This window comes from Pleurodeles waltl, chromosome 4_2, assembly GCF_031143425.1.
Source record: "Pleurodeles waltl isolate 20211129_DDA chromosome 4_2, aPleWal1.hap1.20221129, whole genome shotgun sequence".
Taxonomy (NCBI): domain Eukaryota; kingdom Metazoa; phylum Chordata; class Amphibia; order Caudata; family Salamandridae; genus Pleurodeles; species Pleurodeles waltl.
This window is the reverse complement of record NC_090443.1, coordinates 695,340,859-696,377,109: the sequence shown is the minus strand read 5'-3', so window position 1 is coordinate 696,377,109 and position 1,036,251 is coordinate 695,340,859. Positions and strand designations below refer to the sequence as shown.

At 45.4% G+C, this 1,036,251-nt stretch overlaps 2 protein-coding genes across 2 annotated transcripts; one reads left to right on the top strand and one right to left on the bottom strand.

Moving 5' to 3' along the window:
- The first annotated feature begins 206,248 nt into the window (after window positions 1–206,248).
- LOC138293213 (fibrillin-2-like) lies at window positions 206,249–217,178 on the top strand. Its single transcript, XM_069232300.1, is given in 8 exon segments — window positions 206,249–207,316; window positions 207,319–207,423; window positions 207,426–207,593; window positions 207,596–208,078; window positions 208,081–208,794; window positions 208,797–211,460; window positions 211,463–213,208; window positions 215,336–217,178. Coding segments are annotated over 8 exon segments (8,595 nt in total). The 5' UTR covers window positions 206,249–206,439; the 3' UTR covers window positions 217,174–217,178.
- Window positions 217,179–243,405: 26,227 nt separating this feature from the next.
- On the bottom strand, window positions 243,406–947,571 carry LOC138293211 (calcium-activated chloride channel regulator 1-like). The gene is made up of 14 exons (XM_069232299.1): window positions 947,386–947,571; window positions 839,673–839,813; window positions 839,414–839,564; window positions 818,034–818,142; window positions 783,905–784,082; window positions 757,149–757,376; window positions 659,063–659,287; window positions 555,057–555,234; window positions 460,114–460,220; window positions 436,463–436,684; window positions 353,906–354,176; window positions 267,967–268,137; window positions 247,927–248,163; window positions 243,406–244,451 (listed from the first exon to the last, which is right to left on the bottom strand). The coding sequence occupies exons 1-14, from the start codon at window positions 947,545–947,547 to the stop codon at window positions 243,919–243,921; spliced, it is 2,913 nt and encodes a 970-aa protein (XP_069088400.1). The 5' UTR covers window positions 947,548–947,571; the 3' UTR covers window positions 243,406–243,918.
- Between the last annotated feature and the right edge of the window lie 88,680 nt (window positions 947,572–1,036,251).

The following is a 1,036,251-nucleotide window of genomic DNA, read 5'->3' as shown; positions in this document are numbered from 1 at the left end:
CCTTTGTCTCCAGAATTGGCACAGCCGTGGCACACGGATAAGTCCCTTGTAAATGGTACTCCTGGTAGCAAGGTCCCTGTGGCCAGGGAAGGACTCTAAGGGCTGCAGCATGTATTATGCCACCCTAGGGACCCCTCACTCAGCACATGCACACTGCCTCACAGCTTGTGTGTGCTGGTGAGGAGAAAAAGACTAAGTCGACATGGCACTCCCCTCAGGGTGCCATGCCCACAACCCACTGCCTGTGGCATAGGTAAGTCACCCCTCTAGCAGACCTTACAGCCCTGAGGCAGGGTGCATTATACCACAGGTGAAGGCATAGCTGCATGAGCACTATCCCCTACAGTGTCTAAGCCAATTCTTAGACATTGTAAGTACAGAGTAGCCATAAAGAGTATACGGTCTGGGAGTTTGTCAAACACAACCCCCACACTTCCATAATGGCTACACTGAATACTAGGAAGTTTGGTATCAAATGTCTCAGCACAATAAATCCACACTGATGCCAGTGTGAAATTTATTGAGAAATGCACTCAGAGGGCATCTTAGAGATGCCCCCCTGCATGCCAGCCCAACTGCTGGTGCTAGGCTGACCCATTCCTACCAGCCTGCCACTTCCAGACTAGTTTCTGGCAACATGGGGTAAGTGCCTTTGTGACCAGGAACAAAGCCTGTCTTGGGTGGAGGTGCCTCAAACCTTCCCCTGCAGAATCTGTAACACCTGTCGGTGAGCCTCAAAGACTCAAGCCTGGTGTTACAATGCCCCAGGGCACTCCAGCTAATGGAGATGCTCGCCCCCCGGACACAGCCCCCACTTTTGGCGTCAAGTCCATAGGAGATAATGAGAAAAACAAGGAGGAGTCACCCTCCAGCAAGGACAGCCCCTAAGGTGTCCTGAGCTGAGGTGACCCCTTCCTTAGAAAATCTTCCATCTTGCTTTGGAGGATTTAGCCCAATAGGATTAGGGATGTGCCCCCCCTCCCTAAAGAGACAGTAGCCATTGGCTACTGCCCTCCAGCCCTAAACACACACCCTAAATTTAGTATTCGGGGGCGACCTTGAACCCAGGAAAACAGATTCCTGATGACCTAACAAGAAGAAGGACTGCTGACCTGAAAACCCCGCAGAGAAGACGGAGACGACAACTGCTTTGGCCCCAGCCCTACCGGCCTGTCTCCAGATTCAGAGAACCTGCAACAGTGACGCATCCAGCAGGACCACCGACCTCTGCTGACTCAGAGGACTGCCCTGCAACACAAAGGGCCAAGAAACTCCTGTGGACAGCAGCTCTGTCCAAAGCAACAAGAAGAAACCATCTTCAAAGCGACTCTCACCTCCCTCCTGAAGCATGAGTCCCCAACACTCTGCACCCGACGCCCCCGGCCAGTGTCCAGAGAAACAAACACTGCAGTGAGGACCCCAGGCGACTCCCACAATGTGGCCACCCTGAGACGACTTCCTTGCACCCCCACGGCAACGCCTGCAGAGAGAATCCAGAGGTGCCCCCTGACCGCGACTGTCCGGTAACAAAGAACGTGATGCCTGGAAGAAGCACTGCACCCGCAGCCCCCAGGCCCGAGAGGAACCAACTACTGGTGCAGGAGTGACCAGCAGGCGGACCTCATCTCAGCCCCTCTGTGCCCTGCCTGCCTCGCCAGAGTGACCCCAGGGTCCCTCCATTGAAACCAATACAAAACCTAACACCTACTTTGCACATGCGCCCAGCCGCCCCGGTGCCACTGTGAGTGTATTTTGTGTGCCTGTTTGGGACCCCCCCCCCCAGTGCTCTACAAACCCCCCCTCCCCCGGACTGCTCCCCGAGGACACAGGTACTTACCTGCTAGCAGACTGGAACCGTATCACCCCTAGTCTCCATAGGTGCCTATGCTATTTGGCCCCCACTTTGACCTCTGCACCTGACACAGCCCTGTGTTGCTGGGTGTTTGGGGTTGACTTGAACCCCCAACGGTGGGTTGCCTATGCCCCAGAGACTGAACTTGTAAGTGTACTAATAATAATATTGGGGTGGTTTGAAGGAGAATTGGCGCTAACCTTTATGTAGTATGTCATAATATCCTTACAAGTCACGTCTCATTGCCAACCAACGGTGCTAGTTCAAGGTACCTCTCTAGAAAAAACCTTGTGAAATGACAATCCAAAGATTTTTATCCTCAAATACATTCACACTAAGCACACGTCTCGTTATATATATTAATACAATCAAATTCAGTCCCAGTAGATTCCAAGTATTCTTCTTTATTTCCCCTTATTAATTTCACTGCAGCCAAGCCAACACGTGTTTCATCTGGGGTGTGTCGCCCCAGACTTCCTCAGGGCTTTCTAGTTCTGTAAACAACACACAAATATGTTCTCTAATTGAATGTCCAATCTAAAAATCTATATGTACCAACAACCAACCGCATGCAGCATATTCAATTAATTAGTGTTCAATAGGTGGAAACCAAGCATTAAGAAATAATTATATGTGTGTTAACCTTTGCCCATGGATTTATAGTTTTGAATATCCTTCATGTCTTCTAACTATATAAATAATTATATTTCTAATAGCATGCCCCCTCACCCTGGTCTTTAAAGCATGCACACACAAGTGAACTTCCAACCCCCTAAGTGGGGATCTTCTTAGTCATATGCGTATAGAATCCATATTTTATACATAAACGCTCTACCTATCTTTAAATGTTAAATCTCCCAATAAGCTCTTCTGGAGTATTCCTCTTTAGTATGAATTCCTCCGTTTATATCCAAATAGGTATATAGGTATTGCCAATTTAATCCTCTATATAATGAAATGATATTAAATATCAAGTGATTCCAATTATATTTGGTCATCTTTCTATCGAGTAACTTTTCTATATACAATCTCCCTTTCTCATCTCGCTTACCTGCTATTCATTTATTCATTGAAGTATCTCTCTTTCTTTGGATGTTTCCTGCCCAGAACCTGAAGCGTATCCTCCAAATGAGTATAAAGCAGCTTAATATGAGTACAACCCCCACCGGGTAACTATTTTCCCTTAATTTCTTCTCCCTGTAGTTCAAAGCCCTCTAACCTACCTTTGTCATCTGTCGTGTTCTCGTTTGGAACGCGAGTACGCTAATAGACTCCCAAACGGAGTCCGTTTTCCTTCTTCCTACTTATATACCCACCCCTTCTAGAGATAGAAAGAGGACTACATTATATTGTGAATTCTACACTAAACCTTTTCTTTATTATTATTTACATATTTCCATTGCAATCTTCTTCCTTACTCGCTAATAAACAAAACTTCAACTATTCCGAGTACATATGCAGTTCTATTAAATTCAATATCTATGGTATGTATCTATCTTGTATTTTCTTAAATTATAAAAACTATAAATCCCTATCTTCACAAAGTTTATTTTTTATGGATTACCCTGGCCACACCTAATTATAAAAATATGAATTATAAATTGCTCGTTCCAATCTGCCTTCTGATACCACATAGAGGGATCAGTTCTCTTCCTCTTTATAGTGTATATTCCATTAGAGTAAATATAATCTCAATATTTATTCCTTATCCAAAATAGTGTCTACTACACTATATTAGATATACTAATACAAATTCTATACAGAGAACAACTATTCATACCTAATTCCTATTCCCATAATAGTTTGTTATGTTAGAAATTTGACTTGTGCGTGCATTGCTTAATTATTTAGATTTTTCTAAATCTTGAGAAGAGCTTATTGGGAGATTTAACAATTAAAGATAGGTAAAGCGTTTATGTATAAAATACGGATTCTATACGGATATGACTAAGAAGATCCACACCTAGGGGGTTGGAAGCTCACTTGTGTGTGCATGCTTTAAACACTAGGGTGAGAGTGCATGTTATAAGGAATAGAATTATTTATATAGTTAGAAGACATGAAGAATATTCAAAACTATAACTCCATGGGCAAAGGTTAACACGCATATAATTATTTTTTTATGCTTGGTTTCCACCTATTGAACACTAATTAATTGAATATGCTGCACGCTGTTGGTACATATAGCTATTTAGATTGGACATTCAATTAAAGAACATATATTGTGTATTGTTTACAGCCGTAGAAAGCCGACTCACCCCAGATGAAACACATGTTGGCTTGTCTGGAGTGAAACTAATAAGAAGAAATAAAGAAGAATACTTGGACTCTATTGGGACTGAATTTGATTGTATTAATATATATATAGCAAGACGTGTGCTTAGTGTGAATGTATTTGAACTTGTAAGTGCTTTACTTACCTGCTAAACTAACTTGTACTTACCTCCCACAGGTACTGTTGAATTTTGCAGGGTCCACTTTTAAAAAGGTTATTGCCATTTTCTGCTAAACTGTGTACATTACTGTTTTGATTCAAAGTTCTATATTTACCTATGCCAAGTATCTTACAATTTATGTATTTACTTGAATTCTGAATCTTGTGGTTCTAAAATAAATTAAGAGAATAATATTTTTCTACATAAAAACCTATTGGCCTGGAGTTAAATCTTTGAGTGTGTGTTCTCATTTATTGCCTGTGTGTGCACAACAAATGCTTAACACTACCATCTCATAAGCCTAACTGCTCGACCACACTACCACAAATAGAGCATTAGTATTATCTATTATTGCCACTATCAACCTGTAAGGGGAACTCTTGGTCTCTGTGCACACTATCTCTCACTTTGAGATAGTATATACAGAGCCAACTTCCTACCGGCAGCTTTTAAGTGTTCCAACACAACACTAGTTAGCAACTGTAATCAGAAAACAATTTAATGACTAGAGAAGATGCTAGGCTTAAAGAAATGCGTTTTATTTTCATAGTGCCTTGTTGTGTGTGTTATTATGTGAGTGAGCGCTGTCATTCTGTGCCCCTGGGGTGACACAACATTGTGGTCCTTCTTCTATTTTTGTGAAATGTCCCTTTAAATTAAAAAAAAAAAAAATCTGGTCACCGTACACCAGGGACCAAGCTCTGGGGAAGGGGGGAGTTTGGGAGAGGGTTTTATATTTTGAAATATTTTCAATAGACTTGAGCGTCTATGTAGCATTGCGCAGTGTCTAAGTAGAACAGTGGGATAATGTACCTCCTGCAAAGAAAAAGGTGTGACATGCAGGTGAAACAAATGTTTTTTTAATGTAGATAGCTCAGTGGGTTACTGCCGTTGTCACATAGTTCAAAATCCTGGTGGAAACAAAGCACAGAAGTGAAAGGACTCACCATTGGAGGCACAGGGAACAACCACGCCGCCACGGAGCCCGAGCTGCATGTCTTCCCCACGGTCTTCTACGTGCTGCTCCACCACGAACACCAACGACGGCGAAGACGACGATGGTGAGTGCAGCCGCCTAGCACACAAGGGAGAGGGAGGAAAAAGAGAGTGACACACACACGCACAACACCCGCCAGCTGCATTACTAAAACATTTTTACCCCCTACCTTGGATGAATAATGCAAGGACAAAACATTTTAGAAAAAGTGAATGTAATGAGAACAACACATCAAGATAAATAAGTGAGGCAAGATAATAGATATATACATATGTACATAAAAAGGGACACAGCCCAGTCCACAATGTACGTTGTCCACATGGGCACAGGCCAAATTCCAAGGCCACACATGGCACCTGCCTTAACACGGTCAGAACACTGCAGGGGCATCTGTTTGGAAATAGGCAGGCACCTCAGGCTTAGTCCTGGGGAGTGCAAGGCCACAGTCTCTCAAGTGGGTGACTTGCCCACATGCTCTGGAGGGTGCAACATGCCCTGTGCTTGGTCCTGGGGAGTGCAAGGCCACAGTCTCTCAAGTGGTTGGCTTCCCCACATGCTCTGGAGGGGGCAACATGCCCTGTGCTTGGTCCTGGGGAGTGCAAGGCCACCGTCTCTCAAGTGGGTGTCTCCCACCCTGGTTCTGGAGGGGCAGCATGCCATGTGCTATGTCCTGGGGAGTGCAAGGCCACATTCTCTCAAGTGGGTGAATACCCCACATGCTCTGGAAGGGGCAACATGCCCTGTGCTTGGTCCTGGGGAGTGCAAGGCCAGTTCTGGAGGGGGCATCGTGCCCTGTGCTCTTGATCCTGGGGAGGCTGGGGAAGGTGGGTGTCTTACCCACTGGTTCTGAAGGGGGCATAGTGCCCTGTGCTCTTGATCCTGGGGAGGCTAGGGTGGGTGGGTGTCTTACCCACTGGTTCTGGATGGGGCATTGTGCCCTGTGCTCCTGATCCTGGGGAGTGGAAGGTCACAGTCTCTCAGGTGGGTGTCATACCCACTGGATTTGCAGGGGGCAGGCCGCCCACTAGCCCATGGAGGCAGGATTACATACCGTCCACCGGCGGTGACGGCTGCTCAGTGGTGGTGGTGCTGCTGCTGGGGGGGAGGGCTCCTGCCCATCCCCTGCAGCCTCAGACGGCTGCTCAATAGTGTTGGTGGTGCTGCTGGGGGGGACTCCTGCCCATCCACTACAGCCTCGTACGGCTGCCCAATGGTGGTGGTGCTGGGGGGGGGGAGGGCTCCTACCCATCCCCTGCAGCTGCGGACGGCTGCACAATCATGGTTGGTGGTATGGGCTCTGTCACAGTTCCTGAACCAGGCCCCTTGCCCTTCCTGTCTGCTGGTGCTGGCTCCTTGCTCTTCCCAGCAGCTGGGGCAGGCTCCTTAGTGTTCCTAGCAGCAGCTGGGGCAGGCTCCTTTAACTTCTTACCAGCAGCTTGGGCAGACTCCTTTCCATTCTTGGCAGCATCTTGGGCTGGCTCCTTTCCCTTCTTGGCAGCAGCTTGGGCAGGCTCCTTTCCCTTCTTGGCAGCAGCTTGGGCCGGCTCCTTCACCCTCAGGACACGTGCCCTGGATCCTTTTCCACCACGAGTGGGTGTGGTGACTGGTTGGCTGAGGTGCTTGGCTGGGGTCTTCCCACCCTGGCCAGATGTGCAGGACTGGGGTAGGGGTGGGGAAGAGGTCAATAGTGGATAGGAACAGTTTTTTAGGGACACTGGGGCGGAAAGAGGGAGAAGGTTTGGGAGTGGAGGAAGAGAGGGTGGTTGTTGGAGGTGTCTGCCTGCTGATTTTGGGTGCAGGTGCATGGGCTGGATGCTGTTGTGAGGTGGATGGCTGTTGGGTGTCTGAGTGCTTGCGTTTGTGTACCTTAGGGGTGGGGGACAGACACAGTGGGAGAGGACCCAGGGGACGTGTGCATGGCTGTTGTGGATGTGTCTGCCAGTGAGGTGTGTGTTCTGCTAGGTGTGGTGGTGATGCTGGTAGTGGATGATGGTGTAGTGCATGCAAGTGTGAGTGTAGACGAAACTAACTGGGATGGAGGTGGAGGAGGAGGAGGAGGAGGGGGAGACAGTGGGAATTGTGGATGTTGGTGTGTTTGCATCTGGATGGTGTTTGTGGGAGTGCCTGTGGGATGAAGTGTGGTGCTTGTGTTTGCCTGTGCCACTCTTGTGTGCATGCACGTCTGCCTCTGTGCTTGGGATAGGTTGGGGTTGAGGAGAATGGGATTGTGAAGAGGAAGTTGGAGGGGGGAGGGAGGAGGGTAAAAACAGGGACAATGGCTGCCATCAGAGAGGATGCCAGAGCCTGAACCGATCTCTGTTGGGCTGCCAAGCCACTGTGAATGCCCTCCAGGAATGCATTAGTCTGTTGCATCTGGGCTGCCAGTCCCTGGATGGCATTCACAATGGTTGACTGCTCTGCAGAGATGGGTCTCAGGTCAATAGCCTCTTCACTTAGGGCAGCAGGGCTCACTGGGACGGGGCCTGAGGTGCCTGGGGCGAAGGAGATGCCCACCCTCCTGGGTGAGCGGGCACGGGCAACTCGCTGAGGGGCTGCTGGGGGGGCGGCTGTATCTGAAGCTAGGGTGGTCACAGAGGTGTCCGCCACCACCAGGGAGCTCCCATCGGAGGAGGTATCTGTGTCAGAACTGTTCCCTCCAGTCTCCGCCGTGGTGCTCCCCTCGTCCTCCAGCCCACTGGTGCCCTCACCGTCGGTGGACTCTGCCTCCTGGGTGCTGTGGGATTCAGCTCCCTCCGTCGCCAGTGCCTCTGCTCCTCCGCCAGATGATGATAATGCACATAAGGACAGGGTGACACAACAAGAAGTGGGGGGGGGAGAGACGAAGGATACACTTGGTCAGTGGCTGCACCAAAACCACCGTTGGCGTACACAGCACCGCCACACACAGGGAACAGCCCTACCCACTATGCATTGCACTACCAGTGATATTGCTAGCCACCAAGGCATGGGGAGGGGCACACACCAGCAAATGCAGCACACCTGGGACCCACGCAGCCCTGACCAGTAGTGGATGTCTTAGAACTAGGTAGCAGGACTATCGCTTCAGAACCCTAGCCACCAGGGTACCTATGCTGCAGTGTCAGGCCTGGCCTGGGGCACCCACTGACACACATCCACCACCCGGATACCATCCCACCAGGCATTAGTAGTAATGATGGGCACTGTAGTCTCCCCCTTGTGGCTGCTGTGACGCCCTCAAGCACCCATCCGGCTCTGGATAGGCCACCGCCAGTATGCGGGCCATCAGGGGGGGTCAGAGTTCGACAGACACCCCTTCCTCGTTGGGAGGCCATCCCCAGCTGGGCCTCCGCGGTCTGCCGTGCACAGCGTCTCAGGTCCTCCCACCGTTTCCGACAGTGGGTGCTCCACCTGCCATAGACCCAAAGGGTCTGCACGTCCTTGGCGATGGCACGCCATATACCCTTCTTTTGATGGGTGCTGACCTGCAGAGGAAATACACACAGGAAAATAGTATTAGTTAGACAGTACTGCCTGTTACACTTATGGCCCACCATATCCCTTCACATCACCATTTGCACACACATGGCCCAGCACATAACCAATACGCCGCCCAGAGGACATCCACCCACCTCCTTACACGAGGCCTTCACACACCACTCCATGCATTCATGCCACATGCATCGTGCCCACAGTGTACTCACCTGTTGGTCTGGAGGCCTGTACAGCAGTCCTTACTGGGGTAGGACCTTATCCACCAGTCTCTCCAACTCCGTAGAAGTGAAGGCAGAGCCCTTTCCCCACGCACACGGGCCATGGTAGGTTCTAGACACAGGTCACAGCAGCACATTCATTGTAGGTCCTCTCTTGTTGAAGATCAGGTAGCAAGTGAGGAATCTGATATAAAATGGCAGTCACGTCCACGGTGGTGCATACCGTCACCGCCGGCATACATCACTATTGGCCACTGTAACCCATATGGCACAATTATACCCAATGAGGAGTTGCACGGTGGTTCCCGATCGCCTCACGCAACGGCGCACAACATCAGCGGAATTACCTCACTTCCACCTGTCCCTCCACACAGGACAGGCGGATGCCATTTCAGGGGTGGGGGGCAAGCCCTGGATAATTGCTGAGTCGCTGTTTAAGTTTGGACATACTGGACAATTCACACTGACCCATTTCAAGCTAACAGTATGCAATGTTCTGTTGTAGCCCCATTGTTCAGTTTGTGACCGGCTCCTCACTCATTTGCCCCATAGATTGCTACCGCTCCTCCATTGTTGCCAAGTCCACCAGGGGTCTGTGTACAGACCCCTGGTGGACTTGGCAACAATGGAGGACAGGCACATAATACTCACCTATAGACTTGACAGGGCCACAGTCACTGAGCTGTGTGCCCAATTGGAGCCTGACCTGATATCTGCTATCGGTCACCCCACTGGGATCCCCCCTCTTGTGCAAGATCTATCTGTGCTCCATTTCCTGGCAACTGGTTCTTTCCAAGTGACAGTGGGCTTGGCAGCAGGAATGTCACAGCCAATGTTCTCAATAGTGCTGACAAGAGTGTTGTCTGCCTCAGATTAAACACATGTGCAGCTACATTGTATTTCCTCAGGTGGAAGATTTGGCCACAGTGAAGGCCGGGTTCTATGCAATGGGACATATACCCAACATAATAAGGGTGATTTATGGAACACATATTGCATTTGTCCCCCCGTCAAAATGAACAGGTGTTCAGAAATCGGAAGAGTTTCCACTGTATGAATGTACAGATGTATGCTTGGCGGACCAGTACATCTCCCACGTCAATGCTAAGTATCCTGGCTCGGTGCATGATGCCTTTGTCCTGAGGAATAGCAGCATTCCAAATGTGATGGGCCAACTACAGAAGCACAGCGTGTGGCTAATAGGCGAGCCCACCCATTATATGTTGGTGTATGGGTATGGTGTGGGCCATATGGGATAGTGTGTGGCTAAATGTTGTCCCTCAATATGTGCAGGTTAATTTGGTTACCCCGACCTATCTTGGCTGCTGACCCCTGTGAGGAATGCCAGGACAAGGGTAGAAGAACGTTACAGTGAGACACATGGGCAAACCAGAAGGATTATAGAACAGACCTTTGGCCTCCTGAAGGCCAGGTTCAGGTTCCTCCATCTAACAGGTGGATCCCTGTGATACTCACCCAAGAAGGTCTGCCAGATAATAGTGGCATGCTGCATGTTGCACAACCTTGCCCTGAGACGCCATGTGCCTTTTCTGCAGGAGGAGGAGGCTGGAGATGCCCGTGTGGAAACAGTGGACCCTGTGGACAGTGAGGATGAGGAGGCAGAGGATGAGGACAACAGAACAGCAGTCATCAGACAATACTTCCAATGACACACAGGTAAGACAGTGTTACTTCACATTTCATTGTAATTATTTTTAATTTCTGTGGCACTGGCATGCTGTTATTTCCCACTTCTATGTCCACTTACTGTGGCCTATGGCAATCTATTTTACAGAAGTTAGTGCCTCACAATAGTTCCTGGTGTGATCGCTTCAGCCAGCTACAGGTCATTAACATATGCTCATTTACTGTACAGTTGAATCGCAATGTTTGAACCTGGTTAAATGAATACATATTTGAAAAATGTGACATACTCCATACATCTATTTTTTCCAAGGGTGTTTATTGAAGTGCTAAGAAAAAGAGGGGCAAGTGCAATGGGATGGGGAGATGATGGAGGAAAGTCCAGGGTATTGTTCCAGTCTATTTGTAGCACAGATGCATTGTCCAAGGGGACATAGGAAGGGGAGCACTAGCAGTTCAAGGTGGGCAGGGTGACTGTGTGGGACACAAGGGTAACAATGAAGAGAGTCTCATTTCCTGGCGGGGGTCTTGGCAAGTGTCTCTGGCTTCTGTCTGGATCGCAGGGAACGTTTGCAGGGTGGTTCTCCTTCTACAGGGGGAGGGGTGCTGGTGGCCTGTTGGTCCTGTGGCGGGGCCTCCTGTCCACTAGCGGCAGCAGAGGTGGAAGGCAGTTCAGATGTCTGGCTAGTGGCAGGGGCCCTCTGTTGTGAGACTGCCTCCTTCATAATATTGGCCATGTCTGCCAGCACCCCTGCTATGGAGATCAGGGTATTGATGACGGCCTGCAAGTCCTCCCTGACCCCCTGGTACTGTCCCTCTTGCAGGCACCTGTTCTCTTGCACATTGTCCAGGATCTGGACCATTGTGTCCTGGGAATGTTGATATGCTCCCAGGATCTCTGCAAGTGCCTCCTGGAGAGTCGGTTCCCTGGGCCTGTCCTCCCCCGGCGCACAGCACTCTTCCCAGTTTTCCTCTTGTCCTGTGCCTCTGTCCCCTGAACTGTGTGCCCACTGCAACTGACCCCTTGTCCATGATTGTCTTGGGAATGAGGTGTGCCCTGGGATCCCTGTAGAGGTGGACACACTGCTGATTGACGTGTCCTGGGGACAGAGGTATGGGTACGCTGGGTGGGTGCTGTGGTGGTGTTTCCTGATGGGGGAGGCTCTGTGGTGGTGTGTGACTGGGCCTGGGTAACCGGCAGTCTAGAGGTCCCTGATGGGCCAGGTTGGTCATCCAGATCCTTAAGACCAGAGTTACTGTCATCACTGTGGGCGTCTTCTGTGGGGGGACTGGATATTGCTGGCACCTCCTCTTTGCTGACATTGGCTTGGGTACCTGTGGGAATGTAAATGATGTTTTATGGTTTCTGTGTCTGACATTTTGTGCATCTGTGGCTTGCCTTCTTTGATTGTATTTTCCCTGGCAGCTTTCACTTGTGTACGTTTGTATGTGGTGGTATAGATGATTCTCTCTAGTGTGCATATTTTAGTGATAGGTGTCTGCAGGGCTGTGAGTGGTGTCCATGCATTGGTATGGCATGTAGGGCTTGGCATTGGAATGAGTGAGATGTAATGGTGGGGGCTGTGGGATGTGGTGATGTGATGGGAGTGAGGGTATGTGATGGCATGCAGGTAGGGTTAGTAGTGTAGAGTTGACTTACAAGAGTCCAGTCCTCCTCCTACTCTGGCTAGGCCCTCAGGATGCATGATTGCCAAGACTTGCTCCTCCCATGTTGTTAGTTGTGGGGTAGGAGGTTGGGGTCCACCGCCAGTCCTCTGTACAGTGAGTTGATGTCTTGCTGCTCTGGAACGTACCTTCCCCCGTAGGTTGTTCCACCTCTTCCTGATGTCATCCCTAGTTCTTGGGTGCTGTCCCACGGCGTTGACCCTGTCCACCATTATCCGCCATAGCTCCATCTTCCTAGCTACCGATATCTGCTGCACCTGTGCTCCAAATAGCTGTGGCTCTACCCTGATGATTTCCTCCACCATGGTCCTTAGCTCCTCCTCTGAGAATCGGGGGTGTCTTTGTGGTGCCATGGATGTTTTATGAGGTGTGTAGGTGAGGGTGTGTAGGGTGATGTGTTGGGGTGTGTGATGTGGGGTGCGTGGGTGGTGTATATGTGTAGGTAGTGTGTGGCTCCGGTTTTGTCTGTGGTCTTGGTGCGTCTCGTGCCAATGGTTTGTAGTCATAAAGGTATGTGGGTGGGTGTTTTATAGTGCTGTGGTGTGTGTATGGGTGTCAGGTGTGTGTTGTTTAAATTGTCCAATGTGGTGTTGTTTTGTTTTAGTATGTGTATTTTGAGCACAGTGGTATTTACCGCTAATGGTTTACTGCCATTGAATGTCCGTCGTGGTGATTCGTGGGTCATAATATGATGGGCATTGTTCTGTTGGCGTAAAGGTGTGGGTTTTGATACCGCCACTTTATCACTGGCCTTTGGTGTGGCAGAATTGTGTCTGTGGCTGAATAGTGACGGATTGGTGAGTGTGTGTCATAATATGGTGGACTGGTCCGCCGCGTTAAGTTGGTGGCAGTCAGCATGGCAGTAAATGGGATTTATCACCATTGTCATAATGAGGGCCATCATGTCTATTAGTATGGATGACCAATGACTCCTATTCCTTGTAGCCATCATTATCTTAAGTAACATTTCCTACGCATTGACTTACACACTCATGAGTCATTGTCTACATGTATAATATGTGTGCAATGTTATGCACATCAACACCCTGCCCTATATACCTGCAATGAGTAGTGTTATAAAATAAATTAAATACACATGAGAGGGTCTATGTAGAGATGAGGAACACCATTGGAGGGTGGTGTTAAGGGAATCTCTGGGTAAGCTAGTCTTTGGGTTTGGCACCATCAAAGATTGTAATATCGGCTGCCACGAACAGTAAAGCTTGCCCCGGTAGGGATGAAGTTAGAGGTGGGAGAGTTGATGGGGGTAGAATTGGGAAAACCACCCTTTATCTCGGCTGTCAGATTCAGCGTGGTGTTTATGTCTTAGCTAGTTTTTTCATCTTTCAATAGGTCTAGTTATGTGTGAATGTTTGCTCAATAGTCAATTGTGAAATATAAACTAATGAACATAAACTTATTTTAGCTTATGCTTCTTCCAGCTGTCTATTTTATAATTGTGACATTCTCAGATATGCCTGTAACAATGACCTTTTGTCCTGAATTTTGTCCCTTTGACCTAAATTTTTCCTGTCACTGTCGAGGATTTGCCTTCCTGCCAGGTGGTCACCCTAATTAGCACATCTGTCACAAGTTTGTTTAAAAGCCTTACAGAATTTAACGAATGAAAGCTGATCAGCACTTAAGCCTGTGACTTGAGTTGCCTGTCTGAAGAAATTAACACCCCAAATGTGGATGAAATTTGGTATGTGACTAACTACGGTACACAAATCACTAAGGACCAGATGTATTACGCATTTTATCAGTCGCAAACAGCCTACTGGTAAAATGCATTTTGCCATGTGCCAACCCTATTTTGCGAGTCAGTATCCTATTACCTACTCGCAAAATAGGGTTTCTGGGTCGCTATTAGGAAGGGGCGTGTTAAGGGCGTCTCTTCCTAATAGCAAGGCGCAATGGTATGTATGAATGTTTTGTGACTGGGAATGCGGTCGCAAAACATTCACAGATTACCACCAATTTCACATTGGTGGTAAGCCATTCACAAATGGGAAGAGATCCTGAAGTAACTCCTTCCCCTTTGTGAAAGGGATGCCAACATTTTTTCAGATCCACTGCCTTCTCTCAAAAAAATGAAAATGCAAGTTTTCACTTTTTTGGTTTGAAATGCATCCTGTTTTCCTTGAAGGAAAACGGGCTGGCTTTAAAAAAACAAAAAAAACAGCTTTATTTAAAAAGCAGTCATAGACGTAGTGGTCTGCTGACTCCAGTAGGCCACCATTCATGACAGTGCTAGCTGTTCCCAATAGGTGGCAAATTGCCACCTGCCTCATGAATATTAATGAGGCAGGTCACTTGCAACCCATTTGGGAATCACAAACAATGTCTCAGTTTGCCATTCACAATTTTAAGTTACTAAAAATCACAAATACTGAGGGTCGTACATTTGGTCCTACATTTTACCAGCTAAGCATACCAAACGTGGCATCAAGAACAAAGCACAGTTCATGCACTACATTAAAAATGATAGAAGCTACAATTGTGAATCTCAAAACTATAACATTTATTAACTTACCAAACGTACCATCTTTATATACACTGACTATTGTAGCGCACTTTGACCATTACAGAAAAAATACGCACTGCGTTTGGTATTCTCAGCATGGCAAATTATATTTCTTATGAAAGATACAGCTTTAACCAGATATTTGGCTGATATATTAATTCAGACATTATGGATTATGCTCTGTTGCCACAGGTTGTCTAACCATAAGAAATTAGTAGGTAGAGAGACCTTTTACACCATTGAAACCCTACAGTGGGTAAGAAAATCACTTAAAAGCAGGTGTTTGATATCTTTGTTTATGATGGGCAGTAGGATCTGTCTTCCTAGGCAGGTGGTGGTGAGTAGTCAGCCATCTGTTACAATATGCCAATGGATTTCAAAGGGGTAGAGAAAGAGCCCATAAGATCAATGAACATTAGTGAAGAAAGATGTGACAAAAGGCCTCTATTGATATGGTTAGCCCCCACCTTTTGCCTGGTAAGTGATGTAGCCTCAAAATTGTTAGTGCCCAGGGCCTCTGCTAACCAGGTTCCCTGGGCCAGATCTCTTTTAGCACAATTGGAGACACCTTTAGCTGCCACTAAATGTCCCTAGTAAGTAGGGACCCAGGGCATGGGGTACTAAGGTTAGGCCCCTGAGGACAGCAGCGCTGATTATGCCACCCTCTAGAGGCATGCACTCAGATGCATCCAGCACTGCCATTGCAGGCTGAGTGTCCCTGATGCAAATGCAAAAGACAAACTTGACATGACACACTGCCTGTGTGTTCTGTCCACTACATACTGCATGCATTATAGCTAAAACACCCCTCTGTCAGGCCGGAAGAGGGGTTGGGAGCACACTGCCTCACATCCCAGCACAGTTCGCCCCTTTGCATCCCGGTAAATGCAGTTTACAGTTAGTGCTTGCTGCACCTACTAAGGTGAAAGCCTTTAGTTTACTTTATGGATAAAAAACTAACTTGTACTGCATTTACCATGATGCACTGGGACTGACTGCATGCTGGAGTGTGAGGCAGGGTGCTCCCTTTTTTGTTCTTCTGTTTAAGAAGGCTCCCTTGAGCCAACGAGCTGACGAACTCTGGTTGAAGCACTGTGTGCCAGTTAAGAGAACTTTTGGCAGCATTTCCAGCAACCCCAGAGACAAAGCTACTCTCTGCTGATGAAGGGCTTTCCCAGAAACACGTGTCCAGAGATTTACAGCACTTGCTGCACCTACTAAGGTGAAAGACTTTAGTTTACTTTATGGATAAAAAACAAACTTCTACTGCATTTACCATGATGCACTGGAGCTGACTGCCTGCTGGAGTGTGAGGCAGGGTGCTCCCTTTTTGTTTTTTCTGGTTAAGAAGGCTCCCTTGAGCCAACGAGCTGACGAGCTCTGGTTGAAGCACCTGTGTGCCAGTGAGTGGTACACAAACCTGAGAGAACTTTTGGCAGCATTTCCAGCAACCCCGCAGACAAAGCTGCTCTCTGCTGATGAAGGGCTTACCCAGAAACACGGGTCCAGATTTTTACAGCACTTGCTGCACCTACTAAGGTGAAAGACTTCAGTTTACTTTATGGATAAAAAACAAACTTATACTGCATTTACCATGATGCACTGGGGCTGACTGCATGCTGGAGTGTGAGGCAGGGTGCTCCCTTTTTGGTTTTTCTGGTTAAGAAGGCTCCCTTGAGCCAATGAGCTGACGAGCTCTGGTTGAAGCACCTGTGTGCCAGTGAGTGGTACACAAACCTGAGAGAACTTTTGGCAGCATTTCCAGCAACCCCACAGACAAAGCTGCTCTCTGCTGATGAAGGGCTTACCCAGAAACACGGGTCCAGAGATTTACAGCACTTGCTGCACCTACTAAGGTGAAAGACTTCAGTTTACTTTATGGATAAAAAACAAACTTATACTGCATTTACCATGATGCACTGGGGCTGACTGCATGTTGGAGTGTGAGGCAGGGTGCTCCCTTTTTGGTTTTACACCTCTGTCAGGCCTTCTAGCCCCAAGGCAGGGTGCACTACACTGTATGTGAAGGCCTAGCTGCATGAGTGCCCCTGCTGACCTGCAAGTGACTCTCCAAGGTACCTACCTCCTGCTTCCAAGGGCACCTTTGCGCACAGCTCTTAGCTCACCGATTTGCTCTTCACCCAGCCACCTTGTGCCCTGCACCGAAGACCCAGCTGTGTCCCAAGGGTACCCCCCCCTTGCGACTTTGACACTCCAAGGGGACCTAATGGACTTCCTCTAAGTCCACCAGTACAGCGATTTTCCAAGTGGCCCCCCGCAGTGGCCTGGCATCAGCTCCATTGACTTTCTGCAGCTGATCCCACCGGAACCTTGGGTCACCCGAACGCTTCTAGCTGGGTCAGAGTACCTATTGATGGCCTTGATATACCTGCAAAAAGAGACACCGGCAAACGAACTGCCTGATTTACTGTGACTTTTTAAAGTATTTTGCCATTGATTTCCATGGTGCATGATTACGCATAGAAATACAATTTTTATTAAACTTCAGAAATCCTTAACTTAAAATGTACTTCCCCGATCTTGATGATCTTGCTCCTAAAATGTATTAAAAAATCTGAAGTATTTTTATAAATTGGTCTCAAGTTATTCTTTTGAATTTGTGGTCTTATTTATTGATGCTGTGTGTACAACAAATGCTTTGCACTTCTCCAAGATTAGCCTAACTGCCCGACCAAGCTACCATAAAAATGAGAGCATTAGCTAGTTGAGTTTGTATCTCGGTAAACCAACGTGTGGTTGCCTGGACCCCCTGCACAATATAACTAGCTTTGCACACTACGTAGCGGGCCAGTCCCCTACAGAAGACACACAATACCAAGACAGTTTCGTATGGTGACATTATCATGTTCATGGTGCTGAAACTCCTTTTGCAGTTGCTTGAAGTCACAGGTCGTGTGTTTATTTGACATTCTGGAAAACCGAACCACAGAGTTGAATTAGGAACATCTAAAGTTATGAGATAGGTACATTTAATGGAGTGAGACTCTAGTAACTGCAAAAAACAGTTCTGAAAATTGTCAGACAGATCACAAGCCAAAGCATGGGACACAAAGTGAGTGCCATCCTTGCCATGTTCGGAAACCCTCCAGGATACTTGCAGAGTCTGTGAAGTGGCTAATGAAGTGTAGGAAAGTACCATCTTGCCTGGCATGTTACCCCCATTTTTCACTGTATATATGTTGTTTTAGTTGTATGTGTCACTGGGACCCTGGTAACCCAGGGCCCCAGTGCTCATAAGTGTGCCTGAATGTGTTACCTGTGTAGTGACTAACTGTCTCACTGAGGCTCTGCTAATCAGAACCTCAGTGGTTATGCTCTCTCATTTCTTTCCAAATTGTCACTGACAGGCTAGTGACCATTTTTACCAATTTACATTGGCTTACTGGAACACCCTTATAATTCCCTAGTATATGGTACTAAAGTACCCAGGGTATTGGGGTTCCAGGAGATCCCTATGGGCTGCAGCATTTCTTTTGCCACCCATAGGGAGCTCTGACAATTCTTACACAGGCCTGCCACTGCAGCCTGAGTGAAATAACGTCCACGTTATTTCACAGCCATTTTACACTGCACTTAAGTAACTTATAAGTCACCAAATGTCTAACCTTTACCTGGTAAAGGTTAGGTGCAAAGTTACTTAGTGTGAGGGCACCCTGGCACTAGCCAAGGTGCCCCCACATTGTTCAGAGCCAATTCACTGAACTTTGTGAGTGCGGGGACACCATTACACGCGTGCACTACATATAGGTCACTACCTATATGTAGCTTCACCATGGTAACTCCGAATATGGCCATGTAACATGTCTATGATCATGGAATTGCCCCCTCTATGCCATCCTGGCATTGTTGGTACAATTCCATGATCCCAGTGATCTGTAGCACAGACCCTGGTACTGCCAGACTGCCCTTCCTGGGGTTTCACTGCAGCTGCTGCTGCTGCCAACCCCTCAGACAGGCAGCTGCCCTCCTGGGGTCCAGCCAGGCCTGGCCCAGGATGGCAGAACAAAGAACTTCCTCTGAGAGAGGGTGTGACACCCTCTCCCTTTGGAAAATGGTGTGAAGGCAGGGGAGGAGTAGCCTCCCCCAGCCTCTGGAAATGCTTTGTTGGGCACAGATGTGCCCAATTCTGCATAAGCCAGTCTACACCGGTTCAGGGACCCCTTAGCCCCTGCTCTGGCGCGAAACTGGACAAAGGAAAGGGGAGTGACCACTCCCCTGACCTGCACCTCCCCTGGGAGGTGTCCAGAGCTCCTCCAGTGTGCTCCAGACCTCTGCCATCTTGGAAACAGAGGTGCTGCTGGCACACTGGACTGTTCTGAGTGGCCAGTGCCACCAGGTGACGTCAGAGACTCCTGCTGATAGGCTCCTTCAGGTGTTAGTAGCCTTTCCTCTCTCCTAGGTAGCCAAACCCTCTTTTCTGGCTATTTAGGGTCTCTGTCTCTGGGGAAATTTTAGATAACGAATGCATGAGCTCAGCCGAGTTCCTCTGCATCTCCCTCTTCACCTTCTGATAAGGAATCGACCGCTGACCGCGCTGGAAGCCTGCAAACCTGCAACATAGTAGCAAAGACGACTACTGCAACTCTGTAACGCTGATCCTGCCGCCTTCTCGACTGTTTTCCTGCTTGTGCATGCTGTGGGGGTAGTCTGCCTCCTCTCTGCACCAGAAGCTCCGAAGAAATCTCCCGTGGGTCGACGGAATCTTCCCCCTGCAACCGCAGGCACCAAAAAGCTGCATTACCGGTCCCTTGGGTCTCCTCTCAGCACGACGAGCGAGGTCCCTCGAATCCAGCGACGCTGTCCAAGTGACCCCCACAGTCCAGTGACTCTTCAGCCCAAGTTTGGTGGAGGTAAGTCCTTGCCTCACCTCGCTGGGCTGCATTGCTGGGAACCGCGACTTTGCAGCTACTCCGGCCCCTGTGCACTTCCGGCGGAAATCCTTTGTGCACAGCCAAGCCTGGGACCACGGCACTCTAACCTGCATTGCACGACTTTCTAAGTTGGTCTCCGGCGACGTGGGACTCCTTTGTGCAACTTCGGCGAGCACCGTTTCACGCATCCTCGTAGTGCCTGTTTCTGGCACTTCTCCGGGTGCTACCTGCTTCACTGAGGGCTCTTTGTTTTGCTCGACGTCCCCTCTCTCTTCAGGTCCAATTTGCGACCTCCTGGTCCCTCCTGGGCCCCAGCAGCGTCCAAAAACGCCAAACGCACGATTTGCGTGTAGCAAGGCTTGTTGGCGTCCTTCCGGCGGGAAAACACTTCTGCACGACTCTCCAAGGCGAGAGGGATCCGTCCACCAAAGGGGAAGTCTCTAGCCCTTTTCGTTCCTGCAGAAACCTCAGCTTCTTCTGTCCAGTCGAAGCTTCTTTGCACCCGCAGCTGGCATTTCCTGGGCATCTGCCCATCTCCGACTTGCTTGTGACTTTTGGACTTGGTCCCCTTGTTCCACAGGTACCCTAGATTGGAAATCCACAGTTGTTGCATTGCTGGTTTGTGTCTTTCCTGCATTATTCCTCTAACACGACTCTTTTGTCCTTAGGGGAACCTTAGTGCACTTTGCACTCACTTTTCAGGGTCTTGGGGAGGGTTATTTTTCTAACTCTCACTATTTTCTAATAGCCCCAGCGACCCTCTACAAGGTCACATAGGTTTGGGGTCCATTCGTGGTTCGCATTCCACTTTTGGAGTATATGGTTTGTGTTGCCCCTATCCCTATGTTTCCCCATTGCATCCTATTGTAACTATACATTGTTTGCACTGTTTTCTAAGACTGTACTGCATATTTTTGCTATTGTGTATATTTATCTTGTGTATATTTCCTATCCTCTCACTGAGGGTACACTCTAAGATACTTTGGCATATTGTCATAAAAATAAAGTACCTTTATTTTTAGTATAACTGTGTATTGTGTTTTCTTATGATATTGTGCATATGACACTAAGTGGTACTGTAGTAGCTTCACACGTCTCCTAGTTCAGCCTAAGCTGCTCTGCTAAGCTACCATTATCTATCAGCCTAAGCTGCTAGACACCCTATACACTAATAAGGGATAACTGGGCCTGGTGCAAGGTGCAAGTACCCCTTGGTACTCACTACAAACCAGTCCAGCCTCCTACATTGGTTGTGCAGTGGTGGGATAAGTGCTTGAGACTACTTACCACTCTTGTCATTGTACTTTTCATAAGAGAAAAATATACAAAACAAGGTCAGTGTATATACACATAGCCAAAAAGTTTTGCATTTCCTCTTTTCACTCTTTTCTAAGTGCTGAAAAGTACTCCTAAACTTTCAAAAAGTTCTTAAAAGTTTAAAAAGTTTTTTTCTGTCTTTCCAAAAAGTTCTGAAAACTTTTTTCTCTTTTTCTATCACTTTAACTCTCTCTAAAAAATGTCTGGCACAGGAAAAAATGTTGAACTGTCCAAACTTGCATATGATCACCTTAGCTGGAAAGGAGCAAGGAGTCTCTGCATAGAGAGAGGTTTGAGTGTAGGGAAGAATCCTTCCTTAGAACTGTTAATTAATATGCTTAGAGTACAGGATAAGGCCATAAGTGCCCAATCTGTAGAAAAAGTAGCTAATGGTTCTCAATCTGATCCAGGGACTCCCCCAGGAAAAGGTTCAGGAAAGAAACTTCTCAGCCTGCCCATTACTAGACAGTCTAGCATAGTTGGTACAGAGGTTGAATCACACCATACTAATGGTGTGCTCTCACATTATACTGGTAGCCAAGCTGTTAGGGTGCCCTCTGTAAGGGACAGGTCTCCTTCTGTTCATTCCCATCATACCTCTGTATCTAGAAATGTCCCTCCCACCCACCCTGATGACAGATTGTTAGAAAGGGAGCTCAATAGATTGAGAGTGGAACAAACCAGACTGAAGCTCAAGAAGCAACAGCTGGATTTGGATAGACAGTCTTTAGAAGTAGAGAGGGAAAGACAGAAGTTGGGTTTAGAAACCCATGGTGGCAGCAGCAGTATTCCCCATAGTCATCCTGCAAAAGAGCATGATTCCAGGAATCTGCACAAGATAGTTCCCCCTTTCAAGGAGGGGGATGACATTAACAAGTGGTTTGCTGCACTTGAGAGGGCCTGTGCTGTACAGGATGTCCCTCAAAAGCAGTGGGCTGCTATCCTATGGCTATCATTTAGTGGAAAAGGTAGGGATAGGCTCCTTACAGTGAAAGAAAATGATGCCAATAATTTCCAAGTTCTTAAGAATGCACTCCTGGATGGTTATGGCTTAACCACTGAACAGTACAGGATAAAGTTCAGAGAGACCAAAAAGGAGTCTTCACAAGACTGGGTTGATTTCATTGACCAGGCAGTGAAGGCCTTGGAGGGGTGGTTACATGGCAGTAAAGTTACTGATTATGACAGCCTGTATAACTTGATCCTGAGAGAGCATATTCTTAATAATTGTGTGTCTGATTTGTTGCACCAGTACTTGGTGGACTCTGATCTGACCTCTCCCCAAGAATTGGGAAAGAAGGCAGACAAATGGGTCAGAACAAGAGTGAACAGAAAAGTTCATACAGGGGGTGACAAAGATGGCAACAAAAAGAAGGATGGTAAGTCTTCTGACAAGGGTGGGGACAAATCTAAAAATGAGTCTTCATCAGGCCCACAAAAACACTCTGGTGGGGGTGGTGGGCCCAAATCCTCCTTTAATCAGAACAAGGAAAAGAAACCATGGTGCTATTTATGTAAGATAAAAGGCCATTGGACAACAGATCCCAGTTGTCCAAAGAAAGGCACCACAGCTCCTACCACTACAACCCCTACTGCTACACCTAGTGTCCCTACTAATAGCAGTGGTGGTGGGAGCAAACCTACTAATAGCCAATCCAAGGGAGTAGCTGGGCTCACTTTTGGTAATTTAGTTGGGGTTGGTCTGATTAGGGAGACCACAGAGGCTACTTTAGTCTCTGAAGGGGCTATTGATTTAGCCACTTTGGTTGCTTGCCCCCATAACTTGGAGAAGTACAAGCAACTAACCCTAATAAATGGTGTTGAGGTCCAGGCCTACAGGGACACAGGTGCCAGTGTCACAATGGTGATTGAGAAACTGGTGCACCCTGAACAACACATACTTGGACACCAGTACCAAGTAACCGATGCTCACAACATAACACAAAGCCACCCCATGGCTGTTGTAAATCTCAACTGGGGGGGGGGGTAACTGGTCCAAAGAAAGTTGTGGTAGCTTCAGATTTACCTGTAGACTGTCTATTAGGGAATGATTTGGAGACATCAGCTTGGTCAGATATGGAGTTGGAGGCCCATGCAGCAATGCTGGGCATTCCAGGGCATATTTTTGCTTTGACAAGGGCTCAGGCCAAAAAGCAAAAAGGACAGGGAAGCTTGGATCCTGGAACAATGGACCAAGTGCTCCCTAAAGCTAGGGTTAGTAGAAGCAAACCACTTCCTACTATCCCTCCCTCTACAGTGGATTCAACTTCTGAGGAAGAAGAATTCCCTCCCTGTGCAGAACCTACACCAGAGGAGCTGGAAGCAGACACTGCTGAGCTTTTGGGTGAAGGGGGGCCTGCCAGAGAGGAGCTGAGTGTGGCACAGCAAACCTGTCCCACATTAGAGGGTCTCAGACAGCAAGCTGTCAAACAGGCTAATGGGGATGTCAGTGACTCTCACAGAGTTTACTGGGAGGACAACCTCTTGTACACTGAGCATAGGGATCCTAAACCTGGAGCTGCCAGGAGATTAGTGATTCCTCAGGAGTACAGAAAGTTCCTCCTAACACTGGCACATGACATTCCCTTAGCTGGGCACCTGGGTCAAATGAAAACTTGGGACAGATTGGTACCATTGTTTCATTGGCCTAGGATGTCTGAGGACACAAAGGAATTTTGTAAGTCCTGTGAAACCTGTCAAGCCAGTGGCAAAACAGGTGGCACTCCAAAGGCACCCCTTATCCCACTGCCTGTGGTTGGGGTTCCCTTTGAAAGGGTAGGGGTTGACATAGTTGGCCCCCTTGACCCTCCTACTGCTTCAGGCAATAGGTTTATCTTGGTGGTAGTGGACCATGCCACAAGATATCCTGAAGCTATTCCTTTAAGGACCACTACAGCTCCTGCAGTGGCAAAGGCCCTCCTGGGAATATTTTCCAGAGTGGGCTTCCCAAAGGAAGTGGTATCAGACAGAGGAAGCAATTTCATGTCTGCATACTTAAAGGCCATGTGGAAGGAGTGTGGTGTAACTTACAAGTTCACAACACCCTATCATCCACAAACAAATGGACTGGTGGAGAGATTTAATAAAACTCTCAAAGGCATGATTATGGGACTCCCTGAAAAACTCCGCAGGAGATGGGATATCCTTCTACCATGCCTCCTTTTTGCCTACAGGGAGGTACCCCAGAAAGGAGTGGGCTTCAGCCCCTTTGAACTTCTTTTTGGACACCCTGTTAGGGGTCCACTCACACTTGTAAAGGAGGGTTGGGAACAACCTTTAAAAGCTCCTAAGCAGGATATTGTGGATTATGTACTTGGCCTCAGATCAAGGATGGCTGAGTACATGAAAAAGGCCAGTAAAAACCTTCAGGCCAGCCAAGAGCTCCAAAAGCAATGGCATGATCAGAAGGCTGTTTTGGTTCAGTACCAACCAGGGCAGAAAGTGTGGGTCTTGGAGCCTGTGGCCCCAAGAGCACTCCAAGATAAATGGAGTGGACCCCACACAATTGTTGAAAAGAAGGGTGAAGTCACCTACTTGGTTGACTTAGGCACTGCCAGGAGTCCCCTTAGGGTGCTCCATGTCAACCGCCTGAAACCCTACTATGACAGGGCTGATCTCACCCTGCTCATGGCAACAGATGAGGGACAGGAAGAAGACAGTGATCCTCTACCTGATCTCTTCTCTTCCACAGAACAAGATGCTCTTGTGGAAGGTGTAGTTTTGGCTGATTGTCTTACTGCTGAGCAGAAAGATAATTGCATAAATCTCCTAGGACAATTTTCAGAACTCTTCTCCATTGTGCCAGGCACCCCTTCTTGGTGTGAGCACACTATAGATACTGGAGACAGTTTACCTGTCAAAAGTAAGATCTATAGGCAGCCTGACCATGTCAGGGACTGCATAAAGCAAGAAGTTCAGAAAATGTTGGAACTAGGAGTGGTTGAGCACTCTGACAGTCCATGGGCTTCTCCTGTGGTACTGGTACCAAAACCCAATTCTAAAGATGGGAAGAAGGAAATGAGGTTTTGTGTAGACTATAGAGGTCTCAACTTGGTAACCAAAACTGATGCTCACCCTATACCCAGGGCAGATGAGCCCATAGATACACTGGCATCTGCCAAGTATCTAAGCACTTTTGATTTGACTGCAGGGTATTGGCAGATCAAATTGTCAGAAGATGCTAAACCTAAGACTGCATTTTCTACCATTGGAGGACATTACCAGTTTACTGTAATGCCTTTTGGTTTGAAAAATGCACCTGCCACTTTTCAGAGGTTGGTGAACACAGTCCTGCAAGGGCTGGAAGCTTTCAGTGCAGCATATTTGGATGATATAGCTGTCTTTAGCTCCAGCTGGGATGATCACCTGGTCCACCTATGGAAAGTTTTGGAGGCTCTGCAAAAGGCAGGCCTCACTATCAAGGCTTCAAAGTGCCAGATAGGGCAGGGTAAGGTGGTTTATCTGGGACACCTTGTTGGTGGGGAACAGATTGCACCACTTCAGGGGAAAATCCAAACTATTATTGATTGGGTTCCCCCTACCACTCAGACTCAGGTGAGAGCCTTCCTAGGCCTCACTGGGTATTACAGGAGGTTCATTAAGAACTATGGCTCCATTGCAGCCCCTCTTAATGACCTCACATCCAAGAAAATGCCTAAAAAGGTATTACGGACAGCAAGCTGTCAGAAAGCTTTTGAGGAGCTGAAGCAGGCCATGTGCTCTGCACCTGTCCTGAAAAGCCCTTGTTACTCTAAAAAATTCTATGTCCAAACTGATGCATCTGAATTAGGAGTAGGGGCAGTCCTATCACAACTTAATTCTGAGGGCCAGGATCAACCTGTTGCTTTTATTAGTAGAAGGTTGACCCCTAGAGAAAAGCGTTGGTCTGCCATTGAGAGGGAGGCCTTTGCTGTGGTCTGGGCTCTGAAGAAGTTGAGGCCATACCTGTTTGGCACTCACTTCATTGTTCAGACAGACCACAAACCTCTACTTTGGCTAAAACAAATGAAAGGTGAAAATCCTAAATTGTTGAGGTGGTCCATATCCCTACAGGGAATGGATTATACAGTGGAACATAGACCTGGGAGTAGCCACTCCAATGCAGATGGACTCTCCAGATATTTCCACTTAGACAATGAAGACTCATCAGGTAATGGCTAGTCTTCTTGTCCTTCGTTTGGGGGGGGGTTGTGTAGGAAAGTACCATCTTGCCTGGCATGTTACCCCCATTTTTCACTGTATATATGTTGTTTTAGTTGTATGTGTCACTGGGACCCTGGTAACCCAGGGCCCCAGTGCTCATAAGTGTGCCTGAATGTGTTACCTGTGTAGTGACTAACTGTCTCACTGAGGCTCTGCTAATCAGAACCTCAGTGGTTATGCTCTCTCATTTCTTTCCAAATTGTCACTGACAGGCTAGTGACCATTTTTACCAATTTACATTGGCTTACTGGAACACCCTTATAATTCCCTAGTATATGGTACTAAAGTACCCAGGGTATTGGGGTTCCAGGAGATCCCTATGGGCTGCAGCATTTCTTTTGCCACCCATAGGGAGCTCTGACAATTCTTACACAGGCCTGCCACTGCAGCCTGAGTGAAATAACGTCCACGTTATTTCACAGCCATTTTACACTGCACTTGAGTAACTTATAAGTCACCTATATGTCTAACCTTTACCTGGTAAAGGTTAGGTGCAAAGTTACTTAGTGTGAGGGCACCCTGGCACTAGCCAAGGTGCCCCCACATTGTTCAGAGCCAATTCACTGAACTTTGTGAGTGCGGGGACACCATTACACGCGTGCACTACATATAGGTCACTACCTATATGTAGCTTCACCATGGTAACTCCGAATATGGCCATGTAACATGTCTATGATCATGGAATTGCCCCCTCTATGCCATCCTGGCATTGTTGGTACAATTCCATGATCCCAGTGGTCTGTAGCACAGACCCTGGTACTGCCAGACTGCCCTTCCTGGGGTTTCACTGCAGCTGCTGCTGCTGCCAACCCCTCAGACAGGCAGCTGCCCTCCTGGGGTCCAGCCAGGCCTGGCCCAGGATGGCAGAACAAAGAACTTCCTCTGAGAGAGGGTGTGACACCCTCTCCCTTTGGAAAATGGTGTGAAGGCAGGGGAGGAGTAGCCTCCCCCAGCCTCTGGAAATGCTTTGTTGGGCACAGATGTGCCCAATTCTGCATAAGCCAGTCTACACCGGTTCAGGGACCCCTTAGCCCCTGCTCTGGCGCGAAACTGGACAAAGGAAAGGGGAGTGACCACTCCCCTGACCTGCACCTCCCCTGGGAGGTGTCCAGAGCTCCTCCAGTGTGCTCCAGACCTCTGCCATCTTGGAAACAGAGGTGCTGCTGGCACACTGGACTGTTCTGAGTGGCCAGTGCCACCAGGTGACGTCAGAGACTCCTGCTGATAGGCTCCTTCAGGTGTTAGTAGCCTTTCCTCTCTCCTAGGTAGCCAAACCCTCTTTTCTGGCTATTTAGGGTCTCTGTCTCTGGGGAAATTTTAGATAACGAATGCATGAGCTCAGCCGAGTTCGTCTGCATCTCCCTCTTCACCTTCTGATAAGGAATCGACCGCTGACCGCGCTGGAAACCTGCAACATAGTAGCAAAGACGACTACTGCAACTCTGTAACGCTGATCCTGCCGCCTTCTCGACTGTTTTCCTGCTTGTGCATGCTGTGGGGGTAGTCTGCCTCCTCTCTGCACCAGAAGCTCCGAAGAAATCTCCCGTGGGTCGACGGAATCTTCCTCCTGCAACCGCAGGCACCAAAAAGCTGCATTACCGGTCCCTTGGGTCTCCTCTCAGCACGACGAGCGAGGTCCCTCGAATCCAGCGACGCTGTCCAAGTGACCCCCACAGTCCAGTGACTCTTCAGCCCAAGTTTGGTGGAGGTAAGTCCTTGCCTCACCTCGCTGGGCTGCATTGCTGGGAACCGCGACTTTGCAGCTACTCCGGCCCCTGTGCACTTCCGGCGGAAATCCTTTGTGCACAGCCAAGCCTGGGTCCACGGCACTCTAACCTGCATTGCACGACTTTCTAAGTTGGTCTCCGGCGACGTGGGACTCCTTTGTGCAACTTCGGCGAGCACTGTTTCACGCATCCTCGTAGTGCCTGTTTCTGGCACTTCTCCGGGTGCTACCTGCTTCAGTGAGGGCTCTTTGTTTTGCTCGACGTCCCCTCTCTCTTCAGGTCCAATTTGCGACCTCCTGGTCCCTCCTGGGCCCCAGCAGCGTCCAAAAACGCCAAACGCACGATTTGCGTGTAGCAAGGCTTGTTGGCGTCCTTCCGGCGGGTAAACACTTCTGCACTACTCTCCAAGGCGAGAGGGATCCGTCCACCAAAGGGGAAGTCTCTAGCCCTTTTCGTTCCTGCAGAAACCTCAGCTTCTTCTGTCCAGTCGAAGCTTCTTTGCACCCGCAGCTGGCATTTCCTGGGCATCTGCCCATCTCCGACTTGCTTGTGACTTTTGGACTTGGTCCCCTTGTTCCACAGGTACCCTAGATTGGAAATCCACAGTTGTTGCATTGCTGGTTTGTGTCTTTCCTGCATTATTCCTCTAACACGACTCTTTTGTCCTTAGGGGAACCTTAGTGCACTTTGCACTCACTTTTCAGGGTCTTGGGGAGGGTTATTTTTCTAACTCTCACTATTTTCTAATAGCCCCAGCGACCCTCTACAAGGTCACATAGGTTTGGGGTCCATTCGTGGTTCGCATTCCACTTTTGGAGTATATGGTTTGTGTTGCCCCTATCCCTATGTTTCCCCATTGCATCCTATTGTAACTATACATTGTTTGCACTGTTTTCTAAGACTATACTGCATATTTTTGCTATTGTGTATATATATCTTGTGTATATTTCCTATCCTCTCACTGAGGGTACACTCTAAGATACTTTGGCATATTGTCATAAAAATAAAGTACCTTTATTTTTAGTATAACTGTGTATTGTGTTTTCTTATGATATTGTGCATATGACACTAAGTGGTACTGTAGTAGCTTCACACGTCTCCTAGTTCAGCCTAAGCTGCTCTGCTAAGCTACCATTATCTATCAGCCTAAGCTGCTAGACACCCTATACACTAATAAGGGATAACTGGGCCTGGTGCAAGGTGCAAGTACCCCTTGGTACTCACTACAAACCAGTCCAGCCTCCTACATGAAGCCATTGCCAAGAAGCATATCTGCCAATGATTTACACTTTTGCACGCTGCACATAAAACAATGTGCCTTTTGTCAGTGTGAAACATCCTTTTTCTTAAAATTGAACAAACGAACTCCCCCGCAAGTCCACATGACCATGAGTATTCTTGCATGTGCATCTTATTTTCCAGGTAGATGTGTTTGCTTTAGCTGCAGATGCTTTATAGATGAGACTTATCCTTACCCAGCCATACCCACCACTTAATGTGTCTGTGATGGACACCTGCACCAATCTTAGATGGGGGCTTATATTTCACTAAAAAGCCATGACCCAGAGCAAGTGAGAAAGACGAAAAGTAAAGCAAGAAGGAGAGAAATGGGAAAGCAATGATAAAGGCATAAACATGGATGAAAAAACATGTAAGAATAAGATAAAGTCAAAGCGAGTGTAGGGCAGTGGACTAGAAAGGTAAAGGCACCCATGGAATTCAGCTATGGGACCCTAAGTAAACATGTGAGGCTCTGCATTGATGTTTTACCAATTACACACTACCCTCAAAAGGTTGTCACTACCACATTTAGCAGCAGACATCTCTGTTCTAATTGTTGGTATAATTATATCCAAGCCACCCACATATTCACCAGTGCAGCCAAAGGACAGCTTATCCTGGAATCAGTACCACCAGATACCCACTGTAAGAAATTGACTTATTGGTTGAGGGGGGTGAAAAACCTACTGAGGCAACAACCAAAATCCTTGTCAGAGCGAACAACAAAAGTCACTAAATTAACCTTGGCTTAACCCTCTGGCAGTCAGGCTTATATTAAAAGGCAGTGTGTAAGGCATTTATGCAGCACACAAACAGTAATAAAGTGAAAACAACACAGGAAAAACCCTAAACCAATTTAGAAAAATAGAGTCAAGTTTAATAAAATAAAATGATAACAAAACAGAAAAAATCAGTAGTATCAGGGATATTCAGTTTTAGAGTTTTCAGTGAAAATAGTACCTAGAAACACAAAGTGACTCTCAAAGTTATCTGGTCATGCTAGACCGGGGGAAGTTCAGGCCGACTGTGATGGAGCACAGGTGAAATACAGGCAACAGGATTGCCAGGCTGAAAAAGTTACCCTTTCAAAGTCTATCGCAAAGAGTTCCATTCGCAGTGAATGAGGCTCCAGTGTGAGTGTTGCAGATAATAGTCACTGTAACGCGAAGAGGGGGCTTGGCGTCCCAGACAGTCTTTACTGTAGCACAAAGAGCCAGTTTGGCATTGAGACGGTCGATGCTGGAGCTTCGCGTTGGCAGTTTCGTGTTGCCAGTCACTGGCTGTTGCTGTAGCATGAAGAGCAGGAGCTCACCAGAGCTTCACATTGGTGGTCGTCGAAGGCAGCAGAGACTCGGCGCGCATGGGTGTGTTCACAAACATCCAAAACTTCAGAATTTCATATTTTCTTCTTGAGAGGAGCTACGACTGATGGCAACCAAGGGTCCAGAACCGTAAGGGCACCTCTTGGGAATCAGAACTTACTCCCGCAGAGGCTGGCAGGGCTCAAGCAGATCTCTACATGTCCTGTTGCAGCCAGGTTAGCTGGGCAGTTGCAGGGAGGCCTCTGGAGCGTGTTATGTTCCTGTAGCTCAAACAGGAGGTCAGCCAACAACTCTTGGAATCACTCAGGTTAGCCTGGTATGAAAGTAAGTGGATCAAGTCTTCCTTCTCAGACGGCAAGGCAGTCTTCTGGTAGCAGGGCAGTCCTTCTTCTGTAATGTCCACAAGTCCATCAGTGGTCTGATAACTGATTCTCTAGGTCCAATATTTATGCCTGGAGCCAGCCTTTGTGTGTGGTTTGACACCTTGGCATTGGAGAAACCTCCCTTGTTGAGGGCTGAAGACTGTTTCAATTTTAGGTAGGAAGAGTGGTGCCTGTTTGAGAGGTACACACACTTCTTGTAGTGAGGAATGTGAGTAGAAAGTGGATGAGGTGTTAATTGCTATGGGAATTGATAAGGTTATGCCTTAACATTGCCTTGTTATTTAGCGTTCAGTGGGAATGATCTCAAGAGTAACTTGTAGATTGTTACCACTTGTTATTTAAAAAAAACAAAAAACTTTTTATTGACATTTTCAGACCAACAACGGGGTGTGAGCAACTCTACTCCCCCCCCCAACATGCAGGCACATGACCTAACTTTCCAGGTATTATAATAACCAGATAAGGATGTTACAATGTTAAAGTGCATTGAGAAATGGCATGTAAATAACAGAGTACAAACCCCTGATCCCATTTGCATGTGCCCTTCATCCAGCCTATGAACATATGTGTCTCGAGAAATCCTCCAAGGTTTGTCTGGACAAGGGTCCAAGTGTATACCTCTCGATTACACCCCTCCTTCCATATTTTGCCATGTTTCTGCAGGCTTCCCCGTGCAATATAGACAGGTCGCACTAGTCCCATGCAGTAATCCATACCCTTGACCTATGTTCCCACATGAGGTGCCGCCTCATGTTTCCACGCCTTTGCAGTATCACGCTTCAGTGCTAGCAAACCCAGCCATAGTAGTGCCTTTTGGTATCTGTTGCTCCCCAGATCATTTGTAATGAGTAACAGAATAAGCTTAGGGTATCTGTGAATGGGCCAGCCTTATCCTGGTGAGATAAATGCGGTGGAGCAATTTCAACTGTATCATACTAAATTGGGAGGCTATTACCGCCTCTCTCAGTGCCTCCAGTGCCTTCTGCCAGGCCTCATCCTCCAACTGGCCCAGCTGATTCTCCCAAGTCTGCCTCACCTGCCCCATGGGGTCAGGCAGATTACGTAATAGCATTTTACATGACTCAGACAATTTTTGTGTCTTTATATTCGTGAGTAGGCGCTTTGCCTTCATAGGGGAGAGCGCAGGAGCGTCCTCCTCCATCTGAATGCTAGGTAGGGAGGCATGTTGGAGCTGTGAATATTGGAAGAATTGTGTGTGATGCAGATCAAATTCTTCCTGCAGGTCCTGAAAGGATTTCAGCGTTCCAGTGTGTAACACATCTCTCAATATGGATACCGCTGCGAGATCACAGGCAGCAAATCCACATAAGGCATGCACTTGCGGGAGTCGGAACTCCTCCATAGTGGAGTTTTTAATGTCAGCCTATTTTCCCACCCGATGGCCCTCAGAGCGGCCGACCACACCCCATTCACGACTTGCGTGGCCGGTGGAAGAGTCTCCTCCACAGTCCCACCATATATTATGTGTGGGAGATTCTGGCGCACCATCAGCCAACCCTCCACCACATATGCCAGGTCTCCAAACCCCTCGCACCACCAATCGTTTCTTGCTAGCAGATGTGCCTCCTAATAGTACAGGAGCACATCTGGGGTGGCTATCCCACCCCCATGAATTGGCGGGCACCATTTTCCTTGAGCAGTGCGAGGCACAACACCTCCCTGTAGCAGCAGTCTGAGTTGTTGTTAGAATGGAGTCTCTGGTTGGCAGTCAGTTTGCACTCTGTCCAAGCAGGGCCCCTCACTCTAGTCAGGGTAAAGGAGATACACAGCTCAGATAACCCCTGCTCACTCCATTGATAACTTGGCAAGAGCAGTCAAGCTTATCTCAGAGGCAATGTGTAAAGTATTTGTACCGACACACACAGTAACACAGTGCAAACACCACAAATGCACTCAACACCAGTTTAGACAAATAGCCAATATGTATCTGAGTAAAACAAGACCCAAATGACAAAAATCCAACATACACAAGCAAAGTTATGAATTTTCAAAGATTAAACCTGAGTATAGCTCTTAGAAACACAAATGCTTCAATTTGGTGTTATCACAGCGATGTGACGGAGTCATTCCCAACAATATGACGCCAATGGCGCCGGTCACAGAGTCACACGGACCCCACGTACAGTACCTTTTGTGAGGAAACAATCCAGTGCACGGAGTCGGGGAAGCGCGGTGTTGCTGGATCTGGTGCAACGTCGGTTTTGGTGATGTGGAGCAGAAGCATTGGTGTGAAGCGTCAGATCCTTGCTGTGGAGATCAGGCAGCATCAGTGTGAAGCTTTGGTTCCTTACGCCCTGGCAGGGTCGATGTCCGGTGGGTCAAGATGCAGTGGGGCGACCTCACAGAGTTGCGGTCACGCCACAGGGCTGCATGCGCCACGGCGGAGTCGGGTGTCACGGACGTTAGTGACCTGGCACTCGGGACTCACTAAGTCACAGGACATCCGCGAGGCTGCGGCCCGTCAGGCCTACGATGTCAGTCGGGGTCATCGCACTCCAGTGGGGACCACAGCTTTGGTTCCTGGCGGCATTGTGGGGTCAGGCAGAGGCGTCAGCCCAGGTGCCGTCCGTTATCAATGCACTTGGTTTTTCTTGATTTTCAACCCACTTTCATTCCCAAGGGCCCAAAAACTGGATTAGGCACCACCTGGCGAGTTAGGGTCCACAGCAAGTAAACACAGAGGCTGGTAGGTGAAGTCTTTGCCTTCCCTGAGACTTCTTAACAGGAGGCAAGCTCAGTCCAAGCCCTCGTAGAAACTTCACAAGCAGGATACACAGCAAAGTCCAGTATTTGTTCTCTCTAAGCAGAAGCAGAAACTGCAGGCCAACCCAGCAAAGCCCACACAGCAAAGGGGTAGTACTCCTCCTTCAGCTCTTCTCCTTGGCAGAGGTTCCTCTTGATCCAGAAGTGTTCTAAAAGTCTTCGGTTTTGGTTCCACTACTTATAACCATTCCCGCCTTTGAACGAGGCAAACTTCAAAGGAATTTTTTTAATGTTTACAAGATCCTGCCTTGCCCAGGCCTAGCCCTGACACACACCAGGGGGTCCAAGAGTGCATTGTGTGAGGACAGGCACAGCCCTTTCAGGCGCAGGTGTCAGCTCCTCCCTCCCCACTGTAGCCTAGAAGACTCATCAGGATATGTAGGATACTCCCCACCTCCCTTTGTGTCACTGTCCAGATGGAATTCACAAACAGCCCAACTGTCAGTCTGACCCAGACGTGGATTCCACAAACAGGCAGAGGCACAGAATGGTTAAGCAAGAAAATGCCCACTTTCTAAAAGTGGCATTTTCAAACTGACAATCTAAAAACCAACTTTACCAAAAAGTGTATTGGCCTGGCAAGGGGGCACACTTATCAGGTCTAATTGGCAGTTTAAAACTGCACACACACACACACACACACACACACACACACTGCAGTGGCAGGTCTGAGACATGTTTACAGGGCTACTCATGGGGGTGGCACATTCAGAGCTACTAGCCCACTAGAAACATTTGATTTACAGACCCTGGGCACCTGAAGTGCACTTTACTAGGGACTTACTAGTAAATCAAATATGCCTATCATGGAAACGTCAATCACCAATACAATTTGCACAGAGAGCACCTGCACCTTTGCACTAGTCAGCAGTGGTAAAGTACCCAGATTACCAAAACCAGCAAAAATGAAGTTCAGCACACAGTCAAAAATAGAGCAAGCAGAGACAGAAAGACAGTGAAAACCACACCATGCATGCCAGGTGTAACAGTTCATTAACTTTTTTAAAGAATACCTCATCTCCTGGAAATGGAGGATTCTGCAGTTGATTAGAGAAGACGCAGCAGTGAGACCGTTTTAAAAATGGCTAAGTATCCTACGAAGGAAAGTGGGAGAGAGGACCAAAAGTTGACCTGACGTGCAAGACCTTCCAGCCGAGGTAGTAAGTTTCGTTCATAGGCCCTGTGCCATAATACTTGAATCCCGAGGGCAACACAGGTGTCCCCGTCGCTCATGGCATAGAAGTGGGATAAGAGGATATAGGGTAAATGGAAGACTTGTTGGTATTCATTTGGAGGCCCAAGTATGTTTTGAAGATCCATATAATCTGAAGAGCTTTAGGCCCTGTCGACTCCTGATGTCCCAAGAACAGCAGGACGTCATCTGCATAAAGGGAGATCCTGTCACTCACATCGGGGGGACTATTGAAAGCCCTGAAACAAGGCATCTATGCGTATCTACATTGCCAAGGGTTCAGTCGCCAGGGCTAAGCGCATGGGTGACAAGGGGCAACCCTGTTATGTGCCCCTCCTCACTGGGAACCAATCAGAGGTCTCCCCCCCCCCCCCAACTCACACTCTACCTAGAAGATTAGTGTGTATTAGGCATCCCCTACCTATGAAATTTGGGTCTGAACCCCATCCGATTCAGGAGTGCAAACAAGTACTCCCAATCTATGCAGTCAAAAGCCTTCCTGAAATCAACAGACATGAGGGCCCTGTGGCCTTGAAAGTTTCCACTCAACACTATTGCATTGTGTACTCGATGCAGGTTGTGACAAGTGGCCTGGTGAGGCATAAACCCGGACTGATCTGGGTGAATAAGCCGAGCAATGACTTGTATCGGTTTAGAAACCAACATCTTAGCCCATATTTTTACTTCCACTTTCAGCAGGGAGATTGGACGAAAGTCTCCACAATGCGTTCCCTCCGTGCCTGGCTTGGGATTCACCACTATTGTGGCAGTTCTAAAGTCTGCTAAGGTCCTGCGCTTCTGCAAACGACCTAATAAGAAGGAGCCATCTGAGGCCACACCACCTTCCAGAATGCTGCTGGAACCTGTTAAGGCCTGGCGCCTTGTTTGCCTTTAGTTGTGCCAAAGCCGCCTCCAACTCCTCACAAGTGACCTCTGCCTCCAGGGAGTTGCGGTCTTCTAGAGACAGTCTAGCCACCAGCAGATCATTTAGAAAGGACTATAAGTTCTCCTGTGGGCTCGCAGGGTCTGCTCTGTAGTACTTCGCAAAGGCCTGTGCTATGGGCACTGTTCCTGTTATTGTAGTACCGTCTTAAGCCACCGGGGCTCCCACCTCCCTAGGGGTGCATAGCCAGCCAGTGCTAGGTCTTGCTGGCTTTGTCCCCTCACTGAGAAATCCTACTGCACATAGCCATCCACAGGTCCTTCCCCTCTTGTGTGAGTTCTTGTTTAAGTAGTGTCTACGTATGCAGCTAGTCTCGCAGCATGGACTCCTGTAGTGGTGTCCCATAATGGCTCTTAAGATCAAGAATACATTCCTCCAGGTCCACAACTTTCCAATGGGTCTTTTCTCTTTATTCTTTGGAGTAACTAGTGATATTGACCTGTATGGTAGCCTTTTGGGCCTCCCACAAAGTGCCAGTGGAACCCACCAAACTTTTATTTTCATTAAGGAATAGTTGGCACGCCAGTTGGCACATATCTTCAAAGTCTTCATGCTGGAGGTGCGAGCGGTCCAGGTGTCAGCTCACCCTAGCCCTCTTTGGGCCTCGGGTTAAGCTTACAGACAAGAGTGAGTGATCAGAAAGGCCTGAGCCAATACCTTAGCGTCCATGCAAGCATAGGAGTGCTAGGAGCAGAACAACCGGGCTGCCACTTCAAGAAGGATCAATGTTTCAAGGTTCATTCAAGGCTCCCTTCAGGACAGTGGTGGAGCAGTCCCCACTGGAGGGGATATTGTATGTGTGCTTTGACAGACTACCGGGGTCGGATGTGCCTGGGGAGTAGTGGTTTCGTGCGTATTGCCTGCGTGATTGAGCAGAGCTCGATCACAGAGAAACCGCCATGTTTACCGGCGAAGCCACGCCCCTGTTACCACCTGTTTTTCTATTTTTGGGTATATCACATGTACACATGTTTTCACTGATGGAAATCATTTGCAGTATTTATGTGGCATCATAGCATCATCCATTCCTGCTAAATGTACAGTTGACAAAAAAGTATTGTAATCTACTGCACATTTTCAACTGGAAATCACATTACCGGTGTATTTTCAATTAGTCTGTTAGAGGTGATGATATATTGTTATATCATTGGTAACGTTTTCAATTGTTGAAAGTTTGAGTGTCAGAAAAACGTAGCGCTGCTTCAAATATATGCATATGCGATGTCCATTCACTGGATCTGCAATCAATACGAGACATGTGCTGTGGACAAACAGGTTCAAATGCCTCCACGTGCAACAGCGCCAGTTTGGGTTCGTGCTTTGTGTGAACTAAAGCTCGACTTGACTGTTTACAGCAGCACCTAAAGCTCGAATACAGGGGTGGCAGAAATCCTGTATTCGGTACAGCAGCTGGAACAAAGAGCACGGGGGATAAATCAGAGTGCTAGGCTAAATAACTGGATCCCAAGGGAAAGCGAGACTTGTAATTGTGCGAGGACATGCTCCCTCCTTAGAGATGGCACAAAAAATGGCCTTGTGTAAAATAACGTGCTCGTATAAAGAGCTCCAATACCTTTGGGTTGTGCTATTTAGAACTGCAAAAAACATAAATAAATGGGGGTCCAGTCCCAGCGTGGGTCATGTTACCAGGGGAGGGCCTTCCGCAACATACTCGCATGCTGTCACCGGGCTTTTCTCTAGTGCAGAAGAAAAGATTCACATTCACTGAGATTGTTTGGCAGAGACAGCAGAGAGCACAAAGAGGGGGGAACATGTTAAGGCAACAGCTCTCCTGCCCTGTTAGGTAAAGCACAGTGACACAAACAGCCGCAGAGGGGCCATTTTCCAACCCAGATCATGCATAACGTAAGGCCCCGCGCTCCCTGGTGGGATTCTTTGAAGACAAGCAAAGGGAAGGAGAATGATGCTTACAGGACTTGTAGATCTTAGAAAGGGCAGTAACACGTTGTAGTGATGAACAGAGACTTCCTCGTGGTGTGGAACGACCGGAAGTGAGCAAGAGCTCTCCCTCACCCGCAACCCCACCACCGCCAAAACCAACCTACACGCTGCTCTCCTCGACACCGCCAACTGGATGACATCTAACCACCTCAAGCTTAACTCCAACAAAACCGAGATCATTATCTTCGGCCCCAACAAAACCATATGGGACGACTCCTGGTGGCCCACTGCCCTAGGCCCCGCACCCCCCCCCCGCAAACCACGCACGCAACCTCGGCATCATCCTGGACCCCTCCCTCTCCATGACACAGCAAATCAGTGCACTAACCTCCTCCTGCTTCCACACACTCCGCACTCTAAAAAAATCCTTCAAATGGACTTCCCCAGAGACCAGGCAGCATGCACTCATCAGCAGCAGACTAGACTACGGTAACGCCCTCTACGCCGGCACCACACTCAAACTCAAACGCAAACTCCAGAGAATCCAGAACACAGCCGCATGCCTCGTCCTTGGCCTCCCCCACCATGAACGAATCTCACTACACCTCAAATCCCTTCACTGGCTCCCCATAGACAAGAGAATCACTTTCAAGATCCTCATCCATGCACACAAATCCCCCCACAACACCGGCCCGACCTACCTCAACGAAAGAGTGAACTTCACACTCCCACCCACAACCTCCGATCAGCCGACCTCGCACTAGCTATAGTCCCCTGCATCCAACGAACCATCACAGGAGGCAGGGCCTTCTCTTACCTCGCCCCCACAACCTGGAACTCCCTCCCCACCAACCTCTGCAAAACCAAAGATCTCCTACTCTTCAGAAAAAACCTCAAGACATGGTTGTTCGAACAGTAACCCCCCCACCAAGCACCTTGAGACCCTCACGGGTGAGTAGCGCGCTCGATAATTTTTTTTGATTGATTGATTGAAGAGCTGAGAAAGGAAAAAAGAGAGCCCTTGTGCATGCTCAGAGAGCAGAAATTGACTCAGGTTTTTGGAACATGTTTAAGAGTGCCAGAGGTAGGCTAAAAAAAAAAAATTAAGTGCTCTTATTCCCTTGGGAAAAGTTTGCACTGTGTAATACTATAAAAATCAAAGACACTGGCAACAGCTGGAAGCAGCAGTTCTTTCTAAGGAAGTACACAACGTCTATCCAACAAATCGTGTAAGCATGGCTCCCAATATGTTGACAGAGCTAAAACTCTCTTCTCGGGTTCTCAGATAATTGTCTGGCGACAGCTGCGCTGTCAAGCCAGACCATAAAAAGGAAGGTTTAGGCATGGCAAACGGTTTATTTTTGACAATCAATAAATTAAATAAAGTACACACGGTTCCAAAAATGCAAGAAGGTTTCTTTAAAAGAAACCTTCTTGCATTTTTGGAACCGTGTGTACTTTATTTGATTTATTGATTGTCAGGAACTTTACACACGGGACTAGGAGTCTTTCGTCCGAATCTCCCACGTATGCCTCTCCCTGTTGTTGTTTTTTGATGAAACGGTTTATTTTGCCAGGGCTAAATGACAGTTTACAACTGCATTAGAGACTGCTGTGGCAGGCCGGAGATGTGTTAAAGTGCCGCTTTATTGGGTAGCACAATGAAAAACAGAAGAACTAAAGTGATGAATAACTAGTGGCAGAATTACACAGTGTGAAAGCAGAAAACCTAGGATCAATCCCAGCTTCCCCACTTGACCAAATTGTGTGATACTACTCAAACCTTTCTCTTGTGTTTGATTTATTAGACTATAATGTTGCTCCATATGCAGTAAGAGTCTAGATCAGCTATAGGGTGCTCATGACAATTTACTTGCCTTTAAGTTCATTATTAGTATTGTCACGAGGGAGAGGGTGGACATGATCATTACTAAATTCACCCTAAATTCAAGCTATTGCTTTTCGTAAATGCCTATCAGTGCAGTGATACCATCTGAAATACTATGGTGAAACATTCTCAACATGACTCAGGGCTGCCATTGCAGCCTGTAATGCAGTATAATTAAAAAATCTCAAGAGTGACAGTGTAGGAACAGTGAGAGACACCGCAAATCACAGCCAGTAATCAGAATCTTCATTAGACTACGTTCACTATTAGGAACTTTGCACATCCTAGAAGATTTTTTATAATTTCTCTTTTTTTTCATTGAAATACATAAACAATCTTAGGTGCACAAGTTAGTCAGCAAAGAGATATCTACATGGAGTCCCATCAAGCAAGTCCCATCACATCACAGAAGGCATAGCACAATACAATGAAGAATCATAGGCAGTTGTTTCAAAACAACATGACATTGGAATTATTTGAAGGTACAGTTAACGAGCAAATCAAGTTGTATGTTAATTCAGATACAAACATATACAGCGTTAATCATCTGTGTCTGCATCTTGATCACTTGATACACTCACATGAGCCAGTAAACGATCACACAACCGCACGGACACCACTATATCCTGCTGTAGCTTCTCATCGGTTCTGTTACTCTTTCTCTGAATCCCTTCTACCAGAGACCACTCTGTAACATTCCTTTTCTAGTGGGACAACAGGGGCACCCTCTGCCCCATCCATGTAATAGCCAATACTAAATCCAGTTGTGGGTATTTGTGGGACATCTTTCTCCCCTTGGGTCTTGCGATATTATCCAGCACGCAAAATTGAGACATGAGGGTTCCCTGCAGTGCCATGATGTGTGTAATTCTATTCACTGCCTGGATCCAGTAATCATGCCATAATAGACAGCTCCAGGCCAAATGCAGAAAACCCGCCCCATCAATGTTACAACGAGGGCAGGAATAGGCTCAGTCAGAATATAAGCGGCTTAGTTTCAAGGGGGTCAATTATGTGCGATGGAGAAAATGGAAGTGGACCATCTTAAGCTGTGCATTGCTAGAGACCTTATGGGTCAACACACACACTGTCGCCCAGTCCAGGTCTGTCAGTGGGACTCCTACGTCAGCATCCCAGGCATCCCCACCAGCAGTGTCCTGTGAACAACTGCCCCCATGGATTTATATCATAGTTGCACAAAATGTCTCCCTGTCCCACAAGTCAGCATCATCCCTGGTGTGCCAGATACAGGAGGGGCTGACGGGAAAGTCCTCCTAAGCTCCCTGGCAAATTCGATCAGCCCTGTGTACTGCAAAAAATGGCCAGATCCCACACCGAACTCCAGCTGGGCGTCCTCAAAGGAAATAAAGATATCTTTCGGGTACAAGTCGCCTCAGGTACCACAGTCACCACGTCATGTTGGCCTCCGTGCGACAAAGTGGGGCAACTGTCCACACAGGTAACTCCCTATGAAAGGGTGCCCTGCAGAGCACACCATGCACCAACTATTGTCACACCCTGGCCATTTGCTGGATCACATAAGGTCAGTCTGTTGAGACCCTGGTGCCCTCCATTAATAGCATCAGTAGGTCCTCTGTGCCCAGACACCCCGCCATTAGGCCTTTCTCCCAATTCTCTACCTCGGCAAACTATTGCTCCACATGCTGCAACATTGCAGCAAAGTAATAGAATTCCAATCACGGTGCTTCCAATCTGCCATCCTCATAGCTCCTCATCAGTGTAGTTCTGGTTCCTACTGCACCCTCCTATCTATACCAAGCATGTGAGTAGGGCATCCAACTTTTTAAACACCCAGGCAGGGAGCGGGCAAAGGAAGTGTTGTAAAGTGTAGAGACAGCATGGGAGTAGTGCCATCTGTGAAATGGCAATCCTCCCCAGAAGCAACAGGGTGTTCCAAAAAGCAACAGACAATTTCAGAGAGCCCAAGACTTTGCCCATGTTGTACTGAATCTGGGTGTTTCTCGTGTGAGCGACCATAATCCCCTGTTAACAGAATCTATCCAGCTTCCAGCGAAGGCCCAGATCAGGGAGGCATTCCACCAGGATCCCAGCCAGTGCTGCAAGAGGAAACAGCGACAACTTCCTCTGATTTAAATGCAGACCGGAGAGTGCTCCTAAGTCATCAAGGATACGCAGCAGCCCACCCAGGAATTCCCGCAGGCCCTTAAGATAAACCAACGTGTCATCCTCCTGTAGCGAAACCAGATGTATTGCCTCCCCCACAGGTATGCCCCTCCGAGCCATGCCTCAGTGAATTTTGATCACCAGGGGTCCAGTGCCAAAGCAAACAGCATGGGGGGCAATGGACAACACTGCCGTGTTCCCCTTCCTATCTCCCAGCCCTCAGATCAGAATGAGCCCAACCTAATCCGTGCCTTTTGGCTTGTGTAGAGCAGTCAAATCCAATCATGAAATTTTGGTCTGAAGCCAAAACCCTTTAGCACTTCTGAGAAGTAGCCCCCGTCTACTGTGTCGAATGCCTTTTCAATATCAGCAGTGACCAACTCCTCACTCTTTCCCTTGACCTCATGCAGTATATGCATAAGCCGTCTCAGGTTCATACCCATTTTGCGTCCCAGGATGAACCTGCATTGGTCTTCATGGACCAGGTCACCCACCACTGGGCCCAAATGGAGGGCTGTCATCTTACAGAGAATCTTCACGTCAGTAGTTAACATGGTGAGTGGCCGGTAGGCAACAGAGCCTGTCACGCCCTCTCTTGCCCCCGAGGCTTAGGTACTCAGTCTATCTCTCTCTCCCACATGGATGGGGGAAGGATCCCCTTGTCGTGAATATCAAGAAACTTTAGATGGCCAAGGGCTCCTCCCAGGCCCACAACAACAGGAAGATGCAGATCTCAGTTGCTGCAACTGGCCCAATCACGATCATTCTAGGACGACTCCTTGATGTCTAGTCAACCTCCGGCAACCGTGCACAAGGTCCTAGCAGTGGCTGTGGCCAAGGAATCGAAAGTGGGCCCCCGCAACCCTTTATCAGAACATCATTGCCACAGTGAGGCTCAATGCTTTTTTTCTGCATCCAAAGTTGCTAACCCTCTTGTCCACCGCAATCAGGGTCCATCAGGGGCCGTGCCCAAACAAACAACAATGGCCCCCTACAGCAAGACTCAACTGTGGCGCAGCTGCGGCGAGGTTCCAATTGTCTTCTTACGCCCAATGGCACTGGGTCTCCTGGCCACTGCCAAATCCCAGCAGAGGCCACGCCCCAACAAGTAACAGCTGGGCCTCGGCAATAGTCAGCAAATGCGGGGGATGTCGCTTGAAGACCTTGTTTCCTTGCTGTGTGCGCCAGTGTCGACAGCATCGTCTTCTTCTGCCACAGGTCCGGCTCAAGCGGTCACTTCCCGGACGGGACGGCCCAAACCAGGAGCTCTGCAGAAACTCACTGGAGCTGAGCAGAACCGGCTCCCCTCTGCTGCAAGCCTGCCATTCTGTTATCAAGGAGAGACGAGGTGTCCCAGACCCCCACCTCCACTTACAAAGCCACCGCACAGCACTGTGTGGCTCCAGGGCTCTTCTCACCACGAGGGACGTACTAGGCTCTGCCACAGAGCCGATCGACAGGCAGCTATTGCCCCCAGGAGGCTCCTGTTTACTTCTCTCCATCAACAATAGGTTAATGTACAGGATACAACCGTTTGCTATCTAAAAGCAGCAGAGCAGGATGTCGCAGGGTTAGGACGGGGAGTACGGGAGCTGATCTTGGCTACATCCTGTTGGCCATCTTGCCAGGCCATGACCCCATCCTAGACATGTTAGCCTGCCATCCAGGTGCACTAGAGAAGGCCTACTTGTTTACAGTAACACTGACATATGGGCTGACCTATTCACTGAAGGACCCAGCCCTACGCAAGCACATATGATCTTTCATCTCATACATATCATAATGCTGAATTTTATCATCCTGTCATACCTAAGAGCATTGTAATAGCAAAGCTACCCTGTATTATTGTGTAATGATGCCGTACATTGCAATCTCTGCACCACCACTGCAGTAGGAAGGGGTGGGAAGAGCAAGGAACAAGATCAGCCATACTCAGGCAGGGGGACAACTTGAGAAACGTTAATAGTGCCGTATACAACACTCTTGTACTTCTAGAGCTATAAGATCAAGTTTTTAAGTAGTTTTTAGGACAGGGTGGGGAAGGTTTTAGGCTTCAGGTCGTTTTTAGGACAGGGTAGCTTTTAGGTTTTAGGGCGCGGTCAGGATAGTTTGTAGGACAGGCTGGGGTACGTTTTAGGACAGGGAAGTTTTAGGGTTTAGGGCAGGGTAGTTTTAGGACAGGGCAGGGTAAGTATAAGGATTTAGGGTGGGGCAGGGTAGTTTTTAGGACAGGGCTGGGTGGGTTTTAGGACAGGGCAGGGTAGCTTTTAGGGTTTAGGGTGAAGGGGGGTCTGGGTAGTTTTTAGGACAGGGTGGGAGAGGTTTTAGGGTACAGGGTGGGGCGGGGGTCAGCGTAGTTTTCAGGACAAGGGTGAGTTAGTTTTTAGGACAAGGTAAGTTTTAGGGTTTAGGGCAAGGGGTTGGGGTAGTTTTTAGGACAGGGCTGGGTAGGTTTTGGTAGCATTTAGGATGGGGCGGGGGTAGGGGTAGTTTTTATGGCAGGACAGGGTAGGGTTTAGGGTGGGGGATCGGGGTAGTTTTTAGGACAGGGTGGGGTAGTTTTTAGGACAGAGTAGGTTTTAGGGTTTAGGGTGGGGTAGTTTATAGGACAGGCAGGGTAGGTTTTAGGACAGGGCAGGGTAGGTTTTAGGGTTTAGGGCGGGGAGGGGTAGGTTTTAGGACAAAGCAGGGTAGCTTTTAGGGCTTAGGGAGAAGACGGGGGTCATGGTAGTCTTTGGGACAGAGTGGGTATGTTTTAGGGTTTAGGGTGGGGGTTGGAGGCGGGGTAGCTTTTAGGGTTTGGGCGGGTCATCGGGGTAGTTTTTAGGACAGGGTGGGGTACTTTTTAGGCAGGGTAGAGGTTAGGGTGGGGCGGGGTAGTTTTTAGGACAGGGTGGGTAGGGTTTAGGAACGGCAAGGGTAGCTTTTAGGGTTTGGGGGTATATTATTAGGACAGGGCAGGGTAGGTTTTATGGTTTAGGGAGAAGCTCAAGGTAGTTTTTAGGACAGGGAGGGGTTATTTTTAGTACAGAGTAAGTTTTAGGGTTGAGGGCAGGGGTCAAGTTAGTTTTTAGGACAGGGGAGGTAGGTTTTAGGTTGGGGTAGTTTTCGGGACCGGGAGAGGTCTTTTATGGTTGGGGGGGGTCGGAGTAGTTTTTGGGACAGGGCAGGGTAGGTTTTAGGACAGGGTAAATTTTAGAGTTTAGGGTGGGGTAGTTTTTAGGACAAGGCAGGGTAGGTTTTAGGGCAGGGCAGGGTAGCTTTTAAGGTTTAGGGCAGGTCGGGGTAGATTTAGGACGGTGCAGGGTAGATTTTAAGGGTTAGGGCGGGGTAGTTTTTAGGACAGAGTGGGGTAGGTTTTAGAACAGGGTAGGTTGAAGGGTATATAGTGGGGGTCAGGGTAGGTTTTAGGACAGGTCAGGCTAGATTTTAGGGTTTAGGGAGAAGGCGGGGTTGGGGTAGTTTTTAGGACAGGGCGGGGTAGGTTTCCAGACAGGGCAGGGTAGGTTTTTGGACAGGGCAGGGTAGCTTTTAGGGTTTAGGGAGTAGGTGGGGGTCGGGTAGTTTTTAGGACAGGGTGGGGTAGCTTTTAGGGTTTGGGGAGAAGGTGGGGGTCGGGTAGTTTTTAGCACAGGGTGGGGTAGGTTTTAGGGTTCAGGATGGGGTGGGGTCGTTTTTAGGACAGGGTGAGGTAGGTTTTAGGGTTCCGGGTGGGGGCAGGGTAGTTTTTAGGATAGGGTGGGGTAATTTTTAGGACAGGGTAAATTTTTGGGTTTAGTGTGTGGGATCAGGGTAATTTTAGGATAGAGCAGGATAGGTTTTAGAACAGGGTAGGGTTTAGGGTTTATGGCGTGGGCAGGGGTGTGGGGTCGTTTTTAGGTCAGGGTGGGGTAGTTTTTAGGACAGGGCAGGGTAGCTTTTAGGTCAGGGGGTCGGGGTAGTTTTTAGGGGGTAGGTTTTAGGTTTCAGGGCGGGGGTCGGGGTAGTTTTTAGGACTGGGAAGTGTAGTTATTAGGACAAGTAGGTTTTACAGTTTAGGGCGGAGAGGTCGGGGTACTTTTTAGGACAGGGTGGGGTAAATTTTAGGACAGGGCAGGGTAGCTTTTAGGGTGGGAGCGGGGTGGTTGGGATAGTTTTTAGGACAGTGCAGGGTAGGTTTTAGAGTTTAGGGTGGGGGGGTTGGGTAGTTTTTAGGACAGGGTGGGGTAGGTTTTAGGACAGGGAAGGGTAGTACGGGGTTAGAGCTCAAGGCAGGGGTTGGAATGGGCAATTTTAAGGGCTTGGACAGGTGGAGTATGGTGTAGGGTGCTGGGCTGGGGAGAATGTACCATACATGTTCCTTTACCAAACATGTTTTTACAATGATTTTCGTTGTAAATACATGCGTGGTAAAGGCGTAGTCGTTGTAGAGACCACGTTGTAATGCCATGCGTGATATACGCACGCGTTGTTCCATTATACATCCACTATAAAGTTGTTTCATGCATAATAAGAATCTAGACTGTATATCGGGTGCATAACATTTGACTTGCATTTGGCTTCTACCTGCCAAACACTCTCCAGCCACGTGTGCTAAAAATCAAAGACAAAGCATGAATCTTTTATGTAAAACAGGAGAATTAAAGATATTTCCTTCAAGTGGCTGAAATAAAAAATGAGAAAGGAGAAAACCGTGAATCAGTCCAATCTTCCACACTTGACCAAATTATGTGATCCTTTGTAAATCAATCGATTATGTTTAATTTAGTGGGCTATAATGTTGCTCCCTGTATAAAAAGAATCTAGGCCACAAATAATGTGCACATGGCAAATTATTTGTATGTGGCTTTTGCCTGCCACCCTCGATCTAACCTCATGCACCATGAGTTAAAGGAAAAGTGTTAACTTTTGATGAAAACAGGAGTACCAAAGTGATGACCATCTAGTGGCAAAATTACACAGTGCAAAAGTAGAAAACCTAGACTCAATCTCGGCTTCTCCACTTGACCAAATTGCAAACCTCTTGTATTTGATTTAATAGACTATAATATTGCTCCATATACAAGAAGAATCTAGGTCACATATGGGGTGCTCTGGCAATTGACTTGCCTCTTGGTTTATTAATAGAATTGTTCTGAGGACAAAGGTGAACATTAATATTACTAAGTTCGCACGAAATTCAAGCAATCGCTTTTAGTAAATGCAGTGATATTATCTGAAATACTATGGTGAAATATTTCTGCATTTGAATGGAGCACACTTTTTTAATTGTGAAACAAGTTTGCACATTTTGTTGCATGAATTACTTGCCAGTTTCAAGGCTCAGCTCCTGCATGGGCTCTCCCTGGTAATTTGTTAGCTTTCCCATTTCTAAAGAAACTAGCATTTGAAAGCAAGGCTGGGGCCTGGGTGAATATAACTGTACCCTTGGGCACAGACTATGGTGTCAGACGCATTTCCTTGTAAAACAGACCACGTGCCAATAAGATGCTGCATCACAAGGGCAGCATTTTTTCTAAAGGTAAGACACAGTATTTCTTTAGCAGTGGGACGAGATAAATTCTGTCTAGGGTTATGGTATTTACTAAGAGCTGGAATGAGGCCTGGATACAGCTGACACCTTTCTGCCAGCGATCTCCGTGTCGCTTCTTTCTTCGTCTTTTGGTCCATGTGCTCCAACGCCAATGGAAGGCAAGGCACACTGAGACTAAGGCAGGTGTCGGGGCTCAAGAGCAAAAAGGCTGCTCATCTATGAAAGTGTGTGCATTGAATGTTGACCTTCTGGCTTCCTGAAGCACTGCATTCTGGGAGAATCACAGAGTAGACATTTTTCTGTGGCCTTCTTACCGATTTATTCCGATCCTCGGCACTGAGCATTCTGGCAAAAAACAGGGCGGACGCAAGGCAAGCTCAAAATGGTTTTCTTTACAGCAGTGCTTATAAAACCTTCACTGTGAGAACTTAAAAATTGGGGTTCTAGGTCTGGCAAAGAAAAGGGGTGGAGTCATGGGAAGCAGTCGGACATTCAACTTATATATATTTTTTTTTAAATCTGCTAACAAAAAGAAGTGTGACAATAAATCTGTTGTGGCTTAATTGGCTGCAAAGGCTGCATTTTAAAATATGAGTTAAAGGCGTGTAATTCAGAGATATTTGTGTGGCCACTGAATCTTAGGGAATAATAATGATAACTGGTGGTTAAGGCATTTACTGGAGAGATCTGTGTTTTGAATAGTGACAGTATTGACTCATAAAGTAGCATAGAGTTAATATGTAGTCTGCAGAGCACATCTTGTAACATACAGATGAGAGATTTTTATTTTATATAGATCTGTAAGTAAGTTACTGTTTATTTTTTAGCTGGAAATCTTTTTATTGAGGTATTTTCAAGACAAGATACCAAATAATACAGCGTGCAAATGGATAGAGGAGCATCCAATGTCAATCTTCTAGTACAGCATTTGAATAGGTAAGTCCAAAAGGGGCAAGTTCAAGTGTGCATATAGTCTAGACTGAAAGAGGGGCTCAGCATCGGGCGCTCACAGCATTGAGTCAGCATAGTATAACACAGGCAACTTAAACAATAAAACAATACAAGAAAGGCTGAAGAAGTCTGTACCTAATAAGAAAAATAAGATAAACAGTAAAACAATAGAGGTTGTCGGCAAGTCTGAAACGAGCAATGTCGGTCCAGAGAGGGTCATGGTCTAAAACAGACCAAAGGAGTGAGCCAAGAAGTCTGAATGTTGGGAGGTGGATTGTGAAGTCTTATGTAGAGCATTCCTTTCTTGCAGGTGCAAACACCACAGCAGTGGGATGCATTAATTGAATAATTGAAGAGCCTTTAGTCTGGATGGAATAAAGCATTGGCATTCTAATCGTGTGAAATAATCTATGAGGGTTTGCCATATATACAGTACATGAATTTGTTGTCTGTGTGCTACTCTGTGGGATAGGAGTTCCTTGTCCATTATATGCCAGAGAGGTGTGATCCACTGGGCAGTCGGCGGGCTGCTGGCTTCTTCCAGTGAAGTGTGATAAGTTTAGTGGTGCCTCGCATGTGGGCTATTAATCGCCTATCCCTTTGTGTCATTGCCTCCAGTGCCAGGGGCCGTGTGCCTAGAATCATGGTATTATAGGAGTTTGGGAGCGGGAAGCCCACAACCCCTTTAATGTGGTTCAGGCTTTCCTTTCAGAATGTAGCTATAAGGGGGCAGGACCACAAGATAAGGAGGAAGTCACCGGGTGCTGTGATGCTATTTTGATTTAAACTTCACTTGACCATCAACTTCATTTTGTTTGAGTGATTCCATTTTGTGTCCTGCGGCAGTTGCAGGGCAGCACAGGTGTTTTTCCTCACAGAGGTTGTTTTTCTCTTACGTGCACGAAATCCGACTGTGCTTGTACATACTATGTGGGAGGCAGACTTGATAAGAGTTGGGAGCCTGGCCACCTTCTATGGGTGTTTTTGACACTCAAAAGTACAGCCAGCATTTAGTTTCATAACAGAGGGGAGGTTTTTTTTTAGAACGTTCTTCTTGAGGTGTTTTAAGGTATACAAGATGAGGAGACTTGATGCTCAGACAGGAGCTCGTCTGTGGAATGGACGCATTGCCCAGATTTAAGTGTGATCCCGTTCGTGTCACTTGCCTGAATGAGTTGAGGGCTCCCTCAGTTGCGCCGGGGAGAATGTGACTTCAACTGTGAGGAATTTTAAATCTTGGTTATTTAGCTCATGTATATGTGCTCTGTTGATGCGTTGCACATTTCTTTTTAAGTCTTGACAATTTGATATATACATTTATCTTTGTATATAAACATGTTCTGCTGCACTTGAGTTATATGGTTATTCTCATATATTTGTATGACTTTTATTTGATATTTGGGAAGTGCTTTAATAGATTCATTATTTAGACTAAGAGAGCTGAATTCTTTTGCCATTGTGTCCTCTTAGATCAACTTAAAGCAAACCAGGTGCTGAGTTGCATCACCAGCAGAGTGGGGAGGTAGATGGGTAAATAGTTTGAAGCGTGTCGGGGTATAGTACCACCTTGTCTTCAGTTTATATGCAGTTTCCCGCTGGGATATGCTTCTATATAGTTTAGGTATGTTGTGCCACAATTGCTCCCATTGTTTCTGGGATATCCCCCTGGTCGTGTCAGTTTCTCACTGGGATTGGTATGTATGTGGTCGTGCAGGCTTTGAGTGCTGATGACCTGGTAGGTGCGTGAGATCAACCCCTTCGTCCCATTAAAAGATCGAACTAGTGCCTCAAAGGGCGTGAGCTGTCCATCACCTCCCCCCCACCCCCGGGGAGAACAAGCGCCCAGTGTCTCAGCTGGTAATATTGCAGCCTGCCCGATTCTAGGATCCGGAAATCCTGTATGTAATGGGCGAAAGTCTTGATCGTTTCTTCCTCAAAGAGGTCTTGGAGAGTGTGACAATCTCCCTTCCTCTATATTGGGAATGAGTGGGGCTGTAAGGCTGGTGTGAGCTCCGGTTTGCGGGCAAGCAGGGTATTTAGAGAGGGGAAATTAGGCAATCCACTTTTGAGGGCTATATTGTCCCAGATGTCATAGACCATTTTGGTAGGATTAGCTATATATGTGATCCGTGGTCGAGTATGCTTAGGAAGCCATGCCAAGCCCCAGAGGGGCATGAAACCAGTGCTTTTTAATTTTGTGGATGACCAATTCTGAAATATAACGCAAACAGGCCTCTCGATAGTATTCAAGGAGGTTGGGGCAAACTGCTTGCTGCATGGGTCCTCAGTCCAACTTCAGCCCAGAGAGATTGCTCAAAATCATTTCCAAACAGATAGTCTACGCGGATGGATGGTGACACAGTCACTTCTTTTTTTGTAACTACTGCTAGCAGGAGAGGCAGAGGTCAGATTTGAAAGGTGGTAAACCGGTGACACCTCTGCCCAGGAAAGGATTTGTGTTCTGGTTCCTGAGAGCACAGGCTCTCACCCCAGGAGTCCAGAATCTTGTCTGGTGGTAGCAGGCTGGTTAAGACCAGTCAACAACTATGCCAGGGCTGTTAGGTTTTGTAGGGGGGCACCTCTAAGGTGCCCTCTGGTACACTTAATAATAATTCCAACGCCTGCATCAGTGTGGGTTTATTAATCTGAATTGTTTGATACCTAGCAGCCTACGATCCAGAGAGGCATCATGTAGATGGGGAACTCGTAATGACCAGTGTCCGGCACATGGATTTGCTATGGCTTCCTGTACACTTACTATGCCTAAGAATTAGAAAGGCATAGAAGGGGCATATTTGCTCATGCACACATATGCCCTCAGATGGATAACAGTGCACCCTGCCTTAGGGCTGTAAGGCCTGCCAGAGGGGTGACTTACCTATATTGCATGTAGTGTAAGTGGACATGGCACTTTTGGTCGAGTTTACAACTTTGGATACACCTGTCTGCATGAGACTGGTGTGGGGCCTCTCAGAGTGGCACAATTGGTGCTGCAGCTCTGAGGGGCCCTCATCAGTACCCATGCCCTTGGTACTGGGGGTACCATTTACTAGGGACCTACAAAGGTGGCTGAAGTGCCAAACATAGTACAGCCTTGGGGAAAGAGATCTGGCCATAGAAACCTGGTTAGCAGGGCCCTAGGGCACTTACAGTTTGAAACCACATCATTTTCCATGCAAAAGGTTGGGCCTACCACGTCAAAAGAGGCCCTTTCTCCCCCCTCCAAACAAAAGAGGATGAAACTACTCTTCCCCTGGGGAGTCTTCATATTCTAAGTGGAAGAATCTGGAAAGGCCATCTGCATTGGCATGGGCAGTTCCAGGTCTGTGTTCCACTTTAAAGTCCATTCCCTGTAGAGATATGGACCACCCAAGCAGTTTGGGATTTTCATCTTTCATTTGTTGAAGCCACTTGAGAAGCCTGTGGTCGGTCTGAACTATGAAGTAAGAGCCAAACAAGTATGGCCTCAGCTTCTCCAAGGCCCAGAACACAGCAAAGGCTTCTCTCTGTATGGCACTCCATTTTTGTTCCCTGGGGAGTAGTCTTCTGATTACAAAAGCAACAGGCTGTTCATGCCCCTCATAACTTGTATGGGTTAAGACCGCTCATATCCCAAGCCCAGATGCATCTATTCGGACAATAAACTGCCTGGAGTAATCTGAAGCTTTCAGGGCTTGAGCAGAGCATATTGCATCCTTCATAGTGTCAACAGCCTTTTGACAACTCCCTGCCCATTTAAACTTTTTGGGCATTTTCTTAGAGGTACGTTCTGTGAGAAGACCACTATGGTGCCATAACCCTTCACAAATCTTCTATTATACCCAGTCAAGCCAAGGAATACCCTGACTTAGGTCTGGGTGGTTGGAGCATCCCAAGCCAGAGTTTTCTGGATGTCGGGTGTAGGGGCTGAATCTGGCCACCACCTACCAGGTGGCCCAAGTATACAACCTTTCCCTGTCCTATCTAGCACCCAATGGCCTTGATAGTAAGGCCTGTCTTTTGCAGAGCCCCAAGGACCTTTCCAAGGTGGATCAGGTGATTCTGCCATGTTGAAATGTAGACAGCAATATCATCTAGTTAAGCTTCAATAAAGGATTCCAACCCAGCTAGGACGTGGTTCACCAACCGCTGGAAGGTGGCAGGGGTCTTCCTTAATCCAAAGGGCATTACAGTGAACTGATAATGCCCACTTGGGGTGGAGAGTCTACAGTCCACACAGAACCCCATTTCATTTTGTTTGCCCTTGGAGTGAGCTTTGGGGACTGAAACTACTGGGCTACCCCAGGGGCTATCAGAGAGTTCTTTGACACCCACATCCAGCATCTTGTTTACTTAATCTTGGATGCTTTCTCTGACAAGCTGTCTCCAGTGCACACATCATGGGTACACCAGTTAGTCCTACCAGTGGTCAGAGAGAATAGCTCAGCATACTTGTTGAAGACTTGCCTGCAATCATCCTACTTTTGTTCTGTGAGGGTGTCAGACAAGACCACTCCATCAACAGAACCATCCTTTGGATTGCTGCAGAGGAGATCAGGTCGTGGTTCACTCTGTTCTTCCTGCCCCTCATCTGTAACCATGATCATGGCCACACCATCTCTGTCTGAATAGGGCTTCAGGTAGTTGACATGTATGATCCATTTGGGATTCTTGCAGCTGCCAAGTTCAGCTGAGTAGGTGACCTCCACTTTTCTGTCAAGCGTGGGATAGGGCCCGGGCCACTTATCTTGGAGAACCCTGGGAACTACAGGCTCCAACATCATTGCAGCCTATTGGTCCTATCAGAGCTTCCGGAGCTCCTGGCTGGCTTGAAGGTTTTTGATGGCTTTTTCCATATACTCAGCCATCCTGGAATGAAGGTCAAGTACATAATAAACAATCTCCTGTTTGGGCTCTTTGAGGGGTCTCTCCTGCCTTCCTTCACAAGACTCAGTGAACCCCTAAGAGGACGCCCAAACAAAAGATAAAAGAGGGAAACCTCACTCCCTTCTGTGGCACTTCCCTGTAGGCAAAAGGCAGACATGGATGTAAGGCATCCTATCTCCTTCTGAGTTTTTCAGAGAGTTTTCAAATCATGCTATTTAATGTTTGGATCAATCTTTCAACCAATCCATTGGTGTGTGGATGGTATGGGGTAGTGAAATTATGAGTCATACCACATTCCTGCCACATGTGTTTAAAGTATGCAGACATCAAGTTTGAACTCCTGTCTTATACTTCCTCTTTAGGAAAGCCAACCCTTCTAAAAATACCCAGGATGTCCTTTTGCCTCTGCAGGGGCAGTGATGATCCTAAGAGGAATAGCTTCAGGATATCTAGTGCCATTACACACTACCACTAGGTTATATCTATTTCCTAAGGCTGTGTGCGGGCCAAGGGGCCAACAATATCACCCCTTACCCTTTTGATAGGCACCCCAATCACAGGTAGTGGAATTAAGAAGGCCTTCAGGTGGCTTCCTGCGTTACGACTGGCTTGACAGGAGACACAGGACTGGCGAACGCCTTTTGGGACATCGCAGGCCAGTAAAAGTTGTTTACTAACCTACTACAGTGTTCCCAGCCACAGGGATGTCATTGGCTAGAGAGAGAGGAAACTCTTTTTACTACTGGGGAACTGCCACCCTCCTGGTTGTACCAGGTTTAAGGTCTCTGGGCTCAGTATACAGGAGTCCATCTTCCCAATAGGCCCTCTGGGTACCACTGACATTACCCTTTTCTTTCTGTGCAGCTTGCTGCCTCAGGCTTTCAAGAGTTAGCCATGTTCTTCGTCCCTTGCGCAGATTCTCCAGAGAGGGTCCCCCTGGGCCCAAGAGCTCTGGGTGGTAAGTCCCAAGCTCTTCAGACTCAATTCCCCCTGGGCCTTACAAGTCCTCTTCCTGGGAAGAAGGGTTCTGACTCATGATCTGCATAGAAGCTAGTCCCCCAGTCCTCTTGCCTTTTCTCTTGGAGGGCTGGTTGATTCTTCCAAGATCCAACTCCTCTTGTTCACTCTGAAACTTGCTCTGTGCCCTTGTTTTGACACAGCCCCATTCTGGGATCCCAAGCATGGCTGCATGGGTCCTCAGTTCTCCTTCGGCGTGGGGAGAATTCTCAAGGTCATTAACAAGCAGACAGTCCACAGGGGTGGATGGGGACAAAGCCACTTCTTTCTGTCCAACTCTCCCCCAGTTGTAAAGATACCAGAGCCATGGGATGGATCTTTGTGAAATTGTCAGCCTTGGTGACAGGATATGTTTTCCCTATCAGGTACTGATCTGAGTGGACCATGTGCTGGGTCACCATGGTGACACTAGCTCCCGTCTCCCTCAAGGCTTCTACCTCAGTCCCATTAATTAGTGGTTGCTGCCTGTATTTTTGTATGTTAGTAGGCCACTCAACACATGATAACTATACCCCTCCCTCTGTGACTAATGCAGCCTCTGGGTTCACTGACATGGTCAGGCCACAACTGTGATCCCATCTGGATTTTTGCAGCTGCATTTACTACAGGTGGACTAGAGGCATTCTTTTTGGTTTTACAGCGAGGGTCTCCAGTTTGGTGTCCTTTGTGTTTCCAATCATGGCACCAAGCCTTGTTGGGATCAAAGTGTTTTCTGATGTACCTACCCTTAAACTGTGAGGAGTCCCAGGGCCCACCATCCTTAGTAGGTTTTTTGGGGGCTGATTGTTTTGGTTCCCATCTTTCTTTTTTTTTTGGGGAGGGGGTGCTTTTTGGCCTCTTTGTTTTGGTTCCCCCACCAGTGGTAGTTTTGGTTACCCTTGTGTTGCCCCAGTGGTCTGCCTTCTTCCCCAACTCTTGAGGAGAAAGTGGACCTAGGCCTACCAGGAACTGATGTAGTGTCTCATTGTAACAAATATTCAAATTTTTTTCTTTGACAATCAAATTGTAAAGCCCATCATAATGTTGTACCTTGTTACGTTCTAACCAGCCACCCAGCATTTTTACAAAAAAATCCACAAATTCTACCCAGGACTGACTCTGGGGTTTTCATGTCTCCCTGGATTTTATTCAGTATTCATCAGTGGTAAGTCCAATGCCCTCAATCAGGATAACCTCCATGAGGTCATAGGACTTAGCATATGCCTCATTCATTGTCAGGATTCTGTCCCTGCACTTACCTGAGAACATTTCTGTTAGACCGGACAGCCTTAGGATGGTCATCCCCAACTTTTTTGCCTGCCTCTCTCCACTTTTCTGACACTCTTTTTGCTGGTTTTAGGACTCTACGCACTTTACCACTGCTAACCAATGCTAAAGTGCATATGCTCTCTCCCCTAAATATTGTAACATTGGTTCATCCCCAATTGACATATTTGATTTACTTATCGGTCCCTAGTAAAGTGCACTACATTTGATCAATGCTTGTAAATTAAATGCTACTGGTGGGCCTGCAGCACTGATTGTGCTACCCACATACGTAGCCCTTTAACCATGTCTCAGGCCTGCCATTGCAAGGCCTGTGTGTGCAGTTTCACTGCCACTTCGAGGTGGCATTTAAGAGTTCTTGCGAAGCCCTCACACAATGGACTGCCAAACCCCCTATTGGGACCCAGGCAGACAAGACTGCACTGAAAGGGGAACATGTGCACTTCAAAACCACTTTTTGAAGTCTCCTCTACTTCAAAGGCATTTTTGAGTATTTAAACTGGATCTCTGACTCAACCAACTCAGACACCTCTAGACTTACACCTGCACCCTGTCAAAAGGAACTGCCTGGCTGCCCAAAGGACTCATCTGGACTGCTTTGCTGAGAAGGTCTGCTGCCCTGCTGTTGCCATGCTGCCCTGATGGCCTCTGACTGTGCTGAAAAGGACTCTGCCTTCCCCAAAAGCGCTCTCTAAGGGCTTGGATTGAGCTTGCCTCCTGTTTTTTGAAGTCTCATGGCCAAAAAAGACTTCGGCCCTCATTCTAACCCTGGCGGTGTAACACCGCCAGGGCAGAGGGCAGAGGAAGCACCGCCAACAGGCTGGCGGTGCTTCCTGGGCCATTACCGTCGCGGTCAGAAAAGGGGAACCAGCGGTTTCCCGCCGGTTTTCCCCTGGCCCAGGGAGCAGCGCCGCCATGGGGATTCCGACCCCCTTACCGCCAGCCTGTTCCTGGCGGTTTTCACCGCCAGGAATAGGCTGGCGGTAACGGGTGTCGTGGGGCCCCTGGGGGCCCCTGCACTGCCCATGCCAGAGGCATGGGCAGTGCAGGGGCCCCCTAACAGGGCCCCACCATGATTTTCACGGTCTGCTGAGCAGACAGTGAAAATCACGACAGGTGCCACTGCACCCGTCGCACCCCTGCAACTCCGCCGGCTCCATTCGGAGCCGGCATCCTCGTTGCAGGGGCATTTCCGCTGGGCCGGCGGGCGCTCTTTTGGAGAGCGCCCGCCGGCCCAGCGGAAATGTGAGAATGGCCGGCGCGGTCTTTTGACCGCGGTGCGGTCATTTGTCGGCGGGACTTTGGCCCTTCATCTCTTCAGGAAACTCCTTGTGTGTCGAAAATTGACGCACTGCCTACAGGAATCGCTGCACAGCCGACTGGAACGACGCAGCTCTGGCTTCCCTACCGGAAATTCGACGTAGCGCCTGCCTTGCGATGGAAAATTAAATGCATCGCCTACCTGATCGATGCAGCACCTGTGTCTACTTATACTGCTCCAAGGATTTTCCCTGCATCGTCCCTGGGTGCAGAAACAACCCCTGCTCAGAGAGGAACCAAGACTGCGTGCCGAAAAATGATGCAAACCCCTTGCAGCATGGAAAGAAAACCACACCGTCTGTGCCACACTTGAAAATCTGACACACACCTTATTTTTCCACGCATCTCCTCTTCTGAGGTCTCCGGTCATCTTTATTTTTAGCGCAAACCAGGTACTGTGTGTAACAAGGAGACAACTGTTTATTTTCAGGGGTTAAGACTATTTCACATCTTGCATGAAGGAATATTTCAATTTGTGCTTATTGGATCTTTGTCATTTTTACCTGATTTTATTCAGATAAATATTATCTATTTTTTTTAACCTGTGTGGTGTATTTTTGTGGTGTTACTGTATGATTTATTGCACAAATACTTTACACACTGCCTTCTAAGTTAAGCCTGACTGCTCAGTGCCAAGCTACCAGAGGGTGGGCACAGGATAATTTGGATTGTGTACGACTTACCCTGACTAGGATTGTGGTCCCTACTTGTACAAGGGTGTATACCTCTGCCAACTAGAGACCCAATTTCTAACATTGGTGATCAGCGGTGAGGATAGGACTTGTGTTTGTGCAGTGCCATACAATAGCTAGGTGAACACTACCCACCTACGGTCAAAAATAATTTTTCAATTTGTTTCTTTTTGTTGCATTTTCCCAGCTTGACATTTTCTGATCTAATTCCTATACAAGATGTCTCTGGCTGGGTTCGCAGGTGGAGTAGGGGAAGTTTGTCCTAGCCAAACTGGAGACATATACTGTCAACCAGCTGAAGGGTTTCTGCAAAGAGAGGGGGTACATACCCGTGGAGTCTCCAGGAAGGAGGAGTACCAAAAGGCACTGAGGGCCTGGGCAGAAGCCCGCTCACAAGAACATGCTGAGGTAGGAGAGCAAGAGGATGGCTCTCCAGAGGATTCACTGGCAGTAGTGGGGGGTGACACCCCTGATTTTGTTCCTCCTGTGAGACCTGAAAGCAGTATCCCCTTCATGGCCCAACCGCAGAGGAAAGGAGGGAGTAAAGAAAATTTAAACTACAGTTGGCACGGTTAAAAATAGAGGCAGAGGGGAGGAGAGGTGAAGCTGAGAGAGCCTTGGCAGTGAAGAAACTTATCTTGGCTCACAAACTGAGTCTGAAAGAGCTGGAGCTCAAGTATAGGCAATCTGAGTCCAGCAGTGATGGCAGCCTACATACAGGACCTGCTGGAGACAAAAAGATTTGTATGCCCTGTGAGAAAGTAGCCTCTTTCTAACATGGTTACCCCCATTTTTGGCCCGTTTGTCAGTGTGTTTTTACTGTCTCGCTGGGATCCTGCTGGCCAGGACCTCAATGCTCATAGTTTGTGGCCTATGTGTGTTGTCAGTATGCTTGACTGTGTCACTGAAGTTCTGCTAACCAGAACTCCAGTGCTTATGCTCTCTCTACTTACCAAATTTCTCACTACAGTTTAGTGTCTCCATATTCCAATTCTGATTGGCACACTGTACCCCCCCTTATAAGTCCCTAGTATATGGTACCTAGGTACCCAGGGCATTGGGGTTCCAGGAGATCCTTATGGGCTGCAGCATTTCTTTTGCCACCCATAAGGAGCTCATACAAACCTTTCATCAGGACTACCACAGAGCACTATTTCACAGCCATTTTACACTGCACTAAGTAATTTATAAGTCACCTATATGGCTAACCTTCTTTTTCTGAAGGCTAGGTGAAAAGTTACTTTGTGTGAGGGCACCCTTGCACTAGCAAAGGTGCCCCCATGTCATCCAGGGCCAATTCCCCGGACTTCGTGAGTGCGGGGATACCATTATAAGCATGCACTACATATATGTCAATACATATATGTAGCTTCACAATGGTAACTCCGAATATGGCCATGTGAAGTGTCTAAGATCCTTGAATTGTCCCCCCTATCCAATCCGGTATTAGGGGGGCAATCCCATGCACCCTGGGGGCTCCACCATGGACCCCCAGTAATGCCAAACCAGCTCTCTGAGGTTTCCAGTGCAGCCCCAGCTGCTGCCACCTCACAGACAGGTTTCTGCCCTCCTAGGGATTGAGCAGCTCAATCCCAGGAAGGCAGAACAATGCATTTCCTTTAGAAAAGGGGTGTTACACACTCTCCCATTGGAAATAGATGTTACAGGCATAGAAGGGGTAGCCTCCCAGAGCTTCTGGAAATGCTTTGAAGGGCACAACTGTACCCTCCTTGCATAATCCAGTCTACACCGGTTCAGGGCCCCCCCAGTCCCTGCTCTGGCGCGAAACTGGACAAAAGAAAGGGGAGTGACCACTCCCCTGTCCATCACTACCCCAGGAGTGGTGCCAAGAGCTCCTCCAGAGTGTCCCTGGCGTTAGCCAAGTTGGATTCCAAGGTGTGGGGACCCTCTGGAGACCTCTGAGTGGCCAGAGCCAGCAGGTGACGTCAAAGACCTGTCCTGATAGGTGCATACCTGGGTAGGTAGCCAATCCCCCTCTTAGGGCTATTTAGGGTCTCTCCTCTGGGTGTTAAAGCAGATTTGGTTTGCAAGATTCCTCCAGGACTCCTCTGCATCTTCTGCTTCAGCTTCTGACCGTTGAATCAATGGCAGACTGCTCCAGGAACCGCTGTAACTGCAACAACGTATCCAGGATGCACTCCTGTGACCTGCAACTTCAACTCCAGCCAGCATTTGCAACAGTTTCCAAGGTGTGCACTCTCTGGGGACTGCCTGTCTTCACCCTGCACCAGAAGAACCAAAGGAATTTCCCATGGAGTGACAGAGTCAATTCCTTGCTTCTGCAAGCACCCTTCTGAAACTACAACCGGTACTCTGGGACTCCTCTCCTGATGGCGAGCATGCTCCCTGGAACACAGATGGTGGACTGAAGTGACCCAGACTGTCCAAAGGTCCAGCTGTCGAAATTTGGTGGAAGTAAGAGCTTTCCTCCTTGTGATGCAACAATACCCCTGCGCACCAAGCCTTCTGCACCTCCTTGGGCTTCTGTGCATTTCTTCCAAAAAATCTTCATGCACAGTGTAGCCCAGGTCCCAAGCACTACATCCTGCGACGCACAGCTCCCTGAGTTATTCTCTGGCGGCATGGGACCTTCCAGTGCAGTGCTGCGACGACCACACTTTGCATCTTCTTTGTCCCCATTTTCTGGGACTCCCGGGGGTGCTTCCTGGTCTTCTGAGGGGCTCTCTGAAGTGCTGAGAGCCCCCTCTGTCTCCTCAGTCCGAGTTGAGACCCCCGGGTATCTCCTGGGTCCAGGCTTCTCCTTTTTTACCACACCGCATACTTGCTTGAACCAAGGCTTGTTGGCAGAATCCTGCGACGCAAACAGCCTGAATCCAACAACTCGACGTGGGACATCTCCTGCACTACGCAGGAACCCGCAGCCATCTTCTTTGGTGCACTTCTGTACTTTTTCTTATGACCGGAGAATCCACTTCTGCACCTTCTTCCAGGTTGGCAGGGGCTCCTGTCCTTCCTGGATTCTTTTTCGACTTCTGGACTTGGTCTCCTCTCTCCACAGGTCTTCAGGTCCAGGAATCCATTGTTTGTTGCTTGCAGTCTCGCTTGGTTCTTGCAAAATCCTTTATCACAACTTGTAGTGTGTCCTGAGGAAACTTGCTGTAATTTACGCCTGATTTCCTGGTCTCTGGGGTGGGGTATTTTACTTACCTTTGGTGTTCTCTTACACTCCCAGCGCCCCTCTAAGCACTACACTTGCCTAGGAGGAAATTTGACATTTGCATTCCACTCTTTTAGTATATGGTTTGTGTTGTCCCTAGGCCCATTGCAATCTATTGTATTTTCTACTGGTTGCACTATTCTATGACTGTTTACTTACCTGATTTTGGTTACTAGTGTATATATTGTGTATATTACTTACCTCCAGAAGAAGTATTGCCTCTAAGATATTTTTGGCCTTGTGTCACTAAAATAAAGTGCCTTTATTTTTGGTAACACTGAGTATTGTCTTTTATTGTGTATAAGTACTTTGTAACTATAGTGATATTGCAGGAGTTTTGCATATCTCCTAATTCAGCCTAAGCTGCGCTGCTACAGCTACCTCTAGACAGCCTAAGCTGCTAGAACACTGCCTATATTTCACTAATAAGGGATAACTGGACCTGGTATAAGGTGTGAGTACTTCAGGTACCTACTACAAACCAGGCCAGCCTCCTACATACCCAAGGACGTGGTGCGAAGTTATGTGGTGGGAGATGACATTATAAGTGGTTTACTGCATATGAAGTTGCACTAAGGGCTCATGGGGTTACTGAAAAGAAATGAGGGGCAGGTTGTGGAAACACATGCTAATACTTCGAAGGGACACACTTTTTATATTAGAGATTGGGGATCTGGACAAGTATGCCCCTATGAAAGCCATTTTCACTGCCAAATTTGGACTAATCCCTGAAAAGTATCACCAAACGTTCAGGGACAGTACCAAGCTCCCCAACCAAACCTGGGTAGAATTTGTTGACTTTTCCAGTAAGGCTCTGAATGGTCGGGTGTGGGGCCGTAAAGTAAATGATTACATGGGTTTGTAGAGTTTGATCCTGAGAGAGCATATGCTCTGTATTTGCTTTACAGAGTTGCGGCAGCACCTGACTGACAGTAAGCTGATTGACCCTAGGAAGCTTGCTGAGGAGGTGGACCTCTGGGCTAGCACCAGAGTGTCCAAAAAGGTATCTGGGGGAGGTGGGGGTGCCCACAAAGGTGGTCAGGGTCCTCAACAGAAGAAAGAGGGGTGAGAAAAAATTAAAAATAAGGATTTCTCAAAAGGGCCCCAAAATAATTCTCAAGGGAATAGTGGTAACCAGTCCCAGTCTGAGACTAAAAAGAAAGGGTTATTTGACCACAAGACAGGGAGGTTGGTACCCCAATGCATAGAGTGCACTAAGTATGGTCACTCTAGAGGTGACTCCAAAAGTCCCAGAGGGCACAGCCCCCCACTGGAGGACAAACAACCGGGCTGGTAGTGTAGCGCTTGATGAGGAGTTAGTCCCAGTTAGTTTTGGGGAACAGACAGAGGTAACCCTAGTGTCTCTGGGGGATGTAGAAGTGGTGCCAAAAGCCCACATGCCTGCTAATACTTCCAAGTATAGGTAGTTAGTCACCATTAATGGGCAACGGGTAGAGGCTCTGAGTGACACAGGAGCCAGCATGACTACTGTCAAGGGTCAGCTGGTGTCAGCAGAGTAGGTCCTACCAAACACATTCCACCAAGTCATAGTCACTGACAATCGTGAGAGCCACCTACCTGTAGCTCTGGCTCCCTTTGAGTGTGGGGGGGTCTATGTTACCCTGAAAGTAGCTGTGAGTCCTGCCATGTCTGTAGATTGTCTGTTAGGAAATGACCTTGAGCACACAACCTGGAGGGAGGTAGAGCTAAGGTCTCACTTGGAGATGTTGGGATTGCCTGAGTGGGTCTGCATGACCAAAAGTTCCATGGGTACCCGGGAGGGGAGTCAAGGGCGTCTGGAGCCTGGAGGAATGGCCCAGACAGCTGCCAAGAAGAGGGACAAGGATCCCTGAAAACCGGTCCCAGAAGTTCCCGCGGTGGTTGATGTGATCCCTGAGGATGAGGTCCCTGAGCCAACCGGGGAGGACATTGCTGCCCTAGGTGACCTACTTGAGCTTGCTGGCTAGCAAGTTGAGGGTGGGCCAACCAGGGAAGAATTCTGCAAGGTGCAGAAAGGGTGTCCACTCTTGAGGGCTGAGGCAACAGGTCTCAGCCCAAGCAGCATGTGAAGTCTCTAGTGATCACCTTCTCTATTGGGAGAATGATCTCCTTTACAGTGAGCCTAAGGAACCAGAGGCTGGCACAGCACGTGTGCTGGTGGTCCCCCAGTGTTCCCGGCCTTCCTACTGGGCCTGGCTCATGACATTCCCCTGGCAGGACATGTAGGGCAAGACAAGACCTTTGGTAGGCTTGTCACCCACTTCTGTTGGCCCGAAATGCAGACGGCCTCAGATGTATTCTGTAGGTCCTGGCCTACCTGCCAGGCCAGCGGGAAGACAGGAAAAAGTCTCAAGGCCCCCCTGATTCCACTCCCCATCATTGGCACCCCCTTTGAAAAGGTGGGCATTGATGTCATTGGTCCATTGGACCCTAAAACTGCCCTAGGCAACAGGTTTATCATGGTTATGGTGCACCATGCCACTCGCTACCCAGAGGAAATCCCTCTGAGGACGGTGACTGCACCGGTGGTGACCAGAACTCTTATGGGGATCATTACCTCTGTGGGATTCCCAAAGGAGATTGTGTCTAACAGAGGCACAAACTTAATGTCTGCATGTGGGATGCATATGGGGTGACCTACAAGTTCACCATACCCTGTCATCTTCAACCCAATGGTCTTGTGGAGAGATTCAACAAGACTTTGAAAGGCATGATCACAGGCCTCCCTGAACCCTTGAGGCATAAGTGGGACATCCTCTTGCCATGTCTTCTCTTTGCTTATATAGAGGTACCCAAGAAGGCTGTAGAGTTCAGTCCCTTTGAGCTTTTCTATGGGTACCCTGTCAGGGGACCCCTGGTCATTGTAGAGGAGGGGTGGGAGAAAGCTCCCAAAAAACACCCCCCTGGATTTGGTCAGCTACATGTTGGCCCTCCTCACCCAGATGCGCCGCTTCTGGAAGAAGGCCAAGAGCAACCTTGAGGCCAGTCAAGAGGTTTCGAAATGCTGGTACAACCAGAAGACCACCCTGCTGGGGTTCCAGCCTGGAGACAAACTTTGGGTAATGGTTCCAGTAGAGCCTAGAGCTCTCCAGGACTGATGGACTGGCCCATTTAAGATCAAGGGGGTGTAAAGGGGAGGCCACTTACTTAGTGGACCGCTAGTCCCCTAGGGACCCTCTAAGGGTGCTCAATCTGAAAAGACTGAAACCTCATTTTGAGAGGACTGAGGTCAACATGATTCTGGTGACAGATGAGGGTGTGGAGGAGGATAGTGAACCTCTCCCCGACCTCCTCTCTGCCCAAGAAGGTGACGAGTCAGTGGAGGGTGTAAATCTCACCAACTCTCTGATCCTGGACCAGCGAGGGGACTGCTACCAGCTACTGGAGCAGTACTTCTCCCTGTTTTTCCTCACCCCTGGACTCACACACTTGTGTGTTCATGACATTAACATGGGAGACAGTCCCTCTGTAAAGAATAACATTTACAGATTGTCAGACAGGATGAAGGCCAGCATTATTAAGGATCACGTTGCCAAGATGTTGGCTCTGGGGGTAATTGAGAAATCCAGCAATCCCTGGTCCAGCCCTGTGGTGCAGGTACCCAAGGCTGTCACACCCAGTGCCAAGCCAGAACTTAAGTTCTGCGTGGACTACTGGGGTCTCAATTCTGCCACTAAAACTGACTTTCATCCCATCCCCCGAGCCTATGTGTTTCCACTACTGTGAGGCCTGCTCATTTCATAGTCTAGCATTAGGACTGCCCTCATCTACTTTTTGAGTGGTAGATTCTGATCTGAAAGGGGTAACCAGGTCATTTTTAGTATGGCCAGAATGGTAATGGAAAATTCTGCTTATTAGTGAGGTTGGATGTTATATTGCTATTTTAGAAATGCCACTTTCAGAAAATGAGCATTTCTCTGCACTTAAAAACTATCTGTGCCTTGCAGCCTGTCTCCAATCAACGTCTGGGCTGGGCTGGTTGACAGATCCCTTGTGCATTTCATCCAGTCAACCACAAACACAGGGCACTCAGTCATACCTGCACTCATCTGCATATTGAATGGATCTTCCTAGGCTGGAAGGGTTGAGGGCCTGACACGGACATTACAAAGGCCAGTGGCCTGCCCTCACAGAATAGGCTGCCAAACCCCTTACTGGGAACCTGGCAGACAGGATTGCACTGAAAGGGGAACTTGTGCATTTCGAAACCACTCTTTGAAGTCTCCTCCACTTCAAAAGCATTTTTGGGTATATAAATTGGGTCTCTGACCCCACCGACCCAGACACTTCTGGACCTACACCTGCACCCTGTCAAGAGGAGCTGCCTGGCTGCCCAAAGGACTCGTCTGGACTGCTTTGCTGAGAAGGACTGCTGCCCTGCTGTTGCCCTGCTGGCCTCTGACTGTGCTGAGAAGGACTCTGTCTTCCTCAAAAGTGCTCTCCAAGGGCTTGGATTGAGCTTGCCTACTGTTTTGTCTGATGTCTCAGGGCCAAAAAGACTTCATCTCTTCAGGAAATTCCTTGTGTGTTGAAAATCGACGCACCACGTGCCAGAATCAAGGCATTGCAACCGAAAAATCGCAGCACAGCGCAGCCATGACATCCCAAACGGAACAACGCAGCCATGACTTCCCAAACGGAAATTAGACACAGCACCTGCCTTGCAATGGAAAATTAGATGCATTGCCTAAAAGATTGACACAACGCCCGTGTCTACTTGCAGCGCATCAAGGATTTCCCCTCATCATCCCTAGACATCAAAAGATCCCGGCATCGCAGTGAGGAGTCGAGACTGCGTGCCGAAAAAAATGATGCAAACCCCTTGTAGCGTGGAAAGAAACAATGCGTCTGTGCCGCGCCAGGAAATCTGAGGTACACTTTTTTTTTCCACGCATCTCCTCTGTGGTCTCTGGGCATCGTTATTTTCAATGCAAACCAAGTACTGTGTGTAACAAAGCGACAGCTGTTTATTTTCAATGATTAAGGGCCTCATTACGACCCTGGCGGTCATAGACCGCCAGGGTGGAGGCCGGAGGTAGCACCGCCAACAGGCTGGCGGTGCTACATCAGGTATTCCGACCGCGGCTGTGAAGCCGCGGTCGCCCAGCCGGGTCCGGCGGTTTCCCGCCGGATTTCCCCCGGCTGGGGGAATCCTCCGTGGCGGCGCTGCATGCAGCGCCGCCATGGGGATTCCGACCCCCTTCCCGCCAGCCTGTTCCGCTGGCGGAAACGGGTGTCGTGGGGCCCCTGGGGGCTGCTGCACTGCCCATGCCACTGGCATGGGCAGTGCAGGGGCCCCCTAACAGGGCCCCATTAAGATTTTCAGTGTCTGCTTGGCAGACACTGAAAATCGCGACGGGTGCAACTGCACCCGTCGCACCCCAGCAAATCCGCCGGCTCCATTCAGTGGCGGCTTCATCTTTGCTGGGGCTTTCCCGCTGGGCCGGCGGGCGATCTTTTGAAGATCGCCTGCCGGCCCAGCGGGAAAGTTAGAATGGTCCCCGCGGTCATTTGACCGCGGGGCCGTGTTTGGGCGGTTTCCGGAATGACCCCCTAAGACTATTTCACATCTTGTAAAAGTGATATTTCAACTTGTGCTTATTGGATCTTTGTCGTTTTGAACTGATTTTATTCAGATAAATATCATCTATTCTTCTAAACCTGTGTGGTGTATTGTTGTGGTGTTTTCACTGTGTTACTGTATGATTTATTGCACAAATACTTTACACATTGCCTTCTAAGTCATGACTGCTCCGTGCCAAGCTACCAGATGATGGGCACAGGATGATTTGGATTGTGTGTGACTTACCCTGACTAGGGTTCTGGTCCCTTCGTAGACAAGGGTGTATACCTCTGCCAACTAGAGACCCCGTTTCTAAAACTTTCCCACAGTAGAGATCCCCAATGTTTCCTTTTTACTTATTTGGCTAAGCAGGCTCTCTCTCATAGGCAGAAAACCATTCCACCCCGCCCGCGTTCTTGTGAAATGGTTTGGGCTCCGGGTGGGCAGAGGGAACCTCTGATGAGGCTTTCTTCCTTCCCCCCGCCCGTGCTCCACACAGCAGAGGCTCAGGTGGGGCGGGGAGCCTTGGACAAGGCTTCTTTCCCCGCCTGACATCTCCTTCCTTTGGATTGACCCACCCGGGCTGCGACGATGTGCAGGCACCAAAGCAGGTGCCTGCTTGTGCCTCGGGTGTGCTCTTAGGAGCGTGCTCGCCCCGGGGGCATGGTAGAAGCACGCTCGCTCGCTCGCTCCCTTCCTTTCTTCTTTTGTGGGGCCCCGGGGGCACCATGGACAGCGCAACTCTGGCGTGCTTTCTAAAATAAGCTGGGTTGCAGCGGTGAATTCTTTCATCGGCAGAGCGCTAGCACAACAAAGCGCCCTCCCGGCGCTACATAATGAGATGAAGCACGGCTTGTGCTTAATGCAGTTGCAGGGGTCAGAGGTCACGGCTCCCTCCCCTGGGGGACAGCAGGACAAAGGAAGCACAGGTGGCAGGGCCCAGCAGCAGGCCAACACAAGGGGAATGCAGGCAGATGGCAGTCCCTCCTAGGGGCCCAGCAGGTCACAGGTCAGCACCACAGCAGCAGTCTGTGTCCAGTTCCAGATAAGTTCAAAAATGTCTCCAAATTGTGGGGAAAATTCCCCTGTACCTATACTCAGTTTTACAGTGTGTAACAAAGGAAGAAGAGAGGTGGTTCCAACCAGTTACAACTGGGAATGCCCCCTCTCTCCTCCAGCACAGGCTCCAAACATCAGTTGGGGGTAAACAACCTTATTGTGTGTGGCCAGAGAACAGCCTTTACAAATGCAGGTGTGCCCCGCCTCTCCCTTCTCTCAGCCCACGAAGACTATTCAGCATGCAGATGCACCTCTGTGACACCTCCACCCTCCCTGTGTACATGCTGTCTGAAAAGCATGCACAAAGCCCAACTATCACTCTGCCCAGACGTGGATTGGAGTCAAGCTGCAAAACACCAGGGTCAAAAGCACAGAGAAATACTCACTTTCTAGAAGTGGCATTTCTGTAATAGTAATAAAAAATCCACTTATACCAGTAAGCAGCATGTCTTACCACCATTACAACCATACCAAACATGCCTAAGCTACCCCTCATAAATCAGACAATACCCCTACATATAAGACAGGGGATTTCTAATGCAATCCTATGAGAAGGCAGCACTCCTAGCAGTGAGACACCAAGTTAGGCTGTTTGTCACTACCAGGACAGGCCACGCAACCTGGCACATGTCCTGCCTTCTACATACATAGTACCCTGCCCATAGGGCTAGCTAGGGCCTACCTTAGGGGCGACTTACATGTAGTAAAAGGGGAGTGCTGGACCTGGCATGTAAATTTAGATGCCAGGTCCCTGTGGTAGAAAACTGCGCACACAGACCCTGCACTAGCAGGCATGAGACAGGTATGAAAGGCTACTTCAGTGGGTGGCGCAAGCAGATCTGCAGGCCCACCTGTAGCATTTAATTTACAGGCACTGGGTACAGATATACCACTGTACAAGGGACTTACAGATACATTAAATATGCCAAATAGATATAAGCCAATCATACCAACTTTAGAAGGGAGAGCACCTGCACCTTTGCACTGATCAGCAGTGATAAAGTGCTCAGAGTCCTAGAGCCAACAGCGAGAGGTCAAATAAAATAGGAGGAAGGAGGTAAAAAGACGGGATGACCCTGCTACAAGAACAAGGGCCCGGTCCAACAATCTCTTAGTGACGAAGTGGTATCAGCAAATTCAAAGTCTTGTATCCCACTGCTGATCCACCAAATGTAGGAAGCTGGCTTTCTGTATAGTGTACCTAAATGGTATGCATTGTGCAGATTCCAAGCAACCCTACTTTGATATCCTGAGGTGAAAAGCAGGTCACGTAAGGCTCTGTTTTTGTGGTAGTCTGTGCAAGCAGTTAGGCTAATCAAGGAGATGTGCTAGGCATTTGTTGTACTGACAGTATCAATAAATGTGGACCAGTCACTAACCCAAACAGCCATTCACATTTGTCAGTCACTAATGTAGGAAGTTACGTACCGAGTCACTCACCCATACATCCACTCACACTCCACTCACTCACTCATAGAGCCACTCCCACCCAGTCACACAGCCGGACACACATTGATTTACTCACTCATACAACTACTCACACACCCAGTGACTCACAGATACAGCACTCACACTCCCATCTACTAACCACTCTCTCACTCATCCACTTGTTTACCCATACAGCTACAAAGAAACCTACTCACTCAGTAAAACAGCGACTCACACAGCCAATCAATTAACTGTACAGCCACTCACACAACTCACATACAAATGTAAAACCACACATATTTACTCAGATGACATATATTACAAATACTTTCACTTATCAGTAACTCTGGAAGAGTACTAATTTAACTTATGCAATACCTTGGTACGTATCTTTAACTCAGTAAATGTTTTTTTTACACACTGACACAGACTGGATGATATTATCAGTGATGTCGTTAGTGATGTTGTTTGAGATGTCGTCAGTGATGTCACTGACCGTATCATGAGTGATGTAATATATGAGGTCATAAGCAGTGCATTGTGGGGGCGTAAGTTATAATTAGGGCTGGTAACTATAACTGCTGAATTTCTGTAGTTTTGTGCAAGTAAGTTCAGTACCTAACTATAAAGTCCCTGTAACCTTTGTTTTTCTCAGTGAATTTCATATATATATATGTATATATATATATAGGTATTTATATAGATATTTATATATATATATACTATATGCTTAAAAAAAACAAAGGTTACAAGGGTGCTATAGTTAAGTTCTGAATTTACTCACACAAAACCAGAGAAATTCAGCAGTTCGAGTTATTTCAAGTAACTATATTGCGCGGCCTAAGGTGAAGCCAAGTCCCGAGATGGCTGCCAACACTTCCTTGTTGAAGTGCTGACAGCCAATCAGATATCAGCACGGGGACAATTGGATCCGCGGAAGATCCACGTCCCTAGATATATATATTTTTGCCATTTAATATCCTAAAACCACTGAATGGATTTGCACTAAATCATAAAAGGCATGCTTGCCGGACCAAAAGGTGCCAAATTTAGTGTAATTCCATCCAGCGGTTCGGGCTGTAGTCATGTTCAAAATTCCTATGTGAAATTGCATGGAAAAACTTGTTTTGGGACCCCCCCCTCACTCCCCCTTTTTCTCTGCCCCTGCTTGACGGATCACCCTCAAACTTTCAAGACAGCCGCTGAACTGACAAAAGTATGTTTTGACAATTTTGTGAAGATTCGTCAAACATCGCCAACGTTATTGCCAAAACAAAAAACTCTCTTCTTATGGAAACTAGGTCCTAACTATAACTACCTACTGGCAACCACCAGTGGTAATATTACATACAGTGTTACAGCAGCCATTCTGCAGTTATAGTTTGGATTCCCAGGTATAAGAATTCCCCGGAATTGTGGTCTCTAACAACTTTTCATTCTTTTGACAAAGCTCCACAAAATTTAGCAGACATATTCTTCCTTCTACCTTGGCGAATGATGCAAAGTTTTGCAGTGATTGGTCAAGGGGGTGCAAAGGTTAAAGGTGGGTCCCAAAACGTGTTTTTCAACTAGTGCATTTTCCATAGACTTTTGTATCATTTGTAGTGCAAAAACAGATGAATGGATTTACATGGATTAGACATTATGGTGCTTAGATGATCTTTTAGGGCACTTATAGTAAGTAGGGTAAGGTTATTTTAAAAAATGTAAGCCATTTTAATATACTAATATCCATGGTTGTGGTTTTTTTTGGAGAAAGTTTGCTGTATGTCGCTGTATTTTCCAGATGTACAGCTGTACATAGCAATAAGGCAATATGTGATTTGCTAATCACTGCCTTTCCAAAAGTTAAAGGCATCCGCGTTGTTTTTTGGTACACTTTGCATGTGTAGCTCATATTGCCCTTAGATGTAGATATTAGGTTTGATATTTTTCTTTACCTACTTCTACTTCATTAATGTGTTAATACACAGGGAAAATATTAATACATTTCTATATATTTTTTTACAGCATGAGTACCAAGTTGCCAAAAATAATTAAAAATATGGTGTACTGCAGTCTGTTTTCTATTTTAACATATTTAAATCTTTAGTAAAATATCCACAGAGTACTGCAGTAATGCCTACAAATTACTGCACTACTTAAACAATTTTTAAAAAATGCACAGGCCTCCCTAAACTTCTGTAAATATATGTAGTAAATTATACATTCATTCTCTACCTACCCATTAATACTTTAATAAAGTGGTAATAGTTAGGGAACAACAATAAAACTGATTATTTCCCTTGATTGTAGACCCTAATCCAGAACGCAACGAAATTTGGAACCCAAACAAAATGCCATAAAAACAGTATGCCTGTCAAAACTCTTTCTTGTGCCGTATGTGTGGTGGGTTTTACTCCCTGGGCTCATGTCATCGTTCCCTTATGGCACCTCCCTTTCCTGGGTAATCCCAGTCATGATTACTTCACTAGTGGTGCCTCTCAGGCCTAGGCTCTCACTTTGGTATCCTCCCTCCCAAGAAGTCTGAACCATTGACCCTCCTGTTGTGTTGCTTTGCAAGTTTCATCCAGTTTGCACCTGCGTATATTATGTGTCTAGTTAAGAGAGTGACAATTCCTCTGTGGAACACAGGGCTGTACCATCAGGCACTTGGGTTCCATTGTAGTAATTGTATGACAATTACTGTTTGCACCTGCTACATGCTAGGCCCATGTCCCACGTCATGTAACATGTGCATTTCACCCCAGGTTCATTGGACTATTCCATGCTTCCATGTGAGTCCTGTGTCCTTCTGGAACACTCTTGACTTCCTATAAATACCCACTTGAACTTGCATCGGAGCTTGGCCTCAAATCTGTTCCCGACAGCCACTGTCATAGTTTCTGCACTCCCCTTCATGTGTTCCAGTCCTGCGCACGTTTCTTCCCTGCGATTGTCTCCTGGTTTGCCCGAGGTTCCAGCGTTCTAGTCTTCCAAGACTTCCTGATGACTCCGTGATTCTGGTGTCTACGACTCTTCAAGTGTCTTTCTTCTTGAGTCGCGATCCCACCTCTTCTTGAGCATCTTGTAAAAATTTTCGTGTCACCTTGGATTCCAGTTCCAATATAGTTAATGCTAAGTACTTAACTCTCCCAACTCTGCCCACTAAACCACAGACTTGCAACATTTTCAAGACTTAAATTCCCTGAAGACGTGAGGCCGTTTTGGAATTTTAATTTTGTTGGAGTATCGAACCCTCCCCTTGAGGCCCAGCATTCTGAATTCTTTTGTTAGTGCCCTGAAGTCTTTGTACATAAACTGAAAGTTTATCATTGTGTTTCTGCCAAGTTATATCAAGTAACTTGGAATAAATGTATTAGTTGTATTAGCTCAGAATCAGAAATCCTGTATGTTTTGGAGTTCTGGAAGTTCAACATTTATTTTTTATTAATTTGTTGCTGAACTCTTTCTTGTAATGGTTATGATGATGCCTGTACCAGAGGTGTAAACTATTGCTTGAGATTGTAAGTAGGGCATCTGTTGATAAAGTCTATTGCTGTTTTATAGTGTATCATATCGAGTCCCACCTTCTAGACAGTGCACGAGGCAGTCAAGCAGCTCCTGCATTGGGTTAATCCTTTCTAATTTAATCCCATACCCCATTCCCCCCCTGGAGGTTGTCAGTAGGACTAGACGTTTGTTACTTGTTACACTGTCCAGCCCCAGCTAGGATTGGAGGGCAAGCATTGCCCCTGCAGTTGGAACCAGGTTGGTGTGTGACAATACCTTTTACCTTTGTCAAACATAGCTATTAGCCTATCATAATACAACCTTATACTTCACAATGGGGGGCGTGGCTGGGAACATGGCGGCCGACTAAGGAGCCGGTCGCAGAGGGCGCCGCTCCTGAAACAATTTGTGGAGATAATGCAAGCCTTCCCGGGGCATCGTGGGGCTTGATAAGTTGACGGAAGGGGTCAGTTTTCCCCGTTTTTTTTTATCCAGAGGCGGTGTAATGGACGAGGGAGCTGGCAGGAATACAGCACTCTTTGGAGCGCGGAGCTGCTCTGTTGCTGAGTGCTTCACCGAAGCTCATTCGGGTCAGGGAGGTGGCGGCTCGTGTTTCCCTCTGGGGAAATCAAGGCAGAGTCAGCACAAGAGCAGAATCCGGTGGAAGGAAGAGCAAGTGCTTCAGGATTTTCCAGCGTGCCAAGCACCTGGTAACTTTTGAGACTGGTAGGAAAGTATCAAGATTGGAAGGTTTTTGGTTTCAGGGTTATGTTATCTCTGGTATAAATGTTGTAGAAACTTATTTAGACCTTATGGTGGACAGGGTAAAGGGGCATGTGGGGTTCGGGAAAGAAGGGGGGAAGGTGGCCATTAAAAATAGTTTTGGTCAAGTAGCGTATTCCCTCCGTAGCGCTAAGAAAAGTAAGAAAAGAGTTGAAATTGAAAGTCTGATCCCCCTTTCCCCCCCAGAAATCTTCTACAGTAAGGCGGAACAAGATAGTAGTTCTGTTATAAAGAAACTGGATGCGAAGAGTTTTGGTGGATTGAGTTACAGGAGAGCCCGTGTTACCCCTTCAGTTAGGACTTATTTTCAATTATTGCCAGGCTCTACCAGAATGTTAGCCAGGGTACGAATATGCAAGAGCTGGACAACATGGACAGATTAGAGTCTGCCGCTAGTTCAGAAGGTAGCGGCTTAGACCTCCGGGTGGATGGGGGAAATGTGTTACAGTACTCTCTTCCTGTGAGCTCCATAGAGAGGCAAGCAGAAGTGTATGCAGTGCAGGTTTCCCAACCTGTTGGAGAGGATCATGGGCAATCAATTGCGAATATGTTAAAAGCATTATCTGTGGAACTGAAGAGTGGCTTTGAGAATTCTACTGCCAATCAGGTGGAGATTAGGGGTCTCTGTGAAGATTTAGGGAAGAAAAATTATGATTTGGCAGGTCGTACCGCTGCTTTGGAGGAGGAGGTGGGGGAGTTAAGAGTGGCTGTGGAAGAAAATAAGGAGCAGATAAGATATTTAAAAGAAGAGGAAACTGGGGTGATGGCTAAAATGGAATCCCTGTAAAATAGTTTGAGGAGGAATAACTTGAGGTTTCTCAGGGTCCTGGAAGGGCTGGAAGAAGGTGACTTAAAAGGTTTTATGGCTCGACTGATAAAGCAAGAGGTGAATGTGGAAATATCAGAGGAAGACATTGTTAAAGATATTCAAAGGGTGCACCGGGTTCCGGCAAAAATGCCTTCCAACAGGGACAGACGAAGGAAAATCTTAGTTTATTTTCAGACATACTCTCTGAAGGAACATATTCTCGCCCTGGCGCTAAAAAATAAATCATTGATGGTGAACGGATCCCCTTTTGAAATTAGGTCGGACCTTGCGTCTGTGACTTTGAATAAACAGTGGGAGCTGGGTAAAAGAATAGATATTTTGAAAAAACTTGGGGCATCAGCTCAGTTGATATTTTCTGCTTCTCTAAAAGTTATGGTAAATAACAAGATGTATAATTTTACGGACTGGAAGGAGGTGGATGAGTTGATTATGAAACTTGAGAAAGAGGGCAGGAATGAGGCAGGTTTAACCTAAGATTGGATGGTTCCCCCGGTGAGGAGGTTTTGTGGGCAATGCCCTAACTTAGGAGTGGTGGCTCTCCTCTGACCTTGGTCAGGTCAATGTTTGGGTAGGTTCCCAGGGGAGGAGGGGGATTGGGTGTGGTGCAGGATGAGGGTGGAGGGGAGCACTGGATGGGGAGTATAATAGGGGGGAAAAAAATTGTCTTTGGTGTAAGTAGTTTGGGGGGAGCGGGAGTGAGGGGTGGTGATGGTGAGTCCTGGGTGGCGCACATTTTAGGGGAAAAAAAGATCCTCATTGTGGTAGGTGGACCTGGGGGGTGGGGGAGGGATGGATGAGGGGGGTTAGAAAAAGGCAGGTGGTTTGGATGTCGGAAAATGACAATAAAGAACTTGAGACTCCTGTCTTGGAATGTAAATGGTCTCAGAGTAAAGAGTAGGCAGAAAATGTTGGTGCAATATTTGAGGGATGCCCTGTTTGATGTTTTGATCTTAAAAGAGAATCATCTTTCCAGGGAGGAATGTTTTGAAGTTTTTAAGGCATGCAGTGGGTTCAGCAAATAGCTAGCTCAAATTGTTTGAGTGGTAGTAAAAGAGTGGCTGTTCTAATCAAGAAACATGCCAGTATTAATTTTCTGGAAGGCCCCAGAGATAACTTAGGGAGGTCGGTGGTGGGGAAGCTGTCTGCTTTTGAATATGCCTTTACTTTGGTAGGATACTGTGGTCCTAGTAGGGATGATGTAGGTCCATTAAGGGAACTCTCAGATTGTCTTTTACAATATTTAGATCTTGTAATATGGGCAGGTGATTTTAATGTTGTACTGAACAACAAATTAGATAGATCAGCGGGTGGTAGGTCCAAAGTAAACGAGAAAATGCAGGGTCAGATCCAGGTAATGATGTCCCAATGGGGGTTATATGATGTTTGGAGGGATAAAAGGGGGTCAGAGAGAGGTTACTCTTATAATAATAAGAAGTATCGGCATCCGTCCAGAATTGACTATTTCCTGTTGAATACGGGTTTGACGGACTTTGTTGAGTCAGTAGTACATATTGGGGCCCATTTATCAGATCACTCGGCGGTTAGTTTAGTTCTTAGGTTGCCAACGAAAAGGAGGGAAAAAAGGTGGACTCTAGACAGAACTTTGCTACTGGAATATGAGGTGGTTGTGGAATTGCGGGCGGATTCAGAGGAATTTTTGTATGATAAATTTGGGTTCAGCTCCCTTAGCGATAGTTTGGGACACATTTAAGGCCTTTTTGAGGGGATGTTTGATTAGGATAGCTGCATATAGGAGGAAATTATATAATGAAGAAATAAGTAGGCTGGAGAGTCAAATACGACAGTGTGAGCAGAGAACGTTAAGTAAGGAGCAGGGTGAGGAATTGGACAGCTTATATAAGCAACTTCAGACAGCCAGTCTGGAGTTGGCAGCTGTTTTGGATCGCAGGGTTAGATTGAGATGTGAAGCTAATAGGGTGATGCATTTCGAGTATAGTGAGAACAGCAGTAAATTGTTGGCTTGGAAGATAAAATCAGACAGGGTCAGGAATCGGGTGACAGAAATTCGAGATGTGGACTCGGGCGAGATTAGTAAAGGTGCTGAGCAGGTGGAAGAAGGCTTTTTCAACTTCTTTAAGGACTTATACACTGAAGATTTGAAGCCGCCTTACAAGGATATTGAAAGAGTGGCTTGGGGAATTAGAGTTACCGACTCTGAATGAAGAGGAGAGAAGGGCGTTTAACGAACTGTTGCAGCTGAGTGAGGTAGAAAGGGTCATTTCAGCAGGTAAACTGGGAAAGGCATCAGGACCAGATGGGTTACGGATGGAGGTTTATCGAGCTCTGGGTAGTAGCATTCTAAATGTTCTGAAGCAATTATGTGACAATATCATGGGGGGGGTGAGAACTTCCTCCTTCTTGGAAGGAGGAGATTATTACGTTAATTCTAAAACCCGGTAAAGACCCTAGGAAGTGTGATTCATACCGCCCAATATCACTGTTAAATTGTGATTATAAAATCTTTGCCAAACTCCTGGCTGATAGATTAGCAATGGTAATGGGGAAACTCAGAAAGGGTTTCTGAAAGGGAGGCATATGCATGAATTGACACAGGGATTGGTAGGGTCCATTGATTTAGCTACGTCATTGCATATGCCTCTGGCGGTGGTAATGGTGGACGCAACAAAAGCATTTGACAGGGTTAATTGGAGTTATTTGAGGACAGTATGTGAATCATATAAAATTGGAGACCAATTTATTAGAATATTGAAAAAAATCTATCAGGACCCAAGTGCAAGAATCTTGGTTAATGGTATGCTCACTCCTCTGGTAAAAATAGAAAGAGGGACGAGACAGGGGTGCCCATTATCCCCTCTATTATTTTATCTTTATATTGAACCTTTAGCTTGTAGAATTAGGAGAGATAAGAGAATACCTCCTTTCCGGTGTGGAGACCTGGTTAGGAAGGTCTCTCTATATGCGGATGATCTAATGAATTATACAGCAAACCTAAGCCAGGCTAAACCAGTTCTAGAAGAGTTAACGCAGGATTTTGGGGGGATTTCTGGTTATGCAGTTAACAATCAAAAGACCGAAATTATGGCATGGAATATGGAACTAAATGATGATGTAGTGAATGCAAAAAAATAAGTTAAATATTTGGGGATCACGGTGATACATGATATAAGTAAAATGGCGGAAACAAATCTTGCTCAGGTTATGAGGGAGGTGGATCTTTTACTGAGAAAATGGCTTAATCTTCCACTAACTATAATAGGTCGGATTAACGTGGTAAAAATGGTGATTGTCCCTAAATTAACTTTTATTTTCAATGCATTGGCATTAATGTTTAACAAGGCTGCTTTAAAGAAATTGCAGGGGAAAATTAGCAGTTTTATTTGGGCATCAAAAGGTGTTCATATATCATGGAAAAAGTTCAGGAGAAAGAAAGAAAATGATGGTCTGGCAGCCCCTGATATACAGTACTACGCATGGGCATATCTGTTAAAAAATGTAAGACAGAGTTTTTATTCATTACACTGTTCTGAGTTGGGGCAGGTGTTAACTGCTACGATGGAAGGCCAGGAGGTCCAGAGAAGTTTCTTGTATAAGTTTGGGGATCCGAAGTTCTTAAAAAAAAATTATTTAAGATATTATATGATTGGGCAGTTCTGTGTTATGAGGTGAGGAAGATCACAAAGTTGTCATATTATAATGAGTATGTGCCGATTTGGGACTCTCCTGGCTCCCCGGAGTGGACTAAAAATGTCCTGGGTATTCCCCTGAAAGAGGCAGGTTTTTTTGCAATGGAAACATCTTTGTTATAATGGTGAACTTAGGGACTTTGATAACCTTAATATCGAGGTAGGAGGAGGGCTGTCTAAGTTTAAATACCTTCAGATGAAGTCCTGGGTTGGGAATGTGACAGAGGAAGTGGGAAGTACTAATGGACTGGTCGACCAGATGCAGCTCGACATTCCGATGAAGAAAGAAGTGGCAAGATGATATTGGCTGATGATGGACATTGTGGATGGGGAATTTAACCTCCCAGAAGAAATCTGGCGGGAGTGGTTGCCGGAGCCGCAGCTTAAAGACCTTTGGCAAGTATCTACTACACTTCTGTATAACACTGTTAAACCCGCTGCGTTAAGGAGAAATCATCTATTTTCTATCCACAGAGCCTTCTGGACTCCCACAAAATTGTCCAGGCTGAGACAAGATAACGTGGTGAGGTGTAAGAAGAGTGGTTTTGCATCAGCTGACAATTTACATATGGTTACTGACTGTCCTTTACTTCGTAAGTTTTGGCAAGAGGTGGGTGATGCAATTAATGAGATTCTTCCCTCAAGCCCAAAGGTAAGACCTTTGATATTGATGTTTGGCTCTTCATATGAGACGCAGAAGATGGGTAGAGATGGAGCTAAACTGTTGTTTTACATGATGCTTGTGGCAAGAAGGGAGATTTGTAGGAAATGGATCAGCCCTGTTCCCCCTACTTTTGTTGAATGGCAAAAATTCTCTAATTTACTACCATAAGTTTGAAAGTCATAATGTTTGTAAGAGGATAAGATTTTGGAATCCGCGGAAGTAATGGTTGGGATGCGGGAAGGTATAAATATATAAGATGTGATCCTATGATTATATCCTTTCCTCTACTTTCCGCATTAGAGTTTGGGTGGAAAGTCTGTCCTGGACAGGGGTGTTGAGGTCAGGGATGGGTGGTGAGCAGTTGGGTGAGAACCTTTGCTGCCTCCCCCCCCCCATCAGTCATATGAGGAACATTTAGAAGATATATGAGGATCCCAAAAAAATAAATAACCTTATACTTCACAAATACAGTGGTATACCACCAACTTACCGCAGTATACTGCTGCACAATATCTAACTGAATATTTTAAAATTATAACTTTAAAACTCCTTAGGCGAGTCACACATACTACCAAAAATTACTATGTACACCAAATTATCTATTGTCCTACCACATTACATCTACATCAGTCAACACATGATACGTCTGTTTCAATTTCCACACTCAACTCTATGCCACTATATTCTATGCCACTCCACTCAATGCTATTACACTCTACGCTGCTACACTCTGTCAATCCACTAGATGCCACTTCACTGTACGCCATTCCACTCAAACCTCCTATCATCTACGCCACTCCACTTGAACCCCCTATCTACGCCACTCTACACCAATGCCTGTATTTGATTACAATCTACGCTACCCCATCTTATGACGCTCCAGCGTATGCCAATACACTATACGCCTTCCACTCCAAGCTGTTCCCCTATACGGTATTGCACTGTACACAGCTGCACTCTGACGCTACACTGTACACCACTTCAACGTATACCACAACAGTGTACACTATTCCTCTGTATGTCAGTGTACATTACGCGACTCCACTGTATGCCACTCCACTATGCACCACTCCACTCCAGTCCACCGTACACTATTACAAAATATATCACTCAGTTCAACGGTACTACATTCCATGCCACTCTATACTGTGCCAATCCACTCTACCTTACTACAGTCTACCCTATTTCACTGTATGACACTCCACTCTGTGCCACTCTGCTCTACACTGTTCCACTATATGCTACTCCTCTTTGTGTCACTACACTGTACGTCAGTAACATTCACTGTTATTCCACTCTACTGTACGCTGCTCCATTGTACACCACTGAACTCTATGCCACTCCACTCTATGCTATTCCACTCTACACCACTCAGATCCACAACACTCCAATCTATGCCACTACACAGTACGCTATTGCATTATGTCACTTTATTCTGCCCCACTACAAGGTACCACACTCAACTTTACAACACTCCACTCTACAGTTTTCCACTCTACAACACTCCAGTCTACACATTAGAATGATTCCACTCAAGTCTGTGCTATCCGAATGTACGCCACTACACTGTGCCGCACTCGACTGTATGACATTCTGCTCTATACTACACTGTACGCCATTCCACTTTACACCATTACACTCTATGCCTCTCTACTCTACGCCACTCCGATTTACCTCACTCCATTGTATGCTATTCCATTGGATGCACTCCACTGTACGCCAGCCCACTATGCTATTCCAATGTATGCCGCTACACTTTACCTCCCTCCACTATACACCAGTTCACTCTACAAATCTCCACTCTATGCCACTCCACTGTACGCCACTCTAATCCATGCTATCCCACTCTATGCCACGCTACTGTAGCAAACTGCACTGTACACCACTCCACTGTATGGTATCCCACTGTATGCTGCTCAATATATACCACACTCCAGTCTACGCCCCTCCACTGTATGCTACTACATTTTGAGAAAGGGCCTCTTTTGATATGATAGCTCCCATTTTGTGCCTGGAAAATTGTGTACTTTAAAACTGTAAGTGACCCCTGGACTCCTGCTAAACAGGTTACCAGGGCAAGATCTCTTTCCACGAAACTGTACTATGTTTGGCACTTCAGCCACCATTGTAAGTACCTAGTCAGAGATACCCCTGGCACCTAGGTCATGGGTATTGAAGAGGGCCCCCCCAGAGCTGCAACACCAGTAGTGCCACTCTGAGAGGCTGCACACCAGCGTCATGCAGACTGCCATTGCAAGTGCATGACAAGGAGAATTTATTAGTTGCCATGTCTACTAACAGTGCATTCACAGTCAGGCCTCGAAAAATCATTAAAATGTTACTAGACTTGCAGGCCAAGTAGCTTGAATAGTCTTCTCAACCTAACTGTAATTTAGTTGACCCGGAAACGGGTCTCAAATTGTGTGATCCTAGACAAATATTGTATTTTACATTCGCCTTTTTCTTCATTCTCGCATATGAGTGCACCTTCAAATATGTGAATTCAGCATTTTAGCTGTAAAAAAAATCCTCTTTTGGTTTTGTTTAAATACACGAAAGATTTGCTCCATGTATAATAAATCGAGCCCACATATAGGGTACACATGGTCCATGCATGACTTGCCTCTTAGTTCACGAATTGCTTTGCATCAGGGCAGGAGTGTTTCTCGGTTTATGTTTAAACACTCACTTTAAATAATTATATTACTAAAGCATGATGTAGTAGTGCACTGTCATTTACAGACTGTAAATTTCCAAGAAATGCCCATAAACCTTCCCACTAACTTACAGCTTTACAGATAAAACTATATAGTTTTTTAACAATAATCTGTGAAAATTGGGTTTCAGAAAATATTCATCATTTTCCCATCACCAAGTAAAGTGTTCTGACTTTTTTGTCATCCTATTAAAATATTTTCTCCATTACACAGAAGTACAACAAATTGTCTTTCACAGCTAGTGAAATATATTTCAAAATGTTTGTAAAGTTGACTTAGTTATATAAATGTTGTGTTAGGAACAACTTGATACCAAAAGCCTTTCATTTCACATAGGTCAGACAGTTGACCTTACAAAATCCTGGAACTGTGCAGTCACAAGCAAAAGTATTTGCATTGGAAGAAGACAAACTGAATTTTGACCACTGTCCCTGAACATAGAGCAAATGTGACAAGAATAAGATTTAAAGGCATCTTAATTGCTAATTCATTTTCTAACTGAACAGTACACCTCCTCTTTCCCCACTCACCAGAAGGGTCGAGTGAAATCTTAAAATAGCTCGACCTCATAAAATAAAACTCGCCATAGCGAGTGGTCAAGTAGATTTTTTGAGCCCTGACAGTCGGTAAGTCACTCCTCTAGCAGGCCATACAACCCTAAGGCAGGTTGCACTATAGTGCATGTTAGGGCGTATGTGTGCATGAGCAAATATGCCCCTACTAAGACTTTGCAAAACCTTAAGACATAGTAAGGGTACAGGGAAGCCATAGCAAATACATGTGCTGGACAATTGTCATGAGTTCCCCGGCCTCCCTGAATACTGTGTTGTTTGGTATCGAATAACTCAGAATAATAAACCCACACTGATGCCATTGTTGGAGTTATTATAAAAATGTACCCAGAGGGCACCTTAGAGGTGCCTCCTGCAAAACATAACAGCCCTGACATGTTTGTTGACAGAATTCTAGACTCCTAGGGAGAAAGCCTCTGCTCTCAGGAGCCAGAATGCAAAGCCTTTCCTCCCCCAAGCAGGCATTCTGCACTAGCAGTCAGCTTCAAAGGCCTTACTGCCTTTGAAATTGGGCCCTTGCTTCTCCTGCTAACGACAGCTTTGAGCAGGGAAACCTGTGAGAAAACGTAGCCAGAGTAGGAAAAGCACCCCTCACCCCCCTCAGCTTGCACCACCACTCATGTGTGGCAGACAAGGTCACCACTCCATTTCATTTTCCACCATCTTGGATGGCAGGAAAATAGCAAGTCAGGGTTAGGGATGTGACCCCTTCTCACAGGAAGTGGTCACATAGTGGGTGTGGGTGCACTGTAACTCATTCCACTCTACTCTACTCTACTACACTACACTCAGACAGTACACTTTACAACACTCTCCTTTATTGTACTGTATTAAAATCCACTTAACAATATTACACTCAACAGTAAACACTATCATTTTCAAAAAATGTTTTTTAAAAGAAATAAAACATTGAAATTCATTGAAAAACAGCAAAGATTAATCCTTTGTTATGGTTAGTAAAACTTTATTTATTCCTTCTATACAAACCAAACATACAAATCACAAACATTCGAAATTCTTCAGTTGTAGTTATAGCTTGAATTTATAATTTACGCATGTCTTTACATTTATACACATTTATTTCTTCTTTAGCTACAAACAAGACTTACATTACACAAAAATTAAAATTTCTAAACATTCACCTTTAATTCATAATTATGCAACACTTTCAAATTATAAATCGTGCACCTCCATACACAATGTATTCAACTCGGTAGCCACACTACACTAACAAATGAATATAACTGTGCATATTGTTTTATATTGCATCAACTATATCATCTAAACAAATATTATTTATAGTGATAGTTATGACATTGCAAATCATATCTTTTGTGTGAACAGAGTGCATGGTAGAGTGGTGAGTTATAGTTAATGTTCTGTGGCTACCGAATTGAATACACTCTGCATGAAGGTGCACACTGGAAAATAATGTGAAAATGACGCCAGATGCCATAGGAATTCAGGGACTTCTAAGAGATCAGGTTCCCTCCGACTACTTTCTTTAGTGAGATGGACAGATCATGTAGCATGCTTCTAAAGTGAGCTATGAAATAGAATGGAGAGATAGGACCATCTATTTGGAATGGGGAGATCGGACTGGTTGTTTGGTTCGTTAACATGACTGGATGTGTGTAAGATGTGATTTGCAGGGTTGTTCAGAATACTGTTAGTGAAATTTGCAGATACCTTATAGTTGAGTTGATGTTTGTGATTTTTTGACTACTTGTAAAAGAATAGTGACTGAGTAGTAGATCAATTTTTTGGGGAACTGTGAACTGAGTTTATTTATGAGAGAGTCCAGAGAAATAGAGAGAGACTTTTTATATTTATTAATATTTAGACAGATCAATTACTAAGGATTGTTATTGAATTGTTTATAGCTTATCTCTGTATGATTATTGTTCTTGGAAGAAGGTTATGGTGAAGAACTTGTTCATCTGATTTAACCTGTCCTGTGCCACGGACGTAACGGTTACGTCCTGCGGCACAGCGCTCCCTCTGTGATCTTCCCCCCACCACCCAAAGGCAGGGATGGAAGGGGAAACCTTCCCCGACAGACCCCCCGCCCTCCCCATCCCCCCTCACGCGATCGCATGCTGACCATCACAGAGGCCTCCTCCCATCGCGCTGGAAGCTCAGCTTCCAGCGCAATCGGAAGAGAAATGCTCAGCATTTCTCTTCCGATCCCGTGGAGGAGGCCTGAGAGGCTTCAAAGGGAAGGAAAGGAATTTCCTTCCCTTTGAAGTCTCTCTGAGCAAAAATGCCCACTAGACACCAGGGATTAATTGTTTTGCTGAAATTGGCATAAGGTGAGCTACCCCTTGGGCAAGGGTCACTCCCCAGGGGGGCATCTTTTTTGAAGGACTTTTCTGCCCCCCCTGGGGGCAGATCGGCCTATTATTAGGCCAATCTGCCCCCAGGGGGGCAGAAACCTCTAGGCACCAGGGATCTATTTTTTTTTCTTTTTTTTGTTAGAGGTGGGGAGCGACCCCTTAGGCAAGAGTCGCTCCCCTGGGGGGCAGATCAGCCTATTTTAATTAGGCCGATGGGGGCAGAAACCAATAGGCACCGGGGATTATTTTTTTTTGCGCCAATGTCACGCAAGGGTGGCAAGTTAGGCAAGGGTCGCACCCGAGGAGGGTGGGGGGTCAGGGGGGCAAATTTATTTTAGGCCATTTCTGTCCCCCTGGGGGCAGATACGCCTATTGTTATTAGGCCGATCTGCCCCCAGGGGGGGCAGAAACCTCTAGGCACCAGGGCAATTTTGTTTTTTGTGTTTTATTTTTGTTTGTTTGTTTTTTTAGAGATGGGGAGCGACCCATTAGGCAAGGGTCGCTCCCCTGGGGGGCAAATTGTATTTAGGCCATTTCTGCCCCCCTTTGGGGCAGATCGGCCGATTTTAGGTCAATCTGCCCCCAAGGGGGGCAGAAACCACTAGGCACTGGGGATCTTTTTTTTTGCGCCAATGTCACGCAAGGGGAGCGACCCCGTAGGCAAGGCTCGCTCCCCAGGGGGGTGGGGTGGGCAAATTTATTTTAGGCCATTTCTGCCCCCCCGGGGGTAGATCGGCCTATTGTTATTAGGCTGATCTGCGCAGAAACCTCTAGGCGCCAGGGCTAAAAATAAATTGTGTGGTTTTTTTTTGGTTTGTTTTTTTAGAGATGGGGAGCGACCCTTTAGGCAAGGGTCGCTCCCCTGGGGGTAAATTGTAGTTAGACCATTTCTCGGCTGATTTTTGTTAGGTCCATCTGCCCCAAGTGGGGTAGAAACCACTAGGAACCGGGGATTTTTTTTTGTGCCCAATGTCATGCAAGGGGAGCGACCCCTTAGGTAAGGGTCGCTCCCCGGACGGGTGGGGGGGCCAGGGTGGCAAATATATTTTGGACCTTTTCTGCCTCCCGAGGGCAGATCGGCCTATTGTTATTAGGCCGATCTGCCCCCGGGGAGACAGAAACCACTAGGCGCCAGGGCTAATTGTTTTTTTAATTTTTCTTTTTTGTTTGTTTGTTTTTTTAGAATTGGGCGCGACCCATTAGGCAAGGGTCGCTCCCCTGGGGGGCAAATTGTATTTAGGCCATTTCTGCCCCCCTTGGGGGCAGATCGGCCGATTTTAGGTCAAGCTGCCCCCAAGGGGGGCTGAAACCACTAGGCACCAAGGATCTTTTTTTTTGCGCCAATGTCACTCAAGGGGAGCGACCCCCTAGGCAAGGGTCGCTCCCCGGGGGGGGTGGGGGAGGCAAATTTATTTAAGCCCATTTCTGCCCCCCCCCGGGGGCAGATAGGCGCCAGGGATACATTTTTGGGGGATTTTTGTTTGTTTTGTTTTGTTTTTTAGAGGTGGGGAGCAACCCCTTAGACAAAGGTCGCTGCCCGGGGGGGGGGGGCAAATTTATTTTAGCCCTTTTCTGCCACCCCCGGGGCAGATCGGCCTATTGCTATTAGGCTGAACTGCCCCCAGGGGGGGCAGAAGCCTCTAGGCGCCAGGGATAAAAAAAATTGCTTTTTGTTTTTGTTTTGTTTTTTTAGAGGTGGGGAGCGACCCCTTAGACAAGGGTCGCTACCCGGGGGGAAGGGAATTTATTTTAGCCCTTTTCTGCCCCTGGGGGCAGATCGGCCTATTGTTATTAGGCCGATCTGCTCCCAGGTGTGGCAGAAACCTCTAGGCATCAGGGATAAAAAAAAAATGTTGTTTTTTTTTTTTTTTTTTTTTTTAGAGGTGGGGAGCGACACCCTTAGTCAAGGGTCGCTCCCCTTGGGGGGAAATTGTATTTAGACCATTTCTGCCCCCCTTGGGGCCAGATCAGCCGATTTTTGATAGGCCAATCTGCCCCCATGGGGGCAGAAACCACTTAGGCACCAGGGATTGGTGTGTGTGTATGCATGTGTTTTCTTTATGGGGGAGCCCCTTGGTTGAGGGTCGCTCCCCAGGGGGGCACATTACTGTTGGCCATATCTGCCCCCCATTGGGGGCATATAGGCCTATTTTTCGAAGGCCCATCTGCCCTCCAGGGGGGCAGAAAGCCCACCAGAGGCCAGGAAAGATTTGTTTTTTAAAAATAAGAGAGTGTGGGTATGGCCATACCCCCACCCCAGATAAATGGGGCCAAAGTTGTTCTGCCCACCAGTGGGAAGATGGGGCAATTATCTCTGATCCACACCCTGGGGGGCAGAAAGTCTACTAGATACCAGGGAATTAAAAAAAAAAAAAAAACACTTGGGGTGGTGGCTACCAACCTGTATGGGCCTGGTTACGCTCCCACCTCAACTGAAGGGGATAACAGTCTTTCAGCTCTCCCCCGCACTCTAAAATATTTTATCCCACAGCAAGCAAGAATATATTTGATTATTTTGGGTTTTAGTTTTACATTTGGGCCATGAGAGCTTGGCTTACTCTCAAAATCGTCCCACTTGGAATGGTGAGGGCTGCACTTTATGGACTTTGGGACGCTGCCATGTAGAAAACTCCACAAGACCTAGACACATCTGAAAACTAAACATCTGGGTGATTCCAGAGTGATGTGTTTCAAATGCACCCGCACCATATTTGTACCCACATTCCCCTGCAAACCTCCAACTTTGCTGCAAATCACACATTTTTCCCACGTTTTTGTGATGGAACCTTCCGGAATCTGCAGGAATCCACAAAATTCCTACCACCCAGCATTGTCTCATCTATGCCGCTAAAAATTCTGCTGCATTTGTCAGCCTAAAAATGTTTTTTTTGCAAACCGCCCTTTTGGACCCCCTTTGGTTCCCCCTCAATATCGACATGTTTTTGGCTCTTCCCTTTCACAAGCACTTGGCCCACCTACACAAATGAGGTATCATTTTTAATGGGAGACTGAGGGGAACATTGGGTGGTATGAAATGTGTCCCAGTGTGGTGATCCCACACAGAAATGTGGGAAAATTTGATTTATTTTGCTAAATTTGAGGTTTGCTGAGGATTCTGGGTAAGAAAACATTGGGGGATCCACGCAAGTCACACCTCACTGGACTCCCTCTGGTGTCTATTTTTCAGAAATGTCTGGGTTTGGTAGATTTCCCTAGAAGGCTGCTGAGCCTAGGACCAAAAACGCAGGTCCCCCCGCAGAAACAGGTAGTTTTGTGTTTGATCATTTTGATGTGTCCACGTTGTGTTTTGGGGCATTTCCTTTCGTGGGCGCTAGGCCTACCCACACAAGTGAGGTACCATTTTTATTGAGAGACTTGGGGGAACGATGGGTGGAAGGACATTTGTTACTCCTCTCAGATTCCAGAACTTTCTGTCACCGGAATGAGAGGAAAAAGTATTTTTTTGGCCATATTTTGAGGTTTGCAAAGGATTCTGGGTAACAGAACCTGGTCAGAGCCCCCCAAGTCACCCCATCTTGTATTCCCCTAGGTGTCTAGTTTTCAAAACTGCTCAGGTTTGCTAGGTTTCCCTAGGTGCTGGCTGAGCTAGAGGCCAAAATCCACAGCTAGGCACTTTGCATAAAATAGCTCTGTTTTCTTTATGAAAATGTGATGTGCCCACGTTGTGTTTTGGGGCATTTCCTGTCGCGGGTGCTAGGCCTAACTATGCAAGTGAGGTACCATTTTTATCGGGAGACGTGGGGGAACACAGAATAGCAAAATAAGTGTTATTGCCCCTTGTCTTTTTCTAAATGTTTTCCTTCCAAATGTAAGACAGTGTGTAAAAAAGATGTCTATTTGAGAAATGCCCTGTAATTCACATGCTATTATGGGCACACCGGAATTCAGAGATGTGCAAATAACCACTGCTTCTCAACACCTTATCTTGTGGCCATTTTGGAAATACAAAGGTTTTCTTGATACCTATTTTTCACTTTTTTTATTTCAGCAAATGAATTGCTGTATACCCGGTATAGAATAAAAACTCATTGCAAGGTGCAGCTCATTTATTGGCTCTGGGTACCTAGGGTTCTTAATGAACCTACAAGCCCTATATATCTCCGCAACCAGAGGAGTCTAGCTGACGTAACGGTATATTGCTTTAAAAAATCTGACATCACAGGAAAAAGTTACAGAGTAAAACGTAGAGACAAATTGCTATGTTTTTCACCTCAATTTCAATATTGTTTTATTTCAGCTGTTATTTTCTGTAGGAAACACTTGTAGGATCTACAAAAATGACCCCTTGCTGAATTCAGATTTTTGTCTACCTTCCAGAAATGTTTAGCTTTCTGGGATCCAGTATTGGTTTCTCACCCATTTCGGTCACTAACTGGAAGGAGGCTGAAAGCACAAAAAATAGTAAAAATGGGGTATGTCCCGGTAAAATGTCAAAATTGTATTGAAAAATGGGGTTTTCTAATTCACGTCTGCCTGTTCCTGAAAGTTGGGAAGATGGTTATCTTGCCACCACAAACCTTTTTGTTGATGCCATTTTCAGGGAAAAAACCACGAGCCGCCTTCTACAGCCCTTTTTTCCCATTTAAAAAAAATATATATATATTTTCACTGTATTTTGGCTAATTTCTTGGTCTCCTTCATGGTAACCCACAAAGTCTGTGTACCTCTAGAATCCCTAGGATGTTGGAAAAAAAGGACGCAAATTTGGCGTGGGTAGCTTATGTGAACAAAAAGTTATGAGGGCCTAAGCGCGAACTGCCCCAAATAGCCAAAAAAAGGCTCGGCACAGGAGGGGAAAAGGCCTGGCAGCGAAGGGGTTAAAGAGAGGTAATTGGAAGCTATAGTACATGAGTCTCTATTAAAATGGGATGGTTAAAGTTAAATTGCGAAAGCCTAGTAGGTTTTGTAATGAATAATTTTACCTTGAGTGATGAGAATAAAAATGTTTCCCTCCCTAGATATTCCTTTTGAGCCAGTTAATTATAAGGACTGTAAAGTGGGGTCTGACTGCTGTCCTTGAATTTTGAAGTTGAGGAACGTGTCAAGGTATTTTCGGAAATGTGTATACATAATTGAGAATGTATGTTTCTCAGGTTAGGAAATGTATGACTTTGTAGCAAATATTGATTCTTTAAATGAAAGATCACTTTAAGGATCCTTGAATAATACAGTATATGATTGTTCTATTATTGTTTTGCAATGGTCGATCTTGATTAAAATATGTGCAATGATGATGTAGTATGCTAATTATTGTATTTAGTCTGTGATTATCTAATTTTTGCCCTCCTCTCACACTGAGTGATATTGAAACATGTCTGTTTGTATTGTATGAATATACACATTCTGTAATGTGTTTTTTTTATTATTAATTGCAGAAATATATGAGAGAAACGTCCTTGAAAGATCCCACAAGAAGCACACAATACCATGAAACTTGTGTTGGCTTGGCTCTGCTCATGCTACAAATAGACTCTGGCTCACCTCATTTTATAAACATATTGAATTCTTTTGCATAGAATCTGAGTCTGCACTCAAAACAATGTGTTTCTGTCTGTTAATAGATTTGATGTTGATTTGGCTCATGTACACAACAATATAATGAGATGTTATTTACACAGGAATTGGTGAACTTTTTATTGTAAATATCAATACTTTTCAGAAATGAATTACTGAATCCTGTTTATATAGCTGGATAATAAATATTTATATATTTTTAGCAACTGTGATTATTTGGTGGTTATTGCATCATAAAAGGTGGGACTATGATTAGATTTTGAAGTAACTTATCACTCCCCTCTTGTTGACTGTATTATTATTGTGTGGGTCGGAGGGAGTTTGACTTCTAAGGGTGAGAAAAGCACAGTACATTCTCACCCCAGTAACCCTTGTTGTTGAAATCTCATAGTGACATCTGCTTGGCTGCCACCACATCAACACCAATCTAGCAGCAGTCTCGAGTAATAAGAAAAATGTAGAAAACAACATAAGGGGGCAGATTAGGCCTTTGGGGTCAAAAGTTTTTTTATTTTGACATGAATTTGGGGAGCATCTGTAAATCCGCTGTACATTTTTTAAAAGAGCGTATTTTCAAAAAACACCCCCGGTAGTACATGGCCAGGCGGCAGAGCATATGGTATTTAGCAGGAGTGGGTACATGGCCCCCTTCCCCGAGCCTGACGAGGCCCCAGGGAACCCCATGCTTCTGAGTCATAAATAAAGGAAAGGAGCACGTGCCCCCCAGCCCAAACCCTAAAAAGACCCTGGGACCACATCCCCAGTGACTGTCTTTTTAAAAGGGGGGAGAGGGGCTGCATGGCCCCCTCCCGAGCCTTTGAATGGTTCATGAAGACCCCATTCCCCAGGGCTGCAAATCAGAACATGGGGAGGGGGCACACAGCCCTCCCGGAGCCAATCAGTGTCCCTGGGGGCCACTTCCACTAAGGCCATATAAGGTACAGTGCCATAGGGCCCTCAGCGCCCCTGGACGCCATCTATTTCCATTCCCAAGAGCAAGGAGGAGGAAGTGAAATGTTCCCCCAGCAGGCGGCAGCACAAAGCAGCTCTTAAATAAAAATAAAATTACAGCTCCTGCACAGCCCCAAGAAAGGGGGCTGCTTGCAAGAGTCACTGGTACCCCCACAGCCCCTTTTTAAAAAAACTGTGATTGCCCGTTAAGAAAAACAAAGAGTGAATAATTAACAAGCGGCCACAGCTGCCCATTTATTGTTCACCTCTCCTTCAAGGAGAGGCCCATAATGCCTTGTGAGAGCTGTTTAAATATTTATTGATTTTGGTGTAGTCCCTAGAAGGGCCAGGGGCACCACCCAAATGTTGTGACAAGCTGCAGGGAATTCTGTAGCTCCCCAGCAACATTTGAGTAAGAACAAGTAAGTCTCCTGGGTCATTAAAAACACAACCCCAGGGGAATTTACCATATTTATTTAAAACACGTCCCAACCTGGAGCTTTTGCTCTACAGCTGAGAGTGCAGCACCCTCTAGGGACTCATACTATGGCTACATTTTCAGTGACATGGACCGCATAGCCCCCTCCCTTTTTTATTAGGGTCGAGCGCAAAGCGCTCCGATCCTGATGTAATCTCTCTTTGGGCTTCTAACCACACCCATGTTATGTCAGCCGCTTTCATTGGTTTGTGGTCTTGCCTTTTAAAATCTGCTTGCTTTCATTAGTGAAAGGCATGCATACATCATCACTTTCCCGGTGTTTAGCCCTCCTCGAGCGCACCAACCAACTACTGGAAACATACGTGGCTCTGTGTATTCCGTATGGTTTCTGGACTACTTTTCCTCTTTATTTTGCAGCGCGATCGGGCTAGGTTTTACACAGCACGATCGCGCTAGTTTTATTTACAATTAATGTGGCAAGAAAAGTCAGGTTAGGAGTTTACAACGCTATTAGCTCTAACTCGACGAAATGCGAGACCCGTTGCATGGTAAATGCTTGTTGTATTTGGTCCCGAGGGATGGGGATGAGAATGGGGTCCCTGGAGCCTATTAATGCTTAGGGAGGGGGCTGAAGGTCGTTCCTTAGAATTTGGCTCCTTGGGATAGGGGCCCTGGGGCTGAAGAAGGCTCAGGGTGGGGGCCACCTGGGCCAGTCCCCTTTTTTTATTGTATTAAACCTCGAAGGGTGTGGTACATGAGGCCTATTAAGACTGGGGGAGAAGGGATGCACACCCTTCTCTCCTCTTTAATTGTATTTGGCCGTGGGGATGGGATCTCTGGGGCCCATTAAAGATCAAGAGGGTCTGCATGCATTTCCCCTTAATATATATCTTTTGACTCCAGGGGATGGTGTCCCCCAAAGGCTGGGCGCACTGTTGGTTGACAGGGTCTGTTGTCAATGCTCTACTGTGCACAGCTGGAGGCTTTGCACAGCGTGGGGTTGGCTGTCTGTGGAAGATTGACTGCCACTGGGTGGATTATTGTTAACCCCCCTGCTGTGCACAGCTGAAGGCTGTCTGCAGAATGGGGTTGTCTGTCTGTGGGTGGTCAGCGCATGGGCTGGCCTCAGGTCAGGCCCAGCGGGAGTTTGGCTTTTCGCATGGTAACAAAACATTACTTTATGTTTAGAAAACCATAGAAACTTGCTGCAAAAAACACAAAGGTTAAAGTAACATTATAGTTAAGTGTGATAAAAAGATCTGTTTTTGTTTTAGACCCCCCTCCCCAAGAAATTCACTGAAAAAAAAACAAAGGATAAAGTGACGTTATAGTTAGGTGAATATGGTAGTGACAACATTAACGTTTTGAACTAAAAAAACATAGAATTCCCAATTATAATTAGCAGATCTAACTATAACCTGCACCCCCATCATGCGCTGTCTATAACCTCTCCTATTACATCAATCATGACATGTTCTGTGACATCATTTATGACATCACTGATAACATTTCAAATTACATGGGCAACAAGGTCCTAACTAATGTGGGCAAAAGATAGGTAAAAAGGGAAAGTGTCAGCATGTCAGAATCTCAATCAAGCCTCTACTGAAAGGGTTTAGGATGGATTCCCTAAGTCTCAGTGGGGCATTTCAAAGGGGCAAGCAGAGAAGAAGATACCTCTCCAGGGGGCTCAGCATTCATGCATTCCTCATCAGCAAGATTCTGGTACGCAGAAGATCAGATATTTGACCAAAGTCCAACTGGTCAACAATATATTAAAGTTCATATTGCAATTAATTTCTCTCCAAAAAGCTGTCCATATTACGTTGAAGGGGCATCAGCAAATAATAATCTATCACAGGACTCCAGGTTGTAACATCATCTTCCATTCCCAGGTCTGGACATGGGAACCATATCCATACATGTCATGTAGCTCCGCATCAGATTAAAAAAAAATTGTATAACTTATTTGTCCATCGATTCAGGATGTTCTGATTTCAAGGTAGTTACACTTTCTCTCTGTCTAATCAGTAGGGCCTATTACTAAAGCTAGTACTCTAACAGGAATGAATTCTGAAAGAAAACTCACGTTATGAAAGAAAATGAATCAGCATTTCCTGCACAGTCACAAAGTACAAGACTAACAAGCCTCACTTAGGCTAACGCAGATGAGTTAAAGCAATAAATTTAATATGTTTTATTAAACACCCTTTTAGTATGAAACTTAGACATTCAACATTAATAATATTTCTTTAATATGGGTTACATTCACTTTAAATGGAGAAAGGACTTTGTTAATACATTACATCAAGTATAATGGGGAAGGACATTTCTTTCTTTTTTGCATGCATATTTAAATCATTAAGCATTAGAAATTCAATATTGTTTCGATACATTCTGTTAACCTAGTGTCTAAATTACATCATAATATTTATTTTATCTGTCTAACATTTAAATTAATTCAAATACTACCTATGTTGAATTCTACAATGTAAATGAATACACATTAATAAGACGTGTCAGTGAAATTTCTACATTTCCAACCATTAGTGCTTTGATTAATATAAGGGATAAACTGTCATATTGATGACTTTTGTGACATGAGGGACACCACTATATTTTCGACCACATCAGTCCCCCCTTTGATGGTGAATTAAGCCATCTCAAAATACTTCAATTCACATTTTAATGAGACGACTCAAACTTTTGGAGGTTTATTTCACGCAAGGCTTCCTGTAATCCTCTAATCGCATAAGTTTAAAGTAATATATACTTCCCCTAGTCTCCATTTCAATTTCTTCCCTCCTTTGTCTGTTCTTTGCTCTCTTCTCTTCTCTTTCAGACTTTTGATCAGTTTGTACAGACCAAATCAACTAAGGCACATAAAGCTATTATCAACAAAGGTCTTAAAATGGTTCCCATAATTCCTCTTCCTAAGTTTCCAAACCACCGTCCAATAGCTGAAAAACACTACTAATAGCCTCCCAGGCACCTGTTGCTGTTAACTCTTTTAGGTCTTTTTTCAGATCAGTCATGTTTGCAATGTATTTTCTTATCTCTTTACAATTATCAGGTATGTAATTGCAACATTATTGCACATGTAACGTTTTGCAAACTCCGCCTTTTTTTTGCAAGAAGAATGTCTAACGCAAGGCAATTTTGCAAGACCATTGATCTCAGCTAACATTTCTGTGTCCATTAACAATATGGCACCTGCAATGTCTGCAGATAATTAATCTACTAATATTGACAGTCATCAAATCTTGATATCATTCAAGATAACACCCATTAATGTAATTATAGCACCAAACATATCTCCTACAGTCTCTGAAGCACTAGCTCCTCTTTTGACTCTGGAGTTTGATTTCTCATCCCAGACTGGATCATTAAAATGGTCCACATAATATATATTTGGAAAAACTACTCCCACGTAACATGTACCATAACAGCCTTTCAGCAGCTTGTAATAGGTGTTTTTACCATGTGAGAAAAGGCCTCTTTTGTCTGATTAGACCCCACTTTTTGTCTGGTAAATTGTTTGTGCCCAGGGCCCCTGCTAATTATGTTCCCTGGGCCAGATCTCTTTTCCTAAAACTGTTGTGATGCATAGGCACAATATGCAACCTCTTTAGCTGCCACTATAAGTTCCCAGTAAATAGTACTCAGATAGCCAGGGCATGGGGTACTAAGGGTAGGCCCCTGAGGACAGCAACACAGATTGTGCCACCCTCTAAGGCCATGCATCCAGAAGCACCCAGCGCTGCCATTGTAGGCTGATTGTTCTGGGGCAATCCTAAAAGACAAACTTGACATGGCACACAGCCTGTGTGCCCTGCCCACTACACACTGCATGCATTATAGACAGGTCACCCCTCTGGCAGGCCTTCTAGTCCTAAGGAAGGGTGCACTATATGGTTTGTGAAGGCATAACTGCATGGGCAATATGCCCCGAATGTGTCCTTGCCAAACCTGGGACATAGTAAGTGAACAGAGCAGTCATTTTAATATATGTGTTGGACACTGGTCAGTAGAGTTTCACAGCTATATGGTGGCTACTCCAAACCCTTGGTTGTTTGGTATCAAACAACTCAGAATGATGAATCCAAACTTATACCAGTATTGGATTTATTACAAAATGTAGCCAGGGGTCACATTAGAGGTGCCCCCTGAAAAAGCAAACTATACTGGCATGGTTTCTGCTGGTCACAACCAGCCTGCCACCAACAGACAAGAGTCTGAATCCCTGGGATGAGAGATCCTGTCCTCTGTAATTCAGAACAAAGCCCTTCCTGGGTGAATGTACTAACACCCCCTCCCTCAGGAATGTGCACTGCCCTGTTGGCTAGCTTCAAAGGGCATTCTGACCTTGAAACTCGGCCCCCAGGCCTGCTGCTAGCAGCAGATGGCCGTTGTTAGAAATGGGGTCTTTGGTTGGCAGTCAGGTTACCCCCTGTCCAAGCAAGGACCCTCACTCTAGTCAGGGTAAAAGAATCACCCTCAACTAACCCCTGCTTTCCTCCTTGGTAGCTTGCCACAAGCAGTAGGCTTAACTTCAGAGTGCTTGGTGTAAAGTATTTGTACCAACACACACAGTAACTTAATGAAAACACTACAAAATGACACAACACAGATTTAGAAAAATAGGAAATATTTATCTAAACAAAACAAGACCAAAACGACAAAAAAACACAATACACAATTCAAGTTATCAATTAAAAAGCAAAAAGAGTCTTCATGTAGTTTTCAACACACACTAACACTGTTAGTGCGAAAATGTACCTTTAGTGTGCCAAAAATAACCCAGCACGGGCGAGTGTGCATCAAAAAGGGCTTGTGATGCGTCAATTTCACTCACAAGCAAGACCTTGCATAGTTTCTCCTTTCGTCGGGTCAGGGCGCGTCTGTTACGACTCTGTCGTCCCATTTCTAGGGTGCGCAGTAAGGGGACTGTCGGAAGCCTGGGAATCACCTTGAACACTTATCTAGAGTCCCTTGCTGACTCCCGTTTGTTTCTCTTTTCGCCATGGTATGCTTTTGTAGTATTACATTTGCTTCCTGGGACTGCAAATCCCATAATGCACAGCCTGGTAGTCAGGAAAGTCTGGATTCTGTTTCCTATTGTTTTCTATGGGAAAAGTCCAGTTGCTCCTTTTCACTGGATCCTATCCCCCAGGACTTGTGAGTGTCTGAAACTACACACACCTGAGACCTCTCCTGTGCAGCACAGTCATGTGATTCCACCTGGGGTTTTCTGCAGCTTGGAACTGCTTACAAGCAGCCATTTCCTCAAGATCCCCATTGTGCATTGGAGTTTGATTCCTTTGTTACAGACCCCTTATCAGATGGTGTTCCAGTCTTGTTCCTGTTCCTGTTCTGTTCCAGCTTGAACCTGTTTCCTGTTTCTCTGCCCTGCTCCTGATCTGATTGTTCCAGCCAGAGTCTGCTCTCTATCGCTTAGCCTTGTACCTGTTTGTTTCTTCCAGAGTCTGCTCCCTGTTTCTCTGTCCTGCTCCTGCCTTGTTTCAGCCTGAACCATCTCTCTGTTTCCCAGTCCTGTTTACTGCTTATTCCTACTCCCTGTATTCCAGCCCTGTCCTTGCTTGTTCCAGCCAGAGCCTGCTCTCTGTTTCCCAGTCCTGTCTCTGTTTGTTCCAGCCAGAAGTTTGCACCCTGTTTTCCAGTCCTAGTCCTGCCTTTGCTTCAGCCTGAGCCTGTTCCCAGTTCCTGTCTCTGCCTCTTAGTTAGTTCCCTCTGTTTCTGTTTCCTCTCGGTATTTGGTCTGGTAAGTGTTCTATCAGTCTTTATCAATGTATAAGTGTCCTCCTTTGTACTGGGGTTGGCATCTGGTTTCCAGGAGGCAATTCCAGCCCCCATCCTTGTCTAGTGTTATATGTTGTCTTTCGTGCCTAACAGTGACATTGTGCTATTGCAGTTTTTCCAGGAATGGCGACTATGGCGGTCATTATGAACATGGCGGGAAAGACCGCCGACCGCCATGTCAGCGGTGAACTGAATCCTGCCGGCGGCGGCGAATGGAAACCCGCCATATAATGATAGAAAAACCCAACCCCGCCAAAAATTCCCAGACCACCACTCCCTGCCAGGACCCTGTCGGCGGAAATGCCTGCCCACCCCACACTGCCACCGCCAATCACACCCACATCCCACCCTCCAAATAATGATGCACAAATCATCTCAGCAGACAGTGGAGGCCGGACGACCACTGGCGGATGCGACCGCCACAGGCGGCAAGTGGGCCCAACAGCAACAAGTGCACACATTGGCTAGGCCTATCATCCACACACCTGACACACATCCAGAACACCATAAAACACAACCAGACACACCCCACAATCCCTTGCAATGAAACCAGGACCAGAAGAAGGAGAGCACCAGAGCCAGGCAGAGAACGCCAGCAGACAGGACACACATATCGACCCACACAGGAGCACACATACCCCATCCCCAGTCCGGACGCAATCCACCACCCTCCACGCTTCACTGAAAGGGAGCTAAGGACCATCGTGGACGAGATCCTGAAGGTGGAGCCACAAATAATCGGGTCCGAGGTGCAGCACACACCCATTGCGCGGAAATTGGAGCTGTGGCAGACCATTGTCAACAGAGTGAATGCAGTGGGACACCATCTACGCACCAGGGACGACATACGCAAGAGATGGAATGACCTGCGGGGGAAGGTCAGGGCCATGGCATCCAGGCACCACATCACAGTACAGAAGACTAGGGGAGGACCGCCACCAACACCACCGACTACACTCACTGGGAGGAGAAGGTACTCGCCATCCTGCACCCAGAGGGACTCACTAGAGGAATGGACTTGGGTAAGTCATCTACAACTACCCCATATACAACACATCTGCAATGCATGCACCACCCCACCCCACCCACACCCCACCCAGCCATTACCTACCACATCCACCACCCTGCATTACCCATAACTCACTACCAAGCCCACATCACTCCCGCTGTGCACAGCCACCCACCCCTGCAAGTAACCACAATGGAATAATAACCCCCACCACAATGTAACCCCACCACTGCCACTAAATGCAATGTCCACCTCACAAAGGCACCCTGGGAGGCCACTGAAAGTCACACCAGCACAAAATTGCACAGTTCTGTACACCTCAAACCCTCATGCATATGAAACAGACATGTCTATGTCCCCCAACAGGCACCACCACCCATGCAACCCTAATGGAGGGGACAAGTAGTGCCACACCACTCCAGGGAGACAGAGGCACATCACAAGACCTTGGTGAAGGACCCCTGGACACTGATGAGCAGGCAGGCCCCCCACACAGCCATGGATGCTCACCATGCAGCAGCCCCACCAGGAAAACAATTTCACCCCTAACACCCAGTCAAGATCAGCAGGCCAGGGAAGGCGTACCCACACCAGTGGACCCAGGGCACAAACAGGTGGAACACAGCTACAGAGGCCACAGTCTCCCACTCCCAACATGCAGGAAGGTGAGGGCCCCAGTACAAGTGGCACGTCAAGACCTGCGCAGGGGACACAGGCACAGGGGGCCAGGACAAGGTCAAGTGCCCCAGTGGGTCAGGGGGTAGGGCACTAGATGGATGCAGCAGCCCAGGACATCATTGCAGAGGTATTGGGAGCCTACCAACATACCCAAGACAGGTTGGCACAGATTGTGTCCACCCTGGAGCAAAGTCAGAGGATGGAGCTGGAACAACGCCAACAGGCCATGGAGCAGTGGAAAGAACACAATGCCACAATGGCCACCATTGCTGGAGCACTGCTGCAGTTGGTCAACAAACAGTCACACACCCACACCGGACAAGAAGCCCCCACAACAGCCCTGGACAACTAGCAACAGATGACCCAAGCAGCAGAAACAGCACAGGAAATACCCTCCCAGGAATCACAAGGACCAACAATGCCACCCTAAGAAGCTACACAGCAGGCGCCCAGACGTAATCTCAGGCCACAATATGACACTGAAAACCCAGCTAAGAACAAGCCCCACTCCAACAATTGACACTGCTACTACTGCAAAGCAACCATCCCACCCATTCACCAACTACACTTAGCTGAGGGCTAAATAAAGTACTATACTACAAATAGGACCCACCTATGACATCCAACAGGGCTGCCACCAAGTCGGTTTAGAGGACACCCAACCCTTACGACTTCCATCACTGTACATAGCACATTTCACTGTATTCAACCAGTAAACAACATTTCTCACCTGTAACACTGTCCCCTGTCTTCCATGTTGAACAAAGTGGAGTATGGATGCAACTGGCAGGGAACAAATTTATTGTCAATTTGTGCTTGGTGGTGGTAACGTGTGTTTCAAATTATGCAAGAAGGGAATGCACATATAGTCTGTCAGTACCATGCTGAAGAGGTCCATGTCTCACCTATCATGACCAATCCCCCCATATGACATGGCACACTTACAGTATCAGTCACTAACCACAATTACAGGCTTAAGTCCCACACAGCTATTGGAAGTAGAGTTGTATCAGTTGGTTCCTGGAATTGACATCTTCCTCTTCCTCATCCTCACCATCACTCTCCTCGCCTCTCTGAGGTAACTGATCAGGACGTATAGCACCCTCCACCTCCAAAAGGGGGATAGAATGTCTCACAGCCTCGTTGTGCAGCATGCAGCAGGCCACAACTATTTTACACACCTTATCAGGCCCATAGGCCAGGGAACCCCCAGAGATATGTAGACACCGGAATCTAGCCTTCAGGAGACCCATAGTACGCTCTATCACCCTCCTAGTACGTGGGCCTTATTGTATTTCCTCTCTGCATCCGTCCTCGGATTCCTCACTGGTGTCAGGAGCCAACGCAAGTTTGGATAGCCAGAATCACCTAGAGAAATGGTCACTACAGAGTCGTCATTGTAATGTCCCTTAGTCAGACAGGCTGGTTTTCTGCAATGTGTCCGTTTAGGGACAGGTCAACTTACCTATGATCCCCCCTCTGTCCTCTTGTAGTTGTTCCATCTTCTGTGGCACACTACTGTTCCTCAAAACAAATGAATCATGGACTGAACCCAGAAACATGGCATTCACATGGGAAATGTACTGGTCTGCAGTACATACCAATTGGATGTTCATGGAGTGAAAGTTCTTCCTGTTTCTGTACACCTGTTCACTCACTCTTGGGGGGATGATAGCTATGTCGGTGCCATCGATGGCACCTATGACATGGAGAATGTTTGCAAAGGCATAGAAGTCAGACTTGATGGCAGGGAGGTCAGCACTTTGGGGGAGTCGCACATAGGACTGCAGATGTTGTACAAATGCATTCAGAAATCTTGTCAGTACCTGGCTGAACATTGGCTGTGATAAACCAGCACCCATGCCCACTGTCACTTGAAATGAGCCTATGGCCAGGAAATGGAGTGTGGAGAGCACCTGCACCTCAGTTGGAATGGCATGCTGATTACAATTTCCCAGAGTCAGTGCAGGATCCAGTAATGCACATAGGTCCTGAATAGTTGCACGTGTGAGTCTGTAAGTGATAATGATCTGACGCTCTACCATGGATCCCATACCCACAAGTGTTCTGTACACCGATGGTGCCCTTCCTCGCCACAAGGGTCGGTACCTATGAGGGGTAAGAAAAAGGAGTGATGTGCACACATACATTGGCATATTTGCTAAATACATGAAGTGCAGTGTTCATAATATTGTCTGTACAATAACTGCAACCTGACATATGTACATGTACATCACTAGGAGGGAACAGAGTAAATCATGTGTGATTATATACTCAATGGATAGAGGCCTAGGTGCTTAATATGGCTAGTAGGCCCACCATTGTGAGTATAATGAATTTAAAGATGCGTAGGTGATGGCAAAATGTCTACCCTCTGTAGTTCTGCCCCTTCGTTGTGGAAGTGACCTAATACTGCTAGCGTTTGATATCACAGCGTACGGTGGTGTTGTCCGCTGTTCACACCCTCGTTAGCTAACATGGATGCCAATGGGGAATCCTGTTGTATCATGATCACCGCCGGCGGTGTCGGTGCATACCACCGCAGAACGTACGCACGTTTGTCACCATTTGATCACTTGACTCCCTGATCTTGTACGACAGGTACTGCACTCTGTGTACTGCTATGGCCTGCCTCTGGCTATAGTTGTTCCACGTGGCACGGGAAAGGGCCCCGGTCTTCACCCAGGAAGAACTGGAGAAACTAGTGGAAGGGGTCCTGCCCCTGTACGACAGACTCTACGGCCGGCCAGAGGTACAGGTGAGTCCAGGTTTGGGGGGCACTGTGTGAGTAATGGATGGAGTGGATTGCACAGATATGTGCTCCTGTGAGCCAGGATGGGCCATGGTGCATGGAATGCTGCGTGCCACTGTCCTGCATGTCTGGGAGTACTGTCTGTCCTATTTTTGACAATCTGCCAGCTGTTGTCATCGTGCAGGTGCCTGACCTCTGTGTTCCATTTCTGTGTCACCCTACTAGGTCAGCGCCCACCAGAAGAGGGCACATTGGCATGCCATTGCCAAGGAGGTACGGACCCTGGGGGTCTACAACCGGCAGAGCACCCACTGTCGAAAGAGGTGGGAGGACCTGCAGAGCTGGGCACAAAAGATCACTGAGGCCCAGCTGGGGAAGTCCTCCCAACGTGGAAGGGGTGCCCGTCAGGCACTGGCCCCCCTCATGCGAAGGGTCCTGGCAGTGGCGTACCCAAACCTGGATGGGAGCTTGAAGGCTGCACAGCAGTCACAAGGGGGTGAGTACTCACAGACCATACTTCAGCCTGGAAGGATGAGTGTGTGTGTGCGATAGGGCTCATGGTGCTTAGGACAGGGAATTTGACTGGTGTCCATCTACTGTCTGTTCCCCAAAGGGTGTAGGGGTGTCCCTGTCAGGTTTCACCTACCTCAGCTCCAGTACTATTTCAGGGGATGTGTGTAGGTCAGTATACTGCTCAGTAGTCAGGGGCATGGCCATGGGCATAGTGCACGGTGCTGCCTGTTGGGTGTGTCTGCTGGGTAGGTGTATGTCTGGCCATTGTGTATCAGCATTCAGCTATTTACAAGTGTCTCTCCTGTTTTGTCTCCCCATCCCTGTTCTCTTGTGTTTGTTTGGTACAGCATCAACATCAGGCGAGGGAGCTGAGGCACCGGCAAGTGGGGAGGCAGCGGCCCACGGATCCTCCGAGGCAGAGACAACGGACGCCCAGGGGACCAGTGGGTGGGAGGATGAGGGAACTTCCACGGGGGAGGCTACTACCACAGGAGGGAGTGACTCTGAGACCTCCTCCGATGGGGGTCCTCCAGCGGTGCCGGACCCCATTGGACACACCACTACTGTGAGATCTTCCGCCACCACCCATACCTTCAGCGCCCTCCCTTCTGCTCTCCACCCGTGCCCACCCACCAAGAAAGGTGGGTGTCTCCTTCGCCCCAGGCACCTCCTCCCCTGCCCCAGTCCGCCCTGCTGCCCTCACAGAGGAGGCTATTGACCTCCTGAGAACCATCTTCAATGCCGTCCAGGGACTGGCTTCTGAGGTGCAGCAGACCAATGCCTATCTGGATGGCATTCACGGTGCTGTGTCTGCCCTACAGAGATCTTTTCAGGCTCTGGCCACCTCTTGGACAGCAGCCAGTTTCCCTGTCCATTCCATCCCCCCTCCAACCTCTTCTACCCCTTCCAGCACCCCACTCCCTTCACCTGTCCAAAGCACACAATCAGACCCGCTTACAGGCACATCAACACACAAGAAGCACACTTCCAAACACTAGCACCACACCTCCCACCACAAGCATTCAAACAGCCAACATACACCTGCACACACAACAACGTCCACTTCCCCCAGTGTTCCCGCCTCTTCCGCCTCCCTGTCTGTCCCCTCTACATCCACACCCTCATGCACTGCACCTTCACTCACTGTTACTGCTTCTCTTTCCGCACTCACCACAATAGCAGACAGCCGTACATGCACCCCATGCACCACACCTGCACTCACCACTTCTACTGTAGTTGACACATGCAGCACACTCACCAGACTTGCAGACACCCACCCAACATACATCCACACTAGCTGTCTGTCTTCTCCCACTGTGTCCACCCCCACCCCTCAAAACACACAAACGCACCAAGACACCCACCCATCAGACATCCACCACACCACAGCATACTGAGCAGTCGCCTGCACCCACTACACGCACACCTACACCGCATACATCCACTCCCTCTGCCTCCACTCCTGCGCACTCATCCACGTCCACCCCAGTTGCTCCCAAGAAACGTTTCCCCTCTCGTGCATACCTGTTCCAACCCACCGGCCCACCCCGCCTCGTCCCAAAACGTGCCCACCTCCTTGCCCTTTCCACTTCTTCCACATCACAGCCCACCCCGGTCCAGCCTTCCCATTCCCGTGCCCCTTCTCCGGTGAAGAAGAAGGCCCGCTCAGAGCCTAAGGCATCCAGCTCCACCCGAGCCGAACAGCCTCCACCACCTTCAAAGGAGAACCCACCCACCCTCCAACCTCCTCACGCAAGTCTAAGTCCCACCCCATCGGTCTTTCCTTCTATTTGTTTCTTTTACGCCTGGCTTTGTGTGGCGGTGGTTCCCGCCCCGGAACTGGCGGCGGAATAGTGGTTCATAATTTGATGGGCGGGTTGGGCCTTTCCGACGGCCTGTGGGAGGACTCTGCCGTTGTCAGCGGGACTCCTTTCCTGGTGGTGGGTGGTGTGCGGGATGCGTGTGTTTAGTTTGGTTCATTATTTGGCGGTCCGGCCCGCTCCTCTGTTGTCGGTTTCTACTGCCACCGCCGGCGGAGTGGAATGGACCGCCATGTTCATAATGAGGGCCTATGTTTCCAGCTGGACCCACAAGAGCTTGTCTTGTGTATGTAAGTACTATCCTTGTTTGTGCTGTAGGTACAGAGACAGAATCACTTCTGCTGCCTCCTTTCTATGGGGCTGGTAGGGTGACTATCTGTAAGAGCACACTGCACAGAGACATTGACATTCCCTGTCACTGTGGGAGTTCTGCGCCCTACTCTGTGTACAACCCCAGCGTGTTTGTCCATTAGTAATTCGTTTCCTGTTTGTTCACACAAGGGTTGCGCTGCTTTTACTTTCCTGTTTCCTGTGCCTGTCCATATCTGTCCTTTCCGTGTATGCCTTTAGCTGCTCTTCTGCCCCAGTACACTACCTCTTTGGGATATTCCGTGACCTCAAAGGATGTTCCAACCAGAGTCCTGATCAGATCTGCCCAAATCTGTGACAGCGTTGTTTCTTCTCTCGAGGGGGCGATGCGTCGATCCGGTCAGCACTCTCGGGTCCAGATGTTTTTTTTTACATGCCCAGCGGTGTTTGCGTCGGAAATCCAGCCGCACGATGATCCGAAAACCACGCAGCACGGGTTGCGATCTCACCATCCTCCATCAGCGATGCTGCACGTCGTTTCTCCCGCTCTGTGCGTCGATTCTTCGGTCGCGTAGAAGGTGAACGGTGATTTTCAGCTGTGAAGCCGGCGGCGCGTCGATTTTCCAGCTGCAGATCAGAGTTGCGTCGATCTTTTCCCCGCATGGCGTTCTGTGCGTGGATTTCTTGCTCTTAGGTTGCCAACTTCTCCTTTCAGGGTCCCAGGAACTGGATGGGCACCACAGGGCAGAGCAGGAGTCTCTCCAGAGACTCCAGGTGCTGGCAGAGAGAAGTCTTTGCTGTCCCTGAAACTTCAAAGAACAGGAGGCAAGCTCTAAATCAAGCCCTTGGAGATCTTCACAAGATGGAAGGCACACAAAGTCCAGTTTTTGCCCTCTTACCCTGGCAGAAGCAGCAACTGCAGGATAGCTCCACAAAGCACAGTCACAGACAGGGCAGCTCTTCTTTCTCAGCTCTTCAGCTCTTCTCCAGGCAGAGGTTCCTCTTGGTTTCCAGAGGTGTTCTAAAGTCTGTGGTTTTGGGTGCCCTTCTTATACCCATTTTCTCCTTTGATGTAGGCCTACTTCAAAGCAAAGTCTCTCTTGAATGTGAAATCCTGCCTTGTCCAGGCCAGGCCCCAGACGCTCACCAGGGGGTTGGAGACTGCATTGTGTGAGAGCAGGCACAGCCCTTTCAGGTGTGAGTGACCACTCCTCCCCTCCCTCCTAGCACAGATGGCTCATCAGGAAATGCAGACTACACCCCAGCTCCCTTTGTGTCACTGTCTAGTATGAGGTCCAACCAGCCCAACTGTCAAACTGACCCAGACAGGAAATCCACAAACAGGCAGAGTCACAGAAATGGTATAAGCAAGAAAATGCTCACTTTCTAAAAGTGGCATTTTCAAACACACAATCTTAAAATCAACTTTACTAAAAGGTGTATTTTTAAATTGTTAGCTCATAGATACCAAACTCCCCATGTACATCCACTCCCAAAGGGAATCAAAGATTTAAAGGTAGCACCCATGCTAACCTATGAGACGGACAGACCTTGAAACAATGAAAAACTAATTTAGCAATATTTCACTGTCAGGACATATAAAACACCTTACTATGGCCCTCATTACAACTTCGGTGGTATTCTCAGAAGACCGCTGAGGCAGCGGGCGCCAGAATACCGCCAGTGCTGGCGGTATTTCTGGCTCCACATTTCGTATTTTCCACTGGGACAGCGGATGGTAACAGTGGTACCGTGCTCTGGCCCAGCAGAAAAGTCACATCAACATTGCTGCCGGCTCGTAATGGAGCCGGCTGCAATGCTGATGTGCAGTGGGTGCAGTAGCACCCATCGCGCATTTCACTGCCCAAAATTCGGGCAGTGAAATGCGCGATGGGGCTATGCCTGGGGGCCCCTGCACTGCCAATGCCAAGTGCATGGGCTGTGCAGGGCCCCCCAGGGGCACGCCAAGTCCCCCTTACCACCAGCCTTTCCATGGCGGTGTTTACCGCCGTGGCCAGGCTGGCGGTTGAGGACTCATAATCTCCAGGGCAGCGGTGCTTGCATGCGAGGTGACCTCTCCATTTCATTTTCCTCTGACTTGGATGGAAGGAAAATAGCTAGTCAAGTGTAGGGAAGTGACCTCTGCCCACGGGAAGTGGCCACTTAGTTGGTGTAGCCACCCTACGGTAGGTGACCCATTGGTCACTACCTGGTACCCCCTAAAATACCCCCTAAATACACAATTTAGTGGGCCTCCCTAGACCAAGAAATCAGATTCCATGGTCAAAAGAAGACCAGCAACAAAGAAGACCCAAGGCTTGAGAACTGAAGACCTACTGCACCAAGAAAAGGCACACACAGGAGCCAACAATCATTTCTGAGGTGTTGCTTGGACATTGGACACACTCTACAAACCCCCAGAGGACCTTCACTCTACAAATAATCAACAAAGATCTCCCTCGAAAGTGAAAGCATCAGTCTGCAACTTCAAGAAACCAAAGACCCAGTGAAGGTCACTTCACTGGCCAGCTGCTGACCAAGGAACCGGACACCGCAGCCAAACCAAACTTCACCCGTCGGACCATGAGGACAAACCCTGCCAGTGTGCCAATTTTGGTGACATTGCACCCTCCAGTGGCAGGATCGTGCAGTAGCCCCAGATACTGGTCACCTCATGTCAGACACCTAGAAGAACCATCCACACCGGACCGAAAAAGGACCAGGAGGAAGCCCTAGTCGAGAGACATCAGGAACCACCCATATGTCCCACCAGAGTGTCCCTGCTGACCTGCAACCGACTCTTCAATGTGCCTACCTGCTGCTTCCAAGGGCTCCTTTACGCACAGCTCCTGGCTCACCAATTCACTCTGTGCCCAGCCGCAATCTGCCCTGCATCGTAGAACCAGGTCTGCCCTGAGGGTTCCCCACCCCTTGCTACCTCGACACTTCAAGGGGACTGACCGTACTTACCTCTAAGTGCAGTTCTTTTCCAAGAGGTCCGGGGGTCACCCTAACGTCTCCATCTGGTCCAGGGTACCCACTGACACCCTCGATGTACCTACAAAAGGAGACACTGGTAAACGCAATGCCTGCTATACTACATTTCCAAAGTATTTTTCCATTGATTTCTATTGTGTGTAGTTACACACAGAAAGATTATGTTTAATAAAACTTCAAAAAGTCATAACTTGCAAAGTACTTACCCAATCTTGATGATCTTGGTCTTAAAATGTATATAAAAATCTGAACTGTTTTTATAAATTGGCCTCAAGTTATTCTTTTGAGTGTGTGGTCTCATTTATTGATACAGTGTGTACAACAAATGCTTAGCACTTCTCTAAGTTTAGCCTAACTGCTCAACCAAGCTACCATAAAAATTAGAGCATTAAGTGGTCTAGTTTTTACCTATGTAATCCAACGTGTGGCTATCTGGACCCTCTGCACAGTCTATGTAGTTTTGCACACTACATAGCGGGCCAGTCTCCTATATGAATCCCCTATATGAAGTAAACACCTGCCCTGGCCGGGACCTTGTCCATTTAGCATGAAAGTCCAACCACTTTTTAATCAATAACATGTCTACATTCACTATTTTCTACAAAAAGTGTGTCTGTCTTTGATCTAGGTATATATACACACAGAATTTCCCTACATGTTGCCAGTCTAAGGCCAGGAATCCTTGACTTCTAGCCACTGAATGTGTTGCATCCTTTTCCCAATTTTGTATAATGATTCCCTTTTCTAATTAGGATTTGTAGGAAGTTGGCTCTGTATGCACCATTTCAAAGTAAGGAATAGTATGCACAGAGTCCAAGGGTTCCCCTTAGAGGTAAGATAGTGGCAAAAAGAGATAATACTAATGCTCTATTTTGTGGTAGTGTGGTCGAGCAGTAGGCTTATCAAAGGAGTAGTGTTAAGCATTTGTTGTACATACACACAGGCAATAAATGAGGAACACACACTCAGAGACAATTCCAGGCCAATAGGTTTTGTTATAGAAAAATATCTTTTCTTAGTTTATTTTAAGAACCACAGGTTCAAATTCTACATGTAATATCTCATTTGAAAGATATTGCAGGTAAGTACTTTAGGAACTTTGAATAATCACAATAGCATATATACTTTTTACATAAAACACATATAGCTATTTTAAAAGTGGACACAGTGCAATTTTCACAGTTCCTAGGGGAGGTAAGTTATTGTTAGTTCTTGCAGGTAAGTAAACCACCTACGGGGTTCAAATTGAGGTCCAAGGTAGCCCACCGGTGGGGGTTCAGAGCAACCCCAAAGTCACCACACCAGCAGCTCAGGGCCGGTCAGGTGCAGAGTTCAAAGTGGTGCCCAAAACGCATAGGCTTCAATGGAGAAGGGGGTGCCCCGGTTCCAGTCTGCCAGCAGGTAAGTACCCACGTCTTCGGAGGGCAGACCAGGGGGGTTTTGTAGGGCACCGGGGGGGACACAAGTCCACACAGAAAGTACACCCTCAGCATCGCGGGGCGGCCGGGTGCAGTGTGCAAACAAGCGTCGGGTTTGTAATAGGAATCAATGGGAGACCAAGGGGTCTCTTCAGCGGTGCAGACAGGCAAGGGGGGGGCTCCTCGGGGTAGCCACCACCTGGGCAAGGGAGAGGGCCTCCTGGGGGTCACTCCTGCACTGGAGTTACGATCCTTCAGGTGCTGGAGGCTGCGGGTGCAGGGTCTTTTCCAGCCATCGGGATTGTGGATTCAGACAGTCGCGGTCAGGGGGGGCCTCGGGATTCCCTCTGCAGGCGTCGCTGTGGGGGCTCAGGGGGGACAACTTTGGTTACTCACAGTCTTGGAGTCGCCTGGGGGTCCTCCCTGTAGCGTTCTTTCTCCACCAGTCGAGTCGGGGTCGCCGGGTGCAGTGTTGCAAGTCTCACGCTTCTTGCGGGGATTGCAGGGGTCTTTAAATCTGCTCCTCTGGAAATAAAGTTGCAGTCTTTGTTGAACAGGGCCGCTGTTCTCAGGAGTTTCTTGGTCTTTTGGAAGCAGGGCGGTCCTCTGAGGATTCAGAGGTCGCTGGTCCTGGGGAAAGCATCGCTGGAGCAGTTTTCTTCTGAAGGAGGGAGACAGGCCGGTAGGGCTGGGGCCAAAGCAGTTGGTGTCTCCGTCTTCTCTGCAGGGGTTTTTCCGCTCAGCAGTCCTCTTCTTCGTAACTTGCAGGAATCTAAATTCTTAGGTTCAGGGAAGCCCTTAAATACTAAATTTAAGGGCGTGTTTAGGTCTGGGGGGTTAGTAGCCAATGGCTACTAGCCCTGAGGGTGGGTACACCATCTTTGTGCCTCCTCCCAAGGGGAGGGGGTCACATTCCTATCCCTATTGGGGGAATCCTCCATCTGCAAGATGGAGGATTTCTAAAAGTTAGAGTCACTTCAGCTCAGGACACCTTAGGGGCTGTCCTGACTGGCCAGTGACTCCTCCTTGTTATTCTCATTATTTCCTCCGGCCTTGCCGCCAAAAGTGGGGCTGTGGCCGGAGGGGGCGGGCAACTCCACTAGCTGGAGTGCCCTGTGGTGCCGGAACAAAGGGGGTGAGCCTTTGAGGCTCACCACCAGGTGTTACAGCTCCTGCCTGGGGGAGGTGATAGCATCTCCACCCAGTGCAGGCTTTGTTACTGGCCACAGAGTGACAAAGGCACTCTCCCCATGTGGCCAGCAACATGTCTCGAGTGTGGCAGGCTGCTAAAACCAGTCAGCCTACACGGGTAGTTGGTTAAGGTTTCAGGGGGCACCTCTAAGGTGCCCTCTGGGGTGTATTTTACAATAAAATGTACACTGGCATCAGTTTGCATTTATTGTGCTGAGAAGTTTGATACCAAACTTCCCAGTTTTCAGTGCAGCCATTATGGTGCTGTGGAGTTCGTGTTTGACAGACTCCCAGACCATATACTCTTATGGCTACCCTGCACTTACAATGTCTAAGGTTTGGCTTAGACACTGTAGGGGCACAGTGCTCATGCACTGGTGCCCTCACCTATGGTATAGTGCACCCTGTCTTAGGGCTGTAAGGCCTGCTAGAGGGGTGACTTATCTATACTGCACAGGCAGTGTGAGGTTGTAATGGCACTCTGAGGGGAGTGCCATGTCGACTTACTCGTTTTGTCCTCACCAGCACACACAAGCTGGCAAGCAGTGTGTCTGTGCTGAGTGAGGGGTCCCCAGGGTGGCATAAGATATGCTGCAGCCCTTAGAGACCTTCCCTGGAATCAGGGCCCTTGGTACCAGGGGTACCAGTTACAAGGGACTTACCTAGATGCCAGGGTGTGCCAATTGTGTAAAACAAACGTACAGGTTAGGGAATGAACACTGGTGCTGGGGCCTGGTTAGCAGGCCTCAGCACACTTTCAATTCAAAACATAGCATCAGCAAAGGCAAAAAGTCAGGGGGTAACCATGCCAAGGAGGCATTTCCTTACAGGATTTCATAGCTCATCTCCTCTCCTCAACTTGTCCAATAAACTCCTTCGCTACTGATGCATGCAGGTCAAATAATTCTTATGGGCATAAACTGTTCTAAATGTTAATGTCGGCTTAAAGAAACCTGCCACTGTATCAATGTTTTTTGTCGTTGCAGCACTGCTCAAATGTTTCATGATGGGGACAATTGAAAGCACCAGGTCATGATTTGAATAGAAATATTTATAATACTCCTGTTGATACAACAGTGTTAATAACAGGCTACAGGAAATTCCATAGGTTAGGGATAAACTGTGGTATGTGATTCCCTCACATACTAATGAAGGCATCTGTGTACCTAAATAGCAGTCTCTAACCTCCATGGTATCTACATATTCATACAAGAGTTTATAATATTATAATACACATTTGCTGACAAATCATCTCTAGACTCATGAGTGTGTAAGAGTTTCTCATCTTTGTACAAGGGATCTTGATCTGCATTGAAATTGCTAAATTTGGAGCACTTGTGGATGTAACTCTCCGAATCACCTTCTAGCGGCAGATTCAATCCAATGAACAATAATACAATCATGATTACTGCCCCTCCAAAACTTATGCATATGTAATTGCATTTACTACCTCTATTGTGATTTGACTCCGAGTCATCTAATTTCAGATCAAATTGAAAATCAAAAATGCAAACAGCTTTAATGTATCACTGTCTCTATTCAGTACTCTTAATTGTGAGCAAAGCAAAAATAGTGCTCTTCTAGATCTTCTAGAAAGTTCATCAAGAGTTTTCTCTACTTGCAAATGTTCAAAAAGCTTCTAGCAAAAGTTCAAATATCTCTAATAAAGGCACAGCTCGTAATGACTAATAATCACTTGCAGAGTGTAATCACTGTGCATCAAGCAGCAATGAAATTTCAAAGTTCAACTCCACCCCAATTTCAAACTCAAGATTGTTAAACTGGATTTGAATTTTTAAAGTAAAAGGTTGCAAACTTCTTCTCCCAAACATTAGTGACAAAGTAAGTCTTTCGGGTGCTGAGTATCTTCGACTTGATACTCTCTTTCTCTTTGATCTTCTGTTTACTTGATCCTCAGTACCATTGTCACTCTGACTCGACTATTCAGTCTCCTCAGCAATAGTTGGAGGCACTGAATGCTTCTTAGACCAATTGTCTTCCGGTACAACTGTTTCATTTAGTACGACTGACCCTTTAACAGCATTTGAGCTAGCATGAGTCAACTGATTCTGTCTCCACCCTCTGTACCATCCACTGTTGTTGACTTGCTCAGAACCCCATGAGACCGAGTCTGTGCTGTAGCAGCAACTTGTCTAGTGCCAACAGGTTGGCTAACCTGATTCCTCTCACTCACTGTAACTGAGTGTTCTAGAACAGATGCTGTATCATCAAAGGGACCTGGAACTTTGCAAGTGTGGCTAGCATGAACTCACTTCGTTGGATCAACTCACTTTACTTCTTTAGTGGATACTAGAACCACCTGGTGAGAGACCTTCCAATGGAGTCCCAAGCATGTTTTTTTCACATACTTCTTGATCATGACCTAGTCGCTGGGACATAGGATATGACATAGCTCCTGCTGCTGTGCTGTGTCTTCTCCAACCTGATGAACCATGTCAGCCAGTCCTTTGCAATAATCCAGTACCAAGTCACCTGTAATGTTCACAAGCACATTTGCAAGCACTGCTGGCAATCTCATGGCTCACCCCATTATCATCTCATGAGGGGAACCCACTTTTTATGTCGGATGCATATTCATCAAGACAAGAGGCAATTCATCTGGCCATCTCAAAGTAGTGGATGCACATAATTTCGCTAGTATGGACTTCAGGGTTCCATTACGCTGTTTGACGAGTCTTGAAGCCTCACGTCTATAGCTGCAGTGCAATTTTGCTGAACTTGTTATACCATGCACATCATTTAAAGGTCTCACAGTTGAAATGAGTTCCTCAGTCTGACTCTAGAGAAGGCGGAAAGCCGAAACGCTGTGTAAACTATCTAAATAACAGCTTTGCTACTGTGTGTCTGGTCAGGTAAGCTTCAACCCAGTGTAAAATAAAATGCAAACAACAACCTAGGTGTATCTCAGTACATTACACACAGGTAGGTCTATAAAGTCAAGCTGCATTCTGTTGAACAGTCCTCCTGATCTGCCTAAATGACAATGCCACAGCAACGCACTTCCCTACAGTCATCTGCTGGCATGTGACACATCTGTGGGACATGGCTCTGCAATCAGTTTGAACCTGGGTTAAACCATGTTTGTCCAAATATTCTGATCATTTTATCTCTACCTATATGTGCCAGTCCGTGATAATGTCTAGCCATAGGGAGCAACAAGCTATTTGACAACACTGTTCATCCATCACTTGGGACCCAACCCAACCCAAACATCATTCTCATTTCTTTTGATACATCCTGCTCTGACCCAGCTGTGCTGTTATTCCTCTGTCACTTCTTCCTGTAATCTCTTAACTTCTTCCCAAGTATCAATAGCTGTAATAAAATATTTTAACTTGTCTCATCACTGTTTTCATTGCTTCACTCCCCAACAAAGGATGTGCAGCTGAGGGGCAATTTCTCGCCACCCCATCGGCATAAGTGTTCCCTAAAGTTACATAGTCAGTACACTTTCTATGTGCAACACATTTCACAACAGCAATTTTGCAGGCACTTGTAATGCATTCAACAAATTGTAAATCTTCTAGAGGAGGTCATAAAACCTTTCTGTGACACAACTGTCCGAAACCATGAACAACACCCAAATCATACTGATTGTCAGTGAAGATGGTCACTTTAGGCTGTTCAGAAACACAGCAGGTGCTGGTAATAGAGCAACCAATTCAGCTACTTGGGCAGAAAAGACTCCTTGAAGCCAGGAAGCTTCTATCACTTGAATGTCAGGTCTTGGTTTGGTGCACAATTCATTCACATTGAGACAGTCATGCTCAACCTCATCCTCATGGTCATCAACATTTTCAATGGGATTTGGTTAAAGGGTAGCGGGATTCAAACCAGTGCATTATTTGGGATTAACATTTTGGCAGGCAAGTATGGCTTGCTTGTAGCAGGTCAAACGTGCAGTTATCAGCTACTGAGTCTTTGTACGGGCTAATATGATTTCCACTGCATGGGGAATAAAAACATTCAGGGGATGGCCCATAACTATGCTTTCCCACTGTTTAGTGCTGATGCTGAGGACAGCCACAGCCTTTAAACAACCAGGCAGGGTTGATGCTACAGGATAGAGTGTAGCAGAAAAACAAGGTACAGACTTATTTGCATTTCCATGCAGTTATGTCAAAACTGAGAGAGCACATTCATCCCTCTCACAGCACAATAAAGAAAAACATTTGTTATAATCAGACATTCCCAGAGCTGGTGCTCAACAAAGGCTTTCTCTCAGCTCTGTGAAGGCACGCATGCAGTTGTGATCCAATGATACCGGGTCAGACACATCCTTGTGTGTCAGCCTCTGCGAAGGCTTAGTCAAAAGGGAAAAGTTTAGAATTCACTGGTGATAGTAGCCAACCATTCCCAAAAACATTCAAACCTCTTTCTGTGTGACTGGAGGATTCTTTTGCATAATTGCTGAGATTCTTTCTTGCAACACCTTCCTCACGCCTTTCTCAATATCGAGACCTAGGTACAGGTCTTCCTTCTTGAAATACTGTAATTTTGCTGGGGAAACCTTATGTACATTTTCTCCTGAATTATTCAAGAGAGTTATTGTATCTCTTCTTTATGCTCAGGTGTTAGAGGGAACTACCAGATCATCTATGTACTGCACTAAAACTGAATGATTGGGCATTTTAAGGGACTTCAGATTCTTCGTCAAGATCTAGTTAAAAGTGGATGGTGACTCAGTATAACCCTGAGGAGTTCTGCACCATGCAAAAAACACGATAGCCAAATTTGAATGCAAAGAGGAGTTGGCTTTCCTCATGACGGGGAATAGAGGCAAAGGCATGCCAAAAATCAATTACATTACACCATACAGCTCCATAAGGAATCTGGAATAAATCACCGCAGGATTCGGTACCACCGGACAACGTGAAACGGCAATCTCAGGTCTTGAACTATGCTGTACTTCCCATTGGGCTTCTGCAATCCTAGAATGGAAGCGTTGCATGGATGTCCCAAAATCTCTTTCAGAATACCTTGTTCAGTTAGACTGCTAATTAGGGGCGTAATTCTTGCAATTGTCTCTGGTGTCATACTATACGGTGGTGTCTATAAATACACTGCATTTTGCCTCACTGTTATTTTAATATGCTTAACTCATTTAATGAGTTCTATATCTTTGCCTGAAAAATCCCAAACCTCAGGCATCACTGTGTCTTGTAAATATTTGGGCAAATCATTACATGTCAGCATTGGGTACATCTTCTTCATTTATTTGAATCTCAATTCCTTGGGCTGTGCAGCTAATACAGCAGCAGAGTTAACTCAATAGGTCACATCCAAGTAAGCTTACAGGACTTGAATCGCAAACCACAAATTGATGCTCATCTTCGAATGAGCCTATTTTTCCAGGTACATACTCTACTACACGGGTTGGTCAACTGCTTATTTGCAACTCCTACAACTTGAATTATTTTTCCTGAAAGGGCCAAATTTGGTGTTTCTGCTGTTCTGACAGGGGAACGTGTAGATCCAGTATCAATCAAAAATTACACATCATGTCCCATAACATTGGCATTTACTTCTGGACCACGTTGATCTACTTTTAAGGATGCAGCCAACATGCAATTCTCATCATCTGACCTATCAGCTTGAAGGATTTCTGAAAGATCCTCCTCACTCAGTTCTATCAGTGGAAATTGTGATGCTATCTGATTCACATTTGCAATTGCAATCTGGTTCATACTCTGTTGGGGTACAACCATTTGCTGGTCACCCATGAGGGCTTGTTGCACTTGTATCTGTTGTCCTGGGGACACATTCATATTTTGTGCTCAGGACTTTGAACTCTCTGGATTTTAACCTGATTATTGCCTTGTGCATGAATACCTCCAGCATTCTGCACTTGATTATTCACATTGTTATAGGAACACTCCCTCGGGCAATGTCTAAACTTTACGCAAGCATGATAAGGATTAGTTCTCTTCAATGTCTGAATATCAACAGTATTTCTGCCCTCATCTACATGAACACCACATCCTTTGCCTCTGGGCTGAACAATATTTGTCACTTGCTGCGGCACACCTTGCATTCCACTAGTATTCACCATCATCTACAGGCTCTTATGAACTTTCTGTGCAGCTTTTAATTGCATCACCATTACCTTTTCCTTCAATATCATCTGTTTAAATTCCAATTCAGCTCTGTAAGTATTTTGCATTCTGCAGGATCTCATCAATCAGTTTGTTTGCCCAACAAATCAGATGCTGCTAAATCATCTCACTAATGTCTGGCTTCAATCCTTGCACAAACCTGAACACAAAATGACCCATATCTTTAGTTTCTTCAGTTTCTGTACCACTATGCAGTTTGAAAGCCAGCAACAAACTTTCATAATAAGAATGAATCGACTCTTTCGATGCCTGAGCTGTCCTGTCAATTTTCTGCCAATCAATATCTTTCTGGGACAATTTATCTTTCAGGAACTCAATTACCTTGTAATACTTTTTCATCACCTCTTCAGCTGGCACACCTATCACTGGATCTCTCTGAGGTTCACAATCAGGCCACAAATCAGTTGGAACAACATCAAACAACATATTCAAATCTCTCTGTCTGCTTGTACCACTCCACTGATTTCTCCGTTAATTTTGGGTAATCATTTGAGAATGACAAAGTATCACTTCTACTCCAGGGTACATGAACATATCCTCCCCCTGGTAGTTCTCTCATGGGCATCATTTTCACATTGCTCTCAGCTTGATTTGCTCCTGCCGGAGACACATTTGCCTTTGTTTTATTCCTGATCTCATTTCTTTGCCCATCTGCCTTCCCACTTGGTTACAGCTCCCCATTTCTGAATGTATGTGATCAATTCATTAATAAGCAGTTTCATTCCAGGAGGCCTCAAATTAACTATGTCTTTTGTGCTAAATTCCACTTCTAAATCCACATCATACTTCTCTGTTACTTCCACTAATCTCTCATATGCCTGTCCTGCACATTATGTCATGTCTTTGCACATAAACCACATTTCATCCCCTGTGTAGGTTTCCAATTGGGCTGTGTCCAACGTACATAAAATCATTTCATTCAATTCTAATTTTAATCTGGATTCGTACACTGCTCTGTCTTCCAGGGGTCTCTTCTGCTCTCGTGGTGCTATTCGTTACACCTGTTGCAGATTGTGGACTGAAATTATTTAACCAATCTGTTAGCTGTTGTGCAGCAAAACCTTGCTAACTGATATTATTTCTCTATGGTACTTCGGCTCTTGGTTGTTCTGTATTTTGCTGAATTGTGGCTTTAAAATGTGACCTGCTATCTGGCATGCTAAAAGGTACTCCTCTTTGCAGAGTGCTACAGTGTACATTTTGAATCTGATCACATGTGGCCATAAAAGGAACTGGATTTCCCTGAGGAAACCTCGCATCAGGAGTAAATCGTGTCTGACTTGTCGCTAGATTCGGATCTCCAATTCGTGTTGGGGTGAACGATCTGATCAGAGATGCATTTCTCTCCATTTCTTAATTATTAGAAAATATTGATCTCTGTTCTAATGGTGATAGCCCAGTCAAATTAACTGGTGTCTCTGGAACTGTTGGAGCATTAATTGAGTGGGTATTGCTTCCAGGCGTGTCTGAAGCATATAAAGGTACAACGGGATTAAAGGTCACAGGAACTGTTAATTCATCTGGACCCACATTACTTGTCTGGTTCAGCGTAATTGTCATTCCTACACTCTGTCCTGTCAGTACTGTGCCGTAGCTTAGTCATGTTTGGCTCGGGGTAACCTTTGGCATTATCTGAACTGGACTAAACATTGACACAGGATGATCTGAGATACAATTTTGCACAGGTGGATTCATACAAGTTGACCCAGAGTAGAATTTGGCGCAATTTGGTTTATCACTGGACTCGGGCAGGCTGAACAGTGTCGACAGTCAGAATTATAGGATATAACATGGGAACTTCAGTCACTGAATTTGCATGTGTACCTGGTACTCTCTGAATCGGGCTCTTTGTAACCGGGGCAGTTGGCACACTCAGGGTTACATTCTGTGCTGCTCCACTTGTGCTTCCTGTCTCAAATGAATGATAAGGAGGCGGACAATTGCTGATTTATAAATTTGTCATCTGAACCACTGTCATATCTTACTGTCTTTTATCGTTAGCTTCTGTTGTCTATTCTGCCTCTCCTGTCTCTTTCTTAGTCTTAGGTTTTGTGCTTTCACCTTCTTCAGTGGAAATAGCTGGAAACGTTCTGACTCCTTCAAGTATGTCTGATCTCTACATTTTCACCTCTAGCCTCCGCAAGCAGCTTAATAACTTTCTGCATCCTGTTCTCATATTTAGTTGCCATTTTCTCTCTTGCTATGAATTCTCAAATGCTAAGGGCTTCAAACTGTAGGGTACTTGGAGGCGGTTTCAATGCATACATTATTTACCTCAAATTGTCTAAAATTCTCAAATTAAAGGTTCCATAACAGGGAAATTATAATATACCTTCATTTTCAGAAATTTTGCTCCACGGTTCAAGCCACAAACATGCAGAGAATCCTTTTGCAGATGACACATAATATCCTGGAGTTCCTTCGGGTAGGGCATCTATACCCTCTCTAACTGGAATAAACACATCTCCTCTTAACACACGTTTCAAAGCTTTGAATAACTTCATTTTATTCAAATTCAATTAATCACAATAGCATTTGATTGAATCAGAAAATAATTTAAATCCCACAATTCTTTTCTCACGGTGTGTTCAACAAGTAGCAACGCGATATTGTCCACCAATACCAGCGCGGCTTTACACCAACCGACCTGTACAAGGATGGCACAAAATGATGTCACACACACTTCTTTCAACAACTGCAGTCGCTCCCCAATTGTCTCTCATGCAGTCGCTCAAACACACCTAATACAAAATATTTCAACCAAAAAACAACAACCTGTTTGCGCACTACAGGGTAGAAACTCAAATCAATTCAAAGCTGTACAGAGATACACTTTCTGGCTGTACCTTTCACAATTACACAACGAATGAACCTTGACCAACAATTCTCACTCCGGTTGATACATATTTTCCATGTGCACTCAGGATTCACTGAATACAATCTACAACTCACACTCACTGAAGGAAAACTATTGGCACTGTCTCATGACACATACCCCACTGCAGACAATAAATTAACCAAGTGTCTTCTACACTTGTGCGTTATCCCGGGATCCAAGCCATAACGGACCTATCAACAGCAACTGTGGATATTTTTTTAGTAATATGCTCCACAATCAAATAAGTATGACAACGCCGCAAAACACTTCACAATATCTCACTTCACCACAACCTTCAAGCCAAAAGCAATGCAAGCGCAAAATTCTATTAATACTCACACATCTGTCACTTGTAGGCACAACACTGGAACCATATCAGTCTTTAGAATAGACCATAGGGCAAAATTTGGGGTGGGCAGTTTTTGGATTTGGCAATTGCATAGATCAATCCTATCTCCCTAACGGTACACAGGAATGGTTCTCCCCCATTGTAGGACCAACCATCACTCTGCTACCAGATCTGCCGGACCATTTTTATCCTTTGCAGGAATCAGTGCTTATTAAGGCTGACAGACCTTTGGCCCCATGCAACAGGATGTGATAGAACCATTCAACTCAGTTTCCACACAGACCAATTAAATTAAACAGTCTGACCCATTTGGCCATACAAAGAAAGTTATGTAAATTACTATCAAAACAAAGTTATAAAAATGCAAAATCGCCAAAGGTTGCCCAAGGCGACAAAATAAATTCAGGCAAAGTAACATCTATAAGAATAAGGGGGTCATTACAACCCTGGCGGTCGGTGTTAAAGCGGCGGTAAGACCGCCAACAGGCCGGCGGAAATAAAATTGGAATCACGACCGTGGCGGAAACCGCCAACAAAGACAGCCACTTTAACACTCCGACCGCCACAGCGGTACATACAAACAGCTTGGCGGTCACCGCCAACAGACAAGTGTAGGACAATGTACAGCCCACAGTATCACAACCTACCAATCTGCCACCTTTTCCGGGGCGGATTCACCGCGAACAAAAACACGGCGGAAACAGGACTTCGAAGGGAAAACGCTCACCTCTACACACCCCACGAGGAACCAGGACGCCATGGAACCAGAGCTGCACATCCTGCCAACCCTCATCTTCTTGCTCCTCTACCAGGAGCACGAACGCCGGCGGCGAAGACAACAGTGAATACTGCACCTACGACACAGGGGAGGGTGGAGTGAAAAAACAGTGACACACACACGCAACACCACCACCCCTGCCCTCACCCACTACAACACACACACTAATGCAGCATGATACATTAGAGTTACACCCCCCCAACCTCCTCCGGAAGAATGCAAGGACAAAAGGAAATGAGTGTAACCATTGTAATATATTAAAATACAGTACGCAAAAAAAAAAAATATATATATATATACACTATACACAAATATATACACCAAGATTAGTAGTCCAGGTAGTGCTCCATTGAAGTCCGTGGAACACTGGGCCCACACGGTATGGGTGAGGCCCACACCCAATCCCCAAAATGACAGAGAGAACACTGCAGGGGCATCAGATAGCAATAAAACAGGCACCTCAGGGGGAAGGGAAAGGGGGGGGCACCTCAGCCGGTTGACTGCATGACGCCAAATCCACGAGGGGGCCACATGCCCACTGTTCCATCCTGGGGAGTGCAAAGCCACAGTCTCTCAAGTCTCTACAGTGGGTGGTTTGCCCACTAGGCAATCCTGGGGAGTGTAAAGCCACAGTCTCTCAAGTCTCTACAGTGGGTGGTTTGCCCACTGTTCCATCCTGGGGAGTGCAAAGCCACAGTCTCTCAAGTCTCACAAGTGGGTGGTTTGCCCACTGTTCCATCCTGGGGAGTGCAAAGCCACAGTCTCTCAAGTCTCTACAGTGGGTGGTTTGCCCACTGTTCCATCCTGGGGAGTGCAAAGCCACAGTCTCTCAAGTCTCTACAGTGGGTGGTTTGCCCACTGTTCCATCCTGGGGAGTGGAAAGCCACAGTCTCTCAAGTCTCTCCAGTGGGTGGTTTGCCCACTGTTCCATCCTGGGGAGTGCAAAGCCACAGTCTCTCAAGTGGATAACAGTCTCCACTGGTTCTGGAGGGGGCTTTGTGCCCAGAGTGCTTCATCCTGCCAAGGACAGAGGTAGTGGATGTTTGTCTACACTTGTTCTGGAGGGGGCTTTGTGCCCAGAGTGCTTCATCCTGCTAAGGACTGAGGTAGTGGATGTTTGTCTCCACTGGTTCTGGAGGGGGCTTTGTGCCCAGAGTGCTTCATCCTGCTTGTGACGGAATGAGTAGCGTCAGTGCCCTTGGCGCTCATGGGCCAGCGGTGCTTGTTGCGGCGATGTCATTGGCAGCGGTGCTTGTGGCGGCGGTGCCCTGTTCAGCGGTGCTTGTGGCGGCGGTGCCCTATTCAGCGGTCTTGTGGCGGAGGGGTCCTTTGCAGTGACTCAGCTTCTGGCGGTCATGTCTGGCCAAGCGGGGCTGGTGCTGGCGGTCCTTCATGGCCCAGCGGGGCTGGTGCTGGCTGTCCTGTCCTGGGCAGCAGGGCTGGTGCTGGCGGTCCTGTCCTGGGCAGCAGGGCTGGTGCTGACCTCCTGGGCAGCAGGGTTGGTGCTGGCAGTGGCCTCCTGGGCAGCGGGGATGATGGCGGTGGCCTCCTGGGCAGCGGGGATGATGGCGGTGGCCTCCTGGGCAGCAGGGCTGGTGCTGGCGGTGGCCTCCTTGGCAGCAGGGATGATGGTGGTCTTCTCCGCTGTGCTGCTCTTCCCAGACTTGCTGACTTTTTTGTGGGCCTTCCCCACCTTGGAAGGTGTCGCAGCTGACTCCACAGTCCCACCTGTACCCCTGGGAGCGGCTTTGGTGGCTGGAGTCTTCCCCCTGTCCCGCCGGGCACTGGCCAACTTTTGATGCTTGACAGGTTGGGGACTGTCTGTGCTGTGGCTCCGTGCCACACTGGCTGCCCTGGTGGCCGGTGCACTCCAGATTCCGGTGACTACAGGCACCACTGGTCCCGGAGATGTTGTGGCTGAGGTGCTAGGTTGGGACCTGGAGAGTCGGGCCCTAGGAGACGGACATGGTGGGGGAAGTGAGGGAAAGAGGTCAAGGTTGACCAGGAAAGGTTTCTTGGGAACACTGGGACGGGTAGCTGTAGGGGGTTTGGGAGTGGAGGAAGAGGTTGTGGTTGTAGGAGGTGTTCCTTGGTGACTTTGGGTGTAGGTGCATGCGCTGGAGGCTTTCGTGAGGTGGATGACTGTTGGGTGGGTGTGTGCCTGCATTTGTGTATCTTGGGAGGGGGCATCACAAACACACTGGGAGAGGACACAGGAATGGTAGTGAGGGTGGTGACTGCACGTTAGCGGGTGTGGTGGTGGGTGTGCTGGTGATGGAAGTAGTGGCTGTAGATGTAGTGCATGCAGGTGTGAGTGGAGACAAGACAGGGAGGGAGGAGGGAGACGAGGAGGAGGGGGACACAGTGGAGGCAGTGGATGTTGGTGTGTCTGCATGTGTGTGATGCTTGCGTGAGTGCCTGTGGGATGTGTGGTGCTTATGTTTGCCAGAGCTTCCCTTGTGTGTTGAGGTGTGTGCATGCTGGTGTGAAGGTGTGCTTGGGATATGGGATTGGGTCTGGGTCTGGGTGGAGGAAGTGGGAGGGGGAGGCTAGAGACAGGGACAATGGCTGCCATCAGTGCTGAGGCCAGAGTCTGAAACACTCGCTGAAGGGCTGCCTAACCAGAATGAATGCCCTCCAGGAATGCATTTGTTTGTTGCAACTGCCTTTCTACACCCTGGATGGCATTCAAAATGGTAGACTGCCCAACAGTGAGGGACCTGAGGAGGTCAATGGCCTCCTCACTGAGGGCAGCAGGGGTGACTGGGGCAGGGCCTGAGGTGCCTGGGGTGAAGGTGATGCCCACCCTCCTGGGTGAGCGGGCACGGGGTAAAGGCTGAGGGGCTGCTGGGAGGGCGGTGCTGGTAGGGGGGTCCCATCAGAGGACGAGTCCGTGTCACTGGTGTCAGCTCCTGTCCCCGCTGTGGAGCTCCCCTCGCCCTCCGTCCCACTGGTGAACTCTGAGTCCGTTGTCTCGCCCTCCAGGGCCATGTGGGATGCAGCTCCCTCCTGCTCCAGTGCCACTGCTCCTCTGCCTGATGATGCTAATGCACACAAGAACAGGGAGACCACAAAAAGGGGGGGACGACAGAAGAAAGACATGTTGAGTGCAGGCATTACCACTACTGTTGGCGGACATGACAGACACAGAAGCCCCCTGCACTACGTTTCTGCATGTTGGGGGAATCTGATGTAGCTTTCCAGGTGTTTCAGGAAAGCACACAGTACATCCCTCAACACAAGACTGGACATAGGCTGTGACATCCCTGCTGCCAAGCCCACTGTATTCTGAAAGGAGCCTGTGGCAAGAACGTGTAGCACTGGCAGGACTTGCACTGTGGGAGGGATGGCATAAGGATTATGTATGGGAGGCATTAGATCCGGCTCCAGCTGGGTACATAGATTCATGATGGTCAGACAGTAGGTAATGATGATATGCTTGTCTTCCTGGGTAGCAAGGTAGATTAGCGGACTGTACCACGGGGCATGTCTCAATCTCCTCATGACAACGTATCTAGGATAGAGAGGAGAGAAACTACAATGTGACAAGCATTCCACACATGTTAGCTGAACATGTCCTTATTGCACACACCTAACACTGTAGACATGCCTCACACTGCAGACACATACAAGATTGGGCATGTTGAAGCAGCATGGACACCATCCTTGCTGCACATTGCTGGCCCTGATCAATAGTTTGCGACAAACATCACAAATGTAATGTTACATATGTGGTACACAGACCTGTCTTGCACTGACTATGTATGCAGTCATGCTATATACCTATATGGTTACACCGCCTATGAGGCTCCGAGGATCTGGACATGCACTTCATCAGGCAACTGGCCATGTAACGTCACTGTGTCATGCATGTCACATGTGTAAGCCTAACCATGATGGAACAACATAGGCCTACTCTGGACAAAAAACGTGTATGGCACACTTATTTTGCTGCAGCAAGGAATATGTGCATAAATTGACAGCTACCTGTCATGCATGTACTAGACAGATGGAAGTGACCTAAGCCCACCGGCATAGGTCTTCATGGGGCTAGGCAGTCGCAACTGCTGTGCAGCTTTCCATTGGTTAACATTGCTGCCTGTGGGGGTCTGAGGCCAATGGAGATCACTACCAGCGGTGACGGTCCTGTCCGTGGTGCCCGTGATCGTCATTTTCTGCAGCCTTGATCACTTGAGTCCTGACGCTCTTGCAAGCAAGACCTCCACGAAGTGAGCTGCTGTGTACTGTCTCTGGGAGCCATCATGCCACGTCCTGCAAGTGATAGGGCCCCGGCCTTCACCCAAGAAGGGCTGGAGAAACTGGTGGAAGGGGTCCTACTGCTGTATTGACAGCTGTATGGGGCACCAGAGGAGCAGGTGAGCCCAATGCCATTGTCATGTAAGATAGGGGTGTGTGTGAGGGTGAATGGCGTAAGTTTACTGGTCAGGGAGTACATGCATGCAGGGGTCATGGAGTTAAGACGTGTGAACCATGACGATGGGCATGTGTGGGCATTTGGTGAGTCTCATGTTTATACTCCATTATTATTGGTATGGTGCCAGTCTACATGGCTCTTCTGTCTGTGTCACCCATGCACGTAAATGCCCATCAGAAGAAAGGGATAAGGCGTGCCATCGCCAAGCAAGTGCGGACCTTGGGGGTCCATAGCCGGCGGAGCACCCATTGTTGCAAGCAGTGGGAGGACCTGAGACGCTGGGCTCCGAAGACCGCGGAGGCCCAGCTGGGGATGTCTTCTCAACTAGGGAGGGGTGCCCATCGGACCCTGACCCTCCCTAATGGCCTGCATTTTGGGGATGGTCTACTCTGAGGTGGATAGGTGTTTGAGGGCAGCACAGCAGCCACAATGGGGTGAGTACTGACTGTATCCAGGGACTTGGAAGGCCATAAATGGGATTGGGTGCCTCACTGCAGGCAAAGTGACATTGTTGTTTATGCTACATGTGTCTCTACAATTGGAAATGGGTATTAGGCACCCTGGAAGAGTATCTGTTGTAGATGTGTGTCCATGCTTTATTGTCAATGGATGTACATCTCCCATTTCCATACCTCTCCATGTCTATAATGTGGAGATGCACTAATGACATAGGCACATGTGTGACTCCATCCTGGCCATACAACGGATGTGAGTGTTTGGATCACCAGAAGCATTGTGTATTACCAGCTCCATCCATCTGCATTAGTGGCTCTCCGGTGTCAGTCCGTTCTCATCTGTGTAGCCTACCTGTATATGCTACTGTGTGATTTGCTTTTTATTACTGGGATTACATACATCATGTACTGTAGCTGGTATTTACAGATTGTAGGGCTGGCATTACAGTTCCACCACATGAATGGCCTTCCTGGAACTGGAGTATTGGCCTGATAGCTTGCTAGGCATAGTAAGGTGATCTGCTGACTGAAGTGAATGTGTAGGTAGCCAGCCTGTGATACTGATACAAGTGGATGTTATGAGGCCTGTTTTTACAGATAATGTATTCCTAGAAGCTGTACTTATGGTGATGTGGCCTTTACACATATGGGATGGTACTAGAGGTGGCAAGTGCCCTGGGAGATCCCTATTTTGACACATGGTGTGTATATGGCATGTATGGCAAAGCCTTAGCAATTCCTATGCTACAATGTTATCTGCCTGCATAATGTCATAATGGCAATTTGTGGGCACATCTGAAGGCCTATGACTATTACAGCTTGACTTGGATAATAGGTAGTGGCAGTTTAGGAGTGGTTTTGGCACAGCATGACACATGGTGTGTAGACGTGATTCACATTTTGTATTCAATCTACTCAGGCTGCCTTATGTGGTAGCGGGATGTGTAATTGGTGTACAGCCAGTGGTGTCTGTCCTTGTGTGCCTCATGTGCCTCATGGATGCAAATATTTCCCCTCTGAGATGTGTGTGTTTTGCCATAATTGGAATGGTGTGTGTATGTGTGAGGGTGGGGTTGTCATGGTCCGTAGTACAACTGGTGGTCCTGCATGTGTGGTGGCATTGGTAGTGGTCCATGATGTGATATGTGTGTTCCAGAGGTAAATCTGTTGTGACACTGCACTCAGTGGATGTGTGATATGTGGTACTTGGCCCATTGTAGATGCACTTAGCAGTACGCTGAGTAGTGATATATGTGTTGGGGGTCGGCTGCTCTGGCTATGTGATAGGGTCTGACTGATCACATGGCTGTACCAGAGACTCACATAGTACACATCAGATGTGAAATGTTTAGGTGTCTGACTTGTATTGGCTAATTCTGAGTTGTTCCCCAGAATGACTTCACTGTACTGAGTGGCCAGCCATGTAATATGGCAGATAGGTGCTGTGTGCTCTATGAGTGGAGTTGTCTTCACTGTAACATACATATTGCAGGGGACATGGACTAATCAGGTGTTGTTACTGTAGAGGCTTGAAGTGTTGTGTTCAGTCAGCTGCACATCCAATGAGTGAAAGGAATATGGAGAGGTAAGGTGTGCATTCAGGCAGGTACTATTGATACTGCACACAGGGCATGCTTTGCCAGCTAAAATGGCTTTGGCAGGCATCATGGGGATGACTCTAGTAGTGCAGTCCTACTTAGGTGCTGGTGTAGGTGTGAGGGTTGGCATACAGGTGTGGGTAGTAGTGATATGTAATGACATGATGTAGGTAAAGTTTATTGGCAAATGCAATTGCCTAGCCATTATATGTATTGTCACAGATGAACATGTTTAACTGTGTCTGTGGGAGGTATATGTTAAAAATTTTCTTCCCGATCTGTCTCTCTCTACCATCTCTCTCTTTGTGTGCACCAGCATCACCTGACGAAGGAGAAGAGACACAGGCGAGTGCGGAAGCAGCAACCCACGGGACCCAGGATGCTGGAACCAGCGAGGCAGAGGGACCAGAGGGATGGAGAGCGAGGGGAGTACAATGGGGGATACCGGATCTACCACCTCTTCTTTGGAATCCTCCTCCGGTGGACACTCCCTGGAAGTGGCGCACCCATCTGGGACCTCCCTGTAGCTCCCCACCCAGTTGCCCGTGCCCGCTCCCCCAGGAGGGTGGGCATCTCCTTTGCCGCAGGCACCTCTGCCCCTGCCCCAGTCAGTCCTGCTGCCCTCAGTGAGGAGGCTATTGACCTCCTGAGGTCCACCTCTGTGGGACAGTCCACCATTGTGAATGCCACCCAGGGACTGGCAACTCAAGTACAACAGAGCAATGCATTCCTATAGGGCATTCTAGGTACTATCTCTGGCCTACAGAGATCCTTTCAGGCTCTGGCCTCCACTCTGACGGCAGCCAGTGTCTTTTTGTTTCCCGTCCCCCCTCCACCTAACTCTTCCCAGTCCCAAACCCCTCTCCTCAAACCCATCCAAAACACACCTATGCACGCATGCAACAGACAAGGATAGCTCAGACAAACACAAGCACCACAAGACCCACTACTGGCATGCACACAAGCAACATCCATCTGCAGACACACCAACATCCACTCCCTGTGCTGACTCCCCCACCCCACCTCCTTCACAGACACTACACCACACACACCTGCAACCACCACACCATCAATCACGGATCCAGCCACCAGCCCTATCTTACCCACAGTCAGCATAATGGCAGAACTGCAGGCATCCACCCCAGGCACCACTTCCGCAACCACCACAACGACTGACACACCCACATGCAGCACATGTATCTCACCTGCAGATACCACCCCAACAGACGGTCACCCCTCCACCACAGCATCTCCCAGCACCTCCTGTCCCCTCTCAAAACACCTAAATTTATCCACTCACCCACCCAACAGACACCCAGAACCCCCAAGCATTCCCCGCACGCACTTGCACCCAAGACGTCCACGAAGACACATCTTACAACCACTCCTGTTCCCTCCACTCTCAAACCCTTTTGCCATGACTGCCCCCGTGTTTCTAAGAAGCATTTCCTCTATGAGTTTTCCCTGGTCCTTACCCCTCTCCCACCCCATGATACCCCCAAGCGTTCTGAGTCCCTCCCCAAGTCCAGCCCTTCCACCTCTAACTCCTCCCCTGTCCCCCCAGTAGTGCCCATGCCCCTCCCCCTGCTAAGAAGTCTACCCGTCCCAAGGCCCAAGGACTCCCCTTCCATACCCAGGCCCAAGGACTCCCCTCCCAAGCCCAAACTCTCCTTCCGTCCCCCCCCACCCCTGAGGTGCCTGCTTGCTCCTTTGATGCCTCTACCCTGTGGAGGTCATTTTGCATTCCGGAGTCAAGTAGGGGCACCCTAAAGTGCCATTTGTGCCTTTGGCAGGATGTACATTAGACTGGCCAATGGCCTTGTGAATATAAATAGTTATTTATTTCTTTACTAATTTACTTTCTGAGCCAACCTGGTGTTGGATTTGATGGTAACATACTTGTCGTGCCTTTCTTTCTACATGGCTGTTTAGTGTTTGTGGGCTTTGGTTTATGTGTGACATGTGTGTATGTTGGTTGTGCTAGCTGTTGTCCCTGGGCTGCATGTGTGTGTCCCTACCATTAGTCCCGCTGTCATTACTGTGTATTGTGCGGAGGATCTGTTTGTGTTTGGTACATGCATGCATGTAGCCTGCCTGTGTATTGTTTGTGTTGCCATGTGTTATGGTGGTGTTGTGTGCCCTTGTGTGATTGTTGTTGTGTGAGTCCGTGTGTGTGGTGGTGGCTATGTCATATGCATTGTGTGTTGTGTGGGCATGGTTTGGCATAAGGAACGTTGTGTGGCAGTGTGGTAGTGTTGATTGGTTGTGTGGTGGTGTTACGTGTTGTCAGCATGTGTTGTCATGTGTCGAGTTCAGTGACATTGTTTGCTGAAGCGTTTGTGTAGTTGTGCTTGTGATGTTGTTGTGTGACTCTGTGGTGTTGTGTATGATTGTGTTAGACAGTGGCGGTGATGTGTGTATGCATGTTGGTGTGTGTATTGCACGTGTGTGTTGGCCGTGGTGCGTGTAGTTTGGGTGTGCGTGTATGTAGTATATGTGTGCATGTGTATATGTAGGTGTGTGTTCTATGGGTTTGTTGTTACCTGTGTGTGTGGCGTCACAAGCCGTCCTGGCTGTGTGTGTTGTGTGTACTAATGCCTTTCTCTCCAGTGTGTGTACTTACAGTTGTTGTCTTTGTCATCGTCGCTGGTTTGGGAGTCATTGTGCAAGCAGGTGCAGTGGGAGGACTTCAAGTTCAGGTTCCATGGCGGCTCTGGACGAATATGGCTTCCTGAAGGTGAGTGTCTCCTTTTATTCTGTTGGTTTCAGCCAGGGTTTTGGTGATGGTGTGACTGCGACAAAAACCTTGGTAGTGTACAGCCCCATATTGTGCCCGGTGGAAACAGGGTCCCTGCTGGTATGAAGGTGCCTACCGCCGTCCGCAGCGGCCTGACCGCACTGGCAGTACTGGCGGTTGTTTGGCTGTGTTCTATTGGGAACACCGCCATGGTCATAATTTGGAGGTCTTCACTGCCGGGCTGTCAGCGGTACGGCGGCCGCCGCCAACATGGCGGTCCTGAGAACACCAAAGTTGTAAAAAAAAAACAAAGTGTTGATGGTTCGGAAAAGCAGGATAGTCCACACTAAAGAGCAAACTTTTTGTTTGTCTTTTGATATCTAATAGAAAGCTGGTATAAGTAATTTGCCTTTCCAAAGATCCAAAGCTCTAACTTCTGACACTCTTTTGCAAGAAACTAAACATATCAGTATTGTTACTTTAGCTGACAAAGCTTTTAACGATAATCCTGGATTGTGAGACCTTTTTTTTAATATAGCACCCCATAAAACACTGTATTTAGTGGTAGGATAAATACATATCATAATTCATGTAGTAGTTTTCTTATTAAAAGGTTTTCTTCGGTTGATTAGCCATCAATAAAATAGCCAACCTGTGACCACTGACTATCTTGTCTGATTTACCTGAAAATGCTAAATGGCCTAGGCAATTATAGACTTTGCCGAAAAGGGAGCATACCCTGATGCCAAACACCAGCAAGACCATTGCAACCAGTCTAATTTGTAAACCTTAAAGGTTCGAGGAGCTCAAGCTTTTTTGGTAGTCTCTCATGAATGATCTGCGAGAAACCAGGCACTCTTCATCCCCTCCAAGCCAACAGTTGAAGATTGCCAGAAAAAAATATATGATGGTACTGCTCATGATACAAAAGATTGGTCATGTGAGCCATGAAAATGCAGTTTTCTAGAACGCCTTTCTACTGCATGATTTGAGGGTCTTTTTAGAGGAGGATTGCCACTATCATTGGAAGAGTTGACTACCTCAGTCAAATTACTGAGCCGAATAATCTGTCACATCTGAAGGCCCAGTGTTGACTCATGTGCGTTTAACCTTGCTATTATATTTAGTAGGAAACTGACCCTTCCACAAATTTGGACTTATGGTAAAAACGTGATTAGACCTGCTACTAAGAGCAGGTAAGTTATGGGCTGCAATTATATCTTTGACATTTAGGTGGTCATTACGACCCTGGCGGATTACTTCCGCCAGGGCCGCGGGACGCGGTGGCACTGCCGACAGGCCGGCGGTGCCCCGCGGGGCATTCTGACCGCGGCGGCTTAGCCGCGGTCAGAGAAGGGAAACCGGCGGTCTCCCACCGGTTTCCCGCTGCCCCCAAGGAATCCTCCAAGCCGGCGCAGCTTGCTGCGCCGGCTTGGGGATTCCGACTCCCCCTCCCGCCATCCAGTTCCTGGCGGTTCTCCCGCCGGGAACCGGATGGCGGGAGGGGGAGTCGCGGGGCCCCTGGGGGCCCCTGCAGTGCCCATGCCAACAGCATGGGCACTGCAGGGGCCCCCGTAAGAGGGCCCCAAAATTTATTTCACTGTCTGCCTTGCAGACAGTGAAATACGCGACGGGTGCAACAGCACCCGTCGCACCTTCCCACTCCGCCGGCTCTATTACGAGCCGGCATCCTCGTGGGAAGGGAGTTTTTCCCTGGGCTGGCGGGTGGTCTTTTGGAGACCGCCCGCCAGCCCAGGGAAAAACTCATAATACCCTCCGCGGTCTTCTGACCGCGGAGCGGTATTATGGAGGGCGGAATTCTGGCGGGCGGCCTCCGCCGCCCGCCGGAATCGTAATCAGGCCCTTAGACTCCAAAGTCTTGTTCACCATATCTTTTTACTGAATTATTAATAAAACTTTTTAAAATGTTGTCTCTTCATTATCCTCTATTATCTCCATTTGAGAGTGGTTAGCCATTGTATAAATGTAGTTGTAGCAATAACAAGAAGTATTCAGTTTGTATGCAAAATACTGAGAAATAATAAACAAAAACAATTCCAATAATAATAAAAACAATTATAGCTGTTTGGGCTTGTTTTTGGCCTGAAAAGTGGCGTGTGCAAAGGGAGAAATGGGAAGCATGGATAAAGGAAGGCCTCGGGGAAAATGCATGCAATCTTTACTTGTGGATTGCTAGAGGCAGTACTTTGAGCCGGGAGGGAACAGCAAATTTTCAAATTGTGGCTGACGCAAACTTGTTATCCACACATAGAAACAGAGCAATACCATGAAGTGGAGAATATGGCAGTAAGGTGCTGTGAGTGAGTTTGAGAGGAAACACACAGCTCCCTAACGCAGCCTCAGTGAATCAGCCGCATTGACATGCTGACCATGGTAAAAAAGCTACTTACTGGAAAATAAAACCAGCTATTTCTCAACAACAGTAGCAAGTTAAATACAAATGACAGTGAAGACAAATAAATGTATCTGATGCAGTAGCAAGAAAGATGATAATTGGACTAAGGCAGGCCTATTTAGAATGTACTAATAGGAAACCTGTGTTTGCCTGCATTGATAGTCCAGTACCAGGGTATGCTGAGTAGTGTAGTTCATTCTGTTTTCGTTACTAGTTGATCTTTGCTGGCTGCTCTTCATTGAAATGTGAAAAAAGAAGATTTAAAAGAGCTCAATTTCTTGAAATAAATTAATCGTTCTGTTTCCCTTTATTTAATTGCTTCAAACACTGGACCCAGTCCCTTTTAAATGTCAGACCTTGGGATAGTCAATCTGCTAAGATGCTAGCCTTCTCTGAAAGCAAGCACTCCAAGAGAGCAAAGCATTGTGCTGGGTATGGCGGCAGGCCTTGGAGAAATCTGAACATTTTAATTGTAGTCTTAGAACTGTAAGCGCTAGGATCCCGTGACTAGGGGCGGACTCTTGAAGGACATTAGGTAATAGACCTGGGAGGTGTTAGGGTATGGTCTTTAACGATTATTGGGATATTGAGAGTTTAGTTGAATGTTGTATGCTGATGGGTAAAGACGTTAACTACAAGCTCCATGTGTGGTGTGTTCTTGTGCATGCTACTGCTACCAGGCAGGTGAGAACGCAGCAGCTGGTGACAAGTAGGGGATACCTGTCATAAAGAAACAGAAGTGCTCTCTCTCAGAGTTTGCAAGAAATATCAAACTGCTCATGCGTGCCACATGTGCCTAAGCCAAAACGAAGAAGCCTACAGTTGGCCTATGTGGAGTGCAAATGCCACTCTAGGCCATACAAGGTCTTTTGGAGAAGTTGAAGGTCTAGCAAGTTAGCACCAGTGGAGAACCCCGTCAAGACTGTCCGGCCAGGCTTTGGGAAAAAGAGGTGTTGCGCACAAACCGAGCCGTCAGTCATACAAAGAAAACACTAAAGACAGTGACAAACAGGTACAACACAGCCAGCTACACTAGAAGGCAGCAACAGCCAGGTATGAGAAATAAATATGTATTCACCAGTTAGACCAACTATCACAACTGAAGCATTAGACACACGGGTTGAGACATGTCAAAGAGGCCGACCTGTTGCAAGTAGCATCCACTTCATTCTGAATCTTGCCTCGAGCAACGTGGCTCGAATACACGCCTCACTGCAATCAAAGTCACGACTTGGGCTTGAAAGATAACGTGGCCAAAATAGCACAAAGAAATTACACAAGCGAAACAAAAAGACAAAAGCAAAGGCAGGAGCATGCTAGAAACAGAAAAATGCACTCACCATTAAGAGTGAAGAATGTGCAGCACAGCTAATGTGCCGTTCTGGTGACCCAAGCTCAGTTACGGAGTCCATACTTCAAGAAGGTGTGGATTCAGCTACTCAACAAATGCTGCCTGAAAAGGACATACTCTCAATGTCAGAAGAAAGAAGGATGAAGTACGCATCAGCTATTTTCTTAAATCCTCTGCAACCATTCGATGCCCCCCAAAAAAAGAATACTCACACAATATGGACCACGTGGATCAAGACTTTTGATGATTTCATAGATGATCTGGAAGAAGTAAGTGATGAGAATATCATGGAGTACTTAAAAGAATCTTGCTTGCGACGGAGTGAAATAAATGATAAAGAAACTCTCACAGACTGAGACAATGTTTTACCATCAAATCAAAGAAGCATCCGGAGTCAAGTTCAATCTGATGCCAAATGTCAACTATGGAATGTACATTTTCAATCAAGCAAGAAAACAAGTTGGTGAAACAATGAATGATTTTATTGAAAGACCTGATGTGCTTGTCAAGCATTGCAAATTCAGTGAATTTAATGATGAAGCCATGCGCCTCACAGTCATTGATGGTTGTTTGTCGGACTCATTGAGAAGACGCATGTTGTGAGAGTCGGTCTAGAAAAGGTGTTATTGGCTGCTAGAACTGAGGAACAAGCAACAAAAAAGACTGTTTCCGATGTGGATTTTCATTTCCATATGAAAATAAATGCCAAGCCATGGGACAAACGTTCAAAGTGTGCGAACTTCACTATATAACTGTTTGTAAAGTAAAGAAAAAAACAAGTGCGTCACAGCAGGAGGAGAAAATGGATGCATAAAGTTCTAGAAGCAGTCTTGCCACACACACAAAACACAAAAAACAACTTCAACTGCAACAGGTGATAACTAAACAAAGTCGATCACCATTAGCTTCATCTTGCAAGAGTTCCTTGACGTCACCATCGAGCGGCAGTGAAAAAGATGAATTTGCAGTGATCATTGATAAAGGGGAACAGCATGCATAAATGGACCTTGCCCCTTGCATGGATGACAAAAAAAAGGGCAGAAAAAAGCTAGTTAGTTAAGAAAGCAGAAGAGCTCATATGGACGTGCCCCAAAATCAAACTGAAAGTCAAAGGTGGTCCAGTAACTTTTGTAATCAGTAGTGGTACATTGATCAACATCATGCCAGTTGAACAATTTCAGTCTATCACCGGTACCACGACTCAAAGCATCAGGTATGAAGGTGTGCACATAGGCTGCTTCCAAACCTTTGCAGAGTCAAGGATCATTCAAAGCAACCCCACAGCATAAAAAGACATCTGCGCGGGCCCCAATTCACGTTCTTCAAGGCACCACACCTAGTGCATGCCTACTTAGCTTCACAGCTGCTTTTGATATGGGGCTGATATCCACCAACTACAACTTAAATACACAACTTGAAATTGTGAGTCAGTTTCCATCACTGTTTCATGGTCCAGGAAGGCTCAAAACGATGAAGGAGCAACTTCACATTAATGAAGCCAACAGTGCTGTTACTCAGCGACACCGCAGGATAGCGGTCGAGAAGGAGCTAGAAGCTTTGCTAAAAAATTACATTATTGAGCACTCTACTGGTCTCACAACTTGGGTGTCGCCCTTCGAGGGGTTGCCAAAAAAAGACAGTGGAGGTGCGATGTGCGTCTGCGTAGATATGCGCAAAGCTAACCAAACAAGAGAGAGAGAGAGACATCCTGGTCTGCACATTGCAGCTATGATCATACAATTAAATGGAGCCAAAATTTTCCACCGTCTTGACCTAAACAAGATCCACCTTCTCCTTTAACTGGAAGAGAACTGCAGGTACACTACCTCTTTTTGACTCATGTTGGTTTAGAATCAAAAGAGTAAGATTTGGAGTGTCCTCTGCTGTAGAAATATTCAGAGGTATTATACGTAAGATTATTGAGCCTGTGATACATACCTTTTATTACAGGGACAATATTGTGGTATTTTGTGCAACACTGAAGGAGCATGATAAAGCCCTCAGAGAAGTATGTCAATTACTTACAGACACAGGCCTTACCTTAAATGCCGAAAAGTGGGAATTTCACAAGAGAAAGCTCAAGTTCTTTGGACAGTAATTTCTGATGGAGGTATGACTCCTGATCCTGACTGAGTACGAGCCCTGTCAGCCAGCTGCCCTCCACAAGATGTCACCATGGTACAGACCTTCTTGGGCCTGGCCAGCTATTTTTTTAGGTACATTTTTTACTTTGCCACAGCGAGTGCCCCTTTGCGAGGCCTGACTAAACGAAATGTCCCATTCCGATGGTCAGCTGAATGTGACTGCAGTTTCAAAAACATAAAACATACAATTATAAATGCGAAGGAGATGGCTTACTTTAATCCTAAATTTCACACATAGAGATCACTGTTGTTGTGAGCCCATTGGGGGTTGGAAGCAATCCTTGCTCAGCACAATGGACATCCAAATGCTTGGAGACACATTGTAGCATACACCAGCTGAAGTTTGTCTGACTACAGGGGCACAGTTCAATGTTGAAAACTGCAGAGGAGTACATCAATCTCATTGTGAACCCCAGCACGCATGCAGCTCTGTCCATTGATCAGATCATTTGCCATTACCAATGCTGATAAGGACATGTGTCCCCTTAAAGACATTATTGCAGCCCAGTCCTAGAGACAGAGGGGGTCATTCTGACCTCGGCGGTAAAAGGCACTTACCGCCGGTCAGAAGACCGCCATAACACCGCCGCGGTCACGGTAAACCGCCACAGTCATTCTGACCCGCAACTGGCAAACCGCCAAAAACCCGACATCAACAAAAGTCCGCCACACCAACGGCCAGCGAAAAACTGGCGATGACCAAACCTCCACCGTCACGCCAACAGAAATACGCCCATGCCATTCCGACCCACAAATCCCCGCAGCGGTCTTTCAACCGCGGTATTCCATTGGCGGTACACACCGCCGCGGTCAAAATACACACACCTTTACAAAACACTACCACATTGGACAATTCAAAATACACACACCTGAGACACATACACACACCACTCCCACACACCCAATACAATATAAAACACACACCCACATCACCCACAAACCCTTACCACCACAATTGCGACTGAAGGACAGAGAGAGACAGCACAGAATAGAGTAGACCATCACACAGAGGCAAATCACAACATCACCCCTCACCTCATCCACACCACCCCATGGCACCCCAAAGACACCCCAGGTTCTCTGACGCAGAACTCAGGGTCATGGTGGAGGAAATAGTTCGGGTAGAGCCCCAGCTCTTCGGGACACAGGTGCAGCACACCACCATTGCCAGGAAGATGGAGCTATGGAGCAGAATAGTGGACAGGGTCAATGCTGTGGGACAGCATCCACGAAATCGGGACGACATCAGGAAGCGGTGGAACGACCTATGGGGGAAGGTGCGTTCCATGGTATCAAGGCACAACATCGCGGTGCAGAAGACTGGCGGCAGACCGCCACCTACTCCCCCAGAATTCACAGCATGGGAGGAGCAAGTCTTGCACATCCTGCATCCTGAGGGTCTCGCAGGAGTAGGCGGAGGAATGGACTCTGGTAAGTCAAATCTTCACTACTTCATTCCCCCCACCCCACCTGCATGCCAAATCATACCCCCACCCTCACCCCCACCCCCATCACACCAACTCCTTGCAAATGGCTCACCATCTCAACCCACCCATCCCAAAACCTAGCCCTGCATGCGTCCCCAAAGCATGGACACCCATCACCAAAGCATGCCCACTGCACATCCCCATCTCCCCCACAAGCCACCATCACAACAGCCCCCACAAGGGAATGCCAGCACTGGGGTACACGGCCACCCACCCATTACACGAAATGGCACACACAGAAGCAATAACCATACTCTTATACCCCTGCAGGACCCGAACGCCACCACACTGCCACGGAGGGTCCAGAGATGTCCATCCCACCCCCAGAAGAGGCCCCCAGTGATGACAGCAGCTCTGTCTCCCTGGACCCAGATGACCAGCCCGGCCCATCGGGGACCTCGGGACAGTCGGTTCCCCACAGACAGCCACAGGCTACAGCAGACCTAACCCCCTCTGGGAACACCAGCACAGCTCCCACCCAGCGGGCCCATGCCTCTGTCTCCAGGACACGTCAATCAGCGGTGTGTCCACCACTACAGGGCACCCAGGTTGACCCACCACCCCAACAACAACAGGGACCTGGGGGCAGTGGTAGTGGGCACACGGTCCAGGGGACAGAGGCCCAGGGAAACAGGGGAACTGGGAGGGCTGCTGTGCGACAGGGGGGGGACAGGCCCAGGGAACCCACTCTCCAAGAGGCCCTCTCCTCCATCATGGGAGCATACCACCGCTCCCAGGAGACAATGGCTACGGTACTGGCCAGGTTCCAGGAGATCCAGGTACTGCAGGAGGAACAGTACATGAGGTTCAGAGAGGAACTGAGAAACATTAGTTCCGCAATGGGGACCATCGTCGTGGCTCTTAACCAGATAGTCACCACATTGCGGGACCATGTGGCACCACAAAGGGCCCCTGTCACTAGCATGGACCAAGACCAGGCTACCACCTCCGCCTGCGTTAGTGGACAGGAGGCCCCCACACAACGACAGGCCACCAGAACGCCACCTCCAGCAGAAGAAGAACCACACCGCAAGAGGTACCGGAGATCTCAGAAGAAGACAGAGTAGGATGCCAAGACCCCCGCCAGCAAAGGATACCCCCTGATGTCATCCCACTGTCCCACATTCTCACCCTGTCCAACCTTAAACTGCCCCTGCTCCATCCTTCTACAAGCATATGGGCAATGCACCTGTGAGACTGAAAACTGGACTCTGCCATGGACATTACTCCACCATCACCCATCACCGTTTTTCAACCATGTCCCTAAATTTAGCACTTTAATAAAATCAGTTATTGCACTTAAAAAATCTGGAGTCTGCTTGTATCTTGAACAAATGTATTAGACATAACGGTGCCAAAATGTTCAGTTACATTGTGATGACAACATACCACTGTCACACATCTGTAGTCCATGGGCAAACAAAGCAGAGGTCACGCAGTGGGGCCCACAGCTCTGAAAACGGAAGGGAAAGTCACAACTCAGTTAACAGGAACTGGGGGGAAACACAGACAGTAGAGAGGCAGGAGACTTTAAGTAAATGTAAAATGGCGGGGTTGATTCGTACCTGTGTGCTACTGAAAATACTGTTGTATCACTGTGTACCTGTTGTCAGTGTCGTCCCCGTCGTCTTCCTCCTCTTCACTCTCCACAGGCTCCACAGCTGCTACAACACCACCATCTGGACCATCCTCCTGCAGGAAAGGCACCTGGCGTCGCAAAGCCAGGTTGTGAAGCATACAGCAGGCCACGATGATCTGGCACACCTTCTTTGGTGAGTACATTAGGGATCCACCTGTCATATGCAGGCACCTAAACCTGGCCTTCAGGAGGCCGAAGGTCCGCTCGATCACCCTCCTAGTCCGCCCATGGGCCTCATTGTACCGTTCCTCTGCCCTGGTCCGGGGATTCCTCACTGGGGTCAGTAGCCATGACAGGTTGGGGTAACCAGAGTCACCAATTAGCCACACACGGTGTCTCTGTAGCTGTTCCATCACATAAGGGATGCTGCTATTTCGCATGATGTACGCGTCATGCACTGACCCAGGGAACTTGGCATTTACATGGGAGATGTACTGGTCAGCCAAACAGACCACCTGGACATTCATCGAATGATAACTTTTTCTGTTCCTGTACACCTGCTCACTTTCACTGGGGGGAACCAAAGCCACATGGGTCCCATCAATGGCACCAATGATGTTGGGGATATGTCCAAGGACATAGACATCACCCTACACTGTAGCCAAATCGGCCACCTCAGGGAAAACAATGTAGCTCCGCATGTATTTCATCAGGGCAGACAACACTCTGGACAAAACCTTAGAAAACATAGGCTGAGACATCCCTGATGATATGGCCACTGTTGTTTGGAATGATCCACTTGCCAAAAAATGGAGTACTGACAGCACCTGCACCAGAGGGGGAATCCCTGTGGGTTGGCGAATGGGGGACATCAGGTCTGGCTCCAGCTGGGCACACAGTTCCTGTATAGTGGCTCGGTCAAGTCTGTATGTCAGTATGACATGTCTTTCTTCCATTGTCGACAGGTCCACCAGCGGTCTGTACACGGGAAGATTCCTCCATCTCCTCGCAAGTCCCAGCGGACAGTGCCTAGGAAGGACAACATGGAGCACACAGTCAAGCAACCCACAGGTACGTAACCACAGCTTGCACAGAACACGATTCGCTATGCATTGAATGGCTTGTATGAGTGGCAATGCAACGCCTAGGCCTGTGTGACGCAGTAGAAATTAAGCCATGTGGGCCCTTGAAATGGCGGCTGCCTGACCTGTGAAGTGTGACAATGGGATGTGAGGTCAATGCGCTCGCGTGGCACACCGTGGCGGTAGGCGGTCGAAGACCGCGGCGCAAAGCAGCATTGGTTAACATTGAACCCTATGGGTCTCAGGAGCCAATGACGATGTGCGCCGGCGGTCGCGGTACGCACCGCCGCGGTACGCACCGCCGCGGGCGTGACCGCCATTTTCTATCTGCTTAATCACTCGAGACCTGATCATCCACAGGAGAGGACCTATACTGCAAGTGCTGCTGTGACCTCGGTCTGGAAGAGACAATGGCTGCTGCGACTGGGGAAAGGGCCCCTGCCTTCACATCTGAGGAATTGGAGAAACTTGTTGATGGGGTCCTCCCCCAGTATGCGCTACTCTACAGTCCTCCAGACCAACAGGTAAGTACACTGGGACCATGCTTTGTGGGAATGCCTGGGTTGAGTGGGGTGAATGAACGATGGTGCGGAGAGGAGCGTATGAGGCATGCATCAAACGACAGATGAGAGCATGTGCCACATGGCAAGTGTGAGGATGGGGGGACACTCACATCGAGCATGCAGAAATTTCTGAAATTGTATTTTCTCACCCTGTACGTGTCACATAGGTCAGCGCCCATCAGAAAGTCGACATTTGACGTGCCATCGCCAAGGACGTCCGGACCCTGGGGGTCCACAACAGACGGGGCACCCACTGCCGCAAGAGGTGGGAGGACATCCGCCGTGGGAGCAGAAAGACCGCGGAGGCTCTGCTGGGGATGGCCTCCCAACGTAGGAGGGGTGCCACGCGTCAATTGACCCCCCCTGATGTCTCGGATCCTGGCGGTGGCCTACCCAGATTTGGATGGGTGCGTGAGGACATCACAGCAGACACAAGGGGGTGAGTACACTTTCATTCTGCTGACTATGCGCGCAGTGGAGGTGTCTGGGTGGGGGAGGAGGGCTGTGGGTATCGCTAGGCCAGGGCGATTTCTGTAGGCTAGGCCCCTCCGTAAGGCATGGCCCTGTGCCCCCGCCCCCCACCTCTGTAGGGTGTCAAGTACAGCTATCCATGGCCCTGTGTCACCTATGTGTGCAGTTGTCGTCCATAGGCTTGTAGGCCATGTCCCACTGATTGAGTAGTGTACCCCAAGTGCGCCGCGTAGTGCAGGGGGCTTCTGTGTCTGTCCTCTCCGCCAACTGTGTTGCCAATGCATGCACTCAACATGTCTTTATTCCCCCCCCCCTTTTTTGGTCTGCTCTTCCTGTTCATGTGTGCATTAGCATCATCTGGCGGAGGAGAAGTGGCATTGGAGCACGAGGGAGCTGCATCTCAAATGGCCCCGGAGTGCCATGCAACGGACTCTGATTTGACCAGTGAGACGGAGGGTGAGGGGGGCTCCACAATGGGGACACGTGGATACATCAGCGACACCGACACGTCCTCGGAAGGGAGCTCCCTTGTGGTGGCGGCAACATCCGTGCCCACCGCAACAACAGGTACAGCCGCCACCCAGCGCACCAGCTCCGCCCTCCCAGCAGCCCCTCAGCGTTCGCCCCGTGCCCGCTCGCACACCAAGGCGGGCATCTCCTTCGCCCAGGCACCTCAGGCCCTGTCCCAGTTACCCCTGCTGCCCTCAGTGAGGAGGTCATCGACCTCCTCCGGACGCTCATTGTTGGGCAGTCTACCCTTTTGAATGCCATCCAGGGGGTGGAAAGGGAGGTGCATCGGAGCAATGCATACCTGGAGGGCATTCATTCGGGTCAGGCTGCCCATCAGCGATCGTTCAACGCTCTGGCCTCAGCACTGACGGCAGCCATTGTCCCTGTCTCCTGCCTCCCTCCTCCAACTCGCTCCACCCAGTCCCACTCCCCTGTTCCTTTGCCTATCCCAGACACACCTACAGACCAGCCTGCACACACCTCAACACCCAAGGTCAGCTCATCCAAACATAAGCACCACACATCACAGAAGCATTCACACAAGCAACATCCACATGCAGACATGCCAACAGCCACTGCCTCCTCTGTGTCCCCCTCATCCTCGTCTCCCTCCTCCCCCCCTGTGACGTCCCAACTCACACTTGCATGCACCACTTCATCACCCACTACGTCCATCACCAGCACACCCACCAGAACACTCCGCACATGTGCAGTCACCACCCCCACTGCCATTTACACGTCCCCTGTGTCCTCTCCCAGTGTGTCTGTCACCCCCTCTTCCAAACCACACAAACGCAGGCAGCCACCCACCCAACAGCCATCCACCTCACAACATCCTCCGTCACAAGCACCTGCACCCATAGACAGCACACTTGACTCTCCTACAACCACATCCTCTTCCTCCACTCCCATACCCACTGCACCTACCCTTCCCATTGCTCCTAAAAAGTTTTTCCTCTCCAAAATTAACCTCTTTCCATCACCTGACCCACCCCCTCCATCTTGTAAAAGTCCAATCTGCACCTCAGCCACCACAACCCCTGGACCTACAAGGACCATAGTCCAGGGCTATTGGAGTCCCCCACCTTCAAGGGCAGCCACATCGGCCAGCAGCAAAGGGACAGCCAGCCCAACCCTGGGAAAAAAACAAAAAAAGCCAAGGGCCGGCGTGAGAAAACAGAGATGGCAGCCTCCACAGGCACCACCCTTGCACCGTCAGGGAGTGGGGTGCCACCTGGCACATCTCCAAAGGGAGGCAAGGGCCACAGAGGATCAGGCAAGGATGGCAAGGGCAGCACAGCCGACAAGTCCGGCAGCAGGCGAGCTGCCCAGGAGGGCCCCACCAGCCCCATTCCGGGGGTGAAGGGGGACACCCACGGGCACGGGACACCAGCACAGGAGGGCCCAGCAAGCGAGAAGTCGGATGGCGAGTGAACACCATCTATTGCCCGGATCTGGTGCCCTGGAGACACATGTGAAGCACCGCTGAACAGGGCACCGCCGTCTCAAGAACCGCTGAACAGGGCCCTTCAAGACAAGCACCGCTGAACAGGGCACCGCCGTCTCAAGAACCGCTGAACAGGGCCCTTCAAGACAAGCACTGCTGAACAGGGCACCGCCGTCTCAAGAACCGCTGAACAGGGCCCTTCAAGACAAGCACCGCTGAACACAGCACCGCCGTCTCAAGAACCGCTGAACAGGGCCCTTCAAGACAAGCACCGCTGAACAGGGCACCGCCGTCTCAAGAACCGCTGAACAGGGCCCTTCAAGACAAGCACCGCTGAACAGGGCACCGCCGTCTCAAGAACCGCTGAGCAGGGCCCTTCAAGACAAGCACCGCTGAACAGGGCACCGCCGTCTCAAGAACCGCTACACAGGGCCCTTCAAGACAAGCACCGCTGAACAGGGCACCACCGTCTCAAGAACCGCTGAACAGGGCCCTTCAAGACAAGCACCGCTGAACAGGGCACCGCCGTCTCTGCACCGCTCCGCTTGGCCCTTCATCTCAAGCACCGCTCCGCTGGGCACCGCCGTCTCTGCACCGCTCCGCTTGGCCCTTCATCTCAAGCACTGTTCCGCTGGGCACCGCCGTCTCTGCACCGCTCCGCTTGGCCCTTCAACTCAAGCACCGCTCCGCTTGGCCCTTCATCTCAAGCACCGCTCCGCTGGGCACCGCCGTCTCTGCACCGCTCTGCTTGGCCCTTCAACTCAAGCACCGCTCCGCTGGGCCCTTCATCTCAAGCACCGCTCCGCTGGGCACCGCCGTCTCTGCACCGCTCCGCTTGGCCCTTCATCTCAAGCACCGCTCCGCTGGGCACTGCCGTCTCTGCACCGCTCCGCTTGGCCCTTCATCTCAAGCACCGCTCCGCTGGGCACCGCCGTCTAAGCACCGCTCCGCTGGGCCCTTCATCTCAAGCACCGCTGACACATTGGCAGAAGGGGCAGGCCCGGATCAGTGTCGGACAGGGCTGCACGATACACTCTGGGCACCAAGAGTCCTCCAGTACCGCTGGAGTCTGTCATCCACTTGTGAGACTGTGGCTTTGCACTCCCCAGGATGGCACAGTGGGCAAGCCACCCACTGTAGAGACTTAAGAGACTGTGGCTTTGCACTCCCCAGGATGGCACAGTGGGCAAGCCACCCACTGTAGAGACTTGCGAGACTGTGGCTTTGCACTCCCCAGGATGGCACAGTTGTGCAACCCACCCACTGTAGAGACTTGAGAGACTGTGGCTTTGCACTCCCCAGGATGGCACAGTGGGCAAGCCACCCACTGTAGAGACTTGAGAGACTGTGGCTTTGCACTCCCCAGGATGGCACAGTGGGCAAGCCACCCACTGTAGAGACTTGCGAGACTGTGGCTTTGCACTCCCCAGGATGGCACAGTGGGCAACCCACCCACTGTAGAGACTTGAGAGACTGTGGCTTTGCACTCCCCAGGATGGCACAGTGGGCAAGCCACCCACTGTAGAGTCTTGAGAGACTGTGGCTTTGCACTCCCCAGGATGGCACAGTGGGCAACCCACCCACTGTAGAGACTTGAGAGACTGTGGCTTTGCACTCCCCAGGATTGAACATTGGCCGTGGAGGCCCCTCGTGGATCTGGCGTCGTGGACTCATGTGGCTGAGGTGGCCCCCCTTCCATTCCCCCTGAGGTGCCTGTAGTTTTCCTATCTGATGCCCCTGCAGTGTTCTCTCCAATGGATTCGGGTCTCATGTGTGGGCTTTGCCCATGTGTTGAGGACCATTGGCCCACGTACAATGACAGAAAGCCAATTCTGACGGGACAATATACATATGTGTATATAGTTATGGGATGTTCGTCTTACTTATTTACTTTGCCTTACAATATATTTGTATTACAATTACTTATTATTTTGTCTTTGCATTCTTCCGGGGGGTTTGGGGGGTGTCACTCTGAGTTGTTGCTCTGCATTGGTGTGTAGGTAGTTGGGAGGGGGGGGTCGCGTATGTGTGTGCCCGTAATCTTTTCTCCTCCCCCCTCCCGTGTGTCGTAGGTGCAGTACTCACCGTTGTCTTCTGCGCCTGCGTTCGTGCTCCTGGTAGAGGAGCAGGTAGACAATAGCTGGTAGGATGTGTAGTTATGGTTCCATGCTGTCCAGATTCCTCGTGGAGTGTGTAGAGGTGAGCGTTTTCCCGTTCGTAGTCTGTTTCCGCCGTGTTTTTATCGGCGGGGCTCCCGCCCCGGAAAAGGTGGCGGATTGGTGAGTTGTGATAGGGTGGGTGGTACATTGTCTGCCGCCTGTCTGTTGGCGGTGACCGCCGCGCTGCTTGTCTGTACCGCCGTGGCGGTCGGAGTGTTAAAGTGGCGGGCTGTGTTGGCGGTTCCCGCCAGGGTCGGAATTCCATTTTTTTGGCCGCCTGCCTGTTTGCGGGTTGGCCGCCGCTTTAACACCGACTGCCAGGGTTGGAATGACCCCCAGAGTGTTTGATCTTTAAGTGACGATGTCAAGTTTCAGAAATATTACTGTGTCCAAGATAAACTGTCTGTCACCATATAAGGGATTGTGCTAAGAGGATCCCGGAAAGTCAGTTTGAGACAACAAGTTATTGAACTCACACATGAAGGCCATCATGGCATTGTGACCACCAACAGGGCTTTGGGGCATGTGGATCCCTCGCTTAGACGAGAAAGTGGAGAGGAAACTAAAGGAGTGTTATTAACGCAACTGCCTGTTGCCCAAGATGACCCAGCATCCACTGACAATGTCTAATCTCCCTGTGCAATGGAAATAGTCACTGTTGTTTCCTTTGGGCCTCTGGCCAATGGACATCACTTCATTGTAATCACTGACAAGCATTCTCAATTTTCTCTGGTAGAGGACATGTCATTCACAACCCACAACAAAGTAATTGAGCCTCTAGATAACATCTTTGCAGTGAGGTGCATACTGGACATTCTCAAGTCCGACAATGGTCCACCATTCACCAGCAATGAGTTTCTAGCTGGTCTTACCATCAAACATCACAAAAGCACACCTTTGTGGCCTCAAGCCAACAGTGTCGTGGAATGATTTATGAGGAGACTGAAATGGGTGATTCAACGTGGATCGATAGAGGGACTTGATCTGAGGCAGCCATTATGCCAAGCCCTCATTCCTTATCATCAGCTCCCCCTTCCACTAGAGGTGAGAGTCCTGCTACTCTAATGTTCGGGAGATCCATGATAAACAAACTACCACAGTGCACCCCTGAGCAAACTGTACATGATGATGTGGTTCATGCTACTGACGCTGGTGGAAAGTATCAGATGAAGACATATGCTGATCGACGTTATCAGACTCAAGAGATCGTGTTCAATGAAGGTGATTTGGTTCTTTACAAACAAAAGTGTAAGCAAAAGATAGATCCACCATTTAATCTTGAACCTTTAAAAGTTGTGACACGAAAGGGACATATGATTACAGCGCCTTGTCCAGCAAATCCATCACAAAGGACTCATCCCACTTCAGGCATCTGTCTCATTAATTAGCAGTTCCTACAAGTCCAGTGGAAACTGCCCCACATGAAGACTCTGATCAAACATAAGATCCTGTACCCCTGGGGTTCACCCTGGGTTCAGCTCAAATACCTGATACCATGCAGTCTGGCCAAACTCTACAAGCACCTAAATGGTTGATCAAAGAAATGCAATGCTGCTATTGGTTCATATCTTTTGGTTTTGAATATTTTTTTTAACAAGAGGAAGATGTAGTGTCTTGGAACTGTAAGCTTTAGGACTCCTTTACTAGGGGTGGACTTATGAAGGCTATTATGTAGTTGATCTGAGAGGTGTTAAATTGTGGCCTTTGTAATTTATTGGGATAATGAGAGTTAAGTTGAATGTTGTACGCTGATGAGTAAAGATATTAATTATGAGCCCCATATGTGTGTTGTGTTCTTGTACATGGAACCAGGATGGGGAGGATGCAACAGTGATTATCAAGAACAGATGTGCGCTTGTTGAAAAAATGAATGCACACAACAGTGTACTCTTTTTTTTCCATATGCTGCTACTGGAACTTAAATAGACAACGGAGCACGTATTTACACTTAACATTGAAAAAAACCTTGTTTGACTTAGCGCTCATGCTCCATACAGAATATAATGATGTTCCAACAAGTGGCAATGATCACACTGATATGCTGACATGCCCCACACCTAGCAGTGCACAAATAGCTCCTCTTTCTATAGGCCATAGCTTCTTAACCATCTGACTTCTGTGGACCCACACTTCATCATTACTTGGATCAGGGTATCCCCCTGAATCATTATTAGAATCCAAGAATCTGCCCCAATGAGTCATTACTGGTGGCTGGGGCCCTTGGTCTAAGCATGTTCGAAGAACTGCCAAGAAATAGACTGCAAAACACAGAAACAAACAATCATCAAAAAAAAAAAAATGAAATATTTCCAAACAATTATAAACAAAAAACAATTGAATTTTAATGAGAAGATTGGAGCTTTTCCAAATTCAGTTATGGCCTCTCAACATCCATACTATATTCTCTTTGACGGACTTGCAGTGCTCCCACAAATCAATCAGATGATACTAACGTAATTTTTGGCCTCCAATTTCAAATTCCTTCACATTTACAGAAAAGTTCAAAATTGCCATTTTTACATTTTACTTCTATATTTCTGTACACTTTTTAAATCTGTTGATATTCCATTTTCTAAGCAGTTGTGAACCATCCGAGTGGAGTTTGCTGACTATCAAGAGTTTCCAGACCACAGGTTAAAATCCAGTGCTATAGGCAATACTGCTGTCTAATTTAAATAAAGGTTTCGGTGTCATCTTTTAAAATCCTGGAAACAGCATATCCAAATACCTCAATAATGTAATCCAAAAATAGTAGGAAACCTCTCTCAGTACCTTTGCCACATAAAACATTTTACCACAGTACTTTACACTTGGCCAACCTGGGAACATCCCCATCGCAAAGATTCAAATGTTCAACAAGCCCCTTAACATATAGAAAAACAAGTGTGAGGGCCACAACACAGCCCTGTCTAATCGAAAAAGTGTCTGCTCTCCAGACGAGTGGTGCTGCACTTGCGCATAATAGTTACTATGCAGCCTGACAATATTAGCCAACAAGTTTGGAGGAACTCCTGTTTTCTCAAGGACATGCCCAGGAGGAAGGACTGGGGAGTGGGTCTACCTGCAAAGATGTTATTAAAAACAACCAGGTAATATGGGGCCCAAACAACCGGCTTACTTAGATTTAAATCTCCTGGGACTTTATCCAGCCCTGGTGCTTTATTGGGTGTTACTTTAGCAATTGCAGCTCTAACTTCACCCTCAGTGATAGGGGAGTCAAAAATAATCTCTCATTTACCAAACTTACCACTCTTCAAACTTACTTCCCACCATTTGGGCTTCTCTGGTGGAACAACACCTTCCCTATCAGCATATAGTGCAGAGAAATTAGCTACTCGGTCTGTTACCAGTACGTTAGTTCCCAAATAAGAGACACTATCCCTATTTCCAGTTGAAACCAGATTCCAAAACACACAAGCATCCCCTGCCCTAGTGGCTATAAGCATCCTCTCCCATCTGGCCAGATCCTATTTTCTTTTGTGACTAAAATTAATTTCTTACAGTTGGCCCGCCAAACGTGAATTTCACCTCGATTCTGTGCTTTTATTGCAGTAGTTAAGGCAGTCCTGGCATCCCTACATGCTCTGTTATACCATGATGCTGGAGCCCTCCTACCCAAAGATCCACGAATAGCCATAAATAAAATATCCTTCAATCCGCTAAATAAATGATTGTGAATAGAGCTAATCCATTCCCCACCGATGCTCCAATCGCAGTCCCCCTCGGCTCTTAGGAGGGCATCAAGGCTTACAAGTGATCTTACCATAAATACCTGCCAATATCTTTGGCGAATCTAGCACAGTATGCCATTTTACTATGCACTTATCACTAGATAAACATAGAGTGGATGCTGTAGGATCACTCACACTACTTTCTCGCTCCATGATAAAAAAAAACACCTCAAGCCTCAGAGCGTTGGGATCACTGTCCAGTCGAGTGATCACAGCCATGTCAACCTCTGATGACCAGACCCAGATTCACTAGAATATAATTAATTAGGCTGGTACCCGGAACTCAATTAAAAGTATGGTTCCCATCTTTGTTCTTCCAGTGCATGCACGAAACCCTTGCTTAGTTGTAAAAACATTCATTTCCAGGGCCAGTGTGGACCGTTTCTTAATTGGCGCCAAGGCAAATGGGGTATGGGCCGAACAGTGTCAATTTCAAAAGTTAGAAATGCCACATTATCATCTAGCAATTAAAATCCCCACCCACAAACTTCAATGCACCCCCAGGAGCATTTGTGAGTGTTCACTACTTCTATTGTAGTAGATTCTTTTCCAGCCCCCCCTGGGCCTTAAGTACACATTATAAAGATATATCTTGTCGGGCCCTGTACTCAAGCAAACACACAAAATATCTGGGAAGGGAACCAAAAGCTCACTGACTTGACATGGAAGGGTTGTGTTGTCCCATATAGTTATCCCCCAGAGGAACAACCCCTACCACTTGAAACCGCCTCCTTGATTAAGTTGACAAACCTGAGAAGATGCTGTGGTTAAACAGCTCAAGTTTCCTGGAATAGACATATTGCATAAGAATCTATGAGCCTAGTCTATTCAGGGATATTAAGTTGGCAACAAGACCCACAATATTCCATGACAACAGCGTACCAGCAGTTTACATGCCAGTCAGTTGTTGCCAATTCTGTTTTTGGAGACCACCTCCGGTCTCATTATTATAGATAGAAGTTAATACTCGTTGGGCCTACATCGGAGGGATTTGGACTTCAATCTAAATGAAAACCAAGCCAGTTAATACATGTCAGTAGATATGTCAGAGTACTAGATTTTTCTATATTTTGCATGCATTTGTAAATCAATATCACTTAAAATTCAATATTGTTTAAATATATTCTTAGTCTAGAATCTACATGCCATTTTTATACCACTTTAATCCTGTCAGAATTCAATTTAGTTCAAATACCACCTATGTCGAACTCTGAAATACAAGCAAGTGCACTTTTAAACTGCGTGTCAGTGCAGCTGCTACATTTAGCCTTTAATACTGTGATTTCCATAAACATAAAGGAACATAATCTGACGGCTTTTGTAAGAGGGACATCACAAAACTCTAAGCTCTATCACAAACACTCTATCTCCATTCATCTAAAAAATCACACACATACACATTCATACACATTTACACATCACAATTCCGGCACACCATTCACTACACAGATTCAAGTCAAGCTTACTTCATCAATGTTTCACTGACCACCATGCACAGCAAACACACTGAAAACACTTTCTAATTCACGCTAACCAATATTAATTCCACAGCCATTTATGCTGCAAATATAACCCATTTTATCAACACAAGTAGTCTAGATGCAAACCTTCATAGAGACTCCTTGTTGACACTGACTAAATACATGTATCCTTGATGGTTTGGCTGGATGCTATAGGCTTGTGTTACCACAAGCCTATAGCATCCAGCCATCCCACCAGCCAAACTAAACAAGAGAGGGACATTAGAGTTGTCATTAGACAATTGTGACCACCCCTACTTGAGCAGGAATAAGCCTGCTCTCCTTTGAGTTTTGTTAGATCACCAGGGCAGCACACCATTTTGAGAGGACCAAGATTCAACTCACTTGTCCTTCTCTCCTGACACTTTACTTGCCTTCACAGACCATCACTTTCTTTCTTATCTGCCATTGACACAACATACCTCGGTTTCAACAGTGATATATCCATCCTTGTCACAACAATCTACATTAACAACAACTTCTATGGTTTTTTGAACCTCCCAGCTGATGCATCCACTACGAAGAAAATGTATGCGTTCTTCAGTCTGCTAGCAATCTCTAACATCCTTCTACTTATCCTGCTTCCTACCACACAAAGCGAAACAGCCTGGATCTCAAATTCACCACCAACAGCACGTCACTTGTCACTCACTGCAACACATATACTTGACTGATCATTCGAAAATGTTGTATGTCAAAATATTGTCATTGGAAATATTGTTTGACATAAACATTGTGGTCTCCATATTCCTCACAACAATATTACCCCATTTAGTGTAATTTTTCTGTTATTAACTCCATTGTGGTGTTTTGTAAATGATGTGTAAGACACAATATTTATACGATATTCTGACTTGCACATTGCCATCTGAAACCCCTTCTGCCATTCCTTGGGAGGAACATCGAGAAGGCCGTTAACAACCAACTCCATAAAAATATTAAGAGCTGTGCCTGCCACAAACGAGAGTGGATGCCTTTACAGGTCTATGACATAGGTGATCCTTTTTTAGCTCTTCCTACTAGACACCTGTATAGCTTTATGAAGCATCGACCATCAGCCCATCCTTAGAGCCCTCACATCCCACAACGATAGCATCGCGCCGGCTGTTGACTGATGGGGGCTTAATATAATCTAGTGGTGGAACCTTCCGAGGGAGTAACATTTGTGAGGAGAAAATAACCTAGAACTGTTCCGATATGAAGACAGCACCTTCAGAGCACACCGGGGTGAAACCCGAATATATATATGTTAGGCGTTAATTAAAAGTTGAGTGCTTTTTCTACAGACATTTTTTGTCTTCAGTAAGGACACTGCTCTGGAGCAGTGCCAGGTATTAGTTGAACACAGTGCTTTCTCCTTAACGGTACCAAAAGACCAGAAATAGCTCTGGCCTTTGAAGTTTAATTCCATAGTAGCTTTACCTTCTAAAAAAAAGCATTGTGCGCATTATTTGTTATATTTCTCCGTATCTATTAACAATGCGTGCACCCTCAAGAAGCACTCCCCTCTCAGTATTCTAAGCAGGAAGTAGTTCAAGGCAGATTCTAAGATCTATTCCATCAAGAACGAATCTTTCCACTCTTCAAAATAGCAATCGAAGAGGAAGTGCCACTTACGAAGATTCAAGCTAAATGCCACCTATGTGAGAAAACGAGTAAGTTAACAAAGGGATCAAATTACCCACAAATATCCTAGTTTACTCTATTTTGGCTGTGTTGTACACTCGCCAAAGTATAAGAATGGTTCCCAGAGATCGGTTCTAAATACTCCTGATGCAAGACAAAAGGTGAGCTCTTATTTGTGGAATTTCATCAGATGAAAGGAATATAGTTGAAAGTGCCAAACTACCTAGACACTTAAAGTAGAGATAGAGAAGAAAACTGCAGTAACTGGTCTTTTAAGTTTGAAGGAAAGCAGAGCCAGTGAGACATTATAATTTATGTGGCAACGTTAATTTATTTGCTAAAAGATGGGATGACAAAAATCCACCCCCCTTCCAGGAATGACGTGAAGAATTGAACGAAATTCTGAGTGTGGAAAAAACCTAATATAGGCTCGCCAAACTTTCAGTGCAAAGTAAAATCTTGGAGACAGTACCAATGAAATATGCCTGAAGAGATCGGTCAATTACATCTGGTACACCTGCTGTAAGAAGTCCCAATCAATACAGAAACTAAGAACTAAAATAATCTGAAAGTGCAGGAATAAGAGAAATTATCATATCTTTTTTTTACTTAAGGTAATTTAATACCTGTGTGGGTTGTTTCTCTTGTGACAATGAAAGATAATGAGAAATATAATTTGAGTTACTTGAATACTAATCATGTAGGTATGGGCTGCTATGGAAGGTAGCTGCAAACCCCCCACCATATTTGAATCCAGAATGAACAAGCTTCACTTTCTGTTTTATGACTAATTGAATGCTTACTTGGCATTCTGAGGCCTGTCATGACGTGGACATCTGCTTTCTAATGTCGGCAAAGTCTCCGGGTCACTCATTTCACTTTAAACATAAGCTCTTAAATGGAGGACCACAGAAAACCCACAAATCATTTGTATACTATTAAACTCAAAGGAGCCTGTACTATCACTAAAGGTTGACAACGGAATAAGAATTATAAGAATCACATAAATATTATATTTGTGCAAGGGGAACAAGTGTTGCCTGGAGGCTGAGACTGCAGAGCGGTGCAGCTGAGTGCTGTATAGTGTACACTTTGATACCGCAGTGCAGGATGCTTGCGGGGTAGGGTGGGCCTGTCTGAGCCCATCAGATCCTGGAAGAGCCACAAAGGGAACCTCCATTGAGAAATTCTTGTAACATGCAATGGGAGTTATTAACAAAGAAACTTAGCTTGCAGAGTATGGTTGGAAGGTGGAAGGAGACATGGTTTTGCTCAACCCTACAAACCATGTATGCCATGCTCAGCAGGGAAGGCTCCTCCGCTATGGTGGAGGAGTGTCGCCCACTCACCAGCAGCAGCTGCAAAACGTTTATTATAAAAGTGGGCAGAGCCATGGGCGTGACGAAGATAGAGGGGGAGTGCACAGCCTTCCCCCTCAGAATGCATGTATGTTTGGCCAGCAGTCTCAGGCCGGTCAAACATACATGCACAGTAGGCTCTGTCCAACCTGGCAGCGCAGTGCCGGATTGGAGAGAGCAGGCAGAGGCTCCCACTCTGCCTCTGAGCGCCCTGGGTGGGCGCTCGGTCCAAACCTACTGCTGCTTTCATGCTGCCAGCAGCATGAAAGCGGCAGTATGATTGGATGCAGGGCAGGCTGGGAGCCTGGACTGCAATGACAGAGCAGATCAGAGCAGATGGAGGGGTGCAGAAAACAGGTTTTTTGGGTCCCCACCACACACCACTTTTCCCTTCTGCGAGCCGCATCTGATGCTCAGTAGCAATGATTGCTTTGCTGTGTGTCAAGATGATTTTGATAATGCTGCTGCTGATTTAATTTGTAGCACTGCAGTGCATGGGGAGTGGGTGGCCAAAAGCAAAAAATGGAGGTGGCAGATGGCCTCTTCAATGCTTAACTCAAAATCCTCTGATAAATATACTATCACTGTGCATAAGATGCTTATAGATGTGGATATATTGTCAAATTAGTGGTAAAATTTGTGAATCAAAAAATGAAGTTATTGAACCTCTAGTAGGTCACTTGGCACATCTGGAATCCATGCTAGAAGAGGTTATAAACTTGCCATATGTGCGTAAGAGTGCTCCTTTATTCCTGTTGCCTCAACCAATGCCACAAGGTGGTCTGTGTTTCTGCCCCACTCTATATTACAACTGCCCCTCCTCCCTCTGTGTCACTGCCATCACTTAACTGCTTAAGCATTATATTATCCAATGTGCCACATAGTGCAAATTCATAGGTCATTCAAACCCACTCCTGAGACTCTGCCTCGGGCCCATTTCTAAGTTTACCACCAGCAGCTTGTCCTTATGTAATGTTGCTTGTGAATGTGCCCTGGCTCTTCCTAGATACACATGAGGAACATCATCAACTTAAAAACAAGGTCATACACTGATTGTAGAGGAATTTAGTTTTTAACGCCTCAAAAGCAAGTAACATTGTTAGAAAAGTTTCCTTGATAGATCCATTGCCTAAGTTGATTAATGGTGACTGTATTGTCAGTTTTCGAAATCCACAATTATTTACCTAACTTTTTTTTTGTAAAGTGAAAGATCTCACCAACCACACCACTATTGCTGTTCTACCTCTAAGTATCTTTTACCAACTGCCAACCCTTACCTCACTACCTATGTTGCTCTGAACATATGAACACTGTGACCTGAGCATGATCAGATTTTAATATACCATTACTGACAGATGTCAACCCTCTAGAGGGTCTGGAAACAGCTGATTGACTCCCAACTGTCTTGCAAAATCTTTCACCAACAAACCTTTATTCTGCAAGTTCCGCCACTGTAAATTGGCAACGCCCTGAATTGAGAGTCTCTAATGCTTGAAAGGTACTAATTTGAACACTGAGAGAGAGAACTCTAAATGGAGCTACTAGACTCTGTGAATTTTATTAATATGTTTGATATAATATTGCTACAAGAAACCTTAATTTCAAGGCCCTCCTTTTTGAGGAATAGTAGTGTTTTACGAGCCCCACAACTCTCCCAACCTCTGGAAGAGCAAAAGAGGCGGTTAGCTACATAGATTAATTGATCTCTTAGATGCTGCCTCACCCTTATTGCCTTGATACACAGGTATTCAAGCATTTCAAGTAAACTGGCATGATGACTATTGATTTTAGGGGTTCAATCTTTACAGTGATGATTTTACTTATCACAAGGCTGCTAATTTTGATATTCAATTTAATTGATGATCTTAGCATTTCAGCCAGGCAGTTCCATAAGGTAGAAGATCCCCTTCTTTGTGACGATTGTAATGCAAATATGTCAGAAATAACCCCTTTTTACAATACCTATTCTTTTTTCATGAATGTATGCTAGGTTCTGCCCCGTCAGATTTTAGATGATCCATGCTCCAAAATGTTATTGTCAAGAGAGATCTTACCAGTGCGGTGGAGTTGCGGGATAAAGCCCCAAATTTACATGTTATAGCCAAGTTCCGCGGGGACCATAACCCACCTGTGTTGGAAAATATACTCCTAAGGTTAGTATGGAGGATTTACGTTCCTGATGTACTTTTATGCATATTCACATAAGCCCATAAAGCTTTATTTGGTATTTACCTTGAAGAAAACACCAAGAGTTCAGACAAAGCCTGCAGTTTCTTTGAACTCAATTACATAATTAAGTGCTCCCTTCAAAAACCTATTCTTAGACAAGTTGTTACTCATCCACGATGGTTCACTGGAGCTAGCCCTCTTTCAAATAGACCGCTATAGGAAGTACAGGCTAAGCAATTTAGGGACAAGGAACTAGTAGCCTGCAGAGCTCTTTATAAGCAGCCTTCAAAGAAAAGAAAGGAACTCAAAGGAGAACTGGGACTTACGTATGAAGGCTTCAACAAGAAGGAACCCTACAATATTTTGGCAGACCGCTCATTCCGTAATAGTTTATGTTCACATCTTGGGACCTACATTACTGCTGATCAGTAGTTAAGACATTTCAAAAGTATGTATCAATATGATCACAAAAATAAGTTTGATGGTACTGCTGTAGTAGGTGAAAAGTGTTGTACTGTGAAAGAGTTAACATTTAATATAGAGGAAGTTGTTCAGGAAAGGATCAAGGCCCAGATGGAGTACCGGTGGACCTATGTTAGACCTGTCAGCTTTAGGGTGGTCATTCCCCCAACTTGTTGCCGTCACCTGTCCTATTTTGCTGATCTAGTTTTTGTTGGCCTTGGAACTCTGAGTACCTTACCACTGCTAACCAGTGGATATCTATATGTGTTGGATGGCAAATCACCCTGCATAGAATGCACACATGCTACAGAGTAGATCAAGGCAGCCTATTTACGTGCCTTGATTTACTTAATAGCAATGAGGCCAGGATGAACCAAACAGGATGACTTGGCTTGTCCTCATGGATATGGTTGAGATGCTTGTGCCGCCTGAAGTCCATGTTGAAATGTACATACCAACAGGTACCAAAGAGTCATGTCTAATAACCACCATATCATGTCACAGTACACACACATCTGCTGTATAAACCTGGGTCTGGGAGAATATGTGTTGCATTGGCACAGTGCCATTATACTTTAGTTTTCGACTCATATCTTTCTCAACATTTTGGTGTTCATGAGGCCAGCCTGGCTAGCCAAAAAGAGTATGATATATTCCAAGGAGGGATCTGTTTGCTATTGGCATGCATCACAATATGTTTTAATATTGAGGGGTTACTTATACTTAGGATGTGGGCATGCATTCACACAAAATGTTCAGCTGGGCATTTATTATCACATTCTGCCACTCTGACCTGGAATGCATCAGTGCATGGGAGACGTAGATAGATTCAGCTTGCATTTAGTCTTTACTTCTGTGTAAAGATTACATAAACACATTCTTTGTGTTGTTTTTTAACATTCACACATGAAATGTTGTTATAGGAGTTAAGCTTTTGTTTGTATCTGAGTGCAGCACAGAAACATAGTATGAGACGTCCCTGCTCGGTCCATTTGCATGTTAGCCTAGTGGGGCAAGCTTGGCAGCATTGGTAATAGGTAGTCAATCTTGTAATGCCATATTTGTGTATTTTACAGTTATATGTGTGTTGTGATATCTCACAATATATTATATATATGTCTGCACACATTGATGGAGCATATGTAGACTTTATGGGGTTAGTTGGTTTCCCATGCGCATACTATGCACCACATTAGTGCTATTTTTTACGCTAATGTGGCCTAACGAGGCAAACATCCTACAGCCCTATTTACAAAGTGGCATAATGCATGCATTGCGCCACTTTGTAACCCTTTGCGCTACATTATGCCTGAGCCAGGCATAATGTAGGCAAAGGGGGCGTTCCCCTGTTGGGGGTGGGGGGGAATGGCACAAGGAAGTCTAGAAGATTTCCTTGCGTCATTTTGTACGGCACTTTTAAGGCTTGCTTGAGCAGGCATTAAAAAGAAAGGGGGCTTCCATTATTTATAATGGGCTCCTATGTACTCTGCAAGAGTTGTGCTAATATTTTGGCTCTACTCCTGCAGAGTACATCAATAGCGTCATGAAAAATGACGCTACTACCCCCTGCCCTGTGCCATGGTGTATTGTATTTTAAATACGGTGCACACATGGTGGCGGTAGGAGGGCGCTAAAGGGCCCAGGGAATGTGGCCACTTTCCATAAATCCGCCTCTATGTGCCTCAGGCATCAGACTATAAGTTAACTTTACTATCCTTCACAAGTATGGGGCCGTACAAATGGGTAGCTGAGAAACACACACATAGTACTTGGACAATATTTACTTTTACTCAGATTTTTTTTAAGTGTTTTGATGTCTGATGTTCATTACACTGCAACAGAACACATTATCATGTGCTGTGCAATCTTTGCCATATTGCAGACCAGCATTTGCCATAGGTCATTGGCATGGACACAATTTTTGGATTACAAGTTGTTGTCTAGCCCTGTTTGTTACATATTGCTACATACCTTTGTTGTGTGCCAGTGACGTGCAAATTGATTTGATGCTTCTGTTGTTTACAGTAACAGGGAATTAAGATTGCATACACATTGTTAGTGTAGCAAAATGTTTGAGATTGTATTACCCTTTTGTCAGGTAGTCCATACATTTGTTATTGGCTTGAGTAGTCCTATGCATCTGAGAAGAAATTGCTAACAATTTTGTCTCTCCGCTGTGTCCCAGCAATTCTTGCAACATTTAGATGTTGGTCCTCATAGTCCACTTCATCCTCAACAGGGCCTTCATGGCCACATTTTACTCATCCAAGGGGACATTGGTGTGCACACAGATGTTATGCAAAATGCAGTAGACAAGGATTATTTTACAAACCATAGGATGTGGGGATGTAGAGCATTCTCCCCCTGGATAAATCAAACAGCGAAAGCTTTAATTGAATAGTCCAAAACTTTACTCAACAATGGACCGGGTCCTGCTGAGGGCATGACTGTAGCTGTGCTGGTCCTGCACCTGGGGATGTGTATATGGGGTCATGACCAATAGCTGCAGACCATATTCTTGGTCAGCTGTAAAGACAGGAGGGGAACAATCAGACAATGTTCATAATGGTTGCTGTACCTGCATTCATTGATATGCTCTTTTATGTCTGTAATGACTCAATCACTTTACAAACAGTTTGGGAGTGGTACTGACATTGTTTGACCTACACACACTTTCATTTTTTATATGACTGACTGTACTACACATACAAGTGTGCTGGCCTGTGTGTTACACTTACTATTTGTCAAACTTGCAAGTGCCAATGCAATGACCGTGGTGAGTCATTGATAGTATGAATAGTCATTTAACCATTGAGCAGACCCTTTTTTTACACTTCTAAATTATTATTTTTTTGGGACTATTGTTGGTATTTCTGACCTCAAACATGGTTTTTATTTTTGATGTAGCCAGTATAGATGATGCTGGCTCAATCATTCATACATATTTGGATGTGGAGTACTAGTCACTGTTTTTCATAAGCTTCTGCCATGGAATGTTTATGAGTGGATGCCATTGTGGGCAGTGCACTGTGTCCACTGTGTTGACAGTACGAAAGGGTAGGGATTAATTGGAGTTTTTGTACTGTACAGTGCAACTGTGAAACTCTCAGAACTGCGTGCCTTACTGATTGAGGAAAGTGTAGAAAGCATTTTTCTACATGATGCATTGTCCTGGGTTGCCACCTGCACTTGCAGACAAATGGCAGCATTGCACCAAGACAGACACATTATGGGAAGAGGGAATAAGTGGCTGCCTGGTCTATGAGCTACACTTTTGTGCATTTGGGCATACCTTGCAGCACATTATGAACCCTTGCATGACTGTTTGAATAGGTTTTCGTATTACAAAATGGAGCAGACACAGGATGGCAGGTGTGTTTAAATGATGAGTAAGGTAATTTCCCATGGTGCACATGAGCTGGGTATGGTCAAATAATTGGACCTATTTATTTTTCACATTTATTAGATACATGACGTGCCTCATGGCCATGGGAGTTACCCATAGACCCACAGACATCAACAATGGGAGCCCTTCCTTCAACCAGTATTGTAACACAGCATTTTGTTGCATTGCTGAGGATCTTGCCACCATTTTGAACCACACACAGGGCCTCATTTTCAGGTTGTTGAACTAAGGACAGCACATGGAGTCACTTGACTGCACTGCCCCTCATTAAATGAAAAGGGCATGCATGTTTCCTAATAATGAAATACAGCACATCTGTGTTTCTTCTGCATGCACAATATCACAGAATGATGAATGATGAGAAAACATACCCCCTTACACCATGAAGCAGGTGTGTCTGCATTGTTGGCTCAATTATTTTTATGAAGTAAGGGAAACCTTCCTACACATGTACAAAGAAGGTAGGCTTTTGATGCTTTGCATGTGTGCTGCACAATACAGCACACATAAGAAGACCTCACATCGCCTCGTCTGCATGACACATCCTCAATCTCACAATTCTCTACAACCAGGATTTAAGATACTCTTGTTTTGTAGGCCTAACGTGGTTTTCCAATTATTTTTCTATTTAACAGAGAGGTTGCACTGTGATTGGTTAGATGTTGAGCCATGCTGAAATTGGTGAGACCCCTTCACAAAGCTGCATTGTCATTGGTCAGTTGCTGACAGAACCAAACTGTGATAGGTTGACCTTTGGGAGAGATACACTAGGATTGGTTGTTCTTCGCTAATTCATTTATTGTCATTTAGAGATTGTTTTTAAGTGAAAATAATGAGGACTGTACTGAAAAAGACTAGGAGTTCTGTTGTACCTTCCATCGAAGGGCAGAAAATACCAGCTGTGCCAACATATCCATATGAAATAATGACAGATTTTTGGTTACAAACTTGTACCTGGATTTCTGAATGGCATGAATGTACTACATCTACATTTTACAATTTAATTTAGAAGATACCTTTAACATTAGGAAGCTGGGTTTTATCAGACAAACCATGAATGACATGAAGCCAATGTCCAGACTTAAACAGTTTTAGGCACTAAATAAAAGGGATCAAGTTGCTACAGAAAAGAAGAGAAAGAAAATGTCAGAGCAAGTAAAAGGATCCTTCAAATCGTGGTTGGAGAGTAAATGGGATTGAAAATAAAAATGCTGAAGGGAGAATATGATAGGGGCAAGAGCTTATCCTGCTATGGTTAAATAAATAAATGATGAGAAAAAGACAAACAAGGAAAAGAAGCAGGGAAATGATTCTGATGAGGATAATTTCCTTAATGATCTTTTGAATTCCAGACCTCTGTAAACAGCTAGTGTAGTAGGAACAAATGATTCTAATTCTAATACTGAACCTGACCTGGGAGCAGGAGGAGCTGGCACTACAATGGAAGCTCCTATGGCTTTGGTACCAAGTTAACCATCCTACATAGGCCAATGACCACATTACCCAGTACCAAGAGAGCTATTTAATCTTTAGCTCCGGTTGAAGTTGATGATTACTCAGACGTAGCAGTTTGAGAGAGGATCCTGGAATGAAATGAGTTTGCATATGAATTATGTTCAGCCTGGAATGAATGGAATTAATAGGATGAATCAAATGCAGGACACACAAGTGGGAAATGGAGCAATGTAAATGCAAGGTGGTGGAAGAAACACTGCTTGTCATTTTTGTGGGAAGATTGGACACTCGAAATACAAGTGCTGCTAGAAACCAAATCGAATTCAGAGTGAAACTGTTCTCTAGATGCAGAGAAATGTAACAATCCCAATTGTCCCAAATTCTTAGCAGGGTGTACAGAATCAGAAATCAATTCTAGTGTGAATGCCCTCAGCTCCAGTGATGTGGCAAAATAGAGGAAATAAAATGCCATACAGTGGAGGGTGCCAACAGAATCCATTAATTCTGAATGATGATTCAGCAAGAAGCAGTTCACAATGATGGTGCAGATGGAGGGCTGCATGCTTGGAGCAGTCCTGGAGGTAGACCAAAGTGACTTATATGTTGTTGAAGATGTCAATGGCCATTCCTTTTTTATTTTTAATGGACATGGGCTTCAGGTTATACAGGTCCTTCTGTGAAAGTCCCAAACCTACCCCTCTCAGCAACAGATGTCCAAATTGTAGGCATTACTAATAAACAATTGTTAACCAAATTACAACAGATGTCCTAGTTAAAATAGCTCAGACAAACACCCATTCATCTTGTGTGAGTCATGTCCTGTGAATCTATTGGGCAAAGACTTGCTGTGTAAAATGAATGGTGTGATTCATGGCACCCCACGCGGCGCTGTGATAGAAAAAACATGATGAGGAGTCAGTGTTTAAAATAAAATCAAGGAGAATAGAGTTCAGTTGTTTCGGGCTTTTACAAAAGAAGCCCTGCCTCCGGATTCAAGATATGCTGTCAAGAATGAGATATTGGATACTTCTGGAAAGAAAATGGTATTGATTAAAACTGCTGAGCCAGTTAAGATAAAAGTGAGATGAGATGCAATTTTCCCTAGAACTAAACAATATAGCCTTTTGAAGGAAGCAGAGGATGGAGTGAAGCTGGTGAGTGAGGATAAAGAAACCTAGTGGAAAATGGAGAATTGTTGAAGACCTAAGGAAAATAGACAGAATTATAATCTCACGTTGTTCTGTGGTTCTGACTCCAGTCGTAATTTTGTTCCAAATTCCTTCAGATGCAGAATAATACGCAGTCATCAACTTATTCCAAACATTATTTTCTATTTCACTTCATGAAAAGATTCAGTTTCTCTTCACATATCAATTTCAAAATAAAGTTCTCATGTGGTGTAGGAACTCACAAGGGTATGCAGTAATTGTTTTTAGTCAAATCCTGAAGAAAGATCTAGAAAATGTTAGGGTTCTCGTAACTCAGTCTTAGTACAGTATGAAGAGGATTTGTTAGTTGCATCCAAAATGAAAGAGGACTGTAAATGTTTTACAATTGCCCTGTTAAATCATCTAGTTGACTGTGGATATAAGGTCTCCCCCCCAAAAAGGCAATACCATAAAAGGGAAGTAATCTATTGAAACAGGTACAAGGAAATTCTCAAAAGAACGCATTTTTGCAATTCTGAGTATGAGCCCACCAATTACCTGACAGATGTCTGGAAGTTTCTTGGATTTGTTGGCTACTGTTGTCAATGGATTCCAACCTATTTCTTGATTGCGAGTCTTTAGTTTGGCTGACCCACAGTGACATGCAAGATCCAGTACCATGTTCTGAAACATTTAAACATTTAAAGAATTAAGGAAGAGTCTGTGTCATGCACCGGCACTGGGAATGGCAGACTATAACTTAAGTTTCTTTTTTTTTTTGTCATTAGAAAAATTTATGTGCATTACCAGTTCTACAGAGACATGGTGGATTGATGAAGCCAGTTCCATATCTTTCACCCGTATTGGATGAAGTAGCTGTAAGTCTTCCAGTATGTTTGAAATTAGTTGCAGCTGTTTGTATTGCCACTGAGCAAACCGAAGGAATAGCGATGGGTCATACTTTAATTGAGATTTTGTTGACATGAACAAGAACTCAGCACATGACAAACAGTAGGTTGACTCAGTATGAGCAAGTCATCCTTGCAGCTAAAAACATTTGAAATAAAAGGCGTATTTCTCTGAATTCAGCTGTGAAGATAAGGAGGGTGCTGACAATGATGATACTGTTGATAAACAAGAACACAACTGCATTGCAATCATTTACCAAACCAAGACCAGATATAAAATAAACTCCTTTAGAAATGACTGATCAAACATTATTTATTGATCTCTCTTGTTAAAGAAATCAAGATGGAGCTTTAAAAACTGCCTTTGCAGTATGTTTCATTTCTTAGACCGTGGGAGCATCTTTCCTGCCCAATGTAACCTAAGCACAAGTGGCAAAATAAGTAGCATTAACAAGAGCCTGTTGTCTATCAGAAGGTTTGAATGTGACGATTGCTAAAGATAGCTAGTAAGGTTTTGGAGCTGCTCATGACTTTGTTCAACTATGGTCACATAGAGGCTTTATGACATTGTATGGCAGATTCTGGATGTTCTGGAGCTCCTACAACAAATAGTGCATATACACTAGATTTATTTAAAGCAATTAGACATCCAAAAGAAATTTCAGTAGTCCAGTGTGTTGCTCATAAGGCTGGTGAAGGCTTAGTTATAATTGACAACAAATATGCAGAGCAGATGGCAATGTACTGTGCATTACAGGATGAGGCAGTGGTGCAGGAAAATGAAAATAATTAATCAAGAATAAATACCATACAAAATGCAGAAAATATAAATCATTTCTGTGTGAGTTTAATCCAGAATTCTTTGAGAGGTGAGGGACCTGCAGGAAGATGATGACAAAAAGAAATGGGTGAGAGTAGGTTTAATGAAAAAAAGTCAAGATCTGTTTGCTACTGTTGAAAATAAACACATCCTCCCAACAGGTCAATACCTACATGAAACACAAACAAGGTGATGGAAGGACATTTGCAACAAGTCTAGCCACTGGCAATCGCTTGGGGTAGCACTATATCTCCTTGTTGTTTTGCCCACCATTCCACCTCAGATTAGACCCAGCTATATGCAAATCAATTTTGACCCAACTTCAGTAGGAGCAGTCCATCTCAAAATTCCAAACCAGGCCCTCTCTGAACTGAAGCACAAACAAACCAAGACAAGTTTTGCCCTGATTGGGGCTCTTCAGTTGAGTGTCACTTGGTTCCAGTGGCACAGTGATCAAGGGACACATGTCTGGACATAACCTTAGGTTGATACATCAAACACACAAAAGGTGATGGGAGGATGCTTGCCATATGTTTAACCACTTGCAATCACTTGGGGTAGCCTTCCATCCCATTCTTCTTTTCCCCACCATGCCACCTAAGAATAGACCCAGCTATATGGATATCATTCTCGGCCATGCCATGTTTTGCGTACCATGTTAAAGAGGGGCTTTTGTGATATCTTAGTTCCTATGCCACACCATTGTATATAAGCGCTTGGGGTATAATGGTGAGGATGAAAAAGTGCTCTCAAATCTTTTGAAGCCTGGGTTTTATTTTCTAATATGTGTAAGTAAATGTTGTGGCAGGATGTACATGGGTTTTAAAATATATTGATTTTACAATTTAGGTAGACACTACTCACACACAAAGAATACAATGACTGATAAAATGATGTAATGTTAGTTTTTAAAGAGAATAATAATGATGATGTTATAAAGAATAATTATTCTGTCTGAGCTATTGCCCACAGAACATTGAACAAGTAAGTTGCCAGGGGTTTTTCTTTAATTGTTGTTTATGTTCCCCAGCCCCAGGAACCACTATCCCGTTCAGGGGGTCCCTTGTAATGTAAAATTAGAAACTTTCATAACCAGAAATATGCAGCAAGGGTCAGCATGAAAGTGTAGGGAGGAAATATTGGGAAAGCACAGGATTTAAGTGAGGATATTTGTGTCAGTTGTCCGGTAAGTCAAAGAAATAATCAAGGAAAGAAAACATTAACAGTGATGAATCATATTGGCAAATTACAAGGCCCGTTTACAAAACTCAAGGTTTTGCCAATAATCTGCACAGCATTCCAGATAAATCAAAAGTTCCATTGTAGTTATCGTCCTCAATCTTTAGGTGTGGTGGAGGCAGCTAACTGCACTCTCAAAAACAAAATGGCTTCAGAGTGTGCTTTAACAGGTTTAAAGTAGCCTGATGCACTTCTTGTCTTAATGAGCATGAGAAGTACCCCTGACAGAAAGACTGGTTTAGCGCCCCATAAAGTGATCATGGGAAGAGCAGTCAGACTTGCATATATTCTCTCCGTTGCATTAGTTACAATAAATGATGACACAATGCTAGATCATATCTTTTTCTGTGAATGTGGCAACAGAAACGACAAAGGACACTACATGTCACAATCCGTATCTGGGAGTCTGGATAGTGACCTGGAAGCATGTCAGGAAGAACTGCATCGAAGAATGGTGGCTCGGACCCTATCAGGTAATACTGACAACCTACACTGTGACAAAGGGTACTGGTGTGAGGCAGTGGATCCATGGTGGACATGTGAAGAGTAAGAGTCACAGAATTTTGAAACTGGTGTAGAAAGAAATGAACTCATATAGTTTCAGGTCAGTGAAAGCCTAAGAACCTGAAAAGTCTACTATCCCGTTTTAAAGTAAGGATCAAAGTGAAGAGTTGTTACTGTGCAAGAGTCAAAAGCATGAGTGATAGCAAGAAAAAATTGTCTCTGATCTAATCAACAAGAAACTGCAGTTTATAGTCTTAGTTATTTGGACCCCTGAGGGACAAAAATAGTTTGCAGTACATCGTGCAGACAAGCCTGATCAAAGCACAAGTTCAAGCTCAAGTTCAGGTTCTTCAGAGAGTAAAGAAACCCTGACAAATACAGTGGGTTAACAAAGAAAAGCTGAAGAAGATAGTCCAATGAAAATAACTTGTAAAAGAAAGCATTTAAAACTAGAAATGCTTGAGAGGGAATTCGATGTTGAAACCAGTGGGAGTGACTCACCTGTCGCAAAAAGGTCAATGAGGAGAAGAGGTCCAAATAGTAAATATGCTTTGCCTGAATGGGTATAGCCAGAGTATCAGCAGAAGCAGAATGAGAGTCAGAATTGTAACTTTTCAATCCAGTGAATCAATGTCAGTACAAATGTGAGAGTGAATCTGAGAGTGCAGCAGAGACACACAAAGAACCACCTTGAAATTACAAAGCAACCATCAAGACAGAATTAGATCAAGCAGCACATGTAGAACAAAATAGATGGCCTAAAAACACAAATTTGAAATGAATATGTAACAAAAGTAACAAAAAAGGAGATTAATTTGAATTTGTGTTTTGTTTTTGTTAAGAAGTAAGACGAAAAGAAGAAATCTTTAATTATTTTAAAGAAAATATTTGTTGCCTTTGAATTTTTTAGGTTATCATGATCATTTTCATGTCTCAATTGGAAGATAGAAAAAGTAAATGCTGTAAAATGTAGGGTTAGAGATAATACTAAAAATAATATTAATCTTAGTGGGGCTGTTTTGCTTACTGGCTCCAGTAGACATGCCTCTATCAACGTCAAACAAATTGCTATTAAGGATGAATTGAAACATGATGGGTTCATGTATAAAAATATCTTGGTTAGTGGACTTCATGATACTTAAATGGTACATTAATACATAAGTGTTATGAAAGTAAAAAGGATGCTTTGTTTGTGCTTTCTGTCTTACTTTTGCTGGTGAGGGATCAATTTATGTTCAACTCCTGATTTCAAATGCTTTATCGTGTAAAGTGTATGTTAGTACATTTAATAGTGATTAATTTATTTCTTCTTATCTAATGGATTTCAATGTGCCTATAACGGATTTACCTAGAAAGAAAGGTAACACATCTATTAAATATGATACATTCTTAAGGATAATTGCACAAAACAATCATTAAACTAGCATTAATAGTCAGGGCTTTATATTTGATTTTAGTAGTGAAGAACACACTTTTATTAGAGAATATAGTGAGAGAGAAGTAAAGATAGTGGGAGATTGGGAAGAAGGAAGGGCTATAAGGAAAGAAGTAAAAGAAGAGGAAGAATTTAGATTGTCAGATTGGCATCCTAGGTTGAGGATAAAGCAAGAAACAAGGGGTGAATTGTGTATGGTACAATATGGTCCTTTGAGAGGTGGTAAGGTGGAATATGTAGGACACAGTGAGTGTAAAGGAAGTTGTGAAGTGAGTCAGAAATATTTTTGGGTAGCGAGCCAATCATGAGATGAATTTACTATGTTTACTTTTTACCTTAATCTGCTGTGCAATTGGGTTGGGCCGTGTTACCTGGCTTTAGTTTTCCATGTGAGTGAAATGGATAGTGAATTTGGCATACTAGGAATGAAACAAACTTTTATACAGGTTGTTTTAGATATTTTAGGTAGTCTAATTCCTTCTGTGGGTGTGGCAATGAACCATGTGAAAATTAGATGTCCAACTACTATAGTAGATAAGCTTGCAGTAGATACAGCAGACTCATTGAAACAGGTAAATCCAGAGATGGTGGCTGTTAGGACAATGGTTATGTTATGCAGAATTGCTTAGCTTTGGATATTCTCCTGACAATGGAAGTTTGAGTTTGCAAGGTAATACAGGCCAAGAGGTGCTGCAAATACATACCCGATAGGAGCAGGTTTATTCACTCCTACATTACCAATATTACCAACATTTTCCATGAATTTCAGTCTTTCAAAATGCATGTTTTAAGGCATGTTCTTAGTTTAGTGAGCTAGGAAAAGGTTCTAGCAAGGTTGGTGAATGGGTAGATAATTTGTGTGGAAGTATTTAAAACTAATACTAATGGCTGTAATAATTATAAGGATTTGTTCAACTGTCCTTTTTCTTTTTCTAAAATGTCCTGGGTGTGTGCTTAAAAGCTGTGGGAGGAAAAAGAGAAGCCTAAAAAGGGAAAGATCTGAGGAGTATAGAATGGAAAGCATCAAGGGTTGTTCCTACAAGCAGTTGAAGATGGAAGAGGAGAATTCCAGAAAGAACCAAAAAGTGATGTTGACTGAATGGTTTCCTGTTTGACAAAGTTATTAATGCATTTGAGCAATTATAAAATAATTGGGGGCTGTGGAAGAACTTAAAAATCTATATTTTTGTGCAATAAATAATTATGAATAATAATACTGTTTATATTGGATCCCATACACAAATCATAAGTTAACATGATTACAGTTGCAACAAGTTTCGTGTGAGATATAGAACAAGTTTGATATGAGACAAAGCAGGTATGGAGGAAAATTAGTATTGAAACTAAGTTTTATTCACATAATTTAGTTGTGCCACATTTCTATGAAAACTCTATCTTGGATACAATTGATGATGTTTCTGTCATTCACCCCTTCTCATCATGTCTCTCAGCTCATCTTCTCTTCTCACAAGCTTTGCAAAGAAAATACACCTGATGTAATGGCTTTTCCATTGTTATGAATACAAGGCTTTCAACAGATTTTCTAGTGTTTCTGAAATGTTGCAACATCCAAGGTCTTTCCGCTGTAGTTCTGCTGGGTTGTCAGGCCACATTCATTGGTTTGAAATTATATTTTTGAAATGTTCCATATTTTGTTTGAACATCTCTATATGGCAGCTGCACGGAATACGGTAGGTGCTTTCTTAAAATGGGATAATGTTTATGTATTATGATATTGATATTTTCCCTTCTGATTTGTTACAGAGTTGTTACTGACAATCAAGCTATGATTAATCTGCAGTTTTAACTATTTTTTTCTGCAAAATGTGTGTGCATGAAGACCTCTTGATTTTGGGGGTGAGGCAGAAGATTTCTGAAGACTTGCCTGTTCTAATGGAAATGCTGTCTGAACTTTTTCTGATTTTACTGCTCATTGGGAACTTCGAGTGAATTCTGATTTGTTTACCTTCTTCCCATAACTCAGCATTTTAACCTTTATGGCACTTATTCTGTAATACTTGATTTTGACATTTTTAAAATAAAAAACATAACTTTTTCTCTGATCTAGAACTCAGTTATTAAGTGGTCCTGTTGCACGTAGCCCTTTCAAGGAGGGTCATCCTCAAATGTTTTCCCTTCACACTCCTGTTTTCTGAACCTGATTTTGTTGGCTTTTAGAACGCTGATTACGTTACCACTACTTATCAGTGCTAAAGGGCTTCTGCTCTGTCCCTAAAGAATGGTAAATTGGCGTGCACCTAATTGGCACATTTATTTTACTTGCAAGTCCCTAGTAAGATGGCATTACATGTACCCAGGGCCTGTAAATTAAATGCTACTCATGGGCCTGGCAGCACTTATTGTGCAGCCCACTTAAGTAGCCCTTTAAACATGTCTCTGGCCTGCCATTGCAACCTGTGTGTGCAGTTTTAAATGAGCATTTCGACCTGGCAAAACAAACCTTTTGTCCAACCTGAACCTTCCTTTTAATGCAAATAAGCCACCCCTATGCTAGGCCCTAAATACCTCATAGGGCAAGGTGGATTGTATTTCAAAAGTTGGACATGTACTTTTAACTTTTACATGTCCTAGTAGTGCAAAAATCGTACACTTGTTATTCATTACCCCAAGGCCTACCTCTCCCGTAGGATAACATTGGGTTGCTTTATTACATTTAGTGAGGACTAGGTGTAGCTGGCAGTTGGTCATTATGTACTGCTCTCAGACAGTCAGACAAAGGGGGAATATGTGTTGGTAGGGAGGTTCATCTCTGACTTGATGAAGGGGAGGAGCTGTTACCTAACACCCTTGCACATTGCAAAGCCTCTGCCTGGCACACTCACAAAGGGTTTCACACTACTCTTTTCTGTCCCCAGGTTTGGGCCAGGGCAGGGAGGTAGTACATTCCAAACACCTCTTGGGGGTGGAAACCTCCTGAACCTTCTCCTATTTCAGAGTGGGCACCAGGGATGAATAATGGAACCTTGAACCCAACTCTTTAGTACAAATCTGGAGCTGTGGAAGACTCAAGAGGGCTGCTCTGCTGCCATTCAAGATAGACTGCTACTCTACTGCCTTGCTGCATAAGTGGAAAGGACTGGGCCTGCATCTTGAACGGCGGACCACCAGAATGACTCCCAAGGCTATCTGGCTCGTATCCTGATCACAGACTGGGACAGAAAAGGCTCTAAACACCTTGAACCCATCACCTGGACTCTGGCTTCCGTGAGCCCTACCCCCCAAGTGATGCTGCCTGACACATCCTCCATGCAGGATCTTACAACGCTCCACAAACCAGAATTTACTTTGTTCAGTGGGTCTAATATGCTCTCTGTATCCAGCCTACACTCTATCAGGGCCTGGCTGAACTTGTAACTTTGTCCTGGTCTGGCATGACCAGATAAATACAGTTGCTGTTTGTTGTTTTGATCACAAATAAATCATTACATTTTACTCTAGTTTTCACGTTATTACTGTTTGAAGAGTTGCAGAAATGCCTTACACATTGGCTGACTGATTTTGTGCCAAGCTCCCTGAGGGTTAAGCACAGGTTAATTTGGGGTTTTCCTGTGTGTCACCCTGACAGAGATTGTGGTTGATGGTTGAGTAGGCTTTCACCCCTTCAACTAATAACCCAATTTCCTGCAGGTCCCAGTTACTTATTTTGATACTCTGCTAAGATGGTGTCAGGGATGGTGCCTTTTTGCATGATTATTTTTGGTTGGATAACCGTACGAGATAAAATGTGAAGTTTCTTAAATGTTGGGGTGCCATAAAATATTGGGATGCATTTTTGTCTCATACACAGTTTTGTTACTAGGGGACAATAGCCAGGCAGTTAACAAACAACAGATGAGGATGATGCATGTGAGGAGTTACTACTATGTACATTACCTCTCTCGTTGGACACTGATATAGATTTCAGCTTCCCTACCCCACTACTACGGTCTGTTTGCAGGTTAGTTTAACCCCAAATCAGTGTAGTACAAGCAAATGTGACAGCAGTAACATCATGCATCAATTTATCTCTGAGGACATCAGAAAGTTGGCCATGTGTCTTTCCTTTGGCCCCGGTCTTTTGTTGATGAATTAGTATTAGTTAGTGCTTTAGTGTTTCGGATGTGCAATGAATGGGAAGTGCAAAAAGTAAACCAAGCTTTTCTAGGACTTTTTATGTTCTATTTCTGCTGTGTGTTTTTGACCTCTTCAGGATCAAGTGTTGGGGTCAGAGGAGAATACGGTGCCAGATATACAACCCCCCTTGGCAATGATCATATGACGTCCACGAGTCTTCTACGCAAATCACACCTCAGCTAATTCTACATTCATAAAAGGCTGCTCCTGCGTATTTCCAACAAGTGGATCATTATGGGCAGGATTCCCCAAAGACCACACCACTGAAAATAGAGCTATTCTTTCCCTGAAGGGACATGATCTCAGATACTCAAGTACTTTTGCAAAGCTTATAAGGAATATCAGCCAACACATGAGACACCAGCCTCAGTTTTAGATTCAAATGATTATAACCCAACTTTCTGTGTTGACACCAAATTGTATTTATGCACAGCATTGCCTGAAAGGTTGGACCTTTCTTCCGATTAATGTTGCGCCCTTCAAATAAGTGAATGGTAATAATTTTCATATTCCAAAAACATGGTAATGGAAGAGGAGAAGGGTTTCCATAATAATTATATTTATTGACTTTCTCTCTTTCAGTTATGTAATCTCTCTAACTGTCAGTTTAGAACCACCTATTATGCCTCATTGATTGCCATTTCTGAATCGCATGTCATAACTAAGATTTCACCCTGCTGAACAGTGCACACATTTTAGTGGGTAAGGTTTCTGATTCTCAGTCTGAAGTGTAAGGGCTCAGATCCTGCTGTCAGCAGGGGCTTCTGCCTTCTATAAAGCCTTTTGAATCAAAAGGTGCATTTAATTCCATTTAGGGATCATATTTTATAGCCATGTTTTCAACTTGCTTACTACAGTGTTAGCACTGGACAAGCATTACGCCTTAGCCTCTCCGTCTAAAGGTTAAATGGTCAAGTCCAAATGAAGCCATGGTCTTGTGTCAGCATGAAGATCTAATCTAAAGGTGTTTCCTTTCCAGGATCTATAAAAATCAAGAGTTTTGACATTCCAAATTGTTTATATTCGGAGTAGATTTAAACGACAAAAAACACATACTTGTTCTTGATATGCATTTTTTATTTCAATAAATACTTATTTGAAATATGCTGTGTCCAAATAATATTTATTTTCTCTTTCTCCCGTTTCATCTCTCTCTATCTCGTCCTTTCATTGTCAGAGGACAGATTAAGGGAACATGTCCCAATTTTGGCATTATGCTGGGTATTCTTTAAAGGACTATTTTTCACAAGTGTTTCAGATACCTCTAAAATAAGTGAGCCACGAATAGTTTTCGTACTGCAAAAATATATTCACATTTTTGCTAATGAGAAGAACAGAGATAAGGAAAAATGTTTATTGACTCACTAACCCACAGTTAATCCCTCTGTACACCATATTATCTAGGTAGTTGTCAGGGACATGTGGAATGCCTTTGAGTTCCAAATTAAGATCATATAATGATATTTTCACACAACATATTATATTGTCACACATGGCCTAGTGGTTAAGACCTCTGACTGGGTCTGAAGATCAAGGCTGTTTGTCTACTGTCACCATGGGCCTGAGCCTTCTTGAAAGTCAGTTTAATCTCTCAACAAGTAAAAATCTTAATATTGCAAATATATGCCCAAATATTTTATTAATTAGATGAAAGTAGGACAGAGAACAAATAATCAATTTTATTGATATGTTTGTTGTGCATTCTCTCAGAAATCTTCTATTTGTAATAAGCCATGCCACAGAAAATATTTTCTCTCTCTCTCTCTTTTTCCTCTCCTTTTTACCCCGTATTGTGTAAAGGATGTAGTGGTCAGATTACGCGCACAAAGCGATCTTCACTGAATTTCAGACTGTATGTAATAACTATGGGCCTGATTTAGAACTTGGCGGATGGGTTACTCTGTCACAGTGGGATTTAGATTTAGAAGGTCGGGACATTCGTCACTGTTGTGGCAGGAGCAACCAATCTGCCAAGTTCTAAATCAGGCCCTATGTTTTCACCTAGTTCAGTGGTTCCAAACCAGTGGTCCAGGGACCCCTGGGGGTCCGCGAAGCCTCCCCATGGAGTCCGCAACTGCTTAGAAAATTAAATATTAACATATTAGGTCCCCAACTTTCAGTAATGACTCAGTGGAGGGTCCCCGGATTCCAATAATGACTCAGTGGGGGTCCTCGGGTTCCAGTAATCATAAAGTGAGGGTCCACAGAAGTCAAAAGGTTGGGAACCACTGACCTAGTTCAATAGTGTTCCAATTGTGGCCTACCTTTAAAATCTCATATAAATATGCATGTTAAGGATTTATGAATTCTATTGCTATGGTCAACATTTGGCTAAAAATCGAATCGTTCGGAAAGTGTTTCAACGATCTCTCGATAATGACATGTTGATAACTTTTGTGCTGCAGGCATATGTCCACATTGTTTTATACCGGAAAAGAGGAGTATTAGGAAAAAAGTGTATATTTTTCTTGACGCTCTGTCTCAATTCTTTTGTTCTATCTCTCTACCTCATTCTCTGCCCTGTTTACCTGCCAGTCTTTAAATAATGTCGCTGTCAGATTACGGCCAACCAGGTTGTTCTGTTCAATTACATGTTTGGATCATTTGTCATAATTATGCTTTTATTAAACTCCACAGAGCTCACTTGTGACTAGGGGCCAGATGTAGGTAGGTTGGGTTTTGCGACTCTCAAAACCCAACCTACCTACTCGCAAGGGGGTCGCAAATGCCCACCTCCTGAATATTCATGAGGTGGGTTGCAATTTGCGACCCCCTTGAGACTCGCGGCACTCACAGGGATGGTGGCCTGCTGGAGACAGCAGACCACTGTGTCTGTGACTGCTATTAAATAAAGCAGTTTTTTTTTTGTAATACAGCCCGTTTTCCTTAAAGGAAAATGAGATGCATTACAAAACTAAAAAATGAAACGTTTTCGTTTAATTTTTTCAGAGCAAGCAGTGGTCCAGAGGACCACTGCCTGCTCTGCAAAAATGTTTTTAATGCCATTCACAAAGGGGAAGGGGTCCCATGGGGACCCCTCCCCTTTTGCGAATGGGTTAGCACCCATTGAAATGGGTGCTAACTGCGATTGGTTTGCGTCCGCATTCGAGGTCACAAAGCAATCTGGCATTGCACTGCAACTCGCAATTAGGAAGGAGACTCCCCTTCCTAATTGCGACTTGCATATTCGTTTTGCGAATTGGTAACCAGGTTACTGAATCGCAAAACGGGTTTGGTGCATTGGAAAGTGCAGTTTGCACGTCGCAAACAGCAAAATTCGCAGTTTGCAACGTGCAAACTGTTTTCTACATCTGGCCTTAAGACTCTCAGGGGGTCATTCTGACCCCGGCGGGCGGCAGTCGCTGCCTGCCTGGCGGGAACCGCTATTTGGCTGCTCCGCGGTCAAAAGACCGCTGGCGGCATTCCGACCTTCCCGCTGGGCCGGCGGGCGCTACCCAAGGTAGCGGCCGCCGGCCCAGCGGGAAGGAGGCCTGCAACACTGAAGCCGGCTCCGAATGGAGCCAGCGGTGTTGCAGGCGCGTGTTGGGTGCAGTTGCACCCGTCGCGCTTTTCACTGTCTGCTAGGCAGACAGTGAAAAGCATGCTGGGGCCCTGTTAGGGGGCCCCTAGACACCCGTTACCGCCAGCCTCTTCCTGGCGGTGACAACTGCCAGAAACAGGCTGGCGGTAAGGGGGTCAGAATCCCCATGGCGGCGCTGCTTGCAGCGTCGCCATGGCGGATTCGCCCAGCCGGGGTAAATCTGGCGGGAAACTGCCGGACCCGGTTTTCTGACCGCGGCTTTACAGCCGCGGTCAGAATGGGCAGGGAAGCACCGCCAGACGGTTGGCGGTGCTTCCATCATTCGCGACAGACCGCCAGGGTCGGAATGACCCCCTCAGTCTGTAGATTAAAAAGTCAAGTTCTGCTTTTGCTGTGATCCACTTTCTGCTTAGAGGTGTGTTCAATCACAAGACGTTTCAATGATATTTCAAAGAAGTGAAATATGAAGATTGTCATGCTTACAGTATGCCACATGTAGTATTAACAGAGTAATAGAAATGAGAATGAAGAAATACATTGACATTAATGTTGCCTCTTTTGTCTTTACCTGAATTTTTATAAAATAGAGCGACTGCTAAAAAAATGCCCACTGGGTGTCAGTGTAGAATAAGAAATGATATCATTGAAACGTTTTCAACGCACCCATGCAAAAATATCTCAACATCCACATAAGAGCTCACATCGTAAATACTTTGACACATTGCGAAGGGCAAATAATTTAAGGAAACATAATGACTGTGAAATTTACAGCAAAGTGACAGGTGTTAAAACTACATAAATAACGAGGAAACAATCAGAGGTAAACATTATTGCTAAAATAGATTGTGTGCTTAGCAACAACGTCGCTATGAAAACTGAAGAATGTTTCCAACAATACCAGCATTTTTATTATCTTCCGAAAAAAACTAGTTTCATAAAGAGATACTGCTCTGTCTGAATTTCTAAGCCACTTCTAAATCAACAAGAAATACATTCACAGTGATTTTTCTCTAAAAAAAGTATCTGCCAAATCCATGATACCTAATAGCCAAAACAATAAATTATATAGGGCACTTACCTTCCTTAATCAGGTACAAATTTGTATAAAATCTGCAAATATATAGTCATCTCTACAATTATGTAATTTAGGAAAACCAGGGCCACAGAAACACCCAGCGCGCAGGAACATATGCACATACATATCATACACACAGTGAGGCACAGAACAACACACCCTCAAACAAAGTGCTAGCACATACAAACACACGTATACAGGCATGCACCTGTAGAACAACATATCTAATATGGCAATGCTATGGAAATGTTTGGTGAATATTCGTGTATAATTAGTGCAATTAGAAAGGACTGTGCCCTCTGCACTGTTACAAATAGGGAGCTGAAATGTTAGGGGCCCAATACCCAAAGGCATGCAATAATACTCGGCCAACTAGTTTAATTTTAACTTGCTTGCTTTTTTGTATTGCATTTCATATCGTAAATCTACCATACCTGAGCAATTCAATCGAGGATAGTTAAGTAAAAAATAATCAGGTTGGCTGGGTGTAGGGCTGTGAGAAATTTAAATTACCTAGGTGAAATTAATGAATTTCCTGAACTTTGTATTGCAGAAAATTTGTGAAATTTACCATTACATGATTTTGTGTAATATTCATGCACCGGAAACTGGCTTACATAAACAGTCTGAGAAATGCATTTCTGTGAAAAAAATGCAAGTTACCAGCAAGTCCACTTTTTGCACAAAATGAAATTTTACATAAAAAAAGTTTCCCACACATCTAGATAGAGGCATCACTCAGATCCTCTTCTGATGTTTCAGTGCCATCCGGCACAGTGGAAGGTCCACTGCTCTTTGTACTACTAAGGTATGGCATGCACTGGTGAGAATAGTCATTAGAAGAAAAAGGTTTATCGTGCTATCTGGCACTACAGTCCCAGAACTGTCATTGTTTAAGTAGTGAATCAGATTTAGGTTCACCTTCTATATCTGCTAGGTCTATTATTACACTGGCTTTGCCTTTATCTCTTCTAAACTGCCACGTGTACTAGCTATAGAGACACATTGAAGGTAATACCCCTGTCTGGCGGGGCTGGGGAGGCCGAAAATATGGCATTGACCACACCCCATCCCAAATGAGACAAACAAGTTTCCCCCCCCCACTCCAGGTCCAGACAGGAAGCTTGCCTTCAATTTGCCCCTGAGGGAGGCAGAAAGTCCACTACGCAACAGGAAATTCTTAATGGTTCCAAAACAAAGAAAAGGAGGGTGTGGCCTACCTCTGATATTGAGGTACACCCCTGTTCCAGAAGGGGTATAAGTGTCTTCTCTCCCCACCCCCCCCCAGGGGCAAATAGGAGATTTGTCCAAATTGGGGAGCTTGCCCCAAAATGACAATGGGGGGTCGAAAGTTCTCCTGACACCAGGGATTCTGTTTTTGGAGTAAAAGAAATTGGTGCATGTGTTGTACTCTGGCACTGGCCACATCCCAAATGGGACAAACCAGAATGTAACACCTGCACCTCTTTTTTTGGGCCCAAATGCAAAATCCCTGCTGTCAGGTGTACTTCCTACCCTGCCTGGGGGAACTCATTTAGAGGAACTTCTCCAGTTGCTACAAACCTCCTACCTGCCCCCTTGGGGGTAGAAAGACACTATTTCCCATTCTGGGGCAGGGTATGGCTCGATGCCAGGGTAGGCCATCCCCTCCTTTTTTTTTTAGCTTTGTTTTTAAATCCCTGGTGCTTAGTGATTTTCTGCCCCCCAGATTGAATACCCCTATCTACCTCCCCAGGGGGGCAGAAAGTCTATTGGGCCATAGCGTGGGTGAGAGCGTGGCCCATGTTCTCTCTCAAAAACACTGCATAAATGCAGTCCTTGGTGTGTAGTGGGTTTCTGTCCTGGGGACAAATTGAGGATAATTGCCCCATCCACCCCTGTGGGGGGGGGGGGGTGAAAGACAAAGACATTTTTGGATGGTGGCATGGCCATGCCCATGGTGGGCACCCTTATCACTGTACATTTAAAAAAAAAGTTTCCCTAGTGTCCGGAGGGGGCATATTGGAGATAATCACCCCCATCCACCCTCTGGGGGAGCAGAAAGACTGTTGCTGCTTTTATGGGGGTGGGTGCACGGCTGTACCCATGGTGGGAAGTCCCCAACACTGTAGATTGTTTTTCCTAAATTTCCCATGTGTAATCAGCCCCATCTGCCCCACTGGTGGGGGGGCAGAGGGCGGAAAGACCAAATTATTTGGGAGTGATGGGAGAGCAAAAGCCCTTTCCTAAAGGGCCACTCTCCCATGTCCCTGGGGCCTAGTGGGTGGATCCCTGCTAGGGGATCGCTCTACTGTGGCAAACCCATAAGCAGGAATCCACTGGACAGATTTTCCCCTTTTCCACGATACCTCTCATGAAGAAATCAGCGCTCCCGGGGGGCTGAGGAATGCCCCCTCAGCACTGATACAGTCAAAGTAAAATGAGCCCTTCAGCTTGTCTTACTTTTACTTTGCTGTAATGATGTCAGCACCTGCTGATATTCATTGCAGCAAGGAAAAAACACACAGCCCAAGTTTGAAATAAAGAAAAGAACTACCTCTGATTCAGAGCACCTTTATATGCCTTGCCAGTGTCGGCCAATGGCCAACAGATGCACTCAGGAGGTTGTACGAGTGTTGGCCTTTGGCCAACACCCAGACTTAAGGGATAGAGAGTGGATTGTTATTACTTTAAATTAAAGCCTACAGGTAGATTTTTTATTACATGGAATCTCACAGGCTACTTTAGTATGCAAGGGGTATAGTGTTGCATATCCCATCTAACAAACTATGGTTATAGAATATTTGAACTGGGAGAATCCTTGTTAGTCCCAGAGATAGTATGTTTCCCTACCATCTGTAATTGTGTGTACATTGACAATTTTATGACTGTATGCCTATTAGTTGTCTTGTGGGAAAACGTATTCTCAGTACTGAAGGCCTGAGTCGGTTGAGGTGACAAGCCATTGATAACAGCTATAGGCGTCATTTGTATGCCACGGATTGTTTAGCCAGATTCCACAGGTCTGGCCTGTTTTAATGGAAAGTTATTGCATAGACATTAGGCCTGGCTTATGTATTGTGAAAAGCATATAGTAAATCCAGTAGGACTCTAACAGTTAATTATTGTGACATTCTGCTACAGGTTGTAGAAAGGTATTTGATTGCATGTGATCTCACAGATTACCTTAGCAGGCAAGGGTTTTAGTGTTGGTGACCCACTGGAGAAAACCATAAGGATAGACTATTTGCACTCTGGTAATTCCCATCAGGCTCTATTAGTTGGGATTTTATATTCCTTTGACAACTGCATAGTGTAATTTTATTATGATATACCTGATGGTTGCCTTATGGGAAGACTTTTAACCAACATAGTAGGTCTGAGTTGGTAATGGTGACAAGCCAATGATAAAAGCTGAGGCCTGATTGTTGAACTATGATCAATATTTCTGATGCTATAGATCTGATCTGTTTATTAAGGAAATTTATAATAAGCACCGTGGGCCTGATATATTGATTGTAAAAAACATATTTTAACTCTTTGGGAGCCACGGAGCAGGTGGTCTCGTCCTCGGCACCGATTGCGAAGTGCCAAGGACGAGACCACCTCATCCGGCTATGGGCCACTGGGGGGAGACCTACGGCGCCCCCCGATGGCCGAGCACTACCCTCCCCTGGGCAGAGATGGAAGGGGAATCGCTTCCCCTTCCACCCCCGCCCCGTGACCCTCCCGTGGCGTCTGATGACATCAGAGCGTGATCAGAGGCCTTCCCCCCCCGGCGCTGGAAGCCCAGCTTCCAGCGCCGATCAAAGGAGAAATGGACGATCATGTGGAGGGGGCAGAGAGGCATGAATGGAGAGGAATGGCCTTTCCTCTCCTTTGATGTCTCTCTGAGTATTTCTGCTGCCCGATCGCAGAAATGCCACTAGACACCAGGGAATTTTTTAATTTTTACATTTAATGATAAGGGGAGTGGCCCCTTAGGCAAAGGCTGCTCCCCAGGGGAGGCAATTTATTTCTAGGCTATTTCTGCCCCCCTGGGGGTAGAGCAGACTCAAATTATTAGGCCGATCTGCCCCCCGGGGGGGGGGGCGAAATCCACTAGAGACCAGGGATCATTTTATTTATTGTTTTTTTTTTAATGTTTGGGGAGTGAATCCTTGGGCAAGGGTCGCTCCTGGGGGGGACAAATTATTGAAACCACTAGACACCATGGATTTGTTTTTTGTACTTGCACATAAGGGGAGTGGCCCTTGGGCAAGGGCCACTCCCCAGCGGGGCAAATGACTTTTAGGCCATTTCTTCCCCCCCCGGGGTCAGATCGGCCTAAAATTACTGGGCTAATCTGCCCACGGGGTGTGGGGGGGCCAAAATCCACTAGACACGAGGGATAAAACATTTTTTTGCGATCTGCTCCCGGGGGGGGGGGGGACCTCTAGACACCATGGATTGGTGTGTGTGTGTTTTGCTTTAGGGGGTTAGCCCCTTGGGCAAGGGTCGCTCCCCATGGGGGCAAATTACTGTTGGCCATAACTGCCGCCCTTGGGGCAGATTGGCCTATTTTTGGAAGGCCCATCTGCCCCCAATGGGGGCAGAAAGCCCACCAGGGAAGATTTGTTTTTCAAAATAAGAGGTTGGGGGTATGGCCATACCCCCACCCCAAATAAATGGGCCAAGGTTGTTCTGCTCACCAGTGGGCAGATTGGGCAATTACCTCTGATCCACACCCCGGGGGTCAGAAAGTCTACTAGATGCCAGGGAATAAACACTATGAAAATAGTGGGGTGGTGGTTACCAACCAGTATGGGCCTGGTTATGCCCCCACCCAAACTGAAGGGGCTAACAGTCATTCAGCTCTCCCCCGCACACTAAAACATCTTATCCCATGGAAAGCAAGAGGACATTTGATTATTTTTGTTTTTTGTTTTACATTTGGGCCATGAGAGCTTGGTAGCTCTCAAAATCATCCCACTTGGAATGGTGAGGGCTGCACTTTTTTTTACTTTGGGAAGCTGCCTTGTAGAAAAATCCACAAGACCTAGACACATCTGAAAATTAAACATCTAGTTGATTCCAGGGTGGTGTGCTTCAAATGCACCCCACACCATTTCCTTACCCACAGCCTTGCAAACCTGTAACTTTGCTGGAAAGCACACATTTTCCCCATATTTCTGTGATGGAACCATCCGGAATCTGCAGGAATCCACAAAATTCCTACCACCCAGCATTGTCTCATCTATACCGATAACATTTCTGCTGCACTTGTCAACCTAAAAAGTATTTTTTTCAAACTGCCCTTTTGGACCCACTTTGGTTCCCCCTCAATTTTGACTTGTTTTTGGGTCTTCCCTGTCAAAACACTTGGCCCACCCACACAAGTGAGGTACCATTTTTATCGGGAGACTTTGGGGAACACTGGGTGAAGGAAATTTGTGGCTCCTCTAATATTCCAGAACTTTCTGTCACCGAAATGTGAGGAAAAAGTGTTTTTTTAGCTGAATTTTGAGGATTGCAAAGGATTCTGGGTAACAGAACCTGGTGAGAGCCCCACAAGTCATCTCATCTTGGATTCCCCTAGGTCTCTAGTTTAAAAAAATGCACAGGTTTGGTAGGTTTCCCTAGGTGGCGGGTGACCTAGAGGCCAAAATCCAAGGGTAGGCACTTTGCAAAAAACACCTCTGTTTTCTTTGAGAAGATGTGATGTGTCCACTTTGTGTTTTGGGGCATTTCCTGTCACGGGCACTAGGCCTACCCACACAAGTGAGGTGGCATTTTTATCGGGAGTCTTCGGGGAACGCTGGGTGGAAGGAAATTTGTGGCTCCTCTCACATTCCATAACTTTCTGTCACTGAAATGTGAGGAAAAAGTGTTTTCTTAGCCACATTTTGAGGTTTGCAAAGGATTCTGGGCAACAGAACCTGGTGAAAGCCCCACAAGTCACCCCGTCTTGGATTCCCCTAGGTCTCTAGTTTAAAAAAATGCACAGGTTTGGTAGGTTTCCCTAGGTGGCAGCTAAGCTAAAGGCCAAAATCCACAGGTAGGCACTTTGCAAAAAACACCTCTGTTTTCTTTGTGAAAATGTAATGTGTCCACGTTGTGTTTTGGGGCTTTTCCTGTCGCGGGCGCTAGGCCTACCCCCACAAGTGAGGTACCATTTTTATCAGGAGACTTGGGGGAACGCTGGATGGAAGGAAATTTGTGGCTCCTCTCAGATTTCAAAACTTTCTGTCACCGAATTGTGAGGAAAAAGTGCTTTTTTTAGCCACATTTTGAGGTTTGCAAAGGATTCTGGGTAACAGGACCTGGTGAGAGCCTGACAAGTCACCCCGTCTTGGATTCCCCTAGGTCTATAGTTTTCAAAAATGCACAGGTTTGGTAGGTTTCCCTAGGTGGCAGCTAAGCTAAAGGCCAAAATCCACAGGTAGGCACGTGGCAAAAAACACCTCTGTTTTCTTTGAGAAAATGCGATGTGTCCACTTTGTGTTTTGGGGCATTTCCTGTCCTGGGCACTAGGCCTACCCACACAAGTTAGGTACCATTTTTATTGGGAGACTTGGGGAAACGCTGGGTGGAAGTAAATTTGTGGCTCCTCTCAGATTCCATAACTTTCTGTCACCGAAATGAGAGGAAAAAGTGTTTTTTGGCCAAAGTTTGAGGTTTGCAAAGGATTCTGGGTAACAGAACCTGGTCAGAGCCCCACAAGTCACCCCATCTTGGATTCCCTAGGTCTCTAGCTTTTAAAAATGCACAGGTTTGGTAGGTTTCCCTAGATGGCGGCTGAGTTATAGGCCAAAATCAACAGGTAGACACTTTGCAAAAAACACCTCTGTTTTCTTGGAGAAAATGTGATGTGTCCACTTTGTGTTTTGGAGCATTTCCTGTCGCGGGCACTAGGTCTACCGACACAAGTGAGGTACCATTTTTATCGGGAGTCTTGGGGGAACATAGAATACCAAAACAAGTGTTATTGCCCCTTGTCTTTTTTTACATTTTTTCCTTCCAAAGATAAGACAGTGAGTAAAAAAAGACATCTATTTGAGAAATGCCCTGTAGTTCACATGCTAGTATGGGCACCCCAGACTTCAGAGATGTGCAAATAACTACTGCTGCTCAACACCTTATCTTGTGCCCATTTTGGAAATACAAAGGTTTTCTTGATACCTATTTTTGACTCTTTATATTTCAGCAAATTAATTGCTGTATACCCGGTATAGAATGAAAACCCACTGCAAGGTGCAGCTCATTTATTGTGTCTGGGTACGTAGGGTTCTTGATTAACCTACAAGCCCGATATATCCCCGCAACCAGAAGAGTTCAGCAGGCGTAACGGTATATTGCTTTAAAAAATCTGACACTGCAGGAAAAAGTTACAGAGTACAACGTGGAGAAAAATGGCAGTTTTTTTCACCTCAATTTCTATATTTTTTTATTCAGTTGTTATTTTCTGTAGGAAACCCTTGTAGGATCTACACAAATTACCCATTGCTGAATTCAGAATTTTGTCTACTTTCCAGAAATGTTTAGGTGTCTGGGATCCAGCATTGGTTTCACACCCATTTCTGCACTGACTGGAAGGAGGCTAAAAGCACAACAAATTGTAAAATTGGGGTATGTCCCAGTAAAATGTTCCTGAAAGCTGGGAAGCTGGTGATTTTAGCACTGTAAACCCTTTGTTGATGCCAATTTCAGGGGAGAAAACACAATGTTTTCCAATGTTTGTTAAAAAACAAACACATTTTCACTGTATTTTGGCTAATTTCTTGGTCTCCCTCAGGGGAACCCACAAAGTCTGGGTACCTCTAGAATTCCTAGGATGTTGGAAAAAGGGACACAGATTTGGCATGGCTAGCTTATGTGGACAAAAAGTTATGAGGCCCTACGCCAAATAGAAAAAAAAAAGTCCTGGCACCTGAGGGGGAAAATGCCTGGCAAAGAAGGGGTTAAAGTCAATAGGTATTTAAGAGTGGTTTGTTATTTCTCTGTATGAAAGTCGACAGAATAGGTATTTTGTTTCATTAAATGGCACAGCTTGCCTAGGTAGGGAAGGATTTCGATGTTGGATACAGCCTCTGAAGAACCATTGAGGCAGAATAATTGCACTCTGATAATTCTTGCTAGAATCTCTTCTTAGCTGTCTACCAGGATCTTGTAAGAAAGAAAATCATTTATACTTAAATAAATCTATATATCTATCTATCTGTCTATCTATGGATCTATGTATATTTAAAGCTATACAAACTATCCTTTCAATTAAAGCTTAACACCAAGCAAAACAATTTACAAAATGCACTGCAAAAAGGCACAAAATACAGGGCCAAATATAGGTAATATCTTTTTATGAACATTTAGGGGCACATTACGACCCCGGCTGTAAAAACCGCCTACCGCCGCAGCGGCGGCTGCCAAAAGACCATCCCCGCGGCTACCAGCCGTCAGCCAGACTATGACCATGGACGGATTTCCGTCAGAAGGATGGCAGAAATCCAGCTGTGGCCATGCCGGTGGTTGGCGGTAAGGTGGCGCTGCTGCCAGCAGCAGCGCCATGCCAGTAGACCACCGCAGACCATATCATGACCCATGATACGGCCTGGCGGTGTTCTGCTGGCGGACGCTGCTGCTGGCAGCAGCTTCCCGTCCTGTATCCTGCGGGTGGACCCCCTGACATCAGGTAAGCCGAATGCTCCATAGGGGGGGGGTGGGGGTGGGGGGTGTTGTGTGTGTGGGGGGGTGTGTGTCTGTCTGTCTGTGCGTGCGTGTATGCGGGTGTCTGATGAGTGTTGTATGAGTGTGCATAACTGGATGAGTGAGTGTGGGTATGAGTGTGTGTATGCGTGTGTTCGCGTGTGCATGGCGGTGCATGTATGTAGTAGGGGTCTGGGAGGAGGGGGGTGGGTGGTATCTGAGGAGGGGAAGGGGGGCATGGAAGACCCCTATCAGTGACAGGTAAGGGATTCCCTGTCACTGATAGTGCCTACCACCATGGTTTTCATGGCGGTAAGGATGCTACTAAAACCATGGCGGTAGGCGGGGTCATAATCCTGCAGGCGGGCAAGTGACGGCCGCTGGGCTTGAGGCTGAAGTCTCCAGCCTGGCGGTCATTACCGCTGTGGCGGTCGGTGTGGTACATTGGCGGTTTGGCTTTAGCCAAACTGCCAATGTCTTAATATGGAGCAAAGTACCGCCAGCCTGTTGGCAGTACTTTCCTCCATATTAACGCCATCCACCGGGGTCATAATGACCCCCATATTCTTTAAATTCATTATTTAGATACTTTTGTCTGGTCCATTCTATTAGGGTTTCCAAGATTCATCCCCCAGTTGCACACTCCTGATATATACTGATATAAAGCATATGCTATATGACAGACAGCAAGAAAGCGGGCTCTCCAGTGGTAGAATGTTGGTGGTTTGGGTTCTACCCATCTCTATGTAATACTCATCCATGCAATTTCATCACGGACAATTCTTATACTACCCACATTATAAAAATCAAGCATTATCAATTTCAGAAGATCCAATAACATTTCTCCAGTCTATGGTGCTTAACAAAATGAAAAATTCATCTCAGTATCCCTTTAAATTAGGACAGCTAGCTAACACACGTAGTAAATCCAATCCTGAACCTGAGCACCATGGATAATAATTTCCAAGACACCGGGGACACCGGTCAATTCCATGACAATTCTATAACATTCCTTCATCTTCAGAATTTCAGTAGAAGTTACATATTTCATTATAGGGCTAAGGATTATAGTAAAATGATTGCTACTTTTTTTCCCTCCAAAATCTCTAAATTGAAGAAATTTGTGGAAGAAGATTCTTTGGGTAATCCATATTTATCTTGGTAGGAGAATTAAAGAATTGTGTCTTTATTTGAAGATTTCTCTGAGCCTGGTAATCCCTGCTTTTTGCCATTTTTATTGCGGATTTCACTGAGCCAGGTAACCCTGCACTTTGTGAGATATTAGCGTGTCCATCCTAAAAGAGTAAGGGGAGGCTCAACGAGTGCCACAAAAGTGTAAAATAGTGATAACAAGTGATTTTTTAATATTTTAGTATGGAGTTTTCTGAAATAGCTTTGTTCAGAATAATTGAGTAGGCCATTTGATGCTGGCTATACCTAACTCAATAAAAAAAACTAAGGTTGTTTGCATGTTTGGGTTGTCACACAATTTTTGCAATGCATCAAAAAAAGAATATGTTTTAACAAATCAGAAAAATAATAATATCTGAAATAGGGGGCAACAGAGACCGCTCTTCAAGAGACATTTTAGAACGATGTGAGGATATCTGTATTCCTAAATAAAACATGAGGTAATAAAGTCTACTCTGCTAAACCATTTATCATGGAAATCCAATGCTATAGTCCAAAACAAATACAGTATCCTAAGTAATATTCCTAGTCTAATTATATTACATAGCTCTATTAAAGTAAGATGACATTTATTTGTCAAAGGATCACAAATTATATTAATAATGCGTTCTGATCCGTGGTCAGTGTAATATACAGATATATTGCCTCCATAGTAACCTTGGGGGTCAAGAAAAGGTACCTGACGGTTGATTAGGATCTGGGTTTTACTTTTATTCATTAGATACCAAGATATTACTCTGAAATTCTTTCCCTCTTGTGAGAAATTGGGTGGTTGGTTGACAGGGGTAAAAACCTTGGTCAAGGAACAGCCACAATCCCATGTAGGGTGAACTACAAAAAGTCACTAATTTAATCTGTGCTTAACCTTGGGTAGCTTGGCACAAAAAGCAGTCAGGCTAAACTTAGAGGCAATGTATTAAGTATTTGTGCAGCACACAAACAGTTATGCAATGACAACACAACACAATAACAACCCCAAACCAATTTATAAAAAATAGAGTAGATGTTAATACATAATTCAACACCAAAACAAGCAAAAAACAATTTGTGGGACCGGAGTTATGAATGTTTAAATTTTAAGGTTCAAATAGCAAGTTCTCTTTTTTGAAAAATGCCCACATAAGCACCTTTAGCACCACAGTCAATGGTCCAGGAGTGGATAGAGACCACTTGGTTGTTCAGGAATCACTCAGGCTGGGCCCAGGTGTGGTTTCAAGATGGTGGGATCCTGTTATGTGTCTATGGCTCTGATCGGAAGGCCAGCTAAACTAGCCCTTGGAGTCACTTCTGAAGTTTTGGGTGAAAATGACGATGCAGGGCTCACAGCAGGGCTAGCCTCTGAAGGTTCAAGGCAGGCTCGAGGCAACAATCCTTCCAGGTGCAGCAGGAGTCTGTTAGAATGCACAGCAGTTCAAGGCAGCAGGCAGTCCTCTGAGAGTCTTTCTGCAGGTCCGTAGTGAACTGAAGAGTGGGCTTGAGAGCCCTATTTTTAATACCATGATGCCCTGCTTCTAGAAGTTAGGGGGATGTTTCCAGAAGGGTTCTTTGAAGTTCCAGGAATTTCCGGCCTTCCCAAGATCCCGGCTGGCTGCACTGACAATACAGGGTCATTAAACCTATTGTGTGGTGGTAGAGCCCAGCCTATTCAGATGCAAGTGGGGCTATGCTTGTCTCTGCCACCCCTCCCAATAAGTCAGTTAATGGCCCATTCAGGTTCTGCTAATCCCAATATTGTGTGTCTGGGGTGAATTCACAAAGTCTCAACTGACAGTTAAACCCGGCCATGTGACCTAAGGCAGGCTGCAGGCGTACAGGGAGAAGGGCAGGACAATGCCAGCTTTATGAAATTGACATTTTCAGACTTGTAATGATAAATCCAGCTTTACCATTAAAACGGTTATCATTACAAGCCTTTAGATACCAAACAATATACATGGATCACCTATGGTTTAGGATTTACAACTTATTAAAGCTAATAAGGAATCAACTATGTTATTCTGTGGAAGGGGTAGGGCTAACAGTATTGAAAAAACAAATTTGGGGGGTTTTCACTACAAGGACATGTAAAACAAAAAAATACATTTCCTACCTTTTAATTGCACAGAACTCTGCCCTATGGGCTACCTAGGGCCTATCTTAGGAGTGACGTATATGTAATAAAAGGAAGGTTTAAGCTTGGCAAGATCTTTTAAAGGCCAAGTCGACCTGTCAGTGGAACACTGCCTTCATGCTGCAATGGCAGGCCTGGGGCAAGTTTTAAGGTGTTACATAAGTGGGTGGCACAAGTGCTGCAGGCCCAGAGGTAGCATTTAATTTACAGGCACTGGGTGTTTTGTATACCAGTCTACAAGGGACTTACATTTAAATTAAATATGCCAATCAGGTATATGTCAATCAAAACATGTTTTCGGGAGAGAGCACAAGCACTTTAGTATTTGTTAGCAGTAGTAAAGTGATCAGAATCCTAAGGCCAACAAGCAAAAATCCAGCAACAAGTAGGAGGAGGGAGGCAAAAAGTTGGGGGGGTGACCCTGTTGAGAGGGCCATTTCTAACACCTCTCTTTTTATTTTTCTGTAGCTGTTTTGGGAGAGGTTGTGACTATAGCAATATAATCGAGAACTAGGACAAGCCTGTTTAGTCCCGCAAGTTACTACAATATTAAATGAAGAACCTCCCATTAATTGTATTATGGCTTTTGGGTGTCTGTATAATGCTTTAATAGAGTTAATAATATGTTGACTGAAACCCCAAACCACCACAATATTCTACAGATCAACCCAATTAACCTCATTGAAGGCCTTTTCGATGTCCATCTGTGTATGGTAAATTTTCACATTCTGCAATGGCATTTAATGCAGTAACCCTATTAATGTGGTCAGTTGTGGTCTTACCAGGGATACAACCATCCTGCTATAGTGTCACAAACATTTCAATAATCCTGCTGAGTTATGGGGCTAATATTTTGGCATCTATTTTTGAATCAGTGTTTGTTAAAGATATCACCCAGGTTTGGTCAGACCCTTATCTTTTTTAGGAAAAATTACAATATGTATCTTGCTTCATAAAGAGGGTGCTAGATGTCTGTTCTGTAATTCTTTCATTAGGGAAAGCTTTGGGTTACATATTTTTAGAAAGAAGCTCCTATAATATAGTAAAGGAATACCATCAATTCTCACACCTTTACCCACTGAGAGGTTATTGACAGCAACTTTTCACTCTTTTAATGTTATTTATGTTCAAGTCCTTCTTGTTCCTCTAATGTTGTACTACCCGGTCATGGACTGGCTAAGTAATAGATCTTCACTATAGAATGCTTGATAGAAAGGTTTAATTATTTTGAATATATCGGTATGATCAATTAATTTTTTATTATAAAGGCTTCTATTGCTTTTATTTAGGGTTGACTTAATTTAGATGCACATACTTTTCCAGCTGAGTCGCTATATTCATAAATGTTATTGAGCATTTCTTCTCTTGTTTGCTGCTATAAAATTCTAGTATTTCAGCTTTTTATGGTGATCTCTTCTTTTATATCATGATCCCTGTTAAAAGTTGGGTTTCTGGTTGGCAGAGGTATGCATCTTGTCTAAGCAGGAACCACAATCCTCGCCTTGGTAGGTCACAAACACACCCTTAATTAATATGTGCTCACACCTTGGTAGCTTGGCACAGACCTGTGAGGCTTAACTTAAGAGGCAATATGTAAAGTATTTGTGCAAAACTTCAAAGAGTAAAACTGTGAAAACATAACACAAAAAGATGCCACACCTAGTTAGAAACATAGAGCGTAATTTAATTAATAAAACAAGACTAAAAGGACATAAATTCAATAAATAGAATTTGAGTTAATATTTATTAAATAATAAACTGAAATGTTGTGCTTAAAAGCACAAAGTGCCAAACAGAGCTATCTGCTTGTGCTAGACCGGGTCATATCTGAAAAGTCAGGCCGACTGAGTTGGATAATGGGTCGGATACAGGGACCAGCCTTGGTCCGCTGCAAAAGTACTCGGTTTCTGTTGAGTGAGTTGCGATGAGCTGGGGAGACAATGTGTCATCGTTGATCCTTCCGAGGTATAGGTGATGCATAGGTTAGAGCCGCACAAAGTCAGAGATGTGTCGGAAATGGAGGTGATGTGCAGTGCCATTGGCCTTGCAATGTCTTTGGTCCTTGCAGCAGTGGCGATGCATCGGCGCTGATGGAGATGCGCAGGTTCTGTGTGGCACAACAGCGTTGATGTGTTGATTCTTGAATGGAGCAGTACAATATAACAACTTCCAAGGGTCCCAGGCTGGTTTGGCACCACTTGGCAAGGCAAGACTCACAGTTAGCAGAGTCCCGGTGCTGTAGGTGATGAGTTGGAAGCCTTTTGTGTCCCTGAGACTTCAGAAAACAGGAGGCAAGCCAGCAAGCCATTGGATTTACTCTAGCTCTGGGTTCAAGTGATGTGGGTCCAGTCCTTCTCACCCAGGCAAGGAGGGCAGCAAGCAGCAGGTCAGCACAGCAAGAAAGCAGTTCTTCCAGGGCAGCAATCCATCAGAGTAGCAGTCTTTGTTGCAGCACAGAGGTCCTTCTTCCTGCCAGAGTATCCACCGGTCCAGAAGTGTACTGAAGTAGTGGTGTTTGAGGTCCAGTATTTATGATTGGGTGCCCTGGCTCTGGAAGGTGGGAGAAGCTTCTAGAAAGTGGCTTTGAAGTACAGCTATCCCCTTCCTCCCCTGCCCTGGCTCTAAGCTGGCTGGAGTGACAATACAGGGTCATTAGGCTTATTGTGTTGAGACAGGGTTCACCCTATTCGGTTGCAAGTAGGGTTGTGCTTAGGTCCATCCCACCATCAAGCCAGTTTATAGCCCATCAGGGCCCATCAAGTCACACCTAAGTTCCCCTTGTGTGTGGCTGACTAGAGGGAATGCACAAAGACTAGCTATCACCGAACCCCAGACATGTATTGGAGACAAGCTCCAGGCACACACAGTAATAGTGGAAAAGACCGATTTTCAGAAAGTGGCATTTTCAAAATTGTAACAATAAATCTTACTTTACGACTAAAGAGGATTTATCATTGGAATTCCATATGCATTAAACATGACAGATCTGCCCTTTCCCAAAAAGGAACTACAGATTTTATTTAAATGTCATAGGGATTCCCCAATGTTATCCTATGAGACTAGTAGGGCTCACAATAGGGAAAAAGGAATTTGGGAGATTTTCTGTACTAGGACATGTAAAACTTAAAAGTACTTATCCTTACTTTTAATTACACAGCTTCCTGCCCTGAGGGCTCCCTAGGGCCTACCTTAGGGGTGACATATATCATAAGAGGGGAGATTAAGGCTTAGCACAGGAGTTTTAGATGGCAAGTTGAAATGGCACCGTAACACTGACTTCAGGCTCCAATTGCAGCCCTGGGACATTTTTTAAAGTGCTACTTAAGAAGGAGGCACAAGCAGTGCTGCAGACCCACTAGTAGCATTTATTTCACAGACCCTTGGCACACATAGTACTTTTTATTGGGGACTTATAAATAAATTAAATATGCCAATTGGGTATACGTTTATCAAACCATGTTTTAGGAAGCGAGAACAAGCACTTTAGCACTGGTTATCGTGTTAAAGTGCATGGAGTCCTTCGGCCAACTAAAGCATACCCTGCAAAAAAGTGGAGGGAAAAAAGGCATCTTATTTGCTGTGCTGTGCCGTGCCACAGGGAAAGGGCAGGAATGCAAAGTATTTATAGCAATAGGGTGCATTCCTGCCTGTTCCTCTGCGCTGGTGCAGTTTAGGCAGCCTAGTGTTCGCACGGGCACCCTTCCACCATGGTGCAAGGGTGTCTGTTTTGTCTGCAGCATTGCTTTTGTGCAGGAAGGGTAGAAAGAGGAAGTAACAAGGAGAAATCAAGGAATTTCTCCTTGTTATGCCTCCCCTGGGAAGGATAAAGATTTTGGCACATTCCCAGGTTTACAGGTTCTCTGAGAATGCATCAAAATCCATGGGAGTTGCGTGGGAACACAATGCCCATGGAAAGCCTACCGGGACAGAGCAGCACAGCACAGCCATTTGTGCTTCATTGCACTACTCAAAATTTATGAAGCAACTCAGAGCCACCCAAAGTGGCTTTGAGTGGCTTTATAAATCTGTCTTAGAGGTTTGTGTAGTGCATGTACCACAGTGTCTAGTGCAAACATGATGCAAGCCTCTTATAAATATGCCCTTTAGTCTGCTAATTGTTGCTATATTTTATCCACCCAAGTTATATGTTTCTAGTGCTTCTTTATTGTCAGTTAGGGTTATCCCCCTGACGTAGGCTCTAGAGGCATTCCATAATAAGCCAATATTGATAGCAAAATAGTAAGCAATCTCTAGTTCTAGAAACTGGATAAATTCTGTACCCTTGAGTAAAGCCCTTTCAAAGACGTTTGCTATCAAATACTTCTAGGTTAATTGGATTGTTATCCAACATCATTTTGGATGTTTACAGATTTGAGTATTTTGTAATAAATTTGTTGATACTAAGAAATAGTCAATTCTTGGGTATATTTTATGAGTATAAGAATAATAGGTATATTCCAAATCTGCAGGGTGAAGATTTGCCCAGATTCTCATGCGTTAGTTTTAAATGATGTATTGTTTTGTGTACTTTTTGTTTTTTCCCTTATATTTCTGAGATATATTTCTTTCTATTACTGCATATGAAACCGCCACAGACCAGTGATGGCTGGTGGAATTTGAAGGTGGTGGGGCATAGGTGCAATTAATGTATTTTTGTGTGCAAGCAAATCACGTGAGCCTAACATTTATGAGGGGGGACCGGTCTCCCCAAGACAATTTTTAAAAAATAGGTGTATTTTGGTGCAATTTTCAGCACTATTTTTCTGATAAATAGACCAAAGTATAGTTCTTATAGACATTTATAAGGGATTTATTTCCAAAGCTGGGTCTGTATGTTCGACCTGATCCTTCTGGTTTGAGAGATTCAAGCAATCACTGAATTATTACAATGTGTAGGATGGCAATTTTGGCATATTTTTCTTACCATATTTGTCATGAAAAGTAAAGTGTTGCATACATGCCTCAAATCAGCATTGTTCGAACAATGCAAGGTCACAGCTTGAGAGGATTGTGCCTAACCAGTTACACTGCACACATTCATTTTTCGGCATGGCAATATTAAGTGATTTCCCCAGAAATACAGGATGTTGAAATGACGCTAAGACTTGTTCCTGGTTCCCCAGTTCCAAAGTTGGCCTTCACTTCTATATATTTAAGACTAGTGTTTTTAAATGGTAGCTCAGTCATGACTCTATGGATGCTGATTTTCATGGACCACTCCCATTCCTCTCATCACAGATCATCAGCTAGGTGCCACAAATAACTGCAGAACTATCTAAAATACAGACAGTGCACCTGCACATTGAAAATATACCAAACGTGCATGCAAGAATAGCAGGAAACTTTGTAAACTATAGGTGGCTGATATTCAAGATTCATAATTCGTAATAAATAGTTGCAAACCCTTCTTATGAGAAAGTGAAACTACATATTCCATCACTACTACATCTTTAGCTGAAAAAGTAGGACTGGTTAACAGGTGCACTTTTGATGTTGGGCCTGTTGAAAGTAGTATGTGAAAATGACCTTTGGGACTGGATATCTCTGGTTTGGGTGGGTAGTAGTAATATGGAAATTCTTGGACATTTTGAGAGGCTGGTAGTGTGGTGGCAGGTTGTCACAGGTGGGAAGTCTAATGGTGGTTTTGATGTGAACGCCAGACTTCTTATGAGTATTAATACTAAGAAAATGCCAGTCAAAAACAAGAAGACTATTTACAATTGTATTTGCTTAAACAACCTACGATATGGGTATTAAACATGTTCCTAGCCAATTTTTGATTCTGTACATTATGAGCAATAGTGACTGTATCATGTGATACTGAAAACACCAACTGTTAGTCACAAATCAAATCAGACATTCGAAAATTATCAAATTGCTCAACACTTCCAGACATTGGCAAACATAGAGATAGAAGCTAGTTTACAGATATTAAGGCAGCAATGAACCTTGTTGGATCTAGAACACAAATTACCTGACACTACTTTTGAAAATATTCATAACCATGTTGTCATTGTTTCATGATGTATCTCATGGCACAAAATGCACGCACTACCAGTGTTATGTTAATGTCTTTATTCCAACACTTTGTTTTCACCTGGTGGTTGTCATTCTGCAGGTTTTACATGGCCGGGTGCGTCTGGGTCTGAGGCCCACGAGTAATTAAAAATATACATTAATATGGATCCCCAATGGGCTCTATTTTTATGTGCTTAAGTTTACAGACAGAAAACTCTAATCTTATCAAATCAAAGAATGACAAAAATGTAAAGGCAATCCAAGTCAGTGATTTAGTTCATGTTTCTAATTCAAGTTTTACTTAATCTCCATTCACTAACAGTGGACAATAGATAGAAAGATCAGTGGGGTGGCTTCACCGGGAATAGAGTAGGGCACAGACTGTCTGAGCTCTGATCCTGTGGGCCCTATCACAACCATAGGGCACGATCATCAGCTAGTGATTGCTCACAGTGGAGGGGAGCAGTCCTGACCTAGAGCAACTTCACTCCAGACTCAACAGACAACCTCCCACAGCAGTCTAGAGGCTGACAAACAGCCGCAGCCTTCGACATATCACGGGCGCCCTACACCATATTGCGGGGCTGATCAGAAGCTGTTCCTGGGACAGACCCCCATCCCCGTTGGGGCTCCCATTTAGAACCAGGCCGACACAATGGTGATCCCCTCTCTCTCGGGGGATGGATCAGAAGGTGCGCTGAATCGGGGCTTGCGACCTCCCCTCAACAACTCTTCACCACGGCATCGGCCGCACCCTGGGGACAATGCAAGGCATATGACAAACCTGAGACCTATGAGGGCTGTGGCTCTGACCCACAGCTGTTGGCCCCAGCCCAGATGTACAATCAGCAGCATCTTGAGCCTGTGCTGCCCGGAGGAGCCCCAATGCCTGAGGAGGCAAATGGACATTTTGAAAGTGCCAGTGAAGCCTAGGGACACAGTAGTCCTCTCCCCTGCCTTCCGATCTGGAGATCGCAGGTGGGGGCACAGCGTACTGGAATTTGCAATCCCCCTGCAATGACACATAAAGGCATCAGCCGCAACCCGGTGACCGCCTGAGGCCTGCAACACATTTGGGACTTGTGGGTCCTGTAACTACAGCTCTAGCAGTTGCGGCCTACATCCTGGAGGCCTCCTTCCCTGCACCCTGGGCCTGGGGCACACGCTGGGAGACACTGATCAGGACCCAGTCGCCCCCTCTCCACATTGGGGGTTGGAAGAATCATCACCCTCCTGCTACCACCCCAGTTCGCCTTGCCGGCCATCGGGACACTTCACGTACCTGCCAGGTCTCCTCTGGGGCCGCACCTACAACATACATAAAGCCACTCACAGCTGAGGTGCAGCAGGTAAGGGGCCTGCCACTCCCACTCAGACAAGGTTGAGCTGGGCTCTCGTGGCTTCTCAAGATAGAACTAGAACCTCCCCATTGGAGAGAGGTGGCCTGCCAGGGGACACCCACCACACTCCTTATAACTCTGACAGCTGACCAGGAAGTGCTGCATATACTGGTGATTTGCTGGTGAGCCACTGGAGCCTCCTCGTGGGAGACACAAACCCCCTTCTGCAAACCCCATGCGCCCATGCTGATCGCTCCTACTGCTTACTTTGGATGTGTGGCAGCTCCCCCGTGGCCTGCCTCCTTGGGACTAAAGCCTCTGGGACTCATCAGACTACTACCTAGCTTACTCTGCTCAGGGGCAAAACTGCTAGAGACAGCTCAGTGATCTCCATCTGGGCCAAAGCTCTCCTGGCCGACATGAGTGGTAAGGGAGACCACACTGGACAGATAGCATTGACCCCTCCTTCTTTCTCTGTCACCCAAGACTACATGGAAAAGTTCCTGGTGGACATACGTCAGGAGATTTGTTCCTTAAAAACGGACTTCAAAAGTTGCCTTAATGACCTACGCAAGGATGTGACAGCAGTGAGAGAAAGCAAGGATGCTCTGAAACGCATTGTGGGCTCCCGATCAGAGGACCAGGAAGAATTCTGGCGGCGACTCAACGCATTGGAGGAACAACATATCAAACTCCAAACTAAACAAAAAGACCTGGAGAATGGGGGCTGCCGCAACAATTTAGGCATCAGAGGCATCCCATGTGGTGCGGAGGAAGAGGATATCATGTCTTTCACCAGGGTCCTCTTGGGGGCTAGCAGAGATTCAATGGAGAGGGAACCCCAGGTTCTGGATAGGGCGTATAGGGTAACATCAACACATGCAAGGCCTAACACAACCCTGACATCAATACCAGGGTCCACTACTTTCAGGACAAGGAGGCAATACTTTAGGCCGCAAGGGGGAAAGCTGAACTGGTATTCCGAGGGCACACAGTTCAGATTTATCAAGACCTCTCCCCACTGACTGAAGAAAAGAAGAGACTTCAAGCCCATGACTGAGCACTTTCAAATCAAAACACCCCTTCGGCCTACTATTCACATGCAATCAAAAGCAACACGTTGCACGCTCCCTTGAGAAGCTAGGGCAATCCTGGTGTAATCTACCCAGCAGAGATGGTTTTCGTCTCTCTTCCATGTGCTTTGATGCCTGGCAACCCCAATGGCGCACAGTTCATAGATACAGCCACAATCGCCAATGCACAGCCGCCCAGTCCTCTCTCATGGCGAGAGCAGACATTATCACACACTTCCTCGACTGAGGAGAATTGATTGGCGACGCATGTGCTTTGTCCCCTACCTGGCACTGTGCCCGGCTTTTGCTGACTTACATATCACCTGTATCCTTTGCAAGACCCTCAGCCCAGACTTTCATGATTTGCATGATGTCATTTGTACTTTCACCAACTATTACTCCAGGGTGTGCACACTCCATAGTGAGTGAAGCGGGGCTACCCATGTCCTCCAACCTCCCCCCTTTTTCACTGACCTTTAACTCCATTGAGGACAATTCCTATACTGGATCAGATTATTTCCCCTGACCCTTCATGGATCTGTTCAATTGGTTGGGCCCTGTTGGCTCCTCTTACTCTCTCTCCACTTGTTCCAATCCAAGGTCTTTCCTACTAGGTCTCCAGCCTGCTTTTACATTCCCCACGGGTACCCACCAGAATGACCTTGACCACTTTTCACAAACATCCACCGCTGATGGGTCAGCAGCTTCTTACTACACGGACAGTACCTCACAATACCCTCATGAGCAGCACACATGATCTGAAGCTACGATCTCTTAATGTTCGAGGGCTAAGCTTCCCCTGTAAACAGCAACAGGTTTGGCGCTATCTTCTACAGCAGAACCCAGATGTAATATTCTTGCAGGAAACACACCTGCTCAAATCAGATTGTCACTGCATGGCACACCCCAAACACCTGCACTGGGCCTATACAGACAATAAGACCTTGAGAGTCCTCATCCTCTGTAAAAGGGTTTTTTACATTAAGGCCATTAATATGACTAAAGATCCTGGTGGGCGCTTCCTTACATTGACTGTAGAAAGGGTCAAGGCACACTGACACTTTTCAACCTGTACTCCCCAAACCAAGTACCAGATATGTCCATACAGCAGACCTTTGCAGGACAACCGCGCTCGGTCGCGGGTGAAATTACACTACACTATGCATGCACAGGTCACAGGAGCCATCTCCAAACAGCTTGAGAAGGATCTGTCTGATGCAGGCTTAGTCGATGTCTGGCACTATTTACACTGAGACATAAAGGATTATTCCTTCTACTCGCATGTGCACCTTTCCTAATCTCGCATTAACTACCTCTTTGTCACCCCATCCCTCCTACAAACCTCAACCTCTGCGCAAATTTACGATATCTCTGTATCAGACCACGCACATGTAGAAATTTCCTGGATCCCACACGCAGACAGAGCCCATGGCCCCCCATGCTGGCGTCTCTCCCCCCAGCTTCTACAAGACCCAGTAGACAGATTGGCAAAACAGGACACTATCACTGAATATTTCAGACTCAACTTCCTCCATGATACTTCCCCTCACACTCTTTGGGATAGATTTAAGGCCACCATACGAGGTGTCATCTCCTCCATCACCGTAGTCAGAACTCAGTAGGCTCACCTGTTTGAGAAGACATTCTCACTCTACAATGCTCTGATAAACAGCACCCTACGAGAAGTGTGAAGTGACAGCTCGTCATGCTGCGGGGGCAGCTGCGGGCACACAGAGGTAACAAAGTGGAGCATTCCTCCTAGCACTTAAACAGAGGTACTATGAGGGGGGAGACAAGGTGGGCACTCTCCTAGCACACACGCTACGTAATCAACATGGAAGGTCCCATGTCGCTAAACTCAGAACAGAGAATCCCAGGTGGGCCATCAGAAAATCAGATAAACAAGACGCTTTTCTGGCCTATTACCAATGCCTCTATACCTCGGGGGAAGACCAAACTGCAATAGATTCTTATCTCCAGACCAGTCAATGTCAGGCACTGCCCCCCAGTTTAATTGAGAACCTGGAAGAGCCCTTTTCTATGGCAGAACTTCACAAAGCCCTTAAAGAGCTTCCCACAGGCCCTACACCGACCATGTACAATGCCTAGATCACACTCCTTCCCAAGCCAGGTAAAGACCCCCGCTCTTCTCCTCCAATTGCCTGATAGCCTTGTTAAACAAGGATGCCCGACTCTATACCAAAATGCTGCCTAACCGTTTGGAGTCCATTTTGGCTGGCTAAATAGACACAGAACAAGTTGGCTTTTGTACAACATAGGCAGGATTCAGACACTATCTGTCTGCTAGCCCACCTAGTTGAAAAGGCTCATAGACATGCCATCCCCCCTTCCTTCACTCCCTCAATGCCAAAAAGGCTTTCAACAGGGTGAGTTGGACCTACCTAAAGTCAATCCTGCAGAAAGTGGGATTGGGGCCCCTCATGATCAGTAGGATCATGGCCTCATATATTGCACCCACTGCTTCCATTCGAGTCAACAGGCAGACAACCTGATCATTCCCGCTCTCCTGAGGCACACAGCAGGAATGCCCCATGTCCCCTTTGCTATTTGCCCTCACAGTCTAACACTTGCAATCTCTCTTTGGCAATCCTCTGATATTAAGAGAATCTCCTTTGGAGGACAAGAATACAAAGCTCTCCTTTATGCGATGATCTCCTCCTAGTACTGAAAGAAGCGGACACTTCACTCCCTGCAGTGTGTCCATACCCTCAAACAGTATGAGAAGATATATGGATAGAAAATTAACTTGGCCAAATCCCAAGCACTTAGTCTCACGCTGACTCCACAACACCTTCACTGCCAACAGGCACTTACTCCCTTCCAATGGTCCTCCCACTGCATAAAATACTTAGACCTCACCATCACCAACTCCCTGACCACATGGACTAGAGTTAACCGTGGGCGATACCGTAGGGCAATACTCCAGCGCTGGTGGCCACTCCAAATCTCATGGCTAGGATGCATTAACGTTGTAAAGATGAATTTTCTTCCACGATTACTTTATCTCTTTCACTCATTGCCCACCCCTATTCCCGCCGATGATATCAAGCTGATGCAGGGTGATCTACGCACATTCATCTGAAAGGGAAGGAACACTTGTGTATACACTGAATTGCTCATTCTCCCCAAAAATCGTGGTGGTATTGCCTGTCCCAATCTACAGAATTACTACTGGGTGGCCCACCTGCGCTATCTCTACGAATGGGTGGTACGCAAGAGTGAAAAACACTGGGTACACATGGATAGAGCAGTTGCCTGCCACCCATGCTGGGATTTTGTGTGGCTCCCACTACAGCTCCGCCCTCATAGTGCCGATATAGCCACCCATATGCCACAGTGTTGGAGATATCGGACAAACTGGCCACAGCGCAGGACCTAACTACATTTCCATCCCCAAACACTCCCATTGCATGTAACCCTGTCTTCACACCAGCCCTCCCTTGGTATTCTTTCCTGGACTGGATACAGGGCGAATGTAGGATCCTTTAAGACCTATTCCAAGGCAAGACTATTAAATTGTTCAACCAGTGCAAAGCTAAATTTCACCTCCCCGCCACCAGTACTTCCAGCTGCAGCACTTGGCTCTCCAACCCCCCAATCCACTGGCCGCCACCCGCTTTCTCAACCTTTTTGAAACACTTGTCTTGTGGATTCGAAGGCAGGCGTGGCGTGGTGTCAAAGACATACAAAGTCCTCCAGCGGTCACACCTTGTACGTTATCAGTAAAAGTGACTCACCAGATATCATGCAGCAACAGTGGGAACAGTTATGGAGGGACATCCTGCGCATTCACAGGAGTTGCCCCAAATAAGATATAGCATACAAGATCATACTCCAATGGTACAACACTACGAACCGCTAATACGCTATCTACCCCACAGCCTCCACCTTGTGCTGTCGCTGGGGTACACAAAAGGGTGGCTTTCATCATTTCTGGTGGGCATGGCCCTGTCTTACCATTTTCTGGAAGGAGATCCTGAGCCATTTCAAGGTCACTTTAGGCTACCCCTGTACCGGCAGCCTATCACACAATCATACTGGGGATACACCTCGCCTCACTGGTATAAATGACACACGCAGACTAGTACCTTGTAAGTCACATTACTGGAGCGGCCAAACAGCTCATAGCCCGATCTGGGAAGACTCCAACCGCCCCTCTGATAGCCTCCTGGCTCACACAGCTGTGGAACACCATAGCCATTGAACAGATGACACACAAATTTACATTCACTGACCAGACGTTCCTGTGCTGGTGGTCACCTCATATTAACTACATGTCCTGTCTAGAATACTTATACTTTCATCTATGCAGGCTCTGAGCCCTACATCTGTTTGATTCATTAGACCATGGATAATTGTCCACCTCTCTGTAGCGCCCCCTGGTATTTCTTGTGCTACATTATTTCGGATCCTGACTTTACCCCACAATCTCTGCTGAATCAAACACCAACTGGAGACTTTGATTGTTTTCGCAGTTCTTACTTTCCCCCTGTTTTTTCTCCAACTTTCCAATTAAACATACAAAAATACCATAGCAGAGTAGGGAGTCTTATTCACAGGCCTTTACTGTCTTTTCATTAACATGTTGATGTATCAAGAAACTTCCTTCTTCCTTATCTGCTTGAGGCAGCTTTAATCTTTTCATATGTATTGAAAGCACTGTTTTACTGATTGCACTTACAATAACATATATATGGAAAGCAACGCTCAGTTCTTAATGATGCAAAGCTGATTTAAGAATTTCAAATGTTAGTAGATTGTGAGCAAAAAACGAGCTAGCCCTTTCTTTTTTTCGTGTAGCACATGACTCTTGTTTAGTGCATAGTTTGTACTGAGTCACCTCTATGTTTTTATAATGGGCCATGATAGAGAGCTCTGGAGTTCAGGCTGCATTCAGTGCACATTCTCATAGTGCCTGTCAGTGACTTAAAAAAGGTGTTATGTGTAAAGACTACAAAGACAGCCAAACCTTGGCCTCTCAGCATAGTGCACAGAGCAGTGGTCATGCTAGCAGGCAGCATTTTAAGTTCTGCCAGGAGGAGAAGAAACAAATCTGATGTTTCTAAAAAGTGGTCATTTACCCAGGGGGTACCTCTAATTAGGCAAGATGTAAAACATGTGCTTGTGATAAACGAGTACATTTCAGCAACATGGATAACAGAATTACATTCTATCTCTAGAAATAATTTAATTAGGCAACTTGCTTTATAGACACATAACCTGCTGAATAAATCAGCTGTCTTTTCATAGCCATTCCGAATTGACAATGCTGTCAAATGCCAAGTTCCCAATTTATTGTCTGCTGCTGGAGAATGGAGAGAGCAAAGGATGGAACGAGGTGGTAAGAGAGGGGTGAACCGCAGCATAAAGCATTTAACATAACAAAAAGAGAGACAAAGAAAAGCGAGAGGAAAGGTAAAGAGATAGACTTTTAAGTTACTCAGCAGTCGTGCCTTGAAACGTCATTCGCTCCGTCTGGTTTGTGTTGATATATAGCATGGAGAAATCCTAGCTATTACCTCAGACCAAATAGTGGATCTTGCGCCTTAGGCTAATGGACCGACACAACATTGATTAGAGGGGATGTCAATAGTATATGTCATAATCTTTCATAATAAGCATCAATAAACAAGAAATCAATAATCTAATTACACTGCAATGTCCACACCAGTTTATTAAGAAGGTTTATGAATGTATTTCCCTATATTAACAATGCTAAAGTCACAAAAATAATTCTCAAACACAAATGATACACATAAAGAATCATCAATGGCTGATTAGAATGCCTTACATATCTGAGTTTAATCAAAGCAAGTAAACAAATCAACTTGAGTGTTATGACATAGCTTAATAACACCAAAATCTGCACCAGTGAAATAATATACATTGAAGCAATAGATCAAAGAATGTCAATATGAATCATGAACATGTAAAGACAAAATCCCTCACTAACCTCACTAACCTCTGATTAGCATTAACATGTTGGGCTTCATGTAAAAAGTTTGTAAACACAAATTTAGAAAAACATAAGACACATATGACAATTCGCAATTTATACATTACCCATAAAATAACAACAGGAAGATAACTTCAGTGAGGGGACACCATCAGTAGGAAAGATCTATAAATCCACCAAGTCTACATGACTGCAAAACTCCCCATCAATCTAACTCTGGAAATATTTCGTAAGGTCCGACTCAAACTCCTCTTCTTTCTCTCTCTAACTCTATCCAAGAATAAGTGACAGAACATTATATTAATTTTCGCAAAGCTCATGATTGGTCAGGACATGGGGTATTGTACATTTAGCCAATAAAACTAATATTAGATAACTAAAAGTTACACATTCATAGTACATTAAATTCTCATTCAACAATTTCTTATTGACGAAATAATTAACTAAACACAATATATAACAATTTCTTCTTCTTTTCCGTCTCGTCTGTGGATCCATTGTTCCATCTCGTCAAAATCTCATTTTCAGGAAGAAACATCTAACAATGTTGCATCTACTTCCATCCTCGAGGGAAAACCACATGTTAGTGAAATTTTCTAAACAATAGGACAGTCAAACTCTAGCAATGACCTAATAAATCTGACCTTGTAAGACATAACACAAAATTCCACTAGAGGTAGCTGTTTACACATCTATAAACTTTTAAACACACTCTTTTGAATAAGCATTGAGAAAATGAAAAGCCACTCTATTACCACTAAAGTTAGCCTAAGTAGAAACTAAATGGATTATGGTAGCTATTTACAAAAGTCACCCGTTTTGTCAGCATTCGTTAGAAAAATCACACATTAGTTCATCAATGAACAGTACATTACCAATTATAAATTTCATCAGTAAAATCTCTGCTCCTTCAGTGTCCATGGAGGTCAGATTCCTTTCCAGAAGGAAGCAGCTTTTGAACTGCCCTGGCATCACAGGTCTCTTACGGCCGGCAAGGCCTCTTGCAAAAGCTGTAACCCCTTCCTTTTCAAACTCGTCACATTTGGGAAAGGAAGGCGTGAGAGGCAGCTCGAAATGACTAACAAGCAGCCCTGGACGTACAGGGTTGACACTGTACATGCCCGGGGCTGCTTAAAAATGTGACGCTTTATTGTGTCTTGACTGGGTGGTCCCCGAGGACCCTAAAGTATTGCAGATCCGGGTTGGCAGCATCTGCCTGGCTGCCTGATGCCCAGCTTACCGGATATCTTCCAAATACGCTTGAACAGACCATGTTACATCAGCACTGCTACTCCTCAATTTGGGAACATTTATATGGTATTCACTACTACTAGATACCCCATATCTACCAAAACAATTTCCTATTCTGATATACAGTATAGGTTTCTTGGAGACATATTGGCCCTCATTACAACCGTGGTGGTAAATGCCACCTACCGCCGTGCTAACGGCCGCCAACTTACTGTGGCAACGGCGGTATTCCGCTACGAGTATTATGACCCACACAGAGACATCCGCCACTATCCAGACACCCACAAAAGCCCGCCTGACCAAAGGTCAGTGATAAACTGGTGATAGCAAAACCCACACCATTACGCCAACATGAATACGCCCACAGCATCACGACCCACGAATCACCGTGGCGGTCTTTAAACCGCGGTAAACTATTGGCTGTACACGCCGCCACGTTAAAATACACTCACATTTACAAAACACCACCACATTGGACAATTCAATCAACACACACATGACACACAAACACACACCACACCCACACACTCACACCACTAAAAAACACACACCCACATTACCCACAACTCTTCCAACAAAAAAAAAGATTGCCAACCGAGAGAGACACAAGCCAGGAGCACCCACTCAATCTGAGCCACAGAACACCATCACCCATACAATTAGTCACTGAAATGGGGTGTGATTGTGAGGGAAGAGAAAAGGCGCTCAAGGACAATAAAGGGCACAATGTGTATATAAGGTGCCTTCACAAGGGACAGCACCCAATCCCTCTAAATGTTTAACAGGTAAACAAAAACCAAACAGAAACCTACGTGAGGCACTCAGACAAATATAAACAAGAGTAAAATTGTGTTGAACATAAGAAACAATCAAAATATCCCAATGAAATATTTCACAGTCAAAACAATTAACCACGGATCAGTCATCAATGTATGGTCCAGCCCTTGTAATTTATTGAAGAAATTTTCTCTGGATACTTCGTAGTTCAAACTCTTAAGTTCTCTGCCAAGTTCTGGACATAGAATCCCATCAGTTCATTCCTCAGAGATTCAGCTAATTCTTGAACCCAAAGCCAACACTTGTTTTGTCACAGGGAAATAACCCCTTCGACTTCTTCAGGGCAGAAAATTCACCAGATAAATCACTTGAGTTGAGAAACAAAATGCTAAAGTAATAAAGTGGGTACTAACACCCATATTCAAAATATAAATAAAACAAGAGAAAGAAATAGGAAGAAAAAAAGAAAAAATGAATAGTAAAAACAATATAAATACCTAGATGCCACAAAAGGGAAAAGCAACACTCCAAGGTGAAAGGGACAGCAAAGTGAAATACTACTCAATCCCATATTATAATTACTATCCAACGAACGCGGTGTGAAGCGTGATACCACATCAAACTAGAAAATATATAGTCACATGTAAAGAATAATAACTATGAAAAAACGTCATGTACCCCACGTGATAAAAACGTGACTAACCCCATTTGAGTGTAACCAAAACAAATCACAATTACCTTATTCAAGAATGAAAGTAAATAGCAATCGTTGACCAACAAACATGCAAACAATCTTCTGGTAACATCTGTCACTGAACCAACAAAGCCCTACTGTATCTAAATGTTAAACACACACATAGAATATGACTTAATTAATCACCAAAGAAATAACATTGTACGACCTCTCACAGTAAGTAAATCCTCCACCATTAAAAAGAAAAGTAATCTACAATATCTAGCTCAAGTTTCATGTAAACAAATCCAAGCGTCACCCATAAGTAATTCCCTGTGTCCTCCGAAATAGACAAAGCGATGACCATAAGTAACTGCAGAAAAAAGACCCAAGTCAATCGGACATTATGAAACAGAAATCCATTACCGTAAATCACGAACTCAAACAGGCCAAAGCCGCCCTTTACGTAATTGACATCGCAAATCACTGACTCACCCTTATCTGATGTATCTCTTCTAAAGACGTCAAATATCAAACCCTGTCCGAGCCGCGAGTTGTTGGAAGCGGAAGTCCTTATGTGAATTACGAACGTCATAAAAATAAAGAATGGACCAATACAATAAACACAAAAATAGGACCACAACAATGTTCCTTATCCTGCAAACCAAAAGCCTCTGTTTCACCCCATAATTAACTGAACAACTATGCATGAAAGGGACACCTAGTCATGACACACCACTCGAAAGAGAAGTGGATCAAGATTATATAAAAAAGGATTACCACCATCAAGAACCAACTCACAAACAAAACCACAAGTGTCAACAATAACAAAAAGTGAATTGTTAAGTGAGACATCCCCTAAACCACCTGATCCATTCCTAGATATAATGCAAAAAAGGGGGCGGGAGAAAGTATAAAGTCCACAGAGAACAATAAAAATAAAAAAATAAAATGTCATGATATAGAAATTATAACATAATGTATGTATCTAGTGGAGCATTGTATTTGTCATCTCAAGTGTTACAGGGTAAAAGAAGCCATTATTGGTAGTACAAAACAAATCATCAAATACAAAAATAAACATGTATTATTTCATAAACAACATAAGTTCATCCATTGTATAACAAGTTAACATCACCATTCAATCCACCAGGAAGTATTCCAACTCTCTATCCAAATTTAGGCCAAACTCCACTGCCCTTAGTCTCATTATCCACAATGCTTCCTTTCTGCATGAGGAAAGTTCCCTATTACCACCGTTAAGACATGTTCAAAACCAAAGAATTCAAAGCTTTTTCGGGTATCTTGTGAATCACAGTTAAAATATGTGCCACAACAGGATATCTTATATCACCATTTTTAAGTGCTCACACATGTTCACCAATTCTAATTTTGAGTGGGCGTATAGTACTCCCAACATAGATCCGAGTAAATTTACAACGTATCAGGTAAATGACAAAGGAGGTATTACAATCAATTGCTGACTTAATTTTATACACTTGTTGTCCAGTCGTAGAAAATTCTTTAAAAACATGACAGGCCCAGCTAAATATTCCACACGGTCCATATTTGAAAAAAAACATCCCTCGTGTGGATAACCATGTACTAGTAGGTATAGTGGTAGTGAAACTAGGACTGAGAATATTCTTAAAAGTTCTACTTCTACGGTAAGCTGTAACCACTCTTTCAGCTACAACATTCTTCAGTGCCTCATCTTGAAGTAGTATGCCCCAATGCTTGACCACAAATTTCCTCAAAATCAACAATGAATTGTTATAATCTGTTACAAATTGAACCTTGTTGGATTCAATATCAAATTTGTCTCGATTCCTTACTTTCAAAGTGTCACTCCTCACTAATTGTTTTGCCCGATATTGTGTTTTCTTAATCACACGGTTAGGATAACCCTGTGATCTAAATCTCTTGCTCATCTCGTCAACATGACACAAAAATTAATTATCCAAACTGCAATTACGTCGGGCTCTCACCAATTCTCCGTAAGGAATTGATATAATTTGATGTTTGGGGTGTGCACTCTTAGCGTGTAAAATAGAGTTACACGCTGTGGCTTTACAAAATAGCCTACTCTGGATCTGATTATTGTCGATAAAGAGTTCAACATCCAAAAACTCGATGATCTCAGAACTAAACTGGTAAGCAAATTTAACGCTCATAGAATTCGAGTTCAGGAATTTATAAAATTAGTCTATCTGTACTCCCTGTCCAAATCATTAGACAATCGTCAATGTAGCGCCCCCAATATAATATATATGTCTGCCATTGGGTAGACTCTGGGCCCAAATCCATTTATCCTCATACCACCCCATAAAAAGATTTGCATACGAGGGGGAGAATCTGGAGCCCATTGTCACACCCTGCTTCTGTCGAAACCAGTTCTTATCGAACAGAAAAAAATTGTTCGTAAGTATTAAATTCATCATTTTAACCAGCATATCCGTGTGCTCCCACAGGCTTGCCGATCTCCTATTAAGAAAGTATTGTGCAGCCATTGTCCTAAGTCATGGGTAATACAAGTATACAATGTGACCACATCCAATGTAACCAATAGCATATTGCTCTCCCATTCAATATCATTTAAAATGCTAAGAATATGCGTAGTGTTCTTAATGAAAGATGGAAGGTTACATACCAGCGGTTGTAAAAATGAATCCACCTAATCAGAAAGTTTTTCAGTTGGGCCTAATATACCAGAAACAATTGGTCTACCCAGTGGAAAAGGTAGTTTGTTGTGTACCTTAGGTAATGTATAGAGACAAGGAAACCTTGGATGATCTACCTTAAGGTATAAATATTCATCTTTATTTAGTAATCCATATTGTTGCCAGGTGAGTAACCTACTGTTGATCTTATTCATAAGGTTAGGAATGGGCCTTTCTGCCCAGCTTCCCACTAAACAAAGGAGCTCTGGACAACGCAACCTCAGGACCTGAAGCCTCACACGGAACCCATCAGGACTGGCACGCGTTCCAGGCTCAGGGTTGCCTTCCGTCCCTTGACGGCACCATTCCCGTTTCCCACTGAGAGTGGATGTCCAGGGCCTAGTGGGAGCCCCACATTGTTTCCGTCATGGGGGTTCTATGGCTGGCCAAGTTCATGCTAGGATGGACTGCACTTTACCATTTGGAGCAAGTCCAAGGACAGCCAGAGCAAGGAGATGTGCAGGCTGACAGATTTGCAGGCTACGAAGACAGACAAATAGCGACCAGAGTACGGAGGCGTGGACAGGACCTGCTAAGAGGGCCAAACGTCTGTGGGTCTCGATTCCACTCCTACTGCTGCCCTGTATGGAAAACGTTACCTGGGGGAAATCAATGTATTGTTCCAATATGTTGAAACTCCTGTGGCGATGGATTCTGTTCCCGGCCAAACATGTGCACATGCTCAAATGGACAGCTATCTCCAACCTGTGGATCTGGCGGAGTCTTGAACTGCAACATACGATGTATGAATGGAGGAAGCTGCAATGAGGACTCCTGCCAGAAGGGATACACTGGAACCCACTGCGGACAGCCTGTCTGTGAAAGTGGGTGTCAGAATGGTGGCCGTTGCATTGGACCCAACCGATGTGCTTGTGTTTACGGGTTTACCGGTCCTCAGTGTGAAAGAGATTACAGGACAGGACCTTGCTTCACCCAAGTCAGCAACCAGATGTGCCAGGGGCAGCTCAGCGGTATTGTGTGCACCAAGATTCTGTGCTGTGCTACCATTGGACGAGCATGGGGTCATCCCTGCGAGATGTGTCCAGCTCAGCCCCACCCCTTCCGTCGTGGGTTCATTCCTAATATACGCACTGGGGCTTGTCAAGACGTGGATGAATGCCAAGCAATTCCTGGACTCTGCCAGGGAGGCAATTGCATCAGTACCATTGGCTCCTACGAGTGCAAGTGCCCTGCCGGCCACAAGCAAAGCGAGACTTCACAAAAATGTGAAGATGTGGATGAATGCACACCATCCCCAATGTGTGTGATGGAGGAGAGTGCACCAATACTGCAGGAAGATATGTGTGCACCTGCCCCCGGGGGTTCAGCACGAGCCAAGATGGATCACGCTGTTCGATCAACGCATTGGCACTTGTTTCTCTGCTTTGATTGGTGGACGACGCGCCGGAGAGCTACCTGTCCAGTTTACCAAAACGCACTGCTGTTGTGACTCTGGGCGCTGTTGGGCTATCGGATAAATTCCTGCAATGTGTCCAGTTCGTGGATCTGATGAGTATCGCAGACTTGCATTGAGGGGCTCCCTCTAGGACCTGGTTTGCCTGGGACCTATCCAGGCTTTGGCCCTGGGGGTGCTGGACCCAGTGGCTTTGGACCTGGAGGTACCGGACCCAATGGTTTTGGACCTGGAGTCTTTGGGCCCAGAGGATTCGGACCCAATGGGAATGGACAAGGAGGGATTTCGGGACTCCCCGGGATGGGACCTGGAAGCTCCAGCATTGGTACCGCTACACTCAATCAAACTGGGGATATCTGCAAGTTGTTCACAAATCTTTGTCAGAACGGGCGCTGCATCCCTACTCCCTCCAGCTACAGATGTGAGTGTAACATGGGATACCAACAGGATAACCGTTTGGAGTGCATTGATGTGGATGAATGCTCCAGCAGCCCCTGTGTGAATGGTGACTGTGTCAACACTCAAGGCTCATACCACTGCCGCTGCCATGATGGTTATCAGAGCAACCCAACGAGGCAGTCCTGTATCAATATCGAAGGAATGGTTGATGCGTTAACACAGATGGCAGCTTTCAGTGTAGTTGCAATGCTGGTTTTGAGACCACCCCTGATGGCAAGAACTGTGTTGATCATGATGAATGTGCCACTACCAACATGTGCTTGAACGGGATGTGCATCAATGAGGATGGAAGCTTCAAATGCATCTGCAAAACTGGCTTTGTACTGGCTCCTAATGGACGCTATTGTGTGGATGTTGATGAATGCCAAACACCCGGCATTTGCATGAATGGGCGCTGCATAAACTCTGAGTGACTTGGAGGACTGACAATTGGTATTGATGGCCGGGTCTGTGTAGACACGCACATGCGCAGCACCTGCTATGGAGCCATCAAAAAGGGCACCTGCGCTCGCCCATTCCCTAGTGCCGTCAAGAAGTCTGAGTGCTGCTGTGCAAACCCTGACCATGGCTTTGGAGAGCCCTGCCAACCATGCCCTGCCAAAAACGCAGCTGAATTCCAGGCCCTCTGCAGTAGCGGCATCGGGATCACAGCTGATGGCCGAGACATCAACGAATGTGCTTTGAATTCAGAGATTTGCCCGAATGGCATCTGTGAGAACCTGCATGGCAGTTACTGCTGCATCTGCAACCTGGGCTACGAGTCTGACACGACTGGCAAGAACTGTGTTGATGTGGATGAGTGTGCGGTGAACCGGTTGCTGTGCGACAACGGCTTGTGTCGCAATACACCCGAAGTTACACATGCACCTGCCCCAAGAGCTACGTCTTCAGGACAGAAACAGACACCTGTGAAGATATCAATGAGTGCGCATCTAATCCATGTGTGAACGGGGTCTGTAGAAACAATGCTGGCTCCTTTGTCTGTGAATGCTCCCTGGGAAGCAAAGTTGACTCCACAGGAACCATCTGTGTAGACAGCATGAAGGGAACGTGCTGGCTGAACAGTCAAGATGGCCGCTGTGAAGTGAACATCAATGGAGCTACCTTGAAGTCTGAATGTTGTGCAACCCTGGGAGCTGCCTGGGGCAGTCCCTGTGAACGCTGTGAAATTGACCCAGCCTGTCCTAGAGGCTACGCCAGGATGAAGGGGGTGACATGTGAAGATGTGAAAGAGTGCGACGTCTTCCCTGGCGTTTGCCCCAATGGACGCTGTGTGAACACTGCCGGATCCTTCAAATGCGAGTGCCCAGAAGGTCTGACTCTGGATGGGACTGGAAGAACATGTGTAGATGTGCGGGTCGAGCAGTGCTTCTTGAAGTGGGACGAGGATGAGTGCACAGGGCAGCTACCTGGGAAGTACAGGATGGACATGTGCTGCTGCTCTGTTGGTGCCGCCTGGGGTATCGACTCTGAGGAGTGCCCCAAGCCTGAAAGTGACGAGTATAGGACTATCTGCCCCAGAGGTCCAGGATTTGCAAACAGGGGTGATATACTGTCTGGCAGACCATTTTACAAAGATGTGAATGAGTGCAAGGTGTTCCCGGGCCTCTGTTCTCATGGCACTTGCCGAAACACCATCGGCAGCTTCAGGTGTAACTGTGAAAGCGGGTTTGCCCTTGATTCAGAGGAAAGGAACTGTACTGACATTGATGAATGTCGGATATCTCCTGACCTGTGTGGGTTTGGAACCTGCGTGAACACACCTGGAAGTTTTGAGTGCGAGTGCTTTGATGGCTATGAAAGCGGATTCATGATGATGAAGAACTGCATGGATATTGACGAGTGTGAAAGGGATCCTCTGCTATGTCGAAGGGGTAGCTGCATCAACACCGAGGGAAGCTTTGAATGTATCTGCCCTCCTGGTCATGAACTGACTGCTGAGGGGAACGCCTGTATTGATGTGAATGAGTGCTCCTTGAGTGACAACCTCTGCTGAAATGGCCGCTGTGTCAACATGATCAGAACTTACCAGTGCGCCTGTGACTCTGGGTTCCAAGCAACACCTGATAGGCTGGGCTGTGTCGACATTGACGAGTGCACCATCATGAACGGCGGCTGTGATTCTCACTGTACCAACTCTGAGGGCAGCTACGAGTGCAGCTGCATTGAGGGCTATGCACTGATGCCAGACAAGAGATCATGCACAGATATCGACGAACGCGAGGACAACCCAGACATCTGTGATGGCGGTCAGTGCACAGACATCCCTGGAGAATACTGCTTCATGTGCTACGATGGGTTTATGGCTTCCCTGGACATGAGAACTTGCATCGACGTGAACGAGTGTGACCTCAACCCCAACATCTGCCTCCATGGAGAATGTGAGAATACAAAGGGCTCCTTAATCTGCCACTGCCAGCTGGGCTACTTCGTGAAGAAGGGGACAACCGGCTGCACAGAAGTGGATGAGTGTGAAATTGGAGCACACAACTGTGACATGCACGCATCCTGTATCAACGTTCCTGGTAGCTTCAAGTGCAAGTGTCGTAGCGGCTGGGTTGGAGATGGCTTGAAATGTGTCGATCTGGATGAATGTTCCACGGAGGAGCACAGCTGTAACATCAATGCCGACTGCGTGAATACTCCAGGCTCGTACCGATGCACATGCCAGGAGGGATTAAATGGTGATGGCTTCTCTTGCTCTGATGTTGACGAATGTGCAGACAACATCAACCTTTGCGAGAATGGCCAGTGTCTGAATACACCCGGGGGATACCGGTGCGAGTGCGAGATGGGTTTTACACCAACTGAGGACAGCAAGGCCTGCCAGGACATTGACGAGTGCACATTCCAGAACATTTGCGTCTTTGGGAGCTGCCAGAACCTGCCTGGGATGTTCCGCTGTGTCTGCGATGATGGGTATGAGCTGGACAGAAGTGGGGGAAATTGTATAGACGTAAATGAGTGTGCTGATCCAGTGAACTGCATCAACGGCCTGTGTGTGAACAGACCCGGTAGCTACTTGTGCAACTGCCCACAGGACTTTGAACTGGACCCTACGGGAGTAGGGTGCGTGGATACTCGTGTTGGAAATTGCTTCCTGTACACCCAGCCCAGGGGAGATGGTGGGATCTCTTGCAGCGCTGAGATTGGTGTTGGTGTCACCCGAGCTTCCTGCTGCTGCTCCCTGGGCCGCACCTGGGGCAATCCTTGTGAATCCTGTCCATCTGGAAACTCCACTGAGTACAAGACCCTGTGTCCCGGAGGAGAAGGTTTCCGTCCCAATCCAATCACCGTTATTCTAGAGGACATTGATGAGTGCCAAGAACTCCCAGGCCTCTGTCAAGGAGGAAACTGTGTCAACACCTTTGGCAGCTTCCAGTGTGAATGTCCGCTGGGGTACTACCTGAATGAAGACACCCGGATCTGTGAAGATATTGATGAGTGCAGTGCTCACATCCGAATCTGCGGTCCTGGCACTTGCTACAACACGCTCGGAAACTACACTTGTGTCTGTCCCCAGAGTACATGCAAGTCAACGGAGGAAACAACTGCATGGACATGAGGAAGAGCGTGTGCTATCATCATTATAATGACACCTTTGAGAACGAACTGTCTTTTAACATGACCAAGAAAATGTGTTGCTGCTCTTACAACACTGGCAAAGCGTGGAATAAGCCCTGCGAGCCGTGTCCAGTCCCAGCCAGTACTGAATATCAGTTCTTGTGTGGGAATCAGGCCCCTGGGTTTATCATCTACATCCATACAGGAAAACCCATTGATATTGACGAATGCAGTGAGATCCCAGCAATCTGCACCAATGGTGTCTGCATTTACCAGATTGGCAGCTTCCGGTGCGAATGCCCAATGGGATTCAGCTACAACAACATCCTACTCATCTGTGAAGACATCGATGAGTGCAGTGGTGCAGAGAACCTATGTCAGTGCAATGCCGATTGCATTAACATCCCTGGAAGCTACTGGTGCGAGTGCTCAACAGGTTACAAGCTGTCTCCCAGTGGAGCCTGCGTGGGCCGTAACGAATGCCAGGAGATTCCAAATGTCTGCAGCCATGGCGAGTGCATTGACACAGAGGGAAGCTATGTCTGCGTCTGCCACAATGGATTCAAAGTCACCAGTGACCAAACCATGTGCATAGATATTGATGAGTGTGGCCGACAACCCTGCGGCAATGGAACTTGCAAGAACACAGTGGGGTCCTACAACTGCCTCTGCTTCCCTGGGTTTGAGCTCACTCACAACAATGACTGCATGGATATTGATGAGTGCTCATCCCTGATTGGGCAAGTTTGTTGCAATGGCCAGTGCATAAACGATGTCGGTGGCTTCCAGTGCTTGTGTTATGAGGGATACAAGATCACTCCTGATGGGAAGAACTGCGTTGACATAAACAAATGTGTAAGCCTCCCTGGCACCTGCTCACCAGGGACGTGTCAGAATCTGGAGGATGCCTTCCGTTGCATCTGCCCTCCGGGATATGAAGTGCAGAATGACAACTGCATTGATACCAACGAGTGTGATGAAGAACCCAACATCTGTCTGTTTGGTACCTGTTCCAACACTCCAGGAAGTTTCCAGTGTATATGTCCCCCAGGATACGTTCTCTCTGACAACGGACGGAGGTGTTTCGACACCAGGCAGAGCTTCTGCTTCACTCGCTTTGACAATGGAAAGTGCTCTGTTCCCAAGGCCTTCAACACCACCAAAGCCTGCTGCTGCTGCTGTAGCAAGATGCCCAGAGAGGGCTGGGGAGATCCATGTGAACTCTGCCCCCAGGAAGGACATGTGGCCTTTCAAGAGTTGTGCCCATATGGACACGGAGCAATTCCTGGTCTCGGGGAGACTTGTGAAGATGTGAATGAATGTGCAGAGAATCCCGGTATCTGTGTGAATGGAGCTTGTATCAACACGGATGGTTCTTTCCGATGTGAATGTCCCTTTGGATACAACCTGGACTTCACTGGTGTTAACTGTGTTGATACGGATGAATGCTCCATTGGTAACCCATGTGGAAATGGAACCTGTACCAACGTGGTTGGTGGATTCGAATGTGCATGTGATGAAGTATTTGAGCCTGGCCCCATGATGACTTGTGAAGATATCAACGAGTGCTCCCTGAACCCACTTCTCTGTGCCTTCCGCTGCATCAACACTTTTGGCAGCTATGAATGTACCTGTCCTTCCGGATAAACCCTCAGAGATGACAGGAGGATGTGCAAAGATTTGGATGAGTGCTCTGAAGGTCTCCACGACTGTGAGTCACGTGGGATGGTATGCAAGAACCTGATTGGCACCTTCATGTGCATCTGCCCACTAGGGATGCAGCGCCGGCCTGATGGGAAAGGCTGCATTGATGAAAATGAGTGCCGTACCAAACCTGGCATTTGCCAAAATGGCAGCTGCGTGAATGCTGTGGGAAGCTACAGATGTGACTGCAATGAAGGATTCCAAGTCAGCCCCACTGGCACAGAGTGCATTGATACCCGCCAGGGATATTGTTATATTGAAGTTCTGCAGACAATGTGTCAGCTATCCTCCACAAGCCGGAACCTTGTCACGAAGTCGGAGTGTTGCTGTAATAGTGCTCGTGGATGGGGCAACCTATGTGAGCTCTGTCCCCTCCCTGGAACTGCCCTCTACAAGAAGATGTGCCCACACGGACCTGGCTACTCAACTGATGGACGAGATATTGACGAATGGAAAGTTTTTCCAAATCTGTGCAAGAATGATCAGTGCATAAATAGCATTGGCTCCTTCCGCTGTCACTGCAAACCGGGCTACACCACTGACATTACAGGGACGTCTTGCGTCGACATGGATGAGTGTGCTCAGTCTTCTAAGCCATGTAACTTCATCTGCAAGAATACAGAAGGAAGCTATCAGTGTTCTTGTCCACGGGGATACTTCCTTCAGGAAGATGGAAAGACCTGCAAAGATTTGGATGAATGTTCAACCAGACAACACAACTGCCAGTTCCTGTGTAAAAATACTATTGGAAGCTTCAACTGCAAGTGCCCCCCTGGTTTCACGCAGCACCAGACCACCTGTATAGATAATAATGAGTGCACTGCCCAACCTAGTTTGTGTGGTGCCAAAGGAGTGTGCCAGAACAGCCCAGGTATTTACAACTGTGAATGCCAGAAAGGATTCTCCCTGGACACTGCCGGCAGCAGCTGTGAAGATGTGGATGAATGTGACGGAAACCACCGCTGCCAGCATGGCTGCCAAAATGGATTCAAAGTCGCCAGTGACCAAACCATGTGCATGGATATTGATGAGTGTGACCGACAACCCTGCGGCAATGGAACTTGCAAGAACACAGTGGGGTCCTACAACTGCCTCTGCTTCCCTTGGTTTGAGCTCACTCACAACAACGACTGCATGGATATTGATGAATGCTCATCCCTGATTGGGCAAGTTTGTTGCAATGGTCAGTGCATAAACGATGTCAGTGGCTTCCAGTGCTTGTGTTATGAGGGATACGAGATCACTCCTGATGGGAAGAACTGCGTTGACATAAACGAATGTGTAAGCCTCCCTGGCACCTGCTCACCAGGGAAGTGTCAGAATCTGGAGGGTGCCTTCTGTTGCATCTGCCCTCCGGCATATGAAGTGCAGAATGACAACTGCATTGATATCAACGAGTGTGATGAAGAACCCAACATCTGTCTGTTTGGTACCTGTTCCAACACTCCAGGAAGTTTCCAGTGTATATGTCCCCCAGGATACGTTCTCTCTGACAACGGACGGAGGTGTTTCGACACCAGGCAGAGCTTCTGCTTCACTCGCTTTGACAATGGAAAGTGCTCTGTTCCCAAGGCCTTCAACACCACCAAAGCCTGCTGCTGCTGTAGCAAGATGCCCAGAGAGGGCTGGGGAGATCCATGTGAACTCTGCCCCCAGGAAGGACATGTGGCCTTTCAAGAGTTGTGCCCATATGGACACGGAGCTATTCCTGGTCTCGGGGACACTCGTCAAGATGTGAATGAATGTGCAGAGAATCCTGGTATCTGTGTGAATGGAGCTTATATCAACACGGATGGTTCTTTCCGATGTGAATGTCCCTTTGGATACAACCTGGACTTCACTGGTGTTAACTGTGTTGATACAGATGAATGCTCCATTGGTAACCCATGTGGAAATGGAACCTGTACCAACGTGGTTGGTGGATTCGAATGTGCATGTGATGAAGTATTTGAGCCTGGCCCCATGATGACTTGTGAAGATACCAACAAGTGCTCCCTGAACCCACTTCTCTGTCCCTACCGTTGCATCAACACTTTTGGCAGCTATGAATGTACTTGTCCTTCCGGATACATCCTCAGAGATTTCAGGAGGATGTGCAAAGATTTGGATGAGTGCTCTGAAGGTCTCCACGACTGTGAGTCACGTGGGATGGTATGCAAGAACCTGATTGGCACCTTCATGTGCATCTGCCCACTAGGGATGCAGCGCCGGCCTGATGGGGAAGGCTGCATTGATGAAAATGAGTGCCGTACCAAACCTGGCATTTGCCAAAATGGCAGCTGCGTGAATGCTGTGGGAAGCTACAGATGTGACTGCAATGAAGGATTCCAAGTCAGCCCCACTGGCACAGAGTGCATTGATACCCGCCAGGGATATTGTTATATTGAAGTTCTGCAGACAATGTGTCAGCTATCCTCCACAAGCCAGAACCTTGTCACGAAGTCGGAGTGTTGCTGTAATAGTGCTCGTGGATGGGGCAAACTATGTGAGCTCTGTCCCCTCCCTGGAACTGCCCTCTACAAGAAGATGTGCCCACACGGACCTGGCTACTCAACTGATGGACGAGATATTGACGAATGGAAAGTTTTTCCAAATCTGTGCAAGAATGATCAGTGCATAAATAGCATTGGCTCCTTCCGCTGTCACTGCAAACCGGGCTACACCACTGACATTACAGGGACGTCTTGCGTCGACATGGATGAGTGTGCTCAGTCTCCTAAGCCATGTAACTTCATCTGCAAGAATACAGAAGGAAGCTATCAGTGTTCTTGTCCACGGGGATACATCCTTCAGGAAGATGGAAAGACCTGCAAAGATTTAGATGAATGTTCAACCAGACAACACAACTGCCAGTTCCTGTGTATAAATACTATTGGAAGCTTCAACTGCAAGTGCCCCCCTGGTTTCACGCAGCACCAGACCTCCTGTATAGATAATAATGAGTGCACTGCCCAACCTAGCTTGTGTGGTGCCAAAGGAGTGTGCCAGAACAGCCCAGGTAGTTACAACTGTGAATGCCAGAAAGGATTCTCCCTGGACACTGCCGGCAGCAGCTGTGAAGATGTGGATGAATGTGACGGAAACCACCGCTGCCAGCATGGCTGCCAAAATGTGCTCGGGGGATACCGCTGTGGCTGTCCTCAAGGCTATATGCAGCACTACCAATGGAACTAGTGTGTTGATGAAAATGAGTGTGCCAGCGGGTCTTCATGTGGCTCCACCTCCTGTTACAACACCCTCGGCAGCTTCAAGTGTGTCTGCCCCTCAGGATTTGACATTGATCAGGAATATGGCGGGTGCCAGGATGTGGACGAGTGCTCCGGTGGCACGGGGAACACTTGTAGCTATGGCTGCTCCAACACCGATGGTGGCTACCTCTGCGGCTGCCCTGGCGGGTACTTCAGAGCGGGGCAAGGTCACTGTGTTTCCGGGCTTGGCTTCAGCAAGAACTCATATCTGGCATCCCCTGCAGAAGAGAATGAGGAGGACATCCTGTATCATGAGGCCTGCTACGAATGTAAGATGAATGGATCCCTGAAGAAAGGAAGGCAGCGGCGTAGTGCTAATGGAACAGAGCCTCTTGAGTGTCAACACATCAGCTTGGCCAGCCTGGACATTGATGCCCCACTCACCATGTCGCTAAACATCTCAGATTTGGCCAACAAGCAGCATATCCTGGAATTGATCCCCACCATTGAGACTTTGGAGAACCACGTGCGCTATATCATTGCCCATGGCAATGAGGAGGGCTACTTCCGCATCCACCAGAAGGATGGGCTCAGCTACCTGCACCTGGGCCGCAAGAAGATCATTCCTGGCACTTACAGGCTGGAGATCGCCAGCATGCCACTGTACCGCAAGAAGGAACTGCTGAAACTGGAGGACGAAAATTACCTGAACTACCTCACAGGCGAGATTGGCCAGGCACTCAGGATGAAGCTGCAAATCAAACTTTACTAAGAACATTTAAAACACACTTCTTAAAGTTGCCATCCAAGAAGAGAAATTGGAATCGAAAACTAATTTTTTATTTATCCAATTTTCTATGTCAGCACCTCATCCCTGAAATGTAGGATTGATGGGAAACGTGTAATATGGGCTCGCCAAAACTGTGTCTGTCATTTTGTGTATTTTTTACCTGATGTTTTTGTTAAAAAAAGGAAATTTGAAAAAAAAGCATTTTGTGGCCAACTATTCAAAAACTGATTGCAAGCGAGAGTTCAAAAACTGTGGCAGAGGAGTATTATTTCAAAGAGCTACATTGTTAAACACAATGGCTGTTCTATGCCTGATTTCTAAAGGAAGGGGCTTGAAAGGGCTTGAACCTCTGCCCCGGAAAATGTATTTTCAAAACGATGAGCCTCGGTGTGGTAGTGGCTACAGAAAATGACAGTAGAATAACAGCGCTAAAACCAAAATCACCTAAGACAAAACACACATTTGCACGCACACACACACGCAAGCACACTGTGAGTCATGCGGGAAGCAGTAAAGCTGTCATGTGGGAGACTGTTCTGCTCTTTAGGATGAAGTATAATATTATGCTCATTTTTCCAAACAAAGTAAACAAAAACAGGAATTAATATTTTGTGTTGGAAATGGAATGGAAGAATGCCACGTTCCTACTGGTTTCGTTTTATCTATACCTTTTCTTTAACTTTTGGAAGCCTACAGATAGAATTGAATTCTTACTTTTAATTTAAGAACTGTGAACTCCAAGTCCTCAGTCTCAAAAGGATCTTTGCAATGTGAAGTGGCCTACCAGAAGGTCATGATCTTCCTACATTCATTGCCATACGTTCAGATATTCTGAATTATCATCTGCCCTTGTCTGCCAAGGCATCTTTTTAACCCGTGTAGTTCTGCTATCACTTCTCTTAGTTACTATTGCCTTCCCTGTCAATTTATTTTAGTTTTGGTATAGCATTGACATTTTGAAATACTTGAAATCATTCCCATTCCATGGAGAGCTCTCATTCCTCTGTGAGAGAGACGACAGCTGCCCAGAGGGTTGTTGAGGTAAGGAGTCTCCACCCAAACGGAGATATTAGTCTGTGAGACTGCACTCGAATTGCATGTATTCTTGACGATGGAGAACAGACTTTCTAGCATGGTGAATGTGTCTTTCAAGTGAGAAATCTTCTGTGGCAAAATATGGGATGGTCTCGCTGACTTGTTAGCCTTCACAGAGCTGTGCAGGTGTAGACAAGACACATTGGCATTGTTCTGAGGTCAGTTCGATTGTAAGGGATAGTTAACGGTATGAGTCTGGCCTACGTGTATTCTTTGGAATGATGGACTTTTGAAAAGAGTCATGGGAACATTGGCAAGATGTGATGGCCTTATTGTTAAAGATGTCAGCAAACCTCTTCTTTCAGAGCATCCTGGACCTTGAATTCTGGTGAAAGACATAGTTGTTTTGAAGTATTTGTTCAAGAATTTATCCTTGTGCCTGTTTCCTAGACTACAAAGAATGTGTCTTTCCAAATACCCAGGGTGAAACTGCTAATTTCTTAAATGTATTTCTTTGTACTCTAGATTATTCACTACACGCTCTCAAATCAAGTATACTGGTTCGAAATATTGCACATTTGCATTACATTTCTGGAGTTGGTGTTTGCTGTAATCTAAATATATGTGCAATACTAATTGCTTGTGCTATCCGTCGCATCTCTACCCAACTGTTCAGATCTGACATTAGGTTAGATGTTAATGGTTAACAGCGCTCTTGGATGTGCTTGTCTAAGTTTATTGACTGCTATTCCTGCAAAGGATTAGTCGATGAAATAGGTTGCTATAGAAATAGGCACAAATGCAGATGTTGGTTAACACCTCATGTGTATCTATCTTGGGAACTGTCTATTTAATTAAACATTCCAGTCTTCTTTTCAATGCAGGGGAGTTTGCATGAATCATCAACTTCAGTTATAAAAGCATCAGATGACCTGACTAAATGTTTGTCTCTTTACTGCTTTTCATAAATGATTGTTTGAAAGCCACATGACCTCGATGCAAACCGCCGATGAAAAGAAGACAGAGACTCCCATTTTAGCAAAATGAAAAAAAAATCGAAAAAGCTTGTAACAATATGTGTATATCCTAAAAATCTTTTCTATATTCCTGAAAGCATGGATGAGAAAAATAATGTATGCTAATGAAACATTCAGGAAATAGGCAGTTGCTTAACCTCACCATAAATTACCTTTAGTGGCTACAATAAATCCATCTGCATTTTCAGCCAGTGCATACTGCACATTGGTATGAGATGCATGTAGATGTTAACTTGGTTTGTTCACTTTCTGCATCTTTGATGTTATTGCCTCAATTTCTACTACATGCATGTTGATATATTCACTGCATTGAATAGCCTCCTGTTTGCAGCATGTTTTTTGGTAAATCTCACACTGTGCACTAACCCGCCATCTAGAATTTTACAGATGTTATAGAATATAATGCACTTGTAATAAGGCGGACAGGATATTCGCCATGTACCCCGTCATCCAAACTCTAAATCAGGCCTTTTGTCGGATACTGTAGTACAACACAAGTATTTTAGTACTCATCTAAAGTGGTTCACTGGCCAATGTATGCTAGAGACTGAGATGTGTATTTTGCTAATTTCTGAAAAATAACAATATAGTTAGTGCCTGTCTTGCATGGCTATCAGGAGTTATGCAGTATTTGCCACAATTTGCTAGAAGCATGGTGCTTTTGAAAAATGGAGATGGTTGGAGCAGACAGTTTACGACTGGCTTTGCTCTGTTTCTTCAGACAGACTTTCAATCCTCTAGCAAGTCTGATAGTTGAGTTCCAGCCCCTAAAATCCTAATGTTTTGAAATTATAAGTGCAGAAAGGAGCTCTGTGTATAAATAAAACCTCTTAATATGTCACTGAGAATAGTTTTTGGAGCTGGAACGACTTGAAAAGATTTTCCGGCAGGGAGAGAAATGTAGAGTTACGCTATCCCTGGAAGAACACAAGATAGAAATGTACTTGAGTGCACAAGACATACGTGATAAAAGCAGGTAGACCCTGAAAAAGAGATACTTGCAAAGACAGAAAGAATGAAAGGTTTCTGAAATAATGAATTCCTACAAAACAGCAGGCCTTCCTGCCATGGTGCCTTCCTCTGTCCAGTGCCTACACAGTTTAATAGTGTTCAGTGATATTTTACTTAAACCCACGAATGAAGAAAAAAGGTGCAGGTTCAAACTACAGCTACACACAAGACTAACTGAACCCTTCCTGGACCCTTACCTCACCTCTCCTTACCGGATTCTGAAACTGGTGCTGGTATTTTAACTTCATGTTTACTGCACTGTACGCAACCCATTAATATTTATATCTAATCAACCATTTTACTGTTTCTGTTTTTTTGTGAATGCATATTCCTGTAGATTTTTTTAAGTATGTTGTGGGGAGGTCTTTTTTTGTTTTTTGGTAGCAGCCACTTCATGTCAGTCAAGGTAATGTGTGAATACTGGATTTTTGGCTAATGTCACACTTGAATACTTTTGTGTTCAGCTGCCCCAACACACCACAGCTAAGTTAGGCAGGAGCCCAAGAACTCTCAATATGAACATTTGCCATCTTCGTATTTTTGTTTAACCAAATGGTGCTTTTTTTAAGGAAAAAATGAAAATACTGTCTTTTTGTTTCTTGCGTTGAGCCAAAAGTGTTAAAAACAACTATGTGTTCATTCATTCCAGTGTCTTCTGATGCATTTTTGTGTTTGTGTGCAGTTTTATGGAAGCAAACCATGCCAGTAGGATTTTGTTCTCTGAGTTTTGGGCACATACAGTATGAAAACTGCACAGCATTACATCTTCATATCTTTGTGGATTTTTATATCAAAAGCAACTGCAACAATAAAACTATTTTGGGTTAAAAAAAAAAAAGGTTAGGAATGGGATTACCCGTCACATATTCATAACATGCCAAATCATTCAGTTGCATCAAGATCTCATTATCATAATCCAGTTTATTCATGATAACCACATTCCCACCCTTATCCGCTTGTCTAATGCTAATATCCTTCTCCTGCCGGAGTGAATCTAATGCAACTAGTTCATCAGAACTCAAATTTTTGGGAAATTTACGAAATCTATTTTTTTATAATTAATTATCAAAATCTTTGCAAACTAAATCATAAAGCAGATCCAAAGGATTCATCCCAAACATCCTTGGTGTCCAACGTGATTTTCTCTTTAAACCACTTGAAATACTAGTGTTGGGCACAATATCCAAATCCTGTAATACTTGTGAGAGAATATTGGGATCCTCATCCCGCTCAGCAATGGACAGTAACAGTGCTGTATCATGAATATCCTTAATGGATAGTGTACTCAACTGTAACCTCTGTGTAGGTGGATCTGGAGTTGATGAATTAATCGGATTCAACTGAAAATGCTTTTTCAATTTAAGTTTGCGAACAAATTTATATATGTCAAACTTAGATCTGCAGGGATCACCAAAACTACTTGGACAGAAATTAAGACCTTTTGCCAAAGACTTCTGGCTTCTGGTGAGTGCTCTATTCTAGAAAAATTGATCACATTAATGGATGATGACACATTGGTCTCTACACCTTCTTTTCTCGAGACATCGTTTTTATTCCACCCTGTTCTTTTGTTCCTGCTGCCAGATCCTCTCCCACCCCTTCTGGTCTTCCTGTATGTGGTATCCTTCTGTTTTGGTTGTATTTGCCTTGTTTGATCCTCATACGTTCCTGTAAAAAGCTGTTGTTTTTAGTTGCAATGCCCATCTGGGCAGTGGTGCCCAGTCCCCCCTCGACATCGCTATCTCTAGTGATCGAGGTGCTAATGGAAGTAGAATCGGATATGTTTGACATGCTAGATCCCCTAAGATCCGGGTTTGTGTGCACCAAATGATCATATTTGCTCGCAAAAGTGAATACTCTACCGGTCAAGTAATCCCTTTCATCACGCTTCAGTTTCCTAGCTTTTCTCTGTGTAACTTCTTCTTGGAATTTAAGTAACACCTCATCTAAAATTTTGTAGTTTTTAGCAGTAGCCTCCTTTAAATTAAACTCCTCAATCTCTTTATTAAGGACACTAATATCATACTGAAGTCTATCAACCTTCCTTTCTGCATTAGTGACCAAAATATCCATTAGTCTAATTGAACTAGCAGTTAACTAATTGTCCCATAAAGTCAAAAGGTCGGCGTCCAGGCCATCGTAAGTAGAAAAAAATTGAGATATGAAACCACGTGGGATGCGGTTAAGTTTCTTGTATTGTTTTAATGTTGCCCCATTCCACCATTTCAATAGTTCACTCTTTTTTAACTTCTCAAGTCTAATAAATTTGCTTCTTAAGCCTTCCTTCTGTGAACAAAAATTATGTAATGTATTATGAAATGTACCTCCCTTGTCGAAACTATCAAATAATTCCTCAACTAGTTTCGTTCTATCCATTTTCAATATTCAGAGCCAGTCCCAAGCAGCCACCCTCAGACCCTAAATATAGTCACTGAAATGGGGTGTGATTGTGAGGGAAGAGAAAAGGCGCTCAAGGACAATAAAGGGCACAATGTGTATATAAAGTGCTTTCACAAGGGACAACACCCAGTCCCTCTAAATGTTTAACAGGTAAACAAAAACCAAACAGAAACCTACGTGAGGCACTCAGACAAATATAAACAAGAGTAAAATTGTGTTGAACATAAGAAACAATCAAAATATCCCAATGAAATATTTCACAGAACCAAACAATTAACCACGGATCAGTCATCAATGTATGGTCCAGCCCTTGTAATTTATTGAAGACATTTTCTCCGGATAATTCGTAGTTCAAACCGAGGAATGAACTGATGGGGCTCTATGTTCTAAAATTGGCAGAGTACTTCAGAGTTTGAACTATGAATTATCCGGAGAAAATGTGGCTGGACCATACCTTGATGAATGATCCGTGGTTAATTATTTGGACTGTGAAATATTTCATTGGGATATTTTGATTGTTTCTTATGTTCAACACAATTTTACTCTTGTTTATATTTGTCTGAGTGCCTCACGTAGGTTTCTGTTTGGTTTTTGTTTATCTGTTAAATATTTAGAGGATTGTATGTTGTCCCTTGTGAAGGCACCTTATATACACATTGTGCCCTTTATTGTCCTTGAGCGACTTTTCTCTTCCCTCACAATCACACCCCATTTCAGTGACTAATTTTAGGGTCTGAGGATGGCTGCTCGGTACTGGCTCTGATTATTGAAAATGGATAGAACGAAACTAGCTGAGGAATTATTTGATAGTTTGGCCAAGGGAAGTACATTTCATAATCCATTACAGAACAATTTTCTTTCACAGAAGGAAGGCTTAAGAAGCAAATTTATTAGACATGAGAAGTTAAAAAAGAGTGAACTATCGAAATGGTGGGATGGGGCAACATTAAAACAATACAAGAAACTTAACTGCATCCCACGTGATCTCAGATCTCAAATTTTTCCTACTTAAGATGACCTGGACGCCGACCTTTTGACTTCATGGGACAATGAGTTAACTGCTAGTTCAATGAGACTTGTGGATATTTTGATCACTAATGCAAAAAGGAAGGTGGATAGACTTCAGTCTGAAATTAGTGTCCTTGAGAAAGAGATTGAGTAGTTAAATTTAAAGGAGGCTACTGCTAAAAACTACAAAATTTTAGATGAGGTGTTACTTAAATTCCAAGAAGAAGTTACACAGAGAAAAGCCAGGAAACTGAAGCGTGATGAAAGGGATTACTTGACCGGTAGAATATTCACTTTTGCGAGCAAATATGATCATTTGGTGCACACAAACCCAGATCTTAGGGGATCTAGCATGTCAAACATATCCGATTCTTCTTCCATTAGCACCTCGGTCACTAGCGATAGTGATGCCGAGGGTGGACTGGGGACCACTGCCCAGATGGGCATTGCAACTAAAAACATTGGCTTTTTACAGGAACTTATGAGGATCAAACAAGGCAAATACAACCAAAACAGAAGGATACCACATACAGGAAGACCAGAAGGGGTGGTAGAGGATCTGGCAGCAGGAACAAAAGAACAGGGTGGAATAAAAACGAGGTCTCGAGACAAGAAGGTGTAGAGACCAATGTGTCATCATCCATTAATGTGATAAATTTTTCTAGAATAGAGCTCTCACCAGGAGCCAGAAGTCTTTGGCAAAAGGTCTTAATTTCTGTCCGAGTAGTTTTGGTGATCCCTGCATATCTAAGGTTGAGTTATATAAAGTTGTTCACAAACTTAAATTGAAAAAGCATTTTCATTTGAATCCGGTTAATTCATCAACTCCAGATCCACCTACACACAGGTTACAGTTGAGTACACTATCCATTAAGGATATTCATGATACAGCACTGTTACTGTCCATTGCTGAGCGGGATGAGGATCTCAATATTCTCTCACAAGTATTACAGGATTGGATATTGTGCCCAACACTAGTATTTCAAGTGGTTTAAAGAGAAAATCGCGTTGGACACCAAGGATGTTTGGGATGAATCCTTTGGATATGTTTTATGATTTAGTTTGCAAAGATTTTGATAATTATTTATCAAAAAATAGATTTCATAATTTTCCCAAAAATTTGAGTTCTGATGAACTAGTTGCATTAGAGTCACTCCGGCAGGAGAAGGATATTACCATTAGACAAGCGGATAAGGGTGGGAATGTGGTTATCATGAATAAACTAGATTATGATAATGAGATCTTGATGCAACTGAATGATTTGGCATGTTATGAATATGTGACGGGTAATCCCATTCCTAACCTTATGAATAGGATCAACAGTAGGTTACTCACCTGGCAACAACAGGGATTACTAAATAAAGATGAATATCTATACCTTAAGGTAGATCATCCAAGGTTTCCTTGTCTCTATACATTACCTAAGGTACACAAGAAACTACCTTTTCCACCGGGTAGATCAATTGTTTCTGGTATATTAGGCCCAACGGAAAAACTTTCTGAATAGGTGGATTCCTTTTTACAACCGCTGGTATATAACCTTCCATCTTTCATTAAGAACACTACGCATATTCTTAGCATTTTGAATGATATTGAATGGGAGAGCAATATGCTATTGGTTACATTGGATGTGGTCTCATTGTATACTTGTATTAACCATGACTTAGGACAAATGGCTGTACAATACTTTCTTAATAGGAGATCGGCAAGCCTGTGGGAGCAGACGGATATGCTGGTTGAAATGATGAATTTAATACTTACGAACAATTTGCTTCTGTTCAATAAGAACTGGTTTCAACAGAAGCAGGGTGTGGCAATGGGCTCCAGATTCTCTCCCTCGTATGCAAATCTTTTGATGGGGTGGTTTGAGGATAAATGGATTTGGGGTCCAGAGTCTACCCAATGGCAGACATATATATTATATTGGGAGCGCTACGATTGTCTAATGATTTGGACAGGGAGTACAGATAGACTGATTGAATTTTGTGAATTCCTGAACTCGAATTCTATGAACGTTAAATTCACTTTCCAGTTTAGTTCTGAGATCATCGAGTTTTTGGATGTTGAACTCATTATTCGTCAATAATCAGATCCAGAGTAGGCTATTTTGTAAAGCCACAGCGTGTAACTCTATGTTACACACTAAGAGTACTAAGAGTGCACACCCCAAACATCAAATTATATCAATTCCTTTTCGGAGAATTGGTGAGAGCCCAACGTAATTGCAGTTTGGATAATGAATTGTTGTGTCCTGTTGACGAGATGGGCAAGAGATTTAGATCACAGGGTTATCCTAAACGTGTGATTAAGAAAGCACAATATCGGGGAAAACAATTAGTGAGGAGTGACACTTTGAAAGTAAGGAATCAAGACAAATTTGATATTGAATCCAACAAGGTTTGATTTGTAACAGATTATAACAGTTCATTGTTGATTTTAAGGAAATTTATGATCAAGCTTTGGGGTATACTACTTCAAGATGAGGCACTGAAGAATGTTGTAGCTGAAAGAATGGTTACAACTTACCGTAGAGATAGAACTCTTAAGAATATTCTCATTCCTAGTTTCACCACCACTATACCTACTAGTACATGGTTATCTACACGAGGGATGTTTTTTTTCAAATATGGACAGTGTGGAATATTTTGCTGGGCCTTTCATGATATTAAAGAATTTTCTGCGACTGGACAACAAGTGTATAAAATCAAGTCAACAATTGATTGTAATACCTCATTTGTCATTTACCTGATACGGTGTAAATGTAGTCGGATCTATGTTCGGAGTACTATACGCCCACTCAAAATTAGAATTGGTGAACATGTTAGAGCACTTAAAAATGGTGATATAAGATATCCTGTTGTGGCACATATTTTAACTTGTGATTCACAAGATACTCAAAAAAGCTTTGCATTTTTTGGTTTTGAACATGTCTCAAGGGATCCCAGAGGTGGTAATAGGGAACTTTCCTTATGCAGAAAGGAAGCATTGTGGATAATGAGACTAAGGGCAGTGGAGTTGGGCCTAAATTTGGATAGAGAGTTGGAGTACTTCCTGGGGGATTGAATGGTGATGTTAACTTGTTATACAATGGATGAACTTATGTTGTTTATGAAATAATACATGTTTATTTTTGTATTTGATGATTTGTTTTGTACTACCAATAAGGGCTTCTTTTACCCTGTAACACTTGAGATGGCAAATACAATGCTTCACTGGATACATATATTATGTTATAATTTCTATATCATGACATTTTATTTATTTATTTTTATTGTTCTCTGCTGACTTTATACTTTCTCCCCCCTCCCCATTTTGCATTATATCTAGGAATGGATTGGGTGGTTTAGGGGATGTCTTACTTAACGATTCACTTTTTGTTATTGTTTACACTTGTGGTTTTGTTTGTGAGTTTGTTCTTGATGGTGGTAATCCTTTTTTTATATAGACTTGATCCACTTCTCTTTTGAGAGGTGTGTCATGACTAGTTGTCCCTCTCATGCATAGCTGTTCAGTTAACTATGGGGTGAAACAGATGCTTTTGGTTTGCAGAATAAGGAAAATTGTTGTGGTCCTATTTTTGTGTTCATTGTATTGGTCAGTTTTTTTTTTTATGACGTTTGTAATTCACATAAGGACTTCCGCTTCCAACAACCGCGGTTAGCGTACTCATGGCTCGGACGGCGTTTGACATTTGATGTCTTTGAGGAGATTCATCAGATAAGGGTGAGTCAGTGATTTGCAATGTCGATTACGTAATGGGCGGCTTTGCCCTGTTTGAGTTTGTGATTTAAGGTAATGGATTTCTGTTTCATAATGTCCGATTCACTTGGGTCTTTTTTCTGCAGTTACTTATAGTCATCGCTTTGCCTATTTTGGAGGATACAGGGAATAACTTACGGATGATGCTTGGATTTGTTTACATGAAACTTGAGCTAGGTATTGTAGATTAGTTTTCTTTTTAATGGTGGAGGATTTACTTACTGTGAGAGGACGTACGATTTTATTTCTTTGGTGATTAATTGAGTCATATTCCATGTGTGTGTTTAACATTTAGCCACAATAGGGCTTCGTTGGTTCAGTGACAGACATTACCGGAAGATTTTTTCCATGTTTGTTGGTCAACAATTGCTATTTACTTTCATTCTTGAATAAGATAATTGTGATTTGTTTTGGTTACACTCACATGGGGTTAGTCACGTTTTTATCACGTGGTGTACATGACGTTTTTTCATAGGTATTATTCTTTGCATGTGACTATATATTTTCTAGTTTGATGTCGTATCACGCTTCACACCGCGTTCGTTGGATAGTAATTATAATATGGGATTGAGGAGTATTTCACTTTGCTGTCCCTTTCACCTTGGAGTGTTGGTTTTTCCTATTGTGGTGTCTAGGTATTTATTTTGGTCTTACTATTTCTTTTTTCTTTTTTCTTCCTATTCCTTTCTCTTGTTTCATTTATTTATTGAATATGGGTGTTAGTACCCACTTTATTACCTTAGCATTTTCTTCTCAACTCAAGTGATTTATCTGGTGAATTTTCAGCCCTGAAGAAGTCGAAGGGGTTATTTCCCCATGATGAAACATGTGTTGGCTTTGGGTTCAAGAATTGGCTGAATCTCCGAGGAATGAACTGATGGGATTCTATGTTCTAAAACTGGCAGAGTACTTAAGAGTTTGAACTATGAAGTATCCGGAGAAAATGTCTTCAATAAATTACAAGGTTTGGACCATACATTGATGACTAATCCGTGGTTAATTGTTTGGAATGTGAAATATTTCATTAGGATATTTTGATTGTTTCTTATGTTCAACACAATTTCACCATCACCCATACACCACCCACACACCACACACCACACACTACAACACATCACCCCACACATCACCCCACACATCACCCCACACATCGTCACACATATCACTCACCCCACATCCATGGCACCCCAAAGACACCCCAGGTTTTCTGAGGAGGAGCTAAGGTTCATGGTGGAGGAAATCATCCGGGTAGAGCCACAGCTATTCAGATCACAGGTGCAGCAGACGTCCATTGCAAGGAAAATGGAGCTTTGACGGAGGATCGTGGACAGGGTCAATGTTGTGGGACAGCACCCAAGACCTAGGGATGACATCAGGAAGAGGTAGAATGACCTACGGGGGAAGGTGCGTTCCGTGGTTGCAAGACACCAGGTAGCCGTACAGAGGACTGGTGGTGGATCCCCACCTCCTCCTCCACAACTAACAACATGGGAGGAGTAAGTCTTGGCAATAATGCATCCTGAGGGCCTTGCAGCAGTAGCAGACGGACTGGACTCTGGTAAATCAAATCTTTACTACTTTATCCCCCCCACCTGCATGCCATCACAAACTCCTACCCCTACCCTCACCCCATCAATCAACCACCTCATACATACCCCACCATCACAACCCACCCATCCCAATACCAATCCCTGCATGTAACACCAATGCATGGACACCCATCACAGACCTGCATGGACACCCATCACCACAGCATGCCCAGTAGAGAGACTCACCCAGCCCACAAAATCACCACGAACACAAGGCAAAGCTGACAGGGAAATCACAATCATACAGGGAAACACACCCATGCACAAGATGGCACACGCATCTACACTAACACTGCATGTGCATCCCCACAGGACCCCTACTCAGCGTCACCGGAGAGGAGGTGCCAGCTACATCCAGTCCCCCCCCCAAGGAGAGGCCCACAGTGACGACAGAAGCTCTGCATGCCTGGATCAGGATGACCAACCTAGCCCATCAGGGACCTCCGGTCAGTCGGTTCTCCTGCCACAGGCGCAACCCACCACAGAGCCTCCCCCCTCAGGAAACACCAGCACAGCACCCACCCAGCGGGCCCATGCCACTGTCCCCAGGACACGTCAGTCAGCAGTGTGTCCACCACTAGAGGGACCCCAGGCAACCCCACAAACACAGGGCAATCATGGACCTGGGGTCAGTGGCAGTGGGCACACGGTTCAGGGGACAGAGGCACAGGACAACAGGGAAGCTGGGAGGACTGCTGTGCGACAGGGGGAGGACAGGCCCAGAGAGCCCACTCTCCAGGAGGCACTCACCAACATCCTGGGAGCACACCACCATTCCCAGGAGACCATGGGCCAGATACTGGCCAAGTTGCAGGAGACCCAGCGGCTGCAGGAGAGACAGTACCTGGGGATCAGGGACGACCTCAAACACTTCTACACCATCCTGGTCACCATTGCAGGGGTGCTGGCTGACATGGTCGAGACCATGGGAGAGGCAGTGGCACAACAACTGGCCCCTCAAACTAGCCAAAACGATGAACAGCCTTCCACCTCCACCGGCGCTAGTGGACAGGAGGCCCCGCCACAGGAACAACAGGCCACCAGCACCCCACCCCCTGCAGAAGGAGAACCACCATGCAAAAGGTCCCTGCAATCCAGGCAGAAGCCAGAGAACATTGCCAAGCCCCGCCAGGAAATAAGACTCTCCTGATTGTCACCCTTCTGTCCCACTCTGTCACCCTGTCCACCTTAAACTGCCATTACTCCCCTTCCTATGCCCCATTGGACAATGCACCTCTGATACCAAGAGACTGGACTCTACCATGGACTTTCCTCCACCATCAGCCCAGCCCATTGCACATCCCCCTCTACTGTGCACATAAATAAACACCCTTGGAACAAATACTAAGCTGGAGTCTGTCAAATGATTCAAATATGTATTAGTTCAACATTATCAAAGCATTGTAAGACAAATGTATAGTTAAATATACTTTGGAATGTCCTTTGGTGGGCAAGAGTACACATAGCAGGAGCCAGAGTGGGGCACAGAGATCTGAAAATAGAGATGCCAAAGGGCACAGTCAGTGGCCATAGACAGAGAGAAACAGGCTGCCATGTACAATGTTCAACAGAAAAGTGAAAAGTTAAGTGATGTAACAGTTCTTACCTGTGTGTCAGTGGAAGTACTGCTGTATTATATTGCTTCTGTTGTCAACATCTTCTTCCTCTGCCTCCTCTTCCTCACTGTCCACATGCTTCACTGCTGCCACAAGACCATCTCCAGGCACATCCGCCTGCAGAAAAGGCACCTGGCTTCTCAAGGCCAGGTTGTGCAACATGCAACATGCAACAATGATCTGGCCCACCTTCTTGGGTGAGTAGTACAGGGATCCACCTGTCATATGGAGGCACCGGAACCTGGCCTTCAGGAGGTTGAAGGCCCTTTCAATAATCCTCCTGGTACGCCCATGTGACTCATTGTAACTTTCCTCTTCCCTGGTCCTGGCATTCCTCACTGGGGTCAGTCGCTATGAGAGGTTGGGGTAACCAGAGTCACCTGCAAATATCGAGGGACACTGTTAGACACACACTAACCCTTAGGGACAACCCCATACCCAGACACTTACTTATACTGTGTGGGGACCTTGGGCTCACCTATTAGCCACACCCGGTGCCTCTGGAGTTGGCCCATCACATATAGGATGGTGCTATTCCTCAAGATAAAGGTGTCATGCACTGTCCCAGGATACTTGGCATTCACATGGGAGATGTACTGGTCCGCCAAACACACCAGATGCACATTCATTGAGTGATAGCTATTTCAATTCCTGAAAACTTGTTCATTTCTCCAGGGGGCGGGGGGACAAATGCCACATGTGTACCATCAGTACCATCAATGGCACCAATGATGTTGGGGATATGTCTCAGGGCATAAAAGTCTGCTTTCACTGTGGCCAAATCCTCCACCTGGGGGAATGTGATGTATCTGCACATGTGTTTCAGCAGGGCTGACAACACTCTGGTCAACACATTGGAGAACATTGGCTGAGACATCCCTGATGCCATGGCCACTGTTGTTTGGAAGGAACCACTTGCCAGGAAATGGAGCACTGACAGGACCTGCACTAGAGGGGGGATACCTGTGGGCTGGCGGATAGCTAAAATCAGGTCTGGCTCCAATTGGGCACACAGCTCTTGGATTCTGGCATGATCAAGTCTGTAGGTTATGATAATGTATATGTCCTCCATTGTTGCAAAGGTACACCAGAGGTCTGTACACTAGAGGATGCCGCCATCTTATATTCAGCCTCAGCGGTTGAAGCCTATGGAAGAAAACGTTGAGCAGAGGGTCATATTCACACATCTATTGCACTAATGATAATGTTTTTCCTTTACAGAACCAAGATGTGAATCTGACAATCAGTTGCTGTGCGAATGTCTGCTGTGACGCAGTTAGGTGCCATGGCCTGTGCCCCTCGGAAATGGCGGCTGCATGACTTGTGAGGAGGGACAAGTGGAAATGAGGTAATTCCGCTGGCGTTGTGCCCCGTCGCTGTAGGCAGTCGAAAACCGCCATGCAACTTTGCATTGGTTATCATTGGGCTCTATGGGTTCCATGAGCCAATGGCGATGTACGCCGGCGGTGACAGTACGCACCGCCGCGGACGTGACCGCCATTTTCTATCTGTTCACACACTTGCTACCTGACCTTCAACAGGAGAGGACGTATACTGCAAGTGCTGCTGTGACCTGTGTCTGGAAGCGACAATGGCTCATTTGTCTGGGAAAAGGGCCCCTGCCTTCACTGCGGAGGAGTTGGAGAAACTGGTGGATGGGGTCCTACCCCAGTACACGTTACTCTACGTTCTCCAGACAAACAGGTGAGTACACTGTGAGCATGATGCGTGGGCCATGAATGTATGGAGTGCTGTGTGTGTAAGCCACATGTGGGGGGGAGCAGAGGCGTCCTGGCCAGAGTGCTGCATGTAAGGTGATCAATGTATGTGCATCAGGGGATGGGAGGGATCTGGTGGGCCATGAGAGTGACGGTTCAGACGGATGACTAATTCACTTTTCTGCTGTCTTTTCCATGCAGGTCAGCGCCCACCAGAAAAAGGGTATTTGGCATGCCATCGCGAAGGATGCGTGGACCCTGGGGGTCTTTGACAGGTGGAGCACCCACTGCCGCAAATGGTGGGAGGACCAGCGCCAACTGGGGCTGGCCTCCCAATGAGGAAGGGGTGCCCGTCGCACCATGACTCCCCTGATGTTCCGCATCCTGGCGGTGGCCTATCCCGAGTTGGATGGGTGCTTGAAGGCATCACAGCAGCCACAAGGGGGCGAGTACAGATTCTGCATCCTGACTTTGCGCACGTTAAGAGTTACCTGGGTGGGGGATGTGGGCCATGGGTCCCCCTAGGCCAGGACGAAGATGGCAGGGTAGGTCCCTTGGTGGGCAGGCTCTGAAGCACTCCTACCCCAATAGTGTTAGTGGGTATCTACTACTGGGCAGGGTCCTGAGGGTTACAGGTGTGCAACTAATGGCGGGAGGCATTGTACCCCATGGGCTGGTGACTATCTTAGTAATTGGTAGTGCATGGTCTAGTGCATAGGGCTGCTCCCTGTGTGTTATGTACGCCCCCTCAAGGCCCCCTCCAGAACTAGTGGAGATATGCATCCAGCTCACCCTATCCTTGGCAGGATGAAGCACACTGGGCACAAGGCCCCTTCCAGAACCAGTGGAGAAGCCATCCACTAGAGAGACTGTGGATTTGGATTTGCACTCCCCAGGAGCAAGCAGTGGGCATACCACCCACTAGAGAGACTTGAGAGACTGTGTCTTTGCACTCCCCAGGAGCGAGCAGTGGGCAAACAACCCACTAGAGAGACTTGAGAGACTGTGGCTTTGCACTCCCCAGGAGCAAGCAGTGGGCAGAGCACACACTAGAGAGACGTAAGAGACTGTGACTTTGCACTCCCCAGGACCAAGCAGTGGGCAAACCACCAACCTGAGAGACTTGAGAGACTGTGGCTTTGCACTCCCCAGGACCAAGCAGTGGGCAGAGCACCCACTTGAGAGACTTGAGAGACTGTGGCTTTGCACTCCCCAGGACCAAGCAGTGGGCATGGAGCCCCCTCGAGGAGCAGTGGTGTTATTCCATCGTCTGGCTGAGGTGTCCCCCCTTCCCCGTCCCCCTGAGGTGCCTGCGTGTTTGCTACCTGATACCCCTGCAGTGTTCTCTCCGTATTGAGGCAGGAGTCAAGTATGGGCTTCGCCCATGATTTTTGGCACAGAGGCCCACAGATATTTAGAATGGACAATGTACGGCTTATGTACATATTGTATATTTTTGTAAATACTGTTTCTCAAATTGTTACGTATATCTGCCTATTTCTCAAATATCACTGATTTAACTCAATTCCTTTTGTCCTTGTGTTCTTCCAGGGGTTACGGGGTGTGAATGTAATGTTGATGCATGTGTTTGTGTCAATGGTTTTTTGGGTGAGGGTGTTGCGTGTTTCGTGTGTGTCACTCTCTTTTTCCTCCCCCTCTCCCCTGTGTACTAGGTGCAGTACTCACCGTGGTCATCGCTGCCACCTTTCCTTATTCCTGGTAGATGAGGAGGTAGACCAGCATGGGCAGGACCTGCATCTCGGGCTCCATTGCGTCCTTGTTCTTCATTGAGTGTCGAGAGGTGAGTGGTCTCCCTTCTGTGTACTGTTTCCGCTGTGCTTTTGATGGCATTGGTACTGCCCCGGAAAAGCTGGCGGATAGGCAGGTTGTGATGGGGTGGGCGGTACAGTGTCTTCCGCCTGTCTGTTGGCGGTGACCGCCGCGGTGTTTGTTGCTACCACTGTGGCGGTCGAAGTGTTAAAGTGGCTGTCTGTGTTGCGGTTTCTGCCGAGGTCGTGATCCCATTTTTTTTACCACCGGCCTGTTGGCGGTATTACCGCCGCTTTAACAACGTCCGCCAGGGTTGTAATGAGGGCCATTATGTCTAATTTATACCAACTAAGCTACAATACCTATTCCATCCTTTTTTCTTGTCATTGTGACCCGTAATATTAAACAAAATTATCCAAATCTCCTCCATGTTGTAGCAAGGCTTATCTCTGGCCAGTATTTATTCTCATAAGTATGTTTTTTTAACTTTGCTTGTTACCATCACCATTTCACCCCCACTGCCCACCAGTGAGTGTTCCTCCCTCCCTGCACGCCCGGCCCCACCTTTCCCATTCCTTAGAGAGCCCACCCCAAAGTGAATATGTTCCCTGCATGTGAGCAAAGCTGAATGGATTCTATGTGCCTGCTGTACTTCAAGCAGACTAGTTAACAACCTGATTCATCTCATCCTAATAATATTCCCTAGTGGTTCAAAAATTGTTTCCCCCCCTCCCCTTTCCTTGCATAATTATTCTTTGCATTTTTTTACTTTTTACTTCAATTTGTCTAGGAAGGCCCAAGCCTTCATTCTAGAACTGAATGTAACATTTTTGCATCCTAAATCATGAATGGATCATTGCCCACTCTTAAAAAAATGAAGGTTGCACATTTCATGTTTTTTTTAACCTAATTCTGCTTTCCTTCAAGGAAAAGGCTTTCCATTTAAAAAAATGTTTTATTTAAAAGCAGTCACAGACATGGTGCTCTGCTAACCTCAGCAGACCCCCATGCCTGTGATGGCTGTGATTACTAGTGAGTCTCAAATTATGACCTACATTATTAATATTCATTAGCTAGGTTTAATTATGATCCACTACAAACCAGTAATTTGCAAAGTGGCCTTTTAGTACATAGGTTAGTTCACAAATCGCGTCCAGTATTTTGCAACCAGGTCTTAGTACATCTGTCCAATGGTTATTTAGCTTGCCTTTAGGCCTGTGATTTTCAAGCAAAAATTGATTTATTTGCAAGCGTAACCTATTCAAATAATTTAGGAAGGCAATTATTTACATATATTAACTACTGAGCGTAGACCCTTGACTTGCTGTTCTGTTCACTTTATGAATCTGCTTACACCACACAACACCTCAACAACAAACACTGCATGATCTGCACTAAACACAATGGACAGATGTTTCCTCTCATGTAAAGTTACGCCTTTCCCCTAGATGTCTCTGCATAAGTGCAATTAACTTATTTTGGCTGAAGATTTACACCTTCTATTAGAAATAGATGTCCCCACACACTTATATGAGGAGATTGGGAAGATGAACAAATCAAAATGCTACAAAGAAGTTACTAAAAGTAAGTTTATGGGTATAGGTATATGACCTATATCTGCCAAATGTAGTCTAGGTGGATATCTTGCCTAAGCTTTGTAAAGCTTCTAATGGAAAAGAGTATAGAAATACCTGAAAAAAATAATACTAATCTAATAAAAGAATTTACACTGTGATCTCATAAACAGCGCCTAAACCCTAGCTCTGTTCTGTTCTGCCTGTGCTGCAAGATATTTTGGACATTATCCAGGCACCAGCTACAGTTATGTTGTGTGTCATTGTGTGTATGTATGTTTGGGACGTGAACATTGTTATGATATGTCCTTGAGTGTATGTACAGTAGTGTTGGATATAAGATAAGGTACTTTTCTTTTTACATTTCATGAACAATTTATATTTATGTAATGATATAGGTATATGCATCTCATAATATTTATATTTTATTAACATAATTTGTATAGGTTTTGCAATGCATAAGGTTATGTGACTATATTGTAAATTAATTTTAGCTCTTTTACTTTCAATATTTTTTATGGTGCTTATGGGTGTATGCAATGACTAAAGTTATACACCCCTTTTTACCTTAATTTGTTTTTATTATTTTTTACCTTTTTACATTTCAATATTCTGATTTGTAAGGGTGTCTGTATTGTATGGAGGTATATGCCTATTTGCCTATTTTTATTAGTTGTATCTGTTTTTTTTTCATTTATTTGGAATCATTTGTTTGTATTTGTACAATGTAATATATAAGGTTATATGCAAAGTATAAAGTTGTATGGCTTTGTTTTTCTTTCATTTATTTGTGTATTTTTTAAATGTTAGGTTTTGTGCTGGTAGTGTTACCACTGCCTCAATTGATTTCTAAGTGGTCTTTTGCAGTGCCTGTGAGTGACCATGTGTGGTCTGTGACTCACTTCAAGGCTTGGCTAGAGTAGGCTGAAGCATATTTGGGCTTTAGTTATGCTGGAGTAGATGTGGTTAAGACTTACCCTTTTGTAGATGTGCTTTTCTATGTTCCTCCACTAGCCCCTCCTTAACCTTCCATTTCCACCTCCCAGTTTGTAGCAGATATTCTCCATTTTCCAGCCACCAATTAGCCACTCCCACATTTACACTAAAAAGATAAACCTATTTATGTGTGTAGTTTTCACAATTGTGGCAGAGAACTATGCACATATAATATGGTACAGCCATAAAACTATGTTGTACCTTTGTGAATTGCCATTATGGATTTGTCGTGTAGTACTTCTGGGATGTTACTTCACATACTCATAAATTCCTTTTGAATTTTTGTCCCAATAAAATTATATTTTCTTGTTTTATCAAATTATATTTTGAGTACTGTCCTATTTGTATGTTTGCATCTTGATGAACAGACACTTAAATATGTGAGAATTAGTAGATTATGGTGATAATGGGTGGACAGAAGAAAGATACTTATATCTGAGTACATTTCTGTATGGCTCAGTGTATTTGGACATTGGCGGTTAGATGAATGAGTACATGGGTCTGGATGGATGGAAAGATGAATGTGACAACATGGGTGGATGGCTGATGCATGTATTTTTGTGCTTTGATGAAAGGATGGGTAGTGAGAGTGTGAGTGGGCATCCTGTTTTCTGTTTTGTTTATAAAACCTCTCTCAACAGTTCCTACACCTCCCGTTCTGTGAGAGGTGTGAGTGGATTGAGGAATGCTTGGGTGTGAGTCGATGTATGGATGACGAATAACAGCATGTTTTTAAAAGAAAAGCAGCTAGCAGACACATACAGTACCATAAATACTGCAGCCAGTGTTTAATTTGAGTCAGTGGTTTCCAGTGCAGGACACGTATTTGTGAGGGCCAGCACTTATTTTTCCGCCTCAAGCATTTATTGTGAGCAAAAGACACATATGGAAAAGACGGAGGAAGAGAAACACGGAAAAACTTCACAAATGGAGAAAGCAGAAATCTGCAGGAGTGTGCTGAATGGCAGGGAGTGGCTGTAAACTGATTAAAGAGGCCTGAGATGGCTTCAGGATTATCCTGCCTCAGTATTCTGTGCTCGCACAGCTTCAGAGGAGAGCTTTCGGTACAGACATGTTTTTATTCACAAATTAAGCACTGACTGCAGCCAAATAAATTTTAATGACTAACAAAAATTGGCCGGCCAAGGAGATCACAACCAGATACCAGGATTTACTATTCCTCATGACTCCTCATTACTAGGGATGGATAAACTGTCGTACCCCAAAAATATTAATAAAAATATCAGTGACTATTTTTAGGCATTTTTCATTTTGATACCATCAGTCTTGCAGATTCGTGGCTCTGTAAAGTGCAAATGTTGCTATAACACATCTAAAAATGAGTACTGGAGGCAGGTGAAACCTGTGACCAGCCTAGTGCACATGAATTTCTGGAACAGGTAGATAAATTCACCCAGCTACCATTACTGCTGTTATTTAAATAAAACATTTTACAATAAAAGTTACCTGAATTCACATCTCCACTACGTTAAAGAAACATGGGTGTTTGAAGATGTATGTGTGTGGCTGTCACTAGTCTTGGGCATGATTGACATAAAATACATAGTCCCAGTGGTGGCTGGTGACATTTGAAAGTGGTGGGGCGAAAAGGTTAGGTATGACCTTTATGTAACGCGTGAAGTAAGCACGCTTAATGGACAAAGGTGGGTTCCAGGGTGGGCACTCCTTCACGGAAAAAAATGAAAAAAGATAGATAAATGGTGCATTTGAAAACAAATTAATTTAGTGAGAAAACATGGTTTATAAAGCAGTGCAAATGTATAGCCTTGAAGCCTTGAAATACTAAACACATTAAAAACTGTCCGTATCTTACTGCAATAATAAGTTCAACTGTTATTTTAATGTGCAACTTGTACAGCGTGACAATTTCAGGCCTTTTAAAGTGTGTGCTTGCCCATTATCTTGCACTGCATGCGCCATCAACTTTGGAAGAAAATTTTCTAACCAGGCATCAGGAAGCACTCACAGTTGCTGGCTTCAATCAGTCATACAGAAATATGTGCAGACAGGTCTTTAAGTGGGATGAAAAAAGTACGGAATCTCTAAAAGGGACACGTAAAATAAATTTCTGTGATTCCCTTAGTGTGCCACCCGACCTCTATTTCGGTTTCTCTCTGAGATGTTATTGCATCCAGAAATATAACACAACAACTGACATATATCTAAAACTTGTCAGTTCTATTGACGCTGTCAGTGGTTGTTATCTGATTAAGAAAAATGAGTAACAACAATGATTTCTTATAAATAATTAACTTTGGAAATGTTTCAATTCTGAAATTATGAGACTATGAATTAAATATTATTGAGGCCTGTGCAAGGAATATTACATTTATGTGGGCTTTATGATAGATATGTATACCCTTTTTCTCTGTCCATTTCATCCATCTGCATGTTTTCAATCTCCTCTCTTTCCTCTTCAGCACCCTCTTTTTACTCTTGCCTGAATGAACTTCCTCACATCTCCCTCATTTTACCATCTCAAACATACACTACACTCATTCACATTTAAGCACTTTATTTCCTTTTGCTTTTGCCATCTAAATATTTGACCACTTTGCACAACGTTCACACACATTTACAATGAATTTCAAATGTAGCTGGAATACATGACATAGTTCTGTCTGTTCTGCAGAGGTACTAACACACTGACAGGCACTTTGCATTGCCTTCAGCCTCAGCACCAATGCTCTCAATAAAAGCCCTTCATAAATACCTGGCGTGAGTCAAAGTACGCACAATACAAATGTAATAAGATGCAGAACAAAATACAGAAACAGCATGATGAAACAGCTGACTCTCTTGGAGAATGCAACATTAAGTAAAAGTGTAAAAGAGAGGAACAAAATCACTGACATACATTACTAGTTCGCAAATCAATCCATGTTTTTGGCATTAATATTAAGGGCATGAGGATAGGGGCAGTTTTAACACTATACAGCAAATAACTGCTTCTCCTGTAAGCACATATTTCTTGCTTTGACTCAGATATGTGGATAAACTTTGCAAGGGAAATCAGAACCCTGCTCTTTTTTTGGAACAATTTAGTGGAGGAACAAGTATAGCAGCTCCACTTTTAAAGGGACCAGTGATCTACAGCCAGGGCCTGGGGTGTCAAAGTGGGGGAGGTTAAGGTGACAAGGGATCTCAGCACAATATAAATAGTCCAAGATTAGCCTTATAACACTTAGTATTACTGAGGACAAGGCACTAAACCACACATGCTTGCATTCACTCCTACTCCGTGATGAATGGGAAAGGGTGGGATCTATGCCTATGAATGACGGATGGCTGCCCTCACGTCCTCCAACGCCCGAAACCATGACTCTAAAAGCGTCACTGGCCTACAGTGGATACCACCATAGACCACAATGGAAACGAAGGGCTTTAGAAAGCCCTGCTGGTGCCTCACAGTGCAAAAACGTTGATTTACTGCCTTGCTTCAGTCTCCTACTTCAAAGTGAGGCGGGGCAGGCAACATAGGAATGACAGTTAAATACATTGATTTGTTTAGAGATAGAATTGTATCTTTAAACAAATTGATCTATTAAATATTTTTTATGTAGATGTGCATTGTGCAGTAATTTCAGAGGGGCACAGCCCCTTAGCCCTAAATGAGAAACCACCCCTGTATAGTCCTACAACTGTGGCACAGGATAGACCTATGAAACGATAGGCAACGCAACGTATAATCTTGGCAACTAATAACGTAGGAGAGGCTTCTACTCTCCAGAGCTGAAGTTTTGCACGCTGGAGACTCTCCTGTTGCGTTTCTAGTCTGGTTCACATTACACTACAAGAACATCAAAACAACGACTGTGCAAAATATTTATTTTGACATCATGTATTTTGGGGAATCATACAATTATTCTACACATACCACAGAAGAGCTAAGCCAGTGCATTTATTATGACATCTAACTGAGCTGCTTGTCACAAATAATAGTTATTTTATGACAGTGCATTAAATTGTATGAATGTCATACCTGACCAGTGCAATAACACGGTGTGTCAATTCGACATTTAGCCCTGTTTCTAAACGCAACTTGCGTCATTCAAGATGCAATCGGGTAGTAAAAATGTCTTACAGTTTTTCATTATGTGCGGATACAAGGAGTTGAAGAGACGACAAGTATTTGTATGAAGTACCTAAACACTATTGCAATTTAGACATCACAATGAACAGGCCCAATATGTGTGTGTAGAATAAATATTCTCAAGACAAAGCAGCAAAACGTAAAATCAAACGTAACACTATCTAAAAGCATATCTTTGTGATTTTCGGTATATTAAAAATATGTTATTTTAAATGGGTGAATCTCTGTTTAGATATTGCTGGATGAACTACGTCTCCCAGAATAAACTGCTTTGCAATTAGTCATACTGGGGCGTACAATATATAACAAAATACTTTTTCGCACATATTAGTGATCAGATGGCTGAGTAGAAAATCATGAGTAGTAGAAAGTGATGCACAGGTTAAGAAATACATTAGATGTGCTAAAAAGGAAAACTCTTAGCTGAATTTGTTCTGCAGAAAATACTGAAAATTACGATTTCCAAAACCCCTGACAAACCAATGACACGTATGTTAAAGGCTAGAGTATATAAACCAGTAAAAGAAGTCTAGTGGTGATCGTGAACAGACCTGTTGGATAAAATATGTTGGTCGCTAATATTTGTGTGTCAATAAACGATTTCTGATATCTCCATGGTGTTAATCCTTTACAGAATTTCCGTAGCAGGTATTACTATATATTACTATCACTACATACATTATTATATGTATTCCCCCTTAAAATACATCTTTGGATTTACTGCAGAAGTGGTTATGCAAGAAGGTCCTCCAGTCCAGTGGCAGTCACCCATGCATCAAAAGTGGGTAACCATTATCATAGGTAGTTCACAGTCATAAGATAGACAAAGACCTCATCATTAAAGAGGGGCTTGTATCCTGTGAGTATTAATGTGCCCCTAAGATTTCCTCCAGTCATAGATGTCACTCATTGATCTAATATTACTCCTAATGAGGTTTATTATCACTTTTTTAGAGATAGACCATTCTTCTACATCTCTTAGCCGGACACTTACCATTCATCCTACAGCACTCATCCACTTGATGGCTATACAGGGAGTGCAGAATTATTAGGCGAATGAGTATTTTGACCACATCATCCTCTTTATGCATGTTGTCTTACTCCAAGCTGTATAGGCTCGAAAGCCTACTACCAATTAAGCATATTAGGTGATGTGCATCTCTGTAATGAGAAGGGGTGTGGTCTAATGACATCAACACCCTATATCAGGTGTGCATAATTATTAGGCAACTTAACAAAAAACAAATATATACCCATTTCAATTATTTATTATTACCAGTGAAACCAATATAACATCTCAACATTCACAAATATACATTTCTGACATTCAAAAACAAAACAAAAACAAATCAGTGACCAATATAGCCACCTTTCTTTGCAAGGACACTCAAAAGCCTGCCATCCATGGATTCTGTCAGTGTTTTGATCTGTTCACCATCAACATTGCGTGCAGCAGCAACCACAGCCTCCCAGACACTGTTCAGAGAGGTGTACTGTTTTCCCTCCTTGTACATCTCACATTTGATGATGGACCACAGGTTCTCAATGGGGTTCAGATCAGGTGAACAAGGAGGCCATGTCATTAGATTTCCTTCTTTTATACCCTTTCTTGCCAGCCACGCTGTGGAGTACTTGGACGCGTGTGATAGAGCATTGTCCTGCATGAAAATCATGTTTTTCTTGAAGGATGCAGACTTCTTCCTGTACCACTGCTTGAAGAAGGTGTCTTCCAGGAACTGGCAGTAGGACTGGGAGTTGAGCTTGACTCCATCCTCAACCCGAAAAGGCCCCACAAGCTCATCTTTGATGATACCAGCCCAAACCAGTACTCCACCTCCACCTTGCTGGCGTCTGAGTCGGACTGGAGCTCTCTGCCCTTTACCAATCCAGCCACGGGCCCATCCATCTGGCCCATCAAGACTCACTCTCATTTCATCAGTCCATAAAACCTTAGAAAAATCAGTCTTGAGATATTTCTTGGCCCAGTCTTGACGTTTCAGCTTGTGTGTCTTGTTCAGTGGTGGTCGTCTTTCAGCCTTTCTTACCTTGGCCATGTCTCTGAGTATTGCACACCTTGTGCTTTTGGGCACTCCAGTGATGTTGCAGCTCTGAAATATGGCCAAACTGGTGGCAAGTGGCATCGTGGCAGCTGCACGCTTGACTTTTCTCAGTTCATGGGCAGTTATTTTGCGCCTTGGTTTTTCCACACGCTTCTTGCGACCCTGTTGACTATTTTGAATGAAACGCTTGATTGTTCGATGATCACGCTTCAGAAGCTTTGCAATTTTAAGAGTGCTGCATCCCTCTGCAAGATATCTCACTATTTTTGACTTTTCTGAGCCTGTCAAGTCCTTCTTTTGACCCATTTTGCAAAAGGAAAGGAAGTTGCCTAATAATTATGCACACCTGATATAGGGTGTTGATGTCATTAGACCACACCCCTTCTCATTACAGAGATGCACATCACCTAATATGCTTAATTGGTAGTAGGCTTTCGAGCCTATACAGCTTGGAGTAAGACAACATGCATAAAGAGGATGATGTGGTCAAAATACTCATTTGCCTAATAATTCAGCACTCCCTGTACATGATCTGATCAAAACAAGGGCCTGCCTAGTGCCTTCTTCATTTTGCTTTTAGTACAGAATGTAGAGACCCCCTGTAAATGTGGTTTAGGTTTTTTTCGGCATCCGTAGTTTGGCATTTCCTATAAATGTGTCCGTTACTTTGTCCAGGAATTGGCTAATCAATGGGTAACTCAATCCTATGCGAATGAAGGTGGCGCTAACACAATGAACTTCTGGCATCTGTAGCTGTAGGTGCCATCCATTGTATGTAATTTCACAGACGTAACATATTTACGCAGCAGAACAAGGTAGTTTGCACACCTTGACTTGTATCCATACAGAGTAACAGTTCATGTTCTTCTCCGCAATCCACCATATCCAAAGGAACATCTGCCTACAGTAAAACAGAATTAGTGGATAGACCTTTTTCTAATCTTTAAAATCTAATTTCTTCTAAAAAATGTTTTAAAACAATTACAGATGTGGTTGTGATTAATTCAATTCGGAATACACATTTTCATTGGTCATCATCCTTACAGTCCTGTTTCAGGTCTGCTTTTCCTTCTGTTGCAACTTAAAATACACAAGGTAATGCTTGCGATTAGGGAAATAATCACTACGGCCGAACATACTATTATTACCAGAAAAATAACATTGTAGGAGCCAGAGCTCGAGTCATTTGATGAAGCTGATGAGGTAGTGGTGGGGATGGGCGTAGTGGTAGTAGTGGTAGTAGCGGTAGTAATGGTAGTAGTGGCAGTAGTGGTAGGAGGATGGAGAGTGATCGTGGGTGGAGTTGTGGATGGCAGTACAGATGAAGGAACAAACAGAGCTGCTTGGGCAGTGTTGGATACATCAGACTTGAGGGGAACTCTGTCAAAGGTGCGCATGCCGAAATAGATGATGGTACCATTTGCCAGGGTTAGATTCTCTGGAACAAAAGAGAATGTTTCCGCAGATCCAGCAGGCAGAGGTATCAGAGTGGAGACATTCACAGCAGTTGCCTTCTCAAAGTTGTCTCTTAGTTCCTGAGGATTAGTGCTCATTCTAACTTCATAAGAAGCAGCTAAAATGAGAAAAAAAGAAATACTATTTACATTCTTTAGATTTATGTCATGTTTCATAAATGAGTTTCTATACTCTGCACTTACAAGGATGTTTTTTCACATGCTGGATACAAATAAGCATTTGACCGTCATGATTGCTTTTATATTTATACCTGCAATGTTCAGTTGTACTGTATATCATGTCATGACAACTTTTTATGGTGCTATAAACACCTTGAATGTATGTTTCAGTATGCTATGCTGCCCACTACAATGCCAAACACATCATCCATGAGGACACTAAGAACTCATCAGGCAACTGTATAAGCAAGTGAACCACAAAGAAAGATGTTTAACAATTGTCTTGACTTTTCCCCAGTGTACAAGGCATTGAGTGGCATAGGTCTCTTGAAATATCTCGCCAGTTGCATATGGACTAGGAACAAACAATTGATCATGGGATGTTCTCACTCTTGTTATGATCAGAGTCAACAAGCTTGCTTCTTAGTGGGAGGAGGATGTTTTCTTAATCCATGCATCCAAACACTCTTCTTTTTCATATGGTCAGAATAGAAATTAGAGGTTTGGACCCTGATTTTGAGGTGGGCGGTAAAGGCACCGACTCTAAAAATTGGTGGCTGTCCTGTATGCCCACTTACTGCCGCTTCAGTTAGTTGCTGGTTTCTTGCTGTCTCTGCCTTTAGGAAATTTACCGGGCAGATCCAATTCTGATAAGACTATCATTGGAAGGATCAATGTATTTAGCAGGCCTGTCTGACACCACTCCAGCAAGTTTTATTTCTGTCTAGGTCTGCTGTACCAACCATCATGGCCTTGGACAAGATAACTGGAAAATTTCTCAGATGCACTGGGAGACAGCTCCTGATGCATCAGGGACATTGCTCCATTGTTTTCTGATGAAAGACTACCAACCTGTCCAACCAGTTGGCTCACATGGGCACCTTTGGGTCACAAAAGATCCCTGTCAAATGTGGAGTCCCCTAGGCTTCTACAATGTCTCCTGCTAACTTCAATCTTTACACAGAGCCACTTGGTGCTCTATAACATCATCAAGAACTTCAACCTAATCAAGAAAGAAATTCTAATGTTTCCTAACAGCAACAAATATGTTGCAGTACAAACCTGGCTCAATGACATAAACATTGAAGACTTGGTACACCAACTTTCACCAAATGCGAAGTCAGTCAGATTCAACTTGAATACCAATCTCACACTCAAGGAACACATCATTAAAAAATAAAGACAGCCTGGCTAGTGTTCTCTTTTCTAAAGAAAGTCAAATAATTTCTTCCAGAAAGCGACTTCATATCAAATCAAATCAAATCAAATCATTAGCATTTATAAAGCGCGCTACTCACCCATGCGGGTCTCAAGGCGCTAGGGACAAAGGGGGTGGTTATCGCTGCTCGAACAGCCAGGTCTTTAGGAGTCTCCGGAAAGCGGAGTGGTCCTCGGTGGTCCTGAGGCTGGTGGGGAGGGAGTTCCAGGTCTTGGCCGCCAGGAAGGAGAAAGATCTCCCACCCGCCGTGGAGCGTTGGATGCGAGGGACGGCGGCGAGTGCGAGGCCAGAGAAGCGGAGGGGGCGGGTGGGGACGTAGAAGTTGAGCCGTCTGTTGAGGTATTCCGGTCCCTTGTCGTGGAGGGCTTTGTGTGCGTGGGTGAGAAGTCGGAAGGTGATCCTTTTGCTGACTGGGAGCCAATGCAGGTGTCTCAGGTGTGCGGAGATGTGGCTGTTGCGGGGTACGTCGAGGATGAGGCGGGCTGAGGCGTTTTGAATGCGTTGCAGGCGATTTTGGAGTTTGGCGGTAGTCCCAGCGTAGAGGGTGTTGCCGTAGTCCAGACGGCTCGTGACGAGGGCGTGGGTCACGGTTTTTCTGGTGTCGGCGGGGATCCAGCGGAAGATCTTGCGGAGCATGCGGAGGGTGAGGAAGCAGGCGGAGGACACGGCGTTGACTTGCTTGGTCATGGTGAGAAGGGGGTCCAAGATGAAGCCGAGGTTGCGGGCGTGGTCTGCGGGGGTCGGTGCGGTGCCGAGGGCCGTGGGCCACCAGGAGTCGTCCCAGGCGGACGGGGTGTTGCCGAGGATGAGGACTTCAGTTTTTTCAGAGTTCAGCTTTAGGCGGCTGAGCCTCATCCAATCTGCGACGTCCTTCATACCCTCTTGTAGGTTGGTCTTGGCGCTGGCGGGGTCCTTGGTGAGGGAGAGTATAAGTTGGGTGTCGTCGGCGTAGGAGGTGATGATGATGTCGTGCTTGCGTACGATGTTAGCGAGGGGGCTCATGTAGACATTGAAGAGTGTCGGGCTGAGTGATGAGCCTTGAGGTACGCCGCAGATGATCTCAGTGGGTTCTGAGCGAAACGGAGGGAGGTAGACTCTTTGGGAGCGGTTTACGAGGAAGGAGGCGACTAGATAACTTAGATAACTACTATCTAAGCCACAGTACCCTCACATCTGGGTGGTAGTAATACCTACGCCATGAACTCGCAGTCTGCACTCTGGCACCCCTTACGGGCATCCTACACACTGCAGCATGTCTCATCCAGGGCCTGAAAAAATTATCACACCACCCCCATCCTGATGAAACTCCATTGGCTCCTCTTGCCGTCCCACACCATCTTCACATCCAGCTGCATCATTTACAAATCCATCACCACCAGCACTCCCGATTTCTAGCAGACAAGCTAGCCATCTCTTCTGGTTCTTACCACACCTACACCCAGGACACCATCAGACTAAAGACTAAGAAGTGTAAAAAAAGAATAAAACAGACAGCAGGTTGTTTTCTATGGATGCAGTGAGTACTTGGAACAAAATTTCTGTATCCGTCAGGATCGACCCAGTTCTGCTTCAATTTAGAAATAGTTGAAGACTCACCTCTTTAAAGGACACTATATCTCAATGCATTAACTGCCTTCAACCCAGCTTCCTCTCCTATTACTCATTGACTTTATGAATGTCTTTGACCATGTAAAGTGCTTTGCTGCATTTTGGCTAGATGTATCTTTAGGAATACAATATACATAAGAACATGCATACATACAATATACATACACACATATATACAAAGCAGGATTGTATCTTCTGAAAATAAAAAAAATGCAGAGGTTTACATGACTACTCATGCATGTTGTTATGTTTTTTTTGCCAAATTGGCTCCCAGCGTCGAAACAGCAACTGCTCTTGGGACCAAAGGCTGCCCCTACCACACCAAACGGTTGGTCCTACATTTATCAAACAACTCTGTTAGTGGAGGGTGATCTTACACTGCTTTTAGACAGCTAAAATTATAATAGGATTGCAGGTTATCCAGATAAGATAATTGTACATTCAATTGATCTAATTGTGAATAATTTCAGTATAGTCAATAGTTATCCTGAAAACCTGGAGTCATTGTGGCCCTTAACATAATGCTTAGTATGTGAGGCTTTGTTTTCAAACAGGACGCTCATAATGAAAGGAAACAGCAAACACACCTTGTCCCTCATCCAAATCACCCCCAGGTGCCGTCCATGACAAATCTATTTTCTGGTCTGCTATTCGGGCCTCAAGGTCAGTAATTTTAGATGGAGGATATATATCAGGTAGAGGTGTTGATGGAACAGAATTCACAACGAAAGAGCCCCCAGAGGTGGTTCTGCTGAAGCTTTCCAAATTCGCCTGAATGTCGTCATCAGGGACTGCAGGCCTTGGCGGATTTGTATGGACAACACCTAGAAAACAAAGATCTTTTTCTTCACATTTGAGCAACCAATACTATTTTTTTGTTTTGAAATTTTGCAATCTACTTACAATACATGGCATCAATGAGAAAAAGATCAAGATTTACCAAGCTAAGTAAGGTTTCCATATCCAACACAGGATTCTGAGATCAAGGTTCAGCATAAAGATGTCACTATAGGGCATCACTGTATGAAAACATTTTTCAACAGCTATGATGTGCCTAAGCAAGTCCCGTTTACAGAAGTAGCACACTCCTAATAAATAGGAATTAAATGAATATCTATTATTAGAACCCACACATTAGTCCTACATCAACCTAGCTGACCAATAATTCTAAAACATTACAATGATGAGTTATTTTGATTATTGTACAGGTACATTAAAATGAAATAATGAAGTTTGCAATTTGGTAAGCACGCAGAGACAATGATAAGCTTGTGCCAGAAAAAGCTTGATATGATTGTTGTCCTTCACTGATGGGATGGGCATTTTGCTGTGTTCAGTCCCTGTGGCAGAAAGTAGTACACACAAGCCATAAGTGAATGAAACCAATTAATTAATGTATTTATTTATTGGTATTAATGGTTAACAAACTAGGCTGATGATGAGTGTTAATAAATTGGCACTGGCAGTGTTTTGACAGAGGTTTAAATATAAATTGCATTCTGTAAGACAAGCACACACTCAAATTCTCTTTGTATAAATGTTAAAAGTATTTGTGATCAAAATCCTGACGTACTAATATTCTATTTGCAAAAAGGGGTTTCAAAATGTGCACCAACTTTTTGGAAATGAAAACTGATTTTGTGAACTGACCTATGTAATATTAGTACATAATTCATATTTCTCTGAAAGAAAATATATCAAAGAAGTCCATCATCTTACTGTTTCAGATAAAAAGTATTGTATTTAACTGTCCAATTTTTGATTCAATTCCACTTTCTGATAGTATTCTTTTCACAAATAATACAGGACGCAAAAAGGTAGATAAACAGACACACCTAGGAATGGTGTCCTGCAGACAACCATAGACCTAATTGTATCTCCACGAAGGTAACTTCTTTTTTTAAACAGCCCAAGCCCTCAATGGAACCTGTTCTCCATTTGGGAACTCTTAAAAAGAAACAGGCAGTGGTCACCTTCCTTTTTGCAAATCAGTTACTTTCTGCTTTTGGAAATCTGTAACTGGTCAATGGATTCCAATGGAAATTATTATCTACCTCCTCATCTTTACTTATAATTAAAGCAGATACATTCTGCTTTTGCTTTGAAAAACTCAAGAAAGAGACCCACATTACCACAATATTTACACAAATCATTCTTTGTGGGACGTATGGACCTTATCAACACCTGAAACAGATAACACTCTTCTTAAAAAATACAACTTTTGTTGAGTTTGAGCTGTTGCTCTTTTAGTATTTGAGTTTTTGTATGTGTTCTCTTGAACTACACGAATGTTTGTCTTGGTGTTCACCTTCTTTAATAAACTCTTGGGCAGTTAGAAAACCTTTGAGTGCTGTCGGGTTGACAAAAGGGTGAACATTTGGAACCCAGTACAATACCCTGATATCACTGTGTTTATGTCAGAAATGTAAGCTGATCCTTTTTAACCCCTCCCAATGTTTTTGCTTTTGGAAAACCTGATTTTTGGATCCCGGAACTGAGTGAGTCTCACTTTCTAACTCTCACTCACTCCAAGCTATAGTAAGTGGACTTCAGTGCTAACCTTTTAAAATAATGGGCTAAGAAGCTCAGAACCGATTACACTTAATTACATGCAACTACAGCAAACGCAGCCTAGTATCTCCCCATGTGCAGTCTATCACTGATGGGATGGTTAATAAATTAATTAAGGTATGTACAGCCCTTTTGCATTTAAAAGGAAATATCCTTATTTCATTATGACAATACTGTACGTCTGTAGTGCTTTACTGTATTCAAACTAGGCAAAAGCGAAACTAAAAAACAACTTCACATCAGCTTAACCTAACATTTCTTCTATCATTAATAGCTATGGATAAGCAATGGTCCAGAGTGCCTAAAGAAATTAGAGCTCTGAACTACCATACTTGCCCAGGTTAATGACCCTGCTGTCCAGAAAGTAGATTAAAGCCTCTCCTGCTCATTTCAATCATTTTTAGGGGATTACGTCTGTTCCTGGGAGATGAATAAGGTAGTGTAGAATTATGAATGGGCTTATTAACACCCACAAAATTGACAGGCCTTTGCATGCCCTGCCATATAGAAACAAAGGGAGTCAGCCAGCCCTCTGGCACCACTCGTAAGAGGGGATCTCCATCAAAGCTTTAGAGAGAAGAAGCCAGTTTGCTGTGTCAGTTAGAGGGGAAGTTAAATGTTATAGAGGCGCTGCAGCTTACCAAGTGTTCGATTCTGTTATATTGAAAAATCTTATCATGAAGTGCAGGAAGAATGGATCAGGGGTGGATGGAAGATGTGGCATACCTTCGAGAATTCCTCACTTTTTAAACACCTGCACAAAGGGAGTGGTGTGAAAATCTTCTGGGATCTATGGGAAAAAACACCAGAAGAAAAAAGCCGATCTAGAAGTAAGACTCCTAACTCCTACTGAAGAAAAGAGCTCAGGGCCATTTGTCTCCTGCTGAAGAGAGGGACCCAATGACGTTTGACTTCAGCTTAGCCAGGGACTGGAACCTGTATGTCCTTTAGCCGGCCTTCCCACTCTCACTGGGAGACAGTAGACGTTGCACTTGCTGACTTTGGAGGAGAGGGTTCCCCTGGAACTTTTGTTGACTAATCCTGTGGAGGGTACCTCTGGAGAGGGATCTCAGGGCTTGTGCTGGGAACACAGCTAACCTGTAAGTGGCTAGGAGGCCGTGGGGGCTATGGAATGCAGGCAGGGAGTGTAGGCTGCTTTGAGGGCCAGATGGCTCTACTTAGGAAGGCCCCAGGCCACGAGAGAACTGCATGTCTTGGGCTCTGTGTGATTCACCACCACTAGAAGGAGGCAGATGGATGCTGGAGCAGCAACACAAGGCTATGAAAGTACACAGTCAGCGGGCAGGACAGGTCCTTAGTTCTCTGTCATCAGAGGCAGAGAGTTTAAAATCGGATCCAGAAATGCAAAAACATTGTTAAGACTGAATTCAGGAACCCATCACCATGTGCAAAATGCAACTTTCTTTAAATCCTGGGTCAAAGAAATCAGCCCTACTTTGACCTGCTTATTTTGAGGAAGCCCAGTGGGTCCATAGGACTGCTAGCATGGGAAATTCTTAAGTATGTCCAGTGATTTCTCCCGGGGACCTTCAGGGAACTTGTGGTGGGATGGGTCCCCCTTTGTTAGCAGAAAGCGGCTCACAAAGCTCAGATTTTTTGTAATAGTCTTTAGGGAGGACCAGTGCAGAGGGAGTAGATTGCTAAGGGGTGGCATGCATGTCATTCCTCCCTTTTTAGGATCCTACATCCTCCAGGAAGGGAAAGTGTGCCAGAGAGGAAAAAGTACCAAGCACCACCCAAGTCTTCTCAGGAAAGCTCCAGCAGAGAGAAAGAGCCTTTGGAGCACGGCAGTGTGATTTGCTCCCTGACTCATTCTGGCCATGGCTGTGGGGAACTTGGAGCACAGCCATCATTTTCTCGAGTGTAATTAGTTAATCTGTGATTGCTAACAGCAACTAAATCCATGACTGTGTAGCATGAAAGGACAATGCACTGCAGCCTGCTCTTACATGGCATATCCTGGGCACCTTCAATCGGGAAGCCAAGGATGACTGTAGTGACTGTATCTGATCATATTTATCGAACCACTGTTGTGAAGAAGTGAGGTCCCTGGTGCTGAACTACCGGGTGTCCGCAGCATAGGCACCATAACAAGATTTGAGAGAGGGGACCTTACAGGGGCCACTGACGTTTTGCTAAATCAGATGAGATCATATTCCATATTCTGAAACAGAACACTAATCTTGCTACTGCATTTATTATCTGTTGCTTTTTAAAAGGTATTGAGTGGACAAAAAGTGAGTTGTCGTAGACCAGCCAAAAGATGATAGCTGCCTGGACTAGTTTCATGGCAATGCACTGAAACAAGGTGTATAATTTTTCATCGAGTTTTGTTTAAAGTTGTAATAGAACAACATAGAGAGGTAAAATGAAGGGTTTGCTCTCGTGAGGATTGGTTGCTGCCAAAAATAAAGCATCGATTTCTGAGTCCAAAGAAATGCAGTGCACCCACAGAAGCTACCCACTACTGCTCGAAAAAGATATTGGGGGAACCTTGTACCATTAGAACATTGCTTTTACTAGTGATGAGCTACAAAATGTTCTCTCTCATCCATTCTCCAAGGCTGAGAATGCTATTGGATTGATGTTGCTTTATTTCCAACTGCATAGTCAGTTGGATATCATCAGCTTATCAATTAAACATAAAGCCAAAAAAATGGATCAAAAGGGCAAAAAGATCTAACCAACTGAAATTAGTAGGCTGACTAGGCACACTAATTTATTTTAAAGCTAACTGAATTGTCATAGCAATATAGCTTAGGTTTAGCCTTGCAACCGATTTAAAACATTAACACGATTATAAAAGTGATGTAGAAGAGCTGGGTGACAGACTGTATAGATAGTGACATAGAGATCTAAAAGGACTAGTATGTAGTGGTTGTATATTCATGTCACTTGAAATAAGTAGTTTCTAAAGTTGCCTCATGTTCTGACATGTTATATGAAATTAGGAATTACCAGAGGAATTACTCAGTTACCGATTCCGTGGTAATTGCTCCTTCTAGGGTGGACTTTTATTGAAAATGAATTTTCCATTAGAAAAATAATGCATAATATAGGTTTGGTTCAGTTGACGTAACCAGGCTGCACTAGGCCATATTGATGAAAGTGCTTGTTCATATACTGTGCAGCATTGCTTTTCATTAGCATTTCAGAAAAACATTGAAATTCAGCTGTAGCTATGGCGTCTCTTGCTCTATATGTGCATCTTTAGCTTCCATAGCCACGAAGAAGAATTTGAACCAGTTTGAAGGTTAATGTGCTAAATCTCCTACTTTCACTGTTATGAAGGTGCGTAACAGTACATTGTATTAAGTTGCATTTCTGATGTTTCTGTTCAATGAGGTGGTTTACAAATGAACAGATTGATTGGTTTGCTGTGCAAGTAACATTTAGTACAACATCTCTACCTAATGACATGCCATGAAGTTGTCTTTATATAATATGTCACAAATTGATTTTTGCTTAGACATTTTGCTTTTGCTATTTTTATTTCCTTAGACTTTTTTTTTGTAATTTAGACATTGAGGCCCTCATTATGACTTCGGTGGTCTTTTTGCAAGACTGCTGAAGCCGCTGCCACCAACAGACCGCCGTGTTGGCTGTCCAAAGACCGTCAAATGTGGAGTTGCTATGGATTTCTGCCAGTTTACGGGTGGAAATGTGACCCCGTCGGCCTGGCTGACAGAGGTACAGAGGAGGTTCCACCGCCAGCATCGCCTTTCCAACAGGACTCTGCCCACCGTATTACGATGCATAATACTTTGCAGTGGTGTCCTATACGGCGGTGCTGGCATTGGCAGATGCCAAGACCCATCCCCTCCCGGATGACCACCTCGCCAAAACAGGTAAGAGGACCATCCGAATGGGGGGGTGTTCGGGGGTGTTAGGTGCATGTGTGTGGTGTGTGCATGTATATGTAGCAGAATGGGTGTGCGTGAAAGCGTGTTTGCATGTATGTGTGTGTGGAGGGTGTGTGTGTCTGCATGCATGCGGATGAGTGGGGGGTGTATGCGTGTGGATGAGTGGGGGGTGCGTGCTTGGAGCTGTGTGTATGATTGCGGGGTGCATGAAGGTGTGTGGACATGTGAGGGGTGCATGTAGGTGTGTGGGCATTCAGGGGGGTGCATGGAAGTGTGTGGACATGTGGGGGGTATATGGAGGTGTGTGGATATGTGGGAGTGCGTGTGCTGGCGACAGGAATGGGTATTCCTGTCGCCGGGTGCATTACGCCAGGCTTTTCGTGGTGGGGCGACCGCCGTGAGAAGCCTGGTGGTATGCCGCCGGCCCGGAAGAGCTCACCGCCAGCCGCTTCGGTGCGATGCACACGACGGGTCGGGCAACGTTGTGGCGATTTGGCTTCAGCTTCACCACCGTACTTGTAATGTGGCGCTCTTTACCGCCGGGTCTGCGGCGGTAAGTCCGCCACACTAGCAATCAGGGCTTTAGTCTTGAGATCTTTTTTTCATTTTGCATTGCTGCATTGCATAATTCAAAGTACTATTTTTTATTTTGGAGAGGCGTTGCTCTCATTATTATTCTACTCTGCTAGCTCAGTTCAGAACAGAGGGCTGCTGTTTATTTTGATGTAGATAGAGAGGGCTAGTCACAAGTGGTCATTTTGTATTTAGGATTTCTTATCAGGATGTGACTTATGCTAATTCCCCATTTATGATTAACATTTGTTTTCTGTAATGAAAACTTTAATATTTGAATACATATGCAAAATTGAGAACTGGAAACACTTAATTGTGCACATTTTTCTTTAATGGTTTTTGCTGAGTATTTGATCACTGGATTCTCCTATTCCTATGAATTGACCCAGCTTAACATTAATTGAGTTGAAGTGTCAACACATTGACAACTTAAGAGATCTTAGGTGTTCCTGTGCATGTCTTAATTCCAAAAAGGATTGTTACTGGCCCTACTGGAATTAAGAGGCCACTCATAATAAGGGCCCAAGTCTTTTGGTGTTTTAATTGTGTCATTTCAACTTATGTTTTTGTCCCAACCTGCTTTCAAGCCATCTTGTCTACTCCTGTAATTTGACAATCTTAAGTGGGTCTATTGCTGGTGAAAGTGTGGGTGCAAGCTACTTCTGCAGCATGCACAGATTGAAGACAAACAACAACAAATCTCCCTTATTGGAGAAACTAAGGACATAGGCAAATGAAAAGTAGGTCCTGTAAACATGATATATAGTAACTTAATTGGAATACAGTGACAAAGTCCCAGAACAAGGTGGGATATAGTCCTTGAAATATACAAGTTTCAGGAGAGAGTTTCACAACTGACGTTTTGGGTCCTGTGAATCTAATGTAGGTAGAGCTTTTCTGTCAAAGGCCTCCTTTCGTCTCCAGAAAAGGTACACTCAGTGCATGACTAGTTTGTGCTGCGTGTTGCACAATATCAAAATTTGGAACATTATTTATATCTCTGACATTAGGATACCTTAGGGTTTTGTACTGGACATAACTGTTAGGTTTTCCAGTTTTTGGCTTCAGCCGAATTAAAATGATAAAACACTAGAAAACAAAAATATAAAAGCGAACAACCAGTTGCTCCCCTGGATAGCAGCGGTGCCTTATCCTCAAGGTTCTTCCTCTATTTCTATTCCGTGCATCTGCTTAGGTCGATTGGTTGAATATTAAAAAAAGAGCAGTGTTTTTGGTTCGAAGGAGTTCTCAGAGAACAAAAGACTGACTTTTGTTTCTATGAGAAACAAACATTGCCAGAACGGTCAGCCTGCCCACGGTCCTGTATATGTTGCTGTGGGACTGGGATTTCAGGTAGGGTGGAGGGGGAGTAAAAGTGGAATTGGAATCAACGGTGTTTGGGAGAGAACAGGCCTGGAGGTGGAAATGATGGCTGTGGAAAGAACATATTAGAGTAGTGGTTGGGGAAAAGTCAGACACATGGGAACTGGAGGAGGGAGGGAAGAATGAAGAGTGAAACTCAAGAGGTGGAGGGAACATGAAGTGACAGATTGGTGGGACAATGAGGCTCATGATGCAAGGGAAAGATGCAGGGGGAGGAGAGCAAAAGCAGCGACACATAGGGCAGGGGTTGGAGAGTTGCAGGAGCAAACACAAAATGGAATGATCATCGAGGCACTGACAGGGAGACTTGTAGAGGTAAAAGAGTCCTTCATTTAGTTCAATTCAATCAAGCAATTGCAAGCACAAACATACACCCAAACAGCCAATAGTGGTAAGTGGGAGGGAAACACTCCACTGGGTTCTGCCAAAAAGTGATTGACAAAGTCTCAAATCAATGTCTGAGAGGCTAGTCTAAAAAAAAAGCCAAAGGTTGGAAGAAGCAGACACAAATCCCACCCTAATGTTATTAGGATCAACAGGTCTTTTTGACAGCTGTCTAAGTAGAAGCCCAAAAAAGGTGGCCCGCGCATCCCAAGCATGACGGAATATGGGGTGCCGCACAAGACTTGGGACTGTGTGGGGGGAGGGTCCTCAGTGGGAGCCTGACTTATTGAAAAGCAGCCTCCTCTTGCTGCACTGCCTCCTAGATGGAGTGAGCAGAAATAGATCGAATTACTCAATTTGCATACAAACAGCTATTTGAGGCTGCAAAGAAAGGTTTATAAGGCAGAAATCCGGAAAATGTAATGCTATGCATTGAAGTGAAGTGCGTTTTTGGAGGGTAAATGTGAGAACCTATGATGAATGATATCAACACTATTGGGGGGAAAAGCGAGTATCCCAATTAAATAACGGGAGTGGCATGTACGGTTTAATGCAGTGATCAATTTTATTTGAATTTGTAGAGGGTAAAGGATTCCCCCGTCATGTCCTTATCAGGAATGTCTTCTAGTTAACTGACGTTTTGAGACGGGCAATCTTTCTAAAAGAGGGTCGTGAAGTCCCAAGTAACAGACCTGCCATTTTAACTTATGATCTCTAGGCCAGATCAGTTATACATTTGCCTTAAATGTAGGAAGATTATGGGGGTAGTGACCAGTCCCTAAATGCACTTGCGTTTTCCAGCTGATGTGACCCTTCATTTTCAGTTCTCTTCAGATTTTCAAAGTGGCTCTGTATCTATATTTGTATATTCCTCTTCGCCGTTGTATAACTCATCCCTCAGACCCTATTTTCCATCCTTGGTTTCCCCTTGTTAGTCTAGGCAGATGAATTGGCTACAAGCCGCTCCCTTGGAGTGTAGCAGCACAGGGACTGTGCCACATTTTCAGTTATAGGTCAATTATTTGCCGTAGCAATGGATTTCCTATACCAAGTTTCTGAATCGCCTGTTCCTCTCTCTTGAATGTATCCACAGAGCAAAACAGGTGTCTGAAAGGCACTCTCCCTTATGAAACGTTTGGGTACTGTGTGTGAGCCAACCCCGGGGACTGCACTGTCTGCATGCTGCCAAGCCTAGCAAGTTCTGTACATTAGGGACTAGGGCTGTAGTGAGTGCTCTTGGGCAGGGGGAGCCCATCCCATCAATTACTTGGTTCTGCTTTCCTGCGGGGCTTCCTCCGGTACACGCAATAATGAGAGAGTTTCTAATCAATGCCCTGGGCTGCTGAGCTTTCCTAGTGTGTGGCAGTGTGGGTAGGAATGGTACAAAAAACAGGCCAGGGCACACACATAAAAGTGACCTTCACTGGAGACCTAAATAGCTAGAAAAGTGGCCCACGTTTGCAAATCGGGGCAGTGTTGAATTGACAGAAACGCTGTGTAGATGTTTTGCAAGGTAGGGGAGAGTGCATGCATTTGTGTTTGTGGCAAGATCAGGGAAATAGGCAGTAAAACAAAGATCATAAAACAGGCACACAAACAGCCAAAAACCGACCCAAACACTGACCTGTCAGACCAGCCCATCAGGCACTGCCTGATTGTCCTATAGGCCAGTCCGACACTAGCGGCAGTCAGATGATCGGCAGAAGTGGATTGATTCCTGGCCTCTGTTCCAGGAGACAACACTTATCTCCCGAAAGTTAATACACTGTTCACCGCCAGTGGTCGTTAGCTTGTCAAGGTACACTTGTTCAAGAGCCCCCTTCTGCTATAAATTGTACAAAAGCACGGTTAAGGTGTAAGTAGTGGCCTTGGGTAAATGATTCATGCATAATTACAGTTCATTATTAAACGAAATACAAGGTATAGTGTATTTGGTAGGATAAAGTATATTTGGAGAACATTTGTTGGCATGCAGTTTCAAAAGTAAGAAATAATGAAATTTAATTTAGTTTAATATAAAAAGAAACTGTTCGAAGTCCTTTACCATGTGAAGCACATAAGTGAGATAACATCCATTCAAACAGTAAAATAAACTCTTGTAGCGCGAAACTAGTGTCTTGATTACAATGAGGCTGAAGAAGTTTGGACCCGTGGGCAGTTTCAGAAGAATGTGGGGAGTCTTGCTTGGACTAGAAAACAAGGGATTTGTAAAAGTCCAATCAAGGGATATCTAGGGAGCAGACAGAGGCTTACGGATGGCCAAAGTTGTGTTCAATGCCCTTAATCTGGTCCCAGCAACTTGGTGTAGGAACACTGCACCTACTTTTCCCATCCAGAAAATCCAACCAATACAAATTTTTGAGGCTTCAATTGCAAGAGCAGCTAGGCTTTGCAGCCTGGCTCTGCCCGACCATTTTCTCGAGCAAGGTGGAGGTCCCACTGCAGTTGATGACCCCTTCCCTCCCTTAGTGTGCCTAGCCCCTCCTTTCACTCCACCCCACGCACATTTACCACGTACTCAGAGCAGGTGGTAAATGTGGCCATTAAAACTCCTCAGAATAGGGGATGAATTCTAAGCTACAATTCAGTCTGAACAGTTATCTCCTATTCCAAAGGGGCTTAACTTGTGTGGTAATGGCAGGGTGTTTCATCACAGCAACAGTAAATGACATGCGGAGTTTGGACTCCAGCAGTATTGCACAACTCATAATCAGGGCCAGGATGTTGAATTTTGTTTAATAATAATTGAAACTAGAATAAATCATTTATCGAAGGCCACAACCAGGTTGTGTTTCTTTACTCAAACACTATATCAGGTAAAACGGGACCCTCTTCCGCCATAAATTTTAGAGAGGTTTTAAGGCATGAGCAAAGTGGGCAATTGCCCAGTACCCCCACTTTCAAAGGGGCCCCTTAAAAAGTGAACTTTCTCTTTTTCACCATTTCTCTCTATTAACCTCACTCTCTCTTCTCTGCCTACTTTTACCTCTGACTCTTTATTTCACTACCTGGTGTCACTTTAAGGATTTGTGTGCCATGGGCAAGGCATATAAATGTTTGTGTTTTGCATCATGGGCCTTCATTTAGCAGGAAATGGGTAATAAAATTCAAAGTTGTTCCAAACAGGGGCATCCAAAATGTGCCTTGCCCAGGGCCTGCAGAAATCCTTAAGATGACACTATATAAACTGTAAATGTGTTTCATATTTCAGTCCTAAAACCCTGCTCACTTACTAGGCCAGCACTAGTCTGCTAACTTGCAAAGGCACAGCACAACACAGCACAAAAACTGAGGTTTCTATCAGACCCACGACATTCATTACTGTGGCCAACACTGGGTGAATCTTCATTTTAAATGTTATTGAACAAACTTGGTCATAAATAGGGGTTTGCAAAACATTTGTTTTTGTAATTTTGTAACAAGTGTGGTTTTCACCCAACTTAGTCCTGAAGTGAAGTTTTTTATAATAAAAAGGATTTTGAGCAAGAGGTTTTCCACCAGAATACATTAGCATATACTTTACACATTTTCTTGAACTTTGCTAAGTTTGTGACTATCAAACATAAAGACGTGACATAAACTTCATATGGTTGGTGTTGTTTAAGTTTCACAACAGGTTCACAATGAACCTGGACCATGTTTGGGAGACTGATGCCGCAAGGTTTCGTGGTTTCCACAGATACTGAAGGTGCAGACCACTAGCAACGTAAGACAGAATGTGGGGTGAAGAAGAATTGCATGTGAGCCATTCTGCCTTTCCACTGAGAAGAGTAGACTGAGACGTCTGGTAGGCAGAGTAGTAACAGCGCAGAGTGTGAGCTGCTCACTGTGACAAGCACACTGCAGGGTTCTTCACCTAAGTTGTCATCTCCAGTGCTAAAGGAGCAGCCCCCTCATGCCAGCTATTTCAGTCTAACTGATATTAAAGCAAGCATACTTAAAATCCTATTTAACGTTGATTAGGTGGGTCTATCTTGCAATTCACTCACACTTTACTTGAGAAAAATAATTCTGAACCTGCAGCATACGTTATATTGAATGGGGCACAAGCAGCCATTATCAGTTAGTTATATAGAAAATAAATACTTGTTCTGTTTCGTCTTAGAAATGAAGGGGCATTCCCTTGAAAAACGTCTGATTTTAGAAGGGAAATTCAGCAGTTTGGTATTGATGAACTTAAGAAGGGCAGGGATTTCGTCAGAGGGACAGTCATAGGATCCGAATTAGAGCTCGGCAGATGGACTAAAGGCAGTCCGGATAGTGAGAACTTTATGGCCGCCACCTTGCCTTTATGCTGCCCACCACATTGAGAGTTTAAAGTCAACCTGGCAGTGGACTCTTTGTATTCGTATGAATTGCTGTCACGCCGTTTCATACAAAGCCAGTGAAAGGCTTGGTGTGAGTCAGTCTTTGGTAATGGATGCTTACATCAAACTTTTGACATTTAATTTTTTTTCAGAAACAAACCCCCACAGTGGATTTTTTTTTAGAATAATGTAAATCTAATGGCTCCACGCAAGTTTTTTCTCCAATGGAAAGGGAGATTTTGTTTTTACTTTTACTGTCCCTCATTGACAGCAGTAAAAAAAAACATCTGATTGCCCAATATAAATTGGACAGACAGTTGGATGACTAACCTTCAATGACCTGTACTCTGTTGGAGGAGTTTGTTGGCCGCATTGAAAGAGTAGGCTCCATCACTGACGTACTGTCAGTCCACCCATCCCTAGACCGGGTCGGCGGACTGAGAGTATAGCAAAAAAGGTAAGCCGTCACTGGTGCAATGGACTACCCTCTCTGCAAAACTGTAAATTGGGCCCATAATTCTGCATTGTAAAATGAAAACGTACATTCAAGCCTGTGCCATCTGGTGAACTTTGAAAGTGGTGCAGCACAAATTCATACCCTGTGTTGCAGGGTGAGAGTTTAGCGAATAAGCATGCTCCTTTTATCCTCCTCCTGGAAAGATCAGGAAAACCCTTTTTTATTTTTAAACTAAAAGGACAAACAGTGCAATTCCCGGTATACTTTCTCAATGGCACAGACAACTTTCTGGTTTTGCTAACCACGCATGAGCCTTCTAAGTTGTGTAGGCACCAGAAATTGAGACACCGCAAACAGTGTATAGAGTAATATGGGAGATATACAGCAAAGAAAGGTTAGAGAGACATGCAGAAAAAGAAGAAAGGAGAGACAGGAAAAAAGTAAGAATGAGACATTTATAAGATAAAGGGGCCATAGTGAGAAGAGTCCAGGAAAGAACATAATGATAAAAGACCTCAAGACCTGGAGACCTCAAGAGAGTTACACAGTGAAATAGCTGAGAAGCACAGAAATCTAAAAGTATATAGAAGAGATGGCAGAATCTGACATATTAATATTAGAGAGGGTTGAGATAGGTAAGAGAGGACAAAAGGTGGCACAGGAGAGAAGTGGCAGAAAATTGAGGATGGAAAGTTGGTGAGAGGGAAGAGAGAATAAAGGCAGGGAAGAGTGGACAGGGACTGAGAAGTTGGAGAGAGGAGGATGGCACTTGGCTAAACAAGAAAGGCAGAGAATCATGCAGTAGGAGGAAGGTGGTACATAAAAGAAGTCAGAAAGTGACAGAACGTACAGAGATACAGGAAAGATGTGGCGGAGCAGGTGAAGGAGAGGATAGACCCACTTGAGGCTGCATACAGTACTACAGAGTAGAAAACAAGTAAATAGGGAAATGAGGGCACAAAGTGAAACAAATGGAGAGGAAAGACACTTTGTTGGGTAAGAACACCAATCGACACTGGAATAAGACGGGGAGAGGTGTCGAGCAAAGGGCACAGTACACAATACTAAGGGAAATGAATGAGAGGGAGCAAATTGAGACAGGAAAGCCAAGGGGAGACAAAGAAGTTATATGGGGAGTAAAATACTAGGAAAAGACCCCAAGCATCCCACTTACTCCATGTAACAATCCAGAATCTGCCAACCCCTCCAACGTTTCTATGGCACAGCATTGTATTTTTTCAGCTGCTAGATTTTGCAATATGAGTATCTGTTAGAATGAATGGTCTGCCCTGATTTTGTGGATGTCATGTGAGCGAAGAGAAAAAACCCCTGAACTTCATGGGCATGTAAGTGTTCATTGCACTGAGCACAGGTCCTGCTCGACTGAAGCTCTGTGGTAGCAATGCCTAAGCTACTCAAAACATATAGGGGGTCATTACGACCTCGGCGGTCTTTTCGCAAGACCGCCGAGGTACCGCCGTGCTGAAGACCGCCAGTGGTGGCGGTCTTCCGCGCCGCATATTATGACCGCTGGCAGGCCGCCGTCCTTTTTAATACGGAAAGCCGCCAGCAGCCATACTGGCGGACGGCGGGAAAGTGGAGGCTGCTCAACCTCCACTGCCACGTCAACAGAACACCGCCCACTGAATCACGTCCCATGATTCGGTGTGGCGGTGTTCTGGTGACGGTGTTCTGGTGGCAGAGCTGCCCCCATGTATCCCGTCCCCTCCCGGAGGATCAACGGACAAGGTAAGTAGATTGTCCATTAGGGAAGGGGGTGGGGGGGTGTTGTGTGTTGTGTGCGTGCATGGGGGTGTGCGTGTGAGAGTTTAGAGGGGCGAGTGAAATGCGTGCGGGGGTGCTGTGTGTATGGGAAATGTGTGCGGGTCGGACGGTGTGCATGTCTGTTTGTATGTGTGCGGGTATGTGTTGTCGGGGTGTATGTGTGCGTGTAGGGGTGTGTATATGTGCATGTTGGGGGTGTGTGCGGTGTGTATATGTGCATGTTCGGGGTGGGGAGGGGGGTTGTGCCACCTTTGGGGGGGGGCAGGGGGGTTGAGGCTGTGGGGGGAGGATTCGTGGGGGTACCGGGGGTGGGGGAGACCCCTATCAGTGCCAGGGAAGGAGTTTCCTGGCACTGATAGTGCCTACCATAATGGATCTCATGGCGGTTCCCAACCACCCAAGATCCATGGCAGTATGCAGGGTCCTGATACCGTCGGTGGTCTAGTGACGACCGCCAGGCTGGAGACCGCAATCTCCAGCCCAGCGGTCTTTACCGCCATGGCGGTCGGAATGGTGAAGTGGCGGATGATGGTCACAATTCAATTTTTTTTCTTCCGGCCTGTTTGCGGTCTTACCGCCGCTTTACCACCAACCACCAGGGTCGTAAAGATCCCCATAATAACTTAGATGAACTACAATTCTCAAAGCGCTGTATGACTTTTTTTTAGACTTACAGCGGCAGCAATCAACTTGATCTTTTGAATCTAAGTTGTGTTTTACAGTGTTCCTTACTAGGCATTTGATCTTCTAGCTGTGGCTGCTGGAACTCTTCTTCCCAGGAATCGGATTCTTTTCATCGTCAATCAAAGTGATGCAAGATTGTGCATACAAACAAGTATACCAGATACAACTGTAGCTATGAACTCTATGAAATCTATATTAGAGCTTTTTGTTTTTGTCCTATGAAATGTGTACTAGAGCCATCTGTTTATGTGCTATCAACTCTATCCTGGAGTTTTCTGGCGTTGTACTATAACATATCTTTAGCCAATCATTTAGTTCAACAGACTTTAAACTGGAATTGCCTTGTTAGAACTACAAACTCAGTATGGTAGCCATGCTTAGGCTTCCAAATTCTGTGCACAGACTTTTTACTTCACTTGATTCACACCTGGTATTACAGTTTGACTATTGGCAAGGAAGTGATTGCATTCACCACGGGAGAAAAGCATGACACTAAAGTCTATCTATTGTGTTTCATATAATGAACTAAGGGCCATATGTACAAACACATTTTCCCATTGACACAGAATGGGAAAAACCCTTTGCTACATCTGGCCCTAAGTGTGTTAAAGATTTCTGATTTAACTTCCAATCTGCTGAGAGTAGTAATAGAGACTAGAACAGATAATGTCGTTCAGGTTATACTATGCATTGTTTCCTAATGTTATTTGTTTCTTTCAGCTCTGGGAACTCATAGTGTTGCCAGGAAACCGAGCAACTCCGGAAAGTGGGTAATGCAGAGGTATGTCATGTGACATAGTAGAACAGCAAATTTTAATCCGTCTGTTATCAAAAAAAGTTATTTTTTTTAGATATCACATAGGTTGAGATTGGCAGGACATCTGGCAAGCTGAAAATATGCTGGGTCTCTTTTTCTCTCTCTTGGCCCCTCTCCCCTGATATACTGCAGAAATCCTTTACATGATTACTAGTGGGTCTAGAGAAGAGTGACTATAAGCGCCATTACTGTCGGATCCAAACTGCCAGGTTATTGCAATTGTGACAGTGGTTTTTTGAAAAATGCATCATGTATTTCATTCCCAAAACTAATTGTGGAATATTATATGCCAATAGCATCCCAAGCTTCAGCTGCACATTTACCTTCACATTGGGTGAGAAAGTAAACATAAGCAATAAGGGACTGCTGCTGAATAGCATTATTGAATCAATAGGGAAAATGCCTGTTGTCTTTCCCACTCATCTTTTGAAGCACAAAACACACATAAAGACCCTTCCTTCAAAATTCATCGGTGGCATGCACAGGATAAGAGCAACTGGTAAGAGAGCAGATGTTCCCCCTGTTAATCCAACAATCCCTAATAGCAGTCGCCTGAGTATGCTGACTGCAAAAGATTTGACCTTTTTGGGTTGAGCATAGCATAGCATAGCTTTTGTTATGTATCTGGGCTTTTAACCACGCCTACTGCGTGCCCATCACTATCACTAGTTCATGGGCTGACCTTTCAAAAATCCTTTCTTTTTGTTGGTAAATGCTTTACGTTTGTCCCTCCTTAGGGCAGTTTTGTTACTGCCTTGGCCATCGCCCATGTTACATGGCTAATTGCATTTTTGCCGATATGTTTGACTGCGAGCAAACTTCTTTTTCCTTTTGTGTCTCTTCACACTGATGCTCATGGTGGCCAATAGGCTCGCTTATGTTAAACTGTGATGTCTTTGGTGTGTGTTGTACTTATTTCTCTTTTATTCCCTTTTTTGTCTTACCACAGCCTCGGTTTTAAGGTCACGGGCTGACCATCCTGTGTTTTTGGAATATTTCATTCTGAGCACCTCATGTTTTTTTTTTTTTATTACGGGGGTACTACGGTACTGCTTAGAAACGGCGCACAAACCAAAATCCTCCCAGGCTATCAGGAGCGAAGGGGCTGAGCTGGCCCCTGGTTTCAATCGCTTTCAGAAACACCTCAGAAGGGGAAAAGAGCTTTAACAAAAACAATCTGCATCTGTCCTTCCAGTGAAGTTTCTGCTGTTTGTCAGTAGCCCGTAAATATCGCCTTTTGAGTGAGCTTGTTACATTAGTTGCTAGTTCTGCTCTGTCTAGTTGATGTCACTCCCAGCAGGCACATTAACCTTCTGCGCTACCTTATAATTAGTTCAAGCTTCCACTAGAGAAAAGTATGTTCTCTCTCCAGAAATACCATTAATCACCAGAGTTATTTTAACATTTGAAGATGGAACGCAGTCTGTGATCTGCCTACAGTACGTCCTTTGCAGCAGCCATATTAACCCTCTGCACTGCCTTATAATAATTCCAAGCTTCATCTCTTGCTTACAGTGCTGCATTTAGTATGACCAAAAGAGACACTTGGGAAAGTCATAACAAAGCCAAAACGAAAGCGCAACACAAACAATGGAAAATTTGCTTCTTTGCAATTTCAAATTAGCCTACTTTGGTATTCAGTACTCGTAAAAGTATATGCAGCAGTTATTAGCGTGCGGTGTAGAGTGACAGCTGAACCTAGGAAAAACTTACTGTTCGTTTATGATAACAAAGGAATTGTGGGTCTTGAAAGCGAAAAACATAAAGCTTATGGTTTTGCTATCAAGGAAAAATAAATCAGCGTTCTGTGTAGAGTAAAAGCTGGATCTAAAAAAGGCACACTTATTATGTTCGCAGTTCTTAATTTGAGCCGGTGTGTTCTGATGCAGGGCACAAACAAGTTTTGTTAAAATGCCATCAGTTATTTTTCGGCCTCACTTTTTTCCTGTGGGCAAAATAAAGAATAATTTATTAGAAATGCGAACTCTAACATGTGAAAATGTCCTTCCACTCAAAACTATAAAGAAGTTGCCAGGCTGGAAGTTTAAACAGCAGGATGTTATCATGTTGTAGAAAACTTTTCTGAACACAACAACATGAATCACTCTTTCCTGGTAAACACTGTGAAATACAGCAAATTAATGTAAAAAAGACAGCTGGCGTTTAACGTGAAAAACAAAAACACAGAGCAGAAACATTAGCATGTGTTCATGAAAGGGCAGCATCACCCAGATGAAAGAGTGTAAATGACTGGCCGCCTGGCTTGCTCTGTAGACAGCAGCGATGTTATCAGATGCTATAAAACTTTGTGGAGTGAATCACGCCCAAACAGTGTAAATTGCAGCCAAACACCATATGGGACACACCAGTAAAACAACACTTAAACATAAATATTAAAAGACACAACTGTATTAATACGCAGGTATTAACTTTTAAAAAATATTTATTTTCCGTGTGGCCAATGTGTTCAGTGGTTCGACTATAGTTTTTAAGTGGAAATCGTGTATTTTGTAAGCTCATATTTGCTTTCAGTACTCACAAAGTTAGTGTGCTTTAATTGAGCTTTGCCCAATTAAACGCTGCTAAATAGCAACATTTTCATTCTTTGCTGCAGACAGAGGAAGAAAGTACATGCAAGTGCTTTAGTTTTATGCAGAGCCACTGGAAATATATGGCAGGAAAAGATGAAATTATGGGGTAGGGTTGACCAATTTATGTGGCAAGAAAAGTCTGGTTACGAAATTACAATGCCAGTAGCTCTGACTCAAGAAAATGTGAGACCTATTGCTTTGCAAATGTTTGTTCTATCTGCAGCACAGTTTATTTTGCACTTAGTTTGAAAGGGAACCCTGGTCCCTGCAGCACCACAGGCTGACTGACACTTGCACATCTGTTTGGACAAATCTGTTTCTATGCTGTGGCGCTGCATTTGCAAATGCCAAGACTCAAACAGTAGCAGTGGAGACCAAAAACAGCCTTGACAAAAATATTCAAAAAAGCCCCATCGGCAGCGGATTGAAGCCAGAGAGCGGTATGGGATCTTTCATGGTTGGCTCTCTGCAGCCTTCCATCTCAGAAAGTAGCCCATAGCCTGCAGCACACCAGGAATATACCAGAGAAGGTGAATGCCCAGCCCTGGAGGAGCCAAGGAAGCACAATCAGGTATTCATGAAGAAGTTCTATGGCCCAAACAGCATAAATACATCACTCAGACTTGCATGACTCTGCCTTGTGATGCCTAGGGTAAAAAGTGGGATCTGCCTTAGAAGATTGACATGTTACCTCAAGTTGGGCTAGGCAGGAAAGTTGCAGGTCTCCATTATGTCATTGATATAGTGCAGTGGACTAACACTCCGACTCTGTTTGCACTGTAGGCTGTTTAAAGGTGCGCTCTGGTATTGTATCATTTTTAGAGTGGCGTACATTCAAATTTGCTTTTGTGCTGTCCAAATGTGCCTGGCTGCTGATCCTCTCAAAGAGCAAGAGCCAGGCCAAATCCTAAGGATAATTTTTTTAAAACTTCCTACTTCATCTGCATGACAGATTGGAAATGTTTTCTTTGGGCTGCAAAATGTGGGTGGGAGTCGCAGGGACACAACAAAAGATGGCACTTGCTCCTACTTCGGATCTTTATCTTCCAGTTGAAAGCCAACTTTATTTAGCCATGAGCGGGGCTCAGTCTAAAAATAAAGAAAATGAATGCCCTATGATGGGGTAATTTGCCTCATCATTTCACCACTTGTCCCAAACGTCTTCCATTTTAGTGCAATGTTGGTTCTTACCATTTTCCACATATCCAGGTATATACAAAGAATGACTTCTTTGCATTCGAAGTCCAAGTTTGGTGATCTTATCCTTCCCCTGAACACGCACTTTTAAGCTGTATCTGCCACTCCCATTGAAATTTGTGAAATACTTTGAGTAGATGCCATCATTCTTAGCAATATCAGCACCTATTGGAAAAAAACATTATCATGATTCAAGGTAGATTAGGGAACAAATCACTTCTGGCTTAACGCTCTGCAGATAATAGGTATGAAACTTGACATGGCAATTCAAACTTCCATCCTTCCGAAGTTCATAACTTGAGTAACAAAAAAAATTGGGTGATAGACCTGTAAATTAAAGTACTTAGAAATGGTAGAATTGGTATGCAAAAAAGCGAATCATTATTGTCATGCGCATACTGGTTTACACATATTTTACATTTACTTAAAGCTTTTAGCAATTTGCAATGGCTATATGAAAATCATACCTAATTTTCAAATCATAGTCAGCTCCTGACATCACTACCGACTTGTAATAAGGAAATTAATACTTACTGTATTAAGTTAGACAGTGGAATGGGAGCTACCTTTGCAAAATGAAATTGATTTCCTCTGATAGTTTGTTTGCAAGTATCCCCTTTGTATTTCACACTGCCACACGGACCATCTCTAGCACCACTGGTGCCAGAGAACGAGTACTCAAGTTGATAGGGTGGGGTGAGTTATGGAAAGCTGAGGATCTCCCTGTAGGACAGCCTACAGTAATAGCAAACAGTATAAACATTCATTACTTCGTGTGAAGAAGATTTTACAGTGGACCTTGAAGTTTTGAGCCTCAAAAAGGTTGTTGCTTTTGCCCTTGTTTTCAAGCCTGGCTTGAAAATTTTAATTTTCTGGGAAAAACAATGTAATTAAGAAAATACTTATTACAGAAAGTGGAGATTTGGGTCAGCCACCTTCTGCCATTGTTTGCTGGAGGTGTCATTCACATTTTGGATCAACCCACATAACTGCATACATAGAATGAGGCACCTAACCTGCCCCCTTCAGCCACTGATTTGTCGAAAGTGTCATTCACAGTTTGGCGAATAGTCATTTGATAATTGGTTTGTCAGCCATCTTGAGTGTCAGCATTTCGCCTATTTAAGTATGTGTCCACATTTGGAAAAGTGAGCACTGAGTGTCAAAGTATATTCACTCTCCCTATCTGCCTTCTTTGGAGCTGATGCATGCGACTAATGAGGCCATACACTCTGCCAGTGCCCTCACACAGAGGGGGTAACCAATCGACACAGTTGTGGTATCCAGGGTACACAGTCGCTTCATATAGAGGGTGACAGGAGCAATTCCGTAGACCAATTGAGTACAAAGAACCACTGTGAGTTATGCCCTTAGACTGGAATTCCATGTTTGAGAGGTTGTTGGGTTTATATAAAGTACATGGAGGTCTGCGTTTGTGTTTACAGTGTTGGAGTGTAAACATTACTAATAAAAATGTGTCACTAAAACATCATGTAAAATAACGCTTATTAAAAGGCCTAACTGAAAAACAAGTGTTTTGGGAAATGTGATCACTCTGGTGTCAGCCACAATGAAGTTTGACATGAAATTAAATAATGACTAATGGAAATGTATTTTGTTTGAACATAACTAAATATACTGACCAGATGATTGTTAACATGTACTAAAAGATTTATGGTTTAAATTTATTATGAAATGTTTTATTCTTCATGCTTAGCACTAGTTTAAAGGCCTCAAGTTTTAGTAATTTTCCAGAGGGATGATGTTTAAAAGAATATTAACTCTGCAAAATAATGTTGCTTCAAACATCCTGTGTGACTTGCACAGTGGAAATGTCTGTCTAGATTTCACTGCTAGTGTCACACACTTAATTGAGATAAAACTGTTATTTTAACAATGAGCTTGAGTGCTTATGTTTTTCATGTAACATGTGTTGTTTTGTTCCAGTTTTATTTACGGCAGGAAGCTCATGTAATGTTTTCACGTAGTTTTAAATGTCATTTTTGTAGGGAAGCTGATGTCAGGAGAGGAGTGAAAGCATAATCCAATCAAGGCTGCAGAAAATGTGAATAGATACATATTATGCGCAGATGATGTTCATTGGCTGCAAACGAAACCACCCCATAGTCATGTCCAATCGAAGCTTAGTTAGTAATTTTAGGGACTTTAATATAGCAATATTATAGATGATGTAATTAGTTCTGTTCCAGTTTTATTCTGAGCTAGATGTGTTTCTGTCTTTGCATATGACTGTTACAGTTCAGATATATTAGGTCCAGCTATATTGAACTGTTTCCCTCTAAAGTCCTGATGCTGTTCTCTGAAGACCTGATGTTCCTGAGCTCTGCTGATGAAGTTTCTACTGATTGCTCATCCATTTAGGAGAGGTATAACCAATGTGCCTTTGTGTTTTTCTTTGCAGGTTTTCTCCTTAGAGAATCCAACCGCTTATTTTGGTTAGTGTCATAGGTACGTTTTATTAATTAATTTTCGTCTTATTTTTTTCTTTTTTGCATGAAGCCCACACATGCTTTTCTAATTAGAGTGCTGGTTAGAGATGCGTGATCTAATGTTTAAATTCAACTGTTTATTAATTGATATTGTTTGTTTCAACTGCACAAACTAAATGTATGCTGTTTCTCTGTTTTACTTGATTCTGTTGCTATTCTGCATTGTTCTTTTGGAATGTTTAATGTTAAATTTCTTAATTAGATTGAGATTCTTCAAGCGTTTTGGACAGTCTGTGATGTTTCTGTATTTTTATCATTCGTTCTTGCACATGATTTGTTTGATCTTAGCATTGTTAATATAAAGGGCAATAAATGTTTAAACTAAACTAAACTGGTGTGGTGATTCATGGCCACATAGGTGATGGTGTGTTTAAATTACTGACTCCAATTGATTCTATTGGTTATTTGATGTTATATTTGATTATTGGTTCATATTGTCTGAGTCAAAGGGGCCAAGGCGATCTCTGAAGGTAATAGATTACTTGCCCTATACGTATCACCTTATCATAATAATATAAAAGAAAATAAGGTCTGACACCCACAAAACTTGGTTGCAGCAGAGGCTGGTTATGTCTAAATAGGGGGTATCATCTGATGGTTTTGTCTCAATAGGAGGGAAGCATCCTAGTTTTGATGGTTCTATTTCAACATGAGAGAATTTAGAGATTTGGTTTTGCCAGGGTTTGTTGAAATTTAGCTTTTTGTAAATTTGGTTTTGCCAGTGCTTGTTGAGGTGAAATTTGATTTTGCCAATGCTTGTTTAGATGGAATAAGGTATGTTCCCAGTGATTGTTTGAGTTTTGAGTAGGGTTTGCGCTTGCAATGCTTTGGCAAATTTCAGGTGAATTTTGATGTGTGAGAGAAATAGGGTGTTTGCGTATTTCAATGTAGTTGATTAGGGAGTGCTCGTACTCTAAAGAGTGAGAGTAGGGAAGTCGTTGTACTTCAAGTGATTGTGGAGCTTTGTGCTAAAAATTGTCCACATGGTTGTTGATGTACGGACCCTGCGTAGTTTAAGACTCCAGAGTATTGTATAATTGTAAGAGACACTTGGTTGTTGTTGTAACTTGTTTGCTCTTTTAGGTCAATCGGGCATGGCTGACAAATAGTATTTCTAGTATGTGTGTTAAAGTAATGTTAGTTTGACAGATATTGGTGATTTCTGAGAGCTCAAGGAGGATATGGTATTAGTCAAGGGTGAAATTTGCAGGTCGAATTATACTTGCGCATGGGAGAAAGCTGAAGTCGAACGAGTAGCTATCAGAGCTAATAGCCGCAGTCAAACATTCTGTGGAGCTTCCAAAGTGATTGAGCCCCTACCTGTAGTAGGTTTGTTGATTTTTTCCTTAGTGCTCACAATAGTTCACATTTAGTTTCCATGTCAATCAAGTTTGGAAGACGAGCCGCGAGGCTTTGTCAGCTGCTGTATGTGAGCGTGACATCATTGGGTCCACGCTGGGATTGGTCGGTTGGTGAAAAGCAGCCTTGAACGGATTGGTGGACAAATGTAATCAGCTATTGGTCAAGAGTAGCAAGCGAAAAAGATTTTGGGATTGAATTACTTCCTGTTTTGAATTAAATTTGTGGTTTTGAGTCAATTCAAAGGTGAACATTCAAAATTTAGAAGCGTTAAAGAGTGCATTAAGAAGAGATGCTTTAATTCCAGTCAGACTAGAAGAAATTGTCCCGCCAGAAGGTACACCCGCATATGTTGTAATTGAAGAAAAAGGTCCTTCAGCATGTATTTGGTTAAAGCAATGGTGCAAAATCGCAGAGAACGAAGGGGGCTTAGGGTTTTCTGCTCTTGGAAGTTGTAATTTGAGAATTTGAGAAGAGTACATTATAAATTTAAACCCCTTCCAAGACCAGCACAATTTGAAGCTTTAGCTATTTGGGAGTTAGTGGCCAGACAACAAGAGAAATTAAAATTTGAAAGATGAATGAGAAAAGCTGAGAAAACATTGCTAGAAGCAAGATGGAACAATTATTAGAAATGTTTGAGAACAGAAACTTTGCAGAGTTTTGGAATGTATGCTGCAGTTACGCAAGAGAAAGAGGAATGTGTTAGACCAAATACAAAGAAAAAATAAGGAACTTGAAGAAATTGAGTAGAAGTCAGATGAAGCTCAGAAGTTGCTGACTTATGAGAGTGACTCAGATGATGATGAATTTATGACACAGTTATTGAGAAATCATCTACCACCATATGCAGCACCAGAAGCAGGTTGAAGTACTAGTATTAGCCCAAGTGCACCACCTCCAGTTGTGGTAACACAGAGCCAGGCACAGGTCACAACTAATATTCCAGCTATTAAAGTTACTCAGCCTTCTGTAATTCAGACTGCAGCACCACCTATAGTTTATTCTACAGTTCCTATTGTAAGTTCTGCACCGAGCATGACAGTACCAGCGGTGCTACCATCACAGATACCACAGATTTACCAGAAACCAATGATGGTTCAGGTTGAGTCTACACCTAATTCAATGACTCCTGTGCAAATTGTTAGTCAAGCCCAGAAAATGCCAAGGTATACTCCTCTTGGAGTGTGACTTTTATAATCAATATTAACATGAAATTCTTGCAAATAATGTATAATGAAGCTGCATAGAAATGCATTAATGTGGTACTAGTGCACACGTTTGAAATGTGCCCACTGGGAGTGGTCACCACTGTATACGATGATTAATGGAACTAATGAGTTAATAATGTACTAATGTATGATTCTGTATTAGCATTAAGAGCTATGTGTTAAGGTTTTGCTATAGTAATCACTAGGCCTTAGTTAGCAAGGGTCTGGGCCTAGCTGCCTGGTCTCATATTAAGTGTGTTTTTCTAACGTGCAATGTGCTGTCTTCCTGAAGGACACGAAGCTGTACTTTTCCAGAAGCTAGAGATGTGCGTAACCGAAGTAAATTCTATCTCATGAGACCCGACTTGCTCAAGGAGACATTCTTGCTGAATGCAACAGTGTAATTCGCAACAGGTGCAAGGTCGCCTGTGCTAGGAGAGGACAATGGAACTACTGACTGTAGCGACAAGTGTAACTTTTCTTACCTGACATTCTACCCGTTGAAGACATCAATCACAGGAGCCAATAAACTGCGTGAGAACTGTCTTAGGTGAAAATTCTAGTAAGGTGTGTGATGGATCATTGGACAGAGATAACGATGCACTAAATATTGCCCAATTGGAAATTAGGGACTTGTCCTACATGTTTCAATATAACAACGTGACACTAGGAAAAATCAGCCATTAGAGGGACACTCTATCTGTTACGCTGATATTCTGCCTTAAGACTTTGCTGTTTGATACTTTAAACCATTCTCACTTTCCTGCCTCGCCCGATACTTACTTCTCCTCCTTATGAGGGAAGAGCCTTTTGCCATACCTTTCTGAGACTTTGATGCTTATCCTGGCTGATGGCGAAACGACTGATGTCCTGAGGACGAAGACTGACTCTGTATGCCGCCCCATTCGAATGGGTAACTATCTGTTGATGAAATTGTAATTGTCTGTTTGCCTTTTCTTTCTAGGTACCAACTGCTATTTTGATAGAGGCCATAGCTAGATGTTTTCCAAATTTGTGTTGCTAAATTGTTTTGCATGAAGCCCAACATGCTGATGCTAATTCAAGGTTAGTTAAGGAGTTCACTAAAGCCGGATGCAAATAGACAAATAACTGAATTCTTGCTTTGTTGAATAACGTGGTCATGTTACTCTGCTAAAGTTGTTTCATGTTGACGTCGTGCTTTGTTCTAATGTTCAATATCTTTGCGTTGATAAAATCTTATTCAAGTTGCCATATTGTAGTATTGTTGATGTGTTTACAGGTATTGAGACTAATAAACTTGCTAGTACAGTGTAACAAATAGGGAATAAATATCTTAAATCTTACTAGATTTGTGTGGTTATTCATGGCTGAAGGGTCATGGTGTGTTTTGATTCTTATTATTGTTATTAATTAGTTTGATTGATTTGTTGTTATGAATATTGATGAGGCTATTGATCTATTGATTGAGATGCCAAATAGATATCTCATCCTAAGGAGTCCCCAATCAGGGTCAAAAGGTTAATTGGCCTAAAACGAGTCCCTGAGTAAGTTAAATTATTAAAGGTGGGATGCATTATCAGTTCTGGTAGCAGAGGACGGTTCAGGCCCTTTGGGGCCCTAGGACGAGGGACCATTGTTTGAAAAATTGTTTTTCGAATATTGCAAATTGGAGAGATGATGCGCCCCTAAGTCCCAAATGACATTCCCGGAACCTCAGAGCTTGCCGAAATGAGTTGGGTATGTTCTCGGCGTTCTAGTGATAGGGTGAGTGATGTAGGGTTTGCGATTGCACAGCTTATGCATATCGCAGGTGAATTGTGAAGGGTGTGAGAATTTTAAGCCAGGTAATGTTTTAGTAGGTGTGGGCGTACTTCGCAGTATGAGAGTAGGAAAGTTGGCAAACTTCATGTGAGTGTGGCGCTTTGTGCTAAAAAGTTGTCCACGTGGTTGTTGGTGATGTACGGACCCTGCGTGGTCTAAGACTCCGGAGTATATTGATAAGTGTATGAGACACTTGGTTTATGTTGTAATTTGTGCGATTTAATAGGTCAATCGGGCCTGGTTGACGAGTAGAGTTTGAGTCAATTTGAGTGAATGAAAACTTCGATGGAGATTTGGTAAGTTCTAAAGTGCACTAGGACAAGCCATTGACAAGTCGAGAGTAGAATTTGCGGGTCAAATTTTGCTTGCAAGTGCGGGATCTGAGAAGGAGAGAGTAGTGGCTGAGGCTTAAAGTGAAATCTCTATAAAGTTCTGATGCAATTGTGTTACCCTTCCTGTAGTAAACTGGCAAATTTGAGTTTTTGTTAGTGCTCGCAATATATTGCATTAGTTTGTGTGAATAGAGAGTGAGGAGGACAAGCCGCAAGACTTTGTCAGCCGCAGTGTGTGTGAGTGTGACGTCATTGGAGCCGCGCTGGGATAGGTCAGTTAGTGAGAAGGGTCGCGCACGGATTGGCAGCCGTCCGTGAGAGGCAATTGGGTGAGAAGGTGAGCGAAGAGCTTTCTGGGAATTAAAGCCACTTCCTGATTCGATTACAACAAAATAAGAGACATACATTTTTTTAAGTTTTTCAAGGCTTTAAGGAGTGCTTTGAGGGGAGATGTGTACATTACAGCAAGTGTGGGGGAGCACACACCGCCAGAGGATACGCCAGTTTATACCATAATGGAGGAGAGGGGGGCTGCGCCATGTCTTTGGCTAAAGCAGTGGTGCAAATTAACAGAGAATGATGGGTGCTTAGCTTTTCCGGGAGCACGGATCGTTCAATATAATGATTTTAGAGAATTTGTGGAAGGCGTTAAATGAGCAAAAGCCACCACTGAGGCAAGCACAGTTTGAGGCGCTAGCAATTTGGGAACTGATGGCCATACGACAAAGGCAACAAAAGTTTGAGAGGAGGATGAGGAAAGCAGAAGAGACACTAGCGGAGGCTAGGTGGGATAGTGAGCACAGGATGTGGAGAAGGGAAATAATAGACGGAGTTAAAATGTTTCCAGCAATAACTCAAGAAAGTGAAGCGCAGGGGGGGTAAAGCCACCTGTCAGATGGATAAGGGCTCTAGAAAAGCAAAAGAAACTAAGAAGTCCTGGGCAGATGCAGATGATTCAGATGATGATGAGTTCCTTAATCAGTTGTTACATGATCGACCACCACCGTATGCTTTAGATGATAAGAGACCAAGTACTAGTGTAGGTCCTGTAAATTCGACGCAGAACCAGGGAACAACAAACCAGGTGCAGGTAAACACTGTTGTGACACCAGCTCCAATACAGAATAGTGTCAGTGTGTCTACTGCTCCAGAGACGCAGACACAGTTGCAGCCACCGCCAGTTCAGAGGCTCTACCCTGTAGTCCCAACATTAGAGACAACTATGAGCTTGATGGTGCCGCCCAGCATATACGAGATCAAAGTTAGTACAGATTGATCTATCCGAAAAGGGGGTAGTATAGGGTGATTGGCGCTCTATATCCCACAATTAGATCCGAATCTCAAAATCTCAAGCTGCTATATAAGAACTATACCCCCGCAACAGCCCAACACGATAACCACAGTTATCCAATATATTAAATCATAGCAGCCTTAATTAATCTTCTAAGACACTAATATACACCATAAATTGTTGGTATTGTGCGTAAAAATCCTCTTCCAAGAAGTTCCGTTAGCACTTTCAAACTTTAATATTGCATTACGTAAATTCCAATTCCATCAACAGTCTTTCATAATGTTCCACTTCACATTATAAGATCATCCATAAACCTTTCCAGTTTTCCATTAGTTCAAGTCTTTCATTAATGATCAATTAGTCACGCCATCCATTAAGCCAAGCCAACACGTGTTTCGTCATGGGAGTGCCCATTGACTTCCTCAGGACTTCCTAACTGGCATATTACATAAAGTAAATGTTATAATTTATACATAATAGCTACATTGACTTTCCAAACTCCCTTGCGTGAATACTTCAATCGCATGCTCTTCATGTGGAAACCAGAATTCAAACAACATAATAAAATCCAATTTCCCAAATTGAAAGTACAGATTGAGCCAACTCCACTTTTACTGCCTCAGGCACAGCAACAGCTGTTGCCGAATTGCACTTCGGTCACAGGACCGCAGTCAGTCACAGCACCCGTAATGAATCAGAATATGGGAGTTAATGTCCGGAGGGTTTGGGAAGCAGGCAGATGCCAGATGCCATATCCCTACCTATTACAATTTGTCCGCCAGTACAGTTATATGCACAGGCAAAGCCCAGTGTATGTGATCAGGGAGTAATGACCCAAGAGATGACAAGAGGAGGGTTCGTAGGGAGCTCTCAAGGGATGACTCCGGTGGAACAAACAGTAGAGAGATCTAGGTCCCTGTTAGACTTCAGCCCGATTGGGATTCCTCCAGATACCATGAGACAATCAGGGTTGGGACTCCTGACGCCGCAGATCCCAAGTGCGAATGTGACGCAAACACCAATGAGGCAGGCTGGGAATATCTCGTTGCAAGGTTTAACTGCTAAATGAATGGTTAGACAAGTTAAATTCACCACAGACTACCCCTGTGACAGCAGAGCGGTCGGAAAGAGAAGAGTACTTGAATTTTGTGAGGTTGGGCATGGAAGAAGCTAATCTAGTTGAAGGAAGCATGGGGGTGAACAGACTAGAATCATATACTGAAGAGGAATTGAGGTATTTGTGCCTCAAGATAACTAAGGAAGTGAGCAAGGTGCACCAGTGGCTAGCTAAGCTGGTAGACAAATACAACATAGATCTAGACAGCACAAAACATCTGAAGAGGAGTTACAGTTTAGACTTCAAGCCTAAAGATTTTGATCACATGAGATCTACTGGGATGAAGGCACACCTTAAAGAAATACTACAGAGTGCACAAGTTTTGGGAGCATTAGAGAAGTGGGAAGGCAGATGGGCAAAGAAAAGAGATAAAAGGAAAAGTGACTGCTAGAAGCAGCAGCAGGCGAAATCAGTGCCTGAGACTGGTACAATAAATTTTTTACCCATGAGAGATAGCTCGAGGAGTTCTTGTCCATGTACCATGGTTTAGAGGTGACATTCTGTCATTCACTAATGACTTTCCCAGGCTGAGAGAGAAGCTGATAGAATGGTATCAGCCGACAGACAGGTTTGTGAAGCTTGCAAAGTGTCTTTGGGAAGACTTGAACATGCTTTTTGAGATTATAGTTCCAGCTGATTTGTGGCTCGAGTGCAAGAGGAGTGTGGACTGGCCGACAGCAGAACCGGCCAGGGACAGAGTCACAGGAGCACCGTCTCCTGAGGTGATGAGGTCTCACTATAAGGTGATTGAGTTTTTGAAGCAGAAAGTTTTGCCGCAAAATATTGATCGGCAAAAGATTGATCGAACGACGCAGGAGGCCAAGGACTCAATACATGCTTATTATGAGAGGTTGTTGAAGGCGTTCAAACATTACAGTGATACAGAGGTTATAGAGCCGAAGGACATGAATCACCTAGTATTCAGGTTTGTTGAAGGACTGAGACCTGAGATTAGTCAGATGATTAAGAATCATTTGATCTGTTGGCAAGCGAAGCCGATTGATGAGGTGTTGCAGTATGCAAAATACTGTAGTTATGAAATTGAGGTGAAGCAGAGAAAGTTAAAAGAGAAAGTGATGGTGATGCCAATTAAGGCAGCACAAGCAGGGATGCAGGGAAATGGCAGATGATGATGCAACAGCCGCAAAGAAACAGAATGTTTCAGGCACAGGTGAGAGGCAGAGGTCGAGGAGGTTTTGTGAACCGTGGCCCAGATTTGAATACTGTAGTAGTTCAAAATGATGTGCAGGGGATGAAGAAGATGTTACCATGTCATGCTTGCGGGGGCGTTGGAAACTGGAAGCGGGAATGTCCGATGATGGTGCAGGAGGGTGTTGTTCAACAAAGCAATTATGTCAATGCATTTCAAATTGTTAAAGGACCGAGAATGAACCCATGCAACAAGTGCAGATGCCACGTGTACAGCCAGTGCAAATGCAGCAAGTGCAACAGCAGATTCCTGTGGTACCTAGTCAGCAAATGCAGTTGCCCTTAGCACCAATGGGACAGCAACAGGTGATGCTTCCTCAACAGGTCACAGGTCAATGGAATGAGTCAAAATAATGCAGTAAAACAATTCCCATTGCGTGGTGAGAATGGAATAAATGATGAATGGTTGGATGAGAGCTCAGATAGCGAGGAGTGCAGGCTTGCAGCATCCCTAGAAGTAGATCAGAGGGGACCTTACGTGCAAGGGAAAGTGATGGGTCACAAAGTCTCATTCTTGGTTGACACAGGAGCTACACGCTCCACAGTCAGAAGTGCAGAGGTTCTGAAGTTGCCTCTTTCGGGGTGTACAATAAAGGTAGGAGGAGTGGCAAACCAGCTCCTGTCGAACCCGATTGCAGATCTGGTTCAGGTTGAGATTGGTACCTTCCAGGGATTGCACAGATTTGTAGTCTGTGGTTCAAGTCCCGTATCCCTACTGGGAAGAGACTTAGGGCCAGATGTAGCAAGCAGTTTTGCCCATTCTGTGTCTATGGGAAAATCTGTTCGTACATATGGCCCTTACTGTGCAAGACGAGGTGTTCAATCACCTGTTCTAATGAAGGGATTGAGGTGCAGACAAACAGTGATGATGAAGGGGATGACGGACAGATCTCAGAGCCAGAGACGGAGACCACAGATGAGGAGTACCCCTTGATAAGCTTCTTCCCGATGTTTACAGTGACTGATCTGCCAGCAGATTTGCAGAGGACAGTCAAGGAGAAAGTGTGGGATTTGACAGGAAAAGAAGTGGGTCTAATAAAAGGGGTAGATCCAGTCAAAGTCAGTGTGAAGCCTAATGCTGTGTTTCCCCAAGTACCGCAATACCATATGGCGCAAGATGTCCTCATGCAGGTGACGCAAATAATTGCAGACTTTGTAAAGCAAGGGGTCCTGAAGGAAGTGATGAGCAGTCCATGTAATTCACCAATAATGGGACTAAGAAAGCTGTGTGGGAAAGTTTGAATTGTCCAAGACTTTAGGAAAATCAATGACATAGTGGTGAAATGTTGCCCGGTAGTGCCAAATCCAGCTGGTATAATGTTCTAGGTTCCATGTGATGCAGAATGGTTCACAGTTGTAGATTTGTCCCAAGCATTCTTTTCTGTGCCTTTTCATGAGGACAGTCAATTTCTCTTCAGTTTCAAATTTTTGGACAAGGTTTACAGTTGGTATCGAATTCCTCAAGGGTTTTCGGAATCACCTTCTATCTTCAATGAGATATTAAAGAAAGATTTGGAGTCATTGGAAATGCCTTTTAATTCGACTCTAGTGCAGTACATTGATGATTTGTTAATTGCATCTAAAACAAGAGATGACTGCAAGTATGATACTATTGCCTTACTGAAGCACTTGGGAAAGAGTGGGCATAAAGTATCTCCAAAGAAGCTGCAATGTTGTCAGAAAGAGGTGAAATACTTAGGTCATCTAATTGAGAAAGGGTCGAGGAAAATATCAAAGGAAAGAGTGACGGCCATATTGCAGATGAATCCTCCAATGACACGGAGAGACGTTAGGATGTTTCTGGGAATGGTGGGCTACTGTTGTCAGTAGATACCGCATTTCTCATTTATCTCCAAGCCATTGGTGAGACTGACTGTTAAGGAGATTAAAGATGGGTCAGATGGCTTAACTTTGTCTGAGAAAGAAATGAAGGCATTCATTGAGCTGAGGGAGTGTATGTGCAGGGCTCCAGCTTTAGGTATGCCTGATTACACAAAGGGGGTCATTACAACCCTGGTGGACGGTGTTAAAGCGGCGGTAAGACCGCCAACAGGCTGGCGGTCTTTTTTTTAGTATTATGACCATGGCAGTTACCGCCATGGTCATCCGCAGCTTCACCGTTCTGCCCGCCATGGTGGAGACGACCGCTGGGCGGGAGACCTGGGTCTCCAGCCAGGCGGCCGCCACAATACCACCAGCGGTATTTCGACCCGGCTTACCGCCGTGGATTTCCAGCGGTAGGAACCGCCATGAAATCCATGGCGTTAAGCCCTATCAGTGCCAGGGAATTCCTTCCCTGGCACTGATAGGGATCTTCCCCACCCCCACCCTGACTCCCTCCCCTACACCCCCCACCACTCCTACCACCCCCCAAAGGGGGCAGGGCCCCCCTCCCCACCCTGACCCCCAACATCACATAACTCACACACACACGACATGCACGCAGGCACCACCAACACACATACACGCACACACACCAACATACATGTCTACATCCACACACTCAGTCAGACATGCACACCCATATACAGACATACACGCACACATCCATACAGACATACATATAGACATACACACACTCATTCCCAACACACGCAACACACTCGCAAGCATCCACGCACTCACACCCTCCCTCTACATTCACAGACGCACACCCCCATGCACCCACACAACACACAACACCCCCCCACCCCCACCCCTAATGGACAATCGACTTACCTTGTCCGTCGATCCTCCTGGAGGGGACGGGAGCCATGGGGGCTGCTCCGCCGACACCACACCACCAACAGAACACCGCCGCGCCGAATCACAGGATGTGATTCGCTGGGCAGTGTTCTGTTGGGGTGGCGGTGGAGGTGGAGCAACCTCCACTTCCCCGCCGACCGCCAGTATGGCTGTTGGCGGCTCTCCGTCGTACAAAGGGCGGAGAGCAGCCGACAGTCATAATACGCGGAGCGGCAAACCGCCACTACTGGCGGTCTTCCGCACGGCAGTCCCTCAGCGGTCTTGTTAAAAGACCGCCAAGGTTGTAATGACCGCCAAAGGTTTTTGTCCTGTTTTGTCATGAACGTGATGCTTGTTCTTTGTCTGTCCTGACACAGGTCCATGGAGGTGCAAACTGACCAGTAGCATGTTTTTCAGCTACTTTGGACCCTGTTGCAGCAGCCTTGCCGGGTTGTCTGCGTGGAGTAGCAGCAGTTGGTCAAAGCCTCACACAGTGTGATGGCATAGTGATGGGACATCCTTTAACAGTGATGGTCCCACACTCGTTTGAGATTTTGTTAACCCGTACCAAGACGCAGCACATGACAAATACAAGATTGACGAAATATGAAACGATTATATTGGGGTCACCTAATGTAACTTTAAAGAGATGTACAATGCTGAACCCGGCAACTTTGCTTCCAAATGAGAATACAGAGGTTGAGGATGCTGATGAGGTAGAACATGATTGTCTGGAGGTAACAGAAATGTGCACCAAACCGAGACCTGACATTAAAGATACCCAATTGGAAAAAAATGACTACATTATTTTTGTTGATGGCTCATGCCTGAGAGACTCAGTAGGAGTACTGAGAGCCGGATACGCTGTATGTACAATCACTGGTATCCTAGAAGCATCTTGGCTCGAAAGAGTATACTCTGCTCAAGTGGCTGAATTGGTTGCTCTTACCAGGGCATGCCATGCCGCTGACAAACTGAAGATCACTATATATACTGAGAGCAGGTACGGATTTGGAATTGTCCATGATTTTGGCCAGCTATGGTCCCAGAGGGATTTTCTGACCTCTTCTGGTTCTCCAGTGAAAAATGTCAACAGAATTAAGGATTTGTTGCACGCAATTCAGTTACTTCATGAAATTGCCGTGGTGAAATTTAGCGCTCATGTGAAATCACAAGACTTTGTTTCAATGGGAAATGGATATGCAGATCAAGTCGTAAGGTTTTGCGCATTGAACTGTATATCGTTCAAGGATCAGTGGGAATTGTTGCCGGAGACAGAAAATGAGACATGCACAGGTTACGCTTTGAGGGTGGTTGACACGTTGGAAGAATTTAAATTGTTGCAAGGACATGCCAGCAGGTATGAGAAACGCTCTTGGCTAAAGATGCAATGTGTACAAAGACCAGATGATTTGTGGGTTTCAGAAGAGGGGAAAATGGGTTTGCCAAACAGTCTTTTGTCACAGTTTGCAATGTTTTATCATGGTCAAGCACATATTGGGAGAGATGCCATGATTAGGTTGTTCAAAATTGACTGGTTTAACCCAAAATTCAGACATGCTGCAGAAGTGATTTGCCACAGGTGCATCATCTGTCAGCAGATGAATGCGGGGAAAGAGACAGTGGTGAATTTGAGCCACATTGGGAGAGCAGGAGGTCCAGTTAGCAGAATGCAATTGGATTTTATCGAGATGCCTGTGTGTGGAGGTTTGAGATACGTGTTGGTGATTGTGTGTATCTTTAGTCACTGGATTGAAGCATACCCCACACGTAGACATGACAGCCTCACAGTTGCTGCTTAGGAAATTGATACCACATTTCGGGTTCCTGATCTCTTTAGAATCAGATAGAGGAAGTCACTTCAACAACGAGGTGGTTAAGCTATTGTGCCCAGAATTGAACATTGAGCAGAAGCTGCACTGTAGTTACCGCCCTGAAGCCTCAGGATTAGTGGAGGAGATGAATGGTACCTTGAAGTCGAGAATGGCAAAAATGTGTGCAGCTACAAATTTGAAATGGCCTGATGCATTGCCTTTGGTGCTAATGTCAATGAGAAATACACCTAACAAGAAAACAGGACTGTCTCCTCATGAAATTCTCATGGGTCGAGCCATGAGATTGCCTGCAGTGCCTGCAAATGCTCTTGTGAATATCACGGATGATATGGTGTTGGACTACTGCAAGGGTCTGGCTGATGTGGTCCGCTCTTTCTCTCACCAGGTGGAAGTGACCACACCGCCACCGATAAATGATCCAAGTCACAACCTGAAAGCTGATGACTGGGTTGTTATCAAGAGACACGTGAGGAAGTCGTGTTTGGAGCCACAGTGGAAGGGGCCATATCAGGTAATACTGACGACTACTACTGCTGTGAAGTGTGCGGAAATTCCAAACTGGATCCATGCCAGTCACACGAAGAAGGTGACGCGTCCAACTGATGAGGAAATTGAGCTGTTGAAAATAACAGCTACAGAAAAGGAAGTCTCAGGGCCGGAGAGTAATCAAAGGGGAACTGAGACAGAAGGAGAGCCTGTTGAGGACGGCTTGGTCACTCAAACAAAAGAGACCCAGAGGGGTGACGGTGAGCCTATCTCAACTGAGGCGCCAGGAGGTCCTACCCAGAGAGAGGTCCTCCCAGAAGCAGACGGATGCTGTATTGAAGTTGAGCCCTTGACAGACCCAGAAGGCGAAGGAGTTGAAGCGGAAGAGAGTCGGAGTGTCCAGCCTCCTCCTGAGGCAATTGTAGGTCCATCAAGAGAGAACACCATAGAGTCAGAGGAGGGCAATGAGTTGCCACAAGGAAGATCAAAGACCAGAGACACGCTAAAAGGAGATAAGTGGCCAGAATCGCAGTGACAGGAGGAAAGGTGGTTGTAGACGATACAATAGAGGAAGAGGTTGCTACAACAAGGAAAGAAGACCTGAGCGAAGGAGAATTACAAGGTGATCGCAAGTTGAAAAGAAAGAGAATAGCAAACAGAAGGTACGCAGGTCCCGAATGGGCATATGCAACGTCAGCTGAGTGACAGCAAGAGTTCTTGGTGTTCTGTTTTGATCGAGAAGTCCCAGGTCAGTACTTTGGCACCGGAGTCTGACCAGAGGAAGAGACTGTGTTGATGTGAAAAAAATTGAATTGAAGAAATCTGAGAAAAGAGACTGATAAATTACCGGATGTGACACTGTTAACCTGAATTGACTTTTGAGAACTGATTTTGGCAAGCTGTTAACCTGAATTGACAAGGATCCTGGGAGTGAATGAGAGAAGCTGTAAATACTTGCTGAAGAAAGTCTTTGCTTAGCTTTGCTGAAGAGAAAAAAAAAAAGAGAAAAAGGCTTTAACCATCCTCAGTTGATTGTTGTTCGCACTTATAGCACTTTACTTTCTGATTCTTTACAGATCATGGTTAACACTAGAAATGATAATAAGGGAAGTAGGCCTTGCAAATGTTTGGGGGTTGCTTTGGTTGCCATGTGTGTGATATTCATTATAGTCTTGATTTTGGGAATGCCTTTGGTGGATAAGAGTGAAACTAACAATGCTACATTTTCTGAGACCACTGCTACACGAACAGCTTAGGAGAGGTTAGAGCAAGATACACAATATTTGCATGAGGGTACTACCACAAAAGCGGGACTGTCTACTAATGTTTTCTATCGCTTGCTGAGTGAGTATGTTGATACTATGGATGCAAAGGCTTATTATGTGTGTACGCAGATTCCTGTTTCTGTACAAGAGGGAGTTACCTATCATAGTTTGCCCCTAACTTATGGGATAAGCTGTAGTTTGTTACTAACGTGTTTCTATAACCAGGAGGAGGTTCAGTATTTCTATTCTAATCACGACCTTGTGTTTTCTTATGTGCCTATCATAGAGGATTTGAATAGTGTGGCTAAATACTATAGCATAAAACTAGTTAAGGGATTCTTTGAAGCAACATTAACAATTAGTACATCATATGCACACCGCAATAATTTGACATGTTTGCTTACACCTGTAGAGAAAAACTTTCTAGATCACACGAAAGTCAGAAGAAGGGCTTTGAATGAGAAATTGGAGAAAGGCTTGCAGCAATGATATTTTATTAGTAGTGAGAGTTATAGTGCAGTTAGGGAACAGGGGAAATTAGCTTTAGATGCATTACACGTAGGGAAGCTTTGCATTACGCAACCAAAGTAATATTATGACAATGTGTTTGTGGGAACGAGTGAATGTAAGCATGTGTTTTTGTTTCAGAGTAAGTGGACACTCATGTTAAATGGACAGGATCCAGCGATCCCTGGGATCTATTACATATGTGGACTTAATGCTTATTACCGTCTTCCAAAGGGATGGTATGGGACATGTCATTAGGGGATAGTTTTCCCAAAGATATATCAGTTAGAGGATTTGAAGAAGTTTCCGAAATTGTCCGAATTACATCGTACTAGACAAAGGAGAGAGAGTGCTGCTGGTGTAGAAGGAGACATATTTGGAGCAATAATTCCTTCAGTGGGAGTTATCTTGAACTCCATAAAGATTCAAAAGTTGTCTACTATTGTGGATAACATGCTGACAAATTTTACAGGAGCTATACTCCTGATGGATACTGAACTTGTTGCAGAGAGGGCTATGACTCTTCAAAACAGGCTTGCTTTAGACATTCTTTTAGCGAAAAATGTTGGAGTCTGTAAGATGCTTAATAAGCGACATTGTTGTGCCTATATTCCACACAATAGTAATGAGATTAGAAGTATGCTTACTAACCTAACTAGAGATAGTACAGATTTGAAGTAACTAAAGGAACCAGGAGTTTGGGAAAAGGTTGGAAAGGGAATTGCTAAAGTGGGAAGCTGGTTTAGTAATATTTGGCATGGAATATTGGGGAAAATATTACAGGGAATATTGACTGTTTTGCCTTGTTTATTTGGATTGTGGTTGGCATGAAAAATTAGCAAAAGAATTAAATTGAAAAGGGTGAAAAATAATCAAAGGAGGGAAGAAAAGAAAAGGGAGAAATTGTTTAGAGAAAAATTTGATGTGACAAAAATGGGGGAAGAAATAGAGATGTAAGAGTTCAGAAGATGAATAAGCTGTGAGGAAATGTTTGTGTGATGACAAGAGTCATCAGAGGAGGGATTGGTGGAGTGTGACTTTTATAATCAATATTAACATGAAATGCTTGCAAATAATGTATAATGAAACTGCATAGAAAATGTATTAATGTGGTACTAATGCGCGCGTTGGAAATGTGCCCACGGGGAGTGGCCACCACTGTATACGATGATTAATTAAACTGACTAATAATGAGTTAATAATGTACTAATGTATGCTTCTGTAATAGCATTAAGAGCTATTTGTTAAGGTTTTGCTATATTAATCACTAGGCCTTAGTTAGCAAGGGTCTGGGCCTAGCGGCCTGGTCTCATATTAAATGTGTTTTTCTAACGTGCAATGTGCTGTCTTCCTTAAGGACACAAAGCTGTACTTTTCCAGAAGCTAGAGATGTGTGTAACCGTAGTAAATTCTTTCTCATGAGACACTACTTGCTCAAGAAGACATTCTTGCCGAATGCAACAGTGTAATTCGCAATAGGTGCTAGGTCGCATGTGCTAGGAGAGGACAATGGAACTACTGTAACTTTTCTTACCTGACATTCTACCCATTGAAGACGTCAATCACAGGAGCCAATAAACTGCGTGAGAACTGTCTTAGGTGACAATTCTATTAAGGTGTGTGATGGATCATTGGACAGAAATAACGATGCACCAAATATTGCCCAATTGGAAATTAGGGACTTGTCTAACATGATTCAATATAACAACGTGACACTAGGAAAAATCAGCCATTAGAGGGACACTTTTGCTGTTATGCTGATGTTCTGCCTTAAGACTTTGCTGTTTGATACTCTAAACCATCCTCACTTTCCTGGCTCGCCCGATACTTACTTCTCCTCCTTATGAGGGAAGAGCCTTTTGCCCTACCTTGCTGAGACTTTGCTGCTTATCCTGGCTGATGGCGAAACAACTGATGTCCTGAGGACGAAGACTGACTGTATGCCGCCCCATTCGGATGGGTAACTATCTGTTGATGAAATTGTAATTGTCTGTTTGCCTTTTCTTTCTAGGTACCAACTTCTATTTTGGTAGAGGCCATAGCTAGATGTTTTCCAAATTCGTGTTGCTAAATTGTTTTGTATGAAGCCCAACATGCTGATGCTAATTCGAGGTTAGTTAAGGAGTTCACTAAAGCCGGATGCAAATAGACAAATGACTGAATTCTTGCTTTGTTGAATAACGTGCTTATGTTACTCTGCTAAAGTTGATTCATGTTGACGTTGTGCTTTGTTCTAATGTTCATGATCTTTGCGTTGATAAAATCTTATTCAAGTTGCCATATTGTAGTATTGTTGATGTGTTTAATGGTATTGAAACTAATAAACTTGCTAGTAGAGTGTAACAAATAGGGAATAAGTATCTTAAATCTTGCTAGATTTGTGTGGTTATTCATGGCTGAAGGGTCATGGTGCTTTTTGATTCTTATTAATGTTATTAATTAGTTTGATTGATTTGTTGTTATGAATACTGATGAGGCTATTGATCTATTGATTGAGATGCCAAATAGATATCTCGTCCTAAGGAGTCCCCAATCAGGGTCAAAAGGTTAATTGGCCTAAAACGAGTCCCCGTGTAAGTTAAATTATTAAAGGTGGGACGCGTTATCACTCCAATAACAGTAATGCAAACAAGTTCCTCAGTACTTACAGGCCAGAACTCTAGAGTAATTTACTCGAGAAATGAGAATGTTCAATCAAGCCCAGAAGCATTAACAGTTCCTCTCACAATTGGTCCAGTTGTTCCATTGTATGCTCAGGGAAATAATGAGAATATTGTTTAGAATATTTTTCATTCAAATGCAGAAATGGAGAGACTCAATGCTACTGAGTGAGGCATGTCTCCAATGAATCAGACTTTTGACAAAACAGGTCCGCTTATAGATTTAACTTATTCCAGGATTTCTCAAAGTTTGGAGAAGTCAAATCCAAGTTCGAATTCCATTCTGATGACACCTGAGAGAATAATAGGTCCGCCATGTAACACTCCACAATGCATGTAAATAATAATGTTTCTTTATTAGCCTTGACAGCTCAACAGTTAACAGACTGGTTGGAGAAAGTGAGTGGAGCATCAGCAATGAAAACAGTTGCAAAAGGAGAAAGAACACTGAACCTATCAAGATTAAAACTAGAATTAAATGAAATGATTGAAGGTACACTTGAATTAAATAGAGTTGACTCATATATTGAAGATGAGTTAAGCTTCATGTGTAAATATGTCACAAACAGAGCAGTATTGGCACATCAGAAATTATCAGAACTTGCTAAAAATATGAAGTGGATATTGAGAAATCTAAACATTTAAAAAAGAATTACAGATTAGAATTCAAAAGATATTGAGAACATGAGATCACCTGGAATGGAAATTCACATTAGAGAATCAATTCAAAGTATCCAAACATGGGGAGCCTTAGATACATGGGAAGGCATATGGGTAAAGAAAAGAGAGCAGAAGAAAAGAGGGTCTGCAAACTTGAATTCTACTGAAACACAGCATGCTGATAGTCCAGTAAAGATATTACCAATGAGAGAAATTCCTGGAGGGAATTATGTTCATGTATCTTGGAGCAGGAGTGATATTTTATCATTCACAAATGATTACCTGAGATTGAGAGAGAACCCAGGGGAATGGTACCACCACTTGCAAAATGCCTGTGGGAATATTTAAATACTCTGATAGAAATAGTGGCCCCAGGTGATTTATGAATCAAATGCAAAAGGAGTGTTGATAGGCCGACAAGAAAACCTCCATTAAATCCAGTTACAGATGCGCCATGTCCTGAATTAATTAAAAGCTATTGCAAGGTGATTAAATTTCTGAAAACGAGAATTTCCCCTAAGAATATTGATTGGAAGAGAATTGATAGGACAGCTCAGGAAGCAAATTAGTTAATTCATGCATATTATGAAAGGTTGTTTTAGGCATTCAAACAATATAGTGGCACAGAAACAATTGAGCCCAAAGACATGATTCATTCTGTGTTGAGATTTGTTGAAAGGTTGAGACCTGAAGTTGGTAGCATTCATAAGAGTAATTTGATTTGCTGGCAAGCAAAACCAGTTGATGAAGTATTGCAGTTTGCTAAATATTGCAGTGATGAGATTGAAAGGAAGCAGAAGAAATGAAAAGACAATGGTGATACAGATTAGAACAGCACAATCAGGGATGCAGGGAATTCCACGACAAGAGGGAAACATGTAAATGGTTGAGAGTCAGGGACTGGTGAGAGGCAGAGGACGTGGTGGTTTCAGAAATGGAAATGGAAATCATGCAGGTGTTGATCTAAATGCTAATGTTAATTCAGATGATATGCAGACAGTGAAGATGATGTTACCTTGTCACGCTTTTGGTGGTAGTGGACATTGGAAACAGGAGTGTCCAATGATGGTAAAGGAAGGCGTTGTGCAGGTGAATGAACAAAATCAACGGAGAATTTGGAATCCTAATTTAAATGTTCAGAATATGAATAATCAGATGCAGATTCTGCAGCAAATGCAAATTCCCCAACAGCGGATGCAGGTGCCATGTTTTCAGGTACCACAACAAAAGCAAATGCCACCACAGGTGCAAATGATGCTACAGCAGCAAATGGAAATACCTGAACCTCCAATGGCACAGAAATAGATAGTAGTTCCTCAGCAGAACATGGGTCTAAACTTAAGTCAAAGTAGTCAATCATGCGTAGAGCAGTACCCTTTACACAGTGAGAATGAAGAAGAATGTGTGCTAGCAGCTTCATTAGAGGTGGATGAGAGTTGTCCTTATGTAAATGGAACAGTAATGGGTCATGATGTTTCTTTCCTGGTTGACACAGGAGCTAGACGTTCTACTGTCAAAATTGCAGAAGTTCCTAATGTGCCACCTTCTAGGAAAACTGTACAGTTTGTAGGAGTATTAAGTCAGCATTTGACAAATCCAATTACTGAACTGCTTCCTGTTAAAATAGGTAATTTTGAAGGCATGGACAGATTTGTAGTCTGTAACTCAAGTCCAGTAAGCCTTTTGGGAAGAGATTTGTTGTGTAAAATTAGATATTCGATTACTTGCACAAATGATGGAATTGCCATCTAAAGAAATAGTGATGATGACGAATCTTGTTTACTAGCTGGAAATTGTAATTTGATCAATGAAGAGTTTCCATTGATTACTCTTTGCAGTATTGGGCCTGCCAATTGACTTACGAGATACAGTTATTTCAAAAGTTTGGGATCTTTCTGGAAAATATATTGGTCTAATTAAAGGAGTTGAACCAGTAAAACTTGCAGTGAAACCTAATGCAGTTTTTCCAAAAACTCCTCGATATCACATGGCACCAGATGTAATTGAAGGATTTACTCCTGTAATTGCAGATTTTGCTAAACAAGGAGTTTTGAAAGAAGTTCTGAGGAGGCCGTGTAATTCACCTATTATGGGTTTGTGAAAACCAAGTGGGAAATCTCACATTGTTCACGCGTTGAGAAAAGTTAATGATATTGGGGGTCATTCTGACCCTGACGGGCGGCGGAGGCCGCCCGCCAGAGTTCCCCCCTCCGAAATACCGCTCCGCGGTCGAAAGACCGCGGAGGGTATTCTAAGTTTTTCCCTGGGCTGGCGGGCGGTCGCCAAAAGACCGCCCGCCAGCCCAGGGAAAAACTCCCTTCCCACGAGGAGGCCGGCTCGTAATCGAGCCGGCGGAGTGGGAAGGTGCGACAGGTGCTGTTGCACCCGTCGCGTATTTCACTGTCTGCCAAGCAGACAGTGAAATACTTGTAGGGGCCCCCAGGGGCCCCGCGACCCCCCCTACCGCCATCCGGTTCCCGGCGGGCGGACCGCCGGGAACTGGATGGCGGTAGGGGTGGTCGGAATCCCCTCGGCGGCGCAGCTAGCTGCGCCGCCTTGGAGGATTCAAAAGGGCGGCGGTACACTGGCGGGAGACCGCCAGTGTTGCCGGTCCGACCGCGGCTTTACCGCCGCGGTCAGAATGCCCTGCGGGGCACCGCCGGCCTGTCGGCGGTGCTCCCGCCGACCCTGGCCCCGGCGGTCTAAGACCGCCGGGGTCAGAATGACCCCCATTGTGTTCAAATGATGTCCAGTGGTACCCAGTCCAGCAGTGATTCTATTCCAAATGCCATGTGACGCAGAATGGTTCACAGTAGTGGGCTTGTAACAAGCATTTTTCTCAGTGCCTCAGAAGATAGCCAGTTTCTCTTTTGTTTTAAATTCTGCAATCGTGGTGATTGTTGGTGCAGAATTCCACAAGGCTTTTCAGAATCCATATTTAAGCAGGTGTTGAAAAAATAATGTGGAATCATTGGAGATGCCTTTCCAATCAACATTGGTTCAGTATATTGATGACTTATTGGTTGCTTCAAATACACAGGAAGTATGCAGACAGGATACTATTGCCTTGTTGAATAATTTGGGTGAGAATGGACATAAAGTGTCCCCAGCAAAGTTACAGTATTGTAGGGAAGAAGTGAAATACTTGGGACATCAGATAGAGAAAGGCAAAAGGAAGGTGTCCAGATAAAGGGTTACAGCTATTTTGCAAATGAACCCTCCTGTTACTTAAAGAGATGTCAGGATATTTTTGTGAATGGTGAGTTAAGGTTGCCAATGGATTCCCAATGTATCTGTTATTTCCAAGCCATTACAGAGATTGACCTGCAAAGACATAACTGATCCAGTGCCCTTTGACAAAGCTTGTATGAAAGCTTTTATTGAGTTGAGAGAGTCTGTGCAGAGCACCATCTCTGGGAATGCCTGACTGTACGAAGCCCTTTTTATTGTTTTGTCATGAATGTGATTGTTGTGCACTTTCTGTCCTGATACAGGTGAATGATGGCGTAAATCATCTTGTAGCATATTTTTCAGCTACATTTGATCCTGTTGCTGCATCTTTGCCCGGCTGCAGTTGGAATCAGCCTCGCTCAAAGCGAAAGCATTGTTATGAGACATCCTTTAACTGTTTTGGCCCCTCACTTGGTTGGGGTCTTGCTTACCAGGACCAAGACTCAGTATTTAACAAATTCCAGGTTGACCAGCTATGAATTGTCAATTTTAGGTTCACAGGACGTCATCCTTAAGAGTTGTTTAATCCAGTAACATTGCTACCCATAGACAATGCTGAATCTGAAAATGTTAATGAAGTTGAACATGACTGCCTAGAGGTTAGTGAACTGTGCACCAAACCCAGACCTCATATTCAGGATACTCTGTTAAAGGAAAATGATCTCATAATTTTTGTTGATGGTTCCTGTTTAAGAGACAATACAGGAACTTTAAGATCTGGCTATGCTGTGTGCATAATGTCTGGCATACTTGAAGCTTCATGGCTTCAAGGAGTATTTTCTGCACAAGTGGCTGAATTGGTGGCTCTTACTAGAGCATGCTGTATTTTTGCACAGCTTAAAATTATTATTTTTACAGACAGTCAGTATGGATTTGGTGTAATACATGATTTCAGGCAGTTATGGTCCCAGAAATGTTTCATGATATCTTCTGGCTCACCAGTTAGAAATGGTGATAGAATGTATGATTTGTTAAAAGCCCTCCAATTGCCTGAAATAATTGCAGTGGTCAAGTATACCGCACACCAGAAATCGAGCAATTTAATCTCCATGGGAAATTCCTATGCGGATCAGGTTGGTCGTTTCACTGCCTTGAACTTTGTGACATTTAATGAAGAATGGAAAAATATTGGTGTAATGAATCCTGGTGAGACAAGTCAAAGTTACATGTTGACAGTAATTGACACTTGGGATGAAATAAAAAGACTCCAAGATAAGGTTTCAGATGAAAAGAAAAGCTAGATAAATTTGGGTTGCAAGCAAAGAGATGTTGTTGAAATTTGGGTTTCAAATGAAGGGCAGGTGGTTGTGCCAAACTGCCTATTGGCGCAAATGGCAAGATACTATCATAGTCAAAATCACATTGGCAGAGATGCAATTATTTGAACCTTTAAGCCATTCTGGTTCAATCCAAAATTCAGACAGGTTGCTGAAGCAATTTGTCACAGATGCATTACATGTCAACAAATGAATGTGGGAAAAATAACTGTTGTTAATTTCAGTCACATTGGAAGACCAGCTGGCCCATTTAACAGAATGCAAATGGACTTCATTGAGAAGCCTGTACGTGGTGGTTTGAGATACATGTTGGTGATTGTCTGTATATTTAGTCACTGGATTGAAGCCTACCCCACACATAGAAATGAGAGCCTCACAGTAGCAAAGCTGTTACTCAGAGAGTTGATCCCCCGTTTTGGATTTTCGGTCTCTTTAGAATCAGACGGAGGAAGTCACTCCGGGAATAAATTACTATGTTCAGCTCTGAACATTGAGCAGAATCTGTATTGTAGCTACTGAGGTGAAGCTTCTGGATTAGTAGAACAAATGAATGGAACTTTGAAAGCTCGATTGGCAAAAATGTGTGCATCCACAAATCTGAAATGGCCAGCTGCTTTACCATTGGTTCTAGTGAGCATGAGAAGTTCACATGACAGAAAGTCTGGTCTCTCTCTCCCCATGAGATCCTGATGGGCAGAGCAATTAGATTGCCAGTTATTCCTAAAAATGCACTTGTAAACATAACAGATGACTTGGTACTGTATTACTGCAAGGGTCTAGCTGATGCGGTTCACTCTTTGACTCACCAGGTGGAAGCAACAGCCATGCCACCAACCCAAGACCAGTGTCATAGTCTCCGAGCTGGTGACTGGGTAGTGATCAAGATTGGATCCTAGGTGGAAAGGCCCTTACCAAATCATTCTGTGACGATGACTGCTGTGAAGTGTGCTGGAGTTTCTAAAGGGGTCCACGTGAGCCATACACGTAAAGTGACGTATCCTCTGGAAGAAGAGCAGTGTTGGTGAGAGCACCAGCTGAAGTTGTACAGTCTCAAGAAAAGCAAGTGACAAAAACAGAGCAAGAGACTGCAAACTGGCGAAAATCCAGGTACTCCTCTGAGAGATGAAATAGAGTTCAATCCTGATATTCCTCCATCAGCAGAATCAGAAGCGGATGAAGCAGGAGAGTCAAGTCTAAAGAGGACTCTCCCAGAAGCAGACAAAGCAGATCTCGTTCCCTGAAGAAGACAAAAGTGGAGTTGAGTTGAATCAAAGTCATGCAGATTTTACTCCTCCTGACGTGTCTAATGGTGCAGGTGAAGCAAGCACAAGTCAAAGAAGTGCTTGTCAAAATCCTGCTGAACCAACAAGAATTGTAAGTCCAGTTTGCCATCACTGTCTAGAAAAACTGTGAAAGGAGACAAGTGGCCTGCACTACGTGAAACTGCAAAAGTTCCTGACGTACTGTCAAGCATAAACGAGGAAGCTGTGCATTTAGTGTAACTAACACACATGGGAAGCTTGCTTTATATTACCAACATGCAGGAACGCTTTGTATATACAGACCTCAATCCAGAACTGATACTAAGTTTGTGTGGAAAGAGTTAATGCAGACATGTATTTCTTTTCAATATATGGGACTTTATGTTGTAAAGACAAGATCCTGTGATTCCTGGGGTTTATTACATCTGTGGAAAAAGTGCTTATTATCGTCTTCCTAAGGAATGGTATGGCATTTGCTACCTGGGAGTGTTTTTTTCCGAACGTTTATCAGATTGACAACATACGTGAAACATATGAGAACCTGAGATCAAGATCAAAAAGGTCAAGCTATTCAGAAAGAGTTGGAGATATATTTGGAACAATTATTCCTTCTGTAGGAGTTGTTCTGAATGGCATGAAGAATAGAAAGCTGTTTACTATTGTAGATAGAAAGCAAGCAGATTATTCTGGAGCAATCATGTTGATGGTTACTGAAATGGTTGCTTTACACATCCTTTTAGTAAAGCAAGGCGGAGTCTGCCAGATGCTTCTAATGAAACACAGTTGCACATTTATCCCTGATAACAGTAAAGAAATTAGAAATGTCAATAAGAATTTGACAGATAAGAGATCTGAAAGATCTAGGTGTATGGGGAAATATAGGCAAAAGTTTTACTGAAGTGAAAAATTGGTTTGGAAATCTTGGTCAGGGTGTTGTGGGAATGATAATAAACCATTATTAATAGTGGTTGTATGTGTCATTTGCATAATCGGATTTTACAAACTGTATAGATGTATACACAGACAAAAGATGAAAAATGAACAGAGGAGGGAAGAAATTAAAATGAAAAGGATGAGAAGCAAATACTTTCATGATTTGAGAAATTCTGAAACCTGGAGAAAACTGAGAATTAATAGATATACTAAACAAACTAAGTTTTGAATTGTTCCACTAGTTGAAATACGAGTATTAATAAGTATTTCCTTTGTGACTACACATATAGTCGTCAGAGGAGGGATTGTTGGTGTTTAAACTTTATTAATAAAAATGTGTCACTAAAACATAATGTGAAATAAGGTGTATTAAAAGGCCTAACCCAAAAATATGTGTTTTAGAAAATGTGATCACTCTTGTGTCAGCCACAATGAAGTACGAGATGGAATTAAATAATGACTAATGAAAATGTATTTTGTTTGAACATAACTAAATATACTGACAAGATGAGTATTAACATGTACTGAAAGATGTATGACTTAAATTGATCAGGAAATGTTTTATTCTTCATGCTTGGCACTAGTTGAAAGGCCTCACGTTTTAGTAATTTTCTAGAGGCACGATGTTTAAAAGAATGCTAACTCTGCAAAATAATGTTGCTTTAAACATCCTTGCACAGTGGAAATGTCTTTCTGGCTTTCACTTCTAGTGTTGCATTTGTCATTGAGATGAAAACCTTTATTTTAACAAAGAGCCTCAATGCTCATTGTCATGTTTTTCATGAAACATATTTTGTTTTGTTCAAGTTTCATTTCTGGCAGGAAGCCTATGTAATGTTTTCACATAGTTTTACATGTAATTTTTGTATGGAAGCTGATGTCAGGAGAAGAGAAATTAGTGACAGTGTAATCCAATCATGGCTGCAGAAAATGTGAAGAGATATATCTGATGCGCAGATGATGTTAATTGGCTGCAAACTAAACCACCCCATAGTCATATCCAATAGAAGCTTAGTTAGTGATTTTTGGGACTTTACTATAGTAATGTTTTAGATTATGTAAGTTAGTTCTGTTCCAGTTTTAATCTGAGCTGGATGTGCTTCTGTCTTTGCATATATTTTGTACAGTTCACGTATATCAGGCCCAACTTTACTGAGCTGTTTCTATCTAATTTCCTGATGCTGTTCTCTGAAGACTTGAAGTTCCTGATCTCTGCTGATGAAGTTTCTACTGATTGCTGATCCATTTAGAAGAGGTATAACCAATGTGCATTTGTGTTTTTCTTTGCAGGTTTTCTCTTCAGAGACTACAACCACCTATTTTGGTGAGCACCATAGTTAGATCTTTTCCAAATAATTTTTTTTCTTATTTTTTCTTTTTGCATGAAGCCCACACATGCTTTTCCAATTAGAGTGCTAGTTAAGGATGCCTGATCTAATGCTTAAATTTGACTGTTTATTAATTGATATTGTTTGTTTAAACTGCACCAACTAAATGTATGCTGTTTCTCTAGTTCACTTGAATCTGTTGTTATTCTGCATTGTTCTTTTGGAATGTTTAATGTCAAATTTCTTAATTAGATTGAGATTCTTCCGGCTTTTTGGACAGCCTGTGATGTTTCTGTATTTTTAGCATTTGCTTATGCTCATCAATTACGTGATCTTAGCATTGTTGATCTAAAAGGCAATAAATGTTTAAACTTTACTAAACTGGTGTGATGATTCATGTTTGAGAGGTTGTTAGGTTTATATAAAGTACATGGAGGTCTGAGTTTGTGTTTACAGTTGTGCATCCGTATTGATTTTTTGTAGGCCCATATTTACATTATGGTGTTTATAGGTTTCCTGGTATTGCATAAATGCCAACATTGGGGAAAACTAAAGTGGTACTTAGAAAACAGTAGAATAATGTAAATCCCCATTTAACTTGTATTGAAATGAATGAAGCTTTAAGACACGTAGTAATGATGCCAACCAACATGGATGTATCACAGTACTTTTATTTAATGACAGGTGCTGCACAGCATCATACTCAACCGTTCTTATTTACCCCCAGCAACGGTCTTCCACAACTTCCACCCATCCTTAACATTATCGTTATAATGCCATGACATCACAAAGCCCCTTAACCTTCTGCCAAGTGACAGACAAGTCAGCCTATCACTAACTACTACAACACATAAAGGTGAACAACACAATTTGTGGCTTAGAAAATTAAGATCTCTCACCATAAATGGTAGTGTTTTTATCTATGGAATTGTGACTGTTGAAGAGATTAGGAATGGGAATGATGTGCCAAGATATTGTCTGCCGCTAGGAGTTGATGGAAGCGGAATTTTGGTGTTGCTTGAAAGGTTTAATATCCTACTGCTACATCACTGATCGGTTGGTGTGTGCTCCAATCTTTATATCTGAGACATTCTTATCCTCAGCAAGCATTCATTAATCTCTAGGCTCATCAGTATGTCGTTCTCAAAGGCAGCAGGATCGGCACTTGTTTATCCTGTAGCTAATGTTGCTTTTATTTTCCTTCACCCAAGATGCCTGTTACCAACTTCCTTCCTCTACAGCTTTGTAATTTTCCATGCAATTTTCGGTAAGTGGAGCTAGGTGTCACTTTTGAAATTTCCACAAATTACTATGCTTTTGTTCTACTATGAATTACATCCGGTTGTTTAAGGAGCCTTCTGTTTGAAAACCTCAACTCATTTGCTTGGGTGTTTTTAAGGGCTGAGATTTGGGACAGTTTGGAAACCAGACTCGTAGGTATGGAGTAGCCAGTTTCTGGGAGCAGGTGGCCAGTCTGAGAGTTTCTCTGTGTCTTCTCATAAAGCCAATGAATCAACATATGTCCCGTTTTTAAAAGGACACAGGGCTCAGAAATCACAGCTAAATCTGGTTATGGTGGTCCAAAGATACAATAGCAAAATGGTGTTCATGAGAAGCGCAGTGTGTGCAGCAAGGGCTACAGATAGTGAGGGTCTAGCCCAGCCTACTCCCTAGACCTAGGCAGACCTGAACAATAAATAGAAGAAGAAGGAAATGCAGATGACTCTGACCCGACGCCTCCTCAAAGAGCTGTTGCTGCATCCACATGACACACAGACAGGCTAGTCTGGCAACAAAGAGAAGGATGATCAGCACCTGTGCGGCACTGTGCCCTTAAAAGGCACATATATAACGAATAACTGATCACAAATTATGAATCACAGTAATACTCTAGTTTCAAAGCTAAATTGTATATCTAATATATCTACTCGCTCAACACCCTGTTTACTACCTACTACTAAAAGTAGGGTTTGCACTCGAAAAGCTTTTTGCTGTGAGCATGTGTTGCAATTTTTACTGATGCTGCAAGGGGCGTTTTCCTGTTGACAGCACAATTAGTCACTCATTACATCTAAAATGGTCTACATGAAAAATAGCCAACAGTTTATTTTTATTAAGGAGAAATATGGGGCAAAACTGAGTCCAATCCCATAGGAACAAGTACAAGATTTAAAATACAATCAAATTTGAAACAATTTGTACAAAAAACAACCATAGACATACTTATTGTTTCCCTAGGGCAGAGCTACTTAGACACCATAAAGGTGATGCATTAATCATACCTACTGGCAAGTCTGCTGGATAGAAATGTTTGTGCCATAAAGATAAGCCCACCTCTTGGACCACCTCCTATTAAAGGATAGACAGGTAAGGCAAGACGCATTTGGGATTTGTTGTACCTTATGGGTGAGGTGGCTCTTCACAACTCAGTGGAACAGTACAAACAAAGCAACTCGTGCCTGTTCCCACTCTATTTTATTTATTTCTATTTTCATTTATCTGTTAAGTGCACATTCACTAACACAGGCATCTTGGTGTTAGGGGCAAGATAAAAGTAAAGGTCAAAAATTCCAAGAGGAAAGCTGTGTTTTTAAAATTGTCCTAAACTTGAAATTAGAGAGAATATATTTGATTTGAAGGTGAAGGTTGCCCCAGAGTTGTGGATTGAGAGAAGGTAAGGCAACTGCTTTTGGGAGTTTGATAAAGCTGTTTTCCAGTAGCATAGGAGTAAAGTATTATGACAGTGGGGAGCATTCAGTGTTGAAATAGACTCCTTGCATAAGACAGTATGGGGGTCATTCTGACCCTGGCGGCCGGTGGCCGCCAGGGCCACCGACCACGGGAGCACCGCCAACAGGCTGGCGGTGCTCCCACGAGCATTCTGACCGCGGCGGTTCAGCCGCGGTCAGAAGCGGCAAGTCGGCGGGCTCCCGCCGACTTACCGCTGCTCGGGGGAATCCTTCATGGCGGCGGAGCGCGCTCCGCCGCCATGAGGATTCTGACCCCCCCTACCGCCATCCTGTTCATGGCGGGAAAGCCGCCATGAATAGGATGGCGGTAGGGGGGGTCGTGGGGCCCCTGGGGGCCCCTGCTGTGCCTATGCCAATGGCATGGGCACGGCAGGGGCCCCCGTAAGAGGGCCCCGCAAAGTATTTCAGTGTCTGCCTTGCAGACACTGAAATACGCGACGGGTGCCACTGCACCCGTCGCACCTTCCCACTCCGCCGGCTCGATTACGAGCCGGCATCCTCGTGGGAAGGGAGTTTTTCCCTGGGCTGGCGGGCGGTCTTTTGGAGACCGCCCGCCAGCCCAGGGAAAAACTCATAATACCCTCCGCGGTCTTCTGACCGCGGAGCGGTATAATGGGGCGGAATTCTGGCGGGCGGCCTCCGCCGCCCGCCAGAATCAGAATCACCCCCTATGTCCTAAATTTAATGCACTGTTTGATTGGAATCCAGCATAGAGTCCTACTAGCCATGCTCTCATAGCCATGTTTTCTTGGGTTATAAATTAAATAGTCTAGCAACCCCAAGCAAACAATATTGCAATAGTCAATTCTTGACATAATGCGCACAGGAGCCACTTGACTATGAAGCTCCTGCATTACAAAGGGAAATACCTGATTAAAACCTTTAAATAATAGAAGCAACTAGAACCAACATGATTGATTAGTGTAATAATAGAGAGGCTGGAATCAAATGTAACCCCTAGCGATTTACCTGTCTTAGTAGGAGCGGGTGGCTTACCCATCCATGATGGCCAGGCAGTTTGAGTTGGATTGGCTTATTTGAAGGTATTCAATTTAAGGAAAGTGCTTGCAAAGAAGCATTGAACTTCATAGAGGCAATTTCTCAGATTTGAAGAAAAAAGACAAAACGACTAGACTCGCCAAAATATTAGCTGTGTATCATCAGCATAACTAATTGATTACCAAACAAATTGTCTAATCAATTTGCCGAAGGGCGAACATTAACATCAAACAACATGATAGTTATGGGCCTTGAGAAAGTCTATGGTTGACCAATAAACATAATAAAATAAAGGGAGGAAAAAAAGTCAATTAGAGAGCTATTACTTTAAAAATGATAGAAGACGTTTTAAAGCAATAATTTCCCATCAAACCCCATTCACAAAGTCTTCAACTATCTTTAGAGGAATGAGTCTACATCAAACATGATGACTGTGCCATACCACTGAACTATATGCCTTCCTAGCCCCAGATTGCACACATGAAAAGACTGCTGGGCAGAAAAGATGGGATTTAAAATTAGGCCGCACACTTATAAAGAATGGGAGGAGGTCCTCTACTGGGCAATGCACCAGGCTCACAACTCATCCAGCACAGAGACCACTTTTAAGATTGCCTCATACTGGTACCTGACACCCGCTTGTATCAAGAAATGGAACCTGGAGTGAAATTAAGAATGCTGAAGGGGTTGTGGGAATACCAGGACCTTATTGAACCTTTAGTGGGACTGCCTAAGCTGGTCCGATACTGGGGGATTATTCTGGATGCCGCTGACAGAGCCTTCAAAACACAAATCACACGTTTCCCTACCTACACACTACTGGGCTTATCTAATCTCTTGACTTAACCCTAAAAATATTAACAGGGCCGATAAATGGGCTTGCCCTAGGTGCGGTTCACCAGGCTATTCTCACCCACTCGGTCACAGACAGTGTTCCAAACCTCACAACAAGGCTACATAAGTTGTGGCGTATACTGGGCTTGGAAAAACTATCACTAGCTAGCAATCTCAAACTAGACACAGATCGTGAAATGTGGGCACCCTTTAGAATTCAACAAACAGATTTGCCCCAAATATCTGAAACGAATGCACCTGAATCCGGATTCAATGGACACTGTCATCCATGCAACCGAACACCCAGAGGCAGGTGGGAACTCGCAGGCCTGAGAGACCAACAGAGGGGCTTAGAAAGAACTGCAAAGTGATTGATGCCTAAACTTTATAGTGAATGGGTCAACCAAGGTGGGAGGGAGGGATTGGGACTGTTGGGGTTTTTATTTTTACTCTCATGTCACATGTAAGAGATTGGCTGCCAGCCTCCGGGCTGTTGGCGGAAAGCTGTGTACTTTATATTGTTCAATTTGTTTATAGGCTAATAAAATTTATTAATCCATAAAGCAGTATATCTAATCTCTGATAAGCTACTCAACAGTATATTATGAGCCAAAGAATTGAATGCCATTGAGAGAGCCAAAAAAGTGACTGCAGCAGAATTACCTTCATCTAAGTTCATTTTGACTTTTTCTACAGCTAGGACTAAAGCTGCATGTTAGAAATGGGGTTTCTGGTTGGCTAGGGTATGCACCTAAGCCAGGCAGAACCTTCCCACTCTAGTCAGGGCAAGGGAGTTACACGTCCAAGATAACCCCTACTCACCCCCTTGGTAGCTTGGCACGAGCAGTCAGGCCTAACCCGGAGGCAATGTGTAAAGCATTTGCACAACACACACAACAGGCATCACGCAAGATGTACACCACAAAGTAAACACAACACTGAGCTATGTAAAAATAAACTGTATTGCACAAAACATAATTAGACCAGACAATACACATCAGTAATACCCTGCTACCTTAGCAGTTGTCAGAATGTTACACAAGTTACTAATGCGCTGCAAGAATAAGCAGTTGTCACATTAGAACACATAAGTACTCAGGATTCTGCAACATAAGCAGTAGTCAGGAATCACAGTAAATAAATGTATGTACTTGTCATAAACACATCATAAATATCCATAATAGGAACATTATAGAACATATGGCAAGTCATAACTTACATACCAGCATTTCATGCCTGTTACACAAGTTACTAGTACTCTGCAATGCCCATAAGAGGAACATGCATCAAATATCTACTTCACAAAAAGAGTACCTGTTCTTGGTGAAAGAGGCACTCCTAGTGCCTAGAAGATGAGTGTGGGGGCCCCCGGCCCTCCTACGTGCGAAATGGGGGCTAGGTGTACCTCTTCGGGGAGAGGGGTAGTCTGCACCCTCTCTGGTATTTATAAGTCAGGGCCCCTCCTGGGACCCGCGATTTCAAAGGTCCCCATCCCGGGCCTCAACTGGCCCTCCAGTGGGGGGGGGGTGAAGTACGCAGCACTTGGGGGCTTGGCGGCGCGGGGAGCCCTTGACACCGCTTTCACCCCGCCCGCCCTCCACCAAGAGCAGAAACCAAATCACTGGAGCTTCCCGCTCCTGCGGCCGCGACCGGGGGCAGGGGGGTACTCCCCTCACCTCCCGGCATCCTGCTCTCCGGGCGGCCCTGTGATCCGGAGGAGACCTCCGACGAGGTCTTCCTCCCTCCTGGGGATGTACTAGGCACTCGCCCACACCCAATCTGGTGCGCAAGAGTTTCCTGCAGCTCCTGGGCCGCAGCGGTGATCCAGCCCACAGTATTGTATTGTATTGTACTAGTATTTATATAGCGCTTACTACCCCTGACGAGGCATTGAATCGCTTTTCGGCCAGTAGCACGCTACTCCGGATCCCAACAAGAATTAGTGATGGATTAGTATTGGGAAATATGAGTACAGTTTTAGTATTATTATGAGTTAATTTGGGCCGCGGATATGAGAGTTTGTTAGTTAGATTGACTGGAGTAATGGAGGGGTGGAGGAGGAAAGAATCCATAAGTGTTAATTGGGAGTATATGGTAATAGGATTTAGGCTTAGGATGAGTAAAGGGGGTTGGAGGAGGGAAGAGTCTGTGGAAGGGGTTAGGGAGATCATAGTAGCAGGGTGAGATAAATGAGGGTGAATTTAGTAGGGTTGTTTGGGAGTTCATGGTAGTAAAGTGAGGTTTGGTGAGTTAGATGTGGAAGAGGAGGGAAGAGCTTAGGCAGAGTTATTTAGGAGATGAAAGTAGTAGAATGGATTTGGGATGAGTCAGAGTGGGAATGGAGGATAGATTGATAGGGACATGACATATGATGATGGGTAGATAAGTGTGATATAAGATGAGAGCAGGGATTCATAGATATCTAGTATATAACAACCCACCCAGGAGCCATGCAATGACCCATGAAAATGCCAAGCACAGAACAACATACACACATACATATATATGTATACACACACACACACACACACATACATACACACATGAATACACACACATACGCAAACTTATATGTACATACAATACATATTTAGAACCATGGGTAAATATACTTAGTTAAACAGGTTTAAAGAGTGTGTGTGTATTTTATTGTTATGACATAGTAGCAATACATATTTTCTAAAGAACTATACATAACTAGGAATATACACATAATCAGAAAAAATATTTATCAACATAGGCATATGCAGTCCATAGTTGGTTGAATAGGGTGGTTATGAAGGAAAGACCCAACTCTTGAGTAGTTTTCTGAAGACAAGAAAGTTTTATGTGGCTCTTATAGTTGGGGGTAATGAATTCCATAGTTTGGCTGCTTGAACGGAGAAGGATGTACCACCTATAGTCTTTTTCTTGTATGGTGGTGTTCTAAGGTGGGGGCAGTAGAGGTCGGCTGGTGCCCCGGTGGCGCTCCTTAAAGCGTGCCCCGCTCCAGGGGCATGATAAGAGCACGCTCACGCCTTTCTGTTCTCCTGGTGGTGCCCCGGGGGCACTAAAGATAGCATGACTCTCACGCTTTGCCTGGCAACAGCCCGGTCCGGCAGTGATTATCCTGAAGGCAAAAACAGCGTGCTTACGGGCGCAGGGGCATTCTTAAGGAGCCCAGGCCGTGGCGGTGAACCTCCTGCAGGATAAGGTGCTTAGAAGCGCAAAGGGGGCAAACACGAGTGCTCTCCAAGCGCTAATCTATTGAAGCAGCACTCCTTGTACTGGGGTAGGTTACAGTGGTCAGGGGCCACAACACCCTGCCTCTGGAGACAAGAATGAAGAATGGAGCACTGGGCTGGCGAACCCAGCTACAGGCCAGCGCAAAAAGTGGATGCCAGCAGTGCCAGTTCCTCCTGTGGGTCACAGGTCAGCTCAACAGCCGCAGTCCGTGGCGGTTCCTGGTGAGTCCTCTCAGCATCCTTCTGTCCAGTTCCAAGAATGCTCAAGGAATATCTAAATTGTGGGGAAAATTCCCCTGTACTTATAATAAGTTTTCAGTGTCTTTGTCAATGAGGAGGAGAGGGGGTTCCAACCAGTTCCAACTGGTTCTGGGAGTGCCCCTTCTCTCCTTCAGCACATGCTCCAAACATCAGTGGGGGGTAAACAACCCTATTGTGCGAGCCCAGTGCATAGCCTTTACAAATGCAGGTGTGCCCCGCCTTTCCCTTCTCTCAGCCCAGGAAGACTATACAATATGTAGATGCACCTCTGTGACACCTCCACCCTCCCTGTGTACAGGCTGTCTGAAAAGTATGCACAAAGCCCCAACTGTCAGTCTGCCCAGACGTGGATTAGAGTCAAGCTGCAAAAACACCAGAGTCATAAGCACAGATAAATGTGCACTTTCTAGAAGTGGCATTTCTGTAACATCAATAAAAAATACACCTACACCAGTAAGCAGCATTTCTCATCACTATCACAACCATACCACACATGCCTATGCTACCCCTCATAAATCAGACAATACCCCTTACACATAAGGCAAGACATTTCTAATGCAATCCTATGAGAAGGCAGCACTCACAGCAGTGAGACACCAAGTTAGGCTGTTTGTCACTACCAGGACAGGCCATGCAACCTGGGTCATTTCCTGCCTTCTACACACATGGCACCCTGCCCATAGGGATAGCCAGGGCATACCTTAGGGGTGACTTATATGTAGTAAAAGGGGAGTTCTGGGCCTGGCAAGTACATTTAGATGCCAGGTCCCTGTGGCAGAAAGCTGCGCACACAGACTCTGTGCTAGCAGGCCTGAGATAAGTTTGGGAGGCTAATTCAGTGGGTGGCGCAAGCAGCGCTGCAGCCCCACTAGTAGCATTTAATTTATAGGCCCTGGGTATAGGGATACCACTTTACAAGGGACTTATAGATAAATTTAATATGCCAATGAGGTATAAGCCAATCATACCAATTTTACAAGGGAGAGCACATGCACTTTAGCACTGGTTAGCAGTGAAAAAGTGCTTAGAGTCATAACGTCAGCCAACAAAGGTTAGAAAAATAAGGAGGTAAAAGGCAAAAAGTCTGGGGAATGGCCCTGTAAAAGGGCCAGGTCCAACGCTGCACCCGTGCCATTACCAGGAATGAAGCTAAGTTGCCAAGAGTCAAGACATTTGGAATCTCCCAGAAAACCTGAGAGTTGTTTTGCTACCACTTTTTCAGTAAGCTTAACTAAAGCTGAAAGAAGGGTAATAGGTCTATAGTTGTCAACTACTTTACTGTCTGCATTCAGTTTTTTCAGAAGATGAGTTATTATATCTTTCTTCTCCTACAAAGGCAAAGGAACTTCACCAACATATTGTGAACGGTTCACTATATTTGTACTAGTTCTAGGAATCACTTTAATGTAAGAATGTAAAAATGAAACAGGACAAATATCACTAGGACAACGGATTTAATGGCGTTAAGTGAAGAAATAGCCTCTTCTTAATTGATGGAGCAAAACATAGTCCACTTCTGATGTAGCTACTTCAAGTGGGGTGATCACCAGGTAGAGATAGATGCAAGTCTCTCACTGTGATGATAAACAATTTGGAGCTAGAAAATCTGCCCAAACTGTGGGATCTGATTACTCTGCCAATCATCTGCCACTTGTTCAAGGAACACTAAATCTACAGGCTCATTCACACAGCATTATTATCTGGATATGCAGGATCCTATGGCATGAATGCCACATGTGTTGATCAGACATGAAGTCCAGAACATGGACCACTCTGAAGTGATGGAACCCACTGGTAACTTAAACATGCATTGCTTTTCTCAGTTATGACTAAAGAAGAATTTGGACGCAGTTCACATTAGTAGATGAAATTAAAAGAAATGTATATTTGTATATAGCGTTAATACCCAAAGAACTCTCGGCAATGAATAAGGGGAAATCCTGAACAAAACAAAATCGTATGTCAAGAAAAGATAGATTGTATGCAGCTTCTTCCGAAACTGCAGATAGAAGGAAGTGGATTTTATGTCAAATGACAGTTAATTTCACAATTTAGAGGCCAGAACAGGAAATCAAACACCTCCAAACAAGGCTTTGCTGAAGCAGCGGATACAGAGAAGGTTAGAAGCAGAAGAATTTAGCAGATGTCAAGGAGTGTACTTAATCAGCTTATTCTTAATTATCACTGGAGGGGACCCACACATATATTTATGTACTAAACAAAGAACTTCCTCCTTGTAACTGGAAACCTGTGCAGTTTGTGTAAAATGTTCTCCGCAGACGCAGAGCTAAGGTCACTATTCTGGCAACTTAGTTTGGGGTAAGCCTAAGTCTATTTATTACCTCAAACCTATCATAGGATGGAAAGTGGAAGTTTTATTGTTGGGAAGGAATTGTTCCATACCTGTCTCCAGGGAGCATGCACTCATACCCTAGTTGACACCTAAAAAATCAGTGTAAAATCAGAGTAGATTTTTGATTTGATATCTCGAAGAGCATGACAATCATGCATGCTCACTAAGTAGTCTCCCAGTTACATGGTTTGAGACGCCACAGTTCAGAGTTGGAAGGGACACCAAAGTGCTGCTTTCCTTTTGACGTGCCTTGTCTTTATGGGACAGGGAGTGGTGGCAGTTGAATCTATACCTGTCTGCTTCGGGGGCGGGGGCTAGAGACCTCCCTTGTTCAAAGATTATGCAAGACTACCTTTGCTGGGATCTTTTCTCCTGAGCAAAAGGGCTGAACACTGTGTAGTGTCACAAGATGAGTGAAAAGCTTCTGTGCACGTTTGACTTGGGTCAGCAATAAATTCATTTTGGTTTCCATGTTTGTGTGTTGGAGCACAAGATGCTGGGGTTTCTTGGTTGAGACTTACCTGGTCCACTGTTAACCTGAGAACCTGCATGAAAACCTTCCCTCCTTTGTCACAGAATTCTTACTGTAGAGGGTTGCAATGTCTTGTGCGTGGGTTGTTGTCAGATCCCTCCATTTGTTTTTGTCTTCTGTTTACCTGCCTGAGTGATGTTAGCTCCATTTACTATTTCTGCCTCATCGAATACACAGATGTTTAAACTGATTGGAACAAACTGAGGAAGGGTTCCTGTGGACCATCACCCTGCCATGCACTGATCATTGGCTGAGCCCCCCCTAAATGGAACAGTTCACAGGATCTGTTTGGCTAGGCTTGAAGATACATGCAGGTTTCTTTAGTGGGTTCAGGGTTCCAGAATTCTCACTGACCATATGTTTGTAAAACTATTGCTATCCTTTCTTCCCTTTTGTGTAGCATGACCAGGGTTCTCAGCTTGAGCTGGATCACCTGGCCAGTTTTGGGTGGCGAGCTACAATTGGGCCGAAGAAACTCCGGCGAGGCTGTGCAGGAGTCTGATAACCTCAGAAAGGCTGTGCAGGGTCTCCTGTTTACTGCTACACTTGAGTACACTCTCCTCTCAATCAACTACAACTGTATCATGATCCACATCTAAAGAAAATTATACCACAGAAAAAAACTGTTCTGCAATACTTCCTAAATACAAAACCTCTCACAAATGCGCTGTCCTTTAAAACTAGAGTTCAATAGTTACAGTGGCTCAATTTGAAGATTTATCTTATCTATATAGGCCTATCTTGTCATCAATGCCTATCTATGCCAAAATACTCTTTTTATTTTATTCTTTATTGATGTGGAGTTGAATTGAAACCTTATTGCAATTGGAACATGGTCAACAGGGTGCAAATCGAATTGTTTTCTAATCCACGTGTGAAACAAAATATTCCTATTAATTTGAGGTATGGTCTAATAAAGTCTGGACAATATGAACATTTAGGCCCTGATTACAAATGGGCCTTTATCTCTGTTACGGTGCAAACTCATGTTTGTGTCCAAAAAGGGACTGAAGCAGGAGTGTGCCCAGTGATTTGTGGTAAGTAAAACTTGTTTCATTTCACCATATTCTTTCATCTTTATTTTTTTTCGTATGTCCAATAAGGTGCCCTTGATCGAGTGAGCCATACTGGCCCTTTGTTTGTATTCTAATTCAAATTAGAGCATTGGAATGTTGAGATGTTGGGAGCTCCGTTGAAACAATGGAGTGCTATGAACTTTTAATGGTTGGTAAAAACCCGGAGCACCAACATTCCATTGTTTTTGTTCCCAGCTGTATTGTAATAAAGTCACTTCCTCTTACCTGCTGCGAGTCAACATTCTGATTAACTATGAAATAAGTGACAGCTATGCCTAACTACATTGGACCCAGCACAGCTTCTGAAGGACCTGTGATTCTCATTCGCTGGACATTGTGCAGCTATTCTCTTTGAGAATGGATTTCTGTCCAGTTTCTCCAAAGCAAGTAGTCTGCAATGGGTGAAGACTGCAGTTAACAGCTACTTTTAAGGGATCCTCTTACAAGGGACACAGCGGTAAAATTCAGCTGTGTGCAGCGCTGCCCTGTGGCAGAACATAATGACTATTTCAGATGGCTTAAGGTCCATCACTGTGTCTTAGTTACATGGTAGCAGCAACAGTGCATGCAGGGCTAAGACCTGCTTTTCATGACCTTCAATTCACTAAAATGCCAGGGGTAGCAGAAGTGACATCACATAACCACCCTTTAACCTAGTGACGTCACAAGAATTGGCATCATATGATCTTTGACATTAAATCATCTGAGGACATGATGTAATAACACATTATCACTCATTCAAAGCACAGAAATTAAATGTTTATTCAAACACATTATTTTCAATATGTTGGCAATAATGACAATCTGCAACACCTAGATTAATAATGTTTATTTTTTAGTATTTCGTTTTTTTATGTTATGCTGGAGAGTATACATTGCACTGTTGTGTTTTTAGAGAGCTAAGTGTTTAATGTATTAGGAGGCAGCTAGAAAAGGCAGAACATAACAACGCCCATTGCATCACTTTTTAGGGTCGAGTCTGCGTCTGAGACGCTTTAGGAATTAAAAAGGTCTTGGAGCCCCGTCCACGTCACGCCAGTGTCTTTCATTGGTTCGTGGGCTTGCCTGTTAGAATTTGCTTGATTTCATTAGTGGAAGGCACGCATACGTCATGCCTTTTCCGGTGGTTAGCCCTCCTCGAGCGCATCGACCTTGTACAGAAAACATACGAGGCTCGCTGTTTTCTGTCCGGTTTGTGGGCTGCTTTTTCTTTATTTCCGCAGCGCGATCTCGCTTGGCAGAAGTCGAGCGCTTTGCATAATATCGACCCTGTTACACAGTTAATTGCACTTTTTCCGGTTACGTACATGGTTTATGTGACAAGAAATGTCCAGTTAGGAGTTTATAACGCTATTAGCTCTAACACGAGCAAATGCGAGACCCGTTGCATTGCAAATGCTTGTTACCTTCTGTTGTTGCCATTGCCTTTGCTGCCCCTGAGGCCATGTGTCGCAAAGGCAGTGCCAGGGGTCTCAAAGAGCAAGCCAGGGATCGCAGCTGTGGTCCCTTGTGAACCCTAAATTAGCTCCATGCTGTTTTCGGGGATGTACGAGTATATAGCTGCCCGGGCCTGTACAGTAAGCTGTGCATTTGTTTTCATAATAATCACATTATGGCGAAGGCTAGCCCATTAGCAGTAATAGCAAGGAAATAATTGCAGCTCACTTGGAACTTGGAATAACCCATGGCAGTGCTTCATAATCATATTGAAGTACTTCACATTGATATTAAGGCCCATATTTATACTTTTTTAGCGTCTCATTTGCGTCATTTTTTGGCGTAAAAGCGACGCAAACCTAAAAAATCAATTATATTTTGTAAGGTTGCACTGCTTTTCTGTCAAAAAATTACGCTAATGTGGCGCTAAAAAAGTATAAATATGGGTCTAAGTGGGTTACATTTATAATAAGGATTCAAGCAATATAGTTATGCTTTTGTTGACTTCTGCTTCTTCTGCCCTTGCTTAGTTGTTAACCCCTTCGCTGCCAGGCCTTTTCCCCCTCCGGTGCCAAGCCTATTTTTGGCTGTTTGGGGCAGTTCGCTCTTAGGCGGCCCTCGTATCTTTTTGTCCACATAAGCTACCCACACCAAATTTGCGTCGTTTTTTTCCAACATCCTAGGGATTCTAGAGGTACCCAGACTTTGTGGGTTCCCCTGAAGGAGACCAAGACATTAGCCAAAATAGAGTGAATATTTAGTTTTTTTCAAAATAATGGGAAAAGAGGGCTGCAGAAGAAGGCTTGTGTGTTTTTCCCTGAAAATGGCATCAACAAAGGGTTTGCTGTGCTACAATCACCATCTTCCCAGCTTTAAGGAACAGGCAGACTTGAATCAGAAAACCCAATTTTTCAACACAATTTTGGCATTTTACTGGGTCATACCCTACTTTCCTATTAGAGACAGAAATAGGTATGAAACCAATGCTGGATCCCAGAAAGCTAACCATTTCTAAAAAAGTAGACAAAATTCTGAATTCAACAAGGAGTAATTTGTGTAGATCCTACAAGGGTTTCCTACGGAAAATAACAGCTGAAATAAAATAAAATGACATTGAGGTGAAAAAAAACAGCCATTTTTCTCCACGTTTTACTCTGTAACTTTTTCCTGCGATGTCAGATTTTTTTAAAGCAATATACCGTTACGTCTGCTTGACTCTTCTGGTTGCGGGGATATATAGGGCTTGTAGGTTCGTCAAGAACCCTAGGTACCCAGAACCAATAAAGTAGCTGCACCTTGCAATGGGTTTTCATTCTATACCGGGTAAACAACAAATCATTTGCTGAAATATAAAGAGTGAAAAATAGGTATCAAGAAAACCTTTGTATTTCTAAAATGGGCACAAGATAAGGTGTTGAGAAGCAGAGGTTATTTGCAAATCGCTGAATCTCGGGTGCCCATACTAGCATGTGAATTACAGGGTATTTCTCAAATAGATGTCTTTTTTACATACTGTCTTATATTTGGAAGGAAAAAAAGTAGAGAAAGACAATGGGCACATTTTCCCAAAGAAAACAGAGCTGTCTTTTTGCAAAGTGCCTAGCTGTGAATTTTGGCCTCTAGCTCAGTCGGCACCTAGGGAAACCTACCACACCTACACATTTTTTTAAACTAGACACCTAGAGGAATCGAAGATGGGGTGACGTCTGGGGCTCTCACCAGGTTCTGTTACCCAGAGTCCTTTGCAAACCTCAACATTTGGCAAAAAAACACTTTTTCCTCACATTTCGGAGACAGAAAGTTCTGGAATCTTAGAGGAGCCACAAATTTCCTTCCACCCAGCATTTCCCCAAGTCTTCTGATAAAAATGGTACCTCACTTGTGTGGGTAGACCTAGCACCCGCGACAGGAAATGCCCCAAAACACAATGTGGACACACCACATTTTCCCAAAGAAAACAGGACTGTTTTTTCCAAAGTGCCTAGCTGTGGATTTTGTCCTCTAGCTCAGCTGGCACCTAGGGAAACCTACCAAACCTGCGCATTTTGAAAATTAGACACCTAGGGGGAATCTAAGATGGGGTGACCTGTGGGACTCGCACCAGGTTCTGGTACCCAGAATCCTTTGCAAACCTCAAAATTTGGCAAAAAAACACTTTTTCTTCAGATTTCATTGACAGAAAGTTCTGGAATCTGAGAGGAGCCACCAATTTCCTTCCACCCAGCATTTCCCCAAATCTCCCGATAAAAGTGGTACCTCACTTGTGTGGGTAGGCCTAGCACCTGTGACAGGAAATGCCCCAAAACACAACGTGGACACATCACATTTTCCCAAAGAAAACAGAGCTGTTTTTTGCAAAGTGCATAGCTGTGGACTTTGGCCGCTAGCTTAGACGGCACCTAGGGAAACCTACCAAACCTGCACATTTTTGAAAATTAGACTCCTAGGGGAATCCAAGATGGGGTGACTTGTGGCGCTCTCACCAGGTTCTGTTACCCAGAATCCTTTGCAAACCTCAACATTTGGCCCAAATAAACACTTTTTCTTCAAATGTCGTTGACAGAATGTTCTGGAATCTGAGAGGAGCCACAAATTTCCTTCCACCCAGCATTTCCCCAAATCTCCTGATAAAAATGGTACCTCGCTTGTGTGGGTAGGCCTAGCACCTGCAACAGGAAATGCCCCAAAACACAATGTGGACACATCACATTTTCCCAAAGAAAACAGAGCAGTTTTTTGCAAACTGCCTAGCTGTGGATCTTGGCCTCTAGCCCAGCCGGCACCTAGGGAAACCTACCAAACCTGCACATTTTTGAAAATTAGACTCCTAGGAGAATCAAAGATGGGGTGACTTGTGGGGCTCTTACCAGGTTCTGTTACCCAGAATTCTTTGCAAACCTCAACATTTGGCAAAAAAAACCACTTTTTCCTCACATTTCAGTGACAGAAAGTTCTGGAATCTGAGAGGAGCCACAAATTTCCTTCCACCCAGCATTCCCCCAAGTCTCCCGATAAAAATGGTACCTCACATGTGTGGGTAGGCCTAGCGCCCGCGACAGGAAATGCCCCAAAACACAACTTTGACACATCACATTTTCCAAATGAAAACAGAGCTGCTTTTTACAAAGTGCCTAGCTGTGGATTTTGGCCTCTAACTCAGCTGGCACCTAGGGAAACCTACCAAACCTGCGCATTTTTGAAAACTAGACACCTAGGGGATTCCAAGATGGGGTGACTTGTGGGGCTCTCACCAGGTTCTGGTACCCAGAATCCTTTGCAAACCTCAACATTTGTCAAAGAAAACCTTTTTCCTCACATTTCGGTGACAGAAAGTTCTGGAATCTGAGAGGAGCCACAAATTTCCTTCCACCCAGCGTTAACCGAAGTCTCCAGGTAAAAATGTTACCTCACATGTGTGGGTAGGCCTAGTGCTTGTGACAGGAAATGCCCCAGAACACTATCTGAACACATCAAAATTATCAAATACAAAACTACCTGTTTTTGGGGAGGGGGAGGGGTACCTGCGTTTTTGGTCCTGGGCTCAGCAGCCATCTAGGGAAACCTACCAAACACAGACATTTCTGAAAACTAGACATCTGAGGAAGTCCAGGGAGGTGTGACTTGCATGGATCCCCCAATGTTTTCTTATCCAGAATCCTCAGCAAACCTCAAATATAGCTACAAAATCACATGTTTCCCACATTTCTGTGTGGGATCACCACCCAACGTTTCCCTCAGTCTCCCGGTAAAAATGATACCTCACTTGTGTAGGTGGGCTAAGTGCCTGGGACAGGGAAGAGCCAAAAACATGTCGAAATTGAGGGGGAACCTAAGCGGGTCCAAAAGGGCAGTTTGAAAAAAATAATTTTTAGGCTTACAAGTGCAGCAGAATTGTTATGGGTATAGATGAGACAATGTTGGGTGGTGGGAATTTTGTGGATTCCTGCAGATTCCGGAAGGTTCCATCACAAAAATGTGGGAAAAATTTGTGATTTCCAGCAAAGTTGGAGGTTTGTAGGGCAATGTGGGTAAGAAAATGTTGTGGGCTGTACGTGAAGCACACCACCCTGGAATCAACCAGATGTTTAGTTTTCAGATGTTTCTAGGTCTTGTGGATTTTTCTACATGGCAGCGTCCCAAAGTCCAAAAAGTGCAGCCCCTTCCAAAAATAGGCCGATCTGCTCCCAAGGGGGGGCAGATATGGCCAACAGTAATGTGCCCCCATGGGGAGCAACCCTTGCCCAAGGGGCTGCCCCCCCAAACAAAAACACACCAATCCCTGGTGTCTAGTGGTTTCTGCCTCCCTTGAGGGCAGATTGACCTAACAAAAATGGGCCGATCAGCCCCCAAGGGGGGCAGAAATGGCCGAAATACAATTTGCCCCTTAGGGGAGCGACCCTTGCCTAAGGGGTCACTCCACCACCCTGGAACCAACCAGATGTTTAGTTTGCAGATGTTTCTAGGTCTTGTGGATTTTTCTACATGACAGCGTCCCAAAGTCCAAAAAGTGCAGCCCCCACCATTCCAAGTGGGATGATTTTGAGTTACCAAGCTCTCATGGCCCAAATGTAAAACCAAAACCCAAAATAATCAAATGTCCTCTTGCTTGCCGTGGGATAAGATGTTTTAGTGTGCGGGGGGAGAGCTGAAAGACTGTTACTCCCTTCAGTTGGGGTGGGGGCATAACCAGGCCCATACTGGCTGGTAGCCACCACCCCATTATTATTTTTATTTTTTTAATTCCCTGGCATCTAGTAGACGTTCTCCTCCCCCCCCCCCAGGGTGTGGATCAGCGGTAATTGACCCAATCTGCCCACTGGTGGGCAGAACAACTTTGGCCCCATTTATTTGGGGTGGGGGTATGGCAAAACCCCCACCCTCTTATTTTGAAGGTCTCTGATGGGGTTTCTGCCCCCCTTGGGGGCAGATGGGCCTTCCAAAAATAGGCCGATATTGCCAACAGTAATGTGACCCCATTGGGAGAGACCCTTGCCCAAGGGGCTGCCCCTCCAAACAAAAACACACCAATCCCTGGTGTCCAGTGGTTTCTGCCCCCCTTGAGGGCAGATTGATCTAACAAAAATAGTCTGATCTGCCCCCAAGGGGGGCAGAAATGGCCTAAATACAATTTGCCCCTCAGGGGAGCAACCCTTGCCTAACGGGTCACTCCACATACAAAAAAACATAGAGTAAATAAAAATATATATATCCCTGGTGTCTGGGGGCAGATCGGCCTAATTATATTAGGCTGATCTGCCTCTGGGGGGGGCAGAAAAGGCCTAAAAATATTTTGCCCCCCCCCCGGGGAGCAGCCCTTGCCCAAGGGGCCGCTCCCCTTATGCGTAAGTTAATTTGACAAAAAATCCCTGGTGTCTAGTGGTTTCTGCCCCCACCCCGGGGCAGAAATTACCTAAAAATAATTTGGCCCCCCAGGGAGCGACCCTTGCCTAAGGGGTCACTCCCCACATATATAAAAAAAAAAAAACACAAAAAAGTATCCGTGGTGTCTAGGGGTTTTCTACCCCCACCCTGCCCAGGGGCAGAAATGGCCTAAAAATATTTTGCTCCCCCAGGGAGTGGCCCTTGCCCAAGGGGCCACTCCCCTTATACGTTAGTATAAAAAAAATAACAATTCCCTGGTGTCTAGAGGCTTCTGTCCCCCCTGGGGGCAGAGCAGCCTAATTATATTAATCCGATCTGCGCCCAGGGTGGGCAGAAATGGCCTAAAAATAATTTAGCCCCCCGCGGAGCGACCCTTGCCTAAGGGGTCGTTCCCACATGTAAAAAAAAATAAACAAAAACAATTATCCCTGGTGTCTAGGGGTTTTCTGCCCCCAGGAGGGGCAGAAATGGCCTAAAAATAATTTGGCCCCCTGTGGAGCGACCCTTGCCCAAGGGGCCACTCCCCTTATGAGTAAGTATGAAAAAAAAAATCCCTGGTGTCTAGTGGTTTCTGCCCCCCCCGGGGGCAGATCGGCCTAATTTTAGGAGGCTGATCTGCCCCTGGTGGGGGCAGAAATGGCCTAAAAATAATTTGTCCCCCCCATAGCGACCATTGCCTAAGGGGTCGCACCCCACACATAAAAGACGTTACTGGGGAGGGGGTTTGGAGGTGGAAGGGGAAGCGATTTCCCTTCCGGCCCTGACCTAGGGGGTTTGGGGGGTGATCCTCGGGGAGAGCGCTAGCGCTTCCCCCTGCCTGGAAGTAATGGTTACGTCTGTGGATCCTGAGAGGCGCAGCCACGGATGTAACCATTACATCCATGGCTGGCAAGGGGTTAAACATGCTCATGATTACATTGAAATTCTTAAGAGATGGGCACATACGGCAGTATTCACATATTCTTGGAACATAAACTAATGAGTTTTTGGTTTTGGCACATTTTTTTTTCCAGCTTCCACATTACCTTTCTTGTGGCTGGCAAAATGCAGTTTGATCCACTGCTGAAATTCTTGGAGTCCAAATGTGAGCCACCAATTCCATGAAGAGGAATTCACAACATATATGAGGAGTGTAGGAAAGTCCTCCCTTTTGCCCTGGTCACCCCCACACTTTTTGGACAGGTACTGGTGGTTACTGACTCTTGGCTGTGCCCTGGGTACTGCTTACCAGTCCCAGGGCCAGTGCTCTGTGTAAAATGGATATGCAAATTAGGCTAATTATAATTGGCTAAGTTAACCTACCTATAAGTCCCTAGTATATGGTAGGGCATGTAGGTTTAGGGACCACAGCATAGGTGGTGCACACCTAGGTGCACTGCTGAGGTGCCCAGTGTCATTTTAAAGGCAGGCCTGCCTTGCTGGCTGCTTTTAAATTAAAGTTATATGCAAATTCGACTTTGGAATTAAAAGTAGTTCCAAAGTCTTAAACTACCTTATTTTTACATATAAGTCACCCCTAAGGTGTGCCCTATGTGCCCCTAGGGCTGGGTGCCATGTAACTATAAGCAGGGACTTTATAAAAATAGATTTATAAACCCTGGTGAGGTAAAAACAGCCACATTTGTTTTTCCCTCACAGAAGTAAATGGCCTTCATAGGCTAGAATGGGGAGACTTTATTTTAAATTTTAAAGTCTCCTTAAATGTTGCATACCAAGAATTTGGTATCAAATTAATTGTTGTAATAAATCCCACAACTTCCAGTTGTTGGATTTAATATAACTTGTTCAGGTAAAAAGTTTTAGACTTTACCTAAAAAGTTGCCAATTTCAGCCCTGCATTGTTTTTGCTGCTGTGCTCTGATTGGCCAGCCTGCAGCAGCTTAGCCAAGCTGCCTTGATGAGGTGTGAAGTGGCCTGGCTTCACACAAAGGAATGTGCCTGTGGGAGAGAATCTCCCCTCAGCAGATGGTGAGGCAGGAAGGGGGAGGGCTGCCAAACTGGTCTTCAAAGGCAGAGAAGGACATTTGGAGCAACCAGCAACACCCCCACATCCTGCAACCCCAGACAACTAGGTGTCCCCTTGATTAGATTAGGAGAGGGCAGGAGAGGGGTGTGTTTATGATTTTTAGCCACACCAGTGGGTGGGCTCAGCCAGATGTAACCTCCAAAAATCAGATTCAGCCATGTTGGATTTTTAGAGAATGTTGCCTTCTGGGATGGATTTTTGCCACACTTCCCAGGAAGTGGTCATCACAGGGGGACGACCCTGTACCTGATTGGAGAACCAGGACCCCCCTGCTTTTCACCCAGGAGCAAGGATAAAACTGGCAGACCTGCACCCACACCTCAGATCCTCATCAGATTCCAACAAGGAAGAACTAAAGGAGAAGAAGGACTGCCCTGCTGGACCCCTGGCCTGCACCTGGAACCTGCACTCAGAAGGACTGCACCAGCTGCACACTTGGGCTTCACCACAAGAAGGACTTTGCCTGGCTTCAACTGGTTCAAGGAGGGACTCCCTGTTTGCTACAGGTGAACAATTGCTATCCAGAGTCCCCTGCACCAACTCCTGAAGAAAGTGACCAGCTGACCACTGTCCAGTGGCTAAAAAGGAGTTTGCGCCAGGTGCATTCTGGGAGTGCTAGTCCGCACCCCCCAAGGACCATCTCAGAACTTCTGGACCCTTGGGGTGAGCTGTGGACCCCAAAAGAACCTTAAAAGAACATCTGGGTGAAACCCCAGAAGTTTGGAGAAGATTTGAGAATTTTTGTAAAAAAGCTCCATAGAGGGACCGACCCGCCGCGGAAATTCTAGCCGGCTTGCCTCAACCGCGACCCGGCCTGACTTGGTGGTTCGTCCCGGTAAAGAAAAATCTCAGAAAAAGAGACTAAGTCCGAAGGTAAAAAGTTGACCGGGACATCCCAGCCATCGTATCCGAAAAGGGCTCCATGGACGTCGGATCAAGATCCAGGTTTACCCCGGTCGAAGGATTTTCACCTCGAAAAAACGACTAAGTCCGAAGGTAAAAATCTCCACCGAGGAATCCAGCATTGCGTATCTGGAGAAGGGCTCTGGGAGGTCGGATTGGACTGGCAGGTTCCTCCCGCTGAAGAAAATCTTCAAAATAAAGACTAAGTCAGAAGGTAACTTTTTAACCGAGGCCTCCCGCGACCTGTAGCCGAGCAGGGCTCCATCGCGGTCGGCCTGAAACTTTGACTTTGCCCCGGTCGAGGTGCAACCAGATGACCCGATTGGCGCTTTTTGTTTCTAAGCGCTAGAAAAATATTAATTCTTTAAAAATTCATATCTCCGGTTCCCCTTATCCGATTTTATTCGTTTTTGTGTCATTTTAAAGATAAAAATATAAACTATTTTTATAACTTGGTTTTGGATTTTTAAACTGTTTCCTGTGTTTTATTTAATTACTGTTTTGTGATATTTGAATGCTTTACACACTGTCTCCTAAGTTAAGCCTTGACGCTCGTTGCCAAGCTACCAAGGGTTGAGCTGGGGTTAATTTACTGAGACCTAACTGGACCTAAGTGGAGGTTAGTGGCTTGTTGCTGGGTGTAGGTACCTACCTGCCCTTACCAATAACCCATTTTCCAACATTTTTGGTGGCAGCGGTGGGATCCTGTACTTGTGTTCAGTATCACGTTACAGTTTTAAGTAAAACAAATTACAAATCCTTTAAATTGTCCTAGTGCAAAAAAAATATATATATATATATATATATATATATATTTTTTTATTAATTTGGATTAATTTCAATTATTGAATTTTTGTAATTTTTCTAAATTCTTGTTTCCAATTTTTGCAAAAAGTTTTTGTTGACACAAAACCAGGGAACCATGGAGCTTGATCTGGCTAGCCTACCCACACTGACAGTAGTCCAGCTTAGGGGGTTGTGTACTGAAAGAGGGTTGCCTGCAACCACTGACCTCAGGAAGCAAGTCCTGATCAAATCCCTGACAGCATGGGCTGAGGCCCAAGAGGTAGGCTCAGAGGAAGCTCCAGAGGAGGGAGAAACAGGGATGGATGCTAGCTCTAACCACTCAGGGGAGGGAGGGCATCTGAGCCTAAGTGAGGATGAGGAAGAACGGTCCTCAGTAAATACAGTCACTAGGGGCAGACCCAAAGCTAGTGGTGGGAAGGGGGTCCTTTCAGGAGGAGAGAACCCATCCATCAGGGAAAGAGAGCTGGAGGCCCAGCTAGCATACATAGCTTTGGAAGCAGACAAGCTGGCCCTAGAAATAAAAGTGGGCAAACAAGGAGAAAAGAGATCATGGCAGCGATAAAGAAGCTGAGGTGTCCTTGGGTGGGGGTTTTTCCCCCAGATTACCCAAAGGGGTGGTTCCTGCCTATGTAGAGGGGGATGATATAGATAAGTGGCTGGGGGCCTTTGAGAGGGCCCTCCAGATGAGGAGAGTCAAGCCTCAGTACTGGGGTTCACTTCTTTGGGAGTTAGTTCCCAACTCTGGGAGGGATAGGCTCCTAACCATGAGGGGGGAGGATGCAGACTCATACCCCAGTATGAAGAGTTGCTTGACTAAAAAGTTTGGTCTGACCCCAGAGCAGTATAGGCTCAAGTTTAGGGACACCCAAAAGACAAGCACCCAGTCCTGGGTGGACTTTGTGGACATTTCAGTAAAGGCACTGGAGGGCTGGATACAGGGCAACAAGGTAAGTACCTTTGAGGGGCTGTACAATTTGATTATGAGGGAGCACCTTCTAACCAATTGTGTCCAAGAGAAGCTCCGCCAGTATCTAGTTGACTCTAAGTTGACCAACCCCAGAGAGCTGGGGGAGGCAGCAGATGACTGGTTAAGAACTAGGGTTAACCAGAAACCCCCAGGGGGTGATCAGAAAAAGGGAGGACATGGTTCTTCTCAGGGGAAGAACCAAGGGAAAGATGATAAAAAGCCCAAGGAGTCCTCACAAGAGTCCCCAAAAACTTCTCAGGGTGGGGGAGCCCCGAGCCATTTCACTTTTAAAGGGAAAGGGTATCAGGGAAAGAATTATGATCCTGCTAAAGCAGGAAAGTTTCAGGAGCTTGCTAAGGCCGGCAAGTGTTTTGAGTGTCATCAACCTGGACACAAAAGAGGAGATGCTATTTGCTCCAAGAAGCCCCCCACTGGTGGGCAATCCCAGGGGATTGCTAGTGTAGGGTTGGGGGTGGAAGTTGGCCCAGGGCTGGAATCAGGGTACACAGAGGTCACCTTAGTATCCGTGGGTGGGGTGGACATTGCAACTATGGCCACCTTACCTCCCATCATGGAGAGGTATAGGCAGAGGCCTAAAGTCAATGGGACTGAGGTGGAATCTCTGAGAGATACAGGAGCCAGTGTGACAATGGTCACAGAGAAGCTGGTTTCTCCAGAACAGGTCTTACCTCTTGTCTTCCACCAAGTGACTTATGCAGATAGCAGAACCAAACTCCATCCCATGGCCATGGTGAGTCTGGAATGGGGAGGTGTGACTGGCCCTAAGAAGGTAGCTGTAGCTCCTGCCCTCCCAGTAGAGTGTCTGCTGGGAAATGATCTTGAAGCATCTGAATGGTCAGAAGTGGAGAGAAGGGTCCATGCACAGATGCTGGACTTCCCTGAATGGGTGTGTGTTGTGACCAGGTCACAGGCAGCACAACAGGGAAGTGCTGGACACTTGGACCCGGGAACAATGGGCCAAGCCTCCAAGAAGAAGAGAAAGGGCACTGGGTCTAGCTTGCCAACCCCTACAAGTACAGAGGGTCAGGAAGAATCCAACTCTGAGGGGGAGGTTCTGAACTCTGAGGGAGGGACACTTTCCCTGCAAACTCTGCCTGACTTGGCAGAACTGCAAGGGGCAGGTGGGCCCACCAGAGAAGATTTGTGCCAGGGACAAAGAGAGTGTCCCACTCTTGAGGGCCTGAGGCAGACTGCTGCCAGGCAAGAACAAGGGGATACCAGTGGGACCCACAAGGTTTATTGAGAGGATGGAATTCTCTACACTGAGGCAAGGGCCCTCAAACCAGGGGCTACTAGGAGAGTTGTGGTCCCCCAGAAGTATAGAGAATTCTTCCTTACCTTAAGCCATGATATCCCCTTAGCTGGACATTTGGGACAGACCAAGACCTGGAACAGGCTGGTCAACCATTTTTATTGGCCCCAAATGTCAGAAAAAGTCAAGGAGTTTTGCAGCTCCTGTGTCACCTGCCAAGCCAGTGGCAAGACAGGGGGCAAGCCAAATGCTCCCTTGATACCACTGCCAGTGGTTGGGACTCCGTTTTAGCGGGTGGGGATTGACATAGTTGGTCCCCTAGACCCACCAACTGCCTCAGGTAACAGGTACATTGTGGTGGTTGTGGACCATGCCACCAGGTACCCTGAGGCAATACCCCTCCGGACAGTCACTGCTCCCACAGTGGCTAGGGCCCTACTTGGTGTGTTCACCAGAGTGGGGTTCCCAAAGGAGGTGGTCTCAGATAGGGGCACAAACTTTATGTCAGCCTATCTGAAAGCCATGTGGGATGAGTGTGGTGTTACTTATAAGTTCACCACCCCCTATCATCCACAGACCAATGGTCTGGTGGAAAGATTTAATAAGACCCTGAAGGGCATGATCATGGGTTTGTCTGACAAACTCAGGAGGAGATGGGATGTCCTCCTCCCATGCCTGCTGTTTGCCTACAGAGAGGTGCCACAGAAGGGGGTTGGATTCAGCCCCTTTGAGTTACTGTTTGGGCACCCTGTAAGAGGCCCATTGTGCTTGGTAAGAGAGTCTTGGGAAAAGCCTCTCAAAGAGTCCAAGGAGAATGTGCTAGATTATGTGCTGGGCCTGCGGTCACGCATGGCTGAGTACATGAAGAAGGCAAGCAGAAACCTGGAGGCCAGCCAGGAGCTCATGAAGCTCTGGCATGATCAGAAGGCTACCATGCCTGAGTATCACCCAGGACAGCTGGTGTGGGTTTTGGAGCCCATGGCTCCTAGGGCACTTCAGGCCAAATGGACTGGGCCCTATCCAATTCTGGAGAAAAAAGGTGAGGTCACCTACTTGGTGGACCTTGGCACCCCCAGGAATCCTCACAGGATCCTGCATGTTAACAGGATAAAACCCCACCAGGACAGGGCAGACATGACCATGCTGATGGTCACTGATGAAGGGAAGGAGGAGGAGGGTGAACCTCTGCCAGACCTCCTGTCCTCAAAGGCACAAGATGGGTCAGTGGAGGGAGTGGTACTCTCTCCCAAATTGACAGATCAGCAACAAAAAGACTGCAAACAAGTTTTGGAACAGTTTGCTAGTCTGTTCTCCCTGACCCCTGGACTCACCAATTGGTGTGTCCATGATGTTGACACTGGTGACAGCTTGCCTGTCAAGACAAGCTGTACAGGCTGTCTGACCAGGTCAAGGCCAACATTAAAGCTGAAGTGGCTAAGATGTTGGAGCTCAAGGTAATTGAGCCCTCTGATAGTCCTTGGTCCAGTCCAGTGGTACTGGTGCCCAAACCTAATCCCCAAGGTGGGAAGAAAGAATTGAGATTTTGTGTGGACTACAGAGGTCTAAACGCAGTCACTAGGAATGATGCTCACCCCATACCTAGAGCTGATGAGCTCATTGACAGGTTGGGGGCTGCCAAATTCCTGAGCACATTTGATCTGACCTCAGGATATTGGCAGATTTCCTTAAGTCCAGGAGCTAAGGAGAGGTCAGCATTTTCCACACCAGAGGGCCACTTTCAGTTCAAGGTGATGCCCTTTGGCATGAAAAATGCTCCTGCCACCTTCCAACGGTTGGTGAATAGAGTCCTATCTGGGTTGGAATCTTTCAGTGCAGCTTATCTGGATGATATAGTTGTATTTAGTTCCACCTGGAAGGACCACCTGGTCCACCTGAAGGAAGTGCTTCAGGCCCTGCTTCAAGCAGGCCTGACTATCAAGGCGAGCAAGTGCCAGATAGGGCAAAGCTCAGTTGTGTACCTGGGCCACCTTGCTGGTGGAGGCCATGTACAACCTCTCCAGCCCAAGATCCAGACTATCCTGGATTGGGAGGCTCCTAAAACCCAGACTCAGGTCAGGGCCTTTCTTGGCCTGACTGGGTACTACCGGAGGTTTGTTCAGAAGTTTGGGACCATAGTGGCCCCTCTGACTGAGCTTACCTCCAAGAAACAGCCCAAGAAGGTAATTTGGACCCCAGAGTGTCAGAAAGCTTTTGACACCCTAAAACAGGCTATGTGTTCAGCACCAGTGTTACTGGCCCCTGACTATAGCAAGGAGTTTATAGTGCAAACAGATGCTTCAGAGGAAGGGATTGGGGCAGTGTTAGCACAAGTTAATGAAGAGGGCCAAGATCACCCAGTTGCCTTCATCAGCAGGCGACTACTCCCCAGAGAGAAAAAATGGAGTGCCATTTAGAGGAAGGCCTTTGCTGTGGTCTGGTCCCTGAAGAAGTTGAGGCCTTACTTGTTTGGCACTCACTTCCGTGTACAAACTGACCACAGACCTCTCAGATGGTTGATGCAGATGAGGGGGGAGAACCCAAAACTGTTAAGGTGGTCCATTTCCGTACAGGGGATGGACTTCACAGTGGAGCACAGACCTGGGACTGCCCATGCCAATGCAGATGGCCTTTCCAGGTTTTTCCACTTAGCTGATGAGGACTACCAGGGTATAGGTTAGTACCCATCACCTTTCATCTGGGGGGGGGGGCAGTGTAGGAAAGTCCTCCTTTTTGCCCTGGTCACCCCCACACTTTTTGGACAGGTACTGGTGGTTACTGACTCTTGGCTGTGCCCTGGGTACTGCTTACCAGTCCCAGGGCCAGTGCTCTGTGTAAAATGGATATGCAAATTAGGCTAATTATAATTGGCTAAGTTAACCTACCTATAAGTCCCTAGTATATGGTAGGGCATGTAGGTTTAGGGACCACAGCATAGGTGGTGCACACCTAGGTGCACTGCTGAGGTGCCCAGTGTCATTTTAAAGGCAGGCCTGCCTTGCTGGCTGCTTTTAAATTAAAGTTATATGCAAATTCGACTTTGGAATTAAAAGTAGTTCCAAAGTCTTAAACTACCTTATTTTTACATATAAGTCACCCCTAAGGTGTGCCCTATGTGCCCATAGGGCTGGGTGCCATGTAACTATAAGCAGGGACTTTATAAAAATAGATTTATAAACCCTGGTGAGGTAAAAACAGCCAAATTCGTTTTTCCCTCATAGAAGTAAATGGCCTTCATAGGCTAGAATGGGGAGACTTTATTTTACATTTTAAAGTCTCCTTAAATGTTGCATACCAAGAATTTGGTATCAAATTAATTGTTGTAATAAACCCCACAACTTCCAGTTGTTGGATTTAATATAACTTGTTCAGGTAAAAAGTTTTAGACTTTACCTAAAAAGTTGCCAATTTCAGCCCTGCATTGTTTTTGCTGCTGTGCTCTGATTGGCCAGCCTGCAGCAGCTTAGCCAAGCTGCCTTGATGAGGTGTGAAGTGGCCTGGCTTCACACAAAGGAATGTGCCTGTGGGAGAGAATCTCCCCTCAGCAGATGGTGAGGCAGGAAGGGGGAGGGCTGCCAAACTGGTCTTCAAAGGCAGAGAAGGACATTTGGAGCAACCAGCAACACCCCCACATCCTGCAACCCCAGACAACTAGGTGCCCCCTTGATTAGATTAGGAGAGGGCAGGAGAGGGGTGTGTTTATGATTTTTAGCCACACCAGTGGGTGGGCTCAGCCAGATGTAACCTCCAAAAATCAGATTCAGCCATGTTGGATTTTTAGAGAATGTTGCCTTCTGGGATTGATTTTTGCCACACTTCCCAGGAAGTGGTCATCACAGGGGGACGACCCTGTACCTGATTGGAGAACCAGGACCCCCCTGCTTTTCACCCAGGAGCAAGGATAAAACTGGCAGACCTGCACCCACACCTCAGATCCCCATCAGATTCCAACAAGGAAGAACTAAAGGAGAAGAAGGACTGCCCTGCTGGACCCCTGGCCTGCACCTGGAACCTGCACTCAGAAGGACTGCACCAGCTGCACACTTGGGCTTCACCACAAGAAGGACTTTGCCTGGCTTCAACTGGTTCAAGGAGGGACTCCCTGTTTGCTACAGGTGAAAAATTGCTATCCAGAGTCCCCTGCACCAACTCCTGAAGAAAGTGACCAGCTGACCACTGTCCAGTGGCCAAAAAGGAGTTTGCGCCAGGTGCATTCTGGGAGTGGTAGTCCGCAGCCCCCAAGGACCATCTCAGAACTTCTGGACCCTTGGGGTGAGCTGTGGACCCCAACAGAACCTTAAAAGAACATCTGGGTGAAGCCAAAGAAGTTTGGAGAAGATTTGTGAATTTTTGTAAAAAAAGCTCCATAGAGGGACCGACCCGCCGCGGAAATTCTAGCCGACTTGCCTCAACCGCGACCCGGCCTGACTTGGTGGTTCGTCCCGGTAAAGAAAAATCTCCGAAAAAGAGACTAAGTCCGAAGGTAAAATGTTGACCGGGACCTCCCAGCCATCGTATCCGAGAAGGGCTCCATGGACGTCGGATCAAGATCCAGGTTTACCCCGGTCGAAGGATTTTCACCTAAAAAAAACGACTAAGTCCGAAGGTAAAAATCTCCACTGAGGAATCCAGCATCGCGTATCCAGAGAAGGGCTCCAGGAGGTCGGATTGGACTGGCAGGTTCCTCCCGCTGAAGAAAATCTTCAAAATAAAGACTAAGTCAGAAGGTAACTTTTTAACCGAGGCCTCCCGCGACCTGTAGCCGAGCAGGGCTCCATCGCGGTTGGCCAGAAACTTTGACTTTGCCCCGGTCGAGGTGCAATCAGATGACACAATTGGCGCTTTTTGTTTCTAAGCGCTAGAAAAATAATAATTCTTTAAAAATTCATATCTCCGGTTCCCCTTATCCGATTTTATTCGTTTTTGTGTCATTTTAAAGATAAAAATATAAACTATTTTTATAAATTGGTTTTGGATTTTTAAACTGTTTCCTGTGTTTTATTTAATTACTGTTTTGTGATATTTGAAAGCTTTACACACTGTCTCCTAAGTTAAGCCTTGACGCTCGTTGCCAAGCTACCAAGGGTTGAGCTGGGGTTAATTTACTGAGACCTAACTGGACCTAAGTGGAGGTTAGTGGCTTGTTGCTGGGTGTAGGTACCTACCTGCCCTTACCAATAACCCATTTTCCAACATTTTTGGTGGCAGCGGTGGGATCCTGTACTTGTGTTCAGTATCACGTTACAGTTTTAAGTAAAACAAATAAAAAATCCTTTAAATTGTCCTAGTGCGAACATTTTTTTTATTTTTTTTAATTAATTTGGATTCATTTCAATTATTGAATTTTTGCAATTTTTCTAAATTCTTGTTTCCAATTTTTGCAAAAAGTTTTTGTTGACACAAAACCAGGGAACCATGGAGCTTGATCTGGCTAGCCTACCCACACTGACAGTAGTCCAGCTTAGGGGGTTGTGTACTGAAAGAGGGTTGCCTGCAACCACTGACCTCAGGAAGCAAGTCCTGATCAAATCCCTGACAGCATATGCTGAGGCCCAAGAGGTAGGCTCAGAGGAAGCTCCAGAGGAGGGAGAAACAGGGGAGGATGCTAGCTCTAACCACTCAGGGGAGGGAGGGCATCTGAGCCTAAGTGAGGATGAGGAAGAACGGTTCTCAGTAAATACAGTCACTAGGGGCAGACCCAAAGCTAGTGGTGGGAAGGGGGTCGTTTCAGGAGGAGAGAACCCATCCATCAGGGAAAGAGAGCTGGAGGCCCAGCTAGCATACATAGCTTTGGAAGCAGACAAGCTGGCCCTAGAAAAGAAAAAGTGGGCAAACAAGGAGAAAAGAGATGGTGGCAGCGATAAAGAAGCTGAGGTGTCCTTGGGTGGGGGTTTTTCCCCCAGATTACCCAAAGGGGTGGTTCCTGCCTATGTAGAGGGGGATGATATAGATAAGTGGCTGGGGGCCTTTGAGAGGGCCCTCCAGATGATGAGAGTCAAGCCTCAGTACTGGGGTTCACTTCTTTGGGAGTTAGTTCCCAACTCTGGGAGGGATAGGCTCCTAACCATGAGGGGGGAGGATGTAGACTCATACCCCAGTATGAAGAGTTGCTTGACTAAAAAGTTTGGTCTGACCCCAGAGCAGTATAGGCTCAAGTTTAGGGACACCCAAAAGACAAGCACCCAGTCCTGGGTGGACTTTGTGGACATTTCAGTAAAGGCACTGGAGGGCTGGATACAGGGCAACAAGGTAAGTACCTTTGAGGGGCTGTACAATTTGATTATGAGGGAGCACTTTCTAACCAATTGTGTCCAAGAGAAGCTCCGCCAGTATCTAGTTGACTCTAAGTTGACCAACCCCAGAGAGCTGGGGGAGGCAGCAGATGACTGGTTAAGAACTAGGGTTAACCAGAAACCCCCAGGTGGTGATCAGAAAAAGGGAGGACATGGTTCTTCTCAGGGGAAGAACCAAGGGAAAGATGATAAAAAGCCCAAGGAGTCCTCACAAGAGTCCCCAAAAACTTCTCAGGGTGAGGGAGCCCGAGCCATTTCACTTTTAAAGGGAAAGGGTATCAGGGAAAGAATTATGATCCTGCTAAAGCAGGAAAGTTTCAGGAGCTTGCTAAGGCTGGCAAGTGTTTTGAGTGTCATCAACCTGGACACAAAAGAGGAGATGCTATCTGCTCCAAGAAGCCCCCCACTGGTGGGCAATCCCAGGGGATTGCTAGTGTAGGGTTGGGGTTGGAAGTTGGCCCAGGGCTGGAATCAGGGTACACAGAGGTCACCTTAGTATCCGTGGGTGGGGTGGACATTGCAACTATGGCCACCTTACCTCCCATCATGGAGAGGTATAGGCAGAGGCCTAAAGTCAATGGGACTGAGGTGGAAGCTCTGAGAGATACAGGAGCCAGTGTGACAATGGTCACAGAGAAGCTGGTTTCTCCAGAACAGGTCTTACCTGGTGTCTTCCACCAAGTGGCTTATGCAGATAGCAGAACCAAACTCCATCCCATGGCCATGGTGAGTCTGGAATGGGGAGGTGTGACTGGCCCTAAGAAGGTAGCTGTAGCTCCTGCCCTCCCAGTAGAGTGTCTGCTGGGAAATGATCTTGAAGCATCTGAATGGTCAGAAGTGGAGAGAAGGGTCCATGCACAGATGCTGGACTTCCCTGAATGGGTGTGTGTTGTGACCAGGTCACAGGCAGCACAACAGGGAAGTGCTGGACACTTGGACCCTGGAACAATGGGCCAAGCCTCCAAGAAGAAGAGAAAGGGCACTGGGTCTGGCTTGCCAGCCCCTACAAGTACAGAGGGTCAGGAAGAATCCAACCCTGAGGGGGAGGATCTGAACTCTGAGGGAGGGACACTTTCCCTGCCAACTCTGCCTGACTTGGCAGAACTGCAAGGGGCAGGTGGGCCCACCAGAGAAGATTTGTGCCAGGGACAAAGAGAGTGTCCCACTCTTGAGGGCCTGAGGCAGACTGCTGCCAGGCAAGAACAAGGGGATACCAGTGGGACCCACAAGGTTTATTGGGAGGATGGAGTTCTCTACACTGAGGCAAGGGCCCTCAAACCAGGGGCTACTAGGAGAGTTGTGGTCCCCCAGAAGTATAGAGAATTCCTCCTTACCTTAAGCCATGATATCCCCTTAGCTGGACATTTGGGACAGACCAAGACCTGGAACAGGCTGCTCAACCATTTTTATTGGCCTCAAATGTCAGAAAAAGTCAAGGAGTTTTGCAGCTCCTGTGTCACCTGCCAAGCCAGTGGCAAGACAGGGGGCAAGCCAAATGCTCCCTTGATACCACTGCCAGTGGTTGGGACTCCCTTTGAGCGGGTGGGGATTGACATAGTTGGTCCTCTAGACCCACCAACTGCCTCAGGTAACAGGTACATTGTGGTGGTTGTGGACCATGCCACCAGGTACCCTGAGGCAATACCCCTCCGGACAGTCACTGCTCCCACAGTGGCTAGGGCCCTACTTGGTGTGTTCACCAGAGTGGGGTTCCCAAAGGAGGTGGTCTCAGATAGGGGCACAAACGTTATGTCAGCCTATCTGAAAGCCATGTGGGATGAGTGTGGTGTTACTTATAAGTTCACCACCCCCTATCATCCACAGACCAATGGTCTGGTGGAAAGATTTAATAAGACCCTGAAGGGCATGATCATGGGTTTGTCTGACAAACTCAGGAGGAGATGGGATGTCCTCCTCCCATGCTTGCTGTTTGCCTACAGAGAGGTGCCACAGAAGGGGGTTGGATTCAGCCCCTTTGAGTTACTGTTTGGGCACCCTGTAAGAGGCCCATTGTGCTTGGTGAGAGAGTCTTGGGAAAAGCCTCTCAAAGAGTCCAAGGAGAATGTGCTAGATTATGTGCTGGGCCTGCGGTCACGCATGGCTGAGTACATGAAGAAGGCAAGCAGAAACCTGGAGGCCAGCCAGGAGCTCATGAAGCTCTGGCATGATCAGAAGGCTACCATGCCTGAGTATCACCCAGGACAGCTGGTGTGGGTTTTGGAGCCCATGGCTCCTAGGGCACTTCAGGCCAAATGGACTGGGCCCTATCCAATTCTGGAGAAAAAAGGTGAGTTCACCTACTTGGTGGACCTTGGCACCCCCAGGAATCCTCACAGGATCCTGCATGTTAACAGGATGAAACCCCACCAGGACAGGGCAGACATGACCATGCTGATGGTCACTGATGAAGGGAAAGAGGAGGAGGGTGAACCTCTGCCAGACCTCCTGTCCTCAAAGACACAAGATGGGTCAGTGGAGGGAGTGGTACTCTCTCCCAAATTGACAGATCAGCAACAAAAAGACTGCAAACAAGTTTTGGAACAGTTTGCTAGTCTGTTCTCCCTGACCCCTGGACTCACCAATTGGTGTGTCCATGATGTTGACACTGGTGACAGCTTGCCTGTCAAGAACAAGCTGTACAGGCTGTCTGACCAGGTCAAGGCCAACATCAAAGCTGAAGTGGCTAAGATGTTGGACCTCAAGGTAATTGAGCCCTCTGATAGTCCTTGGTCCAGTCCAGTGGTACTGGTGCCCAAACCTAATCCCCAAGGTGGGAAGAAAGAATTGAGATTTTGTGTGGACTACAGAGGTCTAAACGCAGTCACTAGGACTGATGCTCACCCCATACCTAGAGCTGATGAGCTCATTGACAGGTTGGGGGCTGCCAAATTCCTGAGCACATTTGATCTGACCTCAGGATATTGGCAGATTTCCTTCAGTCCAGGAGCTAAGGAGAGGTCAGCATTTTCCACACCAGAGGGCCACTTTCAGTTCAAGGTGATGCCCTTTGGCATGAAAAATGCTCCTGCCACCTTCCAACGGTTGGTGAATAGAGTCCTATCTGGGTTGGAATCTTTCAGTGCAGCTTATCTGGATGATATAGCTGTATTTAGTTCCATCTGAAAGGACCACCTGGTCCACCTGAAGGAAGTGCTTCAGGCCCTGCTTCAAGCAGGCCTGACTATCAAGGCAAGCAAGTGCCAGATAGGGCAAAGCTCAGTTGTGTACCTGGGCCACCTTGCTGGTGGAGGCCATGTACAACCTCTCCAGCCCAAGATCCAGACTATCCTGGATTGGGAGGCTCCTAAAACCCAGACTCAGGTCAGGGCCTTTCTTGGCCTGACTGGGTACTACCGGAGGTTTGTTCAGAAGTTTGGGACCATAGTGGCCCCTCTGACTGAGCTTACCTCCAAGAAACAGCCCAAGAAGGTCATTTGGACCCCAGAGTGTCAGAAAGCTTTTGACACCCTAAAACAGGCTATGTGTTCAGCACCAGTGTTACTGGCCCCTGACTATAGCAAGGAGTTTATAGTGCAAACAGATGCTTCAGAGGAAGGGATTGGGGCAGTGTTAGCACAAGTTAATGAAGAGGGCCAAGATCACCCAGTTGCCTTCATCAGCAGGCGACTACTCCCCAGAGAGAAAAAATGGAGTGCCATTTAGAGGGAGGCCTTTGCTGTGGTCTGGTCCCTGAAGAAGTTGAGGCCTTACTTGTTTGGCACTCACTTCCGTGTACAAACTGACCACAGACCTCTCAGATGCCCCTAGGGCTGGGTGCCATGTAACTATAAGCAGGGACTTTATAAAAATAGATTTATAACCCCTGGTGAGGTAAAAACAGCCAAATTCGTTTTTCCCCTCATAGAACTAAATGGCCTTCATAGGCTAGAATGGGGAGACTTTATTTTAAATTTTAAAGTCTCCTTAAATGTTGCATACCAAGAATTTGGTATCAAATTAATTGTTGTAATAAATCCCACAACTTCCAGTTGTGGGATTTAATATAACTTGTTCAGGTAAAAAGTTTTAGACTTTACCTAAAAAGTTGCCAATTTCAGCCCTGCATTGTTTTTGCTGCTGTGCTCTGATTGGCCAGCCTGCAGCAGCTTAGCCAAGCTGCCTTGATGAGGTGTGAAGTGGCCTGGCTTCACACAAAGGAATGTGCCTGTGGGAGAGAATCTCCCCTCAGCAGATGGTGAGGCAGGAAGGGGGAGGGCTGCCAAACTGGTCTTCAAAGGCAGAGAAGGACATTTGGAGCAACCAGCAACACCCCCACATCCTGCAACCCCAGACAACTAGGTGCCCCCTTGATTAGATTAGGAGAGGGCAGGAGAGGGGTGTGTTTATGATTTTTAGCCACACCAGTGGGTGGGCTCAGCCAGATGTAACCTCCAAAAATCCGATTCAGCCATGTTGGATTTTTAGAGTATGTTGCCTTCTGGGATGGATTTTTGCCACACTTCCCAGGAAGTGGTCATCACAGGGGGACGACCCTGTACCTGATTGGAGAACCAGGACCCCCCTGCTTTTCACCCAGGAGCAAGGATAAAACTGGCAGACCTGCACCCACACCTCAGATCCCCATCAGATTCTAACAAGGAAGAACTAAAGGAGAAGAAGGACTGCCCTGCTGGACCCCTGGCCTGCACCTGGAACCTGCACTCAGAAGGACTGCACCAGCTGCACACTTGGGCTTCACCACAAGAAGGACTTTGCCTGGCTTCAACTGGTTCAAGGAGGGACTCCCTGTTTGCTACAGGTGAAAAATTGCTATCCAGAGTCCCCTGCACCAACCTCTGAAGAAAGTGACCAGCTGACCACTGTCCAGTGGCCAAAAAGGAGTTTGCGCCAGGTGCATTCTGGGAGTGGTAGTCCGCACCCCCCAAGGACCGTCTCAGAACTTCTGGACCCTTGGGGTGAGCTGTGGACCCCAAAAGAACCTTAAAAGAACATCTGGGTGAAGCCCCAGAAGTTTGGAGATTTGAGAATTTTTGTAAAAAAGCTCCATAGAGGGAGCGACCCGCCGCGGAAATTCTAGCCGGCTTGCCTCAACCGCGACCTGGCCTGACTTGGTGGTTCGTCCGGTAAAGAAAAATCTCCGAAAAAGAGACTAAGTCCGAAGGTAAAAAGTTGACCGGGACCTCCCAGCCATCGTATCCGAGAAGGGCTCCATGGACGTCGGATCAAGATCCAGGTTTACCCCGTTCGAAGGATTTTCACCTCGAAAAAACGACTAAGTCCGAAGGTAAAAATCTCCACCAAGGAATCCAGCATCGCGTATCCGGAGAAGGGCTCCAGGAGGTCGGATTGGACTGGCAGGTTCGTCCCGCTGAAGAAAATCTTCAAAATAAAGACTAAGTCAGAAGGTAACTTTTTAACCGAGGCCTCCCGCGACCTGTAGCCGAGCAGGGCTCCATCGCGGTTGGCCAGAAACTTTGACTTTGCCCCAGTCGAGGTGCAACCAGATGACCCGATTGGCGCTTTTTGTTTCTAAGCGCTAGAAAAATAATAATTCTTTAAAAATTCATATCTCCGGTTCCCCTTATCCGATTTTATTTGTTTTTGTGTCATTTTAAAGATAAAAATATAAACTATGTTTATAAATTGGTTTTGGATTTTTAAACTGTTTCCTGTGTTTTATTTAATTACTGTTTTGTGATATTTGAATGCTTTACACACTGTCTCCTAAGTTAAGCCTTGATGCTCGTTGCCAAGCTACCAAGGGTTGAGCTGGGGTTAATTTACTGAGACCTAACTGGACCTAAGTGAAGGTTAGTGGCTTGTTGCTGGGTGTAGGTACCTACCTGCCCTTACCAATAACCCATTTTCCAACAAGGACCATTGAGGCTGACAAGATGCCAATGGAAATGTACAAAATATATTTCTACTCTCTTTAGGTGAGAAGTGCTATACAAGACTTTGTCATGAGTTGTACCTCAATAAGGTCAACAAGACATCAGAAGATTTGACAAAGCTTTTCTAAGGATCAAAGAAAGATTTAAATCTACAATCATGCCCTCAATAGGTATACATTTTATATTCATGCCCAAAAGGTAGGGGAGTCCTTTAATGATTTTTAACAGTGCCAATGGCATTGTTGGTGCTATGACAGACAAAATAATTAGAGCTCAAATAATAAGGAATATTAAGAGCAAGAAGGCTTAAGAGCAATTTTGGGTACTTGGTAACCCTAAATTAGAAGATTCCAAAACCCCTGCTACGGTTATAAAACATTCCGAAAGATGGATGAAAAAAAGTAAATGAAGGAAAGGATTTTTCAAAGTTTGCTGGTGTAAGCAGTGTGAATTCCCAGGGCTAGTGCGCAGAAACCTGTGTTAAGGAGAAGACAAAGTGATTGCATGTTATAAGTGTGGTAGTCCAATTTATTGGTCTTCTTCCAAGTTTTGTCCAGCATTGAGGAAAGAGTGGACAATTGGTAGTAAATCAGGGTGTTTTCCTAGAGCTTCCAGAGAAACAAGGAACACTACAAAGGACAAAAAGGGAAAGATAGTGTTTATATTAGAGAATGAGGATTATTCATATGTAAAGCATGTTTGCAAAGGTGACTTTGATGATGGAAAGGATGTTGTTTTGCACTAAGAGCCCTCAAGCTCAGAGCAAGTGAAGGAGATATTGAATGGTCTCCAGAGTCAATGGTCTGTTTTTCATACTAATGGCAGATTCATTTTCTCTAGGGAAAATAATGAACAAAAAGTTGGTCTTGGGCATTTTGAAGGATTGATATGAGTGGATGAAATTGCAGCAGTTCGACATTATGGCAAAATCATTTGATGGGAGTAAAATTAATGTGCTGGGTTTTTGTGTGGTGAATTTGTCATTTAAAATAAATGTACTGCCATCAAAGTATATTTGGCAGAGGAACAGGTGAAAATGCCTAGATGTAAATATCAGTGGAAGTTGGGAATCTTTCTAAACCCTAGAGGCAAGGAAGAAATACTTGTAGTGAAAGATGCAGGTAGCGATGCGTGAGTAGGGAAGCAGTTTTCTGAAGAATTTTCTGGGTAACCGAGATTGCTGAAAGAGATAAATGGAAAAGGGACGCCATTCCTTTGAAACACAAATTGAGAAGTGCACAATTTACTGTAATGAATCAATAGAAGGACGTTTTAGAGAGTTTGGTTAAGGATGGAGTTATAGAAGAAGTGGACTGTTGAGAATGAATATTGCCCATAGTTTTGACCAGGAAACCAGACAACGAGCTGTGGCTCTGTGTTGACCTGAAAGCACATCATTATTACCTGAAACCTTCTGACCAACATAAACAAATTGGTGGCCAGGTTGGAGAGTGCAACATTTGGATTTACGCTCAACTTATCATTAAATCATGTTATCCCCAGACTTCAAACATATCACTGCGTTCCTCACTACAACAATAGCTGTATCAGTTCACAAGAATGCCTTTGTTTTACAAAGGGTATTAGTTTACATTTTCAGGGATGAGGCATTTCTTTTTAAACGTTTCCAGGATGACATTTCGATTTTGATTTTCTCGTAAATGAAAACGTACATCAAGCACATGAAGGGAGTCTACATAAGGTTAAAGGAAAATGGGTTGACATTACGAGTAGACAAGTGTAAATTATTTTGAGACAAAGGCCCTCATTATGACATTGGCGGTAAAAGCTGCTTACCACCGTGCAGAAGACCGCCAACACACCGCCGCGGCCGCGGAATTCCGCCACAGCTATTATGACTCACAGTTCGGAATCTGCCAAAATTCAGACACCCACACTAGTCCGCCGCACCAAAGGTCAGTGATAAACTGGCGAAAACAAAATCTCCACTGTCACGCCAACAGAAATACGCCCACACTATCACGACACACAAATCCACGCGGCGGTCTTTCAACCACGGTATTCCATTGGCGGTACACACCGCTGCGCTCAAAATACATACACATCTACAAAACACTACCACATTGGACAATTCCAAATACACACACCTGATACACATACACACACCACTCCCACACACCCAATACACTATAAAACACACAACCACATCACCCACAAACCCTTATGACAACAAATCACGACCGAAAGCCAGAGAGAGACACCACCATCAACAACACTAGCATCCACAGGCACACAACACCATCAGCCACATAACTTCCACGCACCTCACACAACACCCCACTACATATCAGCACACTTATCACCCCACACACTATCCCACACATCACCTACACCACCCCATGGCACAGCAAAGACACCCCAGGTTCTCTGAGGAGGAGCTCAGGGTCATGGTGGAGGAAATCGTCCGCGTAGAACCACAGCTGTTCGGATCACAGGTGCAGCACACCTCCATTGCAAGGAAGATGGAGCTATGGCGAAGAATAGTGGACAGCACTCAAGAAATCTGGAGGACATCAGGAAGAGGTGGAACGACCTACGGGGGAAGGTGCGTTCCGTGGTCTCAAGACACCACCTGGCGGTTCAGCGGACTGGCGGCGGACCCCCACCTCCTCCCCCACAACTAACAACATGGGAGGAGCAGGTCTTGGCAATTCTGCATCCTGAGGGCCTTGCAGGAGTAGGTGGAGGAATGGACTCTGGTAAGTCAAACCTTTAACTACTTCATCCCCCACCCACCCATTGCACACCTGGACACACACAGATGCAATAATTATGCCTTTATACCCCTGCAGGACCCCTACCCAACGTCACAGGACAGGAGGGTCCACACATGTCCACACCACCAACAGAAGAGGCCCACAGTGATGACAGCACCTCTGTCCAACTGGATCTAGATGACCAGCCCGGCCCATCGGGGACCTCAGGACAGTCGGTTCCCCTCACCCAGTCACAGGCCACTACAGAGCTTCCCCCTCTGGAAACACCAGCACAGCACCCACCCAGCGGGCCCATACCTCCGTCCCAAGGACACGTCAATCAGAAGTGTGTCCACCACTACAGGGAACCCAGGCTAACCCACCACCCCAACAAGAAAAGGGACCGGGGGCAGTGGTAGTGGGCACCCAGTCCAGGGGACGGAGGCCCAGGAACACAGGGGAACTGAGAGGGCTGCTGTGCGACAGGGGGCGGACAGTCCCAGGGAACCCACTCTCCACGAGGCCCTCTCCTCCATCATGGGAGCCTACCACCACTCCCAGGAGACAATAGCAACGGTACTGGCCAAGTTTCAGGAGACCCAGCACCTGCAGGAGGAACAGTATATGGGCTTCAGGGAGGAACTCAGAACCATCAATTCCACCCTGGGCACCATCGTATGGGTGCTGAAGGAAGTACTCAACACCAGGAGGGACACTGTGGCACTACAAGGAGCCCCTGACACTAGCCTGGACGATGAACTGTCCACGACCTCCGCCGGCGCTAGTGGACAGGAGGCACCGCCACAGGACCACCACACCAGCACCCCACCCCCTGCAGAGGGAGAACCACCTCGCAAACGGTCCCTGAGATCCAAGAACAAAACAGAGAACGATGCCAAGACCACCGCCAAGAAATGAGACCACCCTGATTGTCATCCTACTATCCCACTTTGTCACCCTGTCCGTCCTTAAACTGCCCCAGCTCCACTTCCTATGCCCATTTGGGCAATGCACCTGTGAGGCTAATAGACTGGACTCTGACATGGACATTCCTCTGCCATCACCCCTCACCATTTTGCTACCCCCTCCAATTTTGAGCACTAAAATAAACACCCTTAAAGCACAAAACAATCTGGAGTCTGTCTGTGATTTCGGAATACTGTATTAGCAATAACTGTGGCAAAAAGTTCTTTCATTTGTAATGTCAACATACCTATGTCACGCAGCTCTAGTCCATGAGGAATCAAAGCAGATGTCACACTGTGGGACCCAGATCTTTGAAATCGTAAGGGAAAGTGACAACTCAATGACCATACACTGGGTGAAAAAGACAGACAGTAGAGAGGTAGTAGTGTATAAGTACATGTAGTAGGCAGGTTTGTATTCCTACCTGTGTTTCACTGGAAATATTGCTGGAGCACTGAGTCCCTGTTGTCCATGTCTTCTTCCTCTGCTTCCTCGTCATCACTGTCACAGGCTCCACAGCTGCAACAACACCGCCATCTGGACCATCCTCCTGCATAAAGGGCACCTGTCATTGCAAAGCCAAGTTGTGAAGCATACAGCAGGCCACGATGATCTGGCACACCTTCTTTGGTGAGTAGAATAGGGATCCACCTGTCATATGGAGGCACCTGAACCTCGCCTTCAGGAGGTCGAAGGTACGTTCGATCACCCTCCTAGTTAGCCCATGTGCCTCATTGTAGCGTTCCTCTGCCCTTGTCCTGGGATTCCTCACTGGGGTCAGTAGCCATGACAGGTTGGGGTAACCAGAGTCACCTGCAAATGGAGAGGGACAACTGTTAGACACACACTAACCTGGAGGGATATCCCCATACCCAGACAACCATTCCCACTGACTAGCTTCCAGGTGTTCACCTAATAGCCACACACGGTGCCTCTGGAGTTGACCCATCATATAAGGGATGCTGCTATTCCGCAGGATGTAAGCGTCATGCACTGAGTCAGGGAACATGGCATTCACATGGGAGATGTACTGGTCTGCCAAACATACCATCTGTACATTCATCAAATGATAACTCTTCCGGTTTCTGTACACCTGTTCACTTCTGTGGGGGGGGGGGCCAAAGCCACATGTGTCCTATCAATGGCACCGATGATGTTGGGGATATGTCCCAGGGCATAGAAATCACCTTTCACTGTAGGCAAATCCTCCACCTGAGGGAAAAAGATGTAGCTCCGCATGTGTTTCAGCAGGGCAGACAACACTCTGGACAACACGTTGGAAAACATAGGCTGGGACATCCCTGATGCTATGGCCACTGTTGTTTGAAATGACACACTTGTAAGGAAATGGAGCACTGACAGCACCTGCACTTGAGGGGGGATTCCTGTGGGATGGCAGATAGCTGACATCAGGTCTGGCTCCAACTGGGCACACAGTTCCTGGATTGTGGCACGGTCAAGCCTGTATGTGATTATCATGTGTCTTTCCTCTATTGTCGACAGGTCCACCAACGGTCGGTACACCGGAGGATGCCGCCATCTCCTCACATGTCCCAGCGGACATTGTGTTGGAAAATGGGTTATTGATAGGGCAGGTAGGTACCTACACCTAGCAACAAGCCACAAACCTCCACAAAAGTACAGTTAGGTCTCAGTAAATTAATCCCAGCTCTACCCTTGGTAGCTTAGCATCGAGCGTCAAGGCTTAACTTAGGAGACAAAGTGTAAAGCATTCAAATATCACAAAACAGTAATTAAATAAAACACAGGAAACAGTTTAAAAATCCAAAACCAATTTATAAAAATAGCTTATATTTTTATCTTTAAAATGACACAAAAACGATTAAAATCGGTTCAGGGGAACCGGAGATATGAATTTTTAAAGTATTATTATTTTCTAGCGCCCAGAAACGAAAAGCGCCAATCGGGTCATCTGGTTGCACCAGGACCGGGACAAAGTCAAACTTTCAGGCCGACCGCGATGGAGCCCTGCTCGGCTACAGGTCGCGGGAGGCCTCGGTTAAAAAGTTACCTTCTGACTTAGTCTCTTTTTCGATGTTTTTCTTCACCGGGACGAACCTGCCAGTTGGATCCGACCTCCTGGAGCCCTTGTCCGGATACGCGAAGTCGGTTTCCTCGGTGGTGATTTTTACCTTCGGACTTAGTCGTTTTTTCGAGACGAAAATCCTTCGACCGGGGTAAACCTGGATCTTGATCCGACGTCCGTGGAGCCCTTCTCGGATACGATGGCTGGAAGGTCCCGGTCAACTTTTTACGTTCGGACTTAGTCTTTTTTTCGGATGTTTTTCTTGACCGGGACGAACCACGAAGTCAGGCCGGGTCGCGGTTGAGGCAAGCCGGCTAGAATTTCCGCGTCGAGTCGGTCACTTTATGGAGCTTTTTTCTAAAATTTCTCCAATCTTTTCCAAACTTCTGGGGCTTCACCCAGATGTTCTTTTAAGGTTCTTTTGGGGTCCACAGCTCACCCCAAGGGTCCAGAAGTTCTGTGATGGTCCTTGGGAAGTGCGGACTTCAACTCCCAGAGTGCACCTGGCGCAAACTCCTTTTTGGCCACTGGGCAGTGGTCAGCTGGTCACTTTTTCAGGAGTTGGTGCAGGGGACTCTGGTTAGCAATTTTTCACCTGTAGCAAACAGGGAGTCCCTCCTTGAACCAGTGGAAGCCAGGCAAAGTCCTTCTTGTGGTGAAGCCCAAGTGTGCAGCTGGTGCAGTCTTTCTGAGTGCAGGGTCCAGGTGCAGACCAGGGGTCCAGCAGGGCAGTCCTTCTTCTCCTTGTAGTTCTTTCTTCTTGAAATTTGGTGGGGATCTGAGGCGTGGGTGCAGGTCTGCCAGTTTTATCCTTGCTCCTGGGTGAAAAGCAGGGGGGCCCTGGTCCTCCAATCAGGGACAGGGTCGTCCCCCTGTGATGACCACTTCCTGGGAAGTGTGGAATAAATCCATCCCAGAAGGCAACAGTCTCTAAAAATCCAAAATGGATGAATCTGATTTTTAGAGGAGAGATCTGGCTGAGCCCACCCACTGGTGTGGCTAAAAATCATAAACACACCCCTCTCCTGCCCTCTCCTAATCTAATCAAGGGGACACCTAGCTGTCTGGGGTTGCAGGATGTGGGGGTGTTGCTGGGTGCTCCAGATGTCCTTCTTTGCCTTTGAAGACCAGTTTGGCAGCCCTCCCCCTTCCTGCCTCACCATCTGCTGAGGGGAGATTCTCTCCCCCAAGCACATTCCTTTGTGTGAAGCCAGGCCACTTCACACCTCATTAAAGTGGCCTGGCAGAAGCTGCTGCAGGCTGGCCAATCAGAGCACAGCAGCAAAAGCAATGCAGAGCTGAAATTGGCAACTTTTTAGGTAAAGTCTAAACTTTTTACCTGGACTAGTTATATTAAATCCAACAACTGGAAGTTGTGGGATTTATTATAACAATCAATTTGATACCAAATTCTTGGTATGTAACATTTAAGGAGACTTTAAAATTTTAAATAAAGTCTGCCCATTCTAGCCTATGAAGGCCATTGACTTCAATGAGGGAAAAACGAATTTGGCTGTTTTTACCTCACCAGGGCTTATAAATCTATTTTTATAAAGTCCCTGCTTATAGTTACATGGCACCCAGCCCTAGGGGCACATAGGGCACACCTTAGGGGTGACTTATATGTAAAAATAAGGTAGTTTAAAACTTTGGAAGTACCTTTAATTCCAAAGTCGAATTTGCATATAACTTTAATTTAAAAGCAGCCAGCAAGGCAGGCTTGCTTTTAAAATGACACTGGGCACCTCAGCAATGCACCTAGGTGTGCACCACCTATGCTGTGGTCCCTAAACCTACATGCCCTACCATATACTAGGGACTTATAGGTAGGTTAACTTAGCCAATTATAATTAGCCTAATTTGCATATCCATTTTACACAGAGCACTGGCCCTGGGACTGGTAAGCAGTACCCAGGGCACAGCCAAGAGTCAGTAACCACCAGTACCTATCCAGAAAGAGTGGGGGTGATCAGGCAAAAAAAAAGGACTTTCCTACACCTATGAAGGACAACAGCGAGCACAGAGTCAAATAACTCAGAGGTACCTACCCACAGCTTACGCAGAACACCATTCATACTCAAAAAGTGGCCTGTATGTGTGTTGACTCTAGGCCTAGGTATGTTTGACCCAGTTGAAAATGAAGCCATGTGGGCCCCTGAAATGGCGGCTGCCTGACCTCTAAAGTGGGACAATGGGATGTGAGGTAACTGCGCTGGCATTGTACACCGAAGTGGTAGGCTGTCGAAGACCACAACGCAATGCTGCATTGGTTAACATTGGACCCTATGGGTCCCAGGAGCCAATGACGATGCACGCCGGCGGTGACGGTACACACCTCCGCGGACGTGACTGCCATTTTCTATCTGTTCAATCACTTGATACCTGATCTTCGACAGGAGAGGACCTACACTGCAAGTGCTGCTGTGATCTCGGTCTGGAAGAGAAAATGGCTCGAGTGTCTGGGGAAAGGGCCCCTGCCTTCACAAGGAGGGAGTTGGAGAAACTCGTGGATGGGGTCCTCCCCCAGTACACGCTACTCTACGGTCCTACAGACAAACAGGTAAGTACACTGGGAGCATGATGTATGGGCTATGCCTGTGTGGAGAGGGGTGGATGCAAGAAGGAAGGGGGGAGAGTGCGGCGTGCATGAAACGATGGTGAGTGCATGTGCAAGGGTAGGGATGGGGGCCAATCACTTTGAAGGTGCAGTTGGTAATAACTTTCTCTTCCCCCTGTACAAATCATGTAGGTCATGAAGGTCAGCGCCCACCAGAAAAAATATATTTGGCGTGCCATCGCCAAGGACGTCTGGACCCTGGGGGTCTTCCACAGACGGAGCACCCACTGCCGGAAAAGATAGGAGGACGTTCGCCACTGGAGCAAGAAGACGGCGGAGGCTCAGCTGGGGATGGCCTCCCAACGCGGGAGGGGTGCCCGTCGCACCATGACCCCCCTGATGTTCAGGATCCTGGCGGTGGCGTACCCAGAGTTGGATGGGCGCTTGAGGGCATCACAGCAGCCAAAAGGGGGTGAGTACACTCAAATTTTGCTGACTTTGCGTGCAGTGGAGGTGTCTGAGTGGGGGAGGTGGGCTGTGGGTTTCCCTAGGCCAGGGCGAGTTTAGTAGGCAAGGTCCCGTTGTTCTGGCAGACCCTGTGGCACCCCACCTGTGTACAGTGCCAAGTACACCTAGTCATGCTCCTGTGACATCCATGTGTGCAGATGTCGGCCACAGCCTTGTAGGCCATGTCCCAGGGATTGAACAGTGGAGCACAAGTGCGCGGCGTAGTGCAGGGGGCTTCTGTGTCTGTCGTGTCCGCCAACGGTAGCAGTAATGCATGCACTCAACATGTCTTTCTTCTGTTGTCCTCCTCCTTTTTGTGGTCTCCCTGTTCCTGTGTGCATTAGCATCACCAGGCAGAGGACCAGTGCCACCGGAGCAGGACGGAGCTGCATCCCACATGGCCATGGAGGGCCACACTACGGACTCGGAGTTCACCAGTGGGACTTAGGGCGAGGGGAGCTCCACGGCGGGGACAGGTGCTGAGACCAGTGACATGGACTCGTCCTCTGATGGGAGCTCCCTTGTGGTGGCGGCAACATCTGTGCCCCCCATCTACAGGTACAGCAGCCAACCCCCTTCCAGCACCGCCCTCCCAGCAGCCCCTCAACCTTCGCCCTGTGCCCGCTCACCCGGGAGGGTGGGCATCACCTTCGCCCCAGGCATCTCAGGCCCTGCCCCAGTCACCCCTGCTGCCCTCAGTGAGGAGGCCATTGACCTCCTCAGGTCCCTCACTGTTGGGCAGTCTACCATTTTGAATGCCATCCAGGGTGTAGAAAGGCAGTTGCAACAAACAAATGCATTCCTGGAGGGCATTCATTCTGGTCAGGCGGCCCTTCAGCGAGCTTTTCAGACTCTGACCTCATCACTGATGGCAGCCATTGTCCCTGTGTCTAGCCTCCCCCCTCCAACTTCCTTCACCCCGACCCGATCCCCTGTACCTCAGCCTATCCCAAGCACACCTCTAGACCAGCATGCACACACGTCAACACACAAGGGAAGCTCAGGCAAACATAAGCACCACACATCCCACAGGCACTCACGCAAGCATCACACACATGCAGACACACCAACATCTACTGCCTCCACTGTTCCCCCTCCTCCTCGTTTCCCTCCTCCCTCCCTGTCTTGTCTACACTCACACCTGCATGCACTACCTCTACAGCCACTACGTCCCTCTCCAGCACACCCACCAGCACACCCCGCTCACGTGCAGTCACCATCCCCACTACCATTCACACGTCCCCTGTGTCCTCTCCCAGTGTGTCTGTGACGCCCCCTCCGAAAGATACAAAAACGCAGGCACACACCCACCCAACAGCCATCCACTTCACAACAGCCTCCAGCGCATGCACCTTCACCCAAAGTCAGCAAAATACCTCCTACAACCACAACCTCTTCCTCCACTCCCAAACCCCCTCCAGCTACCCGTCCCAGTGTGTCAAAAAAACTTTTCCTGTCCAACCTTGACCTCTTTCCCACACCTCCCCCACCACGTCCTTCTCATTGGTCCCGAACTAGCACCTCAGCCACAAAATCTCCGGGACCAGTGGTGCGTGTAGTCACCGGAATCTGGAGTGCACGGACACCGGGGCAGCCAGTGTGGCACGGAGCCACAGCACAGACAGTCCCCCACCTGTGAAGCATCAGAAGTTGGCCAGTGCCTGGCGGAAGAGGGGGAGGACTCCAGCCACCAAAGCCGCCCCCAGGGGTCCCGGTGGGAGTGTGGAGTCAGCTGTGACACCTTCCAAGGTGGGGAAGGGCCACAAGAAACCCGGCAAGTCTGGGAAGAGCATCTTGGTGGAGAAGACCGCCATCATCCCCGCTGCCCAGGAGGCCACGGCCAGCACCAGCCCAGCTGCCCAGGAGGCCACCGCCAGCACAAGCCCAGCTGCCCAGAAGGCCACCGCCAGCACAAGCCCAACTGCCCAGGAGGCCACCGCTAGCACAAGCCCAGCTGCCCAGGAGGCCACCGCCAGCACAAGCCAGGCTGCCCAGGAGGCCACCGCCAGCACCAGCCCAGCTGCCCAGGAGGCCACCGCCAGCACAAGCCCAGCTGCCCAGGAGGCCACCGCCAGCACAAGCCCAGCTGGGCCATGAAGGACCGCCAGCACAAGCCCCGCTGGGCCATGAAGGACCGCCAGCAGCTGAGTCCCTGCAATGGAGACCGCCGTCTCAAGCACCGCTGAACAGGGCACCGCCGTCTCAAGCACCGCTGAACAGGGCACCGCCGTCTCAAGCACCGCTGAACAGGGCACTGCCGCCTCAAGCACTGCTGAACAGGGCACCGCTGAACAGGGCACCGCCGCCTCAAGCACCGCTGAACAGGGCACCGCCGTCTCAAGCACCGCTGAACAGGGCACTGCTGTCTCAAGCACTGCTAAACAGGGCACCGCCGCCTCAAGCACCGCTGGCCCATGAGCGCCAAGGGCACTGATGCTACTGAGCCCGTCACGGACAGAATGAAGCACTCTGGGCACAAGGCCCCCTCCAGAACCAGTGGAGAGATCCATCCACTACCTCTATCCTTAGCAGGATGAAGCACTCTGGGCACCATGCCCCTTCCAGAAGCAGTGGAGAGATCCATCCACTACCTCTGTCCTTAGCAGGATGAAGCACTCTGGGCACCATGCCCCCTCCAGAACCAGTGGAGAGATCCATCCACTACCTCTGTCCTTAGCAGGATGAAGCACTCTGGGCACCATACCCCCTCCAGAACCAGTGGAGAGATCCATCCACTACCTCTGTCCTTAGCAGGATAAAGCACTCTGGGCACAAGGCCCCCTCCAGAACCAGTAGAGACATCCATCCACTACCTCTGCCCTTAGCAGGATGAAGCACTCTGGGCACCATGCCCCCTCCAGAACCAGTGGAGACTGTTATCCACTTGAGAGACTGTGGCTTTGCACTCCCCAGGATGGAACAGTGGGCAAACCACCCACTGTAGACACTTGAGGGACTGTGGCCTTGCACTCCCCAGGATTGAACAGTGGGCAACCCACCCACTGTAGAGACTTGAGAAACTGTGGCTTTGCACTCCCCAGGATATAGCAGTGGGCAAGCCACCCACTGTATAGACTTGAGAGACTGTGGCTTTGCACTCACCAGGATAAAGCAGTGGGCAACCCACCCACTGTATAGACTTGAAAGACTGTGGCTTTGCACTCCCCAGGATGGAACAATGGGCAACCCACCCACTGGAAAGACTAGAGAGACTGTGGCTTTACACTCCCCAGGATGGAACAGTGGGCATGTGGCTCCCTCATGGATTTGGCGTCGTGCACTCAAGCGGCTGAGGTGCCCCCCCTTTCCCTCTCCCTGAGGTGCCTGTTTAGTTGCAGTCTGATGCCCCTGCAGTGTTCTCTCTGTCATGGTCGGGGATCTTGTGTGGGCCTCGCCCATACCGTGTGGGCCCAGTGTTCCACGGACTTAATTGGAGCACTACTTGGACTACTATGCTTAGTATATATTTTGTAAATGGTATATATATATATTTTTGCCTACTTGATTTTAATATATTACAATGGTTACACTAATTTTCTATTGTCTTTGCATTCTTCCGGGGGGGTTGGGGGTGTAACTGTGATGTATTAATATGCATTAGTGTGTGTGTTGTAGTGGGTGAGGGTGGGGTTGGGGGTGTTGCGTGTGTATGTCCCTGTTTTTCCCTCCCCCCTCCCCTGTGTCGTAGGTGCAGTACTCACCGTGGTCTTCACCGCCGGCGTTCGTGCTCCTGGTAGAGGAGCAGGAAGACTATCGCAGGTAGAATTTGGAGTTCCGGGTCCATGGTGTCCTCGTTCCTCATGGGGTGTGTAGAGGTGAGCGTTTTCCCTTCGAAATTCCTGTTTCCGCCGTGTTTTTATCCGCAGTGAATCCGCCCCTGAAAAGGTGGTGGATTTGCCTGTCATAGTGTGGGTGGTACATTGTTTCCCACCTGTCTGTTGGCGATGACCGCCGTGCTGTTTGTTTGTACCGCCGTGGCGGTCGGAGTGTTAAAGTGGCTGTTTTTGTTGGCGGTTTCCGCCACTGCCGTAATTGCAACATTTTTACCGCCGGCTGTTGGCGGTCCTACCGCTGCTTTACCACCATCCGCCAGGGTTGTAATGACCACCAAAGTGTACTATTTGGAACACACTGTATCAAGAGATGGTGTGGAACCTAAGGTGTTTTTGGTAGAGGCAATGCTAAACGTTCCTGTTACAGTCAGTGAAGGAAGGTTACTTTCTCTTGCAGGGCTCTGTGAATACCACAGTAAATACTTTTTCAGAAAAGATGGAGACAATAAGGGTGTTACTGAAAAAGGATGTAGAGTTTTGTTGGATGGAAGTTCATCAGAAAGCTTTCAAACAGATTGTTAATGCACCAGACTTAGAATGGTCTTCCCCCAAACTTTTTTCCTTACCTCTTCTGTTTTGTTGGACTTCATTTTTGTTGGCCTTAGGACTCCGCACACTTTACCTCTGCTAACCAGTGCATAAGTGCTTGTTCTCTCTCCTTTAAACATAGTGAAATTGGTCTAAACACAATTGGCACATTTAATTTACCTAACTGTCTGGTAAAGTAGTACTACATATACCCAGGTCCTGTACATTAAATGCTACTAGTGGGCCTGCAGTACGTATTGTGCCACCTACTTAAGTAGCTCTTGAAACATATCTCAGGCCTTCCATTGCAGAATGTGTGTGCAGTTGTAAACTGCCATTTTGATCTGGTAAAATAAACTTTTGCCAGGCTGAAACCTTCCCTTTTAATATATATGTCACTCCTAGAATAGCTCCTAAACAGCCCATTGGGAAGGGTGTAGTGTCTTTAAAGAGATGGACATATACTTTTAACATTTGCATCTCTTGATAGTCAAAAACTCTTAAATTAGTTTTTCACTACTACAAGGCCTGCCTCCCCATAAGATAACATTGTTACCACATTACATTTAATAGGTGATAGCTTTCAACTGGGAGCAGGTAGAAAAGTCGAGTTGGGTCTCTAAAAAATTGTACTTTCAAAACCCTCTTTAGTGGAAAGATTAGATTTTAAGTCACAGTTCTGAAAATCCTACGTTTAGAAAGTTTGCATTTTCTTATTGCAACTATTTGTTGCCTGGGTCATATGACTAGGTGCAGCTGGCAGTTGGTCTTTGTGTAATACTCCCAGACAGTGAGACAAAGGAGGAATAGGTGTTGGCTGGATGGGCCATCTCTGACTTGACAGGAGAGGGGTAGCTCTCACCTACTACACTTGCACATCACAAAGGCTTTACTGCAGCTCAGGATTCTAGAAGCTTCTCCTACTTCAAAGTAGGTGCCAGATGTAAATAGTGGACCCTCATACCCAGCTCGTCAGTACACTTCTGGAACTATGGAAGATTCAGAAGAAGAACGGCTGTGCTACTCTGGTGCAAGAGGGACTGCCCTGCTGCCTGAATGAGGACAGGACCTGCATCTTGAAGTCAGGACCATCAGAGTGACTCCAAGGGCTAATTGGTTGTTCTCCTGATCACAGCCTGAGGGACAGAATTGGCTCCAACCACCTTGACTCCTGCACATGGACCTTGCATGGTGTGAGTCCTAACCCCCCAAATGGTACCCCTCCAGACCTAGACCCTTGGAAGTATAGCTAAAGGTGCTCAGCCTGCCTCTCGCAGAACCAACCAAGGGTGATGCAAACCAGATGCAGTTCTTTGCATCTCCTCATCTGAATGGACACAGCATGATGCAGCCTCAATGCAAGCCAACTTTGCAGCCCTTGCAGCACATTGGAAGTGCCTCTTCACAACACATCCTGTACACAAGTCTTGCATCGCTCCTCAGGACTTTTGCTATGTGGCGCAACACTATGCAACCAGGATTTATGGTACATATCTCAGCGGGACCAACTTTGCCCCTGTATCTGACCCATGATATATTGCAGGCATCCTAAACTTGTGGCTTTGCCCCGGTCTGGTATGACCAGATATCCAAAGTTGGCACTTTGTGCTTTTAAGCACTATTTTTACCTAACCTTTAAAATTGCATATCTCCTGTTCTACTGATTACATTTTTGTTGTTTTGGTGTCAAATAATGTATTAAGTTTTACTCTACTTTTCTAAATGGGTGTGGGATCTTGCTTGCATTGTGTTTTCACTTCATTACTGTTTAAGTGATGCTTAAATACTTTACATATTTCCTCTAAGTTAAGCCTGCCTACTTTATGCCACACCAACAGAGGGTTAAGCACAGGTTAATTTGGGGTTTGCTTGTGTTTCACACTGACAAGAAATGTGGCTGCTGCCTAAGTGCGGTTTCACCCTCCTTCAACCAGTAGCCCAATTTACTACACATAAAAATTTGGATATTGAGAACATGCTTACTTTAAAAGCTTTCTGTGCTGATACAAGTTGTGTGGTCATGGTGGATGCTACTGTGTATGGAATTGGTGCAGTCTTCTTGCAAAAGATGGGGAAAGATGAGTGGATTGTGGAATTTATATCACAGATTTTTAATACTACTGGGAGGATGCACACGGTTATAGACAAAGAGGTTTTGGCTTGAGTTTGGACCATAGAACATTTCACAAATTATATCTGGGGAAGCCAGGGCGTGGCTAGGCGCTGAGTAAGATGGCCGCGTAGTCAAGCGGCTCTGTAAACAGCAACTCAGAGGCCTGAAAATCCATCCCAAAATCCGGACCAGAGTCGGGGAAATGCAGTTTGTTGGGAGTCAGGGGGCCCAAGTCCTAAATGGCTGAGATTTAAGGGGGACAAAGTGCCAGGGTGGCGGCGTAGCCTGCAAGCTGGAAGGAGAAGCGGAACAAAATGGCGGGCAGACTGATCGCAGGCTGCCTGGAGCCAAGGAAATGAACAGCGTGGCCCCAAAGAGGAGAAGTGCCAGTAGATAAGAGTAAGCGCTGGCGTGAGCGGGAGAAGGATGAAGCCCTCGGGCCTAAGCAGCACCAGAAAAGCAGGACTTGTGGAGAAGGCCACGAGAAGATGCGAGCGACCCAGCCAGTAAGGACTGCACCTGTGCACAAAGAGGTGCGCTGCAGGGAACGGTGAGCACAGGGGGGGCAGAACAAGCAGACAGGGAACCTGTGGGGAGGGGATGCACCTCCGAGGGCTATAAAGATGAAGGTGACCAGCAACGGGCGGGCCGGAAGCGTGAACGGCTGGCAGCAGGAGCAGTGAACGGCCTGGTTCCCAAAGGCAAGAGAGCCAGGCAGAAAGACTGGAGTGGCTGCAGTGGCGCAGACAGACAACATTAGCCGGAGGGGGCAAGCATGATATTCGGCACACTGGAGAAATAAGGTCTAAGGAGCAGAGTCTGGTCAGAGAAACTCTGGGAGGAAGTGAGACGCCCACAACACTACTGAGGCAAGAAATCACTCTGTGGAGACAGGAGAGGCCCGAGGGTAACAAGCCCGGAGAGCCGGCAACAGTCGGGGCACGAGGGCGCCCCCGATAACGGACAGGTCGGACAAGACGAGGATCCAGTGGCAGCCCACAGAAAGAGCCTTCCCAGAGACGACCAGAGGAACAGTGATGGGATCTAGACCTAGGAACTAAACTGAACTAGGCCGGAGACATCCTGGGAAGCAGTGACTGGGCCAAGAGACAGCCTGAGAGGAGCAAAACAGCTAAAACACCCGGGTGAAGGCACCCCAAGTGGGGACCCAAAGGACATTGACCAGTAAAGCAACCCACCACACTTGGCCCAAGAGAGCGCCCCTGCAGTAATATACCGGAAAGGAGTCTGATATGATGGGGCGCAATCGGGGCCTACAAGCAATGCAGACTAATAACCTGAAAAATACACTGTGCAGGTGAAGACAGCCGGATCAAAAAGGGACACATCAGTCTCTATGGAGGGGGGGCAAAGAGTGAAGATTCTTCGCAGGTGTAATCATAAAGCCATATAAGTGCTTAGGAGCAAAATTGAACTGAAAATCGACACAGTGACACTCAACCTCAATTTACTGCGAGCTGACCTACGCAAAGTTACGGACAAGGTCACCACAGCAGAGTGTCAGATTAATGGGCTTTAGGCCGTCACCAAAAGGCTAGAAAAGAAAGTACAAGACTTCACCAAGAAGCAGGCCGAGGTGGCGGCAAAGGTGGAGGATCAGGAAGGTAGGGCTTGCCTCAATAACATCAGGATAACTGGCACTCCAGAAGGGATAGAAGGGCACCGGACAGAACTGTTCGTAGAAGAGCTTGTCCTCAACAAACAGAGCCCCAAATGATTGGCTAACTACTTCACTATCAAAAGAGCACATAGGGTGCAGACACGACCGCCCCGGCGGGAGCTCCCCCTCGAACAATAATCACTAGAGTATTCAACTTCAGAGACTGAGACGCAATCCTCCAGACGGCCTGCTCGAAGGGGGGCCTGAAATGGGAAAATGCATTCATCTGTTTCTTCCTGGCCTTTACCCTTCAGGTCCAGAGACAGAGACGCCACTACAAGGAGGTGAAAAGGGACCTTTGGGCCAAGGACATAAAATAAATGGTGATATTCCCGGTCAAACGAAAGATAGTGCTAGTTGGCAGGTCCTGGCTCTTCCAGTCCCTGTAGGAGACCTGGGACTGGCTGCATGGCGGGCGCAAGACAGAATAGTGTGGTTCTGGGGCCCAGGAGCGACAAGAGAGTTCAAGGGAGAAGGGTGCCCAAGGACTGGTCCCAACGAGTCCCACCCTGACAAATGGAGGCCAACAAGGGATCCCGGCTGCAAGTGAAAGACAGAGGGGCTGATCCCCGCCCGGTCCAGATGGAGAGTCGAGACAGGGGCTGGGTTTGAGCCAAGCAACAGGAGGAGAGACTACCTGCGACTTAGGCAGGAGTCAGGGCAGCGGCCTGGGAGCTCAGGGCGAGACTAGAGATGAACCCTACGAACAGGCTTGTGATACAGTAATGAACTTGCAGGGTCAGAAGAGAGCCGAGGACAAATGGCAGACCACCTGCTATGGTTTGCCTAACACATCCATGAATTTGTTTGAAAGTTTTGGGGCGACAGGCACTCTGCCAGGTTGGGAAGCGGGTAGCTGGGGGTCCCGCGGCCAAGGTAGCAGGGTGGGAGGGGGGTTCTGTTGGGGGGAGCAATGTTCAACTGGGGTAGTCAATACGTTCAATTGTTTGAAGCGTGCATACAAAAGTGGGGATTGGTAAGGAGGGGCTTCTAGATGAAATCCAACCATACACATGGGGGTTGAACAACTGGGGAGAACGCAGCACAGTGACCAACCCAAACACTCACAATGGCTATCAGTTCATATAAGGGACTGAGCATCTTGTCCTGGAATGTGAATGGACTAGGGAGCAAAATTAAGAGGACAATAGCTCTACAGTACCTCAGGCAAATGACACCAGACATCCTCCTCCTGCAGGAGGCGCACCTTGGAGGGAACAATTACAAGCCCCTAAACAGATTTGGGTACACTTTGGTGGCACACGCGGGATACTCCTCGGATGCCAGAGGGGCGGGCATTCTTCTTAAGAGGGCACTGCCATTCACACTAGTATGCTCATGGATGGATCACATGGGTCAATTTGCGGCGTTCATGGGACAGTGGGAAGGTCTCACACTAAACATATGCTCAGTTTATATCCCACCACGCCTGCACGGCCCTGATAAGCATAAGGTTATTCTACATTCACACCGTGTGCACGCCGTTTGTCGGCTTTTCCTGACTCTCAGGACCTTGAGAGGACTGGTGTTTGGGCTTATCAGGGCCCTGCCACATATAACTCTTAATACTTCGGATAGTTGGCATATACAGCCTACTTATCATATGGGACTCATGTTTCCTGTTGACTAAGAGACATCATTTGGACTCAGTAATTTATCCAGTTATATGCCTTGAAAAAGTCCTGCTGGACGAAACACCTGTTGGCTGTCTCTGAACATTGATGTGTCTATTTTTTTCAACATAAGGAATTAAAACATTTTGGATTTCTGCATACAGTGGACTTATTATTTAGAGTGCCCTGGTATTTTCTGCTTTCATGTTGCAGGATAAGGCTGTGTTAAGTGGGTGGCTATTGGTCTGTGCTTTTAAGATTAGTCATGAGGCAGAACAAAACATATCATTTTGGTAAATTAGAGATACTGAAAGCGGGAGAAGGGTAGAGTATTATCTAGAGAAAAACAAGGTTGGTAAGGTCTGATATAAATTAATTTAAGAACTTGCTGTGATGTAAACCAATTTAAGCCCTTCCCACCAATGCCCTTGCTTTCTTCAAGGATATTGATAATTAAATTGTGATTGATCCTGAAAGAAGCTGGCAATTCAAGGAGGGGTAAAATAGGCTTTATATGTGTGGAGTACACGTAATGCTTCACCGATCACATGAAATGCAGGCATACTCAGTACAGAATACTGGTCAGAATCCATATTAGAACTTGCTACAGAGGATGTAGTCAATAATGGATTGTTTAAGATTTATAGTCACCTAACTGGGAACAGTTGGCCAGATACTGCTCTGATAATAATGAAATCATCTTAATTGAGTTTTTGGCGAAATTAACGATTTACTCTCTTTGAGCCCATCCTACAATCAAATTCATCATAGGAAAGTGTTATATTTTATTAGTACAAAGGGGTGAAAGGAGACAGCTTATGTCTTTAGCTAGAGAAGCTGGAATTAGATATATAAAATGGATGAAATGTGTCACATTGGTTATGCTCTCGAATTGTTAACTTTGTGATTTTCATTAACATTTTTTCACACACACCGATGTGTTCTAGTAATGTGGGAATATTCAAAGGTCAAAGGAAGCTCTATAGGTTTGATTGTTTTTTTTTATTAAAAATTGTACAAATTGTTTATATTTAAAAGTAACAAAGAGGGAAGGATTTGTGCAGGTTTAACCATTTACAACTACTTTTCGTTTATTTTTGTGTGTGTCTGTGTTTCTTTTCTATGTGAGAGGCCTTCATATTAACTATCTTTCTTTTTACATTCTCCTGCCTGTTTTAGGCTTTCCTGATTAGAGAGGGAAGTGGGGTCTCTAACTTCTCTCCAAAGCTATGGGTGGTTGCCATTCAATATTTAATTCTTCTTAGAACCCTTGAACAAATATCTTAGATTTCTCCCTTTGTTTCTTGAGAGGTGTTATGTTATTTAGCCCCACTAATACAGACATATGTACAAAACAGTAATGATCATTGAGGATTTGTATCCAATACTTATAATTTACCTGCTCCATTATCAAGAAGTTCCAGGCTTACTGGTGATCCAATTTGTCGTTCAATAATGGCTGTAACATTTGCCCCAAGCACAGGTAAAAACCCTTGACTGACTTCTGCATACACAACCATTGGATGCGGGTAATTGTTTGAGCCTTTATTCATGTGGGCCTTTACCGTCACAGGGGGAACATTGTTCTTGGCTGCCCGAGAAGTCACTGTCATACTTAGAACTTGAGCAGAACTCTGTGGATTGCAAAGACTGTACTCCCAAGGCCCTGCCTGCAAAAAAAAGCATGAATTGTTCTTGTTAATTGTCAGTAACAGTGAGGCTTTGAAAGAGTATTAGAATTTCATTTAATAGAGGTGTCTATAAGACAACTGGAACATTTGGAAAATTGATATAATACATTGTGTCAAATCGGTAGTAGAAGCAGCTTCTAAAGTAGGTCCATGCTTTGTTCCACTTACTGGTGCACATTGACGAGGTAAAGTACTGAAAAATATGATTACATTAGGCTTTAGGAGGTGACTCTTAGGAAAAGACTTTTGGGAGACTCACAAAAAATCATATGGAGAAAAATACATTATGTACATGCACAGCTTTCCTCTATGTGCCAGATGCAAAACGTACTCTTGGGTGTGAGATCAGAAGTGAGACACTTGCAGATCTCACGAATTTCTACAGCATGTCCATTCCTCCATGCCAGTCTTGTTTTGAACATGGGTTGGTGTAAAGGAATCTTCTGAGCTGATGGGGGACAGGAATATCCCATGACAGCATTGCAAATTTTATGTACTCCATTGCTTGCGTAAGCCACCAGGACTGAGATATACAATTACATGTGTACCCCTAACGTAGAAATGTAACTCATTGCACTAACATGTATGGGTATTTTAAGTCCAGTACATATCAATGTAGCTCTCAAAGAAGATGTGACCCAAGGAGCAGGAGTTAGAGGAAAACTGCAAGCCGTTATCCATCCGTCCATTTGAGTCATGGGAGTAAATGCTTTTTGGAGCTTTTGGAGCATAGCTGCTTCGCTCATATGCACAAAACACTGGCTCAGAATAGTGAGAGTAGCAACTGCACTTCTGAGCTGATCTTTCCTCTTAAAGCAGGTCCCAGATTGCTGTTGGTATGAATGGGAAACAAGGAAACAATGAGGACTATCCGACAGAGTCACAACATCACAAGGTTTTTCTCTACACGAGAGGGGTGGTTAGTCTTTCATACTGTGTACCATGCCTGAGCTTCAGACATGGCAGACTGCCTCGTGCTCAGTGCCCAGGGCTTTAGCCATGGGACCCAGTGGAGGTTCATAGAGCTATTTGGGAGCATGCTCGCTGCCAATGTTGGTTAATTGTAGGGCCTTTGGGGAGATGAGGATCCTAGCACGTATTTTGGTTGTCGGAAAGTACCATGACATCTGGGGTCCTGCTCTATAAGGGGATTAGTGGGTCTTGCTTTGGTTGCTAGAAAGTAGCATGGTCTCTCGGGGCCTACTCAATAAGGGGACGATTGGGTCTTATACATGTAGTGGTGAGTGCCCAGTTATCCTGGAGGAGGAGTAATACTATCTAAATAGAGGAGGTTCTTTGTGTCTGCCGCCAATGGCATGTCCCTTCTGTGGTGGTGTTGGGTGAAGTGAGCAGGTGGTTGGTTGAGTGGCTGTGTTGGATCAGGTGATCCAGTGGCCGGTTTGAGGTCTTGGTTACTGGGGCATAAATTATGTGGGCTTAGAGTGCGCAGGAGGAAGGTATTTGATTGTGTTTTTGTCAAAGTCTGATTCCTCTGGATTTGAGTCTTTATTATATTATGATTTACTGTTGACAAATACCACTTCAAATATTAAACTCAAAAGGGGAAAGAGAAGATCAGCATGAAAGGCAATTCAAAAGGAAAATTGTTTTAGACCTGCAAAGAAAACGACTACAAGGACATTAAAACAATTATCCATTATTTATTATAAGGGAAGTAAAATGCAAATATTCAGTAATATATTCACAAGATAATATCTAAGAAAAAAATAAAATACTAAATTAACCTTTTTTCCAAGAATACACAGTGAATACACAGTGAATATCAAAACTATAACCTTTCAACTCTGTGTGCGCGCGTGTGAATGTTTCTTCTTGAGAACACACAATTAATTCTAAGATTAAACCATTCCAAAAATGAATGCACGCGTGTATTGATTCTTTTTCATAAAACAATTAAAGAATTCAAATACCAGAACCTTTTTAAAGCTGAGTGCACGCGTGCAAACTTTTCTTTTTCAAAACATTCAGTAAATTCTAATAAGAAGTCTTTTAAAAAAACATGAGCGCGCAAATGTTCCTTATCTTTTGTTTACATAAGCGTCCCTTTACAAACGTTCAAGAATAACACAATTCGCTTCTGTAGGAACAGTCGTTGAAGTCTGTGAATTCACGCGCCTCGTTTTAACCAAGAGAATCCTTTAAAAAAAAATACACTGCCCAAGAACGAACGTGTAATTATAACTAATCTCCAGGGAATATTAGAACGACACAAAATAACACAAGACTTCGGTTCTGTTTTACAAACAATGTTGCTAAAGATTAACCCCTTAGCTGCTGGGCCTTTTCCCCCCCAGTGCTGAGCCCTTTTTTGGCTATTTGGGGTAGTTCGCGCTTAGGGCTTCATAACTTTTTGTCCACATAAGCTAACCACGCCAAATTTGCGTCCTTTTTTTCCAACATCCTAGGGATTCTAATGGTACCCAGAGTTTGTGGTTTAGCCTGGAGGAGACCAAGAAAATAGCCAAAATACAGTGAAAATTTAGTTTTTTCCAAAAAAATGGGAAAAAAGGGCCGCCGAAGAAGGCTTGTGGTTTTTTCCCTGAAAATTCCATCAACAAAGGGTTTCTGGTGCTGAAATCACTATCTTCCCACCTTTCAAGAATGGGCTGACTTGAATCAGAAAACCACATTTTCCAACACAAATTTGGCATTTTACTGGGACATACCCCATTTTTACTATTTTTGGTGCTTTCAACCTCCTTCCAGTTAGTGACAGGAATGGGTGTGAAACCAATGCTGGATCCCGGAAAGCTAAACATTTCTGAAAACTAGACAAAATTCTGAATTCAGCAAGGGGTCATTTGTGTAGATCCTACAAGGTTTTCCTACAGAAAATAACAGCTGAAATAAAAAAAATATTGAAATTGAGCTGAAAACAACAGCCATTTTTCTTTATGTTTTACTCTGTAACTTTTTTCTGCGATGTCAGATTTCTGAAAGCAATATACCGTTTTGTCTGCTGGACTCTTCTGGTTGCGGGGATATAAAGGGCTTATAGGTTCATCAAGAACCCTAGGTACCCAGAGCCAATAAATGAGGTGAACCCTGCAGTTGGTTTTCATTCTATACTGGGTATACAGCAATTCATTTGCTGAAATATGAGGAGTGAAAAAGAGGTATCAAGAAAACCTTTGCATTTCCAAAATGGGATCAAGATAACGTTTTGAGGAGCAGTGGTTATTTGCACATCTTTGAATTCCGAGGTGCCCATACTAGCATGTGAATTGCAGGGCATTTCTCAAATAGATGTCTTTTTTACACACTCTCTTATATTTGGAAGGAAAAAATGTAGAGAAAGATAAGGGGCAATAACACTTGTTTTGCTATTCTATGTTCCCCCAAGTCTCCCGATAAAAATTATACCTCACTTGTGTGGGTAGGCCTAGCGCCCGCGACAGGAAATGCCCCAAAACACAACGTGGACACATCCCATTTTTTCACAAAATACAGAGCTGTTTTTTTGCAAAGTGCCTACCTGTAGATTATGGCCTCTAGCTCAGCCGGCACATAGGGAAACCTACCAAACCTGTACATTTTTGAAAACTAGAGACCTAGGGGAATCCAAGATGGGGTGACTCGCGGGGCTCTGACCAGGTTCTGTTACCCAGAATCCTTTGCAAACCTCAAAAAGTGGCTAAAAAAACAAGTTTTCCTCACATTTCGGTGACAGAAAGTTCTGGAATCTGAGAGGAGCCTCAAATTTCCTTCCACCCAGCGTCCCCCCAAGTCTCCCGATAAAAATGATACCTCACTTGTGTGGGTAGGCCTAGCGCCCGCGACAGGAAATGCCCCAAAACACAACGTGGACACATCACAGAAAACAGAGCTGTTTTTTGCAAAGTGCCTACCTGTAGATTTTGGCCTCTAGCTCAGCCGGCACCTAGGGAAACCTACCAAACCTGTACATTTTTGAAAACTAGAGACCTAGGGGAATCCAAGATGGGGTGACTCGCGGGGCTCTGACCAGGTTCTGTTACCCAGAATCCTTTGCAAACCTCAAAAAGTGGCTAAAAAAACAAGTTTTCCTCACATTTCGGTGACAGAAAGTTCTGGAATCAGAGAGGAGCCTCAAATTTCCTTCCACCCAGCGTCCCCCCAAGTCTCCCGATAAAAATGATACCTCACTTGTGTGGGTAGGCCTAGCGCCCGCGACAGGAAATGCCCCAAAACACAACGTGGACACATCACAGAAAACAGAGCTGTTTTTTGCAAAGTGCCTACCTGTAGATTTTGGCCTCTAGCTCAGCCGGCACCTGGGGAAACCTACCAAACCTGTACATTTTTGAAAACTAGAGACCTAGGGGAATCCAAGATGGGGTGACTCGCGGGGCTCTGACCAGGTTCTGTTACCCAGAATCCTTTGCAAACCTCAAAAAGTGGCTAAAAAAACAAGTTTTCCTCACATTTGGGTGACGGAAAGTTCTGGAATCTGAGAGGAGCCTCAAATTTCCTTCCACCCAGGGTCCCCCCAAGTCTCCCGATAAAAATGATACCTCACTTGTGTGGGTAGGCCTAGAGCCCGCGACAGGAAATGCCCCAAAACACAACGTGGACACATCACAGAAAACAGAGCTGTTTTTTGCAAAGTGCCTACCTGTAGATTTTGGCCTCTAGCTCAGCCGGCACCTAGGGAAACCTACCAAACCTGTACATTTTTGAAAACTAGAGACCTAGGGGAATCCAAGATGGGGTGACTCGCGGGGCTCTGACCAGGTTCTGTTACCCAGAATCCTTTGCAAACCTCAAAAAGTGGCTAAAAAAACAAGTTTTCCTCACATTTCGGTGACAGAAAGTTCTGGAATCGGAGAGGAGCCTCAAATTTCCTTCCACCCAGCGTCCCCCCAAGTCTCCCGATAAAAATGATACCTCACTTGTGTGGGTAGGCCTAGCGCCCGCGACAGGAAATGCCCCAAAACACAACGTGGACACATCACAGAAAACAGAGCTGTTTTTTGCAAAGTGCCTACCTGTAGATTTTGGCCTCTAGCTCAGCCGGCACCTAGGGAAACCTACCAAACCTGTGCATTTTTGAAAACTAGAGACCTAGGGGAATCCAAGATGGGGTGACTCGCGGGGCTCTGACCAGGTTCTGTTACCCAGAATCCTTTGCAAACCTCAAAAAGTGGCTAAAAAAACAAGTTTTCCTCACATTTCGGTGACAGAAAGTTCTGGAATCTGAGAGGAGCCTCAAATTTCCTTCCACCCAGCGTCCCCCCAAGTCTCCCGATAAAAATGATACCTCACTTGTGTGGGTAGGCCTAGCGCCCGCGACAGGAAATGCCCCAAAACACAACGTGGACACATCACAGAAAACAGAGCTGTTTTTTGCAAAGTGCCTACCTGTAGATTTTGGCCTCTAGCTCAGCCGGCACCTAGGGAAACCTACCAAACCTGTGCATTTCTGAAAACTAGAGACCTAGGGGAATCCAAGGAGGGGTGACTTGCGGGGCTCGGACCAGGTTCTGTTACCCAGAATCCTTTGCAAACCTCAAAAAGTGGCTAAAAAAACAAGTTTTCCTCACATTTCGGTGACAGAAAGTTCTGGAATCTGAGAGGAGCCACAAATTTCCTTCCACCCAGCGTTCCCCCAAGCCTCCCGATAAAAATGATACCTCACTTGTGTGGTTAGGCCTGGTGCCTGCGACAGGAATAGATCACACAACGGTCAATGTTGGTCCTTACGTGAGGCAGCTGTTGACCCTGGGGTGATCCATTCCTGACACAGACACTAGGTGTAGGCACTCAATTGGGGTAGTGTTTTTATCAGGACAGGTGAGGAGTCACTGGGTGGTAGGAATATTGTGGATCCCAGCATATTCCTGTAGTTTGTGTGACAGAAATGCGAGAAAAATTGAGTTTTTTTTCAACATTTCAGCTTTGCAGGGTATTCTGGGTAAGAAAACTTTGGGGAAGCCACACAAGTCACACCTCTGTGGACTCCCCCGAATGTCTAGTTTCCAGAAATGTTTGGGTTTAGTGTGTTTCTCTATATGGCCGCCGAATCCAGGACCAAAAACACAGGTGCCTGCCTTACAAAACCAGTTTGTTTTGCCATGGATAATTTTGATGTCTCCACAATATGATTTGGGTGGTGGAATTTGGGGCTGAACTAAATTGGGGAGCTCCCAAGAGAGCACTCTCTCTCTGCTTGCCGCCGCATTCACCTGCTCTCTGGGTTGGCCTAACCCACTATTACCCAGTTGCACAAACAGCTTGCGAAGGGACAGCAGGACTGTCCTCATCACCTCCCTCATAATGTACTGGAAGAGGAGTTATCGAATGGGACTCCTCTGACTGAAAAATCACTCCCAGAGTCTGCGCCATTGTCCTATCCCTCAGATGCTGTCTCAGTATCTGATGTCTCAGTCTCTGATCCTATGTCAGAGCGGTCCTCTATAACCCGAGTGCAGGCAGCAGTCATCCATCAAGATGCCATCTCTGCTATTGGCTAAACTGTTGCTCTAAAACACTAGCCTACGTAGACAGTCACAAAATCGATGGTGTGTGAGATACGTGCAACAGTAGAGGCCACCTTACCTGCGCTTCTTCCCTCAATCAGCACGTACTTTCAAGACACTCAAAAAACACCTTGTCACATACCATTCGTCACAGTCTTTAGCACCTCCTGCGCCCAGTCCAACAATCATTATTGGTGCTCCCACTCCCTCCTCCTCGGATTCCCTCATTACCACCCAGCAAAAGTGCCCTTCATCTCTCCATAGACTTTGCTAATGTACTCAGCTATTTACATAAAATACAGATTTGCTCTTTGCAGTAGGCATATAAACCTTCTGCGCTTCTTTATGGCACTAAAACTGCCACTAGACAAGTCGGACCCTTTTCCCCCCAGGGAAACCACACACATATTGACAAAAGTGATATATATATGACAGCCAATCACCTGAAACTCAACTCAAGCAAAACTGAAATAATCCTCTTTGGCCCACACAAAAACACCTGGGACCCCTCATGGTGGCCCACCACGCTAGGCCCTGCACCCACCCCCGCCAACCACGCACGCAACCTCAGCATCATCCTAGACTCCTCCCTCTCGATGACCCAACAAATCAATGCTCTCACCTCCTCATGCTTCAACACACTCCGTATACTGAAAAACATTCAAATGGATCCCCACAGAGACCAGAAAAACTGTCACTCATGCACACATCAGCAGCAGGCTTGATTACGGAAACGCCCTCTACGCCGGCACCACTCTAAAACTCAAGCGCAAACTACACGCATCTAGAACTCAGCAGCACGACTCATCCTCGACCTCCGCCGACACGAACACATCTCTCCACACCTCAAATCCCTCCACTGGCTCCCCATTGACAAAAGGATCACCTTCAAGATCCTCATCCTCGCACACAAATCACTCTACAACACAGGCCCTGCCTACCTCAACGAGAGTCACCTTCCACACCCCCACACGAAACGTCCGCTCAGCTGACCTCTCTCTCGCCTCTGTCCCCCGCATCAAACACACCACCACCGGGGGCAGATCCTTCTCCTACCTTGCACCCAAAACCTGGAACGCCCTCACAACCCACCTTCGCAAGACCCAAAACCTACTTCTTTTCAGGAAGGGCCTCAAAACCTGGCTTTTCGAACAGTGAACCTCCCAGCCCCTTTCCCTCCCCCCACACCCCCTCAAGCGCCTTGAGACCCTCACAGGTGAGTAGCACACTTTATAAATCTCTTTGGTATATATAGATCTACCTCTATATATATATATATATATCTATGTACATAGATATATCTATAGATATATCCATGTACATAGATATATCTATCTACATAGATATATAAATATAGATCTATATATAGATCTATTTTTTTTTTGTTGTTGTATGGTTTCCTTGGGGGCCAAAATGGCCCCCAGGGAAACCCTACAACATCTAAAAAAAAATTGCCCCCACAGGGGGTCACCCTGCCCACGGGCGACCCCCTGTCATTTTATTTATTTTTTATTTTTATTTTTTTGAAAAAAAAACAATCCCCTGGGGGCACCTACCTTTTTTTTTAAAATTAATTATGCCCCCCCAAAGTGAAATCCCTGGCGTCTAGTGGTGTTTCCTGGCCCCCGATCACAGCTGTGCTGCGATCGGGGCCAGGAAACACTTTGAGAAGGCCTCGTAAGAAAGGGGAGACTCTCCCCTTTCTTACGAGGCCTTTTCAAAGTGTTTCCTGGCCCCGAAACACTTTCAGGAAGGCCTCGTAAGAAAGGGGAGTGTCTAATTATGCCCCCGGGGGGGGCGGCCCGTTTTCCGAGGGGGCCGCCCCCCCAAAGTGAAATCCCTGGCATCTAGTGGTGTTTCCTGGCCCCCGATCGCAGCTGTGCTGCGATCGGGGGCCAGGAAACACTTTCAGGAAGGCCTCGTAAGAAAGGGGAGACACTCCCCTTTCTTACGAGGCCTTCCCGAACGTGGGAAAGGCCGTTTTCCCCATCAAAGCAGGAAGCGGCCGCAAGGCTGCTTCCTGCTTTGATGGGGAAAACACCTTTGCAACGTCAGCGCGCCGCGAGGCGCGCTGACGTCACAAAGGGGCGGGTGGGGGGGGTGGGGGGGGCGGGGGGGAGACACGGAAGCTTCCGTGTCTCCCGGGGGGGGGTTTTAAAAAAAAAAAAAAATCCTTGGGTGCGATGCACCCGAGGATTTATTGATACCCTTCCTGGTGTCGGCCACTGGTCGTGACCCGCACCAGGGAGGGTGTGTGGGCGTCGGCCAGTGGCCGACGCCCGCAACGAAGAGGTTAAACACTCGGCTTTGGTTCAGTTTTAAATAAACAATGTTGCTAAAGATTAAACAATCGGCTTCAGTTCAGTTTTAAAACAAACAATGTTGATAAATATTAAACACTCGGCTTCATTTCAGTTTTGACAAAACAATGTTACTGAACAGTAAACACTGTCACCACAGTGTGTTTGTCCACTCGCTTCTAGGAATTCCAGAAGCCCTCTATTTTACGGCTGCAGATCAAAAGGGCAAAATTCAGACGGGAACTGCAAAACAAAGTCCAACCCAGGCAAGGTCCAAAATAGTAAGCACTGGAACCTGGGTGTGGTCGGTTTTTATAGAGGAACCACGCCCTCAACATGAATACTCCAGAAAGAACCACACCCTTAATCATAAATACTCCAAAAGGATGCTGGGAATTGTAGTTCCATCAACATAAACATCCTGGATTTGAGCAATTTAGCCACCACCGAGCACTCTTGTTAAACAAATGCATTTTTCCACATGAGTAATGAAAAGAATGTGTTTTAGTAGAACAAAGTGCGTGGCAAGGACATAATAAGTGTGGACGTTTGGTAAAAAAGATACTATGTTTAGATATATGATTACGCCGAAGTCTGACAGTTTTTTATGCATGGTTCTTGCCTACATTTCATAACACTGCAGTTTACAAAGGGTTATTGGTTCGTTCACTTTCTGCTCAGGTAGCTGGCTTTGACCTTTTACTGGTTTCAATATTCATTGCATTTTATAGGATGCCACACATGAATGTGTGAGCAGGAGAGGTGCAGGAAAGCAGTAGAATACTTTCTGACTTTCTAGGGTTGACTTGTAAACAGCACTGGTGAGTTCTCACCCTTGTTGCACTACTCTTTCTTTGGGCCATCTTAACTTTCTCTTTACTATTTCTTCTGGGTTATATAGTTGTGATACACTCTCTTCATGGATCTACTCTACCTTTGATCTGATGTTTCCTCTTTTATACTCACCTCCTGAAGCTCTAATGCCTGGCAATACTAAAGCACAAGCCATTGCTCTGTGCTCACTCTACTTCCGGGTGCAGTACTCATGTCTTTTGACCTACCTTTCAACTTTTGGTTGGCTTTCTTTAAATCCTTATGCTTGTGTGGCTGGACAGACACTCCAGCAGTCTCAGTTTCTTGCCTCTTATTGCATTTTTACTCTTTGATGTGCTGTAGAGCCCTCTATGGATGTCCGCAGCGTAGTGACTGGGTGTGGACTATGTCCCATGTCTGCTGTCCTCTATTTTGTAATGCTGTGCACCTATGAAAAGATGGCTCCATATGATGAGGCTCCTTTCTGGACTCTTCTACCTGCTGTGTTTTGTTCTGATTGACCTGAAGCTCCTAGCCCTGGACTGCTGATTAATCAGGGAGTTAGATATAAGCTTTTCTCTGCCCCTGGTGGTCCGGAAAGATGCAGGAACCATACTAGGATGGGGTGCTTATCAATCCAAGGAGGAATATAGAGAAGAAAAGGGGCCACAGCTTGCAACCGTTGGCTTCGGCGGAATTGGCAGAGGTTCTGGGAGTCTACAATAGGAGTGGACCATTGTCGGGGTATAAATGGGCGAAATTCTGCCTGGGAACCAAAGCCACATCAGAAACCCTACTCCTTCCACAGCTTTGTTATTTGGTGATATTTCTCGTTGTAATATATTGTAACTACTGCAATGCTACTGTTCAATTACATAGAGTTTACAGAATCCGACAGCTTACACAAATCAAATGTGATCAGGCCTCAGTATGAAGCAGTGCTATTATGGGAAGCACAAACAGACATGTCTCCACATAGGTGATGAATTAGCAACCTTAGCAAAAAATGCCTGCGAAAATTAACTTTTAATTCGGTTGCAACAATTTTATCAGAAACATAAGCTTTCTGTTTTCAGAACATATAGACATTTCAACATAGAATATTTTTTGTTTGCTTAAATAATCTAAATTCTCACTATCATTTTCATAAAACCCTACCTTTGACCAGAAGTAACTGAATTTGAATTTTAGTAAGTACATTTGTGTCGCACAGGCATCAGCGAGCCATTTTCACTAACAACTCACATGGACCGATGCTTCTTTTTATGTCTATTTATCATCAAAATCATATACCAGGGAAGTCCATAATATGTTGGGGATTTTGAAAAGTATTATAAAGGGAATAGTCAGAATTACGACAAGAATAGCCACAATAAGTCAATGACCTCTATGTATTGGATAGCTGCAATTATGTCTAGAACACCCACCCTGTGTTAAGGTGAGCACCAATATGCCAGTGATAGGTGTAATGTTTTCAAGAAAGCCCACCACCTGCCATGTATGGACCACTATTATCACAGAAATTGTCTTCAAGCATGCCCACAATTTGACATGGATTGGCCATTATGTCCAGGATAGTCAGGATATCAACAGGAATGCCCACAGCATGTCAGCAATATACTAGTGATATGCCAAAATAGCAAGAATAGCATCAAGAATGTCCAAAATATGTCAAGGATGAGTCATACATTTGTGAGGAACAATCTGAATATTGTCATGGATATCCACACTATAGCCCTCATTATGACCCTGGCGGACGGCGGTATTATGAAGAAAAGTACTGCCAACAGGCTGGCGGTACTTCTCCCCATAATATGACATTTGCCAATGTAGCACTCCGTCTGACATGGTGGAAACAGCGGCCGGGCTGGAAACTTCAGTCTCCAGCCCGGCAACCGTCACTAGCCCGCCCGCGGGATTATGACCCCGCCTAACGCCATGGTTTTCGTGGCCTCCTTACCACCATGAAAACCATGGCGGGAGGCAGTATCAGTGACAGGGAATACCTTCCCTGTCACTGATAGGGGTCTTCCACACCCCCCTCCATAGATTTTCCCTCCACCCCCTCCCTCTCCAGACCCACCCCCAACATACATGCACCTTCACGCACCATCACACACACTCATACACACACTTATACCCACATGCACCCACACATGCATTCATCCATTAACACACACACATCCAAACAGACTGACATACAAACACACACGCATTCACACAACACAACATGCATGCACTCACAAATCCACACATGCACACACATACCACACGCAACGCACACACGCATTCATGCACACACAAACATACACACACACCCACACACACAAACAACACCCCCTCCCCTGTCGGAGCACCCGACTTACCTGATTTCAGGGGGTCCTCCGGCAGGAGACGGGATGAGGCGCTGATTCCAGCAGCAGCATCCGCCAGCAGTACACCGCCAGGCCGTATCATAGGTCATGATACGGTCTGCGGCGGTCTACTGGCGTGGCGCTGCTGCTGGCAGCAGCGCCACCTTACCGCCATCTGCCGCCATGACCGTAGCCAGAATTCCGCCATCCTTCTGGCGGAATTCCGGCTACGGTCATAATATACCAGTAGGCTGGTAGCCACAGCGACGTCTTTTGGCGGCAGTCGCCGCAGCAGTAGACGGTTTTTACCGCCACTGTCATAATGAGGGCCAATATGTCTGGCAGCACTAGGGCAGGGTGAGGTTCCTCATCACTAGACCATGCATCCAACCTCTGAATAATGATATCCTAAACCATCCTCTACCTTGACATACATACAAATATATTAGTTCATACACTCACATTACACACCCGCGCAAACATGCACACAATGATGCATATACACACAGGATCTTCATACCACTTCCAAATTACCTTCCTAGGCTTGGTAGCACTGCAGAAAGTGCTTTTCCAGCTGTGCTGTGGCCAGTTGACTGCTGTTGGAATGGGGACTCTCTGCAGGATCACCCCCAAACTTTTTGCTTTCACCACTCCTTTTTTCTGAATCTGTTTTGTGGGCTTTGAGGACTCTGTGCACTTTACCACTGCTAACCAGTGTTAAAGTGTGTGTGCTCTCTCCTTTAAACATGGTCACATTGGCTTAGACCCAACTATCACAATTAATTTACTTACATGCCCCTAGTACAGTAGTACTACATGTACCCAGGGCCCATATATCAAATGCTAGTAGTGGGTCTGCAGCACTAAATATGCCAACCACTTAGGTAGCCTTTTAAACATGTCTCAGGCCTGCCATTATAGCCTGTATGTGCATTTGTAAACTGCCATTTTGACCTGGCAAAATATACCTTTTGTCAGAACGTAACCTTCCTCTTTGATGCAGATCTGTCATCCTTATGGTAGTCCCTAAACAGCCCCTAGGGTAGGGTGCGTGTATTTAAAATGTTGGACATACTTTTACGTTTTACATGTCCTAGTAGTGAAAAACTCTCAAATTTGTTTTTCACTGCTGCAAGGTCTACCATTAGTCTAACATTAGTTCACCTTCATACATGTATTAAGTGATAGCTCTTGATTGGGAAAGGTTGGTAGTTCATGTTTGGTGTCTGAAGAATTGTAGTTTAAAATCCTCTTAAATAGTAAAGTCAGACAGAAGATGATCTGGGACAGGACCTATGGGTGTTGGTGGTCTAAACAGGCTCTATGGCTTCAAAGTAGCAAGGAGATGGGATACTTGTTGTCATTTCAGATTAGATATAGACATTCTAAGAGTTCAATTACTAGCATTCGGAAATCAGCTGGGCAGATGATGCTAGATCCTTCAGGTATTTTAGCCACATTTCAGGAACTCTATGCAGCCCTCTATTCAGAGGAGAGTTCTCCTCCACAAGAGGTGGATAGAGACTATTTGCAGGCTTTGAGCCTACCCTGATTACCAGTCATCAACACAAGATAATGGATGAGCCAATCACCTTGACTGAGATTAGGAAAGCATTCCTTTAGCTGGCTTTGGGTAAAGCATCTGGTTCTGACTCAATTCCAACTATGTTTTATATATAAAGTTTTCTCAGATATTATTGTGCCTTGGTTTACATAACTGGGTAATTCTACATCCTTTCTGTCCTTGTTACCAGCATCATGGGAGAAGGGTGCATTTCAGTTTTTTTTTAAAATGGGTAGAGACCGTTTCAATTGGGGCTCATACCACCCGATTTCTCTGATGTATTCAGATACAAAAATGTATATCTGCATCCTTGTAAATTGACTGGCATCCGTTATTTCCACTTTTGTAGATACCATACAGCACAGATTCGCCCCTTCCCTTGATCTAACTCTCCATATTAATTTGGGCATCTCAGCTTTAGGAGTAGCAGCAACGTTTCTAGAGCTCATCAGAATTATCCTGTTGGATGCCGAGCAAGCATTTAACAGGGTCTCCTGGGGCTTCCTGTGGTATGTCATGTCTAAAATGGAGTTGGGAGATAATTTTATTATCTCTGTTACATCTCATTGTACCTCACTATTGATCGAATAACTAGAATGGGTGAATTGTCAGATACAGTTTTGCTTAACTGGGTAACTAGACTGGGCTGCCCCTGTCTCCTTTGCTATTTGCACTATGTTTGGAACCATTTATTCAGAAGTTAAAGTCGCTGGATAGCATTCTGCCATTGCAGCTCAAGGGGTGTATAGCAAAAGTTATGGCATACTCGATAACATTTCCATTCCATCATTCTCTCTGGCTCGAGCACTCAATAGTATTGAGGAGGCATCCCGCAGCTTTGGTGAGGTGTCTGGATTTATGATAAACATTAGTAAAACCCACATTATCACATGTCTGCCCCTGGGGGCCTTAGATTCTCGGTATGTCAGAGAAACCAGATATTTAGGGGTTCAGATTTCTTCATGCATAAGGTATATTGCTGACCTTAATAATGAGGGGCTTTACCATGACTAAGTGTTTTTACTAAATGGGATGAGCTTCATTTACAACTGACTGGGAGATGTAACCTTATCAAAATGGTCATCTTGCCACAGTGATTCTATCTGTTTAGATCATACCTTTATATCTCCCCAAGCTTTTTTTTTTGCAGCTGTCAAAAATGTATCTAGTGATACAAAAAACCCTGCTGCTACATCCAGCACTTGCAGTTTAAGCATGTTGGGAGGGGTATAGCCCTCTCTTTGTTTTGGCTATACTTTATTTCTTCTTTTCGCTGGAGACTCTGCAGTTATGGGTATGTATGACTGGCAGCTTTGGAGTTTCTTTCCAGAGTATGAGACTTTTAGTTGCATGCGGTTGCCTTCACAGGGTCTGATTGACACAGTTTACTTTAAATGCACAAGGTTTTAGACGTTTTTGGTCCATCATAAGTTTAACCACTATACGTCCCTTGGATGTAACCCTAACATTCCTTTTCTGTGCTATTGCATGAGGGCTATGCAGAGTTTTGGCAGCATATTGGCATAGAAAGACTTGTTTTTCAATGGTAGATTGCTTTATTTTGCAGCAGTGCAAAACTTGGTGTTACACATAGGCAGGGTTTTTGTGCTATTTCCAGCTTAGAGATTTCATTTCTCACCTCCGTGATAATGAAGTCCCAATGGAGCATAATGTGTTTCAGGACAGACTTTTTACAAGTCTACACGTCGCTCTATTGGTACTCTTTATCACACTGTTATGAACTACAACTCTAATAAACAACATTTTCTGCATATAGCGAAGAAAAGGACAAGAATCTGGGCTGGCCGTTTTTTCATGAGGGTATTAGATTTAGTATCCAGCTGGGCCAAAACACACTTAATGTATGTCATAATAACACTCATTCCTTTAAGGTTTTATACAATATATCCTATACAACTTAAAGATTGTTTAGGTTTTAGAGAGACTTCTGTTTTCTGTGCATGGGCTAGATGGAGATACGACTCATAACATTGCTAAATTTGTAAAACCATTTTGGGCAGTAGTGTTCAGAAAATGTAATAATTTGTCACAACATGATGCTAACTTTGATTGGGCCACTCAAGGAAGAGACCCTGTAATCTGGTTTTGATTTATTTTTTTGCATTAACGGTGGCAAGATTGGGCATTGCAGGAGCATGGTTACTAAGTGAGTCACCAGAACCAAGTGCTTGTTGGCAGGTATTATTTCTTGCCTGCTGTTTGGAAATTATAATAAAACAGAATAATCCTAGCAGACGTAAATGGATGAAGCTGTGGGCACCAGTTAGGGAGGGTTTTGTGTTTCATATTCCTGGCTACCTTCATGAGTTTCTAGGAAATTAACCTATTTGACCTGTCTGTATGTATGTATACTTATGGGTATGTTTGGTACTATGGGAGCATGACAAAGGAATTGCTTAGATATACAAGATGCTATGAATGTTTAATGGTATTTATGCTGTTCTTATGGCATTTGTATTTTGCCCTTTGATACCTTGTCAATAAAAAATGGTAATGGTAAGGTTAGATTTTAAGTCACAGTTCTAAGAAATGCCACTTCTAGAAAGTTGCCATTTTTTGTCGTAACCATTTGATGCCTGAAGTCTGTTCCTGGGTCACATGACTAGGTGTAGTTGGCAGTTAGTCTTTGTGTTGTTCTCCCAGATAGTATCACAATAGAGGGTTTGGTTATTGGCAGGATGGCCCGTCCTGCCTTAATGTGGGGTGGAGTTGTCACCTACCAAACTTGCACTTCAAAGGCACTGGCTCAGCACACTCAGAAAGGACTTCATGCTAAACTAGTGTTGCCTCAAACACACTGGGACCAGGGCAGGGACACAGGAGGTTCAAGAAACCTCTGTAGGGGGAAACACCAGAAGCTTCTCCCACTTCGAAGTGGGCACCAGATCTAAACTTTGGACTCTGAGACCCAACTCTTCTGATCACTTCTGGACCTGTGGAATTCTGAGAAGAAGGACTGCTCTGCTGCCCTGATGCAAGAAGGGCTGCCCAGCTGCTCTGTTGCTCTGATGTCCTACTGAAAGAAGAGCTGCCCAGCTGCTCTGCTTGAACGAAGATCTACTCTGCTGTCCTGCTGTCCTGCTGCCTGCGGAAGCACTGGATCTACACATTGAACCCGGGATCACAAAAGTGGCTCCAAGGGCTCCAACACCCTGCACCTCTACTCTGCCTGTTGTGAGTCCTGACCCCTCCAAGTGGAGCCTTACAAGTCATGGATAATTGGAAGTGGGACTAAAGGTGCTCTGCCAGCCAGATGTGGTTCTCATCAGAACCAATGCAGCATAATGCAGTTCCTCATTGGAACCGACCAGGTATGATGCTGCTGGACGCAGCCCTAACATCGCAGCCCTCGCAGCACCTCATCTAAACTGATGCAGCGCAACACAACTCGACGCAAGATTCAGCATCACTCATCGGAACTGAGGCAGTGCGGTGCAACTCTACACAGGACCCGCATCACACCTCAGAACTACCACTGCATGGTGCAACACCCCACATCCAGGACATAAGGTACAATTCTCAGCAGGCCTAAACTGGTTCCTGTATCCAGCCTGTGCTCCAACGTGATCAGCATATAACTTGTTTTTTTGTCCCTGTTGGGTGTGACCAGATAACCAGAGGTGGACCTATGTGACACTAATTTTACCTAAATCTTTAAAATTACATACGTCTGGTTCTACTGATCTTTGTAATTTTTGTCTCAAATATTCCAATACGTTTTACTCTATTTTTCTAAATTGGTGTATGATCTTTCTTGTGTTGTGTTTTCATTTTATTACTGTTTAAGTGCTGCATAAATACTTTACATATTGCCTCTAAGGTAAGCCTAACTTCTTTGTGCCAAGCTACCAGAGCTTTAAGCACAGGCTAATTTAGGGACTTTTTGTGTTTCTCCCCAAAACATATTGTGGTTGTTGATTGAGAAGGGATTAACCTTCCCAAACAATAACCCAGTTTCTCGCAACCGCCATACAAACATCAATGTTCCCCTAGGAATCATTTGAGCATACTTTGACATGTAAGCAAGAAACTTCAATGTATGGCTACTTTGCCCAAATTCACAACAAATGTGATCCAAGCAGATTCATCAGCAACATATATTTTATGGCAGTATCATATAATTAACGCATGATAGAGACAGTTCAACAAAAATGCAAGTGCCCCAAGTGATGGCACAGTGCAAGTGAATAATTGTGTGCCAAACAATCTAAATAACAATCCGCAGACAATATTTAGAATACGTACAAAGGTCACAACCAATGTGACAAATGGTCGTTTTAAACCTGACGCTATAGATATTCAATTTCTTTTGGTCTGGATTTGTATGGTATAGTTAGGACCTAAAAAGTTGATGCTTCAACCCCTCAAAGTAACTTGTGTGAGGTTTTTCTCAGAGCAGGAAGTATACAAAAAGTAAATGACACAAAGACGTTTAAAAACCACAAATTAGGTGGTACTTAGATGGGTGAGTCCAAAAAATTGATAAGTAGTACTTATTTGACCAGAGAATCCTGGTGTATTCAAAACATATCCAAGAAACCGGTCACCATGTCCTAAAGGATGAATCAATCATGAACAGGTCATAGTTCATCAAAAATTCATTATGTCAAGGACTCATTAATTTGTGCAATGGTTAAAACCCGATGCATAGAGTTCTCTGTCAGCCATAGCATGCAATTATCTGCACGCCTGTGCTCTGAATAGTGTGCATATAGCAAAACCTTAGGAGAATACCTAGGAAGAAAAGTGGTGTATTTTTTTTAAAAGCATTCCGTGGAAGTCATCAGTGGAACCAAAATGTGGGACCCAAACGCCTACTTTGAAGCAAAAGGCGCCCAGCTTATAAAAGAGTTCAACCAGCAAAAGAAACTTTTAAATATGACGTATTCAATTACTGATAAACTGCCTTAAGTGAAATGAAACAACCTGAACTGAACAAGAAATATTATTTACCTCCAGAGAAATTAATCAACATTATTCAAAGACTCACTGGGAACACGGAGTAAAATCAATGAAATCACTGCATGTTCACAAGTAGTAACTGAAAAGCTAGGGTATATGGCTTGAACAAATCCTTAACTGCTGTATGCTGGACAAAGTCTCAAACAATGTAGGACCAGAACCGAAGGTTGAGTCAGGGAAAGAGAGGCCTGCGCTAGGGAATGGAGGCCTGAGGTAGATGCACGTGACAACTACAACGTTGACCTATCAAAACAGGACGTGCGTGTGGAACCATATTGAAACATGTACATATGGGACTGTTCCTGTGTGTTCTAAAGTGTGATATATGAGTTAAACAACTAAACCACCTACTCTTCAAAACAATAAGTATGTGTTGCTAGTTGAGAATGTTCCTGTTCATACATGAAATGATCGACCCCAAAAGACCAGAACAGTGATAAAGATATGGATCACAAAAATAAATGTTATAAGGAGTCGGACCACCAACATAAAGGATCAGCAATAGATCTCTCAGGTGCCACCTTTCCAATGTCGGGAATCCTCTCTGAGTGCAAAAATGAAATACTAGATTCAACATTTAGGGCCAGATGTATGAAGCATTTTTGAAATCTCAAACAGACTGATTCACAAAATCAGAGCACTTGTGACCGCACAAAACCTGTTTGGTATGTACAAACACCAAATTGCAATTCTACAGGATCACAGTTTTGGTTTGCAAATCAGTATTTGGAAGGGGTGTATTTAGGGTATCCCTTCCAATCATCGATTCTCAGTAGTATGTATTAATGTTTAACAATCGAATTACAGTAGCAAAACATAATTTTTTACAGAATCCTGAAAGGGAATGGTGTGGTAACGATTCACAAATGGGAAGGGGTCCCCATGAGACCCCTTTGAGAATGTTAAAAAATATATTTATAATAGCCACTAGCAGTCCCACGGGCCACTGCCTACTCCTTAAAAATGCAACTTAAACTTTTAATTTTATTTCTTTTTAAATGAATTTCAAAGAAAAATGATTGCTTTATTTAAAAGCAATCACAGTCACGGTGGTCTGCTGACCTCAGTGACCTACCTCATAAATATTCATGAGGTAGGTCAGTTTGCAGCCCACCGGGAATCGCTAATTTACAATTTAAAGTTTAGTACATTAAGAATAGCTACTAACAAATAGCAAATCAGTAAAATCGCTATTCGGAAATTGCTATTCTTAATATTCGTACATCTGGCCCTTGGTCTTCAGTAACACTAACTATGCCCATCTGAGCTACACCTTTGGCAGACTGGCAGACATATATGTTTCCATGCATATATACATAAACAAAAACTGTTCCCTTTGTAACAATTATGATAGACAAACAAAAACAGAAGTGTAAATACACCATGAACAGATTATAAATACGCCAGGTATTTGGGTAATAAATTGACTCCATTTGCCCCGTGCATTAAATCCATTTTGTATGAAATGTAAATTTTCAATGCAATTGCATTCCTGTGCCAACAGTTTATTGCTGAAGTTCCTTCCACGTAGGTTGCATTCAGGGGTCTGCACAATGTGCCAGTTGATAGTTTCCATTGTATGTCCATATTGTTCGGAATGCTCCATTAAAAGTGCTCCTGCTGTTTTGCAGTGAATCCTGCTACAATGCTCCAGTAACTATGTCTTACATTTCTGTGGTGTTTGTCAGATGTAGTTCTTAGGGCAACAAACTACATATATTACTTTGTTCGAATTGCAATTGATGAAGGAACTCAGTTCACATTTGACATTCTTGCACTCAAAATACTTGGTTTCAAGACAGTTTTTGCATGCTATGGACTTCTCACACTTAAAATGCCTTCTAACTGGTGCCCAACCCCCATTGTGATCGTATTGTATTGATTGTCGCCGTGAAGACATGCAATTGTGCTCTTTTAAAAGAGGACTTAATATTATAGACAAAATAGTGAGGGGCACTTTACCTGCACTCATCACTCCCACAATACAATAACAAGGGTGTTTGCAGCAGTTATAGGGCACTTTAAATGTGTAATTGTATAGCATGCAGATACTGTCTAATTTGCGGATGAATTTGTGTGGTTCACATTTGTTGTAAATTTGGGCAAGGTTGCTGTCAGAAATTGGGTTGTTGGTTGAGCCTTGGCCAAGTAACAGCCACAATTAGAGGCAGATCCTTGGCCAAGTAACAGCCACAATTAAAGGCAGAGCCATCCACCATGTCTCGAGGGTGTGGACATCTTGAGCTCCTCGCTGCCCACTATCCCAGGTGACTTCTGCACTCATCCTGCTGCCAAAGGGGTGGCCCCTGGATTTCTGGTGACCCTGTGGGAGTCTCCAGATGCCGCTTCAGGAGCAGAGATGGGGTCAGAGGGGTCAGACTACCCCAGGCAATGGCAGCTCCGTTTTGTCTGTGGAGGCCCTACTAGAGCTCTAGCCGGCCGAGCTCTTGGCCCATCCTTCTCTGAGGCTGCTGCCTTCATTGCTCACACTAGGGTCCCCTGGGGACATGGGCTGCAGTAGAACTGCAGTACTTGTTTCCAGAGCTGGTGCGTCCGGGCTCCGACCACACCCAAGATGATTGTGGTGGCCACATTTTTACACTCTTGCTGCATGCTTCTCTCCTCCTGGACCTGGTGGAGAGTTACACTGATGACTGAGGGGGGCCTTGACTGTGGGGGTGAGCACATCCCTGCCCTGCCAGCCTCCTTTGCTTCATGTGGCAACAGGAGGAGCATTGTTGTCTTGAGGTTTCACAGGCTGGACCCTTCCATGGGGCATACTTGTGATTTGCAGGTGGTGACTGGAGGGCTGATGTGCGCTGATGATTACTTCCCTGTGAGCGCCCTCAGTGATGACCTTGGTGCCTCTTCTGTATATTGCAGGGTACAATCTCCCCTCCTGGTATTGAGGGGTTGGTTCTTCAATGACTGGTGTGGGACGTTCAGCATTTGGGGACCAGGGAACCTCTGGTGTGGTCCTGGGGAGGTGGATTCTATTTGGTGTATTGACATGGGTGGCTGAATACACTGCTTTCAGTAGCTGCCCCTGGAGGTATGGCCAAATCCATGTTGTTTTAGGTCTCATTCATTACTGTGTTACGTCCTTCAATGTTATTCTAAACCCCTTTCAACACAATACTAGCTGTATTCATGGCCCACCCTCGGATGTGCTTGAGTTGGTTTGCAGTTAGCTTGTTGTGCGCAACTACATCTATCTTCGGGGCTCCAAAGAGGAGGTGACCACAAGCACCCCCAGAAGGGATCAAGCAGGGCGCTGGGAGCGGGGATAAGACCTATCTGAATGATAAGTTTGAGACACTCCTGGCTGCTATAGACGCCTCTAGGGAACATTTGGAAAGTAAAATTGACTTGCTTTTGATGGAGTTGGGCCTTATCCAGGAAGACTCATGGAAACTTTTGGAGAGGGTCCATACTCTGGAGGACACTGTGCAAACACCGACTCCCATCGTCTAAAATACGGACCATCACATCATGGCTCCAGAGGGACAAACACAGTGCCTGGTTCCCCAGCTAGATGACCAAAAGGGTGGCATCAACAGGAATAATATCCCTAATCGTGGAGCTGCCTGAACATGTTGAGGGTGATTCACTTTTGGCTTAATTGGAAGATTGGCTGCAGGAGGTAGTGGTCCCAGAAGGCCTTTCCGAATTCTATGCTTTGGAATTTGCACATTGGAGTACCGGTGCAGTTGCCCCTACCTAGCGCCTTGCTGCGTCCAGTGGTGGAGCACCTCTTGCAGTTCCGAGATAGGGATCATTTCCTGCAGCAGGCACTTGCACATAGCTTCTTTGCAGTGGACAATGCTAAGGTGCTCCTAAACCATGACTTTTTTCACCAAGTTCAGACACAGAGGGCAACGTTCTTTGTGGTGAATAAAAAAACAGTGCAACCTGGACCTGCTTTACGTTTTGCTTTTCCATGTCCTGCTGCGAGTTTAAGCTGAGGATAAAGTAAATTTCTTCACTGACCTGTCTGCAGCCTGGGACTGGCTTAAGCTCTACAACAAGGGCATTGTGCACTCTGAGGTACCAGAGTTGCGGCCTACCCGCATCAATGCCAACAACGATCTTGTTGCAGGTGAGCATCCTGGCACATGACATCACAGGTGAAATCGGAACAAACAAGGGTGGTTGAGACTGCCGTGTCACTGGGGCCCAGAGTTAGTTCCTCTCAAAGTCCATTCCTAGAACATCACAGCACTACCTCCAACACTGAGGACTATGTTGCACTAGTGCTTGAGAACACCTTATTGGAGGTTACTCTGGTTCGGTGGATAATCCTATTTAATGTTTGTTTTAGCACTGTATTATCATCTTGCTTTGCTCTCCTTTCCCCTTCTTTCTGCTACTGCTTTGGTTTGTGGGATGATTGTGCAATTCTTTTATTCTGTGTGTATTCCTGATGTAGACGGGACTGGGAGGAATGGTGCGGGGAACTTGCGGGATGCATCCACTAGAATTTGTTTGCCTTCCTGCATGCTGATCCCTCTTTCTTTAGCGGCGGTTCTCTCCCTAATTGTAACCATCTGTAACGAAACTCGTTGGCCCTGTGGCCTCTCTTTGTCTCCTTGGTGGGTTCTGTGCGGTGTTTGGACAGGATGTAGTTGTTGTTATTTGTTTTTGTTTTTCGATGGCAGAATGTGTCTTGCAATGGACTTCAGGTGCTTGGCATATTGTGAGACATTTGTTGGAGTGAGTTTGTGTGGGTTACCTGTATTCCTCCTCTGTTGGTCTGATGCTCCTGGCAGCACAGGGTCAATTGCTCATGTGGAATGTGGAGGGCCTCTCCTCCCCTTATAAGCATTACAATGTGTTAGCTTATCTGAAATGGAGAGGGGTACGTATTATGTTTTTGCTGGAGACTCATCTTATGGAGTCTGAGGGTCGGGTCCTCAGGGTCGTTGATGGTGTCAACTATACACCACCTCTGACTCAGCTTTTTTGCACGGCACTGTTATTTGGATTAGGCCTGGAGTCCCCTTTCAGTTTCAGAAAGTACTTATAGATCTGAATGGTTGTTATGTCTTGGTATTAGGACAATTAGATGGTAGAGATTTTGCGCTACTAAATATCTATGCTCCGAACGTCGATCAGCCAGCGCTCTGGTCAGGACTGGCTCCACTCCGGTAATTGGGGGCAACTTTAACTGTGTAGTAGATGTGGGTTGGATAGATGGCATCCCCCTTGTGCTGTGCGCTGGTACCTGGATTTGCGGATTCTGCATGCTCTTGGGCAGTTGTACGAAACTGCCCCTTTATGTATGGTCATCTCCCACTCTCAGCCTCCAATGCTGATGTGTATGACTCTGTTAGTGCACTGAAAGCCTGCTAACCAGGCCCCAGTGCTGTGGTCTATCCCTAAATTGTTATGTCAACATCGTAATTCCCTGATAGATTAGACTTTACCCCCTTACAAGCCCCTGGTAAATGGTACCCAGGGTACCCAGGAAATAGGTGGTAAAGGGGGCCCCAGGGCTGCAACATCAGTTTGTGCCACCCCTGGTGACCCACACAAATTTCTGAAGGCAGGCCCAGTATTGCAGACTGCCAGACCAGTGCAAACTGCTCGGGTTCAACTGAGCCCTCACCATGAGTGGCACAGTCCCAATCACTGTCTTATATGTATGTCAGACATCCCTACGGAAGACCTGCACTGAAGGAGGTAGGGTGCTACATATTAAGGTGCAGACATATTAGCACAAGATTATATGTCCCTATAGTTTCCTTTCCATTAAGGTACATTATAAGTGCAGGCCAGTCCATAGGATAACATAAGACTTAAGCCCGGGCAGACCCGGGCTGCTAGCTCCATTATGGTACCACCTAGATATGTCAAGTTTGGTGTCAGACAACTTGCTTCTCTCCACCAACATGAATTAGGTGTTGAGGGATGGATGGCATGTACCCAGGTGGCACACTAGAGGTTGCTCACTTGTTTGCCATCCTTCTTTATGCTCTGCCCATCAGTCTGCACTTTTTTGCATGCTTGCTGCCACCAAGACAGGTTTATGACCTCCTGGCAGGGAGCCTTGAAATCAGAAACAAAAGCTGAGGCAGTAAGGAGGTCACACCTGCCGCCCCCCAGCTAGACTAGCGAATTGAGCCATCAGGGCAGTGTGTTCAAAGGCTTCAGCTCCCTTGACAGCCATTTGTGCTGTCCCCCAGAGGAGGAAACAGCCTTCTCCCTGCCCCAGACACATTTGCTCATGGACAGGCAAGAAATTATGCATGCAGGACAGTGTATACCCCCAACAGACTGACCACACCTCTAGGGTGAGCAGCCCGGCATATGCACTACATTTTAATTTCTTTCATCTTAGGGGGGGCAGAATAGAGGGTTCTGGGTAGCTAAAGGTGAACTGTCCCACAGGGTGTGGTTGCCGATTATCTGTATGAGGCAGCTTCCCGTTCATCTCTAATCTCCACATCACTACCTCCCCTAAATCCTGGAGTTAAGGGACACCCCTGACACCAGAAACACAGTTCTGATTGACCAACTTCAAAGAAGGACCAAGAGAAGTTCTAGATCACTGACAACTGGACTTCACCCACTGCACCAAGGCAAAAGAGGGATACTCTGTCCTGAGGCAACAGACTGGGCACTGCATGATTGACCCGTGTCCTTGGCTAAAACTTATCACTTCGGACTAGAGGCACCTTTGTGGATGCCAGAAGCACCCTTTTGACTCCCTTGGACTGTGGGACCAGTCTCCTGCAAAGTGCAGGTAAAAACACTTGCAGCATCCGCATCTTCACTAGCCACTGGGCCCGCTATGGTTTCGTCAAAAAACAGGTAGTCCAGTGTCTTCTGGGATTGTAGTCCCACCTGCCTCCAAGGTTCCGGCTGCTGCACTGCTTCCTCAGATCACAGGAAGTTCCTAAAGTATTTCTGCACCCCTACAGCTGCCAAGGCTTGTTGATTGCCAGTCCAGTAACTAACTCCCACACTGAATGCTGCAGGTGCAGGGCACAATGTGCAACCTGCATCTGCAACCCAGTCTCAGCTGAGATTTTGCATCCCTTTCTCATCCCCATTGTGTAAGCGGTCAAATCAGCACCTGTGTGAGTCCCGTTCAGCACCATGGACAATCTGGACAGCTCTACCCCCGGACCCTATGGACCAGGTAGAAGTGAACTGACTGCTGTGGCCTAGTCCCAGGAGCTGCACAACCTTAACAGTGCATGGGTTCCCTGCAGCTCGACCTCCGATTGGTTGTTTGTCACGAGTGGCTTCTTTGCCCTCAACCCGAGGCCTGTTCATCACCACAGACACCCAAGACATCACTGCACTCAGATGCCACAGGCCAGGTAAAACTGCACTAACTGTCATGGTATGGCCATAGGGACTGCAACCTTAACCCCAGAAGGGTTCTACGCAACTCGCTTTCTAAGTACGTTTTTGCAACCATTGATATTTCTCCCATAGACTTCAATGCAAGGTTTAAATGCCAGTTCTGCTGTGATTTAACATTGATTCTAAAACCCATATCACCGGTTCTATTTATTCAATTCTGTTCGCTTTGGTGTCTAAATTCAGATAAAAAAGCTATTTGTTTAGAAATTGGTGTTAGATGTCATTTAAGTCGTATCAATTACTTATCGTCCATGTTGGTGCTCTGAAATGCTCAACACATAACCATCTAAGTAAACCCTGACTGCTTTTTGCCAGACTACCAGGACTAAGCTAAGGATTTACTAGTGAGAGTGCAAGGACCATCTTTGTGGTATTGTGAGAGTATTACACATTGATGACTAACCCCTAAGCCATATAATACCCCACTTTCCTTCAGCGATACAGTGGGATTTGGACAATTGTTAGAGAGTATGTAACCCATATTTATGACTGTACCTCTACTGTTTCGGTTTGCATGACCTTGAAGTCTGGCTTGAAAGAATTTGTACCTGTGGAACAATGTATGGCAGGGTGGAGGAGACAGAATATTTGAGAAGACATACTCCGATCAAGGCCCTGTATTGTGTTCTTTTCAGTGGTCCTCACCTAGGCCTACTGTCCCTAATTGGCACCTGGACCCTGCGATGCTTGAAGACTGGGCCTTCTGGGTATTGATGGATGAGCATGTTGCAAATTACTGGCTCAACAATGCAGGTTTAGCCTTGTCAGTGGTAGTGAAGTGGAAAGCTATGAACGTTGTTAGTAAGGGTTATTGCATCTCCAACAATATGGGTGTACGGTCCCAGTTGTGTTCCAATATTCAGCAACAGGAAGCAGTGCTCAATGGTCTTCTGATAGGGTTAGAGGGGACTCTGAATGGGAGGAACCACATACTGAGGGAAGGTAGAAATTGGTTAATTTAGTCAAATGTCTGTGGTGCCTTGACTCTGAGATGTATGTGGCTAGGGGCCAAGTTGACTGGGATAAATAGGGTAGGATGCTGGCCTGGCTTCTTCAGGACGAAGGATGAGGGCACACCATTCTCCGGCTGTGCAACACTTTAGGGAAAGATCTTGTCACCTAGGACGGGAGTAGTGCATTGTTCCTTCACCACTATAGTGATTTGTATTCAGCAGATACCTCACTGTTTTCTCTTAGTTTGGAGGTGGGAGATCAAGTGGGGGCAGATATTACTGAGTAGAAGGTACAGGCTGTGATCAAGGACATGGTGAGGGTTAAGGTGCCTGGGCTTGGTGGTCTACCTATAGAATTCTATGCTGCTTATGCTTCAGACCTTGTCCCTAAACTTCTGGCCCTCTTTAATGACACGAGACAGCAGGGTTCCTTCCTCCTTACATGTTATTGTGTCACTTCAAAGAAAGGTAAGGACCAGCTCTTTTATGACTCCTACAGCCCGCTTTCCATGCTTAACACCAACTACAAGATCTTGAGCAAGGTTTTAGATTAGCAACCTGCTTGCTCCCTCATATGTGCTCTCTGATTCACCCTGACCAGACGGGCTTTACTCCCACATGTAGCACAATACCTAATATTCGTTACGTGCTCCTGGCCTAGGAGCAACGGGAGCGTTTACCAGAAAGGGCACTGGTCCTTTCTGTGGATTTGACTTGCTCCGTTGGGAGGTTTTTTCATGCTTCCATGTTTGGTATGGGCCTTGGCTTACCCTTTGTCAAGTGGACAAAGCTCCTCCACACTCGCCCGCTTGCTAGGATCTGCACTGGCTCCCTGATCCTGAGGCTCTTGCAGAGGAGTGTGGCACCCACCAGGGTTACCCTGTCTCCCCGCTGCTATTCTCCATGGACATTGAACATTTTGCTTGAACAGTCTGCTTGGGCCAACACTATTGTGGACTGCACCTCCCTTCTGATTGTACATATCTCTCTCAATATTTATGTATGCAGTTGATATGTATCAAAGGGGTGAGGACATGGACATAAGGGGGAGGTGTCAGTGCTATCAGATTTTGGCCCTCTATTCTGATCTGGAGGTCAACTAGAGCAAGTCCTGCGTCTATCCCCTTTGGAGTGCTGTAGTGGATTGGGGCCTATTCCCACATCCCCGGCAACATACTATTCGATACCTGGGGGTTGCCATTTATCGTTCACTGGAACTGTCAATTGACAGCGCTAGGGCCTTTTCTCACAGGTTTGATACAGTCACAGGCCTTCTGGAACGCATTGCCGCTTTCGGTGAGTGTCCAGGTTGCTTTCTACAAGATGGTCATCCTGCCCCATTGCCTTTATTTGTTCATGGCCCTCCCTCTGGGAGCTGCCCCAGAATCTTTTTTCTGAAACTCCACAGTGTCTTGTTGTCCTTATACTGGGGCACTTTGCAGTGCTGTGTGGTGCTTTGGAAGTTGAACCTCCTGGCGATGGAAGGTGGGCTTAGCGGCCCCCAGTTTGAAACTGTATTATGTTTCAGCACAAATATAATGGGTGGCTCGGTGGTGTTCCTGTCTCTGGGATGGTTTGGGTACCCTTGAGGGTGGCTCCCCATCCAGGGAGTTTATGGTTAGGCCTTTCTGAAACACGCTCCTCCCTTTAGTGTTCAAACTTTGCATGCTATGTTTGGTCCAGAGCTCTTAGGAGGATGCATACTGAGATGCCATATACACATGAGCTTCCGCTCCTGGTTGCTCGGTGCTGGGAGTGACAGGGGGCATGGACGGGTCTCCATAGGTGTACAACAGCTGGGGTCATGGTACTGGGTGATATTTTTACGTGAGGCAAACTTTTTCCTTTTTTTTAACTCCGCAGGGAGACCTATGACCTCCCTGTGGGGCACTTTTTGCTCCATGGCACGCTGGTGCGCACGATATGCAAAGGGTGAGGTTCTGGGACTGTGAAACCATTGGAGTGTTCACCTTCTTTTTCTCACTGTGGATCAGACGAAAGCGGTCATGCTCCTCTATAGGGTTCTACTGCAGGGCATCCGTCCAGACCTTACGGAGCTCCATTTGTGCACGGAGGCAGACCTGGGGAAGCCTTGAATGGAAAAGACCTGGGGCTATATCATTGAAGTGCCCTGGGGGTGCAATGGGCACGTGCGCCCTCTTTGCATGCCCCATGGCACTTTGATAATACATAAGGGGCTGCAGAAGCTTGAGCTTCCCCTTCTGTAATACAGAACCCGAGCTATCATCAGTGACCATTCCCTCATTTGCATTAGGGTGTGGACCCAAGCAAATGAGGGAATCCCTTTGCCAGTGTGCCTGCGCTGTATCATACATGTGAGTGCAGAGGCAAAGAAACTGTCAGTAGGCACACTGACAGTGCGCCACCTAAAAGGTGATGAAGTCACAGTGTGCCCCTGATGGCAACCCTTTGGAGGAGGAAAAGGGGGGTCCCATAAGCCCCCCAGACATCCCCTTGCAGACGAATGCAGTCACTCACTGTACCCTCCTGCAAGGAGAACCTAATCCCTCCTAAAATTGCAGGCGGGTGCCGCCTGCATTGTGAAACATGGAACGACTTCACTGGCGCGGCTGCCCTGGGGGCCGTGCATTCATCCTAGTACAGAGCATTTTCCTTGTTTGTGCTGCGCGCACATTTTGAAGGTGTGCCAGGTGAAAACAAGGAAAATGGGCTCTATCTGTGATACAGCCCCTAGAGGAGAGTTCTGGAGTGAACCCCTAGGGTGTCCCAAAATGCCCGCTTCAATCTTATCCAGTTTTACTATTTACATCAGGCTTATTTCACCGCAGCACATACATGCTATGTTACCAGTAGTGGGGTCAGAGTGCCCTTGATGTTTTGCGGAGGACGCTGGCCTTTTCCATATGGTATGGTCTTGCTCCCTCTTGTGATCATACTGGACTTTGGTCCTCCAGGTGGTCCATAATGCCACTGACCAGGACTTTGTGCGTAGTCCTCTGCTATGTCTACTGGGCCTCCAGAAATGCACCGCAGCTTGGAAAGCTATAGATAGATTTCTGGATCTGGCCTTGATTCTTGCCCGCAAACAATTAACTATGAGCTGGAAGTCAGCTGGGGCCCGAATGTATACAGATGGGGTTTGGAGAAGATGAAGTGGGTGGAATGTGAAAGAGTGGCAATTTGTGGGGAAGAGGCCACTGGAGTGGAGACAATGCTGATTCTGCCTGCTTGGGAAGCTGTATTACTGGCTTGTCCCCAAGTTGACCATGAGGTATGACTTATTGTAGATGAGCCACTTTTGGGTGTCCCCTCACCCACTGCTGACCTGCTGGCCACAGCCTCATCTGTGGAGGATTCCTGGATATCGTGTCAGGCCTGGGCCCAAGTGTACACGTGTGTATGAGTGTGCTAGAGAATGCGTCCTGGTGTGGGGTCAGGATGGTGAGAGCATTTTATGTTCCTGTGAACCTGAACAGGAGGCCAACAAGCTAGCTCTTGGAGTTACTTCTGGTAGTCCTGAGTGCAAGGAAGATGTAGGGTTCAAAAGGAGGGCCGGCCTCAGAGGGTTCAAGGCAGGCCACAGGCAACAAAGCAGTCCTTCCAGAAACAGCAGCATGCTGGCAGAGTGCACAGCAGGTCACAGTAGCAGGCAGTCCTCTGAAAGCCCTTCTGCAGTAGTGAAATGAAGAGTGGGTCTGAAGGTCCAGTTTTTATACCCTTGTGCCCTTCTTCTGGAAGGAGGGAGAAGCTTGTGGAAAGGTCCTTTGAAGTGCATGGAACTTCCTGCCACCCCTGCTCTGGCTCCAAGGCGGCTTCAGTGACAATGCAGGGTCATTAGGTCTTTTGTGTGAAGGCAGAGCACAGGCTAGTCAGTTGTAAATAGGGCTGTGCTCAGCTCTGCCCCTTTGCCCATCCTGCCTGCAGAGGGCCAATTGAAACAAACCTAATCCCTCTATTGGGTGACTGTGTGGGAGGAATTCACAACGTCTGTCAGCAACACCCAGTCATGTGACCCACAGGGCTAAGAGCAGGAGAATGTCAACTTTCTGAAAGTAAAAAAAAAACAGGTGATGAATGGAATGCTGAACAATGCAAACATTCACCCCAGTCACAAAGAACTGGGTTTAATCCATTGCTTTTTGCCCACCATGCCACCCCAGTTTGGATCCATCAATATGCAAATCATTCTTGATCCTGATTTTGTAGGAACAGTCCACCCTGAACTGCCAGGCCAGGTCCTCCCTGGACTGGAAACAAGCAACCTAGGACAGGTTTTGGGGTATCACTCTTCATAAACCAGCCTAGATTGAATCTAGTGGTGTAGTGATCACGGGACCCACGGCTGGCCATACCCTCCCCACTTAGGGTGACAAAAGCAAAAATAACAGATGATGGACGGAATGCTGAACAATGTAAACATTCACCCCAAGTCACAAAGATCTGGGTTTAATCCGTTGTTTTTTTGTCCGCCACACCACCCAAGTTTGAATCCAGCCATATGCAAATCAGTCTTGATCCTGATCCCCATGGGAACAGTCTAGCAGCAAGATGGTGTTGGCGTAGCGGAGAGGCTCGGAAAGCCCCGCCCACCGGAACCAAGCACCGAGCTGCTGCTGCCTCCCTTGCGTCCGAGGAACTCCGTGAATGCCGTGTTGCAGTAGCGAGGATTCCCCTCGTTAGAGGAACCCAGCCGCTGCCTCTTTTGAATAGAGATTCCCCTGCTCCCTCGCCGGAGATCGCGGGGGGCGCGGGGACGCCTTGCTCTCTCAGACTTTTTATGGATCTGAGAGACACATTAGACGCGGTTAGCATTCAGCGCTCTCAAGGCTGAAACCACGCTTTGAAAGGACTTGGAAATTGCCGTGTGTCTCGCTCCGGTAAGAGGGAAAGACGTGGTTGGGCATTTTGGAAAATGCACAGTGAGTGCAGTACAGTGCTTATTGTGCCTTTTTAAGCACATGGTGATTCCTGAACTTTGCTGCTGGTCCCGGAGGACCTTTGGATGGGGGAAAAGACTCTTGTTTCCTTTGTTTGTGTCTAAGAAAAATTTGACTATTTCTCTGAGGGGGCTGAAGGCATCAGGAACATGGAGGACGGAATGGCCGCTCTTAAAAAAAAAAAAAACTCACAAAAGAGAATTACATAGTTAGTAACTAATCTCTGAGTGAGAGAAGAAAAAAAAAAGGAGGAGTGAAAAATACTTTTCATAACATTGAGGTAATTGTGTAAATAGTGAGCATTAACGGTCGGCGGCCCTATCCGACTATTATTAAAGTGCTCTGAAGGCAGGACAATGATTGTTAGCTAAACGTATCAGATCCCCACATTCGACAAAGCTCTCAGGGGAAACTGAGGAGTGAGGCTAAAACAGTTAAAGTGTCAGGAGGGGTAATTGAAAAGCCTCAGGTGTGCATGGAGTGTAATGTAATGCAGTTTGGTATCAGTATACCCCCTCATGGCTCTTTAAAGAGTGCTATTGAACGATCAATATCGGACGTACTAACTGCAGTGGCAGGAGTCACAAGATTTATCAGATTATTATTTTACGCTGTCAAAATAAAAATGGCACCTAAACCCGTTCGGAATCTTGGAGATAAGAGTGGGGGGGCTAAGATGACGCGTATCGGTAAGGATAAAGGAGAGGCAGCAGGGGCAAATAAACGCCTGACCTCAATAACTGGCAAAGCGGCTGGGAACAACGTGTCCGGAATGTCGAAAGATGCCAAGACGGGTAATAGCAATACCCCCCCATTGGAAGCAAGACCGATAGGCAAAAACCAGTCAACTATCACGGCCTTCCTTGCAAGCGGGATGCAAAATAGTCTTCCTGCACATACAACCCCCCCTTTGGAAAGCAGAGGGCCAGGGGTGGAAACCCCTCTTCCATGTGCCGGTATAGCGATTGAAGACAGTAATAAAGAGATAAGTGAGAGAATACCTGGCATCTCTGGGCTCAGGCAATCCCAAAGACAACAACTTAATCAAAATGAGGAGTCGGAGCTTCAAAATAAGGTGGGAGCTATAAAAGCGTCAGGACCTGCATTAGAAAAGGATGACCTAACTACCCCTCTAGGAAATGGGAAACAACGGGATAAAGTAGTTGGAAAAGACCCCCAACTTATGGACTGGGGTAAAGACTGTAGTGATAAATTCTACTCTTTAACAGAAGAGTCTGATCTCAGCAGTGTGAACCACAGTTTTAGTGAATCAGAAGGGAGTGAGACATCTGAGGCTGACAATAAATCTCCAAGTAATGAACTTACAGTGCGGCAATACCGACAACAGAAAATGGTCAGAGCACGCCCTGGGTCTCAGGAGGGTGCTGAAAATGCAGCATCTATGAGCGGCAGGACTTTAAAGTGGGACTACTCTGGTATTGGTTTAATAGATGTTCCTACCAGTGGCTTCCAGGGTCTTCATAAGGAGAAAACAGAAATTGGAGCCTCTGCAGGCATCTGCGTTGGGCACTGAGGCAGGGATCCTGCAGTCAATATATAACTCAATTAAAGAACTGCAAACTGAGACCAGGATCGAAAGCCGGCGGGCAAGGATCGCTACTAAGAGAATGCAGTGGACGGTTCGCAAAGTCGCGAAATCATGCACAGAGATTGAAGCCAAGCTATGCTCAATGGAAGAAAGGATTGTGGCGATCGAGGAGGATGTGGACACTCTGAAAGAGCAGAACGCCGAGAGAGATGGGCAACTGACGGATGTGATGTGAAAAATGGAAGATTTGGAAAATAGACAGAGAAGGAACAATCTTCGATTTCTGGGAATAACGGAGGGGCTAGAAGGAAATAATATACAGGCGTATATGGTCAATCTCCTACGTGGGGCTTTCCCAGAGCTGGGGAACTGGGACTGGCATAATGAGCTACAACGGGTCCATAGGTTTCCAATAACCCAACGGGAGGGGGGCCAGCGAGCAAAATCAAAATATCCAAGAGCGATCTTGGTCTATTTTGGGAATTATTTGTTACGACAAGAGATAGCAGACATAACCCGTCCTAATACCCCACGTTCTTTGGACGGGGTCACTTTCTTTACCCGCCCCGATTTTTGCCATGCTACCGTGGAGCGGAGATGGCGGCTACGACAACTTATTAAACCATTCTCAGACAAAGGAGGGGGGGAAGCTTATTTGTTGGCCCCTGCTAGACTAAAAACAATAATGAATGGAAAAGTAAAGGTCTTCACCTCAGAAATTAAGGCAAAAGAATATCTAATGGGGGACAAGCAATAGAATATAGAAATATAGGGACGAAGCGGTGCTTGGGAGACGGATGGGTGGGTGAGCCGCTGTGTTTACAACACCAATATCCAGGCCATAGGTGGTCTGATTGCTCAACAAGGTGGGGGGCAGTCTCGGGGGGGTGGGAAGGAGATGAGGTGGGGGAGGGCGGAGACTGGCTCAGGGAGGTGGAGGGGGGAACGGGGGGGAACAGGGAGGAGGGGAATGGTAAAGGGGGAGGGAGGGGGAAAAACGAGGGAAGAAAATGGAAAGGAAAGGTTCAAGAGAAGCAAGAGAAATGGAGTGGGAGAACAAGAAATGTCGAGCAGTCGGATCGGATGATTCAAGAGAAAATGAAGCTAAATGTAAGAAACCTATCGAGTAGAAGGAGGGGAAGGGGAAGGAGGAAAAAGGGAGAAAAAAAAAAAGGGGAAACAACCAAAATAATGAATGGCTTGGCTTAGAATTGTCTCAATAAATATATGTGGACTAAATGACCCCCGTAAAAGAAGGGGTGTGGCCGAGGAATTGAAAACTTTTAAGGCAGATATGTTTCTGCTTGCAAGAGACACATGTGGAATATAAAAACTCTGGGATCCTTGGCTCGCTTGGTATGAAAGTGATCGCCCGGACAGAACAAGAAGCTAGAACCAAAGGAGTAGCAATATTAGACCGGACTAACAAACTAAATATTACTCGGCAGAAGGCAGATATAGGTGGGAGATGGGTAATAGTAGAATGTTGTTACGGGCATAGTAGCTTTACATTATGTTCTCTGTACGGGGTGGTTACGGACGATCCAGTAGTGGTAGATACTCTTGCCATTGAACTAACAGATTGGGCCCCTCCCTATATTATATGCGGGGACTTAAACTTCAACGGATCTTGGGAGGGATTGCAGGATTTACTAGCACCTACAACCAAGAGGTATCGGGGGCGCAAACCTCGGGTATATAAGGCAATGGTCGCGTTCCAGCAAGAATTAGGATTGGTGGACGCTTGTGTGAAGCTGCGTAAGCCAGACCCTGGATATACTTATTATTCATCCCCTCATGTGAAACTAGCACGACTAGATTATTTTTTAATCTCTCCCGTACTTTTGAAGCAGGGTAAGATTGAGCTACATCCACGGATCAGATCATAATCCGTTAGTTCTAGATTTAGAATTGAGTGGGCTAGAGCCAAAGGTTAGTAGATGGACATTTGAACGTGGGCTCCTCAAGGACCCGGAGTATTGTGAGCATATGAGAAAGTGGCTAGTGGAATTTCTGGGGTTTAACCAGGGGTCAGCTTCAGTAGAGATAATCTGGGACACTTTGACAGCAGGAGTTTGAGGTGAAACATTGAGTTTTAGTATTAAAAGACAGAAGGATATCCAAGGGAGAATAAAAGAGCTCCAAGGGAAGTTGCAGGAGGCAGAGAGGCAATTGATTATAGCTATAGAAGCTGGAGCTGATGTAAGGAGGGTTCAATAAGAGGTTGCTATAGTAAAAGCAGCAATGAACAGGGTTACGGCCCAAAGAATAGCGGAGAAATATCTAGCACAGCGTGCACAAGGGTTTGAGTATGGAGAAAAAGTCGGGCGACTGCTAGCGATACGGGCAAGCCAGAAAATAGCATCTGGGGTCATCAGAGAGATCAAAGACTGGCAAGGCCAGACAGTACCTGAAGTAGATGAAATTAGAAAGGTGTTCCATAGATACTATCAGGAATTATATAATGATATATCTGGACATTCGGAGGAAGAGATGTCGGAGTTTTTACACCCCATTAGGGTTGAGAAATTAGCCAAGAGTGATATATTACGCTTGGGGGAGCGGATAGATATCTCAGAAATTGATAAGGCAATGAGCGATCTACCTACCGGGAAAGCTACAGGGCCCGATTCGATTCCTTTAGAATTATTCAAAGTTTTTAAAGCATTTTTATTCCCTGTGATGGCAGAGCTGTTCATTCAGGTTCAGAACGGAGGGGAAATTCCCCCATCGTGGGATCTGGCCAATATAGTTATGTTTTTGAAGAAGGGGAAACCTTCGTCAAGCCCGGCCTCATATCGCCTGATCACATTAATATATAGTGATGTCAAAATATACTCAAAGATATTGGCTGCTCGATTGTCGCGGGTGATCAAGGAGCTTGTTTCCCCTAAGCAGCATGGGTTTGTCCCAGGAAGAGACACTACTAACCATATCCAGAGAGTCATAGCACTCTTGGATGCTACGGAGGTAGCAAAGGAGCCTATGGCGGTTTCTTTATTGGACGCAGAAAAGGCATTCGACCGGGTAAATTGGAATTATCTGTGGTATGTTATGGAATATTACGGGTTAGGGAAGAAACTTATCACAGCGGTAAGGGCTCTATATAGATCACCGGTCGTGAAAATACAGTTAATGGGAGGACAATCTGAGAATACTATGATCAGGAGAGGCACTAGGCAGGGATGCCCATGCTCCCCCCTTTTGTTTGCATTGTATATAGATCCTTTGCTCAGACAGTTGGAGGCAAATAGCAAGATCCCACCAGTACATAGGCTGGGATGGGATACAAAAGTATTAGCATATGCAGATGATATAGCCATTTTAACGCCCTCCCCCGACTTAGCACTGAGAGAGGTTGAAGAGGTGACTACAAAATTTGGAAAGTTCTCTGGATACTTGTTAAATAGCGCTAAAACGCAGCTGCTGGCTAATCAATACACAAACACCGAAGACAGTCGGAGGGTGGATCAGGCAATATATTTAGGTATCACTATTACACCAATGATAAATGAAATTGTTAATCTGAATATAGATCCTATACTGAAGAAAACTAAAGAAGATATGTGCAGATGGAATAATTTACATCTAACTATTGTGGGAAGGTGTAATATGGTGAAAATGATCCTCCTTCCTAAATTGTTGTATCTTTTTCGGGCCATACCATTGAGCTTTAATAATCTTAGCTTTAAAGAGATAGAAAGAGTGATTATGAGATTTATTTGGGCATATGGTAAGTGTAGAAGAGCAAGTAAATTTTTGTCTCTCTCTCGAGAAAGGGGGGAGTGGTCGTTACCGAATATAAAACTGTATCAAATTGCAGCAGCTTTTCAGTACATGCGTCCATTATGGGGTCCCAAGAAAGAAGGAAGTACGGAGGTAGACGGCCCTAGTATTTATGAGCTGCAGATAGGAGTAGATGCTAATGGGTGTCTTGTAACGTATCATGAACCTGGTTATTATAAGAAAACTAGATTTAAGGTTTTGGGAGCAGCATATAAGTGCTGGCGAGTATGGTATAAGAAGAAAGGACTCAGTAGATATAATTATTATACCATGATTGAGAAGAATCCACTGCTCCCTGAGATCTTTCAGGATAGATATATGGCAAATTGGGTCTCCTTAGGCATAAGTAGGCTAGGGAATCTCTTTGACTATTTCGGGGTGAAGGCATTTGGAGATTTACAGGAGCAGTATGGTCTTGAGCAAAGGGACTTTTTTAAATATTTACAGATACAGGATTTTTTATGGAGAAAAACAGGAGGTGCGCAGGGATTCAGAAGTAATCAATTACTGAACGATATCCTTGCCAATCCTAATATAACCATCAGATCAATTTACCCTTTAATGCTGGCGGATCAGCTAGACTATCTAGAGAAGTATAAGGAGAAGTGGAATAAACTACTGGTGGATGGAAGCAATAACTTTATGAGGTCATTGGAGCTGGGATGTACCATTTTATTATCTTCCTCGTTGCAAGCGCAGCATTATAAAACTATATTCGACCTGTATCATACTCCAGCTCACCTTGCCAAATGGGGGTGTACGGCAGGAACAAACTGTCCAAGATGTGGGAGTTATGGTACGGATATCGTACATATGATGGCTACATGTGGGGAATTGGAGGCTTCGAGGGAAGGTATTCAATCGGTCTTGAAGGAGGTTTTGGGATGTGACTTCATCCTTACACCCGAGATTATGGTTCTCGGGGTAGCTGGCGATCTGGATTGTTCACATAGAGCATTTATTTTTGTAGCCATGGCAGTGTATCGAATATGTATAACATCCGCATGGCTGAATGTACGACCCCCGTCCTGGCAGCAATGGTTGGCCAGGCTGCTCGCTGTATATCATCTGGAGATGGCATTATATGAACGCAAGGGGAAACATGCCAGGAGGAAAGGGAGGGCAATATGGGAGCTACTTCAGGTCTGGATTCGGACTCACAGTGAATAGCGTATAAGTGAAAAAATCCCCCCCCCTATCTTTTTCTCTCTCTCCCCTGTTTTTTTTTTGTTTTTTTGTTTCTCTACTATCGGCTTGGAATGATATGTTCTTAGTGTAAAGTGATGTAAGAATATATTTGCTTTATGATTCTTTCCAATAAAAAATATTTAAAAAAAAAAAAAAAAAAAAAAAAAAAGGGAACAGTCTAGCATGAACTGCCAGGCCAGGTCCTCCCTGGACTGGAAACAAGCATTCTGGGGCTGGTTTCGGGGTATCACCCTTATTCAGCCAGGCTAGCTTGAATCCAGTGGCGCAGTGAGCACAGTGCTAACGTCTGGGCATACCCTTCCCACTTAGGGTGAAAAAAGCAAAAAGAACAGGTGATGGATGGAATGCTGAACAATGCAAACATTCACCCCCAGTCACAAAGATATGGTTTTAATCCATTGCTTTTTGCCTACCATGCCACCCCAATTTAGATCCAGCCATATGCAAATCAGTCCTCACACTGCTCCCAATGGGAACAGTCCAGCCCAAACTGCCAGGCCAGGTCCTCCCTGGACCAGATACACGTATCTTGGAAGGTGGGAGAAGCTTCTGAAAGGGTTCTTTGAAGTGCATGGAACTTCCTGCCACCCCTGTCCTAGCTCCAAGTTGGCTGCAGTGACAATGCAGGGTCGTGAGGTCGTTTGCAAGAAAGCAGAGCACAGGGTATTCAGTTGTAAATTGGGCTGTGCTCAGATCTGCCCATCCTTCTAGCAGATGGCCCATTGAGGTGAGAGAGCGTAGTTTAAATATTACATATACTAAAAGTGAAATGCTTAAAGAAAATAACAATAATTAGTGTTTTGCTTAAACACGCATCTGAATTACGACTATAATGTGTGAGGTCACCAATATACGTGAACTAACAATAATGATTAAAACTGTTCATGCTATGGTTTTATATTAACATTTACTATATCGCATTTGTATTAAAATCTCATAGGCCTTAAGTTAGCGTGAGTTGTAGATTTAGCTGCCTAGCTCTCGTATTAAAGCATTTTTCTCTGTTTTTCAATGTGCTGACTCGCAAAGGGCCATGACCCTGCATTTGTTTTCTTCATTTTATGTATCCACACAGATTCTGTTCTCATCCGCATGCTAGCTGCTTTAGTATGAATTCAAATACAATTTTGAAACAAAAGTAGATTAATGTAATGTACAAGGACGTTAGACCATGGACAAAGGAACTCATGACCAGAGAAGACGTGCCAAATGGTGGAGAACCCCCCGGATGTGCCACCTCCGAAGGTGCCAATTATGAAGACCAATCAAAGTGTTATAAATCATCGTGGGGTGACAATTGGGATTACCTAATGTATAATTTGATAGGTTTAAGATAGTGGGGTATAGTGAATGTCCAATAGAATTTTGGGGGAAGGTATTACGAAAAAGGGATAAAAACTCATGTCACAGAAGGGTCGTTAGAACTAGGTAGGGAATGCTATCGATTTTATCCAGAAACTCTGTCACTTTGTTTGGTGGCTTTGAGACCTAATAAACCATCCTCACCCATAGACTGCCCTTTACACTTTTCCTCCATATGAGGGAAGTGTCCCCTATCCTTTAGACGAGGTTAGACAGATGGCGATTCGACTGATGTCCTGAAGACGAAGACTGATCCTGTGTGCTGACCTAATCCTGGAGGGTAATTATGACAATGCGATTTGTAATTTGTCTGTTTGCTTTTCCTTTCTAGGTACCAACTGCTCATTTTTTAATAGAGGCCATAGTTAGATGTTTTCTAAATTGGTATTCTAAATTATTTTGCATGAAGCCCAACATGCTGATGCTAATTAGTGGTTGGGATAGGTGATCATTCTGACTGACGCAAATAAACAAAGACTGATGTTGCGCGATGCTGAACTGAGACTTACGCAATATTCTTTGTATTCTGATCTATGTTCACGCCGTGATATGTTCTTATATTTGTGATTCTTGCGTTAATGAAATCCTATCACAGTTGCCATATTGTGACTATTCTCTTATGCTTCTTGGTTTTGAGATTGACACTTCTGCTAGTAGATTGTAATCAATAGGGAATAAAATTCAGAAAATTCTATCAAAGGTGTGGATATTCATGGCTGAAAGGTCATGGTTGCGTCAACAAATTGATTAATGTTTAAAACCAAAGTAAAGTGCATTGTGGTGGTAAATATTGATGATATTATTAATATATTGCTTGATATATTGATCAGTTATCTCGTCCTACGGTGTCTCACCACTGGGTCACAAGATTCATTGGCCTAAAACGAGTCCTAATGTGTATAAATTAACATAAAGGGACGCGTTAACAGAGGCAAACCTAATCCCTCTATTGTGTGACTGTCTGGGAGGAATTCACAAAGTCTGTCAGCTACACCCATTCATGTGAGCTAAAGGGCTAAGGGCAGGAAGATGCCAACTTTCTAAAAGTGCCATTTTCAAAATTGTAATGAAAAATACACCTTTACTATTAAAGATGTTTTCTCATTTCACATTCAAAGGTACCAAACATGGTATATCTACCTGGTCCCAATTAGGAATTAAAGCTAATAAGGAATCCCCGCGGGAGGGGTAGGAGTTTTCCACTACAAGGACATGTACTAGTCAAAGGTACCTGCCCAAAATTTTAACTCCACAGCACCCTGCACTATAGGCTACCTAAGGACTACCTTTAGGGGTGACTGAAAGTAATAAAAGGGGAGTTTGAGGCTTATCAAGGGGGTTTAAATGTCAGGGCTACATAGCAGTTCAGAACTGCACTCAGGCTGCAATGACAGGTGTGGGACATGTTTCATGGTGATGCTGTGGTAGGTAGCACAATAAGTGCTTCAGGACCACTTAAAGCATATCATTTAAAGGCCCTGGGTATATAGTATACCACTGTACAATGGACCCATGAGTAAATCAAATATGTCAATCAGGTATATGCTAATCAAACCATGTTTAGGGGAGTGAGCAGAAGCACTTTAGCACTGGTCAGCAGTGGCAAAGAGTACACAGTCCTAACGCCAACAAAAATGAATTTCAGTGAAATCATTGAAGGTAAGTAGGCAAGGGGTTTGGGAGGAGACCGTCCTAAGGTTGACAGGTCTAACAGTTGCCATACATTGGAGTCCTTGCTTACGTGTCAAAGTATGTTCAAATGATTCCTAGAGGAGCACAGTTTTTGTATGCCTGTATTACTCTTGTCCATTGGAATACTTGGAGTCCCTTGTTCCGTATGAACTATTGTGCCAAGTTGACAGCAGGAACAATATGGAAGCAAGGACCGGCACAAGCTGTAACGATTAGAAGTGTTCTCTTCTCCGCTCTATGCCCATGCCTTCTGTGCCAAATAGCAAAGAATGGAAGGATCACTGTCAGGTGGTTGCATGGTTGAGAGATGGTGTTTTCATTGCCCCTTGTTCAGACAAAAGCAATGTGCAAGGGGTCTGAGTTCATGACCTCAACTTTGTTAATGATACACGTGAACGGCAGCTGAAAAGTGCTAGCACAGGTGTTTTAATAAACATTTTAATGAATATTCATGTATACTGAGTAATGGATTTGCGTAGAAAATGTAATAACTTAGAGAAAAATAATGCATGCATTTGAGAATATGACCACATGAGTGGCCACCAATGTTCACAAAGTGTACTTATTAATGGATTATTAATATGAAATGTTGAGCGTGTGTTTGATTAATGTATTAATATGTCATATTAAGGGTTATGCATTATGTCTTAGCTTTATTAATTGTAGGCCGTAACTTAGCGGAGGTCTTGGCCTAGTTGCACGACTTCATGTCAAGCTGTTTTTCTTAGGCGTTTAATAAAATGTCTGCTTAGAGAATTAATTGTGATTTTCCACTGTGCTGTCCAAATGTGCTCGTAGCTAAAGGTCTTTATCATGAGAACTGCTTTCTAGAAGATGCTGTTCTTACTAATGCAATATTGTAAATGTAACGTGTGTAAGACTAACTTTCCCAGGAGAGAACAATGACCATACTGACTGGAGTATAAGCTGCAACAATATTGTTACCTGACGAGCCGGATGATGAGAAAAGGACAAGAGGAGCCAATCACCGACATGTGAACCATGTACTAGTAGAAATATAGATTTGATGTTTTAGTTTTATTGGACAAAGTGTGAACATGGGAAGTACTTTTAGGAAATCTAACTTAGCCGGACTGCACTGAGGGAAGACAGGCCATTTGCCCATTTTCTATCTTACTGAAAGCTACTTTCTTGAGCGTCTTGAAGAGAGACGTGCTTAACTTAAATGCTTAAAGACTTTGCCTCTTCTGAACTTTGATGCTGAATCCTGGTGCTTTGCTGACCGAACTGATGTCCTGATGACAAAGACTGTCACAGCTTGATGATCCATACTGAGGATAGGTATACTGACTATGATATTGGTTGCTATGTCTATTTGCTTTTGTTTCAAGGTACCAACTGTGCTATTTTGATAGAGCCATAGTTAGATGTTTTTCCAAAGTTGTTTTGACTAAATTGTTCTGCATGAAGCCCAACATGCTGATTCTAATCTGGTGTTAGGATCCTCAAATTCAATATATGGAGTAACCTTTGATCACTTCACTTTACTGAATCTAAATGTATGTGATATTGTTTACGCAATTGTTCTTGTTATTGATTTGCACTGTAACTTTACAGTGTGTAGTGGTTCAAGCTTTGATTAGACTGTGTTTAGGCGCTTTGGACAGCCAGTGTTGTTCTTATATGTTTAACATTTGATTTTGAGATTATTGTATGTGACATTAGCATTGTTAGTATAGGGAAATAAATATTCAAATTTACCTAAAGGTGTGGTTATTCATGACTGAAAGGTCATGGTGTGTGACTATTACTGACTCCAATTGATTACTAATCTTATTGAATATCATTGATTATTAATGTTACTGATTGATTATTGATTATTGAGCTGCATGTTCTGGAGATATGGTGGGAACATCTTAAATGCGAGTCAAAAGGTTCATCGACCTATTCACGTCCCCTTGTAAGTTTACTTATTGAGGTCTGACGCGCTAACAAATGTGATGGAGCTTTAGCCACTAAGCCCTAGAGGACCAGTCGCCAATGCCAAAATGACTGTCAGATGAAAAATGTTAATCTAATCTCAGCCAATTTAATGGTTAGCTTAAACTGAAAAATGGTTCTGTGGACATGGGGCTAAAGACAACAGAAAATGTACAACTATTGTTTTACAAATGTGAGTTGATGTGTCCTGTGACTTTAGGCTAAATTCAGTATGAAACTGCCCAGTTTGTTTGCACTGATTACCATCCATGCATTTATATTCTCAAACGGGAAACACTTTGAAAACAATTTGATTTTCAAAGAGGAAGCGATCCCCTGGTGACAGCTGCGCCTTTATGAATTAGTTACTACCTCTTTGAAGTGTCAGTACATTTTAAAATATTTCGCAACCGAAATTGTGGTTTTAAATCATTGCCACGCACGACTGCATCTCACAATTAGGAATTGCCTTCCCCTAATTGTCATGTGAATAGATCTCAAAATCTACTGTGCGAGTTGGAAATGCTCTTCTGACTCGTAAGATTAGTTTAGTATATTTCTGACATAAACACTGCATCGAGTAATGTACATTGCTTTCCAATTAAGCTGACTTGAGGGGACATTAAATATAACATGTACTTTCAACACACAGGCCCTGATTCCGACCCCGGCGGTCAAGGACCGCCGGGGCCGGGGTTGGCGGGAGCACCGCCAACAGGCTGGCGGTGCCCCGCAGGGCATTCTGACCGCGGCGGTTTGGCCGCGGTCAGAACAGGAAAACCGGCGGTGTCCCGCCGGTTTTCCGATGCCCTGAGGAATCCCCCATGGCGGCGCAGCTTGCTGCGCCACCATGGGGGATTCCGACCCCCTCACCGCCATCCTGTTCCTGGCGGTTCCGACCGCCAGGAACAGGATGGCGGTGAGGGGTGTCGTGGGGCCCCTGGGGGCCCCACATAGAATTTCAGTGTCTGCATTGCAGACACTGAAATTTGCGACGGGTGCAACTGCACCCGTTGCACCCTTCCCACTATGCCAGCTCCATTCGGAGCCGGCGTCCTCGTGGGAAGGGGTTTCCCGCTGGGCTGGCGGGTGGCCTTCTGGTGGTCGCCCGCCAACCCAGCGGGAAACACAGAATGGCCGCCGCGGTCTTTTGACCGCGGTGCGGTCATTCGGCGGGTTCCCGCCAGGCGGGCGGCTCCCGCAGCCCGCCGGGGTCTGAATGACCCCCACAATGTTTTTCAAATATACAGGCCAGCACTCTGTAAAAAGGAGAATATTTTTTAATTGATCTTTTGAAATCTATAGATATGACTTTTAGAATCCACAGGAGAAGTACATTGAAATGGTGGATACATAAAATGTATAATAGAGTCGTGTACTCAGTATAAGTACTGAGCAAAGTGAAGTTGTACAGCAAGAAACTAAAGTAGTGTTCGAATTACCAGAAACTGGCCTCGTCTTAAGTAACAAGGGTCAGAGATGTAATGCAGGTATAACGGAAACATTGAAACGGTAAGTAATGATGAATATGTTTTATTTTTTGTACTGCAAAGACGGTTGATACATGCAATTATAGTGAGGCGGGTGCACAATTAATGTCATTTGCGTTCGTGTAATTATGCAAAATTCCAGATAAATTCGAATATATTAAACAAAAATTCAGGAAATGCACATTGACGACCCTTAAGGATCGCCAGCGGTGGCAGTTGCGACCCCTGGCTTGCCCTTTGCAACCCCTGGCACTGCCTTTGAGACCCCTAGCCTTAGAGGTGGCAAAAACAGTGCCAGTAACAAATAGGCAGCTTTTCCTTATGGATGCCGGTTGGGGTCCACTTTTCTTGTTTTCTGTAAATTTTTCTACTACAGTAATAGTGAATAATGCTAAATTTTTCCCTATAAGTGTAATAAAGAGTGGAGTATGATTGGCTGGAATATGACCGTTCCTGGGAGTGGAGGTAAGTACAAAATTATTTTAAATGTATCCTGTGTGCATGCGGATGAGAGTGTTTGTGTGAGAGTGATCGTGTGTATGTGTGGGTATATGTAAACATGTCTGTGTGAGTGGAAGTAAAGGTCAAATAGCATGTGATGTCACTTCCATTACCCCTGGCATTTAGATGAATTGATGTTCATGGAAATGCAATGTTTTTGTGTCCATTTTGGAGGCGAGGGCATCCCTTGCACAAAAAAAAAGCGCAAACACAAGTGCTATGAACAAAAGTTGATTGTGTTCTGTTTGTTCATGTTGTCCCCATGCTAAAACTGGGGAATAAAGTAATAATGTTGGGAATTTTGTGTACGAAGAGTAATGCAAAAGTCCCCAATATATGCGAGATTTCGCCAGCATAACAGAAAGAACCCTCGGCCTAATTATGATGCTGCACAGATTTGTTCGTCCTTCAGAGAGTTTTTTGTGTGTTTTTACTGTTGGTAAACACAGACTACCCCCTCATCTAGTCCTCCTCATCCCAGTAATAACCAAGTGAGGCATTCCCACCTCCCACAGACCGATAAACACGCCTAGAAAAGAGACTTTCAGGTAGTGTGTCTTCTCTGCCTACGACGCCTACTATAACATGCTCCTCCCCCCTTCCATTATTTTTTTAGTCCCTAGCGAGATCAGTAAACCACGCTCTCTTTATCCTATATTTTTTGATACTTATAAGAGTGTTTACCAGTGTTGCAAAGTGCAACGGTTCATTTGCTTTGGCTAATGCTTTCCTCCCTACCCATGTGCTGGGCTGTGGAGTGTTTCTGAGCAAATCGCGCATGGCTCACTCCTGGCTGTCTGAGCTGAAAATGAAGAGTGTCTGTCAGGCTGGCCTTTGTTCAGCCTGACAGACACTTTTCATGAGGGGCAGAAGGTGGGGGGGGGGGGGTGTGTGGCCCCTCCGCCCTAAAGGACGGGCCGCCACTGATTTTCTGGCTTTTCATTTGCTGACTTAGGGTCTCCAGGCTCATTTCATCCCTCACATGCCAGAACCGTATTCATGAATATCCTTCTGAGTGCTCTCTATCTGCAAACAGGCCTGTGAATCTTCTTCTTATCTCATCACATTCAGTTTGCATTCAAAGACAAGGTCAAATGTCAAGCTGCGTCTTCAAGGGAAACTGGTGTTTATTCAGCTTTGCTGAGTTCAAAGTGAAAGCATTTACAGGCAGAATGCAGATTGCTCTCCCCACCAGAGGGAAAGGCAAGCCAAGTGCTTTGAACAATACACACAGCATGCTCCAAGCTTATAACAGAAATGTCTTGAAAGATATTCTGAACAGAGGCACCTGCTGAGTGTGTCTTGGTAAGTAAGGCAGCACATTCTGCTTAGTGCCAAGAAAAGCTGTGGCAGTGCACCCATCCAAGTATTGTGTTCTCATGTTGCGCCTTGATTGACTATTGAACCCTGATTCTGGTAGAAATGCTAAGTTCTGCAAACATTGTACTCAAGGGAGATGTCTAGTTTTTGTGCGGTCCTTACCCTGTCCTTTAAAAGTTCCTAATTTAGACGAAAATAAAGGAACGGAGGCACTGGAAAATTAACGATCTGTGCAGGATCACATAATTACACTAGACGGTGAAGCTGGGAATGACACTCATCTCTCTAGGTCACAGAGATGGCATTTTAGGTATCTGATAACACCTCCTCCAAACCCCATAACTGGGGGTTGGACTTAGCGATCCAGAACCCAAAAGGCGCACCCAGGTGCCAAGCCTTGGAGTGCGATGCCTGAATGCCGCAGGTGATGCTCACGGTATGGACTGTCACCCACTCAGCAGAGACTAACACCAAATAACATCAACAACATGAGAATGACTGCACAGAGAAACAAACATTGGCAATGCCAATAGGTCTCGTTCATGTGAGATCTATTGGCTTTGTCAGTGTTTCTTAGCCATGTTGCAACATGGCCGAAAGTAAAGAAAAAAAGCTCTATAACATAGCTAGCAGTGTTTTGTTTTACTTTCAGCCACACTATACTGAAGCCAGCGCCGCTGTTCAATATGGCAAAACAAATTGACAAAGCCAATAGATCTCGCATGGGCGAGACCTATTGGCTTTGCCAATGCTTTTCCAATTATGGAGGGCTGGAAAGCTCTTCAGAAGTAAAAGCATTCCAAGCATCAGTAGGTGGAGACAGAGGAGGAAGAAGTCCTCGAGATTTTAAGAATGGAGCTGCACTCTCTTATTTAAGAGGCTGTGAAGTATGCATTAGCAGACCCTCATGGAAAAATGCAAAAGGTGGACTTGGGTGATGACCCTGATTCCAACCAATACGATAGATATGTGCAAGTCCACTTTTGAGAGATCTCTTGACTCACATCAGAGAGGTCCTAGGATTTGAGGCAAAATCCTCTGAGGAGGAAGGTTTTTATTCTCAGGATAGTGGAGCTGAAGCTGATGATTTACCTCTCCACTAAGTTATTAAGGACATTGTTTTCAAGGAGTGAAAGGAGGTGAATAAATCATAATTTCCACTTTTCTTAACAGTAAAAGATATTTGGTGCATAATTTTGAGACTGAATTTCTGCAAGTCCGGAAAGTCAGTACTTTTCTGTCTTCTATGGGCCCTACATCTTCCCTGGCATCCTGGCAGCATCGTTATTGGATCCTTTCAATAAAAAAGTAGAATCATCCTTGAAATATCTTATGCCACTGCCAATTTTGCATTAAGAGCAAACACTTATTCTTTGTATGCCACGCAGGTCCTTCTGAAGGATTTTCAGTCATTATATGACTGTTTACAAAAGAAAGAAGATCCATCTCAGGTATTAGCAAATATTGAGTTGATGTCTGCACTGCTGTCTCTCTTGACTCCTTGTGGGTATCACCTTCAGCAGCAGGCACAGCAGTTTCTGGTCGGCGCTTGTTTTGGTTAAAGTCTGGAAGGTGGACCTTGATCAACAAGGAAGAGAAGATACTCCAGCTGTTTAAATTGTTTTCCAATAAAAAGTCCTTCTTTCCAAAACAGGGTAAGCAGAGTGTTCAAGGGAAATGTTCCTTTAGTAGTGTGGCCAGAGGTCAGGGACCGCGTTTGAAGGAAAAACCTGACCCACTATCTCCACAGGACAAGATGCAGGTCAGAATATATGGTGGTGGGAGTCTGGTATCCAGAGGCAATAAACACACCAATTTATGGTGGCTCAAAAACAGACACTCTACTTAGAGATGCCGCCTGAAATTAAACTCCGATAAAACGGAAGTCCTCATCTTCGGACACTCCCCCTCGGCCTGGGACGACTCCTGGTGGCCCACCGCGCTGGGACCCCCACCTACTCCAGCCAACCACACACAGAACCTCGGCTTCATCCTCGACTCCGCTCTCACCATGTCCAAACAGGTCAATGCAGTCTCCTCCTCCTGCTTCAACACCCTCCGCATGCTCCGTAGAATCTACAAGTGGATCCCGACGGAAACCAGAAAAACAGTGACCCAAGCCCTCGTCAGTAGCAGACTTGACTACGGCAATGCACTCTACACAGGCATCCCAGCAAAAGACATCCAACGACTCCAACGCATCCAGAACGCATCCGCCCGCCTGATCCTCAACATACCCCGCCAATGCCACATCTCCCACCACCTGAAGGACCTCTACTGGCTCCCCGTGGACAAGAGGATCACCTTTAAACTTCTCACCCACGCGCACAAAGCACTACATGACGCCGGACCCGCCTACCTGAACAACAGACTTAACTTCTACGTCCCTTCCCGCCAACTCCGCTCTGCCAACCTCTCCCTCGCCATTGTTCCCCGAATTCAACACCAGACCTCCGGCGGCAGATCGTTCTCCTACCTCGCCGCCAAGACCTGGAACTCACTCCCGACCTCCCTGCGCCAGACCCAGGACCTCCTCACCTTCAGGAGACTCCTCAAGACATGGCTCTTTGACCGATAGCAGCTGCCCCCCCCCCCCCCCCCCCCCAGCGCCTTGAAACCCCAATGGGTACATAGCGCGCTTTATAAATTTAATGATTGATTGATTGCAGAGACTAAGTAGAGGATCTGTTTTCTAGCCACTGTACCTTGCTGTGTTTTTTAAGTTTGATACAGGAGGATGTATGGTGGCTCGCTTTCTGTCTCTCCCTCTCCAATAGTGATTAGATGGAATCCAGAGACTTCTGATAAACAAGTTGGCCTCAGCAAGAACCTGGTTACGGGCCCAGGGACTGATGACATAGTCTATGGCAGTGGTTCCTTTGGCCCGGTATCATTTAAAGCCTCTGGTGAATGACATCAGCTTCTGGTAAATCACATCCTTCAGTTTTCGTTCCCGAGTTCTCACAACTACAACCATCACTTCCCGGAGAGTTTCTCATCGTCAGTGGTGGTTGCAGTCCAAAAACTAGTCAGTGGGGCTTGCTCTGACTCTTCCTTCTCCTCTTCTTCTCACCACTAATGCCAGTCTATTTGGTGAGGAGATACTTTGTTGAAGCAGGTGGATCAAGGTCCTTGGTCGAGCTGGGAGAGGTCTCATTCCTTCGACTGGAAAAAACTGGTGGTGGTTTAGAAAGAGCTTCAGGAATTTTCCATAGTATTGGAGAAAATTAATGTCATAGTCAGGAGAGACAATTAGATAGCCAGATGCTATGTCAATCAGCAGGGTGGGGGCAAGGAGTGTTAGTTTAAATCCCCTAGCATCTCAAATCTTCGCACAGGCCGAGATTCATCGCCTCGACTTACAGGCAGTTTACACTCAGGGCAGGTTGAATCTTTAAGCAGATTTCTCAGTGATGTTTCACTTATCAGTTCTCCCGTTCAGACAGATTTATGCATGTTTCGGCACGCCATGGATAGACATGTTTGCATCCGAGACCAATGCTTTACTTGCAGCTTTTTGCCTGGTGTCCAACAGCCCCTTTTTGGTCATGTCGCCCTTGGCTGGCTCTTCTCCTATCTCTAGTGAAGAGGGACTTCTTTCATCTGCCCTTTCATCCTTCCTCTCTTCATTTTCCTCTCCTGCAGCCAGATCAGATCCACCAGCTGCGGCTGACAGAGTGGCACTTGAATGGATGCGTCTTGAGAATGTGGGCTTTACTAAACAATTACCTATGGCGATTCAACAGTCTCAGAAACCACCTACTTTAGATTCTTATAAGAAGGATTGGGGTGCTTTCCCAAGATGGTGTGTTTCTCATAACTATGATCCAATTTAATTTGACCCTTTTCCAGGTTCTGGGTTTTCCAAACAATAGTTTCCTTCAAGGCCTTTCCCCCTGTAACTCTTTCTGCTCAGCGGGAGGCTAGAAAAACACTTAGACTAGGCGACCATGGGGGGCTGTTTCCCCTCTAATTGTTCGACTACTGAAAAGTTTTAGGCTTCGAAAACCTCTTGTCCCTGTCTTGTTGCCTACTTGGGATCTCTCCAAAGTCTTGAATGGTCTTCAAAAATATCCCTCTGAAACCTCAGAGTTGGCAGAGTTGGTGTGGTTGTCTGTTAAGGCTGTCTTTTTGCTTCCAGTTACTTCTGCATTCTGTTCGGGTGAGCGGTCTGCCTTGTGGATTTCTTTTCCTTATCTCAGATTGGTCGCTAATCGAGTAGTACTTTGATTGGCTCCTTCTTTTGTCCCAAATATTCTTTTGTTTTTTTTACTTGTCTCCGGAGATTCCATCTTCTTTAGGTGTTAGCAAATCTCTTTGGATCTATATAGATCGTACAAAAGAATGTTGTGTTTCAAATGATTTATTTGTTTCCTATGGTTCAGCAACCAGGGATAGGAAAGTTACCACACAGACCATCAGTAGATGGGTAAGGAAAGCAATTTCTCAGGCCTACAGGATTATGGATATGACTCTGCCTGAGCAGATTCAAGCTCAGTCTACTGGATCAGTTTCAACCTCCTGGGCAAAAATGGGGGTTGTTTCCCTGAGGGAGATTTGTAGGGTGGCAACCTGGTCTTCTCACTATACTTTTGTGAAATATTATGAACTGGATCTCTTCAGTTCTGTTGTGAATAATTGGTGCTAAAGATATGCCAGCAGCTATACAGTGACTGTAATTGCATAAATAACTTTTTTGGCATGAATTTCAATTTGTTTGTGACTATTTTCATTTTTTGCTTGGTATTTCCTTACTCGGTTAATACTGGGATGAGTAGGACTAGATAAGGGGGTAATGCATCAATTCCTTACCGATAATCTTCATTACCCCGAATAGTGGTCCTCCTCATCCCAATATGCGTCCCTTTCTCCTTCCCCTGGCACCACCAAATTGTTGGTATACTTTATGCCTACAGGGGAAGGAAAGGGGGGAGATGCATGTTATAGTGTGCTTCATAGGTAGACAAAACACTCTACACAAAAGTCTGTTTTCTGGGTGTGGTTATCGGTCTGCCGAGGGTGGGAATGCCTCACTTGGTTATTACTGGGACGAGGAGGACCATGATTGGGGGTAATGAAGATTACTGGTAAATAATTGATGCTTACCCAGTAATTAGACTATGAGATGACCTAACAATGGTGTGCAGTTTCAACAAAATATGAGACTGGATCAGCAGTAAGTGACTTGGGGGTCAAATACGAGTTTTGCAGTCCCAACACCTGACCGCCAAACTCACGGGGAGGACTCCATTTTCATGGCGGTGGCATCCCCCTCCACCCTATTACAATGTTTCCACTGGTCTGACCAGCAGAAGCATTGAAATAGAGCATTCCCCCAAGTCAGACCTGCAGGAACAGTGCTACGAGATAGCACTCGGCTCCCTTAAAGGAGCTGAGTGTTATCTCGTAGCACAGAGGGAGCCGACCAGCACCCTCGGAATACGCACTGTCTGCAAAGCAGACAGTGCTCATTCCAACACTGCTGGGCAGGGAGCCCCCCCCCTGCACTTGTTCTATACCAGCCTTTTCATGGTGAGTAAACCGCCATGGAAAGGCTGGTGGAGAACAAAGTGGTCATCAGCCAGGCAGCACTGAGTTCTGTGCCGCCCCTTGCTGACTACAACCAAGCCATCAGCCCGTCGTGAACAATGTTCAGATGGAGACGGCGGTCACCTAATGGGTCAGCCCACCAGGATCATAATTGGCCAGTTGGACCACCCGAGTGCGGCAGTCTGACCGTCAACATGATTACTACCACACTGTAATGAGGCCCTTAGTCTCCAGGCAGAGAATACTGAAGTTGTTGTAGTGAATGAGAGAATTGACTTATGTTTAATAGTTACCGGCCAGGTGAACAGGTTTGCTCTCTACCCCTGTGCTTGTAGTGAAAAACCTGGAAAAACACATTGGTGCACAGGTATCTATGTCCAGTCAGGTGTCAGGTCTGGTGTTGAATTGTTGTTATTGTTTGGAAATATTCTGAAAAATCCTATCTGTTCTTAACGAGAATGGTAAAAGATGGGCGATCTCTCCTATTGTTGGATCTAGATCATGTCAGTTTACTTTACCTTGGTGATCTTGGCCCCTAATTCTTATACTGCAGAAGAACGAGAATCATGCAATAATTTCATTATTAAGAGCTCCTAAATGTAGTAATGCTCACCCTGTCCTGCATTCTTTGAAGAATGCATTTTTTTCAATATTCTGGTTACTGCTCATAATGCACAAAATGCCCTGGTTTGCAGCCAAACTTCTGGAACTTTCTGCCAAAAGACTTGAGATTTGTCACTCGTCTCAGTAATGGTGAGTTGTGAATTAAAAATGTGGCAATTTTCTCAGGGATTCTAATGATCTGTTTTCCAGCCCGGCGGGAGTGCAATTACATTGTTGAACTAGTACCATGAAAACACTGATGTATCAATGCTTCACCAGATAACATAACATACTATATCATAACAGAGAGCCTTTTATGCATGCTGCATGCATAACATGCTGCATTCATGACACATGGGAAACAGGTCAAAGAGCAGGGCCTTCAGCCACACCCATGTGGGTACTAATGTGGTGTAAAGGCAACACATGACATGGCTTGCGACCATGCTCTCTATATAGTGCAAAAGACATAGGGCCTCTGTTAGAAATGAGGTCTTTGGTTGGCAGTCAGGTTACCCCCTTTCCAAGCAAGGACCCTCCCTCTAGTCAGGATAAGTCACACACAATCCAAATTATCCTGTGCCCACCCTCTGGTAGCTTGGCACTGAGCAGTCAGGCTTAACTTAGAAGGCAATGTGTAAAGTATTTGTGCAATAAATCATGCAATAACAAAGTATAGCACCACAAAAATACACCACACAGTGTTTAGAAAAATATATAATATTTATCTGATAAGATACAGGTCAAAACGATAAAAATGCACTAAGTATGTGTTGAGATATCACTGTAAAAGTGATATAAAGTGTCTTTAGTCTTTAAAAAGCAATAAATGTCTCTTTCAAGCACAAAGTATCTGGTTTGCGTGCAAAATCTCTGCAAAGAACTGCAGAGGAGGAGATGCGTGGAAACAAACAGGGTGTGGGTCAATTTCTCAGGCCGCACACAGCGATGCGCCGTTTAGTTTTCACGCAGGGACAGCTGTGTGTCGATTTCCGGTGCTTGGTCGTGGCTCCTCTTTGGATTGTGGGGTTTGCGGATGCCCTGGGGACGATGCGTGGATTTCCAGTGCTGACAGGAAGAAGTCACAGGGGCTGCGTCGATCCGGTGGGCGTTGCAAGGAAATTTCTAACGCACAGCAGGTGCTGCGTCGATTCCTCTCTGGAAGTCGGGATGCGTCGTTCCAGCTCAGCAGTGCATTGATCCAGTGGGCAGAGCGTCGGATTTCTGGTCCCTATGCTGGCGCTGCGTCGATCTTCTCATTACGATGTCGGGCTGCTTCGTTCCGGTTCGGTGTGCGGTGAATTTTCATCGCGGTGCAGGCTGTGCGTCGTTTCTGGCAGGCTGTGCATTGATTTTCGCTGCACAAGAAGTCCTTCTTGTAGAGATGAAGTCTTTTTGGTCTTGTGACTTCAGGGAACAGGAGGCAAGCTCTATCCAAGCCCTTGGAGAGCACTTCTTCACCACAGCCAGAGAGGAGCAAGGCAGCAAGGCAACAGCAAGGCAGTAGTCCTTCACAGAAAGCAGACAGGTGAGTCCTTTGGGCAGCCAGGCAGTTCTTCTTGGCAGGATGCAGGTTCTGATTCAGGTTTCTTCTCCAGGAAGTCTCTGAGTTGGTAGGGGCAGAGGCCCTGTTTAAATACCCAAATGTGCGTTTGAAGTGGGGGAGACTTCAAAGAGTGGCTTAGAAGTGCACAAGATCCCCTTTCAGTTCAATCCTGTCTGCCAGGGTCCCAGTAGGGGGTGTGACAGTCCTTTGTGTGAGGGCAGGCTACTGTCCTTTGACATGCAAGTGTCAGGCCCTCCACCCTCCCAGCCCAGGAAGACCCATTCAAAATGCAGATGTATGCAATTGAGGCTGAGTATCCTGTGTTTGGAGTGTGTCTGAGTGAATGCACAAGTGAGCTGTCAACTAAACCCAACCAGACGTGGATTGTAAGGCACAGAAGGATTTAAGTGCGGAGAAATGCTCACTTTCTAAAAGCGGCATTTAAAAAATAGTAATATTAAATCCAACTTCACCAATCAGCAGGATTTTGTATTACCATTCTGGCCATACTAAATATGACCTTCCTACTTGTTAGAAATTGGGTTTTATTGGTTAGCTAGGGTATGCAAGTCAGCCAGGCAGAACCCACCCACTCTAGTCAGGGCAAGGGAGTTACACGTCCAAGATAACCCCTGCTCACCCCCTTGGTAGCTTGGCACCAGCAGTCAGGCCTATCCCAGAGGCAATGTGTAAAGCATTTGCACAACACACACAACACATGTGACGCAATATACCCACCACAAAGGAAACACAACAACAGATTATATGAAAATATACTGTATTGTACACAACATAATTATTAGACCAAATATAACATATCAGTAGTGTCCTGCTACCTTGGCAGTTGTCAGAATGTTACACATTAGTTACTCTGCAAACTAGCAGTAGTCACATATAACACACTGGTTACTCAGTATTCTGCAACATAAGCAGTAGTCAGGAAGCACTTTATTACACCAAAACACTTGTCATAAGAGTATCATAAACCCCCATACTAGGAACATTATAAACCATATGGCAAGTCATCAAAACATATTAGTATGGTATGCCCATAGTAGGAATGTTTACATACATATATAAACATCATAAAGCAGGTAGGCAATATATGTATTCATCAAGTCTGTAGAAATAACTTAGAATATATATTATGCCTTTAGGGAATATCTGTTTGAATGATAGAGGCCCCTCCAGTGCCTTGAGGATGCAAAAATGTGCCCCCTGGGGCTCCTCTGCGCAAAATGGGGGCCGCTGGTATCCTTTGGGATAGAGGAGGGCATCACACCTCCTCTGTGTTGTGTTGTGTCTGTGTTGTTGCCCCCAGGCCTCAACCGGCCCTCACGCGGGGGGCCAACATCTTCTGGATTATGTAGGGGGGAGCCACGCACCCCTTCTGATTCGGTACTGGCCCCTCCTGGGGCCTGCGATCTCTTGGTGTCCCCCAGGGCCTGCACTGGCCCTCTGTGGTCGGGGGAGACCACCAAACTGAACCTGGCCCACGAGGGGGCCAACCAGGAGTCTGTGGCGTGGGCGAGCCTCTGGTGAGGCTGCCGCCCCACCTGCAGTTTAAACAGGAGCCCTCCAGGGCTCTGCAGGCGTGGGAGAGGCATCCTCCGCTCCTCCCTGCTTTCCACGATGTTCCGGTCCAAGGCAGGGCCTTCCAGTGCCCCGGGGGTGCTCTACGGAGCGGTCCTCGCTGCAGGGGCAACAATAGGAGCACGCTTGCTCCAGCTTCTGAAAAAGAGGTTTTCTTTGTGCCCCGGGAGCACAAGGAAGCGCGCTCACTCGCGCTTAGGTGAAACAGCCTCCCGGGGCTGCGGAAGTGATTTCTAGCACCAGGACGTGCTTTTCAAAAGTGCTCAGACCACAAATGAGGCCCGGGTCGCGGCAGTGATTCTCACAGCAGCAGAGCGCTATGTAAGCGCAAACCACAGGAAAGGGGCAGCGCTTACAAGCACTAAAGATATCCCCAAAAGAGACGCTTTCCAAAGCGCTTAACTCAGTAAAGTGAAGCACCCCTTGTACTTAAAAGTGGGTGCAGGGGTCAGGGGGCACAGCACCCTGCCCCTGGGAGCAGAGTTCTAGGAAAAGGCCCACAGGTGGAGGGGTCCAGCAACAGGCCAGCACAAAGAGGATGCAGCAAGTGGCAAGTCCTTTACAGTGACCAAGCAGGTCACAGGTCAGCACAGCAGCAGCAGTCCATGGCGGTTTCTGGTGAGTCCTTCCAGCATTTCTGTGTCCAGTTCCAAGATGATTCCAAGAGCCTCCAAATTGTGGGGAAAATTCCCCTGTACTTATACTCAGTCCTTACAATGTTTTGCAATGGTAGGGAGAGGAGGTTCCAGCCAGCTACAACTGGTTCTAGGAGTGCCCCCTCTCTCCTGCAGCACAGGCTCCAAACATCACTGGGGGGTAAACCACCCTATTGTGTGAGGCCAGGGCACAGCCTTTACAAATGTAGGTGTGCCCCGCCTCTCCCTTCTCTCAGCCCAGGAAGACTATTCAGTATGCAGATGCACCTCTGTGACACCTCCACCCTCCCTGTGTACAGGCTGTCTGAAAAGTATGCACAAAGCCCAACTGTCACTCTGCCCAGACGTGGATTGGAGTCAAGCTGCAAAACACCGGAGTCATAAGCACAAAGAAATGCGCACTTTTAAAAAGTGGCATTTCTGTAATAGTAATAAAAAAGACACCTACACCAGTAAGCAGCATTTATTATCACCATCACAACCATACCAAACACGCCTACGCTACCCCTCATAAATTAGACAATATCCCTTACACATAAGGCAGGGCATTTCTAATGCAATCCTATAAGAAGGCATCACTCACAGCAGTGAGACACCAAGTTAGGCTGTTTGTCACTACCAGGACAGGCCACGCAACCTGGGTCATGTCCTGCCTTCTATATACATGGCACATTGCCCATAGGGCTAGCGAGGGCGTACCTTAGGGATGACTTACATGTAGTAAAAGGGGAGTTCGGGGCCTGGCAAGTAAATTTATATGATGGTCCCTGTGGCAGAAAACTGCGCACACAGCCCCTATGCTAGCAGGCCTGAGACAGGTTTGAAATTCTACTTCAGTGTGTGGCGCAAGCAGCGCTGCAGGCCCACTAGTAGTATTTAATTTACAGGCCCTGGGTATAGAGATACCAGTGTACAAAGGACTTACAAGTAAATTAAATATGCCAATGAGGTATAAGCCAATCATACCAACTTTAGATGGGAGAGCACCTACACTTTAGCACTGGTCAGCAGTGATAAAGTGCTCAGGGTCCTAGAGCCAACAGTGAGAGGTCAGAAAAAATAGGAGGAAGGAGGCAAAAAGACTTGGGATGACCCTGCGTAAGGAAAAAAGTCCAACACTACTCCTTTCAGATCATCAGCTACCACTCAAACAATACATGAGGGCAGCCCCAATGTTAGCCTATGAAAGGAGCAGGCCTTACATCAGTGTAAAAACGAATTTAGGAGTTTTACACTACCAGGACATGTAAACTACACAGGTACATGTCCTGCCTTTTGCCTACACAGCACCCTGCCCAATGCATTACCTAGGGTATACCTTAGGGGGGACCTATATGTAGAAAAAGGGGAGTTTTAGGCTTGGCAAGTACTTTTAAATGCCAAGTCGAATTGGCAGTGAAACTGCACACACAGGCCTTGCAACGGAAGGCCTGAGACAAGATTAAGGAGCTACTTAAGTGGGTGGCACAATCAGTGCTACAGGCCCACTAGTAGCACTTAATCTACAGGCCCTGGGCACACATAGTGCACTTTACTAGGGACTTATAAGTAATGTAAAATAATCCAATTGGGTATGAGCCAATGTTACCATGTTTAAAGGTAGAGAGCAAATGCACTTTAGCACTGGTTAGCAGTGGTAAAGTGTGCAGAGTCTTAAAACCAGCAAAAACGGTATCTACAAAGTGGAGGGATTCAGGCAAAAAGTTAGGGGTGACCACCCTAAGGCTGTCAGGTCTAATAGCCTCATTATGAGTTTGGCAGTCCCAGGACTGCCATGTTAGTGGTGGATGTTGTACCGTCAACAGGCTGGCAGAGAAGACCGCCATATTATGACCATGGCGATATTCAAAACAGAATACAGCCAAAGCACCGCCAGTGCCGCCACTGCAGTCTGGCTGCCACAGAAGACGGTAGCCACCTGCAGGCCAGCTGAGACCATGTTTCTGCCGGACAGATTACGAGGTTGCAGACCGCCAAGGTTTCTGTCGTGGTCGCACCACCATGGAAACCCAGGTGGAAACCAACTGCATAAAAGGAGACACCCACCTTCAGGAAGCCATACTCGTCCGGAGCTGCCATGGAACCAGAACTACACTTCTTCCTGCTGCTCCTGCTTGCATAAAGACTTCGGAATTTGTGACAATGACCTCAACTGCAAGTATACACACTTACCTTTTATTGTTGTACATTGTCAGTTTTTGTACACACACACAAAATACATTCTGGAAGGGGGTGCAAGGGTGACACTCACTCCTAACAGCACACTAACATGCACACTCACAGACAGCCACACACACACATGCATATACACAACAAACATGGCACGGCCACCACACACTCACACAAACACACATATACACACATACTAATGTAACAAAAACATACAGATACGCACAGTAACACTGCGCAGGCCACACTCATACAGTACCACACAACACCACAACACGTCACAAAAACAACACAACCTCACCATCTCCAATCAATAGGCAGGGACCCACAGGAGACACTACCGTGGGACACATCGCACAGACTTCACAACGTAACACCAGCAAAACACACATACAAATACACAAACAAAGAAATGCATGACAAAGATGTAACCAGGAAACCAACAACTTCTTGGTTTAAATGTTTATTTGTAGCCTCAAATTTGAGAAACAAAGGCCATAGGCCAGTCCATTTGTAAAAGTACACAATGCACACAGTGCACATAGGTTTGCCCCGAACTTGACTCCTGACTGCCATGTAACATCCACAAGAAGGGGCATAAATGGGGCAGGCACCTCAGCTGTTATCTGGGGGAGGGGGCTGAGGGGAAGGTTTGGGTTTGGATTTTGGAGGGGGGCGTTTGGGATCTGGCTTGGGAGGGGGGTTGGGCTTGGACTTACGTTTACGGGAGGGTTGGCTTTTAGGTGGAGGGGTAGACTTCATGGCAGGGGGAAGGGCATGAGAGCTTGCAGGGGAAGCAGGGGAGGTCTTGCAGGTAGAGGGACCAGACTTGGGGAGGGGCACAGCACATTTAGGGGTATCACAGGGTGGGAGAGGAGTAAGAAAAAGGGCAAACTCCAAAAGGAAAGCTTTTTAGACACACGGGATGGTCATAGTAAAACGATTTGGGTGTGGAGGGAGAGGAAGTGGTTGTCTGAGCTGTATGTGTGGATGATTTGGGTGCATGTTTGTGCGAGGTATGCTTGTGGGTGGTGGGTGTCTGTTGGGTGGGTGAGTGTGGGCGTTTATGTGTCTTGGGAGGATGGGGTTGGAGGTGCTGTTAGATGCCGTGGTGGGTGGGTGAGTGTCTTTTGGGGTGGTCACTGCAGGTATGGTTGATGTGCTGCATTTGGCATCTCTGTGGTTGTGGTGTCTGAGGATGTGGTGACTGGGGTGGATGTCTGAGGGTCTGCTGTGGTGCTGTCTGTGGGTGGGATAGGTGTAGTGTCGGGATCTGTGAAGGTTAGTGTGGTGTCTGTAGGTGTGTCAGGTGTGGTGTCTGTGATGCTGGGGATGGTAGGGTTGTCAGGGCAGGTCGTGACTGTTGCTGTGTGTGCAGGTGGATGTTGCTTGTGTGCATCCCAGTGGTGTGACTTGTGGTGCTTGTGTTTGTCAGAGTTACCCTTGGATGTTGAGGTGAATGCATGCTTGTCTGTCTGTGTGCTTTAGCTGGGTCGGGGGAGAGGGATTTGGGATTGGGAAGAGGAAGGCAGAGGGGGGACTGAAGACAAAGGGTGACTGGTTGCTGTCAGTGTGGATGCCAGAGCCTGAAAGGATCTCTGTAGGCTAGCCAGTGCACCGTGAATGTCCTACAGGAATGCATTACTCTGTTGGACTTGAGTTGCCAGTTCCTGGATGGCATTCACAATGGTCTACTGACCCGCAGAGATCGACCTCAGGAGGTCAACAGCCTCCTCCCTGAGGGCAGCAGGGCTGACAGGGGCAGGGGCAGAGGTGCCTGCGGCAAAGGAGACACCCATCCTCTTGGGTGAGCGGGCCCGGGCAACTGGGTGGGGAACTACAGGGAGGGCAGTGGTAGTTAGAGGGGTGGTGGACTGAGATGATGCTGGGATGGTCCCAGATGGGTACGCCACTGCCAGGGAGTGCCCACTAGAGAAGGATTTGGATGATGAATAACCGGATCCTGTCTCCCCCATGGCACTCCCCTCGCCTTCCGTGCCGCTTGGTCCCTCGGTGTCAGTGTTATCAGCACTCTCGGTCCCGCGGCCAGCAGCTTCCTCCCTCGGCTGTGCCCCTGTCTCCTTCGCCTGCCAATGCTGATGCACAGGAAGAAAGAATGAGGGGCATCACATTCTTAACATACACATACATTACAACAGACACAACACTAACAACACATCTTTGTCACATAAAGCTCTAGATAAGAACCATTTAGAGCCTACATCATGTCACAATTACATACCTCCAACATTCCCCTATGACCACAGTCTCACCCACTACATAAGCCAACCATTTGACCACTACCTCACCATCCCATCAATTCGGCAGTAACTCAAAAGGACCATGCACATTATTAATTTGCTACATCTAAAGTCTCTCCCCATAGAGACCATCACTGTGTATCAACAAATCATTTTTAGGAAATTCATTTTACTAACAACACAATATCATGCCTCCCCCTACTCCACAATTGCCTAGTCTATCACTAGTAGTCATGTACCATGAAAGTAAACTTATCTCGCTTCATATACAACACAGCATGTTTCTTTGCAATCACATACCTATATTGTGAATCTGTCCATATCTTTCACAATGTCAAATACCTCAGATGAAGACACTACATATGGCATCCACAAATAGTGTGCCTCACAAAAAGACATAGCATGTTATTGAAACATCTATCTAAATACTATAAAACACTTTCTAAAGAGTATCTGAACCCACCTGTCTAACTCATTGACACATAGACAACATTTCAATGTCCTGCAATAGGGCCCTACTTAGTACACAGGTTACAACCACAGACAATCAGACAGAGCATACCAACACCTCCAATACATTGGTCACCAAACAACGTGCATGAAGGCCACATACCATTGCACTATACATGCTGATTAGAAACCTCTACATGACAGCATCTAAACACCTACATCACTAACAAATGTTCAGACATGTGAATCCCATTACCTAAGTCCAGAACTAATACTTATATAACCAATTACTGATGTAACCATGAATGACACATACAACTAGAGTTAAGCAAATTGAATGACAACATATACCATAAGACCAACAAGTGTATGTTAAATGAAAGCCAGCTACACCATTAGGTCAGAAAGAAACTAGCAGATCCATTACTAGAACTGTCCAAACAGCCTTAGATTAGTAAAGGTTAGTCTGGCAAAGATGAAATCTCAACATAACAATATGTACGAAGTATCAATTGACACATGATGTAGGCACAAAATAGTTTATGTTACACCCATATAGGTATGGTACTGCCCTATGTAGCTGGACAATATATATCGGCTAATGGATCAGAAGCCTAGTCACTTACCTGCTGAACACCAAATACATTTGAATTAGGTATTTGAACACATGTCATTGTTATGTCTTGAAATGTCAATGTATGATTTCCAGTATGTAGGAGGTCCACCCTGATCAAACTGCACATTTCCCAATGTATGAATCTGACCTGACCGACGGGACACTCCCTCAAACCTCATAGGGAGTTTAGTAAGTTTACCATACCAAAATCCTGATAGGAGTGACAGCCTCACATGAAGTTACCATCCATTTCATGACACAGGATAACTTGGCCCTGTTACTCATCTGTCTGACCCAATGTTGCACGTAGAGCAAGATCCATCGTAATAGGATTGGTCAGAGTTACACATATAACACAGTCACATGTGCATCTCCACATACAGTCATACTATTTGGTTGACATAGGTGATTAACGTGTGCCTATACACAATGCAATGGCCACACCTGTGTTTCAATGTTGGCAACTGTGGCATATGTCTTTCTGGATGACACTTTACCTGTAGCACTTACCACATTGTCACAGCTGCAATACTTAACAAACTTAACTGGCTTGTACATGGGTTCTGTCCGTACTTACCTCCTTGTGGCTGCTGTGCTGCAATCAAATGCCCATCCACCTCACGGTAGGCCACTCCCAAAATGGGGGCCATTAGGAGGGTCAGGGTCCGACAGGCACCCCCCCCTCTTTGGAAGGACATCCCCAGGTGGGCATCTGTGGTCTTCTGGGCCCAGCGTATCAGGTCTTCCCACCACTTCCTACAGTGGCTGTGGCCCTCCAGGGTCCGCACTTGCTTGGTGACGGCATGCCAGATTCCCTTTTTTGATGGGCACTAACCTGTATGGATGACACAAACAAAAGGAAAAATTCATGTCCGTATGCACCATACCAACATTCCCAGCCTCTCAGTTGACGCTCATGTACAAATTAGCATCTGTATACATCAACAACTTCACTACTTTACATTTCAGGTACACCGTCATACACCACACCGTTCACACATTGGTAAAACATTGGACTCACCTGCTCCTCTGGTGCACCATATAGCTGTCCATACAGGGGTAGTGCCTCCTCCATGAGTTTCTCTAGCTCTTCAGGGGTAAAGGCTGGGGCCCTATCACCTGCAGGACATGGCATGATAGCTCCCGGAGGCAGTACACAGCAGCTCAGGTAGTGGAGGTCTTGCTGGCAGCAGTGTCAGGAGTCAAGTGAGCAATACTGCAGAAGGTGGCGGTCACGTCCGCCACGTACAGGACTGTCACCACCGACAGAGATCTCCATTAGACCAAGTCTGCCAAAGGCAGCAATGTGTACCAATGGCAATTTGCACAGCTGCTGTAACTGCCTACTGCCATAACGACTTCCGCCGGCGGACTTAGTTCACTTCCATATGTCCAGTACAGTATGTCAGGCGGCTGCCATTTTGAGCACATTTCATTTATGGAAGAGTTATGTAATCTGCATAATAAACAAAGCCCTATATTGTGCGGTATATCTGTAAGTACTACCTTCATGTTTAGTTCTCTATTTGTGCATGTGAGCAGTAAAAGCTGTGTAACTGAAGGATATGTTGTGATAGCAATGTACACCTATTCTGAGGATCCTCTGTGCGTTGTTCATGTAGATAATGTGCAACAATATCTGTCTGAAATGTCGTCGGTTGGACCAGCAAACAAATACAGCCACAGATGATTATGCATGTGTAGTTCATTAGGTAACTGAGAGAATGTACACCAAGGAGAGTGTCAGCCGATGTATAGGTATGTGCTGTACTGTAGATGTCAGAGTTTGTAACCGACCTCGACAGCAGATATGTGTGACTTGTATATGTACATTTACATGATGTGTGCATGCTTCGTAACACATTTTATTTTGCATGTTTCCACATAGTTACCCTGCCATGAGGAGAGGAAGACAATCACCAGTGTACCATCCACTTGTAGACTTGTACACCACAGAGGAAAGACATACTATCCAGATATATTGGCTGAATCAGCATACTATCATGGATCTTTGTGATCAGTTGGAGCCAGAGCTGATGCCTGCCATATGCAATCCCTATAGCATACCTCCCATCATTCAAGTCATTTCAGTGCTACATTTCCCGGCCACTAGGTCCTTTCAGAATACAGTGGCCGTAACTGCAGGAATGTCTCAGCCCATGTTCAGTCTGGTTTTGAGGGATGTACTGTGTGTATTGTTGAAACAAGCGGGCATCTACATCAGGTTTCCCCAATGTGCAGATTTGGACTATGTGAAGGCAGAGTTTTATGCTATGGGACACATTTCACATGTGGTTGAGCCATACATAGCACCCAGGTAGCCTTGGTTCCCCCCAGTGCCAATAAACAGGTGTATAGGAACAGGAAAAACTACCATTCCATCAACGTTCAAGTGATGTGTCTGGCCGACCAGTACATTTCACGTCAGTGCTAAGTATCCAGGATCAGTCCATGATTCCTTCATCATGCATAACAGCAATGTCCCACTGCTGACACGACTCAACACAGAGAGGGCCTGGCTAGTTGGTAAGTTACAACTGAAATGTGTGTTTGCAAAGTATGTCTCCTGCCATCCCAATGTTGCATGTCCCACATATGTATTTGTGTTGTTCTATCTAATTGCTTACATGTGACTCTGGCTATCTTAACCGTCCTTGGTTGTTGACACGAGTGAGGACCCAATCACGCCAGGAGAAACCCGCTACAATGAGTCCCATGGGAGGACAAGGTGTGTCGTGGAGCGGACTTTGGGATCCTGAAGGCAAGATTTAGATACTTGGACACTTCAGGAGGAGCCCGCCTGTACTCACCCAACAAGGTATGTCAAATAATTATTACCTGCTGCATGCTCCACAATTTTGCCCTGAGACATCATATACCATTTCTACCAGATGAGGGGGAGCCTGCAGTACCTGTGGGTGGAAATGCTGATTTGCCAAATGAAGGTGAGCCAGATGAAGATGAAGGAGGAGGCACAAGGGCTGATCAATCAGTACTTCAACTGACTCAAGGTATGTGATGTAGTTGTGATGCAGTGATTAAAGATATTAAGCTAGTGTTGATGTGTAGCATGTCACCTATTGGGTATTACGTAGCTGAAATGCCTATGAGTGAGTTGTGCATGCAGAATGTAATGTGGTATTGTGGAAAGAACAGATTGGTATACAGTATAATATATTGTTAAAGCTCTTGCAATGACACTCTTGTGAACATGACTTGTCTGCATTGAGGAATGTTTTCTGGTATGTCCTATCTGTCATCTATGTCAATCACAGATTTGGTGAGTTCCAGTTTGGCTCATCATTGCTGGCAAGTCACAGTCAGTATGAAAGGCAGATGGAAATTTCAGGCACACATGAGACGTGGACGTGGCTGAAACTAGGTACTGAATGCAATGAATCTGTGGAGTGTAATTTACATTACCAGGCTGGAATTGTGTCTACCCCTCAAATGTACCTGTAGGGTCCTGAAGGTGGTCAATTGGTGCAATTGGTATGTCAATATGGGGGTCATTCTGACCCTGGCGGCCAGTGGCCGCCAGGGCCACCGACCACGGGAGCACCGCCAACAGGCTGGCGGTGCTCCCACGAGCATTCTGACCGCGGCGGTTCAGCCGTGGTCAGAGGCGGAAAGTCGGCGGTCTCCCGCCGACTTTCCGCTGCTCGGGGGAATCCTCCATGGCGGCGGAGCGCGCTCCGCCGCCATGAGGATTCAGACACCCCCTACCGCCATCCTGTTCATGGCGGGAAACCCGCCATGAACAGGATGGCGGTAGGGGGTGCCGCGGGGCCCCTGGGGGCCCCTGCAGTGCCCATGCCAATGGCATGGGCACTGCAGGGGCCCCTGTAAGAGGGCCCCAAAAAGTATTTCAGTGTCTGCTTTGCAGACACTGAATTACGCGACGGGTGCAACTGCACCCGTCGCACCCCTGCAACTACGCCGGCTCAATTCTGAGCCGGCGTCCTCGTTGCAGGGGCATTTCCTCTGGGCCAGCGGGCGCTCTTATGGAGAGCGCCCGCCGGCCCAGAGGAAATGTGTGAATGGCCGCCGCGGTCTTTTGACCGCGGTGCGGTCATTTGGCGGCGGGACTATGGCGGACGGCCTCCGCCGTCCGCCATAGTCAGAATCAGGCCCTATGTGTCTGGCACATGTGAAAATGTGGAACCATAGCCTCTACCATCACAATGTTTGTTGTTGTATCTAATCTACCCTGGACCTAGCTGTCAGGGTGTTCCTACTTTGCAGAACAATTTACATGTCTCTGTGGAATGACATAGATGAGTGGCAACCCTACAGGTAGGTGACCAATGTAAGATAATGATCCCTGGACTGGGGACATCAGCACTGATATCTGTCTGTACCATGGTGTATGTACATTATGGAGCAAAGGTATGGTCATGTGATAAGTCTTTACCAAATGATACTGCAGGAGTGGAGATTTTTAACGATTATTTTTATTAATCAATAATGTACTGACCATTGATGAACTAATATGTGAAAAACAGGTGACTTTTGTAAATGGTCGCCATAATTCATTTTGTTCTTTATTTAGGTAAAACTTCAGCTAAAATTGCAGTTATTTTCCATTGCACAATGCTTACTTTAAAAAAGTGTGATTAATAGCTTATAGCTACCCCTATCGGGGCTTTGCGTTATGTCTCACAAGGTCAGATTCATTAGGTCTTTGCTCGAGTCTGACTGTCCTATTGTTTAGAATTGTCACTAATGTGCTGTTTCTTCCTCGAGGGTGGAAGTAGAAGTTACTTAGTGAGACGTTTCTTCCTGAGAAGTGAAGTCCTGATGAGATGGAACAATGGATCCACAGATGAGACGGAAGAGAAGAAGAAATTGTTATATTTGTGTTTAGTTAATGTTGTCGTCAATTAATTTTAGTTATCTAACAATAATTTCATTTGGCTGAATCTTATAACACCCTGTGTACTGACCAATCGCAAGCTTTTCAAGAATTAATATGTTCTGTCACCTATATTTATGATTATTGGAGAGGGAGTGAGTATTCTTCTTCCATTATTCGTATTCCGGGTCCTTATCTTTTGTTCCGGAGTTGCCGTTTGAGGGAGTTTTATGGGAAGTTCAAGTCGTATTAGTGATGTGGGTTTAGCTGTCGATATGGACCAGACCCAATGAAACTTTCCTGATGGTGTCCCTTTGCTGAAGTAGACTGCATGTTGTTCTACGGGTAATGTATGAAATTGTATTGTTATATGTGCCTTTTGTTTTACAGGTACCAGCTGCAACTTATAAATTAATTGCTGCATAATGATAATAATTTTTACTATAACCCAAGCTAGTATGGTTTTCTAAATTTGTGTTTCTAAATTCTTTTTACATGAAGCCCAACACGTTAATGCTAATTAGTAGTTAGTGAGGGAATATGACTTTACATGCTCATGATTCATATTGATATTCTTTGATATTTTGCTTAAATGTATACCATCACATTGTTGCAAATATTGATGTTATTAATTAGTGTTATGATACTTGAGGTAATGTGCTTACTTGCTTTGATTAAACTCAGATATATAACACATTCTAATCAGCCATTATTGATTCTATATGCTTATCACTTATGTATAAGAATTATTTTTGTTACTTTAGCATTGTTAATATAGGGAAATAAATTCATAATCCTTCCTACTAAACTGGTGTGGCTATAGTGTAGTAATTCGATTATTGATTATTAAGTTTTTTGTTGTTTCTTATGACATTCATCATTGTCATCCCCTCAAAACTATGTTGCGTTGATCCATCGGCCTAAGGCGCGAAATCCGCTATTTAGTTTGAGATAATAGCTAGGATTTCTTGGCGCTGGAGCAATACAAAGGAACATTCTGCATGCCTTCTGGCTTGTTGAAAGACTGATATGTCTCTAGATTCTGATTCCTGTGGATTAGCAGTGTTTGCCACCTTAGCAGACATCTTGATGTTACTGTCAGTTGTACTCAATGTGCTGTGTGCATGTCTACCAATAAATGTGTGTAGATGTAGCATACTAAAGTTTTTGAATCTATCCATGTTTGAATTCTAATGTAATGAGTCTTATGCTGATAGTGTTCAAGTGCGATGTCCATGACATAGGTTGTATAATACAGAGTGACATATTGATAGCAAAGTTACCATGCATCACAGTTGTACATGGTTGATTCATGACACATACAAGGGACCTGTGTTAAAGTGTGATTTATTGTGAACAGATAAACAATATGTATGACCAGGAATCTACAATGACACAATCTAAACGGTGAAGAGTTCAGGCATGGTGGCTGGAATCATGAGAGTAGCTGCTACACCGTTTGGATACACAAGTCCATTTACCTTGTACCTGAAGAAATGGAGGTTGCTTTAAGAACAGTCAACAGGGTGTACCTGTGGCACGCAAGGGGAACAAGTCAGGAGAGGTTCACTTCCTGGCAGTGGGTTTTCTCTTGGCATCTGCTCCTCCTGGATGTCTGGGTGGACCTCCACATTTGCGGGGGAGTTCCTCTGGTACAGAGGGTGGAGTGTCTGAGGCATGTCCTTCCCCTGGCAGCCTCAGTTGTAGAAGGGCTTGTAGACTCATTGCTAGTGTAAGAGGCCTGATGTTGTGCTGCAGTCCTACTCGGGTAGTGTTAATGTCCCTCCGCACCCCTGCAATGGAAGCCAGACAGGCATTTTGTGTCAGTCACTGCTGCATGTCTTTCTGGTGATGGTCCCTCTGCAGCTGTTGGATTTCCCCCATCATGGTGATTACCTTGGGCTCGCCACTAATGAATACATTATTTTTTGTTGTAGTAAAATCATTACCAACATAACTACAGAGTCTGTTTTCACATGGTTAATACATTGTGAAAATGTTACAAAATATAAACGCAAAAATATTTAGTGAAAAAAAGTTGGAATCAAAGATGTTTTCCACAACTGGAGTTGCTGAAACCTAGTTTCTTCAATTGGAAAAGTCAGCTTAAAGAGACCTTTGAGTTAAATCCTCTAGAATGGTCATTTATCTATTTTTTTCAAAGCACTATTTAAAACGTTTGGGGAGCATGAGAGATTGGATACATTCACCGTATTCAGACATTTTAAGACACCTTTACAATTAGCACTACCGTTTTTTTAAAGAAAAATAGGTCTTAAAAAAGGTACCCTCTCCGTGTTCACTCTAGGAAAGCAGCATAAAATATGCTAAATAGATTCCTTATGTTACTGGCATGGTCTGCAGTGCTGTGATGTTTTCTGATATCTGGGCCATTTAGCTCTAGAAACCTTCACTAGGAAGACTAGAAATCATAACTATCTTTACTTTCACCGGAAACTGACTTAGCTTCATTCTCACCATCCATGACATAATCAATGACTGGACAATTCACCTTCCGTGCAGCATTGCGTTAAGTAGGCCCTCTCGACTTCAATGATGAGAATGCGATTTTATATTACTTTTCAGAGCAACTTTTTATTGAAGATTGCCCAAATATTATCCGTGCCCACACTGTTTTATTGCAGATCTAAACTATTCAGACCAGGGGTTTGTTGTGATGGTCTTCCTCTAGTTTCGTTTGCAGGATGTTTTTTAGTGTTAGCCATTTAGCATGCTTGCCTCTGAATATGCCACTTGTCAGTAAATTCTGCCTCCCTTCAACCTAGGCATCTTCACTCTTCTGTGTTTTAGAAGAATTAGATGCACAGAATATGAGATATATTTTTTAAGTGATTAGTGAAGTAAAGGGTAGGACCTGTTTCGTGCTTGTCAAAAGTAAATTTGAATAGAGAGAGGGTAATTTGTTAGCAACAGTGTTTCAAAGCTCCAGAGTCCTTAGGGTTTGGATCTCATTTCATAAATATCACAAAGGTTAGACATGCAATAAAAAATAACAAACATATAAAATGAAATGCACTAGCATCTTCTTGGGCTGAGATACCACTTCCAAAATCAATTATGTAAAAAGGAGATACTGTCCAAAACAACATGAAGCCCTGTGGTCATGCTTATTCTACTGGGAAATGTGTGGGTATACCTGGTTTTCTGGACACAAGTATTTTATACCTGCAGTGTTTACAAGTATTTAGCGTAAAGCACTAGGCCCCTGTGCTGAATCCTGAGCTTGTATCCTTCAGCATCTGCTCAGATGATTCTGAAATGTTGTTTTACTTCACAAAACTAGTCCTTTTCCTTTAGCCAAGGACTTCCTATCCAAAGTCAGATTGCTAGGTGTCCTTGAATAAAAGTGGATACCAAAACTACAAGTGCCTAGTTAGCGTACTGACCTGATGTCCGTGTAATGGGCTATATTGGCTGAAGCATTAAACAGTGAAAACATGGTTGTAGTTAAGGCAGTGGGGGCATGGAAGTGCTTATTAACCCTGTTCCACGGTTGAAGGTTGTAGGAAGTTGTCTCGAAGGGCTAAAGTTCCAAGAGGGGTTGCTTGCCCTCAGCTTCCAGGTGAAGATGTCCAGGTTATTCTTGTCTCAGTTGGTGGGGCCAGAGTATATCATGTCCACAAGAAGGACACTGGCAATGTGAAGGAGCACCACTGTTTTGTGCAACTTACACTGTGCCTTCCATAAGACACACTTTGTAGCATACAAGGTCATCCCACCACATAAAGACATAAAACAATTGTAACAACACAGTCTCCCCTCTGCTCTGCTGGGAAACCTCATTAAAACCAGGAGCACCTTCAGTGGACTTATACACTGTTGATTCCAATGGGGTAAAAATCAGGAGACAGGCCATAAAAGCTCAGATGGGGTAGGGTGAGGACTTTCATCACTAGACTCCAAGTAATGGAATAAGACAGATTGATACTCATGGACTGACTGAAGTACTTCAAAGCGATCTACATAAGTATACTTAGTATCCCTAATTAAATAGTTCTGTTGAAAGAACACAAAGCAACAAGGCTAGTCCACAATTGGAAGAAGCATAACCGCATAAATCCTCGTTAAGACCACTACAGTGGCTCCTAGAGCAAGCTAATAATAAATTCAAAGTCTTATCACACACAAAGCATTCTAGAAAACATGACCAGCATACATGAACATGCCAAACACTCAATTTCACCTAGAAACTGCAGTCAGCCAAGACGGTCACTTGTCAACAAACATTTAAAGGTAAAAAGATAAAGGCAAGTCCTTCAGAATACAGGTCTGAACACTGTGGAAAGCCAACATCAGCAATGAGTTGTCAGTCAACCTTAATGAACAGCTCAGAACATAATATGACTGAAGACTCAGATACCAAATACAATAAAGAATAACGCTGGCTGGAGGACTCTGTATTTGAATGACCATTTTGATCAAAACTATTTTACAATCCATTTTCATTATTCAAACGAAAACTATGACCTGCTTCTTGGAACATTTATACCATTCCTTTTGAACTTAAGGCTGATCTACAACATCCAAGCATGCTCACTGATTCGTTGGTGTTTGGACAAAATATTGGATTAAAAATAGCAAGCTACAGAAATATAGAGTTTTTAAAATTGTGACACATAGATATCTTAATGCAGAAATATTGTTACATAAATATCTATTTTTTGGGTAAGTAATATCGTTTTCAATAATATCTGTATGGTTAATATTGTTTTCAGTAATGTAGTAGTGAAAAATATAGTTGTTTTAGTTATTATGTGTTTTAGTCATATTTTAATTGTATTTTTTTATATTGTTTGTATAAGTGTTGTTAATATTTTGGAATATAGTTTGTAATTTTAAGTCATTTATAATTTTTTAATTGAATTGTTAATAGTAATTTATAGTGTCATAGCTGGTTGTGAGGTTTGCAGGGGTGCAGGGAAGGAAGTTTATTAAGTATAATTAATGAACTATAAAAGGTTAATTAAGTAGTAATTGATTAGTAATTAATAATTAATTCATTCATCATTATTTAATTGCTAATTAAAAATGTAAATTGTGTAAATATTATATTTTGTAACTTATATTTTAGGTGCAGGTTTTTGGGTTTGTAGGGGTATAGGGTGAGAAGTTAATTAAGTAGTAAAAAACTGACAATTAATGATTAATATTTTATTAAAATATTCAATTGAATTATGTACATTATTTAATAATTCTATTTTTAGTGTTATATATTAGTTGCAAGTTGTTGTGTTTGCAGGGCATTTGGAAGTTATTTAAGTGATAATTAGCTAACAATTATTAATCCATTTATCATTAATTGATTTTGTTTAATTAATGAATATGCTAGTTGTGTTATGCTTTTTTATTTTAATTACATTTTAATCTAGGCTGCTTGGGTTGTGGGAGTATAGTGTGGGAATTCAATTAAAAAATCAACTAATACATGTTTTTACTTGATTTTAATTATTTAACATTTGAATAATTATGTAAAATGTTTAATAGTTTATTACATTTTTATATGTTTGGTGAATTAATAGAGTTCTTAAACTATGTTATGAGTTTTAAGTGAACTACTTTCTTTACTTCTGCATAGACTGAGGTGAGAATAGTAAATTTTACCTCTCCAGAGTCCAATCCCCTCCTGAGCCCAATACTTTCACTACTGTTGCACAGACTGGAGCTGGAATAGTAAATTTTACCCGTCTGGAGTCAAGCGCTTCCCCTACTGTTGCATAGACTGGAGTGGGAATAGTAAATGTTACCCCTCTGGAGTCCAACACTGTCCCTACTGCTTCACAGACTGGAGTGGGAATAGTACATTTTACCCCTTCTGAGGCCAACACTTTACCAGCTGTTGCACAGACTGAAGTTGGTATAGTAAAGTTTACCCCTCCCTAGTCCAACGTTTTCCCTATCGTTGCTCAGACTCGAGTGGGAATAATACATTTTACCCCTCCAAGGACCAACACTTTCCCTACTGTTACACAGACTGAAGTATGAATAGTAAATTTTACTCCTCTGGAGTCCAGTGCTTTCCCTACTGTTGCACAGACCGGAGTGGGAATAGTACATTTTACCACCACAGAGTCCAACCCTTTCCCTACTGTTCCACAGACTGGAGTCGGAATAGTGCATTATACCCCTACAAAGTATACTACTATTATTACCAGACTTTAATATGTTTATTAATGTTGTTGAAATGAATGTGATATTATTTGGTTATTTTTTAAAATTTTATAGTACATATATTATACATATCCACAACCAAGTAGCTCCGTTCAGAGAGCCCCAGACCCTAGCAGGGCGGGCCAATGCAAAGGGAACAGAGCCTCCAGAGAATACATTCCAGCACTCACTTCTTTCTCTTCTCTTGAGAAGAAGTACATCGACTCCCAGTTGCAATGGTTTCAAGTGCTTTACTAAACATAGAGGTATGCTGCTGGGTAGCTCACTAACCCAACGCGTTTCTGCTCTATCGAGCCTTGATCACAGGTAAGTCTCTCTGTATTCAGGAATGACCACATGTTTTAAAGACGCCGTTCAGAGTCTCCTTCAGAGTGCGCAATTGAAAACAAGTAAAACATTTTCAGGTGTCCCAACGTAGCATGATTCATAATACCATTCAGTGCCAGAACGCTGCTGTTCTCAATCCCAGTTCAAAATTGTTCACAATGCACATATTCAGCTTGCCAAACCTGTATTTCCGCTCTTACATCTCCAGCAAAAGGAAATCCTCCCTTTCACATCTTGCAGCCAGCAAAAGGAAATCCTCCCTTTCACATCCCTTGCCTTCCCTCACTACAATTTTTGTTAGGATTATCCTGTTATTTCTTGGCGAAGGTAGGCGGGTCAGGTTCTCCTAATTAATTGTAAAATTGTAGCGACTGAAGGCAAGGGATGTGAAAGGGAGGATTTCCTTTTGCTGGCTGCAATAGTGAAAAGTGTCTACTGGAGATGTAAAAGCAGAAATGCATTGGGTTAGTGAGCTACCCTGCAGCATACCTCTATGTTTAATAAAGCGCTTGAAACCACTGCAACTAGGAGTCGATGTACTTCTTTTCAGGAGAAGAGAAAGAAGTGAGTGCTGGAATATCTATACACACATGTAATATTTTTAGTAAATGAGTTTTTAATTTCATAATTTTTGTATTGTATTTAAAGTTTTGTCTTTGAATTTATTACATGTTTTATGCTTCATATAATTATATATAAAATATGTATCTATATGTTTTTTATAGTAGTAAGTTGGGAAAAATAGAACAAAATAATGTAAAATATATATTTTGTATAATGGTGGTATATTATATCTATGTATATTTAAATATACACATGTATATTTATGTGTGTATGTTTATATAAGTATATATTTATTTGTACTATTAACATTTACTATGTTCAATGTGTGTTTATTAAAACAAACAATAGTTTTGTCTTATTTTTTACTATATAAGTGTGAAACAATATTTTTTTCCGATATTTTTGTACTTACCGTTATAAGTATAAAGAAACAATATTTGTGCCAACAATATTTTTGACACAATATTTGTGTGACACATTATTTTTAGAATCAATGTTATATCACTTATTCATTAGGTCAGTGTCACTGGAACAACTGTGATAATGGAGATGCTGTGCTTTAACGTGACCTCACTGAAAGTTTTGGAGTTGTGAAAAATCCATGTGATACTTAAAGAGCAATTGTATTAATTGAAACACATCAGAGGGAATGTAGAGGTGCATTGGAGGATCTGCTGGTTTGTTTTTCATTTTATTGAATATCTGGCTAAAGGTGATGATGTTGTGAAATATAATTTATAGATGCCATATGTTTCATCAAAAGGCCTCTGTTGAACAAAATCCCCAGAAATGATCACTGGAAATACACTTAATTTTTATTGGGAAGAGTGATGCCTTAATCACTTTCACAAGTTAGGATGCTCTTTTTTCACAATGTAAGACCGAGTTACAATTGTCTGAGAAAGAATACCTATGTTATGCACAGATACCCCACTGGGTTACAAGCCCTGAGAGCTACGTGATGTAAAATCCCATTTGAGGCTCTCCTAAAACTCATAGGCTTTATGGGCACTACCTCTAACATGTATTACACACTTATTGTACAAGATGCACCACAGGCGTGGCAACATAATCAGGTTTGGGAGCGCCTGCTGGATATCCAGCTCACTCAAAAGCAGTGAGAAAGATTTGAGAGTGACACGCTCTTCCTCTACGTCTATTCAGGACAGACAAATCCACTTTAAAATTTGGTAAGGTGTGGTTGGCACTGTATCACCTCCTGGCTGCACAACAGGTTCCCGAATGCTAGCCCCCAACTGTGGGAGACTCTATGGAGCACACAGGGCTGCATTACATATCATATTTGGTAGCATGGTCCTAAACTTCACACATTTTGGCAAAAGGTGAAAGATATTCTCAAGGGGGTTTTGAGTTTTGTCCATTGCCTTTTGTCCCAGGTGTGATGCTCCTTGGGGTAAAGCCATTCACACTTGAGTTAAAGAGGAAGTGCAAATGGGAGATGCTTTTGCAGTGCCTTGCTGAGGCTAAACTAACTGTAGCTCACAAGTGGAAAAACTCAAATATCCCGCTCACTCAGTGGTTCCAAAGAATGTGGTCTCTCATGGCAAAGAAACAGCTTACTCGTAATATGTATGGAACTCACTCACATTTAGAGGTTAAGTGGAAACCTGTCTATGGACTCTTGTGTGAAGGCTTGCCAAACACTGTACCCTTGCCCTGATGAAGGGCTCTATATATTTTTGAGTGAGACAGAGTGATCCCTTCCACTGTGCGGGGAAGTCGCTACATCTCAATCTGAGGGTTGAGCGACTAATTCTTCATGAGCACCAATTTGTGCATTTGTGGTTAAGATAGACATAATTTCCTTAGTTGGGAGGAGGAGCTTAGTTGTGATGGGAGTGGAGGGAACCAATGGCCAGATATGCGAACATTAGGAATACCGATTTCCTCACTAAGATTCTCCCTGAATTGCAGTTAGGAAATCTTGAATGTCATTAGCGATTCCTTGTGGTTTACAAATAGACCTACCTCGTGCATATTAATGAGGTAGTTCACAATTTGAGACCCAATGGGAATTGCAGCCATCAAAGGGATGGTGGCCTGCTGAGGTCAGCAGACCACAATGTCTGTGATTGCTTTTTAATAAAGCAATCTTTTTTTTTTTTTTTATAAATGTAGCCCGTTTTCCTCAAAGAAAAATGAGATGTGTTTCAAAAGAAAAAATTAAACTTTGCAGTTTCAATTTTTAAGAGTAGGCAGGGGTCTGCGGAACCAAGGCCAGCTCTGAAAAGTACATTTTTTAACATTCTCTAAGGAGAAGGGGTCCTAAAGGGACCCCTTTGTAAACGTGTTACCACCAGTTTTATACCAGTGGTAACTTATTACACTTTTGCGGGCTTTCTGATTCAGTATTTGGAAGGGACACCCCTTCCAATTACCGAATCGCAGTTTGCCTTTTGTACATTGTAAAAAGCGTTTTTGCGACCACAAAAAATCTTTATGCATCTGACCCCTGGATTCTTTATCTGTTACAGCCTACTTTCCCTCTGCCTATTGTCACTGGTGTGCATAAGGTTGTTGCTTGTATTATTGAACTTTATCATCTAACGTTGTCAACCGTTCCTCAGGATGCAGTGTTGTAATGGAGGCAGTTGTCTCTTATGTCATTCTTTTCTCACAGAAATCAAGAAATAAGTAGCACAAAAAACTGGGAAAATGTAGTCTCGACATGAATGGGCGCTTTGAAATGAGCCTTCCGCCTCCTAAATAAACAGGATCTATCTCAGCTTCCACTGGTGACTGTTCAGTGTATCTGCATGGAACGATTCGAGTTTGGTTAGCTCTACACTTGCGGTACCCTGGGTACATCAAAGGTTTCACACTATCATTACATAGAGTTGAAGAACCGGTATCTGCACTAAAACAGTATGGAACGTCCGCGACCACAATGCAAAATAAAAAAACAAAATTGTGCTCATTTAGAGTACAATGATAAATCAAAATGTGGTATCAATTGTTGGAAATAACATTTCTGCTGAGCTTTATCTATAAATTTAGAATTTTCTGAGAGTAATTGTCCCATGCCGAAACACTTTTGTCTCGTCTTTTTGCAGTTTTACATCCATATTTAACACAGTGGTTGCAGGCGGTATTAGCCTTGAATGTCAGTAGTACAATGGACTTACTCATTGCATCAAAACTGCAGTTTATTTTGTATTTGCCATTGTTTGAATATTAAATGTAACAGAGAAATGGTAGAGCATAGCCGTTTTAATATTCAATGCACCTCACAAAGGAACCTTAATGTGGCATGGTTTGCTTTGACCCTTTGCTTGCTTCAGGATAGAAGGTACGATTCTTGAAAATTGTGTACGTCTATACTTGTAGGTATGCTCTCGTGGACTGGTATATATTTCATTATTTTAAATCCACAAAAAGTACAGGTTTATAGGGCTGTGCCGGGAAAGATTCTGGGAATTCCCGGTTGGGTACATCCAAAAGTAGTTCCTCATGACCTATTGTACATAATGTACATTTGTCTATACGATAAAAGCCTTTGCAGCAGTGAAATTGCACTTTTATATATATTTTTTTATTTTTTCCCACTGTGAAAATATTTTTTCTGATGGAAAAAACCCATTTCCTACACCCCCACCTAATTTGGAAGTATTTCCTTTCACCCCACCCTTACATGGCATTACTCCTGCAGTTGACTGGAATACATCTCTGTTTCCTGGGTAGGAATGTGTTGTCCAAAAAGCTTTCCGAAACAAACAAATACATATTTCCATCTGGGCTTACTTATCGTTTCCTCCCTGCGCGAAAAGGAAAATAACCCCACAGCTGCTCATATTGATCACTTTGGTTAGTTCTCTTGGCATACAAATTTACTAGCTGTCATATCCTACTCATTTTAGATTGCTCCACTGGCCAAAGGATAAGCATCTGGGGGATTTCCAGCCCTGTACAAGTGATCTCGTGATTGAAGCTGCCTGAAGTGAAGGCTTCACTATCAGTTAAACCCCAAAAGGTGCTACAGATAAGACTTGCTCCACCGTTTTTGATAGTCTTAAGGATATAAAAGTGAATATCTGCTGCCAAAACAAATACAGGTTTGCACAAGCAAAAAACATATGTGCCCAAACTCCCTGTACCATAGTAGTACATCTAAAATAAATATTTGGAACGTTGGAAAAGCACTTGCTTAAAAATTGGGGAGTAGAGTACGGTGCCCATCTAGCAAAGATAAACATTTGTTTAAAATTGGCCACCCTAAACAGTTTATAGACAAACACGGAAAAATCTGTCCAGTGATTTTGAGTAATAGCAGATCCGGTAACTACTTCGACTTTTTGAAGATGCTTAGAAATATAGCTCTGCTTCTCTTGGGATTGTAACACTTTATATCAGTTCACAACTCCAATCACATTGTGCTTATACACCAATTTCAAAAACTGTAAAAGGGTCAAAGTTGGAATTGGGATTCTTCAAACAGCTAGAAATGTGTGCCATACCAAAGGGCTGGGTGTTTGTGGAGTGACAGACCTAGCTGCTGCCAGGTCTTCAATCTACCATTTATACTAAAATTGAATAACTTATTATCGAACCCCAATCTGTTCCAAAGTGCAATTAAATTGAAGAATCCGTAAGCACAGCCTATAACCATCCTGGAGAGAAAAAATCAGATGGCCATTACCAATCTTATCTGTGAATCGTAATTCATTTTTAAGCAAAATAATTGCTTTTAGTACTTTGTATCTTGTGTTTTTGGGACATTTCTATGATTCTGAAAACATTTTTTTTTTTTTTTACCCATAGCTCCGGCACCATCAATCTTACAAAAAATGTATCCAGTGAGAGTAGATTAGCATATAAACGTGCATCTTAGTTAACAAAGACTGCCTGGTAATACTGATAAAACTCAGATAAAGCCAGCCCGTCATTCTCTTTATCTAATTGAATAGCCAACAAATCGACATGTGAGCACTGTTGCTGCCATATAAATCTCCTGATTAAACTGTCCATTTCCTTACAAAACGTTTTACTAAGTCAGAAAGGTGCGCTGGAAAACAAAAACAATAAAAGAAGCTGAATTAATATTTTAATTAAGGTCACAGGGCTAATAATGGACAGGGGCTGAAACCTCCGGGAATCCAACATTCTCCTGACCCTTTCCAGCACTGCATATTAATTTAGCTCATAAAGATAAAAAATGTTGGAGGTAAAAAAGACATTAAGATATCTAATACAGCAAGAGGGGTTCCACTGGTCTCTAAGGGAGATAGGAAGATCCTCTGTAGAAGTGTTGAACAATAAAATTTCTGATTTGTTATGATTGATTTTATATCTCCTGAATAACCTGAATTTGTTAAACAGATCAAGTGTTTTTTTTTTACTATTAGCTTGATCTGCTTCCAACTATAAAATAATATCATCCTCAAAGAGTTTTAATTTAGACGTGACCAGAACCACAGCTAGAATTGCATCATAATTTCATAGAAGAATAGCTAACGGTTCAATGAAAAAAGTAAATAAAACCGGTGAAAGAGGGCACCCTTTACGCATTCTGTGTAAAATGTGAACTTACCTTGCATTACCTAAATTGATACTGATCATAGCGACTGCCACTGAATAGAGATGCTTAAGAAAGGTTGTAAGTTAAATCGGGAACCCAGACCTCCTCAAAATCTCAAAAAGGGCTGACCAACTAACTAAATTGAAGGCTTTCTCCACACCATCCATAATTATGGCTGCTTTGGTGTTATTAACCAAGGAGTAATCAACGGCCTGAATCAGGTAGTTGGTATTATTTCCTATAGATCTATTAGAGAGAAAGCCATTTTGATCCCTGTGAATCAATGTCTGGGCAATGGGAACCATGCAGTTAGTTAAAATCTTCATTAAAAGTTTATAATCTGCATTCAACAAATTTTTAGGCCTGTATGAATTAGGATTGAGGGGCGATTTATCTTTTATTCCAAAAACGTAGTATTGTAGATTGAGTGAAAGAAGTAGAGTTCAGGCCGCCAGTGATTATCTCATTGAACAGCTTAATCAATATATCTTGGAAGAGAACAGGAAATTCTTTATATACCTCGATGAGAATACCATCAGGCCCTGCTGCCTTAGCATTGGCCATAGTGGTAAACACCAATGTAAATACCATCTCAGAGATAGGATAGAATTAGCTTTCCTGTTGCTCGTTAAATAATTCTGAGGAAATTTGCAGTAGCATCCTCTGCTACCTCTGATGGTGCTTGCTTTGTGGAGCTTTTTATGCCAGCTATTCTGTGTAATTTTCTATTTCTTTTTATGTGTTGCACTTTTACACTTTTCATGCTCTTTTGCATACTGTGTATTGCACTTATTGGAATGTCTGATGCACTTCAATGACTTTAGCTTGATTAGGTGATCGTAGCTTTTCCATGTTTAGTTGAGCAGTTGATGACTAGCGTTGTGGCTTTATTGCATTTGTTCGCTTTGCACTTTAAAGATACAGGATTAATCATTCATTTCTTCACTTTGTGCTTTTTAAAATTTTATTTATAGATATTGCTTGTCTATTTGCTGAGCGGCTAGTATTTCGAAGAATAGGAATGTCTATGACTATTGCCTTTTTTTTTTCTGCAACCTACCTAACCTGCGATTGGGGAAGGAGATGTACTTTGCTTTGTGCCGCTTCTTGTGATTAATCAGTTATTACATTCTTATTTTACCACCTAATAAAAAATATTTAAAAAGAATAGCCATTATTTATTAATTTGTTTGTATTCCCAAACACTCAGACCGTCACCACCCTAGAATTCCCATTCCGACACCTGGGATAAGATTTACTTAAGCGTAATATCTCACAATTCTAGCTTGTCATTTAGTGAAGTGAAATTGCACAGAAGGGTAAAGCCACAAGCTCACGTAATCAATTTGTGGTACAAATGGCTCTTGTGAATCTCATCCAAGGAGTAGATGACGACTTCTGTCCACATTTCGAGGGTATTTGGCAATACCCTGAAAGCTCAGTTTGCAAAGCTAATCTTCTTGTATACTGTTACCAAGTTCATCTTAGAAAATTCACCCCATTTCCAAGCAGAGAAATGAAAACAAAACATACATGTCCATGTTGAAACAAATAGGAGCAGTCTGTCGGAAGTAGTTGCCTGAGATTTGACAGCCTGTCTTTGTAAACACAACAAATGCTGCCAGAAGGAAGACACTTGTACGGGCCTTATAATTACCCATTCTCCATCTGAACAATTTAAAGGTTATCCCGAGGTGAAGTCCTACTTGCAGTAGCTAACTTTTCAACAAAAAACGTGCCTTGGAGTTAGATCTCACACTACTATATTCTCCTCTGCTTCTTGGAATTGCTGTGTGGCCGGAAGGCAACTTGTTGATGCTTTAAAGCCCTACCAAAATGAACCATGCATTAAACCAATGTATGAAATCGAACGAAAACATAATAAAATAAGTTATAGGCCTGATTTGTGTAATCTTCTTGAGGAGACAAGGCTACTGCAAGAACTGTGCAGAATTCTGCGTGGTTCTATATTGTGTGATAATTGTCCTACATTGTGGTTCAAATGAGAATCGTTCTGATGATTGCTTAACTTATGCCCAAAGACGTTTCATTGCAATCCAAGCTGGCTGTTCAGAAATAATTACTGGAACTGCAGCAGCATATGATTTTGTTTAGCTGGGCTCTGAACATATCTTTCCCTTTTAGGTGAGAGTTAACAATTTGCCAATATTACTGTTTTAAACACATTAGGATGCCCTTATGTGTAGTAGGATTGCCGAATTTGATGTGAAATTTAACTGGTTGGCCTTCTCTCCTGCCTTGTGTTCTTCTGCAGAATAAACAAAGCCTGCTAGCAGCAATACTGAAAAAAAGTAAATGGTATTTTTAATTCCTTAGAAAATGATGCATTGGTCCTTTGGAAGAACCCCACATGTACATCAAAAGAGAGGTTCAGAATTAATACTACGTAAAGTGTTTACAGGGAACTTGGATGCCCAATAAATCACAGGAATACCATCAACTATTAACTGAACATACACCAAATGCCCTTAACTATGTAGGTCACGGGGGGTAACCAGATACAGAACAAAAAGTGGGTCCCCCACCCCATAATTAAGTTCTGTGTGCTATTAAACCAAAGGACACACAATAGTGTTGTGCTGGCACATTCCAAATCAGGACGTAGAATAGCTCAATTTACCCTGTGGGATGAACATGACAAGTTTAGAAGGCATATGTCAATGACATACTTAGGCTGGTACTAAACATAACGACCTGTACCACTGTGTAGAATTTGTCTATTGTTAGTGTGATTTCTCACCTGAGCAGTTCCTGGGATTTGAAGACGAGCTGTTTTGGTAGTTGAGGTGAAATTGAAGTTTGTATTAGAATAGGTAGCTCCATTTGGGTCAACGACTTTCACAGTTGGCGTGGCACTCTGCCACGTGACCACAAAGAACGTGTCATTCCCCACAGTGCTGTCAATGGCCACCGTCTTGTCCAAACACTGATTCTGTCCAAGACTTAGTCCGTCACTTTCAAGCTGTTACACAAAAGAAATGAGTTGTCAGTTTAGACAAATTAGGGTTACGCACCACTGAAAAGATCTTGCTAGAAATGTCTATTTTGTATTGACCTTTTTTACTATTCTCACTGTCCAGCAAACCTAGTTATTAAATACAGTTCTCTTTTGCTCCCAGCTTTCAGTGTGGCTCCTGGCTTAAATGTAAAGTTTACAATATATTGTTAAACACACGTGCAAATTTAGACAGAGAAGCTGGACGTTTGATTCCAAAATTAATTTCTACAGCTCAGCTGGGAGTCATCAGAAATAACACGTGGTGCAGTTACTTTGCTTGTAAATGCTCATTCAATATTATATAACATAAAACAGTGAAATGTTAGGTAAAATATTTGCCTTGATTTTATCAACAAAATGCAGCATAGCATACTATCACTGGGCACATTACACTAAAGATTCAATGCATAATTTAAGATTGTGGTGTATCATTTGTCATTCCACAAAGGGCAAAGAGCGTTTAAGGTTACAATGTTGTATTATTATTATTATTAATATTATTTTTATCACCATCATCATAATCATCATTCACAATAATGTATTATGTATAGTATTTAGCACTTCACATCTTTTCTCTGTGGGAGTGCATTAGACGCTGTGGCCTTTTTTTCTAAAAAGTCCTCTGTAAGGTAAGCAACTGAAAACAATTGCAAGTAATGCGATAAAGTAACTACCTTTCTTGTTCTTACTCCTATGGTTCATTGACTAATCTACATTGATAATGTAATTTGAGGGCACAGCCAGAGAGAACACATCTTTTAAAGGCTACATTCAGATTGGCTCCTTTTTTTTCTATTAAAACACAACAGAGAAGAGGGAGGATGTTCTGTTCAAGGGAACAGTAGAGTTCCACCTCCTCAAATTTACAGGATCTACACCTATGTATGTACTACTCCTATTCAAGAATGTTTATCTTACACTACAACGTTTTCAGGTCTGGCTTGACAGCACAGCTTTTAGCAGACATTATCTGACTAGCCTAAAAAAGGGCTTTAAAAAGCACTACCAGGAGAAGGAATTTTGCTCCGACCACATGTTGGCAGCTAGGAGTGCCTGTTTTAATTGGGCAAACGTTGTAAGGTTCCACAAAATAGTGCTTGCCCTCCACAGAGCAGTGATCATGTTATTTATCCAGTTGCCTGAGCTTTCAGGGGCATACAACTGACATTGTAACACTAATAAAGTGTCTTAGATAACTAGGGGCATGATGCATCAAAGGGTTTTCCCACATGATGTGTCAATGGAGGAATGTGTAAATAAATAAGGGCCTAGATAATTTAGGGTGTTTGTTTTTTTCTCACAGCAGCACAGATGGGAGGAGGGCAGAAACTAACTGTGAAGTTCAGAGTACAGTTTTCTGTCTGAGAGCCCAAGGTCGACATAATCTACAAAGATGTTTAGACATGACTGTGCAACTAGTGTTTTACTTTATGTGACCAAGAAAACCAAAAAAGAGCTTTCAGAGTTGTACAGAGAAAGGGGCTCTCCCACATGTTGGTTCCCCTGAATACAGGATTTGATTTGTCCCACATTTGTGTCACTAATAACTCTGCTTGCATTGCACTTTTTGGCTTATGGCAAAGTTTACACTTGATACAGCAGGAATGAGGTTGATATAATGGCAAGCCAGTGATCATGACTATAGGCCTGATCTGTCTTATTATGAAATGGTATGATAAAGGCTCTATCTCTGACATATTTATTGTGACAAGTATATGTTGGAGTCAATAGGCATTCAATTGTGGATTGGTATTACACTATAATTAAGCCTCCTGATAGGTATTTTGTTACATGAATCTCATGGATTACTGTAGTAGGCAATGGTTTTGTTGTTGGTAACCCAGTGTGACTAACCATGGATTTAGAAGCTTTGCTTTTGGGAGTCCTTGTTCTGCCGTTTTAGGAGACTTTGCATAGCCAACTGTAATTTTATGTGTCTTTCTAATTTTATGACTGTGTGTCTGAAGGTTGCCTTCTAAAAAAGTATACGCTTAAAACTGTAGACCTGATTTGGTTATGGTGACAAGCTCTATGCCTGTTTAGTTCTCTGGAAATGTCCTGTTTGATGCCATAGGTCTTGCCTGCCTATTATGAAACTTTATGACAAAAGCAGGTGGTGTAGCTCATTAATTGTGAAAAACATACGTTAAAACTGGTAATCTTGTAACAGTTTGCTTTTATCAGATTGTGTTGCAGGCTATAGAAAAAGCATTTTGTTGCTTGTAATCTCACAGATTACTGTAGTAGGCAGGGGCTTCGGTGTTGGCCACCCACTCAGACAAACCCTGAACATTTTCATTGTAATGATTCTTGTTAGGTCCTTTGATGAGAGTGATTGTATATTGTTTTTCTACGTACGTATTTGTAATTTTATAACTGTATAAATGATGGTTGCCAGTTTATGTGCACTTGAATAAGTTGTTGTTGGGTAAATTGTAAAGCCAACACTAAAAGGTAAAGAGCAGTGCTTAATTTGTGCTGGAGGTTTCTGGTGTTTAGCACCGGTACTTATTTCACAGGGTCAGGGCTATTGAATTTTTCTCCCCTGTGCGATGTGCCCAGTAAATATTAAAAATATATGTACCCACCTGTCCTGTCCTTCTCCTTCAGTTCATATACCTGTTCTGCAACCCATAGGCATTGTCTGCATTTCATGGTGCAGTCAGAGCACCTTCAGTTTGCTGTGTCCCACTTTATCTGGCAATGGATTAAAGTGGCCTGAGGTGGATTTAAGACCAGACACTGTGGTACTCGGCGCTCCGGTGCTGTTGCCAGTTTCTGAGCAGTGCTTTGAGCACTGGCACTTATCACTCTACAAATTAAGCACTGGTAAAGAGCTCATTGGAACAAATATCACAGATTTCATAGGTCTGATCTTTTTCTTAAAGCCAGTAGGCCTGACCTACTTACTGTGAAAAGTAAAGAGGTATTTTGTTACATGGAGTTTCGCAGATTTGCCATAATTAACAATCTTTTTGGTGTTAATGATGTCCCAAACAAACTGTGTGGATAGAAGGCATGCTCTACAATAATTCTTGTGAGGGTCTCTTGGGAGTGATAGTATTTTGCTTTGCCAATGGTGATTTTGTATTTACCTGTACTTTTATGATTATATGTCAGATGGTTGCTTTGTGGAAATCTCACATTCAGTACAATGGACTTAAGTTGGTTATGGTGCCAAGCCCATAATAACAGCTATTTACATGATTGCTAATTTTCAACAGTTATGAGAAAGGAAGTAGGCCTCCCATATTGATTGCAAAAAGCATATATACATTCAATAGGCAATTAAGGGCAGGCCGTTATTACTCCAAAAAAAAGTTTACAGATATTTGTTTTTGTACATGGAATCTCATAGATTACTATAGTATGCTAGTGTGTTGGAGCTGGATAACCCTCTGACAAACCATGAGTATAGAAGATTGGCACTGTGAGACCTGTTGTTACGCCCTGTTGAGAGAGATAATATTTTGCTTTGCCAACTGTAATTTTGTATAGATTTGCAATTTTAAAATTGCTTGCCTGATAGTTGCCTCGTGGGAAAGCTTATGGTAAGTATGGCAGGCCTGAATTGCTTATGGTGACAAGCCAATGATAACATCTATAGGCATGATTGGTGTGCAGGGAGCTGTATGCTGAATGACATGCACAGTTTATTATGTAAATTATTACAAAGGTGGTACACCTGGACAATTTAGTGTGTAAAGCATCCAGTAAAGCAATAGACCTTGTTGGACCTGGCCCTTTTACAGGGTCATTCCCCAGACTTTTTGCTTTTGCCTCCTTATTTTTCTGACCTTTGTTGGCTGACGTTTTGACTCTGAGCACTTTTTCACTTCTAACCAGTGCTAAAGTGCTTGTGCTCTCCCATGTAAAATTGGTATGATTGGCTTATATCTAATTGTCATATTTAATTTACCTGTAAGTCCCTTGTAAAGTGGTATCCCTATACCCAGGGCCTGTAAGTTAATTGTTACTACTGAGCCTGCAGCACTGATTCTGCCACCCACATAAGTAACCCCTTAACCATGTCTCAGGCCTACCACTGTAAGGCCTCTGTGTGCAGTTTCTCTGGCCCTTCAACTTAGCATTCTACACTTCTTGCTAACCGTGAAACCCCCTTTTCATTACATATAAGCCACGCCTAAGGTAGGCCCTAAGTAGCCCAAGGAGCAAGTAAGTAAATTGCAGAAAATGTTTTTGTAAGTGGCACATGTTCTGGTAGTAAAAAAACTACATAAGTCATTTTTTACTACTGTTAAGCCTTCTTCTCTCATAAGCCAGTATTGGAAATTCCCTTACATACATTTAAGTGGTAATTTATGATCTGAAAGGAGTGATATTGTCATGTTTGGAATGGTAGTGCAAAATCATGCTTACTGCTGAGTTGGATTTAACATTACTATTTAAGAAATGCCACTTTTAGAAAGTAGTCATTTTTCTGCACTTGCTGCTCTCTGTGCCTTATAGCCTGTCTCCAATCCACACCTGGTCTGTGCTGGTTGACAGCTCCCCTGGAGCATTCCACCCAGACAGCCATAAATACAGGACAGTCAGCTGCATCTGCATTCATCTGCATAATGATGGGTCTTCCTGGGCAGGGAAGGAAGGGTGGAGGGGCTCTCACTTACACTTTAAAGGTTAGTGGCCTGAAAAGGACTGAAAGAACTGAAAGGACTGAAAGCCCCCACAGATCTCCTGGCAGAAAGGACTTAGTTGAAAGGGGAGCTAGTGCACTTCAAAACCACTCTTTGAAGATTCCCCCACTTCAAAGGCACATTTGGTTACATGTACTGGGTCTGTGATTCCCCCAAAATCAGTAACACTTCTGGACCTACAACTAGACTCTGTGAACAGGACTGCGGTGCTGTTGAAAGGACTCATCTGAACTACTTTTCTGGAAGTACTTCTCTCCTGCTTGCTGGCCTGCTGCTCCCTGACTCTGCTCGAAGGATGTTGCCTTCCCCCACAAGTGAGCTCCAAGGGCTTGTCAACTTGCATCCTTTTAAGAAGTCTTTGTGTTCCTAATGGAGAACGTCCACCATGCTGGAAAAATCGACGCAATGCTTGCAGAATCGACGCAGCACCTTTTTCATCATCACTGCACGTTTGGATTTCCCACGCATTGTTCGTGGGTGTCAATTTGTCACTGCACCGCAGTAGGGAATCAACGCTGCTTGACTGGAAATAGATGCATCACCTTCCTGCAAGGAAAGAATCAGTGCATAATCTCCACTGCCCTGGAAAAATTGATGCATTACTTTATTTTATTATGCTTCAACCCCTCTGTGGCTCTGCAGCGTCATTATTTTGACGCATCCTAGTACTTTGTGCTAAAGAGGTACATCCATTGATTCCTACGGATTAAGACTTACTTAAACCTCTGAAAGTTGATATCTTGGCTTGTGCATATTCGATTTTTGTCCTTTTGGTCCTGTTTTATTCAGATAAATAATATCTATTTTCCTGAACTGTTGTGGCGTACTTTTTGTGGTGTTTTCACTGTGCTACTGTATGAGTGATTGCACAAATATTTTACACATTGCCTTATAAGTTGACCTACCTGCTCCGTGCCAAGCTACCACAGGGTGAACACTGGATAATTTAGGTTGTGTTGTGACTTACCCTGACTAGGATTGTGGCCCCTACTTAGACAGGGTGCATTCCTCTGTGAACTAGAGACCCAATTTCTAACAGTGGTTATTAGCAGTGAGGATATGACTTGTATTTGTGCAGTGCCATACAATAGCTACGTGTACACTACCTACCCACATTTAAAGTCCATACTGATTTTATTTCTTTTTCTGCAATTTTCCCGGCTTTGTATTTTTAATACATCCTATACATCATGTCTCTGGCTGGTTCTACAAGTGGAGCCATAGAGTTTCAGCTGGCTCAGTCGGAGGAGTGCACAGTTAACAAGTTAAAAAGCTTCTGCAAAGGAATGGGGCAACCTTCTCAAGAAGCCACCAAGAAGTTGAGGGCCTGGGCAGAATCCCACTCCCAAGAGGATGATGAGTTGTGGGGGCATGTGAATGGCTCTCCCGGAGAGCTACCTGCAGCAGTTGAGGGGGCACCACTGGATTTGTGCTGCCTGTGAGGGCAGGAAGCAATGTCTGTAGTCATGACCTGACAGCAGAGGAAAGGAGAGAGGAGAGAGAATTCCGGCTGCAGTAGGTAAAATTTAAAATAGAGGCTGAGAGGCTGAGAGGGAAGCCAAGCAAGCTGAAAGGGAAGATGAAAAAGCCTTAGCAGAAAAGAGACTCCTTCTGGCTCCTGAACTGAGTCTGAAAGAGCTAGAACTCAAGGCCAGGGAGATGGATTTCAGCAATGATAATGGCAGCATACATACAGTACCTGATGGAGACCTGAAGGTTCGTATACCCAAGGATTTGGTGCCCAGTTATGTGGTGGGAGATGACTTTTATAAGTGGTTTTCTGCTTATGAAGTTGCACTGAGGGGCCATTGGGTTCCTCAAGAGCACTGGTGGGGGGGGGGGGAGTCTGTGCAAAAACATGCCATCACTTGGGAGGGACACACTTCTAACATAAGTGATTGGGGACCAGATGAAGTACACTCCCATGAAAGCCATTTTGACTGCCAAGTTTGGACTGGCCCCTGTGAAGTATCGCCAAAGATTCAGGGACCATCAGAAGCTCCCCAACCAATCCTGAGTAGATTTAATTGATTACTCCAGTAACACACTGAATGGCTGGGTGCAGGGCAACAAAGTCAGTGATTATGTTGGGTTGTACAACTTAATCTTGAGAGAGCACATGCTCAGTATATGTTTTACAGGGTTGCACCAGAACTTAGTTGACAGTAAGCTGACTGATCCCCAGGAAGCTTGCTGAAGAGGAGGACCTCTGGGCTAGCACCAGAGTGCCCTAAATGGTCTCTGGGGGACACCCACAGTTCTCTAAAGGTCCCCAAAATAATTCTCAAGGGCGTAGTGGTAACCAATCACAGTCTGATCCTAGAAAAAAGGGTTGTATGACCATAAGACCGGGAGGTTTGTAGCCCAATGTACAGTCTCCTCCTTGCCTCCTGTTAACAAGTCTCAGGGCCATCAAAGACTTCACCTAAGGGAAATCGCTATTTGGGAAATGCAAAACCGGCCTATTGTCTCAAATGGCATGGGATTTTTTATTTGCGATAACCTAATAGCGATTCCTAGTGATTGTAAAAATTGCTATTAGGAAATCGATATCTTTGTACATAACATTTTGCATTTCCCAAAGAGCGATTTCTATGAAGTCGCTATTTGAGAAATGCAAAATTACATTTGAGTACATCTGGCTCTAAATGCCTTTCATTGATGGGCCCTGGGAAACTTCTCAAACTAAAATGAAGCACTGATGGTTTTCTTTCCTAGACCTCCCATTGTGAAACATATTCAAAACAAATTCACAGACAAACAGAGAAAAAATGATAGCTAACTGAATGGAAGCAACATCACAAGTGATCTTAGAAATATGGGCTGGTCATTCTGTCAGGATCTGTCGGAGGGCTGGCAAAGACTGGTGGTAGGGAAGACAAAGTAGGCAGAATACTAGGTACAGAACGGCTCCAGATCACACAGAGAGTCAGAGGAGAAATAAGGCTCAGAAAGAACAGGCATTCAAACTAACACCGCAAGACAAACTTGAAAGACATTTATATAACAACATTAACAATAAAGGGAACATGGGGTAAAGAACACGGGAGCTTCACACTGTAGAAATGAAGCTCAGCTAGTTCTTCACTCACAACTGGTTTTACAGATTTTGACTGCTAATACCTAAATATTAGATATACATAGAGAGGCAGGGTCTGTGGAGCAGTCACCTATGCTGATCTTATAAAAGTAACTCAAAGACAATACTCACAGTGGACAAGAAACACCACCCAGGTTGTCAGCTGAGCCAACGGATCCTGGCGATCAAACAGGAGCATGCAAGACGATAACAACTTGTGATGCTATTAATTGAGTTTGACCAATGACTTTGTGTTTCACCATTGCGCATATTAGTTGCTCAATGTTCACCAGTAGCACATTATGGGGGTTATTACAACTTTGGAGGAGGTGTTAATCCGTCCCAAAAGTGACGGTAAAGTGACGGATATACCACCAGCCATATTACGAGTCCATTATATCCTATGGAACTCGTAATACGGCTGGTGGTATATCCGTCACATTTGGGACGGATTAACACCTCCTCCAAAGTTGTAATAACCCCCTATATGTTTTGTTCAGTTTAGCATTAGCCATTACATTCTGTATTCAGTTTAGCTGCCTATTGGCCTTAACATGGCATTAGACATTACATTTGATATTTAGGTTAGCTGCCTATTGGCTTTAACGTGGGGTTAGACATTGCAGTTGAGACATTGCAGATGAGCTGTGTTTTTCCAAGCTGTGTTTTTCCACAAGATGGACCAAGCTGTTTTCTTCACACCAGAACTTAGCTGATAAGAGCACGTAGATTTTGTGTTTGCCTCGCAATCCAGTCAGAGAACGAGTGAGCTCGGGAGAATTGGCCACTCTCCAAGTTTCTTCGGTTCTCACACTGAGTTTGCTTTTAAGGAGAACTCTGGGCTATAGCAGGGGTAGATTGAATCTGCTTGACTTCAGACAGGAACGGAGACGTCAGTTGCCTGTCTCCTGTTTGGGTAGAAAATCTCTTTCTTGCAGTTGAACGGAGTCATCAACTTGAAGCCCCAGAAAGATGAAGCTGAATATAGGCCCTACTTTGACAGCCTTGTCCTACGGTGATGAATTTTGACTTTTATGCTTTGCTTTGAAGTTATGCTATAATATAATCACATATATTTGCTTTGTACATTGCAACTGAGAAGTACTTTGATATATTTTGCTTTCAATGCTGCGACTACTTTTGAATGTGTGCTTCCAATCTACTAATTTCGTCTCTCAAGAACCTTGCGGTGAAGTAATAATAACAATAAATGTCTTCTTTAAACTCAGAAGTGCATTCCAGAGAGGTTCTGTAATCTCGGTTATGAGATAAGAGCAGGAAAGCAGAACATTTTGTCGTTGTCAGCAGTCTGGGAGTCAAATTGGAGTTTGAAGTGCACAATTTGAAAGTGTAATTGCTTTTTGTTGTTTAGAGAATTACAGAAGCACGGTAGACCATGTTTGAAAAAGCATGTGAAGTTAAACTGCTTATGGTGCTGTGAGAAACATGTTTTCTTGTTTATCAGGACTGGATGAGTGCTGTGATAAAGTATATTTAGAAAATGTGCCTTTTGAAGGAAATGATGTTCCTTTTGTTCTTGACAGAAGGGTTTGGATACTTTTATCTGCTTACAGAAAAATGCAGGAGAGATGTAGGCAGTTAGAACATGAAAATAAGAATTTACGTGAGCAAATTAGCCAGAACACATTCTTGCAAGATAATGCTGAAATCTATAAAACTGCTGTTTTAGAAGAATCTGGCTTTTCCCATTCCAGTAATGAGGGGGTTAAGACAGCTGTGGGCCAGTCTGAGCCTCTGTGTGAGCAAAACACCCCTCAGTTTTTGGCAGTTGAAGAGCATTACTTAACTGATAATACTGAGAACAGAGCTCAGAATGTTATTTACAGACCACTTCTGCAAATAAAAATTAATTCGGACATGGCAGAAATACCGTCGCAAAATGTGCAGTTACTGGCACAAGTAAAACAAAAGATTTTAGAGTTTCTTACTGTTTGCACTAAGCAAAAGACACCGAGTTTCATGAGCTTGTTTGATTTTTGGAAACAGTATAGCCCTAATCTGAGTGAAATCTTAACACCTTGGTATAAAGTAACTAGGAAAAAAAAACATGAGCAGCTGCACGCTTGTGATTTGGCAAATGAAATAATTCAGACTTTAGGTTTCTGCGCAGTGCAAGAGGGAAACACTGATTTACATGTAAATCAGGAACAGGGGAAGGCAAGAGTGCCCCTGGAACTTTGGAGTAAGCTTTTGACTTGTTATCAGTGGGTGATGAGTTCACCTAACTCTCACAATAGGACAGGCACAGGAGGCTAGTATCATACACTGGATCTGGTACATGCAAGACAGGGCTAGAGTCACTGCAGCCCTACATGAACAGGTGTCACAAGCCCCTTTTCAGGATGTGGAGAGGGTGCAGGGAGTACCACAGGTAAAAGAGTTACCAGTGAAATTGAGTGCACCATTTGAATTTGTGGTCCCTGAGGATAAATAGCATGTGTGTTTGACTAATAATTACAATCCAGTTACTGAAAAGTTGTTTTCTAGCACATTAGAAGGAACAGCATTGTACAATGTGTGTCAGACTTTAAAGCAAGAGCTACTTGAGATGTGCCATTTTTATACTGATTCTTGGTTCACTGCCAATGGTTTAGCCGTTTGGTTTTCCACATGGCTTGTACATAACTGGTTCAGTTCCCTTGCAGATGTTAAAGAGAAAAAATCAGAGTCTGAAGTGTCCACCCAGGATTCTGACTTAGTGGGGATGGCTAAGTGGGTGCACCAGAAATGTGGACATCTGGGAGAAAAAGCCACTTACAAGTGGGCAGATATGAGAGGGATGCACATTCCCCTAGATTTGATAAAAACTGTGCAGCACGCACAAGAGCAATCTGTCCCACAAACAGTCACAGAGCAGTTGAGGAGAGGAAAGTTACCCGTACAGATATGGCAAATTGATCAGGTTTTAGGGGGAGTGATTGCTGCAGATTAGCAAGGAGAAATTAAAATTATGCTGATACCTAGAAAATAATCTGATTCATTCATACAAATTGGAGACAGAATGGCCCAACCTGCCAAAAGTACAGTGAATGGAGGTTTGGTAAAGAAGGAGTCTGCCCCAGCCCTTCTGACAGTGCGAGGAAAGGGAAGCTGTGGTGCAGCAGATAAAAACCTTAGTGCTGAGGTGTGGGTTGAAGCCCCAAATGACCCTCCAGAACCTGCAGAAATTATAACAAAGGGCCCCCAAAACGTTCTGCTGATTATAAAAAAAGGAAAGGAAGAGGAAGGGCACATTTCAGATGACAAATGTTATTTGCAAGAAAAGTCATACTTTTTTCTTTTGCAGATTCTGCAACATTTCGCCACTGACCATGAGTGTGCTGTGTGGTCTCCCTTTGGGTGTGTGCGTGTGGGGTGGGGGAAGGGACCAAACCCCCAACCTGAACCTGATTGAGTAAAGTACAAACCTCATGGATCCATTTTGCGTAAAGGGCGCCTTCAGTTCAAGTTCAACTTGTTTGATTACATTCTTCCACGGGAACTAAGCAACCTTAACAGTTAACTGTCTGTGTTTTTTCGTGTGGAACTCTGACTTTCGCTTACATTCCAGCAAACCTTTCAGGTGGACCGTGCACCTTTACATGAGTAGAACTCATGCTACAGCAAATTGCTATTTTAGAGACACTGTTCTTCAGTCTTTTCAGTGTAGATGTATCTGATTTGAAAGGTTATGAGATAAATATGTTAATCCACTTCCATTGCTTTACAGTGATTGCTTTTATCATTCAAATATGATTTGCTTATAATGTTTTTCGGTGTTGATGTTTTTGTTTTTTGTTTGAAATAAGAGGTATGAAACAAAATTTAATTGGTCATAGGGTGGAATGTGATGCTATTAATTGTGTTTGACCAATGACTTTGTGTTTCACCGTTGAGCATATTAGTTGCTCAATGTTCACCAGCAGCACATTATGGGGGTCATTACAACCTCGGCGGTCTGCTATGCAGACCGCCGAGGTTGCGGGCGCCAGAATACCACCATTGCTGGCGGTATGGCTGGCTCCCTATTTTGACATTTCCGCTGGGCCAGCGGACGGTAACAGAGTTAGCGTCCACTGGCCCAGCGGAAAAGTCACATCAACATTGGCGGTGGCAATGCTGATGTGCAGCGGGTGCAGTAGCACCCGTCGCGCATTTCACTACCCCTGAGACCCCTTACCGCTAGCCTCTTCCTGGCGGTGCAAACCGCCAGAAACAGGCTGGCGGTAGGGGAGTCATAATCCCCAGGGCAGCGCTGCTTGCAGCGCTGCCCTGGCGGATTATCACTGCTGGGGCTAAAACGGCGGTATACCGCCGGCCCCGGTGGTGCGACCGCGGCGCTACCGCCTCAGTCCAAATACGCCGGGATGCACCACCAGCCTGTTGGCGGTGCTCCCGTCGTTTTGGCCCTGGCGGTCAAAGACCGCCAGGGTCATAATGACCCCCTATATGTTTTGTTCAGTTTAGCTGCCTATTGGCTTTAACATGGAGTTAGCCATTACATTCTGTATTCAGGTCAGTTGCCTTTTGGCTTTAACATGGCATTAGCCATTACATTTTGTACTCAGTTTAGCTGCCTATTGGCTTTGACATGGCATTAGACATTACATTCTGTATTCAGTTTAGCTGCCTATTGGCTTTGACATGACATTAGCCATTACATTTTGTATTCAGTTTAGCTGCCTATTGGCTTTGACAAGGCATTAGACATTACATTTGATATTTAGGTTAGCTGCCTATTGGCTTTAACGTGGGGTTAGACATTGCAGTTGAGACGTTGCAGATGAGCTGTGTTTTTCCAAGCTGTGTTTTTCCACAAGATGGACCAAGCTGTTTTCTTCACACCAGACTTAGCTGATAAGAGCACGTAGATTTTGTGTTTGCCTCACAATCCAGTCTGAGAACGAGTGAGCTCGGGAGAATTGGCTACTCTCCAAGTTTCTTCGGTTCTCACACTAAGGGGGTGATTCTTACCTTGGCGGGCGGCGGAGGCCGCCCGCCAAAGTAACTCCGCCAGAACACCGCACCGCGGTCGTGAGACCGCTGCGGTGATTCTGAGATTTGCCATGGGCTGGCGGGCGACCGCCAAAAGGCCACCCCCCAGCCCAGGGCAAATCAACCTTCCCACGAGGACGCCGGCTCAGAATTGAGCCGGCGTAGTGGGAAGGTGCGACGGGTGCAGTTGCACCCGTCGCGTATTTCAGTGTCTGCAAAGCAGACACTGAAATACTTTGTGGGGCCCTCTTACGGGGGCCCCTGCAGTGCCCATGCCATTGGCATGGGCACTGCAGGGGCCCCCAGGGGCCCCGCAGCACCCCCTACCGCCATCCTGTTCATGGCGGGTTTCCCGCCATGAACAGGATGGCGGTAGGGGGTGTCTGAATCCCCATGGCGGCGGAGCGTGCTCCGCCGCCATGGAGGATTCACTAGGGCAGTGGTAAACCGGCGGGAGACCGCCGGTTTACCCTTTCTGACCGCGGCTGAACCGCTGCGGTCAGAATGCCCTTCGGAGCACCGCCAGCCTGTTGGCAATGCTCCCGTGGTCGGTGACCCTGGCGGTCACCGACCGCCAGGGTCAGAATGACCCCCTAAGTTTGCTTTTAAGGATGACTTTGGGCTACAGCAGGGGTAGATTGAATCTGCTTGACTTCAGACAGGAACAGAGACGTCAGTTGCCTGTCTCACGTTTGGGTAGAAAATCTCTTTCTTGCAGTTGAATGGAGTCATCAACTTGAAGCCCCAGAAAGATGAAGCTGAATATAGGCCCTACTTTAACAGCCTTGCCCTATGGTGATGAATTTGGACTTTTATGCTTTACTTTGAAGTTATGCTATAATATAATCACATATATTTGCTGTGTACATTGCAACTGAGAAGTACTTTGATATATTTTGCTTTCATTGCTGCGACTACTTTTGAACGTGTGCTTCCAATCTACTAATTTCGTCTCTCAAGAACCTTGCAGTGAAGTAATAATAACAATAAATGTCTTCTTTAAACTCACAAGTGCATTCCAGAGATGTTCTGTAAGCTCGGTTATGAGATGAGAGCAGGAAAGCAAAACCCAACTAGGGTGTAGAACTAAATACACCGCCATGATAGAGAAGGAGCTGGCAAGGAGAATTACATAAAACGAAAGAAGGGAAAGCAAAGGGCACACTTGGCAGAAAGCAAATAACAAACAGACAAGGAAACTAGAAGACAGACAGCAAACTAGGAACTGGAACAAGGAAATGGGAAGAAATGCAAGGACTGGGAAAAGGTAAATGCAGAGGAAGAGGCTTCCAGGGAGCACAATAATTGCTGGTTCAGGAATCAGAGAGACAAGGTAACACTGCAGGCAGAAATAGTTCAAGGAACAAGGATTGGCTGAGGCTCAGGAGTCAATGTAGTACTGCAGGGAGTGCTAGTTCAGGAACAAGGATTTGCTAAGCTCAGGAGTCAAGGTAGCACTGTAGGCAGTGCTAGTTCAAGGAACAAGGAATAGCTAAGGCTCAGGAACAAGGAACAATTATAGCTAAGGAACTCAGAAAAACAAGAATAGCAAAAGTTCAGGAAACTAGGAAAGAATAACTAAGGCTCTGGAACAGGAATGGGAATAAGTATGGCTAAGAAACACAGAAAAATAAGAATAGCAAAAGCTCATGAAACAAGGGAGGAATAACTAAGGCTCTAGAACAGAAAAAAAGAATATATTTGGCTCAGAAACGTCAGGAAACAATGGTCAGTTACACCGGAACGCAGCCACATGGACCAGCACTAGACTGAAATGAGCTGAGGCCTAAAAGAGCTCATGTATCTGGTCTGAGCAGGCTAGCAACTGCCAGCCACAGGTGTGCTGAATTCCTGCACCCATCCATGGCCTCCAGGGTTGAAGACAAAGCAGTAAGCAGGGGGTTGTAGGTATTGGAATTCCAAGTATGGTTTCCACACAACCAGGCATGGATTAAGAATGGATGGCAATTTCTAAATAGCATCGAAATGGCTGGAATTCAGGATATGCATGCAGGAGAAGGTCAGGAAGATTATTAGGGCATTGGAAAGTCGCACAATTTGGCCTCCTGGTGGTGGCCGCAAGAGCTCAGGGAGTGAATCGTGACTTGAAAGGTAAAGAGCAGTCATGCTCAAAATGGGGCAGAGAGCAAGGGGAAACCAGTGGAAAGGAGGGAAAGGCAAAGAGTAGGCACACACAAAACGGGAATGAGAGAAAGGAAAAATCAGTGAGAAGGAGGGAAAGGCAAAGAGCAGGCACACACAAAAGGGGGATGAGAACAAGGAAAAAGCAGTGAGAAGGAGGGAAGGACAAAGAGCAGGAATGCACAAAAGGGGGCTGAGAGCAAGGAGAAAGCAGTGAGAAGGAGGAAAAGGCAAAGAGCAGGCACACACATAGGGGGATGAGAGCAAGGAAAAAGCAGTGAGAATGAGGGGAGGGCAAAGAGCAGGGATGCACAAAAGGAGGCTGAGAGCAAGGAGAAAGCAGTGAGAAGGAGGGAAAGGCAAAGAGAAGACATACACAAAACAGGGCTGAGAGCAAGGGGAAAGCAGTGAGAAGGAAAGAAAAGCAAACAGCAGGCAAGGTGCATGGAGCTGACACCTATGCTGGTATTATAGAAGTAACTCAAAGACAATACTCACAGTGGACAAAAAAACACCGCCTAGGTTGCCAGCTGAGCCCAGGGATCCTAGTGACCAAACAGGAGCACGCAAGGCGGTAAAAGCTAGGGTGTAGAACTAAATACAGAACCACAATAGAGAAGAAGCTAGCAAAGAGGAGTGCTTAATAGGAAAGATGGGGAAAAAAGGGCACACCTGGCAGAAAGCAAGTAACAAACATACAAGGAAACTAGAAGCAAGACAGCAAGAAGACAGCAAACTAGAAACTAGAACAAGGAAATGGGAAGAAAGGGAAGGACTGGGAAAAGGTAAATGCAGAAGGAGAGAACAGTGGTGTGAGCTAGGAGAATGCAGTAAGAAGGAGGGAAAGACAAAGGGCAGGCACAAACAAAATTGGGCTGAGAGCACGGAGAAAACAATGAGAAGGAGGGAAAGCTAAAGAGCAGGCAAGCACAACACCCCCATATTTTATTGAGTTCCTCCTCCTTGCTTTTCCCTTGAAGGCTGTGCACGGTGTGTGGTTGGAAGCATGCACGGGGTTGGATGCATTCAGGAGGTTGGCCACAGGCCCTGCGGTCAACCCCCTTGGTGCATTAAAAAAAACATAGAAATTCATTGAAAAAAACAAAGGTTACAGGTACATTATATTTAGGAAATAGAATAAAAAGAACCGTAGAAATTCACAAACAAAACAAAGGTTACAGGGAGGTTACAGTTAAGTTTAGATTTTACAGACACAAAACCATAGATATTCAGGTGTTATGGATAGAGTTAGTTTCAAGAAATTATAAATCATGCCCAAAGATAATTATAACTTGCACCCTTGCCATGCACTGCTAATTCCCCCAGATACTACATCGCTCATTACATTTTCTATGACATCATTGATAGTATCACTGTAACATTTGCAGTAAAATTATTGATGAGAAAACTTTGCATGGCAAAGGCGTGAGTTATAGTTATCTTAGGACACAAGTAATAATTTCTTGAAATAACTCTAACTATAATAGCTGAATTTCTATGGTTTAGTGTGTTCATTATCTGAACCTAACTATAACATCCCTGTAACGTTTGGTCCACCAACACATCATGTCTCATGGTCTAAGAAGTCCCAAACTCAGTGCTTAATTTATGCTTGTTGTTTCCGGTGCTGAGCACCAGCAATTAATTGTGAGGGCCGTGGTTATTCTTCAGCCTCAAGCAATTGCTGTGATCAAAAGACACTTATGAGAAAGACGGAAGAAGGAAACACGAAAAAGCGTCATAAAGGGAGAAAGTAGAAAGTTGCAGGATGAGCTGAAGGGGCAGGGGCAGCCGTAAATGGATTGAAGAGGCCCAAGACGGCTTCAGGATTACGCTGCCTCAGTATTCAGAGCTGGCAGATTTAATTAAAGCAGTCTCATGTTTAAGGAAAGGGCTTTGAGCACCGGCACCTCTTTATTTACAAATTAAGCACTGCCCAAACTGCAGCATGTATTTGGGGGTGAGAGCCCAAAACATGAAATTAGCAAATCCCTCCAAAATCAGGAAGAAAGTTACACGCACTCCCGCTAGATGTTGAATTCAGTGATGTTTTGTGGTCAACGTGTTGAATGCATTGCTAGTAAACATGAATTCATCATCTGCCGGGAGTGCACATAACCTTATAAATATATATTTATAAAGTGCTTAATTTGTGCTTGTTGTTTTTGAAGGCCAGCGCTTATTCTTCTGCCTCAAGCACTTGCTGCGAGCAAAAGGTGTATATGGGAAGGCGGAGTGTTGGATTTTTATTCTTAAGCAGGGTCATCCCCAATCATTTTGCCTCCTGCTTCCTATTTTTTCCGACCTGTTGCTGTTGGCTTTTGAACTCTGAGCACTTTACCACTGCTACCCAGTGCTAAAGTGCAATGCTCTCTGTGTAAATTGTATTGTTGATTGGTTTATCCATGGTTGGCATATTTAATTTACTGATAAGTCCCTAGTAAAGTGCACTAGAGGTGCCCAGGGCCTGTAAATCAAATGCTACTAGTGGGCCTGCAGTACTGGTTGTGCCACCCACATTAGTAGCTCTGTAATTATGTCTCAGACCTGCCACTGCAGTGTCTGTGTGTGCAGTTTTAACTGTAAATTCGACTTGGCAAGTGTACCCACTTGCCAGGCCTAAACCTTCCCTTTTCTTACATGTAAGACACCCGTAAGATAGGCCCCAGGTAGCCCCACGGGCAGGGTGCAGTGTATGGTTAAGGTAGGACATATAGGGGGTCATTACAACCCTGGCGTTCGGTGTTAAACCGGCGGTAAGACCGCCAACAGGCTGGCGGTCTTACTTTGGGGAATTATGACCATGGCGGTTACCGCCATGGTCATCTGCCGGTTTTCCGCCCGCCAGGGCGGAGACGACCGCTGGGCTGGAAACCTGGGTCTCCAGCCCGGCGGCCGTCACTATACCGCCGGCGGCATTTGGTCCCAGCTTACCGCCGTGGATTTCCAGCGGTTTGAACCGCCATGAAATCCACGGCGGTAAGCACTATCAGTGCCAGGGAATTCCTTCCCTGGCACTGATAGGGGTCTCCCCGACCCCCCACCCCAACCCCGACTCCCTCCCCTTCACCCCCCACCACCCCTGCCACCCCCCAAAGGTGGCAGGGCCCCCCTCCCCACCCCGAACCCCAACATCACATAACCCATACCCACACGACACGTACGCAGGCACCACCTACACACTTACACGCACACATGCCGACATACATGCCAACATCCACACACACAGTCAGACACGCACACCCACATTCAGACATACACGCACACATCCATACAGACATACCCACAGACATACACGCACTCATTCCCATACACACAACACCCCCGCAAGCATACACGCACTCACACACCCCCTCTACATACACACACGCACACCCCCATGCACCCACACAACACCCCCCCACCCCCCTCCCCTAACGGACGATCGACTTACCTGTTCCATCGATCCTCCAGGAGGGGACGGGAGCCATGGGGGCAGCTCTGCTGACACCACGCCGCCAACAGAACACCGCCACGGCGAATCACAGGACGTGATTCGCTGGGCGGTGTTCTGTTGGCGTGGCGGTTGGAGGTGGAGCAACCTCCACTTCCCCACCTCCCGCCAGTATGGCTGTTAGCGGCTCACCGTCTGTAAAAGGACGGAGAGCTGCCAACGGTCATAATAGGCTGAGCGGAAAACCGTCACCACTGGCGGTCTTCCACACGGCGGTACCTCAGCGGTCTTCAAAAAAGACCGCTGAGGTTGTAATGACCCCTATAGTAATGTGTTTTATATGTCCTGACAGTGAAATATTGCTAAATTCGTTTTTCACTGTTGCAAGGCCTGTCCATTTGAAAGGTTAACATGGGGGTTACCTTTAAATCTGGTTAAAGTGTAGATTCCCTTTGGGGGTGGATAGACATATGGAGTTTGGGGTCTCTGAGCTCACAATTTAAAAAATACATCTTTTAGTAAAGTTAATTTTAAGATTGTGTGTTTGAAAATGCCACTTTTAGAAAGTGAGCATTTTCTTGCCTATTCCATTTCTGTGACTCTGCCTGTTTGTGGATTCCCTGTCTGGGTCAGTTTGACAGTTGGGCTGATTACATCTCTCACTAGACAGTGACACAAAGAGAGCTGGGGTGTAGTCTGCATTTCCTGATGAGCCATCTGTGCTAGGAGGGAGGGGAGGAGTGGTCACTCACACCTGAAAGGGCTGTGCCTGCCTTCACACAATGCAGTCTACAACCCCCTGGTGAGTGTCTGGGGCCTGGCCTGGGCAAGGTAGGATTTCACATTCAGGAGAGTCTTTGCTTTGAAGTAGGCCTACTTCAAAGGAGAAAATGGGTATTAGAAGGGCACCCAAAACCATAGACTTTAGAACACTTCTGGAAACCATGAGGAACCTCTGCCTGATTAAGAGCTGAAGAGCTGAGGAAGAAGAGCTGCCCTGCCTGTGACTGTGGTTTGTGGAAATATCCTGCAGTTGCTGCTTCTGCCAGTGTAAGAGGGCAAAGACTGGACTTTGTGTGCCTTCCATCTTGTGAAGATCTCCACTGGCTTGATATAGAGCTTGCCTCCTGTTGTTTAAAGTCTCAGGGACAGCAAAGACTTCTCTCTGCCAGCATCTGGAGTCTCTGGAGAGACTCCTACTCTGCCTGTGGTGCCCATCTAGTTTCTGGGACCCTGAAAGGAGAAGCTGGCAGCATAAGAGGACGAAATCCACGCACAGAACGCTGTGCGGGGAAAAGATCAACGCGACTCCAATCTGTGGCTGATAAATCGTTGCACGGCCGGCTTCGCGGCTGACAATCGATGCTCGCCTGCAACGTGACTGGAAGGTCGACGCACGGAGCTGAAGAAACGACGCGCAGCATCGCTGACGGAGGCTGGGGAGATCGCAACCCGTGCTTTCGATCATCGTGCGGCTGGATTTTGGGCGCAAGTACTGCTGGGTGTGTAAAAACAATGCAAGGCCTGCCCGGACCCGAGAGTGCTGACCGGATCAACGCATCGCTCTCCTGCAGAGAGAAGAAACAATGCGCCTTGACCTGGCGAAAGGAGAAACTACGCAAGGTCTCTCTTGTGAGTGAAATCAATGCATTGCAAGCCCTTTTTGACGCACACTTGCCCGTGCGGGGTTATTTTTGACACATCCAAGGTACATTTTCACACTAAGGCCCATATTTATACTTTTTTTAGCGCAGAATTTGCGTAATTTTTTGACGCAAAAGCAGCGCACACTTGCAAAATACAATTGTATTTATACAAAAGTATAAATATGGGCCTAACAGTGTTAGTGTGTTTAAAACTACATGAAGACTCTTTTTGCTTTTTAATTGATAACTTGACTTGTGTATTGTGGATTTTTGTCGTTTTGGTCTTGTTTTGTTTAGATAAATATTCTCTATTTTTCTAAACCTGTGTTGTGTCATTTTGTAGTGTTTTCATTAAGTTAGTGTGTGTGTTGTTACAAATACTTTACACCTAGCACTCTGAAGTTAAGCCTACTGCTCGTGCCAAGCTACCAAGGGGGTAAGCAGGGGTTAGCTGTGGGTGATTCTCTTTTACCCTGACTAGCCTGAGGGTCCTTGCTTGGACAGGGGGTAACCTGACTGCCAACCAAAGACCCCATTTCTAACACAGAGGAAGTGAAAAATGAAAAAACGTCACAACGGGAGAAAGCAGAAAGCTGCAAAAGTGAGCTGAAGGGGCAGGGAGTGGCTTTAAATGGATTGAAGAGGCCCAAGATGGCTTCAGGATTACGCTGCCTCAGTATTCCGTGTTTGCACATTTAATTGCAACAGCCGCGTGTTTGAGGATATTTTTTGGCACTGGCACGTTTTTGTTTACAAATTAAGCACTGTATATATAGTCTTTCAGCCAGTACAGCATGGGACAATGGGTCAGCCGACTTCACCCATTAAATTCACTACGAGTGACGGCATTGTGCTTTTCTTGAGGAGCACATCTGCCCTCATAGTAGTTCCATCCAGAAACTACTATGGTTATATGTGCTTTCTGAGACCAAACATAGATTTTTGATTGTGGGTGATTATTTTTAAAATTGATGAGTGCTCAGCAACTCCAACCACAGTAATGTTTTACAAAAATCATGCCAAACGAAACCAAGCATTGACAAAGCCGAAATGCTTATGGTCTGCAATAAAGAAGCATGACGTTTAAGAAGTATTTTAACAGAGCTGCAATTCAAGGTACATTGTATTATTTACACTGTGAGTTTGCTTGATAAACATAATTTAGAAATTGGTCTTCAGGTTTGATTGAATCCACAGAGCTTAAACAATGACAGTGCGTCCTTAACATGTTGCTCAATGACATACCTATAACTTGGCCTGGACTGAGTCCACAATTATAAATTCTTTACAATTTAATAACTTTACTGTCTCTCATGTGAGACTGGGAAGAAAGATGCTCATTTTTGTTATCTTTAAATGATGTGTTTTTACAAACACAATTCCTGTCCTGGGGTATATAATTTAATAGCACCAAACACTCTTACATAAATCTGTCTGTCTTTCTTACTACAGTCATTAGACATTTTAAGAATAGCCATATGAGGAAAGACTAACTGCACAAATATATCAAAACATTGGTAGCTGTTGGCCCGTCAATTTTGCTCTATAGAAAAATAATACATTTATGTTTACAACTACATTTGCAGCAAACTGTAGTCCAACAATTACACTTTCTTTTTCTTAGTCAACTGTTTAATTCATATTACAGGGAAAGGGACAATATATTATAAACGTGTATCTGTTGTTTTATGGCCTAATTGTGAAATAGGTAATCACAAGTGGAATGAAAAAGGTTTTCTGCTGTAATAAGTTATTACTGTTGAGATGTAATATCTCAGTGTCTGCTGCCAGAGCCACCAGTCTGAAAGTTAAGGCCGAAATCCACGGACCACGACTGCTACTTAAACAATAAAATGGGGTCCCTTTTCTTTTGCGCATGGGTTACCACCAACTCGAAGTTGGTGGTAAACTGCAAATGTTTTGCAACCACATTCCGATCGCAGAAGATTCATACATTTGCCTGTGATTCGCTATTAGAAAGGGACGGCCTTTACACACCCTGTCCTAATACCAACTCGCAAACCTTATTTGGCGATTCGATAATAGGTTACCGAATTGCAAAATTGGGGTGGTACATACAAAAAGGCTATTTAGCAATCTCAAATTGTCCAGTTCACCGTTTGCGAACACTAAATCATTTTGGGCCAGATGTACCATCACGGCCCATTGCGATTCGGTAATAGCAATTTTTAAGAAATCGCTATTACCGACTCGCAATGGGCCATGTATCACATTTGCGAATCGGTAATAACGATTTCTTAAATATCGCAAAAGCTATTACCGAATCGCAAATTGCGATACCGGCCCCATTCGCAGCTATGGGCCTGTTGGCCCATAGCTGCGAATTTTTTGCATTTCCAAAATTGCAATTTCTGAACCAGAAATCACAATTTTGGAAATGCAAACGGCCAGGGTGCTGGGGGCCTAAGGCTCCCTCTCCTGCACTTTTTTTCAACATATAAGGTACACACATGCCAAAAGGGCATGTGTGCTTTACATGTTAAATTTAAAAATGCAGTTTAACTGCATTTTTTAATTTTGCACCAGGTTACCACCTGGTTGCAAAGCATGGTATTTTGCAATTGCAAAATGCCATTTTTGGTAAAAATCACAAATTTGTGATTTTTTCAAGCATAGCCTTGCGACCTGGAAATTGCAAATCGCAAATTGCAAATCGCAATTTCCAGGTCACAACGCAAGAAATCATAATTTTTGCGATTTCTTATTTGTGGTCTGCGAATGCATTTCATGCATCGCAGACCACTGTTTGCACTCGCAAATGGCCGAATTTACCGATTCGCACCGTTTGCGAGTGCAAAACATTTTGATACATCTGGCCCTTTGTATGTCTGCCCCTAGTTCCTTTGATCATTTTCCCTGAAAATGAAGACATTAACAGGATGTTTACAGTTATTGCTCTCTGCTCATTCCAAGGGGCGAGATCATTAAACACACAAATCTATTTACATGTTACGAAACGTTCTGAACTATAGCTGTTTTTTGAGTGACTTACATTAAACTGCTTATAGTATATATGTGCAACAAATTACTGTCTAGCAGCATTTATTTTCGCACCACAATATGTTGTCACTTACCTTGGAGTCTGCTACGTGATAAAGCAACTTGGCATCCAAACTCATTCACCTATACGGTCACAGAAGTGCTCAGTGGCTTGCAGTATTGTTATACTGTGCACTACAGGATACTCTTATATATATATATATATATATATATATATATATATATATATATTTATATATATGTATATATATATATATATATATATATATATATATATATATATATATATATATATATATATATATATATTTATTTTTTTCCCTAACAATACTGTGTTTCTGTTTATGTAAACGTATTTGCCACCAAATTATTAAAGAATCCGAACCATGCACAGAAGATGTGTGTTTTGAAGAACAGACCTGAACAGACTGCTGAGATAGATTTCCATTCCCTGATGAAATTCCAGCGAAAGCATCAACGAGACCATTAGCGTCCAGGTTATCCGTGGCATAAAACTTCAAACCACCTGCAATATTGAGGGTGTGTTTTATTAGAACATTATACTATATTATTAGAAAATGCACAGCTTTTGACAGGAATACTCAGAGAGCAGGCACCACAAAATGACATAGCTTACATAGCATTCATATTTGATAGCAAATGGCACATTCACAAACACTTTTCATTGTGTATAGTCATATGAGATAAAGTATAGATCTTATGTGAGGGTGCTTACAACAGATGCCATCCATTAACACTACCGTTAAGGTCCATAGCAGGGGCTCTCATTTTCCTCCGGTATGAATTGCATTTACCAAGAAGAATGAACAACAGGGTTGGCAATGTAAGGCGCGGCTATATGACCAATGCTGTACACAAGGATAAATAATTACTGCTCCTTGGATTCCCCAGAGTATCAGCTTTTTAGACATCTACATCACTCTAACCTCCACCCCGACTTGACTTTCAGATTTTCCATTCAAACTGTAGGGAATGTTATGCTTGTACACCCTCCATATTCGGTAATATGGAAAAATATGCATTTTTTGCATAACTTCCGGTAATAGACGCCTGGGACCATATAATATATACTGTGCACTTTTCCTGTTGGCTCCACCATACACCTTCCAAAAGGTGCGCCGAACGCAAACAGGGAATGTGCATCCTATTATGCAGAATGCTCTGCCCCCAGGGTACTCGAGTAAAATACGGCAGCCGCTCCATGTTTCACAGTGCAGGTGGCACTCATCTGCCCTTTCAAGGGGAGCGAAAGATCCCCTTGCAGGTAGGTACATTGAATGACTTCGCCTACCTGCAGAGGATATCTTTGGGGGTCTGTGGGACCCCCATTCTCACCCACAGAGAGCTGCCTTTAGGAGGTGTACTGATAGTGCTCCTCCTAAAGGCATATTTGCCTCTCCACCCACATCAGTAACATGGCACAGGCGCAGAGGAAAAATGAGTCCCTCATTTGCATGAGGCCACACCCCAATGTACATTAGGCAATGTCCTTTCATGATAACGGTGATGCTACATGTGTACCAGTGCTATCAGTAATTCAATTGTGCCCAGTGGGTGCACAAGGTAAGTGCACATGCCCATTGCACCCTCGGGACACAATGTATAATAAGGCCCCAAGAAATGTAGACGCACAATGCCCTCTTTCTTTACAGCGGGATTGAACAGATCATAGGTGAGAGTTCGTGAACTGAAACTGTTGTATTACAAAAATTGTGTCACTACCAGCGCCATCATGGTTGAACTAATGTTTCTTTACAAATACATGTCTCAAACACTTGGGTTTACCAAAATGTCCATTCGTAAAAGGGACCGCAACATTGCTTGATTTTCCCGAGTTTGGTCTGTCAACATCAAGATGAGGAACTGCAACATGTCTTGCTTTAGGATTAATTCACTTTTAATATTTTGCTCCTAAGTGATCCTCTTTTAAGATACCCTTTGGGCTGTGATTGTGCTCACTGGGGATTTCAGAAGGGCAACCTCTTTTCTGTAAAAATGGGCTGCTCCTCTACCAGTAACATAATTTCCTTGGGACCTAGTTAATCATGCCTTGGGATAATCCCAGGCAGCATGTTAGGCAAAACAAAGCTGTCTCTTCTCCAATAATGATTTTGTTTGACATCTCTTATCTCGAGCCCTTGAAATGACTTTTAGGAGGGCCCTTACTGTGAATATGTAAAAAAAAAACGTAAGAACCTAGGAGTTTCTTTGTCAGTTTTTAGTGTATATGCTCCAGCTATGTTCCCAGAAAGGAGTGTGAGATTTTGACTGTCAATAACCTAGTCCAGGTTGTTCTTCCATTTCTTTGGCGTTCTTTTTGTTGGAGCAAGTAATCTGGGTAGCCAAGTCTTGTCTTCATTGGTGGTTTCTGTGACTTCTGGTTTATATGATCTTTGTTTACAAACTATTTTCCCTTTCAGGTGTAAAGAAACAAGGATCTCATTCCTATCTTTTATGTGAGTCACATTACCTTGTGTGTTTCTAAAAATGGATTTTGTTCTGCGCAGATCACTTACTATTGTTAAATTCACTTTTTTATTGCATCTGAGAAGGGGAGATGGGTAATGTTGGTATTCTTGCAAACAGTGTCCCAAGACACCCACCTTGTGCAGGCTTCATAGGGAACAAAGACCCACGAAGAAAAGGAACAAAATGCTTAGTGGCAATTACAGTTCAGTACTTGTACTGGTAAATTAATCCAGACATTACATAGACTGAACTAGTCTTTTATTTTACCCTGAGATATTTTTTAAAAAAAAACCTTATGAACGATACCTGTTCTATCTTTAAACCAGGATAGCCTGATGCAAACTATTCTCCAAATGCACTTTTTCCTCTAAAATTACAGGTGCATGTTACTCAACAATAATAATTCTGTAGCAAAAAATATTGAACGTTTGAAAAACTGGGTCAGTTAATTTCAGCACCCACTATTCCCACTGATTTTAGCCTCAGGGGATTTCTTGTTTAAATACAGCCTAGAGAGGCCCAAAATATGATGGAGCCTTCCGGGCTTCTCTAATTGTGCTGTATCTGTTTGCGCGGTTATAGTTTCTCCGATGCTAGGTGCCAGGGCTCTTGTAGGGGCTGTAGGTATCACGAGCCCCCGCAAGCCCTAATGAAAGAGGCATGAGGACTAGTCCTCACTCCTTTATGCAAGTATCTCTGAAACATCCTTCTACCAATGGATCCTAAGATCTCTACCAGGAATGACACGTCCTCCACCACACTGGCTACCAAGCAGAGAAGTCACCAAATGGCACCCTGAGCAGAGACCATGATCTAACCTTGGAGGAAGCCCAGCACTGGGCGTCATGAGCTCTTTCAGCCGCTTCTGCAGTTTCAGAGGAGGCAAACAGGCAAATGATGAGTGAATGGTGAGTGGGGAATGGCTGGGCATCCTCCATCCAGCATACTGTGTCATCAAAAAATGCCCAAATTAACGCACAGAAAGGAAGACCAAGACTGTAAATGTACTTCAGCTCAGACCTGGAGTAAGGACAGCAACACTCATGGCCAACCACTGCAACATCTTATCATGGAAAATAATGGAGGCATGGACTAAAGGAAGTAATTTTAAAATAGGAGTGTGGCCTGACTGGGAATTTAGTAAGACACTGTCCACCGAGATCTGTGGGCCTTTCAGCATTCTACAGCGGGACACAACGAGGAACTCTGAATGACAAACAAATCTTTACTCCCAAAATAAAATAAAATTAGTATTAAAAGGTTAAAAATTATCTTCAGGAAGAATCCCCAATAGCGGGGAAGTTGTTGACAACATGCGTCCGTGCCACAATACACCTTATATACTGGGCTGGGCCAAACAAGAGAAAGACTGGACTGCTCTGTCAAAATAGCGGTTGCTAGCGAGTATTCATGGCAATCAGGAAGTAATACAAATCAATGTGGCACTGATCACGGCCACAACCATTCACAGATAGACCCTACCTTCACCCACCAAACAAATATTTGCCCTCAAAATAAAATGAAATTAGTATTAAAAGGTTAAAAATTATCTTCAGGAAGAATACCCAAGATTGAGGAAGTTGCCAACTGAATCATGGGCAATCAGCAGCACAGACCTCCTCCAGAACCCTCAGAACATTTCTACAAATGAGACCTCTTCCATTGAGGAGAATCGTGGTGCAGGGTCTGATCAGAGCCTAGACTACGGTAACTCCCTATTTCTAGGAAGCCCAAAGTATGTAACAAATCATCTCCAAGTAGTCCAGAATGCTGCTGCAAGAATTCTGTATAAGATCCCTAAGCACCAGTCTTCCCAACAAGCCCTAAAAGCACTCCATTGGCTACCAGTGGAAAAAAGGATTTGTTTTAAGGCCTTGCGTATTGCTTGCCGGACCATTCAGGGAAGAGGTCCGATCATTATATAGAACCTATTGTCTGCTATTGTTCCAAGAAGGTCCCTTCGGTCTTGCTCCCAGGGACTTCTGTCAGTACCAAAAGTCAAAAGAGCTAGATGTGGGGGCCGGTCCTTTTAATTTCTGGCTCCTGGGTTATGGAATAGCCTCCCATGGCCATTCAGAAGAAGCCGTATGAACTCCTCTTTAGAAGACTTCTTAAAACCCATCTCTTTGATCTATAAATCGCAGGGAGTCAAAATTGGTGATCTGGGAGTGGTTGTTGAACTAGCGCTGGGTGGTCAGGTTCGGGTAGCCATGCGCTATAAAAAATCCAATTGAATGAAATTTAATTTGAACTGGATACTGTCTGTGGGAGACAAAAAGGCCTGCTCTGCTCCTGTGGTCGCAAGCCCGAAACCAGCCGCCAACTTGTGGAAGAGAGCTGCAACTGGCTGATTGAGGCCCCAGCCGATTTGAGCAATGAGCCTAAGGCCCTCTTCGGCATCCTGCCGAAGGTTACCTTGGAGGGGGCCTGAATTGCTGGGTGACTGAAAAAAGGCACAGGCTATCTTGCCCCTGAGCCTCAGCACCTGCAGGTCGTGGCTGCTGAGAACGCACCGTGGACATGGATCCGTCGCTGCCCTTGCATTGGAGGCAACCATACTCTGGGATGCCCTGACTTCTTCCTTGGCTGCTGCCATACTGTCCTAAAGAGGAGGGCCCCCGATTGGAAGACCCCGACAACACCAGGCGGTTCTACACAGAAGCCCAGAGGTTCTGGCCACCATTTAGGGGATTGGGCGGTCTCCTTTGAAGTGCCTACATGCAGTGCGGTGGGGCCCATAGACATTTTGGTTCACTTAGGCTTAGATGGTGGTTGGTGCTCTCCCCTCCCAGAGCAAATATTTGAGTCAGGGTATGGCGATTTCAGACTGCCTTGCCCCTGGTCCTGAGACCCAGGTGGCTGCCATGTGGAGGACTCCACATTGGACGTGGTGTGGCCCCTTTGCTCACAACAGGTCTGTCAAAGGGGTCCCGGGAGCAATCGGTGGTCACAATGATGTCAGGCTGTGCCCCCTGAACTGACGAAGCACACAGAGCTGGGGGGCCCTAGAGGATTGGGAAGCGTGAGCACATTATTGCTTCTATTGTCAGACGCCCTTCTACCCGGTGGCTGTGTCCGGCCTAGAAGGGGGCTCCACTACTACAGACCACAAGCCTGCCCTGTGAACTGGCAGCCCCCTTTCAGTAATGCAGCAGCGACCTCCTGATCACAGGATGTGCCTCTGACCTGCCCGATGGGGTTCTCAATGGAGAGGTAAGTGTGGCTGCTCTCCACCTTAGGGGTGGGGGCACCACTGGCGGCAAGAGGAGTGGCACAGAGAGGGTTGTGATAGAAGGACAAGGAGAGCCCTACCCTGCACTCAGGCCGGGCACCCCTGTGTGACCCTGTGAAATGACTGCCTGAATGCTGGGGGGGGCCCTTCTGATGGCATTTCTCTTGCCCACACATGGCTGGAGCATCTGGAATCAGAACTGCCACCCTGTATGACCATTGTTACTTGGGCCACTCATCCCCTAGCTGTTACATCTGGCTGGCACCTGAAGTCCCTGGAGATCTAGTACCACTCAGTGGCGCCAGAGCGGCTCGAGAGAGTTAGTGGTAACCTACACACTCCCAGTGCTGAGGACATGGCTGGCTTCAACACCCCCCTGGCTATGCACAGAGACAAGGCCTCCAGGGACAGTTTGATTGCCTCCCTCTAGTCCAAAATTTTACACGCCGACATGAGTGGCAAGGGTGAATCCTCTTTGAAGCTCCTGGAGACCCCTGCAGCCCTCCCCATTATGCAAGACTGTATGGAAAAATTCCTCAGCGACATCTGTCTGGAAATTGGCTCCCTCAAATCAGACTTTAAAAGCTGCAACCAGGAGCTTCACACCGACATCATCTCCGTAGGTGCGAGAGTGGATGATCTGGAACGCACAGTGCACTTGGGGGTGGGGGACATAGAGCTGCTTTGGCACCGCATGCTCACTCAGGAAGAACAATAGATTGAATTACAGGCCAAGCAGGAGTTCCCTGAGATTTACAGTTGCCGTAACAATATCCGCATTCAGGAGGTCCCCCAGGGAGGAAAAAGGGAGGATATCATGACTTTCACCAGAAATCCTTCGTGGCAGACAGTCAGAGGCCACAGTCCGGTTTGCTACTCTAAAGCGTAAGCCCTGCATGCCGCCAAAGAAGATATTATTTTGCATCTGCATAACATGAAACAAGAAGGCTCACAGGCCTCCAGTGATACATGCCTCATGCTGAATGCAAAACTCCTCTTGACCGAACAAACACTGAACACATAGGTTACTGTAGCCTGTTAATCTGATATCCTTTCATTTTGCGGGGTCCATGGACTTGCAGCGGGACGCTTTTGTACATACCTTGCCTTGTCAGATACATGATTCGTACAAGCTCTTGCCATATACCACAGGGTTTGGCTGCTGAGTTTCTATCCCAATCACCACTTCCACAACCCCTACTGAGCCTTGCTCCATCGAGAGTGACGCCTCTATAGGAACGGACAGGCTTTACTGCCTGTCTACTGATGGAGAAGTCTATTACGTTGGGCTCTGTTGGCCCGCTCATTTCATCCTGGTTTAGTGCACTCTTTTCCTCTTCCCTCCAGACACATGGTTTTATACTAGTAGGGGCTTGTGGGGACTCACCCAGTGTTCAAGCGGCACCTCCAATCTCCCATAGGCCATGGGGTCCGTGACCAAATTTTGTCCCTAAATGTCAATGGGCTCAATTTCTCCAGTAAGACTAAACAATTCTGGTGCTTTCTCCTCCAGTGGCACCCTGAGATCATTTTTTTGCAGGAAACTCACCTGATTAGGGACTGCCACTGTATGCCCCACCCTTGTTACCCCTGCCAACACTGGGCACATGCTGATTCTAAAACAGCAGGGATTGCTATCCTTTTCAAGAAATGTTTCTACTCCAAGCGACTGAAGATTTCCTGGGACCTGGGAGGGTGGCTTCTTACCCTGAGGGTTTAGATGGGGAAATCATTCTTGTCCCTCCTCAAATTATATGCCCCAAATCAAGCACAAGACACATTTCTATGGGGCGTACTTAAGAACCAACTGGGCTCTAGTGGATGGGACCTTAAAATGGGCAGGTACTTTAACCTAGTGGGATCCCGAAACAGACCGGAACCATCACACTTTCAGGGCACAGGAGCTATGTCTGAACAGCTCCGACTGGAGCTTACGGACATGGGCTGTGTTGCAACATGGAGCTACTTACATCCAGATACAAGGGATTGCTCTTTTTTTTGTCATGCACATCTGTTTTACTCAAGCATTGACTATAAGTTCCTCACATATTCCCTCCTAAGGGGCCTTGAGTTGGCTCAGATCTCTGACATCTCTACATCACACCACGACATGTCAAACTCGTATGGACTCCGCGCAAGGCCTCTGCACGAGTTCCCCCTTCTGATGCCTGCCTCCTCAGCTCCTGAGCAAACCGGTACACATCACCTCTATCAATGAGGCCATCATCAAATACTTTGATCTCAATGATTTGCCAGACATGCCCTCCCATGTTATCTGGGGTGGGTTTCAGGCAACCATTTGGGGTGTCATCACCTCCATATCTGTTGCTAGAGCACGAGAGGCTCGCCTGTTTGAAGCCAACCTCAAAGAGGAAATCCGCTGTTTATAGCTTGCGGAGAAACAGCCCCCCAAGGTGCATGCTAAATGGCAACTGACAGTGCTGAGAGGACTGCTGCAGTCACACCGGGTTAACAAGGCTGAGACATCCCTCTTGGCCCCTAAACAATACGATAAGGGAGATAAGGTGGGCAACCTCTTGCCGTGCAGACTGCGGATACAATAGGCCTGTTCCCATACCTCCAAACTGCAGGTGTTGAACTCCACCTGGGCCGTCTGGTACCTGGATAAGCAGGAGGCATTTCTGGCCTACTGCCAGACTCTTTACTCCAGTGACAGGGATGACCCAACTGCCATTGATTATTACCTCCTGATTGTCCCTGGTCTCCTTTAGATCCCCGGGTTCGCCAGGAGCTTGAAGGCCCTTTTGCAGTGGCTGAACTGAGGCGTGCCCTTAAGGGACTTCGGGTGGCAAGACTCCAGGCTCCGATGGCCTACCAGTTTCCTATTACAAGCTTTTCTTCCCCCGCTTGAAACAACACCTGTTTGGACTCTAAGGGCCAGATTTACAAAGCTGTTTACTGTGCGTTTGCGTACAGAAAAAAGCATGTTGGTGTATACAGATGCTATTTGGGATTCTGTAATCTATTTACCCAATCACAAAATAGGTTTGCGAATTGCAAATAGGAAGGGGAGTGCCAAGGGTGTCCCTTCCTATCTGCGAGACTAAGTGGTAGGTATGATTGTTTTGTGACCGTGAACGCGGTCGCAAAACAATTGCAGTTAACACCAATTTTAAATTGGTGTTAACCTATTCTCATATGGGAAGGGGTCCCTACGTGACCCCTTCTCCTTTGCAAATGGTAGGGAATGGCCCCACAGCCCACTGCCTACTCTTAAAAAATTAAATTGAAACATTTAATTATTTGCTTTTTAAATGCATCCCGTTTTCCTTTAAGGAAAATGGGATCCGTTTAAACAAAAAAAATTGCTTTATTGAAAGCAATCATAGACATGGTGGTCTGCTGACTCTAGCAGGCCACCATCCCTGTGATTTTTGTGATTCCCGGTGGGTTACAAATTGCGATCTACCTCATTAATGTTAATGAGGTAGGTTTATTTGCGACCCACTGGGGATCGCAAAAGAAACTTATTGGAGTTTCCTACATTTGGAATTGCGATTTCCTAATTACGATTCGCATGGAATCACAATTAGGAAATCACAATTCCAAACCTTCGTACAGGTGTCCCTAAATCTCTTTTACACACGCCATAGACCTCACACTGATGATGTTTGCAGCTGAGATAGCGCTCATCCATAAGCCAGGTAAAGACCCCACTTTTTGCACTTTTATTAGGCCAATCGCTCTACTGAACACTGATGCCAAGCTTTATACCAAGTTGCTGGCTAATCGTCTGGAAATCCTCCTACCTAGGCTGATTGACCCTGCCATGGACGACTTTATCAAACAAGGACAGGACACTAACAGTGTCTCGCCACAGTGTCTCGCCTACCTGATTGAGAAAGTCCTGGCTTACGACATCCCAGCCTGCCTTCTCTCCGTCAATGTGGAAAAGGCATTTGACAGGATCAGTTGGGACTTTCTATGTGCTGTCCTTCACAATATTGGTCTGGGTCCTTCAATGATAAGTACAATTATGGCCCCATATGTCGCACCCACAGCTACCATTTGAGTAAATTGACAGGTCACCTGCTCTTTCACCCTCTACAGGGGCACCCAACAGAGTTGTCCCCTACCCCGCCTGCTCTTCGCCTTTGTGGTGAAACCCCTGTCTACCAGCATACGACAAGACCAGTCTATAGCTGGCATTCCTTTTGGAGGTCGGCAGCATAAGGCACTGCTCTTTGCCGAAGACCTGTTGCTGGCACTAACAAAACGAGAAACTGCTCTTCCGGCAGTATTGGGTTACAAGAATAATATGACTCAATCCCACATACTTAACCTGACCATCTCGCCTCTACAAGTTCCGCGCCTGGTGGAGCTTGTTCCCATCAAGTGGGCTTCATGCTTCATACAGTACCTTGGCCTCACCATCACTTCCTCTTTACAGACTTGGTCCCGAGCCAACTTGGCTGTGCTTCGCATGGCCATCCATATTAGAGGATCTGCGAAGATGGAAGCCTCTCCACATTTCCTGGCTGAGTAATATAAATGTGGTGCAGATAAATGTTTTCCCATGCTTGTTGTATCTATTCCAGTCCCTTCCAACACCTACTCCAGCTGACGACATCAAGTCCATGCAGAGAGATCTTCAATCCTTTATCTGTAAGGGAAAATAACCCTTCATCTCTAACAACTTACTGATGCTGCCTTGGAACGGCAGGGGCCTCACATGCATTAACCTCCTGGGCTATTACTGGGCTGCACACCTGTGCTTTATCTCTGAGTGGGTAGTCAGGGAAAGTGAGAAGCACTGGCTGCATATTGACCGGGCAGTGTCAGGTAGGCCGCTGTGTGACCTGGCCTGCCTCCTGTGACACCGCCACCCCTAAAGTGCATACCTGGTGACCCCAACCCACAAGGTCCTGGAGATCTGGGATAGATTGGCGAACGGAGAGAGGCCTCACCTCCATTCCCTCCCTGAACACCCAGATACCCATAATACAGTCTTTATTCACTGTTCCTGATAAATCCTGCCATCAGTACTCTTAGCTTTGTCACTGGACCCTATTCCCCTCCAATAATGCCGCTCAGTCTCTCACCCCATTTGAAACCTTAGTGCACAGTTTTGAAGGCTCTAAAAGTCTCATTTCTAACATGTATATTGTTCTACAACTGTCCTGCCTACTTCTTTGTCACCCCTTGCAAGAGAAATGGGAACTGGATAGTACCCTAGGCATCTCCCAGAAACAGTGGGAACTTCTTTTGTGTGAGATTCCTAAGACCCACAGGTGTATAAACTAATGCTGCAATAGTACTACATCCCTAAACACATACACACCATGTTCCCTGCAGCCTCTGCTACTTGTTGGAGGTGTGGCATGCAGGCTGGGTACTTACAGCATATATGACTATCATGACCCTTCCACACTATATTTTGGAAATAAATTCTGGGGCATATCAAGAACACACTGGGGTTTCCCATATCAGTGCATTACTGCACAAGTATCCCGGGGGTCAGACAGGTCACACTCGAGGCAAAGACTCACGAGGACTGGTACCTTGTCAGTCCAATGACTCGGACAGTGAAGCAACTTTATAGCCTTGGCCTGGAAAACCAAGTCTGCTCCCTTGGCAGTGGCCTGGTTTACTCAGCTATGGCATACCTTGGCTATGGAACAGATGTCGTACAAACTGGCACTGTCTGAAAAGTTCACTTGCCTCTGGCAGCCTCTAATTGATTATATGTCACTTAGGAATACGTGTGCTTCTGGCCCCCTAGGCTCTGAGCCCTACATCTGTTCAATTAAAAGCCTCCCTTGACAATATGGTGGAGCGTTAGTGATTGATGGGCAGTAGCATGGGCGAGGACTATTCCCTCCCCCCTCACTTGCATGGATCCTCCACCCAGATGGTCCCATTACCAGCGGATTTTTCTTTGAACACTTACCAACTTTGCAGAGCTGGACAATTCCCCCCCTTTTTCCCTTTGGTTCTGTGTTTCGACTTTTCTTTTTTGGATGGGCCTGTTGGCCCTCTGGTCCCTTGTCTGCTCATTGCTGGGTAGGGCCTGCCTGATCTTCTTGAGACACTTCCTCACAAGTGCTGATCACTGGTTTCCCAGGGAGGGATTCCATTCCATAGCGCAGTGGTTCCAACCTTGATCATTACTGAAACCCGGGGACCCTCCACTGAATTGTCATTGAAATCCAGGGACCCCCTTGGGTCATTACTGGAAGCTGGGGACACCGGCCTAAAATGTTTGATGATTTGAAATGCAAATCAATACACAAAGAATAAAGAAATAAGCATTCATCAAATATACAAATTATAACATTTTATTTAATTTGCAAACAAATATAAATAAAAAATAAACATTTTAATTTAACTAGAAAGGTTGGAGCTTTTCTAAATTGAATTAAAGCCAAACATTGTCCATACTATATTCTCTTTGATGCATCTGCACTGGTCCCACAAATCAATCTGAGAATACAAATTTAACTTTTAGCCTCCAATTTCAAATTCCTTAATATTTATAATATGTTTTAAAACGTTTAATTGTCCATTTAGCCACTTTATTTATATATACTTTTGTAATCTGTTAATATTATGCAATTTTCTAAGCAGTTGCAGACCCCCTAAAGAGGCTTCCTGGACACCCATGGGTCCCCGGACCACAGGTCGGAACCACTGCCCTAGCGCACTGGCCCATGTACCCATATCCTGCCTAATGCAGAAAAGTGGATCCCTTCATATCTTAGTTTATCTATCGCCAGGTGTCCCTTGACCTTTTCCCTTGCTGAACCTCCTCTGCTTTTAACTTCCTTGGCTGACCTTTGGTTTCTTGTTGCATTAGTGCCCAAGGTGTAGACTGCTGTTATTGTACTGCAAATCTATGCTTACAGCTTGTTCATGTACTGACTCCAAGATCAAGCATTTAACTGCTTTGTTCTTGTATTGCACTGTTTGTTGAAAATCTAATAAACAGATTCTGAGTAAAAAACATATTTTTACTTCTTAAAAACATATATAAATGTAATTACATGCTAAAAATTATATACAAATAAAAATTGGCATTTTTAAAATATTTTAATAAATTTTTTAGATGTAAAATTATATGTCACTATTGTTTTTGAACAATTAAAAATGACTTCTATACATAACCTTTAGCAATTTTTACTACTTAATATATAAGTATAAATAAAGGTGTTACTTTAGATTTTTTTTCCAATACTTGCTAAAAAATAACTTTAATTAATACATTTATTTTAATTAGATATTCAATTCACTATTAAGTTAATAGTGCTGTAGTTTTTTATTATTTTGTTCTACATTTAAAATAAATATATTACATGAATTTACTTTAATATTTAATATAAAAGTAGTTTTAGTAGATTTATTTTAAGTTTAATAAAACTTTATTGCTTTTCTTTATACTTAGTCATAGGGAGATCTCACCCTGGTGATGGAGATCGTTGCCTATGTGGGGAAAGTTACAAGTAGTAATCTTACACTCATAACCTCCACTCCTTAACTTCAGGGGTTGGAAACAGGTAAGTCTACACTTTGCAGTAAATTTACACTTGTAAATGGCGAACAGCTAAAGTAGTCAATTTACTACAAAAACTGCAAACTTACACATGTAGATTCACTCATGTGTAAGTTTACCTTTGTTAACAGCTGCTAACTTTTTTACATCACTCTTATGACTCATTGTCTTACAGAAACTCTTTTAACAGTACTATGTCACTCACACTGTTCTAAAATAGAACTTTTACTATGTCTCCATTTGGTCTGACAGCTTTTCAAAATAATTCATTTTGGAATTTTTCACAGTTTATGCTGTCTCAGTTTAATGGAGTGATTTTCTTTCACTGATAGAGTTTCTTCTTCCTGCTTCTGATTGGGTCTTGTTTGTCATAATTCCATCTCAGATTTTATCTTATACTTGTTGTTAAGTGCAAATTTTCTTTACTCATTGCTAATCACAATTTAGTAGGCTTGCTCTCCAGTGCATATGCTTGATTACAGTTCTAATCTCAAACTTTTATGCATTACAAATACGTCAAACCTGCCAGGTGTCTAAAGTACTCATTTACTTTTTTCCTTTTTCAGGTGTTCATGATTGCTTAATCCAGGATACGTCAGATTTTTAAGTTGATCCTTGTGCTGTGAAGCCTGATCCACAGCCGATGTCTTTTCAAGGTCTTCAGTCAACACAATGGGCCTTATTACAAGTTCAGTGGACGGTATAGGCTGTCTGCCAAACTTCCGACAGGGGGTTGGGGGGCTGCCGCCATTGTGGCTCCCTCCCCACCGGGCCCATTACGAATTTCTCGCTGGCCTACCGGGAAACGACCTACAGCATGGTCTCCGGCTCGTAATAGAGCTCGTGGCAATGCTGTAGTGTGTAGGGTGCACCAGCACCCATCGCAATGTTCACTGTCTGCATAGCAGACAGTGAACATTACAATGGTGCTGGCCAGGGGGGCCCTTGCACTACCCGTGCCAAGTGCATGGGCAGTGCAGGGCCCCCCCTGGGGCACCTGCACCTGTTCTCCGTCAGCCTTTTCATGGCGATGCTACAGCCATGAAATCACTGGTGGGGAACGAGGTTGTAATTCCCAGGGCAACGCTGCGAATTAGGACTGCTACAACCCCCAGACATCAGGGATCTCTGATCCTGGCAGTGCTTGTGGTCCGACCACGGCACGACTGGGTAGTCATAATGTGGCGCTTGGAACGCAGCATTGGTGGCGGTCCGACCGCCACTGTGAGTCTGGTCGATCAAGTCACTGCCAGACTCGTAATGACCCCCAATGTCTTTCGCTGGAAAGTGCTGAGTCACAATTGCCTTGCAATGAGTGTAATCAATGGATAAGGTTTTTTACAGCAGATTCAAAATGGCTGCCGAGAGTTTAAAGCCTCGTGTGAGCGTGAGTCCATTGCTATCCCTTAGTATAACATGGAGCTAACACTCAATAGCATTCCTTTAGATAGTGCATTTCAATCAGTAGCTCATGTTTAAAAATAAATCACCATGTTGCTCCTTACAGGCCTTGACAAACCCTTATAGCAGTGAAATATAACCTCTATCTCCATGCCCTCACCAACTTAGCCAATTGCACAGGGAGAAGTATACTACTTATTACGTACACCATGCACAGTCCCAGCATTTCAGAGACTGATGTTTAAAGAACCTGACACTACCACCCTTAAAGGCCATCATTTTGGTGGGAGTGAGCTGGGGTTTTCTGGGTGTTGAGCATGGAATTGTTTCAGAAGTGGAGTGGCATGGTGATATGGTCAAGTGAGGTTGGCTGCCAGGATCTTTCTTAAAGGTCAAAGTCTTCCAGTGTAATGACAACTATAATAATATTTATAGTGGCCGTGAAAAATCTTGAAATCTGAAATGAACTTCATAATCTTGTTCTTCATCAATATTTACAATAATGGTTCCAGATTGAAACATATCTGCTGATGGCATAACTTGAGCAATGCCACATGAAACAAGAGGTATTCTCACACTCCTGAGTAAAGTTGATTTAAGAGTTTCAAGATGAATGATATTTTCCACTTCAAATGGACCACTAAAGTTCGATTTTAGCTTCTGTGGACCCCGTAAATGTAGCTGTTTTGTGATCATCCACACTTGGTCTCCTACTCCTTATGAGAGTGCTTCTTTGAGGTTTTATCAGCCTGCTTTTTTATGTCTTTTTACTTCCTTTATACAAATGTTTGCTTTTTATTGAATGGAGTGTAGATGATTATGGCATTCTTGTACTGCATAGGTGATCAAACTGACCATTCAAAAGGAATAATGTAAAATGATTTACTAAGAAGCAAATTCTGCTGCAGGTTCTCACTCCATTCATTACCTAACATTTATACAAGGAAACTAATATACTGGTCCAGTGTTTGACTTAAGCATTCTGTCACTATGTCAGTTTCAGAGAAATAATTGTAGATAAACAAGCATGAATGTTCATAGTTTTACAAGAAGCTAGCCAGAAGTGAGATGTTGTAGGAAAGTAGCCTCTTTTTAGCATGGTTACCCCCGCTTTTTGGCCTGTTTGTCAGTGTGTTTGACTGTGTTCACTGGGATCCTGCTAACCAGGACCCCAATGATTATGCTCTCTCCTCTAAATTTGGTTGCTGGTAACTTTTTATCCACACATTTGGCATACTGGTGCCCCCATGTATATGGTACCAAGGTACCCAGGGCATTAGCCATTCCAATCTGTGTGAACCAGGTGCATACACCTGTTTTCACTACAAATCACTGCACCAGGTCACTATAAGTCACCCCCATGGTAGGCCCTCTCAGTCCAGAGGGCAGGTACCTGTGTGTGAGGGCACCACTGCTCTAGCAGAGGTGCCCCCACAAACTCCAGATCCATTTTCCTGGACTTTGTGAGTGCAGGGACACCATTTTACACATGTACTTGACATAGGTCACTACCCATGTCCAGCTACATAATTGTAACTCCAAACCTAGGCATGTTTGGTATCAAACATGTTGGAATCATACCCCAATACTTTTGCAAGTATTGGTTGAATGATTCCATGCACTCTGGGGGCTCCTTAGAGGACACTGAGCATTGCTCACAGCCGTCTGAGGTTTTCCATGCAGCCCAGCTGCTGCCACCTCACAGACAGGTTTCTGCTCTCCTGTTGCTTGAGCAGCTCAAGTACAGGAAGGCAGAACAAAGGATTTCCTTTGGGAGAGGGGTGTTACACCCTCTCCCTTTGGAAATAGGTGTTGCTGGACTTGGGATGGGTAGCCTCCCCAAGCCACTGTTATGCTTTAAAGGGCACATTTGGTACCCTCCATGCGTAAACCAGTCTACACTTGTTCAGGGACCTCAGGTCCCTGCTCTCGTGCGAAACTGGACAATGGAAAGGGGAGTGACCACTCCCCTCTCCATCACCACCCCAGGGTGGTGCCCAGAGCTCTTCCAAAGGGTCCCTATGTTTTGCCATCTTGAATCCAAGGTTGGCAGGGAACTCTGGGAGCATCTGAGTGGCCTGGTCAGTCAGGTGACGTCATAGACCCCTCCTGATAGGTGGTCACCCAACTAGGTGACCAATACCCCTTTAGGGGTATTTAGGGTCTCTCTTTTGGGTGGTTCCTCAGATTCAGCTTGCAAGATTCCAGCAGGATTCCTCTGCATACCTTACTTCGACTTCTGATGAAAGAAAATGCATTTGGACTCTCCAGGACTCGACAATCTGCAGCAAAGACAAAGACTTTGCCTGCAACATTGTTTCCACGGCTCCTTCCAGCTTCTGCAGCATTTTCCCGGCCGTGCATCCTCTGAGGACAGCCGGTCTTCAGTTTGCACAGGAAAGAAGAAGGCATCTCCCTTGGAGTGAAGGAGTCATTCCCCTGCATCTGCAGGCACCAACAGCAACGACAACCGGCTGAGTGGATCCCCTCTCCTGCTGAGCTGTGTGGATCCTGCATCACAGGTGGTCGTCAGAAGTGGTCTCGTTGATCCTCTCTACCAGCTGTCCATTTGGGTGGAGGTAAGCCCTTGCCTTCCCACGCAGGACAGTACCCTCGTGCTCTGTGTCTTTTGCAGCTGCCAAGGCTTGTTGGCACTTCTTCCAAGGGGTCGTCAGTCTTCGTGTAGGTCCAGCGCCCAGCACTGCTTCCTGCGACACACAGCTCCCTGAGTGACTCTCCTGTGGCAAGGGACTCCTTTTCGTAGTGCTGCATGGGCACCTTTTGCACCTTCTGTTTCTCCATCCTGTGGGACTCCTGTAAGTGCTGCCTGTGCTTCTGTGGGATCTCTGCGACGCTGGGGGCTCCCTCTGACACACCTCCTGGGTTGAGTTCCTCCTGGGCCTTGCTGGTCTCCGACAGCACCACTTTCTGCCTGTACCAAGACTTGTTGGTAGAATCTGGACACACAAACCCGACTGTAATCTTCCTTGGGACATCACCTGCATCCTCCAGGAACTCGACTCCAACTCCAGGGCTGCAGTGCTGACTCCTGCATCCTCAGCTTGGTGGGTAGGGCTCTTGCCCCCACTTGACTCTGCTGTGTCTTCTGGACTTGGTCCCCTCTTTCCACAGGTCTTCCTCTTCAGGAATCCACTGTTGGTTTCTTGCAGTCATCTCTGGGGTTTGCAATTCTCTTCTTTTCTTCAAAGTGGGTTTTCTGGGGAAATTCTAGTGATGTACTCCTGCGTCTCTGGTCACTGGGTGGTGTTGTGGTACTTACCTTTGTGCTTTCCTGGTACCCCCAGTGCCCCTCTACACACTTCACTTACCTAGGTGGGGTCCAACTCTTGCATTCCATTTTTTTAGTATATGGTTTGTGCTCCCCTTATGGCCACTATTCTCTATTGTGTTTTACACTGTTTGGACTGTTTTCTAACTATTCTTATGCATATTTCTGACAACTAGTGTATATATCTTGTGTATTACTTATCTCCTAAGGGAGTATTGCCTCTATAGTATTTTTGGTGCTGTGTTACCATAATAAAGTACCTTTATTTTTGTAACACTGAGTGTATTCTTTTATGTGTGTAAGTGCTGTATGACTACAGTGGTATTGCATGAGCTTTGCATGTGTCCTAGATAAGCCTTGGTTGCTCATCCACAGCTACCTCTAGAGAGCCTGGCTTCTAGACACTGCCTACACTACACTAAGAGGGGATACCTGGTATAATGCGTAAGTACCTTAGGTACCCACCATGCACCAGGCCAGCTTCCTACAGATGTAAATGTGCACCTGTGTCAGTGATTAAAACACTTTGAATGTCATGCAATTTGACTACATTTTGGCTCAATAGCTGATGGAACACCAAGTAATTGAATAAAATGACAACTTTTGATTAGGTGAGCTACCACTACCAAAATTGCTGAAGAGTTATTGCTTTGGGGCATCAAAGACCATAGATATCATGAATTGTGTGACAGGTGGAGCGTGGCACAACAATTGGTTTCTAAATCAGGTTCAGTAAAGTCAGCTTTAGTCTGGGCGCACAAAGCTGTTATGTATCTTTTAATAATATAGGACATACCTCTGAATATTTGCTGTATGTTTTCTAACCCTGGGTGACCAGCCATTTCAGTTTCACACACTCTAGTTAGTACTTGTTGTTGCAATTCGGTGGTTGAAACAAATAAAGTATCATTTTGAAACAACAACCCTTCAAGTTATTTTCACTATGATCTGACTTGCAGCCAAGAACTAAAATAAACCGTCATTACTGCTTCAGCCTAGTTCTTGAGACAGTCTTCTGGTTGTCCAGTGAAGGTGACAAATCGTTTCTATATACCTAGCTTGCAGAATTAAAAGGGGCTTAATTGAGCCAGCTTTAGAATTAGATGTACACAGTGAGTTCATAAGAGATAAAGAATTTGCATTACTGTTTTGTGTTCCTGGTCTATAGGTGAAAGTGAAATGAAAGTCTGAGAAGAATGATGCCCAACGCAATCAGTGAGTGTTAGACCTGTCAGCCTTGGTATTCTCCTAAACTTTTTGCATTACTCCTCCATTTTTGCTGATCTCGTTTTTACTGGCTTTAGGACTCTGCACTTTATCACTGCTAAAAGTACTGCCCTCAGACCAAACTTTTCAGCACACTCCTGGACCTGTGGATATTTCCAAAGAAGAATGGTCTGCTGCACTGCTGCTTGAGGCTTGCCCTGCTTGCTGAGAAGGAAGACTGGGCCTGCAACCTTCATTTTAGGCTGAAGTGACTCCAAGGGTCAGCTGACTGATGTCCTGTTCTGAGCTACAGGGACACAACAAGCTCCAGAGTACTCCCTGTAACTGCCCAACTGACCTGCTGCACTGAACTTGCAACTTGACCTGCCTGAGCTCTGCTGGCCTCTGCTGGTGGGAGCGAGTTCCTGATCCCCAAGAGGTGCCCCTTATGAAACAGACCCCTGGTGTGGCAACAGTTGTACTTTTCCACAAAGAAAAGGAGAAATCCTGAAGTTTTAGGCTCTTCACAACAGCGAATGGGCCTGTTGGCACCAATATCCTGCTGCTCTGCCTACTGCCAACACAAAGTTCTGGTGGGCCTGCTCTTCACACTACAGCGAATGCCAGCATCGACTGGCAATGTGTGATCGGCACTTTGCGCTACAGTATCAATAGTCCTGAGTGACTGATAAAGCAAATCTTCTGCAACGACTGTCAACATTGCCCAACAGGATTTTCACACTATAGCGACAACCATCAGCAATGCTCGGCCTACTCTTTGCACTACAATGACAACCATCCACAAGGCTCTTCTTGCCCCTTGTGGCCCCCTCCAACGAGAACACGGTTCTTTGCACTAGAGTTTGGAAGGTAACTCTTTCAGAAGGGCTAACCTGGTCCCTCTATCTGGCCCCGTGCTCCATCGTGGTTGGCCTGTACTTGTGATTTTCACCCGGTCTCGCAAGACAAGATAACCTCAAATGGGACTTTGTGCTTTTAGGTGCTATTTTTACCTAGATTTTAAACATTGCACACCTCTGGTACTAATGACTGGATTATTGTCATTCTGTTGTCAAATCATTTTTTGTGTTTTACATCTAAATTGTTGTGTGATTTTTCCTGTGCTGTGTTTTTACTTTATTACTGTCTGAAGTGTTGCATAAATATTTACACATTGCCTCTGTTAAGCCTGACTGTTTTTGAGCTAAACTATCAGAGAGTTAAGCAGAGATTAATGTGGGGTTTTCTTGTTTTTCACTCTGACAAGTATTGCGGTTGCTGCTTGAGTAGGGTTTCACTCCCTTCAACCAGTAACCCAATGTCCTACAATGAGGGATTAAGGCAAATGCAGAATTGCATATTTGTAGATGTCTACTGTATGACAAGATTCCATCAAGTAGATTGACCATTCGTCAAATCAGCGTTTGATTGCTAACCATTCCTAGACCATAATGTACTAATTCACTTCATGAGATGTGTTTTTTTGTGAAAAATGTTGTTACAGAGTTGGTTTGTCCTACTGCGGGATGTCTCTGTGAAAAAACTCCACCCATTCCATAATGAGAAGCATCTGCTTTTACAGGAATCACCGGTTCATATTTGAATGATATAAAAAGGGAGATGAGGTGAATTGTTCTTTTAAAGCCTGAAATGCCTTGGCAGCTTCTGCTGCACATTGAAAAATGACTCACATTTATTAGTGGATGAAAAAGTCTTGAATCAACAGCCAATAGAACTGGGAAGCCAGCAGCTCTGCGGATCCTTTTCAGTATTTGGAACAGGCTATTTAGTAACTGTACACTCGTTCAAAAGAATATAATTTGGATCAATGATACATCCAAAGAACTCAACTGCCTCTGCATGAAATAGACAATTCTCTAACAAGGCAGCATGTGATATTTTAATAAATACTACAACACAGCGTTTACATGCATTGTATGGTTTTCTTTGGATTGTGAGTAGATGAGGATGTCACCTATATAAACTACATAAAATACATAGAGGAAACTTTGCAGAGCATCACTCATGAAATATTGGAATGCCGCCAGAAAGATGCAGATCCCGAAAAGTATGATTTGACATTCAAAGAGGCTGACGTTTACCTTAAAAGGTGTCTTGCATTCATCACTCTGTCAGACTCTTGCAAGATGTCATGTACTTCAGAGGGTGACTTTATGGAAAATTACTGCTACTTGTACTTGATCCAGCAATACTGGGAACGGGGTCAAAAGATTAAGTGTTCTTTAGTCAATACATAAGCATAACTCATCCCCCTTCATGGATACAAAGAAAGAGAAGAGGATGCTGATGATTTTGATGGTTGAATAAAGCCTGTTGCCAATTTATTGTCTAACTACTGCTTCAAATGTTTGGGTTCTTGCTTACTTAATGCCTAAATCCTCCTTCCAGGGGATGAAAATCAGCTCAGCAATCATAATCATGGTGTTGTCAAAGGACACAAGGACCTAGATTTAATTAGTAAGGGCTAGCGTTGCCCTTACAACACACAAGGTGATGCAAGGGCAATGCAAGTCCTTAACTGAGATTTACTACGGCACGCCAGGCCTCCTCAAGTAGCTCTGCATGACATAGTAAATTTGTAGTAGTGCATGGCAGTGCAAGATGCTGCCTTACATTACTCTGCATTGGGAAGGCATTCCATGGCTGGGGCATGGATGTTCCTCTGTATCCCCCACATGATTTTTGTCATATTCCCCAATTTACTAATAATAGTAAACCTGGCAATGTGTCAACATTTCACACCTTCCTGGGGAGGTGTAACAAGGAGAAATATTTATTTCTACTCTTGGTTTCCTTTTTCTACCTGTGCTGCATTCTGCAGCACACATAGAAAGAGAAAAATGTCTCTTATGATTGTTTTTGTGCAGGAAGGTGCCCCTTCCTACCCAACAACAATCCTGCCTGCAACATAGGCACCCTTGAACCATGGTGCAAGGAAGCTTGCTTTGGCACTTGGCAGCCACTAGTGTCACAGTGCAGAGAGAGAGAGCAGGAATGCACCATATCTTGACAGATATGGCTCATTCTTGCGCTCTCTTTTTGGCACAGTGCAGCCCAGCAAATTGTCGTGCACTGCATCAAATGATGATAAATATGCCCATTGATTTCTACTTGTGAAATACGTTTTGATATTCTTTGTAATAGCAAATGTGGTTACACAACATATGTTGGGCATAAATTCTGCTTGGGATACATATTTACAGGGGTGGCTCTCTGTAGTGGATTTGATTTCTTGAAAATAGCTTTTAAATTATAATTTAACTTTGTTTGCATCAATAGGGGTGCTAAAAGAATGAGATAGTCATTCAGTATCAGCCACAGCATTCAGAGAATTAACTCAAATTGTGGAACATCAATTAAGTCAATCTGAATAATTCCAGAATAGGTTATATCTCCTCATATAACCACCTGGTACCTGAGGACAAAGTAGTGCTATCAACAGCATTTACTAGACTCATTTTCTTAATCCAACGTATCTCTAACTCCTTAGCGTAACACAATACAATTACATAAAGCTCCAAAATCTACAGGTACTGCAATTCTCAAGTCTCTTCTTCTGGCAATTCCAACGGAATCATAACATTTAAATGCTGTATAGCAAAGTTCTGATTGTTGCAAAGGCCTACTATACAAATTCTCATGGGGAATGGGTCTCAGTATTCTCCAAGATAAATAGTTGTCTTACTCAACCTCACCCTCTACTTCTGCTGCCACTACAGTCTGTGTTTTCCTAGACATCATGCTACTTTGATGCCTTCCTTTTGCCTTACAGCCTACTACAATATGGCTTTCCCGACCACAATAAATGGATAGGGGGTCATTATGACCCCGGCTGTAAGTGTTAATGTGGCGGTAGTACCGCCAACAGGCTGGCGGTACATACCGCCACATGATGAGAATGGCGGGTTGGCTGCAGCCAACCCGCCACTTCTCCATTCATACCGCCATGGTGATATCAATCTCCAGCCTGGCGGCAGGAATAGTACCGCTAGCAGCATTATGAGCCTGCCTACCACCATGGTTTTCGTGGTGTGAGCAATGCCACGAAAACCAGGGAATTCATTCACTGTCACCGGTAGGCGGCTCCCCCACGCCCCTCAACACCCACCTGATGCCCCCTACCCCCTTCATCCAAACTCCCCCCCTCCGATCCTCTCACTCCCCCGCCCATATACACGCACACTCCCGCAGACACACACCACGCATACACCCATTCACTCACACTGGCATACACGCATTCATACACCCATACTTCCAGACATGCTTACACACACTGACATACAGACATGCACTCACTTCACCATTCTTACATGCGTTCACTCAGATGGATACACCCCGTAAACAACAATATACACCCAGACACATTCACGCACACACACACATTCATGTGCACACTCAGACACACACACACAACATCCCCCAAACTCCAACCCCCTCTCCTGTCGGAAGCCCAACTTACCTTGTTCTAGGAGGTCTTCCGACAGGGAACGGGAAGGGGTGTTGCTACTGCCAGAAGCGCCCGCCAGCAGAACACCGCAAGGCCGTATCACAAGTCATGATATGGCTGGCGGCGTTCAACTGGCGTGGCGGTGCTGGTGGTAGCAACGCCAGATTATCACCATCCACCAGTATGATCACTGCCGGATTTCCACCCTTCTTGTGATGGAAGTCCGGCAGTGATCATATTATGACGGACGGTTGGTAGCCGCAGTGAAGGTATTTTGCAGGCCGTCACTGCGGCGGTAGGTGTTTTTTTTTTACCACTAATGACGTAATGTGGGCCATAGTTTAAAAGTTCCCCTATTTTCTCACTCAGCAGAATTTGGTCGCTTGGTTCCATTAACTTGCACACATTCAGGGTGCTCAGATTTATTAATGTTTTCTATTGCTGCTGTTTCCTAAGGTTGTATCAGCCTTTCCCTCTGATAATTAAATGTAAAATAGCACCAAAAAGCACAAAGCACCTATTACAGCTGTCTGGTCATACAAGACCAGTAGAAGTAACAAACCTGAATGCAGTTTTAAACTGCCATGTCAATGTGGTATTCGAACCCTCTTGCTAAGCCTTAAGCTCTTGCTTTATTACATATGTCACCCCTAAGGAAGGCCCTAGGTAGTCCATAGGGCAGTTAAAAGGTTGGACATGTACTTAGAAATTTTACATGTCGTGGTGGTGAAAAGCTTTCAAATTCATTTTTTACTACTGTGGGAACTACCCATCCCATAGGACTGCATTGGGGATTCCTTATTACATTTAATATTCTGTAATTTCTAATTGGAAGACGGTAGATAGTGCATGTTTGGTATGTATGAAATTGTAATGCTAAACCCTCTTTAATGGTAGAGTGTGTTTTTCATTACAATTTTGAAAATGGCAATATTAAAAGGCTTTTGTTATAAACAACAAGGGAAGCCCATGGATAACAAGGGACCAATATATATATATATATATATATATATATATATATATATATATATACGCATACAGGAGAACAATCATACCCATATGCACAGTCCAATCAACAGAAGATATATTTTATAAGCAATTAAATTACACAAAGAAATCTAAGTGGGAAACATGTTCAATAAGAACAGACTCAGACAAATTTGTGACAAAAATAACTCTGATAAGCTGCAGGCAGTAAAAAGTTCAAAAAGTGCTGCTACCATAATAGTAGGACATGACTAATTCAGATCTCTGAACACCCAGCCTGTTAACATTAGCATTGCCCGATTCCCTTCATGGGCTGACATGTGTTGAGACGGGGCCACTCACCTGAAAAACAGGATGTCTGCAGGGGTGATGGTATGTCTCCCGACCTCCTGGAACACCTCTCGGCACTTCCTGGTGGACACAGAAACCCCGGCAGGTGTCCCAAAAGGAAAGGGGGAGGGGAAGAGAAAGAGACAAAACACTGCCACGTCTTGCTGGTCCAGCCAGGCACCCTGTATCTTCGGGGTCAGGTCGTTGTTGACAGAGTGATAGTAGAGTTAGTGCACTCAACTTCCTTAAAACTGAATCTCTCTTTCTGATATGGGCACTGGAGTGGTAGAAGAACACCGGGATGCTCAAGCACTTTTCTTGGATAATAATAACTGTTGGCACAATTATTAACACTGCATTACCAAAAACCCAAACTGAGAACCATAACAATAAGTACTGCGACACTAGGGCTGGCTTCACAGAAATTCACTGTTGCACACTACAATTAGAACTGTGGTTGCACTTATCATGCACAAGAAAGACAAACAAGGGCATTAATTATATCACGTATGACTTTCCTGCATGCATAGGGTTAAACTAAAAAGAACAACGACAATCCAAGAAATACAAATGTCCAATCTGTGTTTAAACAGTTAGCGTGGCACAGTTTGGTTTGGTTTCACTGTGTGTGGGAAAAACCCTTCAAAAGCAAGTTCCTCAAACCTGAAACACAGGCATGAATGACACGATTTAAATCCAAGAGTTATGTTACTAGAGAAAGAAAAGTCATGTAAATGCTCTTTTAAAATTGCACTGTCAGTTTTTGTAGTACTTGAGCTCAAGAAGATTTCCTGAAGCACATTTAGGCAAGTAACTACAATAATAATGCAGAATGTTCAGAAATGCATTTGTCTCTTCAAGATCAGCACTCTGCCAAATACGAGGTCTGAAATACACCAGCTGTTCTAGGAAAGCATGGCACTCAAAGAACAAACTCCCTGGAGAATACTAGTCACTTAGCTGCAGTCTTTTCCGGAGTACTGGAGGAATGCCTGGTGTCAGCTGGTACAGGAACGAAGAAAAGAATTGCCTCAAAAGTCCTGAATACGAGGATGATAGCAGGGGCTGGACTGCCAAATCAGATGCTGAGATCAGGAAGCAAAACAAAGCCAAGCAGGGAGGTATGCTTCACTCTGCTATTTATAACCAATCAGGAAAGCAGTTGAGTTTCCACATGTGGATGAGTCACCACACCCAATTAGAAGCACATGTCTACACCTGCTCACATTAGCAAACAAGCATTGGTAAAACACTGCATTGATGAAACCAATGGTGTAACACAGCACATTATGTTTACTTAGAAACATGAAGGTTTAACCAAGAACAGAGATATGATTTAACCCTAATCCCTGGGGATGCTGAGAGATAATGCAGGAGGCACCTTGGGGACTACTCACAACATGACAGTGTTATTTTCACTGCTATCCTTCTATTAAGTTTATTGGTGTTGTCCTACTATTATGGTAGTAGAGCTTTTTTAACTTTTTACTGCTCACTGTCCGTATTAATGTAGTTACCCTTCCATTTTCAATGACCTCAGGCTTATTTTTATTTTAGTCCCGATGATGTTCCTAGTTTTGCTAAAGGGATCGAAACTTTGTCGACTTTGACACCTTGACCCCATATGAATTGTTAATTACATGGATATGGGCTATTCTGTGTCTTTGTTGAATTGGGACTTATAAGAGTTATTTTTATCACAAATATGTCTGAGAAAAACACAGAAAAAGCCTGTCTTGCATGAAACAAACCAATGTCCTATGGTGCAAAGACAAGAAGGCAATATCTGGCATGAGATTTAAACATTTTAGGTACATCTTCCCATTTAAACATCTATTTGACAATAAACAAACAATGTTAAGCCATGCAAGATGTGTGATTTCACATAAATCATGTTACATGTAGGTGTATCACAAGACAAACTAGTAGCCTCCTTGGTCGCACTTGATTTCATTTGGCATAAGGATTTGACAGAAAGCTAGGTCAAGCTACTTTAACTGATTCATCACTCAATCATGTGAAGTTCTGCCTCTGTAGTGCACCCTTTACATATTCAAAGGGGCATTCATCTTTCATGGTACAAATGGATTTTAGAGCTGTCAATTGTTTAAAAAAAGGAATAGAAATCTGTGCCTATAGGCATTTAAAGGCAGACAAGAAAATGGATGATTTGTAAAGTGGTTATTGCATCACAATAGAGATGACCGTTTTATGTATTTTATAGTACAAATATCTAACATTAAAAAGTTGAATAAGGGGACATTCAGGGTGGGAAAAGAATATATAGTTTATTTTAATCTTGTTGGACATGGCCCTCTCTTGCAGGGTCACCCCCAAACATTTTGCGTATACCCTCAGCTTTTTGCCAAATTAGTTTCTGCTGGCCTTAAGTCTCTGTGCACTTTACCACTGCTAACCAGTGCTGAAGGGATATCGGTCTCTCCTTAAAACATAGTAGAATTGGCTTGCACTATATTGGCTCATTGTTATTACTTGTAAGTCCCTAGTAAAATGCTGCTACATATACCCAGGGTCTGTAAATTAAATCCTGTTAGTGGCCCTGCAGCATTGATTGTGCCAACCACTTACAATAGCTCATGTAAACATGTCCCAGGGCTGCCACTGCAGCCTGTGTGTGCAGTTTTAAATTATCATTTTGAGCTGGCAAAATGAATCATCTGCTAGGCCCAAACCTTCCTTTTGAATACATATGTCACACCTAGGGTAGGCCCTAGACAACCCGGGGGCATCATCCAGTGTATTAAAAAAGTTGGACATGTCATTTTAAGTTTTACATGTCCTGGTAGTGAAAGGCTCTTAGATTAGTTTTTTGCTACTACAAGGCCTACCTCCCCCATTGAATAACATTGGAGTTAACGTATTACATTTAATAAGATGTAATTTCCAAATGGGAACAGTTAATCCCTTCATATTTAGTTTCGTTTGGAACTGTAATGATAAATCCTAACTTATGGTGAGGTTGGATTTTAAGGTACAATTTTGAAAATACCACTTTTAGAAAGTTGGCATTTTACTGCCTTATCCATTAATGCCTGTAGTCTGTTTCTAGATCACATGACTGGGTGTAGCTGACAGTTTGGCTTTGCGTATTCCTCCTAGACAGCCACACATAATAGGGAGCTTAGGTGTGCCTGCATTGGCAATCACTGCCAGGATGGAGGGAGGAGCTGGTCACAGCCCCACTTACACTTGAATAGGCTGTGCCCTGGAACCCTACAAAGGGCTGCATACCTATTTTAGTTAGTCTGAAGCCAGAACAGTGAAGGTAAGATGCCTCTGGACTTCAAAAGGGAAACCTCTAGAAGCTTCTTCTCCACTTCAAAGGTACTGCTGGGTATAAATACTAGAACTCAGACACCAACTCTTCAGTATACTTATGGACCTTCAGATACTTTACCAGGAAGAAGAACTGCTGTGCTGCTGAAAGGACTGTCACTATGCTGGACTGCTGCTCTGAAGGAACAGCTGCCCTGCTGTGCTGGCTGTTGCCTTCTTGCCTGGGTGAGAAGGGAAATAGATCCGCAAACTCACCCTTGACCCAGGACACCATAGTGACTCCAAGGGCTGGCCTGCTGACCTCCTGATCTGAGCTTCAGGGACATAAAGGCTCCTCAATATCATACACTAGCCTCTGGACCCAGCTGCAATGTGTTCCTGAGCCACCCCCAAGTAGTGCCCTTGGTGTGGCTTAAGGGAGCTGAATTAAAGCTTTTGGACTCCTCGCAACAGTGAATGGGCCCGTTTGCACCAAGACCTCGCCTCTCGCACCATGATTCAGTGTGAAGCTCCACCAGCCCCTCTACAGCATCAATGACCAGTGGGGGAGCACCATCACGAAGCTCCAGTAATGCCCATCTGCAATGCTGGCCTGCTCTTTGCACCACGCCGGCAGCCTCCTGTAAAGTTCTCCTTGCTTCTTTCGGCCCCCTCCATCTCAAACGGGACTCTTGGAATTGATTTGAGAAGGTAAACTTCAGCAGGCCCAACGACTGTATCCCACCTGCACTCTATCGCGGTTGGCCCTGTCTAGCGCGACCAGATTTCCCTAGTTGGTATTTTGTGCTTTTTGGTGCTATTTTTGCTAAAATCTTTAAACATTCATAACTCCTGTTCTACTGATTGGACTGTTGTCATTGTTGGTCTTGTTTTTTTTATTAAATGTTCTCTATTTTTCTAAACTGGTGTGGGATCCTTTTGTGGTTTGTTTTTTCACTGTAGTACTATTTGAAGTGTTGCACGAATACTTTACACATTGCCTCCAAGTTAAGTCTGACTACTCTCTGCCTAGCTATCACAGATAGCACAGATTCATTTCAGGTTTGCTTGTGACTTCATCCTGACAAGGCTTGTCGTTGGTGATTGACCAGCACTCACATCCCAGCCAACCAACAAACCAATTTCTTACAATTCCCCAAATGAAATACATTCAGAAGAATACAATAGCTAGTACACTGATTCTTCAAACCAATATTACTATATAGCAACCAATATAGTGCACATAAAACAATTACACTTGTGTGAACCAGTGCTGTATGAAGATAGGCACATACAATATGTTTCATACATAAACCAATGTAGTTGCTATTTGAACCAACATGATTGACATAAACCAGTGTATTTCACATATGAGGTAGTTTGGTTTTGCCTGTTTGGCACCTCTTCTTACTGCAATTCTGTGCCAGAAAATCTAATCTTCTTCCGCACCTTATGAGAAATATCTCATCCAGACATTGCATTTTATGTTATCAGAGGTGTCTGTATGGTCAGAGTAGATATCGTCTGAGGCTGGCTCTGATATCAGGATTTCAGAACAGACCACAGAAGAGGCTTGACAATTACGACATTGCTGTGGTATTACAGAAAAGAAAAAACAACGTACTGTTACCTTGGTTGTATATGAGACCAATTCCTCACACGAAACTGAGAAAGGGTAAAGGTGAAATAGAGAGCTGAAATACAAGAAACTACTGAGAAACGGATTATAAGTGAAGAACACTGGAGAGAGGATGGACATTAGTATCCAGTTCCAATCAAGCCAACAACACAAGCGAACTCTTAGAGTCGCCTCTAGCCCTTGTCAAATCATATTTCACAAAAAATAAAATAAAACTAACTGTCCAAACAGTGACATAAAGAAGGATGGGGGACCTGACAGAATGTGATGAGGGCCCCCCTTAGTTTCCCATATATCACAGGCATTTATGAGATCCTCTAGAGGGTTGTGGCTTCCAGCATCGCAGGAGGTGCGGGGGCCTTTGTTACACCTATGTCCAAATTGTATGACAACAAACATGGCAAAAAGATTAGTGAATTACTAGAGGTGGTAAGATCTGGCGCACCATCAATCTTGCTGAAATGTTTTTAAAGGTATCTCATAAAACGATGCTTGTAAAAAGGTGCTTTGGGGAAGTAGATGCAAGAGACACGAGAATACACATCTGGAGAGAAACTGTGCATCATACCGAACAATTTATCCATAAATTGATTCATGTTCCATAGTTTCAGAAGAGGGAGTAAAGAAATTTTGCAGTATTCTAATACTTTATTTGAGTGCTAGATAAGCCTTACACTCTCCATTCGAGCCAGGGTTCAGTTGCTCTATCAATACCTTAGACAAACGGTAGCATTCATTTTTCAGCACAATTTCTGTAGCTAATGAGCTGTAGGCATTGCTGTCCATTCGAAAAGGCTGGCTATGCAATTTCACATTGCCTTTCTTTTTTTCAAAACGTGTATACCATCTTTACTTACTTCTTTCTTCCACTTTAATTTGCCCAACGTGCCTCTTCCAAATAATTTCTAATACATAATGACTGAGAACCTATTTAGAATGGGTTTAGTGGACTAATAAAAAAATATATATCAACCTCATGATCACAGGCCAGACAGGAGAGCTAATCGTGCAGTCTCATACGGCAGGATGGGTGCATTTTATATCAGCGTGAACATTATGCAACAATATCCACAGTTTTGTCAAGAATTAGCAGCCGTTTCAAGGATTGACACCATTATGTCAAGAGCATTATTGTGGTAGATTAACTAGAATTATGCCAAGAATGCCTGCAATGCGTTATGGACGGACACCATTATGGCAGTGTTAACGTCGATGGCATGGACAGTCACAGTTATGTAAAGAATGCCCACAAGGTGTCAAGAGTGGCCACCGCCATGACATTGATAGCCATAGTCATTCCAGTGCATAACATTTTGCAGAGAACTAATAGAATGATACGACAGGCATGTCTCACAAATCGTACATTCTCGAACCTCAGACAGCATTGGTGAAAATATCATAACAACTTTATCACTACAGATGATATAAAACCTTGACACAAGTTATGAAACAAGAATCATGGTAGTACCAAGGAGTCAAGAACAACGTCTCCTGAACTCCTCATGATGTATCCTAATAATTTTAGGTTTAGAAATATATACCAGTTTCTCAGTTCATACATTTAAAAAAAATTCTATGGACTACTAATGTTTCATTTTGGATAGACTAAGGGTATTTGTATCTCAGACTACTTGCTTTTATTTTCAGTAATTACACATCTGATCCCCAAACATCAGCTTGTCATTGTCATTATGTACTTACATTTACTTCTGCCACATATGGACAGATTCGACTTCTCATGCTCATTTATCATCACATATGGCAAGGCCTTCGACCACTATACCACCTTTGATAATCACATTTATATATAAAATGCTGATACTATATAAAGAAGGGTCATCATTACACCAAGATTAACATTCCAAAATGGAAAACACAATTTTGTCAAAAATATGCCAAGGATCTCTACCATTATGTCAAGGCAACCATGGTGCCAGGGGTAGTCTGAATTATGCCAAGAATGCCCACACTGTAGCTCGGTCACCAGACTAATGGGAATTCTTCAGTTATATGATGACACCTCTGGTCTCAGAGTAAGTTGGCTTGAGTCAAATTATATACCACTTTATTGAGCAATCATAGACTGGCCATGTCTCAATCTACTCAGACATGCAAGAGATCACTTTTGATGTCTGGGTCTCCACATATCTATGGTCCTGAGCCTAACATAAGACTTGAACATTAGTCCACTACTGACTCCTATGAAGGTGGACCTTGCCACTAACTATAATGGGGTGGGGGCGGTGTGGCCTGGGAAGATGGCCAACAGGACGTGAACTCCTGAGCTTCCAACCAGCCAGGAGGGTTAAACCTCCAAATCCTGTATAAACCTGACCAATCCTGTCCCAATTACACCATTATTAGCTGTCATTACATACGCTGAACTGTGACTGAGGTAGAACTGAGTTTTGTGGCAAAAACACAGACTTCAAGTCTGCCACCTACCATTCCTGCAGCATGCGAGATGGAGTCCCGCAGAGATGAACAAAGTCCCACCGTGGCTGGAGCACACACGGAGTGATCACAGCACCCGGAGTCCCATGGGTGTGGCCCTGCTGAGGGAAGCTTGCTGCCTGGGTGGTCTCTTCCTGGGCGACCCAGTGGAGATTGGGAACTTCACGCATTAGCGCAGAAGAAGACACAACCAGAGGCTGTGGCAGCCCTGTCAGCCGACATAGGACTTTTGCTGTGCCATAGACTGAATGCCTGTAACGCTCTTGAGGGCTGCTCAGGACTGGGCAAGAAGGCCCTACTGGTCTCCTCGCAGTGGCGTGATTGAGCAGAGACTCACCCGATCTTGGCCCCCTTATGGCTTCTGGAACTAAGCATGGCGATGGATGGCCGTGCTGTGTGCGGAGGAAGTGCTTTGCCTGGGATCACAACAGTGTCTGGTGGCCGCAGGTGCAACTAGGCGCCCGGCTGTTAGAGCGGCGGCCCGCGGAAGCTTCTGTTGGAGTCCTTGTGTGTCCAAAGGGTTTCTTGATGCGTCCCTCATTGGCCTTTTCTCCTTGCTTGCCTGGCCGGGTCACCGTGGTAGCACTTGGAGAAGCACAGGCTGCCTCCTGTTGGGGACCCCCACTGCCGGTTAGCTGCGGCATCCACCTCGGGGGGAGAACACCCCCATGATTGCTGCTGGGCCTTGACTGATTCCGGACTCCAGCTTCCCAGCTGTTAACGACTGGGACCAATGCCCCCGGAGGTGCAGCACAACAGGAGAAGGAGTGGACCCTAGCCTGGAGGAGGAGCACTGTACTCCAAGTGTACCAGCGTGATGAGTGTACTCCCAACTTTCTATGATTCAGCTCAGCAGGACAGTAGGGGGATTCCGCACCAATTGTGTTACCTGAATTGGTGGCGCATCCCTGGAGGGTCTGCACACTTGAGGATACTATCTTTCACTCATGGTCTCCCCTAGGCCTGGAGAACAAAGCGCCTTGCTCGTCCCTATTGTTTGTAACAGTGGTGCTACTAAACTGTTGGGAATGCACGTCCTGCGGTCACATCTGGGTTCGCGAGGGCCGCAACCAATCTTGAACTTCATGCAACTGGAGTTGCAACGCTATGCTCAGGCTCCTCCTTGGTGGAGGATGTATGCAGTGTACTCTCCGAGCCCCTGAACATCTGAATCCATCGAACTTTCCAAGGTGAGAACAACAGGAGAGTGTCCGCCTCTGTGGTATTGGATTGTTGGGACGCACTCGCAGTAGTCACCTTTCCTACTGAATTGGAGTGCGACCAGCCCCTCAACGGGATCCCCTGTGTGAGGAGTGATTGGGCTTCGCTCCTGGGCAAACATCGTACCTGAGGACATTATAGGAAAGGATAAGTCATCCTGCGCAACTTACCCAAAGCTTGACAAGATAATCATGCATGTCCAAAGTGGGAGAGGCCTTGGAGAGGAGCTCAGAACCATCAATTGTTGGCAGCCTTACAAGGTTCTCACACTGCTCTAGAACATCAAATCGAGACTGTTTCAATGGATGTTAAACTTCTATGAGCATAAGGTGGCAGAGAAGACCAGGGCTGCAGAAACTAACATCACAACCCAGCAGGGGAGGTGACACTTCTGAAACGCCAAATGGCCACAATGACAACCTCAACAGCAAAGCCGGGCAGTTGACACAAGGAAACTGAAGGTCACACCCACCACAGCAAAATCTGGGTCCAGGGTTTCCCTGAGAGATTGGAGGGGGCTTCCAAAGAGAAATTTCTTGAAAATTGGGTGCAGACCGTGTTGAGGCTGCGAGGCCTCTGAATTTTTCATAGTGGAGACAGCACACATGGCCTTGGTGCTCCTGCCTTGACCAGGAGCCCCCACCAAGGGCCATCATCACAAATGTCCTTAACTATTGGGAGAGATATTTCATATTGAGAGCAGCACACATGCAAGAGGTTCCTCACTTCAAAAACAGTAAAATAGCCATCTATATGGACTACACGAAGCAGGTCCAGGATCAATGAAAAATGGAGGCTGGCACACCCTACACAACAGACATATACATGCCACTCCTTAACACATAACACACACAGTAGACTGGACAGGGTGCTGGTGAATGGGCTCCCCCGACTAGAAGATGCCAAGGTCACACACTTTAACCGGTTTCTAGCCGATCACTCCCTTGTCAGCTGTAGCCTGGTTTGGAGAACACCTTCCGGGTGGAGCGATCATGGCAGTTAGCCACAGATATCTTTGAAGACTCAGAGGATTGCGAGACTCTGTAGAAAGCCCTTACTGAGTATCTGGATACGAATTGGCATTCCACCACACATAGGTCAACCTAGTGGGAAGCACTCAAGGCAGTTTTGAGGGGCACCTGTCTTGGCCTCAAATGCAGAGTGCACCCTCAGCTCTAGGTGGACATATGGCGGGAGGAGGTGGAAATGACTGAGATACAGGAGACTTCTCAACCCTGCCCAGACTAACAAAGAAGTGAAGTCCTGAGCCATAGACGATTGGGAGAACTTTAGGACCGACTTGATAAGTATACTCTGTGTCAGTACCGTCAGAAATTACTTAGGGAGATAGAGAAACATGGCAGACTCGACACTGCTTAAGGAACAAGCCCCACCACACGTCAGCCACTTCACCACTAAAGAAGGTGCGAGGGTCACATCTATAGCCGGCATAGTACAGACGTTTCAGCAACACCTACAGTGTGTTTATGTGACAGATCTGGGCATTGGCACACAATGTTATGCCCTTTTTCTGGCTGAAGTAGGGCTCCCCAGCTTAGACTCAACAATTATTGAGACCTTGGACGCTCCACTGACTCTGGAGGAACTCAGTATGGCATTGCATGTCCTCTCACCATCAAAGGCCCCGGGTAGTGATGATTTTCTGCCTGAACTTTACCAAATGTTCTCCATGACACTGACACAGAGACTCTTGAGGTCCTTTTAGAAGCCTGTGACAAGGGAATGTTGCTACTGTCGCTGAAAATTGTATGCTTGTTAAACCGGATGGGGATGAATCTAACCAGTCTGCCTATAGAGCCCTCACAATGACAAATTCTGACATGAAAAACCTTTGTAAAGCACTTGCGCTTACACGTCTATCAGTAAATATACCAAGCCTTGTGCAGGAAGACCAATGTGGCTTCATACTGGGACATAGTACTGGTTTGACTCAGATGATTGATTCACATACTTCATTAAGTCCGACATCAGCGGGAGGAAATGCACTAGTAGCTATAGACTTCAAGAAAGCGTTTGACACTGTGGACTGGGGCTGCCTCCTAGAAATCATGTTTGCCATGGGTTTTGGACCCTAGTTCCCAGAGTGAGTATATTTGCTTTACATTGAGCCTTCAGCCAGGGTGCGGGTGGGCCATTAACGCTCCGAACCTTGGATGCTGGTTGGGGAACATGTCAGGGTTGCCCGCTCTCCCAGCTCATGTTCGCACTTGCGATAGAACCCTTAGCGATATGGGCGTGCCGGGGACAACAGGAATGGGGGATACAGTCAGGAGATAACTGTCAGGTAATTTTGTTGTACGCAGATGACTCTCTGTTCTACTTGTCCTTTCCCCGCGTGGCAGTGCCAGCACTGTTACAGTTATTGGAGGAATTTGGGAATGTCTCTGGGATATGGCTCAAGAAGGCTAAGTCTTTGGTGTTCCCCCTTGCTACATTGGCAGCAGTCCCACTTGAGCAATTACCTGTTGTGTGCCTATGATGGGAGATGACTCAGTTTCATCACTTAGGGATCAGAATAACACACAGTCAAAAAACTGCAGCTTAGTGTCAATATAGAGAGGGTAGCTGAAGGACTGAAGACATTGGTCCTTTTTTGGAATACATTACCCGTCTTTCATTAATGGGCTGTTTGGCCATTGCCAAAATAGTTCTGATCCCAAGACGCCTGTATGTACTACAGAACTCCTTGACTCTTACACCACACAACATTTTTCGACAGCATGAAGCTATCCTCACCTCCCTCTTATGGGCGGGAAGGCGCAGTAGAGTTCCATGTTGATGCTGACAAGGCAGCATAAGGAGGAGGTTGGAAGCCCAACGACAGGATCTATACTATTCTGTGGCTCACATGCAGCACGTGGCTCAATGGCTTGACTTGGCTCACAACTGGGAAAAACGCCTGTTGACTGGCACAGTGGATGTCGGCCGCTTGCTCGAACTCCTCATGAAAAGCGCAGGTCTCCCGATGGAAAATAGTTAGACAGACTACAGTTCTCTGGCACAGATTTGCTTGTTGTGTCTTGAAATCAGCCATTTTCCACTGAAAACTCCCAGTTTGGATACTGAATCCAGTTAGACGCATGATGGACAGTATGTCTTACTAAAGGTGGAGAGAAGGGAGTGCGAACTGCTCGGGGACATATACCTAAGTGAAACCTTCCTTTCATATGAGGAGGCCTAGCACACTTTCTTCCTTGGGTAAGGCCAATTCCTATACCATGCAAGCCTGGCAGAAATAGCAAGGGGTGCCAGGCCAATCTATCCAGTATCTCCTAAATCTACACACAAACTCAGGGTGCTCCTCTCTTGCAGTGCAGGCAGTCATTTGATTTAGTTATTCTCCATTCTTTGTGTGCCGATGTTGATGCATGCTGATGCTGAGGTCGCTCCTCCATGGGCTCACGTGGCCTGGGACAAAGATTTGGACACCCCACTCGCTGAGGGGGACTGGATGCGAGTCAATAGCCTCATACCCAGTCTCCGGTAATGCCCAATTTAAGTTGGTACATTATCATTTTCTGCCCAGAACACATCTCACACCTAAAGGCTTTCATCGTGTATCCGCCCTTGATTCATATGATTGCTCCACATGTGGCAGAGGTGGGGCAGATTTCTTGCACTTATCCTGGCAATGCCGGGAGGTACAGAACTACTGTATCCGGGAGGTTGCGGAAATACAGCGTACTGTAGAAATAACCATTGCACAGACGCCCCAGTGCTGTCTCCTGGGCAATGAACAACGCCCAGAGGGCACGAAGATGGCGTACTGGTTCTTGTACCTGGCACTAGTTCTGGCCATACAACGGATAGCTGTAACATGGAGGGAACAGAGAGTGCCAGATTATTCTCACTAGCATGCAGATGTGCTGGAATGGTCTTTAGCCAAGGAATCCCACATGACACTTAGCTAACAAGATGATAAAGCGATAGAGGATATAGCTGACTGGAAGGAATTATGTTATGTGTCTGTAGACCCGGAGGCGGTAATGACTTCTTCAATCAGTGAGGATGCTAAAGCTGAGGAAAGTGATGAGGAAGCAACGATTGGGGAAGGTGTCCACAGTGGCGGTAACACTGGATCCTGATGACTGTAATTTGGTTGGTTATGTGTTAGGTATTGGGGAGAACTCTGTTAGGATTGTTGGTTTGTTCTTATGTTCACCTGAACCATTTTGTTTACCTGTATGCCTATTTTGTCACTCAATAGTGCTGTAATGTTCATGATAAAACTGAAAAATAAAAAAAATAAAAAAACATAATGGGCAGGAAAGCTTTATTTAAAAATGATCATGCCTCCCTGGTTCCTCTATATAGTTCAGAACTATCCCATCTCAATTCTTATACAGTTCTTTACCAAAACACAATCACATTTTGGGAAATACCAGTGGGCTGGTGGCCAAGCTAGATTATCCTTCTCCAAACTCATGCAGGCACCCAATGATGATAGACTGGGAGTTGCCAATATTAATGTCTTTTGTTCTGGGCATTCCATCTCATCACCTTTAACAACTGAAGAGTCGCAGACAGATATGATCCTACTACCAGGCTGGAAATGAGCCTCCTCAGAAGATATGGTTTGGATGTCCTGCTTTATGGCAAGGCTATCCCCCCCTAGTTTACAGGAATTAAGCAGAATGTCACCCAAGTGTCAGCAGCAGCATTAAGGTACATCAAGTGGCATAAAGTTTCAACTGGTGCATTCCCAGTGTGGCAGGGCAACTGGCTGGCCCAGATGGGATGCCTACTAGGATTTAAATATTGAGATCTCATTGGGCTCTCAAAGCTGGGAGACATGGATTAATCACCGTATTATGACCTTTGAATGATTAGCGGCTAAATACACCCAGCATCAATCCCATTTTTATAACTATTTCCATCACAATCACACCAATAATAGGTACAGCAAAAGGTTTGACCCACTACCTAAGTTTAAGCCATTGGGGCTAAAAATCACTATGAAACACATGAAGGGCAAATGCATCTCAAAAGTATATAAATCTTTGGTTATGAATTTATCTGATCCCACAACAGATTTGAGATCTTGTTGGGAACAGGATGTGGGCAGCCTTGAGATAGATGACTACATATATATATAAGATAGGCGAAAGATGGCACAGTCCTGATGAACCCCCAAAAGAACATTACAGGTTCGAAACATTGAAACAACATTAGTGGTTGTCATGTGATTATTACCACCTGGGGATCTTGGATGCTTTAATTTGAAGATTCCTTCTTTTGTTCAGATTAGAGTGAAAATCCATGATGTTCTATGTGATTTTTAAGGCTAATTGTAAATATACTTGTCTGGTATGAGCACTTTTGTGGATTTGTTGGTTTAACTATATGATGAATTTCTCTAATACAACATTCATTGTGCATTCATCCATTTGATGGGAGGGAAGTGACTACACACACACAATCTACAAGGTTTATTCAGGAAGGCACAATCTACAGATGCAAGCTTCATGAATAAATCTAAAAGGACTATTGTCCTTATTTGTAATAGTACCATAATGCTTAAAGAGGTGAGTACCTGTTATATGTCCTTCTTACATCTGGCCAGCAGCATCAAAGATCCCAGTCAGAAGGAGTGCGTAAAAGTGGCAGAGCTGCTTGACAAATTTAATTTATTCACTATTTTTTGTGGGTCTGTAACTCACCCTGGATGGAAGCGTGCTATATTCTGCTACATATCCTTCCCACTTCCTTACCTCAGCCCTATATAATGACTCATTTTCTCAGCCCTTTTCTATTCTGCTCCTTTGTAGGGGTGCCCTAGAGACATTGTTAGCTGTCTTGCCAGACTCATTTTACTACAATGTAAACATAAAAAAATGGAAAACATAGACATATATATCTACATAGTGGGGTTTTAGTTCAGCCCTCTTTATCCATTGGTCTGTTCAGCTGTCATTCACATAATTCACATTTTGCTTCTGCCCATCACAGCATACATCATCATGCAATGGGTCACTCCATTTCAGCCACTGACTCTAGTGCACTGTGAGTGACACTCTGATCATGTGTGCACATCTGGCTAAAAAAAGTGCAGTTCAGTGTCTGCGCTGACGGGATAATACATTACTTTACCAATGCTGTTTTCTTTCCAGTCTATAACCGTTTTGTACTTTTTTCACCATGGTTGTGTATTTAAGCAATGTCTTTTGGGTTAAATAAATTTGAAGCCAATAGTGTATTTCCTTTGCACTAATAAAAATCATATTTTCCTGTAAAGTACAACTTCTTTCTTTTTTCATTTTACATTATATGTGCGAATATACAGCTACCATATTTAGGATGCAGCAATCTTTCTTTTTTTCTTCTTTTTATTTTTGTGTCATATGCTTGCAATATAAAATTTAAAAGAATGTTGGGGCAGGACTATCACCTGCATGGTGTGCAGTCTGTTCCTCCACTGCATGTATCTGGCATCCTGATTTTTGACACCGGGCCTGTCCCTTGACAGGAATGAGGTCCTGGATCTGTTCTGGGATCTTGCCATACATGCCCTTCATTGCACTGGCAGTGGTCCCTGTAATGGGTTTAGTATATACAGTGCTGCTGGCAGCACACCATGTTTTGCAACTCCATAGTTGTGACCATACCTTTCTATCTGTGTCACTAGAGTGGAGGCGTACTAGATCTGCTTCTGTGCATTAACCCAGATCCAAGGGCTTATAAACCAAATGTATGTTCTGCGTGTCAACATATGTGGCTTGCCTCTTACATGCATTGTGTATACAAGTGAACAACGGTAATGGAGGCTGGTAGATCCATTCTGTGATGCTCCTGACTGGGCCTTGTACACAAGATGAAAGTGAGGCTGTTTTCTCAGACAGTGACAGTGTATTGCTGACATTCCAGAGACTAGAGGACGAAGACCTAGACACTGGAGTGGAAAAAGAGGAAGCAAGTTTCTTTTAGTAATTTGTTTAGGCCTTTTTTACGAGAAGTTGCAGACTAGTCTTCCTGTGGCATTACAGTGTCTGCTGTTCAAGGTGAAAGGGACCCTTTAGACGGGGCCAGCCTTATGCCTTTCCCCTGATCACTCTTCAGTGTTGCTACTGATAGCCAGGTACAGAAAGCTCACACCTCTGTTTGCTTCTTCTGTGGGTGCTCCATACTGGAGACTACCCTGCTGTGAGGAGTTTTGCTCTACACAAAGGCTGAGTGTGGAGTGCAGTCTGAAACTTTCACCTTAGAGAACCACCCAACCAGGTCCTGAAAGTGCAGATATTGGATTTGCGTTCAATGTAAAAAACATTGGACCCGCTGGCCCACTTGTTGTTCTGGTACCAAATTCTTTATGAAGAAGGATGGAAGTGCTCTGCAGAGTACTCAGATGACTGTCGTGCAAACAGAGTCTATTTGACAGCCAGCTTCCAAGTGTTGAGGTAACATTTCCTAAGTCTTCCCTCGATGGAAGAAGCTGTTCATCTGATCTGAAGTCCCTAGAAGCCAGCGTGCCTGCTGAAATCCAACAGGACAAATGAATTTCCAGGAGACGCCAGCTGCAGCTAGACCCCTGTGCTGGTAGGTTCACCCATGTGCTGGTAGGGTCACCCAGAGGAAGGAGGATGAAGAAGAGTGATCTGCATGCTCCAGATATCATCGGCCAGCAGACTTTTATGTTCCTATGGTCAAGGTGGGAACAGAGAAAACACAAGTCTGCTGCTCTGGTGAGGATTTAGTGTGTGGCTTACCTGTGCCAGTGTAACTCAACAAACTGTGACCACAGCTGATCTGTGCTGCTGGCATGCAAAGAACTGTTGCAGTTGTCCTGTGCTGCTACATCTCATCTAAAGTCTTACCCTTGAGCTGCTTGCTCTGAAGAGATCAAGCCTGGGCCCAAATTACTGTCACTGTGAAGTCTAATGCATTTTCACAGAGCCTGTGTTACACCTGGCACCCTAAAGCTGACCAGAGTGTGGCTTTTATGAGATTCGCCCACTGCGACTCCAAGGTACCTCATTTATCGTTGCCTAGGGCTCTCCATTGTCCACCACTGCTCTTCAGCCATGTCTTTGCTACTGGGGGAGAAACCTGCATCAGTACCGCAGTATGCTGCCCTCCCAGACATGGGAGAAGGGCTGTACACTACTGCTGGCCACCTGACAGCTAAATGGCTTCAGGGTTTATTGAGGTGAAAGAAAAACTGCATGAACTGAGAAAGACTGAGCACATTGACAATTCACAGAGGGATGATGATCGGCATCCGAGTCTAGATTCACAATATAACTACTATTCCTGCAAGGAGGAGAACTGGTTAGAACATAAGGGAGGAGAGCCAGGGTTGAAAAATAGGATAGCTGATTGCAATTTGGCTATCCCCTTTGTCCGGTTCACTAAACTGATCCTGATTACTGATCATACTTGCATGTGCATTATATAGTTTCAGAGTGTAATAGAATACTTTCCATTTAAAAAGTAACTTCTGTGCTGGCAAGCAGTTATTAAGGTGCTCTATGATTGTTGAATTCTGAGTTTGATCCTACTCCTGAGAAGCCTGTGACTGTTCATCATGGCTACCACTGAGAGTCAAGTGCTGAAGGAGTTTCCAGAGCCATAGTAGGTCAGACCCTGGGATATCAGAGGCAGATGACCTAAACCCCACAGTTAAGGCCCAGTAACCCTTGCTTGCCCTGTCACCTCCCGAACGGGGTCTGACAAAAACATATTCATATTACTAGCTTACCAAGGTCACACCTATTGGCTTTGCCAATGATTTCCAGTTTGTGTTCTTAAAATGTGACTTTAACTTGAATTTAACTACCATTACGTGGTTTTTATCTTATTGTTAAGTTTTAGTAAATCTATTTTGAAAGCTTAATCAAACTGAAATAAAATCTGAAAGTAGGTGGTTATGGAATGATTATTTCTATTTGTATGAGACCTTGTGCCTAGCTCCTCTGTGATGAAGAGCTGAAATCAATGCAACTTATGGGAGCAGATGCTTGGGGAATTAAAAAGTGTTAAGCCAGGGCACACGTTGTTTCCTACATTCCAGTTTCCCTAACTCAAAAACAGCTCCAGCTCGTGCATCTCCAGATTGAGACATGATGGCAAATCAAAAGTGCAAAGTTCCAAGGCAGAAAAAAGAGTTCCCAATGATAAGTTCAAGAGTCAATAAAAAGATCACCAAAAATATGGAAGCAGGAAAACAATCTAAAAAGAGCAAAAGTAGAAACAAGTAGTATGTGGTCACGTAGTGGTCTGCACTGAAAACAGTATGTACACTTAATCAATGTATGTCAAGTACAAATACAGATCTAATCTCACCGCTGCCACCAATGTTAGAAATGGGGTCTTTGGTTGGCAGCCAGTTTACCCCCTGTTCAAGCAAGGGCCCTCACTCCAGTAAGGGCAAAGAAGAAACACACCTGGTTAACCCCCACTCACCCACTTGGTAGCTTGGCATGAGCAGGCAGGCTTAACTCAGAAGCAGTGTGTAAAGTATTTTTACCAACACACATAGTAATACAGTGAAAACACTACAAAATGGACACCACACCAGTTTAGAAAAATAGGTAATACGTATCTAAATCAAACAAGACCAGAATGACAAAAATCCAACATACACAAGTTAAAATATGAATTTTCAAAAGAATGAGTCTTACTCCATAGAAACCAATGGAAATGATGATTTTGCGCAAAGTACCTGGCTTGCGTAAAAAATAAAGCCAAACGGGCAAGTGTGTGTTGGAAAAGTCAGCGATGCATCGATTCCTTCCTCTCAAGGGAGGCCGTGCGCTGTTTCCTCTCCAGTCGGGTCAGCAGTGCACCGTTTTTCTCCCTCGTGTGAGAGAGGTGCATTGATTTCCAGACAGGCACCTCAGATCCACTCAGAGTTGGGATGAGTTTGATGCCCAGGGATGATGCTTGGAAAATCCGGTCGCACGGTGTTAGAAAACCACGCTGCATGGAGTTTGCGTTGTTATCAGCAGCATGTTGCATGTTGTTTCTCCACCCACGATGTGTTGATCTTCCAGCCGCGATGCAGGTGGAGCATCGATTTCAGCTGCAAAGCCGGCAGCGTATTGTTTATTGGCCTCATTGCAGATGGCGCATCGAAAATTTCCCCGCACGGCGTTCTGTGCATGGATTTTCAGCTCTTGTTCTGCCAACTTCACCTTTCAAGGGCCCAGGGACTGGATAGGGCACCACTTGACAGGGCAGGAGTCTCAGCAGAGAGTCCAGGTGCTGGCAGAGGAAGTCTTTGACGGCCCTGAGACTTTAAAACAGGAGGCAAGCTCAGTTCAAGCACTTGAGATTCTTCTAATGCAGGAATGCACAACAAAGTCCAGTCTTTGTCCCCTTTCACAGGCAGAAGCAGCAACTGCAGGAAAGCGCAACAAAGCACAGTCAAGGCAGGGGCAGCACTTCTCTTCAGCTCTTCTCCTTGGCAGAGGTTCCTCTTGAATCCAAAAGTGATTTTGAAGAAATCTAAAGTCTGGGGTTTTGGGTCCACTACTTATACCCCTTTCTGCCTTTAAAGTAGGCAAACGTCACAGGAAAGTCTCTGTTGTTTTCAGGATCCTGCCTTGCCCAGGCCAGGCCCCAGGCACACACCAGGGGGTTGGAGACTGCATTGTGAGAGGGCAGGCACAGCCCATTCAAAAGTGTACCTGCCAGGTGTAAACAGATTTACTATTGTGAAGTCCATAGACTGAGGTGGGGGTGAGAGGAATAAGGTGGTCCATTTCTACCCTGGATAGGGGTGATTTGTACTTGAGCAAACTGTTGAGATGACTCTATTTCTAGGGTGTGAACAGGGAGTGTGTCACCCCAGATCTACTGTGGGGTGCATGAGAAGGAGTTTCTCACTGAGCAAGGGCATCCAGAATTTAGAACTAAAAGGTCCATTCCCCTAACTGTTCCTCAGGGGGCATAACCGGACTAACGCCAAAGGTCCTGGAAAGACTCAGCGTAGTCCTGGGTGCCAGCTGAAGTTGAAGTCCTAAAGTCTAACCTTGCAGTTGTTCAGGTGTCTTCCTTCCAGCTGGGCATTATTTCAGCATTAAAGACCAAGGGGGTCATGACGACCCTGGTGGTCAGAGACCGGCAGGGGTAATGTGGCATCCGTACCGCCAACAGGCTGGCGGTACGGAGACCCGTATTACGACCGCGGCGGTAGCGCCGCGGTCGCACCGCCGGGGCCGGTGGTTTCCCGCCATTTTAGCCCCGGCGGTGATAATCTGCCAGGGCAGCGCTGCAAGCAGCGCTGCCCTGGGGATTATGACTCCCCTACCGCCAGCCTGTTTCTGGCGGTTTGCACCACCAGGAAGAGGCTGGCGGTAAGGGGAGTCTTGGGACCCCTGGGGGCCCCAGCACTGCCCATGCCACTGGCATGGGCTGTGCAGGGGCCCCCTAACAGGGCCCCGTGCAGCTTTTCACTGTCTGCATAGCAGACAGTGAAAAGCGCGACGGGTGCTACTGCACCCGTCGCCCGGCCGCAACACCGCCGGCTCCATTAGGAGCCAGCTCCTATGTTGCGGCCGCATCCCCGCTGGGCTGGCGGGCGTAAACTAGGTTTGCGCCCGCCGGCCCAGCGGGGATGTTGTAATGTGGTCCGCGGGAGTGCGGCCGCATTGGCGGCCGCACGGCGGTTACCGACCGCCGCCCGCCAAGCTTGTAATGACCCCCCAAGTGTTTTCTCAAGTGCATCTCTCTTGTGCAGGTGTTTATTAGTGGACGTGGAAAGTTCTAGAAGGGAGACACTCCATGTGTGCTACATTTTCACTCCACCCCTGCCCCAACCCTCCTGCACAACTTTCTCAGACAAGTTAAGAAGATGCCAACTTCAATTGGCCTATGGAAAGCCCTCCCCTGTGAGCCTTAGTTCCATCCCAACTGACAGGGTTACCTGATTCCTTTCCACCAAAACATCAGAGAGGAGCCCCTTCTGTGTTTAGCTCCAGAGCACTGGCCTTCTTCCTTTATTTTTGTGGTTTGTGCTTGTCCATTCAAGGTGAGGTGTCAGAGGTTAATTAGCACAGAATCTGATTATGGCTGAGCCAGGGAAATATGACAATTCCCTAATGTGCCATAAGGTGTATAGTTATGATAAAAGTGGCTGTGGATCTTCACTTATGATACATTGTTTAAGGTTTTTACCACACTAGACACTGTAGGCCTAAGTGGGGCGAAACAGTACTTTCGTGTAGATTTCACCTATACTGTGTAATTAATTAAGCACCACAGATGTTTAGTAATGACTACAGTTCTAAACCATGAATAATCCCTCACATTATAAGGCTCACCACAGGTCAGCACCAATCCTTGAAGAGTCCCTTCTGTGATAGGCTACCTGTGCACAATTTATGGACTCAGCTAAGCACTAGCCAAACACACCAGCCCGCACATGTGTGCACCTGCATATGCTCATATTTTGACATATAACCAGCCCCGAGCCTTTAAACTTTGCTCTAATGAAAGACACTGGTGGTTAGCACTTTCAGTCAATCTTCAGAGAAGTTACTGTGAGTGAGACTCGCTCTCTGTTAAAGACCAATGCTGGGTAGTGCAAAAGCAAAAATCCAGGGGGTTTAAATGGTCAGAATCCATTTCCTACAAGCAGCCTTTACAAAAATCACACAACTCCCTACATAGTAAACAACACACATTTCTCCTAGAGCTGCCTTCATTGTGTCCAGCTGCTCAGTTTTAGAATAAAGGAAATTCATGAATCTGCACTCGTGAGGAATAGTAAAGTGCTGATTTATGACTCCCTTTGTAAATCTAGCCCTTTATATCTGTAACAAACGTTTGGTGATTTATTTAGCATGGCACTCCTGTAACACTAAGGGGGTCATTATGCCCCCGCCAAACTCATTGCCGCCACTTGACCGCCAGTGCGTGAAGTCCCCGCCAGCCCTATTATGATTTTCCTACCGGCCCAGCGGGAAACAGGGCCTTTACATTGACGCTGACACCTAATGGAGCTGGCTGCAACGTGGCGGTGCGGTCGCGCATTTTACTGCCTGTAATCTGTGCAGTGAAATGCACGACGGGGCTGTGCATGGGGGCCCTTGCACTGCCCTTGCCAAGTGCATGGGCAGTGCAGGGGCCCACAGGGGGCCCGAGTCACCCATTCTATCAACCTTTCCCTGGTGGTGTAAACTGCCAAGAAAAGGCTGGTGGAAGGGGACTCATAATCCCCAGGGTGGAGCTGCATGCAGTGCCACCCTGGAGGATTACAAACGCCAAGACCGCCAGGCTGCTGGCTGGCAGCAGGCTGGCGCGGGCGGCATTTCGAACATGACGGCTCCACCATGTTCATAATATGGCGGGTGGACCGCCACGACTGCGGCGGTCTGCCCACCACTGTGAGTCTGGCTGTCCCAGGACCGCCAGACTCATAATGAGGGCCTAAGGGTGGGCACACAGGTTCGGATAAAGTTTCCTTTTATGATTTGTGAAGAAACGTTTATATATTAGGCAAAATTGAGCATTATTAGCAAATTAACATGTATGCACTGAGATGATGCAATTGCCTTTGAAGAATTTTAATCTGACCGGTTGAAGTGTGTTTCCCTGATTTATGCTGACTAGACCTTCACTAGGCCTCAGTGCCTTTGTGGGAGTTATTTTTCTTACAAAAAATTTAACGCATCATTTACTGAGTTTGTGCTAACCTTGATTGTGTTTACACTGTTCTCCATCTTGCTTAGATGTCACACTGTATCACATGATGACTATTGCTGTTCTCTTTCACAATAAAGATTTTGCAATACTTAAAATAATAAGCAGAGTTTTTCCAGAAACTTTGTCCCACTGTACCAAATCAAGGGAATTTCAGTCGTCCCAGACAATTGCTATACAATGTATCAATGTATCAAGTGAATTTCTGGTATTAACTGTTAGAATGTCTGCAAACCCATTGCACTGCTACCATGAGGGAATCTTCTATGTATTCTGTAGTAAAGTGTTGTTCTTGCTGGTTTCCTGTTGGTGCATATCCTGAGGATCATGCACTTGTGTACAATGTATGTCTTTGATTAAAGTCTTATTAATGGGCGTGGTTTTCTGTGTTGAGGCAATCCTTTTCCTCACATTTTAGAAGGCAAGTCAATGCCACATTTTGCTTACACCTTACAGAGTTCTCTGTACTTATGATTTGCATGCTTTGCTGCTAAATTTACTTATGACATGTTCTATGTAATCTGCCTATACATTTCTTATATCAAGCTTTGAAATGTCAATCCTTGCATGCCACTCTTATAAGAATGTTTCAGCATCTGCTATGGGGCTTAAGTTGATAGATAAAGTGGCAGCTTCAGTCTGGGAGCACAAAAGTAGGTATAGGAACTACACCACACTCTATGTTAGCCGTTGGCATTCTCCATGAGTTGGACATAAGAGAAGTGTGCACTCAGAATCCATCTTGTTCAAAATGGATGTCACATTCACAATTTCTTTCTTTTTGTTGCACAAAGTCAAGCAAGTCATGTATATTTAGCTGTAGCATTGCAATAATTCCCAATGGTTCTCTGTTGTTTACGTAACTAGTTTGTTCTGACACCTCCAGGTGACATTAGATGACATAGCGCATTTCTGTCCCCGTGCCCCCCCTGTACTTCTTTTGCTGCCTGCTCTCACTGCCCGTTTTTCCACCGGCCGATCACTTTCACCCTTGCCACTGCGTCCCATGCAGCCCCGCCCCCCTCGCGCACACATTGGCCTCCTTCCTGCCTCCCAGCTGCTCCACCCTCCCACCCCGCCCTCGTAATGGCGGCCGCTGTGCGGCGCACCGCTGGCGCACCAGAGGCATGCCTGTCTGCGCCTGTCTGCACCTGGACTGTGCCCAGCGCCAGTCCCCCTGGTCCCTCCAACCCAGACCCTCCCAGACTACACTACTCTACTACCACACTCCACGCCACTCCCTCAACCCAGGACTACCCTCTGCCTGCGCCCAAGCCAACCCCAAACACACGCAGGGACCTTTCACCTGCTATGCCTGACGGTTCTCCTGCTCCCCCACAAACACCAGAAACACCAACACACCCCACACCAACCCCAACACTCCCCACAGCAACACCACCAGACACCACAACATCAACACCTCAAATTCCCACACAGTCCTCACCCACCCCAACAGACCCTACTCCAACACCAACAAGCCCCACAACCCCAACACACTCCACAACAACACCACCACAACCCACAGCAACACCAACACACCCCACAATGCCACCAACAACCCCCACACCAACACCACCACGCACCACAATAACAACAGCCCCCGCAACCACCTAAACTTCATACTCCTAAACACCCGCTCCGTACACAAGCATGCCGTCGAACTCTGGGAACTTATCACATCACACTCACCAGACATTGCCTTCCTCACGGAAACTTGGATGAATCCCTCATCTGAGCCCGACATAGCCACAGCCACCCCAGATGGCTACAAAATCCACCGTAGAGACCGCTTAAACAAACCAGGAGAAGGCATCACCATTATTCACAGAAACACCATTAAGGTCATCACCAACATACACGACACCCTAGACAGCGCAGAACACGTGCAATTCCTAATTCACATTAACAACAACACCACCCTCAAATGAACCCTCATCTACAGACCACCAGGTCCTCATCCCCCTTCTGCGATGCCATCGCTGACACCATCAGCTCCCACGCCCTCATTTCCACAGACTACATTCTCCTTGGTGACTTTAACTTCCACCTGGAGAACCCCCATGACCACAACTCCACATCCCTTCTAGACAACCTCACGATCCTAGGACTCAAACAACTGGTCACATCACCCACCCACTCAGCAGGACACACACTAGACGCAATCTTCACCTCGAGCAACCACATAACCTGCACTCACACCACCAAACTCCACTGTACTGACCACCACTGCGTCCATTTCTCCTTCTCCAAACCCCCCACACACCACCACCAACACACTACACCCTACTGCATGTGGGTCAAGATCCCCACGGAACTCCTGGATGCCCAACTTGCTCAGAACCTCCCAAACACCAACAACCCCAACATTGCTGCCCATAACCTCACACAATGGATTACAAACTGCGCAGACTCACTCGCCCCTCTCAGAAGAAACATCACCACCCGCAACATCAAGAACGCCCCCTGGTTCACCACTGAACTCCAGACCTCCAAGCATGAATGCCGCAAAACAGAGAAAGCTTGGCAACAGGAACCCTCAACCACCAACTTCTCCACCCTCAAAACCACCATAGGCAAACATCACCAACTCATACTCACCACCAAAAAGGCATACTACATGGAACGTATAGACAGTAACTCACACAACAGCAAGGAACTCTTTACCATCATCAAAGAGCTCTCCAATCCCAAAGCCAGCAACATCGACTTCACTCACACAAAACACCTCTGCGACTCCCTCTCCAACCACTTCCACCTCAAAATCTTAGACATACACAACAGCTTCACACAACAGGCACTCGCCACCTCCACCACCGACACGATCAGCAACCACTCCCCCCCCAACCTACTACCCACCTGGGCCCCTACCAATGATGAAGAAACCGAAAAAACTACGAATTCCATCCACTCAGGTTCCCCCTCGGACCCCTGCCCCCACTGCATTTTCAACAAAGCCAGCCCGACCATCGCCCCCAAGCTTGGCACCGTAATCAACAGCTCTTTTGACACTGCCACCTTCCCGGATTCCTGGAAGCACGCAGAAGTCACCGCACTCCTGAAAATGCCCAAAGCAGCTCCTGATGACCTCACCAACTACCACCCAATTTCGCTTCTCCCCTTCCCCGCCAAGGTCGCTGAAAAACTAGTGAACACCCGCCTGTCTCACTTCCTAGAGTAAAGCAACACACTCGACACCTCCCAGTCTGGATTCCGCAAGAACTACAGCACTGAGACCGCCCTCATTGCATGTATTGATGACATCAGAACCAGAGTCGACAAGGGCGAGACCGTCGCACTCATCCTCCTGGACCTCTCCACTGCCTTCGATAATGTCTGCCACCAAATACTCTGCACACGCCTCCACAACGCAGGAATTCGACACAAGGCCCTGGACTGGCTTGCCTCCTTCCTCACCGGAAGAACCCAGAAAGTCCACCTCTCCCCCTTCCACTCCACAGCCACCAAGATCATCTTTGGAGTCCCCTAAGGGTCATCCCTCAGCCCCACCCTTTTCAACGTTTACATGGCCCCACTCGCCAACATCCTCCACACGGAATCACCATCATATCCTACGCCGACGATACCCAGCTCGTCATCTCCCTCACCCAAAACCCTACCACTGTCAAAACCAACCTCCACGCCGGACTCCTTGACACCGCCAAATGGATGACAGCAAACCACCTCAAGCTAAACTCCAATAAAATCAAAATCATCATCTTCGGACCCAACAAAACTATGTGGGACGACTCCTGGTTGACCACAATCCTAGGATCTCCACCAACGCCCTCAACCCACACACGCAACCTTGGCATCATTTTGGACTCCTCCCTCTCCATGACCCAGCAAATCAACGCCATCACCTCCTCCTGTTTCAACACCCTCCGCATGCTGCGAAAAACCTTCAAACGGATTTCCACAGAGACCAGAAAGATTGTCACCCATGCACTCATCAGCAGCAGGCTAGACAACGGAAACGCTCTCTATGCCGGCACCACAGTCAAGCTCAAGCGAAAACTGCAGAGAATCCAGAACGCAGCCGCCCGCCTCATCCTGGACCTCCCACACCATGAACACATCTCCTCACACCTCAGATCCCTTCGCTGGCTTCCGATCGACAAGAGGATCACCTTCAAAATCCTCATCCACGCACACAAATCCCTCCACAACACTGGACCAACTTACCTCAACGGAAGAGTGAACTTCCACACTCCCACTTGCCTCCTCCGCTCTGCCGACCTTGCACTCGCCACAGTCCCCCGCATCCAATGCACCACCACCGGAGGCAGATCCTTCTCCTACCTCGCCTCCAAAACCTGGAATTCCCTCCCCACCAAACTCCGCAAGACTCAGAACCTCCTGCTCTTCAGAAAACAGCTCAAGACATGGCTTTTCGAACAGTAATTCGGCATCCTCCCCTCCACCCCCCAGCGCCTTGAGACCCTTAGGGGTGAGTAGGGTGCTCTATAAATTTTTTGATTGATTGATTGATTGAAGGGGCTAAATCAATATTCACCCTATAGCGAGTCTAGGGACTAACGGGGATGATGGCCTGCTGGAGACAGCAGACCTCCATGTCTGTGACTGCTTTGCAATAAAGCAGTTTTTTTTTTTCTCTTTGCAGCCCGTTTTCCTTAAAGGAAAACGAGCTGCAAATAGAAAAAATACCGAAACCTTATTGTTTCAGTTTTTTTCAGAGCAGGCAGTGGTCCATAGGACCACTGCCTGCTCTGATAAAATATTATTGTGAACATTCACAAAGGGGAAGGGGTCCCATGGGGACCCCTTCCCGTTTGCGAATGAGTTACCATCCACTTCAAGTGGATGGTAACTGCAAGTTGATTTGCGACCACTTTCGCGGTCACAAATCAACTCTACATCGCGGTGCGATTCGCAAATAGAAAGGGAACACCCCTTCCTATTTGCGAGTCTGAAACACATTTTGCGAGTCGGTACCGACATGCAATATGGGTTTCTGCATCGCGTGAGGGCATTTGCGCCTCGCAAACAGCGTTTTTTGCCATTTGCGAGGCGCTAATGCCTTCCTACATCTGGCCCTTAGAGCCTAACTAGGAGTTGGCTGGTTAACTGCCACAACTCCAATACAGCAGTGGTGAGGCAGCCGTCAAGCCGGCAGCCTCACCATCGCTTTATTACGATTTTTCCACCAGGCTGACCAGCGTAAAGCTCCTTATTAAGAGGTTTCCGCCAGTCAGCCTGGTGGAAACAGTGCTGCGCATTGGCTACAGCTCCCTTAGGACGCCAAGGCCAATGCTGTCGCACATAGCACCCTCAGAATGTGCACTGTCTGCAGTAGCAGACAGTGTGCATTCCGAGGGTGCTGGCAGGGGTCCCACAGCACTGCCTTTCTGCTGGCGGAAAGTAAAGTTGTGATCAGCACAGTGGTGCTGAACTCGGCACTGCTGTGGCTGACCACGACTTCGACCGTCTCCAACCTGTCGGGATCCCGGTGGAGGCAGCGGTCTCCTGGTAGTCCAACCGCTAGGATCAAAATCTGGTGGTTGGACCACCAGGACCAATGTGGCTGTCGGACCGCCAGAAGTGCAGCCGTCCGACTGCCACCATGAGTTTGACAGTCTCAAGACTGACAAACTCATGATTTTGTTTATTACTCTGCATTGTCCTATTTCTGAGAGCCTCGTGGCAATGTGCTTATACATTTAACAGAAATTTCCTGCATTTGCAATTTATTATCCTGCATGGCACCTTTTAAGTTTTTTATAATAAATCTTTATTTATGATTCTGCACTATATCTCATTTATTGTGTCAGTCTTTTCTTTTTTGACTATTTTTTTGATATGCTGGTTTTTACTATATTTGGGGGACACATTTCCTAATGAAACTGAGGTTAACACCGTGCCATATCCACCCAACCTATGGCTGTATTTTTTAGGTGTCCGATTTTACGGGTACAGCACACCCATACATTTTTGGTAGCAGCCAGTGATTTACAAGATAATCTGTGGCTTCAGAGACAACTTATTGCCCCGTCACTAGACTGACCTTTTGTCTACAATTCTACTTTGAAATATTTTCTGCATCCATAGTATTGCCCTGCTGCAGTACTGTTCCTGAGCAAAAAAGGAAGTAGAGTTGAATGCTTTCCAAGATTGAAAGTGTAAAGTGTGCTTGTGATGAATTGCGGGATGTGTAGCTGAGAGTGTGGCTTTGTGTTGAGCGATGGACTGTTACAATGTATGTGAGATTTTTGTTTATGTATTGTTGATTCTTGGTTCAGTTAGTGGACTGATTACTGTGATTTTGTTGTATGTGTCTTACTTGTGATTTGTATCAAAAAGGTTGTGATTTTATTATTTGTTGATTGAGTAATTAGAGTTGTCATATGTCGTTGTAATTTAAGATCGTGAGATATTATTATTGAACTTGTCTGCAAATTGTCGATGTGATTTGTGAGGCACCTCATTCACACGGATAGGGACTTTCTTGAAACTCAGTTTTCTGTGTTTAATTTTGGTTGTTACTTGCTCTTCGGTCCATGGAAATATGCTAATCAGAGGTGGATTCCTGCTGGACGGGAGCCTGCTTTGGTGTGAAATTGCGATTGACAACTGCTGTGAAGGTGCTAGTTTTGTTCTTATTGATTGTGAGAGTCTTTTATCTAACTTGATGATTCTTTACTGATTAGGTTGAGCAGGCAAGATTTATTTTGTTTTTTTTGTCTACGTTTGGTGACAGGAAAAGGCTGTGTATTGTTTTCTCATTCATGAAAAGTCACACTACAATTGGTTGGCCAGCTGAATAGACACTCTAGAATTGGTGGGACGTCACCACAGAGATGCACTGTCACTAGCTGATTTATGCTGTAGCCCAGCTGTGTTAGGTTGACCTTTGGCATAGCCATACTGGGACTGGTTGTTGTTCATTATTTACTTTTGTGAGGATTTTGGATTATTTTGTGTGAGAATAATGGGTGCTGTGATGAAAAAGCTGAAAGCACCTTGTTTGTCTGCTATGGAGGGAGAGAAGATTGCTCTGGGGGGCTCACCAGCTTATGAGATTTTACATATGTCAGGCTCTGTACATGTGCATGGATAAGAGATTGACATGAGTATGCTTCTGGTGACAAGAACCTACAATTTACTTTAGAGGATATCTTTACTATTAGGAAGCTAGATTTCCTGAGACATACAATGAATGAGAGAAAGACACTACATAGACCTACACCATTTGAATAATTGACTAAATGGGATTGACTGTCCACAGAAAATAAAAGAAAGAAAATGCAGAAACAGTTCAAGAGCTAACTTTGTCAGTGGTTAGAAACTAAGGGCCAGATGTACGTACCATGTTTCCTGTCGCAAACGGCCCGATTCGGAGAATTTAGCTGTTTGCGACAGGAAAAAAACATTTTGGTATGTACAGACCCTATTTTGCGATTCAGTAATCTATTTACCGAATCGCAAAATAGGTTTGCGAGTCGCAATTAGGAAGGGGCGTTCCCTTCCTAATTGTGAGTCGATGTGCGATGTAGGATTGTTTTGTGACCATGAATGCGGTCACAAAACAATCACAGTTAGCACCAGTTTCAAACTGGTGCTAACCCATTAGCTAACCAATTGTAGCGAAAATATTTTTTCAGAGCAGGCAGTGGTCTTACGGACCACTGCCTGCTCTGAAAAAATGAAAAGAAAACTTTGGTTTTGAAATGCAGCCCATTTTCCTTTAAAGAAAACGAGCTGCATTTTTAAAAAAACTGCTTTATTTAAAAGCACAGACATGGTGGTCTGCTGTCCGAAGCACGGCACCATCCCTGTGAGGGCGGCCATTCCCAATGGGGTCACAAATTGCAACCTACCTCATGAATATTAATGAGGTAGGTCATTTGCGACCCTATTGGGAATTGCAAAAAGTGTCATTAACACTGTTGTACATCGGGTTTTGCGACTCGCAATACCTAATATTCGTACATGTGGCCCAGAGTGAGATAGTCAAGAAAGACCTAAGAGGGAGGGTATGTTGGAAGGCGTGAGAGTTTTCTCTGCAATAGTTAATGAGACAACAGAGAGAAAGTAAAATGATCAGTCTGTAGGTGACAATGAGAAACAAGACAAAGGAAATTATTCCAATGAAGAGGATAACTTTTTAAATTACCTTTTGTATTTTAGACCTCCTTGTATATAGATGGAACACATATACAAGCACAGAGTCCACCGGAATATAATATAGGTGTAGCAGGTGAACCGGGGTACCAGTGCACAGGGACTTATAGCACTTGCTGTAGCAAGTGGAAGTACAAATGCAAGTGCAAGTGCTCCCCCAGAGAGCAAAATGACAGCCATGCCTAGTACTAGAGATAATATTTTCTTTAATGCTGTGCCTATTGCTGTCTCTACTGCTATGTCTATCCCTGTGTCTACTTCTGCTCCTATTCTGCCTACTACTCTTCTTAAGAGAATAATATTGCACTCTTGAAGGCTGAGGTCTTCATTTACAAGAATCATCATCCATGTATTCGATTTCTTGCGCCTGCCACACATCCCCTAACAACACCATAAATTTGCTGTATTTACAATACAGAGTTCTATCACACACATTTTCACAGATGTGTCAGAAGTTCTGACGCATCTGTTGGTACTAAACTGATGCATTGCTGGAGTTGCATCACTAAACTGATGCAACTCCAGCAAATCAAGGAGAGTCCCATAGGAAAAAGTCCTATGTCAATTTTATGCCTGCTCTGAGTGGGCAGGAAAATGTTGATGCAGTGAAGTTGTAGAATGATGCAGCGAAAAGTTTTAAATTTCACTGCATCATTTCTATGTGACTTTTTCCGTGGGAATGCCTGCCCTGCATACATCATATCTGGCTCCGGTAAAATGTGACGCAGGGCTTTACAAACTGAAGCATTGGGCCCAATGTACAGACTAAGTTATATCAAACTTAATTCTGACCCTTCAAAAGAGATGACAGGTTTGATTAAAAGGATAACTGATGAGGGTTTGGGAATGGGGTACCTTACTGAATTGAAGCATGATTTCCTAAATAAGAATAAGAAACATCCTCATAGCCCTACAATCTACATGCTTCACAAAATTCATACAAATTTTAATAAACCACCAGGTCGTCCTATAGTATTGGATTGCGGTTCAATATTAGAACCTCTATTCAAATATATAGATTTATTTTGGAAACCCAAGGTCGAATCAACAAGGGCATATTTGAGGCATACCATGGAGACCAAAAAACAAATTGATAATTTGGCATTTAATCTGGAAGAACAAATTTTAGACACAATGGATATATATACAAACATTTCCCAAAGACTGGCATTAGAGGTAATTATAGAGGTACTGGATAATAGACCGCAACCTGTACAGGTACCTACTACCTTTTTAATTTATCTCTTGGAGATTGCGATGACCAATAATTTATTTTTCTTTCAGGGAGATTACCATTTACAGACAAAGGGAGTTGCCATAGGAGCTACTTTTGCACCAGATCTAGCGATCCTGTATATGAATCACTATGAAGGACAATATATCTATGCCATACTTTGAACATATTTCTTTGTGGAAATGCTATATCAATGATGTCTTGATGATATTTACGGGTACTGAAAAGAGACTCTTAGAGTTCCATAAATGTTTGAATGGTAGGTGTCCTGACATACAGTTTACCATAAAGTATAGTCCATTAGCAATAGATTCTTTGGACATTACGATCAAGGTAGAAGGGAACCATTTGTACACTGCTTTTTTAGGAAGAACAGTGAGAAAAAATTTGCTATTACAATACACCAGCCACCATCCTAGAAATCTTAGAGATAATCTACCATATGGACAATTTCTCAGTTTTAGGAGGAACTGTGCTCAGAAGTCAGATTATTTTGGGGAATCGGAGGATTTAATGAGACGGTTGTTTGAGAGGGATTATGCCAGGAGTTTCGTAAAAAAAGGCACAGAAGAGGGCATGGTTTTGTCCGAGGGAAAACTTACTTGAACCAAAGAAACGTATGGAATGGCCAACAGTAAAATGACATGTGTCACAACATATTGTACCTGTAGTCCTTCCATGTCTGCATTTAAGAGGGGAAAGAGTATCAAAGACTGTGTGGTCATTTCCCTTTTAGATAATCCACCTAAACCTTCTTTATTGTCACTATAGAATTTACCGAGATTGTTGGGTATTATATGTGTGGCAACTGCAAGGCGTGTACTTTGAGTTTGGAGACTAAAATCTTCCAATACAAAGATCAAACTTTTACATTAAGAGAGCATACCAACTGTAACAGCATTGATGTCATTTATGTGATTAAATGTCGCTGTGGTCTACTGTATGTGGAGCAAATGAGACAAAAGGTTAAGGTGCACATTTTACAACACAGTAGCCACATTAGATGTCAAGTACAGGGGGCGCCCTTGGCTGATTATTTTCCAATTCAGAATCATTTGGTTGAAAGTATGAGATGTTTTGTGATTGAGAAGGTTATTATGAACCCATGGGATGGTGATATGGCAAATGTTCTCAATTTACGTGAATACAAATAGATTCATCTCCTCAACACAGTAGCCCAGTGTTTAAATGAATATGAGGAAATAGCTAGACAGGTGGCATGCCTGACCAGTGGATGACATGGATTTTTTATTTTGAGTGTGTCAGGATATTGTTCAGTGTTTGGTACGGGTGGGAGAAAATGTATTTTATTTTTTATGTTAAGGATATGAAAGTGTGATTTTCGTTTTTTGGCTTTGGTTGGAGTCCTTGTTAAAGGTTTTTCAAAGATTATGTGAGTTTTATGCTGCATTTGTGGTTTTCGGTTTCTTTACCTGTACCTGGATTAAGACACATTTATTATTGTGCATGATAAATTGCTTTTTTTTCTATTTTGGATCCTTTTCTGGCTAAGAGAGGGTTAATAATCCATTGGGCAAGGGTAGACACGTAATTTGCCCTTTCTTTGTAAACTCTTGTCAATGTGCACGCTGACGCTATGTGAAGTTATTTAGGAGGGGGTTTTCACTCCTCGTCTGAAGGAGAGTGGAATAACAATATCTCCTCGAAATACTAAGGTGAGTTAGCCGCATGGAGTTCTTTTATTCTTTGTTTTTTTCTGACCTGAATGATTATAATTGAATTATTGAGTGATTTGGTTTGGTTTGGTTTTCTTTCTAGTAAACAACTGTTTGGAATTAATAGGATATATGCTAGACGATGGCCATGGAATTTTTCGTGAGTCGATGATTGATGTGAATTTTTCAAAATTGATTGTGGCAACCTGTTTGGGATAAGAGAGGAGTGTATGTGTTATCCCTTCTTCAATACACAGGTGAGTGATTTGATAAGGTTTTCGTTACTCTGCTGAGTGTTGGATTGAATCTAGTGCGTATTTTCTGATTTGTTCTTTTGTTTCCCCAGGTATGAGGAATGAATATGTGTTTTTTGGATGAAGTGATTAATATACACAGGTTCTATGAGCGTCATCATTGTCTCACCATATGATGAAATATTTTACGTGAGTGGGAAAGCAATTATCTGTATCATGCAGCACATATTAGAATGGTGTACTAAGGTTGGACATTTTGGCCCTCATTACAACATTGGCGGTAAATCCCGCTTACGGCCATGCAGAAGACCGCCAACACACTGCTGCGGCGGCGGAATTCTGCTAAAGCTATTACGACCCACAGCTCGGAATCCGCCATAATCCAGACACCCACACAAGTCCACCACACTGAAGGTCAGTGATAAACTGGCGATAACAAAACCTCCACTGTCACGCCAACAGGAATATGCCCACACTATCCCGACCCACGATCCCACGCGGCGGTCTTTCAACCGCGGTATTCCATTGGCGGTACACACAGCTGCGCTCAAAATACACACACTTTTACAAAACACAACCACATTGGACAAATCGAAATACACACACCTGATACACATACACACCCCACTTCCACACACCCAATCCAATATAAAGCAAACACCCACATCACCCACAAACCCTTACTACCAAAAATTACAAAAGAAGGCCAGAGAGAGACACCACCAGAAACAACACCAACATCCACAGACACACATCATCACTCACACAACATCCACGCATCTCAAACAACACACAACACATCCCCTCACACATCACAACACACACCACCTCACACATCACCCACACCACATCAAGGCACCTCAACGACACCCCAGGCTCTCTGAGGAGGAGCTCAGGGTCATGGTGGAGGAAATCGTCCGGGTAGAGCCACAGCTCCATTGCTAGGAAGATGGAGCTATGGCGCAGAATCGTCGACAGGGTCAACGCAGTGGGACAGCATCCAAGAACACAGGATGACATCAGGAAGAGGTGATCACGATGATCTGGCAGACCTTCTTGGGGGAGTAGCACAGGGAACCACCTGTTAGATGAAAACAACGAAACCTGGCCTTCAGGATGCCAAATGTCCTCTCTATAATTCTTGTTATATGCCCATGTGCCTCATTGAAACGTTCCTCTGCCCTTGTCCAAGGATTCCTCACAGGGGTCAGTAGCCATGAGAGGCAGGGGTAACCTGAGTCACCTGCAAATATCGAGGGCCAACTATTAGACACACACTAACCTTTAGGGCCACACCATACCCATACACCAACATATACTGGTGGAAACCAGGGCTCACCTATTAGCCACAACCGGTGCCTCTGGAGTTGAGCCATCACATATGGGATGCTGCTATTCCTCAGGATAAAGGCATCATGCACAGACCCAGGATACTTTGCATTGACATGGGAGATGTACTGGTCTGCCAGGCACACTATCTGCACATTCATGGAGTGAAAGCTCTTTCGATTTCTGAACACCTGTTCATTTCTCTGGGGGGTGCGAACGTAGTATGTGTACCATCAATTTCCCCAATGATGTTCGGGATATGTCCCATTGTATAGACAAGCTTTCACTGTGGCCAAAGCCTCCACCTGGGGGAACACGATGTAGCTGTGCATGTGTTTAATCAGGGCAGACAACACTCTGGTCAGTACTATTGAGAACATTGGCTGTGAAATTCCTGTTGCCAAGCCCACTGTCACTTAGAAAGAACCAGTTGCCAAGAAATGGAGCACTGATAAGACTTGCACAAGAGGGGGGAACCCAGTGGGGTGACGGATAGCAGATATCAGGTCAGGCTCCAATTGGTCACACAGCTCTGTGATTGTGGCCCTTTCATGTCTGTAGGTGAGGATAATGTGCCTGTCCTCTATTGTTGCCAAGTCCACCAGGAGTCTGTTCACGGGGGGATGTCTCCACCTCCTATTCTTCAGCAGCAGTTGCAATCTATGGGGCAAAACGGTGAGCAGCTGGTCAGTATCTAATAATTCGAACCACTACACTTCATTGCATGTTGTGATTTTAACTGTATATTGTTGGAGGGGTCCAAATGGAGCTTATGTGTGCTGTAACGCAGTAAGGAGCCATGGCCTGCCCCCCCTAAAATGGCGTCCGCCTGCCCTGTATGGAGGGACATGTGGAAATGATGTAATTCCGCCGACATTGTGCACCGTTGCGGGAGGTGGTCGAGAACCGCCATTCAACTCCGCATTGGTTATTATTGGCCCCTATGTGGTACGGTGGGAAATGGTGATGTACGCCAGCGGTGACGGTACGCACCGCCGTAGACGTGACCGCCATTTTCTATCTGTTCACTCATTTGCTACCTGACCTTCAACAGGAGAGGACCTACACTGCATGTGCTGCTGTGACCTGTGTCTGGAACCGACCATGGCTCGTGACACTGGGGAAAGGGCCCATGCCTTCACCTCAGTTGAGTTGGAGAGACTGATGGATGGGGTCCTACCCCAGTACAGAATGCTGTATGGACCCCCAGACCAACAGGTGAGTACACTGTGAGCAAGATGCATGGGGCATGAATGCATGGAGTGCTGTGTGTGAAGGCCTCTTGGAGGGGGGGTTTGGTGGGTGGGCCCTGGGCAGCGTGCAGCATGTATGATGGGCCATGTCTGTGCGTAATGGGATCGGAAGGGCCATGGTGGGCCATGAGTGTAACATGCAGGTCGGTCTGACTGATACCTTTGCCTATGTGTATTTCTCTGCAGGTCAGTGCCCATCAGAAAAAGGGTATATGCCATCGCCAAGGAAGTGCGGACACTGGGGATCTACGGCAGGCGAAGCACCCACTGTCCGAAACAGTGGGAGGACCTGAGATGCTGGGCACGGAAGATGGCGGAGGCCCAGCTGGGGATGGCCTCCCAAAGAGGAACCCTGACCTCCTTGATGGCCCGCATACTGGCGGTGGCCTATCCGGAGCTGGATGGGCGATTGGGGTCATCACAGCAGCCACAAGGTGGTAAGTACAGTGCCCTAATACACTACTTGCGCATGGTCGGTGGGTTCCGGGTGGGGGATGTGGCCTTGTGGGTGCCCCTAGGCCAGGCCTGACACTGCAGGGTAGGTCCCATGTTGAGCAGGGTCTGATGTAGACTTCCTCCAAACAGGCTAGTAGGCATCCATTACTGAGCAGGGGTCTGTGGGTCTCAGGTATGCTGCAATTGGCGTTAGGTGTCCCTGTCCATGGGCTGGTAACTAGCATTGTGACTGGTAGTGCATTGCCTAGTGCGTAGGACTGTTCCCTATGTGTGAGGGTGCTGTGCACGCCAATGGTGGTGTTGTTGCCGCCATTGACCAAGTGTATCCTTTGTTTCTTCCCCCTTTTGGTTTGTCACCCTGTCCTTCTGTGCATTAGCGTCATCTAGCGGAGGAGCAGGGGCACCGGCGACAGAGGGAACTGCATCCCACAGGACCCAGGTTGCTGAATCCACTAACAGTGAGGGCACCAGTGGGACGGATGCTGAGGGGATCACCACCGCAGAAACTGGAGGGGACAGTTCTGACAGTGATAACTCATTCGATGTAAGCTCCCTGGTTGTGGCGGACACCTCTGTGCCCACCCCAACTACAGGTACAGCCGCCACCACCGTAGAAGCCCCTCAGCAAGCTTCCCTTGCCCCCTCACCCAGGAGGGTGAGCATCTCCTTCACCCCAGGCACCTCAGGCCCTACCCCAGTTAGCCCTGCTGCCCTGAGTGAGGAGGCTATTGACCTCCTGCAATCCATCTCTGTTGAGCAGTCAACCATTGTGAATGCCATCCAGGGGCTGGCAGCCCAAATGCAACAGACAAATACATTCCTGGAGGACATTCACACTGGCATGGCGGCCCGACATAGATCAATCCAGGCTCTGGCCTCCTCTCTGATGGCAGCCATTGTCCCTGTTTCTAGCCTCCCCCCTCCAACTTCCTCTACCCAATCCCATTCCCCTAAACCCCAACCTATCCCAAGCACACAGGGAGACCAGCAGGCACACAAGCACCACACATCATCCCACAGGCACTCACACAAGCACCATCCAGAATCAGACATACCAACATCCACTGCCTCCACTGTGCCCCCCTCCTCCTCCTCGTCCACCTCCCTCCCAGTAGCGTCTCCACTCACACCTGCATGCACTACATCCACATCCACTACCACCATCACCAGCACGCCTATCACTACACACCCCTCACGGGCAGTCACCACCCCTATTTCCATGCACACATACCCGGTGTCGACTCCCACTGTGTCTTTGCTCCCTCCTCCCAAACTACACAAATGCAAGCACTCAGACACCCAACAGCCATCCACCTCACAACAGCATCCAGCCCATGCACCTGCAGCCAAACATAGCAGACTGACACCTCCTACAACTACTTCCTCTTCCTCCACTCTGTCCCTAAGAAGCTTTTTCTCTCCACCTTTGATCTCTTCCCTACCACTCCCCCCCCCCCGTCCTTCACGTCGGGCCAGGGTGGTCAGAACCCAGATGAGCACCTCAGCCACCCAGTCCACGGCCACTGTAGTGACGACAGATACTCCAGGTGGGAGAGGATACCGGGCAGCAGGCAGCCACACTGACTTGAGGAAGGGCAAGGAGCCACCACCAGCTGCCCCGAGGAAGGGCAAGGAGGCCCCACCAGCTGCCCTGAGGAAGGGCAAGGAGGCATCACCAGCTGCCTCTGGGAAGGGCAAGGATGGACCACCAGCTGCCTCAAGGAAGTGCAAGAAGGCACCATCAGCTGCTACGGGGAAGGGGAAGGGGCCCGCACCTGCAGGCGGGAAGAACAGGAGGCCTGGTGCTGGGACTCGTTCAGAGCCCCTACCACCAACCATGTTGGTTCAGCCGTCCGAGGCTGCAAGGCAAGGGCTAGAGCCTCCCCCCACCACTGCCAGCACTGCCACCAGCACCACCAGTACCGCCGCCAGCACCGCCACAGGCAGCAGCAGCTCCAGTGGGCAGCTGTCTGAGGTCGCAGGGTAAGGGCTGGAGACTCCCCCCACCACTGCCAGCACCACCACCAGCACTCACTGCCAGCAGCAGCAGCCCCAGTGGACAGCCGTCCAAGGCTGCAGGGGAACGGCTGGAGCCTCCCCCCACCAATGCCAGCACCGCCACCAGCACCACTGCCAGCAGCAGCAGCCCCAGTGGACAGCCGTCCAAGGCTGCAGGGGAACGGCTGAAGCCTCCCCCCACCAATGCCAGCACCGCCACCAGCACCACTCCCAGCAGCAGCAGCGCCAGTGGGCAACCGTCCGAGGCTGCAGGGGAAGGGCTGAAGCCTCCCCCCACCACTGCCAGCACCGCCACCAGTACCACTGCCAGAAGCAACAGCCCCAGTTGGCAGCAATCCGAGGCTGCAGGGGGTGGGCTGGAGCCTCCCCCCACCACTGCCAGCACCACCACCAGCACCACCACCAGCACCACCACCGCCACCAGTGAGCAGCCGTCACCTCTGGCGGATGATGTGTAGTCCTGCGTACATGTGCGGCCTGACCCCAGCAAATCCTGTGGGTGTAACATCCAGGTGGCCTATGTATTGTGGCCCTGTGGCCCACGGACATTGAGGACTGGGCAGTGTCCCTACATTTGTACATATGTATATACGTTTGTTTTTTACTGCACTTCTTCATTGTATTGTTACGTATTACACTCACTTTGTTCAATTCATTTTGTCCTTGCATTATTCCTGAGGGGTACGGGTGAGTATGTACTGTTACTGCATCTGCTTGTGTGTATGGGGGTGGGTGTGGGTGTGTTGCGTGTGTGTGTCACTCTCTTTGTCCTCCCTCCCTCCCCGTGTGCTAGGCGGCAGTACTCACTGTGATCGTCTTCGCCTGCATTGGTGTTCATAATGAAGAAGAAGGTAGAGGAGCATGGGCAATATATGCAACTCGGGCTCCATGGCGGCGTGGTTCTTCCCTGAATCTCCAGAGGTGAGTCGTTTCCCTTCTGTGCAGTGTTTCCACCAGGCTTTTGATGTCGTTGGAACTGCCCCGGAAAAGGTGGCGGATTGGTGTGTCATAATACAGTGGGAGGAACATTATCTTCCGCCTGGCTGTTGGCGGTTACCGCCGTGGTGCTTGTTGCTTCTGCCCTGGCAGTCGGTGTGTTAAAGTGTCTGTCTGTCTGAGCGGATTCCACTGTGGTCATAATTCAATTTTTTTTACCGCCGGCCTGTTGGAGGTATTACCGCCGCTTTATCACCGACCGCCAGGGTTGTAATGAGGGCCAATATGTTCAGACATATTAAACAGATTTAAATGAAGCTCTAATTCATAGGTCTTCAAACCTAATAGAGCATTCAGAAATGCATTTAAGATGATATTACATTGGAGTTCATATTTGTAATTATCTGAAGAAGGTAGGAACAATTTATGTTGGCATTCCGAAAAGGATAAGAAAGTATCATATTGACAAATACAATGTAATTAAGATATTCCAGCGCTAATCCAGATTCTCCAGAATGTAAATTTTATTATGTTATTTAATTGAAGGAGTAAAAGGAAATAAAGTGTCTGTAAGAAAGCGGGACAATAGTTCTGAGGCCTGTACAGGTAATGGGTCCACATTTGTCCTCCACTAGGAACCAAACATCTCATTGTAGCGCTTGACTCTCTCAGGGTAGCGAAGCAGAGCAGAGCAGTCCAAGGCCCTTTTAAGGGAAGTGGTGTGGGCTAGGAATCACTATCCGCTGACACGCAATAATAACACTCAATAAATTATTGTCCAGTCTGTGCTTTTTCTTTTGAAAGAAGAGTATATTTATTACACACACACTACTGAATACTATACAATAACTTACAAATATACATAAGGATGATGGAAACACCTTTTGGCAGTATCGCTTAGTAATCTCCGACCCCCTTAAGTGGTCAGGTTCACCAAGCCACGTAAAAAATCACCATCTTCAGAGTAGTTGCAATAATAGAACATAATCATGAATGAGGGCACTTAATACTGTCAATAAAGCATATGTACTTATTTAATGAGTGACTGTCAACTTCATTATTTCAGTTCATAAAAGGTTTACACAAATGAACTTCACATATGCCAGTGTATTTTTTAAACACTTGCAGCATTGAAAAATGCAATGGTAAAAATAGTCCCTAAAGGGCATCACATTTTGGTCACGAACATATGTAACCATACACTTTACCCCAAGAGGGCGCTGCATAACATGTACATTTTCGTCACCACCTTTAGGTTACAATAACTGCAGCCATAGATTTGACCCCTAGAGGGTGTTGCTCTCCTTTTTTTTACGTTTCAAAAACCTTTATTCAATTAAAAAGGGCAGAATATATGTTAGTCAATCCATGTTTCAGGTGGCACGACATTTGACCAAGTGAAAACGGCCCACATGCCAAGTTCAACGCCAGGTTTACATCTAGATGGCATTGTATTCTGAATTAAAAGAAACTTAAAGCAAGAATATTCAAACATATGGAATAAAATGAAATTGATAACCCAAAAAATGAGTAAATCAAATAAACACATTACCTAATTTCGTTGAAAAAAACCTAAAAATAAATAAAATAAAAAACACCCATCACCCGTGATCACTCTAGTACCATTTCAAGTAAGTTGTCGCCTTGCCCTTCTGTAATATATCTTTGCTCATATAATCTCGGAACAAAGAACGTCCTAGTGCATAGATCACTTGTTAGGATAAATCAACACCTTTGAAAAGCAAGAGATTTCTGACTCTTCACAGAGCATTTTTCAAGCAATTCACAACAATCCAAAAGTTCTGCAGTGGGGAGCAGGGTCTGATCAGACCAAATACCACAACCTTTTCAAATAAAACCACATCTGAATGTAGGGAAGATAGCCAATCTTCTGCTAAAATCCACACCTTCCATGCTGTAAGGTAGTACCACAAATGGTGGTCATGGGATTCCTCTGACAAACAACCCTTCCTGACACAAAATGGGGTTGTAAAACATCTTCTCATGTAGCAAAAGAGGTGAAGAGGCAGGCAACCATGTACCGTAGACCATGCTAGGTCACAATGGATATTAAGCAGGCACCATCCAGAACCATTTCCTCAAATTGCCTTTGAAGTCTGATCTGAAAATCCACTGACTGGTACCTGTAGCTGTTTCCCAGTGACTGCTTTGTGAATAAGCTTAGGTGGGAACAGGCCGAAATGAACCCCTTTTCAATTCTGTTTCCTAATGAATTTCCTGGCAGAAAAGTAAGCAAAAGGGCAGTATTCTGAATGAAGCATGCTGTTAGATACTGCCATGCCTTATGTTCTACATACCAGAAAAGTTAACCAAAAACTGGCACAAAAGGACCATTTTCTTTCTTCTTTGCCTTCCCTTTTATCATGTTGCAAATAAACAAGGATTGTAAAGTGAGCCCAATGTTTGGAGCATTCTTGCCACCCAAAACCACATTAAACATGATCACACGAGCCACTCGTTCTTGAGTCCCTCCCCAAATAAACGGAAAATCCCAGCTTTGTAGAAGTGTCAGGCAGTTTCAGGGGATATGGCAAACCACTTTAACATACAGAAGGCTTGATAGAAATTCTGCCTTTGCTGTGAGGTTACTTTAGAGTTTATGTAGGGACATTTATTTTAGTATGGGTCTGAGGCCTGTGCCCTTTCACCTGGTCACTTGTCATTTTATTCCTCATTATTTTAGCAAGGCTTTGTCGTGAGGTTATTTTAGGGCTTTTGTAGGCACATTTATTTTAGCTTGAATCTGAGGCCTGTGCCCTCTGACCTAGTCGCTTGTCATTTTATTCCTCTTTTTATTTTAGCAAGGCTTCATTTTAGTGGCGATGTTTTATTATATGATATCAGTTGCCCTTCTACACAGAATTGGTAATAATTTATCTGCATGACATTTCCTCCTGTGCTCACTCCTAGGCTATATAGAATAGTTTACTAGGTATTGCCGGTCCAGGGAGTGCAACGTCTACCCTACACAGAATAAGACATACTGTCACATCAGGGGAGTTCCCAGAACAAGATGTTTTATTATAAAAAACATGCTGCCCCCACCAACTTAGAGGGGACATTCCAGCCAGCTTGCAATCTCATGCTGCACATCCTTGAAGTTTCTGAAGAAACCTCATGTTTCCTCTTTGACTACGCGGGAGGACTGCCAGGAGACTAACAGACCTCTTTGTTACCTCTAACATAGGTATGTGGGTTAGGCTTCCTTTCCGGGACTAGAAGGGTGAATTAGGGCTTCCACTGCTATTTATTCTCATGTAGAAACTTAGTAGTGTAGATAGGGATATTAGAGATGCTATTGTGACAATATGGTGGGACTCTTCCAGTATTTCGCTTTCCTGGTCACTGCTGTAATAGTGTTGTGTTTCATTATCCTCATGATTGCAATTCATGCATTTTTACCTAAAAGCGCAGTTGGTTCAATAAAACCTATTAAACCAAGATTCTGCTTCTGTTTGACTTTGCATGTATGAGACTTGTATTACTAAGAGAAAGGCTTATGATCTTTTCCACCACGACTTCCCTGTGAGGTTTGTGTATCATGCGACAGGCTGACACAAATCACTTTTACCTTTGGTATTGGTGAGGTACTGCTAGCTAGCTAGAAATGTTAGGCTGATTCTCCCATACTTTGTGGTGCCTCTGCCCAAAATCCAGCAGTCTTGTTACTAAAACTGGAGTCTACGACATGGCACCGCCAATATTGGTTAGGCATTGACTTTATAGATCTCCCAAGTATCTCTGTCTCATTTCGTGCAAAAGGCACCCTAATTACCTTATACGGAGAGGTCTGTGGTATTAGGGAATATCCTCCTCAGCTAGATAGATAGTACCTATTTGATGCCGTTGATTGTTGAAGCTTGGACTCTCAAAAGGATTCCCCAATTGGTGTTTCTATCTTTAAACTATTCAATTCCATTTTCTTAAAAAAGAGCAGACCAAAACAGGGTGGCAGTTACAGCAAATATGAGACTCCCTCTCACAGCGCACTTAAGAAATAATTGCCTCACAGACGAGGGAGGAGAAGTTACATTTGTTGCTGAGGCTCACACAGCATACAGAACTAACATTTTTTACTCTTGGGTCACCTTTCTAGCAGCAAATAGGAACATACATTTCAGCAGTACACTACAGCAAATGCACCCACACAATACAGACTATACGCATATTTAGAAATACCACTATCTTATCAAGAACACCAAAATTGTCTGGATGGCGCCCTACCAAATGTACCACAGCATGTTAGACTAGGTCCTTTAAGTAATGATGGACCTACATGGTCAGAGTTGGATTTGTTGTAACCTATCTTTTGCTGTGCAAAATCATGGCACCCAGGCGTTCCATATGATGCCTAGTACTGCCTTGGTGGCAAGGGAATGTGAGCCAGTGAGAGACTTGGAGTTCAGATATGAAGACATGTGGAGCTGTGATTAATATGCTGGTGAAAGAAAGAAGACTACATCTATTGGATGTTTCATAAGTGCTTCTTAACACTGGCGGCAAGTTCCTGTGAGGGGCAGGATATCCACCAGCACCCCTCAGCAATTTTAAAAGAACTAGAACCCAGTTGCCACTTTGTTGTGGGGACAGTTAAAATTATTGTATTTATTGCACAGTGCTCCTTTGTGTACGGCAACGTGTATGGCAACATAGTTTTCTGAAATTAACCTTAATAAACTAGAAATGCGATAACCTTATTTCCCGTTTTCTCATATCAAAGAAGATTAGTCTCAGCAGCAGTAGCACATAACTCATCACTCACTCAGCGTTAAATATACATATCAAAGAATTCAGCGTGGAGGTTATATTAAGGGAAAATGTTAATGAAGATTTCTTGAAGATTGCTTTGTGTGCAGTGTACACATAAACATTTTCAGCTTGGGAGTTATATTGTGGAGCAGCAAACCTTATTGCTTTATCCAAGTGATTTTGTGACGTTTTTTCAGCCCTCTGTATGCATGTGAAGGAAGATTTTCAACATAAACAATATGTTAAAAGAAGTGAATGTTTCCAAGCCACTGATTCTCACATGCTTAGTCCAATTCAGTTAATGCGTTACCATTGCTATGTACTGCAGTCTCAAGGATCTTACACAGGAGGGGTGCTACACAAGCTTTTCCGATGCATTTGTGCACACGCTTCTCTGACACAAAATGTGGCACAGCAATATTATTGTGAACGCTCGTACCGAGAGCTGTATTCTAGAGGCCGGGGTACACAAAGCTGGAAACTGTGCAAGGCGTCCCCTGCTCTAGACGATTGTGGATGGTCCAGATAGCACAGAGTACACCTCCTGTATAAACTAGTAAATCCTAAGAACGGTTGCTGCTGCGTGTCCTACAATATCAGCCAATCAGATGCAATGAAGCTCACAGGATGCAGAGTGAGCATCAATACTGAACAATGAAGACTAGACCCCTAACCTCAAGACTGCATAAACTCAATTGAAGTTCCAGTTCTTAACCAGTGTTTTTGGTTGTTACTTCAATGGTTTCCTAGGAAATTGGGGATATTTTTTTATGGCTGGTTGTTATTTTGGACTGTTATTTTAACTTGTTATTTCCTGAGTTTTTGTTTTAGCTTGTTTCTTGGATAGTTATTATTTTGGTTTGTTATTTCACTCTATTGTTTTGTTGTGTTCACTTACCTTACAGGTCATAATGTCAGTGCCTAATAAGTCACAGCCTCCACAATGTTTAACAGACTCTGGTGAACCACTGTTATCCTAGAATCAATGGAAACCATTTTTTGACTCGTACCTGATAGCCGTTGGAGGTGAGAGGTTTTCTGCTGCGAAAAAGCAAGGAGTTTTACTACATAACACAGATGAGTTATGCTTCATCAACGGAGAGTTGTATCGAGGAGAGCGTATGATTCCAGCATCTGGGTTGTGGGGAAAAATTGCCAACCTGGCTGACAAGGGGCATCTGGGCAGAAATCTAACTAAATCAAGAGTAAGATAATGTTATTGGTGGCCTGGGGTGGGCAGACAAGTTAAAGGTCTGGTTAAAGAGTGTATACAATGTGCGGGGAGTGATGAAGCTAAATCGGTCAGGACTCTTCCACTGTCCCCTGTTGAAGTTCCGTCTGAGCCATGGAACAAGTTAGGGCTAGACATTGTGGTCCCATTAGAATTACTGCCGCCTTCTGAGAGATTTGTATTAGTTCTACTGGGCTACACTTCCAAGTGGATTACAGCAAGTTGTGTAAGTTCTGCGACCACTAGACATGTGATTGAATATTTACAAGAAATGTTTGCTTGTGAAGGTGTGCCTAAGACCATCATGACAGATGATGGAGTGCAATCTGTATCTCTTGAAATGAGAACGTTTCTTGAGGATCTAGCCATCAAACACTACCGCACAGCTGTATATTCTCCCCAAGCTAATGGTTTGGTGGAGAGCCTTAATTGTTTGGTCAAAGCTTGTGCCCAAATTGCATTGGAGATTTGTTTACTAGGATATCTCCTTTTATGTGCTTGAAGGGCAGGCTAGTAGGAAGCAAGTTGGACCTTTCTTGGTTGAATTTCAAGAAACAGACCCAGACAATTGCCCCCAGGCTGTTAGACTTCATCAACAAAATTACAAGAAACAGTTCAGTGACAAACATGGGGTATGTGGTCGTGAGTGGAGGATGGGAGACGTAGTTTTCATAAAGAATCCTGTTTGGTCTCCAAAAGGTAAATACACATTCCTTGGTCCGAAACATATTGTCCAAGTAAGAAAAAATGTGGTGGTGGTAGATGATGGATTAGTATGGAGTATGTCCTGTTTGGGGAGGAGCTCAGCAGAGCGTATGCCTGGTGAAGGAAGAAGTGATACCAATGGAAAGAATGGTGATTATCTTGATAATCACAAAGAAAGAGAAAGTGTGGGTAGTGGACTACATCAAAGTGGTGTTCACCACAGTAACCGTCCCAACAAAAGACCTCGGCATCTGGATGATTATATTTAACTTAATGTGTTATTTAATTATGCTTCAGAGTTCATACATCTTAAAGAAAAGATACTTCTGTTATTTTTTGGTATGCATTATTATTTTAAATATTATTACATGCTGTAGTACTGTATGCTACCTTACCGTTATTTTTCTCTTATTTATTATTCCTCTTATATGGTAGTATACAGTCACCCAAATACGCTATATTGTGGTGTTACCTCTTTAACATTAGTATGTTGTGTTTGCCATTATTGCAAAAATGCTATTGGTTGGTGGGTCTATACAATCAGACCACACAGAATGTTCTTTGTTGTGACATCTGCCAACAAATAAGAGAGTCCACCACGAAACGCTCATCGCAGACACCACTCCTAATTTCCAACAAACCACTACAATAAGTCTACCTGGACCACTGGGTTCTCCTAACACCTGATGGTGCATAGAAATACATATTAGTCGCTATTGATTCTTGCTCCAGATTTCTATGGGTATGGACACAATGTTCAGCTGGCGCTTGAACTGTTATTAAAGATTTGCAAGTCTTCATCAGGACATATGCAGTTGCGGCTTTCCATTCGGATCAGGGCCCTGTTTTTGCCTCACTATGGTGATGATGGGAGTCCAATTCCATTTCTCACCTCCCTATCATCCAGAGGGAAATGCTGTGGTGGAGCAGAAAAACTGAGACTTAAAGCAATCCTCAACTGCAAGAGTACTAGGTATGGGTCATAGTAGGCTTAACAACTTATATGGAGTCCAGAGAGCACTACATAATCTGCCTAGAAGGTCCTCGGGAGAGGGCACCCCATATGAGGTTCTGTTCGGCATACCTATGTATGTTCTAGATCCTAATGTCCCTGGCGCAGTGGCAGCAGACACACCTTTTGACATTAATGAATGTGTCACTGTCTTGCAGAAATTACAACAGTTGGATGCTGAAAACTCATCCGCATGTGCTGCCACCGTGGGAATGAGGGATTCACCAACAACAACCACTGGCTGGATTCCAAAAGTTGGGGCTCTAGTTCATAAAAAGATTGCTGTAAAAAGGAAGTTGGCCCTGCATATCGAGCACCGGTTCCAGTCCTGGGGATACACTCTACCAGAACTGTAATTCGATCACTGCTGCCTGATTCCAAAGAAAACTGTTTTGTATCAATTAACAATGTTACACCATGTAGCCTGTCCTAGACAGTAGACCACAAGGACTCCTGGGAAATTCCATAACGCATCTCACTGCCAGTCAGGATGTGCCTCTTCGAAAATTTAACCAACAGTGCTGAGACTTGCCCAACCTTACAGAGGGTGGAAATGAACTTTCATTAGTACCTGACTCTACATCATTGACAAGAGATGTCCAAAGTTCTGAGTTATTTTTCTCTAACTCTACACAAATGGATGGAATAGTTTACTATGAACCACCAAGGGATACATCTGCCAGTTCTCCTTCTCTGACACTGGCTTCAGAGTTTGCACGACCTGTTCTGGATATTTTGCTGACATCAATGTCAATTTCAAATTCTTCAGCATCTTCAACTGCACCTGTATCAAGAGCACATAAGTCATTCAATTGGCTTAAAAGTAACTATTCGTCCAAGGAGTTATCTATGTGTCCTGTTAATTGTGCTTGCTTTCCTTCTTCGGATTGGGTTTATCCTAATTTTCTTTCTGCTGATACATAGGCACTATCTTCCTGCATGCTCTGCTGTTGAACTGGTGGGTAAGGTTTTGAAACCTTATCTGTCCTCACATAAGGTCCAAAGATACTTGTCCCTTATGAACATTTCAGGTATTCCGATTCCTTATGGGATTGTTTGGGATAAAGTTATTTTTTATATATTCGGGAAAATGGTAATGATTCAAATTCCTTATATATTTAAAGTTTCAATGAATGATTTAATAAGACCTGGGGTGGTTTCTGTTGATTGGGATGAGAAAACAGTTGATTCTGTGCTTTCTGAGCTTGAATACTATACTATGTTTGAAAGTGAAGATGTTTACCACACAACAAAAAATTATCGGGAAATGTTCTCTTACAATCATTTTGGACATCATTGTATACATAAAGTTAGCAACTCGAGAATTGTTTACAATTACACACAATGGGAACATTGTCCAACTCTGCCAATGGGGAGGTCTAAAACATAAGTAGAAAAGTTTGTATATTTTACTGGGCATGAGTCTTATTATTTGAAATTGCCTCCTCTGAAATTGAAGAATGTCCTGCTAACAGATATCAAATTAATATATTCTGATTCCTTCATTTCCGCTATTGAAGGCTATGAATATTGGTTGAAGTTGATTGACCTAAAGAGTGTGCGAGGAACTAGAAATTGGCAAATACAGGGATGGGAAGCTTTGTTTAGAGCATGTCTTATTCCATTGCAAATTATATTTTTAAAAGAACTGTACAACAAACAAGTTGTTTAGGCTTAGCAAAGATTAAGGAATTGAATGCACTCAGCATTCCATCACCAGCTAAATTTGACAAATGGCAAAAGATTGTAAATGTCACTGAAGAACAGCTCAATGAGTAGGTCCAAAATGGAACATTTAATTTGACTCTTTGAGGTCCAAACAGGTGGATACGGTGACCAGTGGACACAAATGGTTGTCATTCACGTTGTGTAAACTCCACAGGGGGTTTTAGAGTGAGTAGACCTGACCCTCATTATATCTCACAACAACACTCAGGTATCATTATCGAATATAGCGTTGTCAAACTATGTCAACAATGGTTGACATCTTCCACACTAGCAGCTGTTAAAGAAGACTTTAGCCTCTGTCAGAAAACACAGATTTCCAAGATTTCTTGTTAGGTCCTAGAAAACCACGCAAAGTGCTTCTTCTATTAAATATATAACAACATTTGAAAACTTTCCCAAAAAGAAGCTGCCACCCCATTGAGGCAAATAGATCAGAAAAACCACCAGAAAGCTCTAACTATTGTAGATAAAGGTATGAACAATTTGTGCAATCACATTTACAATGACAATGTTACACCATGTAGCCTGTCCTAGACAGTACACCACAAGGACTCCTGGGCAATTCCTTAACCTGTCTCACTGCCAGTCAGGATGTGCCTCTTTGACAATTTACCCAACAGTGCTGAGACTTCCCCACCTTATGGAGGGTGGAAATGAACTTTCATTAGTACCTGTCTCTACATCATTGACAAGAGATGTCCAAAGTTCTGAGTTAACTCTACACAAATGGATAGAATAGTTTAATATGAACCACCAAGGGATACATCTGCCAGTTCTCCTTCTCTGACGCTGGCTTCAGAGTTTGCACGACCTGTTCTGGATATTTTGCTGACATCAATGATTCATTTTCAAGTTAATCAGTATCTTCAACTGCACCTGTATCAAGAGCACATAAGTCATTCAATTGGCTTAAAAGTAACTATTCATCCAAGGAGTTATCTATGGGTCCTGTTAATTGTGCTTGCCTTCCTTCTTCGGATTGGGTTTGTCCTCATTTTCTTTCTGCTGATACATAGGCACTATCTTCCTGCATACTCTGCTGTTGAACTGGTGGGTAAGATTTTGAAACCTTATCTATCCTTAAATAATATTGTTTCATCCGCAATTGACACCATACAAAAAGATATGTAATTTTTACACCATGGACAGAGTCAACTTATGTTCATTATGCAGTTAGGTTGGACATTACAAGTTCTGAAGAGTGCATAGCCTGGCAACACATCAGCTCCAGGGACCTGTTGTCCGCGTTTAACTTGATGCAAAAGCAACAGATAATGGCAAAGAAAGAGGCAACTTTTATCATGTTAAACATCAAAAAGTAAAAAAAAAGTTGCCTTTAACTGTGGCAGAAATACCATCCGCAGTTTGGTTGATACACAGGGTTATTAATCTGTCCATTTCAACACTTTAGTTCACCTCATTTTTGAAGCACATTCTTGTAGGAAGATTTGAAAAGCTAGGAGTTAGTTAAATCAATGAGGTGTAGGAGCTACCCTTCACATACAAATGTTTCAAGTGCATGAAAGAGTTCTTTCTTAGTGGAGGCAAATGTGAGAATTCTGTAAGTCATTAGATGATTTACAAACAGCTGCCCTTACACGGAGCATGTAGTGTTTCAGCTGCAAATTTAGCTGGTTATATGAAGGATGTTCTTGTCTCTGATTTGTCCAGCATTCCAGGTGCTCTTGAATGGGAGTTATGTGATGCTTAGAAAGCAGTTGTGGAATGCAAGTCAAAATTTTGAAAAGCTGAGCAGACTGAAAGCTCTTTTGTTTCAAAAACACTATCTCTTACATCTGCGCACATGACCTATGATCTCCAGGTGGTGAGGTCAACCGCAGAGATACAGTCCCTTTTAAACACCAACTTTCCAAAACATTTCGGTGAACTAATATATCACATTTTTAATGCATATAAAACCCCTGGGATTGTACATTTCTTTAAGTCTGTAGGTTCTGGTTTTGTCAGTACCTTCCAATCTGTATTTGGCATAATACCTTCAGCCATACACTCAATATTGTTGTGTATTTTGGGGGATTCTCTATAACTTTAGCATTAATTGGTGGTAACTTGCTGTTGCTATTTTTTCATTCGCAATGGCTGCCCATTCTCAGCAAGGAGAACTAATGGTGCTTCAACTGTGTTGTGAACGCATGATGCAGTATTTTGGAGCACCACTCCTAGAAGAACTGGAGCCCAACTGGACTTTCTCATTCAGACCGGTTCTGAATTGCATGCAGCCATTCTTTCGATGTTTGTAGTGCCCATTCGAACATGCACCAGAAATGTGTGTTGCAATGCAGCGCATACTTTCTTTGATCGCAAGTCTGTTGATGTTCTCCATGAGGGTTCATTACCAGACACGCACATTGAGATTGCAGTTGCTACGAGAAGCTTCCTATGAGCTGTCCTTTATGGATCAAATGGCTCCTGATACTGTAATACCTCGCACTGCACGGGATTCTGCTGCCTCGGTCAAAGCTGTGGCTGAGACAACAGAACATGAGTGCTCCCTCGCGTTTATTGTCAATAAACTGATTCATTTCTCACCTGCCGAAGTGGCATCTTTATTGAGTTCAATAACAATTGATGACATTGACGATTTTTTAAAGGATCGTGATTATTGTTGATGGTCTGCCATTTGGCCTTAATTTGATGGAATGTCTTTTATAAAATTCTAAATTGACCTTTTACATTTGGCTTGATTTTGGTCTGTCCTGCTTGTCAATATGGATATTTTATCTCATTTTATGTTCGTTTTTAGCTTGCGTTTAATAAAAATTGTAGTAGGAAAGGTGATTTTATCTGTAGGTTATAATTTCATTATAGACCTTAGCACTCTCGAAATGACAATCAGGAGGGTGTTGTGAAGTCACTTTATCATTTACGTAGGCACATTTATTTGAGCTTGAGTGTAAGGCCTGTGCATTCTCACCTAATCACTTGTCATTTTATTCCTCCTATTATTTCAGCAAAGCTTCATTTTAGTGGCGATATTTTATTATTTTAATCAGTCGCCCTTCCATGCAGAATTAGTTATTCATTTCTTTGCTCAACATTTCCATACTGTGCTCACATCAAGGCTGCATACAATAGCTTACCGGGTATTGCAGGTCCAGAGAGTACAATATCTACCTTACACAGAAAAATATGTGTTGTCACACCAGAACAGTTCTCAGGACAACAAGACTGTTTATTACATAACCACATGCTACCCCTCCACCTCAGAGGGGACATTCCAGCCAGCCTGCCATCTCATGCTGCACGTCATTGCAGTTTCTGTTGAAACGTTGAGCTTCCTCCTTGTCTACGTGGGAGGATTCCCAGCAGACTAACATACCTCTTCTTTACTTCTAAAAGAGGTATGGGGATAGGGTTTCCTTCCTAGGACTAAATGGATGGACTAGGGCTACACTGCATTTTGCTCTCATGTAGAAACATGGTAGTGTAGGTAGGGATATTAGATACACTATTGTGACAATATGGTGGGACTTTTCCTGTTTTTCGCTTTCCTGGTCACTGCTATATTAGTGTTGTGTTTCATTATCCTCATAATCACAATTCATGCCTTTTTTTACATAGAATGCAGTTGCTTCAATAAAACCTATTAAACCGAATTCTACTTCTGTTTGTCTTTGCATGTATGAGACTTGTATCATTGAGAGAAGGGAATACGATCTGTCCTACCACTACTTCTCTGAGAAGTCTTACAGTATAATGCGATTGGCTGCCACAAATCACTTTTACCTCTGGTACTGGTGAGGTGCTGCTAGCTAGCCAGAAGTGTTAGGCCGACATCTGTCACATGGTGTGAGATTAGACTCAGGGCCTTATTACGAGTTGGTGGTCGCAACCTGATGGTGGCAGTCAGACCGATGCACTCCTGGAGGTCTCACCGCCAGATTACAAACCTGGAGGTTGGACCACCAGAGGAATTCAGCACCACCATGCTGATCACAACTTTCCTTTCTGCCAGCCTTTTCACGGCAGGGTCCCTGACATTAAAAGGCTGGCAGAAAGGCAGTGCTAGGTATCACAGAGGGGGCCCTGCACTACCCACAACCATGTTGTGAGCAGTGCAGGGCCCCCCCTTCCCAGGTGCGACACACAGTGTGCATTCCGACAATGGTGGGTGCACCCTCTGTGTGCCGCATTGCCCTTGGCTCCCTGTGGACCTGAGGCCAATACCGGCACACATTTTCCACCGGGCTGATCATCGGAAACCTGTTAAAACAGAGGTTTCTGCAGGTCAGCCTGGAGGAAACTTGGTTATTGGGGTTGGGGGAGACCTCCAGCTTCACAGAGGTCTCCTCACCACAGCTGTGGCGGGTTGACGGTTTGGTCGCCAAACTCGTAATCAGGCCCAGAGTCCCGAGCACGCGGTGGTGCTGCCACCCAAAATCCAGCTGTCTCGTTACTACAACTGGAGTCCTACAACACCTTTGCAACAGTGACCTCAGACCCCAAAGTGCAATCTTTTGCTTGATCTTGCTCACACTTTCTGACCAGCTCTGCACAGTACCACCCCCTCCAAAAAATAGACCAAGAACTTTGATGCAATGTTGCACCACTTCAAGGCCCCAATCTATCTTGTTTTCTTTCAGTTCACATACCAACCCTCACTGTTTGCCAGGTTAATTCTTGATGAGGATGCAAAATAAAACCTACTGCAATACCACAAAACCTGTTAAATGGAATTGTGCTCTAAACAAAAAATAAAGATATATTATCCAGCTCATTTTGCTCCTGGGGGCGAGCTCTAGGAACCAAGAGTAGTTGCTGTAGACGTTCTCACCCCCAAAGTGGTGTAATACTCAGAGAGCTGGTTTTCTTAGCTTCTTGTGTCAGCCTTCTTCATGGTCTTGGTTTCAAGCTCAAAAGTCCAGGGCTTTCCCCCAACTGGCCCTCAGTAGGGATGAGGGGACCAGCTTCCCTGATCTTGGGGAGAACCCCACTGGTCCTGGAGTCAACTGAAGTCAGAGTCCTTAGTTCAGGTGGCATTGGGGGTTCTTCCTTCCCTATGTCCATGGTACCTGCCTTCAGTCCCAGTGTCCAGCAGAAATACTCTCCTCTGGCGCAAGACCTTTTAATTGGGGGTGGGAGGTTCCAGCAGTGAGGTGCCTCTGGCCTGTCCTGGAGTGCAACATTCCCTCGCCCCTGTCCCAACCTTCCAGCACTGCCTCGTTGGACATTTCAAAATGACACCACCCAGGAATCACTTGCTACATCTGCTCTAGGGGACTCAGCTCTGCTCCCTGCTGCATCACTGCCAGGGCCTTCCCCAGAAAATCTTCAAAGGGAGACCACTTCAGGGCTGGCTTCAGAGGTCCGAGCTCCCTCCCATTCCTGGCATGGTGTGACAATTGGTTGATTGATGCAGAGCAGTCTGCACCCCCCCCTTTCTTCCTGAGGAGCTGAATGAAGAACTGTTAATTGTTCACTTTTTGTGGGGAGGCCTTTGTTTCTGCTGCTAGAGAGAAATGTAAATAACTTAGCACAGCAGGGTGACAAAAGGCCTGGACTCTGATCCTGAGCTGAGACACAAAAATATGATATTCCTGGATGACACATAAGCTGTGCAGATATGTTTGTGGAACTTGCAGAATAGCTTTTCTCATGCAGACTATGCCCTAATTCGATATGTCTCTGTAGGCCAAGGGGAAGGGAAGCTGCATTCTAAGGCAGCCCCTCCTATAGCTGTATAGAGGAGTGTCATTGCAGACATGACAGTAAACCACACTGTCTTTCCCTATGAGCCTTACGAGTGTATATTAGCACCATGAGGCCTACCGCAGGTCAATACCCAATCCTTCAGTCCCCTCTGCACCAGGCTACTTGTGCACAGTTACCGGAGTGCTCACGACAGGAGTCTCAGATGTGCTGCCCTCACATGTGTGCACGCAGGATCACGTGTAACTATATTATTACTCTTGTTGCATCGCATCAGCCTTGTCTTAAAAGGTGGACACTGGCAGGATAACACTCATAGCCCATTTGTCATGAGTTTACTGTGGGTGAGTCACAGGTTATGGTGCTCCCTCACAGTAAAAGTTTAAAGACCAGGTGATCAAAAAGCAAAAAATCGAAGCGGATTAGATGAACAGAACCCATCTTCTCACAGTATCTGAATCAAAACTGTTGTTTTAGTGTCTGTTACTGTGGTTTTACATTTATTAATTACATTAGCATTAGACACAGGTAATATTGCATGTAAAGGAACTAGATTCTAGTATGTAAAATATTTGTTTTGTTTTGTTAGAGGAACTTCTGCACTTCAAAAATCGGGTTTGATCAATCTGAATGAGAATATGTAGAACTGTGTTATACTATTTTCAAGAACTTTGGCATACATTTTGAAATCTTGATTAATAAGGGAAATTGGTTGATAAATGGAAATCAGAGAATGGTCCTTATCAAGCTTGGGAAACACTATATTAAGCATTCAGTAAATATTGGAGAAATGTAATGGATAAGATGAGGAGAAAATAATGTATACACGTCTACTGGTATCCCACCAGGACCAAGAGATCTTTTTATTTTATTTCAGAGACCCTGTAGAATGTATAATTTCATCAGTCAATATACAAGGTGATATTACAAGTTTTTTTGAGAGTAGGCAAATTGCATGAATTTAAAAACATATCTATTTATTTTTCACATTTAACACAGCCCAAACTAAAATATAAACATTGGCATTCTTTTATAATATCTGAAGTGCACATAAACAGTTTACCATTTTTTACCATGTGTTGCATGAATTTGGGATGTATCATTTTGATTTATAAGGTTGTTTACCAATAAAATCCCAGCTTTATTTGCACTGAAATAACATTTTGTGTTATCAGTTGATACTTGCAGACAAACTTTTTAAATAAATAATGATTTGTATCCATAACAAAGTTTCTGCAACTTTAGTCTATGTGCATTGTTATTGGAGGTAATAAAAACGCTTTGAAATCTAAGTTTCTTTTTCAAAATCTTTGATTTTATTATTGTAGGCACTTTTAGCGATTGCCGGGTCTCCAATATATGTTTTAAAGGGATTCTATTGTACAATAATACCTGAAGTTGTGCCTTTTCTATTACATGCAAAATATTTATTTATGGTAAGTAGCACTCTCCCTTTTTTGTCATCACTAAGTATAACATCACTATTAATTCTCTATGTGGAATGACATATAGAAAACTCTTCTAATTTTACAACCATAGATATCATTGTGTGATCTGAAATGTAAATTTGGCCAATAGTAGGATTAGAGACAAAAGATTATACATTTCTACAATACAATACATATTCAAATCAGGAATGAGGAAAATTAGAGTTAGACAAGACAGTACATTCTTCTTGAGCAGGAAAATGAAGCCTCTAGTGGTCAACAAGTTTAGTAATCTTTAAAAAATTCTTAACGAGTTGGAAAGATTTAGAGGGTCTAAATTGAGCAGAAGATCACCTATCAAGAAGAGAGTCTCCTACTAGATTAAGGCCCCTGCATATTATAAAAGGAACACTATATAATTTCAGTAGTAATATTTTTCTAAAACAGAGGATCATCATTAGTTGATCAGTAATTGTTAATTACATTTAAAATACGTTTATCCATTTTAAAGGTAGTAATAACAAAATGCCCATTTAAATCAGCATGCGTGGCTAGACTTTGTACTTAGAGTCTTTTATAAAATAATATTGCAGTTGCATTGTTCTTTACAACTGGTGGTAAAGATACAGAATTTACACCCCATGCATTATTTATGTAGTTAAGGATGTTATCATTAATATGTGTCTCTTTTGTAGACATATATGAGATTTATGTCTAGCTAAATAGTCTAATATTTTCTTTCATTTGTATGAATGTCTTAATCATTTAACGTTTGGAGAGGCTAATTTAAGGTTGTAAGCCTTTAACATAGTAAAAGAAATATAGGTCCTCATCATGATCCTGGCGGTCGGCGGAGAAGTGGCGGTATTACCACCAACAGGCTGGCGGAAAAAAAATTGAATTATGACCATGGCGGTTACCGCCATGGTCATCCGCCACTTCTCCGTTCCGACCGCTGGGCTGGAGACTTGGGTCTCCAGCCCGGCGGTCGTCACAAGACTGCCGGCGGTATCACGACCCGGCTGACCGCCATGGACTTCATGGGGTTGGGAACCGCCATTAAATCCATGGCGATAAGCATTATCAGTGCCAGGGAATTCCTTCCCTGGCACTGATAGGGGTCTCCCCACCCCCCTCCCCGAGTCCTCCCCCCACACTCCCCACCCCCCTGCCACCCCGCAAAGGTGGCAGGACCCCCCTCCCCACCCCTATCCCCAACATTGCTACACAGACACACACCGTACACGCATGCATACACCACCAACACACATACCCGCACACATACCAACAAACATGCCAACAGACACACACACAGTCATACACGCACACCCACATACAGACATACACGCACACATCAATACAGACATACATACAGACAGACACGCACACATTTCCGAACACACTACACCCCCGCATGCATTTACGCACTCACACACCCCCTCTACATACTCACACGCGCACCTCCATGCACGCACATAACACCCCCACCCCCCTCCCCTAACGGATGATCAACTTACCTGGTCCGTTGATCCTCCGGGAGGGGACGGGATCAATGGGGACTGCTCTGCGACCAGCACCCCGTCACCAGAACACCGCCACGCCGAATCACGGAACGTGATTCGATGGGCGGTGTTCTGATGACGGGGCGGTGGAGGTGGAGCAACCTCTACTTCCCCACCGACCGCCAGTATGGCTGCTGGCGGCTCTCTGTCCAAAAAAGGACAGAGGGCTGCCAGCAGTCATGATTCGCCGAGCGGAAAACTGCCTGCTCTGGCGATCTTCAGCACGGCGGTCCCTCAGCAGTCTTTCAAAAAGACCGCCGAGGTTGTAATAACCACCATAGTGTTTAAAAAATAGATATAGCAAAAGTATAGATAGTTATGATATTTTGACAAATATAGAAACAAATATCACAGCTCACAGGTGTGAAAATAATGAAATAATACGAGGCATAGAACATTGACAGGATAACAACCATAGCTATGTTGGAGTGCAACAACGCATATCCAAAATAGCCTGTAATCCATAGCTCACTAGACATGTTTGTAATCAGGACTAAATAATATAATTTACATATGATGAATGAATATATATAGAGAATTAAGTCCCGGTGGAGATTTGAGATTCCATGAATAAAGGTTGCAGTTGGGCCACATAAGATAATAAATCTGCAGGATGGTTAATAGACTTAGAAATTCCACCTTTACAAATTCCTGTGGTTCAAGGATAAAAGAAACTATTAGATCTGTAGGCCTTAGGGTGGTCTTCACCCAAAATGTTTGCTTGCTTTGCCTCAATTTTTCTGATTTATTTTTGTTGGCCTTAGGACTCTGAGCACTTTACCACCGCTAACCAGTGTTAAAGTGCATGTGCCTACTCCCCCAAAACGTGGTAGCCTTGGTGTATCCACAACTGACATCTGTAATTTACTTATAAGTCCATAGTAAAGTGTACTATATGTGCCCAGGGCCTATAAAGTAAATGCTATAAGTGGGCCTGCAGCACTGATTGTGCCATCCACTTAAGGAGCCCTTCAAATATGTTTCTGATCTGCCACTGCAGAACCTGTATGTGCAGTGTTACTGCCATGTCAACTTGGCATTTAAAACCCCATAAACTCCCCTTGTAATTATTTACAAGTCATCCCTAACGTAGGCCCTAGGTAACCCATGGCTCAGGGTTATAGGTAATTAAAAGGCAGGATATATACTTGTAAGTTTCACATGTCCTGGCAGTGAAAAACTCTCAAAGTGGTCTCTACCTACTTTATGAATGCTTACCTACAGTCAATGTGAAAGGAGTGTGGAGCTGTTTATAAGTTCTCCGCTACCTATCATCCACAGATCAATGGGTTTGTTGAGTGTTTCAACAAGACCCTGGAAGGCCTGAGACTTTGAGGCAAAGTGGGACATCCTCTTGCCATGCCTACGTATTGCTTACAAAGAGGTGCCACAGAAGTGTACTGGGTTTAGCCCCTTTGATGCCTGTACAGGCACTGTGTAAGGGGACTTCTCAGTGTCGTGAAAGAAGAGTGGGATCAATATCCCAAGAAACCTCCCCAGTATGTAGATGGCTACATGCTGGCCTTCAGAAGCCAGATGGCCAAGTTGTGGAAGTGAGCTTCAGACAACTTACAGGCCAGCCAGAGATTGATGGGCAAAAAGTGTGGGTGATGGAGCCCATGCGTGGAGCCCTCCAAGTCAGTTGGACAGGCCCTACAAGATTGTTGAGAGGATGGGGGATATCACCTACTTGGTGGACCCCAAAACCCACAGATACTCCTAAGGGTTCGCCCACCTCAACCATCTCAAACCCCAATTTGAGATGTTTGAGGTCACCATGTTGGTGGTGACAGATGGAGGGTAGGAAGAGGAGAGTGAACCTCTCCCTGACCTCTTAGACTCCAAAGAGAAGGATGGGTCAGTGGAAGGTGTTAACCTTCCCCTACCCTGACTTCTGAACAGCAGAGTGACTGTTACCGGTTGTTGGGACAATACCACTCTGTTTTATCCCTCACTCCAAGGGTTACACACTTGTATGCTCATGACATTGATACGGGGACAGCTTCCCTGTCAAGAGTAAAAACTATAAGCTGTACAACAAAGTGAGGACCAGGATTAAGAAGGGCATTTCCAAACTGCTGGAATTGGGAGTGATTGAACCTGCCAGTAGCCCCTGGTCCAGCCCTATGGTGCTGCTACCAAAAGCTACCCAAAAGGGCACTACACCTGTTATGTTATGTTATGTTATTTTTATTTGTACCGCGCACAGCTGCCCCAGCAAAGGGGCGTCCCGGCGCTTTGAGAAGGTAAACACAACACAGCACTAAAAGCGGGCAAAAGAAGACAAAACACAACAGATAAGCTTAGACAAATAAAAAGGTCTTAATAGCCCGCCTAAACTGAAGGAGCTCATCAATGGCCCGGATTTGTGGAGGAAGAGAATTCCACCAACTCGCTGCCAGGACTCGAAAAGAGCGGCCCCCAATTCTGCTCAGCTTAAAGCGCGGAACCACTGCTAAGTTCTGGCCTAACGATCTAAGAGTGCGAGAGGGAACATAAGGAATCAGCAATTTCTCCATGATTTGCGGGGAAGTACCCTTTAAGATTTTAAATGCAAAACAGAGAACCTTAAATCTAATCCTCTGCTGCACAGGGAGCCAGTGGAGAGAGCGCAGAGTATTGGACACCGAACATCGCCTGGGGAGACCAGTCACCAGTCGGGCCGCAGCGTTTTGAACCCGCTGGAGCCGCCGAAATTCTGACTGGTTTATCCCCGCCAGTAGGGAGTTGGCATAGTCCAACCTAGACAGCACTGATGCTTGAACCACCAGCTGTCTTGTAGGTGCATCAAAGAATTTGAGGATAGGTCGAAGTCCTCTGATGATGCCATAGCAAGAAGCCACCACCTTCTTGGTATGACAGATGAAACTCAGAGAAGAATCAAACCATACCCCCAAGTTTTTTATCTCTGCCGCTGGGAGGGGAGTCACACCCAACTCCGAAGGCCACCATTTATCATCCCACAAAACCACCTGTTTACCAACCACCATAATCTCCGTCTTTTTGGTGTTTAACTGGAGACAGTTGGATTTCATCCAGTTAGCCACTTCCTGCAGACCATCACAAAACCTGGGAGCCTCCAGGTCTGAGTCCCCACTCAGTGTGACCACCAGCTGCGTATCATCTGCGTAGAACTCAGGTTCTGTGCAGATGAGAGGGAACTCAATTCACCCCCAAGACTGATGCTCATCCCATCCCCAGGGCAGATGAGCTGATGGATAGATTAGGGTCTGCTCAGTTCCTGAGTACTTTTGACCTTATTCTAGGATACTGGCAGATTGCCCTAACTGAAGGAGCCAAGGACAGGTCAGCCTTTATGCACTCCAGAGGGCCACTATCAATTTAGAGTGATGCCTTTTGGACTGAACAATGCCCCTACCACTTTCCAGAGGCTGGTGAACCAGGTTTTGGCTGGTATGGAAGGCTTCAGCGCTGCTTACTTGGATGACATAGCTGTCTTCAGTAGCAGCTGGAAGGACCAGCTCTTATACCTTTAGGAAGTGCTTAAGGCCCTGCATAATGGAGGTCTGACTATCAAGGCCAGTAAGTGCCATATAGGATTGGGGTCTGTGGTCTACTTGGAACACCTGGTAGGCGGGGGTAAGTTGCAATCCATCCTGGTCAAGATAGAAACCATCATGGCCTGGGAGCGCCCACAGACTCAGACAGATGTGAGAGCCTTCTTAGGCCTCACAGGATATTACAAGAGATATGTGAAAGGGTATGGCACCATTGATGTCCCCTTGACTGATCTGACATCAAAGAAACAACCAGGGAATGTGATTCAGACAGAGCATTTGACTCTCTAAAGCAGGGCAGGTGCACAGCCCCTGTGCTCAAGGCACCTGACTTTTCCAAAGAATTCTAAATGCAAACTGATGCCTCAGAGCATGGTTCAGGGACAGTACTATTACAGCTTAGTGAAGAGGGCCCAACGCAACATGTAGCACTGAATAAGTTGAGAGCATACCTGTTCGGGACTCACTTCGGGATTCAAACAGACCACAGGCCCCTCAGGTGGCTAATACAAATGAGGGGCGAGAATCCAGACATATTGAGGTGCTCCATCTCCCTGGACTATATGGTGGAACACAGACCTGGGTCAGACCATGCCAATGATGAAGGTCTCTCTAGGTTCTTTTGCCTTAGTGATGAGATCTCCCAAGAGGTTGGATAGTTATCCCCACTGTCAGCTGGGGGGACATGTGTTAGACCTGTCACCCTTAGGGTGGTCTTCCCCCAAACTTTTTGCCTGCTTTGCCTCACTTTTGCTGATCTATTTTTGTGGCCTTAGGTCTCTGGGACCTTTATCACTGCTAACCAGTGCCAAAGTAAATGTGCTCACTCTCCTAAAACATGGTAACATTGGTGTATCCACAATTGGCATATTTAATTTACTTAAACATCCCTAGAAAAGTGCACTAGAAATTGAATATGTGGAGTCCCACAGGAGTCATCCCTCAGCCCTACCCTTTTCAACATATACATGACACAGCTCACCAACATCATCTGATCACAAGACATCACTGTTATCTCCTACGTCAATAACACCCAACTCACCCTCTCCCTGATGGACAAAACAACCACTGCCAGAACCAACTTCACCAACTGCATGACCACTGTAGCAGACTGAATGCTAATCAACTGCCTGCAGCTCATCTCTGACAAGAAAGAGGTACTGGTCTTTGACAACAAGAACCCCCATGGGGCTCTACCTGGTGGCTGTTGGAGCTAGGACCCACAGACCAGGCAAGACATCTAGGCATCATCTTGGATGTGAAGCTAAACACAACAGCTCAAATTAACTAAGTATGCACCTCCTGCTTTCACAACCTAAGCATGCTGAAAAACATCTTCAAATGGCTGCCTCATAACACCAGGCGGACCATCACACAAACACTCATCACCAGCAGACTAGACTACGGCAATACTCTCTATGATGGAATCTCCAAACAACTCCTACACAGACTCCAGACCATCCAGAACACCACTGCAAGACTCATACTTGACCTCCCATGCCACACTCACATCACACCATACCTCAGGAAGGTTCACTGGCTTCCCATTCAAAAGCACAGCCAATTCAAACTTCTCATGCACACATACAAAGCTCTAGACAACACAGGACCAGAATAGCAGCATACACTTTCAACAGCCCACCAGACACCTACACTCTGTCTCAATCTCACACATCCCCCACATCCACAAAATCAAAACTGGAGGTTGCTCATTCTCTTACATCACACCCAAGACATGGAACGACCTTGCTCTACACATCAGAGCCTCCTCCTCACTTCTTGAGTTCCACAAGAAGCTGAAGACTTGGGCTCTTTGTATAAGCACCTTGTGGACCACAAAACTACACCCATGCCTAAGCACCTTGATACCCTCTCAGGTTATTAGTGTGATATACAAATCAATATAACATAACACTACTAGTGTCCAGGGTCTGTAAAGTAAATGCTACTAGTAGGCCTGCAGCACTGATTATGCCACCCACTTAAGTAGCCCATTCAACGTCTCAGGCCTGCCACTGCAGCTTTACTACAATGTCGACTTGGCATTTAAAAGCCTTTGCCAAGCCTCAAACTCCCCTTTTATTATATATATGTCACCTCTAAGGTAGGCCCAAGGTAACCCATAGGGTAGGGCGCTATGTAGTTAAAAGGCATAACATGTACTTTTAGATTTTACATGTCCTGGTAGTGAAAAACTCTCACATTCATTTTTCACTACTGTAAGGCATACTCCTCTCATAGGATAACATTGGCAGTTCCTTATTACATTTAATAAACTGTAATTTCTAATTGAGAAGGAGTGCACCTGTCATGTTTAGTACCTAAGGAATTGTAATGATAAATCCTCTTTAATGGTAAATTCAAAAAAACGAATACAAGTTTAAAAATGCCACTTTTAGGCAGTTCAAAATCAACAAAAAAACCTTGTCTGACTTCAATTAACAGCATATTCCATTCATCATTGTGATCACAAAATTCAATTGGCATGACTACTTTTAATTTTAAATTGCTGATTACCCATGATTTGAATTGATTCTTTTAACACATCATAGCATGTACTTTGGAACAATGTATCCGTAGTCACACTCAAAATACATTTCAAGTTCCCACTTCTTAGTTACAATTTATGAAACAAAGCGTATGCAAGCAATTGACTATTACTTGTATCACACAACATATACAAAATTAAAAAACAGCATCTGTGAGTCAGTGACCAATTCCAATATCCCAGTTCTCAAAATCATAACATAAGGAGTAATTTATTTGTGTCCATTGTCCACAATCCCAAAGTGAAATGGCACTAGGGGTTGAGACATTTTATTTTTTGGATATGAAAAAGGGGGCTATTATTTTGTCACGGATATCTGTGTCCTATGTTTTTTTTTATTAACTCCTTAGAAAGAAGAGACACCAGCCCCACATTATTGAATGAACCAGGACTTCTTTAGGATGCAATAATTCAATTTATGCTCAGGAAACTTTTTAGGAATGGATGTTAGAAGCAGCTGAGTGTGAAAAAAACTTGATGTCCAGTTCCTTGTCCTGAGGAGAACCCAGAAACGTGAGGTTCAAAATGCCTCGACATTCTTCCACTAGGGAGTTGATAAAAAGACCATGCAGATATTCTTTAAAAATTCATATCTCAAATTCTACTTATTGGATTTTTGTCATTTTGGTCTCATTGTATTCATTAAATTAGGCTCTATTTTTCTAACCCGGTGTGGACTACTTTTGTGGTCCCTTTTTGGACAGGGTGTATAGAGACCCAGTTTCTAACAGAGTCTATATTTAAAACCAAGCTCTCTAAGTCTAGGACTCATGGCAATTAATTCCTTTCTGATGGTGATTGATTATTTTGCAAAGTCTTGATCTATAAGGATTTTATTACCGTCAGCCTTCAAAGAAGGAATTTCTCCAGCTGCACATGTTATCATAATGACATGATAATGGTGAAGAAAAATAACTACCTGTGTTTACATTGATTCACTTTGTGAAGAGAAGGAATGTGGTGTAATTTATCTATCGCAAAGTTTAGATACAAAAGCTTAGATAAAAACATTTTGTAGATGTGCTCGACAATCCAATCCTTCAATACTTTCTGGAAGATTAGACATCCTTAATTAACACTGTCTGCTGCAGTTCTTCAAAACCAGGAGTGATTTTGTTGTTGGAATAATTTTAGTTGTATTTAGTAATATTTGGCCAATCATGGCCCTCTCTGCAGGGGCATTCCCAAATGTATTTGCCTTTCTCCCTCACTTTTTGCTGAATTTGTTTTGTTGGCTTTAGGACTCTGCACACTTTACCACTGCTAGCAGTGCTAAAGTGTTTAGGCTCTCTCCTTAAAACATGGTAACATTGGCATATACCTTATTGACATATTTAATTTACTTATCCATCCCTTGTAGAGTGGTATGATATATACACAGGATCTGTAAATTACATTCTACCCGTGGGGGTGCCGCCCATTTGAGTAGCACCTTCAAACATGTCCCAGGCCTCCCATTGCAGCCTGAATGCACTGTGACTCTGGCATGTCGACTTGGAATTTAAACCCCCTTTCCAAGTCTTAAACTCCCCTTTTATTACATGTGAGTCCCCCTAGGGGAGGTGCCAGGTAGCCCATAATACAGGGTGCTGTGTAATTAAAAGGTGGACATGTACTTTTAAGTTTTACATGTCCTGGTAGTGAACAGCTCACAAATTTGTTTTTCACTCCTGCATGGCCTACCACTCCCATAGGATAACATTGGGGATTCCTTATTACCTTTGAAAAGATGTAATTCCTAATTGAAAGAAAGTAGATATGCCATGTTGGTACCTATGGAATTCAAATGTTAACCGTCTTTATGGTAAAGTCAGATTTTTCATTACAATTTTGAAAAAGCCACTTTTGGAAAGTTGACATTTTCCTGCCCTTGGCCCTATGTGTCTACAGCCTGTCTTGAGTCACATGACTGAGGTTAGCTGGCAGCTAGGCTTTGTGAATTTTTCCCAGACAGTCACTCAATAGAGGGATTAGTTGTGCCTTAATGGCCCATCACTGGCAAAATGGGGAATGGAGCTAAGCACAGCCCCACTTACACATGAATATGCTGTGTCCTGTCTCCACACAAAAGGCTTAACAACCTTGCATTGTCACTGCAGCCAGCTTGGAGCCAGTGCAGGGGAGTCAGGAAAATCCATGCACTTCAAGTAACGTTTCCAGAAGCTTCTCCCACCTTCCTAGAGGAGGGCACCAGGATCTTCATACCCACTTTTAAGTTCAGTACTGGACCTGCGGAAGCACTATTAGAGGACTGCCTGCAGCTGTGACCTGCTGTGCACTCTGCCAGACTTCTGCTGTACCTGGAAGGACTGCTCTGCTACTTGGAGCCTTCCTTGAATCCTCAGAGGCCAGTCTTGCAGTTCATCCCTGCATATTCACCTGCATCCAGGGCTACGAGAAGTGACTCCAAGGGCTACGTAGCTGGACACATATTAAGAGCCACAGGGACAAAAAAGGGTCCCACCATCTTGAACCCACACTTGGACCCAGCCTGAGTGCGGATAGTGCCTCACGTGTGTTGTGTGTGTTTTGCAGACGCTTTAAACAGTGCCTCGGGTGATAAGCCTCACTGCTCGTGCCAAGCTACCAAGGGGGTGAGCAGGAGTGATCTTGGGTGTGTAACTCCCTCGCCCTGACTAGAGTGGGTGGGTTCTGCCTTGCTTAAGTACATACCCCAGCCAAACAGAAACCCCATTTCTAACAGGCCGGTTCTAAAATAATAAAATTAAATAGAATAACATGTTATTAGGCTAAAGGGCACAAGCAGCAGGCCTAGTTGCTAAGATAACGTGCCCAGAAACATCACAAAAAATGGCTCCACGAGAAGAGACTGTTCCACAGGTTCAACAGTTTTGCATTGGATAGGAATAAATGAAGCAACCTATTTATGCTTATTTGTCAGGGTAAACATTATCATTACTATCGATATAAAGGGTAATTAGTGTAATAAAAAAAGAGAACAATCCCAGTGGAGAATGAAGTCGTTTATGTAATAATAAAGTAATATGCAAATATTTCATTTTGTTAATAAATATGACAATCAAAAGTCGAAAATTTGCCTCTGAAGTCATCCAAAACCAGTTGTTTAGCACTGTACAGCAGCTAAAACAGACATGGGAGTCCCCAAGATGAAACTGCTCTTGTGTGAAACTCCTCATCTGCTCTGACAGGAAACTCAGCAATGAGGAAGACGATGGCCAGCAGGCCAATCAGGAGGACTTACAGAAAATGCAAAACTCCACCAGAATGCTGCAGATCCAGATACAAATGTCTCCCGGAATCAGTAGGTCAATGCCAGGGGTTTTCTGTTTATATTGAGCCCTCCTTGTCCTCTGGGAATGCTGTTGTTGTAGTAAGCCATTTCACGGGCCATTTCAGAATGCGCGCTTGTGCACCTTTAAAAATTTATTTCTTTGCGCACCTCAGATGACTCTGCACTTTTCATGCTGCTCTAAGGGGAAATCCTCAATTTTGGGAGTGAGCCAGAGATCATCCCTATGTTACTAAGGCTGTTTTCTGAACTCTGACTGATTTGCTGCATATTTGGAACTTAGGCCCTGATTTAGATAGTTGCGGATGGGATACTCTGTGACAACGGTGATGGATATCCTGTCCGCCAAAATCTGAGTTACATTATTTCCTATGGGATTTAGATTTCTGCGGATGTCATATCCGTCACTGTTGTGACGGAGTAACCCATTCGCCAATATCTAGAACAGGCCCTTAGTCTGTTTTTAATTTTGCCTATTATTCTTTAATCTTATTAAATTTTATTTCGGTTAAAAACCATAATAGTACAGATAAAACAGTGAGTATCTCTTGTTAAAGAAACCCAGTGCATACAACAGAGAATGCTCATAGAACAATCAGCAGCAAAGGGGTTGCAGTTATAAACATTCATAATCTTAGCACAATAAGAACACCATATTGCCAAAAGGGGGTACCATAAATTAATTTTTTTAAAGAAAACAGAATACAATGTGCCCCACCTCAAGGCCACAGAGGCCAGTTAGAGACATTGGCAGTAGCTACCCAAACTAGTATAAAAAGAAGAGTGTAAAGCGAGAGGTCCAAGGAACGAAAAAACGTGACTAAGTATGTGAACGTAATAGGTAGCCAAGCTGAACGTCTAAGGCTGTTATCATTGAGTTAGTGCATTCAACCTAATGCACCAACATTTGTGTAGGAATTTAGCAACTGTGCATACATACAATTCATAAGTTTCTGCTCTCAACAATATGAGTGCCCTATTGCACTGTCTGGGGCCTTGCTAGCTGGAATAACACAATTTTCCTTGGGCTCTCATAACCAGCGCAAAAAATGAAAAAGTGCATGAGCGATTCACCACCTCTTAGACAAACCGGGCATGCAGTACTAGGATGAGAAGTATACTTTTGTTTTTTTAGTGAAACTCTTAAGAGAAATAGTACCATGACGAAATTGAATACATAACTGCTTGGCTAAGGGGACCCTAATATAATCAAGGAGGTCCTCAAATCCACTGCAGTTTTTAATATCCATGAAGTCTGATTTGATGGAGCCTATGCTTGGTGTTTTGACTTTCACGGCCCAAATGTGCTCCCAAGAGGGTTCCTTCAGTTGTGCTCTGGATAAAGGAACTGGTTCAGATTCTGTGTCACAATACTCGCCAAGGCACAAAGCTATGAAAGAGGCCTTTAAACTCTCTCCCCACTTGATTTTCCTGCCCTTGTCCAGATCTACAAATTCTTCAAATTCTTTATTGTCCTATTTCTGAGAGCCTTCATGGTAGTGAGTTTATGTACGTAATTTAAATCTGTTGCATTTTTATTTAATAATCCGGTATTGAACATTTTACATTTTTGTAATAACTGTCAGAAATCTCTAGTTCTGTCATAGAACTCACTTATTGAGTCAGTCGTTTCTTTTTGACTGTATTGACTTGGCCACGCTATGGAGATTCTGGAGTAAAATTGTTACTAAAATGATTGTCAAAGAGTGACTTTCAATATTAATATAATGTTTGTGAAAGTTTTCATCTGTTTTCAATTCTTTTTAGGATTTTAAGCAGCGCTAGGTTGTCCTATGTTGTGTCACGGTAGTGGGTATTGGTTTGTGCTAGTCCCACTCCATTACTCTCGCTTTCCACTGATTTTCAGAGGTTTTATTCTATGCAGTGTGCTTGCATAAACATTTGTTGTAAATGGTTTCTTGTGCACAAAAGTTAAGTAACGCTATTGTTTTGCATCACATAAGCGCAAATGTTTAGTAATGCTGGGCTCCTGTATGCAATTCAGGAATTTGGAGCAGAGCACAATTGGTTGATATAAGGTAACGACAACGTTTTCCCAGATTTATTAGTAATAATACCTGGGATTTTGGAGTCAAAGCTTTGTATACAGTGGAGAGAGCTTTGATTAACACCCATTTTTGTCTCTTGCAGGCATAGCAAGGGTAAAAACCCTTAAACCAGCAGGTACGTTAGCCCATTTCCTGAAGCCCATCAGCACTGGTGCAGCTGCATTCTGAATCAGCTGAAAACCAGGGCTTTAAGTGGGCTGGGTCCCTCTGGGTCTCCGAGCCTGTAGTCATTAAAAACGGACATCAAAACGGATCCCTATAGGGCCTTCTATTCATTTCCTTAACTTTACTAGCAAATAACACTGCTGGACTTCTAAAAATGAATGTAAAAAACGTTAAGGTAATCAACGTCAGGGGCCAGCGATTTAGTTCCTGTGAATGTTTTATATATTTTACTTAATCTCGTTTTCCCGAAGGTTGTTAGCTATTTCAAGGATGTTGTGTTTTTGTATTTTTGTGTCACATTTTACGCTTGTACAGTGCATATTTTGAAATGAGTAGCCTCAAGGGGCCACAATTGAGAGTGTGCACCACAGGCACTGTGAGTTTCTCATAGAGCCCATCAATGCGTCAAAAATGTTCAAATTACATGGTCACCCAAACCTTGGCCTCTCTTCAGAGCACCCAGAGCAATGGCCATATATTCCAGATGCAATTGTGATTCTGTGGAAATGTGTGTGAAGGAGGTACACAGTTGACGAAACTTGATGGTACCCCCTGCGAAGTATATAGGGTGGCCCTTTCCACCAGACTCACTCAAGAGCGCTCAGGCCAGGGTGCTGTGCAGAGGGAGCCCCTGGAGCTGCCCCCCCCCCCCACCTCTCCCCTCCTGCATCGCTGGGTCTGTGGGGGCCTTTGTTACGCCACTGGGCAAGTGGAAAGTAAAAGAAAATGCAATGCTTACAGGTGAGTCTGTGTTTGGGGCGATGAAGTTGGAGAGGCGGGGAAGTGTATTCAGGATAGAGTGAAAAGAGGGTCTTAAGGAGGAAAGAGATGAAATGTAAGATATGCAGATAGAGGAGATGCGGACAGAAAAAGGGTGTGCATGTCTAACATAGAACGAGCATGACAGAAGTGATTGAGACACTCAGAAGACCACCCTCGTCTAAAGGCCTCTGTAATGTTTAATTCAAAACCTCACAATTTCAAAAATGAAACATTATCAATACTAATTATTTACAACTCGTTCTTACTCACATATCTTACACAGCTGACAGCCATTGACAAAGCCAATAGTCCAGGCTGGTTTTAGGTATATGTCCGGTGTTATGTAACTGGATGCAATAACAGAAAGCTCAGGGACGAAACAAAATACTGGTCCTTTGGCACACAGAAATGTACTTTAAGTGTATGCTTCGGCAAAGTAGAGTTTAGAAAACAATGTATTTACCTGACATGTCTGCTATTTCCTCAAGCGCCTTTGCTGCTTGTGGTCCCAGAGCAACTACGTGAACGATCGCGCCACTGTTCTTCACATCGGGAAAGCAGCCCGCTGTGTTAGAACCATCTTCACCATCAGTTAATAGCACGAGTTCAGTGCCATCTGTGTATCCACTTCTTCCGTTTACCTACAGGCAGAATGATGACAAATGAAAGCGATCATTTTAATTTATAGTCACACTCCTGGTTTTGGAGATTCATATTCTGGAAACGAATATCATATGTTTAGCTCAATGCTTTCAATTTAAAGCAAACATATTTATGTAAATGCTATTCATTGTATTTTAAGATGCAGAACAAGGCATAATAACATAACGAAATGCAAAGTGAATAAAAATGAAATGACAGCGAAATTAAGAAATAATGCAGCAGAATGTAGCCTGTTCAAGGGGGGGGGGGAAAGAGGCATGCAGCAAGTTCGATTGATCATGGTTGGATATATATAAATGACGCCTGAAAATAATCCCTTTACCAGCATCTTAGGAAATACATTTTCCCGGTTAGCCAAAAATGTTTTTTAATGTGATTTCAGATTCTCGTTCCTATAAGTACATTTTCCACAGGCATTAAAGGTTTGATCACCCAAGATGGCCTGTAATGGATCCTGGAACCACCCTCATAGTGCATTGAAAATAACACTGTGGGGGTCATTCCTACATTGGTGGGAACCGCCGAATGACCGCACTGCGGTCAAAAGACCGCAGCGGCCATTCTGGCTTTCCCGCTGGGCCGGCGGGTGACCGCCAGAAGGCCGCCCGCCGGCCCAGCGGGAAACCCCCTTCTACGAGGATGCCGGCTCTGAATGGAGCCGGCGGAGTCGAAGGGGTGCGACGGGTGCAGTGGCACCCGTCGCGATTTTCAGTGTCTGCTTTGCAGACACTGAAAATCTTAGTGGGGCCCTGTTAGGGGGCCCCTGCAGTGCCCATGCCAGTGGCATGGGCACTGCAGGGGCCCCACGACACCCATTACCGCCATCGGAACAGGATGGCGGTAAGGGGGTCGGAATCCCCATGGCGGCGCTGCAAGCAGCGCCGCCATGGAGGATTCCCTGGGCCAGGGGTAAACCGTCGGGAAACCGCCGGTTGCCCTTTTCTGACCGCGGCTTTACCGCCGCGGTCAGAATGGCCAAGGAAGCACCGCCAGCCTGTTGGCGGTGCTTCCGTCATTTTAGCCCTGGCGGTCGTCGACCGCCAGGGTTAGAATGACCCCCTGTATCTATTTTTCAGCATCCATTTTTATCCACACATAAAGATCTGTCCAAAGAGCTATGTCACGGGAACAATCATAAAATACGTGAATAAGAATAGCTTAACTGCTGTGTGTTACGTTTCCAAAATGTACCGTTCATTTGTATCTTCAATTGGCACCTTTGATGGCCGGTGTGCCCTCATGGAGATGTTTCGTTTCATAAGCCTAACAGGGTGATTTAGAGCTTTGCGCGCAGAATTTCTGTCCGCCAGATGGTGGAGGTATCTTTTTCCAACATTGCTGATGTACTTTTACTGCATTGTGAGTTCGCCACTATGACTACATCAGTCATGAAAATAAACACTTTGGGAAGGTTATGTACTGCCTTATGTTATTTCCTCCATGCATGTGTACAATTGGAATTTACACCCAAAGAGAACTGTATTGCCATTGCTCACATTTCCTGTTTGAGTTACCCATTGGGGGTGTTTTGCAGCATGTTGTAGTACCTCTTGTCAGCCAGATGCTGTATGCATTCTCACCAGCACTTCGGTTGCTGTAAGTAGAGCTTTCAACACAATTCTGTTGAAAATATCACTTAATACTGTGCTGCACTAATGTCCAATGAAGGATGTAAATGCTTCTGGGTCCAGCAATACCAATCGCAGCCAAAAATTGTAGCACGTGGTGACTCCAATGGATAAATTAGGTCAGCGTTCATCACACACATCACACACAGAGGACACCGCCAGTAACTGACATAGGGTCTGATTACGACTTTGGAGGAGGTGTTAATCCGTCCCAAAAGTGACTGTAAAGTGACGGATATACCACCAGCCTTATTACGAGTTCCATAGGATATAATGGACTCGTAATATGGCTGGTGGTATATCCGTCACTTTACCGTCACTTTTGGGACGGATTAACACCTCCTCCAAAGTTGTAATCAGGCCCTTAGAATGTAAAATGGAATGACGACATACATCATGAAGCAAATATGGAAGAACCAATAACAAGCAGGATGAACATTAATGAAAATAAAAGAAAACATACATGAACCTGCAAATGTAATTACTACACATTTCTACTTGTATGATTATCCTTTTGTATTCTTAATTTCGTGTGTTGCTGCTTTTCTAATGTGATTGTAGCTTCTGTCAGTTGTTTATGCCTTGTCTGCCTGCTGGTGTGAGGCTCTGAGAATCAAGTTACTTTGACACATGTATGCTTTCAAGTAAGTAAGTAAGTAAGTAATTCCGCCAGACATGGTGGCCGACCATCATCATCGAGGCTCGGCAGTTACGTTGCTTTTATTTTGCAGGAGCCGATGGCAGATATTTAGGAGGTTCCACTAGTAGATGTTTGCCAACAGAGGAACTCCAAATGGGGCAAAGGTGTTAAAGGAGATTGAAAGTGCCAATCCAGCTCTTTAATGCCACCCTGGAAGGGGTGCGGCTTCAACGTCAACCATCCTCTCCAGTCCACAGGAATGTCAAAGCTACAATGCAGGTTCCAGCACTCTAATATGTAATAGTGGCATCACTCCGGAGGCACTGCTGCAGATTGGCTGCAGGCATACAGACACTACAGAGATGACACAATTTATTGGCAGATAATTTTTTTCCACTTACCTTTAAGTCACCCTGGCCCTAATTTGAGATTAGCAATCTTCTCGGTATTGTATTGTGGCAACTTTCCCCAAAGTTGTAGACTGATAACCAATTCCAAATCAACTACATGTTCTGTTCAGCTTTTGTCTAAGAATGTGCAGTTCTTTGTTGATTGCACAAATCCTTCACATTCCCTTCATCACAATGTTCACCTATATGTAAAGTCCACACGACATTTCTACAACTCGCAGCCAGTTTTTCACTTGTTTTAAAGATTAATGGGGGGGGGTGGAATGGAAATGATGTGGCTCCAGTACCATTTTAATGCAGTGATGCTTGTTCCTGAGACTAATGAAATCCATGCTGTTGATGGAATCTGTTCAAGAGGTTAGAAGGGTGGATAATATGATGAAGCAGAGCAAGAAAGAAAAGTATTTCAGAGGGGTGCATTGAGCAGTCAGGGCAGGAAGTTGATCCAAAAAAGGATGAGTCCTTAAATTCATATTTACTTATAATTACATGTTTCAAGCTCTGTGAGTGAGAATGAGGTTTTCAGAGGTTAAGGTGTTCTGAGAAGGCAGCACGTAAGAATATACTCTGGTTCATTTATCATAAATGTGAAGTATATAAATGAACAATAAGCCCAAATACTGCTGTAGTGACCAGTAATGAAAATACAATGTCACCTCATATTCAGTCTGCCTCTTAAAACGAACAATAAGCCCAAATACTGCTGTAGTGACCAGTAATGAAAATACAATGTCACCTCATATTCAGTCTGCCTCTTAAAGGTGTAGCAACATGAAGCCTACAATTGTTTGCCCCCTTTTAGAGTGCTAAATCGCACATAGTGCCCTGATGAGCAATGTGTACATGTATTTTTTGAATTTGCATAGAGTTAACCTATCTAAAAGGCAGCAAAGTTAACTCCTAGTTCGAAGCCAGAGATGCAAACAAAGAGTGAATTTAGGAAATTGGGTTATTAATTGGGGGGTAAGTACCCACCTCAAGTAATAATCACAAGCCTTGTCAGAGTGAACAATTAAAATCACTAAATAAAACTGAGCTCAACCCACGGGTAGGTAAGTGACCAATCAGACAGGCTTAACTTACAGAAAACACGTAAAGCATTTACAAGCATCAAAACAGTTGAAAAGTAAAAAACACAACATAAAAATTACAATCAAATTTAGAAAAATTGAGTCAAATTTAACAAACAATATGACACTGAAATGATAAAAAATCCCGTAACGGAGAGCAGAGATATTCATTTGTAAAGATTTGAGTGGAAATAGTACCTAGAAACAGAAAAAGGGCCAATGAAAGCCAGTGGTTGTGGTAGAACAAGATCTAGGTGCAATTTGACACCGATAGCTGTGGAGCATGGATAGGAAACACTAACTAGGTTCATCCTGGTCAAAGATTTTAACTTCTGATTTTAGTCCTTTAAGTGCTAAATCCACCACAGGAGGACACTTCCTCTAAAGCCTCCCAGGACCTCAGGTGAGGCTCTTAGAAACTCCCATGGAGGCAGGCAGAGTCCAGTCTGTATTAAGTTGCCACTAATCAGCTGGGAAGCTGCAGGAAAGGCCTGTTGGAGCTTCTTGTATCCCTGACCTCAGGGCAAGAAGTGTTGTGAAGCGGGTTCCTAAAGATGCCACAATTATGCCTGACACTAGTTAGTGGGTGAGAATGAACCCTGGGGACACTCTAACCAATGGGAATAATCCTACCCCCTTGGAAATTTTTAAGATGGTTGAAATCATCAGCCAAACTGAACTTTTAGGTTTGAGGCAATGTGGGAGGAATGTACTATGGTAATCCTAGTGTCCTCCGACATCTAACAGCAAAGTCTAGTTTGAGACTGTCTCTGTACCCACAGTAATGTTTGAGACAGAAGTCTGGTAGAACAGAGCTGAGTTTTCTTCAAACAGAAAGCAGATACACACAAATTGTTCTGTCATCCTATTTCCTATCTTTGAGGTGCACCACAAATGTTATTTATACACCCAGCGGGCCTTTCAAACTGGCTATGGCACTGTAAAGTCAAAGAAAGGCCACTGTGATTGCGGCCCGTCTGTTTGGCCCTGCCCGAAGTGTTAGCTAACATTTGCCTGTGAGAGAGGAAGCCTCTTGAAGTGTGTCCCAAGTGTCGCATGAAAGACACCAGCAGACCAGTCAAGCAGGATGGGATATTCAAACAGGATTTGGCACTTAAATATCAAAAAAGGATCTTCACACACTCGCCCTGCATATTTTGTCAGGTTCTAATCGGTCAATACTACCCATTCAGGTCAGCCTATTGTTTGCTCCTTGCAGAACGTTCCGTTCTTATCTTATTTATGCCTATTTAAATGCTAATTACTGAATGGCAGAGGTGGAGAGCAAAATGCAGATTTAGCTTTTAGGAAATTCAGAGTGTGAAAGGGAACTTTCTGAAACATATCTTTCCAAAATATTTATTATAAATCTGACTTTACCAGTGAATTAGGCTTGTAATAAATATTTAAAAAACACAAATATTAAATCAATAGCCGTTTTTCTAGCCGGAAATAACATTTACTAACATTAATATTGTATCTCAATGCTTTGCTATGCTGCAGTGTGAATAGCTTCTCAGGCTTTTCATTGTAAGGACATGTTTAACATTAAACATTCACATGTCCTACTTTTAAATATCATGCACCTTAGCTTATGGGCTATAAGGCCTGCTTAGGGGTGAGGAATTACTATTTAAAAGGCAAGATCAAACCAGTGAAAAGGGGTTATTTTGGCAGGTTAAAACACAGGTTTCAACTGCAGAGCCAGACTACATGGTAGGCCTGGAGACATGCTTTACAGTGCCCCTTCAGTAGATGGCGCAATGAGTGTTACAGTCTACTAGTAGCATTTGATTTACAGGCCCTGGGTACTAATATCATCACATACCAGGACTTATAGGAAAATTAAATGAACTAATAAACTATAAACCAACTTTACCACATTCAAGTAGGAGCACACACACCTTACCACTGAATAGTAGGTGTAAAGTGTACAGAGTTCTACAGCTAGTAAAAATAGGGTTCAGCAAAAAGAAAGAAAAAAACAGGGACCCCTGAGCAGGGATGGAAGGGGAGTAGTTTCCCCTTGCACACCCACCCTCCCTGTCCCCCCGTGGCGCCTGATGACTTCAGCGCACAATCGCGTGCCGACCTCATCAGAGGCCTATCCCTCCACGCTGGAAGCTCAGCTTCCAGTGCTGATAGGAGCAGAAATGCAAAAGTATTTCTCCTCCGATCACTTGGAGGGGCTGAGAGGCATCAAAGGAAAGCAAAGGCCTTTCCTTTCTTTTGATGTCTTTCTCAGCAATTCTCCACTAGACACGAGGGAATTAACTTTTTATTTATTATTACTGAATAATTGGAGCAGCCCCTTGGGCAAGGGCCACTCCTCAGGGGTGCAATTTATTTTTAAGCCATTTCTGCCTTCCCTGGGGGCAGATCGGCCTATTGTAATTAGGCCGATCTGCCCCCAGGGGGGACAGAAACCGTTAGACAGCAGGGATATATATATTTTTTTAAAACTTTTTTTTTTTATATGTGGGGAGCGGCCCCTTCGACAAGGCTCGCTCCCCTGGGGGAAAAATGTATTTTAGGCCATTTAATTTTTGTATTGGGCCAATCTGCTCCCAAGGGGGGCAGAAACCACTAGACACCAGGGAATTTTTTTGTTATTTATATTTATACATAAGGGGAGCGCCCCCTTGGGTAAGAGCTGCTCCCCAAGGGGGCAATTTATAGGTCATTCCTGCCCCCCCATGGGGGCAGATCAGCTGTTTATAAATAGGCCGATCTGCCCCCAGGGGTGTATTTTTTTTTGGCATCAATTTCACGCAAGGGTTGTTCTCAATGGGGGGGGGAATTGTTTTTAGGTCAGGGAGGCAGAAACCACTAGGCCGGAGGATTTTTTTTTTTTGCGCCAATTTCACGCAAGGGGAGCGACCTTTTAGGTCTATTAGGCCGATCTGCCACAGGGGGGTCAGGGGAGGGGACATAAACAACTTAGGCACCAGGGATTGGTGTGTGTGTTTTGTTTGAGGGGGGCAGCCCCTTGGGCAAGGTTCACTCCCATTGGGGGCACATGTTACTGTTGGCCATATCTGCCCCCCTTGGGGGCAGATCCGCCTTCTTTTGGAAGCCTATCAGAGACCAGGGAAGATGGGTTTTTTTCAAAATAAGAGGGTGGGGGTATGGCCTACTAGATTCCAGGGAATTAAAAAAAAAACAAAAAATAGTGGGGTGGTGGCTACCAACCAGTATGGGCATGGTTATGCCCCACCCCAACTGTAGGGGGTAACAGTCTTTCAGCTCTCTTCTGCCCACTAAAACATCTTATCCCAATGCAAGCAAGAGTACATTTGATTATTTTGGTTTTTGGTTTTACATTTGGGCCATGAGAGATTGGCGAACTCTCTAAAACGTCCCACTTGGAATGGTGAGGGCTGCACTTTTTGGATTTTAGGATGCTGCCATGTAGAAAAATCCACAAGACCTAGACACATCTGAAAACTAAACATCTGAGTGAGTCCAGGATGGTGTGCTTCACATGCACCCCGCACCATTTTCTTACCCACAATGCCCTGCAAACCTCCAACTTTGCTGGAAATCCCACATTTTTTCCTCATTTTTGTGATGGAACCTTCCGGAATCTGCAGGAATCCACAAAATTCCTACCATCCAGCATTGTCTCATCTATACCGATAAAAATGTGCCCCACTTGTCAGCCTAGGTATGTTGTTTTTCAAACTGCCCTTTTGGACCTGCTTTCGTTCCTCCTCAATTTCGACACGTTTTTGGCTCTTGCCTGTCACAGGCACTTGGCCCACCTACACAAGTGAGGCATAATTTTTACCTTGAGACTGAGGGGAACGTTGGGTGGTAGGAAACTTGTCCCGGTGCGGTGATCCCACACAGAAATGTGGGAAAAATTTGATTTCTTAAGCTAAATTTGAGGTTTGCTGAAGATTCTGGGTAAGAAAACACTGGGGGATCAACGCAAGTAACACCTCCCTAGACTCCCCCGGGTGTCTAGTTTTCAGAAATGTCTGAGTTTAATACATTTTCCTGTATGGCTGCTGAAAACTTTGCACTTTGCAAAAAACAGCTCTGGTTTCTTTGGGAAAATGCAATGTGTCCATGTTGTGTTTTGGGGCACTTCCTGTGGCGGGCGCTGGGCATACCCACACAAGTGAGGTACCATTTTTATCGGGAGACTTGGGGGAATGCTCGGTGGAAGGAAATTTGTGGCTCCTCTCAGATTCCAGAACTTTCTGTCACCGAAATGTGAGGAAAAAGTGTTTTTTTGGCCAAATGTTGAGGTTTTAAGAGGATTCTGAGTAACAGAACATGGTGAGAGCCCCACAAGTCACCCCATTTTGGATTCCCCTAGGTATCTAGTTTTAAAAAATGCACAGGTTTAGTAGGTTTCCCAAGGTGCCGGCTGAGCTAGAGATCAAAATCCACAGCTAGGCATTTTCCAAAAAACACATCAGTTTTCAATGTAAAAATGTGATGTGTCCATGTTGCGTTTCCTGCCGCAGGTGTTAGGCTTACCCACGCAAGTGAGGTACCATTTTTATCGGGAGACTTGGGGGAACACAGAATAGCAGAACAAGTGTTCTTGCCCCTTGTCTTTCTCTACCTGTTTTCCTTCCAAATGTAAGACAGTGTGTAAAAAAGACGTCTATTTGAGAAATGCCCTGTAATTCACATGCTAGTAATGGGACCCCAGAATTCAGAAATGTGCAAAGAACCACTGCTTCTCAACACCTCAGCACAAAGGATTTCTTGATACCTATTTTTCATTCTTTGTATTTCACCAAATGAATTGCTGTATACCCGGTATAGAATGAAAACCCATTGCAAGATGCAGCTCATTTATTGGCTCTGGGTAGTTAGAGTTCTTGATAAACCTACAAGCCCTATATATACCCACAACCAGAAGAGTCCAGCAGACGTAACGGTATTCTGCTTTCACAAATCTGACATTGCAGGAAAAAGTTACAAAGTAAAACGTGGAGAAAAAAATGGCAGTTTTTTTAGCTCAATTTCAAAATCTATTAATTTCAGCTGTTATTTTCTGTAGGAAAACCTGGTAGGATCTACACAAATGACTCCTTGCTGAATTCAGAACTTTGTCTACTTTTTAGAAATGTTTAGCCTTCCGGGATCCAGTATTGGTTTCACACCCATTTCTGTCACTAACTGGAAGGAGGCTAAAAGCACAAAAAATAAAAAAAATCGGGGAATGTCCCAGTAAAATGCCAAAACTGTGTTGGAAAATGTAGTTTTCTGATTCAAGTCTGCCTGTGCCTGAAAGCTGGGATGATGGTGATTGTAGCACCACAAAGCCTTTGTTGATGCGATTTTCATGGAAAAAATCACAAGCCTTCTTCTGCAGCCCTTTTCCACTTCTAGGGCTTCAGGTCCTGAAGGGAGGCACTCAGAGACTCTCAGGGCATCAGGGAGAGAGCAGCGGCAAAGTCCGGTCCAGGTCCTGTTGTCACTGGTCAGCTGGGATACTTCACAGCTGTGTCTTCTTCAGCATTTTTATGTTCCTGGAGCCAACCAGGGGTTCCGCCATATGGTCTTTGGGGACATTTCTGTCCTTGGATTTAAATTGGAAGGGGTTCCAACCTCTGCAGGTTCTTTTTACCAGCCAGACGTGCCAAATGCAGCAGGCTCAGTCATTCTGATATTCTTTCACAAATTCAGTAGTTCTCGGGAAGGCTGGGTGAGGATCTAGCTTTGCAGGGTTCATCGGCCTGTGGCTGGGAGACACCCTAAGACACACCTAGGTCCTCTCTGACCAATGGATTAAATGTTCCCAGGGTCTCATATACTTACCTTTACAGCAGTTCCTCCTTTCTTTAATGTAAATAGGCCCCAAATGCCATGTGTCAGGGCATTTTCAAGATGATCAACATCTTCGACCATACAAAAATTGGGATCTGGGGGTCTGGATGTGAGTGAGGAGTGTAGGCTTGTAATCCTAGTGTCCTCCCACATCTAACATAGAAATCCAGTTTGAAGCAGGCACTGTAACTGTACCCACAACAAACCCAGAGACAGAAGTTTAGTGGAACCCCATCAGGGTCCTTCAGCAACCGGAAGGTCAATAGACAGGAATTCTCTTAGTATCCTGGTTCCTCCCTTCAAAGCATGCAAAACCTTTGCACAGGCTTCAGACAAACTTGTCATGGATTTTACACGTGGGTGTCAATGGGGGACACAGCACCCACCCTGCATATTCTATTAAGCTCAAATAAATAATCTCTGCCTACTAAGGTTAGCTATTGTGTGCTCTTAGGAGGAATTGCACACCTCATTTAAGGCTGAGCACTGGTTAGGGGTAGCTGGAGAGCTAATGCAAATTAGCCTCCTGAAAGCTTAGACGGGTAAAGAGTAAGGCCCTAATATAAGAGGGCCTAGCACCACATCCTTTTTTTGACCCTAAGGCGCCGTTAAGATGGCCTTTTCTCCACGCCATATTTACAAAGTGGCACAATGTATGCATTGCGCTACCTTGTAACACTTTATGCTACATTATGCATGCGTCATATATAATGTATACAAAGGAGGCGTTCCCCTATGGGGGGGGGTGGCAAAAAAATGTCACAAAGAAATCTAAGAGATTTTTTTGCGGCATTTTTTTGCCACTTTTAATGCCTGCTTAGAGCAGGCATTAAAAGTGGGCACATCATTGTTTACAATGGGCCCCTATGTACTGTTCAGGGTTAGCGCCAAAATTGTAGCTTTGGCTCTAACCCTGATCAGTACATAAATATTGTCAAAAATAATGACGCTATTGCCTCCTACCCTGCGCCATGCTGCGCCACATCTTAGATACGGCACACAAATGGTGGCAGTAGGAGGGCGCTAAGAGGTGCAAGGAAAGTGAGTGCAGCGCCACTTTCCTTTAATCTGCCACTAATTTTCTAAAAGTTACTTAACCTTAATTTCTAATAAAAATCCAAATTGACAGTTGAATTGGTTTTTTGATAGCTATCACAAATAGATATATATATTTTTTTTCTAGCTGGTTGCTGTCTTGAGCTAGCAGTACTAGTATTTTAATCTACACTCTGGTTTCCTACATAGGACAGGTAGACCTGCCATAGTGAAAAGAGCTGTTTGGGCCTTGTCACTGTAGAGACATGTTAACATTAATTTTCCCATAATGCCTCATAATGTCTCATTTTGCAAATACCATGCACCCTGCCTTGTGGGCTATAAAGCTTACACAGTAGAGACTTACTGAAATTTCATTGGGAAGTTTTTATTGGTCAAAAAGAGTATTGTAACCATTTGCAGTGCAGGTTTCACTGTGCACTACAGCAGGCAGGCTACATGGCAGACCAGAAGTCATATTTTTCTTTGTCACACTATTGTATGGCACAATAAGTGATACAGTCAATGGGTGAAACTTAACTTGTCATGCCATGGGTTGATGAAAAGTCGCTAAGGCCAGATTCCATCGTGAGCAGGCCGGGACTCTATTTTCTTTATTTTCACCTAATCATCGGCATGCCTGCCACTGACACAGATGCCATCTGCCCTTGTCTTTCTAGCATGTGAAAGTGTCCAACCATTAAGACAATAAAATCAATAAGACACCTGGTGCGCAGATAATGACATTGATAAGACAACTAATGCTCAGTGGGACTAGTGGCTTGTTATCTCGATTTCAAAGTCAGTTACAAATTATAGCATAATTAATGTAATCTGAATTGATCTGTTTTTACCTTATCTGTTTATAAGAATCCATCTAACACTAGTATCTTAAGGCATACAGGTTATGTCAGACATTCCTAAGGTTATGTTAGAAATTTCCATATCAGATAAGCCACCATATAAAACGTGACCACTCAGGAGGAGAGGTGCTTCTCCCGAGATTATCACAAAGATCCTGCCATGAGATCATGATAAAGACTGCCAGACTGCTGTACTGCCTCTGCATCCCGTTATGAGCTGATTACTGATACCAAGCCAAATCCAAGAGGAGAGGATCTTATGCTGAGGCATATTTTCCTCTTAAGGGAACAATCTCTACAGGCTACAGATGATTACAGGCGCTTGGTGTAAACAGGTATGCAGTGCATTGACTCGCCCTAAAAAACTCTAGATGCAAGTTACTCTACTCAATGCTCTCATAGTATAGTGCATAGAAGTAGTTTTATGGTGTTAGGGTGCTATATAATATTTCCTCTATGGTAGAAATGTTCATATTGTCTTCTTTATTCACAACCTGCATTAGTGCTGTTTTATTAATATTCTGCGTGGTTATTTTAAATATGCTAAGCAACAGGATGAGCCTGTTGAAAGAAACACTTTTAAGCATAAAGGCCCTCATTATGACCCTGGCGGTGAGTGATACAGTGGCGGTAATACCGCCAACAGGCTGGTGGTAATTACCACCAAATTATGACCCTCGCGGTGATAACTTCCATAGACAGCCAATGTACCACACCAACCGCCAGGGCGGAAACAACACACACTGCTGCGGTAGCCGGCAACAGCCAGGGGGGAGATAAAGTACCGCCCACCATAATATGACACAGGAAACCGCCACGTTTTTCGGGGCGGTACCAACATCATCAAAAGCCTGGTGGAAACACATCACTGAAGAGGAAGGACTCACCATCGGAGACACAGGGAAGAACAATGCCGTCATGGAACCGGAACTGCAAGTTTTCACGATGATCTTCTACGTGACGCTCCACCTGGAACACCAAGGCCAACAAAGACGACAACGGTGAGGACAGCCACCAAGCACACAAGGGAGGGAGGGAGGAAAACGAGAGTGACACACACACGCACAACAAACACCCGACACACACACACCATACAAATGTCCAGCTTCACACGAAACACAGCAGGATAATGCAAGGAAAACAGGAATGGACGAAGGTGAATGTATTAATCTCAACAGCTAATAAATAATTGAATTGTCCATTAAATAGATATGTACTCATGTACACAAAGGGACACTGCCCAGTTCAATGTTCAAAGGGCCCACATGGCCACAGTTCACAGTCCACGGCCCAACTCAACTTCTGACTTCATCTGGATAGAACACTGCAGGGGCATTAGTTAGCAAGTGGGCAGGCACCTCAGGGGGATGGGGTGGGCACCTCAGCCGGAGTCGGGAACAAGCCCACTGGTTCTGGGGAGTGAAAGGCCACAGTCTCTGGAGTGGGTGACTTGCCCACTGGTTCTGGCGGGGGCTCCATGCCCATCACTCTGTCCTGGGGAGTGCAAGGCCACAGTCTCTCAGGTGGGTGACTTTCCCACTGGTTCTGGAGGGGCCCCTCATACAGCAGCCCCTGGAGGGTGGCCTACATGGCTTCCGCTGGTGGTGATGTTTGCAGTGTGGTGGCAGATGGAGGTTCCTTCTGGGCAGCCTCTGCAGGTGGTGATGGCTGCAGTGTGGTGGCAGATGGAGGTGCCACCTGGGCAGCCTCTGCAGGTGATGATGGCTACACTTCCTCAGCTGGCGTGGGGGCCCCGTGACCACTGGTGGTTGTGGAGGTGTCACCCTGACAGCCTCCGCTGGAGGAGAGGGATTCCTTCCCCTTCCTGGCAGGGGTTGATGGCTTCTTCCCCTTTATGGCAGGTTGTATGTGGTCCTTAGCCTTCCAGGCAGGAGTCGAGGGTTTCTTCCCCTTCAAAGCAGGAGGTGCAGGCTCCTTCCCCTTCTTGCCTGGAGGTGCAGGTTCCTTTCTCTTCTTGCCTGGAGGTGCAGACTCCTTCCCCCTTCTTGGTTGGATGTGTGGTATCCTTCCTACCACGACTAGGTGGTGCCATCTCTGTCCCCGTGGACTGTTTGGTTGAAGTGCTGGGCTGGATCGTTGGGACCCTGCTCTTATGGGCAGGACGGGGGAGGGAAGAGGTCAGGTTGGACAAGGAAAAGCTTCTTAGGGACGGTGGGGCGGAATAAGGGTGAAGTGATGGGAGTGGAGGTTGAGGGAGTGGTTGTAGGAGGTGTATGTCTGCTGGATTTGGGTGCAGGAGCATGGGCTGTATGCTTATGTGAGGTGGATGGCTGTTGGGTGTATGATTGCTTGAGTTTGTGTCCTTTGGGAGGGACAGACAGGGTGAGAGAGGACACAGGGGACGGGTGCATGGATGTTGTGGAGGTGTCTGCTAGTGAAGTGTGTGTGCTGCTTGGTGTGGTGATGCTGGCGGTGGATGTTGATGTAGTGCATGCAGGTGTGAGTGTGGACGTGACTGGGAGGGAGGTGGAGGAGGAGGAGGAGGGGAAGACAGCGGAGGCAGTGGACGTTGTCGTGTCTGCAACTGTCTGGTGTTTGCGAGAGTGCTTGTGGGATGAAGTGTGGTACATGTGTTTGCCTGTGCCACTCTTGGGTGTTGTTTTGTAGGCATGCTCGTCAGTATGTGTGCCTGGGATGGGTTGGGGTTGAGGAGAATGGGACTGGGATGTGTTAGTTGGAGGGGGCGGTAGAAACAAGGACAATGGCTGCCATCAGAGAGGAGACCAGAGCCTGAATCGATCTCTGATGGGCCGCCAATCTACTGTGAATGCCCTCCAGGAATGCATTGCATTGCTGCATCTGGGATGCCAGCCCCTGGATGGCATTCACAATGGTTGATTGCCCTACACAGATGGATTTCAGGAGGTCAATAGCCTCCTCACTCAGGGCAGCAGGGCTCCCTGGGGCAGGGCCTAAGGTGCCTGGGGCGAAGGAGATGCCCACCCTCCTGGGTGAGCGGGCACGGGCAACTCGCTGAAGGGCTACTGGGACGGCGGTGCTGGTACGGAGGTAGCGGCTGTACCTGCAGCTGGGGTGGTCACCAGGGAGCTCCCATCGGAGGAGGTATCTGAGACTGTGTTGTCACCTCCTGTCTCCGCCGTGGTCCTCCCCTCTAGTCCCACTAGCTCCCCCGGCGTCGGTGGACTCTGCCTCCTGGGTCCTGTGGGATGCAGCTCCCTCCGTCACCGGTGCCTCTGCTCCTCCGCCAAATTATGCCAATGCACACAAGGACAGGATGACAGAACAAAAAAGGGGGGAGAGAGACAAAGGAAACAGTGGGTCAATGACTACACCAAAACCACACTTGACATACACAGCACCTTCACACACAGGGAACAGGCTTAAGCACTAAGCATCGCACTTGCAGTGATATATCTAGATGCTAAGGCAAGATGAGGGCCACACACCGCCAACTGCACCCATCCTGGGACCCATGATGCCCTGCCTGAAATGGAAAGCTAACAAGCTAGGTTACCTTATCTGATATACACCCATTACCCTAGAGATGACCCACGCTGCAATGTCTGGCCTGGCCTTAGGGGCACATACTAACCCACATCCACCACCCGGATCCCACCCCACCTGCCAAAATTTGTAATGATACCCACTGTACTCACCCCCTTGTGGCTGCTGTGATTCCCTCAAGCGCACATCCAGCTCAGGGTTGGCCACCGCCAGTATGCGGACCATCAGGGGGGTCAGGTTCCGATGGGCATCCCTTCCTCATTGGGAGGCCATCCCCAGCTGGGCCCCTGTGGTCTTCCGTGCCCAGCATCTCAGGTCCTCCCACCGTTTCCAACAGTGGGTGTCTGCCTTCCATAGACCCCCAGGGTCCGCAAGTCCTTGGCGATGGCACGCCATAATCCCTTCTTTGATGGGCGCTGACCTGCAGAGGCAATACAGACAGGAGAACACCATGAAACAAACAGTCCAGCCTGTCACACAAATGGCCCACCATACCCGTTTCCATCACCATTGGCACACACATTGCCCGGCGCACACCATGTACACCACCACAAGACATTCCCCCGCCACCCTCGATGACACGATACTTGCACACACATCCCCATGCATCCTTCCCACATGCATTGTGCCAAATGTGTACTCACCTATTGGTCTGGAGGCCCATACAGCAGTCCATACTGGGGTATTACCCCATCCACCAGTCGCTCCAACTCCACCGAAGTGAAGGCAGGGCCCTTTCCCCAGTCATATGGGCCATGGTGGGTTCCAGACACAGGTCACAGCAGCACACGCAGTGTAGGTGTTCTCCTGTTGAGGGTCAGAAAACAAGTGAGGAATCAGATAGAAAATGCCAATCATGTCCATGGTGGTGTACACCGTCACCGCAGGCGCAGATCCCCATTGGCCACTGTACTCGATAGAGCCCCATATTATCCAATGAGGAATTCCACGGCGGTACAAGACCGGCTTCCGCCACGACGCCCAGTGTCGGCGAAATTACCTCACTTCTATCTGTCCCTACATACAGGCCAGGCGGTCTCTATTTCGGGGGGGAACAGTCATATCGACGTAAACTGTGTCACAGATTAGATTGGCACATACCTTGCTACTAACACTGCCCCATTACATAAGGGTACCAAGTAGACTGAAGTTGTGGTTCCATTGTTCCAGTTGTTTGAGCCTACTCACTCTTGTGTCCCTTAGATGCCTACTACTGCGTATGAATAGGAGGTGGAGGCATACCCCTATGTACAGACCCCTTGTGGACTTAGCTTAACTGGAGGACAGGCACATTATCCTCACCTATAGACTGGACAGGGCCACAGTCACAGAGCTGGGTGGCCAATTGGAGCCAGACGTGATCTCATCTATCCGTCATCCAACTGGGATACCCCTCTTGTGCAAGTGCTATCAGTGCTCCATTTCTTGGCAACTGGTTCTTTCCAAGTGACAGTGGACTTGGCAGCAGAAATGTCACAGCCAATGTTCTCAGTCATGCTGGCAAGAGTGTTGTCTGCCCTGGTAAAACAGATGTACAGCTACATTTCTTTCCACCAGGTGGAAGAATTGGCCACTGTGAAGGCCGGATTCTATGCAATAGGACATATCCCCAATATTATTGGGGCGATTGACGGTACACATATTGCGTTTGTCACACCCGCCAGAATGAACAGGTGTTCAGGAATCGTAAGAGTTTCCACTCACTGAATGTGCAGATGGCATGCCTGGCGGTCCAGTACATCTCCCAGCTACAGATCATTATTCCTATGCTCCCACAGTGTACAGTTCATTTACACTAGATGTGACTCTTTCCATAAATACACATTTTCAATACATAAAATACTAGTGGTCAAGTTATGTTCAAGGGTGTTTATTGTAGTGCTAAGAAATTGAGGGGAATGTGCAATGGAATGGGGTGATGATGGAGGAAAGTCCAGGGTATTGTTCCAGTCTGTTTGTAGCACAGGTGTAGTGTCCAAGGGGCCATAGGAAGGGGGGCAAAGGCAGTTCAAAGTGGACAATGTGACTGAGTGGGACACAAGGGGCGAGGGTCTTGGCAAGTGACTCTGGCTTCTGTCTGGGTCGCAGGGAACGTTTGCGGGGTGGTTCACCTTCTGCAGGGTGAGGGGTGCTGGTGGCCTGTGGGTCCTGTGGCAGGGCTTCCTGCCCACTACCTGCAGTGGAAGTGGAGGGCTGGTCAATGGACTGGCTAGTGGTAGGGGCCCGTTGGTGTGCTGTTGCCTCCCTCATGATGTGGGCCATGTCTGCCAGCACCCCTGCTATGGAGATCAGGGTGGTGTTAATGGCCTGCATGTACTCACTGATCCCCTGATACTGTCCCTCCTGTAGCCGCCTGTTCTCCTGCACGTTGTCAAGGACCTGGCCCATCGTGTCCTGGGAATATTGGTAGGCTCTGAGGATCTCGCAGAGTGCCTCCTGGAGAGTCGGTTCCCTGGTCCTGCCCTCCCCCTGGCGCACAGCAGGCCTTCCAGAGTCCCTGTTGGCCTGTGCCTTTGTCCTCTGAATGGTGTGCCCAATGCCACTGACCCCAGGTCCCCGATTTTCTTGGGTATGAAGTGTGACATGGGGTCCCTGTACAGGTAGGCACACTGCTGATTGACGTGTCCTGGGGACAGAGGTGTGGGTACGCTGGGTGGGTGCTGTGGTGTAGGATACTGAAGTGGGAGGCTCTGTGGTGGACTGTGAGTGGGCTTGGGTGACCAACTGTCCAGTAGTCCCTGATGGGCCAGGTAGGTCATCCAGATCCAGAAGGCCAGAGTTACTGTCATCACTGGGGGCATCTTCTGTTGGGGGACTGGATAGTCGTGGCAACTCCTCTCCGCTGATATTGGCTGGGGTACTTGTGGGGATATAAGTGATGTATTATGCTTCATGTGTGTGACATATTGTACATCCCTGGCTTCCCCTCTATCGTTGGTGTTGCACTGCCACCTTTTGCTTGTGTATTGTGATGTATTGTGTGATTGTTAGTTTCCCTATGCTGTGCATGCTTTGTTGATGGGTGTCCATGCAGGGCTGGGAGGGCTGTCCATGCATTGGTATAGCATGCAAGGCTTGGCATTGTGGTTAGTCCTATGTGTAGGTGCAGTATGTGGGATGGAGTGGAGTGATGGGAGTGAGGGTGAGGGTGTGAGATGGCTTGCAGGTATGGAGGTGATAAGTGGTAATTGTTGACTTATCAGTGTCCAGTCCTCCGGCTACTCCAGTGAGTTCCTCAGGATGCAGTATTGCCAAGACTTGCTCCTCTCATGCTGTGAGCTGTGGGGGAGGCGGTGGGGGTCCACTGCCCTTCCTCTGTATGGCGAGCTGGTGCCTTGCTGCTATGGAACGTGCCTTCCCCGTAGATCATTCCACCTCTTCCTGATGTTGTCCCTTGTTCTTGGATGCTATCCCACGGTGTTCACCCTGTCCACGATTCTCCGCCATAGCTCCACCTTCCTTGCAATGGATATCTGCTGTATCTGTGCTCCAAACAGCTGTGGTTCTACCCTGACAATTTCCTCCACCATGATCCTTAACTCCTCATCAGTGAAACAGGGGTGTCTTTGTGGGGACATGGGTGTTGTGTGGTGTTTGTTGGTGAGAGTGTGTTGAGTAATGTGGTGGGGTACGTGAGGGATGTATGGGTGTAAGTGGTGTGTGTATTTCGTTGTCACAGTGGTCTTGGTGTCAGTCTTGTGGCAATGATTTGTATTCGTAAAGGGCTGTGGGTAATGTGGGTGGGTGTTTTATAGTGGTGTGGGTGTGGTGTGTGTATGAATGTCAGGTGTGTGTTTATAGTATTGGCCAATGTAGTGTTGTTTTGTATGTGGGTGTCCATTCTGAGCGCGAAGGTATGTCCCGCCCATGTCTGCCGTAGTGATTCGTGGGTCATTCTGTGATGAGCGTTGTTTTGTTGGCATAATGGTATGGGTGTTGGGACCGCCAGTTTAACACTGACCTTTGGGCTGGCGGACTTGTGTATGTGCTGTATTCTTTCGGATTGGTGTGTGTGTGTGTCATACTATGGTGAACGGATATTCGCCACCTCGGTGGTATGTTGGCGGCCGTCACCGCGGCAGTAAGCAGGATTACCACCAATGTCGTAATGAGGGCCAAAGTGTCTTTTCTTACTGCAGTGTTTGTGAGTGATATTGTAGAGAACAAAATTGGAATTTCAAATTACCACAGAGTCTCTGAATTATTGTTTAAGGATTATTATTAACCCAGAAAGCATGGACACCACATCAACTATGCATTGAGAGGGGTTGTGTGTGGCTACAATATTCAATCGCTGGTGCAGTGAACTAACTTCACTCACGACACCCATGGGTATGAAAGCAAACCCTGTAGAGCTAGTATTAGTTTGCGCAGAAGAGTGTATTTCTGCATCATATGCTATGGTCCATTAGAAAGGTTAGATATTCCAGTCAGGGATTAGCCAGTTACTACATGTTTTAGGGGTCAGAGCACATACTTTAAGCAGTGAACAGCAGTGACCCTGTGTACAGAGTCTAAGAACCAGCAATACAAATCAGCAAAATTGGGGGTGACCATGGAAAAGGGGCATTTTCTCATAGTCTAGTCCAAGACTGAACTCAGTGGGTCACCACATCTCATTTGAGCTCAACAACAGATTCTAAAGAATGAAAGCCAGCACCCATGGCAAAAGGGGGTTGGACCATGCCACCCATTTTTGCCCTAGAGTCTGATAGTATGCCCTCTCTCATAGAACACTAAAGACCACACAGATAGTATTGCTTTGTGGTAGTAAGGCTGCCATCCAGCTTGGGTCATAGAAATGTGCCTGGGGAGGTGAATATGGAGAGATGCTGGAAACCATGGGCAGTCACAAGTGGTACATATCCAGACACCCTACAATTTTGATTTTTGTAGTAGGCTGAGAGAAGCGGTGAAGGCCAGAGGAATATATTTATGCCAGGACTGAGTGGTCCTACAGCTGATGACCAGAGTCTGACCTTGGGAGGTCCTTGCAACAGCCCCAGCCATTCTATTGTACAGCCCAGGCCTACAGACTTTCAAGCAAAACGTAGACAAGAGTGGTCCCTGGAGATCCTGGGGCTGGAAGATGTGCTTGAAGTGTTGATGATCAATGTGTCCTGTAATTTACAATAAATCCTGCAGATATCTGCTTCTTCATTTAGATGTAAGTGGAATGATACACCAGCAACAATTGTAGACAACTTTCAGAGAATTGGGAGGATAACAGAGCCATTCTTGCCCCCACTTTGCAGTGAGGAAACCAGGTGCCCCATGAAGCTACCACACTGGGAACCTTTCTCTATTTTCCAAAAGTTCTAGGCGTTAATCCCAGGAACATAAACTGGTCTTTGTGTCAGCTGGCAGTTGTCCTAGTCATGCCAACAGGCCAGGCCCACAGCCTGGGAGGTACCAGTGGGGCAATGTGCCCACAGCAATTCCTAAAGTGACAGTTGTGGTATATCTAAGGAAATCTGAGCAGCAATAACAGCTTCTTGCACTAGAAGCAACTCATACATAGCGTCTATAATCCATGCATGAAGATTTGAACAGTATGGAGGGAAGCAAGGATTCCCTAATTGCCCCAACATTTCTGATCCAGGCTTCTGTGTTATTTTAATCATAGTTAAATTAACTCCATGCTGGTACACTCTTTATTAGGGTTCCACAGCAGGTCATCTTTGAGCCAATTTGAGGACAGTGCCATTTGTTTACTTAGGTTGTATCAGTTGCATTTGGGAGGACCCTTTCTGGTTTGTCAAACTCCCTGTCCTGGGACTTTTCCCACATACCCCATATTTGAGGGGTCTCCTCAATGGGATTATGTCAGAAAGTAAACCAGGGCCCCTACTCACGGCTCTGCCTGTCTACTGCCTCATTGAGCCTTCAGGATGCCAAAACGAGGGAGCCCCTAGCCACAAATTCTGTTGGGCAGATTTATTAAAAGGTTGCACAACACTCCACAACAATCAAAGTTGCTGCACTGCATTGCACAAGGTGGAAAACACAGTACAGAGCCATATATACAAAGATATGATGCAGCTGTTATCTTATGGTTTGGTGCACAACAGGCTGCCTCGCGCCAAACACACATGTTTGCACTATAGTGCAGAGATGTGTACTTGCTGTTAAGCATAGGTTCTGTACTGCATGGCTACACTTCTGGCACAAAATACTGTGCTAAAAATAACTTTAAAATGTTTCCGTATTGTATGTGTTCTGAAAAATTGCAACACACACGCAAGGTGTGAAAATCTTTTGAGAAATGTAAAGATTTCTGAAACTTAACGCTTGCCTCGAGGAGAGAATATTTTTTGTGCACAGCCCTGTTTGCCATTATTAGTAGATAGGGCTTTGTGTCAAAAACATTGGTGGTAGCATGGAAATGCCCAGGTCCCTCGCATGGGACAACCCTTTAATTCAAAGTAGCGCTAATCTGCTATTTCATTCATTAAAGGCTACTTTAGAGCCCCAATAAAGTATTGAGCTGGAAAGTAAATACTATATCAACACTTCTCTGACTTTGCCCCCATGCAGTGTTCATATATCTACCCTTGTAAATCTGACAGCAAAATCCACCACACTGCTAGCCCATAATTTAATGCTTATTTGTCAGTTCCTTGCTGTAGGAGCCCCCACCATGCCCAATCCTCACCCAAGTGCTTTACAGCCATGATCGCTCTGCATAAGGGAAGTTCCAGACTGTATGCATGGTTCTGTTCAGGACATACCCACTGCTAGTTATGTGGCTGTTCTGCTATAAATGATCATTCTGCAGGTTTATCTACCAAAACTCTGTTATGACTTTTAGTTTCTTTAGATAATCACATTTGATCCTTTTTCACAGCACTCTTGCAAATTCTAGATGGAGGGAGGCTGACAAAGGAGCCCACTAAACCATCCATTTAGCAGCACCAATAGTCTGTGTGTACACAGGGTGCGTACAAAGTGCGGGACTTTAAGGAAGCTTTGTCTGGAACTCACTAGAAATTCATCATTCAAGACAAAGAATAGCAATCCCCAGACCCTATTACAAATGTGTGGTACATGCACCTTTCAGTTAAGGGTAGACACATGGTGACACTTCAATCCCTTCAATTTAGCACAAGATATCAAACGGCATCAGCAGACAGTTTCATCTCATCTGACTCAATATCACTTGTCCCTCTAAGAATTTGAACTTTGGCAGCTGGAGGTTGACTTATTAGATAGCATGGAGAAGTCTCATTCATTATTGGAATTAACTAGACCAAGGGCATGTCTGATCATGAATGTACTTGCACAGCCTCAGGCTGCTCCTTAAGTGAAGTAGGGTTTCTACACCTGCATTCGGTCTATATGTACCATTGTACATTTAAGGCTGATTTACTGGGTATGGGTTAGATTGGCTGTACCTGAATCAGGCTTGTGTCCTACCTCTCCAGTAGGCTTATACAAAGACATGCCAAAATGTTCTCTGTCTTACTGCACCAGTGACTATATTAAATACAGAGGGGACCTTTTCTGGCTGGAATCTGGGACCATACACTGGAAGATTGCAGATACTCCTTGCAGCTGTCTTTCCATCAACACAAAAAAGGTGACCAACCACAGGAAAAACTTAACTTTGACCCCAAACAGATGCACTCAAAATACATCTGATACCATTGACATCAAAACTAACCCACTGAAACTACAATTAAATAATATGAAGTAAAGCCTAGAAAAATAGACATCAATACTTGCCAACTTGACACAGTTAATCAACTCATACAGGACATGGACAAATTGTCCAATATCTCTAACAAAAGGCTTCTTCAAATGGAAAAACTAGAAGTCACACAAAACAAGAAAGAATGTTTTGAAGCCAGGACATGGCGAAATAATATTCAAATTGTTAGCCTGGCGGAATCAGCTACAATGTGAAAACCGTAGGGACATTTGGAAATGCTACTTCTAAATGTTATTGGCAAAGACCAGCTGTCCCCCACCCCTTGGGTTCCTTCAGGCACCCCCGCCAGACCAATCATTTGCTGTGTGCTTAATTTGCAGGTCAGTAACAATATCCTAGGCATGGCTGGAAAGAAAGAAGACAAAAGTTATCAGGGGAACATGATTTCTGTCTTCATGTTGTACCCTCCTTTGCTGAACATAACTCACAATTGCAAATCGCATGTATGTAATATCTTAGCAGAGATGGTTCAATACATAAAACTAAGCCTGACAATGAAAAACGAGACAAAGATAAAGTGGGTGAGATAATGATTAACCAAATTACATCAGCAGCGTAGAGTAGGTCAAACCACAGTTCAGGAAGAGCATACTACAGTTTAATGGTGATGTGTTTATGCATTGTTCCTTAGCAAACAAACTTTTGGAGCTTGACGTTTACCGCATGACAAATCATGCCAGCTCAAATATGTTATTTAGTACAGCTATAGATGCTGCTTTTTCTGAAATATTGCCCCGGGGGTAGAACCACTGCCGTACTCCCTTTGCCTGTAATGCATTTTCTCACAACAGAGCACTCTTGTTGAGAGTTCAGTTCAGATATGTTGGGTTCACAGAGGCGTGAGGCCAAGCAAGATGGTGTCCAAGATGGTGGACAGGAGGCAGTTATACAGCCCAAAAGTAATAATGTGGAATCCTGGACACCAACCAGGATTAATTCAGTTTGTGCTGCCTCGTGAGAGCCCCCCCCACCTCGCCTGATCATTTTGTGACCAGCTGGAGATCTGGGTGGCTTCCTGACCTGCGAGGTGGAGAGAAACCTTCTGCATGGTGAGGTGGAGCAGGAGCTTGAGGTGGCGAGAGAGAAGGCAGGGGCTGCAAGACAGACACCAAATAGAAAAACCTGGCGCCGGCTGTCTCCTGAGAGGCCCCCCATGCTGCTTGATATATCATATGGGCAACTGGGGACCTGGGAAGCCTTCTGCTCTACAGATCAGGGAGATGTCTGTAATGCAGTGCAGGGAGGAAGAAGACTGTGGTGGTGAGGGGAACGAGGAAGCTGTGAGGGGCAACAGGAGTGCCACCGTAAGGTGCATGCAGCAAATGGAGGGCCCGCTGACCACTGATCAGCAGGAAGGCAGTGCTGTGTGTGAGTTGCGTCCTGGCTGGATGCCCCTGAGGAACCTGGTCCTGAGAAATGGCTCGGAGAGACTATAGAGGGTACTGAGATGGCAAAAGGCTGCCAGAGGGTACAAAGCTGAAGGAAGTGAGATCTAGTGGAGTCCGCTGAGCTACAGGCCTGGGCTCTGGTAAAGAGCAAGGCCATAGGAGTGTGCCCACCAGCATGACTCCACTTTGGTATGGAGGCTGCAGAATGCTGAGAGGAGCCTTGTGGGCTGATAGGCATAAAAAAGAGTGGGTTCTCTTCATTTTTACTTCTTGGCTGTACAGCTGGAGTTGAACACAAGAGAAAAGCCCTTGTTTGCCTCTACCAGGGTCCTGTTTTGGGGGGACTTTGTAGACTACTGGGCATTATTGAAAAGAGAGCACTGTGCCGGCCCACAGAGAGGCATGATGGGCAAATATTAGAGTGCCAAACTACACCAAAGCAACACCATTACACACTGGACCACACCACATATTCAGTCACAGATAACCATGTGACAAACAGAAAGCCTGGAATTACATGAGGGAACACACGAGCCATGGGAACCCTCCAGCGGGGACCTGATAGTGGCCATACAGGGGCCACAAGAGGCCCTCGAGGGCATGATTGAAGCAATCACCATAGATGTAAACCTGCTGCACACAGACCTCTGAAAGGTGGTGGAGAGGGTCAAACAGTGGAAGACTCAGTTTCAGGGCTCCAGACTGAAATGAAGACCTTGAAGGTGCAGCTAGCAAGGTGACTACGATTACACTAGTTCTCCAAGACAGGGCGGAGGATGGCAAGAACTGCTTGCGTCATATTAACTTGCACTTCTTTGAGTTTCTGGATAGGTGGAGGGAGGAAACATGGAGCTGTTCTCAGAGACCTGGATCCTGGAAATGCAGTAGTGTATTGGACAAACGAGCTTATTTGCAGTGGAAAGAGAGCACTGGGCACTGGCAACTATGGCACTGCCAGGGCTTCCCCCGGAGCCCTCATATCCTGCATCATTAAAGACAGAAACAGTATTCTAGGGTCTGAATGGGAGATGCCAAATTTCCTCTTTGAAAATCATAATATTGTCATATATCCAGACAGCACCAGGAAAGTCCGGGGGCATCATAGGTTGTTTGCAGACGTTAGGCAAAAATTTAAAGCCCTAGACCTGTGGTATATGTTGCTTTTACCAGCCCACCTGAAGGTGATCGCACAGGGCAAGAGTCACTTCTTTGATAAACTAGAAATGCATACCTGCCTGGAGATGTGGGACGACGAAGGTGTGTGCTGTAAAGGAAAGATGACCGCATAATGGCCTGCCCAGGAATGGACGGAAGTCGGGAGGATGGGGCGGCTCTGAAGGGGTAGTTGTAGAGCTAACATCAGGAAGGCGAGCCACATCATGATCCAAGAGGATGGCCGGAACAGACAACTCTTTGGTGGAGAGGCAAGAGAAGGAGGTGACACTGGTCGCTACTAGTGGACTTGCCCGACAAAGAATCCTAAAGAACACTCCAGAAAAAGAGATGGCCTTACAGCAGCTAAACTAGTTGGCAGGATGGGGTAGGGGAAACTCAGATCAGTGGATCACATGAGAGCAAAGGGTTCCCCACATTTAGATTGAGGGAGAGATTTACAGAAGTGGCAGATATTACGAACACCAAAAGTGAAGGTGTCAAACTGGCTGATTTACTGCCTTGCCTCCCACAGCACAGCTAGTAGAATTGTGCTTGTAAGGGTTCTCCGATATTGGGTGAACCTGGGCTGGCCGATAGCTGCCCACAAGTTTCTTGCTGCTTGTTTGTAGAGTATTAAAACAGTTGGAAATATGGGATAGGGTAGGGTAGAATGTGCAAGCTCACCCTTATTGAAGGAAGTGTTGATGTTACACCTAGGCGATCCAATAGTAGGGGGTTGTGGTTGTTGTTGAAGGGTTGGGAGGGGTTGAAGTTAAATTGCAACAGAGGTTACAGTAATTGGTATAGGCAAAAGACACTAGCTGGTAAGATCAAGGCTAATTTGCATATGGCTGGATCGAAACAGAGGTGGCATAGTGAGCAAAAGAATGATAGGTTGGGATGTTACCTTGAGCGATTGCATGTGGTTAGATGTGCAAGTATTCCTCTCATAACCTTTTGTGTGTGTCATGGGGAGTCCACTTGACCAGCTCTAGTGACCTAATGTTGAGGTATGCATATAACAGCATGCTATACTTAAGCAATCTGAAATACTTGGTGCCCCATTTCCTGTAAGATATAGAGACCTTTGCTGGAATACCTGGACTGCGCAGCAACAGGGCTAAATCTATACTGTTTCCCTAGGTGGACTAAGGTGTGAGACAGAGGATGGTTTCAATAGACCAGGGCTAGCACAGGAGGCGGATATGATACATTACCTGGCGATTTGGGTGACTAATAGGACAAGGACCCAATACAATCTGATTATTGGATGACTGCTGAATGGCCTGAAAAGATCAATGGAGTTCTGGACTGTTCTTCCATTCTTGATTATGGGTAGTGTATCCTCAGCTAAAATAGTATTCTTACCGTGCTGCTTGTGTTTCCTGTAAAATGTGCTATACTGTGTCCTGGGGGCACTTTTGATCAGCTGGAGAGTGTGCTATGCAGGCGGGTGTGGATGGGAAAAAGGAGTTGGGTGAAACTGGCCTCTCTGAAACTCTCATGGGCAAAGGGAGGATTGTGGCTGCTGGACTTGTTCTTGTATTATGCGGCCACCCAACTCCTGCACGCTGTGAGCTAGTTTGACAATGGTCAAAACTAGGAGAAGACTTTACTGACCTCCTATAACAGATCTGGTTAATGGCAGGAGTATGGCAGAGAGTGGCCAGCAAGATCCTGAAAAGGGCCCCCTTTGCGGAATATATGTCCTTATGGGCGATACAACCCTTCAATGCCCTGAGAGCAGATAATGCCTGTGAGAAATGGAGAGAGGGTGGCTGTGACATAGTGGCTGATCTCAATTTCAATACCAGGTGTTTTCTTCTGCCCAGGACTAAAACCAATTTGGAAATAACCCAGAGTTGGTCTTTGACTATGCTAGGCAGGCACACAAGGCAAAAGAAATGTGGTCTTCCAACCCATAAAAAACAGGAACATGAGGAGGTAAGGCAGCTCCTTGAGCTAGCGGGCTGTTGGCGTCTGATTACACATATGCAGATGGCAATAGTACAGGATAGAGGGGGCTCCACAGATGCGGCAAGGGAGAAGTGGAGTTGCATTGTCTAGATCATGGCGCAGGTGTGGAAACGGGCCTGCAAGCAGGTTAGGCAGGTTTCCCCCAACACAAGCTTTAAATTAATTCAGTTTCACTATCTGCACAGGACCTACTTGATGCCAGCCATGCTGGTGCAAATATACAAGGTGTGGCTTGTGGCAGATGTGGGCAGCCATCAGTTTACTTTATAAATATGACATGGTCATGGCTCCATTGAGGGAGTATTGAGAATGGTGCTGGAGTTGCTTACACATATAGGTGGTCATTATGAACTCGGCGGGTTCGGCACTGGTGGTCAACAAAAGACCGCCAGCGCGCAGAACCCCCGCCAGCCACATAATGAACATTCAGCTGGGCCGGCGGGCGGAAACAGTGTTTTCACCAGCGGGCCCAGCTGAATGCAGGGCCTGAACATTGACGCCGGCTCCATTTGGAACCAGCGGCAATGTAGCAGTGCGGGGGTGCAGCAGCACCAGTCGCGCATTTCACTGCCCGTAAATGGGGCAGTGGAATGTGCAACTAGGCTGTGCGTGGGGGCCCTGCACTCCCATGCCAAGAGGGTAAACCGCCAGGGAAGGGCTGGTGGAACCTGAAACATTATTCGGCAGGTAGCGCTGCTTACAGCGCTGCCCTGTCGGATATGTAACTCCGCCATCACCAGGCTGCCTGGTGGCCGAAGCCTGGCGGTGGCGGAGTTCCAAAAGTGACAGTTCTGCCACATTTATTAAATGGCAGTCTGGACCACCATGCCGGTGGCAGTAATTACCACGACCACCGGCATGGCGGCCCAGACCGCCATGTTCGTCATGAGGGCCACAGTAGGGCAGGAGGTGGAGAAATCGGCCCCCCTGTGCCTGCTAGGTGTGGTTCCCAAAAAAAGACACCTCAGAATGCAAATGCGAATGTTGGCCCTGGGGGTGGTGCTGGCCATAAGACGTATTGAGATTCACAGGCTTGGCGGGAAGACTTGTTGGAGTAGGTGCTAGCAGAAGAACAGCGTAATAAACTCAACTGAAGGGATGACAAGGCGGAGGAAGGAATGCTGAAGAAAGTGCTGGAGGGACACAGTAAAGGGGGCCAGAGATAAGGAGGGGGGCAGGCAAAACTCCAGGGATGAGAGGGGATGGAGGGATGTCCAAACTAACGTGTTTAGGAATATGCTGCCATGTATACGTGTGTCACTTAACAATCAAAATGCTGCTCTCATTGTAATGCTGTATTTGGCAGGCTATAAAACACCAATAAAAATAACTTCTAAAAGGGGGGGGTGGCTTGGCTTAAGCCCAAGCGGAATGGCTGCTAAAGTCGGATCCCATACCCAATCCCAGAACATCGGCCTTTACACGCACTGATCGTACAGGATGGCATCCCAAAGTATGTGTAGCAATGGATTGCCCCTCGGATGCCCTGGACGCAATGGTTACATCATGGGCAGCACTGCTCGGGTGCCCAGGACACAACCATTATGTCCAGTTAGGGGTCCTCAAGGGAAGCGCTAGCACTCCCCCCTGCGGCCTCACACCTCCCTCCCCTGGGCAGGGATGGAAGGGGAATCGCTCCACCACCCCCATGACCCCCATGGCATCTGATGACGTAGGCACACAATCGCGCGCTGACCTCATCAAAGGCTTGCCCCTGAAATGCAAAAGCATTTCTCCTCCAATCACGTGGAGGGGCCGAGAGAGGCATCAAAGGAAAGGAAAGGTTTTTCCATTCCTTTGATGTCTCTCTCTGCATCTCTGCTGCCCGAACGCGATGCGATCGGGCAGCAGAAATGCCCACTGGACACCAGGGAATTTTTGTTTTTGTTTTATTGAATAAGGGGAGAAAAATATTTGTAGGTCTTTTCTACCCCCAGGGGGCAGACCGGCCAATTATAATTAGGCCGATCTGCCCCAGGGGGGGCAGAAACCCCTAGACACCAGGGATATATATATATTTTTTTTACTTTATTTTTTTATATATGGGGAGTGACCCCTTAGGCAATAGTCGCTTCCCTGGCTGGCAAATTGTATTTAGGCCATTTCTATCAGCCTATTTTTATTAGCCCAATCTGCCCCCAAGGGGTGCAAAAACCAATAGACACCAGAGATTTTTTTTTGTCAGTTTCACATGTGAGGAGCAACCCCTCAGGCAAGGGTTGCTCCCCTGGGGGGACACATATATTGTAGGCCTTTTCTGCCCCCCTTGGGGGCAGATCGGCCTATTGTAATTAGGCAGATCTGCCACTGGGGGCGGGGGCAGAAAACCCAAGACACCAGGGATTTTTATTTTTTATTTTTATTTTTTATATATGGGGAGTGACCGCTTAGCCAAGGGTCGCTCCCCTGGAGGGCAAATTGTCTTTAGGCCATTTCTGCCCCCCTTGGGGCAAATCAGCCTATTTTTATCAGGCCAATCTACCCCCAAGGGGGGCAGAAACCACTAGCCACCAGGGATTTTTATTTTTTTGCGTCAATTTCACGCAAGGGGAGCTACCCCTCAGGCAAGGGTCGGTCCCCTGTGGGGCACATTTATTTTAGGCCATTTCTGCCCCCCTTGGGGGCAGAAACCACTAGGCTCTGGGGATTTTTTTGTTTAGCCAATTTCACACAAGGGGAGTGACCCCTGGGGGGCAAATTTATTTTAGACCATTTCTGCCCCCATTCGGGGCAGATCGGCCTATTTCTATTGGACCAATCTGCCCCCGGGCGGGGGCCAGAAACCACTTAGGCACTAGGGATTGGTGTGTGTGTATGTGTGTGTTTTGTTTGGGGGGGCAGCTCCTTAGGCAAGGGTCACTCCCCATGGGGGCACATTACTGTTGACCATATCTGCCTATTTTTGGAAGGCCCATCTGCCCCCAAGGGGGGCAAAAAGCCCACCAGAGATCTGGGAAGATTTTGTTTTCAAAATAAGAGGGTGGGGGTATGGCCATACCCCCACCCCAAATAAATGGGCCCAAAGTAGTTCTGCCCACCAGTGGGCAGATGGGGCAATTACCCCTGATTTACACCCGGGGGGGCAGAAGGCCGACTAGATTCCAGGGAATTTAAAAAAAATAAAAAATAGTGGGGTGGTGGCTATCAACCAGTATGGGCCTAGTTATGCCCCCACCCCAACTGAAGGGGGTAACAGTCTTTCAGGTCTCCACCCGCACACTAAAACATCTTATCACACGGCAAGCAAGAGCACATTTGATTATTTGGGATTTTGGTTTTACATTTGGGCCATGAGAGATTGCCTAACTCTCAAAATCGTCCCACTTGGAATGGTGAGGGTTGCACTTTTTGGACTTTAGGACGCTGCTATGTAGAAAAATCCACAAGACCTAGACACATCTGAAAACTAAACATCTGGATGAGTCCAGGGTGGTGTGCTTCACATGCACCCGCACCATTTTCTTACCCACAATGCCCTGCAAACCTCCAACTTTGCTGAAAATCACACATTTTTCCCATTTTGTGTGATGGAACCTTCCGGAATCTGCAGGAATCCACAAAATTCCTACCACTCAACATTGTGTCATCTATAGCGATAAAAATTCTGCTGCACTTGTCAGCCTAAAAATCTTTTTTTTCAAACTGCCCTTTTGGACCCGCTTTCGTTCCCCCTCAATGTCGACATGTTTTTTGCTCTTCCCTGTCACAGGCACTTGGCCTACCTATACAAGTGAGGTATATTTTTTACTGAGAGACTGAGGGGAACGTTGGGTGGTAGGAACCTTGTCTCAGTGCGGTGATCCCACACAGAAATGTGGGAAAAATTAGATTTTTTAGCTAAATTTTGGGTTTTGTGAGGATTTTGGGTAAGAAAACATTGGGGGATACACGCAAGTCACACATCCCTGGACTTCCTCGGGTGTCTAGTTTTCAAAAATGTCTGGGTTTGATAGGTTTCCCTAGATGGCTGCTGAGCCCAGGACCAAAAACGCAGGTGCCCCTTGGAAAAAACAGGTAGTTTTGTATTTGATAATTTTGATGTGTCCAGATAGTGTTTTGGGGCATTTCTTTTCGCAGGCACTATAACTACCCACACAAGTGAGGTACCATTTTTATAGGGAGACTTGGGGAAATGCTGGGTGGAAGGACATTTGTGGCTCCTCTCACATTCCAGAACCTTCTGTAACGGAAATGTGAGGAAAAAGTGTTTTTTTTGCCAAATGTTGAGGTTTTCAAAGGATTCTGGGTAACAGAACCTGTGAGATCCCCTCAAGTCACCCCATCCTGGATTCCCTTAGGTGTCTAGTTTAAAAAAAAAAAATGCACAGGTTTGATAGGTTTCCCTAGGTGTCGGCTGAGCTACAGGCCAAAATCCACAGCTTGGCACTTTGCAAAAAACAGCTCTGTTTTCTTTGGGAAAATGTGATGTGTCCATGTTGTGTTTTGGGGCATTTCTTGTCGCGAGCACTAGGCCTACCCACACAAGTGAGGTACCATTTTTATAACGAGACTTGGGGGAACTGCTGGGTGGAAGGAAATTTGTGCATCTCTCAGATTCCAGAACTTTCTGTACCGAAATGTGAGGAAAAAGTATTTTCTTTGCCAAATGTTGAGGTTTGCAGAGGATTCTGGGTAACAGAACCTGGTGAGAGCCCCACAAGTCACCCCATCTTGGATTCCCCTAGGAGTCTAGTTTTTTTCAAATGCACAGGTTTGGTAGGTTTCCTTAGGTGCCGGCTGAGCTGGAGGCCAAAATCCACAGCTAGGCACATTCCAAAAAACAGCTCTGTTTTCTTTGGGAAAATATGATGTGTCCACATTGTGTTTTGGGGATTTCCTGTCGTGGACGCTAGGCCTACCCACACAAGTGAGGTACCATTTTTTATCGGCAGACTTGGGGAACGCTGGGTGGAAGGACATTTGTGGCTCCTCTCAGATTCCAGAACTTTCTGTCACCAAAATGTGAGGAAAAAGTGTTTTTTTGGCCGCGTTTTGAGGTTTGCAAAGGATTCTGGGTAACAGAACCCGGTGAGAGCCCCACAAGTCACCCCATCTTGGATTCCCCTAGGTGTCTAGTTTTCAAAAATGCACAGGTTTGATAGGTTTCCCTATGTGCCGACTGAGCTACAAACCAAAATGCACAGCTTGGCACTTTTAAAAAAACAGCTCTGTTTTCTTTGGGAAATTGTGATGTGTCCAGATAGTGTTTTGGGGCATTTCCTGTCGCAGGTTGGCTGAGCTAGAGGCCAAAATCTACAGCTAGGCACTTTGCAAAAAATATGTGAGATTTCAATTTAAAAATGTGATGTGTCCATGTTGCGTTACATGATCAAAATGGTAGATGGCTTATCTCTAAGGTTATGAAGAGAAACCTTGAGTTTTTCATTATTAATGTATATGCACCCAATGATATTACGATAAGTTTTTAGAAAGAACTGGACAGAGAGCTTGCAGAACTTCAGGACAATCTTGGGATTGTTCTTGTGGGTGACTTTAATATGCCCCTGGATGGTAACCTTGATAGGATTTCAGCTCGTAAATGTATGGCTACCATCTCTCATAAACAGATGAAGATTTGTCGTAAAAATCAGGATCTAATTGATGTTTGCCATGTTTTTTCCCCCACATCATACTTTCTCCTTAATAGATTATTTATTATTTAGTAAAAGCCTTCTGTACTCAGCTCATTCCCAACCATTGAACCTATTATAATTTCAGATCATTAATGCATGTTTGAATCTTGATTTGGTTGACCTCAAACCTTTTTCTCACCAGTGGAGACTAAATGATGCTTTGAGGATGAAAACACTAAGAAAATAATAGCACAGGCGATTGACCACTTTCTTGTAGAAAACCACATTTCAGATACCTTACCTTTGACTAGGTGTGATGTCCTTAAAGCAACATTGAGATGAGTTATGACACAGCAAATGATTCTTAAGAATACATTGTCTTCTGCTTGATTGATGGAACTAGAAATAGCAGCATGCCAAAGGTTCAGACATTTTACCACAGCTGTGTGCCTTATAATTTGAGTATAATACAATCTTAAGTAAGAGAGCTGAAAAATGTGTTGATGTGGCCAATGTCAGTAAAGCATGTAATAGGAATAAGGCAGGGAAAACTTTAGAAAACTTTGCAAAACATATGAAATCTTAGGACCTCATTACGAGTTTGGTGGTCAGACCACCAGACCTCCATGGTGGTGGTCCGAAAACAACCACATGTTGGCAGTCTTTCAGACCGCCATATTACAAGTCATACAGGCAGGACCACAGAACGCCAACCAAAAAAGGCAGCCCTGGGGTGGCGTGGAGGCCTGGAAATAGGTGGTCTGACCTCCAGCTCCGACAGCACCGCGACCAACCACTGACCTTATTACAAACAAGCAGTCACCATGGCGGTCCCCCATGTCGGTCAGCCAATAGCGGTTTGAACCATGGCGGTACACAGTAAACAAAATAATACAGAACAGCACATTGGAGGAATTTGAAAACAACATAGCTAACACACATTGCCACACTGGACACACCTGCAAAGGACACTATAAAACACACCCTTTCACAGACCACAATCCTTTGCATCATCAATGCCAAACATCAATGCCAAACACTGAAGCCAGGCCACCTTATTTCCAAAATACTGCTTAGATTAGGCACCCTTTTTTTCACCAGAACACCCTGCGCACGCTTTTGTCCAGTCACACACTTTGGCCCTCCCCTCTTAAGTAAGTCACTATCACAATTTTGTTTCCACCATGTCACGTTCCAAATATCCCCATTTTTTTAGGCTGAGTTAAGAGACATGGTCGACAAAATCACAAGAGTAGAGCCACAATTGCTTGGAGCACAAGTCCAACATACTCCTCTCAGTAGGAAAATGGAATTGTGGGACAGGATTGTCAGCAGAGTAAATGCTGTAGGCACCACACTGCACACAAAGGAGGACATTAGGAAGAGGTAGAATGACCTCGGGGGCAAGGTCTGTTCCCTGCTCTCCAGGCACCAGCTGCAGGACAAGACGACTGGCGGTGGCCCTCCCAGTGCCCCTTTACATTTCTTTCCCTGGGAGGAGAAGGCCTTGCACATCCTGCATCCTGAGGGCTTGACAGGAATAGCTGGGGGAATGGAGTTTGATAAGTCACAACACTAAAAATGTCACAAACATGCTACGTCATGCATGCTCATAGCTCACCTTTTGCCTCATTTACTGTTACTCAACTCCCCAGTCCAATAAATGAAGCTTACTCATCTGAGGTGATAACATTTACCAAAAATTGGGGAATAGTGAGAGAGACCTGACTCCAAATCCCAGGAGGCACTGTTCCTCTAACTCCAAATACCAGCCCAGTGTTCTCTTCTCCAAAGACCCCTCTGTCTTAACTCTCCTATTGAAGTGTACTCAACTGGGAGGATACTGTTTGTATAGTGTGTGTAATACAGTTAGTTACATGACTTCAACTCCAATGAGGCTCTCTTGCTGTCACTCCAACCATCAGTCCAGTGTCCTCTTCTCCAAAGACTCATGTTTGGTTACTGACACATGAAGTGTACTCACCTGGGGGGATACTATTTGTATAGTGTGTGTAGTATAGGAACTGACATGACGCCAACTCCCAGCAGGCCCTATTTCAGTAACTCCAAACACCAGCCCAGTGCTCTCTTGTCCAAAGACCACTGTTTATCAATTCCCAAATGAGGTTTACACACCTGGGGGATAACATTTGTCAAGTATTGGGAGTAGTGAAAGTGGCCAGACTGCAACTCCCAAGAGGCACTATTTCTCTAGCTCCAAACATCAGCTCAGTGTTCTCTTTTCCAAAGTCCCCTCCGTCTTAACTCTCTATTGAAGTGTACTCACCTGGGAGGATGTGATTCGTATAGTGTGTGTAATGCAGGCACTTACATTACTGCAACTCCATGGAGGCTCTCGCACTGTCACTCCAACTACCAGTCCAGTGTCCTTTTCTCCAAAGATTCATGTTTGGTAACTCACACATGAAGTGTACTTACCTGGGGGGATGACATCCATCAAGTGTATGAAGTAGAGGGAGTGGCACGTCTGCTAAGGCCAGGAGGCTCTCTCTCGCCAACTCCAAACACAAGCCCAGTATTGTCATGCCCAAATACCCTGTTTCTTAACTCTCAAATAAAGTTTACGCATCTTGGAGGATAACATTTGTATGGTGAGTGGGAAGTAGAGGAAGTGAGAGGAATGCAAAACCCAATAGTCCCTGTATCCCTAACCCCAACCATAGAAACAATGTTCACTTGCCCAGATATATCTATGAACTCTCAATTGAAGTTCACTCACCTGGGAGGATACCATTTGGTAGGTGTGTAGTATGGAGAGTGACCTGACTGCACCTCACAGGAGGCACAGTTTCAGTAACGTCAAAACCAGAACAGTGGTCACTTGTCCAAATACCCTTGCCTGCTAACTCTCAATTGACGTTTACTCACCTGGGAGGGAGCAAGATACAGATCATGCTCAACTATGAGATATGTCTGGCCACCTAGCTCCATTCAGACAAGCTAACCCAAGATTAAACTGCTGAGGACAGGAAGGACACCTTACTCAGTGTGTAAAACAACGATCACAAAGGCCTCAGGATGCATCACCAGAATGGTATTGGCAGCAGACACATTCACAATGCACTGACCACATGACAACTCCAGTCACATACACAACAAAACCCTGGGTCTTTGTAGGAGGCTGGTCTGGCTTATAGTGGGTACCTTGTGGTACTTATACACTGTGCCAGGTCCAGTTATCCCTTATTAGTAGAAGAGAGGTGTTTCTAGCAGCTTAGGCTCATAGAAGGTAGCTATGGCAAAGCAGCTTAGGCTGAACTAGGAGACATGCAAAGCTCCTACTATACCACTTATATCATATAGCACAATATCATGAGAAAACATAATACTCAGAGTTACTAAAAATAAAGGTACTTTATTTTTATCACAATATGCCAAAAGTATCTCAGAGAATACCCTCACTTAGGAGGTAAGTAATATACACAAGATATATGTATACAAACCCAAAACAGGTAAGTAACAGTAAGAAAAGTAGTGCAAACAATCTAGAATCACAATAGGATGCAATAGGTGAACATAGGTCTAGGGGCAACACAAACCATATACTCCAAAAGCGGAATGCGAATCACGAATGGACCCCAGATCTATGGGAGCTTGTAGAGGGTCGCTGGGACTGTAGGACAACAGTAAGGGTGTCCAAAATACCCCACCCCAAGACCCTAGAAAGTAGGAGTAAAGTTACCCTACTACCCCAGAAAGACACAATAGTCGTGATAGGGGGATTCTGCAAGAACCACAAGCGCCAGCAAAACACTGAAGACGGATTCCTGGATGTGAGGACCTGCAAAGGAAGGGGACCAAGTCCAAGAGTCACAATAGTGTCCGGGAGGGCAGGAGCCCAGGAAACCCCGGATGAAGGTGCAAAAGGGCTGCCTCCGGGTAGAAGAAGCCAAAGATTCTGCAACAACAAAAAGGGCTAGGAACGTCTCCTTTGGATGGAAGATGTCCCACGGCGTGCTGGATGTTGCAGAAGTGTTTCCACACAGAAATACCACAAACAAGCCTTGCTAGCTGCAAGAGTTGCAGTAGAGGTTTTTGTGTGCTGCTGGGGACCAGGAAGGACCAGATTGTCGCCCCTTGGATGGGGAGACGGAGGGGGTGCTCAACAACTCAAGAGAGCCCCCACAGAAGCAGGCAGCACCCGCAGAAGTACTGGAGCAGGCACTTAGAAGATTTGTGAAATCAGAGTCACAAAAGGAGGGTCCCACGATGTCAGAGTCCAACTCAGAGGGTTGAGCACTGCAGGACGGAGTGCTGGGGACCCAGGCTAGGCTGTGCACAAAGGAAACCTTGGAGAAGTGCACAGAAGCCGGAGCAGCTGCAAATCACGCAGTACACAGGTTTGCTGTCTGGCGTGGGGAAGCAAGGACTTACCTCCACCAAACTTGGACTGAAGGACCACTGGACTGGGTCACCTGGATCCAGCTCCTGTGTTCCAGGGACCACGCTCGTCAGGATGAGAGGGGACCCAGAGGACCGGTGATGCAGTCTTTTGGTGCCTGCGTTAGCAGGGGGAAGATTCCGTCAACCCACGGGAGATTTCTTCTTGGCTTCCAGTGCAGGGTGAAGGCACACAGCCCTCAGAGGATGCACCACCAAGAAACAGTCGAGAAAGCCAGCAGGATGAGGCGCTACAATGTTGCTGGTAGTCATCTTGCTACGTTGTTGTGGTTTTGCAGGCGTCCTGGAGCAGTCAGCGATCGAACCTTGGCAGAAGTCGAAGAGGGAAGTGCAGAGGAACTCTGGTGAGCTCTTGCCTTCGTTATCTGAAGAATACCCCAGAGGTGAGACCCTAAATAGCCAGAAAAGGAGGTTTGGCTACCAAGAAAGGAGGTTTGGCTACCAAGAGAGGTAAGAGCCTATCAGAAGGGGTCTCTGACGTCACCTCCTGGCACTGGCCACTCAGAGCAGTCAAGTGTGCCCCCGACACTTCTGAATCCAAGATGGCAGAGGTCTGAGACACACTGGAGGAGCTCTGGGCACCTCCCCTGGGAGGTACTGGTCAGGGGAGTGGTCACTCCCCTTTCCTTTGTCCAGTTTCATGCCAGAGCAGGGCTGGGGGATCCCTGAACCGGTGTAGACTGGCTTATGAAGAGATGGGCACCATCTGTGCCCATTAAAGCATTTCCAGAGGCTGGGGGAGGCTACTCCTCCCCAGCCCTTCACACCTATTTCCAAAGGGAGAGGAAATCCTTTGTTCTGCCTTCCTGGGCTGCACAGACCCCAGGAGGGCAGAATCCTGTCTGAGGGGTTGGCAGCAGCAGCTGCAGTGGAATCCCCGGAAAGGCAGTTTGGCAGTACCCGGGTTCTGTGCTAGAGACCCGGGGGATCATGGAATTGTCACCCCAATACCAGAATGGTATTGGGTGACAATTCCATGATTTTAGACATGTTACATGGCCATGTTCTGAGTTACCATTGTGACGCTACACATAGGTAGTGACCTATGTGCAGTGTACGCATGTAATGGTGTCCCCGCACTCACAAAATTTGGGGAATTTGCCCTGAACAATGTGAGAGCACCTTGGCTAGTGCCAGGGTGCCCACACACTAAGTAACTTGGCACCCAGCCTTCACCAAGTGAGGGTTTAGACATATAGGTGACTTATAAGTTACTTATGTGCAGTGAAAAATGGCTGTGAAATAACGTGGATGTTATTTCACTCAGGCTGCAGTGGCAGGCCTGTGTAAGAATTGTCTGAGCTCCCTATGGGTGGCAAAAGAAATGCTGCAGCCCATAGGGATCTCCTGGAACCCCAATACCTTGGGTACCTAAGTACCATATACAAGGGAATTATATGGGTGTACCAGTGTGCCAATGAGAATTGGTAAAATTAGTCACTAGACTGCAGTGACAATTTTAGAAAGCAGAGAGAGCATAAACACTGAGGTTCTGGTTAGCAGAGCCTCAGTGATACAGTTAGGCACCACACAGGGAACACATATAGGCCACAAACTTATGAGCACTGGGGTCCTGACTAGCAGGATCCCAATGCCACATATCAAACACACTGACAACATAGGGTTTTCACTATGAGCACTGGGCCCCGGCTAGCAGGATCCCAGTGAGACAGTAACCCTGACATATACTCACAAACAGGCCAAAAGTGGGGGTAACAAGGCTAGAAAGAGGCTACCTTCCTACAGTCTTCCTGAATAACTATCAACTAGGCCTCAAAATGGCCAAAGACATATCTTGCTGAGCCACAGTTTTGCCTGCACTGGTCGCAAGATGGCCTCCTCAGGTCATCCTCCCAAGGGCTAATGATCTGCACATTTTAGAAGCTGCTTGACTTAGATGGGATTGGCATGTTTCAAAAATGTTAGGTCTATATAACCAATATCATGGCTACTTGCCACAATAAAATTAACTGCAAAATAACTTTTTGCAAGGTCTATGCTTAATGTAACACTAAATTGTTGGAGGTAGATGTCACAATGCAACCAGTAACATTGTATCTTTCACATCAACAGGGTGGACTCCCACTGGTCACACAGAGGACACAAAAGAGACTGCCACTACCCCCTGGAACAAGCTCTCAGTGAAGAAGATACTCCTGAATGTCAGGATGTGGAGGACGGTTCTTGCCCATCTGGGCAACCTGGTCAGACACCAACAGTGAGTCTCACTGTGGCCACATCAACACCTCCCAGCCCGAATGCCTCTACATCACAGGCAATCATTCGCCCCCAACCTGTGCTCAGAGCACACTGTCTACCATCTTGTGCCCCCCCAGTCCTGGATCCTGAGTTGTAGCACAACACTTCCAACAATGAGGGTCCAGGGCCCAGTGGGAGAGAGCACCCTGTGGCAAGGGCACAGGCCCATGTGAGTAGGGTGCGTAGGAGGGATGCTGTGGGCCAGTGGGTTGGGGCTGCTCCTGGCCAGGACACCATCTGCCACGTCTTGGGAGTCATTCAGGAGTCTCAAGGAGTTATGGTCCAGGTCTTGACGAACTCTGGGAAATTAAGCAGCTACAGAGGGACATCAATAGGGAAATGCATGAACAATGGGAGGCTCACAATACCAACACAGCCTCCCTAAAAGGGGTGATGAGGGACATTAACACCACCTTGAGCAGGACTCTGCAACACCACTCTCCCCCTTCCTTTGGCGCATCAACTCAAGGCCCTTCTTCATTGGTGCCAGCCACTGGAAGGGGGGCCTGACAGAGGAACAAGCCCCAGACACCCCTGCCTCCGTAGCAGCAGATCTCCCCCCCCACGGAAGCAGGGACATTGAGCAAAGAATCCAGGAGGTGCGGATGGCAAGACACCCACCACTGACAGCAAGTGACCTCTTCCTACAGGAACCCCTTTGTGTGCCACACATTCACCATGTTTCTGATCCCGAACTACCCACAAGTGCCAATGATAGGAGTACTCTGGACTTTGGACTCCCAGTGGTGTGGTATCTACTCCAATGATTTCAGACACCATGACTGACACCTTCACTTTATTATTTTTCTTTTTTACTGCCCAGATTGTATTTACTGCATCAGAACTGTAATAAATTCACTGATCACAAACTCATTGTCTGCTTGCTTAATTTCAACATTTTGCTATGCAGAGATGTAAGACCACAAATAATGAAGGCATGACTTACTTGTGCAAGGAGGGATTTGTCACAGGTACGTAGTGTCCTGCTCAGGATAACAGCCATTAAACACAAATACATCAGTACAAGTGTCCGGTCACAAAAACATTTTATTCCAGTGTACACCACATAGGATGTCTATGGGACATCCTTCAAAGGAATGTGTGACTCATACTGATTCAAAGTACATATTCCAGGGTAGACCCCCCAGGCCAAGGAAGGGAGGGATTTGTCAGACATTGTCCTGTAGAATAGGCAAACGTTGAAGTGGATAATGTCAGCAGCTTGAGCCTTATCACATACCACACCAAAGTAATCCAACATCACATAATCCACTATACAGACAGATGGCAGTACAACAGGCCCATCATAATCCAATGACCAGGCATCTGGTGGTATGACACAAACATATGTCAGTGTTGTGGCACAGGCACTGTGGCCTGCAATGATGAAAAACATCTACAGCTACATACAGGTAATACAAGAAAAGTGTTTAGCCAATGTGAAGGGTGAATGCCTTGCTCACAATTGTGACTCCATATTTCGTGCCTACATGATGAAACACACAGTGCAATCTGTCCAGCACAGCACACAAAACAAGTCCAATGTGCACTTCTGACCTTCTACCCAAACACTGTTCAAGCTGCCTTCGGACAGGTCTCATTCACCCCAAATCTGTGACGTACATTACCTGGAACAATCCATGTCCACTTTGTATGTCAGAACAGCATCAGATACATGCCAATGCTACAATTCTGAAATGCCCACATGAGGATGTCATGGTGAAGGTACCTGTACAATGACAAAACAAGGTGCATAGGCTTGAAATCATACCTATTACTCAAATCACATAGAAAGTTACTGGAAATGAAATTACATTGCAATGAGACTGACAAAGCAGCATCATGAAGGTGGGGATATGTCAAAGGTTTCAAGCTGCCTTTGGCTGAATATTACATAGCATCAGCTCCCTAGTTGTTGCTACAACACTCAACTCCACACAGTCTCAAAAATAAAGTTCATTGTACAGTCACAGTCATTACATCACATGACATCCTTACACTAATAAAAAGTAGCTGTTGATGAGATCTTCCCACAAGCCAGCTCCTTCCTGTTCACCACTGTCATCCTCACATGGCATTTCTGGATTCTCAACCATTGGCACTGCAGGCTCTCCCTCCTCTAGGATGTATGGGATATTCCTACTCAGGGAAATTATGTGGAGTGTTCAGAATGCCACAGTGATCAAACACATTTTTCTGGGTGAGTAGAGGAGGGCTCCACCTATATCTGGCCTTCAGGAGCCCAAAAGCCTGCTCCACTACCCACCTTGTTCTTCCATAGGTTTCATTGAAGCACACTTCCCCTGGCGTAGTTGGATTACTTAGTGGCGTAAACAACCAAGGACGGGTTGGATATGCGGAGTCTCCTGTTAAGTAATGAGACATATGTGCCACAATGAGTCACTCACTTCATGATTGTAGCATCAGACATTGCACACACATAAACAAGACAGATGTGACTTACCAACCAGCCAGGCCATCTCTGTATAATTGTTACATCAGCTGGGGTATGGTACTGTTCTGCATTATGAAGGAATCATGGGCTGCACCCAGATAACAGGCACAGGCATGTGAAATGTGGAGATCCGCCCAACAAACAACTTGCACGTTGATGGACTGGAAGTTCTTTCTGTTGTGATATACATGTTCATCAGCCTGCGGTGGGACCAAGCCAACATGTGTGCCATTAATGGCCCCGCCACATGTGGTATATGTGTAAAACCATAAAATTCAACCTTCACATGGGCTAAATCCTCTGTTCAGGGAAACTGGATATAGCGGTCCAGGTGTTTCAACACTGCTGAGAGGGCATCCTTCAACACCAGACTGGAACATATCAGCAGATCAGCCCAGTGTATGTTGAAAGGAACCTATGTCTAGGAAGTGCGATACTCACATGACTTGTACAATGGTATGCTGGTTGGATAACTAATAGTTGGCATCAGATCTGGCTTCAACTGGATCAGGATATAAGTCCTCTATTGTATGCCTATTCAGACGGTAGAGCAGCATGATGTGGCATTCTTCCATGGGAAGGTCTAGCAGTGGATGGTAGACAGGAGGATGTCACATCCTCCCTCTCCCTTGGTACATACGTATGACAAGATGTGATTTTTGACTCTAGTCAGTGTGTCCACAGCAACATACATGATGCATGTCAATGATATCATGTGACAAGGCACTTTTGAATTGATAGGAATGGCAACCACTAAACATCACAGCTGCACATAACACAAGGGTCATAAATGCCCACCAAGGTATTCCACACAGGTGATCACAACATGTATATGGACCAGACTCAAAGATGTGCAACACAATTGCCCCTCGAAATGTGACTGGATATGTCGACCGCCAAAATGACCGTCAGTGGGGGTGGACTGTGCCCCACTGTTAAATGCCATCTATGCCTTGCAGCATACTTCCATGGTGTTTGAGTACTAGGACCTACATGACAAGATAGGATAAGCATGTTTATGAGGTCAAAAATCAATTTTCACGGGTGTGACACAGTTTATATAGACCAATACAGCATTTCAGGCTGCCACAATGGCGCTGCCTGACCTACTCAACTGGATATTAGGAACCGCCAGTGACTGCTGGTGGAAGTCGTCATGGTGGTAGGTGGTTGCAACTGCGGCGGACACAGCCATAGGCTAACGTTGTTGACAGTGGCTGTCATTAGCCAATGGCTGTGTCCTCAGAAGTGACTCCCATGTTCTCCAGATTCACTCACTTGACTCCTGACACTGCTGCAAGCAACACCTCTATGACCTGAGCTGCTGTGTGCTGCCTCTGGGACCAATCATGTCACATCCATAAGGTGATAGGGCCCGCCTTTTCTCCAGAGGAGCTGGAGAGGCTGGTTAATGGGGTGTTACCCCTGTATGGACAGCTCTATGGCTCACCAGAAGAGCAGGTAAGTACCTCATGTGCACAATTGTATATGTACTTCACTATCCTTTCCCTCCTCACAGGCTGGAATGTGCCCATGTGTACTAATTAGACTACACTACTACTGTTGCAGTCTGTGTGGCATCAATGAGATGAATAATATGCAAGTATTGTTGGCCGGTGCCATAAGTTAAGATCAGTCACATTGTGTTTTGTGAGGTTTTAGGGGCCCTAGATCCTCCTTGTATTGGATGCACATAACTAGGTAAGGAGACATTACTGCCATCCACTGCCATCTCTTTCCTCATTATTGTTGTAAATGTCAGACAACATGTATGTGCATGACAGCATGAGCTGTGTATGCATGTTGTATGAGCCAGTTGAGAGTCATGTGACCAATGTGTATAGTGTCCCAGATCTTTCAACCCACATCTGACCTTTCCTAAAATGTTTAAACTGTTGCATGAAAGGCATATCAAGAGTCACTCTGCCATTCAGCTTGCCACACACACCACATGACAAATTGCTGTTGGCTACATGATGTACTGTCATTGCTGGAAGTGAATGGAATCGATTGTTATGTAGGTTCTTCCAGCTCAGCCAGCAGAGACCAGGGCCTGTCATGTGTATCTCTCAGTGTGTGACCTCGTCTAGGTTGTGAGAAAATCACTGTGGCTATGCAACTGTGGCACTGTGCCCACTCCCTGTACACCAGCAGATCCTGTCATGTGGCCAATGTGAGCCTCTAGTGGCAAAACCTGCCCTGAATGCCTCATTCCTTTGACGAGGTTAGGAATGGGTACAGAGGTAAATCATTAATGGGTTAGTCTGCAGATTAAATATATATGTCTGTAGTCATGTCCCTGTACTTATTGGCTTGGGTGTTTCACACATGGGGAGTATTCACAAATAGAAAAGTCTTAGCTTGATTTTACTGACATGTATGTGACTCAACCATTTTTGATGAAACTTGTAGTTATAATCTCTTGATTTGTTTTTTTTTCATCTATGCAGGTCAATGCACATCAAAAGAAGTAAATATGGAGAGCCAGTGCCAAGAAGGTGCGGACCTTGGGGGGTCCACAGCTGGCTGAGCTCCCACTGCCGGAAAAGGTAGGAGGACCCGAGACACTGGGACTGGAAAATCGTAGAGGTCCAGCTGGGGCTGTCCTCCCAAAGTGGGCAGAGTGCCCGTCAGACCATGACCCCCCTAATGGCCCACATTCTGGCGGTGGCCTACCCAGACCTTGATGGGCATTTGGGGATAGCATAGCAGCCACAATGGGGTGAGAACAGGACATATTCCTGCCTGTCACATTGCCAAGAGAATGTGTTAGTTTCTGACAGATCCCCCTGATAATTAGGGATACGCCATGTGTCATAGAGTAGTTTAGTCATTGTTTGTGTAGACATGCCATATGTTGTGTACTCATGTGCTTTGCCTATTGGCCGAGGGACCTAGGGCACAACTATGTACTATACACAAACCACTTGCTCTTCAGGGACAACATATGGCTGTGTACAGTGATCAATCAAGTACAAATGTATGATGGAACAATGAATGCCTTTACCACGCATGCCTGAACAATGCGGTCGGAACAACAATCGCGTTGTTACCACGAATGCCTATACCACGCACACCTTTACAATGATTTTTATTGTAAAAGCATGCCTAGTAAAGGCATGTGTGGGAACAGCATGTGTGGTTCTAGCATGTGACCCCCCCACCTGTCCTAAGGCCCAGAGGTACCCCACCCCTAATACTAAAACTACCCAGACCCCCCACCCCTAAAACAAAACTACCCTAGATACCTCCCACCCACCCTGAGCCCTAACCCCTCCCCGACCTCACCCACCCACCCTAAAAGCAACCAACCCCTCACCCTGCCCCAAAAAACAAAACTACCCCGATCCCCCACCCGCAACCCCACCCCCAAAAACCAAACTACCCCGATCCCCCAACCCCCAAAAACCAATCTACCCTGATCCCTCACCCCCAAAAAACAAACTACCTGACACCCCCAACCTCAAAAACCAATCTACCTCGACCCCCACCCCCAAAAACCAAACTACCCCGAATCCTCCACCCCCAAAAACACCAACTACAATGACCCCCCCCCACACCCACCCCAAAAACAGAACTACCCCGATCCCCCCACTCCCCACCCCAAAAACCTAACTGCCCCGATCCCCCATCCCCAAAAACCAAACTACAGTGACCCCCAGAGCCCCAAAAACAAAAAGACCGCAACCTCCTCACCCCCAAAAACACAAACTACCCCGAGCCCCCACCCCCAAAAACCAAACTTGCCCGAATCCCCCAACCCCTAAAAACCAAACGGCATGCGTGGTTCTAGCATGCAACACCCCCCACCTGTCATAAGGCCCAGAAGTACCCCACCCCTCATACTAAAACAACCCTGACCACCCACCCCTAAAACAAAACTACCCCGGATACCTCCCTCCCACCCTGAGCCCTAAACCTTCCCCGACCTCACCCACCTGCCCTAAAAACAACCGACCCCCCCATTCTGCCCCCAAAAACAAAACTACACCGATCCCCCACCCGCACCCCCAAAAACCAAACTACCCCGACCCACCACACCCAAAAACCAAACTACCCCAACCCCCCACCCCCCCAAAAAAACTACCCAAACCCCCACCCTAACCCAAAAAAAACAAATTACCCCATTCCTCCCACCCCAATAAAAAAACTACCCGACCCTCCACCCCCAAAAACAAAAGTACCCGACCCACCAACCCCCAAAACAAAACTACCCAGCCCCTAAAAAAGGAACTGCCCTGATCCCCTAAAAACCAGAACTACCCCGATCTCCCCACTCCTGCCCCTAAAAAAACAAACTACCCCGACCTCCCCCACCCCAAGCCCTTAATCCACCCCACCTCTAAAAACTACCCCAACCCTTCCCCAGCCCCACTTACCTGACCGCATCTTCTCCTGATGCACTCTCCCTTTTTCTCTGCCTTGACCACGCATATGCGTTGTTCAGCACATGCGTGGTTAAGGCAGAGAATAAGGGAGTTGTTGTTCACGTAAGCATGGTTCTGCTTTCGTGAACAATGTAGTTTGTTGTTCCAGAGTCGTTGTTCCGGATGTTCCCCATAAAGTACTGTTTGTTGCTGTAGTGTGTGTAAATTCTATGCAACAGACCACTACGCCATGTGTCTGTGTAAATGAGCATATTGGCATCTGCTACCCAGAGACTAGTTGTCTTCAGCATATGACAGGTGCTGATCCCTCACTTCAGTCTGTAATGTGAAGATGGCCATCATACATGTGACAGAGCCTACATTGTACTTGGGTAAAGCTACAGATCAATGCTTTCCCTTGGTAGGTGGGGAATGTCCATTGTCATGATTTATGTGCCATCACTGTTGCCAACATTCCTTGTGCCTACATGCCAGCATGTCCCTTTCTCATTAGTATAACATTTTTAAGCTTCTGTTTCATGCATGGTCTACCTGTGTTGATGGGATGATGTCTCTATTCTCTCACATACATGTGCATGGCAACCTGTGTGTGGAATAAGCCATTTACAATGGGTGTTCATTTCATATTGTGCCACATACAGGAGTGTGTCACCACTGTTTTTTGGCTGACATATTCCCTCATGCATCATAGCATGTCATTTGGCATGTACAACTGTAGTAGCAATGACAAGCATGAGAGGTAGGCCTAGGATTTTGAGCCACAATGTGCATTTCTATGCATTTGATGTGGCAGCATGTAGCAAAGAGCACTGCAAATGGGTAATAGATATGGTTTGTAACCTGACTGATGGCATGCATCATGGAGTGACTTGTAGTTATGTTGAAATCAGATGTGTTTCAGTGCAGGCATTCATCCACAGTCAGACATCTGTCTCCGTATGACCATAATGGAGGCACTGATGTAGCTTCCAATTGGGAAACATGTAGAGGGCCTTCAACAAGTACTTGAAAAACTCTGGGCCTCTCCAACATTGTTGGGACTAATGGAGTCTACTGATGCACTCAGAGTATGTCATTGTAAGGGGTGCAAGACATTAGTGGTGATTACCCTGGGGCTTGCTGATTCATTGTGTTGTGGATTTTGGGCACATCTCTCCCTGACGTATTACATATGGTGTCTACAGTGTCCATTTCCATGCCACGTGTGTAGCCTATTTGAGCAACATTAATATTACCTCCATGATTCTTTTGGGACAAATTTCACTTGGAGAAGTGTGCATTGTGGAACTGCTTCCATGTTCAAGTCTGATGTAACATTTGAATTTTTTTTATGGACAATATTCGATTTGCACTACAATAAATTGAAGCATCACACTATCTTTTGGTTGGAGTATGATGAAATGCTGAACTGTTTGTGACGTTTAACATGTGACCAGAATAATGATTAGCCTTTGGGCATACCAGTTGTGCGGGCTGGAACTAGTGCACCCTAAGGGGCTCTAGCTTGTACATTGAGTCTTTTTATGGATATGGGCAGGATCCAATCTAGCAAACACACTATGATGTGAACCCATCAAATGTTTGGTTCACTGTGTGTTAAATTGTGTTATGATTGAGTGCACAATATTTTGTTTTTTTGGATATTTCTTCTCTGCTCACTCTTACATCGTAGCACCCGCATTGTAATTGCAGACTTATATCACACAATCATGTCCTTTGGGGAACTTGCCCACATTACTGAAAACAGAGCAGCGACCAAGTTCTATCCCATGGATGACGCTTCTACTATCTACGTTCTTACACAAGCCACTTATTAGCAGACAGCATCCACTCTGTATTGCATTTCTTTATGTTTTCTTTTGTATTTTCAGACACGCTTTATATAACTTCATTGCTCTTAGTTTGCCCGGCAGTGATGCACATATGTTTACTACATGATGGGATTTGCATCACCACCAAACAAACTCATTTTACGATTGTTATACTATTTACGATCGGACAGTATTCACCTTGTACTGGATTTTTGACGAATTTTTTCTCATTTTCATATGTTTTATATAACCTTGTTGTTCTGTGTCTGCTGGACCTTTAAGCTATCTCACATCAGCTCAGTCAGTTTGGGCATTTGCTAAATATAATTTGCCCCCTAGGGGAGCGACCCTTGCCTAAGGGGTCGCTCCCCACCTAAAAAAAAAAAAACTAAAAAAAAAAAAAAAAAAAAAAAAATGTATCCCTGGTGCCTAGAGGTTTCTGCCCCCCCTCGGGGCACATCGGCCTAATAATAGGCCGATCTGCTCCCAGGGGGGGCAGAAAAGGCCTTAAAAAAAATGCCCCCCCTGGGAGCGACCCTTGCCCAAGGGGTCGCTCCCTTTTGTCAGTTTCAATCATAAAAAAGACATCCCTGGTGTCTAGTGGGCGTTTTGACAGCCGGATTGCTTTTGCTTTGTACTCACAATCCGTTTGTTTATATATCAATTTATTTTCCGTGTGGTGCTGATTCTCATTTGTTTTTAGGCTTAACACACTAAGGTGCCATATTTATACTTTTACCACCTTTGCGTAGTTGTTTGATGCAAAAGCAGCACAAACTTACAAAATATAATTGTATTTTGTAAGTTTGTGCTGCTTTTGCTTTAAAAAAAGTACACAAAGGCAGCACAAAAAAAGGATAAATATGGACCTAAGCTTTTACTTGTGCATTTCATAATCTCTTTTTGCGCGCATGAGATCACCGGTCACTCTAGGGTTAATGCTGGGGTTAACATTTCATTTCAGTTGAGTCTGTTTTCGCTGTTAACGCCATGTTGTTTGGTACAAATACGTGCTCACTGAGAGCTGTGCACGTTGAAGAAACTCTTATACACTGGCAGTTGGGTCACAAGAACACCTGGGAAGGTTAGTATTTTGCCTGACATGGTGATTGCGTGCACATTAATGTTTTTGTTTGCACCAGTTTTGATATTAACCCTTTCTGTGCCGAGGACGTAATGGTTACCTCCTGCGGCACAGTGCTGCTGTGCCCAGGACGTAACCATTACGTTCTGGGCACCCAGCCCAGAGGCAGCGCTAGCGCTCCCTCTGTGGGGTTCCCCCCCACCCCCCAAAGTCAGGGATGAAAGGGGAAGCCTTGGTCCCAGGGCCTCCTCCCATCGCGCTGGAAGTTCAGCTTCCAGCGCGATGATCGGAAGAGAAATGCTTTGCATTTGTCTTCCGATCATGGGGAGGAGGCAGAGAGGCTTCAAAGGGAAGGAAATGTATTTCCTTCCCTTTGAAGTCTCTCTCTGCGTTTTGGCAGCCGGATTATAAAGCAATCCGGCTGTCAAAACGCCCACTAGACACCAGGGATGTCTTTTTTATGATTGAAACTGACAAAAGGGATTTTTTTTTAAGGCCTTTTCTGCCCCCCCTGGGAGCAGATCGGCCTATTATTAGGCCGATGTGCCCCGAGGGGGGGCAGAAACCTCTAGGCACCAGGGATACATTTTTTTTTTGTTTAGTTTTTTTTTGTTTAGGTGGGGAGCGACCCCTTAGGCAAGGGTCGCTCCCCTAGGGGGCAAATTATATTTAGGCCATTTCTGCCCCCCTTGGGGGCAGATTGGCCTGTTTTTATGAGGCAGAAACCTCTAGGCGCCAGGGCAAATTGTTTTTTTGTGGTTTTTTTTTTGTTTGTTTGTTTTTTTAGAGATTGGGAGCGACCCATTAGGCAAGGGTCACTCCCCTGAGGGGCAAATTGTATTTAGACCATTTCTGCCCCCCTTGGGGGCAGATTGGCAGATTGTAGGTCAAACTGCCCCCAAGGGGGGCAGAAACCACTAGGCACCAGGGATCTTTTTTTTTGCGCTGTCACGCAAGGGGAGCGACCTTTTTGGCAAGGGTCGCTCCACGGGGCGGGCGGGGGGGCACATTTATTTTAGGTCATTTCTGCCCCCCCTGGGGGCAGATCGGCCTATTGGTATTAGGCCGATTTGCCCCCAGGGGGGGCAGAAACCTCTAGGCGCCAGGGCAAATTGTTTTTTTGTGGGTTTTTTGTTTGTTTGTTTGTTTTTTTAGAGATGGGGAGCAACCCATTAGGCAAGGGTCGCTCCCCTGGGGGGCAAATTGTATTTAGACCATTTCTGCCCCCCTTGGGGGCAGATTGGCCGATTGTAGGGCGACCCATTAGGCAAGGGGGTGGAAGGAAATTTGTGGCTCCTCTCAGATTCCAGAACTTTCTGTCACCGAAATGTGACGAAAATATGTTTTTTTAGCCAAATTTTGAGGTTTGCAAAGGATTCTGGGTAACAGAACCTGGTCAGAGCCCCACAAGTCACCCCATCTTGGATTCCCCTAGGTCTCTAGTTTTTAAACAATGCACAGGTTTGGTAGGTTTCCCTAGGTGCCGGCTGAGCTAGAGGCCAAAATCTACAGGTAGGCACTTTGCTAAAAACACCTCTGTTTTCTGTGATGTGTCCACATTGTGTTTTGGGCCATATCCTGTCCCAGGCGCTAGGTCTGCCCACACAAGTGAGGTATCATTTTTATCGGGAGACTTGGGGGAACATAGAATAGCAAAACAAGTGTTATTGCCCCTTGTATTTCTCTACATTTTTCCCTTCCAAATGTAAGACAGTGTGTAAAAAAGACGTCTATTTGAGAAATGCCCTGTAATTCACATGCTAGTATGGGCACCCCGGAATTCAGAGATGTGCAAATAACCACTGCTTCTCAACACCTTATCTTGTGCCCATTTTGGAAATACAAAGGTTTTCTTGATAACTATTATTTTACTCTTTATATTTCAGCAAATTAATTGCTGTATAACCGGTATAGAATGAAAACCCACTGCAGGGTGCAGGTCATTTATTGGCTCTGAGTACCTAGAGTTCTTGATGAACCTACAAGCCCTATATATCCCCGCAACCAGAAGACTCCAGCAGATGTAACGGTATATTGCTTTTGAAAATCTGACATTGCAGGAAAAAGTTACAGAGTAAAACGTTCGAGAAAAATGTATGTTTTTGTCACCTCAATTTCAATATTTTTCTTTTTCAGTCGTTATTTTCTGTAGGAAACCCTTGTAGGGTCTACACAAATGACCCCTTACTGAATTCAGAATCTTGGCTACTTTTCAGAAATGTTGCGGTTTCTGGGATCCAGGGTTGGTTTCATGCCCATTTCTGTCACTGACTGGAAGGAGGCTGAAAGCACAATAAATCGTAAAAATGGGGTATGTCCCAGTAAAATGCCAAAATTGTGATGAAAAATTGGGTTTTCTGATTCAAGTCTGCCTGTTCCTGAAAGCTGGGAAGCTGGAGATTTTAGCACTGCAAACCCTTTGTTGATGCCCTTTTCAGGGAAAAAACCACAAGCCTTCTTCTGCAGCCCCTTTTTCCGATTTTTTTGAAAAAAACTACATTTTCACTGTATTTTGGCTAATTTCTTGGCCTCCTTCTGGGGAATCCACAAAGTCTGGGTACCTCTAGAATCCCTAGGATGTTGGAAAAAAAGGACGCAAATTTGGCGTGGGTAGCTTATGTGAACAAAAAGTTATGAGGGCCTAAGCGTGAACTGCTCCAAATGGCCAATAAAAGGCTCGGCACAGGAGAGAGAAAAGGCCTGGCAACGAAGGGGTTAATGGTTAGTTGTCACTCGTTTTCACTAGGCGACATCGCCGCGTTGTTTCCTGTATACTAATCCTGTTTTTCGAACAGCACTGTTTTCAACTACACCCGGTACCACAAGCCAGTTTGTTCGTTTGTTGGATACCTCACTTTGTGAACATTCCATTGTGAAGCATTCACTATTTTGAAGTAATACTCATTGTTTGGTGTTTACTTGCAGGTTCGTATGCATGGGGGATATAGGAGGTTCTTTGTAGAACACACAATTGGATAAGGTGACCCGGCTATAACTTCCAATATCTTGGCACCAGATGTCTGTGGTGGTTTCGCGTTCACCCCATGCTGGCTTGGATGAGCTACGTTTGTACCAGCGCTTCCGTTTTTGTGTACACTTAGCTTTTCTGTACCTTGGGTACAAACAGTTCTCACGGTGCATGTGGGCATTTCTACAATACGCTTTGACGGTTGCACATAATAGCTCGTCGGCATACTGCCTGTTAGCAAGGCAGTGAACTAGAGTTAATTTCTTTATTTCCTCAGTACTTTTTATCATGGGTTAATGTATTGTACTTTGTGATTTCCATGACTGACTTCCTTGTTTGACAAATGTTTTGCAGTTTTCCCCTGATGAAGTGTTCTACCCGAAATGCTTTGGGAATCAAGTATAAGTTTTTCCAAAATCGTCAATTTCGTTCAGTGTGAAGTAACATTTGGATTTTTTTTAAGGACAATATTCTATTTACATTACAATAAACTGAAGCATCACACCATCTTGTGGCTGGAGTATGATGAACTGTTGATGTGACGTTTCTCATGTGACCAGAATAGTGAATAGCCTTCAGGCTTATCAGTTGTGCATGCTGGGACTGGTGGACCCTACGGGGCTCTAGCTTGTACACAGAGTATTTCCATGTCACCTTCTCCAGGCAATTGTACTTTTGGCAGCAACGTGGCAGGATATTGAAGCATTACTTCTTATTGTTTGGTCATTACATATGTGACAAATAGATGTCTGCATGACCTTGTGTTGGAATCTGTGGAAATGCAATTGTCATTGCCTACTATTGTATAACAACAGGTACCCGGGGTCTGCTCCATGGGGCAAAGCATTGAGGGTGATGAGGTCTCCTACTTGTTTAATAGTTACTGTGATTACACAACTTCAGCCATACAATTGTAGTTGTCTGAGATCCTGATTTTCCTGTGGGCAACTGTAGACAGTTCAGATGGCATGCATGCACATGGTATGGCACATGTATTGGCCACTTAGGTGGAGTTGTTGCTGGGGCCTACTTGACATCATGATAATGACTGCTGATCAGAGCTGTTGCTGATCGAGCTGTTGCTGATCAGAGCTGTTGTTCAAGTGTTAACCCTATCTCTCTTTGTATTTGCAGCATCAGCACTGGCAAGTGAAGGAGACAAGGCCCAGCTGAGTGGGAACGCATCTGGCCACAGGACCTCTTGTCAAGATACCACAGACACGGAGGGACCCAATGGTCCAGAGGGTGAGTGAAGTGGCACGGGGGAGACTGGAACATCCTCTTCATAATTGGAACCTCACTCCAGTGGACACTTGCTAGTGGTGGCGGACCAATCGGGGCATACCCCTGTTGTGTATCCATTTTAGCCATAGCTCCATGTAAGGTATTTTAGCATACTAGGCCTGCCGCTGTGCACTTTAACCTAGATATATTTTATTCGGCTTCATTTTATTATTGCTACAATAGCCACTTTTACAGTCTTGTTTTATTTTCTATTTATCTAACTGTTTTGCCTAGGCCAGCACTCTGTTCTCAAACAAGACATTCTTGCTCACTCTGTGCTTCTTCCAAGGCTACAGCAAGGTACATTGCCAGGGAACATGGTGTAAGTTTAGTCTCTGACATTCGTAGAAAACACGCATCTCTATGCAGGGACATTTTCTCAGAACATCAACTGTTTTATTATAAAAACACTTGCCTGTCCCTTACATGTTAGAGGGAGATTCCAGCCAGAGAACCACGACCGTATGCTGAATGCTTCCTACAGATGCTAATGCAGACTACAGGCCTTTTTTCAGGTATGGGGGATGATGTCTTCCCAGGGGAACCTGAAGGGCAGATTTAGAGCGTAAAACGCTGTGCTCTGTTAGAACTTAGGTAGGAATTAGTCTATTGACTCTAGTGACAACAGGGTAGCGTTATGTTTATGATTTACTCTCTTCGTCACAATTCTAATCTTGTTATGTTGTGTCGTCCTTGTTATTGCAGCTCACACTTTGCTAAATAAGATGCAGTCACTTCATTAAAATCATTATTGGAACATATGCTGCCTCTGTTTGTCTTTGTATAAATGAGACTAATGTAACTGAAAGAAATGGATGAGACCTGAGCAACCACGGCTTCCCTGAGAAACCAATTATGTCATGCGCTCAGCTGCCCAGTCTACCCTGCCCTTGGGTAGAAGTAAGGCACTGCTAGTTAGCCGGAGCAAGACCCGGATTGGAGCGACAGGTGTCACCTGCAGTGGGTCAGACTTAGGGCCTCATTCTGACCCTGGCGTGGAGGCCGGCTGAAGCACCGCCAACAGGCTGGCGGTGCTTAATTTTGAATTCCAGCCGCGGTCACCCAGCCGGGTCCGGCGGTTTTCTGCCGGATTTCCCCCGGCTGGGGGAATCCTCCATGGCGGTGCTGCTTGCAGCGCCGCCATGGGGATTCCGACCCCCTTCCCGCCAGCCTGATTCTGGCGGTTTTCACCGCCAGAAACAGGATGGCGGGAACGGGTGTCGTGGGACCCCTGGGGGCCCCTGCACTGCCCATGCCACTGGCATGGGCAGTGCAGGGGCCCCCTAACAGGGCCCCATAAAGATTTTCACTATCTGCTTAGCAGACAGTGAAAATCGCGACGGGTGCAACTGCACCCGTCGCATCCCTGCAACTCCGCCGGCTCCATTCGGAGCTGGCTTCCTTGTTGCAGGGCCTTTCCCGCTGGGCCGGCCGGCGCTCTTTTGGCGGTCGCCCGCCGGCCCAGCGGGAAAGCCAGAATGGCATCCGCGGTCTTCTGACCGCGGAGCGGCCATTTGGCGGTTCCCGCCAGGCGGGCGGCTCCCGCCGCCCGACAGGGTCAAAATGACCCTCTTAGTCTCCCACACCACGGGCGATTCTGCCGCTTAAAATCCAGTAGTCTCATTAGAATAATGAGAGCCTACGAGACATGGCGCCGCCAACGTTTGGTCAGGCTCTAATTTTCGGGTCCTCCTGAGTATCTCTGTCTCCTTATATACAACGATACCTCAATACCATATACGGAGACGTCCGTGGTGCTAGGGAATTCGACCCCGCTAAGTAGGTAATCTAATCTGATGCTGGAGGTTGTTCAAGCTTGAACTCTAATAGGAAAAACCCTATTTGATGTGCCTTCTCTGAACAATTTTACTATCCAACATGGTGAATCCGCAACAGGTAGCAGTAGCAGTCAACATGAGACAACCTCTGACTGCACACTTATTAGCAAATGGTCTAACGGCCCAGGGGGGGTCCAGTCATATTTGTGGTGGACACCCAAGCAGCTCATAGAACAAAACTGTTTTATTCTTGGGTCACATTTCCAGCAGTTGATGGGAAGAGAAACACATTTTATAATTATACACTTGCAAACGTACCTGGACAATACAGGGCATATGCTTATTTAGAAATACCTTTTATCTTATCAAGAACACAATAATTGACTTGATGGCGCCCTACCCCACACAGTATTACCAGTAAGGTTAGGTCCTCTAAGCAATGATGGTCCTACCTGGCCCTTATTGGCCACATATACACCTCACCCTGCAGTAGCGACTGTAGCGGTAGCAGAGGTTCATCGCTTATATACTGAACTAACAGCGACATACAGATGATTAGTACAGTTTGTGATGCAAACATTAAATACAAAGCTAGCACGTGCTGCTCCGGCACAACCACATGCAGTGACGCCAGGATTAAACCCTGCAACTGTACATTCGATTATGGGTGAAGTATCCGCCAAACAAGAGGAAACTCCGTTTTGGTTAGCACAAAAAATAATTGCGCTGGAAGCAGAATTTCCCCATACGGGACCTCAGGATAAACATAGAATTCTAACAATGTGCTTGCCATTTGGTATGGTCCCTACAGCTGATCATTGTAATACATGGGGCACGGTCTTTGCAGTGCTTTATATTACTGCACACGGTACACCGACACTTGCCAACTTACCGGAAGTGTTGGAACAAATTCAAGACGAATACGGGGCTGCCCCAGCCCTGATCTTGGGGATGCAATTAATGGGTAACTTTGCCACAGTGTCCTCTATTATTTTAAGTAACCTTAAAGGGGAAGCAGTTGCACTTACTGTGCGCATGTGGCTCCGGGATGTTCCTCAACAGGATCAGGAATGCGAGCTGCCAAAGATTATCGCAGAGACCTACTCTAGTATTGGTCGAGATAGTCTAGGGTCCAGACCAACTAAACTACAATTTCAGGGCAGATCTAATAAATATTTTTCCAAGCAAGCTCCTGAGGGCAATAAAAAACGCTGGGATAAAAAACAGACACCTAAAAAAGAAAGGGGAGAATCTCCGCAAACGGAGACCCCACAGAATAGATATAGGGCCTCATTATGACCCTGGCGGGCGGCGGAGGCCGCCCGCCAGGATCCCGCCCTCCATTATACCGCTCCGCGGTCAGAAGACCGCGGAGGGTATTATGAGTTTTTCCCTAAGCTGGCGGGCGGTCTCCAAAAGACCGCCCGCCAGCCCAGGGAAAAACTCCCTTCCCACGAGGATGCCGGCTCGTAATCGAGCCGGCGGAGTGGGAAGGTGCGACGGGTGCAGTGGCACCCGTCGCGTATTTCAGTGTCTGCAAGGCAGACACTGAAATACTTTGCGGGCCCTCTTACGGGGGCCCCTGCCGTGCCCATGCCATTGGCATGGGCACGGCAGGGGCCCCCAGGGGCCCCGCGACCCCCCCTACCGCCATCCTGTTCATGGCGGCTTTCCCGCCATGAACAGGATGGCGGTAGGGGGGGTCAGAATCCCCTCGGCGGCGCAGCGAGCTGCGCCGCCTTGGAGGATTCTAAGGTCAGTGGAAAACCGGCGGAAGACCGCCGGTTTTCCCGTTCTGACCGCGGCCAAAGCGCCGCGGTCAGAATGACCAAGGGAGCACCGCCGGCCTGTCGGCGGTGCTCCCGCCCCCGTTGGCCCTGGCGGTAGAGAACCGCCAGGGTCAGAATGAGGGCCATAATCTCAGAAATAGAGATTATTTAAAAACGCCTGATAGATATCAATATACTGATACACGCCAATCTCGTTCCTTTCAGGACTCATCGGAAAAACGCAGTGAGAGAAGTGGGCGATCAGAGCGGAGAACAGAGTACGTGAAACCAAGACAGGAATCACAACACTCTTCAGAGGTTTCGATTAAAAAGGAAGAGAAACCTCCCCAACAAAAACCCCAATTTAAAAAGAAAAAGGTGGCAGCAGTCGCAGAACGATATGCCATTCAGGAAGAGGGTCCTCTTGAAGAACTGGAAGTGGGCACTAGCACTGCTAGACACAGCGGCAGAGGTCTCAATAGTTCGCCGCAGTCTTCTAGAGCATCTGGAGGTGAAAGCAACTGATGACTTTCTACAAGTAGAAACTGCAGACATGCGGGTCTCCATGCCTGATAGGGTGTATAAAGTAACGCTACAGTTAGGAGACATTGAACGCACAGTAGACGCAATCTTTTGGGATCGCGTGGTAAATATATATGGTGTTTTGTTGGCCGAACAAGATTGGCCACCTGAATTTGTCTGTACCTGCCCGCATGGAGAAGATGTTATTAAACATTCTTTCTCGCCCCTTGTTCCGGAGGACCTCGCTGAATCCTATGCCATTGATTGGGTATTAGCACAGGCACCTGCGTTATATCGCAACCATGTAGGATGGGATAAACAATCCCCGACCATGTAATTCCCATTAAAAATGAACATCAACCTCAGTACCCAATAAAACATGAAGCAAAAGCACCCTTGAGAGAAATACTCACACAACTAGAGTACCAGGGTGTAATTGAACCCTGCGTCTCCCCAATGACTAATCCTTTATTCCCCGTAGCCAAACTGGACCATTCATACAGAATAGTCTTAGACTACAGACATTTAAACAGTCATACACGCACATATGCTATACAAAACTCACATAGCACAGCACTTATGAACAACATAGTGCGTAAAAAATACAAAACAACATTGGATATCTCCAATGGGTTTTTCTGCCAGAATATAGTGCCTGAGAGTAAAGACTTAACAAGTTTGAGTGCACTAGGCTCCAGAGAAAAAATTCTGTTGTTTACCTCAGAGGTGCAAGAACAGCCCAGGACTGTTCGCAGCTCGTGTCACTGCAATTTTGCATGACTTTGACCCTGAAGCATTGTCCTATGTAGATGACATCTATCTTACAGATGATGAATTGCTACAACATTTAAGACGGATACCCCGCATTGTTGTGGTATTTGTTGAATTCGGCTATAAATTCAACTTTAAAAAAACAAAAATAGCCTTTCTCAGCATCCTGTTTCTGGGATATGAGCTATCGACTGAAGGAAAGAGCCTAGCGCCGCAATTCGTAGAAAAATGCACACAACTATCACCTCCAAATACAATCAAAAAACTTAAATCTCTTTGGGGTTTTCAAAATTTTGGCAGAACTTACCTTCCTGATTATGCATCACGCATAAAACCATTATATGACTTCATATGTCCTGACTTTTCAAGTAAATTCTGGACAGTCGAGCACACATGAATACTTAGGGAACTGCAGACAAACATGCTTGCAGCACAACACCTACATGCAAGGGACAACAGAATACACTTGGTTATCAGAGTAATTGCTGGTGCCATTAGTTTTGCTTATGTAACCTATAATGAGGGTGAGACCGTCCTGATTGCTTACAAATCACATTTGTACTCAGCAGCAGAACAATGCTTTGCTCCCACTGAGAAAATTCTCACTGCTGTTCAGATGGCTGTCATTAAAGAAAGACCTCTAGCCCAGGGCAAGCGCATTATTTTCGTTTCTCCCATTCCACCTCTAGAGGCTTTTACCAAAGCAAGCGTTCCTAACGCTAAAGCATTACATCCACGTTGGACACAATGGGCCACGTCTTTGACAGTCAATGATGTAGACTAAATTTTTGACCCAAAATTACAAACTCAAGAATTCTTGCAATATGAACTGGAGTACCCAGTTCCAGCAAACACCCTGCCTATTGAACAATATCATAGAGTCATGTACACCGATGGCTCAGCACAACCTGCAATTGGCACAGAGCATCAATACTCTACTGCTAGCGCAGTCGTAAGCGGCTATATGGAGGGCAATAAATTCTGTCCACTCCATACATTTACGCAAGCCCTAGGGGATTGCACAGCACTACTAGCAAAGCTGAAAGCTCTGATGATGGCACTGGAACATAGGGATCCTGCACAGTACACACCGATTGTTTGTGATTCGTACTATTGTGTCCAGTCCTTCAATGAATACCTGCATTACTGGCGCCAGAATGGGTTCAGAGATTCTAAAGGCAACACCATTGAACAGAGATGTCTGTGGGGAAAGTGGCAGATCTGAAAGTAATGCTACCAAATATCCATGTTGTACATACACTTGGACACCAGCGCGTTGGAATACACTTTGCTGGGAATACACTGGCTGATGAAGCTGCAAAGTCAGCAGTAGCAGTGGCTGCTGTTGCTGTAGTAACTCGTTTAAGTATGAAACCGAACGCACACATATGGGCACCCGTGACAGCTACAGCTGATCGTACGCCCCATCCAAAAGCATTTCCTGACAAATATTCCTACCCAATGGGAGGCTGCCTTAACGCTATAGTTACGATACATGGCGTAGGGGTGCAAGATATTCCCAACAAAGACATATGACCACAATTGATTAAAGCAGCGCACAAAGGGGTAGCATCGGCTCATGCTGGTGTGGCGGCTACAATATCAATCTTACAAGCCCGCTATTGGTGGCCAGGCCTCTACAAAGAGACCAAGCAGTATGTCCTTTGTTGTGACATCTGCCAACAAATTAAAGTTTCTACTGCCAAACGCCCATCGCAGACACCTCTCTTGATTTCAAATAAACCTTTACAATGTGTGTACCTGGACCATTGTAGTCCCCTAGCACCAGACAGTGCATACAAGTATATTTTGGTCACTGTTGACTCTTGCTCTAGATTTTTATGGGTGTGGCCACAACGCCCGGCTGACGCTCGGACTGTTATTAAAGATTTGCGAGTCTTTATCGGTACAAATGCAGTTGCGGCGTTCCACTTGGACCAGGGCCCTGCTTTGGCCTCAAGGGCATTCAGGGACGCCATGGCTTCGCTGGGGTCCAACTCCAGTACTCGTCTCCATTTCATTCTGAGGGAAATAGTGTAGTGGAGCGATTAAACCGTGATCTAAAGCAATCCTTAACAGCCAGAGTCCTAGGTACGGGTCGTAGTTGGCTTAATCACCTGTATGGAGTTCAGAGAGCACTTAACAATCTGCCTAGAAGGTCCCTGGGGGGGGGGTCGTACTTCATATGAGTGCCTTTTTGGAACTCAAATGTATGTTCCAGATCTTGATGGTCCTGGCGTGGAGGCGGCAGAAACACCCTTTGGCATACATGAACGTGTCACTGTCTTACAGGAATTACAACAGTTCTGTGACGACAATTCTTCTATCAGAGCTACCTCCACAGGGATCAAGGATGTACCTGTAACGTCTACCAGCTGGATTCGTAGAGTTGGGGATCTAGTACATGAAAAGGTTGCTGTGAAAAAGGAATTTGGTCCTTCTTATCGTACACCAGTCCCAGTCTTGGGAATACACGGTACCAGAACTGTAATTCTACCACCGTTAGCAGGTGGCAAAGAAAATAGTTTTTTCTCTATCGACAATGTCAAACTACACCATGGCACAGCAGACCAAGAGGAACAACTCGTAGTTCCCGAATCCCTCTCACTACTGGTCAAGAAGTTCCTTTACAAGTTGTGAGCAACAACACTGACACCTCTCCGAGCTTGGGGAGGGTGGAAAATGATCTTGCAATGGTTCCACTAACATCAAATAATACAGAAATAATTGATCAATTTGATACAGCTTCAACACAAACGGATGGTGCTATTTATTCTGTGCCACCGCGGGAAACGCCAACCCCACCAACAAATACAGCTCCAGTTTTTACACAAACTACTTCTGGATACTTTGCAGACATCAATGACGACGTCTCAGACTCATTCGCCTTGTCAACACCTGAACTGTCAAAAGCATGTAAGCTAATGAACTGGCTTAAAATAACATACTTTGTTCTCCCATGGAACTATCTAGGGCTTTGCTTGACTGTAATAGCTTTCCTACTTTGGATTGGTTTTGTCATAACTTTCTTTTTGTTAATACATGGTAATTTTCTTCCTGAAAAATCAACAGTTGAAATGGTGGATGAGGTTCTAAAAACACATTTTTCATCACACAAGGTCCGAAGAGACTTGTCTTTTGTGAACATTTCCGCAATACCAATGCCTGATGGGATTGTTTGGGATAAAGTAACCTTTGATATATACGGCCCTACGGAGGTCATTCATATACCATATGTGTTCAAACTTTCAACAAATGATATAATAATACCAGGCATTGTTTCTGATGATTGAGATGTGAAAACAGTTGATTCCTTGTTGACTGAATTGCAGTATTATACTGTATTTGAAAATGAAGATGTTTATCAATCTAAAGAAAATTATGGTGATATGTTTTGCTATAATTATTATGGGCACCATTTCATCCACAGAGCAACTACACCAAAGACTGTTTTTAATTATACACAATGGGAATATTGTCCGACTCCACCACAAGGGAGTTCCAAAACATATTCTGAAAAGTTTACATATTTTTCTGGGCATGATCTTACAAATGCTGAGTCGTATTATTTTGCATTACCACCTATGGAAAACATACTCATATTATTGACAAATACAAAATTTGTATATTTAGATTCCTTTGTTTCCCGGTTGACCATAGAAGGCTATGAAAATTGGCTGAAGTCGATTGACTTAAAAAGTGTGCGGGCAACTAGACATTGGCATATAAGGGGAAAGGAAGCTTTATTCAGAGCATGCGTGATACCTGAACAAATGATATTTTTAAATGACACAGTACAATAAACAAGTTGTTTAGGCTTAGCGAAAATCAAAGAATTAAACAAGCCCAGTATACCAGTCCCTGCAAAACTTTATAAATGGCAAAAAAATATAAATGCAACTGAAGAACAGCTCAACGAATGGGTCCAGAATGGTACATTTAATGTTTCACTAACACGTCCTGGTGGGTGGTTATTGTGGCCGATTGATACCAATGGGTGTCATAAACGTTTTATCAACTACTCGGGGTTTTAGAACTAATAGGCCGGACCCTCGCTACATATCATCCGAACATGCAGGTATATTAACAACATACAGTGTAGGGAAACTATGCCAACAATGGTTAAGAACTTCCTCACTAGATGCGGTTAGAGAACACCTCAGTCTCCTGTCTAATAACACTGATTTACAGGACTTTCTGTTAGGCCCCAGGAAACATCGCAGAAAGCGTTTCTTATATGAAGTATATAATGAAATTTGGAAGCTTTCCCAACAAGAAGCAGCTGCCCGGTTAAGGCAAATGGACCAGGAAAATCTAAAAAAGACATTAGCTGTTGTTCATAATGGGATTAATTCCCTGTCCAACCGGATATACACTTTAAATAACATTGTTTCTTCTGCTATAGACATTATACAAACTGATATGTCTTCCTTACAACACGGACAGAGTCAGCTAAGGTCCATTATGCAGTTGGGTTGGACACTTCAAACACTGAAGGCGGGTCTCGTTCCCTGGCAACATGTCAGCGCAAGGGAAATATTTTCTTCCTTTAATTTAACGCAACAACCAATGGCTAAGAAAGAAGCGACCTATGTCATGCTAAACATCGAGAAATTAGAAAAATTGCCATTAACTGTGCCCGAAATACCGTATGCTGAATAGTTAATACACGGGGTCATCAATCTGCCTATTTCTACAGTACAATTCACCTCTTGTTTAAAACACATTCCAGTAGGCAGCTATGAAAGGCTGGGAGATAGTTACATCCATGAGGTATTGGGAGCTTCCCTTGTCGTACAAATGTCTCAGTGGCATGAAAGAGGTCTTTCTTAGCGATAGTGAATGTGAGACTTCAGTCAGCCATTCGATGACTTGTAAACAGCTGTCCTTGCATGGGGCTTGTAATGCATCTGCAGCAAATTTAGCTTGCTATCTGAAGGGAGTTCCTGTCCCCTTGATTAGACCTACGTTTCAGGTGCTTTCAAATGGCAGCTATGTTCTTCTCAATGGTGAGGACTGTTGTGGGATGCATGCCGGAATAGTTTATGTTGTTTCAGTGTCTAAGATTGCTACATGCTGCGGGAACGTATTGATCCTCCCACTAAAATAAGAGGTAGCAGACATTTGGCCTCACATTGCTACTTCTAATGTAAATTTTGACAAGTTGGGCAGCCTCAAGGCTTTATTGTTTCAAAAGCATGTGGCCCGTACATCTGCACGCCAGACATACGCACTCCAGGTGGCAATGTCGTCAACAGAGATACAGTCCCTTTTAAGTACAAACTTTCCGAGGCACGTTGGTGAACTTGTGGGACGGATATTTAATGCGTCCAGTACTACTGGCATCACAATTTTTTTTAAGGCTGTTGGTTCTGGTTTCATTCACACCTTTTCCTCCATATTCGGTTTGATACCATCAGCCATTCATTGAATTTTCTCCAGTATTTGCGGGGGATTTTCGATAACTTTGGCTATAATCGTTGGCATTTTGCTGTTGTTATTTCTTTTGCGCAATGGCTGTCCCGCCGCAACGAGGAGAAATGGAAGCGCTGCCATCAGCGGGACTGTGTCGTGAACGCATGATGCAGTATTTTGGAGCAACACTCCTAGAGCAATTGGAGTGTGACAGGTCTTTGTCATTTATACCAGTTTTGCATTGTGTGCAGCCCGTGTTTCGGTGCCTCTGGTGGTCTTACGAATACGAACTGGAAATCTGTCTTTCTACGCAACACTTACTTTCATTGGACGCTGATCTGTTGATGTTCTAGCTGAGGGCTTATTACCAGACATGCGCGTTGAGGGTGCGTTTGTTACGGGAAGCTACCTCTGAGTTGCCCTTCCTGGAGGATGTGGTTCTTGACTCATCTTTGGGCACACCATGGAATGCCGTCTTGGCTGAGGCTATGGAACATGACTGCTCCTTGGTCCTTCTTGGCGGTACCCTTCCATTTTTAACACCTGCCAAAGTGGAAGATTTCCTGTCCTCTATGGTCCCAGAATCGATTGGAAATTTTAAATAACTTTTGACTCTTGGAATTCGGTGTTTTTATGCCACATGTTGATATTTTTATATTGTCCTTTTATATGCTCATGTGTCCCTTCAACTTGTCATGATTGACTTTAAAGTATATCTTAGGTCGAGCTATTAGTAGCATTTTATATGTAATTAGGCTTTGAACCACCTTCAACCGACAAGCGGAGGGTGTTATGGAGCCATTTTAGCTATAGCTCCATGCACGTTATTTTAGCATATTAGGCCTGCCGCTGTGCACCTTAACCTAGATATATTTTATTTGGCTTCATATTATTATTGCTACAATAGCCACTTTTACGGTCTTGTTTTATTTTCTGTTTATCTAACTGTTTTGCCTAGGCCAGCACTCTGGTCTCAAACAAGACATTCTTGCTCACTCTGTGCTTCTTCCAAGGCTACACAAGGTACATTGCCGGTGAACGTGGTATAAGTTTAGTCTCCAACATTCATAGAAAACGCACATCTCTACGCAGGGACATTTTCTCAAAACGGCTGTTTTATTATAAAAACACTTCCCTGTCCCTTACACGTTAGAGGGAGATTCCAGCCAGAGAACCACGACCGTATGCTGAATGCGTCTCTACAGATGCTAATGCAGACTACAGGCCTTTGCTCAGGTATGGGGGATGATGTCTTCCCAGGGGAGCCTGAAGGGCAGATTTAGAGCGTAACACGCTGTGCTCTATTAGAACTTAGGTAGGAATTAGTCTATTGACTCTAGTGACAACATGGTAGCGTTATTTTTATGCTTTATTTTCTTCATCACAATTCTAATCTTGTTATGTTGTGTCGTTCTGGTTATTGCAGCTCACGCTTTGCTAAATAAGATGCAGTTGCTTCATTCAAATCATTATTGAAACATATACTGCCTCTGTTTGTCTTTGTATAAATGAGACTAATGTAACTGAGAGAAACAGATGAGACCTGAGTGACCACAGCTTCCCTGAGAAACCAATTATGTCATGTGCCCGGCCGCCCAGTCATCCCTGCCCTTGGGTAGAGGTGGGGCACTGCTAGTTAGCCGGAGCAAAACCCGGATTGGAGCGACAGGTATCACCTGCAGTGGGCCAGACGTAGTCTCCCACACCGCGGGCGATTCTGCCGCTCAAATCCAGTAGTGTCATTAGAATAATGAAAGCCTACACAACACCCCTGTAACATCTTTTTCTGCCACCCGGTTCTATAACCGCCCTCTCAATTGCTCACCACCCAGTTGGCTGTGCCTGCTCACCCAAGAGGGTGGGTGTCTCCTTTGCCGCAGGCACCGCCGACCCAGCCCCTTGTTACCCCTGCTGCCCTCTGTGAGGAGGCTACTGACCTTCTGAGAAGTATCTCTGTGGGTCAGACAGCCATTGTGAATGCCATCCAGGGACTGGAAACCCAACTCCAGCAGACAAATGCATTCCTGGAAGGCATTCATGGTGCAATGTCTTGTCTACAGAGATCTTTTCAGGCTCTGACCACCACACCGATGGCAGCCAGTCTCCTCCCACCTTCCGTCCCCCCTCACCTCCCTCTTCCCAATCCAAATCCCCCATTCCCCTACCTACCCAAAGCACACAGTCCGAGCCGCTAAACCTACCTCAACACACGAGAGAAGCACATACAGATGCAAGCACCACAAAACACACCCACGCAAGCAAACAACAGACACTCACAGACATAACATCAGTCACCAATCCCCCAGACATCCCCACCACCCCCCCGTCCCACACATGACATAAAGCATACCCACAGGCACCAACACAACAGGCAGTAACACACCCACCACACTTTGCATGCCCGCAGACACCACCCCAACAGCCACAAAAACATCCACCACACCCAGCATACCCGCAGACACCACCCCAACAGACACACAAATCCACCACTCCATCCCCACCACCTCCCAGCCCCCAAGACACACAAACGCACATACTTACCCACACAACAGATACCACCAGTGTGTGAGTTGTATTTGTAGATGTCATGTAGGTGTGTTGTTGGTGTTGTGTGAGACAATGTTTTGTACACTTCACTGTCTGTGTGCCTCAGATGTTTTTGTGTAGTGTTGCAGTACAGTGTGTGTGAGTGACATGCCCAAAGGGGGCATTTTGTGACTGTGATTGTGCCCTTCTTTGTGTCTGATTCTGATGCAGGACACAATGACAAGTGTCTTGGTGCCTGAAGCTTGACCCCCATATGATGTGGATGAGGGTGCAACAAACAATTGTTGAGTATAATGACACAGGTAGGTGTGTATACTTATGGTCGGTTGCACCCACGGCGGCGTGGATTTTGTGCTCTATCGATGATCAACAACAGTGGCAGTACATGTGTGATGGGCTCCATGGCGCCACCGTACGTGTGAGGTTGGCTGCAGGTGAGTGTGTCCCTTTATAGTCCCCTTTTCTGCCTGAGACATGGTGGTTGGACCGCCACGGTCTCATTGGCAGTGTGCAACCTTATAATGTGTCCGGCGGAAACACAGTCCCTGCCGCCCTGTTTGTGCAGCCTCCTGACTGCGGCGGTCTGTGCTGCCTGGCAGTGCCGGCGGGACCGCAGCGGTCTTTGCTCCATAGGCCCCAATGACTCGCATCATGGCGATTTGACTGCCAACCTCAAGACATTCGGACCACCAATGACGCCATGACTGCCAAACTCGTAATGAGGCCCCAAGACTCTTATCTCTGCAATAAGGAACTCAGAAGATAAGGGTGATTCTGCTACACAAGGTATTTTTTTAAGTCTTTTTTTATAGTGACTTGGCTATTTCTGCTGCTATAATGATTACTTAGAGACATGGAATCTTTCACACCTTTCCGAAGACAATGCTCTTAATCTTAACAGTCCGATTAGGAAAGAAAAAGTTATTGAAGCTATTCTTTCTCTTAAAATTGGGAAGACTCCAGGTCCAGATGGCTATACTGCAAACATTTATAACATTTTTGTATATAAAGTGACTGACCCTCTGCTTGCTGTGTGTCACCAACAGTTAATTCAGTGACTGGCCCTACAATTGTTGTTATTCCAACAGAAGAAAAAGATCATCTACATGTTAGGAACTATAGATCTATCTCTCTAATAAACCTTGATTGCAAATAATATGCTATGATTATGGCAAGTACATTGGAGTGGTTATATTGCAGTTAATGGGTATATCACAAACTGGCTTCTTAAAAGGTAGGCTTACAATCACTTACCGCAATGACCTTAGATGCAGAGAAGGCCTTTGTTAACATTTCTTGGCCTTTCCTAAAACAGTCTTACATAGATACTAATTGGGTAAAGAGCTTATACGGATGGCTTTGGCTATAAACTCTAACCCAACCAGAAAAATTTGAGTTACTGCTCATCTTTCACAAGCATTTTCACTATCTCAGGGCACTCCTCAGAGTTGACCCCTATCTCCTCTCCTTTTCCTTTTGGTTATCAAACAAACAGAGGTGGCAGGGCAACAGCAACAATAAAGGGGAAGCTAGGGATGCAGATTATGTCACAGATGTGTAGCTTAATACACCACTTAAATGCCCACAGATGCCCCAGCCAATCTCAGCAGCAAGGAGGTGCCATGGCAACCCAGTCCCCCACCAGAAGATGCTCCCAGTGATGACAGCAACTCTGGACTTCTGGATCTGGATGAACTCCCTGGCCCATCACCGACCACTGGTTAGTCGGATACCCCAGCCAGCCTAGTCCACCACAGCGCCTCCCCCCTCAGTATCCAACACCACAGCAGCCACCCAACGTCCCCAGACCTCTGTCCCCAGGACACATCAATCAGCAGTGTGCCCACCTGTATCGGGACCCCAGTCCACACCTCACAGACAATCAGGGTCCTGGAGTCAGTGGCAGTGGGCACACCATTCAGGGGACACAGGCACAGGGGGCCAGGATCACTCTGAGGACAGCTGTGCACCAGGGGAGGACAGGCCCAGGGAACCGACTGTCCAAGAGGCACTCACTAATGTCCTGGGGGCTTACCAACAATCCCAGGAAAAGATGGTTCAGGTGATAGACATCATGCAGGAGAACCAGCAGCTACAGAAAGAACACCAGCAGGAGATCAAGAAAGAATTGCAGGCCCTCACACCACAATGGTCTCCATAGCAGTGGTGCTGGGTGATATGGCCAACATCATGAGGGAATACACATTACACCAGCGGGCCCCTTCCACTAGCCATTCAACTGACAAGCCCTCCACATCTGCTGCAGTAGTGGTCAGGAGGCCCTGCCAAAGGACCCACAGGCCAGCTGCACCCCTCCCCTTCAGAAGGTGAACCACCCCACAAATGTTCCCTGCGTCCCAGACAGACACCAGAGACACTTGGCAAGACCACCGCCAGGAAATGAGACCCTCCTGAATGTCCCCCTTGTGTTTCACTGTGTCAACTTCTCCACTTTGAACTGCCATTGCTCCTCTTCCGATGGCCCCTTGGACACTGGACCTGTGCTACAAACAGACTGTACCACTATACTGGACTTTCCTCTACCATCACCCCATTTCATTGCACTATTCCTTCATAATTTTCACCTCAATAAACACCCTTGTACACAACTGGAGTAATAATGCTTTATCTGACAGAAATGTGCAATGTATTGAACTGTATCATCTTGTGCAATTGTCCAGAACTTTGTGATTCCATCCAACAAATGGCCTGTACCAGTTTGTAGTCATCACATCAGTACACAGTTCTAACCACACCAACATCTGCAAAATGGGAAGGCATAGGTGACAGTCAGTTGGGATGCTAAGGAAGTGACTGCCATCATGCTACAGCCACACAGAAAAAATTATTAGAGAAATGGTAAATTCTACTGTCTTACCTGTGTGTCATTGGAAGTACTGCCGTATAACTGATGTCCTGCTGTCGACATCCTCATCCTCTTCCTCCTCATCTTCACTGTCCTTAGGGTCCACTGCTGCCACAGGAGCATTTTCACCCTCCTCCTCCTCCTCCTGCAGATAGGGCACATGTCGTCTGATGGCCAGATTGTGCAACATGCAGCATACAACAACTACCTGGCAGACCTTCTCAAGGGAGTAGCAGAGGGATACACCTGTCAGATGGAGGCACCTGAACCTGGCCTTCAGAAGACCGAAGGTCCTTTCAATAATGTTCCTGGTACGCCCATAAGCATCATTATACCTATTCTTAGCCCCTGTCCTCGGATTCAGTACAGGGGTCAAGAGCCATTCAGGTTTGGGTAGCCAGAGTCACCTGTAAGAAGTGAGGGACAAATATTAGCCTTGCACAATGGCATGGGGGATGACTCCTGAAGGCATACATTGACATAAATTGGGTGGGGACTCAGGCTCACCTATAAGCCACACTCTGTACCTCTGTAGTTGTGCCATCAGTTGTGGGACGCTGCTATTCCTCAGGACAAAGGCATCATGCACTAACCCAGGATACTTGGCAGTGACATGGGAGATGTACTGGTCAGCAAGGCACACCATCTGGACATTGAGTAAGTGGAAACTCTTCCTATTCCGGAACACCTATTCATTGGCCGGGGGGGGAGGGGGCAAATTCTACATGTGTTCCTGTAGGAGGCTGGACTGGCTTGTAGTGAGTACCAAGGGGTACTTGCACCTTGCACCAGGCCCAGTTATCCCTTATTAGTGTATAGGGTGTCTAGCAGCTTAGGCTGATAGATAATGGTAGCTTAGCAGAGCAGCTTAGGCTGAACTAGGAGACGTGTGAAGCTACTACAGTACCACTTAGTGTCATATGCACAATATCATAAGAAAACACAATACACAGTTATACTAAAAATAAAGGTACTTTATTTTTATGACAATATGCCAAAGTATCTTAGAGTGTACCCTCAGTGAGAGGATAGGAAATATACACAAGATATATATACACAATAGCAAAAATATGCAGTATAGTCTTAGAAAACATTGCAAACAATGTATAGTTACAATAGGATGCAATGGGGAAACATAGGGATGGGGGCAACACAAACCATATACTCCAAAAGTGGAATGCGAACCACGAATGGACCCCAAACCTATGTGACCTTGTAGAGGGTCGCTGGGACTATTAGAAAATAGTGAGAGTTAGCAAAATAACCCTCCCCAAGACCCTGAAAAGTGAGTGCAAAGTGCACTAAAGTTCCCCTAAGGACAAAGTAGTCGTGTTAGAGGAATAATGCAGGAAAGACGCAAACCAGCAATGCAACAACTGTGGATTTCCAATCTAGGGTACCTGTGGAACAAGGGGACCAAGTCCAAAAGTCACAAGCAAGTCGGAGATGGGCAGATGCCCAGGAAATGCCAGCTGCGGGTGCAAAGAAGCTTCTACTGGACAGAAGAAGCTGAGGTTTCTGCAGGAACGAAAAGGGCTAGAGACTTTCCCTTAGGTGGACGGATCCCACTCGCCGTGGAGAGTCGTGCAGAAGTGTTTTCCCACCAAAAGAACGCCAACAAGCCTTGCTAGCTGCAAATCGTGCGTTTGGCGTTTTTGGACGCTGCTGGGGCCCAGGAGGGACCAGGAGGTCGCAAATTGGACCTGAAGAGAGAGGGGACGTCGAGCAAGACAAAGAGCCCTCACTGAAGCAGGTAGTACCCAAAGAAGTGCCAGAAACAGGCACTACAAGGATGCGTGAAACGGTGCTCGCCGAAGTTGCACAAAGGAGTCCCACGTCGCCGGAGACCAACTTAGAAAGTCGTGCAATGCAGGTTAGAGTGCCGTGGACCCAGGCTTGGCTGTGCACAAAGGATTTCCGCCGGAAGTGCATAGGGGCCGGAGTAGCTGCAAAGTCGCGGTTCTCAGCAATGCAGCCCAGCGAGGTGAGGCAAGGACTTACCTCCACCAAACTTGGACTGAAGAGTCACTGGACTGTGGGGGTCACTTGGACAGAGTCGCTGGATTCGAGGGACCTCCCTCGTCGTGCTGAGAGGAGACCCAAGGGACCGGTAATGCAGCTTTTTGGTGCCTGCGGTTGCAGGGGGAAGATTCCGTCGACCCACGGGAGATTTCTTCGGAGCTTCTGGTGCAGAGAGGAGGCAGGCTACCCCCACAGCATGCACAAGCAGGAAAACAGTCGAGAAGGCGGCAGGATCAGCGTTACAGAGTTGCAGTAGTCGTCTTTGCTACTATGTTGCAGGTTTGCAGGCTTCCAGCGCGGTCAGCAGTCGTTTCCTTATCAGAAGGTGAAGAGAGAGATGCAGAGGAACTCGGATGAGCTCTTGCATTCGTTATCTAAAGTTTCCCCAGAGACAGAGACCCTAAATAGCCAGAAAAGAGGGTTTGGCTACCTAGGAGAGAGGATAGGCTACTAACACCTGAAGGAGCCTATCAGCAGGAGTCTCTGACGTCACCTGGTGGCACTGGCCACTCAGAGCAGTCCAGTGTGCCAGCAGCACCTCTGTTTCCAAGATGGCAGAGGTCTGGAGCACACTGGAGGAGCTCTGGACACCTCCCAGGGGAGGTGCAGGTCAGGGGAGTGGTCACTCCCCTTTCCTTTGTCCAGTTTCGCGCCAGAGCAGGGGCTAAGGGGTCCCTGAACCGGTGTAGACTGGCTTATGCAGAATTGGGCACATCTGTGCCCAAGAAAGCATTTCCAGAGGCTGGGGGAGGCTACTCCTCCCCTGCCTTCAAACCATTTTCCAAAGGGAGAGGGTGTGACACCCACTCTCAGAGGAAGTTCTTTGTTCTGCCATCCTGGGCCAGGCCTGACTGGACCCCAGGAGGGCAGCTGCCTGTCTGAGGGGTTGGCAGCAGCAGCAGCTGCAGTGAAACCCCAGGAAGGGCAGTTTGGCAGTACCAGGGTCTGTGCTACAGACCACTGGGATCATGGGATTGTGCCAACTATGCCAGGATGGCATAGAGGGGGCAATTCCATGATCATAGACATGTTACATGGCCATATTCGGAGTTACCATTGTGAAGCTACATATAGGTAGTGACCTATATGTAGTGCACGCGTGTAATGGTGTCCCCGCACTCACAAAGTTCAGGGAATTGGCTCTGAACAATGTGGGGGCACTTTGGCTAGTGCCAGGGTGCCCTCACACTAAGTAACTTTGCACCTAACCTTTACCAGGTAAAGGTTAGACATATAGGTGACTTATAAGTTACTTAAGTGCAGTGTAAAATGGCTGTGAAATAACGTGGACGTTATTTCACTCAGGCTGCAGTGGCAGGCCTGTGTAAGAATTGTCAGAGCTCCCTATGGGTGGCAAAAGAAATGCTGCAGCCCATAGGGATCTCCTGGAACCCCAATACCCTGGGTACCTCAGTACCATATTCTAGGGAATTATAAGGGTGTTCCAGTAAGCCAATGTAAATTGGTAAAAATGGTCACTAGCCTTTTAGTGACAATTTGGAAAGAAATGAGAGAGCATAACCACTGAGGTTCTGATTAGCAGAGCCTCAGTGAGACAGTTAGTCACTACACAGGTAACACATTCAGGCACACTTATGAGCACTGGGGCCCTGGGTTACCAGGGTCCCAGTGACACATACAACTAAAACAACATATATACAGTGAAAAATGGGGGTAACATGCCAGGCAGGATGGTACTTTCCTACAGTTCCGTCAATGGCTCCAATAACATTGGAATATGTCCCTCTGCATAGAATCCAGCCTTCACAGTGGCCAACTCTTCTACTTGGGGGAAAGCGATGTAGCTGCACATGTGTTTAAGCAAGGCAGCCAAAACCCTTGCCAGTACCATTGAGAACATTGGCTGTGACAGTCCTGCAGCCAAGCCCACTGCCACTTGGAAAGAGCCTGTTGCCGGGAAATGGAGCACTGATAGGACCTGCACAAGAGGGAGGATCGCAGTGGGATGACAGATAGCTGAGATCAGGTCAGTTTCCAACTGGGCACATTGCTCTGTGATTGTGGCCCTGTCCAGTCTATAGATGAGTATTATGTGCCTGTCCTCCAGTGTAGCCAAGTCTACAAGGGTTCTGTACACGGAGATTTGCCTCCTCCTCCTCCTATTCCTCTGCAGTGGTGGGTACCTAAGGGACAGAAGAGTGACAAGGGAGTGACAACATGAAAAATTGATCCACCACTTTAGTGTACATAGAACATATATGTAACTAGACACTGTAAAAGGCTATGTATGTACAATCGACACCAATTACGCAGTTTTTATTCCAAAATTGTGTACCAGCACTATAACATGACAAACGCCTGCCCTGTATGTAGGGACAGGTGGAAGTGATCTCACTCCACTGGCGTTGGGCGTCATGGCGCAAGGCGGTCTGCACTGCTGTGCAATTCCTCATTGCCTAACAAGGGGCTCTATGGAGTACAATATCCAATGAGGATCACCCCGGCGGTGACGGTGTACACTGCTGTGGACGTGACTGCCATTTTCTGACTATAATCTCACTTGATTCCTGACTTTCCACAGGACAACACCTCCACTGCTTGTGTTGCTGTGACCTGTTTCTAGAACCTGCCATGGCCCGTGCGACAGGGGAAAGGACCCCTGCCTTCACTTCAGAGGAGGTAGAGCACCTGGTGGATGAGGTCCTACCCCTGTATGGACACCATGGAGACGTTGCATGCGACAAGTCTGCATGGAGATGTGTGTATGTACTGGCAGTGTGTCATTTGGGTAAGGGGTATGGCTGGTGGTAGTGTACATGCAGAGCTCCAGGTGATGTGTGTGCCATTTGAGGTGCAAATGATGTCTGAACGTTATCTGTGTGACAGGCTGGAAATTCGGGTTCATGGTGTCCCTCTGTTTGTGTTTTCGCTGCAGGTCAGCACCAGAAGGGCTTGTGGCATGCCATCGGCAAGGAGGTGCGGACCCTGGGGGTTTATAGCCAGCGAAGCACCCCCTGCAGGAAACAGTGGGAGGACCTGAGACGCTGGGCACGGAAGACCCCGGAGGCCCAGCTGGAGATGGCCTTCCAACAAGGAAGGGGTGCCTGTCAGAACCCGACCCCCCTGATAGCCCGCATGCCGGCGGTGGCCTATCCAGAGCTGGATGGGCGCTTGAGAGCATCACAGCAGCTACAAGGGGGTAAGTCTAGTGTGTGTGACAACCATCTTTGTTGCCTGGCATGGGATTCTGGTGGTGGGTTTTAGTCAGTGGATGCCCCTTTAAGCCATCTCATACATTGCTGCGTGGTCCAGCTCAGGGTCATTGGGTGAATAGCAAAATCTGGATAGCTAGCTAGGTATCCATGTCAGACAGGGCTTAGTAGGTCCCAGGAGGGGTGCGGATGGCAATGTTTGGCTCTTACCTGCTGTGGTACCTAGCCAATGGTATGCCAGTGCGGTGCATACTGCTCAATCTTGGTCCCTGTGTGTGATGTGTATGCCATCTGTGGTGTTGGTCCTGTAATTGACCCAGTGCTCCCTTTCTTTCTCCCCCCCTATGTTCTGCCATCCTGTCCATGTGTGCATTAGCATCATCTGGTGAAGGAGGAGGGGCACTGGTGAGTGAGGGAGCTGTAGCCCACGGGACCAAGGAGGCACAATCCGCTGAGGCGACCAGTGGGATGGAGGGCGAGGGGAGCACCACGGCGGGGACAGGAGGTGACAACACTGACTCTGAAACATCCTCCGATAGGAGCTCCCTGGTGGTGGCGGCCACCTCTGGAATCACCCCCGCTACAGGTACAGCCGCCACCCCGGTACCAGCACCGCCCTCCCAGTAGCCCCCCCACCGAGTTGCCCGTGCCCGCTCTCCTAGGAGGGTGGGCATCTCCTTCAACCAGGCACTTCAGGCCCTGCCCCGGTCAGCCCTGCTGCCCTCAGTGAGGAGGCTATTGACCTCCTGAGATCCATCTTTGTAGGGCAGTCAACCATAGTGAATGCCATCCCGGGGCTGGCATCCCAAATGCAGCAACTCATGCATTCATGGTGGCTTGCCGGCCCTACAGAGATCGTTTCAGGCTCTACCCTCCTCTCTGATGGCAGGCAATGTCCCTGGTCCTACCATCACCCCTCCAACTGCCACTTCCCTGTCTCCTCAACCCCAACCCATCCCATGCACACATACAGACGAGCATGCACACAAAACATCACACAAGAGTGGCACAGACAAACACAGGCACCAAACTTCAAGCCACAAGCACTCACACAAACAGACAGATCCACACACAACAACATCCACTGCCTCCACTGTCTCCCCCTCCTCCTCCTCCTCCTCATTCTTCACAGTCACATCTGCACTCACACCTGCATGCACTGCATCAGCAGTCCCAGAGGCTGCCACCTTTACACCCTTGCCCACAGACACTACAAGAGCAAACCCGCAGACATGCACCCCACACATCACATGCGCCGTCACCCTCACCATCACCACCTCATGCAGCACATGCACCTCACTTGCAGACAACACCACAACATCCATCCACACATCCTGTTTGTCCTCTCCTACCCTGTCTGCCCCTCTCTAAAGAAACACAAACGCTCGCACTCAGACCCCTAACAGCCATCCACCTCACACATGCACTCTATCCATGCACCTGCACCCATGTCCAGTACACCTACTCCTCCTACTACTACTCCCTCTACCTCCACTCCCCCACATCCCGCCCCAACATTCCTAAGAAGGTTTTCCTTGCCCATCTTGACCTCTTACCTACCTCTACCCCCCTGACCTGCACGTAAGTGCAAGGTCCCAACCACCCAGCCCAGCACCTCAGCCAACCAGTCTGCCACTGCCCCCACCCAAACATCTGCTGCTGGCACTAAGGGGCCCCTGAGTCGGATAGCAGCCACTCCCAGCAAGGACACACTTCTGCCTCAAAAACTGAGCTCTGGGGTGGCAGAACCTAAGATACATAGGGTGGGATCGGTGGAGGCACCTCCTAAACCTGGAGGCAAGGACACGTCACATGACGAAGGCCAAGGGGGCCCCTCACAGGAAAGAACCCAAGGATCCCCATCCACCACCTGAGGGCAAGGAACTGTATCCACCACCTGAGGGCAAGGATCCCTCTCCACCACCAGAGGCCATGTAGCCCCCCTCCAGAGACTGTGGCCTAAGACTCAGTCTAAGGGACAGTGGACAAGGAGCCCCCTCCAGAACCAGTGGGCTCCCTCCAGAACCAGTGGGCAAGGAGCCCCATCCAGAACCAGTGGGCATGATGCCCAATCCAGCTGAGGGCCCCCCTTTCCACTGAGGTGCCTGCCCATTTCCAACATGATGGCCCTGAACAGTGGAGTCCGGATGTCAGGAATCAAGTTGGGGCTTGGACGATTTCCTGTTTCTTGTTGGCAGATTTCTGTAGTTTGGTATTAAACTGACACCAATGAGATGAATCTTTTGCACAGATGGTAATAATTTGTGTTCAGTGATAAATGAGTGAATTCATACTGCAACAGAACATGCCAGCTTATACCAAATAATTTTCCTTTTCTCATCACATAATTTAGTGAACTCAGCTACATAATTTGATCTTCGTGTGGTTGATATTTCCAGTGGCATTGCTTTTGCTCAACAACCTGTTGGACTGACTGAAGTCTGGTCTTTTTTTCACATTCACCACCTCACAAGTTTAGTTGTGGCAGTGAACCCGCTAAAAAAATTGCGAGTCCAGTGAAACACTGAGGAAGCGAGGAATTAGCATTGGTCAAGTTTTTTTATTTCTCTGCAATGGACCACCCACAACTGCCTCTACAAGGAGATACCTGAACACAGGAAATGTCATTAAACTGGAAGAATATAAATGCCTTCATTGGATATTGGGCCTGATAATGAGTCTGGCGGTCACTACACCGTCAAACTCTCAGTGGCAGTTAGGACCGCAGCTGCTGTGGCGGTCCGACTGCCACATTATGACCCTGGCGGTCAGACCACCACGGTACCACCATCTACGCCGTGATTTATGATCCCAACAGATTGACGGCGGGTGCAGGTCATGCAGATGTGAAACTAATGCATGGTTTTATGCATTAATTCAGCTCTAACCAATTATGCGTTTTCATGCAAGCGATTTTCTCAGTAAACAGCTTTCTACCCAGGTTTACCATGAACACATTTACTGCAGAAATAGTCCCAGTGAAATATTACATGAGAAAAAAGTGTATGCAAAATGCAGAGAAAAAAGAATAGTTTATGAACCCCCCCTACTCAAAGCGTATGGTAAAACACAAAAACAAACCTTAGACACAACAAATCACACTCTCAGTAACTCAGTTTCAATAGACTGTAATGAAATATGGAATGTAATAGCTTATGGATGTTTCCTACACCATTATAAATATATTTCTGTACAATGGAAGGCTTGTGGAATGTTTCAACTAATATGTACAATAATGTACAACAACTAACTAACTTCACATGCATATTACAAATTTCATGAACATCATTCAAAATCCAAGATATCTCACATTGTCTGCATACATTTATGTTTGGCCACATGGCTGCTAGGCAAAGTTAAGACGTTGGATAGGCACATGCACAGACACAATAACTGTGGATTACTATGCCCTTAGTGAGTGAATTTTGCACATCAGCAAACAATCAAAACAGTGTCAATAAATAATGTCCTCACAGATGTAAGTGCTTGAAATACGTTAATGTTGTGGAACCAACCACACTTTCCCTCCTGCATCAACCCACTCACCAAGTAACCACTTGTTAGACTTGGCATCATTGGCATGATCTCCCCTAAGTTTTTGCCTCTTCTTCCCAGGTTGTTTCTGTGTGCTGGACTCTATTTTTTGCTGTTTTGTTTGCCCCGGACACTTTACCACTGCTGACCAGTGTTTTCCCCGTATAAATTATATGTGTCTGTGAGTGCAGTTTTAAACTGTCAATTTGACTTGGCATGTGTACCCACTTGCCAGGCCTAAACCTTCCTTTTTTATACATTTAAGGCACCCCTAAGGCAGGCCCTCGGTAGCCCCATGGGCAGGGTGCAGTGTATGTTAAAGATGGGACATGTACTTATGTGTTTTACATGTCCTGACAGTGAAATACTGCCAACTTCGTTTTTCACTGTTGCAAGGCCTCTCTCATAGGTTAACATGGGGGCTGCCTTTAAATATTATTAAAACACGAATTCCCCTTGGGAGCAGATAGACATATGGAGTTTGGGGTCTCTGAACTCACAATTTTAAAATACATCTTTTAGTGAAGTTGGTTTTTAGATTGTGTGTTTGAAAATGGCACTTTTAGAAAGTAGGCATTTTCTTGCTTAAAACCATTCTGTGACTCTGCTTGTTTGTGGATTCCCTGTCTAGGCCAGTTTGACAGTTGGGCTGTTTGCACCTCTCCTCTAGACAGTGACACAAAGGGGACTGGGGTGTAGCCTGCATATCCTGATGGGCCATTTGGGATGAGAGGAGAGGAGGAGTGGTCACTTACACCTGAGAGGGCTGTGCCTGCCCTCACACAATGCAGTCTCCAACATCGTGGTGTGTGTCTGGGGCCTGGCCTGGGCAAGGCAGGATCTTGAAAACAACAGAGACTTCTCTTTGACGTAGGCCTACTTCAAAGGCAGAGAGAGGTATAAGAAGAGCCCCCAAAACCCCTGAAAATCAGATAACTTCTGAACCAAGAGCAAGCAAATAAATATGGACTTTTCAGCTAACAAGACATTGGTCATATTAGTCATGTAAATACAATTGGCAACATGGTATGATTGATATCTGTTTACATCAACTCTTTAAATTCCCACATTCTCACGATTAAATTTGTATATGGTATTAACCATTTAGATACAGCAACTTTGTCAAACATGGCGATAATTACAGACCTACTGCATCATGTTGCTAGCTGATAATGCTCCTCATGTTTCAAAGTTGCTTCTCCTTTGTTACTGAGTGGGACAGCAGTCCCTGCCACCCACCCTGTAGCTCTTACCCATTTTCCACCCTCTTAATTGCTAATTGTGTTTGCAGGTGGCTGTTGAGATTAGCCACCAATCACCCTTCTCTTGCAGAATGGGTAGAGCTGCATGTGCTGAATCAACTCTCCAGTGTATCCCCTGCATTGTGCACACAGGCTTGCCCCCATGCCTGACTTCCCAGGGGCATAACAAAGCCCCTCATCCACTCACTATCTTCTCAAAAGAGTTGACAAAGCAATGTGCATTAACAAATACTGGGCCAGGTTTAAGAAGCCCCTATTGCCACTTTCCGCCACATTATCATAATTTTTCTGACGCTAATGTGGCGTTATGTTAGCAAAAACACTGCGCTATATTTACAAAGTTGCACATTGCACCACTTTGTAAACCCTTGTGCCACAATATGCCTGCACCAGGAATAATGAACGCAAGGGGGGCACTCCGGCATTAGCAGGCCCAGTAAAATGGCACAGTGGAATCTATGAGATGCCACTGAGACACTTCTAGCATACGTTTTAACATTTGTCCAAGGCAGGTGTTAAAATGAGGCTCTCAATGTTTTCAGTTGGTCTCCTGTCACTTTGCATGATTAGTGTCAATATTTGTGGTGCTAATCCTGCAAAGCGCCAAATTAGTGTCAAAAATTATGATGCTAGTTCCCTAACATGCAGCACATACACATGGTGGCGTTGGGGGGGGGGGTCACAAGAAAAGTGGCGCATCATGACATGATGCACCACTTTTCATAAATTTGCCCAATTATTTTATTCTAAAAAAGAAAAAACATGTATTTCTGAAACTTAAATCTTCATCTCCATGACAGTTTGGAAATGTATTTGAACACCCCTTCCTGTTGGTGCTATGTACCATCTTGAATTGTTGACTAAGCAGCTATCCATGTACTAAAGTATGCAAAAGTACTTTTGAGGCCACATAGATGCTATGGCATTGTAAATTGGGCTTATAAAAGTCACTCACCTGTTTCTTTTGCACCTCCTGATTTAATTCTGTCTTCAAAACCCTCAATACTGGAGAAGTTGATGACGCTCATTTCCTTCTTTCCTGGTGTAAAGTACTGGAGCTCCTCCTTCTACAGAAGCTAAGGTATCATACTGATGCTTGTACATTGGGTCGCACACACGTGGAGCTTGGGGTCCTGAAAGTGTTTCTTACTGTTCTCCCATGTCTGAGTGTGTAACAAAACAGGATTTTATTACAAGACAGGAGGCTCATATTATGCTTTTCTTTTCATGCTTTATTTTAACAGCAGCCAAGAACTACAAATCCCAGAGTCCCTGGGAAAAAAACTATCAAACTGCATCACAATGGGGTCCTCCAATCACACGAGGAGCCCTATAATAACTATCTTGACTGAGAGCAACAAGCCCTCTTTTCTTGCTGCTCGCAGTCAAGATAAGTACACTGCTTGCTTTTTTATGTATTATGTATATTGTATAACTGTGTATTTGGTGTATTTATATATATTATCCTTTTGTTAGGTATCCGTTCTTGTGGGCACTTGTATTGTATTCTATTTTTCCTTTGTAATTCAACTTTAACGCGCTCGTGCGCTCCGGTAAGCATTTTCGCGCTGACAGGCCGTCTGTCAGAACGTTCGGTAAACGTTCTGACAGCCGCGCCTGAAACAACGGCATTCTCAGCATTCCTACCTCACACGCGGAAGCTGCAGCTTGCGGGGAACTTCCTTCACGCTCGGTTGCCTTTACGAGCGTTTATTTAAAATTCCTTTCCGAACCCCAATTCTACCCCCGCAGAGTCCGCGGTGGCCGCAACAGGGGTTATAGAGCCAAAGGAGAACAACTTGCAGGTAAGAACTTTCAGTTCTGGCCTTCCTCCAGTAGGAGGCAGACTAGCTTTGTGTTTAAACGCTTGGTTGTCAATAACTTCCGATCCTTGGGTAATCCAAGCCGTCCAAGGCTATTGCATAGAACTTTACCAGACTACCTTTCAATCCTTCCTTCCTCATCCTCTTCGTTTTTCTCAAGATCAATCTCGCCTCATTCAAGTCGAGATACAAGATTTACTGTCAAAGCAAGCGATCAAAGAAGTGCCCTTCGACGCTTCGGGGTTTCTCAGCAATATCTTTTTAGTTCAAAAGAAAAACAAAAAACACCGTCCGGTCATAAATTTTAAAGAGTTCAACAACTTTGTGGTGTATCATCACTTCAAGATGGAAACTATTCTCCATCTCAGGGATATTCTTCTTCACAACGATGGGTTAGTTCGCATAGATCTCCAGGATGCCTACCTCTCGGTACCGGTGCATCCTTCATTCAGAAAATTTCTTCAATTCCGGTGGGAGCATACTTTCTTCCGCTTCAAAACTCTTCCCTTCGGTCTGTCTTCTGCCCCTTGGTGCTTCACCAAGATACTCAAACCAGTGGTGGCCTCTCTCAGGGCTCAAGGGATACACCTTATTGTCTACCTCGACGACTTCCTATTGATGGCCCAAGACCAGTCTTTCCTAACAACCCATCTAAAAATTTGTCTGGATCTCCTTTCGCAGTTGGGATTCCTTATAAACTTCCAAAAGTCATCCCTTGTTCCTTCTCAATCTCTCGAGTTCTTGGGATTCCTCATCAACACCGCCGAGTCAATTCTCCAACTTCCCCAGGACAAAGTTTCTTTGATAAAGAAAGAAATTCGTCATGCCCTGTCGCTACCTTGTACTTCCCTCAGGGCTCTGGCTCGTCTTGTAGGCCTCCTTTCCTCTTCCATCCAGGCCATATTTCCAGGCCCTCTTCATTACAGAGCTCTTCAAAGGCTCAAAATCTGACACCTTCAACAGGGTCTGTCATATTCAGATCAGGTGGTTCTCGATGCGGACTCCAGGGAAGAGCTCACATGGTGGATGAATCATTTAGACACCTGGAACGGGAGAACGATTTTCTCTGCCGCCCCAGATCTTGTCTTAGAGTCAGATGCAAGTCTGACAGGATGGGGCGCAAGATGTGGTCCACACTCGACTGGCGGACCATGGTCCGTTCAGGAGTCGTTAATGCACATAAACTGTTTAGAGATGCTTGCAGGTTCCTTTGCCATCCAGTCCTTTACCAAAGACAAAGTAAAATGTTCCATTCTTCTCAGAATGGACAATCTATCGGCAGTAACTTACATAAATCGTCTGGGCGGGACTCGCTCCAAACCGTTAGCTCTCTTGGCCAAGAGTCTGTGGGAGTTTTGTCTACACAAAAATATTTCAGTAAGGGCAGAATATCTCCCAGGCAATCTCAATGTGGTGGCCGATTGGTTCTCAAGGCACTCCCACGACTCAAGCAATTGGCGACTTCACCCTTCCATATTCAAGCGTCTTTCTTCTATATTCGGTACCATGTTCATAGACCTCTTTGCTTCAAGACTCAACTCCCAGCTTCCCAAATTCTTCAGTTGGATACCAGATCCCTTAGCATTAGCTACCAACGCTTTTCTCCAACCGTGGCCTCCTTCCCTCCTGTACGCCTTTCCCCCCTTCCTTTTTATTGCTCGGTTCCTAGCACATGTCCGCCGTCAGGGCTCCTCTCTAGTATTAATTACCCCATTTTGGCAGGCCCAACCCTGGTTTCCGACCCTTTTGGAACTCTCGTCAGATCTTCCAGTTCTCATCCTCCCTTTCCCAGACCTTCTCCTGGATTCCCAGGGACATCCTCACAACCTCATAATACAGGGTTCCCTATCCCTCATAGCTTGGAGAGTTTCGGGGCTTCCTGGAGAATCCCAGGAATTTCGCAACAGGCTGTCCAATTCATCCAACAATCTTGGGCTCCGGGCAGCTCGAAGGTTTATCGAGCAGCCTGGGCAGTTTGGTGCAGCTGGTGTGTGGACAGGGATTCCAATCCCGTTTCAGCTGACATTACCTTAATCGTAAATTTCCTAGCTTCCTTAGCCTCTCAGGGCAAGGCGTATCGTACCGTCAATACATATAGGTCAGCAATTTCTTCAGAACACGTCAGAGTGGACGGTAGACCGGTGGGAGAGCATCCCTTAGTTTGCCGCCTATTAAAAGGAATACGTTTTTCCAAACCTCCAAACCCCAAATGTAAGTCTATGTGGGATGTAAATTCCGTCCTTCATCTGCTTCTTTCTTGGCCCGATAATTCAGAACTTTCGTTAAAATATTTATCAGCAAAAATTACTATGCTCCTCTGTTTGGTCTCTATCAAACGAGTTTCTGATGTTAAAGCTTTGTATGTTTCCTCCTTTCATTTTTCTGCCTTCAGTGTGTGTTTCAATGTGGCTAGACGTACCAAGACTAATTTGTCTTCTGTGCTTTATCCCTTTTTTCGCTCCCAACCTAAGTTGTGTGTGGCTAATTGCTTAAAAACATACGTTTCACGAACTGCAGATCTCAGGACATCCTCTTCTTCTCAACTGCTGATTTCTTATCAAAAACCCCATAAACCTGTCTCATCTCCCACTTTAGCCCGTTGGGTCAAGTGGCTGATGAATTTGGCTGGCATCCCTATTGACATTTATGGTGCCCATTCTGTCAGAGGAGCTACGGCTTCTAAGGCCTTTTTTGCCGGGCCAGTTTACAGGATATCCTTAGATCTGCAGATTGGTCTAACGTCAATACATTTAGAACGTTCTATTGTAAACCAGTTGATCATCCTATGCAAAATGTTGTTTCATTGCTTTGAACAAGCATAATATGAGCCTCCTGTCTTGTAATAAAATTGAGATTTTCCTAGCCTTGGTGTCAGAAAGGCTAGATTTTATTAAAGACAAGGAGGCGAGTATTATCCCGCCTCTTCTAACCCTCTCTGTTCTTTTATTCTAGTTGCCTCAACCGCAACCAACAGCAACGCTACTGCCTGACCAGCCTTCTCCAGCTTGCCTTTCTGGACCTCCTCTTCAACCAACAGGATCTACACAAGGTCATCCTTCCATCAAGGCTTTCGCTTTGGACATACTTTCCGCATTTTTGACTCTTTATGGTCTACTGTTCTTTTTCTCGCATCGTTATATTGACTGACTTTAGCAAGAAAAGAGGGCTTGTTGCTCTCAGTCAAGATAGTTATTATAGGGCTCCTCGTGTGATTGGAGGACCCCATTGTGATGCAGTTTCGTAGTCTTTTTCCCAGGGACTCTGGGATTTGTAGTTTTTGGCTGCTGTTAAAATAAAGCATGAAAAGAAAAGCATAATACTCGCCTCCTTGTCTTTAACAAAATCTAGCCTTTCTGACACCAAGGCTAGGAAAATCTCAATTTACCTCCTGGCTGATGTTTTGCCATATGTGTATGTGTGTGTTTAACTTTGCACTGTTTTGGTGAGAAGATGCCTCATGAGCTTTGGTTCTTCCTTGACTACCTCCTCATCACGTACTTGTAATTAACTGTCCCATTATAGTGTCATATATGTGAAACAGCAATGAGATTTTCAATGGGGGGGCTGTTTGCGTGGATGAAAATGGAATGTGCCTGTAAACATGGCTGCCACAGTGAAACAGCATTTGTGAAATCAGGTGCAAAATAGCTATAAATGGCTTTGTTTTGAGAGTTTCCCACATACCATGACAACTTTTCAGGACCTAAATGAAGGTGATATTTGTGTGACGCTGCAAAAAAACCTTGATCAGTCATGGAAGTACTGGGAGAAATCGCATAATATAAAGGGTTACCAAATAACTCCATAGCCACCGGACATGCTTTGTCCTGTCATTGAGCTGTATTGTAGTTGGTAGTTTAAGGACCACTTTAGAGGTTCGTACGTCTGATAACTATATAGACTTGTTTAGGACAAAATGCATTTTAAAACTCATTAGTCATGTAACACAGATCAGACCTAATAACATTTACACTATAGAAGGATGTAGGAGTCTTCTATCAATATCAATTTTGGATACGTGTGAAAAATAGTGCATTACCTTCACAGTCCTATTTTGTGTGAAATTTCCAACCGGAATTTGACGAGAACGTCTTGTGATGCAGATCCCTTAAATTTCCAACAACCTTATGTGAGGAGGTTATCAATTCAAATTCTTTTCTTTCCCTTCCAGTACATGTTGTCGTAAATTGATAATGGGATAAAGAAAACTCCAAGTATCAGAATACAAAAAAAAGTATCTGACCTGAACTGATGAGCTACTCACATAATGTAATGGGAAACTTGCGACAACTGCTTGCAAGGCACCGACAAAGGAGACATAACACTTTTTTTTTGTTTCTTCTGCACTCTTTTCTCCATTAGCTCTGCTCTGGCTGGAGAAGTTCAGGTGAGGGAAATTCCCTAACCTACACCCTAGCTCGGAACTGACAATAACAACACGCCCGCGACAATAAACATTCCAAAAAAAAATAAGCTCTTCCTTCAGTAGGTGAGTAAAACTGCTGGCCCAAATATTAGACTTTACAACGAGGATCTTTACTCTGCATGTCTTTATTTTGTGATCGTTACAACACTTTGACCTTAACAACGTATTTTAACACCACGCAGGGCTAACAACGCATGCCTTTACCCTACATTGTAAAGTCTGATATATACCAAATTTGGCAAAAAAGATTGCTTTTCGGGATTTGGTGTAACTCTGCTTAGCCGTTTTTGAGAAATTAAGGTTTAAAAATAAAGATATCTGGACAGTTAGCCCACAAGACGTCCTCAGGACACCTAAAGTATCGCAAATAAAAAAATAGAGCATTCTGGTTAGCCAGGAGGGCTTTTTTTGCTTGTTTGGTATAGCAGAATCAGGAAGGTCCCATGGGGAAGAGTAATCTGGTTGACTGGCTGCTACTACAGCACTTGGGGATTCAATCCCTGTGTCCTGAACCTCTACAAATAGTAACATATAAAGGTGCAGGATAGGGATGCCATGCCTCAAGACCCTTGTGGGGCATTCTCATAGGGTACTACTTCAATATGGAGCTCTGGCTGAACTTCCTCAGAATCCAGCGAGGCCTGATGTCTGGTCCTGCTGAAGTACCACTGGACCCCACAAAAAAACGACAAAAAAAGCAGGACACGTGGGATAGGGGTCTGTGTGTGGGCGGTTGGGTAAATGTGTTCCAAATCCCAAGAAATTTACTGAAAAAAATTAAAATGTTACAAAGACGTTATAGCGAGGTATGGTCAAAATATCTAACTTATTGTTAAGCAAACCCCTAGACATTCACTGAAAAAAAAAAAAATGTTAAAGCGTCATTATAGGTAGTTGAAAATGTCAGTCATACCATAATGTTTTAAACCCTAAAAAACACTGAAATACACCAGTTATAGTTCACTGAGCCAAAAATAACTTGTCCTCCCGCCATGCACTGCTAATGACCTCAAACACTACTGCTGTTCAAATTACTCTCTAAACTAGTACAGCATTTATGATATGAAAGTAATTACCAAATGGTGCACAATCGTTGTAAAGCGTAATTTAGTGTTCAGGCACACAAACCCCTTTAGCTGAATCAGACTACTCCTAAGCAAAGCCTTCACACTGTGATGAACTCTTTGTGAATAGCCGACCACTTGTGGGATATCAACCACATCCAAATGGGAAAGCCCCTGCTGCACAAGATATTTGCCCTGTGAACAGCTCTTCATAGAGAACCCACTCTCTTCAGACATCCAAGCTCCATTTTACAGAGAGCCAAACTCTAGTGGGAAATCAACGAGACACGAATTGGCAAGTCTCCACGGAGCGCAGTGTTCTCCCTCTGCACAACCGTTCTTGGAGAGCTCACTCCCTTCACACACCCAAGGTCCATTGTGAGGTCAAGGATGTTGGAATATCCTACACCCATTAGAAGTAAAAAGGCTATAGAAAATGTTGTCTTTAGGTACACTGTTGAATACCATCCAGTATAATAAGCATATACTGAGCCACCACAATCACTGGGTGATAACGTCATTGATATCATCAATTATGTCATTTGATTTGTCAGCAATGATGTCATTGGACATGTCATGAGGATTGTAATATGTGAGGTCAAAAGCAGTTCATTGTGGGGGCACAAGGTAAAGCTAGCTCAGTAATCTCTAAATGGCGAATCACAGTGTTTTTTGGGTTTAAAAGTCAAGTTAAGGGTGACATATTCATCTAACTATAACATCACTTTAACCTTTTTTTTGTGAGTATGTGTGCGTCTGTTTTAATTTTATTTGGGAGTCCCCCCACTTTATTCCTTTTTGGGAGCTAACTTCCAAAACTCCTTTGTAATTTAATCCTTCCTTACCTACCTTTACTTCTACTCACCCCTAAACCCTAAAATCACCCTAACCTCCTTTTACCGATATACACCCCTTAATTCTAAAATCACCCTTATCCCCTTTACCTTTACCCACCCTTTATCCCTAAAATAACCTGTAGCATTCTTTTACATTTTTGTTTTAAATACCACTAAAATAATAATATCTAAAAAACAATATTTATAGTTATGGGCGGAGTAAAGTACTGCAACGTAAAGGATGCATGATAAAAGTAAAAACTTATTAAATATACTTACCTGCCTGTTACTTTTCTGTGTGGTGAAGACAGTAGGGTAAAAGTCATGTTGAATAACGGCTGAGAAGTAAAGGCCATTGGACATCCTTGTGGCAATCCACAAATATGGCCACATTCTGCTCTTTTTCCTTCCTTACTTTCAAGACCAGACAGCAATCTCTCTGGTAAATAAAGACATCAAACAAATCTGCTTAATCATTGCTGGCCACCTGCTCAATAGGGTTTTGGATTATTGATATTTTATTTGTGGGAATGCTGGTATTCATTCCAGAATGCGGGTGACACCTGGAAACTGATGGTGAGTTGACGGGTATGACTCAGATATCAGTTGATATGTGTTAGATCTGACAGCCTTAGGGTGGTCATCTCCCAACATTTTGCCTGCCTCCCCCATTTTTCTGACACTGTTTTTGCTGGTTTTAGGACTCTGCACAATTTGCCACTGCTGTCCAGTGCTAAATTGCACATGCTTTCCCCCCTAAACATGGTAGCATTGGTTCCTACCCAAGTGGCATATTTAATTTACCTGTAAGTCCCTAGTAAAGTGTACTACCTGTGCCCAGGGCCTGTAAATAAGTGCTACTAGTGGGCCAGCAGCACTGGTTGTACCACCTACATGGGTAGCCCCTTAACCATATCTCAGGCCTGCCACTGCAAGGCCTCTGTGTGCGGTTTCACTGCCACTTCGACTTGACATTTAAAACTTCTTGCCAAGCCTTGAACTCCCATTTTTTCTACATATAGGTCACCCCTAAGGTAGGCCCTAGATAACCCATAGGGCAGGGTGCTAAGTAGGTAAAAGGCAGGACATGCACTTATGTGTTTTACATGTCCTAGTAGTGAAAAACTAAATTCGTTTTCTACTACTGTGAGGCCTGCTCCTCTCACAGGCTAGAATTAGAATTGCCCTCATATAATCTTAAGTGGTAGATTTCGATATGGAAGGAGTAGCCATGTCTTGTTTGGTATTGCCAGACTGGTAATAGAAAATCCTGCGTACTGGTGAAGTTGGATTTAATATTATTATTTTAGAAATGCCACTTTTAGACAGTGGGCATTTCTCTGCACTTACTGCCATCTGTGCCTTACAGCCTGTCTCCAATCCACGTCTGGTCTGTGCTGGTTGACAGCTCCCCTTGTGCATTCCACCCAGACAACCATAAACACAGGACACTCAGTCACATCTGCATTCATTTGCATACTGAATGGGTCTTCCTGGGCAGGAAGGGTGGAGGGGCTCACACTTACATTCCAAAGGCCAGTGGGCTGCCCACACCCAAAGGAGTGATAACTCCCCACAGACATCCTGGCAGACAGGACTGGGCTGAAAGAAGAACTTGTGCACTTCAAAACCACTCTTTGAAGTTTCCCCTATTTCAAATGGATTTTTGGGTATGTAAACTGGGTGTCTGACCCCCACCAAATCAGACACTTCTGGACCTACACCTGCACTCTGTCAGAAGAAGTGCCTGGCTGCCCAAAGGACTTATCTGGACTGCTTTGCTGAGAAGGACTGCTGCCCTGCTTGTTGACCTGATGCCCTTATGGCCTCTGACTGTGCTGGAAGAACTCTGGCTTCCCCTGAAGTGCTCTCCAAGGGCTTGGATTGAGCTTGCCTCCTGTTTCTGAAGTCTCAGGCCCAACAAAGTCTTTACCTCTTCAAAGAAACTCCTTGTGCATCACAAATCGATCCAAGGTTTCAAGGATTTTCAATGCATCGTCCCTGGGCATCAAAATATTCTTGCATCTCAGAGAGGAACCAAGACTGTGTGCCTCAAAAATGATGCAAACCCTTGGATCGTGGAAAGAAACAATGCATCGTCTGTGCCGCACCAGAAAACCCAACGCAACACCTTATTTTTCAACACATGTTCTCCACTGCGATCCCTTTGCGTCGTATTTTTGACGCATCCCAAGTACTGTGTGTTACAAAGAACAACAACTGATTTCTAAGGATTGAGACTCTTTTAAACCTTCTAAAAGTGATATTTCAGCTTGTGCTTATTGGATCTTTGTTGTTTTGATCTTATTTTATTGAGATAAATATTATTTATTTTTCTAAACCTGTGTGGTGTATATTGGTGGTGTTTTCACTGTGTTACTGTATGATTTATTGCACAAATACTTTACACATTGCCTTCTAAGTTAAGCCTGATTGCTCAGTGCCAAGCTACCAAAGGGTGGGCATCGGATAATTTAGATTGTGTTGTAATTTACCCTGACTACGATTGTGGTCCCTACTTGGACAAGGGCGTATACCTCTGCCAATTAGAGACCCCATTTCTAACAATATGCTTCAAAATTAAAGTCTGAAAATGAGTCACTTTTTGCATAAGAGATGCCCTTCCTCTTTAAATGTGTATTTTGCTCCTAATACCACACATCAGCAAATAAGAGGAAGTCAAAAGGAAATAACATAAAAATAGGAAACATGTAATTTGTAAATGTCATTGTTAGACTTTTCATCCTTGGCGTGGTCTCCCTTAACTTTTGCAACACCTCTAGAGAGTGTTAGAGGACCTGCAGAAGGCAGGCCTCACTATTAAGGCGAGCAAGTGCCAAATAGGGTAGGGTTCTGTGGTGTACTTAGGACACCAGGTGTGGAGTGGCCAGGTGGCACCCCTACAGCCTAAGATTGACACAATTCTGGATTGGGAGCCTCCCAAGACCCAGACTGAAGTGAGAGCCTTTTTAGGTCTCACAAGAAACTACAGGAGGTTTGTCCAGGTTTATGGTACCATTGTTACTCCCTTGACTGGGTTGACTTCGAAGAAGTAACCCAGGAAAGTGATCTGGACAGAGGTTTGCCAGAACGCTTTTGATGCCCTGAAGGCTGCCATGTGCACAGCACTTGTGCTGAAGGCACCTGACTACTCAAAGGACTTTGTTGTGCAAACTGACGCCTCAGAGCATGGTATTGGAGCAGTATTCCCACAGCTTAATGAAGAGGGCGTAGATCAACCCATAGCCTTCATTACCAGGAGGTTACTTCCCAGGGAACGTAGGTGGAGTGCCATAGAACGCGAAGCGTTTGCTGTGATCTGGGCACTGAAGAAGCTAAGACCCTACTTCTTTGGGACTCACTTCCGAGTTCAGACCAACAACAGGCCCCTCAGATGGTTAACGCAGATGAGGGGTGAGAATCCAAATCTGTTGAGGTGGTCCATTTCCCTACAGGGTGATGGAGTTTACGGTGGAACACCGTCCTGGTACAGAACACGCCAATGCTGATGGTCTGTCCAGGTTCTTCTGCCTTAGTGATGAGAGCTCCCATGAGGTTGGGTAGTTGCTCCCCACTTTCAGCTGGGGGGGACATGTGTTAGACTTTTCATTCTTGCCATGGTCTCCCTTAACTTTTTGCCTCTGTTTCCCAGGTTGTTGATGCGTGCTGGACTCTGATTTTGCTGTTTTTGTTACTCTGGGAACCTTACCACTGCTAACCAGTGCTAAAGTGCAAGTGATCCTTTTCAAAATGTGTATGTAATTGGTTTATCCATGATTGGCATATTTGATTTATTAGTAAGTCCCTAGTACTGTGCACTAGAGTCGCCCAGGGCCTGTAAATCAAATGCTACTAGTGGGTCTGCAGCACTGGTTGTGCCACCCACTTAAGTAGCTCTGTAATCATGTCTCAGACCTGCCATTGCAGTGTCTGTGTGTGCAGTTTTAACTGTAAATTCGACTTGGCAAGTGTATCCACTTGCCAGGCCTAAACCTTCCCTTTTCTTACATGTCAGACACCCCTAAGGTAGGCCCTAGGTAGCTCCAAGGGCAGGGGGCAGTGTATGGTTAAGGTAGGAAATATAGTAATGTGTTTTATATGTCCTGACAGTGAAATATTGCTAAATTAGTTTTCACTGTTGCAAGGCCTGTCCCTCTCATAGGTTAACATGGGGGCTACCTTTAAATCTGATTAAAGTGTAGATTCCATTTGAGAGCAGATGGACATGTGGAGTTTGGGGTCTCTGAGCTCACAATTTAAAAAGACATCTTTTAGTAAAGTTGATTTTGAGATTGTGTGTTTGAAAATGCCACTTTTAGAAAGTGAGCATTTTCTTGCTTATACCATTTCTGTGACTCTGCCTGTTTGTGGATTCCCTGTCTAGGTCAGTTCGACAGTTGGGCTGGTTGCACCTCACACTAGACAGTGACACAAAGGGAGCTGGGGAGTAGCCTGCATATCCTGATGAGCCATCTATGCTAGGAGGGAGGGTAGGAGTGGTCACTCACACCTGAAAGGGCTGTGCCTGCCCTCACACAATGCAGTATCCAACCTCCTGGTGAGTGTCTGGGGCCTGGCCTGGGCCAGGCAGGATTTCACATTCAAGAGAGATTTTGCTTTGAAGTAGGCCTATTTCAAATGAGAAAATGGGTATAAGAAGGGCACCCAAAACCACAGACTTGAGAACACTTCTGGAAACAAGAGAAACCTCTGCCTGGAGAAGAGCTGAGGAAGAAGAGCTGCCCTGCCTGTGACTGCTTTGTGGAGCTATCCTGCAGTTGCTGCTTCCGCCACAGTAAGAGGGCAAAGACTGGACTTTGTGTGCCTTCCATCATGTGAAGATCTCCAAGGGCTTGATTTAGAGCTTGCCTCCTGTTGTTTAAAGTCTCAGGGACAGCAAAGACTTCTCTCTGCCAGCACCTGGAGACTCTGGAGAGACTCCTACTCTGCCCTGTGGTGCCCATCCAGTTCCTGGGACCCTGAAAGGAGAAGCTGGCAGCCTAGAAGGAAGAAATCCAAGCACAGGATGACATGCGGGGAAAAGATCGACGCAACTCCAATCTGCGGCTGAAAAATCGACGCGCGCCGGCTTCGCGGCCGAAAATCGACGCTCGCCTGCAACGCGACGAAGAATCGACGTACGGAGCTGGAGAAACGACGCGCAGCATCGCTGACGGAGGCTGGGAGATCGCAACACACGCTTCGTGGTTTTTCAGATCATCGTGCGGCTGGGTTTCCTATGCAAGTACTGCTGGGCGTGTAAAAGCAACTCAAGGTTTGCCCAGACCCCAGAGTGCTGACCAGATCGACGCATCGCTGTCCTGCAGTGAGAAGAGACGACGCGCCCGACCCGACAAAAGGAGAAACGATGCAAGGTCTCACTCGTGAGTGAAATCGACGCATCGCAAGCCCTTTTTGATGCACACTCGCCCGTGCTGGGTTATTTTTGACGCACCCAAGGTACATTTTCACGCTAACAGTGTTAGTGTGTGTTTAAAACTACATGAAGACTCTTTTTACTTTTTAATTGATAACTTGACGTGTGTATTGTGGATTTTTGTCATGCTGGTCTTGTTTTGTTTAGATAAATATTCTCTATTTTTCTAAACCTGTGTTGTGTCATTTTGTAGTGTTTCCATTAAGTTACTGTGTGTGTTGTTACAAATACTTTACACCTAGCAGTCTGAAGTTAAGCCTATTGCTCGTGCCAAGCTACCAAGGGGGTAAGCAGGGGTTAGCGGAGGGTGATTCTCTTTTACCCTGACTAGAGTGATGGTCCTTGCTTGGACAGGGAGTAACCTGACTGCCAGCCAAAGACCCCACTTCTAACAGTCATAATGAACAGTATTGCTAAAAACAAAGCTCAGATACCACCAGAGAGTATAATGACATTAGTTGGTTTAAAAAACTGACTTGTTGAGTCGTGAATATGAATGCAGAGCTGGTGAAGCCATCTTTACAAACCTCAAAATCAGACAGCCATCCACAGCATATGAAAGTAATGCCTATGAGAGTATGAATAAGGTATAGTTTTTCACATTAAAGAGGACATATTTGCTAAAGAATTAGTCAAATAAAAGCTTTGCACATGTACAAACTTGTGCACATAATAAGTGCCAAAGAAAAAAGGATCAGTCATATCTTTTATCATGAAATGAAAGCACTTCGCTAAACTCCACATAAACTATGACACACTTTTTGGATCGATAGTGCCATATGAAATGGCAAACCAGCTTTGTCTAACTGGAAGCAGAAGCACTTCAAAGCCTCTCAATTACCTATGAGGTTAAGGTAGATAATATATTACCTATATTATTAGGCATAATTATGTGATAAAATTTACAATATCAATACTTTTTACGGTCAACAATCAAAATATCATTGCAAAGAAAAATTTCCACACAAATGCTGGCGTAAAAATGTATATTATTTTTAAAATAGCAAACTACCACTTACCACTCTTAAACCATCATTCGCTCCTCAACTAGTGCTGTTGGAAATGGCCATTTCTTCATGGTCACCCAAGACTTTTTGCCTTCCTCCTCCTCCATTTTGCTGGATTTTTGCTCTGTTGGAGTTAGAATCCTGTGCACTTTACCGGTGCTAACCAGTGCTAATGTGCATGTGGTCACTTCCCTTAAAGTGTTTTGATAGGCATATACCCGATTGGCATATTTCATTTACATGTAAGTCCCTTGGAGAGTATGCCATATAACCAGGGCCTGTAAATTAAATACAACCAGTGGGCCTGCAGCACTTATTGTGCCACCCACTAAAGTAGGACATTAAAACTTCCACCAGGCCTGCCATTGCAGCCTGAAGGTAGTGTTCCACTGCCAAGTCGACTTGGCATTTACAGCCTCTTGCCAAGTCTTAAGCTCCCCTTTTATTATGTATAAGTCACCTTAAGGTAGGCCCTAGGTAGCACAGCCCCACTTGCAACTGAATAGGCTGGGCTCTGCCACCAGACAATAGGATAAACAACCCTGTATTGTCAGTGCAGCCAGCTAGGAGCCAGGGTAGGGGAGGCAGGAGATTCTTGGAACTTCAGAGAACCTTTCTGGAAACTTCAACCAACTTCTAGGAGCCCTGCAGGGTATAAAAATAAGGCTCTCAAGCCTGCTCCTCTGTTCACTACTGGACCGGCGGAAGGACTCTCGGAGAACTGCCTGGTGCTGTGACCCGCTGTGCATTCTGCCAGACCACTGCTGTACCTGGAAGGACTTCTTTGCTGCCTGGAGCCGGCTTGGAACTTTCAGAGGCGAGCCCTGCTGTAGAGCCCTGAATCACCACCTGCACCCAGGACTTCAGAAGTGACTCCTAGGGCTAGTTTAGCTGGTCTCCTGTTCTGAGCCGCAGAGACATAACAGGCTCCCACCATCTTAAACCTAGACCCAGCCTGTGTAAGTCTTGAACCCCCCAAGAGGTGTCCATCCATTCCTGGACCCTTAGTTGTGGTATTAAAGGTGCCCAGTTAGCCAACTTCCAAAACTGAGGACTGACTATTTTGGACCTTAAACTTTAAAAATTCTGAATCTGGCTCTAATAATTGGATTTTGATGGTTTTGGTGTCAAATAATGTATTGATATTTACTCTGTTTTTAAAAATTTGTTTGGGGCTGTTCTTGTGTTGTGTTATCACTGTATTCTTGTGTGTGTACTGCACAAATATTTTACACGTTGCCTCAGCTAAGTGTGGCTGCTTTTTGTGCCAAACTCTCTAAGGTTGAGCACAGTTTAATTTAGTGACTTTTTGTGGTTGACTAGCAAAAGGAGTGTGGCTATTGTTTGACCAGGACCCACACCCCAGTAAACCAGCAACCCAATTTCTTACAAGTACCTATTACACACACATCTAAGATAAAGAAATACTGTTCCATAGCTATTAATTCCTACCTCTCAGCTCCACAAAATAGGCATTTCAAAACACATCTGAGGTAAAGAAATAGTATCATATATACCAACCTTATTTTTATCAATAACAACACAGTCAAAGTAAAACATTTTTTTAGGTGTTTTAGCAGGGCTCTTGGCTGCATGTGATGGGTGTCCAGCATGTTGCATCCTGAAACAAAGTATGATAAGTGAGACCTGTCCAGATCAATGGGATAAAGATGTAGTGGATTCAGGGTCGTAGCCAGTGGTCCTGCTACCTTGCATCTATCCTGAAAATGTTCTTAGGTCACTCTGTTGGTTCTTAGTAATTGTGGAGTATGAGTATAAACCTCCATTGTCAGCATCATTGCAACATGGCTCTCTGCAACATTCTTGGTAAAGTCACTGATACCAATGCTGAGGTGTTGAGTAGCTCTTCTATTTGCAAATCATTCTTGCAAAACCAGTGTATGATGGCCTTGGGCAGAACTCTGTATGAGGCCTTGCTGGAGCCTGTTGTTCATGGACAACCTATGCTTCTATCACTCGCTCTGTTTTAGCTCACTGCTGCCTTGTGAGATGGTACTCAACATAGAGAAAATTCCACAAGCACAGCAGGATATGCCATGCATCATGTTGTCATGAGGTTTGTATGTCTGCAAGCGTTTGCCGAATTCTCAACTAGGTCTATGGAAAGTTTAGCTTTGTGCTTTTTTGTAGTGGACATGAAGCAGCCTACTCTTCAGAATGGTCACCACCATCAGTGTCCCAGGACTCATATCAGCACTGGGCTCATACATTGGTCAATGCTGCACCTCTGCCAGTGTTTTTTCCTCGAACTCCTGTATGCTCCTTTCTCCGTCGGTTGTTTTGTCAGGTGCAGTGTTAGAAATGGCTCTTTCCGGAGGGTCACCCCAAAATGTTTTGCCTTTTCCCTTCACTTTTTGCTCAATTTATTTTTGTTGGCCATAGGACCCTGGGAACTTTACCACTGTTAACCAGTGCTAAAGTGCATGTTCTGACTCCCCTAAAACATGGATCCACAACTGGCATATTACTTATAAGTCCCTAGTAAAGTGCAGTATATGTGCCTAGGGCCTGTATATTAAATGCTACTAGTGGGCCTGCAGCACCTGTTGTCACCTATTTAAGTAGCCCTTTAAATATGTCTCAGGCCTGACACAGCAGAGCCTGTATGAGCAATTTGACATTTGAAATCCATTTCCAAGCCTTAAAACCCCCTTTTATTACACACAAGACATCCCTAAGGTAGGCCCTAGTTAGTTCATAGTGCAAGGTAAGGTGTAAGTAAAAGCCAGGAACATATACTGTTTTAGTTTTACATGTCCGGGTAGTGAAAACCTCCCAAATTCATTCTTGAGTACTGCGAGGTCTACCCCTCTCATAGGATAGCATTGAGGATTCATTAATACAGTTATTAAGTGTAATTCCTGTTTGGGAAGGAGTTGGGTTGTCGTATTTGGTACCTGTGGACTTGTAATAATAAATCCCCTTTAATGGTAAAGTTAGGTTTATGATTACAACTTTAAAAATGCCACTTTTAGAAAGTTGCCATTTTTCTGCTCTTAACCACTGTGTGGCTGCTGCCTGCCTCCAATATTGGTGACAGCTGGGCTGTGTGCATTCCCTCTAGACAGTCACACACAAAGGAAGCTGAGGTTTGCACTTTACATTCTGATGGCCCATCCGTAGGCTGTTGACCTTCTCAAGCTAGATAGGAGGGAAAGGCTGACACTTGCACCTGAATAGGACTGTGCCTGTCCCCACACAAAGCGCTGTTTATCCCCCTGTAGTGTGTCTGGAGCCAGGACTGAAAAGGGAGGACCTGTGTGCACTTCAAAGCCTCTCCTTAAAGTCACCCCCACTCCAAAGGCACTACTGTGTATAAGAACAGGGCTTCTGACCCTACTAAGTCAGTACACTTCTTGTTCTGAGAACATTCTGCCATGAAGAAGTACTACTGCATTGCCAGGAGGGACTGCCACTCTTCAGACCTGCTTTGATGTGCAGGCCTGCTGTCTGATGCTTCTGGCTTAGGAGTGATAATGACTTGACTTAACTCTCTACATCCTCACAAGAACCAAGTGACTCCAATGGCTTGCTGGCTTTCTTCCTGTTCTGAAATCTTTGGGCCGTCAAGGACTTCCTCCAACTCTGCTTCAGCTGCTGCACTCTTCCAGCTGTGAGTAATATCCTGCAAAGAGGGGCCAACCCAGTCCTGGGCTTTGAAACCAACACAGCAATGCTGTTGCACTGATAGGAACCATTGCATCCTCTCATGCCTTCATTGCAAGGGGTTCGGAGTTGCACTTCCAGGACTCCTATTTGGTGACTGCAGGCCTCAACAACGACGCATCCCCCGGACTTCACAGATCGGAACCGACACATCACCTCTGCATTGCCTTGCCAATGCAGCCCTTCATCCAAGGTACTTTTCAGCAGGCCCTGCATGGGTCTTGTTGCCAGCCTGTCCCCCATCGCGGTTGGCCTGAATTTTGGATTAACCCTAGTCTAGTGTGACCTCAAGTAATCTTTTAGCGCTATTAAGTTGTAAGCACTGTATTGCAGTTATATTGCATATTCTTTCAAAATTCATATCTTGAATTCTACTTGTTGGATTTTTGTTGTTTTGTTTTTGTTTTACTCAGATTCTCTGTTTTTCTAAACTGGTGTGGAGTCTTTTTGTGGTGTTTTCACTGTGTTAGTGTAATTTAAGTGAGGCACAAATATTTTACACTTAGCCACTTAAGTTACTCCTAACTGCGCATTGCCAAGCTATCAGAAGGTGAGCACAGGCTAATTTATGGAGTGTAACTGACTTACCCTGACTAAGATTGGGGTCTCTACTTGGACAGGGTGCATACCTCTGCCAACTAGAAGCCCAATTTCTAACATACAGTCATTGTGATGATGATGATGAATGCACTTGATTTTAGAGCATCAGTGATTAGTAGCTAAACTGGTTTGTGGTACACTGGTGAATATTGTTACAGTGAATCATTTAATTGATATCCCTATATTTAGGACTTGTCACTGGTAGTCAGGCTGATATTTGTGGCATTGGTTGTTGCTGGGATTACAGGTTTAGTTGTGACTTCAGATAAAATTGCATTTCTGCTACTCCCAGCACTGGCAGTGGTGTCAGTGAAAACCTCAAAGGTTTTGATGGTGCTAGTGGATGTTTGTGCAGTCTCTCCTTTATTTGCTTGGTGGTACAAAGCTAGTTGATGGTTCTTCCTCATCATCCTCTGCAGTGTCACATGAAATCTAATAGGGCTTGAAAATTTAATAAATCTATATTTACTCACTGGTTTGAGATTTCAAATTGTCATCACACAATGACACTGAGATTTTCATAGACCAATACTGAAACTTACAGCTTCTTCAATTAAAGAATCTTGCAATAAACCCATCATAATATGTTCTAGTTTGTTACTCAATATAATTATTCATACATGCCTGCTTGTACAGTGATATGCCTATTATTTCTCTGCTAGCCCAAAGTTTTCCACCCATCATGGCAAGAGTGTAAAAAGCATTGATCCTGAAGTGTGCTGTCATCTCCCCATGCAGTATTACCCATGTATTTGTTGTCTTGAATTAATGTTTTGGGCAAATTGTATGTGAATTCTTAAATTTTACCTGTTGTTTATTGCCAATTTCATATGCCACAAATTGTATGGAAACAAGGGGTGTTTTTAATAAAATAACATTGGATGAACCAAAGCACAACGATTTGCTTCAGATAATGATTTTGCCATTAAGTCTGACTACATACTTGCAAAGTGGTATCCCCAGGTAAGTTGTCACTTCGTCTATTCACAAATATTCCTGTGTAACTGAATTTGGAAATCCAATTTGTATGAACAACAGCACCCTAGAAATAGACCATCCACGGACAGAACCAATCGTTAAACTTTGGGGCAATGGGGGTGATTACGACCCTGGTGGTCTCAGGACCGCAAGGGTTGCAGTGACGGTCGGACCGATAGCTACATTACGACCGCAGTGGTAGTGCCGCAGTTGGAACACCAGCACCGCCATAGTTCATTGTCCCTGACAGTGCTGGCGGTCCTTTTCCTCCAGGGCAGTGATGCAAGCAGTGCTGCCTTGGGGATTACGACTCCCTTCTCCACCAGCGATTTCATGGCGGTAACCCCACCATGAAAAGGCTGGTGGAGACATGGTGCAGGGTGGAATGGGCAGTGCAGGGGCCCCCCTGGCCAGCCCTGTCACAATGTTCACTGTGTGTTTTATAGACAGTGAAACATTGCACCCGTCGCACTACAGCATTGCCACCTGCGCAATTATGAGCCAGAGACAATGCTGTAGGCCATTTCCCTCTGGGCCAGTGGGTGGAAACTGTGTATCCACCCGGTGACCCAGCGGGAAACTCGTAATGGAGCCGGTGGGGAGGCTGCCACGCTGACAGTAACCTGCCTGTTGGGACATCGGTGGGTGGGCTTTTCCCTCCGCTGAAGTAGTAATGACCCACCAAATATGAAAGAAAAAAGATAAAGCTCTCACCTTCGTCTTTGTGACTTGTCTTTTTAGCTCCATGACCTCGTTGCTTGTGTGGCCAATAATAACATGCAGCTGTTCTTCCCAAGTATTGCAGCTTTCTTGACAGTGCTTTAAAGTACTAATAATGGTTTCAATAATCTTCCACAGTGTGCTCATGGGTGGACACCACATTCAGCCAGGTGATGATGTTCTGTCAGATTTGTAGGATAATGGCACTTGTTTTATGTACTGCCTGGGTTTCCCTATTCCCTTAGCTTCCTTCTTTGCTTCCTCCTCTGCCAGGACCCGCAGCTCCGGCTCACAAAACATCACTTTTCACAGTGTATAGGGGCGCCATGTCTTTGACTGATGTGTCTTTAGGTCTGTATGGCTTGCTGCTGCTGGGGATTGTGATGCATTCAAATTGTCACAATGGGTGTGTATGATGCCGTATGGGGTACAGATATCTGCTATTATGCCGTTGTATGGCTCACTGTAGTGTTGAATTGCACTGATACTAAGTGTGCCCTTTTTTATGTACTAGTAGTGCTGGCTATGTGTTGCAGTGTAGTAACCATATGTACCAGAGAAGAAATGAGGGCTAGAATATGGAATGTAGAAGGTGTTATGTTTTGTGAGAAGAACATTCCCTGGCAGTAGATAGGTTTTTGCCTGCCAGAGTTGGTTGCATTGCATAGTATCTCAATAAACTTTACAATTTGTATATAACTAGCAAGAAGGAGCGTAGTTTTCTGTTATGCCTATAAGTTGACATTCCTCCTGCCTCTTACGAGGACATTTCATGAAATTCTACATGTGTGGTTACGGTTGGACTTAGCAACTTAATAAAACCAGGATGGAGTCCAAAAAAAGTGTGTGCAGTATGAACTAAGTAAATCCGATTCTGCTGGACATGGTTACAATCAATCAATCAGAAAAATTTATAGAGCACGCTACTCACCCGTGAGGGTCTCAAGGCACTTGGAAGAGGGTTTCAAGGGGGGGGAGTGGGCAGGAGGATCACTGTTTGAACAGCTATGTCTTGAGGTTTTTTCTGAAAAGCAGGAGGTCTTGGGTTTTGCGAAGCTTGGTGGGGACGGTGTTCCAGGTATTGGGGGCGAGGTAGGAGAAGGACCTGCCTCCTGTGGCGAGTGCGAGGTCGGCAGATCGGAAGTGGCGGGTGGGAGTGTGGAAGTTCACTCTTTCGTTGAGGTAGGTTGGGCTGGTGTTGTGGAGGGATTTGTGTGCGTGGATGAGGATCTTGAAGGTGATCCTCTTGTCTATGGAGAACCAGTGAAGGGATTTGAGGTGTGGTGAGATGTGTTCGTGGCGGTCCAGGATGAGGCGTGCGGCTGTGTTCTGGATTCTCTGAAGTTTGTGTTTGAGTTTGAGTGTGGTGCCGGCGTAGAGGGCGTTACCGTAGTCTAGCCTGCTGCTGATGAGTGCATGGGTGACGGTCTTCCTGATCTCTGTGGGAATCCATTTGAAGGTTTTTTTTCACCGTGTGGTGTGTGTGGAAACAGGAGGAAGTGACTGTGTTGATTTGCTGGGTCATGGAGAGGGAGGGGTCCAGGATGATGCTGAGGTTGCGTGTGTGGTTTGCGGGGGGTGGGTGCAGGGCCTAGGGCGGTGGGCCACCAGGAGTCGTCCCATATTGTTTTGTTGGGGCCGAAGATGATGATTTCGGTTTAGTTGGAGTTGAGCTTGAGGTGATTTATTGTCATCCAGGTGGCGGTGTCAAGGAGTGCAGCGTGGAGGTTGGTTTTGGCGGTGGTGGGGTTGCGGGTGAGGGAGATGATGAGTTGGGTGTCATCTGCGTAGAAGAGGTTGGTGATTCCGTATGGTCGGAGGATGTTGGCAAGAGGGGTAATGTAAATGTTGAAGAGAGTGGTGTTGAGGGAGGACCCTTGGGGGACTACGCAGATGATTTTGGTAGCAGTGGAGTGGAAGGGTGGGAGGCGGACTTTTTGGGTTCTATCGGTGAAGAAGGAGGTGAGCCAGTCTAGGGCTTTGTGTCAAATTCCTGTGTTGTGGAGGCGTGTGCGGAGTGTGTGTTGGCAGACAGTGTCAAAGGCCGCGGAGAGATCTAGGAGGATGAGTGTGACGGTCTCGCCCTTGTCGACACTGGTTCTGATGTCATCAGTACATGCGATGAGGGCAGTTTCCGTGCTGTGGTTCTTGCGGAACCCGGATTGGGAGGGGTCGAGTGTGTTGTTTTCCTCAAGGAAGTGGGATAGGCGGGTGTTAACTAGTTTCTCAGCGACCTTGGAGGGGAAAGGGAGGAGGGAGATGGGTCGGTAGTTGGAGAGGTCATCCGGGTCGGCTTTGGGCCTTTTTAGGAGTGCGGTGACTTCTGCGTGCTTCCAGAGATCTGGGAAGGTGGCGGTGTCGAATGAGGTATTATGTCGCGAAGCTTGGTGGCCATGGTTGTAGATGCGATGGGGGCAGGGGCCAGAGGGGGATCCAGAGTGGATGGAATTCATGTTTTTTTCAGTTTCTTCGTCGGTGGTTGAGGCCTAGGTGTTAAGTAGGTTGGAGGGGGTGTGAGGGGGGTCTGAGTTGGACGGGTGAGGAGCGTGTGTGGTAGGTGTGTGTGGGATGAAACTGTTGTGTATGTCCAGGATTTTGTGGTTGGAGAGGGAGTCGCAGAGGGGTTGTGTGTGTGTGGGGTCTATGTTGCTGGCTTTGGGTTTGGATAGCTCTTTAATGATGGTGAAGAGTTCTTTGCTGTTTTGGGAGTTGTTGTCAATGCGTTCCTTGTAGTGTGCTCTTTTGGTGGTGCGTATGAGTTGGTGGTGAGTGTGAATGGAGGTTTTGAGGGTGGAGAAGTTGGTTGTTGGGGGTTCTTGTCGCCAGACTTTCTCCGCTTGGCGGCATTTGCGCTCGGAGTCTTGGAGTTCAGTGGTGAACCATGGGGCATTCTTGATGTTGCGGGCAGTGATGTTTTTTCTGAGGGGGGCTAGTGTGTCTGCGCAGGTAGTGATCCATTTTGTGAGGTTGTGGGCCGCGGTGTTGGGGTCATTGGTGTGTGGGGGGGGGTTTATGTGCCAGTTGGGAGTTTAGGCGTTCTGTGGGGATCTTGTCCCACATGCGGTAGGGCGTGGTGTGTTTGTTGTGGTGTGTGTGGGGGGTTTGGCGAAGGAGAAGTGGATGCAGTGGTGGTCGGTCCAGTGGAGTTCGGTGGTGTGGGTGGAGGTTATGTATTGGCTTGAAGTGAAGATTGCGTCAAGTGTGTGTCCTGCTGAGTGGGTGGGTGCTATGACCAGTTGTTTGAGTCTGAGGTTGGTGAAGTTGTCTAGGAGAGAGGAGGAGTTGTGGTCTTGAAGGTTCTCCAAGTGAAAGTTGAAGTCACCAAGGAGGATGTAGTCTGTGGAGGTGAGGGCGTGCGTGCTGATGGTGTTGGCGATGGTGTCACAGAAGGCGTGGCGTGGTCCTGGGGATCTGTAAATTAGTGTACCTCTGAGGGTGGTGTTTTTGTTAATGTGGATTAGGAAGTGCATGTGTTCTGCGCTGTCGAGGGTGTCGTGGGAGTTTGTGGTGACTTTAATGGTGTCTTTATGTCAGATCATGCGCCCATTTGGCATGAATCGAAAATACTGGATGTGGTACTATAGGATAAAAAAAAACTGACACAATTGTAATGAGGGCATAAGTGGGAGCAAATTTGCACGAAATCGTGTTTTGTAAATTAACGACATGAACTGCACTCGTAAATGATGGTGCTTGTTTGCACCTAAATTCAATGTACGTGTACAATACATTTACGTACTTTGTCCACAACCAAGTGGAACTGAGGCTAACGCAAGCATATATGGACCTTCAGATGGACACCAGTAGCTGCCTACATAAATCTGTGTTTTTCTATCAGCAAAGAGAGTCTGTATGACATTTGGCAATGGGGTTGTGAATTATTTACAATGTGTAATCATAGCAAAGACGTAAGAGCAGGTCAGGCTGAGTTACTGGACAGAGATTTGTTTCTGTTATCAGTGGTGTACCATTGTGTGTCTGTCTGTGCACATGAACACGGTTGCATTCATGTTCTTGTCCAGACACCTGCTATTCTATTTTTTCTCTTGCGGTTTACATTTAAAAACATCAAGCACACTTTAAAAACAAACAATATTTACATTACATAATAAAGAAAAAAGTAAGTAAATGTGTTTTAGCAAACAAAGGTAGCATGCGTAATGTTTTACCTCAAATCCCTTCCGTATTCCTGCACATATGTTTGTTCCTCCTGACGCTGTTTTTGGAAGATATGACACCAACGTCTTCCTGACATTATCATTCATTATCTGACGTAGTTCAGATGTAATGTATGCAGATGACGCAAAACTGACTATGCCAACCTTTGAACCTTCCTCAATAATCTGCAGCAAAAACAGCTCCGAGGCTTGTTGCAGTCGGTTAATGCGATTATACTGCAAAGAAAGGTCAAACGTAAACAAATTAATGTCATGGTGCGTCACAGGAAGCATAACATTGAAAAAAAACATTTGTGAAAATCTATATCGTGCAGAAGAAGCATATTGAAACTTTGTGGTGAATGTAAATATATACATGAAAACATTGTACTACATTTAAGTTAACACCATTTTTTAGGTTGAGCATAGTAGCACTCAAGTGCTGCTTTTCTGACATGTTGTTATATATTTGGGCTTTCACACCCATCACTATTGCTCGTTCATGGGCCTGCCCTTGAGCAATCCTTTGTTATCCTTGATAAATGCTTTACTTTTATCCCTCCTTGGGGTGGTTTGGTTACCACCTTGGCCATCGACCCTATTACATGGCTAATTACACTTTTGCCAATACGTTTGACTGCGAGCAAACTTCCTTTTCCTTTTGTGTGTCTCCTTCACTCTCATGCCGTGGCACTTTGAATCAGCTTGCTTATGGGAAACTGTTTTACTTTTCATTTTCAATTTATTTGGCAAGAAAAATCCGGTTAGGATTTTACAACGCTAATAGCTCTAACTCGAGCAAATGCGAGACCCAATGCATTGCAAATACTTGTTATGGTTATGGGGTCAAAGAAAGAGAACAGCTAAATCCACGTGATGCTTCTCGACCTATCACTTCCCTCGAAGCCTTTCCCATAACAAACATGTTAAAATATCAGTGCAAACGATGAAAAACCATACCGACATTGTGAGAAATTGGGTTGCTGGTTGAGGAGGAGGCCCTACTTAAGCAACAGCCACAATCCTTGTCAGGGTGAACAACAAAAAGTCACTAAATAAACCTGTGCTTAACACTCTGGTAGCTTAGCACAAAATCAGTCAGGCTTAACTTAGAGGCAATATGCAAAGCATTTATGCAGCACACAAACAGTAATACACTGAAAACACAACAGAAGAAAAATCTCACAGCAATTTAGAAAAATAGAATAAAAGTTAATAAATTATTTGACAACAAAGATCCAATCAGTAGAACCGGAGATGTGTAGTTTCAAAGATTTAAGGTAAGTATATCACCTAAAAGCAGAGAGTGCAAGACTGGGTGAGATTGACAAGTTCAGGCTGACTGCAATGGAACATGTGCCAGATACAGGAAGTAGATTAGTCCAACTGAAAATAATAAATTCTAAAGTCCAGCACAAACAGTGCCATTCATGGTGAAGGAGGCTAAGAGGAGCAGGGAGAGCATTGTGAATGGCAGTTGCTGCAGCATGAAGAACAGGCTGGGTGTTGGAGATGGTTATCGTTGTAGCTTGAAGATCCTGTTGGTCATCACGAACGGTCGTTGCTGAAGATACGCATTGGCAGTCACAGCCATCTGTGAATGCTGTAGCGCAAAGTGCAGATCTCGGGTTGCTGGTCATCACTGGCGGTCCTAGTAGGGTGAAGAGTCAGGTTCACAGGAGCTTCGCATTGGCAGTTGGTACTGATGGCAATATCTTGGTGCAAATGGGTGTGTTCGCTATCGGAAAGGGCCAAAACATCAGGATTTCTATTTTATTTTCATGGAAGAGCTCAACTGATGCCACACCAAGAGTCCAGGACCTGGGGCGCAAGCCTTGGGGATCGGAAAGTAACTCCAGCAGAGGCCAGCAGCGTTAAGCAGGTATTGTTTTCAGGTCCAGTCAGGTCTAGTTCCAGCAGGACAGCTGAGCAGTTGCAGAGACGCCTCTCAAGGTCATGTCCCTGCAGCTCAAAAGAGGTCAGTCAGCTGACCCTGCAAATCACTTCATTCTGGGATCAAGGGAGCAGATGCAGTCATCATTCTCAGCAAGCAGGGCAAGCCTCAAGCAGCAGGGCAGCAGGGTGTCCTTCTTCTGTAGTATCTACAGGTCCAGGAGGGTACTGAAGAGCAGACCTGAGGGTTCCCTTTTTAGGTCGAGCGTTAGCGTTTGGCCTGCTGTGTACTAAAGTATACAATAGAATGAGTTCCAGCGTTTTGATTTGTTAGTTGCAGTGTCCTTCAAAAATCCTTGCTTGCTAGTGGTCAGTTCTGCCTCTTTGTCCTGCCTTTTTTCACTTTGGGAGTAGCACAAAGTACTGTGTCATTACGCGGTGTCCTGCTTATCTCTTCTGTAAGGGATTTTTTCTTTCAGTATTGGCCTGTTTGCCTTGCACTGTGGGTGTGTGTTCAGTCCCTCCTCCCCACCAGCTCCCTCTGTAAACAAACCAACATCAGAGGGGGGCTTTTCCAGGGCCAGCCTGCTCTTGCTCTAGCTCTCTTCCTCTTGTTATTTTCAGTCTGTGTGGCAATAAAAGTCTAGTCAGTAATTTACAATGCTATGAGCTATAACTCGAGCAAACACGACACCATTGCATTCCAAATGCTTGTTTCCCTTATTTTTCCACTTCACCGCTGCTTCCAATAAAGAGTGCCCCTGGCATTCCTGCCCTCTGCCTCACTCCGCCCTGTGTGAATTACAGAGCATCCCTGGCCTGTCGAGCCCAAGGACTATGAGGGCTTTCTGCAGCATGATCTGAGATCTTGCCTTGAGATAATGGGGCCCCAAAGGAGGTAAATACAGGGAAGCTTCCCTTTTCATTTGCAGAGCATTCTTGCTTTCTGTTTAGCTTAGTTGTAAACGAGGCTATAAATCAGGCTGTTATCCTGGTCAAATTTTGTCTTTGTCGGATCTCTTCACCCTCTCTTCGCTGCCTGACTCCCGCGTTCCTTGGCATGGATTTTCAAGGCACTCTGGTTCATCGAGTGCGAGCACTTCCCTCTAAGTGTGTTTGTTTTTGTGGTAGTATGACCGCAGTATGTGCTTTTACATCGTGCTTCATCTCCTGGGTTATTAAGTTTTATACAGCATCAGCTGATGGTTTCTGGCTTATCAAGGCACTCTGAATGTGCACTGAGCAACTCCCTCAAAATGTGTTTGTTTTGGTGGTAGTACGACTGCAGTAGCCACTTAAACATGGTGTGTCATCTGCCTGGTTATTAAGTTTTATACAACATCGGCTGATGGTTGCTGGCTTAGTGCAGCACTCTGAACGTGCACCGAGCACGCACACTTCCCTAAAAATGTGTTTGTTTTGGTGGTAGTATGACCACAGTAGGTGCGTTTACATCGTGCTTCATCTCCTGGGTTATGAAGTTTTAAACTGCACAGGCTGATGGTTGGTGGCTTAGCAGGGCACTCTAAATGTGCACGAGCACGAACACTTCCTTCAAAGTGTGTTTGTTTTTGTGGTAGTTTGACCGCAGTAGCTGCTTCAACACTGCGCTTCATCTCCTGGGTTTTTACGTTTTAAACAGCACGGGCTGATGGTTGCTGGCTTAGCGCGGCATAGTTGTGAAATGTGTCAAAAGTAAAAGATGCGGGACAGTCTCAAATAATAAAAATGTGCACACGGTTTAAGCTACACAGAAACAAACAGATGTGCCTTTATTCCTGCTGCTGCTGTAGACTTTTAGTCTTGGGAACCAGTCTTGGGAACCAGGGAACCAGGAATCATGGTTCTTGTCTCGGTTGCTGATTTCACATCCTGTGTTTTTCGGTAATTTATTGTATGGTGTTGTGACAAAAAAACATGCAGCTAGTAATGGAGATGACAATCTTTATGGTCATGCTAATCTTTTGGCTCATCTGTTGCAGCTGGCTTATTTCAAAAGAAAAGCGGCAGATTCTCTACTTTCCTCTGCCATATGTGAAACCATCCTAACTCCGGTTTCAAAGAAGGGGAGAGAGACTGTGAAACTCATTAAAATTACTATAGGTTCTGTAAAGGCTAAATTCTCACTATAGTGTTATTAAAATATGTCTGCCACATCTTTAATTTTCTTTAAAGTTCAAAGGGATTACGGATTTAAAATGCATTTACTAGGAAACTTTATTTGAAAAAAAAAAGAAGGCAGTGTCAGTCCTCTCTAGAGGTCGCAAAGAAGTGTGCCCAGAAATGGCTTTTAAAGTTTTCCACATGATAACTTGCTGATATGCAGTTTTGGTAAGTTTTACAATATTTGTTAGGAAGCAATAAACAACAAAAACATATGGGCATGTGACTTTGGAGGGGCCCGCGGAGAGAGAGACCCGCTCTAGTCTCTCGGCGGGCACTTTCGGGGGACTGCAGGAAGTGGCGTGTAGAAGGCGGATTGGAAGACAGGTAAGTGGGGGTGGGATTTAGGTAAGGCTTAAAAGGGGGGTGGGGAGGAGGGTCGGCCTCTTTCCGAGCCGACCGTTGTTTAGGGAAGAGCGGAGTTTGAGGCCGACCCTCTCATTGTTAGAATGGCGAGTGTGGTGGGTTTTCCAGGGTGGCGGGGGAGGCCCGAGGTTTTGCGGCCCGGAGCTGGAGGGTGTACCCAGATTAGTTTAATTGAAGCGCGGAGCTCTGCGGCTGTCACGCTAGGTAGAGCAGCGAGGGAGTGCCAGAGAGGGCGTGTCGCGGGTGCTTTCCTTTTTCTACACGTGGCTTCGCCCCTCACACTGCACAGCGCCATGGCAACCAGCCATGACGCTGAAGCAGTCAAGGCCGCGCTTCACGTATTAGGCAAAGCCGGCCGTTCCGACCTTCTCAGGCCTGGGGTTCTTGACCAGGCCTGGGTCGGAATGACACGGCCGACGCGTGCAGCGTCGAGCCGGGTAGCGGCTGTCATCGCCGCATGCCAATACTTAGATTCAGATGGGGACAAGGAAGGGGGGGGCAAGAACAGAGAGAAAAGGCTGGGGAGGGGGTGCAAAGCGCTCCCAGCCCCTTAATGTTTTCAGGAGAGGAGGATGATAATGGGGCAGGGGCAGAGGGGGCCATTGAGGACATGGGTTCAGGCTCAAAGCAGAGTGGGCCCCCAGGTACCATGGGGTACCCAGCGGGTGGGGAGTCACCGACAAGGCAGGCAGGTGGAGAGGCAGAACCCATGCCGGGAACCAGAGGGGTTTGAGCCCCTTTAGATTTGTCACGCCCCAGGAAGGGGCCAGCCTCCTCTGCGGGGGCCCCAGCTAAAAAACAGGGAAAATACGCGGGCAAAGCCCGGGGGGGCAGCTAAAGCCAAGGTAGCCCCAAGACAGGCCAGACAAATTAAGCCCAAGGCAGCTGGGGTTGGGGGGGGCCAGAGGGCCCGGGCCCTAGGAGGCAGGCAGGTTGGGACCAAGTAGAGACGTGGTATTTGGAGGCCAGGATTCGGGAACAGCGCAGGGCCATCGCAAAGACTGAGGCCAGATGGGCCCAGTTGTGCAGGGACCGGGAGGAGCTAGCGGCTCAAGGGGAAGCGAGCAGAAGGGCCACAGACATATTGGGCACCAGGGGGCCTCAGCCTTCCAGTTCAGGGGCAGGGAGCTGGGTCTGGGTACCACGGACAGAAGGGGGGGGACAGGGGGCTGGTGCGGCCGAAGGGCAGGTCGGCGCTGGAAGCCCTGGTGGCGCACACGGCCACAGGGGGAGAGGCAAGACAATGCCAACAGCTGAGGTTGGCAGAAGGAAGATGACGCCAACGGGGCGCAACACGGCCTCACGACGTTGGTCTGAAGCACTAGAGGGGCAGGCGGTGGCCTTCTCTACACTGCGGGAACGTGGGAACCAAACGGATGGTTCGTGCCATGTGGGATAAGAACCAATTGATGCATCTATAGTGAAGCCACAGGGGTATGTGGCGAGCAGGTCTGAGTGGGAAGGAGATGATGAGTTGGATCTGGATTATGAGGAGGAAGGGGATGATTGGGAAGAAGGAGAGATCCGTGAGGCGGTGGTGAGCGGTGTCACGAAGGGGGGGGCGAGGGTGCAAGTGCGGCGCAACCTCTTCCTCTGCTTTTGCCTTACAGGACACTGGTTTGGCAGAAGGGCCATCAGGAGTGCGACAAGTGACGTCACGAGGACAGTTCTTGAAGAAAACGCTGTGGAACATGGGGGAAGTGGACAGAGGTAAGGGCAGTTGGTGGTCAGTTTGGGGTGAAGGGGGAGGAGGCACCAAAGGTTCATGTACACACAAGTCTATTGGGGTTGGAGATGGGTCAGTTTTAGAAACACCCGGTGTTAGTTTAGGCCATGAGGGGGATGCGAGCAAGATTAAGGAGGCCCTTCCTGCAGCAGTTACTGAACAAGGCAGTCAGAAGACAGGGATGACACGGTTACGGAAGATAAGGAAGTGGGAAGCCATAAGAAGCGGCTCCCATATATGGGATTGGCCATGCCACTGGGGTCCCATGTGGCAGAGAAAACGAAAGCGCGAATTTGGAGACATGAATATGTAGATGTTTTAAAACTTTTACATAGGGATATTCAGGCCAAGGAAGGTTCCAAGGAGGAGGAATGGGAGCTGGCACGTAGGCCCAGGGTCCCTATTACAATGGATAATTGGACATCGGCCTTTCTGATATTTGCCAGTATCTATTGTGAGAAGTATCCGGACTGAGCCATAGCACTTTTTATGTACATGGACATCATAAGGAAGGCGCAGTTACATTTTGGGGGTTTCTCATGGCTAAGCTACGACGATGAGTTCAGGGCCAGGGTGAGCATAAATCCTGAAAAACCATGGGGGGATGTGGACTCTGAACTATGGATGCAATGGATGGCATTGGCTCAATCTCACTCCACGCATACAGCGAGTGGTTTGCCAGTCGTCTATAAGCCTTTTCAGTCTCGTCCCACCCAGGGAGGGGCGTGCACAGCCAGCAAGGCCCCAGTGCCCACCACGGGGTTCTTCTCTCGACAACAGTGTAGGTTCAAACATGATTGCTCCAAGTGCGGGGGCCGTCATCCAGTCACTCAATGCTTTTCCTTATCCAGTCCAGCAGAACAATTGAGGGCGTCCAGAGGGCGGGGCACACAAGGCGGTACTGCGCCAAAGGGGTCCTACGCCGGTTAGGCTGGAGTTTCTATTGCCCTGGCTACATAGCTACCCAGACGCGGGTAAGGCCCGTCAGTTGGAGTGGGGTTTTCGTGAAGGTTTTAGAGTAGGTTACCAGGGTCCTCGGTATAGGAGATGGGCAGATAATTTGCGGTCAGCCAAAGAACAACCTCAGGTGGTTCACGACAGAGTGGCGAAGGAGGTGGCCCAGGGTAGAATAGCAGGGCCATTCTATGAATGGCCACGTGAGAATTTGATGATATCACCCCTAGGGGTCGTGCCCAAAAGAGCACCGGGTGAGTTTTGTTTAATGCACCACTTGTCATGGCCTGAGGGAACGTCTGTCAATGATGTTATTGCACACGATGGCAAAATGTGATATACAATTGGCTTTCAGGCTATTACCCATTCATCCAGCAGATTTCGACCTTCTGGGTTTCAACTGGACGGAGCCATTTATGTGGACCGGGTGTTACCCATGGGCTGTGCTATTTCATGCGCACTTTTTGAAAGCTTTAGTACTTTCTTGCAGTGGGTCTTTGTTAAAAGGAGTGGACGGTGACCCACTACCTTGATGATTTCTTATTTGTAGGGACGGCCACATCTGGGGCTTGCGCAAGGGCTTGGGCAGACTTTCAGAGACTAACTCAGCAGGCAGAAGTGCCTTTGGCCCCAGAAAAAACAGAGGGCCAGTTTGCAGTGATGACCTTCTCGGGCATCGAATTGGACGCCAACACGTTGGTGGCCAGATTGCCGGCAACTAAAGTTGCGGAGATTCTATAGTTCCTGGCTATGGTGCGGGGACTTCGCAAAATGGATTTGCGAACGGCCCAAAAGTTGTTGGGGTACCTTAATTTTGCATGCAGGGTGGTGAGGGGAGGAAGGACATTTTGTAGGTGTTTGGGGTTATCTATGTCTGGAGCAGTACTCCCACACCACAGGATTAGGATTTCGCTGGCTCTGAGAAAGGACATTAAAGTTTGGGAAACTTTTCTGAAAGATTTCAATGGGGTGCCTATGTCTTTTGGGGACACCGGTACAGTATGGCAGGTTCAGATTTTTTGTGATTCAGCGGGAGCCTCAGGTTTCGGTCTCTATTGGGACGGGAGATGGTGTGCTGAGCCATGGCCCCGGCTATGGGTACAGCAAGGAAGGAGCATTGCTTTCCTCTAGTTTTTTCCACTTTTGGTGGCTCTGGCAGACTGGGGACAGGAATTAGCTAACAGGTCAGTGGTCTTCCAGGTGGACAACATGACGGTTGTGGAACTAGTTAACAGACAGCGGGCGAGGGATCTCAGAGTGTTGCGCTTATTGCGCCAGTTTATGCTTAAATGTTTATCTCTAAATGTTAATTTCAAAGCAGCACACATACCTGGGATTTACAATGAGATTGCGGACTCCCTGTCTCGTTCACAGTGACAGCGAGGTTCAATCTTTTGAGTTGGTTGCAAGGAATTTTTGGGCTTTAAGGTTGCAGGATCTTGAGGCACGCGTACTGCGTTTTGTGCTGTATCTAATTGAGGAGGGTTTATCTCCAGAAACTATTGAGGGAAAACTGGCTGGGGTTACGTTTTATGGGAAAAAAAAATTGGTACTGATCCAGCGCACAATGACCTGTTAGGGCGAATGTTGAAGGGCTGGGGCAGAGTTAGATCCAGTGCAAGCAAACCAGCCAGAGAACCCATCACGTTTGACATACTTCTCAAGTTATTACATGTATTGCCAGTATGCTGCTCGGACGAGTATGAAGTGGGTTTATTCCGGCTGTGCATGGTCTGGATGTTTTTTGGTGCGTTCAGAGTGTCTGAATTGTTGGGAGTGGGGAAAGAGATAGGGGTAAAGACAAAAGAGGTGCGCATGCATGGGGACCGGTTGGGCATTTGGCTCACATGCTCGAAGACAGATCAGTTGGGAAAGGGAAAATGGGTATGGCTGGAAAAAGGGGGGGATGAACTGGCGTGCCCAGTGAAGGCTATGGATGGCTTTCAAACAAAGGCTGCGCAGGACAGGGGAGTACGGGGGTATTTGTCCATGACACAGGGGCAAAGCTTACTAGTTATCAGCTGCTACAGGTGTTGAGAATGGCTCTTAGGCGATTAGGCCGGCGCGCAGTGGAATTTGGCATGCATTCATTTCGGATTGGCGCAGCTACAGCAGCAGCTCACTTGGGTTGGGACTGGGCAAAAATTAAGGCCATAGGTAGATGGAAATCCAGATGTTGTGAACAATATGTGAGACTATAATACAGCAATTTTCAAGCAGGTGCTTTGATTACCTGAGGGGTATGGTGGGTGGGGGGGGGTTTAAGGACAGCCTTTACAGTGTTTTTTCCTTACAGGTTGCGTGGCAGGGCCACAGGATGGCAAGATGGTGACATGGCTGGTCAGCCATTCTTTCATTTACTGGGCAACGAAGTTGGCAGAGAAGCAAATTTACGGCAGGGCGATGGGACTTCCTAGAATACACCATGAAGTTTTTTGGTGGGGGAAGAGTGCTCATGAGGTGGGGAAGTTTGCTTCCATTTATCACTGCAAGTTTGCCGCAATGGGTATGTCCCGATTTACTACTGATCCACCTGGGGGAAAATGACCTTGTGAAGCTATCAGGGCTCACACTCATACAACTGATGCAGAGAGACTTGGAATTGTTGAAACAAAGGTTGCACGGCACCTGCACATGAGTTTGGAGAGGGGCAGTTAATCATGGAGCCATAGAGTGGGCTCGCAGGAAATTGAACAGGGCCATGAGGGTTTTCTGTTGGGCCCAGGGGCTCAAGGTCCTTAAGCACGAGGACATCAAGGAACATGAGGAGACACTTTTTGGGGCGGATGGGGTGCATCTGTCGAAGTTAGGAAACGTGTATTATTTGACAGAGTTGATGTTGCTGTTAAGTGAATTATGGAGAGAGAAGTTGTGGTTTAGAGAACAAACCTAAAAAAAAAAAAAAAAAAAAGGAAAGAAAAGAGAAAGGGGGACTTGAAGAAGGTTTGTTCTTCCTGGGGTGTGGCAGCAAAACGCCAAGTGGGTTTTGCTGGATGACAGACGATGGGGGAGGGTGGAGAGCCAGATGCGGCTTGTCCACCCTTCCAAAGGGAATTACAAGGAGGTGAAGGAGCAGAGTGAGGGGGTATGCTCTAAGCAAGTAGGGCATGTGATGAATAGGGAAGGGTCTAGGGGAGGAGAAGCAAAGAGAGGTTTGGAAGAGAGAGAGATGAGCAAAGGAAAACTGGAAGTTGGGGGTTTAGTTAATGTTTGGGTATACACTTGAAGTTCAATGTTATTTATGTTTAAAGCCTGTCCTAAATAAATGACCTTTTGCACTATTGGAAGTGTCACTGTATGTGTGTGTCCCGATGTTGCTTGTGAGACTGAATGTGTTTCCCAGGGTTCAGTTTTGGCTGCTTTAACATCCCAGGTTATAGTCAGGCTTACTCCATTGCTTTAAACATAACGCAAACACAAGTATCGTGTTTGTTTTGCACAACAACACAAATTGTATTGCTTGAAAGTTGACAGCGATGTGGGAAATGCACGAGCACTGGTTGGAGCACGTACTTCAATGGCTCATGTTCTGCTTGACGTGATCAGCTGGGCTTGCGATTCACGGACCCTGGGCTCAGCTCTCATCATTTCACCCTCTGAAACCTTTAGCTTTTAATATATCGAGAAACATGTTAAACCCCTCTTTCTACTATGTTTCAATTCTAATGGACTGCAGGATTGAAATGCAACTTCTAGAAACCTTTCTCTTTTTCTCTTCAAAGCGGCATGTTTAACATTTCTATTTTGTTAAAGGAAATTTGTCCAAATAACTGCAAAAAACTACTACCTTTAAATATACGTACACTAACTATATGGTGTTAATTTAAAAAAAAGCAAATTACATGATGGTGCTTTTCACGCACATAAATGCATTTGGAGTAAAAGCAGACGAGTGCTATCTTTCACCTACAAACAAAACACAGTCGCTGCAAACACACTCCCATACAAATAAATTGATTGATGTGCCTTGTACGGCACTTTAATTTTAAAATGCCACAATAGTTTTAAGAACAAGATTAGTCATCATGTGCTTTTCCATTTCACAAAAAAATTAAGGTACGGCTGCATACATTACATCTGGTGACACAGGTTCCTGTCCTCACATCCATTAACATATGTGAACATTTACAAAAAACAGTACTAAAAACAATCTAAGAAATGTTCAAAGGTCGTCAGGGAAAGACCCTCCACAGTGGTCACCAGGGCAAGACTCTCCGCAGTAAATGGAAGCTCTTTAGTTCTATGGAGGGCCACTGGAATTATGTGACAGATAGCACCAAATTATGTGGCAGTGTTGACCAATTTATGTGGCAAGAAAAGTCCAGTTATGCATTTATAACGCCAATAGCTATAACTCAAGCAAATGCGATACCTATTGCATTGCAAATGCTTGTTATACCTGGTTTCAACCTTAAGGTGGGAGAAGATTCTGGACTTTCCCCTTGTAATGCTATCTGTATTTAACCACCCATTCTATCTTGACCATTGACTCCATTTTGTGCTTAGCTTTGCTTCAAAAGCCGTCATATGGGCGGCGCAGGGATTTTTCCAGGCACGGCTTGTTAATGTGTTTTCACTTTTTTCACCAGGGAAGAGAACATAACATGAGGATGCAACACTGATAAGAGTGTACAAGGATGCAAATGTTTATAGCGGACAAGGGTACAGCTCTGTTTTGGAAATATACCTTGGGCCAAACCTTTTGCGTGTGTTTTCAACACAGACCAAGTATAGCCAGCGCCTGAATTTCACAACGTACTCAAAGAGAGGAGGGAGATTATCAGAAACATCCTGTTAAGTTTGTTTAAGGTACATAAGGTGGGGAAGCTTGGCGCTGAGACAGAAGGAACTCATTTCTGAGGGTGGACGCATTACTCTGTAAAATAAGAGTCCCATTGGGGAACATTTCTTCTGTCTCAGCTGTCCAGGGTTCCACAGCTTGACATTGGCAAATACAAGGATGATGTTGGATTCGATCCCCATAGTGATGCATTTTTAATTCTTAATTATCTAGCTTTACTGTGTGCATTCATAAATATATATATATTCACTGCATACATATTCATTGTTGATATAGTGCATTTCGTTCTGATTATAATTATTCAACTGATGTGCTTATTTTAGTAGCTGCAGTTTTGCTGCATTCAAGTTAAATGCTCATGTTAAAAGTTTTGTATACTTTTGTTTGAATCTGGGAAGTGCCTTAATGAATTCATTACTAAGACTAAGAGTGCTGCATTCTTTGCATTCTTTAGGCTTGTTCCCTCTTAGTTTTAAGCTAAGCAGAACACCACCACAGAGGTGTATGGAATATCCTGCTTCCTTGCCCTGGTCCCTGTCTGTCTTGGGGTACAATAGGCTAGTGTGAAGTCCCTTGTGTAAAAGCAAAGCAGAGGCTATTGAAGTGCACGTGGGGCTGTACAGAGCTCCGCCCCCTCTCCCTGCCTGAAATGGCCCATCCAGCCACACCCAATCCCCCTACCATGTGCCTGACTGAGAGGAATATATAAAGGCCAGCTGCCACTCGCAGATAGACATGTGACCCAGAAACGGACTGCAGGTACTAAATGGTTAAGGCACAAAAGTGCCAACTTCGTAAAAGTGCCATTTTTAGAATAGTTACTTATTAATTAACTTTACCACAAAAGAGAATTTTAAAGTACAATTACTCAGATACCAAACAGGACTTTCCTACCTGTCCTAATGAAAAAGTTAGCAGTTATTATATGTAATAAGGTACCTCAACGTTATCCTATGAGAGTGGTGTCCCTAACAGTAGTGACAAACAAATTTAGGATTTTTTAACTACTGTTACATGTAAAACTTAAAAGTACATTCCAACATTTTAATTAGAATGCATCCTGACATATGGGCTGTTTAGGCATACTTTAGGAGTTACATATGGAGTAAAAAAGCAGTTATTTTGCCAAGTTGAATTGGCAGCTTAAAACTGCCAGCAGGCTACAACGGTAGGCCTGAGACATGTTTTAATGGGCTACTTAAGTGGGTGGCAGAATAAGTGCTGCAGGCCCACTCTAAGCATTTAATTTACAGGCCCAGGTATATGGTATACCACTTTACTAGGGACACATAAGTAACTTAAATATGGCAATCAGGTGTAAGACAATTTTACCATGTTTTAGGAAGTGTGCCCAAGCACTGTAGCACTGGGTAGCCGTGGTAAAGCGCACAGAGGCCTAAGGCCTACAAAAAGAATTCCAAAAAATAGGAGAGGTGAATGCAAAATGTTTGGGGTAAGCCCACCCTGTGGCTGACAGGTCTAACATTCATACTAATTACAAACACCCTCTTGATATCAGAGAGAGAGAGACAGAATGGATCATTGGATGTTGCCATTCTATAAAAACATACATATCTACAAATTAACCCATTTCTTTGCTAAGTCAAAATTTCATACATTTTTTACTAAAAGTCATAGCAATCAACAAATTGCAGGATAGTTTCTTTATAAAGTAGATTTAGTAAAGTTAGGGAAAATAAATTAAGTGTTGTGAATGTACAGTACAAAAGTACTCATTTTACATAACATGGTTAGGTAAGAGTACCTCAGCTCAAGGTGTAGGCAAACAAATATTTTTTTATAACAAGACATTTGGCAGATCGCAGCTGAAAATGTTTGGATTTGCTTGTGTGGAGTAGCTAAAAATTCAGAGTACCATGCTTATCAAATCACTATGAATGAAATATTGGGTAATGATTGGGCCTGAGACACTACAGTTTTTCCTAAGGGGTAGGGGACAACCTAATAACTGTAAATCACTAATCAAAAGTATGGATACTTGTACCTGCTGTGTATGGGGCTTGCATAAAAGTAAATCCATGTCAGCAAAGCTATGATAACGTTACTCAGTATTTAATTGTGCAATGATCCCATGGTCTTAAGCAAGTAGCTTCATTTCTACATGCTGCTATATATCTTTACTAACAAATTGTGTTTTTCCACGTAAAATTATTTTGTCTTTTTTCAGGGTTTCTTTCAGTTCTGTCAACTTTTTTCATGTGATCTGAGTTTAGCCTTAAGTAGTACTTTTTGTCTGAAAAAGATGACAATTTAACTTCTAACTCATTCAAACAGGAACATATTAGCTGGGAATAAGAGCCCAGATATGTATCTGTGATGAGCAGGCAAACCAAGGTTGCATTGCGTTTCGATCGCCACCTGCACATACTTAACATATAGTATTAATAATTTGTTTACTACAAACTTGCCAAATTCCTGAATAAAAGTAGTTAGGATTTTTAAAGTTTAAGAACCAGTAAGTAAGATGCAGTGAGTCATGTTGACCCAAAAGTAAAAATAAAATTTCTGTAGACTTCAGTTTTTAAAAATTCCCTTGTTAGCTGTCACCTAAACAAATAATTAAATCCCAAACCAGGGGATGTCTGCTTTCTAGACTGCTCGTTCCCATACTTCAGCACACCCTCTGCCCGCTTTGTGGTTGCATGTCTCAAATGGCAGAGCTCAAACTAATGATCTAATGGCACAATTGAAGCGTGTCACTTCTTTTTTCATTGCTGCTTTATTCGTCATATGCTAATTCTGATGGATAACATAGTTCTTTTAAATTCTTCCAGCACCCAAGATACTGTTGGGGCTGCTCACTGAAGTTTTACTTCTACACTTTTGAGTAACTTTACTACTTTTGGATATTTACCATTGATGAATACGAAGTTACTTAAAAGTTTAGACTTACATGTCTCCACCCCTGAAGCAGGGGGGAGGTTTTGTTTACTTTTCCCTATATGATGCCATATGGAGGTCTCATTGGTGGAGATCTCTCTATTGTGAAGTGTAGGGAAAAGTAAACAAAATTACTAAACATAAAAAAACTAGTAGAAATATTTTTGTGCTCAAAATTCAAGTTCAAATTCAAAATTCTTTATTCGGTCTTAAATAACAGATCATGAAAAATACGGCATTGCTAAAAAACTTTAAGTACATGATAAAACCTAATAGATTTATATATAGGGATTACAGACACGATAAAAATAGATACAAAACATGAATTGTAAAATACACACATTGAATTTAGATTCATAACATACAAGAGAAGAAGGGGACCTGTTACCATCATATTTAAATTAACATGGAATACAGGCGTATTCGAAAAAGCATCATAACAACATTTTTTACAGGTAAAGTGTTCTTTTTTTAGATAAAGCCTGGCTACGTTATATATAATAAGGCACTCCATTTGTAATAAAAAGAAGCTAGTGCCAATAGTAAGACAGACGTCATTGTTAAAACATCACAGAATTACAAAGATGAAGCGCACTTTTTAGGAAGCAGCCAACTGCAATACACGTATCATGTTCTTCTAGCTGTTGTAAGAATCTCAGTGCCACTCTGCACTTGCTAAACTTATATTTTCGATGCAGAGATAATAAAAAAGTTTGGTGTGCGGAGGATAATATTTGCAAAAAAAGACAGTGTAAGAGGGTATGATGGCACAGCTCACCACATAGGCAAACATATATGTCTGAGGGAGCAAACTATCCCTTCAGGAAGCACAAGAGCCTTCTAACAGAACCTAATATTAAACAAGTCAACAGCATCTGTTCCCAAGTACCCTGGGCCAGGTTCAGATATGGGGCTACCTCATCAGTAGTTTGCTGAAGACAATAATCTTTGGGTGTGGGTTTTGTTACTTTCCTGCCCTCTCTCTGGGCCCGTCTATTGGACACAAATCAGTCCTTAACCCATGCTTTGTTCTCTCTAGTAATGCCCACTGCCTTTTCATATATGTGGGGGCAGCCTCGCGCAGAGGTTGTCTACTAGATGTAATTAAGCCAGGAAATTTTAGATGCATGCAAACATGAGAGGCAGTCAGCATTAATTGCACAATTTAACCCAGCCTCTATATTCATCCAAATTGAACACCATACCAGCAGCGGGCCAAGATTTATTGAATCCTCCACATATTAGAGTCCTAGCTCTTGTGTGACACACAGTATAAAGTGGATGGGGGACCCCTATCACACGCATACAAACTCTATTTTCCTCTGTTTGTTTTCTACTATAACCCTATAACCCCATTCCCCAGACACATACATTAGGGTGGGAAAACACTATCCCCTGTAAATATCCAGGATGGGTGCAATGTTTTTTTCTTCTCCTACGGAGGCAGCTAGGGAAAAAAATAGAACCCACAGCATGTAGGAAGTGGTTATCCTATTCCCAACAAACAGGGACTAAATACAAGCATTATTAAACATCAACCAGAGATATGGGAACTGACTCACTTTTTCTATTGCCTTTCCCACTACACATATAGAACGTATTTTAGTGGTTTTTGGTCAGCACATCATGGTGAAAGTTTTTAAGAGGCTTGTTTCTACATCAAGCTTTTTCATAAAATCCACAAAGCTGGAAATTAGCATTTTAAGACCATTGGCCGTCTTGGTTAGTAGCACAACATCATCTGCATAAAGAAGTGCTGCCAAGGGTTTTTATTTACCAGGGGAACATATGCTCCCACATCCTGACATCAGCATCTAAGTCATTTATGTACAGTGTCAGAAACAGGGCCTTCGGTTGACAGTCAGGTTATCCCCTGTTCAAGCAAGGACCCTCACTCTAGTCAGGGTAAAAGATAATCACCCTCAGCTAACCCCTGCTTACCCCCTTGGTAGCTTGGCAGAGCAGTAGGCTAAACTTCAGAGTGCTAGGTGTAAAGTATTTGTACCAACACACACTGTATCCTATCCTAATGAAAACAATGACACTACACCAGTTTAGAAAAATAGGAAATATTTATCTAAACAAAACAAGACCAAAACGACCAAAATCCGACATAACCATGTCAAGTTATGAATTTTGAAAGATTAAACTAAAAAATAGCACTTAGAAACACGAAATGCTTTGATAAGGTGTTAACACGGAGTCGTGACGGAGTCGTTCTCAACAAGCCGACACCAGCGGCGCCGGACACAGTGTTGCGTAGACCCCCAAGTACAGTGCCTTTGGTGAAGAGTGAAAACAAGTTGATACGTGAAGTCGGGGATTGCGGCGTCTGTGCGAAACATTGAATCCGCGCACTTCGAGTGGCGTCAGTCACAACGTGGTGCGCCGACTTCCACGGAGTCGCGGACTTCAGCGGGGCTGCAGCCGCATCGGGCCTGCAAAGGTTGTCGTGTTCCAGTGAAGATCTGAGTCGGTTGCAGGCGGCGTCACCGGATTCAGCAGCGGCGTCGGTCCGAAGTCGTCCAAAGTCGATTTCCTTGGATTTCCACCAGCATTCCCTTCAAGGGCCCAGGGACTGGATAGGGCAGCACTTGTCAGAGCAGGAGTCTCTCCAGAGACTCCAGGTGCTGGCAGAGAGAAGTCTTTGCTGTCCCTGAGACTTCAAACAACAGGATGCAAGCTCTAAATCAAGGCCTTGGAGATTTCTTCGCAAGGTGGAAGGCACACAAAGTCCAGTCTTTGCCCTCTTACTCTGGCAGAAGCAGCAACTGCAGGATAGCTCCACAAAGCACAGTCACAGACAGGGCAGCACTTCTCCTCAGCTCTTCAGCTCTTCTCCAGGCAGAGGTTCCTCTTGATGTCCAGAAGTGATCTAAAGTCTGTGGTTTTGGGTGCCCTTCTTATACCCAATTTCTCATTTGAAGTAGGCCTACTTCAAAGTAAAGTCTCTTTTGAATGTGAAATCTGCCTTTCCCAGGCCAGGCCCCAGACACTCACCAGGGGGTCGGAGACTGCATTGTGTGAGGACAGGCACAGCCCTTTCGGGTGTAAGTGACCACTCTTCCCCTCCCTCCTAGCACAGATGGCTCATCAGGAAATGCAGACTACACCCCAGCTCCCTTTGTGTCACTGTCTAGTGAGAGGTGCAACCAGCCCAACTGTCAAACTGACCCAGACAGGGAATCCACAAACAGGCAGAGTCACAGAAATGGTATAAGCAAGAAAATGCTAATTTTCTAAAAGTGGCATTTTCAAACACACAATCTTAAAATCAACTTTACTAAAAGATGGATTGTGGTTAAAAAGAGAGCAGGTCAAGAGACTGAGGGTTGTGTAGGGCATTTTCATTTTCAAGTTTTGTATGTGGGTGCTCTCACATCCCCACAACCCCTCCCAGTGGATAACGTACCTTATGTCAGGCCTTGGAGCAGATACGTGTGCTTCCTTTGTGTGATTTGCATTCTCTTCCTAGACCTGAAATATTATGTTTATGATAACACAGGACCCCGCGGTCCCTTCCCGGCTTGTCTTACCTGTTCTGCAACTAACCTTCCAATTTGAGCTGTAGCTTCTGCGACTTAAATCACAAGTAGGAACAAACAAATATGCTCTTGAAGTCACATTACTGGAGCTAAAAGGAGTAAGGTTCAGACTCTCTTGGTCTCTCACTGGCTGAAAATACACCTGGCAGCAGCTGATTGACTGTTCTCAGTCTCGGGAAGCTTTTACAATGCTACAAGGTTCATTTTCTATTTCTGTACCCAAGGTTTTCTACTTCCTGCCCATGCCTCCAAAAAAGCAGGCAGATGTCCGGTTTAAATCCATAGGACTGCCTCTGAAATTGAAGGGTACCACCTAAATCTTGAGGGGTGGCAAGGATAATACTATATAGGCCACAAATGTCTGGCTATTAAAAAACGAACAAATAACTGAATGCAAAGTCACCTAATCTCTAAATATTTTATGACTGGGTTACACTAAGAAATCTATTAGTAGGTGGTGTAATTCATTGCACCTGGTCAGCTGACCAGGAGATCACCTTGAAAATGCGGTCATGTATTTTGCATGAAATCGCCATATATATTTAATTTCTGCTGCCTCTATAATTCAGGAAAAAAGCTAGCAGGTAGTTAGGCCTTGATGTTTATTTGTCCCAGTCTCTTTTCCTTTAGTGTGTAGGGATACCAGAAAGAGTGAGGACAACTAAAATAATGTAGCCAAAGACAGCGGGGAAGCACAATTTAAACTCCATCCTTTACACATTACCATTGCACTGTTATGCCTTTATATTTGACATTAAAGTCATTGTGTGCCTTAATCCCGTTAACATGTGTGAAGCATTTAAACATATTAATGAAATGTAATCACTGTAGAGACCAAAGATTTCTACAAGTGTGAACTAAAGTTCATTCAAAATGTTTGGATGTATTTATTATTCCCGTTTTACTCCTACACTTCAAGGTATATTTGCATATACAAAACGGGAATTCCTTTATTAATGCTTTGTATTTATTCTGAAAGTTACATATGTGCATTTATAATCATTTATTCGAAGTGCATATTAAAGGCTTAGTTAAAGATAGCCTGACTACAGACGTCAGTTTGAAATGTACTTTGCGTTGTCAGCATGTTCTTTCTTTGCTGGAGTGTTCTGATGATTTTCATTTGCTAGAGAATGGAGTACTGCATGTATTAAGTGACTGATAGAGAGGCTTGAGAGGTGAAAACTTGGTAAGGAGCTTGGAGACCTAATGAGCAGATAGATGAAGCCTTCTTCTCATCATGGACCAGGAACAAGAGATGTTCAAGGTTGCAGTACCTGTCTAAGTTTCAGTGGGATGGGAAACGTAGTTGATGTTGCAAATGCCCATCACGAGTAATTAATTGATTGCTTCCTGGTGGGGTAAGAAAAGGTACACATGTTGCTGAAGTTTCTGTTGCTTTTAACTAGTGTTCATACAGTTAGTAGTTATGGCCGTTCACCTCTTCTGCAGCACTAGGCCAGCACTCACTGATTTTATAGTGGGGAGCACTGCACATAAAAGGGGGCACTGTTTCCACCCGCCGGCCCAGCAGAATGTTCTTTATGCGGCCGGCGGGGTCTCAAGCGGTCTGGCGGTCTATGGAAAGACTGCCTGCATGAACACAGCAGTGTTTACCGCCGTGTTCATAATGACCCCCTTAGCTTTTTGTTGAGTCTCTTATATGGTAAAGGTTGCAGTAACTATCTCAGTTGCGGTGGGATGGGAACCCTAGGTGATGTTGCAAATGCACATCACAAGTAATTAATTGATTGTTTCCCTGGTGAGGGTGAAAAATATAAAAATGTTGCTGAAGTTTCTGCTGCTTTTAACTAGTGGCCATGCAGTTAGTAGTTAGGACAAATTCCCTTAGACTTAGAGGGGTAAAGACCTCTCCGCTTCCGTTTATTCCTGCAAGTGTGGAGCTTTATGTTAAACACATATTCCATTTTCCTGAAAACTGCTACTGATGGTTTTGCTATGCTGACACCTTCCTGAATTTCCTGAGATCCTTTCTAAGCTAACTAATTCCTAATCTAAATCATGATTTGATGAGTATTTAGCTATTCTATGTTTAAGCGCAAGAACAGAAGTTTCTGTATGGACCATTTATTTCATATTCTCAGTTTCTGTTTTGCAGTGGCTGTCACTATACTGTATCTTCTTTTGCTATGGTTGAACCTACTGAAATAATTCAGCTTGCCAGCTGTACTGCTGTAACTTTTGAATGTACTCTTGGCATGCATATTTACTGGATTGATTAATAAGCTGAAATAAAGCCTTGTTAACTTCAATTCCTGGTCATTATTGTAGAGTCACATTGGCTTCACAAGTCTCAAATGTACTATTGATGTCAACTCCCTTTCGATGCTTCATTTCAAATTATAAAGGTCTGTAAGACCAATGGGGGAAAATCTTTGACAAGTTTACTAAGAGTTTGTGTTTTCCTTCCCAGTGCGCTTTCACTAGTAAACTATTATGATGTAGGATTACAATATGCCCACACCATTGGGCCACCACAGATCAGCTTCTGCCCACCATTATTCTTTTTAGCAGACCTCTAAACATCATCAAAAATCATGCTTATGTGGTTATGACACATGACCCATGTTAGAAATTGTGTTTCTGATTGGCAGAGATGTGCACCCTGTCCAAGCAGGAACCTCATTCCTAGTCAGGGTAAGTCAGATACACACTATAAATTAACCTGTGCTCACCCTCTGGTAGTTTGGCACAGAACAGTCAGGCTTAACTTAAGAGACAACATGTAAAGTATTCAACACATCAAACAGTGAAAATACCACACAAAAAGAAAATACACCAGACCATGTTACAAAGGTAGAGCATAGTTTTATGAGTAAAACAAGATGGAAACAACAAAAATCCAATAAGTAAAAGTCAAAATATGGATGTTTAAAGATTAAACTTAGTTGTAGTGCTTAAATGCATAAAGCACCAATTGGAGCTATCTGGTCACAGTAGACTGGGTACAATCCAAAAATTCAGGCTGGCCGCGATGGGGCACGGGTCGGATACAGTCTCAGACAAGTCCCGCTGAGGTTTTACCTTTCCAGAATTGATAAAAGAATCCAGTTTGCAGAGAAGAAGTTTGCCAGGAGAAAGGAGAGTGTTGCTTGTGGTGGTCCACGGCCAGGCATTGCCAACGAATGGACTAGACCCTCCCTGTCGCTAGCGGCGATGCTTGCTGAGTGAAGATCTGAACTTGAAGTGGCAAGGTTCCGGTGTGAGCAGGCCCTCTTGCAGTCACAAAGAGCTCAAAAGCTTGATTTCAGGAGCCACAAAACCAATGGGCTCCAGCTCTGTAGGGGCTCCTCTTGGGGGGTCTGGAGCTGTTTGAAGATGAGTCCAGGATCTGTAGCGGATGAGATGGAAGTCTTTTCCGCCCTTGAGACTTTAGAAGAACAGGAGACAAGCCAGCAGGCCCTTGGGTTCACTCTGATTCTGGGTTGGAGAGATTCCAGTCCAGTCCTTCTCAGGAGGGCAGCAGGTCAGCACAGCAGATGAGTCCGGCAGATTCTAGCATAGTGACAGTCCTTTCAGAAGCACAGGTGCAGAAGTGTACTGAGTTGGTGGTGTCTGAGGTCCAGTTCTGATAACCAGTGGTGGCTTTGAAGTGGGGGAGACTTCAAAGAGAGGTAAGAGAGGCATTTAAAGTCCACCGAGTCCCTGTCCTTCCTGCCCTGGCTCCAGACTCACTACAGGGGTTATTAAGCCCTTTGTGTGGGAGCAGGACACAGCCCATTCAAATGTAAGTGTCAGCTCCTCCCGCCCATCCTGTCCAGAATGGCCAGTCGGGCTGTGGATGGCCCATCAGTCACACCTAAGCTCCCTTTGTGCGTGACTGTCTGGAAGAATGAACACGAGCAGAGCTGTCACCCACACAGGTGTGTATTCAGAGAGAGGCAGAAGGCACCATATGCTTAATGTAAGAAAATGCCAATGCTCTAAAGGTGGCATTTTCAGAATTGCAATTTAAAATCCAACTTCACCATAAATTGTGATTTTAAATTGTGATTCCAGAGACACCCAACCTGGGAGTCCCATCTCTTCCCAATTGGAAATTACACTTATAACATGTAATAAGACAATTCCAGTGATCTCCTATGGGAGAGATAGACCTTGTAGTGGTGAAATACAAATGTTTTTTACTACTAGGACAAGTAAATATTAAAAGTACATGTCCTATTTTTTTAAATGCACTGCCCCCTGCCCTTGAAATGTCTAGGTTTCACATAAGGGGAGTCTTATGTGTATTAAAAGGGAAGGTTAAGGCAGAGCGGAGGTACGCTTCACGGACTTAGGACTCATTGTGGCAAAGCGATTAGTGACCCGCAGGTGGAAATCACCGGATCCGCCACCAGTACAGGCCTGGAGGCGCTCTCTCGAGGTGTGGGCGGGGGCTGAGGGCACGGCGCTGGCGTGAGAGGAGGTCTTTGGGTTGAGACAGTTTCTGCTGTCCGCCAGCTGGGAGGGAATGCTGCTGCAACTGCGTAACTGCGTAACATGGGAGTATGCCCAGTAGAGGAGGGAATGGAATAACACAGGCGGATGTCTGCTGCCGAGAAAATGCACTGCACGGGGCAACTGAATGTGAAAGTTAGCGAGATACGCTCTGACACTGGGAAGCAGAGGGACAGCATTCACTTGACTTGACACCCGACCCAGGCCCTCCGTCAGCAAACCGATTGGTAGCGATGTGATCCCCACCCCGACTGGGAAATATTTACATGTGTGAAACTTGTACAAGTGCCCGTTACCGGCAAATGTTACTGTTATTTTCCTTCTTTTATTTAAAAGTTAGTATATATAAAATTCATAATCTCCGCCTTCTTAAGAAAACCGCCCCAGTTGGACATTTGTGTGGGAAATAACGTTAAGCTGGCAAACGCTGTTAAACGACGCGCTGGCTGATGGACACTAGATACACCACTGACTTCTCAAACTGTAACCACGCAACGGGCCGACAATGATTAAACTTACCAAACAATAAAAACAACACTGGAAGACAACCGCAGGTAACATAATGAAGGAGATGAATAGTTGAATAACTACAAGTATATGCTGTACAATATGCTGTAGCAATGTGTTTCTTATATATCAACCAATATTTAACGGTATAAACAACGCACACCATACTATGTCAAAATGAAACAAATGTCAAAACATGAAGCAATGTAATGATAAAACACCAATAAACACGTTTATGAAAAAAAAAAAAAAGGGAAGGTTAAGGCCTGGCAAGAGGGTTATCTTGCTGGGTTGACATGGCAGTCTAAAACTGCACACATGGGCTCTGCAGTGGCAAGTCTGAGTCATGTTTAAAGGACTACTGAAGTGGGTGGCACAATCAGTACTACAGGCCCACCAGTAGCAATTTACAGGCCCTGGGCACTGGTAGTGCACTTTACTAGGGACTTCGAAGTACATTTATTATGTCAATTGTGGATAAACCAATGTTACCATGTTTTAGGGAGAGGGCACATGAACTTTGGCATGGGTTAGCTGTGGTAAAGTGCCCAGAGTCCTAAAGCCAACAAAAATTAATTCAGCAAAAAGTAAAGGGAAAATGTAAAAAGGTTTGGGGTGACCCTGCAGAGAGGGCCATTTCCAACAACCTATATCATGAGAAGCCATATTGCCTCAGAGGACCACCACAGTTAAGGGCAACCCACTGTATTCCACCACAGTCACTGCCAGGAGATGCTAGCAGGTCTCAAGAACCTCTATGGTCCCACCTCAAACAGGCTCCTCACTACCACCCTAATGACAGCAAGAGGCTAGGCACAGCCTGTATAGCCATTCAGGACTACAAGCATCGTAGGACCCCATCCAGCATCACAGGGCTCCCTTTTTCATGCCTAGCCCACTATGGCCCACTTGAACTTCCATCAGGGAATGCCTTTCGGGGTGTGTACCCCAGGACTCTCTACAACCACTGGTAAAGCCAGCCCTAGGCTCCAGCCCCTGTGTAGGCCTGGATGACCCACAGGTGGCACAGTCTTGCCTTGATGAAAACCAGGCCAAAGGTTGGTCTACCTTTGACCACGATTGTACTGGAAAGTAAATTAAAGCTGCCAAATCCGGTACTACTGCAAAAAGAACATTGTTTTTTTGTGCTCATCTGGCCACCCTAGTTTGGACCCAGCCATATGCAAATCCTTCTTGACTCTGCTCCCCAGAGGAGCCTCCCAGCCCCCACTGCAAGGCCAGGTCCTCCCTGGACTGGAAACAAGCATTCTGCGACCAGGTTTGGGGTATCCCCCCCCTCATCAGCCAGGCTAGCTTGGATCCAGTGGCAAGGTGAGCACTGGACCCAAATATGGGCATGCTCTTCCCACTTAGGGTGACAAAAGCACAGATGATGGACGGAATGCTGAACAAATCAGACATTCACCCCCAGTCATAAATCTGGGTTAAATCCATTCATTCTTTTTGCTCACCACACCACCCCAGTTTGGACCCAGCCATACGCAAATCAGTCTTGACCCTGCTCCCCACAGGAACAGTCAATCGCGAGCTGCCCGGCCAGGTCCTCCCTGAACTGGAAACAAGTATCCTGGGACCGGTTTCGAGGTATAGCCCCTCATCAGCCAGGATAAATTGAATAAGGTGGTACTTCTGGCATTTATATAATATTTGTGTACTTATGTATGCCTTTTTACATGTCTTGCATGTGTTCTATAAATCCAGGCACACATCCTGCCTACGGCAATTAATAGTCCATCACAATTCGTAGTCCATCTCCAATTTTATTGTGTGATGCTCATCTCTTCATAGCATGGCTTTCAATAGGGTTCTGATATTATCACCGAGCATTCCTGCCAACACGTGTTTCGTCAGGGAAATCTCCCATAGACTTCGTCAGGGCTGCAATTTACACATAAGATATTACATAATGTAATATATCCTGGTACCCTAGTGCCCATTAATACACCTCTGTGTATCTTGTGGAAATCAGTACATCGTACAAACCAAATTTTCTTTACCTCCCAGAGAATCAGGGGATCATCCAGCTATATAGATTTTTATATCCATGATAGTACATAATTACATTTGTCTTACATCCATTAACCACATTAATAAATTATGTTTTCCCCATGTACATGCACACAAATGTGAGGCTCCACTATGTAGTCAATTCTTATTAGATATATATATATATATATCCATAAAATATATTGTAGAACTCATAGTCGGTACCTGTAGTCCAATCTGTAATCCCCCAAAATGATAACCCCTAGTAATCCAAACATACACCTTTCTTCTTCATATAAATATGCCCGTACTTATGTCACATGAAATCCTTTCAATCTGGTTGTCTGAAATCGCAATTGTCAATATCATAGTATTAGTAAGTGTTTGCGTTGCCAAATGCACCAATTCCATAATCTTGTTTCATCATCTATCTTCAATTGTCTCAATAGCATCCACTAATACTGGTTCACTTATGATACTAATATCAGTCCCTCTTTTATCTTCCCCCATGACATGTGCCCATTTGTACTATTCATTATTCTGTTGAACTGATAAATATAACCAACTACAAACTAACTTATTCCACAATTTCTTATTTGTACTCATTATTATCGTTAGTCTAATGAATATTACCAGCAATAAAGTTGCTTCCTGCACCATTTCTTATTTGTACTCATAATTATTATTCATTAGTTGTCCAAAAGTTTTCATGGCGCTCCTATCGCCCGCGCCAATGTCGCGATGGGAAATAGTCAATCAACTGAAATCCCTCAAATCACTTACCTGCCTTATTGATATGATTCCGCGGGTACTACAAGCTTCTCCGTTCCAACACGAGTACGCTTCCTGGTATCTGACGAATAAAACCACGGCACATCACGGGATCACGGTGAGAACACTTTATTCCTCAGTGTTAAGTCAGGGTGAGAGTCCACTGATATCATGAAAAGCAATAGATGCGTACTATAGAAGCACTGTACAATTCTCATATCTGTGAGGAAACAGCCGACACGTGTTTCGTCATCATTGACTTTTTCAAGGCTTGTAGAGTCTGAACTAAAAGGTTACTGTTGGTAAAATTCCAAGGATCATGAGCTGTACAGCAGAGTGTACAGATGGCAACAAGAGCCGTAGTTAAATTCCAGAGACCATGGTAAGTCTGCGAAGTAGCCAGGTTTAGTTTGAGCCGTAAATGTATGGCGTCGTCATGGGACCTGGTATCTAATCAGTCCGTACTCACTCTCTTCTCTTAAATATCCGCCTATGCGCATGTGACGCTAGCTACACTTCCTCTCCTAGCAGTGAGTCCTACTTCTAGAGCATCTATTCCTCTTTAAGCTGTAAACATAGAAAGTGGACTGCTATGCCACAGCCTCTCTACTTGTTTTGTATTCACCCCGTATTTTGTGTAACTCGTTATTTCCACATTGACTTACAGAATATTCCCTATTCTTTACACTAGAAATATAAAGGGGGACTTTTGTTTTACCGTGACATCCATATATTCTACACTCGCCTAATATTATAGTAACTCAATATTTACAAAGAATTACAGATAATTATAATAATAGACACTCTTCAAAAGTCACTATGTATCCATCCTATGATACTTATCTTCATTATAATATATATAACCTACACCCACTTACCAATTCCTCTAGAGTTCTACAATCTATAATTGAATCATTAATACATAAGGTCTGTATATCAGTGGTTAAGTCCTTAGCATGTGTGTGCTAGTACCTTACACTTCATACCTATCCAATTTTTCTCATTCATGTCAAAATCATGTACAAATTAATCAAATCAGGCCATTAATCATACTGAGCATTCAAATACATCGACTTAACAACCTAATCTGCTCTCTATTTTTACATTCCTAAAAAATATTCTAGTTCATGGTCTGTATTCAATCCCTCCTCAACCGCTTATAGCTTCATGATCCATAGGGACTCCCTTCGTCTTAAATATAATCCCTGTTGCCTCCCCCGGGGTCCACAGGAATGTGTTCCAATCCAAAAATGTTTACACTCTCATGAACCTTCTGTATTTCACATGTCTGTAAGTGTTGTACAATCAGATACCTGTCATCTTTCTGTTTGATTGCCCTCAGATGTTCACCAATTCTCATTCTTAGAGGGCGAATTGTACTACCAACATATACATGTTCACACATTATTACATAAGTTACATACTTTGTTCACAAGTAATATTTATTCTTATTTCAAAACTGTTACCCTTCCGATCAACATATTCTCTCATACCATGCCATGCCCATTTACAAACCCTGCATTGGCTACATCTATAAAAGCCTTGATTCTGTTCCGTGAGCCAATTCACACTCTTCTTAGACTCTTGGGTAACTCTGACATAGAAGATTTCTTCATGACCTTCCTCTTCGATAAGTAATTTCTGGGCTATTTGATATACAGTCCTTTAGAACCATATCGTGCAGATGCAAAGACTAAGGGCCTGGTTTAGGTCTTGGCGATATCACTGCTGTCCCCCCACGTTGTTCCTAACGCTGTATTTGGATATATAGCAGCTGAATCGCTGACTGCAATGGCGGAGTGCTCTTCATAGCTGCCTGGCTGGCAGGCTTCCTCCAACCATAATTCGATGTTACAGTCCTGCAGGCGGTGTACTGGCAGCGGATTGCTGACAGGGGGAGGCGGTCGCAGGAGACAGTGTACAGTGTGCAATGGCAGTGGCAATGGATATGAGGTAAGTAACACACACACCATGTACATTGGCCAAAGATGTCTACCAGCATGGCATAGTGCACAACACACTAGAAACACACTGTTTTCCTTTGCAATTACACCACAATACAATATGTAAATGCCGAAAACACACCTTGCCATACATCAATTACACAACTATTGATGCAAAACCCACATACAACATAACCACAATAACCAACACAATTACGCACTCATCTACACAAACACACTAAGACAAAAACACAATTACACACATCATGACAATGACAATCACACAACACTCACCTGAATGTTACACACAGCAACACATCTCAGCCCCATACATACACAATAAACACTGGATTCACATGCAAGTGGCACATATACAGACAGAACTACATCAGCCATTCCAGCTCCCTCTACCTCATCCAGCCAATCCACTCACACACACATACATGCACTGACTCACATGCACAACTGGAAGCACACAAATACAAATGCAGGTCCCATTTCAATGTGCACTCATGGACATAGTTGACGAGTGTGATGTTATCATTATTTGTGGTGCATGCATTCATTTGGTAATAAATGTTTACACCAAAATACCAACTGTGTATGTCATTGATTTGTGTCATATACCAGTATGACCCCGTCAATGCCTGACACAGATGTTCCACGTATGTCATGTGCTTTCTAACACATTACTGAGACATATATATGTTGGCAGTGGTCCTGAGCTCATGTGCAGTGACCAAGCAACATCCACCGGTAATATGTAATGCTTACCTTAGTGTCTGGCAATGGCAGGTTTGTGGGTCCTCTGTGGTTTAGTGCCAGCAGCAATGGCAGGTCTTGTCCAGTCTTGTCCAATAAAAAACAGAAGCAGAAATGGGAATAAAATTAGGTTGCTGCCTCTGATCCTCTCCAATCTGCCAACTCAGATGTGGAGGTAACACTGCCACAGTTGGCTTAGCGGGAAGGCACATCATAACCTGCTCAGCGGGAAGAATGACTCCAGTCCCCCCGCCAGCCACTATTTCCAAAGCCACCTTGGAGGCGGCTGGTGATTCCCACCGAAGTCGGTGGGACTCGGGCACTCTTCCACCTATGGTCCCACCAACATCTAAATTGGGCAGATGGATGGCCAAGGCAGCAGATGGGTTTTTCAATGGAAAAACTGTGACAGGACCATTCCCGCCAAGATCTAAATCAGGTGCGGAGTTATGGTACCTGCAGGGTGTGGAGGACCAGACTTGTGACTGGGACTGAGACAGAGAGGAAGGGACTTCTGGATTAGGCAGAAAATACTAACCAATGAGAATAATGGGAATGGTGCTTCCTAAAAATAAGTAGTTTCGTAGCTGCTATAGATGTAGTATTCCCTTGTTTGACCAGTTTCATCACTGTCTCGAACCGTGGGCCTTTTTATGTTCTCTCTCCTTCTCTTTGCATTCTCCTTCCTTCTGTTAGGACATACCTTTTGATAACAGCTCTTGTGTCCGCTTCAGACTCTCCGTCCTGTCCCTTTCCAGTAGTAAGAGTATACTGGTGCTCCATAGTTATAGGGAGCAGGCAGTTCCTCCACAATGGTGGAGGAGTGTTGCCCCCGGCTAAGAGCCAGCAGCTGTAAAATAAAACCATATTACATTATCATTTTATTTTACAGCTGCTGGCTCAGCTGTGCAGGGAGGGGGACGAGGGAAAGGGGAGTGGAGTCTGTGCACTAAGTGAACATGTGTGTTTGGCCGGCCATCTCAGGCCAGCCAAACACACATGCGCACTTAGGTTTCTCCAACTCGGCTGTGTAACACAGCTGGGTTGGAGAAACACATAGGACCTCATTATGACTTCGGCAGTCTTTTTCAAAGACTACCAAAGCTGCAGGCGCCAGAAGACTGCCAGTGCTGGCGGTCTTCCGTCCACAATATTACAAGTACTGCAGGATTTCTGCCACATTTTGGGCGGAAATCCTGCAGTAGTCATGCTGGCGGGCAGAGGCGCATGGACGGTTCCACCACCGGCCCCACTCCGCACAAGGACTCCACCAGCCATATTACGACCTGTAATACAGCCTGGCAGTGTCCTGATGACAGGACGCTGCCGGCGGTGGAAGTGCCTGTTCCCGTTCCCTGACGGATGACCTCCTCGCCGGACAAGGTAAGCCGGGCATCCAACAGGGGAGAGCGGTGGGATGGTGGGGGGTGCTGTACCAGAAGGTTGGGTGGGGGGGATCTGGTATGGAGGGGGTGGGAGGGGTATAGTGCTTGCTGGGGGGAGGATGGGGGAAGTCATCTGCCGGTGACAGGGAATAAATTCCCTGTCACCAGTAGCCTTTCCACCAGGGTTTTCATGGTGGTGCTACTGCCATGGAAACCCTCGTGGAAAGCCGGGCCCAACTGCCCTGGCGGTACAGACGGGATGTGGCGGGTTGGCAGAGTCCAACCCGCTACACTCATAATGTGGTGGTCTTCACCGCCAGCCCGTCAGGGTGAAACCACCACTGTGGCCCTGGTTGTCTTCATAATGAGGGCCATAGGCTTAAGTGCGCTGTCTGAGTGGCAGACCAAGCTGCTCAGATCAATCCTGGTGCTGCTCTCATGCTATGTTTAGCATGAGAGCAGCACCAGGATTGCTGGAGAGCCTGTGCTGGTGTCCCAGGGAATGCTGAAACACCAGGAGAGAAGAGAAGCGACGTGGCGGTGGCAGGAGTGGGTACGTTTAAAAAATATATATATTTATTTCCTCCATCCCAGTCGCCCCCCCCCCTGCCTTGAGACTTGCGTCCGCCACCGCTGCTCCAGATATTTCCTGTGTTTATCACCGCTCTTACCTTTTGCAGCATTGGGTAAATTCATAATGTTGAAAACCTGACCCAAAAAGAAAACTGACTGAATTCACATATTTATCTGTACTTGGTTGCGCTTATAGCATTAGACAGTTATACTGAAATAATAGCGTGAGCATTAGCACTGCTGCTGCCTCCTCCAATCTGAATCTGTGTGAGCTACTGCAATATTGCAGAGACAAAGCCAAGAGAGTCAGCGATTTCTCTCTTCCTTTCTGATCAGTATAGGGAAAGGTGCAGAAGACATTTTGAGGGGAAGGGTTAATTAGCATGAGCAGTGTAGATGAGCGTGATGCCTGCTGAAACCTATTATTTTCAAGCCTGTTTGTGTAGAAGACTCAGTCTCAACCTTGAGAACGAGAGTACAGGGAGAAGATTGAATGAAAACAAAGGCTGGGGAAGGGCAGAGCAGCCAAGTGCTGATAACATAGCTAGAAAATGCCAGAAAGAAATAGAATCCAAGTTTCGAGTTATTTAAGCACTGAAGTGCGGGTGAGGGATTTGAAGCTCGCAGATGGGGTTGTAAAAGCTGCCATGGCCCAGCGCTGCCTCCCTGTTTTGCTGTTCAGAGACCGTGACGCTTGAGGGGGAGAGAGGTCCAAGCTTCCCAGCATTTCGTGGACTAAGTTAAGTTCCACACAGGGATGAAAGGCCTTTGTTTCTCTGCTCTATTATTATGATTTGCTTGCACTGTGTTTATAATCTGAAGTATTTAGCTCGTTCATATTTTGCTTTTTGAACATCGTAGTGTGAGCTTGCTGCAGTAATTGAAACATGCATTTTGGTATGCAGTTAATCAAAGCTAATCTGAAGTATTCAGCTTGTTTGTATTTCGCTTTCTGAACATCGTAGTGTGATGCATTTTGGTATACAGTTAATCAAAGCTTATATCTGTCAATGAACTCTTTGCTTATATATGTATATGCATAGATGCTCTTTGTAGTGTACTCATGTATAAATAGGTGCTTTTTCATTGCTCTTCTTATTCTACTATTGTTGATGTGCTAAATACATATATTCACCTGAAATTCTAGTAAAGCTAAATTGTTATCGTAATTGGCGTGTGGTCCTTCATTGAGTGTCCGTATTGACTTATACCGAACAGGTGTCAACCAGTCACCTGGATAAGACACTTTCTTATATACATGTGCCCGTGGTGCGATTCAGTTGTTTCATGTCTATTTGTTCTTGGCCTACGAATCTCTGTTGGTAAGGCCTGATAGATTTACATCAGTGTCCACACTCGAAACCTCACAAACATATCGGTATGTGATTTCTCCTGTATGGTTTTATGCCCGTTTGAGCCACACTGAGTGACCTTTGCTGTAGGTCACCCAGGGAAAAGGAAATTAAAATAAGCGTATCACCGTGGCTTCTCCACGGCCAAAGGTAATACATTTCTTCAAACCAGCAAAAGGAAAATCTTGCTTAGCAATGGAACATGAGAATAAAGAAACATTATCTCTATGTCAAAATAATCTTTCCTATATAATAGCAACTTCAGTTTCTAGCTCTAAACTAAAGTAAAGAACTTGTATGTGTGTGTTATGTATGAACCCAATACAAAAGCCTCACTAGGAACTAGCAACTGAACTGCGGTATTTCTTTGCTTTGAGTAGCAAGTGCCTTTTGGCCATGTGAAGTCTGCGCTGTTCTCAACAGTACCTATCTGTAATCTGTTGGTGTTATTTACTATTGCAACCACAACAATAAGTAGGGCGCACTTGTGTCATACTTTCTATTGATACGCTCTACCAATTGAAATGTTATGTCTCCTGTACAGTGAAGTACAAAAACTGCTGGCAATCATATCCTTCACGGATACAAATAGGAACTGATGTGACTTTGTTGTTTGCAATCCATCGAAGAAACAATCCTCTACATCTGAAAGCAAAAACGTACACAAGTTGAACCAGAAGATAAAGGCTATTTGACTTCGGCATGAAGAGATACCAAAGGTTTATTGAACTGAACTACTAGGGGTTACACTTGAGCGCTACCTACAATACTGTGTGATAATAGCATATAAAAGTGCATAACTAGTGGCTTGTTGCCTACAGCAAGCACCCCTTCACAACCACATAAGAGATACAAATAGGGTCCTGCCCAATGGTTTCTTCGCTAACCCCAGACATGATGACTCGTAAGGTTGGTGGTTATGGTAATAGAACTTGTTGAAGCAGATATGCTAATTAAGAAAATTATTAATGATGTTTATGTGCTTAATAATGGAAAATGTGTAGGGAAATTAATTGTAGAGAAAATAATGTGCACGTTTGAAAATGTGCCCTCGGTGTATGTCCGCCATGTATACGAGATTATACTGATTTAACTGAAACTGTATGAAATAATGAAAAATATATGAGAAAAATGTAGTAATATGTCATCTTGAAATGTATACCCAATGTTTTACTTTAATTTGTAGTGTTAACTTAGCCAAACTTAAGGCCTGGTCTCCTAGGCCTCGCACACAGAGAGCAGAAAACAATAACCGCGTTTGCAAAGAAGCTGCTACGGCCTGACCTTGACTCACCCAATGTAAAAGTTGCTTAGCTAGAATTTTCTGCAATGTACTGGCGGACAGGAGATGATGAAGTCAATTTGATACAATTATGTGTAGAGTGGGCTAAATGTACTTTCCCAGGACTTGAACAATGAAGGCACTGACTGAAGAGGAACATGCAACAATTTCTCTATCTGAAGAGCCGGATGATGAGGACATCGTAGAGAGGACCAATCCACATTTTGTGAATGGACTGATATTAAAGTTGGTAGATTTGGTAAACAAATTCTATAGGTTAAAGTCCTATCTGCTGACTGACTGACCATTTAGGAATTAGGGGGCTGGACTGGGAGACCCTAATAAAAAGTCATGACAAGGGGCTAAAACTTGAGATGCAAGGGGAGAATTGATGGCGTCAGGAGATGCTGTCCGAGGTTCTGTTGTTGGGCTCATACTCTGTGAGTATGACGCGTGGCTGACTGACTGATGACCTGAAGACGAAGACTGACTTGTTGCTGATCCATCCTGGATAGGTAGCTATGAAAGTGTGACTGACAACGTATGCCTTTTCTTCTAGGTACCAACTGTGCTGATTATAGAAGTCTCATTTAGATAGATTTTTCCAAATTAATGTTTTTCTCAAAAAATGTTTTTGCATGAAATCCCACATGCTGATGCTAATATTGGTTAGGTAGGTTGTTAAGGGACACGTTGACAGTGAGACTTGACTGACAAGCTATTTGCTGAACTCTGCTATTAATGTTGGCATTCTTGAATAATGTAGATGCATTTACACATATGGTTTTCTTCAAGTTATAATATGATGTTTCATTAACAAATTAATAATTGAGTGGATTGAATAAAGATTAAACTAACGGATCTCTTTAGAATTGTAATCAATAGGGAAATAAACATTGTTTAACTCACTACTAAGTTGTGGTTATTCATGAGTAGATGGTGTTAAGCTGTTTTTCCATAGAATGTTTTCTTGATTATTGATGTTAGTTATTGATTCAGTAGTCACTCTATGACTAGGATACTCCATGTGATTCAAAAGGTTCATCGACCTATAAGCGTCCCCTTGTAAGTTTTCTTACTAAGGACCGGATGATGACCCCTTAAGCCCAGAAATGACTTTCCCAGATCCTGGATCCCGCTAGTAAAGTTGTGTATGTTCTTGGCATGTTTTGTGATAATGTGAAAGTAGTAGATTGCGCTTGCAAAGGCTTAAGCAAACCGCAGGTGAATTGTGATGTATGTGAGGTAAAGTAGGGAGTCTGCGTACTCCAGTTAAGGGTTAGTAGGAGTGTGCGTACTCCGCAGTATGAGAGTAGGGAAGTCGTCGAACTTCATATGTGTGTGGCGCTTTGTGCTAAAAAAATTACCCATGTGGTTGTTGGTGATGTACGGACCCTGCGTGGTTTAAGACTCCGGAGTATATTGACAAGTGTAGGAGACACTTGGTTATATGTTGAAATCTGTGTGTTTTTTTAGGTTGATCGGGCATGATCAACAAGACGGTGTGTGAGATAGATGAGTCAAAGACATTTTTTCGACTGAGATTTGGCGAGTCCTATGTGCACCAGGACAGACCCATTGATCAGTTGAGAGTGAAATTCGCGGGTAGAATTTTGCTTGCAAATGTGGGAGACTGAGAAAGAGGAATAGCTATGAGAGAGCGTAGCTTATATAATCTATATTAACATGAAAAGTTTAGGAACTAATGTGTGATAATGCTGCATAGAAGATGTATTAATATATTTTGTTAAACGTGCACTTGAAATGTGACCACGGGGAGTGGCCGGCAATGTATACATGGACTAATGAAAATGACTAATGATTATGAATTATTGTAGTTTAATAGTTTTATTCTAATTATTAATGATTATGTTATTAAAGTTTTGATATTAAATCTTGTAGGGCTTAAGTTAGCATGAGCCGAAGCTTAGCTGCCTGGCTCTCATATTAAATGTGTTTTTTTTTAAACGTGCAGTCTGCTGACTCACAAAAGGACATGACCTCTTGTTTTCTTCAAACTAGAAGCTGAATGTAACTATAGTAGATCCGTTCTCATGAAATTCATATTGCTTGTAGAAATGTATTAACTAAAATGCAACAGTGTAGATTAGTATAATGTACAAGGTCATTCAAACCGGTACAGTCAATGGAGGTACTAACCAAAAGATGTGCAAAGAATTACAGAAGGATGAAATCATACCGGGCGTGCTACCTCTGAAGACATCAATCATATGGACCAATAAAATGTCTGAAAACTAATGTGGGGTGAAAGATGAATGACATAATCCGTTTTTCAATTGGCTAAAGATAGTGGGGTGCAATAAATGTCCAATCAAGTTTTAGAGGAATGTACAGTAAGAAAGGGATAAAAACCCCTGTCACCAGGAAGTGAGGAGGAGAATTAGGGAGCAGGAGACCAGGAGAGTTAGTCAGGGAGGTGCTGATGCGACTTGATATGATCCAGAGACTTTGTCACTTTGCCTAGTGATTTTGCTGATTTTACTTAGAATCATCCTTGTCCTTAGTCTTCCCCTTTACACTTTGCCTCCTTATGAGGGAAGTGCCCCTTTACCCGGAGCTGAGATACTGACGGCGATTCAACTGATGTCCTGAAGACGAAGACTGAACCTGAGTGCTGACCCAAACCTTGGAGGGTAACTATGACAATGAAATTGTGACTTGTCTGTTTGCTTTTCCTTTCTAGGTACCAACTGCTTATTTTTGACAGAGACCATAGCTAGATGTTTTCCAAATTGGTGTTTTAAATTGTTTTTGCATGAAGTCCAACATGCAAATGCTAATCAGTGGTTAGGTCAGGTCTGCTAAAGTTGACCTATGTTCACGCCGTGTTATGTTCTAATGTTTGTTATTCTGACCTTGATGAAATCGTATCAGAGTTGCCATATTGTGACTATGCTACTGTGTTTCTTGGTTTTGAGATTAACACTCCTGCTTTTAGAATTATAATTAATAGGGAATCAAGCCTCATAAAATTCTACTACACTGGTGTGGTTATTCATGACTGCAAAGTCATGGTGGTGTCTCGAGTTGATTAATGTCTTTGACTAAAGTGAAATGCATTGTGGTAATAAATATTGATGACATTATTGACGTATTGATTGACATATTGATTAACTATGTCGTCCTAAGGTGTCTCTCAACTGGGTCAAAAGATTCATTGGCCTAAAACGAGTCCTGATGTGTAATAAATTATCATAGAAGGACGCATTAACAGCTACAAAATCACTAAAGAAGTGGATAAGGTACATCAGAGGTTAGCGAATCTGGCAGACAAATGCAATATAGACATTGAGAATACTAAACATTTGAAAAGAAGCTACAGACTGGACTTTGACTCTAAGGATTTTGAGCACCTGAGGTCTGCCGGAATGAAAGCACATCTCAAAGAAATACTGCACAGTGCGCAAATCTGGGGAGCCTTAGAGAAATGGGAAGTCAGATGGGCAAGGTGACAGTCCAAGATCAAGTCAGACTAAAGCCTCACCGGACACCCGGACAGTAAAGATACTACCAATGAGAGAAACAGCTGGAGGGATTCTAGTCCATGTACCGTGGTCCAGGGGAGACATTCTGTCATTTACAAACGATTACCTCAGGTTGAGGGAAAAACCGATAGAGTGGTATCAGCAGACAGACAGGTTTGTAAAGCTTGCGAAGTGTCTCTGGGAGGACTTAAATACCTTGTTTGAGATCATTGTTCCACCTGTCTTATGGCTTGAGTGCAAGAGGGGTGTGGACTGGCTGACTCAGGAACCGGCAAGGGATAAGGTGACTGGATCACCATCTGAGGAGGTGATGAAGTACTATCATAAAGTGATTGCGTTTTTGAAGAAAAAGGTGTTGCCGAAAGTGACTGATTGGCAGAAAATCGACCGGACCTCACAGGAGGTCAAAGAGTCAATCCATGCTTATTACAAGAGGTTGTTAAAAGCGTTCAAGCATTACAGCGGTACTGAGACTATTGATCCGAAAGACATGAACCACCTTGTGTTTAGATTTGTTGAAGGGCGGAGACCAGATGTTAGCCAGATGATTAAGAATCATTTGATCTGTTGGTAAGCGAAGCCGATTGATGAGGTGTTGCAGTATGCCAAATACTGCAGTGATGAGATTGAGTTAAATAAGAGAAAGTTGAAGGAGAAAGTGATGGTGATGTAGATTAAGGCAGCACAGGCAGGCATGCAGGGAAATGGGATTCATGAGATGATACAACAGCAACCGCAAGGGAATGGTGTATTTCAGGCTCAACTGAGAGGCCAAGGTTGAGGTTTTGTGAATCGCGATCCAGATTTGAATACTGTTCTGGATCCAAATGACGTACAAGGGATGAAAAAGATGTCACCATGTCACGCATGTGGGGGTGTGGGACATAGGAAGCGGGAATGCCTAAATGCGGTGCAGGATGGTGTCGTTCAACAAAGCACAGATGTCGGTAAATTTCAAATTGTGAGGGGTCAAAAATCGAGAGGTCAAAATCAGAACTTCCAGAATAACATGGCTCAGATGCAGGGTTTACAACCCATGCAACAAATACGAATGCCGCGTATTCAACCGGCACAAATGCAGCAGGTACAACAGCAGGTTCCCATGGTACCTAGACAGCAAATGCAATTACCATTAGCTCCAATGGGACAGCAACAGGTGATGCTTCCTCAGCCGGTCACAGGCCAAATGATGAGTCAAAATAACACAGTGCAGCAATTCCCATTGTGTGGTGAGGATGCAATGAATGAGGAGTGGTCGGATGATAGTTCAGACAGTGAGGAGTGCAGGCTTGCAGCGTCCCTAGAGTTAGATCAATGAGGACCCTATGTGGAAGGAAAAGTAATGGGTCACAAAGTTTAATTTTTAGTTGATACAGGAGCTACACGCTCTACGGTCAGAAGTGCAGAGGTCCGAAATTTCCACTTTCAGGGCATACCATAAGAGTGGTAGGAGTAGTGAACCAATACTTGACAAATCCGATTACTGACCCAGTTCAAGTTGAGATTGGTAACTTCCAAGGACAGCATAAGTTTGTAGTCTGTGATTCTATTCCTGTGTCCCTACTGGGAAGAGACTTACTGTGCAAGACAAAGTGTTCTATTACCTGTTCTAATGAAGGGATTGAGGTGCAGACAAACAGTGATGATGAGGGGGATGATAGGCAGTTTCCAGAATCGGAGACAGAGACCGCAGATGAGGAATATCCTCTAATAACCTTATACCCGAAGCTTACGGTAACTGACTTGCCAGCTGAATTACAGGGAACTGTGACCGAGAAAGTGTGGGACCTGACAGGAAAGGAAGTGAGACTGATAAAAGGAGTGGAACTGGTTAAAGTACAAGTGAAGCTAAATGCAGTGTTTCCCCAGGTGCTGCAGTGCCACATGGCACAAGATGTCCTTATTCAGGTGTTGCAGATAATTGCGGACTTTGTAAAGCAAGGAGTTCTGAAGGAGGTATTGAGCAGCCCATGTAATTCACCAATAATGGGTCTGAAAAAACCTTGTGGGAAGGTTCGAATTGTGCAGGATTTGAGGAAAATAAACAAGATTGTGGTAAAATGTTGCCCCATAGTGCCAAATCCAGCAGTGATAATTTTTCAGGTTCCATGTGATGCAGAATGGTTCTCAGTCGTGGACCTATCACAAGCGTTCTTTTCGGTACCTCTTCATGAGCACAGCCAATTTTTATTCAGTTTCAAATTTCTGGACAAGGTGTACAGTTGGTGTAGAATTCCTCAAGGGTTTTCTGAGTCACCTTCCATCTTCAATCAGATATTGAAGAAGGACTTGGAGTCGCTAGAACTGACTTTCAGTTTGACTCTGGTGCAATACATTGATGACTTGTTGATTGCGTCCAGGACAAAAGACGACTGCAGGTATGACACAATTGCCTTATTGAATCACTTGGGAAAGAACGGACATAAACATAAAGTGTCCCCAAAGAAGCTGCAGTACTGTCAGAAGGAGGTGAAATATTTAAGGCACTTGATTGAGAAAGGGTCTAGGAGAATATCAAAGGAGAGGGTGACAGCCATACTGCAGATGAATCCCCCGATGACAAAGAGAGATGTCAGAATGTTTTTGGGAATGGTGGGCTACTGTCGTCAGTGGATAACCAACTTTTCGATTATCTCGAAACCATTGATAAAACTGACAGGCAAGGAAACTAAGGATGACCCATATACCATAATTCTGTCTGAGGAAGAGCTCGAGTCATTAATGGAATTGAGAGAGTGCATGTGTAGGGAACCAGCCTTAGGTATGCCTGATTACACGAAGCCTTTTCTACTGTTTTGTCACAAACGTGATGCTTGTTCTTTGTCTGTTTTAACACAGGTCCATGGAGGTGCAAACTGCCCTGTAGCATATTTTTCAGCTACTTTGGACCCAGTCGCAGCAGCCTTACCGGGTTGTTTGCGCACAGTTGCAGCAGTTGGTCAAAGCCTCACGCAGTGTGAAGGCATAGTGATGGGACATCCCCTAACAGTAATTGTTCCACATTCAGTTGAAATTCTGTTGACCCGAACTAAAACCCAGCACATGACAAATGCCCGACTTACCCGATATGAAACAATTATTCTAGGATCACCTAATGTTTCCTTGAAGAGATGTACTGTGTTGAACCCGGCAACTCTACTTCCTGTTGAAAACACTGAGATTAACAATGCAGAGGAAGTGGAGCACGACTGTCTTGAGGTAACAGAACTATGTACCAAACCCAGACCTGACATTAAAGATACACAGTTAAAAGAAAATGACTGCATTATGTTTGATGATGGATCTTGTTTGAGAGACTCAGTCGGAATACTGAGAGCCGGTTATGCTGTGTGTACAATCACCGGTATTATAGAAGCTTCCTTGCTCGAAAGAGTATATTCCGCACAAGTGGCCAAATTAATTGCCCTTACTAAGGCATGCAGCTGAAAATCTGAAAGTCACTATTTATACTGACAGCAGGTACGGATTCGGAATTGTACATGATTTTGGCCAATTGTGGTTGCAGAGGGGTTTCATGACCTTCTGGTTCACAAGTGAAAAATAGCGAACAGCTTAAATATTTGTTAAATGCAATTCAGTTACCTCCTGAAATTGCCGTGGTGAAATGCAATGCTCACGTTGATTCACAGGACTTTGTGTCAATGGGAAACGGCTATGCAGATCAAGTCACAAGGTTTTGCGCATTGAACTGTATATCGTTCAAGGATCAGTTAGAATTGTTACCGCAAACTGAAAATGAAACGTGCTTAAACTTTGCATTAAGAGTCGTTGACACATTAGATGAGCTAAAATCACTGGAGGGCCGTGCTAGCAGAGAAGAAAAACGTTCCTGGCAGAGAATGCAATGTGTACAAAGAGCAGATGACTCGTGGGTCTCAGAGGAGGGGGACATTGGTTTTGCCAAACAGCCTTTTGTCACAGTTTGCAAGGCTCTATCATGGACAGGCACATCTTGGGAGAGCCGCAATGATCAGGTTGTTCAAAATTGATTGGTTTAATCCGAAATTCAGACAAGCCGCAGAGGTTGCCTGTCACAGGTGCATCATCTGTCAACAGATGAATGCAGGAAAGGGGACTCTGGTGACTTTGAGCCACATAGGGAGAGCTGGAGGTCCGTTTAGCAAGATGCAAATGGATTTCAATTAGATGCCTGTGTGGAGGCTTGAGGTGCGTGTTGGTGATTGTGTGCGTTTTCAGTTACTGGATTGAAGCCTATCCTACACGTATGAATGACAGTCTTACAGTAGCAAAGCTGTTGCTCAGAGAACTAATACAACAGTTCAGATTCCCAGTCTCTTTAGAATCAGATATGGGCAGACACTTCGACAATGAGGTGATAAGATGAGACATTGAACAGAAGCTGCATTGTAGTTACCGCCCCGAAGCATCAGGACTAGTGGAACAGATGAATGGTACCTTGAAATCAAGAATGGCAAAAATGTGCGCAGCTACCAATATGAAATGGCCAGATGCATTGCCTTTAGTGCTGATGTCAATGAGAAACACACCTGATAAAAAGACAGGACTATCCCCCCCATGAGATACTCATGGGCAGAGCTATGAGGTTACCCGCGGTACATGCAAATGCTCTTGTGAATATCACAGATGATATGGTGTTGGACTACTACAAGGGCTTGGCTGATGTGGTCCGCTCTTTTTCCCACCAGGTGGAGGCTAACACATTGCCACCGATCAGTGATCCAGGTCACACCCTGCAAACCGGTGACTGGGTGGTTGTCAAGAAGCATGTAAGGAAGTTGTGTTTGGAGCTGCGCTGGAAGCGGCCATATCAAGTAATACTGACAACAACCACTGCTGTGAAATGTGCAGGCATTCCAAACTGGATAGATGCCAGTCACACAAAGAAGGTAACATGTCCAACTGACGAGGAACTTGATGTGTCAGAAACAACAACTCCACAGAGGGAAGTCTCAGGGCTGGAGAGTATTCAAAGGGAATCTGATACTGTTGGAGAGCCCACTGAGGACGGCCTAGTCCCTCAAACAGTAAACGAGTTCGAGAGAGGTGACGGTGAGCCTATCTCAGTAGAGGCAGCAGGAGAACCGCAACAAGGAGAGGTTCTCCCAGAAGCAGATGGATATGGGTTAGAGCTTGAACCCGTTACAGACCCAGAAGAAGAAGAGGGGGAAAGAGCAGAGGGAGGTCAAAGCACACCGACACTTCCTGAGCCAATTGCAGGTCCGTCAAGAGAAAACACCATAGTAGAATAGGAGGGTGCTGTTCAGCGTGCTGAAAAGCCAAGCAGGAAGAAAACGCATAAAGGTGATAACTGGCCGAAGAAACAAGCTGCAAGGGAAAAGGTCGTTCCAGGTGAAACAATAGAGGAAGAAGTCGATACAACCAGAAAAGAGGATTTAAGTGAAGGAGAATTGCAAAGTGAACGCAGGCTGAAAAGAAAAAGAGTCGCAAACAGAAGGTACGCAGATCCTGAATGGGCATATGCGACGACATCTGAATGGCAACAAGAATTCTTAGCGTTCGAGAAGTACCAGGCCAATACCTTAGTACCTGAATTCAAATAGAGAAAGAGACTGTGTTAAAATTGAAATTGAAATTGAAATTGAAAGCTGAAAGGCTGAGAAAAGAGACTTATAAATTACCGGATGTGACCTATAAAACCTGAATTGACTCTGAAAAACCGATTATGACAAGCTGCTAACCTTATTTGACAAAAAGGGTCCTGGGGTGAGTGAAACTCTGTAAATACACGCAGAGAGAAAGAGAGACTTTGCATTAGAAAAAAAAAAAAAAGCTTTTAAATCGTCCTCAAGTTGATTGTTTGTTTTGAGTTATTCTGCTATCTGATTCTTTACAGATCATGGCTTACACTAGAGGTAGTAGCAAAAAGGGTGAAATGTGTGGTTGGTTAAGTGTTATATTAGGTGTTGTGTGTGCAATAATAATTGTGGGTCTGATTGTGGGAATGCCATGGTTGGATAAGAAAGTGACTAACAATGCATCAAAACCTGAGATTACTACACTAACACTGTGGGAAAAGTTCGAGCAGGATACAAAATATTTGCATGAGGGAACTAATTCAAAGGGGAAACTTTCTACTAATGTTTTCTATTGCTTGCTGAATGAGTATGTTGATACAATGGATGTGAGAAACTGTTATGTGTGCACAAAGATTCCTTCATCAGTACAAGAAGAGGTCACCTATCGAAGTTTGCCTCTAACCTACAGGATAAGCTGTAGCTTGCTACTAACAAGATTTTATGACCAGGAACATGTGCAATACTTATATTCCAGTCTAGATGTAGTGTTCTCTTTTGTGCCTGTGATTGAGTTTCTGAACAAGTTAGGTAAAGAGCATAGTATAAAATTAGTTAGAGGTTTCTTTGAGACGACGTTGACATTTGGCACAGCTTATTCGCACCACAACAATCTGACCTGTTTATTAACACCTGTAGAGATAAGCTTTTTAGATCACACTGATGATAGACGCAAAGCACTGAAAGAAAGGCTAGAAAAAGCACTAGAGAAACGCACATATGCAAATGATTATGCTTACACCGCAATAAAGATGCAAGGCAAATTAGCTATAGATGCATTACATGTAGGCAGGCTTTGTATATATAGGCCAAAATCTGATCATGACACTTTATTTGTGGGAACGAGTGAATGCAGGCATGTGTTTTTGTTTCAGAGTAAATGGGCATTCATTTTAAATGGACAGGATCCAGCGATCCCTGGAGTCTATTATATCTGTGGACTTAATGCTTATTACCGTCTCCCTAAGGGATGGTATGGGACATGTTATTTGGGGATAGTTTTCCCAAAGATTTACCAGATTGATGACTTAAAGCAAATACCTAAAATGTCTGAATTACAACATGCTAGACAAAAACGAGAGACAGCGGCTGCTGTCGTTGGTGACATATTTGGACCCATAATTCCTTCAGTAGGGGTTATTTTAAACTCCATCAAGATTCAAAAGTTGTCTACTATTGTGGATAACATGCTGACAAATTTTACAGGGGCTATACTCCTGATGGATACTGAACTTGCTGCGGAAAGAGCTATGACTCTTCAAAATTGGCTTGCTTTAGACATTCCTTTGGCAAAGAGCGGCAGAGTCTGTAAGATACTTATCGAGCGTCATTGCTGCTCGGACATTCCGGATAATAGTAAAAAGATTAGAGGTATGCTTACTAACCTAACAGGCGATAGTGCAGATTTGAAGGATTTGAAGGAACCTGGAGTTTGGGAGAAAGTTGGAAAGGGAATTGCCAGAGTAGGGAGCTGGTTTAGTAATATTTGGAACGGGGTTCTTGCAAAAATATTAGGGGGTCTATTAATTGTCTTGATTTGTTTATTGGGTTTATGGGGAGCATGCAAAATTAATGAAAGAAGTAAAAGAAAATGGACAAAAAGGAATAAAAGAAACAAAGAAAATGAAAGGGAGAAAATGTTTAATGAAATGTGGGAGAGTTCACACAAAGGTCAAAATGTTGAAATGCGCATTATGCGCAAAGTGAAAAATTAAAAGTGAAAGGTTGAAAGGGAAAGGTTTATGTGATGACGAACATCATCAGAGGAGGGACTGAGAGAGCGTAGGTTATATAATCTATATTGACATGAAAAGGTCATGAACTAATGTGTGATAATGCTGCATAGAAGATGTATTGATATATTTTGTTAAACGTGCACTTGAAATGTGACCATGGGGAGTGGCCGCCAATGTATACATGGACTAATGAAAATGACTAATGATTATGAATTATTGTAGTTTAATAGTTTTATTCTAATTATTAATGATTATGTTATTAAAGTTTTGTTATTAAATCTTGTAGGCCTTAAGTTAGCATGAGCTGAAGCTTAGCTGCCTTGCTCTCATATGAAATGTGTTTTTTCTAAACGTGCAGTATGCTGACTCGCAAAAGGACATGACCTCTTGTTTTCTTCAAACTAGAAGCTGAATGTAACTATAGTAGATCCGTTCTCATGAAATTCATATTGCTTGTAGAAATTTATTAACTAAAATGCAAGAGTGTAGATTAGTATAATGTACAAGGTCATTCAAACCCGTACAGACAATGGAGCTACTGACCAAAAGATGTGTGAAGAATTACAGAAGGACGAAGTCCTACCGGACGTGCTACCTCGGAAGTCGTCAATCATATGGACCAATAAAATGTCTGAGAACTAATGTGGGGGTGAAAGATTAATGACATAATCCATTTTTCAATTGGCTAAAGATAGTGGGAGCAATAAATGTCCAATCAAGTTTTAGGGGAATGTACAATAAGAAAAGGATAAAAAACCCTGTCACCAGGAAGTGAGGAGGAGAATTAGGGAGCAGGAGACCAGGAGAGTTAGTTAGGGAGACGCTGATGCGACTTGATATGATCCAGAGACTTTGGGGGTCATTCTGACCCTGGCGGCCGGTGACCGCCAGGGTCACCGACCACGGGAGCACCGCCAACAGGCTGGCGGTGCTCCCGAGGGCATTCTGACCGCGGCGGTTCAGCCGCGGTCAGAAAGGGTAAACCGGCGGTCTCCCGCCGGTTTACCGCTGCCCCAGTGAATCCTCCATGGCGGCGGAGCGCGCTCCGCCGCCATGAGGATTCAGACACCCCCTACCGCCATCCTGTTCATGGCGGGAAACACGCCATGAACAGGATGGCGGTAGGGGGTGCCGCGGGGCCCCTGGGGCCCCTGCAGTGCCCATGCCAATGGCATGGGCACTGCAGGGGCCCTCGTAAGAGGGCCCCAAAAAGTATTTCAGTGTCTGCTTTGCAGACACTGAAATACGCGACGGGTGCAACTGCACCCGTCGCACCCCTGCAACTACGCCGGCTCAATTCTGAGCCGGCGTCCTCATTGCAGGGGCATTTCCTCTGGGCCGGCGGGCGCTCTTTTGGAGAGCGCCCGCCGGCCCAGAGGAAATGTTTGAATGGCCGCCGCGGACTTTTGACCGCGGTGCGGTCATTTGGCGGCGGTCCCTTGCCGGACTGCCTCCGCCGTCCGCCAAGGTTAAAATCACCCCCTTTGTCACTTTGCCTAGTGATTTTGCTGATTTTACTTAGAACCATCCTTGTCCTTAGTCTACCCCTTTACACTTTGCCTCCTTATGAGGGAAGAGTCCCTTTACCCGGAGCTAAGATACTGATGGCGATTCAACTGATGCCCTGAAGACGAAGACTGAACCTGAGTGCTGACCCAAACCTTGGAGGGTAACTATGACAATGAAATTATGATTTGTTTGCTTGCTTTTTCTTTCTAGGTACCAACTGCTTATTTTTGACAGAGACCATAGCTAGATGTTTTCCAGATTGGTGTTTTAAATTGTTTTTGCATGAAGTCCAACATGCCAATGATAATCAGTGGTTAGGTCAGGTGTTCACTAAACTGACGCAAACAGACAAACGACTGAATCCATGTTTTGTTGAACTGATGCGTTAATGACACTCTGCTAAAGTTGACCTATGTTCATGCCGTGTTATGTTCTAATGTTTGTTATTCTTGCCTTGATGAAATCTTATCAGAGTTGCCATATTGTGACTATGCTATTGTGTTTCTTGGTTTTTGAGATTAACACACCTGCTTTTAGAATTATAATTAATAGGGAATAAAACCTCATACAATTCTACTAAACTGGTGTGGTTATTCATGACTGCAAGGTCATGATAGTGTCTCGAGTTGATTAATGTCTTTGACTAAAGTGAAATGCATTGTGGTAATAAATATTGATGACATTATTGACGTATTGATTGGCATATTGATTAGCTATGTCGTCCTAAGGTGTCTCTCAACTGGGTCAAAAGATTCATTGGCCTAAAATGAGTCCTGATGTGTAATAAATTATCATAGAGGGACGCATTAACAGCTACATGAGCGAAAGGACCATTAGTGAAAATCCGTAAGGTCTCTGAAGCGATTGTGTCCCTTCCAGTAGTAAACCAGCAGGTTTGTTTTAGTTATTGGCTTTTGGTTAAAGCTCGCAATAATCTGCATTAGTTGTGTGAGTTTAAGTTTAGGAGGACAAGCCGCAAGACTTGTCAGCCGCAGTGTGTGAGTGTGAGGTCAGAATGTGCCGCACTGGGATAGGTTGGTTGGTAAGAAGAGTCGCAAGCAGATTGGCAGCTGTCCGTAAGAGGCAATTGGTTGAGTAAGCGGTTGAAGGGAATCTTGGGAGCAAAAGTCATTTCATTATTGAATCGAAAAAAATACAATAGAGAAAATAAAGTTTTTGAAGGTGTTCAGAAGTGCTATGAAGGGTGATTCTTACATTAAGGCGTCAGTGGGGGAGCCAACCCCACCGGAAAATTCCCCGGCTTATATTGTGATGGGGGAGCGAGGTGTCGCACCGTGTCTTTGGTTAAAGCAATGGTGTAAGCTAACAAAGAAGTTAGGAGCCTTAGCGTTTCCAGAGCATGGAACATTTAATTTGAGAATTTTGAATGAATTGCGAATGGCATTATATGAGATGAAGCCATTACCGAGGCCAGCACAGTTTGAAGCTTTAGCCGTTTGCGAGCTGGACAGCAACAGGAGATGAAATTTAAGAGGAGAATGAAGAGAGTGGAGAAATCTTTAGCTGAAGCTGGGTGGGATTTGGAACAGAGACGCTACAGGGAATTAAATTGTTTCCTGCAATTACAGAGGAAGATGAGACAGAGAAAGAAGATAATGCTAAAGAGAGTGAGAGTGCAGGGACAAAGAAAAAGAAAAAGCCTTATGTAGACAATGAGGATTCTGATTTTGAGGACCTTATTACACAATTGTTGAGGGATCGACCTCCACCCTTTGGGACTTATTCAGGGGGTCCAAGTACTAGTGCCGCTACAACTGTTCCACCACAAGTATCGGGAACACAGGGACCAGTGCAGACAGATAGTGGACAGATACCAGGGGAAGTACAGAGTACACCTATTGCAGGGACTACTACTGTGGTCCAAGCACAGATTCATCCACCATCAATACAGAGAATGTATCCAGATGTGCCAGGCCTTGAGACGATTTTGAACTTAGTGGTGCCATCAGAGCAAATGCTCCCGAGGCCAATGCTAGTTCAGACAGAGCCAACTCCAATGTTATTGCCACTGGCACAACCACAGGGTTTGCCGAAGTTTACATCGATAACAGGAGCACAGTCAGACGTTACACCAGTCATGAACCAGGTGATGGGGGTAACCTTTCCACAAGGTGCGAGTGTCAGGGCAGCTCCAGATGCAATATCGCTACCGATTACTGTTGGTCCAGCGGTACCTTTAATCGTGCAAAAGAAAGCGAGTGCAGGAGATCAGAATGAGATGTCACAGAGTCTTGTGAGAAGGGGAGTGAGCGATCCTGTGCAGATGATGTCACCTATGGGTCAGACTTTTAATGGATCTAGACCATTAATGGATCTTAGTCCACGTGTAGCACTTCCAGATGCAACAAATGGCCCAAATGCAAGTCAAAGTTTGAAAATTGTGAAGCCACAAACTCCAGGTGCAGCGATGCAACAGATACCAGTGCTGAATGCTAGTGACATCTCATTACAGGAATTATCAGCACAGCAATTGAGTGAATGGTTAGACAGTCTAAACACCCCTCAAAATACAGCCAAGGGTGAAGAGCAGATAAATCGTGTGAGGTTAACTACAGAAGCAACAGAGCTAGATGAATGAACAATGGGAGTGAACAGGTTAGAATCTTACACAGAACAAGAGCTGAGGTATTTGTGCCCCAGTATTACAAGGGAAGTGAGTAAAATACATCAGAAATTGGCAGAGCTGGCAGAAAAACATGACATCGAGATTGAGAAAACAAAGCATTTGAAATGCAGTTTCAGGTTAGATTTCGAGGTGAAGGATTTTGAGCACATGAGATCCGCGGGAATGAAAGCTCACTTGAAAGAATTGTTGCAGAGTGCTCAGATCTGGGGAGCATTAGAAAAGTGGAAAGGTAGGTGGGGAAGAAGAAGGATAAGTGAAAACGAGATTCATAAGATGGGTCTGAAGATGTTCAGAAAGAAAGGGAATCAGTGAAAATGCTTTTGATGAGAGAAATTGCAGGAGGGCAGTTTGTTCATGTCCCATGGCACAGAAGTGATATATTGTCATTCACAAATGATTACCCAAAACTGAGAGAGAAACCGGTTGAGTGGTATCAGCAGACAGACAGATTTGTGAAACTTTCTAAATGTTTGTGGGAAGACTTTAACACATTGTTGGAGATAGTGGTTCCAGCTGACTTGTGGGTCGAGTGTAAGAGAGCAGTAGATTGGCCAACGAGTGAACCGGAAAGGGATAGAGTTACGGGTGCACATTACTATAAGGTGATTGAGCTCCTGAAGACAAGAATATTGATTGGCAGAGAATTGACAGAACAGTTCAGGAGTCTAAAGAGTCAATTCATACCTACTATTAAAGATTGTTGAAGGCATTCAAGGAGTACAGTGGTAAGGAAGCAATTGAGCCGAAAGACATGTTGCATTTTATGTTCAGGTTCGTCGAAGGTTTGAGACCAGAAGTAGGACAGATGATTAAGTCTATTTGATTTGCTGGCAGGCAAAGCCGATTGATGAGGTGTTGCAGTATGCAAAATACTGTAGTGATGAGATTGAATTGAAGCAGAAAAAGCTGAAGGAGAAAGCAATGGTGATGCAAATAAAGGCAGCTCAGACAGGAGTGCAAGGAGCTTTAGTACCACCTATGCCGCCGCAGCAAAGAACTATTATGTTCCAGCCTCAAATGCGAGGTAGAGGCCGTGGAATGGACATGATGCGTGGTCCAGATTTGGGTACTGTAGTGGTTCAGGAGGACATGCAGGGGATGAAAAAGATGTTACCGTGTCATTTGTGTGGAAACATGGGACACTGGAAGCGGGAGTGTCTGTTGATTGCGCAGGATGGTGTCGTACAGCAAGGTGGTGATGTCAGTACATTTCAAACTGTGAAAGTCCGAAAAATGAAAGGATTTATTCCTAATCTTCAGAATCGAGTGCAGAATTTCCAACCCGTGCAGCAAGTACAAGTGCAAGTGCACAACTAACACAGTTGCAACCAATACAGCAGTAGGTTCCCATGCTACCTAGACAGCAAATGCAGATACCTCAAGCCCCGATGGAGCAGCAACAGGTGGTGCTTACTCAGCAGGTCACAGGTCAGAGACAAGATAGAAGTAATGAAACGGTACACCAATTTCCATTTTACATTGAGGATGAAATAAACAAAGAATGGATGAGTGACAGTTCGGATGAAGGACCGTGTATGCCTGCAGCATCCTTAGAAGTAGATCAGAGAGGACCTTTTGTGAAGGGAAAGGTGATGGGTTACAAGGTTTCATTTTTGGTGGATACAGGAGCTACACGCTCTACAGTAAGAAGTGTGGAAGTCCCGAATTTACCTCTTTCAGGCAGAACAGTTCAAGTTGTGGGAGTGGAGAATAGACAGTTGACAAACTCAATCACAGACCCAGTGCAGGTTTGTAGTGTGTGATTCGAGTCCAGTATCTCTACTGGGAAGAGACTTATTATGTAAGACAAAATGCTCCATTATCTGTTCAGACACTGGAATCGAAGTACAAACTAATAGCGATGATGAAGAAGAACAGGTGGCTGAAACGGTGATCAACAATGGTAGTAAGGAATACCCATTGATTGGGGTTTTCCCAATGTTTACCTGAGAGAATTGCATGCGGCTTTACAGGGAACAGTGAAGGAAGATGTCTGGGACCTGACAGGTAAAGAAGTGGGTTTGATTGAGGGAGTGGAACCGATTAAGACCACTTTGAAGCCAAATGCAGTATTCCCGCAACTTCCACAGTATAACATGCCACAAGATGTTTTGATGAAAGTGGCACAAATAATTGGAGATTTTCTAAAGCAAGGAGTTTTGAAGGAAGTGTTAAGCAGTCCATGTAATTCACCAATAATGGGCTTAAAGAAGCCGTGTGGGAAAGTGCACATTGTGCAGAACTTGCGAAAAGTGAACAATCTGGTTGTCAAGTGTTGTCCAGTGGTGCCAAACCCAGCAGTGATGCAGTTTCAGATTCCTTGTGATCCAGAGTGGTTCACGGTGGTTGCCTTTATACAAGCTTTCTTTTCCGTGCCCCTTCATGAGGATAGTCAGTTTCTTTTTAGTTCCAAATTCCTAGACAGAGTCTACAGCTGGTGCAGGCTTCCACAAGGGTATACGGAGTCACCATCACTGTTTAATCTCATCTTGAAAAAGAATCTGGAGTCATTGCAATTACCATACCAATTGACTCTAGTGCAATACATTGATGATTTGCCAATCGCATCCAGAACAAGGGACGAGTGTAAGTACGGCTCGATTGCCCTATTTAATCATTTGGGAAATTTTCGACATAAGGTGTCACCTGTAAAACTGCAGTATTGTCAGAAATCTGTAAAATACCTGGGACATCAGATTGAAAAAGGATTAAGGAGAATCTCCAGAGAAAGAATTACCATGATATTGCAGAGAAGTCCTCTGACTTCGCAGAGAGATGTCAGAATGTTTCTGGGAATGGTGGGGTACTCTAGACAGTGGATTCCGAATTTTGCTGAGATTGGCAAACCATTGCAGCAGCTGACACACAAAGATGTCACAGATCCCATTACACTAGATGAGGATCAGATGAATGCGTTCACTGAACTGAGAGAGAGTTTGTGCAGAGCTCCCGCGTTTGGAATGCCTGATTACACAAAGCCATTCACATTGTTTTGTCATGAACATGATGCTTGTTCTTTGTCTGTTTTGACACAGGTCCATAGAGGTGCTTATCGCCCAGTACCCTATTTTTCAGCTACCTTGGACCCGGTCGCAGCAGCTTTACCAGGTTGCCTGTGTGCAGTAGCCACAGTTGGTCAAAGTCTTTCTCAATGTGAGGGGGTAGTCATGGGATACCCTTTGACAGTAATGGTACCACACTCTGTTGAAATTTTACTGACAAGGACGAAAACACAATATTTGACTGGTGCAAGACTGACAAGGCATGAGACGAGCATATTGGGTGCTCCAAATGTAACACTGAAAAGATGTACAGTGCTGAATCCAGAGACATTGCTTCCAAGTGATACTGTTGAAATTCAAAAAGAAGAAATTGAGCATGATTGTCTTGAGGTAACTGAGCAGTAAGAAATGGCAACAAAATAAAAGAGTTGTTGTACGCAATACAGTTGCCTGAAGAAATTGCAGTGGTCAAATGCAGTGCACATCAAAAGACACAGGATTACATTTCATTGGGAAATGGATATGCAGATCAAGTCGCAAGGTTTTGCGCATTGAACTGTATATCGTTTAAAGACAAGTGGGAATGGATGCCTGAGGAAGAGATTAATTGCACAAGTTTTGCCTTAAGAGTGATCGATACTCTGGAGGAGTTGAAAACATTGCAGGATAATGCAGATAAGGAGAAGAGGCGACTCGGTTAAGTCGAAGTGTGTCCAAAGACCTGATGAAATTTGGATATCTGAAGAGGGTCAGATGGTGTTGCCCAATAGTTTATTGTCCCAGATGGCTCGCTATTAACATGGGCAGGCACATAATGGAAAGGATGCCATGGTCAGGTTGTTCAAGGTTGATTGGTTCAATCCTAAATTCAGGCAAGCAGCAGAGGCAGTATGTCATCGATGCATAATGTGTCAGCAATTCAATGTGGGAAAAGGGACAGTGGTGAATTTGAGCCACATTGGAAGAGCAGGAGGTCCAGTCAGCAGAATGCCATTGGATTTCATTGAGATGCCTGCATGTAGTGGTCTGAAGTACGTGTTGGTGATTGTGTGTGTCTTTAGTCATTGTATTGAAGCATACCCCACACGAAGAAATGACAGTCTCACAGTAGCAAAGCTGTTGCTTAGAGAGTTAATACCACAGATCAGATTTCTGATCTCTTTAAAATCAGATTGGGGAACTCACTTCAATAACGAGGTGATTAAACTCTTATGTGCAGCACTAAACATTGAGCAGGTGTTGCATTGTAGCTATCGCCCTGAAGCATCAGGACTAGTGGAACAAATGAATGGTACATTGAAATCAAGAATTGCCAAGATGTGTGCCGCTACCAATCTGAAATGGCCAGACGCATTACCTTTGGTGTTGATGTCAATGCAAAACATATCTGACAGGAAGACAGGGCTGATGCCCCATGAGATCCTCATGGGCACGGCAATGAGACTACCAAGAGCTTTGAAGAATTTGGAGTTCGCTGTGAGTGTTGGAGCGTAAAATTTTAGTGACGCTTTTAGTGACAATGTGCTAACAAGATTAAAATAATGTCGAAGAGTAACTGTTAGTAGTGAAACAAATTAGATTTTTAATGTTTGTGTGATTTATTAGTATAAAGTTGTGTGCGCAGAAAAATAAATGAATTCTCTGTCATATCTAATGTGATGCTTTAACAAAGATTGTAATTATAAATGGAATGTTTTTACATATCCTGATGATACATTATTAATGCTGAATTTATGATTGCATATTATGTGTGTTTTATTGATAATGATTAATACATTCTGGGGGTTATTCTAACTTTGGAGGAGTGTTAATCCGTCCCAAAAGTGACGGTAAAGTGACGGATATACCACTGTATATACATATATATATACATATACATATATACAGCCGTATTACGAGTTCCATAGGATATAATGGATATAATGGATATAATGGATATAATGGATATAATGGACTCGTAATACGGCTGGTGGTAAATCCGTCACTTTTCCGTCACTTTTGGGACGGATTAACACCTCCTCCAAAGTTAGAATAACCCCCTATATTTCTTGTGTTATCATAACAATGGCCTGGAGATATCATATTTGCAGTCATGTAAAAATGAATTATGCTTCTTTTTCTAACATTAATTTTTCCATTAGTTTGTTCTTATGAACAGTAAAAGGTCCCATTGTTTAAATCTCACATGTTGTTTCCAAGTGACCTTGATTCCTGAACATTTAAACCTGTGGACTTAACATGAAATAAAGTTGATTCTTTCAACATGAATATTCGTATGGGAAAAGATGGGTCCATGTGTACCCTGGGAAGAATTTGTCTTGTTACAAAGTGCTGGAAAAATGTTGTAGACTATTGGATTCACATGGAAAGAGGACATGACTTCAGACCTAACTGAAGAAAACTTAGCCATGTTGCAAATTTGGGGCAAGATTTATGGAGCCCTTGTGCTGTTCCAATGCCACATTACTGTAATTTTTTTACACTAATTGTTAGACCTGACAGCCTTAGGGTGGTCACCCTCAACTTTTGCCTGCTTCCCTCCACTTTTTGACACAGTTTTTGCTGGTTTTAGGACTCTGCGAACTTTACCACCGCTAACCAGTGTTAAAGTGCATATGCTTTCTCCCTTAAAACATGGTCACATTGGCTCATATTTAATTGGTTTATTAAATTTACTAATAAGTCCCTAGTAAAGTGCACTATAAGTGCCCAGGGCCTGTAGATTAAATGCTACTAGTGCGCCTGCAGCACTGATTGTGACACCCACATGAGCAGCCCCTTAGCCATGTATCAGGTCTGCCATTGCAAGGCCTGTGTGTGCAGTTCCACTGCCAATTCGACGTGGCATTTACAAGCACATGCCAAGCCTAAAACTCCCCTTTTTCTACATATAAGTCATCCCTAAGGTAGGCCTTAGGTAACCCATAGGCAGGGTGCTGAGTAGACAAAAGGCAGGACATGTACCTGTGTAATTTAAATTTCCTGGTAGTGTAAAACTCCTAAATTGGTTTTACACTGCTGTGAGGCCTACTCCTTTCATAGGTTAACATTAGGGCTACCCTCATATGCTGTTTGAGTGGTAAATTCTGATCTGAAAGGAGTAACAAGGTCATATTTAGCATGGCCAGAATAGTAATACAAAATCCTGCTGACAGGTGAAGTTGGATTTAATATTACAATTTTTGAAATGCCACTTTCAGAAAGTGAGCATTTCTTTGCACTTAAATCCTTCTGTGCCTTACAATCCACGTCTGGCTGGGTTACTTGACAGCTCCGTTGTGCATTTCACTCAGACAACCCCAAACACAGGATACTCAGTCACACCTGCACACATCTGCATACTGAATGGGTCTTCCTGGGCTGGGAGTGTGGAGGACCTGACACTTACATGTCAAAGGACAGTGGCCTGCCCTCACACAATGGATTGCCAGCCCCCTACTGGGACCCTGGCACACAGGATGGAACTAAAAGGGGACCTTGTGCACTTCTAAGCCACTCTTTGAAGTCCCCCTCACTTCAAAGGCACCTTTGGGTATTTAAACAGGACCTCTGACTCTACCAACTCAGACACTTCCTGGGAAAGAAACTCTGCACCAGAACCTGCAACCTGCCAAGAGAAGCTGCCTGGCTGCTCAAAGGACTCACCTGACTGTTTTTCTGCAACGGACTGCTGTCCTTGACGCATAGCCGGAATGATGCAGCCCAACTTCCTGCGAGAAGAATCGACGCAGTGCCTGCTGTGCAACAGAAATTTCCCTGCATCGCCCACCGGATCAAAATAGCTCCTGTGACTTCGTCCTGCATGCCCAGGATTTCTCTGCATTGTCCCCGGGGCGTCCAAATACCCCGCAACCAAAGAGGATCCAAGTCAGTGTGCCGGAAATCAACGCAAGGCCCTGGCTGCATGAAAAATATAGACGCATTGTCTATGTGCGCCCGGAGAAACTGACGCACACCTCCCTGTTTTACATACATCTCCTCCTCTGCGGTCCCGTGCGGATAATTTAGATGCAAACCAGGTGCTTTGTGCTTGCAAGAGACACTTATTGTTTTTAAGAACTTGACCCTTTTTATCATTTCCTAAAGGGATATTTCAACGGGTACTTATCAAATCTTGATCGTTTTGACCTGCATTTAGTAAGATGAATATTTTATATTTTTCTAAACCTGTGTGGTGTATTTTTGTGGTGTTATACTGTGTTATTGCATGATTTATTGCACAAATACTTTACACATTGCCTTCTAAGTTAAGCCTGACTGCTCAGTGCCAAGCTACCAAAGGGTGGGCACAGGATAATTTGGATTGTGTGTGACTTACCATGACTAGAGAGAGGTTCCTTGCTTGGACAGGGGGAAACCTGACTGCCAACCAAAGACCCCATTTCTAATACTAATGTAGCATTGGAAGGGGAAAACACTGCACCATATTTACAAAGTGGCACAATGCTTGCATTGCACCACTTTGTAACCACTTGCGCCACATTATGTCTGCACCAGGCATAATGTATGCAAGGGGGCATTCTGGTGCTAGGAGGGCCGTCAAAATGGCACAAAGGAATCTATGATATTCCCATGTGCCATTTGTATAGGCAGTTTTAATGCCTGCTAAGTGCAGGTGGTAAAGAGAGGCTCAAATTGATTTCAGTGGTCCTCTGGGTTCTTTGCAAGATTAGCGTCATAACTTTTTATGCTAATCCTGCAAAGCGCTGGACTACTGTAAAAAATGATGACACTAGTCACCCTAACTACGGCCATGGTGCACCATATTGTAAATTCGGTGCTACCATGGTGGCTGTTGGAAATTGCCCTTTTTGCAGGGTTATCCCCAGTCTTTTTGCCTCCTTCCTCCTATTTTTTCTGACCTGTTTTTGTTGGTTTTAGGACTCTGGGCACTTTACCACTGCTAATCTGTGCTAAAGTGCATATGCTCTCTGTGTAAAGTGTACTTTTGATTGGTTTAGCCATGATTGGCATATTTGATTTACTGGTAATTCCCTAGTAAAATGCACTAGAGGTGCCCAGGGCCTGTAAATCAAATGCTACTAGTGGGCCTGCAGCACTGGTTGTGCGACGCACATTAGGAGCCTTGTAAACATGGCTCAAATCTGCCACTGCAGTGTCTATGTGTGCAGTTTTAAACTGCCAATTCGATTTGGCAAGTGTACCCACTTGCAAGTCCTAGACCTTCCCTTCTACTACATGTCAGGTATCCCTAAGGTAGGCCCTAGGTAGCCCCAGGGGCAGGGTGCAGTGTATGTTTAAGGTAGGACATATGCTATTGTGTTTTAAATGTCCTAACAGTGAAATACTGGCAAATTCGGTTTTCACTGTGCAAGGCCTAACTCTCTCATACGTTAACATGGGGGCTGCCTTTAAATATCCTTAAAGCGCAGATTCCCTTTGAGAGCAGATAAAAATGTGGAGTTTAGGGTCTCTGAACTCACAATTTAAAAATACATCTTTTAGTGAAGTTGTTTTTTAAATTGTCTGATTGAAAATGACACTTTTAGAAAGTAGGCATTTTCTTGCTAAAACCATTCTGTGACTCTGCCTGTTTGTAGATTGTATGTCTGGGTCAGTTTGACAGTTTGGCTGTTTTGCACCTCTCTAGACAGTGACACAAAAGGGGACGGGGTTGTAGCCTGCATATCCTGATGAGCCATCTGAGCTGGAGAGGAGGAAGAAGTGGTCGTTCACACCTGAAAGGACTGTGCATGCCCTCACACAATGCAGTCTCCAACCCCCTGGTGTGCGTCTGGGCCCTGGCCTGGACAAGGAAGGCTCTTGCAAACACTTGAGACTTTGCTTTGAAGTTTGCCAACTCCAAAGGCAGAACTAGGTAGAAGAAGAAGACCCAAAACCCCAGACTTTTAGAATCTTTCTGGAATCAAGAGGAACCTCTGCCAAGGAAAAGAGCTGAAGAGCTGGAGGAGGAGTTTTCTCCGTTTGCTGTGCTGCTTTGCTGGACTGGCCTGGAGTTGCTGCTTTGCCTGAAAAGAGTGCAAAGGGTGAACTTTGCTGTGTGTCCTGCTTGAGAAAGTTCTCCAAGGGCTTGGAGTAGAGCTTGCCTCCTGTTGGAAGTCTCAGGGACACCAAAGACTTCAGTGTCTTTGACCTGCAGAACTGGGAACTGTGTGTTCTGTGCTGTTCAAGAGGAGAAACCACTGCAACGCCACCAACGATGCTGCTGGCCTTCATCATGACCTGCTGATGCCACACGGAGTCGCATTGCCCCGCATCGCACCACAACCCTGGTCCCACCGACGCCGTCATCAGACGACTTCACAGAGCCGCTGCTCGCACCGCAGCCTGTGGGCTTCATGTGGAAAGATGTTACACAACATGCAGGACTGGCTTAAGACAAATTAGTAGGGCTTGCTGAAAAATATGACATGGATTTAGAAAAGTCAAAGCACCTAAGAAGGAGTTACTGGTTAGAAAACATTCAAACATGGGGAGCATTATATAAATGGGAATGAGATGGGCAAAGAAAGAGATCAAAAGAAAGCAAATCAGAATTTGCCTCCAGCTGGAGCAAATCAAGCTGATTAGAGCGTAAAAATGTTACCAATGAGGGAGGTTGTGGGTGGAGGTATGAACATGTCCTGTGGAGCAGGAATGACATATTGTCATTCGCAAATGACCACTCCAGATTAAGGGAGAAACCAGTAGAATGGTGTAAGCAAACAGAGAGATTTGTGAAACTTTCAAAATGCCTGTGGGAAGATTTAAACACCTTATTTTACATCTTGGTTCCAGTCCGTTTGTGGGTAGAGTGCAGCCAGAGTTTTGATTGGCCACCTCGTGAACCGCTAAGAGATCCAGTAACAGGCCACCATCTGAAGAGGTGATGAAAGGGTGTTAAGAAGCACTAGAGTTTCTGAAAAACAAAGTTTCCCCAAATTATGTTGATTGGGAAAAGACTGACATGGCATCACAGGAAACAAAGCAGTTCCATTTTGCTTTTAAATTTGGAAGCTGTGTTTATTATTGGTGTCCTACGCCTCAAGGGTATACTGAATCACCCTCCATTTTCAATCAGATTTAGAAAAATAGTTTAGAGTCCCTTAAAATACCATTTCATTCAGTCCTAGTTGAGTATATTGATGACTTGATGGTTGCATCAAACTCATGTGAAGCCTGTAGAAGAGATACCATTTGTAGGAGGCTGGCTCTTTATAGAGTGTACAAAAAAGGCATGCACTGTGCAGAGAGTCCAAGCAGCCCCACATTGGTATCAAAGGATAAAAAGCAGACCACCTAATGCTCTGTTTTTGTGATAGGGTGGACAAGCAGCTAGGCTCATCTTGAAGGTGTGCTAAACATTTGTTATACACACAGTGTCCATAAATGTGAACACACACTCAAAATAATAATTCAAGACCAATTTACAAACATACTTCAGATTTTTATAACATTTTTAAGACCAATATCATCAAAATCATGTAAGTTCTTTTTAAGTTATGATTTTTCAAAGTTTAGCAAAAATAGTCTTTTTGTGCTGAACTACGCATCATAGGAATCAGTGTGAGAAATATTTTAAAATGCATATAAAATAAGGCAATGCTTTCACAAGTGTCACCTTCTGTTTTTAAGTCGAGGTCGTTAAGCTATCCTGTGGGCCAGCTGGAGAGGTTAGGGTGGTTCCTAGTTCAAGCAGCAGCAGAATGTCTTGGAGCTGGTGCAGAACGAGAAGGGGACCACTTGGAAATACACTGCACAGATGGCTTTAAAGGTAAGTCAGTGGGTCGCCTTAGAGTGTAGATGTCACAAGAGGTTAGGGTCCCTGAAAGCACAGCTGGTTTTCAGATGCAGGGGCCAGCGAGGCCGAGTGCAGTGCAGATAAGTCAGCTAAGGGTTGTGCATCCAGGAGTCTTTGGAGACAGGTGAGGGTCACTTTGAGGGTGGATTGCAGGTCAGCAGGGCCACTCTGGAAGGTGGTTTTTGGGTGTCCTGATTTTCTTCGACTGGTGTTTGCTTGTGGTCCTCGGAGAGTCCAGAGAGGACTTTTCATCTGGGTGTCCGATGTTGGGGTCCAGTATCTCAGGCTATGGCACTTCTCAGCCACTGGAGGTTGCAGTGCCACCAAACATGACACACTTGCAGGGTTTGCCTCCTAGGTCCATTGGGTGGAATTTAGTTGGACTGCTGTTCAGGGTTAGTTGGACAGTAGCCAGTCAGTGAACTGGACCCCACTGGTTTCTTGCCTGCAGGGTGCAAGGAGTGATACCTTCGCTCAGAGGGAGGTTCTTGGTGATTTTCAATAGGCTGGAGGTTCTCTGAGGTTTCTTAGTGCCAAACCCTGCCTGATGCACCCAGGACTCGACAATTGCCTCTGAGAGGTAGACTGGACATCAGACGGACTCTAAGTCCAGATCTCTGTCGGGTGGTGGCAGGCAGGTAAAAAACAGTCAGCAACTATGACAGGGTTGTTAGATTTTGCAGTGGGCACCTCTAAAGTGCACTCTGAGTACATGGTATAATAAAACCAGCACTGGCATCAGTGCAGGTTTTTATTCTGATTTGTTTGATGCCAAACAACTCAGTATTCAGGGAGTCCATCATGTAGCTAGCGAACTCATAATGACCAGTGTCCAGCACATGTATTTGCTATGGCTTCCCTTTACAGTTATATTGTCTTAAGGTTTTGTAAATACACAGTAGGGGCATATCTGCTCATGCAAGCATTTGCCATCACATGCATTATAGTGCACCCTGCCTTAAGACTGTAAGGCCTGCAAGGGAGGTGACTTGCCTATAGCACATGCAGTGTCAGTGGACAGGGCACTTTTGGTGAGTGCCATGTCCAGTTTCCAACATTTAAATACACCTTGTCATGCACTTGCAATGGCAGTCTGAATGAGGCTGCTACGGGGACTCTCAGAGTAATACAATTGGTGCCACAGCTCTGGGGGGCCCTCTTCAGTACCCATGCCCTAGGTATCAGAGGTACCATTTACTAGGGACTTACAAGGGTGGCTGAAGTGCCAATACATAGTACGATTAGGGGGAAGAGATCTGGCCTAGGGAAGCCGTTTAGCAGGGGCCCAGGACACTTACAGTTCAAAATCACACCAGGTTCCAGGCAAAAAGTTGGGAGGTACTACAACCAAAACCTATCTTCCCATACCATTGCTCTGATAAATCACCTGGGAGAGCATGGTCATAAGGTTTCCCCTGAAAAACTAGAGTATTGTCAATGAAAGGTCATTTAGGTCACCACATAGACAAAGGTGCAAGGAAGGTGTCCCAAGAGAGAATCTCAGCAATCATGCAAATGAATCCACCTGTAACTCAAAGAGATGTCAGAATGTTCCTGAGAATGGTTTGCTACTGCCACCAGTGGATCCAAAAAGTTTCACTGTTGTTCAAACCTATGTTGAAATTGCCAGACAGGGACGTGTCTGACCCGGTACCATTTGATGATGACACATGCATGAAAGCCTTATCCGAGCTGAGGGACAGCCTGTGCCAAGCCCCAGCTCTAGGAATACCTGATTACAACAAGTGTTTTTGTTTGTTTTGTTATGAAAGAGATGGATGTGCACTTTCTGTTATGATGTAGTTATATGGAGGGGTCAACAGACAGTGGCTTTTTGGCTTACTGAACTCTATAGCTTTGCTTTTGCTGTTTAAAGTCTGTTGCAGCTGTCAGTGTCAGCATAGGACAGTACGAAAGCATTGTCATGGGCCAACCCCCTGAAAGTTTTTTGTCCCATTCTGTTGAAGTCCTTTTGACCTGAACCAAAATCCAATTCCTTACCAATGCACGTTTTGCTGTTATGAGCTGACAATTCTTGGTTCAAGCATTGTACTGTGTTGAATCCTGCAACACTTTTACCCAGTAATGTTGGAAATGGAAATGATTGTGAAGATGAAGTGGAGCATGATTGTCTCAATGTGAGTGAACTGTGCACCAAACCAAGACCTGATATTCAAGATACTACCGTAGACGAAAATGACTATGTCATGTTCGTTGATGCTTCTGTTTAAGAGACAATGATGGAACTGTGAGAGCTGTTATGCAGTTTGCATAGTCTCAGGCATGATAGAAGCTTCATGGCTTCAAGGAGTCTTGTCTGTCCAAGTAGCTGAATTGGTTGCTCTTATTAGAGCATGCTGTACTTCTGAACAGCTCAAAGTGCCCATTTTCACCGATAGTCACTATAGTTTCGGTGTCATTCATGACTTCGGACAGTTGTGGTCCCAGAGAGGCTTCATGACCTCTTTCGGATCTCCTGTCCAAAACGGTGACAGAATTTACCAATTGATGAAAGCATTACAGTTGCCTGTGAAAAGTGCACTTGTTAAATGTGCAGCACATCTAAAGTCAACTGATTACATCTCGTTACGCAATGCCTATGATGACCAAGTTGCCAGATACTGTGCACTTCATGGCACATCCTTTTATGAGGAATGGAGCAATGGAAGTAGCACCAGTGAGACAAACCAAAGTTTCTTGATGACAGCAATTGATACCTGGGAAAGGTTAAGAGATTGTAGGAAGAAGTGACTGAAGAGGAACGTACTGGTTGGAATAGAGACGGCTGTGATCAAAGAGATGAAGACAATGTTTGGGTCTCCAGTGAAGGAAAAATAGTGTTGCAAAATAGTTTGTTGCCTTCAATGGCAAGGTATTATCATGGTCAGGCACACATTAGCAGAGATGCCATCAGAACTTTCAGGCAAACATAGCACAACCCCAAATTCGGATTGGGTGTAGAAGCAGTGTGTCACAGATATGTAAAATGCCAACAGATGAATGTATACCGTGTTTAATCTGAGCCACAAAGGTAGATCAGGAGGTCTTTTCAACCAAATACAACTTGATTTCATTGAAATGTCTGTGTGTAATGGATTGAGGTATTTGTTGTTGGTGGAGTGTGTGTTCTCACATTGGATTCAGGCTAACCCAACCTGCAGGAATGATAGCCTCACTGTTGCAAAGCTGCTATTAAGGGAATTGATTCCTCGATTTGGACTCCCGTCCTCTTTGGAACCAGACCGAGGATTGCAAATAAAGAGATCATAAAATTGTTGTGTGCGCCATTACAAATTGAGCAAAGTTACAGTTACTGCAGTTACAGACAAGAAGCCTCTGGATTGGTTGAGTGGATGAATGAAACTTTAAAGTCTTGACTGCCTAAAGTATGTGCATCCACACCGTTGAAATGGCTGAAATGGCTGGATGCATTGCCACTTGTTCTGATGAGCATGCGTAGCACACCCAACAGAAAGACAGGACTGTCCCCACATTATGGGGCATGCTATGACATTGCCTGCTGTGCCTGCAAATGCACTTGTGAACATTAAAGATGACTTGGTGCTGGATTATTGCAACGGTTGAAGAAGCAACTGCTCAACCGCCACAGGAGCAGTGTTATGACTTGAGTCGAGGGTATTAGGATCTGGTGAAGAAGCACGTTAGAAAGTCATGCTTAAAGCTGCACTGGAAAGGACCATTTCAGGTCATCTTAGTGACTACAACGGCTGTGAAGTGTGCCGGTCTTCCGAAGTGTGTTCATGTAAGCAACACATGCAAAGTTCCATGTCCTCTTGAAGATACAGTGCCTGTTTCTCTAGGGTCGAATTCGGTGAACAAAGGGGTCCAGGTTAGCCAAACTGTCAGGGATGGACAAGTGGCTGTCGCAGAACACGCACAGAAAATCTGAGTGCGTCGAAAGCAATTGAAGGTTCAGGAGGGTCACACCAGAATCGACCCCTGCTAGCTCAGTGAACATTGAAAACACAGTTGTGCCTGAAACGAGAACTGTGCCAGAAGGTCAGTGGCCCGCAAAAAATACAGACCCAATAACAGATGTGCTTCCAACTATTGCTGAAGTAACTGAAGAATCTGATCACAATTGTGTAGCAAGGAGGTCAAAAAGAAAAAGAGAGCCAAGTCGCAGGTACTCAGCACCTAAATGGACTTACTACACTGTTATTGAATGAGAGAAGGGGTTCATTGCCTTTTGTGCTGACAATTCAAATTTAACTGATTGTATTGGATCTTGAAATTGCTTTAGAATTGAACTTTAAAATGACATTGTCATATGATGAACAGAGACATAATTTGCTGGAAGTGCTAATAAGTGATTACCAAATGGTTTATTATTTAAGTCATTTGAACTTTTAGTAGTGATTTTGATCATCTGCAAGTAGAGAAAAACTTGATGAACTTTCTAGATGATCAAGAATTTTATAAATAAGTGGCAAAAAGACTCAGTGAAGAGATTTTTTTGATTTTGTTTTTGTTTTGCTCACTTACAGAAAAAAGAGATGCTGTAAATAATAGAAAGCCACTTTACATTTTTGATTTTGCATTTTGATTTTTGATTTTGTATTTTTGAATTTGATATCTTGGTCTGACTCTAGATAAGCCATGAATCAAGGACAATGGAGTAAATGTAAGTATGTATGTGTAGGATTAGCAATAGTGTGTGTGATTATGGGCATTTTATTGATTACTGGTTTGAGTGTGGCTGTGAAAGAAAAAGTTGAGAGCACAGTCACACCAGTGGTGGAAGAGTCGTATACAAAACGAGACTCCCTGTGTGAGGATGAGCATTGCTTCACATGATAACTCAAAGGGAAATTTTGTCTTCAAATGTTGACGGCAAATTACTGTATGAATACATTGAAACTATGGAGGTGCATGATTGTTATGTTTGTACACATATTCCTTCCTCAGTGCAGGATGGAATCACATACCACAGCTTGCCACTAACTTACGGAATATCTTGTGTTCCATTACTAACACCACTACATAACCAAGAGCATATACAACATTTTTACTCCAACTTTGACTTTGTGTTTATTTTTGTGCCTATTAATCAGCATCTGAAGCGAAAAACATTGACATTGTGGTAGGTTTCTTTGAAACGACCGTGACTTTTGTAACTGCCTGCATACGCTGACAAAAACAATTTAACATGCATTCTCACACCAGTTGAGAAGGAGTTCATTAATCAAGTGGATGACAGGAGAAAAGCAATGAAAACTAAAATAGAATAACAAGTAGTTTTACAGAGTTGGCAAAAGGATGCTGCCCATCTTGCAGTAGTGATACGGAAGGACACTTAGCTTTATATTGGCAACATACAGAAAAGCCATGTATTTAGACCTCAGTCAAAAACTGACATAAAATATGTTGGGACAAGTGAATGTAGACATGTGCTTTTGTTCAGGAGTGTTTGGTATTTTATGTTAAATGGACTGGACCCTGCCGTACTAGGTGTTCATTTAATTTGTGAGAAAATGCCTATTACAAACTGCCAAAATGCTGGTATGATATATGTTACTTAGGGGTAGTTTTTCTGAAAATCTGTCATGTGGACAAATTTAACAATCCGGTCTGGAACGAGAGACCAAAATCCAGAGCAAATAGAGGAGCCAGTGCAGCAGAGATCACAGGTGATATATTTGGTGCCATCATTTTATCTGTTGGTGTAATCTTGAATGATATCAAGATTAGAAGGTTGTCAACTATAGTGGACAAGATGTCTATTGATAATGCTGGAGCAATGCTGCTAATAGATGCGGAGACGGTTGCTGTGAAAGCAGTCGTTTTGCAAAAACTGTCGTGCCTTAGACTTATTATTGGCGAAGGAAAACGGAGTCTGTAAGGTTCTATAGGTGCAATATTGTTATTGTTGTACTTTCATACCTGACAATAGTAAGGCGACAAATGCCCAGGAGGCAATAGGTAAAGGATTTTCGAGCATTGGATCATGGTTTGGAGACATGGGAAAGGGAATAGTAAGGATGATTTTAAGACCTTTGTTGATTATGGATTTGTGGAGGAGGAGTGCTTAGTACTAAGGGTGGGCTCCGTTTGAGGCGCTAACAGAGTTTTTGGCATTCCGCGCTCTACTTGGAGCTGAATTCAGGCCAGGACCATGGGCAGCGGAAACTGCAGTTTCAGGCCTCCTGTGCGCCAGCCTGCCCAGGCCTTTTGTGGACTGGTCTATCCCGTGTGCAGTGCACACGGGACAGGCTGGTGCACAAGAGGCCTGAAACGGCAGCTTTCACTGCCTAGGGCCCTGGCCTGTTCTTAAATCAGGCCAGGGCCTTAGGCAGCAAAAGAAAACAGCCATTTAAGGCCTCTTGTGCACCGGCCTGCCCCGTGTGTACTGCACACGACACAGGCCAGTGCACAAAAGGCCTGAAAAGGCAGCTTTCACTGCCAATGGCCCTCTCCTGAATGCGCCCAATCTCGGAAGCCTGACCCTGCTCAGCAGTTCTGAGATTGGGCGTATTCAGGACTCCGCTGCTCACGGAAATCCGCCTCCCAGGAATTCCACTGAGTTTTTAATCAATTCCGTGGAATTCCGTGGAGGCCTACTTAGTACAAGAAACTGAAGAGAACTGAGAGTTTCAGTAGACCAAGGCCAATATGTTAGCAAACGACAAGGCTTTGAGTTGTCTCATTGAAATGAGAAGTGTCCTTTTTGTGACGGCATAGATTGCTGTCAGAGGAGGGACTGTTGGAGTGTAAAATATTAGTAATGCTTTTAGTGAGCCAGACATCAGCATTAGGCGACATTTATATTCACGTTTTAAGAGGTCTAACATAGAGAAAGTTGAACTGACACACATTTTAAAAGTGCTCATGTCTTATTTTGTGGCAGACATCATTGTGAGTACCGGAAATGACAATGTGCTAACAAGATTAAAATAATGTTGAAGTATATTTTATACATTAGAGTAACTGTTAGCAGTGAAACAAATTTGATTTTTAATGTTTATTGTGTCATTAGTATAAAGTTGCACTTGCAGAAATAGAAATGCATTTCTTTGTCATATCTAATGTGAGGCTTTAACAAAGATTGCAATTATTAATTAAATGTGTTTACATATTCTTATATTATTAATGCTGATTTTATATGTTTGCATATTATGTGTGTTTCATTATTAGTAACTAATACATTATAATTGTGTTAGCATAACTAGGCCTGCAGGCCTCATATTTGCAGTCATGTAAAAGTGATGAATCATTCTCCTTTTCCTAACATGAAGTCTTCCATTAGGCTGGTCCCATTGTTTAAATCTCACAAATTGCTTCCAAGTGAACTTGATTCCGGTACATTTAGTCCTGTAGACTGAACATGAAATAAGATTATTTCTTTCAGCATAAACATTTGTATGGGAAAGGATGAGCCCATTGTGCACCCTGGGAAGAATTTGTCTTGTTGCAAAGTGCTAGAAAAATGTTATAGAATATTTGCTTCACACGGAAGGAAGAGATCACTTGAGACCAAACCTGAGAAAACGTAGCCATGTTGCAAATTAGATTTGTGCTCATAAACTGATGAGATATTGCCCCTTTTGCGCGACGTGGAAACAATAAACTGTCAACTGTCAGAGACATTTGTAAAATTTGCTATAGGGATGGACTTCGTAGGCTTCAGTTAGTTCTTCTCTAGTTGCCCTCTTCGATGTTTGCAGTTGTTCTCAGTGTAGCCTGTGTTCTGCACTTTCCCTGATGGTGCTCCAATGGACTTTGCTGATGATCTACATGTTTGCTGATGAAAACTGATTTGAATGCTGACTCCAGCAGAGGTATATTCTATTGTAAATGTTATTTTCCCCTGACCTGTGTTTCTTTAGAGCAAGTTAGCATGCAGACACCTGCCTATTTTATTTTTCTAGTTAGTTTCTTTTAGCCTGAGATAGATGATTTTCCAAATTATTTTTTGTCTTTTGTTAGGGTCGAGTCTGTGTCGCATGCGCTTGCGCATGCGTTTCGCTTGTGAGACACTTTAGGAATTAGAAAAGTGCTTGGAGCCCCGTTGACGTCAGTTCAGTTGTCTTTCATTGGTTCGTGGATTTGCCTATTAAAATCTGCTGGCTTTCATTGGTGAAAGGCACGCATACGTCATGCCTTTTCCGGTGGTTAGCCCTCCTCGAGCGCAGCGACCAAGTACTGGAAACATACGAGGCTCGCTGTTTCCCGTCAGGTGTGTGGACTACTTTCTATTTTTTGTTTGCAGCGCGATCTCGCTTGGCAGAAGTCGAACGCTTTGCATAACATCGACCCTGTTACAGTTCGCTCATAATGAAACCTATTGGCAAAAGTGCTGTTAAAGTTAATTGCACTTTTGCCGATAGGTTTAATTACGAGTGAACTGTAGCAGTGCTGTTTTTTTCTTTTAATTTGGAAAGAAAAATCCGGTCGAGTAGGGTGGGGGCAGGGCAAATGGAGCTTGAGCAGTGATACCATCTGGCTCCCCTCCAGAAAGGCCACTGCATAGTTCCTACTCCCTACATAATCCAAGGAGACCCATCTCCCTGTCCTGGACTGACTTCTGTGCTATCAGTCAGCTGTACCCTTCTCGGACCCCATCTGTGTACCCTTGCAGGCTATCCTCGTGGCAGGCTGTTGCGTGCTCAGCCTTGCACCACGCAGCACGGACTGTCTTCAGCTCACACCTGATTGTGTGTTAAGTGGCATGTCGTGCCGGGGATCCGATTATAACACCTGCAGTTCGGCTAAGTTCCTGTGGGGCCTTTCCAGCTGCTTTACCTACTGACAGCTGTGAGCGCGTATCTGCGAGAGACACTTCTATGGCCCCGAGCCCAGTACTCTCTGCTGTCGGTCGGGCAGGGTAAGTGGCATGGCATGGCCTGGACACAGTCCTGCCATGTGCTAACGATGCCCACAGCGGGCTCTCCTGGATGGCCCGGTACTAAAGCGCACACAATATTTATAGGCTGCAGCCGTCAGCGGAATGATAATTACCGCGGCCTCTTCCAACAGGTGAACATGAGAGCTGCACTCACTGCCAGGCATGTGCAAAGCAGCAAGGGCAGCAGATTAACTGTCTTTATTTATGCTGACATCACGTAATCCTCTTGTATCCTCAAACTCGCACGACGACAGGAGCTGCTACTGAATCTGAGAGTAAGGGTCACCCGGGTGCAGGGTGTCTGTGGCAGCCTTGTGACTGACTGCCTTCGTCCCTCCTTGACTATCCGTGCTTTTCCCAGGGGGGGAACAAAACATGAGTCCCTCTCCCCGTAAAGTACATGGAGCCCGCCCCCCCGGAACTCACTCAGGAGTTCTCAAGCAAGGGTACTGGCCTGAGGGGGCCCCATGGAGCTCGCCCCCGCCGCAGCCCTGCGCCTGCAGGGTCCTTTGCTCCGCCACTGGCCTTTTCGTGTGTGCAATGATCAAGCCTGGCTGTGGCAGCCTTTGTCCTGGCTTAGACTTCCTGTGCAAGTGAGACAGGTTGACACAAGTATTGGTAGGGCCAGGGTCACATGCCTCAATTTTGGAAATAAATTGAGAATTTTTTCAGGTAGGAAGGAACTACGCCAGGGTATCCCTCTGTTTCCTTTGCTCTATGCTATACCATCTCTCATTAAAATTTTCTACAGGGACAAACCCACTAGCCAGCGCTGTGGAGAGCCCCGCTTCCCACCTGTCATTGCATTACACAAACAGGGCCACACTGGCTTTTGACCTGATGTAAACTCATCCTTTAAAAAGTGGCCATTTGCTTGTTGCAGTAGTGCAGATAAGAGGGTGAAACTAACAGCTCCTGGCATAGCAGTACCACCCAAATCCTGCCACTCACACACCTGGCATCATCACAGATGTAGGACTAGGAGGCTGTATTTAGGGTTGAGCGAGCAAAGAGCTCTGTCCCTGTTGTAATCTCTCTCTGGGCTTGTAACCACACCTATGTCACGCCCATCAGTTTGGTTGGTTCGTGGGCTTGTCTTTTAAAATTAGCTTGATTTCATTTGTAAAAGGAATGCATATGTCATGCCTTTTCCGGTGCTTAGCCCTTCTTGAGCGTACCGGTCAACTACTGAAAACATGCGAGGCTCCCTGTTTTCCGTATAGTTTCTGGACTACTTTTTGTCTTTATTTCATAGGCAGCGCAATCTCGCTGGGCAGTAGTCGAGCGCTTTGCATGAAATCGACCTTGTTACATGGATAATTGCACTTTTGCTGGTTATATGGATAATTGCACTTTTGCCGGTAACATGGATAACTGCACTTTTGCAGATACGTTTCACTTTTGTGTGTCTGCTTCGGGCTCATGGCTGCCATCGGCTTGCTTATGTGAAACTGTTTTACCTTTCATTGTCAGTTTACGTGGCAAGAAAAGTACGATTAGGAGTTTACAAGGCTATTAGCTCTAACTCAAGCAAACGCGAGACCCATTGCATTGCAATGTTTGTTTTACTTGTGGCTGCATGTGTTAGCCTGTTCCCACACTTGCTTGTCTTAACATGGCTAGAAGTAAGGACAGCCTATGTCCAAATCCTGAATTCCAAATGTTTGTAATGTGATTTGGCTAATGTCTTCACAGTCTGATTTAAACAGTATTTCTGTTTCTCAAATCATTTCATTATTAATATGTACTATTCTTCTTGAATGTCTAATGGTGTTGATTTTGTCAATTTGGGCAACCCATGGTTTTTATTTCTCTTTACAATTTTATTTTGCACACAATTATTTGACTTTGTGGTTATAAAATAAAGCTTTGAAACTTTTATTGAGTTGTTCTGTGGCCACATTGGTCATGGTGTTTCAATTTGTTGCTGGGTTTAAAGTGATTGTGTATAGTTAACCACACTCCTCACTGGGTCAAAAGATCCCTCGACCTCAGAGAAGCATTTTCAAATCCTGTGAAAAATGAGAAAAATGCATTAGCAGGGGTGCAATTCAAAGCTTTGGGAAAAAAGAGGATAATGAGAGGAATGGGGAGATGATTCCTTCCTCACTGGATAGAGCAGAACCCTCTGGAGGCACTGGTACAAAGATAAATATTGGTTGGACAGCATTTTGAGCAAATGCCAGAGATTATTAGGAAGCCAATATCCGAGCAAAGAAGGAATACTTTCAATCACATATTGATGACTCATTGGCAAGCTTGCAAGCACCATGCATCATCCTCGTGTCCTTTATCACCAACAGATTTGACACCATTAGGGCTGTATAACCACTATCGCTCGTTAGGGAATTGCTACCCAGCTCTTCCATTCTTGCCAGGATTCCCCCATCAGTGATTTAGTGAATGTCTCTGCATCCTACAAGAGCATTATCCTGTCATCCTTTAAGACGTCTGACCCTTCCCTGATCATTTATAAGGCCAAAGTCGTCAACATGTGCCTTGCTGTCCTAACACCTTTTTATTCACCAGCCTTATCAAATCTTCCCTCACCACCAGAGACATGCCACAGTCCCTTAGACTGGCAATCATTACACCAATCGTAAAAGAAGCCATGATTGACCAACCATCATGGCCCTACAATGCATCACAAAGGCACTCAAAACATTTACTACCTGACAACTGTGATCACAACTGGGGGCAAACAGCCTCCTAAAAGATTTTCAATACGGTTTTAGACCCCCCCACCCACCAGACACTGAAACCATGCTTCTTAACATCATAGAAGAACTTCATGAGGTGTGCCTTACACACTGATGCTCTTGGACATCTGAGCTTCCTTTGACACTATAGACCATCATATGTTACTTGAAAGATTGTATTACTTGGCCCATATGACTGGCACCACACTGTCCTGGTTTGAGTCCTTCCTGCTAAACCGTTCTCACCAAGTAAAATTGGAACCATTTTACTCCAAGACTCCAAATATCCTCTTTTTAGTTCCTCAACACTCTGATCGGTCACCATTACTCTTCCTTGTTTACGTGGCACCCCTCTCTAACATCTTGAACTCCTATAAAATAGGTCTTAACATGTATGCAGATGATGCACAACTTTACGTCAGTCTGGATGACAAGCCTGGCAAACTCCTTAATTTATCTCAAGGTCTTGCACATGTCCACAGGTGGATAGACAACATCTGGCTATACTTCAGCAATAAGAAAAGAGAGTTCCTACAGCTGGGGCAAATCAAACCTTCCCCTTATCCTCTTCTCTGAGCTGCTGAAATGAGTTTCCTAACAAAGCATGTAGAGGAATTCTTGACTTTGACAGTGAACTGTCATTTGTCCCCGAACAAATTACATCTTTAATATATAATCCATTATCCATTCAGTTCCATAATCTTTGATTACTAGAGAGGTTTTTGCCTTTCCTATACTCTCACCAAAAAATCTCAATGACCATCAAAGTGTTACTATACTGTATGGACTTTCATAACAGCCACTGGTTGTCCTAAATCAACTATTTTGAAACTTCAAAGAATTTAAGTCCATGCTGCACTTTTTTTATTCAGTCTAAATAGGCAAGACTACTTCACACCTGCACTGCAATTCCTTAATTGCATACCAGGTGAAGAGAATAGTATTTCTATTAGGGGATTGACCACAGCAGATCGGCATAATGATGACTGTCAACCCAAAGAGAATATGTAGGAAAACGTACGAAGTCCTCAAGGTAAGATAAACTGGTAAATACATCATAGAACTGTGGAATGTCATGCTTCCTAAGGCCATTGTAAGGAGTTCTATGAGAAATCATGGAATAATAAATGATAAACCATGGAATAGTAAATATATAAATAAATACATAACTTAATTGATAAATATTAAACAATAAAAGAAAATACTACAAAGAATTCCAAACATCCCCTTGAAATATTGTGGGAATTGTTTGGCTGGCAATTGACAATGCTTGCACAATCTATACACCCTATCCCTTGCGTCTGTTTTTGGGTCAATTTACATTTAAAGTTTTATGTAGTTGTATTTTGTCTTATTCTGTTTGTGTTGTTATGGAGTTGCCTTACTAATGACAATATAGAAGTATAAAAAGGAAGTCCTGGGCCTTCAACAGAAACAGAGCAAGATAGCAAACATTCTCCTGGAAGTGGTACTTGAATCTTGAGGCCACGTTTCAAGAAACTCTTTCACCGGCTGACTGCTTCCCAGAAATCTAAGATGTCTTCTTTGCTTGAAATCTCTCTGCTACCATATTGGTCCACAAGATTCTATTTCTTTACTAAAGTGTAGCGATGAGGAAACAGAGTTTGTCTTGAGATGAATGTGCAGTTCCACGGACTTCAGTGACAGAGACAGGGAGATATTTCATGAGTGATGTTTGGTGCATTTTATGGTCATTTGCAATATTGTAGATTTGTTCTCTCTGTGTAGTTTGGCAATTAGTGTTTTTACCAAACCAATGTGTATTATGTATCTAAAATCTAAAATCCCCCTCTACAGTATGTTAAAGGGGCTGAAGATTGAAAAATGTGTATGAAAAGAAGGTGTGTCAATGATGGAGAGCACAGCTGGAATGAGCTAAAATGATCAAAACCAAGCATGAGTAAAGAAGGAGACTGATTAAAAAAAACACACATTTACAATGACAGTTACTTTTCTATACCACCCACCTCCTCCACATATCACCTTCTCTGGCCTGTAATTGTATTCATAGGCAGTGGCTCACCAGGATAATAAAAGGTGTTTTGGAGGATCCTCATGGGGAAATTGCTTGGAATTTCTGGTGTATAGAATATTGACTGATATGTATCAATGCAAAAACAACTCTGATTCCAGCACATTATTTTTAAGTTACATTTTGAAAATAAGGTATTATTTGCTCAGACACATAGGCATTGAAGTGTGGTGGCATTACAGGAATTCATATGACAAAAGAATGAAGTAAGTAAAATATTTTCACAGTGAACAGCAGTGAAGAAGGGCTTTGTGTTTGTCCCAAAGCTGTTGATGCTATTTGTAGGAAATTGGGTTTTTGACTAAGGGGTTGAAGACCCTTCTCAAGCATCAACCACAGTCCCTATCAAGGTGAACCGCAAAAGTCACTAAGTTAACCTGTGCTTAACACTTTGGTAGCTTGGCACAAAAGCAGTCAGGCTTAACTTAGAAGCAGTGTGTAAAATATTTAAGCAGCACACAAATAATAATATAGTGAATATACAACACAAGAAATAATTCCCACACTAATTTGGAAGAATAGAGAAAACATTATAACAGAAAATTACAAAAATCCAATGAGCAGAATTTGAGATGTGCAGTTTCAAAAATTTAGGAAAGTATAGCACCCCAAAGAACATAGGGGGTCATTCTGACCCCGCCAGGGTTGGCGGGAGCACTGCCAACAGGCTGGCGGTGCCCCGCAGGGCATTCTGACCGCGGCGGTTTGGCCGCGGTCAGAAGAGGAAAACCGGCGGTCTCCCGCCGGTTTTCCGCTGCCCAAAAGAATCCTCCATGGCGGCGCAGCTCGCTGCGCCGCCATGGGGATTCTGACACCCCATACCGCCATCCTGTTCCTGGCGGCTCTGCCGCCAGGAACAGGATGGCGGTATGGGGTGTTGTGGGGCCCCAGGGGGCCCCTGCAGTGCCCATGCCAATGGCATGGGCACTGCAGGGGCCCCCGTAAGAGGGCCCCACTTTGAATTTCACTGTCTGCATTGCAGACAGTGAAATTCGCGACTGGTGCAACTGCACCCGTAGCACCTTCCCACTCCGCCGGCTCCATTCAGAGCCGGCGTCCTCGTGGGAAGGTTGCTTTCCACTGGGCTGGCGGGCGGCCTTTTGGCGGTCGCCCGCCAGCCCAGTGGAAAACCCAGAATCACCGCAGCGGTCTTACGACCGGGGTGCGGTATTCTGGAGGGGGGAACTCTGGCGGGCGGCCAGGATTACGTCGTCTTTGTGATACAGCCAACACGTGTTTCGTCACACAGGTGACTTCATCAAGGCTGGGCCGTCGGGCCAAGGGAATGAGTAATGGAGAAAACCGATGATAAGGTAAGTGGATTTTATGTGGTAGATACAAATCTTATGGTATGGGTTGTGTGTAGAAGGAAATGACTCACGACAGTCGGTATGTAGCAATCCAGTAGTAGCAGGGTAAGTGAGCAAGGCCCTGATAAGCCTTGGGTCAAGACCCTGTGTGTAACGTGGAGCTCAGTGCTCAGTGCTGTATCACGAAGACGACGTAATCCTGTGGCAAACTGTGCCTACGAATAAAGACACTGTGCATTACCAACTGGGGACCTTCATATTTTGTTCTCCACATCCTGAATCTTACTACCAGGGATACTTTTTATCAATACGAACTTGGATTGTACATTTCTGTGTGCCGTGGTCATATTGCTGTTACTGTTATTGTGTACCTTGGTACACATATTTGTGCCTACTAGGGTAGTAAGGCACCCGACCTACCTGGCACCGGCTTCTCACTTCATTGACATCTTTCCATCATACTGGTTATCACTCTACGGAGGTGCGGCATCTTTCACCCTTACTACCCTTGTGTCTAAGTTAAGCCTGACTGCCTTGTGCCAAGCTATCATAGGGTTAAGACAGGTTAATTTAGCGAATATTTGTGGGTGATTGTTGTTTGAGTATAGTTAATGCCCCCTCAACCTATGGCCCAATTTCTCACAGCAGCGATCCCTGACTGGAGCTGTAAGGGGCCTCACAAAGTGCTTACTATGACGAGAAGGACAGATATGCGGGTAATGAGATCAAATTATAAAGTGAAAAACATTTCTTGGGGTAAAGCCTTTATCTATACAATAATTTTGGATTATCCCACCTTCAAGTGGGAAGCCCAAATCTATCAAGATACCAGGAGTTCAGGTCTAGAAGAGAAATTAACACTTCGTTTTCAGAAAAGGCTATGCTTTAAAGAGAGGTTACCGGACATTAATTTCATTCTGGAAAGATGTTGAACTTTGTAAGGGTTGCCTTGCCTTTCCAGTTGTAAAGAATGGAAGGCAGTCCACTTCATAGGCATTCTCAATTAGTCACTTACGGTTGGAAATTCCAACAATTAAGGTTAGACAACTTTCTGCAGCTGGTCAATTTAGGGAACACTTCACTGATTGTTTTTTTAGGTCTACATCCCTCTTTTTTTAAAACCCTTATGTCCTGCAAGGAATATGATTTTGACATAAAAAAAATGAAAGCATAATAATGATGAAGACACTTCAAAGTCATTGAGGTGAAATTAAACCATATGAGACTTGTTGCACATGAAAATGGGCTTCCAAAATTTTACTCTGTTTACTATGAACTCTCAGTTGAGCCTATCACAAAAGCATTTAGCCAGCTTCAAATCCATGGCTGCTCAGGTGAACTTCTCAACACCATTATTGAGAGAACTGGGGATCAAATATCTTACTTTAGCCTCAAACAGTACCTTTTTCCTCCAGCAGCCTTTTTATCACCTCAGAAACTCTTCTCTCTAATGAGCTGAGTAATTTCATTGGTACCTGTGACTGGCACTACCTTGACTGAATTGGGCTACATAATATCTTTTATATACAAAGGCACCGTTTATCACTTACATACTTTCATAAATTCCTAGTCTTTATTTTACATCAATATTTGTTTCAATAAGGAAAGTTGGAAGAGAAAACAATTTTTATAAAACTATCTATTTCATAATTTACTTACAAAATAGTAAAACTACCAACACTTGCATTTTGTCTTTTAGATATGAGTTGTTTATGCATGTTACATATCATCCCAGAAAAGAGTGAAAAAAAGTGTGAGTGAAAATATCACCGGCATGAGATATCAATTAATTACAGTTTATTTAAGGCAAATTTGGAAATATTATTTCAAACCTCTTTAATTTTATTTAATATAGTTTCACTACAGATGTACTGAGGACATATATTTATATAATGATAGCATTCTGTCTGGCCTGCTTGGTCTACTCCCCCCACCCATAGGTTTAAACTATAACAGAATTCAGGGGGTGTTCTGGATGTGTTCAATAAAGACTCTAATGGATTTCGCCTCAAATATCAAATGCTAACTAAAGTCAGGGTATTCACTAATAATTGTTAAAAAAAACTTGTCCTTTCTGTTCTACAGCTGACCAACATTATATCATTTTTAACCAAGAAAGCACTTAAGGAGCTTACTGCTAATTCCCCCAAACCTCTGTAGTAAATGTATCCTTATCATACCAAGCTGCACAGACACCTTACCACAGGCAGCAATAGCTCCTTACTCTAGAAACAGATATAGCTGAACTGAGAAGTCAATGATACCCAAAATGTGATGACAAATAACCGTAAATGCAAACTTTGATGAGTTATAATTGCACATGAGATACACTACGCAGACCTGCACCCTTGTAGCATCCGGTGGGAAACGTTCAATAAGGTTGTAGTCAACAGCTTTTCACTAATTTTCAAGCTGCTATGTTTGAAACTGTCACCTCTCTAAGTTTGTATTTACTTGTTTATTAATTCCTACTTTATGAGCTTTCATGTTCAGAGCATGCTGGAATTTAGGGTTACATGTTAGCAATGTGTTGAATGTTAAATGTGCATTGTATTTTGCCAAACAAACAAAACTGAAAAGACTTGTGAACTCAATGACCACCTGTTGTAATATAGCTTTGTATTATATTTACTTGTATTAGTAATCTATTTTAGGAATTCATAATTTAAGGTAGTCACAGTAAAAACAGTTGTAGAATGTAGAAAGTTTATGTAATGTAGATCTTAGAGTTGGTATGCTCTTCTCCCCCGTGTGGAAGATGGAACATGGAACATTCAGACTGTTGGAGACTGGAGGGTGGAATAGAATGTTCATTTGAGGAGAGGACTCCGAGGTGAGAGGAGTTGTGGAGAGGAGCTCTGAGGTGAAGGGAAGCAAGAAGGCTGTATGAAGGGCGGAGCAGTGGAGATGAAAATAAAGTCTGGAACTTAAAGATAAATACTGTGTGCTGGACTTTATAATACCACCCTTTGTTAGAGGAATAAAACCAATCTATCACCATTGACAGTCCAGAGGTATACGTTTATGAGATCTCTTATGAGCCGACCCACTCCAATTTGCATCAGCCAACACTTCTAGATATAGAAACCTTTTAGCTGGGACAATCTGTCATGTCCACATTAATGCTTATAGTTGACTAAATGGATTGTGTCCTTACAAATGAATAAGAGATCTGACTTCACATCTGGGCAACCATTATCAAGATCCTCAATCATCAATGGCCCTTATGATATACCCGTTATTGCCTTTCTAAAAACTTGTAAGACTGGACCAAGGGTCCCTCAGTGCAGTCATTCTCTTGCCACCTTTTGTGTAAATTCTGGTGTATGTTTCTGGACACCTTGGTGAGACGTTTGGCCACACATCTTGCGGCACCTTGATAATCTTTGAAGATACACCCTCTCATCAAACTACTTCTACATTGTAAGTTGATTATTTAATTATTATTCTTAAATGTAACTACTGTGACATACCACTGCCGTACAAAGTACTGGTAGTTGGCTGCAGTAGGTGTGATGGTATTGCCATCTAGTTCCATAGTCTTTTTGTCCTGTAGATCAGTGATCACTTCCAATTTGCTGAACAGAAATCAGCCAAGTAAGCCTGCCCCTTTCACCTCTTTACTGAGCAGATAAACCTTGCATTGAAGCTCATAGGAAGACAGCAATATGAATACATCCTTCAGCATAGGGTGCACCCTCCCTAATCTTTTATTGTTGGAAGGAGGATTTACAGAAGGATTTGTATCCACAACAACTAACATATACAGTCATTTTAAGGTCATCAATTTTGAGTTCATCTATTTTGAGTGCCATAGCTTTAACTTTAAATCTCTGCCTTCTCATTCTATGACCGTCCTGATTAAACTCTCTCTGTCATTCTCTTTTTCTGTCTTGGCCTCAGCCAAATTGGCCTTTTCTTCTTCAACCCCAAATTTCTTCTACCTGGATGACAATGACAACCACAGATGAGAGTGGTGGAAAGACTGGGACAGGATAGCTTTTTTCAGTAATAGTCTTCCCTTCCTGCTTGACATAATCCATTGCAAGGTTCTCTAGCAATGCTAAGTTGCAAAGCTTCATTTTAAGAAGCAGACACTTGCATTGCTTTTTTTAGGATTTCATTTATTTTTTATAGCCTTGTGCATAACTTTATACATTTTCACAACCTTGTTCATATTTACTGTTGAACCATTACCCTATTCAATTGTAGTAGCATGTCAGTGTGGAATTTTCAGGATCCCACCTGGGCAGCATAGGGAAGGATGGAGCAGGCTGAGTTATTACTGGTCTGAGCATGCTGGTAGGGGCAGCAGTAATGGGTGATGGTGGTTCTTGGGGTGCTTGGAGTGCTTGCGCATGGATGCTGGGGACGAGCTTACAAAAGGTCAGAGGCAGAGGACATGATTAGCTTGACTTCCACTGCAAGATAAGAAGGCTCTGGAGAGAGGATCACTTTGCCTATCAATATTAGTGTGTTGTTGGCTAAGTGGTGCCAGTTGCTTGTTTTCGATTCATATGAATACATTGTTTTGAGTTTCCAATGATGCATTTTGAGGTGCTTATACTTGTAGTTCTTAGGTCATATGGCTACAATATGAGGTATGTCTTTATTCACTCCCTGCCTACAGTTGTGATCTGCTGTCCACACCATTTCTTGATGACCAGACTCATCATGGTTGTACTTCTGAAGGACGTAGTCGGTGAGTGCTTCCTTGAATATCTATTATTGTTATATTCACAAATGTGTTATCTCTGGTAACCCATGAATTCCTTCTTGTATTGACCCTTTATTCCTGATCACATTGTATTTTTCTTCTTCTGTTGTGGCTAAAAAGACACTTTGTTCCTGTGGTATGGCTGGTTCCTCTCTGTAAGAAGGACCTGCATTGGTCTGCACTGAATCTGTATTGTTCTGCATTTTCCCTTCTCCTTCTCCTTCCCTTCTCCTTCCCAAACTGGGAAACACTTGTATTGGTGGCCAATACAGTGATTCTTGCTTGCTAGTGTGAACAGACCACCATGTCTGTTGCCAATTAAACTAGGGCCTAATTAAGATCGCCCGGGTTTCGATCAGAAAACCAGTCTGCTGCCTTGGCAGTCCACCCACCCGAACTAAATGTTGGCAGGACCATAGGCGAGAGACTGCCTGAGTCTTGCTGACTCCTCCAAGAATCTCAGCCGCCTCAATGGCGGCCTTGAGAAGTACAGCTGACGGCGGTACTCAAGACACCTTTACCCCCAAGCAGATTTGGATGAGCCTTACTGCCAAGGAAACTGTGGTGATCCAACCTCTGCACCTGAGATGGCAAATTGGGGGGAAATGAGGCAGAAAACCTACCATTTCCCCCATTCCACTTTCATTTTTGACCAGACATGACTGGACAACACCTTCTGTTGCTGATGCCAATGGACCACGGAGAAAACACAACCACCCTCGTTGCCAGACTGACAAGTATACGTTATGTGGTCACTGCATATGGGCACCGGACCTCTGTAGTCCTATACATGTCACAGTAATTTTTTTTTAGTTACTGTGACATGCATAAGTTGGGAACACATTTGTGTGGGACATGGATGGGTACACTCTGTTACATGACACATATCGCACACATACACAACTGTCATGGTGGTGCCAGTATTTATTGCCAAATGAATGCTGGCACCACAGTGACATTGCATTTACACCTGTTGACAATGTCCATGTGTGCACATTGAGAGGGGACCTATACCTTTGATGTTGTGCTACCAGTTGTGTATGTGAGCCTGGATTTTATGTGTGTGTGTGAGATGCAATTGGCTGGATGAGGCAGAGGGAACTGGAGTGAGTGATGTGGTTGTGTCTGTATGTGTGCCACTTGCATGTGGGTTTGATGTTGTTGTGTATTTTTGGTTTGTGTTGTTGTGAGTAACATTCAGGTGAGTGTTGTTGTGTGGTTTTCATGATGGGTGTAGTTGTGCTTGTGTGTGAGTGTGTTTGTGTAGATGAGTGTGCAGTTGTGTTGATTGTTGTAACTGTGTAGTGAGTGGGTGCAGTGTCAACAATGGGTGTTTGTTGTGTCATGGATGTACGGCAATGTGTGTTTCCAGCATTTTCATTTTGTTTTGTGGTAGAATGCAGTGGATGTAAGTGTGTATATGGTGTGTTGTGTAGAGCATAATGCAGGGGGGACACATATGCCTAGGTAATAGTATGTGTCACCTACCTCTATTCCATGGCCAATGCCATTATCCGATGTCCATTGGGTCCAGCGACGGTCTCCCTCCATAAGAAATCTGCTGCTAGTACACCACCTGTAGGACTATAACATCTAAATACGGTTGGAGGGAATCCGCCAGTCTAACGACTAGGAAGAGCATGCAGTCAAGTCAGACTACAGCTCACCGCCATACATCTAAATACATCAGGCAGAACACTGTCGACTTGACAGTCTTTTCAGGTCCGCATTGACCCCTTCTTGAAAAGCTATTAGGAAATCAACGATTCAGTGAGACAGACGCAACTCAGACAGTATTCCCCAAAGTTTGAAGCAATTTGCCCGCTTGAAAGCACTTCTGAGGTCCATAAAAGCTAGGCATAGGGTTCCTTGTTTGGCAATTGTAAATTTCCCAATAATCAGAAGTAACTTTAGGCACAGCTCTTGAGTCCTAACAACTCCCGAAACCCATACTGTTCAAAGCCAAGAATGTAAATTTCTTTACTAGGTCCCAATTCTGTGACGCATAACATGCCCCAATATCTTAATGACCGAATCTAATAAAGATATCAGTCTGTGGCCCTTGGGGCTCTTATTATTTCCTTTTTTGAAAACACAAGCTATACAGGCCAATTACCAAGATGTGGGTATTCCCTCGAAGGTAGCAGAGTTAAGGACATTGGTAATGATGCGGGCCCACAAATGGATGTTCTCTTCATAGAGGTCCCTCTGCACCCCATCGGGACCTGGTACCTTTTTTGATAGGCTCTCCTTAATAGCTACCTCCACTTCTTCCTGACTGAATCTAATATCCAGTGGGAAGCAAGAGAGAGAATTGTTCACCTTCTTCACTGAATTATCTCCATACGAATAAATATGACTAAAGTGGTCATGCCAACATTCGGGAACTAGACCTGCACAGAGACTCCATTTGTTCACAATACTCCAAAAGCCCATTGTATCCTACAGTATACAAGCCTGCACTAAAGTCTTCCATGTTTCCCTCTTAAACTCCTATTTCCTATCTTTGATGTCTTGTTTGTGATCACTCCTGACAGCTACCACCAGCACCTTATCTCTAGGTTCCTGATTAAGGACCAGGTGCAGCTTCTTATTCGCGGCCCTATACGATCTGTCAAACCTACCAAGATATGAATTCTTTATTGGTTTCCAGCTGCTGTTAATCATATTCCTTACCAAGATATTCTGTTTTACAAGAGCAGAAAGAATTTCAGATGTGGTGGTATTATTAACCAGTAATATATCCGGGTTGGGCAATGGTTGAATTTCACGAAGGCAATTTACTTAGACGGGATATGTGCCCTACGCCATCTGACTCTGACCCCCTTATCCTTGATGGCTAAACCATTTCGCCCTACAAGTTTACACAGTTGCATGTAAGCTGGTACATCCAGAACCATCACTATTTGGTTGTGATCAGAATGCTTGTGCTCCTTAACATCCACAGCCGCGACAAGCTAGTTCAGGTCCTTAGTAACAAAGATGTAATCAATCACCGACCATTGTCCCCAGCTTACAAAGGTGGGCTTCAGCACCTAATAAATCACTAACATTTTCAATTACATTAACCAATCTTAAACTTAAGACTGCTTCTAGAAGTTTCCCCTTCACTATCCACAATTTAATCATGTGAATAGCTGTCCCTCATCAAAAAAAGGACCAGATAACGTTCTGTGCACACCTAATTTGGCTTTAAAGCCCCCACCTACAAAAGTCAGAAAATAATTGAACATACAAACAGACCTCTGCTTTAGGGTATTTAGGGCAGAAAATAAGACGTCATTCTGGCAGCCTAACTCACATACAGAAATTTATAAATTAATCACAAAAAAGTTGCACTTATTAGAAAGAACTACCCATACAATTAAAATTCCTTGATGCTTACATACAACTTGAATAGCCTTAGCGATCTTCAAAATTCTAATTAGGGTCACCAATCCCCCTTTGGCCATTCGCCCAGGAGCCTCAATAGCGGGTACAGAGAAGCTAACAAAGCCATCCCAGATTATATCACCTGAGGACTGTGTTTCCTGCAGCATTACAGTGTAAAAACTGGAAATATATTTAAGCCAGTCTTCATCATCAAGCTTGGATTTATATCTTGCAATGTTCCAGTATATAAGATGGAAAGCAAGAGATACTGTGGCTGCTGACTTGGAAGAGGTGTTCATGAATGTAGGTTTGGCAGTTTTGTGGTCTATTGTGGCAAGAAGTCTCTCTCCAGCTGGGGTTAAAGCAGTATTGCTGAGCCAATCATTGTTCTCCAGGCCTGATAGAGTAGAGAACCTATTACTAGTCACAATGTGATGCCTATACCTGGACCGTGGGAGAGGCTGAATGCCTCTGCTCTAGTCAGGGCTGAGAGATGCATCTGACCCGACTCTACCCTAGGTTGTAGATGTTTATTTAAAAAAAATATCCATTGGGACAAAGTGGATACCATTGGTCAGCTGAGTATGGTAATTAAAGGAGGAAATTAAGCGTTGAGCTAATCCTGGCTAACAATCACACAATCCCCTTTCAGCTACTTAACCATGGGACCAACCCAGCCAATTCTCCATACAAATGAAATGTCATTGTATTCATTTGAGTGGAAATCCACGTTTTGATTTAGCCTGTTGCAGACCTTATTCTTAAATTGGCTGTGGACTCCTCAACTGGAGGAAAGAGAGGTGGTACATTAGTAGTAAAGCAACATATGCACAACACTCAGGGAAGGTTTAAAGAAGAGCAAGAGAAGAGCAAATCCCCTTACTCACATTGGGACCAAGTCCATGTTTAGGACAAGGATCTTGCGAAGAGCTGCTGTGGCCCTACTTCTGCCATGGGGCAAAGGTGGAATTGAGTGGCTATCCATACTGGATGCAGGCGGTGCACAGGGTATCACCTCAGTAGACTTGGAAGACAAGGACTTGCACCTGCTTGGGCCTTTAACTATTTGACCATAGGTGTCGCTAGAAGATGTTTTAGCCACCGCGTCTTTGTTTCTGGGTGCTGATTTATACACAGTGATTAGGTCTAAAACCATGGCCTCCAGAAAACACAGTTTGCCTTTTGGAGGGCCATACTGGCGTCAACTATCTCTTAGAATTGAGCTGAGAGATGGGCCAAAAGAGGTTTAATATTGTCATTAGGATCCTTTCTAGAGGTGTTATTTTCTGCATGTACCTGGACAAAAGCATCAGAATTGGGGTACAATGACTTCCCCACTATTAACATAACAGGGTCTTTTCGTTTTAGTGTGGGGGCTTTCTACTTTATTTGTCCAGAGGAGTCATCCTGCTGAGCCAGGTCTCTGAGGCTGGCATTCCGTTCCCTCTAAAACAGTATCAGTACTCACCTTAGAAGTCACCAGCCGGCGAGACCCCACTGAGATCTGACTAGGCGGTGCAGGTGAGGCTGGTCCAGTTTGTCATTTGCAGACCTCGAAAGACACTAGCCGGGGGGTTGGCATTAGGGGGAATGGCACTAGTGGGTCAGAAATGATGTTAGGCTGGTTAGCGACAAAATTTCTGCTGCTTATCAGCCTAGTAACATTTTCTGATGCACAAGCAGCCCAAAAATGACTCCTGTCTAACTATAGACAGGAGTCATGCCCACCACCCTAATGCTCACCCCCATGTAAGAGGCCCCCAATGGCACAACACACACATATACACAAACACTTACCTCCAACTTACCTGGGATGGGCTCTCTCCTCCAGTAGTGTCCCTGTGGAGTGGGTGGTGGTTTTACTGGGGCTTGGGGTGGGCATCTTTGTGCCCATTCCATGGTGTTCCACCATGGAAATGGGCCTACCTGCATCCTAACGCCTGGTCTAACCCACGTGTTGAATAATGGCACTAAGCGGGCTTAGTGCCATTATTTAGGTCCGCCTCCTCCTTGCGTGTCGTTTCTGCAGCGGGAGGTAAATATGGCGCTAGGAGGTTAGCGTCATGTTTAGGACGGGAATGCCTACCTTGCATCTCATTGACGCAAGGTGGGTTCGCTCATCCCAAACATTGTGCTAACTCCAATATTTTGACGCTAGACTGGCCTAGCGTCAAAATATAAATATGGAGTTAGTTTAGCGCCGTTTTAGTGTCAAAATAAATGGTGCTAAAGCAACAATAGCCATCTATAAATATGGGCCATAGTCAAGTGCAGGGCCCCTCCTCAGGTACAAGGAAGGCTCGGGGACGTAGTCCCACCCCAGCCAGGGCCACCAATAAAGAGTGCAGAACATTGGTAGGTGCTGACAAGCTCTCTGATCCACAAGCATATTAATACATTTGCTGGATCACAAGTGCCCGTCGTTATCCCTTTGAGGAGGGTTCCTGTTCCATATATACCCCATAGTTTATCATGACAGTGAGGATTAGGTATGATTTTTATCTGGGTCCTGATGAATCCCACTTAGATCTTTACGACCAGCATAGCGAGAAACATGTTGACCTTTGCATGACAGGCAGTGTAGGGACTTCCAGCTCTGCCCTCTGCAAACCCATCCCTAGATGATAGGGTACTTGACACATGTCACCATATTTGAGTAGGAAAACATAGGCATTACTCATACATTACTTTCCCCCCACCTGCTTTGTTTTTAACCTTGACAGAGGTTCACATTCTCAATAAAGATTCATTATACGGTTCCTCTAGTTAATTTTAACAGTTTAATTCCACTAATCCCACATTACTGGATTCACTACTGGCAAAGATTTTTCAAAAATTTCTGGCAAAGAGCTGCCTTGAGGGGCCCGTCAGGCATTGAAGTGCCAGCCTGACAAGAAGCAAAGCCTGATGATGAAGCATGTCACCGAAGGAGAGCGAGGGCTCTTGTTCCCAATTTTGAACACTCACAGGGACCTATTGATTCCTTGCCTACTGGGTAAAAATGAATCACTTTCACTGTGTATAGGAAGTTGGCTCTATATATACTTTCTCAAAGTGATAGATAGTGTGCACAGAGTCCAAGGGTTCCCCTTAGAGGTTGATGGTGGCAAAATTAGATAATTCTAATGCTCTATTCTTTGGTGGTGTGGTCGAGCAGTAGGCGTATCAGAGGGTAGAGTTAAGCATTTGTTGTACACACACAGGAAATAAATGAGGAACACACACTCAAAGACTTAACTCCAGGCCAATAGGTTTTTATATGGAAAAATATATTTTCTTAATTTATTTTAGAACCACAAGATTCAAGATTTGAGTAAGTATATAAAATGCAAGGTACTTCACACAGGTAAGCATAGAACTTTGATTTAAAACAGTAGTACACACAGTTTTGGTTAAAATGTCAATAAGCTATTTTAAAAGTGGACACTGCAAAAATCAACAGTTCCTGGGGGAGGTAAGTTTGGTTAGTTTTTGCAGGTAAGTAAAGCACTTACGCAGTCGGTCTCCTGGGCATAGGCAGCCCACCGTTGGGGGTTCAAGGCAACCCCAAAGCCACAGCACCAGCAACACAGGGCCGGTCAGGTGCAGAGGTCAAAGGAGGGCCCAAAACACATGGGCGCCTATGATGAACAGGGGTGATCCGGTTCCAGTCTGCAAGCAGGTAAGTACCTGTGTCCTCGGGGAGCAGACCAGGGTTTTTTTTTTTTAGAGCACTGGGGGGGGACACACACAAGGCCACAAAACACACCCTCAGCGGCACAGGAGCGGACAGGTGCAGTAGGCAAAGTAGGCGTCGGGTTTGCTATTGAAAGCAATGGAGGGACCTTGGGGGGACGATGCAGGCAGGGCACAGGGGGGCTTCTCGGACCAGCCACCGACTGGGCTAGGATGAGGGCCACCTGCTGGTCACTCTTGCACTGGTAGGTGGTTCCTCTCTGTCCTGGGGGCTGCGGGTGCAGTGCTTGGTCCAGGCATTGGTTCCTTTGTTACCCGGCAGTTGCGGTCAGGGGGAGCCTCTGGATCCTTTCTGCAGGCGTTGCTGTGGGGATGCAGGGGGGTCAACTCAGGGTGTCCACATCGTTGGAGTCATCTGGGAGTCCTCTCTGCAATGTTGGTTCTCCTGAACTCGAGACGGGGGCTTCGGGTGCAGAGTGTGAAGTCTCACGCTTCCGGCAGGAAGTGAGAGTTCTTTAAAAGTTGCTTCAAAGTTGCAAAGTTATTGCAGTTTCTGAACAGTACCGCTGTTCTCTGGAGTTTCTTGGTCCTTTGAGGGGCCGTCCTCTGAGTCCTCAGGGGTCTCTGGTCCTGCTGGATGCATCGCTGGACAGGTTCTTTGAGTCTGGGGACAGGCTGGTAGGGCTGGGGCCAAGTCAGTTGGTGTCTCCGTCGTCTCTGCGGGGCTTTCAAGTCAGCAGTCCTTCTTCTTCTTCTTGTAGGTTGCAGGAATCTGATTTCCTGGGTTCAGGGTTGCCCCTAAACACTAAATTTAGGGGGGTGTTTAGGTCAGGGGGGAAGTAGCCAATGGCTACTGTCCTTGAGGGTGGATACACCCTCTTTGTACCTCCTCCCAGAGGGGAGGGGGCACATCCCTATTCCTATTGGGGGAATCCTCCAAACTCAAGATGGATGATTTCTATAGGCAGGGGTCACCTCAGGCCTGGGCACCTAAGGGGCTGTCCTGACTGGTAGGGGACTCCTCCTTGTTTTTCTCATTATCTCCTCCAGCCTTGCCGCCAAAAGTGGGGGCAGTGGCCGGAGGGGCAGGCATCTCCACTAGCTGGGATGGCCTGGGGTGCTGTAACAAAAGGCATGAGCCTTTGAGGCTCACCACCAGGTGTTACAGTTCCTGCAGGGGGAGGTGGAAAGCACATCAACCCAGTATAGACTTCATTCCTGGCCACAGAGTGACAAAGGCACTCACCACATGTGGCCAGAAACTCTTCTTGTTGTGGCAGGCTGGCAGAAACTGGTCAACCTAGGACTAGGAGTGGGACTGGTATTCAGGGGGCATCTCTAAGATGCCCTCTGGGTGTATTTTGCAATAAATCCCACACTGACATCAGTGTGCATTTATTGTGCTGAGAAGTTTTATACCAAACTTCCCAGATTTCCACTGTAGCCATTATGGGACTGTGGAGTTTGTAATTGACAGACTCCCAGACCATATACTATTTATGGCTACCCTGCACTTACAATGACTAAGGTTTTGCTTAGACGCTGTAGGGGCATAGGGCTCATGCAACTATGCCCTCATCTGTGGTATAGTGCACCCTGCCTTAGGGCTGTGATGCCTGCTAGAGGGGTGACTTACCTATGCCACAGGCAGTGAGAGGTTGGAACGGCACCCTGAGGGGAGTGCCATGTCGATTTAGTCTTTTTCTCCCCACCAGCACACACAAGCTGGGAGGCAGTGTGCATGTGCTGAGCGAGGGCTCCCCAGGGCAGCATAATACATGCTGCAGCCCTTAGAGACCTTCCCTGGCCACAGGGCCCTTGGTACCAGGGGTACCATTTACAAGGGACTCTCTGTCTGCCAGGACTAGGCCAATTATGGGAACAAAGGTACAGTTTAGGGAATGCACACTGGTGCTGGGGCCTGGTTAGCAGGCTCCCAGCCCACTTTCAATCATAACTGACATCAACAAAAGGCAAAAAGGTAGGGGGTAACCATGCCAAGGAAGCCATATCCTCACACTGTGGAACTGTGCATCCGTTCGTTTGTTAATTGTATGGGGGTATTATGCACAGGGCCATTTATAACATTTCCTAGTTGATCAGCCCTTCTTTAACTCTTTTGGCAATTATGTAATTCACCTGTTGCATGTTGTGTTTCTTCTTAAATATGTCTGCTCTCTGCTTTCTTATAATCTAGCATTTACTTTGATGGCATTTCTAATGTGTCAATATAAGGTTCTCGAAACACTAGTGGTTCCACTATTTTCTCAGGTGACTTTTTATTTCCGTATGTTCTGCACCTGGTTTGTGTTATCTATCATAATGTGTTATGAAAGACACAGTAATAAACTATGAGACATATTTGTAAACCCCTAGTGCCAACTTGCGCCACATTAGTGTCATTTCTTTTACGCTAATGTGACCCAACAAGGCCAAAATCCTCGTGCCATATTTCCAAAGTGGCACAATGCATGCATTGTGCCACTTTGTAACCCTTTTCGCTACATTATGCCTGTGCCAGGCATAATGTATGCAAAGGGGGCGTTCCCCGGTTAGGTGTGCCGAAAAAATGGCACAAGGAAATCTAAGAGATTTCCTTGTGTCATTTTTTACGTCACTTTTAACACCTGCTCAGAGTAGGCGTTGTAAGGGGGCTTCCATTATTTATAAAGGGCTACTATGTATTCTGCAGGAGTAGCGCAAATATTTTGGTGCTACTCCTTTTCAATAATGTATTTCAATAGCGTCAATAAAAATTACACTATTGCCCCCTACCCTGCACCATGGTGCGCATATCTTAGATACGGCGCACACATGGTGGCGGTAAGGGGGCGCTAAAAGGCACAATGAAAGTGGCGCTGCAATAGGTGCAGCACCACTTTACTTAAATGTGCCCCTAAGTATCCTCCACAGCACATATTTCATTAAGATAATTTACTTCAGGGGCATGGCTGGAGGGCATGCAAGATGGCTGCTGCTCTTTAGAGCTCTGTGAGGCTTCAGCACTTCCTGGAAGGAAGGAGATGTTTTCACATCAAAATGATTAATTTCTCTAGCATTTTTGAGCACCTGAGCTCTAATATGCCTGCATCTTACAGAGACATTGAGTTTTGAAGTCATTTCAGAGACTTCACATGAGGGCCTGAGGTAATTATTTATCTGCATTATTTGTGTTTCACTTCATAAGCCTCTGCACAAACCTAAACTTTCACAAAGATGTCTCTATTTGACTTTTAACTGCTTGCATGGATGTAATTCTACAAATCTAATTTCCTCTGCAATGCAATATTTATTACCTTCTGACAGCCAGCTGAACTTTTGACCTCTCCCTTCAAACACATTTAGCTAAGGTTTTCAACTTTCAGTGTTTACTGGCAGCTCTTGTTGTCAAGGAGCTCTTTCAAATTGCTCTTTATAACATGGTAAATGCTTTTCTTTGACAGAGGTTTTTTTTTCTCTTCAGAAGGTTCCCTTAAAACTAGTCAATAATTGTTTGACTATGTGCAATAAAGTGCCTTGCTCTTGTGGTATTCTGCCATGCCTGCTCTGAGAGAATAATTTAGGATTTTCTATTTATTAATTTATTTTTTAATATATTTTGCTCTGTTGTAGGATACTTCTCTAACTTCCCACCGTAATATAATTTCATCATCACCTCACATTGCTGCCTTCCTATTACCAAAAATCTGCTGGCTTTTATGAGGAGACCACACAATACTCAGATCAGCAGCCAGTCATCCTCTTCCTCCAAGTCTAATAATCCTCTTCGAGTTGTGCGCATACATATAATTAAATATTCTCTACCATCAGCTTTCGCAATGGATAGTGCTACAGACTTTTTAAAGGATAGCGCCTCTGTATCTCATGCTGCTGGCGCAATTGCGAAAAAATCATCTAACACCTCCTCCGTCAAGCGCCCTAAAAAAGACCTTGATTCTCCCTCAAAATCACATACACATCTTACTCTAGATGATGTCATGCGGAATTGCGTGCATTAAAGCCCTTTATGATGGACACTAATGCCTCTTTGCAACATATTGAGGAGCAATGGTCCCAACACGAACAACAAATTTGTACTCTGGAACAGAGAGTCAGTTACCTTGAAGACTGTAACACTGTCAATCCTCAGATCTTCAAGGACATAGCTCAATTTAAAAGGCTTACAGAAAATGTAGAAAACAGAAATAGGAGAAATAATCTTCACCTTTTTGGGATTCCAGAAGGTTCGGGAGGCTCTAACATGATTGCATTCCTTCAAACAGCAATACCTTCAATTCTTTGCTTGCCTTCTACCTCTCCCCTCTCTATCCAACGGGCAGATCGTTTAGGTCCACAGACTTCAACTGGCCCTCGTGCACATCCTAGAGGCATTATTATTCTCTTTCTCCAATTTACTGACTTGATGCAAATACTCTTGGAAGCCAAAAAGGTGGGCTGTTTGCAATGGTCAGGTCATTGAGCGTTTTTCACACAAGACTTCTCTCCTTCTAAGAGCTGCATGTCGCAAACAATTTTTGGACTTACGTCCACAACTCAAATCCTTGAATATTCGATATGGTCTTTTTCACCCATGCCTTTTCAAAATGACATTGAAAGACAAATCTACTCTTTCGAGGAACCTTCTGCACTACAAACTTTTATTAACCAACACAAAACAGAAGCAATGGAACTAGGAGCATCTGCAATTACTTGAAGATATACTTTAATAATTTGTCTTTAATGCCCTTTCTTTTTTCTGGACAGTTTAATAGTGATGGTTATGTTTAGTATTTATATCCATGGTTTCCCTTCTCTGCGTCTTCTTATCTTCTTATTCTTTTTTTTCTTTTTCTTTTTTTTTAGATAGTATTCTTCATGCAATCCTCATGTTCCTTTCCCAACCGTATCCCTTTCTCACCATCCACATTGTTCTCCTACACGTTCAACTGGTAAGTTTTGATTTTTCTTGTTCTTCATGTCACACCTCTTTATTGTAGTTATTATGTTATTTGGTCTCCTAAATGGTACATGTTTTCCTTCCATGAAACTTGCCTTCATATGTTTTAATATCTAATATCACTTTTCTTGTGCTGAAGCCACTCTTGCCTGTCTTTTCAGGTTCTCCGCTGTCCCTCTACTTTTTGGGGTATTCACTTTCTATCTTGTCTTCTTTAGCTTTCATGGACTTTGGTCCCTGTATTGCCACATCCATGTATATACAACTTCTGGAGGTCATCTTCCTCCTTCTCTTTTGCTTTACTATCTTGTTTCTTTCCCATGTCTTTGCTTTTGCAAAATGTATATGTGTAGTTTTTTTCCATGTTACAGCAGTTGTTCATTAATACTTCTTGGTATGCAACTTAGAACTGTTACTTGGAATGTTAAGGGGCTTAAACATCCCATTAAATGTCAGTGTGTCTTATCTCACCAAGCTCGTTTTAAATGCCACATTGCTTTGTTGCAAGAGAGTTACTTCAACCACTCTGAGGCAATTAAGCTAAAAATGTAATGGGTGGGGGACATTTTCTACTCCCCTTCCACCAAAAACAAAAATGGGGTAGTTATACTCTGTCATAAATCTCTCAAACCTACCATAATATCAGAACATCAAGATACAGAAGACTGCTGGGTACTTGTTACATTTACAATTGACAATATTTCTCTTACTATCCTATATTTATATGGCCCCACACATCCAGATCCAAATTTTTTGAAGAATCTTTCACATATTGTCTCTAAACCTTCCTCAAACAATTTACTAATACGTGGTGACTGCAACCAAATTCTTGATCCATTTTTGGACAGACGTGCCACGTCACATTTTATTCCACATGCCTCCCACAAAGCTTTTAAAAACTTTATTTTACAGCATTCTTTCTCTGATTCCTGGAGAATATACAATCCCGACCTCTTGGAATACTCTTTTTATTCTCTTACCCACCATTCCCATTCTAGGCTTGATTCTATCTTTCTAAGTAAAGGATTATTGCAACATATGGTCAACTCTGAAATCAGTGCCATTTTGATCTCAGATCACGCGCCTGTGATTACTGACTTGGATCTTTTTCTTAATCGTTCTAAACATCTTCATGGAGGTTTAATGACTCTCTAATTTTAGATTCTACTTTTATCACTTCCTACAGTAAGTTTATAGAAGAATAATTCCACATCAACGATAGTGATCAACTATCATTTCATTCTGTTTGGGATGCATTCAAAGCAGCCTTGAGGATTTCATCATACGTTACGCTCACTGAAAAAAAGTCTGCTCAACAAAAATAGACTTCTATCCTTAAAAATGTTAAGTTCCTTGAACATGAATACTATACTCACAGAACTAGTAAATCACATCTTGAAGCACTAGTCTCAGCTAAAATGAAGTTTAACCAATATACCACTGAACAAGCATGCGGCACCCTCCTGAAAATAAATGCCAGATATTATAGTGGTAATAAGAAAGCTGGTTCTCTTCTAGCTTGATATTTGAAACAAAGAAAAGAACAACAACTATTAAATCTATCACAGATAACAATGGTGTTAAACACTTTAGAGATAAAGATATAGACCCTCATTACAACATTGGTGGTAATGACCGCCTACTGCCACGGCGATGGCCACCAACATACCACCGCCGTGGCTACCAACCGGCAACGCGTATTATGACCGCCGACAGTATTCCGCAAGAAATCTTGCGGAACACCTCTGACTGTCATGGCGGCGGACGGCGGTGAGGCGGCGCTGCTGACAACTGCACCGCCACACCAGCAAAACACTGCCGACCGTATCAGGAGCAATGATATGGCCTGGCGGTGTTTTGCTGGTGGACACTGCTGCTGACAGCTGCGCCACGGACTGCCTCCTGCTGGAGGACCCCATGCAAGCAGGTAAGTTGTGTTCTCCGACCGGAGAGGGAGGTGGGTGGTGTTGTGTGTATGTGGGGAGCGTGAGTGTGTATGTTTGGGATGCGTGCATGTGGGTGTATGTCGCGTTGGATGCATGCGTGAATGAGTGATTGTGAGTGTTGTGTGTTGTGGAAGCATGTGTGTGACAAGGTATGTTGGTGTGTGTTGTGGTGTGTGGGTATGTATGTGTGCATGTGTGGGTGGAGGTGGGTATGCGTGAGTGCATATGTGCATATGGATGCGCGTGAGGGTGTGTATATGTGCGGGGGCAGGAGCGGGTGGGTGGGGGAGAAGTCTGGGGAGGGGGCGGGGGAGACCCCTATCAGTGCCAGGGAAGGGATTCCCTGGCACTGATAGTGCCAATGGCCATGGTTTTCATGGCAGTACAGAAACCACAAAAACTATGGCGGTAGGCCTGGTCATAATGACGAGGGTGGGAATGTGACCGAAGTCTCCAGCCCAGCGGCTGTTACCACCCTGGCGGTTGGTGTGTTAAAGTTGCGGTGTTGGATGGCCGTAACCGCCGTGGGTCCAAATCCCATTTTTTTTACAGCCGGCCTGTTGCCAGTCTTACGGCTGCTTTAACACCGACCACCAGGGTTGTAATGAGGGCCATAGTATTGTGTTTCGCTTCTTACTATAAGGACCTATACACTCCAGAACACACACCATCATTTGAATCCATCAACCAATATTTCTCTAATCTCAAACCAAGAGACCCATTGCAGATTGACCTCTCATCTTTACACCAACCCCTACGACTTCACAAACCATATACAGCTTTACAATCTTTCCCCAGGGGTAAAGATACAGGCCCAGATGGCTTCACAGCAGAATTCTTTATTCAGTTTGCTAAGTCTTTCTTTCCCTAACTCTTTCAATAGCGTAATCACTTTAAAAGTCATGTTCTGCATCTGGCTCATTTACCGAGGCCATGATTTGTCTTATACACAAAAAAGATCGGCATGCGACTGAATGTAAAAATTATAGACCAATATCTTTAATTAATACCGATTGTAAACTCTATGCCAAAATTTCCGCTCTCCGTTTACTTCCATATATACCTGACCTTATTGATTCTCATCAATCTGGTTTTATCCCTAATAGAAATGTAGCAGATAATTCTCGTTCTTTTTAAATTATTATTAACAAGGCTTCTAAACTTAACATTCCTCTGGCAGCGTTATCACTGGATGCGGAAAAGGCCTTCAACAGGTTCTACTGGGGTTTCTTGTCGAAGGCATTGGAATGGCATGGACTAGGTACTAAATTCGGACATTTTATGTCCATTCTTTGTTCCTCACCATGTTCCTCAGATATAACAAATGGTATCAAATCATCTTTTTTCCCTCTTAAAAGGGGTACTCGTCAGGGATGCCCACTATCTCCTTTACTATTTATTTTGGCTCTCAAACCTTTTCCATGCCAATTAAAAACATCTGAACAATTTACGGGGTTTCAAATTAATAATACACACATTAAATTTATGACATATGCTGATGATAGTCTTTTGTTCATGTCTCACACTGACACTTCTCTTCCTGCATTCCTGCATGAACTCAACTTATATTCTGATGTACCTGGCTATAAACTTGATATAGACAAAACAGCGGTCTTACCACTTAATGCTCATTGCACTGGCTCTGTATACATTGATGCAGGATTCTCTTGGAATTCTTCTAAGATTAAGGGGGTCATTCTAACCCTGGCGGTCCAAGACCGCCAGGGCTAAAATGACGGGGGCACCGCCAACAGGCTGGCGGTGCCCCGCTGGGCATTCTGACCGCGGCAGTTTGACCGCAGTCAGAAGTGGAAAACCGGCGGTCTCCCGCCGGTTTTCCGCTGCCCATTTGAATCCTCCATGGCGGCGCAGCTCGCTGCGCCGCCATGGGGATTCTGACAGCCCATACCGCCATCCTGTTCCTGGCGGTTCGCCCGCCAGGAACAGGATGGCGGTATGGGCTGTCGTGGGGCCCCTGCAGTGCCCATGCCAATGGCATGGGCACTGCAGGGGCCCCCGTAAGAGGGCCCCACAAAGAATTTCACTGTCTGCATTGCAGACAGTGATATTCGCGACGGGTGCCACTGCACCCGTCGCACCTTCCCACTCCGCCGGCTCCATTCGGAGCCGGCGTCCTCGTGGGAAGGTAGTTTTGCACTGGGCTGGCGGGCGGCCTTTTGGCGGTCGCCCGCCAGCCCAGTGCAAAACCCAGAATACCCTCAGCGGTCTTCCGACCGCGGAGCGGTATTTTGGAGGGGGAAGTCTGGCGGGCGGCCTCCGCCGCCCACCAGACTTAGAATCACCCCCTAAATGCCTGAGAGTATAATACTGCAATACGATCAAAGATACACTAAAGACTAATTCAGAAGTCTTATCTGCAAAGCTTGTAGATCTCACACAGAAATGGTCTCCGTTATATCTCACGTGGTGGGGCCGCTTGGACACCATTAAGATGATGCTTCTCTCTATCATAACTTCTTCCTTATGATACATCCTATTAAGATACCTAAACTTCTTTTTAGTTCAATTGATAAAATTCTATCCAAGTTCCTGTGGCACGGTAAACAACCCCGAATCGCTCTCTCGAAATTAAAACTTCCTAAAGTACAAGGTGGAGTTAATTTTCCTGACTTTTTAACTTATCACAAATCTTTTGGCATTAAGAAAATACAACCCTATTTATCTACACTCAATGATGCACCTCAAAAGCTATGGTTGTCTCTGGAAGAAACATGTATTTCTCCCTTTTCCCATAAGCACATTATATTTATGTCTAACCCCCCAAAATTCTGGTTTGCCAGCACTGTCTCCCATTCAGTTAACTTATTGAAACATTTTTTTATTTCACATCTTACCCCCATTGATCAATTATTTAACAGTCCTATTTGGCACAATAGTTCTCTTAGGAAACAAGGTAAAACCTTGTGTTGGAAGGCTTGGATGGCTAAAGGTATTCTTCTCATTTCCCAATTATATCATAAAGACTCTCTCACCCCTTTTACTACTCTCTCAGCAACTTATAATATCCCTATTCACATGAAATCCCAATATTTCATTCTTCCTGCTCTGGTCCAAGAGGCCCTCAATAAACTTAGAAATCACAATCATTCTTCTCTTGCATCTTCTCCGCACCTGATCATAACTTCTAATTATCATAGGGCAGCTGTAATTTCTAAACTTTTAAGAACCTCTGTTCCACCTAGACTCAAATCACCTATTGAGACATTGTGGGAATCGAACCTTGGTGTTGTTTTGCCAACTTTTTTATGGGATAGAATATGGTATAAGATACATTCCACTGCACACACTGCAAGCCTCACGCAGGCCCTATATTTTTTTGTAATAGACTTTTCTACACTCCTGTATGCCTTTACAAACTTACACAAAATGACAATGTTGTTGCTGACACACTCAGCAGGGTACTGACTTTCACATGTTTTTTTCTTGTCCATCCCTATCTACTTTTTGGTCCTCAATATGGTCTCGCATTTTAGCAATAGCTCAGATCTCCTTACCAATGTCAAATGAATTACTGTTTTTTGGGTGGCATACATGAACTTTGGAGTTCATTCAAGCCTCTTCGAAAATTGGTGGACCTCTTGATTTCTATTGCAATCTCTATTATTACTTCTCCCTGGAAATCTTCGGACAACATTACTCTCAGACAGTGGTGGAATTATGTATGTTATCATCATGGACTTGACAGATATAAGCTTGATTCAACAGGAATTTTCTTCAAACGTCATCAGCTATGATTGCCATTAAGTAACTATCTCTCATACACTGCGAAGGAAATTGATTTTTCTCCTCCTTTTTAAAAAATGTCAATATATTTCCTGTTTTTCTTCATATATATACTTATTTTATCTTACATTCGCTATAACTGTTGTCTGTTACCTCACTCTCCACATGGCTCTCACTTGATTCCCTTTTCTATCCCTGTAGCTCTTCTCCCTCTCCCTTTCTTCTTTCTTTATTCAAACTTGGAGTCTTTGATACTATATTGCTGTATATGCCTAATTCATTTACATGTTTAATATGCATTTATAATTACAATATTCTTTATTCATATATATCCACAACTGCACATCTCTGTTCTGGCAATGTTAAGTTAATGTTCTTGTATCTGACTCAATAAAAAACATCTTTAAAAAAAACAAAAAAATATAATTTACTTCCTTCATTTTGTCATCCTATGGTGCCTCGTCCTTGTGGAGCATGTTCTGAGGTGTTTAATCTCCTAATATAGATCCCTGCACCTCCGCCTTTGTTTAGTTACCAGTCCTATGCTTTGTCTGCCTGAAAAACTACTACAAGTGTGTCCTGCCCTGGCTTCTCTGTTTATCGTCGAAATCCCCAGTGATTCTAACTCTCTGGTCCTTCATGTAAACTTGTCACTTCACAGAAGCATCCCTATGCTGTGAAATAATAACATAACGTAAACATCCACCTCCCTCTTTGTGAATAGCTAAGGACTAACAGTTTTTCTATTTTATCCTACATTATAACAGGATACAATATTTTGACTTAATAAACTCACTACTGAGTGGTATGGTAATGTTCACTACACTCCTCTTTACACGGAGTCCTTCCAAAGACAGCAAATTCTAAGAAACCTGTACCTTACGAGCACTTGAAATATGACATTTTAACACTGAGCTAACCCAATTGTAACCACTGCGCTAATAGAAAGGTAGCTGAAGTTAGTTCAGGACTAAAACCTGAGTTATTGCACATAATTTATCTACACTTCTTAATGTAGATATTCGGATGTAGGGTGAACAAAATGTGTACATATGTATTGAATTAAAGATAAATTAATGGCACAGTTAAACATAAAAATAATTAAGGGTTGGAACAACAATGCTCTTTTTTAGTGAATCACATATTTACGGGAGTTCTTACAGTCATGCAGCGTAATCTACGAGTTTCAATTAATGAGTCTGAAATATAAAATGAAACTAATAGATTTATTGTTTTATCGGAAACATTTGACATATGTTATTGAAAGGATGTACCAATCTCTATGTTTAAAATTCATATAGTGTAATGTTCTTGACCCAAGTATATTTTCTCTTTTAGCTAGTAAAATATGACCTGGATCAAGAAGAATCTTTAAGACGTTGTAGGATGCGTGTTATTTGGAAGAAAAAAGCGAATATTTTGAACACTTACCGAACCCATACTTCCGGAAGTATCAAGGACTAGGCAGAGCACTCGGTCTCTGCTCTGTAAAAGTGCGAAAGTTGGAGGAGCAGGAGGACCTGAGCCACTGACTGGCGGACTGTTCTTGAAATCATCGGAGCGCATGATGACGTCCCATGTGCTGTGAGAGTTGCACATTCTGTTTTGCAGGTTTGGAGCTTCAGTGTTATGGGTACTGGAGTCACAGAATTCAACCACCTAAAGGACAAAGACAATTGAAATAGATACGTTACCAAAGGGTTAACGTCGTGTTACATTTCAGTGTTTCGAGCTTCTCAAGAAATAATGACTGGGGATTCCAACGAGCCAAGGAGGCAGTGTGGTAGAAGAGCCGAGTCTGATGCCCAGATCTCAGGCATTCAAAACAAAAGATAATGTATACCCAACTCTTTGCTTGAAAACCAGAATATACCCTGTACAGTACTCCCTGGCAGTAAGTGAAATATTAATAAGCTCTAGCTATCTGGAAATATGGCGAGTGTGTTTTCTTCCCCTTCTCCGTTAAACCCTCATGGGTGCTTCTGGCCGCAAGTTGAGTTGGTAGATTCTAACACATGCACGTGAGGAAGCACATGTAACGGACAGGCATCGAATAGAGTGTTTGTGTCTTCAGAATGCCTCCGTCCTCAATGCGACAGGCAGTTTGCTTATGGGCTGCATATATGGTCGGCTGTCTCTGTGAACATTTCAGTACCTAGTAAACACTCAGCTAGATCTGGTGAAAGTGGACAGCCATTTGTGCGTTCACCTTGGAGGCAGAATGTGTATGTTGGCCAGGGGCAGACCCTCCGCTATATTATGCTTTTATTTTTCCGCTTTTGTAGGGCGGGGCCAGCATCCTCCACATAAACAAGTGGAGGAGGAGGAGTGGTGGTGCGCTTCTAAGTGCTTATGTCAGTTTGGTCAGCTGTCTGAGGCCCGCCAAACTGACATGCACACTTAGAACTCTCCAATCAGCTGTGTTGCACAGCCGGGTGGAGACCAAGCGCGTTGTCCCACTCCCTCCCTATGCGGCATTTCTGCTCACTCAGGCCAATCCTGGTACTGCTCTCATGCTGGTAACAGCATGAGAGAAGTGTCAGGACTGGGTGGGGAGGGAGGAAGAAGATGAGAGGCAGCTGGAGTGGTAGAAAAAGGAGGCGGCAGGTAAGGTTCCCTCACTTGGCAATCTGAGGCAGAGTGGGATCCTCTGCCTGCTCTCTCAAACCCGGCAACACAGTTCTGGTTTGGAGAGAGCCCAGTGCGCATGTTTGTTTGGGCAGCCCGAGACAGTGGGCAAAACATATATGCGCACTGAGGGGAGTACTGAGCTTTCCCCCTCTGTCCATGTCATGTCCCATGCCCCGCCCCTTTTACAATAAAACAATAATAAACATTGTAAAACGTTTGCAGCTGCTGCTGCTGCTGGCCGGAGGGCGATGCTCCTTTGCCATGGCGGAGGAGCCGCCATTGGCAGCTGGCATCTACTGAGACTCCTGTAATCAGTTACAGTCAGTGCTTAATTTGTAAAAGAATGAGTGCCAAAGCGCTGGCCAGAAGCCCACAACCAGAGTTATTAAATGTCAGTGTGCTGAATACCTAGGCTGCCTAGTCATGAACCTGCCTGAGGCCTCTTTAATCCACTGTCAGAGACTCTGCCCTTTTAGCTCACTTTTTCAGGGACCCTGCTTTTTCCATTTGAGTGTGTTTCCGACTTTCACTTCCTTTGTCTTTCTGCTTTGTTTCTTTCTTTTTCTCACTCTTGCATTAGGGCAATGTCAGATCAGGAACAATGAATATCGGTCCCGAAAAATGAGTGCAGGTTGCCCCACCGGCAACCACTGGCTCAAATTGAGCACTGGTTGCATTTCTGTGGCAGAAACTCAAATTTCATGTTAGTATCTTTGAACATCTACTATTCGGGTCCTTAGTGGAGGCCATTTCTGCAAAATGAGAGGCGGTAGAACTCAGATTTCAGAAACAGCACTCAGTTTGATTTGCAGCCTCTGGAGGGTGCAACACTGTGGACTCCCTTAGGAGTAACACCATTGGTAATGAGTAGGTGGTCACAATGTAGATCAAAAAAGGCAAACTATCATGATAAGCAAGATGTTAAAGTACAGAGATGATGCCATAGCAGGCAAATGTCACCTATTATGCAATATTTGACAGATCTATGACATATTAGCAATTATCAAATAAGGAATAACAACTTGAATCTGCCACCCCTGCTTAAACAAAAACAGCCCAAAGAGGAACAGGTAATTTTGTATACATCAAAAAGTTTAGTGAAGGCCTGGCTTCTTACCACCCTTAAGGAGGTAGTTGGGTGTTCATCAGCTACATGTGAGGTAACAATCAAATATGGGAAAGAGCATGTCAGAAATGGGGTCTCTAGTTGGCAGTGGTTTGCACCTTGTCCATGTATGGACCCTCACTCAGGGAAAGGGAGCCACAGAGCAAAGATAACCCCTGCTTACCACCTTGGTAGTTTGGCACGAGCAGTCAGGCTTATCTTAGAGGCAATGTGTAAAGTATTTGTATGCAAAAACAGTAACATAGTGAAAACACTACAAAAGGACTCTACACCAGTTTAAGAAGATAACCAATTTTTACCTGAATTATACAAGACCAAAACAACAAAAATCCAACATACAGAAGCAAAGATACGAATGTTTTAAAATAAAATCTCAGTAAAGCGCTTAGAAACACAATGGTGGTCATTATGACCTCGGCGGTGAGTGTTAATGAGGTGGTAGTACCGCCAACAGCCTGGCGGTAAATACCGCCACATTATGAGAATGGTGGGTTGGCTGCAGCCACCCCACCACTTCTCCACTCATACCGCCATAGCGGTATCAGCCACCGGCCCGGAGATATCAATCTCCAGCCCGGCGGCTAGCACAGTACCACTGGTGGGATTATGAGCCTGCCTACAGCATTAGCAGCGCCATGAAAACCATGGTGGTAGGCCCTACCGGTGACAGGGAATTCCTTCCCTCTCACCAGTAGGTGGCTCTCCCACCACCCAACACACACCTGATACCCCCCACACCTCCTCCATCGAAAGCCCCTCACCCCCAAACACACATAAACCCCCCACCCCGACATCCAAATATACCTCCCCACCCGATCCAAACACATACACCCCCACCCCCTTCGATCATCACACCCCCCCACCCCCTCCGATCATCAACCCCCCATACATGCACACACTGGCAGACATGCGCCACACATACACCCAATCACTCAGACTGAAATACACGCATTCATACACGCATACTTCCAGACATGCTCGCACACATCCTTACACAATCACTCACACGCATACAACCATGCAAACAACACAACACACACAGACACATTCACACACTCACTCACACATTCATGCACACACTCAGACACACACACAACATCCCCCACTCCTCTCCCCCTCCCCTATCAGAAGCCTGACTTACTTTGCGCAAGGAGGTCTTCCGGCAGGGAATAGGAAGTGGTACTGCTACCGCCAGCAGCGCCCTGCCAGCAGAACACTGCCAGGTCGTATTACTTGTCATAATATGGCTGGTGGCGTTCTGCCGGCCTGGCAGTGCTGGTGGTAGCAGCGCCACCTTACCACTGTCCACCAACATGAATATTGCTGGATTTCTGCCCTTCTTGTGGCGGAAGTCTGGCAGTGCTCATAATATGTCAGATGGATGGTAGCCACTGTGGCGGTATTTTGGCAGGTGTCACTGCGGCGGTAGGTGGTTTTTACCGCCAATGTTGAAATGACCACCAATATCTCCAACTGGGGCTATCACAACGTCATGACGGAATCCTTCTCAACAGTCTGACGCCACTCACAAGGGAGTGCGGATCAGTCATGGAGTTGCACAAACCCCTAGGCACAGTACCTTTGAAAATGAGATGGAAACAAAAACATTGCACTGATTTGAGGAGGAGCGGCGATGCTGGAGCCAGTGTGACATAAGTTCCTTAGTGGTACTGGGGAGGTGAAGCATTGGTTCCTTACTGCTAGGCAGAGGAGGTGAGGTATTGGTTCCTTTCGGTTACAGTGGAGGTGATGCAGCATCATTGGCAAGGCGTTGGTTCCTTACGATTCGGCTGGCCGATAAATCCTGCAGGTCAAGTTGCGATGTGTTGACTTTACGGTGTTGTGATACCACGGGCCACAGGTGCAGCTGAGGAGTTGGAGTCAGGTGTCACAGATGTCAGTGACACGGCACTCAGGACTCATGCTGTGGTTCAAATTCAGAGCCGCTGTTTCTTCTGAGTTACAACCAGAACTCACTCCCAAGGGACCAGGAACTGGATTTGGCACCACTTGGCGAGTCGGGACCCTCAACAAGAGAGCCCAGGTGCTGGCAGATAAAGTCTTTCATGTACCTGAGACTTCTAACAAGAGACAAGCTCAGTCCAAGCCCTTGGAGAACCTTTGGAAGCAGGATGTAGAAAGCAAAGTCCAGTCCTTTTTACTCCCAGGACAGAAGCAGCAAACAGCAGGCCAGCAAACAAAGCAACAGGCAGAGTGGCAGTCCTTCCAATAGCATCTCGCTCTTCTTCCTTGCAGAATGTCATCAGTCAAAAAGGTTCGAAAGCTGTGGTCTCAGAGGTCCAATACGTATACTCATTTCTTCCATTGAGTAGGCAAACTTCAAAAAGAAAGTCTTTGCAGGGCACAAGACCCAGCCTTTCCTGTCCTGGCCCCAGACACACTCCAGGGGGTTGGAGACTGCTTTGTGTAAGGACAGGCACAGCCCAATTCAGATGCAGGTATCAGCTCCTCCTACCATTCTAGCCCAGGAAGACCCATCAGGATATGCAGGGCACACCTCGGTTCCCTTTGTGTGACTATCTAGAGTGAATTAACAAACAGCCCAACTTTCATCCTGACTCAGCCATGTATTCCGCAGACAGACATAGGCACAGAATTGTTAAGGAAGAAAATGCCCACTTTATAAAAGTGGCATTTTCTAACTAACAATTTAAAAACCAACTTCACAAAAGATGTATATTTATATTGTGAGTTCAGAGACTTCAAACTCCACATCTCTATCTGCTCCCAATGGGAGATTACACTTAAAGAATATTTCAAGGCAATTCCCATGTTACCCTATGGGAGAGTTAGGCCTTGAAATAGTGAAACCCAAACTAAGCATATTTCACTATCAGGACATGTAAAACACATCAGTGCATGTCCTACCTTTTAACTACACTGCACCCTGCACATGGGGCTGCCTGGGGCCTACCTTAGGTGTGACTTACATGCAGTAAAAGGGAAGGTTTGGGCTTGGCAAGTGGGTGCACTTGCCAGGTCCGACTGGCAATTTAAAACTGCACACACAGAGACTGCAGTGGCAGGTCTGAGAAATGTGTACAAGGCTACTTTTGTGGGTGGAACAAACAGTACTGCAGGACCACTAGTTGCATTTGATTTTCAGGCCCTGGACACACATGGTGCACTATACTAGGGACCTACTAGCAAGTCAGATATGCCAATCATGGATAAACCAAACACAAATACCATTTAAACAGCGAGCACTTGCACTTTTGCACTGGTCAGCAGTGGTAAATTGCTCAGAGCCCTAAAGCCAGCAAAACGAAGTTCAGCACAGGATAAAAAACAGGAGGTCAGCCAAAAAGACAGGGGAAATAATGGCAAGAGCTGACAGGTCTAACACGCTTCCCCTTCAGCTGAAAGTAGGGAGAACTAGCAAACCTCCTGGGAGTTCTCATCACTAAAGCGGAAGAACCTGGACAGACCATCAGCACTGACGTGTTCTGTACCAGGGTGGTGTTCCATGGTAAAGTCCATTCCCTGTAGGGAGATGGACCACATCAACAGTTTTCTCACCCCTCATCTGCATCTGAGGGGCCTGTGGTCTGTCTGAACCCAGAAGTGAGTCTCAAACAAGTAGCGTCCTAGCTTCTTCAGTGCCCAGACCACCTCAAAAGCTTCCCTTTGTATTGTGCTCCACCTCTGATCCCTGGCAAGTAACCTCCTACCAATGAAGGCAACTAGTTGATCTAGGCCCTCTTTGTTTAGCTGTGAAATCACGGCTCCAACACCATGCTCTGAGACATATGTCTGCACCACAAATTCCTTGGAGAAGTCAGAAGCCTTGAGCACAGTGCTGTGCACATGGCCTCCTTCAGAGTGTCAAACGCAGACTGGCACGCCTCTGTCCAGATCACCTGATGGGGCTGCTTCTTGGAAGTCAGCTCTGTCAAGGGGCCACCAATGATGCCATACCCTTGACGAATCTCCTGTAGTAGCCAGTAAGACCTAAAAAGGCTCTCACCTATGTCTGGGTGTTGGGGGGTGCCCAAGCCAGAATGGAGTCAATCTTGGCTTGTAGGGGTGCCATCTGGCCACTCTCTACCTGGTGTCCCAAGTAAACCACAGACTACTGCCCTGTCTGGCACTTACTGGACTTGATAGTGAGGCCTGCACTCTGCAGAGCCCTCAACACTTCCTGGAGGTAGTACAAGTGATCCTCCCAGTCAGAGTTGAAGACAGCATTATTGTCCAGGTAGGCAGCACTGAAGTTCTCCAACACAGCTGGGACCTGGTTGACCAGCCTCTGGAATGTGGCAGAGGCATTCTTCAATCCAAAGGGCATAACACAGAACTGGTAATGCCCCTCTGGCATTGAGAATGCCAACCTCTCCCTGCCCCCTCCGTTAAGTCAATCTGCCAGTACCCAGACATTAGATCAAACGTGAAGAGGAATTTGGCAGTTCCTAACTGGTTGATGAGCTCATCAGCTCAGGGGCTGGGGTGCACGTCAGTCTTAGTGACTGCATTGAGGGCCCGGTAGTCAACAAAGAACCTCAGTTTGGGTGTGACATCGTGTGCAGCAGCATTGGGCTGGACCAAGGACTGTTGGAGTGCTCAATCACCCCTAGCTCCAGAATCTTAGAGACTTCCTCTTTGATGCTGTTCCTCACTCTACTGGTCACCCTGAAAGACTTGTGCTTAGCAGGTATACTGTCCCTACTGTCAATGTCCTGAGTACACCACTGGGTGATTCATGGGGTGAATAAGAACATAGAGGCAAACTGTCCCAGTAACTGGTGACAGTCCCTCTGCTACTGTTGGGTCAGTGTAAGGGAGTGGTTCACACCCTCCACTGACCCATCCTGCTCTTTGAAAGACAGGAGGTCGGGGAGAAGTTCATTCTCCTTTTCCACCTCATCATCCGTGACCAAGAGCATGGTCAACTCAGACCTCTCGATGTGCGGCTTGAGGCGGTTCATGTTAGGACCTTCAAAGGGTTCCTAAGTGTCTGCATGCCTACGAGATAGGTGACATTGCTCTGGCCGAGCTGAAACCCAACCAGAGTGGTATTCTGGTCATATCAGCATTTCATTTCCTCCTGGCTAGCTTCCAGATTCTCCTGGGTGAGTTTCCGGAAGTGGGCTGTCTGGTTCCTGAAGGCCAGCATTGAATTGAATACATCTAAGGGTGGCTTCTTAAGAGCTTGCTCCCAGCCCTCCTTCACCAAACTGACAGGCCCTCTCACAGCGTGCCCACACAGAAGTTCAAAAGGGCTGAAGCCAAGCCCCTTCTGTGATACCTCCCAGTAGATGAACAACAGGCATGGTAACAGGATGTCCCACTTACACCACATGGGTTCTGACAAACCCATAATCATACCATTTAGGGTACAGTTGAACCTTTCAACCAACTCATTGCTTTGGGGGTGGTAAGATGTAGTGAACTTGTAGGTAACACTACACAAGTTTCACATGGCTTTCATGTACAACACCATGAAATTGGTACCCCGGTCAGATACCACCTTCTTGCGGAACCCCACACAGGTGAATATTCCCTTAAGTGCCCGGGCCACAATGGGTGCAGTCACTGTCCTCAGAGGGATAGCTTCTGGATACTGAGTGGCTTGGTCCACCAGGACCAGGATAAACCTGTTGCCCATGACTGTCTTGGGATTCAGAGGCCCCACAATGTCAATGCCCACTCACTCAGAAGGGGTGCTCACGAAAGGGAATGGTTGAAGAGGAGCCTTGCAGCTCTTCCCATATTTGCCACTCACATGGCAGGTTTGACATGTGCTGCAGAATGCATCTGAGGCCTTCCTCATTTGGGGCCAATCAAACTAAGTGACAAGCCTGTCAAAGGTCTTGTCCCACTCTAAAAGACCTGCCAGTGGCACCTCATGAGCCCGTTCCAGTATAAAGGCTTTGAAACACTGGGGTACCACCAGCACACAGGCTGCTCCAGGCTCAGCAACCTTAGGCTCACTATAGAGGAGGTCATTCTCCCAGTAGAGAAGGTGAGATCCAGAGGCGCCACCAGCTGCTGGGCCTCGGCCTGCTTCCGAAGGCCCTCCAGAGTGGACCACACCTTCAGCGAGTGCAGAACTCCTCCCTGGTGGGGCCTCCTTCCTGCTGCTAATGGGTCAGCTCAGGTAGGTTCCCCATTTCGGCCACTTCTTCCCCTGTAGGTTCCAGGTTCAACCTCTTCCTGGACCATAGGAATCTCAGGGGTGGGTTTCCCACACTCGTTGCTCCCCTCCTCCTGGCAGGCACATGGACCACCGTTTTAGGCCCCACGGTCCTTCTGATCACCCTCTCTGGTGGCTCCTCTGCAGGTCTTTCCCTAGCAGACAGTTAACAGGCATGGATGGACTCGCAGCTACCCTCAAGGAATCTGAGGCCCCCCCATTCAAAGGGAACCTAAGCTATCAAACATTGATGCTCATTGTTACAACCTGGTGGACCACATCAGGGATTACCTGCTCTCGAGACACCAGATGACAGCAGATAGTTGTCATACTGGCTCCTGTGCCTTTCAGAGCCTCCAGCCACCTCCCATTGATGGTCACCCACTGCCTGTACTTTTTAGTGCTGTCAAGCATGAGGGTTCTATGGACCACCCCACCATCACTAAGGAAGATTAGGGTTAGCTCAACTGGCTCCTTACCACTAACTGTGGCCAACTCCTCCCCAAGTGCTACACTCACTACCCCTAGTGTCTGCCCATCAGAAGGGCTGTGCCCACTTGGGTCACTTGGGACTCCCCTTGAAATGCCTTTCCTGGCCACATGCAAAAAACTTCAGGGCTCCCTTTCCTGCAGGCTTTCCTTAAGGGAACCAACTTTTCTTTTCAACAGGGTGTTGGGAATCCTTAGCCTGGGAACTGGTTTGGGGCCCTTTTAAGAACTCTTTACTTTTATCCTCAGCCTCCCCTCCATCTTCTTTCCACCCTTGGCTGAGTTTCCCAAATATGACTTCTTTTGGACTCTGGTGCTGAACCAGCTGTCCAATGCCTTGGCAAGCTTCCTGGGGTTTGTAAACTTGCTGCCAATCAAGTGCTGGGGTATCACTGGAAAACAACGACTAAACAAGTGCCCCCATGCAATCAAATTGTAAAAACCCTGATAGTCTGTTATATCGCTGCCCTTCACTCAACCATCCAGTGCTCTGCAGAAAGAATCAACATACTCCACCCAAGTTTGAGACCCAAGTTTAGTACTCTCCCTAAGCGTTATCCTGTAACTCTCTGGGGTGGGACCATACCTCCTGGTCAAGGTGTCCTTCATGGCAGAGTACCTCATCTGATCCTCTAATTCTAAGGCCAACAAGGTGTTGCTTCCCTCCACTGAGAAATACTTCCACACGCATGCCCCAGTCTTTTTCAGAAACACTGTGCATACTCAGTGCCACCTCATAATGTATGAACCACTGCTCTATTTCATCCCTCACCATAAAATTCTTCACTACATCCTTGGGTATATGTCCCTTGTCCGCAGACCTCACTGGAGAACTGCTGCCACCATCTGTGCTGGACCTGCTCTTTAGACCCAGCTTCTTCAAGCTCAGCTCTTGAGCTAAAGGCATTTTCTTTTCTTCCATGGTGATTTTCCCTTTTTTCTCTGTCTCTCTTTTGAACCTGGCTGGAATCAACTGAATATCCATCTCTTGCTTTAGCTTGAGTTTCTTCAGCTCCATTCAGAGCCTCCTAGCCTCCTGGCTGACCTCCAACTCCCCTCGGGTCAGACCTCTGGAGGAAACACTGCTGCTTGCCCTGGAAGGTGCCTTCCCTCAGGCAAATTCAGATTTTCCACAAAATCATCCTGCCGGTTCTGCTACTCTCCCTCCACAAATACATTCTTCTCCTCTGTCTGCTCATTAGCCTTCTTTGCTGCCAGCTGGGCCCTAAGTGCCTTTTGCAGCTCCTCCTTTTTAGGGAGGCCTTTAATAGGACATTTGAGCTCCTTGCAGAACGTTTTGGGCTGAGGCTCTGAGTAGGTCTCTGACCTCTCCTGCTCAAACACCAACTCTGCAGCACCCACTGGTGGTGCAGCAGACTGAGACATGACTGTGAATCAAACTCAAAAGAGAAAAAAGTGTAATGCTCTGCGATATGGGAGTAGTGTACACCAATCACTGTATGTAAAATACAAACACAAGTCCAATCCTCACTGCTGATCACCAGTGTCAGAAATGAGGTCTCTAGTTGGCAGTGGTTTGCACCCTGTCCAAGTAGGAACCCTCACTCCAGTCAAGGTATGGAAGTTTGTTTTTTCAGATGAAGGAGCTAGTAGCAATTTGTTGCCTGATCCTTTTAGGGGGAGCAAATACAAAAACAAGGGGATGGATTGAATGCTTGAATTAATCTCAGCCACTGACAATTACTCGGGCCACCTCCCAACCATGATTTGTTTGCCCACCATGCCACCCCAGGTTGGACCCAGCCTTCTGCAAATCAGTCTTGACCCTGCTCCCCTTGAGAACAGTCCAGCCCGAACTGCCAGGCCAGGTCTTCCCTGGACCAGAAACAAGCATCCTGGAACCGGTTTTGAGGTATCACCCCTCATCAACCAAGCTAACTTGAAACCAGTGGTACAGTGTGTCTGTGAGCCACGTCTGGGGATACCCAGTGCACTTAGGGTGGCATACATAAAAACAACAAGGTGATGGATGGAATTCTTGAATTAATCTCAGCCACTGGCAATCGCTCAGGCCACATGCCAATCCATATTTTTTTTGCCCACCATGCTTCCTTAGTTTTGACCTAGCCATGTACAACTCAATCTTGGCTTTACTGTCATGAAAACAGTCCAGTCGGAACGGCCAGGCCAGGTCTTCTCTGGAACAGAAATAAGCATCCTAGGACCGGTTTCGGGGTACCACCTCCCATTAGCCAGGCTAGTTGAATTCAGTGGCACAGTGAGCCTGGGACCCACGTCTGGGCATAGCCGACGCACTTATGGAGGATAATACAAAAACAACAGGATAATGGATGGAATGTTTGAATTAATCTCAGCCACCGGCAATTGCTCAGGTCGCATCCAAATCCATTTTTTTTGCCCACCATGCCACCCCAGTTCGGACACAGCAATATGCAAATCAGTCTTGACTCTACTCCCATGGGAAAAATCGAGCCCAAACTGCCATGCCAGGTTCTCTCTGGACCGGGCACAAGCATCCTGGGACTGGTTTTGGGTATCACCCCCTCATCAGGATAGCTTGATTCCAGTAGCACAGTGAGCCCCAGACCCATGTCTGGGCATACAAATATGGTGGGCAAATAATGTTTTCTCATATATTAAAGAGGGCTTTCAAGTACCTAGTGGGGGCATTTCATCTGATGACAGAACAACCACACAACATAGGAAACAAAACTCCTTTAGTAGCTCATTAAGTGCAGACAGCTGTTGGTGTCATGAGAGCCACCGCAGGGCACCTGGTGGCTCCATACCCTGGACACCAACCATTGTGGCAACCTAATTTTCAGACGTCCCCACAAGCACCTCACCCACTCTGTCCTCAACACTTCACCCATCCACTTTTTTGGACAGAGGCAGGGGCAGAGGAAAAATAAGAGGGTGACCCATGCAGGTACAATGGCAACGACTGGAACTGCAAATTTAACCAGGAGCCAGACAGCCAAAAGAAATTCCTGGTTAACCTGTCCACCACAGCAATAACACTAGATGTTCTTCAAAAAGGCCTGGCTTTCATATCAATTCCTCTTCAGGATAAAATCCGCTTGGTTAGCAAACTTCACCACATTTTCCAAAGAAAATCTACATTGGAAACTGGGGATTCTGGATTATGCAGCCTCTCCAGATTTACAGCTGAAATGACTCCAAATGAGGTGCTTATATTCAAACGAACAGTGCTCAAGAAGTGCAAACAGTCTAACGCTCCCATACCCTTCTACAATATGTCAAATAGAAAATAAGATGCGTTGAGAACGCATACCAATGTTCCCAGATTGAGAAAGACCTCTGCCATAAAACCTGGGGACAAGGATGATGACATATTTTTTAATTAGTTAATTGGCAGATAACGGTTATTACCGCCCTATTAATATCAACCCTATAGAGAGGCTTACCACCATGATCCACACACTGGTCACAGTGGCAGAAACCCAAGGATGGGTTAATGGTCAATCCCTCCCATGAAACACCATATTTCTACATTTTGCAAAAAATTACACAAGGCCTCCACCCCCCCAGCAGACCCACTGTGTTGGGAATCGGATCCCTTTGGAGCCCTTGAGCAAATTCTACAACCATTTCCTCCAACCCCTCGTGATGAAGACCCCACCCTTTCAGAGATGCCCTGAATCTGACTGAGGAAGCCAACCACCAAAATGAGATTGACTTCTTGGTCACCATCAAGTTTGAGGCACCATATACCAATATCCCTCAGGATGCACCATTGAGATAGTAGAGACCTGCCTCCAGTCTGAAACTTGGACCTCAGCAACATCTGTGATCGTCAGTACCGAGTGCACAACCATTGCACTAAAAGAAAATTTCTTTCAGTTCAATGACCAACTCTACCACCAAATACAGGAGACCTTGATGGGTAGTACCTTTGTGTCCAGCCTAGCCTGCCTATACATGGCTTATTTTGGGAGACAGCATATCTTTGCCGACACAAACTCCTACGATACCAACATCTTCCTGTGCTGACCTTACATAGGCAACATCATCATCTTCTTGAGTGGTGATATTACTCCTGTCAGAATATTTACACATGGATCAGTTCACTTAATCCATACTTAAGTTCAAAAAGATGATCTCAGATAAAGAACTTCCTTTCCTGTATCTTCTGTTCTCCCTCAACAATGGCAAGCTATCCACCACCACTGCAACAGTCTCCTATTATACAACAGCCAGCACTCAAAGGCCCTCTGGGATAACCTCACTTACGGACAGTTTCTCTGTCTTCTATGGAACTGGAGGAAAGTGAGTGGCTATGATGTCCAGGCCACTGAACTGAGCATCAACCTTAGAGCCCACAACTACTCCCCTAGGATTGTGACCCAGGCACACAAAAGGGCTAGATATAACCATTGGGCAGCATTTTTAGAACCCGTAACCAGGCCCACTGATGAGGTATTCATGTACTGTACCACATTTACTTCCATCTCAAATCATGTACAAAAGATCATACACAAGCACTGGCAATACTACATTCAGGTTCCCTCAATATCACTCTCCCGCGCTTTGTGTTTAAATGTACGCAGATCCTAAGAGACATGTTAATACACTCAAGATCTTGGTCAAGTCCCAGCTCAGAACAACACCCCCTTTGGAACCTCCCCCCATTACTAGATATCATCCTTGCGGGTCATGTAGGGTATGCCATCTCACAAATGCAACAAAAGATATCCGACTAGACCACTCACACACATGGACACAGAGAAGCCATACCAACTACAACAGAAAAAGATGTGTATATATCATCACCTGTCCTTGCAGGCATAGATAAGTTGGAATAACAACAAGACCAGCTAAAACCAGGATCACAGAGCACTGCAGCCATATATGGTGCAATGCACTACTAATATGTGCACCTTTTTTAACCAGCAATCACACCTCTGATGACCTACAATGGACCATCCTGGAAGCACGTAATCATTGGGACAAGCAGTCCCCATTTAGGAGGGAACAACACTAGAGACCAGATTCACAAGGCCCTAGCACAGATTCACAAGGCCCTAGCACCACTGGACCGTCACTTTTAGTGCCTCTCCAGTGGCACTGTGCAGTGCGACACATTTACCAGGCGGCACTAAACCACTTTTTAGGGCTTAATGCCACTTTGCAAATGTGGGCCCCTCCAACTCAGTTTTATGCGTCAGAGGGGCGTGCACCGCAACACTCATTGCTTTTGATGCTGCCACAGATTTACAAGAAGGTGTAAATCTGTGGCCTCTCCAAAAACTAACAAACAAACCAGAGGTGATGTTAACATGGCACAATGAGGAGAAATACTTTTATTCCTCCTCATTTTCACTTTTTCTTTGTTTGCTGAATTCTGCAGCACACAAAGATAGAGCAAAATGCCACAAATGATTGTTTATGTGCTGGAAGGTGTTCCTTCCTGTACATAAACAATCATTAAAAAATGATGATTTGGTACTTCTATATGTGCTGCATTCTGCAGAACATATCGAAGTAGTAAATCACCACTGTAGATTGTTTATGTACAGATAGCTAACTAGTTACGCGACCCCCAGCGGCTGTTTATCCTCTTTTCTTCTCGAGCCATTACTTTGGAAGTTGCTTTTATTAATGGACAAGAAGTCTTCTTTTCCTTTTGAACAATTGGAAGCACAACAATGCAGTTTTTTACAGTATTTCTTTTTCTGTGTCACTTTTTTGGATGTTACGTTTACCAAAGGATAAGAAATGACTTTTTCTTTTGAACACTTGGAAGAGAAATATTTACTGTTAATACAATGTAATGAAGTTTGAATTTGACTGTCTAAAGAAACCTTTGAGTGGGACTTTTACCTCTGTTTGATGGTGTACATTTTATCAGTGAGGACGTTTGTGTCCTTGTCCTCTGGTTAAGTTCCCCACCTGCGAATTAGGCTCTTATACAGGAGAATAGTATTCAGGACCCTCTCCATTCTTTGGAGCCTTGTCTTTCTGGGAAAATTAGCTATGCAGGAAGCGTACACCTCCAAAAGGCTAGCCACACCTTTAGTGTGGGCTAGGAGGTCTGTACAGCTGGGGGAAGGTTCTTCCATCTTGACAACCCTTAGGAATAGTGAGTTCTGGATAGAAAAGTGGTGTACTCCCACAGGAATTTGTCACTTCAGGGGCTGACGAGCAGTAGGGACCAGTAGCCAATTGGCCACTCTCCCTCACACCATTAATGCCCCCTAAGCTAGGATTTAAAGGGCTCCCTGACACCAGACCCCCAGTTCTGACTTGCAACTAAGAAGAGGCACAAAGAAGATGCCGCCACTGACAACAGGAACTAGGGCACCGCCGCTGTGAGAGGACACCTATGTTCCCTGAGGAGACAACTACTGGAACTGCATGATCGACGTGGCCTGTGGTGAAAACTTGTTGGTCCCATCAAGAGGGACATTAGTGGACATGGAGAAGCCAAGACACACTCCCTTGACTGGTATGACCAGTCACCTGCAACCTGCAGAAGAATCACTGTGCTCAGTCCAAAGAAGTACAACCAGTTGGGCTCCTTGCGAGTGAGCTCAAAAACGATCAGTGACTTGTACCACGGAGTGGTAGTGAGGCTCTCACCAAGGTTCAAGCCACTACCCTTCTGGATGACTTCCAGCTGACAAAGTAACCGTTGACTACTTTTGCTGCTGCCAAGGCTTGACTGCCACCAGCCCAGGAACCATTGACTTCTTGGACATCACCAGCTCCTGCGCAGCTCCCAGATTAGAGACGTCAATAGCCCCTCTCTTGAAATCCTGCATGTGGAAAGAGGCAACTTTGAGAGGAGCAGCAATGCATCTTTGGCACAACCCATTCCCATGATTGACAGCTGAAAGGCTACCTTTGCACCAGGAACTGCCGGACAAGGTGATGAAGTTCCAACTGTTGATTCAAGGTCTTGGCCCCCCCAAAGGTCTCTGCTCCTCAAGGGTAGAGTATGAGTCCACGCCGAAGTGTGCATTTGTCAAGTGCTACATTTTGACAGCGCCTGCGGATCCCGACAGCACCAAGGCTAGCCTGAGCACATCTGCACCCAGACTCCATGGGCAAGGTGATTATAAACTGACTGTTGAGACTTGGTCTAGGGGCCTGCAAGACCTTAACTCTAAGTGGGTTCCCCTGAGCTCACCCTTCAAGTGACCAATTGCACACTAAGATTCCCCCCATTGACTTCATTCAAAGGGAGCCATTTTGACCATTTAAAGTGCTCTATTTTTCAACGTTTTAAAGATTCATAACCTGGGTTGTGTGTAACATAAAACGTTTTTGTATCTAAATTAAGATAAAAATCTGCTTTATTTTTCTAAACTGGTGTTGGATTTCTTTTGAGTGATGTCATTTACTTATTGTCAATGGTTTTTGTGAAATACTTTTGAAAAGCTTTAAACGTGTTCCTCTAAATAGCCTGGCTGCTCTTTGCCACACTTCCAGGACTGAGGTATGGTTTACTGGTGTAAACCCCAGGTCCACTTCTGAGTAATGTGTTAGTATTACATGGTAAGACACCCCAGTCATACCACATAATGCTGCCACCTTGCAACATGTAGCATAAAAGATTGTGTTTATTTGAAGACTGTTCTGTATTTTTATTCTCTTTTACTATAAATAATTACACAAACCAATAGCATTAACAATACACATGTGAATTCAAAAGCAGGCTATTCTTCAGAACACGTTTTCACCAATTGTTCTTTTTGTGTGTTTAATTTGTAGTACTTGTACCACCTTTTTTCATTTATTTCCTTCTTCCTTGCTTGTTTCTTTATCACTTTCTTCCTTATTTGTTTGTTTTTTTTTCTTCTTTTTTTCTTATTTTATTGTTTAATTCCTGCTTTCTTCTTTTTCTTTATCATTCTTTTATTCTTTCCATCTTTCTTTTTTCTTTCCTTTCTTCTTTCAGTACTTCTTTCTTGCCTTTCTTCATTCTCTAGCTCTTTCTTTCTTTCTTTTTTCTTTTTCTTTCCTTCTTTCTCTCCTTTCTTTTATTCTTTCTAGTTTTTCTTCTTTCTTATATTTTTCAACACATTATTTTCCAACCCCCTCAAGGGTGCATCAGGGGCAATGCATTAGCCCACTTCAGCCATTAGCTGACTTCGCTATGAGTTCAGGCATGCTGCCCTTTCACAATGAGCACATCCATACACAAAGTTGTTCCCTTCAGTGTCAGGGTTCACTATGGGATTGTGTTCATTTTATAGACCAAAAAAATCATTTTTGTCTTTAGTCATATTCTTTTTTTATAATGAGGTACCCTTGCAGCCTCCCCGACTGTAAACATTTGCAAAAACCATGACAAAACAAAACAAGGACTGGTAAAAGGCTGGTGGACAACACTAAGGGGGTGATTCTAAGCTTGGCGGGCGGCGGTAGCCGCCAGCCAAGCGGGAACCGCCAGAAGACCGTACTGCAGTCAAAAGACCGTGGCGGTCATTCTGGGTTTCGCACTGGGCTGGCGGGCGACCGCCGAAAGTCCGCCCGCCAGCCCAGCGGGAAACACCCTTCCCACGAGGACGCCGGCTCAGAATGGAGCCGGCGGAGTGGGAAGGTGCGACGGGTGCAGTTGCACCCGTCGCGAATTTCAGTGTCTGCAAAGCAGACACTGAAATTCTTTGTGGGGCCCTCTTACGGGGGCCCCTGCAGTGCCCATGCCATTGGCATGGGCACTGCAGGGGCCCCCAGGGGCCCCACGGCACCCCCTACCGCCATCCTGTTCCTGGCGGGAGACCCGCCAGGAACAGGATGGCGGTAGGGGGTGTCAGAATCCCCATGGCGGCGGAGCGCGCTCCGCCACCATGGAGGATTCTCAAGGGCAGCGGGAAGTCGCGGTACACCGCCGACTTTCCGTTTCTGGCCGCGGCTGAACCGCCACGGTCAGAATGCCCAGCGGTGCACCGCCAGCCTGTTGGCGGTGCCACCGCCAACCTCCGCCATGGCGGTAATTACCGCCAGGGTCAGAATGACCCCCTAAATCTATTAGCTCTATTTTTCCGGGCCTCCCTCTGTCAGAATGCCTCCCTTGCACACATTATGCCTGGTGTAGGCATAAGGTGGCGCAAGGGTTCACAAAGTGGCGCAATGCGAGCAATGCACCACTTTGTAAATACGGCGTGGGAGAAAAGCGTCCTTAACACAGCATTAACGTAAAACAAATTACGCTAAGGTGGTGTAAAGTGGCACTAGGGGCTTGTAAATATGCCCCTTATGATTATGGCGCAAATCCCTGTCTACATTTCTTCGTAGCTAGAGATTTGCGTCACTTTGAGTTACCATCTAACACAAATCGTGATTTGTGCTGGATTGTAATCCCACCAGAGCCCTTTGCATAAAGTCTGAGTTAGAAATGTATTGCAAACCCCACACAAAAAATTAGTTATCTTGGCCTCAAAGTCAATAGATTTTCATCTGTTCTAGTAACGATTTACAGCTTCCTGACGGCGATCAAGTTTTTTAATCTGCACTGTATATGTCTATGTTCCCGTTCTTTTATCTTTATCACTTATAAAGCTTAATCTCTACTTGTTTTTGACGGAAGACACGTTTTGTGTTGCAGTCACTTTTTTGTCATCGTGAATAATTTCACTGCACAAGTGTGTCTCCCTACTGCAAATGCAACTGGTCTTTTGTGAAGTGAATCAGGCTCCTAACGCCTAGTCACACATCAACATTGCCAAGACTGTATGAAAGTGAGAAACATATATGCAAGCCCCTGCTTCAACAAAAAGTCATGCCACAATGAAAAAGTTTTTTGTATACAGTGCGTGCATGATAAAAACAATTTAATTCAGGATGATGCTCAGTATTTTTGAGATATAAAATGGTCCCTCAAGTCTTTAGTGCAAACACTCGATAGGTAGCAGAATGCTGCTCGAAACAGACAGTAGAATGAGGGGCGATTAGATGTACTCCTCTGTGAAGGCCAAACGCATCTGATTAATTTCAAAGTGTTGCAAACAATAGGCCATGTGGAGAGCTGCGTTGCTGAGCCAAACCTAATTAAATCATTGATACACATAGATCTGGAGATAGCTGCACTGTCAAGCCACATCTAAAATGTAGATGGCACCCGGGTCATATTTAAGTTTTCCAATAAAGTTTATCATTGTCAGACTTATATTGAAGGTATTTTATGAGAATAAAAGCAAATGTTTGCTCTTGGCTTCAACTAATATGCTGAGCACTCTTAGAGAATCAAAGGGATTGTTTTCTTTGCTGGAAATCTGGTCCCTATGTTGAAAAAGGTAAAATATTGGGAATTATTTTTGGAATTCCAATTTAGTGTCATTATCTTGTCACCCGACAACTATATATTAAACTTTTAAGGCACATTTGTCCCATAATTTCTGAAGATAACAGAGTTTTCTTTACTTTGCAAGCTCTACATTGGAGTCTTTATTCACAGTTACATTTTCAGTATTTTACTTCAGAGGTCCTTAGGTATTTATTTCACAGGTAGGTGACATTTTTTTATTTTTATTGCACAGAATGCAGTGGTATAAAAGCTCCATATTCCACTGAGAACTATGAAATATGTAAGATATTTCACAGTTGCATATGAAATACGGATTTCTTCATTATAATGACCAGCCTGAAAACCACTATGCAGAGCTATAAACGTGTCAGGACTACTAGGGTTAGATTATATTGAGGATTAAATTATGATACAAGGTTAGGTCAATTATGCAGCATAAAAAGGAAATGATTTGTTATCATTATTCTTATCCATTTGAGGTTGAAACAACATTTTGCTGAAACCTGAAAATTTGGGAAATTCATTAAAATGTATTTTGTATATTCTCCAGCCACAGAATCACGTAGATCCACCAACACTCACCAATTTATCAGTTTATTGAAGAAATGTAATCAAAGCCAAAACATTCTAATTTCAAACAGTGCTCATTGTTAGTTGTTCTTTGAAAAAATAGCTTTTCAAGCTAATTGCTCCAAATAAACATGTAATCTAAAAATAGATTACAGGTACCAAGTATAATAAGGTGCACATATATAATTACATATATGTGTATATTCAGATTGTTAGGATTTTGTTTCTTTAATGTGTAATAGTACTTTACTTTTAATTACAATTAAAATTAAATAATTATTAAGAACAAATGTACTTTTAAAAAGTTCGATTTAAGATATGTAATACTGAAAATATAAAAAAATACGAATATCTAATATTCATAAATGTATGCAAATATTTGATAAAACATCATATAATAGCTATATGGCTTTATGTTTTATAATTTTTTTAGGTGCTGTGAGTGTTTTTAGGGTTTATGGTTGGCAGTATTTAGGCATAGTATATATTTTTTGGGGCTCATGTATTAGAGTATTTTGGGTGGTAGGGAGTTTTAGGGTTCAAGGATGGGTTGTATATAGATGTAGTGGGGAGTTTTAGGACTTCAGGGATAGGTATTGTTTAGAAGTAGTAATGCGTTTTAGTGTACAGAGATGAGTAGTGTTTAAGAGTAGTACTTGGTTATGGTTCTGGAATGGGAAGTGTTCAGGTGGATTATTATTTTTTAGGGTTCAGAGATGAGAATTGTTTATTGGTAATTATGTGTTTTTTTAAGGCTCAGGGATGCGTGGTGTTTGTGGATTGTAATGGGTGCTTTTGGTGCTGGGATAGGTAAAGTACAATTACATGATATAAAATAATAAAATTAATAAATTTAAATTATATAGGAATTAAAATGGAATTCAATTATAATTCATTCAGTTCTTAATAATATGATTTGTGTAATTTTAAAATCTAATACTTAAAAATTTTATTATTTTTAGAATGTAAACATTTACACACACCTACACAAACCCATGCGCGCGCACACACACATATGCAGAAGTGCAGTGTAATATGTGTTGCCATTTTACCATTTTTGAGTGGGGGAAGGTCCATAACTCATGAAAAGTGAAGCCAGGAGTTAGTTTGATGCCCTCTTCTCCCTCAACAATAGAAATGCATAGCATGCCATACTAACCACATTTGCATTTATGGATTCTGCCACAACATTTTTTCATGTGTATAATAGTAGTCACGAAAACGTCTTGGCACGTACATATCTCTTCAGTACTCAGCTGTTTACACTGGCTTCCTCTCAAAGCCAAGGTTATGATTAAGGCCTTCACTATCACACATACATAAGCACTGGAATCTCAAAGGGAGGCTATAAATGGTTGTATGCACTAGCACAAAAACTTTGCTACAGTAGCAATTCACCTCCTGATATGTCTACACTTAAGAGGGTAAGAGCTGCAGGCAGGTCTTTTAATAATCAGAGACCTACGGATCTGGAACCTTCTAAGAAAGCAGGAAGAATTGCTGGCATTTCAAAAGATGACAAACACACAAACATCTTGATTCACATAGGCATGTTCAGCCATTACACATTTCTGAGTAAAAATGCTCTCATTTGTATTTGACGGAAATTCACAAAGAATTCTGGCAGGCATTAATGGTTTCACTACTGCATATTTATCGACCAAGTGCGTGCAGAAATACACGGTGGTAATTTCCAATAGGGGTGGGAAATGGGCAGAACAAGGCATGGATAGCCATCCTGGAAACGGTCAGAGATTTACTCCTGCAAAGGGTTGAAAACACTCTGCTTCGAAGATGGGAAGGAGAGTGGATCACCTCCAAACATAACGGAGATGTAGGAGAAGTGTTCCTCCACTGGAAAAAAATGTTTCCATGTGAATTAAAATTGAAAAGAAAAAATGTGCTTTTGCACATCATGCTCCTTTTCTCTAAATAGAAATATGCAAAGCGAAAAAGGAATCCCAGGAAATAGGTCACATGATATTCCCAGAGGTAGGTCTGGAAACCTGTGCGTGGTGCAAATATGCAGACATACTAATGGAAATAACTGTGAATTCCAAAAAGCAATAAATATGTACCCAGTAGTAGGAATACCATTATAGGTGCAGGTTTACTACTTTTTAAGAATTTAGCCCCTAGTTCCGAACTTTTTAAGTGTTTCGATTGTTTAAGCCTTTTGGGCGTTGGGACTACATAAAATGTGCTGATGATGTTACTGATGTTCATGATTTGGTATAATGAAGTCACTGAGCGAGGACGGCTATTTCAAGCTTACACCTGACTAAGAAGCATGTTACCTTAGAAATGCATTCATGATCATACTGGAATGAGGTCCAGTACAGAGAGCCATGCAGTACTAATATGTAGATTAGTCACATTGGGACCGGTTCACAAATATTTTGGCTCATGCTTACTTTTTTAGTACTCCTGGTTTACCGTTGAATTCCAGGAGCAAGTGTAGGAGGCTGGACTGGCTTGTAGTGGGTACCAAGGGGTACTTACACCTTACACCAGGCCCAGGTATCCCTTATTAGTGTATAGGGGTGTCTAGCAGCTTAGGCTGATAGAAAAGGTAGCTTAGCAGAGCAGCTTAGGCTGAACTAGGAGACGAGTGAAGCTCCTACAGTACCACTAGTGTCATATGCACAATATCATAAGAAAACACAATACACAGATATACAAAAAATAAAGGTACTTTATTTTTATGACAATATGCCAAAGTATCTCGGTGAGTACCCTCAGTATGAGGATAGCAAATATACACAAGATATATGTACACAATACCAGAATATGCAGTAATAGCAATAGAAAACAGTGCAAACAATGTATAGTCACACTAGAATGCAATGGAGGCTCATAGGGATAGGGGCAACACAAACCATATACTCTAGAAGTGGAATGCGAACCACGAATGGACCCCAAACCTATGTGACCTTGTAGAGGGTCGCTGGGACTGTAATAAAACAGTGAGGGTTAGAAAAATAGCCCACCCCAAGACCTGAAAAGTGGGTGCAAAGTGCACCTAAGTTCCCCAAAGAGCACAGAAGTCGTGATAGGGGAATTCTGCAAGAAAGACCAACACCAGCAATGCAACAACAATGGATTTCCAGACGAGAGTACCTGTGGAACAAGGGGACCAAGTCCAAGAGTCACGATCAAGTCGGGAGTGGGCAGATGCCCAGGAAAAGCCAGCTGTGGGTGCAAAGAAGCTGCCAGCGGATGGTAGAAGCTGTGGATTCTGCAAGAACGACAAGGGCTAGAAACTTCCTCTTTGGAGGATGGATGTCCCACATCGTGAAGAGTTGTGCAGAGGTGTTTTCGTGCAGAAATACCGCAAACAAGCCTTGATACCTGCAAGGGTTGTGGTTAGGGTTTTTGGATGCTGCTGTGGCCCAGGAGGGACCAGGATGTCGCCAATTGCGTGAGGAGACAGAGGGGGCGTCCAGCAAGACAAGAAGCCCACTCAGAAGCAAGCACCACCCGCAGAAGTGCTGGAACAAGCACTACGATTTGGAGTGAACCGGAGCTCATCTGAAGTCACGAAAGAGGGTCCCACGACTCCGGAGGACAACTCAGAAGGTCGTGCACTGCAGGTTAGCGTGCCGGGGACCCAGGCTTGGCTGTGCACAAAGGAAATCCTGGAAGAGTGCACAGGAGCCGGAGTAGCTGCAAAACACGCGGTTCCCAGCACTGCAGTCTAGCGTGGGGAGGCAAGGACTTACCTCCACCAAACTTGGACTGAAGAGTCACTGGACTGTGGGAGTCACTTGGAAAGAGTTGCTGAGTTCAAGGGACCTCGCTCATTGTGCTGAGAGGAGACCCAGAGGACCGGTGAAGCAGTTCTTTGGTGCCTGCGGTTGCAGGGGAAGATTCCGTCGACCCACAGGAGATTTCTTCGGAGCTTCTAGTGCAGAGAGGAGGCAGACTACCCCCACAGCATGCACCACCAGGAAAACAGTTGAGAAGGCGGCAGGATCAGCGTTACAAGGTCGCAGTAGTCGTCTTTGCTACTTTGTTGCAGTGTTGCAGGCTTCCAGCGCGGTCAGCAGTCGATTCCTTGGCAGAAGGTGAAGAGAGAGATGCAGAGGAACTCTGATGAGCTCTTGCATTCGTTATCTAAGGAATTCCCCAAAGCAGAGACCCTAAATAGCCAGAAAAGGAGGTTTGGCTACTTAGGAGAAGGATAGGCTAGCAACACCTGAAGGAGCCTATCAGAAGGAGTCTCTGACGTCACCTGCTGGCACTGGCCACTCAGAGCAGTCCAGTGTGCCAGCAGCACCTCTGTTTCCAAGATGGCAGAGGTCTGGAGCACACTGGAGGAGCTCTGGGCACCTCCCAGGGGAGGTGCAGGTCAGGGGAGTGGTCACTCCCCTTTCCTTTGTCCAGTTTCGCGCCAGAGCAGGGCTGAGGGATCCCTGGACCGGTGTAGACTGGCTTATGCAGAGATGGGCACCATCTGTGCCCATCAAAGCATTTCCAGAGGCTGAGGGAGGCTACTTCTCCCCAGCCCTGACACCTTATTCCAAAGGGAGAGGGTGTAACACCCTCTCTCTGAGGAAGTCCTTTGTTCTGCCTTCCTGGGCCAAGCCTGGCTGGACCCCAGGAGGGCAGAAACCTGTCTGAGGGGTTGGCAGCAGCTGCAGTGAAACCCCGGGAAAGGCAGTTTGGTAGTACCCGGGTCTGTGCTAGAGACCCGTGGAATCATGGGATTGTCTCCCCAATACCAGGATGGCATTGGGGGGCAATTCCATGATCTTGGACGTGTTACATGGCCATATTCGGAGTTATCATTGTGAAGCTATACATAGGTAGGGACCTATGTATAGTGCACGCGTGTAATGGTGTCCCCCCACTCACAAAGTCCGGGGAATTGGCCCTGAACAATGTGGGGGCACCTTGGCTAGTGCCAGGGTGCCCACACACTAAGTAACTTAGCACCCAACCTTTACCAGGTAAAGGTTAGACATATAGGTGACTTATAAGTTACTTAAGTGCAGTGTAAAATGGCTGTGGAATAACGTGGACGTTATTTCACTCAGGCTGCAGTAGCAGGCCTGTGTAAGAATTGTCAGAGCTCCCTATGGGTGGCAAAAGAAATGCTGCAGCCCATAGGGATCTCCTGGAACCCCAATACCCTGGGTACCTCAGTACCATATACTAGGGAATTATAAGGGTGTTCCAGTATGCCAATATAAATTGGTAAAATTGGTCACTAGCCTGTTAGTGACAATTTTGGAAAGAAATGAGAGAGCATAACCACTGAGGTTCTGATTAGCAGAGCCTCAGTGAGACAGTTAGTCATACAGGGCACACTTATGAGCACTGGGGCCCTGGCTGGCAGGGTCCCAATGACACATACAACTAAAACAACATATATACAGTGAAATATGGGGGTAACATGCCAGGCAAGATGGTACTTTCCTACACAACCCCCCCCAAACGAAGGACAATAAGACTAGCCATGACCTGATGAGTCTTCATTGTCTAGGTGGAAATATCTGGAGAGTCCATCTGCATTGGAGTGGGTACTCCCAGATCTATGTTCCACTGTATAATCCATTCCCTGTAGGGATATGGACCACCTCAACAATTTAGGGTTTTCACCTTTCATTTGTTTTAGCCAAAGTAGAGGTTTGTGGTCTGTCTGAACAATGAAGTGAGTGCCAAACAGGTATGGCCTCAACTTCTTCAGTGCCCAGACCACAGCAAGGCCTCCCTCTCTATGGCAGACTAACACTTTTTTCTAGGGGTCAACCTCCTGCTGATAAAAGCAACAGGTTGATCCTGGCCCTCAGAATTAAGTTGTGATAAGACTGCCCCTACCCCTAATTCAGATGCATCAGTTTGGACAATTAATTTTTTGGAGTAACAGGGGCTTTTCAGGACAGGTGCAGAGCACATGGCCTGCTTCAGCTCCTCAAAAGCTTTCTGACAGCTAGCTGTCCACAATACCTTTTTTGGCATTTTCTTAGATGTGAGGTCATTAAGAGGGGCTGCAATGGAGCCATAGTTCTTTATGAACCTCCTGTAATACCCAGTGAGGCCTAAGAAGGCTCTCACCTGGGTCTGAGTTGTAGGGGGAACCCAATCTATAATAGTTTGGATTTTCCCCTGAAGTGGTGCAATCTGTTCTCCACCTACCAGGTGTCCCAAATGGCTGTGGAATAACGTGGATGTTATTTCACTAAGGCTGCAGTGGCAGGCCTTTGTAAGAATTGTCAGAGCTCCCTTTGGGTGGCAAAAGAAATGCTGCAGCCCATAGGGATCTCCTGGAACCCCAATACCCTGGGTACCTCAGTACCATATACTAGGGAATTATAAGGGTGTTCCAGTATGCCAATGGAAATTGGTAAAATTGGTCACTAGCCTGTTAGTGACAATTTTGGAAAGAAATGAGAGAGCATAACCACTGAGGTTCTGATTAGCAGAGCCTCAGTGAGACAGTTAGTCATAACACAGGTAACACATACAGGGCACACTTATGAGCACTGGGGCCCTGGCTGGCAGGGTCCCAGTGACACATACAACTAAAACAACATATATACAGTGAAATATGGGGGTAACATGCCAGGCAAGATGGTACTTTCCTACAGCAAGCCAGGAATACCTCTGTCGTCTCGGATTCAGCAGTGAACCAGGTGTAGAACACGAGTAAGTCGCACCTACTCATAGCAAAATGTTTGTAAATTGGGCCCAGTATTCCAAACATTCTTGCTCTGTTTAGAAAAGTTTAAAATGTTAATTGTGTTCATCAATCTGTTACATTTACTGAAAAGTTAAATTAAGAAAAAATGAATATCTTTTTACATATACATGTGGAAAATACCTTTGATCATTAAACATCTCATTGAGCACTCAACAATCCTAAAATATATTAAATGCCAAAATTTGAGTGACAAACGTTTTTAACATGCTTAACATCCAAAATGTTGTTCGTGTAGATGATCTTAGAAACTACTTACAGTGGACAATGCTTGCATGTACATGATTGATGCATTTGTATTTTGCACTGCGTCTGGTATGAAAGTACACCCATCTTCTACAAGGCCTGTCAACGCATCAGGTCTGCAGTCCCTGGGTGAGCAGGAGTTTCCTTTGCATTCAATATATTTGTTGACACCTTGAACATCTTGTGAACACCTGGGGAAGGAGAATATTAGCACAGCGAAATGCAAATATTTTTATCTCAATGATAAAAGAAAGTATACAATTAAGAACGAATTAAAGCATTTTAATAGCTCAATCAATAAATGAAACAATTAATAATAAACTGATTTCGATAATTACATCATTTTACAGGATCATCACATTTCCATCTGTTACCATTGTCTCGGTCTTACACTGCTTATGTTCCCATTTTGTGGGGAAGTAGCTTAGCAGTTTGGTTTGTCATCCCTTTCACGACTGGGCCAAGAATGATTTGTATGTAAATTGTCCCCGTCTGTAATGGCATTAATAAACTAAAAATGATGAACTGGAATGTGTCCAAGGTAATTATAGCAGATTCAGTTTTTTGCTATTTAGTTTAGAATATTTCCAATTACAGATCATTTTCATATAGCAGCTTGAAAAAATAAAATAATGAATTTGAAGCAATCAATATAGGATAGTAGTAACAGTGAGATTTTCATGTGCTTCAGACGTAGTGGGATGTGTGTGTGCGCAAAGTGAATAGTGTATTTCCACGTTTTAGGTGAATGACTTTATATTGAAACCATTTTTTTAAGCCCAACCCTTCTCCTTACAGCCATGGGTTGGGCTCTCATGTGTTTTGCTTCACATACCTACCAAGGGACACTTCTGTTGTGTCTTTATTCATCGTGACAGAAGGCCATCACTGATTAGTTCATATGCATTTATGCTCATTATGTAACTATGTGCGATGCCTGTACCATGTATTATGATCGTGTGTTTCTGGTTCTTATCTTTATATATTCGAGCAATGTGATTTACTTAAAAAAGCGTGGTGGCTTTTATATCAATATAGTAGCGAATTATCATGCTTTCCTTTCCGTTTAATACCATCCATCACGAAGCTGCTTTTCAAAGTATTGCTATGAAATTATCTGAAATAATCGTTGGATGTGCCAAGCCCATCACTTAATAACAAACATGTTGATATAGACACAGTCCAGACTTGTTTTGCCGCTAGGCAGAGGGCTTGAAAATATGCATGAAGTTCAGATGTAGAATGAGTGAAATCAAAACATTGAACATAGATTTTTGGTGGTAATTGTGAGAAGGTAGCCTCTTTCTAGCCTTGTTACCCCCACTTTTGGCCTGTTTGTGAGTGTATGTCAGGGTGTTTGTCACTGTTTTCACTGTCTCACTGGGATCCTGATAGCCAGGCCTCAGTGCTCATAGTGAAAACACCATGTTTTCAGTATGGTTGTTATGTGTCACTGGGATCCTGCTGGTCAGGACCCCAGTGCTCATAGGTTTGTGGCCTATATGTATGTGTCACTGGGACCCTGTCACACAGGGCCCCAGTGCTCATAGGTGTGCATGTGTATGTTCCCTGTGTGGTGCCTAACTGTCTCACTGAGGCTCTGCTAACCAGAACCTCAGTGGTTATGCTCTCTCATTTCTTTCCAAATTGTCACTGACAGGCTAGTGACCATTTTTACCAATTTACATTGGCTTACTGGAACACCCTTATAATTCCCTAGTATATGGTACTGAGGTACCCAGGGTATTGGGGTTCCAGGAGATCCCTATGGGCTGCAGCATTTCTTTTGCCACCCATAGGGAGCTCTGACAATTCTTACACAGGCCTGCCACTGCAGCCTGAGTGAAATAACGTCCACGTTATTTCACAGCCATTTTACACTGCACTTAAGTAACTTATAAGTCACCTATATGTCTAACCTTTACCTGGTAAAGGTTAGGTGCAAAGTTACTTAGTGTGAGGGCACCCTGGCACTAGCCAAGGTGCCCCCACATTGTTCAGAGCCAATTCACTGAACTTTGTGAGTGCGGGGACACCATTACACGCGTGCACTACATATAGGTCACTACCTATATGTAGCTTCACCATGGTAACTCCGAATATGGCCATGTAACATGTCTATGATCATGGAATTGCCCCCTCTATGCCATCCTGGCATTGTTGGTACAATTCCATGATCCCAGTGGTCTGTAGCACAGACCCTGGTACTGCCATACTGCCCTTCCTGGGGTTTCTCTGCAGCTGCTGCCAACCCCTCAGACAGGCAGCTGCCCTCCTGGGGTCCAGCCAGGCCTGGCCCAGGATGGCAGAACAAAGAACTTCCTCTGAGAGAGGGTGTGACACCCTCTCCCTTTGGAAAATGGTGTGAAGGCAGGGGAGGAGTAGCCTCCCCCAGCCTCTGGAAATGCTTTGTTGGGCACAGATGTGCCCAATTCTGCATAAGCCAGTCTACACCGGTTCAGGGACCCCTTAGCCCCTGCTCTGGCGCGAAACTGGACAAAGGAAAGGGGAGTGACCACTCCCCTGACCTGCACCTCCCCTGGGAGGTGTCCAGAGCTCCTCCAGTGTGCTCCAGACCTCTGCCATCTTGGAAACAGAGGTGCTGCTGGCACACTGGACTGCTCTGAGTGGCCAGTGCCACCAGGTGACGTCAGAGACTCCTTGTGATAGGCTCCTTCAGGTGTTAGTAGCCTTTCCTCTCTCCTAGGTAGCCAAACCCTCTTTTCTGGCTATTTAGGGTCTCTGTCTCTGGGGAAACTTCAGATAACGAATGCATGAGCTCAGCCGAGTTCCTCTGCATCTCCCTCTTCACCTTCTGATAAGGAATCGACCGCTGACCGCGCTGGAAGCCTGCAAACCTGCAACATAGTAGCAAAGACGACTACTGCAACTCTGTAACGCTGATCCTGCCGCCTTCTCGACTGTTTTCCTGCTTGTGCATGCTGTGGGGGTAGTCTGCCTCCTCTCTGCACCAGAAGCTCCGAAGAAATCTCCCGTGGGTCGACGGAATCTTCCCCCTGCAACCGCAGGCACCAAAAAGCTGCATTACCGGTCCCTTGGGTCTCCTCTCAGCACGACGAGCGAGGTCCCTCGAATCCAGCGACGCTGTCCAAGTGACCCCCACAGTCCAGTGACTCTTCAGCCCGAGTTTGGTGGAGGTAAGTCCTTGCCTCACCTCGCTGGGCTGCATTGCTGGGAACCGCGACTTTGCAAGCTACTCCGGCCCCTGTGCACTTCCGGCGGAAATCCTTCGTGCACAGCCAAGCCTGGGTCCACGGCACTCTAACCTGCATTGCACGACTTTCTAAGTTGGCCTCCGGCGACGTGGGACTCCTTTGTGCAACTTCGGCGAGCACCGTTTCACGCATCCTCGTAGTGCCTGTTTCTGGCACTTCTCCGGGTGCTACCTGCTTCAGTGAGGGCTCTTTGTCTTGCTCGACGTCCCCTCTCTCTGCAGGTCCAATTTGCGACCTCCTGGTCCCTCCTGGGCCCCAGCAGCGTCCAAAAACGCCAAACGCACGATTTGTGTGTAGCAAGGCTTGTTGGCATCCATCCGGCGGGAAAACACTTCTGCACGACTCTCCAAGGCGTGGGGGATCCATCCTCCAAAGGGGAAGTCTCTAGCCCTTGTCGTTCCTGCAGTATTCACAGTTCTTCAGCCTAGTAAGAGCTTCTTTGCACCAACCGCTGGCATTTCTTGGGCATCTGCCCATCTCCGAGCTGCTTGTGACTTTTGGACTTGGTCCCCTTGTTCCACAGGTACCCTCAGTCAGGAATCCATCGTTGTTGCATTGCTGATTTGTGTTTTCCTTGCATTTTCCCTCTAACACGACTATTTTGTCCTTAGGGGAACTTTAGTGCACTTTGCACTCACTTTTCAGGGTCTTGGGGAGGGTTATTTTGCTAACTCTCACTATTTTCTAATAGTCCCAGCGACCCTCTACAAGGTCACATAGGTTTGGCGTCCATTCGTGGTTCGCATTCCACTTTTGGAGTATATGGTTTGTGTTGCCCCTATCCCTATGTTTCCCCATTGCATCCTATTGTAACTATACCTTGTTTGCACTGTTTTCTAAGACTATACTGCATATTTTTGCTATTGTGTATATATATCTTGTGTATATTTCCTATCCTCTCACTGAGGGTACACTCTAAGATACTTTGGCATATTGTCATAAAAATAAAGTACCTTTATTTTTAGTATAACTGTGTATTGTGTTTTCTTATGATATTGTGCATATGACACTAAGTGGTACTGTAGTAGCTTCACACGTCTCCTAGTTCAGCCTGAGCTGCTCTGCTAAGCTACCATTATCTATCAGCCTAAGCTGCTAGACACCCTATACACTAATAAGGGATAACTGGGCCTGGTGCAAGGTGCAAGTACCCCTTGGTACTCACTACAAGCCAGTCCAGCCTCCTACATTGGTTGTGCAGCGGTGGGATAAGTGCTTTGAGACTACTTACCACTCTTGTCATTGTACTTTTCATAAGAGAAAAATATACAAAACAAGGTCAGTGTATATACACATAGCCAAAAAGTTTTGCATTTCCTCTTTTCACTCTTTTCTAAGTGCTGAAAAGTACTCCTAAACTTTCAAAAAGTTCTTAAAAGTTTAAAAAGTTTTTTCTGTCTTTCCAAAAAAAGTTCTGAAAACTTTTTTCTCTTTGTCTATCACTTTAACTCTCTCTAAAAAATGTCTGGCACAGGCCAAAAAGTTGAACTGTCCAAACTTGCATATGATCACCTTAGCTGGAAAGGAGCAAGGAGTCTCTGCATAGAGAGAGGTTTGAGTGTAGGGAAGAATCCTTCTTTAGAACTGTTAATTAATATGCTTAGAGTACAGGATAAGGCCATAAGTGCCCAATCTGTAGAAAAAGTAGCTAATGGTTCTCAATCTGATCCAGGGACTCCCCCAGGAAAAGGTTCAGGAAAGAAACTTCTCAGCCTGCCCATTACTAGACAGTCTAGCATAGTTGGTACAGAGGTTGAATCACATCATACTGATGATGTGCTCTCACATTATACTGGTAGCCAAGCTGTTAGGGTGCCCTCTGTAAGGGACAGGTCTCCTTCTGTTAATTCCCATCATACCTCTGTATCTAGAAATGTCCCTCCCACCCACCCTGATGACAGATTGTTAGAAAGGGAGCTCAATAGATTGAGAGTGGAACAAACCAGACTGAAGCTCAAGAAGCAACAGCTGGATTTGGATAGACAGTCTTTAGAAATAGAGAGGGAAAGACAGAAGTTGGGTTTAGATACCCATGGTGGCAGCAGCAGTATTCCCCATAGTCATCCTGCAAAAGAGCATGATTCCAGGAATCTGCACAAGATAGTTCCCCCTTATAAGGAGGGGGATGACATTAACAAGTGGTTTGCTGCACTTGAGAGGGCCTGTGCTGTACAGGATGTCCCTCAAAGGCAGTGGGCTGCTATCCTATGGCTATCATTTAGTGGAAAAGGTAGGGATAGGCTCCTTACTGTGAAAGAAAATGATGCCAACAATTTTACAGTTCTTAAGAATGCACTCCTGGATGGTTATGGCTTAACCACTGAACAGTACAGGATAAAGTTCAGAGAGACCAAAAAGGAGTCTTCACAAGACTGGGTTGATTTCATTGACCATTCAGTGAAGGCCTTGGAGGGGTGGTTACATGGCAGTAAAGTTACTGATTATGAAAGCCTGTGTAACACAATCCTGAGAGAGCATATACTTAATAATTGTGTGTCTGATTTGTTGCACCAGTACCTGGTAGACTCTGATCTGACCTCTCCCCAAGAATTGGGAAAGAAGGCAGACAAATGGGTCAGAACAAGGGTGAACAGAAAAGTTCATACAGGGGGTGACAAAGATGGCAATAAGAAGAAAGATGGTGAAAAATCTCAAGATAAGCATGGGGATAAGGGTAAAACCAAAGATCCCACTTCAAATCTTAAACACTCTTCAGAGGGTGGGGATAAAACAAATTCTTCCTCTTCTTCCCAACCTGCACACATTAAAAAGCCTTGGTGCTTTGTGTGTAAAAACAGAGGCCATAGGCCAGGGGATAAGTCCTGTCCAGGTAAACCCCCTGAGCCTACCACCACTAATACATCAAGCTCTAGTGCCCCTAGCAGTAGTGGTACTAGTGGTGGGACTGCTGGCAACAGTCAAGCAAAGGGTGTAGTTGGGTTCACTTATGGGTCCATAGTGGAAACTGATGTAATCAGTCCCAAGACAGTTTCTGTCACACCTAGTGGCATTGGCCTTGCCACACTGGCTGCTTGTCCCCTTACAATGGATAAGTACAGGCAGACAGTTTCAATAAATGGTGTTGAGGCCTTGGCCTACAGGGACACAGGTGCCAGTTTCACTTTGGTGACTGAAAACCTAGTGCCTCCTGAACAACACATCAATGGACAACAGTATAAGATTATTGATGTCCATAACTCCACTAAGTTTCTTCCCTTAGCTATAATTCAGTTTAGTTGGGGTGGAGTTACTGGCCCTAAGCAGGTGGTGGTATCACCTAGCTTACCTGTAGACTGTCTCTTAGGTAATGACCTAGAGGCCTCAGGTTGGGCTGATGTAGAGTTTTATGCCCATGCAGCCATGCTGGGCATCCCTGAGGAATTGTTCCCTCTCATTTCAAGTGAAATGAAAAAGCAAAGGAGAGAAGGCCTGAAAACTCAGGATCCCTCTCCATCAACAGGTAAAAAGGGTATCACAGTATCCCCTAACCACCCTACCATTCAGGATACTATTCCTGTGGTGGGAGAAACCTCTCCTGGGGTGGCACCTGTTCTAAGGGAATCATCAGCTGGCAAAGCTGGACTCCCTGAGGTGGAAGTACCTCTCTGTGGGATAACTAACATTGGTGAGAAAAACAGCACCATTTTAGTTAACATGGAGCATCCCTCCAACCCTTCCAGAGAAACTTTAGTGCAGAAACCCTGCACTACCTCACAACACTTAGGACAGCATCCCTGCCCTAGTGTGGAGCTCATAGGACAGCATCCCTGCCCTGCTCCAACTCAAGAGAAACAGCATCCCTGTTCTCTCTTCCAGCCAGAGGGACAAAGTTTTTGCCCAGCTATGGCTTTTCTGAGACAGCATCCCTGTCTGGCATTTCCATCACTACAAATAGGTTCAGTGGACAATTCCCACTGCTCTAAACTAAAACTTACTGATAGAAACTCTGAAAATACATCTTCACATTGTTGCTTAGCTAAAAAACTTCAAACAGGGTGGTTTACATCCCCACAGGGAAGTAACCATATAGTGGATGATAAAGGGAGTAACCAGTCTATTGCAGAGCTACTCTCTACTTATCACCACTTAGACAATAAAGTCTCAACTGGCCAAGGTTAGCCTTATTGTCCTTCGTTTGGGGGGGGGTTGTGTGAGAAGGTAGCCTCTTTCTAGCCTTGTTACCCCCACTTTTGGCCTGTTTGTGAGTGTATGTCAGGGTGTTTGTCACTGTTTTCACTGTCTCACTGGGATCCTGATAGCCAGGCCTCAGTGCTCATAGTGAAAACACCATGTTTTCAGTATGGTTGTTATGTGTCACTGGGATCCTGCTGGTCAGGACCCCAGTGCTCATAGGTTTGTGGCCTATATGTATGTGTCACTGGGACCCTGTCACACAGGGCCCCAGTGCTCATAGGTGTGCATGTGTATGTTCCCTGTGTGGTGCCTAACTGTCTCACTGAGGCTCTGCTAACCAGAACCTCAGTGGTTATGCTCTCTCATTTCTTTCCAAATTGTCACTGACAGGCTAGTGACCATTTTTACCAATTTACATTGGCTTACTGGAACACCCTTATAATTCCCTAGTATATGGTACTGAGGTACCCAGGGTATTGGGGTTCCAGGAGATCCCTATGGGCTGCAGCATTTCTTTTGCCACCCATAGGGAGCTCTGACAATTCTTACACAGGCCTGCCACTGCAGCCTGAGTGAAATAACGTCCACGTTATTTCACAGCCATTTTACACTGCACTTAAGTAACTTATAAGTCACCTATATGTCTAACCTTTACCTGGTAAAGGTTAGGTGCAAAGTTACTTAGTGTGAGGGCACCCTGGCACTAGCCAAGGTGCCCCCACATTGTTCAGAGCCAATTCACTGAACTTTGTGAGTGCGGGGACACCATTACACGCGTGCACTACATATAGGTCACTACCTATATGTAGCTTCACCATGGTAACTCCGAATATGGCCATGTAACATGTCTATGATCATGGAATTGCCCCCTCTATGCCATCCTGGCATTGTTGGTACAATTCCATGATCCCAGTGGTCTGTAGCACAGACCCTGGTACTGCCATACTGCCCTTCCTGGGGTTTATCTGCAGCTGCTGCTGCTGCCAACCCCTCAGACAGGCAGCTGCCCTCCTGGGGTCCAGCCAGGCCTGGCCCAGGATGGCAGAACAAAGAACTTCCTCTGAGAGAGGATGTGACACCCTCTCCCTTTGGAAAATGGTGTGAAGGCAGGGGAGGAGTAGCCTCCCCCAGCCTCTGGAAATGCTTTGTTGGGCACAGATGTGCCCAATTCTGCATAAGCCAGTCTACACCGGTTCAGGGACCCCTTAGCCCCTGCTCTGGCGCGAAACTGGACAAAGGAAAGGGGAGTGACCACTCCCCTGACCTGCACCTCCCCTGGGAGGTGTCCAGAGCTCCTCCAGTGTGCTCCAGACCTCTGCCATCTTGGAAACAGAGGTGCTGCTGGCACACTGGACTGCTCTGAGTGGCCAGTGCCACCAGGTGACGTCAGAGACTCCTTGTGATAGGCTCCTTCAGGTGTTAGTAGCCTTTCCTCTCTCCTAGGTAGCCAAACCCTCTTTTCTGGCTATTTAGGGTCTCTGTCTCTGGGGAAACTTCAGATAACGAATGCATGAGCTCAGCCGAGTTCCTCTGCATCTCCCTCTTCACCTTCTGATAAGGAATCGACCGCTGACCGCGCTGGAAGCCTGCAAACCTGCAACATAGTAGCAAAGACGACTACTGCAACTCTGTAACGCTGATCCTGCCGCCTTCTCGACTGTTTTCCTGCTTGTGCATGCTGTGGGGGTAGTCTGCCTCCTCTCTGCACCAGAAGCTCCGAAGAAATCTCCCGTGGGTCGACGGAATCTTCCCCCTGCAACCGCAGGCACCAAAAAGCTGCATTACCGGTCCCTTGGGTCTCCTCTCAGCACGACGAGCGAGGTCCCTCGAATCCAGCGACGCTGTCCAAGTGACCCCCACAGTCCAGTGACTCTTCAGCCCGAGTTTGGTGGAGGTAAGTCCTTGCCTCACCTCGCTGGGCTGCATTGCTGGGAACCGCGACTTTGCAAGCTACTCCGGCCCCTGTGCACTTCCGGCGGAAATCCTTCGTGCACAGCCAAGCCTGGGTCCACGGCACTCTAACCTGCATTGCACGACTTTCTAAGTTGGTCTCCGGCGACGTGGGACTCCTTTGTGCAACTTCGGCGAGCACCGTTTCACGCATCCTCGTAGTGCCTGTTTCTGGCACTTCTCCGGGTGCTACCTGCTTCAGTGAGGGCTCTTTGTCTTGCTCGACGTCCCCTCTCTCTGCAGGTCCAATTTGCGACCTCCTGGTCCCTCCTGGGCCCCAGCAGCGTCCAAAAACGCCAAACGCACGATTTGCGTGTAGCAAGGCTTGTTGGCGTCCATCCGGCGGGAAAACACTTCTGCACGACTCTCCAAGGCGTGGGGGATCCATCCTCCAAAGGGGAAGTCTCTAGCCCTTGTCGTTCCTGCAGTATTCACAGTTCTTCAGCCTAGTAAGAGCTTCTTTGCACCAACCGCTGGCATTTCTTGGGCATCTGCCCATCTCCGAGCTGCTTGTGACTTTTGGACTTGGTCCCCTTGTTCCACAGGTACCCTCAGTCAGGAATCCATCGTTGTTGCATTGCTGATTTGTGTTTTCCTTGCATTTTCCCTCTAACACGACTATTTTGTCCTTAGGGGAACTTTAGTGCACTTTGCACTCACTTTTCAGGGTCTTGGGGAGGGTTATTTTGCTAACTCTCACTATTTTCTAATAGTCCCAGCGACCCTCTACAAGGTCACATAGGTTTGGGGTCCATTCGTGGTTCGCATTCCACTTTTGGAGTATATGGTTTGTGTTGCCCCTATCCCTATGTTTCCCCATTGCATCCTATTGTAACTATACCTTGTTTGCACTGTTTTCTAAGACTATACTGCATATTTTTGCTATTGTGTATATATATCTTGTGTATATTTCCTATCCTCTCACTGAGGGTACACTCTAAGATACTTTGGCATATTGTCATAAAAATAAAGTACCTTTATTTTTAGTATAACTGTGTATTGTGTTTTCTTATGATATTGTGCATATGACACTAAGTGGTACTGTAGTAGCTTCACACGTCTCCTAGTTCAGCCTGAGCTGCTCTGCTAAGCTACCATTGTCTATCAGCCTAAGCTGCTAGACACCCTATACACTAATAAGGGATAACTGGGCCTGGTGCAAGGTGCAAGTACCCCTTGGTACTCACTACAAGCCAGTCCAGCCTCCTACAGTAATTAATTAATTACTTCATTAGCTAGAACTAAATACTAGGGACTCCTCGCAATGTATTATGTTGCCTGCTTTTACTCTCTTTACATTCGGTTTGTTTGTGATCTCTATTAATAATCTCTTATCAGCAATAATATACTTTAAACAAAGGATGTGTCAATTTCTTGTGTGTGCCTTTGTTAGGGGGGAAGGCTGTCAGTTCTATTACGTTCTTATCGTGCTTTCTTTCCATATAAGTTTGAGAGAGATATATGGGTCATAACATCCACAATCCCTGCTCAAATTGGTAAATTTGGTACATCTGTGCTTGTCTGGAGCCTAAGGTGACTCTACCAGGACGCAGCCAGAAAATATCCAGGTAAGTAGAAGGGCACTCTACCAGTTCCAGCTGTAAGGGTAAAGGTGCTTACAAATGAAACAGTAAACAACTTGTCCTTGAGTTTTTCAGCTGTGTGGAATGTGTGCCAAATGTGGTGAGCATATTGAGGCATCTGCAGTCTACACCACACCTACCACACAGATATCTGAGAGACTTTATGAAGACGAGATAATTCCTATGCACATCCTCTTGGTGGCCTTCTTGTAGATGTGTTCCTGGCCCTTTTCTTGGATCCAATATGTTTTTACTTGACAGTCAGTTTGTCACTCGTGTTAATAATATAATCCCATGTCATCCTTAGACAGGGCCAAGCAAAACAGGTCAGAGAAGTACCATAAACATATCTACTTTCCTCATTTTCTGGGATGTCAGGCAGTGGAGAGATAGACCCCATCCAGAGAGTGATTATTTAATCTTTTTCATGATGTACAGAAAAGCATCATGTACAGAAAAGATTCCTCTTCCTCTGGAGAGGAATTTAAAGGGGGTAGAATAACCACGGGGGCTACCAGAATGGGATTGAACTTCAAGGCATTGCAGAGGGCAATCAAAAGGACCTGTGATCAGGCTATAAGAGTAGGGGCAATTCCACAGAAATGTGCATAATAAACTAAAGGTTGTATGAAATTTACCTTCTCTGCCTGAGGATGACCATGGAGAAAACGTTGGTAAATTCCGATCTCATTAACCATGCTACAGCCTAGCTAGGCAAGGATGTAAGAAATAAATCAAAAATGCTTTAAGTCCCATAAATGGAGAGCCTGCACAAACACTTTCAAAGATGGATCGCAGAACAGTTCCTACAATAGAATCAACGTTTTCCAAATCATGAGTACAGAAACTGTGAGAAAGTAGCCTCTTTCTAGCCTTGTTACCCCCACTTTTGGCCTGTTTGTGAGTGTATGTCAGGGTGTTTTCACTGTCTCACTGGGATCCTGCTAGCCAGGGCCCAGTGCTCATAGTGAAAACCCTATGTTTTCAGTATGTTTGTTATGTGTCACTGGGACCCTGCTAGTCAGGACCCCAGTGCTCATAAGTGTGACCTATATGTATGTGTTCCCTGTGTGATGCCTAACTGTCTCACTGAGGCTCTGCTAACCAGAAGCTCAGTGGTTATGCTCTCTCTGTACAAATCGTCACTAACAGGCTAGTGACCAATTTCACCAGTTTACATTGGCATACTGGAACACCCTTATAATTCCCTAGTATATGGTACTAAGGTTCCCAGGGTGTTGGGGTTCCAGGAGATCCCTATGGGCTGCAGCATTTCTTTTGCCACCCATAGGGAGCTCTGACAATTCTTACACGGGCCTGCCCTTGCAGCCTGAGTGAAATAACGTCCACGTTATTTCACAGCCATTTATCACTGCACTTAAGTAACTTATAAGTCACCTATCCTATATGTCTAACCTTTACCTGGTAAAGGTTGGGTGCTAGGTTACTTAGTGTGGGCACCCTGGCACTAGCCAAGGTGCTCCCACATTGTTCAGGGCAAATTCTCCGGACTTTGTGAGTGCGGGGACACCATTACACACGTGCACTATGCATATGTCACGACATATGTATAGCGTCACAATGGTAACTCCGAACATGGCCATGTAACATGTCTAAGATCATGGAATTGTCACCCCAATGCCATTCTGGCATTGGGGAGACAATTCCATGATCCCCCGAGTCTCTAGTTCAGAACCGGGTACTGCCAAACTACCTTTCCTGGGGTTTCACTGCAGCTGCTGCTGCTGCCAACCCCTCAGACAGGTTTCTGCCCTCCTGGGGTCCAGCCAGGCTTGGCCCAGGAAGGCAGAACAAAGGACTTCCTCAGAGAGAGGGTGTTACACCCTCTCCCTTTGGAAAAAGGTGTCAGGGCTGGGGAGGAGTAGCCTCCCGCAGCCTCTGGAAATGCTTTGATGGGCACAGATGGTGCCCATCTCTGCATAAGCCAGTCTACACCGGTTCAGGGATCCCTCAGCCCTGCTCTGGCGCGAAACTGGACAAAGGAAAGGGGAGTGACCACTCCCCTGACCTGCACCTCACCTGGGAGGTGCCCAGAGCTCCTCCAGTGTGCTCCAGACCTCTGCCATCTTGGAAACAGAGGTGCTGCTGGCACACTGGACTGCTCTGAGTGGCCATTGCCAGCAGGTGACGTCAGAGACTCCTTCTGATAGGCTCCTTCAGGTGTTGCTAGCCTATCCTCTCTCCTAAGTAGCCAAACCTCCTTTTCTGGCTATTTAGGGTCTCTGCTTTGGGGAATTCCTTAGATAACGAATGCAAGAGCTCATCAGAGTTCCTCTGCATCTCTCTCTTCACCTTCTGCCAAGGAATCGACTGCTGACCGCGCTGGAAGCCTGCAAAACTGCAACAAAGTAGCAAAGACGACTACTGCGACCTTGTAACGCTGATCCTGCCGCCTTCTCGACTGTTTTCCTGGTGGTGCATGCTGTGGGGGTAGTCTGCCTCCTCTCTGCACTAGAAGCTCCGAAGAAATCTCCCGTGAGTCGACGGAATCTTCCCCCTGCAACCGCAGGCACCAAAGTACTGCATCATTGGTCCTCTGGGTCTCCTCTCAGCACGACGAGCGAGGTCCCTTGAACTCAGCAACTCTGTCTAAGTGACTCCCACAGTCCAGTGACTCTTCAGTCCAAGTTTGGTGGAGGTAAGTCCTTGCCTCCCCACGCTAGACTGCATTGCTGGGAACCGCGTGTTTTGCAGCTACTCCGGCTCCTGTGCACTCTTCCAGGATTTCCTTTGTGCACAGCCAAGCCTGGGTCCCCGGCACTCTAACCTGCAGTGCACGACCTTCTGAGTTGTCCTCCGGAGTCGTGGGACCCTCTTTTGTGACTTCGGGTGAGCTCCGGTTCACTCCACTTTTTATTGCCTGTTCTGGCACTTCTGCGGGTGCTGCTTGCTTCTGAGTGGGCTCTTTGTTTTGCTGGATGCCCCCTCTGTCTCCTCACGCGATTGGTGACATCCTGGTCCCTCCTGGGCCACCGCATCATCCAAAAACCCTAACCTTAACCTTTGCAGCTAGCAAGGCTTGTTTGTGGTCTTTCTGCACGGAAACACCTCTGCACGACTCTTCACGACGTGGGACATCCATCCTCCAAAGAGGAAGTTTCTAGCCCTTGTCGTTCTTGCAGAATCCACAGCTTCTACCATCCAGTGGCAGCTTCTTTGCACCCACAGCTGGCATTTCCTGGGCATCTGCCCACTCCCAACTTGATCGTGACTCTTGGACTTGGTCCCCTTGTTCCACAGGTACTCTCGTCAGGAAATCCATTGTTGTTGCATTGCTGGTGTTGCTCTTCCTTGCAGAATTCCCCAATCACGACTTCTGTGCTCTTTGGGGAACTTAGGTGCACTTTGCACCCACTTTTCAGGGTCTTGGGGTGGGCTATATTTCTAACCCTCACTGTTTTCTTACCATCCCAGCAACCCTCTACAAGGTCACATAGGTTTGGGGTCCATTTGTGGTTCGCATTCCACTTCTAGAGTATATGGTTTTGGTTGCCCCTATCCCTATGTGCCCCCATTGCATTCTATTGTGACTATACATTGTTTGCACTGTTTTCTATTGCTATTACTGCATATTTTGGTATTGTGTACATATATCTTGTGTATATTTGCTATCCTCATACTGAGGGTACTCACTGAGATACTTTGGCATATTGTCATAAAAGTAAAGTACCTTTATTTTTAGTATATCTGTGTACTGTGTTTTCTTATGATATTGTGCATATGACACTAGTGGTACTGTAGGAGCTTCACTCGTCTCCTAGTTCAGCCTAAGCTGCTCTGCTAAGCGACCTTTTCTATCAGCCTATGCTGCTAGACACCCCTCTACACTAATAAGGGATACCTGGGCCTGGTGCAAGGTGTAAGTACCTCTTGGTACTCACTACAAGCCAGTCCAGCCTCCTACATTGGTTGTGCAGCGGTGGGATAAGTACTTGCAACTACTTACCACTTTGTCATTTTGTACTTTTCATAAGAGAAAAATATACAAAACAAGTTCAGTGTATGTACACCTAACCAAAAAGTTTTGCTTTTCTTCTCTTACTCCTTTGCTAAGTGCTGAAAAGTACCTCTAAACTTTCAAAAAGTTTCTTAAAAGTAGAAAAAGATTTTTTTTCTGTTCCTTCAAAAGTTCTGAAACTTTTTCTTTCTTTTTCTGTCCCTTAAACCTTTTTCTATCATGTCTGGTACAGGTCAAACTCTGGATCTGACCAGCACTACTTATGACCACCTTAGCTGGAAAAGTGCAAGGAGTCTCTGTATTGATAGAGGTTTAGGGGTAGGGAAGAATCCCTCTAGAGAACTGTTAGTTAACATGCTCATTGAACAAGATAAGACCTTAGTTGGCACTTTTGGTGAGAGATTAGCTGATGGTTCCCACTCTGATTCTGGGGCACCCCCAGTAAAGGATTTAGAAGGGAACCTTCCTAACCTGCCCATTAGCAGACCACCTAGCAGGTCTGGTACTGAGGTGAGTTCTCATCATAGTATAGAGATAGCTCCTTTAGGCCAGGTTGTTAGAGTGCCATCTGTTAGGGACAGGTCTCCCTCTGTTCATTCTCACCATTCTTCTGTGTCAAGGCATGCCCAACCCACCCACCCTGATGACAGAGTGTTAGAAAGGGAGCTCAATAGATTGAGAGTAGAAGAATCCAGGCTGAAGCTCAAGAAGCAACAGCTGGATTTAGATAGGCAAGCATTTGATTTAGAAAAAGAAAGACAGAGGTTGGGGTTTGTACCCATGGTGGCAGCAGCAGTATTACAGATAGTAATCCTGTAAAAGAGCATGATTCTAGGAATCTGCATAAGATAGTTCCCCCTTACAAGGAGGGGGATGACATTAACAAGTGGTTTGCTGCACTTGAGAGGGCCTATAATGTACAGGGGGTCCCTCAAAGGCAGTGGTCTGCTATCCTATGGCCATCTTTCAGTGGAAAGGGTAGGGATAGGCTCCTTACTGTGAAGGAAAGTGATGCCAATGATTTTAAAGTTCTTAAGAATGCACTCCTTGATTGTTATGGCTTAACCACTGAACAGTACACGATCAAAATCAGAGAAACCAAAAAGGAGTCTTCACAAAACTGGGTAGACTTTGTTGACCATTCAGTGAAGGCCTTGGAGGGGTGGTTACATGGCAGTAAAGTTTCTGACTATGAAAGCCTGTATAACTTAATCCTGAGAGAGCATATTCTTAATAACTGTGTGTCTGATTTGTTGCACCAATATCTAGTGGACTCAGATCTGCCCTCTCCCCAAGAATTGGGAAAGAAGGCAGACAAATGGGTCAGAACAAGAGTGAACAGAAAAGTTCATACAGGTGGTGACAAGGATGGCAAGAAGAAAGATGATGAGAAATCTCAGGATAAAATTGGGGATAAGGGTAAAACAAAAGATCCTTCTTCAAATCCTAAACACTCTTCAGGGGGTGGGGATAAAACAAATTCTTCCTCTTCTTCGCAACCCACACACATTAAAAAGCCTTGGTGCTTTGTGTGTAAAAACAGAGGCCATAGGCCAGGGGATAAGTCCTGTCCAGGTAAACCCCCTGAGCCTACCACGACTAATACATCAAGCTCTAGTGCCCCTAGCAGTAGTGGTACTAGTGGTGGGACTGCTGGCAACAGTCAAGCAAAGGGTGTAGTTGGGTTCACTTATGGGTCCATCATAGAAACTGGGGTAGTCAGTCCCAAGACAGTTTCTGTCACACTTAGTGGCATTGGCCTTGCCACACTGGCTGCTTGTCCCCTTACAATGGATAAGTACAGGCAGACAGTTGCAATAAATGGTGTTGAGGCCCAGGCCTACAGGGACACAGGTGCCAGTATCACTTTGGTGACTGAAAACCTTGTGGCTCCTGAACATCACATCATTGGACAACAGTATAAGAATATTGATGTCCATAACTCCACTAAGTTTCTTCCCTTAGCTATAGTTCAGCTTAGTTGGGGTGGAGTTAGTTGCCCTAAGCAGGTGGTGGTATCACCTAGCTTACCTGTAGATTGTCTCTTAGGTAATGACCTAGAGGCCTCAGGTTGGGCTGATGTAGAGTTTTATACCCATGCAGCCATGCTGGGTATCCCTGAGGAATTGTTCCCTCTCATTTCTACTGAAATGAAAAAGCAAAGGAGAGAAGGCCTGAAAACTCAGGATCCCTCTCCAACTACAGGTAAAAAGGGTATCACAGTATCCCCTAACCACCCTGCCAATCAGGATATCATTCCTGTGGTGGGAGAAACCTCTCCTGGGGTGGCACCTGTTCGAAGGGAATCATCAGCTGGCACAGCTGTACTTCCTGAGGTGGAAGTACCTCTCTGTGGGATAACTAACATTGGTGAGAAAAAGAGCACCATTTTAGTTAACATGGAGCATCTCTCCAACCCTCCCAGAGAAACTTTAGTACAGAAACCCTGCACTGCCTCACAACACTTAGGACAGCATCCCTGCCCTAGTGTGGAGCTCATAGGACAGCATCCCTGCCCTGCTCCAACTAAAGAGAAGCAGCATCCCTGTTCTCTCTTCCAGCCATATGGACAACGTTTTTGCCCAGCTATGGCTTTACTGAGACAGCATCCCTGTCTGGCATTCTCATCACTAGAAATAGGTTCAGTGGATAATTCCCACTGCTCTAAACTTAAACTTACTGATAGAAACTCTGAAAATATATCTTCACATTGTTGCTTAGCTAAAAAACTTCAAACAGGGTGGTTTACATCCCCACAGGGAAGTAACCATATAGTGGATGCTAAAGGGAGTAACCAGTCTATTGCAGAGCTACTCTCTACTTATCACCACTTAGACAATAAAGTCTCAACTGGCCAAGGTTAGCCTTATTGTCCTTCATTTGGGGGGGGTTGTGTGAGAAAGTAGCCTCTTTCTAGCCTTGTTACCCCCACTTTTGGCCTGTTTGTGAGTGTATGTCAGGGTGTTTTCACTGTCTCACTGGGATCCTGCTAGCCAGGGCCTAGTGCTCATAGTGAAAACCCTATGTTTTCAGTATGTTTCTTATGTGTCACTGGGACCCTACTAGTCAGGACCCCAGTGCTCATAAGTGTGACCTATATGTATGTGTTCCCTGTGTGATGCCTAACTGTCTCACTGAGGCTCTGCTAACCAAAACATCAGTGGTTATGCTCCCTCTGTACAAATCGTCACTAACAGGCTAGTGACCAATTTCACCAATTTACATTGGCATACTGGAACACCCTTATAATTCCCTAGTATATGGTACTGAGGTACCCAGGGTATTGGGGTTCCAGGAGATCCCTATGGGCTGCAGCATTTCTTTTGCCACCCACAGGGAGCTCTGACAATTCTTACACAGGCCTGCCCTTGCAGCCTAAGTGAAATAACATCCATGTTATTTCACAGCCATTTACCACTGCACTTAAGTAACTTACAAGTCACCTATATGTCTAACCTTTACCTGGTAAAGGTTGGGGGCTAAGTTACTTAGTGTGTGGGCACCCTGGCACTAGCCAAGGTGCTCCCACATTGTTCAGGGCAAATTCCCCGGACTTTGTGAGTGCAAGGACACCATTACACGCGTGCACTATGCATATGTCACTACATATGTATAGCTTCACAATGGTAACTCCGAACATGGCCATGTGACATGTCTAAGATCATGGAATTGTCACCCCAATGCCATTCTGACATTGGGGAGACAATTCCATGATCCCCCGAGTCTCTAGCTCAGACCCGGGTACTGCCAAACTACCTTTCCCGGGGTTTCACTGCAGCTGCTGCTGCCAACCCCTCAGACAGGTTTCTGCCCTCCTGGGGTCCAGCCAGGCTTGGCCCAGGAAGGCAGAACAAAGGACTTCCTCAGAGAGAGGGTGTTACACCCTCTCCCTTTGGAAAAAGGTGTCAGGGCTGGGGAGGAGTAGCCTCCCCCAGCCTCTGGAAATGCTTTGATGGGCACAGATGGTGCCCATCTCTGCATAAGCCAGTCTACACTGGTTCAGGGATCCCTCAGCCCTGCTCTGGCGCGAAACTGGACAAAGGAAAGGGGAGTGACCACTCCCCTGACCTGCATCTCCCCTGGGAGGTGCCCAGAGCTCCTCCAGTGTGCTCCAGACCTCTGCCATCTTGGAAACAGAGGTGCTGCTGGCACACTGGACTGCTCTGAGTGGCCAGTGCCAGCAGGTGACGTCAGAGACTCCTTCTGATAGGCTCCTTCAGGTGTTGCTAGCCTATCCTCTCTCCTAAGTAGCCAAACCTCCTTTTCTGGCTATTTAGGGTCTCTGCTTTGGGGAATTCCTTAGATAATGAATGCAAGAGCTCATCAGAGTTCCTCTGCATCTCTCTCTTCACCTTCTGCCAAGGAATCGACTGCTGATCGCGCTGGAAGCCTGCAAAACTGCAACAAAGTAGCAAAGACGACTACTGCAACCTTGTAACGCTGATCCTGCTGCCTTCTCGACTGTTTTCCTGGTGGTGCATGCTGTGGGGGTAGTCTGCCTCCTCTCTGCACTAGAAGCTCCGAAGAAATCTCCCGTGGGTCGACGGAATCTTGCCCCTGCAACCGCAGGCAACAAAGAACTGCATCAACGGTCCTCTGGGTCTCCTCTCAGCACGACGAGCGAGGTCCCTTGAACTCAGCAACTCTGTCCAAGTCACTCCCACAGTCCAGTGACTCTTCAGTCCAAGTTTGGTGGAGGTAAGTCCACCAATTGGGGTCCATTCGTGGTTCGCATTCCACTTCTAGAGTATATGGTTTGTGTTGCCCCTATCCCTATGTGCCCCCATTGCATTCTATTGTGACTATACATTGTTTGCACTGTTTTCTATTGCTATTACTGCACATTTTGGTATTGTGTAAATATATCTTGTGTATATTTACTATCCTCATACTGAGGGTACTCACTGAGATACTTTGGCATATTGTCATAAAAATAAAGTACCTTTATTTTTAGTATATCTGTGTATTGTGTTTTCTTATGATATTGTGCATATGACACTAGTGGTACTGTAGGAGCTTCACTTGTCTCCTAGTTCAGCCTAAGCTGCTCTGCTAAGCTACCTTTTCTATCAGCCTATGCTGCTAGACACCCCTCTACACTAATAAGGGATACCTGGGCCTGGTGCAAGGTGTAAGTACCTCTTGGTACTCACTACAAGCCAGTCCAGCCTCCTACAGAAACCAGTTAAAAGACCTGATGAAAAGTATTGTGCAGCCACTTTTGCAGACCATGGAAGTCATTTAGAGGACCCCTGGGTTGCCCATTGTGACCCCTGACAGTGTCTTCGCAACCCCGGACTTCAGAGGTAGCAAATTCAGTGCCAAGAACACAGTGGCAGCTCGTCCTTATGGACGTCAGTTGGGGGCTCCACTCTATTTGTTTTCTGGGTATTTTTATTATCCTAATAGTGAATAATAATATATTATTCACTATAATAATATATTATTCACTATTAGGGTAATAAAAATGGGGTACAATTCACTGGGAATATGCCCTTCCATGGCAGCCTTCATGGATACACCAGGACACAAAAATGTTGACACTGTGTATTCTCGGCAGTTGTGAAAACATCTATTCAGTGTTCTGTCCATTGCTGGAATATGCCCTGTACCACCTACAGATGTATCTGCTAATAGTGGTACATCAGGTGCCAGCGATTGAGTTTGTTTGCATTAGAGTTAAAAGATCTTGCCAGGTGGTTCACGAGTAGGGAAATAGCCTGACGCTCCTCCCAGCTCCAGAAATGGAGTACGTCCTGGACCCCACCGATCTGCATGTTGCAGTATCACATGACAGTGGTGTTGTCTGTGAAACCCTGAACCAGTCACCTATTGATGGATGGTCAGAAGACTTTTAGTACCAGTCCATGGCCTGCAACTCCAGCAGGATGATGTGGAAAAGAGTCTCCACTAGAGACCAGAATTGTCTGAACTCCACCTCTCCCACACGGCATTCGCTTACACTCAAAGATGCATCTGTCACCACAGAGGGAACAGTGTATGCTGCCGTTCCAACTGTGGTTGAACAGCTGCCACTGCAGGTCTGGTGCAGTCTCCTTTGAAACCCAGAGAGAATCCAACAGGAACCCCTGGTGCTAGACCTGCTGAGACCTCAGGCTCCACTGCAGAGCTTGCATGAGCCACCTGGTGTAGTTGACCAACATGATGCAGAAGGCCAAGAGGCCCAGAAAACTCAGAGCCACTCTCATTAAGACCCAGGACTGAGGCAAAAATATCTGGATACTAGCCCTACTGTCCTAGACATGTTATGATGAGGGAAGGCCCAAAACTGCATCATGTTCAGGATGGCTCCAATGAAAGGGAGCCTTTGCAAACTTCAGCACATTGATTGTGAACCCCAGTGATGTAGTTGTCTGAAGGTGGTCGACGACTGACCGAGGGAAGCCTCCCTTCAAAAACCAGTCATCGAGGTAGGGGAAAACCGGAGTCCCTAACCTTCAAAGGTACACCTCCACCCTTGTTCGGCACAAGGAACCAGAGGAAGTAATAACCAGTTCCTATTTCCAAGGCCAGAGCCTTATCTTTGGCTCGTTTGGTCAAAAGAGCCTACACTTCTTGGAGCAAGATGCTCATCTAAAACAACCTCTGATGTGGGTGGAAGATATGGCAGGTCTAAAAGGAATGGTCAGTTTTTTTCACTGATGCTGGAGGTGTCGGCCGAACATGGATTTTTGTGCCACATTGGAAATTGGCTCTGGCATCGAAATGGAACTCAGGATGGAGTCACAAGTCACCCATTGCACCAATGGCAGAACGATTGGTGTTAACCTGACCATGGAGCCTGAAGGTTTGCCATAGGGAGCCAGAAGAGTGCCAAAGATTTGCAATGTGACCTCTTTAAAGGCTTTAATCAGTTGCAATTCCACTGAACACCCCTGGAATTTAGGGTGCACCAGGATCAGTTGTGGCATCTGCTCTTCGGTTGGGGACAGGGAATGTGACCAAGAGAATCTTTGCCATCCTCGTGAGTTCTGAGACTGACAATGGTGGGATTGCGGCAAATCCAATGTAGTCTTCATGTTCTTTCATGTTGACTTTCTGAAAGAGTTGGACTGTGAAGAGGACGTGTCCAAGGAACATTCCAGAGAGCTGGAATGGCTCTTCATCCTCAGTTTTGAGTGGGAGAGAAAGTGTGTTTGTGTGTGCATGTATGTGGGTGTGTGTGTGAGTGTGTGTGTACATGAGAAAGATATAGGGGGTCATTCTGACCCTGGCGGTCGGTGACCGCCAGGGTCACCGACCACGGGAGCACCGCCAACAGGCTGGCGGTGCTCCGTCGAGCATTCTGACCGCAGCGGTTCAGCCGCGGTCAGAAACGGAAAGTCGGCGGTCTCCCGCCGACTTTCCGCTGCTCGGGAGAATCCTCCATGGCGGCGGAGCGCGCTCCGCCGCCATGGGGATTCTGACACCCCCTACCGCCATCCTGTTCCTGGCGGGTCTCCCGCCAGGAACAGGATGGCGGTAGGGGGTGCCGCGGGGCCCCTGGGGGCCCCTGCAGTGCCCATGCCAATGGCATGGGCACTGCAGGGGCCCCCGTAAGAGGGCCCCACAAAGTATTTCAGTGTCTGCAAAGCAGACACTGAAATACGCGACGGGTGCAACTGCACCCGTCGCACCTTCCCACTACGCCGGCTCCATTCGGAGCCGGCGTCCTCGTGGGAAGGTAGATTTGCCCTGGGCTGGCGGGCGGCCTTTTGGCGGCCGCCCGCCAGCCCAGGGCAAATCTCAAAATACCCTCAGCGGTCTTGCGACCGCGGAGCAGTATTTTGTCGGGGGAAGACTGGCGGGCGGCCTCCGCCGCCCGCCAGTCTCAGAATCACCCCCATAGTCTATGCATGTAGTTTTATCTACATGAGCACCTTTATGTCTATTAATTTCTATGCAAGAGTGACTGCATGTCCTGTGGTCTGTGTCAATGGATGCCAGTAGGCCTGCTGACTTGAGTGCCTGATTACCTGAAGGTTGTGTCAATAGGCATTGTTAGAAATGGTTAAACAAGACCAAAACAACAAAAATCCAAGATACAGAAGTAGAGATATCAACTTTTAAAAGATATCCATGAAGAATCAATGGTTATATCCTAACACACAGTACCTTGAATGCGTCAAAAACAAAGACGATAAGGGCCACAAAGGAGGCGATGTGCTGGAAAAGCAAGCAATGCATCTTTCTTTTCCTGTCAGATGGGTGATGCGTCGGCTCTTTTATTGCGGGTTGGTGATGCATAGATTCTTTTCCTCTCAGTAAAGGCAATGAGTGGAATCCTTAATGCGGGGCAGCATAGATGAGAAAAATGATGCCCAGGGGTGATGCATGGAAAATCCATGCACACGGCACAGATGAATCTGCAATAAAGCAGGAGATGTGTCGAATCTGCAGCCACAAGACAGGGGCTACATCGATTTTTCAGCCAAGGTCCAGGCGTTGCGTAAATGTTTCTGCAGCAACGGCTCACTGCATGGATTTTTCCTTAGATCACCAGCGTCTACTTCCAAGGGCCCAGAGACTGGATTCTGCACCACTTGGCAAGTCAGGATTCTCAGCAGAAGAGCCCAGACACTGTCAGAATATGTCATTGATACCCTGAGACTTCTTAATAGAAGGCAAGCTCAGTTCAACCCCTTTGCGAACCTTGGAAAGCAGAGTATCAGAAGCAGAGTCCAGTCCTTTCACTCCCAGGGCAGAAGCAGCAAGCAGCATGCCGGCACAGAAAAGTAACAGGTAGAGTGGCAGCTCTTCTCCCTGACAGAATGTTCTCAGTCCAGAAGTTCTGAAGTTGTGGTCTCAGAGGCCCAATATATATACTCATTTATGCCTTTGAAGTAGGCAAACTTCAAAGGAAAGTCTTTATAGTGCACAAGAACCTGCCTTTCCTGCTTTATAGTGCACAAGAACCTGCCTTTCCTGCCCTTGTCCCAGACACACTCCAGGATGTTGGAGACTGCTTTATGTAAGGACGGACACAACCCTATTCAGGAACAAGTGTCAGCTCCTCCCTCCATTCTAGCCAAGGAAGACCCATCAGGATATGTAGGGCACACCTCAGCTCCTGTATTGCTACATGCACTACGTGCATGTAGCAGCACTTCGTGCAAGGTAAACAGTGGTGCAGGGTGTGGACCATTGGCCTCTGCTTCCATTGGCCTTCGCTTCCATTTTGGTTCACGACTCCATTTTGTCGAGTCTGGTTCTGTGCGTAAGGCACTGTTCTGTGTTTTTCCACAAGCTTCGGCAAGCTACAGGGTGGGGTGTTTTTCTGCTCAACTTTGCTCCATCTGCCTGATACGAAGGGAGCTATTTACATTCCACGAGCTATCAGTTAGAACAACAGGGCGATGCGCCTGTACTCAAGGAGGAATGCAAACTTCACCTTGGAGCCCTCTCCTGGGAACTTGGCCCGTTCTGAGGAGACATCTCGAAGGGTGAACAAGGTACCGCCGATTGCACAATTTGTAAAGGAGGGGGTCTTTTTCTAGAAAAGACTCCTGGGCGTTAGTAAATACTATAAAGGTTGGGGGCCTGGAGGGACTGGTTTAGGAACTCTCTTCTGGGTTGGACGCAACGCCAGGAGGACTGATTGTCCCGAAAGAGGATCCCTGTGCCAGCCGATTTGGGTTCCTGGGCTTTGTGTACGGCGGAGGGATGCAGACGCTCTTTTCGGTGAAGCTTTTCAATTTATTAAGTATATTGTGTGTGCGTGCGTAATATGCACTTATTCTTGCAGTCATTTTCATGCTATTAAGCATTGAAGTATATTGTGTGTGCGTGCGTAATATGCACTTATTCTTGCAGTCATTTTCATGCTATTAAGCATTGAAGTATATTGTGTGTGCGTGCGTAATATGCACTTATTCTTGCAGTCATTTTCATGCTATTGAGCATTGAAGTATATTGTGTGTGCGTGTATTATATGCACTGACTCTTGCAGTTATTCACAGAGTGCTTATATTCTCACCATTATTCTCATGTTATTCTCTTGATATATATGTATATATATATTAGTGTGGTTAGTTTTGCCTTATGAGAACTTGCCCCTTAAATAAACTTGATTATTTTACTCACTAAGGTGTCTGAGAGTGATTGCTTTACATTGTGCCTTAAAATATCCTGAAGTGCATAGTTTTGATATTCTGAAGAGTAAAGCAACACAAATTGGCGTAGTCGTTTGCAGGATTCGAAAAAAAAAAAGGGAAAATGCTTAATAAGATCAAAGCGAACTCAAAAGCAAGTTCTCATGTAGCAAATCCGGACATAGAAATACCGGGTTGGGAAACTGCCCCGTATAAACTTTTAGCTCAGGAATGGTCATGTTGTGCTGGCTTGTGTGAAAATTGGAATGTGTGTATGTCAAATGCAGAACCTGAAGATGTTCTTACATGTTTACAAAAGGTATCAATTGATAAGGGAAGGGAGATTTGTGCGTTGGGGAGGCGAGGCTGGATCTTGCTCTCTGTGTACCGAAAGTTGTATGAAAAAAGTTTACAGTTACAAAAAGACCACGAGCAGCTGGAGAAGGAGTTAGTAGGAGCCCGAAATTCCTCTACCATGCTAGTTTGTCAAAATAAATTATTAAGTGATAAGCTTGAAATGTACCAACTGGTTGCAGAGAGAACGGCCGTTAGCGTCGCTCAATATAAACACAAGAAACGAGGAGGGAAAGTTAATAAAAAGAAGGTGCATTTAGCTATCTCTCAGGCAGGATTAGCCTTTGACCCTGAATTTTGGGATGGAAACATCTGGGATACATCTGATTTTTCAGATGAGTCCGGGGGTGATAACTGTCAAGATGTTAGTCAGGGAAAGACAGAGCGCAGGAATGTTGTCCGTGCGCAGCCCATATATCAGCGAAAGTTACAGCATAGCCCAGCTAACCCTGGAGGGGTGATGTTGGATGCCCTGGAGGATTATACAAAACAAGAACTAAGTGATGTGATAGATAGATTTCAACAGAGGTCTGGGGAAACATTGCTTACGTGGATGGTGCGGGTGCACGATATGGGGGTCAGGGGGTCCAATTGGATCACGGCGACGCCCCGAGGCTTTGTATGTTAAGTACAGACCCGGTTATCCAAAATAAGTTTAGAACTTATCCAGGGAATGGTCCCATGACCAATTTGTTAGAGTTAGCTGCGCAAGGGTGTGCTCAGAAGTATCCGACAGAGTCAGACTGGCCGCCTAACGATAAACCTTGGTATACTTTGAGAGATGCAGTACAGAGATTGAAGGAAGAAGGGATGAAAACAGCTATCTTTATGGGTAATGCCCATTATTTGATGAATGGAATTTTAAATGTGTCTGTGCGAAACCGGTTGATTAGGGCCCTCCTCCTGCATATAAGCATGTCATCATGACTTTGTTAATTAATCAGACGGGTAACCCATTGTCTCAGGTGGTAGAAGCGGTGCGTGAGTTAAGTGATTTAGGAGAATGGGCTAAGCCAGAGAGGAATTCACGGTCTGAGAATCATACTGATAACAACAGGGTGACAAGGCGAGACATGTTTCAGGCCTTGCTGCGAGATGGGGTGACCAGGGATGAAATTGATGGGATAACCACCAAGGACATGTGGGAGATGTACCGCAAACGCGGTTGGATAAAAAGGAGGGGAGCAGGAAAGGGAACAAGAAGGATAACAAAGTGGTGAACCAGAGAAAGGCAGGAGGGGAGGAGCGTGAGGGTGAAAAGGGAGAGAGAGGGAGAGAGCCCCACAGTAGAGAGAGATCCCCAGATGATGGAGATTGGGAGGAAGAGCACCGAAGCTCAGAGGGAACCCGGAGTAGGGAGAGAGACCGGGAACTGACAGGTTCTGGGAAAACTGGAGGAAGAGGGTGGGAGAGGGAGCTGGTAAGCTCAGAGAGGTTGCGAAGCAGAGACAGGGAGGAGGAGTTCCCTGAGAATTACCGCAAACTGTATCCAGATCTGACTTGGGCAGACTCTGATGTGCGCAGAGTGAAAATAGATTAGGAAACAGGTCAAACTTCGGTGCAGGGATGGGCTCGCAAAGATAACAGACCTCATGTCAAAGTAGAAATTTATTGGAAACGTGGAAATGTTCAAAAAGTTCGAGCCCTCGTTGACACCGGAGCGGAGGCCACTTTGATTCATGGCAACCCAAGAAAATTCAGGGGACAGTACTTCACCATTACGGGATTGGGCGGAAAAGAAACTCCGGCAGTGCAGATAGTGGTTCCCATGAAAATAGGGGCACTTCCAAAGAGAGAGTACACTGTCTTGATTGTGCCCATTCCCGAGTACATTATTGGAATTGACATTTTGAAAGGGATGACTCTACATTTGGAAGATGGATGTTATCAATTTGGTTCCAAAAGATTTATATCAATAGCCGCCGCAAGGGTGGGGCTGTTGAAGATTCCTCCGGTAACACTTCCCCAAGCTACTAAGGTGATTCAAATGAAACAGTACAGAATACCGGGAGGACATGAGGAGATTAGCCAGACTATACATGACTTACTGGAGGCCGGGGTAATAGTTCCCATCACCACTGCGTGGAATAATGCCCTCTGGCCTGTTCGTAAAAGTGATAACAGTTGGAAGATTTGCATTGATTATCGCCAATTGAATAAACATACACCTCCTCTGACTGCAGCGGTCCCAGACACCATTACCTTGATTGAGAACATACAGAAACACAGTGGGACTTGGTATGCCACCATTGACATTGCCAATGCGTTCTTTACGATACCAATAGCTACTGAGAGCCAGCCTCAACTGGCATTCCAGTGGGCGGAGCGTCAGTACACCTTCTGTAGATTGCCCATGGGGTATTTACAAAGCCCCACTATCTGCCACCGGCTGATGGCAGAGCATTTGGATGAAGTACCAGTGGTTCCTGGAGTGCAAATTTCTCACTATATAGATGACGTGATGATGCAGGGAGAGACACAAGAACAGGTGCAGATTCAGCTAGACAGGGTGGTGGAACATTTGCAGAATAAAGGGTGGGAGATTAACCCCGAAAAAGTGCAGGGACCGTCTCAGAGTGTGAAATCTTTGGGCATTCAGTGGAATCAGGGACACAGAGAAGTGTTGCCAAAAGTGAAACAAAAGATTAAGGAATTTGCAGTGCCGCGAAATCGGAAGGAAGCCCAGAGTTTTATTGGACTATTCGGGTATTGGAGACAGCATATACCCCATTTGTCTCAGATTTTGGCCCCATTGTACAAAGTTACACAAAAGAAAAATGCGTTTGAATGGGGAGAGCAGGAGCAGCGCGCGTTTGAATTGGCGAAAGACCCCATTCAGCATGTTTTGGATTTGTGGCTGATTCGGGAGGGAGACATTGAGTTGAATGTGACAGTCCAGGGGCAGCATGCTAATTGGAGTTTATGGCAAAAACAAGGAAGAAAGAGGGTGCCCCTGGGATTTTGGACAAAGAAGTTACCCGAGGCAGGAGAGCGATACACTTCCTTTGAGAAGCAGCTGCTGGCCTGCTATTGGGCCCTGGTTGATACTGAGCAAATTACACTGGGACACAATGTGATTTTAAGGCCTGAAATTCCCATCATGCAGTGGGTGATGAGTTCCCCTAAGACTCATAGAATTGGACATGCTCAGGAAGCCAGCATTATAAAATGGAAATGGTATGTCCAGGACAGGGCACGAGCGGGTCCAAAAGGAACCGCCGTTTTGCATGAGCAGGTAGCGCAGGCTCCAGTGGAGAATTCCGAAATGTTGCATGATGTACCTTCAGTGTGTGAATCCCCAGTAGAGTGGGGCCAGCCGTTCGCAGACTTGTCTGCAGATGACAAAAAACATGTGTGGTTCACGGATGGCTCAGCAAAATATGTTGGAGCGAAAAGGCACTGGAAGGCAGTGTCCTATAATCCTGTTACAAAGAAGCTTTTGACAACTACAGGACAGGGAAGAAGTAGCCAGTTTGCAGAGCTTTATGCTGTGTATCAGGCTTTAAAACAAGAGCTACCCGGAAAATGTCACATTTATACAGATTCCTGGTCTACCGCCAATGGGTTAGCTACTTGGCTTCCCACGTGGCATGCACATCAGTACAAAATCCATAACAAAGAGGTATGGGGGAAGGAGTTATGGCAGGAGATCTGGGAAATGTTACCTCAAAGCACTGTGACTGTCATGTGGACGCTCACTGTCCAACTGATTCATTAGACCGATGGTTCAATTGTCTTGCAGACGATCGAGCCAAGATTCAAGAGGCTGAAGTGGAGGCGCAGAATTCTGATTTGGTGGGAATGGCTAAATGGGCACACCAGAAATGCGGACATCTTGGAGAAAAGGCTACTCACAGGTGGGCCGAGATTACAGGGATGCATCTTCCCCTAGATTTGATTAAAACAGCAATCATTGAATGTCCCATTTGTCAGCATGCACAGCACAGACCGGTCCCACAGGTGGTGGGAGGCCAGCTAGGCAGAAGTAAATTGCCAGGACAGATATGGCAGATTGATTACATTGGACCAATGCCGGTGAGCAGAGGGTGTCAGTGTGCCTGCACTGTGGTAGACACTTACTCTGGTTATCTCATAGCCTTTCCCTGCAAGCGCGCAACTCAGCAGAGCACCCTGAAAACATTAGATCTGTTGATTCTGTACTATGGGGTGCCACTCCAGATTCAAAGTGATAACGCCAGCCACTTCAAGGGCAGACTAGTGCAGGACTATTGTGCACAACACAATATTGAGTGGATTTTTCACATACCTTACTACCCACAAGCAGCGGGACTGATTGAGAGAATGAATGGGTTGTTGAAAGAACAATTGCGTAAACTGTCTGATGGGACACTGAAGGGGTGGAGGGATAATTTGTACGATGCTTTGCAAATTTTGAACAACCGACCCCTTACAAATGCCGAGACACCTCTCATGAGAATGCTCACACCTGCTTTACAGATTAATCCGTTTACAACGAGCAATACCATTGTGTATTGGGAAACAGCTCCAGGAGCTTTGGCCCCATATCGAGCTACACCAGAATCTGCAGGACTTGACTTGCATGCTTTACACATGCATCGATTGAAACCTAGAGACATCACTCTGATTGAAACTGGGGTGGGAATTCAGATTCCCCCTGAGCATTACGGTCTGATCGCCCCTCGATCTGGGCTTGCCCTGAGAGGCATCCAAGTTTTAGGAGGCGTGATAGATGCAGACTACCAAGGCGAGTTAAAAGTCATTCTCTTGAACAGTGGTGACGCAGACCTAGTGGTGCAACCTGGTGATCGCGTTGCCCAAATTGTCATCATGCCGGTTTATGGAGGTGTTGTTAAGAAGGGGAGCGCCCCAGCTCTTCTCACTGTAAGAGGCAAAGGAGGGTTCGGATCTACTGACAAGAACCCAGGGGCCAAAGTGTGGATTGAATCCCCAAATAACCCTCCTCAACCCGCTGATGTCATCGCCACTGGACCAGACAATGTCCTGGTAGTTATGCGACCTGGTCAAGACAAATGGGAACATGTTCCCGCTGACAAATGCTATTTGCGAGAATGACAATACGTGTTTTGTCCTTTGTTCTTTTCAGATCATCCTGTGGAGTGCCTGTGCCATGAGTGTGGTGTATGGAGCCCGTTCGGGAGACTCCACCGGGGAGCGGGAGGGGCTTATAGCCCAAATCTTCAACCGTCAGCCGCAGATGCCGACGCTACTGCATCAACCGAACAATGTTTGGATTCATCTAGCGCAGGAAGTGCTGAATATATCTCACTTCTGTATGAGTAACATGCAAAGCGTTCAAGATCTGATTACCACTTGTCTAGTGGCAGTGCCCACTCCTGCTGCTGTATTATTGCACATCTTTAATAATACAAACCAGGATGGAATGGTGGATGTGAGTGACGTTCGCTCCCATCTGTCACTCTATGAGTACTGCCGTCATTGCCCGGAGGTTGGCAGGCGGTTGTGGAGGAACATGACATCTATACTCACGTTTAACATCTCAAATGGGGATGTGTGCTATTCGTTGACCTGTGATCCTATGAAAATAGGTAAATGTGCTCAGCTCAAATTGGAGAAAAGAGACAAAAACTTAACTGCTGCACAACGGACGTTGTGCCACTCACGAAATGACCTGACCTGTTTGAATGTAAATAATTCAATGTTTTGCCAGCATGTGGTGCCTGCTGCCAGCCACATTCAAAATGTTAAGTTGCCTAAAGGTTGGATCTTTTCTTGTGGTAACCTTTATTTTACTTATATTCCAGCCAATCTAACCGGAGGGCCTTATGCCTGGTCACGCTTAGGCTTTCTCATGTTTCCTATGGATACTGCTCTACACCCTCGCTATACCAGAGACACTATTCAATTACCTACGGACTGTGATTCTGAAATTTCATTGCTTTCCAAAACAGAATATGTTAGTTTAGCTGGTTCTATCGTAGGGGTGCCAGGACTTGCAGTATATAATACCAGAGTTATTAATAAACTTGCATGTTTAGTAGTCAAGAATATTAACTATACATCAGCTGCCTTAGCTGAGCTGTTATTAGATGTACAGGGAATTAGAAGAGCTGCTTTGCAGAATCGCGCTGCTATTGATTATTTACTGCTTAAACACAACCATGGCTGCAGTGATTTTGAAGGGTTGTGTTGCTTCAATTTATCCGACCACTCCATATCAATCAACTCCCATATAGAAGCCCTGCATAAGTTAGTGAAGGGGGTGCAGCAGGATGTTGACAAGGGGTGGTGGGATTGGGCTTTTGGATGGCTGCCTAATTTAGGCCAACTGCGTTATATCTTTGGTGTAATCATTATCATAACAGTTATTTTAATTTCGTTATGTTGTTGTATTCAGTGTGTGCCTAACCTTCTATCTCAGTGTCGCCCAAGAGCATTGCCATTTCAGCTTATAGGATATACTTAGCTGTAAGTTGGCCAAATGGTCCAAGGGTGGAAATGTATTGCTACATGCACTACGTGCATAGAGCAGCACTTCGTGCAAGGTAAACAGTGGTGCAGGGTGTGGACCATTGGCCTCTGCTTCCATTGGCCTTCGCTTCCATTTTGGTTCACAACTCCATTTTGTCGAGTCTGGTTCTGTGCGTAAGGCACTGTTCTGTGTTTTTCCACAAGCTTCGGCAAGCTACAGGGTGGGGTGTTTTTCTGCTCAACTTTGCTCCATCTACCTGATACGAAGGGAGCTATTTACATTCCACGAGCTATCAGTTAGAACAACAGGGGGATGCGCCTGTACTCAAGGAGGAATGCAAACTTCACCTTGGAGCCCTCTCCTGGGAACTTGGCCCGTTCTGAGGAGACATCTCGAAGGGTGAACAAGGTACCGCCGTTTGCACAATTTGTAAAGGAGGGTGTCTTTTTCTAGAAAAGACTCCTGGGCGTTAGTAAATACTATAAAGGTTGGGGGCCTGGAGGGACTGGTTTAGGAACTCTCTTCTGGGTTGGATGCAACGCCAGGAGGACTGATTGTCCCGAAAGAGGCTCCCTGTGCCAGCCGATTTGGGTTCCCCGGCTTTGTGTACGGCGGAGGGATGCAGACACTCTTTTCGGTGAAGCTTTTCAATTTATTAAGTGTATTGTGTGTGCGTGCGTAATATGCACTTATTCTTGCAGTCATTTTCATGCTATTAAGCATAGAAGTATATTGTGTGTGCGTGCGTAATATGCACTTATTCTTGCAGTCATTTGCATGCTATTAAGCATTGAAGTATATTGTGTGTGCGTGTATTATATGCACTGACTCTTGCAGTTATTCACAGAGTGCTTATATTCTCACCATTATTCTCATGTTATTCTCTTGATATATATGTATATATATATTAGTGTGGTTAGTTTTGCCATATGAGAACTTGCCCCTTAAATAAACTTGATTATTTTACTCACTAAGGTGTCTGAGAGTGATTGCTTTACATTGTGCCTTAAAATATCCTGAAGTGCATAGTTTTGATATTCTGAAGAGTAAAGCAACACAGCTCCCTTTGTGTGATTGTCTAGAGTGAATTGACAAACAGCCCAACTGTCATCCTGACCCAGACGTGTATTCTACAACCAGGCAGAGGCACAGAATGGATAAGCAAGTTCACCAAAAGATGTATTTTTAAATTGTGAGTTCAGAGACACCAAACTCTACATCTTTATCTGCAACCAATGGGAAATTACACATAAAAGACATTTCAAGGCAATCCCCATGTTAACCTATGGGAGAGATAGGCCTTGCAATAGTGAAAAACACATTTAGCAGCATTTCATTATCAGGACATGTAAAACACACCAGTACATGTCCTAACTTTTGAATACACTGCACTCTGCCCATGGGGATGCCTAGGGCCTACCTTAGGGTTGACTTACATGTAGTAAACGGGAAGGTTTAGGCCCGGCAAGTGGGTGCACTTGCCAGGTCAAACTGGCAGTTCCAAACTGCCCACACAGTGTCACTGCTGTGTCAGGCCTGAGACATTGTTACAGGTCAACCGTTGTGGATGGCACAGTCAGTGCTCTAGGCCCACTAGTGGCATTTGATTTAGAGGCCCTGGGCACCTCTAGTGCACTTTACTAGAGACTTACTAGCAAACCAAATGTGCCAGTTAGGAAAAAAACTATTACCAATCCAATTTAGACAGAGAGCACTTGCACTTTAGCACTTGTCAGCAGTGGCAAAGTGCTCAGAGTCCTAAAGCCAGCAAAAATGAAGTTCAGCAGAGGATCAAAACAGGAGGTCAGAAGCCAAAAAGACAGGGGATACCACCCCAAGAGGTCACAGGTCTAACAGGCATTTGCATGTCAGGTGATCAGTGAGTGTTGTCTTAAGTATATGGCCACGTTTATGTGTGTTGCTCTGTGCCTACATGGCTGTCTTTATACGTGTTCTGTTTGCATTTGCTCATGTTTGTGTGATAATTGTCAAAACGAGAATAGATGTTCTATCTCTCTGTATGCATACAATATAAAAATGCCAAGCATATCAGCTTTCTTAATGCTTTTTCATAATGGTGCTTAAAATGTTTACCATGTACCATGTGTATTATTCTATATTTAAGCTATTACTTTGTTCTAGCCAGAACAGTATTCATATTGATAATTGCCATTGTTGAAATGCAAAGATAAGGATGATGTGACCATATCCAGTGTACATGCTGAGACTTCATGTTACAGTCTGAATACCCAATCATAGAAAAATAGATGGGGACATTTTAGCTAAGTCACCAAGAGATAAAAAGTGGGCCTATTCAAAGACAGTGCAATTGTTTTGTCAGTAAAGTTTTACACATACACCAGTGCTTAATAAGAATCTTACCTTGTGGCTTGGATATTAAGGTTTCCAGAAATATAGAATGGTCTGTCATTGTTATATTCATCGAACACGCCCCATCGGAGGTGGGCCCATTCATGGACAAATACTCTGCCTATAGAAAAAATGGGAATATTTAAGACTAAATTCAAACAACTACATATTCAACCATGGCAACCTATGCCACTGACAATCAAATTTGTCTGTTTTCTGATGGATATTTGGGTTGTTAAGTAAGAGTGAGTGCTGCTGCAGTGAACTTTAGATCAGACATGTTAAAAAGGGCACCATCCCCTGACACCAACTCAGCAAAGTGAACACTACTCTGCCTGAGGCAGCCCTTAGACAGCTGTACAAGCCTACGTCCAGTTTCATATGATAGACTCCAAGGGAATGAGTCCTTGCAGCTGCCCAAAGGGATTATAGAATTTCTAGACTGTAACCCACTCTCAAAGCACTCCACTGGCTCTCTCTATCAGCCAATGCAATAATAAGATAACAAAGTGTATTGTTAACATCCATGAAATATGGTTAGCCAGTCGCAAATGTCAAGTACAGCCAAGCAAGCCAACACCAGAAGGGAGATCGTCCAAAAAAGCCAACGTCTAAAGAGGGCTGACACAAAGTCCTCTGTATATTGTATATTAGGCTTGTCCTTTGCTGATTTTTTGCCAGGTAGCAAAATGGTTACTTCAGCTTCTACGTCCCCACCCGCCCCCTCCGCTCCGCTGGCCTCGCACTTGCTGCCGTCCCTCGCACCCGCCGCTCCACGGCGGGTGGGAGATCTTTCTCCTTCCTGGCGGCCAAGACCTGGAACTCCCTCCCCACCAGCCTCAGGACCACCCAGGACCACTCCGCTTTCCGGAGACTCCTAAAGACTTGGCTGTTCGAGCAGCGATAACCCCCCCTTTCCCCCCTAGCGCCTTGAGACCCGCACGGGTGAGTAGCGCGCTTTATAAATGTTAATGATTTGATTTGATTTGATTTGATGCTATAAATAGACAAACGAGACAACAAGGCATCCAGATCTAGCAAGGTCCTTGGAAGAAACTGGGTTGTTACAGGGGTGTTAGCCCTGGTTAAGCAGCAGCCACAAAACGTGTCAGGGTGAGGCAAAGGCTAACCCTAAATTAACCTGCGCTCCACTATCTGGTAGCTTGGCTCACAGGAGTCAGGCTTAACATAGAGGCAATGTGTAAAGTATTTGAGCAACACTTCACACACTGATAAAGTGAAAAACACCACAAAAAAAGGAACCCTCACCTATTTACAAAAATAGAATTGTCTAAAATAAATACAACAAGATCAAAATGAAAAAATCCAGTAGCACCAGAAATATTCAAATTCAAAGATTCTAGTGAAAATAGTGCAAACAAGCACAAAGCAGCTGTGACAAATTGGGTTGGTGGATGACTGGGGTGTGAGCCCTGGTCAAGCAAAATCCACAATCCCTTGCAGGGTGAACCATAAAAAGTAACTAATATAACCTGTGCTTAACCCAAGGTAGCTTGGCACAAAAAGAAGTCAGGCTTAACTTAGAGGCAATGTGTTAAATATTTGAGTACTACACAAATAGCAACACAGTGACAATACACCACAATAAAAACCCCAAATGAATTTAGTAACAATAGAGAACATTTAAAAAAATTATTTGACACCGAAACCATTAACATCCACCTGGGCTCCTTTAGCACCACATCCAATGGTCCAATAATGGATGGAGACCTCTTGGAGGGTTCAAGACTCACTCAGGCTGGATCCAGGTGCAGGTTTATTATGGTGGGAGCCAGTTATGTCCCTATGGCTCAGAACAGGATACCAGCTAAACTAGCCCTTGGAGTCACTTCTGAAGTCCTGGGTGCAGGTAATGATGCAGGGCTCCACAGGAATGCTGGCCTCTGAAAGTTCCCAGCAGGCTCCAGGCAGCACAGCAGTCCTTCCAGGTACAGAAGCAGTCTGGTAGAATGCACAGCAGGTCACAGATGCAGACAGACCTCTGAGAGACCTTCTTCAGGTCCAGTAGTGAACTGACAAGTGGATCTGAGAGCTCGATTTTTATACCCTGTTGCCCTGCTCCTAGAAGATAGGGGACGTTTCCAGAAGGGTTCTCTGAAGTTCCAGGAGTTTCCTGCCTCCCCTGCCCGGGCTTCTAGCTGGCTGCACTAACAATACAGGGTCGTTAAGCCTATTGTGTGGTGGCAAAGCTGAGCCTATTCAGCTGCAAGTGGAGCTGTGTTTAGCTCCACTACCCCATCAAGTCAATGTCCCATTCAGGCTCGGTAATACCCCTATTGTGTGACTGCCTGGGGTGAGTTCACAAAGTCCCAACTGTCAGTTACACCCAGTCACGTGACCTAAGGCAGGTGACATTCACAAAGGGCAGAAAAATTCCAATGTTTTAGAAGTGACGTTTTCAAATTTGTGATGATAAATGCGACTTTACCATTAAAGTGGGTTTATCATTTCAAGTTCATAGGTACCAAACATGACATATCTACCACTTCTGGTTTAGGAATTACAATTTATTAATTTTAATGAGGAATCCCCAGTGTTACATTATGGGAGCAGTACGCCTCTCAGTAGTGAGAAAACAGGTTTGGTAGTTTTTCGCTGCTAGTACATATAAAACTAACAAGTACATATCCTACCTTTTGATTACACAGCACTCTGCCCTATGGACTGCATGGGGCCTATCATAGGGGTGACATATATGTAATAAAAGGGGAGTTTAAGGCTTGATAAGGAGTTTTAAATGGCAATTCAACATGGCAGTGGGCCACTGCCTTCAGGCTGCAATGGCAGGCCTAGGACAAGTTTTAAGGTGCGACCTACGTGGGTGGCACAATAAATGCTGCAGGCCCACCGGTAGAATTTAATTTACAGGCCCTGGGTATATGATATACCACTCTAGAAGGGACTTACCTGTAATTTAAATATGTCAATCAACTTTAGGCCAATCAAACCATGTTTAGGGGAGTGAACACATGCACCTTAGCACTGGTTAACAGTGGTAAAGTGCACTGAGTCCTAAGGCCAACAGAGCAAAAATCCAAACAAGATGGATACAGACAGGCAAAATGTTTGGGGGACGACCACGCTAAGGCTTCACAGAGGCAACTGTGAATATCTGGCTGTACCAGACTAGGACAAAATCACAAGTTCAGGCTGACTGCGATGGAGCATGGGCTCTAGCTACAGGGTCCGAGTTAGGCTCACTGAAAAGAGTACCTGAAACCCTGGTTTGCAGGGCCTTGCAGGGATGCACATTGAAGATGCATTGTGCAGCCAAAGCAGTATGTCGGTTCCAAGATGTGACAAGGCTGCGATGTGAGGGCCTGCGATGTTGCTGAGGATCCCATAGAAGGGACATGTGATATGAAGTCTCTGGCATCAAGGATGCGGCGCGGCGCACAGTTGAGGTAGTGCATTGGTTTTGAAGAGCTGCAAGGCTGTGATACGGAGTCCGGCATAGTCATCAAGGCCGCTGTTGACAAGGGATCGAAGGGCTTGCACTGAGAATGCATAGTACAATGGGGCTGTCGCGGTGATGTAGGACTTTGGCTTCAATTCATGTTGAAGGAGAGATACATTAGTTCTGCTCAGGTTTGCACCGCGCCACAGAGGAGATGCGTCAGTTCCCCTGGATCAACAAGGGGCCAGGACTGGGGTGGCACCAATTGGCAGGGTAGACTCACAGATGGCCGAGTCCAGGTGGAGGTAAAGGGTTGTTGGAAGCTGTTATGCGCTGGGGGTTTAGAACAGGAGGCCAGCCAACTAGTCCTTGGAGTCACTCCGGGTTCTTTGTTCAAGAGATACAGGTCCTGTCCTTCTCAATAGGAAAGAGGGCAGTAGGTCAGCATAGCAGGGCAGCAGTCCTTCAGAGCATCAGTCCAGCAGAGTGACAGTCCTTTCACCTGCACAGCAGTTATTCCTGGCAGAGTAACCACAGTTCCAGAAGTGTGCAGAAGAGCTAATGTCTGAGGTCCAGTATTTATACCAAGTTGTGCCTTTGAAGTGGGGAGAAACTTTCAGAGGTGTCCACCCCCCCTGAGATGTCAGTCATCCCTTTCCTACCTGTTCAGGACCCAGCTAGTCTTGGGTCACAATACTCTAGTGAAAAGCCCTTTTTGAGAGTGCTCAGGCATGGCCTTTGTAATGCCCAAGTGTGGTAGGTGACAGCTCCTTCTCCTCGTTAACTCAGAGTGACTCATTACACCAACACCCATCTTCCCTTTGCATTACTGTCTGGGAGAAATACACAGACAAACTGCCAGATACACCTACTCGTGTGGCCCTTGATCAGGCTGCAGGCACCAAATAGGACAAGAAAATACCAACTTTCTAAAAGTGACATTTTCAGAATTGTGATTAAAAATATGGCTTTACCGTTAAGGAGGGCTTTAATTACAATTTCCTAGACACCAAACGTGATCTCTCTAACTCGTCCCAACCGGTAGCTGCAGCTTATTAAATGTAATAAGGTTACCACAATGTTATCCTATGGAGAGGTAGACTTGCAGTAGTGAAAAACAAATGTTAGAGTTTCTTTTACTAATAGGACATGTAAAAATTAAAAGTACATGTGCCACCTTTTAAATACATTGCATCCTGGCTTCTGGACTGTCCACGGCCTATCCTAGGCGTGACATATGTAATAACAAGCAGTGGTAAATGCATTAGGTTTCCCCTATGGGATTACTAATAAGTTAAGAGGTGTGGGGGCAGTGTATGAGTGCAGGGAGGATGGTGTGAATGCTCTCTGTGTAAGGTGAGTGGGGCATGAATGAAGGTTGATAAGTGTGTGAGGGCAGGGTGAACGTTCCTCAATGCATGGTGATTGATGGTGCAGAGTTCAGTAGTGTAGAGTGCAGTGGCATAGATTTCAGAGGTAGAGAGTGCAGTGGTGCAGAGTAGAGTGGCACAGAGTTCAGTGGCAGAGAGTGCAGCATTGCAAAATAGAGTGTTGTAGAGTGCAATAGTTTAGGGTGGTGTACAGTGCATTGGCACATAATGCAGTGGTGTAGTGCAGTGGAGTAGGGTACTGTGGCATAGAGTGGGGTAGAGTGCAACGGCTTAGAGTGCAGTTGTATAACATTGATTGTTTCAGAGTAGAGTGAAGTGGCATTGAGTGGAGTGGTGCAGGGTAGAGTACAGTGGTGCAGAGTAATGGCCTAAAGTGGAGTACAATGCAGTGGCATAGAGTGTAGTGGTGCAGAGTAGATTAGAGTGCCATACAGAGAATTGACTTAGAAAGCAGGAGTGTAGAGAAGAGTGGCACAGATTAGAGTCCATAGGCGTAGAGAGTACTGGTATGGAGTGCAGTGGCGTAGAGTGCAGTGTTGCAGAATGGAGTAGAGTAGAGTTGGGCACAGTAGAGTGGAGTTGCCTAGATTGGAGGGTGCAGAGGAGAGTGCATTGGCATAAAGTAGAGTGGTGCAGAGTTGAAAGGTGGAGACTGAAGTGTTATATGGTGAAATGGTGTAGAGTGGAGTGGTCAAAGTGGAGTAGAGTGCAGTGGTGTAGAGTGCAGTGGCATGGTGTAAAGTGGAGTGGTGCAGAGTAGAGTGCAGTGGCATGGAGTGGTGCAGATTAGAGAGGAATGGCGTGGAGTGGAGTATGCATGATTTGGTAGGACACTGCCAATACAGACAATACATTTCCAATTGAAACGAACATTGCATTTACACAGTGTTAGAAATAGGGTCTTTGTTTGGCAGTCCGGTTACCCCCATCCAACTAAGGACCCTCTCTCTAGTCAGGGCAAAGGAGAAACACACCTGGTTACCCTCAACTCACCCCCTTGGTAGCTTGGCATGAGCAGGCAGGCTTAACTTAGAAGCAATGTGAAAAGCATTTGTACCAACGCACACAGTAATACAGTAAAAACACTGCAAAATGGACACCACACCAGTTTAGAAGATAGGCAATATTTATCTAAATCACACAAGACCAAAATGACAAAAATCCAACATACACAAGTTAAAATACGAATTTTCAAAAGAATAAGAGTCTTACTCCGTAGAAAACAATGGAAACGATGATTTCGCACAAAGTACCTGGCTAGCGTAAAAAATAAAGCAGCATGGGCGAACGTGCATTGGAAAAGGCAGCGATGCATCAATTCCTTCCTCGCAAGGGAAGCCGTGCCTCATTTTCTCTCTGGTCGGGTCGGCGTGCATCATTTTTCTCCCTCGCAAGAGAGCAATGCCTCGATTTCCAGATGGGGCACCTCAGATTTGCACAGAGTTGGGTTGACTTTGACACCCAGGGACGATGCATGGAAAATCCTGTCGCACGGTGTTGGAAAACTGCACAGCAGTCGCAAGCGGGTGTTGCGTGTCGTTTCTGTGATGCATCAATGACCCAGCCGCGATGCAGGTGGAGCATCAATTTTAGCAGCGAAGCCGGTGGCACGTCATTTATCTGCCACATTGCAGATGGTGCATTGAAAATGTCCCCGCACGGCGTTCTGTGCGTGGATTTTCAGCTCTTGTTCTGCCAACTTCACCTATCAAGGACCCATGGACTGGATAGGACACCACTTGGCAGGGCAGGAGTCTCAGCAGAAAGTCCAGAAGTTAGCAGAGGAAGTATTTGATGGCCCTGAGACTTCAAAACAGGAGGCAAGCTCAGTTCAAGCCCTTGGAGATTCTTAAAAAGCAGGATTATACCACAAAGTCCAGTCTTTATCCCCTTTCACAGGCAGAAGTAGCAATTGCAGGACAGCCCAACAAAGCACAATCACAGGCAGGGGCAGTACTCCTCCTCAGCTCTTCACTCTTCTCCTTGGCAGAGGTTCCTCTTGGTTCCAGAAGTGATCTGATTTTTAGGGGTTTTGGGTGCAATACTTATTCCCCTTTCTGCCTTCGAAGTAGGCCTGCTTCAAAGTAAAGTCTCTGTTGTTCACAAGATCTTGCCTTACCCTGGCCAGGCCCCAGGCACATACCAGGGGGCTGGAGATTGCATTGTGAGAGGGCAGGCATAGCCCATTCAGGTGTAAGTGACCACTCCTCCCTCCACTCTAGCACAAATGGCCCATCAGGATATGCAGGCTAGACTCCAGCTCCCTTTGTCTTACTGTCTACAGGGGATTTACAAACAGCCCAGCTGTCAAATTGACGCGGACAGAGAATCCACAAACAGGCAGAGTCACAGAATGGTTTAAGCAAGAAAATGCCTACTTTCTAAAAGTGGCATTTTCAAACTAACAATTTAAAAACCAACTTCACTAAAAGATGTATTTTCAAATTGTGAGTTCAGAGACCCCAAACTCTGTATTTCTATCTGCTGTCAAAGGGAATCTGCACTTTAAAGTTATATAAAGGCAGGCCCCATGTTAACCTAGGAGAGAGACAGGCCTTGTAGCAGTGAAGACTAAAGTTAGTAGTATTTCACTTTTTTAGGACATGTACCATACATCAGTACAGGTCCCACCTTTAACATACACTGCACCCTGCCCATGGGGCTACCTAGGGCCATCCTTAGAGGTGCCTTACATGTATGAAAAGGGGAGGTTTAGGCCTAGCAAGTGGGAATACTTGCCAAGTCAATTTGGCCGGTAAAAACTGCACACACAGACTTAGGTGTATGGCACAACCAGTGCTGCAGGCCCACTAGTAGCATTTGATTTACAGCCCCTGAGCACCTCTAGTGCACTGTACTATTGACTTACTAGTAAATCAAATATGCCAATCATGGAAAGCCAATTACACACACCTTTTACATATGAGCGCTTGCACTTTAGCACTGGTTAGCAGTGGTAAAGTGCCCAGAGTATCAAAAACAGCAAAAACAGAGTCCAGCACACATCAGCAACCTGAGAAGCAGAGGCAAAAAGTTAGGGGAGACCATGCCAAGGAGGCCAACTCTAAAACACAGACATACTGCTTTACTAATAAAACTATGCAGCTCACAAATAATAAGGTGTGGAAATGGCATCACCTACTTGTACTGATTTGTTTTGATCATATTAAAGTATTTGTTTACAACACACCTCAGAATTCACAAACATGTGCTTCATTTGTGCTTTTCTAATTATGTTCAGTGTAAAATTCACCCGGGTCCAGTACTTAATAAGGCAGAAAACTATGTGAACCAGTGTGTTTGTATGCAATGCCCAGATGTGAGAATATAATTCATAAAATATTCACACCCAGTATTTCGGAAACGGAAGCAAAAGGTAACAGGGAGTCATTCTGAAAGTTCCCTTCTGTGTACGTGCACACTCCTTCAGGATCCAGAAACATTTATTTCTAAACGCTGAGTTTTGCAATGATGTGCCAACTCTGCTAAAGCCTTAACCTTAAGACCTGTGATGTTTCCTCATGCTGAGAAATTAAATTGTTTCTGTGAATGAAAATTGCAACACAAGTCATAAGTACCAGATACTCTTTCACACACAAATAGTCTTTCTATTAGTCTGTTTGCTTACTTTATGAATGAAAAATCATTTACTTGGATGCTCGGCTGATTGAGAACAGAGAATAGAAATAGAAAGATGGTGTGTGAGAAAAATGCATAACGTTCACACAACATATATTGCTGCTTTAGATTTGTTTTCTAGTGCAGTTTGTGGAACATTTCATTTAATCATGAAATAAAGTGTGGGAAAATCTTTGTTATTCGGCTGTTATAAAACAAGGAATCCAAGTGATTTGTGAATAGAAATGTACTTCATGGGGTTCTTTACAAAACAGTGGCAAAAGCCACGGAGTGAAAGAAAGGGAAAAGCAGCCTTTTTCCCAAATGAGCAGGAATGTTTATGCTAGTAAAGGGAGTGGGAGGGGGTATACTTTTTCTCTCAACTTTGTTAAAAACAGATTGCTGACTGCTCGCCTGCCATACAACTGACTGGTCACCTAATTAACGCGGGCATGCTTCGTGGGTCACGTGGTTCCAATGGAGATGTATTGTTGATGTGGAGAGATAAACTACCTCCTGTTTGGTCTGATGGAAGAAGGATAATCTTGTGCACCAGTGCAAGGAGAATCTACACTCTCAAGCCTTGGAGGGGAGAGTTTCAGATTATGAACTGATATGGTACACATGCATTAAAAATAGTAAGCACAGAGTAAGCGGTGTGCAGGCAAAACGTACATTTAAAAAGTTACCCAAAAGCGGATGAAAACAGTACTTGAGCCTCTGGACACTGATAAGAGGAAGGAAGGAACAAGCATTGGTAAATACAGGAAATAGTATGCTACAGCCAATAGAAACAAATGAAAAGTAAGTGGCAAGCACAGGAACCAATGAAAACCAGGGGCGGGATGTAAGCCTATTTTAAGATTTATATTAAATACAATAGATTTCACAATGTACTGGGCAGGCAAACAATAAAAAGGAAGGTTTCGGCCTGGCAAAAAAATAAAATGTTGCCAGGTCGAAATGGCAGTCTAAAATTGTGTGAACAGCCTGGAATGGCAGACCGCAGACATGTTTAAAGTGCTACTTAAGGGGGTAGCAAAAGCAGTGCTTCTGGCCCACCAGTAGCATTTAATTTACATGCCCTGACCATAGGTACAGCCACTTTACTAGGGACTTATGAGTACATTAAATATGCCAATTGGGTATAAGCCAATTCTATCATATATTAAGGAGAGGGCACAAGCATTTTAGCACTGGTTAACAGTGGTAAAGTGCTCAGAGTCATAAAAGTCAACAAAACGGGTTCAGAAACCAGGTGGGTGAAGGCAAAAAGTTTGGGGATGACCCTGTAGAGAGGGCCAAGCCCAACAGTCCCTCACTCCTTAGGAGTTAAACTGGAAACATTCTTCTCCCTGCAGTGTTTAATGCATTTGTAAACCTTTAGAAGTTGGACTCAATCTGGTAATAACCCTTGTCTTTTCTGCATCCACTCCCTTAGTCCGCTTATCTACACTCCTAAGGTGCAAACAAATGTAGGTGTGGATAAAAATCTTGGTTGGCCAAGGGAATGTGTTGCAATGAAGTGAGCGACAGAAGAAGGTACAGAGTTACTCAGGAAGTTATGTTGTTTAATGAATTTGTGTGTGTCTTTATGTCTTTATAAACTTATGGATTTTTATTATAGTACAAATTGGGAGGGAGGAATCAGTGTGAGTATGTATCTGTTCCTCTTTCAGAAATGAGTTATTATATTAAGGATCTTTAAAAGTATGACTGCTGTATCTTTTGTGTCAGTATACTATTGTTTTACTTATTTTTTATATTAAGTATATTAAGTAGTAAGTTGACTGCATCTTATTATGTAAGTATATTAATATTGTATTATTTATTATAGGTGGTGTTAATAAAGAGGGATGATGTGTGGCATGCACCACTATAGAATGTAGAATGTGGGAGAGAATAGGTGATAATAGTTCGGTGTTTGGCAGAAGGAGCTGAGATGGTGAAGTGGTATAAGCCCTGTTCCACTCTCCAAGTATCTTAATAAAATACCCCTGCAACTTTACTGGGAGTAGTGTGCTTTGTTACCACACACTCCTCCCCTCAACCTTATTTTAATACAGTGCTCTGTTGCTTTGTAGCTAGTTTGCACAATATATATCTCAATACCGTGAATCAGTCACTGAGTGAATGCATGAGACAATGTGTACAGAAGGGCATATTTACAAGCCCCTAGCATCTCCTTGTGCCACCCTAGTGTCATTTTTATTTACGGTAAGGCAGTATCAAGGAGGCCTTTTTCCCGCGCCAGATTTACAAAGTGGTGCAATACTAGCATTTTGACACTTTGTAACCCCTTGCGCCACATTATGCCTGCACCAGGCATAATGTATGCAAGGGGGTGTTCCCCGGTTAGTTGGCTCAGAAAAATGGTGCACTGAAATTTACGAGATCTCACTGCACTATTTTTCCCGTCATTTTAATGCCTTCCCAAGGCTGGCGTTAAAGTGATGCTCCCATCGTTTTCAAAGGGCCTCCCCACTTATTGCTGAACTAGCACCATTATTTTTGGCGCTTCACGACCAATGGGCCACAATAGCATCAAAAATGTTGACGCTATTGTGCTAACGTGCACCGTATTGTAAATACAGCGCTACCATGGTGAAGTTTGGGGAGAGCGGGGTGCAAGTAAAGTGGCGCATCATAGCTGATGCGTCACTTTATTGGAAATATGCCCCAGAGTGCGCAAAGTAAACTGCCTCTCAAGTTGTATAAAACACAGTGTCAGAGACCACAATGAAAGCTGACCTTAGAGTGGCCATAGTACATCCAAAATAACAATTCTCATGACCTCTAATAACAACAGCATTGTCTGCCATTAGCCCTTTTCAGTGCAATATTTCAAAACATTTTTCAACATTTCACTACAAAGTTGTTCAAAAACACCGGGGCTCTATTATGCAATACAGTAATACAATATAATTGATTTTTGGACACAATTCTTTAATGTACCCTTGGATATAGTCCACCTCACATCTATCTGCATTTTCAAGAGAGAAACGAATGTGTAGATATGGCTTGAATTTTTAAAACTCATATTTTTTTTATTTTTATCAAAGACTAAAAAAATACTATAAAATATACGCCAGTGTTTTTACCCTGATTAAAGGGAATCTACCATCATTAAAAATGTATTTTTTTTTTTTTAAAGGAGTTTGGCATTTGCAGAGGTTAATGTTATAGTATTGCAAGAAACAATGGCAGGAAATACAAGAACATAATTACTTAGGATTTCAAAAGGACTAGGCTTTCTTGTGCCCCTTAGCGCCTCCCTAACGCCACAGTGGAAGCACTGTATTTATAATATTTTGCAGCATGGCAGTAGTTAGGGTGACTAGGGTCATAATTTGTGACACTAGTTTGGCGCTTTGCAAGTGTAGCGTCACAAATTATGATGCTAATCCTGCAAAGCACCCAGAGGACCATTGTAATCAATGGGAACCTCTTTTTAACACCTGCACTTAGCAGGCGTAAAAAGGTCAATAAAAATGGCGCAAAGGAATCTCATAGATTCCTTTGCACCATTTTTGCGCTCCCTCCCCCAGTGCCGGAACGCCCCCCCTTGTATATATTATGTCTGGCGCAGGCACAATGTGGCGCAAGGTTATACAAAGTGGCACAATGCAAGCATTGCACCACTTTGTAAATATGGCACACAGGAAATATCCCCTTAATGCCACATTTGCGTTGTAATAAATACAACAAATGTGGCGCAAGGTGGCACTAGGGGGTCATAATAATGCCCCTTTGTATTTGCTACCTGCCTTGAAAGTTCCAACAAGGTGACATTTCTGTTCAGCTTCCTTCACAAAGGAGCATGAGATGATGAAGGACGCATATATTAATGTGTCCTTTTTTTACTTGAAGTTTTAGACAAAAGTTAATATTTCTTTCCCGCTTCGCTCAAACAGCAACTGTTTACTGATGAACATGGATCTTCCATTATTATCTAATGTCTACAGGCCAATGTAGGGCCCCGTGGAGAGCAAACGCAGTCTCTCCACTGGAACATTTGGGCCAGAAAGAGACGGCCATAATAGGGATAGGATAAGGGTTAAGGGGGAGGCTCTAAAGGGGTGGGGTATATAGGGAGGAGCTAGGGGTGAGATTGGCCTCTTCTGCGCCAGCCCATCTTGCTGCGCTGAGGTTAGCTGTCCCAGGTTGAAGGGAGGTTAGGGAATGCTTTACAGATGAGGATAAATTGTTGGAGCATGTGCTCAGCGATGGCCATGGGCCACGGGCCACGATGCGGACGCTGTGCGGGCCGCGCTTCATGTTACAGGCGATGTCAAAAATGGGGGGCAGAGCCTAGAGGTGAGGAGCAGGCTGGGGGCAGCAAGGGTCCCCCTTGGGCTCGGGCCCCCAGTCGGGCAGGGGCAGCGGAGTTCAGCACAGATGTCAGGGAGCCCAGGGGGGCTGGACTAGCCCCTGGACCTTTCTGTGGCTGGAGTGAAAGCCACAGTGAGGGGGAGAGGCAAGGCCCATGGGCCTGGGTGGAAGCAAAGGAAAGGGAAAAAAGGGGCAGGTACAAGCGGCTGGGCCCTGGGGGCAATCTGGTGGAATGGGGGGCCAAAGAAAAGGGGGTAGCTTGGGAACAGGCAGGGATGAGGGGAAAGGGGCAGGGTGTTGGGGAGACACAACACTAATCTACTACTGACTGGTCAGCAGTGGATCTAGAAGCCAGGATTCAGGAACAGAGGAGGTTGGTGGCTGAGACAGAGGAAAGGTGGGCCCAGTTATGCAAGAAGAGGTAGGAAGCAGAGGGGAGAACTAGAGAAGCAAAAAGGAAGTCAGTTGGGCATAGTGTAGAGCACAGGGAGGGGTGCGGTTTAGGCCATGGTATTTGGTTGTGGGTTCCCTATGAAGAGAAGGGAAAACAGCAGGAGGCTTGTGTGACTGGTGGGTCTGGCAGCGCAATTGGCACATATGGTGCACACAGCCAGGACTGGCGTGGAGAGTCAGAGCCAGCATCATAGGCTTGCAGAAAGGTAGTGAAACCAACGGGGTGCAACACAGCCCCAGGACGTTGGTCCGAAGCACTAGAGGGGTCTTCGGCGGCCTTCCTAATGACTCAGGAGCATAGGAAACACATGCATGGCGCACGCCATGGGGGACACTGAAGGGAAGAGGGGCGAGAAGTGGTGGATGCAGAGGGTGTTGATGACACGTGGGATATGGAAGAAGAGGATGTGGTGGAGATGGATTATGAGGAAGACTTTGGGGAGGGAGAATATGGGGAGATTCGTGAGAAGGAGGTGAATGGGGAGCAAGGGAGGGGGAAGGGGCGCAGAAGCGGTGCAACCTCCTCTTCTTATACTGTTTTACATGCATCAAAGACTGGTACATGAACGCAAGAATGGTCACGCAGGGAGGGTCACGGGCACAAGACGATGTTGGAAACAGGAACTCAAGAGCAGGATGTTCAAGGTAAGGGATGATGGTGGTCCCCAGAGGGTGACCAGCAGGGCAAGGCTGGTACGGCTCAATATAAATGTATTGGAGTGGGAGATGACTCAATACATAGCATGCTTGGTACAGGTGCAGCACAGGCACGCAGCAAGGACAAAGTAGTGGACAAGGAATTGATGACCCATGGTGGGGAGGGAGAGAAAGCAACACAAGGGGGGACAGAGGGCGATGCCAAGGAGGGGGCCGGAAATAAGAAACAGCTCGGGTACATGGGACTGGAAATGTCGTTAGGCTCTCATGTAGCAGAAAACACAAAAGCAAGGATTTGGAGACATTAATACGTTGACGTATTTAAGATATAGATATACAAGCTAAGAAAGGATCTAAAGAGGAGGAGTGGGAACTGGCACATAGGCCTAGAGTCCCAGTAATCAGGGATAACTGGACCTCTGCCTTTTTGACCTATACTAGAATTTACTGTGAAAAATACCAGGACAGGGCCATTGCACTGTTTAAGTATATGGATATTATCCGCAAGGCCCAAATGCATTTTGGGGGTTTTGCGTGCCTGAGCTACAATGAGGAGTTTAGGCTCAGAGTGAGAATTAATCCTGAAAAGCCAAGAGGTGATGTGGATGGAGAATTATGGATGCAGTGGATGACATCTTCGCATTTCTCAGCATCGACCGCACAGCTAGTGGTTTGCTGGTGGTCTTTAAGCCTTTTGAGCAGCATCCTGCTCAAGGGGGGCAGGTACTGCACAATGGCCCCAGTGCCTAGCTTGGGAGCATGTTGGAATTTTAACAAGGGGTTTTGCTCTAGATACCCCTGCAAATTTAAACATGAGTGTTCCAAATATGGGGGGAGACACCCAGTTATGCAATGTTTTTCACTTGCCAGTCCGGCGAACAGTCGAGATCTTCCAGGGGCAGAGGGGGGCAGGGTGCTCCTGAGGCGAAAATGTGCCTACTCCAATTAAGTTGGTCAGGTTACTGCCCTGGTTGCGCATGTACCAAAATACGGACATGCTGCGCAAATTGGAATGGGGTTTCAAAGAAGGGTTTCGAGTAGGATAACAAGAGCCGCGAGCGAAGAGATGGGCTGACAACTTGCGGTCAGCAAAAGATATGCCTGATGTGGTAGGGACAAAATTGAGTAAAGAAGTGGCAGAGGCAGAATTGCGGGGCCCTTTTACGAGTGGTCTATGGAAGACTCGATAATTTCACCCTTGAGTGTGGTCCCAAAAAAGAGCAAAGGGGAGTTCCGACTTATACACCATTTGTCATGGCAAGAGGGGGCATCAGTGAATAATTTCATTGTGCCAGAGGATGCATGGGTAGTGTACACCTCAGTGGATGATGCCATTCGGCTCATTAAAGGGTGTGGCAGAAGGGCAGAGTTGGCTAAGTGTGACATCATGGCAGCTTTTTCGGTTATTACCCATCCACCCTGTGGATTTCTCTTTGCTGGGGATGCAACTGAGTGGGGCCAGATACATGGACAGAGTGCTGCCAATGGGGTGCACAATTTCCTGTGCATTGTTCAAGGCATTTAGTACATTCCTACAGTGGGTTTTCATTCAGGCGCATGGCCATCAGACAGTGTCATACTAATTAGACGATTTCCTTTTTGTGGGAAAGTCCAGATCAGGGTCATGTGGTAGGGCTTTGCAGTGTTTTGAACGGCTGACACTGGAGTTGGGGGTGCCCGTGGCTCCAGAGAAACGGAAGGCCCAAGCTGTGTGCTGACTTTTTTGGGCATTGAGCTCAACATGGTGGCCTTTATGGCGCATCTGTCATCAGTAAAGGTTGAAGAAATTTAAACTTTTTTGCGATAGATCAGGCTGAGACAAAAGATTGAACTGAGCATTGGCACAACAGCTGCTGGGTTTCCTCAACTTTGCATGCAGGGTGGTACGGGGAGGTAGGACGTTCTACAGGTGCATGGGTCTGGTGATGTCAGGTGCATACCTCCCTCACCACAGGATTCGGCTGACAGTAGGTTTGAGAGAAGACATCAGGGTCTGAGAACGTTTCTTGACACAATTCAATGGGGTTTCCATGGCCTTTCGGGAGGAAGACATTGTATGGCAGATGCAGATTTTTTCGGACGTGGCAGGAACCTCTGGTTTTGGCCTTGTTTGGGATGGGCGGTGGTGCACAGAGGCGTGGCCTGAGCAATGGTTGAAACAGGGGAGGAACATTGCGTTCCTGGAATTCTTTCCACTGCTAGTGGCATTGTCAGTGTAGGGGGGCAAGCTGGCCAATGGAACAGTAATGCTTCATGTGGATAATTTGATAGTGGTTGAATTGGTGAATGGACAGAGGGCAGGGGATCTCAGGGTATTGCGGCTGCTGAGGAGGTTTATGCTTTGTTGCTTAACTTTGAATATAATATTTAAGGCTGTGCATATTCCAGGGATCAACAATTCTACTGCAGATTCCCTGTCTCGTTTGCAGTGGCAGTGTTTCTGCAACTTGGCACCAGGCGCAGGGGAGCACAAGACAGCGTTCCTGGCAGACATTTGGGAGTGGGGGCATGATGGTCATGAGACTCAACGCCATCCTGCCATCCCAAGACCTCTGAGACTCCCTAGCCTCCTAGTTCCACCGCAAGATTGCAGACATCCATGACAGCTTCAGCACCTAGACCCTCCCGGCAACCACCAGCACCACAGATTCACCTCCGACCAACCTCCTGCTCTCCTGGACCCCGTCAATGACAACAACACCATCGAAATCATGAACACCATCCACTCCGGCTCTCCATCTGACCCCTGCCCTCACCACATCCTCAACAAAGCAAGCTCCATCATCGCACCCCAACTACAGATCATCAACAGCTCCTTCGAGTACCCACCTTCCCGGAGAGCTGGAAACACGCAGAGATCAACGCCCTCCTCAAAAAACCCAAGGCGTACCCAAAGTACCTCAAGAACTTCCAGCCTATCTCCCTGCTCCCCTTTCCAGCAAAAGTCATCGAGAAGGCCGTCAACAGACAACTAACCCGCTTCCTAGAGGAGAACCGCACCCTGAACCCTTCCCAATCTGGATTCTGCAGCAACCACAGCACCGAAACCGCCCTAATCGCCGCCACCGACGACATCAGAACCATACTGGACAGCGGCAAAACCGTGGCTCTCATCCTCCTGGACTTCTCGGCCGCGTTCGACACCGTCTGCCAGCACACCCTACGCTCACATCTCAGTAATGCTAGAATCCACAACAGATCCCTGGACTGGGTCACCTCCTTTCTTACTGGCAGAACCCAGAGAGTCCGCCTCCCCCCGTTCTGCTCGGAGGCCACCAAAATCATCTGTGGTGTACCCCAGGGTTCGTCCCTCAGCCCGATCCTCTTCAACGTCTACATGGCCCTGCTCACTAACATCGCCCGATCCCACAACCTTAACATCATCTCATACGCCAACGACACCTAGCAGATCCTCTCCCTCACCAAGGACTCTGCCAAGACCTACCTCCACGAAGGAATGAAGGCCATCACCGAATGGATGAAGAGCAGGTGCCTCAAACTCAATTCTGACAAGACTGAAGTCCTCATCTTGGGCTCCCCCCTCCGCATGGGATGACTCCTGGTGGCCTGCCACTCTCAGAACTGCTCCGACTCCTACCGACCACGCATGCAACGTAGGATTCATCCTGGACCCCTCACTATCCATGACCCAGCAAATCAACACCACCTCTCCTCCTGCTTCAAAACCCTCTGCATGCTCCAAAAGATCTACAAATGGATACCCACTGAAACCAGAAGAACAGTCACCCAAGCCCTCGTAAGCAGCAAACTGGACGACTGCAATGCCCTGTACGCAGGAACCACAGCCAAACTCCAGAAGAGGCTGCAACGCATCCAGAACGCCTTTGCACGCCTCATCCTGGACATCTCCTGCAACTGCCACATCACAGACCACCTGAAAAACCTGCACTGTCTCCCAATCAATAAGAGAATCATCTTCAAACTCGTCATTCACACTCACAAAGCACTGCACAACACTGGACCAGAATACCTCAACAGATGACTCCCCTTCTACACCCCGACCCGGCATCTCTGCTCCACTGACCTCACCCTCGCAACCGTCCCACGCGTCCACAGAACTACAACTGGTGGTAGATCATTCTCACACCTCGCCGCCAAAACGTGGAACACTGTTCCCACCCACCTACGCCAGACCAAAGACTTCCTTACCTTCAGGAAACTTCTCAAGACCCGGCTGTTCAAGCAGTACTAGGACCCACACCCCCCAAGCTCTCCCCCCTCCCCTCCTCAGCAGCTTGAGACCCTCACGGGTGAGTAGTGCACTTTACAAATCCCTGATTGATTGATTGACTGGTGGAGATGTCACTAGCGGAATCCACTCAGAAGAGTTATCAGCTAGCATAATTGGAGTTTTAGGATTTTGAGGGTTTTGTAGGGCAATTTCAGTTGCAGGAGCAGGGAGCGCTTGAGTCACGAGTGTTGCGTTTTGTACTGTTTCTGATTAAGAAAGATTTATAGCCAGCCACGATTGGGAGCAAGTTGGCAGGAGTGTAATTCTATAGGAAGTTGTTTTTTGGCCGGGATCCGGCAAAGGAAGATATTTTGGGTAAAATGCTGAAAGGTTGGGGGAAAGAAAGATCAGGGCCAGGTAGTGTAGTGAGGAAGCCAATCTATTTTATTTGCTTCTGGAAGTGTTGCATGTACTGCCAGTTTGTTGTGTGGATGATGCACATGAGGTGGCTCTTTTTCACTTGTGCATGGTGCAGATGTTTTATGAGTCTTTCTGGGTGTCTGAATTGTTGGGTGTGGGGAAAGCTTGTGGCGTGAAAGAGGGGGAGGTGTGCCGGCAGGGTGAGCGTTTGGGCATCTGGCTGAGATGGTCAAAAATGGATCCACTGGGTCGGGGAAAGTGGGTATGTTTGGACAGAGGAGGTGATGTATAAGCATGTCCAGTGTTGGAATGGGATAGTTACAGGAAGCATGGGGTGGCAAAAGGGGGGAGTGTTTTTTGTCACAGAATGGTGAGAAACGTACGGCATTCCAGTTGTTGTCCATTTTGAGAATGGCCTTGAGGTGAATTGGACAGCAAGCGGGGAATTTTGGTACCCATTCAGGATTGGTGCGGCAATGGTGGCAGCTCAGTTGCGTTGGGACTGGGATCAAATCAGACGCTTTGGGAGGTGGCAGTCAAAATGCTGTGAGCGATATGTAAGGGCCTGATGTTGGAATTTTCCTGGGGTAAAGGGCAGGCGAGCAAACGGGGGTGGGTTTTAGGGACAGGGACTGGAGTGGGGGTGGGGGAATGTTGTCACATATTGAAGATTGTGTTTTCATACAGGTTGCCTGAGTGGCCCGGAGAAAGCGAAAGTGGTCACAAGGCTGGTTGGGCAATCATTTATTCACTGGGCGCACAATATGGAGAAAAACACATTTATGGACGTTCTCTGTGACTGCAAATTAGCCCTCATGAGGTGTTGTTGTGGGGAAAGAGCGGAATGAGGTAGGAAACTTTGCTTCCCTTTGTAACATCGATCATGCTGACGTGGGGATGCCCTGATGTATTATTATTGCACCTGGGGTAAAATGATCTGGTTCAGATATCTGGGCTCACCCTACTGCAACACATGCTGCAGCAAAATATGCATGGAACCTGCCTAGTATGGACCAAATTTGTGCCCAGTAGTAAATAGAGAGGGGCAGTGAAACATGGGGCTATTGAAAGGGCTTAGAGGAAGCTCAATCGGGCTATGAGGGTTTTCTGCTGGGCGCATGAAGGAAGAAGAAGAGGTACTCTTCAAGGATGACGGAGTGCATTTGTCCGGGACAGGAAATACATATTACATGTTGGAGCTGCATTTCTTTTTGACAAATTTGTGGGATGAGAAGCTAGGGCGGAGTGAGCCTGCTTAAGGGATGTGAGGGGTTGCAGTGGGTTCACTGGTGAGGAAGCAAAATGCCCAAGGGGTTTGTGCTGGGTGGCAGCAGATGGGGGAGGGTAGAGAGTCAGATGCAGACCTGGCCACCATTCCAGGGGGGGGAAGAAGCAGGTGAAGGATAACAGTTTAGGGGATGCCTGATTCAGACAGGAGACGAAAGGAAAAGGGGGATGTGTGCGGGAATGAAATAGGAGGCTGGGTGAACGGAGGCAAAAGTGGGAGAATTAAGTGAGAATGAAAGACGGGGGGAGTTCCAAAGGGTGAGGATGAAAAGTTGTTAATTTAAAGTTCCAGTTTATGTTGTTGTTACATTATGATGAGCAATCCTGTCCTAATAAATGGCCTTTTACACTAGTCAAATGAGTGTTGAAGTCTATGTCCCGATGTAGGGCCCCTTGGAGAGCAGACGCAGTCTAGTCTCTCCACGGGACCATTCGGGCCAGAAAGATATGGCCATGATAGGGATAGGATAAGGGTTAAGCGGGAGGGTCTATGGGGGTGGGTATATAGGGAGGAGCTAGGGGTGGGGTGGGCCTCTTCTGAGCCAGCCCAACGCGTTGCGTTGAGGTTGGCCACCCTCCCGCCCTACATGGAGGATGAGAGGGGTGTGTTTATGTGAAAGAAGTATGTGAGTGGGATAAGTGAGGGGGGAAGTATGCCAGTTTTAGGGATGGTTGCTTGGTGCAGGCAATAGATGGGGGAGGGTGGAGAGTCAGATGCGGGCCTAGCCACCGTTCCGGGGGGGGGAGAAAGCAGGTGAAGCATGACAGAGTGAGGAATGCCCGATTCAGACAGGAGATGAAAGAAAAAGGATGATGTGTGGGGAAATGGAAGTGGAGGCTGGGTGAACAGAGGCAAAAGTGGGGGAATGAAAGGAGAATGACAGACAGGGGGAGTTCCAAAGGGTGAGGATGAAAAGTTGTTCATTTCAAGTTTCAGTTTATGTTGATGTTATATTATTATGAGCAATCCTGTCCTAATAAATAGCCTTTTACTCTAATCAAATGAGTGTCGAAGTCTATGTCCTGAATGTGGGTTCTTCAAAATCAATAACAAACAAATATCCCAAGCAAGCATTAATCTAAACAAAAATGTGGGGCACACACACACACAGAAAGATAGAGACAGGCAGGCAGGCAGATAGATAGATAGATAGATAGATAGATAGATAGATAGATAGATAGATAGATAGATAGATAGATAGATAGATAGATAGATAGATAGATAGATAGATGTTTTGGACCTACAAAGGGACATCGCAGAAGTGATTCGCTAAGAATAAGAGACTCTGTAAGAAAAATTGTTCAGAGTATATCTTTCTTTCAGCGTGACTACGTAAGGCATGACACAGCCACCATTCATTTTTATTTGCAGTTCCAAGTTGGCAGACGTCACTTTGGACTGTTAATAAAAACAAGTTTAGCTGCCATGCAAAGTGGGGTTTAAGAAGCTGAGCACCTGGAAGTTAAAAGTAGAGGAAAGCCCTCCAAAAATTATAAATTAATAAGATGCCTAAGGACTGCGTGTTGATCACAGGTGGGCAGTGCATTACAGTACTCTTCGCGCTTTTGAAGCTAAAGTGCCATTGCACCAAAACATGAACCGAAAAATAGCAAATGTGTTTACCTCGCGGACCATACACTGTGAGTAGGGAGTCATCTGTTACAAAGTTGGGAGTGAAATGAATGTATTTTCCTGGTTCACCGCATCCTCCATACTGCAAGGTATATGGATCATCGCCATATTTCAGGAATGGGTCAGCAATGATGACATCAGCCTGACAAAACAACGGGGACTTTCATTAAAGCACAGCGCAAAACTTTTAAGGTGAAAATACACATAGCATGGATAAGAGCATATTTCAATAAACACAATGGACCTTTACCTTGTCGAATGATTCGGTCTTTACTCTTGAGTAACTGGGATCCCGCACCCATGTTAAAGGTATTAATATTGTTATATTCCTGAAATAGGCTCTTCTTTGAGTTGCACTGAACAAGTAAGCAGATGCATCTGTCATCATATCCTAGCATGTGCACACAAAAAAAAATCTGAATTAATATGAAACGCTTTTTGTTCTTTGAAATCACAAAGTAGTACCAAATACACAGAAGGGAAACTGGAAGACTGTATGATCATTGGCTAAGATAGAGGGCAACTTTGTGAGTTTGAGTTATGCCTAAATAAGTTCAGAACACTTTAAAACCAATTTCATACTATTGGGAAGGAAAAGTTCCTGTAAGGTGACGGACGAGTAACCCAGCCCTGAGTGCCCCAGCTGCAACCAAATCTGAATCCCCGGTCCTGATTTTTGTTGCCATGGGCAAAGACAGTTCATGCGTGTACACCATGACAAGGGCCTGTGTCACGGATGAGGTCTCATTGGACCGGGAAGGGTGCCCAAAGTACTACCCTCGTAGCAGTGAACGGCTACTGCCTTTGCCAGGAGTTCAGTTTCCCATAATGGCATACTGTGTGGTGATCAGTAGAATAGAATAGGCCTTTTGCATGTGCTACTGGTTTGAGGCCTACAGGCTCTGCCATGTAAAGTTCTGCTGCTGTGTGCTTAACTCACTCTTGGTATACTTCATGTTAGCATGCAGTGAGGGCAGCAGGTGTGTTATTGCATGGATATGCTGTGTGCATGTGTACCTATGAATAGTACAATATGTGGAGGACTCTGGGTTCCATTATAGTAGACCCAGGGCTGAATGGAGGAGCAAGTGAAGGAAGAGGAATCCCCTCAGACATGCAGTCAGTTGCTGCATTCCTCTTGTGAGCTAGATGGGACACACACACTGGAGGAAGAAGAGCCATGCTCTTTAGTACACTTCAAAGGGTAATCTTTGATTCATGGAGAGGTCACATTTCAGGAAGTGGATGGGGCTGATAAGAGAATCACAAAGAATAGGCCTGGAATCATGGTGTAAATTTATCATTGTGGCTGACATCTGTGTGTGAACCTCTAGGTGCTCCTATGGACTGTGTGGCAAACTGCATTCTGGTGGAATGGCAGTGCAGATGATTTGGCACTTCAAAAGGAAGCAGTACCCCAACCTCAAAGACTCATTCCCTAAATCACATTTGGGGCCAGATTTAACAAAAAATGACGGTGCATGGTGCTGCACAGAATTTGGCAACGTCACGCAGCGTCATTTTCAAAACGCAGGGATATGCTGTTTTTAAAAGAATACAGTGCACCCCTGTGTTTCCTCCTCTCCGGCGCTGTATTTGCTGACATGCGCCAATGCAGCAACCCTTGCACCTTTGTGCAAGAATGGCTGCATTGAGGGGGAGATTGTTTTTGAGAAGGAAGGAACACCTTCCTACACAAAAACAATCTTAAATGGTGATTTGCTGTTTGCATGTGTACTGCAGAATGCAGCACACATAGAAAGAGCAAAAATGAAAGCATTTCTCCTCGTTGCGCCCTGCTAATGCCATCCTTGGGATGGTGTTAGATTTTGGCGCTGCCTCAGGTTTACAAGAACTCGTAAATCTGGGGCAGCGTCAAAATGCAATGGGTGTTGCTGTGGCACGCCCACAGCATCACCCATTGCACGCCCCTTCCACACAAAGTGCTGCATCTGAAGGGGCCGTATTTACAAGGTGGCATTAAGCCACCATCAGTGGCTTAAAGCCACCTTGTAAATACGTTGCAGTGCATAGCGTCACCAGAGCGTCACTAAAAGTGATCCTCCAGTGGCACTATGGGGCTCTTAAATATGTCCCTCGGTGGCTGGAAGTGGACTATAAGAATGAGAGATTGAGGACCTTGAGATTTTAAACTGTCAAGCAGCTAGCTGGGCTGTGCAAGGAGGAGAAGCTCTGCAGGACTTCTGTCTGTGACTAGGAATGGGGGATGAGGCCTGTCAGTCTCCCAGCTGGGTGATGGGACATCACCCAGAGAAATCCAAAACCACCTGCCCCTGGAGCCTGGAGAGCCTGGAGAAGCAGTAGCTGTCTGCTTGCCAAGACCAGTGCGCCCCGTGAGGAAGAGGAGAGTGCCAGAGGAAGTGAGGTTCAGTGGGGGATCCTGGTAAGTAGATTCCAGCAGTGAGATGTGAGGAGACAACTGCTGAACCAATCGGGTTGTTGCCCATGTGCAAATTCAAGTTAGCGACCCTATATGCCAAAGGCGGTCGATGTGAAGTTAGTAGTGGATCAGCCCACAGCGACATCCACGAGTGAAAATGCTACCAGAGTCTCTGGCTGCGCGACCGCTGCAGGATTGAGTAAGACTGTTCATTGAGTTGGAAGAACCCAATATAACTTGTTCTGCCACGTAGTGCTTTGGGTGCTGGAACACTTATGACTTTTATAAGAGTCAGAATGGGACTCCTGAGGTTCAGACTGGTAGTGAGGCCTAACCTTAATGTTGTCTATAATGCACAGGGAATAACGTCTAGTGCTAGTGAGAGGGAAGCAGGACACATGGATCTGCCTATCGAACACTAGAACCCTAACCCCGGGGGAATGTGTGCACTGCTATTGTATTTCACTTTGTGTTTGTATATAACTACTGTTTTCTTCATAAAAACAAGTATTTGACAGGACAATCATTTAATGCTGCTGAACATATTATGAGTTGTGAGCCCCTTGCATTTACCTCCCCCCCAGGAAGCCTTGGAGTGCTTGACCAACCATACTACTGACATTTAAGTGCTGAAGGGGGATGTCTCCGAGTTACTCTTGATCAATATTAAGTCAGGCCTCTAGACGTTAGGAGCAAAAGGCCTCAACCTTTATTGTTGGGCCTGATATCTCCTACTTGCCCAGTGGCCCTCTGAAAGAGGTTCTGACACATTCTCATTGTAATTACTTTTCGTTTGGTATGTAAGGCATGACTCTTCTATTTAACAGATGTATGTGTTTCTCTGTTTGAAGCTAGTCATTTGTTTTAGGCTTGTTTTTAGCAGGGAGGCATTTTAAATTTAACTGTTTAGAAGCAGAGTATCCAACACAGATAGCCATGTCAGAAGTTTTTGTGGGGCCAGGTGCCATACATTATGGGGGGGCCCTTATTGGTTTCTTATGCCAGTGGCATCTTGCAGATGCTCTTGAGTTTTGAGAATTTAGAGGTGTGAGAACTAATTAACATTTAAGATGACAAAAAAGGAAGTTGTGTCGCACAAACATTGACATCTATAAAGGGGCCAGTGAAATTAGATAAATAAAGAAAGAAACAAATATGTATAGAATAGAGCCTCCCCATGCCATACATAACAAGATATTTCAAGTCACCAAGGAGTTCCATGACCATAGAAGAACAAGGCCAAAGGAAATCAGATCACCACGTTTTCTTTTGCTTGCTGCCTGGAGCCTGCCTCAAATCTTCAGAGGTCAGCTCTGCTGTGGAGCCCTGCCTCTTCACCTGCCCCCAGGGCTTCAGATGTGACTCCAAGGGCTAGTTTAGCTGGGCCACGGGGACATAACGTGCTCCCACCACCTTCAACTCACATCGGGACCCAGCCTGAGTGAGTCCTGAACCTCCAAGAAATCTCCATCCATTCCATGACCCTATTGACCCCTTTGTTGCGGTGCTAAAGGTGCCCATTTTCTAAAACTGAGGACATGCTATTTTGTACTCCTGTTCTACTAATTGGATTTTGATGGGTTTGGTGTTAAATCATTGATTCAAATGTTCTATATTTTTCTAAATTGATTTGGGATTTCTATTGTGTTGTATTTCGACTGTATGGCTGTTTGTGTGCTGCATAAATACTTAACACATTGCTTACAAATTTAGCCTGATTGATTTTTCTGCCAACTTACCCAGGGTTAAGCACAGGTTAAATTAGTGTCTTTTTGTGGTTCATCCTGAAAGGGATTATGGCTGCTGCTTGACCACTGCTCACACCCCAGTCAAGAAAAACCCAATTTCTCACAATGCACAAATGCTGTTTGCTTGAATTTCCCACATTAAAGTCACTCATTAACTTTGTCAGTGCTTGCTTTGCTACAAATAAAACAATCAGTGCCTTTCACACACATAACCACATCACCAGTTCCTCTCCAAACTCTCAACACTGCACAGTCAAGCACTCAGTGTACTCAATGTGGTGGTACAAATGGTAGTAGTGGTAATAGTGGTGTTGACAATGGTGAAGGAGGTAATATTGGTGGTGGTAATAGTGGTGGTAGAAGTAATTGTGGTGGTTGTAACGGCACAGCAGAAGCCGGAACCACCATAAGCCATGATAAGATGCAGGGTGGGGTAGAGTATGAACAAGGTTCTCCTGATGCATCAAGATGTTGTTGGCTGTCTTGACAGGGAAAAATAGAAAGCACTTAGGCAACCATCTCATGTCCAGACTCACAACCTAGTACTGACAAAGCATTAATAAAATGCTTCCAGTCCCTCTGGTGCTGTTAAAAAAGAAAGTTCTGTGTTAAGAATCCATGGGTGACTTAAAGGATGATAAAGGATGAATGTGACAGAAAGTGTGATGCTTCACTTCTGAGATGAAAACTATTGCTCATGCATTGAAATAGGAGCACACTACAGGAGGTCAATGGCACATCAAACAACCAGTAGTATGAATCAAAGAGTGATCCCGCTTGAAGTCCATTCGCAAAATAATTTTAAGCAATGCATGTGAAGTACATTTCTGTGGGGAACTCTCCAGTGCTGCATTTATAGAGAAAGTGTGATTGTTCTTTTTTAACACAATTCATTATTATTTATTTTGGATACAACAACAGTTCCATGTGCACAGTTGTAGCCAAAGGATGAATGTGGGCATAGCTACAGTGAAGTACTACAGTCAATTACAAATGGAGCAGCAAATTATAGGCCTCATTATGACCCTGGCGGTCACCAATTATATTTTGTATATTTTGTAAGTGTGCGCCGCTTTTGCGTCAAAAAATTACACAAGGACAGTGCTAACTTTTCATAAATCAGGCCCATAGTTTTTAATTAATGGATTTGTCACTGTCCTTGTGCTTGAGCCATATGTTTTCCAACAAGCGTTTCTTAGTGCCCCAACATCTTGTAACAGTCTCCAACCTTTCCATTTCATCTATCTCATACAAAGGATTTTACCTCCTGTCAGTAGGCATTCTGGAGGGTCTGTAGAAGCATATGCACCATCATAATTCTCTACAAACCTCGAAGTCTCCATGGCCCTGGTATTAACCTGCAATTATCTTTCCAGGTCCTTGGGTTCTAGCATGCTCTGTCTGCTATGATGAACATGATGGCTGGGTTTAATAGCACATAAAATATGTCTCACTTTTGTATCTGGACATGAAGTATCAGGAATATTTTCATCTTTATTTTTGTTTTGTGAGGGAAGTCAGCTGCTAAGAAAATCTTGTGGCCCTTCTAGAGGAAGGGGTCCCACTTCTGATTCTCATAGTCAGTATCTGTCCGGCCTTGTGGTATTAGTTGAAATATTGTAAATATGTGAAGGTGGCCCTGACCCTGATTTGAACCTCAAGCAGACCCTGTGTGGTCTCTGAATATTCATTGGGTGTGAGAAAGGGAGAACCAAACTTTCCGCCAGGAAGGGATCCAAAGAAGATAACGTTGTCCTTCTGGAGACATGTAGATCCATGTGGAACTCTGTTGTTTTGTTCCTTCGCCTGTCCTCCAATTCTACTGTCCAACTAAGATGTCACCATTAATTTTTCATAATCAGCCAATATGCCCCACTTGACATTTTGTGGCTTTGATGCTTCTTTCTACTGCATCCACTGGCATATGGCATCTCACTGAGGTCATTCATAAAGCTGCCAAAGTTCACAACACTTTCCCGTGAGGATGGTGGGAAATGAGCACAGGTGAATGGCAACTATCATGCAGAACTCACCTAGTTGTTTAATGTTGATGACAATGTGTGTGAGGAGCACAGTGTGTGATGAGTACACTCTGCTCCAACCGGTCTCCTCCTCGCCCAAATAGCAACTGTCATTGGTCAGTCTTCCCTCCAGTCAGCATATCTCTAGTTGGTTGGCAGCATTGAAGGGTTGTAAGGTGGTCCCATATCTCATCATGCTGAAGGTTGCTGTGGATCTGCTCATACACCACGTTTCCATGTCAGCCTGAGGGTCTCTGAGCTGTAAGCTCAGGCAGAGTGGCAGACTAGACAACAAAGTTTCCAGCAGAGCTCTTCTAGGTTCAGCCTCGATGGGTGTTGGGAAAGCTCCCCTCATGGATCTCACTCAGCACTGTCCCTGATGACACCCTTTAATGATCACAGTAGCTGGTATTTAGAGGGATTGGGAAAGTTCTACCCAGCAGCAGCTATACTGTGCATAGCCAAGACACACCTCCTTGACTGTTTCTTGAGTTGAAGCTTTTACTTTAAAACTCTGCTGTTTTGAAAACAAGATTTTAGCTTGTCAACCAAACACTACTAGCTCAAATAATCCCCATCAAAGAGTTATTTGGTGATACTCACCAAAGACTTTCCAATTCACGTAGGTGCAATGGAAAATAGAAAAAAATGAAAAAGTTGCAAAGAGCACAAAGAATCAAAGAATTGACACCCTGGAGTAAGATTTACAAACTGTTTAAGCATAAGGACGCAGAAGCAGAGAAGATAGTGTCCCATATAATCAGATCAAAACCATGGATATTGTATAATACTGTGGATCTGGATAAAGAAGAAAGTTGGAGGTTAGAGCATTTGGTGGAAGCAAAGGATTGCAATTAGGGGTGAGTGTAGCTCTCATAATTCTGTGTAGTGTACTCATGAGGAATTACCTAAGAATTCCACAACATTACTTGTAATTCTGTGAGAAAAATAATTAAATAATCCTGCTCTTAGTGCTATTTCTCAGTGTAAAATTGCTTCCCTGCATCCAAAATGGACACAATGATGCACTAGGAAACAGCTCCAAATACAGCAGAACGTGTATAGTGAGTGACGTCTTGCGCTTTCTAAATGTGTTTTGCCGCAGGATTTCCCCCCTAATTTTTTTAATTATGTAAGCAAGGTTAATTATGTTATTATTGGTAATTCTATGGCAAAGGGTGACATGGAATTACCAAAAGTACTCTGATTACTCTGATGTAATTAAAATCCTACCCAGGCCTAATTGAAGTTCATAATGTGGACAGGCTTATTCACCAACTGATACCTGTTTTGATGCTGTTGAGAATGGGTGCGATGTAAATGGAGACAAAGTCAAAGTGTAGCCAATGAACTCAAGACCAATGTAGAACAGGAAATGCAAGAGTTGGTAAAAGTGGTAGCCCCACCCTTTCTCCCCCAAAACCTCTCAAACGTGTTGTTGAAATGAAAGCTGTTACTTGAGGAAATACTGAGAAAAAGGATCAATCAGTGGTAGGAGAAGGATTTTACATTGAGGCTAGTGGACGTTCCTCCCACCATTAGTTTCACAATATCTCCAGGGCCAGAAACTACGAAAATATCAGCAATTAATAAAGTAACTAAAGAAGCACTCATCTTTCCTCCAGTCTACGTATGAAGATGATTCCAAATTATTCAGTAGTGGTGGAAGCAAGGAACTGTATTCATTTTCCCTGTGTGCCTCGTTTAAGTCGGCTTGCAATAAAAAGGATCGGAATAAGCAGCCGCACCCTCATACTTCCAAAGGAGAGAGCTAGCTGAAAAACTGCTGTGAGTTATTTTGAAGGGAAGTTATATCTACTCAAGAACAGAAATACTTCAATACTTCAGGCTATACAATTTGAATAATCAGAAGGATCACTTTGATGAAGATGAATTCCTTCACTGAGGAGCTATCTGGTGTGGTGTCCAGAGTTGCAACATTAAAGGTGGAAGCTTAAAAGTATGCATCAATTGACAGATCTGTAGCAAAAACATGAAGATTTGTGGAACATGTCTTGAAGCCTGTATCTAAAGGTTCTAAGTAGGCAGAAGAATCTACTGATGGTTCTGGTGCGCCATAAACTTCCATCAACTAAGTGTCTGATTTGCTGCTAAGCAACATGTTGAATCCTAAAGTGAAGGATACTTTCCTTTCAGTTGCCACGGCATGCACTTTATTTCTTCATTCTTTTTCTCCTTTATTCCTGCGAAGCACAAGTGTCTGATTTGCTGCTAAGCAACATGTTGAATCCTAAAGTGAAGGATACTTTCCTTTCAGTTGCCACGGCATGCACTTTATTTCTTCATTATTTTTCTCCTTTATTCCTGCAAAGCACAAATGACTGCCATACATGCTGACTGTCTACTTTCAGAATTTTCTTGTAAAAGAAAAGATTTTTGTGGTTTCCTGGAAGTTATGTCAGAGAATAACTTTTCTTGGGTTTTGTTTTATTATTGTTCCTGATCTATCTTTCAATACCACCATAGGGTACAAAATATATTTTACAAGCCTATGGAGATGCAATAATTTCGGACGAAAGACAGAATTAACTTTATTAATAAGTGAATAGAAGGGCAATCATAGATGAAAGATTGGGAAGTTTTTCTTGTTACTTTTCATTCTTTCTCTAATGTCCAGCTAGGGAATCTAGGGCTAACGTACAGGTAGGGGCATATTGTGCTTTTTTTCTCAGGCACAATAAATGACATAGCATTCATTGAAAGAAGCTTGGGTGTTATAATTGGTCAGGCCAGTTCTCGGGGGTCCTGGCGTCCTCTTCAGTTCTTCCTCGCAGACTGTCAAATTCACAGAGAGTAGGTAGGTAGTGGAACAAGTAGTGGTTGCACTGCCCCTTACCCTGTGAGGGTGCTTGGTCTGATTTGTGTAATATTGGTTATTAGTAGAACACTGTGCACAACAGTATTGTTCTGGAACACTTGCATCATGGCCTTCAAAGCGTAATACTCATTACCCCCATAATCTACGTGCGAGTTGTGCTCTGCATGTATTAATACCATTGCAATCATTACATGACATTATTGTTTGCATTCTACCATTTCACGGCCGCCATATTGACTGTGGTCACAGTGGCCACGTTGGGTGTGGACGCAGCAGTGGAGTATAAATCAGGCCCCGCTCGATGACAAGCGCTCGTGATTATCTCTGTCTACCTCACCAGGTGCAGCTAGCGAAGTGGGTTGTATGAAAGTGAAGGAGACAAGGTGACTGTGGGGTTATTGCATTGTTACCAATAAAGAGTGCATGGGTGTTAGACCTGACAGCCTTACAGTGGTCATACCCCAACTTTTTGCCTACCTCCCTCCACTTTTCTGACACTGTTTTTGCTGGTTTTTGGACTCTGTTCGTTCCCAATTGGCATATTTGATTTACTTGTAAGTCCCTTGTAAAGTACACTATATGTGCCCAGGGCCTGTAAATTGAATGCTACTAGTGGGCATGCAGTACTGATTGTGCCACCCACATAAGCAGCTCCTCAACCATGTCTCAGACCTGCCATTGCAAGGCCTGTGTGTGCAGTTTCACTGCCACTTCGACTTGGCATTTAAAAGTACTTGCCAAGCCTTAAACTCCCCTTTTTCTACATATAAGTCACCCTTAAAGTAGGCCCTAGGTAATCCATAAGGCGGGGTGTGATGTAGGCAAAAGGCAGGGCATGTACATGTGTGTTTTATATGTCCTGGCAGTGGAAAACTCCTAAGTGCGTTATTCACTACTGTGAGGTCTGCCCCTTTCATAGGCTAGCATTAGGGCTACCCTCATATACTGTTTGAGTGGTAGATTCTGATCAGAAAGGGGTAACCAGATCATATTTAGTATGGCCAGAATGGTAATAGAAAATCCTGCTTATTGGTGAGGTTGTGTTAGAAATGGGTTTTTTGGTTGGCAGTCAGGTTACCCTCTGCCAAAGCAAGAACCCTCACTCTAGTCAGGGTAAGTCACACACAATCCAAATTATCCTGTGCCCACCCTCTGGTAGCTTGGCACGAGCAGTCAGGCTTAACTTAGAAGGCAATGTGTAAAGTATTTGTGCAATAAATCATACAATTACACAATATAGTATCGCAAAAATACACCACACAGTGTTTAGAAAAATATATAATATTTATCTGGATATTTGTAGATCAACACAATAAAAGATGCAATAAGAATTTGTAGAGATATCACTGAAAGGTGATATAAAGTGTCTTAAGTCTTTAAAAAGCAAACAAAGTCTCTTTCAACCACAAAGTACCTGGTTTGGAGTGGAAAATCTCCGCAGAGGGCCGCAGAGGAGGAGATGCGTGGAAAAATGGTGTGCGTTTTTCATGCGGGGAAACGTGCATCGCTCATCGGGGAAAACAATTGTGTGTGCGTCGGTTTCGCCCCTTGACACACAGACTTGCGTAGTTATTTTTCACTCGGGGAAGACGTGCGTCTGTGGGTCGCAGGATTACCAGATGTCCCTGGATCTGTGCGTGGAATCCTAGGCTTGTTAAATGGCTGTGCGTCATTCTGGGGGGCTGTGCGTGGAATTTTCTTCCTCACGGCAGGCGCTGCGTCGATTTCCTCTCTGGAAGTCGGGCGGCGTTGTCCAGGCGAGGCTGTGCGTCAAAGATCCGGTCGCACCATAGGCGTCGCGTCGAGCTGTGTCTTTCCGGAACGGAGTGCGGTGAATTTCTCACCACGGAACAAGCTGTGCGTCAAATTTTTCGGCGCACACGGCATCCAGTTGAAAGAAAGAAGTCTTTTTGGTTCTGAGACTTCAGGAAACAGGAGGCAAGCTCTATCCAAGCCCTTGGAGAGCACTTTTACAGCTAGACAAGAGTTCAGCAAGGCAGCAGGCCAACAGCAAGACAGCAGTCCTTTGTAGAAAGCAGACAGGTGAGTCCTTTGAGCAGCCAGGCAGTTCTTCTTGGCAGGATGTAGGTTCTGGTTCAGGTTTCTTCTCCAGCAAGTGTCTGAGGTGGTAGGGCAGAGGCCCTGTTTTATACCCAAAAGTGCCTTTGAAGTGGGGGAGACTTCAAAGAGTGGCTTAGAAGTGCACCAGGTCCCCTTTCAGTTCAATCCTGCCTGCCAGGGTCCCAGTAGGGGGTGTGGCAGTCCTTTGTGTCAGAGCAGGCCCTCCACCCTCCCAGCCCAGGAAGACCCATTCAAAATGCAGATGTATGCAAGTGAGGCTGAGTAACCTGTGTTTGGGGTGTGTCTGAGTGAATGCACAAGGAACTGTCAACTAAATGGCCAGATGTGGATTGTGAGGCAAAGAAAGATTTAAGTGCAGAGAAATGCTCACTCTCTAAAAGTGGCATTTCTAAAATAGTAATATTAAATCCAACTTCACCAGTCAGCAGGAGTTTGTATGACCATTCTGGCCATACTAAATATGACCTTCCTACTCCCTTCAGATCAGCAGCTACCACTTCAACAATGTATGAGGGCAGCCCCAATGTTAGCCTATGAAGGGAGCAGGCCTCACGGTAGTGTAAAAACGAATTTAGGAGTTTTACACTACCAGGACATGCAAACTACACGGGTACATGTCCTGCCTTTTACCCACACAGCACCCTGCTCTAGGGGTTACCTAGGGAACAAATTAGAGGTGACTTATGTGTAGAAAAAGGGGAGCTTTAGGCTTGGCAAGTACTTTTAAATGTCAAGTTGAATTGGCAGTGAAACTGCGCACACAGGCCTTGCAATGGCAGGCCTGGGACAAGGTAAAGGGGCTACTTGAGTGGGTGGCACAACCAGTGCTGCAGGCCCACTAGTAGTATTTAATCTACAGGCCCTAGGCACATACAGTGCACATTACTAGGGACTTATAAGTATATTATATAGTCCAATTGGGTATGATCCAAAGTTACCATGTTTAAAGGGGGAGAGAGCATATGCACTTTAGCACTGGTTATCAGTGGTAAAGTGCACAGAGTCTAAAAGCCAGCAAAAACAGAGTCCAAAAAGTGGAGGGAGGTAGGCAAAAAGTTAGGGGTGACCACCCTAAGGCATGTCAGGTCTAACATGTGTCCCCCCCAGCTGAAAGTGGGGAGAGCTACCTGACCTCCTGGGAGCTCTCATCGCTAAGGCGGAAGTATCTGGAGAGACCATCAGCATTGGCGTGGTCAACCCCTGGGCGATGCTCCACCGTAAAGTCCATCCCCTGTAGGGAAATGGACCACCTCACCCCTCATCTGCATGAGCCATCTGAGGGGCCTGTGGTCTGTCTGAACCTGGAAGTGAGTCCCAAACACGTAGGGTCTTAGCTTCTTCAGTGCCCAGACCACAGCAAATGCTTCTCTCTCAATAGCACTCCACCTTTGTTCCCGTGGTAATAGTCTTCTGCTAATAAAGACTACTGGTTGGTCTGAGCCCTCCTCATTTAGCTGTGCTAGAACAGCCCCTATGCCATGCTCTGAATCGTCTATCTCCACAATAAATTCCTGGGAGTAGTCAGGGGCCTTGAGCACGGGGGCCGTGCACATGGCTTCCTTCAGAGAATCAAAGGCTTTCTGACAAGCCTCTGTCCAATTCACCAACCTGGGTTGTTTCTTGGAAGTGAGTTCTGTCAAGGGGGAAACAATGGTACCATAGCCCTTGACGAATCTGCGGTACTATCCAGTGAGGCCCAGAAAGGCTCACACCTCAGTCTGTGTTCTAGGTGGTTGCCAGGCCTTTATAGTTTCAATCTTGACCTGGAGTGGCTGCACCTTGCCACCACCTACTAGGTGTCCCAAGTACACCACGGAACCCTGCCCAATCTGGCACTTACTAGCCTTGATAATCAGGCCTGCCTGTTGCAGAGCCTGATGCACCTCCTTGAGGTGGAGCAGGTGTTCCTTCCAGCTGGAACTGTAGACAGCTATGTCATCCAGGTAAGCTGCACAGTAGGCATCTTTACCAGCTAGGACCCCGTTAACCAACCGTTGGAAGGTAGCGGGGGCATTTTTCAACCCAAATGGCATCACCCGGAACTGGTAATGGCCATCAGGGGTGGAAAATGCTGATCTTTCTTTAGCCCCCTCAGTCAGGCCGATCTGCCAGTACCCTGAAGTAAGATCGAACGTACTCAGGAACTTGGCAGCGCCTAGTCTGTCAATGAGCTCATCAGCTCGGGGGATGGGGTGAGCATCAGTCCGGGTGACTGAGTTGAGACCCCGGTAGTCCACACAGAACCGGAGTTCTGGCTTCGCACCTGGGGCAGAAGCCTTAGGAACCAATACCACAGGGCTGGCCCAGGGACTACTAGATTTCTCAATAACCCCTAAAGTCAACATCTTGGAGACCTCCTCCTTGATGCTGGCCTTCACCTTATCCGACAACCTGTAAATTATGTTCTTCACAGGGGGACTGTCACCTGTGTCAATGTCATGAACACAGAGGGGGGTCAGTCAAGGAGTAAGGGAGAACAGGGGGGAGAACTGCTCTAGCAGCTCATAGCAGTCTCCTCTCTGGGTTAGAGTCAGGGAGTCCGAGAGAATGACGCCCCCCACTGACCCATCCCCTTCTTTGACAGCGAGGAGGTCGGGGAGGGGTTCACTCTCCTCTTCCATGCCCTCATCTGTGACCAGGAGCATACTGACCTCCGACCTCTCAAAGTGAGGTTTGAGCCGGTTGTGATGGAGGACCCTTAGGGTGTGCCTAGGGGTCTTGAGGTCCACTAGGTAAGTGGCCTCCCCTTTACGCTCCTTGATCTCAAAGGGGGCAGTCCAGCGGTCCTGGAGAGCCCTGGGCTCTACTGGCTCCATCACCCAAACTTTGTCTCCAGGCGAGAACTCAACCAGAGTGGTCTTCTGGTCATACCACTCCTTCATCACCTCTTGACTGGCCTTGAGGTTACTCTGGGCCTGCTTCCAGAAGCATTGAGTTTGGTTGCAGAGGGCCAGCATGTAGCTGACCACATCCTGGGGAGGTGACTTGGGAGCTTTCTCCCAGCCCTCCTTAACAATGCTTAGGGGTCCCCTGACAGGGTGACCATAGAGAAGCTCAGAGGGGCTGAACCCCACCCCTTTCTGGGGCACCTCTCGGTAAGCAAACAACAGGCAGGGTAAGAGGACGTCCCACTTACGCCTCATGGCATCAGTCAGGCCACTAATCATGCCTTTCAGGGTCTTGTTGAATCTCTCAACAAGCCCATTGGATTGAGTATGATAAGGGGTGGTAAACCGGTAGGTCACCAGACACTCATCCCACATGGACTTCATGTATGCAGACATGAAGTTTGTGCCCCTGTCAGACACAACCTCCTTAGGGAATCCCACACGGGTAAATATTCCCAACAGGGCTCTGATCACCACCTGTGCAGTCACTGTTCTCAGAGGGATGGCCTCTGGATAGCGGGTGGCATGGTCCACCAAAACCAGGATAAACCTGTTGCCCAAGGCAGTTTTGGGGTCCAAAGGACCAACAATGTCGATGCCCACCCTTTCAAAGGGGGTGCCAACGACTGGGAGTGGGAGCAGGGGAGCCATAAGCCGTTTCCCTGTCTTCCCACTAGCCTGGCAGGTGGGGCAAGCTCTGCAGAAGTTATCTGAGGCTGTCCTCATTCTGGGCCAATGGAAGTGGGTGTCAAGCCTGTTAAAGGTCTTGCCTTGGCCCAGGTGTCCTGCCAGGGGAATGTCGTGAGCCAGACCCAGTAGGAAGTTCTGGTAACACTGGAGGACCACCAGCACACGGGCTGCCCCAGGACCTGGAACCTTATGCTCACTGTAAAGGAGATCATTCTCCCAGTAAATATGGTGAGTGCCAGAGGCGTCACCTGCTGCTTGGGCTGTGGCCTGTTGCCTCAGGCCCTCCAGGGCGGGGCATTCCTTGCAGAATTCTGCCCTGGTTGGCTCCCCCTCTACTTGCCAGCCACCAAGTTCAGGTAGGTTACCCAGGTCAGCTATGTCCTCCCCAGTTGCCTCAGGGGCCTCCTTCTCCTCAGGGGCCCCGTACACCACTGTGGGAACATTTGAGGTGGGTTTCCCGTGCTTCTTGCCCTTCCTCTTTGCCGCTGTCTGGGCCATTTTTCTAGGCTCCAGGCTCCAGACGCCCTTGACTCCCTTCCCGGGCAGCCATGGACCGTGTGGTCATGCAGACCCACTCAGGCAACCCTAACATCTCCAGGTGGGATCTGAGCTCTACCTCTTTCCAAGTAGTATGATCAAGATCATTGCCTAACAGACAATCTACAGGCATGGCAGGACTCACAGCGACTTTCAGAGTACCAAAGACCCCCCCGCACTCAAAGGGAACCAGAGCCACCGGTAGGTGACTTTCACGATTGTCAGCGACTATGACCTGGTGGAATGTATTAGGGACTATCTGCTCTGTTGATACCAGCTGACTCTTGACAGTAGTCATACTGACTCCTGTGTCACGCAGAGCCTCCACCTTTTGACCATCAATAGTGACCCACTGCCTGTACTTAGAAGTATTTTGGGGCATGTGGGCTTTGGGCACCATTTCTCTTTCTCCCAGGGACACTAGGGAAACTTCTACCTGCTCCCCAAAGCTATCTGGGTCTGTCTCCCCCCCGAGCGCTACACTAGTCAACCCAGGTTTCTGTCCAGTAGTGGACGGTGCTCTCTTGGAACACTGGGGGTCACCCTCATAGTGACCATACTGGTAGCACTCTAAGCATTTGGAGTTGAATTTCCCTGATTTATCATAAGTCCCTGGCTTTTTCCCAAATCTGGAAGAGGAATGGTTGCCACCCCCTCCCTGGGAATTCTTTTGGGGGGCTTTTGAGAGTTCCTTATCTGTAAGTTTATCTCCCCCCTCTTTCTTCTGTTGGGAACCCTGACCACCTTTGTGGGTGTGGCCCCCAGATACCTTTTTGGACACTCTGGTGCTAACCCAGAGGTCCGCCTCCTCAGCAAGCTTCCTTGGATCAGTCAGCTTACTATCTACCATGTGCTGGCTCAACTCTGTAAAAGTAGTATTGAGCATATGCTCTCTCAGAATCAAGTCAAATAACCCTTTATAATCATCTATTTTGTTGCCCCGCATCCATCCATTCAGTGCCTTACTGGAAAAGTCAAAGAAATCTACCCATGTTTGTGTGGATTGTTTGGTGCTGTCCCTGAACCTCTGACGGTATCCCTCAGGTGTCAGCCCAAACTTGGCAAGTAAAATGGCTTTCTGAAGTGGGTATGTGTTTTGATCTAGTTGATCCAATGTGAGAAGTGTGTCCCTCCCCAGTGGCGGCACATAACCCCACATAGCTGTACCCCATTGCCCTTCAGGAACCTCATGACCCTGAGAGAGCGTAATCTACATAACCTATATTAAAATGAAATGTTTAGATACTAATGTGTGATAATGCTGCATAGAAAACTATAATAATAGTGATTTGCTTAAACGTGCACTCGAATTATGACCACGGAGAAGTGGCCACCAATGTATATGCAAGCTAACAATGACAAATAAAATGTTTATGTTATGATCAGTTAAACCTATATTAACATCTATATTGATTGAATCTGTATTGAAACTCTTTATAAGCCTTAAGTTAGCGTGAGCTGCAGGATTTAGCTACCCAGCTCTCATATTAAATGCGTTTTTCTGTTTTTCCAGTGTGCTGACTCGCAAAGGGCCATGACCCTGCAAATGTTCTTTTTCTTCAACTTGGAAGACAAATGTATCTATATTAATTCCGTTCCCAAGCGCATATTCGGTGCCTTGGTTTAAAGTTATGAATAAATTGAAACAAATATAGATTAAAGAAATGTACAAGGTCACTTAGACCGATGGACAATGAATCTGCTGACCCAAAAGACGTGCCAGGTAATGAAGTAACGCCGGACGTACCACCTCCGAAGACGTCAATTATGAAGACCAATCAAAACTTATGAATTAATGTGGGGTGACAATTGGGATTACCAAATGTTAAATTTGGTAGGTTAAAGATAGTGGGGTATAGTAAGTGTTCAATAGAATTTAGGGGGAATGTACTACGAAAAAGGGATAAAAACCCATGTCACAGAGAGGCATTAGAATTAGGTAGGGAATGCTATTGATTTTATCCAGAAACTCTGTCACTCTGTTTGGTGATTTGAGACTTATTAGAAATCGTCCCCATCCATATTCTGCCCTTTCCCACCTTCCTCCTTATGAGGGAGGTGTTCCTTTCTGCCCATAGTTAGAGTCCTGACTAATGAAGATTTCACAGATGTCCTGAAAACGAACAATGAACCTGTGCGCTGACCTAACCTTTGGAGGGTAATTATGACAATGAAATTGTAGTTTGTCTATTTGCTTTTCCTTTCTAGGTACCAACTGCTTGCTTTTGACAGGGACCATAGCTAGATGTTTTCCAAATTTGTGTTCTAAATTGTTTTGCATGAAGCCCAACATGCCAATGCTAATTAGTGGTTAGGACAGGTGTTCATCAAATTGACGCAAATGGACAAACAACTGACAAATGGTTTGTTGAACTGACTTGCTATCAATACTATGCTATATTCTGACCTATATTTACGCTGTGCTATATTCTAATGTTTATGATTTTTGCTTTATTGAAATCGTATCAAAGTTGCCATATCGGAACTATGCTGTTGTGTTTCTTGGCTTTGAGATTGACGCACTTAATCTTAGGTTGTAACTAATAGGGAATAAAACTCACAAAATTCCATTAGCTGGTGTGGTTATTCATGGCTGGAAGGTCATGATTGCATCGCCAATTTGATTGATGACTCTGACTAAAGTAAAATATATTGTTGTGGTGAATATTGATGACATTATCGATATATTGTTCGACATATTGATTAGCTATCTCGTCCTACGGTGTCTCTCAACTGGGTCAAAAGATTAATTGGCCTAAAACGAGTCCTAATGTGTAATAAATTAACATAAAGGGACGCATTAACAAGCCCTTAGTGCAACTTCATAAGCAGCTAACCATTTATCTATGTCATCTCCCACCACAAAACTGGGCACCACATTTTTGGGTATACGAACCTTCTTTTCTCCAGCAGGTCCTGTCTGTATTCTGCCACCATTACTGCTGGATTCAGACTGTCTCGCCTTGATCTCCAGCTCCTTGAGACTCAGTTCATGAGCCAACAACAGTTTCTTTTCAGCCAAAGCCCTTTCAGCTTCCATCTGTTTGGCTGCTCTTTCAGCCTCTATCTGTTTGGCAGCTCTTTCAGCTTCCTTGGCTTCCCTCTCTGCCCTCCTTTCCTCCTGTTGAGCCTCAATTTTCATTTTTGTGATTTGTAATTGGACCTCCCTTCCTTCTCTCCTTTCCACTGCGGCCAGGCTTTGCTCAGAGACACTGCTCCCTGGTCTGGAAGGGGGCACAATTGCAGTGGTGACATCACCCACTGCTGGCAATAAATCCTCTGAGAGGCCATTTTCTGGTTCCTCTTCCTCATCATCCTCCTCTAAATGGGCTTCTGCCCAGGCCATCAGTGCCACTAGAAAGTCCTCCTTTTGGAGGCCCCTTGGGTGGGTACTCTCATCACCCTGCAGAACCCTTTTAGATGTTTGAGAGTATATGTATCCAACTGGGCTAGGTCCAAATCTCCTGCTTTAGACCCAGCCAGAGACATGTTGAGTGAGGATTTAGTTTTTGAAAATTGTCAGGAAAAGCAAATTTGCAAAAAGAGATAAAAATCGAGCTGACCTTCAAATGTGGGTAGGTAGTGAAATACTTAGCTACTGTATGCCACTGCACAAATACAAGTCCTATCCTCACCACTGATCACCAATGTTAGAAATGGGGTTTTTGGTTGGCAGTCAGGTTACCCTCTGTCCAAGCAAGAACCCTCACTCTAGCCAGGGTAAGTCACACACAACCCAAATTATCCTGTGCCCACCCTCTGGTGGCTTGGCACGAGCAGTCAGGCTTAACTTAGAAGGCAATGTGTAAAGTATTTGTGCAATAAATCATACAATAACACAATATAGCACTGCAAAAATACACCACACAGTGTTTAGAAAAATATATAATATTTATCTGGATATTTGTAGATCACCACAATAAAAGATGCAATAAGAATTTGTAGAGATATAACTGAAAGGTGATATAAAGTGTCTTAAGTCTTTAAAAAGCAAACAAAGTCTCTTTCAACCACAAAGTACCTGGTTTGGAGTGGAAAATCTCCGCAGAGGGCCGCAGAGGAGGAGATGCGTGGAAAAATGGTGTGTGCGTCGGTTTCGCACCTTCACACACTGACTTGCGTCGTTATTTTTCACTCGGGGAAGACGTGTGCTTTTTTCCGGCACGCGTGCCGACTCCTTCTGTGGGTCGCGAGATTACCAGATGTCCCAGGGTCTGTGCGTGGAATCCTAGGCTTGTTAACCGGCTGCGCATCGTTCCGGGGGGCTGTGCGTGGAATTTTCTTCCTCACGGCAGGCATCGTGTCGATTTCCTCTCTGGAAGTCGGGCGGCGTTTTCCAGACGAGGCCGTGCGTCGAAGTTCCAGTCGCACCATAGGCGTTGCGTCGGGTGGCGTCTTTCCGGACCGGCGTGCAGTGAATTTCTCACCACGGAACAAGCTGTGCATCGAATTTTTCAGCGCACATGGCGTCCAGTTAAAAGAAAGAAGGCTTTTTGGTCCTGAGACTTCAGGAATCAGGAGGCAAGCTCTATCCAAGCCCTTGGAGAGCACTTTTACAGCCAGACTAGAGTTCGGCATGGCAGAAGGCCAACAGCAAGGCAGCAGTCCTTTGTAGAAAGCAGACAGGTGAGTCCTTTGAGCAGCCAGGCAGTTCTTCTTGGCAGGATGTAGGTTCTGGTTCAGGTTTCTTCTCCAGCAAGTGTCTGAGGTGGTAGGGCAGAGGCCCTGTTTTATACCCAAATGTGCCTTTGAAGTGGGGAGACTTCAAAGAGTGGCTTAGAAGTGCACCAGGTCCCCTTTCAGTTCAATCCTGCCTGCCAGGGTCCCAGTAGGGGATGTGGCAGTCCTTTGTGTCAGAGCAGGCCCTCCACCCTCCCAGCCCAGGAAGACCCATTCAAAATGCAGATGTATGCAAGTGAGGCTGAGTACCCTGTGTTTGGGGTGTGTCTGAGTGAATGCAGAAGGAGCTGTCAACTAAACCTAGCCAGACGTGGATTGTAAGGCACAGAAAGATTTAAGTGCAGAGAAATGCTCACTTTCTAAAAGTGGCATTTCTAAAATAGTAATATTAAATCCAACTTCACCAGTTAGCAGGAGTTTGTATGACCATTCTGGCCATACTAAATATGACATTCCTACTCCCTTCATATCAGCAGCTACCACTTCAACAATGTATGAGGGCAGCCCCAATATTAGCCTATGAAGGGAGCAGGCCTCACGGTAGTGTAAAAACGAATTTAGGAGTTTTACACTACCAGGACATGCAAACTACATGGGTACATGTCCTGCCTTTTACCCACACAGCACCCTGCTCTAGGGGCTACCTAGGGTACACATTAGACGTGACTTATGTGTAGAAAAAGGGGAGCTTTAGGCTTGGCAAGTACTTTTAAATGCCAAGTCGAATTGGCAGTGAAACTGCACACACAGGCCTTGCAATGGCAGGCCTGGGACAAGGTAAAGGGGCTACTTGAGTGGGTGGCACAAACAGTGCTGCAGGCCCACTAGTAGCATTTAATCTACAGGCCCATACAGTGCACATTACTAGGGACTTATAAGTTTATTAAATAGTCCAATTGGGTATGATCCAAAGTTCCATGTTTAAAGGGAGAGAGCATATGCACTTTAGCACTGGTTAGCAGTGGTAAAGTGCACAGAGTGTAAAAGCCAGAAAAAGTCCAAAAAGTGGAGGGAGGCAGGCAAAAAGTTAGGGGTGACCACCCTAAGGCATGTCAGGTCTAACAGGTTGGTTTTATATTACTGCTATAGAAATGCCACTTTTAGAAAGTGAGCATTTCTCTGCACTTAAAATCCATCTGTGCCTTACAGCGTGTCTCCAAGCAACGTCTGGGCTGGGCTGGTTGACAGCTTCCTTCTGCATTTCACCCAGACAACCACAAACACAGGACACTCAGTCATACCGGCACTCATCTTCCTGGGCTGGGAGGGTGGAGGGCCTGAGACTTACATGTCAAAGGCTAGTAGCCTGCCCTCACACAAGGAGTGCCACACCCCCTACTGGGACCCTGGCAGACAGACCTGTACTGAAAGAAGAACGTGTGCACTTCAAAACCACTCTTTGAAGTCTCCCCCACTTCAAAGGCATTTTTGGGATGTAAACTGGGTCTCTGCCCCACCAACACAGACAGTACTGGACCTGAACCTGCAACCTGTCAAGAGGAACTGCCTGGCCACCCAGAGGACTCACCTGGACTGCTTTGCTGAGAAGGACTGCTGCTGTGCTGTTGCCCTGCTGCCCTGTTGCCCTCTGACTTTGTTGAGAAGTACTCTCCAAGGGCTTGGATTGAGCTTGCCTCCTGTTTTCTGAAGTCACAAGGCCAATAAGACCTCATCCTTCAGGAAACTCCAAAATGGACGCACAGCCAAACTGGAACGACGCAGCCCAACTTCCTGAGTGAAGATTCGATACAGCGCCTGTCTTGCGTCAGAAAATTCACCACACAGCCCTACTGGATCGACGCACAGCCGAACCGGAACAACACAGCTGATTACCCAAGTGGAAAACCGACACAGCGCCTGCTGTGTGACTTAAAGTTAGACGCAACGCCCTACAGGATCGACGCAATGCCTGTGACTTCTTCCAGGGCACCCAGGATTTCCCTGTATCGTCCCTGGGTGTCAAAAAGATCCCCGCATTGCTGTGAGGAACCAAGACTGTGCACCGAGAAGTGACGCAAATCCCCTTGCAGCGTGGAACGAAACAACGCATCGCCTGTGCTGCATCAGAAAATCTGACGCACACCTTATTTTTCCACGCATTTCCTCCTCTGCAGTCTCCGTGCATTTTATATTGGATGCAAACCAGGTACTTTGTGTAATCAAGAGACAACTGTTGATTTCTAAGATTGAAGGCTCTTTTTAATCTTGCAAAAGTGACATTTTAACTTGTGCTTATAGAATCATTTTTGTTTTTTAACCTTATTTTGTTATTTTATTAACAAGATATATATCATATATTTTTCTAAGCCTGTGTGGTGTATTTTTGTGGTGTTTTCACTGTGTTACTGTATGATTTACTGCACAAATACTTTACCCATTGCCATCTAAGTTAAGCCTGACTGTTCAGTGCCAAGGTGCCAGAGGGTGGGCACAGTATAATTTGGATTGTGTGTGATTTAGCCTGACTAGGACTGTAGTCCCTACATGAACAAGGGTGTATACCTCTACCAAATAGAGACCCCATTTCTAACAATGGGTGTCTCAGAACACCAGAGACACTCACTTAGGCTAGACTACACAAGACCAGCTGGCTGGAACATAAAGTTAAAAAAAGGAAAATGGAATGATTGACCACCCTGCAGTGCCTGGATCATAGCATCCCAAAAAGAGTCAAAGGAGTGCCCTTTAAGCCTATGTGGCAGAATAAATATTTGCATACCAGTCATGTGGTGACCTCAGCATTGACGTGCACTGCAAAGTGTGGAAAAGTGTTTGGTGACCTCTGGCAGCAGTAGCATTCTGAGCATTAATTGAGGGGATGGGTGTGAATACCCACTTCAAGTAATAACCTCAGCTCTTGTTGAGGTGAACCATTAAAGTCACTAAATTAACTTGAGCTCAACCCCCTGGTAGCCAATGCACAGAGCAGGCAAGCTTAACATTGAGGCAGACTGTAGCAGGTGGACTTCCTCCCAAGCTCTGAGCATTAGCTGCTGCTCCAACTTCTTGGATGCCTTTTCCAACTTCTGCCCTCTCTCCTTATACAACATCCTCAAGTCCACCACGTTGAGGCTCTCAGTGTTGCACTGAACCACTTCCATTCTTTTAAACATCGTAGGTGCAAAAGTTGAGTGAAGTTATAAAATATAAAAAAATGACCAATTCAAAATAAAAGGAGAACTGAAAAATCCCAGTCAATTTTGATGTCAGATTACACAAAAGATTTCTGATTTTAACTTAAATCACTGGTACTGCAAAACACATGTCCCGGATCCCATGTTTGAATAGCAATATAAGAAATTGAGGTATTAATTGAGGGGAATGAATATCCACTCCAAGTAATAACAGCAACCCTTGTCAAGGTGAATCCTAAGAGTCATTAAATTAACCTGAGCTTAACAATTGACAGCTATGGCACAGAGCAGTCAGGATAAACCTAGAGGCAATGTGTAAAATATTTATGCAGTACCAAAACATAATAAAGTGAAAACATAACAAAAGAAAAATCCCCAACCAGTGAAGTTTAATAAATAAAATGACACAGAAAAAAACAAAAATTCAATAAAGGAAACAGAGTTATGATTTTTTTACGTTTACATGTGAAAATAGCACCAAATAGCATTAAGCTGCAGTCATCCTGCTTCCCTTGACCTGCGCTTAGGCGCAAGTTAAAGCTGACCACAATGAAACGTGGGTTGGACACAAAAACCAAATGCAACCCGGTTGGAAGTTTTACCTTTGGACTTAGTCTCTGTAATGGAAGTCAAAATTCCTCAGCGGGGCAAGGCAGCACACTGTGGCCAAGGAGGGTGCCACATCATTGGATAGCCATTGGAAAAGCCTAGGTGAAGCTATTGACATTTGACAGTAAAGTAGAGAATGGGAAAAATTTGAATTTGAGATGGTGCCTCGCCACCCATATATTTTTCACACCTTCTTCCAGTGACTATTTCTACCGTCGGACGTGGTCACTTTTTTAAATCTGGGGTCCTTACAGTGGGGAAAGACTGTAGGGGAAGAGGACTCCACAAGGCCGGCTACCTTCTCCCTGCTGTGGAAAAGCTCAGACCAGAAGCAATCTGAACTTTATTCCATGTGGCAAGGCTCCTTCCTCGGATTGGTTTGGCAGGTTGGTCCTCGGTCCTCTGGAGGAATTTGAAGCCAAAATGTTTCTTGGTTACAGGTTTCAGCAGTTGTTAGGATGTGTACATGTTGACACCAGCTAAGGGTCCAGGAACTTGGGAACAGCACTTTGGGAACAGAATTCATTTCAGCAGATGCAAGACCAGGGCAGGTGCAGCTGGAAATGGTCAGCTGGGCAAAAGAAGAAAAGGCGTCTTGCAGCTTGTTGTGTTCCTGTTGCTCACACAGGAACTCAACCTTTTGACCCTTCAAGTCCTCTTCTTTGTTCTTGGGTACAAGAGAGAGTATGCCCAGTCCATTAGGGTTCTTCTAGAGTCACAGACAGAAGTTCCAGCCCTCCTATTTACTTCCACAGGTTCAGAAAGTTTTCTGAGGAGGGTACTGTTGATGCCAGATTTATACCTGGCAACACCTTGTGAGTGGGACAACTCCTGGCTACTCACCAACCAAGGGGATAAAAGTTCCCCGGGATAATCATACCCACTTATGCAGAAGGTCACAGTGCCCGATTCCACCTAAAACCAATATGGCAGAATTTTTCCTTTGCTGTGCATAGCTCCTGCACCAAACATGCAAAGTTCTGGGCCAACTCCTCTCCTACTGGGATTGGTGCCTCACTGACCAGAGGCCCAAGCCTTAGTTACATCTGCTTGTGTCAGTGTAGGCCTCTTTAAAGTTAGTTAAGTTCCTGGGCACAGTCCAGATGATCAGTTTGTCAGTGGAACAAAACACCTTCCCACACCTATGGCCGTTGTCACAGTTCTGAACTAGTTAACACCTCATCAAGGGAGCTATTCAGCTCCTAGTTGACGGTTGTAGCTTATGAAAATGAGCCTTTAGAGTCTTTAGGCAGGGCAAAGGTACATTTCTAAAAGTAACTTTGTCAAAATCGAAATTAAAAATCTGTCCTATAATTTGGGCTTGCAATATATATTTTAAAAAGTCTGAAAATTAGCTTTGTATCTGCTTCCTATTTGGAGCAAGCAATATTGAACGGAATATTGTATTACAAAAAGTTCCTATGGAGCTGCCAATGCTGCTACAGTGAAAATAGCTTTTAGGTCTATTTCACTTTAAGGACATTTTTCATATAAACTTTTTACATAACCTACTTTTAAATAACATGCACCCTGCCTTATGGGCAGTGAAACCTTCTAAGGGTGGAAGGTTTAAGCTTGTCAGAAGGCATATTTTTAATATGTTGAATTTGCAGTTTAAATATGCACAGCTGTTCCACTTATAGCACTGTCCACAGTCATGGTTGCATGGTCTCTGCAGTGGGTGGCACAATGGGTACACCTTGTACCACATATTAGAGACTTAAAAGTAAGTTAAATATGCTAATTATGGATATACTGATTTCATCATGTTGAAAGTAGGAAGATGGGCACTGTTAGAAATGGGTTCTTTGGTTGGCAGTCAGGTTACCTCCTGTCCAAGCAAGGACCCTCACTCTAGTCAGGGTAAAGGAAAATCACACTCAGTTAACCCCCGCTTGCCCCCTTGGTATCTTGACACGAGCAGGCAGGCTTAGCTTCAGAAGCAATGTGTAAAGTATTTGTACCAACACACACAGTAAATCAGTAAAAACACTACAAAATGACACAACCCAGGTTTAGAAAAATATGTAATATTTATCTAAACAGAACAAGACCAAAACGACAAAAATCCAACATACACAAGTTAAGTTATGAATTTTCCAAGAAAAAGAGTCTTAATCCTTAGAAAACAGTGAGAACCCTGTTAGCACTCCAAAGTACCTGGGTAGCGTCAAAATAAAGCCGCACGGGCCAGTGTGTGTCAATAAAGGCCAGTGATGCATCGATTTCTCACTCGCAAGCGAGACCAAATGTCGTTCCTCCTCCGATCGGGTCTGCCTGCCTCATTTCTTCTCTCTCACAAGACAGTGATGCTTCGATCCGGACAGGCCCCATGGGTCCGGGCAGGCTTTGCGTTGTTTTTCTGCATCCAGCAGTGTTGCGTTGAAAATCCGGTCGCACTGTAGCAGAAAAACGTGCTATGTGGGGTTTGCGTCCTTAAGAGCCTCCGTTTGCGGGTGTTGCACGTCATTTGTCCAGCTGCGTTGCATTGATCTTCCAGCCGCGATGCAGGTGAAGTATTGATTTTAGCCACAAAGCCGACTGCGCGTTGTTTATCAGCCGCGTCACAGAAAGTGTGTTGAAAATTTCCCAGCACAGCAGTCTGTGCGTGGATTTTCAGTATTTGCCTGCCAACTTCACCTTTCAAAGGCCCAGGAACTGGGGGATAGAGCCCCACTTGCCAGGGCTGGTGTCTCATCAGAGAGTCCAGGTGCTGGCAGGGGAAGTCTTTGATGGCCCCAAGACTTCCACAACAGGAGGCAAGCTCAGTTCAAGCCCTTGGAGATTCTTCACAAGCAGGAATGCACAACAAAGTCAAGTCTTTGTTCCCTTTCACAGGCAGAAGCAGCAACTGCAGGACAGCTCCACAAAGCACAGTCACAGGCAGGGCAGCACTTCTCAGCTCTTCAGCTCTTCTTCTTGGCAGAGGTTCCACTTGCTTCCAGAAGTGATCTACTCTTCAGGGGTATTGGGGGCTCTTCTTATACCCATTTCTGCCTTTGAAGTAGGCCTACTTCAAAGATAAGTCTCTGTTGTTTTCTAGATCCTGCCTTGCCCAAGCCAGGCACCAGACACACACCAGGGGGTTGGAGACTGCATTGTGTGAAGGCAGGCACAGCCCTTTCAGTGTAAGTGACCACTCCTCTCCTCCCTCCAGCACAGATGGCTCATCAGGATATACAGGCTACACCCCAGCTCCCTTTGTGTCACTGTCTAGAGAGAGGTGCAAACAGCCCAACTGTCAAACTGACCCAGACAGGGAATCCACAAACAAGCAGAGTCACAGAATAGTTTGAGCAAGAAAATGCCTACTTTCTAAAAGTGGCATTTTAAAAAAAACACTATCTAAAAACTTCACTATAAGATGTATTTTTAAATTGTGAGTTCAGAGACCCCAAACTCCACATGTCTGTCTGCTCTCAAAGGGAATCTACCTTTAATCATATTTAAAGGCAGCCCGCATGTTACTATATAAAAGAGATAGGCCTTGCAACAGTGAAGACTGAATTTGGCAGTATTTCACTGTCAGGACAAGTAAAACACATAAGTACATATCCCACCTTTAACATACACTGCACCCTGTCAATGGGGCTACCTAGGGCCTACCTTAGGGGTGCCTTACATGTATAAAAAGGGAAGGTTTAGGCCTGGCAAGTGGGTACACTTGCCAAGTCGAGTTGGCAGTTTAGAATTGCACACAGAGACACTGCAATGGCAGGTCTGAGCCATGTTTACAGGGCTACTAATGTGGGTGGCACAACCAGTGCTGCAGGCCCACTAGTAGCATTTGATTTACACCCCCTGGGCACCTCTAGTGCACTGTACTAGGGACTTACTAGTAAATCAAATATTGCAATAATTGATAAGCCAATAACACATACATTGTGCATTGCAGTTTAGCACTGAATAGCAGTAGTAAAGCACCCAGAGTAACAAAAAACAGCAAAAACAGAGCCCAGCATACATCAACAACCTGGTAAACAGAGGCAAAATGTTAGGGTATACCAAGCCAAGGATGCCAAGTCTAACACATGTCCCCCCAGCTGAAAGTGGGGATCAACTACCCAACCTCATGGGAGTTCTCATCACTAAGGAGGAAGAATTTGGTCAGACCATCAGCATTGGCGTGTTCTGTACCAGGGCGGTGTTCCACCGTAAAGTCCATCCCCTGTAGGGAAATGGACCACCTCAACAGTTTTGGATTATCACCCCTCATCTGCATTAACCATCTGAGGGGCCTGTGATCAGTCTGAACCCGGAAGTGAGTCCCAAACAAGTAGGGTCTTAGCTTCTTTAGCACCCAGACCACAGCAAAAGACTCACACTCTATTGCACTCCACCTATGTTCCCTGGAAAGTAATCTCCTGCTAATGAAGGCTACTGATTGATCTAGGTCCTCTTCATTAAGCTGTAAGAGTACTGCTCTAACACCATGCTCTGAGGCGTCGGTTTGCACAACAAATTCCTTGGAATAGTCAGGTGCCTTCACATGGCACAGGTGCTGTGTACATGGCAGCCTTCAGGGCATCAAAAGCGGTCTGGCAAGCCTCTGTCCAGATCACCGTCTTTGGTTGCTTCCTGGAAGTCAACTCATTCAAGGGGGCATCAATTGTGCAATATACCTTGACAAACCTCCTGTAATAGCCACTGATGCCTAAAACGGCTCTCACCTCAGTCTGGGTCTTGGGGGGCTCCCAAGCCAGAATGGTGTCAATTTTTGGCTGTATGGATACCACCTGGCCACTCCCTACCTGGTGTCCCAAATACACCACTGAACCCTGCCCTATTTGGCACTAGCTTACCTTAAAAGTGAGTCCTGCCTTTTGCAGGGCCTCCAACACTCTGCAGAGGTGATGCAAGTGTTCTTCCCAAATGAAATCTGCACTGCAATGTTATCCAGGTATGCTGCGTTGAAGTCATCCAGCCCAGTCAACACCTGGGAGACCAATCTCTGGAACGTGGCAGGGGCATTTTTCATTCCAAGTGGCATCACTTTAAACTGGAAGCGTCCATCTGGGGTAGAAAATGCTGACCTCTCCTTGGCTCCCTCAGTTAAGCAATCTGCCAATGCACAGACGTCAAATCAAACGTACTGAGGTATTGGGCAGCTCCCAACTGGTCTATGAGCTCATCAGTTCGGAGGCTACGGTGCGTGTGAGTTTTAGTGACCGCACTGAGACCCCGGTAGTCCACACAGAACTGGAGATCTAGGGTGGCAGCAGGAGCAGCAGCCTTTGGGACCAAGACCACCGAGCTGGCCCAAGGGCTACTAGAAAACTCAATCACCCCTAGGGCTAACATGTTAGTCACCTCATCTATGATGCTAGTCCTGACCTTATCAGTCACCCTGTACACCTTCTGTTTAATGGGTGTACTGTCCCCAGTGTCCACATAATGTGTACACAAGTGTGTGACCCCTGGGATCAGGGAGAACAGGGAGGCAAACTGACCCAAAACCTGGCGACAGTCCCTCTGTTGTTCTGGGGTCAGGAGGGGGAAAGGTTCACTCCCTCCACAGACCCATCCTTCTCTCCAGCAGAGAGGAGCTCAGGAAGAGGCTCACTCCACCCCATCATCTGTTGCTAGGAGCATGGACAGTTCAGTCCACTCGAAGTGTGGTTTGAGACGGTTCACATGCAGGACCCTTAAGGAGTCCGCAAGTTCACCAGGTAGGTGACTTCACTCTTGCACTTCACCACCTCAAATGGCCCAGTCAACTTGTCCTAGAGCCATTACCCACACTTTTTTGCCCTGGCTGAAACTCGACCAGAGTGGCATTCCGGTTATACCACTGTTTCATGTCTGCCTGGCTTGCTTCCAGATTATCTTGTGCAAGAGCTCTGAAGCGGGCAGTCTGGTTTCTGAAAGCCAGCATGTAGCTAAATACATCCTGGGGAGGTTTCCTGGGGGCTTTCTCTAAACCCTCCTTCACCAGAATCAAAGGTCCCCTAACAGGGTGGCCATACAGTAACTCAAAAGGACTAAATCCAAGACCTTTCTGAGGCACCTTCATGTAGGCGAACAGAAGGCATGGCAAGAGGTCATCCCACTTCTGTCTCAAGGGCTCTGACAGGGCCATGATCATGCCTTTCAAGGTGTGGTTGAATCTTTTACACAGACAGTTGCTTTGGGGGTGGAAAGGAATGGTGAACTTATACGTTACCCCACACTCCTGCCACAGAGATTTCATATACGTCGATATGAAGTTGGTACCCCTATCTGATACCACTTCCATGGGGAACCCTATGCGGGTAAAAAACCCCATTAATGCACGACTCAGCACAGGGGAAGTGATCGACCTCAGAGGAATGGCGTCTGGGTACCGGGTGGCATTGTCCAAGGACCAGGATGAACCTGTTGCCCATGGCTGTCTTGGGATCCAGAGGCCCCACAATGTCACCTCCAACCCTCTCAAAGGGGATACTAACCACTGGAAAAGTTTGGAGAGGAACCTTATATTTCCCCTCACTCTTGCCACTTGCCTGACAAGTCTGGCAAGACTTACAATGAGCATCTGAGTGCCTGTGCATTAGGGGCCAGTAAAAGTGCCTGACAAGCCTTTCAAAAGTCTTGTCCTGCCCTAAATGTCCAGCTAAAGGCACATCATGAGACATACCCAATAAAAAGGCTCTGAAGCACTGCGGTACCAGCACACGGGCTGACCCAGGTTCAGCAACCTTAGGCTCACTATACAGAAGGCCCTTCTCCCATTAGATCAGGTGAAATCCTGTCTCCTTGCCAGCCACCTGGTATGCAGCCTGCTGCCGCAAACCCACTAGAGTAGGGCAGGTTTTCTGTACCTCACAGAATGCTTCCCTGGTGGGCCTCCCTTCCTGCTGCCACTGTGACAGCTCAGGGACTTCACCCAGTTCAGCCACATGTTCCCCTGTAGGCTCTGGGGCATCGCCCTCAGGCTCTGCCTCCTCCCGGTCTGTGGGAACTTCTGGGGTCGGTTTTCCACACCCCTTGCCCTTCCTCTTCTTCGTGGTTCCCTGGGCCACTGTTTCAGGCTCCAAGGGCTCTTGACCACCCTGATGGGCTGCCATTGTCCGGGTGGATACGCATACCCACCCAGTGTGACCTTTGTTCCACCTCCTTCCAAGGGGAATCCTCCAGGTCATTGCCAAGCAAACAATATACAGGCATGTTGGACTCACAGCTACCTTCAAGGAACCTGAGAGCCTTCCCCATTCAGAGGGAACCTGTGCCACTTTTCACAGGTGCTCAGAGTTGTCCACTGCAACTACTTGGTGAAGTACACAGGGATCTATCTGCTCTTCAGAGACCAGGTGACTCTTCACTGTAGTCACATTGGCTCCTGTGTCTCTCAGACCCTCCACCCTCTGTCCATTAATGGTCACCCACTGCCTGTACTTTTTAGTGTTCTCAGACACTAGGTTTTCTGAACCACCTCACTGTCCCCTAGAGAGACAAGGGCCATCTCAGCTGGCTCCCACCCACCTGGAACCAACTCCTCCCCAAGTCCTACACTAGCCAAACCCTGGGACTTAGCACCAGTGGGGGCTGGTGTACTCTTGGGGCATTTGGGGTCCCCTCTCACATGACCCAGCTGGTTGCATGCATAACACTTACATGAGGGACCCCCTTCCACAGATTTTTCTTTGAAGAACTATGGCTTCTTTTCACTGGGGGGCTGGAAATCCTTACCCTGGGAAATAGGTTGGGGCCCTTTAGAGAACTCCCCCTGTTTACCCTTTCCCCACTTTCTTCTGAGAGGGACTCTGCCCACCATTGGCGTGGTCTCCCCCATACCTCTTCTGGACCCTGGTGCTCTCCCAGCGGTCTGCTTCCTGGGCAAGCTTCCTGGGGTCAGTCATCTTACTGTCAATTAGGTGCTGGCGCAGCTCTGGAAAACATAAACTGTACAAATGCTTCCAAGCAATTAAATTGTAAAGCTCCTCATACGTTGTCACCTTACTGCCCTTCACCCAACCATCCAGTGACCTGCCAAAAGAATCAACACATTCCAACCATGTTTGGGATTCCTTCTTCTTTTAGGACCTAAACTTGTCCTTATACTGCTCAGGTGTGAGACCATACCTTGTGAGTAGGGTATCCTTCATGATAGGGTAGGTGAGCCCCTGAGGATCCCCTAAGGATATCAGAGTATCCCTCCCCTCTACCTCAAAATGCTTCCACAGACCCGCCCCCCAATGAGCTGCAGGAACCAGATTCATGTGGCGGGCAGACTCATACCCCTGGAACCATAAGAATATGTCATCCTCCCTTTTGTAATCCTTAACAAGATCTTTAGGAATGTGCACCCTCCTCTCAGTCTGCACTGTGATGTTGCTGCCACCATCCCTACTGGACTGGCTCCTCTGATCCAGCTCCCTCAAGCTGAGCTCATGAGCCAGTAGTATATTCTTCTCCTCTATGGCCATCCTCCTTTCTTCCATTTCCCTTTGCATCCTAAACTTTACCAACTCCAACTGGTGAGCCCTCTCTGCCTGTCTGTCCTGTAACTCTTCAGGGGTAAGACCCTTGGATGACACACTGCTACCTGCCTGGCAGACTCTCTCCCTGGGCATACCCGGCCCACCCACTTTTCCATTGTGAATGGATTGCTCTTCCTGCTCCTCGTCCCCCCTCCTCTCCATCTGTGTGCCCCTCAGTTTCCTTAGCTGTTACTCAGGCCCTAGGTGCCTTCTGCAGGTCCTCCTTCCTGGTGGAGCCCTTAATGGGACAAGCAAGGTTTTTGCAGAACTGCCTCAACTGGGCAACTGTATAGCTCTCCAGTTTCCCTAAATCAAAAGCAGCTCCAGCAGATGCATCTCCAGATTGAGACATGATGAAGAGTTAAAAGGGCAAAGTTTCAAAGGCAGAAAAATGAGTTCCCAATGAAGTTCAAAAGTCGACCAAAGATCAGCAAAAATATGGAAGTAGGAAAAAACAATCCAAAACAGAAAAAGCAAGCTGTATGTGGTCATGTAATGGTCTGCACTGAAAACAGTAGTGTACACTTAATCACTGTATGTCAACTACAAATACAAGTCCAATCCTCATTGCTGATCACCAATGTTAGAAATTGTGTCTTTGGTTGGCAGTCAGGTTACCCCCTGTCCAAGCAAGGACCCTCACTCCAGTCAGGGTAAAGGAGAATCACACTCAGTTAACCCCTGCTCACCCTCTTGGTAGCTTGGCATGAGCAGGCAGGCTTAACTTCAGAAGTAATGTGCAAAGTATTTGTACTATCACACACAGTAAATCAGTGAAAACACTACAAAATGACACAACACAGGTTTAGAAGAATAGGTAATATTTATCTAAACAAAACAAGACCAAAACAACAAAAATACAACATACACAAGTTAAGCTATGGATTTTCAAAGAATAAGGGTCTAGGTGCCAGATGTAGCAAAGGTTTGCGAGTCGCAAATGGCCCGAATCACTATTTGCGACTGCGCAAAATCGGAAATGGGATACAAAAATCCCATTTCCGACTCACAAAAAGCGATGCGAGCCGTTACCGACTCGCAAAATGTGCGACCCCATTTTGCGACCCGCAAATAGCAAGTCACAATTTGCGAGTCGCAAACCATATGCAATTGCAACTCGCAAATTGCGACTAGTCGTAAAAAGCCCAGTTTGCATGTCCCATTTACCACTAACTTAGAGCAGGTGGTAATCATTACCAAAGTATAAAAGGAGACCCAGAAGGCATCTGGGTTACTCAAGATGGCGGAGATATACCTGATAGCAGTGAGGAGGAGAGTCCACGCAGCCCAGCAGAGGAGGAGGAGCCAGAGACAGGAGAAGATTTACAGAACAAGGCAGACTCTTTTTCAGCAAACTGAGGAAGAGATCTATGACAAATACCGACTTAGCAGCCCAGCTATACTAGAATTAATTGAATTACTAAAACCAAAGCTAGAACGCCAGACTCTGCGTGGCTGCGCCATCCCTACGCATGTGCAAGTGCTTTGCTCACTGCACCTCTTGGCCTCGGGGAGCTATCAGGGGGTCATTGCTGTGGCAGGTGGGGTATCTCAAAGCGCACTATCAAGGTTCCTCAGGGCATTCCTAGATGCCATACTCACACACATGTCTCACTTCATATACCTACCCAGGAATGAGGCAGAAATTAACAGCACCAAGCTGGACTTTTACCGGATTGCAAACTTTCCCCATGTCATAGGGTGTGTAGATGGGACACATATTCAAATATGCCCCCCTGCAAACCTGGAATATCTTTTCCGCAACAGAAAGTGTACCCACTCACTCAATATTCAGGTTGTTTGTGACGCCCATAATGTCATCACTGACATTGTAGCAAAATTTCCAGGCAGTACTCATGACTCCTACATTTTTAGGCACAGTGGGATACACCAACGCCTGGAACGTGGGGAGTTTGGAGACGGATACCTCCTAGGTAGAGCTGCATACACCTTGTAGACATACACACAGATCAATGTGCACACCAACCGGGACTTTCTAACAGTGTACTGTTGGTGCCCAACAGATGACAGTGCATATGCACTACGACCATGGATAATGACTCCGTTCTTAACACCCAGCAATGATTCCGAGAGGCGATACAACAGTGCACATAAGAGGACCAGGAACCTGATTGAACGCACCTTCGGATTGCTGAAAGCAAGGTTCAGATGCCTCCACCGCAGTGGAGGTGCCCTCCAGTATACCCCCATTATAGCATTCAAAATTGTTGTCGCATGCGCCATCCTGCACAATATTGCCACCCGACGTGGGCTACCTCTCACCCCTGCAGACCCAGATTCTGAGTATGAAGAGCAAGAGCAACCACATCGCCATCATGGGGATCGGAGCATCGCAAATCAAAGCAGACTGAGACGGGAACACATCGCAACCCAATACTTTGGAAGGTACGTGTCAACTTCAACCATACTCACCTATTGACCGAAAACTCCATTTGTTAAGTGGAACAAAAAAACTATTTAATATGTGCAGAAATAGAACTATTTACAATGGCAAACTGTTCAGGGACTTCAATGCATGGGGCACATTGCCGTCATGTGCCCCATCATCAGGGACAGGGTTTTGTCTATGACCTACGGCGGCCTCTTCCAGCCTGGCTGGTCCCAGGTTGTTCTGCAGTGCTCTGCCTGGTACTCCCACTCCGGAGCACCCTAGTGTCACCAGCAGAAACACTGCTCACGGTGGAGCCCTCTTCGCTGTCCTGGGGGGTGCCCCCTGTACCCCTGGACAAATGACATGCCTCCATGAGATTGATCACATGGGTGATCCGGCCCAGGCCTCTTGCCACATCCCCTGCAAAGTGGCCCATTTCCACTTGGAGGCCAACTGTCCTTCTTGACAGGCCAGTGGTGTTGACTGCCAGTCTGCCAATTGATGAGGCCATCCTGTCCAGCCTCTGGAGCAGCTGGCGGTCCCTGCGCCGCCCACCCTTGCTCTGCGACAGTAGTCCAGCCACCAGTTCCCGCCTGGACAGGGCTAGGTCCCCAGTGTTTGTGCCAATGACGTCCAATTGTGCATGGAGCTGCTGCTTGCTGGTCTCAATGCTCCTTACAAAGCGGTGCAGAACCCCACTAACTCTCCCTATCATTTGGTTCTGCAGGCGCTGACCACGTAGCAGTTGTGCCTCGGTCATGGTGGTCGATGGACGCCCGGACTCAGCCTGCAGCCCTGCTTTCCTCAACCTGCGTTGCCTGCGAAGCAGTGGATGCCCTGTGAGCTGTACCGTGGCACTCCTGGCTGTTGCTGGCGCAGCCTCCGGAACCACTGTTGCAGCAGGTGTAATCATCAAGGAGATGGTGTTGGTGGTGCAGGTGGGAGTGGTGGCAGCTTGTGTGCTTTCATCATGGGGCTGGCTGACTGTTGGCACCTGGCTGCTGTGGCTTGTGGTGGTGTCTTGTGGGAGACCTGTGGGACATGGGGAACAGACTGTCAGTGTCTACTTTCTGTTGCACACTTCCTAATAAACATTTGCCTATGAACTGCCTACTTGACTACATTGCCCATAATGCATCATTCTGGTGTTTGCTACCCTGAAATTGAGCTATCTTGGTTGTGCATGCCCCTGTGTACATGGTGGGTGGGGGTATGGCATTGATGGGGGTACAGGCATATCACATGGTACTCACCGGTTGATGTTGTAGGCTCTGAGGTGTCCAGATCTCCAAATCCTGTAACTGCCTCCTGCTCCAGGGTCTCCTCCACCCTTTCCTCCAGGGGTGTGGGTGGTGGTACGGATGATGGCCCCCCTCCTGTGCCTCTCATCTCCCGGAGCCTTTCTGCCACCCTCTCCTTGGTCCGGGAGTGGAGGTCATACCACCTCTTCTTGATCTCATCCACACTCCTGTGGCTGACCCCCAGGGAGTTCACTTTTTCTTGGATTTCCAGCCAGAGTTGTTTTTTTGTTGAGTCAGGCACATTGAGGGCTGCCTTCCCAAAAAGATCATCATAGTGCTGACAGCATTCTTCTGTCAGCACCTCCAGCTCCTTCTCAGAGAATTTTAATTTCCACTTTCTGGGTGTTTCTGCCATTGTAGCTGCTGTTCCTCCTGTTGGCTGTTCAGCAGTTTAAAAAGGGTGTGGTCCTCCCTCCTCCCAGGTGTATTAGTAAACTTCCTGGCTGTGATGTCATCATCATGTGCCAGGAAGTGTTTCCAGAGTGTTCTGGAGTGGTTTCTGGAGTGTTCTGCAGCACCTGCAATCAATTTACATGGTACTCGCAATTTGCGACACCCACTCGCAAATTGCGAGTCCGTTTTTTGCATGGTCGCAAACAGCGACCTCGCAGACAGCGGAGTCGCTATCTGCGTTGCGTCTCCGGGTGCGAGTCGCAATTTGTCCCCGCAAATTGTACCTGCATTCCTATTAGCGACAAGCAATTTGCCAGTCGCACATGCTCGCAAATTGCGAGTCGCTAATTTTTTTGTACCTACATCTGGCCCTTAATCCTTATAAAACAATGAGAATGCAGTTAGCGCTCAAAAGTACCTGGGTAGCGTCAAAATAAAGCCTCTCTGGTGAGTGTGCATCAAAAAAGGCCAGCGATGTGTTGATTTCTCGCTCCCAAGCGAGACCGTGAGTCGTTCCTCCTCCGTTGGGTCAGTGTGTGACGTTTCTTCTTTCCTGCAAGAGAGCGATGCGCAAATCCTGACAGACCCCTCGGGTACGGGCAGACTTTGCGTTGTTTTTCCGCACCCAGTGGTGTTGCATTTAAAATACGGTCGCACGGTATCAGAAGCCTGCTCTGCTTGGGTTTGTGTCATTATCAGCCTCCGTTACCAGGTGTTTTGTGTTGTTTTTCCAGCCCCCTTGTGTGGATCTTCCAGCCGCGATGCAGGTGGAGTGTTGATTTTTTGCCGTGAAGCCGGCGGCACAAAGTTTATCAGCCCGGTCACCGAAAGTGCATCAAAAATTTCCCCGCACTGCAGTCTGTGCATGGATTTTCAGTCTTTGTCTGCCAACTTCACCTTTCGAGGGCCCAGGACCTAGATAGGGTACCACTTGGCAGGGCCGGAGTCTCAGCAGAGAGTCCAGGTGCTGGCAGGGGAAGTCCTTGATGGCCTTGAGACTTCAACAACAGAAGACAAGCTCAGTTCAAGCCCTTGGAGATTCTTCACAAGCAGGAATGCACAACAAAGTCCAGTCTTTGTCCCCTTTCACAGGCAGAAGCAGCAACTTCAGGATAGCTTCATAAAGCACTGTCACAGGCAGGGCAGCACTTCTCCTCAGCTCTCCAACTCATCTCCTTGGCAGAGGTTCCTCTTGATTCCAGAAGTGATCTAATGTTCAGGGGTTCTCGGGGCTCTTCTTATACCCCTTTCTGCCTTTGAAGTAGGCCTACTTCAAAGAGAAGTCTCTGTTGTTTTCCAGATCCTGCCTTGCCCAGGCCAGGTCCCAGACACACACCAGGGGGTTGGAGACTGCACTGTCTGAGGGCAGGCACAGCCCTTTTAGGTGTAAGTGACCACTTCTGCCCTCCTTTCTAGCACAGATGGCTCATCAGTATATGCAGGCTACACCCCAGCTCCCTTTGTGTCACAGTCTAGAGAGAGGTGGAAACAGTCCAGCTGTCAAACTGACTCAGACAGGGAATCCACAAATAAGCAGAGTTACAGAATGGTTTAAGCAAGAAAATGCCTACTTTCTGAAAGTGGCATTTTCAAACTAACAATATAAAAAACAACTTCACTAAAAGATGTATTTTTAAATTGTGAGTATTTTTGTCTTAAGCCATTTGTTCCTCAGACGAGGTCATATGTTAGGGACAGCATGTATTTGATTACTATGATTGAAGGTGTGGAATATAATAGGGACATAGATTTATTGGTTACAATGGACATTCAGTCATTATATACCAATATTCCCCAATATGAAGCCATTATGGTTATATCAGATGTACTGAATTATCGCTCACAACCTATGCAGGTACCTACTGACTTCTTGATCTGCCTAATGGAAATAGCTATGGGGAAAAATTATTTCCAATTTGACGATGTTTTTTTACTATCAAATCAAAGGAGTAGCTATGGGAGCAAACTTCGCACCAGATTTAGCGAATCAATATATGGCACACTATGAGACACGATATGTATATATTCAGACCAATCCTTACTTGGAGTGTATAAGAAGCTGGTTTAGGTATACAGATGATGTTTTCCTTATTCGGTGGGGCTCAGCTATAGATTTGCAAGCATTCTGGTCCTGACTTAATGAAAGGTTGGGAGATATACAGTTTACGATGGAATACAATAAAGAAAGCATTCCTTTTTTGAATTTATTAGTCCAGGTTGATGAAGGGAAACTATTTGTCTCCCTCTATAAAAAACCTGCTGAAAGAAACACGTTATTACATTATAGCAGTAGTCATCCGAGGAATTTGAGGGATAAATCTTCCCTTTGGGCAGTTTCTGCGAATTTGCAGAAACTGCACAAAAAAGACAGATTACTTTAAAGAATCAGATTTTCTAATAGACAAATTGATTGAACGAGGTTACCCCAAGAGATTGGTAAAGAGAGCTAGAAAGAGAGCGTGGTGCAATAATCGAGAAACCCTTTTGGAACCTAAATTGAACAAGGATAACAGTAAAAGACTAGCATGTGTCATGACTTACAGTCCAGCTAGTAATGAAAGTAAGAAAGTTGTGACACGTCATTGGGGCCTAGTCAAAGACCATCTTTCAATATAAGATTTGTCTTTTTTCTCTTTCAAAACAGGAAGAAATATAAAAGACACACTGGCGCGGGCTTTGTTAACTAAAACAACCAAAATGGAGAATAATAAATTTTGGGGGCTTCCAACGATAGTAGGCCATTACAAACATGGAAGTTGTCTAGCGTGTAAAAATAGCTTCAACACAAACAATTTTTGCTAGGGTGACAATGTGTTTAAGTTGACTTAATTTTCAAATTGTAATACACAGGATGTGATTTATGCAATTTGGTGCCCGTGCAACCTTCTGTATATGGGACAAACAACACAAAAGGTGAAATGCAGAGTTTTACAGCACAAAAGTAGAATTAAGTGCAAGGTTGTTTGAGCACCACTAGTGGACCATTTCTCAAGGAATCAATAACAATGAAGACATTAGATGGCAAGTGATCGAACAAGTGACTTTGGATCCCAGAGGAGGGAACAAGACTGTTTCATTTCCAAAATTTACAACAGAAAAACCTACTAGAAGGCCGCACCTTCCTATAGTATAAATTATTGTCACGGTGCTCAAAACATTCAAAACATGCCTGTTGTCAAACATGTATTCTGGGGCAACAGAGATTGCACTAACAAACTATGACTATAAAGAGAACGGAGCACACTACTACATAGTTTCCTAGTATCAAATAAGTTGTATGCATGGATCTCTAGATTGTATGGGAGAAGAATACAGGTAAACCTGATTATTCAATTGTGATATCAATGGTGTTGGACAGTTCCCAGATTATGGTAATAAATTTCCCAATTTAATACTAATGATACCAATGCAATCTCAGAACATATATACAAATAATTGAAAAAAAGAGAATAGAAAAGACCAAAAACAAGCCAAAATATAAACATAGACAACAGAAAGCATGTTTAAACCACACATCATTAAAAATTCAAACCAAAACAATCTAAATTTATACACTCGTTCCATGGAATATTTGGAGTTGGGTGTATTGACTATGATCAATTTTTGGAGAAAGAGTGTTTTGGTTTGAATTTTTAATGATGTGTGGTTTAAACATGCTTTCTGTTGTGTATGTTTATATTTTGGCTTGTTTTTGGTCTTTTCTATTCTCTTGTTTTCAATTATTTGTATATATGTTCTGAGATTACATTGGTATCATTAGTATTAAAACTTTTTTGAAAATGTATTACCATAATCTGGGAACTGTCCAACACCATTGATATCACAATTGAATAATCAGGTTTACCTGTATTCTTCTCCCATACAATCTAAAGATCCATGCATACAACTTATTTGATACTAGGAAACTATGTAGTAGAGTGAACAAGACTGGACTGCTTTCCAAGCGTGAACTGTATTGGATGGAAAAATGTGACACAATAAATAATGGATTGAATAATTTAGAAGATTGGAACCAAGCTTCAACTTCATGAACAACAGATGTGGATAGACTGTAAAACGTTAGTATTTTCTCCTTCTTGTAAAGAAACTGTGTTTATATGTGGTTGTATGAAACAGGAAGGGTAAATTAAGTGAAGCTAGCTGATAAAGGAATACAAAGTGGTAGGTTAATACACGTAGATATTATTATTAGACAACCAAAATGTTTGGAACTAAATCTCAGACTTATATGTACTAGATGTAGACAGATTATAAATTGTGATACTTGCACTGGCTGATTAAAATTAGATAAATCATTAGGTATTCTTCTTCTTTTCTTAAAATATACATCTACAAGTGAATTAAGGAGAAATGAAGAGAGGCCGAGTTGTGGAAATATTTCTGTTTAACCCCTTGCATGCGGGCGTCGGCCACTGACCGACGCCTGCACTACCTCCCTGGTGCGGGTCACGACCAGTGGCCGACACCAGGGAGGGGGTTAATAAATCCTCGGGTGCATTGCACCCGAGGATTATTATTCTTTTTTTTGTTCCCTGGGAGACACGGAAGCTCTTCTGTGTCTCCCCCTGCCCCCCGTCCCCTTTGTGACGTCAGTGCGCCGCAAGGTGCGCTGACGTCACTTTGTGGATTTCCCCATCGGAGCAGGAAGCAGCCTTGTGGCCGCTTCCTGCTCCGATGGAGAACACGCCCACAAACGGGGAGAGTCTCCCCTTTCTTACGAGGCCTTCCTGAAAGTGTTTCCTGGCCCCCGATCGCAGCACAGCTGCGATCGGGGGCCAGGAAACACCACTAGACACCAGGCATTTCACTTGGGGGGGTCGGCCCCCTCGGAAAACGGGACGCCCCCCGGGGGCATTTTTTTTTTTTTTTTTTAAAGGTAGGTGCCCCTGGGGGGGGGGGGGGGGGCACGCGATCGCACCCCCCCCAGGGGCTAAATTGTATTATTGTTGTTTTATTTTTTTTAAAAAGAAAAATAAATGGACAGGGGGTCGCCCGCCTGAGGGCAGGGTGACCCCCTGTGGGGGCAATATTTTTTTTAGTTGTTGTAGGGTTTCCCTGGGGGCCATTTTGGCCCCCAAGGAAACCATACAACAACTTTAAAAAATATAGATCTATATATATATATATATATATATATATATATATATAGATCTATCTATAGATATATCTATGTAGATAGATATATCTATAGAGACAGATCTATATATATATATATATATATATATATATATATATCACTTTTGTCAATACGTGTGTGGTTTCCCTGGGGGCTGCGATCGGCCCCCAGGAAAACCAGACCCACATATAAAAGTGATATATATATATATATATATATATATATATATATATATATATATATATTTGCCACCAGTTGTCTTGCAGTTGCAGCTTTCGTCCTCAAAGCAATGAACATACTTCAACTGACGCTTTTCAACTGTAGCTTTTAGGCAGCAATAAGAAAGTCAAGTAAGTATTGTGATTATGTTTCTGCTACAAAAGGTCAGACTTGTCTAGTGGCAGTTTTAATACCATAAAGAAGCGCAGAAGGTTTATATGCCTACTGCAAAGAGCAAATCTGTATTTTATGTAAATAGCTGAGTACATTAGTAAAGTCAGCCATTACCTGCGCTATAATACAAATGAAATGTATGTGCGGGGTGGAGGGCGGCTATGGAGAGATGAAGGGCACTTTTGCTGGGTGGTGATGAGGGAATCCGAGGAGGAGGGAGTGGGAGCACCAATAATGATTGTTGGACTGGGCGCAGGAGGTGCTAAAGACTGTGACGAATGGTATGTGACAAGGTGTTTTTTGAGTGTCTTGAAAGAACTTGCTGATTGAGGGAAGAAGTGCAGGTAAGGTGGCCTCTACTGTTGCACGTATCTCACACACACCATCGATTTTGTGACTGTCTACGTAGGTTAGTGTTTTAGAGCAACAGTTTAGCCAATAGCAGAGATGGCATCTTGATGGATGACTGCTGCCGTCACTCGGGTTATAGAGGACAGCTCTGACATAGGATCAGAGACTGAGACATCAGATACAGAGACAGCATCTGAGGGATAGGACAATGTCGCAGACTCTGGGAGTGATTTTTCAGTCGGAGGAGTCCCATTTGATAACTCCTCTTCCAGTAAATTATGAGGGAGGTGATGAGGACAGTCCTGCTGTCCCTTCGCATGCAGTCTGTGCAACGGGGTAATAGTGGGTTAGCCCAACCCTGAGAGCAGGTGAATGCGGCGGCAAGCAGAGAGAGAGAGTGCTCTCTTGGGAGCTCCCCAATTTAGTTCAGCCCCAAATTCCACCGCCCAAATCGTATTGTGGAGTCATCAAAATTATCTATTGCAAAACAAACTGGTTTTGTAAGGCAGGCACCTGTGTTTTTGGTCCTGGATTCGGCGGCCATATAGAGAAACACACTAAACCCAAACATTTCTGGAAACTAGACATTCGGGGGAGTCAACAGAGGTGTGACTTGTGTGGATTCCCCAATGTTTTCTTACCCAGAATACCCTGCAAAGCTGAAATGTTGAATAAAAACTCTATTTTTCTCGCATTTCTGTCACACAAACTACAGGAATATGCTGGGATCCACAAAATTCCTATCACCCAGTGATTCCTCACCTGTCCTGATAAAAACATGACCCCACTTGAGTGCCTACACCTAGTGCCTGCGTCAGGAATGGATCACCCCAGGGTCAACAGCTGCCTCATGTAAGGACCAACATTGACCGTTGTGTGATCTATTCCTGTCGCGGGCACCAGGCCTACCCACACAAGTGAGGTACCATTTTTATCGCGAGACTTGGGGGAACGCTGGGTGGAAGGAAATTTGTGGCCCCTCTCAGATTACAGAACTTTCTGTCACTGAAATATGAGGAAAATGTGTTTTTTTAGCCAAATATTGAGGATTGCAAAGGATTCTGGGTAACAGAACCTGGTCAGAGCCCCACAAGTCACCCCATCTTGGATTCCCCTAGGTCTCTAGTTTAAAAAAATGCACAGGTTTGGTAGGTTTCCCCAGGTGCCGGCTGAGCTAGAGGCCAAAATCTACAGGTAGGCACTTTGCAAAAAACACCTCTGTTTTCTGTGAAAAAATGTGATGTGTCCATGTTGTGTTTTGGGCCATTTCTATTCGTGGGCGCTAGGCCTACCCACGCAAGTGAGGTACCATTTTTTTATCGGGAGACTTGGGGGAATGCTGGGTGGAAGGAAATTTGTGCCTCCTCTCAGATTCCAGAACTTTCTGTTACCGAAATGTGAGGAAAATTAGTTTTTTTGCCAGATTTTGAGGTTTGCAAAGGATTCTGGGTACCAGAACCTGGTCAGAGCCCCACAAGTCACCCCATCTTGGATTCCCCTAGGTCTCTAGTTTTACAAAATGTGCTGGTTTGCTAGGTTTTCCCAGGTGCCGGCTGAGCTAGAGGCCAAAATCCACAGGTAGGCACTTTGTAAAAAACACCTCTGTTTTCTGTGAAAAAATGTGATGTGTCCACGTTGTGTTTGGGGCCATTTCCATTCGTGGGCGCTAGGCCTACCCACGCAAGTGCGGTACCATTTTTATCGGGAGACTTGGGGAAACGCTGGGTGGAAGGAAATTTGTGACTCCTGTCAGATTCCAGAACTTTCTGTCACCAAAATATGAGGAAAAGTGTTTTTTTGGCCAAATTTTGAGGTTTGCAAAGGATTCTGGGTAACAGAACCCGGTCAGAGCCGCACAAGTCACCCCATCTTGGATCCCCCTAGGTCTCTAGTTTTCAAAAATGCACAGGTTTGGTAGGTTTCCCTAGGTGCCGGCCGAGCTAGAGGCCAAAATCTACAGGTAGGCACTCTGCAAAAAACACCTGTTTTCTGTCAAAAAATGGGATGTGTCCACGTTGTGTTTTGGGGCATTTCCTGTCGCCGGTGCCAGGCCTACCCACACAAGTGAGGTATCAATTTTATCGGGAGACTTGGGGGAACGCTGGGTGGAAGGAAATTTGTGGCTCCTCACAGATTCGAGAACTTTCTGTCACCGAAATGTGTGGAAAATGTGTTTTTTTAGCCAAATATTGAGGTTTGCAAATGATTCTGGGTAACAGAACCTGGTCAGAGCACCACAAGTCACCTCATCTTGGATTCCCCTAAGTGTCTAGTTTTCAAAAATGCCAAGGTTTGCTAGGTTTCCCTAGGTGCCGGCTGAGCTAGAGGCCAAAATCTACAGTTGGGCGCTTTGCAAAAAACACGTCAGATTTCAATGTAAAAATGTGATGTGTCCATGTTGCGTTTCCTGTCGCAAAAATTAGGCCTACCCACCCAAGTGAGGTACCATTTTTATCGGGAGACTTGGGGGAACAGAGAATAGGAAAGCAAGTGTTATTGCCCCTTGTCTTTCTCTACATTTTTTCCTTCCAGATGTAAGACAGTGTGTTAAAAAGACGTCTATTTGAGAAATGGCCTGTAATTCACATGCTATTATGGGCACCCCGGAATTCAGAGATGTGCAAATAACCACTGCTTCTCAACACCTTATCTTATGCCCATTTTGGAAATAGAAAGGTTTGCTTGATACCTATTTTTCACTCTTTATATTTCAGAAAATTAATTGCTGTTTACCCGGTATAGAATGAAAACCCATTGCAAGGTGCAGCTCATTTATTGGCTCTGGGTACCTAGGGATCTTGATGAACCTACAAGCCCTATATATCCTCGGAACCGGAAGAGTCCAGCACACGTAACGGTATATTGCTTTAAAGAATCTGACATAGCAGGAAAAAGTTACAGAGTAAAACGTGGAGAAAAATGGCTGTTTTTTTCAGCTCACTTTCAATATTTTTTTTATTTCAGCTGTTATTTTCTGTAGGAAAACCTTGTAGGATCTACACAAATGACCCCTTGCTGAATTCAGAATGTTGTCTACTTTTCAGAAATGTTTAGGTTTCCGGGATCCAGCATTGGTTTCACACCCATTCCTCTCACTAACTGGAAGGAGGCTGAAAGCACCAAAAATAGTAAAAATGGGGAATGTCCCAGTAAAATGCCAAAATTGTGTTGAAAAATGTGGTTTTCTGATTCAAGTCTGCCCGTTCATGAAAGGTGGGAAGATGGTGATTTTAGCACCAGAAACCCCATGTTTAGGGGAAAAACCACAAGCCTTCTTTGGCAGCCCTTTTTTCCCATTTTTTTGAAAAAAACGATTTTTCACTGTATTTTGGCTAATTTCTTGGTCTCCTCCAGGGGAAACCACAAACTCTGGGTACCATTAGAATCCCTAGTATGTTGGAAAAAAAGGACGCAAATTTGGCGTGGATAGCTTATGTGGACAAAAAGTTATGAAGGCCTAAGCGCAAACTACCCCAAATAGACAAAAAAGGGCTCAGCACTGGGGGGGGGGGGCCCAGCAGCTAAGAGGTTAAGAGAAGTACAGAGGGGTTTTGAGAGACTGTAAACATCGTGTAAAGGCGTCTGTTTTTAAATTGCCGAGATGTTCCTGACTGTAAATACAAAGTGTTTTCTTTAAGAGGTAAACATCGTCTTGAAATTTTAACGAGGCCAAGTTGTGGAATCATTTCTGTATAAAGAAGAAGCACAGAGTGTTTTTGACACAATATAACCATCGTGCAAAGGAATTTGTTTTCGAACAGCCGAGTGACTGTGAAATACAGAGTAGTTTCGATATGATACAAACATTGCCTAGGGGTGTTTGTTTTTGATTTGCGAGACGTTTGGCATTTCAATCCTATAATTACTTAATTGGACGAAGGAGACATTGGCCCTCATTCTGACCCTGGCGGTCGGTGATAATGCGGCGGCCAAGCCGCCAACAGGCCGGCGGTCCAAAATATGCAATTCTGACCCTGGCGGGAACCGCCAACACAGCCCGCCGCATTAACACTCCGCCCGCCACGGCGGAACAAACAAACAGCGCGGCGGTCACCGCCAACAGCCAGGCGGCAGACAATGTACCGCCCACCCTATCACGACCCACCAATCCGCCACCTTTTCCGGGGCGGGAGCACCGCCGATAAAAACACGGCGGAAACAGACTACGAACGGGAAAACGCTCACCTCTACGCACTCCACGCGAGATTCCGGCAGTATGGAACCCGAGTTGCAGGTCATCCCCGCACTCCTATACCTGCTCATATACCAGGAGCACGCCCGGCGGCGCGGAAGACATCGGTGAGTACTGCACCTACGACACAGGGGAGGGAAAAGATTACCGGCACACACCCACCCACCCATACCCACTACAACACACACATCAATGCATTCCCACAGATCACTGTCACAACCCACAAACCCCCCCCCCCGAAATAATGCAAAGACCAAAAGAAGAGATCATAAACGGGCAGATATATTGAAATATGGACACCAGTAATCCCAATAAATAAATAAACTATGTACAAAATATATACAGCTACTAAATGTAGTCCAACCACTGTCCGTGGACCACAGGGGTCCTGTGCAAAGGGGCAAGGCCCAGTCCCACGACAAGAACTCCACGGAGAGAACACTGCAGGGGCATCAGAAAGAAAATAGGACAGGCACCTCAGGGGGAAGGGAAGGGGGGGCACCTCAGCCACTTGAGTACACGACGCCAGATCCACGAGGGGACTCCATGACCACTGGGCCATCCTGGGGAGTGCAAAGCCACAGTCCATACAGTCCATACAGTGGGTGGCCTGCCCACTGGGCCATCCTGGGGAGTGCAAAGCCACAGTCCATACAGTCCATACAGTGGGTGGCCTGCCCACTGGGCCATCCTGGGGAGTGCAAAGCCACAGTCCAAACAGTCCATACAGTGGGTGGCCTGCCCACTGGGCCATCCTGGGGAGTGCAAAGCACAGTCCAAACAGTCCATACAGTGGGTGGCCTGCCCACTGGGCCATCCTGGGGAGTGCAAAGCCACAGTCCATACAGTCCATACAGTGGGTGGCCTGCCCACTGGGCCATCCTGGGGAGTGCAAAGCCACAGTCCAAACAGTCCATACAGTGGGTGGCCTGCCCACTGGGCCATCCTGGGGAGTGCAAAGCCACAGTCCAAACAGTCCATACAGTGGGTGGCCTGCCCACTGGGCCATCCTGGGGAGTGCAAAGCCACAGTCCATACAGTCCATACAGTGGGTGGCCTGCCCACTGGGCCATCCTGGGGAGTGCAAAGCCACAGTCCATACAGTCCATACAGTGGGTGGCCTGCCCACTGGGCCATCCTGGGGAGTGCAAAGCCACAGTCCAAACAGTCCATAACAGACTCCACTGCCACTGGAGGAGGCATGTTGGCCAGAGGACATCCTGCAGCCCTGCCCGAGATAGATCCTGCCCTGCCACGTCTGCCAAAGGGCCAGCGGTTCTTGCCTGGAAGGGCCCAGTTCAGCGCTTCTTGCCTTGAAGGGCCCAGTTCAGCGCCTCTTGCCTTGAAGGGCCCAGTTCAGCGGTTCTTGAGACGGCGGGGCCCAGTTCAGCGGTTCTTGAGACGGCGGGGCCCAGTTCAGCGGTGCTTGAGACGGCGGGGCCCAGTTCAGCGGTTCTTGAGACGGCGGGGCCCAGCGGAGCGGTGCTTGAGACGGCGGGGCCCAGCGGAGCGGTGCTTGAGACGGCGGGGCCCAGTTCAGCGGTTCTTGAGACGGCGGGGCCCAGTTCAGCGGTGCTTGAGACGGCGGGGCCCAGTTCAGCGGTTCTTGCCTTGAAGGGCCCAGTTCAGCGGTGCTTGAGACGGCGGGGCCCAGTTCAGCGGTGCTGGAGACGGCGGGGCCCAGTTCAGCGGTTCTTGAGACGGCGGGGCCCAGCGGAGCGGTGCTTGAGACGGCGGGGCCCAGTTCAGCGGTTCTTGAGACGGCGGGGCCCAGTTCAGCGGTGCTTGAGACGGCGGGGCCCAGTTCAGCGGTGCTGGAGACGGCGGGGCCCAGTTCAGCGGTTCTTGAGACGGCGGGGCCCAGCGGAGCGGTGCTTGAGACGGCGGGCCCAGTTCAGCGGTGCTGGAGACGGCGGGGCCCAGTTCAGCGGTTCTTGAGACGGCGGGGCCCAGTTCAGCGGTTCTTGAGACGGCGGGGCCCAGTTCAGCGGTTCTTGAGACGGCGGGGCCCAGTTCAGCGGTTCTTGAGACGGCGGGGCCCAGTTCAGCGGTTCTTGCCTTGAAGGGCCCAGTTCAGCGGTGCTTGAGACGGCGGGGCCCAGTTCAGCGGTGCTGGAGACGGCGGGGCCCAGTTCAGCGGTTCTTGAGACGGCGGGGCCAAGCGGAGCGGTGCTTGAGACGGCGGGGCCCAGTTCAGCGGTTCTTGAGACGGCGGGGCCCAGTTCAGCGGTGCTTGAGACGGCGGTGCCCAGTTCAGCGGTTCTTGTCTTGAAGGGCCCAGTTCAGCCGTGCTTGAGACGGCGGGGCCCAGCGGAGCGGTGCTTGAGACGGCGGGGCCCAGTTCAGCGGTTCTTGAGACGGCGGGGCCCAGTTCAGCGGTTCTTGAGACGGCGGCCGGTCTATGGCCAACTGCTCATTGCCTGGTGGTGCCCTCCTGGGCAGCGGGGATGGTGCTCCTTCAATGCCCACCTGGGCTGTGGGTGGTGGGGCCCTCCTGGCCAGCTGGGCTGGGTCCTCCCTGGGCAGCGGCTATGGGGGTGGTGGGCTCCTCCTGGGCAGCAGGCCTGCTGCCTGACCTCTCCGACTTGCTGCCCTTGCCCTCCTTAGTCGGGAGTCTGTGGCCCTTTCCTCCCTTTGGAGCTGTGGCTGGTGACTGTCTCTGGGTGGTGTCCGGGGGGGATGTAGAAGCCGGGCTCCTGCGGCGCCCCTTCCGCCTTCTGCTCCTCTTCCCAGGGGGTGGGCTGGCTGTCCCCTTGCTGCTGGGCGAAGATCCAGACATGCGGGCTGGTGGGCTCCAATACCCCTGCACCCTTGTCAAGGGGGCTGCAGGGCTGGTGGTGGCTGAGGTGCTCTTCTTACCCCGACGAGAAGGAGGGGGGGGCTCAGGGTCAGGAAAGAAGTTAGCAGTGGCGAGGAAGAGTTTCTTGGGACAATGGAGAGTGGTAGGTACAGTGGGAATGGGAGTGGAGGGAGAGGATGTGGTTGTAGGTGAGTCACGTTTGCTGTCTTTGGGTGCAGGTGCAGGAGGGATAGGCTGTCGTGAGGTGGATGGCTGTTGGGTGGGTGGGTGGCTGCGTTTGTGTGGTGTGGAAGAGGGGGTGACAGACACAGTGGGAGAGGACACAGGGGACGTGTAAATGGCAGTGGGGGTGGTGACTGCACGTGTGCGGACTGGAGTGGAGGGTGTGCTGGTGATGGAAACACTGGCTGATGGTGAGGTGAATGGAGGTGTGAGTGTAGACGTCACAGGGAGGGAGGAGGGAGACGAGGAGGTGGGGGTCACAGAGGTGGTAGTGACTGTTGGCATGTCTGCATCGGAATGTTGCGTGTGTGAATGTCTGCGTGATCTGTGGTGCTTATGTTTGGATGAGCTTCTCTTGGGTGTTGAGGTGTGTGCAGGCTGGTCTGATGGTGTGGGTGGGACAGGCAGAGGAACAGGAGACTGGGAGGAGGGAGTTAGTAGAGGGAGGCAGGAGACAGGGACAATGGCTGCCGTCAGTGCTGAGGCCAGAGCCTGGAACGATCGCTGATGGGCAGCCTGACCCGAATGAATGCCCTCCAGGTACGCATTGCTGCGATGAACCTCCCTCTCCACCCCCTGGATGGCATTCAAAAGGGTAGTCTGCCCAACAATGAGCGTTCGGAGGAGGTCAATGACCTCCTCACTGAGGGCAGCGGGGGTAACAGGGGCAGGGCCTGAGGTGCCTGGGGCAAAGGAGATGCCCGGCTTCCTGGCAGAGCGGGCACGGGGCGAACGCTGAGGGGCTGCTGGGAGGGCGGAGATGGTGCGCTGGGTGGCGGCTGTAACTGTAATGGCGGGGGGCACGGATGGTGCCACCCCCGCAAGGGAGCTCCCTTCCGAGGACGTGTCCGTGTCGCTGCAGGGTCCAGTCGTCCCCGTCGTGGAGCTCCCCTCGCCCTCCGTCTCACTGGTCCAGTCTGACTCTGTGGCATGGCCCTCCTGGGCCATGTGAGATGCAGCTCCCTCCTGCCCCGATGCCACTTCTCCTCCGCCTGATGATGCTGATGCACACAAGCACAGAAAGACAAACAAAAAGGGGGGGGGGGAGAGAAATAAAGGGATATTGAGTACATGGATCTCCGGTACAGTTAGCGGACATGACAGACACAGATGCCCCCTGCACTAAGTTGCGCACTTGGGGTCCGCTACGCATTCCGTGGAACATGCCCTACACGCCTAGAGTTGACAACTGCACCCATGGATGACACGGCCCAGGGATGGCTGTACTGACAAACTACTGAGGGTGGTGGCTGGGGACACAGGGGCTTATGGGGGTGCCCAGCCTACAGATATCGCCCTGGCCTAGGGGGACCCACAGCCCTCCTCCCCCACCCAGACACCTCCACTGCGCGACAACAGAGTAGATAATGCTTGTACTCACCCCCTTGTGTCTGCTGTGCTGCCCTCACGCGCCCATCCAAATCAGGGTAGGCCACCGCCAGGATCCGGAACATCAGGGGGGTCAGTTGACGGCAGGCACCCCGCCTACGTTGGGAGGCCATCCCCAGCAGAGACTCGGCGGTCTTCTTGGTCCCGCGGCGGATGTCCTCCCACCTCTTGCGGCAGTGGGTGCCCCGTCGATGGTGGACCCCCAGGGTCCGGACTTCCTTGGCGATGGCACGCCAAATCCCGATCTTCTCATGGGCGCGGACCTATGTGACACGTACAGGGAGGGAGAAATACCACGTTCAAGTTTGTCTGCATTTTCCTTGCCAGTGGCCCAACGCCCCCCATCCCCGCCAGGCCCCCCGCCAGGCCCAACATGCCCCCCATCCCCGCCAGGCCCCCCGCCAGCCCCAACATGCCCCCCCATCCCCGCCATGCCCCCCGCCATGCCCCCCGCTATGCCCCCCGCCAGGCCCAACATGCCCCCCATCCCCGCCAGGCACCCCGCCATGCCCCCCGCCAGGCCCCCGCCAGGCCCAACATGCCCCCCATCCCCGCCAGGCCCCCCGCCAGCCCCAACATGCCCCCCATCCCCGCCATGCCCCCCGCCATGCCCCCCGCCATGCCCCCCGCCAGGCCCCCCGCCAGGCCCCCAAGCCAGCCAGTGGCCCCAAACCCAGATTGAATTAAACTCACTTGTTGGTCTGGAGGACCGTAGAGTAGCGCATACTGGGGGAGGACCCCATCCACAAGTTTCTCCAACTCCTCTCCAGTGAAGGCAGGGGCCCTTTCCCCAGGCGCAGCAGCCATTGTCCCTTCCAGACCGAGGTCACAGCAACACTTGCAGTATAGGTCCTCTCCTGTGAAAGTTCAAGTCGCAAGTGGATAAGTAGATAGAAAATGGCGGTCACGTCCGCGGCGGTGTGTACATTGGCTCCTGAAACCCATAGGCTTCAATGTTAACCAATGCGGCTTCGCGCCGCGGTCTTCGCCCGCCGCCCGCCGCGGTGTGCCACGCCAGCGCATTGACCTCACATCCCATTGTCACACTTCACAGGTCAGGCAGCCGCCATTTCCAGGGCCCACATGGCTCAATTTCAACTGCGTCACACAGGCCTAGGCCTTGCATAGCCACTCAGACACGCCATTCACTGCATAGAGAATCGTTTACTGTGCTAGCTGTGAGTACGTACCTGTGGGTTGCTTGACTGTGTGCTCCATGTTGTCCTTCCTAGGCACCGTCCGCTGGGTTTGGCGAGGAGACGGATGAATCCTCCCGTGTACCGACCGCTGGTGGACCTGTCGACAATGGAAGAACGCCACATTATCCTGACCTACCGTCTTAACCGTGCCACTATACATGAACTGTGTGCCCAGCTGGAGCCCGACCTGATGTCCCCCATCCGCCAACCCACAGGGATTCCCCCTCTGGTGCAGGTCATGTCAGTACTCCATTTCTTGGCAAGTGGTTCATTTCAGACAACAGTGGGAATTGCTTCTGGGATGTCTCAGCCCATGTTTTCGAAGGTGTTATCCAGAGTGTTGTCTGCCCTGATGAAATACGTGAGGAGCTACATCATTTTCCCTGAGGTGGGCGAATTGGCTACAGTGAAGGGTGATTTCTACGCCCTTGGACATATTCCCAACGTCATTGGTGCCATTGATGGGACCCATGTGGCTTTGGTTCCCCCAAGAGACAGGGAGCAGGTGTACAGGAACAGAAAAAGTTACCATTCAATGAACATCCAGGTGGTGTGTTTGGCTGACCAGTACATCTCGCATGTAAATGCCAAATTCCCTGGGTCAGTGCATGACGCCTACATCCTGAGGAATAGCAGCATCCCTTACGTGATGGAACAGCTAGAGAGACACCGTGTATGGCTATTGGGGGACTCTGGGTACCCCAACCTGTCGTGGCTACTGACCCCAGTAAGGAATCCCCGGACCAGGGCAGAGGAACGGTACAATGAGGCCCATGGGCGTACTAGGAGGGTGATCGAACGCACCTTTGGCCTCCTAAAGGCCAGGTTTCGGTGCCTGCATATGACAGGTGGATCCCTAATGTACTCACCTAAGAAGGTGTGTCACATCATCGTGGCCTGCTGCATGCTTCACAACCTGGCTTTGCGCCGCCAGGTGCCTTTCCTGCAGGAGGATGGTCGAGACGGTGGTGTTGTGGCAGCGGTGGAACCTGAGGAGAGTGACGAGGAGGAAGACGACGGGGCTGAAACAGACAACAGGGACAGAATCATTGAACAGTACTTCCAATAGGACACAGGTAACAATTCAAAGATAATTTAGTAAATGTGAACTACTCTCCTGCATCTCTGCTGCCTGTCTACTTGCCCCAGTGTATGATGACTGAGTTGTGGCTTTTCCCTCCCTATTTCAGATCTGGGGTCCCCACTACGAGTCCTGTGCTTCGTTTCCCCATGGACTACAGCTTTGTGGCAGCTGTTTGTTGACTTCACTATGTACAAGGACATATTTGCACTGTCATGTCAATTACAATATATTGAAATCACAGCCAGACTCCAGATAGTTTTGTGCAAAATAGGTGTTTATTTAAGTGCTCAAAATGGGATGGGTGGTTTCAAGTGGGTGGGGGCTATGGTGAAGGAATGTCCATGGCAGAGTCCAGAGTAACAGTCACACAGGTGCATTGTCCATAGGCCTGTGGAGAGATGGAGCATGGGCAGTTCAAGGATGGACAGGGTGACAATGTGGGACAGTGGGATGACATCAGGTGGTATCCATTGCTGGCGGGGGTCTTGACATCCTACTCTGTCTTCTTGCGAGATCTCAGGGCCCTCTTGCGGGGTGGTTCTTCTCCTGCAGGAGGTGGGGGTCTGGTGGGCTGCTGCTGTGCAGGGGCCTCCTGTCCACTAGCGCCGGCGGAGGTGGTTGGCTGTTCTTGGTCCAGGCTAGTGGCAGGGGCCCTTGGGTGTTGTTGAGTGTCCGTCCTGGTGTTGACGAGGTCCTGCAGCAGCCCTACCATGGTAACCAGGGTGGAGGTGAGGGCTCTGATGTCCTCCCTGTACCCCCGATAGTGTTCCTCCTGCAGTACCTGGATCTCCTGGAACCGGGCCAGTACCGTCGCCATCGTCTCCTGGGAGCGGTTGTATGCTCCCATGATGGTGGTGAGGGCCTCGTGGAGAGTGGGTTCCCTGGGCCCGTCCCCCCCCTGTCGCACAGCTGCCCTCCGAGTTGCCCTGTTTCCCTGGGCCTCTGCCCCCTGGCCGGTGTGCCCACTACCACTGCCCCCAGGTCCCTGTTGTTGTTGGGGTGGTGGGTTATCCTGGGTGCCCTGTAGTGGTAGACACACCGCAGATTGACGCGCCCTGGAGACAGAGGCATGGGCCCGCTGGGTGGGAGCTGTGCTGGTGTTCCCAGAGGGGTTTGGGTCTGTAGTGGCCTGGGCCTGTGTGAGGGGAACCGACTGTCCAGAGGTCCCCGATGGTCCGGGCTGGTCATCGGTGTCCAGGTCGACAGAGCTGCTGTCATCGCTGACGGCCTCTTGGGTGGGGGGTGTGGAGAATTCTGGGCCCTCCGCAGCGGTGTGTTGACGGTCGGGTCCTGCAGGGGTATAGAGGTATGGTTATAGTTTCAATGTGTGGCATATGGGTGTATCTGTGGGTTCCCGTGTCCCCAAGTGCTGGCATTCGTGTGTGGGGGCTTTGGTGAGGGTGGCTTGTGGGGGGGATGTGTATATGCATTGGGCATGCTTTGGTGATGGGTGTCCATGCTTAGTGGACGCATGCAGGCCTAGGTTTTGGGATGAGTGGGTTGTGATGGTGAGACATTGGCAGGGAATAGGTGTGCTGGGGGTGGGGGTGAGGATGGTGGTGGGGGTGAGGATGGTGGTGGGGGTGAGGGTGGGGCTGAGGATGGGGGTGGGGGTGAGGGTGGGGTTCGAGGATGGGGGTGAGGGTTGGGGTATGATTTGGCATGCAGGTGGGGGGGAAGCAGTAGTGAAGCTTCAACTTACCAGTATCCATTCCTCCGCCGACTCCTGCGAGGCCGTCAGGATGCAGGATGTTCAAGACTTCCTCCTCCCATGTTGTAAATTGTGGGGGTTGAGGTGGGGGTCCTCCGCCAGTCTTCTGCACGGCGATGTTGTGCCTGGATACCATGGAACGCACCTTCCCCCGTAGGTCGTTCCATCGCTTCCTGATGTCTTCCCGATTTCTGGGGTGCTGTCCCACAGCGTTGACCCTGTCGACAATCCTCTGCCATAGCTCCGTCCTCCGGGCAATGCTGGAGTATTGGACCTGTGTGCCGAACAGCTGGGGCTCTACCTGAACGATTTCCTCCACCATGACCCTGAGTTCTTCGTCTGAGAAGCGGGGGTGTCTTTGGGGTGCCATGGGGTGGTGTGTATGATGTGTGGGGTGGAGTATGTGTAGTTAAGTGTGTTGAGTGTGGTGGTGTGTGTTGTTTTGTGTGTGGATAGTGTGTGGGTGATGGTGTGGAGTGGCTGTGGCTGCTAGTTTGTGGATGGTGGTGTCTCGCTCTGGCCTTCTTTCAGAATTTTTTGGCGTAGGGGTTTGTGGGTGATGTGGGTGTGTGTTTTATATTGTATTGTGTGTGTGGGAGTGGTGTGTGTATGTGTATCAGGTGTGTGGGATTCAAATCGTCCAATGTGGCTGAGTTTTGTTCGTTTGTGTGTATTCTGACCGCGGCGGTGTGTCCCGCCAATGGAATACCGCGTTTGAATGACCGCCGCGTGGATTCGTGGGTCGTAATGGCATGGGCGTATTTCTGTTGGCGTGACGGTGGAGGTTTTGTCACCTCCACTTTTCCGCCGACCGCTGGTCTGGCGGTCTGTTGTGGCTGTCGGATTTTCGGAGGTTTGCCTTCTGTGGGTCAGAATGACCGTGGCGGGTTTCCGCGACGGGATTATGGAGGATTTCTGACCGGCGGTAGGCGCCTTTTACCGCCGAGGTCAGAATGACCACCTTTGTTTCTCCGTTGATTGTGAGGCGCGCGAAATCAGTGGCGCATGCGCCATGGATCGTTAATCTATTTAAACTTCGTGTTATGCGCCGCACGTACGGCTTTTGACTCAGGAAACAGACTGGAGAAGACGTTTAAAAGTAACATTCATAAGTATCGTTAGAGCAGCTTTTACTGCGGGCTATTTTTAAGACAGGCTAGAATTAACCCCATTTAACATTATTTGAAGGTTGCCGGACGGCTCCTTGTAACAAACGCGGTAAAGGCACTTTCCTACATATTCGGGGGTTGCCGGTTGGCGTTTTGAGGTGATTAATTCCTGAATAATAAAAAAACATTATTTTATACGATGGTCAAGGCTGGTAGACAACGTGCCTTAACATGCATATTGCAGCAGAATAATGTATCAGTTTGGTGTTTCTGCTTCTTTGGAGATATATACAGAGGTTTGCAAGATTATTGAGTGAAACATACTAGAATTGCAACCTATTCCAGCTTCCCTATTTATTTATATATACAAAAAAGACAAATGAAGAATTATTTATTTTTATTTTTCAGGGCAAAATAAAGGAATGCCTTTAATGATAACAAAACACCAAAAGAGGTTTGCCCAGTCAAAGAGGGTATAAGCTACTGGAATTATGTGAGTAAGAGAAAATAATTTTTTACTAAATATTGAGATAATAAATAAAAGACACATTACTGGAGAGAACAACAATAGTAATAAATTAAGTATTTTTAATAATTATGTAGGATAATTCTTTAAAAAATGTTTTGAAAAAAGTGATATTAATTCCTTGCGAAAAAATTCTTCTAAAATAATTTATTTATTACAGAGAAATGAGGAGACGTATTCTATGAATCAATAGGAATCGCTCAAAAAAGATACTTATGATAAAAATGATAGGTGAACCTGACTTGGTTTCTTTGGCTCAATTATATTTGAGCTTATTAATAAGAGTATTACAAAGACAGTGTGTTTATTTTATTTTATTTTGTTTAGGTGTTTCCGGCTAGAAGAATGATTCAGTCCTGAGGATGACCCACTAATGATTGATGTCTTGATATAGGGCCAAAACTTTGACTACATTATATATGGATTATGTATGAGTGACTTCAAGACACCTGGATTGAAAGGGTCTTATTGAAGTTCGCTCTTTTCCTAAATGTTTTTAACCATATTTGTATATATATAGTATATAACACTTTGGCACGCATATCACTTTAGCACTTTCACTGCGTCGCATAATGTTGGGAGCACCTATTCCATAATTAAGTTTTTACGATTAAAAGAGATATTTTTTCATTAGACTGAACATCAAATGGTGATATAAATTAATTTGGAGTCATCATATATATTTTTAAAAGATTAAGGCCCTCATTACAACTGTGGCGGTAAATGCTGCCTACTGCCTTCCTGACGGCCGGCACCATACCATGACCGCGGCGCAATTCCTCTATGGGTATTATGACCCACACCAAGAAATCTGCCACTATACAGACACCCACAAAAGTCCGCCAGACCAAAGTTCAGTGATAAACTGTCAATAGCAAAATCCACATTGTTACGCCAACAGGAATACGTCCACAGTATTGCGATTCATGAATCACAGCAGCGGTCTTTCAACCGCGGAGAACCATCAGCGGTACACACCGCCACACTCAAAATACACACTCACTTATAAAGCTACACCACATTGGACAATTCAAAATACACACACCTGACACACATACACACACCACACCCACACCACTATAAAACACATACCCACATTACCCACAACCCCTTACAGCAAAAAAAAAGATAGCAAGCAGAGAGAGACAAGCCAGGAGCACCCACTCAATCAGAGGCACAATGCATCATCACCTATACACCATCCACGCACCTCACAACACAACACCCCACACATCCTCACACATACCACTCACACAACATCCATGGCACCCCAAAGACACCCCAGGTTTTCAGAGGAGGAGCTAAGGGTCATGGTGGAGGAAATCATCTGGGTAGAGCCACAGCTATTCGGATCACAGGTATAGCAGACGTCCATTGCAAGGAAGATGGAGCTATGGCAGAGGATCGTGGACAGGGTCAACGCCATGGGACAGCACCCAAGAACTAGGGATGACATCAGGAAGAGGTGGAACGACCTACGGGGGAAGGTGCGTTCCATGGTTGCCAGACACCAGGTAGCTGTACAGAGGACTGGCAGTGGACCCCCACCTCCTCCCCCACAACTAACAACATGGGAGAAGCAAGTCTTGGCAATCATGCATCCTGACGGCCTCGCAGGAGTAGCAGGAGGACTGGACTCTGGTAAGTCAAATCGTTACTACTTTATCCTCCCCACCCTACCTGCATGCCATCACAAACTCCTACCCCTACCCTCCCCTCCATCACTCCACCACCTCACACATACCCCACTATCACAACCCACCCATCCCAATACCAAGCCCTGCATGTAACACCAATGCATGGACCCCCATTACAGACCTGCATGGACACCCATCACCACAGTATGCCCAGTAGAGAGACTCACCCAGCCCACAAAATCACCACCAACACAAGGCAAAGCTGACAGGGAAATCACAACCATACAGGGAAACACACCCATGCACAAGATGTCACACGCAGATACACTAACACTGCATTTACATCCCTACAGGACCCTTACTCAATGTCACCGGAGAGGAGGTGCCAGCTACATCCACTCCCCCCACAAGAGGCCCACAGTGACAACAGCAGCTCTGCACACCTGGATCAGGATGACCAACCTGGCCCATCAGGGACCTCTGGACAGTCGGTTACCCTGCCACAGTCCCAACCCACCACAGAGCCTCCCCCCTCAGGAAACACCAGCACAGCACCCACCCAGTGGGCCCATGCCACTGTCCCCAGGACATGTCAATCAGCAGTGTCCACCACTACAGGGACCCCAGGCAACCCCACAAACACAGGACGATCAGGGACCTGGGGTCAGTGGCATTGGGCACATGGTTCAGGGGACAGAGGCACAGGACAACAGGGAAGCTGGGAGGACTAAAGTGCGACAGGGGGAGGACAGGCCCAGGGAACTGACCCTCCAGGAGACACTCACCAACATCCTGGGAGAATACCGCCATTCCCAGGTGACGATGGGCCAGATACTGGCCAAGTTGAAGGAGACCCAGCGGCTGCTGGAGGGACAGCACCTGGGGATCAGGGAGGAGGTCAAACACATCTACACCATCCTGGTCACCATTGCAGGGGTGCTGGCTGACATGGTCAACGCCATTAGGGAGGCAGTGGCACACCAACGGGCCCCTGACACTAGCCAAACTGATGAACAGCCTTCCACCTCTGCTGGCACTAGTGGACAGGAGGCCCTGCCACTTGAACAACAGACCACCAGCACTCCACCCCCTGCAGAAGGAGAACCACCACACAAACGGTCCCTGCGATCCAGGAAGAAGCCGGAGAACATTGCCAAGACCCCCGCCAGGAAATAAGACTCTCCTGATTGTCACCCTTCGGTCCCACTCTGTCACTCTGTCCACCTTGAACTGCCATTACTCCCCTTCCTATGTCCCATTGGACAATGCACCTGTGATACCAAGAGACTGGACTCTACCCTGGACTTTCCTCCACCATCAGCACAGCCCATTGCACATCCCTCTCTACTTATGAGCACGTAAATAAACACCCTTGGAACAAATACAAATCTGGAGTCTGTCAAATGGTTCACATATGTATTAGTTCAAAATTATCAAATCATTGCACGTCATATGTCCAGTTAAATATACTTTGGAATGACCTTTGGTGGGCAGCAGTACACATAGCAGGAGCCAGAGTGGGCCACAGAGATCTGAAAATAGAGATGCCAAAGGGTACAGTAAGTGGCCATAGACATAGGGAAATCAGGCTGCCATGCACAATGTCCAACAGAAAACTGAAAATTTAAGGGAAGTTACAGTCTCTTACTTGTGTGTTTCTGGAAGTACTGCTGTATTATATTGCTTCTGTTGTCAACATCTTCTTCCTCTTCCTCTGCCTCCTCTTCCTCACTGTCCACATGCTCTGCCGCTGCCACAAGACCATATCCAGGCACATCCTCCTGCAGAAAAGGCACTTGACGTCTCAAGGCCAGGTTGTGCAATATGCAAGATCCAACGATGATCTGGTACACCTTCTTGGGTGAATAGTACAGGGATCCACCAGTCAGATGGAGACACCCAAACCTGGCCTTCAGGAGGCCGACGGTCCTTTCAATAATCCTCCTTGTACGCCTGTGTGCCTCATTGTAATGTTCCTCTGCCCTTGTCCTGGCATTCCTCACTAGGGTTAGTAGCCATGAGATGTTGGGGTAACCAGAGTCACCTGCAAATATCAAGGGACAACTGTTAGACACAAACAAACCCTTAGGGACAACCCCATACCCAGACACCTACATATACTATGTGGGGACCGTAGGCTCACCTATTGGCCACATCTGGTGCCTCTGGAGTTTGCCCATCACATATGGGATGCTGCTATTCCTCAAGATAAAAGCGTCATGCACGGAGCCAGGATATTTGGCATTCACATAGGAGATGTACTGGTCCGCCAAACACACCATCTGCACATTCAGGGAGATAGCTTTTTCTATTCCTGAAAACTTGTTCACTTCTCCGGGGAGGGACAAATGCCACATGTGTACCATCAATGGCACCAGTGATGTTGGGGATATGTCCCAGGGCACAAAAGTCAGCTTTCACTGTGGCCAAATCCTCCACCTAGGGGAATACGATGTAGCTGCGCATGTGTTTCAGCAGGGCTGACAACACTCTGGTCAACACGTTGGAAAACATTGGCTGAGACATCCCTGATGCAATGGCCACTGTTGTTTGGAAGGAACCACTTGCCAGGAAATGGAGCACTGACAGGACTTGCACGAGAGGGGGCATACCTGTGGGCTGGCGGATAGCTGATATCAGGTCTGGCTCCAATTGGGTACACAGTTCTTGGATTGTGGTACGATCAAGTCTGTAGGTTATGATAATGTGTCTGTCCTCCATTGTCACAAGGTCCACCAGGGGTCTGTACACCGAAGGATGCCGCCATCTCATATTCAGCCTCAGCGGTTGAAGCCTATGGAAAAAACAGTGAGCAGAGGGTCATATTCACACACTATTGCACTTATGATGATTTTTTTCCTTTACAGTACTAGTATGTGAATCCAGTGAGCCCTCAGTGAGGAGGCTATTAACCTCCTGAGATCCCTCACTGTTGGGCAGTCAACCATACTGAATGCCATCCAGGGTGTCAAGAGGCATTTGCAACAAACCAGTGCATACCTGGAGGGCATTCACTCTGGCGTGGCGGCCCAACAGAAAGCATTTCAGGCTCTGGTCTCAACACTGCTTGCAGCCCTTGTACCAGTCTCTAGCCTCCCCCCTCCAACTTCCTCTACCCAGACCCAATCCCCTCAACCCCAGTCTATCCCAAGCACACCCTCAGACCAGCATTCACCCAAATCAACACTCAAAAGTGGCTTAGGCAAACACAAGCACCACACTTCATCTCACAGGCACTCACACAAGCACAATCCCCATGCAGACACACCAACCTCCACTGCCTCCACGGTGTCCCCCTCCTCCTCATCGTCCACCTCCCTCCCAGTAGCGTCTCTACTCACACCTGCATGCACTACATTCTCATTCACTACCTCCATCACCAGACGCCCATCACAACACACACCCCCGAGCAGTCACCACCCTCACATCCATGCACATGTCCCCTGTGTCCTCTTCCACTGTGTCTGTGACCCCTCATCACAAAGTACACAAACACAAGCACCCACCCAACAGGCATCCACCTCACAACAGCATCCAGCCCATGTACCTGCACCCAAACTCAGCAGACAGACACCTCCTAAAAACACTCCCTCTTCCTCAACTCACAAACTCTCTCCCTCTTCCTGCCCCAGTGTCTCTAAGAAGATTTTCCTGACAAACATTGACCTCTTCCCTACCCGTACCCCCGTCCTTCCCCTCGGGCCAGGGTGTCCAGAACCCAGGCCAGCACCTCAGCCACCAAATCTACATCCGCTGTGGTACCTGCAACTCACAGAGGCTCAGAGGGGGCACCCGTCAGGCTAGCAAGTGTGCCACCAACCCCTGCAAAGGACAAAACCATTCCACCACCTGCCAAGGTGAAGAAGGGGACAGCATGCAGCAAGGGCAAGGAGCACAAACCACCCAGCAAGGCCTCCTCAAAAACTCCAGCTGCCAGACCCAAGGTCACACCACCATCTCCCAAGGTGAGGAAGGGGCAGAAAACACCAGGCAAGGCACTTCAGCCGTCGGAGTATGCAGGTGAAGGCCTGGTGTCTACCAGCACAACCGCTAGCCCCCCCACCTGCACTCCGGGCAGCACGCCAGCAGCCCCGCAGCTAGCACCACTACTGTCAGCAGCAGCAGCCCCAGTGGGCAGCTGCCCAAGGCTGCAGGAGAAGGGCTGGAGCCTCCCTCCACCACTGCCAGCACCAGCACCTGCACCACGGCCATCACCACCACCTGCACCACCGCTAGCACTGCCGCAGGCCCTGCCGCAAGCACTGCCACCTGCACCACTGACAGTAGGACCACTACCAGCAGCAGCAGCCCCAGTGGTCAGCCGTCCATGGCTGCAGGAGAAGGGCTGGAGCGTCCCACCACCACTGGCAGCACCCCACCAGCACCAGCACTACCACCAGTTTGCAGCCTTAGCCGCTGCAGGATGGAGTCTAGCCCTGCCTCCATGGACTATCATGCAACCTGTTCCCTGCACATCATGTGCCTCAGACTCCCAGGTGAGGGAATGTGAACTGCCACACCCCAAGTGTTGTTTCACTGGGCACAAGGCCCCCTCCAGAAACAGTGGAGATATGCATCCACTCACCCTATTCTTGGCAGGATGAAGCACACTGGGCACAAGGCCCCCTCCAGAACCGTAGAGAAAGGCATCCACTTGCCCTATCTTTGGCAGGATGAAGCACAATGGGCACAAGGCCCCCTCCAGAACCAGTGGAGAAAGGTATCCACTCACCCTATCCTTGGCAGGATGAAGCACACTGGGCATAAGGTCCCCTCCAGAACCAGTGGAGAAAGGCATCCACTCACCCTATCCTTGGCAGGATGAAGCACACTGGGCACAAGCCCCCCCTCCAGAACCAGTGGAGAATGGCATCCACTCACCCTATCCTTGGCAGGATGAAGCACACTGGGCACAAGGCCCCTTCCAGAACCAGTGGAGAAGCCATCCACTAGAGAGACTGTGGCTTTGCACTCCCCAGGACATCGCTGTGGGCATGGAGCCCCCTCCAGGAGCAGTGGTATTCCATCTTCCGGCTGAGGTGCCCCCCTTCCCCATCCCCCTTAGGTGCCTGTGTGTTTTCGACCTGATGCCCCTGCAGTGTTCTCTCTGTATTGAGGCAGGAGTCAAGTGTCGGCTTGGCCCATGATTTTTGGCCCAGTGGCCCACAGACATTTGGAATGGACAATGTACGGCCTTATGTATATATTGTATATTTTTGTAAATACTGTTTTTCTATTCATTACGTATATTTGCCTATTTCTAAAATATCCAGGCAGTTACAGGGTTTAAATGTAATGTTGATGCATGTGTTTGTATGTATGGTGTTGTGGATGAGGGTGTGGCTGTTGCATGTTACGTGTGTGTGTCACTCTCTTTTTCCTCCCGTCTCCCCTGTGTACTAGGTGCAGTACTCACCGTGGTCATCGCCACCGCCTTTCGTATTCCTGGTAGATGAGGAGGTGGACCAGCATGAGCAAGACCTGTAGCTCGGGCTCCATGGCGTCCTGGTTCTTCGTTGAGTGCCGAGAGGTGAGTGGTTTCCCTTCCAAGTCCTGTTTCCGCCGTGCTTTTGATGGCGTTGGTACCGCCCTGGAAAAGCTGGCAGATAGGTGGTTTGTGATGCGGTGGGCAGTACATTGTCTTCCGCCTGTCTGTTGGCGGCGACTGCTGCGGTGTTTGTTGCTACAGCCGTGGCGGTTGGAATGTTAAAGTGGCTGTCTGTGTTGGCGGTTTCTGTCGTGATCCCATTTTTTTTACCCCCGACCTGTTGGCGGTATTACCGCCACTTTAACACCGACCGCCAGCATTGTAATGAGGGCCTAAGTTTTTATTATATATTTTCTTAAATGCCATGGGATTTTAGGCATATACTTCCTCCAAGTTGACCTAATTTGTTTATCAATACTTTCTGAAAGTGGCATTTTCAAACACACAATCTAAAAACCAATGTCACTAAAAGATGTATTTTTAAATTGTGATTTCAGAGACCCCAAACTCCACATGTCTATCTGTTCTCAAAGAGAATCTATGGTTTAATCATATTAAGGGCAGCCCCCATGTTACCCTATGAGAGAGATAGGCCTTGCAACAGTGAAAAACGAATTTGGCAGTATTTCACTGTAAAACACATAAGTACATGTCCCACCCTTAACATACACTGCACCCTGCTCATGGGGCTACCTAGGGCCTACCTTAGGGGTGTCTTACATGTGTAAAAAGGGAAGGTTTAGGCCTGGCAATTGGGTACATTTGCCAAGTCTAATTGGGAGTTCAAAACTGCACAAACTGACACTGCAGTGGCAGGTCTAAGCCAATGTTACAGGGCTACTAATGTGGGTGGCACAACAAGTGCTGCGGGCCCACTAGTAGCATTTGGCTTACAGGCCCTGGGCACCTCTAGTGCACTGTACTAGGGACTTATTAGTAAATCAAATATGCCAGTCATGTATAAGCCAATTACATATACATTTTACATAGGAGCACTTGCACTTTAGCACTGGATAGCAGTGGTAAAGTGCACAGAGTAACAAAAAACAGCAAAAACAGAGTCCAGCATACATCAACAACCTGGGAAACAGAGCCAAAAAGTTAGGGAAGACCACGCCAAGGTTACCAGGTCTAACAGGCACGTTACACTGGTTAGCAGGAGTAAAGAGCACAGAGTTTTACAACATGAAAAATCAAATAAGGAAAAAATCTGGGGTGCACCATGCAAAAGACAGACATTTTAAAGACATTACCCTCTACAAAACATCCAGTTCATGAGAAAAGTCTCACATTAAGGCCCTCATTATGACATTGGCGGTAAATCCCACTTATTGCAATGCCGACTGCCACCAACATAACGCCACCGCGGCGGGCATCCGCCAAGCATAATATGACGCACACATACCTGTCACTATCCAGCCACACACACAAATCCGCCAGCCCAAAGGTCAGTGTTAAACTGGCGGTAGCAAAACCCACACCGTTACGCCAACAGAACTACGCCCACAACATTATGACCCACGAATCACCGCAGTGGACATTCAATGGCAGTAAACCATTGGCGGGACATACCGCCATGCTCAAAATACACACAGTGAAACAAAACTACACCACATTGGACAATTCAAACTACACACATCTGACACACATACGCACACCACACCCACACACCCACACCACTATAAAATACACACCCACACTACCCACAACCCTTTACAACTAGAAAGAATTGCCATCAGACAGAGATACAGCAGGAGCACACACACAACCAGAGCCACATAACACCATCACCTATACACCATTCACCCACCTTACATCACACACCCCACCACATCACCCTACACACCCATACCCACATCACTCACACCACACCCATGGCACCACAACAACACCCCAGGTTCTCTGAGGAGGAGCTAAGGGTCATGGTGGAGGAAATCATCCGGAAAGAGCCACAGCTATTTGGATCACAGATGCAGCAGACGTCCATTGCTAGGAAGATGGAGCTATGGCGGAGAATCGTGGACAGGGTGAACGCCGTGGGACAGCACCCCAGAACAATGGATGACATCAGGAAGAGGTGGAACGATCTACGGGGGAAGGTGCGTTCCACAACAGCAAGACACCAACTAGCTGTACAGACGACTGGCGGTGGACCCCCACCTCCTCCACCCCAACAACTAAAAACATGGGAGGAGCAAGTCTTGGCAATCATGCATCCTGAGGGCCTGGCAGGAGTAGGAGGAGGACTAGACTCTGGTAAGTCAAATCTCCGTTACTATCACCCCCCCTACCTGCATGCGATCGCAAACCTCAACCCTTCCCCTCACTCTCATCACTTCACCACCTCCCCCGTACCCCACCAGCACAACCCACTCATCCCAATACCAAGCCCTGCATGCAACACCAATGCATGGACACCCCTCACAGACCTGCATGGACACCTATCACCACTGCATGCACACTGGAGAGAATCACCTAGCCCACCAATTAACTCACACAAAGGCAATTCTGCCATAGAGTGCAACACACCCATGCACAATATGTCACACGCAGAAACAATAACACTGCATTCACATCCCAACAGGTACCCCAGCCAGTGTCCCCGGAGAAGAGGTGCCAGCAACATCCAGTCCCCCCCCCAAGAAGCAGCCCACAGTGATGACAGCAGCTCTGCTCGCCTGGACCTGGATGACCAACCTGGCCCATCTGGGACCTCCAGACAGTCGGTTACCCAGACACACTCTCACACCACCACAGAGCCTCTCCCCTCAGGAAACACCACCATAGCACCCACCAGTGGGCCCATACCTCTGTCCCCAGGACACCTCAATCAGCAGTGTGTCCAAAACTACAGGGACCCCAGGCCACCCCACAAACACAGGACGATCAGGGTCCTGGGGTCAATGACAGTGGGCACACGGTTCAGGGGACAGAGGCACAGGACTACAGGGAAGCTGGGAGGACAGGCACTCACTGTGATCCTGGGAGCATACCAACATTCCCAGGATACGTTGGGCCAGATACTGGGAAAGTTGCAGGAGAACATGCGGCTGCAGGAAGGACAGTACCTCAGGATCAGGGAGGACTTGAAGGACATCAACACCACCCTAGTCTCCATTACAGGGGTGCTGGCAGACATGACCAATACTATGAGGGAGGCAGTGGCACACCACTGGGCCCCTGACACTAGCCAAACCGATGAACAGCCCTCCAACCCTGCTGCCGCTAGTGGACAGGAGGCCCCGCCACAGGAACAATAGGCCACCAGAACCCTTCCCCTGCAGAGGAAGAACCTCCCTGCAAATGTTTCCTGCGATCCAGCCAGAAGCCAGAGACTATTGCCAAGACCCCCGCCAGGAAATAAGACTCTCCTGATTGTCACCCTTCTGTCCCACTCTGTCACCCTGTCCACCTTGAACTGCCATTGCTCCCCTTCCTATGCTCCCTTGGACAATGCACCTGTGATACAAATAGACTGGACTCTATCCTGGACTTTCCTCCATCATCAACCCAGCCCATTCCACTACCCCATCTATTTCTTTGCACTTAAATAAACATGTTTGAAAAAATACAAGTATGGAGTATGTCAAATGATTTAACTATGTATTTGTTTAACAAGGTTTAAACATTGTGATTCAACTGTACAGTAATGTATACATAGGAAAGACCTGTAGTTGGCTGCATTCAACACACGAGGAGCGATCCTGTGCCAACACTCTTGCTCCACTCAGGAAACCACCCAACACCCGCACCAGCAAGAAAGCACCCTGGTTCACCGTCGACCTTCAGGCCTCCAAGCGGGAGTGCCGGAAAATCGAGAAAATATGGATCCACAAACAAAACAGAGAGCAACCACGCCTCCCTCAAGACAGCCATCCGCAAGCATCACCAGCTCATCTGGATCACCAAATGATCATTCTACTAAGAGCGAATCGACAACAACGCGCAGAACAGCAAAGAGCATCATCAAAGAACTTGCCAACCCCAAGTCCTGCTCTTTCGACCCCCCCTCGCAAGACCTCTGCTACTCTCTCACCACCTTTTTTCACTGCAAGATCACGGACATCCATGGCAGCTTCACCTCCCTGATCCCCACGGCCAACACTAACCCCAACGCACCCATCCATACCAACCTCCTGAGCGCCTGGACCCACACCAACGAAGAGGACACCACCAAGCTCATGAGCACCATCCACTCCGGATCACCCGCCGACCCCTGCCCTCACTTTGTCTTCAACAAAGCCAGCCAAACCATTGCCCCACCACCTCCATACTATCATCAACAGCTCCTTTGAGAGTGCCACCTTCCCGGAGACCTGGAAACACGCCGAAGTCAATGCCCTACTCAAAAAACCCAAGGCAGACCCCGAAGACCTCAAGAATTACCAGCCTATCTCCCTCCTCCCTTTCCCAGCGAAGTTCATCGAGAAGAAAGTAATCTGGCTTCCGCAAGAGCCACAGCAAGACCGCTCTCATCGCAGCTACCAACAACATCAGAATCATGCTCGACAAAGGTGAAACCATGGCCCTCATCCTCCTTGACCTCTCGGCAGCCTTCGACACCGTCTGCCACCACACACTTTGCACACGATGCCAGAATCCGCCACAATGCCCTGGACTGGATCACATCCTTCCTCTCCAGCAGAACTTAGCGAGTCCGTCTCCCTCCGTTCCTGTTGAAAGCCACCAAGACCATCTGTGGAGTCCCCCAAGGATCCTTCTCAGCCCTACACTTTTTAACGTCTACATGGCACCGCTCGCCAACATCGTCCAATCCCACGGCCTCAACATCGTCTCCTACGCGGACGACACCTCACTGATCCTCTCACTCACAAAGGACCCCGCCACTGCCAAGACCAATCTCCACAACGGACTTCATGCCATCGCCAACTGGATGGAGATAAGCCGCCTCAGACTGAACTTGGATAAGATGGAGCTCCTCATCCTTGGCTCCAACCAATCAGCATGGGATGACTCCTGGTGGCCTGTCACACTAGGAGCCACTCCAACTCCCACCACCCATGCACGCAACCTCGGCTTCATACTGGACTCATCGCTCACCATGACCCAGCAAGTCAACACCATCTCATCCTCATGTTTCAACATCCTCTGCATGCTTCCCAAGACCTTCAGATGAATCCTCATCAAAACCAGAACGGTCACCCACGCCCTCATCAGCAGCAGACTGGACTACGGCAATGCTCTCTACGCTCGAACAGCGACCAAGATCCAGAGGAAACTTCAGCGCATTCAGAACGCCTCCACACGCCTCATCCTTAACCTCCCTCACCACAAACACATCTCAGCCCACCTCAGAGACCTTCACTGGCTACCCATCAGCAAGATGATCATCTTCAAATTCCTGATCCAAGCTCACAAGGCTCTCCATGATGCAGGCCCTGCCTACCTCAACGAGCGCCTCAGCTTCCACGTTCCCACCCGCCAGCTCCGTTCCGCCAACCTCGCCCTCGCCACCGTCCCCGCATCCACTGCATCACAGCTGGCGGCAGATCCTTCTCTCACCTCGCCGCCAAAACCTGGAACTCCCTCTCCATCTACCTACGTCTGCCCCAGGACCTCCTGACCTTCAGGAAACATCTCAAGGTCTGGTTATTCGAGCAGTAGCAACCCTCCGCTGTCCCCCTAGCACCTTGAGACCCTACCAGGTGAGTAGCGCTCTTAACAAGTGATTGATTGATTGATTGATAGTGGGGCACAAATATCTGCAAATAGAGATGCCAAAGGGTACAGTGAGTTGCCATAGGAGTGGTAAAACCAGCCTGCCAATGACAATGTCTAACACAAAACTGTCAATTAAATGTGAATTTACACTGTTTTACCTGTGTGTCATTGGAAGTATTGACAAATTATTGCACTTCTGTTATCCTCATCCTTTTCCTCCTCATCTTCACTGTCTACAGGGTCCACTGCTGCCACACGGCCATCTCCAGCCTCCTTCTCCTGCAGAAAAGGCACCTGGCGACGCAAGGCAAGGTTGTGCAACATACAGCATGCCATGATGATCTGGCAGTCCTTCTTGGGTGAGTAGCACAGGGATCCAACTGTTAGATGGAGGCAACAAAACCTGGCCTTCAGGAGGCCAAAGGTCCTCACTATAATTCTTCTTGTTCGCCCATGTGCCTCATTGTAACGTTCCTCTGCCCTTGTCCTGGGATTCCTCACAGGGGTCAGTAGCTATGAGAGGTTTGGGTAACCTGAGTCCCCTGCAAATATCGCAGAACAACTGTTAGCCACACACTAACCTTAGGGCCCACACCATACCCATACACCAACATATACTGGGTGGGAACTAGGGCTCACCTATTAGCCACACCCTGAGCCTCTGGAGTTGAGCCATCACATTTGGGATGCTGCTATTCCTCAGGATAAAGGCATCAGGCACAGACCCAGGATATTTTGCATTGACGTGGGAGATGTACTGGTCGACCAGGCACACCATCTGCACATTCATGGAGTGAAAGCTCTTTCGATTTCTGAACACCTGTTGATTGCGCCGGGGAGGGGGGACCAATGCAATATTTGTTCCATCAACTGCCCCAATAATGTTGGGGATATGTCCCATTGCATAGAAATCAGCTTTCACTGTGGCCAAATCCTCCACCTGTGGGAAATCGATGTAGCTACAAATGTGTTTAATCAGGACAGACAGCACTCTGGTCAGCACTATTGATAACATTGGCTGAGGCATTCCTGCTGCCAAGCCCACTGTCACTTGGAAGGAGCCAGTTGCCAGGAAATGGAGTACTGATAGCACTTGCACAAGAGGGGGGATCCCAGTGTGGTGACGGATAGCAGAGATTAGGTCAAGCTCCAATTGGGCACACAACTCTGTGACTGTGCCCCTATCCAGTCCATAGGTGAGGATAATGTGCCTGTCATCCATTGTTGCCAAGCCCACCAGGGGTCTGTACACGGGGATGTCTCCATCTCCTATTCATCCGCAGCGGTTGCAATCTATGGGGCAAAATGGTGAGCAGCTGGTCATTATCTCTTAATTCCAACCACTACACTTCAATGCATGTTGTGATTGTGACAGTATTTTTTTGGAGATGTCCAAATGGTGTATTTTGTGTACTGTGATGCAGTTAGGATCCAAGGCCTGCCCACCCCCCTGAAATGGCATCTGCCTGTCCTGTATGTAGGGACAGGTGGAAATGAGGTAAATCCACTGACGTTGTGTGCCGTTGCGGAAGGCGGTTGAAAACCGCTGCGCAACTCCTTATTGGTTAACATGGGCCCTATGGGGTACAGTGGCCAATGGTGATGTATGCCGGCGGTGACGGTATGCACTGCCACAGACGTCACCACCATTTTCTATCTGTTCACTCAATTGCTACCTTACCTTCAACAGGAGAGGACCTACACTGCATGTGCTGCTGTGACCTGGAACCTACCATGGCGAGTGTGACTGTGGAAAGGGTCCCTGCCTTCACCTCAGTGGAGTTAGAGAGACTGGTGGATGGGGTCCTACCCCAGTACCAAATGCTGTATGGGCCTCCAGACCAACAGGTGAGTACACCGTGTGTACGATGCATGGTGCATGAATGCATGGAGTTCTGTGTGTGAAGGCCTCATGTGGGTAGTGGGTGGTGGATGGGCATGGTGCAGCATGTTTGTGGGCCATGTCTGTGCTAATGGGGATGGGAGGGGCATGGTAGGCCATGAGTGTAACAGGCAGGACGGTCGGACTAATACCTTTCCCTGTGTCCATTTCCCTGCAGGTCAGCGCCCATCAAAAGAAGGGTATTTGGCATGCCATTGCCAAGGGCATGCGGACCCTGGGGGTCTATGGCAGGCGGAGCACCCACTGTCAGAAATGGTGGGAGGACCAGAGACGCTGGGTACGGAAGACCGCGGAGGCCCAGCTGGGGATGGCCTCCCAACGAAGAAGGGGTGCCCATCGAACCCTGACCCCCCTGATGGCCCGCATACTGGTGGTGGCCTGTCTGGAGCTGGATGGTTGCTTGGGGGCATCACAGCAGCCACAGAGGGGTGAGTACCGGGCCCCAATATATAACATGTGCCTGGTGTGGTGGTATCCGGGGGTTTGTGGGCCCTGTGGGTGCCCCTAGGCCAGGCCTGGTATTGCAGGGTTGGTCCCATGTTGGCCATGGTTCTGATGTGAAAGAACTCCAACCAAGCTAGTAAGCATCCACTACTGGGCAGGGGTCTCTGGGTTTCAGGTATAATGCAATTGGTGTTAGGTGTCCCTATCCATGGCCTGGTTACTAGCATTGTGACTGGTAGTGCATTGCCTAGTGTGTAGGGCTGTTCCCTGTGTGTGAGTGTGTCACGTACGCCAATGGTGGTGTGTTGGCGCCATTGACCAAGTGTATCCTTTGTCTCTTCCCCCCCTTTTTGTTTTGTCACCCTGTCCTTATGTGCATTAACATCATCTGGAGCAGAGGCACCGGCGACCGAGGGAGCTGCATCCCACAGGACCCAGGAGGCCGAATCCACCGGCGGTGAGAGCACCAGTGGGACAGAGGGCGAGGGGAGCACCACGGTAGAGACAGGAGGGGACAGTTCGGACACGGATTCCTCCTCTGATGGAAGCACTGTGGTGGTGGCGGACACCTCTGTGCCCACCCCAGCCACAGGTACAGCCGCCACCCTGTACCAGCACTGCCCTCCAAGCAGCCCCTCAGCGAGTTTCCCATGCCTGCTCACCCAGGAGTTTGGGCATCTCCTTCGCCCCAGGCACCTCAGGCCCTGCCCCAGTGAGCCCTGCTACCCTGAGTGAGGAGGCTATTGACCTCCTGCGATCCATCTCTGTTAGGCAGACAACCATTGTGGCAGCCCAAATGCAACAGTCAAATGCATTCTTGGAGGGCATTCACACTGGCATGGCGGCCCAACATATATCAGTCCAGGCTCTGGCCTCCTCTCTGATGGCAGCCTTTGTCCCTGTTTTTAGCCTCCCCACTTCAACTTCATCTACCCGCTCCCATTCCCCTCAACCCCAACCTATCTCAGACACACAGTCAGACGCACAAGAGTGGACATGGCAAACACAAGCACCACACTTCATCCCACAGGCACTCACACAAACACCATCCAGATGCAGACCTACCAACATCCACTGCCTCCACTGTGGCCCCCTCCTTGTCGTCCACCTCCCTCCCAGTTTCGTCTCCACTCACACCTGCATGCACTACATCCTCATCAACTACCCCTTTCACCAGCACACCTAACAGCACACGCCCCTCACTGGCAGTCACCACCAACACTTCCATGCACACGTCCCCTGTGTCCTCTCCCACTGTGTCTGTGCCCCCTCCTGCCAAAGTACACAAACACAAGCACTCAGACACCCAACAGCCATCCACCTCACAACAGCATCCAGCCCGTGCACCTGCACCCAAACAAGGCAGACAGACACCTCCTACCACCACTCCCTCTTCCTCCACTCCCAAACCATCTCCCTCTTTCTGCCCCAATGTCCCTAAGAAGCTTTTCCTCTCCACCATTGACCTCTTCCCTACCCCTCCCCCCGTCCATCACGGCAGGCAAGGGTGGTCAAAACCCAGGCAAGCATCTCAGCCATCCAGTCCATGGGCACAGTAGTGTCCACAGCTACTCCAGGTGGGAGAGGATCCCAGGCACCAGGCAGCCACATTGAATGGGTGCCTGCACCAAGTGCTGCAAGGAAGAGCAAGGAGGCACCCCCAGCTGCTGAAATGAAGGGCAAGGAGGCCCCCCCAGCTGCCTCCACGAGGACCAAGGAGCCATCCCCAGCTGCTGGCAGGAAGGGCAGGGGTGTGCAGCAGCAGGCAGAAAGAACAAGAGGTCTGGTGCTGGGACTCAGTCGGATCCCCCACCAACAACCATGGTGGTTCAGCCATCCGAGGCTGCAGGGGATGGGCTGGAGCCTCCCCCCACCACTGCCAGCACTGCCACCAGTACCTCCACCAGCGCCGCCACCAGCGCCGCCACCAGCACCGCCCCCAGCACCACTGCCAGCAGCAGCAGCCCCAGTGGGCAGCCGTCTGAGGTTGGAGGGAAAGGGCTGGAGCCTCCACCCACCACTGCCAGCACTACTAGCGGCACCACCACTGAGCAGCCGTCACTGCTGGCGGACAGTATGTAGTCTTGCGTCCATGAGCTGTTGTGAGGCCTGGCCCCAGCAAATCCTGTGGGTCTGACACCAAGGTGAGTGACTGTGACCTTGCATTCCCCAAGATCTGCATCACAGGACAAGATGCCCCCTGCAGAACCAGTGAAAGAAGCCATCCACTCACCCCATCCTCCACAGAGTGAAGCTTACTGGGCACAATGCCCCCTCCAGAACCAGTGGAACAAGTCATCCACTCACCCCATCCTCCGCAGGATGAAGCTCACTGGGCACAATGCCCCCTCCAGAACAGGTGGAGGAAGCCATCCACTCACCCCATCCTCCACAGAATGCAGTTCACTGGGAATAATGCCCCCTCCAGAAAAAGTGGAAGAAATCACCCACTTGTCAAACTGTGGCCTTGCATTCCCCAGGACCAAGCAGTGGGCAAATCACCCACTTGAAAGACTGTGGCCTAGCACTCCCCAGGACCAAGCAGTGGGCAATTCACCCACTTGAAAGACTGTGGCCTTGCACTCCGCAGGACCAAGCAGTGGGCAAATCACCAACTTGAGTGGCCTTGCACTCCCCGGGACCAAGCAGTGGGCAAATCACCCACTTGAAAGACTGTGGCCTTGCACTCCCCAGGACAGAGTAATGGGCATGTTGCCCCCTCCAGGACCACTGGCATTGTACCATCTTCCGGCTGAGGTGCCCCCCCCATTCCCTGTCCTCCTGAGGTGCCTCTCTATTTTCGACCTGATGCCCCTGCAGTGTTCTCTCTGTGCTGTGTTGTTGCAGGAGTAAGGTGGGGCCTTGGACTTTGTAATGTGGCCCTGTGGACCACAGACATTGAGGTCTGGGCAGTGTCCCTACATTTGTAAATATGTATATACTTTTTGGTTTTGAAGCACGTATTTATACTATTTTCTCCTCTTACACTCACTTTAATCAAATCCTTTTGTCCTTGCATTATTCCTGAAGGGTACGGGGTGTAGATGTAATGTTGCTGCATCTCCTTGTGTTTATGGTGTTGGGAGTGGGGGTGTTGCGAGTTACGTGTGTGTGTGTCACTATCTTTTTCCTCCTCCCCTCCCATGTGTGCTAGACGGCAGTACTCACTGTGGTCGTGTTCGTAATGGAGCAGAAGGTAAAGGAGCATGGGGAACACATGCAACTCGGGCTCCATGGCAGCGTGGTTCTCCCTTGGGTCTCCAGAAGTGAGTCGTTTCCCTTCTGTGCAGTGTTTCCGCCAGGCTTTTGATGTTGTTGGTACCACCCCGGAAAAGGTGGCAGGTTGGTGTATCATAATACAGTGGGCGGAACATTGTCTTCCACCTGGCTGTAGGCGGTTACCGCTGTGGTGCCTATTGTTTTCGCCCTGGCAGTCGGTGTGTTAAAGTGGCTGTCTGTCTTAGAGGTTTCCGCCGTGGTCATAATTTCAACTAGTAATCCCTGGAAAAGCAAGTTCAGTTCTCAGAGCTCCCAGGTTGAAATTAGGTGAATGCTGAGAGTGTGACTGAGCTCCTCATCTGTATGATTCTGAGACTCCACTTGTATGTATCACAGTTGCATACATTGTATGATTTGATGTGAGCATGTATGGAGGTATTGCTGTTTAGGGAGTAGGATCTACTGGCGCACAGAACATTAAAGATGCCTAACACTTATGGGGTCAGATTAATTTTAGGGTGTTAGTTGAACACTGAGAACTTCCCTTAGTTTGCAGCCCGTGTAGTTTTTGTTTTTTATCACATGCCATATTGTGAATATTTTTAATTGAAAATGTAACCTTTATTTGAGTGGGCATTAAAAGACTTCTCCCTTTTAAAAGCAGAAGCATTGATTGAATATTGGTTTATTGAGTTTTATGTGTAATGCTGCTGTGTTCTGAGTCTTGCTACTCTGAGAGTCAAGTGCTAAAACAAGTATTTAGGGGCTTATTTACAAGCCCCTTGTCCCACTGTTCCATCATTTCTTTTGACGCAGTGGTGGTGCAAACCAGTCCCCTACAATGTGCTGCATTTACAAACTGGTGCAATGGGACCATTCCACCAGTTTGTAAAGCCTTGCATCACATTATACATGCACCAGGTGTAATGTATGCAAGGTAGGAGTTCCTTTGTTAAAAGCCATGCAGAATTGGGGCAGTGAAATATACAAGATTTCATCGCCTTGTCTTGTACCTTCACTGCGCCAGAAATTTAACACCTGCTCAGAGTAGGCGTTAAACGGATGCAGGGCTTTTTAATATGGGAGCCTTCCTTTTGGTGCTGGAGTAGCGTAATTTTTTTTTACACTAGTCAGCAATACATCATTTTAGTGCCACAGGTGCATCAGAATTTCTGATGCGTCTGTGGAAAATGAGCACCATGGAGCTCCGTATAGTGAATACAGTGCTACCATGGCATCGTTAGGGGGCGCAGGGCAATGCAAGAAATCTGACACATCAGAGCCAATGGTCAGACTCTGGTAAATGAGGCCCTTAGTTTCCAGTTCAAAAGTCAGCAGCATGTGCCCCCCCCCCATTAAAACAGAAGAAAACGCTCTGGTAGACACTACTGGGGCTATTAGCTTCTGACTACCCTGGGTCCTCTGTCAATTCAAATATTGGGTAGTTAAGCATTTTGGAAGTTTGACAACCAACATCTAGGTCGTAGAATCCCTTTAGCTTTAGAAATGCATACAACTCTTTAGCTTTAAAAGAAAGGCAGATTCCATTAGACTTTGAGGGTACGGCCCTCTGTGCTTCCTTTATTTTTGCAAGTGTGAAGCTTTGATGCTATACACATTCCTTTTTAGAAGACTTCTACTGACGTCTTCCCTATGTACTTAAGTCTACGCTATGCTGATACCTTCTCACATTCCTAAATTAATTGCCTTAAGTAACTCCTCATTCATCCTTGAGCCGTTATTCCAATTATTGTTAAGATTGATTTACGAACCATCCTCATTCCTTACTTAGAATTCTCACTAGATGGAATTAAAATTATTTCATGATTAAGAAAGAGAACAAAAGTTTCTTTACGGAACACCTATTTCTAGTTCTTAGTTTCTGTATCACTGTGATTGTAATTGCTCTGTATCTTAAGCTACTGAGATTGAACAGATTGTGATATTTCAGCTTGCCAGCTGTAATTACGTATCTTTTCAATATTGTCATTACATGCATATATATTTGTTTGATTGGAAATAAATCAACTTAACTACGATTCCTAGTCCTTATTGTGGGGCCACATGGACTTCCCACAAAATTCAATTGTCTATTTGTGTAACTCTCTTGTGCATCTCAACCAACGTAAAGAGGTCCATTGGTTGAGAGTGAAAAATCATGCTCCTGCGCGCTCTCATGACCAAGTCGACCCTATCTGAAGTGACCATTCTTCCTGAGAGAAAACACCTGTGGCTTGAAGTAACATGTACATTTCTGCCATTTGGGTGGGAACTCATACTTTTAAGAAAGACATGGGGGTTGTTATCACCACTCCCTCGAAGATTCATCCTACACATGTCTTTTGTATCTGAACTTCACATTCACAGCTGTTGCCACATAGTGCCCCTTATCCTACCTTCCTTTTCGTGTGTTTTCCTGTATTGCCATTCTCTATCTGGTGGTTTTTATGCTCTCTGTTTATTGGGGGATTTAACTGGCAAACTCTCCTCGAATAAAGAAAGAAGGTCAGACCTTGGTTGATGCAACGTTCATATAAGCCTGTTCAGCTACTGGATTGCAGCTCTATGACGCTTTTGTTTATCACTGATGTTATAATGGTTGCTGACTGTAAATGTGCAATATATAAGCCTTTGGATCTATCTTAAAATGATGACTTCTATTTTAAATGATGACTGCCCAAATGGTGAAACTAACATTTGATCTGGCATACGGAGAGTTGGTGGCAGGTAAATTCTTTCATGTACCACAAGTGGCAGTAGAAAGGGGAAGTTACGCCAGTCTATGAGAAAAGTAATGATTATAGCATTGCTAACATTCCGTAAAAGGCACAGGATGTTGAAATGTTCAGCAAAATACTGGCCGTAAGATTTCTGAATGTGATTTCCAAATTGGTATATCAAGATTACAACAGTTTTATGCCTCGCAGAATTAAAAACATTAATGCATGCGATAAGCGAACCAAAGGATGCCGGGAAGCATAAACAGTGATGTTACTAAGTGCTGAAAAAGTATTTTACATGGTTAGCTGAGAGCTCTAATTTTGTGTAAACATGAACTTTGACCCTACATTTAGAATATGGGTGATACTACTATACTGACCCGTTGCTGAGAGTTACATCCGTAGTCATCATTTCAGACAGCTGGAGCTGGAGAGTGACACCCTTCAGTACTACTCTCGGTTCTCCTTACTGTTCGCATTTGTCACATTATCCGGTGTGCCATAGAAGTACCATTTTTTTAGAGTTATTTTGGGATAGAAGGTACATATGATCTCTCTATACGCTGACCATATGTTTGTCTGCTTAAAAACCTTAAAGACGAAGTCCCGATGGAAGAATATTTGCAATTGTGTCCAATCTAAAGGTACAGAGGGACAAGTCTACCCTCTGAAATTCTAGAAATGTAATCTTCGGAACACTGAGGAGTTTCTGGAGATTAATTTATCGAGGGCACAAATTTCCTTTGTGTTCCTCCGATTTGGAATTTATCTGATGGAACTAGAATTACTTCAGAAGAACATGGTAGTATTTTCCAGGCCCTCATGAAGACAGTAGAATTCTGAATACCACAATCATTGTCAATTATAGGCCATGATGCATCGTCAACAAGCATTTAGAATGCAATGGGGCATCGCGTTTGCTCGAGTTAGAGCTATTAGCGTTGTAAACTCCTAACCGGACTTTTCTTGTCACATAAACTGAAAATGTAAAGATAAACAGTTTCACATGCGCGAGCCCACGGCCGCGAAGCAAACACACAAAAGGAATTAAAACGTGTGGGCAAAAGTGCAATTCTCCATGTTAACTCAAAATTACAATTCTCCATGTAACTGGCAAAAGTGCAATTATCTTTATAACAGGATCGATGTCATGCAAAGCGCGCGACTACTGCCCAGCAAGAGCGCGCTACCTACGAAACAATGAGAAAAAGTAGTTCAGAAATCATATGGAAAACAAGAAGCCTCGTATGTTTTCAGTAGTTGCCCGGTGTGCTCGAGGGGGGCTAAATACCGTAAAAGGCATGACATATGCATGCCTTTCTCTAATCAAATCAGGTGAATTTTTAAAGGCAAGCCCACAAACCAACCAAAGTGATGGGCATGGTTATAATCCCGTAGAGAGATAACAACAGGGACAGAGCGCTTTGCGCGCTCAACCCTAAAAATGGTAATGTTGACACAGTGTTTCAATGATTTGAAGAGTGTGTGAACCCTTTCTTTATTGAACATTTAAAACATTGTACATCTTGTCTAGATTGGTCTAGGGTGTGAATTGAATCAAATTACTGGAAATGTCCCTTAATGTGCATGGTTTGGTTACTAGCTAGCTACCACCTCCCTCCTCTTCTCGCCTGCTTCTCTTGGTGTCCCAGTCGTCCCTGAGACACCAACACAGGCTCCCCAGGCAATCCTTGTGCTGCTCTCATGTTATACTTCTTAGCATAGGAGCAACACCATGATTGGTCTGAGTGCCTTGGCTTGCTGCTCAGACACTGCATGAGAGTCTGTGCTGTTTCTCCAAAACGGCTGTACAACACAGCTGGGTTGGAGAAACCGAAGTGCACATGTCGGTTTGGCTGGCCTAAAGTGGCCGGCCAAATGTACATTCACGCCTTTTAAGTGCACTCCAGTGACTCCACTCCTCCTCCACCCTCCCATGACCCGACTGAGCCCCTCCCTGCACACCACACTGGTTCAGCAGCAGCAGAAAAATAATACCATAATAAAAGATTGTTTTATTTTTCAGCAGGTGGCTCTGAGCCAGTTGGGCTACGCTTCTCTGCCATTGCTTAAGAGCTGCCGCTGGTGCTGTTTGTGATTGCCAGAATTGACTTAAACACTTTATATAGCACAGCACATAAAATATGGCAAATATAAAAGGTAAAACTCATGGTTCCTATGTTAATTCTCCCAAATTTTAGTAAAGTTACACAGGAAACTGACATAGCTCACTGGGTATGTAAAGAGTGCAAGAACATGGGAGATGTTTAGATTAATGATAAGATAATTTATTTTTAGGAGTCTCAAGAGCACCAAGGCCATGCAGAGGTCAATTTCAGGACTACAAAAACCTCTTGAAAGCTGCAAGATTAACATAGAAAGCCTTCCAGTGTCTACACTTCTATTCCTTTACTGTGTCATGCATTAAGAGCTTTATGACCACTCCTATGGTCTTTGTCCAGAAACTCTAAAGCAGATCGCAATTTATGATGATACAGTGGTCTGGTTATTGTAAATGCCTGATTCCATTATTAGGCTATATTTTATTTATATTGTGCCTTTGTTTCATGTATACGCCAACACACATAGACAGTATTTGTATTTACAAACAATAAATACGTGCTGCCATCCTTCCAATAAGGTATAGAGTGTTAGACATGACAGCCTTAGGGTGGTCTTTCTCAAACTTTTTGCCTGCTTGCCTCACATTTTTGCTGATTTCTTTTTATTAGCTTTAGGACCCTGAGCACTTTATCACTGCTGACAAGTGCTAAGGTGCATGTGCTCTCTCCCTAAAACATGGTTAGATTGGTATATACCTAATTGGCATATTTAATTTACTTGTAAGTATCTAGTAAAGTGAACTACATGTGCCCAGGGCCTGAAAATTAAATGCTACTAGTAGGCTTGCAGCACTGCTTGTGCCCCCTACTTAAGTAGCATTTTCAAACGTGTCTGAGGCCTGCCATTGCAGCCTGAATGCAGTGTTAGACTGCCATGTCGACTTGGCATTTAAGACCCCTTGGCAATCCTTAAACTTCCCTTTTTTCATATGCCACCCCTAGGGTACGGTCTATGTAGCCTGGAGGGCAGGATGCCATGTAATTAAAAGGCAGGACATATACCTTGAAGTTCTACATTCCCTAGTAGTGAAAAACTCTTAAATTAGTTTTTCACTTCTGTGAGGCCTACCACCCTCATGGGATAACATTGGCAATTCTCTATTACATTTAATAAGCTGTAATTTCTGATTGAGAAGGGGTATACCCATCATGATTAGTACCTATGGAATTGTAATGATATATCCTCTTCAATGGTAGAGAAGGACGTATTGTTACAACTTTGAAAATGCCACTTTTAGAAAGTTGGCATTTTCTTGCTTTTAACCTGTCTCCAATATACATCTGGAGTGTGGTAACAGCTAAGCTTATCCATTCCCTCTAGACAGCCACACACAAAGGAAGCTTAGGTTGACTGATGGGCTATCAACTTCCTGATGGGCAATCCTGGGCTGGATAGGAGGGAGAAGTTGGCCACCGCCTCACACTTACACCTCAATAGGCTGTGTCCTGTCCCCACACAGTGAGCTATGTATTCCCCCTGTGGTGAGTCTGGAACATGGGAAGGAAGGGCTGGAACTCTGTGCAGTTCAAAGGCATCACTTTGAAGTCCACCCCACTTCAATGACACATCTGGGTGTGAGTACTGGACCTCTGACACCACAACCTCAGTACACTTCTGGACCTGTGGATACTCTGCCAGGAAGAAGAAGTGCTGTGCTGCTAGCTACAATGACTGCTACTCTGTTGGACTTCTGCTCTGGAAGAACTGTTGTCTTGCTGTGTTGATCTTCTGCCCTCCCTGCTTTGGTGAGAAGAACTGGACCCACAACACTTGAACCAAGAACCAGAGTGACTCCAAGGGGCTTGCTTGTTTGCAAGTTTCACTGGGCACAAAAGCCTTACAACTCATCACCTACAGCACCTGGACTCTGTCATCTGAGAGTGCCAATCTAGTCCTGGGCCCCTGGAAATGGGTATAAATATCTGCAACTGCCAAATTCCACTGAGAACTGGCACAACTCCATCAAAACCAATGCATCTCTGCTGCTGCGAGCATCAAGGACACCACAATGGCATTGGTGTGGCGCATCATCTCTATTCCTCATGCATCTCCAACTTTGTGTGGCTCGGAGCAGATGCATCGCCTCTATCCTCGGGATCGATGCCGACACATCGCCTCCTTTGCTCCTCACATCTTGTTCTCTAGATCGATGCACCTGTGAACCAAGATACTAAAGCACTGCAAACCACCCGTGAGAGTCTCAAGGCACTGAACTATAGGCATGGGGAGATTAAGTTAAATGCCCAGAGTCACAGGATGGTGAGCCGATTCCAAGACTCAAACCTGGATCCCCCAGCTCTGAAGTCTGCAGCTCAAGACGTTATGCACCTCCCTCTCCCATACTGTTTCAGTGGCCCAAGGCTGAACCCTGTATCTGACCAACGCTCCGTCCTGGTCAGTCTGACGTTTCAGATTTGACCTGGTCCAGCATGGCCAAATAGCCCTGGTTGGCGCTTTATGATTCCAAGCACTACAATTTACTTTATTCTTTGAAAATTCATGTCTTGACATCTACTTATTGGGTATTTATTGTTGGTCTTGGTATGTCCATTAAACTAAGGTCTATTTTCCTAACCAGGTGTGGTATCTTTTTTAGAGATGTTTTCACTGTTTTACTGTTTGAGATGTTGCACAAATACTTAACAAATTGGGGGTGATTATGATATTGGTAGTTCCATGACCTCCATGTTGGCAGTTGTGGCCGTACCGCCAACAGGCTGGCGGAGCAGACTGCTAAATTATGACTATGGCGGTATTCACAACAAAATGCAGCCAATCCACAGCTGGCACCGCCAGTGCGGTCAGACCGCCACAGACGGCGGGAAGCACCTTCAGGCCGGCGGAGACCATGTCACCACGGGACATATTACAAAGTTGCACACCGCCAAGGTTTCCACCGCGGTCGCACCACCGCAGAAACCTTGGTGGAAACCAACAGTATAAATGGGTTCACCCACCTTCAGGAAGTCACACTCGTATGGAGCCGCCATGGATCCTGAACTACACAACTTCCCACTGATCCTGCTCGCACAACAACTCCAGAACCAGCAATGATGACAAGGGCAGCAACCATGAGGACACACACTTACCTGTCACTGTTGCAGAATGACAAGTTCGCAATGCACACACAACATACACATCCGGAATGGGTGGCGAGGGCGAGACATACACGTAATCCTACACTGACAAGCACATTCACACACAGCCATTTACACACACGCACAGACTCAGGACACACACCACGGCCAACACAGCCTACCAAAACACATACCGAGCTGCAGACACACAGCACTTGCACTGTCAAACATAACAACAAACAACACCAGCAAACTTCACAACTACACTACAACTGCAACACCTCAAATGCACCGTCAATACACCACAACTCACACCCCACCTGACAAAACATAACAACACCATTCTACCAAGACATACAATCACACAGCCATACAACGAGGCATATGTCACACCATGCAAACACAACACACAGCGGTTCGCACATACCAATCATCACACATACACACACACAGTACAACCACAAGGTATACTACACTCCAAATCACAACAGCCAACACAATCAATCCACAAAAGCAACCTAATTGTATGTCCCATACACATGCATGGCCAACACACCATACCCAGCCATCGCTGCGGGAGAAATGCAAAGCACACACCCACACACACAGCTTAGACACAACAGGTAGCACAACCACCACAGACACATAACACACTCACATCCAATATGGAACAGGCAAGACCATTACAGCCATAATGAATGAAAGGCAGGACAAAGATGATAATGTTGGAACCAACAACTGGTTGGCTCAGATTTATGTAGATAAAAAATAATGTAAAAAAATGTTTTTGATAGCAGTATTTACAAATATAATAGGGCATTCCCAAATTCGAAAGCCAACATGCACAGCTGGCAAGCCAGACTGCCGCAACTTGACTCTTGACTGGTAAATTACCTCCACTGGTAGGGGCATAAAGGGGGCAGCCAGGCACCTCAGGGATTGAGGGGGGGGAGGTGGTGCGGGTTTGGGCTTAGGTTTGAGAGGGAGGTCTTTGGGCTTGGGAGGTGGGGGCTTCAGACGTGGCTTAGGGGAGGGCTGGGAACACTCAGGAGGGGTTGAATTCATTGCGGGGAGGGGCATGGGTACTTGCGGGGGGCTCTGTGTGCTGGTTGTCTGTTGGATGAGTGAGTATGTTTTTTTTGCGTCTTTGGAGGATGGGGTGGAGGAGCTGGGAGATGCTGTGCTGGATGGATGCCTTTTGGGATGGTAGCTGCAGGTATGGTAGATATGCTGCATGTGGGTGTATTAGTGGTAGCAGTGGCTACGGATGTGCTGACTGGGGTGGATGTCTGCGGGTCTGCTATTGTGCTGACTGTGGGTAGGACTGGAGTAGTGGCTGGATATGTGAATGTTGGTGTGGTGTCTGCTGGTGTGCCAGGTGTAGTGTATGTGTAGTTAAGTGGGTAGTCAGTGCAGGTAGTGGCTGTTCGTGTGTCTGCAGTTGGGTGTTCTCTGTGTGCATGCCGGTGGTGGGTCTTGTGCTGCTTGTGTTTGACTGCGGTATCCTTGTCTGTTGAGGTGGATGCTTGCTTGTATATCTGTGTGCTCAGGCTGGGATGGGGCAGAGTGGTGTGGAATTGGGTAGAGGAAGATGGAGGGGAGACAGAAGACAAAGTGTGACTGGCTGCTGTCAGTGCGGAGACCAGAGCCTGAAAGGATCTCTGTAGGCCAGCCAGTGCACCGTGAATGCCCTCCAGGAACACATTGTTCTGTTGCACTAGAGCTGCAAGTCCCTCGATGGCATTCACAATGGTCGACTGACCCACAGAGATCGACCTCAGGAGGTCAATAGCCTCCTCACTGAGGGCGGTAGGGCTGACTGGGGCACCAACAGAGGTGCTTGTGGCAAAGGAGATGCCCACCCTCCTGGGTGAGCGGGCACAGACAACTGAGTGGGTAGCTACAGGGAGGGCAGTGGTAGTAAGGGGGTTGGTGGACAAAGATGGTGCTGGGATGGTTCCAGATGGGTCCCCCACTGCCAGTGAGTGTCCACTGGAGGAGGATTCTGAAGATGATGATGATGTTCCGGTCTCCCCCATGGCACTCGCCCTCCAGGCCACTGGGTCCCTCACTGTCGCTGGTTGCAGCACTCCGGGTCCCTTGGCCAGCAGCATTCCCCACTCGCTTGTGCCCCATCTCCTTCGCCTACCGATGCTGATGCACACAAATAGAGAGAGAGAGAGAGGGAGGGAGAGACAGAGATAGAGAGAAAGGGTTATCACATCCCTTACATACACACATTGAAACATGCAGTACTGCAGGTGAACAGGTCCAGGGTAGGCTATCTCCTTTGGCATTACAGATATCCTGCATCATGTAACATCATGTTAATACTAAAAGTTATGTTTGGAGCCTGTACCAAATAAGTGACTCAACCTGGTGCTGCAGCAGGTGATCAGCACAGATGGGAGTGGTCAGACACCTTAGAGCCACTAACAGACATATGCAGAGGGATGGTCAGGGATAGGTTAAAAAGGGTATAGTGAAGCACCTGCTCACATGCATAGGAATGGCAGGATGTGCAACACATGTGCCATTGAGATTAGGGCATTTCCACATGCAGTCAGAATGATGTCTTCATGCATGATCCCATTATACACATAGCAAACCATGATGGCTGCTCCACATCTCATACACTGGCAAGGTGGTACCAACTGATTGTCTAGAAACATTTGTCAGATACAACATCATCACTGAAGGTACAGTGAGACAGCAAACAACATTCAACCAGAGCCAAGTACCAGGTAACAGTCAGTACTTACCCCCTTGTGGCTGCTATACTGCCCTCAAACACCCATCCACCTTAGGGTAGGCCACCACCAAAATGCGGGCCATTGGGGGGGATCATGGTCCGACGGGCACCTCTCCCTCATTGGGAGGATATCCCCAGCTGGGCAGCTGCAGTCTTCTGGGCCCAGAGTCTCAGGTCCTCTTACCACTTCAGACAATGGGTGCTCAGCCGGCTGTGGACCCCCAGGGTCCGCACTTGCTTGGCGATGGCACGCCAGATCCCTTTCTTCTGATGGGTGTTCACCTGCATGGATGACACAGATAAAAGGAGAAAGTTATGTACACATGCACCATACCAACAGTAGTTGACACAACACAATTGTAACTGCAAGTGAGCACATATACCCCTCCTCCCTGCCCACACACCTGCATGGTATGTCACATGCATGCATCTACACCAACAACAGTTCACATGGCCAACTCACCCTCACACACAACACCAATCACATATGGCTGGGGCACTGGACTAACCTGTTCCTCTGGTGCCCCATAAAGCTGTTATACAGGAGTAGGACCTCCTCCACCAGCTTTTCCAGCTCATCCTGTGTGAAGGCAGGGGCCCTATCACCTGCAGGATGTGGCATGATGGCTCCCAGAGGCAGTACACAGCAGTTTACGTAGTGGAGGTCTTGCTAGCAACAGTGCCAGGAGTCAAGTGAGCAAGACTGCAGAAAATGGCAGTCATGGCCACCACATACAGGACCGTCGCTGCTGGTGGTCATCGCCATTGGCCAAGTCCGCCATAGGCAGCAATGTTCACCTATGACAAGTTACACAGAGGTTGCGACTGCCTACCGCCATGACGACATTGACCGGTGGACTTAGGTCACTTCCAACTGTCCAGAACAGTAGGTCAGGTGCCTGCGATTTTGAGAACATGTACTCGATGCATGTGCTTACATAAGTGCGTCAGACACCTGATCAACCAGAAATCTATGTCACCCAATGTACTGACTTCATGATAGTGTTACATAATGGGACAAACATGAAATCATGACGTGTTGAGCCTGTATATATGTGGATAGGTCTGTTTAGGTACATAGGCATCTGATAGTAATAGCTTAATTTATCTCATATGTGTAATCAGTGCAGGACTGCACAGTCACCCACACATGTACACATACATACAATGTGCTACAATGACCGTGTCTGATGTGCATTTTTATGGTCTGTAAAGTTTATGTCAGCACTGCTCCGCATCCCCTACACATATGTAGGGGTCTGCATGTATTCAATGCTGTGTTCTTGTGTGCCAACTAAATGAGTGATTGTACATTTTCTCCTTTCAATTTAGATTTCCTGCCATGAGGGCAATGAGACAACCACCAGTGTACCGTCCACTGGTAGACCTGGCAACCATGGGGGACACGCATGTCATCCAGAACTACTGTCTGAATCGCCAGACCATCATGGATCTATGTAGACAGTTCTGATGCCAAGCAATCTCAATCCCTATTGCATACCTCCCATCGTTCAGGTATTGTCAGTGCTACACTTCCTGGCCATTGGCTCATTCCAGCATACTGTTGCCTTAACAGCAGGGATGTCTCAGCCCATGTACAGTCTGTGTGCTCTCTTGCAACACCTGGACATTTACATCAGGTTTCCACAAAGAGCAGGAGTGGCCAATGTGAAGAGTGACTATTATCAGATGGGAGTGATTTCTCATGTGGTAGGGGCCATTGATGGCACCCATGTATCCCTGGTCCCTCCCACTGTCAATGAACAGGTGTATATGAACAGAAAGAACTACCACTCAATCAACATGCAGGTGGTGTGTTTGGCAGAACAGTATATCTCCCAAGTGACTGACAAGTTTCCTGGATCATTGCATGACTCTTACATTATGCGGAACAGCAATGTCCCAACCATGATGGCATGACTACACACAAAGAGTGCCTGGCTGGTTGGGTTGGTGCATATGTATTGTTATGTTTTTAAATGTTATATGATCACATTCTGCACAATTGCAGTACCTCAATTGGTTTTGTTCTACCATTGTGTTCACAGGTGACTCTAGCTATCCAAACCTTTCTTGGCTGTTGACATCTGTGAGGTACCCAGCCTTGCCAGGGGGACTCAGTTTTAATGAGGACCACAGGAGGACAAGGCATGTAACAGAGCATAGTTTCAACCTCCTGAAGGCAAAATTCAGGTGTCTGGACCTATCTGGAGGTGCCCTCCACTACTTGGCCTACAAGGTATGCCAAGTCACTGTTGCTAGCTGCATGCTCTACAACGTGAAGGTGTCAGATACCATTGCTAGCTGAGGGTGAGGCAGCGATACCTGTGTCTACAAATGGTGATATGGAAAGTGGTGAAGAGCCAGAGGATGAAGGAGCTGATGACTGTAGGACTGAGCTCATCCATCAGTACTTCCAGTGACATACAGGTATGTAAGGTAGACCCTTTCATGTCTTGTCAGTGCAAAATCAGTAGTGGTTAGCTGACATTACACCGCCGGACCTTTGGCAAATGTGATGGTGTTATGATGTCCAGTGCCTGTGTGTGGGTTCTTGTAGCAGACAGAATGAATGCTAGTTATAGAGTATTAGTTGTTCTGCCTTAACATGTGTTGTAGCAACTGATTCAGATATTCCTTTCTCTCATGGACTGACCAGGTTAGAGCTGAATTTCATGTATTCTATTGCCAGCTCCTCCCACCCACTGGATGTGGATATCATCTGTGGGTCTGCTACCTAGGGCTTGGGGTATACATAGCCAGTAGTAAATGGTTAAAGAGTACAGTTCTGAGAGGTGTTCAGGGCGGATAGCTAGTTAAATAATTTTAGGAAGGGTCTGAACTGTGTGCTGTATAGGTCCTATCTAGATCCCCATGGTTTGGAGTCATAATACAATGGGCACAGAGTTAATTACCTGTACATGTGCTTACTGTGCACTCATGCCTTCTATCCTGATGGTACTCTCTGTCTTGCTCTAATTGCAGACACCTCAACGGTCTATGCCCTGGTGTTATTGTGGATTTCCAAATAATACTGTTACATCTGTCCAGTGACATTACTGTTGTTATGTGTGTCCTGCTGACGGGGCCTCTATCTGATGTCCATTACATTGCCAGTTGGAATCAGGGGGGCATTACCTGACCACATTTGTGTTGAAGGACATATATTGTTGTACTATTAAACACACATGTACAGTAGCTGTGTCCATAAGAGATTTATTGGGCACATCAGTTTTGTGAGTAGTTAAATCAAAGTGTACAACATATTAAGCAGGTAATGAGTGGAGTCATGGGAGATGGATTGATCAGAGTAGCTGCTACAACATTTGGTCACACAGGTCCTGTGTTCTTGTACCATGGGAAAATGGAGTTGGGATTTAGAACAGTCCACAGGGTGTCTCAGTGGCACACAAGGGTGACAAATCAGGAGAGGTTCACATCCTGGCAGGGGTTTAGGTCTTGGCATCTGCTACAACAGGATGTCTGGATGGACGGCCACGTTTGTATGGAGGTACTTCTGCTATGGCGGGAAGGGTGTCTGAGGTTAGGGGTTCCCCTGGCAGGGCCTCCATTTCACTAGCTGCCGATGATGTAGAGGGTGCAGATGTAACATTGCTAGTGGAAGGGGCCTGATGGTGGGTTGCTATATCACGCAGGGTAGTGTTGATGTCCCTCAGCACCCCTGCTATGGAGGCCATGGCGACATTGTGTGCCTCCTGGTGGTATTCCCTCTGCAGCCTTTGATGTTACCCAAACATGGTGGTGATCTGGCCCATCCTGTCCTGGCAAGATTAGTATGCTCCCAGGACTTGTGAGATGGTATCCTGGTCCGTGGAGTCCCTTGGCTTCCCCATCTGTCCCAATGCAACTCTCCCACACCCCCTGCCCCTAGGTGCCTGTGTCCCTGGCACAGTGTGTCCACTCCCAGTGTTAGCAGGGCCATCATTGTCTGGGGTGTCAAAGTCAGACTCAGGACTCTGTAGGGTGGGCCACACAATAGTTTGAACAGTCCTTGGGACACAGGTTTGGGGGCACTTGATGGGCTGTGATGTCAGAACAACAGTGGTTGGGGAGATTGATGTAGACAGGGTGAGGCTGAGAGTCATTGATTGACCAGGTGTTCCAGATGGGCCAGGTAGGTCGTCACTGCCAGCCATCCAGGCATGTAGTCCTCACTGGGACCTTCATCCTGAGGAGGGCTGGCAGTGTCTTGTATCCTCTCCATGGTGGCAATGGCAGGGTTACCTGTGGATGGAGTGAGATACAAAGTACAGTTAAAGTGTGTTTGGTACCCTATTTGTGTAATACAGACAATGACAATGACAGTTGCTGCACAGCATTGCTTGATGGTGCATAGGAGTCTGTGACAGGAGTGCCATACTCCATGTTGTGTGATATCATCAATGTTTGGTACATATGGCACTGCAGAAGGGTTTCTGTAACTATCTGATACTTGACATTACAAATAGACTCTGGTACCTGGTGTGTAGTCAGGCTTGGTAGTAGTCTCACATGATGACAGAACACCCGTTTTTTGGCGGAACATTGTCCCATGATGTCCCATAGGGAACAGAGTATATGGGTATGCAAGGCTAATACTCATGTCTCTGGATCTTGTTTATGTGCATGGAGTCTTGCATCTTACTTTCCAACCCTTGGTCAGTCCATTACAGGCTTGGGGATATGGATAAATGTCCATTTTGAATAGTTACACAGCTGTTGCTGTGTTTTGCCTTTCTTGTCATTGTGGTGTGTCATTGCATTTCTATCATTGCCATGAACTGGTACTCAGTTGTGTATTCTAGATTGTGTAGGTAGTACAATTGTCATAAATGCATGAAATGTGACCTGATGTGCACATTGCAGGTTTTCGCATTAATGGTTTGGTGCATTGTGGGAGTCGTAGTGGAGAGATTAGGCTGTGGTATCCCTGCCCTTGCCAAGGACTGTGTGGGCAGTAAGGCTGTGTGGAGTGGTGGCATGCAGGAGAGGAGCATTGGGTGATTGGCATGTAGGTGCAGTGGGGAAAAAGTCAAATGTTCGGGCCTACTGTAAAGGTGTGCAGGACAGCAACAGGGACCCAGCAAGGCCAGCTGAAACAAAGTACCTTAAATCCTGGTTGCAGAGCATAGTATGAGTCGAAAACACAGACGTGTCACGCAGCAGAGGTGATGCGTTGGTTCCAAGATAAGGTATGGCTGCGTTGCAAGGCGCTTTTGCGTTATCAAAGGGGCTTGTGATGAAAAGACCAGTGTCAGGGATGCTTTGCACAGCTGAGATGATGCATCAGTTCTGATGAACGCTGAGGCTGCCATGTAGAGTGGTATCATAGCTGTCGAGGCTGCTGTCAATGAAAGATGCAAGGAGTTTGCGCCGGGGAAAGTGGCATGCAGTGATGGTCCTGAAGGTAATGCGTCAGTCCCAAGATGCAGGGTGAAGCAGCAATGCGAGTATGGTACATCAGACCCGACCCATGCATTATTGGAGCTGCGTCAGTTTTGGGCCATGCAGCGGTGACTATGGCCCTCATTCTGACCCTGGCGGTCGGCGGAGAGACGGCGGTCGGACCGCGAACAGACCGGCGGTATTAAAAATGGCATTCTGACCGCGGCGGTCCCCGCCGCGACCGACCGCTACTTCTCCACTCCGACCGCCACGGCGGTCATGACCGCGGGGCTGGAGTTTGCGCACTCCGGCCCGGCGGTCGTCCCAAGACCGCCAAGGGTATTATGACCCTGCCTACCGCCGCGGTTTCTTGCGGGCGGGAACCGCCGTGCGAACCATGGCGGTAAGCACTATCGGGGCCAGGGAATTCCTTCCCTGGCACTGATAGGGGTCTCCCCCACCCCCCACTACCCACCCGAGTCCTCCCCCCACACCCTCCACCCCCCTGCCACCCCCCAGAGGTGGTACGAACCCCCTCCCCACCCCCACCCCGACATGCACATACATGTACCCCGACATGCACACACCCCCAACATGCACATATACACGCCCCCTACACACACATACACAACGGGGACACATACCCGCACACATACATGCCGACATGCGCACCTGCCGAACAGCACACATTACCCATAGACACAGCAGCACCCCCGCCCGCATACACGCACTCACACACCCACTCTACACACTCACACGCACACCCCCATGCACGCCCACATCACACAACACCCCCCCACCCCCTCCCCTCACGGACGATCAACTTACCTTGTGCGTTGGTCCTCCGGGAGGCGACGGGAGCCATAGGGACGTGACCGCCAACAGAAGACCGCCAACAGAAGACCGCCACACAGAAATGTGGGTCGTAATTCTGTGGGCGGTGTTCTGCTGGCGTGGCGGTGGAGGTTGACCAGTCTCCACTTTCCCGCCGACCGCCAGTGTGGCTGCTGGCGGTTTTCCGGCGGAACGCTCCCAGCGGTCAGAATGCGCACAGCGGCACACCGCCGCGGTCGGCGGTCTTCACCGCGGCGGTAACTCAGCGGTCTTGCGAAAAGACCGCCAAGGTCAGAATGAGGGCCTATGTGTCAGTTCTACTCCCACAGGTGAGGATGCAATGGTTCTGCTGCAACAAACATATTAGGCCAATTCCAAAGGTCCCAGACTGGGGTGGCACTACTTGAGAGGACAGTCACAAGTAGCAGAGTCCAGGTATACGCGCAGGGTGGTTGAAAGTCTTTTGTGTCCCTGAGACTTCTGATCAGATGTTGGAGTCACTCTAGTTTCTGAGCTAGAGACATGCAGGTCCCATCCTTCTCACTCCACTGCAAGAGGGAAGTAAGCAGCATTTCAGCACAGTCAGAAAAGCAGGAGTCCAGCAGAGTGTCAGTCCTTCAGTAGCACAACAGTCCTCTTTCCTGGCAAAGTATCCGCAGGCCCAGAAGTATACTGAAGTGGTGATGTCTGGGGTCCAGATGTTAAACCTAGTAGTGTCTTTGATATGGGGGAGACATCAAAGACATGCCTTAGATGTAGGGAGACATCAAAGACATGCCTTAGAAGTGCTTTTATGTTCAGCCCTTCCTGCCCTGGTTTCAGGCTCACTACAGGGGTATGTATCTCTTTGTGTTTGGACAACACACAGACTATTCAGGTGTAAGTGACGCAGCTCTTCCATCCCATTCTGCTGAGGGTGGCCTTCAAGGCACAGATGGCCCATTACATCATACCTAAGCTGCCTTTGTGTGTTGCTCTCTGGGGAAATATATAAAGGTCAGCTGTCCTCCACCCCAGACATGTGGTCAGAGGCAGGCACCAAATGGCTAAAGTAAAAAAATACCAACTTTCGAAAAGTGGACTTTTCAGAATTGCAATTTAAAATCCAACTTCAACATAAGATAGTATATTAAATAATGATTCCAGCGAGACCAAACTTTGAGGGGCTATGTATTTGCATTTGGAAAATACATTTATAAAGTGTAATGGGGCAAATCCAATGCTAACCTATAGGAGGAGTAGGCCTTGCAGTGATGAAAATGAATTTAAGAGTTTTTCACAACCAGACATGTAAAGCCTAAAAGTGCATGTCCAACTTTTTAAATACACTCCACCCTGTCCTTGGGGCTGCCTAGGGTGCACCTTGGGCAAGGGGTGTACATGTAATAAAAATGAAGGTTTGGGCCTAGCAAATGGCTTACTTTGCTAGGTCAAAATGGAAGTTCAAACTGCAAAGGCAGGCCTGATACATGTTTCAAGGGTTACTTAAGAGGGTGACACAATCAGTGCTGCAGGCCCACTAGTAGCTTTTTAATTTACAGGCCCTCTGTACATGTAGTGCTCTTTGCTATGAATTTATAAGTAAATTAACAATGCCAATTGGTATATGCCCATCTAATCATGTTTTAAGGAGCGAGCCCAAGCACCTTAGCACTAGTTATTGTTTGTAAAGTGCACAGAGTCCAAAAGCCAACAAAAATGAATTCAGAAAAAAGGGGAGGAAGAAGACAAAACGTCTGGGGTTGACCCTGCAGAAAGGGCCATTTGCAACATCTCCTGACTTAAACATTTTTAAACGTCAAAATCCATCAGCAAGTAAGGTCTGAAAACTGTGTCTGGGCATGATTCCACAGAGTCAGGGAATAGTTTGCTAACACATGTAGAAAACAGACTAACAATAACATGAGAAATGTTAAGAAAGAAATAAAGAAGAAAGGATCCAACTACCATTGCAGAAAGGTATTAAAGAAAGACACAAAGGGCCTGATTCTAACTTTGGAGGACGGTGTTAAACCGTCCCAAAAGTGGCGGATATACCACCTACCGTATTACGAGTTCCATAGGATATAATGGACTCGTAATACAGTAGGTGGTATATCCGCCACTTTTGGGACGGTTTAACACCGTCCTCCAAAGTTAGAATCAGGCCCAAAGTATGGTTGTATATGAGAGATCCTCAAGGGAAGAGAAACTTGACAAAACTATTATCTATTTATATGTATTTATTTTATTCTTTAGCAGATGTTTGTGAATGAAACTCAAAATTACTTTCCCGTGAATAAGAAGTTTTAACTTTGAAATGCATTGTGGAACAGTTTCTGAAAAATGATAATTTTACGGAAATAAACAGATAACATAAAGCATACATAAGAGCATTTGAATTAGATACAAAAAGTAAAATAAATTGATGCACTGGGTTCTGCCCCAGCAGTATGCATGGATTTTTTGCTTTTCTGATCACCCGGTTTTTGGACTTTTTACTGTGGGTAAGCCTCACTACCAGTGTCTCACTCACGGTAATCACATGGTAAATGGACTGCTCATGTTTACTGCTAATATCCCCTTTTTAAGATAAGGCTGCTGCGACACAGCAGGGGTAAGGGGTACCTGGCTGGTTACACATGAAAATATGTGCACTCGTGTGTACAAGTGTGCAGGCTGTGTGTGGGGGACCACTGTTGTGGGCAACAGCGCACAGGTAGCCTGGCACAATAGGGACTCTGAAGGATTAGGTTTCCAACTGGGATAGACCTCATGAGGGCAGTGTAAACTATTAGAGAAAGTCAGTGTGCTTTACTGCTTTAACTATAGTGACACTCCATTATGCACTTAGAGAGGGAACTGCCTTAGAGGGTATTCTCTCTTTTCCTTGGCCTACAGAAGCCATCAATGTCTTGAGTTAGAGTACCTGTGCAAAAACCAAATTTGAAACTCCCAAAATGATGAGTGTGCATCTTGTGGGTCATTTTCCTGGCTCAGCTCAGAATCAGAGTCAAGGCCTTATGTTACCCTGCTATGCCCGGTAATTACATTTTCTCCAGCAGCAGGAACAAAGGCCATCCCACACAAAAGGAGCAATTAGCACTACTTCTCCCAGCTCCTGAGGAGGAAAGGGGTGGGGCGGGATGATCTGTGTCAATCACCCAGTTGTCACACTGCACAAGGGATGGGCCTGCTCACGTCCACTAAACGAAGGAGAGTGCCCAGATAACTGGATCCAACTCACCGGGGAGCTCCCTTTGAAATTCTAGTGTCCAGGTCCCTGGCAGTGATATCAGCAAGGGGTGGAGCTGAGCACCCCAGGAGCTGATGTGACCAGTAGCTCCTGTATGACACCATTTGGATTGACCCAACATGGTGCGTAGGAAGGTTGGGACAGGGGTGGAGAGGTGATGTGGCACCCCAGTTCTGGTTAGGGGTGCCTGTCTTCTGGAACCTACCTCTCCCCTATGTAAACTCTTGCACAAGTGGAAGACTCCCTCCTGCCTGCACATTTTCTATCTACTTCGCTGTAGGATCCTGAGACTGCCATGGAGAACCAGGAGGAGGAGTCCCATAACCCCCACTTAGGACCCAGGACTCTGTCCAGTTGACACTTGGACCAGCTGGTTTCCCCGAGGGCCAGTGAAGCTGACTCCCTTACTCCCCCTAAGGACCAGATGGGGGAAGCCATGGACTTTTCTGCGCCCACAAACAAAGCCACAACGGAGATCTGGCCCTGGAAGTCAAGAAAACAGGTCTTTGGAGGACTGCACCGCTTTGGAGGTGAGGAGGATTGATGCCCCCGATGGACAGAGCGTGCCAGCAGGAGTGAAATGAGCCCAGAATCATCCAAATTGGCCTAACCGGGCCTGAGGGATGGCATTCTAAAGTTTGGTGACCTTTGACCTAATTTTTTCCCCCTCAGAGCGTGTGGAGCTACACTTCTGTTTGATCAGTTTCCCCCAGGGTTGACCAGGGATGGTGCCAGAAAGCTGCATTTATAACATTGCGGGAGAGGGCGCGTCTGGGGCTCCATCCCTGTGTTCCCATCTCACCTGGGGACCCTAGGCCCTGGGTGGACTCATGAATAAGGGGGACAGTACCCCATTACTCCACCCTCAGTGCTGCAAAAATGTCGGGAGGCACCATTGTGCTTCCCCGTCGAAAATTATAGGGGCCCAGAACCCCTGTACCTTGGACCTGGGATATAATGAATATGGGGAAATGCGGCTGAGCTTCCACCACCAAGGCAGGAGAGGTCCAGGACCCCATCCTCGGACCCCAGGATGCAGTGGGAGGCAGCCATCCTGGCACACATCTGTCAGCTGGAGCGGGCAGACATAAAGAAGGATGTCCAGCTCCTGCAGCCGCATGCAGGAGTGTTGGGAGCTATTGAGGGCAGCCGGGAGTGTGTTCCTCATGCTGCCCTCCAATGTCAGCCAGCTCTGGGATGGCCTGATGGCACTGGGCACCCCCCAGTCAAAAAGGAAGATGAAAAATGCAGCGCAAGGCCGCATTGTAAAAGGAAGCAAGGATGAAAACCTCACTGTGGCTCTTCGCGGCACAGCGAGAGAGCCCCTTCAATGATATTCATCCTTCTCAGCAAACTCACCCCATAATGCGTTATGGGGCATTCTTTTTTAAAAAAGTGTTTGCACCCATAACTCCAGCTGTGGGGGTCCTATGACAATGGAACCACCACCAAAATGTTTACTAGTGTGTGCTCTTTCTCCTCATGTCATCTTCTGGGTCCCCACACTAAGTGGGGTGGGACAAAATCATCCCTTCCTACTGTTTAGTGTATTTTCTAGTTTTACTATTGCTGGAGCTTTTTTCTCTGCAGCCCGGAATAGTTTGCCCTCTATGGGCTTGTGTATGGTAATATTTTAGAAGGCTTGAAAGGCCTAAAAATGCATAATGCACTGTTCATGTGGTTTTGCACTGTAGGTACGAAGGCCCAAATTTATACTATTTTTGCGTCGCATTTGCGTCATTTTTTGATGCAAAAAAGGTGCAAACTTACAAAATACAATTGTATTTTTTTTGTTTGCCACACTTTTGCATCTAAAAGCGGTGCAAATGCAGCGCTAAAAAAGTATAAATATGGGCCTGAATGTATAGTTTCATTAGAGGGCTTTTTTACCATTTTGTTTGATTTCAATGCTCTCTAGGGGTTGTTTTGCCCATTACAGGTAATGTCAAATATATCCAAGAATGCACCAACACAAAGTTAATGCCAGATAAAAGTATTATTGGGGTTTCATGGTGATTGCACATTTTTATTGAATCATGTTTTATTAGGCTTTCATGATGATTGCACGTTTTTATTAATTCATCATTATCGCAGTTATAGCAATGATTCATGCCAAAGTAATATGGTTATTACACCATGACTGTTGAAACTCACTTGAAATTCTTTGTTGACCCCTCTAGGGGGTCACCAGTGATTACACAATGTCACCTATGGTATGTTCCTTCTGCCAATGTAAATTTGTAAACTACTGTGTAGTATAGTAATGTGTGCGTAATAAATGTACTTCTCCTTTTTCAAAAGAAAAAGTACTGACTAGACAATCATTTATTGAGTGTTTTCCTTGCGTGCCAGTGATTGGTGGTTACTAGCCCACACCACCTTTCTTGAGTAAGCCTTAGACTGCTCCACCTCGCTACCTGGTGAGAGTCAAGTGATAGGGTGTTTTCCACTGAGGACAATTGAGGAACAATAACTAATAACCAATTTCCAACATGAATGTAATTGAAATATTGATTGCAAGTTATTTATTATATGCGTAGTGATTAATTGAAAGTGCCTAATTCAAGTAATTGGAGTCAAAAGAGAGTGACATTGTAACCATTTAACACTGCACCAAAAACAATTTCAAATGAAGTCAACAACTGTGAAAAAGTGCACATGAAGTTCAGTAAGTCAATGAGGTGGGCCACCTTGTTTTTCCAGTCCCACTGGAGCTTCTGATCTTGCAGCATATGCATCATGTTGGGACAAAATAGAAAATTGTTCCCAATCAGGTTACATCTTTGTTGGGAAGCGTTGGCGCCTTGGCATTGTCCTTTAGTGATTAGTATCTTCCCAAGTCCAAACTCTTAGAACATTTAGCAAACAATATGCGTTCTTTCCTGGCTCTCCAAAATGCCCAAATATCCAGAAAAGATTGAGTGGACATTAAGTCACAGGGTTAGTAGAACAAAACAATTTCACTCTTTCATTGAGGACCATAGCCAAAAGACCTACTACCTCCACTGATTTGGCTGTTTTTCTTCCAGGAAGATTGGCTGTTTTTCTTCCAGTCAGATGCATAGGCCTTGATTCCTTGGATCTTTCACATTTTTCTCTTCTTGAAAGATGTTCCACTGTCAACATGGAAGTGCATCCTCTACCCTCTTAGCCCTGTAAGTTAGCAAAAGCGCTAATTTCCTGATCTTCAGAGAAGCCTTTCAGGTCCAGAGATTCATAATGGAGCAGGAATGACACTCCTCAGTTATTTGCAAAGTAGACAGTAATTCTTCAATACAAATTGTCTTTATTCCTTTCACTTCCACACAGGTCTATAATTTGAGAATGTTGCAGAAGTTAATTAACAAACTATTAACCTTGAAACAATTCCTGTTTCACATGGTGCCTGTATAGAAAAAATAAATCCTCAATTGTTTGGTCTCCAGTTTTAAAAAACAACAACATGGAATTTAGTTTAAGATTCCTATTGACCCTCTCCTATCTGCTCCCACAGCCAACCTCTTTCAGCGAACTAGAATTTAAGCAGCGCCTCATCTTTTTCAGGTGTATCTACCTCTCCTTGTTGGACAAAGTGGCCCTCCAAAATCTGTTAGATTTCCTCCATTCCGAGATGACAAGTGACAGGAATTTCCTTTGATCTCTTAAAACAGGAGGGAAATGATATACAGAATTTGGTTTGTTAGAGGAACTTATGATCACCATGGAATTCCTCTTCCTATAGGGATCTTTAGACAGATTGTTGTCAAAGCAGGAGGGCAATGACAGGCAGGCTCGGTTTTTGTTTCTAAAAGAATTGAACAGTTGCAGTGGAACTCATTTCCCAGAAAGAAGTGTGAAATAATTAATTTATTTGACCAAATGGTGGCCCAGCTATGACTACAGGGATTAAGGTCAGAAGTACAAATTGGTTCCTTTGGATGACAGAAAGATGATAATCTTGCAAAAGTCACTTTTGGAGCATTTAAAATAAAAATGACATTGACTACTGAATCTTATTTTCATTAATTACCTGTACACCTTAATAATAACTTTCCTACCTATTTCCTAACCATAGTTATGGAGAAGAATGTTTTTGAAAACTGAGCATATAGCATGGTTGACATTTCTACCTTTTAACATAGTATAACAAATTGTGTTCATATTTTTGGTGAGTCACAACCCTATTCAAGGTAAACCCTGAGAGTCACTAAATTAGCCTGAGCTCAACCTCTGGTGGCTATGGCATAGAGCAAATAGACTTAACTTAGGGTATTATATCATGTATTTATGCACTACAAAAACAGTAAAAAAAAGTCAAACTGCAAACCAATTAATATCCCAAGTCAAGTTAGAAAACTAGAGTAAAATCTATTGAGAAAAATTACAGAAATCCAGTAAGGGGAACCAGAAATAAGACTTTTTAAATCTCAATTACAAATAGCACCAAAAAAGCATAAACCAACATTGATAGTCACTGGTTGTAGTACACTGGGACATAGGCACTATGGTTGATAATGGAGTGCAAGCCGAATACATCAACCAGTTTTGTCCTGGTGAAATATTTTCTTTCAGATTAAGGGCCAGGTGTACTAAAAACTGGTTGCTCTTTATTACTAGGTGATTTTGCAGATCACCAATTCCTAGTGGGTTGCAATTCGTATACTAATGAGGTATGTTGCAAATTGCGATCCAAGATGAATGGCAGCCATCACAGGGATGGTGGAGTGCTGAGTTCTGTAGACCACCATGTCTGTGATTGCTTTAAACTAAAACATTTTTAATGCAAGACATTTTCTTTAAAGAATATGGAATGCATTAAAAAAGTAAAGTCCTAAGTTTAGGACACGAGGGGACAGGTCACAGACAGCAGGTCTAGTCAGCTTCTGATCTTCTGCAAATCCTGGAAGTGTTCTGAAGCAGTGCCTTGAGGTGCCACAAATATGCTTAGCTGTAGCTAGTGGGTGGCAATGGCTTCTGGACACTCACTATCCAATGAGGTACAAGCTCCCAGTGACACTCTATCCACTCTGTGTGTGTATGTGCATGCGGAGGGGCAGGGGGAGGATGCTATGGTAATTATGGTGTCCTTCTACATCTAACACTGATATCCAGTTTGAGGCAGCCAATGTACCCACAATGAATCCTGAGACAGAAGTCTGACATGAGAAAAGTAGAGTCCTTCAGCAGCTGGACAGTGAATGTGCAAGACTTTTCTCCCCTTTAAAGTGCACATGAAGTGTTGAATATAAACCTAGAAGAACGGTCAAGCAGGATTTGACACTGTAATGTAAAAAAGGACACCCACAGACCCTACCCTGCATACTCAGAGGAATCATCTCTGCACATTCAGGAGAGCCTATTGTTTCCTAATTAGTGGCTAGTAGAAGCTAGAGAGTCAATACAAATTAGTTTACAAGAATCTCAAGAAGGGAAATTGTAACTTTCTAAAAGTAAAAATCAAACTTTACTATTGAATTGGGTTTTAATGTGTATTAAAATAGTTGAGATATTTTTGTAGCTGGTCCAATTCCTGAGATATAGTATTATTACTTTAATCTGTTTTTCTACATAAGGCACCTAGGCCTGTCACATAGAAAATAGCTTTTGGGTACTAATCACTGTTAGGACATTTTGGTGGTCATTCTGACCCTGGCGGTCTTTGACCGCCAGGGCGGAGGACCGCGGGAGCACCGCCGACAGGCCGGCGGTGCTCCAATGGGGATTCCGACCGCGGCGGTAAAGCCGCGGTCGGACCGGCACCACTGGCGGGGTCCCGCCAGTGTACCGCGGCCCCATTGAATCCTCCGCGGCGGCGCAGCTTGCTGCACCGCCGCGGGGATTCCGACCCCCCCTACCGCCATCCAGATCCCGGCGGTCGGACCGCCGAGATCCGGATGGCGGTAGGGGGGGTCGCGGGGCCCCTGGGGGCCCCTGCAGTGCCCATGCCACTGGCATGGGCATTGCAGGGGCCCCCGTAAGAGGGCCCCTACATGTATTTCACTGTCTGCTGCGCAGACAGTGAAATACGCGACGGGTGCAACTGCACCCGTCGCACAGCTTCCACTCCGCCGGCTCGATTCCGAGCCGGCTTCATCGTGGAAGCCTCTTTCCCGCTGGGCTGGCTGGCGGTCTGAAGGCGACCGCCCGCCAGCCCAGCGGGAAAGTCAGAATTACCGCCGCGGTCTTTCGACCGCGGAACGGTAACCTGACGGCGGGACTTTGGCGGGCGGCCTCCGCCGCCCGCCAAGGTCAGAATGAGGGCCTTTATCATTAAATTTCTACGTGTTCTACCATTAAATACCGGGGTCCCTTCCTTGTAGGCTACAAGACTTACATAGGGGTAAATATTAATGTTTAAAATAGTAGTTTTTACCTGTCAAATGGTTTTATTTTTACAGCTCATAGTTTTTACACTGCTACCGTCAGGATACAATGGTAGGCTTAAAGCCATATTTGCACTGTAGTGGATGGCACAATAGGTGCTGCAGTCCACTAGTGGCATTTTTTAACGTCCACACCCTGGGTACACTTTGTACCACATACTAGAGATTTATAGGTAAGTTACATATACCAATTGGGATTATGCCAGCTCAACCATGTTAAAAGCAGTAGCATAGGTTCTTTATTACTGGATAACAATGGTAGAGTGCACAGAGTTCTAAATCCAACAAAAATATATATAAGTAAAAGATGAGGAATACAGGGTGACCCTGCAAAAAGGTGGATTGTCTACACATAGCATGTAATCTCATGTAACCCTTTTTTTTAGATATATATGTGTCCCCATTTTAGATTTAAGGACAGTGAGTCTGGGCATAACTTTAAAAGGCAGATTCAGTAATAATTTAATGGTCCGGATGTAGGGTCTGATTTAGAGTTTCTAGACAAGTTACTCTGTCACTCTATGACAGCTATCCCATCCACCTTATTTCAAGTGCATTATATCCTATGGAACTTGGAATAAGGCGGGAGGGATATCTGTCATGTTATGACGAACCAACCCATCCTCCAAACAATAAATCTGACTTTACACTAGTGTGTCACGTAGCTGCTCCACAGTGCATGTTGCAGGGTTCATCCCACATATCAGTAGTGAAATATTTCTCTGCAGATTAAGGAGTAGACTTTGACTTTTATGTATCTTGCATTATTTTGCCTACTTATCAGCTGACTTAATAAAATCTCAAGTAGGCCGGTTAAACAGCCACGATGATATTCATGTTTTAGCAAAAGGCACATGCTGTTAAGTCGTGTTTGACAGGAACAAACTGCCTAGCTGTAAAAAAACACACCAGCCTGAAAATTTCAGAGGGGGCAACACAAAAATATGAATTTCTACATTTAGGTAATGTCAGCACTACATTTTTACTGTGGATCTAGCACACCTCTTCACATCAATTAGTATATTAGACAGTGTGAGAAATTGGGTTCTTGGCTAACTAGGGTGTGAGCCCTGGTCAAACAACAGCCCTAGTCCCTTGCACGGTGAATCACTAAAAGTCACTAAATGAACCTGTGATCAGCTCTGATAGCTTGGCACACAAAGCTGTCAGGCTTAACTTAGAGGCAATGTGTAAAGTATTATGCAGTACACAAACAGTACTAAAGTGAAAACACAACACATGAATCAGCACATGTCCTCCCTTTTAAGTACATGGCACCCTGCCCTAGGGGCTACCTAAGGCCTACCTTAGGGGTTACTTACATTTAATAGAAAGGGTGTTTTAGGCTTGGGAAAGAGGGTTAAATGCCAAGTCAACATGGCAGCTTAAAACTGCATTCAGGCTGCAGTGGCAGGCTTAGGACATGGATTTAAGGTGGTACATGATTGATTGAGACAATAAGTGCTCAGGTCCACTGGTAGCACTTAATTTACAGGCCCTGGGTATATGGTATATACCACTCTTCAAGGGACCTGTAAGTAAATTAAATATGGCTATTGGGTATAAGCCAATTAAACCATGTTGAGGGGAGAGAGCAGAAGCACTTTAGCACTGGCTAGCAGTGCACAGAGTGCTAAGGCCAACAAACAAGAATTCAGCAAGATGCAGAGTGTATAAGGCAAAAGATTTGGGGGTGAACCTGTGGAGATGGCAGGTCCAACAGACAGTAATAGAAATGAGGAACAGGGAGCATGAGAAGAGAGAAAATAAAGACACTGGATATAAACGCTCTGCCTTTGCCTTTTCCCGACAGTAGCATTTGTATTTAGAGAATATGGGCCTGATTACAACTTTGGCTGATGGGATACTGCATCACAAAGGTGACAGATATCCCGCCCGTCAGTTTACAAGGTTGCTGTGCTGTTTTGAGGCAGTGGCCGCATGGGATGCCACACATAGCAAATTAAATTAGCACCAAGGGGGTGGACTGTTAGCATTCTCTCGGGAGCTCTAAAATGTAAATAAATAAGAGAAAAAGGAATGGAATGAAAGAAAACGTGAAAAACGATCAAATAAAAACGTAAAGGATTGGCCCGTGAGACAGCCCTGCCAAGTACCACCCATCAGGGGTTGGACTAATGCATTTTAAGGCTGGCGTCCGCATCACCATATTAAAATGCATTAGTCACGCATTGAAAGACACGCGGCTGGCCGGCTGGGGAACGGGGCGACGCGCTGCAGCAGAAAGCGGCAGTTCCAGGTTGTTTGGGCGGAGAGTCACAGGCAGCTCTCCACTCTTCGTACACCAGTCTCTCATTTGTCTGGCCGGCACCAATGAACAAATCGATATCACTTTTTTCAGATAGGAAATATTAAAATATTTAGCGGCACTGCTGCCAGCCTTCCTGTTTCCGATGCATGTCGGAGGATGTTTCCAGGTGGAAATCTGCTCCAGTGTTCTCTTCGCCGAGAGGCCGCCCCGCCTGCAGCCGGCCGAAGAACTTAAGCACTTACACAGACTCGAGAAAAAGCAAGCTGGAGAAGCGGTCATCGGCTGAGTCGTACCCTGCTCTCTAAGTCTACAGAGGCCCTCTGCCCTGCGTTAATCTGATCTCCAATAGCGTGTAATGGCGCGGGGAGACGCTGTGAAAGCTCTTATAAAAATTATTTCTATATTTTTCGGAACACAAATCTTCAGAGCGGACTCTCTAATGATGCTCTCACTTCTTGAACACATTCATGTGTTGTGTCTGACACAGTCTTTTAATTCTAATCTCATTGAGACATTAAAGATGTCTTCGTTTTGGAAAACTGTGCTGAGCGGATTTTAATGGCACTGTTCGGAATCCGTGAACTCTACCTGTCTGCTAATGTGTTTTTGACGTGTCAAATAGTCTATAACTATGTATGCCTCACAGCCTACAGTTTTAAGATCTTCTTAGAGTTTCTTGGTGCTAACATGGGTTTAATTTCTGATATTTATAAATTTCCCTAGTCTTTATTGCTTGATTTTTCTCAAGAGAAAGTGTCACTCAGTTGTTGAAATTATGAAACTATCACAAACAGCAGTCTGAAACCTTGGCAGCTAAGGTGGGAACAGGAACTGATACAGATGAGCACAAATGAAAAGACAAATTACGTCAGTTATAGAGCAAGGCAGCCAATGGCTGAGGTGGCCCATGGTGTATGCCGACATGGATGGAAGTAGAATGTGAATGACTCTCACACAGATCATTGACAGAAGAGGGCAGACCAAAAGCCACTCTATGTATGTACATGCATATGTATTTATATGTGTTGTATATTTTAATTATTTTTTCAAGATGCTGGCGGACAACTAAGTCTGAGAAGACTGCTGATGAGATGTAAGTAAGAATTATTAGAGTGCAAATCCTATACCTTAAGGGCTTGTTAAAGGGTTATTCAACATCAAAGCTTGTCTGCAAAGGTAATCTGTGAGATTTTATGGAACAAAATATTTATCTGCAGGCTTCTCTAAGAACAATACCAACTCAACTGTAAAGGACTATTAGGGTTTAACATAATTGTAGCATAATAAATAAATCAGGCTTATTGTCATTGTCACAACGTTTATTAATATTAAACAAATTAGTCCAATCACATCTGTATTAGCTTTTCCCAATAGGCCAATCAGGCATATAGGTTTTGTAATTGATGTGTACCCATAACCAACTCAGACCTATTGTACTGAACATAAACTTTCCCAAACTCAACCACCAATATATAATAAAATACAATTACAATTATGTACAAAGATACACTTATCAAGACAATGTGAAATCCCTCTTTAGAGGGCCTATGAAGGAGTAACAGTGCAAATCTTCTATTCCCGCTGTTTGTTTGAGTCAACATCAAAACAACTGACTACTATCTCTCTGTGAGATTCCATGTAACAAAAATACCTGCCCACAGGCTTTAGCATAGTGGAATAACAGTTCATCCATATCAGTCTAATGCCTTGAACACCTGATTGTCAGACTAAGTGAGTCCTACCTATCATTTTATATTAAAACAATGATCAAACCTATAGAATCTGACATAACTTGTCAAATCATCTAGTTATGCCTATTGCCTTTAACATTGACTTGTCAACATAACCAACTTTGGCCTCCTATATTGAGGGTAAGATTTCCCACAGTGCAACCATCAGGCATAGAGTGAAGAAATTAATGTACACAAAATTACATTTGACAAAGCAAAAAACTATCACTCCTAAGAGGGCCTAACAAGGTTTATGACATTGCAATTCTGGCATTCCCATGGTTTGGCTGAGGGGAAATCCAACACCAAAACCCATGCCTTCTATGGTAGGTGGTCTGTGTGCCTATCTCAAACATACACTACACTCATACACATTTGAGCACTTTTTGCTGTTGCATTCTAAATATTTTTACCTATTTGCACAACCTTCACACACATTTACACTGAATTTCAATTGTAGCTGGAATACATGACCATTGTTTTGTGTGCTCTTCAGAGGCGCCAACACACTGACAGGCACTTTGCTTTGCCTCCAGCCTCAGCACCAGCACTTTCAATCAAAGCCCCTCATACACACCTGACACAGGTCAAAGTATGCACTACGCAAGAGTAATACAAAGAAACAGAGCATGATGAAACAACTAACTCTCTTGGTGAATGAAACGTTTATTAAAATGTAAAAAAAAGAGAGGAATGAAATCACTGACACACATTACCTTAACATTTTTAACATTCATTGTTCGCAAATCAATCCATGTTTTTGGCATTAATGTTAAGGGCATGAAGATAGGGCCAGTTTTAACCCATAGAGCAGATAACTGCCTTTCCTGTTAGCACATATTTCTCGGTTTGAGTATGATTTATATATGTGATAAGCTTTGCAAGGGAAATCAGAACCCTGCTTGTCTTTTGGAACAATTTAGTGGAGGAACAAATAAAGCAGTTCCACTTCTGAAGGGGCCAGCGATCTTCAGCCAGGGCCTTGGGTGTCAACGTGGGGGAGGGTAAGGTGGAAATGAAGGGCCTTAGAAAGCTAAGCCCTGTGTCATGTGTCACAGTGCAAAGAAGTTGATTTACTGCCTAGCTTCCGTCTCCTACTTCAGAGCAAGTCAGAGCAGGCAGCCTGGGACAGACAGCCTACAGTTAAATACATCAATCTGTTAGAGATATAATCATATATTTAAACAAAAGTATCTATTTAATATTTTTTAATGTTGATGTGAAGGAATTTCAGAGGGGCACAGCCCCCTAGCCCTAGAGGAGAAACCACTCCTGTAACTCTACACCACCCTCCAGGTCTTATATTTTTGTCTGTGGGTTGGTTTCAGGCTAATCCTTGCCATCTTGTTTTGGGATATATTACCTCTCCTTTCTTGCTCTCAGCTTCGCTGTATCTTTTTGCTTTGACCCGCCCTCCTGATGAGTTGTTTTATTTTCTGTCTTTTGTACTGATAGCTCCCACTTTATGGAATGTACTTCCAGTCTTCTTAAGATCAACTTTAACAACTGTAAAGGACACAGTTTGTTTCATAATGTAACTAGGATTGATCTTTTATCACTTGTTATATAGCCATCCTTTTGTATATCGTTCTCCATTCTGTCAAGCACTTTGGATAAAAGCGCTGTCATAATTAAATAAATAAACCTGTCCAGGAGCAGATTCATGTCCTGGTGCAGTTTACCTATGTACTATAGGAACCTACAGTTTTACCACACAAGACTATGATTAGTGCCCCCATTTCTGCAAGAGGTCTTAGGAAACGCTTTGTGATGTGAATCTTACATTGAAGAAAAGGGCACATATACACTAACTAAGGACAACATTCAAGCATACATTGTATCTCACATTCTTAAGCCTTTGTGACTCAGATACATGTATTGCATGCATAGTCGATGACTTCCATTCTCATGAACATGCCCATCTTAGCAATTTTTCCACACATATCACATTTTACATATTTAAAATACATTCTATAGACTTAGTCATGATTTGGGGGGTTAAGGATTTTTCAATTTGGTCATGTGAATGTATTTTTATTACTAACTGTTATGAACTGAATTAGCAAATGTTACAATGGAAAGATTAGATTTCCAGGTCCTTGTGCATCAAGCATTACGTTAACATCCCAATGCTTTTCTACATGGCCCCGCTAGCCAGGATCATCACACAATACAGGCTAAACATAGTCTCCTACGTTGATGATTTCCAACTGATCCTTTCCCTGTCCGATGATCCTGCAAAGGCCAAGAGAAATTTCCACAACGGGATGAGAGCAGTCGCCACCTGAATGGAAGCTAGCTGCCTCAACTCAACTCAGACAAGATGAAGGTCCTCATAATCGGCTCCACCCCTTCCACATGGAATGACTCCTGGAGGCCCACCGCACTGGGAAACGCCGCCGCTCCCACGGATCATGAACACAATCTGGGCACCATCCTGAACTACTCTCTATCCATGACCCAGCAAGTCAACGCCGTCTCACCATCATGCTTCCACACCATCCACCCTCCGACTCCTTCAAAAGATTTTCAAGTGCAGCCATTCCCAAGATCCGGAAAAGTACAGCAGGAGGAAAATCCTTCTCCTACCTCTCAGCCAGGACATGGAACACGCTACCTCTCAACTCAAGCAGACAGTATCACCGAAGCAGTCTATGAAGGACCTCAAGACTTGGCTCTTCAAATGAGCAGCATGCCTGCAAACAGCACCTTGAGACCCTACAGGTGATTAGCCGTGCTTTAGAAATCACTGATTGATTGATTGATGTGCCTCTGTGTCAAGGACACAAATTACAGCCTTAAAATGATCTTGATAAAAAAGACATCTTCCTACCTTTATGTTGTTAATAATCTTCCCATCTTCAGGTATTCCCGGATTAATTGCAATGACAAGATTTTCATAGCCATTGTTTTTCAGCTCCACCATGGAGCATGTGGCCGTACACAGTAGTTGAGTGGCCAAAAGAAAGGAAACGCTCCAAGGAAAAAAAGGCATCTTAAGCTTCTCTTGGCAGCGCGATCTAAACTGATGCTATGATCTGTATTGAAATGGTATTTATACTATCATTCTCCAGTCAGAGAAGAACGTACTATATTGTTGGACTTTGGCTGAACTGTGTCCTAAATTATGAATCATTACCATGATAATTGCCTGCAACTTGAATGCAGGTCTTCAAGTATATCTTAGTTAGGTAGGTGGAATTCCCCAGTAGTTAAAATACTTCCTTATTGACTGATTTGAGTTTTAACACTTCACAAGCGTTTTATTTTATGGATTGTTGCAAAATCCACCCTTTCAGCAGGTAATGAACCTTTTGAAACAATTCTAGGAGGTGGGAGGTTTACAGTTAATAGAATAATGCAGCCAAATATTTGAATTAAAAATAAATGGCTTGATTTAGACAGAAATGTTTATTTTCACAGAACCTTAGAAAATATGATTAGTGAAAATCTCAATAGACACTTCAGATCTTAAACATTTGCTGTTCCACAAGGAGGTTCTATATACAGATTTATCTGAAATCTATTACTGGTTGGGAGCAGGGGCGGCTCCTCCATTATGGCGGAGGAGTCACCCCTCTAATGAAAATGCCCCCAGATGAAAAATAAAATGGTAATAAACGTTGTTACCATTTTATTTTTCATTAATTCAGCAAACCCACATCCCAAGTGGTGTCAGGACAGGGCAGGGCCTGCTGAGTCATGTGGCAGAAGCAGTGAGGAGAGGATAGCTGCCCGTGTACTTGTTTAAAGTGTGCATGTCTCTTTGGTCGGCGGTCTTGCAACGGCCAGCCAGACATGCACACTTAATACCTCTCAACCCAGCTGTCTTGGACACTGGGGCCCTGTGCTGTCTTGGATAGCTGGGTTGAGAACAAGTACAGGGCCCCAGTGCCCTTAGCAGCGCTGAGGGAGCCCGCTCCAACCAATCCTTTTGCTACTTGTGTTCCAGGATTGGTTAAGGAAGTTGGCTGTGCCCAGGCTGGAGGAGAGAACACCGGGTCTGGACGCGGACGTGCAGCAAGGTATGTTACTTTTAATTTCCTTTTTTTCTAAATGTATTTTAGATGTGTTTATATTATTTGTATGTCTGCCCTTAATCTATGCCCTTGACCTTACTTTGCTGTTTTACAGTTAAACATTTTAACTTTAAAACGATAATGTAATGCATGTCGGCATGAATGTACTTAACATAATATGCCCGCCCCACCCCCCTCCATACCTGGCAACCGCCACTGGTTGGGAGGCTGGGAGCCATTTAAAGGTGGACGTTGTGTCTTGGGGGAAAAGTGGAAGGACTGTAAATCAATAGCTAGACTCAATGACAATATTCACCTATTTTAATATGCATCAAAATAGCTTTTTTCTCCTAAATGGTACATCTGCAGGAATGTCTTTTTTTACGTCTCTTCTGCAGACCGATTGTGGACAATAGCAGTAATATAGCAATGCTTACTAGTGGTTTTCTGTCAGCTCAATGCTTACTATTAGTTGACTTTCTTGACAACCTCATTTCCTTTGTTTCCTTCAATTATTTTCCTTATTTTTGTTGTTTTTGTCGGATGCCTGGAGCATACTTCTTTACTATCCTTTGAATTGGATGAGTTATATCCTTCCACTGCTTACATTCAGGGCTCAACTTTTTAATTTTTTCTCAGCACTTCATAGGCATGAGTGTGTTTTCTTGTTCTGACCCCTGTGTGCTGCTGGCCTCCTCAAACCCCCCGCACGCATACTCCATATTCCTCTCCTACTCCTCAAAGCACATCCATTGCTCACTCACTCCCTTCTTCCCCAATTGCTCCTCGCCTCCAAGTGCCTCACTCTAGCTGTGAATTCTGCCCCCACCCCATGTCTCTTTTGCTCTCGCCCTTTATTTTTAAAAGATGTTTCATTTTTCATAGCTGACCCAACAGCTGGCGCTTGCTACTAGGCCGCTTTAAGGCACTTTTGAGCTTTTCTTTTTAAGTTTATCACTGTAAGATCGGAGTTATCAATCTAGGATCAGGAAATTAAAATGGAGGAAAAAAAGGCTACTGCGTTATTACACATATTTACATGTATCATGACACATACAAACATATGTCATCAAGCTGTGCTGGGTTTTGTTTTTGCAGAAGCTGTTTTCCGTTGGCAAAAAACCTGTTTTTTAGGGTCGAGCATGCGTTGCATGCGCTCGCGCATGCGTTTCGCTAGCGAGACGCTTTAGTAATTAAAAAGGGCTCGGAGCCCTGTCTACATCACGTCAGTGTCTTTCACTGGCTCGTGGGCTTGCCTGTTAGAATCTGCTTAATTTCATTAGTGGAAGGCATGCATACGTCATGCCTTTTCCGGTGGGTAGCCCTCCTCGAGCACATCGACCAGGTACAGAAAAGATGCGAGGCTCGCTGTTTTCTGTCCGGCTGTGGACTACTTTTTCTCTATTTTCCCAGCGCGATCTCGCTTGGCAGAAGTCAAGCGCTTTACATAATAGAGACCCTGTTACACAGTTAATTGCACTTTTTCCGGTTAGTACATAAATGCACTTTTGCCAATAGGTTTCATTACCAGTGAAAAGTCGGGTTAGGAGTTTACAACGCTATCAGCTCTAACACGAGCAAACGCGAGACCGGTTGCATTGCAAATGCTTGTTCTTTTTGCCAGCTTGTTTGCCAATGTTGAACAGCATCAGCCACTCATGGCAAACATATTCTATTTTTTGCGTACTACAGGGCTTTGGGTCTGCCTATTTCTGACATTGAATTATTTGTCTCAGGAACCTTAAAAATAGGCTTGAAACTTTGCCAGTCAAGTTTTGGAGCAGCCAGTAGAAGTATTTTAATCTCGGTGTCATTCCGTTAGTTATTTTGGTATGTATATATGTATATGTATATATTTTGGTGTGTCTTGGATTATGAGACTAGGGGGCACTGTGGGATTGTTTAAAGTAGGACAAACAGGAACTGCTGCAAAAGTGGATGAAGTTACCCCTGGGAGCTTGTACCCCATTGTTAGAGAGAGGCTAAGAGTAACCCCATCTACTAGATGGTTGCCTGGCATAAGTATCAAACCACAAAGAACCTTATCTGGAACACTCTGGACATGTGGTAGACCAGAAGAAGGACTGCACCTGCTGTTGAGACCTTTGAGGAAACCTGAAGGGCTGGACGTGAACCCTTTTGTATCCAGGACAGAGAAATAGACACCAAGGATCAGTTGACCTCCTGTGGAGCCACAGGGACACAACAAGCTGTGAGAAACCGTGAGAGATTGGGTTGTTGGTTGAGGGGTGTGTGAGCCCTTCTCAAGCAACAACCACAATCCTTGTCAAGGTGAGCCACAAAGAGTCACTAAATTAACCTGTGCTTAACCCTCCGATCGCTTGGCACAAAACCAGCCAGGCTTAACTTGGAGGGAATGTGCAAAGTATTTATGCAGCACATATTCAGTGATGGAGTAAAAGCACAACACAAGAAAGATCCCACAGCAACTTAAGAAAAAAAGAGTGCAATGTTATACATTATTTGTCACTAAAACAACAAAAATCCAAACAGTAGAACCAGAGTTATGAATGTGTCATGTTTAAAGTGAATAAAGGCACCTAAAAGATAAGTGCCAACCTTGGACATCTAGTTGTGCGAGACCGGGGCAAAGTAAAAAGTTATGGCCATCTGTAGTGAAGCACGGCTTGGATACATAAAGTGGACTGGGCCTGGTGTCTGCTTACCTTCGGATTTAGGAGAATTTTAAAGAAAAAAATGAGTGAAAAGGTAAAGTTCAGTACGGCAAGCCAGCCTGTGGTGTACAAGGAGGGGGCATTTCCTTTGGGGAGCCACTGGACGAAGTCATAGTGAAGATTTCTAAAAAAATGTTTAAAGGTGGAAAATCTCCAGTGGGACACAGTTGCAGGTTGCAGCAGAAAAGAGCTACACAAAACTGGACAACCCTTCAGCGAGAAGCCCCTGACCAGGACTTGCTGCAGTGGGGGAGAATGTAGTGGGAGCTACAGTGAAGTCAAGCTGACCTGATTCTCCTTGAGGGGATCGGTGAGCTGGTAGGTCCCGGTTTCTTCTTTGTTTTCAGGGCACTTTTTTGGCTAAAAAGTACTCAAGTTTGTATTTGGGCTATCTGGGCACCTCCAGCACCAATTCCAGGAGTCCAGGACTGGAAGAGCACTACTTGGACTGTCAGAACTCACTCAGGCTGGGTCCAGGTGCAGGTGAGGGTTCAAGATGGTTAGAGTTGGTTCAAACCTTTTCTCTCCCTGAGGGTCTGATCAGGAAGCCAGCCAACTAGCCCATGGAGGCACTCTGGTACAGTTGGATTCAAGCAGAAGTGCAGGTTTCAAGTAGCAGGGCAGTACCCTGAGAGACCTTGACAGGCTTTACACAGCAGGACAGACCTCTTGTAGCAGTTGAGGAGTCCTCAGAAATACACAACAGGTCACAGGCAAAAGAGCAATCCTCTAAATTTCCTCTGCACATGAGAGAACTTAAGAGTGAGTTTGAGGATCCTATATTTATACCTGGGGCCAGCTTTGAAGTGGAAGGAACTTCTAGAGTTTTAACCCTTCAAATGGTGTTGTAATTATTTTCCTCCCTGCTTGGTCCTAAGATGTCTATGGGTGCATAAGGCTACTTTGAAGATCCCTGTATGTGAGATGCGACAGCTTCTATGAAGTGCTTGTGAGGCTGTGCATAGTTCACACCTCCCATCCTGTTAGGATGGCCCATCCAATAAACACCCAATCCTCCAATTGTGTGACTGACTGGGAGGGATACACAAAGTCCAACTACATCAAGTCATGTGTCCCAGGAAACAGGCTGCAGGCACTAAATGGTTTGGATAAGAAAAAGCCAGCTTTCTAAAAGTGGCATTTTTAGAATTGTGACTTGAACATCAAATTTACCAGTAGAGAGGATTTTGAACTTCAACTCCTTAGACAAACATAACATTTCAAACTGTTCACAAACAAAAGTTATCACTTATTAAATGTAAAAAGGTAACTCAGTGTTATCCTATTGTGAGTGCTTCATCAACAGGACATGTAAAACTTAAAAGCATATGTCCCACCTTTTAAATAGAATGCCTCTTGCCCTGTAGGCTGTTTTAGGGCCTAGATAACGGGTGACCTATATGTATTAAAAAGAGACTTTTAGACCTGTCAAGGAGTTTATTTTGCCAGGTTGAATTAGCAGTTTTAAACTGCACACATAGTGAAATGGCAGGCCTAACCCATGTGTTAAGGAGCTACTTAAGTGAATGGCACAATAATTACTTCAGGTCCACAAGTAGCATTTAACTTACCAGCCCCGGGTACCCAGTATACCACTTTACCAGGGGCTTATAATTACATTACATATGCCATTCAAGTGTAAGCCAATTGTACCATGTTTTAAGGAGTGAGCACACGCAATGTAGCACTGATTAGCATTGCTAAAGAACACTGAGTCCTAAGGCCAACAAAAAAAACAATTCACGAAAAGAGGAGGGGAGAAGCTCTTTTGAGGGAAGACCACCCTAAGAGTGACAGGTCTAACATGAGTCCCCTCAGCTGAAAGTGGGGAGGACTACCCAGTCTCCTGGACGTTCTCATCACTAAGGCAGAAGAACCTGAACATGCCATCAGCACTGGAGTTGTTTGCCCCATGGAGGTGTTCCACCATGAAGTCTATTCCCTGTTGGGAGATGGAACACCTAACAGTTAGGATTTTAACCCCTCATTTGCATGGACCACCTGAGGGGCTTGTAGTCTGCCTGAACTTGGATGTGAGTCCCAAACAGGTATGGTCTCACCTTCTTCAGTGTCCAGACCACAGCAAAAGCTTCTCTCTCAATCTCACTCTACCTCTGTTACCCAGGAAGTAACCTCTTATTGATTAAAGCTATAGTTTGCTCTAGGTCCTCCTCATTTAACTGTGACATTACCACCACTATGCCATGCTCTGATGCATCGACTGCAATATAAGTTCCTGGAAGAAGTATGGCTCCTTTTGCACAGATGCTGAACACACGCCCTCCATGAGAGTGTCAAAGGCTTACTGGCAGGCCTCTGTCCAGATCAACTTCTTTGGCTGCTTCTTGGCAGTCAGCTTAGTCAAGGGAGCAGCAATGGTGCCATACCCCTTGACAAACCTCCTATAATATCCAGTAAGGCCTTGAAAGGCCTTCACTTCAGTCTGACTTTTGGGGTGGCTCTTAGGCCAGGATAGTTCCTTGCCCCCACCTACAAGGTGTAACAGATACACCACAGTTCCCTGCCCTATCTGGCTCTTGATGGCCTTGATAGTCAGGCCTGCCTGTTATATGTCCTAAAGCACCTTCTGAAGGTGATAAAAGAGGTCCTCTCAGCTACTACTGTGACAGCTATGTCATCCAGGTGGGCAACACTGAAGGACTTAATCCCAACCAAAAATCTGTTACCAACCTCTAGAAGGTGGCAGGGGCATTGTCTATTCCAAAGGACATCCCTCTGGGGTAGAGAATGCTGACCTCCCTGTTGCCTCCTCAGTGAAGGCAAATTGCCAGTGCCTTGACGTGAAATCGAAAGTACGCAGGAATGTGGCATCTCCCGGACTATCAATGAGTTCATCAGCTCAGGGGATGGGATGACCATCAATGTTGGTGACTGAGTTGAGCCCCCACTAATCTACACAGAACCTGAGTTCTGGTGTTGCGCCATTGAGCTTGACTTGGACTACAGGAGTGCTCAATCAACCCTAAAAGCAATCATCTTAGAGACTTCCTCCTTAATGATAGCCCTCACTTTGTCTGACAACTTGTAAATGGTAATTTTCATAGGCATTCTGTCTCCAGTAGCTATGTCATGGGTACACGAGTATGTGAAGGTCATTGAAAAACTATCAAATAAAAATTAGGATGATTAAAAAATATTGTGACAAGAATATAGGGATGTCAAAAATATTGTCAACAGTTTTAAGTGTTGTTTTTAATATTGTTGTAAAAAAATATCGATTAAGAAAATATTGTTGTATGTAATAACATTTGTAACTGTTATTTTGTATGTATTATATTCTAGTGTGCTTGAATTTATAGGTTTGATATTTTTCATTTGTGTGTTTAGTATGATAATTTATTAATCACAAAAGTTTTGAAATTTTTATTTTCAGTGAATATTTTAACATAAGTCTATTGTTTATTATTTGAATGTTATGCAAATTAATATTGTAAAATGTATACATTAATTGTGTAACATTATTCAGTGTTCTAAATATATGTAAATTATTTTGAAAAATGTGAATGTTATTACAGATATTAAAATAATTATTTTTATTATGAAAACTTTGGTAAAAATTAACATTTATCAAATCTAAAAAACTACTTTTATTAAAAGGTTTGATTTAATATTTGTTTCAATTTTCTTTTTAATTTTAAAATATTTCTGAAAATTATAATGTCAATGTTAATAAATTATTGGAAAAAATAAAATATAATATTACATTATGAAAACAAAATAAATATTTACTATTTATGATATATAAATTAGGATTTTGATGTAAGTTTATATGTGTTAGGGGTATTTAGTTAAAATGTTTTACAAATGTAGTAATGACACTTTTATTATTTTTATTTTTGGAATAAGTTCTGTTGTTAGGAATAAATATTCTAAAATACATTAACTTGAATAATAATACATATTATTTTTATATATAGCTAGAAATGTAGTTTCACTTATCTTCTTTTTATTTTATGATTGTTTAAAATGACACCAAAACGAGTAAAATCGGATAAAGGGAACCAGAGCCATGAATTTTTAAAGAATTAGGGGGTCATTCTGACCTCGGCGGTAAAAGGCGATTACCGCCGGTCAGAAGACCGCCATAACACCGCCGCGGTCGCGGTAAACCGCCACGGTCATTCTGACCCGCTACTTGAAAACCTCCAAAAACCCGACATCCACAAAAGTCCGCCACACCAAAGGTCAGCGAAAAAATGGCGATGACCAAACCTCCACCGTCACGCCAACAGAAATACGCCCATGCCATTACGACCCACGAATCCACGCGGCGGTCTTTCAACTGCGGTATTCTATTGGCGGTACACACCGCCGCGCTCAAAATACACACAACCTTACAAAACACAACCACATTGGACAATTTGAAATACACACACCTGATACACATACACACACCACTCCCACACACCCAATACAATATAAAACACACACCCACATCACACACAAACCCCTACGACCACAATTGCGAATTAAGGACAGAGAGAGACAGCACTGCTTAGAGTAGACCATCACACAGAGGCAAATCACAACATCACCCACACAATTACCACGCACAAAACACCATACACCACCACACACATCACACTCTACAACACATACAACATCCCTCACCTCATCCACACCACCCCATGGCACCCCAAAGACACCCCAGGTTCTCTGACGCAAAACTCAGGGTCATGGTGGAGGAAATAGTCCGTGTAGAGCCCCAGCTCTTCGGGGCACAGGTGCAGCACACCACAATTGCTAGGAAGATGGAGCTATGGCAAAGGATAGTGGACAGGGTCAACGCGGTGGGACAGCATCCACGCAATCGGGATGACATCAGGAAGCGATGGAACAACCTACGGGGGAAGGTGCGTTCCATGGTATCAAGGCACAACATTGCGGTGCAGAAGACTGGCGGCGGACCCCCACCTACTCCCCCAGAATTTACAACATGGGAGGAGGAAGTCTTGCACATCCTGCATCCTGAGGGCCTCGCAGGACTAGGTGGAGGAATGGACTCTGGTAAGTCAATTCTTAACTACTTCTTCCCACCCCCACCCCACCTGCATGCCAGTACATACCCCCACCCCCACCCCCACCCCCATCACAACAACTCCTTGCAAAAGTCTCACCATCACAACCCACCCATCCCAACACCAAGCCCTGCATGCGACCACAAAGCATGGACACCCATCACCAAAGCATGCCCACTGCACACACACATCACCCCCACAAGCCACCCTCACAAAAGCCCCCACAAGGGAATACCTGCACTTGGGTACACGGACACCCACCCATCACACGAAATGCCACACACAGAAGCAATAACCATACCCTTATACCCCTGCAGGACCCGAACGCCACCACATCGCCACGGAGGGTACAGAGATGTCCATCCCACCCCCAGAAGAGGCCCCCAGCGATGACAGCAGCTCTGTCTCCCTGGACCCAGATGACCAGCCCGGACCATCGGGGACCTCTGGACAGTCGGTTCCCCACAGACAGCCACAGGCTACAGCAGACCTAACCCCCTCTGGGAACACCAGCACAATTCCCACCCAGCGGGCCCATGCCTCTGTCTCCAGGACACGTCAATCAGCGGTGTGTCCGCCACTACAGGGCACCCAGGTTGACCCACCACCCCAACAACAACAGGGACCTGGGGCAGTGGTAGTGGGCACACCGTCCAGGGGACAGAGGCCCAGGAACACAGGGGAACTGGGAGGGCTGCTGTGCGACAGGGGTGGGGACAAGCCCAGGGAACCCACTCTCCAAGAGGCCCTCTCCTCCATCATGGGAGCATACCACCACTCCCAGGAGACGATGGCGATGGTACTGGCCAGGTTCCAGGAGATCCAGGCACAGCAGGAGGAACGGTACATGGGGTTCAGAGAGGAACTGAGGAACATTGGATCCTTAATGGGGACCATCGTCGTGGCCCTTAACCAGATAGTCACCACATTGCGGGACCATGTGGCACCCCAAAGGGCCCCTGTCACTAGCCTAGACCAGGAACAGCCTACCACCTCCGCCGGCGCTAGTGGACAGGAGGCCCCCACACAACAACAGGCCACCAGAACCCCACCTCCTGCTGAAGAAGAACCACCCCGCAAGCGGAACCTGAGATCTCACAAGAAGATAGAGTAGGATGCCAAGACCCCCGCCAGCATAAGATACCCCCTGATGTCATCCCACTGTCCCACAATGTCACCCTGTCCAACCTTTAACTGCCCCTGCTCCATCCTTCCACAGGCATATGGACAATGCACCTGTGAGACTGAGAACTGGACTCTGCCATGGACATTACTCCACCCCCACCCATCACCGTTTTATAATCATGTACCTATATGTAGCACTTCAAATAAATCACTTATTGCACTTAATAAATCTGGAGTCTGCTTGTATTCTTAACAAATGTATTACATATAACGGTGCAATAATGTTCAGTTACATTGTGATGACAACATACCAATTTCAATAAGCTTTAGTCCATGGGCAAACAAAGCAGAAGTCACACAGTGGGTCATACAGCTCTGAAAAGGGAAGGGAAAGTCACAAATCAGTTAACAGGAACTGGGGGGAAACACAGACAGTAGAGACGCATGAGGCCTTAAGTAAATGTAAAATGTCGTGGTTGATTCTTACCTGTGTGCTACTGAAAATATTGTTGTATGACTGTATCCCTGTTGTCCGTGTCGTCCCCGTCGTCTTCCTCCTCTTCACTCTCCACAGGCTCCACAGCTGCTACAACACCACCATCTGGACCATCCTCCTGCAGAAAAGGCACCTGGCGTTGCAAAGCAAGATTGTGAAGCATACAGCAGGCCACGATGATATGGCACACCTTCTTTGGTGAGTACATTAGGGATCCACCTGTCATATGCAGGCACCTAAACCTGGCCTTCAGGAGCCCGAAGGTCCTTTCTATGATCCTCCTAGTTCGCCCATGGGCCTCATTGTACCGTTCCTCAGCCCTGGTCCGGGCATTCCTCACTGGGGTCAGTAGCCACGACAGGTTGGGGTAACCAGAGTCACCTAATAGCCACACACGGTGTCTCTGTAGCTGTTCCATCACATAAGGGATGCTGCTATTTCGCATGACATACGCGTCATGCACTGACCCAGGGAACTTGGCATTTACATGGGAGATGTACTGGTCAGCCAAACAGACCACCTGGACATTCATCGAATGATATCTTTTTCTGTTTCTGTACACCTGCTCACTTTCTTTGGGGGGAACCAAAGCCACATGGGTCCCATCAATGGCACCAATGATGTTGGGGATATGTCCAAGGGCATAGAAATCACCCTTCACTGTAGCCAAATCGCCCACCTCAGGGAAAACAATGTAGCTCCGCATGTATTTCATCAGGGCAGACAACACTCTGGACAAAACCTTAGAAAACATAGGCTGAGACATCCCAGATGACATGGCCACTGTTGTCTGAAAAGACCCACTTGCCAAAAAATGGAGTACTGACAGAACCTGCACCAGAGGGGGAATCCCTGTGGGTTGGCGGATGGGGGACATCAGGTCTGGCTCCAGCTGGGCACACAGTTCATGTATAGTGGCTCTGTCAAGCCTGTATCTAAGTATGATATGTCGTTCTTCCATTGTCGACAGGTCCACCAGCGGTCGGTACACGGGAGGATTCATCCTTGTCCTCGCAAGTCCCAGCGGACGGTGCCTAGGAAGGACAACATGGAGCACAGAGTCAAGCAACCCACAGGTTCGTTCACACAGCTTGCACAGTACACGAATCGCTATGCATTGAAAGGCTTGTATGAGTGGCAATGCAAGGCCTAGGCCTGTGTGACGCAGTAGAAATTATGCCATGTGGGCCCTTGAAATGGCGGCTGCCTGACCTGTGAAGTGTGACAGTGGGATGTGAGGTCAATGCGCTGGCGTGGCACACCGTGGCGGTAGGCGGTCGAAGACCGCGGTGCTAAGCCGCATTGGTTAACATTGCACCCTATGGGTTTCAGTAGCAAATGACGATGTGCGCCGGCGGTCGCGGTACGCACCGCCGCGGGCGTGACCGCCATTTTCTATCTGATTAATCACTCGAGACCTGATCATCCACAGGAGAGGACCTATACTGCAAGTGCTGCTGTGACCTTGGTCTGGGAGATACAATGGCTGCTGCGACTGGGGAAAGGGCCCCTGCCTTCACTTCAGAAGAATTGGAGAAACTTGTTGATGGGGTCCTCCCCCAGTATGCGCTACTCTACGGTCCTCCAGACCAACAGGTTAGTACACAGGCTGCACGTTGAATGGGCTATGCCTGTGTTGATTGGGGTGGATGTAAGATGGTGGGGAGGTGAGCGAATGAGGAGTGCAACGCACGACAGATGAGAGCATGTGCCACATGGCAAGGTTGGGGAGGGGGGGCCACTCACATTGACCAGGCAGAAAAGTGATGATATTTCCTTTCCCACCCTGTCCATGTCACATAGGTCAGCGCCCATCAGAAGATCAAAATTTGGCGTGCCATCGCCAAGGACGTCCGGGCCCTGAGGATCCACAACAGACGGGGCACCCACTGCCGAAAGAGGTGGGAGGACATCCGCCGCGGGACCAGAAAGACCGCCGAGTCTCTGCTGGGGATGGCCTCCCAACGTAGGAGGGGTGCCAGCCGCCAATTGACCCCCCTGATGTCCCGGATCCTGGCGGTGGCCTACCCCGATTTGGATGGGCGCGTGAGGACATCACAGCAGACACAAGGGGGTGAGTATCAGCACATTCTGCTATCTTTGCGTGCAGTGAATGTGTCTGGGTGGGGGAGGACGGCTGTGGCTATCTCTAGGCCAGGGCGCATTCTGTAGGCTAGGCCCCTCCGTTAGGCATGGCCCTGTGCCCCCGCCCCCCACCTCTGTAGGGTGCCAAGTACAGCTATCCATGGTCCGGCCTCACCCATGTGTGCATTTGTCGTCCATAGACCTGTAGGCCTAGTCACAATAACTGAGTAGTGTACCCCGATTGCGCGGCCTAGTGCTGGGGGCTTCTGTGTCTTTCCTCTCCGACAACGGTGTTGCCAATGCATGCACTCAACCTGTCTTCATTTCTCCCCCCCCCATTTTCTTTGTCTTCCTGTTCATGTGTGCATTAGCATCATCAGGCGGCGGAGAAGTGGCATCGGCGCACGAGGGAGCTGCATCTCACATGGCCCCGGAGGGCCATGCAACAGACTCCGAGTACACCAGTGAGACGGAGGGCGAGGGGAGCTCCACAACGGGGACCAGTGGAGACGTCAGCGACACCGACACGTCCTCGGAAGGGAGCTCCCTTGTGGTGGCGGCAACATCCGTGCCCACCGCCACAACAGGTACAGCCGCCACCCAGCGCACCAGCCCCGCCCTCCCAGCAGCCTCTCAGCCTTCGCTCCGTGCCCGCTCGGCCAGGAAGCCGGCCATCTCCTTCGCCCCAGGCACCTCAGGCCCTGCCCCAGTTACCCCTGCTGCCCTCAGTGAGGAGGTCATTGACCTCCTGAGGACCATCATTGTTGGGCAGTCTACCCTTTTGAATGCCATCCAGGGTGTAGAAAGGGAGGTGCCTCGGAGCAATGCATACCTGGAGGGCATTCATTCGGGTCAGGCTGCCCATCAGCGATCGTTCAACGCTCTGGCCTCAACACTGACGGCAGCCATTGTCCCTGTCTCCAACCTCCCTCTTCTAACTCCCTCCACCCAGTCCCAGTCTCCTGTTCCTCTGCCTATCCCATCCACACCTACAGACCAGCCTGCACACACCTCAACACCCAAGGGCAGCTCATCCAGACATAAGCACCACAGATCCCACAAGCATTCACCCAAGCAACATCCAGATGCAGACATGCCAACAGTCACTACCACCTCTGTGTCCCCCACCTCCTCGTCTCCCTCCTCCCTCCCTGTGACGTCTCCACTCACACCTGCATGCACACCACCATCAGCCAGTACTTCCATCACCAGCACACCCTCCATTACAGTCCGCACACGTGCAGTCACCACCCCCACTGCCATTTATACGTCCCCTGTGTCCTCTCCCAGTGTGTCTGTCACCCCCTCTTTCAAACCACACAAACGCAGGCAGCCACCCACCCAACAGCCATCCACCTCACGACAGCCTCCGTCACAAGCACCTGCACCCAAAGACAGCACACTTGACTCTCCTACAACCACATCCTCTTCCTCCACTCCCATACCCACTACACCTACCCGTCCCTGTCTTTCCAAATTGCTTTTCCTTTCCAACCTTGAGCTCGTTCCAACCACTGACCCACCCCCTCCATCTGGTAAGAGTCCAAAGAGCACCTCAGCCACCACCAGCCCTGCATCTACTAGGACCATAGTGCAGGGCTATTGGAGTCCACCAGCTCCTAGGGCAGGAACATCGGCCAGCAGCAAGGGGACAGCCAGCCCACCCCCTGGGAAGAGGACAAAAAAAATTAAGGGCCGGCGCAACAAGCCTGAGACGGCTGCCACCAAGGATAGTAGCCTTGCCCCGTCACCTGCCACATCATCAAAGGGAGGCAAGGGCCACAGAGCTTCAGCGAAGGAGGGCAAGGGCAGCAGGGCGGAGAAGTCAGGCAGCAGGCGAGCTGACCAGGAGGGCCCCACCAGCCCCATTCCGGGTCTGACGGACGACACCCACGGGCCCAGGACTCCATCACAGGAGGGCCCCGCGACCACAAGGTCGGATGGCGAGTGAGCGGGAAGTCTTGGCCAGGTCTGGCTCCCTAGAAACACAGGACAAGCACCGCTGAACAGGGCCCCGCCAAGACAAGCACCGCTGAACAGGGCCCCGCCGTGAGAAGCACCGCTGAACAGGGGCCGCCATGACAAGAACCGCTGAACAGGGCCCCGCCGTGAGAAGCACCGCTGAACAGGGGCCGCCGTGACAAGCACCGCTGAACAGGGGCCGCCATGACAAGCACCGCTGAACAGGGCCCCGCCAAGACAAGCACCGCTGAACAGGGCCCCGCCGTGAGAAGCACAGCTGAACAGGGGCCGCCGTGACAAGAACCGCTGAACAGGGCCCCGCCAAGACAAGCACCGCTCCGCTGGGCCCTTCCTGTCAAGCACTGCTCCGCTGGGCACCACCGTCTCAAGCACCGCTCTGCTGGGCCCTTCCTGTCAAGCACCGCTCCGCTGGGCCCTTCCTGTCAAGCACCGCTCCGCTGGGCACCACTGTCTCAAGCACCGCTCCGCTGGGCCCTTCCTGTCAAGCACCGCTCCGCTGGGCACCGCCGTCTCAAGCACCGCTCCGCTGGGCCCTTCCTGTCAAGCACCGCTCCGCTGGGCACCGCCGTCTCAAGCACCGCTCCGCTGGGCCCTTCCTGTCAAGCACCGCTCCGCTGGGCCCTTCCTGTCAAGCACCGCTCCGCTGGGCCCTTCCTGTCAAGCACCGCTCCGCTGGGCCCTTCCTGTCAAGCACCGCTGGGCCCGCCGTCTCAAGCACCGCTCCGCTAGGCCCTTCCTGTCAAGCACCGCTACGCTGGGCCCTTCCTGTCAAGCACCGCTCCACTGGGCCCTTCATCTCAAGCACCGCTCCGCTGGGCCCTTCCTGTCAAGCACCGCTCCGCTGGGCCCTTCCTGTCAAGCACCGCTCCGCTGGGCCCCCGCCGTCTCAAGCACCGCTCCGCTGGGCCCTTCCTGTCAAGCACCGCTCCGCTGGGCAACGCCGTCTCAAGCACCGCTGGCCCATTGACAGTGCCGGTTCTGTGTCGAGCAGGGCTTCACGAAGCACTCTGGGCACCATGCATCCTCCATTACCAGTGGAGTCGGTAATCCATCTGATGGACTGTGGCTTTGCACTCCCCAGGATGGCACAGTGGGCAACCCTCCCACTGTAGAGACTTGTGAGACTGTGGCTTTGCACTCCCCAGGATGGCACAGTGGGCAACCCTCCCACTGTAGAGACTTGAGAGACTGTGGCTTTGCACTCCCCAGGATGGTACAGTGGGCATGGAGGCCCCTCGTGGATCTGGCGTCGTGGACTCATGTGGCTGAGGTGCCCCCCCTTCCATTCCCCCTGAGGTGCCTGTAGTTTTATCATCTGATGCCCCAGCAGTGTTCTCTCCAATGGTATCTGGTCTCCTGTGTGGGCTTTGCCCATGTGTTTGTGCACATTGGCCCACGGACTATGGCACTTTGACAAAATGTGCAGGACTTATTGCCTATGTATATATTTTTACTATGTTCATTCTTTATTTTGTATCTTTCATATTGCATATTTCCCATAACTTCAATAGAGCTATATTATACATAAATTTTAAAGTTCATTTTAATTATGTCTTTGCATTATTCCGGGGGGCTTGGGGGGTGTCACTCTGACTTGTTGCTCTGCATTGGGGTGTAGGTATTTGGGGTGGGGGGGTGGGTGTATGGCGTATGTGTGTGGCCGTAAGCTTTCCTCCTCCCCCCTCCCCTGTGTTGTAGGTGCAGTACTCACCGTTGTCGTCTGCGCCGGCGTTCGTACTCCTGGTAGATGAGCAGGTAGACAATAGCTGGTAGGATGTGTAATTCGGGTTCCATGCTGTCCTCCTTCCTCGTGGAGTGTGTATCGGTGAGCGTTTTCCCGTTCGTAGTCTGTTTCCGCCATGTTTTTATCGGCGGGGCTCCCGCCCCGGAAAAGGTGGCGGATTGGTGAGTTGTGATAGGGTGGGCGGTACATTGTCTGCCGCCTGCCTGTTGGCGGTGACCGCCGCGATGTTTGTCTGTCCCGCCGTGGCGGTCGGAGTGTTAAAGTGGCGGGCTGTGTTGGCGGTTCCCGCCAGGGTCAGAATTCCATTTTTTTGACCGCCTGCCTGTTGGCGGGTTGGCCGCCGCTTTATCACCGACCGCCAGGGTTGGAATCACCCCCTTAGTGTTTTTTAGCGCATAGAAATGAATAGCGCCAATCTGGTTATCTGGTCACATCTCGACCGGGGCAATGTCAAAGTTTAAGGCCGACTGCGATGGAGCCCTGCTCGGCTACAGCAAGCAGAAGGCCTGTGTCAAACGTTTATCTTAGGACGTGGTCGTTTTCTTGAAGATTTTCTTTAGCGGGACAAGGTCTCCAGTCTGATCTAACCTCCCTGGAGCCCTTCCTCAACTACACGTTACAGGAGCCCTCAGTGAAGATTTCTAAATTCGGACTTCGATGATTTTTCAAGATGAAAATCCTTCGACTGGGGCAAACCTGAATCTTGATCTGATATCCCTGGAGCCCTCTTTGGATACTCGGTGCGGGAGGTTCCGGTCAACTTTCCACGTTCGGACGTAGTCACTTGTTTGGAGATTTTCTTCAGCGGGATGAACCTGCAAACCAAGCCAAGTCGCAGTTGAGGCAAGCCGGCTAGAGTTGCCGCAGCGGGTCAGTCCCTTCATGGAGCTTTTTCCAAAAAGTTCTCCAAACTTCTGGATCTTCTTCCAGAAGGTCTTTTAAGGTTCTTTTGGAGTCCACAGCTCACCCCAGGGTTCCAGAAGCTCTGAGTTGCTCCTTGTGGGTGCGGACTACAACTCTCAGAATGCACCTAGCTCATACTCCAAATTGGCCACTGGACAGTGATCAGCTGGTCAGTTTCTTCAGGATTTGATGCAGGGGACTCTGGTTAGCAATTTTACACCTGTAGAAAATAGGGAGTCCCTCCTTGAACTAGTGGAAGCCAGGCAAAGTCCTTCTTGTGGTGAAGCCCAAGTGTGCAGCTGGTGCAGTCCTTCAGAGTGCAGTGTATAGGTGCAGGTCAGGGGTCCAGCAGGGCAGTTCTCCTTCTTCTTATGTTCTTCCTTGTAGGGATCTGGTAGGGATCTGCGGTGTGGGTGCAGCTCTGACATATTTATCCTTGCTCCTGGGTGAAAAACAGGGGGGGTCCTGGTTCTCCAATCAGATGCAGGGTCCTTCCCCTTGTGATGACTACTTCCTGTGAAGTGTGGCAAAAATCAGTCCCAGAGAGCAACATTCTTCAAAAATCCATCATGGCTGAAACAGATTTTTGGAGGTTGCATCTGGCTGTGCCAAACCATCCTAAACATGTCCCTCTCCTGCCCTCTCCTAATCTAATCATGAGGGTAACTAATTGTCTGGGGTTGCAGGATGTGAGGGAGGTGCTGGGTTGCGCCAAATGTCCTTCCCTGCCTTTGAAGACCAGTTTGCAGCCCTCCCCACTTCATGCTTCTCCATCTGCTGAGGTAGTTCTCCTCTCCCAGGCACATCCTTTGTTTTCAGCCCAGGCCACTTCACACCTCATCCAGGCAGCCTGGCCAGGCTGCCAGAGGCTGGCCAATCAGAGAAGGGCACTACAGAGCTGAAGTTGGCAGCTTTTTAGGTAGAGTTTAAAACTCTTTACGTGAACTAGTTATTTTAAATCCAACAATTGTATGTTGTGGGATTTATTATAAGAATTAATTTGAGGTATCTGACACTTAGTGGGGCTTTAGAAATAAAAATAAAGTCTCCCCATTTTAGCCTACGGAGGCCATTCATTACAGTGAGGGAAAAACAAATTTGGCAATTTTATCTCACCAGGGCTTATAAAACAATCTTTATAAGGTCCCTGCTTATAGTTACATGGCACCCAACCCTAGGGGCACATAGGTCACAACTTAGTGGTGACTTATATGTAAAAATAAGGTAGTTTAAGACTTTGGAAGTACTTTTAATTCCAAAGTCAAATTTGCATATAACTTTAATTTAAAAGCAGCCAGCAAGCCAGGCCTGCCTTTAAAATGACACTGGGCACCTCTGCAGGGTGCACTACCTATGATGGGGTCCCTAAACCTACATGCCCTACTGTACACTAGGGATTTATAGGTAGGGTGATTCTGCCAATTTTAATTAGTCTAATTTGCATTTCCACTTTAAACAGAGCACTGGCCCTGGGACTGGTAACCAGTACCCAGGGCACAGCCAAGAGTCAGTAACCACCATTATCTGTCCAAAACATTTAGGGGTGACCAGGGCAAAAAGGAGGACTTTCCTACAGCACAATATTTTCTGGCCACATCTGGCCTTGTCAGACTGTTGTTCTGAAGCCAGGTAATGAGTCACTATGCCCCTCAGCCCTGCACATAGACACCCATTAGTAATTAGCTGTGGGATTAACTGGACATTATGTATTGTGTGGGTTTGTCTGATCAGCCTGCACAGAATGGGCCTTACACTGTGCCCACACCCTGTATCCCTGGACAGCATGCGAGGCTGCCAAATCATGCTTCACTGCCAATTTGCAGCTTTTTGAGCCTATGTCCGCTGATTACTATGGAAATTGCATTTGAGGCCTGGTGTTGATCTGTGACTGATGTGCTCATATCTACTCTGACAATGTATGTCACATATTCCAGACAGGTCCCTTGATCCCAAATCCCTGTTGTCTCTTTCATCCAGCTCTGTGTCCTGTGCAGACTCCATGCATTTTGGACATTGCAGAACTGCAAACTGTATGTTGTTAAATGATGTGCCATGATATTGGACTCTGTGGTTTGCCCATGAGGCGGGACATGTACAGTGCATGGCCAGGTTTCTATTGGTACTGTGTACACACATGTGGAAGTGTGTATATCAATGTTGATGTGTCACACAGCTCCCCACCCCCTGAAGTAGCACGTGCCTGCATCTGTATCTGCCCATATCCTCACATGGACAGGCTTGCCTCTTTGTATGCTCTACATGTCACTCCCTTCAATGTGGTTGAAGCACAATGAGTCTGTCTGTAGGCTGGCTGTGACCTGTATGGACTGTATGCAGCGGGTGGCAATCATAGGTAGTGGATATTTGTGTGCATTGTAGCTGTGTGGTGTACCTGTCACTTGCCACTTTCTGTGATGTGTTCCATCATGTTCAGAGTCAATGTCATGTGGTTAGCTCACGTCCCACAATAGACACTGTTTTCCTACCTGGTCAGTTTGGGGCCTGATCTGGAGGATGTGTAGGGCACTCTATTGGGGAGTGTTTGAAGTCATGTCCCTGTGTCCAAAGACTGCTATGTGCCACAGGTGGGCAGGATGGTCAAGACAGGATGTTACTAGCTAGATGTACTGACATGTATGTGACTGAGCCATTTTGTGTGGAACTTGTAGACATAAGATCTTGTCTTGTCTTTTGCATCTATGCAGGTCAACACCCACCAGAGGAAGAGAATCTGGCGATCCATCTCCAAGAAGATGCGGACTCTGGGGGTCCACAGCTGACGGAGCGCCCACTGCCGGAAGAGGTAGGAGGACCTGAGACGTTAGACCCAGAAGACTGCAGAGGCCCAGCTGGGGCTGTCATCCCAACAAAGACAGGGTGCCCATTGGACCATGATCCCCCTAATGCCCCGCAGTTTGGCGGTGGCCTACCAAGCCTTGAATGGGCATTTGAGGGCAGCACAGCAGCCAGAAGGGGGTGAATACAATGTCATTACATTATTGACCTTTTACCAGGTGATTGAGTGAGGGACAGAATGCTCCCCGTGACAATGTGGGACGTGTCATGTGTCACAGATCATCTGTGATCATTTAGGTGTAGATGGGCCATGTGTTCTCAACTGGTGTGCTCATCCTTTTTAGTCTGGGACCTGGGACTGAGCTGTGGGGATCCCTCAGTCCAATTGCACAGCAGGGAGCACATATGACTGTTTTAAGTGTTTCATTCTTCTTTTTTAACTACCCTGGATGATGCCAGTTTCTACCAACAGATCATTCCTCCAAAATGTCACAGTACAAAGGTGGGTAGGATGTGGCTCACTGTCCTCTGCCATGTATCTTGGGATATGTCTAAGTTGAATTCTTTAAGCCTGGGGCAGGTTTTCTCCATTGTATGTTGGGTACTGATGTCTCACTGTGGTCTGTGATGCATTTGTCTCCATCATACATATGACATGACGTGCAATGCAAAATCTTGACAGTTGTAGCAAGGTACTTTCCCTTGGTAAGTGGGAAATGTGCTTTGTCATGGATGATGTCTTATAGGTGTGGCCAACATACCTTTTGCATACCTGTTTGCAAGTTCTTCATTTCCACTAGAACACATATGTGTGCATTAGATGTAAGCTTGTGCCAGCCATGCAGATGCATGATGTCTGAAATCTCTCACATGTATGTCCATGGGGTCCTGTTGTCAGTATAATACTTCCACAGTGGTTGTCTATTCACTGTGGTGACCCAGAAAGGACTGTGTCACCATCCTATGTAGTCAGACAGATACATTCATGTCTCATGCTGTGTACTTTGTCATTTGTAACTACATTAGCTATGATGGACATGACAGGTCGGGCCAGGGTGTTGATTCTCTTCATGATTTATTGTAATCTTGATGGGGTATGTTGTTGTAGGTGCACACCACCTGTGTGTTGTTTGTAAAATGTGCTCTCACTGTTGTGATACATCATGGAATGACTTGCAGTGATTTTTGCATTACTTGTGTTTGGGGTCAGGGATTCCTCTACAAGCAGATGCCATGCTTGTCATGTCTGATATGTGGGTAGTGATGTTGGTTCTCATTGTACAACAATTTGGTGTCCTCCTGTTAATGATTACAAGGTATGTCTACCTCCTTCCAGCACGGTACATTTGTCAACTACAAACACACTCAGAAGATGACATGGAAATGGGTGTGAGACATTGGTGGGGGCTATCCTGGGCCTTATTGGGCCATTCATGTATGTAATCAGGAGACATTTAACCATGATGTTTCGTACCTGACTTCATTGTTGTCCCTTGCAACACCACATGTGGGGCACATCTGCGTGACCTTGCTACTACCTCCTTGACTCAATTAGGGCAGGTGTTACTTGTAGAGCTGTAATTTTTTGGGATGGGTCCATAGTGACATGGATGTTTCCATGTCACCTAATAAGGAAATAGCATGCTGATACCAGTGTTGTCTGTCTTTACCTAGCAACATCTGTGTTTGTTGAAATATGATATCAGTGCAAGGAAGATGTGTGCATAGGACTGTGTCTGTGTAATTGGTAGGGTACCTTACAATGGTATCCAATTGTTGGCTACTGTTTCACTGTGTTGTGCTGCATGTGGCACACGTTTGGGGTGGAGTGGTCACTTAGTTGTGATATGGTTAGTGCGGTGGCTAGACGTTTTTGCTGCCTGGCGGTTGCGGTGGACCGCTGGTGGTTTTCTCTTGCTGTCAAACTCATAATATGGGTCCGCTCCACCTGCATGTTGGCGGTCGGACCGCCACGGCCAAAATGGCGGTCCTTGGACCACCAAACTCATAATCAGCCCCTTAATGTAACCATTTAAGTGTAAAATTATTTTTTAACTTCTGTTTCTATGTAGTGCGCTATTATATGTCATTTAGTTGGTGTTGCTGGTGTTTAGAAAGATAATTTAAAAAGCAGCTAGTTTCATATCTGTAATACATTGTATTATTATTTACATATTTTCATAAATAAAGAGAGGTAAACATTTAGTAATTTGTGTTATTTTAGCATTTATTGAATTATTTTTTTAAAATTTTTAAACAAATATATTTCCAGTGAAAAGCAGTGATATACTTATAAATAAAAAAAATTGTAATATATGTTTATTAATAAATCAGCAATGCAAATCATATTCATATAGTGTTTTATGTTGCACATTGTCCAGGGTTTGTCTATTGCTTAACATTTTTAAACATGTATTCAATTGTTTCATACACTTATTTGTAAGATTATCTTAACATACATTTCTTCAGTATATGTAATTATGTAATTTATACTTTATAGCTTTTATATTTTTTTTACATCATTTTGACATGTTTTGCATGTTTAATAAATGTTTACATTTCTGAAAACATTTATTTGACATTTTTAACTGATTGTCCCATTTATTTGTATAGGGACATAATATTTTTTTAGTTTTATTAAGTGAGCATATTTTACTGCTACCTTCTATTTTGTAGTCTATTTCTTTCCTTTTAGAGTATTTTCCTGGAACCGGGTCACAGTAAGGTGCTGATGTTCATCGGAACAGCGGAAGTCCTTTTTAATGGTTTTGTTTTGGGTTTTGAGGGTCAAGGAGTTTAAGGGGGGTCTAGAGGTTAGTTTTATTGTTGTTTGTGGGTTTATGTGCTTTTAGATGTATTAATTGAAGTGTTTTTCACTAGTCTGTTGGTTTAGGTTTTTCTACACTGTTTTAGTAATATTTCAACGTTATGTGATACTGTGCTATGCTGCTTGCTTTTTGATGAATAAGTGTAAAGTATATGTTCTTTTGTCTATGTAATGGTTTTTGCAGGTGGGTTTTCTGTGATGCTTTGGAGGTTTTTCTTCATAAACGTGTCCTATGGACATTTGGATTTTTCAATTTTTTATAGGAAATCTTTATTTAGGTTTATAATAAACCAATATTTAGTCTTTTATTTCCCTTTTTCTGGTTTTCAGGCACGTTTCTGTTTTTTAAACACTTTTTCGGGTTTTATATGGGCCCTAGAAACTTTGGATTGCTTTGATGGATCTCTCTTTATTTTTGCATTTTTGGGGAGGCTTCTACTATAAATCATATTTCATTTATTTGTTTACATAATGATTTGAGTTTGTTATTTGAGCTTTTAGGTTGGTGAAGTTTAGATTTTGTTATGAAAATAATTTATATATTATTTTATCAATTTGATTTAAGACTGGAGTTTTATTTAATGTTTTGACTGATGTAATAAAATATTATGCTTATTACTTATATAAAAATGATGTTTGTACTGTTGGTTAGGACAATGTTATAGGTTTTCAGTCTTTTGTACCTTAGTATTTATTTCATAATATGCTTTTGGCTACTGTTTCTAAGTAATCTAAATAATTGTTGTTTATAAAGAGTTTTACTTTAAATTGTAGCATGTTGTCAATACTTGTTTGTTTGGTCAATTTAGGTGGAATTTGGGTAACATATTGCTCTATTTACAGTTGCTGGTAAATTTGTTCTGCCTAGTGTGGATTGGAAGGCACTGTGTCATTCTTCCACTATGTTGCTTGTTTTGGCTTCCTGTTTCCTGTTCCAAAGTGCTGTCATAGACATTCCACCATGGTGTTTGCAATTTGGGTTGGCGTCTCTGTCCAGAGCGATGTAGTGTGCTAACCTATTATCTTTTAAATAATCCATTAGGGGGCTTAGTTTTTATTCTTTTTGTTGGCTTTCAGTTAGTAAATTGCAGTGTTTAGCTACCTGTTTGACAGGGACATGGGCTGGTGCTTTAATTGTTCTTATTTCAAAGGCAAATTGACTCTTTGCAGCATATTCAACACTAAGGCCCTCATTTTGACTTTGACGGTCCCCACACAATACCGCCAAAGGCGTGGGCATCCCCGCCCTATTACAATGTTCCTGCCAGTCTGACTCCTGCACATTCCGATGATGCTGGGCAGGGGCCCCCCGTGGTCCCCACCACACCGTCACCACCAGCCTTTCCTTCATGGAAAGGCTGGCAGTGAGGGGAGTTGTAATCAACCAGGCGGTTCTGAGTTCAGTGCAGTCCTGGCTGAGAACAACTCTGACCGCCGTTATGCCATCGGGAACTTTGTTCTGAGTGGGGATGGCGGTCCCCTGGTGAGTACACCCGTCAGGGTTGTAATTGGGCAGTCACACCATCCGGAGTGTGGCGGTCCTTGGACCACCACACTCGTAATGAGGCCTTTAATACAGATTGTTGGAGGTTAGCCATATGCTTTGATTGAAATGGTAATAACAGCCTTGTATGGTTGTGTGTGGATAAACATTTAAAATAGTTTTAATGGTGGCCGATCCGCTCATTTCACTTTCACTAAATCAGTGCTCGGGGCATATTTTAGGCCTTGAGCACTGATTCAGACGTAGAAGGTGTTGTTGGAAACTGGAGAATCTTCCCTTTCTAATGATGCTATTCCCAAGTGGACCTGCTAGACACCAGTGAGATGGGGAGTGGCCCCTTGGACAAGGACTTGTGCTCCCACTTGCTGGTTAGTTTGTTATGCAGTTTTTCTGCCCCCTGGGGGCAGATGGGTTCTGTTACCCCATATGCTCCCCCACTTCCCTAGGAGGGCAGAAAGCACATTAGACACCAGGGATTAATTTTTCCATATATATTTGTATGGGTAAGGCTGCCTGGTATGGCCATGGCAAAGCCTCACCCCATAAAAATAGGGAAAGAGTATTTTTGCCTCCCACTTGGGGCAAAAAAGCCCACTATGAACCAGGGATTCGTTTTTTTAATTATAGGGTGGGGCCTGCTCAGCCTGGGCATGGCCATGCCCTCATCCTCATAAAAATTGGGAAACAGTATTTCTGCCCCTGAGGGTGGTAGGTTGGGGTAATTACCCCTGAAGGCCCACTAGAAGCCAGGGATTATTTTTTAAATATAGCGGTTGGGGCTGCCCAGCACAGGCATGGCTATACCTCTGCCCCAACAGTCTTTCTGCCCCTTCTGAGGGAAGATGGGGTAATTACCCCTGATAGGCCCCCTGGGGGGCAGAAAGCCCACTGTATAACAGTAATATAAATTTTTGATAAAATAATGGGGTGGGTCTTTCCCAGCCTAACATCAGGCCCCACCCTCGCCCCTAAAACCTTAACAGTCATTCTACTCACCTGTGGACTAAACCATCCTAGCCCAATGGAAGGCAGGAGGACATTTGATTCTTTTGGGTGCTGTTTTTACAAATGGGCCAGAAGAGTTTGGCTAACTCCCAGACTCATCCCACTTGCAACAGTGAATGGCTTCACATTTTGGGCTTGGGTAGGCTGGCATCTTGAAAAACATACCAGACTCAGACAGTTCTGAAAATTAGACATCTGGGGAAGTCTACGGTGGTATGCTTAGCATGCATCCCACACAATGTTCTTACCCACAATGCCCTTCAAACCTCAACTGTTGGCTAAAAACAAATAGTCCTCTTATTTCATGAGGAAATGTTCTGAAATCTGTGGGAGCCCCAAATTTCATACGACACAGCATTGACCCTAGTGTCCTGATAAAAATGGTACTTCACTTGGGTGGGTTGGCCAAGAAACCGTGACACAAAAGGTCCTAAAGTCTTACATGGAAAGATCAGCAATAGGAGTAACTGCAGGATTTGGGGCCATGCTCGGCCGCCACCCATGAAAATCTACCAATTATAGACATTTTTAAAACATAGACAACCAGGAGATTCCAGGGTGGTGTTCCTTGAGTGAATCCCATGAGGTTTTCTTACCCACAATGCCCTGCAAACCCCAAAGTTTGTCAGAAATCATGAATTTTCCCTTTATTTCTACATTTCTGAGATAGAAACTTCCAGAACCTGCAGGAATCCACATAATTTCTACCACTCAGCATTGCCTCATTTGTGCTGATTAAAAAAAAAGCTGCACCACTTGTGTGGTTCGACCTAGTGCCAGTGCCAGGAACAGATCCAACCAAGGTCAATATGAGTCCCTAATAGAGGGCTCCCATTGTTCTTGGTTTGATCCATTCCTGTCTTAGGCACTAGGCCCAGCCCATCATCTGCAATCAGGAGCATGGTGGCTTCAGGCATCTCACAGTGTGGTTTCAGGTAGTTTACATGGAGTACCATTAAGGAGTTTCTGTGGGTCTTGAGGTATACCAGGTAGGTGAGCTCCCACTTTCTTTCCTCCACCTTATCATTTTTTAAAGGCCAGGGGCTCCACTGGCTCCATCACCCATACTTTCTGGCCAGGCTGAAACTCTACTAGAGTGGCCTTCTAGTCGTACTAGAGATTCATGACTTCTTGGCTGGTTTCTAGGTTCTCAGGAGCCTTCATCCAAAACTTTTGCATCTGGTTCCTGGGAGCCAGCTTGTAGCTATCCATCCTTGGGTGGCTTTCTAGGATCTTGCTTGCACCCCTTCTTCATCAGCCTGAGAAGGTCCCCTAACAGTGTAACCACAGTGGAGCTCAAAATGGCTAAATCCAACTCCCTTCTGAGGAACCTCCCTGTAGACAAAGTGCAGGCATGGTAAGAGGACATCCATCATCTGACTCATGGTTCCAGGTAGGCTCCTAATCATACTTTGTAGGGTCTTGTTGAATCTTTTAGCAAGTCCATTTGTCTGAGAGTGATAGGTGTGTTGAATTTGTAGGTTACCCCACAGTCATTCCACATAGACTTCATGTAGACAAACATAACATGTGTATCCCTGTCAAACACCAACTTCTTTGGGAAGCCCCACTTGGGTACAAATTAGGGTACAAATTAAGCCTGGGAGTAATTCTCTTTGTTCTGGCATAATTGGAGTAATTCTGTAATTCTACTTTACTCTTGTGATGCGTAATTACTGATTGCAAAGCTGTGATGCCACATTGTGCAACTGGTTCCTCTATTTGGGGAAAAGTGGACCACCAGAACTGTGATGCACTGATACAATACGAGAGTGTGAACATTCAGCAGCCATTCGAGATGACTAGTGGCAGTACTTTAGTACAGGCGGTCGTGGGGCAGCATTTTGAGTAGATTTTCTTCTTGAGGGGCTGGAAAATCAACTTGAAATGCATTTTTGAGTTGAAACTTTACCCGAAAGGACCATTTGGGTGTTTTTTCAGCACAAAATGCCCTTTTTCTTTTAAACAGTAAGGAAGTGCTATAGAGACTGGGAGACTACCGTACATAGAGTAGCAAATCCCTAGTCTTTTCCAGACAACTCCTCCGTCTGCTTTTTCCAGCATTTAGGGCCAGATGTAGGAAGGAAGCAATTTGCGAGTTGCAAATTGCGAGTCCTTCCGACTCGCAATTTGCAACTCGCAAATTGCTATGCAGTACGGTGTCTCAGACACCGACTGCAACTCGCTATGGGGTCGCAATGACCCACCTCATGAATATTCATGAGGTGGGTCGCAAATTGCGGCCCCATAGCGAGTATAGGCACTCGCTAACATGGAGGCCTGCTGTAGTCAGCAGGCCTCCATGTTAGTGACCTGCTTTTCAATAAAGCAGTTTTTTTTTTTTTTAAATGTAGCCCGTTTTCCCTAAGGGAAAACGAGCTGCATTTCAAAAAATCCGAAACCTTTTGTTTCGTTTTTTTCAGGGCAGGGAGTGGTCCCTTGGACCACTCCGTGCCCTGAAAAAATATTTTGGGGTCCATTCACAAAGGGGAAGGGGTCCCATGGGGACCCCTTCCCGTTTGCGAATGGGTTACCATCCACTTCAAGTGGATGGTAACTGCGACTCCATTTGCGACCGCATAAGCGGTCACAAATGGAATTGCATACCATTGCGAATCGCAAATAGGAAGGGAACACCCCTTCCTATTTGCGATTCGGAAATGCATTTTGCGAGTCGGTAACGACTCGCAAAATGCATTTCTGCATAGGAAACACGCATTTGCGAGTCGCAAACGGCAAATTTTGCCGTTTGCGACTCGCAAAGTGCTTCCTACATCTGGCCCTTAGTCACTTTTGATTTAGAATTTTGAGGCATCACTCACTCTCTTTGTCTGCAGTCCATGCTGTATTCCTTACACTAGAACTTTTACTTTTTGGTAGAAATAAAGTAAGCCCAATGTAGTACTTTAGAAAAAAGTTTGCTGTTTGAGGAAGGCCTTGTATCGGTATTTTTTGTTCTGTTTTTTTTTTTTTGTAACTTTGTTGGTGGGTGGTCTGGGTTTTGGGCTGGATCAAGGGGACCTTGTTGGATATAATTAACCTTTTTGAGGGGAAATATAAATAATTGTACTTTTTTGATGGTGGAGGCCTAAGGCTATATTAAATATACATTTTCTCAGTTTTTGTGGGAGTTTTGTTTTTAATGTTATACTGAAGAGTTTGCCATTTTACAGTGATATATATTTTACTGTGTGGGGCCTAGTCTGTCCAGCATGTGGCCTTGGGTGTATTTTTGACATATGTTATGTTTCAAATTCTCAATGCTGCAGTCCAAGATTCTTTTAAAAAACAGATATGTGGCTATAGGTGGCTGCTGATAAAATACAAAAAGTAGATTATTTTATTTTTCTCTACATGTACCTGTTGCTGTTAATATTTTTGCAATCCTGTTGCAATGCTACCAGGCAGGAAAGGACAATGGTATTCTTTGTTCCCCATGCCCTTTCTTTGCTGGACATGTGGTTTGTGTAGCCAGTGTATGTCTGCAATAGGTTGCCATGTATTCATTCTTTCTTCATGTCCTTTCTTTGCTAGGCATCTTTTCTCTGTCCTCCATGGCATTTCTTCACTAGTCATGCAGCGGTGGTCATTTTGTGTAGCCAGTGTGTGTGTGGTCATGGTGGCCATTTCGTCCTTGTTCTCTTTGCCTCCTTATTTTCTGACCATGAGGTGACCACCATTTTGTAGAGCTGGTTACTGTGTGTGTGTGTGTGTGTTTGGTGCCATTTTCTTGACCTCTGTGCCTTCATCAGTGGCCATGTGGTTCTTCTTCAGGCCATGTGTGTGGAGGGTGAGCTAGGTTCCACCACTTTGTGAATCCCTTTATTCAACTTTAAAAAAAGTAATTTCCTAGGATCAATGATAGAAGAGGCCTATGATATTTTTTGTTCATTTCTTTCTTTTTTCCTGATCAGTTCATTTGTGCTGGTGACTGATAGTTGTACATTGTGCTGCTGGTTTTTTAATCATTTTTCTTTCAAAAAATTCCTGCGCCCTCCCCCACCTCCAATAGAGTCCCCATGAGCCCTAACCCTGGTGGGCCACTCACCAGGATTTATTTAATGTATTTTTCCTGGCATTTTCCACTTCCCACTATGGCTTTGGGGGAATACAGCTAATCTTTTCTGTGTAATGACATTGTCATGTGAAAAAATAGTATATGCATGTTGTAGGTATGTTAGTGTTAGGCATTTGGGATGATGATGATGAATTCACTTGTGTTACATTAGCAAGATTATTCTTATTGCACACGTCACTGACTTTTTGTTGCTTTGCTTGCAAGTGCTGCAGAAGACATTGCACACACTATTGACATTCATCAATGAATCAGCTGACAGCAACACTGGTGTCTTCCATTACTAAGTGCTTCTGCTTTGATGCAAATTGCTGCATGCTAACTGGTAGTGCTAAGAACATAGCCCAAAGATAGAGGTTTATGTTGCGGGTGGGTGGATTGTTTCATTCTGCCCACGGAAATGGCAGAATTTGGCAAATCTGTGTTACTCTTGTAACATGGAGTTCTGGCAAAACTCTTCCATTTGCCACGTGGTGGAATTTGTTTCCCTGTGCGGCTCCAGAAATATGAGCAGGCAAGCGTGAGTATAATTCGGCATCTGCCAGTGCGATTTTCAAACATACGCTGTCCCAGGCAGTCACAGTTAGAGGGCTGCCTTTCAAATAGATTTGCTGCCTCTCGAGTACATTTTCTACTCGAGCTGCAGCATAATCTACTCGAATTGCAGAGCTTTTTTACGCACCACATGGTGCTGTTCATGCTGATTTTTCAGCACTGCTCATACTACTGGCTCTATATTGCAGTAAAAGCAGCGTGATGTGCATATTTTGCACCCATTAGCAGAACTCTGTGGAATATTGCTGAGATTTTATGTAAAACTCTGCGATTTTCACACACCCATGGTTCCTGTAAAGAAAGTGGCCAGTGGAGGAATCAAGTTGTCAGTGCTACCACTGGCATCAAGTCCTCATTGTTAGAAATTGGGTCTTTGGTTGGCAGTCAGGTTACCCCCTGTCCAAGAAAGGACCCTCACTCTAGTCAGGGTAAGTCACACATAAATTATCCTGTGCCCACCCTCTGGTAGCTTGACACTGAGCAGTCAGGCTTAACTTAAAAGACAATGTATAAAGTATTTGTGCAATAACTCATGCAATAACACAGTATAACACCACAGAAATACACCACACAGTGTTTATAAAAATATAGGATATTTATCTAACTAAATGCAGGTCAAAACAATCAAGATGTGATAAGTACACGTTGAAATATCACTTTAGAAAATGATAAAAAGAGTATTTAGTCTTTAAAAAGCAATGTGTTTCTTGCAAGCACAAAGTACCTGGTTTGCGTTCAAATTCTCCGCAAGGGGCCGCAGAGGAGGAGATGCATGGAAAATGGGGAGGTGTGTGTCAGTTTCTCCGGGCGCACACAGATGGTGCGTTGATAATTTTCCACGCAGGGAATGCTTTGCATCGATTTCCCACGCGCTGACTTGGATCCTCTTTGGGTTGCGGGGTATTGGGACCCCCTGGAGACGATGTGGAGAAATCCTGGGTGTGCAGGACGAAGTCACAGGAACTGCGTCGATCCGGTGGGTGATGCAGGGAAATTTCTGTCACACGGCATGCGCTGCGTCGATTCTTCTTGCAGGAAGTCAGGCTGCGTTGTTCTGGCTCGGCTATGCGTCAATCCAGTGGGTCGTGCATCAAAGTTCCAGTTGCAACGCTGGCGCTGCGTCGATCTCCACTCGGGGAGCTGGGCTGCGTCGTTCCGGTTCGGCGTGCGGTGATTTTCTCACTGTGATGCAGGCTGTGCATCATTTCTGGCAGGCTGTGCATTGAATTATTGCCACACAAGGAGTTCTTTGCAGAGGAGAAGTCTTATTGGCCATGAGACTTCAGAAAACAGGAGACAAGCTCAATCCAAGCCCTTGGAGAGCACTTCTCAGCAGAGCCAGAGGGCAGCAAGACAGCAGGACAACAGCAAGGCTGCAGTCTTTTACAGCAAAGCAGTCAGGTGAGTCCTTTGGGGCAGCCAGGCTGCTTCACTTGGCAGGTTGCAGGTTCTGGTGCAGAGTTTCTTTCCCAGGAAGTGTCTGAGTTGGTAGGGTCAGAGACCCTGCTTAAATACCCAAATGTGCCTTTGAAGTGGGGAAGACTTCAAAGAGTGGCTCAGAAGTGCACAAGGCCCCCTTTCAGTTCCACCCTGCCTGCCAGGGTCCCATTAGGGGGTTTGGCAGTCCATTGTGTGAGGGCAGGCCACTGTCATTTGACATGTAAGTGTCAGGCCCTCCACCCTCCCAGCCCAGGAAGACACATTCAGTAGGCAGATGTGTGCAGGTGTTTTGAAAATGGGGTTTCTGGTTGGCTAGGGTATGTACCTAAGCCAGCAAGAGGCCACTGACTCTAGTCAGGGAAAGGGAGTTACACATCTAAGATAAACCCTGCTCACTCCCTTTGTAGCTTGCGACGAGCAGTCAGGCTTAACCCGGAGGCAATGTGTAAAGCGTTTGCACAACACATACAACACACGTGACGCAATATGTACACCACAAGGTAAACACAACACTCAGCTGTGTAAAAATAAACTGTTTTGCACAAAACATAATTAGACCAAACATTAGATGTCAGTAATACCCTGCTACCTTGGCAGTTGCCAGAACGTTACATAAGTTACTAATACTCTGCAAGAATAAGCAGTTGTCACATTAAAACACATAAGTACTCAGGATTCTCCAACATAAGCAGTAGTCAGGAATCACAATAAAGAAATATATGTACTTGTCATAAACACATCATAAATATCTCTAAAAGGAACATCATAGAACATATGGCAAGTCATAAAAACATATATTAGCAGGTTATGCCCATAAAAGGAACATTAGCAACCATATATGAAAACATCATAAAAATGGGCAGGTACATATAAACCAATAATGTCTATCCCTGGACCATCAGACGTATATATGTCTCTCATAGAGTACCTGTTTTATGATGAGAGGCAAGGGAGTTCCTTTCCCCCCAGCCACTGCCTTAGGCGCGCAGACGCCCCGGCAAACTTTGGGCATTTTGTTTTAGTGCCCCCCCCCCCGGAGGGGCCCACAGAACATGTCGGTGACCGTTTGAGGCGCAGGTCCCATAGGGGCCCCGACACCCACCATCAGAGGGGGTGCGTACCGCCCCTCCCCTTCAACACGTGGCCCCCGTCTTGCGCACAGGAGCGCCGTGGGCCCCCTCAATGATCCCTGTGCACTTAAGTGCCATACACTTTTCAATATACTCCGGAGTCTTAGACAACGCAGGGTGCATACATCAACAACCACGTGGACAATTCTTTAGCACAAAGCGCCACACAAATATGAAGCTCGATGACTTCCATACTCTCACACTGCGGAGTACACACACTCTTTCTACAACTTCTTTTTGGAGTATGCAAACTCCCTAAACCCCTGACAAACTGCAAAATTCACCTGCGATTTGCATAAGCTGTGCTAGCACAACCTACTTCATTCACACTATCACTAGAACGCGGGGAACATCCTCAAACAACCATTAGCAGGATTCAGGATCTGGGAAAGTCATTTCTGGACTTAAGGGAACATCATTTTCTCTCCAATTATTAACATTGAAAAACAAAATCCAAATCTTAATAATAATGAACTCTCAAAATGAACCAGCTTCAAACTGCGATCATAACTGGGAACACCTGTCACTGTATAATGCACATCTATGGCATGCTCCTATGGAAACGAACGATCCACCTCTTACCGTCTCCGTTATCACTCTGTCCAGGACATCCATTGCAAGCTCCTAAGGAGACTAACCATCATGCCAGGCTTCAAGCAGAAGCTGTATTTCTTAGAGTTTAACAGAAAATGCTCACCAAATGAATTACACTGTGAAATGTCTATTGTATTGTAAAACGTGCTGAACAGAAGCTTTTTGTGAGAACGAATGCTAGGAGATGATGTGTCTACTAGTGTAAAATTGTTTGTGTAATGCGTGTGAGACTGACTTTCCCAGGACAAGAACAATGAAGACACTGATGGAAGTGGAAACTGCCACAATATTGTTAGTATTTCTTCATTCACATGCAGTTGATTGGTCCGCCTTTCGATGTTCTCATCATCCGGCCCGTCAGGTAAGAATATTGTTGCAGCTTCCACTTCGGTCAGTGTCTTCATTGTTCATTGCATGGTAGCAGACTGATGGTTAGTCTCCTTAAGAACTTGCCATAGATGTCTGGGACAGAGTGATAACGGAGACGGTGAGAGGTGGATCGTTCCTACAACCTCATTTTGAAGTATGCAAGCTCACCAAACCTCTCACAAACTGCACAATTCACCTGTGATTTGCATAAGCTGTGCAAGCACAACCTACTTCATTCACACTATCACTAGAACACTAGGAATATCCTCAAAGAACCATTAGCAGGATTCAGGATCTGGGAAAGTCATTTCTGGACTTAAGGGGAAATACTTTTCTCTCCAATTATCTATGGCAAGCTCTTAAGGAGACTAACCATCAGTCTGCTACCATGCAATGAACAATGAAGACACTGACCGAAGTGGAAGCTGCAACAATATGGGAAGTCATATTGCATACTCAAAGAAGGTATTCAGACAACCATTTCATTGAATGTTGATGTAGAGAATTTTCTAAGAGAAAAAATGTGGGCATATGTAACAACACCTCATTCCACAACTAATTTTTCTCCTTTCAGGGTTTTTCGAGGCAGAGACCCTAGAACTAAACTTGTTCCTCAGTGGTTGGGATTAACTCCTGATACCTATGACAGTAGTGTAGATTATGAAACTATTAAGAAGAATATTCTGGTCAAGCAAATTAAACAAAAAGACTATTATTATAAGAATGTCATAAAAATTGTCATTTCCAAGTAGTATGTAAGAGTTCCTCAGGTAACAGTAACAAGATGAGGATTAGTAATGTGAACATCAATGAAAAAGATGATGATGTCCGAGACTGCATTGATAGATTTTCTAATGTTTTGTTAACCATCGAGGGTGATGAATCAAATAATTTTCATTTGTTCTCTGACACAAACATCAAGGGGCCATTTTGCCAAGCAACTATTGATGGCAAGGCTATCACTGTTATGGCAGATTCTGGGGCTCCAGTAATGATTTTAGGCGATGTAACATTCCGCAAATTTTGGCTTACTGATATGTGTCTCATTTAACCTGATATTAATCCGAAAGCATTTGGTGAACAAGATGTGGATGTATTAGGTTATTTGAAGTAATAAAATATTACTATAAGGTGATTGAGTCTTTGAAAATGAGAATTTCGTCCAAGAATATTAATTGGCAGCGGATTGACAGGACAGCTCAGGTCGATGGATCAAAATCATCCTCTGCTACCATAACAGTTAGCGCATCAGACCTTAATAAGTATACTTACAAGGGGACGCAAATAGGTCGATGAACCTTTTGACTCGCAATTAAGAAGTTCTTACCATAGCTCCCTGTGTAATCAATAATCAATACACAATAATCAACAAACATTAGTAATAGATAATGTAGGCAGTTGGCTCTGTATATACTATCTCAAAGTGAGAGATAGTGTGCACAGAGTCCAAGGGTTTCCCTTAGAAGTTGATAGTGGCAAAATGAGATAATACTAATGCTCTATTTTGTGGTAGTGTGGTCGAGCAGTAGGCTTATCAGAGGGTAGTGTTAAGCATTTGTTGTACACACATAGGCGATAAATGAAAAACACACACACTCAAAGACTTAACTCCAGGCCAATAGGTTTTTATATAGAAAAACATATTTTCTTAATTTATTTTTAGAGCCACAAGATTCAAATTTGAGGTAAGTATATAAAATGCAAGGTACTTCACACAGGTAAGTATAGAAGTTTGACTTAAAACAGTAGTACACACAGTTTTGGTTAAAATGGCCAATAGCTATATTAAAAGTGGACAGTGCAAAAATCAACAGTTCCTGGGGGAGGTAAGTTTGGATAGTTTTTTGCAGGTAAGTAAAGCACTTACACAGTCAGTCTCCTGGGCATAGGCAGCCCACCGTTGTGGGTTCAAGGCAACTCCAAAGGCACAGCACCAGCAACACAGGGCCGGTCAGGTCCAGAGGTCAAAGGAGGGCCAAAAACACACCTGCCTCCTTGGGGAGCAGTCCAGGGGAATTTTGTAGAGCACTGGGGGGGGGACACACAAGCACACAAAACACACCCTCAGTGGCACAGGGGCGGTCGGGTGCAGTGTGCAAAGTAGGCGTCGGGTTGGCTATAGAAAGCTATGGAGGGACCCGGGGGTCACTTAGGCAATGCAGGCAGGGCACAAGGGGCTGCTCGGGCAAGCCGTCGACTGGGCTAGGATGAGGGCCACCTGCTGGTCACTCCTGCAGTGGTAGGTTGTTCTTCTTGGTCCTGGGGGCTGCGGGTGCAGTGCTTGATTCAGGCATCGGGTTCCTTTGTTACCAGGCAGTCGCGGTCAGGATGCGCCTATGGATCCTCTATGCAGGCATTGCTGTGGGGGTGCAGGGAGGTCGACTCAGAGTGTTCATGTCATTGGAGTCACCTGGGAGTCCTCTCTACAGTGTTGGTTGTTCTGGACTCAAGCCGGGGGCGTCGGGTACAGAGTGTGAAGAATCACACTTCTGGCGGGAAGTGAGAGTCTCTTTAAAAGTTGTTTCAAAGTTGCGAAGTTGTTGCAGTTTCTGAACAATGCCGCTGTTCTCAGGGGTTCTTGGTCCTTTAGGTGTAGGGCAGTCCCCTGCGTCCTCAGAGGTCGTTGGTCCCGCTGGATGCGTCGCTGTGCAGGTTATTTGAGTCTGGAGACAGGCCGGTAGGGCTGGGGCCAAGTCAGTTGTCGTCTCCGTCGTCTCTGCAGGGCTTTCAGGTCAGCAGTCCTTCTTCTTTCTTCAGGTTGCGGGAATCTGATTTCCTGGGTTCAGGGTCACCCCTAAATACTAAGTTTAGGGGTGTGTTTAGGTCTGGGGCAGTAGCCAATGGCTACTGTCCTTGAGGGTGGCTACACCCTCTTTGTGCCTCCTCCCTGAGGGGAGGGGGGCACATCCCTATTCCTATTGGGGTAATCCCCCAAAACCAAGATGGAGGATTCCTAAAGGCAGGGGTTGCCTCAGCTCAGGGCACCTTAGGGGCTGTCCTGACTGGTAGGTGACTCCTCCTTGTTTTTGCCACCAAATGTGGGGGCTGTGTCCAGGGGCAGGCATCTCCACTAGCTGGAGTGCCCTGGGGCATTGTAACACGAAGCCTGAGTCTTTGAGGCTCACTGCTAGGTGTTACAGTTCCTGCCAGGGGGAGGTGTTAAACACCCAGTGCAGGCTGTGTTTCTGTCCTCAGAGACCACAAAGGCTCTCACCCCAGGGGGTCAGAAAATCATCTCACTGGCAGGCTTGCACAGACCAGTAAGTCCTGCACTGAAGGATTGAGTAAAATACAGGGGGCATCTCTAAGATGCCCTCTGTGTGCATTTTTTAATAAATCCAACACTGGCATCAGTGTGGGTTTATTATTCTGAGAAGTTTGATACCAAACTTCCCAGTATTCAGTGTAGCCATTATAGAGCTGTGGAATTCATTTTCACAAACTCCCAGACCATATACTTAATAATATGGCCACACTGTACTTACAATGTCTAAGAATGGACCTTAGACACTGTAGGGGCATATTGCTCATGCAGCTTTGCTGTCACATGTGGTATAGTGCACCCTGCCTTAGGGCTTTAAGGCCTGCTAGAGGGGTGACTTACCTATGACACAGGCAGTATTGTGGGTACAAGGCATCCTGAGGGGGATGCCATGTCGACTTTGCCTTTTTCTCCCCACCAACACACACAGGCCCTCATTCTGACCCTGGCGGTCGGCGGAGAGACGGCGGTCGGACCGCGAACAGACCGGCGGTATTAAAAATGGCATTCTGACCGCGGCGGTCCCCGCCGCGACCGCCCGCTACTTCTCCACTCCGACCGCCGCGGCGGTCATGACCGCGGGGCTGGAGTTTGCGCACTCCGGCCCGGCGGTCGTCCCAAGACCGCCAAGGGTATTATGACCCTGCCTACCGCCGCGGTTTCTTGCGGGCGGGAACCGCCGTGCGAACCATGGCGGTAAGCACTATCGGGGCCAGGGAATTCCTTCCCTGGCACTGATAGGGGTCTCCCCCACCCCCCACTACCCACCCGAGTCCTCCCCCCACACCCTCCACCCCCCTGCCACCCCCATAGGTGGTACGAACCCCCTCCCCACCCCCACCCCGACATGCACATACATGTACCCCGACATGCACACACCCCCAACATGCACATATACACGCCCCCTACACACACATACACAACGGGGACACATACCCGCACACATACATGCCGACATGCGCACCTGCCGAACAGCACACATTACCCATAGACACAGCAGCACCCCCCGCCCGCATACACGCACTCACACACCCACTCTACACACTCACACGCACACCCCCATGCACGCCCACATCACACAACATCCCCCCACCCCCTCCCCTCACGGACGATCAACTTACCTTGTGCGTTGGTCCTCCGGGAGGCGACGGGAGCCATAGGGACGTGACCGCCAACAGAAGACCGCCAACAGAAGACCGCCACACAGAAATGTGGGTCGTAATTCTGTGGGCGGTGTTCTGCTGGCGTGGCGGTGGAGGTTGACCAGTCTCCACTTTCCCGCCGACCGCCAGTGTGGCTGCTGGCGGTTTTCCGGCGGAACGCTCCCAGCGGTCAGAATGCGCACAGCGGCACACCGCCGCGGTCGGCGGTCTTCACCGCGGCGGTAACTCAGCGGTCTTGCGAAAAGACCGCCAAGGTCAGAATGAGGGCCACAATCTGCAATGACAGTGTGCATGTGTTAGGTGAGGGGTCCCTTAGGGTGGCACAACACATGCTGCAGCCCTTAGGGACTTTCCCTGGTCACAGGGCCCTACGTACCACTGGTACCTTTTACAAGGGACTTATCTGTGTGCCAGGGGTGTGCCAATTGTGGAAACAATGGCACATTTTTAGTGAAAGAACACTGGTGCTGGGGCCTGGTTAGTAGGGTCCCAGCACACTTCTCATTCAAGTCAGCATCAATGTCAGGCAAAAAGTGGGGTGTAACTGCAACAGCGAGCAATTTTCCTACAGATCAATAATCAATGGAGTCAGTAATTGACACGCACCATGACCTTTCAGTCATTAATAACCACACCTTTTAGTAAAAGTTAAAATATTTATTTCCTCACATCAACAATGCTAATATCATGTAGATGAATCTCAATATCAAATCAAATGAAATTCATACAGGAACAATATTGGTTGTCCAAAGCGGCAGAAGAAACGCAATCTAATCAAAGCTGGAACTACAACACATTCTAAAGTTAAGGTGTAAATCAATAGCAGAGTCAGGTGCGACAAAGTGATAACATACATAGGATTCAGCGGAGTAATTCGTCAAACATTAGTCCTTGTGACCGTCAGTCATTTGTGAAGATCCTTAACTAACGGAGGATTAGCAGCAGCATGTTGGGCTTCATGCAAAACAATTTAGTTAAACTGATTTAGAAAACATCTAGCTAGGGCTCTATCAAAACAGTGCAGTTGGTACGTAGAAAGAAAAAATCAAATATGCATAATAATCTGATGTCAATGTATACCTATCCTCGGGTGGATCAGCAAAGCAGAATCAGTCTTCGTCCTCAGGTCATCAGTCGATCAGCGAGGCATCAGGTCTCAGTTAGGAAAGTATTGGGCAAATCAATTAGCATTAAAGTTAAGCACATCTCCATCAAAGACGCATCAGAAGATAATAACCTTTCCGTCAGAAAGAATGGGCCATAATGGCTGTCAGAATATTCGCAAGAAGAAGAATAATGCCTGTCCCCTCTCTGTGTGGTAGCATTCAAAACCACCTAAACTCTCCCCTAATTCCCTGCTGGTCAGTAATCACACTTTACTCACTTTATCCAATAATATTTCTATGTCAAATCTACGAAGATCTAATATTTCTTCATTCACATGCTGTTGATTGGTCCGCCTTATGGTGTTCTCATCATCCGGCTCGTCAGGTAACAATATTGTTGCAGCTTCCACTTCGGTCAGTGTCTTCATTGTTCTTGTCCTGGGAAAGTCAGTCTCGCACACATTACACATAAAATGTTACACAAGTAGAAACATCTCCTAGCAGTCGGTTCTCACGAAAAGCTTCTGTTAAGTACATTTTACAATACAATAGACATTTCACAGTTTAATTTATTTGGTCAGCATTTTCTATTAAACTCTAAGAAATACAGCTGTTTTGCATTTATCAGTCCATGGGTAACATAAACTGATTAGATACGTTGGAAGCCTTGGGGCTGAATTACTCTTTTGCTTTTGGTAACTGAATTGTAATTTTCCTTCCACAATAGATGTGATAGATTCATTGACTTGCTGAATGTTGTGTTTGTCTATCTAACCTTTTCCTAATTCCCCCAACCCATCCATTCATAAAACCCCCACCCCCTTCCCCCAGGCTGTGTGATCATTTGAGCTGTGTGTTCATTTCCACCATTAGCAGATCTCACACTTGGTGGAGTGGATGTGATTAAAGCAAAGACAACTGTTACAGGATGTGGTAGCACCAAACTTAAAATGTGGCTTCACCATTCACTCGTACTCAGGCATAGAAGGGTCATCAAAGTGCTGAGGCTTAATTACAGCAATGTATGTTCAAGCATAGGTGGAATACACTTTTCTACAACATATGTCCCCAATGTAATTGTATTCTACTGAAGTGACCTCCTATTTAGTCCTCCTGAGACTTAAGACATGCATAGATAATGCTTGCTTTAGTAAATAACACAACACTATGTTGCTAATTGTTGTTTTATGATTGTGTCTCAGTCTTGGATTTTCCAAACATTCTGTTTTTTTATTGTCTAGTTGATGGCTGTGATGCACTAGTTCACCTCACCAGGATCCTTTACAAAGTCGTGTTGCTATCCCAGTGATTTCGTCCCTGTAAGCGCCATTGGTCCACTGCCACTAGCATTAAGAAGGACCTTTGCAAAACTCTGCATTAAGGCATGCCTGATTATAGGAGAGGTAGCAGACATTGTTTTATCTACTCAGGTAAGAAAAGAAGCTCTCAGGAAGGAAGGATTGTTGTTTTTGTTGACTGAGTCCATTAGCAGCCACTAGCAGTTACACAGGGTAGGGCAAGGGCAGTAGTAGTTATTACTGACATTGGGAGGGTGGGTGCTGCTCAGCTTCATCAACCAAGGGTGAGACGGTTGTCTATGGTCAGGACACTTGTATTGTGTTTTCCAACACTGTTTGCAGTGGAGGGTCTGGGCTGGATGAGGTAAGGTAAGTAGAGTAGTTAACAACACATGGAAAGAGAAATTGGTTAGGGAAATAGTAAAAACTTCAAATAGAAAGGACACAGTGGGACAATTAGTTTGCGATGGACCAGTTGCAGAGAAGAACAAAAATGAAATGTATAAAAGTCCCACCGTCTCCTTCCACACTGGCCCACCCCCTCACCTAAACTCAACATACCCTAAACACCCTTGTCCCCAACTTTTCGTCCCACTCTCTCCAACCACAACAGGAGCACCCCATCACCCTGACCCAATATACCCCTACTGTCCTTCCCACCTTCCCCTCCCTTAAGAAGTCCCAACCCTCATAAAATATAGGCCTCAATAGCCTCCACCCAGGGCAACAGCTCCTGCTTTCATTTGTTTAGGCCCTGCATGATCCTGCTGAGGACGGCAGAGCCGATGGTGGTGGTGGTTACAGGGGTGGCTTGGATGGCTGGGGACCTCAGCTGCCTGGGGTGGCGGTGATGGCATTGCCAGTGTCCCTCCGATTGGTGGCCCAAGGCAGCAGTAGCTCCCTCCTCCTCCAGCACCACCAGCTGGAGGCACTCCACCACAATTGGCTCCAATTCTGGAAGTGCAACAAAGCGTCTGTGTCCAAAGGTAGAAAGTCTTCGGGGCTAGTCCTCAAACTCCTCCAGCAGGAATAGCTAGGTGATGAAAAGAAAAAAGAACATGAATTGTAGTACTCAACTCATTGTACAGTAGCCACAACATTGTTTTTCCCTAGGACCATTCAATTTGTTTGATGAGATTCTTTGTTTGTCAGAGCAGAGGGCATTTTTTCCCCATACATTCTTCCCACAATGCAGTAGCAGTGTGTGTTATGAATCCATGACCATTTATCTTCACCATAATCAAAATTAGATATTCGTACTAAAATGATGAAAAGTTAAAATGATTTCATTTCATGTGGTGAAACCTGCAGCACACTTTTAGTGCCCCATTATGAGTCTGGCGGTCACTAGACAGCCAGACTCACGGATGGTGCCTTTGCAGCGGTCTGACTGCCACATTACAACTCTGTGGGCAGGCCACCAGGGAATCACCACCTCTGCCAGGATTGGAGAGTGGTAGCGGACCTAATCTGCCAGGGCAATGCTGCAAGCAGCGCTTCCCTGGGGATTACGACCCCTTTCTCTACCATTGGTTTCATGGCAGTACTTCTGCCATGAAAATACTGGTGGGGAATGGGTGCAGGAGGAACCAGGGGGTCCCGGCCCTGCTCATGCACTTGGCATGGGCAGTGCAGGGGCCCCCCTGGCCAGCACCATTGCAATGTTCAAAGTCTGCTTTGGAGACAGTGAACATTGCGAGGGTGCTGGTGCACCCTGCAGTCTACAGCATTGCCGCCAGCTCTATTACAAGCCGGAGACAATGCTATAGGCTGTTTCCCGCTAGGCCAGCTGATAGAAACTCTGGTTTCCGCCCGCTGAACTAGTGGGAAACTCTTAATGGGGCCGGTGGGGACGTAGCCTGTATGGCGACAACCTCCCCATCGGAAGACACCGTCCATCAAACTCATAATCAGCCCCTTAATGTGTGTTAATAACTGAAAGGGCTTTCAAAATTAAATGGATATTGCCATTGATGAACAGGGAACATGTAATTAATGCTGCACATTTTACTTGACTCACTGTAACATGCAACATTAATGAAAACATCCTGGAAGGACAGCATGTTTTTTGGGGGGCAGCTAACAGTGTATCATCCTAAATTCCAATAGCACTACTCTTATTCTTCCTACTCCATTCTGTGTCCTACTCTGAATATGACTCCAGACTGAGTTCCTCAATACAGCCTCCACCCAAAATGATACTCTATAAATTATTTTTCCATTGGATATGGGACAAGTAAGTGAGAGTTTAGGGTAAGGTTAAGTAAGCTTAACAGCAGACCTTGAGCTATGTTTATTTATGTTTCTTGTATACTACTAGCCTTCCTTACATGGTTAATGGGTAGAAGAAGATGAAGCAGTAATGAAGCCTGAAAAATAGTCACTTAGAAACTGTGAGGGAAAATGTGGCACCAAGATGAGATAAAGAATTATGGGCTGGGTGAGACAGGAAGAATGGGATAAGTTGTAAGTGAGTCGGCACTGACCACCACACCTTTTCTTCTAAAAGAATGGTGGGGAGGATGAGACAAACATAGGATGCTGGATACTTTATAAGATAATTGCTAAGGGAGCTTGGAATAAAGAGATCAATAACAACACATTCAGTAGATGTCACTGAGAAAGGAAAGTGACTTACCACTTTGCTCAGTAGCCCTTCCTCCTCCCTCCACTGGGTGGGGGTCTCTGCCATCCTCAACGGGAGCCTGGAGTACTTCTGGTCCTAGACAAAAACAAACATAGCACACATATTTAGATACCTGCTGTAAGTAAGCATCATATTATTTTACACAAGTTATAAAAGCAATATATTACTAATGTTGCGTTATCGCTATGATTCCACACTTTGTAATAATTTAAAGACATATACATATAGTGGTATGTATCTGGCCATTCTGTGCTGGCAGGACTCCTGACATCATGAAACCTTGTATGACATGACATCCTGTTGGGGGGTCCATGATACCTAGGGCTGGGTGAAAAATTATGTTCTGCGAATGAAGTTTATGCTGTTTTGCCAACTCTGCAACTTCTTGGAGTGCAGAGTTCCAGCAAAATTCCACCAACTGCTGCATGGTAGAGTTTTTTCTAGCTCATGGCTTGCCAATGTTAAGTTGGTGAGCGGAATTGATAATTTGCATCCCTTAGCATGATTTTCGGGCACCAGTACACCTTTGGGTGAGATTTCTCAACATTGCCAGTCGTGGTAGGTCACAACCTTTTGTGTTGCAAAAGCTGCAGCATGAGTTGAAAATCTACTCGAGCAGCAGAAAAAAGCAGTGCCCTCTGGTGAACCACGTGGTGCTGTTTCTGCTGATTTTACAGTATGGAACAAGTTCCCACCCCCAAAAATCAAGTTGAGCAGCACGACGTACCCAAATTCTGCCCACTCGAAGAACTCCATGGAATCTCATGGAGTTTTTGTGTAACTATGTGGAATTCTGCAAGTTCCACCCAGGCCTAATGATAACCATCTATAGTCTGTACCTCTACTATGGACTATGCTCAATAAAGCCTGTCAACCTATATGTGTGTGAACAGTATACTTAGGCCTGGGTTTCTCTAAACATTACCAATAATCTTCTGATAACACAAGATATATAAAAGAGGGGCAAAAGAAAGGTTACTAACAAGGCAGGGGAGGAAAGCAATAGAAAGGAGGAAGTTAGCAGCTGACACTGGGGGAATATAAAAGACAAAAACAAGGAGTCAGGTTTGCATGGTTAAAGAGGACACTAACATAATAGGGGGAAGTTACAGAAAATACAAAAGACCGTAACACATACTAGTTTAGAGGCAAAAAATATTAAACATGACTTACCAGCAGCACCATCAGAAATGGCAAGGGTGGAGGCTGCTTCAGCCCCATAGAGCAAGTTGGGTGTCAATGGTGGTGGACTGTCCTGAAACAAGGAAAAAAGTAGTATTTACTGTTAAAAAGGGGGTATTTTAGCAGCACACAAATCTAGTACCTGACTCTTGAAGCCTTTACTTCACTTCTGTTCAACCCTAAACACAAAATAGTAATGTGTGCCTCCATCTTGCTTCATACAGTTTAGAAATTTTGACACTTTGAAAGCTATGGGCAAATGCAGCATCCCTTCATGTACTGCACAGTACACAGATATGACATGGATATGTACAAGAGGGGTGAGGAAAATGTATTTTTTGTCACTGTTACAGTGGTGTGGAGAATAATATCATGATACAGAGAGGAGAAAGTCAGCTGCAGAAACAGAGGCTTTAGAAAGCATAACAAATATGTGGGGATTATGCACTTTAAAGGAGACTAAGGGACGTTCAGGAGTTTTACATACAGCATGATGAAAACACATAATAGGTAATAACAGTTAAAGTAAGAAGAACCCCATCTGTGGTTGGGCCACCACCAGCTCCATAGCATGCTTCTACGGCCCTGCTCCTGACAGCCTTTCCCCTTTTGCCCATTTTGTCTCTCTTCAGTTCTTCTAAAAGGTGAACTGACTGAGTAACCAATCCTATTCCTCCCTAAATCAGTTCTCATTCCTACACATTGTTTGCTTACTACAGTTATTTTGTTACTCGACTCACTTTAAACAATCTTTCCATTGATGGGCAAAGTCAGTCTACCTTTGCGCACTTCATCTCATGGAGATTGGAACTGTATTAGCAACATAAAGTCACACATGATGCCAACCAACACCCCTGGTATCAGGTTGTCCTGATAACCAATATCCCTTTAACTCAAATCATTCTCCTGGCTCACCGTGGAACACAGTCTGGGTTGTATTGTATGATTGACTTGATGTCCACTCCGCATCCCTCTCAATCCTTTAGTCCTACACCCTCTTTGTCAGGCTGGCACAGTAGCAAAATGTACAATGAAACCATGTCCATTCCTTTAAAATAAAGATAGAGAATGCAGGCATTCTATGGTACAGAACGTTAATTTATTTATTTAAGTGACACATATCAACATTAAAAATGCCCCCCTCCCCCAGCCTTAATATGGCCTCGGGGAGCCCACCCCAGGGCCAAACACATTGTATAGGAGTAGTGACGTCTTATGGTCCCCTTCCTGGGCAATGACAGGACCTAGGGAGCCCACCCCCGGGGCCAACAAATTGCAAAATGGGGAGGGTGCCCGCCTCTCCAAGCCTCTAACGGCCCCAAAGAATTCAACCCTAGGGCTGAAATTATTAAAAATGGAAAAGGGGACGCTTGTTTTATTATCGTTTTATTTTTTTAGCTGCGGCTCAGTCAGCGTGTGCAGGGATGTGTGGGGCTGGGACATTGGAGGAAGGAGGAGGATTAGAGTGCACTTAAGTGCACATGTCAGTTTTCTACAACCCAGCTGTGTTGCAAAGCCAGGTTGGAGAAACAGCACAGACTCCAATGCACTGTTTGAGTGGCAGACCAAGCTGCTCAGACCAATGCTGGTTCTGCTCTCATGCTAGATTCAGCATGACAACAGTGCCAGGATTGCATGGGGAGCCTGTGCTGGTGTCTCAGGGACTGGTGAGACACCATTAGAAGCGAGAAGAGGAGCAAGGAGGCCGGCAGCGGCGGGACTGCAGGGGTTACGCATGGCCCCCTGCGTATATTTTATGATGTGCCCCAGGGAGGTGGTGGTCCCCGGGGCTGCAGGGGCCACATGGCCCTGTGTTAATTTCATCATGTGCCCCGGGGAGGTGGCAGATCCTGGGGCTGCAGGGGGCTGAGTGGCCCCTGCTTATAAGTCCTAGGGAGCTGGCAGTCCTTGGGGCATAAATAAGCCCAGGAGGGTTCCATGTACCCCCCTCCTTTATTCTTTATATGCCCCCAGGAGCTATCCCTCATGGGGCCATTAATAAAACAAGCGTAGTAGAATGTGCTTGTTTATTGTTGTCGCAAATTTGACACAAATTTGAGACAAACTTTTTTTTTAAGTGCTTTTTTGCTCTGGTGGGGTCCCTTTGGCACCCCAGCACCACAACTAACGGGTCAGGGTGTCCCTACCCTGGTAGTGTTGACAGCCAATCAGAGCTCTGCAGATCTTTGCATGAGCGTGTTATTATTGTGAATCCTTCGCACCTCTAGAAATCTATATTTCATTTTCTTTCAATATCTGAAAAACTACTGAACAGATTTACAGCAAATAACAAAAAGCACTCTTTCTGGACCTTCCCGCCAAATTTGGTATAATTCCTTCCAGCTGTTCGAACTGTAGTCATGTTTAAAATCTCTATGGGAATTATAATGGGTAGCAAACTTTTTTTGATCTCTCCTTCTTCGTCTCGGCCCCACTTGACGGATCACCCCGAAAATTCCTATGTACAACAAAATTCTCAGGAAGAGATTTTGTGAAACATTTCATGAAGATTCGTCAAACTATGCCAAAGATATAGGAAAGTAAAAAATGCTTTTTCAACTGAAACATGTTCCTAACTATAACTAAACCTGCTGACAACCACCAGTAGGTAATATATATATATATATATATATATATATATATATATATATATATACAAAACCATAGAAATTCACGTTACAGTCAGAGTTATTTCAAGTATCTATCACTCACACCCTAAAGTAACTATAACTTGTGCCCCTGCCATTTACATCTGATCAATAATTTTATTGCAGATATTACCCTAACATTATCAAAGATGTCATGAGTGCTGTAATTTGTCGGGTAATTAGCAGTGCATGGCGAGGGCACGAGTTGTAGTGTCCTTAGAGCTTGAGTTATAGTTACTTGAAATAACTAACTATAATGTGAATTTCTATGGTTTTGTACGTGTAAAATGTGAGCCTTACTATAACGACCCTGTAACCTTTGTTTTCTTAAGTGAATTTCTATGTTTTTTTCACGTAAGGTAATTTTTATTACTATACGTTAATCCAACAACCACCAACGCCTTTGGGCGTGAGCACCCACGGTTGGCCAAAATGCCTACCTGTGGCCAACCCCTATGACAACCCACCCCTGTGCTGCACATTCCCTTTGACCATGCACAGCCAGGCCCTACAGCCAACTCCTATAACCACCCCAGCCCATAATGCACATGTCCAGGCCCTGCGGCCAACCACTATATCCACTCAGCCTTGCGCTGTGCATGGCCGCAGGTCAATGTGGCCCACCTCCCCTGACTGTTTTTGACCCCCCCAGGACCCGGCCTAAACATTTAATTTTTTTCCAGGGGCTGCACAGCCCCCTAGCCAAGACATTCTTGGCCCCGGGGACTACATCCTTCGGGCCCAGCCTATAGATTTAATTATTTTTTTGGGGGGTGCATCCCACCCTTCCCAGGCCAATCTTGGCCCCAGGGTTCCCATCCCCCGGAGCCCATCCTAAAGATTTAGGCCCTCATTACAACCCTTGCGGTCGGTGATAAAGCGGCAGTAATACCGCCAACAAGCCGGCAGTAAAAAAATAAATGGAATTATGACCACGGCGGAAACCGCCAACACAGACAGACACTTTAACACACCAACCACCACGGCAGTAGCAACAATCACCACGGCGGTAACTGCTAACAGCCAGGCGGAAGACAAAGGACTCACGTCTGGACACTCAGGGAACAACCACGACGCCATGGAGACCGAACTGCAGATCTTCCCCGTGCTGGTCTACCTCCTCCTACACCAGGAATACCAACGCCGGCGACAACAACCACAGTGAGTACTGCTGCCTAGCACACAGGGGAGGGGGAGGAAAAAGAGAGTGGCACCCACACCCAACACCATACACACAAACAGATGCAACAACATTACACATCCACCCGTACCCCTCAGGAATAATGCAAGGACAAAAGGAAGTGATTAAAGTGAGTGTAATAAGATAAAAATCCAGAAAAACATCCTCAAAATTCAAAACAGTATTTACAGATGTACAAATGGAGGGGCGCTGCCCAGTCAATAATGTCCGTGGGCCACAGCGCCACATCACATAGGCGAAGGCCCCATCTTACTCCTGCATCAACACGGAGAGAACACTGCTGGGGCATCAGGTCACAAATACACAGGCACCTCAGGGGGACAGGGAATGGGGGGCACCTCAGCTGGAAGATGGTACAACACTACTTGTCCCGGAGGACCACTGCTTGGTCCTGGGCAGTGCAAGGCCACAATCTCTCAAGTGGGTGGTTTGCCCACTGCCTGGTCCTGGGGAGTGCAAAACCACAGTCTCTCAAGTGAATGGTTTTCCCACTGCTTGGTCCTGGGGAGTGCAAGACCACAGTCTCTCAAGTGGGTGGTTTGCCCACTGCTCGGTCCTGGGGAGTGCAAGGCCAGAGTCTCTCAAGTGGGTAGTTTGCCCACTGCTCGGTCCTGGGGAGTGCAAGGCCACAGTCTCTCAAGTGGGTGGTTTGCCACTGGTTCTGGAGGGGGCCTTGTGCCCAGTGTGCTTCATCCTGTGGAGGATGCGGTGAGTGGATTCCTTCTTCCACTGGTTCTGGAGAGGGCCTTGTGCCCAGTGTGCTTCATCCTGACAAGGATGCAGTGAGTGGATGCCTTCTTCCACTACTTCTGGAGGTGGCCTTGTGCCCAGTGTTCTTCATCCTGGCAAGGAGGGGGTGAGTGGATGCATTCTTCCACTGGTTCTGGATGGGGCCTTGTGCCCTATGATGCAGATCTTTGGGAAAACAAGGTCACAGTCTCTCATCAGGGTGTCATACCCACAAGATTTGCAGTAGGCAGGATGCATTACACTCCATCGAGGCAGGACTACAGACCATCTGCCGGCGGTGACGGCTGCACAGTGGTGGCAGTGCTGGTGCTGGTGTCGATGCTGCCAGTGGTGGGGGGAGGCTCCAGCCCTTCCCCTGCAGCCTCGGACGGCTGCCCACTGGGGCTGCTGCTGCTGGCAGTGGTGCTGGTGGGGGTGCAGGTGGCGGTGCTGATGGTGGTGCAGGTGACGGTGCTGGCAGTGGTGGGTGGAGGCTCCAGCCCTTCCCCTGCAGCCTCGGACAGCTGAAGCACCAGGGTTGGTGTTGGGGGCTCAGATTCTGTCACAGCACCAGGCCTCCTGTCCCTCCTGCCTGCAGGCCCTTTGCCCTTACCCTTGCCATCTGGTGGTGCCTCCTTGCCCTTGCCGTCTGGTGGTGCCTCCTTGCCCTTCCACTTGTAAGATGGTGGTGCCACCTTGCCCTTCCCCTTGTAAGCTGGTAGTGCCTCCTTGCCCTTGGCAGACCGTGGTACATCCTTGCCCTTCCCCTTGGCACCTGGTGCAGACACACTGCCAGTGCTGATGGGTGTCTCGTTGGAGCCTCTCATACCTGCAATAGCTGCCGAAACTACAGTGGCCGTGGACTGGGTGGCTAAGGTGACGGCCTGGATTCTGCCCACCCTGGCCCGACGTGAAGGACGGGGGAGGAGTAGGGAAGAGGTCAACAGCAGAGAGGAAAAGCTTCTTAGGGACATTAGGCAAGGAAGAGGGTGAAGGTTCGGGAGTGGAGGAAGAGGGAATGGTTGTAGGAGGTGTCTGTCTGCTGTTTTTGGGTGTAGGTGCATTGGCTGGATGCTGTTGTGAGGTGGATGGCTGTTGGGCGTTTTTGTACTTTGGGAGGAGGGGGCACAGAAACAGTGGAAGAGGACACAGGGGACGTGTGCATGGATGTGGGGGGGGTGACTGCCAGTGAGGGTCGTGTAGTGATAGGCGTGATGGTGGTGGAGGCAGTGGGTGTGGATGTAGTGCATGCAGGTGTGAGTGGAGACGCTACTGGGAGGGAGGTGGAGGACGAGGAAGAGGGGCACACAGTGGAGGCAGTGGACGTTGTTATGTCAGCATCTGGATGGTGTTTGTGTGAGTGCCTGTGGGATGATGTGTGGTACCTGTGTTTGCCTGAGCCACTCCTGTGTGGTCTGAATGTGTGCTTGGGATAGGTTGAGGTCCATGGGAATGGAACTGGGCAGAGGAAGTTGGAGGGGGAGGCTAGAGACAGGAACAATGGCTGCCATCAGGAAGGAGGCCAGAGCCTGGAATCATCTCTGTTGGGCCGCCACCCCAGAGTGAATGCCCTCCAGGAATGCATTTGTATGTTGCAATTGCCCTGCTAGGCCCTGGATGGAATTCACAATTGTTGATTGCCCAACAGAGATAGATCGCAGGAGGTCAATAGCCTCCTCACTCAGGGCAGCAGGGCTAACTGGGGCAGGGCCTGAGGTGCCTGGGGCGAAGGAGATGCCCACCCTCCTGGGTGAGCGGGCACAGGAAACTCACTGAGGGGCTGCTGGGAGGGCGGTGCTGGTACGGGAGTGGCAGCTGTACTTGTAGTTGGTGTGGCCACAGAGTTGTGTGCCACCACTAGGAAGCTTCCATCGGAGGATGTATCACTTTCAGAACTGTCCCCTCCTGTCTCTGCCGTGGTGCTCCCCTCGCCCTCCGTCCCAGTGGTGCCCTCACCGTCAGTGGATTCGATCTCAAGGGCCCCGTGGGATGCAGCTCCCTCCGTCGCTGGTGCCTCTGCTCCTCTGCCAGATGATGCTAATGCACAGAAGGACAGGATGACAAAACAAAAAGGGGGGGAAGAGACAGAGGATACACTTGGAAAATGGCAGCAACAACACTACAGTTGGTGTACACAACACACAGGGGACAGCCCTACACACTAGGCAATGCACTACCAGTCACAATGCTAGTCACCAGGCCATGGATAGTAATACCTAACGCCAGTTGCAGCATACCTGAGACCCACAGAGCCCTGCCCAGTAGTGGATGCCCACTAGCTTGTTTGGAGGTGGAGTTCATCAGCCCCTGCCCAACATGGAACCTACCCTGCAATGTCCGGCCTGGCCTAGGTGCACCAACAGGCGCACATCCCCCACCCAGAGACCAGCCCACCACGCACGAGTAGTATATTGGGAACTGTACTCACCCCCTTGTGGCTGCTGTGATGCCCTCAATCGCCCATCCAGCTCCGGATAGGCCAATGCCAGTCTGCGGAACATCCGGGGGGGTCAGGGTTTGACGGGCACCCCTTCCTCTTTGGGAGGCCATCCCCAGCTGGGCCTCTGCCGTCTTCCTTGCCCAGCGTCTCAGGTCCTCCCACCATTTGCGACAGTGGGTACTCTGCCTGCCGTAGACCTCCAGGGTCCACACGTTCTTGGCGATGCCACGCCATATACCCTTTTTCTGATAGGCGCTGACCTGCAGACAAATACATATAGAAAAAGGTATCAGTCATACCGTCCGGGCTGTTACACTCATGGCCCACCATATCCCTCCCATCCCCTCACGCACATACATTGCCCACCATACATGCAGCATGCTGCCCAGGACCCCTCAACTACCCTTCCTTACACGAGGCCCTCAAATACAGCACTCCATGCATTCATGCCCCATGCATTGTGCTCACAGTGTACTCACATGTTCGTCTGGAGGCCCATACAGCATTCGGTACTTGGGTAGGACCCCATCCACTAGTCTCTCCAACTCCGCAGCGGTGAAAGCAGGGGCCCTTTCCCCAGTGACACGAGCCATGGTCGGTTCCAGACACAGGTCACAGCAGCACTTGCAGTGTAGGTCCTCTCCTGTTGAATGTCAGTAGAAAGTGAGTGAACAGGTAGAAAATGCCAGTCACGTCTGCGGCGGTGCGTACAGTCACCACCGGTGTACATCACCATTGGCTACTGTAACCCATAGGGCCCAATGTTAACCAATGAAGAGTTGCACGGCAGTACTCAACCACCTCCTGCAACGGCGCACAACGTCAGCAGCATTACCTAATTTCTACCTGTCCATCCACACAAGACAGGCGGCCACCATTTCAGAGGGGGCAAGCCATGGCACCTAATTTGCGTCACTGCACACATAGGCACTTTTGGGGGCTAAACATCAACATACTGTTTCTGTCACAACATGCAATGCACTGTACATTTAGAAAATGTTGTAAACTGACCAGATGCTCATCGTTTTGCCCCCTAGATTACAACCGTTGAGGATGAATAGGAGATGGAGACAACCCCGTGTACAGGCCCCTGGTGGACTTGGCAACAATGGAGCACTGGCACATTATCCTCACCTACAGACTTGATAGGGCCACAATCCAAGATCTGTGTGCCCAATTGGAGCCAGACCTGATCTCAGCTATCCGTCACCCCACTGGGATACCCCCTCTTGTGCAAGTCCTATCTGTGCTCCATTTCTTGGCAACTGATTCCTTCCAAGTGACAGTGGGTTTGGCAGCAGGAATGTCACAGCCAATGCTCTCAATGGTGCTGACCAGGGAGTTGTCTCCCCTGATGAAACACATGCACAGCTGCATCGTTTTCCTCCAGGTGGAGGATTTGGCCACAGTGAAAGCTGATTTCAATGCAATGGGACATATCCCCAACATTATTGGGGCAATAGATGGTATTGCCTTTTATCCCCCCCCCCCCCGGAGAAATTAACAGGTGTTCAGAAATCAAAAGATCTTTCACTCTATGAATGCGCAGATAGTGCGCCTGGTGGACCAGTAAATCTCCCATGTGAATGCAAAGTATCCTGAGTCTGTGCATGATGCCTTTATCCTGAGGAATACCAGCATCCCATATGTGTTGGTTCAACTCCAGAGGCACCGGGTGTGGCTAATAGGTGAGCCCATGGTCCCACCCAGTGGATGTTGGTATATGGGTGTGGGGTTGGCCCTAAAGGTTAGTGTCTGGCTAACTGGTATCCCTCGGTATTTGCAGGTGACTCTGGTTACCCCAACCTCTCATGGCTACTGACCCCAGTGAGGAATCCCAGGACAAGGGCAGAGGAACGTTACAATGAGGCACATGGGTGAACAAGAAGAATTATAGAGCGAACCTTTGGCCTCCTGAAGGCTAGATTTTGGTGCCTCGATCTAACAGGTGGTTCCCTGTGCTACTCACCCAAGAAGGTGTACCAGATCATCGTGTCATGTTGCACAACCTTGCCTTACGTCGCCAGGTGCCTTTTCTGCAGGAGGAGCCTGTGGACAGTGCCGAAGCTGAGGCAGAGGATGAGGATGTGGACAACAGAACAGCAATCATTTGACAGTACTGCCAGTGACACACAGGTAAGACACTGTAACTTCACCTACCATTGCAGTTTTGTGTTGTATGTTTTCACTGGCAGTCTGATGTTCCCACTACTATGGCCACTTACTGTACCCTTTCACATGTCTATTCACAGATATATGTGCCCCACTCTGGCTCCTGGTGTATTTACTGCAGCAAACTACAGGTCATACCTAAGTATACATGACTGTACAGTTGAATTGCAACGTCTACAGATTGTGAAACAAATATATAGTTCAATCACTTGACAGACTCAATACTTGTATTTTTTTTTTTTTACAAGGATGTTTATTCATGTGCTAAAAAGTGGATGAGGTATTGCTATAGGCTGGGGTGGTGGTAGAGGAGAGTCCAGGAAAGAGTCCAGTCTTTATGTATCACAGGTGCATTGTCCAAGGGGGCATAGGAAGTGGAGCAATGGCACTTCAAGGTGGACAGGGTGACAGAGTGGGACAAAAGGGTGACAATCAGGAGAGTCTTATTTCCTGGCGGGGGTCTTGGCAATGTTCTCTGGCTTCTGCCTGGATCACAGGGACCGCTTGCGTGGTGGTTCTCCTTCTGCAGGGGATGGGGTGCTGGTGGCCTGTTGTTCCTGTGGCAGAGCCTCCTGTCCACTAGCGTCAGTGGAGGTGGAGGGCTGTTCATCGGTGAGGCTAGTGTCAGGGGCCCGTTGGTGTGCCACTGCCTCCCTCATGGTGTTGCCATGTCTGCCAGCACCCCTGCAATGGTGACCAGGGTGGTTGGATGTCCCTCAGGTCCTCCCTGATCCCCAGGTATTGTCCATCCTGCAGCCGCTGGGTATCCTGCAACTTGGCCAGTATCTTGCCCATTGTTTCCTGGGAATGGTGGTATGCACCCAGGATGTTGCTGAGTGCCTCGTGGAGAGTCATTCCCTGGGCCTGTCCAGCAGTCCTCCCAGTTTCCCTGTTGTCCTGTGCCTCTGTCCCCTGAACCGTGTGCCCACTGCTACTGACCCCAGGTCCCTGATCGTCCTGTGTTTGTGGGGTTGCCTGGGGTCCCTGTAGTGGTGGACACACTGCTGATTGACGTGTCCTGGGGACAGAGGTATGGGCCCGCTGGGTGGGTTTTGTGGTGGTATTTTCTGAGGGGGGAGGCTCTGTGTTGGTATGGGACTGTGCCTGGGTAACCGACTGTCCGGAGGTGCCTGATGGGCCAGGTTGGTCATCCTGATCCAGGCGAGCAGAGCTGCTGTCATCACTGTGGGCCTCTTCTGTGGGGGGACTGGATGTTGCTGGCACCTCCTCTCCAGTGACGTTGGGTGTGGGACCTGTGGGGATGTAAATGCAGTGTTATTGTTTCTGCATGTGACATCTTGTGCATGGGTGTGTTGGCCTCTATGGTTGTGAGTGCCCTGTCATCTTTGCTTTGTGTGAGTAGTTATTTTGTGGGTTAGGTGATTCTCTCTAGTGTGCATGCTGTGGTGATGGGTGTCCATACAGGGCTGTGAGTGGTGTCCATGCATTGTTGTTGCATGCAGTGCTGGGTACTTAGATGGGTGGGTTATGATGGTGGGGTGTATGTGAGGTGGTGGGGTGATGGGGTGAGGGTAGGGGTGGGGGTATGTGATGGCATGCAGGTAGGGGGGTGATAGTAATAGAGATTTGACTTACCAGAGTCAAGTCCTCCTGCAACTCCTGCCAGGCCCTCAGGATGCAATATTGCCAAGACCTGCTCCTCCCGTGTTGTTAGTTGTGGGGTAGGAGGTGGGGGTCCACCGCCAGTCCTCTGTACTGCTATCTTGTGTCTTGCTACCACAGAACGCACCTTCTCCCGTAGGTCATTCCACCTCTTCCTGATGTCATCCCTTGTTCGTGGGTGCTGTCTCAGGGCGTTGACCCTGTCCATGATTCTCCGCCATAGCTCCACCTTCCTAGCGATGGATGTCTGCTGCACCGGTGATCCAAATAGCTGTGGCTCTACCCGGATGATTTCCTCCACCATGACCCTCAGCTCCTCCTCTGAGAACCTGAGGTGTCTTTGTGGTGCCATGGGTGTAGTGTGAGTGGTGTGTGTGAGGGTGTGTGGGGTGATGTGTTGGGGTGTGTGCTGTGAGGTGTGTGGATGGTGTATGGGTGATGGTGTTCTGTGGCTCTGGTTGTGTGGGTGCTCTTGCTATCTCTCTCTTTAGTGGCAATTTTTGTTAGTTGTAAAGGGATGTGGGTGTTTGTTTTATAGTGGTGTGGTATGGTGTGTGTATGTGTGTCAGGTGTGTGTAGTTTGAATTGACCAATGTATTGTTGTTTTGTTAGTGTGTGTGTGTTTTGAGTGTGGCTGTATGTACCGCCAATGGTTTATCGCTGTTGAATGCCTGCTGCGGCGATTCGTGGGTCATAATGCTGTGGGCGTAGTTCTGTTGGCGTAACGGTGTGGGTTTTGGTACCACCAGGTTATCACTGTCCTTTGGGCTGGCGGACTTGTGTGTGTGTCTGTATAGTGACGGATTGTTATGTGTGGGTCATAATATGAGTAGCGGTATACCGCCGTGGTCGCGGTATGTTGGCAGCAGTCGGCATAGCGGTAAGTGGGTCTTACCGTCAATGTCAAAATGAGGGCCTTAATTTTTGTGGGTAAGGGGGGCCGACCAGCCGCTTCCAGGCCGATCTCGGCCCTAGGGACCCCATCCCCCAGGGCCTGTACTAAACACATAATTTTTTGGGGGGGAGGCGGGCTATGCAGCCCCCCTCACCAGGCCAGTCTATGCCCTCGGGACCCCAACCCTCAGTCCCATCCTAAAGATGGATTTTTGGGGGGAGGAGGAGGAGGCCCTGCGGCCCCATCCCAAGGCTACTCTCGGCCCCGGGACAGCATCCCCCGGGGCCTGGCCTTTCCATTTATTGTTTTTTTGGGTAGGGGTGGCTTTCTGGCCCCCTGGGCCAATCTGGGCCCGAGGGATCCCATCCCCCTGGGCCTGGGCATGTGACCTCTGTGCCCTCAATGCACCTAGCCACAATGTTGGGGACCACAGGGTAGCCTGAAGACCCCGTGGTCCCAGCTGGATCCCCACTTCCTGTGAATCCGGCATTGCTGTCACAGAAGAGATCAATGTTTGAATTGTTTACCTCTCTGCATCTCTGTGGGCAGGGAAAAGAGGGAACCTCCAGTCAAAGGGTGGAGAGCTGTTTGACAGCTCTCCTTCACTGCAAGCTGAGTGTTTGCTTTGACTTGACGTGAGCTGTCAAAGCTCCCACCTATTCAGAGCAAACAGAAAGGTTGTGGGATGGGCACTCCAGGACATAGCAGGAGCCAGCCTGTGCTTTTAAATGTGTTCTTACTTTTATTTTACTTCACTTTAAATTTCACTTTAAATTGTTGCAATTTTTATGCTGTGACGACACAGAGAGCTGGGAGGTTGGTTTCGGGCCTGTAAGAGCCAGCCCGTCCTCCATTGACGCTCCATTTTTGGTGACCTGGGGAGACAGGTTAGCAGACTAGTGCTGCCTGTCACGGGGGCGTTTTCCGGGGAAGGGGCCATAAATGTTGGAATGATGTGGCCGCGCAGCGGGCGTGCCTCTGGCACGCCAAAGGCAAGCCCGTCTGCGCCCGTCAATGCTCGGTCGAGGACGGGTGCCGGTGGGGATGCTCAGGGCAGGGTCCTGAGTCATATCTGTTACTCGGGACCCATGCTACATGCTATGGCTCCGGCTGATCCGTGCAAACATGTGCTTCTGCCATATTCAGGGCAGATTTTTCAGAGGGCTTGCAGGGATTGTGGTTGTGCTCCGGTGACCTCCCAACCATCTTTGGCACTAGGTGAATCGGAAGCGGCCCTTCCAAAGAGGTCAGTGGTTACTAAACCTGTAGTTTATGCATTGATTAATGCACGTTCACTGGCGAAACATAAGACCGAAATTGCGGAGATGATTATTTTAAATCAAGTGGACTGTCTTTTTATAACAGAATCATGGGCTGAGGCAGACACCAACCCGGATTTTATTGAAGCTTCTCCTAGTGGCTATTCCTTTTTTAGATTGGATAGGCTAGTAGGCATGGGAGGAGGGCTTGCTATTATATGTAGGTTTACTCTGTCCTGTCAGTGGGAACCGGCCAATTCTCCAGATAAGTCTTGTGAGGGTTTGTATTTTAAAATCCGCCAGAATAATTGTATTTTGATCGAGGGCCTACTGATTTATAGACCACCAGGCTCAGCTGCTTTATTTATGTTAGACTGGCCCATTCTTATTGAACCATTGATAGCGGCATTTAATTGTATTATTCTAGGGGATTTCAATTTACATTTTGATAATGTTCAGCTCCCTTATGTTAAAGAGTTGGTATATCTCATGGCTTTGTTTGATTGGATTCTTTCAGTCACCTTGGCCACACATCAGGCAGGGCATATTCTTGATGGGATTTTTGCCCGCCCAGAGGATCTGGTGACTGTGTCCAACATTCCCTTGGCTTGGACTGATCACCACCTTCTCTTGTTTTAAAAGTGCTAAGTGGGTTCCCAACCAACAGATAAAATCGGGCAGCAAATCGTTGCGGTTATGGAATAAAATTACTGAGACTCAGCTGGGCCCGGCAGTAAAGGAAGGCTGGGAGGTAGCGGAGAATCTTCATATGTCGGCTCTGGAGGTTTTCAATTCAAGTTTAGTCCTCGCTATGGATAATTTGGCCCAGGTGATATTAAAGCTGGAGGGCAGGCCTAAGAAAACTAGTTGGCCCTGGTTTAATAGTGATTTGAAGGTGCTTCAGAGGAGGTACCGTCAACAAGAAAGACAATGGAAGTTATATCCTAATGAGACAGAGAAGGAGAAACTAAGAACTGCTCTAAAAACTTGTAAGGCAGCTTGTTTTGAGGCAAAATCAGCCTTTTTTTAAACAAGAATCAAGGATGCATCTAATGCTCCTAAAGAACTATTTTTAGGTAGTTCGCTCTCTAATCACGCCTCCTGTTCCCCCTACCATCTCACCTAATTCTCAGGCAACTTGTAATCAAATTGCGGTGTTTTTTTAAACTAAAATCCGGCAAATGCATGCAGATTTCCCCTTGCTGGACCCTTGGATAGCCCCACTGGACTCTCCAAGTCAGGATACCCCCCTGCTTACATGTTTTCCTCCGCTGTTGCCGGATAGGATTAAAGGATTTCTAATGGGGATTAAGTCAGGTTCACCTATGGATCCCTGCCCACCCGGCATTTTGCAGATTATTTCGGAACCTGTTGTTCCGAAGTTAGATACTATTTTTCAGGACTCTCTATCCTCAGGGATCTTCCCTTCTACATGGAAGCAGGCCACTGTTATTCCTTAAAAAAAGAAGCCCGATCAAACTGCCTTTGATTTAGGCAATTTGCGACCTATTTCCTTGCTACCGACATTGGCTAAGATATTTTAAAAACACCTTGATTGTGAACTTTCTATGTTTCTTAACCAGGCTGGAGGCTTCGATCAGTCACAACATGGGTTTAGAAGGGCTCATAGTACGGAATCAGCGCTACTAATGACATCTGACTCCATCCGGAGATTACTGGATGAGGGTCAAGGTACTCTTCTCGTACTATTGGATCTTTCTGCGGCATTTGATACTATCTCGCCTGCGATCTTGGTCTCCCGCCTCCAACATGCTGGATTAAGACATTCCGCTCTTAAAATCCTGGAGTCTTTCTTAAGTGATAGATCTATTACTGTAAGCTGGGAGGGCTTTAAATCACCGGCTTATCATCTGCCATGTGGCGTGCCTCAGGGCTCGGCGTTAAGTCCAACGCTTTTTAATATCTATGTGGCCCCCTTAGCAAGACTTAACCGATCATATGGTTTTATCCCATCCTCTTATGCTGACGACACACAACTTATCATCCCGGTGTCTAGGAGCAACTGAGAGGAAGTGGCGGATCGGTTTAATAATTGCATTCAGGATATTAATAGGTGGATGAGACAGAATTGGTTGAAGCTTAATACAAACAAGACGGAGATTGTTTTGTATGGTTGTAGTAAGGAGCTGTGGAGTTCGCGATGGTGCCGGGAGAATGTGGACAATTACCGGTCCCGTGCGTGGCTACTAGAAATTTGGGAGTGATCTTTGATGACTCATTGAGCTTTAAACCACAGGTTAGTGTTATAGTCATATCTAGTTATTAGACACTGAAACTCCTGAGAAAATGTTTACCGTTTTTGAAGCAGGAGGAAAGAGTCACTGTTATTCTAGCATTGATTATGTCCATATTGGATTACTGCAACTCTTTGTTGCTGGATATCGATGAGGGTTCCTTGAGGAAACTGCAGCTAATTCAGAACAATGAAGCTCGTATGATTTTGGAACTTCCACGCTTAGCCTCGGCTTCTCATAGCTTAAAGTATCTTCATTGGCTTCCGGTTGGCAAGAGGATTATTTTTAAAGCCCTCTGCCTAACCTTTAAAGCGCTATATGGGGACGGCGCAGAAAACCTGGCTGATAGACTCAGGTGGTATCATCCAGGGCGTGTCCTAAGATCGGACAATTCCTACCTGATTCAGGTTTGTCGAACTCGTAGAGTGAGGTGGGGAGACAAAGCTTTTACAGTGGCGCCTGCCAGATATTGGAATGCTTTACCGTTAGACATCAGGAAAGAACACAACTTCATGATATTTAGGAAGCGAGTGAAAACTTGGCTGTTTCCACGGTATGGTTACTGGTCTCGGTCATCCCCTCTCTATTCATGTACTCGGGCGCTTCTATGCTAAGGCCGGAACGCACCATATAAATCTCCATATACATATATATATACATATACATGGCAGTCCCCAGGGTCATCTATGGCTCCTCGAGGGGGTCCATGCAGCCCCTCTCCAATGAATAGCCCATGGTGGTGGTCCTCTGGGCCCAGGGATCCGAAATGGACCTCTTATCTTTTTGAAAATTAGCCCCGGGGAGGTGGCAGTCTCCAGGGCTGCAGTAGGGTCGAGCAGCCCCCCTGCATTTAATTTTAATTTGTGCCCTGGGGAGGTGTTGGTTCCCGGGGCTGTGGGGGTGCCAAGCTGAGCCCTGCATTTGGTTTCTACTTCTGCTGTGGTGAGATGACGTTCCCTGGGATTGTGGGGGGCCGAGTGGCCCCCGTGTCGATTAGTAATTGTGCCCCAGGGAGTTGGCGGTCCCTGGGGTTGTGGGTGAGGGCTGAGCAGCCTTCCTATTCAAAATGTAATTGCCTCTGGGACCTGGCCCACCCAGGGGATGTTTACAAAACAATCACAGGAGCCTGTGCTTTTAAAAAAAAAAAGTGTTGGCGGATCCGCAAATCCGCTCCAAAATTTTTAAAGAAAAAACTTTTTAAGCTTAAGCCCTGGGGGATCTCTCTGGGACCCCAGCACCAGAGCTTGCAGAACTAACCAGAGGAACAAGTACATTTACCATTTACTGCCAAATTTGGTTATTGTGTTAGCATTTCAAATAATTCACAGAGAACCAACTTATAGGTTAAATTTGCTCAGTGCTCAGTACGCTTGATAGTTATTGACTATCACTATTAACATAAGTGACAAATGTTCCAAATAAATACATATCCACTAATACACATCCTTAAGCAGGTAAACACATTTTCTAACCTCCAGTGACTGAATTCCGACAACCAGGCTTTTTATGTAGTTTGTTTTTTCATGGCCACCTCTGCTTCGGTAATGTACTTAAAACTGTTTGCGCGTGCTATTAACAATGTGACAAATCTTCAAAATAAATATTTTTGTCCGCTTCTGCATGTTCTTAAAGTAGGACATCACATTTTCTAACATCCCAGTGGATAAATTCCGACAGCCAGGCTTCTTATATTATTTGTGATAACATAGCCACATCGGTTGCAGTAATGTGCTTAAACTTCTCTAAAAGGGACTCATTTGGTAGGCTGTACCCTGAAGGATCCACTTATTAACAGTATCCTTATTGAGACAAACACCTCAACTTTCTTTACATTTAAAAATGTTGTTCTCATAAATTCTTAATCTAACCCAATGGGTGTCTGCAACTCATGTTAGTTTTATTTTCACAGAGGATACCTTGAAATTTATATTAAGGATTGTACAAAATTCCTCACAGCCAAACTAATTCCACTAATCTCCAATGTTGTGCTAAGAGGCACTCTGTACCTGACATCTTCCCTACGTCTCCAATTCGACTGTACCATCGTGTCTGACAAACTATCTGCTAAAGAAATATAACCTGTAACTTCTTTTTAAATGCGTAGTTTTATCAATTTCTATGTCGTATTTCTCGGCCAAGTCTGCTAATTCTTGATGCACTTTACTGACTTCTTTTGTAAGCTTATGGCACAGATATCCTAATTCAGCTTCTGTATAGGGCTCTAACCTGTTCACACCCATGGTTCCCTCAATGAGCTCACTTGCTTCAATGCTCAATCTTGTATAGTTAAAGTACTCCTTTCCCTTTGGAGCATTCTGTTGAGTATTCAATTCATCCAACCACTCGGTCGATTGCTGGGCATTTAAACCCTGCAATAAAATATTACTAGGCTGGACATGTGGTACCCATTGCACAACTGTATTCGGGGTTTGCGGTGTCAATAATTTCAGGCTCTGACTAATGTTTGACCCTGTAGTAGTATCTGGAGGAACTCCAAATGGACTGAGGTCTATCAAAGATCTCGACCCATCATGAGTTTGTCCCACAGGAGAGGCAGCTTGAACATTCTCAATTAGTCCTCCCCTCAGTAATTTCTGATTTAAAACTCCCTGCCCCCCTGCACTGAACTTCCCTTGTGCGAACAATGGCACAGCTGGACCTATAGTAATAGGCACTGATACAGCATCTGGGTTCAGTCTGACAATCAAATTCTGTGGTTGGGCTGCTCCCATATTTTGACCCATCAACACAGACATATCTGTCTGAGTCCCTGTCATAGAGAATATCTCAGCATTACCTGTGGTTGCACTTGTGGCACCAAAAGCGGAGTCGGCTCTGTCTGAACAAACGTCGGTTTCTGAAAAACCTGTTTGGTGGGTACTATTAGATTTGTGGTACCCTCCACAATAGGCACATTAGGATAAATTCTCTGGACATTTGGCTGTGGTACCTGAGTCGGTACTACTGGAGTAATAGGTGCATTAAGGCTGCTCTGCATCAGACTTTGTGTCGGGACAGGATTAACCTGCGCCGGACTCACTATCCCATTAACCTATGTTGGAGCTGTGGGATTAGCCCTGGTACTAGGACCACCTTCATGTGCTGCATATGGCGGTGCAATATTTCTCAATAATTGTGTAAGAAACTCATCATCATCTGATTCTTGAGGACCTCATATGTTTTGGACCTTTTATTTTTCTTGCTTTCAGAAGGACTCTTATTAGTGTTTTTAGTAGCTTTTCTTCCTTCCTTCTTGTGTAATTGCGGGGAACAATTTAATTCCCTGTAGCAGCTCATTTCTCCAAATTCTTTGAACACTGTCCCACCTAGCCTCTGTTAATGTCTTCTCTGCTTTTCTCAAATTTCTGTTGCTGTTGCTGTCTGTCTACTAACTCCCAGATCGCTAATGCCTCAAACTGTGCTGGTCTCGGAAGGGGCTTTACTTCTTACAGCATCCTCCTCAAATGCTCTAAGTTTCTCAAATTAAACATCCCATGTACAGGAAACGCTAAGCTCTCATCTTTCTCTGTCGCTATGCACCATTGCTCTAGCCAAAGCCATTGTGCAACACCTTTCTCTTCCATCACAATGTAAGCTGGTGTACCCTCTGGCAGTGAAACCTCCCCTATACTTGTTGTAATGTATGTATCTCCCCTCAAGGCACTATTTAAAGCTTTGAAAAATGTCATCTTATATACTTTTCTTTTGTTCAAAATCAACTCAGGAAGTGACTTTCAATCCCAGAATACTCTTTGCCCTATTTCTCAACCAATTACGCTACCCAGACGGCTGCCAATCCGTGCATGATCCTTCTCACTAACCGACCTATCCCAGCCAGGCTCCAATGATGTCAGGCACACACACTGCTACTGACAGAGTCTTTCGGCTTCTCCTCCCAAACTCAGTTTCACACAAAACTAATGCAAGATTATTGCAAGCACTAACCCAAAAAAATAAAAACCCAATTAGCTGGTTTACCACAGGAAAGGTAACACATTTGCTTCAGAACTTTACTGATTTTTTACTGACGGCTTTTGCTCTTGCAGTTACTCCTTCCTTCTCAGATTCCCTGATTCGGATGTAAAATTTTACCCTCAAATTTAATCTCAACTGATCAGTGGGTCTGTCCTGGTGCATAGGATTTGCCAGATCTCAGTCGCAATTTTCTTTCACTCACTTTGACTCACACTGCGACCTATCAACCACGCCCGATCGACCTATGAAACCAGACAAATTACAATATAAACCAAGTGCCTCATACACTTTTCAATATATTCTGGAGTCTTAGGTCCATACATCAACAACCATGTGGACAGTTTTTGAGCACAAAGCGCCACATTCATATGAAGTTCAATGATTTTCCTACTCTCATACTTCAGAGTGCGCACATTCCTTCTACAACTTCATTTGGAGTACGCAAACTCCCTAAACTCTCCCAAACTTCACAATTCACCTGCAATTTCCTTAAGCTGTGCAAGCGCAAAACTTAACTCACTCACTCTTATCACTATAACACCGAGAACATCCTCAAACAACCATTAGTGGGCTCCGAGATTCCAGGAAAGTCATTTCGGGACTTAGGGACATACTTTCTTTCCAATTGGTATCATTGTAAACATAAATCCAAAGCTCAATAATAATGAACTCTCAAAGAACAAGATTATCAAGCTACGATCACCTGTTAGTCTCTATATTTCTCCACTACTAACTCTGTAAACACCATCTGTATCGGGCAACTATGATGGGTTCTCAAGGAGACCAACTATCAATCTTGCTACTGTTTCTGGGAACACCATCTATGCCAGGCATCTATGAGGGGCTCTTAAACAGACAAACCATCCTAACTACCAGAGACTACCATAACTGTTGACGTGCATAGAAAGAGGGTCAAGGCGCTATTCTCGTACTATTGGATCTTTCTGCGGCATTTGATACCATGGCCGTGTTGTAGCAACTCAGGGTGTAACAAACTGCTTAGTTTCTTATCTTATCAGGTCCCGCTCACTTTACCACTGACATTTCCCACTTCGAAAGGAGGACCTACCTTCTACCTGTATGTTAAATTCCCAAATTCGAAAAGCAGCACATAAGTGAGCCTCCTTTCTTAAAAGGGGGTTTAGGCATGGTTCTCTCCTGCAAATATTTTGATAAACTTAGGTAAATATACTGGTGGAAATAGAGTTGCACAAATCCACGGAGGTACATAAAAACTCACAAGATCCCGCGGAGTTCCTTGAGTAGGCAGGATTTGACCCGTTGAGCAGCTCATGCTGCTTTTTAGTGAGGGAGCTTGTTTTCACACTGAACAATCAACATAAATGGCACCACACTGCGTGCCAGAGGGCATTGCTTCTTTCTGCCGCTTGAGCAGATTTTTTACTTGAGCGGCAGCATTCTCATTGCAAATGGTCACAACCTGCCTTGACTGCCCTCATTGGCAAATCTTGCCGGGAGGCATCCAAGTACCTAAAAATCACTTGCAAATTCTTGCTCATGCTCACCAACTCAATGTTGATGAGCTACACACAAAAAAAAACTCTACCACGTGGCAGTTGGTGGAAGTCCATGCTCCAAGTGGAACACGGAGTGGGTAAAACTCCACCAGTGGAGTGGAATTTTTTGACCACCCCTAGTAAAATAGTGCATTTCACATCCTAATGTTCATTTAAATGTATTTCATAATGAGAGACTAAACCCTGCAGCAATAAACATATTTGGATTGCCATACTTCCAAGGAAAGAAGACTACAATCAAATTACTAAAACCACACTAGTACTGTCTAGCACATGCCACTGAATGCATTCGTTGCCTAGGGATGAAAGAGTGGGTGAGTGCTATAAAAGTGGCATGGCTAAAGAAGCGTAACTAGGAATCTTTTCCAGGTGGTGTATCCTATATATGGCTTTAATGTGTAAACTGCATTCATATGCTCAAGCACGCCACCTGACCAGTATCTGAGAGCCTCTCTGTGAGTTTCCCGTTACTGCTTTCTGACATCTAACACAGCAACAAACATATTCCTAAAATAAGAGAGACCTATCGGCTTTGCCAATGATTGTTAGTCCTCTGAAATTAATGAGTAACAACAATAATACTATTGTGAATAATTAGGACTGAAAATGATTCAATTCTGATAATTTGAGACTGTTTACTACATACTGTGGAGGCAGTAGTGGTTTTCGGAGTATTCACGTAATCCTGTTCTCCCTTTCACACCCCTTTTCTCTGCAGTCTCCTACTTTGTTATATGTATTGTTTCACTCCCCACATAATTCTCAAATCCCCCCTTTCCATATCTCACATCATATCTTTCCTCCTTAGCAGAGTCTTTTCAATGTTTTCTGCTGCATGTACCGTGTCTCATCTCCACTTAACCAACCCTCACATATACGCAACCTTTCCTCTTATCTGTGAGCAATGCATTTTCTTTTCATGTAGCACTGTCAATTTCATCAGCTGTGTTCCAACTTCACAAATTTTTTCACAGCAGTGGTGTTAGCACGTCCGACCTTATTTGGCTTTTCTTCATTATTTTATAAGGGAGTGCATTAGAGTTTTGATGGACCTTTTGACTGCTCTTAGAGTAATTCCGACCATCGGACCCAATTCAAATACTAATCAATAGAATATCCATCAATAGAATCAATAATCTTTGGAGTCAGATATTTCCACTCACCATGACCCCTTTGGCCATGAATAAACACACCTTTGTGTAAAAGATAAATTGTTTATTTCCCTATATTAACAATGCTAATATCATGCAACTTAATCTCAAAATCAAATGATAAACATACAGAAACAATACACGGTTCACCGAATCTCCTAAAGAATCTCAAGTAAATCAAAGCATTTATGGTATTCACTCTAGAAACACAGTACAAATCAATAGCAAGAATAAATGAGCAATAGAAATAGCATACATTTCGATTCAGCAAAGAACCAACATCAATTGTTGTTAATATTCAGGAAACATCTTTTGTGTGTCTTCTGGCTAACCTTCTGATTAAAATAGCATGTTTGGGCTTCCTGTAAAACAATTTAGTCAACACAAATTTGGAAAAACATCTAGCTATGGCTCTATCAAAATTAGTGGTTGGTACCTAGGGACAAAAGACAAATTACATCAAGAACAGTAACATTCTGATATACCTTTCCTCGGTATGGATCAGCAAGCTGTGATAGTCTTCGTCAATTGGACATCTATTTGGTCAACATCAGCATTGCACTTAGCCATAAAGATCAAGATAGGAAGCGTCTCAGGAATAGGAATAATCAGAATGGCACTTCTCAGTAAAAGATAAAGGAAAAGTGAGCTCTTTCCTCTCTGTGCAGTGGGGCTAAGTTAAAGTTCCCTAGGACTTCTTCCCACGTTGCTATTGGTCAAAGAATCGTAGGTTTACATTTAGTCCAATGAAAGTAGAACCTCAAATCTAAGATATAACTAAACTGTCTTTCACATGTCGATGATTGGCTCTCCTTCTCCTATTCCCATCGTTGGGCTTGCAGGTAACAATTTTGTATCTCTGTACTTCAGTCAGTGCATCAATTGTTAGCTCCTGGGAACATCACTTTACACACACTAAACTCTACACTGTAACAATAGCTAATGCAGTGTATTCTAGCAAACAGTTCTCATGAGAAAGAAAATCATCTACTAGCATTTGGTCAACACAGTGGAAAATTACATATATTAATTTATATACACAACCATTTTATGTGACTTATTTAAGCAGTGCAAATTAACATGAGGCTGAGCAACTAGGCCCAAGACCTCGCTAACTTAAGGCCTATCATTAATAAAGCAAATACATATTAAGTAATCATTAATCTAACACACTACTATATTTATCTAAACATGGGCACATCATTTCATATTAATAAGCAATTCATAAGGACACTTTGTGATTACTGAAGGCCACTCAAGTAGGCACATCTTCAAAGTTGTGTATTATTTCTCTATATTAATTCATTTTCTAAGCAAATTCAACCTTTGGAATACATTAATATTTATTAGTAAAATTCAGCCTAAACAACCCTTCCTCTGATGACTAAATATGTCATCACATTTATATCTTCCCACACAAATTTTCGCTAAAATCTGTCAACTCTCTTTTCATTTTTCATTCCCTCTTCGAATTTTCCCTAAACAATTTTTCCATTTTAATTTCTTCCCTCCTCTGGTCATTCTTTAATCTTTTTAATTTGATCACATGATACAATTTACATATTCCTCATGCTCCAATTATGCAAATCTCAATAATCAATTTCCCTTCTATTATTTTCAATACTATACCTTTTCCTACGTTTCCAAGCCAACTTCTCATGGAAGCAAATCCTTTGCCAACTTTTTCCCAAACTCCTGGTTCCTTACGCTTTTTCAAATCAGCACTATCATTAGTCAGATTACTAATCAAGCTTCTAATTTCTTTGCTATTACCAGGAATATACGAACAACAATGCTTTGAATTCGACATTTTGTTAACTCCGCCATCCTTTACTAAAAGAATGTCTAACGCAAGTCGGTTCTGAAGAGTCATAGATCTTACCGCAGCCATTTCTGTGTCCATTAGGATCATGGCTCCTGAAAAATTTGTCAGCATGTTATCCAAAATGGTAGATAACATTCAAATCTTTATAGAATTTAGGATAACTCCTACTGAAGGAATTATTGCTCCAAATATATCCCCAACTATACTAGAAGGAGACTCTCTCTTTTGCCTATCATGATGTAATTTGGTCATTTTTGGTAATTTACTCAAGCTCTCTATCTGAAACATCTTTGGGAAAGCTATCACCAAGTAACATGTGCCATAACATCCTCTCGAGGGCGGTAATACGCATTTGATCCACAGGTGTAATAAACTCCAGGAATTGCCGGATCGTGTCCATTCAACATGAACGTCCATTTACTCTGAAACAAAAACACGTCTGCATTAACTTGTTTCCACATTTAGGGGGTCATTCTGACCGCCGGGGCCAGGGTCGTCGGGAGCACCGCCAACAGGCTGGCGGTGCCCCGCAGGGCATTCTGACCGCGGCAGTTTGGCCGCGGTCAGAAATGGAAAACCGGCGGTCTCCCGCCGGTTTTCCGCTGCCCAAAGGAATCCTCCATGGCGGCGCAGCTTGCTGCGCCGCCATGGGGATTCTGACACCCCGTACCGCCATCCTGTTCCTGGCGGTTCTCCCGCCAGGAACAGGATGGCGGTATGGGGTGTCGTGGGGCCCCCGTAAGAGGGCCCCACAAAGAATTTCAGTGTCTGCTGAGCAGACACTGAAATTCGCGACGGGTGCAACTGTACCCGTCGCACATCCTCCACTCCGCCGGCTCCATTCGGAGCCGGCATCCTCATGGAGGGTTGTTTCCCACTGGGCTGGCGGGCGGCCTTTTGGCGGTCGCCCGCCAGCCCAGTGGGAAACCCAGAATCACCGCGGCGGTCTCCTGACCACAGAACGGTGTTCTGGAGGGGGGAACTCTCCGCCCGCCAGAGTTAGAATCACCCCCTTAATGTATAATTTCTAGATTCAGGCCTATATACAAACACTTTTCTTATATGTTGTGCATCTAAAGCTAACCTTCCTTGTGTTTTTATTTCAGTAAATGCATAATCATTCCAAAATGTCTTTTCTCTAAGTCCTTTTGTAATTTCTCCTTTAATGCTTTTCTCCTATCATCTGTCTGATCTAAGAAGCTTTTCTCTATTGGATTAAGCAAGCATGTTATGTTATTTCTATGCGCATAACCTGTACTGAATGTTGAATGTCAATGTCGGCTCAAAGGATCCTCTCACTAATTCTATAGTGTTCTCCTTAGCTACTCTACTCAGGTAATTAATTATAGGGACAAACAAAAATACAACATCATAATTGGAATAGAAATAATGAATGTACTCTTGGTTATAGAATCTTGTTAGTAACAGATTACAACTTATCCCATAAGTGAGGGGCAAACTATGATAAATAACTCCTTCCTCGACAATTGAAGGAATCTGCGTGCAAACATAACAATTTCGCGCATCCATTGTCTCAACATACTCATGCACTAAGTGATAGAAAACGTTAGAGGAAAGTTCTCCTTGTGTGCCATTTACGTGCAAATATTTCTCATCTGACCTAAACTTCTCTATTTCTGTGAGTGTAGTAGATGTATCTAAAGCTAAAGTATGGTTGGAATTACTTTTGTCAAGGACAGTCATTCCCACAATCACTACCACACACAATATCTTGCATACAATCGCTAAACCAATACTCATGTATTTACAGCACCTATTCTTCCTACCCTGCCGGCTAAGGTTACTCATGATCTGTAAAGAATCAGAAAGTAGAAGAGAAAAATTATAACTATGCAGCAAAATCAAAAACAAAATCTTCAATTTTCTCTAGCAATTATTTACAGCTTTCAGTCTTTCTTCCGGGACCCTTTTGTAAAAAATCGGTAAGTTTGGGAAAAATCGGTTTAGCAGCTGGTCAAATCAAGTTACCAAAAATCTTTTCCGGTTGCTTTCAATAGTCTCTTTCTTGCACCTTCTCAGTTTACAGTCTCAACTGTTCATTTCATTGATTTCCTTCAAGTGCCAAAATATTGACATGGAATGTCTCAATCAAAAGAAAAAGAAAAAAATTATCTTTGCCATTCCATTGATGTTGCATACGCGCATTCAGGACCAGCATACCTTCGACTTGCAATTCTCTTTCTTTTCAATCTTTGATCTCCATTTAATTCTCCATTACTCAAATCTTCTCTCCTTGTCGTGTCTACTTCCTCCTCAGTTGTTGTCACTTTAATTGCTTTCTTTTATTTTCGCTTGTGACTTCGGCCACCTATCTCCTTTCAATGGACCTTTCGTCAATGCCCTTTTCAGTGTTGGTCTTGTAATATCTCTTTGCTGTGCAGGATTTTCTCTTGACGGACCTCCAACTGGTTCAAAATGAGTCAGACCACATTGGCTTTGATCCGCCTCAACTCCTTCCCCCTCAGAGTCTGTCGTTTGCTATGTTTGTCTCTCAAGACCGTCTGCTTCTGGGAGAGCCCTCCTGTGACTAGACTCTCCTGTTGAATTCCACCTTGATGTGGGTCTTCTCCTTCATGTCTGACAGGAGTGGCTGAAAAGCTGTCAGTTTGCTCAGATACAGTCTCAGTTTCTCCTTCACCCCTCTCTAGCTCTGGGTTTGGTCTGGACATTGTTGGTACTCTCAACAATTCCTCTTCATGGTCCAACGGACATGCCACTTTCCTAATATGGCTTGTGTAGATCCAGTTTGGAAATCCAGTGCACTTCACAGCTGTGGTAGTGATCAACACTACCTGGTAAGGGCCTTTCCACCGAGGCTCCAAACACATCTTCCTCACATGCTTTCTGATCACAACCCAGTCACCTGCTCTCAGGTTGTGTCCTTGATCTTGAGACGGTTGCATTGTTGTGGCTTCCACCTGATGAGAGAAAGAGTGACCCACATCAGACAGACTTTTGCAGTAGTCCAACACCATATCATCTGTTATGTTCACAAGAGCATTGGCAGGAACGTCTGGCAACCTCATTGCTCTGCCCATGTGGATCTCATGCGGTGACAGTCTTGTCTTCCTGTTGGGTGTGTTCCTCATTGTCATCAGAACTAACGGTAGTGCGCTAGGCCATTTCAGGTTTGTGGATGCACACATTTTCGACATTCTTGATTTCAAGGTACCATTCATCTGTTCCACAAGTCCTGATGCTTCAGGGTGGTAGCTACAATGGAATTTCTGCTCAATGTTTAAAGTTGAACATAGTAATTTATTACTTCATTGTTGTAGAAAACGTCCTCTATCTGATTCTAAAGAGATCAGAAACCCAAAATGTGGTATCAGTTCCCTAAGCAGTAATTTTGCTACTGTGAAGCTGTCATTTCTTCGTGTAGGGTAAGCCTTAATCCTATGGCTAAAGATACAGGCAATCACCAACACATATCTCAATCCTCCATACCCAGGCATCTCAATAAAACCCATCTGCATTCTGCTGAATGGAACTCCTGCTCTTCCAATGTGGCTCAAATTGACCACTGTTCCTTTACCCACGTTCATTTGTTGACAAATGAGGCAACAATGAAAAACTGCTTTGGCAACCTGTCTAAAACTCGAATCATAGCATCCCTCCCAACATGCGCTTGACTACGATAATATCTAGCCATTTGAGTCAACAAGCTGTTCGGCAAGACCGATTGACCCTCTTATGAAACCCATAGTTCATCCTCATGCTGTACATATTTCAATTTGACCCATTACCTTTTTTCTTCCCTTTCAACGTTATCCTGCAATGTTTTCAGTTCTTCCTATGTATCTATAAAATGTAATGCATAACTTGGGCACGTCTCGTTTTCTTCAGGTAACAATTGCCATTTATCTCTGAACGATATACAGTTCAATGTGCAAAACCTTGCACCTTGATCCACATATCCATTTCCAATTGACACAAAATCTTGTGATTTCAGGTGTGCACTGCAATTCACCACGGAAATCTTCTCAGGCATTTGAATAGCTTGTAGCAATTCCTGAATTCTCTCACATTTCTGACTGGCGAACCAGAAGAGGTCATGAAACCTCTCTGTGACCACAACTGGACAAAATCATGTAGTATTCAAAATCCATACTGGCTATCCGTATAGATGGTAACTTTAAGCTGTGCAGAAACATGGCATGCACTAGTAAGGGCTACCAGTTCTGCCACTTGTGCTGAATATACTCCTCAAAGCCAGGACGCTTCAAGTATACCAGAAATTGTGCATATGGCATATCTTGCTCTCAATGTTCCTCTATTGTCTCTTAAACAGGAACCGTCAACAAAAATAATCTGGTCATTTTTCTCCAATCAGGTATCTCTAATATCAGATCTCAGCTTTGAGCACATCAGTTACTTCGAGACAATCATGTTCAACGTCTTTAACTTTGTCAATTTCAACATTCTTTTTCATGAGTAAAGTTGCTGGTTAAGCACCGTACACCTTTTCAACAACACATTTGGGGACCCCGTGATGCTTGTTTCATAGCGAGCCAGCCTGGCACCTGCAAGGTATTGTGTTGTGGTTCATGTAAGTAAAAGTTCAATGGAGTGAGGGACCATAATTGTCAGTGGGTGTCCCATCACAATGCTCTCACTTCTAGTGAGACCCTGTCCAACTGCAGCGACGGAATACAGACAGCCTGGTAAAGCTGCTGCAACTGGGTCCAAAGTAGATGAAAAATAGGCTACTGGGAGGTGTACACCACCATGGACTTGAGTCAAGACAGACAATAAACATGCATAACGCTCATGACAGAACAAAGTGAAGGGTTTCATGTAGGAAGGCATTCCCAAGCCGGGGCATTGCACAAACTTTCTCTCAACTCAGAAAATGCTTTCATACAGGCTTGATCTAGCACTAGGGGATCAGTAACTTTTTTGTGAGTCAGTTTCTACAATGGCTTAGAAATGACAGAAAAGTTGGGAATACATTGGCAACAATACCTTACCATTCCCAAAAACATCCTAACGTCTCTCTATGTGGCTGGGGGACTCATCTGTAATATGGCTGTAGCCCTCTCCCAGTATATTTTCCTAATCCCTTTCTCAATTTAGTGACCCAAATATTTCACTTCTTTCTGACAGTATTGTAATTTTAATGGGGACGCTTTGTGACAATTTTTTCCTAAATGATTTAGTAAAGCAATCGTATCATATTTGCTTTCTTCTTTTATTTTGGACGCAATCAACAAATCGTCAATGTACTGTACCAATGTCGATTGGAAAGGCATTTCCAATGACTCCAGGTTCTTTTTCAAGATCTGGTTGAAAATAGAAGGTGATTCTGAAAACCCTTGAAGGATTCTACACCAACAGTAGACATGATCTAAAAATTTGAAACAGAAGAGAAATTGACTATACTCATGAAGAGGTACAGAAAAGTATGCTTGTAACAGGTCTATTTCGGTAAACCATTCAGCATCGCACAAGATTGGAAACAAAATCACTTCTGGATTTGGCACTACAGGGCAACATTTAATCACAATGTCATTATTTTCCTCAAATCCTGAACAATTTGAAATTTCCCACAGGGCTTTCGCAATCCCATTATCAGTGAACTATATAGACTGTTCAAGACTTCTTTCAAAACTCCTTGGTTTTCAAATTCTGCAATTATGGGTGCAATTCTTTCAATTGTGTCCTGTGTCATGTGATACTAAGGAATCTGGGAAAGAATTGCACTTGGCTTAACTGGTTCAACTCCTTTTATTAGATCAATGTCTTTTCCTGTCAAATTCCACACCTTCATTTTAACTCTCACCTGTAAGTCAGAAGGAGGATCTCTTACTGTGTAAACTGGAAAGAAGCTAATCAAAGTGTACTCCTCATTTTTTGTCTCTGGATCTGGGTCATCTTCATCATCACTGTTTGTCTGAATTTTAATTCCATCATTTGAGCAAGTAATCGAGCATCTTGTTTTACACGACAAGTCCCTTACCAGTAAGGATACAGGACTTGAGTCTCAAACTATGAATTTGTGTAATACTTTGAAGTTGCCAATTTTAACCTGAACTGGTTCTGTAATTGGGTTGGTCAAATACTGATTTGCGACTCCTACAATCTGGACTGTTTTCCCTGAAAGGGGCAAGCTTGGAACTTCTGCAGTCCTTACTGTGTGGCATGTAGCTCCTGTGACAACCAAGAATGAACTTTGTGACCAATTACTTTTTCCTTTACAAATGGACCTTTCTGTTCTACTTCTAGGGAAGCTAAAAGCATACATTCTTCCTCATCCGAACTCTCCCTCACCCAATCATCATTTATTCCATTCTCACAGTCTAGCAGGAATTGGTGCCTTGTGTTATTACTCTGGTTAAACCTTTGACCGGTGACCTGTTGAGGAAGTATCACATGCTGCTGCTCCATTGGGGCTTGAGGTATTTGAATTTGCAGTCTAGGTACCATTTAAACCTGCCTTTGCATTGGCTGTGACTGAGGCATCTGCAAACGTGGCATATGCACCTGTGGCATGGGCTGAAAACCCTGCATCTGATTCACATTACTTTGAAAACTTGGATTATGACCTCTCATTCTTGGTCCTCTCATGTTTTGGAAATAATTGATGTCACTGTTTGCTGAACGACTCCTTCCTGTACCATCATCGGACACTCCCGCTTCCAAAGTCCAAGCCCTCTGCAAGCGCGACATGGCAACAATCTCTTCATTCCCTGCACATCATTGTGAACCACTACAGTACTCAAATCGGGACTACGATTTCCAGTTCCAATTCCTCCACGACCTCTACCTCTTGCTGGATTCTGAAACATCACATTTCCTTGCTGCTGCTGCTGCAGATAATTTCCCTGCATTCCTGTTTGTGCTACTTTAATCTGCATCACCATTGCCTTTTCCTTCAACTTTCTTTGCTTCAACTCAATCTTATCACTACAGTACTTTGCATACTGCAATACCTCATCAATCAGCTTTGCTTGCCAGCAAATCAAAAGGCTCTTAATCATCTGACTAATTTCAGGCCTCAATCCTTCAACAAATCTGAACACAAAATGAATCATGTCCTTCAGCCCAATTGTTTCTGTACCACTGTAATGTTTGAACGCTTGCAACAATCTCTCATAATATGCATATATTGACTCTTTCGCTTCCTGGGCTGTCCTGTCTATTCTCTGCCAGTCAATGTTCTTGGGTGAGACTCTAGTTTTCAGAAATTCAACCATCTTAGAGTAATATTTCATTACATCAGGGGACGGTGCGCCTGTTCCTGGATCTCTCTGAGGTTCTCTTGTCGGCCAATCTATGTTCCTCTTGCATGCAATCCATAAATCTGCTGGAATTACTCTAACAGGGTGTTAAAATCCTCCCAAAGGCATTATGCGAGTTTCACAAACCTGTCTGTCTGTTGGTACCATTCTACTGGCTCCTCTCTCAACCTGGGATAATCATTTGTAAATGACATTTTGCTCCAAGGGGCATGGACAAAATTCCCTCCTGGAATCTCTCTCATTGGTAGAATATTCACTGGGTCCTCAACCTGCATCATATTTTCAGCAATAGTTGCAGAATCCCTTTTCTTCCTATCCCTTTTCTTCACCAATCTGCCTTCCCACTTGTCTAATTCTCCCCATGTTTGTGCTCTGTATTAATTCTCTAAGGTGAATTTTCATTCCTGGTATTCTCATATTCTCATATTCTCAAAATCTTTTGAATCAAAATCTAATCTGTAACTGTAAGTGTTTTGTTTTCTCAAACTCTATGTCATATTTTTCTATTGTCTGCTAATTTCTGATGCACAACTCCTGCTTTGTTAGTAATCAGTATGCATCAGTAACACAACTCATTTTCCTTTAACGTGTTAATCCTGTCCCCACAGTTCCCTCAATTAGGTCTTCTGCCTCTAGTCTGAGTCTGGTCAAGTTCAGGGCACTTCCTCCGCTAGAATCTTCTTGAGTGCTACTCAATCCCTCTAACCATTCGGTTAACTGCTGAGCTGTCAATCCCTGTAACGTAAAGTTATTTTGAGTCATGCCTGGCATTTGCTGTCCTGTTAGATTTGTGGTTTCTTGTGTCACCATGCTTAGATTTGGACCTATGTATGATCTCACCTCATTATTTGTGGGAGTCCTGAAGGTCTTAAATCAATTAACGGACCTGTTCCATCAAACGTTGGTCTCATGGGAGTTGTCATTTTTACATTCATGTCGTATCTCTCCCTTTCTACACTCAGGCTGGGAGATTTCTGCTCACTGTTCTTGTTTTTTTCCCTAGGGAAACAACAGTATGACCAGACCTATGGTGACTGGTACTGACACTGCATCTGAGCTTGGTCTAACATTTGGCTCTCATGGGTGCACATTTCCTGTAAACTTATTTGTCAATGTGAATGTTTCTGTCTGTGATCCTGTTATAGGAGTGTATCATGGAACTGTCTGTGACTGTATCAGGACATCAAGATTGGAGTGGACTATATCTGGACCAATGTTGGCTTCTGGTAAATTTGTCCTGTCGGCACTATCAAGTTTGTTGCAGTATCTACAATACGTACGTCAGGGTAAATTCTTGGAATATCCATTTATGGCATAGGCCTCATAACTGCTGAAGTAATTGGGGAATTATGGCTATCCTGTATCTGGCTCCGGGTTGATCCAATATCGGGGCTGTAGGACCTACACTTGTGCTTGAACTTTTCTCATGCGCTGCATATAGTGGGGGACAATTTCTCAGTAACTGTAGAATGAATTCATCATCATCTGACTCTTCATCATATGTCAGAGACTTCCTAGGTCTGGTGGATTTCTGCTCTCTTTCATCGGAAGGATATGAATCCCTCTTTCTGGTACTCTTTCGACCTTTGTTCTCATTCTACTGTGTAATTGCAGGAAACAACTTAACTCCCTGTAAAGCCTCAGCTCTCCAAAATTTCTGATCACTGTCTCATCCAGCCTCTGCTAGTGTCTTCTCAGCTTTTCTCATTCTCCTCTTAAATTGGTGTTGCTGTTGCTGTCTGGCTGCTAATTCCCAAATTGCTAATGCCTCGAACTGTGCTGGTCTCGGAGGAGGTTTCAAATCATACAGCACCCTCCTCAAATTCTTAAAGCTCCTCAAATTAAATGTTCCATGGACAGGAAACTCCCATCCTTTTCTGTCACATTGCACGCAGCACCCTTTTCTTTGAATACAATATAGGCAGGTGTACCTTCTGGCGGTGTAATCTCCTATATTCATTGTAAGATACGTATCTCCCTTAGGGCACTCTTTAAAGCTTTGAAAAATTTCATTTCTGCGACTTTATGTTATTTTCAATCAAATCAGGAAGTGACCTTCAATCCCAAAATCTTTTTTGCCGACCTTCTCAACCAATTGCAATTCACGGTTGTCTGCCAATCTGTGCGTGACCCTTCCCACTAACTGACCTATCCCAGCGTGGCTCTAATGACATCACACTCACATGTGCAGCGGCTGACAAAGTCTTTTGGCTTGTCCTTCTCAAGTCGGATTCACACTAAACTAATCCAAAATTATTGCAAGCACTAAACAAAATCAAAACCCAATTTGTCCGTTAGCTACAGGCAGCGTAATACAATTGCTCCAGAAACCTTATGGATTTTTCACTGATGGCCTTTCGCTCTAGCAGCTACTCTTTCTTTCTCAGATTCCCTGATTTGCAAGCAAAATTCGACCCGCAAATTTTACTCTCAACTGATCAGTGGGTCTGTCCTGATACACATAGGACTTGCCAGATCTTAGTCGAAAACCTTTCACTCACTTTAACACTTACTCTCGAGTTTGTCAACCACGCCCGATTGACCAATTAAACCAGACAAATTACAACAATAAAACAAGTGTCTCATACACTTTTCAATATACTCCGGAGTCTCACATTTTGCAGGGCTTGTATACCAACAACCATGTGGACAATTTGTGAGCACAAAAAGCCACACACATGTGAAGTTCCACGGCTTCCCTACTCTCACACATAAGAGTACGCAAACTCCTTCGACAACTTCATCTGAAGTAAGCAATCTCCCAAAACCCCCACAAACATCACAGTTCACCTGCAATTTGCATAAGCTGTGCAAGCACAAAACTTAACCAATTCACACTGCCACTAGAATGCCGAGAACATCTTCAAACAACCATTAAGCAGCTCCAAGGTTCTGGTAAGTCATTCTAAGTTCTTAAGGGCACACTTTCTCTCCCACTTGGTATAGTTGAATCTGAAAATCCAACCTTTCACCAATTCCTTTTACCAAATCTACAAATTATTTTCTTTTTAGGGGACTAACCATTACCCCTTTTACCGTCTCTGGGGACCTGCTATTTCTCAAGGGAAAACCTTTTGTGGTGGCCTCATAAGGAAGCGTAACCATGCTACTTTCTTACCTTCTCTAGTGAGTAAAATGCAATTTGACTTATGATGATAGGCTCTTAAGAAGACTAACCATGTACCGGGCTTTTATGATGGGCTTCTAAGGAGACTAACCATCATATTCTGCTACCATCTCTGTTAGTGCATCTGTCCTTATTTTTTCCTAATTACTTTACATGGGGACGCGTTAGAGGTTCGATGGACCTTTTGACTGCGTTTAGAGTAATTCCCACCATCAGACCCAATTCAAATACTAATCAATAGAATATCAATCAAAAGAATCAATATTCTTTGCAGTCTTGCTTGGTTCTTGCAATAACTTATCAAGACTTGTAGAGTGTCATTAGGAAACTTGCAGTACTTTACTCCTAATTTCCTGGGGTGAGGTACTTTACTTACCTTTGGTGTTTTCATACACTCCAAGCGCCGCTCTACACACTACACTAGCCTTGGGGGGAATTTGTGGTTCACATTCCACTTTCTTAGTATATGGTTTGTGTTGCCCCAAGGCCTATTGAATTTTATTGTATGTTCTACTGTTTGCACTATTCTATGACTATTTACTTACCTGATTGTGGTCTCTAGTGTATTTATTATGTAAGATACTTACCTGCAGAAGGAATATTGCCTCTAAGATATTTTTGGCCTTGTGTCACTAAAATAAAGTACCGTTATTTTTGGTAACACTGAGTATTGTCTTTTATTGTGTATAAGTACTGTGTAACTATAGTGGTATTGCAGGAGCTTTGCATGTCTCCTAGTTCAGCCTAATCTGCTCAGCTACAACTACCTCTAGACAGCCTAAGCTGCTAGAACACTGCCTACATTTCACTAATAAGGGATAACTGGACCTAGTATAAGGTGCAAGTACCTAGGGTACCCACTACAAACCAGGACAGCCTCCTACACTGAATACCTTCATAACCCACTGACAGCCACTGTGAGAAACCCTCATTGTCTCAGAGTCAGTGTTTTCAAGCACTCTCTATCATGAGCACCACCCCAAAACCTGAATTCACCAAGATCATTCTAGGACCAACTTGTAGGACTGTTACATGAAAAAAAAAAAAAAAACATATCTGGGTAAAAAAAAAAAAAAAAAATCTTAAGGGATGCAAGGAGAAGAAAAATGTGTAAAAATAACTGTCATTGGCAAGGAAGAATTTAACAGCTTTTACAGATACTGCTAGATATCGATCAGTTGTTTTGTCTGTGGATGATTTAAATACATGATGGAAAAAGGGCATGTTACAGTAAGGTAGATTTTAACTTGCAGAGCCACCCATCTTAAAGTCCTGAATAGCAGAGATAACCTATAAAATATAAAAGTGCAGTTCTTTCACATGTATAGAGTAAGCGTTTCACTTTAGTACTAAAATGAAACACTTCCCCTGCTCATGTGACAGAACCAGTGTCATAGCCAGTGTATTGTGGGACTTAGTCCAAAGAATGAAGTGCGCCCCAGTTGCAGATTCAACTGTGCTCAGGACAATAGACCACAAAGGCTCCTTCCCCCATGCATGAGTTTGTGCTATCATGTCTGACATGCCACAGCCATGCTGAGTGTTAGCGTAAGTGGCTGGAGAGCGCTTGTGACCAGCTAGTCTTTCCCTCAGTTCCTTCTCTCCTTGCCTGGCATCTAACTCACCACTCCGTGGCCCATGCGCAGTCATCCCCAGAACTTCATTGGACCTCCACCAGGGGAGGTTTAGCGGTGAGGGTTACAGGGAACCGGCATGGTGGGTAAGTAGCTGTGGTGGGTGCACGGTAGGGTCAAGGTTATTTCACCTGGCGAGAAGGTGGCTTCCGGTGTGGATTGCCGTCTCCCTGGGATGGAGCTGAACTAGAATATTGCTAGAGCTTTTCTCCTACCTCACTTTCTGCTAATCTGGGGAGATATTTTTTTTAACCCGCTCCATCCCTTAAGTCTACTACTGGTGCTGTAGTTACTAGTTATGGCCTCTGTATCTCCAGGAAAGTCAAGTGCATTAATCAAAATACTAAAATATTAAGATGAATATTAGAAAAATTGAGAAGCGGGAACATAGTTCTGAGGTCAACATCCTCATCAGTTGGATCTAAAACGGGTCCAAAAAAAGTCATTTCATGTTGGCATGCCCTAGATTCCATGTTTTCTTCCAGGTAGAGAGATAGAAAGCAGGCTACAACCTATGTTGAGCCTCTAGATATAGATAACAACCACATTTGCAGAGGCTCCCAGCAAGCCCTTAAGTGGGTGCTCCTACAATTCCTCCTATGTCTGTAAAGGGTAACATTAAGGGTAATATAGGAGACGTACATGAGAAGAATGGGGAATATTAACTCTCTGATCAGATTCTACTTGATTATACACTTATGGACATTGATCTAGATATCATTCCTAGGTATAGAGAAATAAGGCACGTTATACCAATGTATCGCAAAATAACGCATGATGGCTGATGCTTCAAAGCAATTGGAAAATACCCATCTACCAAGATAGACATTGAGGGGGTCATTCCGACCCTGGCGGTCTTTAGACCATCAGGGTCACAGTGGTGGTCTGACCACCACTTTACGACTGTAGCAGGTGCACCACGGTGTGTCTGCCAGCACCGCCAGTTCTCCTCCACAGAAGGGACTGGCGGTGCTGGCAGTCCTAATCCTCCAGGGCGGTGATGCAAGCAGCTCTGCCCTGGGGATTATGACCCCCCTCTCCACCAGCTTTTACATGGTGGTAGAACTGCCATGTAACAGCTGACAGAGACAGGGTGGAGGGGGCTCAAGGGGTACCCCTGCACTGCCCATGCACGTGGCATGGACATTGCAGGGGCCCCAATGGCCAGCCCTGTCACGCTGTTCACTGTCTGAATTCAGTGAACAGCGCGACGGGTGCTGGTGCACCCTACGCACCACAGCATTTCCGCTGGCTCAATTATGAGCCGCTGCCAAAGCACCAATGGGCGGAACACTGTTTCTGCCCACTGTCCAAGCTGGGAAGTTGTAATGGGGCCTGCAAGAAGGCGGACGCACTGGCGGCAACCTGACTGAAGGAGTTTGGTGGATGGCCTTTTCCGTCCGCCAAACTCATAATGACCCTCTAACTGTCTTTAAAAGTATTCCTCTTCATGTGGAGGATATGTCCAGCACTCCAGATTTGCTTTTAAACCACAGTATTCATCCTCTAGGGGCCTATGTTCCTATGTCCTAAGCCCTTTATGCACATCAGGGCATTTTAGAGTCAATTTTGAAATTATTGGAAAATCCTCTCAATTCTGTGTGCTGGAAACCTTATCCACAATTCTCTCTTCTATAACAACCGATGGTGCTGTGGTTGGCCAACACAAGGAAATTCCCATCTAACTTTCTAGTTTTTGAGAGGCAGTCTTAATCTCCCTTGTTGGTTAAAAGGAAAACAGAGAAAAAGATAGCAGTCCAAATAGGGGAATCTTTGCTGGGAAATGGTGTTGAGAAGCAGAAATAACAGCAAAAATTACCCTATTTGTTCACTTTTAGATCTTTCCTCCCCTGAAGCATCTGTTCTGGATGAGTTTACAGATAAACAAGAGATTCCTGAAATAGAAGTTCTGTAAGGATTAATTAGTGGGAATGCCCCACCTGCATCAGCCTTCAAAACAAGTAGTATCATGAGATGTTATTTGAACTCAGAATCTTTAATCCCAATCTCTCATATTGGCAGCCCTCACACAGAGTGTGCGTGCCAGTCAATTGTCTAAGATGATTTTTCTCCCTCATCTTATACTATTGATTTCTTGTCTCTGTTTGCGTGGGGAGAAGTGGTGGAGGAGCAGGAGCGCCTCTAAACAGAGCTAACATTTTGAAGCTCTTACGCTTGTTTCCACAGCTGAAATCATCGTCTTCAGCTAAAATACTTTGAGTGTCCTTTCTCGATGGAAGCATTGTATCTTATAGCAGAGTGACGGTCTAGTCTAGGCTTGCTCCCGATATCTTCATAGAGAATCAAGACTTTTTCAGAAAGAACGGGTACACTGCATTTCCAGCAATAGATCTTAATAAAAATACCACAGGGAGAAAAGAGGCAGGAACATTTCTTGATTTTTGATGTTCCTGAAATAGAAAATTGTAATCTTTTTGAAAGATTGCAGATACTTCAATATCTGGTACACTCATTAGTGGTGGAATTCTCAGCGTTTGGCAAATCAATTAAAAACCATGATCAAAATTGAATGTCTGGGCAATTAAATACAGAGCTATCACGGTCTAGGCTTTTGAGCCCTAAAAAGGAACAAATGTCAAGAACAAGCACATTATTCTATTTAATGAGAAAGTAACAGATATTTTGGAATATCACCAGGCTGGAAAATTGAAAAATAGACTGCTTGAGGCCACAAAAAGCAACCACTTTTATTGACTTCTCAACTACATTTGATTTAGTGGACAGACCTACCTTATGGCTCAAATTTCCATCCCTTGGTATACCTTCACATTTGCTTCTCTTAATTTTCTCACTGCATTCCTTGGTGCAATGTTTTAATGGGGAATACACAAATGGTCTCTCCTTAGCTATTCAATGCAAAAAAGGTTGAAACAGGGTTGTCTGCTGGCACCTTTGCTCTTTTCGATTTGCATGTTTGATTTGCAGAAACAATTCCTTCAGGTGAATAATAATCTTCCTAAATCAAGATCTTTCCCATTGCACACACCTATGGATGCAGATGACAATTTTCTTTGCTCTGGCCCCTTTACGTTTACAAAGAAATCTGCGGGAATTAAGATTTTCTTCTGAAAGGTGCTTTACAAAATATAAATATTGCAGAAGTTTAGGTTTTAATTTTCAAGGGTAAAGCAGAAGGGGTAAAATATAATTGGTATGTAGGTCGAGAAAAAATATGGGTTATTGATAATTATATTTATTTAGGAAGAATCTGCTTCAGCAACCTGTCTGATAAAATGTACTTTACTAACTTAGGGAAAAAAGTCTTGGCCCAATCGGGGGCCCTTCAAAACTTTTATGATTCCATGGGGAAAAGCCATTTTATTTATTCATTGGATTTGTATATATTAATGGTATACTTCCTACTCCTATTTATGCTTTGGAATACATTCCAATTTCTTGCTCATTGTTTTTAGATTTATATGATGGCGTCTGTGCTCGGTTATACCAGTACATGTTTTTAGATTAGAGCTTGGCTTTTCTAGTGCTTATATGAAAGTTCTCACAAATATAATTTGCTGGGGCTATAAGCGCCTTCATGCACCAGCCAAGTCCTTAAGAGCTCTTCTGCTTAAGAATTTAGAATTGGGACCAGATGAAAAAATTACTTTTCATGGTAATTTTAATTTTACAGTCAGGGACCCCAGGACAGATTTGTCATTTCCTTAAAGATGGAGTTGAAAAGCAACCTTATTTTTTTTACCAAATTTCCCATAAGGTGAAACACTTGCTTTTGCTCTTAGGAATAGGTAATCTTACCCTCCATATCCTAAAAGTGAGATTGAGATGACATTCCCCAGCTTCTGTGATTTGTAATATTTGTAAATTAGGACTCCAAAAAGTATTTCCAGTACTTCACCTTTGTCCCACTTTAAGAGATTTTGAAAACCGTTTTTTACATTCTTTAAATGTGAATTTTAATATCTCAACTCACTATGAATTGATGCAATTTATTACACATTCTTCATCTGCACAAACCTGTTTCATGGAGTTTAAATTTTTAAGGGTGCTTTCTTCCGAAATGTTAAACTTTTCTTCAATATTTTACAATGATAAATTGTTTGTTGTTTAACTATTAGAATGCATTTGTATTTTATATGGACTCTTAATGCCTAATAATGTATTATACTGTTGATCTCTGGAGAGGTCTAAATGAATTCTGATGAATGATGATGATGACCTGTGAAATACAGCAATAATCGGGTTCATTGGGTTCTGGTTCCACTGCTGTACCAATGGAAGCTATCCCCTGAAAAGAGCTATATTATTTCTTTAATTTGGGAGCATCACGGCAGGCCACCAATCAGAAAGCAGCATGCTTCTACAAATTGAAACCTGCTTCTTCTTTTTGTTTGTTAATATGAGGACTGGGCAGACCAGCAAAACTGGACAGGTAAAGAGGTAGGATAAGTCCCAGTCCACAGAAATGAGTGCCCTTATGGTCCACTGGCACGCACAAGCTGTACTGATAAAAAAACAAAAATGTCCCACGTGTGTGGATGCCCAAAGCACAGTCAGCCTAAAACTGCATGAAAAAACTGCCCTTTTGGACCAGCTTTGGGCCCTCCTCGATTTCTACATGTTTTTGGCCCTTCCCCGTCACAGGCACTTGTGGCCAACCTACACAAGTGAGTTATCATTTTTATTGGGAGATAGGAAATGTCTGGCTCCCCTTAGATTCCAGAACTTTCTATCACAGAAATGTGAGGAAAGTTTATTTTAGACATATTCTGAGCTTTGCAAGGGATTCTGGGTAACAGAACCTGGTGAAAGCCACACAAGCCACCCCATCCTGGATTCCCCTTGGTGTATAGTTTTCACGTTTCTATTTTTATTGGGAGACTTGGAGAAATGCTTGGTGGAAGGAAGTTTGTAGCTCCCCCTCAGATTCCAGAACTTTCCATCACAGAAATGAGGAAAATATGTTTTTAGACACAGTTTGAGGTTTGCAAAGGATTCTGCGTAGGAGTACCTGGCGAGAGCCACACAAGTCACCCCATCCTGGATTAATGTTGGTGTCTAGTTTTAAAAAATGTACAGGTTTGCTAGGTTTACATGGTGCTGGCTGAGCTAGAGCTCAAAATCCACAGAAAGGCATATTGCAAAAAAGGGTCAGTTTTCAGTGGAAAAATGTGCTGTTGTGTTTTGGGCCATTTCCTGTCGTGGGCACTAGGCCTACCCACACAAGCGAGGCACCATTTTTAGCAGGAGACTTAGGGGAACACAGAATAGTATAACAAGTGTTATTAGCATTTGTCTTTCTATGTATTTGTGCCTTCCAAATGTAAGACAGTGTGTAAGAAAGAAGTCATTTTGAGAAATGCCCTCTAATTCACATGCTAGTATTGGTAACCCCAAATTCTGAATTGTCCAAAAAACCATTACTTCTAAACTCCATATATTGTGCTTATTTCAGATATACATAAGTTTCCTTGATACCTATTTTTCACTCTTTATATTTTACCAAATTAATTACTGTACAGCCAGTACACAATGAAACACCATTGCAAAGCACAGTTCAGTTATTGGCTCTGGGAATATAGGGTTCTTAGTGAAACTACAAGTTCTATATATCCTTGCAACTAGAAGGGTCCAGCTGACGCTACAGTATATTGCTTTAAAAAAGCTGCTATAGTTTGAAAAAGTTACAGATGAAAACATAGCCACAAATGGCAGATTTTTTCAACTCAATTTCAATATTTTTTTATTTCAACTGTTACTTTCTATTGTAAAACCTTAAAGGATCTACTCAAATAACCCCTTGCTAATTCAGAATGTTGTCTACTTTTTGGAAATGTATAGCTTCCTGGGACCCACCATTATTTTTTCACCCATTTCAACCACTAAGTGGAAGGAGGTTGAGAGCACAAAAATAGGAAAATGATCAATCTCCCAGTAAAATGCCAAACCTGTGTTGAAAAAGTCTGCCTGTTCCTGAATGTGGGGAAGGTGGTGATTTTAGCACTGCAAACCCTTTGATGATGCCATTTGTAGATGCTTTCTTCTGCTGCACTTTTTCCCGCTTTTCCCCAAAAAACAAAATTTCGCTGTATTTAGGCTAAATTCACTGTCCCCTCCAGGGAAATCCACAAAGCCTGGATATTTTTAGAATCCCCAGGAGCTTGGAAATAAAAGACAGACATTAAGGGGGTTATTACAACGTTGGAGGAGGTGTTAATCCATCCCAAAAGTGACGGATATACCACCAGCCGTATTACGAGTTCCATAGGATATAATGGACTCGTAATATGGCTGGCGGTATATCTGTCACTTTACCGTCACTTTTGGGACGGATTAACACCTCCTCCAAAGTTGTAATAACCCCCTTAGTGTTGATACCTTATGTGAAAAAAAAGGTATGTGGTCCTAAGAGCGTACTACCCCCATTAGCCAGAAAGCGATGAATTGAAAGTACTGAAAATATTTGTTGTATAGGTTTATTCAAAATCCAAAAGAAGCCAGCACTAAAATAGCCATAGCCATATACGAAAATATCTCTTACATTTATTTTTCCTACTTAAGCAGGCATAATCAGAGAAACTAAAGAAGCAGCAGCAAATGAAGCAATGTATGTTTTGACAGATTTCCTCCATGTCCTCTATGTTAAAAGGTCCTGCCACCTGATAACCCAATAGTCACTATCTTTCATAATGCCACTCCTCTAGGGTGCTAGATACCTCATAATGGATATATAGCACATTTGTTACCACCAATTTCACTCTGCTGACATTATAAACACTAGTTTCAACAAAAAACAAGTGCTGTGACAGTGTTTTTAAATAACATATCTAAAGATATGTGCGTATTTTTATATCCTTATTAAAAAAATAGGTGTGAGATGGATAAGAGCAGGGTCTCGCTCTGTTAGTATTCAATGTTCATGTCACTGCTGATGTTGTCAACCACATCACATCCCTGAGTTGCATATCAAAGATTCTGCTCTAGCCGACCTAGTGAGGTTTCTAGAGGTCAGCTTTAACCCTGCTGCTTTCAATGATTTTATATATCCGCTTATGGCTTGACATTCTACTATGGGATTGATAATACCCCTGTCATGCTGAGGGATTAAGGCTTGGATCATAACCAAAAATGTTACGCTGTACTGGCAAGTAAACACTAGTGACTGACCAAAAACTCATCCCTAATACCCATCCTTTGACCCATGACTTTTGGCCATTTCCTGTGGTCAATTTTCAAGTAACCATGGACCAGAAACTTGAAGTCATGCATTACAAAAATCTTTCTTTCATGCTGCACAGAAGGAAAGTGACCCACTGCTGCTGATATCAATGACAATTCCATGTATTCTTTCCAGGCTTATCCTTCACCTTGGAGGTAATAATGTATAAAGTGGCACCACAAATTTTGTGCATCTTGCCAGTGCCTAATTTGTAAAAATGTACATGCCAGGGACTTTTTCAGGAGGACATTGCAGCTTGCACCACCCACTGCCCTTGCTAGTGCTGCCAATGGCTGTACCAACACTACTAGTAACCATCCTACAAGAGAGACAATTCAGACTATTGTGGGCCACCCAAATCAGTAGGAATGGGATGTGTGGTAGTTAATTTATATTGCATCATTACATTTTTATATTGCGCTAATTTTATAATAAGACAAACAGTGACAAGATGTGGGGGACTGCCATAAGTGCTGGTGTTGCAAATTAAGTTCTGGTGCAGAGCACTGAACACCACCAGCTCAAATAAAGCACTGCATCTTGCCCTTCATAAAGCCACCTGAGTTACATTTCAAAGAGTTAAAATAGTTGATGTTTGCATTTTGCTACTCAGACCAGGCTGTAGTTTGTTACAGACTCTATTGGTTACGGTTAGTGTAAATGCTTCAGTTTAAATTTATCTGACTTGTTTAACAGCATTTTATTTGACCAAGGACAGACAGTTCTTTCTTGCTTGACGGTCTCACCACTCCATCACAAGACACAAGCTATTGGGAATGCACTTTGAGATTAGAAAATCACAAAGGAATGACACACAGGAAGCATGTGAAACTTGCTCCATACTGGCATGAGAATTATCACTCGGTATTGAGAGAGATCAAATTTTACTAATGAATTAGTTGCATAGACATTAGCGTATGGTGATAAATTAATGTTAATTTAAAAGCCTAACTAAGAAAATAACATGAGTTGTAAAATGTGCACATTTCAATTACATTGAGCCACGTGGCCACTATTCATATTGTGCACCACGTTTTAACATGAGAGTTTTGCATTTTAATACATGAAAGCATTAAATGAACTAATGGTGAGTGTTTATTAAAATATAGATTAATAATTGAAGTATTAAAAGTAATATGAATTAATCATACTCATATTTGTGTAAATTCATTTTATTATTGGAAATTAAGTGTATGCAGAAAATTAATACACGTTTAAATTAGTTCTGACGTTATGAATAATGCTTGCAGTTAAATAATTTGCTTTGCTTATATGAATTGTAAGGTGCACAATAGGTTTTGTTAATGTATTAATGTGCATTTAGGTTTCTTAACTTGACTAGAACTTAAGATTCATTTTGCAAGTAGCAATGGAAAATCACTTGTATATTTTGTCCCCTCTGACCTGAATTCTTTCCCTAGGCAGCTAATGTAATGTTGAGTGTTCTTTTGTACTGCAGGAGAAGAGCATGTTTCAAGTTTTGTTAATGTATCAGTATTTGTTATAGCTCTTGAACCAAACAGGAAATTCACAGAGTTCATGTGAAAGAATATTAATCTATTTTATTGAGTGTCATGAGAAAGGAACTGTAAGTAACAAATGATTAGAAAATGGAACATTTCGGTGGAATTGTATGATCTCATGAAGCAACTAGAATCTTAAAAGTACCAGAAATTGTGTTGCCATCTGCAGTGATTGGATGTTGAAACTGACACAGAGAATGT

Coding starts and splice junctions, on each gene's coding strand:
- LOC138293211 (XM_069232299.1), bottom strand. CDS start 947,547: ATGCCTTTTTTTCCTTGGAGCGTTTCCTTTCTTTTGGCCACTCAACTA. Junction 818,143..839,413: donor CACAGTGTATGGTCCGCGAG/GTAAACACATTT, acceptor TTTTTTCTATAG/GCAGAGTATTTGTCCATGAA. Junction 460,221..555,056: donor GGAAATAGCAGACATGTCAG/GTAAATACATTG, acceptor TCAATATTGCAG/GTGGTTTGAAGTTTTATGCC.